This window comes from Bos mutus, chromosome 8, assembly GCF_027580195.1.
Source record: "Bos mutus isolate GX-2022 chromosome 8, NWIPB_WYAK_1.1, whole genome shotgun sequence".
In the NCBI taxonomy this organism is placed as follows: domain Eukaryota; kingdom Metazoa; phylum Chordata; class Mammalia; order Artiodactyla; family Bovidae; genus Bos; species Bos mutus.
In genome coordinates this window covers 71,365,650-72,504,781 of record NC_091624.1, presented here as the reverse complement: position 1 = coordinate 72,504,781, position 1,139,132 = coordinate 71,365,650, and the positions used below count along the sequence as shown (strand labels likewise).

Sequence of the window (1,139,132 nt, the reverse complement as noted above, 5' to 3'; positions counted from 1 at the left end):
AAGAATGGAACTGGAGGAATCAACCTACCTGACTTCAGGCTCTACTACAAAGCCACAGTCATCAAGACAGTATGGTACTGGCACAAAGACAGAAATATAGATCAATGGAACAAAATAGAAAGCCTAGAGATAAATCCATGCACATATGAACACCTTATCTTTGACAAAGGAGGCAAGAATATACAATGGATTAAAGACAATCTCTTTAACAAGTGGTGCTGGGAAATCTGGTCAACCACTTGTAAAAGAATGAAACTAGAACACTTTCTAACACCATACACAAAAGTACACTCAAAATGGATTAAAGATCTAAACGTAAGACCAGAAACTATAAAACTCCTAGAGGAGAACATAGGCAAAACACTCTCTGACATACATCACAGCAGGATCCTCTGTGACCCAACTCCCAGAATATTGGAAATAAAAGCAAAAATAAACAAATGGGACCTAATTAAACTTAAAAGCTTCTGCACATCAAAGGAAACTATTAGCAAGGTGAAAAGACAGCCTTCAGAATGGGAGAAAATAATAGCAAATGAAGCAACTGACAAACAACTCATCTCAAAAATATACAAGCAACTCCTACAGCTCAACTCCAGAAAAATAAATGACCCAATCAAAAAATGGGCCAAAGAACTAAATAGACATTTCTCCAAAGAAGACACACAGATGGCTAACAAACACATGAAAAGATGCTCAACATCACTCATTATCAGAGAAATGCAAATCAAAACCACTATGAGGTACCATTTCACACCAGTCAGAATGGCTGCGATCCAAAAGTCTACAAATAATAAATGCTGGAGAGGGTGTGGAGAAAAGGGAACCCTCTTACACTGTTGGTAGGAATGCAAACTAGTACAGCCACTATGAAGAACAGTGTGGAGATTCCTTAAAAAACTGGAAATAGAACTGCCTTATGATCCAGCAATCCCACTGCTGGGCATACACACTGAGGAAACCAGAAGGAAAGAGACACGTGTGTACCCCAATGTTCATCGCAGCACTGTTTATAATAGCCAGGACATGGAAGCAACCTAGATGTCCATCAGCAGACGAATGGATAAGAAAGCAGTGGTACATATACACAATGGAGTATTACTCAGCCATTAAAAAGAATACATTTGAATCAGTTCTAATGAGGTGGATGAAACTGGAGCCTATTATACAGAGTGAAGTAAGCCAGAAGGAAAAACAGAAATACAGTATACTAACGCATATATATGGAATTTAGAAAGATGCTAACAATAACCCTGTGTACAAGACAGCAAAAGAGACACTGATGTATAGAACAGTCTTATGGACTCTGTTGCAGAGGGAGAGGGTGGGAAGATTTGGGAGAATGGCTTTGAAACATGTATAATATCATGTATGAAACGAGTTGCCAGTCCAGGTTCGATGCACGATACTGGATGCTTGGGGCTAGTGCACTGGGATGACCCGGAGGGATGGTATGGGGAGGGAGGAGGGAGGAGGGTTCAGGATGGAGAACACATGTATACCTGTGGCAGATTCATTTTGATATTTGGCAAAACTAATACAAAATTTGTAAAGTTTAAAAAAAAAAGGAAACACCTGGAGTAACAGGAAAATTTGGCCTTGGAATACGGAATGAAGCAGGGAAAAGACTAATAGAGTTTTGCCAAGAAAATGAACTGGTCATAACAAACACCCTCTTCCAACAACACAAGAGAAGACTCTATACATGGACATCACCAGATGGTCAATACCGAAATCAGATTGATTATATTCTTTGCAGCCAAAGATGGAAAAGCTCTATACAGTCAGCAAAAACAAGGCCAGGAGCTGACTGTGGCTCAGACCATGAACTCCTTATTGCCAAATTCAGACTTAAATTGAAGAAAGTAGGGAAAACCACTAGACCATTCAGGTATGATCTAAATCAAACCCCTTATGATTATACAGTGGAAGTGAGAAATAGATTTAAGGGCCTAGATCTGATAGATGGAGTGCCTGATGAATTATGGAATGAGGTTCGTGACATTCTACAGGAGACAGGGATCAAGACCATCCCCATGGAAAAGAAATGCAAAAAAGCAAAATGGCTGTCTGAGGAGGCCTTACAAATAGCTGTGAAAAGAAGAGAAGCAAAAAGCAAAGGAGAAAAGGAAAGATATAAACATCTGAATGCAGAGTTCCAAAGAATAACAAGAAGAGATAAGAAAGCCTTCTTCAGCGACCAATGCAAAGAAATAGAGGAAAACAACAGAATAGGAAAGACTAGAGATCTCTTCAAGAAAATCAGAGATACAAAAGGAACATTTCATGCAAAGATGGGCTCGATAAAGGACAGAAATGGTATGGACCTAACAGAAGCAGAAGATATTAAGAAGAGATGGCAAGAATACACAGAAGAACTGTACAAAAAAGATCTTCACGACCCAGATAATCACGATGGTGTGATCACTGACCTAGAGCCACACATCCTGGAATGTGAAGTCAAGTGGGCCTTAGAAAGCATCACTATGAACAAAGCTAGTGGTGGTGATAGAATTCCAGTTGAGCTATTCCAAATCCTGAAAGATGATGCTGTGAAAGTGCTGCACTCAATATGCCAGCAAATTTGGAAAACTCAACAGTGGCCACAGGACTGGAAAAGGTCAGTTTTGATTCCAATCCCAAAGAAAGGCAATGCCAAAGAATGCTCAAACTACAGCACAATTGCACTCATCTCACACGCTAGTAAAGTAATGCTCAAAATTCTCAAGCCAGGCTTCAGCAATATGTGAACCATGAACTTCCTGATGTTCAAGCTGGTTTTAGAAAAGGCAGAGGATCCAGAGATCAAATTGCCAACATCCGTTGGATCATCACAAAAGCAAGAGAGTTCCAGAAAAACATCTATTTCTGCTTTATTGACTATGTCAAAGCCTTTGACTGTGTGGATCACAATAAACTGTGGAAAATTATGAAAGAGATGGAAATACCAGACCACCTGACCTGCCTCTTGAGAAATCTGTATGCAGGTCAGGAAGCAACAGTTAGAACTGGACATGGAACAACAGACTGGTTCCAAATAGGAAAAGGAGTACGTCAAGGCTGTATATTGTCACCCTGTTTATTTAACTTATATGCAGAGTACATCATGAGAAATGCTGAACTGGGAGAAACACAAGCTGGAATCAAGATTACCGGGAGAAATATCAATAACCTCAGATATGCAGATGACACCACCCTTATGGCAGAAAGTGAAGAGGAACTAAAAAGCCTCTTGATGAAAGTGAAAGTGGAGAGTGAAAAAGTTGGCTTAAAGCTCAACATTCAGAAAGCGAAGATCATGGCATCCGGTCCCATCACTTCATGGGAAATAGATGGGGAAACAGTGGAAACAGTGTCAGACTTTATTTTTCTGGGCTCCAAAATCACTGCAGATGGTGATTGCAGCCATGAAATTAAAAGACGCTTACTCCTTGGAAGGAAAGTTATGACCAACCTAGATAGTATATTCAAAAGCAGAGACATTACTTTGCCAACAAAGGTCCATCTAGTCAAGGCTACGGTTTTTCCAGTGGTCATGTATGGATGTGAGAGTTGGACTGTGAAGAAGGCTGAGTGCCGAAGAATTGATGCTTTTGAACTGTGGTGTTGGAGAAGACTCTCAAGAGTCCCTTGGACTGCAAGGAGATCCAACCAGTCCATTCTGAAGGAGATCAGCCCTGGGATTTCTTTGGAAGGAATGATGCTAAAGCTGAAACTCCAATACTTTGGCCACCTCATGCGAAGAGTTGATTCATTGGAAAAGACTCTGCTGCTGGGAGGGATTTTGGGCAGGAGGAGAAGGGGACGACAGAGGATGAGATGGCTGGACGGCATCACTGACTCGATGGACATGAGTCTGAGTGAACTCCGGGAGTTGGTGATGGACAGGGAGGCCTGGCGTGCTGCGATTCTTGGGTTCGCAAATAGTCAGACACGACTGAGCGACGGATCTGATCTGATCTGAAGGCCCACTAGACTTTACATTTCAGGATGTCCAGCTTTTGGTAAGTGATCACACCATCGCAGTTATCTGCGTCATGAAGATCATTTTTGTATAGTTCTTCTGTGTCTTCTTGCCACCATTTCCTCATATCTTCTGCTTCTGTTACGTCCTTACAATTCCTGTCCTTTATTGAGCCCATCTTTGCATGAAGTGTTCCCTTGGTATCTCTAATTTTCTTGAAGAGATCTCTGTTCTTTTCCATTCTATTGCTTTCCTCCTTTTCTTTGTGTTGATCACTAAGGAAGGCTTTCTTATCTCTTCTGCTATTCTTTGGAACTTTGCATTCAAATCAGCATATCTTTCCTTTTCTCCTTTGCCGTTAGCCTCTGTTCTTTTCTCAGCTATTTATAAGGCCTCCTCAGACAACCATTTTGCCTTTTTATATTTCTTTTCTTGGGGATGGTTTTGCTCATTGCCTCCTGTACAATGTCACAAACCTCCATCCATAGTTCTTCAGGCAATCTGTCAGATCTAATCCCTTGAATCTCTGTCATTTCCACTGTATAATCTTAAGGGATTTGATTTAGGTCATACCTGAATGGTCTAGTGATTTTCCCTACATTCTTTAAGTCTGAATTTGGCAATAGGGGACTTCCCTTGTGGCTCAGCTGGTAAAGAATCTGCCTGCAATGTGGAGACCTGGGTTTAGTCCTCGGTTTGAAAGATCCCTGGAGAAAGGAAAGGTTACCCTACCCATTCCAGTATTCTGGCCTGGAAAATTCCTTGAATGTATAGTCAATGGGCTCACAAAGAGCCAGACACAACTGAGCGACTTTCACTTTCACTTTTCACTTGGCAATAAGGAGTTCATGATCTGAGCCACAGTCAGCTCCCAGTCTTGTTTTTGCTGACTGTATACAGCTTCTCCATGTTTGGCTGCAAGAATATCAGTTCAGTTCAGTCGCTCAGTCGTGTCTGACTCTTTGCAACCCCATGAATCACAGCACATCAGAGCTCCCTGTCCTTCACCAACTCCCAGAGTTCACTCAACTCGTGTCCACCGAGTCGGTGATGCCATCCAGCCATCTCATCCTCTGTCATCCCCTTCTCCTCCTGCCCCAATCCCTCCCAGCATCAGAGTTTTTTCCACTGAGTCAATCCTGTGTTGGGAAGATCCTGGAGAAGGGAAAGGCTACCCACTCAGTATTCTGGCCTGAAGAATTCCATGGACTGTATAGTCCATGGGTCACAAAGAGTCAGACACAACTGAGCGACTTTCACTTCACTTCAAGCAGAAGTGGATGTTTTTCTGGGATTCTCTTGCTTTCTCCATGACTGAATGAATCTTGGCAATTTGATCTCTGATTCTCTGCCTTTTCTATGCTATGCTATGCTAGAGTTGCTTCAGTAGTGTCCCACTCTGTCGACCCCACAGATGGCAGCCCACCAGGCTCTGCTGCCCTGGGATTCTCCAGGCAAGAATACTGGAGTGGGCTGCCATTTCCTTCCAGTGCATGAAAAGAGAAAAGTGAAAGTGAAGTCACCAGTCATGTCCGACTCTTAGCGACCCCCCCATGGACTGCAGCCTACCAGGCTCCTCTGTCCGTGGAATTTTCCAGGCAAGAGTACTGGAGTAAAGCCTCTGCCTTCTCTAAATTCATCTTGAACATCTGGAAGTACACAGTTTACCTACTGTTGAAGCCTGGATTGAGAATTTTGAACATTACTAGCATGTGAGATGAGTCCAACTGTGTGGTAGTTTGAACATTCTTTGGTGCTGCCCTTCTCTGGTATTGAAATAAAAACTGACCTTTTGTAGGTCTGTGGCCACTGCTGAGTTTTCCAAATTTGCTGGCATCTTGAGTACAGCACTTTCACAGCATCATCTTTTAGTACTTGAAATAGCTCAACTGGAATTCCATCACCTCCACTAGCTTTGTTTGTAATGATGCTTCCTAAGGCCCACTGGTACTCAGCCGCTGCCCCTGACCTGGGTCGTGGGGTAACTCCGCTACGCACGCCGCATCGGGGCATGGGGGTCCTCCTGATTTCTTCTGACCTGACGGGGGTGGTTCTTCCTCGGCCGCCGCTCGTAGGCCGCCGAGGAGCTACCCCGCGTCCGGAGGTCAGGGTGGAGACGAGAGGGAGCTTACCCCGGCCCGAGGTCTGGGCGGTGGCCAGAGGAGCTACCATGCCAGAGGCTGAGCTGTGGCCGGGAGAACCAACCCCAGGTCCAAGGAGCTGTGGCTGGGCTGGGCCATCCCACGCTGCCCGTGGGGCAACCCAAGATGGGCAGGTCATGGTGGAGAGATCTGACAGAATGTGGTCCACTGGAGAAGGGAATGGCAAACCACTTCAGTATTCTTGCCTTGAGAACCCCATGAACAGTATGAAAAGGCAAATGATAGGATACTGAAAGAGAAACTCCCAGGTCAGTAGGTGCCCAATATGCTACTGGAGATCAGTGGAGAAATAACTCCAGAAAGAATGAAGGGATGGAGCCAAAGCAAAAACAATACCCAGCTGTGGATGTGACTGGTGATAGAAGCAAGGTCCGATGCTGTAAAGAGCAATATTGCATAGGAACCTGGAATGTCAGGTCCATGAATCAAGGCAAATTGAAGTGGTCAAACAAGAGATGGCAAGAGGAATGTCGACATTCTAGGAATCAGCTAACTGAAATGGACTGAATGGGTGAATTTAACTCAGATGACCATTATATCTACTACTGCAGGGCAGGAATCCTCAGAAGAAATGGAGTAGCCATCATGGTCAACAAAAGAGTCCAAATGCAGTACTTGGATGCAATCTCAAAAACGACAGAATGATCTCTGTTCGCTTCAAGGCAAACCATTCAATATCACAGTAATCCAAGTCTATGCCCCAACCAGTAACGCTTGAAGAACAGAGAAAGCCTTTAACAAAATTCAATATCCATTTATGATAAAAACTCTCCAGAAAGCAGGAATAGAAGGAACATACCTCAACATAATAAAAGCTATTTATGAGAAACCCACAGCAAACATTATCCTCAATGGTGAAAATTGAAAGCATTCCCTCTAAAGTCAGGAACAAGACAAGGGTGCCCATTTTCACCATTACTATTCAACGTAGTTTTGAAGTTTTGGCCACAGCAATCAGAGCAGAAAAAGAAATAAAAGGAATCCAAATTGGAAAAGAAGAAGTAAAACTCACTATTTGCAGATGACATGATCCTCTACATAGAAGACCCTAAAGACTCCACCAGAAAATTACTAGAACTAATCAATGATTATAGTAAAGTTGCAGGATATAAAATCAACACACAGAAATCCTTGCATTCCTATACACTAATAATGAGAAAATAGAAAGAGAAATTAAGGAAACAATTCCATTCACCATTGCAACGGAAAGAATAAAATACTTAGGAATATATCTACCTAAAGAAACTAAAGACCTATATATAGAAAACTATAAAACACTGGTGAAAGAAATCAAAGAGGACACTAATAGATGGAGAAATATACCATGTTCATGGATTGAAGAATCAATATAGTGAAAATGAGTATACTACCCAAAGCAATTTATAGATTCAATGCAATCCCTATCAAGCTACCAATGGTATTCTTCACAGAGCTAGAACAAATAATTTCACAATTTGTATGGAAAACAAAAACCTCGAATAGCCAAAGCTATCTTGAGAAAGAAGAATGGAACTGGAGGAATCAACCTACCTGACTTCAGGCTCTACTACAAAGCCACAGTCATCAAGACAGTATGGTACTGGCACAAAGACAGAAATATAGATCAATGGAACAAAATAGAAAGCCTAGAGATAAATCCACACACATATGAACACCTTATCTTTGACAAAGGAGGCAAGAATATACAATGGATTAAAGACAATCTTTTAACAAGTGGTGCTGGGAAATCTGGTCAACCACTTGTAAAAGAATGAAACTAGAACACTTTCTAACACCATACACAAAAAGTAAACTCAAAATGGATTAAAGATCTAAACGTAAGACCAGAAACTATAAAACTCCTAGAGGAGAACATAGGCAAAACACTCTCTGACATACATCACAGCAGGATCCTCTGTGACCCAACTCCCAGAATATTGGAAATAAAAGCAAAATAAACAAATGGGACCTAATTAAACTTAAAAGCTTCTGCACATCAAAGGAAACTATTAGCAAGGTGAAAAGACAGCCTTCAGAATGGGAGAAAATAATAGCAAATGAAGCAACTGACAAACAACTATCTCAAAATATACAAGTAACTCCTACAGCTCAACTCCAGAAAAATAAATGACCCAATCAAAAATGGGCCAAAGAACTAAATAGACATTTCTCCAAAGAAGACACACAGATGGCTAACAAACACATGAAAAGATGCTCAACATCACTCATTATCAGAGAAATGCAAATCAAAACCACTATGAGGTACCATTTCACACCAGTCAGAATGGCTGCATCCAAAAGTCTACAAATAATAAATGCTGGAGAGGGTGTGGAGAAAAGGGAACCCTCTTTACACTGTTGGTGGAATGCAAACTAGTACAGCCACTATGAAGAACAGTGTGAGAGATTCCTTAAAAACTGGAAATAGAACTGCCTTTATGATCCAGCAATCCCACTGCTGGGCAATGTTCACACACTGAGGAAACCAGAAGGAAAGAGACACGTGTACATATAAAATGTTCATTAAAAGAGCACTGTTTATAAACTGACTAGCCAGGTGACATGGAAGCAACCAGTAGATGTCCATCAGCAGAATGAATGGATAAGAAAGCAGTGGTACATATACAAATGAGTATTAGAAGCCATTAAAAAGAATACATTTGAATCAGTTCTAATGAGGTGGATGAAACTGGAGCCTGGGGCTATACAGAGGGATGAAGTAGAAGGAAAACACAATATTTTGATACTAACGAGAATTTAAAAAAAAGAAAAAGAAAGATGGTAATAAAATGAACTCAGCAAAAACACCCTTTCCAACAACACAAGAGAAGACTGACACCAGATGGTCAATACAAATCAGATTGATTATATTTTGCAGCCAAAGATGAAAAGCCTATACAGTCAGCAAAAAATAAGGCCAGGAGCTGGGATTGTGGCACCATGAACCTCCTATTGCCAAATTCAGACTTAAATTGAAAAAGAGGGAAAACCACTAGACCATTCAGGTATGATCTAAATCAAACCCCTTATGATTATACAGGAAGTGAGAAATAGATTTAAGGGCCTAGATCTGATAGATGGAGTGCCTGATGAATTATGGAATGAGGTTCGTGACATTCTACAGGAGACAGGGATCAAGACCATCCCCATGGAAAAGAAATGCAAAAAAGCAAAATGGCTGTCTGAGGAGGCCTTACAAATAGCTGTGAAAAGAAGAGAAGCAAAAAGCAAAGGAGAAAAGGAAAGATATAAACATCTGAATGCAGAGTTCCAAAGAATAACAAGAAGAGATAAGAAAGCCTTCTTCAGCGACCAATGCAAAGAAATAGAGGAAAACAACAGAATAGGAAAGACTAGAGATCTCTTCAAGAAAATCAGAGATACAAAAGGAACATTTCATGCAAAGATGGGCTCGATAAAGGACAGAAATGGTATGGACCTAACAGAAGCAGAAGATATTAAGAAGAGATGGCAAGAATACACAGAAGAACTGTACAAAAAAGATCTTCACGACCCAGATAATCACGATGGTGTGATCACTGACCTAGAGCCACACATCCTGGAATGTGAAGTCAAGTGGGCCTTAGAAAGCATCACTATGAACAAAGCTAGTGGTGGTGATAGAATTCCAGTTGAGCTATTCCAAATCCTGAAAGATGATGCTGTGAAAGTGCTGCACTCAATATGCCAGCAAATTTGGAAAACTCAACAGTGGCCACAGGACTGGAAAAGGTCAGTTTTGATTCCAATCCCAAAGAAAGGCAATGCCAAAGAATGCTCAAACTACAGCACAATTGCACTCATCTCACACGCTAGTAAAGTAATGCTCAAAATTCTCCAAGCCAGGCTTCAGCAATATGTGAACCGCGAACTTCCTGATGTTCAAGCTGGTTTTAGAAAAGGCAGAGGATCCAGAGATCAAATTGCCAACATCCGTTGGATCATCACAAAAGCAAGAGAGTTCCAGAAAAACATCTATTTCTGCTTTATTGACTATGTCAAAGCCTTTGACTGTGTGGATCACAATAAACTGTGGAAAATTATGAAAGAGATGGAAATACCAGACCACCTGACCTGCCTCTTGAGAAATCTGTATGCAGGTCAGGAAGCAACAGTTAGAACTGGACATGGAACAACAGACTGGTTCCAAATAGGAAAAGGAGTACGTCAAGGCTGTATATTGTCACCCTGCTTATTTAACTTATATGCAGAGTACATCATGAGAAATGCTGAACTGGGAGAAACACAAGCTGGAATCAAGATTACCGGGAGAAATATCAATAACCTCAGATATGCAGATGACACCACCCTTATGGCAGAAAGTGAAGAGGAACTAAAAAGCCTCTTGATGAAAGTGAAAGTGGAGAGTGAAAAAGTTGGCTTAAAGCTCAACATTCAGAAAGCGAAGATCATGGCATCCGGTCCCATCACTTCATGGGAAATAGATGGGGAAACAGTGGAAACAGTGTCAGACTTTATTTTTCTGGGCTCCAAAATCACTGCAGATGGTGATTGCAGCCATGAAATTAAAAGACGCTTACTCCTTGGAAGGAAAGTTATGACCAACCTAGATAGTATATTCAAAAGCAGAGACATTACTTTGCCAACAAAGGTCCATCTAGTCAAGGCTACGGTTTTTCCAGTGGTCATGTATGGATGTGAGAGTTGGACTGTGAAGAAGGCTGAGTGCCGGAAGAATTGATGCTTTTGAACTGTGGTGTTGGAGAAGACTCTCAAGAGTCCCTTGGACTGCAAGGAGATCCAACCAGTCCATTCTGAAGGAGATCAGCCCTGGGATTTCTTTGGAAGGAATGATGCTAAAGCTGAAACTCCAATACTTTGGCCACCTCATGCGAAGAGTTGATTCATTGGAAAAGACTCTGCTGCTGGGAGGGATTTTGGGCAGGAGGAGAAGGGGACGACAGAGGATGAGATGGCTGGACGGCATCACTGACTCGATGGACATGAGTCTGAGTGAACTCCGGGAGTTGGTGATGGACAGGAAGGCCTGGCGTGCTGCGATTCTTGGGTTCGCAAATAGTCAGACACGACTGAGCGACGGATCTGATCTGATCTGAAGGCCCACTAGACTTTACATTTCAGGATGTCCAGCTTTTGGTAAGTGATCACACCATCGCAGTTATCTGCGTCATGAAGATCATTTTGTATAGTTCTTCTGTGTCTTCTTGCCACCATTTCCTCATATCTTCTGCTTCTGTTACGTCCTTACAATTCCTGTCCTTTATTGAGCCCATCTTTGCATGAAGTGTTCCCTTGGTATCTCTAATTTTCTTGAAGAGATCTCTGTTCTTTTCCATTCTATTGCTTTCCTCCTTTTCTTTGTGTTGATCACTAAGGAAGGCTTTCTTATCTCTTCTGCTATTCTTTGGAACTTTGCATTCAAATCAGCATATCTTTCCTTTTCTCCTTTGCCGTTAGCCTCTGTTCTTTTCTCAGCTATTTATAAGGCCTCCTCAGACAACCATTTTGCCTTTTTATATTTCTTTTCTTGGGGATGGTTTTGCTCATTGCCTCCTGTACAATGTCACAAACCTCCATCCATAGTTCTTCAGGCAATCTGTCAGATCTAATCCCTTGAATCTCTTTGTCATTTCCACTGTATAATCTTAAGGGATTTGATTTAGGTCATACCTGAATGGTCTAGTGATTTTCCCTACATTCTTTAAGTCTGAATTTGGCAATAGGGGACTTCCCTTGTGGCTCAGCTGGTAAAGAATCTGCCTGCAATGTGGGAGACCTGGGTTTCGTCCCTCGGTTTGAAAGATCCCCTGGAGAAAGGAAAGGTTACCCTACCCATTCCAGTATTCTGGCCTGGAAAATTCCTTGGAATGTATAGTCAATGGGCTCACAAAGAGCCAGACACAACTGAGCGACTTTCACTTTCACTTTTCACTTGGCAATAAGGAGTTCATGATCTGAGCCACAGTCAGCTCCCAGTCTTGTTTTTGCTGACTGTATACAGCTTCTCCATGTTTGGCTGCAAGAATATCAGTTCAGTTCAGTCGCTCAGTCGTGTCTGACTCTTTGCAACCCCATGAATCACAGCACATCAGAGCTCCCTGTCCTTCACCAACTCCCAGAGTTCACTCAACTCGTGTCCACCGAGTCGGTGATGCCATCCAGCCATCTCATCCTCTGTCATCCCCTTCTCCTCCTGCCCCCAATCCCTCCCAGCATCAGAGTTTTTTCCACTGAGTCAACTCTTCGCATGAGGTGGCCAAAGTATTGCAGTTTCAGCTTCAGCATCGGTCCTTCCAAAGAACACCCAGGACTGATCTCCTTTAGAATGGACTGGTTAGATCTCCTTGCAGTCCAAGGAACTCTCAAGAGTCCTCTCCAACACCACAGTTCAAAAGCATCAATTCTTTGTGACTCAGCTTTCTTCACAGTCCAATTCTCACATCCATACATGACCACTGGGAAAACCATAGCCTTGACTAGATGAACCTTTGTTGGCAAAGTAGTATCTCTGCTTTTGAATATACTCTCTAGGTTGGTCATAACTTTCCTTCCAAGGAGTAAGTGTCTTTTAATTTCATGGCTGCAATCACCATCTGCAGTGATTTTGGAGCCCAGAAAAATAGTCTGACACTGTTTCCACTGTTTCCCCATCTATTTCCCATGAAGTGATGGGACCGGATGCCATGATCTTCGCTTTCTGAATGTTGAGCTTTAAGCCAACTTTTTCAATCTCCACTTTCACTTTCATCAAGAGGCTTTTTAGTTCCTCTTCACTTTCTGCCATAAGGGTGGTGTCATCTGCATATCTGAGGTTATTGATATTTCTCCCGGTAATCTTGATTCCAGCTTGTGTTTCTCCCAGTTCGGCATTTCTCATGATGTACTCTGCATATAAGTTAAATAAGCAGAGTGACAATATACAGCCTTGACGTACTTCTTTTCCTCTTTGGAACCAGTCTGTTGTGCAAGAATATAATCAATCTGATTTCAGTATTGACCATCTGGTGATGTCCATGTGTAGAGTCATCTCTTGTTGGAAGAAAGTGTTGCCATGACCAGTGCATTCTTTTGGCAAAACTCTGTTACCCTTTGCACTGCTTCATTTTGTACTTCAAGGCCAAATTTGCCTGTTATTCCAGGTATGTCTTGACTTCCTACTTTTGCATTCCAGTCCCCTATGATGAAAAGGATATTTTTTTTTTTGGTGCTAGTTCTAGAAGGTCTCATAGGTCTTCATGGAACCATTCAACTTCGGCTTATTAAGCATTACTGATTGGGGCATAGACTTGGATTACTGTGATATTGAATGGTTTGCCTTGGAAACGAACAAAGATCATTCTGTCATTTTTGAGATTGCACTTCAGACTCTTCTGTTGACTATGAGGGCTACTCCATTTCTTCTAAGGGATTTTTGCCCACAGTAGTAGATATAATGGTCATCTGCAGAGTCTATGAAGACCTACAAGACCTTCTAGAACTAACACCAAAAAAGACATCCTTTTCATCATAGGGGATTAGAATGTAAAAGTAGGAAGCTCAAGCTAAGAGATATCTGGAATAACAGGCAAGTTTACCCTTGGAGTACAAAATGAAGCAGGGCAAAGGTTAACAGAGTTTTGTCAAGAGAACACACTGGTCAGAGGAAACACCCTCTTCAAACAACACAAGAGACGGTTCTACATATGAACATCACCAGATGGTCAACACTGAAATCAGACTGATTATATTCTTTGCAGTCGAAGATGGAGAAGCTGTATACAATCAGCAAAAACAAGATCAAGAGCTGACTGTGGCTCAGATCATGAAATCCTTGTTGCAAAATTCAGACTTAAAATGAAGAAAGTAGGGAAAACCACTAGCACATTCATGTATGACCTAAATCAAATCCCTTATGATTATACAGTGGAGGTGACAAACAGAGTCAAGGGGTTAGAACTGGTAGACAGAGTGCCTGAAGAACTATGGACAGAGGTTCATAACATTGTATAGGAGGCAGTGACCAAACCATCCCAGAGAAAAAGAAATGCAAGACAGCAAAGTGGTTGTCTGACAGCAAAGGCTTTACAAATAGCCAGGAAAAGAAGAGAAATGAAAGGCAACAGAAAAAGGGAAAGATTTACCCAACCAAATGCAAAGTTCCAGAGCATAGCAAACAGAAAGCCTTTTAAATGAACAATGCAAAGAAACAGAGGAAAACAACAGAATGAGAAAGACTAGAGATCTCTTCAAGAAAATTGGAGATACCAAGGGAATATTTTATGCAATCATGGGCACAATAAAGCACAGAAACCATAAGGACCTAACTGAAGGAGAAGAGATTAAGAAGCGGTAGCAAGAATACACAGAAGAACTGTATGAAAAAGGTCTTAATGACCCAGATAACCATGATGGTGTGGCCACTCACCTAGAGCCAGACATCCTGGAGTGTGAAGTCAAGTGGGTCTTAGGAAGCATTACTGTGAACAAAGCTAGTGGAGGTGAGGAATTCCAGCTGAGCTATTACAAATCCTAAAAGATGATGCTATTAAAATACTACACGCAATATGCCAGGAAATTTGGAAAACTCAGCAGTGGCCACAGGACTGGAAAAGGTCAGTTTTTATTTCAATACCAGAGAAGGGCAATGCCAAAGAATGTTCAAACTACCACCCAATTTGCACTCATTTCACATGCTAGCAAAGTAATGCTCAAAATCCTTCAAACTAGGCTTCAGCAGTATGTGAACTTAGAACTTCCAGATATACAAGCTGGATTTAGAAAAGCAGAGGAACAAGTGTTCAAATTGCCAGCATTCATTCAGTCATGGAGAAAGCAAGGGAATTCCAGAAAAATATCTACTTTGCTTTATTGTCTATGCTAAATCCTTTGACTGTGTGGATCCCAACAAACTGTGGAAAATTCTTTAAGAAATGGGAATACCAGACCATCTTACCTGTTTCCAGAGAAATCTGTATGCAGGTCAAGAAACAGCAGTTAGAACCAGACATGAAACAATGAACTGTTTCAAAATTGAGAAAGGAATAAATCAAGACTGTTAATTGTCACTCTGCTTATTTAACTTCTGTGCATATTACATTACATTTCTGTGCAAAATGCCAGACTGGATGAATCACAAGCTGGAATCAAGACTGTCAGGAGAAACACCAACAACCTAATATATGCAGATGATACCACTCTAATAAAAGAAAACAAAGAGGAAATAAAAAGTTTCTTGATGAAGGTGAAAGAGGACAGTGAAAAAGCTGGCTTAAAACTCAACATTCAAAAAAGAAAATCATGGGATCCAGTCTCATCACTTCATGGCAAATAGAAGGGGAAAAAGTGGAAACAGTGACATGTGTTATCTTCTTGGGCTTCAAAATCACTGCAGACAGTGACTGCAGCAATGAAGTTAAAGATGCTTGCTACTTGGAAGAAAAGCTATGACAAACCTAGAAAACATTAAAAAGTAGAGACATCATTTAGCTAACAAAGATCCCTATTATAGTCAAAGCTATGGTTTTCCCAGTAGTCATGTATGGATGTGAGAGTTGGACCATAAAGAAAACTGAGCACTGAAGAACTGATGGTTTTGAATTATGGTGCTGGAAAAGATTCTTGTGATTACCTTGGACTGCAAGGATATCAAACCAATCAGTCCTAAAGAAAATCAACCCTGAATACTCATTGGAAGGACTGATGCTGAAGCTGAAGCTCCAACACTCTGGCCACCTGATGTGAAGAGCCAACTCACTGGAAAAGACCCTGATGCTGGGAAAGATTGAAGGCAGGAGAAGGAAGCAACAGAGGATGAGATGGTTGGGTAGCATCACCGACTCACTGGACATGAGTTTGAGCAAAGTCCACAAGAGGGACAGGGAAGTGAGAGACAAAGAAGCCTGGCTTACTGCAATCCATGGGGTCACAAAGAGTCAGAACCAACTTAGCTACTGAACAACAACAACAATGCAGAATTTAACATGATCAGCCGTGAAGTTCATTGAGCGAAGTGGTAATCCATATACATTAATGTCATTTGTTGAGACTTTTAGGAAGTTGGCAGTATTCAAAGTTCCAGGACCTCTGAATGCAGCCCTTGAATCCTGATGTGGAGGATCCCAAAGCAAAAACTAGAACCATCACACCAGTAGAGGATGTTTTGTATATTATCACATTTTATTCAACGACCTTAAAAAAACAACTAATATCCTTTGTATCAACCCCTGTCGGTGCCCTGTTCATATCTCTTCAGCTATTACTATTTTCTGTGCAAACCTGCTTAATTTTCCTCCAACAGCACCTTTATCTCTTTGTCTGAGGGTTTTTCTCACCTGTGTAACTTAACAGGGCAAAAGTACTGGGAATTAATTCTCCCTCAGTCACCTCCCACTCCCCACCCCACCCCCTCACCCTCCACCTCCCCCCAGTCCTCACCAAATGGCTGGTTTGAGTTAATACCCTAGTTCTGAGACATAAGTTCTACAGTGGTTCCCAGGGTTCCCCAGAGGTTTTAAGCGTCCATTGCCTAAGGGGTTACTTGCTTAAGTACCTTTTACTGGCTTCCTTGCAAGCTTCCCAGCTCCCTTCTGATATTTCCTGGGATTAACTTCCAAATAAACTACTTTCACTCAATTTTTTGCCTAAGGGTCTTCTTCTCAACAACTCCAATATAAGTTTTGATTTTTAATATTTGAGAACTGAGGATCAGAGAGAATAAATGCTTAAAGTGACACTTGCTTAAAGTGACACCTTTAATAAATGGCAGAACCAGAACAAAAACTTTGTCTGCCTGTCACTGTCTGTCTGCCTCTCTCATCTCATGTCTCTAGAACTCTGAACTCTAATAAGAAGTCTGGCTACCATGAAGCTGCCATGCCAGAGAGACCACACAGACAGAGCACCAGCTGTTCCAGCTGCCAGCATCAACCGCCAGACATAGGAGTGACAGAGCCTTCAGATGATTCCAGTCCCCAGCCAGCCTCTGACAAGTCTTTGGAGCCACTCTAGCTGACACCATATGGAGCACAGATGAGCCGTCCTCAGTGAGGCCTGCCCAAATTGTGTATTTCTGAGATAAATAAACGATTGTTACTATTTTAAGCTATGGCTCTGGGGGTAGTTTGTTACACAGTAATTAATAACCAAAACTACATGTCCCTGAATCCCCTTCTGTGCATAATTCTCAGTTGTGTGTATGTGTGCTAAGTTGCATCTGACTCTGCGACCCCATGGACTGTAGCCTACCAGGCTTCTCTGTCCACGGAATTCTCCGGGCAAGAATACTGGAGTGGGTTCCCAACCAAAGTGCAAGGAACATCTTACATGAGATTTAAAAGGCAAAAGTGAAGTCACAGCCACACTTTTTATGTTTCAAAGGTCACTACAAGGTGCCAGGCTCCCTTGCAGCTCACATACTTACTTTGTTGGCATGTAGCAGCAGCCAGGCTCACCGGTCCTCTAGTGTTGGGGTCCTTTAATGGACCGGAACCTGGTGGTCCATAGTTGATGATAAGAAAGTGAAAGAAAGAAAGAAAGAAAGAGGCTAATATTCCCTGGGTTATGCTGAAAACCAATAAAGCCCTTGGACAGAGCTTGTACCACTCATGTAGGCACAGGGCACCCTCTCAAGAAGTCTTGAGAGGTCTTGGAAGCCCAGGCAGGAAAATGAACTCGGAAGGCCTCCGTGCTCCAGGGAATCAGCCAGAAAGAGAGATAGGGAGAGAGAGAAAGAAGGACATGGGGACCCAAGTCTCTGGTGGAACAAGGGTGCTTTATTGAATTCTGTGTGGATATATATACCATATTACAAGGTAGCTTCTTCAGATAAAGATCAAAAGACCAGACTTTACAAATTACCAAGGAAACAAGGAGTACTAGAGGCCATAAAGCCAAAAGACAATCCATATCAAAAGAGGGTTGTAGATAATCCCTTTCACCATATGGAAAAGCTAATGAAGGAAATCTTAAGCAAGAATCCCATCTCTTTGATCTGAGTCCTGGGAGTGGCTTGCCACTCTGCTCTCTCCTATCAGGAACTGATAAGGAACAGAGGGCTCAAGAGAGAGAGGAAACAGCACACAGGAATCCTACTGTTAAACAGTCCCTGACATTCTAGCTCCTACCTAATCCTAGCAGCCCCAACTGTCATGGGCTCCATGATAAAGGACAGCATCTTCTGCTGGTCAATAAAGTTAGAGACTTGGAGTCAGTGAGCCATTGATGCAGCTTCCAGCTCATCCCTGTTGATTTTGAGCTCTATCACCAAGTACAAAGACAAGAGCCTCATATGGACTATGAAACTAGCCCCCACACTTGTTAAGGTCAGATTCCGACAATTAACCTCTTTTGATTTTCTGCTTAAAACGTGACTGGTACACAAGCCAATATTGAAAGCCTCTGCCTAGTCAGTGTAGTTCAGTTCAGTCGCTCAGTCGTGTCCAACTCTTTGCAACCCCATGGACTGCAGCATGCCAGGCCTCCCTATCCATCACCAGCTCCTGGACTTCACTCAAACTCATGTCCAATGAGTCAGTGATGCCATCCAACCATCTCATCCTCTGTCACCCCCTTCTCCTTCTGCCCTCAGCATCAGGGTCTTCTTAAATGAGTCAGCTCTTTGCATGACGTGGCCAAAGTACTGGAGTTGCAGCTTCAACATCAGTCCTTCCAGTGAACACCCAGGACTGATCTCCTTTCGGATGGACTGGTTGGATCTCCTTGCAGTCCAAGGGACTCTTGAGAGTCTTCTCCAACACCACAGTTCAAAAGCATCAATTCTTCAGCACTCAGCTTTCTTTATAGTCCAACTCTCACATCCATACATGACTACTGGAAAAACCATAGCCTTGACTAGACAGACCTTTGTTGACAAAGTAATGTCTTTGCTTTTTAAAATGCTGTCTAGGTTGGTCATAACTTTCCTTCCAAGGAGTAAGTGTCTTTTAATTTCATGGCTGCAATCACCATCTGCAGTGATTTTGGAGCCCAGAAAAATAAAGTCAGACACTGTTTCCACTATTTCCCCATCTATTTGCCATGAAGCGATGGGACGGGATGCCATGATCTTAGTTTTCTGAATGTTGAGCTTTAAGCCAACTTTTTCACTCTCCTCTTTCACTTTCATCAAGAAGCTCTTTAGTCCTTCTTCACTTTCTGCCATAAGGGTGGTGTCATCTGCATATCTGAGGTTATTGATATTTCTCCCGGCAATCTTGATTCCAGCTTGTGCTTCCTCCAGCCCAGTGTTTCTCATGATGTACTTTGCATATAAGTTAAATAAGCAGGGTGACAACATATAGCCTTGACATACTCCTTTTCCTATTTGGAACCAGTCTGTTGTTCCATATCCAGTTCTAACTGTTGCTTCCTGACCTGCATACAAATTTCTCAAGAGGCAGGTCAGGTGGTCTGGTATTCCCATCTCTTTCAGAATTTTCCACAGTTAGTTGTGATCCACACAGTCAAAGGCTTTGGCATAGTCAATAAAGCAGAAATAGATGTTTTTCTGGAACTCTCTTGCTTTTGTGATGATCCAGCAGATGTTGGCAATTTGATCTCTGGATCCTCTGCCTTTTCTAAAACCAACTTGAACATCTGGAAGTTCACGGTTTATGTATTGCTGAAGCCTGGCTTGGAGAATTTTGAGCATCACTTTACTAGCATGTGAGATGAGTGCAATTGTGTGGTAGTTTGAGCATTCTTTGGCATTGCCTTTCTTTAGGATTGGAATGAAAGCTGACCTTTTCCAGTCCTGTGGCCACTGTTGAGTTTTCCAAATTTGCTGACATATTGAGTGCAGCACTTTCATAGCATCATCTTTTAGGATGTGAAATAGCTCAACTGGAATTCCATCACCTCCACTAGCTTTGTTCATAGTGGTGCTTCCTAAGGCCCACTTGACTTCACATTCCAAGATGTCTGGCTCTAGGAGAGTGATTATTATCACCCATCATGATTATCTGGGTTGTGAAGATAGATACACAGATAGTTCTTCTGTGTATTCTTACCACCTCTTCTTAATATCTTCTGCTTCTGTTAGGTCTCTACTATTCCTGTCCTTTATTGAGCCCATCTTTGCATGAAATGTTCCCTTGGTATCTCTAATTTTCTTGAAGAGATCTCGTCTTCCCCATTCTATTGTTTTCCTCTATTTCTTTGCATTGATCGCTGAGGAAGGCTTTCTTATCTCTCCTTGCTATTCTTTGGACCTCTGCATTCACATGGGTATATCTTTCCTTTTCTCCTTTGCTTTTCACTTCTCTTCTTTTCACAGCTATTTGTAAGGCCTCCTCAGACAGCCATTTTGCTTTTTTGCATTTCTTTTTCTTGGGGATGGTCTTAATTCCTGTAAAGTCTAGTCAAGGCTATGGTTTTTCCAGTAGTCAATGTATGGATGTGAGAGTTGGACTATAAAGAAAGCTGAGCACCAAAGAAGTGATGCTTTTGAACTGTGGCATTGGAGAAGACTCTTGAGAGTCCCTTGGACTGCAAGGAGATCCAACCAGTCCATCCGAAAGGAGATCAGTCCTAGGTGTTCACCGGAAGGACTGATGTTGAAGCTGAAACTCCAGTACTTTGGCCACCTCATGCGAAGACCTGACTCAATTGAGAAGACCCTGATGCTAGGAAAGATTGAGGGCAGGAGGAGAGAGGGATGACAGAGGATGAGATGGCTGGATGGCATCACCGACTCATTGGACATGAGTTTGGGTAAACTCCAGGAGTTGGTGATGGACAGGGAAGCCTGGCATGCTGCGGTTCATGGAATTGCAAAGAGTTGGACACAACTGAGTGACTGAAGTGAACTGATATTAAGGCTCTGTATAAAGGCTTTATACACATGATCTCATTTGGTCACAACAACTACCTCAAAAGTTGGATTATACGTACATAGGGGTTTTATGATACAATTCTCTCTACTTTTATTTTCAGAATTGTCCATTTCAATTTTTAAAATCTGTTCATATATTCTTCTTTCACATTAATATATATCACAATGATAAATGATATATATCTTCTCTTATAATTACTTCCATGATTACTCCCATTTCAATAGTGATAACAGTGTACTTCGCTCAGCAATGGATTTAGAGGTCAGAGTAGAAACACATTCTTCTTCCCAGTTTATAGAGAAAATTACTCAACACCACACTTCCACCAACTCTGCTATCTTATCATCTCCTTTATTCAAACCATAATGGCTCAATGGGCTTTTTCTCAACTCAGCCTGGAACTAATGCTTACACTGCTCCAATTTTAGGATGCTTTTATTTCCAGTGCTCCTTCTCTTGTTGTTGTTCAGTCACTAAGTTGTGTCCAACTCTTTGCAACACCATGGACTGCAGCATTCCAGGCTTCCCTGCCCTTTACTATCTCCCAGAGTTTGCTCAAACTCATGTCCACTGAGTCAGTGATGCCATCCAACCATCTGATGCTTTGTCACCCTCTTCTCCTCCTGTCCTCAATATTTCCCAGCATCAGGTTTTTTTTCCACTGAGTTGGTTCTTCACATCAGGTGGCATCAGACCTTCCAAAGAATATTCAGGGTTGATTTACTTCAGGATTGACTGGTTTGATCTCCTTTCTGTCCAAGGAACTCTCAAGATTCTTCTCCATCACCACAGTTCAAAAGCATCCATTCTTTGGCACTCAGTCTTCCTTATGATCTGACTCTCACATCCGTACATGACTACTGGAAAAATAATAGCTTTGACTATGTGAGCCTTTGTCAGCAAATTGATGTCTCTGGTTTTAAAAATGCTGTCTGAGTTTGTCATAGTTTTTCTTCCAAGGAACAAGCATCTTTTAATTTCATGGCTGCAGTCCCCAACCACAGTGATTTTGGATCCCAAGAAAATAAAATCTGTCACCGTTTCCACTTTTTCCCCATCTATTTGTCATGAAGTGATGGCACTTAATGATGGGATGCCATGATCTTTGCTTTTTGAATGTTGAGTTGCAAGCCAGCTTTTTCACTCTCCTCTCTGCACTCCCACAATGACTAGTCACAAGTACATCTCCACATATATACCTTCTTATTACCTCTTTAAACCTGTTTATGTGGCAGCCTTCCTAACAACACTCTGTGATCCAATGGGCCTGAGGACTGGGTCCTATCATTTAGAGCAGAAGTCATCTCATTGTATGTCCAGTGCTTGGCATCTCAGTTCAGTTCAGTTGCTCAGTAGTGTCTGACTCTTTGCGACCCCATGAATTGCAGCACACCAGGCCTCCCTGTCCATCACCAACTCCCGGAGTTCACTCAAACTCACGTCCATCGAGTCGGTGATGCCATCCAGCCATCTCATCCTCTGTTGTCCCCTTCTCCTCCTGCCCCCAATCCCTCCCAGCACCAGAGTATTTTCCAATGAGTCAACTCTTTGCATGAGGTGGCCAAAGTATTGGAATTTGAGCTTCAGCATCAGTCCTTCCAATGAACACCCAGGACTGATCTTCTTTAGAATGGACTGGTTGGATTTCCTTGCAGTCCAAGGGACTCTTGAGAGTCTTCTCCAACACCACAGTTCAAAAACATCAATTCTTCAGTATCTAATAGGTGTTTAATCACTGTGACTACAGTTGATTAATCAATTCATTGAAACACACATGGCTAGCCTATATTAATAAATTATAACTGGCTAAAACATTGGTTCTCAAACTTTATCATGCATTAAAATTGCCTGGAGGGCTCATATTCCTGGGCCTCATTCCCAGAGTTTCTTCAGTACCTCTGGGTTATGGCCTGAGAATTTACATTTCTAACAGTTTCCCAAGTGATATTGATGCTTCTGGCCTAAGGATCACACTTTGAGAAGCTTAACAAAAAAAAAAAAAAAAAAAAAAGAGGGTAATTCCCTGGTGGTCCAGTGATTAGCACTCTGCACTTCCACTGCAGGGGGCATGGGTTCAATTCCCTGGTCAGGAACTAAGATCCCATAAGCAGCACAGTGTGGCAAAAAAAAAAAAAGGCATATGTTTACATACACATAATGGGAGTCTCACAGAAGAGGAGAGAGAGACAAGGATAGAAAGAATATGTGAGCCAAAACTTTGCAAATTTGATGAAATACATAAAGCTACACATCCAAGTAAAGTCACTAGTTTTGAAGTTGAAGTTTTAGAAGTAGAACCTCCGAATAAGCACCTAGTCCAGGTTGAGAGTCTCTGAAGCAAAGAACCCAATGAAGCCATGCCTGAACTTCTGACCCACAGCAACTGTGAGATAATTAGTGCATGTTCAAGCAACTAAGTTTGTGGTAATTTGTTACATAGCAATGGAAAATTACTACACTGGTTTTCAAATCCCACATCTGATTAAATGTCTTATGAAGGGTGTTAAAGGTGTTGATGGAGATGACAGACTTTCTGAGTTTCAAGAAATACAAGTCAAATGGTCTGTCCTTCTATGACAAAGGCCTCTCTCCTAAGGGAACATCTAAAAAGGTTGGAACTATTGAGCTATATAAGCCCAAATCCCATTTATATTTGGATGATAACTAGTTGTTGTTGTTGTTCAGTCGCTAAGTCGTGTCTGAAAGTTTAACCCCATGGACTGCAGCTCACCAAGCTCCTCTGTCCTTCACTATCTCCTGGAGTTTGCTCAAACTCGTGTCCAGTGAATTGGTAATACAATCTAATCATGTCATCCTCTGCCATCCCCTTCTCGTTTTGCCTTCAATCTTTCCCAGCATCAGAGTCTTTTCCAGTGAGTTGGCTCTTCATGTCAGGTGGCCACAGTACTGGAGATTCAGCTTCAGCATCAGTCCTTCCAACCTTCCAGTATTCAGGTTTATTTCTTTTAGCATTGACTGATTTGATCTCCTTGCTGTCCAAGGGACTCTCAAGAGTCTTCTCTAGCACTGTAGTTCAAAAGCATCCATTCTTCAGTGCTCAGCCTTCTTTATGGTCCAACTCTCATATCTATACATAACTACTAGAAAAACCATAGCTTTGACTCTACGGACCTTTGTCAGCAAAGTGATGCCTCTGCTTTTTAATATGCTGTCTAGGTTTATCATAGCTTTTCTTCCAAGGAGCAAGGGTCTTTTAATTTCATGGCTGCAGTCACTGTCCACAGTGATCTGGGATCCCAAGAATACAAAATCTGTCACTGTTTACACTTTTTCCCCATCTATTTGCCATGAGGTGTTGGGACTGGATGCCATGATCTTGCTTTTATGAATGTTGAGTTTTAAGACAGCTTTTTTACTCTCTTCTTTCACCCTCCTTAAGAGGCTCTTTAGTTCTTCTTTGCTTTCAGCCATTAGAGTGGTATCATCTGCATATCTGAGGTTGGTGATATTTCTCTTGGCAATCTTGATTCCAGCTTGTGATTCATCCAGCCTAGCATTTCACATGATGTACTCTGCATATAATTTAAATAAGCAGGGTGACAATATACAACCTTAACATATTCCTTTCTTAATTTTGAACCAGTTAGTTGTTCTGTATAAGGTTCTAACTGTTGCTTCTTGACCTGCATAAAGGTTTCTCAGGAGGCAGGTAAGGTTGTCTGGGATTTCCATTTCTTTAGAAATTTTCCTGTTTGTTGTGATCCACACAGTCAAAGGTTTTAGCATAGTTGATGAAACAGGAGTAGATGTTTTTCTAGAATTCCCTGGCTTTCTCTTTTATCCAACAGATGTTGCAATTTGATTTCTGGTTCCTCTGCTTTTTCTATATCCAGCTTGTACATATGGAAGTTCTTGGTTCACATAAAGTTGAAGCCTAGTCTAAGGATTTTGAGCATTATTAGATTAGATTTGGTAGACAGAGTGCCTGAGGAACTATGGACGGAGGTCCATAACATTGTACAGGAGGTGGTGACCAAAACCATCCCAAAGAAAAAGAAATGCAAGAAGGCAAAGTGGTTTTCTGAGGAGGCTTTATAAACAGCTGAGAAAAAAGAGAAGCAAAAGGCAAAGGAAAACGGGAAATATATACCCAATTGAATGCAGAGTTCCAGAGAATAGTAAGGAGAGATAAGAAAGCCTTATTAAGTGAACAGTGCAAAGAAATAGAGGGAAACAATAGAATGAAAAAGACTAGAGATATCTTCAAGAATACTGGAGATACCTAGGGAACACTCCATGCAAAGATGGGCACAATAAAGGACAGAACGACAAGGATCTGACAGAAGCAGAAGAGATTAAGAAGAGGTGGTAAAAATACACAGAAGAACTACACAAAAAAGGTTTTAATGACCCAGATAACTACAATGGTGTGGTCACTCACTTAGAACCAGACATCCTGGAGTGTGAAGACAAGTGGGCCTTAGGAAGAATTACTATGAACAAAGTTAGTGGAAGTGATGGAATTCCAGCTGATATATTTCAAATCCTAAAAGATGATGCTATTAAAATGATGCACTCAATATGTCAACAAATTTGGAAAACTCAGCAGTGGCCACAGGACTGGGAAAGGTCAGTTTCCTTTGCAATTCCAAAGAAAAGCAATGCTAAAGAAATGCTCAAACTACCATGCAATTGCATTCATTTCACATGCTAGCAAAGTAATGCTCAAAATCCTTCAAGTGAGGCTTCAACAGTATGTGAATGCAGAACTTCCAGATGTATAAGCTAGATTTAGAAAAGGCAGAGGAAATAGAGATCAAGTTGCCAACATCCACTGGATCATGGAAAAAGCAAGAGAGTTCCAGAAATCCTGGTTTTTAACTGCAAGATACTAGGAGCACTACCTCTCCCAACTAACACAACCAAAAACAATCTCCAGATATTGACAAATGTATTCTAGGAACAAAAACATTGAGAGTAACTGATATTAGAGGACTCATAAGGTTCAGGATCAAATCTAGGGTAATGGGGCACTGGGGAGCAGAAGGCATACTCTATAGGTAGGATGTGCATCTCTGTCATGAGGCATAGAATGTCTAGATGGCTCTTCTTTTTCATGTTGGCAGCCAGGGATGAGCATTGCCTACCTCCATTAATTCATCAGGAGGGGTTGCACAATGGTAATTTTCAAACTCAATTATTTCTTTTTCATTTATTAAGTCAAATATCTGCATGAAGAGAAACTTCTTCTACTCTAGTATCTGCTTACCTGAGGTGCAGTTCACAGAGGAAATGTAAGATCTGCATTTGTTCCTTTTCATTTATCTACCAATTTTCAAAATAATGAGTTCTGCAAAGGTGTCCTTTGGGGATTTGGGAGTATGTGAACCTTTATGAGCTCATTAATTTAAACATATTTGATATAACTCAAATCACTGCAGTTAATATTCTTAATAATAATCAAATTATCCCCTCTCTCTAAGAAGTGACTCTCTTTTCTTCTTTTAAATATTTATTTATTTTATTTAACTGCACTGGGTCTTAGTTGCAGCATGCAGGATCTTTAGCTGTGGCATGTGGGATCTACTTCCCTGACCAGGGATTGAACCTGGGCCCCCTGCATTGGGAGCATAGAGTCTTAGCCACTGGACCACCAGGCAAGTCCCAAGAAGTGAATCTTTACTTGGTTGCTGAACCTTTTTGCTTTATTCAAGTGTATCCTAATAACATCCTTGCTTTCTTGGATGAGATGGTGTTCCAGAATCAACCTGTATCTTTTCTGTCTCTCATCTAGAATCAATCATTTTCCTAAGAAGTTCTGACTTCTTTTAGTGGGGGCTGGAGGCCACTAAGTAGATCTGGGTAATCTACTGTATTGTCTTTGTTTCTAGTCTTTTTCAGGAGACAAAGCAGAAAAATACTTTATATTTTTAAAATAAAAATATACTGTGAATTTGTAGTGGTACTTCCATTCAGGGTTCAAGGTATTTAAGTTAATTCCATTATTCTTACATTTGTATCTCTGCTTCCATTGCCCCCCTCCAAAAAAAAGCCTTATTCCCAAGGACCCCAACATAATTACTCATTTGCTTTATCCCACAAAACACAAAGCTAGTGTCAGAACAATAATTATAACATCAACAATACAATTATAAAAAAGCACTTACAGCATTTGTTTTTGTCCCCAGAGTATACACCAGAAGGGATGTATAGGGAATTTCCGATGTTTTAAAAGTCTTAAAATAGTTCCACTCTCTGTAGTTATGCCATCTACTCATTATAGACTTAGGCTTATTTGTTTCATTTGCTTCCAATTTTAGGGACTTAAAAAATGTTTAACTTTGTCTCACAATTAGGTAAAATTTACAAAACACAAGTATATGTAGAAAAATGTAGCTATTGTTTCCATACTTTCTATCTTGTCCCTTCCCTCCCCCATATAAATGACAGATTTTTTAAAGTTTTTAGTTCATCCTTATTTTATAAAATATAGTTTTATTCTCTCTCCTTTCAGCTTTCTTAGATAAGCAGTATCATATTATATAGAATTTTCTTCATGTCAGTTTTCAACTGATAAATGTGTGTTAGAAATTACTCCACAGAAGAACACACAGTTCTTTCTCATTTCCCTTTACAGCTTCCTTTGTATGGATGGGCCATTTTATTCAACAATCCACAACAATTTCCAGTGTTTTGCTATGACAACACTGTAGCATTTTTACGGGGCCCACTGCGTAAAAGAATACAAACAACTTCAGTATTCTTGCCTTGAGAACGCCATGAACAGTATGACAAGGCAAAAATATATGACACTGAAAGATGAACTCCGCAGGTCAGTAGGTGCCCAATATGCTACTGGAGAAGAGTGGAGAAATAACTCCAGAAAGAATGAAGAGACAGAGTCAAGGCAAAAACAACACCCAGTTGTGGATGTGACTGGTGATGGAAGTAAAGTCCGATGCTGTCAAGAACAACTTTGCATAGGAACCTGGAATGTTAGGTCCCTGAATCAAGGTAAATTGGAAATGGTCAAACAGGAGACGGCAAGAGTGAACATTGACATTTTAGGATTCAGTGAACTAAAATGGATTGCAATGGGTGAATTTAATTCAGATGACCATTATATCTACTACTGTGGGCAAGAATCCCTTAGAAGAAATGGAGTAGCCCTCAGAGTCAACAAAAGAGTCTGAAATGCAGTACTTGGGTGCAATCTCAAAAATGACAGAATGATGTCTGTTCATTTCCAAGGCAAAGCATTCAATATCACAGTAATCAAAGTCTATGCCCCAACCACTAATGCCAAAGAAGCTGAAGTTGAATGGCTTTATAAGGACCTACAAGACCTTCTGAATTAACACCAAAAAAAGATGTCCTTTTCATCATAGAGGACTGGAATGCAAAGGTAGGAAGTCAAGAGATATCTGAAGTAACAGGCAAGTTTGGTCTTGGAGTACAAAATGAAGCAGGGCAAAGGCTAACAGAGTTAGAACTAGAGAACACACTAGCTATAGCAAACACCCTCTTCCAAAAACCCAAGAGATGACTCTACACATGGACATCTTCAGATGGTCAATATCGAAATCAGAATGATTATATTCTTTGCGGCCAAAGATGGAGAAGCTCTATACAGTCAGCAAAAACAAGATCAAGAGCTGACTGTGGCTCAGATCATGAACTCCTTATTGCAAAATTCAGACTTAAATTGAAGAAAATAGGGAAAACCACTAGACCATTCAGGTATGACCTAAATCAAATCCCTCACAATACAGAGGAAGTGAGACATAGATTCAAGGGATTAGATCTGATAGACAAAGTGTCTGAAGAACTATGGACAGAAGTTCATAACATTGTACAGGAGGCAGTGATCAAGACCATCCCCAAGAAAAAGAAATGCAAAAAGGCAAAATGGTTGTCTGAGGAGGACTTACAAATAGCTGAGAAAAGAGAAGCAAAAGGGAAACAAGAAAAGGAAAGCTATATCCACCTGGATGCAGAGTTCCAAAGAATATCAAGGAGAGATAAGAAAGGTTTTCTCAGTGATCAACGCAAAGAAACAGAGGAAAACAACAGAATGGAAAAGACCTGAGATCTCTTCAAGAAAATTAGAGATACCAAAGGGACATTTCATGCAAAGAAGGGCACAATAAAGGACAGAAAGAGTATGGACCTAACAGAAGCAGCAAATATTAAGAAATGGTGGCAAGAATACATAGAAGAAGTATACAAAAAAGATCTTAATGACCCAGATAATTATGATGGTGTGATCACTCACCTAGAGCCAGACATCGGAGTGTGAAGTCAAGTGGCTCTTAGGAAGCATCATTAAAAATAAAGTTAGTAGAGGTGATGGAATTCCAGCCGAGCTATTTCATATCCTAAAAGATGATGCTGTGAAAATGTTGTACTCAATATGCCAGCAAATTTGTAATACTCAGCCATGGTCACAGAACTGGGTAAGGTCAGTTTTCATTCCAATCACAAAGAAGGGCAATGGCAAAGAATGTTCAAACTACCACACAATTGCACTCATTTCATGCGCTAACTAAGTAATGCTCAAAATTCTCCAAGTGAGTCTTAAACAGTACATGAACTGAGAACTTCCAGATGTACATGCTGGATTTAGAAAAGGCAGAGGAACCAGAGATCAAATTGCCAACATCCTTTGCATCATAGAAAAAGCAAGAGAGTTCCAGAAAAACATCTACTTCTGATTTATTGACTATGTCAAAGCCTTTGACTGTGTAGATCACAGTAAACTGTGGAAAATTCTGAAAGAGATGGGAATACCAGACCACCTGACCTGCCCCCTGAGAAATCTGTATGCAGGTCAGAAGCAACAGTTAGAACTGGACATGAACAACAGACTGGTTCCAAACTGGGAAAGGAGTATGTCAAGGCTGTATAGTGTCACCCTGTTTATTTAAGTTATATGCAGAGTACTTCATGCGAAATGCCAGGCTGGATTAAGCACAAGCTGGAATCAAGACTGCCAGGAGAAATATCAATAACTTCAGATGTGCAGATGACACCACCCTTATGGCAGAAAGTGAAGAAGAACTAAGAAGTCTATTGATGAAAGTGAAAGAGGAGAGTGAAAAAATTGGCTTAAAACTCAACATTCAAAAAACGAAGATCATGGCATCCAGTCCCATCACTTCATGGCAAATAGATGGGAAAACAATGGAAATGGTGACAGACTTTATTTGGGAGGGCTCCAAAATCACTGCAGATAGTGACTGCAGCCATGAAATTAAAAGACGCCTGCTCCTTGGAAGAAAAGCTGTGACAAACTTGGGCAGCAATTAAAAATCAGAGACATTACTTTTCTGACAAAGGTCCATCTAGTCAGAGCCATGGTTTTTCCAGTAGTCATGTATGGATGTGAGAGTTGGACTATAAAGAAAGCTGAGCACCAAAGAATTGATGCTTTTGAACTGTGGTGTTGGAGAAGACTCTTGAGAGTCCCTTGAACTGCAAGGAGATCCAACCAGTCCATCCTAAAGGAAATCAGTCCCTAATATTCATTGGAAGGATTGATGCTGAAGCTGAAACTCAATCCTTTGGCCACCTGATGTGAAGAACTGACTCATTGGAAAAGACCCTGATGCTGAGAAAGATTGAAGGCAGGAGGAGAAGTAGACAACAGAGGACAAGATGGTTGGATTGCATCACCGACTCGATGCACATGAGTTTGAGCAAGCTCTGGGAGTTGGTGATGGTTAGGGGAGCCTGGCGTGCTCCAGTCCCTGGGGTCGCAGAAAGTTGGACACAACTGAGTGACTGACTGACTGAATTTGGTCTATTTCTCAATGTCATTATTTCCAGACCATTCTCTTTCCCTGTCCTTCATCTCTGGACCATTGTTCAGTCTAATAAGCTGGACGACTCTGAATTTGACATGCACTGGTCTCTACTCCCTTCCCTGCCCTCTCCTCCCCACCACCACCTTCCCAAGTTAAAACCATAAAAGACACCTTTGCTGGGACAATCCTCTAAGAAATCAAAACCACAAAGAGAATAGCTCATAGTCAGGCCTGGGACTATAATTTATTATTATTATTTTTACAAAAAGGACAAAATCCTGAATTTTGCTTTCAGGGAGAGGTACTGGAACAATGGACTTATTGTATAATTCTAGCCCAGTGATTTTGTGGACCAAGGCTGTCTAAAACCAGAAAAGGGAAACCAGAGAGGGGAAACCAGCTGCAGGGAATTCCAAGAAACATCAACATGTGTATACTTCTTGGAGGGAAATTTCTAGTGATTTCTGGGAACATTTAGTAACTTCTGTGCTTACATATGTTTGGTGTATAAAGGCAAGTGCTCATCCCAAAGATAGTCAGCAATAGACATAATGAGTCTTTATTTTTTAGTTAAAAAAAGTTTTCCTCTTTCCCTCTTATTTATAAAACATTATATATTCTCATAAGTAGAAATTAAATCATATATGACTGGTACTCATACAATAAAATCTTTCTATATTCAGTAGACAATGGCATACCTATTAATGGTGTTTTATGTAAAAAAAATCATGGCACAAAATTATTTGTCTCCTTAAACACAGATTCAGAATGTTAAAGTTTTAACTCTCTCCTTTCTGCTAGAATTGAAGAATTTATTGTAATTCCTTAACTTTAATAAACTCAATGACTACTTCATGGCTGACTAAATTGTCAAGGAAGTTTCCCAGTGAGGCTGTTTCAGTGGCCCATAAGAAACATTTATAATCGTCTCAAACTCAACATGTCTAAAAGCTGAACTCATCTTCTGCTCAAATCTGAGGTTTTTTCCAGTCATGTCATCCCTTTTCTTTTTAAGAGAGGAAGTAATGATAGTTTTCTGGTTCACCAGACTTACAACATCGATGCCTCTCTCTTTTGTTCTCCACATATTTACAAAGACAGAAATTCTCCTTTTACCTCATAAAGGGGAGAAAATTTTTTTCCTTTATTCTTTTCTTCTTTTTTAAATTGCATCTTTATGAGAAGATGGGTATGAGCCAATCCTATTGTAGCTATCACTTTACAACATACATAAATGAAACCATCTTGCTGTGCACCTTAAATATACAGTGACGTGAATCAATTACTTCTCAATAAAACTGGGGAAAAAAGATTTCTCCTTTAAACTGTCTCCAGAATTCCATCTTGAATTTCACAACACCAACCACTTTAGGCCTCATCAACTGGAAAGATGTTAGTAAGGAGGATTCAAATTCATGTCCATCCAGTTGCTTCTTCATTATTCCCCCTCACACGTCCTTATGTTTTATTAGTCCTTTTTCTGAAATGTGTCATAGGTCTTAATTGTTTACTAATTAAAATCTAAACTCTTAGACCTAATGTCATTCATTTAAAAACTATCTAGTCTGTGCCAGGCACTGTGCTAGGCAGAAAGGATACAAGAATGCAATGAAGTTAACAGGCGAGATCCCCCGCCCCATGGTGCCATGAGCTAGTGAAGGAGATGTACAATAAAGTGCAAGACAAAAATAAACATACAACTTGTGACAAGTGCTCTGAAGGAAATAAATAACCAGGGTGCCCAAGAATCACAGAGAGGGTCTACTGGTTGGTGGGTGATACGCAAACTTGGGGAGGGGGTTGCTGAAAGAGGAAGTGGGGAGACCAATAAAGTGGGTCCTCTCATTGTCTGGGCAGCAGATGACAGATGGTTTTGATTATTGTGGAGAGAGAAGGAAGTGGGCATATTAGAGATATATTTAAGAAGTAGAAATGGTAGGACTTGCTAATGGATTTGATATGAAGGGGAAGAGCCAAACCAAGTATCATGTCTAGCTCTCTGGTTTAAACAATCTGGTAGATAGTGGTACCAGTCGAGATGAGGAATGTGAGAGAAGAATGAGTTTGAGGACTGAAATCAGGAATTCCATGTTGCACCTAATCAACCATCTAAGAAGATGGAGGAACCAGCCCTGTAATCACAATAGTTAACACCCACCAGGGAACGGACTCCCATGACCCCATCCCTTAAACCCAGCTCTTATAGAGAGAACCCAATCCTCTGGGCAGCCAGTGGCTGATCCCTATCCCAGCTGGAGACCCAGCCCAGAGCAACTTTGACCTTGGTCCAGTTTTTATCAGGCCAAGTTTATCTTCTACGGTCTCCAGGGCAGGAAGAGTCTGGTCAGAGTTCTTCCCCAGGAGCACCTGCTCCTAACCCTCCCCTGACTTAAGGGAGGGGGATTCCTCCCAAAGACTCCTGCATCCAGCAGGGCCACCCTCTTCTTGCCCATCCTGCCACAGGCAGGATCCCTTCCAGGAGGAAGCACTGCCCTCCACAATCCCCTGTGGGTCAGGAGGAAGTTTATCTCCCTGTCTCTGGTCTAGACGATTTGCTCTCCCTGCCACCAGCAGAGAGAGACAGTGTCAGCCCCACACTGGTCCACGGCCACCCCGAGGCTGAGTTCTGGCCCCCTGCTCAGTTCACTCCTGTTGTCCAGGGCGTTCCTCACAGTGATAGGGCCTCTGGCTGGCTGGCCTCCCGCTCTCCTCCAGGCTGCCCTTCCCAGACCACATGAGCCAGATCTGCTTCCCTCGCTGTAACATGTGTTGCACTGTGTGGCCCCTGGAACCTACCCCCAGCTAGTTACTCTCACCTCAGCCACTGGAAAGATTACTGGTAGTGCTTCTGCTTTTACCCCTCAAGCTGCTCATATTCTGTAAAACACATTTGTTCTCTGAAGCCCAATGCTCAGTTTGGTCAGAGACACTGGGTGCTACCTGCAGCTGCAGCAGACTTGGACCTCCTGCTTCCAGGGGACAGCTCCCTTGGGCCCAGACATGGCCCTGCTCCTGGGTTGGGGGAGGGGACGCTGGACAAAGACAGGAACATCTGCCACTGAGCACTCTCCTGCTTGGTGCTCTCCAACCTCCCCGCCACTGTCCTCATGTACCCCTCATCATGAGGACAACCAGACCCATGTGGGGGACCTGGGAGGGTGCTCTTGCCTGCTGCTGTGACCAGGAGCCATCCAGGAAGTCCCAACTTCCTAGCCCCCCACCAAATGACGTTTAGTGACTTTTGAACTTGACAGTTCAAGGAGTAAAAAGAAAGCAAAAGGGAAACTGTATTGTCTCTCATTTCTTTTAAGCACTTCCATCTAGTTTATACTGAATCATTCAGAACTTGAAAGTTATTTTCTACTAGGTGGAAATTTGTATGATGCCTCTCAATTGCGCCTTCCCAGTAAGGCTGGGAGGCTGTGCAGAGAGCAGGGGTTTTGCTTCTCCTTTCTGTCTATCTTTGTGTCTACTGCTCCCCTCCGCGTGCTGGGAAGCCCCTCCCCCACCCCTTCCCCGCCCCGAGAGGGCCTCTGGCAGAAAGCTCTGTGCTGGGAGGAAAACAGCTCAGCTTCTCGTTCTGGCCCTGCTGATAGTCTTCCCAGTGCCCTATGCCAGCCCTATCAGTTATTTGCACACGGATGCCCCTGGGGGTCGAGAGGGCAGGCTGGAAGTGGGAGGAAGAGTGGTCTATGGGGCCCTGGCTCCTAGACTGTGAAGCTCGCTTCCAACACCTCAGGAGAATAAAGTATTCAGCCCAGGAGGAATACTCAGGCTTTCAGACTTTGTACTACTAGGGAAAGGATTTTAAAAGATTAGTCATGTAGTCATTTGACAGTCTGTAAAGGAAACGTGGATGACTAACAGAATTACAGGATGACTCCACCCTCTTGCAGAAATGGCTTATTCTTTTGAACTTTCTGGGTAATTTCACAACACTTAGTACGGGCTGGGAGCAGCTTTCCATCAACAGGATGGAAATAGGGGTAATTAGCATAACCTTCTTTTCTCTTTCATTACCTGCTCAGCTCTTTCTGCGACCAGACTTTTTCCACTTGTTTTTCTTGTCTAAGTTTTCATGTCTTCAGAAATCAATTTAATAATTCAAGTGGGACAATGGTAGACAAACTGGGTAGGAAAAAATAAATTCAATTACGCAGCAGTCTAGTCTTGAATTCCTGTAAAACAAAATTTCCCGTCTTCCTCCTCCCCATCGGGTTAAAACACAGATGTTGACACAGCGCCATCTGTTGGAATCTGGTATTACAGTCGCTGAATACACACTTTATATTTGTGTTGCCTTGACTAGTGCAGCTCACTTAACTCATTCATTAGGAACACATTCATTGTGTGCCTACTTTGTGTCAAGCACTATGCTAGATGTTAGAAGTACGAGAAAGCATGGCCGCAGTTTTGTTTTGTCTAGGACGGTCAGAATCTTGGTATAAGTCGGAATCATCTCAGGAAATTTCTAAAATGCACTCTCCTGGGCTCCATCCTGCAAAGATTTTGAGTTGATGGGACTGAGACAAGTCCCAGGAACTTGATTTTCAACAAAATTCCCAGGTGATTCTGAAGCAGGGGGGCCCACAAATCATATTTTGAGGAAAACTAATGACAGAGAAGTAGACAGTGGAATAATATTGAAATATAGACCGGTAAATGCCACATCCTATGGCAGAGTCTACTGAAGACACAGAGAAAAGATGTCTAATCAGAATAGGGAATAGATTAGAGAAGGCTTCCCCAAAGGTAAGACTCTAGATGAGGTGAAGAAGTGGAACAGAGGATCCAGGCAGAGGGTGCACTATATGAAAAGGCAAGGTCACGAAATTTCATGTGACCTGCAGGTAGTGTTCAGTTGAGTTCAGTTCAGTCACTCAGTCGTGTCCGACTCTTTGTGACCCCATGGACTGCAGCACGCCAGGCCTCCCTGTCCATCACCAACTCCCGGGGTCTACTCAAACTCATGCCCTTTGAGTCAGTGATGCCATCCAACCATCTCATCCACTGTTTTCCACTTCTCCTCCCGCCTTCAATCTTTCCCAGCATCAGGGTCTTTTCCAATGAGTCAGTTATTCGCATCAGGTGGCCAAAGTGTTGGAGTTTCAGCTTCAGCATCAGTCCTTCCAATGGATACTCTGAACTGATTTCCTTTAGGATGGACTGGTTGGATCTCCTTGCAGGCCAAGGGACTCTTGAGAGTCTTCTCCAACACCACAGTTCAAAAGCATCAATGTTTAGGTGCTCAGCTTTCTTTATAGTCCAACTCTCACATCCATACATGACTACTGGAAAAACCATAGCTTTGACTAGACAGACCTTTGTTGGCAAAGAAATGTCTCTGCTTTTTAATATGCTGTTTAGGTTGGTCATAACTTTTCTTCCAAGGAGCAAGCATTTTTTAATTTTGGAAGCTAGTTTGAAGTGTGACAGAGTGTCAGAAAACAAAATGTGTGGAATACTAGGCTAACTTTATCCTAAAAGCTCCAGGGAATGCGGAAACTTTTTAAATAGGAGATTGACTTGGCCAGATCTGTATTTTAGAAAAATCTCTCTGGCAGCAAACTAAGTGTGCAGGATGAAAAGCAGAGCATCCTTTGGTAAAGAAGTGGTGGGGCTCTGAGTGGAGGCAATGGGCAGAGGATGAAGAGGAGGGAGCAGACTGGGAGGAATTAAGAAGGTACAGACAGTAGACACTAATGGCTGACACCCATGGAGCAGGGAGCAAGTGTGAGGGGTCCAAGGATGACCTTAAGGGTTCTGGTTTGGGTTATCAGGAATCAGACAACCAGTTTTGGGTTGTCTTTCACAAGACAAGGCACACAAAGGGAGGGACAGAGTTGGGGAGGGGCAAAGAAGAGTAGGAGAGACACAAAAGGGAGAGAGGTAATGGGCAGTGTTCTTTTCTAATATAAATGTTCTTGCCTGGAGAATCCCAGGGACGGGGGAACCTGGTGGGCTGCCATCTCGGGTCGCACAGAGTCGGACACGACTGAAGCGACTTAGCAGCAGCAGCAGCAGCACCCTACTCTGACATTTACTATATGATCTTAATTCTTCCTTCATCCTACTGTGCCTTGGCTGTTCATCTGTAAAATATACACCATATTAGTATCTACCTCATAGGGTTGTTGTGAGGATTAAATGAGTTAATACATGCAAGATACTTAACAAAAGTGCCTAACACTTAATAAGACTTAGTGTTGTGTTAGTCGCTCAGTCGTGTCTGACCCTTTGTGATCCTTATAGACTATAGCCCGCCAGCCTCCTCTGTCCGCTCTGGCCAAGAATATTGGAGTGGGTAGCCATTCTCTTCTCCAGAGGATCTTCTCAACCCAGGGATTGAACCTGGGTCTCCAGCATTGCAGCAGATTCTTTACTGTCTGAGCCACCAGGGAAGCCCAGTAGATGATAAATATTATTTTATTATCTTTATATATTATTCGTAATAATGTTCATTGCCAGATTACTAACTGTGGTAACATTGGATCATTGCCCCCAATGTTTCATTCCCTCCATGTTTTAGAATTTTACATCCATGTCCTTTGCTAAAGGACTTTGCACTAGGATAAAGTACATCCCCATTTGGCATCCATGACTTGCTCTGGCCAGTGCAGGAGTAGTGGCACTGTGACACAAGGAGAGGCTTTAAATGTGCTCGTGAGGTTTGGCTTGTTCTTTTGAGCTTATGCTATTCATCAGCCATGACCTTGTTAGCCACTGGGCCTGGAGTGATGAAGACCAAGGAGCAGCCTCAGTCCCAAGGGACCAAGCCGAACCGTACACTTATGAGCAAGAAAATAAATGTTTGCTGTTGTGTGTCACTAAGATACAAGTGTTGTTGTTACAGAGCATTACTGTAACAATTGTGAACTAATACGCTGATATGGGAAAACATTCTCTGACCAAATTTTTACACTGTTTCAGTGATTCTTGTATCTCTACATTAGGTTCCTCAAAAGTAAAGGCTGCCTAGGCATCCTAGATCTCTGACAATATACCAGGCTTTCTCAGCCTTTGTCAGGAGTAATCTTTTCTTTTTTTTAGGTTGAAATTTATTTTTTGGCCACACAACGTATTTGATCTTAGTTCCCTGACCAGGAACTGAACCCGGGCACTTAGTAGTGAAAGCATAGAGTCTTAACCACAGGGAATTCCCAAAAGTAATCATTTTAGAGGCTTCCCAAGTTGTAGCTACCAAAGAGTTATGCTGAGTGTCTTCATGTCTATGAGAAGAGAGGCACTGAGTCAGAAAAGCATCAGGTGCCCAACCCACTTCAGTTTATACCCTTCCTTCCCTTTGACCAAGCTCAACTCATGGCTCTGACCACAGAATGACCCAACAAAGCTAAATTTAATTGTTTATTTGAAACCTGGGAGTGAGCACAACTTGACCTCCGACCCTCCTCTAACAGCAGTGCTGTTTCTAAAGTTAATTCTCTGCATAGAATGGCTACTGGAATGGGTCTTCTTTCTCTCTGTCAGGAGCTTTTGGGTCTTTGTTCATTTCTCAGCTGTACTTGACAATCCTGTTTTATTCTAGACAGGAGAGTGGGAAGGGCACTGTGTCAGAAGTTGGAAGACCAGCTCTGCCTCCTCATTGTCTGACACTGAATATTCAGTTAAACTGGCCACTCTCAGCTTTCTATCTGTAAAATGAGGATAATAGGAGCAGCCCCTAATCATTGCCTAGTTGTAAGAACCAAATGAGAAAGTGCTTCAAAACTGTAAAGTGAAATACAAGTGACAAGTCCTATTGCTGGGAGTTTCAATACTGGGGGGGTTGGAGCAGGAGGAATAATACACGAATGTTGCCTCCTTCTGTGCATCTCTGGAACTTCAACACATCACTGAGGTGGCAGTCTTCATCCAGAGTGGGGATTCCTAGCCTCAGGCATTACAGGTTTCCCTATCTCAGGTTCCCATCATCAGTTGCTTTACAACTTTCCTCCTGGTTTCCTTGGTACCACTCTCCCATTCCTCAATTTGGCTTCAGTCTGGGCATCAACTTTTCCGAACAGTTTAGAATTCTCTGGAGAAGGCAATGGCACCCCATTCCAGTACTCTTGCCTGGAAAATCCCATGGGCGGAGGAGCCTGGTAGGCTGCAGTCCATGGGGTCGCTAAGAGTTGGACATGACTGAGGGACTTCACTTTCACTTTCCTGCATTGGAGAAGGAAATGGCAACCCACTCCAGTGTTCTTGCCTGGAGAATCCCAGGGACGGGGGAGCCTGGTGGGCTGCCGTCTATGGGGTCGCACAGAGTCGGACACGACTGAAGTGACTTAGCAGTTAGAATTCTCTAACTGCCCTGTGATAATTTCATACTCAACCGCAGGGTTCTGTGTATCACTGGGGACCTTTCCTGGAAGAAACTTGTGAGATGTACAGCACAGCTTCAGTTCTAACAGTTAATCTTATATCTTTTTAGCTTGTCAATTAGTGCTTGCTGAGAAATAGTCTTCATCTGCTTATCCACCTATTCTGTGTTGTTCTCCAGACAAGCAAATCGCAAGCCCAAGGCAAAACTGCAAAGATGGGCAAGGTTTGAGGGTCCTTCCATTCACTTTTCTGTCTAGTGGTCTTCTTTAAAAGCACCAAGAGCCAGGAACCAGGTTGTTCTTGAAGACGTCCCACCATATCTGAACCCCAATTTCACTGTGCCCCAAGGCATCACAGTTCTGCTACTTAGACTGACTTGAATAACTTTGGAAAGGTATTTTTAAATAAATATGTTTTAGGTGATAGTATCTTAATGTGCTATCTTAACAGATGTTTGTCTTTTAATAGCAATCTTTAAAACCTTGAGTTAAAAAAAGAGGGAATGATGAAAAAGAGAATTTCCATTTCAAATCACAACCTTTGATTAATAAGATTATTTGAAAACAGAGCCTTCATTTACATAGTAATAAAGCGTGCCACATCCTTTAGAGTCTCACCACCCTCTGGGACGGGCGTGATTTCCATTTTACTGTTGAGAGAGCAAAGTGGCTCAGTGGTAAAGAATCTGCTTGCCAATTCTAGAGACCCAATTTGGGTTCAATCCCTGAGTTGGGAAAATCCCCTGGAGGAGGAAATGGAAACCCACTTCAGTATTCTTGCTGGGAAAATCCCATGGACAGAGGAGCCTGGTGGGCTACAGTCATAGGGTTGCAAATAGTTACACATGACTGAGCAACTGAGCACAGATGCACAGAGCAAGGCTCAGAATGGTGAACTACTTGACCAAGTTTCCAGAGCTAATTAATAAATGAGGCAGGGCTAGGACCCAGCTCTTCTAATTTGAAGACCCAGCTCTTCTAATTTGAAGACCCAGCTCTTCAGGCTTTGTCACTTTATTCTGTTGTAGAGAGTATTTGATGAGGCAGATACTGCAAATATTCACTGAAAAGACAGTTATTTTTATAAGAATTGCCTGCAGATTTAAATTCTCCTTCGCTTTCTTCCGGAGAAGGCAACGGCACCCCACTCCAGTACTCTTGTCTGGAAAATCCCATGGACGGAGGAGCCTGGTAGGCTGCAGTCCATGGGGTCTCGAAGAGTCAGACACGACTGAGCAACTTCACTTTCACTTTTCACTTGCATGCATTGGAGAAGGAAATGGCAACCCACTCCAGTGTTCTTGCCTGGAGAATCCCAGGGATGGGGGAGCCTGGTGAACACGACTGATGCGACTTAGCAGCAGCAGCAGTTGCTTTCTTCTTCTTTTTTCTCCCACAGTAATCATTACTAGCCTCTCTCCCTTCCACATAATGGAAGGGAAACTCTGTGAGAATAGGGGCTTTATTGTGCTCACTGCTATATTCCTAGAATATTAGTAAATGTTAATTGAATCAAAATAAATCAATCAACATGAATAATAAAAAGGTGATGTTATTAACTATACTTCAATAAAGCTAAAAAAAAGCTGAAGAAAATTCACTTTTTTTTTTGATAGGTGATGCTGTATTAAATGAGATTTGGTTCTTTTTAAGGTGATTTTGGGGGTAAAAATTATATGAGCCCATTAAGCATTTTTTCAAATGAAACAGAAAAGTAAAAAAAAAAAATCAACATGTTACACCCATTATGAGGACAGGCACACACAGAAAAGAGGACATGTGAGGACACAGTGAGAAAGTAGCCATCTGCAAGCCAGGGAGAGGGCTATCACCAGATACCAATCCTGATGACACCTTAATCTTGGACTTTCAGCCTTCAGAGCTGTAAGAAAGTAAATGTTTAAGCCACTCAGTCTATGGTATTTGTTACAATACCCAGGCAGGTTAATATCGGAAATATGTTTACATGTCTGTAAAAACCTAGGAGAGAGACTGCTTGTTTTTTTGGTAGGTGGGCATTTAACTTTACAAGAAACTGACAACCTTTTCCAAAGTGACTGTATCATTTTGTATTCACATCAGCAATGTATAAGAGTTGTAGTCATCCTATATCCTCTTCAATATTTGGTATGATCTGGTTTTAAATTTTAGCTGTTCTGGTAGTATACACTGGTATCTCATTATTTGTTGTTCAGTCACTCAGTTGTGTTCAACTCTTTGCTACCCCATGATCTGCAGCATACTAGGCTTCCCTGTCCTTAACTATTTCCTGGAGTTTGCTCAAACTCATGTCCCTTGAGTCCGTGATGCTGTTCAACCATCTTGTCCTCTGTTGTCCCCTTCTCCTTCTGCCTTCAATCTTTCCCAGCAACAGGGTCGTTTCCACTGAGTCAGCTCTTCACATCAGGTGGCCAAAGTACTGGAGCTTCAGCTTTAGCATCAATCCTTCCAATGAATATTCAGGGTTGATTTCCTTTAGGATTGAATGCTTTGATCTTGCTGCGAAAGGGACTCTCAAGAGTCTTCTTCAGAACCAGTTCAAAAGTATAAATCCTTCGGTGCTCAGCCTTTTTCATTGTTCAGCTCTCACATCTGTACATGACTTCTAGAAAAACCATACCCTTGACTGTATGGACCTTTCTCAGCAAATAATATCTCTGCTTTTTAATATGCTGTCTAGGTTTGTCATAGCTTTGTCATAGCTTTTATTCCAAGGAGCAAGCGTCTTTTAACTTCATGGCTGCAGTCACTATCCGCAGTGATTTTGGAGCCCAAGAAAAAAAAGTCTGTCACTGTTTCCATTGTTTCCCCATCTATTTGCCATGAAGTGATGGACCGGATGACATGATCCTCCGTTTTTGAATGTTGAGTATTAAGCCAGCTTTTTCACTCTCCTCTTTCACTTTCATCAAGAGGCTCTTTATTCCTCTTTGCTTTCTGTCATTACAGTGGTGTCATCTGCATATCTGAGGGTATTGATATTTCTCCCAGCAAACTTGATTCAGGCTTGTGCTTCATCCAGTCTGGCATTTTGCACAATGTACTCTGCATAAAAGTTAAATAAGCAGGGTGACAATATATAGCCTTGACATACTTCTTTCCCAGTGTGGAACCAGTTCCATGTCCAGTTCTAATTGTTCTTTCTTGACTTGCATACAGGTTTCACAAGAGGCAGGTAAGGTGGTCTGGTATCCCCATCTCTTTAAGAATTTTCCACAGTTTGTTGTGATCCACACAGTCAAAGGCTTTGACATAGTCAATGAAGCAGAAGTAGATGTTTTTCTGGAATCCTCTTGCTTTTTCTATGATTAATGGATGTTGGCAATTTGATCTCTGGTTCCTCTGCTTTTTCTAAATCCAGCGTGTACATCTGGAAGTTCTTGGTTCACATACTGTTGAAGCCTAACTTGAAAGATTTTGAGCATGACCTTGCTAGTATGTGAAATGAGTGCAATTGTATGGTAGTTTGAACATTCTTTGGCATTGCCCTTCTTTGTGATTGGAATGAAAACTGACCTTTTCAAGTTCAGTGGCCACTGCTGAGTTTTTCATATTTGCTGGCATATTGAGTACAGCACTTAAACACATTATCTTTTAGGATTTGAAATAGCTCAGCTGGAATTCCATCACTTCCACTAGCTTTGTTCATAGTGATGCTTCCTAAGACCCACTTGACTTCCCACTCCAGGATGTCTGGCTCTAGGTGAGTGATCACACCATCATTGTTATCCAGGTCATTAAGATCTGTTTTGTATAGTTCCTCTGTGTATTCTTGCCACCATTTCTTAATATCTTCTGCTTCTCTTAGGTGCATACCATTTCTACCCTTTACTGTGCTCATCTTTGCATGACATGTTCCCTTGGTATCTCTTATTTTGTTTCTCATTCTACTGTTTTCCTCTATTTCTTTGCATTGTCCACTTAAAAAGGCTTTCTTACCTCCCCTTACTATTCTCTGTAACTCTGCATTCAGATGGGTATAATCTTTCCTTTTCTCCTTTACCTTTCACTTCTCTTCTTTTCTCAGCTTTTGTAAGACCTCCCCAGACAATCATTTTGCCTTTTGGCATTTCTTTTTTTGGGGGATGGTTTTGATCACCACCTCCTGTACAATGTTTTGAACCTCCATTCATAGTTCTTCAGGCACTCTGTCTATCAGATCTAATCTCTTGAATCTATTTGTCACTTCCACTGTATAATCATAAGGGATTTGATTTAGGTCATACCTGAATGGTCTAGTGGTTTTCCCTATGTTCTTCAATTTAAGTCTGAATTTTGCAATAATGAGCTCTTGATCTGAGCCACAGTCAGCTTCTGGTCTTATTTTTGCTGACTGTATAGAGCTTCTCCCTCTTTGGCCACAAAGAATATACTCAATCTTATTTTGGTATTAACCATCTGATGATGTCCATGTGTACAGTCATCTCTTGGGCTGTTGGAAGAGGGTGTTTGCTATGCCCAGTGCATTCTCTTGGCAAAAATCTGTTAGCCTTTGCCCTGCTTCGTTTTGTATTCCAAAGCCAAACCTGCCTGTTACTCCAGGTATCTCTTGACTTCCTACTTTTGAATTCCAATCCCCTATGATGAAAAGGACATCTTTTTTTGGTGTTAGTTCTATAAGGTCTTATAGGTCTTCATAGAACCGTTCAACTTCACCTTCTTTGGCATTAGCGGTTGGGGCATAGATTTGGATTACTGTGATACTGAATGGTTTGCCTTGGAAACGAACTGAGATCATTCTGTCGTTTTTGAGATTATACCCAAATGCTGCATTTTGTACTCTCTCGTTGACTATGAGGGTTATTCCATTTATTCTAAGAGATTGTTGCCCACAGTAGTAGATATAATGCTCATCTAGATTAAATTCGCCCATTCCTGTCCACTTTAGTTTACTGATTCCTTAAATGTCAATATTCACTCTTGCCATCTCCTGTTTGACCACTTTCAATTTCTCATTGTAGTTATTTAATTAATTAATTTTAATCAGAGGATAACTTCTTCACAATATTGTGATGGTTTTTGCCATACATCAATATGAGTCAGCCATAGGCATACATGTGTCCCCTCCATCCTGAACCCCCTTCCCACCTCCCTCCCCACCTTATCCCTCCAGGCTGTCACAGAGCACCAGCTTTATGTGTCCTGTGTCATACAGCAAACTCTTGTTACCTATTTTACATATGGTAGTATATATGTTTCAATGCTATTCTCTCAAATCATCCCACCCATTCTTTTTCCCATTAAGTTCAAAAGCCTTCTCTTTACATGTCTCCTTTGCTCCCCTGCGTGTAGGATCATCAATATCATCTTTCTAGATTCCATATATATGTGTTAATGCATGATATTTGTTTTTCTCTTTCTGAATTACTTCACCCTGTGTAACAGGCTCTAGGTTCATCCACCTCATTACATCTGACTCAAATGTGTTCCTTTTTATAGCTCAGTAATATTCCATTGTGTATATGTACCACAACTTCCTTATCCATTCATCTGCCTATGGACATCTAGGTTGCTTCCATGTCCTACCTATTTTAAATAGTCCTGCAGTGAACACTGGGGTACATGTATCTTTTTCAATTCCGGTTTCCTCAGAATGTATGTCCAGTTGTGGGATTGCTGGGTCATATGATAGTTTTAATCCTAGTTTTTTATATTTATTTTACATTTTCCTGGTGAGCAGTGATATTAAGGATCTTTTCATGTGCCTGTTTTTTAATTATATATCTTCTTTGATGAAATATTTATCCAATGTTTTTTGCCTGTTTTGTTACCAGGTTGTGTGTTCTGTTATTATTGAATACAAACCTTTTATTAGATATATATTTTTCAAAGATTTTCTCCCAGTGTATGCTTTGTCTTTACATTCTCTAAACATTGGTTTTTCAAAGAGTATATGTTTTTAATTTTGGTAAATTTCAATTTATAATTTTTTTTTTATGATTCATGCTTTTTGTGGCCTAAGAAATCTTTCCCTGAACAAAAGTCACAAAGATTTTCTGTGAGGTTTCTTATAGAACTTTTATCATTTTAAACTTTCATGTGGAGGTCTGTGGATCCATTGTGAGTTAATTATAGCATATGGCAAGAGGTAAGAATTGAGGTTATGTTTTTCCACATGGATATCCTATTATTCCAGCAACATTGTTAAAAAGGCTATCTTTTTATCTTTTGTCAAAAATGAATTGACCTTATGTATGATTCTATTTCTGGACTCTATTCTGTTCCACTGATCCATATACCCGTTTTTACATCAATACCATACTGTCTTAAATACTGCAGTCTTGTAGAAAGTCTTGAAATCAAGTAAAGTTCTCCATTTTTGTTCTTTCTCAAAATTGTTTTGGCTAATCTAGGTTCCTTTTACTTCTAAAATTTTTTAAATCAATGTCAATTTTTATTAAAAAAATACTGCTGATATTTGTGATTGAGACTATGTTGTATTTATAGATGATTTGGGAGAGAACTGAGATTGTAAGAAAACTGACGGTTTTGCTGTATAAACATAGTATTTCTTTCCATTTATTTAGATCTTCTATTATTTCTCTCTGAAATGAGTAGCTTTCAATATTGAGTTCTTAAAAATATATCAAGTTCTGGTATTCAATTTGTTAGATACCCCCAAATATTTTTTACATTATTACAAATGGCATCTTTAAAACTTTGTTTTGCAATTGTCTGTTTCCAGTGCAAAGAGATACCCATGTTACTTTCTATCTGACTTTGAATCTAGAACTCATTAATTCTAGTTGCTTTTGAGTAGATTCTTTAGGACTTTCTACATACATGCTCACTTATGAATAAGACAGTTTTCTTTCCAATCTTCCTTCCTTTACTGCACAGTCTAGGCCCTCCAGCACACTGTTAAAGAAATATCATGAGAATTGATATCTTTGTCTTGTCCCCCACATTTGGGGCAATATATTCACCATTAACTATGATGTTAACTTAGGTATTTTACAGATGGTTTTTTCCATCTATTCTTAGTTTTCTGAGCTTTTAATCATAAATGGGTGTTGAATTTTATAAAATGATTTTTAACACCTATTAAGATAATCATAAGCTTTTTTCTTAGAGAAGGCAATGGCACCCCACTCCAGTACTCTTGCCTGGAAAATCCCATGGATGGAGGAGCCTGGAAGGCTGCAGTCCATGGGATCGCTGAGGGTCAGGCACGACTGAGCGACTTCACTTTCACTTTTCACTTTCATGCCTTGGAGAAGGAAATGGCAACCCACTCCAGTGTTCTTGCCTGGAGAATTCCAGGGACGGGGCATCCTGGTGGGCTGCCGTCTATGGGGTTGCACAGAGTCGGACACGACTGAAGTGACTTAGCAGCAAGCTTTTTTCTTACTAATCTGTTAATATGGTGAATTGTATTGATTGATTTTTAAAATGGCTTTATTGAGATATATTTCACACATCATATAATTCCCTCATTTAAAGTGTACAATTCAGCGGTTTTTAGGAGAGTCCCAAATGTGTGCAATCATCACTACAGTCCACTCTATAATATTTTCATATCTCAAAAAGAAACTCTGTACCTTTTAGTGATTACCACCCTATCCTCCTTGTTCTCCACATTCCCCAGCCCCAACCAACAATTAATCTACTGTTTGTTTCTATAGATTTCCCTATTCTGGACTTACATATGAATAGAATTACATAATATGTGACTTCTTTCACTTAGCATAATGTTTTCAAGTTTCATCTATGTTATAGCATGTATTGGTACTTTACTCCTTTTTGTGGTCAAATAAAGTTTCCTTATATGAATATATTAATTTCATTTATCCATTCATCTATCGACAGACATATGAGTTGTTTCCACCTTTTGGCTATTATGCACAATGCTGCTATGAACATTCATGTACAAGTTTTTGCGTGGACATATGTCTTCCACTTTCTTGAGTGTATACCTAAGAGTGAAATTGGAATTATATGATAACTCTACCTTTAGTTGTTTGAGAAACTGTCAGTCATAATTCCAAAGTGACTGTATCATTTTCCATTTCTACTAACAGTGAATGAAAACTCTAATTTTTCCATATTTTCACCCACACTTGTTATCTAACTTTAAAATTTTAATCTCCTCCTTTCTTTCCAATTTTTCTCTTTCCTTCTGTCCTTCTCTCATTTCCCTACTTCTCCTCCCTTGGACAAATTGGCAGAATATTATTAAAACTAACCAAGAAACCCATTCCTCTGGGCTTTTAACCCCTAAACGCCTCTTCACTTAAAATCATCATTGACCTCTACACCCACATTTCTACTGTATTTATCTTTGAATTTCAAATTCTAGTGGCCAAGTCTCCATTTGAATGCACTGCACTTTATCAATATTTCTAAGGACCTCAGGGTTTGAGAAGACCCTTAAAAGTTCCCTGGTCTAACTCATTTTGCTCAATGAAGAAAGGGGGTAGAGGGAAGATTTAATGAAAAGAAGGTTGGAAAGAAAAGATGGGGGAAGCAGAGCAAGGGGAAGAGAAGCAGCACCCAGCATATGCCTGGCATTTTACATACAGGATCCTATTTAAATTTCACAGCCACCCCATGCTATTGCCCTCCCCCTATTTCATAAATGAGGCGACTGAAGCAGAGATGTTAATTATTTTGCTCAAGGTCAGTTTGTGAGAGTCAAATTTAGCTAAGGTGCAATACCAAATCCTGTGACCCAGCAAACTCTTGAATTTCAGGGAGGAGGATTACCCTCATGGATATATGACTGTCTTACCCTGGGTCCTGGGACAGAAATGTCCTGGATGGACACAACTCATGAGGCATTATTAGGGGAATAACAGTGTCTCCTCTCTGGACAGAAGTCAGTGCTCTGATAGGAGAAGTTTTGTCTCAAATTACAAACAATGCCTTAGGCTAGAACAAAATTGGTGAGGAAGTATGTTCCACTGCCATGGTTACGGTATTTGTCACCTGGCAGGAATGCCAAAGCGAGATACGTGAGATGGTATGGAAAATTCCAAAGCAAAACTTCAGAACATGCGTTACCTCAGTAGCAAAGGAAACAACTCAGATTTATACAACTATTCAAAGAGCAGCAGCAATTTATAAAAATAGACAGAACCAGGTCATTACACAACCAAGTTCATTTGTTTCATTTTGCTTTTGACTTTTAAGACTTGCTTTTGGAAACATTAAAAAAAAATTAGACCTTGTTACATACTTAGCAAAGTCATTTGTATAAACCAAAGTGCAACGAGAGATTTGACATGCTTCCCTGTTCTTCTGTTCCTTCCTTTCCCTGGAGGTAATCAGTCTTCATTTGTTTAAATAAAACAAAAATTTTAATTTGTGGTTTTTTAAATTTTATTTTTATTTTATCCTATTTTTCTAAAACATAAAGATATATTCATATCCCTCCCACTCTCGCCCCCATCCTGTTAAATGGTTCTGCTTTGCCTCCTTGTCCATTTTTCACTAGCAATCATGCCATAGCTTTGTGGAATATTTCTCATGTTTTTACAGCTGTGTAGTATTCCAGTATGTGAGCAGATCCTTGTCTATTTGACCATTCTGATGGACACTGGGATTGTTTTCACTCTTTTGCTAATACAAATAGTGTTCAGTGAACAACTCTATGTATACATCTTTTTGTATTAAAGTCAGGGTATCTTAAAAAATATGTATTTATGAGACTCTAAATAGGCTCCGAGAACCCAGAGCTTTTCTTTTATTTATTTGGTTTGTCAGGCCTTAGCTGCAGGATGTAATCTTCATCGTGTCACTCGGGATCTTTTGACGCAGTGTATGGACTCTCCAGTTTTGGCATACAGGCCATGCCTGTTGTGGTGCTTAGGCTTAGCTGCTCCACGGCATGTGGGATCTTAGTTCCCTGACCAGAATCAAACCCAAGTCCCCTGCACTGCAAGGCAGATTCTTTATCACTGGGTTACCAGGTAAGTCCCCTGCCAGTGTATCTTTAGGTTAGATTCCTAGATGTGGAATTTTTGGATTGACAAGTGCACATACATGAAATTTTGCTAGAGACTGCCAAATTTCTCTTTCTATGGATTGTACCATTTTTTCATTCCCACTAGCAAAATATGAATGCCCGTTTCCTCACTACCTTGTCAACACATTACATTGCCAAACTTAGGTTTTTGCTGATCTGATAGTTGAGAAATAGTATCCCACTATAGTTTTAATTTGCATTTCCTTTATCATAGGTATGATTAAACATCTTTTCATATGGCTCATTTAAGGGCTGTTAAATAGAACTTTTATTTTCATTTCTTTGTGTTTGTGTGTGTGTGTGTACTGTGTGTTTATATCACTTGCCTATTTTCCACAGAATGGTTTTTCTTTTCTCTATTTGTTGAAATCCTTTCTATAGTAGGGATATTTACAATGGCATGCAGGAGCTGATGGGTGTTGCCCTATAAGTGCAGATGGCTTAATTTTCAGGAATTTAGTTAGTCAGGTGACATCATGTTGGTACAGCTGATGTCATCTTGGCAACTTAAAAATCTGCTATGGTGGAAGTATTTACGCCATGGGCAAATGCCACGAGTCAGGGCTCCTTCTAGCCCTCCCCTCCAGAACACACCACTGGACATTATTCCTTTGTCTATAAGTTGGAAATATTTTTCCTGGTTTGCAATTTTTCTTTTTTATCTTGCTTATGATGTATTTTGCTACACTGTTGTTGTTTTGTACATTCCAAATTTCAGTCTTTTTCTTTATTGCCTCCACATTTTGCCAGTTAGAGTAACATGGAAACATACATTACCATATGTAAAGATAGATAGCCAATGGGGATTTGCTGTATAAATCAGGGAACTCAAACCAGGGCTCAGTAACAACCTAGAGAGGTGGGATTGGGAGGGAGGTGGGAAGGCTGTTCAAGTGGGAGGGGACATATGGCTGATTCATGTTGACTCTGGTAGAAACCAACACAATACTATAAAGCAATTATCCTTCAATTAAAAATAAATGAAAAAAAAGTCCCCAACTTCTTGATTATACAGAAATTCACCCATACTTTCTACTAGTATTAATATAGTTTTATTTCTTTAAAAAATTGTAAATTTTTGATCTGTTTGGAATTCATCTTGATGAAGAAAGAGATAGGTTTGTGTTTTTCCCACTGGCTATCTCTTCACCTTCACACTATTTATGAAGAAGATCTTTTTCGTTTTTTTTAAAGATTTTTTTGGTATGTACCATAGTCTTTATTTGGAGAAGGCAATGGCACCCCACTCCAGTACTCTTGCCTGGAAAATCCCATGGACGGAGGAGCCTGGTAGGCTGCAGTCCATGGGGTTACTAAGAGTCGGACCTGACTGAGCAACTTCACTTTCACTTTTCACTTTCTGCATTGGAGAAGGAAATGGCAACCCACTCCAGTGTTATTGCCTGGAGAATCCCAGGGACGGGGGAGCCTGGTGGGCTGGCGTCTATGGGGTCACACAGAGTCAGACACGACTGAAGTGACTTAGCATAGCATAGTCTTTATTGAATTTGTTACAATGTTGTTTTCATGTTTTGGGGTTTTTTCTGGCCATGAAAAAACTGGGATCTTAGTTCCCTGCTGCTGCTGCTCCTAAGTTACTTCAGTCGTGTCCGACTCTGTGCGACCCCATAGACGGAAGCCCACTAGGCTCCTCTGTCCCTGGGATTCTTCAGGCAAGAATACCGGAGTGGGTTGCCATTTCCTCCTCCAGTGCATGAAAGTGAAAAGTGAAAGTGAAGTTGCTCAGTTGTGTCAGACTCCTAGCGACCTTATGGACTGCAGCCTACCAGGCTCCTCTGTCCATGGGATTTTTCCAGGCAAGAGTACTGTAGTTCCCTGTCAGTTCAGTTCAGTTCAATTCAGTCACTCAGTCGTGTCCGACTCTTTTCGACCCATCACTTTTGACCCATTTGATCCCTTGTAGTTCCCTGACCAGGGATCAAATCCGTACTCCCTGCATTGGAAGGCAAATTCTTAACCACTGGACCACCAGGGAAGTCCTGAAGATCTTTTTCTCCAAGATTTGAGATACCTCCTTTATTATATATTAAGCTTCCAGATGAATTTAGGTTTATTTTTGGATTTTTAATTGTTTTATTGATCTATGTATTCATGTTTCAATACCACCTTATTATACAGGTTTCATAATGTTTTAATAACTGGCAAGGTTCAACTCTCATTTTCTTCCTTTTCAGGGTTTTCTCATATATTCTTGCTTATTTATACTTTTGAATGAATGTTATAATAAAACTGTCTTAGTGCTGAGGCTCCCTCTTCTGTTGCTTTTGCAGTGTTAAAAAATATTTCCTTGTATTTTCTGACTTCTGTTTCCTCTGTTCTCTTCTACTTTTGTCTAGATTTTCTCTTCCTTCTTCCTCTAACATCCTTGTTAGTTTGAATTCTATTCTCAGAAGTTCCCTCTCAGAGAAAGCATTTTTTATATTTCATCCAGCATTTTTTCCCCAAAATTTATTATTTTATTCCATTAAGAAAATACTGAGGCAGTGAGAGGGTAACAGGCAGGAAGGCCAGGGGTCTCCAAATGGAGGAAATAGGCTGCAAGTGTTAGACACTTTTATCTCTCTTAAGTGGCAGGAGGAATCTCTGGTTCCTCTGCCCTTTCTAAATCCAGCTTGAATGTCTGGAAGTTCTTGGTTCATGTACTGTTGAAGCCTAGCTTGGAGAATTTTGAGCATTACTTTGCTAGCATCAACACTATGAAAAGGCAAAAAGATATGACACTGAAAGATGAACTCCCCAGGTTGGTAGATGCCCAGTGTGTTACTGGAGGAAAGCAGAGAAATAGCTCCCAAAGGTGTGAAGAGGCTAAGCCAAAGAAAAATCAACGCCCAGTTATGGATGTCTCTGGTGGTGGAAGTAAAGTCCGAAGCTGTAAGTAACAGTATTGTGTAGGAACCTGGAATGTTAGGTCCATGAATCAAGGTAAATTGGAAGTGGTCAAACAGGAGATGGCAAAGAGTGAACATCAACTTTCTAGGAATCAGTGACCTAAAACGGACCAGAATGGGTGAATTTAATTCAGATGACCATTATATTTACTACTGTGGGCAAGAATCCCTTTAAAGAAATGGAGTAGCTATCATAGTCAACAAAAGAGTCCAAAATGCAGTGGTGCTGCTGCTGCTAAGTCACTTCAGTCGTGTCCGACTCTGTGAGACCCCATAGATGGCAGCCCACCAGGCTCCCCTGTCCCTGGGATTCTACAGGCAGGAACACTGGAGTGGGTTGCCATTTCCTTCTCCAATCCAGCATTTTTTGAAATTACTAATTCAGTCGTTGATTAGCTATGGGATTTTGGGCAACACTATCCTTTGCTATTTTTACCGATGCATTGCAAATGAAAAATAATCTTTTTTTTTTTTTACAGTTAGAAATAATTTCAGTTGGTTCTTAGTTCTATCAACGGAGTCTGGCTCATTTAATCTCTCCCTCCTTTTTTAAAAAAATACTTTTTATTGTAGTTGCTTTACAATATTGTGTTATTTTCTACTGTACAGCAAAGTGAATCAGCTCTGTGTATAACTTTCACTTTTCACTGTCATGCATTGGAGAAGGAAATGGCAACCCACTCCAGTGTTCTTGCCTGGAAAATCCCAGGGACGGCGGAGCCTGGTGGGCTGCCGTCTATGGGGTTGCACAGAGTCGGACACAACTGAAGCGACTTAGCAGCAGCAGCAGCAGCAGCATACATATATATATCCCCTCTTTTTTGGATTTCCTTCCCATTTAGGTCACTACAGACCATTAAGTAGATCCCTGTGCTATACAGTAGGTTCTCATTAGTTATCTATTTTATACATAATATCAATAGTGTATACATGTCAATTCCAATCTCCCATTTCATCTCATTCCTCTCTTTCCCTCTTGGTATCCATACTGTTGTTCTCTGTATCTGTGTCTCTATTTCTGCTTTGTAAATAAGATTGTCTATACCAAATTTTTCAGATACCACATATATACCTTAATATATGCCTTAAAGGAGTATTTGTTTTTCTCTTTCTGATTTACTTCACTCTGTATGGCAGTCTCTAGGTCCACCCATGCTTCTACAAATGATTCAATTTTGTTCTTTTTTATGGCTGTCACTCCTTCTTGAAATACATTCCATCAACTTCCAAGATACCAAACACACCTGTTTTCTTCCTAATTAACTCGCCGTTCCCCTCGGGCTCCTTCAGTGTTTCCTCTTCATCCCCTAAATGCTGGAGAACCCTAAAACTCAGATTTCAAACCTCTTCTCCTCTCATCTAAACCCATCCCCTAAGTGACTTTGTATTGGCTCATGGATTTAAATGTATCAACAACTCCCCGGTTTTATACCTCCAGCCTGGACCTCTATTATGCACCCAAAATTTGTACATCTAACTGCTACCTTATCAATTTCTGTAGATGTCCCAAAGGCATCTCCAAATTCACTTACCCAAAACAGCATTAAGATTTTCCTCAAACCTGTTTCTCCTATAGTCTTTCCAATCTCAGTTAATGACAGTTCTATTTTTCTAGTACTCAGGGAGAAATTCTTCTTCCACTCTCTAATCCACCTATCCACAGGTTCAATCCTGTGGCTACAACTAGGAGCTCAGCTGGAATGGCTGAACCCACTCAGATTGCTGGGCTTATGTGGATAACCTTCACTCAAACTTCTTCAGATCTGGCCTTTTCAAGAATCCTAGAGAGCAAGCCCTGACATACAAGCACTTCTTAAATCTCTTTTTGACTTTCTTGGTGTCTTAATGTATTATTTGAGCTCAGTGTTTTTACTACTGGGGCAAGTTCAAGGGAGAAGAACCAACCCATACAAATGTGCGTGCCCATGGACAAATGACTGCGCTAAGCCCAGATGCCAGGAGATTTCTCAGTTTGACAGTTACTTATCATTCCTCATTCATAATCAACAAACTTTTGCAAAGCTGCAGTTAGTTGGTGTTTTGTGGGTCCTGGTGATGTGAACACAACATTCAGCTTTCCCTCCCCACTGATAGGATAGTTTCTCAGCTATTTTGTTTGTTTTCTTTCTAAGCCAAATAACCCCGGGATTTTCTTTGAGGTCTCTTTTGCATTCTAAACCCTCAAATGTTCCCAGCTTTGGAGATCAGAAGGAGTCTCTATGCACCTAGTTCTCCAGTGTTCTGTAACTTGTACTTGTCCAAACTTTTTAATTTGTTAGTTCTGTTCTTAAGTTTTCTGATCCTTTTACTTGCATTCTTTATATAATCCTTTCAATGGATTATTTTGATGTTTTTTTCTAACTACATAGCTGAATATTTAATTATTTTTATTCTTGCTTTCTTAGTAAGAAATATGAATGAGCTACTAAATTTCTTTCCACATACAGAGCTGTCTACATATTGAATTCCCCCACCCATTCTCCCAGCTCAGATTCACTGGGGAGCAAGCTTTCTCTTACCATCTCTCTCTGATATAATTTCTATCTTTTAAATTGAAAGCAGTTTGGGGCCACTCATTTGGCAACTTCTGTGAAGGATGGCACTGTTTATTTTCACAAAACCTTCTCTCTGCCTTAGCACAGTGACCTTCTACAAAAATTGTTAATAATAATCGATGACTCTAATGTAATACTGAACACTTACCCTGTGGCTGGCATTTTACTTTATACCCATAATTTGAACAACTCCAAACTAATCTTCCATGCCCATTTTACAGAGGAAATAGGTCTTTTTGTCTTGTGTTTCTATTCCTGGAACATGAAAAACATGCCATTTTAGGGCCTTTTCTCCTTGACTTTGTCCCTCTCCCTCCACCTTCCCATTCAGTACTCAAGAGCAAACAAATGCCATTTCTTTAAAGCTTAACTGACCACTAGATATAAAACAGCCTTCCTCCGCACATTCTATTTTATTTTGTTCAGGTTTGTGTTTTAGTTGCTCAGTCCTGTCCGACTCTGTGCGACCCTATGGACTGTAGCCCGCCAGGCTCCTATGTCCATGGGATTTCCCAGGCAAGAATACTGGAGTGGGTTGCCATTTCTTTCTCCAGGGGAATCTTCCCCACCTGGGGATAGAACCCAGGTCTCCCGCATTGCAGGAAGATTCTTTACCATCTGAGCCACCTGGGAAGCCCCCTATTTTGTTCATAGTACTTATCTTAAATTACCTTGCACATTCATCTGCCTCCACTAGACTTTCAACTGCAGGAGTGGGAATTTAACTGAGTATTTATAGAATCAGTAAGTGAGACAATATGCTTGGGCCGGCCGAAGGCAAACAATAGAATCTGAGGAGGAGTCAGTATTTTCAGGCTCTGCCGAGTAAAAGCAACAGTTACTTTTGAATCTGAAAGTGTGATTCTGGGAATTAAGAGACAGCCCTCCACAGACTTGTGACTTAGAACCCTGTGCTCAATTTCGACTGGGATTCCTCTTCTGTGAAATGAGCAGAGCCCTTTGGGTTCACTGCCACCCACTGTGACTCTACTCAGATAAACGTACCTCAAAAACCGCCTTTAGAAAGCTAATGAGGAGGAAGAGTCTCAGCAGCAGAGAAGGGAGTGGAAGGGACTGCGGGTTTAGGAGGAGGGAGGGGGAACCTCTGTTAACCCTGGGGACCGAGGGGCAAGAGTGAGGGGGCAGCAAGTGGGGGACGCGCAGAGAAGCGCGCCGGGGTCTTGAGGAAGCGAGAGCTAGCGCGGTCAATCCTCCGGGACTGAGCAAGATAGGTCCTGGAGTGCATGAGCGGTGAAGGGTGAAGGAGGGTTGGGGGGAAGGGTGATATCCTGTAGTCCAGAGGCGCAAGCGGCGGTCAGAGGTCAGTAGGGGGCGCGGCAGGAGTGGCCAAGTGTCAAGGAACCCGGCGAGGTCTCTCCTGCTGGGACTGGGCAGGACAGGGCGGGGCCCTGACAGGTGTGAGGTGCGGGCCTGAGGGAAGTGGCGGACATTCGGGGGTCACCGAGGAGGGCCCCCGGAGGCGGAGAAAAACAAAGGCTGTACCGAGGGGAGCGAGCGGATGGGGACGAGGCGCGGAGGGCCGCAGATCGCGCGGGGAAGTCGTCGCGCTCGCAGGGGTCGCCGAGGGTGCGCGGCTTGCGCGGAGGGGGCGGAGCGAGGTGGGGCCAGGAGCCGGGGTGCGCGGGTCGCGGGGGGCGGGCGCTGCAGCGGCGGGGCGCGGGCGCGGTTGCCCAGTGGCTGTCTCCTCACTTCCGGGAACGCCTGGGCGACTAGGCCGCCCCCTGCTCACCGCGCAGCCAGCCGGCCGGCACGGGCGGCGAAGTGAGTGAGCGCGCAGTTAAGAGCCGAATCAGGCCGAAGGAAGCTCCACTGTCCGCGCGGGCCCAGCCTCTTTCTGCAGCTATGGGGGCGTCTGCGCGGCTACTGCGCGCAGCGATCATGGGGGCGCCGGGCTCTGGCAAAGGCACCGTGTCCTCGCGCATCACCAAACATTTCGAGCTGAAGCACCTCTCCAGCGGGGACCTGCTCAGAGATAATATGCTTCGGGGCACAGGTTGGGAGCCTGGACATGAGGGGTGGCCGCGTGCTGTCACCGGGTGGGGCTTTGTGGGCGGAGGGGCCGGGGCGCGGGAAGTCGGTCCGGCGAATGCAGGTTCAGGGGTGCGGGCGCAACCTCTCTCAATTGCCGCCCAGTGAGGAGTCCTTCGGACTGCTGAGCGACTGCTCCCCGAAACCTCTGACGTCAATGCACAGCTTCAGGAGGGTTACTGAGAGAAGGCACTATAAAGTTAGGACACGTTCGAAGTTCAAAGATGAGAGGAAACCACATGGCTTTGAGAAGTTTGTCCAGCCCCAGTCGCAGCTGCTCCTAAGGGGCCACCGAGCTGTGTATGGCTTATTCCCCTCGTGCCTTGCGCTTGGAGAACTGTTAGCTCTTTCTCTTTTTACTTTTTGTTTGTTAAACGCTATGGAACTTTCTGCTTCTGACCTTTCCCCCATACTCTGATGACCGAGTATTGCTTATCCTCATTGCTGTCGCAAAATTGGCTTAACTCTTTAGACACGAAAGCTATTCTTGTGCCTTGTTATCTGAAAGATTGTTTTGTTTCTCCTTCCAAATAAATTCTTATAACTCAGCACAAAATCTAGTCAACAAACTGTACACTGTACAATGGGTGGACTTTATCTTATGTAAATTCTATCTTAAAGCTGTTTTCAAAAAGTCAACAGCAAGGTGAGTTTTTTTTTTTTTTTCTCTCAAAAGCGTTGACCTTTATTTTCCAAAACAAAGTCATTTTGACGCTCCTTTTAGAAAGTACAACTAATCCCTTTACACAAGTTAAAAAAGAATTGGAAACAATTTTGAATGGAAGTACATAATATTAAAAGGAAAGTCCTCTCATTCCCTACCTCAGTCTCATTCTTCAGAGGGGAGCCGTGTCATGTGTTTTAGGAATCTGTATTTATGTTCAAGCATGTATCTCTGTATCCTTTGTTTTATGCAATACATAATCCTACTAAAATGTGTTCTGCACCAGTGTGTTTTCACCTTATATCTGGGATATCTTTCCATCTGAAAACCCAGAAATCCATTTCATTATTTATTATTTGTGTAGGTGCCTATTTGCTGGATCTGCTATGGTTTGTTTAACTAATTCCCTACTGATGGGTCATGTAGGTTATTTTCAGATGAGTTTCCCTTTGTTTGAAAACACTTGACATTTAAATGAAAAGAAGAATCACCCCACTGTTTTTTGTTTCTTGGAGTTCTGTGGTTCATCACCTAATCTGGTGAATTACTAGCTTTATTTGTCTCTTCTAACATTGATCTTCAAAAAAAAAAAATCATAAAGTATTTTGTAGTTAATTAAGCTTCAGAAGATTAAACTGTTTGGCTCACTTGCTAAGTGTTCTTGATGCTGTGCATTGATGTCGTTAGGTAACCCGTTGGGGTAAGATTATCCAAACTGGAGAGGAGTAAGGGATCCGAAAGCGAATCTCTGAAAAATAACTCAGTAGTGAGGCGTAACTGCATGGTTAGAGACCACCTTCAGTGGAGTTAAAGATACGTTAACTTGTGAAAACAGAAAACTTAAAAAAATTAAACTTAAAGAAAATTAACTGAACTTTTAAAATTAAGAAACAAACCTCTTTGTTTATCTATAACATCCTTTGACAAGCCTCATCATCCTCTTTCTGACTCCACAACGTGAAAAGAGAGACTAGAGGGAGGCAGGAGAGGATCTCTGGGAAAGATGTTCAGTCTGCCTCAGACACCTGCTCTTTCTGGAGTCTCTACAGGCAGTTCTTTTAACAAAAAAAGCAGAAGATGGAGTTGAGGGAGGTGTCATGAGATTGTTATTACAGATGATCTGTATCTCAGGTCTAAGAATACATCCTCAATAAATATTTGTGAACAGATTGGATATTTCACACAGGGTCAGCAACAAAGGAGAGGTATAACCTTTTATATAAAAAATACTGTTTAATGTTTTTTTGATGCTAAGAAAAACATATTTATTATAAAGCAAGAAAAACATGAGAGTATAAAGAAAATTAAAGTCCTTTATAATTCTACCATCCAGACACAACTATAATTAACTCTTTTGTGCTTTTTCTTCTATTCTGTTTTTTCTCTTTTTTTCTCTATTGTATTTACATGTGTTTGAAAAATTATTATAGTCAAAATGATTGCTTGGATACCTTCTTTTACACTTATTGTGATTATGTTCACACATCACTAAGTAGTATTTAAAATGATATTTAATTTCATCAAGATTGCACAATTATTAATTGAAACGTTTTCCTATTATTATACCCTTATGTGGTTAACCATTCTTTGCTGTAATTAATATTGTTATGGTTATGCTGGTACATGAATATTTGGCAGCATCTCCACTTACTTCCTTCAAATAAATTCCATACTGTGGAATTTCTATAAATACTGTATCATCAAATACTGCTAAGGGAGGATGGTGCCAATTTACCTTCCAACCACCATTTCACAATGATTAATCCATGTCTGTATTTTATAGCTAAAGTTTAAAGTCATCCCAGCAGATGTGATAAAGACCCTGGAAATAAAAGGCAGCCTGCTGACAGAAGCAAACCTTGAGTAACTGTAGACACCACTGAACCCTGGAGTCAGAAAACTTCAGTGTCTGCCCCTTTGTCTTCAGTCTCGCCTTCTCGTTTAGAGATGAGGAAGCAGAGTTCATGAGAGGTTAAAGACCTTGCTCAATAATAAAAAGCAGTCACTGGTAAACAAGTGTGAACACCCAGGTCTCTTGTATGCCAGTTAAATTACTCTTTCCATTATGCAGTATTTCCCAAATTGAGATTCATGAGATAATTTTAGGTAGACAAAAAATTTTCTCTAAAATAAAAATAAAATTCAAGTTAATAAAATCAATAAAAGATTTTATTTCAACTTTTATTTGAAAAAATGATAACTAGCACACAACCCTTTAATTTCTTGAACAACATAGCTTATTAAATTAAAAGAATCTTCTAAAAAAATCTCTTTTCCCATTGTTTTTTTAAAGTTATTTTTAATTGGAGGATAATTGTTTTACAGTGTTGTGTTGGCTTCTTCTAAAAAACAATCTGAATCAGCCATAATGATACATATGTCCCCTCCCTCTTGAAACTCCCTCCCACCCCCCACTCCATCTCATCCCTCCAGACTGTCACACAGTACTATGTTGAGCACCCTGTGGTGGTGGTTTAGTTGCTAAGTTGTGTTCGACTCTTGTGACCTCATGGACTGTAGCCCACCAGGCTCCTCTCTGTCCATGGGATTCTCCAGGCAAGAATACTGGAGTGGGTTGCCATTTCCTTCTTGGGAAGTGGATCTTCCCGACCCAGGAATCAAACACGGGTCTCCTGCATTGCAGGCGGATTCTTTACCAGCTGAGCTACAAGAGCCTGTATAATATAGCAAATTTCCACTGGCTATCTGTTTTACATATGGTAATGTATATATTTCAACACTACTATCTCAATTTGTCCTACCATCTTCTTCCCACTGTGTCCAAATTCTCTATGGTTGTGTCTCTATTCCTGCCCTTCGAGTAGGTTCAAAAGTACTATTTTTCTAGATTCCATATATATGTGTGTGTTAATGTATGATATTTGTTTTTCTCTTTCTGACTTACATCATTCTGTGTAACAGGCTCTAGGTTCATTCACCTCACTAGAACTGACTCAAATGTATTCCTTTTTATGGCTAAGTAATATTCCATTGTTTATATGCCCCACATCTTCTTTATCCATTCATCTGTCAGTGGACATGTAGGTTGCTTTCATGTCCCAGCCATTGTAAATAGTGCTGTAGTGAACATTTGGGTACATATGTCTTTTTGAATTATGGTGTTCTTAGGGTATTAGCTCAGTCGTGTCCAACTCTTTGCAACTCTGTGGACTGTAGTCTACCAGGCTTCTCCCTCCATGGGATTCTCCAGGCAAGAATATTGGCGTGGGTTGCCATTTTCTTCTCCAGGGGATCTTCCCAACCCAGAGATCAAAGCCGAGTCTCCCGCATTGCAGGCAGATGCTTTAACCTCTGAGCCACCAGGGAAGCCCAGGGTATATTCTCAGTAGTGGGATTCCTGGGTCATATGGCAGTTTTATTCCTAAAAAAACAGTCATTTTAAAGAAATTACATGGTACATGATAGATCTGCTATGGCAGAAATTGTACTGTTGCCCTGTGATTGTCCAAAGTTTGAGAAACTGCACTGCAGCTTGGTGCTTCTCAAAAACATAATCCTGGACTAAATGAACCCCTTTTGAATCTCATTTGTTCTCATTTGTAAATTGGGAAAACTGAACTCAGTAGGTAATCCTCAAAGCATTTGTCAGCTCCCAAGTTTCTGTATATCTAACAAAACTTCTAGTTTGTACACCCAGACAGCAAAGATGTGCCTCATCAGAATGGTATTGATGGTAGAGCAAATTATTTTTGTAATGGCAAAATTTTTTATTTGTAATAGGCAATACATTTACTTGGTTTTGAACTCTAAAAAATATAAAAGGACATTTAGTGAAAAGATTCTTCCAGAGCTATTTCATGCACATGCAATCCATTGATTATCTCTTCCTTTTTTTTTCCTTTTTTACACAAATCACAATAAACTGTACATGCAGTTTTCTACCTTTAACAATATTGCTTTCCATGAGGATTGCTCCATTTCTTTTTTTCTAACAAAGTAAGGTAGGCCTTTTTAAAATTCCATGGCTGGAATCCAGGATAATCCAGGCAGCTCCTCTCTTCATCTATCCAGTCATTCGTCTATGGGTTTGTCAAGCTGGGTACTGACAACAACAGAGACAAATATATTTCACTGGAGGTGCTCAAGTCAGAACATGGGCAGGCAGGTGGCCATTAGTCTGCTTGGGCTGCCATATAGAATAGCACAGACCAGGTAGCTTAAACAATAGAAGTTTATTTTCTCATAGTTCTGGAAGCCAGAAGTTCAAGATCAAAGTGCCAGCAGGGTTGGTTTTCTGGTGTGGCCTCTCTTGCTGGCATACACATGGCCTCCTCACTGGATCCTCATGTGGGCTTTCCTCTGTTGTGTACATTCTTGATGTCTCTTCCTCTTCGTGTAAGGACACCAGTCATACTGGATTAAAGTCCCCCTTTATGACCTCATTTAGCCTTGATTACCTACTTAAAGGCTCCATTTCTAAATACAGCCACATTGAGGGGCAGGGCTTCAACATACAGATTTTAAGGGGCACACTTCTGTTCATACCAACATGTGAACAGGTAATTTCAACAGTGTGATAAGTGCTCCAACAGAGATAAGTCTGTGACATTAGGGAAGTCCAGAGCAGGAACTTTTGATTGCCTCAGAGGTTAAGGGACCTCTTAACCTTTTAAGATGTGTCTTGAAAGATGAGCAAGAGCTTATCAGGTAACAGAGAGGAGAAAGAGGCTTATGCAAAGGCTCGGGGGACATAAAGTATGTGCAACTCCTTGTTGGGGCCATGGTTTGAGGGTTGTGTGGGGATGGTGGGGAGGTCAGTAGAGGAGAGAGATGAGGCCAGACCTACTTGGGCCTTGAGTTGAGATTCTGTCCTGAAGCAGGGAGAAATATAGACCTGGAATGGGAGTTTCTTCTAAGTGCTTCACTGAAAAGGTTTCAGCCTGAGTGATGGTTGGAGGGAGAACAACTGTCAAGGGATGTTTCGATTTTCAGTATTATTCTTGTGAGGTATCCCATGCATGAAAGTATTATGATTTCTATGATGGTTAGAAGAATAAAATGAACACCAAAATGTGGAATATCCATGCAAAATTCTATTATTTAGCCATAAAAAGAAGTACTGATACTTGCATGGATATTACCCATGGATATTGCCCACCATCAGGCAGAGAACCAGTACCTTTAGGGTCACCACATGTGCCAACCCATCACATCTTCCCACCCTGCCAGAGGTAACCACTAGGTTGACTCAGAGTCTTTATTATTTGAGAAAGTCATTTTTTCTAAACCCTTGATTGGGTGTAAAGCCATCATTTGATGCATTCCCTCTTGTAGTTTTGTTTTGTTCCAACATGTTTTTAAAGTAAAGATGTATATACATCATAAAAAAGCTAAAAGCATTTTTTTTCAGAAACTAGATTAATTCTCTAGCTCCTCTTGGCATATGTAAAAGAGAACTGTATTTACAGTTGGTCAGGCCCTCTTTTGTACCTCATAAATGCTCAAACATAAGTTGTTTCTAGATCATTCAGATATGAGGTGTGATTGGCTTGAGGAGTGTTGTAAGAATGACCAGATGTTAAAAGGAGACATAGAATTAACAATTTTTTTTGTATAATACAAATATCATCTCTCAGATTAATGTTTCTGTGTTTTAGAATTTCTCATTATTATCCTTAAAAATCAAAAGCTGGTTTTAACCCTTCCTATTTTCATATAACCTTCCTTTTCTATTTTTGTATACAACTTTATAGAAAATTAGCTTGTTTTAAATGATTTACTTTTAAACTACCTTTTGGGTTTTGTAGGTGTGGAAGCTCACATATTTGTTAATTTTTGGAATAAAAAAAGAAATAGTCTTTTTAATGAGTCTATTTAGATACAGCATTAAATTATAGGCAATCAAGGGAATAAAAATTTACTGACTGTCCAAAGAATATGCTGGACAAGAGTCCTTGCATACTTTTAACAGGGGATGAAAACCTGAAATGTAATAAACAAACTGCTTATATCTTGATATAGAGAGTTGAATCATTTTTATTCTTTTAAATGAAAGCATTATAGACTTCAGATTTTAAAAACTATTTTAAGTGTTTCGTGTTATAGAAAGTTGTTAGTAATAGTGAAAAAGATTGTTAGACTATGCATGGAACTATCTGTTCACAAAACAAAGTGTCTGTAGGTTTTAATGTTAACAGTTTTGATGATAATTATCTAAGTAGTGCTGAGTTATATAGGTTATATGAGTGGCTTTTTTTCCCTCTTGTTTTGCTTACCAGGTATTTTTTGTCTTTACTTTCTTTTTTTAAAAAAATCTTTTTAAAGATATAATTCACATACCATAAAATTAACTCTTAAGTTATGAATCAGTATTTTTTTTATTGTTTTTTTTGTTGAAGGATAATTGCTTTACAGAATTTTGTTGTTTTCTGTCAAACCTCAACATGAATCAGCCATAGGTATACATATGTCCTCTCCCTTTTGAACCTCCCTCCCATCTTCCTCCCCATTCCACCTCTCTAGGTTGATACAGAGCCCCTGTTTGAGTTTCCTGAGCCATACAGCAAATTCCCATTAGCTATCTATTTTACATATGGTAATGTAAGTTTCCACGTTACTCTTTCCATACATCTCACCCTCTCCTCCCCTCTCCCGATGTCTATAAGTCTATTCTCTCTGTTTCTCCACTGCTGCCCTATAAATAAGTTCATCAGTACCATTCTTCAAGATTCCATATATATGTGTTAGAATACAATATTTATCTTTCTCTTCCTGACTCACCTCACTCTGTATAATAGGTTCTAGGTTCATCCACCTCATCAGAACTGACTCAATGCATTCCTTTTTATGGCTGAGTAATATTCCACTGTGTACATGTACCACAGCTTCTTTATCCAATCATCTGCCGATGGACATCTAAATTGCTTCCATGTTCTAGCTATTGTAAATAGTGCTGCAATGAACAATGGGATACATGTGTCTTTTTCAATTTTGGTTTCCTCAGGGTATATGCCTAGGAGTGGGATTACTGGGTCATACGGTGGTTTTATTCCTAGTTTTTTAAGGAATCTCCGTACTGTCTTCCATAGTGGCTGTATCAATTTACATTCCCACCAACAGTGCAAGAGCATTCCCTTTTCTCCACACCCTCTCCAGCATTTATTGTTTGTAGACTTTTTGATGACGGCCATTCTGACCAGTGTGAGGTAATATCTCATTGTAGTTTTGATTTGCATTTCTCTGATAATGAGCAATGTTGAGCATCTTTTCATGTGTTTGTTAGCCATCTGTATTCTATGGAGAAATGTCTGTTTAAGTCTTTTTTCCACTTTTTGATTGGGTTGTTTATTTTTCTGGCATTGAGTTGTATGAGCTGCTTGTATATTTTGGAAATTAATCCTTAGTTGTAGTAATTTGCTATTATTTTCTCCCATTCTGAGGGTTGTCTTTTCGCATTACTTACAGTTTCCTTTGCTGTGCAAAAGCTTTTAAGTTTAATCAGGTCCCACTTGTTTACTTTTGTTTTTATTTCTGTTTTTCTAGGAGGTGAGTCATACAGGATCTTGCTTGATTTATGTGATTGAATGTTCTGCCTGTGTTTTTCTCTAAGAGTTTTATAGTTTCTGGTCTTACATTTAGGTCTTTAATCCATTTTCAGTTTATCTTTGTGTATGGTGCTAGGAAGTGTTCTAATTTCATTCTTTTACCTGTGGCTGTCCAGTTTTTCCAGCACCATTTATCGAAGAGGCTGTCTTTGCCCCATTCTTGCCTCATTTGTCAAAAATAAAGTACGCATAGGTGCATGGGTTTATTTCTGGGCTTTCTATCTTGTTCCATTGGTCTATATTTCTGAATCAGTGTGTTTTTTTTTTTTAATTACATTCAGAATTGTGCAACCATCACCACAGTCAATTTTAAAACATTTTTTATCACCCCCTAAAAGCCACCTTGTTCCCATTAGCAGTCACTTTCCATTTTCCCCCAATATTGCCAGCCCTGGACAACCACTGATTTTTCTTCTCTCTCTCTAGACTTGCCTACTCTGAACATTTCATATAAATGGACTGATGAAAGATGTGCTCTTTTGTGTGTGGCTTCTTCCACTTCACATGTTTTAACATTTCATATACTGTGTAACATGTATCAGTACTTCGTTTTATGGCTAAATAATAGAATTTGTATGGATATTCCACATTTTATTTACCCACTTGTCACTTGATGAACATTTGGGTTGTTTCCAATTTTTGGCTATTGTGAATAATGTTGCTATGGACATTCATATATAAGTTTTTCTGTGAGCTAATGTTTTTATTTCTTTTGAGAAAATATACCTAAGAGTTGAATTGCTGCGTCATATGGTAACTCTGTTTAAACTCTTGAAAAACTGCCAGACTGTTTTCTAAATTGCCTACATCAGTGTTAGGGACTCAGCCCTGGAGAACTGTGGTTTTCCTCAGTACTCTTGGTGAGTTTGAGCTTTATGTCCCCCAGCGCGGTGGTCAAAAGCCTGACAACAGAGATGTTGCACACCAGCAATGTATGAGGGTTTCAATTTCTCAACATTCTTGGCAACACTTGTTAGATCTTTTTGATTACAGCCATCCTGGCGAATGTGAAGTGATGTCTCATTGTGGTGCACACATATTAAGTTTGTAGACCTTTCCAGTAGGGTGTTTTAGTGAGTCCAGGGTGCTCTCAGGCCCAGTTCCAGATGTTGTTTGTAAATCCAAGCAGTGCACCTGTCAAATGGCAGCCAATTTCCGTGTAGTTAATGTGCTTAGTTAGAAATCTGAAGTTTCATGAATTTGACAATTTAGGATCTTTTCTGAAGTCAGTATGTCAGTTCATACCAAGAATTATGAAAACAGTCATAAGCATTGACTCTTTAATCTCTGATTCCTGAGAATTTATCCATCAGAAATAACTCATAAACCCACCCCCCCCAAAAAAAAAGAAAAAGGAAAAGGAATGTTAAGATCTTTAAAAGCAGAAGTGGTAGGGAAAAATCAAGACTAATTTAAAATTTTAAATGTCCAACAGTATATACTGCCATGATAGAGTGTATTTTTATCAAATATAGATATATTTTCCAAAGATGACTGAATGACTGTATAAAATCACTGAAAAGTATCTACAAAATGATGTTTAAGTGAACAAACACAAAATTTTAAGTGCACAGATTATTACAGTGGCATTACAAATTCTATATGGGCGTAAATAATTTGCTAACAGATGATGAGAAAATTAAAATACCGTTGCACAAGAATAACATATAATTGTAGGTAATATTTTAAAGTGTTCATAAATGCTTTTCAGTGTATTTTATTTATAAAAATGTAACAATCACAGTGTTGATCTGGTCAAAAACTGAATTGTGACAACAGCATCTACTTTAGAGGATTAGAAAAATGTCTACAGTAACAAGATCTCAGGTACTTAAGCTGAGCCACTTAAAAATAATGACTATTTCAATTTCTTATTAAAAAGAAAATAATTTTAGTGTATATATTTTTCTGATAGAAAATTTAGAAAAATTACAAAAAAGTACAAATATGTTAAATCACATAATTCTATCACAGAGATGACTACTACTAACATATTGTTTTATATCTTTTCATTATTTTTACACTTATCTATTTTTATATGATGGAAATTTTGAAATAGGCATTGATTATTTCACAATCTCTTTTTATCACAAAAGTTGATGATGCACATTTTCAAATGAGTGTGTTATCTAGGGGGTTTCTTTAGGCAGCCAGTTTCCTAGAGGCTTAGAATGGGATAGAATAAAAGCACTTGCTGACTTGCCTTTTTTTCCTGCCTCTAATGTAGAAATTGGTGTTTTAGCCAAGACTTTCATTGACCAAGGGAAGCTCATCCCGGACGATGTCATGACTCGGTTGGTCCTTCATGAGCTGAAAAATCTCACCCAATATAACTGGCTGTTGGATGGTAGGTGGAGCGTTGAGAATATTTCAGCTGCCCTAAAGGATGCATGCAGACTGGAGAGTGAGCATTGCATATGCTACAGAAACAGATGGTGGGCGGGAGGACTGTGTGCCGCCACTCCTGACCCTGGGGATTCGGGGGCCAGTCTTCTTCTCTGTCCTGCTGCTTTTTTTAAATGCAAAGAGGGAAGTGCACTGCATTATTTCTAAGCTTCTTCAGATATGACTTTTGGTCCTGCTCCCCTTTTTGAGAATATTTAGGATGAGGGAGGATCCCAGGAGGAGGAAGGAAGGACAGAGGGTAACTTACAGTAAGATGTAAACTCTCCCCAGCCAGGGGTGCCGTGGGGTCCTTGAGGATAGGTTGATTTTTAGTTTTTAGAGGGAGGTCTTTATTACAAGGAATTTGCTCATGCAGTTATGAGGCGGACAAGTCTCAAGATATTCAATGTGGGTTAGGAAGCTGGGGACCCAGGAGAGCTGGTAGTGTGATGGTGTAGTTCGAGTCTGAAGGCTGGTGAAACCTAGGAAGACCCTATGTTTGAGTTTGAGTCCAAAGGCAGGAAAAAGCCATATCCCACTCCAAGGCAGTCAGGTAGGAGGAATTCCCCCTTATCTTCTGGACAGGGCCAGCCCTTTGTTCTGTCCAAGCCCTCAGTGGATTAGATGGGGCCCACCCACATTAGGGATAATAGTCTGCTTTACTCGGTCAACTGATTTAAATGTAAATCTCCCCCACTTATTTGAGCAACCTGTGGTCTGGACAAGGTAACATATAAAATATTAACAATCAGGGTTGCCCTACAAGTGTCATCAGCCTTCCTGGTGGTATTGCTTTTGTTCAAGTTGCTCAACATTAATTTTCTTCCTTCTCCCCTCTCCCCTCGGTCCTTCCTTTCTTTGTTCATTTTTAACTTAATTTGTAAAGGCTTTCCAAGGACACTTCCGCAGGCAGAAGCCCTGGATAGAGCCTATCAGATAGACACAGTGATTAACCTGAACGTGCCCTTTGAGGTCATCAAGCAACGCCTTACTGCTCGCTGGATCCATCCAGGCAGCGGCCGTGTCTACAACATCGAGTTCAACCCTCCCAAAACCATGGTGAGTAGTTGGGGTAGAACTGACTCTGCCTTCTGCGTAGCCAGCTTTCTCCAGATGACAGATGACTTCTGTCATCTGGAGACAGTTGCCCTCAGTTGCCCTCAAAGATTACGTTGATACTCCTGGATGACCAGAACTCCAGAGGGCATGCTCTCAGATTACTTTTGTACTCTGCTGGTTTAGTCCAGTCAACTTGGTGGTAAAGACATCCCCAGAGGCAACAGGGGTTTGTTGTTCCTTCAAAAGCATGTGTTGATTTTCTACTCTGCCAGGTGGTGTGTTAAGAATTGGGGCAGTAGGGATTAATGACACCTTGGGTTATTTAGGGTTTACAGTTCAGATTCTCAATCTGTAGCTGAATCCTTTTCGTATATGTGTAATATCACAGGCTTCCCTGGTGGTTCAGATGGTAAAGAATCTGCCTGCAATGCAGGAGACCTGGGTTTGACCCTTGCGTCAGGAAGATCCCCTAGAGAAGGGAATGGCTATCCACTCCAGCATTCTTGCCTGGAGAATTCCATGGACAGAGGAGCCTGGAAGTCTACAGTTGCAAAGAGCTGGACACAACTGAGCAACTAACACTTTCACTTTTTTTCATAATATAATATATATAATATACATGTAATATATAATACCAAATTATTTAGAGGCTGCTTAAAGACCCTTTTTCTGTAAAGAGAAGGTGATTGCCACCGTGGAAACATCCTGGGGTCTCATGGCTCTGTGTTGCAATGACCTGGATTTGAATTTGATTCCATTTATTTAAAAAGCACATTTTTGTGTTTGGTGCTTACATAGATGTCTGTTTACAAATCAGTTAATTACCTATAAAAATATCCTTCAAAACTATGATACTTGATGCCAGCCCTTCTAACTCCCATTTAGGGAATTGATGATCTGACTGGGGAGCCTCTTGTTCAGCGTGAGGATGATAGACCAGAGACAGTTGTCAAGAGACTGAAAGCTTATGAAGCCCAAACAGAGCCTGTCCTGGAGTACTACCGGTGAGTTGGTCGCTTTTCAGAATTTCTCTTATATGATGAATTACTAAATCATTTTCTGATCTTTCATGCTTTCCAGCCAAAATGCTAAAATACCAGATAATCCAACCTGAATTAGTTTAAATAATAAAAGGAAATTTATTTGTGAAACAAATTCAGAAGGTAGTTTGGGTAGTTTGGGCTTCAGCTGCCCCCAGGTTTGATCAGAATTTTGCTCATCTCCGGTTTGTATTGGCTCTGTCCTTATACTTCTTGCATAGTTGCTGACGGTTGCTAGGGGCAGGCACAGCATCCTATTTATGAAAGGGTGAGGGGCCACCTTTTCCCCAGTGAACAGAAGTGCTAGCCACTGCTGGGACTGGCTAGTCCCAGCCAGTCACTGGGATGGGAGAGATTATACTGATTGGTCCACACCCAGAGCAGGCAGTGGGTCAGTCTCACCCAAACTCTGCTGTCTGGTGGAGGGAGGGCTGGCATGAATGCCAGGAAGGCAAACCTAACGGTGCCACTCCCTGTGACAGTAGAGGACACTATAGCACAAAAGCTTCTTAAAGGGCAACTAATCCTCAGATCATTTATTTGGCAAATAGTGTTTAAAAGTTTTCATTTTTACATAGGTTTGTTGACTCCTCAATGAATTCATATCCCACCATGAATACAGGAACTCTAGTGAATTAATGTTTGGCTCGGGCCAAGAAACAATTCTGTTTCTTTATTCAGCCTTCCCCTCTCCTAACAGAGGGTTGATTACATTCACTTTCCTGTATTCACTCACTGAATAATGACTCAGCATTAAGACAGGACAGTGCTGTGGTAGAGCACTGACTCTGGAGCCAGAGTGCCTAAGCTCAAATCCCAGCTCACCATTTATTAACTTGGCCTTAACTTCTTGCTTAACCTCTGTTTTTTTCCAAGCAAAATGGGATTGAGACTGGAGGGTTGAAAGGTGGAGTTAACATGTGTAATTCTTAGAATTGTGTCTGACACACATTAAGCACTATACTTATTATAGTGCTATATTATATTAGCTATTATTAGCTATTACTATTATTATTAGCTATTAGATTATTAGCTATTACTATTGTTGTTGTAATTGTGTAACTACGCAGTGAATTCTGAAGTAGCAGTCTCCAAATTATTTTAAGAGTTATTTCTGGAGGATGAAATTACAAGGAATTTGGCAATTCACTTTCTTCACTGTTAGTATAATTTTGTGATTATATAATGAGCCTGGCTCCTGCAGATTACCAGCTGTGTGGCCCTGGGCAATGTGTTTGAACATCTGTGCCATGAATTCTTCATTTGTAAAATCAGAGCAATTATTATGTAGTACCTTCTTTATAGGGTTGTTAAGGGAATTAAATGAGAGAATCCATACAAAGACTTAAAAACAGTCCTGGCACTGTTGAATCACTCAGTATTGATGAATATTGTTTACCCTGTGGACACTGCTAGGCCAGTGATCCACACAGATAACTAGACCCAGTCTTTGCCAAGCCCCAAAGAAACTCAGCTTTCTTTGTGAGGCAAAGTGCTGGGTAAACAGTATTTATCATACAGTGTGATAGGTGCTTATATCAATCAGGAACCCAATTCACACAAGCTTTAGCAAAAGGGAAATTTATGTAACTGAAGAGTCCAAAGGTAGATGGTTTGGGTCCAGGTGTTCAGAGTCATCAGGCCTCTGTCACACTTAGCTTTGTTTTCCTGTGTTGGCATCAATCTCAGGTGGGCTCTACCTGTGTGAGCCCCTCAGCATTCCAGCTCACTTCCTTCCAGTTCATCTACCCCAGAAAAAGAGAGTCTCTTTGATCTCAAAAGTCACTAACTAGCTCTGATCATGTCCATCCTTGAAGCTGGGAGGTGGGGACTATCCCGTCTGAGTCTCATGGACTGAATTTAGTGAAAAGGTTGTTTCCCAAAAGGGGGTTGTTATTCATTCAAAAGTAACCAGAAGAAGGGAGAGCACGTTGTCGCTGAGCTGGTAACAACACTGTGAGGCTATTAACAGAAGTCATGACTGAATGCAGTGGAAGTACAGTGGCTGTAAGCATTAGTTCTGTAAAATGTGGGAGGGGAAGTTGGGGAAGGCTGTAGAGATGAAGTGTATGTCCTGGGTTCCTATCTCAGGAGATACCCTAGTCTTTCTGAGCTTCTGGCTTTTGCTACTTCTTGCCCTTAATTGAAACTTTAACTTCTAAGCTCCTGTATATAGATCTAGGACTGAACTTAACCAACAGTTTAAAATGGTATTTGCAGTAACCTTAGTGAGAATCAGCATTGTTATTTTAAAATGCTGACAGTTACATTGTTGCTTTTAAAACTCTTCTCAGCTGTGGGACATTTGATAGTATAACTAGGTCTCTGTTTACAAGCAACATAATGCTCTTTTTAGAGGACCAATAGCTTAAGCCGGTTCCATTTTATTACATAGAAATGAAGGTGACAAATGTTCGTCCAAGGTTCAGCCTTAGGACTGAATAGGTGTGTATAGTTGTTCCCTTGGAAGCAACCTGTTAACCCACTTGTGACATAGGTTTGATTTTAAGGTGGCTCTTCAAGAGGCTTACAACAGTTAAGAAGCTTGTTCTATTGAAAACTTTATAAGATGCTTGTGAACTTAGAAGCAGGAGGGCCTTAGCAGATGTTTCTTAACCCAGGAAACAGTGGGAATTATTTAAGTTCGTCTTTAACTGTGGCAAATCTTATGAGGAATGCATAAAGGAATGTTTTTGTTCCCAGTGAAACATCTTAAAAACTTGCAGAGGTATGACTGATCCTGTTTTTAGAAAGTGATAAACCAGAGTTCTTGCTCTTCTGCAGCCTTTAAAGCCAGTGTGTATATGAGTAGTTGGAGGAGGAGGATAAATAATAGGAATGCCACAATCTCTGGCAGGAATTTTTCCGTTTTGAAAAACAACCCCTGGATTTTGATCCTTCTCACCATCGAACCTCAAGAACTAGTGAGTACAGACTTTGATTGCTGGCCTGGTAAAAAGCCAGACAAATCTGCCTGGGAAGAATGGACAAACCCAGTAGGAAACATGATAAAAACAACATTCTAGAATTCCCCTTTCCTTTAAAATTCAGAAGGAGGGCACAGAGGAAAAAAAACCTAGGTGAAAGAAGGAAGGCTCATCAAGTATTAGGAAGCTGTCTTGCAAAGAGGTAAGCAGACAAAAGAAAGCCAGGGGTGTTCTAGTGTCTGACAAGACCCATTTTGAAGCCTACTACCATTTTGGTGATTCAGGTTATTACTTTACATCCCTAACACAGTTTCATCAGTAAAATAATGAAACTTGAGTTTTAAATAGCATTAAATTATTATATGTAAAGCACTTAGCATATCAGAAAATGATAGATGCATCTTAAGTGACCATTTCTGTTAGCCAGAGGGCACAACTGAAACCAAAATCTAGGTTTTCCAGCACCCAGCCAAGCGCCTTTCATTCTTGATCACACAGATCTGTACTTACTGAGACCATTAAATCCACACTATTATCTTTAAAAAAAAAAGAAAGAAATTATTTATTTATTTTTGGCTATGCCAAGTGGCATGTGGAATCTTAGTTCTCTATTCAGGGATTGAACCCAAATTGGGAAGTACTCAACCTATCCATTTTAAAAAAATTTTTATGATAAAAGCCATTTTGATAGGTGTGAGTTGATCTGACTTTGGTTTTGATTTGTATTTCCTTGATGACTAGTGATGGTGAACATCTTTTCATGTGTCTGTTTGCCATCTGTATGTCTTTGGAAAAAGATGTTAAGGTCCTCTGCCCATTTTTAAATCAGGTTGTTTATTCATTTTTTTTGATGTTGGGTTTTGTATATTTTGGATATTAACCTCTCATCAGATATATCATTTGCAAATATCTTCTCCCATTCAGTAGGCTGCCTTTTCATTTTGTTGATCTTCCTTGGCTATACAAAGTCTTTTAAGTTTGATGTAGTCCCATTTGTTCATTTTTGCTTTTGTTTCCCTTGCCTGAGGAGACAGATCATATAATATACACATACACACAATATATATATCATATATATATATACAATGTATATACATGTTATATATATATTAAGGCTGATTTCAAAGAGTGTACTGCCTGTGTTTTCTTCTACAAGTTTTATGACTTAAGATCTTACATTTAGGTCTTTGATCCTTCTTGACTTTCTTTATATTGTGTGAGAAAGTAATCTAGTTTTATTCTTTTGTGTGTAGCTGTCCAGTTTTTCAGACACCATTTATTGAAGAGGCTGCATTTTCTCCCTTGTATATTCTTGCCTTCTTTGTCACAGATTACCCTGACCATACTGCAGGTTATTTCTGGGCTGCCTATTCGGTTCCACTGATCTGTGTATCTGGTTTTGTGCTAGTGCCATTACTATTTTGGTTACTGTAGCTATGTAGTATAGTCTGAAGTCAGGGAGCATGATGTCTCCAGCTCTGTTGTTTCTCAAAATTGTTTTGGCCATCCGGGGTCTTTTGTGTATCCAGATGTTAGAATTTTTGTTCTAGTGCCATGAAAAATGCCACTGGGCACTTCCCTGGTGGTCCAGTGGTTAGGAATCCAGTTTGCAATGCAAGGGATGCTGGTTTGATCCCTGGTCCAGGAAGATCCCACATGACACGGGGCAGCTGAGCTCACCTGCCACAACTAATGAGCCTGTGAGCTGCAGCTACTGAGTCCATATGCCTTAGAGCCTGTGCTCTGCAACAGAACCACTGCAATGAGGAGCCCTCGCACCACGAGTAGCCCTCACTTGCTGCACCTAGAGAAAGCCAGCATAGCAAAGAAAACCCAACACAGCCAAAAATAAACATTAAAAAAGAAAATGCTGTTGGTATTTTGTTAGGAATTGCATTGAATCTGTAGATTGTCTTGCATAGTATGGTCATTTTAACAACACTAATTGTTCCAATCCATGAACAGGATATATCTTTCCATTTTTTAATGTCTTTTTCAGTTTCTTTCATCAGTGCCTTATAGTTTTCCAAGTATAGGTTCTTTACCTGCTTGATTAGATTTTTTTTTAATGCAGTTGTAAGTGGGATTGTTTTCTCTGATAGTGTGTTATTAGTGCATAAAAATGCAACAGATTTCTATAATTTTGTATCCTGCAGCTTTACTAAATTCATTTATTAGTTCTAATAGTTTTTTGGTGGCATCTTTAGGCTTTTCTATATACAGTATCATGTCATCTGCTGAAGTGACAGTTTTAGTTCTTCCTTTCCTATTTGGGTCCTTCCCCACCCCCTTCTGATTGCTATGGCTAGGAATTCCAAAACAAAAGTGCTGAGAGTGGAATCTTTTGTTTCTGATTTTAGAGGAAATGCCTTCAGCTTTTCACTATTATATTGGCTTTAGGTTTGTCATATATGACTTTTATTACACTGAGGTATGTTACCTCTATACCCACTTTGTTGAAAGTTTTGTAAAAAATGGATGTCAAATTTTGTCAAAAGCTATTCTCTATCTTTTGAGATGATCATATGATCTTTATTCAATTTGTTAATGTGGTGTATCACATTGATTTGAATGTATTGAACCATCCTTAAGACCCTGATGCTGGGAGGGATTGGGGGCAGGAGAAGGGGACGACAGAGGATGAGATGGCTGGATAGCATCACTGACTCGATGGACGTGAGTCTGAGTGAACTCCGGGAGTTGGTGATGGATAGGGAGGCCTGGCATGCTGTGATTCATGGCATTGCAAAGAGTCGGACACGACTGAGTGACTGAACTGACTCACTGACTGGGACAAATGCCACTTGATCGTGGTGTATGATCCTTAACTGTTGAATTTGGTTTGTTAGTATTTTGCTGAGGATTTTTGCATCTATGTTCATTCGTGATACTGGCCTGTGATCTTCTTTTTTTATTGTCAGACCTGTCTTGTTTTTTATCCTTAGGAAAAAAGGGGTGTTGGAAACATTCTCTGGAACAGAAACCAACAAGATCTGGCCACACGTATATGCTTTCCTACAAACAAAACTTCCACAAAGAAGCCAGGAAACATCAGTTACTCCATGAGGAAATGTGCATGTAACTAGGAAGATGAGCAGAAGCTCCTTGTCTTGTGCATTTACAGGTTCCTTGTCCTAAGACTCTGGCCTGTATAAATTGTTTGAAAATTATGTTAGTTTCATTTCTGCTGCTTTTAACCTGGAAATTAAGGATGTGCCAAAAGAGTCAATTATGAAGATTCATCTTCTTAAATGTTCAGTGTGTTTTATCTAGTTACCTTCTAACTAGATAAAATTAGAATTTAATTAGCACAATTATAAAACATTATAAATGTCTAACTAGACCTTTGAAAATTGTTGAGTGTAACTGAAAGGGCAATTGGTAGTCTAAGTTTTGTTCAGAAAAGAAGTGGTGGATAAAGTTTCCTTATTTTTCTGGAGAAGTAGAACAAGAAAAAACTTCCATATCACTTGTGGAAAGTATCTTATCAGAGGCTTGTGGATAGTGATGCAAAAAAAAGAGACCTCTAGCACTGTGATACACACAGACTATGGGCCACTGTCTATGGAATTCCTGGGGGTGGGAAGCAACTAAATTTATAGATTAGTTGCAGGATGCAGATTCACTGCTGCCTTTTATTGACCTCAAACAGATTGTCAGATATTTCTCCAGCAAAATGGCTTTATTCGGAATCAGCAGATAATTGCAATTTGGAGTCTCAACCATGGTGAGCCAGGTGCAAGTCCTCCCCACAGCATGGGAATGACAGTACTTTTATAGAGGAGAAAACGAAGTTGGGAGGGCTGTAGTAAACAAGTCCGTGGCTTTTCGTTGGCTGAGTCCTTGCCAGAAGTCTTGCCTTCTTCCTTTTGGGCTATGCTATCTTCACAAGGCATGAGAGCTCCCCCTCGTGGTCTCCTGACTATTGAGGTTTCTGGGTTTTTTTACACTTTATACTAGCAGCCTTTTGATAGCCATATATCCTGTATTTTGTTGTTTTAAAACACAACTTTCACTCTACTCCAGATTTTCAGTTTGCAATAAAAATGTATCGATTAGCACATAGCAAAATGTATTTTCCTATCACTTTTCTTTTGAAAATCCTGTGTACTGAGGGATATGACTTGTTAGAAATTGACATTGTAAATTCTTGTAAAAGCACCAAAGTTGAATTTCCAACAGAATATGTAATTAAACTCTCATGTTTTCAGAAGTTACTCAGGTTGAAAAATGTGTACTTTAGGACCTGCTTGCCAGTTTGTTTTTTGATCCCAATGTATGATGTGCCTTGATGAGTAGCAAATTGAAGGAAGGAAGGAAGACAGGGAAGGAGGGAAGAAGGAAAGGAGACTCATGGCATTAGGTTAAGTAAGAATACTTTGTCATTAGGAAATAGATCAGGTTTGCCTGGGGGAAACTCCCTTGACATGAATAACAATCATAATTAGTAAACAGGTGTAGAAATTAAAAGGATTTACACAACATATTAAAAAGAAATAAGGAACTCATTGATTTGGCTTAGAAGAGTTCTTTATTCCTAATCAAAGAAGTTCACACCTGCTCATGTTCACTGCTATCCTTCCTTAATGAGGAAGAACTCTGCCAGTGAATGTAATCTGTGCAGCCATTTTAAAATGAAAATGATTTGATTCCTTAGAGGGGCAACAGGATGCATGCTTATGTACAGTGGTAGGAAGAGTGGGGCAATATGAGAGGTGAAGGAGAAATCTGACAATATCTTCAATTCTCTTACTTGGTGCTAGATTAAATGAAACGAGTCATTGTATAAGCTGTTATTAACTGCCTTTGAAAATTTGGCCCATTTTATTCCAGGCACTGAAAATACAAATGCTAGCAAGTGATTCTTATGTATCTTGTGGGGGAAAAAAGCTGACTTTTCTTTGATTTTTAAAAGTTCAGTATTGATCTTTCAAAAATGTACTGAGGCTTTTAAAAAGGATTATGGTAAACATTCATATAACTGCCTTATTTCAATGTTAGTATGTACATTCTAAAAATGTTGGGTACTAATTATCCAGTTTATCAATGAATTAGCATTAAATGAAAATTCAGAACTGTGACTATTACTTGGTCTTTGGTAACACACAGGGCCCACTCTAACTCACCTTCCCTTTATTGCCCTCATGTCTCATTGGCTTCTGAGTTAGTCTCTGCTTTCTAATAATTGTCTTAGAACACTTTTACATATATAGGTTGGTTTCATTTTACCCTTTATTTCCTGCTGCAGTATTGCAGCCATACTGGCCTTCTTGACACTGTCAGATTTGGGAATCAAGAAGAGGGATAGAAGAACATGGCTATGAAAATCAAGACCTGTCCTTCCTGTGATCATTTCCTCTCCACTCCCAAAACTGAAGTTTTGCATGCAACCATGACCTTGGGACACACCTGTGCTATTACAAAAAGAACTTGTTTTCTGCTGTAATACCTATCATGATCTGTGTGCCACATGGAAATGTGTCCAGAGCTGACTGCCATGGCCAGAAGCTACTGTGCCTTAGTGAAAAGCTAGTAAGGCTTCAAACCATTACCCTGTTTTCTACAGCACCACAGTTATTTCGGTACACCTTTCATAAGCAGAGTGTGTTGTGGGAAATGCAAATTGGCAGTTAGTACCATCCAGAAATTGTATTTATTAATTCCATTTATTTCTTTTTCTATTTATTTCTATTTCTTATTGAAATAGTTTAGATTTCTAAACCCTGCCCGACAGCTACGTCCCTCCAGCTATTTTGAGCAAAATATTTTGGACATTCATAGTTTGTGACAAAACTTACCTAACAAATCACAGTAATTGAAGACCTCATTATATTAAACTGCTATAATATTCAACAGCAATAAATTTTAAAAGATGTTTATAAGTTGTCTTTTCATTGACAAAAGAAAAAAAAGACACTGGTCAACTGCAAAAGCACCCTTCCTATCTTTGCAATTCAAGATTCTGATTTTAGAAGTTAATAGTTTAAAGTTTTTAAACACAAAATAATCTGTGTTGGTAAAAGCCAATATACTTAAGAGTCCACATCCAGCTATAGCTTTTTCTTTTTCTTTCCTTTCAGCTCACTAATAACTACATTTAGCACTGAGTAAAAAGTTAAAATTGCTATGCATGTAAAATTGCATGGTAGAAGAATGTCACCAAAGTGTGAATCAGTTTGGTGATGTGTCATATTTTACGAAAGGACTCTATAAAAGTGTTTGAAGAGTAAGTAGCATGACAAATGTCATTCAACAAAGTGAAATATGTGGGAATTTTAAAAAAATCAATTTCATACTTAGAAAAGACAAAAACTTTAAGTCTTATTCTCTGAGGTTTATGACAATGGTTTCAACTTCATTATTAGATTTTAAGCAATTCATAATCAACTTTTATTCATCATTGTACCTCTTCCCGCCATCGGCTTACATAGTAAGCAAGCACATACTTATTAGATGAGTCAGCTTCTCAGAAGACCTGTGAAATAGCACATACATGTCCATTACAGATGGGAAATGAATGTGCAGACTTTTAAAATGCATAGGATATAGAAGCAAAACTGAAATGAAAAGCCTGACCCTCAATTGAGATAAGTACATTTCTGTCCTGTATCAGTTTAAGAACTGAAATACATGACCAACTTTGAGAACAGTAAACTGACATCTTTTTATTTGTCTCTGAAAATATCCCAAGATTAACTTCAAAATCACTTTGCCTAAACTCACAATCAATATTTTAATCTTGTAAAGCCACTACTAAACTATATTTATGTTCTTGGGCACCATTTTAGTTTACTTTTAAAAGGGTAATAGGAATGCCAGTCTGACAGAAGTCCCAATTTTCCTAGAGAGAAATTACAGGAGAATGTGAGCTCACTAGGCAAAATTTGAAAGAACCCATGGTATAACTGGATGAGAATATTACTCATCTCTCCTAGAGAAGAATCTTTGATTTAAACCAGTGTTATATCTACCACCATTGATAAAACTGAACTAACAAGGAATGTAGTGATAGCTATTTTAAAAACATCTTTCATTAGAAGACTAATTTATCAAATGAAGTAAGAATCTCTGATAGACACTCTGATATCAAAGATGCTTCATTTGTTTAGATTTTCCATGGTTTGTGTAATTTGTTTGGAGAAAATTGTGCAACCTGAAAAATAAATTATTCCTTTGCTTAGTATACCCTTATTACTTAAGAAACAGAAGACATTTCTCCTAATAGGAATTCATTCTTAGCAAAATAAAGAAAAATAAAAAGGATGTCAATTTATTGTTCTGAGTATTGAGTACTGCTAAACTGTAAGTTATAGTCTTTAGGTGCAAATTATGGCATCAGTCAGTAGTTACCAAAATAAATCCAATCACTTTCACACTGCAAACATACAACACTTTCCTAAGTAAAAGCATATACATAACCAAATTTTAAATAGTTCTTAAATAATTCATATTTTATAAAATAGAAACCAAAAATATCCTCCAGGAACAGTATACTCAGTTTGTTGATAATTTCTCTCCTTCCAATCTTCAGTTTTTAGTTATCTCTAAGGCAAAATGAAATTAAAAACAATTTAGAGCTTACAGGCAAATCCTGGGGAAAAGTGAGGTTGAGAAATAGAAAGTAATGGTTCAAGTTACTTTTCTATGAAGCTGGGAATTTTATTCCTATACTCATTCTCCATTTGATAGGACAGAAAAAACAAGAGCTTGCTCCAAAATAGGAAAAAAAAAAAAAAAAAAGCAGAAGCAGAAAACTTCTATAACTAGGTCACTGGTTAAAAAAAAAAAAAAAAAATACAGGCTGATGAATGCTACCACATAAATTAGTCGAACATTTTATTATAGAGTATATATTAAAAGCACAAAAACAAGTTTTATTCTGAAAACCAGGAAGATTGTGATGTTACATATGTATGATTCAATAACTCCAATCTGTTTCTATGAGTACTAACTGCCTTATCACCTCAGGTTAGTTTAAAACAAGGTGCAAATGAAGCCACCATCACAGATCTGATCACCATGGGGGTGGCTTCTCAAATTGAGACATGTAGTCCAAATCCCATTTAATCATCTTCTACATGTTTACTACTAGTCCCAATGGGACTGAGCCACCAAAGACTACATCTGATACAAATCAAAGCTCATGTTCCTATAAGTCAGAAGGTTAATCCTCAAATAATAAGGACAGCATAATTAACATTGTCATCTCATTCCTAGTAAAATGAACCATCAAATATCCTGGCATATTTAAAGTGAATTATATATGTAAGTATTAAAGCTCAGAAGCATTCTATGGTAACTGAGCTAAAGAGAGGAATGACAAATGTAGTAAAAGCCATCATTACCAGTAAGGATCACCAAATTCTTAGAAATAAGTAGTTCGTGTCAAAAGATTTCTCTTGCCTTTTAAAAAAGTCTTTGGGCCACATTAGAGTAAAACAATAACTGTAACTTAAAAAATCAGATTACTTTTCCTATTTATTCTTATAGGCCTTTAGTTCTTTTAAAACTTGCTCCCTGAGAGATCCCAGACTATGTCAAGAAATTAAGAGTGAACTTTAAGTTGGATCTTACTAAGAAAAAAAAAATGTTATGAGCTTTATCACTTTTTATATCACTATATAACCCTAATACTAAAATGTCAATAGGGTAAAATCAACTTCTAAGGGAAATACGTCTGAGAATACTTGGGGGTTAATTTAGTATCCATATAACATTGATACTGTAGTTAAGGATTTAACCGATGGTGCTGAAGAAACAAATGTAATATTATTTTAAGGGGAAAGACTGTTTTAATTTGTACTACCCAGCTTATTTAGTAAAGCAGATTACCAACTACTGATTTATTGCTTTTAATATGATGAAACACCAGATTTGACAGCTAAATTAGCAATAGGATACATTTTAATCTTTAATCATTTTTGTAGAGTAGGACATGTACATATCCATATAAAAAGACTGTAGCAGATGCCTCCTAGAATCAACCAGTTCTTGTAAACATTGCATTTGTGCAGATTTTCATACTTTGATTCCAAAATTGAGAACAGTAAGATTAAAGGCAAATTTAGTAGCCAAAAAACCCAAAAAAAGTCCAGTTTGACTTCTTGCAACATATGGTACCACTCCTCTCTTCAGGAAAAAATAAAACAAAAAAAAAAAACCTAGCAGCACATAAAAAAAATTTTACAAAACGTTTCAGTACTCTGTTTTCCCTCCCATCAAAAACCAAACAAAAATAAAGTGCAGCACCCATAAAAGTGTCAAGAAAATAGCCAAGTTCTTCCTTTCTTGTAACAAAATAGTACTTGGCTTCAGCAGTCTTAACCAAATTATACAGTGTCCATCATTTTCGGTTCATCATCTTCTTTATGTACCACTGAGTTTAAACTGCAGAGAGCTGTGTTGATAGAATATTGAAGATAATCTGGATTCTGAAAAGTATAGAGAGGAAAGAATGGATGATCATCAGTTAGGTGTCAGTACATGAAACTGCATATTCAGTTTCACATTCTCTCTCTCTGCAGTATAGCAGAATAGAAAAAAAGTTGAAGTCAGACTTTGGTTGAAACCCAAGACGATAAAGAAAAAATAATAGATTACTACCACTTAATCCAAAGAGATGTGGCAAAGACAGAATGATATATATAAAAAAGAAATGTAATAAACACTACCTCTTCCCTCCATTTAAGAAAACTATAATTTTAATCATAAGGCTATATCTATGTGATTATATGTATATAGCTATTGACAATTTAAAAAATAAATGGCTTTAAGCCAGCAAGGTATTATGATGATTACTATCTAATTATAATAGTAAATATTAAAATAAAAAAACACTAGAATAAGGTAAAAAACTATTTACTAAGTGAAAGTTATACCTTCAGAATCTATTTCGGTTTCTCAAAGGTTAAACTCAAGTGAGAAATCTTTTGAAAGAGACTTGTATTTAAAAAGTTGAAAACAAAAGAACAGTGTAATTTAGGTTTCATTTTTTTACACAGAAAAACTAAAAAATGTTCTAATTTTGAACATCTCTAAAACTAGGAACAGAAAACCTTATTCAATAAATTGAAAAATAAAACCACTATTAATAAAGCACCATGAATAGAGACATAAGCCCTTAAGATCCAGGACTTTAAGGAAATTCTTCCAATAATTCAATTTTGTCTACTCAGTTCTGAATATCTCCCAGCTATTTAGTTTTATCATGAATCACCTACTTTCATCTGTTTATTTAATATACATCAATGAGGAAAACAGTCCATACAGGGCATTAGATATCGGAACTCTCCATCCCAAAGGGAGGAAGTGTTCTCAATAATCTTTTTAATCTTTCTTCTTTTTTAAAGAATCTTTTTGATTCTTTTATTGTAGTAGTAAAAAAATGAACAAGAAGTTAGTTGGATTATTGTCAATAAGGTTTATGAAGGGATTGGCACAAATAACTGACTCAAGTCTGGTACATTAAAGTAACCTTGGACCTAAGTTCTAACCCTGACTCTCTCACTTAGTATAATGCCATCCTCAGAGAAAATAATTCATCAAAATTTAGTAACAGTAAAAGCTAGTATATAGGATAAGCCTAAGGTAACTCTTACTTACTTATCTGTTCAGGGGGCCTTGGTTCACTTCTCTCAAAATTAAGGATACTGGTATTTGGTCTATCTCATAAGATTGTTGTCAATTTAAAAAAAGAGATTAAAAGCTAAACTGTTATCCAAATTTAAGTTTTACAAAAATTATTAATAGATTGTTATCCCATTCTCCAAAGAGAGAGGCTGCTAAGACCTTTTCTGACCATCCAGGTCCAACAGAGCTTACAGTTACTCTCTATTAAGACTAGGTTCCAGTTTTTTTATGAGAGAATTTTGACTATTAGAAGTAGCTAAAGAGATTCTTTAAAATTCATCTACCCATCTCCTTAAGAACTGAAGGTGGCAGTGATGGTGGTTTCATGTCTGACTCTTGTGACCCCACGGGCCGTAGTCTGCCAGGCTCCTCTGTCCATGGGATTTCCTAGGCAAGAATACTGGAGCGGGTTGCCATTCCCTTCTCCAGGGGATCTTCCCAACCCAGGGATCAAACCTGCATCTTCTGAATTCCAGGTGGGTTCTTGACTGCTGAGCCACTAGTGAAGCCCTAAGAACTGAAGAGACTTAAAAAAACAAAAAGCACTCAATATACCTAACCTAATGTACACTTAAATCCCACTGCTGCTAAGTCACTTCAGTCGTGTCCGACTCTGTGCGACCCCATAGACGGCAGCCCACCAGGCTCCCCCGTCCATGGGATTCTCCAGGCAAGAACACTGGAGTGGGTTGCCATTTCCTTCTTCAGTACATGAAAGTGAAAGTGAAGTCGCTCAGTCATATCCGACTCTTGGCGACCCCATGGACTGGAGCCTACCAGGCTCCTCCGTCCATGGGATTTTCCAGGCAAGAGTACTGGAGTGGGGTGCCACTGCCTTCTCTGTAAATCCCACTGATTACCCCATATTCTCATCCAGTAACATTCTCCACACATTTATTGTCTCAGAGACCAGTTCTTCCCAAGAGCACACAACTAAGCATCTTGTCATATTTCTAGGATATGATTCAACAACAGTTTATGATGTAGGTGAATGAGCAGTGGAGTAGGACAGAAATCCAGGATTAGAATAATAGCTCCATCACTTACTGTATTGACTTCAAGCAAGCTACTTAACCTACAAGAGCTTCACTTTATTCATCCATAAAACGAAATCAGTTTTTTTGAGATTAAATGAGATACCACATACAAGTGTTTTGTAATCTATAAATTGATATATAATAAAAATAAGTTGTTATTTTAAGCTCTTCTTCCAAATCTCCTCTCAGTTGACAACTTGATCCCTCAGGTTGTTTTCCATCTTACCCTTCCCTCAAGCAGGTGACTGTGTTTCTGTGTCTCTAGCTGAAATCTTCTCTTTCCCCTCTTATGTTTAGAATCAGCAGCATCCTCAAAAGTCTTTTTTTCCTCTGCATTCATTATGTGACACCTTAGTTTTAGGAGATTTATATGTTGGACTTGACAGTGACTTAGTCATAAAATTTCTTAAAGACTGTGTTCCTGTTGGGCTATTTCTCACAGAACTGCAGAGAAAATCATCACTTTATTAAAACAGCATTAAGAGGTAATCTGGGGACAAACTGAGGGAGAATATCGCTTACATGTCTAAGGGGTAACATGACTAATTATTTAAAAATCCGATTTTCTTTCTTATTCTTGAGAATTATATTTTTGGCTGAGTTAAATATGATCAATTGCTTTCCTTAAATTGTCTCTTTGGCCTACAAATAACTGGACTAGTGAAATTATAGCTATAAAGTCAAGGCATTGAAAATCTCAATTCCTACAACTCTTTGAGAATTAAAAATAAATACAGGTCTCTCTTCATACTGTCTTCTGAGTGAGACTTCCCTTTCACTATGTAGGCAACAGGCTAGAATGCTAAAGCTGGTCTGAAAATGAGATATGACTGGTTCAATTTAAATGCTACTAAAACCAAAATGGGCAGTAACTTCCTAGTGATAACTTAAAATTGTAATTCTAAGTAGAATCAGGCAGACCCAGTGGTCCAACTTCCTCTTTTTAACATAAATTCTTTCATGCTAGTGAGATAATTTTATGTTAATCTAATCGCAGACTTCTAAGATGCTTAAACAGTTGGCCAATATTACCAGAAACAACAGTTCAGTGTAAGTTACATTAATTTGTACTAAAATTTGTCTGGTAGGCAACACCAACATTTAAAAAGATAATACTAATAAACTCATGCAATAAATCACCTCAGTTGCTACTTGGGTATATGCTTGGAGCTAATCCATCTTCAATTCTTAATAGTTCTACTCAAGATGGGATATTGGAGTCATCTTAAGAAGTTTATGACTTAGATGATCAATAGGTAACATGTGCCCTTAAGAATGCTTAGATAGTCCTCATCTCTTCTATATTTAAAGGAGTAGAATTTGGTGTCTCTCTAAAATACCTAAGTGATGGATAAAACTTAATGCCAAAACATGGCATGAGATGAAACTCGGAGTTCTCTTTTGAGGCAAGAATATTTAAAATGACCACACATACAAGAAGAAACAGAAGTCCAAAAGAACAAATATTATGTGAATACATTTATAAAATATTTACTTTTTCAACTTACCTGTGGTAAGGACTCTAATAAACCTATAGATCCAACACCAGAATGGGGAACATGATTCTGAACTGTCACAGGCTGAAAATTTGGTGATTGAGAATAAAGTCTGACTCTTGACTTGAAAGCTTCAAGTTCATTTTTGAATGCTTCAAAATAACCTTCCTCCTCTGCCTTGAAAAAACAAACAAACAGACTGATTTTCAAGATTTCCAGACCACACAGTAAACTCTAACAAAGCATATACCAAGCCTGAAGTGGAAGAAGTAAAGATGAGGTGAACAGTTTAAATGTAGAAACCACCAAGATCTGTCAAATTTCTGAAAACTGCCTGTTTTATATGAATATTATAGATTGGTCTGTTTCATTTCCCTCTGCTTCAGCAAAATAAAACAAACTAATAAGAAACAACCCTTCTTCACACATACACACAAATGTAATGAAAGAAAGTAGGCTTCCTCTGTATTTCTCTTGATTTATCTGTATTCTTGATAGGATCCAAAACAGTCCTCATTTAATCGCTCACAGTCTTCTCTTCTCGTCCCACTGCCAAGCAACAGCCAAGGGATATTCTTTAAACCTTCTAATTCTCTGTCAGTTAATGCAGAAACACTTACTACCTGTTGTTAGTAATTCTCTGACCCTAAAATCTCTCTTTGTTAAAAGCTGAAAACCAATTAAAGTCAACATTTAACTTTGGTATGAAAATATCTTACTGTTTTAGTTACGCAAGTACCTTCTTTTCAAGATTATGGGAAAAAAAAGTACAGTGAGTTATGTTGAGGGAGGGGAAATCTCTCCATAATGTATATAATATAAAGAAAATTCTTAATGCAAAATATCCTTTTGGCAGTAGCCTCCATTTATAAATATTTCCTTTGCAGATTAAAAAAATGACACAGAGCACATCCTACACAATAGACCATAGGTTTTAAGTTCAAGTGGTGGACAAGATTTTGTCAAAGTCTCATTCCTGAATTATCACGGTCCATTTGTCTGCAGTGTGATTTTTCTCTTTAATGTAGTTTAGGTTGTGTAACTCCATTAAAACCTACGGATTAGCTATTAGCATCAATATCTATACAAATAATACACACAATGTTCCGTGCTGCTATTCTGTATTTTTTAAAATGAATTTAGAAGTCATTTCTTTATAACACTTCACTTTATAGTCAATGGTACTTAGGGAGACACATGCAATGTTAGCCTTCATATCCAAAAGTAATCCTTCTGAAATGGTTATGTAACAAACCATTAAAGGAATCAAGTGACACAACTGCTGACCTTACTGCATGCCTAAACCCTAGGTATTTAGATCTAGAGAGACCTGATTGATTTTTGTTTTATTAAGCAACCTATGGGTCACTTGCTCAATTTCTCTATGCTAACTTCCTCATTTGTAAAAAAAAAAAAAAAAAAATTATCCTTATAAAATGTTATGAATGTTTAATGAGTTAATCCATGTGAAGTGCTTAGAATACCTTTCACAAAGCAAATAGTTCATGAAAGTTATTCCTTAATTAAAAAAAAAATATTAAGAACAAAATGTTAACATCTGTGGCTTCAGAGTTGTTCAGTTCTATTTTGTAGATGGTAACGATAACCCTGTATACGAGACAGCAAAAGAGACACTGATGTATAGAACAGGCTTATGGACTCTGTGGGAGAGGGAGAGGGTGGGAAGATTTGGGAGAATGGCATTGAAACATGTGAAACGTCATGTATGAAACGAGATGCCAGTCCAGGTTCGATGCACGATGCTGGATGCTTGGGGCTGGTGCACTGGGGCGACCCAGGGGATGGTGTGGGAGGGGAGGAGGAGGAGGAGGGTTCAGGATGGGGAACACATGTATACTAATTAAATAATTTTCTATTAAAGAAAAAATAAATAAATAAAACTCTGAAGTGTCAGATTTAAGAATAAAATATTCTCTATTATCAAAGTATTATAAATGTCAAAAAATACATATTTTATGACTATGTTCCATTATGCTATTAAACACTAGTTCAAACATATCCTTTAAGATGAAAAAGAAACTTTTTTTTTTACTGCCTGTGTGTCAAAATTGAAAACAGTCATCAGAAGCCTAAAATACCAACTCAATCATTTACTCATTAAAACTACTGTTTTGGGAAATTTTCCTATTTTAACAGTAGAAGTGGAAGGTACAACTTCTGCCACATTAAAAAATTTTTATAATTTAAAAATACAATGTTTTTCTCTATTTATAAAAGGAAATATGTTCCTTGTAGTATATGAAAAAGAAAATGGAAACCATTTGTAATTCTACCACTCAAGTCTAATCAAAATTAAACTTCTGGTACATTTTCTTCTAACTTCTAATTGTGTATGCTAAAATGTATCAAATATGCAAAAAATCACGTAAAATATGTATGTACAACTTACAGGGCAAAAATCCTACTACATACCCACAAAAATTAGGAAACAGATCAATACTAGTATTTTAGAGATCAGTTTCAATAATGAGCATTTCATCTCTCTGAGGTTACAACTGTGACTTGTCATCACTCCTTTGTCTCTTCAAGTTTACAGCTTATTTATATATCCCTCAACAACATATTTACTTAGTTCTGCTTGTTCAAATATAAAATACTTTAAAAATAATAGCAGATATTTCATTCTGAGACTTTTTTCAGTTTCTTGTTTTTTTATCCATGCCAATGCTGATTAGTATATTACTAAATGAATATACCACAATTTATTCATTCTACTGTTAACAGATACTTGGGTTGTTCCCAGACTTCTTGCTATTATGAACACTTCTATGAAGCACATACATAGGAGTTTTTCTAGGCCATCAATTCTCAAACTTTATGGTCTCAGGACTGCTTCACGCTCTTGAAAATTGTTGAGGAACCTAAAGAGCTCCTGTTTATGTGGGCTGTATCTATTAATAATTACGTTAGAAATTAAACTGAGGAATTTAAATATTAACTGAAATATACTAACAAACTCATTACATGTTAACATTTTAAACATATAACATATATATATATCTTTAAACTATATTTCCAAAACAAACAATTTAGTGAAAAGTCTGGGCTTAAAAGAAGATAGCTGTACTCATACATCTGCTTCTGTATCAATCCAAGCTGCACACTCATGCAAGAAAGAGAGTGAAAATGACAAATAACATCTTAGTATTATTATAAAAATAATTTTGACTCAGGGCCTCTGGAAAGGGTCTTGAAGACCCTTGACTATCCTTGGACATGTTGAGAAATTTTTTTTGAGGGTATGTATCTAGGAGAATTTCTGGCTGTTGGTACTTGCCTTGTTCAATTTTACAAGAAAATCTTCCAAAGTGGTTACACCAATTTAGACTCCTATAGCGGAGAAGGCAATGGCACCCCACTCCAGTACTCTTGCCTGGAAAATCCCATGGACGGAGGAGCCTGGTAGGCTGCAGTCCATGGGGTCACTAAGAGTCGGGCACAACTGAGCGACTTCACTTTCACTTTTCACTTTCATGCATTGGAGAAGGAAATGGCAACCCACTCCAGTGTTCTTGCCTGGAGAATCCCATGGACGGGGGAGCCTGGTGGGCTGCTGTCTATGGGGTTGCACAGAGTTGGACACAACTAAGGCGACTTAGCAGCAGCAGCAGCAGGCAGTTAATATGAATTACTATTGCTCTACTTCTTGTACAACTTTTAAATCATTACTAATTTATTGAGTATGAAATGTTGATCTTTCTAAACATATCTATTTTTCTTTAATATAGCTGACATCCTATATATATAAATGTGTTGTGTCTTTTCACTTTATAGCAAAGCATTTTCTCAGATTAAAAATACTTCATGTAATTTTCATATAATCTTGAAAGCTGCATAATATTCTTTGAACTATAGGTTTTTTATTTTCTCAAACCATTCCTCTAATTTTCCTGTATACATTCATGTAAACGGGTCTCAAGTTCACATAATGCTATATAGTACAGCCTCTTATAATCTAAATTAGCATAAAAACAGCAATATAACTTTTCTTTTCATTATAAAATCTACAGAATCTAGCCTGTGGCATCCTGGTTGGATGGCCTCCTTTGATGTGTACGGACAAAAAGACATTTCAGCTAAACCCTAACTTTCCCATTTAATAATACCAAACAGCAATTATCCTTCAATAAAAAAAATAAAATAATAATACCAAATAGCTACTTACTTTGGCTTTCTGGAAAAATAAGCGAAAACATCCTCTTGGATCCACATTACAGTTTTTGGCCATTTCCATAATAAACTGCATTACAACTGCTTGATGTGCTATTTGTTCCATTAGAGCCCCTTTCTGAAAATAAACATATTAAAATTATAAGGAATATACTTAATATTGTGATCACTATTTGGATTTTTAAAACATGAGTTTTTAATAGGTTAAAAAAGAAAAAGGTTTATAGTATATGGGAACAAGAGAGATGAGGGGACAGGAAGGTAGGGAAAGCACATTGGAAAAAAGTTTCCCTATGCTAACTGAAATAACTAAAAAAAAGATGCCAACAGTAAGCTCAAGCAGATCTTGAAAACAAAACAAAATTGGAATTCCATTTAATGACATTCCTGCTTACGTTTAAAGTAATGGGAAAAACAAAAACAAAAAGCAAATCAGCATTCCACTAAGGTTCTCAGAAATTCAAGTTTCACATGATACCTGTTCAGCTTCTAGATGAAAACACCATAAAATAAGATATTTAGCAGTTTCTTCACATACAAGGTATGGATGGTCAGACAAAAATCTCTGACTATCATCCCATCGACTTAACATACCTGTAAAACAAGAATTAAGCCATGAATGTCAAATACTTCCCTCCTGTAAGCAAAGAAATGGTATTTTAAAATGATTCTCTTTAAAGACAGCTCGTATTACCATAGAAATGTTATGGTAAAAGAGCAAATGAAGATAGATAATAAGGCAACACCAGCATATTGGAAATAGCTTTTAGAATTCACAGTAAATTTTATTTCAAATAATTTGTCAGGATAAAGTAGAGTGATTGGTTTAAAGCTATAAAAGCCCTGTATCTAGGGAAAGCCCAAAGTCCCAGGCAAATAGACATGTCTGGTCGGTCATTCTAGGCTCAAGTTAAGTACAGATAATTTCAGGAGATTCAGTATTATTTATTCATAGACTATAAATTTTTCTTTTGGAAAGATGGAAAAGAAAGCAAAACCTTTCTTTTCAAACCTTTACTTTTCAAAAGTAAACTACACTGAGCCAACAAAGACTTAGATTTAGAAAAATTACATTTTCTCTAATTTACTAAAATATGTCTGATATAGTAAAATACTGCATGCAAAACCAATCCAGTCAGTGTTATAAAAGTAAATATAGTTTAACCATTTTAGTTATGTTAACCATCTAATCATGATCACTGTTTAGACACAGAAAATAAACTCTTTTTAAAGTTGGTTAAGTATATTTGGAAATGCTGCCATTTTGCTTCAAAATACCAAACTAATCCAAATGCTACTAAAGGTGTACTGTCATCTTTACCTAAATTAGTAAGAAATTTGGTCAAAAAGTTGATACCACTCAAGTAATCACAGAACCAGCAAAGTGCTGAGCTTTATTTAGACTCATCCAACCAAGAATGTTATCCGAGAATCATCATAGAAATTTTACAAGGCTACCTCAATAGTTCAGCAATAAATCCTTTCTCTAGACACAAAATGAACTTCTGTATGTTAAAGTTCCACATCAGAACATAAGTAAAAACAAAACTGAGGACAAATGTCTTACTGAGAAATACACAGTAACACAAGGAAATCAATTAAAAATAAATGATTTTCCTCATTAAAAAAATTGGAAAATAGCATTTTAGCATTTTCTCATAGAGTTTTACAAGCTTTATAGATATTTCCCCAACACTTTGGATACAGTGACTAGGTCATTTTAAATTCTGAGAAACATGATGATTATTTAAGTGACTTTAAACTTCTTCTCAAACTAAAGTTAAAGAATTTAATAACTTCTAGGGGTCAGATGTAAAGAAAGTATAATCCTTATTTCTTATACCTGATGTCATAAAATAAATCCTACACAGCAATTTTGCCTTAGCTTTGTTACACTTCTGAAGAGGGAATATTTTCAACTCTATCAACTATTCAGAGAGATCACTGCTTCTCCTGTTTACTTCTCCATGGCAGCACTGTGACTTACTCAGGCACAAAATTCCTATCCATTTTGGTCTCTTTTAAAGGAAAGAGAATATATGAAAGGGTTAGTGACACTTGTAAGGGCTGTGAAAAAGGGTGTCACTAAATGTTAAAGATTTTAAACTACGTATTTAATAATGGAGACAAAATCAACTCTTGAGGATGACCATAGTTTTTCTATTTGTTTCTATAATAAATAATGCTGGAATGATAATATGTGCAAAAATAAACTTTACTTCTTCAGAAACTATTCTTGAATTAAACAGAATAACAAGCTTATTTCATTTTTTAAAATAGTATGAGAAAAATTAATGTATGAGTAAACTACAAAAAAGAAAAACAAAAACTATAGTAGTATCCATTATACTGACACAAGGATGAATGATATTCTAAATACTTTGGGAGAAAAACACCAATAGAAAAAAGTCTCAAAATGTCACTTAAAAAGCTTAACATACATTTACTAAATTGACACATTATACTCCCCAGTAGCATTTTCACTCCAGCAGTATTGTCACTGCTTATAATTCTTAGGACATATCACACTACTTCCCGACTCTGGCTTCGTACATGCTGTGGCTGCTGCCTTGCCTCCCTTTATCTACAGGAAAGCTCCTATATGGTCCTCAAAATCTAACTCAGATGTTCCCTCCTCTGAGAAGTCTTTACTTTCATCAATCCCAATCCTATCGTTTTTCTCCAATAGAGAAAACTATTTTTCAGTTCTTTGTATATGTATTTCTCTTACTTATTATAGACTGTATTCTTTTGTTATTTATCTGAATAACAGTTGAAGGATCTGCATGAATTGTACAGCATCATATCCAAAATCTGAAAAATGTAATCTTACAACCGTAAGATAATAAGATACCAAGAAAGCAAAGATAAAAAAAGACAAAAGCAGGGACTAGTTGGGACATGCAGAATCTAGGTAGTAAAAACAAAAAACAAAAACGACAACCAGGTCTTAGAGGGTAGCATTATATAAACAGGTTGAATTTTGCTTTTTTTCACAATTCAGTTTACTCTGTCACTCTATTTTTTTATGTATAGCTCTAAAACAAGCCATAGAACTGTGCCAGAAGTAGCTATACAACTGGAGTTTGTCTCTATTTTATAAATTCACTTTCTGTACATATATTTAGAATATCAAACATTACAAAAGAAGGAAACTCAAGTAGTAGACTTACCAAAATGTCTAATTTTCTGTTCATGTTTCTGCATAAATGATTTTGATTTATCTTCATCTTCTGTTTCTTTTCTTTTATCTTGATTAATAAAACTCTAAGAAAAAATTTTGAAGTTAAAATTGAATATATTTTAAAATCTAATATATTCTAATTGGATCTTCTTTCTCAGGTATTGAATGCCCAGCAATCCTTCTTATAGACATTATAAAAAGGTGATACAATAAAATGATATTGTTTCATTAAATTCATCTGTAGAACTATTTTAGAAATCACAGAGAAAAACAAATGAATTAACTTTTTTGTAAAACCAAATATGCCTATCAAAGGCAGGTATAGAAAGATCCTTTACATGCATAATTTATTTTTGCATTATTCATTTCCATTAAATATTTGCAACTCTAGTCTAATCTTTGGAGTTCTTGCTGGAAACAAACTCAGAAATTCAAAGATTAGAGATTATATTTACTACAAAATTTTTGATTAACACATAAACCTAAAATAGACCTTTGTTGTAAACTTTTCTTAGGAGAGGTAAACAGTTTGATTCTGAAATCACGTATAAATTTCTATTAAGGAAGTGCTTATTTTCAGTTAAAGTCATAAAACAGAACAAGATGAAGTTTTTATTTGGCCACAAAAACTGGCAAAAAGTTTCTCAGAACATTATGTGATCACATTTAAACCTTGAGATCATCACTGCCAAAAATGGAAATCAAAAACTAGCTCTCTGCCAGTTTATAGTCAGGAAACACATTAAGTTTATATATTTCAAAATAAAAGCATTTTTTTTCCTCTTTGTATATCCTGCCATCTAGACCAGCAACTGTCCAACAGAAATACAATCCAAGTCACAACTGTAAAGTTTTCTATCAGCCATATTAAAAAAAGAAACAGATGAAATAAGGTATCTATTTAACCCAACATATTATTATTTCCACATGTAAACAATATAAAAATTATTAATGAAATATTTTACTTTTTTGGTACTAAGTCATCGGAATCTGGTGTGTATTTTACACTTCCAGCACATCTCAGTTTGGACTAGCTACATTTCAAGTGTTCAACAACACATATGGCTAGCAGCTATCAAGTTGTCAGACAGCGCGGATCTAGACCTGTCCTCTCAAATCTCAAGCTCCCCAACAAAATGAATGCATGATTTTCAGCAAATGATTGGAACATAATGATAGTCCTAATTAATTCTGGTATAAATGTAGGCTACATGAGAATCTAACTTAAGAAAAAAAATAATTAAAAGCAGAAACAAAAATATTTTCTTTGTGACCACTGTGTTAAGAGACAATAACTGTATAAACAAAAGAACACTGTTTTGACCATTCCCTCTATCATAAAAAATCATTTTAAATAGTTTTGGAGTATAAATGCAAAACATAAAGTAACACTTAAGAAGGCAAAACCATAGAACAATATACACAGAGATAGTGAATCATTCTGTTAAAGAATGATTCTATTGAGGGGAAAGAAAAATATATAATTTGGTACAAGCACAGAAGGTCTAGAAAGATATGACTCATTGTTAACAGCAGTTATCTCTGAAAAATGGGAAATGAAGGAAGCCTTTCAACTCTTATTTTACAGGCCTATGTTGTTTTTTTTTTACAAGAAGCATGTTATACTCTTATAATTTACCTTCACTACAGAGTAAAGTACTGATAAGGCTAGTAGTACAGGACATTTACCTATGTGTATTACTTATTCCTGCAGCAGGACTAGAGCTAGTCCAGAGGAAAGAAATTAAAGAAGCCTGGGGAAGAAGGGGCTTTTAGAGTGGATGCCAGAGCAGAAACAAGTAGTGTTACACACTACGTCTAGAGAATAATGAAGGTTAAAGATAAAATGAATGTGGACTTAGACAAGAACGAGCAGTCTACACCTGAGGCTTGAGAGTTTAGTACAAACAGAAAGAAGTACTACTTTACACATTTAGATGAAAATGACTATTTCATTGCCCACTTCTTCTTCAGATACAAAAGTCAAAGAATAAGGTCTGTGTAATCAGTGAGAAACATTAAGACTGCTCTTAATAAACTACTGCTCCTGCTAAGTCACTTCAGTAGTGTCCGACTCTGTGCGACCCCATAGACGGCAGCCCACCAGGCTCCCCTGTCCCTGGGATTCTCCAGGCAAGAACACTGGAGTGGGTTACCATTTCCTTCTCCAATGCATGAAAGTGAAAAGTGAAAGTGAAGTCGCTCAGTCGTGTCCAACTCTTCGAGACCCCATGGACTGCAGCCTACCAGGCTCCTCCGTCCGTGGGATTTTCCAGGCAAGAGTACTGGAGTGGGGTGCCATTGCCTTCTCCTAATAAACTACTAACTTGGCATAAATATTTTACTACTCCTTTCAGCAGTAATGCCTGTAACACTAAGTCCAGATTACTATCTGAGGGTTACTAAATACGTACTGGTAAGTAACAGTGAGAAACTTTGTTTTACTTGATAAAACCAATAACTACATTAGAGTTGGGCTTCCCAGGTGGCTCAGTGGTAAAGAATCTGCCTGCCAAGAAAGAGACATGGGTTTTATCCTTTGGTCAGGAAGAACACGTGGAGAAGGAAATGGTAACCCACTCCAGTATTCTTGCCTGGAAAAACCCATGGACAGAGAAGCCTGGCGAGTTACAGTCCATAGGACCTCAAAAGAGCTGGACACGACTTAGCAACTACACAACAAAAAAACTGAAAGCAAGCTGATAAGCACAGCAACATCAGAAATCTCTGGTAACATATGAGCTTTACCACATGCCAGGCCCCGTGCTACCTGCTTCTATGATGTTACCTTGCTTAATCTTTATACCTGCTCTTTATATTTGAGGAAACTGAGGCTTAGGGAAGTGATCTGCCCAAGGTTACAATGCCAGGCTATGACAAAGTTGACATTTGAGACAGTCTGACTCTAGAACCCACATTTATATTCAGTGTGCTATGCTGCAGCCACATAATTGGGACTACCAATTACGTGGACTACCAACATTAGACACTACTTGGGATACATGTTTCTATAACAATCACTTTTCCTAAACTGTCAAAATTGAATACTGTTTACAGGATTCTGTTGCTTGTTATCATATATGCACAACTGGTTTGCAAAAACATTTCAGGCTTTCCTTATTTCAGTAGGCCCAATAAAAGATAATACCTTATTAAAAACATCCTTGCTAATGGCATCCATGTTCCACAGACACATTCTCTCTCTTTGTACTAGAGCCTCTTCTTTCTGCCGCCATTCTTCTTCCCGTTGCCTCAGTTCTGATATTGCTGTTTGTGCTTTGGCATGTTCCTGATCCAAGGACTCAGAGTTATGCAGTGCTAAGCTACCAAGTTTCTGCTGAGCTTCAGCAAGATTCCATTTACACGCCACAGAGCTCTTCACAAACTCTTTCTGCTTCTGGCAAGCCATTTCGATTCCATGGCTATACATCTGGATAAAAAACAGTATTTTTAAGAAATGAAGAAGGCAACAGAACAGGTATGCTTATGTAGAACAGTTCAATTTTCTATCAGTCAAGGATTTCTGTACAATGTTTTTGGCATATAGGTATCCAGCCTTCTGTGTCTGCAGTTACAATTTTATATTACAAGTCTTGTTTCATCACCTAGACTCTAAGCTTCTTCGTTAATCTGTGTCTCTCCCTGGACAACTAACAGCAACAAAAAGCCTGGCAACTAGCACAGTGTCCTGCATACAGCCTCAACAAACATTTGATTCATAGCCTTTATAATCCTGGAACAAAATAATGAGAACAAAAGTTTAAATATAGTTCATCATCTTATCATTCAACATACTGAAAACCAGACCTTTAGACTTTTGCTCTGCAAGTTCTTCACTGCAAAGAACTGCTTATTTAGAAGTAATCACTTCTTGGTTTTTATTTTCTTTCTGTATTACCCCAATCCTTGGTAATCTGAGAAGTTCTTATTGGAAATTTCTATTTATAACTGACTATATCAAATACATAACCTTTAACTTAATCCTAATAAAAATAGGCTATTTTTTTAATTAAAAAGAAAAAAAGTCACTAGGTCCACCCTGGTGATTCTGTTCTGCTCAGATGCAAAGTACTTAGTTTTAACAATTATTCAACCTCCACATGTAAAGCACCAAGACGGATATTTAATTCCTTCTAATCCTCGGCTCCATAGAACAAAAGCTAAAGGCACATTCTTCATGATTTCTTAGCCAAAATGTAGACCAATTTCAAGGTAGGTATTCAGAATAATACTCCAATCCATTCCCTTACCTGCATCACTATTCAAGCCCTTATAATTTCTCACTTTCATTAAATAAGTATAGCCTTTCTAATCTCAAGCCATTCTCTACTAGACTTGGCGTGATCTCTCCAATAAAAATGATAATTTTACTTATTCACAGAGTCTTGAGAACTTTTAAAGTGCAAACTTTGTAGCATGGCATGGTGCCTCATGATCTCACTTCCTATTATCTCTCTCAACTCAGCTGTAGTTACTCTTCTACTCCTTTGCTTATTCTTTCCTTCTCACCCCCACCACTTCAATGTGGCACTCCACCATCCCTAAACTCCCATCTTTATCCTAGATTCTAGCATCATTTCCCTTCCCTCTTATCCTGTCCCTCTCCACCAAAGTTATGCATACTTCTTTATGCATTTGAGTGCTTTCACACAATATTGTGCTTATTTACTCAACTATAAGCTTCTTGAGGGGTTAGAATTCAATAAATCTTAGATGAATAAATGACTCCTGACTTCTTGGAACAGACTAGTGGTGGTAAGGAATTCTAAGGCAAGTAGCATGCAAGGTTCCTCCTTCCTGGCTGAGTCTTCAGGCAAACGTAGACTTATTGGGCAAATGTGGACACTTGGTATTCAAATGTTTTAGTTACTCATTTACACATGGTCCTAGTCAACCAAGTATTTATTTTCACTTTTTGTTATTCTAAAATAGGATTAAGAATAATTGTCGATGCTTAAGAAGGAACTAGGAAGAGGAGACAAATGAACCTGTTAAATTTATTTTGTAAAAAAAGACAAATACTAACAAAGATGAGGACAAATGGAAATATCCTGCATGGTCAAATTATCCAAGAGCAAATTCTCAAATCATTTTTCAAGTCAAACATAGAAATCTTATTTCCAAATTCTAAAACTGATTAATGTTTAAATTCTTCTCCAAAGACTATGTTTGGGCATTTGAGTTAACTATCCCACATGTATTGAGATGATTGATTATATTTAATAAACACAGATTTGAAAAAGGAACTGTTAGCATTAAGGCCTACTAATATAACTTGACATAAAAAAATTTCCAAACAGGATCTCTAAGTTCCAAATTGCATTTAACTGGATCTCAGAACTATACATATGACATAAAGATGTCTAGGTTCCCTATATTAGGTAAAATTACACCAAGGCTGTTTTTATAGAGATTATAAAATGTTTATAAATGAAATTAAACATTTTATTCTAAATATTCCAAAAAGAAAAACTTAAGTCGTAATACTTAAAGCCAGCAAGACAAATAAGTAGGTTTGTTGTAAACACATGAACTAATTTAGGATTAGAAATCATTCTGTAAATTTTAGCACCAAAGTTAGTTTCAGCCAAATAAAGTTTTACATCATAGGATGGGCAGTGCAGTAGGTGGGAAAAAACACTGTACCAGGTTCCAGAAGTGGGTTCTAAACCAGGATGTGGCAGGATCTAATTCTGCCACTGACTAGCTACATGGTCTCAGATCAGATCAGATCAGTCGCTCAGTCGTGTCCGACTCTTTGAGACTCCATGAATCACAGCACGCCAGGCCTCTCTGTCCATCACCAACTCCTGGAGTTCACTGAGACTCATGTCCATCGAGTCAGTGATGCCATCCAGTCTCAAGGAAATCACTTTTAATGAAGGAGATAAGCCTAATCATTTCTAAAATTCTTGTCAGCTATATAAGGTGATAAATTAATACACAGCTATTTTTAGAATTTGGTTTCTTTTAGGTTACTCTTTAGATTCAACCACTATGCAATGAAATTGAGACCTTTCTATTCTCTCTTTAAGCCTTCAAAATTGACAATGGCAGCTGCTGTTCATTCTTTGTCTCTAGCTTTGTACCACATTCATTACATGCTTATATAACATATTTTGTATATAAAGATGACTACCAGCGATCCATTATTAGTGAGTGACTATCGACTTATCAACTGTCATTCTGTCCTCCTAAAAAATGTCTTGTACTTTCCCAGTGACTGGCTGGATGAAGAACAGTCTGTGGTTATGAAACAGCATTTTTCTCTTTGCAGCCAACTAACCCTGTGAGCTGGGCTTAAGAGCAACAACCCTACACTTACTGGAAAACAATTTAAATCACTCATTCTCATTAACAGCAAGATAAGTCTAGAGAAAAACTATTAACTCAGTTAAGCCTTCAGGGATCCCATTTTGTAAGAAGGCTAGAAGGCAGATACCTAAACTCCATTTTATTTCACTTGTTAGTGTTTAGTCAGTGATCCTGAAATATACTCCGAAAACAGATTACGAGAAACACCAGGACTAAGTGATATGAGCACTATATAAGCACTCCCTAAGGTGGGACCCAGAAAATCCTAAGTGGTAGTATATCATTTCTGGATAAGTTTCAGAGGAAAAAAGGCTTGGCTGAAAACCACAGGAAGCGGCAGGAATCTGAATAAAAAGTCTGAAGGAAAAGGCAAACGCGTGCCTATGTTTTTAACTGAAAAATGCTATGAAGCAAAACTAAAATCATAAACCTAAGGGGGAAATGGTCACGCGGAATGGCCGAGATTTACGCCAGCATGAAAAGCAAGGTTTACAGAATTTGCTAAGATGTCAAAAGTCAGTAAAATAAATTGGACCTAATGTCTTTAGTCAGGGGCTCAGAGAATTATTGAAATACAACCATTCACTGTTCCCATCAACTGTGCACAAATATTAGAACCTTCAAGAGAATAAAGTGCTCGGATAAGAGCAGGCACAAGAGGACAAAGGGTCAACATTATAGACTGAGGGGTCTTAAATCTGGGTGCCATCAGAAGAGGGGTGGGGGAGAGGAACTTCTTCAAGGGTGAGAAATTAGCCAAGGTGAAAAAGGTGTGTATGGAGGTGGAGGTTGGGAATATATGGCCAGCTCCTCTTCGAAGAGCTCAGTAGATGTTACAAAGCGATGGGATGACATCAGGCCCCCGACGCCCGGGGTCGGGGGTGGGTAAAAGGGGGAGGTGGGGGCTCAAAACAGGGTCGCAGAGACAGCGATCTCTGGGGGCCTGGTGACGACACCTCCCATTCCCCCAACCCCCCACCCCGCAGAATACGGGCTCCCTTCTCACCTGGGTGCCGCCTCTCGGCAGCTGCGGGCAGCGGGGAGAACCAGGGGACAAGTCCAAGTCACTCTCTTCCTCAGCCTCGCCCTCTGCCCGAGGGAGGCTCCAAGGTCCTGGCGGCGGCCACGGCTGCTCCATGTCCGGCTGCCCGCGGCTTTATAACCCCCACAGCCAACGGACCTGGCGCGAGTAGAACCCGCTGCACCGAGCCAGCAGCCCCAGCCGGCTGGGGCCGTTACCCAGAATCCCTCTGCTAGCCCCGACGCCGACGTACGTGCCGCGTTAGTCCCGGCCGCGCAGCTGGCGGACGGCGGAAAAAGACGGACTCCGCTTTGTACATCACTTCCGGATTGGAAGGCGGGGCCGCGGGAGGTGGGTCCCGGGGCTTAGAAGTAGGGGTTGGGTTTGGACTGCTCACTAGTTTAAAACTTCTTTTTATGAATCCTTTCCGCGGTACTGATTTACCCTCCCTGGCTCTGAGGGTCATGTCGTATTAAATACTGGTTATCTGGAGTTTCTTACGCAGTAAACAGTGGGTCCTAGAAGTCCATAGAGAGTATTGTTTAAAACCTGCAACTCATTCCCATACTCATTAAGGATATGTAAACCAGTGTCTGAAGCCGGGTTGGCCATAAGGGGCGGTTGAAGGGAAGAAAATTTTGAAAACCAGCCAATTTTCCTCTCATTTCGAGTTACAAGCAACGAGGATTCTGCGAAGCTTGGCAGGGAGGAGGAGTATGCCAAAGATAAAATACTGAGGGGCTTAAAAAATACCGCTAATAATGAGTACCACTAATAACGAATGTGTAGAGAGGGATTCGTTTTATTTCTAGATTCCGTTTAATCGTAAAGCTTTGTGCTCCCATTATCCCCTTTTTTGAGGCATGGGTCCCCTTAGACCCTGCATGCCTAAGGTCACAATTAAATTTTAAGGGCAAGAGGTGGGGTCACCTCAGCATATATTACTTGAAAAACTTTTGCGGGTTTAACAATCAAGCATTGTTGTCCTACTTAATAATAATTAGAGACCCCCAAAATAATTGAAGACCCAAATAAAAATAACCAGACGCCATGTTTTCAATCTTTTGAAGTTTGTTAACACTGGATGTAGACAAGATGTGAGGAAATGTTAGAATATCACGTGTGTAACCTTTCTGAGGGGTAATTTGACAGTATCAGAGGTTTAAATGCTTTGATTTGGCAGTTTAATTACCGGGAAACTATCCAACAATTATTTTTGTACCAGTAACCAGTGATATATCCACAAAGGTGTTTATTATAGCTTTTTTCTTTTTTTTGGTGGCAAGGAACAAAAGGAAGTATATATAAATGTGCTGGTATAGAAATAGCTCCAAAATGTGAGTACAAAAGGCAACTTTCTTAGATGTATATAGCTATACGTATCTGTCAAGACACAATAATTCAGTTTGTGTAAAAACAATTTGTGTGTACATGTGTGATAGAAAGTTCCTAGAGGATAAACAAGAGTTATTAATGATTGCTCCTGGTGGGTAGGGGTGGGGAGGAAAGTTTCTGAGAATCTTTACTTTTTAAAAAAAAGTTAAAAATTTTTGGCAGGGCCAAAATATTGCTTCAGCAATATGTGGGATCTTAGTTCTCAGACCAAGGATCTCACCTGGGGAAACTTGCCTTAGGAGTTTTATCCAGTGGACTGCCAAGGAAGTCACTGAGCATCTTTACTTTCTACTTTTAGCTTTCCTGTACTATGCTGCTCCAGTATTTTCCAATGAATATATGTTATACCTTAATAATTACGAATGAAAGTTGAGGAGCACTGTGACTAAACCTTTCGAGTTTAGGAGTGAACGCCTAGGAAAAAACATTATAGCACCTAAAGTACAAAGGGAGAGAAGAAAACAGCTTCACTCACTTGTGACTTTTTATTACTGGAAAAACTTTCAGTGACTTACCCTTATATATCATTGGCCAGAACTGGCTTAAATAAATTGTGATTCATTCCCTGGTGCTAGATGCATCACCACCCATGAAAAACTGGGGTTCCATTGGCAAATAAAAAGAGCTTATGGCTCTTAGGGAGGCATTCACATTGTCTTCCACAACACTAACCCTGTTTAGTGCTAGCCTAACTCTTGAGTGTCATTTCTTAACTTCCTCTATCCCCTGCCTAGCTGAAACTCCAATAGTTTGGCCACCTCATGCGAAGAGTTGACTCATTGGAAAAGACTCTGATGCTGGGAGGGATTGGGGGCAGGAGGAGAAGGGGACGACAGAGGATGGGATGGCTGGATGGCATCACTGACTTGATGGACATGAGTTTGGGTGAACTCTGGGAGTTGGTGATGGACAGGGAGGCCTGGCTTGCAATTCATGGGGTCGCAAAGAGTCCGACACGATTGAGCAACTGAACTGAACCCCTTGTCCAAGTTTCTCTTAGTATGCTCACTGGCCTTTCAGTTCCTCAAATGTATCAATTTCTTTCCTGACTCCTGGCCTTCCACATGTGGTGTTCCCTTTGCTGGAGTATCTTTGCTCTTTAAAAGTCTTGTTAGTGTGCTTTTCTTTTTAGATCTTAGATCAATTGTCATACCCTTAGGCTGACCTGTCCACTGAGTTGCAATTAGGTTCTTATTCCCTCTAACCTGTAACTTTTTATCTTACCCCTAACTTGGCATTTCCTCCCTAGTATTTATCACACTGTTATTATCTTACCTGTATTCACATATCTATTTTATTTCTTACCCGACTAGTAGCTCAGCTGGTAAAGAATCTGCCTGCAATGCAGGAGACCCTGGTTCGATTCCTGGGTTGGAAAGATCTGCTGGAGAAGGGATAGGCTACCTACTCCAGTATTCTTGGGCTTCCCTGGTGGCTCAGCTGGTAAAGAATCTGCCTGCAATATGGGAGACCTGGGTTCAATCTCTTGGTTGGGAAGATCCGCTGGAGATGGGAAAGGCTACCCACTCCAGTATTCTGGCCTGTAGAATTCCATGGACTGTATAGTCCATGGGGCCAAAAAGAGTTGAATATGACTAAATGACTTTCACTTTCACTTTGTACCTGACTAGAAAGTTAGGTCCTCAAGGGCATAGATTGTTTCTTGTTCACTCTTGTACCTCCATTGTCCAGAATGGTACCTAGCACATAATAGGTACTCAATAATGTGTGCGGGATGGATGAATAGGGAACAAATGAAACAAGTATGAAAAGAAAGGTGTAGGATTACACACAGGTAAAAGAGGGTAGAATGGGAAGAATTATGTTTTGATAGGAGAAGATAGGGTGGATATAAGTAGCCTCATCTTAGCCATGGCTGAATTTGGGGCCTAAATCTTGTGCTGAAGTACAGCGGATACTTTTTACAATTCTTGGAACTAAACCAGACTCTTTTCTGCTTTCTTATATTGGATAATATAATTCCTTGGAAATTGCTTTTGGTCATAATTAGCCTGTTACTTCCATGGACATAGAACTATCCAGATGAAACTCAAAGGAGCAAATTAATTTTTCCTGAATAGAAATTACTTTACAATGGAAAAATATAGATTATATATGTAGTCCAGAATGCCCAAGGGCAGTCCTTGTGGAAGGTTTTGTATGGTATCATTAAGTAAGTATTGAGCCTACAAATTCCAGTCAGTCAAAGCAGAAGCCGAGAGTAATATGACTTTGACTCATGAACTCTGATAAAAGTTTGTGAAGTAGAGCTCATGTAAGTCCAGATCCCAAATAACTTCAAGATTGTTAAAAGCTGTTCAACTGCAATTTAGTTCCTTCTCTAGAAGCATTCCTGATTCTTGGGAGAAATTCTTAAGAAGTATGTATGCTTAAAGATTGCTGGGAGAAATATCAATAACCTCAGATATGTAGATGACACCACCCTTATGGCAGATAGTGAAGAGGAACTAAAAAGCCTCTTGATGAAAGTGAAAGTGGAGAGTGAAAAAGTTGGCTTAAAGCTCAACATTCAGAAAACTAAGATCATCCGGTCCCATCACTTCATGAGAAATAAATGGGGAAACAGTGGAAACAGTGTCAGACTTTATTTTTTTGGGCTCCAAAATCACTGCAGATGGTGACTGCAGCCATGAAATTAAAAGACTCTTACTCCTTGGAAGGAAAGTTATGACCAACCTAGATAGCATATTGAAAAGCAGAGACATTACTTTGCCAACAAAGGTCCGTCTAGTCAAGGCTATGGTTTTTCCTGTGGTCATGTATGGATGTGAGAGTTGGACTGTGAAGAAGGCTGAGCGCTGAAGAATTGATACGTTTGAACTGTGGTGTTGGAGAAGACTCTTGAGAGTCCCTTGGACTGCAAGGAGATCCAACCAGTCCATTCTGAAGGAGATCAGCCCTGGGATTTCTTTGGAAGGAATGGTGCTAAAGCTGAAACTGCAGTACTTTGGCCACCTCATGTGAAGAGTTGACTCATTGGAAAAGACTCTGATGCTGGGAGGGATTGGGGGCAGGAGGAGAGGGGACGACAGAGGATGAGATGGCTGGATGGCATCACTGACTTGATGGACGTGGGTCTGGGTGAACTCTGGGAGATGGTGATGGACAGGGAGGCCTGGTGTTCTGCGATTCATGGGGTTGCAAAGAGTCGGACACGACTGAGCGACTGAACTGAAGTGAACTGAACTGATGCTTAAAGAACTGCTCAAATTGCCACCCTCTCTTTTGGCAATTCATGCAGAGACTATGGTTCTTTTTAATGCATTACTTCTGTTTTAAATCACTTATAAAGTACTACACACCACAATAATTTTCTTATGTTATCTGAAATTAAGGCAAACAGATCCACCATGTTTTCTCTTTGAGTTTATGTAAGACTTCTGTTGGGCTTCCCTGGTGGCTTATTGGTAAATAATCTGCCTGGCAGTGCAGGAGACACAGGTTTGATCCCTGAATTGGGAAGATCTCCCTGGAGAAGGAAATGGCAACCCACTCCCCAGTATTCTAGCCTGAGAAATGCCATGGACAGAGGAGCCTGGTGGGCTGCAGTCCATGGGGTTGCAAAAGAGTCAGACAGATTTAGTGACCAACAGCAAGACTTCTGTTGAAGGGAATTCATAGTGATGCCACCAAGAATCCTCTTTTGATGGGCTATATTAAGACAGTGAAAGTTACATGGGCTATATTAAGACAATGAAAGTTACATAAAGATATGATTACTTTTCCTATTTAAGTATGTGTTAAAGATTTTTAAATTGTTACTAAGAATATTTTTAAGTACACAAAAGTATAGAATTATAGTATATTCCTTATATCCTTCACTGGGTTAACAATTATCAATATTTTGCTACATTTCCTTTGTTCATTTTATTCATTTGTGGGAGTATTTGGAAACAAAGGAGAAGGCAATGGCACCCCACTCCAGTACTCTTGCCTGGAAAATCCCATGGACAGAGGAGCCTGGTAGGCTGCAGTCCATGGGGTCGCTAAGAGTCGGACACGACTGAAGCGACTTAGCAGCAGTAGCAGTTGGAAACAAAGCCTTAGACATGAGATCTTTTCTGCTACATACTTTAATATTCATGTCTAAAAAGTGTTGATATTTGGCTTCCATAAACAAAGGGACATTATCATACCTATCAAAATTAATTTTGATTAATTAATTTCTTGGTATTATAGCCATAGTTAAATTTCCCCCAAAGTGTTAAATATTCGATTTAAGTTGATTTGTCTAAACAGTGTTCCAACAGAGTCCACATATTGCATTTGGTTGTCAGAGCTTGTATCTTTTAATCTAGAGCATTTCTCCTCCCAACTTCTTCTTCTTTTTTTCTTTTTTTAATATTGTTGACTTGTTGCAGGTTAACTGGGTTAGTTGTCTTATGGGATGTTTCACATACTGGATACATGTTTTGCTTTCTTGTGATGTCATTAACATGATTCTCTATCCTCTGTGAAGTGAAGTTAGCTCTAGAGCAACACTGCTCAATAGAAGTTTCTGTGATTATAGGAATATTCTACTTGCACTATCCAATATAGTAGCCACTCGCCATTGTGGCTATTGAGCACTTTAGAGGGGACTAGTGTGAGTAAGGAAATGAATTTTAATTTTTATTTAGTTTTAGTTAATTTAAATAGCCATATGTGGCTACCTTACTATGTCCTGCAGCTCTGGAGTCTTAATTGTATTCAACTTCACCTTTCTTGTCAAAAGTGCTTCCTATGAATCACATAGGAAGAAGACATGTGATGTCACCTTTAGTGAGGTTAAGATTGATCATTGGGTTCATATGGTGACAGCCTGATCCCTCTTAATATGAAGTTCCCCCAAAGGATGTGATTTTAAGATTTTTATAATATATGTATGTATAAGCTTCATCTTTATGCAGTTTATGAGAACCAAGGAAAGAGCCCAACATAGCTCATTGAGCTCTTTTATATATTTATAGTAAAAGCCAGAAAGGTAAACTTTTCTCATGTATATATCAGACTGTAAGAAACTGTTAAAAATATTTCAGAGAAATTCCTTGAAGAAGGAGCAACATTAAAACAAAAATTATTTCCTGAATCTTGAAGCTGGGCCTGCACTTAAAAAAAAATCAGTAATCTGGCATTGTGTTATTGCTGAAATAATCCAGATTGTTTTAGGTTCTTGAGGTTCCTCCCCTCTCCCACCCCCTGCCTTGAAGGCATTTCTCACAAATCCTAATGAACAACTCACTTTGGAAACTCAATTTGCTGGTATTATTCACATTGGCTAATGAAGAATTCACTGGCATAAAAGATTCTGATGCTACTGCTGCTAAGTCGCTTCAGTTGTGTCGACTCTGTGCGACCCCAGAGATGGCAGCCCACCAGGCTTGCCATCCCTGGGATTCTCTAGACAAGAACACTGGAATGGGTTGCCATTGCTTTCTCCAATAAAAGATTCTAGAGTCTAACAAATGTTGTCTGAGTCCAGACATAAACTAATGGCCTAGGACAGGACACTGAAGGTCTTTCTCACTTTTTATTAAATACACTGCCCTTGTAGAGACAACTGGCTCTAATAAGTGGGCATGAATGTGATGGAGAGAAGAGCTCCACTTTCCTTATCTGCTGTTTATCAGATAACATGGGTGGCCCAGTGACAATTACAGGGTCATTTCCCAGAAAATGCAACTATGCATGTACATAAAAAGTTGCTTATCATTTCAGGGGCTTTAGAATCCCTGAGACAGCCAGGGATCACAGGGTAAGGTACCCTGGAAGCAAAAGCAGACACACTTGCGTGTGTATTCTCACAGCATGCAGTATACAAGATGGAGCCCCAGTGCTGAAGAAGCCAGCTCCTGGTCCTTCCTATTATCCCATATTTATCCTTTCTGTTGCTTTATATTTTCTACTTGTTTATTTATTTATTATGGCTATGCTGGGTCTTTGTTGCTGCGTGAACTTTTCTCTAGTTGTGGTAAGTAGGGGCTATTCTGTTTCAGGGTGTGGGCTTCTCACTGCAGTAGCTTCTCGTTGCAGAGCACAAGCTCTGGAGTACGCAGGCTTCAGTAGTTGCAGCTCCTGGGCTCTAGAGCACAGGCTCAGTAATTGTGGCACATGGGCGTATTAGTTGCTGCATGGCATGCGGGATCTTCCCTGACCTGGGGTTCAACCCCTGTCTCCTGCTTTGGCAGGCGGATTCTTTACCATTGATCCACCAGAGAGGGCCCTCTACTTGTTTTACTTTGTTTCCTTTTCAGACTAGATAATGCAAATATTTTGCAAAATTATTTGAAAAGTACCTTAGGCTATTCAATGAAAAGTGAATTTTCTATCTCTATATTCTAGGTTCTTTCCCAGAGACAACCACCATTAGTAGTTGCTAGATTTTCCTTTCAGAAATATTCTTAACACATATGTACACATCATATTCTCTATGTCTTCCAAATGGCAGCACACTTTACACATTTTTGTTCCATGCTTTTTTTTCCCCCCTCTTAGTCTTATATGTTAGAGTTTTTACTGCTGGGACTTGCAGGTTTGCTTTATTATTTTCACATACACACTGTTCCATCTTGACGCTTAACCATCAGTCAGTTCAGTCACACAGTCGTGTCTGACTCTTTGCGACCCCATGAACCACATCATGCCAGGCCTCCCTGTCCATCACCAACTCCCAGAGTTTACCCAAACTCATGTCCATTGAGTCGGTGATGCCATCCAACCATCTCATCCTCTGTTGTCCCCTTCTTCTCCTGCCCTCAATCTTTCCCAGCATTAGGGTCTTTTCTAATGAGTCAGCTCTTTGCATCAAGTGGCCAAAGTATTGGATTCAGCTTCAACATCAGTCCTTCCAATGAACACCCAGGACTGATCTCCTTTAGGATGGACTGGTTGGATCTCCTTGCAGTCCAAGTGACTCTCAAGAGTCTTCTCCAACACCACAGTTCGAAAGCATCAGTTTTTCTGCGCTCAGCCCTCTTTATAGTCCAACTCTCACATCCATACATGACCACTGGAAAAACCATAGGCCTTGACTAGACAGACCTTTGTTGACAAAGTAATGTCTCTGCTTTTTAATATGCTGTCTAAATTGGTCATAACTTTCCTTCCAAGGAGTAAGTGTCTTTTAATTTCAAGGCTTCAATCATCATCTGCAGTGATTTTGGAGCCTAGAAAAATAAAGTCAGCCACTGTTTCCACTGTTTCCCCATCTATTTCCCATGAAGTGATGGGACCAGATGCCATGATCTTCGTTTTCTGAATGTTGAGCTTTAAGCCAACTTTTTCACTCTCCTCTTTCACTCTCATCAAGAGCTCTTTAGTCCTTCTTCACTTTCTGCCATAAGGGTGGTGTCATCTGCATATCTGAGGTTATTGATATTTCTCCCAGCAGACTTGATTCCAGTTTGTGCTTCTTCCAGCCCAGTGTTTCTCATGATGTACTCTGCATATAAGTTAAACAAGCGGGGTGACAATATACAGCCTTGATGTACTCCTTTTCCTATTTGGAACCAGTCTATTGTTCCATGTCCATTTCTAACTGTTGCTTCCTGACCTGCATACAGGTTTTTCAAGAGACAGGTCAGGTGGTCTGGTATTCCCATCTCTTTCAGAATTTTCCACAGTTTACTGTGATCCACACAGTCAAAGGCTTTGGGATAGTCAATAAAGCAGAAATAATATGTTTTTCTGGAACTCTCTTGCTTTTTCCATGATCCAGCGGATGTTGGCAATTTGATATCTGGTTCCTCTGCCTTTTCTAAAACCAACTTGAACGTCTGGAAGTTCACGGTTCATGTATTGCTGAAGCCTGGCTTGGAGAATTTTGAGCATTACTTCACTAGCATGTGAGATGAGTGCAACTATGCAGTAGTTTGAGCATTCTTTGGCATTGCCTTTCTTTGGGATTGGAATGAAAACTGACCTTTTCCAGTCCTGTGGCCCCTGCTGAATTTTCCAAATTTGCTGGCATATTGAGTGCAGCACTTTCACAGCATCATCTTTTAAGATTTGAAATAGCTCAACTGGAATTCCATCACCTCCACTAGCTTTGTTTGTAGTGGTGCTTCCTAAGGCCCACTTGGCTTCCCATTCCAGGATGTCTGGCTCTAGGTGAGTGATCATACCACCGTGATTATCTGGGTCATGAAGATCTTTTGTACAGTTCTTCTATGTATCCTTGCCACCTCTTCTTAATATCTTCTGCTTCTGTTAGGTCCATACCATTTGTGTCCTTTATTGTGCCCATATTTGCATGAAATATTCCCTTGGTATCTCTAATTTTCTGATGAGATCTCTAGTCTTTCCCATTCTATTGTTTTCCTCTGTTTCTTTGCATTGATCGCTGAGGAAGGCTTTCTTATCTCTCCTTGCTATTCTTTGGAACTCTGCATTCAGATGTTTATATCTTTCCTTTTCTCCTTTGCTTTTCGCTTCTCGTGTTTTCACAGCTATTTGTAAGGCCTCCTCAGACAGCCATTTTGCTTTTCTGCATTTCTTTTTCTTGGGGATGGTCTTGATCCTTGTCTCCTGTACTGTCATGAACCTCTGTCCATAGTTCATCAGGCACTCTATCTATCAGATCTAGTCCCTTAAATCTATTTCTCACTTCCACTGTATAATCATAAGGGATTTGATTTAGGTCATACCTGAATGGTCTAGTGGTTTTCCCTACTTTCTTCAATTTAAGTCTGAATTTGGCAATAAGGAGTTCATGGTCTGAGCCACAGTCAGCTCCTGGTCTTGTTTTTGCTGACTGTATAGAGCTTCTCCATCTTTGGCTGCAAAGAATATAATCAATGTGATTTCGGTGTTGACCATCTGGTGATGTCCATGTATAGAGTCTTCTCTTCTGTTGTTGGAAGAGGGTGTTTGCTATGACCAGAGCGTTCTCTTTGCAAAACTCTATTAGCCTTTGCCCTGCTTCATTCCATACTCCAAGGCCCAATTTGCCTGTTACTCCAGGTGTTTCTTGACTTCCTACTTTTGCATTCCAATCCCCTATAATGACGGAGAAGGCAATGGTAACCCACTCCAGTACTCTTGCCTGGAAAATTCCATGGATGGAGAAGCCTGGTAGGCTGTAGTCCATGGGGTCACGAAGAGTCAGACACTTCGTGACTGACTGTGACTGACACACTGAGCGACTTCGCTTTCACTTTTCACTTTCATGCATTGGAGAAGAAAATTGACAACCCACTCCAGTGTTCTTGCCTGGAGAATCCCAGGGATGGCAGAGCCTGGTGGGCTTCCGACTGTGGGGTCGCACAGAGTCGGACATGACTGAAGTGACTTAACAGCAGCAGCAGCCCCTATAATGAAAGGGACATCTTTTTTGGGTGTTAGTTCTAAAAGGTCTTGTAGGTCTTCATAGAACTGTTCAACTTCAGCTTCTTCAGCGTTACTGGTCAGGACATAGACTTGGATTACTGTGATATTGAATGGTTTTCCTTGAAAATGAACAGAGATCATTCTGTCGTTTTTGAGATTGTATCCAAGTACTGCATTTTGGACTCTTTTGTTGACTATGATGGCTACTCCATTTCTTCTAAGGGATTCTTGCCCACAGTAGTAGATATAACGGTCATCTGAGTTAAATTCACCCATTCCAGTCCATCTTAGTTCTCTGATTCCTAGAATGTTGATGTTCACTCTTGCCATCTCCTGTTTGACCACTTCCAATTTGCCTTGATTCATGGACCTAACATTCCAGGTTCCTATGCAATATTGCTCTTTACAGCATCGGACCTTGCTTTTATCACCAGTCACATCCACAACTGGGTGCTGTTTTTGCTTTGGCTCTTTCTTTTCATTCTTTCTGGAGTTATTTCTCCACTGATCTCCAGTAGCATATTGGGCACCTACCGACCTGGGGAGTTCATCTTTCAGTGTTGTATCTTTTTGCCTTTTCATACTGTTCATGGGGTTGTCAAGGCAAGAATACTGAAGTGACTTGCCATTCCCTTCTCCAGTGGACCACATTCTGTCAGACCTCTCTACCATGACCCGTCGGTCTTGGGTGGCCCCACACAGCATGGCTTAGTTTCACTGAATTAGACAAGGCTGTGGTCCGTGTGATCAGATGGCTAGTTGGCTGTGATTGTGGTTTCAGTCTGTCTGCCCTCTGATGCCCTCTCTCAGCGCCTACTGTCTTACTTGGGTTTCTCTTACCTTGGACATGGGGTTTCTCTTCATGGCTGCTCCAGCAAGCCGCTGCTCCTGACCTTGGACTTGGGGTATTGCCGGAAGCCGGCATATTGCATATTGAGTGCATATTGCATATTGCATATTGAGTGCAGCACTTTCCACAGCATCATCTTTCAGGATCTGGAATAACTCAACTGGAATTCTATCACTGCCGGGAGCCAGCGTGAGGAACTCCGCCCATGACAAAGGTCATGAGGAAGGAGGCTCGGCATACGCAAAGGTGGGATCGAGCTTCAGGAGTCCCCCTGGAAATTCTCGAGCATCTAGCCCCAAAACCAGAGTCTGCCTACTTTCTGCTTTGTGCTTTCACCTACACCTCTGACTTTACGGGGGGCTGTCCCCCATTACCTCTCTCTGAAAAAAGAGTTAGCTTAAAGTTCCAGTTAATAATTCCTGGGTGTGACAGTGTTTCAACCTACAAACTCCTTTGGAAATCCTCTAGCCTGCCTGAATAGGTTTTTCTGGCCACATGTGATTGTTCAGAGCCTCCCAACTGTGAGAGGCAGGAGATGTTCTAAACTGTCTAAACACAGATTCTTTTGAGTAGTTAAAAGATTGATTAGAAATTGTGTTGGTGAAGGGATTTTCACTTGTTGGGCCAATGTTTGCTGCCAAGTTTCCATATCCCTTACCTGCTGTGTCCCTGGCAGTGTATTGATTAATATAATTGGTGTAAGTAGTAGCTTTAATGTTTGTAACCTGGGACCCTTGAGTTAATTCTTTTTCTTGTTATAGCGCACCACACTTTTGCTCTGTAGGAATGCAACTTTATCTAATGCTTTTGGAGGGTGGCTCCTGACCAATCACCTTTAGAGAAAAATAAGTTTTCTGAAGAAAGGGTCTTAAAATGTTAACAGGCCCCCGGGCCAGAAGATGATGCAAATCACCTAAGCTTTTGCATATGATAAGTTTGCAGGAAGAAAGCCTGGCTTGCTGCATGACTCTACCCCTTCCCCCATTATCCTCTATGCATAACTTAAGGTATAAAAACTACTTTGGAAAATAAACGTGGGCCTTGTTCACCGAAACTTGGTCTCACCATGTCGTTCTTTCTCTTACCTTCTGGCTGAATTATTCAGCCTCTTTTCTCCACTGAATTTCCTCACTGAGCTATCCTCATTCTATTACTCTTTATATCCTTAATTAACATTTAATTAAGCAATTGTTTCCTGATCCTCGCCTATGCCGTCTCTCCTTCGAATACCCTGGATCAGCCAGGGCTGGACCCCGGCAGGGTATCTCCTGATGGCCTCCGCTCCTGAATTTGGATGTGGGGTATCTCCTCTCGGCTGCCGCTCATGACCTTGCACATGGGGTATCTCCTCTCAGCTGCTCCTGTGCCGTGCTGCCACCACTGAGGCTTAACCACAGTTGATTTAATTGACCATACTTAATGAACCTCTATATGGTTTCCAGTATTTTTTAACTACAAATAGTGTTGCAGCATATGTTTTGTATACTTGTGAATGTATACCCATATATATGTATTCCTATTAATAGCAGTAGGATTCCTGAGTCAAGTAAAATATTTTGATAGATATTAACAAATTGCTTTCCAGAGAAGTTATATGTGATAGAATAATGGCCCCAAAGATATCCATGTCCTAATCCCTGAAACCTGGGAATATTGTTACCTTCCATGACAGATCAACTTGCAGATGGAATTAAGATTTCTAATATGCTGACCTCAAAATTTGGAAATTGACCTTGATTATATAGTGGGTCCTGTATTGTTGCAAAGGTCCTTAAAAGTGGAACCAGAAAGATGGTAGGATAAAAAGGACTTGGTTCAATGTTGCTCACTTTGAAGATGAAGGAAGGGAGCTATGAGTCAAGGAATGAAGGCAGCCGCCTTGAAAAGGCAAGGAATGAAGCCCTCACATTTTGCTTTTAAAGCTCTGTGTTGGATTTCTGACACATGAAATGAAAAAGTATACATTTTTCTTGTTGTAAGTCATGAGGTTGTGGTGGTTTCTTTTAGTAGTCATAGGAAATTAATACACTTTATGTATTTACAATCCTACAGCAGCAGCAGCAGTAACAATATATGAATGTATTTTCAGACATTCCTGCCATTAGTATTTACCTTTTTAAAAACCGGTTTCCTTCCCTCATATTAATTCTCCTTCCTACACTATTTGAAAAGAAATATTTACAATTTAGTGTCCTATAGTTAAATTATTTTAGATAAAAGGAAAATCTCAGCTATAATTCTCTCTCATACTTTTCTTCCTTGATCATTGAAATGAACTCTTTGGAAAATTCCCCTCTGGGGCATGCACCATTTTCTTGGCAGTGGCCATGATATGAGTAGGATGTATTACTGATGTGTCATTTCTGCAATGCTGTTTTCACTGCTGACCAGAATGCACTGCAGAAACACTCTGGGAATAAGAGTTGTTCAGTTCTGCCACCTACACAGGTGCCTACGCAGCTAGTAAAAGCCAGTCTCTGTAAGTGGTGACAATCCAATGGTTTTGCCTGGTCTCCAAGTGGAGGTGGCCATATGTGCCAGAGGCATTGTGTATGTAGCAACTTACGCATCTCTCTGGCAGCTGAGTGCCTCAAGTAACTGTGGTGGGGAAAATGAACAGAGTATAAATATTTCCTGTCAGTTCATTAAATACCCCTGTGGCAGATTAGCACAAGAAGCTGTGCTCAGTCCTTTCCCATTTTGCATATTTAGTTTGCACTGTAGTGGTGGGCTCTCCTGTTATACATGTACTTTCAACCCTATAGACTGGCTTGACCGTCTCTGTACTTAACATCTGATCAGGATCATTATTGAGCATCTACTATGTTAGGTATTTAGGATATAAACTCTTAGCCATGCAGAGCTGACAGTTCACAGAGACAAATAGTAATCAACAATCACAGGAACAAATGAAAATTGCTGTTGGTGCAGTTGCCAAAAAGGTGGTTTAGTTGATAAATTGTGTCCAACTCTTGAGATCCTCTGGACTGTAGCCTGCTAGGCTCCTCTGTCCATGGGATTCTCCAGGCAAGAATACTGGAGTGGGTTGCCATTTCCTTATATATACACACATACACACACAAAAAGGAAGAGCAAACTCTAAAACATTGTGAAGGACAGGGTAGCTTAGTGTGCTGCAGTCCATGGGATTGCAAAGAGTCGGAGACGACTTAGCGACTGAGAAACAAAAACATATATATATACACACATACATACACATACATATACACACATACATATATATGTAATATGTGTTACATGTAGTATGTGTAATATGTATTACACACATATATATATGTAATAGATTCCACCTTGTCTGGAAGAACATAAGAGAAGCTTGGGTGGGATGTATAAATCTGTGTACATTTGGTAATCCATACCTACATCGGATGATACCCTTGGTAAAGAATACAGAGTGAGGAAAAGAAAGAACCAGAAACACTGCTTAGCTTGGGAGAGAAGGATGAATAGAGACACAGGAAAAATGGCCACAGAGTTGGAGGGAAACCAGAAAAGGGCTGTGCAAGGAGGAGCCAAGCAAGGAGGTTTCAGTTTTATCAAGGAGAGTTCAGTTAAGCGAGAAGAGTCCAGTTAAGGGCTAGGAAGAGCATAGAATGGAACATTGTGTCTTGGGATCAATAGATTGTTGCAAGGGCAGTGACATGGTAGGGCACGCCTGGGTTCAAGGGTGCCTCCCTCCCTTCAACTGTGTGATGTTGGACAAATGGCTGTCTGGCCTCAGATTCTGCATCTGTAAATAAGGATAATACTTCCTTCAAAAAGTTATTGTGGGGGTGAATTTAATTACCATACACAACCCTAGCATTTTTCTCAAGAAAGAAAGATTGATTCCTCCCTTCTAATATGTCTAGCCGTGTATGTATTTAATATTCAGGTTTTGTTTGTCAGTCTCCTTGATATCTTAGCATTGGTGTTGATGATGTACTTGTGAGGGTCAAGGCAGGTCCTGTCCCCTGTATATAACTGCATTAGTAAGGGTGCTAGCAAGCTGTTGTGAGCTGACAAATCAGTGCTCTAGATATTGTAAGTACCCCCTGGTGTGCCTCTCCATATGCAGACAGACAGATCATTGAGGACTGGATACGGACACAATACATTTTTGTGAGTTTTTCCCTAGGGAAAGGCATTCTGGTTACCAAAATGAATACTGAATTCTTGTCTGAGGTTATCTTTATACACTCAAATTTCTACTATTTGTGTAAATCTCTAATGTAAGATATTAGTAATAAATGACTGATTCCAATACATTTTGTTGTTTGCTTTTTAGAGAGAGTATTGACCCTCCCAGATTTTTTTTTGACTGGCTAGAAGCAGCCACTCCCTCCTCTTTTCCTTCTTTTTTTTGTCTTAAATACAGTGAATAGGAAAAAAATGCTTTTTCCTCTTCTGGTTAAGAACTTTGCCTTGCCTTCTACCTCTGATGGTTTTTACAGTGTAACCCTGGCTTTGGCAACTATGGTAACTACTGATTGGGAGATAATGTAATTCAGTGCTTGCTTTAAGTTAACTAAACCACAGCGGAGAGACTGAAAAAATATTTCTATTGTGACTAAAACAGGATACCTAACTTTTAAACTTCTCTAAGAATTGTCCTTGCATTTTCAGTTAACATGGGTTTCATTTCTTATTGATAGTGGGTGGCCATGTTTTCTGAACCAAACATGAGGAGGTAACATTTCATAAGCAAGAGAGTACCTCTGGTGTGCTGTATGCTGTGCTTGGTTGTGTCAGACTCTCTGTGACCCCATGAACTGTAGCCCACCGAGCTCCTCTGTCTGTGGGATTCTCTAGGGAAGAATATTGGAGTGGGTTGCTACTTCCTTTGCCAGGGGATAGTTCTAACCTAGGGATCGAACCCACGTCTCTTGCCTCTCTTGCACTGCAGGTAGATTCTTCACCACTGAGCCACCAGGGAAGCCCAATCTATATTAATTGGAATTGTTACAGAATTTCCAGGGCTTGGGGGTCATGCTGCTGCTGCTGCTTCTAAGTTGCTTCAGTCGTGTCCGACTCTGTGCGACCCCATAGACGGCAGCCCACCAGGCTCCCTCGTCCCTGGGATTCTCCAGGCAAGAATACTGGAGTGGGTTGCCATTTCCTTCTCCAATGCATGAAAGTGAAAAGTGAAAGTGAAGTCGCTCAGTCGTGTAGCTACTAAAAACAGGCAGCGCTTTAAATCATAAGGGAACTATGATCACATTCAACTTTTAGAATGGACACTGTAAATATTTTAACCTAGTGATTGGGGCCCTAAAGAGTTGATGAAAGAGTGGCGGAAAGGAAACTACGACTCTTGGCATCTCTTGATCAGGCGACCGGGGCAGTACACAGGGAGGTGCCCTCCCGCCGGCGTGCAGTCTGGGAAGCTGATGTTGGGACACGGACTTCCAAGTAGAGCTCTGGAGGCTCGCGCGCCTGCGCGGGGACCTCTGGAGCATTCCAGGGCGGAAGGGTGCGCGTTTGAGTGTCCATGGCAACGCGACACTTCAGCCTTCTGGAAGCCTTGGCTACAGCTCCTGCTGTGTAAGATCCGTCCTGGTGGGAGGGACCTGGGCTGGGGGCGGGGGACTGATGGGGTTACAAGGGGGTGGGGGTCTTTGGAAACTGCTGGGAACATTTGCTCCAGGGATTGAGTTAAACTAAGAAAATCGCTCCAAGGCTCAGCACAAAAGGATCTTTTCATTCCTGCCCTTTCACCCACGTAGGGAACTATGCCTTTGGAGGTGGTGGTGGAACTTCAGATCCGGGCGGTAAGAGAGATCGACGAACGTCCCCTCTTTGCCCCAAATCATACTCTTTCCTCGGGGTTCCTTCTCCCGGTCTTTTCACCACTCCTCGCCACACACACACCATTAATTGAATCTCTGTCCCTAAGATTTTTTACATTGGTCTTTCTGGCTTTCTAACCTTTAATTCGGATCAGCCTCTTTCCACTGCCCTCCCTTCCCCACTCCAAGCTAACTTCTGTGTTAGCTTTATGTGAAATTTTTCTGTTCATTTAAAACAACCTTGCATTAAGTCCCAAGAAGGGTTTTATTTTCTGGGATACAGATTTCTGAGAAGATTAAAAAGCCCCTCCTTTAAATAACCAGGGAAGATTTTACTCTCACAAAGCCCCATCATGTCCTGATAATTTGCCACCTCTATAAACCAGTCAAAATTTTTCTAAGCTACTTCCCCTACAGATAGTTCTGGCTTGCTAATTCCAAAAAGGAAATAAATCAATAACTGTTTAATAATTATCCACTGAATCCTGCTTAAGTGAGGTGCTCTGGCAGAGTGACTTCATTTTTCCTCTTTGGGGCCAGTCATTCCTTATTGCGTTATTACCATTCCTTACTATCAAATAAGTCATTCTTTATTATCAAATTGCCAACATCCATTGGATCATAGAAAAAGCAAGCGAGTTCCAGAAAAACATCTACTGCTTTATTGATTACGCCAAAGCCTTTGACTGTGTAGATGACAACAAACAGTGGAAAATTCTTCAAGAGGTGGAAATACCGGACCACTTTACCTGCCTCCTGAGAAATCTATATGCAGGTCAAGAAGCAACAATTAGAACCGGACATGGAACAACAGACTGGTTCCAAATTGGGAAAGGAGTACGTCAAGACTGTATATTGTCACCCTGCTTATTTAACTTCTGTGCAGAGTACATCATGAGAAATGCCGGGCTGGATGAAACACAAGCTGGAATCAAGATTGCCGGGAGAAATATCAATAACCTCAGATATGCAGATAACACCACCCTTATGGCAGAAAGTGAAGAGGAACTAAAAAGTCTCTTGATGAAAGTGATAGAGGAAAGTGAAGAACTTGGCTTAAAACTCAACATTCAGAAAACTAAGATCATGGCATCCGGTCCCATCATTCCATGGCAAATAGATGGAGAAACAATGGAAACAGTGAGAGACTTTCTTTTCTTGGGCTCCAAAATCACTGCAGATGGTGTCTGCAGCTATGAAATTAAAAGACACTTGCTCCTTGGAAGAAAAGCTATGGTCAACCTAGACAGCATATTAAAAAGCAGAGACATTACTTTCCTGATAAAGGTCCATATACTCAAAGCTATGGTTTTTTTAGTAGTCATGTGTGGATGTGAGAGTTGGACTATAAAGAAAGCTGAGCACCGAAGAACTGATGCTTTTGAACTGTGTTGGAGAAGACTCCTTTTTTTTTTTTGAATTACAAAGCTACTTTTAATACTTTGGGGTGAGCCCCACAGGAATAAAAAACACTGCGAAGGGGTAACCCTCTCACCCCCAGGAGTGGCCCAGGGGGAGAGAGGCTACCTGAGGGGTAGGAAGCACAAAAGGGACCCGCTGCAGACTCAGGGCAAAGGGAATGCCATCGGTGCTGGGACCTGTGAGCACTACAGGAGAAAACGCGAGCGTGATGGGACTGGCTCCAGGCACACAGGCGAAGGGCAAGAGGGTTGGACACGAAGCCACAAAGCTACTTGGGTTCCTCCTTCTTCTCGTTTGCCTTTTTCTGCTTCTGCTGCATGATCTCCGAGTCCCTCTGCTTGCGGGCGGCAGCAGAAAGCCCATCATCTCCGCGCTTTCCCTTAACCGAGTCGCTCTGCTTTTTCATATTCTTCTGGCGGGCGAGCTCCCGCTGGTTACCGCGGGTCATGGCGACGGCAACGGCTCCGGCCTGCCTCCGTCGCGTCCCCTCGTTCAGTACGATGTTACAGGCCCCTGGAGAAGACTCTTGAGAGTCCCTTGGACTGCAAGGAGATCCAATCAGTCCGTCCTAAAGGAAATAAGTCCTGAATATTCATTAGAAGGACTGATGCTGAAGCTGAAACTCCAATACTTTGGCCACCTGATACGAAGAACTGACTCATCGGAAAAGACCTTGATGTTGGGAAAACTTGAAAGCAGGAGAAGGGTACGACAGAGGATGAGATGGTTAGATGGCATCACCAACTCGATGGACATGAGTTTGAGCAGGCTCCGGGAGTTCGTGATGGATAGGGAAGCCTGGCATGCTGCTGTCCATGGGGTTGAAAAGAGTCAGACACGACGCTTCCATTTTCCAATCCTGTAGTTGGTGACAGACTGTCATGTGGTTTTCCCTGAAAGCTATAAGGGACTATTCTACTGGATATGATTATAAGCCCAAGATCAACAGTTTACAACCATGGAAAATCTGGTTCAGTTCAGTTCAGTCGCTCAGTTGTGTCCGACTCTTTGCGACCCCATGAACCACAGCAGGCCAGGCCTCCCTGTCCATCACCAACTCCCGGAGTTTCACCCAAACCCATGTCCATTGAGCCGGTAATGCCGTCCAACCATCTCATCCTCTGTCGTCCCCTTCTCCTCCTGCCCTCGATCTTTCCCAGCATCAGGGTCTTTTCAAATGAGTCAGCTTTTCGCATCAGGTGGCCAAAGTATTGGAGTTTCAGCTTCAAAATCAGTCCTACCAATGAATACCCAGGACTGATCTCCATGTAAGTGACAAGTGCTGTGATTTCCTCTTATGTGCCGCTCTGAAACAAAGATGGAAATTTCCTGGATTTGACCCACTCTGCTGACAGCAAATAGGACTGACTATATCAAGTGTGCTATATCAGTTGTGAATTCTCACAATTGTTCAGTAAGATGAAGGAATTCATGAGAAGTTGAGTGGTAAATCAGTCTTGCTCCTCATCAAGGCAAAAAAATTAAGTTTTCATCTCACTTCATTCAACATTACTGGTTAATTTTATTTTGACTTTTAAAAGGAATTCATCAATGTACAGTTAATTAACAGTAGAATCAGGTTTTTTTTTTTTTTTTCCTCTGCAGTACTTAGTATACTCGCCACCTCCCCACCCCCCAAAAAAAATCAAATGAATTGATCTGTGCTTTAAAAACCAGCAAACTCAGGCCCTGGCAATCAAGATAGGGAATTACAAAAAAATAATCAGGAATAAGGTGAGCCTAACTTTGACCTCCCATTATTCAGACCTGTGGATCCTGCAAGAGGAAATATTTTTTTCCAAATATCTGGGCTGAAGATTGCTGCAGTTAAAGTATCTCTGTTAAGGCTAAAAATAGAAGAAACCACCTAGAGTGTCAGAGTTTGGCTGATTCAAGAAGTGAAGAGGTAGTCTGTGTTCAGGATGTTGTGAGAATGCACATAATTTCTATATTGAAGAGTAGCTATTCCTTTTTCAGTGTTCCTCAAACACTGGAAAATTCACACTTCCACCCAGTCAGAACCTACCTGTCACAGCCATTCTCCAGATTCCTATATGTATGTCTATATGATAGATCAAATGCCATCATCCTATTTTTAAATATGAAATAATTGGTTATTAAGATTATCTAAAGACATCAATTCCATAGGTAATTTAAAGATTCACATTTTCAGGCATAGCAGCATTTAAAGCATACACCCTCATCAGTCTTTCCCAGTCAAGGAATAATAAGCAGAGTCCACCCTGTGTTTGGTGGTCTTTGGTTTTGTGAACTGGGGAGGCACCATGGATAAACTACTTTAACTGTGAGAGTCAATATAAACAGAAAATCTTGGAGTTATACTTTATGCCTGGTATAGCAGTATGCTCTGCTTGATGAATTTCAAGTTAAATACTATTACCTAAAGTGTGCTTATATAGAGAAATGGAATTCCACATGAAAAGCTTTAATATACAAGGTCATCCTTGTGGTATATATTTGAAAGCTTATGCTCTTACATTGCAAAGAAGTTATTTCTCCATTTTTTTACCTCAATAAAGAAGCATTATTCTTTATTCAGTAGAGATGGTAGGCAGCAGGGCCCATCTCCTTCCATGTTGGTCCACTGATAAAGTATGTGGTGATCCTGCCTCCAAGACTCGGTTCCTCTGACCTCCTCAGTGACTTCGCTTTTCTGTCCTGTCCTGTCATGCTATTTGCTGTCAACAGAATTAAGCCTGAGGCAGTAAGCCCATCTTTACTTTCTATGAGCACTGTTGATATGCCCACTTTTAAGTATTTCTTCTTCAGGTAAGTTCTTGGCTTGTTCTCTGAATGCAGAAGGATAATATTAGGGTAGTGGGAAATACCTATTTAAAGATCTTCGAGGAGGTAGAGGAAAAGGAGAGAAATATATGTACTGTAATCTCTCATTTCCACTACTCAATCTGTGAAGATGGAAGACACAAAACTAAAAAAGCTTGCCAAGAAAATCAGGATTAAGAAGAAATCTCCCCAACTATAGTAACATATTGTCAGAGAGTAAATTAGAAAAACCTATGTCATAGGCTCTTAAAATCTACCTCTGCTTCCCATGTGGCGCAGTGGTAAAGAATCCGCCTATCCATGCAGGGGACGCAGGTTTCATCCCTGTGTCAGGAAGATACCCTGGAGTAGGAAAAGGCAACCCACTCCAGTATTCTTGCCTGAAGAATCTCATGGACCGAGGAGCCTGCTGAGCTACAGCCCATGGGGTCACAAAGAGTCAGACTCAGCTGAGTGATTAATGCTATGTCATAGACTCTTAAAATACTGTTTAAAATCTGCCTCAGGAAAAGGATAAGGATGTGGCTCATTTGCATGTATATATTTACAGAATGAAGTTGCTTTCCTTTTTTCAAAGTTCAATTTACAGGTGATATCTTGACTTGCAGGATTACAAAATTTTCTGATGTCAACTTTTAAGAAGCAGCAACATTATAATCACTCCAACTTGGTTTCTTTAAAGTTTTCCTGGAGCGATAAAGAGTTATTTAATAAGTATATAATAGAGGATTTTTTTTTTTGCTTTCTGTAATATGGCTGTGATCAGTAATGGTCACCACTGTGCTCTAGCCTAGCAACCCATTGCCATTGCCTTCTCCAATTAAGAAGATAGGTCACTTGAAATCCCAAAAGGAAACCTGAAATGTCCTTAGAGGGGCAAACATGATGACTGCTGGTTTATGTCAGTATCATCACGGGTGGAAACCTTCAGATGTCCTGGTGCCACAGTGAAAGAGATGGTGTCACGGTTGGTTCCACAGTACAAAGAGGACCGGAGCAGTGCGCGGTGAAAGCCAGCAATAGTCCACGATGCTGTACTGCATGTAGCCAAGAAAAAAGCCAAAAGCCACGTCGGTGACATTGTGCCGCCCCAGCATGACTCTGGAGAGACCCAAGATGAAGGCCCAGAGTACCACCAGCACCCTCAGCGGGATGGCCAGCACCAGGTGGTTCAGGATGAAGCGCGACACAAGGGCGGCCCTGGTGGTATGGCCTGAAGGGAAGGAGTACTTGTCCACCGAAATAGTGAAAAACATGTCCATCTGGTTGTGGGCTGGGCGGCGCCTGCGGACCAGCCCCTTGATGAGGGACACCAGTAGCAGGTCCAACAGCAGGGCGAAGAGCAGGTTCATCAGCACCTCGCGCCCGGCCCAGCTGTCGCTCCTGGACAGGCAGTAGAGGGTGCCGAGCAGCCAGGGGATGCCGTGTCCTGAGATCTCCAGCAATTTCATAAGGGGCCTCATGCTGCCCCAGGACGAGCTCTCCCCCGCGCACACCCCCAGCTTCTTGGACAGCCACAGGTCGATGGCCAGTAGGGAGCGCAGGGCGATGTCCAGGAAGGACGGGTTCAGATCTATGCGGTCCTCCTCGGGCAGCTGGGGCGGGAGCGCCTGAGAGGAGCCCGCCCCAGCCAAGGGGAACGAACCGCGGCGGTGCACTGGGCTCTCAGACGCGCGGAGACGGGCGCTGGTGGGGTCGGCGCCCGGCATGCGGCTGCTGAGCAGAGACTGGAACTCGAACCTGCTGCCGCCGCCATGGGCCGGACTGCCGCTGCTGCTGGGGTCGCAGGTGCCCAGCGGGCGTCCCTCGGCGTTCCTTCGTGGGCTCTGCATCGCGGCGAGCGGCCCGGACCACAGTACCTGGCCGGCCTAAGAAGATTCCCAGCCTTGCAGCCTCTTCCGCTTCCGCACTGCCATCCTGGAGGGGCGGGGAGAGGAGCCAGGGAGAGAACGATTGTGACACCTGGCGGAGATGTGGGAGGAAAGTGGATTTTCCAGTTTGCGCAAGGGGAGGGGAGGGGAGGGTGGTGTTATGAGAGAAGGTAAGAGTTGGTGGTGGTGGGGAGGTGGGGAGGATTTGACGTGGGAGGTTAGGGAAAATAGAGCCTTTACAGAACAAAACAAAACAAATCCATTTTCTCTATTTTTTTTTTTTTTAAAGATTTCTTGCCCAGGGGTGTTCCTTCCTGACAAGCATGATGTGTTCCTTGGAGTTTACCTCCTGAATCAGTACCTGGAGACAGACTGCTTTCCTTCTATGTTCCCTATTATGGTTCAGCGAAGCATGAGGTTTGAAAAAGGTGATCTTGACTTTCTCCTTGCTAAATAGAGAAATTCAAATTCTGTTGTTTGAAGATCATTTACTGGTTTTTATAAAGAACACAGCTTTTATAAAGTTATTTGTAAATTTTGTTTTAAAAAATTACATGAAGGCACCTCAGCACAGTGCAGAACCATAGTTGGAGGACTTGTTTTGAATCCCAGATCTGAGCCAAGTTCTGTCAAACTAGTGCTAAGTACCCTGGTGGTTGTTTTCTATTCTTGGAACTCCCATGGCATTTTCTAACTGGAGCAGAGAGCATTTTCTGAATGTTTTTGGAGATGTTAGAGGCAACTGAGACAAATTTCTTATAGAGATTATCAGTAAACTAGCAGACCTCAAAAACAAACTTTTTAGGCCCAGAAAAATACCCCAAACTAACCAAATTAGTTAAACCCTGTATCTGAAATCCTGTAACAAAACAAGAAGGTTCTTTACATTTTCTGAGTCTCCTTAGGTCATATCTGGTTTATTTAGCTACAGTGATAAAGACTAGATTCCATTCCAATGAATGTCAAATATATAAATAGCCAAATGTTACTAACCCTCTTCCCACTTTCATGAAATATTAATTTTGTTACCATCCAATCACTGACAATCTCTTAAGGTTTTTCTTTGGAATTTAGAGATTGAATCAGTTTTAACTTTGATAAGTCTATGATTTTGTCCCAAACAGTATCACTGAGGTGCTTCTTTGGGGAAGGGTATGAATGTGGGAAGGCTCCAGGATAGGGCCTATCACTTTAAAAGATCTGGTTGGTGGTGCCCAGAAAATGACATGTATGTTTCAAACTGAGAGTAGGAAAGGAGGGAGTTCCTTGACAGTCCAGTGGTTAGGTTTCTACTGCAGGAGGCCCAAGTTCAATCCCTAATCGGAACTAAGATCCTCCAAGTTGTGTGGCACAGCCAGAAAAACAACAACAACAACAGAGAAGATGACTATTGATGTTTTTGAAAGGTCTAGGGCTGTGTGTAATATTTTTATAAATCACAGTCTGTTAATTTAAATAGAGTCTTCCTAACTGGCTGGGTAAGAAAGGAATAAATGGATATTATCTTAGGATATACAGTCAGTATACAAAGCAATCTACTGCCATTTTGATATTGGTCATGGTAAAAAGTGGGTGGAGAAAATTCAGTGTATTTTTTCCTCCAAGAATTTCCTTATTAGTTTTATCAACTTTAAATGTGCTTATTTAGAAGACTTTAAAAATGTTTTTATAAGAAACTCGAGAATGTAAAATTGTAAAAGCTGTAAATCAATCTATAAATGACCTTGGAGGTCATCCAGTCCCACCTCCCTGACTTGCAAAAGAGGAGAATGAGTCTCAGAGTCACTGTAGATGCCATTACTGATGTCACAAAACTGTGTATTTGAGATTACTAGTAAAAAACATTATGGACCATTTTTCATTTTATAAAGTGCAATTACATAAGATGCTTAATTTTTTAAAAAACTTTTTATTTTATATTGGGATATATCCAATTAACAATACTGTGATCGTTTTAGGTGAACAGTGAAGGGACTCAGGCCATGTACATGTATCCATATTCCCCCAAACTGTCCTCCCATCCAGGCTGCCTCAACATTGAGAAAAGTTCCATGTGCTATACAGTAGGTTATCCTTGTTGGTTATCCGTAAATGCTTTATTTTAAATTTTGAAAAATTGCCCTCTTGTGTGAGCTCTTTGGGTTCATATTCAGATTTTCTACTAGTTTTCCAGCTTTCCAGCTTTCTTCTGTTCTGTTCTTTAGCTGCAAATACTTGGCAGTGAGTAATGAAAACATTGGACCTTCTGAGTAATTCAGAATTCAGTGTTCTAAAGCAGCCAGGTAAATAAGAAATTATTCATAAAGAATGTAAGAGCCATTGTGTTTAAGCAGCTCATGTTGATCATTTATTTCCCATAATCATCCTTGAATAATTCTTAGACATGAAGAGAAAGGATGAAATATTACTGAAACAGTTTTGGAAAAAATCACAGCTCACCCACATTTACTTGTTATATCCAAGTCAGTGAGACAAAAATGGATTACAGGGGACAGCTTCTACTTTTGTCATTAAAGCAGACCTGGTTTTGGGTCAAGAGTAGATTTTAATCATGCTTAAGGCTAAGCACCATTTAAATCAGAAATTTGATACCTGAAATCAAAGTCTACTGAAAACTTTTTTTAAAAACAAGATTCTAAAGTTCAGAAAGAGGGGCATGGTATGCTTTTATTTCAGTCCTAGGCCCTTTTATATGAAGGACAGAATGAACACATTTGGCTATGTCTAGACAGGTATCTGGTCCCCTCACTTCATGGGAAATAGATGGGGAAATAGTGGAAACAGTGTCAGATTTTATTTTTTGGGGGCTCAAAAATCACTGCAGATGGTGATTGCAGCCATGAAATTAAAAGATGCTTACTCCTTGGAAGGAAAGTTATGACCAACCTAGATAACATATTCAAAGCAGAGACATTACTTTGCCAACAAAGGTCCATCTAGTCAAGGCTATGGTTTTTCCAGTAGTCACGTATGGATGTGAGAGTTGGACTGTGAAGAAGGCTGAGCGCCGAAGAATTGATGCTTTTGAACGGTGGTGTTGGAGAAGACTCTTGAGAGTCCCTTGGACTGCAAGGAGATCCAACCAGTCCATTCTAAAGGAGATCAGTCCTGGGTGTTCTTTGGAAGGAATGATGCTAAAGCTGAAACTCCAATACTTTGGCCACCTGATGCAAAGAGCTAACTCATTGGAAAAGACTCTGATGCTGGGAGGGATTGGGGGCAGGAGGAAAAGGGGACGACAGAGGATGAGATGGCTGGATAGCATCACTGACTCAATGGCCTGAGTTTGAGTGTACTCCGGGAGTTGGTGATGGACAGGGAGGCCTGGCGTGCTGCAATTCATGGGGCTGCAAAGAGTCAGACACGACTGAGCGACTGAACTGAACTGAACTGAGACAGGTATCACGGTGTTTTTCTTGTGGTTCATGATATACCTAAAACTCATGAGGCTCTCTCTCTTTTGTTATTTTTGGATTCTGTGGGAGTCTAGCTATGAGTATTTAGCTTTTGTTTTGTGTTACACATAGAATTTTTATGTATGTTCCTTTTTAGCACAACCAGTTGTTTGGGAAGAGAAGTCATTCATTCAGTTAACATATAGTGAATATCTGTTGTATTCAGGATGTTTTTCTAGATACTCAAACAAGACTGTTTGAGGTTGATATCAGATGTGCTTTTAGGAACAGACTGTGGGGCCAGGTCAAGTGGATGACATTTTGAACATGTGGTAGTTTCAGCCAACTCAAATTTTCCTTGTTGTTTGTATTGTGTTAATTCTTATTCATTTCCTCTGTAGTCACTTGTTGAACTTTTAACCACATAGCTGTTATAGGCACTCCTTTTGAATCCTAAAGTGTCATATGGCTGGATTTGATATGTGTTAATAATTTTGAAGAAAATGATCTAAATTTTATATAAGTATATATTAATAAAACTTGGAAGATTTATTTCCCCCATTTTTTTCCCCTATAGGTATTTGAAAATGCAATAGATCCTGGAGCTGTAGCAGACATTTTAGAAAGTAGGTACTCCCCTCTACACCCCCTGCCCCAAAAGAGAGTGAGAGACTATTGTGTATATGTAATTCATAGATATAAAATTCTGTTGTATTCTAAGTTGTGATACTTCCATATTTAACCCATATTTATGTTCATGATAGTCTGTAAAATTTGAATCATGTTAATTGAATCGCAAACCATTTTCTAGATATAGATGGGATTTACTAGATGGTATGATTCTGTTTTTTATTTTATTGCAATTAAATGATTTTTATATCTTAACATAGTTATGTAACCATCACCATAATCAATTTTACATTTTCATCACCATAAAAAGAAGCTATATACCCATTCTTCCTCATCCCTTCCAGCCCTAGACAACTACTAACTAAACTACATGCCTCTATAGATTTGCTTATTCTGGATATATTTCATATAAATGGAATTATATAATATGTGGTCATTTGTAACTGGCTTCTTTAACTTAGCATAACATTTCTAAGATTCTTCCTGCTACAACATGTGTCAATATTTGACTTCTTTTTATATCTTCATGGATCAGGGATCAAACATGTGTCTCCTGCATTGGCAGGTGGATTCTTTACCACTGTGCCACCAGGGAAGCACTAACTCAAAGATCTTTGGTTTTTTCTAAGAGTTTTATCATTTTAGCTGTTACATTTAGGTCTATAGTACATATTGAGTTGATTGTTATAAATGGCAAGTTCTTTGGAAGGAATGATGCTAAGGGTGAAACTCCAGTACTTTGGCCACCTCATGCAAAGAGTTGACTCATTGGAAAAGACTCTGATGCTGGGAGGGATTGGAGGCAGGAGGAGAGGGGGACAACAGAGGATGAGATGGCTGGATGGCATCACTGACTCAATGGGACGTGGGTCTGGGTGAACTCCGGGAGTTGGTGATGGACAGGGAGGCCTGGTATGCTGCAATTCATGGGGTCCCAAAGAGTAGGACACGACTGAGTGACTGAACTGAACTGAAGGGTCCAACTTCAGTCTCTCCCATCTGGATAGCCAGTTGTCTTCACACCATTATTACCAAGAGTATTTTTTCCCCATTGAATAGTCTTAACACTCTTGTTGAAAATCAACTGACTATAAGTGTGAGGGTTTTTTTGGAGGGTCTCAATTCTATTTCATTGATTGATGTATCTGTCATTATGCTGGTGCCACACTATTTTGTTTATTATAGCTTTATGGTTAGTTTTAAAACCAGGAAGTTCTTTTTCAAGATTGTTTTTCCTATTTGGGTTCCCTTAGTTTGCCATATGAACTTTAGGATCAGCTTGTCAGTTTGCAAAGAAGCCAACTGGAAAGTTGATAGGCATTGATAGACTGCATTGAACCTGTAGATCATCTTGGAGAATATTGGCATCTTAACAATATTAAGTCTTCCAATCATGGCATGGCTTGTGGTGATAATTAATTGAATATAAGGAATTTAGAAACTGAGATAGATGAAGTGCAACACATTACCTTTGGGGTGATGGTTGAAAAGAATATAATCCTCCCTCCTGTTTGGAAAACAAAATTATGGGCTGTCTTGGCTTTTAATTTTCTTGGCATTTAAAATTTTGTTCTTACATATTCATGTTTTTCTTAAGTCTACAAAGGAAGAATTTTACTTTTATGGTATGTATTTTTTAGCTTTTTTTTTTTTTTTAGCTTTTTTGAGATGTAACTGATATACAACATTGTGTAAGTTTAAGGTGTACAACATGTGGATTTGATACTCAGGTATTTTGCAAAATGATTACTACAGTAGTGCTAGGTTATACCTCTATCACATCACATAATTACCTTTTTTTTTTGTGGTGAGAACATTTAAGATCTACTCTCAGTAACTTTCAGGTATATAATACAGTATTATTAAGTGTAATCACCATTATTGTCTATATTAAAATGTTTTCACTTCTAATATTTTGTGGGAATTATTTTTACTGATTTTTATTGTTATATCATTTGTATTTTAAATTACTTTTAATATTTGAATTTTATTCTTATCCTTATAGACCTTATCCTTATAAAACATATCCTTGTTGTTCAGTTGCCAAGTCGTGTCTGACTCTTTGCAACCCAATGGACCAGAGCAAGCCAGGCCTCCCTGTCCGTCACTGGAGTTTGTCCAAGTTCATGTTCATTGAATTGGTGATGCCATCCAACCATCTCAATCCTCTGTTGCCCTCTTCTCCTTCTGCCTTAAATCTTTCCAGCATCAGGGTCTTTTCCAATGAGTCAGCTGTTGGCATCAGGTGGCCAAAGTATTGGAGCTTCAGCATCAGTCCTTCCAAAGAGCATTTAGGGTTGATTTCCTTTAGGATTGACTGGTTTGATCTCCTTGCAGTCCAAGGGACTCTCAAGAGTCTTCTCCAGCACCACAATTTGAAAGCATCAATTCTTTGGCACTCTGCCTTCTTTATGGTCTGCCTCTCACATCTGTACATGACTGCTGGAAAGACCATAACTTTGACTGTATGGACCTTTGTTGGAAAAATGATGTCTTTGCTTTTTAATATACTATCTAGGTTTGTCATAGTTTTCCTTTCAAGAACCAAGCGTCTTCCAATTTCATGGCTATAGTCACCATCTGCAGTGATTTTGGGCCCAAGAAAAGGAAATCTCTTACTGCTTCCACCTTTTCCCGTTCTATTTGCCATGAAGCAATAGGACTGGATGCCATGGTGTTAGTTTTTTTAATACTGAATTTTAAGGCAGCCTTTTCATACTCCTCTTTCACCCTCATCAAGAGGCTCTTTAGTTCCTCTTCAGTTTCTGCCATTAGAAGTGGTATCATCTGCATATCTGAGGTTGTTGATATTTCTCTCGGCAGTCTTGATTCCAGCTTGTAACTCATCCAGCCTGGCATTTTGAGTGATGTGCTCTGCATATAAGTTAAATAAACAGGGTGACAATAATAAACAGCCTTTTCATACTCCTTTCTCAATTTTGAACCAGTCAGTTGTTTCGTATAAGGTTCTAACTGTTGCTTCTTGACCTGCATACAGGTTTCTGAGGAGACAGTAAGATGGTCTGGTATTCCCATCTCTTCAAGAGTTTTCCACAGTTTGTTATGGTTCACACAGTCACAGGCTTTAGCGTAGTCAATGAAACAGCAGTAGTTGTTTTTCTGGAATTCCCTTGCTTTCTCTATGATCCAGTGAATGTTGGCAATTTAAACTTTTGTTCCTCTGCCTTTTCTAAACCCAACTTGTACATCTGGAAGTTCTCATTCAAGTACTGCTGAACCTAGCTTGATGGATTTTGACTATAACCTTACTAGCATGGGAAGTGAGCACAATTGTCCAGTAGTTTAAATATTCTTTAGTACTCCCCTTCTTGGGAATTGGGGTGAAGGTTGACCTTTTCCAGTCCTGTGGCCACTCCTGGGTTTTCCAAACTTGCTAACATATTGAGTATAGACACTATTTCTAAATATATTTTGAACTCAGGAAAGATAAAAAATTGTTGTTTTATTTATATAGTCAAATAGCATACTCTTTTAAGCAAGGTAAGTTTTTATGGGTTAATGGATAACAGTATTTTGACTTTTAAAATGAAAAATATATTGTTATTTTGGTGATTTATGAATACATTTTTGAGAGAGAAAATATCACATTTTGTCGATACTTTTCAGGGGACAAAATCTATTTTTATAACTCAGTTATTCTTACCACATGTCCCAATATGTTGGGTCTAGAAATACCTGATTCATTGGTGGTATGCCACTTATTATTATTTTAGTAATATAAATAGGGTGTTATGGCAGTTTTACACTTAGTAATTAATGAAAAACTCTGACAATATTCTGAAGTATTAAAATCTAATTTTTTCTTTTTAGGCTTTCTAACCAGATTTGAGTTAATACAGCTAGTGTCTCCAGGTAATGTGCCAATAAATGAATTTCTAAATTAGTTTTGTTGTTGTTTTTGTCATTGAGTCGCTAAGTCATGTCCGACTTTTTGCGACCCTATGGATTGTAGCACACCAGGCTCCTCTCTCCTCCACTGTCTCCCAGAGTTTGCTCAAATTCATACCCATTGAATTGGTGATGCTATCTAACAATTTTAAAAGGATTTTGGCATGACACAATTGTGACTTGCATTTAAAAGTTGTGCTTTCTGTAACACATGCTCCCTCTCCCCAACTGGTCTATTGAATTTTTCCCACTTTCAGAAGAGTAACTTTATGGCTTTGATATATTAGTAATCATAACTTGAACTGGTTCTTTGACTTTCCACTTTTTCACAGTTTTATGTAATAATTATCAAGTAATTTTTTTAGTCCCAACTCAGCTTCTTTCAAATATTTGCTTTTGACAGTGTTGTAATTTGTGGAGTGAGTGAGTGAGTGTGTGTGTGTGTGTGTGTCTGAGTTTAGCCCAAAGCCATCTTCTCTGTTGATGCTAGAACAGGGTTGACAAACTACAGCCCCCAGGCCAAATCTAGCTGTGGTTTGTTTTTGTATGACCCATGAGCTGGGATTGGCTTCCACATTTTAAAGAACTGAGATTTACTCATATACTATAAAATTCACCATTTTCAAGTATATTCAGTTATTTTTAGTATGTTCACAAGATTGTGTAGCCATCACCACTTATCTAGTTTTAGAATTTTTATTCCCTCCAAAGAAACCTTGTACTCATTAGCACTCACTCTTCATTCTTTCTTCCTCCCAACCCCTGGCCACCACTAATCTAATTTCTGTCTCTAGTTGATTTTCTCATACTGGACTTTTCATGTAAATGGAATTAGGCAATTTGTGCCCTTTATGTCTGACTTCTTTCAGTTAGCAAAATGTTTTCAAAGTTCATCCTTGTAGCATATATCAGTACTTCATTCCTTTTTATGACTAATGATCTTTTATATGAATATGCCATATTTTGTTTATCTACTCATCAATTAATGGACATTAGAGTTGTTTCCAATGTTTGGATATTATGAGTAGCACTTCTGTGAACATTCCTGTACAAGTTGTGTAGGTATGTGTTTTTAGTTCTCTTATATTTGGTTATATACCTAGGTGTGGAATTGATAGATCATATGGTAATTCCATGTTTAGCTTTTTAAGGAACTGCCAGCCAAACTGTCTGTGGTTTTTACATTTTTAAATGGCTGGAAAAAGATTTTTTTAAAGAAAGAGTTTTATTGATCAATGGAAATTATATGAAATTCAAATTTCATCATCTGTGATGTTTTTATCCACACTCCTTCATAGAAGTGTTTATGGCTGCTTTTGTGTTAGTTACAGTGAGAGTTGACTAGTTGTGACTATATGGCTTTCAAAGCTTAAAATACTTTACTCTCTGGCCCTTTGCAGAAAAAGTTTGTGACCTCTGTGCAAGAATCATGGGACTTGAGGAGGAAAGCATTCTGTAATGCCTTTGTTTTGTGTTATGCAAGAGACCTGAGCTAATGAGAGCAAGTAGTAACTGCCACCTGGTGACACCAATTCTCAGAGTTTCTCAGTGTGGCTGATTATCTGGTGATTTTAAAGTCTGTGTGTGTATGTGAGAAAGAGAGAGGATACCTAAAACTCAGAAACATTTCACATACGCTTCTGGTCTTTGCTACCATACATTTTACCTTTTCCCTTACCAACTTCCCAGTTTTGACTTGTAAAAAGCACTCCCAAATTATGAAGGAACCTTTATTTATGTTTTGGTGATACTTGGTGGTCATGTTTCTTGATACTTTTCTGTGGTTAGAACATATGGATATGGATTTTTTAAGTAAATAAGGTCATATATACTGTCTTTTACTAGCTTCCCCAACTGTATGTCACTGTTATATTGTACTTTTTTAAAACTAACTTTTATGTATTTATTTATTTTGTTTTTGGCAGTGCTGGGTCTTTGAAGCTGTGTGGCCTTTCTCTAACTGTGGCGAGCAGTGGCTACTCTTCATTGCAGTGTGTGGGCTTCTCATTGCGCTTTCTCCTCTTGTTGCTGAGCACAGGATCTAGGGTGCACAGGCTTCAGTAGTTGCAACACATGGGCTTCGTAGTTGTGGTTCCCAGGCTCTAGAGCACAGGCTCAATAGCTGTGGTGCATAGGCTTAGTTGCTCCCATGGCATGTGGAATCTTCCCAGATCAGGGATCAAACCTGTGTCTCCTGCATTGGCAGGCAGATTCTTTACCATTGAATCTTACCAGGGAAGTCCTTATATTGTAATTTTTAAAAACAGGCCAAAAAGCATTATTTTTTATATCATAAAATAATTTCATGAATTTATTTGTGCTTTTATAGGTCTATAAGAAGTATGTAAATAATATTTTTTGTTTTACTTTTTCACTCTAAATTGTTACATATAGGTAACTTATTTGTCATTTTCAATAGCTATGTATTTTCCATAGCATTACTATGAACCTTAAAGTCATATTGTTGAACATTAGGATTTCTTTGTCTTTGTTTGTCTTTATATTTATAACAATTTTTTCTCTTGATATATTTGTAAAGAATAGAATTGCTAGATTGAACCATATCTTATAAAAACCTGGGAGTAAACTGATCCCCGGCAAGTTTCCATTATTTTTACTGCATTTAACATTATATAGTGTGCTTGCTCCCCATACCCTGGCTAATGCTGGATACTATCATTTGGATTTTTTTGTGTTTAAAAAGTATGTAATAATTTCTTTAAAATATATTTTACCATATTTTTGGTCTCTTCTTTTTAGATATGATTTGTGACAACCTTAACATTTTAAATTTATTTCTTAAAAGTTTCCACTTTCCTATATTATAGTTTGTTTTGTTTCCTTCTGTATAACGTGATAGTCAGTGTCCTTTGATTACCTCTGGAGCAATGTCTGGATATAAACATTGCATTTTGGTGTAAATTCCTGAAAGTTTTAAATCCGTTATACTTAAAAGTCAGACATGACTGAGCGACTTCACTTTCACTTTTCACTTTCACGCACTGGAGAAGGCAATGGCACACCACTCCAGTCCTCTTGCCTGGAAAATCCCATTGACGGAGGAGCCTGGTAGGCTGCAGTCCATGGGGTCGCTAAGAGTCAGACACGACTGAGCGACTTCATTTTCACTTTTCACTTTCATGCCTTGGAGAAGGAAATGGCAACCCACTCCAGTGTTCTTGCCTGGAGGATCCCAGGGACGGGGAGCCTGGTGGGCTGCCGTCTATGTGGTCCCACAGAGTTGGATACGACTGAAGTGACTTAGCAGCAGCAGCAGCAGCAGATACTTAATACATATGTTTGCATCATTTTAATATTTCATTGTGTGAAATTTTCTTTTTCTTAAGAAAGCATGGGAGAAGGAGGTGAGCCTGGCAGATACCTCAGCTAAAGCAGAGGTGGCTGTGGAGGCTTTTCTGAAGACTGTGGCGCTGCTCACTGTGGTGGTTTTGAAGCAGATCAAGGGCCCCAATGGAGTGGACCCAGAGTCTGACGTTCTTTCTTCTTCTTCTTGGTTTATTGGCCAAGGCAGGTCCTAAACAGACAAGAACCCTAAGATCTCAGTGGGTCTGGGGATGGACACTCTTATATATGTCTGTTGTTTCTTAGGTAGGCAGAACAGAGCGAAGAAAGTGACAGGCTAAAATCAGGGCATTGAGTTTTTAATTTGACCTAGTTTTGTGTTCAAACATATCATAAGTGGCAAGTTATATTGTAGTTTGCTAATGAAATAGAAGCAGGACCAGGTCTTATTTAATTTTTTGTGAGTTAAAAAAGTTACCCAATAGCTAAATATTCTTATGGTAAAAATTTTAACTAACTAAATTATATAAAATAGTAAAAGACCATATTCATCAACAATATTCATTGAAATAATTGCTATTAACAATTTGTTGTTTTTTTTATGCCTTTTATAATGCATTTAATATATATAATGTATTTAGTATATTCAACCAATCCTAAAATATATAGATATATAGACAAACACACACTCACATATGAGTACATAAATATTAAATATATCTAATATTTAGTATATGTATATATACACATATCTATGCATATATATATTATATATATATATAATATATATAGGTTGAATATGTATTTCCTGAAACTTCAGATATATTTTTGACTGCCATTTGTTTTTTACTTGACTAGAAATCCATCTGTGAGAATGTTGCAAGAATAGTTCAAAACTGTAATGACTGGAGAGTGTTAAAACTGAATGCATGGTTATGGGTTATAACTTAGAATTAATCAGATATAAAAGATACAAAGTGAAGGCTTTATTACACTTGTCTTCTTTTTCTTTATTATCCTTCAATTTCAGATTGTAATTTTAGTGAGATTAAACTTGAATCGTTCAATAGAATTAATTTTGTTCGGCTTCAAATAAATATAGGTTGATCCATTAATTTGTGCAACATCTGTTTATTGGACGTATACTCAGAAAATGCTCTACCCTGTGCCACTTCTTGGTATTATGCTGGTGGCACCAGGCATAGAGTGGTGATATGTGAGCCCTCTAGATCTGCTGGTTCTTGATACTAGGTAATTAAGTAAAAATGACTTGCTTTAAGTCTCAAGTGGACTGTGCTGTGGGGTCACATGGGCCACATTTAGGTTCTCAGGGATCAATTCTTCATTGGCTGAATTGTTACTTTTTAATTTTGTTGTCAGTATTACTGTGTCTGATACTTTTTCATAGTACTAAGACATATTCTGACCGTTAAGTTTCTGAGATAAGTACCTCAGATTTGCATAGGACTGTACTGCTAAAGAATGAAGAAATCTAGTAATTCGGCTTAGAAGCAATAAAAACTCCTGGGTCTTCAGTTTACAAAGATGGGAAAAAGCAAATAGACACGGGTGGGGCAGCATAATCCTATTTGACAGTGAGCTTGGTGCTTTCTTTTATTGACCTCTTAAATAAAAACTTCTACTTTGGGATAAGTCATGTATATTCAGTCCAGCTTTTAACATACTCTTTTAATGGGCACCCATTCCCTGAATCAGAGCTTGATTTTAAATGGCAACCCACTCCAGTGTTCTTGCCTGGAGAATCCCAGGGACGGGGGAGCCTGGTGGGCTGCCATCTATGGCGTTGCACAGAGTCGGACACGACTGAAGCGACTTAGCAGCAGCAGCAGCAGCAGCAGTGATGTTTACTAGGCATTAGCAAGGAAAGAACTCCTGCCTCAGATGATCTGTTTGTTTGGTTTTTAAGAATATATATATATATATATATATATATATATATATTGGTCTTTGTTGTGTTGCACGGGCTTCTCATTGCAGTGGTTTCTCTTGCTGCAGAGCATTGGCTCTAGGCACGTGGGTTTCAGGAGCTGCAGCACACAGGTGGGCTCAGTAGTTGTGGTGCACAGGCTTAGTTGCTCCACAGCATGTGGAATCTTCCTGGACCAGGGATTGAACCTATGTCTCCTGTTTTGGCAGGTGGATTCTCATCCACTGTGCCACCAGGGAAGTCCAGTGATCTGGTTTTGAATTCTTACTTTGCCATGTGGCATTAGGACAAGTGTCTTCAACTCTCAGAGCCTCAGTTACCTGTAAAGAGGTAATCAAATGAGACTCCATACTGGGAAACAAGCTGTCAGTTCTGATGTGCTCTATAAATGTTAGCTATTTCTAGAACCAGTATTATTATTAAAGTTATTATTTCTCTTGAAGTCTCATTTGTTTCATTTTCTGGGGAGATCTTTCTCACTGATGGCATTGATGACCTCCCTATCTGTGCCATCAGATTATTAAGAACACTGAGCTCTTTCAGACATTTCACTTGGCCTATTAGACTTGCTCAGCCTGTACATATGTTTATTTATTACTTTTAACCTTGGCTCTTGCTGTAACATCCCCTTGGTGTTCTGTCATTTTCACACTGGGTGGCAGTTTGGATCTTTAGAAGATGAGCAAACCAGAGAGACAGAATTGAAAAGCTTTACCGCCTTCTGTTTTTATAACCCTATTTCAGTCTCACTTATTTTTTTTCAGTTTCTTTTTATTTCTGTGATTCCAAAGATAGCAGAACTCACTTTCAATTCTTGGACCTCCCATTTTTATCTTAATTCCTGCTAAATGTAGGAATAATAAGCAGTAACTATCACTTTGAATACAGTGATAAGAACTAGCCAAAACATATGAAAGAAAAAAGGAAAAGCCCGTGATAGAGCATCACACCATGCATCCACATATTCTTGGTAGGAACATATGGCTGAAAACACACGATGTTCATGGAGGCCAGTAGTGCTGGGAACACTGCTGGGCTGCTGTCACAGAGCATTTGTGATCATGGGAGGTAAAGCCACTCTCTGTGCTCTGCTTCACATGTTTGTCATTTGTCCTCACAGTAGACCTAAGGGACAAGTGCTGTTATGAGTTCTGCATTTCCCTGAAGAGGAAAAGGAAGTTAAGAAATATACATGATTTACTCAAAGTCACATAGCTGGTAATTGCTGAAACAACGATTTGAACCAGCTCTGTCTGAACCTAGAAATAGTTTTTTACCACTGTGGTCTGAGCTTCATTAAAAAGTTGTGTTTTGTTGCTAATAATGGGTGAGGAAATTGTTACTTCACTTCCCGTTTTCAGGTGGCACTTTTGAGCCCTGATATGAGGAAGTCTATTTCTGGCCAACAAAGGTAGGAGGTCATACCCATCACAGAAAGTGTTTTAAAAGGCGCATTGACAAAACAAGGCCTGGATGAAACTAGTGAAGTAGAAGATTGATTTTAGAATTCCACCCACTTTCCCACCTCTCTCCCTATCTTCCTCTGAATCATCATTTTATTTTATTTATTTTGGCCAAGTTGCGTGGCGTATAGAATGCGGGATCTTAGTTCTATGACCAAGGATTGAACCCGTGCCCTCCTGCAGTGGAAATGCTGAGTCCTAACCACTGGACTGCCACAGAATTCCCTTTATCATCATTTTAAATTGTATGCTTATTTGAATAATTGTTTAATAATTACAGACTGTAAGTGTCAGGAGGACAGGTCTTGTATCCATCTTGTTCAGTATCATCCATCCAGTGTCTAGAACTCCTGGCACATAGTATGTTCTCAATGCATATTTCTTGAATGTATGAATGAAAAGAAATTATTAAAAAATGAATGTATGATAAGATTGGCAGAGATTTTAGAGAACATTTAGTCTGTGTCTCCCTCTTTTTTTTCTTTTTTTTACAGTTGTGGAAACTCAGTCTTACAGAGCGGAACTAGTACCTACTGAGTGGTTAATGTATTAATCATTACGTTCATTCATTCAAGAAGCAGTTATAAAATAGTACTCACTATGCCCAGGCACATTTCATAGGCTTGGGACAGGGTTGCTGCACTTTACCACTCCTTTCTTTCTTTTTGTAAATTTTATTTTTAATTGGAGGATAATTGCTTTACAGTGTTGTATTGTTTTCTGCTGTACAAGAACATGAATTAGCTAAGAGTATATATATATCCCCTCCCTCTTGAACCTCCCTCTCACCCTTCCCCCCATCCCACTCATCTAGGTTTCCACTCATTTCTGGACATTGTGATTCAGTTTTAATATGTCTGTCTTGAATGATATCTCAAGGGACCTATGAAAGATGCTGACAGTATGATTCCTTTTCAGGCAAGATTGTTTTGGCTGAGCCCTGTACTAGTAACTGACACCTAAGCTCACACCTTTCTAGGGACAATCTTGGCACGAATTTAATGATGAATGGAAGGGTTACTGCTTTCATGGAGCGTTCATGGTAGCAGATGATGAATGAATGCCTGAACAAAAATAGCAATTCGTGATAACTATTAGGTTGAAAATAATATAGGGGGATATGGTAGGGAGTGACAGGCTTCTGTAGGTTGGGTTGCTCCCTTTCTAATGAGGTGACATTTAAACCAAGATCTGTCATTCACTGATAAACCTAGACAGTGTGTTGAAAAGTAGAGACATTACTCTGCCAACAAAAGTCTGTATAGTCAAGACTATGGTCTTCCCAGTGGTCAAATATGATTATGAGAGCTGGACCTTAAAGAAGGCAGAGTGCTGAAGAATTGATGCCTTCAGACTGTGGTGCTGGAGAAGACTCCTCAGAGTCCCTTGGACAACAGGGAGATTAATCTTAAGTCAACCTTAAGTCAATCTTAACGGAAATCAACCCTGAATCCTCACTGAAAGGACTGATGCTGAAGTTGAAACTCCAGTATTTTGGGCATCTAATATGAACAGTTTCTTGTGATCCACACAGTCAAAACGTTTTGGCATAGTCAATAAAGCAGAAGTAGAAAGTTTTTTTGGAACTCTCTTGCTTTTTCGTTGATAAAATGGATGTTGGCAATTTGATCTCTAGTTCCTCTGCCTTTTATAAATCCAACTTGAACATCTCGAAGTCCACAGTTCACGTACTGTTGAAGCCTGGCTTGGAGAATTTTGAGCATTACTTTGCTAGCATGTGAGATGAGTGCAATTGTGCGGTAGTCTGAGCACTCTTTGGCATTACCTTTCTTTGGGATAGGAATGAAAATGGACCTTTTCCAGTCCTGTGGCCACTGCTGAGTTTTCCAAATTTGCTGGCATATTGAGTGCAGCACTTTCACAGCATCATCCTTTAGGATTTGAAATAGCTCAACTGGAATTCCATCACCTCCATTAGTTTTGTTCATAGTGATGCTACTGAAGGCCTACTTGACTTCCCATTCCAGGATGTCTGGCTCTAGGTGAGTGATCATGCCATCGTGATTATCTGGGTCATGAAGATCTTTTTTGTTAGTTCTTCTGTGTATCTTCTGTGTATTCTTGCCACCTCTTCTGCTTCTGCTAGGTCCATACCATTTCTGTCCTTTATTGAGCCCATTTTTGCATGAAATGTTCCCAGTATCTCTAATTTTCTTGAAGAGATCTCTAGTTTTTCCCATTCTATTGTTTTCCTCTATTTCTTTGCATTGATCACTGAGGAAGGCTATCTTATCTCTCCTTGCTATTCTTTGGAACTCTGCATTCAGATGGGTATATCTTTCCTTTTCTCCTTTGCCTTTAGCTTCTCTTCTTTTCATAGCTATTTGTAAGGTCTCCTCAAACAACCATTTTGCCTTTTTGCATTTCTTTCCCTTGGGGATGGTCTTGATCACTACCTCTTGTACAATGTCACGAACCTCCACCCATGGTTCTTCAGGCACTCTATCAGATCTAATCCCTTGAATCTAATTGTCACTTCCACTGTATAATCCTAAGGGATTTTATTTAGGTCATACCTGAATGGTCTAGTGGTTTTCCCTACTCAATTTAAGTCTGAGTTTGGCAATAAGGAGTTCATTATCTGAGCCAGTCATCTTCTGGTCTTGTTTTTGCTGACTGTGTCAAGCTTCTCCATCTTTGGCTGCAAAGAATATAATCAGTCTGATTTCAGTACTGACCATCTGGTGATGTCCATGTGTAGAGTTGTCTCTTGTGTTGTTGGAAGAGGGTGTTTTCTATGACCAGTGTGTTCTCTTGGCAAAACTCTATTAGCCTTTGTCCTGCTTCATTCTGTACTCCTAGGCCAAATTTGCCTGTTACTGCAGGTATTTCTTGACTTCCTACTTTTACATTCCCATCCCCTATAATGAAAAGGACATTTTTTTTGGATGTTAGTTCTAAAAGGTCTTGTAGGTCTTCATAGAACCATTTAATTTCAGTCTCTGGTCGGAGCATGGACTTGGATTATTGTGATATTGAATGGTTTGCCTTGAAAATGAACAGAGATCATTCTGTTGTTTTTGAGATTGCATCCAAGTACTGCATTTCGGGCTCTTTTGTTGACTATGAGGGGTACTCCAGTTCTTCTAAGGGATTCTTGCCCACAGTAGTAGATATAATGGTCATCTGAGTTAAATTCACCCGTTCCAGTCCATCTTAGTTCACTGATTCATAAAGTGTCAATGTTCACTCTTGCCATTTCCTGTTTGACCATTTGCAATTTGCCTTGAATCATGGACCTAACATTCCAGGTTCCTATTCAATATTGCTCTTTACAGCATCAGACTTTTACTTCCATCACCAGTCACTTCCACAACTGGGTAGTGTTTTTGCTTTGGCTCTTTCTTTTCATTCTTTCTGGAGTTATTTCTCCACTGATCTCCAGTAGCATATTGGGCACCTACCGACCTAGGGAGTTCATCTTTCAGTGTTGTATCTTTTTGCCTTTTCATACTGTTCATGGGGTTCTTAAGGCAAGAATACTGAAGTGGTTTGCCATTCCCTTCTCCAGTAGACCACATTTTGTCAGAACTCTCCACCATGACCCATCCATCTTGGGTGGCCTTACATGGCATGGCTCATAGTTTCATTGAGTTAGACAAGGCTGTGGTCCATGTGATCAGATTGGTTAGTTTCCTGTGATTGTGGTTTTCAGCCCTCTGATGGAGAAGGATAAGAGGCTTATAGGAGCTTCCTGATGGGAGAGACTGACTGAGGGGGAAACTGGGTCTTATTCTGATCACTGGGTCCATGCTCAGTAAATCTTTAATCCAATTTTCTGTTGAAAGGCAGGGCTATATTCCCTCCCTTTTTGACCTGAGACCAAACTATGGTGGAGGAAAAATAAAGGAAAACAATAGAATGGGAAAGACTAGAGATCTCTTCAAGAAAATTAGAGATACTGGGAACATTTCATGCAAAAATGGGCTCAATAAAGGACAGAAATGGTATGGACCTAGCAGAAGATATTAAGAAGAGGTGGCAAGGATACACAGAAGAACTATACAAAAAAGATCTTCATGACCCAGATAATCATGATGGCATGATCACTCACCTAGAGCCAGACATCCTGGAATGGGAAGTCAAGTAGGCCTTCAGTAGCATCACTATGAACAAAACTAATGGAGGTGATGGAATTCCAGTTGAGCTATTTCAAATCCTAAAGGATGATGCTGTGAAAGTGCTGCACTCAATATGCCAGCAAATTTGGAAAACTCAGCAGTGGCCACAGGACTGGAAAAGGTCTGTTTTCATTCCAATCCCAAAGAAAGGCAATGCCAAAGAGTGCTCAAACTACCGCACAATTGCACTCATCTCACATGCTAGCAAAGTAATGCTCAGAATTCTCCAAGCCAGGCTTCAACAGTACGTGAACTGTGGACTTCGAGATGTTCAAGTTGGATTTATAAAAGGCAGAGGAACTAGAGATCAAATTGCCAACATCCGTTGTATCATCGAAAGAGCAAGAGAGTTCCAGAAAGACTTCTGCTTTATTGACTATGCCAAAGCCTTTGACTGTGTGGATTACCACAAACTGTGGAAAATTCTTAAAGAAATGGAAATACAGACCACCTGACCTGCCTCTTGAGAAATCTGTATGTAGGTTAGGAAGCAACAGAACTGGATATGGAACAACAGACTTTTGAAATCGGGAGAGGAGTACGTCAAGGCTGTATGTTTTCACCCTGCTTATTTAACTTATATGCAGAGTACATCTTGAGAAATGCTGGGCTGGATGAAGCACAAGCTAGAATCAAGATCGCCAGGAGAAATATCACCAACCTCAGATGATATCACCCTTATGGCAGAAAGTGTAGAAGAACTAAAGAACTTTTTGATGAAAGTGAAAGAGGAGAGTGAAAAAGTTGGCTTAAAGCTCAGCATTCAGAAAACTAAGATCATAGTGTCTTGTCCCATCACTTCATGGGAAATAGATGGGGAAACAGTGGAAACAGTCTCAGACTTTATTTTTTGGGGCTCCAAAATCACTGCAAATGGTGCCTTCAGCCATGAAATTAAAAGAGGCTTGCTCCTTGTAAGAAAAGTTATGACCAACCTAAACAGCATATTAAAAAGCGAGACATTACTTTGCCAACCTAGGTCCATATAGTCAAAGGTGTAGTCAACAGATGTAGTCAACAGGACTTACTAATGCATATCTATAAGGAGTGAAAGAGTGGAACAAAGGATAGAGCCTGGAGTATTGGGTTGATTAACTAGATCTGGTTCCTCTAATAGGAAGGTAGAGGAGAGCTTATTTGTGGAAAAAATCAAGTTCTCTTTTGGACCTGTTTTGTTGGAGATGGGCTTCCCCGGGTGGCGCTAGTGGCGCTAGTGGTAAAGAACCTGCCAATGCAGAAGACAGACGCAAGTTCGTTCCCTGAATCAGGAATATCCCCTGGAAGAGACAACGGCAACCCACTCCAGTGTTCTTGCCTGGAGAATCCCATGGACAAAGAAGCCTGGTGGGCTATATAGTCTGTAGTATGTTAGAGATACTGTAAGACATTAACTTGAAAGATAAATAATATCTCAACAGGATGGGAAGGAAGAAAGAATGTTTTATAAGAAATAGCATAAGCTGAGGAAGTACATAGCAGAGGAGGGAAAGACATATCAGTTCATTGTGGCTGGAGCATGTTTTTGAAGGGAGGAGTAGAAAAATATGAAAAATGTAGAATACATTCTTTTTGCACTTTGATCCTTGTTAGAATCTAACATTCATATTAAATGGAATAAGTAGGAAGACATTAAGCCATCAGATTATTTGATGTAAGGTTGATTATTTTGTACATTCGAGATAACAAAAAGTACCCTCATTCAAGTTCATCTCACAAGTAAAGTAAGAGTCACTAAACAGTAAAGCTTCCTCACTGACTACAATTACTTTTTTGATGGTGTTCTTGGTCCAAACCACTGCATAGCACCTTCTTTGTAGGCAAGGGGGTCTAAGATGTTAGCTTTTCTGTCCTTTAGCTCAGTGATTCTTAATCATATTGCACCTGAAATGATCTTTTGGTGATGAGTATTTTGTATTATCCTTTTGACCATATTGAAGTAATATTCATAGGTAATATGTGCTATGCTAAGTCTCTTCAGTTGTGTTTGACTGCAGTCCCATAGACTGTAGCCCAACAGGGTCCTCTGTCCTTGGGATTTTCTAGGCAAGAATACTGGAGTATATTGCTTCCTCCAGGGGATCTTCCCCACCTAGAGATCAAATCTATATTTCTTATGTCTCCTGCATTGGCAGGCAGGTTCTTCACCACCTGGGAAGCCCCACAGATAATATAACCAACCAACTTTATATAGCTCACTGCAAATAATTTGTGTAATATTCAGCCATAATATAAAGGAGAAGTACAAAGAAAAGTGATTTAAAATAAAATGAGATGTATGCTAACATGTAAATGTTGAGAAAGGTATGGTATTTGGTATATAGTATTTATAGTATTCAATTTTGTAGTATTTGTAGTATTCACAGTGCCGAAAGGATCTTGGTAAAGATTTAGACAAAGCACAATACAGTTGTTCCTTAGTTTTCATGGTACCTGCATTCCTGAAAATTCAGTGTATTTTTAAATTGTGCAAAAAAAAAAAAAAAAAGCTTTGTGTTTATATGTAGCAGTTAGGTTCCAGGCTCAGATAATTGTAAAAAGGTTTCTTGCCTGAAAGAATGTCTGTACGATGTTAGAAAGTTATGCAGGAGTGTCTTGGGCATTGCAAGACACTCTGACCTCTGGTTCCTGCCCTTGAAATTTCCCCACAGATTTACAAAACATTCCTGGGGTTGGTATCAGTACTGCTGAGAGCGGCAGCTCTGGCTCTTCTCTAGGCCACTGGGACACTGACATTCCTGCACCACAGAATCTATTGAACCCTAGTCTACACTGTAACCTTTGGGTGAACAGAGCATTGTCTACCTTGTTCCTGTTCTATCCCTAGGACCTGGCCCATGATATGTCCTTAGAAAACATTTGTCAAAGTGAAGAATGGAAGGATGGATGGATGGAAAGAGATGTTCTTTTTTATTTTATTTTGGGGAGCAACCCTTCAGATCAATGATTGGGAAGGCTTTTGAAAATCATGCATGAGATAAAAAGTAGTAGAAGACATCGCCTCTTGAGTACCAGGTGCTGTGATCAAAATATCTGTTTTTATCTGAGTGTCATCTCTGCCATCAACGGTCCAACTTTTATTTAGTTTAAATGATGTAGATACATAATTTTCAGAATATATCTACTCATGCATTTTCTCCTTTATTTGTAGTGTGGCAAGAGTTGGCCTACTATGAAGAAAACACACGGGACTTTCTCTTCCCTGAGCCACGGCTGACACCTTCGCACCCTGGGATGTGTAGGGAGGTGCTCATGAAGACAGTTGAAGGCTTTCCAGTAAGTTACCAGTGCCTAGCTGGGCTTCTGTTGGGAAAGGGATTCTTGGAACCTGAATGTTTTATTGATAATAAATAAATAAGGTGATCCGCTCACCTGTTTGTGGGCGGATCACTTCATCTTGGTTGGTGCCCCTTTATTCTCTTTAGCAGCCCTGATGAGATGCCCACTCAAAGTGCTAAATAATGCTGATTCCCACTATTGGTCTGAGACGTGGGAGTCTTGTCTAACCAGGCTAAGTCACTGCCATATTCACATTATCACATAGTTATAAAAGGCTTACTTCTTCCACCTCCTTTTTTTTTTTAAGTTAAATATTTTTAAAGTATAGTTGCTTTATAATGTGTTAGTTTCTTGTGTACAACAAAGTGATTCAGTTATGTATATATGATATATATTATTATTCAGTTATATATATGTAATAATATACACTATTATAATATATATTCTTTTTCACCTTCTTTTCCATTATGGCTTATTACAGAATATTGAATATAGTTCCCTGTGCTATACTAGGACCTTGTTGTTTATTTTATGTACAGTAGTTTGTATCTGCTAATCCCAAACTGTTAATTTATCTCCCCCCTCACCTCTGTTTCTCTGTGGTAATCATAAGTTTGGTAACCATTTATCTGTTTTGTCATCTGCTCTTAATGCAGACTAACTGAAAGACATAGCATCATTTTATTTAATCATAGCTATTGTTTTAGTAACAATAACAGTAAAATAGAGTAGTGCTGCCTGTGTGTGTGCTCCGTTGCTCAGTTGTGTCCAGCTCTCTGTGATGCTGTGGACTGTAGGGCTCCTCTGTACATGAGATTATTCAGGCAGGAATACTAGAGTGAGTTGCCATTTCCTTCTCTGGGAGATCTTCTCAACTCAGGGATCAAACCTGCATCTCCTGCATTGGCAGGTGAACTTGCTTTGGTTTTTTTCATGTGATATCTTATTTTCTTCATAACAGTTCTTAAGTCAGCCAAGGCAGGTATTATGATCTCCACTTAATGGAGGGGAAACTGACAAGAGGTTCACAGGCTGATATTTTAAAAATTTATTTATTTTTAATTGAAGGATAATTGCTTTACAGTGTTGTGTTGGTTTCTGCCATACATCAACATGAATCAGCCATAGGTATACATTTGTCCCCTCCCTCTTGAACCTCTGTCCCACCTCCCACTCCATTCCGCCCTTCTAGACTGTCACGGAACACTAGGTTGAGCTCCTATGTCATACAGCAAATTCCCACTGGCTATCTATTTTCTATATGGTAAAGTATATGTTCCAATGCTACTTTCTCAGTTCGTCCCACCCTTTCTTTCCCCTGCTGTGTCCACAAATCTCTTCTCTATGTCTGTGTCTCTATTTCTGCCCTGCAAATAGGTTCATCAGTACCATTTTTCCAGATTCTGTATATATTCGTTGATATATGATATTTGTTTTTTTCTTTCTGATTTACTTCATTCTGTATAACAGGCTCTAGGTTCATCCACCGCAAGAACTGTCTCAAATTCATTTCTTTCTATGGCTGAGTAATATTCCATTGTATAAATGTACCACAGCTGCTTTATCCGTTCATCTGTTGATGGACATCTAGGGTGCTTCCATGTCCTGGCTACTGTAAACAATGCTGCAGTGAACATTGTGGTACATGTGACAGACTGATATTATTGAGGGATCTTAAAAGATATGGCAGTTACTAGTACAGCAGTTACTGTTTCGGGGGCATTATCTGAACCCAAGTTCAAAATATTAATTTTGTTATTATCTGGGATGATTTTTAACATTGCAGAAACTCTGAAAGTTTTCTCTACTTTTATGTCACTTGAATGACCTCTGTTTTAAGGGCTACATCTTTGTAAATTATAAAAAGCATAAACTTTTCTGTTACTGCTCCATGAGTTGCTATTATTTTAATTTAGTGAGGTGTTATTGTCTCCATTTGAGCGTTCTGTGCGGAATAGATGGCATGCAGAACCCCTGTTTCTATGATGTTTATGATGACAGGACTTCTAGTTCTGATACTTCAAACACCAAGCATTCATCAACAGTTCTCCCTGGGAACTAAGATCCTGCAAGCTGTGCTGCATGGTCAAAAGAAAAAAGTTCTCCTAATCGGAATTCCCGATGGCCATAACTTTAAGCCCTCCATAATCTTTGAAGATCTGGTGAATATCACTGATATCATTTTTTTTTTCTCAGAAATGTTTTTTGTGTATCACTTATATCCATGGTACTTGTGAGATGCTTGCCTTTATTATTGTGAATTACTGAGATTTTGCTCTTCAGAAGCAGAAAGGGGATTAAAAACTGGTGAGAATTAGGTGGGAGATACTCTTTACATTAACTTTGATTTGCCCAAGTTTTCTATTAAATAAATTCCATTTGCAAACATTGGGCTGGTATCCAGCTAAGTATCAAGACAAGAAGAAAGACACTTTCTCATATTTTCCCAGATGTTATCTCTGTTTAACTGTATAGGCATAATTAGGAAGAAGAATCTACAGGAAGTTTTATTTGTAGTTATTCATAAATGCAGGTCATCATAAGAGAAAGAGCTTTAACACTGTCAGGAAGATCTTCATGCATTAGAGGTAAAGTATCAGTTCTTTCAATGAAGTTAAAGTATATTTTAAATAATTTGTGAAGAGATAGAGAGCTCAATTTCTCTCAAGTATTCTATAAGGAAAAATAAACAAATTGCTGAAGTTTTACTAATGGCTGATATTCATTGCGTTCTCACTAGATGCCAGGCCCTGTGTTGAGTTCCTTACATGTATTGTTTTATTCAATCCTTTTTAACCCTGCAAGCTGGCTACTATTAGTTTCCTCATTTTAGGCATGGGGAAGCTGGTATGGCGAATTTATAAAGGGTACCCAGAGTCACAGAACTGGTGACCAGTGGATCTAGGATTCTCACACTGGTCTTTTGTGCTTTGAAGTTTGCACTCAATCACTGCATTATGCTAATTCTCTCATTTTTATTTCAGCCCAGGGTCCAATTTCTTTTCATTAATGTTATAGGACATGAGAATAAATGACACGCGAAGGTCAGACAAATTATTCAGTTCATTTATTTTCTGTTATTAGTTCATCAAGAATTAGATTTATTTTCTCCAGTACAATGTGACATTTTCTTCGTACTTTCATATTTTTTTTCATTTCACTTGTTACCCTAACAGCCTTTTTTCCTCCTTTTCCTGCTGAGGTCAAGAATATTGAGGGGAGATTATAATCTGTGTTTTTGGTTGTTGTTGTTAGGTAAAGACTGAATTTGTAAATTAGGCAGAAAGAATATTGTTTTTAATTATTAATTTTTAATTAATAATTTTAGTTTTTCCTTAGTGTTTAGGTACTCTGAGTACCCTTTATAAATTTTTCCTTCAGTTCAGTTCAGTCTCTCAGTCGTGTCCAACTCTTTGCAACCCCATGAATCGCAGCACGCCAGGCCTCCCTGTCCATCACCAACTCCCGGAGTTCACTCAGACTCACGTCCATCGAGTCAGTGATGCCATCCAGCCATCTCATCCTCTGTTGTCCCCTTCTTCTCCTGCCCCCAATCCCTCCCAGCATCAGAGTCTTTTCCAATGAGTCAACTCTTCACATGAGGTGGCCAAAGTATTGGAGTTTCAGCTTTAGCATCATTCCTTCCAAAGAAATCCCAGGGCTGATCTCCTTCAGAATGGACTGGTTGGATCTCCTTGCAGTCCAAAGGACTCTCAAGAGTCTTCTCCAACACCACAGTTCAAAAGCATCAATTCTTCAGCGCTCAGCTTTCTTCACAGTCCAACTCTCACATCCGTACATGACGACTGGAAAAACCATAGCCTTGACTAGATGGACCTTTGTTGGCAAAGTAATGTCTCTGCTTTTGAATATGCTATCTAGGTTGGTCATAACTTTCCTTCCAAGGAGTAAGCATCTTTTAATTTCATGGCTGCAGTCACCATCTGCAGTGATTTTGGAGCCCCCAAAAATAAAGTCTGACACTGTTTCCACTGTTTCCCCATCTATTTCCCATGAAGTGATGGGACCAGATGCCATGATCTTCGTTTTCTGAATGTTGAGCTTTAAGCCAACTTTTTCACTCTCCTCTTTCACTTTCATCAAGAGGCTTTTTAGTTCCTCTTCACTTTCTGCCACGAGAGTGGTGTCATCTGCATATCTGAGGTTATTGATATTTCTCCCAGCAGTCTTGATTCCAGCTTGTGCTTCTTCCAGCCCAGCGTTTCTCATGATGTACTATGCATATAAGTTAAACAAGCGGAGTGACAATATACAGCCTTGATGTACTCCTTTTCCTATTTGGAACCAGTCTGTTGTTCCATGTCCAGTTCTAACTGTTGCTTCCTGACCTGCATATAGGTTTCTCAAGAGGCAGGTCAGGTGGTCTGGTATTCCCATCTCTTTCAGAATTTTCCACAGTTTATTGTGATCCACACAGTCAAAGGCCTTGGCATAGTCAATAAAGCAGAAATAGATGTTTATTCTAAAAATTCCTACTGTTAAATCCAATTATTGACCTAACCATCGTTACCACCATCTCATTGCTAAGGGGATTGCATAGGATATAGCCTGTAAATTTCAGCTCTAAACTGTTATGCTAAAATGAGTACTTATATGAAAAAGAAAATACATTCCTCCTTATTGTCTGTAAGTCACTGCCGTGAGTTGAGGTTAAATAGGTGAACAAGATTGCATTACAGACTGTGGATTCCTTACTGGTAGGGCCCCTCCTCCTCTGTGGGCTAAGTGGAGCTTCATGTAGAGTGGCTAAGTATAGACTCAGGTTATCTGGGTTCAAGCCCGGTTTTGTCACTCAATGGCTGTGTGATTTTGGGTAAATTGCTTATCTCCATGTACCTTAGTTTCCTCCTCTGTAAAATGGGATTGATAATAGTTCTTCCTTTATAGGGTTATTATGAAGGTTGAATGAGGTAGTATATGTATGTGTGTGTGTGTTAGTCACTCAGTGGTCTCCGACTCTTTGCAATCCCATGGACTTGTAGCCCTCTAGGCTCCTCTGTCCATAGGATTCTCTAGGCAAGAATACTGGAGTAGGTTGCAAATTCCTTCTCTAGGGGATCTTCCCCACCCAGAGACTGAACCCGGTATCCTGCATCTTTGGCATCGCAGATGGATTCTTTACCACTGAGCAACCAGGGAAGCCCAAAGCAACTATACCCCAATACAAGTGTTTTTAAAATGGTATTGTTAACTATGTCACATTGTTGTACATTCCATTTCTAGAACATATTCATTTTGCCTAACTAAAATTTTATATCCTTTGACTTAGCTTTTCCCTTTTCCTCTCATCCTCCAGCTCTTGGCAACCAGCATTCTATTAGCTGGTTTTTTAGCTAATTAGCTATTCTTTGAGTTTGACTATTTCAGATTCTGCATATAAGTGAAATATGCAGTGTTTATCTTTTTGTGTCTGGCTTATTTCATTTAGTATAGTGTCCTCAAGTTTATTCTCTGTTGTCATGAATGGCAGGATTTCCTTCTCTTTAAAGGCTGAATAATGTTCCATTATATATATATATATATATATACATATATATATATTTGTTATGTATATATTTTAGACAATGTGTGTAGATTATGCTGGCTACACAAAAGAGCATTTAGGTTCTTGGATAATTTCATGTTAGGATAGGATAAGTAAAGACCTTCTTTCCAATAATTTTATTTGTTTCTTTTATTTTCAGGGCATTGCTCCTAAAATAGAGTTTTCTACAAGGACAGCCATCAGAGAACGTGTGTTTCTGCATAGAAACAGATTTTTTGTAAGTATAATAAAGAATCCAGAGATAGAAATGTCGGGGATTTCTCTACAAATTTAAAGAATTTCAACCTCAGCTTGGTTTACCAAGTTCAGATGCAACTGGACAGACAGAAACCTGAGACTTATTGCTAGGTTTGAATTTACATAGTCAAATTTCTTGTTCAGCCTGTCACATTAGAGTGATGATGTGTGGCATGTGTTCATCATGGCATAGTTGGTGGAACAGCGTGATCCAGAAGCTACAATCACAGGCTTGACGTGTAGTCTAGTTAGTTTTTGTTGTTGTTGTTTCATGACATCTACTCTTGAGTTTATCAACAGTAGTGTTTCCTTCTTTCTTGTGCTGAGGCTGAAGGTCAGAGTTGTATTTGGGGCCACCCCTTTAGTAACAGTGAGGGTTCTTTTTTTTTTGGTAACAGTGAGGGTCTTGGGGCATTCTTGAGCACTACCTTCATTTTGCTTTTTCAGCCATGATTTCCCCTTCACACTCTTTTCTTTCTATTTTTATTTTACCCCATTGCCCATAATTTTGCAAGCATCCAAAATCCTTTCTAAAATGATACAGAGAATTAATGAATATAGTTTGTAGATCTCACACGGGTCCTAGAATAAACCTTGAAAATGTGGGCTTTGGATTTAGGGGTACTGAAGAAGCAGGGTCATTAATCTGTGCAAATACATCAATCCCCTGGGCACTGTAATTCATCAATGGAAAACCAGTGATTAATTTTCAGGAAGGCAATAGCTGCTTTTTAGTCTCTCCTTATTTACTCACTGTTTTCTCCAGTCTGTTTAAATGTGCACAGTGACTTTTCAGTTTATTGCTCTTTTTCTTCCATTCCATTTTGTTAATCTTGTTTTAATCTCGTAATGTAGAGATCTTCCTGTGCGAACTTCCCGGTCCCTTCCTCCTTCTCTAGTCTTGCAGTCTTTCTCTAGCACCGTCTAGTGGTGAAGCCTAGCAGAACAGCTAGGAAAGCAGAAGGGGATTTGCAGTGGCTGGTTCAGTATCATAAAATTGAAAGGTGGGTTTGGAGCTGAGAGAAAAGTGCTTACTCACCAGTATAGTTGGCTTCTAATTTTTTAATTGCTCTAAAAATTTCCATAGCTATACATACAACCATACTTTTTCCTTAAAATAAATTGCTTGAGGTGAAATCGCTGAACCCAAGTATATGCCAAATTCTCTCTCTGTCTCCCTCCCTCGCTGTATTTGTGTATCTGTCAATCATCTGATGGGGCATGGAGGTGTCTGATACTTTCCAGCTTTCTCATAATACAAATAAAACTCACTGTTTTTTTTTTTTTTTTATTCTTCCAATTTTATTTTATTTTTAAACTTTACATAATTGTATTAGTTTTGCCAAATATCAAAATGAATCCGCCACAGGTATACATGTGTTCCCCATCCCGAACCCTCCTCCCTCCTCCCTCCCCATACCATCCCTCTGGGCCGTCCCAGTGCACCAGCCCCAAGCATCCAGCATCATGCATTGAACCTGGACTGGCAACTCGTTTCCTACATGATATTTTACATGTTTCATTGCCATTCTCCCAAATCTTCCCACCCTCTCCCTCTCCCACAGAGTCCATAAGACTGTTCTATACATCAGTGTCTCTTTTGCTGTCTCGCATACACCGGGTTATTGTTACCATCTTTCTAAATTCCATATATGTGCGTTAGTATACTGTATTTATGTTTTTCCTTCTGGCTTACTTCACTCTGTATAATAGGCTCCAGTTTCATCCACCTCATTAGAACTGATTCAAATGTATTCTTTTTAATGGCTGAGTAATACTCCATTGTGTATATGTACCACAGCTTTCTTATCCATTCATCTGCTGATGGACATCTAGGTTGCTTCCATGTCTTGGCTATTATAAACAGTGCTGCGATGAACATTGGGGTACACATGTCTCTTTCCCTTCTGGTTTCCTCAGTGTGTATGCCCAGCAGTGGGGTTGCTGGATCATAAGGCAGTTCTATTTCCAGTTTTTAAGGAATCTCCACACTGTTCTCCATAGTGGCTGTACTAGTTTGCATTCCCACCAACAGTGTAAGAGGGTTCCCTTTTCTCCACACCCTCTCCAGCATTTATTATTTGTAGACTTTTGGATCGCAGCCATTCTGACTGGTGTGAAATGGTACCTCATAGTGGTTTTGATTTGCATTTCTCTGATAATGAGTGATGTTGAGCATCTTTTCATGTGTTTGTTAGCCATCTGTATGTCTTTTTGGAGAAATGTCTATTTAGTTCTTTGGCCCATTTTTTGATTGGGTCGTTTATTTTTCTGGAGTTGAGCTGTAGGAGTTGCTTGTATATTTTTGAGATTAGTTGTTTGTCGGTTGCTTCATTTGCTATTATTTTCTCCCATTCTGAAGGCTGTCTTTTCACCTTGCTAATAGTTTCCTTTGATGTGCAGAAGCTTTTAAGGTTAATTAGGTCCCATTTGTTTATTTTTTGCTTTTATTTCCAATATTCTGGGAGGTGGGTCATAGAGGATCCTGCTGTGATGTATGTCGGAGAGTGTTTTGCCTATGTTCTCCTCTAGGAGTTTTATAGTTTCTGGTCTTACGCTTAGATCTTTAATCCATTTTGAGTTTATTTTTGTGTATGGTGTTAGAAAGTGGTCCAGTTTCATTCTTTTTACAAGTGGTTGACCAGATTTCCCAGCACCACTTGTTAAAGAGATTGTCTTTAATCCATTGTATATTCTTGCCTCCTTTGTCGAAGATAAGGTGTCCATATGTGCGTGGATTTATCTCTGGGCTTTCTATTTTATTCCATTGATCAATATTTCTGTCTTTGTGCCAGTACCATACTGTCTTGATAACTGTGGCTTTGTAGTAGAGCCTGAAGTCAGGTAGATTGATTCCTCCAGTTCCATTCTTCTTTCTCAAGATCGCTTTGGCTATTCGAGGTTTTTTGTATTTCCATACAAATTGTGAAATTATTTGTTCTAGCTCTGTGAAGAATACTGTTGGTAGCTTGATAGGGATTGCGTAAAACTCACTGTTTAAATTTCATTAATTTTGTAAAAAAAAATTTTATTACATTTTGGCTGCACTGAGTCTTGGTTGGTACATGTCGGATTCTCATTGTGGTGGCTTCTCTTGCTGTAGAGCATGGGCTCTGGGGCATCTGGGCTCAGTAGTTGCACATGGGCTTAGTTGTTTCAGTAGCATGTGGGATCTTCCTGGACCAGGGGTCAAACCCATGTCCCCTGCATTGGCAGCTGGATTCTCAACCACTGGGCAACCAGGGAAATCACAAATCTCACTGTTAGTAGCTTAAATCTACTAGTGATACTAAGCTGACCTGAAGAAAAATTTTTAAATGCCCTTCCCTGAGTTCACGTTTTATAAATCTGAGATGTTAAATCTTCTACCTTAGTTCAGTTAAATACAGTTATATTCTGGTTGAGCTTTCTTTAAAAATATTGTCTCTTCTTTGGGTTTCAGGAAGAAAGACGTAAGTCACAAAGGCCTTTATGTACACCAAATGGACCAAAATTCCCCTTGAGTTGTGTAAAGATGAAACCAAGGGAGAGTAATCTCGACAGAGTGCCCCCAGGCATGCAGTCCCGGCCACTCTCTCCGTATTGCACCAGGCGTTTCTTCCAGGACCAACCAGCTCAGCTGAACCTTGGATATACTTTCAAAATACCTGGAGAAAGCAAACCTCCGTTTGTAGTAAGACACGTGAGCCTAAAATTATTTTTCAGAGTCCTTTGGAATGGTAGGGTGTGAATGAGGGTGGAATAAAGGAAGGTTGGACCATGATAACAGATGTGTAAGTAAATAAATAGAGGAAATTCAAATTTAATAATAATTATGATTAAATTATGTTCATTTCCTAGAGTTATTGTCAGGAAACTCCTATAAAGATGTCTTGTACAGAGGACTTGCTGAGTAAATGTCTACTATCCCTATTTTTAATTTTAGAATTAAAAATAAATTTAATTATTAATAGTGTTATCTGCATAGGACAACCTGCCACTATCCAGGAAGATCAATGAACTGACAGTAGTAGAAGATTCATATCAAAGACTGGCACATTCTCTGTACAAATCTGAAACTAAAGCCTCGTCAGTTTTAAGAAAACTACTTGAGTTTTCATAGTAAGATCATTGTTCAGTGGCCAGCTTTTTAAAATATATATTTATTTATTTGGCTGCCTCCAGTCTTGGTTGTGGCATGCGAGCTCTTTGTTGAGTCATGAGGGATCTTTTCACTGTGGTGCATGGACTCTCTAGCTGCAGTGCACGGGCTTAGTTGCTCCATGGCATGTGGGATCTTAGTTCCCTGACCAGGAATCAAACCTGTGTCCCCTGCACTGCAGGGCGGATTCTTTACCACTGGACCATTAGAGAATTCACCAGGCCGCACTTTAAAAGTAGGAAACATATGGCTGCAGGAAGAAGCAATGATATGCCATAGTCAAAAGTCCTTAATTAAAGTTATATTAGATTTAGCCATCAGGAAGTAGTGGGCAAATTTAACCACACTTGTTTTCATAGTCTTTTTTTTGACTACTATAAAAGTAAAGGAAAATACAGAAAAGTTCAAGAAAAAAAATTACCCATAGGTTCACTAGAATAATAAAATCATTGTTTAATTTGATACATTTTCTTTTGACTTTTTTTGATATTCATAAGGCCTTATTTTTTCCCACAAAGTTGTACTTATACTGTATATACAGATTCATTTCTTTACAGTTACATATGTTTTTATCATGTTAAAAACACTTCTAGTATTAGTTCCTATTTTTCTTTTTTTGATTTATTTATTTTAATTGGAGGCTAATTACTTCACAATATTGTAGTGGTTTTTGCCATACATTGACATGAATCAGCTGTAGGTGTACATGTGTTCCCCATCCTGAACCCCCGTCCTGCCTCCCTCCCCATCCTACCCCTCAGGGTCATCCCAGTGCACCAGCCCTGAGCACCCTATATCATGCATAGAACCTAGACTGGCTATCTATTTCACATATGATAATATACATGTTTCAGTGCTATTCTCTCAAATCATCCCACCCTTGCCTTCTCCCACAGAGTCCAAAAGTCTTTTCTTTACATCTGTCTCGTTTGCTATCTTGCATATAGGGTCATCGTTACCATCTTTCTAAATTCCATATATATGTGTTAATATATTGTACTGATGTTTTTCTTTTTCTTTTTTTAAATTAATTAATTTATTTTACTTTACAATATTGTATTGGTTTTGCCATACATTGACTTGAATCCGCCATGAGTGTACATGTGTTCCCCATCCTGAACCCCGCTCTCTCCTCCCTCCCCATCCCATCCCTCTGGGTCATCTCAGTGCATCAGCCCCGAGCACCCTGTATCATGCATCAAACCTGGACTGGCGATTCATTTCACATATGATATTTTACATGTTTCAATGCCATTCTCCCATATCATCCCTCCCTTGCCCTCTCCCACAGAGTCCAAAACACTGTTCAGTACATCTGTGTTTCTTTTGCTGTCTCGCATATAGGGTTATTGTTACCTTCTTTCTAAATTCCATATATATATGTTAGTATACTGTATTGGTGTTTTTCTTTCTGGCTTACTTCACTCTGTATAATAGACTCCAGTTTCATCCACCTCATTAGGACTGATTCAAATGCATTCTTTTTAATAGCTGAGTAATATTGCATTGTGTATATGTACCACAGCTTTCTTATCCATTCGTCTGCCAGTGGACATCTAGGTTGCTTCCATGCCCTGGCTATTGTAAACAGTGCTGCAATGAACATTGAGGTACATGTGTCTCTTTCAATTCTGGTTTCCTCAGTGTGTATGCCCCAGCAGTGGGATTGCTGGGTCATATGGCAGTTCTATTTCCAGTTTTTTAAGGAATCTCCACACTTCTCCATAGTGGCTGTACTAGTTTGCATTCCCACCAACAGTGTAAGAGGATTTTCTTTTTTCCTTGCTCTCTGCAGCATTGTTTGCAGACTTTTTGATAGTAGCCATTCTGACCGGCGTGAGATGGTACCTCATAGTGGTTTTGATTTGCATTTCTCTGATAATGAGTGATGTTGAGCATCTTTTCATGTGTTTGTTAACCATCTGTATGTCTTCTCTGGAGAAATTTCTGTTTAATTCTTTGGAACATATTTTGATAGGGTCATTTATTTTTGTGGAATTGAGCTGCAGGAGCTGCTTGTATATATTTGAGATTAATTCTTTGTCAGTTGCTTCGTTTGCTATTATTTTCTCTTGTTCTGAAGGCTGTCTTTTCACCTTGCTTATAGTTTCCTTTGTTGTGCAAAAGCCTTTAAGTTTAATTAGGTCCCATATGTTTATTTTTGCTTTTATTTCCGTTGCTCTGGGAGATGGGTCATAGAGGATCCTGCTGTGATTTATGTCGGAGTGTTTTGCCTATGTTTTCCTCTAGGAGTTTTATAGTTTCTGATCTTACATTTAGATCTTTAATCCATTTTGAGTTTATTTTTGTGTATGGTGTTAGAAAGTGAACTAGTTTCATTCTTTTATGGGTGGTTGACCAGTTTTCCCAGCACCACTTGTTAAAGAGATTGTCTTTTCTCCATTGTATATTCTTGCCTCCTTTGTCAAAGATAAGGTATCCATAGGTGCATGGATTTATCTCTGGGCTTTCTATTTTGTTCCATTGATCTATTTTTCTGTCTTTGTGCCAGTACCATACTGTCTTGATGACTGTAGCTTTGTAGTATAGTCTACAGGCAGACAGTATAGTCTGAAGTCAGGCAGGTTGATTGCTCCAGTTCCATTCTTCTTTCTCAAGATTACTTTGTCTATATGAGGTTTTTTGCATTTCCATACAAATTGTGAAATTATTTGTTCTAGTTCTCTGAAAAACACTGTTGGTAGCTTGATAGGGATTGCATTGAATCTATAGGTTGCTTTGGATAGTATACTCATTTTCACTATATTGATTCTTCTGATCCACGAACATGGTATATTTCTCCATCTATTTGTGTCATCTTTGATTTCTTTCATCAGTGTTTTATAGTTTTCTATATATAGGTCTTTTATTTCTTTAGGTAGATCTATTCCTACATATTTTATTCTTTTCATTGCAATGGTGAATGGAATTGTTTCCTTAATTTCTCTTTCTGTTCTTTCATTGTTAGTGTATAGGAATGCAAGGGATTTCTGTGTGTTAATTTTATATCCTGCAACTTTTCAATGAATATAGTTCCTGTTTTTCATGAACTCTGTTCCACATTGTAGTTCATGACTTATTCTCCAGAATGTTAACGATTGATATTATTGTCAAGTTGATAATTTGATTCAGGATTACCTGTGTGATGTTTGTATATTAGACACAGAAATGAAGCATGGTAAATCCCAAAGTCAAGGTGCTTTTTAGATGACTGGTTATAGCATTGGTTTGCAGGTAGAACAGAGATGTTGTTTGGCTAGAAAATACAGGATAGCTGTTTTCTTCAGGTAACCTATAAAAGTGTCTGGCAAAATCTAGCACTGTAAACATAGTTTCATACAAATATAGTTAAATTGAGTATATTGGGTCTGATTTATTCCATTTGACATATATTTTAATAAAATACACAACTTTAGTGTACACCATTATGAACTAAATAACCTTAAAATGTTGGAAGTTTTCTTAGGGAATTAAAATTTACATGATACTTTTATTTAACAAATTCATATACAGTCTTTACTATGTGCCAAGCTCTTTCCTAAGGGCTTATAGATATTAACTCTTTTATTTAGCCAGATTTCCTGATGATATCTGATGTTTAAGTAGAAAAATTAAAATGTAGAGGACCTGATGTTGTCAAGATTGTAAATTCTAGTAAAATTATTTCTTGAAGTAGAATGAAGAATAATAGTATAACATGACTTCTTGACATTAAAAAAATAAAAAACAAGGTTTTTTACAAAGAAAATTAAGCAACTGTATGTCATAGACATTCTGGAAGAGTCTCTATTTCAAGTATTTTGACCTGTTAGCAGATCACGTTGTTGAATGTAGGAAAATGTGGTCACCTTAACTAAAATAATACAGTCTCCGCTATTCTTTTTTACAAGGATATTGACACTCAGACTGAAGGGGGATGTGGAAGGCTGAAAGATCACATTGTGAAAATTCCTTGTCTTCAGGGAGGACCCCACCTAGGCCAGTACTGCCTGAAGTACTCTGAAGTGTTTAGGAATGTGAAGATATCCTGTTTTAAAAGAAGATTAAACAAACTCTACTTGCTCTTTACTGGCCTTACCAGTGGTTAGAATATGATCTGTGTCATATTAGCCCATATCCCATATCTTTGTGTTCTAACCTCAGTGAAAGTAGGGACAAACAGGTTTCCCTGTTGGTTATAACATTTTATATACTTGGAGGCTGTGATTTAATCTGTTCCCAACCTTCTCTTTTCTCACCTGCATGACTGTGATTGAAGGGGAGAAAGGTATTACAGGGAATGAGGAGAGAGTAATACAAGCTACAGTGGGTTCAGGTCTCATTCCTTTCCTTTCAGGTGGACAGTGCAAAGCCCTTTGGTGAGAACAGTTCACAGCATCATTCCCAGAAGTCTAGAAGAAAACCTAACTTTTCAAACTTTCCATTTCCAGTGAGAAGAGGTATTCGATTTTCTTGTTCCTCCTGTGTAGTTTACCCATGGGAAAGAATGCATCCTACCTCTAAGTCTTCTTTCATTCTGAGGAATCACACGTTTGTCTGGAAACTCAGGGCCTAATTCTCGGGTGCCCTGTCACTGGGAGTTTCCAGAGAGGGGTTTCCCACGAGCAGAGTCATTAGCAGAGATGCCTTCTGTTTCAGAGTTTCCCTAGGAGGAACTGGGGAGACTTCCCCCAAGGAGTGTCACCATTGAGTGTGTTCTGGCTGTGGCTGTTGGAAAAGCAGAGAACATCTTGTCTTGGTGGGATCTCCTTGAAAAGGCACCACAGATAGCTAACAAATAAGACTCGCCATTTTTCAGGATAGGATACAGCAGAGAATTGATGGAGATCAGGAGAGGCAACACTTCTTTACAAGATTGCATGTCAGCAAGGAGGAGAGCCAGTTCTCTCTGAAACAGTGAGGTTAAGGCAGGGGATCTCAGACATTTAGATTCCAGGACCCTTTTGTGCTAAGTATTATTGAGAGCCACACTGAGCTTTTCTGTATGTGAATGATATCTATCAACAATTAGCATTAGACATTAAACTTGAGGAATTTAAAAACACAAGAATATACAGCACACATTAGCCATCAGAGTGGTGTCATCATGACATATCATATAGCTTTTGGAGAACTCTGTTATATAGTCATAAGAGAATGAGAATGAAAAAGACAGAGTATGTTTTACTATTAGGAGAATAGTTTTGACCTTGCAGAGTTCCTAAAAGGTCTTGGGGACCCATGGGGAGGCCCTGGATCATATATCAAGAATTGCTGGGTTAAGACATCCCCTTGGTGGTCTGTTCATTTCCAAGGCAAACCATTCAGTATCACAGTAATCCATGCCTATGCCCCAACCACTAATGCCAAAGAAGCTGGAGTTGAACGGTTCTATGAAGACCTACAAGACCTTCTAGACTAACACCAAAACAGATATCCTTTTCATCATAGGGGACTGGAATGCAAAAGCAGGAAGAGATACCTGTAACAGGCAAGTAGCAAGCAAGTTTGGTTTTGGAGTAGGAAATGAAGCAAGGCAAAGGCTAACAGTTACAACAAGAGAATGCACTGGTCATAGCAAACACTCTCTTCCAACAACACAAGAGACGACTCTACACATGGACATCACCAAATGGTCAATACAGAAATCAGATTGATTCTTTGCAGCTGAAGATGGAGAAGCTCTATACAGTCAGCAAAAACAAGACCAGGAGCTGACTAAGGCTCAGACCATGAACTCCTTATTGCCAAATTCAGACTTATATTGAAGAAAGTAGTGAAAACCACTAGACCACTCAGTATGACCTAAATCAAATCCCTTAGGATTATACAGTGGACGTGACAAATAGATTCAAAAGATTAGATCTGATAGAGTGCTGAAGCACTATGGATGGAGGTTTGTAACATTGTACAGGAAGCAGCGATCAAAACCATCCCCAAGAAGAATTACAAAAAGACAAAATGAGGAGGCCTTACAGATATCTATGAAAAGAAGAGAAGCTAAAGGCAAAGGAGAAAAGGAAAGATATACCCATCTGAATGCAGAGTTCCAAAGAATAGCAAGGAGAGATAAGAAAGCCTTCCTCAGTGATCAATGCAAAGAAATAGAGGAAAACAATAGAATGGGAAAGACTAAAGATCTCTTCAAGAAAATCAGAGATACCAAGGGAGCATTTCATACAAAGATGGACACAATAAAGAACAGAAATGGTATGGATTTAACAGAAGCAGAAGATATTAAGAAGAGATGGCAAATACACAGAAGAACTAAGCAAAAAGATCTTAATGACTCAGATAACCACAATGATGTGATCATTCACCTAGAGCCAGACATCCTAGAGTGCAAAGTCAAGTGGGCCTTCAGTAGCATCACTATGAACAAAGCCAGTGGAGGTGATGGAATTCCAGCTGAGCTATTTCAAATCCTAAAAGATGATGCTTTGAAAGTGCTGCACTCAATAGCTAGCAAATTTGGAAAACTCAGCAGTGGCCACAGGACGGGAAAATGTCGGTTTTCATTCCAATCCCAAGAAAGGCAGTGCCAAAGAATGTTTAAACTACCACACAATTGCACTCATCTCACACGCTAGCAAAGTAATGCTCAAAAATCTCCAAGCCAGGCTTCAACAGTACATGAATCGAGAACTTCCAGATATTCAAGCAGGATTTATAAAAGGCAGAGGAACCAGAGATTAAATTGCCAGCATCTGTTGGATCATAGAAAAAGCAAGAGAATTCCAGAAAAACATCTACCTCTGCTTCATTGACTACTGCAAAGCCTTTGTGTGGATTACAACAAACTGTGGAAAATTCTTCAAGAGATGAGAATACCAGACCACCTGACCTGCCTCCTGAGAAATCTGTTATGCCCGTCAAGAAGCAACTGTTAGAACCGTACATGAAACAATGGACTGGTTCCAAATTGGGAAGGGAGTACGTCAAAGCTGTAAATTGTCACCCTACTTGTTAATTTATATTCAGAGTACATCATGTGAAATACTGGGCTGGAAGAAGCACAAGCTGGAATCAAGATTGTTGGGAGAAATATCAATAATCTCAGATATGCAGATGACACCACCCTTATGGCAGAAAGTTAAGAGGAACTAAAGAGCCTCTTGATGAAAGTGAAAGAGGAGAGTGAAAAAGTTGGCTTAAAGCTCAACATTCAGAAAACTAAGATCAGGGCATCCAATCCCATCACTTGATGGCAAATAGATGGGGAAACAATGGAAACAGTGACATATTTTCTTTTCTGGGCTCCAAAATCACTGCAGATGGTAATTACAGCCATGAAGTTAAAAGACACTTGTTCCTTGGAAGAAAAGCTATGACAAACCTAGACAGCATATTAAAAAGTAGAGACATATTTTGCTGACAAAGATTGTCTAGTTAAAGCTATGGTTTTTCCAGTAGTCATGTATGGATGTGAGAGTTGGACCATAAGGAAAGCTGAGCACCAAAGAATTGATGCTTTTGAACTGTGGTGTTGGAGAAGACTCTTGAGAGTCCCTTGGACAGCAGGGAGATCAAACCAATCAATTCTAAAGGAAATCAGCCCTGGATATTCATTGGAAGGACTGATGCTGAAGCTCCAATCCTTTTGCCACCTGATGTGAAGAACTGACTCATTGGAAAAGACCCTGATGATGAGAAGGGTTGAAGGCAGGAGGAGAAGAGGACGACAGAGGGTAAGATGGTTGGATGGCATCACCGACTCATTGGACATGAGTTTGAGCAAGCTCCTGGTGTTGGTAATGGACAGGGAAGCCTAGCATGCTGTAGTTCTTGTGGTTGCAAAGTGTTGGACTAAGTGACTGAACTGAACTTTATGAGTGAAATACATGAACCTGTGTCAGTACTGAATGTCATGGCAGTGAATTTCAACCATTCCTGAATTAATTCTTAGGCTAGAAAGGGAAGGTCATGGCCCATTCTCCTGACCTGGACTTATACCATCCCTGACAACAAGTTTCCTATCTTAGCCTGAAAGGTTTCTACTTTTAAGGGGAAGTCTCTTAAAAGTCTCTTGTGATAACTCAAGCCAGTATTCTCTTGGATGACGGTGACTGTTCTATAGCAACAAGTCAAAGACAGGTGACAGAATTTGAGGCAGAAAATGCTTCATCTTCTCTGATATTTAGATTGAAAATCACCCATGTAGCCCATAAATACAGCACTGTCTTCCCCATTACCGTGAAATCAAGCAACAGAAAATGTCCTTTCCTGGGGAGGACAGCTGGGCTTAATGCTAGCTAAATAACAACAGGGTCATGTATCACATTGGTCTCGGCCTTTGTCTCTTCTTAATCCTGGCAGGTGGAGAACTAAGGTTCCAGAGAGGTTACAGAGTGTGTACAGGTCACACATCAAGTTTTTGGCACACCTACATTTAGAGAAGACGTTCAGACCTCTGGGCTCAGATCCTTGGAATCCCTGTAGCTTCCAAGCCAGACCTTTCCTTAGGTCACCTGTCAGCTCATTCATCCGGGCCTAAGGTAGAATAAAGCAGTGCTTCTCAAACTTCAATGTGCATTAGAATCACCTGGGTGTCTCGTTAAACTGCAGATTCTGATTCCATAGGGCTGAGGTGGGACCTGGAATCCTTATCTAACAAGCTTCCAGGTGATACCGATGCTGCTGGTCCATGGACAACACTTTGAGAAGCAAGGGAACAAGGGCAAGCCCCCTGGGATCAGTAGCAAGGGGGTTCCTAGGCAAAAGGGCAAGTTTGTGGCTATAGCTAAAAAGGGCCTTTTTAGCACTACTGATTCCCTGCTCAGCTGGGAGTGTGGTAGAAGAGAGCTTTTGGGACAAGATGGCCACACACATACATCCATGCTCAGAGAATATGACAATTCACATGTTTAAAAAAAATCCCTTTTTATATCTTCCTTCTTATTGCCAGTGGCATAGGGGAATCAGCAGTCCCTTGTCGCTGCCTCAGTCCCAGCCAGCTGAGGGAAGCCATGGTGGTCTTAGCATAGCCTTGCAAATACTCATTTCAAAAGTATTTTATTTTCAATCTGGAACAATCTCATTTAGTCTTGGTTTTGTCTGTGTATTTATTACTTCTAGTAATTCTTATCATTCTCTGGTATTAGATCTACTTAATGTAATCATAATGATTTTCACTTTCGCTGTGTTGTTTTTTTCAAGCTCTCATGTATTCGTTTTTGTCTGTCTCGGACAAGTATACTCAGAGTTTCTGTGTAAATAGGATTTTATGTAAACCTAATATAAAGGGAATGCCAAAGAGGCAGAGGCTTTGAATTTTATATTAAGCCACATGGTTTTCTTTTAGGCTGTGGACATCTGGGCAAATGTGTTTTCCAAGCTGCCCAAGGGCTACTGAACTTGTTGCTTCACATTAGACTCACTTTTACCCTTCCTATATCCATATGTGCTGCCATTAATATAACATTATTGTTTACCTCAAGAGGACAGAAAAAAACTCATAGAATTTCTGTGACTTCAGGGAGAATTAAAAGTGATGGTATGATTTACAAGGGATCATTTAAGTTCTCTAATAATTCATTCATTGTGTAATGTTTTTGTACTGCTGTGCAATAAATGTAATAGCAGTTTTAGGAGTAACTGGTAATAATGAGTCATTGAAACACCTGTTCCTCTTTCTTCTAGTGTCTTCTCTTGACAGCCTTGGAGCTAACGTGAAGGTAATTTTAGAAGTAGCATTTGTAAAATGATTTATTACCAGCTATATAATGTCAATTATTGTACTTTCTCCCATGAGCAGTTGAAAATACATTTCTAGCTCATGTTGCTTGTGAAATTGCTGTAGTTTAACTTGAGTTTCTTTGCTTTAGTTGGTTTTTTCCCCTCATATAAACTCCTTTCATTTGTAGGATGAGTCACTAGTGAAAGTGTATGTAGGTTCAATACCTACTTTATCAGTAGTAATTTTCATTACTTTTTCTCGAATTGAATATAGAGAGGTGGTCAATCACTTGTTCTTAAAGTCTGATTGGCTTGTTCAGGTGAAGGTGCAAGCTTCCCTGTTACAGCATGACAATGGACATACACAAAGAAAATGAAGTACTCTCAGTTTCCTTTGACATAGCCTTTAAATATTTTGTCTAAAATTTTTTCTTTCCCAACGCAATAATCCCTAGTCCTCACAAATCAAAATTCAGAGCAGGAGTTTATTTTGGCTCGTTAATATATACCAAACGAATTTGGTTATCTTTCCTTGCCCTTGACTCCTGAGCATTTTGTCTCTAGTCTTCTCTGCTCCCACTCCTCTTGTATTTGCAGGAGATCCTGGAGGCAGGTATTCTGTCTTCTTGCCCCCGGTTCTCTTCCTTGTCCCACCCAACCCCCAGCTCTAAATTAAGCAAACAAAAGCAAAAGCTATAACTAAAGATGAATGCACATTGTCACTCAGGTTATCAAAGAGCCAGATGAACGGATTGTTTTAAGGAATGAATCACCATCATCTTTAGATTCAAGTAAGTTTGGAAAGCCCTCGCCCAGTTACAGTAACCAAGGGGATGCTGATTTTCACCAGGAAACTTCATTTGACACCTCCCAGAACTCCAGATCTCCCAGCCCTCTTCTGGATCAGCCCCTTCTCCGAGAAAGGTCAGCAGCCAGCACCCATCTCTTTGCTAGAAGAGTGACCTGTGGTCTGACAGGAATAAAAGTCAGGTCATTTTATCAGTTTGCTTCCTTAGGGGCAGCTTGACATGAAAGATTATTATTCCTTGAAAAATAATCCCAGAAGTAAGAATTGAGATTTTTCTCTTACCTCTGGAAAGCATATCTCAGAATGTTTGTTGAAAATGGGATAGGCAGCTCAGTTGGCATAGATACTATTTATTTCTTCATTATTATCTGTCATTAAAAGTTGGCTTAAAGCTCAGCATTCAGAAAACTAAGATCAAGGCATCCAGTCCTATCACTTCATGGCAAATGGATGGGGAAGCAGTAGAAACAGTGGCTGACTTTATTTTTTGGGGCCCCCAAATCACTGTGGATGGTGATTGCAGCCATGAAATTAAAAGACGCTTACAGCTTGGAAGGAAAGTTATGACCAACATGCTGTTAAGTCACTTCAGTTGTGTTCGACTCTGTGCGACCCCATAGATGGCAGCCCACAAGGCTCCCCCGTCCCTGGGATTCTCCATGCAAGAACACTGGAGTGGGTTGCCATTTCCTTCTCCAATGCAGGAAAGTGAAAAGTGAGAGTGAAGTTGCTCAGTCGTGTCCAACTCTTAGCGACCCCTTGGACTGCAGCCTACCAGGCTCCTCCATCCATGGGATTTTCCAGGCAAGAGTACTGGAGTGGGTTGCCATTGCCTTCTCCAATGACCAACCTAGACAGCATATTAAAAAGCAGAGACATTACTTTGCCAACAAAGGTCTGTCTAGTCAAGGCTATGGTTTTTCCAGTGGTTGTGTATGGATGTGAGAGTTGGACTATAAGGAAAGCTGAGCACAGAAGAATTGACGCTTTTGAACTGTGGTGTTGGAGAAGACTCTTGAGAGTCCCTTGGACTGCAAGGAGATCCAACAAGTCCATCCTAAAGGAGATCAGTCCTGGGTGTTCATTGGAAGGAGTGATGTTGAAGCTGAAACTCCAATACTTTGGCCACCTGATGCAAAGAGCTGACTCATTTGAAAAGACCCTGATGTTGGGAAAGATTGAAGGCAGGAGGTGAAGGGGACGACATAGGATGAGATGGTTGGATGGCATCACTGACTCAATGGACATGAGTTTGGGTAAACTCTGGGAGTTGGTGATGGACAGGGAGGCCTGGCGTGCTGCGGTTCATGGGATTGCAAAGAGTCGAACACGACTGAGCGACTGAACTGAACTGAATATTAGAACCCCAGCTTTTGATTTCACTAGTATAAAAGAACTCACTATAGAAAGTTTGGAAATTATAGAAAAATGAAAAGAAGTGAAAAAAAATAACCTATCAGTCCTACCACCCAAAGACAAGCATGATTAATACGTAGGTATGCTGCCGCTAAGTCACTTCAGTCGTGTCCGACTCTGCAACCCCATAGACGGCAGCCCACCAGGCTCCCCTGTCCCTGGGATTCTCCAGGCAAGAATACTGGAGTGGGTTGCCATTTCCTTCTCCAATGCATGAAAGTAAAAAGTGAAAGTGAAGTTGCTCAGTCGTGTCTGACTCTTAGCTACCCCATGGACTGCAGCCTACCAGGCTCCTCCGTCCATGGGATTTTCCAGGCAAGAGTACTGGAGTGGGGTGCCATTGCTTTCTCCAATATGTGGGTATAGTTTCTTTCTATTTTTCTAGACATGGTTTATTGGCTTATTTATATCATCATCACACACACACCAAACCTTGATTGCATGTGTCTGGAGGGCAGACCAGAGATTGAGAACAGGAACCTTTATTTTCCAATCTGCATTCCCTACTAATGTGATTAACTATCTAGTTTTGCCCCAGACTGTCCTGATTTTAACCATGACAGTCACGCATTCTGGGAAACTTCTTGGTCCCAGGCAAACCAGGACAGTTGGTCATAGCTCCAAGGAAGTAGCAGCAAAGATAATATTTTCAAGATAGTTGGTTTGAATGAAGGGTAGGCCAGTCTGTTTTACTCTGCATTAAGTTTTGAGAATAATTTCCATCTAAATAATACAGTTGGAGACATTCCTGGTGGTCCAGGGCTTAAGACTTTGAGTTTCCACTGCTGGGGGCATGGGTTCAATCACAGTCCCTGGTTGGGAAATTTAAGATCCTGCATGTTGTGTGATGTGGCCAAAAAAAAAAAAAAAAGACACATGAAGAATCAGTTACTAATTCATGGTACTTAGTAGACATTTAATAAATATTTGCTGACACGGGAAAAATATAATGCCTCAGAAGGAAAACAGATAGTCGACCTGTTAGGCCTCAGATGGAAATGTTAACATTTAAGACATTTCTTCTCATCTCTGAGAACTTCCAACCTAGCAGAGAATTTTTTTTTTTTTTTAATGTACACAGAGAACTTTCTACAGGGCAGAATTTTGAGAAAAGTACAGACAAAATGCTATCAGAGTATAAAGGAGAAGGATGGTATTCTGGAATATTTCATGGAGGAGGTGGCATTTTCATGAGGGCTGGAGGGGAGGGGATTGGATTATGATAGTTAATGGAGGAGAGGAATGGAAGGTGAGAAGGCAAGGAGTGCTATCAGCTTCTAGAAGTTAGAGCAGCCTGAGGGATGAGTGGGTGCCAAGGCTGATAGTCAGAGGGGGGCTGTGGAAACCAAGCTAAGGAACTGGGGCTCCGTTGGAAGGCAGTGGGGCTTCCCAGGTAGTGCTAGTGGTGAAGAACCCACCTGCAAATGCAGGAGACGTAAGAGACACGAGTTCGATCCCTGGGTTGGGAAGTTGCCCTGGAGGAGGAAATGGCAAGTGGCAGCTTTTGCAAGTCAGTGACAGGAATTAGCACAGTTGAACTGTAGAATGATGACAATCACTTATCTCTTATCAATCACTTATCTCTGATGAGTCAGCAAATTCTGTGCGTCCAAAGTCACTCTAAACTGTTAAATTTGGATCTAATCAGACTGTGAATTTGTAAATAAGGCCTTGATCAGGGAAAACATAGCATAATCACACAAAGGTCATCTGGTTTGCCTAAGACCATCCTGGCTTTAACCCTGAAAGTCCTGCATTCTGGGAAACCTCTCGGTTCTGGGCCAACCAGGATAGTTTGTCACCTTAACCTCCAGGGAAGTGGCACTGAAAATAATATTTTTAAGACAGCTGTTCTGAGTAAAGGATATCCCTTTGTATTCTTGGTGAAGAATCCATTCCCCATTGACCTTAATGTGATCACAGAGGTAGCCCTAAACACTGGGTTTTTTTCCAGATTCGTTTGCTCTGTGTACAGCAAGCCCAACGTGGGGGTGCTGAGGTTTGTAGCAGAAAAGTATTTATTCACAAGGCAGTCAAGTAAGGAGATGGGAGAACAAGTCTCAGATCCACTTCCCTGAAGGCATGGGGCGGAGATATTTATAGGATAAAGAAGCAATGAGGTCTTAGGCATGAGGAAAGGTGGTTGGAGGTCAAGGAAATGCCATTGGAGGTTGAGAAAAGGTGAAGTAATCAGTGCTTTACCCAGGCATATCTAGGTTACATGCTTCTTCATAGGGTGTGTGTTCAAAAGTGGAGGTGCCTGGCATGATGTGAGGGTGGAGTTTTTGGCCCTCTGATGTAAAAGAATTATTCATCAGATGTCTGTGCGGACACAGTTTTAGGATCAGTGATCCCAACCAGTCTTAGCCAGCTTGAATCAAACAGGATCCAACTCCATGTTCTTGGAGAATAACTTAAGCCCACCATTACTATCAGTTCAGTTCAGTCGCTCAGTCGTGTCCGACTCTTTGCAACCCCATGAATCGCAGCATGCCAGGCCTCCCTGTCCATCACCAACTCCCAGAGTTCACTCAGACTCACGTCCATCGAGTCGGTGACGTCCTCCAGCCATCTCATCCTCTGTTGTCCCCTTCTCCTCCTGCCCCCAATCCCTCCCAACATCAGAGTCTTTTCCAATGAGTCAACTCTTCGCATGAGGTGGCCAAAGTACTGGAGTTTCAGCTTTAGCATCATTCCTTCCAAAGAAATCCCAGGGCTGATCTCCTTTAGAATGGACTGGTTGGATCTCCTTGCAGTGCAAGGGACTCTCAAGAGTCTTCTCCAACACCACAGTTCAAAAGCATCAATTCTTCAGCACTCAGCTTTCTTCACAGTCCAACTCTTGCATCCATACATGATCACTGGAAAAACCATAGCCTTGACTAGATTGACCTTTGTTGGCAGAGTAATGTCTCTGCTTTTGAATATGCTATCTAGGTTGGTCATAACTTTTTTTCCAAGGAGTAAGCGTCTTTTAATTTCATGGCGGCAGTCACCATCTGCAGTGATTACTATAGTGACCCATAATGTCAGAGGCTTTATCTGTAGGGATGTTAAGGAGTCTTGTGATATATTTCGTAGGCTATGTGAAGCTTGGAGGGTATGCAATTAAGGAAGGGAAAAAGAACAACAACAAAAAAAACTAAAGCAAGCTTAATCAATAAAGGCAGGTTGGAAACAGAGGGATTTTTAACAAGCAATTTCCTTATCTTCTGTTTTGTAAGACATGCTCAGGGATTCCTGGGAGTCAACCGTATGGGTCTTGGTTTCGCTCCCAGTGCTTAGCCTCTGCCTCCTTCACTATTCTTTTTGTGTGAGCCACTGGGGCCAGTCTCCTCCTGCTCAGACCATAGAAGCACACGAGAAGTACCTTTTGAGTTTCTGCTGACAATACTGAAATCAGCAAGGGCCAAGTTTGCAGGGATGAGTTGGAAGGTGAGTTTTGGAGTGAGAATCAGCCCAGGGTTTTAAGGGAGGAAATGGAAAACCCTTTTAACTAGCTGTGGGTGAAATGGTAGTCCTAAACGTGGGAGGAACACTCTTGAGCCTGTTTCCTAGCTCCAGTGACTGGATAGTGGCACATCCCTTCAACCCCTATCCTCATTCTTCCCACTGCACTAGGAGAAGGCTATAATCAAGGCATAGCACTACCCTTGCCTATTGACTCATCATTCTCAGAGATCTTCAAATTTAGTGCTGAATGCATATAGTAACAAGTATAGGGATCATTCTGGTACTGGTTACTCAAGACCAATGAAAAAGCATTTACAGTGTCCAGCTGGTGCTTATTTTTAAATGCTAGCTTCATTTATAGCTTCTAAATATTTCTATTCCTTCATCTTAAAAACTCTTAGAGGACTATAGGAATGATGTGCCTTGCCTTTAAGTATGGTCAGTGCTATAGGTGGTGCTTTCATTTGCTGTGAGTCACTTTCCTGGGTTGGTAATGGATTTGTGTACATCAGTCATTCTCTTAGTCTTGTCTTCCTGGAAACCAGAGGGTTTATGCTCATTACATGGAGCCAGGATGGGTGGCCTGGGTATGGATCCCAGACAGAGCGGAGGGGCAACTGCAGAGGGAATCATTAGTGTGGTGGTGTAACAACTGGATTGATTCCCACATGTCTCTGTCATTTCCAGTGTTCATTATATATTAATTAAAGAGAATGATTTTATCCAAATTGCAAAATTTTTGGCACTTAAACACAATATCTTTTCAGTGTGCTTTTCATAATCACATTGCAAATTCTGCCTCAGTTTAAGAATTGGCACTCATTCGCCTCCCAAAAATGAATGAATGAATTCATCATTCAAGTAATCTGTAGTAAATTCCCATATGGTGTTCATACGGGACCCACAGAGCCCTGAGATGAGCTATTAGCCTAGGAGTCTCACTCCCAATTTCATCCTAGGAGGAAAGACAGACATTAACCAAATAATGACAAAATATCTACTGGGGAAAGTGCTATGAATGAGGGATGAATTGGCTCTTAAGTGCATGAAACGGGGAAGCTGACCTCCTCTACAGGAAGGGACTTTTCCTGAGAAATCAATAACTGAACTGAGCTCTGATGGGTGGTATGGACTCACACAAGTGGGGTGGGGGTTGTGAGTTCCCTTACATTCTATCCAAGGGAAAAGTCCTGGAAAGTGCCTGTGAAAGGGAGAAAATGCTTCATGTTTGAGTAACCAGAAGACACTGTTAAGACCTGTGGTTAAATTTATGTCTGGAGGGCCTAAAGGAAATAACATAAAATAAGATCCTTATGGTGGAAACAGTAGGGATTAAATTTTGTATTAAAAATTTTTGGATTACATTTTAAAAATATAAAAGCAGGGTTTGTTCTTTGGAGAAATATCTAAAATAGTAAAGTACAGAGAAGAAAAGGAATACACCCCAGACACAGACCATTTTTAACATCTTGGCTGTTTTTATTCCTGGTGCTTTTCTTAGGTGTAGGTTTAATAAAGACATTGAAACTACACTGTGCACACTTTTGTATATTGCTGCTTTTTTCTCACTTCTAAGTTATAAGTATCCTTTTATCAGCTACATGATACTCCACCCTGTTTACTCTGTTGAGCAGGCCCCACCCCGGGTTCCAGTCCACATGGAAGAAGATCCATGAAAGGGTCTGCAGTCTTCTGACATCCCACAGAGCTCAGCAACACCTAAACAAGGTCAGGACTTCTGATGAAATGACATCTTTGCTGACAAAATAATATAGGAACTGGGTCTCACAGTCTAGCAGGGGAGATAGACATTAATCAGGTAACTGCAGAAACAAGTATAAAATTGTGATGCTCACCAAGGAGGTACATGGTATCCTGAGAGCGTATGAAAGGGAGTGCTTGACTTGTTTGGCACTCAGGGCAGGCTTTCCTGAGGAAGAGACAGTGGAGCTGCAGTCTGAGCGATGAGTAGCAGCTATTAATACTTCGGAGCACAGGGTGCATCAGGCAGAGGTCCTGAAGTGAGGGGGAGCATGGTCATGTGAGAGGACTTAGAGAAGACAGTGTTTGCCTGGAGCACATTCACTTCCACTCTGGGCAGGAATCCCAGTGCAGGGAAGAATCTGGGAACATGTGTGGTCTATGTGAGCCCACAACAAGGAAGAAAGTTTTCCTCAAAGTTAATCAGGTGTTTTTGACTATTGGACTTTTCTGGGGTTGAGGGGAGTGTTTCCGATCCATAGACAGATATACTCAGTACTCCTCTACAGCAGGTGTACAGCCATTAGCTGTGGCCTGTCACCAGTTTAAACCAATTCAGATGGAAGGTTGACAGTGCACCCCTTAGTTGGGTTTAATTATAACATGTAGTTGAATTGGTCATCTTGACTTATTTAAATGCTGACATATCCTAGATTTATAGGATCATACTTATAAATGAATATTTGTTACCCTAATTACCTGGGTGGTGAATTATTTTATTGCCTGTCTGCAGAGTCATTTGTTTTGCTTTGTTAATTCCAAATCTTTTCAAGTAGGGGAATCCCTTTAAAATGTAAAAGAGGAAGAAAGAAAGGGAGGAGGGAGGGAAAGTGGGAGGGAAGAGGGAAGAAAAAGAAAGGGAGAGAGGGAAAAAAATAGTATCTACATATATACATGTATCATGAACACAATATATATGGCATACACGGGATTCATAGATCTCCTAAATGCAAAACTACGCATGCAATATCATTGACCTATATTACATTATGAGTAATGCAGTTGCTGGATTTGTTTGTGTTATAGGAAGAATCCATCTCTGAAATAAAGAATATCCTCGACAGACCAGGCTACCCTCTGAAGAAATACCGTGCACATGAACAGAAATATTTTTAAGCTGCTGTCCTATGTAAGTAAGCAGCTTAAGTGCTTCTTCTTGATGTGCTAAAACAATTCCAGTTTCCTGCTTTCAGTACAAAGCACCTGGAAAATGTGGTGAACAGGAGTCCAGGAGGAGAGCAGAACTACGTTCTCCCCTCACAGTGTCGTGAGACAGCATGTGTGCGGGGCCGCCAGCAGTCTTATCTCCTCTTTATTCTCGCTCCCCACTCCTTACCTAATGGTCCCGCTTCCAGCTCCTCAGACACGAGCTCTTTCCTGCTATGGGCCCTTTGCACACGCTCTCGTCTAGACTACTTCTTCCTGACTTTGGCTCACTTCTATTTGCCTTTCAGGTCTCATGGCTTTCCATGGCACCCCCCCCCTCTGAGGCACACCTTTGTAGCCTCCTGCAGTTTTCTCTCATTGTTGTTCTATTTCTTTGGGCCGATTGCTTAAAAGTCTGCCCCTTCTACTTGAGTGACACCTTCCTTGGGCCAGGGACTCTTGTTTTCTGACCCACTACTTTATAGCCAGAGTTACAGTGGGGTCCCATTTAACTTGGGTGAACTCAACTGCACCTGCCAGGTGTGTGCCCTGAGCAGGAGCCCGCCTTCCTCTACCACTCTGTCACCACCCTTGCGTTAGATGACCTTCCGCTGTGGTTGGTGCTCAGTAAATATTTTCTGTGAGTGACTGTTGAAATTCAAGTGATGAGGCAATCCTCAAAGTCAGTTGTGTGGTAAGAAGTTGGTCATTTTTGTGGGCTGTCATCATTTTTCACATTTTTTCTTCTTTCCCTTCCTACCCAGGCCCAGCATAAGAATAGTTTTTCCTTATTAAGTGCTTCCTAAGTGCCAGGAACTGACCTAAATACTTCAGTTGTATTAAGTGAGTTGCTATTCCATGATCACAACAGCCCTTAAGAAGTAGGTACTATCACCAGTACCATTTTACAGGTAGGGAAACTGGGGCAAGGAGATGTTAAATGCCTTGCTCAGGGTAACATGGCTAGTGAATGACCTTAGCTGTGATCTGAACCCAAGGGATATGGCTTCAGTGACCATGCTTTTACCCATTAAATTCCATTGTCCTCCAGACCTGGAGCTTGTAATAGGAGAACCCTGGAGAAAAAGATAGTGGAACCCAAGCAGAGTTGGTGGACATTGCCTTTGAGCATCCCCCAGAGGGTCCTATGGTGTTGTATCATGTAGTCCTTCAGTCTAGCAAGATCAAGATAATTACAGATCTTTTTAAAAAATAAAGATGTGTGGGATGACATGCTAGGGTTTCACTGTCATCAGGCTCCTAAAATTCTGATTTATGGGCATTCATGCTTGAAGGCACATGTTGCCTTGCCTAGAGCTGGCCAGGACTCCCTGCCTTTGGCACAGAGGAATGTGAGGACAGCTTGGTAATTTCCCATTTTTGTAGGCTTTGCCTTAGAACGTTCTGCTTGGTAGATTAAAGATGGCTTCTGGTCCACTTAATCTCCCATTTCTAAAATAGTCATCTAGGCATTTATACAGAAGACAACCCACATAATTACCACTTAGGAAACATGGCCCATGTAATTACCAAATGTCAAATTGTGTTGAATTTCATCATGCTAACATCAAGTTACCTAAAGCCCTGAACTAGCTAGTATGTGGACCCTGATGTGAGGGGATAAAGAGAAGGTAAGAAAAGAATTAGTAAATTCTGTCTTAGGAAATAGGTTTCCTTCAGCCTTGTATTGTGATTTATTGGTTTGTTTTCCTTATGAAAACTCTCCCAAGAAGGAGACAGAGGGCTGGAGGGGAGACTGAGCAATGGTACCAACTCTGCCTGCCGAGTGTCCCATCCCTGTGAGTGGCTCCCATGATCCCAGCTGCCACCACTATGGCCGGCCTGAAGCAGGAGCCAGTCCACTTACAATGATCCCAACTCAAGGGAGGGCAAGGAACTCAGGCCCTGGAGTCCTCAGACACAGATAAGAATTGCAGCACAAAGAGCTCTCTAAAATTACAGAGCAAAAAGGAAATAAACCAAGAAAAGTGGGTGAGGAAGGGACAACAGTGAATTAAAATGCTGCTTTCTGATTCTGTCATAGTTCGTTAGGCCTCCAGCTCTAAATGGTATGGCTGGAATGGCTTCTTCTAACCTCACCCTCTCTGCTGGCAGGCAGGACCCACTTTACTTCCTCCCACAAGGGTCCTTTCACCTCTGTTACAATCAAAGCAACAAAACAAACCAGCCTACAGATGCCAGGCTCCAACCTTGGGGGCCCGCCCTCTCTGATTTGGTCACCAACTTCAAAGGGATTTTTCATTTGATGGCTTGTGGGGATTCACACAACAGAAAACAACACACTTCCCTTCATTCCAGGGGCTCCTGGTCCTGTCAGAGTCTAACAGACCACACAGGCAGTGGCCTTGCACACAAATCCCATGGCAGATTTCTGGGTTGGCAGTCCTTAGTGAGCAATAGAGTCATCTGGGGGCTTTGAAAAATGCTGATGCCCAGGCCCGACTCCAGACCACTTAGCTGGAATCTCTGTGGGTGGTGCCTGGCATCAGTTTTCTTTATAAGGTTCTTCAGGGGTAATACACATTTTAGGACTAAGAATCTCCACAGTAGGCTGCAAGAGCTTTGAGGATGGGGGGATTTGGAACACCCTCAGATTTTATACTGGCCCCCTCCACGCTCAAAAATAATTGTTCCATGGAATAGAATTAATTTGGGCATATTTAACAGTTCTGCTCATTAACATCTAGCAGTTTCTACACATCCACTATATGCCAAGGACTATACTTGGAGAAGGAAATGGCAGCCCACTCCAGTACTCTTGCTTGGAAAATCCCATGGATGGAGGAGCCTGGTAGGCTACAGTCCATGGGGTCACAAAGAGTCGGACACAACTAAGCAACTTCACTACACTACTAAGGACTATATTATTCAGAATAACACTAAGAAGTAGATACTCTGCTTGTCATCATCCTGATATTCTAGAAAGAGCCCAGGTAACTTGCCCAAGGTCACACAGGTATTTGTCTTGCTAACCTAATATCACCTCATTCTGGGAGTGTGGGAGAAGAGGCTGCACAGCAAGGTTGGGATTGAGTGAAGTCATTTTCTTCTCCTTGCTTGTGTTGGTTGATTGCCTTCTTCTTAGTGCCACATAGAGTGTGTCAAGTGTCTTCACATTTCACAGGGGAGACTGAATGAAAGCTGCAGGAGTATCATGAAGAGCTCACTGAATGAGCCAACTGAACAACCGTTTTTGTTCTGTGTATCAAACCACCAGTGTCTGACCCCTTTAAATCAAACCTGTACCCAGTCTCTTGTAACCAGGTAAGAGTCACTGATTAAAGTGTTTGGGGCTCATGTTTTCTTGTCAAGCTGGACTATTTGTGTTTCAGTTTGTATGTTTGTTTTGAGCTTGAAATAGAAAGTAGCAATAGTTGGGTGGCAGGTTCTTTTCCATTTGGAAAGCACTTCTTAAAATTCTGATGAAAATGTCAAGATGCCTTTTCAGATGTTCCTTATTTTTGGCAGTGGATATGTTCTTGAAATGTTCTTTTTTTCCCCCCTCCTTCCTCCTTTTTCCCTTCTCCCCTCTTGCCCTCAGCTCTCCCCCACCTCTGTTTCCCTTCTCTTGACTTCCCGTCCTGTCCTTTCCCCATTCCTTCCCTTTCCTCTTACATTTTCCATGAGCTCGAGGAAGCTGCTATTTAGAGGAATAATCTGATATATCCTCCAGAAAAAAAAGACTATCATTCTGATTTTCCATGTTTGGTAAATCCATTTTCTGTGTATGTGTGTGTGGTTGTTTGCTTTTTAGCATTAGGCTTCATTTATTTATTAACATAAGATCCTGAAAACCTTGGAAGAGGGAGCATTGTTTTTGGAGAATTCAAGTCTTGCTTTAAAGGTTTAGTTTCTAGGATACATTTATAAGATGAGGCTACTTTCTTTAGATTGTATTTTAAACTACTCCTTCTGTTACCTGGCTTCCCTGGTAGCTCAGATGGTAAAGGGTCTGCCTGCAATGCAGGAGACCCCGGTTCAATCCTTGGGTTGGGAAGGTCCCTGGAGAAGGAAATGGCAACCCACTCCAGTATTCTTGGAAAATTCCATGGACAGAGGAGCCTGGTAGGCTACAGTCCATGGAGTCACAAATAGTTGGACATGACTGAGTGACTTCACTTTCACTTTTCTGTCACCTACCCCTCCTTTTTTTCTAGCAATTCTTAATAAATTTATAAGAGGAAAATAACCTCCTTCAAATATTTCTTTGAAAGAGCTACACTAAATTACATTTCTGCTTTGGCAGAAATGACTGCAAAAACCTTTATGAAATGCTTACCCAACTTGAGGAGCAAGAAGAGGATGGAGATGAACTGAAGTAGAGGTTTATCTTTGTGGGTCTGCAGACCCAGAGAAGAGAGGGCCTGAAAGCAGAAAGCTTTGTATTCCCATCATACTGTAATCTGAGTGTTTTCCTCTCCCATGTCCCAAAACCCTTTCAACTTTTACAAGATTCAATGAAAATCAAGTTTTCTTCTCTCATTAGGACCACAGGAATTTGTTCATTATGAAAATTAGGAAAATGAAATTAAAAATTAAAGGAGAAAAAAGTCCAAAAGCAGAAATAAAACTAAATTCATTTATCCCCTTCTCAGAATTTCAGCCTAGTAAAAGTATGCATGCATGCATGCTCAGTCACTTAAGTCGTGTCTGACTCTTTGCCACCCTATGGACTATAGCCTGCCAGGCTCCTCTGTCCATGGGATTCTCTAGGTAAGAATACTGAAGTGGGTTGCTATGCCTTCCTCTATGGGATCTTTCTGACCCAGGGATTGAACCCACGCCTCCTGCATCTCCTGTATTGCAGATGTATTCTTTACCCACTGAGCCACTGGGAAGCAACAACAAACACTTCACCCTTGGAAAAGAGAGATATGCGTAAATTACACCTGCTTGTGTGTTCTCAGTGTGTCTGAAACTATAGTTGTCAATTTATTATTTTGAGGTCTAGTTAGTCATCAGTAATAAAAAAAATACTATATTACATTAAGACTATGGTACAGTTCTCAGAAAAGGGCCGCTTGGGAAGGCCATAAGCAGCTGAAGGAAATCAGTTCTAATGAGTCGGTATTCCGTAGCAGTTATTGTTTAGGTATACACTGTAACACTTGTTCAGTTTTTTTTTTTTTTAATGGTTTGAGCATAGCTCCTTAACTCAATTTAGGAGTAAGATCTTAAATGCCCATTCTTATTTAGAGTCTTTTTGTTACCTTTAACAAATCAATCTGCCTTTTGCTTACTTTCTGATCTGCTAACTCCATCATTTAAGTCATTCCTATTTTATCTTTTTGTTTCTCAAGGAGTTATTTCAGTTTTGAGGAGTCATGTTAGGGCCAGGATTGCAGCAGGATTTTGCTTTTGGAATATATAATAATATGAATAATCTTGTGATACATTAGGGTTCAGATTACTTTGGGAAGATTTGTGTCACTAAATGTAATAAAAATCTCCAGCTGTCTTGCTTCAGTTTATTATTCCTTTCTTGACTTTCACAGTTGCAGATCTGTCAGAGCCTGGGCCATATTTTGCAAGCTTGTTTCACAGGGTCTGGGTTTAAAGAGGTTCCTGGGAAAATCTCCTTGGCAGAGCCTGGGCCCTCCAAGCAGAAGCTGCTGTACAATGAGGCCATCTCCCCATAGTCGCCTGACTGACCCAAAGTTAGCTGAAGCCTATAGGCCCTGAACTATAAGTAAGATTTTTAAAATGGAGAGTGTACATGGTAGTCTAACATAAAAGAAGTCAGTCAATTTTAAATGTATAACTGGGGAGGACTGATGAATTATGTATGCAAGTTCACCTAACCCCTGAATGCCTGGCCATACTTACTAATATTCAACGCTGTTCTCAGTTAGTTCCCTTAAGGAAGCCCTCTGATCTCTCAGAGCAGCAGGAAGAAAGGACATGGCCACCAGTCCATGTTTGACCAGTGAACCTCTAATACCACCTGACGGTACTGCTGTCCTTTCCTGAATGGGGGGCCCATTCCAGCACTCCTGGGGGACATGCAGGTCTTGGAGAGAACTCCCTCCCCCTTCCCAAGGACTGGGAACTCTGCAGACAGTGAGCAGAGCTGCAGCCCTCAGGCTCCTCAGGTCTGCTCCCCTCGCTCTTCCACACAGGGTCTCGGGGTAGCAGTAGTTTGGTCATCAAAGGAGAGAGTCTGTGCTTTACTTCACCCTCAAAACCAGGAAATCTGGCAAAAGCAGGGTCAAGTCTAGGACAGGAGCTTTTCTCTGGTGCACATGGATGGCTGGATTGTTGGAGTTTCTTCAGCAGTCTGAAATCTCACCCTTGGGATTCTTTATCTTTAGAGTGATCCTGCAGCACCCCTGTAAGTCCATTTTTATATTGATAGATATACATTTATATATTTCTCTTTCTTTTGTCCTAATTTTATTTTAAAAGTACCCTGTAGCACATTGTGTAGTTTCAGCCCTCCTTGTCATTTGCCGTGAGGATCACCTACTGGGATTAATTCATTTGCTCTCTGTGGTGACCACAGCTTTGCCTCTCAAGATCCTTTGGGCAGAAGGAATACAACATATTCTCTGGTAGGGTTTGCTTTGTGTGTGTGGAAGGCTCCTCTCAATTCCAGGAGCTCTGAGGTGGCAGCCCTGAGGGCCACCGTGCCTGCCTAGAGGTGGTATGTACATGGAACCTGCCAGGCTGCTCCAGAGGAGAAGGCAGTGGCAACCCACTCCAGTATTATTCTTGCCTGGAAAATCCAATGGACGGAGGAGCCTGGTAGGCTGCAGTCCATGGGGTCATGAAGAGTCAGACACGACTGGGCGACTTCACTTTCACTTTTCACTTTCACTCATTGGAGAAGGAAATGGCAACCCACTCCAGTGTTCTTGCCTGGACAATCCCAGGGACGGGGAGCCTGGTGGGCTGCCGTCTATGGGGTCGCACAGAGTCGGAGACGACTGAAGTGACGTAGCAGCAGCAGCAGCACCAGGATTAGGGTTGTCAAATGAAGAGAAAGGCAGGAGACCCCTGGTAAGGCAGAGTTCCCTCTAAGGTAAGAGGGCTGAAACATATGATGGGTCTTGGGCCTTTAGTTTGTGATTGGTTGGAGATGCTTTTGAACCAGTCAAGGTATGTCGCTGCGTGTCTTGCTTAGCCTGAGTGAGGTGGAGTGATTTATTCTAAGTTCTTCCACAGAGGCCAGTGCAATGGCAACTTGAGGAGCTTGGGGGAGCTGTAGTCTTTTAAAGACCTTATCAGCTAACTTTGGGAGACCTGGAATCCCAGGAGAGAAATGGAGTAGATTTTTTCCTTCTTCCTGCTCCCTCTCTCTCTCTTTTATTCCTGTATTTAGTGCCTCAGTTTACCAGGTGCTATGTCAAGTGCCTCCCAAGGGCATTTAGTAGGTGTTAAGATTCAAGGTCCTGGAATGAGAGCACTTGGATATGAATCCCGGATTTGCCCATTTACTGGCTGAGTGACTTGGGCAAATAACCTAAACTTTTGTGTGCCTCAGTGTCCAACTGTGGGAAATGCAAGCAATATTAACATCTGTTTCATAATGTCATAAGTAGACGAGTAAACACATTTAAAACACTTCAAATCAGTACCTGGCACAAAATAAGCACACAGTAAGTGTTAGCTGTTGCTATTCTCATCTCATGTAATTACTGTGGATGGCATCCCCTCCTCCCCACCCACCAACCCCACTTTCTTTTTTTTATTGCTGAGGACACTGATTCTTAGAAAAGCAGAGTGTCAAAGCCAGTTTCCAAACCCTGGTCTGTCTTGTCTCCAAATCTCATGCTGTTTCTGCTACGTTCTGCCATCTCTTAATTGTTGCCTGTTTGTCTCCAAGGCTGGTGGATGCTGAATAATTCAGCCTAAAGGGTTTGTCAAATATGAGTCCTTCATTAGAGTGAGAGGGCAACTAAGGTCTCTCAACAGAAGTTGGAATGAGGTTAACCACTTCTTGTTTAGGCCAGCAAGAGATGCTTTCTGCTCTCATTTCCTGTCATTGGAATATTATGTTTGTAAATAGCACTTTTACCCCCCTCATCCCACCCCAAAATAAACAAATATCCCTGTTTCTTTTCCCCCAGGAACTGACACTTACTGAGATTGGTGTCTTGGACTGAAGTAAATATCGCACCTATTTTAGTGGGATGACTTCCAGGAACAGACTGTGTATAATAGGTGTCGTTGTTGGATTCATGGCGAGAACTCGTCATGAAAGCTCATTTGTCCTTGCAGGAGGGGAGTTCAACATGGCCAATGATGACATCCTTTGTTCATTGACTCATGGTCCCACCTAGCGCTGACAATTAACTGATTTTGCAGCCTTGCATGCAATCACTGTATTTAGTAATATTCTGTGCCGTGTAGGGTATGGGATGAGTTATGCTAAGGAGTGTAAGATGCAACCCTGCTCTCCTAGAGTCTCTGGACTTAACAGGGCAATGAGATGTTTCACATGTGACTATCAAAAGGTATTGCAAACTCAAACATCTTCATAACCAGGCAGGATTTGTGACTGTCAAGGCAGTGGGGTTTGAAATAATGATGAGTGGTAGGGTCTGGGGAGAAATGAAGAGTGTAACTCCATCCTCCCTGACCTCCCACAAAATATCCAAATTCTTCAGATTCAAATCTAAAACAACAAAAGGCTCTATGGTCATGTGAAGCTAGTCTGAAGCTGAATATTGCCCATGGCCACCAGTTTTGTCTCTTATTTAACAACATGAGATAATGACATTTATTTACAGTGAAGTTTGTAGAACTCAATTTCATTATGTAATAATAAGTCTCATGTTGATTAACTTAATAATATAAGGCAATATCTGATTATGTACTAAGAAGTTGCTATTTCTTTAGGTTCCATGTAAGAAATGATGAAGTCTTGGGACTGAGGGCCAAGAATTTATTTTTGACATTAAGGAATAGGAAGACCAGGTGAAGAAGAGGTTTGAGAGAAGCAAGGAAATTGGAATCTAATGAAGGATGTGTGTATGGAGCACATATCCTCCAGGGATGTCCTCTGAAGTGTCTTAAATATTAGGCCTGATATTTTAGGCTTTGTGCTGAAGACAATAAGAAGCCACTAGAGTCTGGGGATGAGAAAGCAGACCATTAACTTGATGAACTTTTTCAGGGTGGTTTGGGAGTGCACAGAAACTGGTGGCAGGGAGACTATAATAAAGCCATTGAAGAAATCTGGAAAATAGGAATATAAGCCTGGATGGAGTGGGAGGGTCATAGAGATGAAAGTGTTAGTCACTCAGTCATGTCCGACTCTTTTCAACCCCATGGACTGTAGCCTGCCAGGCTCCTCTGTCTATGGGATTCTCCAGACAGGAATACTGGAGTGGGTTGCCATTCCCTTCTCCAATAGAAATGAAAGAAATTCATTATACATTGAGGACAGAAAGAAATGACCAGGCACCTTATTTTAATGGTGCCTTAATAATGTGTGGGAAGGAGGGGGGAGTCTGGCTCCTTTAAGGAAGAAACAATTAAATGAGCTGGACCAGGGCTGAGTTGCAAAGTGAAAGAGAACTATTTAATCATCAGGAGTGAAGTATTGATTGAAAGAGTAATTAATCTACAGGTATGAGGACACAATGTCCTTCATTTTGTAGATTCACATTCTTCCTAATGTGAGGCAAGATGAACCCAGGACTAAGAGAATAAAATTGGTGGGCAGGTAAAACCTTCTGGGGAGGGACTTTTTTCATGGTGCCTTTTTGGCAGTAGGGACAGAATGGGGAAGACTTAGAATTCCTTGGGGGTGGGGTGCATATGCTCAGAGGCAATGGGGGACCTCTCTTGGATGTAGTTGGTTTTTCCCTCGGAATCTTATCCCTATTATGAATTTTTCATTGTTGTAAATAGAATTTAGAGGATCATCAAGATACACATTGTTCATTCAAGAATTAATGGGAAGAGAAAATGCAGAAATGTACCACATCCAATTATTCATGTCCAAATAGAGGCCAAGTCTTGCACCACCCACTTCACAAAGAGGCAGCATTATCACTCACAGACAGGCTCCCATGTGAAGCTCCCACCAAAGCAGAGGGATTAGAATAAGTGAATGAACCTGTTTAGATCTTGCTTGTGCCCTCGAACCTCCAGGGGTCAAAGAAGGAGGAAGTTGCTGTGATCCTAGGTTACAATGAAAATAATGGTGATTTTTAAGACACAATTCCTAATTTAGGAAACAGAGATTACAGAAGACATTTACAAAGTTGTTTTTGGGTAAGTTCAGTTTAAAGGATGCTGGAAAGGCCACAGGGGAAAATGTTCAATAAAAGCTGGAAATGTGGATCTGAAGTTTGGCTGTTGTAATAGTGCTGCAATGAAGAAGGAAATACAGACATCTCTTTGAGATAGTGATTTTGCTCCTTCAGATAAAAACCCAGGAGTGGAATTTCTGGATCATATGGTAGTTCTATTTTTTAAATTTCCTGAGGAATCTTCATACTTGCTGTACCAGTTTACATTCCTACCAACGGTATACAAGGGTTCCATTTTCATTGTTTTGATTTACATTTCTCTAATGATTAGTGATGTTGAGTGCCCTTTCACGTACCTGTTGGCCAATTGAGTGTCTTCTTTGGAAGAATGTTAATTCAGGTTCTCTGCCCATTTTTAGCTGGGTTATTTAGGGGTTTTCGTTTGTTTGCTATTGAGTTGTTTGAATTCCTTGTATATTTTGAATGTTAACCCCTTGCAGATAGAGGGTTTACAGATATCTTCTCCTATTCCATAGGTTGCTTTATATTTTGTTGATGGTTTCTTTCGTTGTGTGGAAGCTTTGTAGTTTGATGTAGCCCTGCTTGTTTATTCTTGTTGTGTTTGCTTTTGGTGTCAGATCCAAAAAAATCATTGTGACGATTGATCTCAAAGAGCTTTCCCCCCATGTTTTCTTCTAGGAGTTTTATGTTTCGGGTCTTATGTTCAAGTCTCTAATCCATTTTGAGTTGATTTTTGTTGCTATAAAGTAAAGGTCCAGTTTCTCTCTTTTGTATGTGGCCATCCCAGCACCATTTATCGAGGAGACAATCCTTTCCCATTATAAGTTCTTGGCTCCTTTGTTGAAAGTTATTTTTTTGTTTTTTTTTTTCACAGTTGCTTTGACTATTGGAGGTCTTTTGTTGTTCCATACAAATTTTAGACTTATTTTTATTTTAAGACTTATTTTAGACTTATTTTATTTTAATGGAAAAATACCATTAGAATTTTGATAGGAAGTGCATTGAATCTGAGAATAGCTTTGGATTGCAAGACATTTTACAGTATTAATGATTCCAGTTCATGAACATTGAATATCTTTTCCTTTGTCTCTTCTTTAATTTTATCAATGTTTATGGTTTTCACTGTATAGATCTTTTACCTCTTTGGTTAAATTTATTCCTAGGAATTTTTTTCTTTTTGTACTGTTGTAAATGGATTATTCTATTAATTTCTTTTTCAGTAGTTTGCTGTTAGGGTATAGAAACACAGCTGATTTTTGTATATTGATTTTGTATCCTGCAACTTCACTGAATTTGTTTATTAGTTCTAATAGTTTTTTGATGGACTCTTCAGAATTTCCTATATATAATATCATTTCATCTGTAAACAGAGATAATTCTTAGAGGGAAAGTTTTAGCTTTTCATTGTTGAGGATATCAGTTGTAGACTTGTCATATATGGCCTTTATTATGTTGAAGTATGTTCCTTCTATCCCAATTTGTTGAGAGTTTTTATCATGAAAGGAATTTTATCAAATGCTTTTATGCATGTATTAAAATCATATGATATTTATCCTTCATTTTGTTAATATGGTGTATCACGTTGATTGCCTATGTTGAACCATTCCTCACATCCTAGGGATAAATTCTTCTTGGTTATGGTATATGTTACTCCTAATGTGCTTTTGAATTTGGTTTGCTAATCTTTTATTGCCTCTGTTTTCAGTTTTTGCCTTTATTTTCATCAGGGATATTTACCCATAATTTTCTTTTAATGTTCTTGTCTGGCTTTGGTTTCAGGGTAATGCTGGCTTTGTAAAATGAGTCTGAAAGTCCTTCCCTCCTCTTCTATATTTTGGGAGAATTTGAGAAGGATTGGTATTAATTCTTCTTTAAATGGTTTGAGGAATTCACCAGTGAAGCTATTTGGACTTGGACTTTTCTCTGTTGGAAGGTTTTGGTTATCCCTGCTTTCTTTTGGTTTCCATTCGATGGAATTTTTAGGCATTTTGAAGCAACATTTCTCAGTGGTTAGCTACACAGTCTTTGGAAGCAGATTTGTGTCCCAACTATGAGATCTTGGGAAGGTTACTTAACCTCTCTAAGCCACAGTTTTCTCATTTGGAAAATGGAGGATAGAAATATTCCTGCCTTAGAGAAGTATTGAGAAGAATAAATGAGATGAAACATTTAAAAATATTTACTGCATGCCATACATGTAGTTAACACTTGATAAGTATTAACAATGGTTGTTATTTTTCTTAATAATCTTAGACCACTCCAGATTTGAGTTAGAATTAATATCTAGCACTCCTGGCCTTCTTCGACTTTTAATACCTGGTAAAGAACGTTGAATATTGGGGCCAAATTGCTATGCTGTCCAACAGTTGTTTGATTCTGGGCAAGTTACTCAACTTTTCTGTACAGTTTCCTCATCTGTAGAAAGAAGATAATTATAGTAGCTACTTCATGAGGCTGTTGAGATTAAATGAGTTAATATTTGTTCAGTGCCAAGAGCAGTGCTTGCCACACAGTAACTGTTAGGCAAGCATTTGTCAGATAAATAAAAATGAGGTTCCTCTGTGTTGTGAGTGGCTTTTTTGTTTCTGAAGTCATAGGATCCAATCCTTTGCTGCATTCATCCTGGCACAGAGAAAACTCCTAACTCAGTGCCTGCAGCAGTTAGATATTAGGTCAGCATCTTAAAAGAAACTGGAGCTTTATTTGCCTTAGAGTGTCCTCTCTGTGAAAGGTCACGGTACCTGAGAATAGGGTAGGTGTCTTCCTGGAGTGATACAGGAGTAAACTTCCCTGAGGCCAGAAATGCAGGCTCAGTGTCCTGTCAGCCGGAGTCCGTCTTACTGTTTGTACTTCATTGCAGGTGGCATGTTTTACGAACTTAACTGGCCTCTCCTGCCTTCAGTTCACGTGTGCTTATTGTGAAGTTGACACATTCTTGTCTGTCTTAACCTTTCTGACAAAATGAGGAAATTGAGGAATTAAAGCCAGTTTGGCCTGCTGGGAAGACAAAAGGAAGTTTTGGTAAGGATCAGCCAGTGTGCTCTGTTGCTAATCAACACTGCTTTCACTCATAATGATGAGTTCCATTAGCACTTCTCTGACACTTGGCAAGACCACCCACCCCCACCCCACTGGCTTCCTAGAGACCCAGATATTTCATTATCTTTGGATTCATTTGGGGTAGCCCTTCTCCCCGCAAAAGATCTCAGCTCAGACAGACCTTTCTGCTGGCCTCTGATTATTCTTGTCAAGCTAAAGTGATGACCTTGGAAACACAACACAGGGACTCTTTAAATGAAAGTTACATTGGAATTCTTGGAGGAAGGTCAAAGTCATCCTTGATGTGCATTCTTTCTATAATCTAAATCTACACCTATATCTAAAATCTAAAATGCTTTTAGCATTTTGTGAAGGCATGTCCATGAAATGAACCTATGTGATGATGGAGTTGTGCCTTTTCTCCCGGGGCTGCCCTCTCAGGACCATTCAATTCATTTCAATCAGTCTTGTCTTTACCTTGGAAAACAAACCTTTCTAGAGGGCCTGGACAAGATAAAGCAGACCCTGGTTGGTGCCAAAACTCCAAGCTTTTCATTGCTTCCCCAGGAAGGCAGACCTTTGTTTCTGAAATACCCAGATGATGCAGCCCTGCTTTGCATTCCCTCAGATGCCCTAAAATGAGGAAAGAGACTGTGATATCCTTGAATCCCTACTGATAGCTTTCCTGTTGGCGTGAGTCATGGAGGAATGGCAGCAGGAAAATTGAGGTGGTGGGTGGAGTGGGGTTGGGATTCACACACTCGTGCTCAGGACTTTGGTTAAATCCACATTTTAGTTTCAGGTTTTCTTTGCCCCCATCTGTTGATAAATGGCACTTTTGTGGGGCAAGCTCCTCTCCAGGTAGTATCCTAGTTCTGTTCTCCTGAGACAACAGCTTATTATCTTCAGGCTGGTGAGGCCTTCTAGGAATCAGTGGAACGCCTCTAGATGAGGCCATTGCTTTCCCTTCTCCTTTTCTCCAACCAGAATAACAGACGTGATATTGATTTCATCTTGGCTGTGGAAGTTCACTAATAACTGTTCTGAACTTTGTAATATCTTAAAATTGGCAGATGAAATGGAGATTTGTAGATGAAACCACAAGTATCTCTGTAATCCTGGAGAGAGAGCCTCTGAATCAGATGACACTGGTTTTTCCTAGTGAGAAACAAATGGGACATTGATTGTGTGCTTAGAGCTTATTACTTGCTTAGGAGCTTGGTGGCATTATTTAGCCTAGGCCATTGAGAAATGTCCCTAGTCATCTCCATCCATGGTTAATAATTTCATACATTTAGAGGCAGTCACTGAATTCAATACATTGTTCCCAAGGTTAATTTTACAAGAGCTGCTTCTGGTTGTTTATATTATACGGCTTTCACTTAAAAATCTAAGATTGCAGGTGAGGGAGGCACATTTACTAGCATTGTTGTCATTGTTTAGTCACTAAGTTGTGTTTGACCCCATGGACTGTATCCCACCAGGCTCCTCTGTCCATGGGATTATCCAGGCAAGAATGTTGGAGTGTGTTGCCATTTCCTTCTCCAGGGGATCTTCCTGACCCAGGGAGTGAACCTGCATCTCCAGCATTGGCAGGTGGATTCTCTACTGCTGAGCCACCAGGGAAGCCCTTTACTAGCATATGTGTATTAAAAAGCCCCCTGTGGGACCCAGAACAAAGTGAATGTCCAGCAGATGGGGACAGTCACATATTTACAAGCTGAGATGGCAAAAGAGAACTGCATGTCATACTCCGGTTTCAGGACACATGAAGGGGTGCTACATGAATGTACATTTCTGCCTCACACACGCATCCTGAGTATCTCAAACCTCTCAGTGTTTCAGGCCATAGAAAAAAGATTGTGAACACTTATTTTTACTTAGCCCCTATATGATACCTTACAGGAGAAGATATTCTAAGTCTTTTACTATTTAAAGGAAAATGTCGCATTTTCAAAATGGGGTTTGGGAGTTATTTACTAAGTCTCACTAGGTTGGATGTTCTGTTTGCTTTAATAACCCAGCTAACATCAGGTGGTGAGAATAACAATCTCACTAAGGAGTTGTATAGTTGGGTATTTTATCTCACGTTGCCAAAAGAGAAAACTTCTGAATTAGTTTGGCCAGGTAGTGCTAAGCACTTTTATGAGATTTTCCTCTCAGCAGGACCAAGGGAGCTGTCCATTCCTTTGTTTTCTGTCACAGACCAGTGAGTCCAACAGCAGAACGCTGCCACGACTCAGGTTCTAGGCAGGACTACGACGTACCTTTAAAGAGCTCTTTGAATACAGCCTTGTGTTCTTTGTAGCCACATTTCACAGGGCAGGATTGGTCCTTAACTATCATATTGAGCTAAGACTGTCTCCCATTATAGTAATTTCGAACCAAATTCTACGTTCCCTTTCACCTCAGTCATAAGCTTGGGCCGTCTGTCCCTAATGGCACTGTCACGTCAGCCTTATAACCCACTGATTAACATGAACGGCCAGCTTACTCTTCCTCCGTCTGTGCTTTTTCATTCTCGGGCACAAACACAGCTTTGGAAACAACAATCTGGGTTCAGTCTGAATCAACTGACCAGGTCTTTCCCTTCCCACACTCATCAGAGGGAATGAGATAAAAAGAACAGATAAAGGAAGAAAAGGCAGGGAAGAAAGAGTGACGGCAATGTTTATTGAGACAGAAATGGAACATTGTTCTCTTTTATGAGTTAACTGCACAGTGTGTTAAGAGGCTGGGTACAAACTCACTCCAAAATAAGGATGACCTGCAGTTCACGAACAGCTCTGTCAGCTCTAGTACCTCAAGTTGGAGCAGCCTGCCAAGGGGCTTGAACCATTCAGCCCAAGATAAGTTGCTGATTCAGCTGAATTTACATTTACTTCCTATAAATAACACCAACATTAGCAGTTTAAAATTCACATTTAATCACAGGTCCATTTTATGTTTACATGATCATTTGGTATCATTCTCTTAAAGATTTCAGGTGCAGGTGGTCAATACAGAACTTTTTTAAAAAAAAAAAAAACTATTCCATGATCTTTGGCACAGTTTCTGGTTTCTTAGCTAGGCTTAACTTGGCTATGCAGTACTGCAGAAACAGGACTATTTTGGATCTTGGTGTAACTATAAGTTTATGTTAAGCATTATTTACAAGATGAGAGCCAAGCACAGACTTTAATACAATGTCCTCACAAATGAACAGAAGAATGACAGGCATCGGATTTTAATGAGCAGGGGCTGAGACTACTAGACTACTAGTTAGAACCATCTTCCCTGGAAGAGGAGACAAGTTTCGTTCAATGCAAGAATTCCCTGAACCACTGATACCAATGTCTCATGTCACAGGATTTACTTTGCAAGAATCCAGGGTAGGGACAGTGCTTTTCTGGCCAGTATGGCTTACACGATCCATCAAACCTATATTAAAATACAACTTAGCTGGTAGCTTTGCCAATGTTATTTGGGTCTGATGGGTAGAAAAAGGCAAAGTACTGTCATTTTATGTGGGTATAATTGACCTTGGAGGAATTATAGTTGGATAATATAATTATTAAACACATCCAGCTGGATAAAAACCCACCCAGCCTTATATGAGTGACACATTTGTGTATCAGTTCAGTTCAGTCCAGTTCAGTCGCTCAGTCATGTCCGACTCTTTGCGACCCCATGAATATAGTCTTATGTAGAGCTGATACAGATTGCCTCCCAGCAGTAGTATCTTGGAAGCTCTAAATTAGTGGCTGTGCTACCAGAATGTGTCTCTGCTTTGGGGCTGATACACAGACATGAGACAAACAACTAGCATGATTTCTCATTCTAGTAGTGCTTATGAGAGAGGAGTTCTGATTAAGCCCCAAAACCGATCTGGATTGCAATCATAGTTATTATTCAAGTACAAGGAGAGCGCTTTATTTCACATTGAGAGTTCAATTCTGACCTTTGTCTGGCAAATTATATGAAAATAATAAATATATACATATATATATCTCTAGCTCTCTACTGAACAGTGGGTCAGTAGTTACCAGCATCCCCATACAGTACATCGAGAAAAAGAAATCTCTTCTCCCCAAATCTCACACCCATCTTAAAACTGTTATTGCAGAACTGTGCTGGTCTGTTTTCTTTCAAAGTAGTTCCTTTGAAATTGGCTGGAGATGGGTTCAAAATGGACAATTTGGCACATTAACTTTGTTGGGGGGGGGGGCGCTGTTGTTTAGCTTCATTATAATCTATACAAATGTGAGAGGTCAAAGGAAATCCATGGCAATAGAAAGCCCGAGTAAAAATGTGTAGTCGATGACAATATATATATATGTATATTTTTAAAAAACCCAAAACACTGGTCCGTGCATGAGAAAGCAATTTCTCTTTCACATCTATTACCTAATTAAAACAGTTATGTCTATTCTATGTACTTCCCAATTCTGTCTCTCATAGACTTTAAAAATTCCAGATAATACAGCTTTCCTTTTAATCAGTTTCCTCTCATCTTACTCACCTCCAAATCCCAGTACCTGGTGAGCAAAAGCTGTGAATCCAAATATAGAAAATAATCTGGAGGTCTGTATCAAATCAGATGTACAGTTGGCTGTTAGTGTTTTCCTTATTTAATGTCTGAATTTGCTAAGAGATGACTCTCCTGGAGAGGTCCTTCACCACCCCCAGTCTTCTGAAGCCAGAGGCCCTAGAACTGTGAGGTCTGGGTGAACGAGATGGTATCGGACTTGTCGACGGCAAAGCCTCCGTTGACGTAGGACTTCTTGGTGTCTGAGTCCTCATTGTCGAGTGCTGTGGATTCCAAGGTGAAGGGGTTCACGATGTTGACCTCCGATGAGACATCCATTTGCTCCAACTCCTTCTTGGAGAGCTTCTCCACAATGCCAGTCCCAAAGGCATCTCCAAGGACATTCACCATGGTCCTGAACCGGTCCCTGGGGAGGACAGAAGGTGAGTCAGACACGAAGCCCGGGTTTCACTTTCCTTCGAGTTGGAGACAGGAAAGGACCTGAGGAATTCAGTTATAAATTCAGCAAACCACAGAGGATGCTTCTCAGGGCTGGCTAACCAGAGGCCCCCCACTTCACAGGCCTGGATCAGGGGCTGTCTCTAAAGGCACAAAATGAGCGCACAGGCTGCCCCGGGTCCTCGTCAGTCACGACGCCCCCGAATCCAGCATCATCTCCTAAATTCCCTCCTTTCCTCCCAAAGAAATGTGAACACAATCTCCACAGATATTTGTGGGGAGGGTCAGGATTCATTAGTCTTTAACCCTAGCCTCTGTCTTGTGTGCATTTCTCAGCTTTCTCTTGGCTAAGGTGAGAGAACCTGGATATTTTGTGGGGTGGTGTGTGTGTGTGTGTGTGCCAAGCAGGAGTGTGTATGTGTGTGTCCCCAGTGTGCTCCTTTCTTTCCTACACAAGGTCACTCCATGAGGAAGCCAGCAAGGATGCTGCTGAGCACAGGGTCAGAAAACCCAGGCCAGCCTGTGAGCAGCTTTCCCCTTGGGGCACCTCAGCTAGTGTTAACTCCCAGAAGGCCTGGCGGAGAGGCCAGCAGCAGGACGACGAGGAGGTGGAGAGGTATCTGGGGTGCTGGAGCACCGTTGCTAGGAACTGTCTACATGAATGTTCCTGTGAAAGCTACACCGGCAGGACAGAAAAGGCCAGCAGTGCTCCCACATGTCCATTCTGGGTGCCCTCCTGCTATTTAGAACGTGGACTGAACTAGACCCTGCTGTGGACCAGCTAGTGTCTTTTTGTTCCGTAGATCAAGTTGCACCTTTGACTTCTCTGGGTGTCTTAGAAGTGAAGGTCACCAGTGTTCCAGGAAGAACCAGGGAGAGGAAAGAGTGCAAATCCACCATCACTACTAGACAAAAGGCACTTGTCTCAATAGTAGGGTATGTTGGCAAGAAAGGGGCTACTTCAGTTGGGCCTCAAAGAACCAGCAAGCTGTTGAGGGGGCCCCAAAGTAGCCTCCCAAGAGCAGAAGCTTCTGCCTTTGGGGACGTGACTGTACCTTCAAAGCCACATGGAATGTTTCTGTTTCTCTTTCTACAATTTTTAGCTGCTATTTGCAAACTACATGGCACTGTACTGCCCAGTAAGCTCGGCTGGGTCTGAGTGAAGGCTCCATATGGAGCAGACTCTTCCCCTGATGGCCAGGGGACAGAGCCAGACCAGCTACTGAAAGACCACTGTACAGAGTGGGTATCAAGGTTAAAGCCAGGAACCAGGCTCACTCTAACTTTAACCCTGGGGGTCACAAAAGATATGTTTTTACCCAGATCTTCTGCTGTGTTCCTTAGGGAGGTGTGTGTGTGAAACAGAGGGAACGAACTGTTGGGAATGAACCTAGGCTTGAATGGTTCAACTCATTCTAATCATAACAATTAAACTTGCTGTTAACTGAGCACATACTGCCAGCCAGACACTGTTCTGGACACACTTCTCACACACATAGCTATGTGTGTTCTGGACACACATAGCTCACTTAATCCTTACACCAACCCCATGAACTTGACAGAATCATCCCCATCTCACAGATAATGCAGCTGGCCCCCAGAGAGGTTAGGGAACTTTTTCAAGGTCAAACAGCCACTGAACCAGGATTCAGATCCCAATTAACCTTATCCCGAAGCCCTTGCTTGTGTCCTGATGGTGCTGATGATCTTGGGAAGGTGGGCTGACACTGAACTAGGTGGTTCTGAACCTATGGTGCTGACCCAGGGCTGGGATAGGCTAGGGTGGCCTATGAGGTTTGGAATGGCTGAGGCCTTGCCCAGTGTCTTCACATTATTTTATGTTGTTTATCTCATCCCACACCCAGATCCTAACCTTGAGCGTTATCAGGCATAATACACTAATGAACATCACTGCCTTTATAAAATCACTGCTTGAAGTTATGAGGAGTTAATTTTTAAGCACATTATCAGATGGCCTGGTCAGAGGGAAATTAAAGCAGCAACAGATGGCTCATTAGGCAATCTGAGGAGAGGATAATGACAGACTGCAGATTCTGCATGGCTGGGAAGCGTGCCTTCCCATCCGGCAGAGGCAGCACATTTATTCCAACTCACAGGAGCCAGTCAACAGCGATGATGAGGGTGACATCCTCCGCGGGCAGGCCCACAGCACTCAGCACAATCACCATGGTCACCAGGCCGGCCTGGGGCACACCGGCAGCTCCGATGCTGGCGGCGGTGGCAGTGACACTGTAGACAAAACACACCAGCACAAAAGGAGTTAGACACCCATTTCTCCCCTCCAGGCCCCTGGTCCACAGTGGTTAGTCCCGTAGTCAGTTACTGCTGTCTCCCAAATTGGCCAGTCAGAATCTCTTCTCTGCTGAGCACCAGCTCTGCCTCATTAGAGAGTTGTGGGAGACAGAGGGGAGTGTGAGCTTTTTCCAGGGGGAGGTGTACCTCATCATTCTAATTCGAGGAAGTGGAGAGGAACTGCATGAGCGGCACCCAATGAATGAGCTAGAGAGAGATTAAAGAGGAAGGCAAGAGTTTACCAAACGAAGGTGTTAATGGAGAGCTTTATCCACCCATCTATGCATCCGTCCATCCTAAACAAGGGCCAGGTACATCTCCACCTGTTTGCTTCCCCCCTTCGTCTGTCTACTCAGCCAAGCAATAATTTATTGAGGATCTGATACGTGGCAGGAATTTGTACTGCTTTGAAGGAGGGTAGAGGGATTGGGTTAGGGGTGCGTGGGAAAGGATATTCAGGGTGAAGGCAAAGGAATGAGGCACTAGCCAAGCAGGTTTCATGTACTTCCTTTACATCACAAGACTCTTGGCCTCTCTGGGAACTGCCCTTTAGAGCACTGAGTTGAGAAATAGCTATGACTTCTGTCCAAGGTACAACTGCTTATTCCTGACCACTCCTTTCTGCCAGTGGGTGCCCTTTGTGCAAAAGGAGGAGAGATCTGGAATCCAGAAGGGGATTTTAAATGCCTTGTATTTAAAAAGGTCCCTCTCAGGTGGATAAAATGTGGCACTAGGGATATTTCTCTTTGGAATAAGCCGTTTTTTATCAGCAACATCTTCCAGATGATTTAAATCTGGTCATTTCAAAGAAAACCAGAGTTTGCCCTGCCCTGAAAAATCCCTGTATTTGAATGAGCTTTGAAGGGACCCACTATATTTTCTAGACACACGCTCTCATCCTTGGGCCAAGGATGCCACTGGGTTGAAAGCCGAAGATGGGGACACTGTCAATTTAAACTAGAAGACTCCCTGATTCTATCCACAAATCCATATTCTGTGGGCTCGAAAAGCCTCAAGAGTTCTCACCAACCTGATTTACTGCTCATTCATCTCCCTGGTGATGTGTCACAGATGGTATCTGAGGGCCTGGTCAAACACAGACCAGAGTTCTTTGACAAGTGTGGTTTCCTTCAGTGGCTGTGACCACCAATTTGCAATTAGAGATTTCTGGAGCAGTCCAAATCCCTCTCAAAGTTTTGGGCTTTTGCATAATCCTTCAGATCTGTTTTGACTTAAATAGTCTTTGGAAACACTAAGTTCATGTCAGTGCTGGTTGAAAACATTTAAACTGAATGCACTGGTGGGTTTTCTTTGTCAGAAGTGATTTGTGCCCCTACCCATTGATCCTTCTTGGAAGCCTCAACACATGATGGTTAACCATATCCCTAGGGCTTGAGGTGGGGCTTGAAACTCAAAATCGTTTAGTCAAAGAAAACCTTGCCCGTTAGCCTTGACCTTGCTGATTAAACTTCAGCCATTTGGCTGGCTTAAGTCTGAAACTTGGAACTGTATATCCTCAGATGGGGGTAAAAGTATAAAAACCTACTTGTTCTTCTTGAATATATACTATTTTGACTTTCGAGGGTTTTCAAAGAAGACACAATAACCATTGGTAGAAAGTTCTTTCCTAAGCACTGAGATCTAGATTGATGTCAGGCCATCTAACTCAGCTCTCCATACAGGTCAGGGAATAGGTAGTGAACTAGAGTGAGCACAGGTTTTACAGGCAGACAGACCCAGCTCTGCTGTTTACTAACAGCATGTCCTTAGGCAGGTTAGTTCTCTGAATCTCAGTTTCTTGCCTGTAATATGGGGAGAGTATGTCTACTTTGCAGGGCTGCCGGTAAGATTAGATGAGATAAAACATGTAAGATATCAAGTATAGCACCTGGATATAGTAGGTGCTTAAAACTGAGGCCATTTTGCCCCTTCAGCAGCTGTTACAACTACTTCTGCTAGTATTACTACTATTACAAAATTAACTACTGTTACTACTACTGCTACTTTTTTCCTCTAAGCTCTTTCTAGGTTCCAAATACCCTAATTATCTTTTGTTGTAAGAAAATTTATCTCATTTCTAATCAGTTGTAACCTTTGGTAAGTGAGTATTACGACAAACCACAAAAGGCCATGTTTTGGGTGGATGGTGCCTGTGTTTCCTTGATGTCTAGTCCAAAAGAACCATAGAAAGAGATAAACTATGGGTCCAAAAATCTTATAGCTATAAACCACATAAGCCACAACTGTGACTTGTAAAATAAAAAGAAAAAAAAACAGCACTGGAGACTTCCCTGGTGGTCCAGTGGCTAAGAATCCGCCTGCCAATGCAGGGGACATGGGTTCCATCCCTGGTCGGGGAACTAAGATCCCACATACTGTAGGGCAGCTACTGAGCCCAAGTTCTAGAGCCCTTATGCCATGTGGAAAGATCCTGCATGCTGCAACTATGACCCGAGGCAGCCAAAAATAAATATTTAAAAACAAAAACAAAATGACTTCTTATTTCATTCTCCTCCAGGTAGAGCCAGAGAGGATTTTTAAAGTCAGTAATTACCCTGGGCCTTACAGTTGTTGTTATTTGCTCTGGGCCAGTAGTTATCAGCAAGTTTGATTTAAAAATACAGCAAAGCAGAGAGAGAGGGTTTTCATGTGATTTAGTCTCTAGGCCCAAAGTTTATTCCTCTAGTAGTGAGGTTAAAAAAAAGGGGGGGTTAGAAAGATCTAGGGAACTTACGAGCGAAGCAGAGGGAGGAAATTCACCCCCCAAATAGCAAATAACTGCAAAGAACTGGCACCTCACACAGTTGCTCCCTGGAAATGAGTTTAGTACAGACTCAGTGCCACAGGCCGAGGTGAGGGAGGTGGGAGAAGGCACTGGAGAAGTGAAAGAACAACTGCTAGAATTACAGTGGCTGTGGAACTTTCTCAGGCATGATTCAGGGTTTTACTTTTAACATACTCTCCACTATTCAAACTAGAGAACTTCACCAATGCTCCTGGGCTCCAGCCTCCTTAGCCACTAATACTCTACAGATCACGAGGCACTGGTGTAGTTTCCCACCTTATGTGCCAAATGGTCTAGTTTGGAGTTGTCTTTAGTTAATTTCAGTTATTCCAAACTGCAATAAATATGATTTAGGGTTGGGAAGATCTAAAAATTTACTGCACTAGAAGACTGTAAGAACTTATTTTATGCCTAGGATTTATGCCTATGTCAAATGCCTGAAAGGTTCAGATTCAACAGTGTTTAGGCCTGCTGCTGCTGCTAAGTCGCTTCAGTCGTGTCCGACCCTGGGCGACCCCATAGACGGCAGCCCACCAGGCTCCCCCGTCCCTGGGACTCTCCAGGCAAGAACACCGGAGTGGGTTGCCATTTCCTTCTCCAATGCATGAAAGTTAAAAGTGAAAGTGAAGTCGCTCAGTCGTGTCTGACTCTCCACGACCCCATGGACTGCAGCCCACCAGGCTCCCCCGTCCATGGGATTTTCCAGGTAAGAGTACTGGAGTGGGGTGCCATTGCCTTCTCTGTGTTTAGGCTTAGGGACCCAGTTAGTCTTAAACTTCCACTCTAAACTAAGGGTTTCCCTGGTGGCTCAAATGGTAAAGAATCTGCCTGCAATGCAGGGGACTGGGTCCAATCCCTGGGTCAGGAAGATCCCTTGGAGAAGGGAATGGCAACCCACTCCAGTATTCTTGCCTGAAGAATTCCCTGGACAGAGGAGTCTGGTGGGCTATATAGTAGTCCAAGGGTTGCAAAGAGTTGGACATGACTTTCAAACTCAACTAAAGTCTTAGGATTAACTCTAATCCCAATTCACCACTTCAAAGCAGCACTGTCCAATAGAATTTTCCACTATGATGGCATCTATTTCTACAGCGATAGAACATTCATGTCTACTCTGTCCAATTTGTGCGTGTGGCTAATGGCTACCATATTGAACAGTGCTGTTCCAGAGAAACATGTCTGGCAAAATCACTAGTGACATTTTCACCATCTACTTGAGCAGGCAATTTCAGGCTTCATTTGACTAGAATTCTCTGCAAGATTTGACTCCGTTGACCATTTCATCCTTGAAAATCTCTCTTCTCTGGGTTTCTATGACACCATGGTTTCATGACTCTTCCCACCTTTATATTCTCATTCTCCTCTTGGGGTCCCCCCTTTCTGCCTGCCTCTAATATTAGGATTTTCTAGGGCTCACGCCTTTAGTTTCTGTTTCTTCTCTACAAACTCTCCCATTCCCAACAATTGCTGAGCGCTCAGTATGTGGGTACCATTCTAAGTACTTTATATGCATCATCTGACTTAATAATCACTATTTGCATAAAACATAGGTACTATTATTATCCTCATTTTACAGGTGAGAAAACAGAAGCTTAGAGAATTCAAGGTCACAGCTAATTTTGGTGAAGCAGAGTCAAACACAGATAACTGACTCACAACCCACATGCTTGATGAGCATCATCAAACTGATGACTCTGACTTCTTTATCTGCAGTCGAGACCACATTTCTCACTGTATATTTCCACCTGGATGTCTTAAAGGATTTTCACATTTATTGTATCCAAAAGTATAAGCTCTTAATCTTCCCACCTGTACTTCATTCTGGAGAAGGCGATGTCACCCTACTCCAGTACTCTTGCCTGGAAAATCCCATAGACGGAGGAGCCTGGTAGGCTGCAGTCCATGGGGTCACGAAGAGTCTGACATGACTGAGCAAAAGGAAATGGCAACCCACTCCAGTGTTCTTGCCTGGAGAATCCCAGGGACGGGGGAGCCTGGTGGTCTGCCATCTATGGGGTCGCACAGAGTCGGACACGACTGAAGCGACTTAGCAGCAGCAGCAGCATACTTCATTCTCTTACACTAGTCCCTGTTCTGATAAGCACCATCCACCAATACTGGGGGTCATCTTAGCCTTCCTCTGTCCCTCACTCTGAATCCAGTAGATGCCTCTTGAATTAATTAGCTCTTCACCTGTGGGTCAGTAGCTTAATGTAGGCCTTTTCATACTTTACTTGCATTAGTCTCCTAACTGGTCTTCCAGCTTATAGTTTCTGCCCCCATTCACGTTCATCCACTAAATTACCAGTTATCTTTCTAAAATGCAAATCTTAAAAAAAATAAATAAATAAAATGCAAATCTTTCTATAGTATGAAAGACCGTCTAAGACCCTTCCATGAGCTCCTCACACAAGCCCTTCCATGATATGATCCCTGCTTTCCTATCTCCCTGTGTTCTCCACATTGTACTCTTTATGCCAGCCACACCAAATAATCTGTACTGTGTAACTAGGACACGGTTACATCAAGACCCCTGTTCAGCCTATTCCTTTTATCCAAAATTCTCTCCACTTCCTCTATCAAATACTCCTAAGATTCAGCTAAACTTTCCTCTCTTCCAGGAAGCTTTTCCTCACCTTCCCAGGTGGACCAACCCTTCCTTCTTTGGTGCGCCCTGTGTTCCACATTCAAACCTCTATTATAGCCTTTACCATATCACTCAGCACTTATTTGAAATGAAGTGAAGTGAAAGTCTGTCAGTCATGTCTGACTGTTTGTGACCCCATGAACTATACAGTCCATGGAATTCTCCAGGCCAGAATACTGGAGTGGGTAGCCGTTTTCTTCTCCAGGAGATCTTCCCAACCCAGGGATAGAACCCAGGTCTCCCACATTGCAGGCAGATTCTTTACCAGCTGAGCGACCAGGGAAGCCCACTTATTCAGATATCTGTATACCCAACTTATCTACCCCTTAAAAGCAGGAACTACCCCTTATTCAACCTTGATTCCTTGATGCCTACTCTGTGCCTAGCACCTTCTGGGTGCACTGGGCTGAGAACACAGAGACTCCCTGGCTCTCCAGACCTGATGCAGTGTTATGTACTGCAGTCCTGCTACTTGTAATACAGATGCACTTAATCTTGGGAAGAGATTTTGTAGACCACAAAAATAAGTCTACAGCTGGACCATCCATGATCTCCCTCCACAGATGAGTTTTACTTGAGAGCAATTCCAGTTACAGAGATGGAAATGACTTCATGCCCCACCTGATAGTGATGATCTGCCCAACGCTCAAGTCCAAATCATTCAACTGTGCAATAAACACGGCTGCCACTGCTTCATAGAGTGCAGTCCCATCCATGTTGATCGTAGCACCAACAGGTAATACAAATCTAGTGATCCTCTTGTCCACCCGGTTCTTCTCTTCAGCGCAGCGGAAAGTGACAGGCAGTGTTGCTGAACTGTGTGATAAAAAGAGAAAGGATATGATGACCTAGGAATGCTGGCCCTCAATCCCTGCCTGAAGTGATACCTCAGTTCCAGAAACTAAATCGAGAGCTCAAGCATGATGGCACTTTTGGTAGGACCAGGAATCAGAAGTCGCTGTGCTTGTCACTGTCCCCAGCTATGACACAACCCCCTCCTGGGTTGCAGGCCCTGCCAAGAAGGCAAGAAATATCCAGTAGGGTGAAGAAATGCGTGTAAGGTCAGAAACTAGGGAGATCATTTCTCAAAGGCAGCTACAAAACCCCCCAATCAGGTGAGGTGAGAGTTGATAAGGCTTGGCTCACAGACTTCTTCCAGACACCCCTCTTCTTTAAAAAATATTTTTTAAAAATATTTGTTTATTCATTTGGCTGTGTGGGGTCTTTTTGACAGGCAGGATCTTCAACCTTCATTGCAGCATGCTAGGTCTCTTAGTTGCAGCATGTGGGATCCAGTTCTCTGACCAGGAATTGAACCTGGGCCCCTGCGTTGGGAGCATGAAGTCTTAGACACTGGCCCACCAGGGAAGTGGTGGTCCACCAGACACCCTCTTCTGTTTACCTGGAGGAGATCATGAGAGCTGTCAGAAGAGCCTGGGCCATTCCCATGGCGAACTGGAAAGGGTTCTTTCGTACAATTATGAAATATATCAGTGGGAGAATTACAATGGAGTGGATTGCAAGCCTGTAAATGGGAGAGAGAAACAGGTTCACAGATGACATTATCTCTTCATTTTTTTTTTTTTTTCAAATAGCATTTTTACTCATGATATCATTCAACTTTCATTATGGTCCAATGAGAGAGAGGACAGGAATATATGTCTCCAGTGAAGAGACACATGGGGAAGAGGAGACTCAGCAAATCAAATATCTTGTCAAAGTTGGTGGCTAAGCCAGTAGCTGAGTCCACATCTCAGAGCTCAGAGAATAGTTATGTCATGCTGCCAAGCCCTGTACCTGCTTCTCCTGCTATGCATGCTAACATGCTTTCACTTCCTTCTGCTCTTGAATTCTTACTCCTCCTCTAAGACTCAGTGAAATCTCCCCCTCCTCCTGGAAGCCTTCCCTCACCTTCCCAGGTCCAGCTGACCTTCCCCTCCTTGGTGACTCTGTGGTCAATAGTATCATAGCCCTTATCACAGTACTCAACGTGGACCACGCCACTATCCAGCTGGACAGCACCACCATCTAAGAGGGGAGTCAGGGTTTGTAAGGGGGAAGTTATCCCTGCTCTCCTACAGTTATATTTCATGACTGACCCTCTTCTTTGTCATTCCCCCATTCCAAACGATTCCTTGTTTCACAAACCAAAGGGCTTAAAAAATGAAACTGACTCAGCAGATGCCATGTAAATGGCAACTTAGAGTTTACAGATCAATTATGTGAAGCTGAAATAATAAGAAATGGTCATTGAAAAAAATACGTTCTGGAGGTCAAGAAAGGGATCTTACAGACAACCTATGGCTTAGAACTATGAGAAACTGACTTTTAGTTTTCTATTAGGAACCTAGATAGGTTGATGGGGCAGAAACCAGCAGAACCCTCTCATTAAATAGCTCAGCATAATAAATCTTAGCCATACCATGGCCTGGGCACAGCCCCTGGCCTCCAGTAAGGTGGATGGTCCCACCTTCATTACTGCCGGGGCCCTGGGATTTGACTCTGGCCTTCTTCTCCATTGACCAGCACGACTCTGCTTTTAGTAAACACAGATTAAGAACCAAATCCTATGCAGTGGATATTCCCCAGTGCAGCTGAGTTCCAGCAAGTGAGCCTATTCCTCCAGTTGAGTGTTTGGGGGAATTGATCTGTGTGAGTCAAACTGATGGTGGTTAGTCATTCCCCTGGTCCATATTTCTTAGCATATGTGACATATCCTGCCCCTGGACCGACATCTGGGGGCACCATTCATAATCTATCCCACCGCATCTCCCCTCAAGGAACCAGTAAGTGTGCTACAGGAAGTATGCACACAGCTGTCTCCTGCTTTGCACAGTTCCTACCAACCTGAAGATTCTCCAGCACCCTCTCTTATGATGTAGGGTGTGACAGTACTTTCCCAACAGGGTTGGAACCAACCACCCATCCCACTCCTGCTTGCTCCAGTCCAACTTAATTTAGGCCCTGCCTAATTTCTTTCAGGCTCAGGGTACATGGGGACTGTTCTTACTTGTTTGGTTGGTTTACATCCTTGAAGAAGGGAAGGCCAGGAGAGGGCCAAGAGAGGCTACCAGTGGGTTTTTCTCTTAAGAAATTATTTTAACACAACTAATAAAGGCAGTGACAAAGCATGGTCCAGGCTGTTCTGCCAAGATCTGGAAATTAGCACAGTGTGATCCACCTCCAGTTCAGCTGTTAAAGGGCAGCCCTTCTCTCCCCTGCTCTCTTATCTCTGAACCTCATCTTTCCCTGCCCGAGGGAGAGAAGCCAGTTTCACCAACTAAACTCAGCCTCTCAACAGCAACTCATTGGCTCAAATGAGGTTTCAGTGTCTTCCCTTGAGTCTGACATACCCACTCAGGACGGTGGCCATGTAAAGGCCCAGTTTGCGGAATATTTCCCAGTCTTCAACTTCTATGATTTTCCCGGCAATCAGGAACAAAATACCAATCGGCATGTAGCTAGAAAGTAAGCACAAGAAAGGACATACTTCTGTCATCAAATATTTTCTCAGGGTGGAAACGCTAGGAAAGAAACAAGCCAGGGCATATACCTTGGCTTGGGGTGTGCCCTTAGCTGGGAAGGGCACACTAATGAGGCTAAGGTCTCAGTTTCAGCCCAGCTGGACTACACTGGCTACAGGTTTCAGCACCCCGTGCACCTTAAATTCTACCCACCTATGCCACCATAAGGGGCACTCTGGTCCCTACCCCTTGCTCCTGTGCACATACACCCTGCTGACTCATGTCTGCAGGTCTCTCTCTCGCTTGACTCTCCAATCATGGCCTCTAGACTCTTTCTAGACACAGTCATCTTGTTTCCCAGGTAGTGGTATCAGCAACAGAACTAGTTATGTAATAGCTCTGTTGTGATAGCTCTGTTTGTGGAGCTATCATTACATGCTTTGCATTGGGTTAGGTATTTCACACACGTCATTCACTTATTGTACTTCTCCCAACTCGAGGGGTAGACTTTATTTATCCTTTTTAACAGATGATGAAGCTGAGCTTCAGCAGCATTGACTGAAATAACTAAACCCTTTACTGTCACTGTCAAGGTCTATACTTTGGACCAACTTGCTGTGAGATAAGTGGGGCAGAGGTCTCCCAGGCAAGGTGGAGTTTTCAGCATCTCCAGGGACAGGGCAGATGCTCAGGTGGTGCAGCTGCTATGCTCACCTATGGCAGCTTTCATTTGGATGTATCAGGGCCTGTGTTTACCTACTGTATCCCTTCTGCATGGAGCCTGATAAGGAAAGCCACCTGTGTTCTGGAAAACTCCTTCAAATCACTCCTTTAAGAGTTCTTTCTTACATAAATGCTGCTTGGTTGCAACGTGATCAAGGACCTTGGTAGAAAAGTCAATGGCTGATCTCTAGACTTTCATTAGTGAACTGAGTCCTAAGTAATACATGGAATTATTTAATACTCTAGTGTCTTGCCCTCTCTAGGGTGAGGTGAGTTAGAAACATAAACCTTTTCCTTCTAGTTTTGAAGGGTCAGCCATCGGGGGAAGCAAGATGACGTTAACCAGTGTCTGCTCACCACATAATGATCTGAACGATTTTCATGGTTGCATCACTCAGAGCATTGAAGAAATCCACCAGAATCTGTCCCCTTTCTCCCATTTTTCCAATGACAATTCCAAAGACGAGGCAAAAGACGATCAAGCCCAGGACATTTATGCCATCTGAATACATGCCTACGACTTTGTATTCCTTTGTTTTGTTCTGCGGATCAAAACCAAGAAAATAATATTGATGCATGATTATAATCTTGTTAGAATGCATAGGCCCTGAAACAGGAAGATATGATAGCCAAACAAACTAGTGACCTAGCAACAACTTAGGATCAACGAGTTTAGGAGCAAAAAAAAAAACCCACCTATGCATGTATCAAATTTTACTGCCCCCACCTCTGGCACTGAGGTTTGTTTTCCCCTCTCTTTCAATGAATCCATACTTGAATATTTCTTTTGAAGATTTCTTATTCTGGGGTGTTTTAAATTTTTAATAACTTTAGGCACTTTTCAGAGTTATTTTAACTAGTAGTTACATTAGGAGTCTGCATAAAAAGATACGAATTGATAATGCAGGAAGCTCAAAATATTTACCAGTGCAAACATTTTTAGGACACTTTACTATCTATTTTATCCTTATAATTAACACAGGAACATTTTTTACCATCTTTAACCTTAGATAACCAATAGGATTTTATTTTAGATAAAAATTAACCAGATATCTACTACTATGAACCATTTCTTCATTTTATCCTGGGTAAGAATAGCATGGGGACTTCCCAGGTGGCTCAGTGGTAAAGAACCCACCTGCCAGTACAGGAGATGAGGGTACAATTCCTGGGTCGGAAAGATCCCCTGGAGGAGGAAATGGCAACCTACTCCAGTATTCTTGCCTGGAGAAATCTCATGGACAGAGGAGCCTCTGCAGGCTGCAGTCCACGGGGTCGCAAAGAGTCGGACACAACTGAGCACACACACACACACACACGATTAGCATGAGATATACCAAGAGATAGTTCAATCCTAGTTGTGCAGCATGAGCTTAACAGAGACTTCACAGGAAGATAACACATTCTGAGTGGTGGAAACCAGGTTTATAAGGAATTATGTGGATGAGCCACTGGGGTACCAATTATTTCTTACTTATGATCTGACATGATCAGACACGTATTTATGCTGTGGCCAGTGCAGTGTGTTAACTGCACTGGCTACAGCGTAAGGTCTTAAAATGCAGCTGGATAGACAAGACTTAACTGTGAGAAACAGGAGCCAATGATAGCAAGATGGTGTGTAACTAACTGTACAGCCAAGCTATGAGTTACAGGCATCATGTGGAGACTGGAGACATGAATGTGGGCTGTGAAGATAGTGAAGGACAGGCCCGAGGAGCAGGCAGCCGGGAGATAAGCAGAGATCTAGAAAGCAGACTCCAGAAAAATGGCAAGGAAAGGCAGACATCATCACACATCAGGTCTCTGAACTCTACTCATCGTTTACAGCCGCCACACTACTTCAGACCTCCCTATTCTATTAGGGAGTATTCTTTTCTTTCCAACTGTAATATTCATCACTCTTCACACGAGAGCATATGTCACATGTGTCTTTTCTCTGTCATAATCTCAGTGCCCATCAGAGCTTGGCCCATGGAGAGTGCTCAGAAAAATCTCTGTGGAACCGTATCAAGAAGCAAGAGTAGGAGTTCATTGAGGAGTTGGATCTAGATAGAATAGATTGGGCTCACGGAAAAGTAAGCTGGGAAACCAGGGAGGAGCCAGGTCATGGAGTGCTTTCTGTAGGAAAAAAGAGGGAGCTAACTGTGGCCTATTTAATGTGAACTCTTAAATCTACTGCATTTTTTTTTCCCTTAAATTATTCCTTCCTGAGTGAAGGCAGAGTACATTCAGGAGAAATCTACTACATGACTACAAATGTACTACTTCAGGCCAACCTGATCTAATCTCCAACTGGAGGAAGAAATGGCAACCCACTACAGTATTCTTGCCTGGAGAATCCCATGGACAGAGGAGCCTGGTGGGCTAGAGTCCATGGGGTCACAAGAGTTGGACACAACCTAGTGACTAAACCACCAGAATCTTAAACAATGAAATCCTAAAAGTTCTCAGAGCCAACTGATTTCATTGATAAGTTTATGGCAAATTCCTGGTGGCAAAACCTATCCTGAACTGAGATGAGGCTGTTGCTGCTGCTGCTGCTGCTAATTCGCTTCAGTCGTGTCTGACTCTGTGCGACCCCATGGACGGTAGCCTACCAGGCCCCCCACCCCTGGGATTCTCCAGGCAAGAATACTGGAGGGGGTTGCCATTTCCTCCTGTAATGCGTGAAGTGAAGTTGCTCAGTCGTGTCTGACTCGTAGTGATCCCATGGATTGCAGCCTACCAGGCTCCTCCATCGATGGGATTTTCCAGGCAAGAGTACTGGAGTGGGGTGCCACTGCCTTCTCTGGAGATGAGGCTACAGATAGCCTATTTTTCTTACTTTGTAGCCAATTTGTAAGTTAGTTGCAGAAATGTTGATGTGCTTGATTCGAGAATATTATTGCCAATTCCACTTAAAAGATGTTGTATAACATATAGTACACACACCACCTGGCCCTTCTAAAGTGAAGAACTCTGGACTCAGAATCACATTTGGGCAGAGTTTTAAATAAGGAACTGCAGGCCTGCATTCCACGTTTATGTGGTCTTGCAAATCTAACGATGTTCCCAGAGATGCCCAACTCAACTCTGGGTGGCAGAGACAGAAGTGACAGGACTCATTCTTTTCTCTGTGTGGTTCAGTTGCTCTTCAGTATTCTCAGAAGTTATACTCTATACAGTGGCCGCCAACACTGACTTAGGGAATACTGAGTCAAGGTTCCTAAGGGGAAACAGAGGATTAGGTTCCTAGAAATCAACAGTCACATCATTTTGGTCAAATGATCAATTTGAAACCTTGTTTTCTCTGTGTTTTAGTTCAAAGACACCTTATTTAATATATATTGTTTAATCATTAACGTTGAGCTCACTTGAACTCATGCCTGAACGAGACTTCTCTAACACGTGTATTTTCTCATATGGAACATCAGCCTTCTTGCGTTTGGGAACACTAACCAGCCAGCATTTCAAACAGTGAAATTACCAAGCTGATGCACAAAACTGAGAAAAATGTGGCAAAGACACACCGCACAAAGGACACATATTTACCACATAAGAGCTGAACCAGGGAGGGGATGTAAGTATACACACAGCTGATACACTTTGTTGTACAGTAGAAACCAACACAACGTTGTAAAGCGATTATACTCCAATTAAAAAAAGGGAAAAAACAAACTGCTGAACCAAGAGCGCAGAACACAGCCTGTTCAACCTCAGCTGGGACACGTGCACGGGCAAGTTACATTTTTCACCACTCCTAGTGTGTCTGTGAATGACCAGCACCATACTGATTTTGGGTTACAAATGCATTTTAGTACATAGGCAAATTCACAAATGTGGAATCTGAGGACAATGAGGATCTACTTATTTCCATCTCCTGCTCACTTATGACTTGGCCCCTGCCTACTGGGGAAGGGAGCAAACAAAAGGAAGTAAGTGGTACCTTGGAAATAGCAGTTGTCATGATGGCTGTGACAGTCGCTTCAGTGCTGTTTGTCCCTGGCTCCTCAGAAAGCTCCACTTCTTCACGTGTGGTTTTGTACTGCATGTTGGAGGGGGGAAAGGTCAAAGAAATAAACAAAAAAAGAATTTTTAAGCTCCTAAGGTTAAACCATAGGAATGTTACTTTGGCCAGATAAGTGTCACTGCAAGGTTCTACCTCTGAGGCCTCTATCGGCGTTGGTTTGGGATGGTACTACCCCTGAGGCTTTGGAAGCAAAGCTGGGATTGAGAAATCCAAGCCCCGGACCACCACAGCCACCATTCAATGGTGTCAAAATGTTCTTTCACTTCTGTAGTGAGGGACCAATTAATGGAGCAACAATGTAGAAGAAAGCATAGGTTTTATCTGTAGGTGCTTTAATAGATTCTACAGGAATCCTGTCAATCATTTTTGTTTCTATTTATTTATTCATTTATTATTTTTAACCTGGGGAAGAAACACCTCATCACTTTAAATGCAGTCACCATGACTTTAATAAACATCAAGAACTATATGGTTGTTCCAAAGTCAATAGTCCCTTTAGGGCTCTTACATGAGTGAGATTTCTGTTATTCCCTTCCTTCACCTGTTTGATTCTGCTGAGCTTCAGCAGAGATGTTTAAGAAAGAGCTAGTATATCATCACACTGGGCATAAATGTTACTCCTACAAGGCTCTGCCAACACCAAGAACCTTACAAGTGACCACTGTGGCTGAACCGCAAATGCACCCCCTAAACAGAGGTGGTTCTGTGCCTCTATTGACGGGGAGCAATTTAATTGCCATTTTTGTTGGTCCACATAGAGGTCTCTGTTTGTGTAATTTATGTAAACGAATTCAGTAGCTTGTGATAGACTCAGCTGTCTTAAAGTACATAGATAAACAAGAGAAGAAGGCTTAAGATTGTGAAACTTCCCTAAAGCAAAAAAAAAGTGGCTTTGTTACACTGCTCTGTAGAGTGCCAGCAGTGGGCACGGAGTGATGAAAGAAAAGACCAGATACCAGGAACACTAACCACCCACACGGGTCACATACTGATTTCCCAACATGCGGGGGGAGGTTACCTTTCCCAACTGCATTATATCTGCAGATAGTCTGAGCTTCTGCACAAATATAAAGTGGCTCTCTGAAACTAGGTACTAGAAGCCAGATTTGAAAACACTCATTTGACAGGTTCCTGACTTGCTCCAGTTGAAACCTTTTGGGGGAAAAATGAAGCCTAAGGGAAAAGGGAGCAGTGTAAGCTACAACATGCGTGCTGCTATGGCTGGAAAGACTGGGGTTGACAGGTCACCTGAAATTCCTCCATTCACAGGTATTAATACATTGCCCATTTTTGATGGGCTAATTCCATCTCTTAGGTCATAGAAGAAGAAAAAATCTTAATGAGTAAGGAGGAAGAGTAGAACAGCTTGAGGGCAAAAATCCTTATTCTTACCTGCTGAAAACAGGCTTGGACAAGGTTCTCAGGGAACATATTCCTGTTGGAGACATGAAAATTAATTTTGTCACATTAAGACAAAAGTGGTTTTTGTTTGTTTTTGTTGCACCTAATACATTGATGGAAATGAGTATGCTATAGAATTAGTACTCTAGTTTTGGTCTCATCTTTGCATAATGCTTCCTTGTATTAAGATTTATTTTTCCCTGCTTCTGCTAAGTCACTTCAGTCATGTCCAACTCTGTGCGACCCCAGAGACGGCAGCCCACCAGGCCCACCCCTGGGATTCTCCAGGCAAGAACACTGGAGTGGGTTGCCATTTCCTTCTCCAATGCGTGAAAGTGAAAAGTGAAATTGAAGTTGCTCAGTCATGTCCGACTTGTAGCAACCACATGGACTGCAGCCTACCAGGCTCCTCCGTCCATGGGATTTTCCAGGCAAGAGCACTGGATTCTTTTTCCCTACTGAGCTTCAATTAGGGGATAGAAAGCTCTCCTAACTAACCATCACACTTAACTGATTCTTGAGTAGCCAGCATGGTTGCTGTCCTCGGTGAAATAGGTACTAGCAGGTGGACAGGCTCCGTTAAGAGACTTCTTTAATATTTTGCACATTTCTGTTTTCAGCAATGAGAGTCGACTGCACTTGTTCCCAAATTCTTTATGCCAGTTGCAAATATCATTGTCATTATTGAATGAAATATTATGTAAATCATTGCAATATGAGTGTGAAAAGGAAGGAGCAGTTTCTATAAAAACTAAGCTGGAATGCCTGGAAATTCATTCAAGGCAAGTGAGTAAAATTTCTGTTGTTGCGTTAGGTAAGGGAAGACAACTGAAATAAAAAGAACAGCCGGAAGAACTCAGCTTTCAGCTTTCCTTGCAATTGCTAAGGGTTTTGTTGCTCTACTTCATGAAAACTGAGCCTGGAAATTGTAGATGATGCATTTATAAAGGCAGCCTAGGCAACAGAAATATGAAATTACAATCAACTGACACAAAGAAATGACCTTGGCCCAACATCAAAAAAATGGCAAATAAATGCATTTAAGTTTTAAGCATAAACAAAATACGTAGTGTATATTTATGACTCTCTACTTTAAATGCTGTTTTTAAAAATTAATTGACCAATCTGTAGCCCTGATTGTTTCAGATAAGAGGGTTTCTCCTGTACAGTTAAAAAATATATTTCTTCAAGTTGCTTCAGAACCAGCCACCCAATACAGCCCAGCATCTTAATGCAACAAGTATCTTTGGACATCTCTGTCCATCCTAAACCCTGACAGAGACCCTGTTCCTTCCATTCCTTTGTGGAACCATGACCTGGCAAGCAGGACTGGATATGTACCTTGCAGGGTCCAGGGCAAAATGAACACATACAATAATTTAAAAATTATAAAAACTTTCAAGATGGCATTAGCAGAGCATTAGACCAAGCATGGGGCCCTGTGCAACCACACAAGCTGTATGCCTGTGAAGCCACACTGCTGGCCAGACACCCACCTGATCAGGTCTAACATGGCATCCACTGTGCTAACTTCAGGGGTGTTCCCTGTCCTGTCAATCTCATTCACTTTCTGGGTGACACCAGGCTTGATGCTCACCACCAGCACGATACCTGTAACCAAAGATAGCACCCACAGAGCATTAAGAATCTCCCAGGGCACCTGATATCCTTGTGCATCCATCTTAGAGTACCAGGCAATACTGGGATGGGGACCCTGAGAAGTCGACCCAGAACACCGAGCCTCAGCAGGAACCTCAGCAGAATTACTGCCTTAATTACTTCCCATCTAAATGAAGCAGAAGGAACTCTTCCTGTGTGTTTTTAAAAAATGAGGGGCTGCATTCCAGAACTGCTTCTGGAAACACCTGCTGATGAGAATGCTCTTTTCTTCTTTAGCTTATGAGATCAGCCTCAGCAGGGGTTGGGGTGAGAAGGACTTATTTTCCAACTTAGGGTACTCAGCATCTTTCTGTAACTTTTACCCACAGATGCTGGTATTTTTCTGAGGGTCACAGAGAATAAGCCTTATCTTCCTGTCATACCACAGCCATCAAATATCTGAAAAGCTGTGTGTAACCCACTAAAGGATTTGGATTACGGAGTGTTGCTCTGTGTGACTCTTTGGGGGTGCAATGAGAATAGGAGTTCTAAGGAGAGAGAGTTGATCTTGCTATAAAGAAAAACTGTCTTAACAGAGGGCATCTGGGACTTCCCTGGAGGTCCAGTGATTAAGATTCCATGATTCCACTGCAGGGGATGCAGGTTCAATCCCTGGCCAAGGAACTGAGGTCCTGGAATCTGAAAGCACCATTTTGGAGCAAATGGGTTCCTCTTGAGGTGTCCAAGTAGAGGTGGGAGGTTTTAGGAAAGACCAGGTTGATGGACTGGAGGGGAGTGAAGGAAAGGCTCCATGCCCTTATCACTCTTCTCAAAGAGAAATGCCCCTCCAAGCGGGTAGGACTTAAGGATGTGAATGCATTAGTTTTGCTGACGGGAGGAGTCACTGGGCAATACAGGGGCCATGAATGGGTGTGGTCTACTCTCCCCTCTCAGAGCTGCAAAAAGATATCAGCCCAGCTTTGTTCTTTGTGTTGGTCTCCCTCAGGAGCCTAATGAAATATGGTTTTGGTTTAAGGCAGGGTTCAGGGCCTCCTAGGTTGCCTGGCCTAATACCATTAAAATCTTACCACATCCTCAGTTCATCAAAGCAGAGCTGTAAGGGTCAAGCTGGCTGCAACATTTGAGTACACTGCCCCCTCTCTTACCACTCAGGGCATCCTCTTAAAATGTCATACTAGGTCACAAAGGATGGACCATACTTTTTTCACAAAAGTGTCAAAGGTGTATGAGCAACCATAGTCCCTTATTAGAACAGTCTCCCTCTTTCAAGTGAAATTTGTACTTGGCAAGACTTCTGTTAGCTCTGGGTACTATGTGAAATTTGAAATGTACCGAAATGCTGTCTTTCTGGAAATACTTTATAATTATACTCAAACCCACTATTATAGACTAATTATCAAGTTTAAAGATTAGCTCTTTGCTTCACTTTCTTCGACCCAATGATCCGGTAAGGTGCAGAACTGTCCCTCTCTTTCTTTCTGTTTATTTACTAGAGACATTAATAAGCAGTACCATGGCTGAAACTCAGCCGATATTATATTTGTTTATATAAAAGTTTCTGTGCTGACTTCAAGCCTAACAGCTTCATAGCAGTTAGGCTTGTACATAACAATTGTACTTTCTGATCTTTAAAAAGTGTGCGTTTAAAAAAACCAACTACTTTTAAATGGAAAGTCACAATTATACAGAAAAAAAAAAAAGATTCAGAAATAAATCTTACCTAAAATTACAGCAATGAGAGTGGTACAGAAATAATATACGACAGCACGCAGACCAATTTTTCCAGATACGTTGGAATCCAGTGTAGCAACACCTGAAAGGGTGAGAAGTCAAATTATATTACTCGAAGAAAAATTTCCAGGACCGGTGGCAATTCAATCCTCAAGGTTTGGAAAGAGCTGAGTGGTATGTATTTATCTGCTAGGCCTATCTCACACATTTTGTTTGAATAAATGCATTGGGCGAAAGAACCATTTCCGTATTCCAAATGCAGAATTAAGAGACTGAAGGCTGCTGCTGCTGCTGCTGCTGCTGCTGCTAAGTCGCTTCAGTCGTGTCCAACTCTGTGCGACCCCAGATGGCAGCCCACCAGGCTCCCCTGTCCCTGGGACTCTCCAGGCAAGAACACTGGAGTGGGTTGCCATTTCCTCCTCCAATGCATCAAAGTGAAAAGTGAAAGTGAAGTTGCTCAGTCAGGTCCGACTCATAGCAACCTCATGGACTGCAGCCCACCAGGCTCCTCCATCCATGGGATTTTCCAGGCAAGAGTACTGGAGTGGGGTGAAGGCTAGTAGGGGGCAAGATCCCCTCTGGCTCAATCCCCACCACCTCAGCTCTTAGTGAGTGCTGTGTCTCTGGCTCGTGAGAGGGGTGGCCATGAGACAAGTAAAAGGAATCCCCCTTTGGCATCTGCGCTAAGAACTTCACCATTGTATCACTCGACATTCTTTTGGGATTCGGTATTAGGGAAAAGTTTACCTTAAAGAACTGAGAAGGTTCTTTCATCACATAATAAAAATCGAATAACTCATGATCATTTCCCTTTCTGCCTTTCCTGTCAGGAATCTCAGAGTCAACTAAAAAGATAACTTTTATGTGTGATTATCAAGCAATATATATGTTCATTACAATTATCTAAAGAAAGGAAAAAATATAAAGATGAAAACAAAAATCACTTCATGTCATCAGCTATTGTTAATATTCTGGTGAATATTATTCCCATAATACACTACAACTCAGAAACCAATGAACTAGCTCATATTTAGTTTCAGTCTCTTAAAAAAAGAGCAAACAATGATGCAAATATATAAGCTTGCTAAGTATATTATTTGATTATAAAATGTTCCTATTCTATTTTTGAGCTCTATACATTATTTTGATAAACAATTATAATGATTATTCATGATAATAATGGTAGTTTAAAAAAAAAAAAAGAAAACTACCAATCTAGGTATTTAAGTAACCTGTACAAGCACCTGCTCCATGACCTAATGGAAGATGTATTTTCAGATATATTGTCCTTTGCTCGACATCCAATTTAAGCATCCCCCAGTCCCTAAGGTGCCGACAAGTGACAGATCCGCAGGGTGGCTGCCGAACTGTCCTCGGGTGTGTGTCTCCTGCCCTCTCAGGATTTTCTTCCAGCAGTGAAACAAATTAAATCTATGTGAGGAATTGTTTCCAGCATATGTTAATGTGTCTTAATTTGTCTTAATGATTTGGCCACGGGCTGGTGCCTCTGCTTTTATTCCAGGTCCCAGATGGCAATAAAAGGCTTCATAATAATGAGATTCTTGGTGGAAATACTTTAAATACAGCCCCCAAAGTAGTCAGCTCCTGGCTGTTGCCAGTTCAGTAACTCTCTTGCAGTTACTTTCAAGAAGAACTTTGTTCACCATTTCTCAAATCTACTGAGGTCCTACAGATCTCCTGGATATATCAGAAATGCATTCAAATTAACAGTCATACTTCTCCACATCTCTAGAGCTACCCCTCTACCTTTCTAGCCACCACTGATTGAGGGCAAAGGTGGCACCGAAATCCAGACTCTCAACATCTCGAGGATGTTGAGGATGGGGTGGGGTGTGGCTGCCATAAAGGGAGGGAACATATGCAGGGAGACATTCCAATATTTGAAAACCTCTATAACAGGAACATTATTGAACTGAACATGAATATAAAATGTCTGGATGGATAGTCTAGCCACCCAGTTGCCAGTAATAACAATGATAATGATGATTATTATAATGAAAATGACAATACTGTGTATTGAGCAATTACTGAGGGTTGTATCATCTCCTTTGATGTTCACTATAACCCCACCAGGTCGGCATGATTACTCCCATTTTACAGAGAAAACTGTGGCTCAGAAAGGCTAAGTAACACACCGGGGTCTTACAGCTGCCGAGCAGTGGAGCTGGTTTGACCCCCAAAGGCCAGATCTTAACCACTATGTATGTCACACTGGGTCTATCCATGTGCTACTAAATTCTAGACCAGTGCTGCCCAGTAGACCTTCCTGTGGTATTAGAAATGTTCTCTGTGCTGTCCACTGCAGTAGTCACCAGCTACCGAGGGCTAGGAAGCAGTTGACATGTGGCTACTGTGACTACTGCTTTCAAATTTTGTTTAATCTCAACTTAAACAGCCACATGTGGCTAATGGCTACCATACTGGACATCGACACAATCTCCAAGCCTCACCAGAGTGTCCAGCATTTCATGTGTGCTCAACAATGTTGAATGAGCAGATTCAAGCTTAACTCCATTACAATAAACCAGGTAAACGATGAAGATAAACCAGATAAGCCATCATCTCCTGGTGTGCTTTTCCTTCCCCATGCTGACCATAGTGCTCTGAAGACTGAGGCTTATTCTTTTCTGGATCCTCAGTGCATTAAGGTGCTTTGTGAATTTTGTACTAAATGTTTCCATGTGACAGAAAAAGCTACACTTCTTATGTGTGTATGTGTGCTCAGTCATGTCTGACTCTGTGATCTCATGGACTGCAGGCTGCCAGGCTTCTCTGTCCATGGAATTTTCCAGGCAAGAATACTGGAGTGGGTTGTCATTTCTCTCTCCAGGTGATCTTCCCGACCCAGGGATCGAACCCGCATCTCTTGCACCTCCTGCACTGGCAGGCGGGTTCTTTACCACTGTGCCACCTGGAAGCCCACTGCACTTCTTATGGCTCCTTACAAAGTGAGCCCATCTCAAAGATCTCCTGTGTGAGAGATTTAGGAATTTGGCAGGTTAATCTCCCTAAAAACCACTCACACAGGGCAGTTTGGTATGGTTCCCAGAGTGGCAAACAAGAACGCTTTTCACTCATAACAGACCTCCATGTGAGAACACATTTAGCATTTTAGTGTTTCTCTTTTTTTTTTCTCATTATTATGTGCTCCAACCGACTTGCCCCTCCCAGAGTGTTTTAGATATTTTTTTGCTCATTGCCACCCCATGAAATTTTAATAGCACAAACTGTACATCTGTTCATATACTAAATGTGTGTGTGTGTGTATATATATATACAGCTCTTTACAGCTCTTTACATTGGAGAAGGAAATGGCAACCCACTGCTGTATTCTTGCCTGGAGAATCCCATGGACAGAGGAGCCTGGTGGGCTCCAGTACATGGGGTCGCAAAGAGTCGGACACGACTGAAGTGACTTAGCGCATAGCATATGCTCTTTACATGAGAAGAGTAAGCTTGCCGCCCACCCCCAAAAACTTGCTTCTGCTGCCTTAAGGCCACATTGCTCCAGTGGATGTTGTTCTCTGAATAGTAACTTAATCCAGACCTTGGACTCTGAAGACAGCTCCTCTCCATCAGTTCCTGTCACACCAGCCACATGTCAAGTGCTCACCTGTGACATGCAGCTGGTGGCTACTGCAATGGACAACGTACAGAGAGAACACTTCCACCATCACAGCTCCTGGCTAGTGCTGGACTAGAATTCTGTAGCACATGCATGGAGTTAGTATAACACGGTGGTTACGAATATGACCCCCTTGACAAAGGAGAAGGGGGAGCTATTTAATGGACACAGAGTTTCAGCTGGCAAGATGAAGAGAGTTCTGGAGATGCGTGGTGGTGGTGGTGATGGTTATGCAACAATGTGAATGTGCTTAATGGTAAATTTTATGTTATACATATCTGACCACAATTAAAAATAATTTTAGACATTAAAACACCTTTTAAAATGAGAGAAAAGAATAAGCCTTAGTCTTCAGAGCGCTATGGTCAGCATGGGGAAGGAAGAGCACACCAGGAGATGATGGCTTATCTGGTTTATCTTCATTGTTTACCTCGTTTATTGTAATGGAGTTAAGCTTGAGTCTGTTCATTCAACATTGTTGAGCACGCATGAAATGCTGGACACTCTGGTAAGGCCTAGCAATTGTGTCGATGTCCAGTATGGTAGCCATTAGCCACATGTGGCTATTTAAATTGAAATTAAACAAAATTTAAAAGCAATTCCTTAGTCACACCTAGCCACATGTCCCCCTCATTCACTATGGGGAGGTCAGATGGTGGGCCTACCTTAACCCCAACCAAGTGAAACATCATTGTGCTTTATCCTGGGGTTTCACTCTAAAGACCCTCCTGGATTCCTTGCTTTCTGGCCACATCTTATGCCTGATGAGGTCTAGAGGACCACCTTTCCTCACAGCCCACTCTTACAACTCAATTCTTCTGGGCACTGACACCTGCCCTTAAGGAATTTACAAATGAGAAAGGACTGTCCACTACTACACCACAAAGCTGGTGTGGCAGGATCTGCATAGAGATCAAAGGGCGTTTAAAGACGTGTGTAACAACTAAACAGTAATTTTATCTGTTGAGTGTAATAACAAAAAACAGGGCTAGTGCTTTGTCTGTTTTTTTTTTAAAATATCTTTTTCTAGTAATTCATTTATATTATAGTTTACAAAAATTATTAATCCATGTGGATTGGAAATTAAAAAAACCGGATCTTTCCCACCCACTTTAAAACCTGGATGCTCTGTGAAGCACTGGTGCAGAGAACAGGTACCATGGGCTTTCAGAGGAGCCAGAGGTGTCACCAGGCTGAGGTGACCAGGAGCAACTTGCTACAGTGAGCATCTGAACTGAGCAGAAAAAGATGAGCAGGATTCTGACAAAGATTCTTTCCTTGGCCACATTTTAGTCAGGCTTCCAAGTCTTCTCTTAGGCCCATCTGTGTACTTCTTTGCAAAATAATTTTAGCAAGAACCTCTTACCCTTGATATAAGATCAAGGTTCCTTATCCTCCACCGTCTCCCAGATGATTTCTGATTTACTGTGGCCTGTCTTCAACATGAATCTTGTTGGGTCGGTTTAGCCAGAATCCCTTGTCTATCCACCGACTCCCACCTAATTCTCGACTATAAATTCCCACTTGTTCATGCTCTATTCCGAGTTGAGCCCAATCTCTCCCCTTCACTGCAGAATCCCATTGCAGTGGTCCCTACAACTGTCTATATGGTCCTAGGCAAAGTCTGCCTTCCCAAACTGACAAGTATCATTGAATTTCTTTTCTTTAACAAGTCCAGTTACCACTGGGTCCAGGATTGTCCTTTAAATCCAGGGACAGTTTTGAGGCTGGGCTGTGGCCTAGAGACAGATACACTCCAAAGCAGTCCCAGGAACTCAGGGGCACCTGCTAGCTCTTTAAGGAACCACACTTGTTTTTTCACTTCTGGAGGAGGCTTGGATGAGCTGGGGTGCTGGCTCCTGACCAAAGCAGTAACAATCTATTAGAATTTTTTTTAATAAAAACACTGCAAAGGAAGAAGTTGCCGTGGGCTAAACAATAGCATGTTTTAAAAATAAACACCCGAGGGTAAAAGTCTCCTCTGAGAACTCTCTGATTAAGCTACCACCCACTAGAGAACAAAATTTCGTGACAATCTCTCTCCACCTTGCCATTAAGTTGTCAGAATTAACTGTTATTGGAAGGTTTTTTTTTTTGGTCTGGCATTTGATGATGTTTCACAATTGTGAATGGACACATCATCCAAGCAACTCATTGTTGCACTGAGGCATCCTCTTATCCAGATGAGTCCTGTCTCTGTCACCAGCAGAGGCCACTGGCATAGAGAGAGACAAGCACAGACTTTGGTGGGACACCCTAGGCTCAAATCCCAGCTTTCTCCTCCCAGACTGTTTCCCCATCTATAAAATGGAGATCTAAAATGTCTCTGCCTCCTAAAGGGTAACTATGAGGAGCAAAGAGAACCATGGCATCTTGCACAACAGCTGTTCTGAGGGTTAGAAACAATATCTAGAGCGCGCCTAGGACAGTAAGCAGAATTTAAAATTTTACTCAGTCAATAGCCTCCGTTACTGCTGAATGAAATGATCAATAATGAAGTGTGTCACTGAGCACACGGAAGGCACTTTGCAAGTGTTAACTCTTTTGCCCTGCATGCCTTCCATAATTACATGGCCACTAAGGAGATCTTTTTAAAACATCAGTCGGGCCATTTCACACAGGAAATCCTTACCCAGGCTAACAAGGCCCCGAGGGAAGGGCACTGTCTGCCCTGCAGCCAGGTCCACCAGCCCTCTTCTAGAGCCGACCGAGCTCCCTCCAACAACAAGGCCATTGCCTAGGCTCTTCCCTCTGCTGGACTGTCTCACTCTCCCCTTCTTTTGACTGCTTTTAAGTTTTTTCCTCAGAGGCCTTCCCTGAGTCTCCAGGCTGAATCAGGCTCTCCTCACTTGGCATCCTATTCACACGACGTTTCAGAGTTATTACTAATGCACTCCTTATTTAATGTCTGTCTTTCTCATTAGACTGTAAGCACCCGAGGGCAGGAGACCCAGATATCTGTCAAGCCACCAGTGTTCACCCAGTGCCTGCACATGGGGGGAACTCCATAAACATGTGTTGATTGAAAGAGTAACCAAATCATCTACATATGGCTACCGGGCTCCAGGCAACTCTTCCCAGGCTCTGGTCCTCAGGCAGCAGAAGGTTCCAGAATGGAGCTCGGGACTCTGTGTCAGTCCCAGGTGCTGCCCTTATGATCTGTGTGATCTTGGAAAACTGGCTTAATCTCCCTTCAACTTCCTGTTCCCTCATCTCTAAAGAGCTAAGTTCCTACGTATTTTCACTGGATTGCTACGAGGATTAAAAAAAAAAAAATAATAAGGTCATTACTTCCCCAGAAAAAACAAGGCTGAGGGCAGGCTATGCTCTCACTCTGTTGATCCAGGGCAGCCTGGATTAGCGCTCCTGGGATGTTAAAAGGGAAAATGAAAAGGCAGAGGACAGCCTGCAAAATATGTTTCTGTGCATGCTTCCCCTATGACATCAGTTTTTCTTAAGAGACATTAATTACAAAGAAGTCCCTTTCAATAGGTTCTGTCACCTCCCAGACTATTCTGTGAAGTTAATAAAATTAAACTGGTTCCCAGCAAAATGAACTAAAGGCTCTCACAGCCTTTGTCAGCAGGTCCACATTTGATGTTCAAAACCTCTGTCAAGGAGCAGCGGGCGAGTCTCCTGTTTCTTCAGCAACCCATGAGCTGTTTTAACATTTTTTTTTTTTTAAATATCATAAAGGACAGTGCTATTTGTATTTGGAACCAATTTTTCATAAGACCCAATGAGCTTTTATAGGAGGCTTCTTGTTCAATGAACATTAAACCTCAGAGGATCTGAGGCGCTCAGCTACTCTCTTCAAAGCCTGTGCTTTGACATTGGCATAGCGAACAGCTCAGGGAGACTTTTCTAGCTTTCTACCACAACCTAGTTATTATTGCGCTCTCTCTTTGCTTCTTCTTATCTCAAAAAATTGGTAGCTCGGGTCTCTGGGTTGAAGCTGCTTGTTTGCTGGGGAACTTAACATGTGAGGCAGAACAAGCCTTTTCCTATTGTTTTTGTTTCCAGAATGAACGCACTGTGCGAACTTACCTGGTTTGGCTTGATTCTAATATTGGCCCTGCAGGTTCTGATGCCAATGTAGGGACTGTCTAGAAACTTCTGATAGTATCAGACAAAAGAGTAAATTAAAATTTTTTCTCCTAGGCCTAACTAGTAAAATCTAGTTTTAGCAAGAACGCTGCTAAGTCAGTTTGATCAGAGCTCCCAACCCCCAATATCTGATCACTCTCTATATCTAATCAGGCTCCTCATTATCCATCACCCCTGGGTGCTGGAGGGCAGTCCTAGGTGCTGCCCTTATGATCTGTGTGATCTTGGTAAACTGGCTTAATCTCTCTCCAACTTTCTGTTTCCTCATTTCTAAAGATAGAAGTAAGCTCCTACTTATTTTCACTGGATTGCTATGAGGATTAAAAATAAGTTCATTACTTTCCCAGAGAAAACAGAAAATAGCACTTTCCATGCACCATGACATATTACAGATAATGATAATACTATGTCATGGTGCAGAGGTGGTATCTGATTACCCTGGGCTGTCTTTACCAAAAATCCTGTTAGGTCAATTTAGCCAGAATCCCCCTTACCTTTGACGTTTCTTCACAGTAATTTTCCATCCACTGATCCTGCTACCCAGGTCATTGGCCATCATTTCCCATTGGCTCATGTTGCATTCATTTGGACCTGAACCCACTCTCTTTCCACCACTGCAAAGTCCCACTGCAGTGGTCCCTCTACCTACTGTGACAATCTGGAATAAGTTCTGCCTTACCATCTTTGAGTGTTACTGAACTTTCTTTTAAACAATACTTCCCCACTGAAAGCTTGTTCAGGGCATTCCTTGGAGAGAATGGCACAGGTGGGAGTCACTGCTCTAACCTGTTTCCCCGTGCCTACAAGCTTATGTCCAGAATCCCCAGGAAGGCGCACAAACCCCATGAAGCCATGCCCTCACCTTCCATTCCCTTGCTTCCTCCCCAGGTTTGCAGCCTTCCAGTCAAAGTCTCACTGTCTTCCCAAGATTCTGTGCCTTCTCCTATTTTCTTCTGCCTAGAATTCCTGCCACTTCATCTGATTCCTCTCTCTTCTTCAAAACTCCACCCAATGTCCCTTCCTGCGTCCTCATTCCCAGAAAGACTTATCACAGAGCATTGCAAATGTAGTCTCCTTTTCTTGAAGAACTGGACATCTCTTTGTGTCTTGTGTGCCAGGCATACAGCCTGGGACATTGAAGATATGAATGAATGAATGAGTGTCTTCCAGATCCATGTATTCAACTTATGAGATTCCTTAGAATCCCTGCATGATTTCTCATTTTTTCTTAACAGGAGAAAAATATACACATTTATTTAATACAAGTCTTATGTGACATGGAAGCCATCATAAAGAATTAAGTTCCAAAGAAATGGCGAAAGTACTTGCTTTTATATTAGGTTGACAAAGAGAGGCAATTGTGGAAAAGTGACTAAACTATATGAGGCTCACTCTTTTCTTTTTTTTTAAAGAAACAAAACCATGTTAACTCAGTTGAACAGAGCTGTGAACCAGTCTAGTACTGGTTTAGGAAGAAGGAACGCTCATTCATGGTGAATTCTCTGGGCTTCACTATGTCAGAGGCTGAAGCAGGGAATATTTATCTCTGTCATTTTTCTCTCTGTTACTGTGGCAACAAGTGGCACATTCATTATGGGAATTCCATTCCTTATGTACACAATGTATCCCTTCCTTCTTTGGAGAAAAGGTACTGTAGAAAACCTGAGGTGGATGAAACTGGAGCCTATTATACAGAGTGAAGTAAGCCAGAAGGAAAAACACCAATACAGTATACTAACACATTTATATGGAATTTAGAAAGATGATAACAATAACCCTGTGTACGAGACAGCAAAAGAGACACTGATGTATAGAACAGTCTTATGGACTCTGTGGGAGAGGGAGAGGGTGGGAAGATTTGGGAGAATGGCATTGAAACATATAAAATATCATGTATGAAATGAGATGCCAGTCCAGGTTCGATGCACGATACTGGATGCTTGGGGCTAGTGCACTGGGACGACCCAGAGGGATGGTATGGGGAGGGAGGAGGGAGGAGGGTTCAGGATGCGAAACACATGTATACCTGTGATGGATTCATTTTGATATTTGGCAAAACTAATACAATTATGTAAAGTTTAAAAATAAAATAAAAAAAAAATAAGTCTTCTGGCTTCAATAACTGTGTTCTAATGCAACAAAAATTTCTGGTCTTAGGGAAATGTTTAATTCGTGTGTGCAAAGTTGTTTAGGTCATCTTATCTTCTTGGTTCCCAAACAAGGTTGGGAAAGAATGAAGGAGGTGTTTCTTGGAATGCAGGCAGAATGCAGTGGTTCTAGATGGTACAAATGAGGTAAGATGTTCATTCTCAACCTGTATGATTTTAAGCTCCAGCAGGAAGTTTTAAATTTATAATCATCTTGAATTGGCAGTTTTCGTAGAGACTGAACTATATTAAAAAACAAACAAACAAACAAAAACCAATGTTTCAAGAAAAGCAAGCATACTTTCCCCCCATAGCTGAAGTAGATAGTGGATGCTCTTAGCTACCTAATAACAAGCTGTACAGCCAAATGATATGTGCATCTTCACCTCTTATACCTTCTTGCCAACAAGGGACTCATGGACCAGCAGAAGACCTGAGGTCCATGACCAGGTGGCTGGAGGAAACATCAGTCCCTCACAGGATTAGCTTGTTTTCACACGGTTAACCAGTGTTTGCTGAATTAAACTGAACCTGTTTCAGGAAGGCACATGGAATGATTCTTTCTACTGGAGCTGTGGATGGCTTCCCAGGACACAGCCACTTATGAGTAAATGAATACGTATTTTAAAAAAATGCCCTCCCCACCCTAAATAGCACAAGGATGTCACCTGCGAAATCTGAATTTAAAAATAGGGGGGCCTCCAAATACCTTGAGATGTCACTTTCTCTGCTCCATCCTCCATTCTTCAGTGTCTCTTCTGGACATTTACACTCACCGCTTGGTATGAGTAGCATTTTCTCTGGATATTGGTTCGTCACTCATATTCCAGCTCAATTACTGTATCTTGAGAGTTAGAATCTAGTTTTATCTTTTATTTTGCCAGAGTTCGGCTGCCAGCTTGCCTCCTATTCTTTATTTTTTTTGTAAATAAATGTCTTATCGGCAGTGCACCCAGGCCCAATCATTGACATATTGTCTATTGCTGCCTTCCTGTGATACCCAGTTGGAGAGTTGGACAGGGACCATATGGCTCAAAAAGTCTTGAATATTCACTTATCTGGCCCTTTACAAAAAGCCTTCCAGATTCTTGCTTGTAGGGAAACCTATTCACACATATATTCTGATAAATACCATTTGTATTTAAGCCTTAATAAATGCTGTTTATCTCTAAGCCTTAGTTAAACCCCAAACGGAAAAACCTCTGCCCCTGAAGGTGAGATCAGATTGTTGTCGTTCCAGCTCCTGCATCAGGGGAGTAAGAGAGCTTCCTGTGGGGATGTTTGGGAAACTCTTGGAACAGGAGGCAAGAAGTCATTTCATTCCTATGCTGGGTATTAAAGAAAATGTGACCTAAATTTAAACTCACTGGCTGAATAAGACCTGGGCCAGGATTTCCAGAGCCACACTTCTCAGGCATGTTCACAAGCCATTTCCCCTGCCATTTCGCTGGCGGTGGGATACAAATACAGCTTACAGACCTTAATGCTTATGGGGTCTAAGTGCAGATATTCTGCGTGTGGCATGGGTGTATCCTTCAGGATATAAATTAAGGGTAGGATTCTGCTAGTGCCTAAACGATCTGCCTCTAAAGATGCCTTGAGATGATGTCCATTGTGCCTTCTCTGTGTGTTAAAGCAAATTCCAGACATTATGTCATTTCCATCCCTACATAATCCTATACACTTTAAAAAAAAGATCAGTTTCTTATATCCTTAAATGCCACTATCAACAATTTCTTTTTTTTTTTTAATTTATTTGTATTATGAATAACAAGCTCTCTGTTAAATTAAAAGCTTTCATTTATTTATTTATTTTTGGCCATACCACACAGCACGTGAGATTAGTTCCCAGACCAGGGATCGTACTGGAGCCCCCTCTATTGGCAGCACAGAGACTTAACCATTGGACTGCCGGGGAAGTCCCTCAGAAATTTCTTGATACCACCTAATAACCAGTCTTATATTCAAATTTCCTTGATTAACGTGATGGCTTATCACATGAAGAGAGATTCTCCCTGTTTAAAAAAAAAAGCTATAAAGTAGTTTTATGTCAGCAGAGGCTTTGATAGCAGAGGTTTTGTTACTTTGTTAATTTGGCAAGATTATGCGTAAGTACAGATTATTTGTCTCAGGTTTTACTGTCTCTCTGCCACTGATTTATGTATCCTTAGGGCACTCACTCAGCTCTCCCCTGCTTCCAACATGTATTCTCCTTTGTCCTGATAAATGTATGAAATAAGCTCTTGATCTGCTGGATTTATAAAGGCTTTTGAAACTTGAAAGCTGCTCTTCCTGTATATTTTCCACAGCCATCTTCTGCTTCACCCTCCTGGCTCTGTGGTGGGTTGGGAGGCTGAGGATCACTGCAGGCTTTGGGGAAAGGACCACACACCAGGTAAAGGTGGTGCTGGGCTCAGGGGCAGGGGGCAGAGCTGGGGAGCAGAAGGGCAGGGAGACTACCAGAGGCAATGCTGGAGGGGTACAGAGCAGAATCCATCCCACCTACTTCTTCTGGAAGAAATGAAGGGAAGAAGGAAGGAAAGAAAGAAAGGGAGGGCAAGGAAGGAAGGAAAAAAGAAGAAAGAAAATACAAAACAAAAAAACACAAAAATAATGTGTGTTTGCCTTGAAAACATAAAAGAAAACTCAGTGATCATTTTTTCTTACTAACTGAATCTAGTCATTGTTAGCCATTTGATTTTGGTCCTAACTTTTAAAAATATATATAAATTTTAATAAAATTTGTATTGTATACAATATCTAATTTATTTTATTCTCCTACTTTATATTAAACAGGAATATTTTCCACCTTCACTAAATATGTTTCCAAAACAAAGTTTTTAATAGGTGCATAGAATCCTAACTTATGGGTATAACATACATTCAGATTGCTTATACTTTATCACCATTATACAAACAAATATTACCATGAATACCCTTGTACCTAAATCTTTGAACCTATCTCTGATGATTTATGTTAAATTCATCAGAATAGAAATGTGAGGTGGAAAGATCAGAACATGTTCCAAACCTCCCCCCAGAAAATTTGTTCCAATTATACAGTAACTGAAAGAGTGATTGAGCCTGTTTTCCCATAACCTTGCCTTAGTACTGTTATTATTTTTTCCTTTTAATCTGAAAACTTTAAACACAAATTATCATCATTGTACCCATTCCTGCTTTGTTCATGTCCTTTGAATTTTTTACCATTTTATCACTTTATGTCAAAAGAATGGATAGTGTTTAACTGTGGGATTTGGTGAGGGAAAAGTGTAAAAATTTCCAGATCTGTGCTACACCTTCAAAAAGCAGCTGGGCTATGCACGTGGAATGCAAATTATTTTCCTAGATTATTTGCAAGGCTGAGCTAGCACTCAAAATGGACTGCAAAAATCTTACTTGTTATCAATGCCAAGTATATATTTTCAACATCTACTATTATCCAACTAGTATATTCACACAATATTGTTACCTTTTCTTATGAAATCTGGCTTACTGCGTGGGTTTTGGATTTGCTGCCTAATCTGGATCAACTTTCCATACCTTCCTCCATAGATGTAAGTATCAATCACAAAGTAGTTTATGAGCCTTTGTGCAACTGCATGCAAAATACAGTACATATGTACAACTTTGAACATTTTTCTTGGGAGAGAGTCCAAAGCTTTCATCATGTTCTCAAAAGACCCTAAGAAAAGATTACAACTCTTTGATATGGAGAAAATTCTGAGGGTTTCTAGAACAGCCATCTCCACAGGAGAAGGCAGGTAATGTGAGTGAGTAAAGTGGATGAGGTATCGGGCACTAGGGAGTGACAAGAACTGTGGCGTCTCACATGTATTTGCACCAACTAAACACAGTAGCTATTTCTCAGCTCTGGTGTGTGGGGAACTGGCCCTAGTGTTTCCTGATCTTATTTTTTTTTTTTTTCAGAAGAAGCCAGAAATATGGATGTTTACATGAAGTCTTCCAAATTTTAAATGCCTCCAATAATTTGAAGTTAAACAAATAATCATTATATGGTACAAAGGACTGGTCTGCTGATTTGGCCCTCTGGCTGCAGGCCCTAAAAGAAACCAGGCATTTCAAAACATAATTATATTCTCTTTAGGTCTATAATAAGCCAAGAACACCAAGCCCACTTAAGAACTAGGCTTCCAATGGACTCTGGTCTGATTGGAGTTTGGCACTTCAAAAGTTCAGTGGCTAAATCTACAGCTGAAGCAATGCAGTTGCTGAAAGCAGCAGACCCTGACACCCATCCATCCTTCCCCAGCCAATGTCCAGTACTCTACAGAGATCAGTCCTACATCTCTAAGTGGCAGTAGAGAAAAATGTTCTAGAAGAGGATATGTCAAGAACCCTAATTGCATGGTTATATAAAACTGTGATTTTCAAGTTGGCAACGCTAGCAATTGCTGCATTTCACCTACTGCCAGAATGAGAAAAAGCCAGGAAAGTATGGAAGCCACAGAGGAGCTAACCATACCCAGACAAATGACATTTTTATAAAGCCAATTAATCTCTACCTACATAAGGGAGTGTGCTCTATAAAGATACCCTGCAACATAACAATTCATAAGGGAAAAATCATTTCCAAATTCAAGTGTGTCACAAGTTCAGTTTTAAAAACACCCAGCTTTTGAAATATGGTACCAGCCCATCATTAAAACTTTCCCACAACATGTGACTACTGGTCCCTGGGCAGATTTCCAGGGCACATATATAGTAGGTTCTGAGGTCTGTGGAGGAGTGGGAGTGAGTGGGCAGAGGGAACAGAGGACCCTTCAGGCTGAAAGGGTTGAGGCATGATGGCTGCAGCTGAGAAACAAATGAGTAAACCACAGAAAACATGATCCAAACTGATAAACACATTTTGCCTGAGGATGCTGGCTGACAGGAAAGAAAGAAAAGTGAAAGTGAAGTCGCTCAGTCATGTCCGACTCTTTGCGACCCTGTGGACTGTAGCCCACCAGGCTCCTCTGTCCATGGGATTCTCCAGGCAAGAATACTGGAGTGGGGTGCCATTTCCTTCTCCAGGGGATCTTCCCGACCCAGGGATAGAACCCAGGTCTCCTGCATTGCAGGCAGACGCTTTACCCTGTGAGCCACCAGGGAAGCCCGCTGGCTGACATGGCAGTGACCAAATACCCCTTTTTCTTTTCCTTCCTCACGAGACATTCTATAGCTGGTCCAACGAAGATCTGAGCTGTGGTTGACAGTGCCACAGGCAAAGCAATGCCACTTTGTGAATAATGAAGTATTTCACTCAAGCAAATATGTACTTTCCAAGGGAGGTATACGTGTGTGTATGGTACATTAGATGCATTTTGATTTTTTCCTTAAGAACAACTCAGGTGATTAGATGGCTCCTAAATCACAGAGAACATCAGTTTTCTAAAGGTACCTGTAATCATGCTGGATACAATTAATGGTAAAATGACGAGTTTCAGCATTCTCATCAGAATTTCTCCAGGAAAGGAAAAGTAGAATTTCTCCAGGTTAGATAGCTTGCTGTATTCTCGAACCAAGACTCCTATAACAATCCCTAAGAAAAACAATGATTGAGAAGAAGAAAGGAACAACATTAGATTTTTTTTTTTGTATACATTTCTATGAAAAAAATCCCCCAAATACAATTTTTAGTGGCAAGAAAAATAATTTTGATGATCTTCCTTGAGTCGGCAAATATTAGACTTAAAAAACAAATTGCATTTTAAAAGGTAATGAGTAAATCTGTAAAAAGTAAAATTCATGTGAAAGCTTTTTTCATCTCCTTTCTTCCCCTGCAATTATATTATCATGACAAAACATCAAAGATTACCATGAGAAGGAAAAAGAAAAGTTCAGTCTTAGCCAGCCCAATATAACAATTGTTTTACACACCACTTTTATTGTCTATCTATAGATATTTTATATATTTTATACTTTACATATCAGTTTGTATTTTCTCATATTCTTTTAATAAAATTTTAGTAATACTCTTCTCTCTTTATTGAAGTAGAGTTGATTTACAATGTGTTAGTTTCACAGCAAAATGATTCAGTTATACATGTTTTTCAGATTACTTTCCCTTATAGGTTATTACAAAACATTGAGTATAATTTCCTGTGCTATATGGTGGGTTGGTTATCTATTTTAAATATAGTAGGGAAATGTTCAATATTAAGAAACAGTATGCATTGTCTGAAAGCTTGCCTTAATACGATGTCAGTATGAACTCTTTCACTTGTGAGATGATTCTGACAACTAAAAATCACAAATTTTAAGTATTTCTTCTTTATCTTCTTCCAAAGAACATCCAGTTGCCCTACTCCACCCTATTTCCATCAACTGCCACTCCCTACTACCTTCTATTAATCAAGAAAGAAAATGGGTTGGGATGACTCACACATCTTTTTTCTCTTCATCAACCTCTGATGGATGACATGCTAATTGGGAGTAAAATGACTAGAGGGCAGGAACCTTCAGGAAGGATATAACTAGATATGTTAATTTGCAAGTGCAAATAATTAGTATGTGAAAATTTAGAGTTATTTGCGTATAGTTAAGAACGCTAGAGCAAATGAAGAGATGTGAATTATAATCAGTAGTAGAGTTTTCATTTAAATTCTGGTATACTTCTCATGCCCACTGTGCTGTGCTGTGCTTAGTCGCTTAGTCGTGTCTGACTCTTTGCGACCCCATGGACTAGCCCGCCAGGCTCCTCTGTCCATGGGGATTCTCCAGGCAATAATACTAGAGTGGGTTGCCATGCCCTTCTCCAGGGGTCTTCCCAACCCAGAGATTGAACCCAGGTCTCCCACATTGCAGGCAGATTCTTTATCATCTGAGCCACCAGGGAAGTCCATAAGTAACCTTATATGAAACATTTACAAGTTACATTAGATAAGTAACCTTATCTTTAGCTTTTATTTTCCTACATATTCCACCTTTGCCTTGATCTCTATTTTGTACATACATTATTGAATGTATTTCTGATCAGCCATTTTAAATTATTTTTGGAGCAAACCTATACATGTAAACATTTTTGAAATTGCAGTTAAAGCAAACAAACAAAAAAGCCTCTGTATTTTTTATCCTTTTTGATACGGATTTCAAAACTTAAGTGTTAGAGACTCCAGAATGGTTAAGAACACCAAGGATTCAAAATGTTTTAAGCAAATATTAAAAGCATGTTGTGCTTACTACTTAATTAGCTATGTTCAGCTGTTCTATACGGAACGTAAATACATTGTTCTGTAAGGATGCTCTGTGATGTTCAGTGCTTTAAACAAACAAACAGAAAAACCAGATACTCTCTCTCTTAGTATTCAGGTTGCTTCAAGTAAAATTTTGGCTTGTATGTCAAAGAAAGCTCTGTATGTAAAAATAAAGGAGATGTGTCTGTGCTTAAAAACCAGCCACAAAAGCACTCTGTCAGGTAGCAAAAGAACCCATGTGCTCCCATCTTAGGGTTTATATTACCATCAGTTAACTGTGCCTCTAATCATCTCCACCCCAAATGAATGCAAGGCAGTTAGAAAGAAATATACTTCCTATTTTTCAGCCTTTAACCAGATATGGGTTTTTAATGGTAGAGATAAAAGAGTCTCCATAAGGAGTCGTTTAAAAGCAATCAAAGGTGACAAGCACAATGAATAAGTTACTGTATTTAGTAATGAAAGCTTTCTATCAAGCTTGTTCTTGAAGTTGAGTATCACAAATTATATTCCAATATTTGTTGACTGAAAGGAGAATACAAACACCAACCAAGACTTGGAAAAGCAGTTGGGAGATTCTCTCTGGGCCAGAGATGTCATCCCAGGACCCTCAAGAACAAAATATACTGGTGAATGACCTCAGCCAGGAGTTAACATTTGTGAATGGATGTGCTACACCTTGGTCTCAAACACATTTGGAAAAATGAGATGCAGGATAAGAGAAAAATCACTGGAAGATTTGCCAGGTTCCAAGATGAAGCCAGAATTTCACAGTGTACATCCTTCCCTACCCTTTTCCAGAGTCAGAATCTTGGAATGGATGAAGGAACATGGAGAGGTTTATCCATAGCCAAGGGCTGCTGGGATTAAGTGCCCACCCAGGGGTACACAGGTCAGATGGACATGGTAGGGCCACTCCCAGAACCAGAGAAGATGAAGCTCCAGAACCTTCCTGAATGGCATATCTATACAGAGGCCTTCAGCAGGTCCAGGAAGTAAGCCCAAAGGTACAATTGTTACCTAGATGGTTGCAGCCCTTTAATTACCAGGAACTCATTCTTGGGCTGCTTTTCCCCACACAGGCAGGAAGATCCCAAGCAGGTACTAAGATGATTGGGAAGTATATGGTGTTAGGAGAGCAGGATCCAGTTCTGGTTCCACCACCTACAAAGTACATAACTTGGGTCATAAGTTTAACTTCTCCTGTTGTCGACTGGTGGGATTGGAGGTAGGGCAAAAGGGCTGCCCTCAAAGGTGCCTTCAGAGGGCCAAGATGCTGTGATCATCTCTGAGTCTTAGTGTCCTCAATTTTAAAATAGGATCATAAAATCAGCTCATTGGCTCCTAGAGAGCTGGCCATGTTTTTTTACATGAAATGGAAATACATTGGTAAAACAAGGAAGGGAGAAGCTAGGGAGGAAAACAAGACCATAGCTAGAAATTTCTTCTTCCAGTTTAAAACCTTAAGCTTAAAAGAGATGATATGGACTTCTCTGGTGGTCTAGTGGTTAAGAATCTGCCTGCCAATGCAGGGGTGATAGGTTCCACTCCTTGTCCAAGAGGATCCCACGTGCTGTGCAGCAAGCCCATGTACTACAACTACTGAACCTATACACCCTAGAACCCGTGCTCTTCAACAAGAGAAGCCACCGCAGTGAGTAGCCCAGGCACCGTAACGAGAGAAAGCCCACGTGCAGCAACAAAGACCCAGCACAGACAAAAATGATGGTTTTTTTTTTTTTAAATAGAAAAGATACACAGGACGTCATTGCTTCACGCCCATGTTGTCTCAAACAATTGCCAGTCCAGTAGCCCTATTTTGGAGGTAATGGGATGCTTTGTCTTCCTGAAAAGTTTATTTAAAAAACATTGTTTATGAAATAATTCTGGAGATCAAAATAAAAGGTCATAAATAATTAATTGCACCAACCTATCCACTCCTTTCCCCTCACCATTTCCCAGGTCCTACCCAAACTTTGTTCTTATGCACGTTTTTTTTTTTTTTGGTACTGCAATCTAGCAGATAACTCAACATCCTGCCCTATTAAATACTGTCCAGCAGAAGCAAATAACTAATTTTAATTTTAAACAAACAAAACAAAAAGAAGCAAAATCTCACCACGACCCTTTCAACAAAGAATGGGAGCACTTTGCTAGAGCTGCCAGGCATCAGTGTACGGTGAGGACGGAGAGGCAGGGGGCAGCTGGGGGCTGAGGGCACGAGGCACAGGGCCCGTGCTGTTCTTCCGGCAACATACACTGCCTGGATAGCTAGCAGGGGCGGAGGGAGGGCCTTTCCTCCTCAGTCCAGGATCTGGCAGCTGAATCAGTGACTGTGAAGCCTGATTTGTCCACAACCAAAGGCACCTGTGGAAATCCACTCCCAGCCAAGAGTGAAGTGGAAGCCAGTGTGGTCTCTGAAATGTCAGCTGCAAGATACCACCCAGAGTGGACAGGGACTTCATGCTCTCCCTTCTCATTTCACAGGGGCACTACCCAATCTTTGTTCTTATGCACATGTGTTCTTTACAGTTATAAAAATTAATCTGGGGATAGTAACTGAATTGCATTTGATTCAGATGGATAAAAACAGCACTGTTCCTGTTTTAGGGTATTTGCAGAAAAGAAATTAAAATCTTCTGTGGTTTTTAATCAAAGCCCCAGAATAGTTCTCTGGTTAACAGATTGAATCTGTCTTGATTAAATAAGAACTATTGGCAAAGGAAAATACATTTTTAATTACCACTGAAATAGTTATCTAGCCATGCTGTCATGTTATGTACTATTTTAAGCACTAGATTAAGCCCCTCAGGAGGTAACTGAGTGTTGATAACCAGAAAATAAAAAGCATGGGATGAATAAAGCTATTAACAAATGGCTTGGCATACACTGAGCCTCCCTGGTGGCTCAGTGGTAAGGAACATGCCTGTCAAGGCAGGAGATGCAGGTTCTATCCCTGGTTTGGAAAGATCTCCTGGAGAAGAAAATGGCAACCCATTCCAGTATTCTTGCCTGGGAAATCCCATGGACAGAGGAGACTGGCAGGCTGTAGTCCATAGGGTCGCAAGAGTTGGACTTAGTGACTAAACAACAACAACACGCATACACTGAGTAGATAGGAGGACGTTTCTCTATCCTATCCTTCCACTGAAATACACCTTCCCCCTTTTCTCATCTTTTCCTTTGGAGCTGAGTAGCTTCAACAATATAAGGTCTTTACATGAACTCTGACACAAAACACAGATACCCCTGCGTCTATAAAACTTTTAAGCCTTAAAAAATCTCATCAACTCGAATATATGTAAAGTGAAATTGTTTCATTTTTCATATGCTCCTGAGTTGGCCAAGCAGTTCGTTTGGGGGTCCTGTATCTCAGGTTGCCAGCCATGGACTGAACTCAGGACACAGCAGTGAAAGCCCGGAATCCTAAACACTAGGCCACCAGCGCTGCACCCAGTGCGGCAGGTGGCGATTGAAGCAGTCGACACACAGTTTGGGAAAAAGAAACTAGAGACAGAATTAAAGTTTTAAAGACGGGATCAGAGGACTCAAGACCTCTTGGATCAAGAGCCCTGTTCCTCGGAGCCGCATCACTCTAACTTAGTGTCTTGGCAAGCAGAAAGTATTGTGCGACATTGAAGTCCACCTCCTGTGTCCCTAGTCATGTCTCCCATTTTACTGATTACTTTAAACTATCTTTGTCATTTTCTTGTACAAGGGCTGTCACCTAGCTGGAGGTCATAGACCTGCACATGCCTTGGGAAAACATCCTAGTGTGTGCTCAAGCAGCGTTCTGAGCTTGTGCTGACCCGGCAGCATTCCAAGGTGCACACTAGGTTTTTCCTTAGCTTAGCAGGGCATGACAACCCCAACGAATCAACCCAGTGTATTTTTACTTGGGTTATGCTGTATTGCTATCTTTTGCTTTTATTCTTTTCCCATGGTGATTTTCTCATGGCTTAGCCAGAGCAACAGGCGGCTGACTATTAACCCCTGCACACCAGGGAACTCCCCCACTGAGTTTTCAATTCCATTGTCTCTAAGTTTCATTTCTGAAAGTTACTGTATCCTTTTCACAGCATCATTTTTCTGTTTCCTATTTTCTCTTCCACCTTTCTTTTTTAATCATGTTAAACATATTTACTACACCCCACTCCAGTACTCTTGCCTGGCAAATCCCATGGACAGAAGAGCTTGGAAGGCTGCAGTCCATGGGGTCGCTGAGGGTCGGACACGACTGAGCGACTTCACTTTTCACTTTCATGCATTGGAGAAGAAAATGGCAACCCACTCCAGTGTTCTTGCCTGGAGAATCCCAGGGATGGGGGAGCCTGGTGGGCTGCCGTCTATGGGGTCGCACAGAGTCGGACACGACTGAAGCGACTTAGCAGCAGCAGCAGCAACATACTCTTTCAGACTGTTACATCATGTCCAGTTTTCGTGTTCTCTTGCTGGTGTCATTTCCTCGTGTGATTTGTAATTTTTGATTGTAGATTTGTCTTTTGGGAAGGGGGTTGGCTTTCCATGGTTGTGAAATTGTCCCTATGCATAATAGGACACCTGTTTCTCCTGGAAGTTTAGGAGTTTTAAGGTCATGAGGAAAGTCCTCCTATATTCTGTGCTGGTGTAATTTAAATCACCCAACCAGGTAAGTATATGTCTGAGTTTTAATTTTCTCATGGGTGCCTCTCTTCCTCTTTACTCTTAGACATGGGCAGAGGCAGCTTTCTTGAGGTTTCCCTGGGTCACAGGGTAAAATTTTTCTGGTCTTCTTTCCAAGCGAAGTGAAGTGAAAGTCGCTCAGTTGTGTCCAACTCTTTGCGACCACATGGACTATACACTCTGTGGAATTCTCCATGCCAGAACACTGGAGTGGGTAGCCTTTCCCTTCTCCAGGGGATCTTCCCAACCCAGGGATCATATCCAAGTCTCCCACATTGCAGGCAGATTCTTTACCAGCTGAGCCACAAGGGAAGCCCCTTCTTTCCAAGGGTAGGAGCAAATTTTGAGGTTTTGGGCTCTATGAAGAGGAATGATACTAGCTCCTCACCTGTATGGGCCAAGATCTTATCTCTTCTGTATGTGGCTATTAGAACCCCTATCCCCCATCACTAAGGGCCATAATTGGCTTTAGACCTTACTATCAGGTTTTGTTTACACTTCAGGCTTTGTGTTCCCTTTTATTTCTGGTACATGGGAATTTTTCTTTCTTTCTTTCGAGTTTGGGTTACACATTAATTTGGAGAAGGGTATTATATTTCTATGTGTTTGGGATGGTAGGATTCATCCACATTAGCTCAACTACCATATTACTAGATGCTATAGCACCACCAATTATTTATTCCTTACCCTTTCCAACATGTCTATTTTAAGATGGATAAAAGAGTGAGTGGAGATTAAAGTTGAAAGTCCCGCCACATACAGTAAAGTTCTTGCTATACTAAAGACCTGATATAGTGGTACTAAAACAATTATTGCTCTTCCAAGAACTCCTATGTAATCTTGTGGGATCAATTAATCAAAAATCGTTTACAGACCACCTATTCCTGCAACACACTGGCCAGTGGGGAAATAGAGAGAAGAGTAATGCACAATCAGGGTACCTTTACATGATGAAATGCACGTTAGTCTCTCAGTCATGTCCAACTCTTTGGGACCCCATGGGCTGTAGCCCACCAGGCTCCTTTGTTCATGGAATTCTCTAAGCAAGAATAGTGGAGTGGGTAGCCATTCCCTTCTCCAGGGGATCTTCTCAACCCAGGGATCGAACCCGGGACGCCGACATTGAAGACAGATTCTTTACTGTCTACGCCACTGGGGAAATTAGGCATATTAAATCACATGAGACATTTTGAGGGAAGAAACTAACCCAGAACCAACTGTTTAGGAGGCAGGCTTTGTACTCAGACTATCTCTGTTCAAATCCTGGAGTCACCATTTTATTAGCTGTGGAATTTCAGGCAAAATACCAATCATGCTGCCTGTGCCTCTGTTTCCCCACCTGTAACCGTAGGCATAGTAAAATATTAATCTCAGAGTCATTGGGAGATTTAAAAATGAGACTATACAAAAAGTGCTCAGAGTAAACAGTGCCTAGCTCATATAATAAGTATTTGAAAAATGTTAACTATTATTCTAGGTTATACACTCCTAGGTTTTCTCATGAAATCCTCAAAATGGTTGTGGCTCTCATAGGTGAGTCATGGTCACAGAGCTCAACGCGGTAAGGTCAGGAGTTGAGGGGAGAGAATCACATAACATATTTTTAGTGTGACTAAATTTACAAAGTTATTCCCTTAGTCTACAGTGCTTATTTTGGTAGTGAAATATTTCCTTTTATCTTATAAATGAAAAAAAAATCTTTAGGGTTAAAATAATGACACCTAAAGAACCCATGAAATGCGCTGAATGTAATGTCTGTTCATTTGGATAGCACTGGACATCACTGAAATAAAAGTCTCAGGATCTGGGTCGCACCAGCAGAAGAGGCATTTGAAATTCTTGATTCTTCCAAAATAATTTTTATTGTGATTTCAATCACCTAATTAAATTCTGCAAATATTTACTGTCCAAAGGATGTTAGGTCCAGTGGTGGCAGTAAAGATATACAAATGGACAGTATAAGACCCTTTCTGCGACCCGCACATTTAGCGCGGGCGGTTCAGCAATACGTGAACTGTGAACTTCCAGATGTTCAACCTGGTTTTAGAAAGGGCAGAGGAACCAGAGACCAAATTGCCAACATCCGCTGGATCATAGAAAAAGCAAGAGAGTTCCAGAAAAACATCTATTTCTGCTTTATTGACTATGCCAAAGCCTTTGACTGTGTGGATCACAAGAAACTGTGGAAAATTCTGAAAGAGATGGGAATACCAGACCACCTGACCTGCCTCTTGAGAAACCTATATGCAGGTCAGGAAGCAACAGTTAGAACTGGACATGGAACAACAGACTGGTTCCAAATAGGAAAAGGAGTACATCAAGGCTGTATTTTGTCACTTTGCTTATTTAACTTCTATGCAGAGTACATCATGAGAAACGCTGGGCTGGAAGAAGCACAAGCTGGAATCAAGATTGTCAGGAGATATATCAATAACCTCAGATATGCAGATGACACCACCCTTATGGCAGAAAGTGAAGAGGAACTAAAAAGCCTCTTGATGAAGGTGAAAGAGTAGAGTGAAAAAGTTGGCTTAAAGCTCAACATTCAGAAAACGAAGATCATGGCATCCGGTCCCATCACTTCATGGGAAATAGATGGGGAAACAGTGGAAACCGTGTCAGACTTTATTTTTTTGGGCTCCAAAATCACTGCAGATGGTGACTGCAGCCATGGAATTAAAAGACGCTTACTCCTTGGAAGGAAAGTTATCACCAACCTAGATAGCATATTGAAAAGCAGAGACATTACTATGCCAACAAAGGTCCGCCTAGTCAAGGCTATGGTTTTTCCAGTGGTCATGTATAGATGTGAGAGTTTGTGAAGAAAACTGAGAGCCGAAGAATTGATGCTTTTGAACTGTGGTGTTAGAGAAGACTCTTGAGAGTCCCTTGGACTGCAAGGAGATCCAACCAGTCCATTCTGAAGGAGATCAGCCCTGGGATTTCTTTGGAAGGAATGATGCTAAAGCTGAAACTCCAGTACTTTGGCCACCTCATGCGAAGAGTTGACTCATTGGAAAAGACTCTGATGTTGGGAGGGATTGGGGGCAGGAGAAGAAGGGGATGACAGAGGATAAGATGGCTGGATGGCATCAATGACTTGATGGATGTGAGTCTGAGTGAACTGTGGGAGTTGGTGATGGACAGGGAGGCCTGGTGTGCTGCGATTCATGGGGTCGCAGAGTCGGACATGACTGAACTGAACTGAACTGAAGACCCTTTCCCTCAAGAAGCTTGCAGTCTAAATAGAGCCAATCACAGATGCAACTCAGCAGAGGGGGAGTCCAGGTGGCCTAAGGACTAATGATGCCAGGTGGGAGCTGGAGCTGTGGGAACACACAGGAAGGCAGGGCAGAAGTAGGAGAAGAGTGAAGAAGGCTCAAGAGTAAACAGATAGAGAACTATTTCAGGATTTCTGTGGAAATGTTTACAAGTCTGAGAGCACTTCAGGGAAATGCTAAATGTTACTTATCTTTCTTCATCCAGCAAGGAAAGGAAGCCGCAGCCAGTACAGCTGGCATCAACATCCCACAGGCCAACCCATGGAGCCATGGAATGGAGGAGGAGGCTGTTCAGACACAGAGACTGAGTAACCCTGTGAGGTGGGCGGCCAACAGGGAGACTGGGAACTGAAGACCTGCTTTTCTTCAACTTCAGTGTGTGTACACTCACCCAGGGATTTTGTTAGAAGGCAGATTGCACGCCTTGAGTAACAAAAAGGTAAGTGAGCCTGGCAAGAGCCTCCACGGGACCTTCAGTAATGGGTAAAATCTGCAGGTAGTAACCTGCAGAATCCAACTTGACAGAGTGGAAGGACCCTGCTGCTGGCCTCAAGCCCAACACCGTGAGGACTGGCTCTGACAACACACACGCAAGTGGAGCTGCTCCCGTGTAAAGGCCCTGAACACACAAAACTGTTCCTGCCAACTCCCGGTCTACTTAGCCACCTTCTTCAACTCTGGAGGAAAAGCTTCCTGTGAAGCCAGCTCACACTGGCAAACTCATCATGACTACAAGAAATAAGCCCTAATGATGGCTGATGGGGGCTCATCTGCCCTTGAATTTTTGAGAGCAAAAGACAATCTGAGTCTAAAGCAGAAACAATATGTCCATTTTTAAGGATAAAAATGCCATTAAACCCTCAAGCTTCTGCCCCTACATGAATCCTCAGCTCCAGGGAACCTTCCATTATGGCAACCACGGCTTTCCTCAAGGCAGGAGGGGGATTAATCCACGACCCCAATAGCAAAACCCACAGAGAACAAAATGCTTACTTCCCATCCCAATCCTCATTTTTCAGGAAAGTTCTGGTGGTCTTCCAAATACTAACAGGTAAAAATGAGGTATGGCCTGGTAGAGACCACCAAACTTCACAATATGAAAACAAAACCCAAATGTTCTTGAAAACTTTTGCTTTATAATCAAGTCAAGAAAGGGTGATACATGGGACCTCCCTGGTGGTCCAGTGGTTAAGAATCTGCTTGCCAGGGGATTGAACCAGGGCACATGGGTTCGATCCCTGGTCCAGGAAGCTTCCACACGCTGCGGGCCAACTAAGCCCACGTGCCAGCACTACTGGGGCCTACACCCTGGAGCCCGCGAACCGCAGCTAGAGAAAGCCTGTGTGCAGCAACAAAGACCCAGCACAGCTACAAAAAGGAAAATAAAAATTTAAAAAGAGAAAGGCAGATATGCAAATTATGTATCTGGTAGGGATCTACCACCTGGGATATATAAAGAACTGTTACAACTCAAGAATAAACAGGCAACCTCAATTTTTAAAAATGGGCAAAAGATTTAAATAGATACTTCTCCAAAGAAAAATATACAGCTGAACAATAAGCACATGAAAAGATATTCAACAGTATTACTCATTAGGGAACTATAAATCAAAACCACAATGAAAAACATTTGTTAGAATGGTTATAAAAAGCAAGCAGAAAATAACGTATGTTGGTAAAGATGAGAAGAAACTAGAACTCTCTCACATTGTATGAATGTAAAATGGTACGGCCCCCGTGGAAAACTATTTGACAGTTCCTCAAAAAGTTAAACGTACTGTTACCGTACGACCCAGCAGTGTTACAGCTGACCTAGGCAATTCTTCTCCTAGGTAGAAGGGAATTGGAAACGTATCTTTGCAAAAGAACTTGTACATGAAACATTCTTAGCAACATTAATCATAATAGCCAAGAATTTAAAAAACAATAACTATCTATTAATACTGGATAAACAAAATGTAGTGTGTTCATACCCTGGAACATTATTCAGCTACAAAAAAGTGTGAAGTACTAACACATGCCATAGCATGGATGAACCTTGAAAACTTTAAGCTCAGTGAAAGAATCCAGACACAAAAGGCCACATACTATATGACTCCATTCACACAAAAGGTCCAGAATAAGCAAGAGACAGAAAGCAGATTAGTGGCTGCCAAAGGATGGGGTGAGTGATAGGGACTGACTGATAACAGGCCTGAGATTTCTGGGGGGTGTGACTGAAAGTGTTCTGAAATTAGACAGTGGTGATGGCTGTACGACACACTGAATATACTAAAAACCCCTAAATGGTACACCTTAAATGTAACTTTTATGTTATATGAATTTTACCTCAATTAGAAAAAGCATATATACTCTCAAAGTGAATTGATTTAAAAAACAAAAAAAAAGAGAAAGGCAGGTGATACTGTGATTCATTTCCATTTTGATTGGGTGACAATTGGATGACTTTTTCCTGGGGTGGGAGAGAAGACAAAAACACATGGAGACTCTTTTTTCCTTTTAGTTCTCATACTATCAGGACAAAGATTGCCAAAGATGTGGCATTTTGTTCAAGCTTTCACTTAGTATGATATGGATGAGATTATCAGATCTGAAGGCCTTACCATCTGGAAAGACCAATTAAAAAACCCATGTGATGCCAGACATGTTTATTAACAGCTCAGAAAGAAGATGATCAATTCAAAGAAAAGTTGTGATTACAGATTGTAGTTCATAGCCCACAAAGGAGATGTGTGAGAGCTTACTTTTTAATTACAGGGCATAAAAATCAATCAAAACAACCAAGAGAAAACCAGGATTAATCTGAGAACAATATGACCTGACAATCTCTGTAGGAAAAGAAAAATCAAAGTTAGCAGTCACATTCATTTGACTAGAGGCCCTGTTGCACAAGGTCAGTTTGCTAAACTCTAGGGAGGATACACTTGTGGTTCTGGTCCTCATGTGGTTTATAGTCTAGGAGAAGATACAAGTCCCTTTGAAACTCCCACGTGTCATGCAGGTCTGCAGTTGAGTCTGCTCCAACACGTACTAGTTGGAGGACCTTAGGGAATCTATTTAACCTCACTAATATGTAGTGTCTTCACCAAACAGACATAACAACAGTAGCTACATCATGTGGTTCCCAGTGTTAAGCGGAATAATAAATTCAGATGATTTAGCTCCACCCCCTGCAGGAAGGCTCAGTGTTAGCTGTGACTGAGTAACAACAGAGGTAATAGCAGCAACAAAACTAGAGAGAACAGAGCTTTTAAAATGGGTGTAAGCTCTCTCCAGTATAAGCAGGATATAATGAAAAGAGGAGTCACGAATCCAGATTTTAATTCCATTTCTACCACATACTTAGCTGTCACTTAATGTCTTTGATTTTGGCTGCTTCATTGAAGTGCTTGAAGTATATACGTCAACAAAGGTACATCAGAAATTTGTGAGAACCAAAGGAGAAAATATATGTAGGAAGCACTTTGATTTCAACCAAAGAAATGCATCCTATTTCACAGTGTAGTTACCTTATTATTCTTCATTGTTCGAATTTCCTTGAAGACCACTCAAATTATAGAGCTATTAATGGTGGAAAGTTAGGAGGCTTACAGACACTCCCAGTGGAGGGCTGAGCAGAAACTTATTTCAAGCAGGCAGAAGCTCAAGTTTTGTTTATTTCACTCAGCTCTCGACTGTCCTCCAACTAACAAATTATACAAATACCAGTCTGAGAAACACGGTGAGAAAGGTGAAGATCCTAAGGCAGACAGAACAGAAAGAATGCGACATACGTTTGGCACAACTGGGCCCAAACCCTGCTCATCATTTATGCCCTGGCTCTGGGACCGAGGGTAAACAACTGCCTCTTTGTGCCTTAGTTTTCTCATCAGACAAGGAACGATAGTTGACTCAGAAACATAGGGTAAGGGTTAAATGGGATAAAGTGTAAAGTGAGAGTTCTCTTCTTCTTCCTCCACCTCCCTTCAGGGACGGTGGACCTTCCCTGTTGCTTCTGCCTTTCTCTTTGGGGAGCAGAGGGATCAGTGTTAAAAGGTGACTGTGAAAGCAGAGGAATCGGATATTTCCCACTTTTTCCTGTTGCAAAGAATGAAGGTGATGACTCTTTCGTCTGAAAGAAGCCACACACTGCATTGACAGGTGGTTGGTGTTGTAATGGGCCTTGGGGCCTCTATCACCACAGATTCTAAATAACGGAAGACGTCTGCAGATGGAAAGCACAAAGACACTTACAAAACCTATTTAATAAAAGAATAACCTTTTCACCACTCTGGGAAACAACAGAAACTTTGCCACCTGCTATAAAAATTAAAAAGAGGAACTACTCTGTTCTTCAGAGTGTAAATATATTTTAATGATTTTTCACAGTTTAAATCAAAGATTGTAAATATCCAAGGACGAGAGTCAGGGAAGAAGTGCAAGAAGTAGGCCTGCGGGGCTCCTGACAGGTCCAGTCAAGCACTGTCACATAAAAGTGAGGTCCAGGGTGGCCTCATCTTCATTTTTCTTAGAGATATGGTTCATTGTGTGAAACCACTCAAGTTTTAAATGTTAACAAAAGCTTAAAGACAATCATGAAACTCTGTGAGGTTGCACCAAATACCTCTTCAAGCCAACTTCCTTTGAAGTTGTCATTTTTCATTCTGTTTTTTCCACTTAAGACAGTACAGGAACAGGATAAAATACAAGAGGGAAAGCCACTGTGATCAGAGGAAGGCAAACGCCACAGGGACCAGGAAATGATTATGAGGATCTCATACAGCCTCCGGTGATCTTGAGTGGATCTGGCAAGTGTTATCTGACTAGCTTCTCTCTGCACCACAGGCAGAGAGGGCAAAGTGAGGAGGTTGCCCCCTGCCATGGAGAACCTACATTCTAGTAGGCGGGACAGGACATGCACAGTGATGACAGCCTAGGAGAGTCTGATGGTCTACAGAATTTGTAGAAATTCAAAGCTTTCTTGAAATGCTCATCAGGCTGGAGTAAGAAAGGGAGAGGTTCAGATGCACCTTCCAAATGAGAATAGGAATTCAAAAGGCAGGTACTAGTGAGGAAGAAGCAGAGTGGGAGAAACACCCAAGGACAGAAGAATCAGGGGGAAAAGAAACTAATACTCGTCAAGTCCTCTGTCCTAATCACCTTTACAGTCATCTACTCTAACAAGCCTTCAAAATACAGACAATCTACAGTTGTCCTGCAGTTAAACTAAAGTTGTCCTTTAGTTTAACTAAAGGGGAGTGACTCCAGGAGCCCCTGCAGATACCAAAATCTAAGTCCCCTATATAAAATGGTGTAGCACAGTGAATTCATACAAGGAAGGTCAGAAAACCTGCCCACAGTCACACGGCCAGCCCCAAGACCACGTCTGTCTGACCCCAATGCACAGCTCCCTCCATGAAGATGTTATAAGAATGTGTTTGGCCAGTGGTCTGGCTGGTGCTCAACAGGTAGTTTATAGAGAGCTGAGATGAGAAACCTAAGTTGGGGTATACCACAAAAGGCCTAGAATACCAAGGAGGAGAATTTATACTTCTCTGACCCTTAGGTCCCTTCATATAAACCAGGTCACTGTGAGGGTTAAATGAGATAAACCATGTGTTACACTGTAAAGTAGTATACCAAGATTAGCTATTAGTAGAGACAATGAATCGCCACTGAACATGTTTGCATAAGCTGGGCCTGGATTGATGATAAAACTGGCTGAGGTATGCAGGGGCTGAGATGTGTAGGATGGATTAGAACAGGGAGATAAGTAGTTAGGAGGCTGTTCTTGGAAAGGAAAGTGAAGCCATGCCAGACTTGGGGGATGGAAAAGGAGCTCCACGATGAGTGGGAAAGAGAGCAGGCTGAAGAAGAATGAGAATCCCAGATCCATGACATGGGCCAGGGAAAGGTTTGGCTGGATGATGATGGTGGTTCCTCGCAGAGCTTGGGTGAGAGTATGAATGAATTTATTAATTAATCTGTTTCCCAGAGGAAGGAGGAGGTCAAGGGAAGCCATCCTGACTGCTACGTCCCCATCACAAGCCCTGCCTTACTTCACTTGCTTGCTCAAACTAAACCAACCAGACAGGAGTGCAATCTGGCAGGAACCAGTTGACCTGTTGTATTCAACTGTCCAGATGTTCAGGCTGTTCAGGGCTGGTGTATACTGGTGTCTTTTGGAGGAAGGGCTCAGCTCTGAAGTCAGATATATCTGATCCAGAACCTTGCTCTTTACTCCCTTTTTCCTTGTGGCAACTCAAAAGGGCAAGTGGGTGAGCCCTAGTACCAGTGTGGTTCTCTAAAAGGATCTGGAACTGAAGGCCACACAGTGACGTGGCTTGAATTCAGAAACATTTTTAGAGGGTTGAAGAGAAGTGACTCTCCTAACAACCTGGTTAAGTACTCTTTTAGTTCAGAGAAAACACCGGACTGGAAGGAGGGAGGAGGATCTAATTCCTTGCCCCATACTAAAAATGTACAGCACAGAAGCAATCAGAACGCTGGGTGCCCTGCACACACTGCCTGGCCTTGCAGCGGCGGAAGACAAGAGATTCTGACAGTGGCTGCCTGGTAGGATGGGGGAGATGATGTTCTATGTGGTCCAAGGGTACATTCTGGCTGGAAAGATACCTCTATTGCCAGGAGAGAATTATCAGACTGCAACCATTCACCTATTTGTCCTTTTGAGTTGCCACAAGGAAAAAGGGAGTGACTTGAGATTCTACAAAAGAGCAAGGTTCCAGATCAGATATATCTGACTTCAGAGCTGAGCCCTTCCTCCAAAAGACACCAGTATACACTCAGAGAGAGAATTATCAGACTGCAACATCCTAGGGATAAAACCAGATGGATGTTTGGAGGAGCTTAGGCTCAGTAAGCTCTCCATCTCCCTACCTCTGGATGTTCCCCTCCACACCGTTAGCAGTATTTCCCAAGAAGTCTGTATTCTGACCTCTTCGTGGGCTGCCCGCTCTCCCAGGTGATCCTATCTGCTCTTACAGATCCAATTTCCACCTCTGTGTCCTGGCTCACTCTGTCTCCCAAGTTCCAGGCCTTCAGGGAACCTCTACCTAGTGATATACCTCAACATGGGACCCAGCATGGTAAAAAGAAACCTATCTTTCCTTCTCCCAGAGGACTTCACTTTTCTTCCTAGTTACCTCGTGGTTTTAAAGTAGGTCCACTGGTTATTTGACACTCTTCCCATCAGGAGGTGGGGTCTTTGTTCCCTTCCCTTAAGCCTGGGTAGGCCTCTGTAATGGCCTTAATAAAGAAAATAGAGCAGAAGTGAGCTGGCATGGAGCCTGAGGCCAGGTTAGAAAAGGGATGGCTTCTGATGATACCTCTTCTTGGGATACTCCATTAAAGTCCTGAGATCCCATGTAAAAAGTCCAGCTACCCTGAAGCTGCCCTGTTGGAGAGAGATCCCATGTAAAAAGTCCAGCTACCCTGAAGCTGCCCTGTTGGAGAGACCACACGGGGCAGGGTGTCGGGGGGGAGGGTGGGAGAGAGAGTGAGCAAGGAGAGCGAGAGCAAGAGAAAGAAGACAGCTATTTGAGTCTTTCAGGCAGCAGACACATGAGTGATGGCCCTTTAGTTGATTCCAGCCCAGCCATCATCTCCCTGTTATCACAAAAGAGACCCTAGGTGAGACCTGCTTATTTGAGTCCAATTAATTCCCAGAACCATGCGGGGTAATAATATGATTGTTATTTTAATCCACTAAGTTTGGGAGTAACTGGTTACATAGAAATAGACACCCGGAAGAGTTCCCTATCTCCCTAAACTGTGTTGTCATCACAGACGTTTTTTGGAGGGCTGTGTAGGCTATGATCAGGTGCCGGTCTAAGCATAATTAACTCTGACTGATTTTCACAACTCTGTGACGTAACTCACCGAGAGGGTGCGAGACTGAGGCACAAGGAAGTGAAGTTGCTTGCCCAGGGTCCACGAGAAGTAAGTGACCCAGCTGAGATACCAAAGCAGCCTGGGTCCAACGTGGTGCACTTTGGGGACATTCTAGATGACTTAGCATCCCATCCCAGGCCCACACTGAACGGTCACAAAGTTCTGTTGATTCTGACTAAACAACTCTCAAATCTGTCTGTCTCCTTTCCATCTGCATTTACACGGACTTGGTTCAGGTCAGCCTCATTTCTCACCAAGACTAGTTCATCAACTTTCTAACACCTCTCTGCTTCTGGTCTTATCTCTTCCAAATTCACCTTCTAAACCAAAGCCAGAATGATCTAGGATGCAATCTGGCTGAGTCACTTTCCTGCTTAACGCCCTTTCATGGTTTTCCATCACAGGCTGGCACCCAAGCTCCTTGGTCCCACCCTGCCTCAAGCCCCACCCACTGTTGCAGTTCTACCCGTGCCCGGGTCTCCGAGTCTGTGCACACTGCTCCCTCAGTTTTCCTACTTGACTTGTTGACCATCACAGCCACTTCAAAACTCAGCTCAAAGCTGTCTGGAAAGCCCTCCCAAACTCCTTTTGTGACATGTGTGTTCACATAACCAAGAAGGAACTGGCTGGCCCTGTAGATGAGAAGTAAAAAAGATCTCTTATCTTCCACACCCCAAAGTACCAAAAACAAATAAATCAGATATCCTCCACGGAAAGTAGGGCAGCAACAGTCCAACGGAGGCTTTGCTTTTCATAGGAATGAAGACACCAGAAAGAAGGAATTCTGTGCACCGTTAAACATAGAACACCTCTTGAAACACTGGATCTGTCTGTGTTTCAGCCAGACAGCTGAACCAGCCAGACTCTTAAGGGTGTGTGTGTGTGCGCGTGTATTTATTATACAGCAAAGTTGACTTTTACTGTACAGTCCCAGGACTTTTAACATGTGTTAAAATTCTTACAACCACCATCAAAATTAGGATGTGGGTATAGAACAGTTCCTGCACTCCAAAGAACTCCCTCATGGTATACCTTTATAGTGATACATAAATACAGACACACGCACAACACACACACACCCTGGCAATCTCTAATTTGTTCTCCATAACTATGCTTTTTTTCTTTTTGAGAATGTCTTATATATAAAGTTATACTCTACACAGCCTTTTAATACTGGTTACTCTCACTGATTTTGCCTTTGCGATTCATCCATGTTTTGTGCCTATCAATAATACGCTCCTTTTTCTTGCTGAATGGATCACACTTTATAGGTGGACAGTATTTTTTCATTCATTGAAGGATATCTGGGTTGCTTCCTGTTTTGGGGTGATTATGAATAAGAGCTGCTATAAACATTGTGAACAAGTTTTCACCTGAACATAGTTTTTTCTCTTTCTAGGATATATATACCCAGGAGTGAGATTGCTGGGTCATATGGTAAGTATATATTTAACTTCTAGTGTTAGTTTCTCAGTCATGTCCAACTCTTTGTAACCCCATGGACTGTAGCCCGCCAAGCTCCTCTGTCCCTGGAATTCTCCAGGCAAGAATACTGGAGTAGGTTGCTATTTCCTTCTCCAGGGAACCCAGGGATCAAACCTGGGTCTCCTGCATTGGCAGGCAGATTCTTTACCATTTGAGCCACAGGAAACTGCCAAACTGTTTTTTTATATTAGCTATACCATTTTATTTTCCCATCAGCAATGTTTAAGAGGACAAGTTTCTCTGTGTCTTCATCAACATCAAGTATTGATGGCATCAGCATCGAGGCATGTAGTGGCCTCTCACTGTATTTAAATTTCCAATTTGACTTATACACATTATGAGATGATTACAATAAGCTTAGTGAACATCCGTCATTTCATATAGATACAAAATTTAATCAACAGAAAATTCTTTTCACTGTTTCATTGTGATTTTCATTTATATTTCCCTAGTGGAAACAGTGTCAGACTTTATTTTTCTGGGCTCTAAAATCACTGCAGATGGTGACTGCAGCCATGAAATTAAAAGACGCTTACTCCTTGGAAGAAAAGTTATCACCAACCTAGATAGCATATTCAAAAGCAGAGACATTACTTTGTCAAGAAAGGTCTGTCTAGTCAAGGCTATGGTTTTTCCTGTGGTCATGTATGGATGTGAGAGTTGGACTGTGAAGAAGGCTGAGCGCCGAAGAATTGATGCTTTTGAACTGTGGTGTTGGAGAAGACTCTTGAGAGTCCCTTGGACTGCAAGGAGATCCAACCAGTCCATTCTGAAGGAGATCAGCCCTGGGATTTCTTTGGAAGGAATGATGCTAAAGCTGAAACTCCAGTACTTTGGCCACCTCATGTGAAGAGTTGACTCATTGGAAAAGACTCTGATGCTGGGAGGGGTTGGGGGCAGGAGGAGAAGGGGACGACAGAGGATGAGATAGCTGGATGGCATCACCCACTCGATGGACGTGAGTCTGGGTGAACTCCGGGAGTTGGTGTTGGACAGGGAGGCCTGGCGTGCTGTGATTCATGGGGTCACAAAGAGTTGGACACGACTGAGCGACTGATCTGATGATCTGAATGGCCAATAATGCAGAACATCTTTTGTGTGTTACAGCCTCTTTGGTAAACTGTCTGTTTTTTAAAGTTGGATTATTTTCTCACTATTGAGTTTTGAAAGTTCTTCTTTTAGATCTCTGTTCCATGGTTGAGTTAATTTTGTATAACACTGTATAACATAGGAAGAAGTTCTTTTTTTTTGGCATATGAATGTCTAGTTGTTCTGATACCATTTGCTGAAGACTCTTTTGTCTTTGTCAAGAATCAATTGGACATATTTGTATGGGTCTACTTCTGGAATTTATATTCTATTTTATTGATCTTTGTGTCTATCCCTTCACCAAACTACAATGTCTTGATGCTTGTCTTAAAATAGGATAGTGTAATTCTTCCAACTTCCTTCTTTTTCAAATTGCTTTTGTTACTCCCTTGATTTTCCCTGTAAGTGTAGATGTCTGATATATCTAAAAAAAAGTACTTCTGAGATTTTTAACTCAAATTACATTAAAGCTATAAGCCAATTTGAGAAGAACTGACATAAGCATTATGATGTATCTTCCAATCTATGAACAGGTATGTCTGTTTATTTAAGTCTATAATTTCTTTCATCAGTGTCCTGTAATGTTCAACTGTAGATCCCATCCATACATTTCATTAGATATATAAGCTATTTCAAATAATATTAATATTTTAAAAGTACCATCTCCAATTGTACATTATTGGTATATAGAAATAACAAATTCGTGGGGGTATTAATTTTGTATCTTGCAACCTTGCTAAATCACTTACTAGTTTTAGGAGTTATTCTATAGATTCCTTGGGATTTCCTTTGTAGAAAATCATGCCATTGTGAATAGGGTAAGTTATATTTCTCTCCAATCTAGTTCTTTTTCTTACTGTATCATTGTACTGGATCAGGCTTCCAGTGAGATACTGAAGTGTTTAAGAGTGAACATCCTTCATTATTCCTGATATTTTTAAGGGGAAAGCATTCAGACTTTCATTGCTAAATATGACACTAGCAGTAGGTTAGATTTGGGGGTTTGAGGTTTGTTGTTGTTGTTTTTTTTTTTTTTTTACAATTCTTAAGAGTTTAAAGCAAAAATTCAATTGTGGTCCTTGTATAATTTTCTTTCTCCTCTCTCAGGCTTTAACGTAGTTTGTACTGTGTGTGTGTGCTCAGTTCTGTCCAACTCTTCGTGATCCCATGGACTGTAGCCTGACAGGCTTCTCTGTCCCTGGGATTTTCCAGGTAAGAATACTGGAGTGGGTTTCCATTTCTTCCTCCAGGGGATCTTCCCAACCCAGGGATTGAACCCGCGTCCCCTGCATGGCAGGCAGATTCTTTACCAATGAGCTACCTGGGAAGCCCTTAAAGCAGTTTATGACTTAATTATTTTCAAAGTATGTGGTTATTATCTAAACAACTTCAAATGTTTCTGTAATGCTATGAATTCAATAAAACTTAGCTATGAGTACACACTGAGGGCATTTATGAAATAGTTCAGGAGCATAATAGATAAAAGATAAAACATTTGTTGTAATTACCACTCAATGTCCATTGTCCCTGCTATTACAACATACCTGCCCACTCTCAGTCTGTTTTAGGTCCAGTTCAAGCTATAATAATTCAGAAGTTGGGGGAAGAGGGTGGGATAAAGGAGTGGCTTTGGCCTGGTCCATCAGATAATCATGTTCCCTTAGTCCCAAGGCTGATTATGGAATGGTCCTATAACCCAACTAAAGCCCCACAGTCTGGTCTCAACAGATAGAAACTTTTCTGCTGAGTGTGAAGCATGGAAATGGAAACCCTGAACTGTGCTTGTAGCTGTCTCATCACCAATGGGAGCATCTCACCCGAGAGTGAAAATAACAGAAGAGTGCAGAGACGGTACATAAAAAGAGAACAGGACAGAATGATACTTTTTGAACTTCTGAATCTAGCTATACCTGAAACCAGTTACCATCTCTGAGCTCTTAAATTTTTTGAGCCATAAATTCTATGCCTCACTCTCCACTTTTCTGGCTTAAGCCTGTTCAACCTGGATTTTCTGTCACTTCCAATTAGAAGAGTGGGGAGACAGAATGTGTCACTGATATTCTGGGTGTGACCTCTCTCAATCACATTTGCCCTCTTTGCATGAAAGAAAGGCTGGCTCACATGAGGGCAAGGTCTTCTAGCTGTGGAGGCCACGGGGATGGGCTGGTGGGATAGGAAGAGGCGGGAAAATGGTCATGCTGGTACATGGATGCAGGCTGGTACGCAGATGTAGGATGCTGGTACATGGAGGCAGGCTGGTACACAGATGTAGGACGCTGGTACACGGATGCAGGATGCTGGTACACAGTGACAGAGGATGCGGAAGTCCTTATACTACTTACTCCTCCAAATGCCCACAGCAGGGCCTCCAGGATCACCAGACATCATCAGACTAACTTCTCTCCCATCATTTATAGACCTTGATAACAGTGTCCCAAGAAAACCTCTTGGCATGGCATTCAATGCTGTGTGGCTTTGTGCTGGTTATTCTCCCTCTGTCCTTTAGATTGACCTCTTGTCCTTTTTTCACCCTGCTTTGTGTCCCAGGAGGCTGAGTACAACTATGAGTGCATGATAATTGCTATTTAGTGCATATGACCAGGAAGCCACTGCATTACGTGGTTTTTACTCATTAAACCTGATTACGAAAGGCAGGAAAAAATAGTTGAGACACCGTACCATTAGCAGAGTATGAAAACTGGGTCACAGGAATGTGGGTACAAATTCTGCCACATTGTCCCAGCACCACCGACCCCAGAGAGGCATCATAAATACGGCCTCTCCGGTAACTGACAATGGCTATGGTAATGTACACATGAGAAGTTAGGTGCCTGCTTCCTACACCTCAGGACTTCTCCCAGGCTTCTGGGAGCCCTGGAGTCCAAAGAGTCCCTTGAGTTCAAGTGAGGATAAGGTTGGTTGTAGGGCCAGTCCACAGAAGTCCAGTCTCTACAGCAAGCATTCAGCTGGCTTAGAGACCCAGCTTGCTCTCATCTAGGAACAACCAAAACAAACAACAACCAGACTGTCCCTCTCCCCACAAGGTGGGACTATCCCACATGTGTTTTGGTGTCATTTCCTGAGATATATACCTCTGACTTGACATGTGGGTTCTGGTCTACTTTATTCTTCCATTTTCTACCTGTGGTCAACTTTATTTTTCTTCTTCTTCACCCCTGCCCCCACCAACTGCCCTCTTCAAATGGTTCTTATCTGCTAAACTCATGGGTGATTCTACTACCAGCTTATTTTATACATTTCTGTGAAAGAGCGTGATCTACCTTGCGGTCGTACTCGACTCTTTCCCCTCCTTGGCACCTGGGCAAATACCTGGCCTCCAAGTCCCTGAAGGAGTGAGAAGCCTCCTCACCCTGACATACACAGTTTGGAGAGGCCCTGGGATCCTCTGCTTGAAGGACACACCTTTTTCCTCAGGTTTTATGTCAGATTTTCTGGGAACCCTACCTCTTCACAATAACCAGTTTTACAACTCCCAGAAACACCTCCTTGGTTCATTACACAATCTTAGAAAGCTTCTTTCCAAGTGTAAAAGAAATCTGACCATCTACCCCACAGCAGGGTTTAGGTGGGGGCAACTTGAGAGCAGGAAGAGATGGGCCTCTGCCTGAGAAAGAAGGGAGCCAGTCATCCTGGATTTTCTAGACCTGTCAGAATCCTGGAATTACCAGCTTGATGAATCCTGCACCCAGAATGCTAAATCTAAGCAACCGGTGCTCTCCACCTTTTTCAGCCCATTCCTCACCTCTGCTTCAGAAATCTGTGTTACCTGCCTATTTTCACCATGCGCCTACCTGCTAACGGTTTACCCTTCTCTCCCAACTCCTGTGAAGCCGCAACTCTGAACTCTCCTTCTCTACTCCCAGAAGGACTGCAGAAATAATTACTTTTATCTTCATATGAGTTGAAGTGTATTTGAAGAATTTTACATTTCTTAAATTAAAATGAAAGGAGTACCCAGTATTGAAAGTTTGGTCAGGAATCTCTGTTTCTAAATACTTCAGATACTTCTCTTAATCCTCACTGGTAGAAAAAAGGCAAACACAGACCAGCTTGTTTATTATTTTACATTACTCATATATAGAATATTAAACATGTTATATAGCCACAAAAAGGGGCCCAGATGCCCTTTCCCAGAAGATGAGAGTAGGGCCCAGAACACACATACAGATAACACTGTCTTCCAGTGTTTTCAAGGAATAATACTGTAACCAGGACCTACGTTTTACCACTTGCATGCCTCCCTTTTTTATTTCTGGGAAACAATAACAAACATTTATAAGATACTTTTATAAAGTACTTCACATGTATTAGCTCATTTGATAACAAAATATTAGATTTAAGGCCTAAAGATGGGTGTAAATGCATTTAAGATGATGTCAAGAGACAAAAGAAAAAAAAAAAAAAGAAAAGAAAACCATGGTTGAGTATGATCTTTCATAGTAATCCTAGAAGGCTTTGTTTACTTCTGGAATCTTGGAATGTTTTATGTTTGTGAAGATCTTGAGTCTTTCTCAGTATTGCCCTCATGAACACATGTTCCAGGGCATGAGGAGAGTCTGTAAAAGGGGAGAAAGACTATCTGAGCAAAAAGTCATAGCTGCAAACCTCACTTACTGCCATCTACCAACCCTCTTCCCTAGAACACAGAGCCCTGAGCAGGATTCACAAAGCGATGAGCAATGCTTCCGGAAACTTCAGGATCTTGATCTTGGACTCAATAAATCCAGTGTCCTATGGTTACTCACTTGCAGTTAAAAAAGCAGCCAAACCTTACCCAATTATTTCCACATAAAAACAACAATAAATGTAAACTTCTGTTTTTTCCCACAAAATAAACAAGCTAGTTAGAAGTTACTGGCAAACACTTCTATTCAGTGCAAGTGGCAAATGCAGCCACAGAGGAGAGCTGGACATTTTTGTCAAGGTCTGTGGGCTCTGCACTGGCAATGGGATCTCCACCTCTGTTACGTGGAACTCAGAAGCTCCCCCATGTGATGAAACCTCAGGAAATTCTCTGGGTGTAAGAAAGAAATCAATGAAGCAGCAGCAGAAATGGGGCAAATCGTTTTTGTCTCCTGATTGACAATTAACTTTTGCTAACAAAAAAGTAAAAACTCATCTTCAAAATCTTTAACAACCAAGTCTAGCATTTGTCCAAGCTGCTCAAGCTCAAGGTCTACTGGAACAGGAAGCACAGTCAGGCTAATTAATCTCTTATCACAGAAATAATTTCCAGACAGGGACAGGAATGGGCAGAATTTGGACAATGATGTGAAAGGGTGCATGAAAGGGGAAACCTAGATTAAAAGTTCATTCAAAGACACAGGAGGTGCTAAATACAACATTCAAAAAGGCTCTACCATCCAAGGGTGATTCAGCTCCATGCCATGGCCCAACTTTAGGAAGCTGGATGGATCTTCCAATCTAATTCTGTCCAATTTCAGGATTGTATGGAACTATTATTTGGTCTAGTTAGCCCAAAGAATTCTCTGGAGATGAGGCAGGCTCTGGTTTCTCGAGGTCAGAACTTCCTCAGGGTAGAAAGGTGCTGTCCATTCCAAGAGTTCCAGGGTCATGCTGAGTTCACACTAAAGTGGTCTCAGAACCATTGGTGACCACGTGTGCTCTTCTGAGGCCCCCAAACTAGGAGGAAAGTATATTTCAGATGACTACAGCTTGGATGAGTTCCCCAGAGTCTCCACTCAAAAACTCATACACAACTGACTGGGAAACTAGGGGATCAATGGTTCATCAAGGCTTGAGCTCTCTCAATTCCACCTCTTCAAAGGCTCAAGGCACATTGAGGCTTTCTTGCAGCATTTATCACACTTAGGCTCATGTCAATGATTTCTGTGCACGTACTGGCTCTGACAGACTAAAATGAAACAGACTTCAACTCTGCATCTCTTGCCAGTTAACATCAATACTTCTTCAATTTAAATTAATTGCTAAGTGAAGACATTTTCCCAGCAACGAACAACACTTTTCGTCTGACCTGCCAGTTCCCTTTGATTAACAGCAGTTGCCTAGAGAATAGTTTTGAGGATTCCAAGGCCATCACAAAGCTCCAGGGTAAAGAGTGTTGTAATCAGCTAGTGCTGCCTGCCATGGGACAGGACTGGAAGCAGTGGCTCAAATACAGTACAATTTGGGAATATAAATTAAGCAATATAAGAGCACAGAGAAGGGAAATCATCTCTGATGGGCAGTCAGAGAAGTCTATCTGATAAAAGTGAAAAATGAGATCCACCATCAAGGATGGGTATAATAACGGTGAAACACAATGAGCAGAAGCAGAAGGACAGGAGAGCACTATACATCCTGGGAAAGTAACTTTTAGACAAGCTCAACTAGAGTAACTTCAAATAGAAAATTTATGTGGAAGAGGAATAAGGGAAAGTTCTAAATACTGTAGGATGCCTCAGGTTCAAAGACATAATAAAGAAAAGCCAAGAGACAGACAAGAGATGGAGTAAGAAGGAGGCTACTAGGCTTTATTTAGCTATTATACAAGAGTGAAGTCTGTAAGAACGCTCTGAACTATAATTTGGGTGTATCCAGGTTTTCTAGGAAGCAGTCTTACTTAATGGTTAATAACCACAGTTTTGGAGTCAGTTATGGGTGCAAATCCCAGTTCTGAGTGTGACCTCAGTCATGTATCTTAAGCCTTGTACATTTCAGTCTCCTTATCTGTAAAATATAGGGTCAATTGGGAAATAATGTGCATAAAAGTCATAATAAACCCTCCATAAGTATTACCAATTAGACTTGGTTACCCACAAGAAAAATAAATTGTCAAAGGAGAAACTCCCTCATTGCTTCATAATTTGGGAAATCTCATATGAAACTTGTAAAGTGGTTAAGTGGCTCAGAAAATAAGTATATGAAATAGCCACAGAATCAGTTTATTTTCCAGTAATGCTTGGAGGCTTGGAGATTAGGCTTTCTGTGGTTAGGCATTTTTGATGATGGTCCATTTTTTTTATTGTTGACTTAATTCTTTACTGAATTATAAGTAACCAGATAATTATTAAGCAATACAACAGTGGTAGAATAATAATTTAATTTTACAATCTCATTCAAGATTCTCACCTAAGGGTTTCCTCCTTAGTCAAGTAAGTGCAGTTTTAACCCCCTGAGAAAAGCAAGTTCAAACTGTTATCTCAATGCAGCTGTAAAAATGAACACACAGTGCAGACCCTCACTGAGGTCACACCTGAACAGAAGTTCCACTCCCAAAAGCCACCACTTTGCTTCAATAGGTTGACCTAGCAGCGTCACACGATGCTGCTACCAGGACCTTTCCTGGACACAGGAAAATCTGCTGTAACAACTGTCCTGCCTGTGGACCCAGTTATGGACTCTGTGACCAAGAAGGGCCCTGGGAACAAAGACCTCAGCCTAAGCATGGAGGGACTGGTGGGAGGGTTTTGCTGCCTCAGTGCTGGTTCTAGGTCTTGTGGTGGAGAACGAGGCATAACTTCCTCTCTGTCCTGACGGAGTGGAGACCATGGCCCAGAGCTCACACAGCTGGGGCTGGGCCTGGGAGGGGAATCTCCCAGGACACACAGCACGAAGTGTCTACAAGCTGGGACGAGGTCTGCCCATCCCGGAAAACGCAGGAGTATTTGTTGGAAAGGAAATATTCTACCTCTGGTAATGGAACAGGCAGTCAGCAGATATTTTTCAAACACAGGGTAGTAACATTTCTGGCAATGAAATGAGTCACTGAAACACTTCCTTTCCATTAACAGAGGTGTTACTGTGGAGCTTACTAATTACAACAGAGCCCTCTTTGTCACCGTTTGGGTCTGTTTCCTCAGCAAGTATAATGAATTAGCTCCTTCCAAATCTATCTGCTGGGCTAAACTATAGCTCCAAAGTGAATTATTGGCTTAGTAGTAACTGTCTCCAATATTGTCTTCTATTAGATGTATGTGGAACATTCAAAATAGGAAAGGCTTGCTACTTTAACACACACTGCTGCAGAGGAGTCTAATTGGGCCAACTCAGTGTTGTCTAAGATGAGTTCATTTTCTTCAAGAGTGCTCCAGTCCCCACAGTATCTGTGACCCCAGATCTCCAGAGACATTAACACGGGGGAGACCTGCAGCTCAGGCGGACAGAGCTGCCTGGCATCAGGCCAACATGTCACTGACTCCCTACAGGCCAGCTACTTCCAGTCTCAGCTCTATTAAAGGTAATCACAGCTCCTCCCAAGTAATTAACGTGGAAAGTGTTCTCTCTTTATAAGCAAGTGCTCATCTGAGCGTGTATATGCTCTCCGATTGCTAATTCCTAATCCCATTTATTTGTACCTTGTCTGTGCAACCCAGGGTTTTCTTCCACTGGAGCAACTACATGAGTGCCACCAAATCCAGATTTGGCATGTGTTAGCTTTCTACATCGGAGAAGGCAATGGCACCCCACCCCAGTACTCTTGCCTGGAAAATCCCACGGACGGAGGAGCCTGGTGGGCTGCAGTCCATGGGGTTGCCAGGAATTGGACACGACTGAGCGAGTTCATTTTCACGTTTCACTTTAATGCATTGGAGAAGGAAATGGCAACCCACTCTGGTGTTCTTGCCTGGAGAATCCCAGGGACAGGGGAGCCTGGTGGGCTGCCGCCTATGGGGTCACACAGAGTCGGACACGACTGAAGCGACTTAGCAGCAGCAGCAGCAGCAGCTTTCTACATCTTGTGTGATCATTTTAAGCTTCCTTTATTTCTTATGCCCACTGCTCAAATTTTTGACAGATGGTAAGTTTGATCAACTAAAAATCATAATCTTTTCAGTGATTCTACAACTCTGGTTCTGATTCTACATCTCTGGATTCTGATTTGGTTCCAAAACTAAAACCAAACCAGGCATAGGTATTCAAAGCCCAAAACTGTTTCCCTAATTCTTCCATATGTGAAACTGGGATCTAGTCAGCTAAACGATTGCTTCCCCAATATATTTAAGTAAGCAAATACATGCAAGATACACATTCCTGTATAAAAACAATATAAGTTTTTAGACCTCATATTACTGTTGTAATGAATAATTTAAAGCTGACATAGAACATTACCTTCATAACTGTTCCACACACAATTTACATTATTATATCCCAAGTCACAGATGTAGAACAACTGATTCAACATCAAGGTCGTTTTATCCTCTAGTAATGACTTTGTGTGTATGTGGGTTAAATCGCTTTGGTTGTGTCCAGCTCTTTGTGACGCTATGGACCATAGCCTGCCAGGCTTCTCTGTTCCTGGGATTCTCCTGGCAGGAATACTGGAGTGGGCTGCTATTTCCTCATCCAGGGGATTTTCCCCACCCAGGGATCGAACCTGAACCTGTGTCTCCTGCAACTCCTGCATTGCAGGTGGATTCTTTACCGCTGAGCCATCAGGGAAGCCAGTAATGACTTTAACTCTTCCTAAGTTCCCTAAGAAGAGTTCCTCTCAGTCTGAGCAATGAACTTAGGAATGACTACACAAGCATAGAGCTAAAGGATCTTAAATCTAGAAGGAACTTCAGTGATCTGACCCAGGGTCAACAAGCGTGCAGCACACGTGCCACTGCTCCCTGATCTTAAGCCCTTGGCAGACATCGGTAATCAATTTCAGAACTTTTGTTTCCAATTCTTTCTCAACAAAATATCACTTCAGACAGTTGGCTACCTATAAATGGGAGCTGGCATTTCAACGAAATCTTTTTTCTCTTCCAGCTAATCCAAACCTCTCTTCCTTCTGATAAGAAGGGTAATAGGAATGCTTCTGCCCTCTAGGGGTCTATAACCTAGTTGTGAGGAAGAAACGTTTAACATACTTGATAAGTATGTATAATACTGTTAATCTGTCTTATGCAAATCAGAGGGTGAAGCAGGCAGAGAAGAATGTATGATGGAATTCAAGCTTAGGTTTGGGCTAATTTACTCATTCAATAAACAAAGATAACCTCTTACTATCTCCCTGGGTCATAAATGACTCAACAAATGTATTGAGCACACCAGGCATTGTGACAGGTGCTGTGGATATAGTGAGGGGCAGCCAGAACTCCCTCCCTCAAGGGCTCTTCAAGGGTCAGTGGGGAGGGCAAACATTAGTAAATACTCTAACTACTTGGACTTCCCTGTGGCTCAGACAGTAAAGCGTCTGCCTACAATGCGGGAGACCTGGGTTCGGTCCCTGGGTTGGGAAGATCCCCTGGTGAAGGCAATGGCAATCCCCTTCAGTACTCTTGCCTGGAAAATCCCATGGACAGAGGAGCCTGGTAGGCTACAGTCCATGGGGTCACCTGAGTGACTTCACTTTCACTTTTTTTCCAACTACAGGGCAACAAAGAGCAAGTTGATATTGGTTCTGTGCTGTGGGAAGGCATGATAGTTCTCCAAGCTGCTGCCCCCGCCAGGACTCCCTCTCCTGCTAGAGATCACCACCTCCTCGTTACAAGGACCAAACCTAGTCAAGGAGTGTCAGGTCAACCTGCCGAACACCTCACAGAGCCATCTTTTCCTTTCTACTCCCACTGCTGCTGCCCTGCTGAGGCCCCCATCTCCCTCTCTACCTGCACCTTGACAGTAATCCCCTGGGTGTTCTGCCCACCTGCAACATTACCCTCCTTGGATCCATTCGCCACATCCATCTGCCTCAAGGACCTTTTCTAAGCACAGTCCTGACCATGTCATTGCCCAGCTTCATCCCCAGGAGCACGTCTGAACTTATCAGTGTGGCATTCCAATCCCTCTACGATCCGGCCCCTGACCTCTGTGGCAGCTTTGCTTTTTTCCCTTATGTACCTCAGTCACACCCTTTACACCAGTCACACCAAGCCACTGAGTTCGAAGGTAAGAAGGGCAGACTTTGAAGGTGGAAAGAATAGCAGGGCAGCCTCATGGACCAAGGTGTAAGGGTGACGCTGAGCCTAGAGTGGAGACCAACCTGGTTAATGAGTCCGGCAAACCCCACAGGAACAGTGTTCCTCCAGGATATACACTGCAATTCCGACAGTCCCTAGAGACATGTTTCTGCCCCTTCTCAGTCTCAGGGGAGAAAGGGGCAACTGAAGCCCAAATCGAACACTACAGAGTCTTCATTCCCTATTTCAACATGGCACACAGCCAGACCACTGTGATCCTCAAGAGGTTCTGTGAGGACTAGGGAGATGGAGACAAAGAGGAGGACAGCATCCAAAGGAGGGGGAGGGAAAGTACAGTAAAGCTGGGAATTGCCAGTTGTTATCTGAGTGATCCTGAGCTCGTCCTGCGCTGTTTCATGTCTGTTTCCTCATCCATATAACGGCAAAGCAATAACGCCTACCTAACAGTTGCAATATTTTTCTCATTGATTTTTCTTAAGCATTTCCTAAGATTTTACTAACCATGACAGAAATGAGATTAGAAAAGTGGCTAATTGCACTAGCCTCCTAAGCTGGTCTCTCGGCTTCCACCCTTGTGTTTGCCATCTGTGGTCTAAGAGCAGCCAGGAGAGCAGATTAAGACAATCGGAACATGTCACTACTCTGCTCAAAACCTTTTAATGGTTTTCCAACTCCAGTAAAAATCAACGTCCTTATAAGAGCTCACACCATCCTATCGCCTCTCCCCTTCCCACTCCATTCCCATGCTCTTCCTCAAGCATGCTGGGATCGCCCCAGATATCTGTGCACGTGTTCCCTCACTTCTTCCCAGTCTCAACTCAACTGTCACCTTCTTAGCAGGGCCTGGTGGCTCAATGGTAAAGAATTCACTTGCCAATGCAGGAGATGCAGGTTCCATCCCTGGGTTGAGAGGGTCCCCTGGAGAAGGAAATGGTAACTCCAGTGTTCTTGCCTGGAAAATCCCAGGGAGAGAGGAGCCTGGCAGCTCATAGTCCATGGGAGTCGCAAAGGAGTTGGACACAACTTAGCAACTTAACAACAGCAGCAGCAGCAGCAGGGCCTTCCCATTCACCCTATTCCAACTATAACTGCCTGGAAGTTCCCCTCCCTGCTTTATGTTACTCTAGAACACTCTCACCATCCAATGTACTCTATACTGTAGTTTACCTCTTTATCCGGTTTACTGTCTACTTATCTCCACTTCAACATATGCTCCATGAGGACAGGGGTTTTATTTTGTTCACTGTTGTGTGCCCTGCCTCTAGAAAAGTCCCTGGCACACAGGAGATGCCTGATATAGATTTGTTGAATGAGCAAATGATTTAAGTGCCAGTTACAGTACTGGTATATTCTAAGGCTGAGCTGATTAGAGGCCCCGCAGCACAGGCTGAAGCACATGAGTTTCATGATAACAAAATACATTCTGAACACTGAGCTGAAGCCGTTCCCCCGCCCCCATCCCATACTCAGGGTCTTCAGAGACATGTAGAAACACAGCAGGAGAGCTTATGCCACAGCTCAAATTAGCACTGCCAGATATATACTACAAGAGCCCCAGCGGAGGAGACATGAGGCTGGCTTGGGCAAGGATATTACTGAGAACATGAAGAAACTGTTCTCAGTTTTAGACAATAGAATCTGAATCTATAAATGATTGCTTCCTTTAGTGTGCTGAAGAAAATTATTCAGGAAGAATAAGCTTGTCGGTTCTGTCCTGTAAATAACAATAGCTATATCCTTTCCTGAAAATGCATAAGCTGGAAATCAGATTTTTCAAACGACTGAAATAAAGCACAACCTGTCTGGACAGAATGATCAGGCTTTATGTTGTGAGCGGGGTGAGGGTTCCATGAGTGCCTTGCCAACATTATACATGCTATGATCATTACCGGTTGACTTGAATTACAATGCACAGAATTCTCACACACTGATTCTGCTTGAACAGAATTCCCACTGAAAGCACAAAAATTCTTCCCTCAGAATTTCTGCCTGTTAAATGAAATGAGAATCATGCTATATGGGGCACAAAACAAAATGATTAATCCTTTCCATAGCCTTTTAAAACAATGAATAGTGAGTGCTCTGGAGGCTGGTGTTCACCTGGACAGAACATGTCATCAAAATACTTGAATCACCCTGGACTCAGAATTCTAGGCTGGACACCAACCAGGACAGAGAAAGACCATGAGAGACCTTATTTCATAAGAAAATATTAATTTCCTCAGAATCAAGGTATTCAAATCACCTTAAAATGACATTTACTGAGTGTCTGTTATATGCTAGTCATACAACCAGGTATTTTCACATTATCTTAATCAACTCTAATAGCATAGGAGGGAATGATCTATATCCCTATTTTCCAGATGAGGAAATTGAGGATTCCAGAGAATGAGAGATTTTGTCTAAATCACAGAGCATGACTAGATCAGAATTCAAATCTAAGACTCTTGACTCCAGTCTCTGTTCTTGTACTACTACACTACAGAAGCAAGGGAAAGGCCTGCAAGAATCGTAATGAATACAGTGAAAATTGTTCCTAATCCGTGGTGGCTCAGACCGTAAAGAGTCTTTTTGCAATACAGAAGACCCAAGTTTGATTCGTTGGTTGGGAAGATCCTGGAGAAGGGAATGGCAGTCCATTCCAGGGACAGAGGAATCCATGGGGTCTCAGAGTCAGATACGACTGAGTGACAGACACACACACACATACAATCAGATTTTACTAAAGGCCTCTCATCTGAAAATCTAAGATGTTATCTCCAGGACCTTGTAGGGTTTTACAGATAGTGAAAGATAGTCACTTTAACAAAGAAAGTCACATAACTATTCAGCCTCTTTATTTCTTGAGTAACAATATAAGGAAATAGTTAGCTTTTAGTATCTCTTTGTCCACAAAAGAAACTAACATTTACACCTAATAAAGATGACCTTTAATTACATCTCCTCTCACATACTGTCTTGAAAAATCAGAGGCTTTCAGCTGGTTGCTAAAAAGTTTTGCCCTTCACTTCAAAAATCAAAATATTTTAAAGTGTCAGGGCTGATGAATTATATATAGCAGGGACAAAATACTTCAGTTTTAATCAGAAGATGATATTCTGTCAGGGTAATAAAAACTTTTTCCTTTTTTAAGGTCCACATGTTGAAAGGTTCGGAAAGGAGGCTACATGAGACTGTTTGCGATCTCTGCATCAATTAAGACTGTTACAAAACTAAACTTACTATCATGGTCAAAAGCGCTTATGGATGGACTTAGCATCTCTGTTATAAGTTGGTTGCAATTTCACTTCTGGGTTTAACCCAGAATGAGTTAGCACAGATGACAGAGACAGAGGTGTGACTTTTGTACTCAAGCCCAGTGCTCCAAAGAAAGAAAGAGAAGAATCCTGGGAAGAGCCTTGTGATGGGTGCACTGAGGGTGGTGTAGGCCCGACACTTCTCAGACCAAGAGTTGAAATGCTCAGGACAGCCTAATGTTACTCCTTGAGGAGCAAATGTGCTGAAAGACTTCAGCTGAGTACTTACAGATTTAATATTGTGTTTTCCTTTCTGGACCAAAGAATCTGAAATCACGCTCCCAGGGCTTACCCACATTAAAACTGGAAAAAATTGCCCATCTGGCACCAAAGGCCCCATCTGCAAAACAGACATTTTATCCCCAGTGACCCGGAAGATGTATATACGTGACAGGTTCTGAAGGCCAGGGAACAATTTTCAAAATCTTTGCCAAACCAGCCTTCAGTGAATCAGTAAACTCAACACCAGCATGCCACACGTGGTCAACAGGTGAGTATTTCTGGAAAACTCCACAGCTGAAAAGGCAGGATCATTTCACTTCCACAAGGAATCGGGAGGGAAATGCCAGCCTACCCAAAACCATCCCGAAGAAGGGATTTCACAATTAATTCTGGACTCCTGTCACTAGGAAAACAAGACCATCTCATCTATTTGCCTGCAAGAAAATCACATCACTCTTTTTGAGGAATCTGTTATTTAAAATGTGATGGGGCAGGATAGCCCTTTCCTTAGAGTCACGTGACTCTTCTTGGGGAAAACAGAGCTAAGTAGTCAAGACTTGCTCCTCTGCTTCTCTCTTTTCCTCCCACAGATAGCCTCTGCTAAAGTAATTCCAGGATGTTGTTTATCTACTAGAAACCTGACTTTGCGCAAGGATCTAGAGGAGCAAATCCGACCCTGAGAATCGCGTTAACTTCCACAGACGTTTTTGGGGGCGGAGCACCAAGATAGAAAGCAGGTGACACCAAATATTCTGAGATTGAGCAGCAGCAGCTGGAGAGAAATGTGCTTGGGGTTGGGAGAGGCGAAGGCTACCCCTCCTCCCAGCTCCAGTTTCCAAATGGAAGGTGAGGACTTCAAAGGAGCCTCACCTGCTGGGTGTCCCCACCTGGGCCAGGTCTTGGAGGAAAGGAGACAGTTGGCTCCAACACCAAAGAGGAGCATCCCAGGGCCCAAGCTGTAAAACAGACAACCTGGCAGAAATTCAGAGTCGAAACTGGAATAACTCATACCTCTGAGCAATGGCTCAGACATTCACCTGATCCAGTGATGTGTCAGGAATAAATCACTTAAATACACCTTGTTTAAAAACAAGCAAATATGACTTAAATATTACTTTCAATAGAAAAGAAATGTGGCGAGCAGGGGAGCTCAAGGATGCGACCTCGGTAGATTTGCAGAGTGGAAAGGGAGAAATCTGATAGGTCTCCCTTCCCCTAGACTTCCTGCGGACCATCACTGCACATCCCTGAATTCAAGCACAAATCTGGCAGGTTTTCCGTGCCTGGGTACGGGCAGCGGCTCGTCGCCGCGTGGGCAGGTACCTTTACAAGCACTGACTAGGAAGAGTGACCGACTGTAACATCCAGTCTCCCTCCCGCCGGGGACCGGACCATTTCTGAGGTTAAGATGCCTCTTTCAGTTCAACCGCAAACCATCATCCACATTCGCTCTGTCCGCTCAACGCATGGTTCAGGGAGGAAAAAAAGGAGGGGAGCAGATAGGATTTAAACAATTAAACCACATTTGCTTCCAAACGGTAAGAATCAAGACCTTGTTTCCCTTTCCCCCTTCCAAGCCCCTATGATCATTTTGGGTAAAGCAGGAACCCGAAGCTCACGGAGCACGCAAATGGGTGTCCCGGAGGAGCTTTGTTCTTAGTACGAAGAAATCAGCACCCTCGAGGGTAAGCCCCCGCGCGGTGTCGGAAGCCGAGGGGGCGCCGAGGAACCGAGCACCGGGTGCGCCAGCGCCATGCAGATCCTCACACGCGCCCGCCCCGCACGCGGCCTGGGTGCTGGGAGCGCGTGAGAGTGCGCGCGTCGCCCACCCGCCACGCATCTCACCTAGCACCACCGCGACCACGGTGGAAAGTAGCAGCCAATTATTCCTCAGGAAGCGCTTCCAGTCGCATCCCTTCCTCGCCGGCTTCCCCATAGCTGGCGCCCGGGCTCGGAACCACAATAGAGGCGGCCGCTATTGTGCGTGGGGCTCGCCCGTGCGCGCGGGGGCCGGGGAAACCCTGGGACGGCCGCTAGCTCCGCGGCGCAGTGGAAGATTGCGGGCGCGACGCGGAGAGGGTGTGCGCTAGCTGCTGCAGCCGCTGCTGTCACCACCGCCGCAGCCGCCACCTGAGCTCGTGCGCCGCGCCTGCCGCCCGTGCTGTGCGTGGCGGGCGCGCCCGGCTCCTCCTGCTGCCGCCGCGCTTGCGGCACCCGGGCCAACCAGCAAGGAAGGAGGGAGGAGCGGCCGGCCCAGGGAGGCGGGTGCGTGCGTGGTGCGCCCGGGGTACCGTGGAGCAAGCCTGGGAGGGCGTTCGCGCTGCAGCTGGAGCCGGGTCGGCCCTCAGGAGAGCAGTGTGCTCCGCCCCAGTTTCAGGCTGGAGCCTTTCGCTTTTTTTTTTTTTTTTAAATTGGTCAGGCTAGGTTTTCGGATTTACGGTTTCCTCTGCACCCTAATCCTTGCGGGGCGGAGGGGCGGAGTCAGTGGCCCCTTTGGCTTGAACTTCAGCCTGCACACCCCCACGCCTCCTCTTTCTCCACGCAGTGCAGCACCCGAGTGGGGAGAGTTGGGGGGAACTGAGTTCTGTTTTGGGTGCCCTTTGCTTCTCGGACTTGCCAACAGCCTAGAAAGCCTGAAGCCTCTAGGAGGAGTGAAAGAAAGAGTGCTAGGGGCAGAACGGGACTTTGTGAACTTTCACACGAGGTTTCTAACCCGCCGCCCCCAGAGGTATTATTAACTCTCCTGTTTGGGTCCAGGGAGGTGAACCTCCTACAGGACTGTCTGTGGGCCCAGGGCTTGGAATGGACCCTCTTAGAACTTCGCTTCCGCTCCTTGAGGCTGCCTCTGTGGCCGCCCGAGGCCCCAGAGCTGTGAGACTTGGCAAAGTAATAAAGACTGAGAACCCAACCGAGCCGAGCTGACTAAAAGGTGGGCGGGCCCATCCCTCAGGCCAAATGTTTTGGAAAGGCAAAAGCAGGAGAGTTGGAGAAACTAGGTAAGTGCCGCGGAGTGGATTTTCTAATTCTCTTCCGTTTTTACTCAGGTTTTTTTTTTTTTAATTTTCACCCTAGCTTATACAAAACGTTTTTCTTCCCTCAACCACACTACCACCTCGCAGCTCTAGTCTTGCCTTCTCGTCAGCTTTCCTTAGGTTACCGCAGCCCCGCACCTTTTTGCTGTTGTAGAGTCTCCTCCAATTGGGGAATCTCCCCAACTAAATTTTTCTGATAACTAACTCCTCACAATTAGAGCGTCATTCCTTTGGCGCTTTGACAGAAGTGTCCTGGAAGAGAAAGTAAGTTTTATGAACCATGTACACTTTAGTGTGAATGAGCTTATCAGCTCATTTTCAGAAAATACATTTTGAGAAAGGAAAGATAGAGGAATACCCAAGTCGTTGTGTGCCTGGGGAAGATCTGAAGAGATGTCAGAAGAAGGGAAACTATTAAGAAAGAGGGGACAGAGATTTCCATCCTGCAGTAAAAAGGCTGGAAATACTCAGATGTCCAGCATGAAAGGAATGGTAAATATTTTATGGAACTGCCATGCAGCTGTACATTATTCAGCCTCTATAAAGGAAGTTTATGACATTTCTAAGAGCATAGGATGGCACATGTCATAATAGGGAAAGCAAGAAGATTAAAACTGTTTATATAGTGTGATCACAACTGTGTAAAACAAACATAAAACAAAGCCATGTACTTAGAAAAAAGTCTAGAAGGAACACAAAATTTTAACAGTGCTCATCTTTGGGTGATAATATGATGTCTGAATCTTTTTGCTTTCTATCCTTCTGTATTTTCCAAAGTGTTTATCATAAGCACATCCATGCCCATTACACTTGTAGATAGGGCTGTATTTAAGGAATAAACAGGTCCTAAAGAGAGAAAATGGAGAAGGCAATGGCACCCCACTCCAGTACTCTTGCCTGGAAAATCCCATGGGCAGAGGAGCCTGGTGGGCTGCAATCTGTGGGGTTGCGAAGAGTCAGACATGACTGAGTGACTTCACTTTCACTTTTCACTTTCATGCATTGGAGAAGGAAATGGCAACCCACCCCAGTGTTCTTGCCTGGAGAATCCCAGGGACAGTGGAGCCTGGTGGGCTGCTGTCTATGGGGTCGCACAGAGTCGGACACAACTGAAGTGACTTAGCAAAGAGAGAAAAAAGTTGAAGAATCTAAGACAAACTTTGTACATTGCAGTTTTTGGAGGTGTAGTAAGACAGTTACACCTGAGTTTTGGGGGTAGGATATATTTGGGTTTAAATCCCAGCACCACCATTTACCAGTTGGGTGTTCTTGGGCAAGTTATTAATACTTAAATTTTTTGTCTCGCTTTCTGCGTGTGTAAATGGAGGCATTCACAGTATTTATTTCACGAGGGTATTGTAAGAATTGAATACAAGCATGTATGTAAAAGACTTAGAACAGTGCCTGGCACACAGCAAGTGCCATCATGAGTTTTACTTGGAGTCAACCTAGGCAGGCGTTTTCTTACTTCCTCCTTTGTTCCCTGCCTGTCCTGAAGATACGTTGAGCCATTTCACACACATAAGAACCTTTGTATATTGATTAATAGTAATTTCCTTTAAATTACTGTCAGGGACCCTAAATCTATTGTACTTTCACACCTAAAGCTCACATAGTACATACTCATTTTATGCTTCTTTGAACTATGCAGTCTAAAAATAGGGTAATAGAAAAAGGAGAATAGAGTCTAAACATATACATTCATTTTGCAATAATTAACATCTCCTGCATTAAAAGTCAAGAATCTCAGAAGTTCAAAGCATGTAGGCCAGATGAATTATAAACTGTGTTTATGCTTTACTAAAATGGCAGTTCCACTTTAGCTGGTAACAAAAGATAATTAAGACAATTAATAACAATAGTGCACTTAACATTTGCCAGACACCCTCCTAACCACTTTATACATACTGACTACTTTGGTCCTCATGACAGTTCAGTGAAGTAGGGACTATTATATCCCATGGGGCTGCTGGAAAAATCAAATGAGATCTTGTGTATTATCATTATTTTCATTTTAGAGCTGAGGAATTTGAGGTAAAAGAAGGATAAGTAACTTGCTTAAGTTCCCTTCACTAGTCAGAGAAGGATCAAGGGTTGAACTCAGTGGTCTTACTCAGCTAAGTGCACAAACTCTGCATTAAACCACCACCTCTACTATGAGAAACAAATATAGAATTGTTATGGGAAAATTAGTCTTGAGTTACGTGAATTTTACTGTCTGCAAGATCGTCAAGAATCCCTCCACCCACATCCAGGAAATGCTTTGGTGTCCTACAGTGCTCTGCTCAAGTGGAAGCTGCATGCGTTTTATGGGGCAGTGGTTGAACTCTTGAATCATCTCTCCATTGCTGCTACGAGCACTCAATAATTCTACCTGATTTCTCTGCCTAAGACAAGAAATGGAATAGGAAGCATCACTTTGGAGAGGGAGGAAGTTGGAGACCCCCCTGGTGCTCAAGTTCTGTTCTTTTTTACTTTCTTAGCCTGGGCTAGTCATGGGCACAAATAATTGCAAATTGGACAGGAGTGGAGAAGCATTTCTCTTGTAAACTACCTGAGGGGATCTTAACTACTCAGCTCCTGAAATAAAATCTCCACTCTTCTGGGATAAGATCTTAAAGCCAAGTGGAAAGAAGTGTTAGGATTTTACCCCTCCAGTATATCTTCCTTTTCACTTTCCCCTGGTCCCTCAAATTCTTTCATCCTGCTGAAATATACCTTTGGCCAGTTCTTACTAATTACATTTTGCCGGTGTGTCTGTTTGCCCCTTCCTTCCATCCTCCCTCCGTCCCCCTCCCCCTTTTTCGTCCTCTCTCTCTTTTTACCATTTAAGTAACTCTGACATTTCCCTTATTGTTATTGTTTCTCTCTCTCTCTTAAATTGTTAACTCACGGACTCTCTTGTTAGTTATTAAAGAAAGGAGACTTTGACATTGCCACACAAAGTTAAGTCAGTGGGTGACAGCCTGGCCTTATATATTACTTGGCATAGAAATGAAAAGGGGCATTCAGAGACAAAAAGTAAGTCATCAGCTTCTGAACATCTCTTAAAATAGTATGCTGGTTGCATTCTACCACCATAAAACATACACAGCTGGATGCTTTGTCCTCATGCTGTGATAATGGGGAGAAGGAGGTCATGAGTACTGGAGTCTCCTTTAGCATCTACAGCTGTGATTCATGACTGATAGTAAGAAGGATGCTGTCAGCATATTCCAATACCTTTTTTTTTTAGCAATCTCTTTTTTGTCTTCCAATTTTGATTTGGATTTCTCTTGGGATTAAAAATTAAGGGGTAAAAGAAACTATAATTCATTAAATCTCCACAGTAATACTCCAAGCTATATTTTATAAAGATTATTTGGCCTGAATAGACTTGTATTTTAGTTGGATACCCTTGAAGTCTCGAATCCAACAGAACTTTGCCCCATAACTTTATTACTCACTTGACAAACTGAAGAGCAATTCTATTTCATTTTAGAATATGAAAAAAAAAATTATCTGTTTCATAGAAGCTGTGTGTCTTTGAACAAGTCATTTAATCTCTCTGAACCTTGGTTTCCTCATCGGAAGATATCATTTACAGTAATAAATATAAATGGTTAATACATATGAAAATCTTCAGTCTCACTAATACTGAAAGAAATGAACATTTGAACCAATATTTACTAGCTGAACAAATATATTTTAACATAAAATTTTAAAATTCACAATTTTGAATTTATAATTTGAACATTTTAAATTATAAACTTAGAGAGGAAAATGGAAAATGGGAAGTGTCACACAGTGCCAGTGGACCTAGAAAATGCTATGATTTTCTAAGGATAATTAGGCAATGTGTAACCTTTCTATCAAAAGCATTTGTATTTTTTAACTCAACCATTCTACCTCTAGAAACTTATACCAACAAAATACTAAAGGGCTGTTCATCCCAACCCAGTTGGAAAAAAATTAACTGTCTAGTAAAGTGAATTGGCTAAAGTTTGAGAAAGGGTGTAAAAATACATTGGACAACCATGCAGAGACTGAAAAGCATATTTTAGCAGAATATTAAATTACATGAGAAAATGGTAAATACCTACATATAACTATGTTTTGAGATGGCAAAAGTCAATTATTGTCAATAGGTGGGTTTTTTTGTAATGAGAATGCAGTAATTTATTATTTTTTATCTAAAAATATAAAACTTAAAATATGTATAATTCCAAGTAAGTCTGTATGTGTGTGCATGTGTGTGTATAAGAGTAGTGATATGGATGTTATTAATGTGCTCTTTTTCTTTTGCATTTCTGAGCACATGTTCTTTGCCCTGCTAAGCCAAGGTGTTCATATGCTTGGGAGATTAGGATTTGTTACAAAGGAATTTAAAGAAAAAAATGTACTAATATTAGACTTCTGTGTGGTATGTGGGATTAGGTAGCAAGAAAGAGTGTTATTGTGAGAAAGAATGACCCGTATTCCTTCATCTCTTCACTAGAATATCAAAACTCCCAGCTCACAGAATTGCCCTGTAGTGTAGGAACGGAACCTTCTATCTATAGTGGCTGTCACTCCAGTGGAGCAGGCAGTTGAGACACAGGGGGATTAGAAAAAACACTTTCTTGTCAAGGGAATAATGGCAGGAAGGGAAGGGAAGAGAGATGTTGGTCCTGTTTTCTCTCTCCAGGCAGACTGCATCCAGTAAGGGGGTACATGTTAGCAAAAACGGGGTGCAGCTCTGTCCCCTACTCCCTATTAGAAGGCTGCTTCCCAAGCTGTCCCTTGCCAATCTGGGGTACAACTATATCAACGCCAGTGTGGCAGGACAGTGTGGTCAGGCAGCAAGAGACTCAGATTTCACTTCTCAGCCACTCTGTTCCTGGTAGCAGGGATGCTGGGCTGATGGGATGGTCATGGCAGGATGAGAAGACCCTCCTTAAAGTCTAGGAGAGCACCCGTGTGAACTGGCCTGATGTAGAGAGACTCACTTATTTGTCACTTTGCAGTAGCTGCTGTGAGACAGAGGCTGTAGGTAGAGATGTCCCTCAGCTCTAAGAAAGCCAAGGAAAAGACAGAACACATCTTCACAGCTGCAGACTTCAACCAAGAAGGTGCACGGGGTTAAGTTCCAACAGAGGGGACAGTGGTCTGGAAACCAGTGTCTGAATGAGTCCACACGTTACCCTGGGTTGTTAACTTTGCAAAGTCTCTTTTATTCTACAGTTGCCCCTCATCTCATTTGCTGAGCAGTCATTTGTCCTACAAAATTCTTTGCATTCTGGATTTGGCTTGTTCTTTCTTTTTTTCCTTTTTTAAAAAATATGGAACACTTCACGAATTTGTGTGTTATCCTTGCATAGTGGCCATGCTAATCTTCTCTGTATTGTTCCAATTTTAGTATATGTGTTTATTCATGGTGGCAATTATTTCGTTTCTCTACCCCCACTGTTTCCTTTAAGCTGGTAGTTAGATCTGGAGATTTGATATTTAGCAATGCTAAGGTTGAAAAGTGGATTCTGATATTGCCAGCCTGATTCATCTGTGATAAATTCACCAACAACCTTTCGAATATGATTTTGGCATCTGATGGTAATTCATTCTGTCATTCCTTCTGAACACATTTGCTGAGATTCTTCCATAGAAAGGATTTCTACCTCATCAACTGTTTGTTACCCTGAAATACCATGTATGGAAAAGGCAGGATTCATGCTTTATTTCTCCTCTTTATTGGTTTTCTAGGTAATAAATTGGTATACTAGCAACATCCAACGGTGATTGATGAGGTTCTGTTTCTTATTCTTTGTTAGTATTATTATGAACACGTGGATTTACATGTTGTGGATGGTTTTATGTGTTGCAGTCAGTTACAGTCATGATTCTTTCCCTTGTTCAAATTTTCCCATCTTTGGTCAGTGGGAGCCCCTTCATTTTGAATCCTGTGTCCTTTTGACAGAACTATTTATCTTCAAAAGTGTCCTTATTTTCTGGCTTAGCAAATGTCTCAAGACCATCATCCCATACATTTCTTGCCCTGGAACTCTCTCTAAGTTGCTCAGTCGTGTCCAACTCTTTGCAATTCCATGGACTGTAGCCAAGCTCCTTGGTCCATGGAATTTTCCAGGCAAGAATGTTGCCGTGGGTTGCCATTTCCTTCTCCAGGGGATCGTCCTGACCCAGGGATTGAAAGCGAGTCTCCTGAATTACAGGCAGATTCTTTACCATCTGAGCCACCAGGGAAGTCCCGGAACTAGGCACAGCCATTTCTCCAGACAGTCTGGGATCCTCTTAGTGGAGAGTAGTACTTAGAAACAATGATCTTGATGATGGGAGGGCTTGTTGCTACTAGGTTGTCGATGTTTCTAGCCCTTTTTAGTGGATAGCACTCAGAAATACATATTTCATAGTAAGAGACAAATAGATAATGAGTTCATACTGATGTTTCCTGTATAATTTTTTATTATTGCAAAATATTCATAATAAATTTTACCATATAAACCATTTTTAAATGTATAGCTTTGTGACATTAAGTACATCCACATTGTTCTGCAAACATCACCACCATCCTTTTTCAGAGCTTTCTCATCTTCCTAAACTGAAACTCTGAACCCATTAAACACTGACTCCCCACTCCTTTTTCCTCCAGCTTCTACCATTCTGCTTTCTGTATCTATGAAATTCTCTTCCTTTTGTGACTGGTTTATTTCACTTATCATAATGTCCTCAAGGGTTGTCCATGTTGTGGTATGTAATTCCTTACTTTTTAAGGGAGAATTATATATACCCTGTATTTATATACCACATATTATTTATCCATTCATTCATTCATTGATGAACACTTGGGTTGTTTCCATCTTCTGGCAATTGTGAATAATACTACTATGAAAATGGGTGTATAAATACCTGTTTGAGTCCCTGTTTTCAATTCTTCTGTGTTATGTACCCAGAAGTAGAATTGCTGGATCATATGGTAATTCTATATTTAATACTTTAAGAAACTGCCATACTGTTTTTACATTGACTGCACCATTTTACATTCTAACAAGCAAAGGACAAGGGTTCCAGTTTCTCCACATTCTCATCAATAATTGTTGTCTTAATAGTAGGTATCCTAATGGATGTGAATCAATTTAAATTTAAGATTACATAGTTTGGATTAAACTTCCTTGATTTTACTTTGAAAAGCATAGTTCCTAAAGACATGAATTGAAGTGTTTATTTCCTAATCATACTATATATAAAATAGTTTTTTTAAGTGTCAATATTACTTCTAATAATAAGACCACTGAATGCAGCTTAAGATTTCTTTGTGGTTCTTTTGACACCAAAATCTTCCCTGGTGGCTCAGATAGTAAAGAATCGCCTGCAGTGCAGGATACCCAGGTTTGATCCCTGGGTTGGGAAGATCCCTGGATTGGGATCCCTTGGAGAAGGGAATGGTTACCCACTCCAGTATTGTTGCCTGGAGGATTCCATGGACAGAGGAGCCTGGTGGGTTATAGTTCATGGGGTTGCAAAGAGTCAGACATGACTGAGTGACTAACACTTTCACTTTCACATTTTTCACATATACCTCAAGGGATGTATGGTCAAATTTTCGTGTTTGAAAGTCTCTCAACAAACATAACTAAACAGAAAACAGAGTCATAGACACAGAGAATAAACAGGTGGTTCTTTGGGGGTGGAGGGTTGAGAGAAGTAGATGAAAGAGATTAAGAGGTACAAACTAAGATACAAAATAAATGAGTCACAGGTATGAAATGTACAGTATGTGGAATATAGTTAATAATTATGTAATATCTTTGGTGACTGATGACAGCTATTCTTATCATGGGGATCATTTTGAAATGTATAGAAATATCAAATTACTATGTTGGGTACTAGGAATTAACATAGTGTCATGGGTCAGTCATATGACGAAAACAAACAAACAAACTCATGCAAAAAGAGATCAGATTTGTGATTACTGGGGGTAGAGGAAAAGGGATTGGATGAAGGTAGTCAAAAGGTACAAACTAAAAAAAAAAAAAAAAAAAGGTACAAACTTCCAGTTATAAAATAAGTAAGTACAACATGATCAGTATAATTAACACTGTTGTATGTTGTATATGAAAGTAGTTAAGAAAGTAAATCCTAAGAGTTCTCATCATAAGGAAAATTTTTTTCTATTTCTTTAATGTATCTGTATGGATGTTCACTGAAGTTATTATAGACATCATTTCATGATATGTGTAAATTAAATCAGGATGCTATACATCTGAAATTTATACCTCAATAAAGCTAGAATGAAAAAAATAATCTATGGGTAGAATTCCAAAGAAAATGGCCTCAGAGTCAAAAATAATAAAACAGCACAACATTGTGAACACACTAAATACCACTGAACTATATATTTTTAAATGGTTAATTGTATATTATATGAATTTTACCTAAATAAAAAAAATTGAATTAAAAAAAGTCACTTGAAATAATTATGCCATCAATTTGATATACAGTTAGAACCATAGGTTTCCATTTGTTTTCAATTAAAAAATTTTTTTGGCTGCAATGCATAGCATGCAGGATCTTAGCTCCCCAACCAGGGATGAAACCTGCAATCCTAACCACTAGACCACCAGGAAAGTCCATTTTCAAATTTTAGAAATTGGATTTTAAAAATTCAGTAATTTTTTAAAGTATGTAAAACTTTTACACAGTTCAGTCAAACTGTAAAACAGCACAGTCAGAGAATTCTCATGTTCATCTCCCCTCTCCTTTACTCTGCTGCCTCCCAACATATATAACCGTTAGCAGGTAGCTCCTACAGTTTACTTTATGCTATAGTTGCTTCTTTGTAGGAAATAGAAAGAAATGTTTATAGTCACATTCTCCTTCCCTTTATTACACAAAGGTGACATTTTACAAGGCCTGTTCTGGGCTTCTCTTGTTTTTCATTTATCCTGGTGCTTACCCAGTGTTACAAGAGATTTTCCTTGTTCCTTTTTCTGTTCAATACTCCTTTGTGTAGTTCTTATTATAAAGAAATCTTCCTCATTCCTTTGAACTGCTATGCTACTGTATGAATAAACCTATAGTTTATTTAACAAACTTCTACAACTACTATGGTGAACCATATGAAGGCTCCTCAAAAAACTAGAAACAGAGCTACCATATGATCCTGCAGTCCCACTCCTGGGCATATATCTGGAGAAAACCATAATTCAAAAAGATACATGCACCCCAGTGTTCACTGCAGCACTGTTTACAATAACCAAGACATGGAAGCAACCTAAATGTCCATTGACAGATGACTGGATAAAGATGTGATAATATACGTGGATTAAAGTGAAGTTGCTCAGTTGTGTCCGACTTTTTGTGACCCCATGGACTGTAGCCTGCCAGGCTCCTTCGTCCATGGAATTTTCCAGGCAAGGATACTGGAGTGGGTTGCCATTTCCTTCTCTAGGGGATCTTCCCAACCCAGGAATGGAACCTGGGTCTCCCAATATATGTGGATATATATTATCTAATTTAACAGATACGTATTGTTAGATTAAACTTGCTAATAATTTGTTAAGTTTTACATCTGTGTTATGAGGATAATGTTTTGTAATTCTATTTTAATGTCTTTGTTTTTGAAATCAGGGTAATACTGACCTTATATTATAAAATGATTTAGTTTTTCCTCCTTTTCTATGTTCTCAAAAAGTATATTGTTATTATTTTCCCTTAAAAGTTGGAATTCACCTGTGAAGTCATCTGGACCTAGAATTTCTTTGTATAAATTGTTAACTACAAATTCAGTTTCTTTAATGGATGTTGGGCTGTTGAAGTTTTATATTTCTTTTTGGGTCAGTTTTTGATATGTGTCTTTTAATGAATGTGTCCATTTCATCTGTGTTGTCACATTAATAGTTGTCTGTAGCATATCCTTAATGTCTTATAGGTCTGTTTGATGTCCTCTGTTGTACTCCTCACATTGGTAATTGGTGTTTTCATATTTTTCTTGATTAGTCTGGGTAGGAACTTACAAATTTTATCAGTACCACTCTGAGAGAACTAGCTTTTGGGTTCCCTGATTTTCTACACTCTTTTTCTGGTTGGTAGGCCACATTTTTGGGGTTCCCTCATCTCTGATCTTGGACTCTAAAGTTCTGGCTGCTAAGGCAATTTTCTAATGATGTCAGTAGACTTACTGCCTTTAAATAGATTTTATTTTGTATTTTTTCTGGCTTTTCAAGTTGTTCTCACCAGGAGTACATGTTAATACTTCATTATAGCCAGAAGCAGAATTGTGAGAGAAATAATTGCAGGTAGCTGGTATTATAGGAATGGAGAAGGCAATGGCACCCCACTCCAGTACTCTTGCCTGGAAAATCCCATGGACGGAGGAGCCTGGTGGGCTGCAGTCCATGGGGTTGTAAAGAGTCGGACACGACTGAGCGACTTCACTTTCACTTTTCACTTTCCTGCATTGGAGAAGGAAATGGCAACCCACTCCAGTATTCTTGCCTGGAGAATCCCAGGGACGAGGGAGCCTGGTGGGCTGCCGTCTATGGGGTCGCACAGTGTCAGACACAACTGACACGACTTAGCAGCAGTATTATAGGAAAAGTGCTGATTTGGAAGCAGGATTCTTGGGTTCAAGACTTCTCTATTGCTTACTGATACTGCTATTAATAACCTTGGGCAAATCAAATGGACGGTTTTAGTTTCCTTGTCTGTAACATGGGGATAACAATAATATCTTACATCACAGTGCTTCTGTAAGTATTAAGTAAAGTAATATGAAATAAAACTGTTTTATGAACTATGAAAAATTTCATGAATATAGCATGGCTCATATTTAATTTGTACAACTATGGATGCCTTGGAGGTGGAGACTGAGTCTTTTTGATCATGATTCTTCAACACTTGGCCCAGTTCCTGGAACATATTTTGGCTTTTAATGAATCTTTGTTGAGCTCAGCCGACGCTGTTTACATGAATAGTTACAATTCTCACATGACTCGGTAAATTCATACTGTATTCCCATAGTTATTGGCAACACCTGAATTAATCTGAATCTGGCTGAATTATTGTTTATTATTGTTATTTAGACTAAAAATATGTACAGTATCATGTATAAATTTCTTGCATTATTCTTACAGGATTATCCTTTTTCTGGCCACAAACAGAAATATGTGCTGAAAGATCAGTAAGTAGTGGGAAATCCCTAAGGGTTGTCTCATAGGAGGAAGAGGTGACAAGATGCCCAGTTTCTAGTAATGCTGTAGGTTGAGTGTGCAGATATAAAGGAGGTTCCTAAGTGATGTGTCACTAAAGCTTATAAGCTCTTACCTTGCTACCACATTCCTTTATAGTTTCTGCCTGTGGGGCTGTTGTTTGGAGGAATTTAACTATACCACGTACAGAAGACAGGTTTGTGTGTTATCTTAAAACCATTTCTAGGTTTTAAGAATGCAAACCTAGAATGCAAACATGCATTCATATCTCACCAGTTTTAAATCCAAATGTAAAGTTCATTCAGGCTAGATCACTGTTTCCCCAGCTCCAAGATTCTGCATGTGTGTGTGTGTGTGTGTTAGTTGCTTAGTCGTGTCTGACTCTCTGCAGCCCCATAGACTGCAGCCTACCAGGCCCCTCTGTCCATGGGATTCTCCAGACCAAAGCACTGAAGTGGGTTGCCATTTCCTTCTCCAAAAGAAACTATAGAAAGAAAGAAAGTGAAGTCCCTCAGTCGTGTCCAATTCTTTGCGACCCCATGGTCTGTAGCCTACCAGGCTCCTCCAACCATGGAATTTTCCAGGCAAGAGTACTGGAGTGGGTTGCCATTTCCTTCTCCATACCACCTCATAATTCTTATCCACATCTCTGTACCACTTACATTATTTACCTAAGATTTTCTTTGAACTAATTTTCTTTTTCCAAATGAATGCATTTTAAAAGAAAATTATCACTGTTGCATATTGAAAATCAATACCGCCCCAAAAAGAAAATCAATACCACTTTCCAAGATTATGGTATAAATTAAAAAATAATGAAAACAAAACAATTTTATTAAGTGCTACAAAGAGATCATTGCCTATTGAAGACTCTGAGTTCTGGGCTTGCTGTCTTTTAGGGATATACTAGCTTAAATTGTCTCTAAGATCTCTGATTTCAGCTTTCAACACCTATGGTGTTCCAAATTCTTCTCTTCCTACTATTTGTGGATTTCCTCCCTCAGTTCTCACTCATGCAAACTGTCTCTGCTTACCTCATGTACAAATGATTCCTTTTTACCAATGACTGCCTCCATTTTTAGTGTTGAGAGTCACTATGGAAGAAAAAAAACTCAGGAATTCTATGTAAGAAATATAAAAAGGGGGGAAATTGTGAAAAGCAGAAAGTGATTAGGAGGAGGTGACTCAGACAAAAGTCATCCTGCTTCCTTGACCTAGAATAGTTTCCTCTATTTTCCCAAACATTGTCTTTTCATGTCCCTGTACTTTCACTTTGAGGTTAGAATTAAAATAAGCATATTCTAAAAAGACAGATGCTTCTAGCAGGATGAAGAAACCATTGAAGGAAAAGAAATGAAATAATTTTGATGAGTGCTGTAATTGGAAAACCAGGGGAGTGTAAGAGGAGAGAGGGTTGGTTGAGAAGGCAAGAAGAAGTGAAGTCACTCAGTTGTGTCTGACTCTGCGACCCCACGGACTGTAGCCTGCCAGGCTCCTCTGTCCGTGGGATTTTCCAGGCAAGAATACTGGAGGGGGTTGCCGTTTCCTTCTCCAGGGGATCTTCCCAACCCAGGGATCAAACCCAGGTCTCCTGCATTGCAGGCAGATTCTTTACCATCTGAGACACCAGGGAATCCCAATAGGGAAGGCCTGGAGAGATAGCAGGTAAATAGAAGAAGGTGAGAAAATCTCAAAGAAAAATTTAGCATAGTTTAAAAATTTCGTTCCCCTCCTTCTTATCCTATCATCTTAATTTCTGTTCTAGAGACTCACACATTGTATTAGTATGGAAAATTATACAGTTCAGCTGCTTCTTAGGTGAAGTCAACTTCATAGGCTAGGATTCTCCCCACCATTAGTAAAACTGTTTCTAAGAGAAAATGTATTCCGCGTTTTGTGACAGTATTTCAGAACCCAAGAACTGTACAGTGTTCCACACACAGTGGGTAATTAAGGAATGTTATTTCTACTGTCTGCCTTTGTAAATCTCAAGTGGGACAGAAAATGTCAGGAAGATTGTTAATATGACATGGATTTTTCCAAGAGAACAGTTCAATTTTACTTACAGCATCTGTGTATTTTAGGTCCTCTGTTAGGTTTCTTATCACTGTAAGTATAATGGTTCTTCTGATGACTTCCAGGCAGGTTCTCAGTCAGACCTTTTCAGACTATCTGTGGTGAAGGATGAGGATGTGTGTGTGTGTGTGTGTGTGTGGGTGTGTGTGTATGATCTGTGGAAGATGAATCTTAGTAGGCAGCTTGTGCTACATATGACTCACCACACTAGTCTGACAATTTACCTCACTTAACAAGACAGCTTGACCAACCTTGAGCTTGGATGTTCTGATAATGTCAAATTGCTCTAAGAGCTTCTAAATACACTCTTAATTTCTGGGCTTATCTCATTGAAGACTGATGAAAGAAAGTTCACAGATTGCAGTTTGAGCGGTCTGGTCTGGTATATATTTTCTGAGGGTTTCTCTTATAAAATGACAAGAGACTTCTGCAGCTGTGGGGCTTCCCATATAGCTCAGTGGTAAAGAATCCGCCTGGTAATGCAGGAGACATGGGAGACTCAGGTGTGATCCCAGGTCAGGAAGATCCCCTGGAGTAGAAAATGGCAACCCAGTCCAGTATTCTTGCCTGGAAAATTCCATGGACAGAGGAGCCTGGCAGGCTAGTGGTCCATGGTGTCTCAAAGAGTCAGACATGACTGAGCACACATCACCACCACCTCTTCCACGCTGGGGAGTCCTTCTATTGACCTAAAATATATGTAGTATTAACAGTGTGGTCCATGGACAAAAATAAGAATTACTGGTTTGTAACATGAATTTTCCAACTCACTTGGCATGTTCTTGTTGCTATTCTCAGTTTTTAAAAACTCTTCCAAAAAATTAGAAGCTTAGAGAGTTTGGAGATCTTATTATACTTTTTTGCCAATTATTGTAGTATTTATATTTTACAACCATAATACATAAAATAATTTATAAATCATTTTCTGTCAGGTTAAGTTAATGCTGCAGTAACAAATTACCCCTGAAATCTCAGACCTTTATAACAACAAGCATTTATTTCTTTTTCATGCTGTATATCCATCAGGGGTCCTTTTCAACTCAGCTCCAATTTGTCTTCATTTTAGGACTCACAGTAAGAGAGCAGTCTAGTGCTGGTCTTGTGGTCAGGGAGAAGAGAAGATGGCAGCTATGTGATGGCTCTTAAAGCTTTACCCAAATGGTGCACATTACTGTCTCTCATATTTCAGTGGCCAAAGCAAGTCACACAACCAGGCCTGAAGCCAATGAATGGGTCAGGCATGTACAGCCTTCCAGAGGGAAGGGCCTGGAAGGAGGGGCAGCAAAGAATTCAAACTCGTAACACTTATGATCCACACTGTAAAAATCTGAATGAGAGTTGGGGAAAGATCAGAGAGGCGTTTCAAAATATGGGGACTCTACTCCGTAACTAAAGGAGATAAAATTACTTTTACTAATTTTACTAACAGTTTGAGAACAATTTGCTCTTTTTTCCTAGCTTTATTGAGATATAACTGACACATAATGTTGTGTGTTAAGTTACACAGTGTAATGATTTGATATATGTATATATTGTGAAATGATTACCACAAGTTTGTTTAGGTATCTATTGCAATACATAGTTATAATATTTTCTGTATGTGGTGGGAACTTTGAAGACTTACTCTCTGAGTAGCTTTCAAATATACAATAAAGTTTTGTTAGCTCTAGTTAACCATACTGTACATTACATCCCCTGAACTTACTCATCTTAAACCTGAAAGTTTGGGGAGTTCCCTGGTGGTCCAGTGGCTAAGACCTCACTCCCAATCCAGGGAGCCTGCGTTCGATCCCTCATCAGAGAACTAGATCCCACATGTAACAATTGTTTATATGAGTTCAGGTTTTTTTAAGATTCCGTATATAAGTGAGATCACACATTCTTTGTACTTCTCTGTCTGACTTATTTCACTTAGCGTAATGCCCTCAAGATTCATCCATGTTCTCACAAGTGGCAGGATTTTCTTTCTTGTGGCTGAATAATATTCCATTGTATATAGACATATATACACCACATTTTCTTTAGTCAGCCATTGGTGGACATTTAGGCTGTTTTCATATTTTGGCTATTGTAAATAATGCTGCAGTGAATCTGGGGTACACATATCCTTTCTAGAGAGTGATTTCATTTCTATTGGATACATTCCCAAAGTGGGATTGCTGGATCATATGGTAGTTATATTTTTAATTTCTTGAGGACCCTCCACACTGTTTTCCATAGTGGCCGCATCAGTTTGCATTCCTACCAACAATGTCTGAGGGTGCGTTTTTCTCTATATCCTCCTCAGCATTTGTTATCTCTTGTCTTTTTGATAATAGCTATCCTAACAGGTCTGTGGTGATATCTCCTTGTGGTTTTGACTGGTATTTCCCTGATGACTAGTGACGTTGAGTACCTTTTCATGTAGGTGCTGAAAGGTCATCTGAATATCTTCTTTGGAAAAATGTTTATTCAGAGTATTTGCCCATTTAAAATTGGATTATTTGTTTTTTTGTTATTGAATTCTATGAGTTCCTTATATATTTGGATATTAACCCCTTATCAGATATGTGGTTTGTGAATACTTTCTCCCATTCTATAAGTTGCTTTTTCATTAAATTAAAAAAAATTATTGTTTTATTTATCTGTTTTCGGCTGCACTGGGTCTTCTTTGCTGCGTGGGTTTTTCTATGGTTGGACCAAAGGGGGCTGCTCTTCAGTTGTGGTGGCTTCTCTTGTGGAGCATGGGCTCTAGGGCCTGTGGGGTTCGGTAGTCGCAGCACGTGGCTTCAGTAGTGGCAGCTCCCGTGCCCCAAAGCACAGGCTCAGTAGTTGTGTGCACGGGCTTAGTTGCCTCACAGCACTGGGGAATCTTCCCAGATCAGGGACTGAACCCTTGTTTCCTGAATTGACACGTGGACTCTTTACCACTGAGCCACTAGGGAAGCCCTGCTTTTTCATTTTGTTGATTGTTTCTCTTTTTCTGTGCAGGAGCTTTTTAGTTTGATGTGTGAAAGTGAAAGTGTTAGTCACTCAGCTGTGTCCAACTATTTGTGACCCCATGGACTATAGCCCGCCAGGGTTCTCTGTCCAAGGCATTCTCCAGGCAAGAATACTGGAGTGGGTAGCCATTTCCATCTCTAGGGGATCATCCTGATCCAAGAATCAAACCTGGGTCTCCTGCATTACAAGCAGATTCTTTACCATCTGAGCCAAACTAAGGAATCCCTTAGTTTGAGGTAGTTCCACTGGTTTGTTTTCATTACTTGTGCTTTGGTGTCATATTCATAAAAACACCATAAAATCATTGCCAAGACCAATGTTAAGGAGCTTTTTCCATTTTCTTCCAGGAGTTTTATGGTTTCAGGTCTTACAAGTCTTTTATCGATTTAAAGTTAATTTTTGTGAATGGTATGAGATAGGAGTTCACTTTCATTCTTCACATGTGACTGTTCAGTTTTCCCAACACTGTCTGTTGAAGAAACTGTCTTCTCCTCATTGTGTATTCTTGGGCCTCTGTCAGATAGTAGATGGTTGTACATGTGTGGGTTCAGTTTTGGGCCCTCAGTTCTGTTTTATGTGTCTGTTTTATGCCAATACTATAATGTTTTGAGTACTATATTTTTATAATATAGTTTGAAATCAGGATGTGTGATGCCTCTAGCTTCATTCTTTTTTCTCAGAATTGTTTTGACTATTTAGAGTGTTTTGTGATTTCATATACATTTTAAGATTTTTTTTTTCTATTTCTGTAAAAATTGCCATTGAAATCTGGACAGGGCCTGATTGACTCTATGGATGGCTTTGGGTAGTATGGATGTTTTAACAATTTAATTATTTATTTTACTCTGTCTTAAAGGCTCTTGTGTGATTATTTCTTTAAGTGTCATAAGTAGAAAATACATCCCCTATGTAAGAAATATAGATGACTTATTTTAAAAAGAAAAACATCATGGGAACTTATCTCTCTGGGGTATACATGGATGACATATTAATAAGCATGATTATAAAGGAAACACAAAATAGAATAAAGTCTAACTAGATACTAACTCAATTTATATCTGAGGTTTCAAAATGTCAATGTCTTTTATCTTGATTTTGTGTGGTTCATTTTAGAAGATGGAAATATCACAGAAAAAGAGTAACATATTCATGTTCTGAAACTTGTCACAGAATTTCTGATTTGGTAAAATAAGAGGATATCTGCACTTCCCGAGAAGAAGTCAGACAGGTCTTAGGAGTTATTAAAAATTATTAATTCTCTGAGGACAGGAACAAAATTCCTTTAAACCTTTCTTAAAATAGGGCTCATTTCATATCAAAGAATTAATATGTCCCCTTAAGTATGTAACAAACAGCCAGGGAGTAATTGGGCTCATGTGGGGCTAGTGCTCTTCAAGATCCTTGGTTTTTTTTTTTTTTTTTTTTTTTCTGTTTAAATTTATTTATTTATTTATTTATTTTAATTTTATTTTATTTTTAAACTTTACAATATTGTATTGGTTTTGCCAAACATCGAAATGAATCTGCCACAGGTATACACGTGTTCCCCATCCTGAACCCTCCTCCCTCCTCCCTCCCCATACCATCCCTCTGGGTCATCCCAGTGCACCAGCCTCAAGCATCCAGTATCGTGCATCGAACCTGGACTGGCGACTCGTTCCATATGTGATATTGTACGTATTTCAATGCCATTCTCCCAAATCATCCCACCCTCTCCCTCTCCCAGAGTCCGAAAGAGTGTTCTATACATCAGTGTCTCTTTTGCTGTCTCATATACAGGGTTATTGTTACCATCTTTCTAAATTGCATATATATGTGTTAGTATACTGTATTGGTGTTTTTCTTTCTGGCTTACTTCACTCTGTATAATAGGCTCCAGTTTCATCCACCTCATTAGAACTGATTCAAATGTATTCTTTTTAATGGCTGAGTAATACTCCATTGTGTATATGTACCACTGCTTTCTTATCCATTCATCTGCGGATGGACATCTAGGTTGCTTCCATGTTCTGGCTATTGTAAACAGTACTGTGATGAACATTGGGGTACACGTGTCTCTTTCCCTTCTGGTTTCCTCAGTGTGTATGCCCAGCAGTGGGATTGCTGGGTCATAAGGCAGTTCTATTTCCAGTTTTTTAAGGAATCTCCACACTGTTCTCCATAGTGGCTGTACTAGTTTGCATTCCCACCAACAGTGTAAGAGGGTTCCCTTTTCTCCACACCCTCTCCAGCATTTATTGCTTGTAGACTTTTGGATCGCAGCCATTCTGACTGGTGTGAAATGGTACCTCATAGTGGTTTTGATTTGCATTTCTCTGATAATGAGTGATGTTGAGCATCTTTTCATGTGTTTGTTAGCCATCTGTATGTCTTTATTTTTGAAAGACTTCATTTTGGAAATGCCTTGTCAGAAGTAGAAAGAAAGAACAAGGACAAATCCCTGGTGCATGTAGAGGATTCTTCTTTTTTTTTTTTTTTTAGCTTTCATTGTCTTTTGCTCTTATTGATTTATATTACTAATAAATGCAGTATTTTGCAGTTTAACAAGCAGTTTACTATTCAGTTGTATGATATGGGACAGGAATGTAAAATTTAACCTTTCTCCTTATAGTCCAACGTGGAACATATTATATACCTCTCTATCTGGCCCCCCTATCTAGCCATACATTTATGAATATATATTGTACATATATCTGTTCATATACACATGTACATGTATATACATGTGTTTATATATAAGAATAACACATACATAAATAATATATTGTACATAAATGAAATAAACTCCTTTATTTGCCTCTTTCCTTTCCCTCCTTGCCAATAATGTCTCTTTTTTCTTTTCCTTTTCTTTAGCCTTCTTTTCCTTTTTTACTGTTTTCCTTCCTTCTTCTTTCTTTCTTTCTTTATGCTATCCTTGGGATAGCTTTTTCAGCTTTTTGTTTTGACAGCTATTGGGAGTACCTTTTTCTAAGAGCTCCCCGTGTTTAAACTCGGGAAAAAGAGTTGTGCTTCTAGCCAGAACATCCAGCTATATTAGTTTACAAGATATATGCCTAGCTTCTTCACGGGGCACAGTGTGGCCAGGGATTGATGCCTGAAGATGTGCCACCGGGGTGTGCCCTTCTGTTTTGACATCATGATGGTAAACCATTATGCTTGTTGTGGTACACTATCATGTCTGTATAGAAGTTACAGGATGTGCAGAGTTCATTCATCACAGTCCGTTTTTTTATCTGATATTGACACCAGTTCTATAAAGAGGGAATGTCAATGCCATTTTATAATTAAAGGTTAAGTTTCAAACCCAACATTGGGGAGATCCTTAGTGACCTCTTCTTCCTCCTCCTGATTCCTTTCTCAATCTACACGTAAATCTTAGGTGTCCATGTTCCTACATGACAGCCTGAGAACCCCAACATTGATCAACCTACCACTAACCTATAATGTTATCCTTTCTCTTGGTCATAGTTTATTGGCCTAAAGGTGAATGCTGGATCTGAACCGTATTAATCGGGGTTCATCTTTGGGATTTTAAAAACTAGAACTGAAAATTCAGCACCTCTTCAGTGGCACAAGTTTTCAGAGGATTTGTCTCCATCATTTCACTGAAAATAGCTCTTATCAAAGTCACCTATGAGCCCCTGTGATCCTGTTGCTGCTGCAGCTGCTAAGTCATTTCAGTCGTGTCCGACTCTGTGTGACCCCATAGATGGCAGCCCACCAGGCTCCCCCAGTCCTTGGGATTCTCCAGGCAAGAACACTGGAATGGGTTGCTATTTCCTTCTCCAATGCATGAAGGTGAAAAGTGAAAGTGAAGTTGCTCAGTCGTGTCTGACTCTTTGTGACTCCACCTACTGCAGCCCACCAGGCTTCTCCGTCCATGGGATTTTCCAGGCAAGAGTACTGGAGTGGGGTGCCATTGCCTTCTCCATGTGGTCCTGCTAGGTGGTCAGTTCTCAAGCCTCATTTCTCTCCACCATTCAGCAGCTTTTAGCATGGTCGATCACTTCTTCCTCCTCTGTTTTCTCAGATGGCTTATGGGATACCATTCTCTCTTGCTTCTCCTCTTATCTTGCTAGCTATTCCTTCTGAGCCTTCTTTGCAGGCTTGTTCCAAGCTCTCAATCTCTAACAGTTGAGGAGGTCTGGGGCTTTGTCTTCAGGCTTCTTCTACTCTCTGTCTTAGGCTACCTTTGGTTCTCTCCACCTTTACCACCACATCCAGTACTTTAGCATATAATGTTGACTAACTGCCTTCAAAATATATTCAGCATATGATCATTTCTCACCAACTCTACCACATTATTTCTTATCTAGATTATTGAAATAGCCTCCTAAATAGGCCCCCTGCCTTTGCTTTCCTCCCCTCCAAGTTAATCTCCATGCAGCAGCCAGAGTGGTTCTACTCAAACAGAAGTCAGATCCTTTCACTTCTCAGCTCAGTATTTTCCAGTGATGTTCCATCTCAGAGCAAACACCCAGAGTAAACATAGTGATCTTGGATCTATTAATATATGACCTGGCTACTGTTACCTTTCCGATCTTGTCTCTTGGTACTCTTCTTTTTCCCAGTTCTACTCCAGTATACTGGCCCCTTGTTTGTCCTTGAACATGTCACGTGTATGTTCCCACTTAGGGGTCTTTGTATTCGCTGTTACACCAGATTTTCTTTTTACTTTCTCCCTAACTTCATGGTTTGTTCAAATATAACCAAACAGTAGAAGACTTTCCCTGACCACTTTTACAAAATAACACACCACCACTACTGCTGCAGCCACTCAGTAGTCCCTAACCTCTTATGCTTATTATTGTTCTCTACAACAGTTAATACTGCCTTATATATTATTTGTGCATATGTCTGTTCTGCGACTTTCTCCACTCCACAAGTACACGAGTCCCTGAGGGCAGATATTTTCCTTGTCACTACTATTTTGCTAGTGCCTAGAACAGTGCCTGCTCAGTCAGGCTCAAAGGCAACAGCTATTGAGTGAATATATAAATTTAATAGCCTAGATCGGAGAAAGGCAGGGAAAACCAGTCTGAAAAAAAAAAAAAAGAGAGAGAGAATGAAGCTAGCTTGCTGGGAGGAGCAGAGACCAGATGAAAGGTGAGTCCTGGCTGGGCCTGAGTCACTGATTGTTCCAGGTGCTCAGGTGCATTTCTGATCTCCTGCAGCTTGGTGGTTCAGCTCTCCCATGTAATTTATGGTCTTTAGTGTTTAAGTGGCCTTAAGTTTCTGTATCTACCAGAGTCCTAACAAGTCTGCCACAGTCATATGTACAGAAGGAGCTATAGGGCCAGAATCCAGATCTTGGATTTTTAGTCCAGCATGATACAGGCATTTCTGCAGTTCAAAGCCCTTACATGATTACAGGGCCAAAGATGTAAGTGCCAAAATCCACTTGAAACAAGGACACAGAGGGTGTCAAATGTGAATGACTTTCTGCTAAACTTGCTAAATATCTGCTTTTCTCCTACAGAAAGTGCAATCGATTTTATTATAAATGTACATTTTCAGGATCTGAAAAGGTACAAGCAAACACATCATCTTTGAGTGCTCCATAATTGATTGATACATGATGTTAAAGAATAAACATTAATTGCATGAATGACTGGATGAATCCTCCAATGTTAGGTTGGAAGGAATGTAAGAGGCAGTTTCATCCATTCAGAGAAATATGATCGACCCAGGATAACTTGCTCAGTGACAGAACTAGAACCGGAACCCTACTATCCCAAGTCTGACCCTCTACCAGCCTCTTTCTTACTACACAGGATGCCTCATTCTTCTCCTCTCCCTTGCCCTCCCACTCCCATTCTGTTAATAATCTCTCCATCAACAAATTGTGGCTAATGCTATTTAGTTGTCTGTAAAGACTGTGGTGACAGATTTTTAAATGAACTCAGGGTAACTGAAGACTGTAAGATGGAAGGGAATCTCACACAAGCTGTGAATGAAATATAAATCAATCAAAACTCAGCAATTTATGAGCTCACCCATGTGGAAGAACAATAACTTTAGAATATGTCACAAAGGCAGATTTAAGGAGTAGACTTTTTAATATTTCTATTTTAGACTGAGAAATCAGTTATTATCTCAGAGCTAAATTCTACTTTGCACTATCTACCCAGGACTCTGGGAAAAGGTATAAATTACCAAATGAAGTGTAAAAACACTAAATGTTGCTTAATTCTTGATAGTTTTGGTGAGATGAATGGTATAAAAATAAGGAAGAGCTATAGTATATTAAAAAGAATAAAAAATATTTATTGTCACACATGCACAGTTTTAGGTTATATGAAATCAGAGTTTCTTCAAATTTGGGAGATCCACTTTAGGATATCAGCATGGGAATATGTCACCTCCTACTGTATGTCCTTTAAAATATGTTATTTATTTATTTGACTATGTTGGGTCTTCGTTGCTGTGTGGGGGCTTCCTTTAGTTGCAGCAAGCAGGGGCTACTCTTCATTGTGCTCAGGGTTCTCATTGTGGTGGCTTTTCTTGTTGCAGAGCACAGGCTCCAGAGCATGGGCTCAGTGGTTGTGGCACATGAGTTTAGTTGTCCTGCAGCATGTGAAATCTTCCTGGATCAGGGATTGAACTGGTGTCTCCTGCGTTGGCAGGCAGATTCTTAATCACCGGACCACCAAGGAAGTCCCTATATGTTTTTTCTTGAGTAACCCTGCTTATATTGAAAGCATGGGAGAGAGAACCTAATATGCCCAGTCTGGGCCATATTACACCCACTGACCAGAGGAGAGTAGGCTATATACCCTGCCAAAGGGGAAGGGTAGTTCTCCAAGACAGAAATGGAGATGTATTTATCAAAATAAGAGGAGATGTATGCTAGAAAGGGAGAAATAACAGGTGTCCACTACTGTCCCCTAGATCTGTCCCTTTGCTCTTTCCCTCATGTTACCATGTTATCATAATGTGTTGAGAAAGCAGGATATGGGGCAAAGGGGCCTGGATTTTAAGACTTAGACTTGAGCTTCAGCTCTCTACAATCTTGGGCTAGTCATAATAACCTTTGTTTTTTCCATCTATAAAATTAGAGGTTTTTAACATGTTGAAAAGATTTCTTCCTATTTCAAATGATAAGACTACTGTGCAAACTTGGGTGCTGTCCATGGTTCTGCCAATTTAAAGTGAAATCTTTATAACTTTACTTCAAAGGCTTTGTTTTGATAAATAAGCCAAACTTGAGTTTATTCTGCTTAAACACCAGGAATCTGAAGGCAGACACACAAGTAGCCACTCCGATTGGGATAATAGGGAGCTGTGGAGGAAATCTTAGACTGGGCATTAAGAGGATCTGGTGCAGTACTTATCTGTGTTTGTCTGGTATTCATTCACCTTTCTTCAGTTAAAAACACCGCAGTTTTCCTTTGATCAGTCAGTCATCCCCTATCACGCCATACGATTCAGGTAGATTTGACCTCTCCCTTTCTTCCCCGCTGCATTGACCCACCATTGTTGCAGTGAGGGATCGCAAGATCTTGAACTGGGCTGAATTAGATGAGAGCTCCAAAAGAGCTTTAGTGGCCAGTATCAGTTAGGGAAAGCTTCACTACTTTGGAGGACAAATAGGACAGGAACAAAAGCGAAAACAAAATAAAAGAACAGGACTTGAGCATAGAATACATTGGTCTCAGGTGCTGAAGAGAGGACTATGCCAAGGGGTGCATTGCTTTATACATCCTCCCATCAAGAGGAGAGAGAAGGTCACCTGAGTCCTTGAGGAGGGTGTCCTCCATGAAGCCATCCATTGGAGAGAAGATATAAGCATCTGTTCAAGCAGATCAGCAGTACTTTGAATCAAAGACCAGTCAAGAAGCAGAGTGAAGTTCAGGAAGGGTGATCAGTGGTCGCATTGGAGTAAGAATGAAGAGTTTAATTTCTCAGCATTAGCTGAGATTTTGATTGCAACAGCAGGCATAAAACAAGTACTTTCCATACAGTGAGGTAAATGCAAGGATATGTCCGAGACATTGTAGAAATATAATGGGTGGACATATTATGTGGTATTGTGATGAGACTGTTTAGAGATTAGTCCTCATTAGAAAGATAAGATGCACAGTAATATGGGAGAAAGATTCATTGCAGGCATAAAGTACAGCACAAGCAAGGAGCAAGAGTAATTGAGGGACGGTCAGTGGGCATGTTCATGAGAATCAGTAGGTGTATTTGTGGAATTATGACCTGTTCAGTGCTAAGCTGGTGTCTAAGCACAGGCAAGGACAGATAGGAAGTGAGCTGAAGAAGGAAGCAAGGCCTTAGATACCATGAGAAAGAATTTGGACATTTCTGTGTAGATGAGATTGGTAAACCATGGGCTAATTCTGACCCTCAGATATTGTTTGACCTATACAACATTATTTTAAAAACTGAAATATCATTTAAAATTTAGTAGGAGGCTTCACATATCAAAAAATTTAGATTTCTGGTTTTCTAGAAAAGATTAGATCTGGCAATCCTGGACCTACCTGGTGATATGGTAAAAAATGATATGCAGAAACCAGTAATGGGGCAAATGTACTTCCAGTTCCCAACAACCCCCACAACCACTGATTCCTCAACTGGCAGCCAGCCAACCTCTGTCTTTTTATCTGTATGATCCTTGTAGTAATGAGAGTACCTGAGATATTCAAAGTCTGAGTTGCCCTCAACATGCTAGATGTATACTGTCTGATCCTCAGTTTCCTCATCTCTTAAATCCTAACTAGTTTATTTCCAGGGTCCCTTCCTGCTTCATCATTGTATGATTTTGTTAATATTATAATTAAAATAGTGATAAAAATGTTCTAGCATTTTGCAGTTTTCAAAGATAAGTACAACTCCTGTGAGATAAGTACTATATTCCTGATTGAATGGACTGAGATCCAGAGAGACTAAGAAATAAATCCTGTGCCCTTTCTCTCACACAACACTATACTGTACTGCTGTCCTTGGATTTCCTTCTTTCTAATATTCCCTATGGTTGATGCATAATGATTAAAATAGCAAAATGCAACCAATTAGCATATATGAGATCAAATGTATGAGGTGCAACTCCAGGCAACGGGACAGATTTCATATGACAAAGAAAAATTATATATTTAACCCTCATGTTTCTTGTAAGATGTTTTGGCATCTTGGGGAAGAAGGAACTAAAACTGAGCCCATTAAGAAGGTTTTCACTCAGTTCTTTTCAGACAATTTATTCAAGCATAACATCTTTGAAGCAATTTTGTAATCAAATCTGAAAACAAGTTTTCAATCCTCGGATGCAAAAAAGCCTGGGCTAGTGAGGCTGAGAGGGTGTGTCTACAGGGAATGCAAATGTCACTGGTGCCATATACACCAGAAGCTTTGGCTTTTCTCATGTGTTCATCTAAATAGAGAGGTAGGAGAGGCAAGGGAAAAAATACATAAAAGTAGAGGAAGCCAGACTTCTAATGATGGAATAGCTCGCTTTGTTCATGATAACTGACAAGGTAATCAGAATACCAGACTTATGAGGTCATGTCCAGCAACCAGATGTTTTGCTTCATACAGGTGAATTTGAAGTTGCTGGAAAAAAGAGACTGATACACAGCTGAATTACAGGAGGCTTAATGATTCACATATGAAAGAGAGGCCAGAGACAAAAGCTCATTTCTCCAGTTCATTCAAGAAAATGTGTGGGGCCTTCCCTGGTGGCTCAGTGGTAAAGAATCTGCCTGGCCAGTGCAGGAAATGTGGGTTTGATCCCTAATGCAGGAAGATCCCACATGTTGTGGAGCAACTAAGCCTATGCACCAGAACTACTGAGCTCGTGCTCTGGAGGCCACGTGCCGCAAATGCTGAAGCCCGCACACCCTAGAGCTGGTGCTGTGCAACAGAAGTTACTGCAATGGGAAGCCTGCACACCACCACTGGAGAGGAGCCCTTGCTTGCCACAACTGGAGAAAAGCCCACGCAGTAACAAAGACCCAGCACAGCCAAAAATAAATAAATACTTGTTTTTTAAAAAAGAAAGAAAATGTGTGAACTGGAAGATAATTAAGATAATGATGCTAACTCAGACAGAAAGGTGAGTGGAAACTTAGCATGTGGTTATGTGTCACTTCTGTTGGGGAAACAGGCATTGCTTAGGTGTCTTTATTTTTGTGTGTGTGAAGCAGAGTAGTTATTATGATCCTCTTGTGAATTAACATTTAAGTGGTATACATTATTTTGCAAAAGAGCTTTTTTTTTTTTTTTGCATGTTACATCTCAAACAGTCAGCTCCTGTCACTTTCTCCTGGTTCTCTCTACAGAAATTAAACACCAGATCAAGAGATTTCTCTTCCTTCCACCATGGTCTTAACCCTGAATTCTTTCCAGGGCTGATGCTCTGTGGTAAATCACCAGTACCTTACCTAGCTGTAGGGAGTCAAGTCACTTTGATTTTACTGTGGATAGAACCTCTCTACAGCCAAACAAGAGACAGGGATATACAAAGCAAAATTGAGCATGTCGACCTGAGATGGATCTACGTAATTTGAGTTTCTTTGAACCTACCTCTTTGAACCTAGGCCAGCTAAACTATTTCTTTTTGCAGGGAATAAAGGATCTTTCTGACTGAATTCCTAGGGCAACCCAGAGTTTAGGTCAAATCTGCTTTCTTTGCAGTCACTTAACATTTAAGCCTATTATTCCTTTTCCTGGAGAAGGCAATGGCACCCCACTCCAGTACTCTTGCCTGGAAAATCCCATGGATGGAGGAACCTGGTAGGCTGCAGTCCACGGGGTCGCTAGGAGTCAGACATGACTGAGTGACTTCACTTTCAATTTCACTTTCATGCATTGGAGAAGGAAATGGCAACCCACTCCAGTGTTCTTGCCTGTCTGAGAATCCCAGGGACGGGGGAGCCTGGTGGGCCGCCGTCTATTGGGTCACACAGAGTCGGACACGACTGAAGTGACTTAGCAGCAGCAGCAGCATTCCTTTTCCTGGACCTCACACTCACTTTTCTTGAACTGGCCTCTAGAAACATGTTTCACAAGTGTATTCTCTAACAGCGTCCTCTTGATTCTTTAATCCCATCTTGCCCCCCTTTTAAACCCTGGTATTTCCTCTTCCATCATTATTCCCTTCCATTTTAGTCTCCTTAATTGGGTTACACGTCATTCCTTTGATCTTTCTTTTTGACCTTAAGAATGCTGCATCTTCATTATTTATTTTTCTGATAGTCAACTTCTAACTCATCATGAATGAGAATTTCATTTTAAGAGACGAGACTTCTGGTCAAATTGGAAAAATAAATTATATTTGGACACATACCCTCTGCTCCAAAATGCAGACACAATGGATAAAATATGAAAAAAATAAAATCCACAAAAAAATATTAAGTTGACTTTCTGTGATTGCAGTTCTCATAGGTAAAAGCTGTTGAATTTTAGAAATTTCGTATCGTTCACCTTAAAATATAAGTGGACTACAAGCATAAGATTAAATGTCTCAGTATATCAGAAATGAACAAACTGTAAGTGGGGGGTGGGGCTGGAGTTACAGGACTGCTGGCCTTTGGGTCTGGAAGCAGGCAGTAACAGTTAGGAATACGGCTCTTTTGGGTAACAGAGCCTTGAAAATGTGTCAGGAGAGTTGGAGGACTGGACATAGGATTGTTACCTGAATCCAGGTACTGGAGTAGGACTCATGTCTCCTAAAAGAAATTTAAGGGAGAAAAAAACTGCTACCAGCTAATTCTTGGAGCCTGTACATCCCATCACATGCATGATTCGGAAGGAAGGAGACTTCAGGCTCCACAGTTTGACCAGCAACCAAACCAAGTGGCCTGCTGACTCAGTGACTTTATTGGTAGTAACCCAATTATCAGCCCAGGGTATTTCTGAACTGTCCTTAAGAGTTTGTATTCTGAATTGGGGTCTGGAGCACTAGGTAAGAGGCAGCTTCAGAACTCCTAGAATGGGAAATTCTAGCACTGAGTATGGGGTTGTGTTCAGTGCTTAAAATGTGCATTAGGATGAAGATCTTTCATTGTCAAGATTTAAAATTTTTAACAGAATGAGGAAAGCTGTCTTCTGAGAGCTAGAGGTAGAATTGAAATTAAACCTCAAGGCACTGACATCACTGGGTAGAAGATAATACAGGGTTTCCAAAGAATTTCTTCACATCCATGTATTCATCCACTCATGCCCCTTAGCAAATATTCACTGAATATGCACAGTGCTCTGTAATCAAATGCTTTTGTTATTTGCTGATTTCTTTACATGAGATGCTGTCCTCCAATTCTCTCTAAAGCTTCTATTTTACATCCCAGCTCAGATACTATCTTTTCAGAAAAGCTTTTTCCCAATCCTATAGACAATTTTAGATGCCTCTTTTCCTATGTACGCCCATAAGATAAATTGTAATGCTGTAGTGAAACACTCGTTTGCAGTGTGATTCTCATGGGCTGTCTCTACTACCTCTGGTATCAGTGCAGTATGTGGCACACAGCAGATACTCATAAATATTTGTGGTGTGTGAGTGAATAAATGACTGTTAACATGAAATGTCAGAATGAGGCACTGGTGTTGGGTGCTCCCAAATTTGAGGCTTCCTTTCAGTTGCTATTTAGGTAGAACTTACCTGAATGCCAGAACAGATTTCTCCAGCAGCAGGTGGAAGCAGGGATTCCTGCACAGACGGCAGCTGAAATCAGTGCTTTCAACACAGATGGGTTCTGAAAAACAAGCCCAACAGGTTTGTGTCAATTAGGGGTAAGTAGTTCTTTTTAGGGATCTGGAAATGAAGGCCCAGCTAAATAAGCTTCTGACTTCATGGTTCCACCTCCATGCAAATTACTTCTCAGCATCCAAATGAGTTGGCAAAAAAATTGAATCTATATTTTATCATGGCATACCCTTCCAGGAATTTTAGTAGTTGGCCATAAATCTCTGTACATGTTAACTGAGGAACTTTTCCTGGGAAAGCTTATTTTAGGTTAAGACAATGAGAATCAAAGCAACATTTATATAGCTCTATAGCTGAATAATTTTCTGGGTATGTTGATTGAGTAAAATAATTATTCCTTGCAAATACAGGTTATAAACACCTGAGAAACAAGCTTTTGTGGACCAACCTGGAACTCTTAACTCAATTGCTTGCACTGTGTTAGAAAACAGTCTGGGTTTCAAACAACAAATTTACAGATTTTTGGCACACAAAATTTGTGTTTACTTCTCAACAACTTAACAATGGCTCTCTGTTGCTGCTATATGTCTAAACTTTAAACCTGGTGTTCAAAGCCTTCTTACTTTTCCAGACTCATGTCCCTTGATTCCTCCAAATAACCCTGTGTTACAGCCAAACCAAACTGTGTGCTAACTAACTTAACAGTGCTTCCAACCGTTATGCATTTGCTCAAGCGTTCCCGACTCTTTCATGTTAAAAGCCTACAAAACGGACCCATGAATAATCAAGTCAAAATGATGTTGCACAAAATGCAGAGAAACCAAGAAGGGGGAGGGTTAATGTATTAAATGTGCTATTAAGAACTTAATTTTATTAAAAGTATTATTACTTAAAAAAATAAAATAAAAATAAAAGCCTACCCCACCTTTGAGAATCAACTCTAACCTTTTCTGATCTCTCTCAATTAAGTATGACCATTTCCTCTTGTAAATACCAAAGGTACTTTATTCCTATACTTAAAAAAAAAAATGACAGGGCCAATTATGGAGCAAATCCTACATACTGACCTTTACACTAAGCACTTTACAAACTGTTTAATATAATCCTCAGAACAGTTACATGGGGATGGGCATTAATTTCACATGTGCCTCTTCCATGGTGCTCACTCTGTCTATTGTCTCAATGCAGAGAGGGACAAGGTTCTAGAGCAGGGGTCAATGGATTACAGCCCCTGGAGAAGGCAATACTCTTGCCTGGAAAATCCCATGGGCAGAGGAGCCTGGTATGCTACAGTCCATGGGGTCACTAAGAGTCAGACATGACTGAGCGACTTCACTTTCACTTTCATCCATTGGAGAAGGAAATGGCACCCCACTCCAGTGTTCTTGCCTGGAGAATCCCAGGGGCGGGGGAGCCTGGTGGGCTGACGTCTATGGGGTCGCACAGAGTCAGACATGACTGAAGTGACTTAGCAGCAGCAGCCTGGTTTTGTAAATCAAGTTCTACTGGAACACAACCATACTTATTTATGTACATATTGCCTCTGGCTGCTTTTGTGCTGCAGTGACAGAGACCATATGGCCCACGAAGACTAAAATGTTTTCTATATGGCTCTTTACAGAAAAAGTTTGCCAACTACGGACTAAGAGATGGTAAAAGCACATGATGGAAGGATCCTAAGCCCCTGGTTAACATGTGGAACAGAACTCTTCATTCCCCTGCCTCACCAACCTGCATTGAACTGTGATGGAAGTAAGAAACATTTTTATTCCAATTGTGTGTCAAAACTTCTGGGTTATTTGACCTAGTAGTTAGCCTAGCCTCACTAACACAAAGTGATATAAGTAAAGCTATCTATCTCAGTTTCTTCTTTCCGTGATCCAGGAATATGTGAAGGCTGTGGTTGATTTCTCCTTTTGACTTCTGATGCCTTTTAAAAATTACAAATGAATATAAGAAAATTTCTAGGACCTCAAATTAGGAATATTCTTTACAAAATAACGTTCATGAAAGCCATGGCAACTGAGTTGCTAGTGATTTAATTGAGTAAATAAGCACCATAGGGGAATGTGGCCAGTGGTTCCAGTGAGGCTGCCTGCAGACCATGTGGAGAGGCAAGCTGGCTCTCCACACCCATCCTGAGTGTGTCTTTCAGAGGCAAACTACAAACTTGGAAAATGGCTGCACAGGAAGAAGCCTGATTGCAAAGACAATGCAGGGAATTTTTAAAACCTTCTTGCTACCATGAGCTCATCTAATTCTTATAATGTCCAGTAACAGGTGGGATGATATGTGTTTCCTCCATTCAGTTCAGTCATTCAGTCATGTCTGACTCTTTGCAACCCCATAGACTGTAGCACGCCAGGCTGCCCTGTCCATCACCAACTCCCAGAGCTTACTCAAACTCATGTCCACTGAGTCGGTAATGCCATCCAACCATCTCATCCTCTGTCGTCCCCTTCTCCTCCTGCCTTCAATCTTTCCCAGTATCAAGGTCTTTTCAAATGAGTCAGTTTTTCACATTAGGTGGCCAAAGTATTGGAATTTCTGCTTTGGCATCAGTCCTTCCAATGAATATTCAGGACTGATTTCCCCCATTATTGTACTCAAATGGTTCACAGGCCAGTTCAATTGGAATAAGATAAAGATATCTTATCATTTATTTTACATTGCTATATTAACAACATTATAAAATCCACTTAAATGGAAAATTTAAGTATATTCATAGTCTGTTAAGACCAATTTCTACTTAATAGGAGATGAGTGCTGTTTATTATAAATCAATCCTGTAAGAAAAAGTACAGTTTGTTCTCAAATAGATTGGAAATTAAATGTCACATTATATCTGTTTTGGGAAATCATAAAATACAGATTGACATTTGAAAAAAACACCATAGGAAAAAGGATCCAAACAATTTCTGCGGCTTGTACTTAGCTGGTGTTTGGGGTAGGGTGAGGTCAAACAGAAAACCTGTAAAGGTCTTCCACATGCCAGAGTGAGAGGAACTGAAACTAAAAAGCAAATATTTATTTGATCATAGTATCTCTTGGAAGAGCAGTTTGTGACATCTTATTATTCCTTCAATGAAAAATGCTAAGGAAAGGAACCCAAAATGAGATAAAGATGAACTTTCCCATGATCTCTGGCATATTAAAAGTGACTACAATTCCTACTGGGAGTTTGAATTAAGAGCCACTATCAGTTTATCGCTGGTCTGTATTTTCTTTGTAACAAGAGTAGCCTTGTCAGTAATCCACACATTCTCCAACAGTGGCCATTTGGGTTTCTTGCCCATTGCCTGCCTCAGGATCAAAGAATGAAGATGTTTATCCTCCTGTGGTTGTTGTTTCTTTGCTTTAACAGAACATAGTGATCTTGGAACAATAAAGCTAGTTACAGATTAACTGATCCTAACTTCGCAGTTCTGTGGAACCATCAAAGTTCAAGTTGGATAACTATTGCTAAGATTATTCATAAGGGCCCTCCCCAAATATTTTCCATATAAGATACAAGCATAGATGTATACTGAAAATAGTACATCTTTCCTGCTACTCTCCCATTCGTCTAGACTGGGGATTGCAAATTGGTATCCACAGCCCACATTCATCCTGCACACATGTTCTCTTTGCTCTGCATAAGGTTTTATAACCAGAATGATTGCACACAAAAGTCAAGGTTTGAACTTCTCTTAAAATTAGGACAGCTTAAAATACTGGGTCTGCATTTCAATATATCAACAGTAATTTAGAGCTAGAATTATATGCACCTTTCAGCCAGATGTGGTCCCCAACACTGCCTCTTGTCTTGGTCATGACCTGCCTCAGCCTTTACATTACCTGGCCAGTTCCTGTCACCACTGGACTTCCTGGCTCCCACTCCAGGGTTTCTTGCTGTCTCCCCTGCTTATCTCAGTTGTTTTAAATAGAAAGACGGCTGGATTTGGAGTCAGATAACCTTGCTAAGCATTTTAGATCTACCATTATGTGAACAAGTCACTTAATATCTCCAGTCTCCTTGCTTATAAAAATGCCTGAAGAAAAAGATGGAATGTTCTGAAGATTAGCTAAGGTAATGCATGAAAAAACAGTCTTAGTTTCAGGCACTCACCTTTTCCTGCAGAACCATTGTATCAGTCTTTACCTTGGTAACCCTGCATCCACACTCTTCATTCCTCCATTCCATGTTTTTGTTTTCCTTTTTTTGGCCACACTTATTCATGTGGGATCTTAGTTCCCTGGCTAGGGATTGAACCCATGTCTCCTCCAGTGGAAGCAAAGATTCTTAACCACTAGACCACCAGAGAAGTCCTAGGAGCTTAACCTTAAGAGCAGTGGGAAAGCCTTGGACAGTTTAAGCAGGGGGCAGGTGCAACATGATCAGATTGATTTATGATAAGGTAACTCTTTTTGTAGGGTAGAAATCAAATGGGAAGAATATCAGGTTGAATCTATGGAATTGCCACTTCCATACTTTTGGTCCTATAAGATGACAAGTTCATATTATTCCAGTTGATAAAGTGGGTGCACAGTAAACCAGTTAGGAGGCTAGCAACAGGTGATAGTGGTTTGGAATAGGATGGGTTATTGGAAATGAAGATAAATGGACAGATCTGATAGATATAGAAGGAAAAATCAGTAAGCCTTAGTGATGGTCACTGTAGGGTATCAAGGACAACTCATAGACCTATGTGCCTTAATGGGAAGTGGTGCCATTCATGAGTAGGCTGCGCTGGCAAAAGCAGGGAGGATTCCACTCTGAGTTCAAAGTGCCTTTGCAACAACCATGAGGAGCTGGACTTTGAAAGTGTCTCTACAGAAATATCTTGCCTTGGCTTTAGCTGGATTCCTAGGGGGATGAATGACCCTATGCTATGCTAAGTCACTTCAGTCGTGTCCGACTCTGTGTGACCCCAGAGATGGCAGCACACCAGGCTCCCCTGTCCCTGGGATTCTCCAGGCAAGAACACTGGAGTGGGTTGCCATTTCCTTCTCCAATGCATGAAAATGAAAAGAGAAAGTGAAGTCGCTCAGTCGTGTCCGACTCCTAGCAACCCCATGGACTGCATCCCACCAGGCTCCTCCATCCACAGGATTTTCCAGGCAAGAGTACTGGAGTGGGGTGCCATTGCCTTCTTTGAATGACCCTAGGCTATGTTAAATTACCAGCCAGAGCTTCCACATCATGAATGTTTTATAAATTAAGACCCTAAATCTGTGTGGTGTAGGCTCAGAGTTTTAATTTTCACAGGTAATTATTTTTGTCCCTCTCAAAACCCCAGGCAGATGATATACTTTTGCAGGGAGTTCAGCTCCATTCTTAGCCTCCTTTGGGCCTGAACTCATTTTTTTTTTTTTTTTGTAGGTGTTGGAAATCCAGCTCCCTTGCCCCCGGGGTCCATAACTCCATCTGAGATTCGTGGGGCCCCCTCCTGGTATCAGCTCATATTTGTTCCTCTAACTTGATTTCATGCCATTTTTGGCACCTGAAAATTCCTTTTTTTTTTTTTTTATCAAACTTGGTTATGTGGAAAATGTTTTTGTTACCTTACCTTAGTATTTCTATTTGGCAGGGGCCTATTTGGGTCAGTTCAGTAGGTGTAGTGGTCAGACGTGATCTAGGTAATTTTCTATACATATTATTAAAATTATTTTATACTGAAGCATGACATGCTATTCTACCATTTGCCATAAGTATACATCTCTTGTCACCAGAGAGGAAAATCCTGCAGACTGGTTGCTGTCTAGCACTGGGCTTCAAGTTCATAGAATATGAAAATGAATGCATGACCTGGGTCCTGAGCTCGAAATCCAGTGCTGAAAGGCAGCTAGTTTGCAGGAGACTGAGAAGGCTATATCTGATCCCTTACATAGTGTATGCCATCAGGAATTGCTGAATAAATGTCTGTATAATTGAATGAGAAGGGAAACAACTTTAATTGAGAAGATGGGAATTCTTGGCATAGCCTTCATGGTGGAATATAAATCCTGGAATTAGGACAGAGATATATAATCAGGATTTTTTTCAAGGCCAAGAATGGTTTCTAGTCTCAATATAGCGTGTATCTTATGGTTCCATGTACTCTCATCTATTCATAAAAATGCAGATAACAACAGTGCTATCTTGAATTCTTAGATTACATTTTTATGGATGATTCACTTAAATTCAAATATCATATACTAGGTATTTACTATGTGCAAAGGTTTGCTTATTTGTCTTTCTTTCTAGGTTCTATGAGGTATAAAGTGATGACTAAGACCCAGGCTCTTCCCTCAGCTACTTTATAGCTTAATGATAGGGGGTGGAGACAAAGGCATGCTATTAATAAAATAAAAATAACTACACCTTACCAAATGCTTTCAGTGTGCCAAGCATTGCAGTAAGGATTTTTCATGGATTAGCTCATTTAACACCATGAAACAGGCTGTTACTATCTTTATTTTGTCAGTGAGGGAACTGAAGCACAGATAGGTTAAGAAATGTATACAAGGTGACATAGCAAGAGAGAGACTGAGCCAGGATTGAAACCCAGTTATTCTGATTTCAAACGTCAAGAGTTCAAATATTCTGCTGTATGGCAGCCCAACTAATCTATGATAGATGTTCATACTTTAACAGATGTTGAAACTTAGGCTAAGAACACAAAGGAAGGGTTCAAGAAAAGCTTTATAAAGAAGTCTGTTTTTCCATGGTATTGAAGAATGAGTGGTATTTTGACAGATAGTGATGGACCAAGAGGTGTATAGGGTTAGGAAATTGTCTGAGCAAAGACAGAGGATAGAAGGCAGCACCTTGGCATGTGTGGGAAACAGCAAACAAACATTTCAGATGTCCAAGTATGAGCTGTCTGTGGGAGATACAGCAGGAAAGGAGAGTTAGATGGGCCCTAAATCTCAGATAAAGGACTTCAGAGCAGGAAGTAGGGAAGGGTGTGCAGCACTCCTCTCATTGTTGGTCATGAATATCAGTAAAGTCCATGAGCAGCCGAAGCTTCTAAAACTGACTTTGGTCTACTTTCATTCAAGAGCAGAAGTGGAGAAAAGAAAACATTGGATAACTCCAGAGGTTTTTAAATCTGCTCCGAGGTTCAAAGGCATGACATATACATATATCTATATATAAAATAGATAACTAATAAGGCTTGACTGTATACCATAGGGAGCTCTACTCAAATAAGCTGTAATGACTTATGTGGGAATAGAATCTAAAAAAGAGTGGATATATCTATATGTATAACTGATTCATTTTTGTTGTATAGCAGAAACTAACCCAACATTGTAAATCAACTATATTCCAATAAAAAATTTTTTTAAGATTTTTTAACCTGGGGGCTCTGGACTCATGAATAGGCTTCAGGGGGCCTGGCACCTCAGGAAATCAGGGACAAAGTTTTATGTTGCATGAATATATATACTGTATTTCTAGGGAGGTGGACCATATGATGCATCACTTCCTCTAAGCATTCATGGTCAAATGAATATTGCAAACCACTGGTCTAAGGAGAAAAAGTCAACAGTGATCTCAGTGGAGCCTTTCTTGGAGTTAGGAACTAGAACCAGTGTCCTATGGTGTATCCTGAAACTTTGAGATTCTGCATAAGTCAAAATTGAGAATTTGAATTCCCCACTGATGAGCAGAACTTTCCACAGAAATATCATTGCCATGCAGCAGTAGAAGCCTGCCTTGTGTCAGCCTCTGCATCAGAATTGAAGGTTACTTTGGCTAGCAGTCCTAACCAGGGAGGTATTAGGTAAGGCAAACTTCTCTGTAAAAGTATCAGTAGGAACTGGGTCATTTTTGAGCTTCTGTCCCTGAAGGTTTACAAGGGTAATAGGAAGCTGTAACTTCCAGGCAGATGACAGTTGTCTGCAAGGATTTCTACCATTAAACATTTAACCCAACCCACCAGAGTCACTCAATGGTAAGACAGGCTTGACAGTGAGGCAACTTGTGGGCCAGGCCTAAGAGAAAACCCTTAATTTCCTCCTATTTGTCAAGTTGTTGGTAACCTTGCCTAGCAAGCCCTGACATCAACTGATGCCAGCTGAGGTGACTGAGGGTGGGAAGTCAGAAATGCCAGTGATAAAAAAATATCCAGACAAATCCTTCGGTTTGCAGAAATAGTTGTGGTGGAGGCTGGTTTGGTCATTAATGGTGTGTTTTGCATGATGATACTCCTTGATAAAGAGAAACAAGAGTCCTGTGTGTATTAGTCATAATTAGGGCAGTCTGCGGGTGATAGAAAACTGAAGACAACAGTGACTTAAACATGATAGAAACTGATATGTCTCATGTAAACCAAATCTAGAGTTGGACAATCTGGGACTGGTTTGGCAGCTCCCACGATCAGCAGACAACTGGGTTCCCTCTAGCTTGTTCCTCAAACCTAGGAAGCTCCTGGCTCCTCAACTTCCAGCCTGGAGGAAGGAGAAAGAAGGGAAGAAAGAAGCCCCCTTCTTTTAAGGATACTTGATATTTGGCACGTGTGCTCAGTCCGACTCTTTGTGACCCATGGACTGTAGTCCACCAGGCTCCTCTGTCCATGGGATTTTCCAGGCAAGAATACTGGAGTGGGTTACCATTTCCTCTTCCAGGGGAACTTCCCCACCCAGGGATCTAATCCACATCTCCCGTGTATCCTGTATTGGCAGGTGATTCTTTACCACTTCTGTCTACATCCTGTTGTTCAGAACAAAAGGGCCAAATGAATGTTGAAGATGGTTGGAATGTAGTCTTCAATATGGGCATCCAACTGACCAGTGAAACATTGGATGGCCTAGTTCATATATACATACATGGACAATTAAATATCTCTGCACAGTGTCCTCAGAAAAGAGGGAATGTTTTGATGCTATTTTGATAACTCTAGAGACCTTAGTGAGCCTGGAGACTCCTCTATTTAGGTAATTTAGTTAGTTTTCCTCCTACCAGGAACGGCACCTTTAAATAGACCAACATCTTTTATTTTTGTCAGCAGAAGTGTGAGAAGCAAGATCTCTTCATTCACTCACTCGTTCACTCACTCACTCATTCATCTATGTATCAGTACTGTCATGGCAGAGATGATCAGCTCCTCACCACATTTATATTTCCTATCCAAAGTATAGAGCTATTCCTGGGAAGAAGTTTCCCAGCCTGGGGCTAGAGTTCTAAGCCTCTAGCCTGGAGGTGGGCCCATATGAGCCGCTTTTTCTAATAGAATGTGAACAGAGGAGACACATTCCTTCTGAGACACATTCCTTCTGGGAAAGAAGAAAAGAAAGAAAGTGAAGTCACTCAGTCGTGTCCAACTCTTTGCAACCCCATGGACTGTAGCCTATCACGCTCCTCCGTCCATGGGACTTTCCAGGTGAGAGTACTAGAGTGGGTTGCTATTTCCTTCTCCAGGGGATCTTCCCGACCCAGGGATCAAACCCAGGTCTCCTGCATTGTAGGCAGGTGCTTTACCACCTGAGCCACCAGGGAGGTCCTTCTGGGAGGAGGTGATTAAAAAACAAGCATGCTTTCTCCATCTCCTATTTTCCTATCTGCGTCTGGAAGCAAGGAACCCTGAGGTGTAGCAGATGGCAGAGCCACAGGCGGAAGGAGCCTGGGCTCCAGAATCGCCCCAGGAAAACTGTTCACCTTATATCCACATTGGACTGTTACTTGAACAAGAAATAAGCTTCTGTCATCTTAAGCTTCTGGTATGAGGGTGTTTAGTAAGTAACCTGCTCTGATACCATACTAGGTTGAGGGCTCAACTCTCACATCAGATAAAACTAGATCCAGATGTCACAGGCAGTACTTAGTAGCTGTGAGATTTCAATTAATCTCTAGTAATCTCTCATATTTATAAAAGTGTGGCTTAATAAAAGTATATACTACATATAATCAGAGGTATTGTGTCAAATAACTCAACTAATGGGTGATGTCAAAGGAAGGTATAGCCTGTTATACAAAGTAAAGTAAGTCAGAAAGAGAAAAATAAGTATCATATATTAATGCATATATATATATATTTAGCATGTAGAAAAATGGTATTGATTAACCTATTTGCAGGGAAGGAATGGAGACTCAGATACAGAGAATGGACTTGTAGGCCCTGTAGAGGAAGGAGAGAGTAGGGCAAATGGAGAAAGTAGCATTGACATATATACTCTGCTGCTGCTGCTAAGTCACTTCAGTTGTGTCTGACTCTGTGTGACCCCATAGTCGGCAGCCCACCAGGCTCCCCCGCCCCTGGGATATATACTCTACCGTGTGTAAAATAGATAGCTGATGAGAAGTTTCTGCATAATACAGGGAGCCCAGCCAGGCACTCTGTGGTGACCTAGGGACATGGGATCGGGGAAGGGAGGGAGGCTCAAGAAGGAGCCTCCTGCATATATGCACATATGTAAATATACATATATGTATAATTATGGCTTATTTGTGTTGTACGGCAAAAACCAACACAACATTGTAAAGCAATTTTCCTCCAATTAAAAAATAAATTAAAAAAAAGGAAGTGCTTCCCTGGTGGCTCAGTGGTGCAGAATCCACCTGCCAATGCAGGAGACATGAGTTTGATCCCTGGTCTGGGAAGATCCCATGTGCCTTGGGGCAACTGAGCCCATGCATCACAACTGTTGAGCCTGTGCTCTAGAGCTCCGGAACCACAGCTGCTGAGCCCACATGCCACAACTGCTGAAGCCTGTGAACCCTACAGCTTGTGCTCCACAACAAGAGAAGCCACGGCAATGGGGAGCCTGTGTACCACAACTAGAGACTACCCCCTCTCCCCTCAACTAGAGAAAAGCTCACAAACAATGAGAACCCAGCACAAAAATAAATAAATACAATTATTTTAAAAAATTTTAAAAAGGAAGATAAAGGCTGTGTCCATGGGGTCGCGAAGAGTCAGACACGACTGAGCGACTTCCCTTTCACTTTTCACTTTCATGCATTGGAGAAGGAAATGGCAACCCATTCCAGTGTTCTTGCCTGGAGAATCACATGGACAGAGAAGCCTGGTAGGCTGCAGTCCATGGGGTCGCTAGGAGTCAGACACAACTAAGCAACTTCACTTTCACTTTTGACTTTCATGCATTGGAGAAGGAAATGGCAACCCACTCCAGTGTTCTTGCCTGGAGAATCCCAGGGACGGGGGAGCCTGGTGGGCTGCCGTCTATGGGGTCGCACAGAGTCGGACACGACTGAAGCGACTTAGCAGCAGCAGCAGCAGCAGTATTTTCTTAGGACTGCGGTAGCAAATTACGACCAACTGGGTGAGTTAAAACAAGAAGACTTTATCCTCTAGCCATCCTGGGGGCCAGAATCCTGAAATTAAGGTGTCAACAGGGCCATGCCCACTCTCAGGACTTTAGGAGCTGATCCCTGCTTGCCTCTTCCAGCTCACGGTGGCTCCAGGCTGCCTTGGCTGTGGCAGCACAGCTCCAATCTTTACCTCTGTCTTCACATGGCTTTTGCCCCTGTCTCTATGTGTGTCCTTTCTGTCTCTTACAGGAATGTTCATTATTGGATTTACAGCTCACACTAAGCCAGGGTGATTTAATCTCAGGATCCTAAACTTAATTTACCTGCAAAAGTCCTTATTCCAAAGAAGGTCACATTTTGAAGTTCACATTTGGACCCATGCTTTGGAGGGTACCACTGAACTCATTGCAGGTGGGTATCCCAGTGGGAATGTCTCCTGATTGAGGTCTTTCTCAGTGGGCCCCTGATCTGCACTCCAACCTTCCCAAAGTGTTTCCATGTAACACTGGTTCCTTGAGATAGTAGGTAATGTGAAAAAGAGGGCTGCAGACAAATGAGTTTGGGAAACTCTGAGTTAAAGCTAGGCAGGAATTTTTACGGCAGGATTTCTGACTCTTTAATGTGTTGGTAGTCATTGTAAATCTTCATAAACATACGGAGTGCTCCTCAAATTCCTTTAATTTGGAAATCCTTTGAAAAAATGTAGTGGAGAACAATGGAGCTCTTCACAGGGTGAGGCTGCCTGGAATATACTGGGAAGTGACGCTCTTCTCTTTCTCTTCCTTTTCTCTTCGGAAGGGGAGAACTCCATTCGCAGGAGAGGCCCCATCAGAAATGGTACAAATCACCCCAGAGAGGCATGGAAAAGATCAAATATAATGCCAGATATATTCATCAGTGGATTTCCAGTTAAAAAAAGAGAACAATCCACCAGCTGCCTAAATATCCCATATGATTGTCACAGAGCTTATGCATCCCTTAGTGGACCATATTGGAAGTCTAAAGATACTTGCTAGGATCATGTTCCTGTTAGAAATCTATTGCCTAGTGATACATGTACCTATTTTAATTAGAGAGGCCGAGTTTTGGAACTGCAGAAGGTCTCAGAAATAATCTCTTCTAACCCAGTAATTTTACATATTAGGAAACAGAGGTCCAGAGAGATGACATAGTACAGAGTAAAACCTACTCAAGTTCACACAGAGAACCAGGTGCAGAGCTAGCTCTGGAAGTTACATCAACTGATTTCAAGTTCTAGGCTCTTTCTGCTACCCCAGGTTTCTTTTAAAATATTGCTTTAGAAGGAAAAACTTTTACACTGATGATTCACTGGAAATTTAAGGATTGGGGGATATTCTTCTAATTGAACTTTCTGCTAAAAGCCCTTTTACCTCAACTCTTGATTTTGGGAAATATTTCTAACATTTATTGTCTTTATTTAAGATGCAATTTATTTTTAAATTATGCATGATTTTTTGCATTTAATAAAAATTTAACTGAAGTATAGTTGATTTACTTTTTTGTATTTAATAAAAATTTTAGTCAAGGTATAGTTGGTTTACAATGTTGTGTTAGTTTCTGGTGTACAGCACAGTGATTCAGGTATACATATATATACATATTCTTTTCATCATGTTTTTTTACAGGTGCATTTTTTTTTTAATCTTCATTTTTTTTTTCCCACTCCTAAGCTGTTTTCTTTTTTACTCCTAATCTGTGTACTCCTAAGCTGCTGACAACCCTTCATTGCACAAGGCTGGATTTTAATCAGTGTTATTAATCAAGATACCAGCTCTGTTCTAGGGAGAGTGTATTGCTGGTACAAAGCTCATTTTCTGTGGGTACTTCTCGTAGTTAGAGGTGATTATAAGCCCAGGAAATAAACTTGTCTTGGAGTTGTCATGATAAATAAGCCCAATGGACATGATTTTCTGGCATTTAATTTTTTTTTTTTTATTAAATTGAACGCCTACTGGTTGTATGCATCTCTTTCCTGCAGTCCTTTACTGCTGTGGTTTAACAGTCATTCATTTTCCCTCCTAGTCTCCAAATGGAGTCACATGCCTCTAGTCCTACCCATTTTATTTTATTTTTTTGTTGGAGTATAATTATGCATGATTTTGCAGTGGGTTAAGTCTATCATCTGACCATTGGTCTCAGTCTCACATCTGACCACAGACTTAAGTGTAGAAACTTAATAGGACTGTATACGAAGGAGGTTCGCAACCTTTTATGAGATGTCAAATCTTCACTTATTTTCTTGTGACATTGTAAGTATGTGAGAGTAGAGGGGATGCTATGCAGTTGAAGGATTAGCAATATCTGGAATGGTAGTCTGACAGGAGCAATTGGTCCGCTTTTCAATAAAAATGATTACATGTGCCCTTGATGACATTTGTGCAATAATTCAGCTCACATTTATTATAGGGTATTGGGCTGAACATGCAATGACTTTATGATATTGCTGAAATTATTGTGTTATTTTAAAATAAGTCCTTTATATGAGCTTGTTTCATAGCCACTGGGTAGGATTTTTGTAGATTTTAATAATCTACAAATGATGTCATAGAGGCTGCTGACAGGAGCTTTGATGTCTTTTTTTTTTTTTTTTTTTAAATTAGGAAAGAGTGATTATTCTAAAGGTCAAAGCATAGAGGCAAATGAGTAGCTTTCCCTGGACCCAGCTGGGAAAAGATGTGAACCTAGGAGGCCTTGAAAAGTGGAACTGGGATGCATTTTAGAGGCAAATAGTCACTGTTCCCCAGTCCCTATAGTGGAGAGGTTTGTTTTCCACTCTTGCAGGCCTCTCCAAATCAGGGGTATGGGCTCTGTGATATCAGGTGAAACATAGTTCTCAGGAATGAGGTGGGACCTCTGAATACAGCAACTTGTGATTTGTTTCTTCCCCCAAAAGCAGAATGTGGCAGGGAAACAACTACCATTACTTCAAGGGAACTGAGAGCTTACTTGCTCCTGTCTCAGGTCCTTTGTCCTGTCTGTAAAATTCCTCCCCTAGATTTCCTCCTTGAGGTCTCAGCACAAATGCTACCTTCTGAGAGACCCGCCCTGTTTTCCTGGATGACCCAGAACACCTCTTTTGTTCTTTACCTCATCACCCTGGTTCATTTTCTTCAGGCCTCTGCTCTCTAACAGAAATCGTCTTGGTTCCGTATTTCCTTATGTGTGGTTGGCTCTGACTTATACTAGACTGGCAGGTACAGATGTTGTATCTCAAGGACCCACGTGGGACCTGGTGTAGGAGAGATGGAAGTAAAATCCAGGTAGGTCCTACTAGATTAGAAACTGGGGAGGCCATGCCTTCTACTGTAAGGCATCTCTCACACCTAAACTTTTTAACGAGCTCTTAGCACTATTTTCAATTACATATTGGTGTGTTTATTTCTTTAAGGCATATCTCTCTTACTAGGGCAAGGACTTATAACCATTTTGAGCCAAGATTCATTTTGCTACCTGGTGAAGCCTATGGACCCTACTCAGAATCCTGTTTTAAAATGCATAAAGTAAAATACATAGGATTACAAAGGAAACCAAATATTGAATTAAGATCATCAAAATATTAAAATATAAATTTGAGATATAGTTAAATATGGTTCTTCATTAACACATTGAATAACAAAACCTACCATAATTTTTAAGTAGTGATGAGAATAATCACTAATTTTTTTGAGATGTCTGAAAAAACTGTAAGGTGAGATAAAAATGCCTATGATTGCTATTGGTGATCTGGGCATAGATATTTTTAATACTGCTGTGTTTTGTTGCCTACGCACATGATTAAATCAAATGATAAATTGCAGTTAGAGATTAGTGAACATAAAGATGCAATTTCTATCATTCAAGCTCACCAACTCCCTGAAGTCTGTCCACAGATTCTAGGGGAATCTATGGAGCCCAGATTAAGAATTTCTGCACTAAAAAAATATCAATTAAATTTGGTTCACCATTTTAATCCTAGTCCATAAGGCACAGTAATAGGTACTCCTTACATATTTGTGGAAGGAAGAAAAGAAGAAGGAAGGAAAGAAAGATGCAAAAAAAGAAAGAAGGAGGGAAGAGCATTCTTCTTTGTGTCTTGACACTGTTCTAAGTGCTTGCTCGATGAATTAGTAAATGAAATCGCTGCTGCAGGCAGAACACTACCCTTACAAAGCTAGTCCTTAATAAATGAGGGGACCCCTTTCCTCACCTGTTCCAGTAACAGTCATATTCAATGGACCTGGGTAAGGTCCATTGTATATTACTGAAACCCACTGAGTGCCTCACCCATAGCTGACACAAAATTCACACTTGAGTGATAAAATGCTTCTTAGACTGAGATAACCATTACACTGTGAATTATCAGGTATGATGGATCAGTGCTTTGAGACTTCTGTTAGACCAATCACCTCCCCCTTTGGGCTGCCTTGGGGTCCCTTTCAGAAAAGTTCAGAGCTTTTGAGGCTACAGCCCTATTATTATGACAGCATCTCTGAGTTGGCACTAGCCCCATTACCACCACCTGCCCTTGGAAAGTCATCTTGGAAGGACCCTTCTTCCTGCTTCACGAGAAGAGAAGGCCCGTGAGGCCATCAGGCTTACTAGGAATCTGGCTCTATCAACGGACAGAGATTACATCAGCTGGAAAGATGAGCGGTTTGAATTACTGGTCTCACTGATAGGACTTAATGAAAACTCAGGGCTAGTGGAGATGAAATCTAATTCTTTATTCAGTGCTTCAAAACCAAATCCTAATATATCAGCATCACATACATGCCAACATACATCTCTTGGTAGCAGACACTTCTCAAAAATTTTGGAATGCTTTCTAAGACAGTTAAGGACAAATGAATATTCATGAAAGTGTTATAAAAATGAAGGATCTATTTCTTAATAGGGGAAAAAGAAATAGCTTGGGAAATAAACAGCAGTGAAAGGTGGCTATAAAAACTAGATGCTGTGCATCAGTTCAGTTCAGTCGCTCAGATGTTGTGCATGGATCCACTTTATTGAAACTGCACAGTGGAGTCTATCTTTCTATGTTATCACACAGATCAAGTAGTAAATGTTCTCCATGCTCCCCACCCATTGTACCCTAAGCTTCAGATCAGTTGACTTGCTCAACATGATACCAGGCAGTGACAAATTATACCCTCCTTGAATCACAATGCCCTATGAGTAATGGTTTGGGGCTAGAGATGCTTGTCCAGCATATAATCATCAAATTATCTTTCCTCTGAGTTTGTGAGGTATGTACTTTCTCAGATAAGATAGTCAAGATAATGGAATATGGATTAGGCAATGGGAGAAAACGAACTTCTTGAACTCCATAAAATTCCTGGTCTATCTGCAGCTGTGGCAGTGGACTTGTGGATCTGTGACTCCCAAATTGCTTCTTCCTCTCCATGTGGGATCAGTGGCCTTCTATTTGATGATATCTCAAATCTGTTATATTTTCCATACTGGAAAAACCATTGCTCATTAGAATCACGTAGGAGTGATTAAAAAAAAAAATAACCACAGGTTCCTGGGCCTTATTTCAGACATTTTAAAAATTCCCCATGTGACTGCACTGAGGGTTCAGAACCACTGCTCTAAAATTTCCACCAACTACTCTTGATGACTTCTGGTCATATAGATGGCTCTCACCCCACTTTCCTGTTCAAAAGACCTTAGCAGCTGTTCAGCTGAGCATCAAATAAAATCTTTTTCTCTGATGTAATCAGGAAAATTGAACTTTTGGGAGAGAAAGTGACCAAAAGACTCCCATATGTGAAGTCAGAAAGTAATACTCCTGGACTTCATCAATTGGGTCTCCATATCCCTTTCTAGCTTAGTCTGGAGTTGACTGTGCTCCATACTCTACCTTTCTGTCACACAGGGTAGCAGCCTGTCCCCTGAAGAAGTCCAGAATGTTTCTATCTCTTGTCCTGACTCATATTTCTCCTACATGCAATGCCTTCTTCTCATCTCCATCATTTGAAATCCTACTCATATTGTATCCATGAAAGCCATTCTTTCTTCAAGGCCTAAGTCAGCATCTTTTGCCAGTGTGATTTTATACCATTTTGTATTTGTATTTTAGCCTTTTCAAAATTCATATATAGTTCTTTCTAATAATTACTTCAGAAAGTTTTACAGATAGAGCAAATCCTATTAACATCCTCATTTTAACCTTCTCATTTGGGCAGTGTGACTTCCCTGGGGGCTCAGACGGTAAAGTGTCTGCCTACAGTGCGGGAAACCTGGGTTCGATCCCGGGTCAGGAAGATCCTCTGGAGAAGGCAGTGGCAACCCACTCCAGTATTCTTGCCTGGAAAATCCCATGGAGGAAGAAGCGTAGTAGGCTACAGTCCATGGGGTTGCAAAGAGTTGGACACGGCTGAGCGACTTCACTTTCACTATAGTCCACGTGTCTGTTTCTCCCACCTGAGTACAGTGACTTCAATAGTTTAAGTTTCTTTCTTACAATAAATATTTGTGGAACTTATTGCTTGAGTATTTAGCATAGCTTAAGGTTTAGGGTGCCTTATTTGAAGGACACCTGGCTATATCCAATCCAGTTTTTCAGGATGGTTCATAAGTCATTGTAAAGTCTTGGCAAGAAGATTGAGACATCCACCCAGCGGTTCTCAGCTAGGTGGTTGAATCCTAAGAGGCCTTTGGAAATATGTGGTTTTCACAAGGCCTGGAGGTGAAACCACTGGGTGATGTTTCAGGGGCTCCAAAGAGCTCCGGTACCACAGTGTTTTATGTCAGTGCAGAAAAGAATTTAGCTACAGGCAAAGTAATATATAAGTGATTTAATAGAACAGGGTGCTTGCAAGTCTTGTAAGAGGGCAGGCAAGAAATTCTGAGCCCTGAGAACTGGGCTACAGTTTTATAATCAAGGAACAGTGGGGAGCAGGGGAAGAACTTTTTTCTTTCTTGAGTAGACATAATACTTCCATCATCAGCTCTTCCTCCATATGCAGGGGAGTTTTCTTGTCTATACATGGTCAAATTAGGTCCATAAAACTAAAAATTATTGTTTTTAATGTGTGCAGAGAGCATATCCTAGGAATCATTAACTTACTGAGCTCACTGGGCGGGATGTGGTCTCATGCCATCATTGTCTTATTGTTTGGGGGCATGCTTCATGCTTCTTTTGAATGATTTTGTTGTGAAGCAAGCCTGCTTAGTTTTGTGGTTAAGCAAACGTACTTTCTTGAGTAATCATTAATTTACACAGGGGTCTCCCAGATTTTTTCTACTTATAATCCCCTGGTGGGATTAACTGTTTAATCACACCTACTTGTCCATTCACTCTGTCCCTATCATCCTCCATCCAGGTGTTTACCCTTTTATGCTTAAAAGGGGGTAAAAGGGGCAACAGCTGATCATTAGCTACTTCTGGCTGAGATGGGGCACAGACTTGCCTAGGGAATGAGTAAAACACCTGGCTGACTGTCCCTTCTCTGTTGGGAGAACTTTAAGTCAATGTCACTCTGGTCAGCAGCATCCTTTTACTCTCTTAGATGTTAAACATCGGAGCATGAGTCTACAAAAGGTGAAAATTAAAAGAAATATACCAAAAAGCATTAGCAAAATCATTAAAAGATATTATAGCCGTGATTTTGAAGATCTAAACCATTTTTCCCCAAACAGTTTTTAAATCTGGAAGAGGGTTACTTAAGGCTTTAATTTGTTTGTTTTTGGTTAGGCCCAGAATCTTAATGATTTAAATTTTAGGGTCTAATTGAATCTTTTACTCTCAGTTATAGATTTAATCTGTGCTGTTTTGTTTTCTTTTAATATTCTTTGGTGATGAGGGTGGCTTTCTTGTCCCTCAAGAAACAGAGTGATTCCTAATTTAATTAATACTTATTAATTAATTAACTTAATAAGTATCTTAAAGAAAGAGGACAATTAGGCACAAACAGAAAGCAGATAGAAACAAGCAGTCATTGATGTTGTAAATGATAGACACAGAGTAAAGGGACGATGTAGGTGATTAAATAGTTAATTACACAGCTGCTGCTGCTGCTATTGCTGCTAAGTCACTTCAGTTGTGTCCGACTCTGTGCGACCCCATAGACAGCAGCCCACCAGGCTCCCCCATCCCTGGGATTCTCCAGGCAAGAACACTGGAGTGGGTTGCCATTTCCTTCTCCAATGCATGAAAGGGAAAAGTGAAAATGAAGTCGCTCCGTTGTGTCCGACTCCTAGCGACCCCACTGGGAGAACCCCTGTTTGTTAATGATCACTCAAGAAAAAAGATTTGCTTAATCACAAAATCAAGCAGGCTTGCTTCACAATAAAACCATGCAACAGAAGCATGAGACATGCCCCCAAACAATAAAACAATGGTGGCATGAGACCCACATCCTGCCCAGTGCACTCAGTAAGTTAACAATCCTTCAGTTCAGTTCAGTCCCTCAGTTGTGTCCAACTCTTTGCGACCTCATGGACCTCAGGGAGCACGCAGTGCCTCCCTGTCCATCACCAACTCCCGGAGTTTACTCAAACTCATGTCCGTCGAGTCAGTGATGCCATCCAACCATCTCATCTTCTGTCGTCTCCTTCTCCTCCTGCCTTCAATCTTTCCCAGCATCAGGGTCTTTTCTAATGAGTCAGTTCTTCACATCAGGAGGCCAAAGGATTGGAGTTTCAGCTTCAGCATCAGTCTTTCCAATAAATATTCAGGACTGATTTCCTTTAGGATGGACTGGTTTGATCTCCTTGCAGTCCAAGGGACTCTCAAGAGTCTTCTCCAACACCACAGTTCAAAAGCATCAATTCTTTGGCGCATAGCTTTCTTTATGGTCCAACTCTCTCATCCATACATGACTACTAGAAAAACCACAGCTTTGACTATATGGACCTTTGTTGGCAAAGTCATGTCTCTGCTTTTTAATATGCTGTCTAGGTTGGTCATAGTTTTTCTTCCAAGGAGCAAGCAACTTTTAATTTCATGGCTGCAGTCACCATCTGCAGTGATTTTGGAGCCCAAGAAAATAAAGTCTGTCACTGTTTCCATTGTTTCCCCATCTATTTGCCATGAAGTGATGGACCTGGATGCCATAATCTTACTTTTCTGAATGTTGAGTTTTAAGTAAGCTTTTTCACTCTTCTCTTTCGCTTTCAGCACAAGAGGCTCTTTACTTCCTCTTTATTTTTTGCCATAAGGGTGGTGTCATCTACATATCTGAGGTAATTGATATTTCTCCTGGCAATCTTGATTCCAGCTTATGCTTCATCCAGCCTGGCATTTCGCATGATGTACTCTGCACATAACTTAAATAAGCAAGGTGACAATATACACCTTGATGTACTCCTTTCCCAATTTGGAACCAGTCTGTTGTTCCATGTCCAGTTCTAACTGTTGCTTCCTGACCTGCATACAGATTTCTCAGGAGGCAAGTAAGGTGGCCTGGTATTTCCATCTCTTGAAGAATTTTCCACAGTTGGTTGTGATCCGCACAGTCAAAGGCTTTGACATAGTCAATAAAGAAGATGTAGATGTTTTTCTTGTATTCTCTTGCTTTTTTGATGATCCAGCGGATGTTGGCAATTTGATCTCTGGTTCCTCTGCCTTTTCTAAATCCAGCTTGAACGTCTGGAAGTTCCCAGTTCACGTACTGTGGAAGCCTGGCTTGGAGAATTTTGAGCATTACTTTGCTAGCTTGAGAGATGAGTGCAATTGTGTGGTAGTTTGAACATTCTTTGGCATTGGAATGAAAACTGACCTTTTCCAGTCCTGTGGCCACTGCTGAGTTTTCCAAATTTGCTGGTATATTGAGTGGAACACTTTCACAGCTTCATCTTTTAGGATTTGAAATAGCTCAAATGGAATTCCATCACCACCACTAGCTTTGTTCATAGTGATGCTTCCGAAGGCCCACTCGACTTCGCACTCCAGGATGTCTGGCTCTTAAGTGAATGATCACACCATTGTGGTTATCTGGGTCATGAAGATCTTTTTTGTATAATTCTTCTGTGTATTCTTGCCACCTCTTCTTAATATCTTCTGCTTCTGTTAGGTCCATATTGTTTCTGTCCTTTATTGTGCCCATCTTTGCATGAAATGTTCCCTTGATATCTCTAATTTTCTTAACGAGATCTCTAGTCTTTCCCATTCTATTGTTTCCCTCTATTTCTTTTCATTGATCACTGAGGAAGGCTTTCTTATCTCTCCTTGCTGTTCTTTGGAACTCTGCATTCAGATGAGTATATTTTTCCTTTTCTCCTTTGTCTTTAGCTTCTCGTCTTTTCTCAGCTATTTTTAAGGCCTCCTCCAACAACCACTTTGCCTTTTTGCATTTCTTTTTCTTTGAGATGGGACTGCCTCCCGTATAATGTCATGAACCTCTGTCCATAGTCCTTCAGGCACTCTGTCTATCAGATCTAATCCCTTGAATCTATTTCTCACTTCCACTGTATAATCCTAAGGGATTTGATTTAGATCATACCTGTACAGTCTAGTGGTTTTCTCTTTCTTCAATTTCAGTCTGAATTTGGCAATAAGGAGTTCATGATCTGAGCCACAGTCAGCTCCCAGTCTTATGTTTGCTGACCTTATAGAGCCTCTCCATCTTTGGCTGCAAAGACTATAATCAATCTGATTTCAGTATTGACCATCTAGTGATATCCATGTGTAGAGTCATCTCTTGTGTTGTTGGAAGAGGGTGTTTGCTGCCAGATTATCTAATCTAAAATCGCCTAGCACTGCTATACTGTGCAGAGCTGTACTGATCTTAAAAAAAAAAAAAAAAGTGCTGACCTGGTGCTTGCCATTATGGGCACTCAAGCCTTTTGGTCTTGGATTCTGCCCTTTGGTGTTTCTCTCATATGGCATCTGTGGCTGGGGATCACCTTGCTTTTGCCAGTTTCACATTCCAATCAGTTCAGAGGAAATGTACAGAAACCTTAGTATTTTCCCTTAAAGGACAATGTGGTTCTCTGGCTTTCACTGTCTTGGCAAAGGCTTCCTTCTTTATAAACAAGAAACATCTGACTACAGATATATAAATGAAAATGATAACGAATTGGGCAGGGTGGAATTCCATAATCTGGAAAATTTAAGCCATATTTGGATAGGCAAAACATCATTTAGCAAAATCCAAGTTTTCATTTGGATTAAATCTTACTGGGCTCAGTCAGCTCTTTGGAAAACAAAATCATGTTCTTTTGGGGGCAGTGGTTATAAGTAATGGTTAAAATGGGTAGTAGAAAATATTCCCTGCCTGGTGTAAGACTCAAGGACATGGTGTCCCTTCCCTCATTTATAATCATGCTAGGTCTGAGTGGCAGCATTCATAATGCCATTAGAGTGCCTTCCTAGAGTCAAATCAGGGTTCTTCATAGAACTTTGTTAGCATATTGAAGAGTCTGACAATCTAACAATTGTCCACAAGAGGGACATATGGAAAAGTATGTTTCTTAAGAGGTGGACTCTGAAACTTGAATAGCCTTTGAGATAATACATCATAACTGAAAAAATTATCAGAGTTCAAAATGTGCCATATCAGAAGGCAAGCCCAGCTCTGATGGCAACTTCTTATTTTTTTAATTAGAAAAGAGATTAAGTGTGAGATCATGAGACTGGAAGAGATCAGGAAGAAGTCAATCAAACAGAGAGGACTGCACTTCTCACAGCCATGTAGCCACACTACATGTGTGATTCAAAGTGCTAGGCACTACGCTAGGGTATAGCCATGAGAGATTTCATGTAATCTTCTCAACAATCCTGATTTGAGATCAGAGTGCTAAATGTATACCCAACATCTCTGAGTTGGAAAGTGTCAAATCCAGAACTCAAGCCCAGGGCTGACTAAATATTAGCACACTTAGCATTATACTTTTCCTTCAATAATGTCAGTAAAGCATTATCTATTTAATGTGTTTTATTGAGTTAGGTTAGTACCAGCTGCTGAAACAAATAGACCCTAAATTTCAGTAGCTTAACAGAACAAAACTTTCTTACTCATGTTGAGTCTAATTGGCAGCAAGGGTCTGCCAAAAGAGGCTCATTCAGGGATCCAAGCTGACGTAGGCTCTGCCATCTTTGACACTAGCTCCCAAGGTTGCTATGGGTACTAACATCCAGAGGCAGGCCGGAGAAGAAGGATGAGGCGGGGACCACATGGCAAGTTTTCGTGGACTGGGTCAGCAAGTGACATCCATTTTTGCCCAATTTACTGGTCAAGTTCAGTTGGAAATGTAAACTAGTTTTGGGCCCAGGAAGAAAGGAAAAGGAGTTTGGTGAATAGCCAGCCAGCCAGCCAGAAAAACTTGTGTTTTTCTATAGCTATGAGAATGTAAATATTGTAAATAAACATTGTCACCTACTAAATACCAAATTCTGATAAGTTAAAAGTGAATAAAACCTGAATTCATGTCCTCGAGTCTAGTGGGGGAACAGAAATACAAACACAGAGAGTGATATGGATTATATCCATTCCATAGATATCCAGGCCATTTGGCTCTTAGGTTGCATTTATGTGTGAGGATCTTCCCTAGTTCAGAATTGCTGCTTTGCCTCTTTTTGAGGCCTTAGAATTGTTTACAGCAGGGCTTGAACTTAGGTGCCAGTCTAGTGTAGGTCTTTCCCCCTTAAACAAACTTTGAAGACTTCTGTGGTAGTCCAGTGGTTAAGAGTCTGCCTTGCAATTCATGGGATACTAGTTTGACCTCTGGCCTGGGAAGATCCCATATGCCACGGATCAACTAAACACGTGTGCAACAACTACTGACCCTGCGCTCTAGAGCCTGCAGCCCATGAACTGCAGCTACTCAAGCCTGCACATCCTAGAGCCTGTGCTCTAAAACAAGAGAAGCCTCTGCAATGAAAAGCTCGAGTATCCCCCACTGGCCACACCTGGAGAAAGCCCGCCTGTAGCAAGAAGACCCAGCACAGCCCAAAATAACTAACTAAACAAATAAAATTATTAAAAAACAAACAAACAAAAGAACTTTGATTATAAAGGGATCCATCTGTAGGCTCCCTAAGGCAACCCAAAGGCATGATGTTTACTGCCCACAAACCATTTTCACATTATCAAGCTGAATATGCATTCCACTTTGCTAGGCCTAAATAGGCATGCTTCTTAGAAGAGTACCACCTAAATTTGAGGCTAGCTACTGAGCTGTGTAGGTGATAGGATGAGCAAGATATTCTCAGAAAGTCACTGAGGACAAGTGTGCTATTGAAGACTTAGACAGTTTTGTCAGAGGACTTGACAACCTTCTCTCTTAATACCCATATTAAGATTTTGTACTGTCTCTTCATATAAGTGTTTTCTAAGTTTAAAGCTAATTTGGTATTAGGCTAATTTATCTATAATAGTTAGGACATAAATGAGCAAAGATGCTAAATGGTATTTTTAACACAAAAATTTTTTTTAAAATTATTTCATTAGCTTTCTAGGGCTTTGAGAATGGACATCAAAAGCTCACAGGAGAGGAGGACTGCAGAAAAAAAGAAATTCAGCACAAATCTGTGGCTGATGGTGTTTGAAGCCAATTGCCTGTAGGTTATTTCATTGGGAACATTATTCTGCTTCAGAAGAGGAGTTTAGTAAGTTACCTTAGAGCATATAGCACAATAAATTTAAAAAAATACAGATTTTCTAAATCTGAGGACGAGTAGAAAAAAAAATAGAATGGAAAGATGAGACCAAAGGGAAAACTGATGTATCACTAATCCTTAAATTAGTGGTTCTCAACTGAAGGTACCCAATACATTCTTAGGGAATGATAGATTTCTGTGAGCATTTAGTATTTTTGCATATTGATTTTTATGGTAATTTAGAAAATATATAAGAACGCTCTGCTGCTGCTGCTATGTCGCTTCAGTCGTGTCTGACTCTGTGCGACCCCATCCCTGGGATTCTCTAGGGAAGAACACTGGAGTAGGTTGCCATTTCCTTCTCCAATGCATGAAAGTGAAAAGTGAAAGTGAAGTCGCTCAGTCCTGTCCGACTCTTAGCGACCCCATGGACTACAGCCCACCAGGCTCCTCCGTCCAGGGGATTTTCCAGGCAAGAGTACTGGAGTGGTCTGTATGAGTACTTAGTACTGTCAACTGCAAATGGTACTTACCAAGAGCATTGCCAAGGACTGAACACAAAGGCATTTGCCATCTGCCTCTAGGGAGATTGAACCCCATGCTGCTATAGCTATTGACCTTCAGCAACCCCTGAGGGAGTTTAGGGTGGAGTGAGGCACTCTGTGCTCCAGGGAATCTGGTGGGACAGGTCTTTAGATAATTGAATGTTTTTAGGAACAGATTTTATGATCTTGCATCTCCTCATATCTAGAGAAGCACTAAATCCCTTCATGGTGACATCAGATCCTCATGACTAACAAAAAACCTTTTGTAAATTGAGTGATTCATGGTATTGAACTCCCCCTTCAGCTACTGCTGCTGCTACTGCTGCTGCTGTGTCACTTCAGTCGTGTCCGACTCTGTGTGACCCCATAGATGGCAGCCCAGCAGTTTCCCCCGTCCTGGGATTTTCCAGGCAAGAACACTGGAGTGGGTTGCCATTTCCTTCTCCAATGCATGAAAGTGAAAAGTTAAAGTGAAGTTGCTCAGTCATGTCTGACTCTTTGTGACTCCACCTACTGCAGCCCACCAGGTTCCCCCATCCCTGGGATCCTCCAGGCAAGAACACTGGAGTGGGTTGCCATTTCCTTCTCCAGTGTATGAAAGTGAAAAGTGGAAGTGAAGTTGATCAGGTGTGTCCAAATCCTAGCAACCCCATGGACTGCAGCCTACCAGGCTCCTCCATCCATGGGATTTGCCAGGCAAGAGTACTGGAGTGGGTTGCCATTGCCTTCTCCGCCCCCTTCAGCAAAACCTCATATATTGATTTTCCCCCACTGCCTCTTTGGAGCAGCTATCTGAGATGTAGCCTCCAGGGCTGAAGTCCTCATTTTGCCTCAAATAAAACTTAAGTCACAACTCTCAAATTGTATATCTTTTTTTAGTCGACAATACTGCCATGGTATTTTCATCCTTGGGATTGTGTTTGTCTTTACAGTCAATGAGAAAAACAAGAGATGGGGCCTAAAATCTAAAGGATATGTTTGCACCCAACAAAGCCTAAATGTCACTGCAACACACTATATGGATGAAAGTTTCACAGTGAGTTAAATGAAAAGAAAGAATGAAAGAATTGAGTTATCACACCATACACCAAACACCAAAAAAGATCTTCATGTCCCAGATAATCACGATGGTGTGATCACTGACCTAGAGCCACACATCCTGGAATGTGAAGTCAAGTGGGCCTTAGAAAGCATCACTACGAACAAAGCTAGTGGAGGTGATGGAACTCCAGTTGAGCTATTTCAAATCCTGAAAGATGATGCTGTGAAAGTGCTGCACTCAATATGCTAGCAAATTTGGAAAACTCAGCAGTGGCCACAGGACTGGAAAAGGCCAGTTTTCATTCCGATCCCAAAGAAAGGCAATGCCAAAGAATGCTCAAACTACCACACAATTGCACTCATCTCACACGCTAGTAAAGTAATGCTCAAAATTCTCCAAGCCAGGCTTTAGCAATATGTGAACCGTGAACTTCCTGATGTTCAAGCTGGTTTAAAAAAAGGCAGAGGAACCAGAGATCAAATTGCCAACATCCGCTGGATCATGGAAAAAGCAAGAGAGTTCCAGAAAAACATCTATTTCTGCTTTATTGACTATGCCAAAGCCTTTGACTGTGTGGATCATAATAAACTGTGGGAAATTCTGAAAGAGATGGAAATACCAGACCACCTGACCTGCCTCTTGAGAAATCTGTATGCAGGTCAGGAAGCAACAGTTAGAACTGGACATGGAACAACAGACTGGTTCCAAATAGGAAAAGGAGTACGTCAAGGCTGTATATTGTCACTCTGCTTATTTAACTTATATGCAGAGTACATCATGAGAAACACTGGACTGGAAGAAATTCAAGCTGGAATCAAGATTGCCAGGAGAAATATCAATAACCTCAGATATGCAGATGACAACACCCTTATGGCAGAAAGTGAAGAGGAACTAAAAAGCCTCTTGATGAAGGTGAAAGAGGAGAGTGAAAAAGTTGGCTTAAAGCTCAACATTCAGAAAACGAAGATCATGGCATCCGATCCCATCACTTCATGGGAAATAGATGGGGAAACAGTGGAAACAGTGTCAGACTTTATTTTTCTGGGCTCCAAAATAACTTCAGATGGTGACTGCAGACATGAAATTAAAAGACGCTTACTCCTTGGAAGGAAAGTTATGTCCAACCTAGATAGCATGTTCAAAAGCAGAGACATTACTTTGCCAACAAAGGTCCGGCTAGTCAAGGCTATGGTTTTTCCAGTGGTCATGTATGGATGTGAGAGTTGGACTGTGAAGAAGGCTGAGCGCTGAAGAATTGATGCTTTTGAACTGTAGTGTTGGAGAAGACTCTTGAGAGTCCTTTGGACTGCAAGAAGATCCAACCAGTCCATTGTGAAGGAGATCAGCCCTGGGATTTCTTTGGAAGGAATGATGCTAAAGCTGAAACTCCAGTACTTTGGGAAAGACTCTGATGCTGGGAGGGATTGGGGGCAGAAGAAGAAGGGGACGACAGAGGATGAGATGGCTGGATGGCATCACTGGCTCGATGGACATGAGTCTGAGTGAACTCCGGGAGTTGGTGATGGACAGGGAGGCCTGGCGTGCTGCGGTTCATGGGATTGCAAAGACTCGGACATGACTGAGCAACTGAACTGAACACCATAAAAACAGGCATAGGGTTCAAGAGAATCCTGTACGTAGTGATCAATTTTGTCATTACAACTTTGTCCATCATGCTTACTAATGCCATTAGAATGAACTGTATTAGTTTTGTCGTTTTGTTTGCATTAAATTTTGTCTATTTGGTTGGGTTCTTAAAATTGTCTGAGGGCTATAAATATAAGGAATTTATAACTTTATTTAGGTTCCTACGTAATTTGAGAAAAAAAACACAAGAGTTTGTGAGAATTTTGTTCCATATAATAACTAAAGTTCAGTATAGTCGCTCAGTCGTGTATGACTCTTTACGACCCCATAGACTGCAACACGCCAGGCTTCCCTGTCCATCACCAACTCCCAGAGCCTACTCAAACTCACGTCCATCGAGTCGGTGATGCTATCCAATTATCTCGTCCTCTGTCATCCCGTTCTCTTGACTTCAATCTTTCCCAGCATCAGGGTCTTTTCCAATGAGTCAGTTCTTCACATCAGGCAGCCAAAGGATTGGAGTTTCAGCTTCAGCATCAGTCCTTCCAATGTATATTCAGGACTGATTTCCTTTAGGATTGACTGGTTTGATCTCCTTGCAGGCCAAGGGACTCTCAAGAGTCTTCTCCAACACCACAGTTCAAAAGCATCAATTCTTCGGTGCTCAGCTTTCTTCCCAGTCCACCTCTCACATCCATACATGACTACTGGAAAAACCATAGCTTTGACTAGACAGACCTTTGTTGACAAAGTAATGTCTCTGCTTTTTAATATGCTGTCTAGGTTGGTCATAGTTTTTCTTCCAAGGAGCAAGCGTCTTTTAATTTCATGGCTACAGTCACCATCTGCAGTGATATTGGAGACCAAGAAAATAAAGTCTTTCACTATTTCCACTGTTTCTCCATCAATTTGCCATGAAGTGATGGGACCGGATGCCATGATCTTAGTTTTCTGAATGTTGAATTTTAAGCCAACTTTTTCATTCTCCTCTTTCACTTTCATCAAGAAGCTTTGCTGCTAAGTCGCCTCAGTCGTGTCCGACTCTGTGCGACCCCATAGACGGCAGCTCACCAGGCTCCCCCGTCCCTGGGATTCTCCAGGCAAGAACACTGGAGTGGGTTGCCATGTCCTTTTCCAATGCGTGAAAGTGAAAAGTGAAAGTGAAGTCGCTCAGTTGTGTCCAACTCTAGCGACCCCATGGACTGCAGCCTACCAGGCTCCTCCATCCATGGGATTTTCCAGGCAAAAGTACTGGAGTGGGGTGCCATTGTCTTCTCTTTGCTTTCTGCCATAAGGGTGGTGTCATCTGCATATCTGAAAGTGAAAAGTGAAAGTGAAGTTACTCAGTCGTGTCCAACTCTTTGCGATCCCATGGACTGTAGCCTACCAGGCTCCTGTTTCCTTGGGATTCTCCAGGCCATAATACTGGAGTGGGTTGCCAATTCCTTCTCCAGGGGATCTTCCCAACCCAGGGATCAAACCCGAGTCTCCCGCATTGAAGGCAGACGCTTTAACCTCTGAGCCACCAGGGATGCCCTCTGCATATCTGAGGCAGTCTTGATTCCAGCTTGTGCTTCATCCAGCCTGGCATTTTGCATGATGTACTCTGCATATAAGTTAAATAAGCAGGGTGACAATATACAGCCTTGACGTACTCCTTTCCCAATTTGGAACCATTCTGTTGTTCCATGTCCAGTTCTAACTGTTGCTTTTTGACCTGCATAGATATTTCTCAGGAGGCAGGTCAGATGGTCTGGTATTCCTATCTCTTGAAGAATTTTCCACAGTTTGTTGTGATCCACACAGTCAAAGGCTTTGGCATAGTCAATAAAGAAGAAGTAGGTGTTTTTCTGGAACTCTCTTGCTTTTTCCGTGATCCAACGGATGTTGGCAGTTTGAGCTCTGGTTCCTCTTCCTTTTATAAACCCAGCTTAAACATCTTGAAGTTCATGGTTCACGTATGGTTGAAGCCTTACTTGGAAAATTTTGAGCTTTACTTTACTAGCGTGTGAGATGAGTGCAGTTGTACAGTAGTTTGAGCATTCTTTGGCATTGCTTTTCTTTGGGATTGGAATGAAAACTGACTTTTTCCAGTCCTGTGGCAACTGCTGAGTTTTCCAAATTTGCTGGCGTATTGAGTGCAGCACTTTAGAAGCATCATCTTTTAGGATTTGAAATAGCTCAACTGGAATTCCATCACCTCCACTAGGTTTATTATTAGTGATGCTTTATAAGCATAATAACTAAAGCTGGGTCCCAAAGTTTGCAGTTACCTTCCTTGTGGTCAAAACTAAAAGAAAAATAAACTTGATTAGCTAAATATTTATCTTATCTGTAAGATATAAATACTGCATTTTCTCAGAAGGAGTTTTGCTGGCATTTAAACATGAGCAAAAATCCCTAGGGAGTACCTATAAAAGTGATATGCAGCAGAGGACAGTTAGTCCTTGACAACATCCCCTCTCAGGAAAACAGTGAGTTTAATGCCAATATTTCTATAGCATCTTTTGATGCAGGCGAAGGAGGATACACAAGAATTAGAATGACTGTCGTGGACCAAAGCGAACATACAACTAATTCAAACAAAATGATACCTGATTCATGTGAATCATGTGGAAAACCCTTATGAATGTTTTTCAACCATAGTTTCAATATATGCATAAATTTCTTATACAAATTTGAAATCCTAGTATCGTTTTCACAATTAACTTTTACATTTTGGCCTACAGCTGTAAATAAAAAAATTAAGATTGCCTTTTCTCCCTATCTCTCTACTAGGAGAAAAAGCAACTGGTTCTCTGTTATTCTAGCTTCCTCTTAGTACATGAAAAAATAAACATTTAATTTACTTATAACCTAATCCTTAAGATTTAAAATACATGGGATTTTCGATAAATTACCCCCTTTTCACATGTACTGTCAAAGAAGATACTGAGAATTATTCATAGGCATTTGGGGATGGAGGAGATTTTAGTAGTCATATCTGAAGTCAGAACTAGCCAATACATTGCTCTTATATAAGATTCCAGGTTTGCTTTTCCTATGGCCAATATTATTTTTCTTTGACAATCTTTATGTTTTATGACCAGTTCCTTTTTTCACATCTATAGTTTGTGGCTTATTATTTGTTCCTCTCTTGTTTTAGTTTGTTTAATAATTCAGTAACCAAGGGACTGTTTGCATTGAGAAGCATAATTTTGTTGAAATGACTAGAATTTTCAATGTTCCCGTAATGGTTTTTATTTATGACATCATGCTGTGACAGTAATTCTCAATGTGTATACTCTGAAATGATCCAGTTGCACAAGTAAGCATGTTCACCTTTAATAAATGACTGATGAGACCTCCTGTAACTATAACAAGGGCAAATCTGGCCATAAATATACAAGCAAATAAAGTGGCATTCACATGTTAATCAGGAGATAATTTGTAGGAATATTTTTTATACCATACTCAAATATATGGTACTAATATCTATATCTCTGCCTAAGGCAAAAATGGAGGACAATATGCTGATGTTCTTTTTCTGTTTTCAGTTCAGGTCAGTCGCTCAGTCATGTCTGACTCTTTGCAACCCCATGGACTGCAGAACACTAGGCCTCGCTGTCCGTCACCGACTCCCGGAATTTACCCAAACTCATGTCCATTTGTTGTAGCCACGCATTCCGGGAAACAAGCCCTCTCAGAAGGACAATGCAGATAGTGGAGTGCAGTTTATTATACCGGCGGCCCAAGGCAGAGTCTCCTCTTAGCCAAGGACTCCGACCAGTTTTTGTGAAAACCTTATATGCCCTAAGTATACTTGCTCAAACCCCCCTCCCTAAATTCCTTGAAACTAGTCTGGACAAGGTGAAAGAGAGATACGATCAAAGTTAACCCATGATTCATGTGTCACAAGACTAGATAAACAGTGGGTATTTATCAATAGGCCTGTGGTCATATCCCGATAAACATAATGGTATTTACCACTTTGTTATGTTACAGAGATAATTAGCATATTCTTTTAGGCAATGGAGAGTCCAAGTATAAGTCCTGAGGCTCTTTTATCCAAGGGTCTGGTTTTCCATTGGTATGCCACTACTATAGACACTGGGCACAAAATTCAGAGTCGCTTGGGAGTGTGACCATGCATGTAGCCTAATGTTCACAACCTGGCCTAAGATGGAGTCCAGCTCTGTCTGTTTCCTCCTTCACATTGAGTTGGTGATGCCATCCAACCATCTCATCCTCTTTCGTCCATTTTTCCCCCTGCCCTCAATCTTTCCCAGCATCAGGGTCTTTTCAAATGAGTCAGCTCTTCGCATCAGGTGGCCAAAGAATTGGAGTTTCATCTTCAGCATCAGTTCTTCCAATGAATATTCAGGACTGATTTCCTTTAGGATGGACTGGTTGGATCTCCTTGCAGTCCAAGGGACTCTCAACAATCTTCTCTAACACCACAGTTCAAAAGCATCAATTCTTGGGTGCTCAGCTTTCTTTATAGTCCAACTCTCACATCTATACATGACTACTGGAAAAACCATAGCTTTGACTAGACAGACCTTTGTTGGCAGAGTCATGTCTCTGCTTTTTAATATGCTATCTAGGTTGGTCATAGCTTTTCTTCCAAGGAGCAAGCATCGTTTAATTTCATGGCTACAGTCACCATCTGCAGTGATTTTGGAGACCAAGAAAATAAAATCTGTCACTGTTTCCACTGTTTCCTCATCTTTTTGCCATGAAGTGATGGGACCGGATGCCATGATCTTAGTTTTCTGAATGTTGAGTTTTAAGCCAGCTTTTCATTCTCCTCTTTCACTTTCATCAAGAGGCTCTTTAGTTCTTCTTTGCTTTCTGCCATAAGGGTGGTGTCATCTGCATATCTGAGGTTATTGATATTTCTCCCAGCAATCTTGATTCCAGCTTGTGCTTCATCCAGCCCAGCATTTCTTATAATGTACTTTGCATATAAGTTAAAAAAGCAGGGTGACAATATACAGCCTTGACATACTCCTTTGCCAATTTGGAACCAGTCTGTTGTTCCATGTCCAGTTCTAACTGTGGCTTCTTGACCTGCAAACAGATTTTTCAAGAAGCAGGTCAGGTGGTCTGACCACCTCTTGAAGAATTTTCCACAGTTTGTTGTGATCCACACAGTCAAAGGCTTTGGCATAGTCAATAAAGCAGAAATAGATGCTTTTCTGGAACTCTCTTGCTTTTTCCATGATCCAGCAGATGTTGGCAATTTGATCTCTGGTTCCTCTGCCTTTTCTAAAACCAGCTTGAACATCAGGAAGTTCACGGTTCACATATTGCTGAAGCCTGGCTTGGAGAATTTTGAGCATTACTTTACTAGCGTGTGAGATGAGTGCAATTGTGTGGTAGTTTGAGCATTCTTTGGCATTGCCTTTCTTTGGGATTGGAATCAAAACTGGCCTTTTCCAGTCCTGTGGCCACTGCTGAGTTTTCCAAATTTGCTAGCATATTGAGTGCAGCACTTTCACAGCATCATCTTTCAGGATTTGAAATAGCTCAACTGGAGTTCCATCACCTCCACTAGCTTTGTCCGTAGTGATGCTTTCTAAGGCCCATTTGACTTCACATTCCAGGATGTCTGTCTCAAGGTGAGTGATCACACCATCGTGATTATCTTGGTCGTGAAGATCTTTTTTGTACAGTTCTTCTGTGTAGTCTTGCCACCTGTTCTTAATATCTTCTGCTTCTGTTAGGTCCATACCATTTCTGTCCTTTATTGTGCCCATCTTTGCATGAAATGTTCCCTTGGTATCTCTAATTTTCTTGAAGAGATCTCTAGTCTTTCCCATTCTGTTGTTTTCCTCTGTTTCTTTTCATTGATCGCTGAGGAAGGCTTTCTTATCTCTCCTTGCTATTCTTTGGAACTCTGCATTCAGATGTTTATATCTTTCCTTTTCTCCTTTGCTTTTCACTTCTCTTCTTTTCACAGCTATTTGTAAGGCCTCCCCAGACAGCCATTTTGCTTTTTTGCATTTCTTTTCCATGGGGATGGTCTTGATCCCTGTCTCCTGTAGAATGTCACGAACCTCATTCCATAGTTCATCAGGCACTCTATGTATCAGATCTAGTCCCTTAAATCTATTTCTCACCTCCACTGTATAATCATAAGGGATTTGTTTTAGGTCATACCTGAATGGTCTAGTGGTTTTCCCTACTTTCTTCAATTTAAGTCTGAATTTGGCAATAAGGAGTTCATGATCTGAGCCACAGTCAGCTCCTGGTCTTGTTTTTGTTGACTGATACAGCTTCTCCATCTTTGGCTACAAATAATATAATCAATCTGATTTCAGTGTTGACCATCTGGTGATGTCCATGTGTAGAGTCTTCTCTTGTGTTGTTGGAAGAAGGTGTTTGCTATGACCAGTGCATTTTCTTGGCAAAACTCTTAGTCTTTGCCCTGCTTCATTCTGTATTCCAAGGCCAAATTTGCCTGTCAAATGCTCTTGACAAGTGCCAATTTGTAGTTGACAATGTACACACAGTGAATATCCAGTAACTAATTACACCTGGCATTGCGGTTATAAAAGAATGTCAGCATGATACAGATGAAAGGACGGACTGGAGCTTGATCCTGCTTGGTCTCCTGATCATCTACGAGAACTTAGACAGGTTACTTGATCTTCCTGAGCCTTTGTTTCCTCATCTGTAAATGGGGATTATTATAAAATTTTCAGATTCTGCACCCTCCCCCCTCCCCAAAGCATAAGATTTGTGATGGAGAGAACAGAATGTAATCAAAGATAATCTCATGTACTGGGTATAGGGTTGAGTTGGGAGATGGGTGGCTGAGGAGCCACTTTTAACTAAAGGAAATCTACTGGCTTATCCCTTACATGGAACCAACTCTTCAGTCTGGGTGCAGAAGGGAGGACAAAGGAGGCAGTTTACTCCAGGACCCCAGAGGAACTCCAGCTTAGGTGGTAAGGACATGAAGATGGTGGTGGGGGAGGGGAGGACCTTAGTATGCACAGGGATCGCTTGAGACTATTGTTTAAATGCAGATAATGATTCAGTAAAACAGGGTGGAGTCTGAGATTTTGAATTTCTAACAAATTCCCTGGTAATACTAATGCTGCTGATCCCAGGAGCACACTTGCAGTAGCAAGGATATAGAAAATAACCTGTTATGTGATCTCTAACTGGAGTAATAATATGGCAAAACTATTAGCCTCAGTAAGTAATATAAGAATTCCTTTGGAGAAGAATACTGTATGTGCTTATAAAAAAAAAATACTCTGATAAATTACTGAGTTTGGGGTGAGGGAAAGTGACTCACCAGGACATGTTGAAATAATTATTGATGATCCTAAACTGCCTTCTTAGAAAGTTGTGGGGGGTGGTCCCATGAACTTCAACCCTTTTTTATCTGTACACCAGGATGAGTGTGGCATCTGGGTTTGAGGGCAAAGAGTAATTACTCTGCATAGGAGGACAGGAGTGCTAGAGGGGATAGAGATTGAATGGGAGAACCAGAGAGAGACCCACATTAGAGAAGTGTCGGTATAGTTATAGAAGTTCTTTGCTTGACAGTATACTAATTTTTGTTCTTCCCTTCCGAAGAATCCTTTGGACTTCTCATCAATGCTAATGTGCATATGGTTTCTTTCTTTCTTTGCAGGGGGAGTACATTTGAAGGGGTGGATGAGCTCATAGCAGGGTCACACTAGCTTCAAAGAGCTCTGTTTGGTTCTGCAGCAGCTACTGGATGGTGGGGAGGCAGGGGAAAGGGTGGTACACATCCCATCTTCTATTGTTGAGTAATATGGCTCTGCTGCTCTCAAAATCAGTCATTAAAGCAAAGAGCAATAATGGGTTAGCAACAACACAGAGGCCCGCAATAACAATGGAGATGAAAATAGGATGCTTGGGAAAAGGTTAACAGTGTCTGCAGTGTTTACCTAGAAAGAGCAAAGCCATCATGCTGATCAAACTTTATTATCCATATTCAGTTCAGTTCAGTTGCTCAGTCGTGTCCGACTCTTACGAATTTATTATTATGAATATCCATATTCAGGCCTCCTTTATTTCATAACCTCACAAAATCATAACTCAAGGAAGCAGCACTAGTTTTAAAACATAGAATCTTAACCTGGGATGCAGGAAAGGCCTTAGAGAGGTGTTAGCTTTGAATTTCCTAAAATTATGTGCAAAAATTGTATGTATATACATATCTTTCTAGGGAGAGGCTACCTAGCTTCCAGCAAATTGCATATTGAATGGACATATAAAAATAGTTAAGAATCACTGACTTCAAAAGAAAGCCAGCTAGCAGTCTATGACACTCTTGCCTATGAACATAATGAAAAAAATGGGGGGAAAAGGAAACTAGGAATCTTGTCAATAAAAATTAAAAGAATCATGCCAATGTTACACTGTTATACTCTTTAACAATATAAGATCTAGTCAGAGGATGAGACTTTTGCATCTGCTTCAGTTCACTTCAGTTCAGTCGCTCAGTCGTGTCCAACTCTTTGCAACCCCATGAAGCTCAGCACACCAGGCCTCCCTGTCCATCACCAACTCCCGGAGCCCACTCAAACCCATGTCCATTGAGTTGTTGATGCCATCCAACCATCTCATCCTCTGTCATCCCTTCTCCTCTTGCCCTCAATCTTTCCTAGCATCAGGGTCTTTTCCAATGAGTCAGGTCTTCACATCAGGTGGCCAAAGTGTTGGAGTTTCAGCTTCAACATCAGTCCTTCCAATGAACACCCAGGACTGATCTCTTTTAGGATGGACTGGTTGGATCTCCTTGCAGTCCAAGGGACTCTCAACAGTCTTCTCCAACACCACAGTTCAAAAGCAACAATTCTGCGCTCAGCTTTCTTTATAGTCCAACTCTCACATCCACACATGACCACTGGAAAAACCATAGCCTTGACTAGACAGACCTTTGTTGGCAAAGTAATATCTCTGCTTTTTAATATGCTGTCTGGGTTGGTCATAACTTTCCTTCCAAGGAGTAAGCGTCTTTTAATTTCCTGGCTGCAATCACCATCTGCAGTGATTTTGGAGCCCAGAAAAATAAAGTCAGCCACTGTTTCCACTGTTTCCCCATCTATTTCCCATGAAGTGATGGGACCAGATGCCATGATCTTCGTTTTCTGAATGTTGAGCTTTAAGCCAACTTTTTCACTCTCCTCTTTCACTTTCATCAAGAGGCTTTTTAGTTCCTCTTCACTTTCTGCCACGAGAGTGGTGTCATCTGCATATCTGAAGTTATTGATATTTCTCCCAGCAATCTTGATTCCAGCTTGTGCTTCTTCCAGCCCAGCATTTCTCATGATGTACTCTGCACATAAGTTAAATAAGCAGGGTGACAATATACAGCCTTGTTGTACTTCTTTTCCTATTTGGAACCAGTCTGTTGTTCCATGTTCAGTTCCAGTTGCTTCCTGACCTGCATACAGATTTCTCAGGAGGCAGGTCAGGTGGTCTGGTATTCCCATCTCTTTCAGAATTTTCTACAGTTTATTGTGATCCACACAGTCAAAGACTTTGGTGTAGTCAATAAAGTAGAAATAGATGTTTTTCTGGAACTCTCTTGCTTTTTTGATGATCTAGCAGATGTTGGCAATTTGGTCTGTGGTTCCTCTGCCTGACTTCCCTTGATATTATTCAATAGAAAATAATGGCAAATTAATCTCTATCTGTACAGTAAATAAAAAACAATAACAAAAACATGATGTCAGATTGTCAAAGAACAAATTCAAGTTAGAGCAGCAGCTCTGTCCCCCAGGGAATATCTGGCAATGTCTGAGACACTTTTGATTGTCTAAACTAGGGGTGTGCTGCTGGCATCTAGTGAGTAGAGGCCTTGGGGACTACTCACATCCTACAGTGCATAGGACAGCCCCAACAACAAGGAATTATCTAGTCCTAAATGTCAATAGTGCAGATGTTGAGAAATCCTGAGTTAAAATAAATCAAAATTCCCTAGCTATGAGGAGTATGAATAACTGAAATAGATACCTTAGGAACTGTAAAATTTCCTTCCATAAGGTTTTAAATGATCAAAAACCTCACCCCTAACTCACAGAGCACCTTCATTTTCTGCAGAGGTGAAGGTACAATCTGTGGGGATGAAGCTCACACGAGCAAGACTTGATATTTTTAAATTTCATGTCCTCAAAGTTCCTGTGTTTGCAGAATGAATAAATATATTTATTTATTGCAGATGACCTGCTACTAATTTAACTGCCTCTAGAGTCAAATGCTTTTCTCAATAGGAAGGATAATCCTATTTCACCAACTTGAAATTGTAAGGAAATTTAGATAGGAAGACCATCACCTGATCCAGAACTTAGCCAGACTGGTGGCAAGAATCTGCTTGGAAGTTGTAGCAACCCCTGGTAAAGTATCCATATAAACTTCTCAAAGGACCAGTTTGGAGTGGAATCTGCCTGCAATGTAGGAGACCTGGCTTTGATCCCTGGGTCAGGAAGATTGCCTGGAGAAGGGAATGGCAACACACTCCAGTGTACTTGTCTGAGAAATCCCATGGACAGAGGAACCTGGTGGGCAGTCCATGGGGTCGCAAACAGTCGGCCACGACTGAGTGACCAACACTTTCTTTTACTTTCAGCCCCTTTCAGAAGGAGACGTGTCACCAGTGCCCAGGTGACCCATGGGCTGTGTGGGGATCCTTTCCCTCTGGATAGAGCATCAAAGCTGGGTGAGTAGCATACTTTCCTCAAGCTGCCTTTTGAGCTTGAGGCGTAAGAAGAAAAGCAGATTGAAATCTCTGTAACAGGCGTATGTTCACACCAAAATAGTGAGTGAGTTTGGGGAAATAGGGAATCATCTCAGCACCTCAACAAAATAATCAAGCTACATCTGCAAGTCACCTTATTTTGGAAGTCATATAAGTAATTATTAGTCAATGAACACATTTATAGTCTACTTGTAAAACACTGCCTTTTAAGGGAGAAGATGTGATTGGAGTTTAATAAACTGAGTTATTAGGATTTAAATTCATGGACACAATTTGTAAATTTATGAACATGGTCTGCATAAAACCTTCAACATTAACATTTAGTAGGTTGGAGACATGCAATAGATGCCTATCTTATTCTTAATGAATAATTGTAAAGCATTTTACACTGTTATAGACATTCTACAGAGTCATGATTCTGAATTTTTAAGTTGGCAATTAGTCATCTACTGGATATTCAGTGCAATAATAGTATTTAGTGTGTTTTCCCAAGCCAGTCTGATTAAACAGCTAATTATAGTGCTGGTTATTGTGGTGATGGCCCCCAAGCTTAAAGGTATTCATAATCGACATGGCTATATTTGGCAGTGTTTTGCTATTGCTGTAATACACAGAGAGCTATATGAGTTATAATCTTTGCTTATTAGTGGCGTAAGGAATGAATAGTGTGCTTGCATTAGTCTGTTCTCTGTAAAAACAAATGTAGAGTCAGATATACAAAATCAGGAAAATCAAATGAATGCAGTGGGCTACCTTTTCTGAAAAACTTTGGCATGAGATGCAGAGCTGACCTTTCTAATGGATATGGATCTTTTCTCACATATATTTCATCTGAATTAAAGTTAAGTCTTCTTCCTTCCACACATTCAGTGGTACATAGTACCATTAAACTAAAGCTTGAAGGATAGAGATTTCCTTTGCTTGTTGTTCAAGAGCAATGACCATAAAGAATTCTTCAGTATTTGAAGAACAAATCCAAAGCCTAACTCCATGTGCCTTGGGAGACTAAAGTCTCTGAGCAACCCCAGATCACTCCGTTAGTCCTTGACGTAGGGGCTCCGAAACAACAACAGCAACGATTGAACTGAGTTCTCCTAAAAGAAAGATATGAATGTTCCAAACCTCTCTCAAACCGTTCTGTGCTTCATGTAATCCCTAAGAAGAATCCTGAATTATTAGGGGGAGCAGACCAAGGCAATCACAATAAACTTAGAAATAAATTCAGTCAAAAATAAGTGCAGAGTATGGAAGGGATTTCTTTTTTAATGCAGAGTACTTATCCTGGAATTGGGTCTTAAATGGAACCACGTTCAGCAAGTCCAAGTTCTAATTCCTTTGGTTCACCCAAAAGGACCATTTTCTGTTCCAGTTTTGGTTACTCTGTGAGTCGGATGAAAAGTCCAAATTCAGGTGTACTGACACATGAAGGTCACAGGAAAGATAATGCTTTATTTGGCAGTAAAAAGAGAACCATATTGAAACAGAGCCCCTCTTATATTTTTAACAGCAACAGGAATGATAAAAAGACTGTTTCCCATTAATTAAGTGATCGGGTTGATCTCTAAAAACAAATTAACATCATGTGCCTCAAGATAATGATGTATCAAGAAGAACACAAGATTACTTCTTTGGTTTTCCTGACAAAAATGAATAACCTGAATCTAATCATGAGGGAACATCAGGTAAATTCAACCCATGAGACATTCTACAAAATAGCTTGTGCTTTTCATAAATATCAAGGCCAAATAACATAAATGAGAGCTAATATTAAAGAAGAATAAAGAAACATGAAAACTAATGCAAGGTGTGATACAGAATTAGATCCTAGACTGGGAAAAATCAAAGAGTTATGAAACTGTTTTCAGAAAATTGATGAAAAATTAATATGGAAGGTACTCCATATTCCATATCGTCAGGGAAATGTAAATTAAGACAACAATGAGATGGTGCGTGGATGCTAAGTTGCTTCAGTCGTGTGAGGACTGTAATCTGCCAGGCTTCTTTGTCAATGGAATTCTCCAGGCAAGAGTACTGGAGTGCCCTTCTCCAAGGAACGAGATATTACCACACACCTATTAGAATGACCAAAATCCAGAACACTGACAACATCAGTGCTGGGGAGTGTGTGGAACAACAGGAACTCTCCTACACTGTTGAGAATACAAGATGGTGTAGCCACTGTGTAAAGCAGATTGGTGGTTTCTTATAAAACTAAACATGCTCTTACCATACAATCCAGTGTTATGCTCCTTTATCTTTACCTAAAAAGGCTAAAAATGTATGTCTACACAAAAACCTGCAAAGTGATGTTTCAGTTCAGTTCAGTTCAGTTCAGTCTTCTCCAACACCAAAACCATCAATTCTTGGGTGCTCAGCCTTCTTCACAGTCCAACTCTCACATCCATACATGACCACAGGAAAAACCATAGCCTTGACTAGACGGACCTTTGTTGGCAAAGTAATGTCTCTGCTTTTAAATATGCTATCTAGGTTGGTTATAACTTTCCTTCCAAGGAGTAAGTGTCTTTTAATTTCATGTTTATAGCTGCTTTATTCATAATTGCCAAAACTTGGAAGCAACCAAGATGTCCTTCAGTAGCTGGAATGGAATATTTTTCAGCGCTAAAAATTAATGAGCTATCAAGTCATGAAAGAACATGGAGGAACTTTAAGTGCATATTACCAAGTGAGAGAAGATAATCTAGAAAGGCTATATACCATATGATTCCAACTATGTGACATTTTGGAAAAGGTAAAACCATGGAGAGAATAAAAAGATTAGTGGTTTCCAGGAGTGGAGGGAAGGAAAGATGAATAGGCAGAACACAGAGGATTTTTAAAGCAGTGAAAATATTCTGTGTGATATTATAATGATGGATATATGTCATTGTACATTTCCCAAACCCACAGAATGTACAGTATGAACCCTAAAGTAATATGGGCTTTGGGTTATTATGATGTGTCAATATAGATTTATTCTTAGTAAAAATGATGTACTGTTCTGGAAGTGATGTTGATAATGGGGAAGTTCATGCATGTGTAGGGGCAGGGGATATATAGGAAATCTTTGTACCTTCCTCTCAATTTTGTTGTAAACCTAAAACTACACTAAAGAAATAAAAGTCTTAAAAAGAATATACATTGTTGATAATAGTATTGTATCAGGTTAAATTTCCTGGTTTTGATAATCACAGTGTGGTTATAAGAGGACACTCTTGTACTTATGAAATACACACTGGATTATTTACTAAAGGGGCGCAGTGTCTCCAAATTTACTCTCAAAAGATTTAGGGAAGGAAAATTACAGATAGAGATATAAGTAGAAATAGAAAAAGATATAAGTAGAAATGTGTCTATACAGAGGGTCATGCATGTATAACAGGGAAAAATTGGAAAATGTAAGCAGAATTTGGTGAATTTATTTAAAAGGTATACAAGAATTCCTTGTACAATTACTACAAAATAAAAAGTTATCTTATAATAAGTGGCTGCCATTTATTGAACATTTACTTCATGGGAAACCATGCTCTGGATGCCATACAGAATTAGCACAGGTAATTCCCACAATGGATTTAGGAGATAGGACGGCCCCATTTTACAGAGGTGGAAACTGAGGCCCAGAGAAGTAAAGTGATTGTTAAGTAACAGAGGCCTGGTCTCATCCTGGGTTGTCCAATGCCAAACCTGGGGTTTTGGCGGCTATACTCTCCTCTCCATTAGAGGTATATTTTTATAATTATGCATGCTAGTTATCACCCAGACCTTTCTAAAGCAAGTTCCTCTGGGATCTCTAAGCTGGCTTTAATACACTCTTCCTCCTTCAGTGCAAAAGCCTATCTCCACACAGCCATGTGCACACATGAGCTCTGGAGTTACTTCTGGGGCCACAGAACAGCCAATCCCTAGGCATATCTCTGGCCTCCTCAGTCATTACCCCATCAGTAAAGCCCCTGACCAGTCATCTTTTGTTGTCCTTATTCTCTTCCTTCTTGGTGCTCGCCTGGGCCCCACACTTCTCTGCAATGCTCAGTGGAACCCCCTCTGATTTCCTTCTTTCTCATTTTTTTAAGTGAAAGTTGGCTCCAACCTGAGATGCTACTGCCTGCTAAACACCACCCCCACAACCGACACACAAAGATGTGCATTGTTCTGTTTATCCTCTGATCATGTTCTTCTTGTGATAGGAATGGCCTTTTCCAATTGTCCAAGTGTTGAATTGTGTCACTCTAAAAGATATGTTCAAGTCCCAACCCCCAGTACCTCAGAATGCCACCTTAGTTGGCAGCTGGGCTGTTGCATTAGTTAAGAGTAGATGGGGTCATACTGAGGTGGGAAGGGCCCTGAATCCAATCGGTCTGATGTCCTTAGAAGAAGATGATGTGAAGACACAAGAGGAGAGAATACCACAGATGATGGAGGCAGAGACTGGAGTGATGCATCTGTCAGCCAAGAAGTACCAAGGATTGCCAGTGGCAACCAGAAACTGCTGCTGCTGCTGCTAAGTTGCTTCAGTTGTGTCCGACTCTGTGTGACCCCATAGATGGCAGCGCACCAGGCTCCCCCGTCCCTGGGATTCTCCAGGCAATAACACTGGAGTGGGTTGCCATTTCCTTCTCCAATGCATGAAAGTGAAAAGTTAAAGTGAAATCGCTCAGTCGTGTCCGACTCTTAGTGACCCCATGGACTGCAGCCCACCAGGGTCCTCCATCCATGGGATTTTCCAGGCAAGAATACTGGAGTGGGGTGCCATTGCCTTCTCCGAACCAGAAACTAGGAGAGCAGTATAAAAGACATTCTCTTTTAGAGCCTCTAGAAGGAACCAACCCCACTGACACCTGACTTGTGGACTTCTAGCCTCTAGAACTGTATAAGAATAAATTTCTGTTGTTTTAAGCTACCTAGTCTGTGGTACTTTGTTATGGCAGCCCTAGAAGCCTGCTTCAAACTCCTCCTACATCAATCAGTAAAAATCTCTTCTCTTTTAAGGGTCCTGCCACTAGATTGTACCTCTTCTCTGCCTTCTGATCACTGAAAAATACCAGCCTCCCAGCCCCTTTTAACTGGTTCACTGACCCTTTGGCTCCTTTTGTCTCCTTCCTGTTACTTGCTGATATTCCATGTGTTCAAATGACCCTGTAGATGAACTATCCAATACCTGAGCCTCAGTTTTTTAGCCCCAACTCCAGTAAACCCCACTTTACTGGAGTTACCTCCATCTTTGGCTTGGAACCATTCCACATCAGAAATCCTTTGTAACCACTCTCAGACCAAATCCCAAATCCTTCCCAATATCATGCATTTCCTTTCTTAAAACTCTTGTTCTTCAGACTCCTAGCGTCTCCAGCTTCTTAAATCTCAGCCTCTTATTCCAATCATCCCCTCTCTAGCCTCACTTGTTTCCTTCCTTGACTTGGCCCACATGGTTGATGACCTAACCTACAATTCCATTCAGTCTCTTAATTCTTCTGCAGCCTGGCTGTTTTGCCACAGCCACCAGGCAAAACTCAATCTTGAAGTCTGCAATGTGACTTTCCTTCTGTATCCAGATTGTCAAGTGATAGGTGGTTGGAGAAAAATCACATCTTCAGGTGGGTTGGCTCTACTACAAAGTCAGGGTTAGCCCAGCAGCTCAATTCTTTTTCTTGTCCCCTGTCATCTTCTTTCCCTTTCCCCTCAGGAATGACTGCTGACTTATACTCTTCTCAGGTCCCTCCTTCTCAGCAGAAAAGCTGACTCCTTCATAAACTACAATAGTGAGTCCTTTGGTAATGAACTATTCAACATTCTAGGTCATTCAACCAGTGAACTATAAACATACCCACATCCATATGCACTTTCACCTCTCTCTGCCAGTCTAAAAGGATAGAGTGGTGGTGGTGGTTTAGTTGCTAAGTTGTGTCTGACTCTTGTGACCCCATGGACGGTAGCCCACCAGGCTCCTCTGTCCATGGAATTTTCCAGGCAAGAATAATGGCACAGGTTGCCATTTCATTGTCCAGGGGATCTTCCCAAACCAGGGATTGAACCCATGTCTCTTGGCATTGCAGGTGGTCTCCTACAATGCAGATTCATTACTGGCTCTACCACCAGGGAAGCCAAAAGGATAGAGTGCTTTCCTCCAAATTGAAGCTTCCTTCTGCTTGTTCTTTTGATCCCAGCCTTTCCATTTACTCTCAGATCCTGATTCTACTTTCTTATGATGTCAACCCACTGTTATAGTTTCTCTGATCTTACAATCAACCACTTATTTGATTTAGGCTCCACTCTAACTACTGTGCTCTCCTCCCCTTAACAGTTTTTTACTTCTCATTCACTCCTCAACTCACTAAAAGCTGGCTTCTAAATTCTACAATGATTTGCTTGTCAGTATCATTAAGACCTCCATACTTGTAATCAAGGGGTCATTTTAGCCTGTCTTCTGTGCTAAATTTAACATTGTTGGAACATTCTCTCCTTAAATTTTCTCCTTCCTTGTCTTCCATGACAATAGTTGTTTCTATTTTTTTCACCTATATTTCTGCCTTTTTCTCCTTTTCAGTTCTCCCTTCCCAATCTCTACATTTTGGTGTTACCTGGGTTTCCTTGATCTATTACTTTTCCCTTGGGTCATGGCTTTACCCCATATGTTATTTCCTTAGCACTTCCATGACTCCCCGTTGAAAATCAAGTCCCTCTCTTATACTACTTTGTAGTGGCTTCACTTTTTTGATGTCTGTTTCCACCACGAAACAGTTAACTCTATGAGGACAAGAACCAAGAATTATTTTGTGCATCTACTGTATACCCAGTGTTAAGCACAGTGCTTGGCCCATAAGGAATATGACTCCTAGATCCAGCCGGACAAGTACATTCCATGATTTCCAAGTTGATAGCTCCTGCCCTGACTTCTCTCTTGAGTCCCAGATTTATATAGTCAACTGCTTACAAGGCACTTCTGTTTATATATGTTATAGTCATTTTAGACGTTTCTAAAACTAAACTTATTTTCCTTCTTCTAATGTACTTGTTGTCTTCTATTATTTATCTTCAGCCACTCAGACATAGGAGTCATCTTATGTTCTCATTCATTCTCCTATCTAATCAATCACTTAATCTAATCTATTTTAGTCTAAATCTCTCTCAAAGTTATCCTTCCTTTCCATGTCAGTATCACTGCCCACATGGAGGGCCCACCATCTCTCAGAGAGACTATTCCTCTGTCACCTACCTGGACTCTCTGCCTTTGCATATATGCCTATCTGAGACTGAAGTCATCTAACTTAAATGCAAATCTGAACGTATCACTCTCCTTTAGAAAGCCTTTTCATGGCTTCTCATTGCCTTGTTGTTGTTCAGTTGCTCAGTCGTGTCCAACTCTTTGTGACCCCATGGACTGCAGCACACCAGGCTTCCCTGTCCTTCACCATCTCCCTGAACTTGCTCAGACTCATGTTTACTGAGTCAGTGATGCCGTCCAACCATCTCATCCTCTGTTATCCCCTTCTCCTTCTGCCTTCAATCTTTCCCAGAATCAGGGTCTTTTCTAATGAGTCAGCTCTTCGCACCAGGTGGCCAAAGTATTGGAACTGCGGGGGAGGGAAAGCCATCAAGTTCCATGAAACCATGTAAGGTCTTCTGTGATCAGTAGAACCAGTTTTTCCAGTTGCATCTCTCCTCATCTTGGACTTCCTACCCTGATAATACCAAATCTTCACAGGCTCATCCATTTATTCCCACATCTTTATTTCTGCAAGTCTAGTGACCAGTGATGCTCTTCTCGTCATAAAAGTGCATCACACCAAAACTCATCATCACCAACATTATCCTCCTCATTTATGTTTCTCCCTATCTCCACTAAGCGGACTGAGTACCTTGAGAGTTGAGCCATGTCTTGTTTATTTTCATTGCCCCATATTTTACTAATACCCGGCCTGACACATAATAGTTGCTCAATAAATCTCTGCCCGCCTGACTTGCATGTGCTCGGAACATGAATGTGCTGGGAGCTGGCAGTATGACAGGGTGGTTTTGAAACCATTTTACTGAGGTTCTGAATTATTAACCAAAGAAATTTCTTCCTTGTCCAAAGGAAACAAAGACTTACATAATATCTGATATTTCCTGATGCCAGTTCTTGTGCGTATTAGCCTGTTATGAATGGCCAACTTAGACAAGGAACAATAACTAATCCACTGGGTCAGTAATGTCATCATGAGATGCTTTATTACTTCCCTGATCACCCCATGCTATCCTCACAATTAAAACAAAAATCATATTCTACATTAACTTTCCTTTGTAATCTAAGAGGATAAATATGTGCCCATAGTCACCAGCTAAATAATGAGAAAGAAAGAAAAATGTATTTTTAAAATTTGATCCTATAGATAGTGTACACACACCATTATTTTATTTCTGTCAAATCCCCCAAAGTGGGATTGTTGGATTAAGGAAAACTCCTTCACTTAAAAAACAAACAAAAACAAATTAAGCTCCACTGTTTAGGGACTAAAACAGAAGCAGTGAGCCAGGAAGAACAGTTGATCTTGGAGAGGAAGCAATGAGCAGTGGCAGGAAGCGAGATGTTAATTCCCTGCCCAAGAATTGAACCTGGGTAGTCTAGATGAAAGCCAGGAATTCTAGCCACCAGACCAGCAAGGGATGGAGACTAGAAGCTATTTTTCCCTGGATCTTTGTCCCCATTAAAAAATGCATTTCTCCTGGAGGCAGAAACTGTAAATGCAGGTACAGAGTTTATTATTAGAGACAGCGGAGAACAAGTGATAGAGCTCACAGAGAAACTGTTTGTTTGGTTAGGATAGAAGCAAGGTAGAGATGCATACTGGGAGAAAAGCTTGTGAGCTTCCCTCCTACTGAGTAGGAGTAAAGAGGCAGTTAAATCATTTATATAGAGCAGATTTCTTCCAGGTCTTTGTTTACCTCTAGCCAAGTATCTGGTTTCTTTTCCCAGACCTAACCCACCCTAGGACCCTCCCCAACATGCATGTGCATCTTTTTCCCCCGAGATGGATTCAGCCCAGGGGGCCTATGGGATCACATAGGGGCATCACTTCTTATGGGGTGGTGCCCCCTCCTTTTGACCCCCAAGCAGCCTTTCTGTACATGTGAAATGTCTCCCTTGTCCCAAGGATGGGAAATATATGACCTTCTGATCTCAAGGTTCAGCCCCTCTCTGTTCCTGCCATGACTGTTATCTTAAGGTATCCGCAGGAGACAAAACCTGGCTATTTAGGCTATTTCAGTTGTTACTTACATTTCAAGAGCAAATAGGGTACTGGTTCTAAATATCTAACCTAGAACCCACCTGCCCTCTGTTTCAGGAAATGCAAACAGGAGGCTAGTTTTAAGTGTCTGGTCTGAAACCCATCTTTTTCTTGCCCTCAAAAATATAAACCTGGAGGCCAGTTGTAAATATCTAACCTGAGGCCCATCTGTTTCCTGCCTCTCAGTGACCTGAAGAAGTTATTTCACTCTAGCCAGAGACTTATCTGTATTCTTGTTTCCACTTGTCGCTATGAGCCCCAGGAGAATTGACTCAGAGAGTGGGGCTGCTTTGAGGTGATTCCCCTGATGATGACAACAGAAATAAATGATTAATTCATCTAGAAGGAAAAGCGTATAAACAGTGTGTCCTTCCTGCTTTAGCTTCAATCCTTTGAAAGGATGTTGCATCTGGGATGGGGTGATCTAGGTAGTAAAAGAAAACATTAAAGTCCAGGACCGGATAAAACAAACAAAACAAAACAGAAACTGTGTCCTCCCATTAGAATCTTAGGTTCTGGGCTGCACTGAGAGATAACTGGCTTCAATGCCCCTTTCCTAAGAGGGACCACAAACCCCAGCTAAGACATGGAGGAGGCAAGTTACCTAGAGGGCCTAAGGCGATTCACCTTTTGTAAGAATAATGATAGCCTCCAGGTATTGGAATGTGTGTTTCCTGAGGCTGAGTGCTTTACTGAATCTCTTGACAAGGCAATCCTCTTTCTGATTTTTCTGTCCTTAATGGAGAAGAAGAAAATGCAATAATTTTTCAAATTTCAAATAAACATTTACATAACTGCTGGAAAACGTGAATACCCCATCGTACTCTGCCCTACTCAACACACACACACCTCCTAGACTTTTATCAGGAACAAACCTAACAATAAGGAACAAACTCTTTGAGTACAGTCCCATTGTCTCAGGTGACCCAGGTAGAGTGATTTTTCAGTTAATGTGGAAAGTCTTTAATGAAGTGACTTTTGAAAAGCAAACTGAAGGAAGAAAGTTCTTCCTTCCAGAGATAACCTTGTCTAGTCTATATAATCAGTGTGTTCTCTTGTTGATGTAGCTTTAACCCTGCTTCTTTTGAATTAGTAACACTAGACCTCTGTCCAGGCCTGATTTTCATTAAAGGCTTTCCACATTAACTGGAAGGAAGAACTTTCTTCCTTCGGTTTGCTTTTAGGGAACATCAAAAGGCAATCTGGAGGCAGATCTGTGAGAGGTGAGGCACCCTCAGCGAATGTCCCTTCACAGGAGAATGCACCCTATAGAAGGATTTTACAGAAGGGTATCAGAGAAATCCTTCATTGGCTCTAGCTGAAATCAGAGGTTGCAGAATATTCCAGGCTCAACAGCTGGCTGGCACTCAACAGCTGGACTCTACATCCTGGCAGGAATTGTAGGGAGTGATAGAAAGGGGAAGAGGAGATACGGAAGAGTGGGGCCTAAATAGAAGAGGAGATGACTAGAAGATAAGGAAACAGAGGAAGGTTAGGAAGGTAAGAAGCCTTCGTGGGGATTCTAACAGTTCTCAAACATGGATGACTTACTCCTCTTCTGAGAATTAAATAGAATCTTAGCTTTTTTTTTTTAATGCCACAATTTCTGTATCTGCCCTTAACTCTCTACTTCTTTGGGTTGTACATGAATCTTCAGGAAAAGAATGCTTGAAATCTTTTCCCAGCAGAGTTCAGGGAAGGTAAGAAAGTAGGAGAGGTAGGCGTGCTACATCTGATGGCACCTGTTCTGTCCCAGGACAGATGGATTGCTGGGTAGGGAAGGGCCACAACCAGCCTGAGGGAGAGTAAGGTGATTTCCCTGTCTCATTTGACTGCTGCCCCACCCTCTCAAAAGGGTCACAGGCTCCTAGCAGTTTCAGACTTTTACTTAATATACACAAACTCTGTCAGGGATTTGAACCTTCACAAAATTTACTTATGCTGTTTACTGTATATAATATGAATTACTGCATCCTACACAAATTATGGGGCTTTCCTGGTGGCTCAGTTGTAAAGAATCTGCCTGCAATGCAGGAGACGTGGAGACATAGTTTCAATCCCTGGGTTGGGAAGGTTCCCTGGAGGAGGAAATGGCAACATGCTCCAGTATTCTTGTATTCTTGCCTGGAGAAACCGCATGGTCAGAGGATCCTGGTGGGCTGTAGTCCATGGGGTCGCAAAGAGTAGGACACCACTGAGCATGCACGCATGTGTATTATGAAGTGTTGCACTCAATACATGGTATGAATTATTGCATACTTTGGCCTCATCTGCTGCTTCTCTCCTGCAAAATTTTATTCTCCACAATTTGGAATGTCTTACAGTTCTTCAAACCCACCATGATCTTTCAGGCATCTATACTTGTATAGGGTCTCCTCCGCCTGCCGCTGCTGCTGCTGCTAAGTCGCTTCAGTCATGTCCAACTCCATGCGACCCCATAGATGGCAGCCCACCAGGCTCCGCCGTCCCTGGGATTCTCCAGGCAAGAACACTGGAGTGGGTTGCCATTTCCTTCTCCAATGCATGAAAGTGAAAAGTGAAAGTGAAGTCGCTTAGTCGTGTCCGACTCTTTGCGACCCCATGGACTGCAGCCCACCAGGCTCCTCTGTCCATGGGATTTTCCAGGCAAAAGTACTGGAGTGGGGTGCCATTGCCTTCTCCGCTCCTCTGCCTGAAATGTTTCTTTTCCCCTCTTCTGGAAAATGTATTTATCCAGGTTTGTGCTCATTGCAGCATGTAATATGTATTCAGGAAATGTTTATGAAATGAAGGAATGAATGACTCCTTCATCCCCATAGAGTTAACCACTCCCTTCTCTGTACTATCTCAGAACTTTCTGTACATGTCAGTAGTTTCACTTACGCCACATTGCATATTTATGTATTTTTCAACCACAAATTTGTTTTTGTCACCACCATATTGAATTTATTATTCCATTGACGCTATTACAGCTGAAGATGCTTGTGGTGACATGGTACAAAATTTCTTGCCTTCTAGTTTCAAGGAGAATGTGTAACCACTTGTTCCTTCCTCCCGTCTAGGAGAAAATCGACAACAGGCCACTTACTCAAATAAACCTCAATGTGTTTATTTAAAATTTCTTGGGGTGGGCGAATTTGAGTTTCCCTCTGAAGAAATGAGAAACAAAAAGTGTTGAGTGTCTGCAGGGGTTAATAGTCAGCCACCTGTTGCTCTGGCTAAGCCATGAGAAAATCACCATGGGAAAAGAATAAAAGCAAAATATAGCAATACAGCATAACCCACATAAAAGTACCTTGGGTTGATCAGTTGGGGTTTTCATCCCCTGCTAAGCTAAGGGGAAACATAGTGTGGACCTTGGAACGCCAGGTTAGCGCAAGTTCAGAACGCTGCTTATGCACACACTAAGATGTTTTCTCAAGGCATATGCAGGTTTATGCGGAGAAGGCAGTGGCAACCCACTCCAGTACTCTTGCCTGGAAAATCCCATGGACGGAGGAGCATGGTAGTCTGCAGTGCATGGGGTCGCTAAGAGTTGGATATGACTGAGCGACTTTACTTTCCATGCACTGATGGAAATGGCAACCCACTTCAGTGTTCTTGCGTGGAGAATCCCAGGGATGGGGGAGCCTGGTGGGCTGCCGTCTATGGGGTCACACAGAGTCGGACACGACTGAAGCAACTTAGCAACAGCAGCAGCAGCATGCAGGTTTATGACTTCCAGCTAGGTGATAGCCCTTGTACAAGAAAATAATAAAGATAGTTTAGAGTAATCAATAAAATGGGAGATGTGATCAGGGACACTAACACAACAGATACTTTCTGCTTGCCAAGACACTAAATAAAATTGATGCGGCTCCAAGAAACAGGGCTCTTGACCCAAGAGGTCTTGAGTCCCCTGATCCTATCTTTAAAACTTTAATTCTGTCTCTAGTTTCTTTTTCCCAAACTGTGCGGCGACCACTTTCGATCCCTACCTACTGTGCTGGCTGCAGCAGGTGTCACCTCCTTTCTTCCACCTCCACCGGCTAAATAAGTACTTTCTACAAAGGCATTTCTGTTGCTCTGAAATCTTGAACCAGATATGGAAAGAAATGGCATCAAATGTTCATGATGAGCGGGCTTCCCAGGTGGCTCAGTGGTAAAGAATCCTCCTCGCCAATGGAGGATTCCCGGGTCAGGAAGATTCCCTGGAGTAGGATGTTGGCAACCCATTCCAATATTCTTGCCTGGAGAATTCCATGGACAGAGGAGCCTGGTGGGCTACAGTCCATGTGGTGGCAAAGAGTCAGACACGACTAAGTTTCTAAGCACACTAGCTTGTGCATTTATGATGAGGATGGTACCAAGTGGGCCCCAGAAACCCTGCAGGCAGGGGATCTCAGGTCTGGACAGTCTTGTAAGGGGTCGTGAGGAGATCCCAGGGCTTGAGGCTGTGCCCCGGGATCATCTGTCCTGGAAGTTGTCTGGGGCTGGAATGCCTTCCTTCAGGCCTTTGTGCCTGTGCGTCTCCCCCACAACCTGCTGGGGCAGCTGGTGTGGTCAAAGGGGTCTGCGGGCAGGATCTGGAGATACCAGGAAGGGGAAGGCTTAGCTGCCTGTGTGGGTCCTGAGGTTGGCGGTGAAGCCAAAGGACTTGTCGATGTGACTTCTCATCAAACGGGGGTACCGGCCACCTGGGACTCCTCGAAGACGTGGCCCCGCTTCCTGTGCAGGACAGTTGGATGCCACTAGGCCCTGTAGCGGACACCACATCTCAACAGGTGAATGGGCTCCACGGCCCGGGGCAGGCAGTCAGCACGCAGCGTTGAGGCAGCACCGGGTATGGGAAGCCCTGTATGGATCTGTGCACAGCGTCAGACTGGGGAAGTGGAAGCAAACGCCCCGCGAGTGCTCCTCACAGCTCCACCTCTTGATAGCCGGCTGCCATGCTGTCCTGATGGATGTCACTGAGGTAGTGCTGGGTGACTTGTGCTCGAGAGCCCAAAGTACCAGGGGTCTCAGCACTGTCTCGCTCACACTTTTCGACAGATTGAGACCTGCTACTTGGGCTCCTGAAGGACAGACACCTCTTGTCAGTGTCCTTGGCTATGGAGTTGGGGAAGAGCTGCCTTTTTCGTACAGCCGGCTCTGCTTGTTGGGAGCTTTGGACGGGCACAGCCCGGAGGGACTCCTCGCTGACGGTCTCGCAGTGCTACACGACCGGCTAGGATGTCCTGGTGGAAATGCCAGTGTGGTTCTTCTCTCCGTCCTTCAGGCAGATCAATGGGTGCAGCTCATCACCTCATTGATGAAACGATCCCCTGATTCCTCAGTGATGAGTTGCACCATACGGACTGGCTTAGCCGCCCTCTTCAGCCCCTCCACTGGCTTGGGCAGGTCAGCTAGTTCTTGGCTTCTGTGGGAACTCTTAACAATGGGGTTCACGCTGAACTTTATCACCTGCATGTTATAAGCATGCTCAAAGATGCTGATGGTTCCTGTCTTCACCAGGAACTGGCCCATACCCATCAGGCCTACAGTGTTCCCCCAGGGCACGTCCCTGATGGACTTTACATAATGCTAGACAGATTCCTGATGGCCGGTGGCTTGATGGCTCTCTTAGTGTCTCAGCTGATGCCCGGCCTTGAAAAATACACAGCCTGGATCATAGTCAGCAGAAGTCTTCCCAGTGGGGAGAACACTCCGTGGTCTAAGGTAGGAAGAAAAGTTAAACTGTGGGCTTGAAAAAGACCTGAGTACAGCACGGGGATTGAATGGCACTTGCAAAGGGCTGTCACATCACAGGGCAGAGGGATAATGTCATTGTGGCTTTGCGGTTTAGATCTAGACTAATGATTGGTGACTAAAAGGAAATAATTTTCAGTTCAGAATTCAAATGAAATTTCTAATTCTTAGAGTAGTCTAAAGGTGAAATACCTAGAAAGATACTTTATTGTCTTTAAAGGTAAATAAATAAAGATTAAGTGTTCTTTGTGGGATGACTCACATATTTGATGAGGATTTAATTTAAGGACTTTTTGGCGTTTCCCAACATGACATCCTTTGGTTCACTTGTGTTGTTTTCGTAAAAACACTGGTCATTTACTCATTGTAGCACAGTGAGGGATTCCTCATTTATGTGTGTAATGGAAAGAGCATGGTTTGTGGACATAGACCTGGGTTTGAAACCCTCATTTGTCATTATTTTAGTATACTGTTTGAGAGAACTCAAGTAAATTTCCAACCCTCAATTTCTTTATTTTAAAAGTGGGGGTGCTACAATATTTACCTCCTAAGATTGTTGTGAATATGAAGCATGTGACAGAGTACCTCACAGTATGCTCTAGAAGCATTTGTTATTAATATTAATGGTATTGTGATTATTATTGTTAGACTTCTTAAAATTTTGATTGATTAATTCTAAGATTCTATCTTAAAAACTATTCATGGGCACACACAAAGATTTAGCCAGAAAAATGTTTATTATAGCCCTATAATATATATTTATGTAAGTAATTTATTATCATAATGGGATAACGCTAATACTTTTTAGTGACCCAATTTTTTTTTCTGAGAATGGTGATTATGAGGAGAGTTTATTTTTATTATCTTTCTCTTTTTTTCCTCCCTTAATCTTCTGTGTATATATGTTTTTATAGTAAAGAGATTAATCATAATAAAGCATTAAGGAAGAAGTCAGTTCCTCTTCCTTAATGATTGGTCTCTGAGTGGGGAGGCAGGGAAGATGCCAGTATCAGATGAGAATACAGGTGGATAATCTTAAAGTTTCTCTGTACCCTGAAGCATTTTATGCAGTCAATGAATAATACAGATTAAAAGTTTGTTGGGTTGTCTGGACTGGCTTGGACTTTTGGAAATCTCTGAAATTTTTATTTGCAGAGGGAAGCTGAGGAAAAGTAAGAACAGGAAATGTGAGGTTGCAGAAACAGTCCTGCTATCAAATTCACTATTAATTCACCAGGAACAATAAACCGTCCCTGTTGTGTGTCAGGAGATTTTTATTTATTTAGAAATTTGAAACACACTTTAAAATTTCTCATTCTGTGATCATTTTGCAATCATTTTTCTAAGAGGTTGAGGCATCTGCTCTTGGTTTCTGGCCCTCTGCAGGGCAACATTGTGAAACTGAAGCAGCTGAATGTTGCCAGGTGACTTGAAATTGTGTCAGTGACATTTATAACCTAACATTGTGCAACAGCATTTCAATTGAGGCTTTGGTTCCCAATTTGGATATCAAGGAATAGAAAGTCTTTTATTTAATATGCATTAGACACCAGAGTTGTGTCATGGAGCATGGTGGGGTGGGTAGGATGCACAAGTCTACAGCTATTAACCAACTGATGTTAGAAATTTCTCAAAAACAAAAGCAGTCATTACCTATACTTTGGATGTACAGGGAGATGGTAGGTGGCAATTTAGGTCCTAAGGTAAGGCAATGAGTGTCATCTTGCTGTCAAGGAAGAAAGATAGAGTGGCTGGTTTTTAAAATCTGTTTATTTATTTGTCCAAGAAAACAGGAAAGAACAAAATAGAGAGAGCAGAATGAATTTCAGTGCTATTGGCCGTGGGTAATAGTCCTTATTTAAGGACAAAAAGCTGAGATCGACAGCTTAGAAAATTAACTTTGACCTTCATGTAGAGTCTCCAGAAAGTTCTTTTCCACTGATGGTGGTGTTGTTGTTCAGTCGCTAAGTTGTGTCTGACTCCCTCTGACTCCATGGACTGCAGTGCACCAGGCTTCCCTGTCCTCCAGTATCTCCATGGAGTCGGTGATGCTATCTAACCATCTCATTCACTGCCACCCTCTTCTCCTTTTGCCTTCAATCTTTCCTAGCATCAGAGGCTTTTCCAGTGAGTCAGCTCTTTGCATTAGATGACCAGAGTATTGGAGCTTCAGCTTTAGTATCAGTCCTTCCAAGGAATATTCAGGGTTTGTTTCCTTTAGGATTGACTGGTTTGATCTCCTGGCTGTCCAAGGGATTCCCAAGAGTCTTCTCCAGCACCACAGTTTGAAGGCATCAGTTCTTTGGCACTCAGCCTTCTTTATGGTTCAACTCTCACATTCATACATGACTACTGGAAAAACCATGGCTTTGACTATATAGACCAGTGAGGGTGAGTCCTGGCTGCATGAAGAATATTGCCCCCAAAGCTTCCCCATCTTTTTTTTTTCCCTGACAACATCACTGTTTTTTAAAAATAGGCCCCCAAGACTGAAACACAAAGATCATCGAAGTCCAGCAACCAAGGTTCATTGCAAGTGTGGTCCCCACAATATAAGTGAGATCAAAACTTGTAAACACCACTGACACAATCTCTGAATAGAATGTTGGGGAGTAAGTACTTAGTGGGGAACAGATGGGACTAGCTTGATGCCCTGTAAGTGAAATGACTGATAGGCAGCCAAGAATGCAAACACTCCTCCAGGGGATCATTGTAAAATGTGAATAGAGTCTAACTGTTCACTGGGGAAATGGAAGTAGTTCAGTAGATATTTAGGGGAATAAGTCTTAAAGGAGAGGAATCTAGGGGTATTTAGGGAGTCTCTAGGACCACTTAGGCTCCAAAATCACTGTGGACAGTGACTGCAACCTTGAAATTAAAAGACACTTGCTCCTTGGAAGGAAAGTTATGACAAACTTAGTGTATTAAAGAGCAGAGCCGTCACTTTGCTGTCAAAAGTCGATATAGTCAAAGCTATGGTTTCTCCAGTAGTCATGTATGGATGTGAGATTTGAACCATAAAGAAGGCTGAGTGCCAAAGAATTGATGTTTTTGAATTGTGGTGCTGGAGAAGACTCTTGGGAGTCTGTTGGACTGCAAAGAGATCAAACTGTTGCCGAAAGAGGGACCCCTTCAGAGCTTAAAAGTGGGCTCATGTCTAACACTCGGAAATGAATTGTCTGAGGAGACACATGTGCAGACAAAGCAATATATTTTATTGGGAAGGGGCACCTGGGCAGAGAGCAGGAGGGTAAGGGAACCCAGGAGAACTGCTCTTCCACATGACTCGCAGTCTCAGGTTTTATGGTGATGGGATTAGTTTCTGGATTGTCTTTGGCCAATCCTCTGACTCAGAGTCCTTCCTGGTGGAGCACGAATTGCTCATGAGAAGAATTCTGGGAGTGGTTGGACACCTGGTGTCACCTTTTGACCTTTCCTGAACTCTTCCGGTTGGTGGTGGCTTATTAGTTCCATGTTCCTTACCAGGACCTCCTATCATAAAACAACTCATGCAAATGGTTACTGTGGTGCTTGGTCAGGGCAGGTGGCTTCAGTCAGTGTGTTTTCCCTGACAAAACCAGTCAATCCTAGAGTAAATCAACTTTGAATATTCACTGGAAGGACTGATACTAAAGCCAAAGCTCCAATGCTTTGGCTAAATGATGTGAAGAGTCAACTCGTTGAAAAAGACCCTGATCTGGGGAAGATTGAGAGTCAGAGAAGGGGGCAACAGAGGATGAGATGGTTGGATGGCATCATGAACTCAACGTTTGAGCAAACTCTGGAGATAGTGAAGGACAGGGAACCCTGGCATGCTGCAGTCCATGGAGCTGCATTGGACATGACTTAGTGACTGAACGACAGCAGCTAGGAGCACTCGGCTAAAACAGGATAAACAGGGGCCCACTTCTATAACTGGAGAGCCATTTACCATTCAGTACTTCCCTCTTCATCGAAACTTAAGACTCTGAACACAGTAATTTTGTGGTCAGTCAATATGAAGAAAGGACAGATTATCCAGGATATCTACTTTTTTGGAGAAAAATGCTCAAATGGAGAAAATCAAGGCCTGATGTTACCTGAGATGGGTTATAATAGACCTTTGAAGGCCCCTTTTAGATACATAAATCCAGAATTATTTTCAGCCATTTTAATGGGTTATTAATGCAACTAGAGAATTGGAATTCAGAAATGTTAAAATATAGCCAGGTCTGAGCTTGTATGGAAACTGCTTTTGGAAAACATGCAGTACTCAACCTGTTAGTAATTAAGGTTAATTTCTAAACAGCTTCTGCTAAAGTAAGCATTCTATATCACCTTAAAAATAACATAATAAATAGCTCATGATAAACCTAGATTGGTTTGTTCATCCAGGAATTAGGAATAATTTAAGTCAACAATGTGAGAATAGACCTAAAAAGAAAATTAAACTTGCAAATAACAACTTCAGATGTTATAAAACAAAAGGTGAGTAAAAACACAGTCTGTTTGGAGTTTAGTTTTTCTCACAAGCTCATTAAGCATATATTTCCTAAGCTTGCTCTTTGGAATGTTAATGCCAAGAAACTAACACAAGGAAATCTCAGGCCTCTGGCCAAGGAGAGGCTTGGTAGTGGTTTAGTCGCTAAGTTGTGTCCAACTCTCGCCACCCAAGGACTGTAGCCCGCCAGGCTCCCCTGTCCATGGGATTTTCCAGGCAAGAATATTGGAGTAGTTTGCTATTTCCTTCTCCAGGGTATTTTCCCGACCCAGGGACTGAACCTAGGTCTCCTGCACTGCAGGCAGATTCTTTACCGACTTTAAGGAGAGGCTTACTTCTGCTCTTTTTGGTTCTCACTTACTATTCACGTGAAGCCTAGCAGCTTCAGGATATGCCATCGTTTCTTTTCAGAGAACTCAGTTTATTTGCCCTGTTGAGATTTTGTTTCTGTTTTCTTGGCTAGGTTTCTACATTTCTCTCTTAGGAAAGAAAACTGATGGAAAGACGGATGCAAGTATGGAATCACTGAGTCTAGGGAAGGTCAGAGTTTGCTACTTGAGATTCTTTTCATTGGGCCAGAAATATTAATTGGGAACTAGTGACACCACCTGGTCTTCTTGGGAATCTTCACTTAGTTCACTGAAAAAAATGGGCAAATTTTTATTGCCTCTGCTTAAATTGTGTTGGGAGAAGGCAATGACAACCCACTCCAGTACTCTTGCCTGGAAAATCCCATGGACGGAGGAGCCTGGTAGGCTGCAGTCCATGGGGTCGCGAAGAGTCGGACACGACTGAGTGACTTCACTTTCACTTTTCACTTTCATGCATTGGAGAAGGAAATGGCAACCCACCCCAGTGTTCTTGCCTGGAGAATCCCAGGGACGGGGGAGCCTGGTGGGCTGCCGTCTATGGGGTCGCGCAGAGTCGGACATGACTAAAGTGACTTAGCAACAGCAAATTGTGTTGGGCTTCCCTGGTGGCTCAGATGGTAAAGAATCTTCAGAATGCTGAAGACCTTGGTTCTGTCCCTGGGTTGGGAAGATCCCCTGGGGAAGGGAATGGCTATCCACTCCAGGATTCTTGCCTGAAGAATTCCATGGACAGAGGAGCCTGGTGAGCTACAGTCCATGTGATCATGAAGAGTCAGAAATGACTGAGTGACTAATAAGCACACACACACACACACACACACACACACACACACAGTGTTAGGCACAGTAAAAGCTATGGAATATTTTATATGCCTTTTCTACCCCATCTTTCCCACTCCTTACTCCAGGTATTCTTATTTAGGAGGTTAGGAGTGAGAGTGGGATACTGGTATCTGGATATATTTTTCTGAGAATTCTGTTAATAGAATGATTCAGGGGAGGACTCTTGATAGTTTACCTGGAGAAATACTCTAGAAATGAGAGAACAAAAGAACTAAAAGAATTCAGAGTAAGTTCAAAGCTAGCTAGGGTAATCAGAAAGGTTTCAATAAGGAGGAGATTCTTGTAGATCTGTGTAAAAAATCAGAGGATAAAAAATAATAATAATATAGTAATATGATCCCGGAGATATTCCAGGGCAGGGGAAGGTATTTTATATCTCTTATATATGTTATTAAATAATAACCTAATTCTCCAACTTAATATCAGTTTCTATTCTGGATTCTTTATTTCAAAATATTTATTTATTTATTTGACTATGTTGAGTCTTAGTTGCGGCACATGGGATCTTCATTGCATCATGTGGGATCTTTCATTGAGGTACACAGACTCTCTAGTTCTGGCACATGGACTTGGCTGTCCTGAAGCACGTGGGATCTTAGTTTGCTGATCAAAGATCAAACCTGAGTCCCCTGCATTGCATGGTGGATTCTTAATCACTGGGCCACCAGGGAAGTCACTCTATTCTGGATTCTTATGGAACACATGCAATGTTCTCTAACCTCTGCTTTTAATATCTAATGTGATCATGTTTCCCCTGATTTTGTCAAGTGTATCAGTCAGAATATTGTCAAAAAACCAGAAACCACTTCTTTTGCAAATAGAAGTTCCAAACACAAGTTTCAAGCAGAGGGAATTTAATACAAATCTTGGTGTTATGGGTGTTGGAAGGGATGGAAGGAAAAAAGAAAAAGCAAGGGAACTTGAGAAGCAAAAAGGAGAGAGTGATACCAAGAGATTAGTATTTGTAGGAAGCAACTGTAAGCTCTAGGACTGGGGGAATAAAAGGGAAAAAGAGTTGTTATCAAGCTCAAGGTCAGACTTCTAGGGGTTCCACCTCCCCAGTGTTAGGGCTGTGGAGGATGGTTTTCCTGGCCAGAGCTAGGACCACAAAAGAAGAGCAGTTACTGCAGAAGTTTGGATCATTGATGGGACTCAACTACTTCCAGAAACACTGGCAGAAGCAAAACAGTATGAAAAAGAAATAGTGGTTCTTTCTTTCCAGAATTTAGTAGAAAGCAAGCTAATGAGTGAGTTTGGGAAATGTAGTTTGTAGATCAAGCCCCAGCAACACAGAATAGTTGGAGGAAAGTGGATTTGGAGCTGAGGGTCAACAGGTAGATAACTGTTTTTATTTTACATTTTACATCAAGTAAAATGAATCAATATGTACTTCCTTCAGGAAGACAAATGAACACATCCCAGTCAGAGGTTCATGCATGACTCCCAGCAGGTATTAGTACTAAAATATGCCTAAGTCTCGTGACAGCCATTTAGCAGCTCAATCCAAGAAAAATAGAGAATGAATGTTGTGAAGGTTTGTGAATACTGTGTGAATGTGCAACTCTTCCCTTGGCTTTTCTCATTTTAACCCATCCATCCACCTGTCCATCCATCCATTGAGTTGTAACAACAACTGCATGTCACTAAGTCATGTTTAACTCCCTTCGATCCCATGGAGTGCAGCACGCCAGGCTTCCCTGTTCTTCACTCTCTCCTGGAGTTTGCTCAAACTTATTACATTGAATTGGTGATGCCATTCAACCATCTCATCCTCTGTTGCCCCCTTCTTTTCCTGCCCTCAATCTTTCTCAGCGTGAGGGACTTTTCCTTGAGTCAGTTCTTCGCATCAGGTGGCCAAAGTGTTGGAGCTTCAGCTTCAGCATCAGTCCTTCCAGTGAATATTCAGGGTTGATTTCCTTTATGATTGAATGGAGTTAGTGCCTATCATATGCCAGACATTGTGGTACACTCTGAGGATACCAAGATAATGTCATACAGCCCTCCTTAACTAGCTTGCAAGCCAGGCAGGCAGTAGATGAATTTGATAGTCACATAAAATGCTTCAATAACCGTATTATTTATTCTTTATACTTTTCACAATAGTTTCTCATCTATTCTAAAATTCTTGTAAGATATTTTAAAAAGGTATTTTCACATTGAACATATTTTAATTTATTTCTTGCTAACATGCTTTCCATGAACATCATGTATCATTTTCTTATAAATATAAGGACACTTACATTTTTACTATTTTGTCACTCAACTGGCTCTTAGTCTCCTTTTTGATGAATAGACTTTTTCCTCCGACCAGTGACTTTCCTGAATCTCCTCCTTCTTTGTAGGCCTCAGCAGTGCTATCACACTAAAGATTGCTACTGTTTATTCTGTGGCCATGTTTTTCTTCCCATGTTTTTCTTCCAACTTTATACAGCATTTTAAACTCTAAGATTTGTCTTCCTTCTCACCCCCGCCTTATCTTTACCCACTGGCTCTTATAGATCAACTTTAAAGATGTTTTGAAAGATCAGACATTGCTATGACTCCTCCTTTCCTTGCCGTGTATTCTGGAAGGTCTTGTCTGTCCGTCCCAGAATTTATATTAAATCAAGTGCACTTTCTGCTTTTTACCATAAAAAACTCATTGTCTTTAAAAAATCTTAACTATATATTTGTAGTGACCAATGTTTCTCAGTGTTCAAAAGGGACCACCTGCCTCTGAATCACCCAAGGAGCTTATTTAATATCCAGATTCCTCTGCCAAGTCCAGTCCTACTGATATATAATCAGTGTTGTGTGGTCCAGAAATTTGCATATTTAAGTTCCCTAGATGATTTTAATCACATTAAAGTGTGAGATGCATTGATAAAGATCTTTGTCTTCAAGCTCTGAAGCTTTGAAATTCTCACTTCCTTTGGTGCTTTTGAAAATACTGTTGTCTTTAACAGAATACTATCTTATCGGACTTCCCAGATGGGCAATAATGATTTAAGTTTGCCCCGTTTATTCTGAAATCATTTCAGTTTGAATCAGTTATAATTTCTTCTTGTAGTAGCATACAGCCAAGATACCTTCTAGATTTGAAACCTTGCCCCCAAATACTCCTGTGGAGTAGAGCATGTATTGATGTCAGGCTACAGTTGGTGAAAATGAGGCTCAGAAAGAGTATGGGACTAGTGAAAGTCACATATAGATCATTGTAGACTTAGATTGAAGTCTAGACTGACTGAGATCCTTTCCCTGTGTTTTCTTCGAGTTTAGACCTCTTTTTCTTAGAGTGATGCATGCTTGCTGAGTTGCTCAGTTGTGTCCAATCTCTTTGTGACCTCACTGTAGCCTGCCAGGCTCCTCTATTCATGGGATTTTCTAGGCAAGAATACTGGAATGGATTGCCGTTTCCTCCTCTAGGGGATCTTTCCAATCCAGGGATCGAACCTGTGTCTTCTGCATCTCCTGCTTTGGCAGGTGGATTCTTTATCACTGAGCCATGTGGGAATGTCTATGCTAAAAGATGAACACACACATACACATTTCCATCCTTTGCAATATACTATGGCAGGTTTTGAATACTGATCATTTTTTGTACCTACCTTTTACAACAATAAAGTGAAATCTTTTCTCCAAGAGCAAAAAGATGCTTGAAAATGCCCCTGTGAATTAAGTTTATTCCCTGAGAGGGATGGTACATGCTGAATTGAAGCAAATAGTCATGCTAATTTCAAGGTCCATTGAAATAGCATAAAACAAATCAGCTGCCACCATCTAATAGAAATGAAGCAGCTTGAGGTTTAGCTCCCAGATCTTGAAATTTTATCAACTCAAAACAGCTTATAAGCATTTACATGTATTTACATGTTTACTCTCCCATCTCTAGATAATTTGCACTGAAAGAAGAGGCTGATGTTGTCAGTCTTCCAAAATGGCTACTAATAAAAAAAAAAATTCCAAAAAAAGCTAATAATTCCAAGAAAAGATTTGGCTTTGCAACATTCTTTTATGTTTAATATTTGAATTTGGGCTTAATGAATTTGAGGCTTCCCTGGTGACACAGACACTAAAGAATCTGCCTGCAATGTGGGCAACCAGGGTTCGATCACTAGATAGGGAAGATCCCCTGGAGAAGAGGATGGCTACCCACTCCATTATTCTTGCCTAGAGAATTCTATGAACAGAAGAGCCTGGCAGGCTACAGTCCATGGGGTTGCAAAGAGTGGGACACAACTGAGAGACTAATACTTTACTTAAAAAAAATGTATTTAGAAAAATTATAACATTTAAAATAACAATACCATAATAGTGAGAACCAGATAATAACATCTGCCTTTCTCATTTTGTCTGTTGATTTAATACTTCTCCTGTCTATGATCCATAATAGGAATGATGGGTGATCTCCCACTGCACCAATCAAAATCAAATCTCTGTCTCTGAATCTGTTTTTTTTTTTTTTTTCCTGTCTCTTTCTCACATGTATAATTACTGTATCTACTTCATAGGACTGATTAGGGTTGCTAGGTAAAATACAAGGTGCCAAGTTAAATTTTGATTTCAGGTAAACAATATAAACTTTTGGTATAAGAACATTCCAATGTCTCAGATAAACAATGAATAATTTTTAGTATGACTGTGCCCAAATATTTCAGATATTTTGGACATGCTAAAAATGTTTTATCTGAAATTAAAATTTGTCATTGTGTATTTTTATCTCCAAACTTTGCAGCTTGAGATGGAAATTAGGTGAGGTAGTATGTGTACAGTATCTGGCACATAGTAAATGTTCATTAAGATTGTTTTCATAATTGAGCTTCTACAGACCCTAACAAATAATAATAATTAGCATTTATTATTTTGTTATTTCTAAAACCTTTTAATATTTATGACTATTCTGATCCTCTTGATGACTCTGTGGTATCCCCATCTGCCAGATGAGGAAATTAAGCCTCAGAAGCATGTTTTACTGACTGTAGAGTAATCCACAATATGCCGTACAATCTTTTATTTATTATTTATTTATTATTATTTATTACATGTATTTTTGAATATTGGCCTCATTTCTAATCACAGCTACTACTATAAATATTATTGAAATGCCCATCTAAGAACATAATTTTTTATACCTACTTTATGAGCTCCTTAGGTCAGAGACCATGACTATTTTGTTTTCCATTGCCCAACCAAAGATACTGCTAATACATATTTCCTAAATGAATGCAATATCCAGGTTTTTTGCTAGATTCTTTTAATAATGAAAGTAACAACAATAATATTAACTATTATTAACTATCTATGATATACTAGGCATATTCTAGAAGACTTGCATTTATTAATGATAATCTTCACACTGCTTTGTGAAATAGTTAGCATTATTATCCCACTTTATGGATGAGGACTCTGAGGCATGAAGACATTAGGCAATTTCCTGCCCAGTGGTTTGACTAATAAGCAGTGGAGCTGGGAGACAATTTCAGGTGACCTGAGTCAGAGTCTACATTCCTACTGATTTCACTCTTCAGCTTCCAGCAATGGAATTAATGTCTCAGAGAACACGCATATTTGTAAACAGCTTGATGTATATTGCTTAATTGCTTTTCAGAAAGATTGCACCTATACATTGCACCTATAGCTACACCTAAACATCTTCTACCAGGAATTCATGAGTGTTTCAGCACAGCTTTTCTTTTTTAACTCTTTTTTTGTTTGTTTTTTAACTTTTACAATGTTGTATTGGTTTCTGCCATACAACAATGCAAACCAACCATAATTATACATATATCACCTCCCTCTTGAGCGTCCCTCCCTTCCCCCCATCCCACCCCTCTAGGTCATCACAGAGCACCAGACTGGGCTCCCTGTGTTATGCAGCAACTTCTCACCAGCTATCCATTTTACACATAATAGTGTGTATATATTGATGCTACTTTCTCCATTCATCCCACCCACTCTCTCCCACACTGTGTCCATAAGTCCAGTCTTTACATCCACATTTCCATTCCTTCCCTGCAAATAGGGTCATCAATGCCATTTTTCTAGATTCCATATATATATGTTAATAAATTATATTTGTTTTTCTCTTTCTGACTTACTTCACTCTGTATAACAGGCTATAGTTCATCCACCTCACTAGAATGGACTCCAATCTGTTCTTTTTTGTGGCTGAATAATATTCCATTGTATATATGTACCATACCTGCTTTATCCCTTCACCTGTCAGTGGACATGTAGGTTGCTTCCATGTCCTGGCTATTGTAAATAGTGCTTCAGTGAACACTGGGGTACATATGTCTTTTACAATTATGTTTTTTTTCAGGGTATATGCCTAGTGCCCAGTACTGGGGTTGCTGGGTCATAGATTTTCTAGCATTGATTCTTATGAAAACTTGTTTCACATCTGTTAGGTGAGAAATAGTACCTTAATAGTTCCTACATTGTATTTATTTGATTATATAAGTTTGAACTTTCTTTTTCATATAGTTTAAAAAATACATTTCTTCTTTCATAAGGTGTATATTTATATCCTTACCCTTTGGCATGTTAAGACCAAACAAACCAATCCTATGAGTCTTACTGTCATTTATTGCAAAGGACTTGTAAAAATCATGTTTGATTGTCTTTCAATTTTGTATTTGTACCTTTGAATTATGAAGTGTAATTATAAAGAGAGAGAAATTTGTCAGTCATTTCTTTTGTGATTTTTTCATTGCTCTTTTGCTTCGAAAGCATATAGGCCCAACATTTTAAACTGGACATTGTAATCCATTGTCTTTTCACAGTCTTTACCACAGAAAAACTTTCTTGAGCCTTTGCAATCTCTCCTTATATCCTCCTAACTTTTTAGGTACTTGACACCTAAAAAGATGGATTAATTTTTTTCTCTGAACCTTCCCCTACTGACCCTTTTTCTGCCTAACAACTTATTCTGAGAGAAACCTTTATCCTTCCTTCAGGGAATTCTTTGCTCCACTAGGATCATGTCTGAAAATATTTAAGGAGCAAGGCTAAGCTATATCTTTAAAAAATCCAGACTGCTAATCCAGCTGTTTTGAACAATAATAAACCTTTATATTCTGTCCGGTGTTTTAGCATGTTTCACCCCTTCCCATATGGTACGTGACCCCAGCATCCCTGTGAAGCCTGCAGTTCAGGTACTCTCTCCTTTTTCCCAGTGAAGAATCAGAGACTGAGAAGTTAAGTGGCCTGGGTCAGAGAAGCTCGTGTAGCTAGGACTGGAGGCTGGTTTTGAACTTCTACTCTTGTGATCTTTTCACTGCTCCAAAGTTTGGTATAAATTACTTACTATCACAAGTGAGCTAAATACTCAGGTGGTTATTTTTCCTTTCTCAGCTGTTTTAGAAGGTCCTGATACTTTTCCACTCATGCCAGAAAGTTATCAGTTGGGGACAGGATACTCTGTAACATTTGCTTTATGTGCACACATGTTTTAAACATCAACAAACACTGATGTATATATTCTATTACTGTAGAAGTAAATATTCCCTTAAAGAGGAGCTTGCAAGTCATACTTAGCTGGTATTTCTCATAACTTTACACACTAGAAAGCCATGTGTCTTCTGACTATCTTCTATGTCAGCCACAAGATGGTACCCTTGCACATGGGAAAATGCTCAAAATGTTGTATAAAGTGAAAAAAATGGATTTGAAAACAGTATATTCAGTTGTGTGCACATGTGTGTACATGTGTGTACATGTGTATATGTGTGTTTGAAATTGGATGCACAATAAATGGGTAACAGATTTTCTCTGAGAAGTGTAGCTAGTTTAAGTTTTGACCTTTGAGTATAAACGGCAGTTTCTATAATGAGCCTGCTTTGTGTATGTGATCCCTTATCCAGGAGATGGGAAGGCTCTGCTGCCCAGAGAGGTTTCACTCCTATGCTTGTCATGGAGGGATGTGATACCTGAATTGACAGCCTCATCAGAATCACAGTGTTGGGAGGGGCATAGTTTCCCAAGAAAGGGATGCCAGGGAGACGTATGCCATTTGTGAGCTTGGCCTGAGTAGACGTAGCTGTCTTGAGGGCCTTGGGCTGGGCCTGTGTGAAGTGTTCTTTTAGAGATTGGTCAATGATTGGTTGAAAGTCCTGTGTGTGTTAACCCCAATGTTGGTTCTTTTTTAAATGTGCTATGAGGTGGAAGGGCTTCCTAGGTGGCGCTAGTGGTAAAGAATCTGCCTACCAGTGCCAGAGATGTAAGAGTCCTTGATTTGATCCCTGGGTCAGGAAGATCCTCTGGAGGAGGGCATGGCAACTCACCCCAGTATTCTTGCTTTTCATGTTTTTCCCCGAGATAAAGAGAATTCCATTGACAGAGGAGCCTGGCGGGCTACAGTCCATAGGGTCGCAGAGTCGGACACAACGGACGGGTCTTAGCTCACGTGTATGCACGAGGTGAAAATTTCAGGACAGCTACTGTTGACTAACAGAACCTTCTGTCATTTTGTTTTGGAGGAGTGAAGAGAGTAGGAAGTAGCTCATAGACGGTTTTGCCTATGACAGCCATTGCTTCAGAGGAGACCAGTTGTTCTAACTCATTTTGTAACTGTTCTTGGAGCAGAAATACTTGGCAGTGATGGCATGTAATCAGAAAGCAATATCACTGAGGCAGTTTCAATAGGGAAATCTTTCTGTATACTTAAGTAGCAAAATTGTATAGCAGAGGTATGCATTTGGACAGGCATTTTTTATATTACCTGAAAGCATCATACTACCTGTTCTGTTCATTGTAAGATGTGAAATATGACTGCCAAAAATTTGCACACATTTGGTGTAAATTGTTCAATTGTCACAGTCTGAAAATTTCATGTTTTTCCCCTAGATAAGGAAAAAATAGGAAAAGGAGTACGTCAAGGCTGTATATTGTCACCCTGCTTATTTAACTTATATGCAGAGTACATCATGAGAAATACTAGGCTGGAAGAAGCACAAGTTGGAATCAAGATTGCCGGGAGAAATATCAATAACCTCAGATATGCAGATGACACCACCCTTATGGCAGAAAGTGAAGAGGAACTAATAAGCCTCTTGATGAAAGTGAAAGAGGAGAGTAAAAATGTTGGCTTAAAGCTCAACATTCAGAAAGCTAAGATCATGGCATCTGGTCTCATGACTTCATGGCAAATAGATGGGGAAACAGTGTCAGACTTTATTTTTTTGGGCTCCAAAATCACTGCAGATGGTGATGGCAGCCAGGAAATTAAAAGACACTTACTCCTTGGAAGGAAAGTTATGACCAACCTAGATAGCATATTGAAAAGCAGAGACATTACTTTGCCAACAAAGGTCCATCTAGTCAAGGCTATGGTTTTTCCAGTGGTCATGTATGGATGTGAGAGTTGGACTGTGAAGAAAGCTGAGTGCAAAAGAATTGATGCTTTTGAAGTGTGGTATTGAAGAAGACTCTTGAGAGTCCCTTGGACTGCAAGAAGATCCAACCAGTCCATTCTGAAGGAGATCAGTCCTGGGTGTTCATTGGAAAGACTGATGCTGAAGCTGAAACTCCAGTACTTTGGCCACCTCATGCAAAGAGTTGACTCATTGGAAAAGACCCTGATGCTGGGAGGGACTGGGGGCAGGAGGAGAAGGGGACGACAGAGGATGAGATGTCTGGATGGCATCACCGACTCGATGGACATGAGTTTGGGTAAACTCCGAGAGTTGGTAATGAACAGGAAGGCCTGGTGTGCTGCGATTCATTGGGTCGCAATGAGTCAGACACGACTGAGCGACTGAACTGAACTGAACTGAAGGAAAAATAATTAATTTCACACTGAGGGTTGAGGAGTCTTTTTTAGACCCCAGAAAGAGAATTTGGCCAAGGGTTTTGCATAACCTTTATGTAATTCAAATTGATTCTTGGTGTAAATTGAGTTGGATCTCAGAAACATATCAAGCTTCAACAGTTTGTCATCCTAGGGTGGTGGGTCCCAAAGGCTGGTGTGTGGAGGAGCTTTAAAAATCACCCACACCACTCCCAAATTCTGATTCAGTAGTTCTTCACTGAATCCTGAGAACTACCGAACTTCCCCAGGTAACTCTGACATGCAGTTGGAGTAGAAACCACTGATCCAGACCACAGCACATGGAAGCTGTTAACTGCTCATCTTCCACATTTAATTGCAGTGGGTGATCAGTGTGTCTGCATTCCTCAGGTCCCCTCATGGTGCCAGTAAAAGTCCAATTTTATGTAAGGAAGTGGCATTTCAAATCTCAGAAATCACAGAACCCAGTGTTTCCATGTGCTTGGAACCTAGGGAACACAGAAATCACTTTCCTGTGGGCAGTGTCTAGTTTTGAAATGTGACATTTGAGCATCCAACTTGTGTTTTTCTTTCTGGTACGGTTTTGCCTTCTGCAAACATTTATGCAGTGCTATTCGTACTAGTCACTGAATGAGGCATTGATGTGGATAGAAGTATCAGCCATCATTCCTGGCTCTGAGAATGCATTGTCCATCAGAGGCTGGGGGAGGATGGTGGAGTCCTACCATCACTGCATGGAGTGACATCTCCCACTGTGGCAGCAGGTGGGAAGAACATGAGTGAAATAAGGATAATAGTACAAGTCTCCTTCAAAGGTTCAGTTCAGTCACTCAGTCATGTCCGGCTATTTGCGACCCCATGGACTGCAGCATTCCAGGCCTCCTTGTCCATCACCAACTCCCAGGGTTTGCTCAAGCTCATGTCCATTGAGTCAGTGATGCCATCCAACCATCTCATCCTCTGGGTCTCATCCTCATCAGGGTCTTTTCCAATGAGTCAATTCTTCACATCAGGTGGTGAAAGTATTAGAGCTTCAGCTTCAGCGTCAGTCCTTGCAATGAATATTCAGGACTGATTTAGGATGGACTGGTTGGATCTCCTTGCAGTCCAAGGGACTCTCAAGAGTCTTCTCCAACACCACAGTTCAAAAGCAACAATTCTTCAGAGCTCAGCTTTCTTTCTAGTCCGACTCTCATATCCATACATGACTACTGGAAAAACCATAGCTTTGACTAGACGGACCTTTGTTGGCAAAGTAATGTCTCTGCTTTTCGATATGCTGTCTAGGTTGGTCATAGTTTTTCTTCCAAGGAGCAAGCGTCTTTTAATTTCATGGCTGCAGTCACCATCTGCAGTGATTTTGGAGCCCAAGAAAATAAAGTCTGTCACTGTTTTCATTGTTTCCCCATCTATTTGCCATGAAGTGATGGGACCAGATACCATGATCTTAGTTTTTTGAATGTTGAATTTTAAGCCAGCTTTCAAATGTTAGATAAGCCATTATTACTTTAGCATTTTTCCTAATTCTTCACTCTATTTTTAGGGTTTTTAGCATAACTACCTATTTTAGACGAGATTGGGTTCAGGGTGATATGGTCATAGATGGAAATTACTTGTTTTAGCAGGTCTGGGCTTTTTGGGCTCTAGAATCACTGCAGATGGTGACTGCAGCCATGAAATTAAAAGACGCTTACTCCTTGGAAGAAAAGTTATGACCAACCTAGATAGCATATTCAAAAGCAGAGACATTACTTTGCCAACGAAGGTCCGTCTAGTCAAGGCTATGGGTTTTCCAGTGGTCATGTATGGATGTGAGAGTTGGACTGTGAAGAAGGCTGAGCGCCGAAGAATTGATGCTTTTGAACTGTGGTGTTGGAGAAGACTCTTGAGAGTCCCTTGGACTGCAAGAAGATCCAACCAGTCCATTCTGAAGGAGATCAGCCCTGGGATATCTTTGGAAGGAATGATGCTAAAGCTGAAACTCCAGTCCTTTGGCCACCTCATGTGAAGAGTTGACTCATTGGAAAAGACTCTGATGCTGGGAGGGATTGGGGGCAGGAGGAGAAGGGGATGACAGAGGATGAGATGGCTGGATGGCATCACTGACTCGATGGACGTGAGTCTGAGTGAACTCCGGGAGTTGGTGATGGACAGGGAGGCCTGGCGTGCTGTGATTCATGGGGTCGCAAAGAGTTGGACACGACTGAGTGACTGAACTGACTAACTGACTGACTGGGCCCCTTCAAGCAAATGCCACTTACAATAGGATTTTCATCTTTCCATCATCAGAGAGTGTCCTAAATTAGTTATAACTAGGAGACGTCTTGAAGCAACTTCCTAAAGTCTAGTAGTAAGTGCAGATGCTATTTAAATTTTTTTATTGGAGGATAACTGTCCTTGGGTGGCCCAACCCATGAATGCCTGGCTACTCTCCTGACTACACTCTTTGGCCCTCTCTCTCGGGCAGCTTGCAACAGCAGGATGTGTCCAGTGGTTCTTGTAGTTGCTGATATGCCTGCTAGAAGCCACTGTGGATTTCTCACTTCTTTCCTAACTAGAGATGGTGGACCCATCCCCCAAAAGGTATTCACCCTCCCTTCTTCCATCAGCATTCACTGCCTGGAGTGATGAGATCTGTAGTCTTTATTTCTCTTGGGCTGGGACATCTCCATTTTCCCCTACAAGATCTGAATGGCATTAGTTCACTTCTGTCAAGGCCTTGTTCCTTGTATAAGAGACTGTGGCTTAGAGGGAAGATTCTGTTCTTAATTCACATTGTAAGGGACAGTTTAGTCTTTAATCAGACCAAACTACAACACATAGTAGGGCTTCTCTGGTAGCTCAGCTGATAAAGAATCCACCTGCAACGAAGGAGATCCTGGTTTGACTCCTAGGTCAGGAAGATCCACTGGGGAAAGGATAATATACTCACTCCAGTATTCTTGGGCCTCCCTGATGGCTCAGATGATAAAGAATCAACCTGCAGTATGGGAGACCTGAGTTCGATGCCTGGGTTGGGAGGACCCCTGGAGAAGGGAAAGGCTACGCACTCCAGTATTCTGACCTGGAAAATCCCATGGACAGAGGAGCCTGGCAGGCTATAGTCCATGGGGTTGCAAAGAGTCAGACATGAATGAGCGACTTTCACTTTCACAACACATGCTGCTGCTGCTAAGTCGCTTCAGTCGTGTCTGACTCTGTGCGACCCCATAGATGGCAGTCCATTAGGCTCCCCCGTCCCTTGGATTCTCCAGGCAAGAATACTGGAGTGGGTTGCCATTTCCTTCTCCAATGCATGAAAGTGAAAAGTGAAAGTGAAGTTGCTCAGTCGTGCCCAACTCTTAGCGACCCCATGGACTGCAGCCCACCAGGGTCCTCTGTCCATGGGATTTTCTAGGCAAGAGTACTGGAGTGGGGTGCCATTGCCTTCTCCGTCACAACACAAAGTAGGTAGTAATTAGCCTTCTTTCCATCTTTATAAATGTAATTTGGATTTTGCTGGTAGTTGGATAGAAAGTGGCTCCTTTTTTGCTTGTGGAGGGCCAGCTGTATAATTTTCAGGACCCAGTGCAAAATGAAGGAGCAGGGTTCCTTGTTTAAAAAACATGAAAAAAAGCGTCTTGAAAGGTACTAAAAAATGCTTTCACCTTTCTTCTGCAGACTCTCTCCTGATTTGTCTTGGTGTTTAGAATTTGCTATTTAATGTCATTCTAAGTAATCAAAAGTTAAAAATTTGAATTATTAGCATGAATTTTACCACTTATAATTACATTTTACAAAAGGCAGTCTAAATGCAAGTTACTTGTATGCAGAATCAATGTCGTTGCACAATTTGTATTTCATAGATCATACATGTGTATATATTTCATTCTTACCAGCACAGTAGAAATGCTACGCAAAACTAACTCAGCTTTTAAATTTCGCTTCTTGATATATGCACATTCTGTCAACATTCTGTACCTGATAAGTAATGAATAACTTAAAGGAAAAAGTAGGAAAGGGCTATCTTTCCCTTTCCTTCTGTGTCACCTTTTTCACCATAAGTAGTTGGCCAGTTCAGGAAAGTAATGTGAATAAGAAAGCATATGATAGGGTTCTTGGTCATTCATATTTCTGTCTTCCTTCATTGAAAGCAAATTCTGATTCAAATGGAAAAAGTGGCCTCCCTAAGGTGTCAGTTGACTCAATTGTAGATGTAATAGGCTCACTTTGTACTCACTTTTGAGTCTTTCTGAACTCCTGTATGTGTAGACTTAGCAGGATTCTATACTCATGGGGTATCACAAACACTATATGTGATCCTAGTGACAAGAAACAGAGGCAGACATGCATGTTGGATGTATCTCTTGTGCTCGTACTTTTGCTCCACTGTTCCATTGCATTTCACTTACATAACAAGTTCAAAAATAAAGTTATTAAAAATTTCAAATGGTATTGAACCATTGGTATTGGGTATTGAAACCATTGGTATTGAACTAAGTACAGGACTCTTCTGAGCAAAGATCCTGTGCAGATACACAGGTGTTATGCCCAAAGAGTTTGTGCTACATGAATTCTTTCTAAACTAATTCCTCTTGCCTCAGTACACTCCAGCCACCTTTCATGGCAATAGCAGAGCAGGTTGAATAGAGATTATGCAGCCATATCTTCAGAATATCAGGGATCCCAGAGGAGGGGATGAAATAGCACCCAGTACCACAAACTACCCATGGAGGCTGGACTGAAAGGGGATGGAACCAGACCCAGGTGCGGTGCAGTTATGGCTCGAAAAGGTGTGGACAGGCAAAGTCAAGGATCCAAGGAACCACAGTTCACTTCTGTCCATATTTATTGTGAAAGACACAGAAGGAATAAGAGGCGGCCTGTATCCTTGAAGCAAAGAGTCAGGTCTTCCAGGAGACTTGAGCCAGGCCATAGATTTGAATTTTACTTTGTAGGGAATGGGGAACCACTGAAAAACATTAAGAGAGTTATGGGCTGACTTCTGTGTTTTATAGAGATGACTTTGGCCACAGTGCAGTAGTGGCAGAGACAAGGCAGGGGGCAGGGGTCAGTTGGGAGGCTGTCGCAATTGTCCAATATCTTACAGATCACAACGAAAGGTCAGTAAGGAAGGCAACACTGGGGTGTCAAGTGTCCCAGTGGTAATCCAGGTAGGGAAAAGCACCAGAACTGCTCTCACTGGGCTGGGATTTGTGGGCAGGGCTCAGCCTTTGGGTGAATTAAGTGCTCAGAGCAACACAGGTCACATATAGAAGCTTACAGGAGAGAATTACTAAGGAAGAGGAATCTGGGGATTAGGACTGAGGTGGTATCCAGTAGGAAGAGTGAGGTGAAGCTGAGGGGACAGCTTATAAGAGAGACTGACTCAGCAGTTCCAGACAGTATACTAGGGCTATTTACATGCCTTCTGTCCCTCATCAGTCCTGGAGTTTGCCACATTCATGTCCATTGAGTCAGTGATGCTTTCCAACCATCTCATCCTGCTGCCCTCTTCTTTTGCGTTCAATATTTCCCAGCATGAGGATATGTAGTACCTGGGCTTCCCAGGCGGTGCAGTGGTGAAGAACCCGCCTACCACTGCAGAAGATGTGAGTTCAGTCCCTGGGTTGGGAAGAACCCATGGAGTAGGAAAGGGCAACCCACTCCAGTATTCTTGCCTGGAGTCTATGGACAGAGGAGTCTGGTGGGCTACAGTCCACGGGTTTGCAAAGAATCGGACAGGACTGAGCGACAGAGCTCATGCACTGAATAAGCAACTGGAAATACTGTTCTTCCTCTTGTGAGGAAGAGAGGAGATGCCAAGCCTGCCTGGGAACCAGGCCTGACCACACAGTTTATATATGGATTTTTTTTAAGGAACCAAATATATATATATATTTTTTTTCCTACTACAAAAATTAGAATATGAGACACTTGTTATTATTCAGTCACTAAGTCGTGTCTGACTCTTTGCAATACCATGGCTGCAGCATGCCAATCCTCTCTGTCCCTCACTATCTCCTGGAGTTTGCCAAGTTCATGTCCATTGAGTCAGTGATGCTATCCAACTGTCTCATCCCTTGCTGCCCTCTTCTCCTTTTGTAGTCTTTTCCAATGTCAGAGTCTTTTCCATTGAGTCAGCTCTTTGCATCAAGTGGTCAAAGTATTGGAACTTCAGTTTCAGCATCAGTCCTTCCAGTAAATATTCAGGGTTGATTTCCTTTAGGATTGACTGCTTTGATCTTGCTGTCTAAGGGACTCTTAGGAATCTTCTCCAGCACCACAGTTTGAAAGCATCAATTCTTCAGTGCTCAGCCTTCTTTGTGATCTAACTCTTACATCCGTACATGACCACTGGGAAAACCATGGCTTTGACTTTATGGATCTTTGTCAGCAAAGTGACGTCTTTGTTTTTTAATATGCTAAGTTTGTCATAGCTTTCCTTCCAAGAAGCAAACGTCTTCTAATTTCATGGCTGCAGTTGCCACCCGCAGTGATTTTGGAAACCAAGAAGAGAAAATCTGTCACTGCTTCCACTTTCCCCCCTTCTATTTGCAATGAAGTGATAGGACTAGATGCCATGATCTTAGTTTTTTGAATGTTGAGTTTTAAGCCAGCTTTTTCACTCTCTGCTTTCACCCTCATCAAGAGGCTCTTTAGTTCTTCGCTTTCTGCCACTAGAGTGGTATCATCTGCATATCTGAGGTTGTTCATATTTCTCCCAGAAATCTTGCTTTCAGCTTGTAACTCGTCCAGCTCAGCATTTTGAACGATGTACTCTGTGTGTAAATTAAATAAACAGGGTGACTATATAATAAAAATAAACAGGTGTCATACTCCTCTCCCAATTTTGAACCAGCTGTAGATTGGTTGTTCCATATAAGGTTCTAACTGTTGCTTCTTGAGTCAAGTACAGGTTCTCAGGAGACGGTAAAATGGTTTGTTATTCCCATCTCTTTAAGAATTTTCCACAGTTTGTTGTGATCCATACAGTCAAAGGCTTTCATGTAGTCAATGAGGCAGAAGTATATGTTTTTCTGGAATTCTCTTGTTTTTTCTGTGATTCAGTGAATGTTGGCGATTTGATCTCTGGTTCCTTTGCTTTTTCTAAACCTGCTTGTACATCTGGAAGTTCTCAATTCAAGTGCTGCTTAAGTCTAGCTTGAAGGATTTTGAGCATAACCTGATTAGCATGGGAAATGAGTGCAATTATCTGATAGTCTGAACATTCTTTAGCACTGCCCTTCTTTGGGATTGGAATAAAAACTGACCTTTTTCTAGTCCTGTGGCCACTGCTGAGTTTTCCAGATTTGCTGGCATATTGAGTGCAGTACTTTAACAGCATTATCTTTTAGAATTTGAAATAGCTCACTAGAATTCCATCACCTACCCTAGCTTTGTCTGTGGTAATGCTTCCTAAGGCCCACTTGATTTCACACTCCAGAATGTCTGGCTGTAGGTGAGTGACCACACCATTGTGGTTATCCAAGTCATTATGACTTTTTTACTATAGTTCTTCTGTGTATTCTTGCCACCTCTTCTTAATCTCTTCTGCCTCTGTTAGGTCCTTACCATTAGGTCCTTTATTGTGTGCATCCTTCATGAAATGTTCCTCTGATATATCCAGTTTTCTTGAGGAGATCTCTAATCTTTTTTTTTTTTCTAATCTTTTTTTATTCTATTGTTTTTTTCTATTTCTTTGCATTGTTCTTTGAAGAAGGCCTTTTTAAAAATCTCTCCTTGTGTTAGACAATACAGATGGGTAAAATGAAAAATCAAAGCAAATTATAATTCCAATCATCCTGGGTCACTATTAATATTGGGGGCATACATATTCCTGATTTTATTTTTACAGTTTCTCCCCTTCATCTTCAAAAAATATTGGTCTTTTAAACTGAATATAGGTTGGAGAAGTGAAATCTTTTACCTTTTGAAGTTTCACTGATATGTGGCTCCTATATAATTCATGTGTGTTGATCTCTAGGCCCTTTCTCTAGAAATAGCACCAGGTCTACTTTTTTCTTTTGAATTCCCCAGAGGATTCTAGTTCTTTTTCCAACATCTTCATGAAATAATGTCTTATTAACTAGAGGACTAGTTACCTCAGGAAGTGTACATTGAGTATGGTGGATCTCTTATTCCTTAGTTGAAAGAAAGAGAAAATATAATAATATATTCAATTGAAGTGAAAGTGAAAGTTGCTCTGTTGTATCTGACTCTTTGTGACCCCTATACCGTTCATGGAATTCTCTAAGCCAGAATATGGGAATGGGTAGCCTTTCCCTTCTCCAGGGGATCTTCCCGACCCAAGGATCAAACTTAGGTCTCCTGGCATTGCAGGAGGATTCTTTACCAGCTGAGCCACAAGGGAAGCCCAATATATTCAATTAATTAAATATAAAATCTAAAATATTTTATTTATAGTTATGTTATATAAATACTTGAATATATTTGTATATATAAAATATGTTCATGTTAAATATAGTATATTTAATAGCCTATTTAATATCTAGAAAACCTGACATTGTACAGCTCTCATTCTTTCAGTTCTTCCACATGAACCATAGTTTGAGATTCCATTTTCATCCAGAGGAAAAAAAAAAAACTGTTAGCAGATCAAAATCCCCAAAGATTTTGACAAACTGAAATAATGAACCAAAAGAACCAAATTTAGAGAGCTTTATCTAAGAGAGGTAAAGACCTATATTTGCAACCAAAAATCTAACAAGACTCATAGAAGAAACACACAACTCTGAGGTGGTGATGAGGCAGCAAACTGTGGCTCAAGGGGAAAGGTTGGAAGAATAGTCCTGTTCATGATGGAGAAGACTGAGAAAGTGATGGTGCTCACTTGTCTGGATACTGTCATACAGAAGAGAAAGCTCCTCACTAATATAGATACCCATGCAAATATTACCTTTGGGTAACCACAATGTGCTACTGATATGTATTTCACTTCCTGTCTCTTATTCTTTTTACTATATCTTCATTCATGTACTTGTGAAATTTCACGTTTCCTTTTTAGTTGCTTGCTTTTTAGCCATAAACATAGGACTTTATTAGATAAACTGTCTTCAGATCTAGTTCATGGTTCTAACTTGTCAAAATCCTTTGGAATTCTGATTTGTTCAATGAGCATCTAAACCAACCCTTCCACTTGTATGCACATTTGGTCAGCATACCGTTATTATGTTGTAATCCTCCATAATATAGACTGATGGGAAATAGATTCTTAAGATTATTAAGAAGTGTAACTACTTGCCCAAGGCCTTACAGCTAGGGTGTGTCAGAGCCCAGACTATACCTGGGTCTTCTGGTTCTCAGACCAGTGTTACTTCCATGGAACTAGACTCTCTCAAGATAATTTTGAACTGTCAGTAGAACTAAAAATATAGGCTGTAGACACCATGTAACAGAGATTTGCCCTTTGAGTAAGTGCTTTCACAAACATTTTGCAATAAATTATTTTAATAACTTTAGAGTTGGTATTGTCGCCCTCTTTTACAAATAATAGACTCAGAAAGGTTAAGTGTTTTTAATTATTCAAAGTCAGAAAGCAAACTACATATCAGTTTTTGCAAAGAACAGTTTGATTGGGAAGATGTGTTTCCTTTCTGGGATTCTTAAAACATCTTTGAGAATACCTCTTTAGAAGATCTAGGATAGTAGATGAACAAGTCATCAGGAATTATTAAAATGGGAGGACTTCAAGTTCTGATCAGTCAAGATACTAGAGAATCTTTTTACAGTGTACAAAAATTCCAAGATGAAGCAAATTTCCAAAGAGATGCATAACAAGAAAGCATGCAAGCACCATTTGGGATCTGATTAGAATTCTGAGACTAGTTCTTTACATTTAGAAATATAGAAGTTGGGGAACTTTTTCAGGAAATAAGAAAGCAGCATCCTTTTGGGCATTATTTGCTCTGTTTAATTAAGAGTTAATGTAAACAAGATTTTGATTTTTTCTGACCGATGGGTTTGAAGAGGTCTTTTAACACCAAGCAAAATCACTACCTTATTTCAGTCATAAATTAGCAAGATTTTAGAGACTTGCTCCACTTTGAATTAGAACAGTAGAATTTAAGAACTAAAAGTTTCCTTGAAAATCCATCCTCTTCTTTGCAAAAATGAGGAACCAAGTTTCAGAGACATGAAATAGCTTAGTCAGAGTCATCCTCCAGGCTTGGGCCAGTACTTGCCGTAAAATTGAGGTTTTGTGGACGCCCAACTCTGTCTGTTTCCTGCTGCATATGCTTTGTTGCCTTCTAGTTGGGGAAGCTCACCAGGGTACTATTATTTTCTTTGGAGATATTCAGAAATTGAATATCTCATTTAAAAATATCTCATTTAGAATATAAGAACAAAAACCACCTAAAATAATCACCTCCTTCATCCTTTGTTCATGGAATTCAGCCATGTCCTCCTAGTGGGAAAGAGGCAAGATTCAGGCATGTGCTCTGCCACAAGAGGGAGTTAGGGGTCTTCCGTGGTCAAGTAGTTTTCTGTTGGTTCATTGTCTAAAGACAACATGGTAGCCTTGGCAGTTGGCTCAACGGTTGGCAGTGTTCCAGGGACCGTTACGGCAGTTGTTAAGGCTGTTATGGCAGTTGGTGGTTGGTAAATTCAGCCCCTACCCTGTGCCCAACCATATGTCCAGACCTTCCTAGTCCTGAAGCCTCCAGTCAGCTCAGAACAAAGCCAGTCTGAAAAGTCTTCTCCCTGTCACCACTGCAATCACTTGAGCATTTATGCTCAAAACAGCTCCCTGACAGGAAAACGTTTGTGTTCCTCCGGAATGTGAAGGAAGGTTCATGGTTTTTAAAATTCATGAATTGCGTGGAATGGAACGTTCCTTCTCCAAGTACAGGAAAGAAACAGAGAGGCTGTGTCTTTATGACATCCAAGCTATGGGTCATCTCAGGCGGGAAGAATCTAGTTAAGCCAATTATTTGGCATGGTATAGACCTCTTTCCCTTCCATTCCAAGAAAAGGTTATAAATTTTTTTCACTTTTCAATTCATTGCATTGGATTTACTCGAGAATATTCAGACTTAGGCAGCCAGCTGGAGAAATTCAGTATTTCTTTTTTCTATTTAAAAGTATTTAAAGTCAGTGATTTGGGCTGGATATATGATCAAAGCAAAAAATTAAAAGATTCAAGTGGTCTGATTTTGTTTGTTTTTTTGTTCGGTTAAATACATCTGTGAGGATAGGTTCAAGCCTTGGGAAATTGTGGAGTTTATCTTTTACTATTCTTATCACCCTTTCTATCTTCTCTCCCGCCTTCTTGGGCCTGTTCCTTCCTGTCTTCTGGATGTCAAATCTCCTCATACCCAAGATCAGACTTCAGTTCCCCACCAAAGCATAGTGAAGGATCTCTCTTGCGCTGCGTGTTCTCTCACTTACACTTTTGAATGAAACCTTAGCACGTCTGAGTTTGAAACAAAGACATTTGATTAAATTGATTTACAATAAGATTTTAGTAAACTCTCATGTCTGAGTGTAGGAGCACGCAGCACACTCTCTAGCTTCTTGACCCTTGGGAGATTTTGATAGCCCAAATGAATACTTGGTGGTGGCATTTTAGGAGCACAATATTTTGGCAGCTGGTGGAATGGGGTGAGTTGGAACAGGGCTTCTCAGCATTGTGAGTGGGTACTAATCTATGTTTGTTACTGTTTTTGAAGTCTTAAATTTTGTCCCTCCACGTGAGCAAGTCAGGGTGATAAGACGCACCTCATTTTCATTATGTTTGAGTCTTTTTCATTTACTTAAGCCATCTCTATTTCAACTGCCTTCCCTTCCTCATACATAATACTTAACAGCATGTCTGTAGAAACTAGAATTACTGTTTGATGATAGTGTATGAAAAATACCTACAACAGACACAGAATTTTCTGAAGAGGGAAATTCCTCTTTTATAAAGAAATCATATTAAAAAACCTGAATTCTTTTTATCAGTTAAAAATATCCCATTTATTCCAAAATAGAAATCACTTTGTAGTTGTGTTTATTAGCTGCATCAGGTCTTAGTTGCAGTGTGTGGTATTTTTTGTTGTGGCCCCGGATTCTCTAGTTGTGGTTCACGGGCTCAGTAGTTGTGGCACACATTTAGTTGTTTGCTCTGCGGCATGTGGGAATCGTGGTTCCCCAACCAGGGATTGAACCCACGTCTTCTGCATTTCAGGGTGGATTCTTAACCACTTAAGATCTCCTACTAATGCAACTGTTCACTCTTAAAAATGGCCAAATATTGCATTCTGAGATGTACCCTTGCTGGAGATACAGCACATACTGTTTTTGAAGAGGGAATTTTCTAATGTTCACTAAAAATACTGTGGTCCTAGGTTCCATCTAGTTTTTCAAAATTAACTTCAGGGAGAGACTAAAAGCCTATAGAGATTTAGAGAAGGATTGGCTCTCCTTTTGGGTAATAGTTTTTCAGTAAACTCAAGGATATCTTAAGATCAAATGAGAATAATCAAGGGTTTCCACACAGACAATGAGAGCCTTGAGTATTCCATTCAGTTTTCAACTGAGATTTAACCTACAAGGGCAGATTTTTAACTTGACTATGCATTTTGTGTCAACTGTATGTGTTTCAACATTTAATATGCAAGTATCCTTGGGAATTTTATCCAGACTACTGTTGAATCAGAGTTACTGAAGGGCAATTTAAGCAAAAGATCAAGGACACCTCTTTTATAGTAATGGACTGGGAGTCCTGTTATGCCTCCTCATTCCTGGGAACACTGTTGGGACACTGGCATGGATAATTCCCACAAGAGGTTGTAACCCTTTTTATTAACCTTAACAGCCATCTAGCCCTTGTGAGATTACCTTAGCTGGTACAAAAGGTTAATCGATGACAGTTGTATGTTTATATGAATGTGTTTTCAGAACAGAAGATTTTAATTAATTTACTGTGGATAGAGCAAAAATACAAATGAAAAACCAGTATACTTAGAAATGTTGCTGAGTCTCTATTTGTTGAGGATGTGATAGAGGTGGAAAGAATCCAGTCTGGATAAAATAGTGCTGGAGAAGCTGACCATTAAGGGTCCTTTCAATATGAACAGCTCAGACACTAGGAAACATCTCTTGGACAGGACTGTTGCTACTGCAGTATATAGAATTTCAGCTCCAAAATTTGTGTTTGACTTCTAAATGTCTTAAATATTCTTGAAGAAGTTTAAACACATTATTTTAAAAAAAATTTTTATCATTTATGCCCTAAAATTCTCTGGTTACTGGGTGTTAATGCAATCAAGTGTTTTAGTATTATCTTCAGCTTATTGATTACTTCTGTTCTTGGTGGTTTTCTCTATCAAGGCTGTCTCTTGGGATTGGTGAAACTGATTTCCAATTTACAGAGAAATTAATGGACCAGTGTCCACCTTTCTTCTTTTTTTCTCCTCTCTCTCTTTTTTCCTTTTTATTCTTTTATTTATGCCATCATCTTCTCTTTTATTACCAGTATTTCTTCTTTACTACCCTCTTCACCACTCTTATTCCTTCCGTTAACTCTTCAAATTCTACTTCTTTCTGAGGTAATTTTCTCAAAATTGGGCATCTGTTATGTTTCCCCACCATTCTCCATCATGATTGCTGGATTTTCTGGCAAGCTCTGTAGGCTCTGCAGAGTTTATTCTTTTGTTTAGGGAAACGGTGGCCTAGAGTGGGATCCTCAGTTTTTCTGTGCTTTGATGCCCATCTACTTCTTTGCTTGAGTATTACCTAAGGGTCCAACAAATGCTTTTGATCACAAGAATGATGTTCAGACTTTCCCCCTATGAAGTAAGATCCCTTTCTCATCGGAGTAACTGAAGGTGGCAAACATCTGACCATGAGCAACTTTAAGGCCAGTTCATCATAAAGTGCCTTTTTAGTGTTGTTTGAAAAATAAGCTGTTGCTATAGGATTTTAATAAAACTGGCCACATGCCGAGATGGAAAGCATGTGGTCATCAACTACAAAGGGAGCTTCAGCTGAGAGGGCTCATTTTGGGATGAAAATTGTCTTCCTGTTTTCTTACTACATCAATGATACAGCAATTTCTTTTATAATTTCCAGTTGTGCACAAGCCAGTCAGCAGAAAAATGAGTTTCCTTTCCTCACTAGCTGAGAGAATATTCTTTTAAAAGGGGGAAAGAAAGATAAAAAAGAAGGAATGAAAGAAAGAAGGAAAAAAACCTATGGCAAAAAGTACATTAAAAAATCCTCCCCCTCCACTGGTTTCAGGGAAGAGAGATTAGTTTGATATACAGTTTGTTTTTCATCAGGCACGTGAGGTTACTGGGGGAAACTGATGAGCACTTTTTAGTGAGTCAATATTGCATAAGTAAATATAGCCTCATTCACTGACCGTTTATCTCTTGTTTATTTCTGCTTACAAGCTAGAAAAAATATCAGTTGATCATTGGAATTTCACTTAGATTTTCTCATTAAACTGTTCACACATTTTATTTCTTTTGGATAGGGAGAAGAGAGATTACATTCCAAACCTGCAAAAACAAAAGAAAAAGTTCAAAGATTGCAAGGTCTTCCTCTTCATCATCGGGGAAGAAGCTTCAAATTAGGCTGTAGATTTTCTACTGATGTGCAGCTAAATTCAGGGTTTTAAAATGTAATAAAATCATTGTGTTATAACAAGGTCAGGAAATATGGTTAGGAACTTTCAGTAACATTTGATGCCAAGCCTTCCCAGTTATATTTGCAAAGTTGGAGCAAGGTCAAATCAGGACTGCTTATAGAATAACTGAGGTAGGAATGTGAGGATCTGGAAGCTTGGGCTTTTACCCAGGATTTATCTTGGCCACATGGGTGAATTACCCAGGATGGAACAGTTAGTTCATATACCACAGCTTTGTAAATCGAAATCTCTGTGCATGTAGAATCTTGCAGACACTCGGGATAGAAGGGGAAGAGACCAACCATCAAGTAATTTTTTTTTTTTTTAACAAGAACTGTTGTCTTAGATTGTGTTCCCTAGGAAAGGGGACCTTACCTTTAAGGGAGTGAAGAAAACAGGATTGGGCAGAAATAGAAATTGAACTGCCCCAGAGTTGTAAGAAAGATTTCAGCCAGTCCTTGGACTCATCAGAGGAATCCCTTCTTTAGGCTAGAGGGCCAGACCTTGGTACTCCCCTATGTAATGACTTCACCAGTCATTACATAAAAACTGCCCACAGGGAGGGCTGTAACCTTGAGTGAGCACACTCCCTTCTGCAGACAGCAGTTCCCCAAGAGGGGCAGCTAGGAGCCCTTAGCGGGCAACCATTGCCAGCAACAACACTCTCAGGAATGCGGTTTCTTTTTTCTTTTCATTTATAAAGCAGAGCCAATACTATCAACTTGATGGGATTAATATAAAGAGTAAATGAGCTAACCCTTGTAAAAGACCAAAGCTGGCTTGGTAAATGCCAAGAGCTTAATGCATATTAGCAGTTATTATTTAAATAGCAGCAATTTAATATTGCTAATACTATTTGTAAAAGCATTATTAGCCATCAACCTCATCTGTCTGAGCTAGTGAGTATGTATTTTCTGGGTGCAAGATGCCAGTTGACTTTGGGAGAGTGACCATGTCTCTGAGATGAATCATGTTTTTCTTATAACAACCAAATGTAATCAGTCATGTGCTGTTCTGTTGTACACCTTCACTCTTGGAAGACATGTTCTGACACAGACAGAGCCCTTTTATGTAAAACAGCGTAAAAGCCATAGGTGAGTTGGATGCTTAGATGATGCCTCCAGTGTTTCTAAGCCTGCTGCCTCCTTGGGAGAAAATAGCACTATCTCCACGATGCAAGTGCCCTTGTTGAATAAGGATAGCAGAAGGAAATGATGACTTTTTTTGGGAGAGGAAGAATATCATTGCTGTTGTTCAGTCGCTCAGTCATATCTGACTCTTTGCAACCCCATGGATTGCAGCATGCCAGGCTTCCCTGTCCTTCACTATCTCCCGGAGTTTGCTCAAACTCATGTCCACTGAGTCTATGATTCCATCCAACCATCTCATCCTCTGTCGCCCCCTTATCTTCCTGCCCTTAATCTTGTAGTTTAAGTTTTTGCAAATTCTGGTATTCTATTAAAATTCTATCTGTCTATCTGACATTTGTCTCAGCATGAAAAAAAGTAAGAATATAAATACTGGTGCTCGCTTTTATGTAACATGAGGATTAATTATTTTTTCAAGGTAATTACTGATTGAAGTGGAGACCAGGGAAGCCTATATTTCTCAGTTCAATAATTATATTTTTAATTATAAATATTTTTATTTATTTATTTGAAATTGTTTTTTTCTCAGTTCAGTAATACCTGATGTTAACTTCAGCAGAAATCAATGTCTGCTTATTATAGTCCCAAGAGCCATTGCAGGCAGCTCTACCTTTTAAAATAAATTTTAGTTCTAAAATTAAATTAAAATCTGGGTCTTGGCATCTCATAAGTACTGTGTACTCCCAAGTTATTTCTATGAAATGTTAAATAAAACATTTATTGGATATGTTACCTTGTCACCAGGCAGGAGCTATTATTCCTCTGTAGACGGAAGGGAATCATTATAAGATAATGAAAGGTGAGAAGTAGTTACTCAAAGGAGTCAGCCAGAAAGATTGTATGGCTCAGTCTCATTATAGTAGAAATAACAATCAGAAATTTGTCCTGATCTTTGCCATGAAGGAATATAAGCAGCTGTTTCTGACTGCCTGAGGCTAGTGATTCCAATAGCAGTTCAGGTGAATCTACAAGGTTAAAACAGAAGAGGGAACAAAAAAGATCTGATGAGCCGCAAGCCAGTTCCAGCCACACCAGTAATGGAGTAAGAGGTTGTGAAGAAGTAGGTACATGAAGAGGTTCACCTGTATGTGTCCATGGGTGTGCACAGCTGTGGGCTTTCTTGGACATTTGGGGTTTGATATGTCCTGGAACGACTGTAACAACTGACTTGGTTGGAAGGGGCCACTTTCAATCCCCAGAGAGTGGTAACTTAAGATGATAACTCAGATGAGGCATTTGACATCTCTGGTGAGTACAGCCTCTGTCTTTATAAGCTGGCATAGTCTTACCAGATGAAAATGTCGAGAGTGGTACTAGTGACAAGTTTTAAGGATTTAGGGACCCAGCCATTTTCTAAACTACAGCCAGCCTGGGATTTGGGGATCTGGTTGTCTCCTGAACTGCAGCCAGCCTAGAAAGTTTTAGAGTGGAGGAGTGCAGGCAGCAGCAGCAGAGGGAACCCCCAGTGAATTCTCTAAGATGACTGGTTGTTAGTAGGATTTTTATGTTACAGGAACATTTTTTACACTCATCTAATCTGCTCTGAATAGAGACTTCACTGTATAGTGTTGTCTATGTGAATGCCAGACAGACCGTAACCCAAACACATATGTTAAAACACATGTGCACATATACATACTTGTGTGCCTGTCCCTCTGGGAGCATTTGTAGCAATTCTAACTGTATGAGGTATGTCAGGGCCACATGAATGTGGTGCACAGACTGCCAAATTTCTGATCTATGGGCTTCCCAGGTGGTGCTAATGGTAAAGAACCTGCCTGCCAATGCAGGAGACATGAGACCCCAGTGTGATCCCTGGGTCAGGAAGATCCCCTGGAGAAGGACATGGCAACCCACCCCGGTATTCTTGCCTGAGAATCCCCATGGACGGAGGAGCCTGGCAGCTACAGTCCATAGGGTCACAAAGACTGGGACCTGACTGAAGTGACTAAACATGCAAGGACAATGAAGGCAAAGGCTTTTGTCTCTTTTGGTCAGTGATATATCCCCAGTACCCAGGAGAGTGCCAGCATTGATGTAGTATTTCACCATCTGTAACAGCAGCACCAACAATACTACCAGAACAATTACATTAGCAAACTTAGAGAGTTTCCCTGGATGAGGAGCACTTCAACTTAGGAAGAAGAGTACTTAGCATGTTGCTTGGTCTGTGTTCCTGAATTATTTAATGAGTGGGTGAACTTTTGTATTAGTCTAGTTTTATTTTTTTAATTATGAAAGTAATATCTGGCCATGGTAAAACACACACACACATACATATGCACATTAAAAGAAGAGTATATAATGCAAAGTAGAATTCCTCATCACTCTGGCCACCAGTCTCACTTCCCAGCAACAACTAGCGTTTTAAGTTTGTATGTGTTAGGGAGAACATACTCTACATTGCCCTGTCCTTGCCCTTGCCTTTCTTGTGTTGAATGTCTTTCCTTATCAGATCATATAGATTTACCTCTTTTTTTTTTCAACACAGACATAAAATATCCATAGTATTGTATCATGTAGATGTAATTAACATAACATTTAATTGGCCTCCAGTAGTTGAAATCTGCTTCATTCTGAGTCATTTGACATTTCAAACAACCTAACAGTGAATATCTTTGTCATGCCACAGTGGCACCAGCAACAAAACCTCAGTGGGAATGGTGCCTTCTGACCTACCACTGTGCAGTGCAGTTGCCCTGATTCTTGCACTTTAGTTTTTGCACACATGTCCAAGTATTTCTGTAGGATAGATTTCTAGAAGGACAATTGCTGGCTCAAAGGCTGTGCTCAATGTGAATTTTCATAGCTAATCTCCAAAATGTTGAATGATGTTAATATGAATCAACTGATTAGTCATTTGTTGGAGTCTGTATTAGCCAGAGAAATAGAATATCTATATCCTACTGGTTCTCTCTTTATACACACACACACACACATGCATATATATACATACATACATATATATATATATACATGCACACACAAACATATATACATAGATCTGTATGATCTGATATATATATATACACATATATATGTTTGTGTGTGTGTATATACAAAGGGATTTAAAAAAATTCTTTATTGAATTTTTACACTATCATTTCTGTTTTACTTTCTGGTTTTTTGGTTGCAAGGCATGTGGGATCTTAGTTCCCTGACCAGGGATTGAACTCACACCCCCTGCATTGGAAGGTGAAGTCTTAACCATTGGTTCACCAGGGAAGTCCCTATAGAGAGATTTTTTATAAGGATTTGGCCCATATGATTATGGAGGGTGAAAAACCCCAAGATTTGCAGTTGGCAAAGTAGAGACCCATGAACTAATGCCTTAATAAGCTCCAGTCCAAGTCTGAATCTGAAGGCAGGAGATGGATGTCCCAACTAGAAGAGAGACAGGCAGAGAAAGCAGATTCCTTCCTTCCTTACCTTTTGTTCTGTTGAGGCCTTCAGCAGACTGCATGAGGCCCACCCACACTGAGGAGAGCACTCTGCTTTACCCAGTCTGCCAATTCAGATGTTAACCTCTTCCAGAAAAGCCCTCACAGACACACCCAAAATAATGTTTAATCAAACATCCGAGCACCTTGTGGCCCAGTCAAGTGACAGATAAAATTAACCATTGCAGTGTCATTCACCAAAGATTTAAAATATGAAACAAATGCTACTCACTTTTAAAAATGCAACTTGAGACTAATAAATGTAACTTTTATTTCTATCTTGTTTGCATGAGTAAACACACTAATGGATTGTATGTGTTAAATTTTGCTTTCAGATTCTTAGTCTTTGGACGCTGTTAATATTTAGAGCTAGTGAATAAATTCCACCTTTTAAAACACTTATTAATGTATTATGATAATGCCAACCCTAGCTCCTGGCATAATGCCCTCCCATGAAAGTCTAATTTAACCTTCCTTTTGCATATGTAATCTTGCAAACATCAGTGGGCATTTTACATCCAAAGGGCTTTGGGTTCAAACCTTTAGAAATTTCCTCACTGATGTTTCTCAGCTTTTAGTTCATCAGCAAAATTCCAAATTCACTCTTGATGATTTTTATAGCTATAATAGTCATTCAATTTCATTTATAAATGAAACAAGTGGCCTTTGATCACATACTCTTTGCAAAGCCTGATGCTCTCTGTTGAATGTTTTTGTTCCCTTTATATTTTTAAAAGCAGTAGCTGCACTAGAGACAGCTTGACCTTACCGTGAGAAATAGCATTTTATCATGAAACTTGGCAGAGCCTTCAATTTCCTCCCGTTTAATATCTGTCAGTCATTCCCTTTGTCCAGGAAACATTCTCTCTGCTCTCCATGTGAAAGTTGTTATCTCTGGTGGCAGATACAACTTCTCTGGGGCCAGATCATCCTCATCCTACAGCTCAATCATGTAGCATTGCCGGATCCCTGTGGAAAACCAATCATGTTCTTTAAAGTGTGGCTGGAAAGTTAATGATGCAAAAGACAGACTCTGGGTCCCCTACACATTCCATTAAGTTCCTTCCCACTTCCCATAAATTGTGTGCCAATCTTTTTGACCCTGCTGATGAACCCAGCTGGCATAAAATAGAGACTGAAATGAAAGGAAGAGGTCTTATTTTACTATATCAAAGTATTGAACTGGAAGGGACTTTTAGACTTTGTCTAATCACATACCTTCCTTTTAAAGACAAGTAAGCTTTGTCCCAAAATGGGAAACTGATTTGACCAAGACCACCCAGCTCATTGGTGTCAGGGCTGATTGGGGCTGGAAAGCATCTATTTTTATTAACTTATTTAATTGGTACATAATTTGCATACCATAAAATGCACAGAACTTGTCCAGTTGATGCGTTTTGACAAATGGATATATCTATGTAATCATAGCTAACACACCCACATCCAATCAAGATATAGAACATTTCATTACCCTGAGAAATTTTCCATATATTCTTTTCTAGTTGGAAAGTAGATTTTTCACTTCTGATCTAATGTTTTTGCCTGTAGTGACCTTTTCACCATTACATAGGTACATTCATCATTTGGTGGAAAGACCCCAGGGCTGGAAACAGGGATATGGGTTCTCCTTCCAGTTCTTGTTCAATTAACTGTATAATATTAGGCAAGTAGTTTCACCGAGTCAATTTCTCTAGCTATTATAGTATGGGGTATGCATAGGGAGCCAGATTGTGAAAGTGAGAAAGCTTGCCTTTGATTCTTCTACCCTTCTTCTCTGAAATCATTCTTATCACCCTTGGACTGTGAAATGTTGCTAGTTTTAACTCCAGCTTCATTCTGTGCATTGTTTTGATCTAGCTAAGTACCATTAAAAAGTGAGCTGAGTTGTCCATCTTATGTCAAGATATGTTCCTGGAAATGCTTGTGTTTAATAATCACGGTGACATCTACAGTTTATTGGAACCTACGCTGTATATCAGACATGTGTTTAGTGCTCTATATATGTTGCCTACATAGATGCCGCCTTACAGGAGCTGTGTAAGGTTGTTGGGTTTTACATAAGGCCAGTCTGAGGCTCGAGTAGGTTAAGTTACTGGCCCACAGTTGCATAGCTAGCAAGTAGCAGAGTTTGCACTGAGACCCAAATCTGCCCAACTCCACAGTCAGGACACTTTCCATTCCCTTTCCCTGCCTTAGGGAAATCTTGAAGATGACAGTGACTTCACCCAAAGGAATAACTCTTTGAAGGTAAAATTTGAGGTAGCGTATCTTTCTGGAGGGAGAAAGACATCTGACCAGGGAGCTCATGGACAACTTATGTATCACCCCAGTGCTGTCGCTGTGATGGTCCCAGGACCATAGTGAGAAAGACCTGAGAAAGCCCTGTGAACTGCACACTGCTTTGCATGAGTTCTACTATGTTTCACTGGGTTTGGGCAATTTTATGCTCTGGGGTTTGGACTCTGTAAGATGGAGCAAATGGATTTTGGAGGTAAGGTGTTATTACAGCCAATATTGCCTTTAAAAATTGAGATTCAGGCCAGAGTATATAACTCTGTTAATTACAGGAAAAGGGAAGGGAATCATCATGCACTCACCGAAGGAAGTAACTGGCTGAGGACCTTATGCCTGCTAAAGAGGTTCTCTGTCCTCTTTCCCACAACAGAAAGAGAGGTGTCCTGATTTAAGGGTGTGAACTGAATTTTAATCATGCATGCACACAAAAATGCTTAGGAAGTTTTGCCTGAGAGAATACTGAGAGTTTCAGTTGGGGTATCTAATTTCATTCATATACCTTTGCTTCTAGTTGTCTGGGTTGCAAATTTAGCATAGTATTCTTTTTAAAAAGCCCTCTTGGCTATTGCGTTTTTCTGAAGTAGTACAGAGGAGACTTTGAAAAATAAAAGCAACTCAACAGATACAGGGACCAAATGAAGTATAGCACACATAATTCAGAACATACTATCCCATTGCAAAGGATATGCAGGCCCCAGGAGAAACAACTGAGAACAATTCTGCCATGTGGTTTATGGGAGGAATCTAGGTCTGTCTTAAGAGCATTCCGGGCTCTATCCTACTACTGATTGAAACCTCCTTTTGGGTAACTTCTTGACCTTGGACTTGCTGAAAGATGCTCTTAGGCAATGAATCAGAGTGCAGTCCTTAGTTTTGTTGGTAATGCACAGATATACATGCCACCCTTTGGCTAGTACCCAGAGGCAGCTCTAGAAATGCCTTAGTCATTTTTGAGCTGAGCTGAGTCTGGAGACAAACTTTGGCCTTTGAACTTTGGAAATGCTGAGGCTCAGTAAACTTGATTAGTTTTTGTGTTAATGAACTTCCACAGCTCCTTCTTATCTTTTAAAGAAAGCTACCTGAGGTTAGAGCCCTGAGACTTCACAAGAGCAGATGATAAAGCATGCAGTTGCATTCACAACAGAACAGTGGAGGCTTTGAGGGGTTGTTTGACTGTAGAAGTTCATACCCAGCTTCGGGGTACAGAAATTTGATCATCTTTGCCTCAACAGTTTTAGCCTTTAATGGCACAAGGATATCAAGATAGGACAGATCTCAGAGTATGAAAGAAAAAGAGGATCAAGTTTGTTTGTTTACTGAGGGATACACGATGGAACCAAATCTTGAGAGGTAGCCACCAAACACCAGGCTGACATAACTTTCCAAAGAGATAACTTGCCTCCTGACCAAATAAATAAGCCAACAAGCCACTAAGGACTAGAGCTCTGAAGAAAGACCCCAGTGCTCCTGGGTCTAAAGAGTAGTCATTTACATCTGCTAAATGTGTAAGCAATAGGACTTGTTTTGTGCAAAGGGATATGTTTTTCTTTTACAGTTCACAAAATCTGTCAGTGCTTCACCAAAGAACATTCATGTTTGACTAATGTCTGAGAATATTCATTTATGACCAATTCATTCTTTTGACCACTCCATCAAAGTGTTTCCTGGAGTCTATAGCACAGAGGTACAAGGACAAGCGGAACTGCCCAATACCACACCTAGCCTTTCAGGCTTGTCTTGGTCCTGATTATCTCTATGCCCTTGAAAGCCTGTGGGTGGCCAAGTGGAAGAAATCTCTCTACAAAGAGATAGCCTAACCCAAGACAGGGTTAATTTAATGACCATCTATAAAGGCATGGCTATTTGGTTACCATTCTGTGCTCTCTGATACTGGAGATCAGCAAAGTCTCTTGCTTTTACCCAGAAGATGCCCTACTGTGCCTCAGCCATCTGTGTTATCATGCCCTCACTGGCCAAAAAGATACAAGCTGAACTGTGAGCTACTTTAAGATTGGAGATCAATGATTGAAGCCTTGAATAAAAAGTCTAACGTAATTTTAGTAGTTATGGGCCAACCTCAGGTTTTCCCCTGTTCCTGAGCCATATGCCTTCATGACCTTGAGGAAATCAGCCATCCAAAAGAGGGCATTACTGGGTGTTGCCTGAACCTTACTGATATTAGCAAGGCTCAAGACAATGGCTGCATTTTTGTTTAAAGGAGGAATACAGTGAACCCAAACAAGCTTCTTCTATAATATCAAAAATCCCCCTTCCCACACCAGTTGTGAATCTAACTTTACGAACAATGGTAGTTCAAGTTTATACTGAACATTTTGTGAAAAGGCGGGTATAAACCCTCTAGGGATTAAACTAAATCTCCTTAGATCGAAGACACAAGTAGAGGCACAAGTTTCATTTTTCTCTCCAGATTCAGAATCCAGAAATTTTTTTAAAAAACAAAAAAACTGTGCATTCGTTTTCTCTGAAAATGACTTCTTTGTGCTCTAGATTTCTAGCTCAGAGATAAAATTGGATTCTTTAAAGAGGCTCAGAAACTAATTTTAAAAACCTAAGGCTCATCAATAAAGGACAGAGAGTATTTTGGATACTATTTTATGATCCTAGTTCTAGAGACCATCGTATCATGTTCAAAATAAAATCTTTCATCGTTGCTTAATATCCATTATTGCTGCTGCTGCCAAGTCACTTTAGTCATGTCCGACTCTGTGCGACCCCATAGACGGCAGCCCACTAGGCTCCCCCGTCCCTGGGATTCTCCAGGCAAGAACACTGGAGTGGGTTGCCATTTCCTTCTCCAGTGTATGAAAGTGAAAAGTGGAAGTGAAGTCGCTCAGTCGTGTCCAACTCCTAGCGACCCCATGGACTGCAGCCTACCAGGCTCCTCCATCCATGGGATTTTCCAGGCAAGAGTACTGGAGTGGGTTGCCATTGCCTTCTCCATCCATTATTAGGCAATACAAATTAAAACTTTTTGTTCTTCTTGCCCATGAAAGCTGTACTAATTCTGGTAAGTTAAATGGAAAGTTTCTTTTCAGTATAAAATCTGAATAAAAAATTCTTAGAGAAAGGTATTTTTGTGTTTTAAAGTATATTTTTGAATATTTTGCAATAAGCTTAAGCACTCAACAGTATTATCTGAGATAAGATTTTTCCTCACCCCTCCCATCTTGATTTATATTTTACTTAATCGTTTTTAGTTTTGGAAATATAGAGCAGTATGAAAAATAATAAACTATTACCCAGTACTCACTAACATTTTATTATATTTGCTTTTAGTATTTTTTAATTAAAAAATAAGACATTTTAGGTCAAATCGAAGTCCTCTGTATTCACCATTTTCTGTCTTACCCCATTCCCAGGGTAACTTGCTAATATGAATTTAAGAGAATTCATAATTTAAGAATACACACATCTTGTATTCTTAAAATATTTCTAATATTTTTTATGTGCATACTTATCAGAGGACAGTATGTCCTGAGGAACATGTATGTTTTAAATGTATAAGAGGGACAGTTTATCCTACTTTTTTTTTTGGTATATATCATCTTACAAGTTGCTTTTCTCGTTCAATATTGATTTCACTATGAATGTCTTGATTAGTGGGCTTTCCAGGTGGTGATAGTGGTAAAGAACCCGCCTGCCAATGCAGGAGATATAAGAGACAAGTTCGATCCCTGGGTCAGGAAGATCCCCTGGAGGAGGGCACGGCAACCCATCCCAGTATTTTTGCCTGGAGAATCCCATGCACAGAGGAGCCTGGTGGGCTACAGTCATAGGGCCGAAAGAGTCGGACATGCCTGAAGTGACTTAGCACACACACATCTTGATTAGTGGATGAGCCTTATTTGTTTATATTATTTATGGCATATGACATATTTGGAATTACTTATACCATTTTAGTTTTTTTGTTCTTGCTTTTCCCATTTTGCTTGCTTTTCCCCTCTTCTATTAGATGGTTACATTTTTTTATTTTCCAATTTTTTTTACTAGTTTGAAAGTTACACATTCTATTCCTAGTCCTCTAGTTAGGTAGCTTTAAAATTTTGTTATACATAGCTCACATTATTTTTAAAAAAATACTAAAATTAATTTATACTCTTCTTCTAAACAAGGAATTTAGCAGTTTTTACTACAAACAATCCTCTTGGGTCTCCCATAGTAATTATTGTTTAGAGTTGTAGTTCTACCTTGTTTTTAAATACAAAAGAGTGTTTATTATTGTTAGCATATTTTTACATATAAAGTTGATTTGTTTTCTTTCCTCACCATTGCTCTTCAATTCCATCTTTCATTTGGGCTTCCTATTCTTTCTTGCTGAAGTCTCTCAGTAGTTCTTTTGGTGAGGATCAAGTAACTCTTTTGGACTTTGGGTATATAAAAACTGTTTTTATATTACTTTCATTCTTGAGTTATCATTTATCTGTGAATTTTATTGTGTCAGTTTTTCTTCTTAAAGATATAATTCATCCTCTCTTCTGGCATCTGTTGCTTCCTAAGAGAAGTTTGCAGTCTAATTGAATGATTTTTAATTTTGAGATAATCTGCCTTTTCTGTTTGATTTTCAAATTTTCTTTTAATATTCTATAGTTACATACAGAGTGTCAATATTTGGAATTGTTTTTATCCTGCTCATGGCTCAGTGTGGTTTTTATTTATTTTTAATCTTAAGTATTTTTCTGGTTCTAAAATCTCCTCTATTTTCTCTTTAAATATTGCTTCTTTCCTGTTTCTCTATTCCATTTGTCAACGTTAAAAAAATTCACAATGTAAGAGTTGCGAGTTAAGTTTTATTTGGGGCAAAATGCAGACTGCAGCCCTGGAGACAGCACCCCAGGTAGCTCTGAGAAACTTCTCTAAAAGTCATGGGGGAAAGGTCAGTAGATGTATGATTTTGGTAAAGAGTGAATACATGCAATCAAGCACCTATTTTTGCAGAAGCTTTCTGCCAGTCACGAGAAACAGTTGTCACCATGAAGGATTTTAGTGCTTTTCTAGATATGAGGAGATACAGGAATTGAGCTCACAAAATCAGCTTCTGAAAATATCTAACTATCTGAAGACCTGTCTTGCCAGTTTTTCACTGAGCACAGAGTACAGAGTACCTCATTTCTGCTCTCCACCCTGAACTCCTTTTAGGGAGTGTTGAAAATCAGCAGGTGCAGCAGCACATGATTTGATTCTTGAAGAGGTAGATGGCAAGTGCCAATTTGTAGCCAACACATTCTTTTAGAATTTCTACTAGAATTACACTTTTCCCCTTTTTTCCCTCCATGTCTCTTAGTGTCTTGTTCAAATCTTTATTTCTGTTCAAATCTTTATTTCTCCTAGTGTCTTGTTCAAATCTTTATCTCTGTTCTATATTTGCTGTTATTTTTTCAGCTCTCAGTTCACTAATTCTTTTCTCAGTTGTTTCTTTTTTTATTTAAATGAACATTTTTTTTTATTTCTACTAAGTTCTTTTCTAAATCCAGTAGTTCTTGTTTCATAATCTTATTTTTAGATTAGAGATTTGTATTTTTCCTTTTTGTAACAAGGATACTATTTTAAAAACATTTTCAGATATTTTATTTTCCTGTCCTGAAAATCTTATCATCCACATTGCAATGACTGACAGGAAAGGAGAAATGCCCACTATATTTTCTGTTGTTGTTCTTTTTTTTTTTTAATTATTTATTTAAAAAAGACATTAATCAGTTTTCATCACCAAGTTAGATTTTGTTTGAATCCACAACAGGGTAATAAGCTTGAAATCCAGACTCCTTTAAACGTAGAGAAGTTATTCTAACCAGCCTTGAGGTCTAAGCAAGAAGCCAGAATCAGTAGGGAAAGTGAAAGTCTAAAACCCACCACTTTAAGGCGTGTGCATGGGCAGGACCAGCTATGTGGATGTGCAGCCTGGCCAGTCGCATGGGGACCCATGCTTAGAAGGGCCCCGTACTTGGTTTAATGCTCTGCTGTTACTATCTAGAAATTCTTAATCATTTGTGAACAAGCAGCCCTTATTCATTTTGTACTGGGCTCTGACAATTATGTAGCTTGTTCTGGTACTAGGGGAGGTCCTGAAAGACAGGAAGAGGAGGTGAAAGGAAAAATTAACTTTTACTGGCCTCAGGGCATTGGGGGTAGAAGAAGCAGGAGAAAAGTGAGCCAGACACATAGATTCACTTCCTCCTTGGCCCAGGAAAGAGGATATTATATCACTGGGGATGAACACCAGAAAGGGTCTTTTTGTCCCATTTAACATTTTGAACCCTGGAAGGAGAATTCAACCACCTACCTCTAGAATGGAGATAATAAAGCATTCTGAAAGAGACTTTAAATTAATTTTTAAAAAGTTCCCAAGAGATATAAAGCAGTAGGATTGTAAATTTACACATGCTGTACTCAGGTGAACAGATAATATGTGGTTTAAAGAAATTTTCTATTAATTACCCAGATTTCTTTAATAGTTCCCATCCTTATAGAAGTGGAAAAAAACAAAAATCTCAATTTTAAGTCGACTCCAATAAGCCAGGTCGACTGCAGTAATTGAAAGAATCCTCCTAAGCTTGATTTTTGTTCTTGATTAAACTTGCCCAACTGCTCAGAAATTCACCTGTTCTCCCTTTGTTCTCCCAGGTGCTGACTCATGTCTAGATGATACAGCAAGGTCATGGACCTTGAAGAATGGAAACTTCTTCCTGAAGATGGTGAACTGGCAAGATAGGAACCTTGATTCCTGATGACACTGTGAAGATTCCATATCAGTTCTACCTCCTCTGAACTTCTTTTAGGTGAGAGAGAAATATATTTCTATTTTGTTTAAGTGATATTTATTTTAAATGTTCTCAGATGTTCAGACAAATTTAATTCTGATACAGATACTTAGGCTGATTCTAATTTTTTGCTGCTGTAAACTATGCTGCAGTTAGCATACTTGTCCAAACATCTTTGCTCATTTGTGTGACAATATTTTGGATCTATTCCTAGAAGTTGAATTATCAATTAAAATATTTATGGACAGTTTTTATTGTTTTGTGAAATATCTTGCCTAACTTGGGGAGGCATTCTTTATGGGGATGCTCTTGGGCAGTGAACAAATTGGGTAGAAATATGTAGGACACTGATATTGGGAAAAGGTTGACATACAGGGTAATGTAGATGAGAGCCAGATGTCCCCAGGTCAAGCTAAAATGCTTCTATTTCCTTTATTAAAATGACTGAATCAAAATCAAAATTATAAAAAAATAACCCAATAAAATATTTGTGTTTCAACATTCAGGTGTTCTATCAATCTTACTTAAGATATTCATTTGATGTAATTGTAAAGCAATAGACACGTGCACAGGCTAGTCTGCTGGGCCCATTTCCTTCTGTGATTTTTAGTAGACTCTGGATTGTTAGATTATTATTCTTAGGTTATTATTGGATTATGTGAAAATCAGTCTAAAAGCCTCTTGGAAAAGTACATTTCCGAGCTTCACATATTCTAATTCAAGTGACAGGGGTGGGACCCGGGAATATGATTTTTAACTGTCATACTACTTTGAGAAGCACTTATCTGGATACTGTAAAAATTTTTTTGGCAGCTATTGGTTGAAATCCCATCCATCAGTAAATCTTACTGATTCATTGTTAATTACTTTTTTGGTCAGCAAAGCTGACCGAAGATGGGCAAAGAGGTACAACTGGTCTTTTCCATCAGTTGATTGACATTTTATGACTCTGGATTTAAAGTAGTGGCCACATATATGAATAATGAATATGATATTTTAGGAATTATTTAATGTATTTTTCATTCCTTGTAAATCAAGACACCATATGGCTTCCCATCCTTTTAATCAATGAGTTTCAATGCTTCAGGGGCAGGGTAGTTACTGGCTAGAACACCAAAGTCATCGCTCAACTTTGACTGTCAAATGAAGCTTTTTAATGTATTGTGTCCCCAGGGAGAAAGTGCTGTTGAAAGCAAGGCTACATCAAGAGAGAAAAGGAATTTCTAAATTTCGAAGCTCCCTTTATATATCATTTATTTCTAGTGATATTGGATTCTTATTAGAGAATGAAGTCTGTAAAATCTGTACTTTCCTACTTTATTGATTTTTTTGTGTGTAGCCATGTTCATGGTCAGTTTTTATAATAGGTCTTTCCTTTAATGGATGTCAAGTTCTTTAGCAATTAAAACAAGTGACTTAAACAAAACAAAACAAGTGAGTTGATTGTAATAGTTCCTCTGAAAACCTATATTTGTTTTTTTGTCTCCTAGATCAATAAAGTGTATTAAAATCTCTTCTATAACTGTGTTTTATCTGTTTCTTTTTAACTTTTGTAGTCAAATTGTACTCTAATGTTTAAAAAACAAAAGTTAAAAACAAACTGAGCAAAATAATCCCTGCCTTATTCCTTCCTATTTCCAAATTTTCACTCCTCAGAAGCAAATAAGCAGTTGGAAGTACCAACTTTGCTTATCTTCTGGTTGTTACTACCACATTTCAAAATTGCATGTAACTTTGTGGCTTTTTGGTTTGTTTTTAATTTTTATTGCAGTATAGTTGATTCACAATGTTGTGTTCGTTTCACGTGTACAGCAGAGTGAATCAGTTATACGCATACATGTATCCACTCTTTTCTAAGATTACTTTTCATATAGGCCACTGGCAGAGAATTGAGCAGACTTCCCTGTGCTATGCTGTAGATTCTTATTAATTATCAATTTTATGCATAGTAGTGTGAATGTGTTGATCCTAATCTCCCAATTTATCATCCCCTGCTTTCCCCCTGGTAACCATAAGTTTGCTTTCTACATCTGTGACTCTATTTCTGTTTTGTAAGTAAGTTCATTTGTACCATTTTTTAAGGTTCAGTACATAAGCAATATCATGTATTTGTCTTTTTCTCTATGACTTACTTCACTCAGCTGACGATTTCTAGGTCTATTCATATTGCTGCAAATGGCATTATTTTGTTCTTTTTCATGGGTGAGTAATATTTCATTGAACATATGTACCACATCATCTTCATCCATTCCTCTGTTGATGGGTATTTAGGTTGCTTCTGTGTCCTGGATATTGCAATAGTGCTGAAGTGAACTGGGTTCACTTATCTTTTTGAACTGTGGATTTCTCTGGGTTTATGTCTAGGAATGGGATTGCTGGGTCATATGTAGCTCTGTTTTTCGTGTTTTGCAGGGGTCCCCAACCTATTCGGCATCAGGGACTGGTTTTGTGGAAGACAATTTTTCCAGACTGGGGTGGGTGGGATGGTTTTGGGATGATTCAGGTGCATTACATTTATTGTGCTTTTTATTTTTATTATTATTACATCAGCTTCACCTCAGATCCTCAGGCATTAGGTCCTGGAGGTTGAGGACTCCTGTTTTAGGGAATCTCCGTACTGCTCTCCAAGTGGTTGTACCAATTTATAGTAACCAGTGTTTTAACTAGTGCTTAAGGTGACTCTATTGCACACTAAGGTTTCAGAGCCAGGGACTAGACCTTGCTAATTAGCATGAATCAGTAAGGACTCTTGGATGAGATTAGTTGGCTGATACTTTGATTCAAGGGGTTTGACCTAGTTAGTTTCTATTGAGACAGTGGGAAAGGCTGGTAGGGGATAGCCCTGGTTGAGGGGTGTCTGGTAACAAGGCTGCCCAGAAAGGTCAGCAGCCAGGTATGTGATCAGCCCTGAACACATGGTTTCTTCCTCATTTGAAAAGCCATGTTCTACCAAAAGAGAGCCCAAGCCACCCAAGGGCCACCCAACAGCTGCTCCTGGATTTGGTGAGAACTAAACCCTGGACACCATGTTAAAATTTAGCTTTTGGAGCCCCACACCAGCAAATTCCAGTTCTCTGGGTATGTGATGGGCACCAGGAAATAACATTTTAAACAGGCATCCACAGTGATGTTGATATAAGTGGTGTGTAAACCAAGCTCTGAAAAACATTGGTTTTATGGGCTGCTATATTGAGGCTTTGTGAGACCAACTTATGAGACTTTCAGATTTTAACCCTGGTTCAGCTTCAGAAGGTCTAGGCTCCTCCATGGGTGTACAGATAGCAAACCCAGGTCACCATGTGCAAAGTCACTGGCTGAGCTCTTCATCCCAGTGCCTGGCTCCAAAGTGAGGATTTTGATGTCAGCAAGAAGCTTCTTTGTTTCAGGTCTCCCCAGCCCTGTCATTGCACTTCAGTCTGAAATGTCATTCTGGTGTCCCCGCCCTTGCTTAGGAAACTTGGCTCTATGCAAAATCCAATTTGCTTCACATGAGCCTAACTGCTTGTGATTGAAGTCAGAAGCAACACTTCGAAGAGGCTCCTTCTGAACAGAAATACAAAGCGCTGCACATATTTGGCCTGCAGGCGGCGCCAGTCTTTTGGAAAAGGAGGCTGTTTATGTAACAGATTGGCAGTTTCAGCGGCTGTGTAAATGTCATTCTTTAAAAATAAAGACGAAACTCTCAGTTAACTCAAACAGGAACAAATTAAAAAGTAGAGTGAAACATCTATTTCATGAACACAATTCATTTGCTGTCTCTGGTACTTCAAAATGATACCTTTTCTCCAAATGATAACTGGCACCTTCCCACTGGCTTTAGCTAGGCAGTGACAAAACAACAGATCAATTCACTCACTTCAGTGAAGGAGAAAAATTCAGTCAGTTAGGATGGGCTTCATGTAACTCACACACCTGGAGACTGAATCCTTTATATGCAACCAAACTTACAGGCAGAGCCACTGAAACGAAACAGGTGTTAAGCTTGACCCCAAAAACGTAATAAAGAGGTTTGGTATTGAGTCTTAGTTGTTTTTAAACCAAGGTATGATTATTTTTCTTTCTGAACTCACCAAGAGGGTCCTTGAAATATCAGTCTTCAGTTGTTTTAAGGGTATGTCTATAACACATAAAGTCATCTCATTTTGAGGGCTTTGTGTCCCGTGTACAAAATCTCAACCTTAGCTTCAAAATGGAATTACTTGGGAAGCTTTTAAAAATTCCAAGGTTCAGGCACATATCCCAAACCCATTATGTAAGGATCTGGAGTTGGGACCCAGGCAACCGTACTTTTTTAAGTTCCTGAGATGACATAATGTGAAGCCACCCCTTTCTGTTTGCAGCTCTTTTCTCTGGAGTTCAGACCCTAGTCCTCTGGGCTGCCTGCAGGGACCAATCTCTAATTCTCATACTGCTTCTCCCAATTTCTCTTTTCCTTGGGTCTGGTCCGAACCTCACGCAGACCAATCCCTGGTGGTTCACCATCTCCAGTGTCTTATGCACATCATCCAGACATGTCTGAAGTCCAATGGTGGCTACCCCTTGACTACAGGCTTGAGAACTCACCACATAGTAATTGACAGGTAGATAGGAAAGATAGCTCATAGGTTGTCTAGTATGATGATTCCCGATTCCAGTCGAATTCTTCTCCTGAATAAGAATAGCTCAGGGAGCTTGTTAAAATATGTATTTCTGTGCTTAAACTCAGAAAGCCCCATTCAGTTTGTCAGGAGAAAGACCTGGAAAGCTGTATTTTAACAAGCTAAGCTTCTGGGAGAAACTGATCTAAGTCCAACACTTCCAATGCGTAGAGGTAACAGAATCTCAGAGGATGTAACTTATTCACGGCCACTTGGCTAGTTAGGAGAAGGTTAGAATCAGGTGTCCTGACTACTATGAAAAGAAGTCATGCTAGGAGAAATACAAGTTTTGCTTTTTAAAAATATTTTAAAAATCAATGAATTTTCTTTCCAACCGTACCGGTTAGATATTCCAGAAAGAGCAAAGCCTTCCAAAGTCAGATCTGTGTTCTAGCTCCTGCTTAGCAACACATTAGCTGTGTGGTTTGAGGTAAGTATTTTCATCTCTCTGAGTCCTAATTTCTTTATCTTTCAAGTGGGGTGTTACTTGTCTCATAGGGTTTTGCAACATAATGTTGCAGTGGAGAGGACTTATTTTGAATGCGTATGAGAAACTGTTTAGAAACTCCTAAAATGAGGCCAGGGAGAGGATTTTACAATGAGTTAGAGCCAGAGAAATATTGTTTCTGCTGCTTTTGTGATCCGATTTTAACAGCATGCGTAGCCTACAGATAATGAATAGATGTGGAAATGGAGGCCCAGCAAGGTGAAGTGACTTGCTCAAGATCACATAATCCATTGCTTTCAGACACAGGTCTTCTGACTTATAAATAAATCACTGCTCTTTCTTCTACATCTCCTTGTCACCAAGGGAATTTCTTCCAGTTAGTAAGTTTTTACATTAGATGATCATAGTACTGTGTTACCTACCTGAATTTCTTGGAAGTAGATACAGACACCAAAGATAGGATGAGGGAAGGATTGCTCAGCCCACTAACCTTATCCTCCTAAGTCTGGTTCAGTGGTGGAAGGGAACTTAGGGCACTTTAGCAAAGGACAAGGGATCCAGGGAAGGACCCCTTGGATCCTTCTAGGATAGATAGGTCTAAACAGATCCTCATGCGGGTTCAGACCTTACCCTAAGCAATGTTGAAAATGCTCACCATTTAGCCGTGGGCTATATGGGGCCCTACAGGAGAGATGCTAGATGGAAACTAGGTCAGTGCCTTTCTCAGGGCTAGTGAGGTGGGGATAGACCTTGGAATTATCACACTCTGCCTGTTTTCCACACCTGAAAGCTTTGTCAACACAGGAAGAACATGGAATTGAGATGACACTACAATTTGGGCAAAAATCCTTTGCTGAGTAGTATTGCTAAATATTTGGTAAATCTGGCAACCTTATGAGTTGATTGAGAATTTGCTGGAACTGAATTGTTTCATTTATCTATATATAGCTAATTGATCAAATTCACAGGTTAATTGGCTTAGAGCTTCATTTCACTTTGTGGTATAGACTTTGATCATCACTGAAGGTATTTCTTATGTTTGTAATTTGTTTTAATTTTGGCACTGGGGCATTCAGTAAAAATAGGTGGAAAGGGGTGTTTCTTTTGAGAGCCCTTCTCATTTTAGTTGTAGGTTGATGGGAATGGACATGACTGCCCAGGTCACATGTCAAATGTGCCCATAGCCACACTTTGAAACTTTGAAAGTCAGAAGTAGAAAAGGGCCATGAATACTGCCCCACCCCACCTCTTATGCAGATAAACTTCTATAGTGTCTGTTTGCACAAGAATGAATGCTGCTGCTGCTACTGCTGCTAAGTCACTTCAGTTGTGTCTGACTCTGTGTGACCCCACAGACGGCAGCCCACCAGGCTCCACCGTCCCTGGGATTCTCCAGGCAAGAACACTGGAGTGGGTTGCCATTTCCTTCTCCAGTGCATAAAAGTGAAAAGTGAAAATGAATTTGCTCAGTCGTGTCCGACTCCTAGCGACCCCATGGACTGCAGCCTACCAGGCTCCTCCGTCCAAGGGATTTTCCAGGCAAGAGTACTGGAGTGGGGTGCCATTACGTCTCTTAAAGGCAGTAGTGTGGCTGAGGGAGTGAGAAAGTGAAAGGAGAGGGCAGGCAAAGCAGCCTGGGGATGGCGCACAGCATGGGCCCCACTTCTTACTGGGCCAGGTGAGGCTGTGTGGTATTCACCTAGGTAACCTGTTGCCAGGAGGATGACAATAACTTCCCCATGACAACACTGGAGCAAGGTCCCTGGCATTGCAGACAGGGCCAAAAAAGTCTGCCCTTCATTAGGCCTGCTGCTTAATGAGCATGCATTTGTGCTGCAATCATTTTCATTTCCGGAAGGGTGGAGAGGGCAGAGGGCACTCACCAGCTTTCCATCCTCTCCAACCATCAGCTCCTTGACAACGCCACTTTTTATGCCCATCTGCATACCCTGAAACTTGTTTTTACAGTTGCTTGTTTTGAGCTGGTTCTATGCTTTCTTTTTAAAATTTGTATATGGACTGAATACTATATCCAGAAAGCTCCTTTAGAAACAGAAGATTTACAACCTGCTTGGGAGTTTCCCTAATACAGATGACCTATCATTGTCCCCTGACTCAATTTCTTCACCCGTAAAAGAACCAATTCCCATTTCCCCAATTTGACTGAGCTATATCACACTGCTGAGTCACACTTGCTGTAATGGTCTTGAAATTCAAATTCAAACCCCCTGAATTATGACACTAGCATATTGCCTGCCTCATAAAGAAGTCATTGTTCTTTCTAAGTGCTTAAGCCCCTAACAGCAAACCTTGTCCTTCTCTTTCCTTAGAAGGTCAGCAGAACAGATATGGTGGCAGTATTCCAGGTAGAATTTGAGGAATCCAAGAAATTCTCAAAGAAAAATGATTTTCTCTTTGGTGTTGCCTGAAATCCCACCTTTTTGTAAAGCATTACTTGAACTTTAAAAGAATATAATTTTTCTTGGAAGGATATCATCAATCAGGTGTAACACTCAGCAGTGATGGGGAATCAAAACACATGAAACAAGAAACTTCCTATCTCACTGCATTGCAGTTATGTCTAGAGCACCTCTTCCTCAAAGTTCTGAGGGAAGTTAATAGCATGACTTGAAAACAGCCAGGTTCATTTTGGAAACATTGTGTTAAATCAACTCAAACAGGTCTCTTTTCTACAGGTCTTTGTCAGGGACTATAATGTTTAAATGCACAGTATGAATCTCCTTACTGTGCAATATTTCTCAAGCTTATTTGACTAGGAAACCATGTTTTTTCTTACAGAGCAGAGGGCTGTTGTTAAATAGATTGAATTTGAGAAGATAGATCAGAGCGGTGTCAAAATGTCTTTGATAAAGATATTGTTCTGTCACTCTTTACTGCTTAGAAAATGCTAGAAATCTCTCCCAGTCTCTTAAGATATTATTTGCTCATTCTTTAGGAAATTAAAGCCAATTTTTAAGAAAAAGCTTAGTTTTTAAACTTGTAAAATGAGAATAACAATTATCTTTCTCATAAAGTTGTTATGAGAATTGAAGGGGATATCCCAGATAAGGCATCTGTCACAGAGTAGACAATGTTATAAAGGTTGACAAAGAGTTGAAAAAACTAACATAGACTGGAGAGTCCCCTGGTGTTTTAACAGTAGAGATTGTAAACAAAGAGCAATGCATTGCCCATCCCAGGAAAATTGATACCACCATGTATAAGGTTCAGAATGCTGCTGCTGCTGCTAAGTCGCTTCAGTTGTATCTGACTCTGTGTGACCCCATAGACGGCAGCCCACCAGGCTCCCCGTCCCTGGGATTCTCCAGGCAAGAACACTGGAGTGGGTTGCCATTTCCTTCTCCAATGCATGAAGGTGAAAAGTGAAAGTGAAGTTGCTCAGTTGTATCTGATTCTTAGTGACCCCATGGACTGCAGGCTACCAGACTCCTCTGTCCATGGGATTTTCCAGGCAAGAGTACTGGAGTGGGCTGTCATTGCCCTCTCTGAAGGTTCAGAATACATAGCGTCCAATACCTAGTAGACATTCAGTGCCTTTACTGAATGGATGGATGGGTAGATGAATGTCTAAATCTGCATCTATACTGAATGCAATCTGCATCAATAGGGACCACATGAGGATGACTCTTGCATTAGTTACAGTGACTCAAAAGATTATAGAAGTTTCTTTCTACTTTATGTAATAGCCCAGAGGTGGATGGGCTGTCTAGGGTGGGTAGACTGCTTTCTACCTCAGGAAATAATCCAGAGACCCAGGTGGGCTGGTCTGCCCTGCTATCTTCAGTATGGTGCTTTTATCTCTGGGCACAAAGCTGCTATAGTTATCCCTGTTCTCAGCGACTAGGGCAGAGGAAGAAGGAAGACAAGAGTAAATGGTTTGTTAAAAATTAGATTATGAACTAGAACATACTCATGTGACTGTACTCAGCTATGAGGAAGGGAGGGATGTAAGTCTTCAGCTAGACAGCCATGTACTCAGCTAAAACTGGGGTGTGGGTGGTTTTATTATCACTAAGAAGAATAATAGTGGATACTGAGGCTCACTTAGCAGTCTCTAACTGAGCTCCAAAATCACTGCAGATGGTGACTGCAGCCATGAAATTAAAAGACACTTGCTCCTTGGAGAAAAGCTGTGACCAACCTAAACAGCATATTACAAAGCAGAGAGATTACTTTGCCAACAAAGGTCTGTCTAGTCAAAGCTATTGTTTTTCCAGTAGTCATGTATGGATGTGAGAGTTGGACTTAGAAAGAAAGCTGAGTGCCGAAGAATTGATGCTTTTGAACTGTGGTGTTGGAGAAGACTCTTGAGAGTCTCTTGGACTGCAAGGATATTCAACCAGTCAATCCTAAGGGAAATCAGTCCTGAATATTCATTGGAAGGAGTGATGCTGAAGCTGAATCTCCAATACTTTGGTCACTTGATGTGAAGAACTGACTTGTTTGAAAAGACCCTGATGCTGGGAGGGATTGGGAGCAGGAGGAAAAGGGGACAACAGAGGATGAGATGGTTGGATGACTCGATGGACTTCAGTTTGATTAAACTCTGGGAGTTGGTGATGGACAGGGAAGCCTGGCGTGCTGTGGTACATGGGGTCACAAAGAGTAGGCTACAACTGAGCAACTGAACTGAGCTGAATAGCTCCCTGTATGCATGTAATTATTTAGTCTCTTCTTCATTAGACTGTAAGCTCCATGAAGGCTGCAGTCCATAGGGTTGCAGAGTCGGACATGACTGAGTGACTGAACTAAACTAAATAGCAGCCTCTGTCTCAAAAACCTGCTCCAACTTGATGCCTAGGTCTAGGAAAGAAAGGTATAGTCAGTAAACATTGATCATTAAGGTCAAAGTGTTGATCCTATGGTATTTTCTCCCATTTCAGGGTTTTATGTAAAGAATATCTCACATGCTAGTAAAGTAATGCTCAAAATTCTCCAAGCCAGGCTTCAGCAATACATGAACTGTGAACTTCCTGATGTTCAAGCTAGTTTTAGAAGAGGAAGAGGAACCAGAGATCAAATTGCCAACATCTGCTGGATCATGGAAAAAGCAAGAGAGTTCCAGAAAAGCATCTATTTCTGCTTTATTGACTATGCCAAAGCCTTTGACTGTGTGGATCACAGTAAACTGTGGAAAATTCTGAAAGAGATGGGAATACCAGACCACCTGACCTGCCTCTTGAGAAATTTGTATGCAGGTCAAGAAGCAACAGTTAGAACTGGACATGGAACAACGGACTGGTTCCAAATAGGAAAAGGAGTTCATCAAGGCTGTATATTGTCACCCTGCTTATTTAACTTATATGCAGAGTACATCATGAGAAACGCTGGACTGGAAGAAACACAAGCTGGAATCAAGATTGCCGGGAGAAATATCAATAACCTCAGATATGCAGATGATACCACCCTTATGGCAGAAAGTGAAGAGGAACTCAAAAGCCTCTTGATGAAAGTGAAAGTGGAGAGTGAAAAAGTTGGCTTAAAGCTCAACATTCAGAAAATGAAGATCATGGCATCTGGTCCCATTACTTCATGGGAAATAGATGGGGAAACAGTGGAAACAGTGTCAGACTTTATTTTTCTGGGCTCCAAAATCACTGCAGATGGTGACTGCAGCCATGAAATTAAAAGACGTTACTCCTTGGAAGAAAAGTTATGACCAACCTAGATAGCATATTCAAAAGCAGAGACATTACTTGCCAACAAAGGTTTGTCTAGTCAAGGCTATGGTTTTTCCTGTGGTCATGTATGGATGTGAGAGTTGGACTGTGAAGAAGGCTGAGTACCGAAGAATTGATGCTTTTGAACTGTGGTGTTGGAGAAGACTCTTGAGAGTCCCTTGGACTGCAAGGAGATCCAACCAGTCCATTCTGAAGGAGATCAGCCCTGGGATTTCTTTGGAAGGAATGATGCTAAAGCTGAAACTCCAGTACTTTGGCCACCTCATGCGAAGTGTTGACTCATTGGAAAAGACTGTGATGCTGGGAGGGATTGGGGGCAGGAGGAAAAGGGGACGACAGAGGATGAGATGGCTGGATGGCTTCACTGACTCGATGGACGTGAGTCTGGGTGAACTCTGGGAGTTGGTGATGGACAGGGAGGCCTGGCGTGCTGAGATTCATGGGGTCGCAAAGAGTTGGACACGACTGAGCGACTGAACTGAACTGAACTGAATTGAACCAGCAACCTGTGTTTTCATGGGCCCTCCAGGTGATTCTGATACGCATCAAAGTTTGAGAACCACTGATGTCCACCTTGCTGTCTTGGGAAATAGCTCTTAATTTTCAAGAGCCTTTTCTTCTCTTGGAAGAGTCTAGACTGTATGAATCAAGATTATTTGGCTGTCAAACTATTGTTTCTTCTGTGAACCTGCATTGAATACCCCCAAATGAAGTTTTGACCAGATCTATTAGCATTTCTGCTGTAATACTCCTCATTTTCATCAAGGATGTGTAAAAATCTTTGACTGACTTGGGCAATGGTGTTATTCTAGGAAATAATACCATTGGAAAAGGAAACCACAGAGATTAATTAAGTTCAGTATAATATCTCACTGTATTCATTTATTCATCTGTATTTCCATCTAGACTATAAGCTCTTTGAGGACAGGGATTCTTCCTGTGTTACCAGCACCTAGCTGTGGGGCTGGTCCTTGTTGGAGAGATGAAAAAAACTAATACTAAAGATTGAGTTTCTCATCACTGAAGGTTTTTAAACACAGAGTAGATGCTGCTGGCAGGGATACTGTATCAGATAGATGGTCATACTAGATGGATTTTAAAGTTCTCTGCCACCCTGGAATACTATAATTCTTTGTTGTAGGACCCTGCAGAGCTAGAGATCAGTCCTTGGTACAATGTCTACATATTTTTATTTATGAAATATGCTTTATAACCTCTTGATTTCTCAATGAGGTGGGAGGGGTTACAGTGACTGTTACCTAGTTATAAGACAAATTGTGATGTGTTAGAAATACCCATTGGGAAGTATTTTACCATTAAGAGGTATTTTAATTTTTCTTTTGATATCACATTTGTAAATTTCGAGGATTATTCTGACTTTATTATTGAAACACTGTTTATCAGAAATGAGCTAAGAGCCTCAGTGGGAAAAAAAGGAACTTCACACACAAGTGTAAAGGTACCCTGGCCAGTTCTATGCAGGCCTGGGGTCATAGGCTCAGAATGTTATTGCTGGAAGGGACCTCAGAGGATTTTTGGTTTATATTCAAGTAAGCTGAGGCCCACAGAGGTGGAAAACTTCTTGACCCCACACAGCTGTCCAAGTAGACAGTATATTAGAGGAATGAAAAATGTTCAGGCCATTTAAATGTTAAAACTATAGCCTGCCAATAAGGCAGGATTTGAGAGTCTTATTCCTCACCATACGCCTTTTGTGACAAATGCTGTTAGTATCTTACTTCACAAACTGTAGAGCTTAAGAGAAGCAGGCAGGGACTGCAACCTGTCAGCTTGCTCTTGATGGCTTGAGAGCAGTGTCAGACTCCTGTTCTAACAGAGTAATAATACTAAAGATTATTAGGTACTTATCATGCCAGGCACTGACCTAAGTTAAGTGCTCCATATGTTTCCTGCTTTCCATACATTGCCCTGTATGATAAAAACAATTATTATCATCCTCATCTTACAGATGAGAACACTGAGGCACAGAAAGCTTGAGAATCTCATCCAAGCTAGAGATAGGCATAGCAGAATTCCAATGCAGGCCTTTCCAACCAGACATCAGGATGACTTTCCTATAAACTACTTCTTAACCTACATGATCATTCAGGAAGACTTTGTCTTTATCAACCCAGGATTTGGTTCTTTTAGGTTTCCCTGCTTCACAGAGGTTGATCTGCCAGTGGGTCATGCTTTGGGGTGGGGCTACAGTTTGCCTGTCCACAGAATGGCCAGTGAGGGTCCCTAGATTCCACTCAGTGTTGCCTGATTTACTGTGACATTCTGAGGTGTGAACACCTCTACCTGCTGCCACTTAGTGGGTGGAATGGGTCCCTGTCTGCTTTAGACAACTGGAACCCCAGGAGGAGCTGTGTCCAGATCATTCTTTAAGGGATACAGAGTCATATGCGCTGCTTTGATGTCACCAGAGGAGGCATGGAGAGGTCTTTGTCTCTTGCTCCAGCCTCCTTAAGCTGCAAAGGGTGAGTCAGTCTTGGACCTCTGATCAGACTCTATGGAACATGACTTACTGCTACAGAAGCCCTGAAGAAGCAGCATGCAAGGCTCTTCCCATCAGCAGACCATGTGACCGGAAGGCCATATGTGCTGGGCTATACTAGTATTGTGGAGAAGGCAATGGCACCCCACTCCAGTACTCTTGCCTGGAAAGTCCCATGGATGGAGGAGCCTGGTGGGCTGCAGTCCATGGGGTTGCACAGAGTCGGACACGACTGAGCGACTTCACTTTCACTTTTGACTTTCATGCATTGGAGAAGGAAATGGCAACCCACCCCAGTGTTCTTGCCTGGAGAATCCCAGGGACGGCGGAGCCTGGTGGGCTGCCGTCTCTGGGGTCGCACAGAGTTGGACACGACTGAAGTGACTTAGCATAGCATAGCATACTAGTATTGCACTGCTAACAGTGATGAGTGGGGAGAGAGTGAATGACCCTGAAACACATCCTAACGTGAGTCAGGTGCACACGGATCCTTTCTTCTTACTTTCTTTTTGCCCAAAGTTTTTCTGAAGGCTCAGGTTTATGATGTGATTTTGGTGGAATCTGACTTGAAGAGCTAAACATGAAACATTTGATTGCATTGGGCTTTGGCATTTGGTCACTGATTACAACCTCAAATATACCAGGGGAAAATGGTAGATAGGAAGAAGTTAGGCCCAGGTTAGGGAAACTAATTGTCTCCCTAGGGATCATATGTCATATGGGGCTGTTGGTTGTACACGACATCAAGGGCATCATTGCCATTGACTAAAAAGTGGATGGTGCCTCCTCAAGTTGTGCAGTGTGGTGACTGTGATCGAGCCTTTGTTCAGTAAGTTTGAAAGCCCTATCCATCCAACTTCACAAAGCAGAAATTCAGATTTATTTGTGACCTCTCCTTGTCTTTCACCCTTCATGTTGCCTGATTCTGCATCTAGTTCCAATGTTTTTTTTTTCTCCATGAACACGTAATTCTTAGACACCAGCTATGTGACCTATGTGGTTTAATCACTAAGTCGTGTCCCACTCTTGTGACCCCATGGACTGTAGCCCACCAGGCTCCTCTGTCCATGGGATTTCCCAGGCAAGAATACTGGAGTGGGTTGCTCTTTTCTTCTCCAGGGGATCTTCCTGACCCAGGGATTGAACCCAGGTCTCCTGCATTGCAGGCAGATTCTTTACCAACTGAGCCACCAGGGAAGCCCTATAATTCAGCTCAATTCTGACACTATGTGGAAATAGAGTTAAGAGCCCACAGGTTGTCCTCCCACACACATTTCAGATGCCAGTCACAAGTCCAGGTTGTTGCCGTAGTATCTGAATGACTAACTATAGATTAGAGGTTCCAGTGACCTATTCTTTGGGTTCAATTATGAATAATTTGCTAAAAAAGCTCACAGAACTCAGAGAAAGTTGCTTTCTAGATTCTTGTTTTAGTATAAAGGCGTGTAACTTGGGAACAGCCATAGGGAAGAGATGCATAGGGCAAGGTTTGGAGGAAGGGCAAGGTGTTTCCACGCACTCACATGTTCAGTAACCCACAAGCTCTCTGAACTCTGTCCTTTTGGGTGTTTGTGAAAGCTTCATTATGCAGGCATGATGGCTTCTATCATGGGCCATTGGCAACTGACTCAACTTTCAGCTCTTCTTTCCTCCTCAGAGGCCTGGAGTGAGGCTGAAAGTTCTAATCCTCTAATCGTATTGTTGGTTTTCTGGGCACCTAGTCCCCATTCTTAGGTGCAGTCCAAAAGTCACTTCATTAACATAACAAAAACCCCATTATTACTTTTTTTTGGAAAATAATAACTATTCTTTTATTATATTTTATTTACTTTTATGACTTAAGAAATTCCAAGGAGTTTAGGAGTTATGTGCCAGGAGAGGGGTCAAAGACCAAGTATATATATTTTTAAAAGATAAACTGAGCATATTAAATATTTTAAGAGTTTATGTGAACAAAGCTTGATTTGGGCAGTACCAAACCAAAAGTGTTTAGGAATACTCTACCAGCAGGAGCTTGGGGAGAGGTTTCTTTTTAAAAATAATTATATTTATTTATTTTTAATTGATTGATGATTGTTCTACAAAATTGATTTGGTTTTTGTTATACATCAAGATGAATTAACCATAGGTGTACATATGCCCCTCTCTCTTGACTCTCCCTCCCACTTCTCACCTTTCCCACCCCTCTAGGTTATTATACAGCTCCAGTTTGAATTCCCTGAGTCATACAGCAAATTTCCATTGGCTATCTATTTTACAGATGTTAGTATATATGTCATGCTACTCTCTCCATTCATCTCATCCTCCTGGGGAGAGATTTTTATAGTCAACATAGCATTAGTACCAAATCCGTCCAGTGGCCTCCCTGTGAAATTAGTTTAACCATTTCCCCCTTTTTTTGTCATCTTCTCACACATGAGAGATTCATCACAAAATTGATATTAACTCTACTGTCAGTCGCTATCAGAGTTAAGTTGTTCTTGTCTCATTGTGAAACTAAGGTTATTATGTCAGATCCATGGAGAATGGTTTTTGTTATTCATCTCATTGCCCATCTTGTTTCTGTTTTTCCAAGTGCAGTGAGACCATCTGACAGTAGTACTATTGCTGCCTTGCTCAGATGTGTCCAAATCCCTGTGACCCCATGGACTGTAGCACTCCAGGCTCCCCTGTCCTCCCCTAGCTTCCAGAGTTTGCTCAAATTCATGTCCATTGAGTCAGTCATATTATCCAACCATCTCATCCTCTGCTGCCCCTTCTCCTCCTGCCTTCAGTCTTTCCCAGCATCAGGGTCTTTTCCGATGAGTTGGCTCTTGGCATCAGGTGGCCAAAGTATTGGAGTTTCAACTTCAGCATCAGTCCTTCCAATGAATATTCAAGACTGATTTCCTTTAGGATTGACTGGTTTGATCTCCTTGCAGTCCAAAGGACTCTCAAGAGCCTTCTCCAGTACCACAGTTCGAAAGCATCAGTTCTTGGTGTTCAGCCTTCTTTATGGTCCAACTCTCACATCCATACAAGACTACTGGAAACCCATAGCTTTGACTATATGGACCTTTGTCGGCAGAGTGATATCTTTGCTTTTTAATATGCTGTCTAGGTGTGTCATAGCTTTTCTTCCAAAGAGCAAGCGTCTTTTAATTTTATGGCTGCAATCACCATCCACAGTGATTTTGGAGCCCAAGAAAATAAAGTCTGTCACTGATTCCATTGCTTCCCATCTATTTGCCATGAAGTGATGGGACTGGAAGTCATAATCTTAGTTTTTTGAATGTTGAGTTACTTTCATCAAGAGGTTCTTTAGTTCCTTTTCACTTTCTGCCCTAGGGGTGGTGTCATCTTCATATCTGAGGTTGTTGATATTTCTCCTGGCAATCTTGATTCCAGCATGTGCTTTATCCAGCTCAGCATTTCACATGATATACTTTGCATAGAAGTTAAATAGGCAGGGTAACAATATACAGCCTTGAGAGAACATAGTATACCAGGGAGACTACAATAACTATTGGGAGAGTGCCAATAGCCAGATATTTGAGAAAACTAGAAGAATTCAGGATCCAGTTCGATTTATAGATATCTAACAACACCTCAAAAACAATAAGGAGAGCTAGAATATGATATCCACAAGATTGTGTTTTAATTTTTTGCTGAAATACAGCTTTTCCCTCTGTAATCACCTTCATTTCTTTTTTTAAATGTATTACCTATCACCTTTTGTGTTTTGTTTAAATTTAATTTAAATTTATTTATTTTTAATTTTTGGAGGATAATTGTGTTACAATATTGTGTTGGTTTCAGCCATAGGTGTAAAAATGTCTCCTCCTCTTAAACCTCCCTCCCACCCCACCCCACCCCTCTAGGTTGTCACAGAGCACCTGATCTGAACTCCCTGCATCATACAGAAAATTTCCACATGCTATCTAATTTTACCTATGGTAATATATACGTTTCAGTGCTACTGTCTCAATCTGTCCTGCTGTCTCCTTCCCCCACTGTTTCCATCAGTCTGTTCTCTGTCTGCATCTTCAATGCTGCCCTGCAAATAGGTTCATCAGTACCATCTTTCTAGATTCCAAGCTTGCTCAATAGTTAGGTTGTATCAGACTCTTTGCAACCCCATGTATTGTAGCCCAGCAGGCTCCTCTGTCCATGGGATTTCCCAGGCAAGAATACTGGAGTGGGTTGCCGTTTCCTTCTCCAGGGACCATCTTCATTTCTATCAAAGATAATCATAATAGTAAGACTAATTTGTTTGCAGAATAATCTTAGTCTCATTAAACTTGACCTGATTATTTACATAAGAGAAGTAGGAATGGTCACTGACCATATACACTCTGCTGGAACTTTTCACAAGGGATCTTAGATTGGACTTTTAAAACCATCTCCAGGCTAAGAAGACAAGCCAAGGATTTACCATCAATCATTGCCTATAAGCAACAGTTAGAACTGGATATGGAACAACAGACTGGTTCCAAATCGGGAAAGGAGTACGTCAAGGCTGTATATCGTCACCCTGCTTATTTAACTTATATGCTGAGTACATCATGAGAAATGCTGGGCTGGATGAAGCACAAGCTGAAATCAAGATTGCTGGGAGAAATATCAGTAACCTCAGATATACAGATGACACCTACTTATGGCAGAAAGTGAAGAAGAACTAAAGAGCCTCTTGATGAAAGTGAAGGAGGAGAATGAAAAAGTTGGCTTAAAACTCAACATTCAGAAAACTAAGATCATAGCATCTGGCCCCATCACTTCATGGCAAATAGATGGGGAAATAATGGAAACAGTGACAGACTTTATTTTTGGGGCTCCAAAATCACTGCAGATGGTGACTGCAACCATGAAATTAAAAGACGCTTGCTCCTTGGAAGAAAATATTTGACCAACCTAGACAGCATATTAAAAAGCAGAAACATTACTTTGCCAACTAAAGTCCATTCTACTCAAAGCTATGGTTTTTCCAGTAGTCATGTATGGATGTGAGAGTTGGACTATAAAGAAACCTGAGCACCGAAGAGTTAATGCTTTTAAACTGTGGTGTTGGAGAAGATTCTTGAGAGTCCTTTGGACTGCAAGGAGATCCAACCAGTCAACCTAAAGGAAATCAGTCCTGAATATTCATTGGAAGGACTGATGCTGAAGCTGAAATTCCAATCCTTTGACTACCTGATACGAAGAACTGACTCATTTGAAAAGACCCTGATGCTGGGAAAGATTGAAGGTAGGAGGAGAAGGGGATGACAGAAGATGAGATGGTTGAATGGCATCACTGGCTCGATGGACATGAGTTTGAGTAAGCTCTGGGAATTGGTGATGGACAGGGAAGCCTGGTGTGCTGCAGTCCATGGGGTAGCAAAGAGTCGGACATGACTGAATGACTGAACTGAACTGAACTGATTGCCTATATTACCTATAGATTTGAGTGAATTCTCCCTTCTGGAAATATGCAAAATATCTTGAGGTTCCTGGGCATGCCATGAAAGTGACCTTCCTTACTCATCTGGTAAAGCTGCTGGTAATCTGTAAGCAAAGTACCAGGGCAGTTTTCCCAAGAGGCTTTTATTGACTCCATAAAGTCAACTTTAGTTCTTTAAAACTGTATGGCCATATCTGATTTAGCCACATTCTCAAATATTACATTCTAGTGTAAGCCTTTGTAATATAACCAGTGTTTCCAATTGTGTCCTGTTACAAGGAGAACAGGTTCTTATTGAACTTATGCATATAACTGTATTGCCATGAAAATAAGAATAGAGTTTCTGAATTATAGAGGGATCAGACAGGGAGAAAAAGATAAATATTTCATCTTTTTGACAAAAATGTGTTTTTACCAATTTGCTGAATAGCATAAAAGAGAAAAAGTTTTCCTAAAATTTTGGAAAACAAAACAAAGAACCACAATGTTTCAAACAAAGATCTTAAAAAGTATAATCATCCTCATCAGTTCATTCAGTCCCATGTAATTAATTCTTGTTGGCCTTGATCTTTTGTTACCAGTTTTATGAAGCTATGAGTTTCTCCATTAGAATTCTGCAAAGTCTTACTCAGTTCAGTGGTATGATTTGAAAGTTAACAGAAACCTCTATCTGTCAGAGTCCCTTCCATGATTCTCCTTAAAGATGAAGTACTTTTGCAGGAGCATTTCTGCAAAAGCTTCAGAGTAAAACAATGTAAATGATAAAAGACTTAAAAATGGCCATGGTTAAATATCTCATGAGAGTTCATTATAATGCTATTGACAAGAAAACTTGGTTATTTCTTTGACATACAACATTTTAAGATAATCGCTAGGACTACAAGTGATAACATCATCCTGGGACTTCTCAGGTGGTGCTAGTGGGATCCACCTGTCAGTGCAAGAGATGAGAGTCATGGGGTTCAACCCCTGGTTGGAAAGATCCCCTGGCAGAGGGCATGGTGATCCATTCCAGTATTCTTGCCTGGAGAATCCCATGGACAGAGGAGCCTGGCAGGCTACAGTCCATAGGGTCACATACTAGGCCATACCAAATTTCTAGGGCAATTTTATTGATATCATATATTCATACAAATCTAATGTAATTATTATTTCTTATTTGACAATGCTTCCCATGTATTATAATATGTAAAATAAGCCTAACTAGTTCAATATCTCTTTTTAAAAGGAGAGAGAACAAGTCTTTGGAGATTTTCCAGGGGAAATTACTCCCAGGTCAAAAAGACTTCATTTAGAATTTGAAGTTTGCAAAAATATCAAAAGGTTTTGGCTAAATAGGACCACAGATCGTTATGAAACAATATATTTAATTATCTATTTCTCCAAAGTGACAAATATTTAAAAGGCAAATACAGAAGTTTACATAGTTGTGAACAAACTTAGCTATTTTAATATTGAGACGACTCAGTTTTAAGTATTTAAAGACCTGATAAAGACAATATAAATCACAGGAAATTCTTTTAATAAAACACAAAATCTTTGCTCTAGGTAGATTACTTAAAAGGTAAAGAAAAATCAGAATCTCTTATTATCAAGAGCAGAAAACTTTGTCATTTTAGCAGATAAAAGGAGAATTAAGTTTTAGTTTTACATAAGCATATTACTATAATAAAGTTTATTTTAAATATCCTTATAATAACAATTAAATTTTTAAAGAATTTATTTATTTTTTTAATTGAAAGATAATTGCTTTACAGAATTTTTGATTTCTGTATCAACCTAAGGGGTGGGATGGGGAGGGAGATGGGAGGGAGATTCAAGAGGGACGGACATATGTATACCTATGGCTGATTCACATTGAGGTTTGACAGGTAACAATTCAATTTTAGCTAGCTTCACTACCCAAGGTAAACTTTTATCTCTTTTTCTCTCTTCCCAACTTTCTATATCCATTTGGTTTAGTTCTTTGTCCTTTGTTCTCTTTTTTCCCATTCTGAAGTAACCAGCTTTACTTTAGAACAAAATTACTTTCATTTCTCTTAACAAAAGTGCATCTCCATACCTCATAACCTTTTCTTAGCCAAAAACATACATCTTACTTTCCTTGCATAGAGTTGTTTTCCTTATTATTTTAGTGGTTTTAATTACACATTAATTAGAATTCTTAATCCTTAGGAATATAATTTACAGTGAAAAATAAGAAGGAAGCAATTATGAACTTTTACCCCAGCAACAAACAGATTCTTTATATGGCAAATTTATATACATTTCATAATTTATAGAAGCATATGCTCCCTCATAGCATCATTTTCCACTGAACACAAGCATGTTTTCTAATAGATCCAATTATCTTGAATTCCTCTGTAGTAACCCCAAAGCAGGTAGACCTATGCTCAGTAGTTAATATTTCAGTACTTTACCTTATTTTGGAGTGATCTGCATATTCAATGAATATCCATCATTTAACCCTCCATTTCAGTATAACTTTAAGATTTCAAGTTACCAAAAAGATTTTGGAAACTATTTTACAGTAAGTATACCATAAAGCATAATTATTCTTTAAAAGTTCATTTATAAACTTTTATCTTACCTTAATCTATTAAATTTGCTTGTTCTTAACAATTATGCTTAGATTACTCATGAAAATTTTATACAATATTAAACAGCTCACCATTATCTTAAGATATATTTCTTATTGATAAATTCTATAACAGAACCTGTTTTTTTTAATTTTAGTAACCTAAAGTAAGAGTATTATATTTAATGCTGATAACACTAAAGATATGCCTATTTTAATTAAACTAACAAACCTAAGGGCTTCCCTTGGTGGCTCAGATGGGTAAAAATCTGCTTGCAATGCAGGAAACCTGGGTTTGAACCTAAACGACCTTTTACTTACTGAAGATTATCCTAGATCATGTGAAGTTGAAAAATGTTTGAGTTAGTGTTTATATTTCTGAGAGTATACTTAATTTCTCAATTTATATGTGCATGTTTGTCTTTGTTTTTTGTATGCTGCACTACAGCCTACAGCTTGTGGGATCTTAGTTCCTCTATCAGGGATTGACCAGGGCCCTCAGCAATGAAAGCTCCTAGTCCTAACCACTGGAGCACCAGGGAATTCCCCATGCTTATCATTAAGCCAGTTAAATAGAGCTCTCTATAAACTGATTTTGCAATACTATCCAGAGGTAGAAAAATATTATACATCTGTTTTATATAAGAAAGGTAAAAGTCTCTCAGTCGTTTCTGACTCTTTGCAACCCCATGGATAGTCCATGGAATAGTTGACTCCAAATTGTGTTTCCAGATGATATAAGTGTACTTTCTCAGTTGGCTTAAACTTTTACTAATATTGTGGAGAAGATTTTTAAGATTTTTCATTTGTTTAGTTTCCAAATAGCCTTTCCCCCACTTTTATTTTTCTCTTCTGACTTAGATTTACCTCCCTGAAGTTTGCTTTTCAAAGAGATGGTCCTCAATCCCAAGAGAAGACTGGGTAGAACATTTATATTTCAAAGACATAGGGAAATAATTCAGCTTCCTTAAAGAAGGACTTTTGCTCCAAATCTAGAATTGTACAATACCTACAAGCCTTTTGAGATGAATAGAGGAAACGGGTTTGGTAAAATGGATAGGTGGGCTTTGAATTGTCTCTAGAGCAGCAGTTTGGTTCTTATAAAGACTTGATTTTTAAGACAAGTACAGTTATTTTTAATTCCTTAAAGAATTGGGTTGCTGCTTGAATAATATCAAGGCTGACCCATCCAACTGCCTTATCTCTCTTCTTTATGTCAAGGAGAAGTTCTTTTTAACTAATATGGAAGCCAAAGATCCCTATATTCTTGATTTAGAGCTGTTTGCCTTTGAATGTTTTTCTTCCCTTCTGTGTACATAATTTTTTTTAGCTTAGGGGAAAAGTCCTTAAAAACAAAAGAACAAAAGCAAAACAAAACAAAACCAAAAAACTCTTCCTATCAGGCTCTGAATATTAGCTTCCAGTTTATCCAACTTTTGACCTTAGAATTACTTTAAAGAATCCTTTCAAATGTCTTGTAGGTTTTTCTGGCAGTACCGAGTAACACCATGGGCTTAAGACGCATCCCTAAAGAGGTACAAAAGATACTATTTTCCTAAACCCAGAGCCACTCCCCAAGATTGCTAAAGGAAAGAAAGACAGATGATTTCCCTGAGAGCTGGCAGCAGTGAGTAAGACCTTAGCCACAAATAGGGTGAGACCCACATTTCTGCCCGCAGCCTGATGGTTGCCAAGACAAGTTCTCGTGACACAAAATGAGGCAAACAAGAAGGGAGTAGCTGTCCCTGGGAGAGAAAGGATTGGCAACCAATGGCTACCTGAAAGCAGATTTACAAGTCACAATTCAAAGACCTTATTCTCAAAAAATTTTTTTCTGCCTGCCAATCTGATTGGAATGGAGAGGACAAAGTGAAATTTTACCTTCTTCTCTTGACCAGACAGCATAGATAGAGATCTAGAAGGGCTGAGTTTGGTATGAATTCTCACCCTTTGCTAGCTTCTGCCAGTTTTTCCAGAATCCCATTTACAGGCTCTGAAGCAAATGAGGGTGTTCCAGTGGGTCTCATCATGGCCATCAGAAACCATAGAGGAGGAAAAGAAATTTCCCTCTACCTTCAGTTGGCTGAGACCCCATTTTCTCTATGCACCTCTAAAATAGATGTTTATCTAGGTTGGAAGTTCTCCTCTGTGGCCACTGTAATTCAAAATTATCTTTGGTAAAGTTAACCTGCTTGTTCAGCCTTAACACAAAATTTTATTCACCTGAGGCTTTATACTGGTCTGCATCCAGTTGAAGTAGATTGGTTTCTAAGTTGAACCCAGTCTGACTCTGGCCAGTTTTTGGCCCAGTCTGGAAAAAGAAATGTTAAAATAAAGTCTGAAAGTTCAAAATGCAAAAACCGCAGAGGTAGGAGAGAAATACCCAGCACCTCCAAAGGTGCAGCAAATTCAGGGGGCTCAGCAAGTAGCTTTCCCTGGTTGTTCATTTCTCCTGGGGACTGTGGGGACTTTCCTTCAGTCCCCTCTTCTGATGTCAAAACTGTCAAAAGATAAATGGAAACATTAACATTTTTATGCATTTATTTGAGCAAAAATAGATTGAATCAGGCAGCACCAAACCAGAAGTGGTAAAGAGCACCAACATGGTGGAAGCTTAAAGAGAGGATTTTTAAGAGAAAAAGCAGAAGAAAAGTAAGGAAGTTACTGATTGGTGATAGCTTAAAGCCTAGTAGTTGTTCATGATTGACTGTCCTTAGTGGTTTTAATTTTGTAACCTTGGAACATTTATCAGCTTAGATTTTGATTTGCTTATGTAGCTATGTCACCATAGCCTTAGAGTCACATCAGTCTAATGGCCTTCTTGTTTAATTAATTTAACAATTTCTTATTATAAATCACAATATCATAATGTCTGATTCATCTCAAGATATATCTACCTAAATCTCACTTGAATATCCCTGGTCTCCTCATCTTTTGCAGCACTTCCCTATCCTCTCACTTCCATTGTCCCTTGCATGCATTACTGAAGTAGCCTCCTAACTGGTCTCCCCACATCTCTTTTGACCCTTTCCAAAAAAAAAAATTGCAAATCTGGTAATGACAGCTCAACCTCCTTTTCTCCCCTACTGCCATCCTCAACACAACTCCGGTGATTCTTCTTTGCTCTTAGGACAAAGACCACAGGTGTGAACATGGCCCCAGGCCCTGCCCTCTGCCACCTTCCCAGAATCATCTTGCTTCTTTGCTCTCTCAGCTTCACTGCTCTGCTCAGGTCCTAGAAACCTGCTGTTCTCTCTGCCTAGGACCTTCTAGGTCCTTTTCACTTCCTTCTCACTTCCCTTCTCACTTCCACCCCCTGCATCATTAAAGGGAAAGTCGCTCAGTAGTGTCCGACTCTTTGCGACTCCCTGGACTATACAATCCATGGAATTCTCCAGGCCAGAATACTGGAGTGGGTAGCCTTTCCCTTCTCCAGGGGATCTTCCCAACCCGGGAATTGAACTGGGGTCTTCTGCATTGCAGGCAGATTCTTTGCCAACTGAGCTATGAGGGAATCTCATTTATTTCTCACTCTTGGTTCATACCTCACTTCCTCATCAGATCTTGACATGGATCAGATTGTAACCTCTGTATGTGATCATTTGTTTTATGTCTTTCTCTCCCATTTGACACTAAGCTATATATCTTTTTTAGTACCATACCCCCAGTGTCAGCACAAAGTATTCAATATATATTTGTTGTTGTTGAAGGAATCATTTTTCCCTTTGGAAGGAGGAGGGAAAACTGTTTCACTGTGAGAGGACAGGCACGCCCACAGCCATGGATCCCTCACACCAGTACCAGCCCCTCTGTCCTCCCAAACCAAGCACCGTATCTCCCTCTTCTGCAGGTGCTCTCAGCCTGAGTACATTTCCAAATCATTTTTGTTCTTTGTCCCCACTGTAGTTACAGACTTCATTATAAAAAAAAAAATTGTTGTAAAATACATATAAAATTTATATGCCATTTTTAAGTATACCATTTTTACCATTTTTAAGTGTTAAGTTCAGTACACTTATATACTTGTATTAAGTACGTTCAGGACTTTCCAGGTGGCTCAGTGGTAAAGAATCTGCCTGCCAATGCAGGAGACACAGGTTTCATCTCTGGGTGGGGAAGATCTCCTGGAGAAGGAAATGGCAACCTATTCCAGTATTCTTGCTTGGGAAATCCCGTGGACAGAGAAGCCTGGTGGTCTACAATCCATGGGGTGACAAAAGAGTCAGACGTGACTTAGTGACTAAACACACACACACACAACGCATAGTTGATTTATAGTGTTTCAGATGTCCAGCAAAATGATTCAGTTATACATAAATATATTCATTGTTTTTCAGATTCTTCTCCTTTATAGCTTATTACAATATATTGAATATAGTTCCCTGTGCTATATAGTAGGTCCTTGTTGTTAATCTATTTTGTATATACTAATTTGTATCTGTTAATCCCAAATTCCAAATTTATCCCTCCCCCTTTCCCCTTTGGTAACCATAAGTTTGTTCTGTTTTATAAATAAGTTCATTTGTATGTTTTTTTTTAATATTCTACATATAAATGATATCATATGATATTTATCTTTGTCTGACTTCTTTCGCTTAGTATGATAATCTCTAGGTCCATCCATGTTGCTTGCAAATGAGATTGTTTCATTGTTTTTTATGACTGAGTAATACCAGTCCATTCTAAAGGAGATCAGTCCTGGGTGTTCTTTGGAAGGAATGATGCTAAGGCTGAAACTCCAGTGCTTTGGCCACCTCATGCGAAGAGTTGACTCATTGGAAAAGACTCTGGTGCTGGGAGGGATTGGGGGCAGGAGGAGAAGGGGACAACAGAGGATGAGATGGCTGGATGGCATCACCAAATCGATGGACGTGAGTTTGAGTGAACTCTGGGAGTTGGTGATGGACAGGGAGGCATGGCGTGCTGCAATTCATGGGGTTGCAAAGAGTTGGACACAACTGAGCGACTGAACTGAATATTCCATTATATATATGTATATATGTGTATGTATATATATGAGTGTATATATATATGTATATATATATACATCTTTAAAAATTTTTTTAACTTTATTTTTGACTGCACTACATGGCACGTGGGATCTTAGTTCCCCCACCAGGAATCGAACTCACACCCTCTTCAGTGGAAGTACAGAGTCTTAACCCCTGGACCACCAGGGAGTTCTCCATACCACATCTTCTTTTTTTTTTTTTAATTGTTTTATTTTATTTATTCGACACACAGCATGTGGGATCTTAGTTCCCCAACCAGGGATCAAACCCATGCTCCCTCCATTGGGAGCTCAGAGTCTTAACCACTGGGCCACCAGGGAAGTCCCAAACCACATCTTATTTATCTATTAATCTGAACAGACTCAATTTTTTAAATGACATACTTTAATTGTAAGATCAAAGGATGATATCTCCCTCATATTGACATAATGGCGTATTTACTTCTTCCCCCAAAAGTATCTGCTAAGTCTTTCACTAAGCCGGCTCCAAGTTAGACATTCCCCTCTCTGAGAAATTAACATGTACAGCAAAAGTCTGTGCCCCAAATGACAGTTATACTTGGATGAGGAAACAGGTTCTATGAAGTTCTGAATGCTGTGTTATGTATTCAAACTTTATCAGAACTCAGAAGGGAGAGATCAAAGTGTCCCTGAAGGCTAGAGAGATATATTAGTTTCCTACTGCTGCTGGAACATACTACCAAAACTTAGTGACTTAACACAGATATAATCTCTTTTAGTTCTGGAGGCCAGAGGTCTAAAATCAGTTTTACAGGGCTAAAGTCAAGGTGTCAGTAGGGCTGAACTGAAAGTGTTAGTTGCTTAGTCATGTCTGACTCTTTGTGACCCCATGGACTGTAGCCCATGAGGTTCCTCTGTCCAGGGGATTCTCCAGGCAAGAATAGTGAAGTGGGTTGCCATTTCCTCCTCCAGGGGATCTTCCTGACCCAGGGATTGAACCTGGGTCTCCCAAATTGCAGGCAGATTCTTTACGGTCTGAACTACCAGGGAAGTGTCAGTAGGGCTGGTTCCTTCTATAAGCTCTGAGGGGGATTTGTTTCCTTGCCTTTTTCAGTTTCTAGTGACCTTCTGTATTCCTTGGCTTGTGGCCCTTTTTACCATCTTCAAAGTACATCATTCCAGTGTCTGCTCCTATCATTGTATTACCTGCGCTTCTCTGAATCTGACTCCTCCTGCCTTCCTCTTAAAAGAACTGTTTTGATTACATCAGGCATACATGGATAATCTCCCCACCTTAATATCCTTAACTTAATCATATATGCAAATTCCCTTTTGCCATTAAGGTAACACATTCACAGGTTCCAGGTATTAGGATGTAGGGATAATATGTGTGGACGGGTATTATTCAGCCTCCTACAGAAGGCTGAATATGCTTTCTGAAGAAGCATGTGGGCTGGCCTTAACAATTGGCAGGGCCTGTAGAAGTGGGTGGAGACAGCATCTAGTGAGGAGGTAGATGCGTGCTATGTAGTCTGCTCCTAACTGGGCAGGATCTTCTTTTTTCTGTGTGTGATTCAATAGACATGTGCCCAAGGCCCACTGTGAGGCTAGACCCTCTTCACTGTACCTGCTGGAGGATTCTGTATTTTGCAAGTACCCACTATGTGTTACTGACCAGGGATCAATGCCCTGGACGTATAGCAGCAATGGAGACCATTGGCATTGAGTACTCATGGATCTTTTAAAAATTCACTCCTTGTCAACATTTTTTGGGCACCTCCAAGTACCAGATATTATGTTAAGCTTTTGGACACAGATAACTGACATGTAGTTCGCTCATCCAGGGTATCTTTTTATTTTTTCTTTCTCAAGTTTCATATCATGAACAGGACTCCGTTTATAACTGACAAAAAAACCCAAAACATAGTATCTGTATGAAAATATAAAGGAGTTGCTTTCAATGCCTTAGGTGAAAGTGAATCTAAAGTACACTTTTTCTTGTTTTAGTGCAGATGAGAGTTAGAGAAGGTAAGAAAGACATCCTTTGTTTTGGAGGTGATTGCAGAAACATAGGTGTTTTCCAGGAAAGGGACAGATATCAGAGAATGGAGAGTAACCAGAATGCTAAGTGAGGACAGACTTTGGGACGTGGGCTTAGTAAAAATTCCTAGTAGGCTCTGAAAGTTCAGTGCAAATGCTGATTTAAAGATGAACTGGTCTGTGGCCATACCACCCTGAATGAGCCTGATCTCCTCTAAAGATGAACTGTGTGTTCTTCCCTGAACCTTTGTCTCTTTCATGCTTGCCCACTGTTATGCCCCAGCACATTTCTGAGAGTTCTCATCACCACATTAGGGGGTCCTCTACTCCTTAAAGTGGTTTCAAGGGGAACTTGTCACTCGTCAGGGATACACAAACAGCCTCAGAATAGGTCCTATGCTAGCCTCAAAAGTAAAACATAAAGGAGAAAAAATGTGATTGGGTTTGCAGTTTGGAAAACCCAGTTTATGCATTTAAAGGTCAAGAGTGTGCTACAGAATATGGGCTTTGCAGTCACACCGTTTGTGTTCACATCCCAGCTTAAGGCTTTTACCCACTGGGTGGCATTTCTCAGTGATTCCTTGGACTTGTCTGTAAAATGGTGACAAAAATAGTACCTAGGGTATCAGGGTGTTGTTAAGGATTAAAGTATTTTACATATTACTCAGCATTTAGTAAGTTCTCAGTAAATGTTAATTGCCATTCAGTGGGTAAAGATGTTATTTAAACTTATATGGGTACATCTTTTTAGTCTTTAAATCAAGGTAAGAGAAAATGATGACTAAAGTTGCTCCTTTTTCTCAGAAACTTGAGAGAAATCACCCAAAGCCAAAACAAATCAAGTGACTTACAGAAAATGGTGCAAAACAAGTCAAATGATTTATAGAAATTGGTGCTTACTGAGTCATTGGAAGGTCCCTCCTTCCTTGCATTTTCCTTAGCAATTTACTTGAATCCTGGAATATGTGTTCAGATTGATCTCAGTCTCTTTATGAAGAGATATTTCAGAATCCAGATCTGCTGCCAAACTATGTCAAAGCAGAGGAAAAAGTTTGAAACAATCAAGGAAGAATATTAATCATAATGTTAGCTTCCATAACACAACTAACATTTGTATGTCAGACTTTATTTTTCTGGGCTCCAAAATCACTACAGATGGTGACTGCAGCCATGAAATTAAAAGACGCTTCCTCCTTGGAAGGAAAGTTATGACCAACCTAGATAGCATATTCAAAAGCAGAGACATTACTTTGTCAACAAAGGTTCGTCTAGTCAAGGCTATGGTTTTTCCAGTGGTCATGTATGGATGTGAGAGTTGGACTGTGAAGAAGGCTGAGAGCCAAAGAATTGATGCTTTTGAACTGTGGTGTTGGAGAAGACTCTTGAGAGTCCCTTGGACTGCAAGGAGATCCAACCAGTCCATTCTGAAGGAGATCAGCCCTGGGATTTCTTTGGAAGGAATGATGCTAAAGCTGAAACTCCAGTCCTTTGGCCACCTCATGTGAAGAGTTGGCTCATGGAAAAGACTCTGATGCTGTGAGGGATTGGGGGCAGGAGGAGAAGGGGACGACAGAGGATAAGATGGCTGGATGGCATCACTGACTCGATAGACGTGAGTCTGAGTGAACTCTGGGAGTTGGTGATGGACAGGGAGGCCTGGCGTGCTGCGATTCATGGGGTCGCAAAGAGTTGGACACGACTGAGCGACTGATCTGATCTGATCTGATGGTTGCCAAAGAGCTTTTTCACCTGTTTTAGTTCATATGGTTCTCAAAACAATCCTATGAAGTACCTATGATGGGTGTTATTATTAATTTGGTTTTACTGATGAAAATACTAACATTGAAAGAAATTAGATAATGTGTCTAAGATGACACAGAAAATAAGTGGCAAGGTAAATGACTCCATATTTGTGCCTTTAGAAAAAGTCATTATTCTATGCTCTCAGCATCGCTGTGAAGCAATTTATATAATAATAAACACACCTTGTTCTACATAACCAGAGAGTGTTGTTTTTCGCAGTGGCCACTTTTTTTGTTTTTTATAGTGGTCACTTTTGTACAGGCATTTTTAGGATACTTTTCCAATTATGATATGCATACATACACATGCACATTTCATTATTTTTTTGATTCCTTCCCATTGTTGATCCAAAATGCCGAGTAATTCATTAACCTTAGTTTCAAATGACTTTTTGCTATCTTAAAAACTCAAATCTGCCCTTTTCAGATGTGACTTGAGACCATTAAAGATATTCAGATAAGATGCACAGGCCCTCATGATACATCCAAAAGATTTTAAACCAGAGTAGCCTTGATGTATTGTGATAATGTGTCACTTCCTCAGGGGACTATTTTGAAGGGCATCATCCCTCATTTGAGTTTGAAAGTTCTGGTATGTTTGTTCAAACACAAGTGTCATATTACTTTATAGTTGTGGTTTTAGGAAGTCAGTAAAATAAATCTCTTTCTTCCCTGCCCAAATTAACTACCAATTGAGAAATGAGACCTGGAAAGCAGATAGATAGAGATCAAAGTGTGAACTATTACTGAGAAACTGATGAGAGAACTGATTTCTTAGCTGTGGCCAAAAGGTTAGCAAACTAACCCAGGTTGCCAGCAACCTAACCCAAAATTAGAGGTGTTTTCTCACCAAACACCCCCACCCCCGTGGTGAAGCCTGTCTCACTAAGGTCTCATGCCAAAGAGGGGCAGAGCAGTGTGTCTGAATTCTACAGCCAAACTGATGACAGCTGTTGAAGGGTTGAGAGGGCAGAGGAGGGCTGGGTGCAGGAGCAGGAGAGAGTTGTGAACACAAGCCCGTGTTTGTTCCAGTACACCGGAAGAATTTTGGATCATACACAAACAAGCACTGGATAAGGTAGTGAGTGATAACAGCTTGGAGACTGGAGAGATTGTTCCATCTGGGAAATCAGGGAAGTATTTTGGAGGATATGGCATTTGAAGTAGGCACTGTGTAGGATTTAAACACTCACAAATGAAGAAAGGACTCTCTGGGAAGAGGGAACAGTATAACCATAAATAAGGTGATGAGAAATGATCAGGAATTGAAAATAGTACATATGGAAGTCACATTGGGTTGGGATGGGGTAAGCACCATTTTCTTTTCTTTCTGAAAAATGTTTGTTTGGGTACATTGACACTTCGTTGCAGCACCTCGGATCTTCTGTTGTGGCACATGGGCTCTCTAGTTGTGGCTCAGGCTCTGGAGCGCAAAGGCTCAGTAGTTGGCACACATGCTTAGTTGCTCCGAGGGATGTGGGATCTTAGTTCCCTGACCAGGGAGTGGACCCATGCTCCCTGCATTGCAAGGTGGATTCTTAACTACTGGACCACCAAGGAAGTCCAAGCACTATTTTCAAAGGAGAAAGAACAAGAGTGTGCAAATAATTGTGAGGGGTCAGAGAAATCCACAATCAGACCTAATGTCAACAATTTTAAGCCTAGGTAGCTGTTAAAGAATGAAGATGACATTGATGATATATGAAAGTCAGCCAGTGAGGCTGGTTTTTATAGTTATTATTGAACATGTTTATTTGGATGTACTATTTATTAGAGGTAAATACTTATTTTCATGATTTATCCATTCACTGAAGTAACAGCTTTTATTGAGTCTTTAGGATGTGCCAAGAGGTAGGGATCTAATAGCAATCGAACACAGCATGGAGCCTGATCTTGAGGAAGCTCATTGCCAAGTGGATGGGGGAACAGGTCACAATAGATCACATGGTGTGAAATCGCTCCTGTGGTAATGACGACAGTGGGGATGTTCACGGCGCTTTGAAGGTCTATAATAGATAAGGGGGTCTTACCTGGTTATGAAGATAAGGAAACATTTAATGAAGTGACACCTGAGCTGAGATCTGAGAGATAAGTAAGACTTAACTGGACCAAGAAGAAAATTTGCACTGCAGGCATGGGACATTCACATAACGGGGTATTTATTGCTTTTTGTTGTATAATCGATAAGTTGTGTCAGTTTCTTTTGTGACTTCATGGACAGCATCCCGCCAGGCTCCTCTGTCTATGGGATTTCCCAGCAAGAATTACTGGAGTGGGTTGCCATTTCCTTCTCCAGGGAGTCTTTCTGACCCAGGAATTGAACCCACGTATCCTGCATGCAGGTGGATTCTTTACCACTGAGCCATCAGGGAAGCTCCTACTAGAACATTGCACAGCAATAGTATCCCAGGTGGTGCTAGCAGCTCAGAGCAGAGAGGGTGCCCCTCAGGCCTCTGGACAGGAGGGAGGAAGGGGCAGATGGAAGGCCAAGGCTCCTGCACTGTGCAGAGGCGGGGAGGTGGTGGGAGCACAGATGGGAGCAGAAAGTATACAGTACCTTGGGCTGGCCGCTCTCCCTTGGCTCTCAGTTTTCTTCCTTTGCCACGCCCAAACTCTGTGGCCGCTGTCCCGCTCGCCCACCCCTGTATGACTATTTCATCTGTTAGATGTGGCTGTTTTGTGAAGCATCGTGCGCTGCCCCTGCCCTTCTCCAGTCCTGCATGTGTGCGCCCCCACTGAGGTGTATGCCCCTTGCCCCTCCCCACATTAATAATTTATATACTAAATTATTAGTTAATATATCAGTTAAATAATATCTACAAATTATTTATATAAATAATATATTTTATATATTATTTAATATTAATAACATTAATATTTTCCATGCATATTAATATTTGTTAATTAATCCCAAATGAAACTAACCAAACAAAAACATCCTCATGACTCCCCAGGGGGAAAAAAAAAAAAGAATCCTCCTGCCAGTGCAAGAGACACAAGAGATGTAGGTTCAATCCCTGGGTCAGGAAGATCCCCTGGAGGAGGAAATGCCAACCCACTCCAGTATTACTCCCTGGAAAATCCAATGGACAGAAGAGCCTGGTGGGCTATAGTCCATGGGGTAGCAAAAAGTCTGAAATGACTGAGCACACCATCCTAATCCTCCTGCATTGCAGGCTGGTTCTTTACCACCGAGCGACCAGGGAATCCCCTAATGGAATATTACCCAGCAATAAAAATAAGTAACTCTATGCTACTCACTGGAGAAGGCAATGGCACCCCACTCCAGTACTCTTGCCTGGAAAATCCCATGGATGGAGTAGCCTGGTAGGCTGCAGTCCATGGGGTCGCTAAGAGTAGGACATGACTGAGCGACTTCACTTTCACTTTTCATTTTCATGCATTGGAGAAGGAAATGGCAACCCACTCCAGTGTTCTTGCCTGGAGAATCCCAGGGACAGGGGAGCCTGGTGGGCTGCCGTCTATGGGGTCGCACAGAATCGGACACAACTGAAGTGACTTAGCAGCAGCAGCAGCATGCTACTCACAACTCCTTGGGACTCATGACTGTAGATGAATATTGGTAACATAATGTTGGGTGGGAAAAAAAGCTATACTTCATGATACCTTTTAATAAAGTTTAAAAACAAAAAAATTAACACATTGCTTGAGTATACAAATATGTGTGTTTTTTTAAAGGCAATGAAAAATAAGCAGAAAATTTACAGAGTGAAAATTCAGAGGAGTCATGGGGGAAGGGATGGGAGGTTCATAAAGGGACCTGCAAAGTGTAAATTTTTGTAAAACATGGTGTTCTAGATACTGGGCTGGATGGGAAGTTCCAAAGAATTCATTAGATTATTTAAATAAAGAGGGCCATATACCAGCCAATTTTAATGGTTTGAAAACTAAGGATTGTGAGTAATCCAGTTTTGGGCACCTGAGATTTTTTTTAAAATGGATTATGCTAAGTATTGGAGACTTAAAGAATATTGGGATAGCTGGAATGGAAAAGCAGAGGGGGAAAGATAGGAAATGAGGCTACAGAGATGGCTGAGCTCTGGACCATCTTGTAGGCTTTTTATTCAGTTTTCCCATTAGACCAAGAGCTGTGGGACCCATTGAAGAGTTTTAACCAGGAGACAGGCTTCAAAATTTGCATCTTGGAAAAATTCACTTTGCCTTCAGTGTAGTGACCAGACTGAAGAGAGACCAGAATGAATGTGGATGAATCACTTAGAATTGTCTAGACATAGGATAGTGGGAGCTTAGGATGAGGTAGCTGCTGCAGTGGTCAGATGGTGATACTGGTGTTGGTGATGCTAATGGTGGTAGTGGTTGTGGCAGTCTTAGGGGTGATGGTGGTTTCAGTGTTGAAAATAGAGCTAAATGGACAGGTCTGAGAATATTTAGGAAGTAAATCTATAGAATTTAGGGGTAGAAGTGATATATGTTTTGATGGAAAGGAAGACAAGACAACAGGGATAATCCCTCAACTTTTGGCTTGTCAATTAAGTGGGCATGGTGCAGGAAGGAGAAATTGGTGATTCAGTTTGGGGCATGCTGGGTTTAAGATGGTTTTTTCAAGTTCTACTTCTTTTGCAACTCTTTTCCACAGATAGTGATTCGCTTTCCTCTTTGTTCCCTAAATGAGAGCTCACAAACTCAAATTCTTTTGGGGGCCAGGTGAGTAACTGGAGTGAATGAACTGGAGAAAGTGAAGCAGGCTGTGTCAGAGAGAGATTCAGAATGGTGACGACTTCAGTGACCTGTAGAAAATATGACCCATCAAAGAGCGGGTGGTGGTGGCTGCAATTCAGCCTGTGTTGTTGATTCAATTTTTCAAGAGGAGCAAAAAAAATCATGATTTTAATGTTTATTGTTGTTATTTAGTTGCTAAGACATGTCTGACTCTTTTTCAACCTCATGGACTGTTTTCCCACCAGTCTCCTCTTTCTATGGGATTGCCCAGGCAAGAATACTGGAGTGGGTTGCCATTTTCTTTCCAGGGGATCTTCGCAACACCAGGGATGAACCTGTGTTTCCTACATTAGCAGGTGGATTCTTTACCACTGAGCCACCTAGGAAGTCTCTAATGTTTATTAGTTAGTGACTAATTTAACACACCAAAAAACCTACTATAAGGGCTAATCCTGTGGGTGCACCAAACAGAATTAGTCTGTGATTCATAGGTAACTAGAGAGAATTTTGGTTCTAAATCACTTATTAATATTAATTTATTCATTATATTATTGATCAAGTACATTTCAATAAGGCTATGGTTTTTCCTGTGGTCATGAACTGTGGTGTTGGAGAAGACTCTTGAGAGTCCCTTGGACTGCAAGGAGATCCAACCAGTCCATTCTGAAGGAGATCAGCCCTGGGATTTCTTTGGAAGGAATGATGCTAAAGCTGAAACTCCAGTACTTTGGCCACCTCATTCGAAGTGTTGACTCATTGGAAAAGACTGTGATGCTGGGAGGGATTGGGGGCAGGAGGAGAAGGGGACGACAGAGGATGAGATGGCTGGATGGCTTCACTGACTCGATGGACGTGAGTCTGGGTGAACTCTGGGAGTTGGTGATGTACAGGGAGGCCTGGCGTGCTGCGATTCATGGGGTCGCAAAGAGTCGGACACGACTGAGTGACTGATCTGATCTGATCTAATTTGATTGGGATAGAAATTTTCTGATAACATAGCACTATTAAGAGCTACTTGCATTTGAATTTTACCAAAATGTACTATACATGCTCTTTTTCTATTCTTTTTCAAATTCTTTTCCCATTTAGGTTATTATAGAATATTGAACACAGTTCCCTGTGCTATACATTAGGTCCTTGTTGGTTATCTATTGTATTTTTAAACAAATTATTTTTCGCTGCACTGTGTCTTCATTGCCTTGAGCAGGCTTTTTCTAGTTGTGGTGAGCAGGGGCTACTCTCTAATTGTGGTATGCAGGCTTCTCATTGTGATAGCTTCTCTTGTTACATAAGAAGCATGGGCTCTGGGGCGCACAGGCTAAAGTAGTTGTGGTTCTTGGGCTCTAGAGTAGGGGCTGAGTCGTTGTGGAGCACGGGCTTAGTTGCCCCAAGGCATGTGGAACTTCCCAGGGTATGGACTGAACCTGTGTTGCTTGCATTGGCAGGCAGATACTTAACCACTGGACTATCAGGGAAGTCCTGGTTATCTCCTTTACTTTGTCTATTTTTTAAACCTTTTTATTTTGTATTATGATATAGCTGAATGACAGTGTTGTGATAATTTCAGATGAAGAGTAAAAGGATTCAGCCATACATATACACGTATCCATTTTCTCCAAATCCATCCATTCTCTTCTTTCTTTGATCAATGCAGAGAAATAGAGGAAAACAATAGAATGGTAAAGACCAGAGCTCTTTTCAAGAAAATTAGAGATACCAAGCGAACATTTCATGCAAAGATGGGCACAGTAAAGGACAGAAATGGTATGGGCGTAATAGAAGCAGAGGGTATTAAGAAGAGGTAGCAAGAATACACAGAAGAACTATACAAAAAAGATCTTCAAGACCTAGATAACTATGATGGTGTGATCACTCATCTAGAGCCAGACATCCTAGACTGCAAAGTCAAGTGGGCCTTAGAAAGCATCACTACAAACAAAGCTAGTGGAAGTGATGGAATTCCAGCTGAGCTATTTCAAATCCTAAAAGACGCTGCTGCTAAAGTGCTGCATTCAATATACCAGCAAATTTGGAAAACTCAGCAGTGGCCACAGGACTGGAAAAAGTTAGTCCTCATTCCAATCCCAAAGAAAGGCAATGTCAAAGAATGTTAAACTACGTCACAATTGCACTCATCTCTGGTGCTGCTGCTAAGTCACTTCAGTCGTGTCTGACTCCATGTGACCCCATAGGCAGCCCACCAGGCTCCCCCATCCCTGGGAATCTCCAGGCAAGAACACTGGAGTGGGTTGCCATTTCCTCTGCAATGCATGAAAGCGAAAAGTGAAAGTGAAGTCACTCAGTCATGTCCAACTCTTAGCGACCCCATGGACTGCAGCCTACCAGGCTCCTCTGCCCATTGGATTTTCCAGGCAAGAGTACTGGAGTGGGGTGCCATTGCCTTCTCCGTGCACTCATCTCACATGCTAGCAAAGTAATCTCAAAATTTGCCAACTGAGGCTTCAACAGTATATGAACCAAGAACTTTAAGATGTTCAAGCTGGATTTAGAAAAGGCAGAGGAACCAGAGATCAAATTTCCAACATCCGTTGGATCATTGAAAAAGCAAGAGAATACCAGAAAAACATCTACCTCTGCTTTATTGACTATGTCAAAGCCTTTGACTGTGTGGATCACAACAAACTGTGGAAAATTCTTAAAGAGATGGGAATACTGGGTCACCTTACCTGCCTCCTGAGAAATCTGTATGCAGCTTAAAAAGCAACAGTTAGAACTGGACATGGAACAACGGACTGGTTCCAAATTGGGAAAGGAGAACGTCAAGACTGTATATTGTCACCCTTCTTATTTAACTTATATGCAGAGTACATCATGAGAAATGCTGGGCTGGATGAAGCACAAGCTGGAATCAAGATTGCAGGAAGAAATATCAGTAATCTCAGATATGCAGATGACACCAAACTTATGGCAGAAAGCGAAGAGAATTAATGAGCCTCTTGAAAGTAAAAGAGGAGAGTGAAAAAGTTGACTTAAAACTCAACATTCAGAAAACTAAGATCGCGGCATCTGGTCCCATCACTTCATGGCAAGTGGATGGGGAAACAGTGGAAACAGTGACAGACTTTATTTTTTGGGGGGCTCCAATATCACTGCAGATGGTGACTGCAGCCATGAAATTAAAAGACACTTGCTCCTTAGAAGAAAAGTTATGACCAACCTAGACAGCATATTAAAAAGCAAAGACATTACTTTGCCAACAAAGGTCCATCTAGTTAAAGCTATGGTTTTTCTGGTAGTTATGTATGGATGTGAGAGTTGGACCGTAAAGAAAGCTGAGCACTGAAGAATTGATGCTTTTGAAGTGTGGTGTTGGAGAAGACTCTTGAGAGTCCTTTGGACTGCAAGGAGATCAAACCAGTCAATTCTAAAGGAAATCAGTCCTGAATATTCATTGGAAGGACTGATACTGAAGCTGTAATTCCAATACTTTGGCTACCTGATGTGAAGAACTGACTCATTTGAAAAGACCCTGATGCTGGGAAAGATTGAAGGCAGGAGGAGAAGGAGATGACAGAGGATGAGATGGTTTGATGACATCAGCAACTTGATGGACATGAGTTTGAGCAAGCTCTGGGAGCTGGTGATGGACAGGGAATCCTGGCATGCTGCAGTCCATAGAGTCGTAAAGAGTTGAAAATGGCTGAGCAACTGAATTGAACTGGACTGCACTGAATTCTCTTCCAAAGTCCTCTCCCATCCAGCTGCCACATAACCTTGAGCACAGTTCCATGTATTATACTATAGGTCCTTGTTGGTTATTCATTCCAAATATAACAGTGTGTACATGTCCATCTCAAAGTCCCTGACTATACCTTCTCCCCATCCTTCCCCCCAGCAATGGTTATCTACTTTAAATATAGCAGTGTATACATTTCAATCCCAAACTCTCTATCTATCCTTTTCCCCTCCCCTCCCCTTCCCCACTGTAAACATAAGTTTATTCTCTATATACTCAGTTTTAAAGCTTTATTTTTTAATATTTAAAATATTCATTTTGTAAAATATTAAATCCTCAGAAGGGTTGCAAGAATAAAATGATTCCTTCACCCAGATTCACCGTTTGTAAGCATTTCTTCACATTTGAGTTCTCTTTCCCCAACCTCCTCAGCCACTGCCCCCTCCCCACACCCCCACATCTAAGCCATTCTAGAGTTAGTTGCAGACATTATCCCTGGTGGCTCAGAGGGTAAAGCCTCTGCCCGCAATGCGGGAGACCCAGGTTTGATCCCTGGGTCGGGAAGATCCCCTGGAGAAGGACATGGCAATCCCACTCCAGTATTCCTGCCTGGAGAATCCCATGGATGGAGGGGCCTGGTGGGCTATATGTATAGTCCATGGGGTCACAGACAGTTGGACATCACTGAGTGACTTCACTTTTTCATGACCTCTAATACTTTGGCGTATATTCCCTGTACAGTGACATTCTCTTACATACTACAATGTAATGGTTGAAACTCAGGATTGATACAATACTATTATCTAATATACAGTTAATATTAAATTTTATAATCTTTTTCTGATCCAGAAACCAGGGTGAATCATCCATGGTATTTGGTTTTCATGTATACTTATTATCCCTTAATCTGGAACAGTTCCTCATGTCTTTTATGACAGTGACTCTTTTGAAAAGTACAAGCAAGCTGTTTTTTAGAATGCCCCTAAATTTGAGTTTGCTTGATTGTTTCCTCATGATTAGATTCAGGTTATGCATTTTTGTCAGGAATACTATGTAAGCATTGTTGTGTCCTCAGCACATCACATCAGGAGGTACATGATGTCACTTTGATCATTTAGGGTGGGTTGTACCTGCCAGATTTCCCCACTTGCAGGAACTTGCTGTCTTTGTAATCAGCAAGTAATCTCTGGGGAATGGAAACAGTTTGAGACACTACAAATATCTTATTCACCAACACCTTAACACCCCATAGATTTAGCGTCCACTGAACATTCGCATCTGAATCTATTCCTACTATGCTGCTGCTGCTGCTAAGTCGCTTCAGTCGTGTCCGACTCTGTGCGACCCCATAGAAGGAAGCCCACCAGGCTCCCCCGTCCCTGGGGTTCTCCAGGCAAGAACACTGGAGTGGGTTGCCATTTCCTTCTCCAATGCATGAAAGTGAAAAGTGAAAGTGAAGTCACTCAGTCGAGTCCGACTCGTAGCGACCCCATGGACTTCGCCATCCATGGGATTTTCCAGGCAAAAGAACTAGAGTGGGGTGCCATTGCCTTCTACGATTCCTACTATGGAGGTTGCAAATTTGTGATTTTTAAAAAATCTTCTGCATGGATTAGCATTCCACTGTAAAGAGGAGATTTGTCCTCCCATTTATTTGTTTCCTCTTTTTGTATCTGCATGGGCCCTTGTTTTGTACCCAGTGTTTTCTAACCTGTTGCTGTTTTTATGCTAAAATTGCCCACAGTTTTATGCTAAATTGCCAGCACCTTCAGGCTGGTCCCTATGTTCTTTGACATTTCCGCATCAGGTTTTGAGGATTTATTTTCTGCCACAAGATGCTATGGCTTGCTTTGTATTTACTTTCCCAGCCCTGGTCCTGGAATCTGCCATTTACCTAAAGGGCGCTGCTTGCATTTAGTGGGGAATATGTTTAGAAATACAGATCAGAGACTAGGTGTGCCAATCACCACTGAATGTCATTGATCCTAGGTGCTTTCAGTGGGCAGAGCTAGGAGGCATGTGTTTTCTGGAAAATTAATGGGTTCATTCTGATACTTCTAATTCCAATCAACAGTAGAGGGCTCTTACTTGTTTCCACCTCAGTCCATAGGTGTATTTTTCTTCCCCCACAGTGAGTACCTGGGTCCTAATAACATCAATGTATTTGCTTTTTTAAAGAATGTATTTTAAAGCAAGGGAGTTTTCCTCTTATCCTGCCTCCTTTCCCAGCTACTGGGATAATTTATTTTGACATTCCTCAGTTCCTATAATTTTTCCTAGTTAACTTTCCCCACATTTTAAGCATGTTCAGATTTCTGTAAGTGTATCTTTGCAAAGATTTCACCATGTAGAAATACTGTGTTAACCTTATTTATCATTAATCATGTGGAGAGCAATTCTCTTGTTTTGAGTGAGGCTGAAATGAGGGTTGTTGACAATAACTTCCATCTGCTTGGCAGTTTACACTTTGCAAAGTACTTCTTTACATGTACTACTTCATTTACTTTTAATGGTTTGAATTCTTTAAGTCCCAGACAAAATGAAGAATACAGAAACTGAGAGCTTCATGAGTGTTTCACAAGGTAGGACTCAAATAATACCTGCTGATTTTTAAGAAGATTCATTTAGAATCTGGCAAATGAAAACTGGCATTATGTAAAATCATACATAATCCTCACTAATAGATGATCTAAAAATTTTTTTAAACATCCAAACTTTATTTTTAATATTTTTGGCCATGCTATGCAATTTATGGGATCTTAGTTCCCTGACCAGGGATTGAACCTGGCCCCTAAGCAGTGAGAGCCTGAGTCCTAACCAGTGGAATGCCAGGGAATTCCCTAGATGATCTAAAAATTTTTATACTCACCTCAGCACTTTTTGCCATTGCCATTTTGTAGGAATTTGTGTCTTTCTTAGATTGATATTTTAAAAATATGCCTGCTTTCTAAACATACACCAAACTAAAAATGCCTCTAAAGCATTCTCAAATGTGGTTCTCAAATGTGGCTGTACCACTGAGCCACCAGGGAAGTCTGGGTCACAGCTACACAGAAGGTAGCTTGATCTGGATCTGTATTCTGATTTAAATATTGACACTTGTCAGACACAACTGAGTGACTGAGCATGTACTTAAAGTATGGGCTTCCCTGGTGACTCGGCGGTAAAGAATCCGCTTGCCAATGCTGGAGATGCAGGTTTGATCCCTGGGTCAGGAAGATTTCCTGGAGAAGGAAATGGCAACCCACTCCAGTATTCTTGCCTGGGAAATACCGTGGACAGAGGAGCCTGACGGGCTACAGTCCATGGGGTCGCAAAGAATCAGACATGACTTAGCAACTAAACAAGAACAGCAACTTAAAGTATGCAAGAATGTGTTTTGAACTTGACCTAACAGTTGAAAAGTACTGAGCATATTATTTTATCTTTTTCATTAGCCAGCCATATTCTCTTCATTCTAAAATTTACCTGATTTTCATGTTTCAGTGTTTCTAAAATCATGTCATGACCTAAAATTAAATGTGTGTGTACATGAGTGTACACACATTCATTATAACAGCCATATCTAGAACAGGGTTCTTAAAACTGAGTGTGCATCAGAAATATTTGATTACTTCTTATAAATATGAAATCTTAGGCCGGTTTTGGGCTTTTTGAAAAGGCTAAGGTTAACCAGCACCCTGGATGATTCTGATTCATCAGGTCCTTGGACTTTGCTTTGAGCAGTGGTTTACAAAGAGTAGACTTAGCTCCTCCCCCCGCCCCAAACTATGTCCATATCACCTACGAACTTGTTAGATATGTACAATCTCAGACCCTACGCTGGGCCTACTGAATCAGAAACTCTGAAAGTGGGGACTAGCAGTCTGTATTTTTATAGGCCTCTAGGAATTCTGTGACTTCCCTGGTGGCTCAGATGGTAAAGAATTCACCTGTAATGCAGGAGACCTGGGTTCGATCCCAAGGTTGGGAAGATTCGCTGGAAGAGGGCATGGCACCTACTCCAGTAATTTTGCCTGGAGAATCCTCATGGACAGAAGAGCCTGGTGGGCTACAGTCCATAGTGTCACAAAGAGTTGGACTGAGCAATTAAGCACTGCAAAGAAATTATGGTGTAAGATAAAATTTCAGAACCACTATTTTGAGGAACACTGCCAGTGTTTCCCATACTTCTTTGATGATAAGAATCACCTTGCATGCTTTAAAAATCCCAAATCTGGGCTCCATCCTGGATCTACTGAATTAAAATTCCAAGGCAGGTGGGAAAGTTCCAAGGGAACAGGTTGGAATCTGTAGATCAACAAACTTCTCAGGTGATTCTTATCTTCAGACAAATTTGGGAAATACTGAGGTGGAAAAGCCACGGATTTGCCAATCCACAGCCTTATATTCCCTATTTAGGTTTATCTTGGGTTTTGTGTATATCATTGTATTTAAATTTTATAACACCTTTAGGAACTAGATACTATTATCAAACCCATTTTATAGATGACAAAACTGAGGTTTGAAGAACTTTAAAAACACACTGGGTCATTTAAATAGTAAACCAGAGAGTTGGAACTCAAACTAGGAACTTTCTGACTCCACAGCCTTTGTTCTTAAACTGTTGTAACTGCAAATCACTGATGTTGTTGTTACAATGCAGTATAGCCTTGTGGACAGAAACTTGCCCAGAGACATTCCTTGGGTCAATACTTCAGTGTTGCCACCTGTAATCCCAACCCATTCTTGACCTCCCGTTGTTCACTCCTTCCTTTACTGTTATATTCACTGTACTCTTATTGATGAAACGTATCCATCCTCTTATCTTCTTTTGTTGTTCAGTTGCTCAGTCGTGTCTGACTCTTTGCAACCCCATGGACTGCAGCACGCCAGGCTTCCCTGTCCTTCACCATCTCCCACAGTTTGCTCATACTCATGTCCATTGAGTTGGTGGTGCCATCAACCATCTCATCCTCTGCCACCCCCTTCTCTTCCCTCCCTCAATCTTTCCAAGCATCAGCATCTTGTCTTTTATGCCTCTTCATTACTCACCTGTTGCTTCTTCTCACAAAAAGATTGTCTTTTGTGAGTCAAAAGACATGCCTCAAGACGCTATTTCCGTCTCGTTTCTTCTGTGAAGAATCCCTGACCACACTGAGCATCAGTGACCTCTCCCTTCTAGGACTTACAGTGACATTCTTGGCCTGCACTGTCTATTTAGTCCCCATCATGGAGTGTCCTGCTTACACATCTAAATCTTTCATCGAGATCTGAAGGTGCTGCTCTGACCCTGGCCAAGTAGTAGGAGTGCTAAAATATCTGTTGACCTTCAGTAATGTCAGTGTGGTTTAAGACTCACAAAAAATGAAGATGGATTTTTATTTTATTTTTTTGTGGTAATTTATTTATTTATTTATTTATTTAAATTTTATTTTATTTTTAAATTTACATAATTGTATTAGTTTTGCCAAATATCAAAATGAATCCGCCACAGGTATACATGTGTTTCCCATCCCAACCCTCCTCCCTCCTCCTTCCCCATACCATCCCTCTGGGTCGTCCCAGTGCACCAGCCCCAAGCATCCAGCATCGTGCATTGAACCTGGACTGGCAACTCGTTTCTTACATGATATTTTACATGTAGTGAAGTAAACCAGAAGGAAAAACATAAATACAGTATACTAACGCATATATATGGAATTTAGAAAGATGGTAACAATAACCTGGTGTACGAGACAGCAAAAGAGACACTGATGTATAGAACAGTCTTATGGACTCTGTGGGAGAGGGAGAGGGTGGGAAGATCTGGGAGAATGACATTGAAACATGTAAAAAGATGGATTTTTAAAAGCAATTAAGACAAGTTGTTGGACCTTCTGGGAGAATCTGTGAAGGGGGTTACACTGACTCAGTGGGTTGTTTGCAAGGGTAGTTAGATGAATTTAAAGATTATTCCTTCAAATTTAGTTTGCAGGAATCCTACCCACTCTTCTAGACTTAGAAAAAAAGGGTGGGGGGCGAGAATCTTGTTTTGGTGAGGATGGAATGACGGTTTGGGAGAGGAGGGTGGAGATGTGATGTATGCTTTGTAAAGGGGAATGGCTTTAATTAAAAAAAAATTCCATTGTCATCTCATTCCAGACTAGAATGTATTTTCTTTTAAAAATACTATGGCTAATGCCTATTCTGGTTGCCTTCCAGATGTTAAGGTAGCATCATGTTTTGGAACAACAGCATCCTATGAGGTAACTAACACGAGACTTACTAGTTCTGGAAGAACATGTCTAGGTGTCTCTGAGCTAGGGTCAGGGCCAATGCCGGGGAAAGGGCTCCACCTACTGACCATCTATAGTCACATTGTTTCCTGACAGAAACCTTTAGTTGGGTTTGACTCTGAGCTCTTGCCTCAAAGAGGGTGGCCCCAGAGGCCCAGGGGAGGTTCTCTGCCAACACTCATTGTGTTTCATGCGGAAATTCATGAGGATGTAGCCACACAAAGTGAGGTATTCCAAGAGTATGTTTTCTATGAGAATCTCTTTCAGGAAATGAGTTTTCCTTTGAGGAAAAATATCAGCAGCCTCAGTGTGGAAAATGATAGAACTACTATTTGGTTGAATATTGTTATGTAAAGTTATGGTTCCATCACATGGATTTCAGAGACATCTGTGTTATTAAGGGATGGACAAAACAGAGGGTGATCTTTAGGACTTAACTCTGTTTTAGAAGAGTTTGAATCCATTAGTGGTTTAAATAATTAGTGGTCCATTTCATTTAAAAGTAAAATTATATTTTCTAACATAAAGAAAATTTTATTCTATTTTTTAGGGTATGTTGATGGAAGTGACGAGACACCAACAGAAAGGGTGCCAGTATCTCGACCATTCAGTGTCAAGTTCCTTGTTCAGTTGATAGTTATAATTGTTTATCTTCTCAAGACCCTACTGGGTCACTGAAAAGTGTGTTAGAGGTTGACTAGATGGATAGGTGGGGTTTGTTTCTTCCACCATGAAGATGCATCCAGGACCCTTGATTACAGGCTTGAGAAAGGCTACTTCCTAAATCAACTGTGATCCAAAATTAGACTCTTTTGCTGTTTGGGTGGGAGTGGCATCTTAAAGAAAAGATGTTTTCATTGAATCAGTACACAGGGGAATGTGAGAGAGTGGGAGGACTAAGAGAGAGGAGAAGGAAATGTTCCTGTGGCAACTGGAAAAGGACTTCACAAGCTACATCTTGGCAAGTTGACATCAGGGGCATCCCACTATCACCCTCAGCAACACTTAATCCCTGGGGAGTTCCAGCCCTTTGGATCCTGATAAGCAAAATCACACTTACCCTTCCATTGAGATGCACTATCAGGAGGGTTTCACCTAAACTAGAATGAGAGGAAAGGAGTGCTGCTTAGCCTAAAGTAGGAGTACTGACAGGCAACACTCACTAGTACCAGGCACTGTGCTAAATGCTTTCCACAGGTCACTTCATGGATGCTCCCTACAGTTCAATGAAGCAGGCTAGCATAGGCTCAGGGTTGGGGATTAAGGAACTTGCCTAATGTCCCAGAGCTAATGAGTGAGAAGGCTAAGATCTGAACCCAGCTCTGCGGGGCTCTAGAATCAGTGCTCTTCCCCATGTGACATTCTGAACCTCCAATCAGAAACTGCTAGTGGAATTATCTTAGAGTTAGGGAATCTATGAAAGACACCATGGCCCCTCTCTTTTTAGGTATAGGGAGCTTTTCTGTGCTAGAGTGGACAGAGAGGCCCCTGTTTTCTTTTGACTGACGACCATGTAGCTTCCTCAAGCTTGTGTGTGTGTATGTGTGTGTATACATGTGTACGCATCTTTTTTTGTCTGGAGCAGGTTTGTTGAGCCAAGAATAGTGAAACTGAAGAAATGGAGAGAAGTCAGCTGCACAGTGCCAGGTGATGGAGCCTGAAGTAAAGAGCAGTGGACTGGGGTCAGGGATTCTAACTCTGGTTCTGCCATATACAACAACAGCAACAATAATAGTAGCAGCTAACATTTGAGTACTTACAATGTGTCAAGTACTGTTCCAAACCCTTTGTACGTCTTAATTCACTTAATCCTCATGATCGTCCTATGGATAAGTACTGTTCTTATTTTACTGATGAGAAAATTGAGTCATACAGAGGTTGTTACTTGCCCCAGGTCATACCAGCTAATAAATGGTAGGAAGTCGGCTTAAAGTCAGGCAGTCTTGGCTTACTACACTAACTATTATGTAATACTGTTTCTCAGCTAACTGATTGTGTCAGTTAACTTTTCTAGGTTTTAGTTTTTCCCATTTATAAATTCACTTTTTTTTTTTAAAGTAAATGTTGAGTTCCAAACTTATCAGGTAGAGATGGAAAAGGCCATGCACACAGAGTACAAAATGCAAAGAAGAAGGCGTCCACATGCAACTGGCAGCACCAGGAAAAGCTGGGGTTGGCACTGGAACTTATCTTATGGCTGAACCTCTTACACTGGTCTTAAAATGGCATCCCAGGCAGAGATACAGTTCAAGGTGACTTTGGGAACTTTTTGATTGAAGACAGGATATTGGGCACAGGGACACTGCCAGAAGGAAAGAGGTTAAGGAGTCACATTCAGGACCATTCTATCTTAAGTCAAATTCATGTGGGGAGAGGCTGGTGGCAGGGAGACCAATGAGGAGGCCAGAGAACTGAGGACCCCAAATTGGATGGAGAAGGTAGGGATTTCACAGTGGGGCCAGATGCCAGAAATATCAGGAAAGAGGGTGGTGAGGGTGGGACAGGGTGGAGCAGGTAGTGAGCCAAATGGTCAAGTGAGAGGGTGACAATGGCTTGCAGAGAGGGACGGTTCAATTGCTCGCTTCTTCAAGCTAAGATTCCTGTGGACTCTGTACTCAGATATGCTTGGCCAGAGCTATGGGATTTATATGACTGAAGCTCAGAGCAATGATCTTTGGAGGAATGTGATAATGACAGGTATGGGCCAGGCATTCCCTCCCACTCACAGTATCTTTTGTCAACAGAAGAATATTGCTCTGTGACAGGTTCATGGCTTTCATTTTGGAGGGATTTTCCTTCCCCAAGGAGGCAGATGGCTTACTGCTAGCAGGGCAGACTCTGAAGTCAGAAGACTAGACTAAGTAGAGGAGCTACTGACTAGTTAGTTGTGTATCTTGGGCAAGAACTTTCATCTTTCTGTGCCTCAGTGTGTACATGTGTAAAATGGGAATAATATCACCCACTTTATAGAGCTGTTGTGAGGATTAAACAAGTTAATATATGTAAAGTGACTGGCCTGAGTTAGCCCATAGGAAATATTAATTATTGCTGTTGAGTAAATGAAGGAGCAGAGAGATGAAATGATTGTTTGAGGACTCACAGCTCAGCATTCTAACCCAGGCCCACCTAGCTCCAAGCCTTCCTTAATTTTCACTGTGCCACATTAGGCTGAGAGCAGAGTCTGAACAGAGATGAGAAACAAGTGAACAGGACTGTGGAAATAGTACATCAGATGGCAGAAGGATGAAGAGGAATACAAGAGGTAGCAAGGAAAAATTATGAGGAAGACCAGAATAAAGAACCAAACCTTTCCTGTTTTTCTGATCATTAAATTGAAACAGCCTCACTGTAAAAATTAAAGCATCATAGAACTAAATGACGTAGTCTAACTTCCTCCCCTGCTTCTCTGTCAAATTTTTAAAAAACAAACAAACAGGACTTTATGGTATCATAGAAAGCAGGGGAGACTCAAAAGAGCAGAGGTGGCTGACAAGGCTGGATGCAGGACAGCCAGAGCCACAAGGTTTGGTGTTAGGGAGGGCAGAGAGGGGACATCATGGTAGAGGTTCAAGTGGCAGATGAGGCAGATCTGGTAGTTAGATTTGGAGTGAATCTGGGGTGGGATGGAGCGGGCAGTGGGCATAGACAGCTCCAAGATAAGGAGGCTGGAGTGGAGAGTTGTGGGAATAGGAAACGTTTTGTGCTATAAATCTCTTTGGGAGCCTCATGAAGCTTAGGGACCTCTTCCCCCCAAAAGTTTTAATACCTAAAATAAAAGGCCTAAGATGACAAAAGGTTGCCACTTCTACCCACCAACCTCTTGGAATTCAGAACTCCTATAAAGACACTTTCAGTTTTAAGATTTGGCACTTTAGTGAAGTTTCTATCCTTAGAAAGAAATGACTTGCTGCCCTCAGAATCCTCTAAACCCTCTCTGTATAGAAACCCAGAGATACCTCCAGAGTGCACGATGAGTCTACGTCTCTGGCCCCAGACTAATTTTAGATGAGGACCTATCTTCAAGTAATTTGGATACCCTAAATGCAGAGCAGTTGTATAAAACATCAGCATCACCACCCCATTTACTTACTTTAGAAGGAGCTGCCAGAGTAGAAAGTGTTTTGGAAACCGTGTTTTGATCAAATCTTCATAATGTTCTGTCCCCAAAATTTCACTGGAAACCAGAGGCGGGTAATCCTGGGTTATTGACTCATCACAAGAGGTTCTTGGTATGCTCCACATGCTTGGAAGACAGCTAATGTGCTTTTCTATGGTGTTGGATCCATTCCCTCAGCCCCATATGGGCATATTTGGGGTTTAAGTTTGCAAATAAAACTCAGAAAATCACCAGTGACCAAGTGGAGGGCAAGGGGAGGGTTGACAGCAGGTATGACCAGGGTGAACTCGGGGCATATACACTAGGAAAATGAGTTTCTGAGACTTTTTGTGTCATCATTCAATCAGAAACCGGCTGAGCCTGCCTATGAAGTCATTATTCATACAGTAGAGGAGGGGTCTACATAAATAATCCCACTTACTGTGCAATTATATTTTCGTATTTTTGCCTAGCCACAGGAGTATGTCTATAGGAAAAGGGTTATTCTACTTCTTGCTTGTAGCTTGAAGTTAAAATCATCACCCCAACTACATCCATTGTTGGAAGGACTATTTTGGGTTGGCCCTGTGTAATGTGAAATGAAGAAAAAAAGTGTGCAGCTGAATCTTGATATGGAAATCCAGACTTAAAAACATTCTCTGATGGTTTGGCATCCGTTGGATAAATTGGTCATAGTTTTCAACAACTCAGATCAAAGCCAAATGCTGTTTGCATTCAGACAGTGATTCAGGGACCATGTCTTATTTGGTTTCTTTGAAAATAGAGCACAGACATTTTTTCATACCTTTGAGAGAAATCTTTTGGCCGCCAAATTTGTGCCTTGTAAATATTATTGTACCCTAATACACAATTTTACATCTTGTCTCAGATGTCTTTTTCAGTTATTCCACCATCCCCAAGTGAGTGGCTTGCTGCAGGGAGAGTCTCCTGATGTTAAAGAGAAAAAATAGGCCAACTGGTAAAGATAAAAAAAAAAAAAATGAGAGTAAATAAAACACATATGGAATGTCTGCTTTCAGAGTTAAAATGTATATGAGTGTGTATGCAAATCAGCCATCCAAATAGAAATCTAGACTGAGCCAACCTTAGGCACAGCCATGAAGGAGAAAAGGCCTTTTATTCCCTTTACCTAGAGAGTCCCTCCTCGATCACCTCTACCTCTCTTCTTTCTCAGGCTATTTTTGATCCTTCTCAGTAAGAGAATCAATATTCACTTTGGAACTCTTCCGTCTGCCGTGCATACACTTCCTTTCACTTCTCAGTTCAGTTCAGTCACTCAGTCGTGTCCGACTCTTTGAGACCCCGTGAACTGCATGCAGCACACCAGGCCTCCCTGTCCATCACCAACTCCCGGAGTCCACCCAAACCCATGTCCATCGAGTCGATGATGCCATTCAACCATCTCATCCTCCGTCATCCCCTTCTCCTCCTGCCCTCAATTTTTCCCAGCATCAGGGTCTTTTCAAATGAGTCAGCTCTTTGCATCAGGTGGCCAAAGGATTGCAGTTTCAGCTTCAACATCAGTCCTTCCAATGAACACCCAGGACTGATCTCCTTTAGGATGGACTGGTTGGATCTCCTTGCAGTCCAAGGGACTCTCAAGAGTCTTTTCAACACCACAGTTCAAAAGCAACAATTCTTCTGCTCTCAGCTTTCTTTATAGTCCAACTGTCACATCCATACATGACCACTGGAAAAACCATAGCCTTGACTAGACAGACCTTTGTTGGCAAAGTAATGTCTCTGCTTTTGAATATGCTATCTAGGTTGGTCCTAACTTTCTTTCCAAGGAGTAAGGGTCTTTTAATTTCATGGCTGCAGTCACCATCTGCAGTGATTTTGGAGCCCAGAAAAAGAAAGTCTGCCACTGTTTCCCTGTCTGTCATGAAGTGATGGGAGTGGATGCCATGATCTTCGTTTTCTGAATGTTGAGCTTTAAGCCAACTTTTTCACTCTTCTCTTTCACTTTCATCAAGAGGCTCTTTAGTTCTTCACTTTCTGCCATGAGGGTGGTGTCATCTGCATATCTGAGGTTATTGATATTTCTCCTGGCAATCTTGATTCCAGCTTGTGCTTCATCCAGCCCAGCGTTTCTTATGATGTACTCTGCATATAAGTTAAATAAGCAGGATGACAATATACAGCCTTGATGTACTCCTTTTCCTATTTGGAACCAGTCTGTTGTTCCATGTCCAGTTCTAACTGTTGCTTCCTGACCTGCATGCAGGTTTCTCAAGAGGCAGGTGAGGTGGTCTGGTATTCCCATCTCTTTCAGAATTTTCCACAGTTTATTGTGATCCACACAGTCAAAGGCTTTGGCATAGTCAATAAAGCAGAAATAGATGTTTTTCTGGAACTCTCATGCTTTTTCCATGATCCATCAGATGTTGGCAATTTGATGAACTATGGATGGAGCTTTCACTTCTACTATCCTTCAAATGCATGTATCCTGTGCCCCTTTTCTGTGGGCTTTGCTTGTCAGGGAGGAGTTCCAGGGGTAAGTGAGAATTATTTAAATGACAATTCTTAAAAAAAAAATCAGCTCATAGCCAGTTTTTATTTTTATTTTAATAAACAGATTTTATTTTTTGAATTGTTTTCTGATTTTGTTTTGTTCATTTAATGGACTTTATTGAGTGTGTATTATACAGAGTACAATGGCTGTGGTGTAGTGGGAATTATAGAAGGAAATGGCATCCCACTCAAGTACTCTTGCCTGGAAAATCCCATGGATGGAGGAGCCTGATAGGCTACAGTCCATGGGGTCTCAAAGAATCGGACACGACTGAGCAAATTCTCTAGTTGTTTATTGGGGGTAAGAGTCATATACACAAAATGTTAAACAGCATGACAACATAGAGTAACAACTTGCAAATGATTTTATCATCTGATTTTATCTTATGAATGCTTATATTGTACATTCAGTGTGGCAGACACTTTTCTAAGTGCTTCTCAATAATAACTAATTTAGTCTTTAAAACAAATATTTAACTCATGTAGTCTTTCAAAACAATGTTCCATTATTATTGCTATAGTCATTCCTATTCTGAAGATGGAGAGCTAGGCAGGGAGTGGTCAAGTGACTTCCATAGGGTTACTCAGCTATTAAGTTTGGAACCAGGACTAAATTCCAGCTGTTTGGCTCCAGGTTCTGGGTCCTTAAATCATCTTGATGCAGCATCTCCAGCTTTAGGTAATGAATGCCAAGTGCGAGAGAGACATGGGCTCTGAGTTGGACAGCAGGACCCATTCTAGGTGAGCTGAAGCAGTCAGAGTGCTTTATGACAATGGCTCTTACCCTGGCTGCCCATTACAGTGATCTGGGAAGTTTTTTAAAAAATCCCCATGCTTTGACCAGGTATTAAATCAGAATCTCTAGAGGTAAGGCCTGGCCAGTTATATGAAGTATTCTAAAGGGGCAGACAGCATGGAAACCACTGCAGGGAAAAGGCACTAAAACTGGATCCTGGAAAGTGGGTTGGAGCTCATGAAGTTCACAGGAGAGAGGGTGGTCAGATGGGAAATGGAGAGGCAGAGAGAACGGTCTTTTCTTTTTTCCCTTTTCCTCTTCTCTTCCACCACCATGCTTCTGGATCTTCTTCCAGCCACCCTTCCTTTTTTTCCTCCTGTTTTCTGACTTCGCTGTCCCCTTCTTTCCTTTGCTTTTCTCCTGCCTCCTTTCAACCCTCTCTCCCTTTCCTTCTTACATCCTCCTGCTGCCCAGTCTCTTCCTTTCAGTTCATGACCTTTTGGTCTCTCACTTAACATTTTTCATCCTCCCAGCAAAAAGAGAGCAGAGGTTGGGGCTTTTGGGTCAATGCAAGACCCATTCATTGTGCTCCTGAAGGGAATTAAAGGAAAGCCTGGGAGTACAGATCTGACTTCCAAGTGGTATAATTAGGATTAAATACTGGTAAGAACTGTGCTGTATTCTTTGGGACCAAGATCACATGGTATGCCTGGCTCTGTGGTGAGGGGAGAGAGGAGAGCTTGAAAGGTGTCTTACCCTCAATATTTAGCTAAAATAATGCATGTTCATATCTTACAGTTTTCTAAGATGGAAGTCTGACCTGAGTCTCACTGGCAGGGTTGTATTTCTTTCTAGATGTTCTAGGAAAGACTCTGTTTCATTGCCTTTTCCAGCCTCTAGAGGCTGTCCACATTCCCTGGTTCATGGTTCCTTCCTCCATCTTCAGAGCCAGCAACACAGAACCTCTCTTGCCATGCTTTCATTACATTACAGTACTTTCTCCATCTCTTTTCTTCTGCCTTTTCTACTTGTAAGAACTCTTATAATCACATCAGACCCATCTGGAAAATCCAGGATAATATCCCTATATTTAAGGTTATTTTATTAGCAACCTTAGTTCCATTTCCACCTAATTCCCTTTGCCATGTAACCTAACATATTCACAAGTTCCAGGGATTAGGATATAGACATTTTAGTAGGGACATTAATCTTTCTATAACAGAAAGCCTCACAGAATAGGAGGAGCAATGGACAGTAAAGTTCATTTCATGTAGATAACAGCAGATACAAAGGCATAGGGGCTTTGGAGAGTGTTCAAGGTAGGTTTTGAAGAACTATAGTTTAGTATCACTTTGTAATATCATGAAACAGGCCATTACATTGTCACTTATACAGTATATATTGTTCTTAAAGTTTACATATTATTATGTTTACCACATATTTCAGCAAAAAAATCTTACAGTAAATAGTACTCTTTGAGGGCAATACAGTATTACAGCTAACAGCATGTGCCATGGAGGGTAGGTTCTAGTCCTATCTCTACCACTTATTAGACTGATACCTATAAAGATTCAGTAAGATCAAGAATCTCAAGTACCTTGCTCTGCCCCTCAGTTCAGTTCAGTTGCTCAGTCATGTCTGATTCTTTGTGACCCTATGGATTGCAGCATGCCAGGCTTCCCTGTCTATCACCAACTCCTGGAACTTGCTCAAAGACTCATGTCCATTGAGTCAGTGATGCTATCCAACCATCTCATCCTCTGTTGTCCCCTTCTCCTCCTGCCTTCAGTCTTTCCCAGCATCAGGGTCTTTTCCAATGAGTCAATTCTTCCCATCTGGTGGCCAAAGTACTGGAGCTTCATTCAGCTTCAGCTTCAGTCCTTCCAATGAATATTCAGGACTGATTTCCTTTAGGATTGACTGATTTGATCTCCTGGCAGTCCAAGGGACTCTCAAGAGTCTTCTGAGCACCACAGTACAAAGCATCAGTTCTTTGGTGTTCAGCTTTGTTTATGGTCCAACTCTCACAACCATATATGACTACCAGAAAAACCAAAGCTTTGATTATACAGGCCTTTATAGGTAAAGTAATGTCTCTGCTTTATAATATGCTGTCTAGGTTTGTCATAGCTTTTCTTCCAAGGAGCAAGCCTCTTTTAATTTCATGGATGCAGTCATCATCTGCAGTGATTCTGGAGCCCAAGAAAATAAAGTCTGCACTTTTTCCATTGTTTCCCCATCTACTTGCCATGAAGTGATGGGATCAGATGCCATGATCTTTAGTTTTCTGAAGCTAGTTTTATGCCAACTTTTTCACTCTCCTCTTTCACTTTCATCAAGAGGCTCTTTAGTTCCTCTTTGCTTTCTGTCATAAGGGTGGTGTCATCTCCGTATCTGAGATTATAGATATTTCTTCCTGCAATCTTGATTCCAGCTTGTGCTTCATCCAGGTCTTGTAGGTCTCCATAGAACCATTCAACTTCAGCTTCTTTGGCATTAGTGGTTAGGGCATAGACTTGGATTACTGTGATATTGAATGGTTTGCCTTGGAAGCGAACCAGGATCATTCTGTTGTTTGAGATTGCACCCAAGTAATGCATTTTGGACCCTTTTGTTGACTATGAGGGATACTCCATTAAGGGATTCTTGCCCACAGTAGTAGATATAATGGTCATCTCAATTAAATTTGCCCATTTAATCTGGTCCATTTAAACTGGTCCAGTTTCCTGATTCCTAAAATGTTGATGTTCATTCATGCCATCTCCTGTTTGACCACTTCCAATTTGCCTTGATTCATGGATCTAACATTCTAGGTTCCTATGCAACATTGTTCTTTACAGCATTGGACTTTACTTTCATCACCAGTCACATCCACAACTGGGCATTGTTTTTGCTTTGGCTCAGCCTCTTCATTCTTTCTGGAGCTATTTCTCCATTCTCCTCCAGTAGCATATTGGGCTCTGCCCCTGGCACATAATAAATGTGAGCTGCTATTATTTCCATTGGCTTCCCAGCTGGCACTAGTGGTAAAGAACCCGCCTGCCAATGCAGGAGACACAAGAGACGCAGGTTCCATCCTTGAGCTGGGAAGATCCCCTGGAGGAGGGCAAGGTGACTCACTCCAGTATTCTTGCCTGGAGAATCCCATGGACAGAGGAGTCTGAGAGGCTACGGTCCAAAGGGTTGCAAAGAGTTGGACACAACTGAAGTGATTTAGCACACATGCATGTGCTATTGCCATAATTAAACTATGTCTTATGCTAATGGCTTATAACTTGCCACTCTTACTTTCTCTCTCTCTCTTTTTTAACCTCACTGTGAGGCTTGTGGGATCTTAGTTCCACAACCAGGGATTGAACCTGGGCCCTCAGCAGTGAAAGTTCAGAGTCCTAACCACCGGACTGCCAGAAAATTCCCTCACTTTCTCCCTAATGTCCATTTTTTGATGGGAAAAAGAAAGCAGTGATAGGAAGAACATTTCTGACCTATGTAGCCTGTTGAAATAACATTGTTATTATCAAGTTCAAACTAACTACTGAGCCCTTAATTCAATCTAGAACTTAAGGACTCTCTGCTCCTGCTGCTTTTGCCAACAAATCCAAATGGTATCTATAGCTGAGTTTTAAATGACATTTGGTTATGAATGTAGAAGACAGAAAAGCAAGGGGGTTCCAGGCTAAAAGGTGTGTTCCAGGCTAAACAGAAACTTCCTAAGGTAGGATTAATATTAATAACAACAGTGACAGAAATGAGTGGGACTCAGAGATGCCTGGATACAAATGTTTTTATTTCTAAATGTAATTCCAGGAAAATCTTGGCTATGTTTTATTTGGGAATGAGATAAAGTCAAGTTTCTATAGGAATTTGGGAATACATATCTTTCCTATTAGGTGCTGAGTTGTGAGACTACATTTGTTAATCAGTAACTGAGAACATGTAAAAATGGCCTGGTTTTTCCTATCAGTTGTCTGACAACGAAATTGATATGCTTACTCTATCTGGTCCCTAGAAGTTGACCAGTTGTTCTGAAAGGGGGCCTTGTGCAATTATTAGGGAAGTGGGATGTTTCTTGCTTAATATTATACTGAAAAAATAGCATAGGATCTTGAAAACAGCATAAGTTATAACTTTTAAAAAAATTATATCACAAAACTATTTAATTATTAGGTGAAAGTGAAAGTCACTCAGTCATATCCAACTCTTTGCAACTCCATGGACTATACAGTCCATGAAATTCTCCAGGCCAGAATACTGGAGTGGGTAGCCTTTCCCTTCTCCAGGGGATCTTCCAAACCCAGGGATTGAACCCAGGTCTCCCACACTGCAGGTGGATTCTTTACCAGCTGAGCCAAAAGGGAAGCTGAAGAATACTGGAGTGGGTAGCCTATCCCTTCTCCAGTGAATCTTCCGGACCCAGGAATGGAACTGGGGTCTCATGCATTGCAGGTGGATTCTTTACCAACTGAGCTATCAGGGAAGCAATTACTAAATAGTAAGTGCCTTTAAGTTTGTCTTGCTTATCTTTGTATTCTCCATGGTGCCTTATAGAAGACTGTAGATATTTCTATGAATTGGTGTCAGCTATTTGTTTAACAAATAAAAGGGATCTACTGGCTCCTACAAATGAAATAGTCCAGTGGTCAGATGGAGATCAGGTCTGGCCCCTGTTTTCTGCAGCCTTTTCCACTCTGCCATTCACAGAGTATCAGCTCTTTCTGTAGGCTGAGAGGAAGACAGCTTCACCTCTGTCTCTTCTCAACACATAGAAGAGGAAAAGTCACCTTTCCAAGTGGCTCCCTAGAAGCTACCATACCAAAGAAACTTCCTCCCATGAGAACATCTCAAGAACCTAAACTGAGTCACATGCTCATCAATGAACCTATCCTTTTGTCAGATGAATGTCATGTCATGCATTGATTGGCTTGTGTATGAATTTATGAGCAATTCACTTTAACCAGGGGAGGGAGATTTCTCTCAGAGTCATCCAGCCCTTTCCTGGAGCTGGGACTGGGGTTCATTTCCCCTGAAGGTCTGAAACTCTGTCCCTTACCAATAGAGGAAGCCCCTGGTTGCACATGTGTGCTGGTCAGTGTTGCAGTTCCCATTTGGTCTTTGCAATAACTCATGTAGTTGAACTGAGGTCCCCAGTTGCTCAGGAACTAGCTCAAGTTCTCCCAGTAAGTAGTGAAGTTAGAATTTCTAGGTTTTCTGATTCCAAAGTCCATCCTCCTTCTAACACACCACCCTTCCCCAGTGAATGAACAAATAAATGTATGTTGGAAGCAGGACTCTCAGCTCTGAAAGGGTAACAGAGTAATGGTTAATGGGAGAGAATCTTTCTCTTTGAAGTCTGGCCATCCCTCTAGGAGCTGGGTGACACTAGGAAGACGTCATGCCTCTCTGCTTGTTTCCTCACTTATAAAATGGCAGTTGTGCTAGATCTTATCTCTTTGGGATGTTGTGAGAATTAAGTGAGCTAATCCTGATAATGACCTTGAAATAGTGTTTCCAGCCTGAAGTAGGTCAACATCCTTGCCTAAGTTAGGTCTACTTTGGGGAGAAATTGGTTATTTGTCCAGTGGATAGTAAAATTACACTTCTTCCTTCTCTACAGGATTAAAAGGGGATAGAAGTATTTATACATGTGAAAACCTTCTGAATGCTTCAGCATCATACGGGTTTAGAATTTTTAGAAAATTTCCAAACGTGTTCAAGCTATTCTGCAAGGGTATTTGGAACTTGAAGTGGATAAAGGAGAAGTCTGAAAATCTACAGAATCACTTTCTTTTCAGAGCTTAATTCTACCCAAAGCTCATTCATTGTTCTACGTTATCCTGATGGTATCCTAATGCTGTCCTCCCCTTTTCATTTCCTCGCATCTTCCTCTCTGCACCCTCATTACATCTTTCCCTCTTTTTTTACTCCCCATAATTTAGTCAAATAATTTTTTGAAGAAGATTTCAGTGTGTGATGCAAATGACATGATTTGGAATCACGTTAAGGAGGTAGTGGGGTGTCAGATAGGGAAGGATCATCTTGTCATTGGAGGGCGAGACTCACCCTGCTGATTCTAAGCATTGCACAGAGACTGAATTATTTTCCCCAAGAAACAGGAAATAATATTTTAATCTTCAATTCTCAGTGAAGAGCCTGGGGGCACAGAAAGAGAATGACAGGTGTTTGGACGCTTTTGGAGTATTGAAATGATTGTGCATATACACAAAGGCAATGGTTAGTGCTCTTCACCATCTCTGAAAGTAGGGGAGCCATTCTTTTACCTCCTCATTAATTCATACTTTCAATTAGCATTAATTACTAATGCCCAGCACTATTGTTAGACCATGAAGGGCTTATAAAGTAATGTAAATTCTGTCTATTTATAAGGTACTTACAGAAGGCAGTTATGGATAAGATAGCATCATGATGAGGTAATTAATTTTATAATATTATATATAAGTGGCCAGTTTGAATATTAAGTGAAACTGGAAACTGCCACAGGAAACTGGCTGCCTGTGAAATATTGTGTATATCTATGAATTTATTTTTATTTCGGTAAACTGTAGATATACCTTAGTAATATGTCAAGAAATATCCTGTAAGCCTTTGTAGAGTATTAGATGCATCTCAATTGGGCTTGTACAAAAATAGAAGAAAAATTTCACCAGTAAAAAAAGATGGAGAGACATTGTATAGAGTAAAATATTGCGCATTTTGGTCAGTTGTGTGTGGAATGATACATTTTAGACTCTGACTTATAGTTTTGGCCTTAGAAAGGAGAAAAGGCATGATGCTATGAACTTAATGAATATAAATAATAATTTTTAAAAATTATATCACTGATGTATAAGCAGGAGAGTCTGGGCTAACTATACTTGTGGCAAAATTAATAGAAAGATCAACTTAAAAGCTTTATTAGGATATCAAGCACTGATAACATTCCATTATTTGTACTACTCACTTAGAAAGTGGAAATTTTTCATCTTACACATTTAGTTCCCCTCTTTAAGTTGGCAAACACTGACTTTTTCCACTGTATTTCTATATAACTGGACTCCTACCAGCTCGTGTGTGTGTGTGTGTGTGTGTGTGTGTGTGTTTTAATAGTTATGCATACTATCACTGGTGTTGTTAGCTTAACTTATCTGCATTTTGGAGTTAAAACTCTCTATAGACACTTTACAGGAGTAGGAATCTGATCATAGTTCTTTGCAAGTTTATAAATGCTTTGCTGTCAGATCACTCAGACTGACGCAAATAGTAGCTCTCCTGAAGCTCTGCAGTCAGGATGTTCCCTCCGGAGTCTACTCTGTTCCACTACCACATCACTGAGACTGTAAATGCTCCTATTTTGTACTCTAGCTTTGTGTGAGCAGATACACTGGACTCTGCTTTTTTATGTCCTTTCTGATGCTGATTCCTTCTCTTGAAATGTTCTTGTTTATCAATTCTCTACCCATTCTTTGAAGTCCAGCTGAAACAGCCAAGCTACTTATTCAGTGTTCTGTAGTAGGAAATTATTCCTTCCTCCTCCACACTCAGTTGTGCTTGTGTGACACTGATTACAAGATGTCTTTTACTTATACACCTGCAGTGTATTTTATACACATTCAAATAGCATGCATAGTTATTGTGTAAGGTAGCAGTGTTGAAAGGTCTTGGGGCTTTTAGACTGGCAACCCAGATCTGTGTCCTACTTTCATTAACTGCTTCCCTGGTGGCTCAGATGGTGAAGAATCCGCCTGCAGTGCCGGAGACCTGGGTTTGATCCCTGGGTTGGAAAGATCCCATGGAGGAGGGCATGGAAACCCACTGAGTATTCTTGCCTGGAGAATCCCCATGGCCAGAGGAGCCTGGCGGGCTACAGTCCATGTGGTCTCAAAGAGTCGGACACAACTGAGCGACTAAGCACAGCAGCATGATGCATTAAACATGCAGCAAATTCAGAATAGCTTAACTGCCATGAAATAAAAAGCTCAACAACAACAACAAGCTTCCAGCTTTCTTACTCCTAAATAGGAGACTGCCAGTGGCCATCTCATATGATTACTTCGATGAGATAATATCTGTAAAGAGCCTCTGTTTGTTTGCTATTTTTCAGGCCCTGGGCAAAATGCTTTATGTAACATCCTCCATGTACAATGTCTACATGTGTAATTCCTTTGCCCCAGTCCTGGGACAGAGTAGGTGCTCATTAAGTATTTCTCAAATGAAAGAGAACTGGACTTGAGCTGGCAGCAGGTCCCCGTCTGCCGAGTCAGCTGCGCCGAGTCAGCTGGGGAGATGCAGGCAACTGAGGACTCCAGAGAGGACAGATACAGCTGGGATGTTGTTCACACTTATCTGGCTGAAAGGCTACCATGGTATGATTTCTAAACACAATGGAGAGCTCATAGAGAAAGAAGAGTGTCATTTTTGAATTGCAACTATTTCCTTTTCCACCATCTCATTATTCTTCCCTCCCCAGTTCCTGCTGATCAGTTCAGTCCAGAAGAGGCACTTATCTCATTCTGAGTCACTCCATGGTTGTATTTGGAACACTGTATTTTTACTATATCCCAGGGAATATATCCCTTAGAAGAAATGGAGTAGCTCTCATAGTCAAAAAAGAGTCAGAAATGCAGTACTTGGGTGCAGTCTCAAAAACAACAGAATGATCTCTGTTCGATTCCAAGGCAAACCATTCAACATCCCAGTAATCCAAGTCTATGCACCAACCAGTAATACTGAAGAAGCTGAAGTTCAACAGTTCTATGAAGACACTCGAAACCTTCTATACCTAACACCCAAAATAGATGTCCTTTTCATCATTGGGAACTGGAATGCAAAAGTAGGAGGTCAAGAGATACCTAGAGTAACAGGCAAATTTGGCCTTGGAGTACTAAATGAAGCAGGGCAAATGCTAACAGTTTTCAAAAGAGAGTGCACTGGTCATGGCAAACACCCTCTTCCAACAACAAAAGAGATGACTCTACACATGGACATCACCAGATGGTCAATACCAAAATCAGATTTATTATATTCTTTGCAGCCAAAGATGGAGAAGCTCTATACAGTCAGCAAAAACAAGACCAGGAGCTGACTAAGGCTCAGATCATAAAATCCTTATTGGCAAATTCAGACTTAAATTGAAAAAAGTAGGGAAAACCACTAGACCATTCGGGTATGACCTAAATCAAATTCCTTATGATTAGACAGTGGAAGTGACAAATAGATTCAAAAGATTAGATCTGATAGAGTGCCTGAAGAACTATGGATAGAGGTTCATGACATTGTACAAGAGGCAGTGATCAAGACCATCCCCAAGAAAAAAGAAATGCAAAAAGGCAAAATGGTTGTCTGAGGAGGCCTTAAAAATAGCTGAGAAAAGAAGGGAGACTAAAGGCAAAGAGAAAAGAAAAGATATACTCATGTGAAAACAGAGGTCCAAAGAACAGCAAGGAGAGATAAGAAAGCCTTCTTAAGTGAACAATGCAACGAAATAGAGGAAAACAATAAAATGGGAAAGACTAGAGATCTCTTCAGGAAAATTAGATACCAAGGGAACATTTTATGCAAAGATGGGCACAATAAAGGACAGAAATGGTATGGACCTAATAGAAGCAGAAGATATTAAGAAGAGGTGGCAACAATACACAGAAGAACTGTACAAAAAAGATCTTCATGACCCAGAAAACCATGATGGTGTGATCTCGCACCTAGAGACAGAGATCCTGGAATGCGAAGTCAAGTGGGGCTTAGAAAGCATCACTATGAACAAAGTTAGTGGAAGTGATGAAATTCCAGCTGAGCTATTTCAAATCCTAAAAGATGATGCTTTTGAAAGTGCTACACTCAATATGCCAGCAAATTTGGAAAACTCAGCAGTGACCAAGGACTGGAAAAGGTCAGTTTTCATTCCAATCCCAAAGAAAGGCAATGCTAAGTAATGTCCAAACTACCACACGTTTGCACTCATCTCACAAGCTAGCAAAGTAATGCTCAAAATTCTCCAAGCCAGGCTTCAACAGTATGTGGAGTCATGAACTTCCAGATGTTCAAGCTGGATTTAGAAAAGGCCGAGGGACCAGAGATCAAATCGCCAACATCCATTGAATCATTGAAAAAGCAAGAGAGTTCCAGAAAAACATCTACCTCTGCTTTATCCACTATGTCAAAGCCTTTGACTGTGTGGATCACAACAAACTGTGGAAAATTCTTCAAGAGATGGGAATACCAGACTACCTTACCTGCCTCTTGAGAAATCTGTATGCAGGTCAAAAAGCAACAGTTAGAACCAGGCATGGAACAACAGACTGGTTCCAAATTGGGAAAGGAGTTCATCAGTGCTGTATATTGTCACTTTGCTCATTTAACTTATATAAAGAGTACATCATATGAAATGCCAGGCTGGAAGAAGCCCAAGCTGGAAGCAAGATTGCAGGAAGAAATATCAGTAACCTCAGATGTGCAGATGACACCACCCTTATGGTAGAAAGCAAAGAGGAACTAAAGAGCCTCTTGAAAGTAAAAGAGGAGAGTGAAAAAGCTGGTTAAAAACTCAACATTCAAAAAACTAAGATCATGGCATCTGGTCCCATCACTTCATGGCAAATAGATGGCAAAACAAAGGAAACAGTGAGAGACTTTATTTTCTTGGGCTCCAAAATCACTGCAGATGGTGACTGTAGCCATGAAATTAAAAGAGGCTTGCTCCTTGTAAGGAAAGCTATGACCAACCTAGCATATTATAAAGCAGAGACATTACTTTGCTAACAAAGGTCTGTCTAATCAAAGCTATGGTTTTTCCAGTAGTCATATAGGGATGTGAGAGTTGGATTCTAAAGAAAGCTGAGGGCCAAAGAATTGATGCTTTTGAACTGTGGTGTTGGAGAATACTCTCGAGAGTCTCTTGGACTGCAAGGAGATCAAACCAGTCGATCCTAAAGGAAATCAGTTCTGAATCTTCATTGCAAGGACTGATGCTGAAGCTGAAACTCCAATCCTTTGGCCACCTGATGGGAAGAACTGACTCACTGGAAAATACCCTGATGCTGGGAAAGATTTAAGGCAGGAGGAGAAGGGGATGACAGAGCATGAAATGGTTGGATGGCATCACCGACTCAATGGACATGAGTTTGAGCAAGCTCCGGGAGTTGGTAATGGACAGGGAAGCCTGGCATGCTGCAGTCCACGGGGTCTCAAAGAGTCAGACAGGACCGAGGGACTGAACTGATCTGAACTGATGGAATGTAAGGACATTGTAGATCTCCCTTACTGGCAATAAAAAAGAAAATCAACCAAAGCATTGTACCTATTTAGTGGTAAATGTCTTAGGAATTGTAGAAGCTTTTGAAAATCCCACCTAAATAAAAAATGACATTTGTACCCTCAGGTTCTTATAAGTGAAGAGAATTTCGGGAATCTCCAGGTTGATGACTCATAACTTTCCCAGTGTTTTATTCTCATGAGCCATCGATTAAAATAGGGTGTAGCATTATATTTTTCTCTCCCAGCAAAGCTATTCCCATCAATTTGGAAGTTTTGGAAGCTTCTTCAAGCCCCTAGGATATAATTACATGCATAAAACCATTGTATTTTAAATGATATTTGAGGTACGTTGGAAAAGTTTTTTTTTTTTTTTTTGCAGCCTCCACTGAGGCTTGTCTTGTTCCTGGGGAGCAGTAAGTACAGTACACAAATCTGGATGAAGAGTATTTCCCATGATGCATTGAAAGGTCAGTGTTCCCATCTTGCTCTGCTCCTGAAGGCTGGAGTTAATGAGGAAGAGTTTGTATGTGAATGTCAGGCATGTTGCAATAACTAGCCACAATGGAATAGTCATGGCAACTTCCATCACTTGGTTTCTTTGTTTTTGTGATGTTGCTGCATGCTTCATTTTATGAGTATTTTCTTTTCTTGTGTGTGGTTGAACCCATCTATTGCCATCTTGGGCTTGGATACTTGTATTTAAAAGGAGAGGAAGAACAGGGGGAGAAACTGGAAAACTGACAAAATGATATATCCTAAGAACTTATTGCTTTATTTTACTGCCTCCACTTCTGCTGACAGATATTCTGGTGATTAATATTCTGATGAGTCTGTGACTTTGTCAAAGGGGGGAGAAAAAAAAAAGCCTTCCCTGAAGAGAATCTTGAAAAGCAGATCGTAGTGAGACATAGGAAATATTGTGAAAACTGGACTTTTTGGTGACTTCATATCTTGGATACAGACCAACTCTAGTAATATTATTTCTGAAGTAAGATAAATGAAAATTATCAACAATCTTTGGTAAATCATTTGCATACTTGAGGGCTTTTATCTTGATCATAGCATCTACCACCTGAATGGTAATTTATATTTCAGTGAGAGCCCTGGAATAGAATATAAGGAGTGGTGGCAATCTAAGTGTCTTTAGATACCCTCATTCATTTTATTCACGAGGGTGAATAATATTCTCACTGTAGACGGGTCTAACTGGAGAATATCCTGTGCTTTACATACATTGACTCCCAAGATGGAAATCTGTGCATCTGTGGCAGTACATGTAGGGGACCATTAATAGTTGGCTTTCTGGGGACAGCCTCTTGAGGATTCTGACCAAATCACGCAGAAGTGCTGGGGTCACTTCATAGGTAGGGTATGAAGCTGAGGATGTTGAATTCTTAAGAATGGTCCACTCTGTAGATGCAACATACACAGGGAATGTGCCTCTATTCCTAGCAGTCTGTATTTACAATTTTACATCCTTGTAACACTTTCATCACCTTCCTCTCTTGTCTGCCTATTCTTTACTTTAAAAAGTTGCCAAAGGCATCTTCATCCATCCATTTTCAAAGTTATATGCATCCAATCGTATATTAGAAAGGCTCTTTAGCCATTTTTTCACTTTTTAGTTTTTCTCTCCATTTTACTATTGAATTTTTTTTTTAACTTGTTTATGCTTTGACATCAACTCTTGTCGAAATGCTGACACTTTTACACGTTAAAAAAAGAACGAGCCAGTTCAACAAATAAGGCCCAATAAGAAGGTGAAGTGTCTCCCGGCTGTTAGCCAGTTCTGGAGTTCTTTGACTCCCAGGGGCACGGAAAGGACTGTGTGCTTGGTCGTGTCGAGAGGGAGACACAGACTCGGCCTTCGAATTGGCCAGCCTGGTGACCAGCGAGCCCGCCCCTCCTTCCCCCTCCCGCGCTCACACTCAGGAAGCAGCTGGCTACAGGCCGGCCTTCGCGGCCGCACACACATCCACTCTCCTCCCAGGCCGCCTCCTCCCTCCCTCCCCCTCTCCCTCTCTCTTCCCCCTTCCCCTCTCCTGCAGCCGCGTCCACACTGCGCCGCCAGGGCAGCCCAGAGCGCTGCGCGCACGGGCACCAGAGCTGGGGCCGCCACCACTGCCCCTCCCCGCAGCCAGGTTCGCTGCCCGCGGCCGTCTAGGCTCGCACCAGCGTTCCCCCGACGGAACCCGCCGAAAGCAATTAGCCAGCATCCCGAACCGGCCCCCAGACGCACCCCAGGCCCAAGGCAAGGATGAGCAAGACGCGTGAGGCACAAAGCCGAAACTCAACTTTTTAAAGATATTATTTGCTTTGTGTGCGTGTGTGTGCGCGCGGGGGGGTAGAGGGAGGGGGAAGCGGCAGAATGAGCTGATGCCGAGGGTACAGCCACCCCACTTCTGCCTGCCTCCTCCTCCCCCTAACGCTACTGCCCTAGCACACGCGCGCGCACACACTGCACTTGGGCCGGGTTTCGGCGCTCTGTCCCCCGGCTTGGATGGGAGTTTTCATTTCCGAAGGAGGCAGAGCCAGGCGAGCGCGCTGAAAGGCTGGAGCCCCAAGTTTCTCCTCGCCAGCTTTGGCTGCCCGCTGTCACTCGCTCAGGCTGGCCGGGGGAAGGGACCCGCACGCCAGGCTTTGTTGTGGAAATCCCGGGTTACCTGGTAAGTGGATGCCATAGGAACTTTGCTAGTAGGCGAGTCGAGAGAAGCCGGGCGCTTGAGAGTGGGGGAGTTACAACGCTCAGAGATACAAACTAGGGATTAGAAATATTTACACTCTGAGCTGCTGGCGTGGTTTAAGAATGCGGGCACCCCAACACCCATATTCTCTAAATGATCTGTTTACTGAGATAGCGATTCTCAATTAGGAATCAAGCTGTGTTCTTGTCAGTTGCCTAAAAGCATTGAAAGTAGAAGAGGGAAAGGAAATCAACAAGGTTTTAAAGTTTTTCTATTTAGGAAGACTTTTTGTTTTGGGCTTTTCTTCTAAACTAGAGGGTCCAGAAGGCTACAAACTCAGGGCAAGTTACGGTACGCAAGGGCATGGTCGCGCACGCCACCCATGAGTCCCTCCTGAAGGGAAACTTGGGAGAAGTGGGAATTGATGGGTTGACATGAGGTCTCTCTCCCTCTTTCCAGTTCCACGTGCTTGTGGAGCTCTAACGAAGGCTGTTTTCCATGCTGTGTCTCACCCAATTCGCTGTCCCTCCCTATTGCCCAGAGGTCCTCCGGTAAGGGGATACATTAACTCCTCGTGGGGACGGGTCCAGCGACTCGCAGCTGCCAGGTCTTGTAACTAGAACTATAACCCACACCGCAAACTGCGCAGATTCAGACTCTCACACTCCCCACCAGGTTCGTCACCTCGCGTTTACATTTTTATAGGGCTCGACAAAATGTCAGCACTGTTTGGAAAATGTCTCAGTCTCAGGGACTTTGTCCTGCGCAAGACTCCAGTCCCTATAAATGACCCTGTGTGTATTTTGAAGTCGCCCGAGGCCGCTTTCTGGAAAGCGTGAGTGAGCAGCCGGCTTTCTCCTAAACACACACCTTGCCTGGAGCGACACTTCCAACTTACTCACTGGAGCCGACAAGTCACTTCGGTGATGAGGAAGTCACCCAAGTGTCTGGAAAACTTGGCCCTGACGGATTTGTCATCCTATGGATGATTCAATTAGGTACCTGTAGGGAGAAACTTTCTGAAAGGTCGTCTCTGGTTTCCCGGGTCGCACGCTCGACTTCTTGGGGGTGTCTAAGAGGCAAGAAGTGAAAGAACAAGGATTATTAGGACGCTAGCTCGGTGCGGGCTCTGGGCCACGCAGGGCGTGCGGCGCGGGGACGTGCACTCCCGGGAGCGGCGAGCAGGGCTGCGGCTCCCTCCGAATTTCGGCTTGGGCTGGGCAGCGCGCTGGTTTCTGCCTCTTCGGCTTTGCAGTCGCCGACCATCGGCGGCGCGCATTCGGCCCCGACTTACTCGGGACTGCGTTGCACAACAGGAAGCCTGAACGAGTTTGTTTTGTTTTGCTGCGCTCGCTTGCGGACAAGGCCGAGGGTTAGGGGCAGAGGCGGCCAAGGAGTAACGGGGTCGCAGCAGCGCATCCCAAGCAGGGCTCAGTCGCCTCAGCCCCAGACCCGCCCCTCGCTCCTTGCCAGAGAGCCCAGGGGCGCGGGCCTTGAATCCCCGCGGGCCAAGATGGGGCGGGGCGGGGGGGGTGCGGCGTGGGTCATGAACTGATAAAGGCTGCCGTCTCCTGCCCTGCCTCATGCTCTTCTTCACCCCTCACCACCCGCTTGGTATTCCTCACCCCCTTACTACGCTTTCCCGGGGGCATCATCTGGGCCGTCGTCCCAGCAGTATCTAAACCCAGGGCAGAAGTGGAGGGTACTTCCGGAAATTCGAGACTTGCGGACCCCTCTTACGTAGAAGAGGGATTTGCACTCTCTCCCCACCTATTTCCAGGACTTAGCATCTCTCCTGAGTTTGGGCCTGGGGCTCTGGAGTTTGAGGAGAGGAATGTTCTGCAGCTCCCCCCAGTGGACCAGTTCCCTTTAGGTTGTGGAAAGAGGGAATTCAAGTAAAGACCATAAGGCTAGATGGGGATCTTGGTGATCACCTACAGATGAGGAAACTGAGGCCCAGAGACTTTCAGGAGTTTTGCCCCAGGCTTCAGAGCCAGTTGTCACAGTCTCAGCACTCAAGTTTCCCAGTTCAGAGAGCATTTCTTGGCCTGAAGGTGAACTCAAGACAAATGCAGTCTCATTCTGCCCGTTCTGAAAGCTTTGATGAGTCATGATTTCTGCCTTGGGAGTTAGCCAGACGTCTGTTTCCCTCTGTGTAGCATATCCCCACTGGACCTCCTTTTTTAAATAAATGGGGAAACTTTTTTTTTTTTGGTAAAAGATTGATTTGTGTTGGTTTAAATTTTCTCATTCCTTCTTTTCTTCCTCTTCCAAGTTTTCTTAAGGTGAAGTGTGAAACAGGTGCAACCTGCAAAAGTTTGTAGAAAAAAGATCTGCCACAATGAGTGTTTGAAGCCATTTAGAAACAGGAGTGTGTCATATTAGATGTTATATTTGCAGTTGGGAGCTGTTGAAGTTTAAGGATCACCTTTGAACGCATTACAATTTTCATATGTTTTCACTAGTCGTCTGTGTAGCCAGACTAGCACTAACATTACCTTGAAAAGGAAGAATGGGGGATTTCTTTTCCAGTCACTTTCAAATTCCTTTCCTTATTGGTAGTTGAAGTCCTTTCCTTTGTTGCTCAGAGGACTCAGTAATCTTTCAGTGTGAATAGCTAAATCTAATTGCTGCTCTAACTCCCTCTCCCCTTGGTTCACATTAAGCCAGTTTTAGAGAGCATCTTGTGGCTGGTCCCTGATCTCATCCAAGTTCCTTAATAGTAGTGGGTATGTTGGATATTGAGTACTTGGGGTCAGATGATGTTCTTGGGAGGAAGTGATCATGATTCTGAATAGAAAAAACAACTTTTTTGGGGAGAGGGATGGACTCCAGGGTCCACCTAACAGGTGACATTCCTATTAGGCCAAAATAGGCAGTGTGGGGAGGTTAAATAGCAGCAAATTATGTTTTGTACTAGCCTTGCCTTCATTTACGGAGAAGGCAATGGCACTCCACTCCAGTACTCTTGCCTGGAAAATGCCATGGACAGAGGAGCCTGGTAGGCTGCAGTCCATGGGGTCGCTAGGAGTCAGACATGACTAAGCGACTTCACTTTCACTTTTCACTTTCATGCATTGGAGAAGGAAATGGCAACCCACTCCAGTGTTCTTGCCTGGAGAATCCCAGGGATGGGGGAGCCTGGTGGGCTGCTGTCTCTGGGGTCGCACAGAGTCGGACACAACTGATTTATATGGCAGAAAGTGGTCTTTCCGTCATTTCAGAAGATAGCTTAGTGTTCTCCGTCTTTTTTTTCTCAGTATTCTTTTCTGCTAGTAAATTAATTTGATGACATTCTTTCTGGTGTTGTCTCTCTCATATTGTAGTTATTGATCTCGAGTTGGAATGTTAATTTGTAGTTCTTCCAGAATATATGAGGATTCTTGAGGGAGAGAATTCAGTAAGTGGCATCCTATGCACATTCTCTTCCTTGAAGAAATCATTTTCTGTGTTTCTATAATTATTTTCTGTAGAGATTATTATGAAGAATGCTGAAATGCAAGACTTGACATTTAACTTTCCTCAAAGTTTAGTTGGGTCATAGGCTCAGGACTGAAAATAAAAACACAAACAAATGGCATATAGAAAATCTGTGCAATAAAACTGTGCTGCCTTATGCTTTCCAGGAGGGTTAAATTTACAGTAAAGTCTTTAAAATGACATTAATACATAGTTTGATTCAACTGAACACAACTGAACAAATAGAACATTACCAATACCCTAGAAACTTGACTCTTACTTTCTTCTCATTACTGTCTTCCCCCATCTCTTGCAGCCACTGTGTTCTCCTCAAGAGTAATGACTGCCTTAGCTTCTAACAGATGTAATAATTTTGCCCATTTTTTATGCCTTATGTAAGTGGGGTAATTCAACATGCGCTCCTGAGTTTGACTTCTTTTGCTGATATAATAGCCTTTTAGTAGGTCAAATAATTTGGACTCCCCTTTAAAGTTTAGGGAAACAATTTGGCTTGCAGAAATTAGTTGTTCAGGCATTACTTAATATGATAGAGTTAAGGAAAAACACTAATGAAACAGAAGCCCTGTTCTCTATCCTAATGACCGTCTGATTAGGGAGACTAAACAGATATGAGTGAAACCATAAAGTGAAGCCAGCTTAGGGTGAGCCAGGAGAATGCTGAGGAGCAACTTCCACCATGACAACCCAAAATGCATTTGGCAGTCTCTCTGTTAGGACCAACAACCCCCATGACAAAAAAATGCCTGGTCTCAGTACTGAAGTGACTGTATTTATTTTGTGGCTTTCAGCTAGGATTTTTCATTGTTCACGGGTATGCCAAGATAAAGACAAGAATAATATGCCTGTTCAGAAGAGTGGGATAGACTTTTTATGCTGCTTTGTTCTAATAGAGAAAGGAATAGACTAGGAGGAATAGACCAGGAAGCACACAACTGTAATTAAACTGGTTCCACAAGACACAGAGCTTAGGGTTTATGGTCACACCTTACTTAGACTATATTTATTCAGGCAATACATTATAAATATAGGATATGAATATATAAGTATATAATTATATATTGATTTATGTGATAATTTTCAGTATAAATAGCCAGTACAATATGATAAATACAAGTATAATAAATATATGTGCATAAATGTATATGAAAAGTCAATATATATCACATATGTAGTGTGAAAAATATAAATACATAGGTATATCAGGTAATTTATGTACCTATAAGGACTGGAGAGAGCTTGATAAATTATACAGAGTACCAAAACTTAATGAAATTAGAATTTAGACAGGAAGGTGAAACACAGGCAAATAACTATAAGGCAATGTGGAAAGTTATGAATGTTAAAGGAGATGTGTATAGAGTGAAATAGTCAACATTTATCACATCCTTCTAGGTACCAGGCACTGGGCTAAACAAGTAACGTGCATCATCTCATTTAATGTTCTGTAATGCTATGAACTAGGTGCAATAGTACAATCCTCACCATTTTACAGATCAGTGATAGAGGTAGATTAAGAGAGGATCAGAGAAAGCCCAAGGTGGGGTGGGCCTGGAAGGTGACTAGAATCTGGATTTGGGGAAGGAGAGGGCAGAAGAAGGGAGGAAGGGAAGGACCACTCAGGTGGATTCAAAGACAGTGTATAGAATGAACAGAAACAAGGATCCAACCATGTTCTACTTTGGGAACAAAATCAGGAGACTGAGTTGTAAAACTGAGATAATGAAGGCTCTAAGTAGTTGAGCACAGACTTGAAGTAAAGAAAGCTGGTGTGGGGCTAATCGTGTCTGACATGATTTCTTTAGGCCAAGAATGGGAACAACTGCACATTCCTTTGGGTGCACCAAGTCTTGCTGAACTCCAGATGAGCAGATAGGATTACAGTGCAAGATCAGCCCCTGTTCCAGGCTCCTTGATAAAAAGATCAGACTTTCTCAGAGTCGGTTATTTCTGAAGCTCTAAGCCAGATCTATGAAGTTTTGTTTCTAGGCCTGCTGGATACTGTACACAGAAAATTAATCAGATGCTAGGGTTATGTATGATTTCTTGTTATTCCTGTGTGTGAAGAAATGGATTAATGTTTTCCCAACCTTTGCAGTATGACCAATAGATTCCACTTCTGTCTGTAACTGACTGAGTCATTCATGTAGGGCTTCTTTTTTTTTTTTTAAATAAATATGTTGTCATATTGGTTAAGGGCCTAGTCATTGTTGCGGACGTTCATACTTCTGCAGTGATGTCAGTGAACATAATTTAACTTGTATTAAACTTCTGTCTACCAACAGCTAAAAATAGTTACACTGGTTACTTTTCAGCAATAACTAACTACACTGAAGGAAAGAAATCACTCAATTATACATGTGATAGGGATAATTTAATATACTTGAATATTTTGTTTAATGAGTGCTAAGTTAAGTTTATTTCTAGAATCTTCCATAGATAGATGTTTATTACCCCTTTGAAAGAATTGTGAGTTTTAGCTTTGCAAATAGCTATTCACATGGCTGAATAATTATTTATGTACACTAGGTGACCAAGAATGCACTTTAATTTGCCATATTTTACAACCTATGTATCTCCTTGTGTGAAAATGGATTTTTTTTTTTAATAAAAATCTCCAGCCAGTTACTTTTCTTTTATATTTCTGAAGAAGCCTTTGTGTCTCAAACCATGGCCATGTGGTGTTCACTTTTTGCAATTCAGGTAATTAATTCAGTGGTGACATCATTGGGAATGTGTTCATTTTTCCATTTCAAATTCCTCCTCATAGGATCTTATGTTAACTCATAAGAACACGTTTCAAAAAAACTCAGTTCTTGAGGACAGGTAATTTAAACTCCCCCCACCCACTTTCACATTGTAAAATTGAAGTTTTATTTTAGGGAAGGTTACCTATCCCTTGCAACAAGGAAGATATAAAATTGTCAATCATCGTGATCTCTGATTCTGTCAGTCAGTCGGTTAACTGGTATTTGTAGAGCACAACTGATCAATTGATACTAAATAAAAGGCAAAGTGAAAGATAACAGCGGTAGGAGTGTGCATGTTCGTCGCTCAGTCATGTCTGACTCTTTGTGACCCCATGGACTGTAGCCTCCTAGGCTCCTCTGTTTATGGAATTCTCCAGGTAAGAATACTAGAGTGGGTAGCCGTTCCCTTCTCCAGGGGCTCTTCCTGACCCAGGGGTTGAAGTGGGGTCTCTTGTATTGCAGGCAAATTCTTTACCATCTGAGTTTCCAGAGAAGCCCCGGTAGGAGTATAGCTTTGTGCTATTTAATTCTTATTTTCCATAAAGATAAAAATGTCAAACATTTAGATTTTCTCTTCATTACAGCTATATTATGGGGTCTGTTTTATTTTGGCTGTTTAATTCTGTCTGTTTCTACAGATTTTCTTGGTAGGTACCTGGGCTGGCAGATAGTCTCAATGCTTTTATAACAGTAGCTTTTATGTGTTTTTTGTCTGTAACCCACCAGAAAATATATTTTTTTTTATCTTACCCAGAGCACTGTGCATGTAGATATGCAGACATATACACCTGCAAATCTCTGAAATGAAACGATTCTTAACCATTAATATATTTGATGCACATTGATAACTTCTGTTTTATTCTGCTGCTGTTTTACTCTAGTCAGTTCTATTTCATTAAAAAATGTTTCTCCATTAAATAATTGATTTCAGGGCTCACCAGTGGATTTTGACCAATTTGAAAAACAGTACTTTAGAAACAATACTTTGTTAAACATAGATCTGAACTTACAGCCCATATTCAACTTGGACCAATGCTTTGGCCAGGGCATGGTGCCTTTCTGAACTTACCTATGTTTGTCTTAAAAATCCTTTTCATTTCAAGTTTGTTCTCATTTTGTGTGTGTGTGTGTGTGTGTTTTTTTTTTTTTTTTAGCTACAAAATTATTAATATTTATTTTTTTTTTTTTTTTTTTTTTTTGCAAATGACTGATGGAATCCCTAACTATCCCCCTCTCTTTTGCTTCTTTTGGTAGGGTCATGCTTTTCTAGAATTTGCTGTACTCATTGGTGAATTCGTGACTGAGGCAAAGTCAATGAAACACTTGTAGGTAACTACTACTAAAAGTAGTGACATTTAATAAGTTAGGGGGATATGAGAGTTGCATAGATGCACTGAAGTGTAAAAAGTAGATTCTAAGAAAGGTTATTGAACTTCTAATATTGTCCTCCAGCAATATTTTCCTGAAGGTCTGAACTTCTAGAAATTTATAATCACTAGCATTGTTTCGACGGAGAAGGCAATGGCACCCCACTCCAGTACTCCTGCCTGGAAAATCCCATGGACGGAGGAGCCTGGTAGGCTGCAGTCCGTGGGGTCGCTAAGAGTCAGACACAACTGAGCGACTTCACTTTCACTTTTCACTTTCATGCATTGGAGAAGGAAATGGCAACCCACTCCAGTGTTCTTGCCTGGAGAATCCCAGGGATGGGGGAGCCTGGTGGGCTGCCATCTCTGGGGTCTCACAGAGTCGGACACGACTGAAGCGACTTAGCAGCAGCAGCAGCAGCATTGTTTCGAAGGTTTTCAATGCTGCTTATGATTTTTAAGTTAGGATTAACTAACTACAGAATAAATTCCTGCATTAGATTTGGTCATTTTTTTCCCCCATGCTTTCCCCTTCCCTCTCCCTCCTCCTTTCTGTTCCTCTTCTCCCTCTCCCTTCCTTTTTTTCCTCAGTGTCCTGTCCATATTTACTATCCACATTTTTAGTATCATAGCCACTCATATGATTAAAAAGGCACTGCCAGATATTTTACTCCATAAACTTAGGGGAAGATTATTTTTATTTTTGAGAAAATTTTATATAAAAAGTTAAAATGTTTATCTCTAATTCAGTAGCAAAGAGTTGGAATCACAGATAAAACAATGTCAAGAATTCTATTAAATGGGATCCATAAGTTCATTATATTGTCTTTTTTGAGTGGTCTTTGGTAGAATGGTTTGAATTTCTGAAGGGAACACTGATTTGTCTTCGTACTTTTAATTGAAGTATGGTATAACTCAAAGCTAAACCTCTTTAATTTTATTTTAATGGTGATTATATTGTTTGAGTAATAGCTAAACATCTTAGTATTCAAAATAAATATGTTAATATTCTTACATTACCTATATTAGACCTTGGGAGTGCCCAAGTGGCCATGTGGTCTATATGTACTAACTACCAGGTGTAACCTCCTTGACTTTTCACTCCACATCCTAATGACGTGGAATCATTCCAGCTCTGTTTCTGTGTAACTTCTGTTGTAAATTCTGTGAGTCTGTCAGTCTCACTGTATAAAGTTATGAAACCACAGAAATGATCAGCTATACTTTGTGCTGGTTACTTAATATACTTTCAATTTAGAGAAATGATATTGTACACATCCAGTGCATTTCCTCTATAATATCCTCCAGCTTCACAGGCACATGTTTGCACTTTTCTGTTGTTAAAATTGCAGACAAGAGTAATTTTGATTTATTGGTGACATCTAATATAGCTGTGTTTATATTGTTGCCAATAAAATGACTTACACGATTGGTTTTTGTTTATACAATCTTTTCTGAGGAGTCAGTCACCTGTGTTAGGACAAGGTACATTCTGCTTATTAAAATGAACTCCTGGGATCTAAGAACATTCAGCTCTATCTGTCCTTGATTGAATTGCAAAATGTGCTTTACACTGCAGCCGTGCATGAGAATAACTTATATTACCTATCAGTAGGCTTTTCATTTCTATATTCTTCTGGCTACAAAGCTGTAACTAGAGAAACCCATGGGAATAGCACAGACCTATTAGTGATCAAGGCAGCAATGTTGAAAAGGCAACGTTAATGAAATTATACAATCATTAACCCGAAGGGGAAAAATAAAAGGAATCAATAAAAACTCTATTTTAGATGGTTTATATGTATATATAAGAAGTCAGCTCAGGGGCGATTTGTTTGCTGACCAGTGTTTTGTGTCTCATTATCAGGTTTTCTGTGCAGGGTAAGAAATGCTTGTGGCATAAAAGAAATGGAAAATGTAACAAAGGCTAAATGTAGCCTAAGGAAATGAAATGATGTATGAAAATTAATAATTAACTGGCTCATCAGATGAATTATGACTCTAGATGAGTCTATTAATAATATTAAGTAAGAAAGGGCTTTTGGATGTAAATAGACATTATGGAACTAATATTTTTGGAATTCTCTTGAAGATATGAGTTAACATTGCTTTTTAAAATCTTTTAACCTACAAGGCACAGTGCCTCGAGCGTTGGGTAGAAGGTAGAAGTATGATCTTGTATTTTGATTAAAGTCATAGCTTTTCTAGAAATCTATTGAAATTATCATTAAATGATTTTGTGCCTTGGTTTCCTGAGGAGTTAAGTAATTTCCTCTCTGACCTGACTTACAACAGTGTGTTTTAAGAGTTTTAATGTGGTCGAAAGGAAAGATTTATTAACTTATATTGACTCATAGCAGAATGAGTAAACATTTTCATTGTTTTAACCAATGGAGTATTAAAAATTTACATGTGTTAATATGTCATATCCAAAGTACACCAAATTTATCCTTCTGGATATTCCTTGCTTTTTCTTTCTACTTTTTTTTTTTTTCTGATGATGCCTGGATTAGTCATTGAATGGAGGACAGAAGAGAAAGTAATACTGGAGAACGTAAGTTTTTAAAGAGAAAAATGCTCTTCCAGTGGAATCCTACCAGTCAGGTTTTGATAGTGATTAGTTGTGATTTTACTTTCTGGCCAAGTATAGGACATTTTAACTTGGATGTTCATTTTTCAGGGTGAATGTTTTCTTTCAGCACATTGCTGATGTGGAAGCCTCCTATCAGTTCTTGTTTTGATGGAGTTGGTAGAGATTGCTGTTCTTTGTTGCTTTCATATCCACCCAATCCCTTTGATTTAAGTGCCGCAGACACAAAATCTACATATTTGGGCTTCCCTGGTAACTCAGGGTATAGAATCTGCCTGCCAATGCAGTGGACATGGGTTTGATCCCTGGTCCGGGTAGATCCCACATGCCTCAGGGTAACTAAGCCTGTGGGCAACAACTACTGGGCCCGTGGTCTAGAGCCTGAGAACTGCAACTGCTGAAGCCCATGCGACCTGGAGCCCCTGCTCTGCAAACAGAGAAGCCACCACAATGAGAAGCCCCCACTCACCACAACTAGAGAAAGCTCGAGCAATAACCAACACCCAGCACCGCCAGAAACAGATATGTTTTAGAAAACTACACATTTATCCTTCATCATAGTTAATGAGTACTTTCTATAATCTTCCTTTTCTTAATTATTGGAAAGAACAAAATTTCAAGTGATTATCACCAAATTCTTCATCTTTTGTGGAGGAAAAACTGTCCAGAGAAGTTATAAATGGTTTGCCACAAGTAAAACTCAGGTCTCCTAAATTCTCGTTGGGAATGCTGTTTACTCTGACTCAGTGAGGATGGGTTTTTCTTACAAGTTAGTTGTTTATTCCTTTTTTGTTACCAAGTAGGCTCAAAATTACACATGATCATATGACCTAGCCAAAAAGCACATAGAATACTATATAATGTGAATAAACAAATTGATTTTTAAATTCTGGTATCTAATGTTTGAAAAATCTGCTTGTATAATTAATGTGAGAACTGGATTATTTGGCATATTTTTCATACAGTTTATTTTATTTTTGTCTTGAGGCTGGTTTTTCTCAGCTCACACAACATTGACCTATTGGTTTTTCTTTATGGTATTAATCACTTTACTTTCTGGCTGTTGCTTTTTTAGTAATAAAATTTAAGTACATTTTTTGTTGTTGTTTTTACTTTCACCCTAAAGCTATTTAAAACAGGAGTGTGATTTATAAAAAATAAAAATAAGATAAATATTCAAGCAAGTTTGAATTCTTATAACTAAGTTCTTCGTGCTTTAATTATTTTTCCTCTTACAAACTCACCTTCTTAATGGTCTAGTACTTACATGTTTTTATCCACATTTTTGATGAGAATTCCTGCTTGTATATGATCTTACTGCCAGAACTAACTCCTTTATTTTTAAAAACCTGGAAATGGGCACAGTCTGCAAATCTGCAGACACTTGTCACCTGGACCATGGTCTTAGTGACTCATATTTCCAGTCATGTTGTATAATTCTTTATTTTCAACAAATTGCCAATACAATATATTTATTTTGCCTTTTTTTTGATTGGTGCTGAATAAGTGCTTTCTTGTGTAGGGTTCAAAGTGCTTCAGAAAACACTATTTTATCAATGAGTGGAGAATAGATGGCCAATATCATCTGGCAAAGCACAGAGACATTAAATGACTCTTGCCCACAATCAACCAATGAATCAGCAGACCAGCTGGTAATACACTTGAGTTCTTCTAAATGGGTGCAGCAGAAAAGGCATTGGGATTTTTCCAGCATTTAAAAAAAAAAAAAATCTTACAACCAGTCTGATACAGGGTTATTTCTTATTGTTTCATAAATAAGCTTAAATGATGCAGGTTTGAATAATCTGCATTGCATTTATTTGTCCCTTCTTGGCTACTGTAGTGGAGGGAAAGATAGGAATGAGACCTAGGATTGTTTCTGAGGACTAGATGGCATTTAAGTATTAAATGTGGTAGACTGATAGAATTATTAGTAGAATGGAGACTTGATAAAGTTAAAGAAAGCATTCTAGACTTATATTGTTGGTGATCTTAGAAGTTCCTCAATACATGGACATATACAGTCAACTTTGCAGAAGGCACAGTGAATGCTTGGCTTGAAAATTAAATACTACAGATTTCCTCCACTATCTGAAAGTAAAGTGGTCATAGGTCAGCTGAAATGGCATAAAGTTAAGGAGCAATTACTTAGGATACATGTTGCTAAGGGATGTACAAAATAAACTGAGATAAAGTACAGATGCTCACAGACACAGTTTGATGCTATGGAGGCTTGAAGTTGAGATGCTGAGTATTGTTCCTAGGGAAAGGAGCTTGATGCTACCAATCTCACTGCTTGGGATGAGGACTGCCTCTGTAATAGCCCCCTGCAGAACAAATGCTGAATGATGTTTTTGTTTTTCACTTTTTTTTTCTTTTTTTTTTTTTTTTAGGTTTCTTTTCTTTTTTTTTTTTAAATTTTATTTTATTTTTAAACTTTACAATATTGTATTAGTTTTGCCAAATATCGAAATGAATCCACCACAGGTATACCCGCGTTCCCCATCCTGAACCCTCCACCCTCCTCCCTCCCCTCCCCTCCCTCTGGGTCGTCCCAGTGCACCAGCCCCAAGCATCCAGTACCGTGCATCGAACCTGGACTGGCGACTCGTTTCATACATGATATTATACATGTTTCAATGTTATTTTCCCAAATCTCCCCACCCTCTCCCTCTCCCACAGAGTCCATAAGACTGATCTATACATCAGTGTCTCTTTTGCTGTCTCGTACACAGGGTTATTGTTACCATCTTTCTAAATTCCATATATATGCGTTAGTATACTGTATTCGTGTTTTTCTTTCTGGCTTACTTCACTCTGTATAATAGGTTCCAGTTTCATCCATCTCATTAGAACTGATTCAAATGTATTCTTTTTAATGGCTGAGTAATACTCCATTGTGTATATGTACCACAGCTTTCTTATCCATTCATCTGCTGATGGACATCTAGGTTGCTTCCATGTCCTGGCTATTATAAACAGTGCTGTGATGAACATTGGGGTACACGTGTCTCTTTCCCTTCTGGTTTCCTCAGTGTGTATGCCCAGCAGTGGGATTGCTGGATCATAAGGCAGTTCTGTTTCCAGTTTTTTAAGGAATCTCCACACTGTTCTCCATAGTGGCTGTACTAGTTTGCATTCCCACCAACGTGCAAGAGAGTTCCCTTCTCTCCACACCCTCTCCAGCATTTATTGCTTGTAGACTTATGGACTGCAGCCATTCTGACTGGCGTGAAATGGTACCTCATAGTGGTTTTGATTTGCATTTCTCTGATAATGAGTGATGTTGAGCATCTTTTCATGTGTTTGTTAGCCATCTGTATGTCTTCTTTGGAGAAATGTCTATTTAGTTCTTTGGCCCATTTTTTGATTGGGTCATTTATTTTTCTGGAGTTGAGCTGTAGGAGTTGCTTGTATATTTTTGAGATGAGTTGTTTGTCAGTTGCTTCATTTGCTATTATTTTCTCCCATTCTGAAGGCTGCCTTTTCACCTTGCTAATAGTTTCCTTTGTTGTGCAGAAGCTTTTAAGTTTAATTAGGTCCCATTTGTTTATTTTTGCTTTTATTTCCAATATTCTGGGAGGTGGGTCATAGAGGATCCTGCTGTGATGTATGTCAGAGAGTGTTTTGCCTATGTTCTCCTCTAGGAGTTTTATAGTTTCTGGTCTTACGTTGAGATCTTTAATCCATTTTGAGTTTATTTTTGTGTAAGGTGTTAGAAAGTGGTCTAGTTTCATTCTTTTACAAGTGGTTGACCAGTTTTCCCAGCACCACTTGTTAAAGAGGTTGTCTTTAATCCATTGTATATTCTTGCCTCCTTTGTCAAAGATAAGGTGTCCATATGTGCGTGGATTTATCTCTGGGCTTTCTATTTTGTTCCATTGATCAATATTTCTGTCTTTGTGCCAGTACCATACTGTCTTGATAACTGTGGCTTTGTAATAGAGCCTGAAGTCAGGCAGGTTGATTCCTCCAGTTCCATTCGTCTTTCTCAAGATAGCTTTGGCTATTCGAGGTTTTTTGTACACTTTTTTTTCTTAAGAGTGAAAATCCCTCCTCAAATTTCTTTTGGTTAGTGAAAACAGTTACTAAGATAAATCTTCTGAAAGTGATGTGGCATAAAGTGAACTTTTGAAAAGCAAGGGATACCTGTATTTCTGATTTTCTAAAATGATAAAGAAAAAAGAAAACCCCCTCACAAAAAGTTTACCATGGTTGATATCCTGTGCTCAGTGATTTATGGAACATTCTTTTGGGAGTTGAGTTGGAAATATTCATCTAAGACATTGGATCATAGAAAAAAGGAGGACTCGTCCAGTTGAGGATATCTGGCCGTTACTACTTTGCACCCAGTCTGTATTGTCCAACGTTGGCTTCTTTCCATGACTGTCATGTTTACTTAAAAGAATTCAAATTGTGACTGAGTCTGTCATTTATTGGGAGTAGTGGCACTTAGTCCTTAGTCATGGCATGACATACATTTTGGGGAACTATAGATCAAGAGAGGAAAAAGCCTTTCTGAATGATTTGTAACCAGGGAGTACTGACACACAGATGGATGATGCTGTCCTGTGGCCACGTCACTGCTTTTGGTTCTCCCTCTGCCACTTGAGAAAGAGGGTGGTAGGATGGCAGATGGCAGCTTTGTGGAACTCCTATCAGTTTACCGTGCGTGGTACATGGCGAACATACTCACCTTGAGAAGGGTTGTTTTGTCCTTATGTTCTCTGTAGAGCATTTCACACAGCCTTATCCTTTTCTAGGATCTTACTGAAAGGTGAGAGTATTGTGATGTTGATTATATTTTCATCCCCATCAACTCAGGATCAATATAGAACTAAGACTCTAATGCTGCTGTAAATATTTAGATATATGAAGCCTTTATGAAATCCCCATGCCTATTTCAAAAAATCTTTTGTTAATCTAGGAACCATGAGAAAATTGCTTTGTTAATGTCCTCACAATCGCATTTAGAGTTTGTATCATCTTTCTGTTTGTTTACTGGAACCTTTGGGCAGCAGTCTTACAGCTCATGAAGGTGATGCATTTGGGTTTCCCAGGATGCACCATAGCAGTGGAGCAAAGTAAGTTCCATTTTGCGAGCTGGCACCAGTAGATTGGTTATAGTTGCCAAGAGCACTGTATTGAGAACGGTTCAGTGGCAAACAAAACAAAACAATGCAGTGATCCATAATCCATGTCTACCATGAATGCAGGAGGGGAGAGTGCCCGCCAGTGAACCATGTATTCGATAACCATGTTCTACATGAAAGACTGTTTTGCTGAGTGCTTCCTGATATGAATGCTACACAGGTTGAAAACTCATTGTAACTTATTTTCCTTTTTACTTTTAAAAATGCCTGCATTTATTTTTTTAAACAGGCTAATAAACCACACCATGGATAACTTATTGGACTTTGCCTGAAAGGAATCATTAGTGTCATTGGATATTTGACCAACCTGGCTACAGGTTTTTTCAGAATGAATGGAAGGTCATGCAGCATGAATCTCCAGCGGACATCAGGAACCCCACAGGGGCCTGGGATGGTCAGTGGCCAACACATCCCTCCCATTCAAGCCCATTCGGGGACTCCTGGCCCCTCATCCTGTGGCAGCACAACAAGCTCTGCCATTGGAAGCCTTGCTAACAGCCTCCATCTCAAGATGCCCTCAGGAGGAGGGATGGCTCCTCAGAGCAACGTGAATGAGAGCCCCATCCATCTGCCTGCCTTGAGCCCCCGGAGGCAAGTGCTCACCAGTGGGAAGCCACGTTTCCAGGTCACCCAGGCTGGAGGCGTGTCAGGGCCACACACATTAAAGCCAAAGCAGCAGCAGTTTGGAAGCCCCTTTCCTCCAAATTCTGGGAAAGGTAGGATTGTCTTTCTGGGATCTTTTAAAAGTGGACACTGTTGTTTTTCTTTTCCTTGTCTCTTCTCTGCAAGCAAATCCTATGGAAAAATACATGATTCAGTGTCAGGGTCAAAGTCTCATAATGATATGTAGCTTCCTAGGAAAGGATGTGGATGTGTACATTTGTGTGAGGACGAGGGCACCACAGTGGTAAGTGTATTGTTTCATGGACTGTGAAACAGTTGAAGATGAGATGGAAAGATTGAAAACAGGGAGGTAGCATAAGTGTCATAGAGGAAAACAAGAGCATGTTTAGCAAGACCCTGCCCTCTGGATGCACAGAGCTCCATCTTGTCTTACCAGGAGCTAGATTCTGCAGGCCATGGAGGAGATGGGTGACTGCAGCTGTCATTATGTTAGTTGGATGCTAGAAGAAAGGTGATGTTTGGAAGGAAAAGGATTTAAAGTGGAGAAATTTTAATACCCAATAAAATGAGGAACAGGTACATAAAATGATAAAATATTCTAAGAGCAAAACCTATAATCTTTATAACATAGCTAGTGACAATAGAGAAAGCAGCTAGAAGAGTATATTGAACAGATGTATGTCTGTACTTGTGGAGAACTCGAAAAACTTGCCAATTTGAGAGAGATGAGTGCAGAGAGAATGCTTCCAATTCAGTAGATTTTGAATTACCATAGCTTTTATTTTTTTATTTTTTTTTAATTTTATTTTATTTTTAAACTTTACAATATTGTATTAGTTTTGCCAAATATCGAAATGAATCCGCCACAGGTATACCCACATTCCCCATCCTGAACCCTCCTCCCTCCTCCCTCCCCTACCCTCCCTCTGGGTCGTCCCAGTGCACCAGCCCCAAGCATCCAGTACCATGCATTGAACCTGGACTGGCGACTCGTTTCATACATGATATTATACATGTTTCAATGCTATTCTCCCAATTCTCCCCACCCTCTTCCTCTCCCACAGAGTCCATAAGACTGATCTATACATCGGTGTCTCTTTTGCTGTCTCGTACACAGGGTTATTGTTACCATCTTTATAAATTCCATATATATGCGTTAGTATACTGTATTGGTGTTTTTCTTTCTGGCTTACTTCACTCTGTATAATAGGTTCCAGTTTCATCCACCTCATTAGAACTGATTCAAATGTATTCTTTTTAATGGCTGAGTAATACTCCAATAGCTTTTATTTTTTAACCATAGATTTTGAATTAAGAGTAATTGTCAGAGAATAACAAATTATTTGAATGACTTGCTCTGTCTAGAAACTGATGTTGAGTTAACGAGGTTATATTGCTAATGATATGTGTATCGGGGCTAGAAAAAGGAGCATGTATATTATGCAAAGCATAGCTTTGTTATATAGCAGAGCATGATTATATTTTCCTCTAGATATTTTTACCATGTATTTTTAAATGCCTATACTCAGTGTTTATGCATGTGCATTCTCAGTCATGTCTTCCTCTTCCCAACCCTATGGACTGTAGCCTGCCAGGCTCCTCTGTCCATGGGATTTTCCAAGTAAGAATACTGGAGTGGATTTCCATTTCCCCCTCCAAGTGTTTATACCACCAAATAAAATTACTAGCAGCCTTGTAAGTGGCTATTCACCTAGTTAGCTCATAACTTAGCCAATTATGATGAATAATGGTTTATATCAGGCAGGTAACCCCAAAGTTGTTTGTTTTAGTGTCTGTGTATTTCTGAGTATGGAAAAGTTGATATAAATGGATAGATTAAAAAAACCTGAACATATGTGGAACTTTTTTTCTTTTCTTTTTTACTTATTTATTTTGGTCTAGGTTTGTTTTGAGTTGTTTTATTTCTCAGAGCTAACCGATATCTAGTGTAAGTACAGGAAAACTTTCCCTGGGGGCTGCATCAAGACTAGCTCTGCCATTGTTGGGTTGCTATGTTCATGGCATGGCAAGCTGAGCTTCTTAATGTCAAGCTCGTGTGTTTGTATTTACAGGGGCTGAGGCCCAGTACAGTCTTTCAGCTCGTGCTTGACTAGTGAACTGTAGCTTGCTTTTATATATATTTGTGTTTGAAATCCTGACTTGCAGGAAATAGTGGTGATAATATTAAAAACTTGTGCTTATTATATAATAACTTAGCATGTGTTAGGCATTGTGTTAAGTGCGTTCCAATACATAGTCTCAGTTATTCCTCACAACACTCCTGAGATGTATGCTATTGTTGAATAACTGACAAAGGAATTAAAGTCTAGAAAAAAATAAGTAACTTAAGCCTTGTCAGGCAATAAGGAGTTTGAGAATATTACTTTGATAGTGACTAGATGCGTTTATAATTATAGTCATAGTTGATAAAAAAAAATGTTTCAGGTACTTAAGGAATAACAAACTCTCAGGGCCAGTTCATCGTGGAACTCATGTAGAAATTAGCACTGCTTCCTGATTCTCCTCTTTTTGATTTTCTGGCTCCTTGCTTAACTTCCAAGCTTGCGGTGTCTTTTCTAGATCTGCATGATTGGGGCATGCAGGGACATGGGTAAGGAGTTGAGGACAACTGAATTTTTATTCTCCCTCACCTTACAGGTTGGATACCACTAGTGGTCTGGATGTTACCAGGAGTGGCTTCTTGTGTCCCTTTCAAATCTTGGTTGATAGTTTCTAAACTAAGCCAATAACTGAGAATGGTGATCTGGAACTGTTTGAACATCATCCAGTCATTTGTTCTACAAATATTTATTAAGCATATGTTATGGGTGAGCTACTGTTTGGGGGATTTGTTGCTGTTCAGTTGCTAAGTTGTGTCCAGCTCTTTGAGAGCCCACGGACTGCAGCATGCCAGGCTCCTCTGTCCTCCTCTCTCCCCAGGGTTTGCTCAAATTCATGTCCATTGAGTCGGTGGTGCTATGTAACCATCTCATCCTCTGCCGCCCTATTCTTCTTTTGCCTTCAATCTTTTCCAGCATCAGGGTCTTTTCTAATCAGTTGGCTTTTTGCACCTGGTGGTCAAAGTATTGTAGCTTCAGCTTCAGCATAAGTCCTTCCAATGAATATTTAGGGTTGATTTCCTTTAGAGATGACTGTGGCTTAGATCATGAACTCATTATTGCAAAATCCAGACTTAAAGTGAAGAAAGTAGGGAAAACCGCTATGGATGGAGGTTCATAACATTGTACAGGAGGCAGTGACCAAAACCATCCCAGAGAAAAAGAAATACAAGAAAGCAAAGTGGTTGTCTGAGGAGGCTTTAAAAATAAATTAGAAAGAAGACAAGTGAAAGGCAAGGGAGAAAGGGGAAGATACACAACTGAAAGCAGAATTCCAGAGAATAGCAAGGAGAAATAAAGAAGAGCTTCTTAAATGAATTTTAGGGATGTGATAGGCAATAAAACATAGTTCTGGCCCTTAGGGAGTTGAGAATTGAAAAATAAATGAACATTTAAAATAAAGCGTGGTTGAGGGAGATAGGGCAACATTTGAAGGGGTTCCCAGACTGAGCTTGAAAGGTGAATCTGGGAGAAGAGTAGGGTATCTGGACAGATGCCTAAAGAATGAGGGGCTAACTTTACAATCACAGGAGAGTATGTCCTCTGTGTGTGTTTGTGTGTGTGTGTGTGTGTGTGTGCGCGCACATCCACATGCCTGTGAAGGGACAGGGACTATCTGGAATTTGCTCTGGGTAGAGAGAAAAGCATGCTCAAAACCTGGAGGGGAGAGACCATAGTCCATTTCGTGGACTTCTGTCTGGTTTCACATTGAGGGGAGGTGTGGAGACCTGGGTAAGAGATGAGGCTGGAAAAGAATAAGCAGCAACCAGGTGAAGGGTCATGAGTGACATACTAAGGAGTTTGGATCTATCTCGAGGGTACTGGCAATCTGTGGAAGGATTTAACCTCGGGGTTGATGTGATAAGCTTGAGACTGACATCTCCCCCTGACTTTGCCACTGCTTTCCCGTGCACTGTTGACAATGTCATGATCCAGAAGGATAAGTGCCAAAGAACTTGTGACTCTGTGGGTGTATTAGAGTTTTTCAGAGACACAGAACCAATAGGAGGTATATCTATTTATCTTTCTATATATTGCCAATAGAATAAGTTACTTAGGGATTGTCATACAGACAAACATCTGAATTGAAGACTCAAAAATTTCCAGTTGGAGCCTCAGGAGAAATATAAATTTGATTTTAATGTTTATGTTACTTAAGGATTGAGTTCTGTTCCTATGAAAACTCAAATAGCCATGGATTTAACATTGTAGAGTGTGGTTCCCGAATGGTGTGCCAGGTGCTCTGGGGTACCACAGGAGACTCAGAGAGAGCTATGAGACATTTTAAATTTTGAAGGAGACATGGGATATGTGACATCCCTGCAGGCAAACCACTAGTTTGAGGCGGTTCAGTTTCAGCATTAGATTACGGTATGTTCTTTTTGGTGATATCGTAAATTGAGAAACTACATAATTGGTAGTTGTGACTAAGAAAAGCAAGTAGTTTGTACATCTATGTTCAGAGCAACATTTTTCACAATAGCCAAAGGTAGAAGTAACTCAGGTGTCCATCAGTGTAAATGAATGGGTAAACAAAATGCGTCATATCTATCAGTTCAGTTTAGTCGCTCAGTCATGTCCGACTCTTTGGGACCCTATGGACTGCAGCAGATATAGTCGTATTTATACAATGGAATATTATTCAGTCTTCAAATGGAAGGAAATATGACATATGCTATAATATGGATAAACCTTTAAGACATTATGCTAATGAAATATGCCCGACAGAGAAGGACAAATATTGTATGATTCTTCTCATATGAGGTTCCTACAATAATTAAATTCATAGAGACAGAAAGTAGAATGGTGGTTACTGTGGACCAGGGAAGGAGAGAATGAGGAGTTATTAACTAATGGGTACAGGGTTTCAGTTTGGGAAGTTGATCATGGTTTCAGTTTGGGAAGTTCTGGAGATAGGTCTTGGTGATGGTTGTACAACAGTGTGAATATAGTTAAAGCCACTAAACTGTACACTTAAAAATGGTTAAAATGGGAAATTTTATGTTACATATATTTTACCACAATAACAAAAGCAAGTGCTCAATGAAAATCAGTGTGAAATAGGAGGTGAAGGTGGTGATGTTCAATCTGATTCCAAGATTTGAGGACGCGACTTCACTTTTACTTTCACTTTTCACTTTCATGCATTGGAGAAGGAAATGGCAACCCACTCCAGTGTTCTTGCCTGGAGAATCCCAGGGATGGGGGAGCCTGGTGGGCTGCCATCTATGGGGTCGCATAGAGTCAGACACGACTGAAGCGACTTAGCAGCAGCAGCAGCAGCAGCAGCAGAAGGCATGATTGAAATGCACATCCCATTAATAATTGTGGTTATTTAAAAATGAAATAAAAATGATTTTAAAAATTTGTTATTTTTTCAAACAGATAATAAGTTATTAGTACATAAATACTATTAAGTTATTGACACCTAACTACTTAATAAACAGAACTATTAGATGTTCCTTTTGGCCTAGGGGCACCATGAAAAATTTGCTGAGACACTAAGAATTCCATGAACTGAGAGCATCTGGGAACCTGTGTCATAGGAGTTCATTTTTCCCACAGAAAGAGCAGTTAAGGGTGGGTGACTGCTGTTAATGGTTACAAGCTCGAGGAAGACAGGCCCATGATCATAACTGTCTTTGTTAGAAAAGACAAAAGGTTCTACTCCCTTGCAATCTACCTCTTTTCATTGGCTTTTCCAGAAACTGCATTCAACTACTTCCATTCGTAGGTAACTAATCTCTTAAATAAAACGTATTATTCATTCCTAAATATCTTTCTTTAAAAGTTGGATTTTTTTTTTTCATTTTGTATTACCTTCTATTGTATTTTACTTTTTGGCATTTTCCATCTTTATCTCTAAAGTAAGCTGAAATACTTGGAAGTAAGTTGCAGACCTTGTGACCCTTTACTCCTAAATTCCTAAGCAGGTATCTTTCATGCTATATACCTAAAATACATTCATCATAACCAAGAAATTTAGCTTTGATACAACAGTATTACTTATAAACAGTTATATCTTAAAATATAGTTCATATTCAAATTCATTATGTATTTTATTTTACTTAATCATGATTTATAATATAAGGTATTACTCCCTCCCCCTTATAATCCAGTGTTATTTGTAGCCATTAAAAAAAAAATCTAGGATCTAATAAAAGATCATCCACTGCGTTTGGGTTAAATTTGGTTGTCATATTTCTTTGGTGTCCTTTAATTTGGAATGACCTAATCTCCCTGACTTTTTGTGTGGTTTTCATGACAAAAATGTGTTAATATTTTTAAAAGTTCAGGGCAGCTGTCTTGTCTCACAACCTGATCAGTCTGGTCATTTTGTCATAACTGGGTTCAGGTTAAACATTTTTGGCAAGAATGCTACATCGGTGATTTGTGCACCACCTATTGTGTTATGCCAGAAGGCACTAAATGGTCATTTGTCCTAGTATCTGTAATGCTGCTTTTGGTTGTCTGTCTAAGGTGGTGTCACTAGATCGCTACATTGTAAAGGACACTTTTCAAAATTAACAAATAATCATATGTGAATATCTTTAATAACCTTTCATAGGATTTATTGATGATCTTTGTCTCAATCAGTTATTATGTTGCTGATTGCATAAAGGTTACTTTCTAATTTTATCATTCCTTCTATGTTTATTAGCTGGTCTTCTTCTGGAAAGGAGAACTTCTCTCCCTTCTCTTTTAGTGTCATTGCAGATTCATTTATTCTTTTAAAAAATTCACTGTGCTATAACTCATTTCCATCACTATTTTTTCTGATGGTCAAACTGTCTCAGATTTGACCGATGGAAGCCCCTTCGGGTCAGTTCTTATGTCCTTTTGACATGTTCCCATTAAGTTCTTCCTTACTTTGAGACACAAAATATTCTAGCCTCACTTGTACTTCCCTGCCCCAGACCTGGAATCAACCATTTGGGAAACTGGATGAAAGGGTATTCTTACTGGCTCTGGGATATCATTGCTTCTAGGTCCTTTCTATGGACAGAGTGAGGAAATAACACCAGAACAAGGTAATGAGTTCCAGTTAAAATATAACATCACAGAGTTCTTCCTCACACTTCCTCACTGCAAAGCTGTCAGTAAGAACGCTGGTTCATGGGTATATTTTTAGGAACATGGGTATATTTCTATTTTATCTGTACTACAACTAAGAAAAATTTACCTTTAGCTTTGTATTTCTAAGATATGAAATTTGTTTTTAAAATGATTGCTTACTGTAATTAAACATGTACATTTTAATGTGTTGAAATAAGAATTTTTATACTGATCTTTGTCACTGAATGTGGAGGACATTCTGCAGCTGGCAGCTTTCTGACCCTCCTATAATTGGTGAGGAGAGAATCCCAGTAACGGTGTGCCAATAGTGGTGCTTCTCGCTGCTTTCTTCTCACAGTTACAGACTGTAATTAGACTGGAGAAATGCATTTTTCAAAGCATCTGGGAAATTGGTTTTATGATCCTCACTATAAGTGTGTTTGACACAGCTATTTAAATACTTAACGACAGTTTGCAGTAGCCCTAGGACTATATAATTGGAAAGATTTTCATTGTAAAGGTTTTTTATTTTACTTCAGGGCCTCTGACATTTCTTGTTGGGCTCTGCTGTCCTTGGAGACAAAGGGAGTTAGTTATTCATTAGTGCTTGTGGGTTATTCATTATTGTTGGTCAGAAAAAGCAAAATAATATCAACAAAGGACACCAAACTAATTGGAACTTAAAACTTCTTTTGTGTCACTTAAGGTTGGTGACTCTTATAAAGACCTCGTCTAAGAAAATACGTTGTGTGAGCCTGGGAGGTCTAAAAACTAGTGTATTTTAAATACTACATCAAGTTTTATTTTTATTGTCCATGGTTTACTAATTCAATTGGTTATGATCTGGAGCTTAGGTTAGGGCTTAATTTCTTAGTAGATCAACAAGCTTCATATTTTTCTCTCACTGCTGTATCAGAAATTTTAAAGTCTGCCACTGATTTAAAAAGCTACTTCCCTATATCATTGCTTCACTTATGTTGATCCCTGGTAAAATAACAGACAATAAAAAAATCTGCTAACATCAATGGGTGAAGCGTGTTAAAATGTAGTCATGTTAGAATTGGGGCAAGAATAGCAACTGGGGATCCCGCATTTTTGAAGAGTTATAGTTGATATATTAGCTTAAGAAAGTTGGGGCAAAATATGTGGTTACATTTTTCCCCCTCATGTCTGCTTTTTAATCAGTTATATTTCCTTGCACTTCCAGTGTGGCTTCCTGCAGAATTAGAGCAATTAAAGTTAATATTCCATAAAAGATTCCAAAAATAACCAAACCAGTCAGAGACCAAAGGCTTTATTTCAGTTGAAGTAACCAGAATTTTCATTTTGTCTTGCCAAAAAGGCAGGTGAAACACAGTGTTTAGTTTTGTTTACTCTTTGGGCTGCACAGGGTTCACTTTGTGTGATTTATTGATGCTGGATATAAGTCAAATTGATGATGGATTTCCAAGTATTACTGAATGGCAGACACGATTTATTCCAGTTATAAAAGTGGTTTGTCAGTCTCATAACATTCTACCTTTAAAAGAATATTCCATTTAACACCCCTGCCCTCTACATATACCTCAAATGCTATGGGACATGAAGTTGAAATGTTACATGTGTTAGTTACCCACAGCATTTTCTAAAGCTGTTAAATAGCAACCACTTTTTTTTTCTTTTTTAATTTATCTGACTACACTGGGTTTTAGTGGCAGTGTGCAGGATTTTTGTTGCTACATGAGAGATCTTTCATTGTGGCATGTGAGATCTAGTTCCCTGACCAGGGATCAAACCTGAGCCCCTTGCATTGGGAGCATGGAGTCTTAACCACTGGACTACCAAGGAAGTCCCTAAACTGCAACAACTTTGGATTTGTACAGTACTTTGTAGTTCATAACCTTTGATAGTGACCATTTTGTATGATTTGATCAAAGGCATCATCCCATAGGGTAAGGTAAGTATAACTGGTCCCATTTTAGGGATGAAGAGACTGAGGCTCATTTTTCTAGAGATCTCATTTTTCATGTGCTGCATGGATTGACATTGAATAGGACTCCGCAGTCTGAGAGCTCCTGTTACAAGAGTGCTGAGAAATCTTGCCTATTTTATCCATTAGAATCTAAGATTACTGCTATTCCTGAAATAGTAGGTATACCTTTATAAACTCAAAACTGTTCAGTGGTCATTTCTATCCATGAGCTGAGGCTCTGGGCCCCTGCTCCTGTTTTAGAAAATTGTACTTGACAATTTTCAACAACCGGTCCTTCTGAGCAGTGGGGGCATTGTCTACCCAAGAGACATTAGGCAGCCTTTACATGATGGGTACCTGAGTGACATCAGTATATGTACAAGCATGAAGTCTTTAAACCCAGGCCAGAGGATATCATAAATACATTAATAGATTTGCTCCTTCTGACGTGTCATGTTTTAAGGATACAATGGATGGTGACTTATATTTAATACCTATTTTCATGGCTGCATTATTTGGATAATGAAAGAAATAGAATTTCTGTAATTGGACCTGATATAATAAACAAGTTAAAAAATGAGACTTGTGGAAGAGGATCTTGTTAGTCAAGGATACTATGAGGCCAACAGCATTAGCATCTTCTGGGAGGTGGTTAGAAATGCCCAGTGTCGAGACTCCCCCAGATCTACTGAGTTGGATCTTGCGTTTTAATAAGATCCCCAGATCATCAATAAGATTCCCATATCCCCTTGGCTAAAAGGTGACTGCACAAAGCCCTGTCTCAAAAGGGGTGCCCCATGCTTGGGGTATAATGCTCTGTGGTGACTGACTTGACATTCTTGCTAATTTTATCTTTGAAATTATATTTTGTGAGTGAAATCTGGTGGGACACTGAAACTTGTGAGGGAAGCAGGCTTGAAGTCTTAGTTCAAACATCTGTAGTTCCACAGCTTGCCAGGATGGCCACTGGCTCCCTTGCCCCACTCAGCATCCACTACTGCCCTGTGCCCTCGGCAGGGACCTTGAACATTGGTATGGTGATGTCAAGGTCAGATACGAATGCCCCATGTGCTCAATCATGAGTGATGCTTTGGGCACCTTTGAAGGCCTGTTTCTCTGTCGGTATCCCTGTATGAAATCAGCACAGTGTTAAATGGCAAATAAAAAATATCATGGTAAGTCAAAAGATGGGAGAAGAAAGGAAAATGCTATTTTCCTGCTCTTTGGACAAGGAATCCAGCATTTTCGTTTTGGTCCTTGTAAGTTACGCTCATTGAAATTTGACAAGCTTTAGTATAAGAGATGGAGAAGGAAATAGCAACCCTCTCCAATATTCTTGCCTGGAAATTCCATGGACAGAGGAGCCTGGAGGACTGCAATTGGTTGCAAAAGATTCAGGCAGGACTTATCGATTGAGCGTGAGTATAAATATAAGAGAAAGAGCATGGGCACGATCAGAAGACCCACATCTGTCTCTCGTTCATGTTTTGCTGGTGTGTGATGTTGGGCAAGTCACTAGACCTCCTTGCCTCAGTTTCCTCATCTGTAAAATGAGGGTGATGTCTTATGCCCCTTTCCAAATGGGCTGGGTCTAGGTTAAGGGCAGACCTGGCAACATGTCTTTGAGTAGGAATGTGTCCAGAACACCTCTCATCTTTGGCTTTGGTTTCATGCAGATGATAAGCAAACCTGGGCATCATGGCCCAAGAGTGGGATGGAGGTGAAGGGCAGGGTTCAGAATGGGAGAAGAAGGTCAAAAACCTCATTATCAAGTCCTTGGGAGTGGATGGAAAGCACAAGTCAAGAATTGAGGAAGGCAGGAACTGAGGATTATGGGTAGGGAGAAGTGAGCATCAGACAACTTGTGAGCTGCACGTATGGGTTTCCCAAGTGGTTACCCACTTGTGTGGAAATCTCAGGCACACATGAAATTGTGGAAGAGAAAAGATGTTTGCTCCTGAGACTTAAATTTGATGTTAAATATGAGAATATATTTCACACTGTCAACTTCCAGAGACATGTAAAGGAGTGTTCTTCCCTTATTATAAGGGCAGTAAGGATCTCCACGGGGCTTCCCTGGTAGCCCAGCTGGTAAAGAATCTGCCTGCAATGCAGGAGACTCCAGTTCGATTCCTGGGTCAGGAAGATCCCCTGGAGAAGGGATAGACTACCTACTCCAGTATTATTGGGCTTCCCTGGTGGCTCAGGCAGTGAAGAATCCGCCTGCAGTGCGGGAGACCTGCGTTTGATCCCTGAGTTGGGAAGATCCCCTGGAGGTGGGCATGGCAGCCCACTCCAGTATTCTTGCCTGGAGAATCCCCATGGACAGTGGAGCCTGGTGGGCTACAGTCTATGGGGTCACAAAGAGTTGGACCTGACTAAGCACAGCACAGCACACGAATCTCCATAATCCACAGCACTTGTTGCTGAATGGGATGGCCTCACCCCGATACCAATTCATTCATGGATTTGTCCTTTTTTAAGTCTAGGCAGTTTGAAAAGCTACTTGTTGTGTGGCTGAGAACCCTAAATTCTGTTTTCACAGTTTGCCTCAAAGCTAGAGAGAAAAAAATTAAAACACAATAACCAAACCTTGAGATGGTGATTGCAGCCATGAAATTAAAAGATGCTTACTCCTTGTAAGGAAAGTTATAACCAACCTAGATAGCATATTCAAAAGCAGAGATATTACTTTGCCCACAAAGGTCCATCTAGTCAAGGCTATGGTTTTTCCAGTGGTCATGTATGGATGTGAGAGTTGGACTGTGAAGAAATCTGAGTGCCAAAGAATTGATGCTTTTGAACTGTGGTGCTGGAGAAGACCCTTGAGAGTCCCTTGGATTGCAAGGAGATCCAACCAGTCCATCCTAAAGAAGACCAGTCCTGGGTGTTCATTGGAAGGACTGATGCTGAGGCTGAAACTCCAATACTTTGTCCACCTCATATGAAGAGTTGACTCATTGGTAAAGACACTGATGCTGGGAAGGATTGGGGGCAGGAGGAGAAGGGGACAACAGAGGATGAGATGGCTGGATGGCATCACCGACTCAATGGACATGAGTTTGGGTGAACTCTGACAGTTGGTGATGGACAGGGAGGCCTGGTGTGCTGCAATTCATGGAGTCACAAAGAGTCGGACACGACTGAGGGACTGAACTGAACTGAACTGAGATGAGATAATAGCTTTTAAACTTGTCTTCCATCTAAAGATTTTACTCTAGATAGAGTGATCATATAATTTATTATCCAAACCAGAACACTTTCAAAAGTGAAACGGAGCCCTATTGATAATTATGCCTGACTATCCTGGATAAACTGGAATGAAGGCAGTGTCACTATACATTTAGGGGGAAGTCTTATTGTGTTTAGACTCAGCATCTTACTCAACTGCTTTAAGGTAAAGTAGTTCAACCTACTTGACAGGATTAGCCCCATTTTAAGTTATTTTTTCAAAGTTCTTTCTTGGGGCTATTGAGTGATTATTAGTATATTATTATGTAGAATATATTAGTTTCTAGTTGTTACAGGACTGAAAATAAGTGAGCTATCAATTATTTAGCATTTTGTATAACTATGCTTAGCTTTACGTATTTGACTTTAATCCTTCCCAGCTCTATGGAGTATCCCCATTGAAAACATGAGAAAAGAGAGGCTTAGAACGATTAAGAAAGTTGACCAAGAATGTATGGGTATTGTAGCCCCTGCCTCACTGACTTCACAGCCCTAAGTACTTGTATAGGATGTTCTGCTTTTTTTGGTACAGAGTTTGCCCTAACAGACTAGATCCTTGGCAATTGAGTACAGTTTCCTGAAAGACATATCTATCATAATTTCTACTATGAGTAGTGTAATATCTGGTATATATTTATTTTGAAAAGAACAGTGAGATGAAACAGAAAACCACTATCAAGTAAATTTTGCAAGTGCTTATGTTAATTTGTGTTAAAAGTGCCCCTCCTTACTTGATTAAGATAGTAGTTTTGGTGGCAATCAGGTAGGCAAGGTGATATAAAAAAGAAAGATACAATAATGGCTAATTTTCCTGAACCCTTACTCTGGGGTAGCTGCTGCGCTGAGCAGAGCTGCTGGGCCAATACAACTGGAGAACAATCCAGAAGCCCTAACATGATGGCCCTGGAGTTCAGTTTCTTTTTAATCCTTGTAACAACGCTATGTGTCATTAAGATTTAAGAAAACTAAGGTTTGAAGAGGTAATCTAGCAGCCATCACATGGCTAGTATGTGGCCAATGTGGGAATTGAATTAGGTACTGTTTGAACCCCGTGCCTTGGGTCTTAACCATCCTACTATGTTCTATTGGGATGAGTCAGGTTATAGGGGCCAAGCTGGAGACCAGGGATTTCTGGCAAGTGCAGTTATTCACCAAGTATCTTACTGAAGACTCTTATTGGTTTCAGGTAGCTGAAATCCACTGTGCTAGCTCATGTAAAAAGGGATTTATTGTAAAGAACCAAGGGTGTTTCATGGCACCCCAGAAGAAGATGAAATGGCAACCCACTCCAGTGTTCTTGTGTGGAGAATCCCATGGACAGACAGGCCTGGTGGGTACAGTCCATGGGGTTGCAGGGAGTCGGATACGACTGAGCAACTGTCACTTACCTTCACTTCAGAAGAAGATGAACTATCAGATCTTCTGAAGGCTATAAGAACAAGCTACTTCTCCACTCCTTCTCCCTGGGCAATGTGATCTTTTATCTCTGTGACTTCTTTTTGAATATTACTTCATTCTTCTCCTGAAGATTGCTGTCCTGTATTATTTTTTTGGTGTCTGTATTAGTCAGGGTTCTCCAGAAAAATAGAACCAAAAGTAGAACTACAGTCTTCCTTGGTAGCTCAGCTGGTAAAAAGAATATGCTTACAATGCAGGACAACATGGTTCAATACCTGGGTCAGGAAGATCTCCTGGAGAAGGGATAGGATACCCACCCAGTATTCATGGGCTTTCCTGGTGCCTCAGATGGTAAAGAATCCACCTGCAGTATGGGGGACCTGGGTTTGATCCCTAGGTTGGGATGGTCTCCTGGAGGAGGGGATGGCAACCCACTCCAGTATTCTTGCGTGGAGAATCCCCATGGATGAAGGAGCCTGGCAGGCTACAGTCCATGGGGTCACAAACAGTTGGACACGACTGAGCAACTAAGCACACACACACACACACACACACACAATTTATTATAAGGAATTTTGCTATTAGGTAGGCAGAGATGTACCAAAATCTTCAGTTGGCAAGCTGAGTACCCAGAAGGGCTGACGGTTTAGTTCTAGTCCAAGTACGAAGGCCTGAGAACCAGGAAAGCCTGTGGTATAAGTGCTAGTTCAGAAACAGGCAGCCTGGAGATTCAATTAGAGTAAATGTTTCAGTTTGAGTCCAAAGATGGGAAGATACCAAGGTCCCAGCTAAAGCGGTCAGGCAAGAAAAGTTCTTCCTTGATTGCAGGAAGATTCATTTTTTGTTCTATGTATACCTTCAACTGATTGGAATAGGCCCACCTACACTGGGGAGGGCAGTCTCCTTAACTCAGTCTGCTATTTCAAATTTTCATCTCATCTAGAAATACTTCACAGACATACCCAGAATAATGTTTGACCAAATATCTGTTCACCCCATGGCCCAATTAGGCTGACCCATAAAATTAACCATCCTGATGTGTATGGTCTCAACATGACTTTCTTCCCTAGCCCTAAGCATGTACTCAGAACTTCTGTGCTGTGAGTCTGCTGGGCAGTGTTTCTCTATCCCGTTTTTAGGTTCCTTGGAAAGAAGGAGAGTCTGGTTGGTCCAGCTTGTGTCAGGTCTGGTTGGGTTAGGGAGAGACTCATGGAATGAACATGGGTCCCATCTACTCAGAAAAGGAACATGTAGATTGAGTGATACCTAAGACTTAGTCTCCTAAATAAAGGTGGTTTGGGGATAAGCTTCAAATAACAGTGATGTTTCCAAAGGTATCATGTAAATGGTGTCCTTTAGCTGGCATGATTCCAAAGTAAGGGAGAAGATTTTGGAAGTATGGCCACGGGCAAAAGTTAATTCTAAGGAAAGTTATTTTTAAAAATTATCTTTCTACTTAAAAGATAAACTACTAAACTGTGATTATCATTGTGATACTTTGTATTACTTTTCAGTAGAGGCCACTAAAGTTTATAAGGTAACTCATTTTTTTAATGTTACCTAGATTTTCAATCCTGGATGTGGGAATTAAGAAAGAGCATGTAATAGCTGATCTGTTAAGCATTTATATTTATGTTCCATTGAGAGTTTATTGAAGGTGAAGATTGCCAGGGTTCAGATGCTCAGACCTGTGATTTCTATTTGAAATCACCTTGAACAGTGCAGCAATTTGAAGTGGTTTGGCTGTCAGTTTAGAAAATTTTCAGCATAGCTATTTCTTGTTGCCTTGGGTTATATATTAAGAGAGTATTTATTCATGATTTGAATACTCTTGGCGTATATGCAAATTTTATGCCAGTTTTATTAGGAATCTGTCAGGCACAAAACATATGAGATTAATCAATGAATTAAATATTTTAAAAGTTGGAGTACATGGATAGGGTGTTGAAAGTGTATTTTCTTACATATTTGGCCCAGGTAATTTCCCCACATACATAGAAGCAATTTCTGTACAATTATCTATACATTATTGTGACAGGCAGAATCTAAGATGGGCCTTGATCATTCTCATCTCCTGGAATTCATGTCCTTGGGTAATAGCCACATAGGCTGCAGTCCATGGGGTCGAAGAAGTTGGACACGACTGAGGAACTTCACTTTCAGTTTTCACTTTCATGCATTGGAGAAGGAAATGGCAACCCACTCCAGTGTTCTTGCCTAGAGAATCCCAGGGACGGAGGAGCCTGGTGGGCTGCCATGTATGGGGTTGCACAGAGTTGGATATGACTGAAATGACTTAGCAGCAGCAGCAGCAGCAGCAGCAGCAGCCACAGAGTACTGACTGGATGTAGGGACTTGCTTCTAACCATGATAAAGGTGATAAAATGTCACATCTATCATTAAGTTACAAAAGGTTTCACTGTTATCCTTCTTGCAGACTCTCTTAATTGTTTTCTTGGTTTGTATCTTTGATGAAGAATGCTGCGATTTTGGATAGGCCCATGTTGCAAGTAACAGAGAAGGGGCTCTGGCCAAAAAACAGTGAAGAACTGAGTCCTCAGTCTGTCAACTGTCTGGAAACTGAATTCTACCAACAGCTATATAAGATTTGAAGTAGATCCTTCCACAGCTGAACATTCAGATGAGACTCTTATCTCTCACTGACACTTTGATTGCAAGCTTGTGAGAGACCCTGAAACAAAGGACCCACTCCAACCATATTCAGATTCCTGAAGCACAGAAACTGAGATAATATATGTATGTTATTTAAGCTTTTAAGTTGCTAGTAATTTGTTATGTGTGTGTGTGCTCAGTCTCTCAGTGGTGTCTGACTCTGTGACCCCATGGGCTGTAGCCCACCAGGCTCCTCTTTCCATGGAATTTTCTAGGCAAGAATACTGAAACAAGTTGCTATTTCCTGCTCCAGTGGCTCTTCCTGACCCAGGGATTGAACCAGTGTCTCTCTTTTTTTTTTACTTTACAATATTGTATTGGTTTTGCCATACATCAACATGCATCCGCCATGGGTGTACATGTGTTCCCCATCCTCAACCCCCCTCCTACCTCCCTCCCCATACTATCCCTCTGGGTCATCCCAGTGCACCAGCCCCAAGCTTCCTATATCCTGCATCAAACCTGGACTGACGATTCATTCCTTATATGATATTATACATGTTTTAATGCCATTCTCCCAAATCATCCCCCCCCTACAGAGTCCAAAAGACTGTTCTAAGAAATTAAGGAAACAATTCCATTCACCATGGCAATGAAAATAATAAAATACTTAGGAATATATCTACCTAAAGAAACTAAAGACCTATATATAGAAAACTATAAAACACTGATGAAAGAAATCAAAGAGGACACAAATAGATGGAGAAATATACCTTGTTCATGGATTGGAAGAATCAATATAGTGAAAAGGAGTATACTACCCAAAGTAATCTATAGATTCAATGCAATCCCTATCAAGCTACCAATGGTATTTTTCACAGAGCTAGAACAAATAATTTCACAATTTGAATGGAAATACAAAAAACTTCGAATAGCCAAAGCAATCTTGAGAAAGAAGAATGGAACTGGAGGAATCAACCTGCCTGACTTCAGGCTCTACTACAAAGCCACAGTCATCAAGACAGTATGGTACTGGCACAAAGACAGAAATATAGATTAATGAAACAAAATAGAAAGCCCAGAGATAAACCCACACTTATGGACACCTTATCTTTGACAAAGGAGGCAAGAATATACAATGGAGAAAAGACAATCTCTTTAACAAGTGGTGCTGGGAAAACTGGTCAACCACTTGTAAAAGAATGAAACTAGAACACTTTCTAACACCAAAGAATGAAACTAGAACACTTTCTAACACCATACACAAAAATAAACTCAAAATGGATTAAAGATATAAACACAAGACCAGAAACTATAAAACTCTTAGAGGAGAACATAGGCAGAACCAGTGTCTCTTAAATCTCCTACATTGGCAGGTGGATTCTTTACCACTGTTCCACCTGGAAAGCTGTAGATAACTAATCATATTATTATCTGGACTTTTCTCTCTTTCAAGAAGCACTAGAAATTATGTAACATCTAGAAGCAGTTGGGTAGGAATTAACCTTTGGGTTTTTTTTTTTAATTATTTAATTTATTTTTTATTGAAGTATAGTTGAATTACTGTGTTGTATTAATTACTGCTCTACAGCAAAGTGACTCAATATTTGTACATTGTTTTTCATATATTTTCTATTATGGTTATCACAGGATACTGAATATAGTTCACTGTGCTATGCAGTAGGACATTTTTGTTTATCCATTCTGTATATACCGGTTTGCATCTGCTAATCCCGAATTCCCAATCCACCTCTCTCCCACCTTCCTCCCACTTGGCAACCACAAGTCTATTATATATGTCCCTGATTCTGTTTCTGTTTCATAGATAGGTTCATATGTGTCATAGTTTAGATTCCACATGTAATACATATGGTATTTGTCTTTCTCTTTCTCACTTACTTCACTTGGTATGATAATCTCTAGTTGCATGCATGTTGTTGCAAATGGCATTATTTCATTCCTTTTTATGGCTGAGTTGTGGAATTAACATCTGCTGAAGGCTCATGGTATCGAAGAGATGGTAACAGGCTCTAAGATTCAGCAGAGCCAAACTGTAAGGCCTTTTTCTATAACCCCCATTTTACAAATGTGGAAATAGACATTCAGAGAAATGAAATTATTTGTTCAAGTTTACATGAATTATAAGAGACAGAATCAGGGTTTGAATGTAGATGTCTCTTACTCCAGTTTCTCTTTTCCTTCCATGCATCTGGCCAACTCCTTCAAGCTATGGCAAACACTGGTGTGACATTTTTACCTAAAAAAAAAAGGATTAAACAAAGACGTTTCATCTTTAAGCATTCACCAAGGAACCACGTACTCTCAGTGGCTTGTTGAAAGGACCAGTCCCCACATCCTGGTCTTTCTTCTCAGTGTCATGTTCCCACCAGATATTCTTTTGCTTCTCTCGTCCTACCCTCCATCTCCATCTGAACCTGCATTTCATAGCCCTACTTTTTATTAACTTCTTTATTATTCTCAAACAAAATTCATTAACAGTATTGTCTACCTATGCATATAATTTTAAAAATTTGATACAATTTTATAACTAAAGTACAAGGAAAATGAAAACAATTTATAATAAAATAAATTGCATTTAAATATGAAACTATTCAAGCACACCTACACTAAAAGACATCATGAAGTAGATAAGCTTGGACCTAAAAGTGAAATTAGTTAGAATTCTGATGATTTAGAATTGTATTTGTTGTACTGATGACTCAGATACCTAGTTGTTTGCTTTCAGTGATAGGATGTCATGAAATGGTGGACAATACTTCATAGAATTTCTATCAAAATGATAATTCACTTGATTTTCACTATTATTTTAGATAAGTATAAATAAGAATTATGAAAATAAAATTGACTTAGGTTCTAAACTCAGATGATTATTAACAGGTTTTTACCTACATGAACCTTTGTTGAGACACTTGAAAATCATCTTGGATAATTTTTTATTGTGTGGCATCCCTTCAGCACTGAATGCCAATAATGGTAACAACCCAGAATGTCCCCACAACTTCCAGATGGCTGCTACCAGGCAGTGTCCCCCAAACCCACTGACATAAATCTAAGTTTGCTTTTAGCAAAAGAGATGATCAACTGATTAAAAGTATCATAATTGTCAGAGCTGTGTATTTTTTAATTGGGTCAATTCCTTAAGACAAAGAAAGACATCATTTATGGTAGAACTTGTTTGTGGGTGGGTAGAGAAGTGCAGTGTGAAGAAGGAAGAGGATCTCCTTTTTGCAGCCCCTAAACTACTTGGCATATGTGTACTCTTTATATTTTTGATTCTAGTCTTTCCTCTTAAATCCCTTTTCTGTAAGCTCCATATACACTTTACATGACAAAATAGATGTCTTTCTAAATAAAATTCTTTTTACATTTTCTGATTGTATTTTTAAGAGCTTCTTTATGTTTCTAGTGCTGTCAAAAAAAATCAACTGATGTTTTCTGTTTCCAACATGATATTGTACTAGCTACTAGGGAGTCAAAGGTGAACAAGATACAGCCTTAAATCTCAGTATATTTGTGATTGCAATTCAATCACAGCATTTACAGCTGTGTAGCACAGCATTTACAGGGCAAGGTACAATGCTAGGCATTCTATGATACATGCACACATATATGTACATACATTTATGTTTATGCTTTTAGGGAGCTGACACATACATATAATCATGAAGAGAATCCATATAAACACAATCAAATGTGAAGAAAAGAGAAACTTTAAAAAGTGAGAGGATCTTCTCAACCCAAGGGTCGAACCCAGGTCTCCCACACTGCAGGCAGCTGAGCTATCAGGGAAGCCCCTAAAAAGCAAGAGATTTTATAAATGATATTTTATTAATAAGGATAAATGAATTTTATAGGATTTGTGTACTTGTCTGTAACTCATAACATGTAAGTATATAAAGCCTTTCAAATGATATATATTATGTGAACTATATATATGTATATAATATAACTGTATATACTGTAAATAGCCCCAGCAGGAATGAAGAAATGGAGCCAAAGCAGAAACAGCACCCAGTTGTGAATGTGTCTGGTGGTAAAAGTAAAGTCCATGCTGTAAAGAACAATACTGCATAGGAACCTGGAATGTTAGGTCCATGAATCAAGGTAAATTGGAAGTAGTCAAACAGGAGATGGCACAAATGAACATTGGCATTTTAGGAATCAGTGAACTAAAATGGACGGGAATGGGTGATTTTAATTCAGATGATCATTATACTACTGTAGGTAAGAATTCCTTAGAAGAAATGGAGTACCCCTCATAGTCAACAAAAGAGTCCAAAACTTAGTACTTGGGTGCAATCTTAAGAATGACAGAATAATCTTGGTTAATTTCCAAGGCAAACAATTCAGTATCACAGTAATCCAAGTCTATGCCCTAACCGCTAATGCTGAAGAAGCTGAAGTTGAACAGTTCTAGGAAGACCTACAAGACCTTCTAGATCTAACACCAAAAAAAAAAAAAAAAAAAAATGTCCTTTTCATCATAGGGGACTGGAATGTGAAAGTAGGAAGCCAAAAGATACCTGGAGTAACAGGCAACTTTGTCATTGGAGTACAAAATGAAGCAAGGGAAAGGCTAACAGTTTTCACAAGAGAACACACTGGTCATAGCAAACACCCTCTTCCAACAACACAAGAGATGACTGTACATGTGGACATCATCAGATGGTCAATAATGAAATCAGGTTGATTATATTCTTTGCAGCCAAAGATGGAAAGCTCTATACAGTCAGCAAAAACAAGACTGGGAGCTGACTGTGGCTCAGATCATGAACTCCTTATTGCCAAATTCAGACTTAAATTGAAGAAAGTAGGGAAAGCTACTAGACCATTCAGGTATGACCTAAATCAAATCCCTTACGATTATACAGTGGAAGTAAGAAATAGATTCAAGGGATTAGATCTGATAGACAGAGTGTCTGAAGAACTATGGACAGAGGTTTGTAACACTGTATAGGAGGTGGTGATCAAAACCATCCCCAAGAAGAAGAAATGGCAAAACGGTTGCCTGAGGTGGCCTTACAAATAGCTGAGAAAAGAAGGGAAGCTAAAGGCATAGGAGAAAAGGAAAGATATACCCATCTGAAGGCAGAGTTCCAAAGAATAGCAAGGAGAGATAAGAAAGCCTTCCTAAGAGAACAATGGAAAGAAATAGAGGAAAACAATAGAATGGGAAAGACTAGAGATCTCTTCAAGAAAATTAGAGATACCAAGGGAACATTTCATGCAAAGATGGGCACAATAAAGGACAGAAATGGTATGGACCTAATAGAAGCAGAGATATTAAGAAGAAGTGGCAACAATACACAGAAGAACTATATAAAAAAGGTCTTCATGACCCAGATAACCATGATGGTGTGATCACTCACCTAGAGCGAGACATCCTGGAATGTGAAGTCAAGTGGGTGTTAGAAGCATCACTATGAACAAAGCTAGTGGAGGTGATGAATTCCAGCTGAGCTATTTCAAATCCTAAAAGATGATGCTTTGAAAGTGATACACTCAATATGCCAGCAGATTTGGAAAACTCAGCAGTGGCCACAGGACTGGAAAAGGTCAGGTTTCATTCCGGTTCCAAAGAAGCGCAATGCCAAGTAATGTTCAAACTACCATACAATTGCATTCATCTCACATGCTAGCAAAGTAATGCTCAAAATTCTCCAAGCCAGGCTTCAACAGTATGTGAACCATGAACTTCATAATATCAAGCTGGATTTAAAAAAGGCCGAGGAACCAGAGATCAAATTGCCCACATCTGTTGGATCATAGAAAAAGCAAGATAGTTCCAGAAAAACATCTTCTGCTTCATTGACTACACTGAAGCCTTTGACCTTGTGGATCACAGCAAGCTGTGGAAAATTCTTAAAAGAGTTGGGAATACGGACCACCTTACCTGCCTCCTGAAAAACCTGTATGTGAGTCAAGAAGCTACAGTTAGTACTGGACATGGAACAATGGTCTCGTTCCAAATTGGGAAAGGAGTATATCAAGGCTATATATTGTCACCCTTCTTATTTAACTTATATGCAGAGTACATCATGTGAAATGCCAGGCTGGATGAAGCACAAGCTGGAATCAAGATTGCAGGAAGAAATATCAATAATCTCAGATATGCAGATGACACCACCCTTAGGGCAGAAAGCAAAGAGGAACTAAAGAGCCTCTTGATGAAGGGGAAAGAGGAGAGTGAAAAAGTTGGCTTAAAGCTCAACATTCAAAATGAAGATCATGGCATCTGGTCTCATCACTTCATGGCCAAATACATGGGGAAACAATGGAAACAGTGATAGACTTTATTTTTTGGGGCTCCAAAATCACTGCAGTTTGTGATTGTGGCCATGAAATTAAAAGAGGCTTGCTCCTAGGAAGAAAAGTGATGAGAAACCTAGATAGCATATTAAAAAGCAGAGCCATTACTTTGCCTACAAAAGCCCATATAGTCAAAGCTATGGTTTTTCCAGTAATCATGTATGGATGTGAGAGTTGGACCATAAAGAAGGTTGTGCACTGAAAAATTGATTGCTTTTGACCTGTGGTGTTGGAGAAGACTCTTGAGAGTCTCTTGGGCTGCAAGGAGATCAAACCAGTGAATCCTAAAGGAAATCCACCCTGAGTATTCATTGGAGGGACTGATACTGAAACTGAAGTTCCAATAGTTTAGCTACTTGATGTGAAGAGCTGACTCATTGGAAAAGACCTAGATGCTGGGAAAGACTGAAGGCAAGATAAGGGGACAACAGTGGATGAGATGGGTGAGTGGCATCACCGACTCAATGGACATGAGTTTGAGCAAGGTCTGGGAGATGTTCAAGGACAGGGAAGCCTGGTACACGGTTGAGTGACTGAACTGTATAATATACAGTTATATACAGCTATATATTTTTTAATATATTACAATACTTATATAAAGTCTTTTATTAAATTAATAGGGTAAAGTTCCCATGGACAGCTTTTTCCTCCATTGTTTTATACATTAGAAATATATCTTCATACATAGATACTTTAGGTCACATGGAATATATTTAGTTTACATTGACAAGAGAAGAAGATAATCTATCTCAAGTGGATAAGTTGAAATAAGACATTAACAGGAGCTTCCTTTGAGGGACACAAGGGTATTTTATTAATAACATGTTTCAGGAAAGAATTGGTGTTGCATTCTCTGTTGTTTTAATGATAAGGGGTGATTTTGTGTAGTGTAAGGAAGCTGGGATAAATGGCCATCCAGTGATGTATCAGCCATGGTCCAGTTGGGAAAAGAACAACTACATCCATTATTTTAACAGAAAATCTAATATCAGAAATTAATGGATTAAGCATATATTGAAGGACTGAAAGGGGAAACGAACAGAACTCTGAGGTAACACATAGGAAACAGGTACCACCTTAGGGCTAGATGACTGAAAGGAAGGAATTCTAAGTTACCCGAGCCTAGAAGCTGAGAGGAGGAGCCTGCAGGCCTAGAACCCATATCTCTGTTAAGGTGCAGTGAAATAAATGCATCATTATCATAATGGATGATATCCATCCCATATATAATCAAGAACCACAAGGCTGATAAGAAAGATATGTGTGTGTGTGTGTGTAAAATGTATGCCTCCAGTTGTGGATATGCTAGATAGCATGGGCAATGAGAACCAGTGGCATCTTGATAGGGTACACATATGGGCTATTCCTAATTTATATTGCAGTAGAAGGAAGTGATGTCACTTTACTGCATCTCTGAACTTGTAGTACCTGTTCTTAGGTCTTGTGCTATTCCAGAATTGAGCTGGAGGATCCCAGAGAATTTTCGTAGAGCTGTCAAACGTTAAGAGGGGTCCATCTGAGGCACTCCATCCTGTACAGTTAGGAGTTAATGGAAACTTGAGGCAAGAAGTTTGTTTTGGTTCTTTCTGTATAAGTCAGGCAGCTGATTTTCCTGATGAAAGATGAAGAGCCAGGATGAATGCATTTTACTGAAATATCTGGCTTTTTCAGGTTGTGAACCTGTCACCTCTAGTTCTTATTTAAATTTATAATCTTTAGAGGGAAAGTGTTCATAATGTGACTAATACGGGTGATGAAGTAGTATGATAAATGTCTTCTTTGATGCCTCATCAAATAACATGGCGTGTGGTCTCTGTATGTGCGTGTTTCTGCATTGGCCTGTGGTCAGTTGTCTTCAGCGAATTGTATTTGGTTAAATGAGTTCTTGTGATTTAATACAGAAATGAAATTTCAAGCAGTACAAGTGACAGCGTTTTTTTTTTTTTCCTGTGATAGGAGGTAGAATCGAAGCGTTAGAGGTCATTCTAGTCAATTCCTCCATTTGCAGGTAATGACATGTAGAGGCAGTACATGGCATGGCTTATTGGTTAAAGGTGTAGACCAGAAGTATGATCGACCTGAGATTTAATCTAAACTCTCCCTAGGATCACCTTTAGGATCTTGAGCAAGTGACTAAGATACAACATTTATATGTAGCTCATAGAAACTTAAAAAAATTAAGAAAATATTTTCAGAGTTTCATATAATTTTTGGTACGTAAATTGAAAATGTTAGTTGCTTAGTCATGTTCAACTCTTTGCGACCCCATGGACTGTAGCCTGTCAGGCTCTTCTCTCCGTGGAATTCTCCAGACAGGAGTACTAGAGTGGGTTGCCGTTCCCTTCTCCAAGGAACCTTGCCAACCCAGGGATCGAAGCTGGGTCTCCTGCATTATAGGCAGATTCTTTACCATTTCAGCCACTGAGGAAGCCCTCATTGGGACATAAGACATGCTAATATGTTAAGTAGTATAGTGTGAAATTAGCACAGTAAACAACAGACTTTAGACCAGATAACCAGATCTTTTGAGCTCAAGGTCTTTGCCTTGTCATCTTTCACCAGATGTAAACTTTGTGAGGACAGAAGATTGTTACTTCACTAAGAATTTGAGAGCCCACTGCATGCCCGTGTGAATAAGACAAAATCTCACCTAATGTTCTAGTGGTAGTAGCAATCAAGTAAATACCTAAGATATATTTTCAGAGTGTTAAGTGCAATAGAGAGAAACAAAGCAGATTAATGGGGTTCGGAGGGATGGGGATAACATTTTAGAAGAGTGTCCAGAGAGGGCTTCTCTGATTTAAGTGAAGAGTAAGGTATCTGAAGATCTAAGAAAGAGTGTTCCTGGAAGGGATAAAAGCAAGTGCATAGAACTTGATGTGACTCCAATGTAGCTAGATCATTTATGTCCTTAGAGACTATAAAGTAGGGAGTTCAGAGATTTTAAGTGTGATGGAGACTCCCTTGAAGGACTTTAAGTAGATAACTGATATGATCTAACTTATAAAAAGGAGATTCTAGTCATAATGTTGACAATAGAGTGGGTGGGAGGGCAAGAGTACAAACAGGAAAACCGGTTAGGTTATTGCACTGCCCCAGTGAGATAGAGGGATCAGACTTGAGATGAGTTTCGATGATAGGACTTGCTGAAGTCAAAAATGATCATCTTATCATTTTTTGATATGATGATATAAAAAAATTGAGTTTGAGGGTAGGAAGGAAATCAGGACTTTATTCTGAACCCATTGTATGTGTGATACCTGTTTACTCCTTCAAAATGAGGATGTCAAGTACATAGTTGGATACACAAGTCTGGAGCTCTGGAGTGAAGTGGGAGCTAGAGATAGAAATGTGAGAGTTAACAGCATAGAGATGACATTTGATATCACACCCAGAGAGAGAGTGAGGATGGAGAAACAGCCAAGGACTGAGTCCTGGGAAAACAACGTTGGAGGATGAGAAGAGGAAGAAGCTGATAAGTACAGCCAGTTAAGTAAGAGGGATACAAAGATAGAAAATGTCCTGGAAGCCAAATGAATAAAATGTCTGAAGAAAAAAGGAGTGATCAACTTGGTCAAAAGTTCCTAAAAGGCTGGGAAAGATGAAGCCTGAAAGTTCCCTATTGAATCGGGGAAGATGGAGGTCACTGTTGGCCTTAACAAGAGGACAAAGTCCATGTTGTTGTGCCTGGCTTTTTCACTGCTCTGTGTCCTGTGAAATACGGGGTGTCTGGAATATGATAGAAACTTAAATGCATCTGTAGAATGCTGGATGAATGAATGAATTGGCAAGCCAGACTTTCCTCTAGTTTTTAGTTGCAGTGCCGTCTTTGCTCATTTTAGACTTTAGTTTTCTGTCTTATCAGGGACACAATCATATGATTATAGTAAAACATGTACATGGTTTTCTCTCAGCTAACAGTGTAATATTGACTGAACATTTATCTCATGTATTAATTAATTGAAAGTATACAAACCACCATAGTTCAAAACACTGTCCTATCAATACATTATACATTAGAATGAAGTAAAGAAGTGATTGATCCATTAACACCATACCTACTGTCCTCCCTGTTCCTGAGTCTGCAGGGTCTCTCTGAGTCACCCTGGGGTTTATCAGTTACCCAAAAGCTGCTGTATCTTGAATGTAGACCACTTTTAGTAGAACAGATCAGATGTTACTTCAGGCCATTTCAGTCTGGGACATACAGACGTTTTGCCCTTACTTTGAGATGTAAACCAGTGAGGACACTCTAAATTGGTTGCAGTAGGAAAATCCCAGCCTTGCAGTTTCTCAAACAGTTTTCTGAAGTACCCTGGGGTGACACTGTGAATTCACAGAGGGGCTGTGGGATTAAATTTTTTTTTTTTTAAAGAAGACAAAAATAGTTAATATCTGTCAGTTACTCTGTGAACCACTGGCTCAAGGTAGTTCATAGTTTCAATATTAGATCACTACATTCTTTTTTAATGAGATCATATCTTTGCAAAGCTGGGCTCTTGGGGTTTAGTGTCCTTAAAAAACAGTATTGTATACAAAGTAATGTGGAGCAGAAAATGAGGTGGGGAAGTTCAAGCTCATTTCAAAATTTGAGAAGCTGCTAAGTGCCAGTAGTATACACATCTTATTAAAAATTGTGGTTATTTAAGAATGAAATAAAAATATTACTTTCGTATCAGTTTGGTTCTAGTTTATGAATGACTACCAAGTTGTTAGAACATAAATAGTCATTAAGTTGTTTGGATCTACCTATTTAACAATGGAACTATTATTATTTCTCTTGGCCCAGGGGTGCCATTAAAAAATTACTAAGACACCAGGGACTAAGAGAGTTTGAGAACCTCTGGTTCAGCCTTTTAGGCTTCTAGCAGGAAGAAAAGGAGAGAGGGAACCATTCAGCTGCTATCTCCAGCCTGGTCTAATTGCTGCCTGGCATCTCAACTAAGTCCATGCCACTTCGCATTCTGTGAGTCATTTCTGTGAATGATTGGGTGAATTTGCAAAATTAACAGATATTGGTGAACATTTTTTATATTATAGCTGTGTCAGCAGTCCTACTTATGAGTGGCCAATGTTACCTCTCACCCAGGAAAGAGTTACAGCATTTTCTGTCCCCTTTCCCCCTTTCTCCCCCTTGAGCACTGTGTTTATGGTTAAAGAGACTTTTTGAACTAACCTGGTCTCTCTTGTAACCATTCGTTTCTATTTTATTTGTCCCTCCATGGCAGTATGTTTTGAGCACCAGACAACTACCTTACACGTGAGCTATCAGAGCATAGCTCTGGATCTCTTGAGAACACTTTCTGGAGATATTAGAGGATATACTTAGTTATGATGTATAATGTTTGGCCCTTAAAACCTTAAGAAATTCATATCTGTTCATTGGAGGAGTATGGTGCTTTTTGTGTGTGTGAGAGATTCAAGAGAAGAAAGTGAAAAAGATCCATTTTACAGGTTCATGAGCAGTACCATGTGATTTATGACTTTCTGAAATGGGAATTGTGCTTAGTGAAATTGTAGGTTTATGGTCATTGACAAAGATGAAAGGCAGAGAAAAGAGGGAATTACATGACGTGGCTTTGTCCATTTTGCTCAAGGCTATAATAAGGGCTCAGGATGCCAGAGGTATATCCTTTTATCTTCATTTTTGTGCTGTTTTTGCTGAGTGGGATGACTCTCTTGGATTGTCTCCCTGGTCACTTGTCACTTTATTCTTGATACTGACCTTCTTACTCTTAGCCTTCAGAATTATTCTGAGTAGTGGGAAGGGTGTTTGATTTTTACCCACCATAAAGAGATTCTTTCCTACATGTCTGTTTCTTCTGATCTCCATCTCCCCATTCATACTTTCACCATCCTCTCTATTCTCTTTCCATCTCAATCTACCCTTCTTCCTCTCTCGCCCATGCTCCTCTCTCATTCTTCCCTCTCCTCCATCTCCATATCTCCTCTTCATGGCTTCCATCACAGCAGAGTCTTCAAGCCCCATATCTCACTCTGACGTATCACCAAAGGAAAGAGTTGCTCATGTTGAATTGTGGGCTCTTACCCCAGACCTGAATTGACCATCAGAGCTTTTTGATATTAATATTTTCTGTGGATGGGACACAGGTGATCTCTATAAATGGATTTTACCCTGGGATGAGTTAACCGGATTTCAGTTCCCTCATCAGTTTACTTGAAGTCCATAAAATTTGGAAATATCAGCCTGTGTTTGCTGCTTGGGTTTAAATGTCTTTAATACTAGAACCACATTATCTCTAGAGCAGCACTGCTGTGTAGAAACATTATGGTGACCACAAACATGAGCCACAGAAGTAATTTAAAAATGTTTTAGTAAGCACATGAAAAAGTAAAAAAAATCAAATAGTGAAGTTAATTTTAATAATGTATTTTATTTAACCAAATATATTGAAAACATTATCATCCCAATGTGTAATCAGAATAAAAAGAAATTGATAAGATAGTTTACATTCTTTTATTCTTACTAGGTCTTTGAAATCCGGTATATATTTTATACTTGAAGGACACCTCAGTTTAGATGAGCTCCATTTCATTGCTCAGGAACCACATGTACTAGTGAACCAAGAACCACATGGACATTGACGCTCCACATAGTAGGACGTGGAGAAAAAAGATAGACTTTAGGCAGTTAAGAACTGAAAGTATTGCTTGAGTTTCATGCTTCCAGAATTCTGTGGGAATGGAGCAAGTGCTCGACTAATAGGGTGAGCTTGGAAAGTACCTTCAAGTTTAATGTCAGCTTTTAATTACCTTAATAAAATAGCTGGTTGGCTGGGGGTGGGTCTGGGGACTTGACCTGAAAGGATAGAAGGCTGGGTGGCGGGGAGGGGGGTGGTGGTCACTGCCTGTCTTTCTGTACGATCACTCAATTCCCCTTCTTCTCTATTTCCACACCCCTGCCCTGCCATGCTTGAATTTTCCCAGTTCTTGCAAGTCTTGGACTTAAGATTAGTCCTTCTGGTGAAAATACTCAGGAGCTAAGACCTCAAGTAGATCCTTTAAGTCCTGATACACATTCTCTTCCTTTATATACCTTCTTTCACGTGGCGAAGGAGGAGATTTCCCTTTTTCTTTGAAGTTACAAAATGATATCTTATCCCAGAAAGGCTCAAAAGTCAGCAAATTTAAGTAATGTATTTTCATAGTTTGCATGTTACAGTGACAAGAAGGTGCCCCTTTTGAATAGAGACAAGTTAGAACAGGCCCTGCTCCTTTCACTTTGGTTAAGCATTATCTTGTGTTCTTTGGGTTACTCTTGCATAACACTATCACAGCATAAACTGAAAGCAGCCCCCCCCCTTTAACTTTGGTCTGAGTCTGCCCTGAAGATGAAGGGATAGGGGTGTGGGGGTGGGGAGCTGGAGTTGTCAATAACTAGGTAAATGGGAATACCAAACTTCCATTTATTTTCTTCCAAATGAAATGAGTTTGATTAGATGAGAAACCTCCAGTGTTTCTCCTGAAGGTCTATTTTCCATTCCCTATGTGTGAAGAGGAAGGTAGAAGGTGCTGCCTGAACTAGTAGAAATGGGGAACTTCTAGTTCTATAACCATTTATCTGGCTTTTCTTAGAATGGAGCAACTGGAGACCCTTGGATCTCATGTAACCTTTGTTAGTCTCAGTTTCCAGGTTTCTGAGTTTTGTAGAATCCTTAAAGTGTTGCTCATCTATGCTTTTGCAACAGAGAGGTAGGATCTGAGTGATGGGGTCTCCATTAGTGATAGACAAAGAAATATCTAGAACGCTTGGTCAGGGAGTGTGTTACGCAGGCAAACTGGGGACAGGTTAGGAGATGAAAAATCCATAAGGGGCCATTGGTGTTTACCAGAGTAAATTTATTTGCTGAATGATATCTGGGGCTTTGTGATAATAAGCCAAAGAACTGTGTTTAGAAATAGAATTGGAAAAACCCAGAGATTGAATGATTTCCACGTGTTAGGAGTGTGGAGGGTTGCTTGGATAAAAGAGGAAAGGAAGGAAAGAATCCAAGTAATGTCCTATTAGGTTAGTTCAGTGTTTTGTTTCCAAGGGACTTCAGAATTTTAAATATATTACTACTGTAGCAATAAAAAAAGAAGTTAACATGTGAAAACATAAAATCACCCTCAATTCTGCCATAGAAAACCAACTAGTTTAGTTTTCTGTTGATTCTGAGAGTTTCAAGGGCTAATTTATAAGTGAACATGGTTCCCCATAAAAAAAGCTGTGTGCTGAAGAATTGATGCTTTTGAACTGTGGTGTTGGAGAAGACTCTTGAGAATCCTTTGGACAGCAAGGAGATCAAACCAGTCAATCCTAGAGAAAATCAGTCCTGAATATTCATTGGAAGGACTGGTGCTGAAGCTGAAGCTCCAATACTTTGGCCACCTGATGCGAAGAACTGACTCATTGGAAAAGACCCTGATGCTGGGACAGATTGAAGGCAGGAGAAGAAGGGGATGACAGAGGATGAGATGGTTGGATGGCATCACTGACTGGATTAACATGAGTTTGAGGAAGCTCTGGGAGCTGGTGATGGACAGGGAAGCTTGGCGAGCTGCAGTCCATGGGGTCACAAATAGTCGGACACAACTGAGCAATTGAACTGAACTGATGGTTCCCCTTGATGATGATATCCTCAGAAGCAAAAGGCTCCTTCTTTACTCATTGTGAGTCTACCTTTTTTTTTTTCTTTTTAAATAAACTATTTGGATCAATTTTAGATTTACAGAAATATTGCAAAGATAATGCAGAGATAAAGCCCAAAGACAAGCCCCTGATACTTCCCTGAGGGCTGTCTGACTAAGCTTACTTGAGGACTGACAATGAATTTTAAGGTATTTCCCAACCACATTTTACTGACCTATATTACCTAAATTCGGAGAAGGCAATGGCACCCCACTCCAGTACTCTTGCCTGGAAAATACCATGCAAGGAGGAGCCTGGTAGGCTGCAGTCCATGGGGTCCCTAAGAGTCGGACATGACTGAGCGACTTCACTTTCACTTTTCACTTTCGTGCATTGGAGAAGGAAATGGCAACCCACTCCAGTGTTCTTGCCTGGAGAATCCCAGGGATGGGGGAGCCTGGTGGGCTGCCGTCTATGGGGTCGCACAGAGTCAGACACGACTGAAGTGACTTAGCAGCATACCTAAATTGCTTTATATTACATTTGTCAAAACTAAGAAACCAACCTTGGTATATAGTTATTAACTAATCCCAAGGCTATATATTCAGATTTCATGAGTCTATTGTGGATCTTTAGCTATTAGTTATTTTTTAAAGTTTAATATTGTTTGTGATATTACTTTATTTAAATAATACCTTTTTTTTCTCTGAAAACTACATACTTTAGGGGAAATTTATTTAAAAATTTTTCAAATGTATAATTCTTAAAAAATTATATTCCATTGTGTGATTAATCATTTATTGACAAACAACCCTTGGTGGTTTAGTCACTAAGTTGTTACTCTTACGACCCCATGGACTGTAGCCCGCCAGGCTCCTCTGTCCATGGGATTCTCCAGGCAAGAATACTGGAGTGGGTTGCCATTTCCTTCTCCAGAGGATCTTCCCAACCCAGGGATTGAACCCAGGTCTCCTGCATTGCAGGCAGATTCTTTACCGACTTAGCTACAAGGGGAACCAGTGATTGATATGGGCTTAAACAACCCCTAGGCTGATTTTAATTTTAGCTACTATAATTTTTTTTTTCACCACTTCTCTGACAGGGTTCTCAGTGAAAGTTTCTACAAGTGTAATTATTGGATCAGTGGACCTGCCTTGGTGTATGTTGCCAAGTTACTATCCAGAAACATGGTACCAATTTATATTCCCAAAGTATCCTTTGAGATACCTTCCTTCACCTTTACCAGCATTGAACATCATAATTTTTAATTCTTCTCAATACGATAGGTGAAAAGTTGTATATCTTTATTATTTTACTCTGCATTTCTGTGTCCCTAAAGTTGTCCTATATTTTCTTAGCTTATATAAATGAACATTTATGATTAATTTTAAATCATCACTGGTTAAATTTATACTCACTTAATGGTATGATGTAAAGGTTTAAAAGGTCTTTTCTTACACAGTTAATGTACCCCCAAACTACAGATGAATATTGCTTATCCTGTTCTCAGTGAATTATGTTCTTTTAAAATAAAATAGGGGTGTTTCTATCTGGAATCACTCCTCTGTTCCAGTGATTTCTCTGTATCTTTGGCCAGTACCAATATTATTTTACCATTAGGACCCTTTTTATTCAGGGCTTGGGCAGATTCCTTATCTTTTTATTACAATGTGTTCTAGCTCTTCCAACCCTTCCCGATTAACTTTGGAACATTTTGCCAGTTTTCAAAAAGGAATATATACTGTCCAATTTCATTGGAATTGCTTTATAATTGCTAGTTTTCTGAGTCAGTAATATGGCATGGTTCTCTATTCAGTCTTTTAAAAAATTCTATGTTTCTCAAAGTGATTTGTAATTTTCCTCAAATAGATCCAACGCCTTTCTTGTTAATGTTGTTATGTTTTGTTATTGTTGATGTTGTTTTTATGGTGAATGGAATCTTCATTTCCATGTATCTTCTATTTATTTTTTGCTGGTAGAGGTAATTACACAGGACTCGATTGGACCTTATTTATTTTTTACGCCTTGTGCCTAGTGCATTATCTGACATGCTGTAAGTGTCAGTTTTCAGTTCTTAATTTTGGGTTTTCTCACTGTACTATCATATTCTATAAGTAATGATATCTCTGTTTTAATATTTATATGTTTTATTTCATATCTTACTGAGTTGTTTATATCTTCCCAAGTAACGCTAAAGTACAATGGTGGTAGTATTATTTTCCATAATTTTAATAGGGATGCTTCTGGTACAGAAATTCTTAATATCCTTAGAGATCTATGGATAGGCTTTAGTGAGAGTCTGTTAACCCCTAGAATTTATGTGCAGATTTGATTCAATGAGAGAGATTGTGTGTGTGAGTCTTTATATTTATATAGCTATCTTTATATAATTATATATATTATATTGTATTAATTTTATAATTTTAAATCATATAAAATATATCTCTTTATTTCTTTACTTCTTTTTACCATGAGATTATTATCCTTTGTTAGAGTTCATCTTTTGTTTTTTTTAAAACAACTGTCTGCTGAGCTTTAAGGATATGTCCCTGTAAAATAGCTGGTTTTGGCTGATGCTACTGTTAGCAGAGGGGAAAATAGCTATTGAGGAAATCCAGGCAATTGTGAGATTTAAACTTTGTAGGAGGCTGGAGATACAAATGGTACAGGGAGAGATTATCTTAATAGCATTTTGGTACACACTGAGCTCATGAAGACCAAGAGAAAGATGACTGACAAGGTGTTTTTAAAATCCACAGTGTTTGAAGCATTCAGATGTTTGAGTGACAAAACATGGAATAGAGACTATAACCATCTCACAAATGTTTTATCTTTTGCTTAAACCAAACTAAGTGTCAGCTAGTTTATTTAGGATAAAGCTTTTTAGTTCCCTTGGTGTCAGAGTTTGGTTAAAGACTGTGAAAGAGCCTCAGGAAAATGATAGAGATTATTTCATTGGACAATAGTCATTAAAACAAATTAAATATAGTTTACAGTTTTTTTTTCAGGAGTTGAAACAAAACTTGAAAAGCCCATTTAAGAGCTCTAAATAACTTCTACAATGGGAAAAAATGCAGTTATGTTTTAGGAAATGACAGGAGGAAAAGGATGAGGCCAGTTCTTTCCTTTAACCTTAGCAAATTTCATATCAGGTAGATGCCTTTAGTCAGCAGCAGTTATTGGGGATTCTGAAATCCAGTTTCAGTTTGGAAAATACTACAGTGATGGCTATAGTTTACTCAGGGATTACTTACTACTCAGATTTTAGTGAGAGTCATTAGAAATCCTAAAACAATCAAAAGAGGCACTTAGAGAAAATATATGTAAATAGTAGTCATACAGAATCCCTTATGGAGTTGCAGAAACATTTTACCTTAAATAAGATCTTGAGAAGCCTACTTCCCATCTGCATACTTAGGCACACAATGTGGTCTATTTCGTCCTATGGACAGGTACTGACTTCATCATATACATTGTTTTGTGTGTGCAAAAGCCGTCCAAATGCTGATCAGCAAAAGCATTGTTAAGCATTAAAAATTAAAGAAGTATTTTAAGAAAAGTTATTGCTTCTTAGACTCATAAATTATATGTGCCCTCCTTGAAATAGGGTGTTTCCTTTTCTAGCAGATAGGGGAGGTGGAAACACAGCCAAGAATTACTTTTCCCTGATTATTCTTTATGTAGTTTGCTAAGTCAAACTGGAAAAGGAAAAATAAATTCCAGAATAATGAACAGAAGATACGAGAGTGAACAAAACCCAGGAGCTTTAACTACTTTGATAGTCAGTTGGAATTCTGCATTTAGACCTACCCTGCTCAGCACAGGGCACTTTGACATACTCTGTGCTCACTTAGAGCTGAAAAGAGAGGTTTCTATCCTGGAGGCATTTAACAAGGGAAAACTTAACTGTAATGTAAGGCAGAGATAGGGTAATAATAAAAATATGTAGTTTTGTGGGAACCTAGAGGACCTGGAGGAATGGAAAAGGTGGAGAGTTTTCAAGCTTTTCAACTTAGAGGTGAATTTAAGAAGTTCATTCCAGGCCAGAGTAAGAGGGGGGCAAAGACTGGGGATATGGAAATGTTAAGGAAGAATCTGTAGTCTCTTGTGACTTATGGTGAGAGAAACAAGCCTGTGGAGCTACATACTATGAAGTCCTTCAATACAGAGTCCTTCACTGTGTTGGCAGAGGTAAGTTCCTGAAGGATGTTGAGGAAAGGAATGACATGAATTGAATGTTGTTTTAAGAAGACAGCTTTGGTGGAAAATAACCATATAATCGGGGGAAAGAATAGCCATGTGTTTGTGTTGTTTATTTATTTCCATCCTTCTTCCTCTGTGTATTTATCTCTTTATTCATTCATTCAGGAAAAAAGGCTGAGCATATACCGCTACATCCTTGCACTTTTCAAAGTGCCTTTATAATACTGTCTTGTTTCCTGTAAATACCCTATGAACTAAATAGGGATGATGTTATGGTTCTTATTTTATATTTAGATTAGAAAACCTGAAAGAGCTAGGAAGTAGTAAATTTGTATCAGAATTTAGATTTTCTGATTACTTAAACAAATATGACTTCTTCCTTTTGTACAAGACTTAATTCTGTGTGGAATGCTGAGGACTGTGGGCCACAATAATCTTTTCTCTGAGAGAGGGACAATTTTTGTGAGGTCTAAGGTCACATACCTACCAAGCAGTAGAATCCCTTTTAGCCAGCATGATCTGGATTAGTTATTGTTCAGATGATTTTAAAAGAATTGTTCATGTGGGAAACCAGAAAGCTGCTCTACCTTAATACCTTAAACATGTTATAGCAACTTTTAAAGCATCTAAATGTTTATTTATTTACCAGTCTTTTGATTTGGGACCAAGATCTTTTTTATCATCGTGGGTCTTCTTCTTGGAGTCTACTTCGATCATCTGTCTTGTATAAGTCTTCTATAATCCCAAAGTATTGATTTCTTTAACATGGAGTGAGAACTTAAAACATTTGTGATGCAATCTTGAGTACAGAATCATTTTAGATTTTAATACCTTCCCCAAGATCTTTTACAAATATCTACCCCACACCTAATTTAGCAATAGGTTTTTTAGAAAAAGTGGTTGAGAATTTTTTACTCTTTCCAATGTGGTTTTTATATAAAACCAATCTGCCTTCTTTTTCTACTCACTTTATATAATATTTAATTAAAGTATGTAAATATAACAGCATACAACTGTCATAAACATGCCTATCATAAATGGGTTTGGGAACAAACACAGTGACTCTTGGCAAATATCCTACTCAGTTGGCGAAAGTGAAGTACACTGGCATATTTGAAAGTAACTTCCTAGTTAAGAAAATTCACTGTATCGTAGGCAATAGTCAGTATATTTCATAGAGGGAATGGGCAGTATAAGCTGTTTCAGTTGGTTGTGAAATTCAGGTGCCATTGTAACCTACAGCAACATATACCACTAAAGAAATTCAGAGTGTGGGTGGGTTGAAGTGGTCTAGAAAGATTCATGGATGGCTTGGAACATTAGTTGGGGCTGGAAAGACAGGTAGGGATTTAGGAAGGGAAGTTCTGGTTGTGTGGGTATGTGGGTTTGTGTGTGCTCAAGCGAGAGGTAGGGAATAAATAGGGAGGGGTCTGGTGTTCTCAGCAAAGGAAGGAAGTCCATTTCCTTGAAATACAAAAATGTGGACAGTCAGACCAACTTCATCTATTCAAATCCTCTTATAAATTCTACCTCATGAAGGAAATCTTCTCATAATAGGTAGGTTTGAGGAGGATTTTGATTATTTCCTAATGTAAACAAAATCATTGTGATTCCCATACAAATTAAAAAATTTTGTTCTAGTTCTGTGAAAATGCCACTGGTAATTTGTTAGGGATTGCATTGTATCTGTAGATTTCATTGGGTGGTATGTAGAGTCAGATGCGATGGAGCAGCAGCATAGTCATTTTAACCATATTAATCTTCCAGTTTGCAAACGTGGTATATATACTTTTCCATCTGTTTTTCTTGCCTTCAATTTCTTTCATCAGCATCTTATAGTTTTTGGAGTACAGATCTTTTGCCTCCTTAGGTAGGTTTATTCCTAGGTATTTTATTCTTTTTGATGCAGTGGTATATGGGGTTGTTTCCTTGATTTCTATTTCTGATACCTTGTTGTTAGTGTACAAAAATGCAACAGATTTCTATATATTAGTTCTGTTTCCTGCAACTTTGCTGAATTTATTGATGAGCTCTCATAATTTTCTGGTAATATTTTTAGGATTTTCTGTGTGTAGTATTATGTCACCTGCAAACAGTGACAGTTTTACTTCTTTCTTTCCAGCTGGGATTCTTTTTATTTGTTTTTCTTCCTCAATTGCTACCACTAGGAATTCCCTTGTGGCTCAGATGGTAAAGAATTCACCTGTAATGTGGGAGACCTGGGTTTGATCCCTAAGGAGAGCATGGCAACCCACTCCAGTATTCTTGCCTGGAAAATCCCCATGGGCAGAGGAGCCTGGAGGGCTACAGTCCGTGGGGTCACAAAGAGTCAGACACGACTGAGTGACTAAGCACAGCACAGCACACAGGACTTCCAAAACTATATTGAATAAAAGTGGTGTGAGTGGATATCCTTGTCTTGTTCCTGATCTTAGAGGAAATGCTTTCAGCCTTTCACCATTGAGTATGATGCTAGTTGTGAGTTTGTGAAAAAATGGACTTCATTATGTTGAGGTATGTTCCCTCTGTGCCCACTTTCTGGAGAGGTTTTTTTAAAATCATAAATGGATGTTGAATCTTAAAGAAAGCTTTTTCTGCATGATTATCTTATGGTTTTTATTGCATGAAATGTGTTAATGTGGTGTATCACATTGATTTGCAGATATTGAAAAATGCTTGTGTCTTTGGGATAAATAACCAGTTGCAAATGGTGTATTGATCCTTTAAATGTATTGCTGAATTTGGTTTGCTGGTATTTTGTTGAGGATTTTTGCTTCTATGTTCATCAGTAATATTGGCCTGTAATTTCCTTTTTTTTTGTTATGGTTTTGGTATCAGGGTGATGTTGGCCTCATAGAATGAAGTTGGAAGTGTTCCTTCCTCTGCAATGTTTTGAAATAGTTTCAGAAGGATAGGTGTTAATTATTTTCTAAATGTTTGGTAGAATTCACCTGTGAAACCATCTGGTCCTGGACTTTTGTTTGTTGATAGTTTTAAAATTATTGATTCAATTTCATTACTGGTAATTGGTCTATACATATTTTCTATTTCTTCCTGGTTCAGTACTGGGAGATTGTACTTTTCTAAAAGTAAACATGCCATTTGTAGCAAAATGGATGGACCTAGAGATTATCATAGTAAGGGAAGTGAGACAGAGGAAGACAAATATCATATATCTCTTGTATGTGGAGTCTAAAAAAGTTATACAAAAGATATTATTTACAAAACAGAAATAAACTCTTAGACATAGAAAATAAATTTATGGTTACCAAAGGGGAATGGGAGGAGGAATAAATTAGGAGTTTGTGATTAACAGATACACATTATTATATATGAAATAGATAAACAACCAGGATCTACTATATAATACAGGGAATTATATTAAATATCTCATAATAATCTATAATGGAAAAGAATCTGAAGAAAGTATATATATGAACAACTCAATCACTTTGCTGTATACCTAAAACTAATACAATATTGTAAATCAACTATTCTTCAGTTAAAAATCATTGTGGTAGCTATTTTGTCTCCCACCTCCAAAATGGACTACATCTAACCCATCTCAGAAGATTAAGGGCTACCCTATTTCAAGAAAGCTGTCAGAGAAGCATTTATGATTTCTCTTAGTAATCCATTCTGATGTTCTGGCCCTCTGTAATAATCCTTTACATGTTTAAAAGTCATTATTAAATCTTTCTTCCAATTCCTGGAAAGAAAGTGAAAGTCACTCAGTCATGTCCAATTCTTTGTGACCCCATGGACTATGTAGTCCATGGAATTCTCCAGGCCAGAATACTGGAGTGGGTAGCCTTTCTCTTCTCCAGGGGATCTTCCCAACCCAGAAATCGAACCCAGGCGTCCCACATTGTAAGCAGATTCTTTACCAGCTGATCCACCAGGGAAGCCTACTTCCAATGCCTAAGCTAGATTATTCCAAAGTGATAGAACCACCATTTCATATATTCTTTATTCTAAATTTACTCAGTAGAAAGAGAGAGACATTACAAAGCATAAATTTCCCATTCACAATTTTAAATCAGCCATGAAGGATGTTGGTACTGTAGGTATATATCTGTGTTAGTACTCTGTGTGTATGAGTCCATCTGTTTTGCATATGTATGCATGTATGAACATAAATATGTGTCTAAAACAGTGTATAAATATTAAATATATATATACACAAATGCACATACATACATACACACACATCATAGCTATTAGAAATCAAAAGATAAAGGTGCCAAAGGCAGTCTTACTGGTGTTACTTAAAAATCAGAATGTTGAGGTTCTGGGGTCACCTGACAGGGTAAGCTGATCGTTTGGTGCCCTTTTACCTTGATCATTTCTGGCTGTTCCTTTCTGGCCACTTCCTCCTCCTTTCTGTGCTCTATACTCTGTCACAGGTTAAATAAGAATTGACCCTTGTATCAGTTTGCTAAACTCCTTCTGATTATTAAGTGGATTTGCTACTAAAAATGGATTAAGATATCAGTCTCCGTAGGGTTATTTGTTTCTTAAGGGAGGATTTTTGGACAGAAGTCCTTGAATACCTAGGTCCTGAAGACCCAAGGCCTAGAATCTCTAATGTGGGATCAAGTAGTTGAAGGGTTAATCTCACTAGTTTGCCAGGGATACATTGAAATTTCATCCACTTATGTTCAAAGCTGGGCTTTTCTGTATGCATAGCTTATCTAGAGCAGTGCTATCCAATAGAAATACAATGTAAGGATCACATGTGAGCCATGTATGTAATTTAAATTTTTGTGTAGCCAAACAAAAATGTAAAAAGAAACAAGTGAAATTTACTTGTATTAATTTATCTTTTTGTGACTTAATCAGTCTCTTCTTTTTTAAAAAATTATTCTCCATCATGGTTTATTACAGAATATTGGATACAATTCCTTGTGCCATACAATAGGACCTTGTTGTTTATCCATTATATGTTGTTTATCCACATAATAGTTTGCTTCTGCTAATCCCAAACTCCCAATCCACCCCTCCCCACCGCCTTCCCCCTTGGCAACCACAAGTCTGTTCTCTGTGTCTCTGAGTCCGTTTCTCTTTTGTAGATAAGTCTATTTGTGTCATATTTTAGAGTCCACATACAAGTGATATCATATGGTATTTGTCTTTCTTTTTCTGATTTACTTCACTTAGTATAATAATTTTGAGGCATATCCATATAGCTGCAGACAGCATTATTTCCTTATGGCTGAGTAGTCAATGGCACCCCACTCCAGTAGTCTTGCCTGGAAAATCCCATGGATGGAGGGGCCTGGTAGGCTACAGTCCATGGGGTCGCTAGGAGTTGGACACGACTGAGTGACTTCACTTTCACTTTTCACTTTCATGCATTGGAGAAGGAAATGGCAACCCACTCCAGTGTTCTTGCCTGGAGAATCCCAGGGACGGAGAGCCTGGTGGGCTGCCGTCTACGGGGTCGCACAGAGTCGGATACAACTGAAGCGACTTAGCAGCAGCAGCAGCAGTATTCCATTTTGTGTGTGTGTGTGTGTGTATACAAATGTATATCATATCTTCTTTGTATCTTGTTTGTATTTGTTGATGGACATTTAGATTGTTGACATGTTTTGACTATTGTAAATAGTGCTGCTTTGAACATTGAGGTGCATGTATCTTTTCTAATTATAGAGCTTCCCGGGTAGTGCTAGTGGTAAAGAACCTGTCTGCCAATGCAGGAGACGTAAGAGACCTGGATTCAATCCCTGGGTTGAGAAGATCCCCTGGAGAAGGGCATGACAACCCACTCAGTATTCTTGTCTGGAGAATTCCGTAGACAGAGGATCCTGGCAGGCTACAGTCCATTGGGTCACAAAGAGTTAGGCACGACTGAAGTGACTTAGCACATAGACATCTTTTCTAATTACAATTTTCTCTGGATATATGCTTAAGTGGGATTGCTGGATTATATGGTAACTATTTTTAGTTTTTTGAGAAAACTCCATAGTGGCTATACCAATTTACATTCCCACCAACAGTGTAAAAGGGTTCCCTTTTCTCCACGCCTTCTTTAGCATTTGTTATTTGTAGACTTTTTAATGATGGTCATTCTGACTGATGTGAGGTGGTACCTCATTTTAGTTTTGATTTGCATTTTTCTAATAATTAGCAATGCTGAGCACCTTTTTGTGTGCCTGTTGGCCATCTGTATCTCTTCTTTGGAAAAATGTCTATTTAGGTTTTTGAAATTAATTTTAGTAATATATTTCATTTAACCCAATATAGCTAAAATACTGTAATACTTAACATATATAATCAATGAAAAATTTCACCAATTACGTATTTTACTGTTTTTATGTTAAGGCTCCTGAATTTGGTTTGTGCTTTGTGTAATACATCTCTATTTGGATTAGCCACATTTTAAGCACTCAGTAGCCACATCAAGCTGGTGGCTACTCATTTGCATAGTGTAGGTCTGGAGACCTGAGAGTGCCTCATAGTGAGGACAGGGAGCCTCACATTTCCAAGTGTTAGATCTCATTTGGTACAGGGAGCCTGTTGTCAGACAGCCTCCATCAACCAGGGCATTTCCATGGTGTGCATGGTCATGCCCAATAAGTAGCTGGACTCAGGGATTTCTGTTGAGCTTGGGACTTTAGAATACCACGGTGTGTCTGATTTTACCTCAGGAGGAACAGATTGATTCCTATAGAACTCTGAATAAAGGGAATTGTTCCTCAGAAAGTTGTTGAGCAACAAGTATAGGATTTCCTGGAGAATAGCCAAGCCTGAGTAGGTTTTCTATAGATTGGCTGGCACACTTTATTTTTCCCCCACTTCCTGGAGATGCAGGAGAATTAAAGATGTAAACCAGCCAAGTATTACAATGAGGGACTGTAAAAGACACAATGTACCTGAAACTGACCAGTTTGGAAGTTATTTCCAGAGGTCTCGGTTGGATCAGGAAGGGTCCATAGCAGCAAACTGTCTTTTCTCTGATACTCAGACTCCTGAGGCACCCCTGTGAGTTGCTTTACGTTGCTGAGGGCCTCAACACTGCAAGATAAATATGGTATAATTTTACTCCAAGACTTAGAGAACAGCAGTGTTATTTTTGTATTAAAACAAATATGGCTGTTTTATGAGCACAATGCAAAATTCCCTTGCATTTTAAAACATAAAACACAAGTCCTGTAAAAACAGTTGAGAGTGAATTACTTTGGGACACACCATCTTTTTCCTCGGGCTTGGAGCTCCTTTTCCTTTGCTTGTTGGGAATACTTGTAGAAGTGCTGCCTCTCCTATGTACCCCACCACACGTCTTCCAGTCTTGACTTTACTGCACCTTCAGGTTCCAGAGCATACACAAAAAGGCAAGGAAACTCTGGTAGGGCCATAATTATAAAGAGGAATTGTCCAGTGATAGGAGCAGTTATTGTGAAATCAATATTCTGAAAGAAAAGGACAACAGATGCCTTTAAAGGTTAATTTCAATGGAAATTAGTGTAAAAATTATTTACCCCACACATACACATGTATGTGTTTCGTCCCCAGAGTAGCCATAGTTCTCTTTCCTCAATCTATATCATTTCTTTTCACTTGAATATTCCTTTTAGTGAACTTCAGTGAACAGGGATATGATTTTTAGATAGTTGTCTTATTCCTTTTAGCATTCCAATTCATATTTTATTTAACTAGTTAATTAATTTTATTGAAATATAGTTGACACATATGAGTTTCAGATATGTAACATGATGATTCAGTATTTGTATGTATCCAACTTATATTTTAAATCTTTTCTGACATTTTTGCTTTACTCAAATTATGAGACTAACACATTCTAACTATATGAATAGATAAAGTTATCTGTTAGTTTTATGATCTGGTGCTATTTTATAATCTTGTTTATGATTATTACTGTTTTAAAAAAAGTTTTCTGAAGGGAAACCTTAAGAACAGAGGGTCAAAGTTAGGCTTTAGGTGATGAAATAATCATGAGAAAGATAAGATATATGTCCATCATTGACATATTATGATTTTATCAATTGCAATTGCACTTGTAAAAAGATCAAGTTAAATGGTTGCAGAAATAATTCTGCATGAAAAAACTAAAGTCAAAACAGTAACTTAGTTTATAATGTAATTCAGATGAGTGGGATAGGATCTATCACCCTTGATTCTGATAAAGGTCTAATGATTCAGGTGAGGAAATAGACACCATTTGCTAATACTCCTGAAACCTGGTGATTGTAGTGGATAATGCTCATTGTCCGTGGTCTTTTTTTCTACTGCACTTAGTTATAACCTCACAAGACTTTTTAAGCAGCTGTTGCTACAATCAAAAGTTTAATTTTTATATTTATTTAACATTCAAGATGTAGTCTAATCAGAGAAGGGAAATAGGTGATGGAAAACCATAAAAAAATTTAGATCACTTTTTTAGTGAAAAAAATAAAAAAACAAACAAAAAACCAGGACCTAATGATGATCAGATCCCCTACAGTTCCCAAAGTCCAAGCCTTCTGTTCTATTTGTCGCATTTAAGAAAAGATAGAGAACACTAGTGTAGTAATTCTCAACCTTGTTTTCTCATTAATGACAAAAGTTCTAGAGTTGGCACCCAGGTCTCTAGAAATGGTACAGGGTCTGCAACCTACAAGTTAGGTCTGCTCATGGGTATACAAAAGTATGAGAACTTCATCATCCCTAGTCACAGAGGAAAAGAAGCTGTCGACTGCTGTGGCTTGAGAGAACAACTCTTTAATAATTTGTTTTAAACTCATTTCCTCATGATGAAGAATTTACAGCAGCAGCAGCCACACTTCAGTAGCTACAGTGGTTTTAGCACATCTCTCTACTAGCCATTTCAGAAGTCTGAACTCCAGGGAAAGCCTGACTCACAGAAGAATGCTTCGGGACATGAGTGCTTCAGGGTTTAATTAAAGAAAGCTAACGCTGAAAGAAAGATGTCAAATAGGCACAAAATACAGTGATGGAAGGTATCTGACTCATGGGGAATGACACACAGGGAGAACACTTGTTCAGAAAATTGTTCATTTTCCTGTTATCAGTAACACTTGTACTGGTAACACTTGTATTATGCTGTCCACAAATGGTTAAGTTTCCTTTGGTTGCTACATAGAGGCCTTCTGAGTTCAAGTAGCCACAGTGGTTTTAGCAGTGCAGGGTGGGGGGATATTTGGCACTTGATTTTTTTTTTTAATTGTAAACTGATAGGTTTAGGTGTATTTCAGGAAGGAAGTTAGAATGTTGGAGGATGATTAATATCTTATACGGCTAAGTGCTCTCATTCTCGAACAAAGGAGAGTATATTCATATTTTATTCTTCCTCATAGTGAAGTAAAAATTCTTTCTCCTGTGTCAATTCTATTCTGGGCAGAGGTTAGAGATGGAAAGGGGTAAATACCCGGTGTCTACTAAGAGATCACCTCCCTCCCTTTTGGTCTTCCTTTTAGCTACATTGTTTTATACTGTCTGAAGCTCTGTTTGGGAATCAACTTTGCCTGAAACAGACTGGGAACTCCTTTCTTAAGGAGTCTACCTGGGTTTATCCATAGAATTCTCCAGGCAAGAATACTGGAGTGGGTTGATATTCCCTTCTCCAGGGGATCTTCCTGACTCAGAGATTGAACCCGGGTCTCTTGCATTGTGGACAGACTCATTACCATCTGAGTTACCAAGGGAGCCTGATAAAGATCGTACTTTGAGATTTTTCAGTCACGCCTCAAGGCTCACTATTGATCTTTCTTGCTTTCACCAGGAACTACTATTTTTGCTTTTTTGCATATTTTAAAATATTTGTGTCACAGTATAGACTTAATTCTATAATTCTATAGTCTAATTTTTTTCTCAGTTAATGTAAAGTTGCTGTGAATGGTTAGTCCATGTTGTCATAATTTTTATGAAAGTGAAAGTGTTAGTCACTCAGTTGTGTCCCAGTCTCTGCAACCCAATGGACTCCTCTGTCCAGGGAATTCTCCAAGCAAGAATACTGGAGTGGGTTGCCATTCCCTTCTCCAGGGGATCTTTCCAATCCAGGGATCGAACTCAGGTCTCCTGCATTGCAGACAGCATTCTTTATCGCCTAAGCCATAAGAAGCTTAGGCAAAAGTTGTGAGAGCTTAGGAAGCTTTTGTAAGTTTATGGCTACATAATATTCTGCTTACAGACTCTGCATAACCATGTCTTATGGTTACTTCAAAGGGTGTTTTTGTTATAACAAGTAACCCACTATTAACATATTTGCACAATACACATTTCCCCCTTATTTTTTGGACTATTTCCTTAAAATTATTTTCAAGTAGAATGGGTGAAGGGAAGAGCATCTTGATAACTATACTTATTGTCAAATTCCTTTCTAAAACATATCTCTGATTTTCACGTGGTGAAGTTAAGATTGGATGTGGCCACTGGTGCCTAATGAGATTATACTGTGTGAAAGATTCCCTAGATTCAATGCAACTGAAAATGATTCTCACCGGAGGTGATGTTGAGTCATCTCCCAAGGGAATCCTGGTCTCAAAAAATACTTTTAATCAATTGCTATGGACAAAAGAAAGGAAAGCATCTGCCAATCAGAAGTTTTACATAGCCTTTAGTGGAGGGAATTTTTATTTTTATTATTTTTTTTTAGGTTACATTGTCTCATGTAAGTGTTTTGTGGCCTAAAACCTGGGAGTAAATACAACTTTAATAAATTGAATTTTGTCTTTTATAAGATAGCACCTGAAAAGGCCTCATACAGAGTGGAACTCAGTAATATTTGTGAATAAATGAAATGCTGTGGGAAACTTGTCATTGAAAGTAACCCTGAAGTGAATATTTTTTTTGTTTTTTGATCAACATAACAGAAATTAGACTATTATGCTTGAAACTTAAGATATTTTTCCAACTAGGTTTTCTTAAAATGAGGTGGGCTTCTCCAGTTCATTGCTACAGCCAGTATTTCCAAATACTGTAACAAAAGACTGTTTAAACATAAAAACAAATATTCAGTCTGTCACATCCCAACCCATGTGGAAAGGGGAAATACTTTTTTACAGTGGGAATTCTTAATGTCATAAATTGTTTGGTTGGAACAACAATGATTTAAAAATTCACAATATTAATAAGTGAAGGAGACATACTGATATAAACTACAGACATATTTAGTGCATGAGATCGTTCGGACTCCTCACCTTCAAAACAAAAACTTTTCCTTCTTCTCTGTTTTTTTCTTTTTCCTTTCTTTCTCTTCTTTCTTTTCTTTTTCTGACAACCACGTCAAGTTTTCCTGGCTGTGGCCAGGGAGCAGCGCTCCAACTATTAAGCTGTGTGAGAACAGTGAACTTGGTCAGCAAGGATCATTTGTCTCCAGTTGTCAACAAAGGCTTGTTTTACTAGGAACAATGACTACGCAGGTTTGTGCAGAGTGTTGTGTGCAAAAGCGTTAATCAGTAAGCAGCTTGAGCCATACTCAAAATCTCTTTTACATAGATATTTTCCTTTTTGGGGGTGATTGTTGTCTCTGTCAATTGGCACTATCTGAAAAAGAAGTTCATCAGTATGCTGAGATGCTCTCTACAGAGAAAGCTTGACTCAGTCCTCTGTTTCTTTCTTTTGATTCTCTTTGATCAGTTTTCACCAGTGCATCGCCCTGTTACTATTGATGTTTAAGTACAACGAAGTGATTAAATGATAATGATCTTGGTTTCTATCCAAGATGACAGATTTCTGTAGCTTTGGAAATTCTTCAGTGCCCTGACGGAGTGCATTTTTTATACACTCACACACCCAGTCATGCCTTCACAAGCACACATACATACACACTTCACACTCACAGAGGACCTTGATTCCAAGAAGTACAGAAAGGAGGACTGTTGGCTATTAGAAAGGGTGCTAGTCTAAAGCCAGTAGGAGTAAGTGGGGGTGAATGAATTCTTCTGCTCTGTTTGGCACTTACCAAAAGGACTGAATCACTACAAGAAACATTCTGAGCTTAATTCCAGCATGACTGAATCACTGAGATCAAGTTGTTAGAAATTTGAAGCTGCTAGAAGCTTCGTTTTGAATCTGAAGGAGTCATACATATGTGAGCCTTCTCTCTATGTGCTTATTTCAGGAAACTCTTCCCAGCATTTCCCACTCAGTGACCAACCCCTCTCCTCCCCATCACATTTCTGTTAAGTTCAGTGGGGTACAGCTTTCTTTGCCTGACTGAGGCAAGTGATACTGGTGCCAGGGAGTATATGGAGTGGCATGTTTTAAACTTTCAACTTCCTTCCAACTTCAGAGAGTGTTCGTGACAGGACAAAGAGTATAGTGTCTAAGAGCTAGGACTGTGGGCTCTAATGCAGATAGACCTGTGTTCTAATCTTGACAATGTCTAGTCTTGTCAATGTCTCCTAACTGCTGTGTGACCTTCAGCAAGTCATTGAACCTCTCAGTATTATGAATCAACATACAAATAATGTATTAACATAACAACAGTTTAACACTAATTGAGTTTTCACTATACACTGGACACTATGCTTAAGGACGTTACATATGCTCTCTCATTCAATGCTATGACAATGCATCCAGGTACATCCTGTTAAGTGTGTGAAGAAATCCAGACCCAGAAAGGTTAAAAATGAGCAATCAGCTGCATCTTTTGAACCATATTCTTTCCATTACACCACTCTGCCTCTCCCTAGATGCCCTGCTGTGATTTTTTATATACTAGGTTTCCTGTTTCTGAAAGATTGAATAGATGAGATAGGGAGAAATGGTTGACCAAGGATCTTCCCACATTCTAAACAGTGTTTACTTTTAACCTCTAATGGTTGGGAAACAGGGAATGGGGGATAGACCTATAAGAAGTGATACTCTAACTAATTGCTGGTCAAAGTGTTTTCCAGCAAGCAGCTTAGGGGTAGTGAGAAATGGAAAGGAATATAAAAGGCTGAGGCATCCCATAGTCACATGGTCCCGGGAGAGCCCATGAAGTAGTAACATCATTGACAATGCAAGAAGACTCATATGAGGGTCTAGTGAGTCACTTTAGTCAAAGGTCTTTCAGCCCTAAGGCTGAATGTATGAGGATATGTGTAACTAAACTACAGTCATTATACCAACTCTTGGAATGTGAGTCTTTGGAAATGCTCGTTGGAGCATCCTGTAAGCCCTGTAGACTTCATTGTCCTTGAACAGAGCTTCTTTTAGCTAAGGTGAGGGAATTGAAGCAAGTTCTGGAAGTTCTGCTTCATAAGAGAAGCAGTAGTTAACCAAGAGCATCAGAAAATCACCTCATCTGCCAGTCCTAAGAACTGAAGATAATCTGGGAATACTCTCTCTTTGAAAAAGGGGGCTCCAATATATTTGTATCATTGATACCAAAATTATGTGATTGGTCTTTGGAACTCATCCTCTTATAATATAAGTATTACTATCATCTGGTAGTCTTGGAAGCAGAGACTTATTGATGACATTCTAAAGTAGAAAAGAAACAGGCCCAAACACAAAACATTTTGCCTTTGTATACTAATTCCACTGGAGTTATTAGGATTAACATTCTACTCTTTGGTATAGTCAGTGTTTGCCGGGTAATTTTAACCTATCACCTACTTGTATCATAGTGCCAAATATTTACACTTGATTTATTAAATGGAAATTTTAGGAGAAAAAAGAAAGAATAGGAATAATATAGGTAGTATTCTTATATGGGATGCTTTTTTTCTAGATCTTGTAACTTTATCATCTTTATTATGAGCACTTTCAGAAACCCCTACTGTTGGTGATGATAATGATGATGATAGCTATTGTTTTATAATAGTTTACCTGATGTTAGTCCTTGTATAGTGTTTGGAAGATTTTTTATATATTAACCCCAAAACAAACCAGTAAGTTTGAGAGTATTATCATCTATATTTTAGTTAAAACATTGAGATTCAGAAAAGGTATCTAATTGCTCAAAGTCACACAGATAGTAGCAGAGTGAGACAGGAACCTAAAAAAGTATAGTGCTCAAGTTAGACTCCTTTGTTTCCTTTTTTAAACAAATTTTTTGACTTGTAAACAGTGAGTTAAAAAAACTAATACAAATCTTACTTTAAAAAAAGCTACAGGTTTAAAGCAATTATTTCTTTTGATTCTGGTAACTCAAAAAAAGTATAGTTTGGGCAAATTATTGTAGATGAGAGGGAAGGGCTTTACCAAGAACATGATGCCAACCATAGACCTTTATCAGCTTCATAGATGCCACTGTTTTAAATCCCATTCCTTACATTCGGTTTGTTTGTGGTATATACTTTAATAATATTTCTCATGAAGGTCTATGAATTGAAATACAATTTAACAGTACTGCCTATAAGTAGTAAAGCCTTGATCTTTGAATGTCTGAAAACATCTTTATTTTGTCTGACTGATTGAATGATAGTTTAGTTGGACACAAAATTCTAGATTAACAGGAAATTTCCTTGGAACCTTTAAGATGTTCGTATGTGGTCTTCAATTTTGTTTTTCTAAAGTTTGCTACTCATCTAACTATAGTTGCTTTAAGAGTTTTGCTTTCTTCTGATTTTTTTCTGTTTTTATCTCAGGTATTAGGTGTAGACCTATCTTTACTTATACTATTTATGCTTTCAATCTGACGATTGATTTCTTTCTCCAACTGTAGGAGACCTTTATAATTCTCTCCATTGTTTCCCCCGGAATTGTGATTAGACATGTAATGGAGTCCTTCAGTCGTCTTCTGAATCTTTTTTTTTTTTTTCTTCTGAATCTTTTAACTGAACTTTAATATTTAAAGAAAAAAAAACACATTTTTCCCCCTGTGCTTCCTTTTGGATGGAAAAATAATACCCCTGTAGTAATTATCTTCTAATTCACCATTTCTTTGGGCATGTAAAATATTGTTTTTATCTCATTTATTGAATTTCTCTGGTTCAGTTAGTATACTTTGCAAAATTTTAAAAATGTTTCTTTTTTATGTCTCTGTGTGTGTGTGTGCTAAGTCACCTCAGTTGTGTCTGACTCTTTGTGACCCCCATGGACTGTAGCCTGCCAGGCTCATCTTCCAGGAACAAATACTAGAGTGGGTTGCCATGCCTTCCTCCAGGGGATCTTCCCTACCCAGGGATCGGACCTGCTTCTCATGTCTCTTGCATTAGCAGGCAGGTTCTTTACCTGGGAAGCCTTTTTTATGTCTGTTTTTATTTTTCTTTTTTGTTTTCATGAATCTGTTCTTATTTTTAAAGAATATTGCTTTTTTATTTATTAACTACCCTAAACCTATGTACTATAAACTCCTTGTCTGTCTGTTCTGTGAAATTAATTTCTTTGGGGCTAAATTCATAATTTGATGGTTGATTTGACTTTCTTAGAATTAGATCCAGTTATATGTTTGGAATTTTAGTTTGTGCATTCATTTTGAATGAGGTATTTTTGCTTTCTTCTATTGTTTTCTCTCATTCGTCCTTCTTGATCAGTGCTTTTGTGGTTTCACATTTACCTTTACCTGGTGCCTCAGGCCCAGTCCATAACAGAATACTATAACAGTGTGTATTTTATCCTTGCTCTGTGATGATTTGGGGAATATCACAGCTTCATGGAATAAGCAGACAGCCTGACCCAATTCCCTTAAGACTTTCTTCTTTCCCTAGCCCATAGCTGCTGGTAAGGCTTAGGAGTCTTAAGCAGTAGATCCTCTGTTTCTTCATCCAGGTTCCTTTCACAAATCTGTGGTACTCAGACATTTGCGGAGGAGGGAGGGAGCCTCACTTCAGTCTCTGGCTTCAAGCAGTAAGCCAGGCTCATCTCTATCTAGCACATGACCATTTAGACATTCATATCCCTCAGAAATCCAATTCTCTTTTATTGCTGCCTGCTTCTGATTTGGGAGTCCTGCATTTCTTTAATCTCAACTGTACTTTATTTCTGTTTCTTTTCTAGTTGATGGAGATTTATCTTGCCTTTGAGACTGATGATATCTTATTGATTTTCTCTTTTTTAAATTGAATCTTAAAATGTGAAATGTGTGTTTGGCTCAGAGAAACTGTTTTGGAGCTTGGGTTTACAGGGCCGACTTGACCTGAATTGTACTATTTTCACTTTGCCAGTCTGCCTGCTTTAAAAAGTTATTTCCCCAGAAATGCCAGGGTACCACTGTATTGCTGTCTGCCTGTCCTATTGCCCTCTATTGTAGAACTGCTTCAGAAATTAAGGGACTTACTTTCTTCCTAGTGTTACCCTTGATTGGGTAATATTAAGAATCTATTTCAAGACTTCATGTTTAGTGTAAATGTCAGTATTTTCTCAAGTTAAAGATGATAATATTAAGGACTAAGTAAGTTTACAGAAATTATTCTCCAAAACCAATTTCAGGAGATGTGACATTTGATATGATGTGTACTCAGGTATTAACTTCCACTTGCCTTTCATGTGTGTTGTTATGAAATAGCTGAAAAAGCTTCATGAGTTGTTAGGGTTTTCTTTCTTTTTATAAAAAATAAATAATATGGTAGTAAAGACTTGATATCAAAGCTTTTAAGAAGGCAAATGTTAATAAAACTACAAATATTTTATTTTTTTCACATCTTATTAAATTCAAAGAGCCAAAAAATATCCATGGTTCAAGGCACTTTTAAACGTACCTGAGCACTTCAAATTTAAAGGTGACATTGCGCTATCGGCAACGTCACCAGTCCTCCTTTAAAGTCTGCTGAAGGCCTACCGTAACTTTCCCTTCATTCCGGTAGCTCGTGCTTTTCTGCTTAGATCCTGAGCTCTGGGAACTGATCATGGTAACCAACCTAAATTAGATCGCTTGAAATCCTTTCTGTGTGTACAGTAATTTAATGTCAGCTATTGTTTTCAAAATTATTATGTATTTAAAATGATTCTTTAAACTATTTCAAAAAGATAATTGTAAAATTTTCACACAAAGCATATTCAGTAAAAGCAAGTCTGATTCTATCAGAGATGAATAGAATCTCTCTCTCCCCCTCCTCAGACATAGCAAGTGTGGCTGCTCTGCTTTCTTCCTGAGACCTTCTATGCACGTATGTGCATATTCCATTTTTTAAAATAAAAGCGTATCATACACCCCATTCTGAGCCTTGTTTTTTTACACCTAACTACTTATTTTAGAGCTCATCCTCTATTAGAATATATAAGCCTGCCTCATGATTTTTTACATTAAAAGTGATAATTATTGCTAGAATCTTCTGTATTCCATAAACATTATCTGAGAGCTGTTAATATCCATCAAAGATTTATTTTATTTTAGAGTAGAATGGACTCTATCTGGCTCTCCTGGCCAGTAGATTTTGAACTTTGTATGCGAGTAGATAATAGATCAGAGTTTCACTATATGAAAGTCAGCTCCTAAATTAGCCTTTCAGTTCTGTATTTTCAACAATAGGTGGCACCAGCAATTTCTGTATTTTGGCTGTATGTAGATGGGAAGCATCATCATTTTGATCTTTTTTCATTTTATATCGTTGTGTTCACAGATTATTAAGAGCAAAGATGTATTTACCTGAAAGCCTAGAGGCTTGCAAAAGCATGCATACATACATGGGGGATTAAGAAGCACTTTGTAGAAAGGTGCCTGGAATACTATGCTGCTTTCCTTCCCTTGCTCTGAATTTGTAGCAGTCATCTAGTGAGGTCAGACATTTGGTTAACACGTTTAATTATGAATAAAATTTTATTTATATAAAATAGATCTTTGCAGGTGAATCTTTTGAGATTGATTTTGGTGGAAATTTGTTCCTTGGCCACACATGAGAGTTTATCATTGCAGTGAGGAGTCATGCATTCTCATGCTTAATCTGTGATATCTGTGTTGACAGTTCTCATCTCTGTCTCACCTCATCCTGGTATCCCATGCTCCCTGTCAGCTATAACTAGAATGTCCCTCTTAGCCTTTAAAAAACTAAATTCATCATTATTCCCTTTTCTTTCTATTGGCACCTTAGACTTCTCTCCACCGATTTCTAATTCATCCTTCTGTATTTCAAAAAATTGCCTTTATTTCTGTTTTGTGGTAGTCTAAGGCTTTGGTCACATTATAACTGTAATTCTCCTGCCCCTTCCCATTTTTTTCTTTTCAAATATAGGAATAATAATCCTCTTGAGGATGGAAATCAATTGAGGGTTCCTCAACAAGATGTTCTAAGTTAAACATTCACTGATTCCAATGGACTACGTGATTCAGTACAGGTGTGAACACGTACATTCTAATGTCATCATCTCTTTCCCCACATCCCTTTGGTTCTTGGGCAACCTCTGGAAATGAGGAAATGAAGGGAGGTTCTACAACCCTCCACAGTATTGGCTTTCATTTGAAAAAGGTAGAAAAGCAGAAGCATTGCTTCTCTTTTCTTTTCCTTTCTGAAGGGAGTTCAGAACTCCTTGGCCTTCACCTGAAATCATGCTTAGCTTTCATTCCGTGATTATATTTGTGGGTTTCTGTCCTCATAGAACCTTTTGATCTTATAGAAGTCCTGTTAGGTCTGCTGTTGAGACCTAACAGTATAAGTCGAGACCTTATACTTTTTCAGATCTTTCTTAGATCTTCCTTTATGTTCTGTAAATCAGTGCTTTACTCTTAGGCTTTTATTAAAAAAGTAATTTTATTTACTTATTTATTTTTGGCAGTGCTCGGTCTTCATTGTTGTGTAGCCTTTTCCCTAGTTGCAGCCAGCAGGGGCTACTCTATAGTTACGATGCATGGACTTCTCATTTTGATGACCTCTTGTTGCAGAGCACAGGCCCTAGAGCACATGGGCTTCACAGCACGTGGGCTCAGTGGTTGCAGCTCCTGGGCTCTAGAGCACAGGCTCAGTAGTTGTGGCATACCGGCTTAGTTGCTCTGTGGCATGTGGGATCATCCCGGATCAGGGATTGAACCCATGTCTCCTGCTTTGGCAGGCGGATTCTTTACCAATGAGCTACCAGGGAAGCTCCGGGCTTTTTTAGGTTTTATTCAGGTACTTTTCAAAATATTTCAATGGCTTATTCAATTCACTGTTTCAGTAAATGATAAGTTATGCAGAAGTACCAGAGCACACATTCAGAATTAAGACTATTTGTGCTGAAAGCTGGTTTCTCAGACTCATATTTTGCCATTGTGTTGGGACAAGAGTTTGTACCAAAGAGGCCAATATAATCCTGGAGTCACTGCCTTTTCTGCAGTTTTTGCTTTAAGACCATCAATAGCTCTTCCCAACTGTCCATTCAAGACAGACCATCATTATGTGGAGCTAACCTTTTGTGTGTGTGTGTGTGTGTGTGTGTAACATAACATGACCCGGAGACATCTTTGGGAGTCTGGCAGCTCAGACCTGTCTTTCTTGTCCCGTGAAAGATTACCTACCTTAGAGAAGAAAACCCAAGAGAGAGAGAAAGAGAAAAGTAGGGATGCTTTGTGAGGTTCCAACTGAAACCTGTCTCATTCTGCATACTCCCCATCAGCAAAGTGAAGGGACAGAACACAGTATCGTCTTCCTGCAGACCTCTCCCTTGGTTCTTACTTATGTGCTAGGACTTCTGTTTCTTTTTTCCCCCAAGGTTGCTCTCAATGTTTACTCTCACTGGATTTTGTATGTATGTATGTATATATATATATGTATAAATATAATATGATTATATAGAATATATATATATGATCAACTGTGCCCCTCTCAGAGATGAATAATTCAGATTCTTTTAAAAATACCTGGTGGAGTGATAGTCTAGAAACTTACTTCAAACTAATTAATTAATAATACTAGCCGCCGATTAAGGTCATGCATACTCTTGCCTGGAAAATCCCATGGACGGGGGAGCCTGGTGGGCTGCCATCTATGGGGTTGCACAGAGTCGGACACGACTGAAGCGCCTTAGCAACAGCATAAGCTAGACATTTTACATCCATTATCTTTTTAGTCATCATCGACAACTTTATGAGGTGAATACTATTACTCCTTTCTCATTTTGTGGTAGAGGAAGTCAAGGTTCAGAAAAGTTAACTAACTTGCCTCAGGTCGCACAGATAAGGGGTAACCAGAAGGAGACTTGGCTCTTCATTTCATGCCTTGTTATCTCCATACTTTGAAGCAGTGGTATAAAGTTCTACTTCAGTAAGAAGCAGGAAGCCATATAGTTCTCTTACCTTGCTTAGCTTTTTCTTAGCATTCACTCTCCCTTAGGCTTTCACTCTCCTTAGGTAGCGATACAGAGTTTGAGCCTAGGCATAGCACTGTTTTGGAGGAGGAAATGGCAGCCCACTCCAGTATTCTCACCTGGAGAGTCCCATGGACAGAGGAGCCTGGTGGGCTGCAGTCTGTAGGTTCGCAGAGAGTCGGATACGACTGAGCTACTGAACAACAACAATAGCACTGTTTAAACTTCTGTACAGAAGAGCCCATATTTCCCTGTTTGAGTTTTGTAATTTGTTTTTATTGGTAATTTTTTTCATTTTTCGACATATATTTATTCTAATGACTGTGCACTAAATACTGAGCATACATTGTTCAAAAGAAATATATGGTTGTATCTTCATAGAGTTTTATGGATAAGCTGGGGAGAATACAGGCTATATGTATATATAAAAAGATATATATAAAAAAGAGATAAACTTACTCCTGTTCATCCTTATTTTTCAAGATATTGAAAAACAGAATTAACTTGAGCATCCAGTGCACAGTCTGCTGAAAAAGACACATATGAATACATTGTCTCGTGGGCAGGAATTTGTAATTCAAACCAGTAATGTTTGAAGTTGATTAAAGGAAAATAGTCAAATTCCTGAATAATGATTTAAATGTGCTGGAACATTACCCATTACCCACACATTATATAAATATATTTTAAAATTCTGGCCAGTTGTTGAAATAATAATTTTTCAAGTAGGTGGTGCTAATAGGTATTCATGCAATCATAGAATGTTGAGTTAGAAAGTGTTGTTTGACCTTCCTGTTCTTCATTTTCCCTGAAGAAATTAAAACTCAGATAAATTGCATGTGCAGTGTTCCCGTACTTCCCAAATTCATGAGTTGTAGAATGAATAGACTCTGGTTTATTCAGGGTCTCAGGAGTTCAAGTTGTCAACATTTCATCCTCTCACACATTAGCAATGTCAATGACTGGAAATTAATATGATTTGAACTTTATGATTCTTTCTCTTAGATGTGGTTGAAGTAGTGTGAGCTCATTATCAAGAAGCAGTTAGTTAGATCTTCTCTTCAGCCTGCCTTGTCTAAATTTCATCTTCTACTACCAAATGGCTTTTACTAGTTCTAGTGACTCAAGAGGCAATTTTACTCTGTATGACTAGTTTAGCAGACCACATTAAAGCATTTATGTTCCTTGTTAGGCTGCAGGAATGAGTTTTCTTAATGCCATCACTGAATTCCAATGGAGGAAATAAATTACTCATGCATTTTCTAATGGTTAAAACATTTTCCAGAGTCTTGGCTGTCTAGTTCTCATCATGCTGAGGTTCCATTACCAAAGAGTAATTGACATGATTTTGACTAGCAGGCTGATACTACTTAGAAAACCAACTAAATAAAACATCTGAGTCATGGGATCCTAGGACAAAATTTCAAAGAGTAAACTATATGAGACAACATTTTATAGTTATGGGGAAAAATACTAGACTTGGGAAAAAAGCCTGTGGTTTTGCCTTATTAACTTATTAACTTTGTCAGTGTGGACAAGCTACTTAACCCCTCCAAGCCTGTTTTCTCATCTGTAAGCCTGAAGATAGTCATATTAATAACCACTGCAACTGTTTCATGATTGTTTCATATGATTGTTGAGAAAATCAAATGAGTTAACAAATGTGAAGGCTCTCTAGAGAAATACTATGAAGATCTTTGTAAACATAAGGGCTTAAAAGTTTTGTAGTAATGATAATAATACTCAAAGTGATGACTGTGATCTAAATCTTGGCATAGAATCATAAATGAGAGAACATTACATGGGTGTTTGGATGCTCTTATGTGTTGGTGTAGTGACAGTGTTTGAAAAATGCCAGTGACTAAAGGAGTGATTCTGCTGTGTAGCGTTGATGTCAGTGAATGAAAATAGCTTGAAATATCTCCTTTGTGTCAAAAAAGATTAAAAGTAGCTTTCAAAGATATAAACAATAGAAAAAGATGAAAAAAAGGTTAAGCGAGGAAATGAAGTTAAGGGAAAGTGGGATGAAACAAAGAGTTAAGTTAGGCTCCCCAACACATCTCATAGGGTCCTGCACCATTTGTGAGAGGTGAGTCAAAGATCGTGTTCTCAGTTGTCCTGCAGACAGTGCAAGAAGGGAAACATAATCAACAGTGTGACTCATACTGCCCTTAAGATTCAATAGTGAAGCAGGGCTATTCCTAATGAGACACAGGACAAAAGATTTTCCCAGGGAGTCATAAAAGAGGACAGTGTGTGGTGAGCAACATCCCACAAGATGTCTTGATGATAAGTATTCGTGTATTTGTTGACGTTGTTATCGGTATAACTGCCAGATGAAAAATTGACAAATTCACTGTTTGTTAGCAAGTTTTTAGTTGCTTGTATTTAATCAAGATTGAAGTATGTTAGGACTAGAAAGAATCTCTGAGATCACCTTGGTTCCCTCCTCAAGTCTTGTGGATTAGGGAACTGTGGCCTGCAGGGGTTGAGTGAAGGCTCAGGGTTAGGTTGGTGGGTTTATATCAGAGCACAAAGGTCTTCAGTGAAGACAGTTTCCTCTGAGCCCATTCTGTTTGACTGTGGGAGCGTTACCTGTCTTGGTATAAATACCTACCATTTGGCACTTTGAACATGTTTCTAATTTTGAGTTTAGCAGTTTACTGTGGTGGGTTTTTTTCTGGCTGTTCGTTGTATGGAAGCCATTGAATTTGATAGCATCTTTGTATATTGTCTGTTTTGTTTTCACAGAAGTTACTGTTAAGCCTACAAAATTGGATCTGAAATTTACAGAGAACAGGTCTCAAAATGCATAATTTTTAAAATTTGTAATTATACTGCCTGGAATGCCCCTCCTTATACACTTAACACTATTGTCAAAGACATAACTAGAAAATGTAGAAAAGCATCAGTGTCTTATGAAAATTTAAAAATAACCCAAACCATAATTTTTAAACATAGATGCAGTTTTAAAATATTGGCTAAAAGCCTGAGGGATTTTAGATTGGCTTCTATAGTGAACTTATTTGCTCACATTCATGGAAGGTGGCTTCTAATACAAACAGCAGTTGTTTAAGAGGTTCCTGTAGCATTTTACAGGCAGAGTAAAATAAACTTCTTTTATCAAGGAATCATGAAATCAGCTGTGAGAATAAACAAGGAGGCTTAGGTTCTAGAGAAAATGAGAGTGGGTCTCCAAAAGAATCAGTCCGTGGGTTTGAGGGATTTTAGAGAAATTTGACTTTTTCTGGTCAATTTGTGAGGCAATTTGTGTTTTTGAGAGGCACACATATGAACTTTTAACATAGGGTAGTGAATCATAGAATGTAAACACTGGAAGCATCGGTTATGAGAAGACATCATATCTAACTCACCCAAGAGTTTAAATGGCTTGACCAAGAGACACACAGGACTGGGACTTGAAAATTCTCTCTCCAGCTCTAAGATGTATGGGGATTGCTGGAGTGGAGGGGAAGAAGAGACAGTGCAGATGTTACATCCTTTCTCCATCTGTCTTTTCTTTCCTAATTTGAGAAATTAACAATTTGGGCCAGATTATCTCAAAGTAATTTCATAAATCTAAAAAGAATCCCTCTTGTGGAGCATAGGTGTGGGAGATGTAAGTACTTTAAGAGTAATCTTTCTCTTTCCTCAAAAAACTCAAGCCTACCTAAAAATATTTTTTTTTCTCTCGTTGTGTAAGGAATAGCAGTTAAAGGAGTTAACCTGAAAGCTACTGAGATGAACAGAATGGAGTCATAATCTATTATTTCCCTTCTGCTTGGTATATAACCCTGTGAATGAACATGTTGGCTCAAGAAATGGAATGCCACATCTTTTTCATCTTACTGATAGCAAAATGAGTTTGATGTCTTTTATCTCAAACATTTGCACTTGTTAAGCCAATGTGTTAAGATGCAAAACATATACTACTTTTTTTTTTTTTTAACTTAAATTGCTTAGCGTGTCAAGTATAACATTCCTATGACCTTGGTACTGCTTAGACTTGGTTCAGGTGACGCCTTTATTCTTTCTGTTAAAGTACCACTGTTCTTTGACCCTTACATCCCCAAACTTGCATACGGAATTAGTGATCTGTGCAAGCACTTGACACTAGGTAGTCACATCATGACCTGAAATATTTGGTGAGCTCTGATGCTGTGGGGTTAAGTAAAGTCTTGGCTGGATCTGTTTATGATGGTCGTTGGTGATGACTGTTAAGTGATTCATGAATGAAAAGGTTTAACACAAGGGTGGGCCCATTCTAAGCATCTCATTTCTGTGTGTCCATTTTGTAGGAGGTAAGGTGAGTCAGTGTAAGGATTTTGGGAAGGATTGAGTCATGAAGAATCTGATGCAGAGAGGTTGTCTTTTAGATAAGTGTACAGTGGGAAAAGCAGGGTTGATAGAATAATATTTTGCTTGGGAGTTGCAACAGAAGAAGAGAAAGAGAAAGGTATACGTTGCTACTGTGTCTAGAGAAGTTGTGGTCCATAATGGTTTATGTTTATACAAAACTTAGAGCTTGCAAAGCATTGTCACACACATGGTCTCACTACTCTGGGTGGAGAAAAGGGAAGGAGGGAGAGGATTCTGGAGGTAGTACCAGTGGCATGAAAGGTCAAATACAAAGACACCTCGAGGGTCCTCTGGGCCTGTGGCAAAGCTCCAACTCCATCATCCCTGGAGCCTATGTAGCTTCTCCCTCCTCTTTCTAGTTCTGTCCAAGGCAGCTGATTTGGACATCTTCCAGACCTGTATGTAGGATGGAGACTCCTGACTAGTTTCGTGGCATAAACTATTCTTAGGCTTGCCAAAAAGGTGGATCACCTTTGCCCCACCCCACCCTCGCCCAACTGTTTTTCATAGAAGATGGAGCTGTGGTAGCCCAAGAGGCAGGAGCTGTAGGTTCTGTCTAGTTTTGTTGGACTAGAGACAAGCCATGACCTAGGTCAGGTTATCAATTTCCTCCCCTTTACATTGGGAAATTTGCCTGGGTGGCTTCTGGGCTCCCTTTTAAGAGCTCTTAGAGATTATTCCTAGTGCTGGAATTTCTTCTTGCTTAAAGACAGATGATACTGCCTTTTCAGATCATCTGATTCCTATCATCTCATTTGCCTTGGCCTCTTCTTTCTTTCACTGTCACTACACACAGTGCTTTTCTCAATTGTTTCTGGCTCTTGGTATTTCCATATGTTGTCTTTGCCCCTTTCACTCATGGTGTAATCTCATGTTAGCCAAAGTTAAGGGTTAGACTTTCCATTCTGTGTGTTGGTAGTTCTTTCTTTAGGCATTCTTTGATATCACAAGAGGGAAAAATTAGGTCAGGTGCCTAAATTAAATCTAGATAATTTTCAAAATCTCCTGTAAGAAAATGTGACGAAAAATTTTTTCCAGCTAGTTTCATGGCCCCTGTATTTTTAAAAATATGTTTAAAAAATTTATTTATTTTTAATTGAAGGATAATTGCTTTACAATATTGCATTGGTTTCTGCCATACATCAATAGGTATTAGCCATAAGTATACATATGGCCCCTCCCTCTTGAAACTCCCTCACACCTCCCACCCCTTCCCACCCCTCCAGGTTGTTACAGAGCCCCGGTTTGAGTTCCATTGGCTCTATTTCCATTGGCTCTATTTCACATATGGTAGTGTATGCAGTTCCGTGCTACTCTCTCCGTTCGTCCCACCGTCTCCTTCTTCCCCACCTCCCGTGTCCATCAGCCTGTTCTCTGTGTCTGCGTCTCCATCGCTGCCCTGCAAATAGGTTCATCAGTACCATCCTTCTCGTTCCATATATATGTGTTAATAGAAGATATTTGTTTTTCTCTTTCTGACTTACTTCACTCTGTATAATAGGCTCTAGGTTCATCTACCTCATTAGAACTGGCTCTAATACATTCCTTTTTATGCCTGAGTAATATTCCATCATATGTATGTACCACAACTTCTTTCTCCACTCATCTGTCGATGGATGTCCGGGTTGCTTCCATGTCCCAGCTGTTGTAAATAGTGCAACAGTGAACACTGGGGTACATGAGTCTTTTTCAGTTTTGATTTTCTCAGGGTATATACATAGTAGTGGGATTTCTGGATTGTATATTAGTCTTATTCCTAGTTTTTAAAGGAACCTCCATACTGCCTTCCATAGTGGCTGTATCAATTTATATTCCCACTAACAGTGCAAGGGGATTCCCTTTTCTCCACATCCATGCCAGCGCTTGTCGTTTGTGGATTTTTTGACCATGGCCATTCTGACTGTTGTGAGGTGATATCTCATTGCAGTTTTTATTTGCATTTCTCTAATAATGAGCAATGTTGAGCATCTTTTCATGTGTTTATTAGTCATCTGTATGTCTTCTTTGGCAAAATGTCTGTTTAGATTTTTTATGGCCCTTGTATTATATGTGTATTTTATACATGCCTGAGGGTTACAAATACAAAATAATTTGTTTTATTTTTTACCTGTGTATTTTTGGTTAACAAAACATTTTTAAACAATTTCAAACCTAAAAAATAGTTGTAAGGCTAATACAACTTTTTGGATTCCCACATGCTCCTTACCCAGATTCCCCAAATTTTAGCATTTTACCTCCTTCTTGTCTTATTATTCTCTTCCTCTGCTCTTCAAAAAGGTCAAGTTTTGACATATATCTGTACATCTCTATGTATGTATTGTGTCTGAATCATTTAAGAGTAAGTTGTAGACATGATCCAATACCTTGAAATATTTCAGTGTATATTTCCTAGAAGAGAAAAGAAAAAAAAATCTTTCTCTTATCTTTCTTTTTCCTTTTTGCTCTGGGATGCAACCTCGAATGTCACACATTGTTTCATCATGTTTCTTGGTTTCCTTTAATCAGGAATAATTCCTTAGTCTTTTGTATTTTTTAGTCCTTTTTCTTTTTTTTTAAACGCTTTGATGCGTTGATGTTTTTGAAGAGCACTTGCTTCTCATGTTGTCTATATTGCTCATGGCTGTGTGCTTTGGGTCTAAAGACCTCCGAAGGGACGCTGTGTTCTTCTCGAGGAATCAAACTGGGGCATCAATATGTCCAGTGCTGGTAATGTTAATTTCTGTATCTTGGTCAAGATAGTGTGTGCCAGATTTCTCCTCTCTAAAGTTAATTAATATTTTGTATTCAGGAATTTATAAGTGGAACAAGCTTTTGGTATGGAAATACTTTGAGATTATTTTAAATATCTTATTCCTCATCAAACTTTTACTCTCTGCTTTTAGTTACACTGATTATTTTCTACTCTTACCATTCCTTCTAAATTTATTAATTTAATTCCACAGTAACAATTATTTATTTATATAGTATGTGATGGATTTTAATTTTCTCAACACATTATAAACCATTGCTATCAATATTTATTTTGATGTCCAGTATGTCCCAGATTTGTCCAGTGGGATCCCTTTCAAACTGTCTCAAGTCCTTTTGAAATGTCTCTATCATTCTTTGAGCAGATTTTACTTTCTGCTATAATTAGATGTTCTTGGTTTACTTAGCTCTTTCTTGCTTCAGCCCTGCAATCAGTCACTCCTCTAAAGAGCCCTGATTCCTTTTTGTGGAGAGTGGTATTTAGAAACCCAAGGTCTGCGTGGTAGATGTGTTTATTGCTACTGAGATATTATAGCTCCTAGGCCCTCTCAGCAGGAAGAACTAGGAAATATATATACGTATATATTATATACTGTGTACACAAGAACATCTATCAGTTCAGTTCAGTTCAGTTGCTCAGTTGTGTCCGACTCTTTGCGACCCCATGAATCGCAGCATGCCAGGCCTCCCTGTCCATCACCAACTCCCAGAGTTCACCCAAACTCATGTCCATCGAGTCAGTGATGTCATCCAGCCATCTCATCCTCTGTCGTCCCCTTCTCCTCCTGCCCACAGTCCCTCCCAGCATCACAGTCTTTTCCAATGGGTCAACTCTTCGCATGAGGTGGCCAAAGTACTGGAGTTTCAACTTTAGCATCATTCCAAACATCTATATGTCTTTCTATGTCTAACTATGCTGCTGCTGCTGCTGCTAAGTCACTTCAGTCGTGTTCGACTCTGTGCAGCCCATCAGGCTCCACCGTCCCTGGGATTCTCCAGGCAGGAACACTGGAGTGCGTTGCCGTTTCCTTCTCCAATGCATGAAAGTGAAAAGTGAAAGTGAAGTCGCTCAGTGGTGTCTGACTCCCAGCGACCCCATGGACTGCAGCCCACCAGGCTCCTCCGTCCGTGGGATTTTCCAGGCAAGAGTACTGGAGTGGGGTGCCAGTGCCTTCTCCATATCTAACTATAGGTACTAAAAAAAAAAACTTGAGTTCATACCAATGCCTCTAATTCCCAATTTAATACCACAAGGCTTATCCTAGTCGTATCTTTTTCCACACATGTGCCTCCTTCTCAAACAGTGAGAACCCTACTCCTATATTCTTGGTATATTTACTTATTTTCTCAACTTTCTGGCCATATGGGCTATCTCCTGAGTCCTCTTGAACCTACAGAGTCCTCTCCAACAGATGGCTAATAAACACATCATCTGGGACAAACCACTTTCCCTGTTTAGTCCATTATGGGTCTGCTGCCCATGCTAACTGTACCAGCCATGGCCTCTCCCTTCCCTTAGCTCAGCTGCATTATTTGTGACTTTTGAAAAAATACTAATATTTTTCATTGAAAGATGCTTAGAATAGTACTCATGTTAGCTAAAGTCACATTTGTAACTGGTATTTTTTCATCTTTCTCCCTGTTCTCTATGCATGTGAGAGAAGTGACTGATTTATAAATATTTGAGTAATATTTTGAGGGTTTGGGGTTTGAGCACATTTATTAAAGAGTCGGTTCAGTGGGTGAGCAGTACTTTTCAACAATTTTTATATCTTGAGGCACATAGAAAATGGTGTATTTGTTCAGCACACCAAGTTAAATGGCCTGGGGACTGTGAGTATTCAGATTCCCTTATCTTGTTACACTTGTCTCCTAGTAAGGGCATACTGTTTTAGATGCTCAGGTTTAGAGCGTGGCATTCCTGAACTGCTCAGATAGTTCCAGGACGTAAATCTAGCGTCTGTAGCCTGTGTGCCTGATGTTGGTCAGTTCTCTGTTGGATTTGTGTCAGCGGTCAAAGGGGACTGTGTAAGAGGGCATAAATATCTCAAGACAGCCTCCTGGCCTGGTAGGTGCAGAGGCTCAAAGCACTTGTTATATTAGTGGATGGACTCACTAATCACTTCCATTAGTGGGGGTTGCTGTGTAAAGTGTAACATAGAAGATAAAATTAAACTTTAAAGACTATCTATTCCAAATTCATCTATTTATTCCTGTAGCAATTACTTACTAAGTTCTACTTCCGTGCCAGATACTGCTCGAGTTAGGAAGTATACCATGCTGACCAATTTTGGCTCTCATAGGCCTTATATTTTAGAGGAAGAAACAGGTAATAAAGAAACAATTAAGGATTATTTTAAATGGCTATGAGTGCTATGAAAAAAATGAATCCAGGGGAGTGTTTTAGGCTGATGGTAGGGTGTAGCCTGCTTTGGTATATTGTGATTTGTAATTTTAAATGATCAGTTTGACTGATATGTACGGAATACATTTTAGGAAGCAAAGAGTGAGTATGGGAGACTAGGAGAAAAATGATGATTATTTAGACTTGACTGTCCAATTTGGTAGCCACTTCACTTTCACTTTCCACTTTCATGCATTGGAGAGGGAAACAGCAACCCACTCCAGTGCCTGGAGAATCCCAGGGACAGGGGAGCCTGGTGGGCTGCTGTCTGTGAGGTCACACAGAGTCGGACACGACTGAAGCAACCTAGCAGCAGCAGCAGCAGCAGCAGCAGCAGCCATATGTAATAGTTTTTCTGACACATTCTATATAGTATGGATGAGCCTGGAGACATTATGTTAACTGAGACATAAAGAGTCACAAAAAGATAAATACTGTATGATTCCATTTATATGAGTTATGTAGAGTAGTCAAATTCATAGAGTAGAATTGTGGTTGCTGGGCCTGGCAGAGGAGAGTAGTGTTTTAATAGGTGTAGTTTCAGTTTTGCAAGATGAAGAATTCTGGAGAATGCTTGCACAACAATGTCAACGTACTTGCCTCTTCTGAAATGTACTCTTAAAATGATTAAAATGGTAGATTTTATGTGTATGTTTTGCTACAATTTTTAAAATATCAATTAAAAAGAACTAGGGAGTGTATTTTACTACAATTTTTTAAAGAACAGTTAAAAACAAGTTGAGGGCTTCCCCAGTGGCTCAGTAGTAAAGATTCTGCATTCTACAATGCAGGAGATGCAAGAGACATGGGTTCTGTCCCTGGGTTGGAAGATCGCCTGGAGGAGGGCATGGCAACCCACTCCAGTATTCTTGCCGAGAGAATTCCATGGACAGAGGAGCCTGGCAGGCTATATAGTTCATGGGATTGCAAAGAGTCAGACACAACTGAAGTGACTAAGCACAGCTCACACAAAAAACTAGCTAAAATTTTCTACATGAGAACTTGGGAGATAAGCAGAAATTTGTGGAGTAGGAGAAAGATGAGAAGAGAAAAAAGGTAGAAAAGAGTAGTGGAGATACTTCTCTGAAGATAGCATGAAGTTGGGGTCAAAAGAAGGGGAGAGAACCAATCCAACATATCTCAAGAAATAGGATATGGAAAGACAGTTTAAAAACATTAATGTATCCTCTCCTCTACCCCAAATTTATTAACCTAAAATCATTATTTTTTCAGTTACATTAGCCACATTTTAAGTGCTCTGTAGAAACATGTGGCTGTCCAATATGCTGTCTGCCATATTGGACAGTGCGCATATGCACATTTCCATCATTGTGGAAAGTTTTATCATATAGCGCTGGAGCTCTGGTTTAGACCACAGTGGTTGTAATGGAGGTGGAAAGTAGACTGAGAATGAATTTGGGAAATATCATCAACAGGGCTTGCTGATTGATAGGATATTATGGTAAAAGGGAAGCAACACATAAGGGATGATGTGTGGTCTTTCTGCTTAATCAACTGGGGTAGATGATAAGATTGAGTTAGGGATAGGATCAAGTGTACAAATCAGGAGAGTTCTACTTTAAGGCATATTATTCCATCTCTTCTAGAGTAGAATCTAAATAAATCTTAATGGAAATAGAAGGAGAAGGAAAAGTCCATTTTGATGAGTTTTTCAATCTCATAACAGATGCTAAATAAGTCCCATATGTTTGTAAGTCCTCATCTTGCTTTAATTTTAGAGAGGCCATTATTGTCTGTTGGTTGTTTTATTAAATACTATTTCATGCTGCTGCAAAATTTAATTCCACAGAAATCCCTGTGTTTATTTTAATTTTGTTTGAATTGTGATTTGGGATGCCAAATGAAAGTGACCAGAAAATGGGGAGTTTGCTCTTGATTCTTTGTTGTAGAGTTACTTATTAAGACCACAGATAGAGTACCCTGGCTCAGGCTATATGACAAGTAAATTAAATTATAGTAGCTTTACCTTTTTGAGTGTAACACTTTAAGATATATAAGGAAGTCATGTCTTCTAAAGAAAAAAAATATAGGGGTTGAGAATAACTGCAAGTGGCCTCCCTTAGAACCAAGAAATGTCAACTAATGTCAAGAAATGACATTTCTTAGTCTCTTTAGAGAAGGAGCTACTTTCATATACAAGGACAGTCCAGACTGAGCACTGTTATGTGGGTGCATACACTTACAGTTTTTCCGTCTTAGAAATTTTTGCCCGTGTTGCCCCCTTTTTGGAAGGAGTCACTTGCCCGTCCATGTTTAGGGTAAGAGGCCCTATATTGATAGTTGTCATGGGGGAGAAGGCTAAATAATTTTCTTACTGCCACAATGATTTTATGTCTAATGGCTTACAAACAGGTATCAAGGTCTGAGCCAAGTGAATGAGTCACGTCTATGCTCTGTGTGTTTCCCTGCACGGTTTTTCTGAAGCATGAAAGTTCTCTTTGGCTTCTTGGGGTAACCACTTTTGTGCTCATGAACCAGTCACTCTGGTGCCCTGCTTCGCATTTCCAGACCCTCTTTATTGTTCCTTGGGAGTGGGAGAGATCACAGAACAGGCTGACAAAAGCAAACTGGGGTAAACTTGGGAAACATTACCCTCTCCTTTGTTTGCTTCACCAGCACATTTTCCAGTGCCTCGGCTCTTGGCAACAGCAGTCCCTTTAGTGTGGCTCTGTTCCCCTTTGAATGTTCACCCTTTAATGTATTGAGATCTCCATTCTCTTCTGCTGTTGTGCAAATCAGATTGATTCCAATTTGCTATTCAAGAGAGGAGGAGTTTTGATTTTTAATACAATGCATGTGACATTCTTTGTCTGCTTCATCTTTTTGTTGTGACAACCCCCTCCCCCATATCCTGCTCATCAGATAGAGAATGAATATTTACAGATCCATAGCTATAGTAAGAATAAACTTACCAGGAACATATGAGGAGTTTTGAAACCTAAGTCCTAGACTGCCTTGGACTGGATGTGTACTAGAAACCACAGAAATAACTGGGATAGGACTAAGAACAAAGAACAACCAGGTATGTATCACAGTGAATTTATATGTGGCAGTTGAACTTGGCTCTCTCTAGCCTTCCTTCAGAACCCTGATGGGGTTCTCTAAGTCTAATGTTTTTGCCAGTTCAACTCACATTTTGTCCTTGCATGGAATTAATTTAGAACTAGGGGAGAAAAACTGCCCTGGCATCTGTCTATTTAAATAGAAGGAAAAGTCAAAGACTTTTACAAAAAACAATCTTCTCTGAGCATATGTAAGGAATTTATGTGGCATGATTTTCTCAAACATTAGGAAGGCTGCAATGGGACCATCATCATACCAAACAACATAGAGTCCAGCATCAAAATGAGAGTTATATTTGATTTTAGAATTGCATTAGAATCTTGTTTTTGATTTTAAATTCTCCTGTGTATATCCTTATATTGCAGAACTGTTTTCAGAAAGGGGGATTTTGAAAACAACTGAGTTCATCTTTCTTTTAAAGGCAGGCAAATGCCAACTAAATATCGTTGTACTATTGAAGAAAACAAACATTGAGAGCTGGAACATGACTTTGTAGTAACACAATATCATGAGGAAACTTTGAAGTAATACAATTACGCAGACATGTTTTCAGAGTCTAGAGCTTTCAGTAGGTGTTGAAAATGGATGCTGATGATGGGAACATTCAGTGCATCAAAATTGAATCATAGAAAGATGATTCCATGGGATCGACTCAGGCAATGGTATTATGGTGAAGCTTCAGGGTTTCGGATGTTTGGAAGAAGAAAGTAGAACATTGGAAAATCCAGGAATCTTTTCTTAATTGAGTGGTAATAAAACCAAACATACTTTTTTTTCATCATAAATGATAAATGATATGTCCACCTCCACAAAAGCTTGTCATATACTTAACAAAAGGAGTGTACTCCCTTCCTACCTGAAAGTGAGTGTATATATAATATATGCACGCCCATTTATTTGTATGTGCACGTATATACAGCATGCACACACATGCATGTCTTCCCTGCCCCTTCACTGGCAAGCATATGACCAATGACTGTGCATGCAAAAGTTTAGATCAGTTCTAATTGGAGAATTTCAGAGGTGAGGTGGGAGGGTTTGCATATAGGTATATTTGCTTGTATATTAATCCTCCCTTCCAACAAGGAGTCTGGAGGTTATCTCCGTGAAGTTTTGCCTCTATTTGCATGAGGTCATGTTTTTAATCTCTTTTCTCTACATTTTAATATTGGTTTACCTGTGCACCAGGTAAGCCAACATTGTGACTGTCCTAGGAGAGCAAAAGTCATCATTTTTTTTCCTAATGACCATTTATACAGGGCTTTTAAAACTACAGAGTGCTGTCCTGCCCTGTTTCACAACCTGGAGAAGAGGGAAGTTTTATTTTGGAAATTTTCTTTTTTAAAAATATTTATTTTTGGTTGTGCTGGGTCCTCGTTGCAGCCTGAGGGCTTTCTCTAGTTGCAGTGAGCGGGAGCTACTCTTTAGCTGTGGTGTGTGGGCTTCTCATTACCGTGGCTTCTCTTGCTGCGGAGCATAGCTCTAGGGTGTGAGGGCTTCAGTAGTTGTGGTGCTTGGCCTTAGTTGCCGTGAGGAACGTGGGATCTTCCCGGACCAGGGATCGAACCCATGTCCCCTGCATTGGCAGACAGATTCTTAACCACTGGACCACCAGGGAAGACTGGGAAAATACTTTTAAAGTCCAGATGATCTTGTTGGGGAGTTTCCTCTTGGGTGAGTGATTAACAAGTCACATGCTGTTGACCAGCCTTATCATTTTTTTCCAGCATATGAAGTACACTTTATATTCTAACATGTTTCCCAGCTACATGATTTGTAATCCCATGGTTTAGATGCTGAAGTAGCTGAGGAAAGTTTCATTTTATGCAAGATACTGAATTATGAAATAATGTTGGTTTTAGGAAAGGATACGACTTAAGACTAAATATTTAAAAAAAACTAAAATCATGGCATCTGGCCCCAAATACTGCATGGCAAATAGAAGGGGAAAAGGTAGAAATAGTGACAGATGTACATCCTCTTCTTGAGCTCCAAAATCATGGCGGATGGTGACTGCAGCCATGAAATTAGAAGATGGTTGTTTCTTGGCAGGAAGTGATGACAAACTTAGATGATGTGTTGAAAAGCAGAGACATTCCTCTGTCAACAAAGGTCTGTACAGTCAAGGCTATGGTCTTCCCAGTGGTCACGTACAGTTGTGAGAGCTGGACTGTAAAGAAGGCCGGACGCCAAAGAATTGATGCCTTCAAACTGTGGTGCTAGACACAAGAGATCAAACCAGTCAATTTTAAGCAGGATCAACCCTGAATATTCACTGGAAGGACTGATGCTGAAGCTGAAGCTCCAGTATTTTGGTCATCTGATGTGAACTCATTGGAAATGGCAAAGATTGAGGGCAGAAGGAGAAGAGAGCATCAGAGGATGAGATGGCTGGATGGCATCACCGAAACAATGAACATGAACTTGGGCAAACTCCAGGAGATGGTGAGGGACAGGGAGGCCTGGTGTGCTGCAGTCCATGGGGTCACAAAGAATTGGACATGGCGGGGCAACTGAACAACAACAGCATTCTTGGAGATTTTATGACCAGGGATAAAGAACATTCAGAAGTTAAATGAAAACCAAAAGAAAGAAGATGGTGTGACATGCTCTGCTCAAGTTGTCTCCCTTTCTCTCTCTTTTAATGTGGGTTTCTGTCCCTCATGCTTAGGGAGATGCTCAATAAAATTACAAAGCAGAAGATACATGCTGCAGGTGGAGATTTTGATTGGCTGCTGGTTCTGACACATGTTGTGACACTGAGTAATTCGGAAGATGTTTCCCCCAAAGTTTGCAGAAATTCTCTGCCTGCTGAGGCTAACCGTTTGACACGTTAATAGCTCTGTAACAGAATATGGGTCAATTTTGCCACTGCCTTCATCCACACAAATGCTTACTTGAAAGCTTTTATGACAAGATGATCAGAGAGCAGAATTTATTTCTGAGCAATTATCTTACTTTCTGTTAAAGTTTGTTCCATTAACTTTCATCATGAGTTTTGTTTGATATGTGCTAGAATGCTGGGGTGGCAGAGGCTCTGGCAAATACTATTAGTGAAATAAGTATCTTTAAAACCAGCATATGCTGTCTCCATTATTCTCTATCTCTTTATTTTGCTTTATTTTTTTTCATAGCATCTCTCTCTGAAATTGTTTAATTTTGTTTTGCTTAATGTTTATTTTCTGTCTTCCCATTAAAGTGCAAGGGCCATAAAAGCAGTGTACTTGATCTATGACCCTGGTATCTAGAACAGTACTGGGAACGTTGTAGGTGCTTGATAAGTGTTTGTTGAATGAATGAATGAATGAAATTATGGAACTCTAAGCCTGTCTGTATTACTTATTCATTATATAACTATTTGTATATTTATCAAGTTCCTATTATGTACCCCATGCTTTTTTAAAAAAAAAATATTTATTTATTTATTTGGGTGCATTGGGATCTTTGCTGCAGGATCTTCGTTGCTTATTTGGGATGTTAACGTTGAGGCACACAGACTCACTAGTTGTGGCTCTCGAGCTCAGTAGTTGTGGTACGTGAGCTCCAGAACACGTGGGCTTCAGTAGTTGTGGCACTTGGGCCCTCTAGTTGTGTCAGGCGGGCTCTAGAGTGCTTGGGCTCAGTAGGTACAGTGTGCAGGCTTAGTTGCTCTGTGGCATGAGGGATTTTATTTCTCTGACCAGGGATCGAACCTGTGTCTCCTGCATTGGAAGGTGGATTCTTAACCACTGGACCACCAGGAAAATCCCTACCCCGTGCTTTTTTATGCTCGGAGTTTCAGCAGTGAAAAGATACAGTGCCTGTGTTTACGGATTATAATGTGTAGTGCTGTGCTGTCCAATAGGATAACCACATGTGGCCTGTAAATCTAAATGTAAATTAATATCATTAAATAAAATTAAAGGTTCTGTTCCTTTGTCACACTAGCCACATTTCAAATGCTTACATGTAATTAATGGCTACTATCCTGGACAGCACAGATATAAAATATCGCTATTATCATGGAAAGTTCTACTGGATAACACACATTTAGTGATAAAACAGATCTTTGGGCATTTGCACTTGCAGAAGAATATAATGCTGTGGCTTCCCTAGTGGCTCAGATGGTAAAGAATCTGCCTGCAATGCAGGAGACCTGGGTTTGATCCCTGGGTTGGGAAAATCTCCTGGAGGAGACCATGGCAGCCCACTCCAGTATTCTTGCCTGGAGAATCCTCATGGCAGAGGAACCTGTTAGGCTACAGTCCTTGGGGTCATAAAGAGTCGGACACAACTGAGCGACTAAGCATAGCACAGCACAGAGAAATTGGCACATGTTTCAAAGGAGCATATAGGAGCTTCTAGCCTAGAATGTGGCTGTCAGGGGTTGTCAGAGATGGCTTCTTGGAGGAAGGGCTTCTAAACTGAGAAATCAAGAATGCATAGGAATTACAGAGGCTAAGGAGAGTGTTTGAGTCGAAGGAAACAGTTGGAGGAGAAGGGCCTAGGATAAGAGTCTTAGTGTGGTTAGCTGCAGGAGGACCTTGTACTTTATTCCAAAGCCTACCCATGAATGGACAGAATGCATGGCCATTCATAAGCCACCTCCCATGCAGGCAGATACTTTTGTCATGGCAGCTTCTGCCTCTTCTCAGGCCCAGCCCACCATCAATCTATAACAGACTCTTAATGGAACTTCCGACTTCTAGTTTTGATTCCTCCCCATTTTATCTCCAACGAACTCCAAATTTGATCACGTTATTCACTTGCTGAAAACATTTTGTTGCCTTCCTCTCCCACTTAGGATAGAGCCCCAAATCCTTGATGTACCTGTGAGGCTCTTTATGATCTGACCCCTGTTTACTTCCCTCAGATTTCTTTTCGTACTCTTCACCTCTCACGCTATGATTGAGCAGCATCACTTCTCCAAATGTTTCATTTCCCTTGCCTCTAGGCCTTTGCATCTACTGTTTGTTCTCTCTGCATGGAAAACTATTCCTATTCCCTGGTTCCTCTTTGTTTCCATTCTTGCTTTTCAGACCTCACTTCAGAGTTTCTTCAGGATCCCCCTGATATGGAAATTAAGATGAGGTGCCTGTATGCTCTGTCACACCTGTGTTCCCCTCTTGTGGAACATATCACACTGTTTTATTTTGCCCACTTTTGTGTCTGTAACTCTCAGCCCTGGGGCTGCAAGTAATCACATCTTCTTTGTTTCCTTTTTTGCCCTAAGTACCCAGGACAGTGCCTCAGTAAATGTTTGCTTATGGAATAAATGAACAGATTTGATGATCCATCTTCCTTTCTAAGGTGTGATGAGTAGCAAGTATGATTCTGAAATGAAGGCGCCCATTAGAAGACACTCTTAAAATTCAAGTACTGGGGTAGAAAAGAGATGGAAGCATGCTCACGAATAAAGCAAATCAATGACCCTTGTTATTTGTTTTTATGCTTAATTTTTTAAATTGAGGTGTAATTTCATGTACAACTCAACACCATGCTTGGGAAGATGGAATCCAGTGACTTAATAGAATTGTGCAACTGTGACCATAAACCGGCTTTTAGAACATATTTGGCATTTCAAAAAAATTACTCCTGTGATTTTACAGTTACTCCTTATTCTTACTCCCAGTCTCAGGCAACCATTGATTTACTTTTCATCTCTGTGGATTTGTCTCTTCTGGGCATTTCATGCAAATGAAATCATATAATATGTGGTCTTTTGTGTCTGACTTCTTCTTCTTAGCAAAATGTTTTTAATATTCATCCTTGTAGTGAATATCAGTATTTAATTCTTTCTATATTTAATGATATTCCCTTGTATGGATGTACCATATTTTATTTATCCATTTATCTGTTGGTGGATTTTTGGGTTGTTTTCACTTTTTGACTATTATGAATAATGTTGCTAAGGACATTCACATATGGATCTTTCTGTGGATGTATGCTTTCATTTCTCATGGGGCGATATCTAGGGGTGAGATTGTTGGGTAAATTTATTTTTAAGTGTAAATTCACAGAACATTAACTTTACCATATTAACCATTAAGTATACAGTTCAGGAGTGTTAGATACATTCACACTGTTATGCAACCAATACCCAGAACGCTTTTCATTTGCAAAACTAAACCCTATACTCATTGATTAACAACTCCCCATTCTCCCTCCCACTTAACAACCAACAACCATCATTCTACTTTCTGTCTCAATGAATTTGACTACTCTAGGTACCCATGTAAGTGAAAACATACAGTATCTGTGTGTGTTGTGTGTGTGACTGACTTATTAATTACACTTGCATAATGTTCTCAGGGTTCATCCAGGTTGTACTATGTGTTAGAACTTCCTTTATTTTTAAGGCTGAGTGATATTCCATTGTATATATCTACCTCATTTTGTTTATCCATTCATCCGTGGATGGATACTTGGGTTGTTTCCACCTTTTGACTATTGTGGATAGTGCTGCTATGAACATGTGTGTACAGATGTCTCTTTGAGATCCTGACTTTAACTATTTTGTATAAATACCCAGAAATGGAGTTACTGGATCATATAGTATTTCTGTATTTAATTTTTTGAGGCATTTCAATACTATTTTCCATAGTGTGGTACCAGGGTTTTCATTTTTCCACATCCTCCCCAACAATTGTTATTTTCTATTAAAAAATCTTTTTTAAAAAATAGAATCATTTTAATGGGTGTGATGTTTAACTTTTTAACAAATTTCCAAAGTGTTTTCCAAAGTTACCACACCATTTTACATTCCTACCAGCAATGTATCTTGTGTGACCTTTGTTCTTAAGGGCTAAGTTTAACCAAGGCTGCATGCTCTTTATCCCACCACCCTGTGTTATGAGCTGACGGTTAAATGACACAGTGTCTCTTTCCTTGCAGAATAAGGGATTGGCAGGATTGTGGCAAAGCTTGATAGGTCTCTTTCTGCACCTATGTGAATGAAACCTCCTCAGGGAATCTGTCTTAGAAGTCTGCTGGAAAGCTCACTGCCTAAAGTCATCCCGGTGAGAATTCATTTTGTGGTTTTGTTAGAGTAGAGCCCAGTGGACCGTGAATTTACACAATCACATGGAATCCAGAAAAAATGTACATAAAGAACAGGGTGCAGATTCGAACATTCGAACAATCTGGAATAGCGGTGTAAACAAGTTTTTATTGAGCTCATACCATGTGGCCACAACTGAGCTAGATGCTGGTGGGTGTGGGTTTCATAGACACCTAGGAAATTTAGTCTTGTTGGGGAGACCAATTTAATCCAAAGGAAGCTACAGCTGAAACCTCTATGAACCTTTACTTAAGTGGGTAAATGTATGGTACAGATTATAAGTATGGTAGCAGCTCTGAGTAGAGGACTATCTTTGAAAGCTGGAGGTGTTGGGCTTGGCTTCCTGGATAAGGGAAGGTAAGAGTATTTGGGGTTTACTTGGGAGAGAGAAATGGGGACATTCCAGGTAGAGACCAGCAGGTAGAGAAAAGGCCCATAACTGAGATGACCCATGGCTTATTGGTGAGACCATGAAGAGACTGCTTGACCAGAGCTGTGGGAATTAGGGCAGATGAAGCTACACCCTGAACCTGGTGTAGGCCTCTAGGAGCCCCTTCTTCCCTGGATTAGCAGGATAAGTGTATTTCGTTCTATATTTTGAGGCTTTACCATTTACTAGGGAGCCCTGCTTATTTTTGAACTGAAGGCTAAGGTTTTCTGGATTGTAGATTCCCAAGGTAAGAAAAAAAAATTCCCCAGGGCAGCTTACTAAAGTTTGCTCTTAAAAAAATATCCTGCTTAGAGGTCATAAATAGCGTGTTAGATATGAATTTAAGTAGGCCAAATTTGAAATTCTATTCTAATTCAAAGCATGTTGCAAAGCCTTGTTTTCAGATTGGCAATTCAAATGCTTTCCCAGATAATACAGAGGGATGTTAAGATAAACTAAGGCCATGACAAAATAGGAAAGGCAACTGGATGCCATACTTCACTGATAACAACTGGCATGATAATCTGATGGTTACTTTCTGGTTGGATTGTTCAAAGATGGAATGATTAACCACACCACAGATCCTTTATTCATTTCAAAGCTATCATAATAGGTGTTTTCTTGAGAAGGTCTTTGGGATTTCTGTTACTGGAATTAGGCTCATTTATTAAAGCTTGAGTTAATAACTAAAGTATGTATTGTTCTGAAGAAGGCTTCTTTCATTCAGTAAATACTTATGGTGTGCTTGCCATGTGCCAGGCATTGTACTAGCACTGGAGATACCAAGCTGAACAAAACATCATCCTTACATCTGTGAACTGTGTACCCTAAATTCACACCAAGCCATAGACTGATGTCAACAGAAAAAATTAGGGATGAGGTGATGGGATGTCTCATCTCCTTATGCCTGCATAGTTTTCTCATTTGCAGCTTTGGTCTAGAGCAGTGGTTCTCAACTGTGTGTGGTTTTGGGAATGCTTGCATGAATTTTGAAGCTTCTCTGATGGCTCAAAGATAAAGAATATGCCTACAGTGCAGGAGCTGCAGGAGATGTGAGTTCAGTCCCTTGGTTGGGAAGATGCCCTGGAGGAGGAGGATCTCCTCCAGTATTCTTGCCTGGAGAATCCCATGGACAGAGGTGCCTGGCGGGCTATGGTCCATGGGGTCGCAAAGAGTTGGACATGACTGAAGTGATGTAGCATGTATGCAGGGTATTTTAATTGGCATAACTGGGGAGGGTGTTACTGGATTCTGGTGAATAGGGGTCAGGGATGCTGCTTAACATCTGCAATGCACAGGACAATTCCCCACACAAAGAATCATCCAGCCCCAAAAGTCAATAGTACCAAGGTTAAGAAATCCTAGTAGAGGGGATCATAAAATGATAGGAATTCTACAAGGGCTCTAATGATGAGTTTCTTTGACAAATACGATTAAGGTTATAGAGAAAAGTGAAATGGAATGAATGTGACATATAAGAATCCAGGAACATGGTTTGTGCATTGAGAATAACATAGACTTGTCACAAATTTTCAAAAAACTTGGGAAAAAGAAGCCCATCTTGAGAGAGTTGCTCCCAGCATGGCCCTCTTGTCATTTGGACTAGAGTATTCTTTGTGTGGAAGACTGGTCCCTGGATTGTAGAATGTTTAGCATCCCTGACCTGCACTCGTGAGTGCCACCACGTCCAGGCATTATGACAAATTCAGAGACCTTGTGTTCTCCAAATGTCCCTAGGAGAGGTAGCACAGACTGATGTTGAGAAACTTCAAGAAGCACTGAGCTAGGGTCCAGATGTGTAGGTTCTAGGTGAAAGTGATGACTCCCAGTGAAAGTCATTTTACCTCTTTGAGCGGAGTGTCTTCATCTATAAAATGAGGAGATTGGGCTAGATCAGGGGACTCCAAAGTGGAGGATAGGTATCCATTTTTGTGCAGGAAGAAAATCTATAATTTTATCTATTTTTCATGTGTTCTTTTAAAATGGTACTTTTATGTATATGTTTTGTGATGTACCTGGCATGGACGTTAGCATGGGTATATAATTTACATAAAAACAAATGTACATTTATGATGGGCATGCTCAGTAGTGTTCTACCGAGGGAGTGTAGCATCAGAGAAATTGGGGACCCTTTTACTATTCCAATAGCCTAAGTTTCGGGAAGGAATGTCACGACAGCTGGAGACTTTCTAGCCATGGGTTCACCTCTACTGAGGGGCATACAAGGTGATGGATATCAGTTTTACCAAGAAGCGACCACCCACAGAGCTTCATCTCCTGGCATGCGGAGATTGGCTTAGACTATAGGCAAAAAATTACATGTTCCCTGGTCATATAGAGCCAGAATTCGTGAAAACTGGCAAGCCACTGGGGTTTTCAAATTATTCTCTACACGGGTGTGGAAAATACTATTCCCTGACAGAAAATTTGATTCACACTTTACAAAGAGCATGGGGACATGGTTAAATTGCATAATCTCCACTCACAAAAGGGCCCTGAGTAGAAACAGCCTTTTCTAACCCAGCCCACTTCAGCTGGAGCAGAATAGCACACTTGTTTTCAAACACTCATGCTACACCATGTTGAGCAACTTAGTAGATTTTATATTCTTAAGACCACTCTTTGGAAGCAGCTCAGAGGCACAGTTCTCACTCAGTCCCTTTTCCATTGACGTCAGGCTGAACTGCAGAGAGATCAGAAGTTGTCCAAGGCCGTTGCAGTCTCAAGATCTAAAATAGAAATCTTTTCCGTCCCCCATTTCCAAGCATGTTAATTATCAGCTCTCCTTTTGTCATTTAACTTGGGGGAACGTGTATTTGGTAGTCATGTAAAGAAGCCATATTTTAGAAATCAGCTAGTTTCTTAGATTAAGGAACTGCTTTGGCAAGTAAAAGTTTCTCCCCAGAGAGTGAAGTAAAATGAAAACTACAGGCCTGTTTAGGCCTGCACTTGACAGAAAAGGAGGTTAATGTGACGTTAGTAGAATAGAAGTAACTTTGCTATTGGTGTAGAGAATGGTTATTAAATCACACACACTAATTGTGCTGTTTTAAGCACCCTCGCATTGCCCCCAACTTTGCTCAAAGGAGGTATAATATTTCTGTGACGGTTAAGGTAGAAGGACTTTAGCCAGATAAAGCGAAGTTAGAATTGTAGAATCTCTGACCTAAGAGTGATCTTAACAAACCATTCCATTTGCTTCCCTGTCTCCTACCCTGCTCAGAGACAGTGTAATACAGTGGTTAAGGGCATGGACCCTGGGCAAGTCTGCCAGCTCTGAATGCCCCCTCTTCCACTCATGAGCTGTGTGGCTTTGGGCAACTTATTTATGCCCTCTGTATTGCTGCTTCCTCATTGTACAGGCACAATTAGAAAAAGAATGCTTATGTCATAGCATTGCTGTGAAGGTGAAATGAAACATTATCTATAAAGATCTTTCTATGTGTAAGGTACATAGCAGTATGTTAGCTATTATTATCAGCTATTATTAACTTTAAAGAGGAATAACCATTAATCCCAGATTTGTAACCTGTCTCTAAATTACTTTGTAAACATCATTTTGAGGAAAAGGCATAATGGGAAAAATGCATACTCTAATTCTGCAAATGTCTCTTTTGCATTTTGAGTTTAGGTAAGGCTGGAGAGGCAACTTCCCCTGCCCACAGTGGGAGAACTTAGGAGGCAGCTACAGGAGAGGCTGCTTTGTGTGAGGAGAGGATTTGGGGTTAGATCAGAAAATGGAACTGGTTTACAGAAAGAGAATTTTGATTATTTTTCACAAATCATTAGAAATTGGAAGTGTGACCTGGAGGTAGGGAATGAATGTGATGATTTTCTAGGTGCCCTCTAGTCTAAGATTCTGTAGTTTTCAAAGGGCAGGTTGTCTTCATCAGCTTATAGCCCCTCCTGTCCCCCACACACAAAAAATACATTTGGTTTCTGCAGACATGAATGTCCAAATAAGAATGTTAAAATTGTTGTTTTTCAGTATCAAGGATTTGGTCCCTCCCAGCTTCCTCCCAGTGCAATATGCCAAGTATCTACATTAAAATGTGAGAGGTATGTTAATCTCTCAATTGTACCCAGATTTGACAGGTCAAATTTCAATAGACTGTTAAACAGCTCAGCTTCGGCGTAAATTGACCCAGAGTTCATATCTATCAAAGATGTTCATTCAGGCAGTTACCACAATTCTGCATTTTTCACAGATATATCATTTCATTTATGGATGGTTCAAACTCCTCATTAGACCTGAGAATTTGAGGTGTGAGACCCATGGTTCTTCCAGCCCAGTGACTTACTGTGGGAGAGATTATAAAGCATTTTGTTATTTCAATGAACTCAAAGGTTAGGTAATATGGAGGTTTCTTTAAATGTCTAAAGTGTCTATTTGGGAGTTTCCTAAGCAGTTCATAAAGCTATGCCTGTATTTTTGACTGGTAGGCATTCTGAATTTTACATTACATAGTTTTCTGTTGGAAATAGTAATTTTCATATGTAAGAAATAAACTTCTTTGAAGATTAGGGCATAACTAGTGATAGTCTTTGTGTATTGAAATTTGGTGAGATTTTTTTTTTAATTTGTTTGTTTAATAATGTTCTATTTGTAAGTATCCAAATATTCAAATGCACTCCTCTAAAATGGACATCTTATTTCTACTTTCATATGCATAATTTTTTCTCTTTAAAGATCCTGCTTAAAAATACCTGAGATTTTAAGTCAATCTTTTTGTAAATTTTTGAAAGACTCTCATTATGGCCTCCCTGAAATTTCTTCTTTCCAGAATAAAAACTGATTTTTTAAATATAATGTCTCCAGTGAAAGTATAGGAAATAAAACTAATCTGCAAATCTCCTTGAACACTTTAAGATCTTTTTTCCAGACAGTTCTGTTACAGATTTCTTAGTTTTATTGACCAAAAAGCAGGTAGACTTTGCCTTCATAATTTTATAGTGGAAGCGTCTTGTACCAGTTATTCACTTTCTCTTCTAGACCTTCATCTCTCCTTTGTTCTAAATCCTTACTATCAGTTTTCAAATTAGATTCAGGTATCTTGCATGTTAAAACAAACAAGCAAGCAAGCACACAATGAGCATTAAAACAAACCAAGACAAAACAAAACCAGCCAAACACTAAAAATCTTTTTGACCACAACTGATCTTTCTTTGAGTGCTACCTAAATTTTGTTCCTTTCATTCAAATTTCTTTAAGGAGAAATCAACCACATTTAATGTATCTACCAATCAGTTGAAACTGCTTTGCTTCAGGTCACTGCTGTTGCTAAGTCACTTCAGTTGTGTCCAACTCTGTGCGACCCCATAGACGGCAGCCCACCAGGCTCCCCTGTCCCTGGGATTCTCCAGGCAAGAACACTGGAGTGGGTTGCCATTTGCTTCTCCAATGCATGAAAGTGAAAAGTGAAAGTGAAGTCGCTCAGTCATGTCCAACTCTTAGTGAACCCATGGACTGCAGCCTTCCAGGCTCCTCCGTCCATGGGATTTTCAGGTCACTAGTGACCCCTTTATATCAGCCAGGATTCTTTGTCTTGTCTTGTTGAACCAACTCCAACTGGCTTAAACATAATGGAGAATTCTTGGTGCACATAAGTTAAAATCCTGAAGTGAGTACTGGCCTTAGGCGAGGCATAATCCAGTGCCTGAAATGATTCACCAAGAACCTGGATTGTCTCCATGTCTTTGCTTTGCCTTCCATGTTTTGGTTTCCTTCTTTGGCTCTTTAGTGCCATACCTCACCTCTAGCCTTTCCCCTCTTACAGTGATATATTTGCAAGCAATTCCAGATATACATTCTCACATTAAATGTTACAAGAAAAAGACATCCAAAATGTCTTTTTTTCCCCTCAGAAGCCCCAGCAAATATCTCCTTGCATCCCGTTGTCTCTGCTTGAATTCCTGCCCATCTTTGAACCAATCAGTCACTCTGGCCAGGGGTTTTGATATGGGGATTGACTGAAGCCAGTCATGGCTCATTTTTGGAGCTATGCATGGGATCAGTAAGCCCAGATCACATGACTAGGAGTGGGGAAAGGGTGGTTCCCAAGGCAAAATTTGGATGCTATTAACAAAAAGAGAGAAGATGGTTTGGAGAAGTGTAATAACATTCCTTCTTGGAACTTGACTCCCTTGGTATCAGCTCTCTTCTATCATGATATCTCTACTTTCTTGGTTCTCTTCACATCTTAGACTTTCTTACTTTAATTCCCTTTGATCACTCCTCTTACTCTGCTTATCAATAAACATTGGTTTCTTCAGGATTCAGTCCTTTCTTCTTGCTCCTTTTGCTTTCTTTGTTTACTTTTGTATTATGTATCTTCTCAACTTCTGCTCCCGTATTAATGCAGGGAGTCTCCTACTCTCAGATATAATGCATTACTGAAAATGTGTCAGATGGTTATATGTACAAAAATGAAATATGTTGTAGAGGGCATTGGGATGTGTGTTGACAAAAATGGTTATAAAACTAATCATTCTTCTCCTTTTAGACATTATCATCAATTAGAAGATATTCCCAAAAATATATACCTATATTCTTTAATATAGTGCTTTTTCTTCATAATAGGTCATGCTTTCATCAACTTTGATCCAGTGATCAATAATTTTTGGCTTTTTTAGCACTAGTGTCATACTTTTCTTTTTCATACTACCTCTTTTATTTGGGTTAATAAAAACACTAAACCCCCAATACAATAAACCCCAGTAGCCAAAAAATTATACAAACATTGTTGAGTGGAGACATTGTTACCCAAACTGAATATCTGGCTGGTAAGTATTGTCACCATATGATTACTCAAAATACTCTTCATGTGAGGAAACAAAATCCATATTTGGTATATGAAAAGTGATTTGTGGATTTTAGTGTATGGTATTCAGAGGTGAAATGGATGAGAGTTTATTGCAGCTTACATTTCTAACTCATGTATATCCGATTGCCTCCAAGACATCTCCATAGAAATGTCTTCAAGGGCACCCCATCCTTTCAGCATCCCTCATGCATTCTCTAACTCAGGTGGGGACACCACCACCTCCCCTAGTGGTTCAAAACAGAAACCTGAGGTTGTTCCTGACATGACCTTTAATTTCATTCACATGCTTTGCTTATTTGTACCACTTACCCTAATTCAACCCCATGTCATTTTCAACTGGTCTTCCTTTCTTTATCTATGTTCTATACCAAGGGTCAGCAGACTTCTCTGTAAAGGGCCAGAGAGTAACATATAGGCTTTATAGGTTATATGGTCTTTTCCAACTGCTTTAAGTCAGCTTTGTAATAGAAGTCATTGATACTATGTAAATAGATGATTGTGGCTGTGTTCCAATAAAACTTTATTTATAGACAGGGAAATCTGAATTTATATAATTTTCATGTGTTACAAGGTACTTTTCTTTGGCTTTTTTAAAACCTTAAAAATATAAATATTCTTCTTAGTACACAGATCATACAAATATCTTGCAGGCTGCAGTTTGCTGACCCAAGTTGTACAGGGTTACTGGAATGAGCTAACCAAAGTATAAATCTGAACATTTTGTTTGCAGGCTTAAGTCCATCATCAAAGTTCTGCCAACATGAGACAACAGAATAAGGTCTGCTGCTGCTGCTAAGTCACTTCAGTCGTGTCTGACTCTGTGCGACCCCATAGACGGCAGCCCACCAGGCTCCCCCGTCCAATACTCTGTTAGTTCCTTCATGACCAGAGATCCAGCCTTATATCTTGCCTATTCTAGTTGTCAACTGCACAATTCACAATGTTGACTTCCTTGCAGTTCCTTGCCCACACTGAACTTTCTTTTTGTCCCTGAGGTCTTGACAACTCTTATTAGAATGTCTTCCCCTTTTCCTTTCCCTCCTTCCTCCCTTCCTTTCCTTCCTCTCTTCCTTTTTTCTTCATACTGTATCAGAATTGTTGCTTTGTTTGCTCCACTAACAGGTTTCCCGCTGGCAGGACCATGTATTATTCAATTCTGTGTCCCCGTTATCTCACTCCTAGCCCAGTGTCCTGCTAAAGTAGGTACTCAATAAATATTTGCTGAATGCATGCATGCATGAAAGGATGGACAAATGAATAAGTGAAATGGAATAGTTAAATGAGCCAATTTTGTTATTTTGCTAACAACCCTAACCAATGTGTTGACGAGTTCATAAGTACAGACAGTTCTTAACATAGGAATAGATTGGGTTCCAAAAGTTTGTTTGTAAACTGGTCATTCAGTACTTGGAATATGTTTTCCCATATATATGATGTTGTAAATTTTGCCGAATTGTTAATCCTACTCTATAAAGGATTATTGGATGCATCATGTCACTGAATTGTAGAGTTGAAATTTTAAAAAATTAGAAAATAATAACTGAGATGTCATATTTTAAATTCTATTAACATATTATAAGCCCATATTTCATCTCAAGAAATGTTAGAAGATGTTTCCTGACATTTTGTAATATTATAAATAAAACTGAATGTTGGTAAAGGTTTAGTGTAGAAAAAAAAGTAGAGGGAGAGATTCTGAAAAATTCTATTGGAAACAATGTTTTCAAGAACAGGATTTTACTCTTTTCATTATCACTTCAACATTTACAGTTCTCTTTGCTGTGGTAGACAGCATATTAAAAAGCAGAGACATTACTTTGCCAACAAAGGTACATCTAGTCAAAGCTATGGTATTTCCAGTAGTCATGTATGGATGTGAGAGTTGGACTATAAAGAAAGCTGAGCACTGAAGAATTGATGCTTTTGAACTGTGGTGTTAGAGAAGACTCTTGAGAGTCCCTTGGATTGCAAGGAGATCCAACCAGTCCATCCTAAAGGAGATCCATCCTGGGTGTTCATTGGAAGGACTGATATTGAAGCTGAAACTCCAATACTTTTGCCACCTGATGCGAAGAGCTGACTCATTTGAAAAGACCCTGATGCTGGGAAAGATTGAGGGTGGGAGAAGGGGATGACAGAGGATGAGATGGTTGGATGGCATCACTGACTCGATGGACATGAGTTTGGGTAAACTCCAGGAGTTGGTGATGGACAGGGAGGCCTGGAGTGCTGCGGTTCATGGGATCGCCAAGAGTCGGACACGACTGAGCAACTGAACTGAACTGAACTTGCTATGGTAAATGTTTATCATTAGAACTTCTTTTGCCTCATGGGAAAAAATTTTGTTCTTTTTTTTTTTAACTGTGCTGGGTCTTTGTTGCTGTGTGCAGGGTTTCCCTAGTTGAGATGAGTGAGGGGCTTCTTAGTTGCAGTGCCCAGACTTCTCATGCACCGCTTCTCTTGTTGCTGAGTATGGGCTCAAGGGCATATAGGCTTTGGTAGTCGTGGTACTCAGACCCAGTAGTTGTGGTGCACAGGTTTAGTTGCCCTGTAGAATCTTCCCTGACCAGGGATTGAATCCATGTCCCTTGCATTGGAAGGTGGATTTTTAACCACTGGACCATCAGGGAAGTCCATCATCTTTTGACTCAAATGTAAATGGATACATAGACGCATTTTAGAGGCAAAAAATTCCCAAACTGTTTACTTCTAACCTCCTTCAGCAAAATTTAATTTTATTTTATCCTAGCCTTTTTTCCTGCTTTAGAATTATTGTCTCACACTTCCTCTGCCCTCCACCCCCATTTCTTATCATTTTGTCTCCAGTTCATCAGTGTTTTTCTTATGGTATTTGATTTCCTTGTATCTTGACTAAGAGGTCAGGTAGGGACATGTGAGATCAATGATAAGATCATTAAACTCAACTCACTTTCATTTATTAATGAGTTGTTTATTAAATCTTTCCTGTATTAGATACATATTTATCAAAATGCCTTCTAAATCTAAGGCAGAAGGCCAGCTCTGCAACTGTTAGGGAAAGATATTTGAAAGGACAAAGTGAAGTTAGTGGGAATGAAATGAAGTTTAAAGAGCAATAGCAAGGATTGGTATTCAGAAACCATAATGACATAAGTCTTTATAACAGAATATATTCATTGTTAAAAAATCCTAACATTATAGAAATTCTTAATTTTCTCTTAAACTCCTCCATCACAGATGAAGTATATATACCCAGATTTTATTTCATGTGTATATGACCATATATTAGTAATAGTGATTTTTACAAATTGGGACCATACCTTTTTCATCAAATCTAAAATTCTTCATTAAATATGTATGATTATTTTGCATATCACTAAAAAAAGAAAGCTTTGCCAATTATATATGTTGATTGCTCTTCCATATCCATTTTTCACCCTTCCCCACACTGCTCTCTGTTTTGGAAGACTGACTGATTTGTTTGGATCATATCAATGGCTTTTCTTGCCCTCTGGCTTCCAGTTGGATCTGGCCAACTAGGAACCCCTATAGGAATTAAGAGGGAAGGAGAAGAGTGAGGAAGAAGGATTTATTCCTATCACTGTTTCAGGAGACCTTGTGCTGAGTGTGCTCCTTGGTAGAAGGGCACTTTCTTCTGAAGGTGGAACATTCTTAAGTATGTGAATGACTCCCTATCCCCACAAAAAAGTCTATGTTGGTGTGTTAACACACAGACTTGCCTGTGAATACTCACAGAAGCATTATTCATAATAGCTGAAAAACAGAAGCAACCCAAATACTTGAGACTAGATAAACAAAATGTGATATATCTATATAATGGGATATTATTCAGCAGTAAAAATGAGTGAATTCTGAAACATGCTATGACATAGATAAATCTCATAAGCATCATTCTAAGTTAAGAAGTCAGACACAAAAGACCATATGTTGTGAATTCCAGTTGTATTAAATGCTCAAAAAGTCAAGTCAGTGGAGACAGAAAGTTGATTAAGGGTTGACTAGGGTTGGGGGTCAAAGTAGGAGTTAATTGTATATAGACACCATGGATATTATTGGGATGATGGCAGTGTTCTAGAATATGTTAATCATTACACAACTTGTAAATTTACTAAAATTCATTGATTTGTACACTTAAAATTAGAAGTTGTTTTGGAAAAAGTACACCTTGGATATCTTTTTATGTCAATAAACAGATTAAACATATGTAACCCATATGTTTAATAATTTTGCATATAATTCTATTTTTCTGCTATGCAGTATTGATATACAACTTCCTCCCACATTCCCTGCCACACCTCCAAATAATCCATTTTCTTAAAAGCACTGTAAGTACTATAGACTCCATCAAAGATTTTACAGGGGAGTTAATATCCACATCCATCCATCCATCCATCCATCCATGTATGAATATGAGAGTTGGACTACAAAGAAAGCTGAGAGCTGAAGAATTGATACTTTTGAACTGTGGTGTTGGAGAAGACTCTTGAGAGTCCCTTGGACAGCAAGGAGATCAAACCAGTCCATCCTAAAGGAAATCAGTCTTGAATATTCATTGGAAGGATTGATGCTGAGGCTGAAGCTCTAATACTTTGGCCACCTGATGCAAAGAACTGACTCATTGGAAAAGACCCTGATGCTGGGAAAGATTGAAGGCAGGAGGAGAAGGGGACGACAGAGGATGAGATGGTTGGATGGCATCACCGACTCAATGGACGTGAGTTTGAGCAACTCCAGGAGTTGGAGATATACAGGGAAGCATGGACTGTGCTGCAGTCCGTGGGGTCACAAAGAGTTGGACATGACTGAGTGACTGAACTGAACTTATATCCACAACAGACAGGTCTGCTGTCCCAGGTCTCTCCAGGTTTCTCCTCCAACCAGGGACTTCCCCAGCCCTGGAAATTTTTCCCTCCATGCAGTGCCAACCTAGGTTTTTCTTTTCCCCTCTTCTTTCCTCCCTTCCCTCTCCTCCTTTGTCCTCCCCTCTTCTATCTAGCAAGCAAATTATTGATCGTACTTATTGGAGAACAGTTCTATGTGCATTTCTCAGTCTTAGATGCTAGTGGTGCCTCACTTTCAAATGCCCACCAAGGAGGATATCCACCCAACAGAAAAAAAAGTCTCTCTCTTTGGAGTGGATGTCTTCTAATACAGCTGCTGAGAAAAAGAAGATTATCTTTGCATTATTGCATTTGTTATTCCCTTCAGTTGCTGTGTGGTATTTCATTTTATGAATGAAATAAATTTTTGTCAGTTTTCTCCTGAAACAGTATCCTTGTGCTATCTCATATTTTCAGATAAGAATGTGAGGACTCCCTATTGTTGAATTTAGATTAGATTTAGATTAGACAGTGTTTATCCACAAATTTGCTTTTAATCCATGCCCTCTCACACTGCCAAAGATAATCTAGAGTTGGCTGTAATAACTCATACTTTGATTTGGAATATGTAATTAATTATATGTAAATATTGCATCCTGTTAATAGGTGTTTTCAGTATAAATGACCTGAGTTAAAATTTTTTTTCTAGGTCTTTTTTAAAAAAAAATAATCAGAAAATAAATTTTCGGTGTTCCCCATTGATTTCCTATGCCAATAAAAAGTATTGACTTTTGTAATATAAATTTAATTTGCAATTTAACAGAATTTAACTAAGTAATTTAATTAAAGTACCTACTATGCTAGACAGAAGCAGTATGTTAGAATTATCTATAGTTCTCTGCCCTCAAGGATCTGAAAGGCTAATGGAAAGTAAGACATATAAATAACTAACCTGTAAAAGATCCAAAGTAATTGCCAGGATCCTGTTAAGGCAGGAAGAGAAGGCATTCCTTCATCAGTTCAGTTCAGTGGCTCAGTTGTGTCCGACTCTTTGCGACCCCATGGACTGCGGCACACCAGGCTTCCTTGTCCATTACCAACTCCCGGAGCTTGCTCAAACTCATGTCCCTCGAGTCAGTGATGCCATCCAACCATCTCATCCTCTGTCGTCCCCTTCTCCTCCTTGCCTTCAATCTTTCCCAGCTTTTCCAATGAGTCAGTTCTTCGCATCAGGTGGCCAAAGTATTAGAGCTTCAGCCTCAGCATCAGTCCTTCCAATCAATATTCAGGACTGATTTCCTATAGGATTGATTGGTTTGATCACCTTGCTGTCCATGGGACACTTAAGAGTCTTCTCCAACACCATAGTTCAAAAGCATTAATTCTTCAGTGCTCAGCTTTCTTTATAGTCCAACTCTCACATCCATACATGACTACTGGAAAAACCATAGCTTTGACTATATGCACCTTTGTTGGTAAAGTAATGTCTCTGCTTTTTAATATGCTGTCTAAGTTTGTCTTGGAGAAGGCAATGGCACCCCACTCCAGTACTCTTGTTTGGAAAATTCCATGGACAGAGGAGCCTGGTAGGCTGCAATCCATGGGGTCGCTAAGAGTTGGACACGACTGAGCGACTTCACTTTCACTTTTCACTTTCATGCATTGGAGAAGGAAATGGCAACCCACTCCAGTGTTCTTGCCTGGAGAATCCCAGGGACGGGGGAGCCTGGTGGGCTGCTGTCTATGGGGTCACACAGAGTCGGACATGACTGAAGTGACTTAGCATAGCATAGCATAGCAAGTTTGTCTTAGCTTTTCTTCCAAGGAGCATGGCTTCAGTCACCATCTACAGTGATTTTGGAGCCCAAGAAGATAAAGTCTGTCACTATTTTCATTGTTTCCCCATTTATTTGCCATGAGGTGATGGGATGGGATGCCATGATCTTTGTTTTTTGAATGTTGAGTTTTAAGACAGCTTTTTCACTCTCTCTTTGACTTTCATGAAGAGGCTCTTTAGTTCCTCTTAGCTTTGACATGTAAAGCTAGTCTAACTGAAAGTGATTTAGGAAGTGTTACTATTTAATTTTTTTAAAATATAAATTAACTTAATAGGAAATAATTGGATCTGACAGAGACCTTTGAAATACATCTAATTAGTGCTCTTATTGTACAAATGAAGGAACTGCCTTCTCACCTGGCAGAGGGGCTTTATAAGGTCACACACCTTGGAATAAAGGAGTCAGGACAAATGAAGATTCATATACTTTTCTCTGGTACAGTGTGCTGGACCATATGGTGAAGCTACAGTAAGTTAATGAAAATGAGGCTAATTAAGTTAATAAAATACACATGAAATCTTTTCTGAGGAAATTTATTAAGTCACCAGTGAATGGCATGGTAACCTTGATGTAGAAATGTGGATTCTTTGCAAAACTCCTGATAGATATGAGTGGTGTTATTTTCACAGAACCCTGGGCTCTGCTGGTTGAACTGATCCCCAAAACTCTTTGAATTTTTCCTTAAAGTTCTATGTTGAATTTAAATTTTTGTGCCAGACATCTAATAATACCACCTGGTTTCAATTTTGTATCTCAGAAATAAATGGAAGTTGTATACTAGTCTTTCATTTGGCAGTTCCTTAATAATCCAAAGATAGTCAGATGTTCCTCCAAGCCTCTCCAAGGCAAATTGTACCATGGGAAATGCTTTCCAGACAGCACACTAGCCTGACTATTATCTTTGTCAGTCACACATAACTGTTCTTCACTGGGATTGAGAAAGGACTTTAGAGTGAGAGAGACCAAATGCCATTAACTAGCTCTTGTGAAGGAAATGGCAACCCACTCCAGTGTTCTTGCCTGGAGAATCCCAGGGATGGGGGAGCCTGGTGGGCTTCCATCTATGGGGTCGCACAGAGTCGGACATGACTGAAGCGACTTAGCAGCAGCAGCAGCAGCAGCAGCAGCTCTTGTGTGGCCCTTTGATGAGTTACTTTCATCTCTACTACTAATTTCCCCTATTTGTAAACTAGGAGTTGTTGGAAGAATCATATGAGATGATAGATATAAAGCATTTTAGATTGATGCTTTTATATATTGTTCTTCTATCCCTGTCATGTCCCACTCTTTGTGTTCCCATGAACTGTAGTACACCAGGCTTCCCTGTCCTTCACTATCTTCCAGAGTTTGTTAAATTTGTGTTCATTGAGTCGGTGATGCCATCCAACCATTTCATCCTGTGTTGTCCCCTTCTCCTCCTGCCCTCAGTCTTTCCCAGCATCAAGATCTTCTCCATGAGTTGGCTCTTTGTGTCAGTTGGCCAAAGTATTGGAGCTTCAGCTTCAGCATCAGTCCCTCCAATGAATATTCAGGACTGATTTCCTTTAGGATTGACTGGCTTGGTCTCCTTTCTGTCCAAGGGACTCTCAGGAGTTTTCTCCAGCACCAGGATTTGAAAGCATCATTTCTTTGGCACCTAGCCTTCTTTATGGTCCAACTCTCATATCTATACGTGACTACTGGAAAAACCATAGCTTTGACTATATGAGCCTTTGTCAACAAAGTGATACTATGCTGTCTAGGTTTGTCATGGCTTTTCTTCCAAGGAGCAAGCATCTTTTAATGTCATGCCTGCAGTCACCATCCACAGTGATTTTGGAGCCCAAGAAAGTAAAATCTGTCACTGTTGCCACTTTTCCCCCTTCTATTTGCCATAAAGTGATGGGACTGGATGCTGTGATCTTTGTTTTTTGAATGCTGAGGTTTAAGCCAACTTTCTCACTGCCCTCTCTCAGTTCATCAAGAGGCTCTTTAGTTCCTCTTCACGTTCTGTCAGTAGAGTGGTATCATAAAATATGTGTTCAAAAGATGGTGGCAACTTATTGAACACCCCAGTTGATCCTATTCATCAAGACTATTGCTTTTTGAAGACACTAGTGGTGACTAGTCTTCAAGGTAGCATCCAGTGATCCATCTTTCTGGTGGTTATACCCTTTCCATATTGAATCAGTGCTGGCCTACGTGACAAATAAAATATTGCAGAAGATATGTGACTTTCGAAGCTAGGGCATAAAAAAGTACCAAGAAGCTCCTGTCTTGGTCTTTTGAATCACTCACTCTGAGGGAAGCCATCAGGTGGTAAGGGCACTGAAGCAGCCCTGTGGAGAAGCTCATGTGGAGAACTGTCACCTCTTGCTAACAGCCAGTGCCAGCTTGCCAGCCATGGAGTGAGTCACCGTAGAGACAGGTACAGCTCAGGTAAGTCTTTCAATAATTGCAGCCCCAGTGACATATGACTGCAGTCTCATGAGAGACCTCAAAGCAGAACTGCCTAGCTGAGATGCTCCCAAATTTTTGACCCACACAAACTGTGAAAAATGATAAATGTTTATTGTTGCTTTAAGTTACTAAGTTTCAGAGTAATTTGTTATGTGGGAATAAGATTATTGATTCAACACATTGTCTTGTTTTTTATTTCTTTTCTGGGGAAACCGTGACTCATGGAAAACTTGGCCACATAAAAGAGGAAGATGAAGAGTGAGCTCTTCTAGATTTCCAACAGTCTCTGAGATGTTGGTTCTACTCCTAAGTCTTTATGCCTTCTCATTACTTCCCCCAGTTTTAATCCACTTTTCAGTTCATATCTCTGTTTTGTCCTATCATTGATAATCAAATATTCCTAAATGTAGAGGAAGTTCAAGTTTTTTATACCTGGTGCCCCGTAACTTATTACTGCAAAAGGTCAAAATTGGGGTGGGTGCGGGGGAAGTAAAATGTCTGTACAGCCAGGCAGGTGACTTAAATGGCTGTAGGAGGTATGGACTTTATAAAGTGGTAAAAATGTGGCTGAAGTGAAGAGTACATGTCCCATCTAAAGGGACTCACATTTCAAAAAAATCTTCAATACTCCATGCTCAGTTAAACTCTCTGTCTACAGAATTCAGCTGCTGCTGCTGCTAAGTCGCTTCAGTCATGTCGGATTCTGTGCAACCCCATAGACGGCAGCCCACCAGGCTCCCCCATCCCTAGGGTTTTCCAGGCAAGAACACTGGAGTAGGTTGCCATTTCCTTCTCCAATGCATGAAAGTGAAAAGTGAAAGTGAAGTTGCTCAGTCATGTCCAACTCTTTGCAACCCCATGGACTGCAGTCTACCAGGCTCCTCCATCCATGGGATTTTCCAGGCAAGAGTACTGGAGTGGGGTGCCATTGCCTTCTCCAACAGAATTCAGCTAGTTAGTACCAATTTGATAAATCTGACCAAAATGAACAACCATATTAATAAGCCTAAAGGGACAAAAGCTCAGTATATATATATACTTAAAGAATGAATACATTTGTATCTTTGAAGAGCTATACTTTATTACTTACCATAGGAGAAGGCAATGGCACCCCACTCCAGTACTTTTGCCTGGAAAATCCCATGGATGGAGGAGCCTGGTGGGCTGCAGTCCATGGGGTTGTGACTGAGTGACTTCACTTTCACTTTTCACTTTCATGCATTGGAGAAGGAAATGGCAACCCACTCCAGTGTTCTTGCCTAGAGAATCCCAGGGACGGCGGAGCCTGGTGGGCTGCCATCTATGGGGTCGTACAGAGTCGGACACGACTGAAGCGACTTAGCAACAGCATTGCAATATAACAAACCACTCTAAAACTTTGTTGCTTAAAACAGTACGTGTTTTTTATGTCTTACAAGTCAGTGAATTAGTGGAGTGGTTCTCCTAGTCTGGACTAGCTCACAGGAGTTTGATGACCTAGGATTCTTCACTCACTTATATGGGCCCTTAGCTGAAAAATTGGGACAGACTATTTCTCCACGTGGCCTCTTGATCTCAAGGGTGGTAGCTCAGACTTCTTTGCACAATGATCACAGGGTTCCCAGCAGCAATAAGTTCCAGTGCTCAAGTGCTTTTCAAGCCTCTGCTTGTGTCATATTTGTGAATGCACCATTGGGCAGAGCAAGTCACATAGCCAGGCACAGATACAAGGAGTACATAGACTTCACCTGTTGGTAGGGGGAATGGCAAAGTTACCTGCATGTGCCTGGGAAACCGTATGGTACCTTTTGTTTCCATAGGTGAAGAAGGCTATACTTGGTGGGAAAACTTCCAGATATAAGAATGAGAGTTGGATGGTGGATAGGCAAAAAAAGACAAATATCCACTACAGTTCTTTGGGCACTGACAATAGCAGCCTAGATATCATGAGCATAGTTATGCTGGAGTACCTAGCTGTCATCCACCAGAACTCAGAGAGATAGGGAAGTGCAGGCAAACTAACGTGGTCCTCAGGATGGTGCCTGCAAGCCTCATGGATCATGGAGGATAAGGGAAAAAAGGGTGTCTGCATGGAGTAAGTACTGTCTGTGGTCAGTCGTAGTGTCCAGAAAATAGGTGGGGCCTGATCATACACACAGATTCTTAAGAGAGCAATTCTGAATGATTTCTGTGGAGAGGAGCTATGCCTAAAGCCCTTCACATTTCTTTCAGGTGAAAGCATCCCCAGAGAGGGTAACTGCCAGGCATCTGCTCACCTTTCAGGACTGACACCCACCTGTGCCTGGAGACTTCACTCAGCTCATCTTACCTACATGGGGTAGACACCTGCTTCAACATCCAAGGGAACTTGAAATCCCCTTTACCCCCTACCTCCAAAATACAGTGTGTCACTCTGGATAGCCAGTAAGATGGTAGCAGACACACAGTAGAAGAGATACTGCCCCAGTACCTGTACTTGGGTAAATCTGAACAAAACTAGTTTGAGAGTTTGTTCACTAGCTATTTGCCTCCTGCTACCCCTAAGTTTTGTGTATGAGACAGGAGGAATTTATGGTCCTTTTTTTTTTTTTTTTTTTTTTAATAACAGTCCAGTAACTTGCCTTAGGGAAGGGAGAGTAGGAAAAAGTTATGTAAGGAAGGGAGGCATGTTCTCTGATGAAACTGAAAAGAAAAGACCTCTAATTAAAATTGGAAAGAGAAAATTTTCAGAAAAAGATTTCTAATGATAGTCCTGACATTTGATGAGCACCAGCTATGTAAAATACTGGGCAGTAAGTCACAAAGAGTATTTTCTTTTGATCCCAAAATGACCCTAAAAATTTATATGAAGGTTTCCTCATTGTTGATGAGGAAACTGAGGCCAAGAGCAGCTGAACATCCTGAGTGTGCCCACTGAGCTAGGAAGAGGCTGAACCTTGTAATCTTTCCTTGTGTCTTACTACTTCCTGTGATTATATGGGGGATCAGGGTAGAGATATCTGGGTAGGGTGTGGTTATCACTGAAGGACTGAAATAGTTTTGGAAATCATGCTGATAAGAGTGTGATGTGTGCTTGCCTGCTCAGTCACACAGTTGTGTCCAACTCTTTGTGACCCCATTAACTAACTGTAGCCTGCCAGGCTTCCCTATCTGGGATTTCCCAGGCAAGAATACTGGAGTGGGTTGCGGTTTCCTTCTCCAAGGGATCTTCCCCACCCAGATATTGACCTTGCGTCTCCTGCACTGCAGATGGATTCTTTACCACTGAGACACCAGGGAAGCCACTGTTGATAGGAAACTCTGCTCCAGAACTCTTTGCCCTCAATTGTCCCCAGACTTCACCCTCTCCTAGGCATCCCCCATCCTGTTCACTGCCCCAGGATCTCTATCTCTGCCCCTCACTGACCCTCTCCAGCTCAGCCTTGATATAGGTAATCATTGGTAACTTGGAGCTGGAGAAATCTCTAAATCGGGCATCTGTCAAGTGGCAAAAAGAATGTAGTTGGAGGTCCAAATAGATGACACAGGCTCATGGAGAAATTCAAGTTTGAATTTCAAATCTACTTTCTTATAGAAATCCTATTACACAGGTAGTTAATTTCTTTTGCTAGAAATTAATTTTAAACAGAGGTTTTTAAAAACAGCTTATATTTCTTCTCTTTCTGTGAGAGGCTGCATCCTGGGTTAAAAACTAGAGAGACTGAATAAGTAGGATTTCCAAATAATTTGTCATCCAAACTGAGCACTTTTGAGAGTGGAAGGAGGCACTAATAATAATACCCCGGGACTATCCCGGATGAACAGGGCCGTACAGCTAAGGGAGTTTTAGGGTAGAACACCTTTGAAAGTTTGGGACTGCTTGCACATATTTTATAATTTGATGACAAGTTGTTTTACATAGTACCTTCATAATTTTAAAGAAAATATATGCATGTCTCCGGGGCTGACTTCTAAACAGTGAAAGGAAGAGTAACTTTCTGGCTTGCTCATTATTAATACTCCAGTGCTTTCAAATTGCCATTAAATTTCTCTTGTCTGGTTCACACATTTAGATTCTGTCCTTCATACTGAACATTTGCAAACTGTCCAAATATAAACATCTTTAATGAAGCAGTAAGATACTGAGGTGAAACAATGTCCAAGGTGTGAATTATTGCACCATCCATAACTCAGATTTAAGTGTGACTTTTTGTGATTGCAGAATGGCTGTTTGCCAAGTTGTATAACAAGAAAGCATGGTAATTACAGCCCTAAATAATTCATATTATCTTTAAACATCTATTTTTAAGTTGGTAGAAACTGTAAAATAAAAACTCAGATAGTAAAACCTCATCCTCAATCTTGTTTGTTTAAATAACTGGTGTTTGTTTATGTTATATACCCTCAAAGATGTTTGTTCCTTTTCTTAGTGACTTTTGATATTATTAATGGATAACTGATAAGGGTTAGATAATGGTAAAGTGTCTTTGGTGAATGATTTCCTATAAATCAAGATATATCGAGAATAATTCTATACACTAGAAAATGGTATATCAGGCCATGTGAATTTCTTTAGGAAATTTAGATTATTATTTTCCTAATTTTATCATAGTTAAACTGTGATTTGTTTAACATGAACTATATGCACTTACAAATTTTGAATACCTAAGAAATATGTAGGACAGGCCTTAGGCAAAACTATGTAACAAGTAAAATTCAACAACACTCAATAACTTTTCTTTGTTTTAAGCAGTCTTGACACTGGATGTTCCTAGCTTCAGATTTTCTGTATCTCCACTCTGATCCCCATTTGTTCCTTATCCTGTCTCTTTGCCTTAAGATTCTGGTCTCTACTCAACCTAAAGACTTTTTATTAGTGTTAATGACTCCTGTTATCTCCTATGGCACCATTTTTTTTTTTTTTTTCCTTTTGTAGGATATCTCTTAGAAAAGTGACTTAGAAGAGTGAATAGATAGTCTGGCACTGTGGCAAAGTCAGTCATGAGGACTAGAATTTTATGGGTAGGGGTATCTTTCTCAGCACCCCTGAGTGTCCAGTCCGCCTACCCTTCTTTATGCAAGTGACCACAGTCATTCTAGTTCACTTGGAAATAAGAATGTATCTTTAAGAATAAGAAAATCCCATGAAAAGATGTACTGAAATGTGAAGCTTTGAGAAAGGATGCAGTAATTGCCAGCTTTGCACCATAAATCACTATATTTCCCTGAAGGTAGAGATAATCAATGTTCTTTGACTCTCAGTTTCAGCTGGAAGAATCGAGGAAGAAATATTTCACATTGATTTGTCTCATCCAGGACTCAAGCTGTGATGGGAATTAGTGAATTCTGAAGAATGGCTGATACATCTGCTGGAAACATTCAGCATTTGGAATACTCCTGTTTTCCTGTTATATAGTTTATTCAGTATTGCTTTTTTTCTCTGCACCAACTGCATTTTCAGGGAGAAAGAAGAAAATAACCTCTCAGATTCACCAGGAATACTTACCACATGAAGGTTTCTTACTAGGCCTCTGGGATGCTGGCTTCCTGAACTCACCAAATCTTAGTGTGTTTTTTAAAGCTTTCTTTTGTACCCTGGGAATGATTGGTTTCATAGAAGCTCAAAGAGATCTTAGAAATCAATCTTCTCAATAGTATTTTGTTTTATTCCTCAGAGCCCTAGGGTTCTACTGGGTGTCTCAGAAGCTATGAGGGGCCCCTGTGTAAGAAGTAAGGTCCCTTGCTTCAACCCCAGAATCTTCATTTTTTTTTTTGTTCTATTACAATAGGCTCTGTGTAAAATTCTCTTGGCCATGTTAATCAGAATTTGAAAGCTTTTGATCTGTGTGAACTGATTAGTCTTAAGTGTTCCACCTGCTGCTGCTGCTGCTGCTAAGTTGCTTCAGTCGTGTCCGACTCTGTACGACCCCATAGATGGCAGCCCACCAGGCTCCCCTGTCCCTGGGATTCTCAAGGCAAGAACACTGGAGTGGGTTGCCATTTCTTTCTCCAATGCATGAAAGTGAAAAGTGAAAGTGAAGTGGCTCAGTCGTGTCTGACTCTTAGTGACCCCATGGACTGCAGCCCACCAGGCTCCTCCGTCCATGGGATTTTCCAGGCAAGAGTGCTGGAGTGGGGTGCCATTGCCTTCTCCACCTAGATAATGGCAATGTCTAGGTCTAGAATATGTCTCCTGGTCTATGGACCTCTTGTTTTGTTGTATTGCTATACCTTATGAAAAGGAAGCCAAGGCCATAAACTGCCAACTAGTAGATGGAGGCCTGAAAAGGCCACTCATAAAGAGCATTGTTTAGAAAATGCTCAACCTCACTGAATTTGGGAATATAGATTAAAGCAATGTTTCTCTTTTTTTTCCCTTGTCAATCAAATTGTCAAAGATGATAATAGTGGATAACCAGAATATGTTGAAATTGCAGTTCTCAGTTCATGGTTTGGGGGTATAAATTCGGGGGGAGGCATATTTACATAGAGAGCTTGAAAAATATTTAAGATGCATTCACATTTTCACCTGGTAAGCACTGTTGCAGCCCAGCAGATGTTCATAAACCACATCCCTTTTGACTGATCCATGTGTACATTCTGACTGGGGAATAACCAGGCTATATGGGGATTAAAGGTACTGACTCTTGTCCCCCATATAGCCCAACAACTCACTTTTAGAAATTGATGCTAACAAGATAATTTGAACTATAGTAGAAGAAATGTGGGTAGAAATGTTTTTTGAAACATTTTCCACTGTTTTTTAATTGTGAAATGCACAACAGTAAAGAAACAGTTAAGCTAACTGTTAATGTCTGTATGGTGAAATATTAAAACTAAGTTTACAAGTTGTTTCTTGAGAAGTGTTAAAATAATTTTAGAATACATACAGTTAAGTGAATAGAACTTCATATAAATATAGACTGTAATGATTTCAAAATATGAATAGATACAGAGAAAAGATTAGGGAGAAATAGCCTACAATGCTATGATTATCTCTGGGCAGTGAGATTATGAATGATTATTCATTTATTTTTTGGCTTTTGAAATATTTTTCCAGTTTTCCACAATGTGCATGTGTTGCTTTTGTAAGAAGAGAAGAAATTAGTTTTTTTCTCTTCCTGCAAATTCCACTGAAAGTGCCACAAAAATCTTGGTTTGGGTTATTTTCTGATAGAGACCAGGAGTGAGGAAAAGGCTAGAGCCTGCCTTCCACTGTGTTGTTTTGGTTTTGTGAACAGAAGAGATTTTCACGTGTCATTTGTCATTTGGCACACTCATAGTTCTCTGCTGGCAACAATTACTCCCTGAGTCTTTTTAGCATCAAGGGATTCTGGGTTTATGTTTGGGAAAATATAATGGCAGTGTGGGGGTTCAATTAGGATTTAGCAACTTAAACACAACTTCTTCTAGCTCACGAAAATGAGCAGCCCTGGATGTCAGTTCTGGCTATATCACTTCCTATCTATGTGACGTTGACTGAATTTGGAAACTCTCTGAACCTCAGGTTTTTCATTTGTCAGATGAGAATGATACCTTTTTTATGGTGTTATTAAAACAAGAAAAGACAGGTAATATGCCTAGCATAGTACGTAGCACTGAAGTGGAAGAAACCTTCAGTCTGTGTTTAGTCCACTGCTTTATTTATTCCAGGCCTCTGTCCTTTATTATGGGAGTTATGGGAAGGGAAAAGTACTTGTGCTTTGAAAGCTTATTCCTTATCCAATACTTTGAGCACTTGGATAGATATAATCCTGAGAATCAGGATAGTCCTAGATGGGTATATCATTCTGACAACTCCAAGAGAAGAACAAATGGCAGTTTCTGTTCTTCAGGACCCGTGGACTGACATGACTAAGAACTTTGTTAGCATGTGTGTCTTAGAGGATATATAAAAATCGCCGTCCTTTGTCTTCAGTAGCTGGAGGTCCAGCTTTTTGTTCTATATTTGTGACTAGGAGAAGGCACCTAGCACAGAATGAGTTCCAAAACTGTGGAGGAGACATTTCTTTTCAGTTTCCTTAGTCTGCCTCCATCCACCTAGAACCCATTACCCTAAATTTCTCTATCTGCCTCTTAACTCTTTCAGAAAACTGCTGTCCAATCCTTCATTCTGGGAAAAACTATCAGTATTAACAGCTTTTGTTCCTACTTTTCTTAGGTGCATTTGCTTTTAATGAGAAGGCATGGAGCTAAAAGCACGGGGCTCTAATGGAAGAAATCTAAGGCTCGGTTAGCAAGAGAATTCTGGATATGAACAGACCATCCAGACAGGCCTTAAAGTGATTCCTGAGGAAACCTCCTGTTTGGATTATTTGATCTACGCACATATATGGAATTTAGAAAGATGGTAACAATAACCCGGTGTACGAGACAGCAAAAGAGACACTGATGTATAGAACAGTCTTATGGACTCTGTGGGAGAGGGAGAGGGTGGGAAGATTTGGGAGAATGGCAATGAAACATGTAAAATATCATGTAGGAAACGAGTTGCCAGTCCAGGTTCGATGCATGATGCTGGATGCTTGGGGCTGGTGCACTGGGACGGCCCAGAGGGATGGTATGGGGAGGGAGGAGGGAGGAGGGTTCAGGATGGGGAACACATGTATACCTGTGGCGGATTCATTTTGATATTTGGCAAAACTAATACAATTATGTAAAGTTTAAAAATAAAATAAAATTGGAAGAATAAAAAAAAAAAAAAAAGAATAGGAAAAAAAAAAGAAAGTAGAGCTGAGTACAGAAGACCAAGTGCTTAGGGAGGGTCACCACCGTTGGTGCATTGTTCATCTGTCCCTTTCCTCTGTGTCCTCGGCCTGTTTCTGAGCCATCTCACTACTGTGAATGCCATCAGCCATATTTGCTGTGAAGATGGTCAGATCTGGATTCTTACAGGTATGAGGACTCATGCTGGAAGAGCCTAAAATTAACCAAGTCAGATGCCAATATATGTCAAATGCAAATGAATCATTAAGTAATCAAAAATTCAATTTATGTTTACTGCCACATGGAACATAGCCTGGGAACCTAGATGCAAGATCGGCATACATCTCTTAAAGCAACTGCAGCATGGGATTTAAAAGCCAGTAATTCCAAAGGAACAATTAATTAAAAAGGGAGGTTAATTCACAGTTTATAGACTTAGCATCTGCTTGTTTAGCATATGCAATAAAAAGCAAACTAGTGGTAGATTTATAAAAATGTCAGTTAAATAATTTATGATATATACATACTAATTGTTTTTGCTTAATCCGGTTCTTTTTTCCCTCTCATAACCCTCACTGAGATACTGTTCTAGAACAGGTTGTAGTTCTTATACTCTGATTTAAATACTCTAAGTTGAAAGCATTTATATGTTTTTTGGTGTGCTCTTTGTCTTTGGAATTTTGGAACTTGTTTTTTTTTTTTTTTCCTTTAAATCAGTGAATTGAAAATTACCTATTTGTGTATATATTTTCCCTGACATGTCCAAGTAATCTTTTTGAGCTGAAATTCACAGGTTATCTAAATATATGTAATACAGGAGTCCTATTTAATTTGCTGATAATAAGAACTTAAATGCATCTTATTGTAATATGAAGAAAGTCATGTGTTATTGCTTTATCCTGGCTTATTTGTATCTACATTTATTCTGTAAAAATTATTTTAATTGCTCTTTCTTCTATAGAGAGGTCCCTACTGCAAAAGGGACCTCTTTTCATGGTTTCATCTACTTATGTAGAATTTCCTACAGAGGCCAAAATGTACTGAAACATGGGGTTACAACTGAGATAGAGATGTGGAAATCTGAGGGTTTTTTTAAATTTTTTATTTTTTTCTGTATGGATATGCTTGAATATGTGTGTGTGTATTTTAACTGTGTACTCAGACTGGAATTCATATCTTATTTTGCTAAAGGCTCAAGGACATAAATTGTTTCAAATAAGAATCTTCCAGTTTTTTTCAGTGAAAATTCTGGATATAGAGTTTTTCAGTAACAATTTTTACTTCAGAAAAATCTCACCCCTCAGGGATCACTTTGTGTGTTAAAAATATATTGCTCCTAAATATAGTAATATATTTGCCTAAAATTAGAATATTACGAACATCTGAAAGACGGCTTTTTAAAAACTTAACTTATGCCCTACATCTTTTCAGAGAATTTGAAGCTGTTTACAAAAAGAAAAGAAGATGCATATGACATGATAAATAGGAGCAGTTAGGGGCAAAGTTAGATGGGAAAGCAGGTGATAAAATAGAAGTTTTGCCATCTGAAGTTTGAGCATAGTTACTGAGTTTGGGCTTCAATGGTGGCTCAGACAGTAAACAATCCACTGTAATATGGGAGACCTGGGTTTGATCCCTGGATTGGGAAGATCCCCTGGAAGAAGGCATGACAACCCACTCCAGTGTTCTTGCCTGGAGAATTGCTATGGACAGAGGAGCCTGGCAGGCTACAGTCCATGGAGTCTCAGAGTCAGACACGACTGAGTGACTAAGCACTGCATAAAACACAGCCCAGCACTGAGATTAAAGGTATTAAGGACTTAATATTGTATGAGCCTTTACTGGAATTTTGCAACTTAAAACAAAACTTGGTTTTCCCAGTTGTACTTCTTTTTTGGTTTATTTTTTCAGTGATATTGGTATGCTCCTCCACCTCCCATCCTTTGCCAGACTAGAAGGAAAAAATAAGCAGTGAGTTCTTACTGACATGTAGAAAAATTTAGATGGGATATTACTGAAGGATACTTCAGGCAGAATGTGTTTTGTTAAGTCCACATAATGTTAAAAAATACAGAGATAACAGTTAGAAATGAGAGGGTTTCCCATAAAATTCAGATTTCTGACTTCTTTTAGAAAGTTTAAAGAGCAACCAAGCATTCTGCCTACTTTTCTACATGATAACAAGCAGACCTTGCCCTCTTCGCATGGAGGATCTGTCTAATCTCAGAGGGCATTTTTGAGCATTTCCTCTGATGAAGACAGCCCTGCTTGCTAAGAGCTTGCAATCATTCTAACAGAGAGAGGGGATAAGTATTGCCTAGCCTGAGCTTTTTTCCTAGTGATTTTCTTGTGATTTTTGTCTTATTACCCTTACCTGTGGAGAGCACATTCAAAGCTCTTTGTACCATCTCAGATGATATACCTTCATTCAATATTCATTCATTCTTTTCAAACACTTTTATATCAGGTTTGCCACCAAAATTCAAATCTAGGTAACACTATCTATAGTTGATATTTTGTTGTTGTTCAGTCACTCAATTGTGTCCGACTCTTTGTGATCCCATGGACTGAAGCACACTAGGCTTCCCAGTCCTTCACTATCTCCTGGAGCTTACTCAAACTCATATCTATTGAGTCAGCAATGCATTCCAACTATCTTATCCTCTGTCATCTTCCCTTCTCCGCCTGCCTTCTATCTTTCCCAGCATCAGGGTCTTTTCCAGTGAGTTGACTCTTCGCATCAGGTGACCTGATACAAAGTATTCAGTTTCAGCATCAGTCCCTCCAATAAATATTCAGGGTTGATTTCCTTTAGGATTGACTGGTTTGATCTCCTTGCTGTCCAGGGGACTCTCAAAAGTCTTCTCCAACACCACAGTTCAAAAGCATCAATTCTTCGGTGCTCAGCCTTCTTTACTGTCCAACTTTCACACGCTACATGATTACTGGAAAAACCATAGCTTTGACTACATAGACCTTTGTCGGTAAAGTAATGTCTCTGCTTTTTAATATGCTGTCTAGGTTTCTCATCACTTTTCTTCCAAGGAGCAAGTGTATTTTAATTTCATGGCTGCAGTCACAATCTGCAGTGATTTTGGAGCCCCCCAAAATAAAGTCTCTCACTGTTTCTATTGTTTCCTCATCTATTTGCCATAAAGTGATGGGACTAGATGCTATGATCTTAGTTTTTTGAATGTTGAGTTTTAAGCCAACTTTTTCACTCTCCTCTTTCACCTTTGGCAAGAGGCTTTTTAGTTCCTCTTTGCTTTCTGCCATAAGGGTAATATCGTCTGCATATCTGAGATTATTGTTATTTCTTCCAGCAATCTTGATTCCAACTTGTGCTTCATCCAGCCCAGCATTTTGCATGATGTACTCTGCATATAAGTTAAATAAGCCAGGTGACAATATACAGCCTTGATGTACTCCTTTCCCAATTTGGAACCAGAATGTTGTTCCATGTCCAGTTCTAACTGTTGCTCCTTAACCTGCATACAGATTTCTCAGGAGGTGGGTCAGGTATTCCCATCTCTTGAAGAATTTTCCACAGTTTGTTGTGATTCACACAGTCAAAGGCTTTAGTGTAGTCAATGAAGCAGAAGTAGATGTTTTTCTGGAATTCTCTTGTTTTTTTCTATGAGCCAACGGATGTTGGCAATTTGATCTCTGGTTCCTCTGCCTTTTCTAAATGCAGCTTGTACATCTGGAAGTTCTCGGTTCACGTACTGTTGAAGCCTAGCTTGGAGGATTCTGAGAAATTTTAGAAAGTGCTAAATAGCCCTATGAAAGAGCACTTTGAAAATACTGTCACGTTGAGATTTGGGATAGCCTTAGATGTTTACAATCAAGTCTATATTTTCACTGGGATAAACTGATTGTGGTATATCAGTTATTCAGTTTGGGCACTGAATGACCTTGGTGGGCCAGATAATCCTACAGCCTTGTTAGTGCCCGATTTAGTTTTAGGAATGAGATAGCTAGGAATCTGTATATATTAAGGGTTGGAGCTGAGCCATTACTCCAGAAAAGAAAGCTTATTGATAGTAAGAAAGACAGATGCAAATACAAGATTTTCCAAGTAAGTAAGAAAATATATATTTATGCAGATTGCTTCCAAGCCTGAATGTGATTCATTTTGGGTTCACAAATTTTTTTTCCCTCAGATCCTAACATTTGGAGTTAGAGCTAATCTTCAGTTTTTACATACCCTTACATACAAGGTACCTGATATAAAAGAAACATCTTATGAAAAAGAAATATTTAGCTAATTTCTTCATTTTGGGGACAAAAATATCTCTTTGATCATTATTTCCTTAAATACAAACAAAACAGAGATTTCTCAGTCTTTGATTGTTGATTTCTCTTAAAATTTTTTTTTCCTTAGAAGCCAGCCCTCTCCAGTCATTTAATCTTTCAGTCAATTGACATTTGGGCATTTGTTTTCTGTGTGGTACTGTAGTTCCGAATTAGACTCATTGAAAACCCACAACATCTAAACAGTGTTGACCCAGTTTTAAACTTAATCTGTATTAAAAGAAAGAGTTCAAACTATCTTAGATTCCTTCCATGTGACTGCTTTTGTCATGAATTTTTGTGTTATATGATACCTTATCAATGCATCAAAGGCCACGTTGGATGATGTAAGCAGTTTTTGTCTCAGGTAGTTAAAGTCTTAAACAAAGAAACAGCAAGAGTCTCTCCTTACTCTAAAGTTTGAAGTCTGCATCTGATTTTCAAATTAAGCAGATGAGGTTTATTCCATCTGTTTCTTTCGTTTTTTAACACTAAAAATGGAAGCCTGAAGACAGCTTATAATTTCTTTTAAGGTAAGGAACAGAATGCAATAGGTTAAATTTTAATCTAATCTCTTTCTAAGCAGCTTCTGTAGAGTCTTTCTTACTAGGCTTGGGTACAACACATTTCATTTTTGAAGGCTTAATTTAAGCTATTCTTGAAACTCTTTTACTGAATAAAAAGAACTCTTTTATCTCTACCCTGTTTTGGTGAATACTGTACTTGTATGTATATTGTCATGTTCATCCCTGCAGAATTGAATTGTAATAAATACCCCTTCCATGATGGAAAGTCATAACATTTCAGGAGTGAAGGTCTGGTATGCTAAATATGACTTACAGATGATATTAATAAAAGGGCATTCACCATGTACAGGGGTGGTGATAAATCTTATCCTTAGATAAAAGCTTGCTCACTCTCATATGACTTCATTTGTGTGATCTATATGTACTATGAACACAGTTTTAGGAATACGATTTCTTAAAAGTTATTAATTGATCAATTAATTTTTCTATCTATTGTATTCCCTGCCTGACTCTGTGTGTGATCCTCAGTTATGAGATTCATGATTTTTACTTAGTATTTATAGTGGAAGTCTTTGGAATGTTCCTGCTTCCATGAATTTAGGTAGTTACTAGTAAAACACACACCCTGAGCATACAGATGTTGGACAGAACGTGGGTATTTTTCTGAAAACTTTGCAGAGTGTGGAAAAGAGTTCCACTGTATGTTTTAGTCCCAAAGGAGACTTTCCTACGTGGGGGTTGCCTACGTGTGTTTGCCTGCATCTAGTGCTTGATCTTGGGGATGTTGTTTTGGGTATGTGCTTGGAGAACAAGATGTGCATGCCTCTAGGTGATTATCTCAAAGACTTTAACACACTGTACATGGCATACGGCGTTAGATGTTTTTTATCAGGCTGGGAGGTTCTCTAACCCCAGGCCTCATGCCTTGGTGGCATCCTCACATGTGTTGCAAAACTGATCTGTTGACGAGCCGTTTCCCTCATCCTAGCCAGACAAACTTACTTGGTCTTCCCGGCAGTCCTGCTGCCCCGGTCTGTTCAAAAGAGTGGCCCTCATACCGTTTCATTGCTGATTTATACCTTTACTACTTGTTAAGATTCCATTTGAAACTCATCATTCTGTCTCTCCCTGTATATGAAGATACTGTTAGATTAGCATTCTGTGAATATTCACCAATTGCTGATTATACACCTATGGTTTATTTTGTATTTTATTTTGATATAATTTCAGACTTAGAAAAGTTGCAAAAATAAATAAATAAATAAATAAATAAAAAGAAAAGTTGCAAGAACAGTGCAAATAATTTCCTTATACTCTTTACTCAGATTTCTCAAATGTTTTTACTACATTTGTTCCACTATTCCATTTTTTTTTTTTTCTGAACCATTTAGAGTAAGTTGCAGACATGGTGTCCCTTTGCTCCTAAATTCTTTAATGTGTGCTTCCTAAAAACAAGAAAATTCTTTTACATAACTGCATTACAATTATCAAAATCAGGAAATTAATATTGACCCATACTGTTATTTAGTATATAGACCTCAGTGATTTTGCCAATTCTCCCAGTGTCCTTATAGCAAAAGAAAATCCTGGATCACACATAAATGACAGCTGTGAGATTAGCACCCAGATCTTTCAACTCATTCTCCCATGTTCTTTTTGTCTCTCTACACCAAAACAACATTTCTGAGACCACCATGGAGTTATCTGAAAGCCTTGGTAAACTTTTTAGGGCTTTCAAAGCTGTTTATTAACTTTCAGAATCTGGGGCTACTAATGATGTTAATTTTTTTTAAGTCAGTGAATGCAAAGTAGAAATCTTGATGTCATTCTTTATGCATTTCTTGTGTATGCCAAGCTGTAGAGGTCTCATTTATGAGACTGAAACAAAGAGAGCTACTGGTAGACAATGTTTGACAGCAGCAGAACCTTGGCCAACAATTAACTGGGGTTGGAGATGCCAAGAATCAGAACAATTAGCTCCTTCCTCCTTCCTCATTGAAAATGGTGGTGATGATCTTTGATCCCATAGGGAAAAAATGTCAGAATACTGTAAGCTTGTTTAAATAACTCATCATTTATAAATTAAATAACATATATCTTCCTACAATGCTACCATGATTTTCATCTTCTAAATTCTAAATAAATACAAATAAATAAATCTAGTAAATCTGGATCATATAATCCAGTTAGAGAATTTGTGTTAAACAGAATGATGTTTCAGTGATTAGGCTGGCTCAGCTGGTAAAGAATCTGCCTGCAATGCAGGAGACCTGGGTTTGATCCCTGGGTTGGGTAGATCCCCTGGAGAAGGGAAAGGCTACCCGCTTCAGTATTCTGGCCTAGAAAATTCCATGGACTGTGTAGTCCATGGGGTTGCAAAGAGTTGGACATGACTGAGTGACTTTTACTTCACTAAGACCTAACTAGGGACCAAGGCTTATATCTTATTTCCATAGAATTTCTTGCTTAATATATCATAGGGTGTCCCAACACAGTAAAGAAGAATATGCACTAGAAGAAAGTTTGACACTGGTCAAAGGCTTGGAGGACAGTTATGATGCTTATAAAATCAGAAAATGATACATAAATATTTCCTAAAGTACAAATGTTGGTTTATTTCTCAAAATGTTTCTATTACTTAATACTCTGAGTATCAGGATCCTTTGTTCAGTACATAATGTAACAGGATAATTGGGTAGACATGAGCTAAAGATCCTTTAAACAACTCGCTTTTATTGCAATTCACTTTTATTCCTCTATTCAGACATGATGACAGTTATTTAGTGACTTTGTTGTGGGAACATTTCTTTGCATATAATGTATAGAACTGTTCAAATGTAGTCTGTTTTGAATCATTATCCATTTCTTTGGGTTTTCTTGGATGAATAAAGTAGAGTCCAGTTAACAGCTTCAAATAAAAAATATCTGAAAGGAATGACTTATATATATATATAATTAGAAAAAAAACAAACCTTCAGTTTTGCATATGCTTTAGCAAGTCATTTATAACAGTGATCTGGTCTGACGCTTTGGCAAGGAAGAGAGGAGAGAGAGAGAGAGACAAAGTAGAAAGACAATTAGTCTGACTTGCTTGCTGAGTTTTAATTTGAATCCTTTGCTAACAAGCAGGGAGGGAAAGATTGCCTTTAACCAGACCAGTTATGTTATCTCTACGCATTAGGAACAGACTGTACACTGGAGCCCAGGACCAGCATACTCTTCCCATGGCTCTGTGCTTCCTTGCTCTTGGCCCTTGGGAGTGTGTTCTCATCAGTATCCTTAGGGATACTAACAGTGCTTGGCCATTGGAGAGGAGTAACCATACCAAAAATTGCATCTGGAAAAAACACTTTGAAAACAGCCTAGGACTAAAGAAGAGGATGGAAAAGCCATATACATGATAAAAATCAGCCACTGCATCTGTTAGAAAATAAGTGCTTTTCTTGGGATTAGAGAAAAGTTTATGAAAGGTGGTTCATGTGGGGGAAGGAACCAAATATACTGTGGGCTCAGATAATCCCAACTTTAACTTCAGATTCTAATGCTGCTACTTTTACTAGCAAACATAACCATCTTGAATACATAATATCTCTGATCTTCACTTTGTGTACCAGGAATATCTTATTCATTCAGCAAGCAGATATTGGGCACCTACTGTGTGCAAGTACTTTGTCAAGCACTGAAGTTCGTGGGTGAATAACATACTGTTACTCTCCTCGGGGACCTCAGAACCTATGAGACTCACAGAGTCATGAGATATATGAGAATGTACAAGAAATTACTTAGCAAATTGTCTAGCATGTAGCTAGGGCTTAATGTATTTTATTTTCCTTTCCTGTTTGTCCTCTCAGCTTCCCATGAAAATGGAGAAATCCAATGATTTCCCAAGAATTTAGCAATTATAGCAATTATTCTTATTACCTCCCACATAAAACCTCTTATTAGGAAATGCTATAATTTGGAATTTGATGCATACCAGTTAAATGCATACCTCCATGGAATGCAGACTTCTGTGGTACTGAACTGAGTAAGCAAACATGAGCTCCTGTGCCAGCTTTGCATCACTAACATTTGCTCTTGGGTAATTCACTTCACGTTGGGAGTTATTTGATTGAATGGTACAATGAGGATTGTGAATTAGTTAGGCGTGGTCTTTGTCCTTTAGGATCCAGAGTTAATGGGTTTACTTCTAATTTTCTACCTAAATCAACATTACCTGCATTTTTGTCTTTCTTATATCCACCTTCTGGCTCTCCTCCAAAAGCTTTGTTGGAGTTGCTGATGAACAGGAACGATGCTTGGTTTCAGCCTTGATTCAGTTGATCCTATCCTTTCTTTCCTCTTATCTCTGGTTTTGGGGCAGATGGACGAGGAAAAAGAAGGGAAGATATGGCTGTCTCTACTTCTTAAACTTCAGGTAACTTTTGGGTTTTCTGCTTCCTTTGATACCTAATGTCTTCACCAGTGTTATTGCTTTCGCTTGTAGCCACTGAATCCCTTAGGCTAACTTATAGAATACCCCAAATCATAAATGGTTCAAACTGGGAGAGGAATTCATTGGCTATTTTTGTATGAAACTGAAGTTCGGGAAGGAGAAGGAACTTTTTCTAAAATATGCCATTGGTTGTGCCATAGCAATCAGTCAGATCTTGACCTCACATCTCTAGTGCAGCTCTCTTTCACTTGCCATTGTTGTAAGAATGGTTATTTTTATGGTTTATTCTCCACATCACCTCTTAGGCAACCGAACATCATAATCCTCTTTTTTTTTTTGGTAAAGATTTTCTCAAGCCCTATCTTCCTTATACTTTGTTCTCTGTTTGCCTTATGGGGTTCTGCCGTCTGTCTTCTGGGCCAAAGCTTTCTTTTCTACTCTTCGGTGTATGCAGAGTAGTTCTAGAAAAGGATCTGAGGTGCTCCTAGTCACCCATAACCTTCTGTATCTATTCCTATAAACATATTAATCATGGGTAATCAACTTTTTGAATGCTTAATATGAGCAAGACACTATATCAAGTACTTTGCATTAGAACTATATGATATGTTACTGTTTTCCCCATTTTCCAGAGGGAGAAATGGAAATATGTAGAGATTCCATATTTTATTTGGGGTTCCAAGTCCTGTAAGCAGTTGTTCCTGGATTTGAAGCCAAGTGGTTTCACTCCAGAGTCTATGTCTTTAAATATTGTGGCTTCCCACCCTGGTCCCTCCTGCTCACACCATCCCTGACCCCAGAGACACTTTCTCTTCTCATTGCAGATTCCTTTTTGCCTGTAGCCCTAAACATTGGAGATTCTCAGAATTCTACCCTTTTCCCGATTTTCCGTTCCCTATATACGTGATTCGGAGAAGGCAATGGCACCCCACTCCAGTACTCTTGCCTGGAAAATCCCATGGATGGAGGAGCCTGGTGGGCTGCAGTCCATGGGGTCACTAAGAGTCAGACACGACTGAGCGACTTCACTTTCACTTTTCACTTTCATGCATTGGAGAAGGAAATGGCAACCCACTCCAGTGTTCTTGCCTGGAGAATCCCAGGGACGGGGGAGCCTGGTGGGCTGCCATCTATGGGGTCGCACAGAGTCGGACACGACTGAAGCGACTTAGCAGCAGCAGCATATACGTGATTCTTGAACAATCTTACCTGCATTGAAGACTCTATACTTATTGATATCCCCAGAACTTTATTCTCGCTCTGTTTCCAGGCTCTCCCTTCCAGTTGCCTTTGTAGTTCTATCTGGATTTCTACACAGACACCTCATTCTCAGCTTGTTCAAAACTGTGCGGCATCTCAGGTGACTGGAGTGACTGCCTGTCAGGCATCAGTCTGGAGGGGGGAGATTTTGAAAGTCTCCCAGGCTCTGCAGCAGTGAAAGTGTAGTTTCATGTTATAATGTGTAGGTCTGGATATTAGAAAATATTTTTTGTGTTTACCTATAAACAAATAAATTAGAAAACTTTTTTTCTCTGTGGAAAAGAATGCAGTTTTAAAAACGTATGATGATTTTTTTTTTTTTTTCTTTGGACATTCAAGTAGACGTTTATATGAAAAGGAATTCTGCGGGGATGATGTTGGAAATGGCTTCCTCCCCATGTTGGAGGACCCCTTCAGCCTTTCTTATCCTGTGTCCATGGAGCATCAAAGGCAGAATTGCTCTAGAGCCTCTCACAGTGTGGATAAGACAGAGCCCAGGAAGATTTCCACAAGTTTCAGTAGCCCAGTGTATCAAAGCATAGCATGATACCATACCATGATATCTTGAAAGGGAAGCCAAAAGCAAAATTAAGAATTAATCTCTCATCACTTCCCTTCCCTACTTCTAGTCTCCAGCTGCTCTGCTATCTTTGGTTTAAATGGCACCATTTATTGCCAAGATTAAGCATCTCTTTGTTTCTTTCAAGTCTGATTTTTGCCTTGCTTGGGAATGTTCATCTAGGTTTTACTCCCTTCTTCCCTGATCCATGAATTTTTGTCCTTAAATAGCCCTCTCACCTAGTACAGTATTTTTTGCCTCCCGATATTGTTTATTCTATGCTTCTAGGATGTTCTTTGCCATCTAATTTTAGATCCTACATAATGCCCTCTAAGCAGCCTCTTCTTTGGATAAAAACCATGGTTAAGATATTAATTTCCATAAAACAGTTTTGGTGAAGATGAAGGCAGCTGTGGAGATGGAGGGGGGCCCAGGAACTAATGAAGTCTGATCCTTTCAAAGTTGACTTAATCCTCCCTCTTATCCCAGCCATCTTTGTGCTACTCTTTGGAGGGTGGATGGACCTCTTTAACAAGAAGGAATGAGATTTTGCATTGTTCAACTTTGTTACAACAACAAAAGCCCTGGAAAATTCCAATTAATTAGCAAGCTGTGGGCTAATGAAAGAATAAAACTCAAGAGAAATGCTATAAGCATGTGCCTGTGAGGACAATGCTGGTTTCAGATATTTGGGGCTTTTTGTATAATTTTCCCAGGGTTTGCCATCCTGAGACCCAAAGAGATAAGATGAGAGACAAAGAGCAAGCATTTGTCAGAGTCAAGTTGTAGTAACACTGTTGGCTTTTCAGGACACCAAATGACCCACCATCGTCTGAAGAAGAAAGTTAAATGTGCACTCACACAGTCAGGGAAATTAAAACCAGAATACAGACCCTTTGCCCATTTCATGTTTAGAGAAAAACATGGCAACTGGCCTGGCATAAAGTAAATTACAAAATAAGGTTGAAGTTAATTATTGTGAAGGATCAGATCACTGTATTGTATCCTTGAATGAGGGAGGGCTTGCAACCTGTGTAGCCTCTGAGGTTCTATTCCCAGTTTGGTCACTAGTTTTTCCCAGTGAACAAGTCATTCAACTACCATTTCTGTTCTTCAGTGTGTTCGTCTATAAAATGGAATTGTTGTTAGATGATAGCGGAGGTGTTTTCCGGTTGTAATATTTTGAAGATTAAGAAAATGATGTGTTCTAGGAACAGAGTAAATGAAATGATCATTTTTAAAGTATGTGTGTGTGTGTGTGTGCGTGCTCACATTCAGACATAAGGAATGAGGTATCAACTTTGGATTCAGGTAAATTTATGTGACTCTCCTATATGACTTGGGGATGATTGCTTAATCTCTATGAACTTCAGTTTCTTTTCTTCTGTTGGAGGTGATGATAGAGTGATGCCCAGGCATTGCTGGTATTTCTCCTATTTGTCCTCACGTATTACTAGATCTGATTTCGGTGTTGACCATCTGGTGATGTCCATGTGTAGAGTCTTCTCTTGTGTTGTTGGAAGAGGGTGTTTGCTATGACCAGTGTGTTCTCTTGGCAAAACTCCATTAGCCTTTGCCCTGCTTCATTCCGTACTCCAAGGCCAAATTTGCCTGTTACCCCAGGTGTTTCTTGACTTCCTACTTTTGCATTTCAGTCCCCTATAATGAAAAGGACATCTTTTTTGGGTGTTAGTTCTAAAAGGTCTTGGAGGTCTTCATGGAACCGTTCAACTTCAGCTTCTTCAGCATTACTGGTTGGGGCATAGGCTTGGATTACTGTGATATTGAATGGTTTGCCTTGGAAACGAACAGAGATCATTCTGTCTTTTTTGAGATTGCATTTCGGATTCTTTTGTTGACCATGGTGGCTACTCCATTTCTTCTAAGGGATTCCTGCCCACAGTACTAGATATAATGGTCATCTGAGTTAAATTCACCCATTCCAGCCCATTTAAATTCACTGATTCCTAAAATGTTGACATTCACTCTTGCCATCTCCTGTTTGACCACTTCCAATTTGCCTTGATTCATGGACCTGACATTCCAGGTTCCTATGCAATATTGCTCTTTACAGCATTGGACCTTGCTTCTATCACCAGTCACATCCACAGCTGGGTATTGTTTTTGCTTTGGCTCCATCCCTTCATTCTTTCTGGAGTTATTTCTCCATTGATCTCCAGTAGCATATTGGGCACCTACCAACCTGGGGAGTTCCTCTTTCAGTATCCTATCGTTTTGCCTTTCATACTGTTCATGGGGTTCTCAAGCAAGAATACTGAAGTGGTTTGCCATTACCTTCCCTTGTGGTGCCCAGTGGACCACATTTTGTCAGACCTCTCCACCATGACCCACCCATCTTGGATGGCCCCACACGGCCTGGCTTAGTTTCATTGAGTTAGACAAGGCTGTGGTCCGTGTGATCAGATTGACTGGTTTTCTGTGATCATGGTTTTAGTGTGTCTGCCCTCTGATAGTCTGAGAGTTGAGTGGAAGTTGCTCCACTTAGGCACCTGGTTCCAGAGAAGTTCATTTGGTCAAAAGAGTCATTTTTCCTGAGTTGGTGGCTAGGTAGGTGTTTTTGCATGATGAATCTGTTGGTGATTGACCTCATGCATGAGAATAATTTAGACCTAGAATCACCAGGCTGTTGGCAGCTTTCCTGTTAGGCTCTTTTGTGTGTGAATTTTTTCACTTTCCTTTCCCTCTTCTTCCATGGGTAGTTATTTCATCTGCAAATATTCTTCAGATAGCAGCGTGTTCTCAGGCTCCTTGAAAGGATGTCACTTGGCAGTCATACTGAGTTGTATAGTGCCCCCTCAAATTCATGCCTACCCGGAATCTCAGAATGCGCTGACTTCATTTGGAAATAGGGTTTTGTAGTTGTAATCAAGTTAAAAGATGATTTCATGCTGGAGCAGGGTGGGGCCTAATCCAATAACTGAATCTTAATTTAAAAAAGGGAGATTTGGACATGGATACCGAGATGAGATGGAGAAGGCAATGGCACCCCACTCCAGTACTCTTGCCTGGAGAATCCCATGGATGGAGGAGCCTGGAAAGGTGAGGTCCATGGGATCTCTGAGGGTCGGACACGACTGAGCGGCTTCACTTTCACTTTCATACGTTGGAGAAGGAAATGGCAACCCATTCCAGTGTTCTTGCCTGGAGAATCCCAGGGATAGGGGAGCCTGGTGGGCTACCGTCTATGGGGTCACACAGAGTCGGACACGACTGAAGTGACTTAGCACATAGCACGGAGATGAGAATGCCACATGAAAACAGAAGGCATGCAGGAAGAACACCATGTGATGACCAAAGTAGAGAGTGGAGTGGTGTCCCTCCAAAGCAAGGAACTGTCCAGGCTTGATTATTGACAACTGCCAGAAGCTAAGAAGAAGAAAGGTCTTCCACTAGAGCCTTCAGAGACAGCATGACCCCACAACAACTGGATTTAGGACTTAGTTTCCAGAGCTTTGAGAGAATAAATTTCTGTTATTTAAAGCCACTCAGTTTGTGGTACATTTGTTATGGCAGCCCTCAAAAACTATTGCAGCAAGTAAGGTACCTGTTACTACTAATAATCAAGGCTGGATGAGAGGAAGAGAGACAAATAGATGCTGACTAAGAGGGGCGAGACGGAGAAGGCAATGGCACCCCACTCCAGTACTGCTGCCTGGAAAATCCCATGGACAGAGGAGCCTGGTAGGCTGCAGTCCATGGGGTCACTGAGGGTTGGACACCACTGAGTGACTTCACTTTCACTTTTCACTTTCATGCATTGGAGAAGGAAATGGCAACCCACTCCAGTGTTCTTGTCTGGAGAATCCCAGGGACGGGGGAGCCTGGTGGGCTGCCGTCTATGGGGTCACACAGAGTCGGACACGACTGAAGTGACTTAGCAGCTGCAACAGGAGGGGAGAGAAAATGCAATGCATCCACAAAGGGGTGATTTGGATGCTGTTTGTTGTCATCATGGCTCCTTTGTCCAGGGTAAATAAAAGCTCTTTTTACTCTTATTGTCCGGGCTCAGAACAGGTGTTGTGGAAATGATGAATCACTTGACAAAAATTGGATTTTTAATAGGCTAACATTTTTTAAAATTTGACTTTTGTAAAATCAGTGTACTATAAACTGCAATGATTACCAATGAAATTCTGAATGTTGGTCACTCAATGAATATGAAGAGAAGTGCTATTACATGGTTTGTCAGTTGATTTGAATATTGTTTTGAAGTCACCTACATGCTTCCAGAGGTTCAAAAGGGTTAGCATTTCTGAAACACTAACTTGGCTATAGAATAGATTGGAAAGTACAGAATTCCTTAGGATCAAATTATCAGTTATAACTTGGGAATATTAAAGTTGTAATGAGAAAAATAAATCTTATTTACCTAAAAGGCAAGGACTTTTCAGAGAACAGCATGATAATAAGACAAAACTCAAATAGGCTGGGGCTCTGTGGACTCAGTTTGTTTCTGAAAAGCTCGGAGTGAAGACAGCTCGCGAATTCTGTCATCAGGCAGCAAGGCTGGTATCACATGCCACTTTACTTTGTTTTTAACGTTGCTTCGAGTTATGCCAGACCTGCTTCTGTGTGAAAGATGTACTTTCTGACAAAATACGGCATTTTCCTGGCATCAGGCCCCTTTGGAATTTTTACCGGTGTGCATAAGTTCTGTAAGTTTGCATTTCCCACACATATCCAATGTGGTAACACTTGGCTTTCTGCATTTGTGGTGGTCTCAAAGCTTGTCAGTGTCAACTGATTATTTCCTTATCACTACTGGGGCTTATTCTGAAGAAGTGAAACCAGGTGTTCATTCACCCGTTATTCAAAAATGATCTCCCATCTACCATGCCTGATATGAGAAAGAAACCAAGGGGGCAAAATAAACCTATTTTGAAAGGACTAAAAATGTTTCATAGAGAAGAAATGAAAGCATTTCTAGTAAGCTGTCTCCTTTTCCTCTTTTTCTTCCTCCATCCTGATAATAGAGTCCACTGGAAAGGTTCATTTATATTATTTCATGTTCAGAGTGATGATAATGATGATGATAACAGTGATGACATTAATATTAATGTTAATTTTTGGTTGTTCATTATTGGCTGAATTTAAGTACTGCTGCTGCTACGTCACTTCAGTCGTGTCCGACTCTGTGCGACCCCATAGACGGCAGCCCACTAGGCTCCTCTGTCCCTGGGATTCTCCAGGCAAGAGTACTGGAGTGGGTTGCCATTTCCTTCTCCAATGCATCAAAGTGAAAAGTAAAAGTGAAGTTGCTCAGTCGTTTCTGAATCTTCACAACCCCATGGACTGCAGGCTACCAGGCTCCTCCGTCCATGGGATTTTCCAGGCAAGAGTACTGGAGTGGGTTGCCATTGCCTTCTCTGAATTTAAGTACTAAATATCAATAAATAAACAAATCTCAGGGCATGAGTCTGAGCTTTTCAAGCTACTTACTGAAACCTTATTGGTTTGCCTTTTAACTCCTGGTTCTCCTCTCCTGAACATATGTCATTCTTGGTCACAAGAACCATCAGCGATTTCCAAGCACAAATTCATTGTTACTGATGGAAAAGCGACTAAAAGAATCTTCTCCAGCATTAAGAGTCCATGATATGTTATCTTTGCATAGATGATCATGATCATCCATGTTGAAAGTTGGGGCTGTGAGAAGGCAAATTATACAAAGCAAGAGAAAAAATTCCTCAGTATTTCACATATGACCTTGAGAAATGGTTCATTTACTTTATTAATTCAACACAGACTTTGTTGATCATATGTCATCTATGAGACTAAGGACTAGAGCTACCAACTCATGTGAGACACAGGCCTTCTTTTCTAGGAGCTATAGTCTTAAGTCAAAAGATTAAGTCATCTCCATCTTTGTCTGGTACCATGCTCCCCTTTGGCTGAGTACATTTCAGTCAGCCTGATTTTCTTTTCCTTTCTCCAACATGCTAAGCTGGATCAGCCTTTAGGTCTTTGCACTTGGCAGCTTCCTCTGCTTAGGACTCTGCCCATGTTGTTGCATGGCTAGTTTCACCATTTGTGTCTCAGCTTATGAGCCATCTCTTTCACGGGCCTTCCTGCTACTCAGTCCAAAGTAACACCCTCCCACCACTGCTCATGCTTCTTAAGCCCATCTATTTGTTTTCTGTTTTCATGGCACTTACCCTTGTTTGAAATTATCTTGTTCATTTATCTGTTTGTTTCATTGTGTATCTCCTCACCATGAGAATGCACACTTTATGAAAAAGCAGATCTTAATTGTCTCATTTACCATTTTGTTGAATGAGTGGATGAATGAATGAATGAATAACTATAATAGATTATAATATGATCCATAATGGAAGCATTAACAAAGAGCTATAGAAATTCATTGGAAGGACTGATGCTGAAGCTGAAACTCCAATACTTTGCCGCCTGATGCAAAGAACCAACTCATTGGAAAAGACCCTGATGGTGGAAAAGATTGAAGGTGGGAGGAGAAGGGGACAACAGAGGATGAGATGGTTGGGTGGCATCACTGACATGATGGACATGAGTTTAAGTAGGCTCTGGGAGTTGGTGATGGACAGGGAAGCCTGGCGTGCTGCAGGCCATGGGGTCACAAAGAGTCGGACATGACTGAGGTGACTGAACTGAACTGATAGAAAAGTAAGGAAAAGAATGATAACTTTCATGTCTGAGGAGGTTGAGAATGTCTTCACAGAGAAGATGTGTGAACTGGACCATCTGCTTAGGTAGATGAAGCTCCTCTTTCCTCATCCAGACCCTCCTCAATTGACCCACCTGCTCCTGGCATTCAGTGAACAGCCCAGATCATTCACTGGTGCTGCTGCTGCTGCTGCTAAGTCACTTCAGTCGTGTCCGACTCTGTGCGACCCCACAGATGGCAGCCCACCAGGCTCCCCTGTCCCTGGGATTCTCCAGGCAAGAACACTGGAATGGGTTGCCATTTCCTTCTCCAATGCATGAAAGTGAAAAAATAAAGTGAAGTCGCTCAGTCGTGTCCGACTCCTAGTGACCACATGGACTGCAGCCTGCCAGGCTCCTCCGTCCATAGGATTTTCCAGGCAAGAGTACTGGAGTGGGGTGCCATTGCCTTCTCCACATTCACTGATAGAGTTGACTTAATACCTAACAGGATAAGCCCAGTAATCATGACCCTTGGCCTCTCTGGATGTGTGTATCAGGGAAGTGAAGAACACATGTTTCCTGAAAACTTCTCTTTCATGCTATGAGAAGCTGCTGAAAGCTTGTCTTTCCAATAAAGAAAGCTTGGAATTGATGTAATGGATAAAATGAGCTTATGAAACCTAAGTAGGCACTCTTGATGATATAAAAATAGAAACTTAAAAGAAGCATCATTTTTGGAAAGTTAAAAAAGATTTTTTTCTCCTACTGTAAGAAAATATGTGTGGATGGAGCATGTATTTTAAACCATAGAATAAAATTTGCATGTTTCTTCAGGGTTCTGCAGCCATGGCAATTCAGAGTTTTTTGTCATTCCTGATAGACATGCTTGCAATATATACATCCATTAACAAGATTATCACTTGAAGACACAATCGTATTTTTACTGAAAAGGTTTTTTGAGGATACAATTTATTGATATTTAATGAAGCATGAAGCTTCTAAATGAACCATGAAAGCAATAGCTAAACTAATTAACTGCACATAAAGGCTCCCAGAATACATATGTGATGTGGGCTGTGTGCTTATCAATCGTGCCTGGTTACACTGACATCCTGGATAACATGCTCCTCATATGTGCTTTGTGGAGCAACAGTAAATCCTTCTGTAATGCATGCAATAAAAGAGGAAATAACCATTTAGATTTCCTGCAAATGTGGATGGGATATTTAAGTCAAGCATTGCAGGGTTTATAGGTTATAATTTAGAAGAGTTAAGACTAGTAATAACAACATATTATTTCCACACACTTGATTTAAGCCTCTGTGCTGTTTCATTGAATGATAAATTGTTCCTTCGTTCTAAAAATATGCGTCTTCCTCCCTCCCCTTTCCCTTCCAAAGAAAGACCAAGGATGCTAAACTAAATAACATGAGATGAACATTTCATTGTACAACAGGAAATCTTTTGGACTTTTTCAACTGTATGTGAAGACATGCTCTGTTGAGAGCTCCAATTTTAAAAAGAAAGCAAAACCACTCTGACTTTGGTGGTTGTTGCAAGTTGCAGCAATTTGGGAGGCAAACTATTGACCCTAACAGAGCATTCACATTGACCTTTATCAGTGGCCATCTTCCTTTTTATCCAGTGGCTACCTACTCAGCCATGGACACCTATTCTCTGCCTTATTATCACAGAGTTTAGCTCTCAATGAGTAGCTTATAATTTCCTCATACACCTTTCTGAAAATGATATTCTTATACTAATAAAGGAGTTTGACAAATCATTAAAACCCATGGTCATAATGCATATGAATGATAGAGAGGCAGGGACTCTAATGGACATTAGAGCAATACTTCTTGAACTTGAATGTGCACTAGCATTTCAGAAAGGGCCTGTGAAAATGCCAGTGGGTTGGCCCTACTGATTCAGTTGTTATAGGGTGGGTCCTAGAATCCGCATTTCTAACAAGTCCCCAGGTGATGTTGATGCTATTGGTTCAGGCACTGCACTTTGAGAACCACTGCAGTACTACATGCAGATTAAGGTAGGGAAGGACATTTCAGGAACACGCTTCAGGGAAGTCACAGTTAGGGAAGAATATAATTTGTCTCAGATACCCTCTAGACTCCTATCTGATATCCTTTTCTTTCTTAAAAAATATTCATTCTTTCTCTAAGACATCCTGGATCCTCCTCACTAGATACGAGTTTGAAATTTATTCATACTTCGGTGTAAGTGACTCTTGGCAGCTTAAAGGGTTGTCCTTAACAAGGATATGTACATTTTAATGGGGGTGAAATGAAAAAAATAAAGCTCTGAAGAAGATATTTCAGATATCCACTGTGCAAAGAAAACAAATGGGCTGAATATTGAAAGGGTAAAATGAAAAGTTTATAGAGCAGTCACGTTGAACAACTACATGAGAATCTGTGTCATGGCCAGGTCATAAGCTTGGGAAAATGACTTGATTGCAGACCAAATGGGCCATTTAATGGGTCACTGGTTCCAGGTGTAATTGTCCCTGATATCACTGGCTGCACAGTCGTGTTTATTCTCCTACTTTTTACTGGCTTTTTAGTCTTTCAGCAATAACTTAGTAACGTGTGACCTTTTCATCCATCAATAGTAGTATTTTTTCTTTAAATTGCTTTTTTTCCCCCCGAGTATAAAAATACATGTTTACCATAGAAAAAATTTTAAATACTAAAAAATGATAAAGAACAATGTAAAATCATCTACTTGTATCAGTATTCCCCAGATACAGAGATATCCTTTGTTAATATTTAGGAAATAAATATGTATGAATATCTTGTGATAGATAATAGTGGTAATAAATATTTAAACAAATTTTGTTTTCTTGTATTCTCTTTGTCTGCCTTATGCTATGAACTTTCCCCATGTATTCTTTGAAAGTACAGTGGATATTTTTTATGTGTGTGAGAAGTATACTATATTTAAGTTTGGTTTCTTTTTTGTTAAAGCTATATTATCACAAATATCTTTTTAAATGATGGCAGATTATTGGGTCTAGTGACCATTTTAAATACCCTTGACTGTATTACCAAGTTGGTTCCCAGACAGGTTAGATCATGTTTTATACTTTCTACTCAATCTGCTAGCAGAACATTGAGAGTGTCTATTTTATGTCTTATCTGATGGATTCTTTTTTGGTGAATTGTTTATGTCTTTTGACATTTTCTTCCATAGGAATGTTTGTCTTTGTTATTGATTTGTAAGGCCTCTTTGCATATTAAGTCCATACTGCTTTGTTATATAAAATGCTGGTAATTGCCTAGTCTTTTGTTTGCTTTTCAATTTTGTTTATGGTACTTTCTGAGCTAAAATAATTTTGTAGTTATATCTATTTATCTCTGCCTTCTGCATCCTAAAATTAAAAAAAGTCTTAGATATAGTTTATTTCAGTTATTTTATATTTTATTTTTAATAAATATTTATTAATAATACTTAACTCTTAATTTCCCTGGAATTTATTTCAGTATATTATGGCTGATCATATTTTCAAATGGTGACTGAAGCCATCTTTCCCATTCCATGTGCTTTTCTTTAGTGTGACTTTACCACTTCCTTTATTACCATTTCCTTTACCAGTTCACTTTATTTTTTTTCACCCCTTTGAATTTGGGTGAGTCCTGAGACTTCTTTGGCCAATAATATATGGCGTAAGTAATGCTGTGCCTGTGGTAGGCATGGCTCTTAAATGTGCTAAAAGTCAGCCTCTGTGCTGTGAGGAGCCCAAGCCATATGCAGAGGCCATGTTCAGATGTTCCCATTGACAACTAGGATATGAGGGAACCGCTTTAGAAGCCTATGCAGCTCTAGTTGACATCTGACTGCAGTGCATGAGAGACCCCAAGTGACAGGTGCCTCCTGACCTAGTCAACTCCCAGAACCACAAGAGATAATAATAAATTGTTGCTTTAAAGACCTTAGGTTTGGGAGGTACTTTGTTATATAGCAATAGATAATTGGAACATATATAATGTGAATATGGAGTTAGCTTGAATTTTTTTCCCCAAACAATAAACAGTTGTTCCACAACTATTTAATGAAGGATCTCCTTTTTCCTACTTGTTTTTAATGGCGTCATATGCTAGTTGCTATATATCTGAGTTAACTGAGGTCATGGTCTTTTTCTTCTGTCTGATTCTTTGTTCAGTTTAACTACTCTTCCTTCTATATTTCAGTTTTTTACTTTCAGAGCTGCATAATGCATTTATCTTCTTTTTAAAAGACTTCTTGACAGTTCAGTTCAGTTCAGTTGCTCAGTCGTGTCCGACTCTTTGCGACCCCATGAACTGCAGCACGCCAGGCCTCCCTGTCCATCACCAACTCCCAGAGTCCACCCAAACCCAATCTGACTGTTAGTATAGTTTATTATTTCATATGGACTTTAGAGTCCTTTGTCAGGTAGTGAATAGAGAAGGTCCTCTTAGGACTTTGCATTAAGTCAACAGTTCCCGACTCGAGCGTTGTTGTCCCTTGGGGATATTTGGCAATGTCTGGGTAGCATTTAGCTTTGATTATCAACAACTTGGGGGAGTGCTGCTGGCATCAAATGGGTAGATGTTAGAGATGCTGGTCTACATCCTACAATGCACATGGTTTCCCTCCCTCCCTTAAAAAAAGTCCAAAGAATTATTTGGCACAATAATAAGGCACACACTGTCATTAAGCAGAGGCTGGGAAACCCTGCACTAAGTCTATGAAATAGTTTAGAAGAATCAACATACTTACTGTGTTTAGTTTTCTCACCTAAGAATGGGTATATAGATTTTTTTCATGTCTTCAGAACAAGAAGTCATTCTTTTCCTATTACATGCTAATCTTGGGTATTTTTAAATTAAACTTCTTTCATTATGTTTTGAAATTCATAATTGATAGTATACAAGAAATCTATTGCTTTTGCCATATTTATATTATGTGTTGTCACCTTCATGTACTGTTCTTTGCCTATATGATGATTTTTAGGGGATTTTATGGTATATAGAATTCCTAAATTTAATTTGGTAAAAAGGAGAGAGTGTAAAGTCAATGTTCACCAGAAAATGTTTGAGCTGGACGGGATTTGTGAGATTACGTAATCTCTTGCCTTTCATTTAAGTGATGATAAATGTGAGGCCTGGAGAAGTTAACTTACCTGCCTTGTGTCACATAGTAGAAGCCCAGAGTAGAAAGAGGCACACTCACAGAAAAGCCGTTGGATGAAGGTGTTGAAATTTCCTATAATTTACATAAAATATGAAAGTTGACACTGTGTTTTAAGTCTTTCGGGGTGTTAGATACAGTGGGGAATGACCTTAGAAATGTTCTCTTCCAGTTCCTTTCCCTTCTACATTCTCAGGAATATCCCGGCAACCCTTCCTTGTATTCTTTCAGGGACAAGAACTCTGCCTTACCAAGTGTTCCCAAGTCACTTCTGCTTTTTAGAAAGCTCTTCCTTTGATTAAACTGTTTTCTGCCTTCTTGAGGGTCACACAACTGTAAGTTGAATGATGTTGGAGGAAGCAGAGCTTTTACTGGCTACAGAAGTAGCAACTAACAAAGGTGTGAAGGGCAATGGGGAAAAATTGTCTTAGTATTTGGTTGAGTAAGTGAGATATGGGGTTTGGAGGGTTTAAAGTTCTGGTTTCCAGTTGTACAAGCCCATGTCAGCTGGGCATCCCATAAATATTTGTTGAATAGAACTTAATTTTTATATGACGATTTCTTTTTCTACTTCTTTTTTTTTTTAGGAAAGGCCTATAGATTAGAGTTTGGCCCAAGGAGGACTAAGGATCTGAACCCAAATTGCCTCTGGTTCTGTTATTTTCCAAAGGGTCTCCTTTGGTCACGGCCTCAGCCAGGGTTCCCCCTTGCTGTGGAAGGTATGAACAAGTTAAACTAGGAACAAACAGTTCTTACGCTTCATTACCCGGCAAGGTCCCTGTGCCGTGGGGACTCCCTCCATACTCTCACTGACATAATGAAGAACTCTTTCATTAGCTTAGACTCCTGAAGGCATAATTTTTCTTCAGAACAAAGACAGTAAGGCCACAATGCAAAGGAATTCCCTCAGTGCTTAACTGCTAATTGGATAGTCTTCTGCAATTATTTTTATATCTGGAAATAATCTCATAGCCTCACTCATTGCTTGTACACTTTCTTTGAGATGGGAATATTTTAAAAAATTATGCTGTCAAGTTTGATATGCTAAAATTAGATTTTTTTTCCTTTTCCTTAACAAGGTGCTTGCTGTCCCAAGCAACCTGAACATTGGTTCCATGGCAAATTTATATTTGGCAGGTAAATAAGCAGACACTGGTTCCACTAAAACCTGTGGTTCAGCAGTGGTTCTACTGACACCCAAGGTTTAAAGTGATTTGAGCAAACTCAAACTGAACCTCTTTTTAAACTATTGAAGGTAAACATCTCATTACTCTTTTATCCTGAAAATTCATACATTTTATCTAATCTGGGAGAGTGGCGGCTGTCTTATCCTCTATCTAGGCTTGTAGATAAAAGGGAGGGGAATCTGGCTGGGACACTTCTGCATTAAATTTGTGGACTCAAATGGAATTGAGTTGGGGGCACTGTTGTGAAATAGAGGGTCTCTGTGTCCTTTTTCATTCTTTATTCTCTCCTTTATACTTACTCCTTTTCTCCTCTGGCTTTTCATCTCTTCATGAACACTCCTGTCCCAAACTCAGCACTTATGGTGGAAGAGGAATCTTCCATCTGCCATTTTCATTCCGTTTTGAAAACAAAAGACATTATTGACTGCCTCAGAGGTATTTGCACGATTAAGCAAGTCCAGTGAATGTAGTAGGATGAAGTAGAAAGTGGGATTGGTTGGGTACTAATCACTTGGATTTTCATCCTGACTGCAATTAAATAGCTGTGTGACCTGGGACAAGTCACTTTACCTCTCTGAACTTGAGTTTTACCACCTGTAAAATAAGGAGATTGGAAACATGATCTCTATTAGTTCTTCTTGACATATAAATCTATGAATTCAAAGCACAGTGGGAGCATGCCTGCATCATTTTCTCATGAGGGAAACTCTTGAAATGATTTCATTATCTATTCTGGTTTGAAGATAGTCTTTTAGATTATGAGAGATGAAAGGTTTTCAGTGTGATCTGTGGGTAGGAAGGGAAATGAATACTTATTGAGTATTTGGTTTGTGCCAGGCCAGGAGCAAGATAGTTCATTATATGTTCTCACTAAGCCACACCTGGCGGGAAATTTAATCTAAGTGATTTGGTCAAGTTCACACAGCTACAAAGCCACAAACCAAACTTAGCCTCCCAGTGTTATGACTTGGCTTCAGAAGGCATAGACCCTTCTCATCTCCATACTGCTGTCCCTGCCCACCCATACATGCGCATTCTTTTTACCTTATTTTTATTTCACAGTGAAAGCAGAGAGCAGCCACACGTCTGGGGACAGTTGGTGGCTGGTTAGACTCTGCTTTTAGGTCAGTGCAGTTTTGAAAGATGGAATTTTAAGGCAGAATTTTAGAAAAGATTCCCTGTAAAGACTTCATTTATATTGTTTTTAAGGTTGAGATTTCTAATAGAAAGGAGCCCTGTTGAACTTCATAAGAGGTTGTCCCCTCAAGGCATGTCTCATATTTACTTTTTGTTGAACTTGACACACTGTGTCCCTGTATTTGTGCTCCTTCGTGTGAGTGTGTGTGTAGGTGTGTACACACGTGCATGCAAGTATCTATCATATTCTTACATCTCGAATATTTGTCCTGATGAACTGTGCACACAAGACTATAAATCAATAGAAAAATCAGTACTTTCTGTAGTAAGATTTGTGGAGTTGCTTACTTTTGTGTTGTGTTCCTAAATATTGTCATTGTCATCATCATCATTGTTGTCTTTTCAATGTCCCAACAGCTTTTGGATCTTACCTTATTTTAGCAGACGTCATTTTGTGTTGTAATTCTGTTAATCTGTTTTACCTTCTCTTTCTATGCAATTTAACCCCTGACTGAGTGATTGATTTTATGTACCAAAAATTCCTGAAAGTGAGTGGGGTTATATAATGGACATTTAGCTACTGCTGTAAAGGTTAGAATAGTGTCATCTTATACTTGGCATGTGTGACACCATTTATGGCACCTACAGGGGACAAATTAAAGTATGGTTCCTTACTGTTGCTTATATATGGAAACCAAGATGTGGGAAGCTGTGAGTGAGTGAGTGTTCCAGCTTTGGGAGAGAAGAATCAGTTTCCATTTGTTCTATCTTCTCCCCATTTATTAATAATACTATCTGTCTCATCATGTGGAGGGTGATGGTCAAGGATATATGAGCTCATGGACATCTTTGTATATTTTTGGAGCAGGGCTACCTGACTTTGAATCCTCACTCATCAAATTACTGTTTTTGGAGCCTCGGGTTGTCTCCTCTGTGAAATGGGATGGTAATAATTAGGGTTGTTGTGTGAGTTGACTGGTTAATTCAAGCACAGAGCCAGGCATCCTGGTACCAAGTGAATCTTCCACTAATGTTAGCTTTCATTTTGTTTTTAATGTACAGATGTATTATTTTTATTATTGTAGTAGTAGTAGAAACAGTACTAAAAGTATAAGTTCTTGGTGAGGAAGTATGATCACCAAGTCAATATCTAGGTAACCTATGTATCTTCTTTGTGATATTTATGAATAGCTAAGTATGGATGTGAGAGTTGGACTGTTAAGAAAGCTGAGTGCCGAAGAATTGATGCTTTTGAACTGTGGTGTTGGAGAAGACTCTTCCGAGTCCCTTGGACTGCAAGGAGATCCAACCAGTCCATCCTAAAGGAGACCAGTCCTGGGTGTTCATTGGAAGGACTGATGCTGAGGCTGAAACTCCAGTACTTTGGCCACCTCATGCGAAGAGTTGACTCATTGGAAAAGACCCTGATGCTGGGAGGGATTGGGAGCAGAAGGAGAAGGGGACGACAGAGGATGAGATGGCTGGATGGCATCACTGACTCGATGCACATGAGTTTGGGTGACCTCTGGGAGTTGGTGATAGGGAGGTCTGGCATGCTGAGATTCATGGGGTCGCAAAGAGTTGGACACGACTGAGCAACTGAAGTGAACTGAATAAGAGGGAGAGAAGAGAGAGGTTTGTTATACTTTTGTTTTCATGGAGGGCTTCACAGAAAAGGGGACAAGTCCACAAGTTTGGAAAGGGCTGTGTCCTTGGAGAGAAACTGTGTCTGTAATAAGATGTAGAGTCAGCCTGTGAGGTGCGAAAGAGGGGGACAGGTTAAGAAGGCAGGGGCAACAGAAAAGAGGTCTTCTCCACCCTCACTAGGGGCCTCCCAGCGATCTCCCTGTTTTAAATAATAAAATATTTTTCTCCTTTTAGCCTTTCTCCCCATCTACCTGTGGAAAGTGGCTCAGTATTTACAATAAAAGGTAAAATACATTACCTGTGCATTTACATTTAGTTAGTGTCTGCCCTGAGCAAGATGTGATCTGGGGGTGAGGGGTTGGGGCTGAAGGTAGATAAGGTAAGTTTTCTATCCTAATGTTCCTGCCAGTTTCCCTGTAAAAGAGGGAAAGATAAGATAAAGGTACAGGTAATATATAAAGTAGAACGGATCAGTAACATAAAAGATGCAAAAATAACATTACCTGGGTTTTTAGAGGAGGGATAAAGCACCTGAAACTTGGAATAGGAAGCAGGACTCTGGAATGTTTGTTTCAAGGAGGGAATAGCATGTTAGCTGATCTTTAATGATGGGAGTTGGGGATTGTAGGGTTATTAGAGGTGGTGGGTAGGGATTCCTGACTCCTGGAATGGCGTATGTATGAAGGGGTCTCCTGTGAGCACAGCAAGGAAACTAACAGAGCTAGATCTCATCTAGGATCTGCGATAATTAGTAAGAGTTTTCCTGAACCTATTTTCACTATAATAAAAGGGGGAAGGGGTTGAGAGCTAAAGCATTCTCAGTATTCAAAGTTAAATGTTAACTCCTTTGTGTAGTTAACAACTAACTTATTTTTTCCTCCGCAAAAGAAAGAGAGGGAGAAAACACAATGCATTAACCACATTTTTTTTTTAATTGCCGTTACTTATGTGGTTGCTTATTTTCAGGGTACTACATATGTAGCGATTATAAAGATGTGTGCAAACTTGAACAACAGCAGACACACCTTCGTGAGTTCCCTGTGTGGCTTCTGCAGGGTTCTCAGAGAGCTATTTTCAAATACATTCCTAGTTTAGCCATTAGAAAATTATGAGTTTTATTTGTATAAACTCAGCAGCTAAAACAGCACTTCCAGAAAGGTGGGTGAGCTCATCGCCGTCTGAAGCAGGCAAGTTAATGACCTGCCCAGTATTGTTCATGCTGGCCAGTGCTGGCTGACTTCACCAGCAGTTCCGCTTGAAGAGAGACATTGTTTCTTAGGCTGCATATGTTAGATGCTTTCCTCTCTGCACACCACCCCTTGCTGAATGTCCTAGCAGTGCCTGAATGTACAAGCCCTCTACTCTACTTTATGAAACGAAAGAGCAGGTAGCCCTGGAAGTGTAAGCAAAGTACTCTGAGCACAGCTGTCTGAGGCGCCCAGCCAAGAAAAAGATATAAGCACCTTTTATCTCCACACTTTTACACAAACTGCCTATGGAAGCTCCCCAGTGGAAGAGCTTTTTACTTTTAAACACTTTTAAATGTCAGTGACCAAACATCCTGAGAACATGAATAACCTAAGCAGATACTTTTGTTGGTGATTCTGATCACTTTTCAAAAAGAATAATGGTAAAGCATGGAATGGAGATATGTGGAGGAAGAGCATTAGGGATTATAGAATTTGTATTTTCTGTGAGAAATGAAAATATACCATAATGTTGAACTTTTAGGGACTTAGGATATTACCTTCATAACATTGTGGTGAAGGAATGAATGGCTGGAAGAGATGAATTTCAATGGACTTTAACATTGTAAATGTTGAGTGTGTGCTAGGACACAGTGGCTAGAAAAGTAAGAAGCAGGTGGTGGGTGAAATGCCTTTGATTATACCAATAAGAGTGAATGTATTTGACTCTGAAGGTGTTATTCTGCAGACGGTCAAAATGGAGAAAGAAGAGCAACGTAGTTTTAACTGAATGCTCTTCAGAATGAGTGCCAAATAGAATCCTGGTACATTGGTCCTATCCTCTTTTAAATGAGTAATTTTTGCTTATCCCCTCCTTCCACTATGCTTATCTGCAGGACTGTTTAATTTTTATTACTAAACTAATCCCTATATTAAAGACATAAGACATTCTGTCGTAGGTAGGAGAATAGGTGCCTGATGTGAACTTTATTCAGGGTTCTGTCCTTACTGGAGAAAAACCCAATTCACTGTTGAGTAGATTGAAACTGCAGATGCTAATTTAGAAATCCGTTTGCCAGATTCGGGTGACTCTGATAAGACTTTTGTTCTTTTCAATCTTACGTGTTCATGCGCACATTCTTGGGAAGATTGCTGCTGGGTAGTGTTGCATGTCAGAGATGAGAGAAGTTTAGTTATTAACCCCATGTAGAGGGTAAAGGCGGGCAATAGGCAGACTGTGGAATGAGGAAAGGGCCAGGCTGAAACATTTCCAAATGGTATTTTTGTTGTTTATCCTTGTTAATTATTAATATTAATTATTGATGAAAGGCAGTTTTGAGTTACATGCCACACATTGTTCAGGAATAAATTATCACATTTCTTATCTGAAACTATAGTAGATATTAAACTGTTTGAAATAATCAATATTTATTAATTTAGCAAGATTTTCCCCCTTTAACATTAAGGACAAAAATTCATTAATTTCTGGCTCATAAAGAGTTTTCATGTACGTGTACTCTTCCCTCAGCTTTGGGTGGCTTTTAACACTCAATGAGTGTGTTAAGAACTTTATTTGGGGCTTCCTAGATGGTGCCAGTGGTAAAGAATCTGCCTGCCAATGCAAGAGATGTGGGTTTGATTCCTGGGTTGGGAAGATGTCCTAGAGCTGGAAATGGCAATCCACTCCAGTATTCTTCCCTGGAAAATCCCATGAAGAGAGAAGCCTGGCTGGCTGCAGTCCATGGGGTCACAAAGAGTTGGACACGCCTGAGCACATACACGCAAGAACTTTATTTAACCAAATTAGGTCAATAATTTAAAAATATCTTTAGAACAAAGTACATGTTTTATAAAAGACACATAGACAATGCATAAAGCTTTGTAGGTTAAAATTGCCAATTTAGTTGTGAGTATTGTGCTTTGTCTCAAATATCTGAGCCTTTTCAGATATCCACTCTATGATCATCTGAGCTTCTTGGACGTGGGATTTTTAGGCATCTCCATATTTTGTAGTTTATCATATAGGTTTAAACGAAGTCTATTCTGTTCAGAATCCAGTGGGCAGATACATAAAGGATTGAAGATAGCTCCTGGAGTCAAAACTGGCTGATGATCTGTGTGTGTGTGTGTGTGCATGCGTGCATGTGTGCGTGTGTGTGTGAGGGGTTGGGGATAGAAGAAGAGGTGTGGAGAGAAAGAGAGGTTGAGATGGAAGGTCTGTCTGACAGAAAAGGAACTGATGTGACTTGGAGATGTTGCTCTCACAGTCAGGCTATAAAATTCAATGTTTAATTCTTAGGCATTACAGTCTTTTTGAATGTTATTAAGATTCATTTTAGCCTCAGTCTTAAAGACTGTGTATTGGGCTTCCTGTGGCCTTTACTCATTCTGCTCATTTAACTCTGTAATATCACAGCAGTCACAGCATTAGCAACCCAAAGAGTTATTTGATTGAGAAAATAGCACACACAGTTGATCCATCTCTGGAGTTTGCCTGGAGGTGACCTGTACTGGTGTACTTTCCCAATATGGAGAGATGGTAATAGTGGCTTGAAAACCTTACCTAAGGTGGAGTAAGTAGTCTGATCCTGGATCAGTTCATTCTCTCTGTCATCTGAAAGACTTTCCCACTGACCTCACCTATAGCTTGGTGTTGATCTCTGTAAGAAATTGATTCACCACTTTTTACAAGCCCCAATCTAAGACCAGAGATTCTCTGGGGGACCTGGGAAGGTCAGCCTTATCTTTATGAAGGTTATGGCTATTTCAACCTTGCTTTTGGTGGAGTCACTTCATTTTGGGAAGAAAAATTCTGCAGTTGTGAAAAATGAGAGACGTTTGCCTTTTTCAAGGGTGCTTGACAGCTATTGGTTTCTCCAGAGAGGATTACTGCTGGAGACAGTTATGAAGAGAACAAGTAACTCTTTTAAATGAACAACATGTTCTTGCTTAAATATTTCCCAGAACAATTCTAAAGAAATATAATACAGGTAAGTTTTGTTATGTTCTCATTGTGAATTATGTTTACAGGAAACAAAAATAGGATTCGAATCCTAGAGGAGGAAAATCAAGCTTTTCTGTACCAGTGGCTTATGTTTTATGTGTCATGAATTGTAACCATTTATAAAATTATCTGGTTTCTTGCCCCTACTCATGGTTGATTTTTTCCCTCTTTTTCCACCTAGAGAGCTTTGAATTATTTTTATTCATAAGTGAAAAATGTGTTACAGCTTTATTTCCTTTTATTAATAGTTCCTTCTTGCCCTTAACCACATCTCTGACTTTTTGGCATGTAAAGTCCAATGAGCTCATGCTTAATCATGTATAAACAGCCATCTAATTATATGGTTTTGAATTTTCATTTGACCGGCTAAACAAAAATGACACAGAAAAGAGAAACCTGACAACCTTCCTGTCTTTGGGTACCTGGCCTTTCTCTCCCTCACTTTCTCTTCATGCATTTAGTAAAATGCACGTTAAAACTTATCAAAAAATCAGTTTGTACTTGCCAAGTTTCTGAGGTAAATTTGTTCTTTTCAAGGCTACGTGTCAAAAAACAAGTCAGTTAAGCTGAATTATTGTCTTTACAAATTTCTTTCGGACTCCAGTCTTTCCTCCTCTAGAGGGAGGTGTTACTAGAATTCCTTGTGCTACTGGTGTCAGATGACAGAGAAGCCAGTATTCACAGGACAAGATTTCTCAATCCTCATCTCCTTACCTTCACTGAAGTACAATAACAAGGATCCCTGTTGCCATATCTTCCCACCCTCCCCAAGATTACTCTGATTGACACATTTTTGAAAGAAGATGATGGGAAAATCTCTCCAAACAAAGGTGCTTACTGTGTTTAAAGAGGAAGGAAGATGTTCTCTATTCCCGCCTCCCCCCTTTTTTTCTCATTGGCTTGGTTCTAGAATTTGAACATGGAGCAAAGTGTCTTCTGAAATTTGTGATGGTTTCACCATAAATAGCTTGCTATGCTTGAAAGCAGAAGACCAAAGACAAGATCCATTCCTTTATTTTTTTTTTCTGGATATTTAACAAGATAAGTCCCTAAAAGAGTAGGGTTTGTTATCTAGTATTTCATAAGTATGAGAGAGAAGAAAGGGATACCTGTGAAATTTGGTGAAAGTGATTTATTTTCTCACTAATTCTTCAACTTTAAGCTATAACTTGGTTTCTCAAAGTACTGTGACTCTGAAGCATGTATATCTTTAAGTGCTAAAATTTATCTAATAATTTCATTAACCTGCTAAGTAGGTTCGTGTGTGTGTGCTCAGTCGCTTTAGTCGTGTCCACCTCTTTGTGACCTTATGGACTGTATTCTGCCAGGCTTCCATGGAATTCTCCAGACAAGAATACTAGAGTGGTTTGCTATGCCCTCCTCCAGGGGATCTTCCCAACCCAGGGATCAAACCCATGTCTCTTGCATTGCAGGTGGATTCTTTACCCACTGAGCCACCTGGGAAGCCCACTAAGAAGATTTATTTAGAAGCAAATTATATTGACTCTATTTTGAGAATTTAGAGTTAGAATGACCTAAGATGATTGCCTAAATATTTTTCTTTATTGAAGATATTTTAGCAGTATCTTTATAATTTTTCTGCTCATTGTAAGTAGCTAATATTACCCAGTGATTCTTAGTTATTTATTGTAATATTTTATTTCAAAGTGTAGATTTATATTGAAGTTCATGTTCCTCTAATTGTGCAAGAAGATCATAGTGAGACAGCTGTCTTTCTTTGTTATTATTATTATTATTATTTTTTGGTTATGGCTGTTTAGAATAAAGAGAAGAACAAATTCTGGCGGTTTATACTTTGGTTCATGTGAAGCAATCAAAAGAGGAGGTACTTTGACCACCAAATCAAGACCTTTACTTAATTGACATTTGGAGAATTGGAGAGAGATTTTATTTCTTTCCTTCCTATTTATATTTAAAGCCATAAGATTTTTTATGTTCCTTATGATTTGTTATTATCATCTAAGAATTTGTAAATTATTTAGGAAATAAGTTTAAATTCAATTAGCATTCAACTTTTTATTCATATTTATTTTCAGCTTTCATATTCAAACTCAGATAATTAATAATACTACAATAAAGTATTACTTTAGGGAGAATATAAGCACTACTTATTTTTTAATTGAATGAAAAATTCTTTAAAGTCTATAGTGCTTTGCGATTTTCAAATTTGTTGCATGATTTCATATAATACCATAATTACCTTTTTCCCCTCTATAACTCCTCCCGGCTTCCTGATTCCCGTTGGTAACCACTAGTTTTTCCTCTGTGAGTCTGCTTCTTTTTTGTTTTGTTCACTGCTGCTGCTGCTAAGTCACTTCAGTTGTGTCCGGCTCTGTGCGATCCCATAGACAGCAGCCCACCAGGCTCCCCCATCCCTGGGATTCTCCAGGCAAGAACACTGGAGTTGGCTGCCGTTTCCTTCTCCAATGCAGGAAAGTGAAAAGTGAAAGTGAAGTCACTCAGTCCTGTCCGACTCTTATCGACCCCATGGACTGCAGCCCACCAGGCTTCTCTGTCCATGGGATTTTCCAGGCAAGAGGACTGGAGTGGGGTGCCATTGCCTTCTCCAGTTTTGTTCACTAGTTTGTTGTATTTTTAGATTTCACATATATGTGATATTATACAGTATTTGTCTTTCTCTTTTTGACTTACTTCATTTAGCATAATGCAGTCCAAGGTGATCCATGTTGCTGCAAATGGTAAAAAAAAATTTTATGACTGAGTAGTATTCCCTTGTCTGTGTATGTGTGTGTATTTGCCATATCTTCTTTATCCATTCATCTGATGATAAACACTTAGGTTGCTTCCGTACTTTGGTAGCTGTAAACAGGGCTGTTATGAATGTTGGGGTGCATGTATCTTTTCGAGTTAGTGTTTTGTTGTCGTTGTGTTGCTGTTTGGATATATACCCAGGAGTGGAATTTCTGGGTCATGGTAGTTCTATTTATGATAGTTCTATTTCTAACTTTTTGCGGAACCTCCAGGCTGTTTTCCACAGTGACTGCTCTGATTTACAGTCCCATCAACAGTGAAAGAAGGTTCCCTTTTCTCCACATCCTTGTCAACTTTTTTTTTTTTAACTTTTTATTTTGTACTGGAGCATAGCCACTTAACAATGTTGTGATTTTTTCAGGTGAGCCGCAAAGGGACTCATCCATGCATATACCTGTATGCATTCTCTCCAAACTTTCCTCCTATCCAGGCTGCCACATTGAGCAGGGTTCCATGTTCCTCACCAATATTTGAATTTGTGTTCTTTTTGATGATAGTCATTCTGATAGGTGTGAGGTGATGTCTCATTGTGGTTTTAATTTGCATTTCCCTGATGACTTGAGAAGTTGAGCATCTTTTCATGTTGACCATCTGCATTTCCTCTTTGGAAAAATGTTTATTAAATTCTTCTGCCCATTTTTTTATCTGGTTGTTTGTTTTTTTGATGTTGGTTTGTATGAGCTGTTTATATATTGAATAGTAATCCCTTATTAGTCATGTCATTTGCAAATATTTTTCTCCTATTCCATAGGTTGTCTTTTCATTTTGTCAGTGGTTTCCTTTGCTGTGCAAAAGCTTCTAAGTTTAATTTGGTCCCATTTGTTTATTTTTGCTTTTTTTGTTTTTGCTTTAGGAGATGGATCTCCAAAAAATTACAAGCAGCACTTTAAAAAAAATTGAATTTGTTTATTTTTAATTGAAGGATAATTGCTTTGCAGTATTGCATTGGTTTCTACCAAACATCAACATGGATCAGCCATAAGTTTACCCATGGCCCCTCCCACTTGAACATCCCTCCTACCTCCCTCCCCACCCCACCCTTCTAGGTTGTTACCGATCCCCAGTTTGAGTTCCCTGAGTCATACAGCAAATTCCCATTGGCTATCTATTTTACATATGGTAATATTTGTTTCCATGTTACTCTCCATACCTCCCACCCTCTCCTTCTCCCCTGCCCCACACCAGCCATGTCCATAAGTCTGTTTTCAGTGTCTGTCTCCATTGCTCCCCTGCAAAAAGCTTCATCAGTACCATCTTTCCGTATTCCATATATATGCATTAGTATATGATAAATGTTCTTCTTTTTCTGACTTACTTCACTCTGTATAGTAGACTCTAGGTTCATCTACCTTATTAGGACTGACTAAAATGTGTTCTTTTATGGCTGAGTAATATTCCATTGTACATTTGTACCACAGCTTATTCATCCATTCATCTGTCCATGGGCATCTAGGTTGCTTCCATGTCCTAGCTATTGTAAACAGAACTGCTGCAATGAACTTTGGGTTACATGTGTCTTTTTCAGTTTGGTTTATTCAGAGCATATGGCTAGTAGTGGGATTACAGTGTCATATGATGGTTTAATTCCTAGTTTTTTTAGGAATCTCCATACTAGAGATTCTCCATACTCCATACTAGAGATTCTCCATACTCCATACTCCATACTAGAGAATTCCATATGGAGTTCTCCATAGTGGCTCTATCAATTTGCATTCCCACCAACAGTGCAAGAGGGTTCCCTTTTTCTTCACATCCTCTCCAGCATTTATTGTTCGTAGATTTTTTGATGATTCTGACCATTCTGACCTGTGTGAGGTGATATCTTATTATAGTTTTGATTTGCATTTCTCTAACAATGAGTGATGTTAAGCATCTTTTCATGTGTTTATTAGCCATCTGTATGTTTTCTTTGATCTGTTTAGGTCTTTGCCCATTTTTTGATTGGGTTGTGTGTTTTTCTGGTATTGACTTGTATGAGCTCAAACATCACTTTTAATCTAGATTTTTTTTCATACTGGTGTCAATCTGTGTTATGATTGCTTTTTTGTATTGATGAGAAAGAATTTGGATTGAATATAATGTTCTTTTCATTTGACCTAACTTCATTATTATTGTTCAGTTATTGCTGATATAGTGTCTGAATTTAACACCTGTAAGGTATAGAGATAAAACAGTCACAGTTACATTAATATTAACTCATATTCCAGTTATATTTACAAAGATGCTTGGATTACTCTAGTTCTAAGTTCAAAAATGCCATTAAATAAAGGACACACTGGGAACTTACACTATGTAGGCCTTAGATTATCTGTGTTGAGACTTGTGATGTTAGAATTTTTAAAAATATTTTGGTAGTTAATGTTACATAATTTTACACAATGACAGGTTTCAAGTTGCTTGAGCCAAAGGGTAGATATTTCAGCCTTCCAATCTCTCTAATTTTAATCGAATCCGTAGTGGATGTGACTTACTCTACCAACTCTCACATAATTGAAAGAGTTCTTTAAATTGTTTCCTTTAAAAGAAAACAAATCAGACTCCAAAACCCTGAAATTTAATATCAGTCATTGTTGGTTGGAGTACCCAGTGTCTTGCCAGAGAGACAAGATCACAGGGTCTTTATACAGAGCAGACTACAGCAAAAGCTTTTCTGATTTTTGGTCCAGGTTACTACTGAGGTAGGTGCCTACTTAGCCAAGCCCACATGGTCTCTGGAAGTCTGCTGCTTGCCAAGCGATGTGCTTGGCACAGAAACCTTTGCCAGAGCTGGGAGCCCCTAGACCTAGAGCCTAGGCTTGGTACATTTGCCATTGCAACCATTCTCTCCACCCCCATTGCCTTTGCTGAGAGCTGCCTCACTACTCAAGGTACTGTAAAACTGATGTTCTTCCCAACTTTGGGCAGTCTCTCCTCTGGCTTTCTCTTCAGAGGTACTCAGAGCACCTGGCTAATCTCAGTGGATTTAGGTTTCCCCACAGTTTATTGACTATGCCAAAGCCTTTGACTGTGTGGATCACAATAAACTGTGGAGAATTCTGAAAGAGATGGGAATACCAGACCACCTGATCTGCCTCTTGAGAAACCTATATGCAGGTCAGGAAGCAACAGTTAGAACTGGACATGGAACAACAGACTGGTTCCAAATAGGAAAAGGAGTATGTCAAGGCTGTATATTATCACCCTGCTTATTTAACTTATATGCAGAGTACATCATGAGAAATGCTGGGCTGGAAGAAGCACAAGCTGGAATCAAGATTGCTGGGAGAAATATCAATAACCTCAGATATGCAGATGACACCACCCTTATGGCAGAAAGTGAAGAGAAACTTAAAAGCCTCTTGATGAAAGTGAAAGAGGAGAGTGAAATAGTTGGCTTAAAGCTCAACATTCAGAAAACGAAGATCATGGCATCTGGTCCCATAACTTCATGGGAAATAGATGGGGAAACAGTGTCAGATTTTATTTTGGGGGGCTCCAAAATCACTGCAGATGGTGACTGCAGCCATGAAATTAAAAGATGCTTACTCCTTGGAAGGAAAGTTATGACCAACCTAGATAGCATATTGAAAAGCAGAGACATTACTTTGCCAACAAAGGTCCGTCTAGTCAAGGCTATGGTTTTTCCAGTGGTCATGTATGGATGTGAAAGTTGGACTGTGAAGAAAGCTGAGCACTGAAGAATTGATGCTTTTGAACTGTGGTGTTGCAGAAGACTCTTGAGAGTCCCTTGGACTGCAAGGAGATCCAACCAGTCCATTGTGAAGGAGATCAGCCCTGGGTGTTCTTTGGAAGGAATGATGCTAAAGCTGAAACTCCAGTGCTTTGGCCACCTCATGCGAAGAGTTGACTCATTGGAAAAGACTCTGATGCTGGGAGGGATTGGGGGCAGGAGGAGAAGGGGACGACAGAGGATGAGATGGCTGGATGGCATCACTGACTCGATGGATGTGAGTTTGAGTGAACTCTGGGAGTTGGTGATGGACAGGGAGGCCTGGCATGCTGTGATTCACGGGGTCGCAAAGAGTCGGACATGACTGAACTGAACTGAACAGGACTAGAAGAAATAATGAAACCAAGCAGTGTCTACTTTTGACCCTTTTATAATTTTTCTTGAGACAAAGGAGCACAAAATACAAGTAGCAGCTCAACAAATTTTCTTACATGTACCTAGGCTGTTGAATGGACATTGGAGCACAAGTTGAGAATCTACAGCCTAGAAGCAAAAGATATCTTGTTCATAAGACAGTTGAACAATGATGTGTGACTTCTGGATGCAGGAAGCCAAGTATTTTCCAGTTCTTGGAAATATGGGTGACAATTTTTAGTATAAGAGAATGTGATCTCCATAACTGCCTCCCATTTGATTCTGGGCATCCCATTTGAACTTGTAAGCCTATGTAGAATGTGTGACAAAAAATTATAATACAGTATATGTTTCTTTGGACAGTTCTGAGGAGTTACTATGATGTTAGCCCAGTAGCTTTTAATGATGACTATAAGTTATGACTTTTAGATACTAAGAAGATATCCTGGTTATGAAGAACTGAATGAGATTTCCCCTTAGAACCAGCTCTTAGATCCTAAAGAACAAGTTCTGGTGATTTACATTGACTGTCTTAGACTACTCTCCCTTCATGTCAAGATGTGTATGTGTGTATGTATAGGGAATAAGGAGAGATGCAGCAAACCAATATTTCCAGCTCCTCAGGGACTAAGGATATATCAACAATTGTATTCACCAGGGATCTCTTTCTTTCTTCTACATCACAGCTCACTTTTAAGAGGGAACTTCTCACTTTGTGACCTTGAACTATATTTTTGTTAAAAGTGGTATTATTTATTCATTCATCCATTTGTTGAGCACCTACTATCTGACAGGGGATCCCAGTCATTGTTCCATACAGTGAGAGGTTTTGATAGTGGGCAGCTTTGCCAGTTCTCTTCCAAGCACATTTTTCTCACTTCACTTTGGTAAACCTCCTCTTCGCACTTCCCTCTCCCCTCAGGCCATTAAAAGGCTCAGGTCAAGTTTCACCTCCTCCACCAATCTTCCTCCAGTTAACAGCTCTTTTTCTTGTCTAATCTATTTCTTTGCTTGGCACATGGCAGCTCAGTTTAAGATTGGATGTTTCCTTCTGTCAGAATGGTGGTGGTGGTTTAGTCGCTAAGTCGTGTCCGACTCTTGCGACCTTGTGGACTGTAGCCCGCCAGGCTCCTCTGTCCATGGGATTTTCCAGGCAAGAATACTGGAGTGGATTGCCGTTTCCTTCTCCAGGGGATCTTCCCAACCCAGGAATCGAACCCAGGTCTCCTGCATCTGCAGTCAGATTCTTTACCAAATGAGCTATGAGGGAAGCCCCATAGCTATCATCAAGAAGACCACATATAAGGCTTCCCTGGTGGCTCAGATGGTTTAAAAAAAAAAAAAAAAAAGAACACATATAACAAATGTTGTGAGGATATGGAGAAAAGAGCACACTCCTACATTGTTGTGGGGGAATGTAAACTGGTGCAGCCATGGTGGAAAAAAAACAGCATGGAGGTTCCTTCAGTTCAGTGCAGTTTAGTTCAGCCACTCAGTCATGTCCAACTCTTTGCAACCCCATGAATTGCACACCAGGCCTCCCTGTCCATCACCAACTCCCGGAGTCCGCCCAAACTCATGTGCATCGAGTCAGTGATGCCATCCAGCCAGCTCATCCTCTGTCATCCCCTTCTCCTCCTGCCCTCAATCCCTCCCAGCATCAGGGTCTTTTCCAATGAGTCAACTCTTCGTATGAGGTGGCCAAAGTACTGGAGTTTCAGCTTTAGCATCAGTCCTTCCAATGAACACCCAGGACTGGTCTCCTTTAGGATGGACTGGTTGGATCTCCTTGCAGTCCAAGGGACTCTCAAGAGTCTTCTCCAACACCACAGTTCAAAAGCATCAATTCTTCGGCGCTCAACTTTCTTCACAGTCCAACTCTCACATCCAAACATGACTACTGGAAAAACAAAAAACTAAAAATAGAACTACTATGTACGTGCTAAGTCGCTTCAGTCATGTCTGACTGCTTGCGACCCTATAAACTATAGCCTTCTAGGCTCCTTTGTCCTTGGGATTCTCCAGGCAAGAATACTGGAGTGGACACAGACATAAAGAACAGACTTTTGGATTCAGTGGGAGAAGGAGATGGTGGAATGATTTGAGAGAATAGCATTGAAACATATACATTACCATATGTAAAATCAAGTTTGATGCATGAAGCAGGGCACCCAAAGCTGGTGCTCTGGGACAACCTAGAGGGATAGGGTGGGGAGGGAGGTGGGAGCGGGGCTCAGGATGGAGGGTACACATGTATACCTGTGGCTGATTCATGGTGATATATGACAGAAACCATCACAATTTTGTAATTATCCTCCAATTAAAATAAATAAATTTTTAAAATTTTATTTAAAATTTTAAATCAATTAGATTTAAATTGATTTAAAAATTAAATCAATTTAAAATTTTAAATCGACTTAAAATTTTAAGTCGATTGCCATGCCCTCCTCCAGGTGACCTTCCCCACTCAGGATATGACCCAGAAATTCCATTCTTGGGTATATATCCAAAAAACACTAATTTGAAAAGATACCTTCACCCCAATGTTCATAGCAGCAGTATTTACAACTGTCAAGGTATGGAAGCAACCTAAGTGTCTATCATCAGGTGAATGGATAAAGAAGATATGAGATACACACACACACACACACACACAATGGAATACTACTCTCAGCAATCAAAAAGGATAATATTTTGCATTTGCAGCAATATGTGAATGGACTTGGAGGGCATTATGATAACTGAAATAAGTCAGAAAGAGAAAGGCAAATATTGTATGATATCACTTATATGTGGAATCTAGAAACAAAACAAACTAGTGAATAAAACAAAAAAGAAGCAGACTCATAGATAAAGAAAACAAACCAGTGATTACCAGTGGGAAGAGAGAAGAGGGGAGGGGCAATATAGGGGTAGGGGGAAAAGGTTATTATGGGATTAGATGAAATCCCATGTGTGAAACTTGTTGAAAATTGTAAAGCACTGTAGATTTTAAAGGATCTTTCATTCAATTAAAAAAAAATCAGGTGTTTCTTAATCATTTCATGTGTTGATTAAAACTCTTTGCTACTGGTCAGAGGCTCTTTGGGGGAAAACCTAATGGCCTGGGCCTCTGTTACTATAGCACAGCACAAAGCCCACAGGTAGTGCTTAATAAATGTGATCTGTTCATGGTTTTGGGGAAACTGAAGCAGTTTTCCCATTAAAGTATGCTTCCTTCCTCTTTTTTTCCTCATCTTTTCTTATATTCATGGAAGTCCTCTTTTTACAGAGCAAGTATAATTTCACCTTGAATTCATATATCTTTATAGATTAATCACATGTGTAAGCCTTGATGTGAGTCTACTAGATTTTATAGTAAGCAACAATTGTTTAGCTTATCTATGTGTTTGGACTCCCTAGAGTATATACTATACCACAGAGCAGGAGCACAAATAAATGAATACCTAGTCCACGAGCGACAAATTTATGCCAGTACTGGTATTTCAGCTTTTCAGAGTAATGGTTTGCTTATTTAACAAATGTATCTGCTCTTGTCCCATGGGATTGTTAGAAAATTGGTCCAGGGAAAAGCAGTAAAATGTGCTTACATTTCCTCTTTGGTTTTCTAGGCTAATTGTTGGTGAACTTTATTTAACACTCTTGCTTCACTAAGAGTCTCTATGGAGCAAAGCAGGTTTCAGTTAACTTGGCAAATCATTACAAGAGAGAACAGAAAGGTCAGCATAAGCACTCTGTACTAATTAGTTGATAATTGATGTACAATAGCTGACTGATGGGACTTTAGAATATAAAGTTTGGGAATGCTGTTTAATGTATCTTTACATCTTTATGAGGTGGTTTGGAGCTGTGTGTTCTTAATAACGTCTTATCAGGAGTGCCCAGTGGTGGGGAGAAAGAAGACTGAGACTTCTTGTCCAGGAATCCAGGGCACTGAGTGGCACAGAAAGCAATATGATATTTTTTAATCTCTCAGAGTATAAATACAATTCCATTTAATGCAGGGATAAAATGAAATGAGTAATGCTGGTGATTCCATACTTGGTGGCCAACATTCCTGAATACTGACTAAGGTTAGAAGAGTGTTAGTGTGAAAGTTATATTCTTTGTGGGATAAACTTGATAGATTTAAGCTGAACTCCAGGGGGCAAAGTGGTGGGACATTGCCACAATTCATGGGAATCTTAATTAATCTGGATTAGGACTTAATCTATTTATTATCTGGTAATGAGTAATTAATTTCAAACTGGAGTTACAAAAATGACCTTTATATGACCTCCTCCTTTTAATTTTTAAAATTTATTTTTCCTCCTCTTTATTTATTTTATTTTTTAATTTAAATTTATTTATTTTAATTGGAGGCTAATTACTTTACACTATTGTATTGGTTTTGCCATACATCAACATGAATCCGCCACAGGCATACACATGTTCCCCATCCTGAATCCCCCTCCCACCTCCCTCCCCATACCATCCTTCCGGGTCATCCCTGTGCACCAGCCCCAAGCATCCTGTATCGAACCTGGACTGGCAATTCGTTTCTTATATGATATTATACATGTTTCCATGACATTCCCCCAAATCATCCCACCCTCTCCCTCTCCCACAGAGTCCAAAAGACTGTTCTATACATCTGTGTCTCTTTTACTGTCTTGCATACAGGGTTGTTGTTACCATCTTTCTAAATTCCATATATATGCGTTAGTATACTGTATTGATGTTTTTCTTTCTGGCTTACTTCACTCTGTGTAATAGGCTCCAGTTTCATCCACCTCATTAGAACTGATTCAAATGTATTCTTTTTAATGGCTGAGTAATACTCCATTGTGTATATGTACCACAGCTTTCTTATCCATTCATCTGCTGATGGACATCTAGGTTGCTTCCATGTCCTGGCTATTATAAACAGTGCTGCGATGAACATTGGGGTACACGTGTCTCTTTCCCTTCTGGTTTCCTCGGTGTGTATGCCCAGCAGTGGGATTGCTGGGTCATAAGGCAGTTCTATTTCCAGTTTTTTAAGGAATCTCCACACTGTTCTCCATAGTGGCTGTACTAGTTTGCATTCCCACCAACAGTGTAAGAGGGTTCCCTTTTCTCCACACCTTCTCCAGCATTTATTGCTTGTAGACTTTTGGATCGCAGCCATTCTGACTGGCGTGCAGTGGTAACCTCATTGTGGTTTTGATTTGCACTTCTCTGATAATGAGCGATGTTGAGCATCTTTTCATGTGTTTGTTAGCCATCTGTATGTCTTCTTTGGAGAAATGTCTATTTAGTTCTTTGGCCCATTTTTTGATTGGGTCGTTTATTTTTCTGGAATTGAGCTGCAGGAGTTGCTTGTATATTTTTGAGATTAGTTGTTTGTCAGTTGCTTCATTTGCTATTATTTTCTCCCATTCTGAAAGCTGTCTTTTCACCTTGCTTATAGTTTCCTTTGTTGTGCAGAAGCTTTTAATTTTAATTAGGTCCCATTTGTTTATTTTTGCTTTTATTTCCAATATTCTGGGAGGTGGGTCATAAAGGATCCTGCTGTGATTTATGTCGGAGAGTGTTTTGCCTATGTTCTCCTCTAGGAGTTTTGTAGTTTCTGGTCTTACATTTAGATCTTTAATCCATTTTGAGTTTATTTTTGTGTATGTGACTTCCCTGGTGGCTCAGATGGTTAAGCGTCTGTCTACAATGCGGGAGACCTGAGTTCGATCCCTGGGTTGGGAAGATCCCCTGGAGAAGGAAATGGCAATCCACTCCAGTACTATTGCCTGGAAAATCCCATGGACAGAAGAGCCTGTTAGGCTACAGTCCATGGGGTTGCAAAGAGTCGGACACGACTGAGCAACTTCATTTTCATGGTGTTAGAAAGTGTTCTGCTGCTGCTGCTAAGTCGCTTCAGGCGTGTCCGACTCTGTGCAACCCCATAGATGGCAGCCCACTAGGCTCCCCCGTCCCTGGGATTCTCCAGGCAAGAACACTGGAGTGGGTTGCCATAGTGTTCTAGTTTCATTCTTTTACAAGTGGTTGACCAGTTTTCCCAGCATCACTTGTTAAAGAGATTGTCTTTTCTCTGTTGTATATTCTTGCCTCCTTTGTCAAAGATAAGGTGTCCATAGGTGCGTGGATTTATCTCTGGGCTTTCTATTTTGTTTCATTGATCTATATTTCTGTCTTTGTGCCAGTACCATGCTGTCTTGATGACTGTGACTTTATAGTAGAGCCTGAAGTTAGGCAGGTTGATTCCTCCAGTTTATTTATTTTTTAATTGATGGATAATTGTTTTACCATGTTATGTTGTTTTCTGCCATACAACAATGGGAATCAGCCATAATTATGTGTATTGCCTCCCTCCTGGCTCCCATCCCACCCCTCTAGGTCATCACAGAGCACCAGGCTGGGCTCCCTGTGTTATACAGCAGCTTCCCACTAACTGGCTGCTTTACAGATGATAGTTTAAACTTTATCTCCTAAATCTTTTATCAACCAATTATAGTATATAATATATTATATAATATGATATATTATATATAATATATAAATACAATATATAATTATATTATATATTATATATATATAATATATAATCTCTTAACTTGCTTCCCTAACCATTGCTTTCTTATGCTGTCATTTATCACCATGTGGGCTTCTCCTCATTGTTTGTCCAGCTTGTCTTTAATGTACTCTTCCATCCTTTATCCTCATCTCCACCAGATTAATCGTGGCTGAGCTTGGCTTCTACTGAGATGCACCACTATCTGTAGCACAGGGCTCCAGGTGCATGTCAGCAGGCCAAATACAGCACAGCATCTGGCTTAGCTGGTTTGAAGTGAAGCCTATGAATTTGCATTTTTGAAAAACTTCCCTGGTGACACTAATGTGCAGCCAGGTTTGGTGCCATTCAGTTCAGTTCAGTTCAGTTCAGTCTCTCAGTCATGTACGACTCTTTGCAACCCCACGAATCTCAGCACACCAGTCCTCCCTGTCCATTACCAACTCCCGGAGTTCACTCAGACTCATGTCCATTGAGTCAGTGATGCCATCCAGCCATCTCATCCTCTGTTGTCCCCTTCTCCGCCTACCCCCAATCCCTCCCAGCATCAGAGTCTTTTCCAATGAGTCAACCCTTTGCATGAGGTGGCCAAAGTACTGGAGTTTCAGCTTTAGCATCATTACTTCCAAAGAAAGCCCAGGGCTGATCTCCTTCAGAATGGACTGGTTGGATCTCCTTGCAGTCCAAGGGACTCTCAAGAGTCTTCTGCAACACCACAGTTCAAAAGCATCAATTCTTCGGCACTCAGCTTTTTTCATAGTCGAACTCTCACAACCATACATGACCACTGGAAAAACTATAGCCTTGACTAGACGGACCTTTGTTGGCAAAGTGATATCTCTGCTTTTGAATATGCTATCTAGGTTGGTCAAAACTTTCCTTCCAAGGATTAAGCATCTTTTAATTTCATGGCTGCAGTCACCATCTGCAGTGATTTTGGAGCCCCCCAAAATAAAGCCTGACACTGTTTTCACTGTTTCCCCATCTATTTCCCATGAAGTAATGCCATTGGTGAATACATAATGTCCAGTTGTTAATTCAGGCCCACCAACCTGACTCCACAAGTCCTCTATTTTCTCCCTTTTTTCTGGTGAGATCCCCTTCTTGCAGGCAACTCTGATTTCTCATTTCTTTAATACATGCCATGCCTCCTCCCTGCTGTTTCCATGTGTGCACCTTACTATCTCCTCATTCATGTGCTCATTTGTCTTTCAGTTTTAGCTTATTGTTTTCTAAAGAGTGTGCTTTTAGTATGCTACTCTTGGGTGAGTCATAGGGGAAAAAAAGCACCCTAAACAAATATATTTTGTATATTATTTGCTCCTCTCAGAGATTTATTATATGCATTTACATTTTATAATGGCTCTGAGAAGACCTGTAATAAAGGGATATGGTTAATTAGAGTTTCCCAAAGTTATTTGACTGTGGATTTGTCCATGACCTCACATAATTTGTTATCGTTGAAAACCTTTGGACTTCCTAAAAGACGTGCTTTTTTGGTTAAGATTGTTCTTCAGTGAATTATCCGGTACGTAGAGATTTCCCCCTTTTCTGAACTCCTGTCTCTGTACTTCAGTTTCATGCTTTATTCTTGTAGTCAAGTATCATTATCTGGTTGTTCCTAGGTGAGTACGTCTTATCTCTACGGAGTTATTAGCACCATGGAGGCAGGATGTTCTACTCAGTAGTCCTTTCGTCTCATAAGTTTTGTGCAGTTTTGACTGTAACATACACTAAATTTAAATGTGTTGTTCCTGAATAAGGAAGCTAGCAATTTCATTCTGATTCTCTTCTTTTGGTGTTCTTAGCCATTTACCCTTGCTTTACTAATATTTCAGAGTAACACATTACTACCACTTCATGAACACATGTGAGTATGTACATGTGTTCATGAAAGTTGTCACTGCTATATCTCTGCAGTAAAACATTACAAATTTGATAAAACACTGTATAATAAGCCTAGTATGTTTAGTATGCAAGAATTTATCTCTAGTTCCAGGGAGGAGTATGAATGAAAGCTGGGGAGAGTCTAAGAGTAAGATAAGATGGGAGTGAGGAAAGGCCTGAAGTGTGCAGTCCATCGGAGGGGGATATGTCAAGTGGAAGGTCTTGGGTTGGGAAGTATCAGCATGCAGTCCTTAGTCATTCAAGAAAAGAGGTGCTAGAAATAACAGAAAGGTACCATAAATGAGTTCTTTAATAAAATATAACTAACATTTATAATGCATAAGTCCCAGACCCTATATATATATTACCTATATTAGATCATTTAATCCTCAAAACAACTCCTTGGGGTAAGTAATAGTAGTATTAACTCCATTTAGAGCTCAGAACACTGAGGCACAGAAAGCTTGCGTAAGTTGCCCAAGGTCACACGGCCATTCAGTGGTGGAGCTAGCGTACAGATCCATGCTTTTAATTATTGTGCTGTTTGCTGTTACCTCTCTCCTCTTTTCTTTCTCCGATTTTCTACTTTTCCAACAACCTACAGCTCCCTAGTGTCTACTGATTTACCATTCCTTTCTTGAAGATCCACTTCTGCAAAATATTTCTTTGAAATTCATGATCCTGGATTGGAAAACAATTTCTCTAAAGGTTATTATTGGATAATTAGTAATATTTGAATATAAATGGTGCGTTAAATACTAGTACTATATCATTGCTAAATGTCTTAGTTTGATGATTGTGTTATGGTTACATATTTTGGGGTGAAGGGCATAATAAAACAATAATAGGCTTATATATAGCGAGAGATGGACGATGGTTAGATAGATCAACAGATGGAATTTATCAACTGATAAATTAGATAGAAGATTCATGCACTGTTCTTAGAGCTATTCTGTAGATTTGAAATGTTTTATAATGAAAGACTGGGAAGAAAACCCTGATCCTTAAAGATGGTAAAGTTATGATAATATATACTAACCCTTTCAATCCTCATAGAGCCCTATGTATTAGGGCTATTACTATTACTACTATTACTTTCCTCGGGACCTTACAGGATACTGAAGCACAGAGACTTTTAAGTACCTTGCTCAGTGTCACACAGCCAGTGGATGGGTGAGACAGACTGAAATCTTGGTATGCTTTATTTCTGTTTACAAAACACTCTGCATATGTGTTGGGTTGAACCATATAGAAATTGCTCTTATTTGATCATGTTTGACCTGTAAAGAAAGACATTTCATATGACCCAACCTGGGAGCAGGGCTGTCTTTTATAGAATGGCTGTTTTGGTGTTCCTCTTCATTGGCCACTCTTGGAATCTTGATGGGACTCTTGATGGGACTCTTGTCTGTCTTGCTCACCATTGTCTCCAGGGACTGCCCAGCTCATGGTTGGCATTTGATTAGTCAGTTGAATGAACAATAAAAACCACAAAAAGAACTGATTACTTTTCCTTACTACCTCTCATATATATGTGTCATTTATGTTCCCCCAATATCTGTGTCATTTTTAGAGGAACCAGTGAATAAACATAGATCGTTCTGAGAGATGCAGCCTCAGCAGGGGTAATTGCAACATAGTCAGCTATTTGACTTCAAGAGAACTCTTTTAACTAATGAAGATGTTAATTAAAAACACGGCCTTGCTAAGATGACCTCTCAGTTCAGGAAATGCAAATCATCTGTACTTCCCACCAACATGCAGTGATTTTGGCTAGGATGTATGTGGTACTTAGAATGCCATCCACTCTAATCCTTATTTGAGCAGTAAACGCATTTTTAAAAAACGTTGTACAGTCTCTAAAAATAAGCAGTATTTAAAAATGAAAACCAGCACACAAGTAGTTGGCACATCTGGTAGTCAGAAAAGTTCTATGGTTTGTTTTCAGGGAATGACAAGCCAAGGAACATTCAGACTTGGCCAGTTGAAAACTTTTCTTCTATCTGTGATGACACCTGGTTTTAAAAAAAATTGGCTCCAGGCTCAAAGCAGAAAGAACATTGGAAATGGGTAAAGAATTAGATAGTATCATTTACTTGTATCTTGTTTTATGCAGGGAATTACAAAGAACTGTTTTCTTCTTACTTCAAGAAAGAATGCAGGGAAAAAAGTGATGACAGGCATGAACAATAATAACAACAGCTGCAACAAAAATCACAACCAACATCAATTCAGTACCTACTATGTGCTAGGCAATGTGTGGAGTCCTTGGTGTGTATAATTAATACTAGATGCACAACAACCTTATGAAGTAGTGTTCCATTTCCATTTTACAAATGAGAAGACATAGACATAGAGATAAACACACATATTTAAGTAATTTGTCCGAGTCACACAACCATCCTGGGTTTTGGGTTTCCAAGCAGGCTGTCTCCAGAGCCCAAACTACAATACACTAGACAATTGTGAGCAACTTGGAGGTATTCATTCTGTCCAGAATTATGAAAAAAATTGAAGTTAGATGCTTGCATTGAGCACAGTGGTTCTTGGTCAAAGTGTTACTTGTCTCCACGTGTGAGAGTGATGATGCCATTTTCCAGAACATTCTTAAAGCTGCTCCACAAATATAATATGTTTCTAAGAAATTTAGCTTCATGGACACTGAATGTAATACCTGTCAGAAGTTGTCACTCCTCTATGGTTAGATACAGCTCAAGTTGACTAGTGAATTCAGGAGTAGGAGGTGTTATTGTGAAAATGATGGAGACACTGGGGAGGGGAGGACTAATGTTTCTTTATTACAGTCAGAGAAAAAGTACTATGAATGTGAGAATCCAGGGTATAGGGTTACCAGGGCAGCCTTGACCACTGTCAAATTCTAGCCTAGGAAGATGGATTTATAATTACTACTTCCACAGTTTCATTTTCCATCCATACCTCTCATTAGGCACACTGTGGAGAAATATCAAAGGACTGACTTAGTTGGAGTCTGTTTTTGAAAAATGGCACGGTTTTAAACAAGAAGACCAGGAAGACTTTAGTGGAAATAATGTCTCAGTATTTAATATCATATATTAAAATCTTTTATTTTCATTCTTTCTTAGCTTCATTGACAGACTTTATTGTGTACTGTACAGGCCTTAGGCTAGGTGCTAAAGAAGCAGTGATATCTCAAGCAAGAGCTTTGTCTCTAAAAAGCAATCAAGTATAAATGGATGACAGTCATGTAAACATTTCAGTTCCCTGAAGGTGCTGAGGCAAATTTGTTCTAAAAGACTGTGGGGGAACGAAAAGAAGAATTGATTAGAGTTGCCCAGCTGGTAGTGTGTGAAGGGAGTCATAGGGAAGATGATCCTTGAAGAGAGAGGCTGATCACTAGGTAGACAAATTAGGGTAAGGCTGTACCTAGCAGAGAGAAAAGTGTGAGCAAGAGAAGCGTAAAAATAATTTTTTCAGCAATCTTATTGGTATTTATTCTAAGGTGTGCATTATTTTCACATCAGAGTATCTGTGAAATAGAAACACCATGTACCAGTTTGATGTTTTTACTGATATATGAAATAATGGTATGACTTATATGGCATCTAAGATTTGATGAAATGATGTATTAATATGCTTTGGCACCAAATAGCATTTCTTGGGTATGCTGTCCCAGCTGCTAATATGTCTTTGTTTTAGAGGTAGATATTAATACCTTTTTATTGTGAAGGAAACAGGCATGAAATGAGTGAGTTCCTTAAATATATGACACTGAATTGGACAGAATACCTGACATCTAATATTGCTTTTAGTAGCAGTGGCTTGTAGGGATGGAACCTGGGGATGGAATTCAAGTGTCTTATATACTGGACATTGCCTTTTTCCAAGGTAAAAAGGGAGTTTGAAAATCAAATTGCATGTAGCTTGTTGGAATTTAAAAAGATATTAAGCTTATGATCATTGCACAAAAATGTACCCACTCTCTTGGTATCAAGATGAAACCCTGATGGTACAGTGTTATATGAACTATGAAAATAGAGAGACTATCTATGACTGATGTTTCAAGACACAAGAAGATGCGTCAGATATAAGCAGCAGGGAGAGGGGTAGGTTCTGGTTTGTGTATCTGGAAAAAATTAGGAGATATTTCTGTAGGATCTTGAAAAGTATCCAAGGAAGGAACAAAGCATCCAGCACCTAAACTTAAACACACAGGGGCCTTGAAAATGCACTCTCATAGAATTTGTTTCTGCTCTGTCAGTAAATCCCTGTGTGACCTTGGGCAAGTCAGTTACCACTTGGATTTTAGCTTCCCAGAGGCCTGGACTGGAGAAGGCTTCCTGCTTGCTAAAGATGCTGAGACTCTCCTAGCACTTTGGAGATGTGAGTTCATTGATGAGAGTGTTAGTGATTATGCTAAGGTCTTGTTTATCCTTAGTTTTGTGGGCTCTTGGAAGAGAATGTTACAAAAGATGGAAAAGTCTTTTTTTTTTGCTATTAATTTTTAAAAAGACAAAATAAAATATTATATTCTCTAAAGCTAAGTAAGGAAGGTTACTGTGATGCTTTTCTACTACTTTGATCCCAAATATATCAATGGGAAAGATGAGGAATTTGGTGAGAAAACTTTAGAGCCTAACTTGCCAGAAAACCTAGGATCATATTTCTTTTCATTTACCAGAAATGGGAACTGAGACTTGACCAAGTAGTTTGCAAAAAATGTTTGAAAAAGTATATCCATGTAAAAAGAATGTCTAGAATGATTCAATGACTATTATTATTTTTTTTAAATGAGTCATGGCAGTGTTTACCTTTCTCCTCTTTGCTTTTCACTTTTCCGTAACGGCACAGATTCTTGAGGGTTTCTTTCTTTTTTTTTTTTTTTCCCTTCTGGTTATGTACCAAATTTTTACTACATTCAAAGATTGTTGCTAATGAAATGAAAAATCTATGTCAAATTTGGTTAACATACTACTTTTAAAATAATGTTTTAAGGCTGTCTCATCCTGATTTTTTAAAAAATTGGGTATATGTCCAATGGCAATATATCAGGGTGAAGAGGAAAAATAAAGATTGGAGAGACACAGCCAGACTATATCCTTTTAAAGAGGCTTTTTGGAAGGCCAGACTTGAATGAAGTGAACCAGTTAAACAAGTTTTTGTCAGTAGTGTCAACTTTCCTTGCTGGGCAATTTAAGATGTTAACTATTTTGGAAAATACATGGTTTGATATAAGTAATCCCACCTACTTACCACCTTAACCCTTTAGGTAAAGAGATGATAAAATATGATTCTTAATATAACTGGACACTTGAATGTAGAAGGAGCAAAATGTAAGCATATTTTGTATGAGTGGTGATTATAGAAGGGTTTCTATTGTAGCATTATGGATTTTTCATTGGAATTACAGAAAGCTTTTTGGTATCACTAATACTGAAAAAAAAAAAAAAAAAGATGATCTAAGGACTGTCTTTAAAGATGAGTCCTGATGTAAGTTTGCACATATGTGTATTTACTGATTTCTGATGTAAGGGACATGGAAGCTAACCTGATTCATTTGTTTTTAGGGGCTCTTGGCTTTGGGCCTCAGTGCAAGTCCATTGGAAAAGGCAGCTGCAACAATCTAGTGGTCACCAGCAGTCCCATGATGGTTCAGCGACTGGGACCCATTTCACCTCCAGCAAGCCAGGTCTCTACAGCATGCAACCAGATCAGTCCTAGCTTACAGAGGGCAATGAATGCAGCCAACCTGAATATACCTCCTTCAGATACCAGGTCTCAAATTACTTTTTTTTCCCCCTTCTTATGTTATAATCACACCCATGAGTGTTTTCCCTTTTCTTCCTGAACACGTGCCCACACAACACACATACAGACACACTCATTCTCTCTCTCACTCACTCAAGCAGCTCTTTTACTTTGAGCTTTGTAGGGGAAGGTGTATAAAAACTGTGTGTGCCATAATACCATCTTAACTGGGAAGAATGATTTAGTACTTTCTGTCATAACGTGTGAGTGAAATTAATGCCAACCTTGAGATTTTGGGGCCTCAGTGACTAAATGTGTGCATGTTAAGTCGCTTCAGTCATGTCCTACTCTTTGTGACCCTATGGACTGTAGCCCGCCAGGCTCCTCTGCCCATGGATTCTCCAGGCAAGAATACTGGAGTGGGTTGCCACGCCCTCCTCCAGGGGATCTTCCCCACCCAGGGACTGAACCTGCATTCTCTTACGTTTCCTACATTAGCAGGTGGGTTCCTTACCACCAGCACTACCTGAGAAGCCCCAGTGACTAAATAAATACCAGTATATTAATATTTTGATTCCTGGTAAAGGTCACATCATGGCCTGGAAAGATAAGATGTTCCATGTACATCTGTCTTAGCTGCTCGTTTTTCAGTGTTCATGTTGCAGTGTCCTAAGGTTGCTTTACAGTCTGTTTTGTCTGTCCATCCACCCATTCACTTGTCTAACCAAGTATTTTAAATATCTATGTTCTGCATAATACAATAGTCGAAGTTTAGGGAGATAGTTGAAAAGTTAAAGATAGAAATTGTGACTTTTCAGACTTTATGATGTATCTGGGAAGACGTACTCTCATGTGTGAGTTACATAACATTTCAACACAATGCCTGATTAGGTGCTGAAATAAGTAGGTTCAATAAATGCCATATATCTATCTCATGGGAGATAATTAAATAGGGAAATTATCTCAGACAGATTTTTATAGCTCTCAAGGTTGATATTACAGGCTACATAAAACCAAAATACTCTGCAATGTGTAAGGTCTATTTCTATGTTTGAAATGAATTATTTCATCTTTTACAAGTAGTCTTCTTGGAGAAATACAATCCAAAGTTTTTGCCTGCGTCCTGGATCTGCTGTAACTGTGATTTTGCAAAGGAATTGGACCTCTGTTCCGTGGACCTCTGTACCCTTCTTTGGGGACTGGAATCTGCTGAGATGCCTTGCAGTTCTGGGTTCTATTTCTTCCTCTTCTTCCTCCCCTTCCATCTTCTTTTCTTCTTCTTTCTCCCTCTTGTGTCTCTGCACTGTCCTAGCTGCTATTCAAGACTCTGAAATCACAGTTCCTGGATGATTTTTTATGCCAATTTTTTTAATGAGATGGGAATGTGTTTTTTCACCTGAGATTTTTGTGTGTGTGATGGAAAGCTGCTTCTGTCATTTTCCTGTTGATGATTATGCCTTGAGGGACTCTTCAGACTTGCTGAGTATTGCATGTAAAATTAACTGTACTCATGGGGTAGGTGTCATTGGGAAGTCTTCAGCTTCCTGTCTGTGGCAAGTCCAGTCCATGCCTTGAAGGCAGAAAGTCATAATTAATGGAGAAACTAAAGGTAGGCAGGGCACAGGCTGCTCCAACCATGCATGTATCTAGTGCAGTCCCTTTCATGGGTCGAGCAGGGAAGGGTCATTATCTCAGTGTTCTCTAGCATCTTTGATTCCTTAGCATAAATTTTTATACTTAAAAGACAACATCTTAGAGATGCATTAACATATGTTTTAACTATGTATTCTGTGAGTCCTTCTGTGGAAATAATTTTTTTGCAGGATGAACAAAGAAACAGGAGTTGGGAAAGAGCTTGGTAAAATATCAAATTCACTTTTAGCAGTTTGGAAAGGTTGCATTTGTTTGTGATACTTAAACTGGTTTGTGTATTCCATAAGAGGAGAGAGAGGATAGGAGGCAACAGTTAAACCTGAAGGCACTTTGCTATCTAGAGATAAAGATAGGATGGAGAGAGCATCAGCTTTGTGTTTTATCTATTGGGAGCATGCCCAAGGGTGGGGGGGTGCGGCGAGGAGGAGGAGTTGGGATGGTCAGGCTGGGTGGAAGTTTAAACTGTTCAATCTGAGTGATGATTGTCCTATAAAAAACTGTCAAGTTTATTACTGTTTTTCCTGATTATCTATGTAATTCTTACTAATTGTAGAAGATGTGGAAAACTGTGGACAAGCACCAGACAGTATATGATAGTCATCCTGAATCGCATCACTCACAGGCAACCATGGGTGAAATTTTGACATATATCCTTCTTCTTGTTGTTTAGTCACTAAGTCGTGTCCAACTCTTTTTCGACCCCCTGGACTGTAGCCCACCAGGCTCCTCTGTCCATGGGATTTTCCAGACAAGAATACTGGAGCGGGTTGCCATTTCTTTCTCCAGGGGATCTTCCTGACCCAGAGATGGAACCTGCAGCTCCTGCATTGCAGGCGGATTCTGTTGAGCCACCAGTAGGCAAACATATACATCATAGTGACCTACACAGTATTATATTTATTTTTTTCAGTTAATATAACCAATTTCCTTTGTCATAATCTTTTGTGATTAAAAAAAATCTTTATCATCATATAATGATTTCTTCCTGCCCAAGATTCCATTTTATTAAAAAGTATATAAATAAAGCTCTAATTTTTATCAGTCTTTTTTAACTGGGCATTTGTTTCCGTTTATTTCAGTATTATAAGTAATACTTTATTGGATCAATTTTGTAACTCTTTCGTTGCATATCTCTTTTTCATGACATATATATGTATATATATGTATACATATAGATATATAGTCATTTTCTTGTGCCCCTTTTTGAGGAATTCCTTGTTGTAAGTATTTCTTTTGAACCCTTTGGCTTGGTCATCACACCTCTTATGGCCCCAGTAGAGTTACTGAGCTCTTGCTTCACCAGCCATCCTAACCTATTTCACTGATGATTTCTTAAGTTTTTCATATTGCTTGCATTTTGTTTGAGTTATATTTCTTTCACATATAGCTTCAAATTAACTGGTCCCAGGAAATAACATGCTTAGGATTAGATGAACATCCAGAAATGGAGATTTCTCTCAGTATGGTGATAGAACCACAGCTCTTTGTCACTTTCTTCCCCATAGGCCTGGTGTGGGTAGCAGCAGGGATTATAGAAAAGAAGTTTTTGGAATCCTTCTCAATCATTCAACATATTGTTTCAGAAAGAAAACAGAAAATGTGGGTTCCATTTATAGCTTGTGTGACTTTAAGTCTCTTATACCAGATCTTTTAATCAAGATGAGCATTACGGACCATGTGTTGGGTATGATATGGGGAAAACAACAGAGGATATATCTGATCCAACTAAGTGACTGTTTATCAAATCTGCTGCTTTGTTTGTACTTATTTAAGGATTCTTGGCCCCCCTCCCCTTTTTTTTTTTTTTTTGCATCATTGGGAGGAATTTCACAGAATCTTGGTTTTATTCTTTGTAAAACAGAGGTTATTTTAAAATTCCAATTTGCTTACTTCACAGGCTGTATTAAGTGGAATAATATATAGGGAAAATACTTTGTAAGTTAAAAATGGTTATCATTATATTAATTTACTCACCTTAATCAACACTTTTTTGGGGGGGGCAAACTTCATCTAACACTCTGGTGGGTACTGGCAGAGATAAAAATAATACCTTTTATTGGAGGTCTTTGAATTTTATTGAGGAAGACAACACTCACAGATGCCTGAAGTTAGCTATGTTAAAGGTTCAATATAGACAGAATATAATTTTTCTGGAAAGAGAGCTTTTACTGAGAGCTACTATGTTTGGGGCAGGTTTCATGGATTAGAATTTTGAAATATTAAAAGATCTGGGTAATTGCTCAGAAGAGAGGTGGGTTGCTAGGCAAAGGCCATTTGTTGGAAGTTTTGTTCTTATTAAGTGTTCAAGAAGAGAGCTCTCCATTCATATTATTGCCTTAGTGAATAGGACATAGAATTGCTTTCTGAAAAAATTTTGATAACTGTCTTAGAACACTGAGATATCTAAGGACTTAAGGAATGTGCCTGCATGGAATTATGCTCAAATTTAAATCAAGTCATATTTAGGTGTATTTTAAGAAAAATAAGGAACAGCTCTTAACAATGGAACAAATGAACATGTCTTACTATAGGCAGCCCTCAAACCAAATAGTATAATTTCAAATGCAAAACATATACAGGTGTGTAAAATACTTCCTACCTGCTATTCACCGCTTGACTGGTTTGATCTCCTTTCTTGATCTCTCAAACCAGTCAATCCTAAAGGAAATCAACCCTGAATATTCATTGGAAGGACTGATGCTGAAGCTGAAGCTCCAGTACTTTGGCCACCTGATGCAAAAATCTGATTCACTGGAAAAGACCCTGATGCTAGGAAAGATTGAAGGCAATAGGAAAAGGGGGTGACAGAGGATGAGATGGTTAGATAGCATCACCCACTCAATGGACATGAATTTGAGCCAACTCCGGGAGATAGTAAGGGACAGGGAAGCCCTGCACGCTGCAGCCCGTGGGGTTACAAAGAGTCGGACACCGAGTGACTGAACAAATTCACTGCTTACAAATCTGAAATGCTCTGGTATGACAGTGACCAGGCAAATGTACCATTTAAGAATGTTATATAAACCACCTCAACCTCAGGGTGTAAAGCAAAGTCAGTTGTCTTTGCCTTATATATGACATGACTACTGATTTGACTTGGGTCTGAAAGCAATTCCTGAATCTCCCTGGGGAAAGGACTAAAAGGCCCTTGACATCCTATCACCAGGAGTTATCTGCAGGGAGAGCTACATGCTGTGGGTATGCTGAGAAAATAATTGAAAGCATTCATGGGGAATTAAAAAGCAGATGGTTCAGAAACTACTTTGGGACTTGCAAAGGACTTCAGCCCAAATATAAGGATCTGGACAGAGAAAAGAAAATCTGTGTTAGGGGCAACTGGACTTAAATTCTTGCTGTGTTTTTCAATGGTAAACATTACTTCACTGGATGAAAACACCAGATTGACAATGGTGTAATCTCTCACCTAATACTGTGCATTTCAGAGTCGAGATGTTTTCTTGCTAATCTCATGCTTGTAGGAAACAGTGTTCCTGGCTTCCATTTTGTGAAAAGAAGTAAGAGGAACAGATGGGATGAGAATACTTCTATTTTCCCTCAGTTCTTTTGCAACAGGTTGCTTTATAACAGCTGGAAGTAGTAAGTGGGCTCATCCTGGGAAAGACAGACATTCTATACAATATTTAAATTTTTTTGTCAGAAAAAAGACTGTAAAAAGCCAATAAAAGCACATATTAAAAAGCTGGCTTTTTAATATACACTATTCTGAGTTGGAAATGGCAACCCACTCCAGTATTCTTGCCTGGAGAATCCCATGGACGGAGAAGCCTGGTAGGCTGCAGTCCATGGGGTCGCACAGAGTCGGACACGACTGAAGCGACTTAGCAGTAGCAGCATTCTGAGTTGGGAGTATGGTGAATTGTGTCTAGCCTCTTTGGGACAATGTTTCCATCCAAAAGGCATAGCTTTTCTCTTCAGTGAGTTTTAAAGTGATGATATCATGATTAAAGCAAAATGAATTTTAAAGTGGCTAGACTACAACACAAAGCATTTTGATATTCAGGTAAATGTTGTGACATGTGAGGCATGTTTTGTAAAGGGTAAGAAGGACAGGAGGAGAATTGTTGCTACAGTAATTAAAGCAGATGCTTTGTTCTCAGTGCAAATCTGCTCTGATTTGAGGACAGCAGCTCATGGAAGATCCAAAACTGCAGGTGTAATTAAAACCTTGCATGACCCACATGCAGAATTCCAAATATGACTTGACTTCAGGTTGTCACTCCTTTATATATTACAGCTGTATTTTATATATAATTTTTATTTCTGAGTTAATTTGATGTTGTGACTGACTGCTGACTACTTATAGTGTGAATTGCTGTCTTTTATAGAAATATGTATAATTCCTTGATATCAGTAGAACAAATTTGTGAAAGTATTATTAAATCCTCTGGATGACCCTTTGACTTTGATTTACTTTTTTTTCCCCCCAAATTAAGCATTGGTTTATATTTTACCTTACCAAACAGATTTCATTCAAAGGCTGGGACTCTGTTTAGACTTGTATTCCTAACAATGCCTATTTGTAGTGTGTTGCACATAGTAGGTACTTAATAAATACTTGTTTATTTGGTTTTCAATAATTATTCCTAGGTCTCTAATTTTTCTCTGTCGTAAAAAAGATATATAAAAATATAGCAAGGACTATTTATTATCATTGAAGTGTTAGATTATTTATAACAATAGATCTTTGTTTTATTATTCCAATAAGCATTAGCCTTTGTTTTTCATCTTGGTAAAATGTTATGTACCTGGAACTAAAAGTCTTGGGCTTTATCTTAGCCAAAGAATGTGTGTTTAGCTGAGAATGCAATTAGGGGAAGTACTTAACAGATTGTCAGTGCAATATTCTTTTAGTATTAAGCAATCCATATCCTGCTAAAATGTTTGTCTTTTTTTTCCCCCCTCTTCCGGCTGCTGTTCCAGGTCCCTTATTTCACGAGAGTCTTTGGCCTCCTCAAATTTGAGTCTGACAGAAAGTCAGTCGACCTTGAACGTGAAACAAGAGTGGTCGCACGGCTATAGGGCTCTCCCTTCGCTCTCCTCGAACCACAACTCTCAGAATGGCACTGATCTAGGGGACCTAATTAGCCTTCCTCCTGGGACATCCATGTCCAGCAACAGTGTCTCTAACTCATTGCCACCCTACCTTTTCGGTATGGAAAATAGCCACTCTCCTTACCCCAGTCCCCGACACTCTTCAGCCAGGTCCCACTCGGCCCGCTCCAAGAAGAGAGCACTGTCCTTGTCCCCGTTGTCCGATGGCATCGGGATAGACTTCAATACCATCATCCGCACCTCGCCCACATCCTTGGTCGCCTACATCAACGGTTCGAGGGCTTCCCCCGCCAACATGTCTCCACAGCCTGAGGTCTACGGGCATTTCCTGGGAGTGCGAGGCAGCTGTATTCCCCAGCCGTGCTCAATGCCAAGCAGCCAAAAGGGTGTGCGGGTGGCCAGCGGCGGCCTAGCTCTCCCGGCCTACGATGAGGACGGTGCACTGGAGTATGAGCGCATGCAGCAGCTGGAGCACGGCGGCCTCCAACCCGGCCTGGTCAACAACATGGTGGTGCAGCACGGCCTGCCGGACCCTGCCGGCCACGCGGCCGGCCTGCTGAAGACGGAGCGCCTGGATGACTTCCCTGGCGGCGTCCTGGACCTGCCCCCCGCACCCTCTCTGCCTCCTCTGCCACCGCCGCCCCAGCCCCAAGGCCCCCCGCCACCCTATCATGCCCACCCGCATCTGCATCACCCAGAGCTGGTCCACCAGGCCCAGCCGCTGGCCCTGCCTCAGGCCGCCCTGGAGGAGGATGGGGAGATGGATGACGTTGGGGGCAAGCACTGCTGTCGCTGGATTGACTGCAGTGCCTTGTATGACCAGCAGGAGGAACTTGTGCGGCACATCGAGAAGGTTCATATAGACCAGCGCAAAGGGGAAGACTTCACTTGTTTCTGGGCCGGTTGTCCTCGAAGGTACAAGCCATTTAATGCCCGCTATAAACTGTTGATCCACATGAGAGTTCACTCGGGGGAAAAGCCCAACAAGTGTTCGGTGAGTCTGCTAAAGCCCCCTGGAGCCATTGGAGGTGTATGTGGTTTTCCAAACTCTACCACAAGTTGGGGAGTGTTTTCTTTTATGGAGGTTGGGTGCTGGAGGTCTAGGTATCCATGAGATTTGACTCCTCTTCAGCCTGAGGAAGGGGAAAGTTTGTTTAATTATTAATGGCTGGGGTATCTCTCCACTTTAGATTCTCTTCTGCAAATGTATATGATCAGGGGAGGTTCATCTGCCACTGTCCAAAATCTTAGAAAATTGATTCCCATCAGGCACCAACTTAAAGTTGCTGAAATGTGCAGGGCAGAGAAACACACACCACACCACCAGCAAGCTTTAGCTCTTTTCCAAAGTAAATATTCAGTGACTTCCCCTTCCCTGCAATAACTGGGTGAGTATTAGGGTTAGAGTGATGGTTCTGATATTTGGAAAGGAACTCACACTTAGCAACTTGGCTAGTAAAAATGTTGCTGCATACACCCACGGGCCTGCACACTGCACACTCCAAGGTTGTGAGACTAGTTAATGATTTATAGCCAGCATTAAAACACTCAGGGATACCACAGGAGCAGAATCTGACTCGATCTCCCTGAACTTTAAGGAGAGGAAATCGGGTGAAAATGTATAAAGAGAAAGAACCCAGAGGGGACTGTGCCTTTGGTGTTGAAAGAAGTTGGCATGGTGTCTTTCTCCCCATCTCCCCCTTTCACAGCATCAATCCTGGAACTATCTCTCTTTGCAAAATTTGCTATTTTTGAATAATATAACTTTTAAATGGTTACACAGTCATTTCACACCTAACAGAAACCCTCTGGGTTTACAAGCCGGACATCACACTTGGGATCACAGGGTGGCTTTGCACAATCTCAGACAGTTCGCTTAACTCTTGGAAAAAGAAGAGCATGTGTTTTATGTTAGTCCAGATGGACAAGAATATTTCTTTTAGAGTTAACAATCTGAGAATTGTAGGTATTTCCTGGATATTGAATATGTTGTAGGTCACTTAATGTGTGAAATATATATATATATGATTTTGAAAAGGAACTTATTTAGATGGTGGCCCCACAGCCAGAGTCCCTTCTTTTTGTAGTATGTCTTGATAATAAAGAATCCGGCCCATGTTTGTCATGTTAATGTTTGATTATAGATTGGCCAAGTTGTCAGATTCGTGTAAAAACAAACCAAACAGGTGGTAGTTGTAAGGCAAGTATTAGAAGCAATTTTTTCACCATCCAGTAGGTACTTTTGAAAAGGTTTTAAGAATTTCTGGAGGAATGAAATTGCATTTCTTGTCGTTACATTATGCCCCATGTTATGATTTTTCTTAAGGAAAACTTGAAGCTGATATATTGTAAGAATGCCAGGTTATATGACTGAAAAGAATAATTGCATTCCAGCCAACAAAACCTTACTCTGTTCTGCATTAAAAATGCCAGAAAGAGACAAGCAATTGAAGGCAATTCCATTTACTCTGTTTGGAACACACTGGCCTGTTGCAGGCAAGAGAGACATTCAGTCTCTGAAGGAAAACAGTCCAACCTTTTAGTTCTGACTAATCCTGGCTGAAAATAGTTTGCTGGATTTGGCTTTACTGAAATAAACATAAAGGCTTGAATTATCCCCCCAAAATTATTTTTTGCATTGCAAAATTAATTTTTGTGCAATAGGATTTCCCTATTTTCCCACTGTTCCCAGATTTTGAAAAAACGTATAACTTTGTAAAGTTGACTTTTGCTAAAGTGCATGATGACTATTAAAAATAGAAATGCTTCAATGAAAGAATAAGCTGAGAGGTGAATGTTTGTAGCATCTGCCTAGTTTTTCATGATATTATTCAAGATGGGTATGGGAAATGATTACTCTCTCTCCCCTGGTCTGCCCACCCCCACTGCTAGATGAAATCTTTGCAAAATTTAGATTGCTAGATTTAATAGCATATCAGATCAAGGCCCACAAAGCATTAACTTACATGTTATAGTGCAAATGTATTAGTACAGGGTTTCTTAGGGGCTGACTAATGTTGTAGCTCTCATCTTGGGACTATATATTTTTAGCAGGGAGACATCCATTTTCCCATAAAACATACATATCATGAGCATTCTGTCTTCTGAAAACTGTTATGTTGCTACATGTCATCTGCTTGATTTGTAAGGTTGTAGTTAACTGGTAGCAAATAATTTTGCTCTGAAAGTTTAGTAATCCTCTCAAGTTGTAGCCCATGGAGAGAAGACATATTGTGTGTAATGTGGATGCACATCTGAAAAAGATGCATGTTTCTGCCTTTTGCAAAACCAGTCTTTGCACTCTCAGAATCCAAACAGAAAGAACTATTAAAACTCATCTGTTTCATCTCTCACGTTTTAGAAACTGATAGTAGTTGATTCAAAGCTCAAGATCTTTGCCAAGTGAAATGACCACGTTCTTCTTTTGGAGACATGAAGTGATCTTTGGGTTTTTATGGCTGTGTCACATGCTGCAAAGACTAGGAGTAATTTAAATTAAAAGGCCTAGTCCACTTTTGTTTTACTTATGTTTAACTGCTATTAATTTTCTGTGGACCACAGTTAGAGTTAGTCATCATTTTCACTCACTTAGCTTATTGACCCAGGAAAGATGTGATGACCCAGTTGTGTTTGGTGACCATGACTACAGGCAGCCCAATGAGCTTCTGGAAGTCATGGTAAAAGAAGGGTGTGTGAAAGGGCTATTCAGTGACAGCCTGCTTACAGTAAGAGGCTACCACTGGTGTCCTCCCTTGATGCCAAATTCCATTTCATGCATGGGAGAACACATTCTCAGAGTCTCTGACTGTAACTCCTCAGCCTTACCCAGAACTCTGGGATTTAGATCACTCAGGACTTTAGGTGGCAGAACTGGGGGAGGATTGCTAATTTATTACTTGGTTAACTTACTGGAAGAAGAGAATGGTTTCTTTTCTCTTTCCCACCCAAACAACTCCACCCTTCTGTAGATCTCATTCTTACTGCTTCTCTGGAAAGTCAACCAGCTGCTCTCTTTTCAATCTTAGCCTTGATTACAAAGATATTCCCAGCCAATGGCAAAGTGCTGGAGGGGTAAAGGCCTTAGCAGGCAGACAGACCTCAGTTAAATCAGAAACTGGAATGTATCAGTACTATATTAAAAAATACCTGAGTCCATTCACTTTTGTCTACTAATACAGCAACTTGTAGGCGTGATATTATTCTATTTAGACCTTCCTGAGCTTAGACCACCCTTAACATTGATGAATCTCAGAAGTATCAAAACTTTTGAGCATTTCCAGGTATAACTTTGCTGAATTTAATTTTTTTTTTCTGAGATGATAAGGTTTCAAATTATCAACTCAGAGCAAGTAATGAAGCTTTATAATTAGTTTCTTTCCCAAATCCCTGTTTCATGTTCATTAAAGGACAACATAAAGTATAACCCAAAACTATAGATGTACACTGTGTGCTGTGATTAGTCACTCAGTCATGTCTGACTGTTTGCAACCCCTTGGATGGTAGCCTGCCAGGCTTCTCTGTCCATGGGGATTCTCAAGGACAACATAAAGTATAACCCAATACTATAGATGTACACTGTGTGCTGTGATTAGTCACTCAGTCGTGTCTGACTCTTTGCAAACCCTTGGATGGTAGCCCGCCAGGCTTCTCTGTCCATGGGGATTCTCCAGGCAAGAATACTGGTGTAGGTTACCATGCCCTCCTCCAGGGGATCTTCCCAACCCAGTAATGGAACCCAGGTCTCCTGCATTGCAAGTGGCTTCTTTACCATCTGAGCCTCCAAGGAAGGCCAGGAATCCTGGGGTGGGTAGCTTGTCCTTTCTCCAGGGGATCTTCCCAATTCAGGAATCCTACTGGGGTTTCCTACATTGCAGGAGGATTCTTTACCAGCTGAGCTACTAGGGAAGCCCATAGATGTACACTAACCATCCCTAATGATAGCTACATTAAGTGTTCCAACAGAGTGCTCACTGAGAATGTTTTTAACATAGTAGGTCTTTTTGCCATTAAATCGAAGAGTGTGCAACACCTAGAAAGCATTCCCAGGAAGATGTGCTCTGAATGAGGCCGGGTACACTCTGTCTGCTAGTACTTATCATGAGAAAGCCTATCTGATCAGAGCAAAGTTAGCAGAGGGGCAGGGTTCCACTGCCAGGATCAGAAACACTGATCCTGGCCTTTGTACACAATAGAAAGCAGTTGTGCTGGGAGGTTAGGGAGTGTTAATAAGGGAATTAGGGGGAATGTGGGTCACCACTTAAATTTTGCTTATTTTTCCTGGATGAATTTTATCCAATAGCAAAAAGGAATTTTGCAAAACTTTTACCCACCCACAGATTTTCACGAAAATGTCACTGACCAAAGACAGCTTTGAATCTTGTATGAATTGACTCATTTCTCCACAGGCATTTTGCCTGGCAAAATTCACAGTATTTGCTTTGGCTTGACTATTGGGTCATTTGCTTTTTAAGTAACATTGGATTATGGAATACAAGAAAATAAATACAGAGCTGGGGCCATGTCCCCATTCCTCTTTTATGGCCTGATTTACGGGTTCATGAGCCAGCTTTAGCCATGTAAGACATTTCTTGAGGAAAAGTAAATTCATTGTAAAATGTGGAAGAAGGCTTCTTCCCCCCACATCCTTTATTATTTTGATAAGATTTAGCATTGATGTGGTGACCACAAATTAACTGAACAGAAGGAACCTCAGAAAAATATCATCTAAGCATAACTATTAGTTATCACTCCATAATCTTCATATTGGCAATAGTTAATAAATTCTCATAGTGTCACATGCTGGAGAATATGGAGAAACTAGTGAGAGTAAATTAGTCTAACTATTTTGGGGAAAAAATTGTGACTATCTAGCAAACATGAAGTTGAGAATGTATAACAAAACTCTAAGTGTCTTCCCTGGAGCAACTTTTGGTGTCAGGAAGACATACAAAGAGGTTTTTATTATACCTTTGTTTTTTAAAAAATTATAAATGACTTATCTGTCCATAGATAAGATACATCAGTAAACTGTGGCTTATTCCTAATGAAATAATATGAAGAAATTGAAAATTAATGTACTGTATATAAACCGATGTATCTATATATTGATAAATAACATGGATAAATAGATAACAATATTAAATGAAACAATTATATGCAAGAGGGTATATACAGTGTAATACAATTTATGTATATTTAAACATATGCTAAGCAGTGTTATGTAGTTGTTGTAGATACATAGATACATAATTACTTAATACGTAATACAAAATACAATAAAATCATGTAGGCAGGATAACTTTAGGATAGTAGATACTTCTAGAGACAAAAGAAATAGGAATATATGGGATGTAGGGATTTTGCTTAATCTTTTATCCAAAGAATAACAGAAATGAAACAAAGATGGAAAAGTATTACAATTATTTTAGCTTGGTGGTGGTAATACAGGTGTCATAGGTATCTTATAATATTCTCTATGTGTTGCTGCTCATTTGAAATATTTTACAACTATAAATATAAATTTTTATCTAAAAAGAAAAGAAAATCAATGAGTATAACAGTCTAACTCTGTTCCATACATAACAGTTTTTAAGATGAGAAAAAAACCTAGGAAATTTAAGTGATTATTCTAAGACTAATAAGTTGTTTGGCTATTGTCTACTTATTCCAAGGAGGTGGTTTTCCATCTTGACTGACATTGGAATTGGCTGAAAAGATTTATGAAATACCCATAACTTGACCATACTCCCAGAGTCTGTGATGTAATTGGCTGGGGATGTAGCTTTCCAGGTGATTCTAAAGTACAGAAGGGTGAGAATCAGTGCTCTAAAAGCTTCCACATTCTGACATTGAACTCAAGAGAGATGAAAGCCTACCCTGTCATCTCAGGTAAGGTGTAGGGAGGCACTGTTTCATAGAAAGTACATTTTCGTTATCATTAATGCCCTGACAATGATTAGGGTACTCTCGTGTTCCCTTGGAATAAAATTCAAAATGAGATAAAATTACAGAGTAGCTCTGGTAGTGGCAGAAGGCTTTCAACCGAGTGTCTGTTTCATATTCAGAGTATTCTCTCTCTACAATTAATAGTTAGTTAAAGATTGGGATGAGACTGTGCTGAGTAATGAATGTCATTGCCACCTCTTTGCCTCTTGAGTTAAAAGTGGTACTGACAGATTTGTCACATTATTCCCATTTCTAAAGGTAATATAGTGTTTTTCCTTCCAACTACCATGCATGCAGCCTTTCTGCTTTTAATATAAAATTATCTTCAAAACATTTTTGCTACTATGGATGTTTCTGAAGAGTTGGTAAATTACCAAAATATTGAATTTTTCCTTTTAGCAAATCTGCCTGATATGATTAAATAAATAAAATTAACATTAATATCCTCTTTGTCTCTTGAGGCCGAAATATCACCAGTGAAACATCTGGTAAAGATCAGAGAGAGGATAGTTTCCAAATCGTATCCCACAAGGCACCAGTCTGTCAAATATTTAATGCAAACTCAATGATTTAAAAAGATACAACTAAATCACAAAATTATTTCCCAGCAAGTTTACATAAGGAGATACCACCATATTTATCTGTGTATGTACATATCCAACAGAGTGTAGACATGTATATGTCACCATAAATTACAAACCCATTAGTATGGGAAAAAACAAAACCACAGAAATTCTCATCAGATGGGGCATTGACCACAGTTTATAAGGCTTCTGTCAAATTGCATTTTATGTCCCCAAATACAATTTAGAAAGCTTCCATTTGGTAGTGGTTTGATTTTATTTTCCTTTGGAAGGTATTTAATCCACTTTACCTGGGGAACTGGCCTTTCATGAACTTTGTCCTGAAAATAAATTCATAGCAGATTTGGGCAAACATTTCGTAGCGAGTCATGGTTTATGTTTCTTTGCCCTGCACGTCTAGTATTAATGAAAATCAATAGATAATGAGAGAAACTTTAAGAGGCTAAATATTTGAGGCTTTATCCTCATTAAGCAAAATCATTAACTACATGGGGGTTAATGTTCCTTTTAGTTCATATTTGTTTTGTGGTTTTCCTCTAATTTCATGCTCTGAAATAATGTTTTTAAAATTAGAAAAAATTATGGTAATCTTTTCTTAAGTGATCTAATTAAGGGGATATATTTCAGATCTTTTGAGGTTTATTCATATGTAGATTTTAAAACGTGTTTTTCTTAGTTTCAGTGTGAAAAATTAGTTTGGCAATTTTTTAGACATGTCTTTTGTGACCTTTGGAATATTTCTTGACTACTTTTGCTTTGAGAGGTTGTGTTGATATCTTTGAGTCCAAATACAATTCAAGAATGTAGAGTGAAAGACCACAGTTATGTTTCCATGAAAGAAGTGTCCTGATTTTCTTTGGTGTTTCAAAAGTGTTTTGTTCAAACTTTGGGTAGAATGATGTGGAAAAGAGATTTTTTTTTTCTGGGCAGATTTATTAGTTTCTGTTGTAATTACTGAATCAGGGCTTCTGTGCTATCAATAAGACAATGAATGTTGTAATCTTGGGCAGTGGATATGTGGCTGGCAAACACAAAACCTGGGTGAGCAGGCTCAATTTTCCATTTACTCCAACTATGGGCAGCCTCAACCAGAGAGGAGATAGGTTGGTTTGGTTCGGTGTCATCACTTGTATCAGAGGTTGGTTTAGATAGAAATTTGATGAGAAAATGGAATGAAACCGGTGTGTTCTTATTTTGCAGCACACTATTTTTATTTTCTGGGGCATGGATCCTAGATGTGTGTACAGAGAACAACTAATACTTTTGAATTTTTAAGAATTAAAAATGATTAATTTGAAAAGTTATTGAGAAACTGGAAAATGAGATGACCTAGTTCTGGGCAGACAGGGCAATGGGCATGAGTAATTGAACTTAGTGTGAGCATATAGTTTATTATTCAAACTGGGACATTTTTGAGTGTGAAAGGGATTCTCTTGCCCTGAAATATTGGTGTAAACCAGACTTGTCTTGGGAAAACCAGGATGTATAGTTGTCCTACCAAATAGTATATGCACTGATGTGTCGTCCACCCAATCAGTGCATGCTCGTTCATTCACTGGATCACTCAGAACAAGCCATGTACCATGCCCTGTTCTGGAAGCTGGGAGTGGGTAGGACATTCTTTGAAGGAGAGGTGACAGCTATGAAAATAGTTATTTACACAGTGAAACAAGGGCTCTGATATAGGTCTATGCAAGTTGTTTTAACGGGAAAACAGGGAAAGAAGCTTCCAACTATGTAGAGTCTTAAAGAAGGTGACTGCATCTTGAAAGAAGACAGTGATTTTTGCAGAGAAAAGGAAGGAAGCCATTCGAGTGGGGCACCACAATATGTGATAACTCGGGGTCAAAGAGTCCAGGAGAGAAACAATTCATAGGTAGTTCCATGGTCCAAGACTAGGTAGGAATGTGAAGGGAGGCTTGAAACTTACTTTGAATTAATAACAAAGAACTTTTACTATCAAACACAGGTAATATTTTGAAAACTAGAAGAAATTACACACCTAGTTAATATGAATGCAAAGTTAGTTAAAACAAAAATCTTTAAAAGCAGCATCCCTAAGGTATGAAGCACTCTGCTTTAGTGCATGTGAAATGAAACTTTGACTTCCCCCAAACCATCTCATTTTCTCTAAAGTTTATAGTTTCATTCTTCATTGAAACATATCTCTTGTTAGTTTTAATATGAAACACGAGTTTTTCTTTTGCCAAGTGATCAGCCAGAGAAACTGATACATGGAGACAAACATAAAGGTTTATTCTGTGGTGGACTTTAAAGGAAAAAAAAACCTGAGGAAGACTGGGGACCACAGGCTATTTGACAAGTTATGTAGAATGACAGATATGGACAGGGACTGTATACATTATCTTGGGTATGAGTAGCCTTCCATTTGTTAAATAATTTCCTTTTATAATCTGTAAAGAGAGTAAAGTACTGTTAAGCACTTCGGTTGGACTGGTACTCATCATGTTGAGCTTGTCAGCCCTTTCCCAACTTCCCTCCACCTTCTGACTACTAAGATTTGCTTCGGAATTTTTTTCTGCTCAGACTGCATGAATACAGAGCAGAGGTAAATGTTTGAGATGGTTAGAGGAATGCACATTAAGTCAGTTCTCATCAAAATAGCACCCATTCCTGGCGATTCGGTCTGGAATACCTTAGGTCTTCATGCCTCTCTGAACTGGGGAAGGCAGAGTGAAAGGAGAGCTTGGCCTTTTGTCACTTGAGTGTCCTCTACACGAGAAGCACTCACCTCTTGTGGGGCTTGAGCCTCCCAAGGTCAGGCCATTTGCCTGTGTGACCAGAGAGCCAGCCTGGAGCCAGCATCAGTAGACTTAGATGTTCAGAGTATTGCAGATAGAGCATCTCACTGATCTTGTTATTAAAATTACCAAGCTTGTGCAGAACTTGTGCAGAACAGGCTTGTGCAGAACAATTTCTTTTCTCTATCTCTCTTTTTAAAACAAGCTTTAAAAAAATGCTTTAATTTTTAAGCTGGGGCATGGATGTTGGTCCTGGTAACTTCATCCTTTGATGAGAAATATTGCTACAACTAAACTGTTTTCTGCCACTTATGCCTTCCATCCCCAGTCACAGTTTCTAGTATGAAACCACCAAATGGTGCTTTGTTAGCCAAGAGAATGCATTTGGGGGTGGAAGAACAGTTGTAATGAAGGGAAAATGGGGACCCCCACCTTAAACAAAATTCTGAAATGGAAATTTGTCTTCCAGTACATCTGTGGTGGCTCTTACTGTCTCTTTCCCTCCGAATTTCCATGCTGCCTTAGGGCCCCATGCTTTTGCTCCTTATTTTTTCCTTCCATCTAGTCAAGTCTTGCTTTTGGGAAAGAACTTCATCAAAAATAAAAAGGGTGGGGAGATTTGGGAGAATGGCATTGAAACATGTGTAATATCATGTATGAGATGAGTCGCCAGTCCAGGTTCGATGCATGATGCTGGATGCTTGGGGCTGGTGCACTGGGATGGCCCAGAGGGAGGGTATGGGGAGGGAGGAGGGTTCAGGATGGGGAGCACAGGTATACCTGTGGCGGATTCATTTCGATGTTGGGCAAAACTAATACAATATTGTAAAGTTTAAAAATAAAATAAAATTAAAAAAATAAAAATAAAATATAAAATCCACTTAAAAAAAATAAAATTCATATGTATAAATGGTGAATGAGAAAAGATTCAGTGCACTGGCTTCCCAAGGGGTAGCTACTATTTTCACTGGGAAGAAAGTGTTAAACCTCTCCCTTAGAAACTCCTTCAGAGAAATGAAAAGGGAAAGAAAATTTGTGTTACAATTCTGAGTTACTGGATTACTTTAATCTTCACTGTAGCCCTCAGAGTGAAGTAATTTGTGAGTCTGAGGCTCATATATTCTCTTCTTTTTAACTATGTATTCAAAGATAGTTATTCAAGTCCTACCCATAGCACCTGGCTCAATGATTAGAATAATGTATAGTAGTTCTCAAATGTATATACATACATATCTATCTACTTTCCAAACAATCAACTTATCTATTTATTTATATCTGAGTATATATGTAGATATATATGTATATACATATATGTGTGTGTATGTGTGTATATTTTTGGAGTCAGGTGATGGATACATGAAGGTTATTATTATTCTATTGTTTCTGCTTGTGAGAAGATTTGAAAATTTCTCTAATAAGTTAAAAATAAGCAAATAAAGTCTTTAAGTTAACTTCTAGGAAAGAAAAGGACAGTTTGTTCCTTCAAGCACCTCAGAAAATGTTGCCAGCCATTTTTTTCCTTAGGTATCCTATGTTCTGATCTGAAAGCAAATTAATTTTTTCCATTTCTCTTAAAGGCCTCTGAAATAATTTTGTTTAAAAATGAGATGAGTGATTCTCTTTAGCAGGAGTATGATATTTGAAAAGCAAATGATAGCAAGGAAATGTTACTGGAATATATTAAGATAATCTAACTTCTGCAATAGACAGCCCCAAAGCTCAGTGGCTTGGTAGAATAAAGGTTTATTTCTGGTGCATGTTATATATAATACAGCTTGCTCCTCGTGATTGTATAGTGACTCAGCATCCTTCTATCTAATAGTTCTGAAATCTGAGTCTACAGTGAAAGAACATGCTGAGAATTGTGCAGAAGTTTTGGAAGCCAGATCGACAAAGGACATGTTTCACTTCTTCGTGTATCCCATTGCCCAAACTCAATCACATGACCCCAGCTAACTGCAAGGGAGGTTGGGAAGTGTGGTCCTTATGTGTGCACAGGAGGACATTAAACACAGAACACTGTATCTGCAGCAGGGAACTAGACATCCCTCTCCGGCCTCACCCCTAACTTATCCATGCTCTCTGTATCCCTTTGAAAAAAAGCAACATTCAAGTCTTGATCTTTGAGTTTTTCTTAACAGCCAACCTATCTCAACAAAGCAGTTTTGTAAAAGATCATTTCTTTTTTCTTATCAGTGCTGGCTTCTATAACTTGCTTTTCAACTTACTAAATCTTTCCCAGCCCAACCATTTTTTTGTTATTTACTCTCCAAGGATTCCATTGCCATACAGTCACCACTGCTGGGAAAACTTTTGTTATCTCAAGTGAATTACTCAGTTTTTCCCACCTTGTCCAAATTACATGTTCTTGGTGCATAATTCCCCACTGCTCATCATCTTACTAAGTCATGAGGATGTGTGATGTCTTTATGTCCCACAGGCACTCACCCTTGAGGGAGATCTGCTCATTATCAAGGGCAAGGTCATAAATGAATCACAGAGAGATACACCATTTTGAACAGAAATGTGGTGTGAAGGGCTATTTTACTAAGACCCTGAAATGCAATATTCCCCATCTGTTCATAAAATAACTTATTTGATACACACAGTGTGGTCATAAATGCTCTTCTCTTCTCTGAATGCTTGCTTTTGGTCATGAACTGGCACACACAAAAGGAAAAAATGACAATGTGCCTCTATGGATACTTTTGGTTCATTTCCATAAATATAGTCAAACAAAATGAAATTGCCTGGCTCTTTATAATAGGTCCTTTAGTGTGTTTAAGCTCCCAAAATTACCCCCAAGGATGACAAATTGTAAACATCATGCAATACCACAGCCCTGGTTCAAGGCCTGTCTCAGTGTTCTGCCGACATTCACTCTTCCTAGAGACGTTTAAAGTGTTTTAGGAAAACAAAGCTAGGCAAACAAGCTTATCAAGAACAACAATAAAAAAAAAATCATTGATTCTAATTAGGCAGCGTCACATATACAGAAACAAAGCTGCTTTTGTGTAGTGAAGTGTCTACCTGTTCTCTGAAACACATGGAGTGCTTTCCAGTGGCTTTAGATAGTCAAGCTGACAAAGTTTCAGGGCCCTGACCTTTTGGCCCATCTCAAGAAATGCAGCTGCATTTGTTGAAACTTGCGGAAGGTGTTGGTGGGAGCTGTGCTGGGATACAAATATGAGACAGGTGCTATTTTTTTCTGAAAGTTCCAAATTACATGATAAATTGAGGTGGGAAGTATTTAGGTTCTTGAGGCAAGGATTGAGTTTGCAGCAATTATCTCTAGTTGTTCCTGTAGCAAGTATTTCCCTCAACAACTCAGTGCATTGACCCACTGCTGGTGAGGACTCCAGCAGCTCAGGCTGTCTGGGTCTTCCTGATCTTTATCAATCGTGTGTCCTGGGAAAATCATCTTTAGATATTAATCCTGGTTTTGTGCTATGCTCATGGAATGGGGTCTTTATGATGGAACTAAGCAAGAAGGAGCCATATCTTCTGAGCAGATAATGGGGAAATCACTCTAACTTCTTTCTCCATTGAGGTAGTAAATCAGAATCAACAGCTGTGTTACTACTGTCACTTCTCTTGAATTCAGAACTTCAGAAAAATGAATTTCACTAGACCACAGGGTCAGGAACATAGATCTTGGTAGATCAATGGGCAATTTTCAAAATTAAGAGTACATATTGACCATTTGCAGTGTCAATGATTTATTTTCAAGGAGGAGTTTCATAAAAACATTTTTAGTTGTCTGATTGTACATTTCCTTGGAGGACTGTCTTGCTAATTACCATCAGGGAGTAATAATGGTTCCGGCTGCCCTCCAGCCAAAAAGCCCATTGTGTTCTGAAGGAATCGTGCTGCCAAATGTCTTGACAGGTTCCTGCTGCACTTGTCAAACAGGTGTGCCTGGGAGTGAAATTTTGAAGTTGGATTCTCACTTAGCCAAGATTAGACTAGGTTTAATTGAAAATGTCTGGAAGGGGGGAAATTTAGAATTCTTAAATACAGAATGCATACATTTCTAAAAAACATTGTACTGACCATTTCTAAATTATTTGGTTTCATCTTTTATTTTTACTAACATAGACATTGTATACAATTCAAACAATCATAATATAAAAGAAAATTATTTTAATATGGAAAATGTCATAAAGTTGTTTGTGTAATTTTTTCACTTAAAAACCTTTGCATATTTGATTTATGTTTATATTTTAATACTGAGTTATTCATCTAATTGTAGGAGTGCATGCTCTCTGTGTGGTCTCCAAAAGTGACCCTCAGGTACAAGACAAAAAGGCTTCTGATGATTGTTTCTATTTCACTCACTCAACTGTTGAGCAACTGAGCAACTATTTCATAACAAACAATCTTCTAGGACCTAGAGATATAGCAGTGAACAGGTCAGACTCCAAACTCCCTGTCCTCTTGGAGGTCTAGAGGGAAAGATAGTAAATAATGCAGATACCTGGGGGAAGAAGGTTTCACACTGAGAGAACAGCAAGTGTAAAGGCTTTGAGGCAGTAGTGTTGACCTGGTGTTTTCTAGAAACATCAAGGAGTCCAGGATGGCTGGAATGGAATGAACAAGGATGAAAGAGAAAAGGAATTCAGGGGGAAAATGGGATTTAGATTGTTTAGGGCCTGTGGGCCATGAAAGGATAGTTTTTTTTTCCCTTGAATATTTATTTATTTATTTTTATAAATTTATTCATTTTAATTGGAGGAAGGATAGTTTTGAGGAGAGGGATGATATGATTTATTTTTTGTTTTGATGTAGTTGTTGAATGCTGTATGGAGTGTGTATTGAGGAAGAACAAGGAATAGAAGCAGGAAGACCAAACCTCCATAACTGGGATCATTGCAGTAGCTTTCTGTCTGGTCTTCCAGCTCATGTCCAGTGGTAGAAGTTAGGACAATAAATTGAATTTATCAACAGATTGGATATAAGGTGTAGGAGACAGAAGTGTCAGCAGTGACTCCAAGATTTGGAGTCTGGGAGGATGGGAGTTACCTTAACTGATGGTCGGAGGTTTGGGAGAAAACAGAGTTTGGTTTTAGACTTGTTAAGTTTGAGGAGCCTGTGGTATGAGTCCCAGGGTGAGTCTAAGATCAGGGAAGTCAAGGCAGATATACCTGTGTATAGATAGTATTCAAGGTTATGAGATTGACTGGCTTGAGTAAAAGTCGAAATAAGTCATGAAAAAATTGGTGTCTGCACTCCTGAATCCCATATGGATTGAGTGAAAGGAGAAGTGAGTAGTATGAATCAAGTCCTCTTTACCAAACACCTTGTATCTCCTTTGCCCTGCTGTGTTGTGTTGCCCTGACTATTTCCTGTGTATCTAGGAGAATTTCAAGGTGCTGCTGAAGACAAAAAGATAGGGTTTAAGAGGTTGTTTTAAGTTGGCTACCATTGATGTATCTGTATTTATGTCTCCAGCTCATAAAATAGGCAGACAGAAAACAAGGAGGACATGCTTCAAGAGAAGAGAGGTTTCTACCATCAGAGTCTTATGCTCTTGAAATTGGGGGCTTGTTAATAATAGGATCCATATATCTTTCTTTATACAGGACTTAACAATGTGTGAGCTTCAAGAAATAGTCTTAAGTCAGTTCTGTCATTGGGATGACAAGGAATCCAGGATGACCAAGGATGACTTCTTGGTCAATGTTTGTTGAGGGGATTCAAAAAACAGTTGGTAATTTTTTTTCTCCTTTTCCAATAGTGAGATTCTGTCTTTTAATAAATTAATCTCTCAGTGAATTTGATGGTAGCTTGTGCTCCAGAGTTCATGTTCTCAATAATCTGGCTGATTTCTGCATAGACAGCCAGCTCCACCAGCATCTCCATAATGTTCACAGGGAGCAATATGAAATGGCTCTGGGTTTGGGGCTCTCAGGCATTGTACTTGGGTTCATGTTCTGAATGTGTAGATCGTGTGAAAAGGCTCAGGGATTCTGTTCTTGGCCATTAAAGCACTGTGAGTCTATGGAAATAATTTTAAGGTCATACAACTACATTTCTTCTTACTCTAGAAACAGCTTAATGAAAAACCTTTTGTGTACCATGTATTGAGTTTGTTTACTGTGGATTATGAAAGCTAGGGAACAAAACCTTACATTTTAGCTTTTGGAAAATTTTATGATGTTCATGTCTATGGCAATAAAACTTTGTTGGCTCCAACAGGATGCCTCTTTTGTTTGCCTGAAGTGTTATGTCACGTCTATATCCACAGAAAGGATAGGAATTTTTTAATATTTATTTTTCCCTGCTGTTTCCTTCCATCTGCCCCCATTTTCTAGCATCTACTCATTCACTTTCATTTTTCTTTCTGCACAGAAAGTGAGAGCAAAGAGAAAATGGAGGTTGTAACAGTGCTTAAAATCTGTGTTTGTATTCCCATCTAGTGACCATGAAACCATATTCATTGCTTAAAATAGTGATATTTAATAAAATTAAGTCTATATTTTATAGAATTTATGTCTCTTCTAGGGACTTTCTTATACGAGGTTAGGGCAGGGCTTCATCATCATACGCTGTGGACTCTGTGGACCAGATGACTCTTTGTTGAAGAGCAGCTATCTTGAACATTGTAGGATGTTTAGCTGTATCCCTGGCCTTACACATCAAATGCCAGTAGCACCCCTTTTAGCCCTGGTTGTGACAGAAACATCTCTAGGCATTGCATATGTCTCCTGAGGGGCAACGTTGCTGCAGATTGAGATCCACTGAGCTAGGGAAGCCTGAATTTACCTGCCTTATTCATGTGAAGATAGGGCAGTTATTTTGAGGCTATAGCCACTGCTTGAAACACAAATACTTGGCTTAAAGAATCTTCACTTGGCATTTCCAAGTGAGAGCTAGCAGAACCTCTTCTTCTCTGGCTTCACCAAAGACCTCAGCCATGGCCTCTGCAACTTCTGATGACTAGATGAAGAAATGCTTTCAGGATTGTAGTAGGAAGGGATGTAAATTGTTTCAAGTACCTAGTTAACCTGGAATTGCCTTTCCTTATAGAAATATTGATAGAAATGGAAGGTTGGTTCCCTGTTCTAGAAGAATGGCTGTATCTAGAATGTATCCTCCTCTGATGGGGAAGTATTTAGAGCAGAACTAGTATGATATTTTAAGTCAGAATTCTAGTCTTAGGTGAGAATAATCCCTTTCAATGTTAAACTTCTCAATTTTAGTATCCATAGTGAAACCATAGTACTGAAAATATACAGAAATTTAGAGGTCCAAATTTGCAACTTCACTTTGTTCTTGTGATGTTCTTGTAATCCTCTTGATTCTAGAAGTGAAGCCCATTTCACTCTTCCATTTAGAATAAACTGTTGAAAGGGTGACACTAGATAATAATGTGCTAAGTCGCTTCAGTCATGTCCAACTCTTTGTGACCCAGTGGACTGTAGCCTACCAGGCTCCTGTGTCCATGGGATTCTCCAGGCAAGAATACTGGAGTGGGTTGCCATTTCCTACTCCAGGGGCTCTTCCCAACCCAGGGATCGAACCTGTGTCCTTATGTCTCCTGCATTGGCAGGCAGGTTCTTTACCACTAGTGCCACCATAGAGACGACACTAGATGTAAATGACTCATTAACAGGAAAGGGCTCTTTCCATGACTACTTCACTTCAATAAGAAAAGCCAAAGAACCTTGAGAACTACAACTATGTCAAACCAGCAGTGCTTATAAGATTAAGCTTTTCAAATCAGCTAATTGGAAGCAATTTTAAAACAAACAACTTTCTAGCTCATCGGGAAAATCATAGGTATAATTATCAGTAGTTACATGTATTATCCTAGAAGAATAATTTTCAAAATATAACACACTGATTGTTTATCTAACCTGTTCTACCCATGAGACTTTTTAAGTCAAGACTGGATTTGGAGATATCTTATAGAATGACTAGTGGCAGTAATAATAGGCACTGACAAATGAAAATGGCCATGTATGGTTTATATGGAATAACAAAAATCCCACCATGCTCATGACAGAAGAAAGTTAAGTAGAACAGCTATATTTGGACAATACTTTGGAGCCCCAAGGAAAAATGGTTTCATGGTTTGAGACAGACTATTGGGAAGCTGAACTCAACCCAGGATAATAACCTCTCCCATTTGTTAAGTCAGGTTTACAGAGCAGTGTCCTGTGCATAATCTCGTTGGATTCTCACAATAATCCTTACAAGTAGGAAAGGTAGTTGCAATTTTCATTTCCATTTTAGAATAAGGGAGCAGAGCAGCCCCTGTGAGTTTACTGAAGTTTTACCACTGGTAAGTACTAGATTGTAAACCAGGACACAGACTCCTTGACCAGAACTTTTTCCAATCCACCACAGCCTTCCACAAAGCTACTGTGAGTTATGTTTATTCTATTTCATATTCTGCTCTTTTGTGGGGATCCCAATCCTAGTTCCTGCTCCTACCCCCACTAGGATAGCTACAGTGCCTAACTTAGGGCATCATTTATTTTGCATACTCCCTGGTGTATTGCAAGTAGAGGATCCTGGCGTAATACTACGTCTGTAGACCATATGAAATTCCATCCATCAGGGAAGTTTTTACCTGTGTTAATTACAACTGTACAGTAGTACAGTGGGTGAGTGGAATGGCTCTCCAGGCCTGGACACTTTAAAAGAATCATTCTTTCCCCTCCTTTTCCCCTTCAATATTATTCCACTTAAAATACCATACAATTCTATGATACTAGTTGTGGAAATAGCCACTCAGGTTCTACAGAATTAAAAAGAGACACTACTTTTTCTGTTCATTTGGTTATAGAAAGACCCTGCTACCTGACGTACAATCATTTCATCTTTTACAAGATGATGTATTTTTGTTCTTTTGAATTTGGTTATTCTGGGAAAGATAGATTTTTATCATTACAAAAGTATTATTGTTATCTATCTCTGAACCATCTCCCAAAAAAAGAAATGCAAAAAGGCAAAATGGTTCTCTCAGGAGGCCTTACAAATAGCTGAGAAAAGAAGAGAAGTGAAAGGCAAAGGAGAAAAGGAAAGATATACCCATTTGAATGCAGAGTTCCAAAGAAGAGCAAGGAGAGATAAAAAGCCTTCCTCAGTGATCAGTGCAAAGAAATAGAGGAAAACAATAGAATGGGAAAGACTAGAGATCTCAAGAAAATTAGAAATACCAAGGGAACATTTCATGCAAAGATGGGCTCGATAAAGGACAGAAATGGGATGGACCTAACAGAAGCATAAGATTAAGAAGAGGTGGCAAGAATACACAGAAGAACTGTACAAAAAAGATCTTCATGACCCAGATAACCATGATGGTGTGATCACTCATCTAGAGCCAGACATCCTGGAATGTGAAGTCAAGTAGGCCTTAGGAAGCATCACTATGAACAAAGCTAGTGGAGGTGATGAAATTCCAGTTGAGCTATTTCAAATCCTAAAAGATGATGCTGTGGAAGTGCTGCACTCAATATGCCAGCAAATTTGGAAAACTCAGCAGTGGCCACAGGACTGGAAAAGGTCAGTTTTCATTCCAATCCCAAAGAAAGGCAATGCCAAAGAAGGCTCAAACTACTGCACAATTGCACTCATCTCACACACTAGTAAAGTAATGCTCAAAATTCTCCAAGCCAGGCTTCAACAGTATGTGAACCGTGAACTTCCAGATGTTCGAGCTGGATTTAGAAAAGGCAGAGGAACCAGAGATCAAATTTCCAACATCCATTGGATCATAGAAAAAGCTAGAGAGTTCCAGAAAAACATCTATTTCTGCTTTATTGACTATGCCAAAGTCTTTGACTGTGTGGATCAAAACAAACTGTGGAAAATTCTGAAAGAGATGGGAATAACAGACCACCTGACCTGCCTCCTGAGAAATCTGTATGCAGGTCAGGAAGCAACAGCTAGAACTGGACATGGAACAATAGACTGATTCCAAATTGGGAAGGGAGTCTGTCAAGGCTGTATATTGTCACCCTGCTTATTTAACTTTTATGCAGAGTACATCATGAGAAATGCTGGGCTGGATGAACCACAAGCTGGAATCAAGATTGCCAGGAACAGTATTAATAACCTCAGATACGCAGATGATATGACCCTTATGGCAAAAAGTGAAGAACTAAAGAGCCTCTTGATGAAAGTGAAAGAGGAGAGTTTAAAAGCTGGCTTAAAACTCAACATTCAGAAAGCTAAGATCATGGCTTTGGGTCTCATCACTTCATGCCAAATATTTGGGCCAACAATGGAAACAGTGACAGGCTTTATTTTGGGGGCTCCAAAATCACTGCAGATGGTGACTGCAACCATGAAATTAAAAGACGCTTGCTCCTTGGAAGAAAAGCTATGACCAACCTAAACAGCATATTAAAAAGCAGAGACATTACTTTGCCAACAAAGGTCCATCTGGTCAAAGCTATGGTTTTCCCAGTATTCATGTATGGATGTGAGAGTTGGACCATAAAGAAAGCTGAGCGCTGAAGAATTGATGGTTTTGAACTATGGTGTTGGAGAAGACTCTTAAGAGTCCCTTGGATAGCAAGGAGATCCAACCAGTCAATCCTAAAGGAAAATCAGTCCTGAGTGTTCATTTGAAGGACTGATGCTGAAGCTGAAACTCCAATACTTTGGCCACCTGATGTGAAGAACTGACTCATTGGAAAAGAACCTGATGGTGGGAAAGATTGAAGACAGGGGAAGAAGGGGATGAGAGGAGGGTGAGATGGTTGGATGGCCTGCCCAACTCGATGGACATGGGTTTGAGCATGCTCCAGGAGTTGGTGATGGACAGGTAAGTCTGGCATGCTGCAGTCCATGGAGTCGGAAAGAGTCAGGCACGACTGAACAACTAAACTGAGCTGATCTCTGAATCATATATTTTCAAGGAGTTCTAGAAATGAACTTTTAAAAATCATATTTTTCCTAATTACTCAGGTGTCTTTTATACTATTTTGTTGTACACCACCCCAATTAAAAATATACTAATATGCTCTCGTGTTTCCCCAACGTTATTTGTCCTGTTTTCATAAGTGATCAGGTTTGTGGGAATAAAAAAATGCATGTAAGAAATTTAGTGACTAGGGTAGTGTGTAGCTTAACCAATCAGCCCTGGTGGGCACTAACTAAGGCTGATTAAGATGGGAGGAAAAAGATCTGCCAGTGTAAGCTTCATTTTCCGCACCTGGTCTGGTTTCTGTTGTAAGAATTTGATTTCTATTACAAATATAAAAACAGACAACTAAGTAAGAATAAGAATACCACAACTTTTCATTTTTATACCATTTTATACCTTTTCAAAACATCCTCTTGTATAGTATGTGTCATTTTATTGTTGCATAATCTAGTATGGAAGGCAGAATGGGCAGTCTTATTATTTCCATTTTCAGTTCATTTCAGTTCAGTCACTCAATCATGTCTGACTTTTTGCGACCCCATGGACTGCAGCATGCCAGGCTTCCCTGTCCATCACCAACTCCTGGAGCTTACTCAAACTCATGTCCATTGAGTTGGCAGACTAGGAACCTGAGGCTCAGAGAAATTATGTGAGAGATTTGTCCAAGTTAGTAAGTTATACGACAGAATCTTCTTTATTTTTGTTGTTCAGTCACTAAGTAATGTCCAGAACAGACTTCCTTATCCTTCACTATATCCCAGAGTTGACTCAAATTTATGTCCATTGAGTTGGTGATGCTGTCTAACCATCTCATCCTCTGTCTTTGCTGCTCAGTCTTCTTTATGGTTCAACCTCACATCCATACATGACTGCTGGAAAAATCACAGCTTTGACTATATGGACCTTTGTCAGCAAAGTGATGTCTTTGCTTTCTAATATACTATCTAGCTTTGTCATAACCTTCTTTCCAAAGAGCAAGCGTCTTTTAATTTCATGGCTGTGATCACCATCGGTAGCAATTTTGAATCCCAAGAAAATAAAATCTGTCACTGCTTCCACCTTTTCCCCTTCTATTTCCATGAAGTGTTGGGACCTGATGCCTTGATCTTAGTTTTTTTTATGTAGAGTTTCAAGCCAGTTTTATCACACCCTACCGTGGACATAGGTATCCTTACTTTGAACTCTGCGTGCAGGTTTGTTTAATGTCTTTCAGAAGTGTGTGAGAGGTAGCTTGGAGAGACCAGTGAATAAGCTTCTAGGAGAAATTAAACCACGAGTCTATCTATATTTGAATCAAGATCCCTGGAATTTTTATGTCTCAGCTTTGATCATGGTTTTTTTCCCTATGAAGAGAAAGCAAAAAGTTGAAGAAGAATAACACTATAGCAAGGTATTAGAAGAATTTTTCAACAACTTTGAAATTAAATTAAGTTTAGAGCCATCCTGATAGTTGTAAGGTACTATTGTACAGTATATATTTGGAAGAAGGAAATGTTATGAGGCCTTAGTTCACATCCAATTAATCTCTCAGAATAATTTGTTTACTGGATTGTCTTGCTAAACCCACAAGTTACTTTCTGCAGGGTGAGAGTTCATCAGTGAAGCAATTTATTATGTTTCTATTACACTGCATATCAATCCTGCTCATGGAAAATGTTAATGGTGTCCCTTATATATCATTCATCTTCCACTCCCCATTCATTATTCCCATCCCCCATCAGTAGTTCTTGTATCACAGAGGGACATCTCGTTAGGAATATACCAAGGTCAGTGAATGACATAGCTCTGTTTGTTGCTGCAGAATTTTTAAAAGGCAGTCATTACTCAGAATTGTAGGAAGGAATTAGCATTTAAGTAAGAAAGTATTACAAAGTCTTGGAAGTGGATCTTTTCATAGCTTCAGTGAGAAAATTCTGAGAAATAGAAATTTGTTTTTATTTTCATATCTCCTAACTGTACCAGCTCTTCCTTCTTTAATCATACAATGCCCTGCTGTGTAGAAGAATCTGTGGGCCTCTCACTGTGATACTGAGGCCCTGACTTTAAAAAGTTATGAACTATTTCTGGCATACATAAAGCTGCAAGAATGCTATAATGAACACTCAGATAGACTGATGAAATAGAATAGGTCCCAGAAATGACCCACAAATAAATGGAAGCTTAATATTTTGGATTTCTGTGTTGTTGTTTTGTTACTTTAACTGAATAATGGATCTTCCTTCTACTTTTGGGCATGATGCAGACCCAGAACCATTGGGTTCTTGAGACATCATCTCCCAGTAAACTCCCCACGTTGATCATATGTGCTAAGTCACTTCAGTCGTGTCTGACTCTTTGTGATCCCATGGACTATAGCCCACCAGGCTCCTCTGTCCATGGAATCCTCCAGGCAAGAATACTGGAGTGAGCTGCCATTTCCTACTCCAGGGGATATAGTCAGGGTATAATAAAGATATGTTACTGACAGTGAACAAAGTGCTTCACATTCTACAACAACGGCACGGCACACACCCTTGATTATATTTTTAGAACGTATTTTATCTTGACAAAATATTCTGGTCACTGTGCGATATTGTAAGACTGACATCTTGCATTGAAATACTCACTATGATGTCATCAGTTAAAAGCCCCAGAACAGGGAGGAAACTAGTGGAATCGGAAGTGGTTGTAGGAGATGCCGCCTCCCTCTATCTGCCTTCACAGAGGTGCACGGATGGATCTCTAGGAGGAAGTGACGTGAGCGTCAGGCGAGCCACTCTTCTGCCTGAAGATGAGCCTTGAAGCCAGGATTTCATGTAGGATCATGTTTCTCTCTGTTCCTTCTTACAAGGTAGCCATCCTGTTTGTGCTGTAGGTGTTCACTCAGCAGAGACTCAAACTTTTTTATTCTCAAACCCAGAAGAAACTTTTCCTTTTGTCTCAATTTACAGTAGAAACAATCTTGGTTCTTTGTGGCTCTGAATGGCAGGAAATCCTAAGAAAGGATGCTCTTACCCTAATATATTGGAGGCTAGCTGCTCAACAAACTGGTAGGTGCTTCTTGGGAGAAAGATTTCTACAAACAGAATCCTCCCCATGGAGTGAAGAGTGACTTTTTTTTCTAGTTTATTCCACCTTTTGTTTCCTTTATTCCATTATTGTTTATAAGGTGTCTTTCCCTTATGCCACCTCTGCCTCTTCTCTTCCCCTCTCTATAGCCTTGTTTTGAAAAAATAGATTACGTCCCACAAAACTCCTAAATTCAGGAAAGGAATAGTCTCCACTGCACATAACCTCAGATTAAAGGTACTCCACTATAAATTTTTGTTTAATCCCTTAGCCACTAGATTTAAGTAACTCAAGTAACAACTATACTCCCTCATCCTCCAACATCACTTTTTAAAAATTATAAATGGTCACCAAATTAAAGAATGGGCCATTGAGAGCTTAGAGTTCTAGAGTTATTCATAGGATGAATGCCTTACTTTTGTTTTGAGTATGAGTTAACAATACAGATGGCCTTTCAGTTGAAACTTTTCCTGGATGAAGTGTAAGAGTGATTCAGTTTATGTCTTTATAACATGACTGCTGGGGAAAAAAGAGGCAAACACTCATATTTGCATTATTCTAAATAGAGTCAATTAACAACAAAGCATCTGGTTATTTTAGTATTATGTAAAAACAGATTTTAAGTTACTTTCAGTGACTCAGAAGTTGTTTTTTTTTTTTAATTATCTATTTACTTTGGTGCACAAACTTATCTTTGTCCTTTTTTATAATTTCCCCTTAAAATATTTTCTCTTGGACTTCTCTGGTGGACCAGTGGTTAAGAGAATCTGCCTGCTAGAGCAGGGAATACAGGTCCAATCTCTGGTCTGGGAAGATTCCACATGCTGTGGTGCGTCTAAGTCCACGTGCCACAGCCACTGAAGCCTGTGCACCCTCGAGCCCGTGCTCTGCAATGAGAAGCCCGTGCGCCACAACTAGAGTAGCCCCTGCTCACTGAAACCAGAGAATACCTGTGCTTCCTGATGTGTTCATCTGACCTGATGTGTCTTTTTTGATTTTCTGTCTGGATAATCTCCTCACTGATGTAAGTGGGGTGGTGAAGTCCCCTACTATTATTGTAATACTGTCAGTTTCTCCCCTTAGGTTGTTAATATATCCTTTATGCATTTGGTGCTCTTATGTTGGGTACATATTTATTTACAAATGTTATTTCTTCTTGTTGGATTGACCCCTTTGCTATTATGTAATGCCCTTCTTCGTCTTTTGTTACAGTCTGTTTTGAAGTCTGTTTTGCCTTATATGAGTATAACTACAACAACTTTCTTTTCATTTCCATTTACATGGACTATGTTTCTCCTTCCCTTTACTTTTAGTATGTAAATGTCTTTATTTCTGAAATAAGCCCCTTATAAGCAGTGTATAGCATAACTTTTTTAAATCCATTGACCCTCTCTGTCTTTTGAGAATTTAATTCATTTTCTTCCTTCTCTGGTGGCTCAGGTGGTAAAGAATCTACCTGCAGTGTGGGAGATCCAAGTTTGATCCCAGGATCAGGAAGATCCCCTGGAGAAGGGAATGGAAACTCACTCCAGTATTCTTCCTTGAGAATCCCTTGGACAGAGGAGTCTGGCAGGTTATAGTCCATGGGGTTACAAAGAGTCACACATGACTGAGCAACTAACACTCACTCATTGCCATTTGTTCATTGTTTTCAGCTGTTTTTGTAGTTCTTCACTGTTTCTTTCTTCTCTTGCTCTCTTCCCTTGTGGTTTGATGACTTTCTTTAGTGTCATGCTTCAGTTCAGTTCAGTTGCTCAGTCGTGTGCGACTCTTTGCGACCCCAGGAATTGCAGCACACCAGGCCTCCCTGTCCATCACCAACTCCCGGAGTTCACTCAGACTCACGTCCATCGAGTCAGTGATGCCATCCAGCCATCTTATCCTCTGTCGTCCCCTTGTCCTCCTACCCCCAATCCCTCCCAGCATCAGAGTCTTTTCCAATGAGTCAACTCTTCGCATGAGGTGGCCAAAGTACTGGAGTTTCAGCTTTAGCATCATTCCTTCCAAAGAGCACCCAGGGCTGATCTCCTTCAGAATGGACTGGTTGGATCTCCTTGGAGTCCAAGGGACTCTCAAGAGTCTTCTCCAACACCACAGTTCAAAAGCATCAATTCTTCGGCGCTCAGCTTTCTTCACAGTCCAACTCTCACATCCATACGTGACCACAGGAAAAACCATAGCCTTGACTAGATGGACCTTCGTTGGCAAAGTAATGTCTCTGCTTTTGAATATGCTATCTAGGTTGGTCATAACTTTCCTTCCAAGGAGTAAGCGTCTTTTAATTTCACGGCAGTCAGATGCAGTCACCATCTGCAGTGATTTTGGAGCCCCCCAAAATAAAGTCTAACACTGTTTCCACTGTTTCCCCATCTATTTCCCATGAAGTGATGGGAGCGGATGCCATGAGCTTCGTTTTCTGAATGTTGAGCTTTAAGCCAACTTTTTCACTCTCCACTTTCACTTTCATCAAGAGGCTTTTTAGTTCCTCTTCACTTTCTGCCATAAGTGTTGTGCTTAGACTCTCTCAATTTTGGGGGCCATCTAGTCTAGGTTTTCGCTTTGTGGTTGCTGTAAGGTTCTCATGTAGCATCTTATGTATTTAACAGTTTAAGTTGAAAGCAACCTAAATTTGAACTTACTCCAAAACCTTACATTTTTATTTTACCCTCCACCACGTTTTATGTTTTCAATATTGTATTTTACATCTTTTAAAGTTTATGTATCCCTTAGTTAATATTATAATTTTAATTAATTTTATTGTTTTGTCTTTTAATCTTCATACTAGCTTTAAAAGTGATTAATTTGCTACCTTTACCTTATAATTACCTTTGCCAGTAAGATTTTTACTTTCACATGCTTTCTTGTTATTAATTAGTGCCATTTCTCTTTAGCTTAAAGAAGCAATTTTAACATTTCTTGTAAGGACATTTTACTAGTTATGAACTTCTTTAGCTTTTGGTTGTTTGGAAAACTCGGATCTCTCTTTCCATTCTGAATGATATCCTTGCCAGAGTATTATTGGTTGGAAGTTTTTTCCTTTGCACAGTTTGAATATATTATGCCACTCCCTTGTGGCTTGCAAAATTTCTGCTAAAAAATTTGTTGATAGTTTATGTATATAATAAGTTGTTTTTCTCTTGCTGCTTTCAGGATTTTTCTGTAACTTTTGCAATTTTAATTATAATGTGTCTTTGTGTGAATCTCTTTGAGTTCATCTTATTTGGAGATTTCTGGCTTCCTGCACCTGACTGTGTCCTACCCCAGGTTAGGGAAATTTTCAGCCATTATTTATTCAAGTAAGTTATCTGCCCATTTCTCTGTCTCTCTTCTCCTTCTGGAACCTCTATGGTGCAATTGTTACTGTGCTTAATATTGTTTCAAGTGTCCCTTAAGCTATTTTCTCTTTTTTATTCTTTTCTTTTTACTGCTCTTTTTGGTTGAGTTCCATTGCCCTGTCTTCCAATTACTGATCCATTCTTCTGTTTCATCTAGTCTGCTGTTGAATCCTCTAGTATATTTTTCATGTTAGTTATCATGTTCTTCATATCTGTAACTTCTATTTGATACTTTCTTATATTTTCTTTATCTTTGTTGAAGTTCTCACTATGTTCATTTATTCTTCTCCCTAAGTTCAGTGAGCATATTTATGATCATTATTTTAATTTATCAGGTGATTATTTATCTCTGTTTCATTAAGATCTTTCTCTAGGTTTTACTTTTTTCTTTTGTTTGGAACATACTACTCTGTTTTGTTTTTTTTTTAAATTTTGCTTGACTCTGTTTGTTTCTCTGTATTAGGCAAGACGGCTTCCTCTCTCAATTTTGAAGGAGTGGCCTTGTGTAAGTGGTGAACTTTATCATTCAACCTGCCCTAGTTCTTGATTGTCCCTTGTATCTTTATGATTGTCTAAGCAACCTGATTTATTATTTATATGTTCCTGTTATTGACAGTATGCCAAGACCTGTCAGTGTTCCAAGGGGAGGGATCTCATTTAGCACCAGTTTCAGGCTGATTAGAAGCCAGACCCTCAAGCAGCAGCTTTTAAAATATATAAATATGTATAGACCCGTGGGGTGAAATCATAAACTCTGCTGATTTCCATATCAGGAGATCTGGCGATGGTGTCCCCTGGGTGACAGTTGCAAAAATAGAACTCCAGATGAGTATTTACACTCTTTACTGGAAGGTATCAGTGAGCTGGAGTGAGGCCATGGAGTGCTCAAGGACAGTATCTCCCTGCTTATGTTACCTGGCGTGCCTCTGTAGCCTCTAGATGTATGTATGGCAAGTCTGAAGTCTATCTCTTACGTGGAAGCTCTGAGACAAATAAATAGGCCTTTTTGGCATGAAGACTGGGGATGTGTTTTACTTTGCTTTCTGTGTGGTACCCTGAGAGTGGTAGCCTGCCAAGAACTGTCCTTCTGATTATTACAATCACATAGAGCCCAGACACACAAGCCTCCTCAACCACCAGGGCAGATGATCTAGAAGTGTCCCCTGTGTTGACTTGCATGCCCACTGGCTTTAACAAGGTAACTGGAAAGCGAAGAGGGCAGGGCATGGTCTCTGAGTTCAGCAGTGCAGCAGGAGAGTACTTTGTCTGTCTGTGCCCTTGGCTTTAGCAAAGGAGCTACAGAGTGTCATGACTGCCCATGCTTGTCTGCTGCAGTCTGGGAGCAAGAGAGTGCTGCAACTGCCTGTACATGCTGGCTTTAGTGAGACAGCAGGATAGTGTTGCACCTTCTTGCCCCCAAAGGCCTTAGCAAGACAGCAGGAGGGTGTCATGTCCACACACACCCCTTGTGCTAGCAGGGTAGAGTGAGAGTGCAGAAATGGTGTTTGCCAGTGCCTTCACCTCTGGAGAGAGTCCCAGCTACCCCCTGCCCCTCCAGCAGATCCTGAATTAGCAAATGGATCTGCTTCACATACAGCCCAGGCACTTTGCAAATTGCTTCTTTGGCACTGGGTCCTGGGGCAAACGAGACTGCCTGTGAGCCCTTTAAAGGGAAAAACTCAGTTCCCTATAGCCCCTAGGTTCTGTTGAACATAACCCATGTTGGTTTTCTAAGCCAGATGTTTTGGGATAAGTCCCAAGGGTTACTCCTCTGAGATGCTCCAGGTTTATGAGATCCCTTCCTGTTGTGAGTCACCATGCCAGGGATTAGATCCTGTATGTCCCACTTTCCTCAAACCCAGACCATTTTCTCCTTATAGTAAAGCTTGCCCCTTTATCCAATAAACCTTACCCTTGAACTCTATAACCCATAGCAGCTACCTAAACAGATCTCCCAATTTAGACACCAAAGGAATACAAGTGAAATATGATCTCAGTTTGCTTGGACATCAGATTTGTTTTAACATAATTTGTTAATCAAGACAAAGTTATAATATGAATAATTTTATGTCTGTGGTTATCATGAAACCTGTTCATTAATGTCTGTCCTGAAATTTAGAAATACTCAGAATTTGGATATCTTTTTGATATAGCATGAGGTGGCACCCAAGTACGTAAGGTTTATGTTCAGGAAATGGCTTATTCAAAGGGTGTGTACGTTTAAAACTGGATAAATATTGGCAGATTTCATTTCCATCGGCAGTTGTACTGATTCGCACCCATTAGCCATGTATTTGAGTGCCAGTTTCTCCCACACCTAACCAGTATAGTATGTCAGCAAACTTTAATATTTGCTAATTGGTAGATGAAAAATGTTCATTTTTTTTAAGAATTTAGTGATCCATTCTGTCTTTATTGTTCCTCAGTCACTCTGTTCTCCCTGCCACATTCCTTTCTTGTCTCTTTTTGTCCATCATCTGGTGGTTTCATTTGAGATTTTAGATTGCTTAAAGTCTTTTATTGGGAAGCATGCATAGAAAAGATGATCTAGAAGAATCCAAAGCTAAGACATTTGTGGGAAGCTGAATCCAAAGATCATGAAAAAAGCAACAAATTATCCCCAAGAGTTAGTCGTTGGCAAAATATTGATTCAATACACAGTTGACCTAAGATTCCTAGGTTTTTGGAGTGAGATTTTATGAGATGAGGCCTCAAGAATATTGAAGAATTGATAGAGCCTTCTGGTTAGCTTGTCCTGTTGTTACCAATAAATATGCCTTTGGCCTCAAATGGCCTAAAATTCAAATGGGTGTGAATAGCAAGCCCAGTATACCCACTACAATCTAGGGAAGCTGTAAATGGATAAGTGAACCTCACTTCTGGGTTTGGATGGAAGCTGAGGATGCCTTGCATTCCTGTAAGCTTCCTCAAGGCCAATATCCAGTCTTCTGGTTATATATAATCCCTCATGGCACCAGAGAAGGCCAAGCCCAACATGAGCGTTTGCTCCTTGTCAGTTTAAAACATGCTATAAACTAAGTGACTGTGGATTCAAGGCTAAAGCTCTGAGTTCCTTTTGTGTCTTTAAGTCACCCTCATGTTCTGACTTTGGCTGGAAAGCCCTTGCCAGGCCTGCATAGGGAACACTGAGTTGACCTTTTCTGCCCTTGTCCTCCATTTGTGTGCACTTTGCAAGGACTGTCCACTCTTATTGAAAACAGTAGAGTCAAGATGACTGACTCTTCAGTATTTGTCTAGCAGGAAAATTCATTCATTGTTTGAACTTTTTTTTCAGGCAGCATAGCATAGTGATTAATAGTATGGGCTCTGAAACCAGATGGCTTAGGTTTAAATCATGACCCTCGGGAGTCTGCCACTCAACATGTTATTTATACTGTGTCTTGGTTTCCTCATCTGTAAATGAGGATAATTAAATATACATACATACATATGTACATATGTGTGTGTGTAGCTTAACAAAGTACCTGCTGCTGCTGCTGCTAAGTCGCTTCAGTCGTGTCCAACTCTGTGCGACCCCATAGATGGCAGCCCACTAGGCTTCCCCGTCCCTGGGATTCTCCAGGCAAGAACACTGGAGTGGGTTGCCATTTCCTTCTCCAATGCGTGAAAGTGAAAAGTGAAAGTGAAATCGCTCAGTCGTGTCCCACTCTTCGAGACCCCATGGACTGCAGCCTACCAGGCTCCTCCGTCCATGGGATTTTCCAGGCAAGAGTACTGGAGTGGGTTGTCATTGCCTTCTCCAACAAAGTACCTACCTTATAGTAAATGGTTTTGTATGCTTATTATTATTACTATTTTTACTTCACACACTGTAAGGATAAGTAAAAAAGATGCTTACTACCTACAACTCTTGCAAACATTTTATATATATAACTTCATTCACAATGGGCTTCCCTGGTGGCTTAGACAGTAAAAAATCGCCTGCAATGCAGGAGACGTGGGTTTGATCCCTGGGTTAGGAAGATCCCCTGGAGAAAGGAATGGCAGTGCACTCCAGTATTCTTGCCTGGAGAATTCCATGGATAGAGGAGCCTGGTGGGCTACAGTCCATGGAGTCGTAAAGTTGGGTATGACTGAGCAACTAACATACTTCACTCACAGTAACTTCATGGATGTTATCATCCTCTTTTTATATAAGGAAGCTGAGGCACAGAGAGGTTAAATGAATCGTTCAAGGAACTTATCTAAGTCAGAAAATGGTCCAGCTGGGATTTGAAATTCGATTCTAGAGCCTGCAGTTGTAACCACTGTGCTTGCATATGAAGCTTTTCTCCATAGAGCACACGATCTAGTGACTCTAGCATGCTAGCAGTAGTAATAGCAGCGGTACCAGCAATAGCAGTAAAAGTACTGATACCAGCCTAGCGGTGTAGAGTGCATCACCCTCTACTTCACATACGTTATGAGGGAACTACTATTAGAATCTCTGTGGATGAGGAAATAGCGCAACAGCTGCCATGGTGGCTACATAGAGCTGAACCATAATTTGAACCTAAACCCACCTGACTTTGGTGTCTTGGGCCTTAATACCACCCTGAATGTCTCCAGCTTGGTTTCCATGTCCTGGATCAGGTGGCCTGAGTATGTCAGGCATACATCAGTGTGGGTTCAGTGGTCTTGGAAGCTTTCTTTTTTCCTTCTACCTTTAGCTCTGGCTTCCCTGATCCTTTCTGGGATTCTCTTATGACACATCATAGTAGATATTGTCAAGTCTTTCGTTTGCTTGTTTTGTTTTTGTTGAGTGTCAGCTTAAGATCCTCAATATGAATGAATTTAAGGGATTTTCTTAAACTTGAATCAAATATTTATTAAGCTAACACCACAATTTTGGATCTGTTGGGGGTTATAGGTAAGAAGCTAATACTAAGAAGTCTAGAGTTCTCTGAAGATGATGAGGACACTGGGCCTCTGAAGAAGTGAAAAGGCAGTGCAGATCATCTTATCAAGGCTCTTTCTAATACTATTTCTGGGACAAGTAAATTGATCTAGATGGGATGAAAATGGGAAATACACACTTTGAAGTCCCCAGGAGCCCAGACAGGATGCTCTCACTGACACAGGGCAGAAGGGACCCAGCAAGGAGCAGAGTTCTTGGACATAACATCCCTTATGCCAAGAACATGGTACTTAGGGGGAAATTCCACTTCTCCTGAATGAAAAGAAGTATTCCTCTATGTGATCCCTTGGAAATGTGGATTTTCCTCTCGTCACTACTTAATTAGTGAAGACACCTGAACATTTAGTTTTTTATGTTTTTAGTATTTTTATATTTTGGCAATACTATTCCTCAGTAATTCCCCAATAATTTTGAAATAGTAATATATTTTCATTTCCCCTTTCTTCATATATTTGAATTTTAAAGCCATGTATGGAAATATACAATTTTATATTATCCTTAATATTATATATTTATATATAAATATATATTCATACAAGCATACATATATACTTACATTTGTTTTATCTTAAAACCTTTGTGAAGGAGAAAAAAATTTATTCATTATGTCTGCTATTTAAGATTATACTTTTCAGGAATTTTTGTTTTTCATTTTTGAGGTAAATTCATTAAACTGAGCTATTTTATAGGTGATATTTGTCTCCTTTATATAATGGAGTAATGTATCCCCATAGAACCTGAGCTTAAATTGACACATTGCAGTTGTGACAAGCATTAATATTTGGATTATTAAGAAGCATAAAAAACTAGCTCAGATATGAATATTTGTGATTAGTCCAAAGAAATAAAGATAAAGCCAACCTTGAAATTTTGTTTGAAGAAAGTTGTGAGGGAGAGCCTTCCTACAACTTTGTTTTAACATAGACATGTGGATATAGATGTTTCTGTCAAAATCAAGTCATTGGTAACTCCATTTGAGGACCTGTCTATTTCATTTTGTTTTTGAGGAGGGAATACAGGTCTCTTCTGGGGTGAGGCCCTTTGGACTGGCAGGCTGCCATGTAGGATTTGGCTGTGAAGTACTCAGGCTTTTTGAAAAGGAGAGTTAGTATATCTCTTTTGGCCATGATTTTAAAACATAGGACTTCATAAATATTGTGAAATGTCATCACGTTTTTTGCATCATAGTAAAAAGTTCTGCAGGTTACAAGGAACAGAACACTAAATTGTAAGGTCCTTGAGGGAAGGACAATCTTATTTATGTCTTTCCTCCCTAATATCAGAAACACACCTCATATATGTTTGGTGCTCAATAAATATTTCTTGAATTGCTGCTGCTGCTGCTGCTAAGTCGCTTCAGTCGTGTCCGACTCTGTGCGACCCCTTAGACGGCAGCCCACCAGGCTCCCCCGTCCCTGGGATTCTCCAGGCAAGAACACTGGAGTGGGTTGCCATTTCCTTCTCCAATGCATGAAGGTGAAAAGTGAAAGTGAAGTTGCTCAGTCGTGCGGACTCTTTGCGACCCCATGGACCGCAGCCTACCACGCTCCTCCGCCCATGGGATTTTCCAGGCAAGAGTACTGGCATGGGGTGCCATTGCCTTCTCGAATTGAATATAGTTTAAATTAGTGAATAGCCAGTTTTAAGAAGATAATTGTTCCATGAATTTTTACTTATAATGTCTTTTCAAATTTGGCTTAAGGGATAGATATCTTACTGAATCACTTTGGGACATATTGGGATGGGGAGACTAAGGGAGGATTGCCCTTTTCTTCTGTTGACCTTCATTCATTCTCATTTCAGTAGATACTAATTGAGAACATTTATTTTTCTCACCCTTCTCTCTCTTTAATTAACTAATTAATTTTCCAAATATTCATTAGACATATGTTTTGTATCAAGGATTGGATTAGGCTATGGGACCACAAAGGTGTAATACTTTCTTCCGAAAGGAAGCATGTCAATAAATTAATTGTCACAAGTTGCCTTGATAAGAAGGATTTATCTACATGGTAATAACTGTTCTTCCGTCATTTTTTCCCCCCTTTCCTATCTTTATTCTTCCTCCCTCTGAGAAGTAGAATTCTTACAAGGTTTGTGAGAGTAGAGGAGAAGTCCAAATCTAACATGCTGTGATCAGACATTGTCTAGCCAATCAGCTGTGGCTAGAGAGTTATGCTAAATGCATTGAGAGTTTCACTGTGGCAAATGCATTGAGAGTTTATTAGTGAATGAAATGTGAAGTTTATCTGCAAGTGATCTAAAAGTCATTGGTCAATTACCTGGCTGTAAGTAAGTGTAATACAAAATGGGGATAATGGTATATGCTATAAACAGGGATAGATAAATCTCTGGATGTATTTAAGGGCCAGAGAGAACACTTCTGTGTGTATGGTGAAGGTGGAGGGAGGAAGAAAGGGTTGGAGGAAGAAGAGTGAAGACTTCATGGAAAAAATGGTCAGGTGTGTGCTGTGTAATAGAACGGGGTACGTGTGGACTGTCACCTCACAAAGGAATGTGACTGTATTTCCATATTAGGAATATGGGTACTCAGTGAATATTTATCTCACATATGTGAGTCTTATGTTGTTGCACTTTTTTTCTTACGTCTTCTATTGTTTTCTAACTTTTAATGTGGCTGTTAATATAACTGTATTTTCAGCTCTATGAGGATAGAGTCCACATTGTGTGCTTTATGTTATTCATAGCAGGGGACTTTCAAACTGTTTCCTAGGCACTAAAGGATTTAGTTGGAAGTATTTTCACCAATTAGGTTTTATATCTATTTGGAAATTGCTGATTTTTTTTCTGTTTTGTCTGTAAGGATATTATTTCAGAATCCATTTGCCTTTTCCTCTTTTATCTCAAAACTTTTTATCATCTTCACTTAATGGTGGTTCTATACAGTATTGGCCATGCATATTTTCAAGACTCTCACTTGAAAGTAAAATATATGTTTTATCCCCAACCTAAATAATGGGTAACAAAACAGGAAATTGATAACGTTTTTGTAGCTATTCTACCTCTGCTCTCAATATGAGCATAGTAAACTCATATTTATTGCTGTTACCTAGTAGCAGTGTTTTAGATTTTTCTCTTCCTTGCTTCCACTTAACATGAATTATTCGCTGCAAACTAGTACAGTTATTGCTCTTTCAAAATTGAAACTTAGTCATATTTTCTTGGTCAGACCAATCCTATTAAACAATTGCAAGTTGACTGCCAAGTGTATGCAGTGTATACTAGAAACTCGTAGATGCTGTGGAGGTGAGAAGTAGAGAGTCCCTGTCTTCTAGGAGTTCATTACCCAGCATGGAGGACACATCTATAAATCATAACATTATTAGTTAGACTGTGCCAGATGCTACAAATAAAGAGCAGCGTGGATCTGTGGGAATTGAAGGGAAAGAAAGAATAATCTACATAGAGAGTATGTAAGTTCATAGGTTTATTTGATTAATGAAGTTGTTCCATGATGCCTAAAATCCTGTCTATGCATAGTGTCAGGCATATGTTATAGTGCCTTCTTGGACCATGTTGAATAGTAGTACATGTGAATATTAAAAAAAAAATCTAAAACTCTATGAAAGAATATACAGTAGAAAGTAAGCCTGTCTATTAACACATTCTGTCATCTTTCCTCTCTAGAGATACCTGCTTTTCACAGTTTCCTGTGTCTGATTAATTGTAAAAGATTTATTTCTGGAAGATCCTTTTAAAATGTCATTCAATTCAATCCTACATAATAAACATTCTACAAATGTGCCAGGTGCTGTATTAGGCACTGGCAATACAAGGCTGGGATTCTGATTCCTGAGAGTTCACAGTATGATACACATAAATATATAACTTGAAATATAACATATTCAGTGATTTGGAAAAGGTATGGGTAAGTGTTCCGATAACTCAGAGGAAGAAATGGATGACAAGTTGGGGCTGGTACAGTTGTATAGAGGTCATGATCCTTCAGCTGGGACTTGGGGATGGGGTTTTACAAGAATGAGGTAGAAAGAACCATATGTTCAGAGAAATAGAAGACAGAATACATGTTGAGTATATCAGTAAGGCTGGAGTGTAGGACACATGTAGCAGTAAACCTCTGGAGGTTGAGGCCAAATTGTTGAGGACATTACGTTTCTCATCTCGTGAAGTTTAGATGTCATCCTGTATAAGAATCAAGGGGAATGGCTGAAGGCTTGTGAGAAAGGTAGGAATATAAGACGTATCTGTCTTTTGGAAGAGTGCTTTTGGTGGTCCTCTGAAGGAGGAAATGGGCAGAGGAGACAGCATAAGTTTGGGGATAGGGTTAGGATTATAACTTTGGCTACTACCTGCACAGGATGACAGGAAGGTGGCAGTGGAAATGAAGATAAGAAAGATCTGAGAGATACAACAGAAGGAGAAACATTACAGGCTCTGATGATAACAGGAACACATTGGGCATGCTCCTATCTCAGGATTTGTACCTCTGCTAAGTGATGCTCATGGATGAATTAGACATGGTTTTGTCTAATGGTCTAGTGAGAAACAACATTTTCAGAATTCAGAGCAAGCAATGAGAAAAAAGGGAATCCCTAGAAACCGTCATTTAAATGGCAGGTGAATAAAGTCATCAGTGATAGAAGCAAAGTGATTGCTTCCAACGCAGAATGAGACACAGTCCAGAATTGCACAGTGATGAAAGTTTGAACAAGGAGAAAGTGTTCTGTAGTGTCTGACCACTGTTAACACTACTATGAGAACTCAGGTAGAGTGAAGACTCTGAGAACACTTTGGCAATTAGAAAGTCAGTGTTGGCTTCTGAGGGAGAATATGACTTACTGGGCAAGGAAAGAAAGGTCATAGTGACGGGCCTTGAGGGGAAAGGAAATGAACTATGAACGACTGGCTGTGAGATGGACGTCGTGAGAAACAGCACGACTGGGCATTCCCTCTCTCCTCATACCATCTACTCAGTGACTTTTGCAGGGTGGTTGGTAATGTGAAACCAAATATGAGAGCTGGAGGAAAGAGAGTTGATTGCCTGTGGTGTGAAGGATGGTAGTTGTAAAGGATGACGATCAAGGCAGGGAGAGAGTGAGGGTTCTGCAGAGCCGCCTTGGGCAGTCCACTTCTGGCAGTGAGCAGTGTCTGTCCACTGCGTTCACTGGCAAGCTGTTGTGTTGTTTCTGTTGAGTATCTGATTTTATGTATAAACTCAAACGAGATCATTTTATCTGCATCTTTTTTTTCCCCCAAGAAAAGTTTTGCATCCTTTCTCTTGTAAAACTTGATAGTTGTTTTTCATCACAGATGGGTCTAACCTTTTCTGACCTGCATCAGTGTGAATGCAGGAGGGTTCTTGGAAAGAAGCAGCACAGTGCCAGATATTACAGAAGGCCCCTGTGTGCAACTTGAGATATACAGATTAATGGCCACAGTCCTGACATGGTGTTCTGGAAACAGCGTCGATCTACGCAAGAGGGAAGCTGAAGAGTTTGTTAGGTCACCGGAGCCTGGAACTTGAAGCGCAGCTTAGTGTACGGCATGCTTCTGTTGTTTATAACTTTCTGTAATGTGTGATAACAAAGAGCAGTGTGTGGTAACAAAGAACACTCTGTTACCACGAGTTATTTTAACCACCAGCCTTCGGCTGCTCAGCCTTTTTTCCCCTCTTCCTCACAGCTCTGTTTCTGGCTTCATGTCTCTGTCACCCACTTCCACCTCCTCCCCAGCTGCTCCTCCTGTCTCCTTGTGTGAAGTCCTTTCTCATGGCTGTTTCTCCTCCACCACAGGGAACCTGCTGGAGGCTTTTGGCTTCATAGCATTAGCAGTTCGCCATTATTTTCCCTCCCCTTGCACGAACATTTCTCTCAGAGGTTCTTCAAATTTAGAGAATCCCAAGATGAAGGATATTCTGAGGGCCCTGTCAGTTTAAGTGAAGTCTGGGAAAAGTGTGCATGTGTGTGTGTGTGTGTGTGTGTGAGAGATGAGTGGTTTTGAGGGCTTCATAGTTGTTTTCTCTCTTCCCAGAGGACTCCATGTCTTTTTAATGCTACTAAGCTAGAAACATAGAATAAGCTTCATTAAATGGACCTGGAGAAGTCGGTGTGCTTTGGTTTGTAAAACCTGGCCTCAGACTCTGAATGGTATCCAAGCACTGATGATCTCCATGTGACCCTGTAGAGAGAGATGGGCAATCAGATATGACCATGGTGTAAATGATGATGAGCTCAGAATGGTCCAGCAGAGGCATTTTTTCCTCTGGAGATATTTTCTACGTGTATTGCCTCTGTTTTTCTGGCATGAAATAGCAAGTGAAATCAGAAATTATTGATGTTAACACAGGGTACCTGAAGCTTTACTAAGGTAAGCTGTACTATGGTAAGCTTTACTAAGGATCTTGCATGAATATAAAGGTAGAGAGTGATTTTTTTTCTATAGCTCTCCTTGTACTTTTTGTGGTAGATTTTTTGTTTGTTTAGTTTATAGAACACACCTGAAATGATTTTCTTGAACCCCTTTATTCTTAAATCTTGCTGTGCATGCTTTCATACCTGAAAATAATATAAAATCAGTTCAAAGATTTTAATTTAAAAATCCCTGCGTATTGACTATTTGACCTTTGAAAAATGAATTAACACCTCCATTTCCCAGTTTCTTTACCTGTGGAATGGAGGAATTGAACAGCATAAACTCTTCTAAAGTCGTGTCCACTTCAAACATTCATTAATAACAGGACAAATTTGGGGCTGGATATACTGATTTTCACCTAGTATTTCAATTCTGTGTGTCTGGTAGCAGCTACCTAGAGGGCTGTGGTGAGGATTATAGACTGCCAGGCTCAGCTGAAAAGAGTGGGGTATTGATTAGTGATGTCTCTCCTTGAATGCAGTATGTAGGAGTGGTAGTATGTATTTTGAGTTTTTGCCGTTTGTCCTCTAACCCTACCAAGAGGGACCACAGGGCAATTATGTTTTCATTTTATACACATACACACACACACACAAATACACATCTCACTTGAACTGAATTACTGATGAATCTACAAGCATGGATCTATTCCTTTTTATGATGATTTAGCTTCAATTAAATCAAATTTCTTCTCCTGATTCACATCTTAAAACCAAGAGGAATAGAGAAAAGGGTGTGTAAGTGACTTATTTTAAACAAATCACCACTTCAAACCCAGATGTTCAAAAAACTTGTTCACTTGTAGAGGAAAGGTACTAAATTATAGCTAGTTATCTATCTAATATAGTATATCATTGAGTCCTAAAATGTGACTTTTTAAAATGGCTATGGGCTAGGAACAAAATGGCATAGAGGAATATGTGTGGGAAATTTAATATAAACTAAATCCTAAATCTACTTCAATAGTGTATACTAAGATTTTTATAATTGCTGTATGGTATTTGACAAAACTGTGTTTTCAAAATAATCAAGTGAAATGTGGAAGAGCTACAAAGCAGTATTTTTAGAATGCTGGATGAAGATGGGCGATGTTAATCAGATTTCAAGGTGCATCTTGACCTGCTGCCTCTTGGGACAGTGATCAAAGTTCCATGAATCCTTCTGATGCGGAGTTATTCATTAGAGTTCTCAGCACATAATTATGGACTGTCAGAAGATTTTGGTTTTGTGTAATAAGTGAGTAGCATGCCTGCAGCTTGCTGAGGTGTTAGCTTAATAACCTCATAAGGTAGGTTGTTTTTCTTCTCCCTCAAGACCTGAGCAAACTGGCTTATATCTTGCCCACCTCATCTCAGATGAAGATAAAACATGAAGACTTAGATTTCCTTAAAAGTTTATTTATAAGAGGAAAAAACACAGCTTCTTATTTTATCCCCTTTCTCTTTGTTCCATCTTCTTTTGAATTGGAAGCATAACAATTTTTGTTTTTATATGGAATCTTGATTAGGATGTATACATTTTTTTTCCTATCACACATAGTTATATACAGTAAGATATTAGTAAATCAGTGCTGGTAAACAACACCACATTTAAATTGCTGCCTGCGTGATGCTCTTACTCGGAGATGCAATTATTTCCCTTGGTTTTGACAAGATGTCAACTGTGATATTCACAGAGCACAAACAACTCCTAAGACACTGTAGTGCATTAGAAATCTTTCCAGAAGAAAACTCAAGTATGTGTCTGGGGTTCCCATTCTGACTCTGTCTTCTGTCTTTGGATGTTTGTTTACATTTAGATATTAACTGCTTGTGCACATGAAGTGGCGTTTAAGAAGAATGAGTCATTTTATCTGGTGATCATAATTAATAGGGGTTTCTAGGAATATTTTTGCCTTCATTTTCAAGTTTGAGACTATAAAGAAATTGAGGGTAATTCATCATTAGTCATTTTATTGGTAATGGTGGTGGAGGCACTTGTTTATAATAGCTTCAAGAGGGAAATTGAGGCAGTTAATTTACTGTAGAATTCTTTTTTGCAAACCTACTGTGTACAGCTCACTGTTGAGAACATCGAGATGCATCAGATGCAGAGCCTATCAGTGAGGAGTTTATAGTCTAGTTGAGGAAGTAGATCAGTCAGGATAGGCTGGTTGCTATATCAGATCCCTAAATATCAGTGGCTTATACAATGAGCTTATTTTATTTATTTCCAGTCAAAGTGTATTTTGAATTTGGGGGCTTTCCTTGTTTCAGCCAGAGACCCCTGCTCTACCTACCTTTGACTTCATTGTCTGGGAGGACTACAGTATTCTCTCCATTTAGCTGTATAAGGAGCAAAGGAAAGGTGGATTACACATGGGATATCTGATGTCCATGGGCACATCCCTTGTTCATGCCCTGTTGGGTAGAACTGAGACACAAGGTCAAATATTGGTGCAAGAGAAACTGAGAAATGTAGCCCAATTTACTTAACAGCTGACAGCCTCTGCTGTCACAAATAATAATGTGCAACAGAGAAAGAGTTGGATGTGGTAAGGACAGAGTAAGCCTGGAAAGTCTAGGAGAGAGAACCTGGATGCTTAAGAATATTTTGAGAAGAAATGAAGTGAGTCGTTTTTGTACCATTTGTGTCTGGCAGTCACATTCCCACATAGCATAGTAATCCTCAGTGCCATGCTAGAATTTGGGTGCCTGGCCTGCATTGAAAATATGAAGCTTATTGTGTAACCCAAGAATAGCTAAGGGATCCATGGTAGCCAATCAGGTCTGGAGCAGACTCTACTCTCGTGACTAACAGCCAGCCAGGCAAGTCTGGAAAAATGCCTTGTGGAGCAGAAACCTTGCCAATGGAAATCCAGTTGCTGTATGGAGCTGCATGTGTAAACAGACTGTGAATGACAAGCAGAGCCACCTCAAAGGCTGTTTCTTCATAAGTGAGAGGAGTATGAAAGTTGATGTAGCAAAGGGCGATCCAGCAGGAGGACTGGTTTCAGGTGTTGCTGCTGACCAGCCTTGTGCCATTTGCCCCTTGCTTTTTCTCAGTCTCAATATTTGCAGTATATCCTTAATGTCCCTAGATTCCCCCCATTGGCAACTATGGAATTCCAGGTCTCAGCCAACTATGAGACATGTCTTATTCAGGGCCAGAATTAGAGTCAGAAATCTCAGGGGGTGCCATAAGCTCATCATATTAAGATTAATAGCGTTTTACTGTAAGATTTGATGTAATCAGTATTAATACAGAAAAATCCATGGTGGACAAAATATCAAAATTTTAAACAGAACAGGATCATTATTACTAATTTTTCTTTCTGCCTCAGCTGCTGTATGACTCAGCATAGCACTGTATACTATCTTGTCTTTATTTAAAATCTTGATATTTTATTCATGGTGGATTTTTTGTATTGATACTGAATACTGAAAATATTACATCAAAACATTATTTATCTTGATTATTGAGTTTTTGGAGCCCCTTTAAATTGTGTATCTGAGGCAGATGCCTCCCAGCTAACTTTAGTCTGAGTCCTGGCTTACTTACTTCTGCATCCCAGTGTCTATCACAATGCCTGAGGTATAGTAGATACTCAAGAAATGCTTACAAATGCAAGAATGCTGGAAAAGATAATGGATAAACTACCAAATGAAGTGTCTTGAAATTGGAATAAAGGATTGTTTTGGAATCATAGTACACAGTCTCTAGGTGAATTTTAAGGCCAGGTTTCATAGAAACCCAATACGCTCCGAGTCCTTATGTCTTACAAGCAGCCAGATTCCTGTAAGGACATTTTTACAACAGCATTTTCCAGTGCATCCTTAGTTGTAATCTTCTTAAATGATGGTGCATATTTTTCATCTTTTAGGATAAGTGTATTCAGGCATGTGTGTGTGCTCAGTCATAGTATCTTCTATTTTATCAACAAATATCTGTGGAATACCTCCTTTTTCTTTTTTTATTCTCTTTATTAGATTTTTTGGAAGAAAATGTTTATGTATGAGCAACTATGATTCATTGAATTTTTCTTGCATATTGATTGCTTTTAATGATCACAGCAATCTTTCGAGGCAGTGTCTTTTGTTTGCTTTTATTTTTTAAAATTCTCTTTCAAAGGTGGAAATAAAGGCTGTTCCCAGTTTTGAGTGGTAAAGCTAGTATTTCAGCCTACATTTCTCAGGCTCTATAGCCCACGCTGTTCTTAGCACATGCTTGGGGACAAAGGCATTTCCTTGGTTGTGACTTGAACTATATCCCAAAGGCAGAGTGAGGACTTTGAAACAGCCCTAACCTCTGCTGATTGGAGGTACTTTTCCTGGAGAGGCAGATAAGAAAATCCCATCAATGGAACAAGTTGCTCCAGGCTTGCAGAAGTTTCAGGATCTGATGTGCTGTGTGCTTAGTTGCTCAGTTGTATCCGACTCTGCGACCCCATGGACTGTAGCCTGCCAGGCTTCTCTGTCCATGGGGATTCTCCAGGCAAGAATACTGGAGTGGGTTGCCATGCCCTCCTCTAGGGGATCTTCCCAACCCAGGGATCGAACCCAGGTCTCCTGCATTGCAGGCAGATTCTTTACTATCTGAGTCACCAGGGAACATCAGGATTGGATATTCTCCCTTTTTAAGCTTTCTTCACTTTGGTTTGCAGATACTGCAGTTCAGGAAAGCAGCATACCTTTCAGAGCAAGAACAGAGCAGGCATACTGGAAGTCTTTTTCCTAGTCAGGATTTGACCAGGATTTTAAGCAAGTCAAACTCTCTGAGCTTCAATCTTTTCTTCCATGAAGATAGAATAGTTCTAATACCTGCCACATACAACCTTTGTTGACAATTGATCAAAATATATGAAGAAAAAAGTATTCGCAGGTTACAAATGTTACCTATACAAAATCTAAATGTTTGGAATTTGTTCCAAAAGCATTATGACCCTATTTGGAAGATCAAAGAAGGTAAAGACATAAATTTAAAGCAAACCTCAGTGGAACATGAGTGACGGAAAACCACCTTTAATATGAAATATCTTGTTTGCATTAAACTGTTTTACATTTGAAGAGTTTGAGTATCACAAAGACTTGGTTCAATTTTAACAATTTCCTAAAAAAGCAAGACTACATTTTCAGCAAATAGCCTGAATTTTTTTTTTTTTTTGAGAAAAGAAAGCCTAATAGTTTTTCAGGGGGTGGGCATGGCGGATGGAGAGCATTTGAAAGGACAGATTTTTCTTATTCAGGACTTTCAGTGCCCTCTCTGGGCTCTAAAGTAGCTAAATACATTTTTAGTAGCTTCACTGAAAGAAAGTACAGCCTGGAGCCAAGAGTTTTCATGCCAAACTTTAAGCTAGAGCAGATTTTTTAAGTCACATTAGAAAGCTCCAAAAAAAGAGGAATTATAATGAAAAATGCTGACCTGTCCTTAACTTAACAGCTGGAATGGCAGTGCTACAATAATAATGATTTCTCTACTGTATTACTGTCTGGTTTCAGCCGGACTAAAAAGGATTCCTTGGTTTCCTTTGTGGTCAAAAGATGGGGCTATAAATGGGATGCCTATCAGTCATCAGGAATCTATCAGTCACCCTGGGGCCGGAGACTTCTGTTCTGCTGGAGTTGTTATTGGGCTCCGTAGATCTCCAGAGAGTCCTGGGACCATGCAAGATGAATTACACAGTCACAGAATCATAAGATTTAGAAGGGAGCTCAAGTTGTCTGGGTCAGTGGTTGCTGGACTGTGTTCTACTAAACCCAAGAGTTGCACAGAAGGTTGGGGCAGAGCAAGTGGCGCAAGACTCTATAGAAGCTTTGGTGGAGCGGGACCATGCAAGTAGGGCCAGAATGCTCCGTACCCCTATTTTAGCCAAAGAAGCTCCCTCTTATATGCTTTATCGTATTGAGTTTGGCATAAAATTGTATTTGCAAAAAGGGTTGCCTTGATAAAAATCATTTTAAGACTATTGATCCGGTGTAACTTTCCCTTAGGCTAGGAATTTCCTTTACAGTATCCTAGAATAGAAGTAATTCCTTCTCAATTTACCTAGCTCTAGTGATGGGGAACAGTATCAGTCAGTCAGGGCCCACTGAGAAGACCAGAACCACATTTGTCATTTCAACAGAGAGAATTCAACATAAAGAATTGTGGTGCTTAATAATTCATAACAGTTTTAAACAATTCCAAAGTACATATGGGAAAAATGAAAGGTTAAGAAAAGTGGAGGGAGTAACTGTGTAAAGTAGCTATCATCCTTTGAAACAGGAACAAAGAGAAGAGGTCAGAATTGTTAAAATCTGAGGGCTTAGGGAAGGATCCTCTGGGAGCTGGCAACCAGAACTCTGAGGAGGAAACTCTGAGATGAGTCTGGTTCTGGCCTTGCTGGAAAAACTACAAATTGGAACTAATTACTGAGGTCAAGGGCTTCCCTGGTGGCTCAGATGGTAAAGAATCTGCCTGCCATGCAGGAGATCCAGGTTCGATCCCTGGGTTGGGAAGATCCCCTGGGGATCCTCTGGGAACCTACTCTAGTATTCTTGCCTGGAGAATTCCATGGACAGAGGAGCCTGGCAGGCTACAGTCCACGAGGTTGCAAAGAGTAGAACATGACTGAGTGACTAATACACATTGAGGTCAAGATAGAGGAAGGCCTTCTCCAAGGGGAATACTGACAAGAACAGAAAAACATGGAAGGAGCTAGCCCTTTTTCCCTCTCCAGTTTTCCTCTGCTGCTGCTGCTGCTAAGTCGCTTCAGTCGTGTCTGACTCTGTGCACTCCCTATTGGTAGAGGCTAACCGGGCAAAGGAGAAATGAATTGCAACTTGCCAGCTTTAGCATCACAAAGCACAGCACAAACGGGCGGTTTTGTAGCTGAGATGAAGTACTTTAATGAGCAACATAGTAAATTACCCTTTCTCAAGGAACCTAGTGTATTGCTGAATCAACTTTAAGTGAGAAACAAAGAAGCAGACAAGAAAACAAAAACCCTTTCCCTTTTGGAGGAATTTATCTTTCCTTCTAAGTTTTCTTTTCTCCAGGCCAAATAGACCCTTCCAGCCTGCCTCAAAGACACATGTGGACATTTCGGTTGTCATCCTCTGGATGCCTTCCAGTTTGTCAGCCTCTCAAATATGGTTCTCAATTTGCTGGTACTGAAAGCCTTAACAATGTGCATACTTTTTTCCTTAGTGGTTCCACTACTAGGAATTTATCCTTACGAAGCCTTCCATAGTCTGAATAAAAATTTAGCTATAATTGCAAAGTTGCTGATCATTTCTTTTTTTTAACTTTGAATGATCATAATGTTCAAGAATGGGGGATTGGTAGTACTTTGCAGGACTCAGCAGGTATTACAAATGACGAAGAAGAAAATTTAACAACATGAAAACAGTCGCATTATATTTTTAGGCAAAAAAGTCACATATGATGGCTTATATAGCAACATTATATCTTTTTAATACATGCATGTACATTAAAAAAAGATTGGGAATATATATGCTAAATGTCCAACATATGATTTGTGATTATTTTGAGGTGGAGATACATTGGATAGTTTTAATTTTCTTCTTTCCAGTTATTTGCATTTTAAACTTATTTTATAATTAAAATATAGTTCCCTTTGTAATAAGCCAAAAAGTAATTTGGTGGACAAATTGAAGCTTAAGACAATATAGATATGTTTTGACTAATGCATAGTATAATGGAATTACAATTCTCCTTCATCTGAAAAATATAGTCAATTAAGGCAACCTAAGATTGTACTCTTTTTCGTTCTTTCTGCAATTATGTCACTTTGTTGCTCCATTGAAAGGTTATAATCATTTAAAATTTAATATTTTTTAATATGGGAATCATGGTTCTCATGGGATAGCAGGTGGAACCTATTAATCAAGCTTTCCCCACCCTCCATAGATCTAAAATATATTTTTAATAAGTTTTATTGGGTTTTAGTTTATATTCAGTAGAATGTACTCATTTTTAAGTATAAAGTTCTATGAAATTTGACTACTGCATATACCTATGAAACCACCACTCCAGTCAATACAGAGAATATTTCCATCACTCTGCCAAGTATCCTTGTGTCAGTTTGAAGCCAAAAGCTCTGCCAACTCTGGACTGAGGTGACCACTTCTTTGCTTTCTGTTACTTTAAATTAGTTTTGCAGTTTTAATAATTTTACAGAAATGGAATCATCCACCATGCATAATTTGCTCCTAGCTTCTTTTATGCAGTATAACATGCTTGAGATTCACTTGTTATTGTATACCGAAGTAGTCCCTTCCTTTTTATTGCGTAGTAGTATTCCATTTATATGAATATATCACAGTTTGTCTATTCACACACTTGAAGCACGTTTCAGTTCAGGCAATTGTGAATAAAACTTCTAAAATCCTAAAATCTTTTAAAAACCCATGTCTAAGACTATATGTTAGCTCCTATTTAATATGTTTGATTTGATTCGTTTCTATTGTGTCAGCTTGTGTTAGCCTTTTAAAAGCTAGTTCTGTCATCTAATGTATTTGTCATTCTTCTCATCGTGTGCCAGCTACTTATTTGATGAATATGGCTTTTATAGTTTCATTGTGAAACTGAATCAGTAGAAAGATTGCTGGAGTAGTCAGGAAACTATAAACAACCTCCTATGTATCTTTGAGAAAGTCTCTTTAAACAAAAACTTGTGTCTGTATCTGGAAAAGTGAAAGTGAAAGTCGCTCAGTTGTGTCCGACTCTTTGCAGCCCCACACAGTCCATGGAATTCTCCAGGCCAGAATACTGGAGCAGGCAGCCTTTCCCTTCTCCAGGGGATCTTCACAACCCAGGGATTGAACCCAGGTCTCCTGCATTGCAGGCAGATTCTTTACCAGCTAAGCCACAAGGGAAGCCTGTTTGTATCTGGAGAATCAAGTAAATTATAGTACATGATCCTCTTAGATGGCTTTAGCGCTAGAATTCTGGGTTTGGTGCCAATACTTGATGACCAAATAGAGGCAAAATCACATTTACTGAGATCACATTTGCTTTGTAGGTGACACAGATGGCTAAGACCAGGTAACTGAAGTGTAACTCAAACCTATGTTGATGATTTTAACTAATGCTATCCAAGAAAAAGTCTTGGTACAAGGATAGAGCCCTAAACATGGCTGTTCAAGGTGATAGCATTTCCAAATCATTGGAATATGGAAAATAAATCTCTTATGATGTAATAAGGATCAAGTTATAAAATAGAGGAAAACAATAGAATGGGAAAGACTAGAGATCTCTTCAAGAAAGTTAGAGATACCAAGGGAACATTTCATGCAAAGATGGGCTCAATAAAGGACAGAAATGGTATAGACCTAACAAGCAGAAGATATTAAGAAGAGGTGGCAAGAATACACAGAAGAACTGTACAAAAAAGATCTTCTCAAACCAGATAATCACAATGGTGTGATCACTCACCTAGAGTCAGGCACCCTGGTATGTGAAGTCAAGTGAGCCTTAGGAAGCATCACTATGAACAAAGCTAGTGGAGGTGATGGAATTCCAGTTGAGCTATTTCAAATCCTAAAAGATGATGCTGTGAAAGCACTGCACTCAGTATGCCAGCAAATTTGGAAAACTCAGCAGTGGCCATAGGACTGGAAAAGATCAGTTTTCATTCCAATCTCAAAGAAAGGCAATGTCAAAGAATGCTCAAACTACCACACAATTGCAGTCATCTCACACGCTAGTAAAGTAATGCTCAAAATTCTCCAAGCCAGGCTTCAGCAATACGTGAACCGTGAACTTCCAGATGTTTGAGCTGGATTTAGAAAAGGCAGAGGAACCAGAGATCAAATTGCCAACATCCTCTGGATCATCAAAAAAGCAAGAGAGCTCCAGAAAAACATCTACTTCTGCTTTGTTGACTATGCCAAAGCCTTTGACTGTGTGGATCACAATAAACTGGAAAATTCTGAAAGAGATGGGAATACCAGACCACCTGACCTGCCTCTTGATAAATCTGTATGCACATCAGGAAGCAACAGTTAGAATTGGACATGGAACAACAAATGGGTTCCAAATAGGAAAAGGAGTATGTCAAGGTTGTATATTGTCAACCTGCTTGTTTAACTTATATGCAGAGTACATCAAGAGAAACACTGGGCTGGATGAAGCACAAGCTGAAATCAAGATTGCCGGGAGAAATATAAATAACCTGAGATATGATGACACCACCCTTATGACATAAAGCGAAGAAGAAATAAAGAGCTTCTTGATGAAAGTGAAAGAGAAGAGTGAAAAAGTTGGCTTAAAGTTCAACATTCAGAAAACTTAGATCATGGCATCTGGTCCCTTCACCTCATGGGAAATAGATGGGGAAACAGTGGAAACAGTGGCTGACTTTATTTTTTGGGGCTCCAAAATCACCACAGATGGTGACTGCAGTCATGAAATTAAAAGATGCTTACTTCTTGGAAGGAAAGTTATGACCAACCTAGACAGCATATTGAAAAGCAGAGACATTACTTTGCCAATAAGGTCCATCTAGTCAAGGCTATGTTTTCTCCAGCAGTCGTGTATGGATGTGGAAGTTGGACTATAAAGAAAGCTGAGCACCTAAGAATTGATGCTTTTGAACTGTGGTGTTGGAGAAGACTCTTGAGAGTCCCTTGGACTGCAAGGAGATCAAACCAGTCCATCCTAAAGGAGATCAGTCCTGAGTGTTCATTGGAAGGACTGATGTTGAAGCTGAAACTCCAATCCTTTGGCCACCTGATGTGAAGAACTGACTCATTTGAAAAGACTCTGATGCTGGGAGAGATTGGGGGCAGGAGGAGAAGGGGGCGACAGAGATGAGATGGTTGGATGGCATCACCTAGTCAATGGACATGAGTTTGGGTAAACTCCGGGAATTGTTGATGGACAGGGAGTCCTGGCGTGCTGCAGTCCATGGGGTCGCAAAGAATAAGACATGACTGAGTGACTGAACTGAACTGAACTGATGTTGTAATAAGGATCAAGTTATAAAATATAGACCATAAGAGAATATAATCCAATTGGGTAGAACCTCTATATCTGACAAATGAGGAAAGGAGTTTAGAGATTGACAGCTGATGGAAAATGGAGACCAAGGACCAAAATGTGGGTGAATCTCCCAAGGTTATGAAGTTAAGCAACACTGCTGCTGCTGCTGCTGTCGTGTCAGTCATGTCAGCAACACTAATCATCTAGAAAGAATTATCAGGAGGAGTAGTTGAGTGTATTTAAAGGTATATAAGAAGACTCCTGAGAGTCCCTTGGACTGCAAGGAGATCCAACCAGTCCATTCTGAAGGAGATCAGCCCTGGGACTTCTTTGGAAGGAATGATGCTAAAGCTGAAACTCCAGTACTTTGGCCACCTCATGCGAAGAGTTGACTCATTGGAAAAGACTCTGATGCTGGGAGGGATTGGGAACAGGAGGAGAAGGGGAAAACAGAGGATGAGATGGCTGGATGGCATCACTGACTTGATGGACGTGAGTCTGAGTGAACTCCGGGAGTTGGTGATGGACAGGGAGGCCTGGCGTGCTGGGACTCATGGGGTTGCAAAGAGTGGGACACGACTGAGCGACTGAACTAAACTGAACTGAAGGCACAAAATTAGAAAATAAGTTTTTAGAAAAGGGAACTAAATTCCTTCAATTTCTGTGACAAATCCTTGGTGATGAGGATGCTCAGTCATGGTTTAGGTGGAGCTGTTTTAACCTGAAACCAAAGCATTTGGAGGGACCCATACTGATATGGCCCTGCTCCTCTGGAGACATCTGGTTCATGACATTGATCACCCCCAGCCTGGGGCTAGACCCTAATCCCTTGGATTGGGGAGGAAGGAGGAACCAGCCAACTGGAAGGGAGATGAAGGGACAGAAATGGCAAATGCCAGATAGAGGGGCCAAATGACTGTAGCATGTTCCTTATGCAAATGTGAGTGAATAAAACTGGAAACTTGCCCTTTGGCCCTCAGTTTGAATAAAGGGATTCTACAAGTTTCTTCTTCAGTGACTATTCTATGTTCTGCATTTTAAGCAGGGGTTTGGACACACACATCTCAGTTGCTGGGCATGTCATATATGTCACATGCTGTTTTATGTCCCTTGCATGTTTTGGTTTACTTAAACTTCCTATTAATTTGGTACACTTTCACTTCCCATGAATTTTGTAAAGTAGATGCTCACTACTATTCCCATATCATAACTTAAGAAACTGAGGCAGAGAGAAGTTAATTCCTTTGAGTAAGGATTTGAATCTTGGCAGTCTGGCTCCAGGATTTATTCTCTCAACCACCGTATTACATTGCTCTGTACCTGATTCGCCCTGATCAGGGTTGGGGAAGAGTGCTGTATTTCCCAGCTCAAGCAATCCTGAGTTTCTGCTTTGTGACTGTGAGTTGTGAGTATTTTCAGCAAGCTTTGCTCATGTTGTCACACTCTGAGAACGCTGTCAGCTTTTTCATCTGGGAGTAGAGTTGCAGACTCCTCTTATGAATGAGTTCCAAAATGTGGTAGTCCATGATTTTTCAGAGTGACCTGAAATTGCATGACCAGGGTATGCAATTCAGAATTGCAGGCCCCATCTAAGATCTTCTGAATCTGAAACTTTCAAGGTGAGACCTGACAATTAGGTGTAACCAATTCCTGGGTGATTTGGGTATACATGGAGGTTTGAGAGCAGTCCCAGATGAATGTGTCTCTGTCTCTACGGCACTGTAGAAATCAGGTGGTGGGTATTAGGGGAGCAGGTGTGCAACACAAATGTAGTGGCTGCCAGATTATAAAGCTGGTTTCCAATTTGAGGCTGGTAGTCATTTTAAAAAAAGAGAGACTTATTTAAGGGGCCAAAATTTAAAAAACAAAGCAGTAAACCCAGATGGAAAAGGATCATGAGTATATGGCATCCTGCTTTATGGCTAAAGCATATGATTTTGTTTAAGAGTTATTTTAACTACTAATTTGGCCTTTCAGTTCTGTTTGGGGCTCTATGTGAACTTTAAACGGATGAGCATGGCTTTGTTAGGCTGCTCATGCGTATCACAAAGTTCTCTTTTTTAATTCACTCTACTTTTATAGAAGAAAGAAACTAAACAATCACAACAGCAGCACAATAATATAACAACAGAAAAGCACAGTCCTATCTAGAAAGCCAGTTCTCTGTTATGTGCAGAAATCTCTATAATAAGCAGGATGTCATAAAAAAAAGTTCATGCTTGGCTAGACTTTTTAGTAAATTATAAAGAGGAAGAAATGTCATGTTTTATTTATAGTGAATGCATTCCATACATAGGAACTTAATTTTGATAGCTCAGTAATGCCTGTTTAAAATGTCCCTGGAAGTTTATAGAAAAGTCTTCCCCTCCCCTTCTGAAAATTAACTCATTATTGTCCAAATATTATGGGTGGGTTGAAGATACCCTGACTCCATTGTCATGAAATAGTGGACTCACCATGAAACTACCCACTGACCATGTTGGGAACATTGTCTGCTGTTTCTTGTGCACTTGTCAACTAAGAGCTTTATAGCCTGGCCATTTTCACATTAGTCCAAACTTCGCAATGGTCGTGAATAGCACCGAAGACCCAACTTTGAAGAATTTGAGTTGTGTGAGAGCCCATGTTCAGAAATGGTCAAGCCTAAATATTATTATCAAGACGAACTTTAGAAGAGACGACTATTAGCTTGAAGGCAGTCTATGGAGGAAAGAACTGCTGAGAGGAGTCTCAGAACTGGAAATAAAGGATGAGGCGAGGACTATTTCCATGATTAGAGAAAGTACCCCTACACAACTTTGCGTGGCCTTCTCTAGCATCTAAGACAATAGGATGACCTAGCACATGGGTATATGTACAGAACTCCACCCTTTTTGTTGTACAGAGCTATGGGGTTCATCCTCTGTCCAAAGAGATGCTATCAAAGCAAGTAAATGCAGCCTGTTGCTTTTCCTCTTCAGTGGTGTTTCTTCATGTTCTGTTATCTTTTGTAATGGAAGTTTTTGTGGCTTTTGTGAAATTCTCAGGGTGACTTTTTAAAAGAAAGTACTTTAAAATGTTAAAGGCACCACATGTATACCTGTGATAGATTCATTTTGATATTTGGCAAAACTAATACAATTATGTAAAGTTTAAAAATAAAATAAAATTTAAAAAAATAAAATAAAATAAATAAAAGAAAGTACTTTAAAATGTTAAAGGCACTTAGTAACTCTTCTCCTAAAGAATAAAAATGCCAAATTAGGAATTGAGGACTCCAGAGAGTAAGACAAAGGGAAACTGAATTTTATCCTTTTCCTTCTGGTTGGCTCTAACCGTCCTGGGAGCAGATACATAGTAATAAGATCTCCTAAAAGGTAGCAATATTGGCAGCTGTCACTTAGGCTTTTTCTTAGTTCTTTGTTCCTTAACACTTTGCAGATATCCATGTACTCTTTTTAAAAGCTGAAATCTGATATCCAGGATAGAAAAGGAAATGTTGGTAGAGACTTCAAGGTCATGGGTGATTTAAAAATAGCTCGTTTTGAACCCGAATTCTAATCCAACCCCAGAATACTCTATTGGCAAAGCTAGTTATCAAATTTATTTTAGGGATACTACTTTCTGATACTACTTTCAATTTCTAGAGAATCATTACTGGATTATTTAAGGAGTTCCTCTGTACTTTGATGGAGAAGGCAATGGCACCCCACTCCAGTTCTCTTGCCTGGAAAGTCCCATGGACGGAGGAGCCTGGTAGGCTGCAGTCCATGGGGTCGCTGAGGGTCGGACACGACTGAGCGACTTCACTTTGACTTTTCACTTTCATGCATTGGAGAAGGAAATGCCAACCCACTCCAGTGTTCTTGCATGGAGAATCCCAGGGACGGTGGAGCCTGGTGGGCTGCTGTCAATGAGGTCGCACAGAGGGACACGACTGAAGCGACTTAGCAGTAGCAGCAGCTGTACTTTGAAAAAAGAAAGAAAAACAGTAAGGTTTAGATTAAGGACATCTACTTGTGATTGTATTTTCCTTATTCATATTGGCCAAGTGGGTACATAACAGATACCTACTGCGAATATTTCCTATCACGTTTTATCTTTGAAATGTACTTATAGGCATTTGAAGCCCACGCCTCCCAATAATGCATTGTCTCTTTATTTAAATTCAAGGAATGCTTTGTGACCATTGCTAATTCCTGAGTGGAAGCTTTTGGTGTATTAGCATGCTTTGAAATTGAAAAGCCTCATAGAACTCTTTGCATAATATTGGTCAAAGCGTCATAAACCAATTTTAAAGGAAGAAAAAAAGATCTCAGTGGTGAAAGGAAAAATTGATGACAAAGAAAGCTGCTACCTGTTAGTGTACACGTGCGTATCCCTGAGGGCTAAAGTACAGATGTATAAAGCAGAGGGGTTAACCTTGCCATTATGTTGTGAAGCTCTTTTCTTTCTTAGCAAGGCTTCTTTAGTTGACCCATAAAAGTGTCCTCATAAATAATTGGAGGATCACTGATGCCAGATTAATTAATTAGTTAATTAATTCCTTAGTTACTTAAATATTGTTGCTTTGGGGTATAGGACTTTGAATATATGGGGCAGAGAAATAATTTTGCCCACTGTCTTTCATCTGGGTGTGTGAGAGAGAATTACATAGAGCTTACACATAAACACACATACACAAACACAGAGCTACCACCATCTACTACCTTCTTTTTTGTCTTTTTGATACCAGAGAGTTTAGAAAGATAGCAGTCATGTCTGGGGACATAGTCTTAGGTATCTGAGAGATCTTACTTATCAAATTTTCCCAGGAAATAGTGCTCATTTGTCAGCTTTTTCATTATTCTTACTCTGTGCAAATCTAAATTTATCCTAAGTCATTATCCATTACTATGCCCAAGAGAGAAGAATTCAGTACAGAATGGATCTGTATGGAACCTTTATATAAGGAATGTGTGCTCATTCACTCATTCGTGTCCAGTTCTTTGCAATCTCCTGAACAGCAGCCCAATAGACTCCTCTGTCCATGGAATTTTCCAGGCAAGAATATTGAAGTGGATTGCCATTTTCTAATCCAGGGGATCTTCCCGACCCAGGGATCAAAACCGCATCTGTTGTGTCTACTGCATTGGCAGGTGGATTCTTTACCCTTATTCACCTGGGAAGCCCAAAGAGATTTGCTAATTGAAGAATCTGAAGCACTTTTCTATAAAGCCATCTCAACTATGAAATCTCAATTTCAGCAGAAATAGTGAGGGCAGAATTAAGATCAAATATGTAAATTATACATATATACACACACACACACACACACACAATATGTATTATATATATATGCATATAATTAGTTCCAAATTGGGAAAGGAGAACATCAAGGCTGTATAGTGTCATCCTGCTTATTTAACTTATATGCAGAGTGAAAGTGAAAGTTAGAAAGTTAAGTTGCTCAGTTGTGTCCGACTCTTATATGCAGAGTACATCATGTGAAATGCCAGGCTGGATGAAGCACAAGCTGGAATCAAGATTGCTGGGAGCAATATCAATAACCTCAGATATGCAGATGACACCACCTTTATAGCAGAAAGCAAAGAGGAACTAAAGAGCCTCTTGATGAAGGTGAAAGAGGAGAGTGAAAAAGTTGCGTAAAACTCAACATTCAAAAAACAAAGATCATGGCATACAGTCCCATCACTTCTCGGTAAATCGATGGGGAAACAGTGAGAGACTTTATTTTCTTGGGCTCCAAAATCACTGCAGATGGTGACTACAGTCATGAAATTAAAAGACACTTGCTCCTTGGAAGAAAAGCTATGACCAACCGAGACAACATATTAAAAAGCAAAGACATTGCTTTTCCGACAAAGATCTGTCTAGTCAAAGCTAGTTTTCCAGTAGTCATGTATGGATATGAGAGTTGGATTAAAAAAAAGCTGAGCACCAAAGAACTGATGCTTTTGAACTGTGGTGTTGGAGAAGATTCTTGAGAGTCCTTTGGACTGCAAGGAGATCAAACCTGTCCATCCTAAAGGAAATCAGTCCTGACTATTCATTGGAAGGACTGATGCTGAAGCTGAAGCTCCAATACTTTGGCCACCTGATGCAAAGAACTGACTCATTGAAAAAGACCCTGATGCTGGGAAATATTGAAGTCAGGAGGAGGAGATGACAGAGGATAAGATGGTTGGATGGTATCACCAACTCGATGGACATGAGTTTGAGCAAGCCCTGGGAGTTGGTGATGGACAGGGAAGCCTGGTGTGCTGCAGTCCATGAGATCGCAAAGAGGCGGACATGAGTGAGCGACTGAACTGAACTGATATATATGTATATACATGTGTAACATTTTGAGTCAGATGGAAGAATCACTTATGTCTTAGTTACCGTTACATGCAAATATAAGCTAGACCAAGTAGAATGTGGATGAAATGACTACCTATGCACCTTGGTACTGTGTTCTGTGGGTCTCTACCTGGATTTGACAGTGATGACATGGATGGCTGGAGCATGCCCAAAACTTCTTTCATCACCCACAGGTTCCTCTCCCAAATGGAAATTTTCAGTTACACTTCCAGGTACTCTGGAGAGGGCAAAGTATCTTTGGGGTTGGTTTTCTTTAAAAATCCACTGTGGTATTTTAGAATGATTCCCAAATCTTTCATAAAAGAGCTTTGGCAAAATACCAAAACAGCTGTAAAAGCTCTTGACTAAATTTAATGGCTTAATTTCCCTGTAAGTACGCACCGTAGACCCAAAAGTACCCCTACTCACACACTTCCAAGGCACTTTCTGTCTCAATCTGGAGGTAGGCATGCAGTTGGCAAAAAATCTTTTGATGTTCTGGGGGAAAAGAATAGCCTAGTATTTGACAGATAGTCTAAAAAGAAATTTTAGGTTTTTCAGATCTTAAGTATCTGTAAAAGCTACTATGGGCTGTTACAGAATCAGGGACTGGGTCTTCAGTAGGTTTGCGGGTCCTGCTGCTGCTGCTAAGTTGCTTCAGTCGTGTCCGACCCTGTGCGACACCATAGATGGCAGCCCACCAGGCTCCCCCGTCCCTGGGATTCTCCAGGCAAGAACACTTGAGTGGGTTGCCATTTCCTTCTCCAATGCATGGAAGTGAAAAGTGAAAGTGAAGTCGCTCAGTCGTGTCCAACCCTCAGTGACCCCATGGACTGCAGCCTTCCAGGCTCCTCCGTCCATGGGAGTTTCCAGGCAAGAGTACTGGAGTGGGGTGCCATTGCCTTCTCCGGTTTGCAAGTCCGTTTACATTTAAATCTATTAACTATTTTTATTTGTAAATATCCTATCTTTAATGGTGCTTTCTCCTGGGGATAGCAACTGGAAGATGTATGAGCCTAGGTTTTGGAATGGCTGAGGGGCTAATCCAAGTTTGGCTACTAGCTGGGCAGCGTCTCCAATAGTTTTAGGCCCAGAGGCTGAAGGAGACCCAAAGGAGCAACCTGCAAGTTTTGAAATCTGGAAGACAAGGTAGCCAATTAATAAAGTTTTAGAGCTGGCTTTTATCTTAGATATCTACTCTGTTCAGTAAGTTCCTACATATTCAACAGGGCATTTTTATTGAACCTTGTCTGAGGCCCTAAAGGCTTCATAAAACTATGAGTTTTATAGTATTCGGCTAATCCCATACATTTATTGGAACTAACATTACTGGCTGAATGTGTACAAGTTACTTACTTTTCTCGGCCTTATTCTCCATGAGTGAGACAAGGCATTGGATTATAGATGATTTCTCAAAAATCTCTTATTTTTCTGATATTCTTTAATCAGTGATCAGACCTGGACTTTTTTATTGGTCATAGCTCCACTGAGAACTCAGACATGGTAAACACACAAATACATACACAGAGCAAAAAATGCCCAAAACCAACAGTAAATAAAGAAGGAAAAGACTTCCTTTACAGCACTCTCTTTCACTGTTTCCATCTTATGACTAGTCTTTCTCCTTCTGCTGGGCTTATGGAGGCAGTTGTAGGTCTATGTAGATTGACATACTTTGCAGTTAACAGTAGGAGGAATGTCATCTCTGAAATTTTAGCTTTGAGTTCCAGGATCTTCTCTAATATCTGTTATTTTGTTCCTGATTATATGGATTATACTTGGTCATTGTAAACAAATTGGCAAGTACAGAAAAATATAAAGGAAGAAAAATAGTAAATTTATTTCTCAACCACTTAACATGGTTTTGGGTGTAATGTTGGCCTTTTTCCTTTGCATGTATATAATGTTTCTTTGTCCTTTTCACCTTTTGTGATTTGGAAATCATTGCTTTTAAGTTAAAATTAGTTTTATAATTAGTGTATAACTTTATCTCTAGTTGTCAAATCATAAATGAAATACTCTGTTGATTTTCCACTTGTGTAACATAAGAAATATAACATCTTTTGACAAATTCCCTGAACTTTAGAATTAAATTATTATGATTTTTAAATTATTTTATTACATTTTCCTATTAATATTTAAATTTAAAAAATTTTAAGAATTTTCCTTGTCTTATGATCTTATAAATTACATTTAATTTTACTTAGAAAATTTAGTTTCTGAACTCATGCTTACTACCAGTCTTTTCATAATAGTACTTCTCCATTTTTCAGCTCTTAATTTTGAGTCCTTTCTCTACCAGTTGGGTGTTTTTTGAGAACTGTTTTTAGGAAGGATATTTAATGCAATGTTTTATAACTTTGTCCATGTTGAGAATTTTTTCTGTTGTCTTTACTTAAGAATGATAACTCCTGGATATTGAAAAATTGTATTGTAATTTTTTTCTTTCAAAGCTCAGTGGTTGTTGCTTCACTTTATTTCTAATTATTAATGTTGTGGAGGAGAAGTCTGGAATCAGCCTGTTCTTTGCTATTAACCTTTTTTTTTTTTTTTCTTGCTTTGATGTTTAATTTTTTTCTTGAAATGAGACATTGTTAATTATTTTCTCTCCTAGAATCCAGTTGCTATTCCCTATCTTGATTATGGTTTTAAACTTGGCAAATCTGTTTATACTGTCTTAGAAGTTTCCTCTTCACGAGAGTTTGCTCTTGTTTTGTGTATAAAGTACCAACTTGAATCTAGTTCAAAAGACAGATTTGAAATTCTCATAAATATTCTGTTGATTCTTTAAGCAAAACAATGTCCCAGGAATGCTTTTACTTTGACACTTCGTGGCTGTTTGCTTCTTTTGGCAACATCTTTTTCTAGTGCTTTTTAAACAGCATCTTTTCCGGTGTTCTTCACTCTTACTCTCTCCTTTGTTCACTCGTTAAAAAATTACTTGTTGACATAAAATATTGAGACAATGCAACAGGCAGGGTTCAGTCAGGAGGCAAACCTTGCCAATGTATTGAAGAGGTACAATTTAATGTAAAGTATTATTAACCTATCAAAGGTGTTAAGTGGCAAAAAGGATAAGAGGATTCTGAGGAACACGTGAATGGCAAATGCAGGGAATAGTTGATTCCTCTATGGCTGAGGGGGACAAAGCAAGGAAGAAACTAAGAATTTAGAAGCAAGATCCTCTCTTGTCCAAACAAGGTTGAAAATTAGACCTCATTGGAAAGGGTATGTTTGCAGCTCAGTGTAGTAGACAATTCACTGAGTCTTAGCTGACCAGAGCCGTTCCACATGAAGCCATTGCTGAAATACCAGCTGGTCACAGCTGTTGAACAGGAAGTCACCCACCATGGTGTCACTGGGCTTGGGGAGGTCCACAGGAATGTGTGCACTAAGGTACCGGAAAAACTCACTAGAAAGTAAATACTACTGGGCCTCAAACACACTGCTGCAGGAATGCAACAGAAGCAAGAAGAAAAGCACACCAGAACTAGGAAGAGAAACCCTCTCTGCTACTGTGCCTTGCAGGGGCCCTCCAGCTTCTTTTGTTGACAAAGCCTAATATTTTACCAGCTGGCAAAGAAGAAATGTTTACAGGGTTCAGCTTTAGTTTTACAAAGCAGAGCGAAGAAGAGTGAACTGGAGTTGACAGTCAATAAGTTGCTAACTGGCACAGATGGTCTCTCTGAGGTACAGATAAAGGAAAGAAGGGATAGTCTTACTATTGCTTTATTTCAGAAATCTAGCAGCCTGGAGTAGCCGGGAGAGAGCTAAAGCCATAGCATTGGTGACAAGGAACATCAGCTTTGTGCCAGTGAGTTTCTTTTTCATTCTTGCTTGACCACCAAGAGGAGGCCTGGACAGTGTTCTTGTTCTGCAGATGGTACAGAGATCAGCATCAAGGGCAAACTGGGAAAGCAGAGAATTTCCCACCCAGGAGGCTTCCCTGCCTGGATGCTTCTGCAAACCCTGCTGGGGTTCAGGTAAGTTCCCAGTTGCCCCACAATAATGAGTGTTAATGAGTTTCTGCTGGAGCCTCTCCCACTTCTGTGCCAGAGAGTTACATATATGGTCATGCCTTCTCTACAGACAAATACCATCTGCTCTTTTATTAAATAGAAATACCTTGAAATTTCTGTTGTGTGAATGTAACCCTCTTTAAATTCCTTAAAGAATGTAAGTTTTCCCTGTTGTTTTGTATTTTGGGGGTCATTTTAATGACATTATGAAAGGAGGCAGAGTTATATGTATACTTATATACCTGGAAGTACCATATTTTTAATATGCTACAAATCTGTTTTCCTATACTTGTTTTAACCATATATTAAAAAGTTCAGTCTTCTTAGTTTGTATTTCTTATGCCCTTTCTAACCGAATTTAGAACTATGTAGCATCATCTCAGGGCTAAAAATATACTGCATGCTTTAGCGGTTTAATTTTTCTATACATATAGTGTAGCCAAACTCTAGCATCTTAAACAGACCTCTTCATCTGGAATGTTCTATGCTTGTCAGCTTAATTAATTAACATCATGGTAATTTGTGGGTTTAGAAACATTTGAGTTTTGCTACTTCATTCTTTTCTGGCCTGTAGGAAATTTATAAGGTTAATACAGAGAGTTCTATTTTAGTAAGCCTGTTTACTATTGGTAGAACATGACATTTGTGTTACTTAATACGTTAAGGCCGAGAGTTGGGAATTGGTATAAAACAAACAAATTTGCTATTGAAGTTTGAAAATGACAGAAAATTTCTCATTTGGGCTATTGTGCAGTATTGGTAAAATTAAAAGTGAAGAGCTTTATTTAGATGTGGAAAAAACTCCAAATATTACAGTTCTTAAAAAAATAAGACATTCCACTTGCTCTTGACTCATTCTTTGTTCAGTATCCCCCCAATGCTTCTTTCTCTACCTGGGTTGTGTTGCTAATCCCTCTTTGGAAGGATGGCTTTGAGTCAGGGAAAACCAGAGAAGGGACCCAGAAGAGCTTTTGTCTCTAGGAAGGGTCTAGTTTGCAAACTGCACAGCCTGAGGGAGTTCTGGGAAAAAAACAGAAATTCAGACTTACAGAAGTAAAACCAGCCAGTTCTATATTCTTGATGGGTCATAGGCTTAAAATTATTATTTTTAAATTATTTCAGTTAAAAGTATTCAATTAATAAAAATAAATTATTTTGTAATTTCCAGAATCAATCTTTTTTCCTGTTCTAAAGAATTAAGAACAGTGCCAGTTTTCATCTTCAGGCCTGTCTGCTGTACTCTCAGACAGATTCATAGTGGAGCACTAGTCACATCTGTCAGTACAAATACTAACAGCACCCTGGGGGATTAGGACCCTTCAGCACCAGGACACTGGGACCCAGTTAACATGACTACATGCTCTCTTGATTTTTTTCATCTAATTAGTCTTCAATTTCAGTTTGAAGCCCATTTCCCTATATGAGAAAATGGAAATGAAATGGGAATTAAATAGTTTCCTCTCTGACATTGGTTAATTTTACACATTTTCCCTAAGCAGAGTCTGGAATTGAGTGTGGTAGGAAGGGGATGAGCTAAATGGGGATGTAGACCTTGCATAAACAATGTTATAAATTCAATATTTATATTTTATGAAGTAAAAATTAGAAATGCAGAAAACAAGATGGTCAAGGAAAACCTTGAACTAATGTATACGTTTTGTGTAAGTAGTATCTTTGTGCTTTGGTGTATAAAGCCTTTATATTTTTGTTAGTTGCATCCTTCAATAACTTCTATTATTTGTGGATTTTTATCTTATTTAAGAAGGCTTTTTATCCTAATATTTAAAAAATTCTCTGGTGTTTACTTATAATTCTGAAGACTTTTCTACTCACTTTTGTCTCTTCATTCCTTGTAGAATTCACTTTTAAACCAATACAATATTGTAAAGTAAAAAAAATAATAATAAAATAAATTAAAAAATAAATAAAAATAAAAATATCAAAAAAAACAGAACACACACACACACACAAAAAGAATTCAGTTTTATGTATGGTACTAGGTACAAATTTAGAGGGTTTTTTCCTTCAGTAAATGTATGCTTTCCCAGAATCATTAAGGTCTGTCCTTTTCTACTGAGATAATATGCTGATTTTAGCATAAACGATCCTAATTTCTGCCATGTTCTGTTACTTGCTTCTCTCGTCTGTTTTAGTCTTGTGTGTATTTGTGCTTAGTTGCTTCAGTCGTGTGTGACTCCTTTTGACACCACTGACCACAGCCCGCCAGGCTCCTCTGTCCATAGAATTCTCCTGGCAAGACTACTGGAGTGGGTTGCATGCCCTCCTCCAGGGCACCTTCCCGACCCAGGGATCTAACCCGCGTCTCCTGCGATGCAGGCAGGTTCTTTACTGCTAAGCCGCTGGTGAAGTCCGTTTCAGCGATCTAGTTGTCAGTTATTGTAGAGTCATTTCAGATTTAGAGTTTACAAAAAAATGTCTTAGAGCTTTTATTTTTTTTTTTTTATTTTATTTTATTTTTAAACTTTACATAATTGTATTAGTTTTGCCAAATATCAAAATGAATCCATCACAGGTATACATGTGCTCCCCATCCTGAACCCTCCTCCCTCCTCCCTCCCCATACCATCCCTCTGGGTCGTCCCAGTGCACTAGCCCCAAGCATCCAGTATCATGCATTGAACCTGGACTGGCATCTCGTTTCATACATGATATTTTACATGTTTCAATGCCATTCTCATGTTCTGACATCCAAATAAGACATTTCCTCTCATTATTAGTCATTGTCGAAATTTTGTTGACCTTGAAGATTTTCCTTTTAATTTTAATGGACCTCAGAATCAGGAATTTGGTAAGTTCCATAAAAAATTTTGAGATTTTGATTGAAATTGCATTCAATTCACAGGTAAAAATTGAATCTTTCTGTTCAGATTTTGATATTTTCTCTATTTCTTCATGTCTTCCTTTATGCCCTGTAGTAAAGGCTTATGGTTTTCTTCACATACGTATTTCACTTCTATCAGTCAGTTTACTATTGAATATTGGACACACCCACACCCACACACACACATACATGTTCTTGATACTTTGACCTTTCAATTGGTTGCTTATGTGCAGAAGAGTTATTTTTTCTATTGTGACCTTGTGTCTGAACAACCTATTAAACTCTTTTAAATATTTGCCTTTTATTTCTTTTCATTTGATTTTCCTAGATCTTCTAGATATTCTTTTCTAATATTTATATCTCATTTGTTTTCTTAATTACCTTATTTAGGACCTTTGATACATAGTTGAGTTCTTAGTGGTGAAATGATAGCAAACTTGCTTGTATTTCTTCTCATTTTAGTGAATGTGCTTTTAATACATTTTTATCATTTTGGGATTGAATCTTGTCAAGAGCTTTATTAACCTCTACTGAGACAGTAATCTGGTTGGATTTCTGATTCTGTTAGTGTACTGAATTACATGAATAGATTTCCAGATATTTAATCATTGTTCATACTTAGTATATACCATTTGTCGTGGTAGAGTTTGGTTTTCAATCATATTATTTTTTTCTGAAGCAACATGCCAAATACATCACCCCACCTTCCAGGATAATTTGTTACATACCTCTAGAAGTCTCTTTCACACTGTCCGAGTTATCCACTGTATTATATGTTTTATAAGAGTTGGAATTTTACTTTGTGGGAGATAAAAAAGAAATAGAAGTAAGAAGAAATGCTAAGTTTCATATATGTGCTCCTGGGGGTATTGCAACGTGTATAAATCATATCCCTAGATGGGCCTAAGATTGTGTTGGCTCAGAAATACTTTTTTCTTTTGTGTTTTGCAGAAATGGAACTTAATTTACTAATCATCAGTATATTAATCTGATGAGGGTGAAGATTCAAGTGATTTAATTGAGTTTATTCCAAAGTTCTTAGTCAATGTGACAGCAGTAAGAATTTGTGTCGCTTATACACTGTACTTAATGTGTAGCGTCCTTAACATACACTATCTAAATTAATCTTCACAGCAGTGGTGGGGGCAGGAAGATTTATTATCACCCCATTTAACAGGTATGAAACTGAGGTTTGGAGAAGATTAGCGACTCAACTGAGGTCACATAGAGAATAAGTGATTTGACTAAGACTAGATCTCCAAGTCTTCTTAATCCTAAGTCCAAATTCACTCCATCTCTGTCTTAGACTTTTTGTTTGATGAAAACTCTGTGTGGTAGAAACTGGCACAGAAGCAAAGAAAGTGTAAAATCCATTCTTTCCCTTCCATCTCTTTCCCACTCTCTCCAGTAATTTCAATATGAGGCAATTAGCAAAGGATCCACAAGGAACATTTCAACATATCATAAACATTTTAATTTTGAACTACCTTTTCCTTCTCTCCTAAATTAAGGAAGTCACTAAACCACAGGGGCGATGTATCACTATGATATGACTCTGCATTTGTTGAGCTCCTTTGGGTCAAAGAACATACAGTGCTGTATAGACATTAACTTTCACAACCTGTGGATACTTAGTGTGAGTAGGCAAGGAAGTAATTCAATCTCCATATTGTGGGTAATGAAGTCATGTCAGGAAAAGGTGCCAGGATGGTCCCAAACCTCAGGGCAAATGCAGTGAGAACTGGGAGGACCAAGACACCTGTAGCCCTCTCTCCCTCCCGTGTCCCTTTTTTACCACCTGAAGCTCAGCCCTCCCAAAGAGAAGAAGCTGTCTCAGGACACCCTAATCACTGATGAAGCAAAGGAGCAGAGTAAAACATGTAGATAGTCCTTATTACATACACCTGGCATTCTAGCATAGTTCTTCATGGAATATGCAAATAGAAGAAAGACTATCTTGTTGTTTTTTCCTGTAGAAACATTTCATTATATCATGATGCTGGCTTTCATGATGCTTTTGATAATTCAGATATTTTACTGGATTCTCATGCAAACATTAGACTGAAAAGAATTGTTGGCATCTCATTTCTACACTAAACTATATCGGAGAAGGCAATGGCACCCCACTCCAGTACTCTTGCTTGGAAAATCCCATGGATGGAGGAGCCTGTTAGGCTGCAATCCATGGGGTCTCTAAGAGTCAGACAAGACTGAGCGACTTCACTTTCACTTTTCACTTTCATGCATTGGAGAAGGAAATGGCAGCCCACTCCAGTGTTCTTGCCTGGAGAATCCCAGGGACGGGGGAGCCTGGTGGGCTGCCGTCTATGGGGTCGCACAGAGTCGGAAACGACCTAAGTGACTTAGCATAGCATGATAATATATACTCTGCATAGTTCAGTCTTTACAAGAGTGCAATTAAACCATTCTGTGCTTAGTTACATGAGGTTACAAGTCTACATGAGGTTCCTCCCCCCAACCCCATGTAGTACTGTAACGTTAACAATTGAGCAGCAACCATCACAAAGCAGGTAAATGGAGAGTGATGTGCAAGTCTATCTAAAGACCAGAAGATTGGGGTAGAACTGTATGTATGTGGAGCATAAAAGAGATAGACCGGAAAGTAAGAACTGGAGGGTGGGCTCTGAATCTAGAAAATCTATAGGTGAGGTGGAAGGTGAGGTGGAGGGTCATAGGGTATCAGAATGGTACCAGTGAGCAGAGTTAGACTTGCTTCTGGGGTAGAGCCTGGTTGACTTAGAAGAAAAGGGAAAGTGAAAAGTGAAGTCGCTCAGTCATGTCCGACTCTTTGCGACCCCATGGACTGTAGCCTACCAGGCTCCTCTGTCCATGGGATTTTCCAGGCAATAGTACTGGAGTGGATTGCCATTTCCTTCTCCAGGGGATCTTCCCAACCCAGGGATTGAACCCAGGTCTCCCACATTGTAGACAGACACTTTATCGTCTGAGCCACCAGGGAAGTCCTGATAAGAAGAAAAGGGAACACCACTCCAAATGCCACTCATTGGTGAGCTGGCAGAGAGCACTCCAGGTGAAAGGGACCAAGGATTATATTCAATTGAGAAGAACCATTACCCAAGGTAATAAGAAACAGATCAACTGAGAGGAGAATCAGGAACCACACTGGTGTTTAAAAAGACAATACTTGTTAAATTGAAAAGCTGAAGAGAAAAAATAATGGGAGACTGACTAAAGGCAGTTAGTCCTGGAGAACTGAAAACAGAACCAAGCGAGGGGTGAAAATTCCGTGAAGTGAGAAGTTCAGGATTTCCAAACTAGGAGTTTGATTGAAATATCTTCCAGTAAAGTGTCTGGCATATGCTACAGGGACTGGCAGATGGGCTCAAAGAAGCTGGCTGGACTGGCCAGGAGCCTTAGGTTCCAGGAGGAAGGCTGCATGTAGAATTCAACTCAACTCCTTAAAAGTAGGAGTTGAGTTCTAGTTCAGGTTTTGAAAATTGCAGGAGACTTTCACCTCTACTCTACCAATGAGAATAAGCAACAGAATTCCAAGTGTTTTTAAACCAGTGGCAGAGCCAAGGACACAAAGAAATATACATAAATTCTTTCTCTTCCTGGGAGACAAAAAAACCCAGGACTCCTTTCATACCTGGAAGAGTGGTAGGAAGGGGCTGAATATGTTATAGGCAGAGGAAGGAGAAACTACCCAATTTTAACTAACTTTGAGTAGATGCATGTTGTCTGACATGACTATTTAGAAAGCCAAGGATCCCTATCCAGAGAGCAAGCCTGCATGACCCTCTAACTTATCCATGGACTTTTACCAAGTGCATAGGGGTGGCAGGCAAAGGATAGAGAAGCTAATAGTGCCCTCCTAAGGCACATGTGGACTTTCCCAAGAGCAGGACAGTAGCTTGGTGAAGTCTGACTGGGGGCAGGAGAGGAGAGCTGAGAGAAGTCCTGCCACAGCCCTCTGGAGTGCTATGTAGTCACCATCCAAAGGTTTAGTTCAGTGATTCAATCATGTCTGATTCTTTGTGACCCCATGGTCTGCAGCATGCCAGGCTTCCCTGTCCATCAACTCCCAGAGCTTGCTCAAACTCATCTGCATTGAGTCGGTGATGCCATCCAACCATCTCATCCTCTGTCGTCCCCTTCTCCACCTGCCTTCAATCTTTCCCAGCATCAGGGTCTTCTCCAGTGAGTCAGTTCTTCACATCAGGTGACCAAAGTATTGGAGTTTCAGCTTCAGCATCAGTCCTTCCAATGAATATTCAGGACTGATCTCCTTTAGGATGGACTGGTTTGATCTCCTTGCAGTCCAAGAGACTCTCAAGAGTCTTCTCCAACACCACAGGGCAAAAGCATCAATTCTTTGGGGATCAGCTTTCTTTATGGTCCAATTCTCACATCTGTACGTGACTACTGGAAAAACCATATCTTTGACTAGACGAACCTTGGTTGGCAAAGTAATGTCTCTGCTTTTTAATATACTGTCTAGGTTGATCATAGCTTTTCTTCCAAGGAGTATACATCTTTTAATTTCATGGCTGCTGTCAGCATCTACAGTTATTTTGGAGCCCAAAACAATAAAGTCTGTTACTGTTTCCATTGTTTCCCCATCTATTTGCCACGAAGTGATGGGACCGGATGCCATGATCTTAGTTTTCTGAATGTTGAGCTTTAAGCCAACTTTTTCACTCTTTTTTTTTTTACTTTCATCAAGAGGCTCTTTATTTCTTCTTCACTTTCTGCCATAAGGGTGGTGTCATCTGCATATCTGAGGTTATTGATATTTCTTTTGGCAATCTTGATTCCAGCTTGTGCTTCATCCACCCCAGCATTTCTCATGATGTACTCTGCACATAAGTTAAATAAGCAGGATGACAATATACAGCCTTGACGTACTCCTTTTCGTATTTGGGACCCATCTGTTGTTCCATGTCCAGTTCTAACTGTTGCTTCCTGACCTGCATAGAGGTTTCTCAAGAGCCAGGTAACTTACACCTTGGAAGGAAAGTTATGACCAACCTAGACAGCATATTAAAAAGCAGAGACATTACTTTGTCAACAAAGGTCCGTCTAGTCAAGGCTATGGTTTTTCCAGTGGTTGTGTATGAATGTGAGAGTTGGACTATAAAGAAAGCTGAGTGAAGAATCGGTACTTTTGAACTGTGGTGTTGGAGAAGACTCTAGAGAATCCCTTGGACGGCAAGGAGATCCAACCAGCCCATCCTAAAGGAAGTCAGTCCTGGGTGTTCATTGGAAGGACTGATGTTGAAGCTGAAACTCCAATACTTTGGCCACCTGATGCAAAGAGCTGACTCATTTGAAAAGACCCTGATGCTGGGAAGGATTGAGTGCAGAGGAAAAGGGGATGATAGAGGATGAGATGGTAGGATGGCATCACGAACTCAGTGGACACGGGTTTGGGTGGACTCCAGGAGTTGGTGATGGACAGGGAGGCCTGGCGTGCTGCAGTTCATGGGGTCACAAAGAGTCAGATACAACTGAGCGACTGAACTGAACTGAACTGAAAACAGTCAAAGCCTTTGGCATACTTCATAAAGCAGAAATCTATGTTTTTCTGGAACTCTCTTGCTTTTTTGATGATCCAACAGATGTTGGCAATTTGATCTCTGGTTCCTCTGCCTTTTCTAAAACCAGCTTGAACATTTGGAATTTCACGTATTGCTGAAGCCTGACTTGGAGAATTTTGAGCATTACTTTGCTGGCATGTGAGATTGGGATTGGAATGAAAACTGACCTTTTATAGTCCTGTGGCCACAGCTGAATTTTCCAAATTTGCTGGCATACTGAGTGCAGTGCTTTCACAGCATCATCTTTTAGGATTTGAAATAGCTCAACTGGAATTCCATCACCTCCACTAACTTTGTTTGTAGTGATGCTTCCTAAGGCCCACTTGACTTCACATTCTAGGATGTCTGGCTCTAGGTGAGTGATCACACCATCATGATTATCTGGGTTGTGAAGATATTTTTTGTACAGTTCTTCTGTGTATTCTTGCCACCTCTTCTTAATATCTTCTGCTTCTGTTAGGTCCATACCATTTCTGTCCTTTATTGAGACCATTTTGGCATGAAATGTTCCCTTCATATCTCTATTTTTCTTGAAGAGATCTCTAGTCTTTCCCATTCTATTGTTTTCTTCTATTTCTTTGTACTGATCACTGAGGAAGGCTTTCTTATCTCTCCTTGCTATTCTTTGGAACTCTGAATTCAAATGGGTGTATTTTTCCTTTTCTCCTTTTTTCTTCTCTTCTTTTCACAGCTATTTGTAAGGCCTCCTCAGAAAGCCATTTTGCTTTTTTGCATTTCTTTTACTTGTGGATGGTCTTGATCCCCGTCTCCTGTACAATGTCATGAACCTCCGTCCATAGTTCTTCAGGCACTCTGTTTATCAGATCTAGTCCCTTAAATCTATTTCTCACTTCCATTGTATAATCATAAGGGATTTGATTTAGGTCATACCTGAATGGTCTAGTGATTTTCCCTACTTTCTGCAATTTAAGTCTGAATTTGGCAATAAGGAGTTCATGATCTGAGCCACAGTCAGCTGCTAGTCTTGGTTTTGCTGACTGTATAGAGCTTCTCCATCTTTGGCTGCAAAGAATATAATCAATCTTATTTCGATGTTGACCATCTGGTGATGTCCACGTGTAGAGTCTTCTCTTGTGTTGTTGGAAGAGGGTGTTTGCTATCACCAGTGCGAACTGGTAAAACTCCATTAGCCTTTGCCCTGCTTCATTCTGTACTCCAATGCCAAATTTACCTGTTACTCCAGGTGTTTCTTGATTTCTTACTTTTGCATTCCAGTCCCCTGTAATGAAAAGGACATCTTTTTTGGGTTTTAGTTCTAGAAGGTCTTGGAGGTCTTCATGGAACCGTTCAACTTCAGCTTCTTCAGTGTTACTAGTCAGTGCATAGACTTGGATTACTGTGGTATTGAATGGTTTGCCTTGGAAATGAACAGAGATCATTCTGTCATTTTTGAGATTGCATCCAAGTACTGCGTTGCAGACTCTCTTGTTGACTATGATGGCTTCTCCATTTATTCTAAGGGATTCTTGCCCACAGTAGTAGATATAATGGTCATCTGAGTTAAATTCACCCATCCCAGTCCATTTTAGTTCGCTGATTTCTAAAATGTCGACATTCACTCTTGCCATCTCCTGTTTGACCACTTCCAGTTTGTTTGATTCGTGGACCTAATGTTCCAGGTTCCTATGCAATATTGCTCTTTACAGCATCAGACCTTGCTTCTATCATGAGTCACATCCACAACTGGGTATTGTTTTTGCTTTGGCTCTGTTTCTTCATTCTTTCTGGAGTTATTTCTCCATTGATCTCCAGTATCGTTTTGGGCACCTACCGACCTGAGGAGTTCATCTTTCAGTATCCTATCTTTTTGCCTTTTCTTACTGTTCATGGGGTTCTCAAGGCAAGAATACTGAAGTGGGTTTGCCATTCCCTTCTCCAGTGGACCACGTTTTGTCAGAACTCTCCACCATGACCCATCTGTCTTGGGTGGCCCCACACGGCATGGCTTAGTTTCATTGAGTTAAACAAGGCTGTGGTCCGTGTGATTAGATTGGCTAGTTTTCTGTGATTGTGGTTTAAGTCTGTCTGCCCTCTGGTGCCCTCGCTCGGTGCCTACCATCTTATTAGGGTTTCTCTTACCTTGGACATGGGGTACTTCTTCACGGCCACTCCAGCAAAGTGCAGCCGCTGCTCCTTACCTTGGATGTGGGGTATCTTTTCACGGCCACCACTACTGTCCTTGGACGTAGGGTGTTTCCTCTCGGTGGCTCGCCACTCCAGCACCGTGCAGCCAAAAGATCCACAGGTCGACTATAGATTAAATGACACGGTGCCCCTTTTCCCCAACAGTATCTTACCAAGAAAGATGAGGCCTTTTCTTTGGATAAATATTATTTAGTCTCTGTTTTTCTTCTATTAAAAAATGTCTGCAAAAAATAAGGTATAAGACCAATGAAGAAACAAGTGAATGTGACTCTTGAACCCAAAAGATGAAAGAAGCAATAGACATAGATATGGTCCAGTTTTTTAGTTATTAGGCAGGATTTTAAATGACTTTGCTAAGTATTTTCAAGGACCTACTGGGAAAAAATGGTAACATGCAAGAACAGATGTGGAATTTCAGTGGAGAGATAGCAATTTCTTTTTTAAAGTTGGGGCATGAGAGTCTAGAAAGTGAAAGAAATCAGTAGGCAGAGAAATAGAGATGTGATTTCTGACCCCAGGGCAGTGACTGCTTATCCTGTGCCATGCTTTTGTGCTCCTTGTTGCACATGTGTGTTCACAGTTGCTAATTATGGAAAAACAAAAATAAATAAAAACCAAAACCAAAGCAAGCCAAAGAAAGCACACAGAGGCTGCAGAAATTTGTGGCCTAGGAAGCGAGGCTTGTAACTAAATCCTGGATTCACTTCTTTTCCCCAAAGAATAGGTATGTTTGAAATTCTGTACGATCCACACAGTGAGTGATATTCTTTGTCATTTTCCTTAGCTTTATTTGGAGAAATCACTCAGATACATCAGAAGAAAATGTCTGAGTTCCAAACTCCAGAATAGTGATAAATGTCTATAGATAATTTTAGAACATTCTATTTTCTTTACAGTTATTTATTTATTTATTTTTTAACCTGTAAAGGAGATCAAAGTTCATAGCAAGGAGACTGGGCTTTTTGCATAAACCCATCGTCAAGGCCTCTTTTCTGAGGTTTTTCTCAGTGAAGACCACTTTTTCTTACAGCATAAAAAGTGCTGTCATGTTTTTGCTGAGAATGGTCAAAGGCTTGTTTTGGTATCATGGACAAAGTTGGGTAAACTTTTTTTTTTTTTCAGGCTGCATTTTTCTGTTCCCTAGGAAGTCAGTTGACCTTTCTCTCTTTCTTTTTCTTTTTTTAAAATTTTCTTTCATTGAAAAGGAGTGGACTGGCTCACACAAAATGTGGCTTTATGTTGTGCTTTTTAGTTGAGAACAAATAATGGGTCTGAAACAGACCCCAAATGCCTGCCTTTTCCAGGAAATGAAAAGTTTTTCTCTCGATTTGTGATTATCCATTTTGAAATTGTTTGTCACCTACCTCTGTACTTTCCTGTTCAGGTCTTTAGAATAAAAGTTCAAATCTTTGTTACATATTTTTCTTGGGGATGGACCCAACCAGAGAAAATTCAGTTTGAAATTAGTCAGGATCAGCTTCATAATTTTCAGGGCCCAGTGGAAATGAAAATATGGAGCCCTTTGTTCAAAAATTGTTAAGAATATTAGAATGGTGACAGCAGAGTATTAAACCAAGTGTGGAGCCTTTCTATTTGTGAGGCCCTGTCCAACTGCATAGCTTCACAGCCCATAAAGCCAGCTTCGGAATTTGGATTATCTCAGCTTCTGGTTCTTTAGGACGTTGTTGATCATTCATGAAGCTGCTCATCCAGATCTTCTAGAGGCATAGTTGTGAAGATGTGCACTGCATGGTTCTAGGAAGCACCATCACATTCTTTGTCATCATCAGTTCAGTTCAGTCACTCAGTTGTGTCTGACTTTGTGCGACCCCATGAATTGCAGCATGCCAGGCCTCCCTATCCATCACCAACACCCAGAGTTCACTCAAACTCACATCCATCAAGTCGGTGATGCCATCCAGCCATCTCATCCTCCATCATCCCCTTTTCCTCCTGCCCCCAATCCCTCCCAGCATCAGAGTCTTTTCCAATGAGTCAACTCTTCGCATGAGGTGGCCAAAATACTGGAGTTTCAGCTTTAGCATCAGTCCTTCCAAAGAACACCCAGGACTGATCTCCTTTAGAATGGACTGGTTGGATCTCCTTGCAGTCAAAGGGACTCTCAAGAGTCTTCTCCAACACCACAGTTCAAAAGCATCAATTCTTCAGCGCTCAGCTTTCTTTACAGTCCAACTCTCACATCCATATATGACCACTGGAAAAACCACAGCCTTGACTAGACAGACCTTTGTTGGCAAAGTAGTATCTCGGCTTTTCAATATACTATCTAGGTTGGTCATAACTTTCCTTCCAAGGAGTAAGCATCTTTTAATTTCATGGCTGCATCACCATCTGCAGTGATTTTGGAGCCCCAAAAAATAAAGTCTGACACTATTTCCACTGTTTCCCCATCTATTTCCCATGAAGTGATGGGACCAGATACCATCATCTTAGTTTTCTGAATGTTGAGCTTTAAGCCAACTTTTTCACTCACTCTCCTCTTTCATTTTCATCAAGAGGCTTTCTAACCCTTTTGTCATCATAGATAGAGATAATTATTGTGGCATTTTTCCTGGCATATGGCAAAAAAAAAAAAAAAAAAAATGGCTTAAGGAAGAAGAGTGGTTTTTCAATACACAAAGATGTTATTTGGACAAGCAGTAGCTGCCTTTGCCAACTCCCTTTTTCCTCCCCATCAACATTTTCTCTTTCCCTGCCTAGTTGACCTCCTGATTTATGTGTGTCTATTTCTCTTTTCCTCTTTCTCCTCTCTTCTCTTCTCTAGTTTCTTCACTGTCTTTTTTTCTATGTTTTGTGTTTTTCCTTTCTCTAGCCTTTACTTTGCTCCCAAAGCCTGGGTCTATAGAAGTCTCCTGAGAAACTGGCATTCAATCTTTGGTTGGATTTCATTCAGTTTGTCCCATCTTTAAGGTAGTATTCCATTTTAAATCCTCAGTTCTAAATCCTCATTTTCAATCACATATTCTCTATCTCTTATTTATAAATTCTAATCTTTCATGTGTCTCAAGATTATAAGCTCTGAGAGGGAGCTACTCTCTCAGTCATCTTGGGGCCCCCATTTTCTTTGCATGTGGAAAGTGCTTAAATATAAGAGCTTTTTGGTGATGCTGGGAGACATTGAAAAACAGGATCGGAAACAGGGATATACAGAGACACCCTTGATTTCATCTTACTTGGAATTTAGAGTAACCTGAGGATAGTCAAACTCTATATCTGCAGTCACATGTCTCAGAATAGCCCAAGAAAGAGAAAACAGAGGCTTTTGCCAACTCTATTGATGTCAAGGATGACAACTCCACATGCCAAAAAGCAGGAAGCCCCAGTTGCCCTGTTCATTCTTGGTTCAGGATAAAAAAGTAATCGAAAGGAGAAAGATGAAGCATATCTGGCATCATTTTTTCTTTTTTGCCCCTTACCCACAAGACTAGGAAGAGAGGAAAATAAAATTTAAAAAATCAAGGTAGCATCATAATGATTTTTTAGAAACCTTAGATATCAATGCTAGGGCAAACTTTGTTAAATCCCAGAAAGGTTAATTAGTAGCTCTTGTGGGGAAAGCTTTGAGAGCCCTTTAATTGGACCAATATCTTCATTTTTAAAAATAGAATCTTCTGAACATTGAAAGCCCATAGTGGTCAGTTGTGCCAAGGAGCAGGATATTGAAAACTGCTGTTTTCTCAGGTGATTTGGTCAAGAACCACCCCTACCATCACTAAGACTTCCTCTTGCCCTGCCTAGAAATACCAAAATTTTAAAAGATTTACTCTGATTTCAAAATTTTGTAGTTTGGCTATCCATGATATGCCACCATTATTATTATTTTAGTTGAGGAACCGCACAGATCTCTAAAGGAAATAAGTAAATAAGCCAAGGCTTAGGAATCTGATAATCATGTTTTCAAACCCTGAATTCCCATGAGACAGCTTTGTCACCAATGTCCCCTGATTCCACCTAAGCCCCTGAACAGGACTGCATTGGCCTCCTCCTCCCATAGAAGGCCATTTCTATACCTGCAGAACCCACAGGCCCTGACTGTTGAATTCACTCCGCAGCACATCCTCATGTGACTCTAAGTGAGTGAAAGTCGCTCAGTCGTGTCCAACTGTTTGCGGCCTCATGGACTATACAGTCCATGGAATTCTCCAGGCCAGAATAGTGGAGTGGGTAGCCTTTCCCTTCTCCAGGGGATCTTCCCAACCCAGGGATCAAACCCAGGTCTCCTGCTTTGTGGGTGGATTCTTTACCAGCTGAGCCACAAGGGCAGCCCATGTGACTCTAACCAAGGTGTTTATTATCAGTCTTTAAATTCAGGTAGTTCGGCAGAGCCTAGGAAAACACGTGTATTTGTTCTGTGCCTCTGAAAGCTTGGAACATGGAGGCACTGTGGAGCTGAGGGAACATTTATTGAGTAGACTGCAGGCATTGTTCTATTCTGAAATCAAGCAGTGACCATGAAAGGCGAGGTCTCTGCCCTCATGGAACTGATGTTCTACTGGTGAGTGTAGATGGGCAGTCTGCCCTGCCACCAGGGAGCTCTGTGTCTTTGAATAAGCGGTTTACTGCATGAAGCCATGGTGTCTTCATCTCCTAAGAAAGAGTGAGACCTTTGAAAGGCTTTGTGCTCAACTCAAACATTTCTCTCTGTTCTTCTTTCTCTCTTATTCAAACAGCAAGAATCTGATCCTTGTGAAAAAGACCCAAGCTGGATAAAAGCAGATGTGTACACGTTGAAGGATCCTACAAAGTAACTTGACTTTTTTGCTTTGATGTTAAAGTGAGTTCTTTGAGGCTTCCGTTTGATAAACAGGATAGAACAAAACAAAGTGAAAGCCTGAAGCAAACTTACATTAAGGGCCAAGCACTTTTGTCTTAACCTAAGGAACAAAACCAACCAGTTGCAGTTGTGACGGGTCTATGAAATACAGGCTGAGCCTTAATGCACAATTGAAACTAAGCAGTCTATGGTTGGTCAATGGTGTCACTAACTGGCCTTTGTGGCCACATTTCTTTTCTTTCTTTGGCCTTTAGAGCCGGTTGCCATGCAGAATTGTTTTATTTTTGAGAAGTAATAAAATTAATATGTACTGAGTCTGGATCTTCCTCTGTCTTATAATAATTCCTTTTAGCCTTGAGTACTATTTATTCACTAAAGAAATGCCTGCTTGTGCCTGGTACTGTTTTAGGCACTGGAGATATAGTGAAAAACAAGGCAAAACAGTGCCACTCTCATGCAGCTTACATTCTAGAAGAGAAAGACAGGCAATAAACAAGCAAATGAATGAATAAACAATTCCAGACAATCTGAAAGTGCTGTGAGAAGAGTGCAATAGTAGCCTGTAAGTACCTGGGTATGGGGAGGAAGAGGTGCTTTAGTTTGAGTGACCAAAAGGTTCTGTCTACGGAGGTGTCAAATGAACTGAATCTGGGCGATACAAAGAAGCCAGCATAATTGCTTATTCCTGCACTGACTGTTCATGTTATTTAATAATAGTTATAAAATTAAACATAAATGTAAAACGATATAGCCCATGAGAAACACAGTTTGATGGTCCCTAAATAAGTTAAATGTAAAATTACCATAAGTAAGTGAGTGAAGTCGCTCAGTCATGTCCGACTCTTTGCGACCCCATCGACTGTAGCCCACCAGGCTCCTCTGTCCATGGGATTCTCCAGGCAAGAATACTGGAGTGGGTTGCCATTTCCTTCTCCAGAGGATCTTCCCAACCCAGGGATCAAACCCAGGTCTCCCACATTGAGGCAGAGGCTTTAACCTCTGAGCCACCAGGGAAATTACCATATGATCCAGCAATTCCACTTTTAGGTACACACCTAAAAGAACTGAAAACAGTTGTTCAAACAAGAACTTAATACATGAATAGTCATAGCAGCACTTCTTACAGTAGCCAAAAGGTATAAGAAAACCAAATGTCCTTATCAGTGGTGGATGGATAAACAAAATGTGCTGTATCCATACAGTGGAATATTATTCAGCCATAAAAAGGAATGAAGTACTGATAGATGCTAGAACATGGATAGACCTTGAAAACATTATTCTCAGTGAAAGAAGCCAGACAAAAAGGCCACGTATTATATGATTCAACTTACAGGACATGTCAAGGCTAGGTAAATCCACAGAGATAGATAGCAGGTTAGTGGTTGATTAGGTTACTAAAAGTAGGGGATGGGAAGTGACTACTAATGGCTACAAGGTTTCCTTTCAGCATAATGAAAGGTATTGGAACTAGACAGTAGTAATGGTTCCAGTGGTCATGTATGGATGTGAGAGTTGGACTGTGAAGAAAGCTGAGCGCTGAAGAATTGATATTTTTGAACTGTGGTGCTGGAGAAGACTCTTGAGAGTCCCTTGGACTTCAAGGAGGTCCAACCAGTCCATCCTAAAGGAGATCAGTCCTGGGTGTTCATTGGAAGGACTGATGTAAAGCTGAAACTCCAATACTTTGGCTACCTCATGTGAAGAGTTGACTCATTGGAAAAGACCCTAATGCTCGGAAGGATTGGGGGCAGGAGGAGAAGGGGACGATGGAGGAAGAGATGGCTGGATGGCATCACTGACTCAATGGACATGAGTTTGAGTGGACTCCGGAAGTTGGTGATGGACAGGGAGGCCTGGTGTGTTGCGATTCATGGGGTCGCAAAGAGTAAGACACGACTGAGCGACTGAACTGAACTGAATGGTTGCATAATACTGTGAATGCACTTAATACCAATGAATTGCATACTTTAAAGTGGTTAAAATGGTATGTGTATTTTGCTACAATTTAAAAAAGTTAAACTCAAGTGTGATGTTTTACTCCAGTCCATACTGAGGGACATTTATATATACAGTTAGAAAAAAATCCTGAAAAGTAATTGTAGATTGTCTGGCTTAGCCCTTTGTTTCAGGGAGGAGGTTTAACTTGGTATTTATTTAGCCCCATGGTCTCTGGATTGATCCCTTGATCATTATGTAGTATCGTTTTTTTGTCTCTTGTAACAGTCCTTAATTTAAAGTTTATTTTGTCTGATGTGAGTATTGCTTTTAGAGATTTATCAAGATAGATTTGAACACAAATATGATTGTACGAATATGCAGATATGCACATCTCTCCAATGAGTCTGATTTTAATGTCTCAAACCATGTATAAATGAATAGGATGTGCTCTATATGGGCCTTCCCTGATGCACTCTAATGTCTATTTTTTTAACTTTTTATTTTGTATTGGAGTATAGCCAATTAGTAATGTGATCATTTCAGGTGGATAGCAAAGGGACCCAGCCATACATATACATGTACCCATGCTCCCTCAAACTCCCATCCCATCCTGGCTGCCATGTAACATGGAGCAGAGTTCCTTGTGCTATACAATAGGTCCATGTTGGTTATCCATTTTAAATATGTGTACTTGTCTGTCCCAAACTCCCTAACTATCCCTTCCTCCCATCCTTCCCCCTGGCAACCATAAGTTTGTTCTCCAAGTCTGTGAGACTATTTCTGTTATGTAAATAATTTCATTTGTATCATGTCTTTTCAGATTCTGCATGTAAGGGATATCATATGATATTTCTCCTTCTCTATCTGACTTACTTCATTCAGTGTGACAATTTCTGTGTGAACTCAGTCGTTTCAGTCATATCCAGCTCTTTGTGACCCCATGGACTGTAGCCTGTGAGGTTTCTCTGTCCACGCGATTCTCCAGGCAAGAATATTGGAGTGGGTTGCCATTTCCTTCTCCAGGGGGTCTTCTCAACCCAGAGATTGAACCCGTGTCTCCTGCATTTCCTGCATTGCAGGTGGATTCTTTCTTCACTCACTGATCTACCTGGGAAGCCCTGAAGACAAGCTCTAGTTCTATCCATGTTGCTGCAAATGGCATTATTTCATTTTTTGATGGCTGAGTAATATTCCATTGTACATATGTACATCTTCTTTATGTTTAACTTTTTATTTGTGAAGAACATTCTCACTTGCAAGCTTGTTGACTAATCCTGAAGTCTTAGTGAAAAGAGAAGGCTCTTAAGGAGTGGGTGTCAGGAGGTGATATTCATTATTAAGAGCACCAGACTTGTAATTAAAACAAGGGGAGAAGGTTTGTACATGTCTCCCAAGACCAAGTTGAAGACATGGCCATAGATAGAGGTAGCCCAGGGGAAGGGCAAGAACACTGGCCTGGCATTCCAGAGGCAGGATACTAGCCCTGGCCTCACTTTCCCTAACTTGCCTTGTGCCTCTAGAATGTCATTTCAATACATATATATATGTATTATCTACAAAGATTCCTATCTTTCACAAGCCTAGCACCTAAAGTGAACATAAATGGGAAAAAATAAGCACCTTTGATCAAACTTTAGAATATTAGTCACAGCAATAGACTGATGTTTCTTCATTGAGTTTGGTATCTCATCCATCTGACATTTCTTAGGATGATAAATATGAAAATTATGTACCCCTCCAAGTTATTGATGACATCTAAAGAGTTTTCAAACCTCTGGTAAGAATGAATGTTGTGTTCTTTTTTTTTAAATCTCTCAAGTGAAGTGAAAGTATTACTTGCTCAGTTATGTCTTGACTCTTTGCAACCCCATTGACTGTAGTCCACCGGGCTCCTCTGTCAATGGGATTCTCCAGGTAAGAATACTAGAGGGGGTAGCCATTCCCTTCTCCAGGGGATCTTCCCAACCCAGGGATTAAACCTGGGTCTCCTATGTTGCAGGTAGATTCTTTATTATCTGAGCCATCAGGGAAGTCCCAAATTGTATTCTGTCACAAGTAGTATATCTCAAGTAGTATTCATTTAATCAAGTCGTTATGACCTTGTTCTTTCTTTGAATGTAATAAATAAAATGCTAGCTCTTGGCTTTCTGCCTACCAGTTCCACTGATCTATATAGTTATTGGGAAAGTGAAATTCGATCAGTTGTGTCCTACTCTTTGTGACCCCATGGACTCTACAGTCCATGAAATTCTAGAGGCCAGAATACTGGAGTTGGGTAGCCCTTTCCTTCTCCAGGGGATCTTCCCAACCCAGGGATCAAACCCAGGTCTCTCACATTGCAGGCAGATAGTTACTGGGAGGTAGAGGTATATTTTGGAGAAGGCAATGGCACCCCACTCCAGTACTCTTGCCTGGAAAATCCCATGGGCAGAAGAGCCTGGTAGGTTGCAGTCCATCGGGTCACTCAAGTCGGACACAACTGAGGGACTTCACTTTCACTTTTCACTTTCATGCATTGGAGAAGGAACTGGCAACCCACTCCAGTGTTCTTGCCTGGAGAATCCCAGGGACAGCGGAGCATGGTAGGCTGCCGTCTATGGGGTCACACAGAGTCGGACACGACTGAAGTGACTTAGCAGCAGCAGCGGCAGCAGAGGTATATTTAGATATATTTTTGAAGAAGTTTTGATACTTTTAGGCACAGGTATAAAGCAGTCCATGAGCTTATCTAAGAAAATGTTAGGATTGTCACAATTTCCAACAATCCAGAATTCAGAACGTTCTGTCTGCTTGTCAGTGGCAGCCTCTCAACCCCACCTCTGCCCCTACACCTTTTCTTTTCTTCATTTACTCTTCCTACCACACTCAGCATTGAGAATAAGCAATGCTATGTCTTGCTTAGGCAGTATTTGAATTCCCTCATCAACACATGAGAGAAGAGAGGCGCATTCTGTTCTGTTTATTTGAGGCCCATTGTCTGCTTTCATTTTGACCCAGTTTCTTTTGGGGACTGGGAGTACAGGGAAAATTTAGGCCTCACAGGAGATTATCAATGGATGCTTTCAGGCAGTTCTTTGAGACGTGTGCCTGAGTAGTAATTACTTGCCTAAGATCCTGCATTCACCAGAAGTTTATTGTTCTCAAACAGGAGGAAAAACAAATCTTTGTAGTTTATTGTGAAACTTTCTACTTTTTCCAACTACAAGGACCCTGAAGGCAGGTTTAGGGTTTCACTTGCAGGTGTAAAGGCTTACTCTCTTTATCCCCTTTTACATGAAGGAAGGCCTAGCTCTGATGGGGGTGGTTAAAGCCTAGCCGGTCTAATAAAAGTGATGCCAGTGACTTTCAATGGAAACTTGGTATTTGAATATTGAAAAAAGTCACAACTAAAAGGTTTGAATCGCCCTAAAAATGTATGAAAACAATAAAGACTCCTAATCCAGCATTAGTGGGCATGGCAACCCACTCCACTATTCTTGCCTGGAGAATCCCATGGACAGAGGAGCCTGGGGGCTATATAGTCCACGGGGCCACAAAGAGTCGGACATGACTGAGCAGCTAAGCACAGCACAATCCAGCACAGTGTCTTCTTTATAGTGATATATACTCTGTGATTTTAAGACATTCTCGGAGGATTCTTATGCAGAGAGCTTAATCCTATGTCCATATATGTGTTGGAAGGAGGGAGTTGTATATAAAGATGAGAAAGAGAATCATAATATATGCTCACAGGACACTCCTGCTAGCACCCCTGTGCTGGTGGGCTTTGGTGATAGTCACCATCTTTAATAACCGGCCTGGCATGGTCACTGATCCATGCCAGAAATGTTTATGTGCTTAGTCGCTCAGTCGTGTCCGACTCTTGCGACCCCATAGACTGTAGCCTGCAGGCTCCTCTGTCCATGCCCATGCCAGGAGTGGACATCAGCTATATTGCTGATGCAGAGTCCTGGACAGCCCATTTTGTGCCAAGTTTTCATCCTTTATCTATCATGTTGTGGGGGAGGGGTCCTCTAGGAGGAATCCAAGTGGCCATCCTAGTGGCAGGGGGATCTTCGGTATCAGGGCAGTGGGTATTTACCAACCAGTATGAATACATTTGAATATTTCAACAACCAGTACGCAAGCTGCAGGTCTCTGCATCCTAGGCCTGTAAAGCGGTTCCTATCAAGACCTGGCCTACTTGGTGTCTAGAAGAGCTGGTTGTTGTTGTTAGGTGTTTGTTTCTTGGCTAGTATGCTTAATGTGATAATTTGCTCCTACGTCCTTGGTGTTCATCTGAATTGCTACCTAATTAAAACCCAGTCATTTGTCCTCAGCATCTCTATACCTATGATATTCGGTACAATAGAGGTCTGCTGACTACATCAGGAACACAAAACTATTTTGAGTCCTTGCTTGCTCTGAACTCATCTTACTGCTTGTTGGTGACTATTTCAAAGTGAAAGGATGCAGTAAAGTCACTGACTCTCCAGAGAAGCTTTTTTTTTTTAGGAGAACTACATTGCGTATCTCCAGGAAAGGGTTGAAATATTGGAAGTCACAAAGTCATTGGTAGGGTGTTTGTGTCGGGGTCCTAATGGGTGTACAGGCTAGGCCTGGTTGCATAGTGGGTGGCGGGAAGGGGAAAGTATTGGAGAGGGATGAATTTATTAAGGAAGTTTGCAGTTGGGACATCTGATTGCCACAAAGAGATCTTCAGTGTTGGGAGAGATGCTGCCATCTTTTAATCCTGATCCTAAATGATGCTTTCATGTACTCCATGAAGAGATGCTTCTTTCTTGATTAGGTCATTGCCTTCTGAGCGGTTTAAGGCAATTTAAAAATAAGCACACAGTTGAATACTATAATGTAGTTAAGCAAGCTGTTTCTCACTGTGCAAGTTAACTTTTTTTCTATTTATGAGAATGGTTTTTATTATATTATGCACATGCTGAGCCATGGTGTGACTATACGATAGCCCTGTATAATATCAGCATTTAAGGTAGACTGTTTAAATAGATCCACAGGGGAATAAGTTTTCAGCAGGATCCCTTGTAGTGCATGAACCATCTCACAGCTTGATTTGTACCTTTACATCTTCTGCTCAATATGTTTTCTTTTCTTGATCCTCATGAACATCATTCAGAGTTAAAAAATACCATTTGCTTTCCATGGTTTAACTTAACTATTGTATTATGTTTAACTCTAACACGCCTTCTATGATAGAATCTGCTAGAGAGTCAGAGTAGGGTTTGATGCTCAAATGTTACCACTCACCCCTCTTCTTCAGGGTTTGGCTAAATTCAGCATGAACAACAGAACTTCACTAAATAGGACAAAGTATCTGTTTTATTTAGGGTTTTCTGCTCATGGGTTAGATTGTAGAACACTGTGGTGCCCCTTACCATACTGCCTGAATTTTGAGTGTTACCCAGACTTCTCATCTGGAAACTGCTGGAAAAATTGGAACTAGCAAACAAAGACTTTCCTGGGTCTACTGAATAGCAGCTGGTTGCGGAGCATATAGCTAACTCCCTGGTTAACTGGATCCAGTGGATGTCAGAGTTTCTTTAGTGTTAATCACAATCTCCTTCCTTAGGGAATGGCTAGATGGACCAGAAGCCTTAAACAGAAAATCTATCTCCTAAGGAGGACCTTAGAAATCCCTTCTTGGATATATGGATTTGGGAAAGTAGGGTTTTGTCCACACCCCTTCTATCCCAACAGAGTTCATCTCATAATAGTTCATTGACCTTGTCTAAACTACTTGAAGTTACTTTTCTAATATGTAACAGAAAGAGTATACAGAAAGGTCCAGGATGTGGCTCTAGAGTTATATTGCCAGCTTAAGTCTTTCATCAGGTCTTCTTGGCTTGGCTAGTGGACTCCTCTTCTGTGCTCCATTGATGTAGCACACTAAGCCCACTGTCTCTTCACTCTGACAGCATTATGTTAAAATTCTTTCTCCCCTTATAGTGTGAGCTCCTTGAGGCCAAAGATCATTGGCGATTTTATATCCTGAGCTCCTAGAATAGTGTCCACATTATAGTAGGTAATCAATAAATATTTGTGAAACTAAAATCAAAAGCACATGAAGCCATCTGGGAGAGGTCTTTTAATGGTAGGTCTAAGGGTGTGGATTTAAGCCCATTTGTAATTGGTAGCAGTAGTGTATTTTGTGAAATGACATGATTGAAAAGGAATATAAGACTTAAAAAGTAATATTTTTTTTAAAGAAGCATAGACTCAAGATTAAAAAGACCTTACTGGATTACCTCATCCAGCCACCCATTTAAGGTTGACCCTCCTGTATAACTTAGTGGTTTTGGGGCCTTCCAGCATCTGCCATGGAAGCCTATTCCATTTTCAAATGAGCTAAAATATATTCTATAGCTTTATCACTAAGTTCTCCCTTGGAGATACCTAGACAACGTATTGCCTCTCTTATATATGCACACACCCAGTTCATCATTCCTCATATGATAGGATTTAGGGCTCGTTTATTATCCTAGTAACTATCCTCTAACTATTTTCCAGTGAATGTACATTACTTTAAAAATGTATCACTGTAACTGAAAGATATATTTCAGCTATGGTCCAGAGTAGAAAGGGTTTCTTGCCTCTGTAATCCCAGAAGCCATGTGCACATTAAACACAATTTATCTTACTAGCTTTATTGATGATCTTGTCCCATCACTGAATCTTGTTTAATTTTCCATTTTTGAAAATGTATTCTTTTTTCAGAAATGTAGTCTTTACTGTTACTTAATCTGGGTATCCCTCAGCCTCTATTTATGTAATTGCTTATAGACCCAAGTAGAAAATGTTACATCCTATCCACCTCTCAACACCTGTCAAACCTCTCTAGTTTTGATGTATCTGATACCTTTCTCAGCTTTGTAACATCTAAGGATTGTGTGTGTGTGTGTGAGAGAGAGAGAGTTGCTCATTTGTGTCCAACTCGTAGCAACCCCATGGACTGTAGCCCACAAGACTCTGTCCATGGAATTCTCCAGGTAAGAATAATGGAATGGGTAGCCATTTCCTTCTCCAGGGATCAAACCAAGGCCTCCTGTATTGCAGGCAAATGCTTTACCATCTGAGCTACTAGGGAAGCCCCAGGACTTTATGGATATCCCTTTATTATTATTACTGTCTTTATTCAACTTCATATGAAAATGTTCAGCTAGATGGGGCAAGGATAGAGTTCTATGGCAAGCGGCTGGAAACCTCTCTTGTGATGGGTGTCAACTTTGGGAATGGTTTGTGTTTATGACAAGTTTTACATCCTCCCCTCCCCCTATAATGTATAATATCATAAGAGACTTTGTAAAATGCATTTGTTGAAGTCCAAATTTTGGTGTAATCAAAGGGAAAAATGCTTAGGCAGATATGGCCGATTCTGGGTAAAATTTTGCTGCCTTCTGGTGATTGCAGCTTCTCTTTCTGGCTTCTCATGAACAATTACTTTTAATAAACCATTTCAGATTTTTCCCAAACTCTCTCCCAAGGTGACCTCTATATTGCCAGTCCCCCAGTTGTTGGCACATCTTGTATTTTTCATAGTTATTCAAAGATTCTGACACGGCTGGAGCTTTAGAGATCTCTTTTGTGAGGATTCATAATATCTAGGCTGTGATTCTGATGCTGTGTTTAATTTCATCTTAAGTCTGTTGTCTGATTTTTTCCAGGCCTTGACTGTTGAGACCAGAATTTCTTTTGTTGAATTATTACACTGTATATACAAAAGGAAAAAAACATCATTTTTATAGCAGAAAATGTCCAGAACACTTCTTTATGCCACTTTCTACTTATGTTAAATGCACGAGGCCCAGTGTGTGTATAGATTTCTTTCATAAGTGGGCTTCTTCAAGTAATAGAGCTGCAGGTGGCAATAATGGCAAAAATGGATCTTTGGAATTAGGAAGTTGAAACAAAAATGGCCAGAACCTAGAACTGGAAAATCAGCATCAACTCTAGGGACTCTGCTATCTGGAGTCTGCTATGGCAGCAGTAGTTCACTGAGTCTCCACCCAGCTCTATGCCGAGGACAGGCTCAACTCCCTTCTGCCCACTTCCTTCCTGCCTCCCTCCCTTCCTGCCTGCCTCCCTCTCTCCTCTCCCTCCCTCCTTTCTTCGTTTCCTAGAGCTAAACTCAGGCTTAGTTTATCTATTTCCTCAGCTCCTTTCTTTGCTTTATCTTTTAATTCTGTGCTACAGTTTATTAACTCTTTGGAATTTACATTTACCCATGGTTTTTTTTTTGTTTGTTTTTTCTTTGTCATGTTTTTGACTTAGTCAAAATTTTGCCTCACTCTTGGCATTTTGGGGGCTGTTTCTTACCCATTCTCTTGTCTAGGTGGACTTTTATTTTCAGGAGGACTTTTAAGGTGTTGTCTGGAATAATTTAGGAACAGATCTCACCATAGACTTCAAGAAATTATATAATCTATATTTGTCCTAGTAGAACTGAATACTCCTCAGGTGTTTTCTTTTCAATCAGATATGAGAAAACTTGCTAATTCTCTAACTCTGTAACAGTTATCATGAGCAATAACTTGTCACTCATGCCCACAGTCTCTTTCTGAGGATAACTGCTTTTTACTCCACTTGATCCGGGCTTAAACGTGGCTGACTGGGTGACAGGTGCACGAGTGATCCAAAGACAGCAATCAGTGGGCTGGCCAGCAAAACGCTCTTCCCACTCAAGGGTGAAATGGGCCAATCAGATTTCTCTGGAAGGAAATTTCTTTCCTAACTAAAAATGGGAATAGGAGCAGGCAAAAAGGAGCTCAGAAGATGGAAACCCACAGAGAGACCACTGAGACACAAGAGAAAGACTAGGTGCTGTTCCTAAGGGAGAGGGGCGAAGATTGTTTAATGTCTCCCCCAGTCTTTGAGCAGATCCATATACTCACTTGCTTAAATAAATACTTTGTTTTATAGAACTTGGCACTAGGGAGGATGTGTGTAGTTTGGAGCCATGCACTGTTTCAAAGACTTCATCCTTCATTCGCTGGAGGAGCTTCATTCTGCTCTGCATTGTCCTCTTGAGTAGATCAAAATGTTTTCTCATGTCCTTTCTGTCAGGCATGCCTAGGAGGTCTCCCAGCTTCTCTGGGTACCAGATCCTAACATTAGTTAAAGTGGTAAAGAATGATTTTACTCAATAACTATTGTAATAGAGGAAAAGAGACTCCAATATAGAACTGGCACAATTTTAGATACAAAGACACATGGGAATTCATATCCAAGGAGCAGGATGAGCAGGTCAGTGGATGGAAATTACTAAAAGGAGACCTCAAGGGTAGGGGACTTCTTGCTTAAATGACTTAGCAGGATTCTTGCTACAACTGGACTAGACAAGCCAAAGACAGGACCCGAGGATGAAGCCTAGTTGAAGGAGGACTCGAAGGAACCTGTGTAACATTTGGTTAAGGAGAGAGTCTTTGCCAGCTCTCAACCTACCAAATTTTTATTGGATTTCTGGAACCACAGATGAATTGAGATTTCTGGAACCACAGATGAATTGAAGCAGCATCTTGTTCTTGTCTTGGATGTTGTTCTCTTCTCCCTTTTGTGTTTCTTGATTATATTCTTCTTAAGAGGTGTGTCAGTTCCCAATAGCTCAGACACAGTGGGCAAACAGGTCTTTGCATTTGTTTCTTTGGGCTTTATTTACAAGCCCATGGCTGCCAGGACTTGTGGGGCGAGAAGGTTTTCCTGGGAGTAGTCTGAGTAATACACAAAATACTGTATTCAAACAGTGTCTTCCCAGCCCTCTAACAGCTGAGGCATTGTTTGAGATTGAACTTGTCTCTACCCTTGGGATCTTACGTGAGAGCCCTTCCTGCACACGCACTCTAGTGGAGCTGTCAGCCTTCCAGTCACTTCAGACCAGTCACACCCAAATGCCACCTGGGAGTCCAAGCAAGGCTCAGCCAGAACTGCTCCCCTCTCACCTCCCAGCTTCCTTAGTACTTAGAAAAGAAGAACATACATCAAATACCCATTGAACCTCACTCTGACCCCTGCCTCAAAACTAAGAGAACTGCATTTATTCTTAACACTCTACAGTCTATATTAATACTTTAAAAAAATTAATTTTGACAGAACCTCCTCAGGCCTCTTTCCAAAAGAAGTGAGTTTTTCTGAAAATGATTGGGAAGAAAGGCACGAGTGAATGTTTAAAAGAATTAAAACACAGGCATTAAACTGGGACCTTGAGTGGGGTTGTGGGAAGTGGAGGGGGCTAAAGAGAACCATAGCTGAGAGCATTGTGGCTCTGAAATGAGGGCAGAAAAGCCATTTGGGGTTTTCAATAGAAGAATGGCTATTTCTTTGGATATTTCCAAGATTGCCACTCTTGGGGTTTGCCCTGCTTTTTCACTGCACCTTTTTTCTTTTCAAGAAAGTGGTAATGGTTTGGCATCCCGCACATAGCTGCATTCTCCTTATAAATATGTGTACTTTGAAGTCTTCACTCAAATTCAATATAATTTACTTTGGAAAATTGTTTTTTAGGAACATGGTATTAATTCAAGAAAGCTTTTACTGCTTTTATTGTTGCTAAAATCATATATTGTTTTTCACAGAATACCGCCATTTGTTTGCATTTCCCCACAGTTTTTGTTTTTGGGAGTTGTGTTCTGTTCTAGTGGCAGCTGAAGTGATTTTGAGTGTTTGCAGCATGATGTTAATTAACCAAATGTTTCAACCTGGAACTTTAAACACCTGGGCTGACATAAATTGCTCCGAATCAGTGTGGAAATCTTTGGAACTGTGGATATTGAAGATTTGGGGTGAAACACAGTAAATGGTAAAAGATTTTATGCTCTACTGGTTTTTTTTTTTTTTGCTATATTCTTTTTTTTTTTAAACTTTACAATATTGTATTAGTTTTGCCAAATATCGAAATGGATCCGCCACAGGTATACATGTGTTCCCCATCCTGAACCCTCCTCCCTCCTCCCTTCCCATACCATCCCTTTGGGTCGTCCCAGTGCACCAGCCCCAAGCATCCAGTATCGTGCATCGAACCTGGACTGGCAACTCGTTTCATACATGACATTATACATGTTTCAATGCCATTCTCCCAAATCTTCCCACCCTCTCCCTCTGCAACAGAGTCCATAAGACTGTTCTATACATCAGTGTCTCTTTTGCTGTCTCGTACACAGGGTTATTGTTACCATCTTTCTAAATTCCATATATATGCATTAGTATACTGTATTGATGTTTTTCTTTCTGGCTTACTTCACTCTGTATAATAGGCTCCAGTTTCATCCACCTCATTAGAACTGATTCAAATGTATTCTTTTTAATGGCTGAGTAATACTCCATTGTGTATATGTACCACAGCTTTCTTATCCATTCATCTGCTGATGGACATCTAGGTTGCTTCCATGTCCTGGCTATTATAAACAGTGCTGCGATGAACATTGGGGTACATGTGTCTCTTTCCCTTCTGGTTTCCTCTGTGTGTATGCCCAGCAGTGGGATTGCTGGATCATAAGGCAGTTCTATTTCCAGTTTTTTAAGGAATCTCCACACTGTTCTCCATAGTGGCTGTACTAGTTTGCATTCCCACCAACAGTGTAAGAGGGTTCCCTTTTCTCCACACCCTCTCCAGCATTTATTGCTTGTAGACTTTTGTTTTTTTTTTTAAGCCAGAATAAGAACAGATGAATAAGTGTAGGGCGCTGTAGCAGAGTCTGTTCTCAGCAGCAGGCATGTCTTATGTACTCAAGGGTTAACCATCAGCAGCTCCCAGCATCTGTCTGAATGCAGAGAGCATAGGTCGAGTTTATGTTTGGCTGAATATGACCCTGTTCCCATTTCACTTCTCTATTCTGCCTACTCTTCAGCTTGATAAGTTAAAAAACATGGACAGTTGCAAATGAAAAGTCAAGGCTAGTCATGGGAATTGCTAGAGCAAAGGATTTGGTACCTAAATCCTTCCACTTATCCTTTCTTGCCTCTGGGGATTCTGGCCAACAGAATGTATGCAATAAGAACCAAATCTGAATGGAAAATGAAGCGCTGTTTTTATTAGTAACTGAGCAGGCACCTGATAACTTCACACAGACATTTACACAAGAAAGGGACTCTGGTAGGGCTGAAATGAGCCAAAACGGCTGTGCCTGTGAAGCAAGCCCACCCTTTCTTCCACCCAGTCTAAGGTACAGGAGTTAAAATAGAGAATAGTTGATTTGTCTGTAGCACAGTTTCTCAGAAGTAGCGCTAACGACATCTGAAGCAGATCGTTGTTTGCTGTGAGGGCTTGCCTTCTCTCTCCACTAGATTTCAGTAGTGAACTTTCTCCACTCTTATTTTGAGAACGAATGTCTCTAGACATTGCCAGACATTCCTTGGGTGGACAAAATTGCCCCTTGTTGACAACTACTGGCCTATGGGAAGTAGACCCCAACTGATCATGGTTTCCCAGTGATACATACGTTATAAAGCACAAGTTTAACCATGTACCCAAGAGGAAAGGGTCTAGAATAAGATGTGTTTATTAATAAATTGAGTACATAATATGATTGAGCTGCTTTCCACCACTGTTTTCCAAATGTTACATATTAGAATCACCTGGGGATCTTGTCAAACTCCTGATGCCCTGGCCACACCTTTGTGTCAGTGAAGTCAGAATCTCTGGGGTGGAACCAGACCATCAGGGTTTTTTTTAAAGCTTCCCAGGGACTTCAGCGTGCAGCCAAATTTGAGAACCAGTCCTTTACAGTACAGGCACTAGTGAGATATGGCCAAATTGCTTGATTTGCCAATATCCTGCCTAACGAACATCTTCTTGCCGTTATTCATTCCACATTACTGGTGAGTAGTTCTCAAACTTTAGCTTGCATAAGAATCACTTGGAGGGCTAGATGTTGAAAAAGAAACCTTTCTGATTCATTAGGTCTGGGGTGGAGCCCGATGTTTCGCATTTCTGAAAAATTCCCAAGTGGTCTTGATGCTGCTGTCAGGAACCACCTTTGAGAACCATTTCTGATGACTGTCATTACAACCCTTTTACCCTCGGGTTAAAGGTACCCACAGTGGCCCACCTGTCCCAAGTCAGTAGTACCACCCAATGACAGACGGGGAACTACCTACCAAACTTCACTAGACTTTATCTCTTTTCATCTTCTCATGTTTTTTCCCTTTTTCCATCTTTCGTAAGTCACAGCCCACATAGTTCCATTGAAAGTACTCTATTATTGTAATCAACCTTAATAGTCCTCAGAAATACTCAGAATTTCTATTCAGAAATTTCACATGCCTTCCACACCCTTGGGGCTTTCCTGATAGCTCAGTTGGTAAAGAATCCGCCTGTAATGCAGAAGACCCTGATTCAATTCCTGGGTCAGGAAGATCCGCTGGAGAAGGGATAGGCTACCCACTCTAGTATTCTTGGGCTTCCCTTGTGGTTCAGCTGGTAAACAATCCATCTGCAATTTGAGAGACCTGGGTTCGATCCCTGGGTTTGGAAGATCCCCTGGTGAAGGAAAAGGCTACCCACTCCAGTATCTGGCCTAGAGAGTTCCATGAATTGTATAGTCAATGGGGGTCACAGAGAATCAGACACAACTGAGCGACTTTCACTTTCACTTTTCATATCCTTATTCACTGAATCTGTTTTTCATTTGCTAGCATTTTAAGAGTTTAGGAAAAGACTTCTTGTCTTCAGATTGTCCTTATCTGGTGATAGACCATCAGTGGGGATTTCTTCCATTTTTATTGTAGCATGTTGTGATACTTTGTTTTTGAAATAGACTTTGGGGATTAATTTAGAAATCTAACCATGATTTTATTCTATTTTTAAAAAACTTTATATTTCATATTAGGGTATAGCCAATTAATAATGTCGTGATAGTTTCAGGTGAACAATGAAGGAATTCAGCCATATGTATACATGTATCCATTCTCCCCCAAATTCTCATCCCATCCAGGCTGCCACATAACATTGAGCAAAGTTGCATATGCTATATATTAGGTCTTTGTTGGTTATCCATTTTGTTAATAGTGGTGTGTACATGTCCATCCCAAATTCCCTAACATCTCTTGGCCCTCAGCAACCATGAGTCTGTTTTCTAAGTCTGTGAGTCTCTTTCTGTTATGTAATTAGGCTGATTTGTATCATTTCTTTTTAGATTCCACATACAAGGGATGTCATAATGACATTTCTCCTCTGACTGACTTCACTCAGCATGACAATCTCTAGGTCCATCCATGTTGCTGCAAATGTCATTATTTCATTCTTTTTTATGGCTGAGTAATATTCCACTGAATATAGGTACCACATCTTCTTTATCCATTCCTCTGTTGTTTCCATGTCTTGGCTATTGTAAATACTGCTTCAATGAACACTGGGGTACATGTTTTTCAGATCATGTTTTTCTCTGGGTATATGCCCAGGAGTGAGATTGCAGGATCATATGGTAACTCTATTTTTAGTTTTCCATAGAGGCTGCTCTCCATAGTGGCTGCAACAATTTACATGCCCACCAACAGTGTAGGAGGGTTCCCTTCTCTCCATATCCTCTCTAGCATTTTTTGTTTGTGAATTTTTCGATTATAGCAATTCTGACAGGTATGAGGTGATATATCATTATAGTTTTGATTTGCATTTCTCTAATAATTAGTGATGTCAAACAACTATTTCATGTGCCTGTTGGCCATCTGTATGTCTTCTTTAGGTTTTCTGCCCATTTTTCTATTATAACCATGATTTTAAAACAATGAATTCATTTTGACAAAATGTCTTTGGAATTAGAAGACTATATATTCAATATGTTATTGTTGTTCAATTGCTAAGTAATGTCTGACTCTTTGCAACCCATGGACTGCAGCATGCCAGGCTTCCTTGTCCTTTACTATCTCCAGGAATTTGCTCAGACTCATGTCCATTGAGTCGGTAATGCCATCCAACCACCTCATCCTCTGTCACCCACTTCCCCTCCTGCCTTCAATTTTTCCCAGCATCAGAATCTTTTCCAATGGGTTGGCTCTTTGCATCAAGTGGCCAAAGTATATATATTCAATATAGCAGGTATTTTTTTAACCTGTTAGATACAGTTTAGTTCAGTTCAGTCACTCAGTCATGTCCGACTCTTTTAGACCCCATGAATTGCAGCATGCCAGGCCTCCCTGTCCATCACCAACTCCCAGAGTTCACCCAAACTCATGTCCATCGAGTCGGTGATGCCATCCAGCCATCTCATCCTCTGTCGTCCCCTTCTCCTCCTGCCCCCAATCCCTCCCAGCATCAGAGTCTGGGATGAGCATCAGAGTCTCATTTTCCAATGAGTCAGCTCTTCGCATGAGGTGGCCAAAGTATTGGAGTTTCAGCTTTAGCATCAGTCCTTCCAAAGAACACCCAGGACTGATCTCCTTTAGAATGGACTGGTTGGATCTCCTTGCAGTCCAAGGGACTCTCAAGAGTCTTCTCCAACACCACAAGGCTCCATAATTTAAACATGTTATTTAAAACACGATTGTCTTGCTTTAGAAGTATCAAACTCTGGAGAAAAAGCTGTGACTAACATGTCCCTATTTATGTCTCCCATTAAAATGACTACCCATTCAGAAATAAAGAAGGTGTTGATGAGTAGATATTCGGTTAGTTAAGTACCAGGGCTATCCAGGGGGTTTCCTGCAGATGACCAGAGGATGTCATTTTATTAAAAAGGAGGCCTCAGTTACCAGCTGCCTAGAATCCTTTAAAGCAGGGCTGCCTGCCATGATCTTGCCTCTTGACCCACAGATCTTCCCAAGCAGTTCGAGATGGATTGGCTCTGTATTTGGTATTTGCCCTTTGGCTTTGCAGAGTCAGTTTCTCATAGGCATTTCTACAACTCTAGCAAATACTATTTGGATGGATTTTGGAAGAAAACAAGTATGTCTTAGGAAATATAGTGAGAATTAGCATTGGACTGGGAAGCCAGAACTAGGCTGTCTCTAGTCCAGGCTCTGGCACTAACTAGTGGTGTGACCTTGGACAAATCACTTCACTTGTCCTGACTTCAAGCAGGAAGTCTGTAGGCTCTTCTCCAGTGCTGCTATCCTGTGATTATTATGTGAATTTATACATTCTGTAGGCTAGAAACATGGGAGCATAACTGCTTCAGTGAAGCAGGGCTTCTTTCCACAGTCAGGGTAATACATTGTGCGGAAGAGGGAGAGACATGAACAGAGTGTTTGGCAGCTTCTCTGTGTTTCCCTTCAGTACTGAAATAATCCTACGTTGAACAGCTAGGAAAAAGGAATATTTTTTTCAATCAAGGCCTTGAATTTTAGTACTCACAACCAATTTTAATATGTGCAGAAATACTCTACTGAATGAATGTGCTGTACCCTCTTGAAAGGATAACTAAATGGCCTATTAAATTCCATGTTAAGCAGGTAGAGTGTGGAAGCACCCTAGGTATGAAAAGGGTCCTTTAGAATGTTAACTCCCCAGAAGTTAAGAAGGAATGAGAGTAAGGTCTGGTGCCCAAGCTTGTTACATTGGTTTTCTTCATTCTCTGAGTTTGTAAGAAAGGGATGGTTCCTAATATTGTAGCAGGCTCCTCAGCTTTACTCAGTGGCTCATGGTGAAAGAAGACGAGGTTATCAGGCAGTCCATCAACTGTGTGAATTCGACTGCCTTGGAGATCAGTGGAGGAGAAAAGCAGGTGATCATAGTTGTAAGGAAGTCCAGTGTATCCTTTTCCTGATTTTTCCCACAAATAACAATAGTTGTATGCATAGCATTTAATATATAAAAAGGCTTAATCCATGCCTTAAGAAATTAGGATTAAGGAAGCTGTACAAATGTAAACTTTGAAGGAAAAGAAGGAACAAAAGAGTAGTGGAAAATTGCGTATGACAAGCCAAAGGGCTAGTCATCTTTATAACATGCTAGCACAATGACTTACAGAATGGATTCTCATACATACTCATAGGACCAAAACGCTAAAGGGACATGCCCAGGAAATTCCTTTTCCTTTTAGTCAGTATAAAGCAGCCTATTGAGACCTGGGAAATCATATTAGATTTCACCTTTAATCTCCCAGACATCAGTCTCTTTACAAGTGGTCATTCTCTGAAAAGTATAAGTCAGGAGTGCTTTGGCATTGAGTTCCAAATGACCTTTATCATCTTGATGATAATTTTTCCAACTTAGTTAACAGTTTATTCAGTTGTAAAACTATAGTGACTCATGTAATTAGAGGTTTCCCTCTGTGTCAACAGAGGATTTTTGGAGCTTGGTAATGAGTTGAACAACTTTTCTGCTGCACTTCAAAAGAGTAGTCAATCATGGGATAATATTTTTAGAATGTCAAAATTGGAATATGGCCGGACACTAATCATCCTCAAATAAAACCCTTGATTAATTATAGAATGAATTATCCAAGAGTGACAAAATTTACTTGGCCTCATTGAAGTTTTATCGGGTTACCTCCTCCATGCCAGGTAAACAGGAAGAGGGAAAAGATGTTCTTCTCCTGCTTTAATGTTCAACTTAAAATAAACATATAAACAAAAACAAAACTACAAAACTCACAAAGATGGGTGAAAGACCTTGTAAAAGTTTCATCCAATAAAATGATTTTTTTGTACTTCCTGCATTTCATGTCTTTCCTGAACGTGGGCAAGCTGAAAGGTGTGTATAAAACATTTCTCAACACCAAAGTGAAATTTCTCTACAGCTGTCATAATAATAGTTCATTTAAAAAAATGTTATTAAAAAAACTGCTTGAACATTTCACAAGCATAAATGAATCAGAGCAAGTTATAGAGAGGGACTACAAATTAATTAAGTGACAACAAGGACAGGATGAAAATCTGAAATTTGAAATTCAGGAGAATTCCAGCTATAAACCCCTTGTTGAGGTTATCACCTGATTTTCTGCCCCTGAGAAGTTTATCATTTATCTCCAAGTGCTTGGGTCATAGGTTAAGTTGTGTCTGGGTGTGTGAAAGGTCTGATGGGATCCCTTGTTACTGTGTGTGGTGTGTGGCAGGGTTGGGGGTGGGCAAGAGGGAGCCCGGGGTGCACCGCAGCACACAGCGTAGTACCTGGCTTACGGGATATTCACAGTCAGTGTATTTATGAAGCATGTATTTATGATATGCCAGATACTTCTTTAGATAAAAAATTAACTCGCTTACTCCTCATGGTCTATCAGATTGTCACTCTTATCCCATTTACAAAGAAGAAAACTGAGCCTTGGAGAGATCAGTAACATGTCCATGGGCATAAAACTAGGAAGTGACAGAACTGGAATTTAAATCCTAGGCCTTGTGGTTTTTGGAGTCTATAATCTATGCTCCTGTGCTGTTACTTTTCTCAATAAAAATTTGTTGAAATGAAAATAACATTCTTGTTAATCAAGAGTTTATGAAGCAAATTCACATCATTTCATTTGATCCTCAAAGTACCCTGTAAGGAAGGCATAGCTATTCCCATTTTAGATAGAGAAAACTGAGGCTTGGACAGGTGGATGATTTTTCCATACTCACCTGGCTAGTAAGTTATGGGGACAAAGTGTTGGAACCTGGATGCCCCCTGGCTTCAGCCCTGGTTTTCCCTCTGCCTTAGCCGAATGGATTAGTAACTCCTATGAACCAGGGGCCACGGCAGTCTCAGTCTGCCCCATTTATTTCTCGCCTCCTCCACTGGTTTTCATTTCTCCTTGAGGTCAGTAGTTACATTCAAATGAAATGAGAAACGAGTGGGGAGGGATTTTTGCATCAAAAAATTGGATCAAAAAAGCTGGTTCCTCTAAATAACCAGCTTTCCTGCAATTTCTCCTGGTATATCACCAATCTCTAGTATAGTTTTCTCCAACTCTTGAGCCATGCACAACAAGCAGTCACTTATGGTTGGGACTGGATTTGGGAAGTCAAAGGTCAGTAAAAAAGTCTTAGATAATTCTCCATTTGTTGGATACTTGTTTACTATCTGGACTTCAGTGCTTAAGGCTGTAGCTTCAGAGTACTACAGACCCCACACACCCCTGTTTTTCACTGTAGCGCCCTTTGAGTCTCAGAGAGCACATTGCTTTCTTGCTTTAGTCCGGTATCCTTCCATTTTGACTATGGACAGAAACTGTAACGAACTTAGGCTGAGTTCTTCACTTTTTCCCCCAATAGGATCTTACTTTCAATTCGTCAGTCATTACTAAAAAATCTAGTCTTTATTTATACAACTATTTATTTATATGCCATCTTGTTCCATAGAAAATGAGGTAAATTAAAGGAAACATAAAATAGTAAAATACAGGTAGAAAGTAGAGAATAAAGTTAGAGAAGATAGAAATTAGAATAGGGCAAGAGCTGATGATAGAGATTTGACTTCTAGCTTTTTAGCCAGGGGGGAAAAAAACAAATAAGAACAAAAACAAAATCTGCAATGCAATGAATTTCAGAATTCTTACTGACGAATGTAAAGGTTTAAAAATCTTTAAAAGAAAATTCTCACTTGAGGTTCATATCAGATGGTAATTCCCTGTGAAAAGCATTGTAGGTACTGTGTTTATAAAGATGACCTTGAATCTTTCAATGTAGCACATGAGTCAGGCAAGCTGAAACCTATGACATAAAATAAAAGCAGCTCAAAGGCAAGACCATGTGGGAATGCTTAGGAATGGAAGACCTGTCTTGATAGGAGATTCCTGACTGAGCTTTGAAGGAAGGACTTGATTTTGATTGAAAAGAATGAAAAGATGGGCATCCCAGCCCTGGGGAATGAAATGATCCTTGATTGAGGTTATGGTCTTGTGTTTGGGGGAGGCAGTCATTTGGGTCGAGTATAAGAAGAGTGGTGTGGAAGGTAAAACAGCAAGGGAGGTTAGTATGAGACTGTGCCTTTTAAGAAGTTGGATGATTTCCATGGAAGGGCTGTGTCCTGATTTTGCTTGGGGACATTGATTGTGACTTCAGGTTCCTCACTGTCACAGAAGTGAGGGGTTGAATGGAGGGAAATCAGTTAGAGCACTGTTGCAGTAACAAGAGAAGTGGCCAGGCCCCAACTAGGCCAGTGGCAATGGAAATGAAAAGTAGAAAGTGGAGAATCTGTGGGAGCTAAAATTTAAAAGATTTGACCAAATGTGGAGGCTAACTAGGAGACAGATAGGAAGTGCAACAGGAGAAAGCTAGGAGGTAGCTTTGGGTTATACTGAAGTAATCCAACATGCAGAGATCTGACTGAATCTTCTGGAGTCTTTGGTTTCTTTACAGTATGACACACTGGTCCAGAACTTTGAGTTTGGTTGGCTAAACCTGGTTTTGAATCATGGCTCACTAACTATGTGATTTTCCATAAACAATCAAGCCTTCATCTTGCCATTTGTAAAATGGGGATAACATATGCCATAAATAGGGTGGTGAAAACTGAGGGAGAATGTGCACATTTGGAAAATAGCATACTGCGCAGCCGTCATAAGCAATCTTCCTGAGATTATTTCTACTCCTAGTACTTTCAGACTGGTCTTGCTTCTTCTCTTTGTATTTCTGCTCTGTTGTCTCATCTTCAGTTCTACTGGAAACATATATTTCTCAAAACATAATCAGAGCCCCAGTGTCCCGGCTCACCTAGCAATAATAGTACACAGAGCAGCATGGTGAAGTGTCAAGTATGGTCTCACTGCTACTAGATGAGAATCCTCCACATTTGTGTTTTGGTCCCATTCACCACTCGGTGAAGAGGAGAGACACTCTAGGATACCAAGGGACATTCAGGTTCTGAAGGCAAGATCCTGCACTCCGGGATGTGAGGGTTTGCACTGCTAAAATCTTCAACCGAGAAGTGCTCTGGGTGAAGTTAAAGTGGCCCTAAAGGCAGACAATAGAAAAACGGAGTGCCAGGATTTCAGTGTCACTTGGCTCACCAAACTGCTTCTTGAAGACTTGTAAATATGACAGTCTGCAAAAGCAGCAGCAAAAGTGACAAGTGGTAGAAATCGTGATGTGGCCTTCTACGAATCCCCAGGGCAGCTAACACTAGGAAAGAGTCTCTAAACGGTCAGCGAATTGTTTTAACATTCCTAATTATCAGATGTGGACTGAGCTTCTTATTTGAAATTCTCTAATTAACATATTCCTGCTCTGAACATGCTCACAGATCTCTGAAAATTCAAGAAACATTGGAAAAATGTACCAGGAGCTCTAGCTTTAATTGAAAATATAATAATTAGATTGTGGGATCCTACTTTACATTGGAGAGCCAGATTTTCTTTGGTGTCTAACTTATATTCTGATGATATTATGCCCTGAGAATTAATAAAGTTTCTGGAAATCTGTTACAATTTTTAAAAACTCCATGACTCAGTCTCGACCCAGAAGTATAGATAGGACCCATATCATTCCACTTTTCTTGGATCCTTTGCCTGAGTTGTTGGAGAATTAAGTCCTTGTGTTGTCATGCACATGAATGGAATGTTATTTCATCTGGAATAGCTGAGCTTAACTTTTGAAGTTGGTTAAGTGGTATCTTAAAGCACTGACAATTGCCAGGCAAAACGTCACTCTTTGATTTGGACAAAAGAGGCCCTATCCTAGTCCCATACTTGAACTTCAATGTGCATAGGGACTCGCTTAGAGATTTTGATTGAGTGGATCCAAGCAGGGCCTAGAATTCTGTATTTTTAATAGGTTCCCAGATGGTATCCACTCTTATGTTGATGGAGCACACTTTTGAGGAGCATAGCTCTGAAGAACCCCAGAGCTATGGCCCTTCTTTATCTTCTCCCTTCCCTGTAAGATAAGGAATCTACAGATCCAAGGAGATGTGCCTGCTCACAGCCTGTGCCCCCTCCTTCTAGACCTTGCTGTGGATATTTAGAGTCCAGAATTCTCTGCCCAAATGGCCTTACACCTTACTCTAGGGTCTTCTCTGACCTCCTCCTCAGGTTCTTTCACCTGAAGTGGGTGAACCCCAGGTCTGAGGGTGGCTGAGGGCCAGTATTGTGGATGTGTGTTCGATACCCCTTGTGGTGTAAGATAGAACTGAGGTGGGGAAAAGGGGGAAAGTCAGGGTATGGGAGGCTCTCCTGGCACAGCTCTGTTCTAGTGCAGGACTCTGAGAAGTTGAAGAATTCTACATTCAACCTGGATCCAGCCTCAGGTTCTTTGAGGAACTTAAAAGGAGAATGCCAGGAGGAGCTAGGGGTCTTGTGAACAGGAGTTGCCTATCTTGAATCGGATAGAGGGAGCAGACACTTCACAGCATATGATCTATGGGCCTCCATTTGTACTCTTGCCCCTATTCTACAAATGTTAGGGTCGGTCTAACCGGGCAATGCCTTATGACCCTAAAGAAGTGAGATCTTCATCCCGTCATCATTTGGTATTTTGGATACATTTATTTTTCTTGATACACATTAGAAATATGTATATTAGTTATGCTGCTATACAGTGTACAGCTCTATACTTTTGTTTTATGTGCTGTTCTGCCATCCTTGAATATATTTAGTAGCAGACACATTCTTTTAAAAGTAAGATTTTTTAAAAAACTTATAAAAGGTAATGCAAAATTTTTATTATTTACTATAAATGTTTTTATTCTGTGAGGAAAATAAAATGATATGCATTTGCATTTTATAATTTTGGTAGATTTCAGTAAAAGTTGGTTCTTGGTTGATTAGACTACTGAGGACCAAAGTTCCCAGCTGTAGTTAAAGAGTACAGGACCAGTGCTAAGTGAAAGGAGTGCAGGGTCTTCTACTGAAACTGGCCTCTCTTGTTCTGTTTTAAGTTTTCATCTGCAACATTTGAAACCTCCTTCTGAGTGCAGGGAGCATCTGTGTTTCAGAACCCTCAGGCCCAGCACAGTAGGCACTCTTAGCAGGACTCACGGCCCGTAGGATCTGCCACTTAGGATGGTGATCTCCCCAGGTATCCCATGTTGCTCAGTGCTTCCCTGCTGCCTCTGTCTGATCTTCTGAACACCCCACCCTTCCCGCCAAGATTGAGAGGGTCTGGTGAGTTCTTTGGATTTTGCTGAACTTAACCTTCTGTCTTTCTAGACTCAGTAACTGCCAGGACTTTTAGGCTAGTTAGAATATAGGCTCCTGTATATTGGCATGAAAAATGAAGGTTTAAAAAGAATGATTTCAAACCTCGATTGTGTCACTGAAGAGAAAGAGACTGGAACCATTGGAGCAATTTCTAATTGATTTCTCAATTGAACTGCTTGCTTTCTTAGCATCTTTATATCTCTATGGGTATTTCTTCAGCACCTATGAGCAGTTTATTTTTCCTTCTTTGTCCCATTTTTTCCTCTTCCCTTTCTTTAATCTCCTTTTTTGACATTTAAAACTATTGAAGTGAAATTCACATAACATCTAATTAACCATTCAGTGTGCAGTACATTAACATATTCTGGACATTTAATATGAATGGGATCAAGTGATCTTTGGTGTCTGGCCTCTTTCACTTAACATGATTTTGTGGTTAACCCACACTTAGCATGTATCAGTACTTCAGTTCTTTTCATGGCTGAATAAGGGGAGAAGACAGGAAGGAAATTGATATTTTGGAGTCATACATTACATTACATAATACATTATCTCATTTGATCTTCAGAGGAACCCTATTATCTCCATCTTACAGATGGAGAAACTGAGGCCTTGAAAATTTAAGAAACTTGCTGCTGCTAAGTTGCTTCAGTCGTGTCCGACTCTGTGCGACCCCATAGACAGCAGCCCACCAGGCTCCCCCATCCCTGGGATTCTCCAGGCAAGAACACTGGAGTGGGTTGCCATTTCCTTCTCCAATGCATGAAAGTGAAAAGTGAAAGTGAAGTCGATCAGTTGTGTCTGACTCTTCTCGACCCCTCCGTTAAGAAACTTAGGGAGGCTTATATTGCTATGTATAATGGAGTCAAGAATTGGCCCTAGAGGTGTCCGGTTGCAAAGTTCTCTATAGCAGTACATGGTGTCTTTGTAATCTAGTAAGTATTCAATTACTATTTACTTAATGGATGAATGAGTTAATTAGGAGAAAGAAAATGCATGTTGCTCCTCTAGTGGATCTGGTTTGTGCTTCTTTGGTCTGACACAAGTTTGCAGATGGATCCTGGGAAATGAAATTGACAGGACCCCCACCCACTGGGTTCCCCTTTCTCTCAGCTCTGAACCAGACATCCAGCTGGACAGAGCTAAGGAATCTTAAGAGATACTGACAGATTGACGGCCTGTTAGCTGGAGTATACCTCTCCTGTGAGGGTTCCACCAGAACTCTTATTTAGAGGTGGGTGTCTGAATGCCTCCTCCTCCTGGAAACTGGCAAGAGTAATGGACTGGTTGGGAGGCTGGATTGAACAGGATCCTAGTGAGCTGTCAAATGTGATTGCTGAAATCGTTTCAATATGAGCTTATCAGACTGTTTAGGAACAGAGAACAGCACAGTACATGTTATTTATGGCATTCACACTCTTACAGCTAGAAACAAAATATAGAATGTCCCAGACTCGGATTTAAATTAGAATATTCCAGCGTGCACAAATTAACTGAACAATAGATTTGAAGGACAAGAAAGAGCCTCAAATTTAGAGGAGGGGGGGGGAAAGAAAGCAAGAGCCAGAGTGAGAAAGATTGAAGAAATATGTCTAATTTTATAGAGCGACTTGAAAATGTTTTAGTCCTCAAGTGCTGCCTGTCCTTTACCAACTGTGGGAATGGGAAAGGCATTCTAGTGTATCCCGTTGTGAGTTATTTTAGCAAAACTCCTGCTGTGAACAACTGCTGAATTGCATTGTTTTCTTTGTGGCTTTCAAACCTGTTTGGATAAATCTTTCAGAATTTTCTGCAGTTGTTTGAGTGACTTTGAGAGGACTAATGTTTGTTCAGTTAAATACATGTGGCCTGTTAGCCAGGTTACTAAAACTGTATCCTGGTGGACTGTTAATGACTGAAAGTTTGTGCCCTAAAGATTGGTGGGCTTGTAATTATTGTTGAGAGAAAGATGGGATGGTTTGAGATTTGAAGGGGGCTCACTACTGAAGGCCCCCCACCTACCCTGCAGGCATCTGTCTGGTGTGACCCACCAATGTATGTCCTCAAAACCTGGGAACCCATTTGGGGTCAGGTAGTCCCGGCTTTGAACCCAGCCCCAGCTTTTATCAGCTGTGTGAATTTTATCCTTCTCTGAATCTATCTTCTCATATGTGAGTGTTCTTCAGTCCGTTGTGTCTGACTCTTTGTGATCCCATGGACTGCAGCACATCAGGTGTCCCTGTCTTTCACTGTCTCCCAGAGTTTGCTCAAACTCATGTCCATTGAGTCGATGATGCCTTCCAACTATCTAATACTTGGTCACCCACTTCTTCTCCTGTTCTTGATCTTTTCCAGCATCAGGTGTTTTCCAATGAGTTGGCTCTTCCCATCAGGCGGCCAAAGTATTGGAACTTAAGCTTCAGCATCAGTTCTACCAATGAATATTCAGGGTTGATTTCCTTTAGGATCCACTGGTTTGATCTCCTTGCAGTCCAAAGGATTCTCAGAAGTCTTCTCCAGCTCCACAGTTCGAAAGAATCAATTCTTTGGCCCTCAGCCTTCTTTATGGTCCAACTCTCACATCCATACATGACTGCTGGAAAAACCATAGCTTTGACCATATGGGCTGTTGTTGACAAAGTGATGTCTCTGCTTTTTAATTAGCTGTCTAGGATTGTCATGATACTAATTATAAATGGAAATATAGCATTTTTGATAAGCTTTCTCTTTGAGAAGTTTTATTTGAGTTCTCTATATAATCTCAGCCTGAACACCTACAGACAGGCTGGATACTACATGGATTTAATTGATCAAAGAGTATGACCTCTTTCTGGCTCTTGCCTGGATCACTTAGGGAAGAATTAACCTTCACTGAGTAAGATATGCTATAAAACTGTACTTCTTAAACGATGTGTAGAAGAGGGTCAGTTTTTTCTCTTTGCATTTTAAGCTACTATAAATGAAACATGGTCCTCCTGTTCATGGCTGGATTCACCAGACCTGTTTGACAACACTGGATCTGGTCTATACCCTGTTCAGGGAAAATTGAGTCTACATATCACAACAATATCAAGTTTCTATTTGGAGTTTATATAGCAAAGTTTCTGTAAGTATAGAAACTCCCAGTTTCTGTACTTATTGAGTGTCAATAACAAATAGATTGTGACCAGCACTGGTAATCCTAATGTTTCTGTATCAGTGAGAGAGCAGTGAGGTGGGAGCACATCCAGAGCTGACAGAACTTTCTAGTCTCTGACCTCTTGTGGGCTAAACTCTATTTCATATTCTTTCCCCTTATCCCTTGCCTTGTAGAAAACCTAAAATTCAAGCTCAGGATTGCCATGGCTTTCAAAGCTGATACTACCTGTATGGCCCACATGATGCAACGTGTTTCTCAACAGAAGGCGGGTTTTGGAGGAGTGCTGAGACTTACTTGCCAGTGTACTTCACCCAGAGTCCTCAGTTTTTAATCACTCCTTACAGGCATATCTCATTTATTGTGCTTTACTTGATTATTCTTTGTATTGATACTACAGTTTTCACAAGTTAAAAGCTTGTGGCAACCCTCAATTGTTAGATGATAGTTAGCATTTTTTTTTTTTAGCAAAATGTACTTTTTAAACTAAGGCATGTCTTTGTGTTCTTAGACATAATGATTTTGTACAGTTAATGGCTCGTTTCACATGCTAGCAAAGTTATGCTCAAAATCCTTCCAGCTAGGCTTCGGCAGTACAAGAACTGAGAACTTGTGGATGAACAAGCTGAGTATAGAAAAGGCAGATGCTTCAGAGGTCAAGTTGCCAACTTTCATTGGCTCATGGAGAAAGCAAGAGAGTTCCAGAAAAACATTTACTTCTGTTTCATTGACTATGCTATAAAGCCTTTGACTGTGTGGATTACAACAAATTGTGGAAAATTCTTAAAAGAGATACAAATACCAGACTACCTTACCTGTCCCCTGAGAGACCAGTATGCAAGACAAGAAGCAACAGTTAGAACCAGACATGGAACAACAGACTAGTTCAAAATTGGGAAAAAGAGTATGTCAAGGATGTATACTGTCACCCCACTTATTTAACTTCTATGCAGAGTACATCATGAGAAATGCTGGGCTGGATGAAGCTCAAGCTGGAATAGATTTCCAGGAGAAATATCAACAACCTCAGATAGAAGATGATACCACTCTAACGGCAGAAAGTGAAGAGGAGTTAGAATCTCTTGATAAAGGTGAAAGAGGAGAGAGAAAAGACTGGCTTGAAATTCCACATTAAAAAAGCTAAGATCATGGTATCCAGTCCCATCACTTTCTGTCAAATAGAAGGGGAAAAAGTAGAAGCAGTGACAGATTCTATTTTCTTGGGTTCCAAAATCACTGCAGACGGTGACTACCGCCTTAAAATTGAAAGACGCTTGCTCCTGGAAGGAAAGCCATGACAAACCTAGACAGCTTATTAAAAAGCAAAGACAGCACTTTGCTGACAAAGCCCTGTGTAGTCAAAGCTATATTTTGCCCAATAGCCGTATACGGATGCGAAAGTTGGACCATAAAGAAGGTTGAGTGCTGAAGAAATGATGCTTTCAAACTGCGGTGCTGGAGAAGACTTTTGAGAGTCCCTTGGACTGCAGGAAGATCACACTAGTCAATCCTAAAGGAAATCAACCCTGGGTGTTCATTGGAGGAACTGATAATGAAGCTGAAGTTCCAATACTTTGGCCACCTGATGTGAAGAGTTGACTCATCAGAAAAGACCCTGATGCTGGGAAAGATTGAAGGCAAAGGGAGAAGAGAGGCAGAGGATGAGATGGTTAGGTAGCATCACTGACTTGATGGGCATGAATTTGAGAAAATTCCTGGTGATAGTGAAGGACAGAGGAGCCTGGCGTGCTGCAGAGTTGGGTATGAGTTAGCAACTGACAGTAACAACAGTTAATAGATTATAGTATAGTGCAAATGTAAGTTTTATATGCATGGGAAACCAAAACATTCTTGTGATTTGCTTTATTGCGATATTTCCTTTATTGCAGTTGGTCTGGAATTGACCCCACAATATTTCTAAGGTATACTTGTCTATGTTTAGGAACAAACGCAAACATTTCCTTGGTGACACTTTTTTAAGGCTTATGGACAAGCTAGCAGGCTTACTGTAGATTTTGCTTCCAGAATGTCTTTGAAAAGCAATGGAAAAAAATAGCATAATGGAGTTACATTTAGACACAATTCTCTGAAGAGTTGCAATGCCTAGTGTTGTTTTCTGAGCTGCACAGAATTTAAGCTAAAAATTCAAATTTATTCTTGGCTACCAGGAGTTTCGGAGAAGGCAATGGCACCCCACTCCAGTACTCTTGCCTGGAAAATCCATGGACAGAGGAGCCTGGTAGGCTGCAGTCCATGGGATTGCTGACAGTTGGACACGACTGAGCGACTTCACTTTCACTTTTCACTTTCATGCATTGGAGAAGGAAATGGCAACCCACTCCAGTGTTCTTGCCTGGAGAATCCCAGGGACTGCAGAGCCTGGTGGGCTGCTGTCTATGGGGTCACACAGAGTCGGACACGACTGAAGCGACTTAGCACCAGGAGTTTAGAATCTAAACAGTGTGGAAAGCTCAAACTATATGTTATGTCAGATAAGGACTGGGCAGTTTCATAAAATTTTGAGTATGTTTTAAAAAAATTTTGACAACTGGAATTCAGTATATACATGGTTTTCTTTAGAAACCAGATTAATTTGTTTCAAATTTATTGAGCTACAATCTATGTACAATAAATTATATCCTGTTAGAGAGAGAATGCACATTGTTTCACACCTGTATAAGCCCATGAAATCATTGCTCCAAACAGAAGACATAGATCATTTTCATCACCTTTGGAAGTTTCTTCATTTTGCTTTGCAATCTGATCTTCTCTCAGCCTGCAATTCTCGGCAACCATTGCTCTGGGTTTTGTCTTATAGATTAATTTACATTTTCTGGAATTTTAGACGAAGGGTGTCTTACAGTGTGTACTCTTCTGTGTCTGGCTTCTTTCACCCCTGTACCTGTCTTGAGATTCAACCATGTTGTGTCTCAGTAGTTCATTCCTTTACAATGCTGAGTAGTATTTCACTTTATGGTTATAACATATTTTGTTTATCTATTTTCCTACTGAATTGGTACCAGTTATTGGCTATTGTGAATAAAATAGCTATGAATATTTATGTACAAGTCTTACCGTGGACATATATTTGCATTTCTCTTGGGCAAGTACCTAGGAGTAAAATGTCTGGGTCATATGGTAGGTATACATTTAACTTTTTAAGAAATCAGGATAGAGCATTTTTTTTTGCTAAGTTCATCCACCAAGCAATGCATAGACATTAAACATAGAAAGTTTAATTTTTATACATGAATGGATAGAACTGAGTTGTGGGAAAGTAAGGATTTTCTGTAAAAATGCATGCCAAAATATACTCTTAAAAAAGGACTTTCATTGTATTGGTTTTAATACAATTGGTTTTAATTTAAATATCAAAATGAATCTGCCACAGGTATACATGTGATATTGTAAAGTTTAAAATATATATATATATATAAATAATGTTACATATTTTAAGCTAGTAAAAAAATATATGCCATCCTCAAAAAAAAAAAAGAAAGAAAAGCATGGTGGGCTTTTCAAAAAAAAAAAAAGGACTTTCAGAACAGGGAAAACTGAGCTATCAATAGAGTGAATTCTAATCACGTAGTTATCAAACCAAGCGTAGAACCTGGAGCTTGAACCTCCATCTCCTAGTTGTGGAACACTCACCAGTTGCTCAGCCTCTCTATCTGCTTCTTTGTGAAATGGGGATGACAGGTGTGGAATGAGAGTTTAGAAAGTTGCCATAAGAATTAAATGAGGAATTCTAGTGGTCTTCTTAGCATAATGTCTAGGCATAGCAAGTCTTTGGATATTAAGTTGTTGACATCTAAGTTGTATGTAAGATGGTATCTGAATGAAACCATCTGAGAAGTGTATCAGTTGCATTGGGGACAAAAACAAATTCAACTGCAATTCAACATGTTTCACTGGTGATTGTATGTATCTCGTTTCTGCTCTTTGACTTAGCAAAGCACAAAAATTACTACTTTAGGAGTTTCAAATTATAGAGACATGTTGCTCCAGATAAACTGGAAAGACTTAAGAGGTGCTTTGTGAATTATTCAAGTGATGCCCAGCTGGTCACATGTTGAGTTCAGGAAAAAGTACAGTTGTTTGCTGAACACTTAGTCACTTAGTCATGTCCTACTCTTTTGCAACTCTGTGGACTGCAGCATTCCAGACTTCCCTGTCCTTCACCATCTCCCGGAGCTTGCTCAAACCCATGTCCATAGAGTTGGTGATGCCATCCAACCATCTCATCCTCTGTCATCCCCTTCTCCTCCTGTATTCAATCTTTTTTTCCAAGCATCAGGATCTTTTCAAATGAATCAGCTCTTCATATCAGGTGGTCAAATATTGGAGCTTTAGCTTCACCATCAGTTCTTCCAGTGAATATTCAGGATTGATTTCCTTTAGGATAGACTAGTTTGATCTTCTTATAGTCAAGGGACTCTCAAGAGTCTTCTCAACACCACAGTTCAGAAGCATCAATTCTTCAATACTCAGCCTTCTTTATGGTTCAACTCTCACATCCATACATGACTACTAGAAAAACCATAGCTTTGGCTATATGAACCTTTGTTGGCAAAGTAATGTCTCTGCTTTATATGTGCTGTCTAAGTTTGTCACAGCTTTTTTTTCCCAAGGAGCTAGCATATTTTAATTTCATGGCTGCAGTCACCATCGATAAGATTTTGGATCCCCCAAAATAAAGTCTGTCACTGTTTCCACTGTTTCCCCCCCATCTATTTGCCATGAAGAGATGGGATCGGATGCCATGATCTTAGTTTTTTTGAATGTTGAATTTTAAGCGAGCATTTTTCTCTCTCCTCTTTCACCTTCATCAAGGGTTCTTTAGTTCCTCTTTGCTTTCTGCCATAAGGGTGGTATCATCTGTATATCTGAGGTTGTTGATATTTCTCCTGGCAATCTTGATTCCATCTTGTGCTTCATCCAGCCTGGAATTTCACATGATGTACTATGCATATGAGTTAAATAAGCAGGGTAACAATATACAGCCTTGATGTACTCCTTTCCCAATTTTGAACCAGTCCGTTCTTCCATGTCCAGTTCTAACTGTTGCTTCCTGACCTGCATACAGGTTTGATGGGAGGCAGGTAAGGTTGTCTGGTATTCCCATCTCTAAGAATTTTCCACAGTTTTTGTGATCTACACAGTCTAAGACTTTAGCATAGTCAATGAAGCAGAAGTAGATGTTTTTCTGGAATTCTCTTGCTTTTTCTGTGATCCAGTAGATGTTGGCAATTTGATGTCTGGTTTCTCTGCCTTTTCTAAATCCAGCTTGAACATCTGGAAATTCCTGATTCACGTACTGTTGAAGCCTAGCTTGGAAAATTTTGAGCATTACTTTGCTAGTGTGTGAGATGAGTGCAATTGTGAATTCTTTGGCATTGCCTTTCTTTGGGATTGGAAGGAAAACTGACCTTTTCCAGTCCTGTGGCCACTACTGAGTTTTCCAAATTTGCATATTGAGTGCAGCACTTCAACAACATCATCTTTCAGGATTTGAAATAGCTCGGCTGGAATTCCATCACCTCCACTAGCTTTGTTCGTAGTGTTGCTTCCTAAGGCCCACTTGACTTTGCACTCTAGGAAGTCTGGCTCTAGGTGAGTGATCACACCATAGTGGCTATGTGGATCACTAAGATCTTTTTGGATAGTTCTTCTGTGTATTTTTCCCACCTCTTCTTAATATCTTCTGTTTTTGTTAGATCCTTACCGTTTTTGGCCTTTATTGAGCCCATCTTTGCCTGAAATGTTCCCTTGGTATCTCTGATTTTTTTGAAGTGATTTCTAGTCTTTCCCATTCTATTGTTTTCCTCTATTTCTTTGCATTGCTCGCTTAGGCAGGCAGATTGGCAAGTGCTTCTTCAGCTTGCTTCTGACAGAAAACTGTAACCTGCCTAGAGCTCAGGGAAAACCTCTAGGCCCTCAGGTGTATTTTTGTTAGAAATATGAAAAGAACCTCTTTAGGTTAAATGCAATGTTACATTATATCAATTAAAAATGAGATTCTAACTGTATTAAATTGTGAAACAGGAGAGTTGACTGGGACACAACAGAAGTTGTGTTTTAAAGCAGAAATGAATAATGGAAAGTTATCCAAGGCTGAAGTTATCTCCTGTGAGGCAGATCAGAATCCACCATAGATGTTGTCTTCTGTGACATTTGCTGTGTAGAGGATAAAATCGTGTCTCTGTCTGCTGGTGACATTAACTCATTAAACTAAGCATCAGTCAGATAAGTTTGGTCATGAGGGGTTTTGCAAAGATCAGAGATAAATTTCTTATTCAGTTGCATCAAAACCACAAGAAAAATAATAGAAATTATTTTAAAGTGAATATGAATTAGTAATTCAGGTTTAATCTTTGATAGTCTACATTATCCAGTTTGAACCATCCTCCAAACTTGATTTTTTTTCTTAACATAGTATACTATAGGATATATACTCTAGTATAGAAATTATGGTATAGTACCTACCACACATGATAGGTAGCAGCCTCAGAGACCTTCAAGTCCTTTCAGGGACTTGTCCAAGAATTGCAAATGCTCAGTTCCTGTTACTCTTGAAAAAGCTTTGCATCAGATCTGTGTCTTTTTTAATCTCTCAGACCCACTACTTTCTCTAGTGCACAGAAATCTCTGAGCTGCTCTATTTTTGGCTCTGCGAGCAGGTGGAAGTTGATTTGTGTTGAGTGTTACTGCGGCTGTGATCAGGAGATGTGTGACCAGTATCATTTGCTTGTATCAGGGTGATAGCAATAAAGAATTTGAAACGAGTCCGCCATGTGTGCTTCTGCTAATTGTTTACTTTTTTTTGATGCAGCTCGGCACTAATTCTCACAGTATCAGACATTTATAATCTGATGCTGTGTAAATGAGTGGGGAGATATCTAAAAACTGTCTCATAGCTGGAAGCTCAGGCTTATTGGAAAAGCTATTAAATCTCATGATTAAAACCAAGGTGAAAAGCCTGGTGGCAGAATCCATGTTACTAAATAAGTGTTTTTGTGTGTGACTCTTCCTAAAGATCTTAGTCTGCACATGGATCTGATTGGTTGGAAGGCTGAGAAATATAGCCCCAAAGACTTAAAAAAAAAAAAATCAGGTTTCTCTAATACTCAGAAAAGGATTGGTGAAATTTACCTTAACTTGACCAGATGTTTGGGCGTGATATATATGTAAATAGACAATGCTTGGTTTGAGAGGGGTCTTGACAACTCAAGTCCTTGCCAGGAAGATCTGTAGTATACTCACAAACAAAGCTTCTTTTGTGCCAGTTCTAAAAACAAACAAATGGACCTTCTCATCTGCTGCCCACCCTTCTCACCCCACGCTGGCCACAAGGGCCCCTGTTTCTCTTGCACACAAGACTCGCTCCTGACTCAGTGTCCTTGCACTGGCTGTTCTCTCTCTCAGGAACTGCCCTCTGTCCTCATCTACTAACTCTCACCCCTTTCAAGGCTTTGCTTAAATGCCACCTTCCTCATGAGATCTATTAATACCTTAGCATCTGATCTAAAATGGAAGCCCACACTTTCCCTGCTCTAAGTTTTCTTTTTTACTATAGCATTTACCAACTTTCAGCATGCTGTAGAATTTACTTACTCTGTTTCCAGCTTATTGTTGGCCTTTTCTTCCTATCCCTCTCCCTGAAGGCAGAGTTCTTTGCTGTATTGTTCATTGTTCATGGGTGAGTCCAAATACCACATAATAGACACTCAGTAAATATTTGCTGAATGAATGAATTTATGGTATGAGTTTACCATACTGGAAAAAAAAAAATATCTTGGGTGGTAAGGTTGCCAGGTCCTGAGGCTGTCTGATGTAGTCCCAGAGATGTGCAGATAGGGTCTGTTCCTACTATTGAATTTTTTGCCAGATGCATGATATCAGGCAAATGGCTTAACTTTCTGGGCAACCATTACTTCCTAATCATCCCTGAAAATGCTTGTGAGGGACAAAGAAGTCACAAATATGAAAGCACTGTTTAAACATCCTGTATAAACTTTGATTGTGTATTATTGAGTCTTAATGTTCCAAAGAGCCAAGATTTTTTCTATTTTCACCAAATTCTTAACCATCATCCTTCGTGTTGCTTTGAATGGAATGAAACTAGCATTTATTGACTGCCTGTTAGGTGACACTGTGCTGGGTGCCTTCCTCAAGTCACCTCATTGCTCCTCTCTACCACTGCATGAAGTGACTGCTGTTCCCTCATCTGTCGTACGGATTAAGGGCCCAGAAGGGTGTAAGTAGGATGGCTGGAATTTGAACTTCAGCCTTTGTCATTCACAGATTCTTCATGCTCTTTCCTCTAAGCAAGAATATATGGTTTTTCTTTTCTAGTCAGGGAAAATTGTTCTCATTAGCTTGTTGTGGTGGGGTGGTTTCAGTCGCTAAGTCATGTCTGACTCTTTGCGAGCCTGCCAGGCTCCTCTGTCCATTGGATTTCCCAGGCAAGAATACTAGTGTGGGTTGCTATTTTCTTCTCCAGAGGATCTTCCTGACCTAGGGATCGAACCTGTGTCTCCTGCCTTGGCCAGCAGATTCTTTACCACTGAGCCACCAGGGAAGCCCCTTGTTAGCTTAGAGTCATTTATATTCTGTCCCCTGTCATAGTGATTCCTGAAGGGCATGTACCAGTGTCACTGGGAACATGTGTTTTCTGAAGTGTGTACACCTGCCTCCCTGGGGATTGGGCCGTTGACAACAGCTATTGACTAGGAGACTGTGGGTGTAGGTTAAAGATAGTTTGAGAGCTATTGCACTTTTGGTTTGAAAGTTACTCACTAAGTCATCCTTTTCACTTCTCCCTTCTTTGAGCCCACTAACTCCAGTCAATTATATCTAAGAATCTGTGAAGTCCCTTATATTTTAGTCTAATGTTTTGCAGGCTTAATTTAATTCAAAGATAATAAACTATGACTTAGGAAGAACATCCCAAGTGTTCATTTATGAAAAAGCAACCAGGAAAGAGAAGCGATTCATCTTATTTCCTTCCTTAGTGACTTCTTTTTCAACTGTGGGTTCTGGGCATAGGTCAGTGCATCATCCCCAGGGCTTCCTGAGCCAGCTCTTGTGTAACTGGGGAGGGAAGATGAGGAAGCACAGCCAAGAACTTACCTCTAAACCTCAACGTAATTGTCCTGTCTCATACTCAACATTCCTCCTATCAAGAGAGGACAAAGGCCAGTAACAAGTAGCCAAGTTTATTTCAGTTTGATCCCTTCCTCCTTCCCTCTCTTCCTTCCTTCCTGTCAAGATATCGTTACAATTTTTGATTATTTTATAGGAAGAGTTTTGTTTCTTTATCAGTCCAAGCATTCAAAAATCATGCTTTTATGAAGATACCCACAGCCTTGATATGTAGCCATATTTTTGTTTTAGAAGTAGGTTTTCTGGGAGTGGGGCTGGGCTCAGGGGACAAGGCTTGCCCCATTGTTGTTAAAAAATAATGTTGCTTTCAGCCAGTTTGGTCAATACATCATGGTCTTACTGCTAATGTTCCAACGGCATATTGAACTGACTGACCTTTGCAATCCCAATTTCTGCTGAATTTTTTTCATCAGTTGTAGCACCCATCCTTAAATATTGTTGCTGCCATATAGTTTGAGAAGTATATGTATATTCCTTTTGTAATTTTCAGACTTCTCCCCTGGCTCATTTCGTCACCAGGCTATTCATTCTCAGAGTTCTGTCTTTGCTTGTTATACTTCCCCTATTGGGAATCCCTACAAACTTCAAATCTTTGCTTCTGAACCCTAGCCACCTTTCACAGCCTCCTTCAGATCATCTTTACTCTGGAAAGACTTCTGGGACTGTCTGAAGGCAGAGATTTATGCCTTCTCCAGACCGTTGTCCTCACTCTTTCTGTCCCTCATGTGATATTTGTATACTCCTGGTGTTACTAGTTTGTGTGTGTATATGTGTGCATGTGTGCATGTCTCCACAGATAGATTGCTGACTTCTTGAAAGTAGAGATAGCATATCTTATTTTTTTTTTATGGCATCCAGCACCCAAATTCCATCATCTGTTGGGTGCAGAAGTATACCTCACCTGATACTCCCTGCTGCAGAGTGAAGATTAGTCAAGGAGTAAACAAGTTCTTGAACTGGATATAGTTACTAACCTAGAACTAAACCAGCATCTCTTTTTATTTTTCCAAGCAAATGACTGCCACTATTCAGTGACAAGCATAAGGCTAGCCTGTAATAAGAACTGGTTTTGGCAAACGTTGAAGTGATGGTGTGTTGGGAAGAAGACTGGAACAAGTTAGTGGTTTCTGAAAGATAAAAGATTTTCAGAGGGTAATAAAGGCCAAGCTGTCTTTTGCAGAAACACTCAGGACCAGACGACAGGCACATGATGGCCAATTGAATGGTTGTTCCTTGACATTGAAAGCATTGAGCAATGTGATTGTTCAGCCTTCAGATCGGTGTCAGAAAATCTCTTGGGCTGCATTGCCCAAGAGTGAGATCTCAGCAGCTCCTTGTGCAGTTTAAGTGTTTGTGTTCACTTTAGTTATCATCTGATCATATGCCAGCTTGTAATGGGATTGCAGTGGCTTTACACAACAATGGAGTCCTCAAAAGGCTGAGAAAACATGACAGATATGGTGAGTGGCAGGAACCTTAGATGTCTCATTTAATGCTGGGTGATTGAGTGCATCCATGTGGAGGAGTTTTTTCAAGTTAACATCAGAGCAGAGCAATTTCAGAAAAACATCAGAGCCTTCCCCTAATGAGATGGTAGGGATGGGCAAAGGCACTATTTGCAAATAAGTTCAGAAATCTCAAGGCAGAGGAGTTGCATTGTTTTTTCCGCATTAGGGACTCTCACTGTCACTTCACATGAAGTCTTCTAAAATGCCTCTTTGGAGTTTCTGGCCTGATGTATTTTGGTGAGCTCATTCAGTCCCTTTGTTCTGTTTAGGAATATATGATTCTTCATATTTATTTAGTGTAAAGTGGAAATAAGAGAATAAAGGAATCACAGAACTTAAGTTCCCACTGTAGAAAGAAAATGAGAGAGTTTGACCAGGAGCTCTTTTTCAATAACATTGGTAATTTCAGTAGTTTCTGATACATCCTGATTTCATGGTTGACTCCATGTAAATAGCTTCAGATATGTGAAGCTTTTTAATTGGATGACAGTGCTGCATGGCCATTGACTTTCTAGGTGAGTAGTGATTGGGGTCAGCCAGTCATTCACTGCATTCAGTTACTTTGAATGCAGTGAACTTCTAGTAGAAAATATGGCCCATTTTTGAATTAGCTTTTGGTGCCTTAACCACCGAAGACATGTCACGTGTGGGAAGATTGTAACTGAACCATGCATTTAATAGCCTACCAGAACATAACTGAATTTGATAAGCATGTGTAATTGATACAGAATTTGTCAGCTGTATAGTATTTACCAAATTCTTATTTATCAGGGCCAGATTGAATATGCCAGTTATTACAGAGAAGAGTCTTTGTTTTTGCTGTTGAACTTCTTTGTAGACAGGAAAAATGTAACAATATATTAGATGATAGAGATTGAAGAGGGGCTGTTCTTGACTTCACAAAAAGTGAAAAAATTTAGATAGAATATTAAAATACTTATAGGGTAGGTATGTATAGTTTAGTGCACACTGCAAATGAGAATTCCCTTTGTCTTTTTTAGGCTGTAAGTATTTTGTGGTTAACATAGGTTGATAGGACAATGACATTATCTTGCTTTTGTATGAGTTTCCAGGAAAGGAAGTATGGTGGAAAGAAGATTGATGAAAAGGCCAGAATTTTTATCTGGAATATTCTCCTCCAACTCTACCTCCTTATTCCCTCAAAAACCCCTTATATCATGCGACTCCCCACGTCACCCTTCCATGACACGGTAAACTAGCTTTAATTTATTCTTTGTATTTCCTGTCAGATACCACTTTTAGGAAGCCTTTGCCTAATTTCCAATGTAGCTCAGACTCCCGCATCATGTTGTCTCATCATCAGATACTGTTTTTCTCTCTGTAGAGGAACTTTCATCCCGCTTGTAACTTAACAGTTGATTGTGTAAATAGTTGTTTATTATCTATCAAATATACTAGGGTGGAAGTTCCATGAAGGAGAGGTCTATCAATGTGTTCTGTAATGTACAATGACCTCTTCTAAGTATAAAAGCAGTCCATGAATATTTACTGAAGGAGTGAATGAACAGTGAGTGAATGATTGGATTGTCCCAGCTCTGCCAGGATTCAGCCTTGTCATACTGGGTCAGTGACCGTAGTGTCTCTCGGTCTCAGTGTGTACATCTGTCCTTCAAAGGCGCTGGACTGCATGATTTTATTAGTTTCCTGTGGCTGCAATAATGAAGGAACATAAACTGGGTGGCTTAAAATGACAGAAATTATTCTCTCACAGTTCTGGAGGCTGAAAGTCTGAAATCAAGGCATTAGCAGAACCATGCCCCCCTTGATGGCCCTAGAGAAAAGTTCTTCCTTGCCTCTTTCTAACTTCAAGGGATTGCTGGCAGTCTTTGGTGTCCCTTGGCTTGCAGCTACATCACTCTGATGTCTGCCCTTGTTTTCACATGGCCTTCTTCCCTCTGTGTGTCTGTGTCTCTCACCTTTTTATTAGGATACGGATCATCTTGGAGTTAAAGCCTACCCTACTCCAGTGTTACCTCATCTTAATTATTTACATATGCAAAGACCCCATTTCCAAATAAGGTCACATTCTGAGGCCCTGGGTGGACATGAACTTTGTGGAGACACTGTGTAACCCAGTATATCTTCTAAAGCCCCTGCTCAGTTTTTTGATTCTGTGACTTAGCCTTCTGTGAGTCCATTCTCTCATATTCACAGCTTTACTCTCCTCATGCTAGTCTTAGAAATGTTTTAGGCTGATTTGAGACAAAATCCAGGAGCTGGTATTGCCACCAGCAGGGCAATAAGAGCTTACTGGCTGATAGGAAATATTCAGTCCAAATAAAGTCAATATTTCTTGATTCTTAGGCCACATGTTGCTTCTCTCTTTAAATTTGTCTACCTTTCATTGCCCTTGGCTCTCTCAGAATTATGTTATACCCATATGGTACTTTTGCATGAAAGAGTAAAAGGTGTCCCCTATGTTTGGGATTTCAGCTCCCATCACCCTTTCGCCAGGCATATTTGTACTGAATACAACTGGCCAACCATGTGCTGAGGCCTTGGCCTCTCCAAATGTTTGACAAATGCCTACCTGGACTTTTGTTCCTCTGCCTTGCCTTACCCCTTCACACTCGAGTCATCCAGGTTTGCATCTCTCTGTCTGTCCTGCTTGTCATTATTTTAATCCTCAGAGTCTCTTTTATCCTAACACAAAACATTTACCACCAAGAGCTCAAGCACTGACTAAAAACTGAAGGTAAAGGTGGCCTAATACTTCATTCCCACAAAATAAGCTATTAAAGTAGATCTCAAGCCTTCCTGTGTTCTCTATTTAATAGAGAAGCCAAATGAACATTTATTGAGGACTTGCTATATGCCAAGCTCTATATACCTGTTATAAATGTCCAAATGTGTATACAGAGTATGCATCTTATTCCTATTAACATATTTAAATGAAGAAATCATAAAAATAAACAATCTCTAAGGACAAAAAATTTATTATAGCGTGAGAAATTCTACTTTGGATCTTTACAGAATTGTTACTACTTCTTTTGATATTGGGAATAAATATCACAGCAACCATCAAAACAGAAAATATACAAAGAAGAAATGCAATCTGCTAGGGAAGTGATTTTTAAACTCACAGGCTATCTTAAAGTTTGTACTGGCTCATCCTCTGAGAAGTGTGTGCTCTGGTGTTTGGAGAATTGGGACATGGAACATTATGGGCTACCAGAGGATGTAACTCAGTTCACAGGCATCACCATACTGTGATCCCAGTTGCCACAGAGAGCTAAAGATTCCCAAAGGATAGTCACAATTTTGCTCTATTCCTGTCCAAGAAATGGGACAGATGAAGATCCAACATGTGAAAAGGATTAGAAGAAAGCAAAGTTTAAGAGAAATGGTGGATGGGGTTCACCAGGTGCCCCCATCTCCTGACAGATCATAAAGGTACATAGTAGGTTCCACAGAAATATAAGGAAGAATGTGTCTCACATGGTATTTAAAGAAACAGAAATCTTGATGTCCTCAAGAAATTGTATAAATATCTTCTAAATAATAGCATCAAGAAGGGTTTTAAATGTTCAGTTCTTTTGGAGCATTATTTGAGGAGAATTGGGAATGATCATGAACCTTTTCTTCTTTTTGTTCATGACACAGGTGAAAGAATAAATAAAATAATTATCAAAGGATCTATTTTACCTAGATTTCTAGCCCCACCCCCTGCTTTTGACTGCTTTAATCTACACTCTCTGACAGTTATTAGTAACTCACTGCTTCGTTTATTTATGGGTATTTATCAATGCTGCTACATGCCAGGCATTGCAGTGACTGCTGCAGAGGATCAGAGTAGCAGAAAACACTGCTCATGCTTAAGGGGTTTACTGCCTCAGGTATGAACAGGTAAGGGGGAAGTGGTTTGGCCCCTATACTTATGAAATTGCTATGAGATAACATAAATAAACATTAGAAGGGGTTCTGTTATATTTTCAAGCTTTTTGAATTCTCCTCATGATGTTTGTTTTATAGGCAGCCTTTCTGCAAGGGAAAGAAAAAAATGTGCAGTGCCTCTAGTACTTCTCTGTCTCCTGTCACCTCTCTGACTTTTGTTGCCAAAAATAATCATTTTTAATGCTAATTCTCAACCATAAAAATATGGCTTTTGAAATCAGTGCTAGAAAGAGAGACCAATATATTGGTGGGTACATCAAAACAATTTTTAAAAAACATTAAAAGCAGATCTGCCCAGTTTCCTAATAGCTAGAGTTTTGTGAAAGTCATAGCAAATTAAAAGCTGAAGTATGGGGACAAAGTACCTGTCCCACCTAAACCAAACTCACCAGATGAAAGCAATCTACCCAAAATCCATTGGAAAAATAATGATTGTACAGCGACTCCCTCCTAAATGGTGAGGGCAGCTGGACCAGAGATGCAGAAAGGGAGCCGTTCAGTGTGTTTTCACCAGATAGATAGAATGCCAGGTCTTTGGCCCCCTCCCCTGCTTGGGCAGCTTTATGTTCTAGACCCTTTGTGAATGATTACTTCTCAGACCTGTGTTCTGGGAGAGCACTTTGTGCTGCACAGCCCAGTATCTGCTCACTGAGGCCTTGCTCATATCACCAAAGTCACTTCAGTTCAGTTCAATTCAGTCACTCGGTCATGTCCGACTCTTTGCGACCCCATGAATTGCAGCATGCCAGGCTGCCCTTTCCATCACCAACTCCAAAAGTTCACCCAAATTCTTGTCCATCGAGTTGGTGATGCCATCCAACCATCTTATCCTCTGTCATTTCCTTCTCCTCCTGCCCTCAATCCTTCCCAGCATCAGGGTCTTTTCCAATGAGTCAGCTCTTTGCATCAGGTGGCCAAAGTATTGGAGTTTCAGCTTCAACATCAGTCCTTCCAGTGAACACCCAAAGACACAGGCCACCAAATGCCATGTGCCTCTCACTAAGATATGTCACCTTATTTTCTGCATCTTCTGGACCTTGCTTCTGTTTTCAACTGCCATTTGACTATGAAAATCTTGAGAATTGAGACTCTACTTCTTTCTGAGTGCTTTCTCTCTCCAGGGCCAGGCATAGTGGCACCTTACAAATCACATTCTCTAGAACAATCAAACAACAGTTGGTGTGCATTTTAGGATTCTTCTCTGACTACAGGTATTTGCAAGTAGAGTGTTTCAGAGCCTTAGAATTCTGCAGGTGTGGGAAAGAAGTATGAGCAAGTGGTAAGTCAACTGGGTACCACATTCCCTCAACACATATCTGTCTTGAGAAGCTCCACTTTTGCCTGTTTTTTTTTACTTTGGGATTTCTCTGCAAATAAAGATTCTAGTATAGATACATCGATAAATGTATAATATATCCATACTTCCATACCAAGTCATTACTCCCAAGAACACTTTCCTGATAGTAGGTTTTTAGTATCTTGATCAAGTTAATGGGTCCATAAGTTAGAGTTTGGCCTGCAAAACATAACCCTCTCACCCTAGATATTTTAAGAAGGAAAGGATTTAATATAGGAAATTATGTCTTATAGAACCATTGAACAGGTGAGTGGAGAAAGGCTTGGGGAACTGCATCTGGCTTCCCAAAGATCAAGAGGATGCAGAAATCAAAAGAAAGAGTCACAGATGACCTCAGTCATTTACAGTAGCAAAGCAGGGACTTTGCAGGTGAAGGTCTGGAATCTGAGGCAAATTTCAAGTCTATTCTTGCACATGGCTCTGTTTGCCATTCCTAGGGGGGAACATGGCTCCTCCTTCTCTTCTGTCTCCAAAATTGCACAAAGTGCCTCTCACTGGTAGGCTGTAAAGCTGGAACCCTGCTGGTTGGGATCCTAGAAGAACAGACTATTTCCTGGGCTCCTCTGGGGGAGAAGTGCTTACTATGGGCCAGACACCATTCTGAGTGTTTTCCATATATGAACTAAGTTAATATTGGAGCCATCTTATAAGGTGGATTCTATTATTATTTTTCCCATTTTATAGCTGAGGACACTGAAGCACAAAGATCAAATCACATAGCCAAAGTTACCCATTTTGTCAGTGGCAGAAATGGGCTAAGAGCCCAGGCAGTCTGGGTCTTGAGTCTGTCCTCTTGACCTTGATCCTAGTGGTTCTCAATTTGGAGCTGTTCTAGGGGACAGGGGACATGTCTAGAAATCTTTTTGATTGCCACAACTGGGGAGAGGGTGTTTAGGTAGAAGAAACCAGGGATGCTACTGAACATCCTACAATGAATAGGGTGGCTTCCTACAGTGAAGGGTTAGCTGTCCCAAAATGTCAGCAGTGTGAGGTTGAGAACCCCTTTTCTACAACATGTTGAGAGGGAGCAGAAGGGCTTTTCCTCTTCTTTGACATCTACCACTTGAGAGGCTCTTTGGCATCTAATGCCCTGGGTTGGGGTGGCCAGACTCTCCCCCTTCCCCAGCTCTGCAAGGGACTACTTCTCTCTTGGCACGTGGACCTGGCTGAGATCAGAGGATAGGAGATCCTGAGATCCTCCTGTTCTAGAAACTGTCAGATTGCCTAGTGTTTGGTCCACATCTTTGGTGGTGCCTAGAGCTTTATTTCTCATATAGAACACTTTGCCTCTTCCTTTTCCTCCTTGCTCCTCTTGTTCCAGGATTGTCATTCTGCTGCCAAATATAACACAGACCCATGGGGAGCCTTAGCATAAACTTAGGCTCCAGTCATGGTCCCAGCCACCCGGCCTGCATGAGTGTGCCACTGCCCTGCCCCACAAATGGCCAGCACAAAACCGGTCCGACTTCTGCTCTCTGCCCAGAAGTCTGCGGAGGGCTGCAGGACCCAGGGCTTGGGCCATGGGTGGCACTTGCTGGCCCTCAAGGACACTGCCCATCTTCTTGAGCAGCAGCTGGCACCTGTCATACATGTCCTGGTGGCATGTATCTGTTGAAAGTGAGGAGTGATCCATGCCAGCTGGCTTGTCAGCTGTCACAGTAAACAATGCGCATGAGCCACCTTGTGTCTGCAGCACAGCTGAGGGGCTGTCTTTGCACACGGGCTGTGTGAGGGAGGTGGGCAGCCTCCTCATGCTCCATATGAGCAATTTCCATTCTGTTGTTTTCTCTCACACATGGTGTTCTGGAACAGCTCTGGAAGGAGAGAGAGGGAGAGAGACTGACTCAGTGTTTTAACTTAGATTTTATGAGCTTCATCTATAGCTGTGTCCATTTTCTTGTGAGTAATAGGAACACCTCTTCTGTGTGGCAGAATACAAACCCATGAAGAACTCTGATGCTGTGGTACTGGGCTGTGAGTTATGACTCAACTGGGTCAAGTTCATGACCATGGTTTTATATCACCTCATTTCTCCTCCTCATAATTTCCTTCCCTATAAAATGTAGATATTGGAACATTATCACTTTTTTAAAAGTTTCTTCCAGCTTTAGAGTTCAAACCTGTGGAGGCAGTCCTCTGTGAGTTGCTCTAGATGGAGACATGAATGTGGAGTTCTCTTGGAGTCACCCCTGGCCACATCAGTCCTTACACCTGTGTGGAAAGACATTAGGTTAAGGATAAAAGAAGATAGTGTAAGCCACATAGAATTTTGCAGGCCCTGGTTCTTTCATCCAGGGAGGTATTATGGGGGCTAGGTTTTGAAATACACTGGGAGCATCTAGACAGCATCTCTCTGCCTCTTCACCTGGGAATGGAATGAGAGCAGGGAAAGGCACTGGCCACTGCAGGTGGGATCGGTGCTCATGCTGAAAGCCGATGGCAACTTCTGAGCCCACATGAAAGGCTGGACTTGTCCTGGCCAAGCTGTTCAGAGCCAGTGGACAAATGTAATTGTAGGACCCAAGGTGAGCCAAGCACCGTGCCCTGGGTTGGGCTTCTGGCAATGATCCTGAGGAATCTCAGAGCATACCCTTCTGAGCCATGTAAAAACGAGGCCAAGCCTTCTCTCAGCCACTCCCAGGCCCGTTATAGTCAACAGACGTTCCAAAGACTGGGAGGGTTTTTAGATAGAATTTGGAAACTGTGCTCTTTTCGGGCAAGTGGGAGATTAGGTATAGAGGGAGCTGGCACACGCAGCCCTGGTATACACAAGAGACACACACTGATGACAGACTGGCCTTTGGTCCCAGAGCCTAAGCTGCCTTACAGAGGCAAGGGACATTGCTGCTAGGTCTCTTCAGTCATGTCTGACTCTGTGCAACCCCATAGATGGCAGCCCACCAGGCTCCCCCGTCCCTGGGATTCTCCAGGCAAGAACACTGGAGTGGGTTGCCATTTCCTTCTCCAATGCATGAAAGTGAAAAGGGAAAGTGAAGTTGCTCAGTTGCGTCCGACTCTTAGCGACCCCATGGACTGCAGCCCACCAGGCTCCTCCATCCATGGGATTTTCCAGGCAAGAGCACTGGACATTGGGTACATTGGGTACATGAAAACATTTGAAGCTAGGCAATACTTGCCTGAAAAATCCCATGGACAGAGGAACCTGGTGGGCTATACAGTCCAAAGGGTCACTAATAGTCAAACACAACTGAGCTACTGAGCACACAATAGCCTTAGGAATGTTTCTGATTGCCACCCAAGTCTTTATCTCTCCAAATCAAGAGTACACGTAGGTACTTCTTGATTTATAGCTTATGGATATAGTTTTTAAATTTATGTATGTGTGTGATCTTTCTTTTATATATTTATTATATTTATTATGTGTGTACATGTGCCCATGTATGCATGTAAGAATTTTTGAATATCAGTTTTTCAGTTTCTGAAATTCTGTCACTAGATTCTCATTTCCTTTAGTTTCTTTAGAATTTTTCCTTAAATTGTTAATAAATCCCTACTGAAATTCCAACTATCCCTGGGACTATTAGCATCATATTTCTTTTGTAAATTGGCATTTAGTAGGGTTTGCAATACAGGTGAGGAGTGCAGACGGCAGTGGAATGAGGAAGGAGCTCATGAGGCAGGAAGAGGGAGAGGGTCATAGAGAGTGTTGGACTTTATGGCTCAGATTAGCTTAAGTGGTGGAAAGTAGGGTCACACCGTCTAAAGCTTTGAGCTTGACTCTTTTGCTGTCCAGTCATACAGAAGACAGCCAGGGATTTTTGTTACTGCTCACCTTAAATGTTGGATATCCCCTCTCTTTTAGGGGCCCCGGAGGCAGGACAATACCTACCAGGCTCAAGCAGGGCTGAACCAAGCATTGTGAGATCCTGCTGAATATATGGATTTGCAGCTGGTTTCTTGTGCTTTTCTCCCAATAGTCTGTTCCTCTAGGAAGATGAGTCAGATTCTTGGTCTCAAGGCTTCTACCCCATAAACGAGAACCTCCAAGTGACTCCCAGAACTGCTGTGGATTACCAGTGTAGTATCATTTCATTTTGGCTCACGAAGAAGTACATTAATAAGATTGAGCCTTGGTTGCTAGCATTTGCCTCTTTCCTGGGCAGCTTGGATCCAGGACTTTTTGAAACATCTGTCACCACCCAGGGCTTGTCTGAGTCAAAGAGCACCATTAGGAGTTTCTGATAGACCTTCTGTCTATTCCTACATTTTCCCTTTAGCCTCTATATACGAAATATATTGTCCTATCCCAAAATGTTGGGCCTTAGAAGAATAAGTACAGTTTTAGAACCAGTCAACCTGGTTTTTAAATCTAAGTTCTATCACTTTCCTGCTAAATAACCTTGGGCTAGTCTTTTAAGCTCTCTAAGCCTCAGTGTTTTCAGTTACAGTGTGGAGATGATGACTCGTAATTCACAGGATTGTTCTGACTACTTAAGGCATTTAAAGTACCAGGGACTTGTTAGTCAGGAAACTGCCTGGTTTCTCTTCCTTTCCCCGAGTCTCACTCACAGTCCCATCCTAGGTCTTCAAATGTTCCTTGTCTCTAAATGCTGAAGGCATGACTTGAATTCAGTGATGACACATTTTTTATAACCAGGCCTGCAGCTAAGTTACATTCTCATCTGCTGGTTTTCCCCCTCACTCTATTTTCAAAATTTCCATATGGATGGTTAAATGTGATTTAGAAATACTCCAGTGTTTTTTAATCATATGAGTAACTTTAGTTAAAACCAGTGCTCAGAATAATCTGTTAAGGGAGCTTTCATGCTATTTACCTGTCAGGCAAGGAGTGTGAAAGAGAATTTACGGCAAAGAGCCTAATACTGTAGATACAGGCAGGAGAACGTGTATTCTCCCCAATTATTTTGGCAGCTCTTGTGGAAAGTCTGTTGAAAGCAGAGACAACAGGAAAGTAGCTCATGTGTTTTCTTCCTGTGAGAGCTGCAACTTGAAGAAGTGAATCAACAGGTAGGAAGGACCGTAAAGATTTAATCTTTGTATTGTCTCATGTTTCCCCTCATCCTGAAGCACTTCAGGCCATAGTGAAAGAAAAGAAAAGAGAGTGAAGTCGCTCAGTTTTGTCCAACTCTCTGCGACCCCGTGGGCTGTAGCCTACAAGGCTCCTCCGTCTATGGGATTCTCCAGGCAAGAGTACTGGAATGGGTTGCCCTTTCCTTCTCCAGGGGATCTTCCCAACCCAGGGATCGAACCCGGCTCTCCCACATTGCAGGCAGATGCTTTACCCTCTGAGCCACCAGTCCTCTACTAATTCAGCATATGGCTAGGAGACAACTGAGAGGGGAAAATCCCACAGAGCTCTGGATAGAATTATTTGCCTGACATGTATTTTTTTTTCTCTTCTGGACAAGCTGCTGATACAGATATATTTCAATATCTTCAGTGCTAGTATCATTTTCTTTGAATTCAACCATCCTATTCTTGGCAGATGTTTAGGTTATTTTTGGATTCTTTTGCTATCATAGTATTTGAGTAAAAATCATAATAAAGCAGCTAACATTTGTACAGTACCTTATACTCGTTAGCCTAAGCCCATATATTTGATTTAATCATTTCAACAAAATAGATACTATTTTTATCCCACCTTCATAGATGAACAAACTGAGATATAGAGATCCAAGAGGCCTAAGGTCACAATTAGAAAATAGTAGGAGCAGAAAGAAGCAGGATTTGAATTCATGAGGTTTAGCTCCTGAGGCCATATGCTTATTCATTACATTACTCTGTCTCCTATTAGCCTTTTGTGTGTGTATGTGTGTATTTATGGATGTATGTTATATACATCCATGCTTAAATGACAGGAAATACTTTTATTGTAGAGCAGCAAGTTAAATTCTTTGCAGTCGGATTGTTATGTAAAGGGTATGTGCATTTGAAATTTGGATAAGAATTGCCAAAATGCCTGCTCCACTCCCACCCCCCAAAATAGAATACACCAATTTACTCTCTTACAACAGTTATTTCAAGACATATTTTCCACTGCTAGGTGCCACAGAAAATACTGAATAGAGAATGACACCAAAAAAAATATGAAGGTAGGAACTGAAGTTTGAATGTTTCTGATGACAGTTCAGAATAGACTAGAGAGTTCACCACTGAGGGCATTGTAATCCAAGGGGTTAGGTCACTGCTTGTAAACTGAGGAGCTGCAAATTTTAATCCTACTTTGATTTTGCTTTGGGAAGGTTCAGTTCAGTTCAGTCGCTCAGTCATGTCAGACTCTTTGCAACCCCATGGACTGAAGCACACTAGGCTTCCCTGTCCATCACCAACTCCCAGAGTTTACTCAAACTCATGTCCATTGAGTTGGTGATGCCATCCAACCATCTCATCCTCTGTCATCCCCTTCTCCTGCCTTCAATCTTTCCCAGCATCAGGGTCTTTTCTAGTGAGTCAGGTAAAGTATTGGAGTTTCAGCTTCATCATCAGTCCTTCCAATGAACACTCTGGACTGATCTCCTTTAGGATGGACTGTTTGGATCTCCTTTCTGTCCAAGGGACTCTCAAAGAGTCTTCCCCAACACCACAGTTGAAAAGCATCAATTCTTCAGTGCTCTCACATCCATACATGACTATTGAAAAAACTGTAGCTTTGACCAGTGGACCTTTGTTGGCAAAGTAATATCTCTACTTTTAACTATGCTGTCTAGGTTGGTCATAACTCTTCTTCCAAGGAGCAAGTGTCTTTTAATTTCATGGCTGCAGTCACCATCTGCAGTGATTTTGGAGCCCCCCAAAAATAAAGTCTCTCACTGTTTCCCCATCTATTTGCCATGAAGTGATAGGACCAGATGTCATGATCTTAGTTTTCTGAATGTTGAGCTTTAAGTAAGCTTTTTCACTCTCCTCTTTTACTTTCATCAAGAGGCTCTTTAGTCCTTCTTTGCTTTCTGCCATAAGGGTGGTATCATCTGCGTATCTGAGGTTATTGATTTATCTCCCGGCAATCTTGATTACCTTGGGAAAGTTACTTTACTTCGTTTCTTCAATCACATTTTAAATTTATGTCATCACAGATATTAATAAATGATACATATTAGAGCCAGGAGTAAAATGTAAGTGTGTGTAAAATCCACATTCTAAGTCTTGTAGAATGGAATTACTAACTGGTATCTCATGGGGTTGTTGCAAGGATTAAGTTAATGTGTAAGAACAACATAGTATTTTTTCAGCAGATGTTTTGGTCTCCATCCCTTTTGGTGTTCTGTGAAACCAAGTAACTAATTCCATGTTCCCCTTTCCAGTATTCCCACAAACAAGCAGACCCCGCGCAATGAATAGCAGCCCCTGGAGGTTCCAAAGACATGCTCAGTGATATTGAACTTGCCCAAACTGTTCTTGACCTGACCAACCTGCTGCTGCTGCTGCTGCTGCTAAGTCGCTTCAGTCGTGTCCGACTCTGTGCGACCCCATAGACGGCAGCCCACCAGGCTCCCCTGTCCCTGGGATTCTCCAGGCAAGAACACTGGAGTGGGTTGCCATTTCCTTCTCCAATGCATGAAAGTGAAAAGTGAAAGTGAAGTCGCTCAGTTGTGTCCGACTCCTAGCAACCCCATGGACTCCAGCCTACCAGGCTCCTCCGTCCATGGGATTTTCCAGGCAAGAGTACTGGAGTGGGGTGCCATTGCCTTCTCCAGACCAACCTTCTAAGGTCTTCCAAATATTCCAGGTAGCATTCACACAACCATGTCTGTCTGGATTCTCTTTCAGTCCTTCATCATTTGAATGACTTTGTTACTAGCTGTTAACTCCTTCTCCAATCATGTTTCCAAAGACATTTTTTGGTATTTGTGAAGGGATTTGTGTAATTTGGGTCTTAAAGTCCTCCCATTGCTTCGTAATTTCCATCTAGTCTTTTTTTTTAACTTGAAACAGCCCTGTTCTGTTGACCTATCAAATATCAAGGAGTCTTTTTTCTTATTTACCCCCCTTGCTCTGTTCTCCAATCAATAAAACAGAGGGTTTTTAATCTATTCCCTCATTCCTCTTAAAGAATTTATAATTCTGATTTTGCAACTCATATATTTGGGCTTCCCTGGTAGCTCAGTTGGTAAAGAATCTGCCTGCCAAACATACGAGATGCAAGAGACTCTGATTTGATCCCTGGGTTGGAAAGATCCCCTGGAGAAGAAAATGACGACCCTCTCCAATATTCTTACCTGGGAAATCCCATGGACGAGGAGCATGGCAGGCTACAGTCCATGGGCTCACAGGACTCAGACAAGACTTAGTGACTAAACCACCACCAACATATATTTACTTGTTAATGTCTATTACTTATCCAGAATCTAAGCTTCACAAGGGTAAGACTTGTAATATCTCTTTGTCTCTATTTCTAGCTTTGGGCCTGCCATTGAGTAGGTTGTCCACATAGGTTGTTGACTTCAGCCTCTGAATGTTTTTGTACCCTGGGACTCCACAGTATTAGCCATTAAAAATGGAATGTTCTAATGAAAAAGCCTGTTTTAGATCTCTGCCTTTGCCATAAAGATTTACCAAAGAATTTTAACAAACCTCAAATTTTATAAGGCCATTAATGATATGAGCACCAATGTGAAAATTTTATGAAATTGGTATAGTTTCATTCCCAGAATAAGCTTCTATCTTCTTCAGCATTGATTTCCTCTAGACAGCTCACTATAATTTTTATTAGTGCTCTGGGAGTTTTATGTATTGTCTCCAGCACACTGGAGTACTTTATTTAGAAATGGCATATATTTTTGGCATAGTAATATTTTGAGTTAATTTGGTTTTGAGTTTGCAGAATGGTAATGTTAGGAACTAACATTAAGTACATTGATGTTAGAAAGAGTGATTGGGGGCTTGGAAGTCTCAACTTGACTGTCATCCCAAGTTCTTCAATGTGTATTTATAGCATGTATTCTGCAAGGTTGAGCCAATGAAGGTGGATGCATCTATTCTTGAGCATTTCTTTTTTCAATTTGTAGTTTCATAGTAATGACTAAAGTTTGCTTTTGAATTCCTTTCTTCCTTCCCTTCCTCCCTCTTCTTTCTCTGTTCCCTATCTCCATTTTTTTTTCCTTCCTCCCTTTCTCCCTTTCCTTTTCCTCCCCCCCTCCCTCTTCTTTTTCCTTCTTTTTCCCCTATACATACCAATGTATAAAACTGTGTGCTAAGGAGGATTCTGTATGCTTTCCAAACTCTCAATGATCTGGCTGCTTATGGTACAATGGGGGCTACCAGGGAAAGGTAATGTATTAGGCATGCTTTCAAGCTGTGTATAATACCAACCATACTACAGTGGCTTAAAGAAAAGGGAGCTATTGTTCTCATAAAACCAGAATTTTCCAGAGGTAGGCAACTATTAGCTCCATGACTCAGCAATATCAGAGCCCATGTCTTTGTGGTTCTCTTTGCTTTTTGCTCATGGTAGCAAGACAGCCATCATTGCTCTAAACATCACATGTATATTCCAGGTAGGAAGAAAGGAAAATGATCACACTGGTCACACTTTCCCTTTTCATCAAGAAAGCAAAAGTTTTCCTTAAATTTCCTCTTTCTCCAAGCAGACATCAATATATGCTTCATTTCTCAGAACTGAGTTATCTTGCGTTCTTCTTTGCAAGAAAGACTGAGAAAGAGTATTTGACTTTCTAGCCACTGCAGTATAAGTCAGCAAGGGGGAGTTGGAAGTGGTTTCAGGGTAATTAATCAACAATGTCTGCTAGAGGCAACAAACAAGTATCAGGTTAATACAAATCATACTAGATCACAAAGGGAAAAGCAGTAAAACATGATGACAGTTTCAGAAATGAGACAATTGAGTATTACATGGGGCCCAGAATAATGTTAGGGGAAGGGAATGGGTCTTAGTGGGCTTACTGGGTAAAAGTCAGAAGGGCTGGTTCCTCCTAGAGAATCTGAAGAGAGAATCTGTTTCCATATCTTTTTCATTGCTCATGACATCTTATCTTGCTTTTGTCACATCTACTACTATTAACTCAGCTGCTCCTGCCTTTCTCTTATAAGGACTCTGTGATTACATTATGATAATCTCTTGGATTAAGACCGTTAGTTTAATCAATCTGCCAGATCCCTTTACCACATGATATAACTTATCATGGCTTCTCTGGTGGCTCAGATGGAAAGGAATCTGCCTGCAATGCAGGAGACCCAAGTTCAATCCTTGGATCAGGAAGATCCCCTGGAGAAAGAAATGGCAGTCCACTGGAGTTCTTACCTGGAGAATTCCATGGACAGAGGACCCTGGTGGGCTACAGTCCATGGAGTCACGAAGAGTTGGACAAACTAAGCGAGTAACACTTTCATTTTCATAACATATCACAGGTTCTGAAGATTGGATATGGACTTTGCCAGGTCTGCGAGGAACCATTATTCTGCCTTCCACAGTGAAACTAGTGAGAACTACTCAGGAGGGCCGATGTCTTTTGAGACTAATACATCTGTCTACCAAAGAACAGAAACCAAGGAAGGGAGAAGGAAGCATTCAGATGGCATAGCCATATCATACAGATTATCTTTGCTTACTTCTTTGTATTTGGTTTTTTGAAAGCTAGGATCTGTGAAATGCATCATTTTCAATATTCCTTGGCATGTAATATTCATAAGTGACAGATCTGAAGACTGACTGCTTACTTAGATGCCTAAAGCTATACTTAGAAATTTTAAAACAGTGAAAGAATGCTTGATTTGGACTCTTTCTTGGGAATTTTTTTCCTTTTAAAGAAAGTAAACAGCAAGTTAACATGTGTACAAACAGAACTTCCCTTGGGAGAGCCCAAAAGGAATACTTTCATTAATATTTTCCAGTTCCACACACAACTTGTGTTGTTGCCTGGTATTGTATTGTATAGAGAATCCAAGTTTTAATTGGTTGGTTCTGGAAATTCCAATCAGAATAGTTAATAATTAATAATCTCCTTTAGGATACACTTCTGATATTTTTCTCCTTTTAGATAAACTTTAAATATCATGGCCTTTAAATATCAGCCTTTAAAAGTCATGGATTTGTAAACCCATTGAAAGCATGACTCATTGCCAGAAGATTGTTTGTTTATTTAAATAGGAAAAGTTCTGTCCCTTAGTTTGTGTATTCACTGAGTGATTCATTCATTGATTCATCAGAGATAATTGAATAATCTGCAATATGCCAGGCACTGCAATCAACATAAAGAATATTGACATGAGTGTAACTAAATTTCAAATTCTTTGCAGTGGGAAATAAGGCCTGTTGCTGATAAATTTAGTGTCTAGTGTAGCCACAACATAAAATTAACACACAGGAAATGTTGGTTGAACTGAATTGAAAATATAGTCCCTGCATAAGAGATCTCACAGGCAAGCAATGAGGAACATATAAACAGATAAATTGAACTATACCTGTATGAAAGCACAGAAGAAAATATCCATCAAAATTTTTAGGGAAGACTCTACTAAGTATCTGGCATTTACCTAGTTTGAAAACAGAAATTGGCTAGAGTGAGACAGCAGGGGTGAATGTCAGGAAAGGGAACTGCAGGTGCGTAGCTGAGGTGTGTGCTTTGTGGATCTGATAATTCAGGTGTCACTAGAATACAGGTGAGTCATGGGGGTGGTGAGGGGGAAGATGGTAGGAGGTGGAGCTGCAAAATTAGTTGGAGGACTGATGAGGAAGAGCCTATAGTCTTTCTTGCTAGGAAGTTGGATGTTATCCTGTAGCCAACAGGAAACCACTAGAAGCTTTTAGGTAAAGAACTAAGGAAATTATCTTTTCTTCCTTTCTATTAAACTTTTTGAAATTGTGAAATGAATCTTATCTACCAGAGAGTGAATATAAATATGTGTATATTTTAAATGAAAACAGTAACAAATAAAATAACATTGATGATTCTAATAAGAGATGGATAATTTTCCTCTTAGAATCTTTCTGTATTCCCTTTACCAATCACATCCTGTCTCTCCCCATCAGGGGAAATTACCATTTTAATATTGTATTAATAATTTTCTTGCTTTTACTTAAAGTTTTACCACAAATATAAATATCCCTAAAAATATGTTGTTTGGTTTTGCTTGCTTTTATATAATGTGTATAATAGAATCATATTGAGTGAATTTCTTCTAGGATTTTCTTTCCACATTGCTTTTGATATACATGTTGATTTGTAGACCTATGGATCATTGATTTGCACAGATATCTAATAGTTATTAAATGATTATACAAAATTTAATTATCCATTTTACCATCATGGATATTTAAGTCATTAAATTTTTTATTATTATAAATAATAGTATTTAAATTATTCTTATACTGGAGGCATGTATAAGAGATTTTCTCTGGGAGAGAAATCATGGGAACATCATATATGTACATGTTCAGTTATGACCTTTTCCCCAATGAATCTATCAATTTATACTCCCACCAGTATGATTTCTTTCCTCAGATCCTTACTTGGTAATGTCAGACTTTTTAATCTTTGCCCGTTTGTTGTATATAAATATTCTCTCACTAGAATTTGAATTTGCATTTTCCTATATACTAGTGAGATTGAACCTCTTTTCATATGTTCATTAGTTGTATTTCTTCTGTGAAATACAAATTTTTCTGCCTATGTTAAATAAGGTTGTTTCTTTTCAACTTAATGATGTGTAGGAGTCTTCCATTTATTCTTTCATTTATTGCCCTGGAGAAGGAAATGGCAATCCACTCCAGTATTCTTGCCTGGAGAATCCCATGGACAGAGGAGCTTTGTGGGCTACAGTCAACGGGTTGCAAAGAGTAGGACACGACTGAGCGACTTCACTTTCACTTTCCATTTATTCTAGGTAACATCCTTTGGTGATTATCATCTTCCAGTTTGTGACTTGGCTCTTTATTCCCTTTAAGATCTTTTGATTAGCATTCTTGATTTTAAGTCCAATATTATTTTTTTCATTATGGTTTGTGTTTTATGTTTCATCTAAGATACATCAAGGCTGTATATTGTCACCCTGCTTATTTAACTTCTATGTAGAGTACATCATGAGAAACGCTGGGCTGGAAGACGCACAAGCTGGAATCAAGATTCCCGGGAGAAATATCAATAACCTCAGATAAGCAGATGACACCACCCTTATGGCACAAAGTAAAGAGGAACTAAAAAGCCTCCTGAAGAAAGTGAAAGAGGAGAGTGAAAAAGTTGGCTTAAAGCTCAACATTCAGAAAACAAAGATCATGGCATCTGATCCCATCACTTCATGGGAAATAGATGGGGAAACAGTGGAAACAGTGTCAGACTTTATGTTTTGGGCTCCAAAATTGCTGCAGTTGGTGATTGCTGCCATGAAATTAAAAGACGCTTACTCCTTGGGAAGGAAAGTTATGACCAACCTAGATAGCATATTCAAAAGCTGAGACATTACTTTGCCAACAAAAGTCCATCTAGTCAAGGCTATGGTTTTTCCAGTGGTCATGTGTGGATGTGAGAGCTGGACTGTGAAGAAAACTGAGCACTGAAGTATTGATGCTTTTGAACTGTGGTGTTGGAGAAGACTCTTGAGAGTCCCTTGGACTGCAAGGAGATCCAACCAGTCCATCCTAAAGATCATTCCTGGGTGTTCATTGGAAGGACTGATGCTGAGGCTGAAACTCCAATACTTTGGCCACCTCATGCAAAGAGTTGACTCATTGGAAAAGAATCTGATGCTGGGAGGGATTGGGGACAGGAGGAGAAGGGGATGACAGAGGATGAGATGGCTGGATGGCATCACCAACTCCATGCACATGAGTTTGGGTGAACTCTGGGAGTTGGTGATGGACAGGGAGGCCTGGTGTGCTGCGATTCATGGGGTCGCAAAGAGTCGGACATGACTGAGCAACTGAACTGAACTGACTGAAGATACCTTTCTTACCTTATGATCTTCAAAGTATTATCCTATTACTTTTTGACTAAATATGTTAACTTAATGTCTTTCACTTTTAAGTTCTTGATTTATTTGAGAGCTTTTTAAATGGTGGAGTCTACTTTCATTATTTTCCTCTTTATGATCATTTGTTCTGGCAACCTTTTCAACTAATCCATACTTTTCTTATAGATCTGCAATGCCAGCTCTGTCATGTATCAGGTTTCCAAATATGTATAGGTCTCTATTTATGAGATCTCTATTCTTTCAGTTGGTATATTTTTCTATCTCCATGTTTAAACATTGAATTACCTAATGACTGAGTGGTGTTTTGATAGAGCAAGTACTCAAACCTGCTTCTTCTTTAAGCCTGTCTTGTCCTCTCCTTCTTGACTGCTTGCTCTTCTGTATACATTTTAGAGTAAGCTCATCAAGGTTCTTGAAAACTCCTGTTGAGATTTTTTAAAAAGTCATACTGAATCTGTAGTTAAGTTATAAGGTCACTGGTATATTTATAATAGTGGGTCTTTCATCCATGAATATGTCTTGTCTCTCTATTTATTTATATCTTCTTTAAGGTCTTCCAGTTAAGTTTTATACTTCATTTACCTAAAAATCTCATACAATTCTTATTTTTTCTTCTATCATATATTGTATATTTTTGTTGTTGATTTTGCAAATGATAACTTTAAAAATTTACATTTTAATTATTGATTGCTGGTGTTTAGAAATGCAACCTTTCTTTTAAAAATGCACTTTGTTAGGGAGTCTAGGAAAAAACCCTCTTATTCATTGCTAATGAGAATGCAAAATGATTACAACCTCCATGATGGGAAATTTCATGATATTTGTTGTTCAGTCATTCAGCTGTGTCTGACTCTGCGACCCCATGGACTACAGCATGCCAGCCTTCCCTGTCCTTCACTATCTCCCAGAGTTTGCTCAAACTCATGTCTATTGAGTCAAAGATGCCATCCAACCATCTCTTTATTCTCATTGGGTTTTTTCAATGAGTTGGCTCTTCCTATCAGGTGGCCAAAGTATTGGTGCTTCAGCTTCAACATCAGTCCTTCCAATGAATATTCACAAGTGATTTCCTTTAGGATTGACTAATTTGATCTCCTTACTGTCCAAAGGAATTTCAAGAGTCTTCTCCAGCACCACAGTTTGAAAGTATCAGTTCTTCAGCAGTCAGTGTTCTTTATGGTCCAACTCTCACATCCCTGCATGACTACTGGATAAACCATAACTTTGACTATACAGACCTTTGTCAGCAAGGTGATGTCTACTTTTTAGTATGCTGTCTAGGTTTATCATAGTCTTTCTTCCCAGGAGCAAGTGTCTTTTAATTTCATGGTTGCGGTTGCCATCTGCAGTGATTTTGGAGCCCAAGAAAATAAAGTCTGTCACTGTTTCCATTTTTTACTCCCTTTTATTTGCCATAAAGTGATGGGACTGGACACCATGATCTTCATTTTTTGAATGTTGAGTTTTAAGCCACATTTTTCATTCTCTTCTTTCACCTTTATCAAGAGGCTCTTAAGTTCCTCATCACTTTCTGCCATTAGGGTAGTGTCATCTTCATATCTGAGGCTATTTGTATTTCTCCCGGCAATCACACTCTTGATTCCTTCTTGTGCTTCATTCAGCCTGGCATTTCACATGATGTACTCTGCATATGAGTTAAATAAGCAGGGTGACAATATACAGTCTTGATGTACTCCTTTCCCAATTTTGAACCAGTCAGTTGTTCCATGTGAGGTTCTAACTGTTGCTTCTTGATCTGCATACAGGTTTCTCAAGAGGGAGGTAAGATTGTCTCATATTCCCATCTCTTTAAGAATTGTCCACAGTTTGATATGGTCGACACAGTCAAAGACTTTTGAGTAGCCAATGAAACAAAAATAGAGGGTTTTTTGGAATTCTCTTGCATTCTCTATGATCCAGGGAATGTTGGATATTTGATGTCTGGTTCCTCTGCCTTTTCTAAACCCAGCTCATACATCTGGAAATTCTCAATTCAAGTACTGCTGAAGTCTAGCTTGAAGGTTTTTGAGCATAACCTTACTAGCATGGGAAGTGAACACAATTGTCTGGTAGTTTGAACATTTCTTAGCACTACCTTTCTTTGGAGTTGGGATGGAAAACTGACCTCCAGTTTTTATTCCAACTATACTCCAATATAAAATAAATTATTTTCTAAGTTGTTCTTTAAAAAATTTTCACCAGTGTTTTTAGATGTGCTGCCTCAGAAATGATTTCTTTGAACATCTCATTTGCCATATTGCTAGGGCCAGAAGTAAATAGGGAGTCAGTTTTGATTTTTAGAAAGATATGTAGGTGGTAGGGTTGAGCACAGGCTGACAGCAGGGAGAGGTGATACACAGGGAGAAAGTTTCTGGTTCTGATTTATTCACACAATAATGCACAAATTCTGTGTAAATACTTAGATCTCATTATACAAGCAAAGCATGTTAAACAACTCAAAATGAAGATATTTAATACTCAGTTGTGGATATAGTTATTTACCACTTGTGGTATTTTAAACTAGGTTTGTGAGTCAGAGTGTATTTTCACAGCCTAACCTTAAGGAAGACATATACTTGCCAACTTTTGAGTGAGAAAAATGAATCCCAAATCGAGGAACAGGTGTCAAATTTGCAGCTCTCTCCTGCCAATATTGCTTATTTGCCAAACATTTTCCACATAAAGAGGATACCTGAGCACATGTCAGGCCATGGACTATGTTGTGAGATAGTGCAACTGAAACACCTTTTTATTTCTCAGTGGGAGGGTGAAAAGAGAGGACACCCCAATGATAAGACTCTTGCTCTGTCAGTTTCATAAATCCAGCAGTGCATCTCTGCACAATATTTCTCGAAGTGTGGCCCAGAGCATGGAACTTGTCAGAAATGCAAATTCTCAGGTCCCCCCGAGACCTTCTTGATCAGAGACTCTGAAAGTGGGGCCCAGAAATTTGTGTTTTAACAAGCCTTCCAGATGACTCTGATGCATACTAGAGTTTGAAAACTACTGTTCCTAGGAAGGCTGGGGTTGAAACAGAAAGGAAGTGATTCAGAAAGCTATCCATTTACATTGGATTTTTCCAATTTCAAAATGCTTTCAAAATGTGACTAAACAAATTATTTATAACAGACAAAAAATTTGCAAGTAAACTCATTATCTTGCAATATAGTACTAGTAGAATAAATTAGGTGTAAACACTTGATAAAATTATGCAGTTATTAAAGTTATTTAAGAATATTTAATAATGAGGAAAATCCTGATTATAGAATGCTTAAATACATGTTTGCTTGTGCACACAGACATACTTGCTTATAATGGCATAGGTAGATATTCATCAGGACCCCAGGGAATTCCTTACTTGGAAATACATGAAAATGATGTTGGTATTCATAGATAATGAGAATACGTGATATTTTTACATATACCCATATTTTTACATATACTGTATGCTTGCAATTCAGGCTTCAGAAGACTAAAGATTATGCTTGCCTCACTGCCCTTCTGTGAAACAGTTAGGGGAAGAACCAGTATAGAGAGCTTGATCTGACAGATGGTATGTATGAGGCCATGGCAGAGTGAGGTGCATTGTCAGTGGATTTTACTGTGGAGATATTTTCAGGTCCATTCATGACATTGTTGACTGCCCATAAATCCTGAAAGTTGATAACTGGAGTAAGAACACAGGAAATACAAAAACTTTCTTCCCCATGATCCTGTTGCTCAGAAAATCCCCAACATCTGGCTCACGTGTGAAGCCAAGAAAGATACGATTTACACTGGCAGCCAGCCTTATTTTGAGCTTTAGCTAGTTGGCTTCATGTCACACAGGGAAATCTTTGCTAAGGATTTTATTCCCAAAGAAAATCTTCATACACGTCAAACTAAATGAGGACAATTTTGTCTACCACCTCCTAGGGGATAAAAGTGACCTTATCAGAATTGGTCAGAGGAAAGATTATTGGATATCACACTGTTTGGGTTTTTGTTTTACACTGACCAAATTAAATCTGAAATGATGTTCAGAGATTAGGAATACCTTTACAAACACAGCAAATTCGTTGTTGTCCTCTTTTTTAACTTTTATTATGGAAATTCACAAAAATTGTTAAAAGTACAAAGAATAGTTATAATGAAAATGCCTATCACCTTGCTTTAAAATCATATTTACTCCCCAATAATGCCATCACTGACTCGATGGATGTGAGTCTGAGTGAACTCCGGGAGTTGGTGATGGACAGGGAGGCCTGGCGTGCTGTGATTCATGGGATCGCAAAGAATCAGACACGACTGAGCAACTGAACTGAACTGAACTGAATGGAAAAATATATATTGAGCTTCTGAGTTATTAGTCTTATCAACTCTATCCCACAAATGAGCATTTTTTCTTTTACTTTGAGAGGGGTTTGGATTGGAATCTTTATACATTCATCATTTACCTGTGGGGAAAGGGTGCAATGCAGTTTCTTTGAACACTTCTCAGCAGAAACTTTAACAGAGAAAAAGATTTCTTTGTTGCCCACTTTCTCAAAGAAGCAAGTAACATTAAGAAACAGTTTTGAACTTTAACATTTTCAGTAGCTGAAAACAAAAATCACATTTTCTCCCTAAAATAACTGCTGGAAAACATGTTTTGCCTTGTTTTTAATGCTAAGCATTAGTGTAGGCAGCATATAAGATTAACGCGAATGCTCTGTATTTGTCTTCAGAATGTCCACATTCTAACATCATTTGTTGTGGTTGTGACATGAACAGACAAAGCTGCCCGAAAGCAACATTTTCAAGGGGGTGTTCTATTTTCTCGTAGACTTTATACTGTAAAATCAGACTTCAGTTCCTCTCGAAGTAATTGGCCTTTAAGTTACAATAAAGCTTCAATTAAAAATTCAACCCACATGAAGTCATGACAGACTATATAATAATAAAATATTGCTAACTCCCAAGGTAAGCTACAGTTAAAATGCAAAAATGTAATTAAATTAGCACAAAAATGAAAGTATTAATAATTCCATCTATTACTCTGTGAAGTATGGCAAATGAGGATATCGTGAATAGAGTGAACAGACTCCAGGACTTGTGTAATTTTGTGTTTCCAGCATATTAAAGCTTCAGGCAAAGCCAAATTTCAATTATATCCAGAGTTTTCAAACTATATGGTTCATTAGTTTTACTTCTGCTAACCCTTGCATATAATAATCTTCCTCCAGATTTGAGCCCAGTGCCATACATTGAAACTCTTTGGCATTTTCATTAAGGACGCTTTCATTGGGGAGGTAAAAGTAACAATCAAAATGGACACTTGATGTAATGAAAGCTGCTGATGTACCAGTTTGTATACTAGTCTTCAAGGCATCTCAATAAAATACTTTGCATTTTTAAAAACTGACACAATTTGCTATTGCAAGATGTGTGATATGCTATTTCTTTGCACTAGCCTCTTTATCCAAATTGTTGGAGGAACTGGGTGCTTCTGCTGTTATGGTAGGAGCTACTTCTGTTTAAGAACAAGTTAGAATAAAGATAATAGGAGACTCTTGTCAGGTTCCATAGCCCTCATTTTCTACATCAGAAACATCATTCTGATTCTCTACTAAACAAACCTGTTTCATTTTGACATTTCATACTTCAAAGAACTCCATTGTTCTTTGGACCTATTTTTTTAACTTTGGGGGTTCAGTGTTAAGGATGAACCTTTTTTATTTGGAAGGGATGAGGGTAAGCTTACTCTGTCATTTAACTTGTATAAAATTTAATGTATTTTTAAATATTAAAATAAATATGGAGCCCAACATTTTAAATCAACTATACTTCAATAACAAATTAAAATAAACATGGATAAGGATGGATATGTGAAAACTAATTTTGACTTTCAGGCTGGACAGCTTCAGGGTATATCCTTCAGTCTTCTGAAGGCACAGGCTTAGGCAATTGTTAGGAGTGCCAGGAAATTCCTACTGGACCTACAGAGCCAGAATATTGTGAACTCCTGATGCTGCTGCTGCTAAGTCGCTTCAGTCGTGTCCGACTGTGCAACCCCAGAGACGGAAGCCCACTAGGCTCCCCCGTCCCTGGGATTCTCCAGGCAAGAACACTGGAGTGGGTTGCCATTTCCTTCTCCAATGCATGAAAGTGAAAAGTGAAAGTGAAGTTGCTCAGTCGTGTCCGACTCTTAGCGACTCCATGGACTGCAGCCAACCAGGCTCCTCCGTCCATGGGATTTTCCAGGCAAGAGTACTGGAGTGGGGTGCCATTGCCTTCTCCATTGTGAACTCCTAGTTAGCAGGAATTTCTATTTTAGTCTTACTGTGTTGGGTGTGTATTTGTTTTTCATTCAGCAGTCAACCCTACTGAGTACCTACCAGGAGTCAGAGGCTCTGCCCGGTGCTGATCAATCTTTGGCAAATAAAACAGATGTGTCATTACCCTCTGGAATCTAAGATTTAACTGCTATCAGTAATTGGCAATTGACTGATAGGATGTTTACTAGCATCTATCTTCCTCCTGACTGATTCTAATATTGTGTGAATGTAACGTTCCCTCCCTCTTTCTCTTACAAAGCAGTGGCTTTTCAGTGATGATTAACTGACTGATGGAAAACTATGCGTGAAGGCAGTTTGCCCAAGGCCCTTTCCATGCTGTACACCTGGCCTTGGTTGCCACATGCCTAGTTTGAAAATTAACTACATGGTAGAAATATTTCCTGCTTTCATCATTCAAATTGTGACAATATTCAGGCTTTTTAAATTGAAATGTTTTTGAGGTAATTATAGATACATATGCACTTGTAAGAAATAATACAGAAATGTCTGTGTGTGTGTGTGTGTGTGTATGTTTATATATAATTGTACTGCTTGTTCTTGTATTCACCACCACTGTCAAGATACTGAGCATTTACAACATCCCAAGTTTCTCTCCTGTTTCCTCTTTGTAGTTATATACTCTTGCCTCCCATCCCTCTATCCTTAACCTTTTTGGCATTAATCTGTCTTCTTTTTTTTTTTTTTCCATTTCTTTATTTCTTGCTTTGTTTCATTCTTTCTTTGAATATGCTGGGTGTTTGCTGCTGTGTGTGGACTTTCTCTCATTCTCTACTTGAGGTGTGCGGGCTTCTCATTTGTGGGGCTTCTTCTGTTGCAGACCACGGGCTTTAGAGCGTGCAGACGTCAGTAGCTGTGCATAGGCTTAGTTGCCCTGAGGCATGTGGAATCTTCACAGACTAGGGACTGCACTCTTATCACCTGCATTGACAAGGAGGATTCTTAACCACTTGGATCACCAGGGAAGTCTAATGTGTATTACTAGAAATTTTTTCAGTTAAAAATGTTACATAAATGCAATTATGCAGCATATCACCTCTTTGGGTTGGCTTTTTTAACTCAGTGTAATTCACTGAAAATTCATTTAATTTTTTGTGTGCGTGAAAGGGCCTCCTAGGTGGCTCAGGAGTAAAGAATCCGCTTGCCAATGCAGGAGACACAGGTTTGATCCCTGGGTCAGGAAGATCCCCTGGAGGAGGAAATGGCAACCCACTTCAGTATTCTTGCCTGGAGAAACCCATGAACAGAGGACTATATAGCCTGGCGGGTTATAGTCCATAGTGAAAGTGGAGTGAAGTTGCTCAGTTGTGTCCGACTCTTTGCGACCCCATGGACTGTAGCCTACCAGGCTCCTCAATCCATGGAAGTTTCCAGGCAATGGATTGCCATTTCCTTCTCCAGGGGATCTTCCTAACCCAGGGATCAAACCATGGTCTCCCGCATTGCAGGCAGACGCTTTACCGTCTGAGCCACCAGGAAAGCCCTAAAGAATACTGGAGTGGATTGCTGCTCCCTTCTCCAGAGGCTCTTCCCGACCCAGGGATTGAACCTGGGTTTCCCACATTGCAGGCAGATTCTTTACCATCTGAGCCACCAGGGACACCCATAGGCACCATAGTCCATAGGGTCTCAAAGAATTGGGCATGACTGAGCATGTACACATGCATGTGCATCGATAACTTATTCTTTTTTATTTCTGAATAATACTGTATAATAGTCTACACTTTCTATAACCATTTACCTGGTGAAGGACAATTAGACTGATTCCAGTTGGGGGCTTTACAAAACTGCCATGAACATGTGTATACAGGTTTATGTATGGATATAAGTTTTCATTTCTCTGGATAAACAACTGTACAATTTCTGGATCATATAATAACTCTATGTTTGGTTTCATATGAAACTACTAAAGTGTTTTTTACCATCGCTATAACATTTTACATGTTATATATATATTCTACCAGTAATATATGAGTGATCCAATTTCCCCATAGTTGTGTCAGCACTTGTTGTTACCACTGTTTTAATTTTAACATTTCTGATAGGCAAGTAGTGATATCTAGTAGTTTTGATTTGCATTTTCCTGGTCCTAATGGTGTTGAAATCTTTTCACGTGCTTTTTTGCCATCTTCTGTGAAATATCTGTACATCTCATCCCATTTTCTAATTGGATTATTTATTATGTTAATTTTGAGTTTTAAAAATATTTATATAAGCTTTTATTAACTTTTCATTGAATATACATTTGCAGATATTTTCTTTCAACATAGCTTGTCTTTCCATTCTTTTTCCATGGATTTTTTTCTAAAAGTTATGTAGTTTTTTGTTTTACACTTAGGCTTACGATCCATTTTGAGTTAATTTTGTAAAAGGTATGAGGTTTAGGTCAAAATTCATTTTTTCATGTGGATACCCATTTGTCTATGGTGTTCCAGCACCATTTGTTGAAAAGGCTACCCTTCCTCCATTGAATTGCTTTTTTACCTTTGTCAAATATCAGTTGAACACATTTTGTATGGTCCAGTTTATGGGTTTTCCATTGTATACCATTGATCAATGTATCTATCTTTTCATCAATATCACATCATCTTGATTATTGCAGCTATGGAGTAAGGCCTAATATAGAGTGATTCTTCTCCTTTTATTTTTCTTTGTTAAGACTGTTTTAACTTTTCTAGGGCCTGTGCCTTTCCTGTAAAATTTGAGTGAGATATGGAAATTTCACTTCCGTTTAAGTCTTGTTACTTTCCCCACTTTCAAATATCATTGCCTTAGGATCAGAATTATAATTTTTGTTTTAATCATCAAGTGTGAATTGTAAAACCCATCAATAAATTGTAATCTACTGTATATGGCAATATTGCTCCTTTTCCACTGTATCTTCTTCCTTCTTAATGCCCTAGAATTCCTTCTTTTATTTTTTTTTTATGATGATGACTTTTTATTTATTTTTTAAATTTTATTTTATTTTAAAACTTTACATAATTGTATTAGTTTTGCCAAATATCAAAATGAATCCACCACAGGTATACATGTGTTCCCCATCCTGAACCCTCCTCCCTCCTCCCTCCCCATACCATCCCTCTGGGTCATCCGAGTGCACCGGCCCCAAGCATCCAGTATCGTGCATCGAACCTGGACTGGCAACTCGTTTCTTACATGATATTTTACATGTTTCAATGTCATTCTCCCAAATCTTCCTTCTTTTATTATTTCCTTTCTGTTTGAAGAAATGTCTTCAATCGGTCATTAAAGGGTAAAGTCTGCTAGCATCAAATTTTTCATTATTCTTTATCTGAAAATGGTTTTTATTTTCCCTTTATTGCTAAAGGATAGTTTCTCTGGATATAGAATTCTTAGTCAACAGTTCTTTCATTTCACACTAGAAACCACTTTGTTCTGTTCTCCATGGTTACAGATGAAAAATCCACTGTCAGTTAAACTGATATTCATGTGTAAGTAGTGTATCCTTTCTCTCTGGCTGCTTTCAACATGTTTTTCTTTATCTCTAGTTTCCAAATTTTTAATTATGATGTATTTCAGTGTGGGATGTTTGTCGGTCCGTTCTCTTTACTGTCACTCTGCTTCTTGGATCTGTGGGTTTGTGTATTTTTCTACATTTGGGAAGTTTTCAGCCATTATTTCATCATATCCTTTCAGCCACATTCTCCTTCTGAAACTTTGATGCTACAAATGCTGGATCTTTCGTTACTGTTCCACACATTTCTGTGACTCTGTTGGTTATTTTTTTCAGTATGTTTTCTCTTTTTGTTGAGATTGGGTAACTTCTCTTATTCTGTCTTCAAGTTCACTGATTCTGTCCTCTATCGTCTCTATTATTGAGTCTACCCAGTTTTTAAATTCCAGTTACTTTGTTTTTTATATAGCATTTTCTATAATTTCCACTTAATTCTTTTTTATAGCTTCTATTTATTTCCTGATATTTTCTAATTTTTCACTTGTGATAAAATTTATAGTTGATTAAAGCATATTAATGACAACTGCTTTAAAATCCTTTTTAGATGATTCCAGTATCTGATCCATCTGATTTATTTTGGTATTGGCAACAGTTGCTTATCTTTTTTTACTCAAGTTGTGATTTTCTTGTTTCTGGATTGATAGGTGATTTTTTTATTAAATCAGGGACATTTTGTCTATGGTGTTTGGGAACTCTGGATTCTATTTCAGTCTTTTATTTTAGCAGTCACCCTCTTTAGGTTTAGCATGTGGTGTTTGCCTACTTTAATAGGCAAAGTTTAATATTTTGAGCCTTTCTGGAGCTATTTTGTTTGGCTCAGATTACCTGGTGCCACAGAGGCTCCCACTGGTCCCTGTCAGTTCTGTCTAAGGGGCAGAAAAACTTTCATCACCAGATGTCTCTCACTGGGGGAAGTGTGTGGTAGGTTTCCCCTATGAGTGTTTCCAAGTAGAAGAGGAGAGTATCAGCCTCGTGGGGACAAAGAGGATTTCCAGATTGGATCACTTGCTGTATCTGGGTCCCTCTTACTGGTTCCACTTGCCTACTTGAGTATCCAATTTAAAAGCATATAAATAGTTTCTTTCTTAAAGATTTTCCCTTTTTTGTCTCTTTATTATAAGTGCTGATATCACAGTTCTTAATGCATTTCTGGGCCTCATTTCACCTTTCCTTATTGGGACAAAAGTTCCATTGAAATTAGTTGTGTGTTGGGTTAAGTAAGTAGCATTAGGCCTACAGGACTTTACCCAGGTTGATGTGTAATAATCTGCTAACTCAGCCTACTCTGCCTTTGGTTGTGTGTGTGCTATTGAATCTGGTCCTGTTTGCTCACCGGCAACTCTCCCCCAGGCCATAGTGCAGCCTGAGTGAGGTGCATTAGTTGTCCCTTCCTGGTCTATGCAAGAGGCATTACCTTGTTGACGAGTTATCACATTTTATTGAACACTGAGCCTGATCTCAAGATTTACTTTATATTTCATTGGGAGACCCATCTTGTGCCTCAAAATATGGCTAGCTGTGAGAAATAGCTTATGTTAATTGGGAACTCAATGGTACATACAGTATTGGAGGTGAAAGGTCACATTGTGAATTAAAGGTGAGATCACTCACCTAGAGCCATATATCCTGAAATGCAAAGTCAGGTGGGCCTTAGGAAATATCACTACGAACAAAGCTAGGGGAGGTGATGGAATTCCATTTGAGCTATTTCAAATCCTAAAAGATGATACTTTGAAAGTGCTGCACTCAGTATGTCAGCAAATTTGGAAAACTCAGCAGTGGCCACAGGACTGGAAAAGATCAGTTTTCATTCCAGTCCCAAAGAAAGGCAATGCCAAAGAATGTTCAAACTACTGCATGATTGCACTCATTTCACATGCTAACAAAGTAATGCTCAAAATTCTCCAAGTCAGGCTTCAACAGTACATGAACCGTGAACTTCCAGAGGTTCAAGCTGTATTTAGAAAAGGCAAAGGAACCAAAGATCAAATTGCCAACATCCATTGGATCATAGAAAAAGCAAGAGAGTTCCAGAAAAGCATCTGCTTCTGCTGCTAAGTCACTTCAGTCATGTCTGACCTTATGCGCCCCCATGGACAGCAGCGCACCAGGCTCCTCTGTCCACAGGATCCTCCAGGCAAGAATACTGGAGTGGGTTGCCATTTCCTTCTCCCTAGAAAAGCATCTAGTTTTGCTTTATTAATATACACTTCCCTGGTGGCTCAAACAGTAAAGCATCTGCCTACAATGCAGGAGACCTGGGTTCAATCCCTAGGTCAGGAAGATCTCCTGGAGAAGGAAATGGCAACCCACTCCAGTATTCTTGCCTGGAAAATCCCATGGACAGAGGAACCTGGTAGGCTACAGTCCATGGGGTCACAAAGAGTCGGACACAACAGAACAACTTCAATTTGACTTTCTTTTGCTTCATTGACTATGCTGAAGCCTTTGACTGTGTGGATCACAACGAACTGTGGAAAACTCTTCAAGAGATGGGAATACCAGACCACCTGACCTGCCACCTGAGAAGTCTGTATACAAGTTAAGAAGCAACAGTTAGAACTGGACATGGAACAACAGACTGGTTCCGAATTGGGAAAGGAGTACATCAAGGCTGCATATTCTTACCCTGCTTATTTAACTTATATGCAGAGCACATCATGCATGAGAAATGCCAGGCTGAATGAAGCACAAACTGGAATCAAGATTGCTGGGAGAAATATCAATAACCTCAGATATGCAGATGACACCACCCTTATAGCAGAAAGCGAAGAAGAAATAAAGAACCTCAAGATGAAAGTGAAAGAGGAGAGTGAAAAAGTTGGCTTAAAACTCAACATTCAGAAAACTAAGATATGGCATCTAGTCCAATCAGTTCAGTTTGGTTTAGTTCAGTCACTCAGTCGTATCCGACTCTTTGCGATCCCATGGACTGTAGCACACCAGGCCTCCCTGTCCATCACCAACTCCCGGAGTATACCCAAACTCATGTCCATTGAGTTCGTGATGTCATCCAACCATCTCATCTTCTGTCGTCCCCTTCTTCTCCCACCTTCAATCTTTCCCAGCATCAGCGTCTTTTCAAATGAGTCAGCTCTTCACATCAGGTGGCCAAAATATTGGACTTTCAGCTTCAACATCAGTCCTTCCAATGAACACTCAAGACTGATTTTCTTTAGGATTGACTGGTTTTATCTCCTTGTATTCCAAGGGAATCTCATGAGTCTTCTCCAACACCACAGATCAAATAAATCAGTTCTTTGGCACTCAGCTTTCTTTATGGTCCAACTCTCACAACCATACCTGACTACTTGGAAACCATAGCTTTGACTATAGAGACCTTTGTTGGCAAAGTAATGTCTCTGCTTTTTAATATGCTATCTAGGTTGGTCGTAGCTTTCTTCCAAGAAGCAAGCATCTTTTAATTTCATGGCTACAGTCACCATCTGCAGTGATTTTGGAGCCCAAGAAAAGGAAGTCTGTCACTGTTTCCATTGTTTCCCCATCTATTGGCCATGAAGTGATGGGACCAGATACCATGATCTTTGTTTTTTTGAATGTTGAGTTTTAGCCAGCTTTTTCACTCTTCTATTTCACTTTCGTCAAGATGCTCTTTAAAAAAAAAAAAAAAAGATGCTCTTTAGTTCCTCTTTGTTTTCTGCCTGAGTGGTGTAATCTGCATTATTGATATGTGTTATTGATATTTCTCCCAGCAATCTTGATTCCAGCTTGTGCTTCATCCAACCAGGCATTTCACATGATGTATTCTGCGTATAAGTTAAATAAGCATGGACAATATACAACCTGATGTACTCCTTTCCCAATTTGGAACCAGTCCGTTGTTCTGTGTCCAGGTTCTAACATCCGTTAGACCTGAAAATAGGTTTCACGGGAGGAAAGTAAAGTGGTCTGGTATTCCCATCTCTTTAAGAATTTCCCCACAGTTTGGTGTGATCCACACAAACTCCACACAAACTTTGTTGGGATTTCTTACAGGAAAGCAAATCTTTCTTTCTTTGCTAAAATGTTTATTAGTTGAAAAATCTCTTGCTATTACTAGTTGACATAATTTATTAAAAAGAATAGTGAACCTGCTGGTAGCTGATGTGTATCCATAAAATCTGTGGTAGAAGATGATATTCTAGAGAAGAACACACATTTGCCTTCTGGCCTCAAACATCCATGTACCAGAAATTAGTCCCTTGCAATTAATGATCCCTAAAATTGTGAAATTCTTTTTCTGACACAAGAATTATATTTAATTTTGATTAAAATGTTGAGAAAGAATTTTCTGAGTGGATTAAGCTGTATGTATAGGGAGTGTACCAAGTACAAGAAAATGTTTTTTATTGCCTAAGAGAGCCTTAATCATGGCTCTTCACCTTAATTTTGACTCTGATTTTTTCTAGTTTAGGAAAGTTTGGCTCTTGTTTCATTCCTGATGATATTTAAGAGCCAGTGACCCTATAGTGACCCAGGCCTTGATTGTCATACCTTCTTTCTGGCTGGCTACCTGAAGGCTTCTATAGATGACAGGAAAAATAAGGGAAGTTAGGATGAAAGCCAATTTCTTTTCTGTTTCTAAGAGAAGTCTTGATAAAGGAAAGAGTTTGAAACTATCCATTGGTTAAATATGTCAGTGGATATAGATTATTTTTGACAGGTTTAGCCTTTCTGTCTAACCAAAACATGAAAGAATCTTATATATTTATTAGTTTGTGCCTATTTAGACATTAAATTTATAAAGCATCTTTTCCTGCATTCATAAAGGACCCCGCTTTATCAGCAAGAAAAAAAAAAACACAAGAAACTTCTCCTTTGTTTTCTGTCATGGGCCACTTGTTAAAGAGGAATGCAGTCAGACATATAAACATTGTAATATGTAGCAGAACATTTGATCTTTACAAGTCAGAATGACTAGAGCAGTAACAAGCTGTGTGGAGCCTGGCAGAGTAACCGTGACTTTACTAGGGTAGGGGACCTGGGGGAGAGATGAAGTCTCCATGCCAAGAGCACCCTGGATAGGAGCCATATTTAATATGAAGGAGGGAGAAAAGAGACAAAAAGAGGCAGTGTAGTCAGCTGATTCCTGTCTTAATTTATGCAGCTGTGTAGGGGAAAAAAGTGAAGTAAAGGTACCCCATGCTGACAGAGGAAGGGCATATCATGGGAAAGAGTATATTTTGGAATGTCATGTTCTTTTCTGTTCTCTGCTTTAGCAAGTAAATACAATAGCACTACATGGAAACAGCAAAGGAATTAAAATGTGCCACTCTGAAAGCCTTAATAAAATCAGACAGACCAATCCAGGATTTTTTTTTTTTTTTAAGTACAAGCAATTACTTTGTATGTAGAATAAGATTAAAGTTGTTCCATGATTTCCTCCCCTCCCTCTGTGACAAAAATGCAGAGCTCAGAGCCTACTGGAAACCTCTAGAAACTTTTGACATATCTCTCAGAGTTTTGAATGTCCTTCTGTGAAAAAATTTGCCAGCAAGTGCCTGGGCCTCCACCTGAGAAGGCTATGTCTTCTGGCCCTGCCTGGTTAGGGGATATGATAGAAGACATCTCATGACAAGGATTAGCCTATGTGATGCCTCCCACAGGCCCAGAAAACCAGACAGCCACGTCACAGTCCCTAGCCAGGGTTCCTGGGGTGGACCTAGGTTTGTTGTAAACTATGGATAGCCAGGTTCTCTTACAGAGTATCTTGTTAGAAAACCTCCAAGAAATATGAATATGCTAGCCAAAGGCCTGAATATATTAGCTTCTATCCATCTGCCCATCTACCCAATCCTCCATCCAATGAATTTTTAATTCCTTATTCATTCAGAGTGTTGGGAAGATCTTTGTACTAATTGTATTAAAGTCAATCAGAAGCCACAGACAGCTTGAGATTTTACTCTTAGGTCACCTCTGTTGCAGTGCTCTGTTAGTGACCAAAGAAAGAGTTCTAGCTCTCCCCCACCAAAAGTACTACACCCATTAACTGTCAGTGAGACACATTTTCAAAAGAGCATGTAAGGTTAGTCTCTACATACTTTTTTGATTTCCAGAATGATAAATATCCTGATAAACTGACGAAGTGATAAGTATATGACTCCAAACCATCCCTAAAATGGAAAAACAGCTCTTCACACATCCAGGGAAGCAGAATTGTACCCAGGCAAACAGGACAGAAATCTCCTTGGCTTCACTGCTTTGTCTTGGCCACTTGTAGATGAGCCTGGGCAAAACAGCAGGTCTTTGGAGTTTGACTTTTAATTGTTTGTCCCTCCTCTTCTTTGCATTTTATCTCTGCATTTTGATCCATTGCCTGCTGCCCTTTCTGGTCTCTAGTTATCCAGTGCCATTTGTTTTATTTGCCTCTTTCCAAAACGACTCTGACACCAGCCCATTTGCCTTCTCCACTGACAAGCATTTATTCTGCATAGTTTCCATGTGTTGCCTCCTACTACTTGCATTTTAATCTTTTTCTTTCAAGTGGAAATGAAAGTCAAGGCCCCAGGGACACTAGGAGGTGTTTCTTCCCAGAAATGATTCCGCAGTGGGCCAACTCTCGCTGTTGAGGATCCTAAGGTTTCCTATGACTTCCTACTCTGTAAGGTCAACTTGTGTCCCCTGTTCCTCCACTGCAACGAGGCCACTTCTCAGCCTCCCCTCACCCCGTGCACACTATAAGTACCTGCTCAGCCCTGCCTTTGCCCAGGCTGGTGAACTTTCTCTTTTATTCCCTGCCCTAACAAATTGTTCAAGGCCTCCTTAGCCCTAACTGCTCCATGATCCTTCTGTTGTTGTTTAGTTGCTCAATTGTGTCCAACTCTTTGAAACCCCATGAACTGCAGCACACCAGGCTTCTCTGTCCCTCACCATCTTCTGGAGTTTGCTCAAACTCATGTCCATTGAGTTGGTGATGCCATCCAACCATCTCATCCTCTGTCGTGCCCCTCTCCTCCTGCCTTCAATCTTTCCCAGCATCAGAGTCTTTTCCAATGAGTCGGCTCTTCACTCATAGTATTGGCCAAAGTATTGGAGCTTCAGCTTTTCAGCATCACTCCTTCCAGTGAATATTCAGGGTTGATTTCCTTTAGGATTGACTGGTTTGATCCTTATGATCTGCTGTCTACTCCCAATTCATGCCTCCAAAGAGCCTCTGTATTGATGAAGAAAAGGAACCAATGTGTAAATTTGACCCCATGTCCCTAATCTCTCTGGAGGCCCTGGAAAGAAATGAAGTAATAGTAATGAGAGATAAATTCTTGGACCTGCCTGGAAATTCAAGAGATCTAAGGTTAGAATTGAATTGTACCTCACTCATCAGAATTAATTTTGATCACTTTGAAGTGTGAAGATTCCTCATGTAAAATAACCTTACACAAGGCAACTTTTAATAAGATACACCTGGACCAATAATTTTTACATCTCATATCTTCATATTCTTGAGATATTCCTTCTTTATGCATTATTTAAGTACTTTTTATATGTGGCCATATTTACTGAGTATACTATTTTGAGATTAACCTTTTTCTACTAAATTGTAAATTCTGTGAGAGTAATGACCCTGACTTTTTATTGTACATTGTCCCTGACAGTACTCACTGCTCTTGTGAATGCAGAAATGTTTAGAGTATGCTGTCTCTTACTGTCACTAACTCTGCTGATTTTATGTTCAATATGCCATCAAGATGAGTTTCAAGTCGCGTTTTTCAATTTTGGAACCAGCAATAGATGCCTGGAGCTCATCAGGATGGAAGTGGCAACCCATTCCAGTATTCCTGCCTGGAGAACCCCATGGAGAGAGGAGCCTGGCAGGCTACTATCCATGGAGTCGCAAAGACTCAGACATGACTGAGCAACTAACACTTTCACTTTAAGGAACAGGACAGAGAGGAGATAGGACAGAGGAAGTGGAAGGAGTTTGGGGTAAGAAAAGCAAGGGTATTTTGCAGGACTTTTCATCCCATAGATAGATAGTGAATGTCTCCTATGTGTCAGGACCTCTGCTAGTAACTAGGAGTAGAACAACTATAATCAACATACACAAGATCTCTGCTTTCATGGAGCTTGCAGCCCTCTGAGAGAGACTAATATAATACAGATTTATTTACTTAAAATGAGTTAAGAGTCACAAAAGAAAAGTAAAACGGTGCTTTGAGAGTATTTTAAGAGTGGGGGGATTCTACTGAAGAGCTGCACTGAGAGATTCATCAAGATTCGACCAGCCTTAAACTAATCTGAAGTGCTTTTTTCTCAGCATCAGTGAGAAACACCATATTCATGTCAGGAAGAATTTTCCAGCCCCAGGAACCAATGGCATATTTATAGCCTCTTTGACGTCAACTTGTCAAGCAGCATCTTTAACACAGCCTGCTCCTCAGAAACATCTCACACTCATTGCAGGCTGTGGCGGCACTGAAGCCAAACACTCTGTGGTCTCTGTTTCAGTACAGCAGGGGATGCTGGGAGTCAGTCCACCCAGAGCATGCTGTTAGCACAAGTGTCTCGAGTGAGCCGAAAGACAACAGCAGCTCTGATTCCCTGGATTTTGGAGGTACTTCTCTGGCCAACTGGCCTCATATGTAAACCTCTAACCTTGGAACTGGTTGTTGGTAACTGATTGAGAGGCTTAATTCTATGGTCTCCTTGTATTTTTTAAATAGTGATGATGACATACAATTTTTTTTAGACTCTTAATACACTTCCAAGAGTAAATTGTTAGAATTTTTGTCAAATAATAGCATATCAGGTCTAATCAGCAGGAGTGTGATGGTGCTTGTTATTGAGATGCTGCATGTTACAGAAATGTGTGCAAAAAAAAAAAAAAAAAAAAGAGAGAGATAGGATATATTATGCTGCAGAAGAATGATGTTATTCACAAATGAAAGCTCAAACAGAATATTAAAATGAAGGCTATGAAGAAGTGATAAAGAGAAGGTGAGCCTTGGTTATATAGCTAACTGGACTTAGGAATTCAGCCAAACAAGTTTCCAACTTGTTTGGAACAAGCCTTACTTGAATTAGCTCCCAGTAACAATCAAGGTGATTTGATTTAGTGTACAATTGCACATAGGAAAGCTCAGGATAAATTATATCATGTTCATTATGAAAAATCATAATAGCCCATAGCACATCTGTAAGCTCAATGTCAGTCTTCTCTGTGCAGAGAGGGAACTGTGTTCATGTGGCAGTGTTTTAGTCACCTCAGATTTTTTGTTCTGAGGAATAGGGCCTTTTTTTTTTGGCTTTCCTTGATGAGTTTCTGAAACCTCTATCAAGCATGCTGCTGCTAAGTCGCTTGAGTCGTGTCTGACTCTGTGCGACCCCATAGACGGCAGCACACCAGGCTCCCCCGTCCCTGGGATTCTCCAGGCAAGAACACTGGAGTGGGTTGCCATTTCCTTCTCCAATGCATGAAAGTAAAAAGTGAAAGTGAAGTCGCTCAGTCGTGTCTGACTCTAGCGACCCCATGGACTGCAGCCTACCAGGCTCCTCCGTCCATGGGAGTTTCCAGGCAAGAGTACTGGAGTCGGGTGCCATTGCCTTCCTTCTAAATGGACTAGCACTCCAAGTCATAACCCATGTGAGATTTGGAGTTGGGGGGAGTGGCTGGTTCAATGTGTCAGGAAAGGCTTTGTTGAAGAAGTGACATTTGTGCTTCATCTTTGAGGACATGCAAGTTATGCTCAGAGCACAGAGGTGGACAAGAAGAATTTTCTCTGCAAGAGGGAGCAGTATGTGGTAAAGCACAGAGATGCAATATCTCTGTTAGGGGCACCTAAAAGAGAAGATCATGGCAGCAAGGGGGTGGGTGAGGGGGATGTGCCAGCTTCATGTGCTTGCCTCAAGACTTTCTCCTGAAAGAAATGAAGATAAACGGAGCCTTTTAAAGTAGTCAAATGATGGAATCACATTTATTTTTCAGGGAATTGTGATGGCAAGCAAGAAACCAAAGACAGTAAGAGATACCATGCAGCCAGTGTAGGAGATGCTGAAAAACCAAAGTGTTATGTGGCAGTGGGGAATGCAGGTGGGAACAAGGTGAAGAGGAACTTAGGAAAAGCTGGGTCAGAACCTTTATCTGGGAAGATACGCTGGGTTCACTGTAGGAGGTCAGATACTTAGAATGGTTGCAGGAGCTGTAGTCAGCTATGACTTGCAGCCCCTTTTAGTCCTTGGGACTTGGAATCTGAATTTTCCCCTTCAGCTGAAGACTGACAATTTATTTGAGGTTTTTTGTGCAGTTGGCACTATGCTAAGAATCCCACTGGTGCTATGTAAATATGTCTTTATTGCAGAGCTACTATGTAAATATTAATGTTATCTCCATTGTATAGATGAAGAAATTGAGGCCCCCAAAGCTACATAGTTTTCCCAGGGCTTCAACCCTGGGTTCAGACCCTAGAGTCCATTGTCTCAGTTCAGTTCAGTTCAGTTGCTCAGCAGTGTCCGACTCTCTGCAACCCCAAGGACTGCAGCACACCAGGCTTCCCTGTCCATCACTAACTCCCAGAGCTTGCTCAAACTCATGTCCATTGAGTCAGTGATGCCATCCAACCATCTCATCCTCTGTTGTCCCCTTCTCCTCCCGCCTTCAGTCTTTCTTGAAAGCAAGAGTCCATTTTCTACCCCGCCCCCACCGTACTCCCTGCCTAATAGATTTCTTGGTTTCCCAAACTTCCAAATAGAACCTCCTGTCTCCTGATTGCATCTCTCCATTCTCCTCTATGTTTTTTTTTTACCTTATTAATGACAACACTCTTTTCTTTTACTGATTTTTCTAGTTTTACTGAAACTCTGCCTTTTCTGTCTCCCTCTTGTCCATACCAGTTGGTCATCACCCCCAAACAGTTTCTCCTTCTATATGGGAGAAAAACCAGCCTTGCCTCTCAAACCATCTATTCCTTATAAGTGCTTTGCAGTCTGTGAATTCCTGTCACTCTTACCTTCTCCATTGGATTGTAAACTCCTTACAGGTAGGGACTACGTTGTATGCATTTTTTCATGCCTTTTTGTCTTCTAACATTCACTGTATCTTAGCAGTAGTAGAAGTGTATAATCCATTTACTAATTGATTTAGTCAAGAGAGCCTGTAACTATATAATGAAGCTTTAATTGTGCTTAACTATTTTTTTATTTTTGTGTTAACCTAAATTGCGAGTATAGTTGGCAGTGTGTGCGCTGCAGAATAGCCACCTCTAACTAGAGAACAGTGGATTAGACCGAGGAGGACTGGTTTACAAAAGGGCAGATTTCTGTAGGAAAAACATTTGGACTTCGTCTGTGACTCAAGTGGTAGGCAGTTTCAAGATCCAGTATGGTGTATGAAGTGCTACAGAGTTCCAAAGCCAAGCAGCTCTCTCCTCCGTGTCTTTACTCAATGTCAGTTACACTTGCCAACTTAAGGGGACATAAGTTGTATTATCAGACTGTCCCCAGAAGAGGATCTGTTCTCTTTTTTCTCTCATATTCTTCATTCACCTTACATTTTAAAATTACATGTGTCATAGTCTGGGTTTTTAATTAAGAAGGGAAGTGAATTTCATATTGTTACTTTAAAATTTGCAGATGTTATTTTCATAATGAAATAACCCCATTTTATTTACAAGTGAAATTTTAGTCTTCTCAACTTTTCTCTCCTGTATCTAATGATTGTTTTAAATCTGTCATCACATGATCCCCATTTCTGCCTTGCCTGTCATGTTTGAAAATGTCTATGTTAGTATCCACTGGCATGGTTCAGTGTTCTGCTCAACCATTAGAATCGTGGTCAAAATATGGGTCTATGCTATATTTCATTCTGTAAAACTTCATTAATTTGGATTCTGTTGCCTTAGATTTGTGGTAATTTAGGCCTGGAAAATGTAACTGACATTGAGTAAAATGTCTGGCCTTTTATGTATAAAATTGTCCTTTTTCCACTAATTTTCAAAATGTTAGAGCTGAAGGAACCATGAGAGCTTGTCATAGATACCTTACTTGACAGATGAGGAAACCAAGTCACAGAGGGTGAAAGAACATTTGAAAGTAACAAAGCCTTGATCTTCTATCTTCAGATTCTCAAGAGAACATGTAAAAAAAAAAACCTTAAAAAAAATTCCAAAGTAGTTCTCTCTTTGAACCCTATACTGAAGCAAGCAAGGCTTTCTTATCCACTGTCTTCTGACCCCACCTCATCTCATATTACTCTAACAGTGAAATTATCTCTATATCCTTATATGCCAACAGGACTTCAGTCAGTCTAGAAATAACATTGGAGCCATCATTATACTAGAAATGCATCTCCTCACACTGCTTTTCTTCAAAGACAACCCCAAAGTGGCCACTTCTGGCAGAATGAAAAAGAAAAGAAAGCTATGTGGTCCCCTTCCTTCACAGCTGATGGCACGTCCTGGAGCCAGAGCTGGCTACCTTCTTCTGCCAGCAAGCCCTTAGCTGAGCCACCAACCCCTTAAAATTGGCTCCCAAGTTGACCTTGGATTTTGCAAGTTTTTGAATTTCCTGGGCAAGCTCAAGGAATTGGCTGTGAACAACTGCCACCCTGGAGGCTCTTTCCATTGAAAACCTTGTCTCAAAAATTTGGAAAAGCACTAGTTAAGGTCAAAAGGGACCTTACATCTTTTACCAGAAGCTCTAAAACAGTGATGTTGCCTCCTTTGGAGATACAGATGGCTTTGGGACTAATGAAATCTATGGATACTCCTCGCACCCTATCCCCAAATACAGAGATCCAAATGAACACACACATAAAATCACACAGCTTTGCATGCTATTTCAAGAGATCTATGGATTCTCTGAATTCCGTCCATGGAGTATAAAAATCAGTTTCCCTAACCTAGAGAGTTCAAATTTCTGATAAGTCTTATGTAAATTCATTTAGCACTGTATGGTTAATGATACCTTTGACATCTATTATAGCATTTGATCTGAAATATACTCATGTGGTAGGTTTATTTGTCCCATTTAATAGACGTAAAATAATAGCAATGATAACACTATTATTGTTGTTTATTGCTAACATTTATTATTTGCTGTGTGCCAGCTACTCCTCTAAGCTATTTACATGCACTGACTCCCCTTTCTAATGTCCTTTGGAGGTAGGAACTACTCTTAACCGTATTGGAAAGGTCTTCAAACTAAAGCAGGATAGTAGGGTGCTCACAGGATAAATAGAGCTTCAGGACCATGGATGGGACTGAGTGGAATCTAAAACATCTTCCAGGGACTTCCCTGGTGGTCCAGTGGTTAAGGCTCTGCACTTCCACTGCATGGGGCACAGGTTCAATCCCTGGTCAGGGAACTAAGATCCCATGTGCCATGTGGCATGGCCAAAAAAAAAAAAAAAAAAAAGGATAAATCTTTCAGAGTTTGTGAATCAGTCTTAATTTTGGTCAGTACACTTTCTCTATGACAGACAATCTCCAACAAATTCTTTAACAACTGAATCGCTTACTCAAGTGCATTGCCTGGGGGGAGACTACCCAATATTGTCCCAAATGTTAATAGATAACATGCCCAACCCCTGGCTGAACTGGTCCCTGTGGTTTCTCTAGAGAGTGGCTAGCTCCTGGATTTCTCCTTGGACTCATACTACTTCATGATGAAGAACTAATTCTCCTAAAATAAGTTGGGGTGAATTACAAAGGGAAAACGAATATTGGGCAGCTAAAAATGATAAATAGAGTAATGATCTGTTATTATCCCTTCCAACCATGGGATTTTGTTACATGATGATTCTGTGCCATCCCTTGGTTGAGTGATGGAATGAGTTAATGTGATTGAGTCCATGCCAAATGTCCAGTGCCAGCAGCTGGAACTGGGGCTGAGTCCACACCCTGGGTCCAGAGAGCCCACCACATGAAAGGATACAGGAAGCCAAGCCTGTTTTCCTTAAAAAATAAAAAAGGTAGTTGAGCTAACCACCATATTAATATAAACTATTTTCATGGGAAAAGAATTTTATGTGCGGGGCAATGGGCCATAGTAAAAACTTTATTTTATTTTTAATTAAATGCTGGTTTTTCAGATGCCCTTGGGCCATACTAATATGTGAAGAGTAAATTCGGAACTTGTTGGGCTTTTACAAGGATTTATTGTGTAAAAGCAGCTCTTTGCTCCACTGTAGTTTTTCTGAGTACCCAGTCACTTTAGCCATAAGCAACACATGTGGGGCTGAGCTTTTTTTTTTTTTTTTTTTAAACTTTACAAATTGTATTAGTTTTGCCAAATATCAAAATGAATCCACCACAGGTATACATGTGTTCCCCATCCTGAACCCTCCTCCCTCCTCCCTCCCCATACCATCCCTCTGGGTCGTCCCAGTGCACTAGCCCCAAGCATCCAGTATTGTGCATCGAACCTGGACTGGCAACTCGTTTCATACATGATATTATACATGTTTCAATGCCATTCTCCCAAAGCTTCCCACCCTCTCTCTCTCCCACAGAGTCCATAAGACTGTTCTATACATCAGCGTCTCTTTTGCTGTCTCGTACACAGGGTTATTCCGCACACTTCACAACATCTATTCATGTATTTGCATCCAGATTTGATATTTTTACAGGGAAGGTCATGAATATAGACTGCTCCCCACACATGCACACTCCCGCACACTTTCACCCCCACTTTTGGCACTTCACACCCTGAATAGGCCCCTCAATAAGCAGTCAAATTGCTGCAGTTAGGGCATCGTTGATCCTGTGCAGCTAGAAGTCGCATGATGGGGTGGGAAGAACACAGGCTCTGAGGCCAGGCATATCTGACACCCAATCAAAAACTCTGTTCATTTTTAAGAAATTCTCTTTTTCCTCTATGTTTCATTTTGGATATTCTCTATTGCTGTGTCTTCAGCCTCGCTAGTCTTTGCTTCTTCAATGTCAAGTCTGCTGTTAATCCCTTACAGTGTAATTTTCTTATGAGACATTGCAATTTTCATCTCTAGAAGTTTACCTTTTTACATATCTTCCATGTCTCTTCTTAACTTTTTTAATATAAAGAATATAGTTGTAATGACTATTTTAATGGTTTTGCCTGATGACTCTAACATCTGTGCCATCTATCAATACATCAAAGCCAGATTGATTTTTTTCCACATTATGAGTCACGTTTTCCTAATTCTTTGCATTCCTTATAGTTTTTGATCAGATGCCAGACAATGTGAATTTATCTCGTTGGGTGCTTGATATTTTTTCATTCCTGTAAATATTCCTGAGCTCTGCTCCGGGGAATAGTTAAATCGCTTGCAAATAGTTTGATCCTTTCCAGTCTTGTTTTGTTAGGTAGCCCTGCAGCAGTGCTCAGTCTCGGACTAACTCTTCCTCACTGCTGAGGATGACTGTCCCGAGTCCACCACCCAGCATCCTGTGAACTCTAAGCTTTCCGTCTGAGTGGCAGGCATACTAGGGTCCCTCTAAGAGTTCCCAGCACTGCTTCCTCTAATCCTTCAGTGTTACCCTCGCACTCAGTGTGTTCACATGTGTGCGTTTACTTATCAGTTCTCGGCTGAACACTTGAGGGGACCCTGTACAAATCTCTTTCTGGACCGTCCTCTTCTCTGTACATTTCTCTCTTCTGTCCTATAAACTCTAGCTGCCTCGTATCTACTTGCTCTGTTTCCTCAACTTAGAGAGTCTACTGCCTTCTGCCTGGGACCTTCTTCCCGGTGCTGCAACCCAGAAATTTTCTTGAAGCAGTCAGCTGGGGCAGTAGGAGGCCTCACTTCATTTCTTCTTTATCTTAGGAATCCCTACTTTTCCTTGCCTGGTGTCCAGTGTCTGGAAAAGTGTCTGTTGTTGTATATGTTTTGTCTGGGGTACGTGTGTGTGTGTGTGTGTCTGTATTTCAGGTCAGAGAGTAAACCTGTCCCTTTTAGTCCATCTTGACTGTAAATTAATGAAAAGTGTGGCATATATGAAGAGGGTACCACTCAAGGATTTTATAGTCTCCTTGCATATTAGTTACTGATTTCACTCAAAAATAAAATTCCCATAGTAAATTATTTTCACATGGATTGGTACACCTTCCTTCCTTCCCTTTATTTTTCCATCTTTACTTCCTCCCTTCCTTCCTCCCTTTTTTAAATGTAGTAGTGGCTAGCATGTTTAGGGTTCCTCAGTTATTCACTTTTCACAAACACTAATTCAGCATCTACTGGATACCATATGTACTGCAAGACACCCGTGATATAAAGAGTGATATGATGGTTCTAGCCTCAGACTAACCATAATGTGGTCATTGGTTGAAAATTTGCCCCTAAAACACTCATGAGCCAATTTTTTTGCATATAGCCTGTGAGTTGCCATTTTGAATGAGAAAAACAAAGGCTTTTAAAAAGAAAGGAAGATGACATTTGACTAGCAAGTCTTATGAACAACGTTTGGACAATGTTGGCCAAAATAAGTTTGTTCAAGTTTTTCCATAACAGATTATGGAAAAACCAAAATGAACTTTTTGGCAACCCAACAGAAGGTACTCAGTAAATATGTATTATTTGAATGAATAAAAGTTATCTGTGAATGTAATAATCATATTGATGATTTTAAGACCATATGTAGCTCAGTATGGCTTGAAGGGATTTGAAGATAATTTTCCATCTCACTTGCAAAGCAGTTTAATTGAAATTATGTATTGCACCATTGATTTACTTCTGTCCGTGTGGTTGACACTGGGGCCATGGCAGTGAGTAGACTTGGTTCTTGTCCTCCGAGCTTATGGTCTGGAATTGTATGAAGCACTGGCTGTGTCACAGTACCTAGGTGTATATTTATCCCAGACTTACTGAGTCAGGGGAGGCGTCCAGGCTAAGCTGCAGTCTAAACAAATGATACCTTTGGTGAAGAGGAAACTTTTGAATGAATTCAGTTATTCCAAGACATAAACTACAGCTTTAGAAGCTAGAGTCACACTTTTATATCCACTGTCTACTTCTGTCCTCACTAATAGGTTTCAAATAAAATCAGGTGAGCCATCAAGGTGAAATCACTTTGCAATCATGTACAGTACAACATCTTGCCAATACCTGGTTGAAATGAAAAGACCTAAAGTTCTGTCCTGTTTAATACAAAATTCATTAAAAAGTATCCCAGCAGAGGACTGAACCCAGAGGGCTAAGGTCTTAACAAATGCTTGTTTAATTGAATTGAGGACATAAACTCTGAGAGGTGGCAAGGAGAGAAATTGGGGAATCTTCTGCCTCCCTCCTCTCAGTTCTGGGCTGCTGCCCGAGTTCATCTTTCTTCAGTTCATCCAGCTCTGCAACAAAGGAGTGCTTCAGTTCAGCAGAGCAGCATCGAGCTTGCACGCATGCTGAGCAGGAGGGCTGTTGAGAGAGACTGTGTAGTAAATAGAGAGTGCTCATTGAAATGCCAAGTGTCACTACTTTGGCATTTAATTATCTGAGTTGCTGGCAGCTGGAAGTAGGAAGCAAGCAGGAAAAAAGAAGAAAGGCAGTGAGGAGCAGAAGGCAAAACTGGACAGTGATCTGATGTAGATAGTTGGCCAGGAGCAATACTTTCTAAGCACATCCTTAAACAACACTCACTGTGTGTCAACTGTTAGAATTATCTACATTTTGAGAAGAAATCTCAGTTAAGATCCCTTACGATTTTTAGGAAATCACCACTTGGAACTTACAGAGGCACAATCAATGAACTCTTAAAGTGAAGATCATTTTAGGTTATGTTCAGTGTGGGCTGTCAAAGGTGTCTAAACACAGCAAGGTCATGTGGGAAAGGCATTCAAACAAAGCAATGCCAGTGCTGTGGGAGTCCTGTCAAATTTGAACTAAAATGACTTGGCAGCCTGCTGGTCTTACTCATCTCCGGTGGAAAAGAGAGATGTGGGCTCTGGAGGTAGCAGAGAAGGATTTTAATCCCAGCCTTGCCACTTACAGCATGAATTTGGGTTTGTGTGTATGTTGTCAGTTCCCTCAACACTTAAATCCAAAAACACTTAAAGCTTCCGTCAGAAGCTTTCATTGTTTCAGTGCTAGCCTAAAAGTTACTTTCTGTAATACCTAGCACAGGGCTGATTATACTGGGGGATATATTTAGAAAAACCAATTCTTTTTAAAGCAGCAGATACTTTTTGTTAAGCAAAATATTATGCAGGGCATTTGTGTCTGAAACCAACAGAAGGAGCTGGCTGCTCAAACCAGGGAGAATGACCTCTCCCAGCTCTGGACACCTTTGTTCACATGTCGCCTTTCAGGGGGCCTCCGCAGACCCCATTCTGCCTAACTGCCAAGCCTTCCCCAGTCCACCCCTAACCTCTGGCATTCCTTTCCCCTTACGTAAGTCCTATTTTTCTCCATAGCAGTTACCAAATCTGCCATAGAGCATATTGATCTGTTGAGCTATTGGCTTGCTGTTCCCCCGCTGGAATATGTGTGTTGTGTTCTCTGCTATATCTCTAGCAAAGAGGTATCCCTGGTACCTGGAACAAGGTAAGCACTCAACAATTACATTCTTCAGTGAATGGTGCAAAAGTCGTGGTCAATATTGACACATATGGTTCCTGCTCTGATAGTCTAGTGTTGGGGAAAAACAGGTCATCAGGCAACCATTGACTGTGTGGTTAAATATTATGCTGGGTGAAGTGTGAAGTATTGTGGGGACACAAAGAAAGGCCTCTGACCCAGACATGGGAGGTCTAGGAAGGCTTCCTGGAGGAGGAAACCTGACCACATAAGAAACTGAGACTCATAGATAATAAGTCACTGTCCCAAGGTCAGATAAGCTGAAAAGTGGCAGAGCTGATTCGGAGTAGTGAGATAGCACTGGTAAAAAAAAGTGTCGGTATCCATTCTGAACATGTCAGATTTAGAAGCTGCAGAAAGTCAGGTTCAGGACTTTAGTCACGCCAGTGGGAGTCAATACAGCCATGCGTACATCATTGAAGATTGATCAGAGCAAGATTCCTTATAGGGATTGGGGCCAGGGAAAGTTCATATTATTCTGCAGAGTGATAAACAGCATTGTTGGGGAGGCAGAGATGAAATTGTGGATTTGTATGACTCTGAAAAAAATGATAGTAGGAAGTCTGGGGCTTTGTCAGAATCTGATTCAGGAGAAGTTGCTTCTAAAACAAATATTCCATGTCTAGGCATTAAAACAATGGCTAGCATGTATTCAAAACAAAATAAAGATACTTTGACCTAGGAGTTCCAGTTCTCAGGATTTATCCTAAGATAATTTATTCTAACATCATAATCCAGTTGTATATGTATACACATAGTACATGTTCATGTATGGAGAGAACATGTTTATGTACTCTGTATCATTATTCATACTATATATGTATATACACAGTTGCAAAATAATTGGGGACTATCTAAGTGCCCAAGAGGGCACTGATTAAATAATATGGGTAATTCATAACAGAATATTACATGGTTGTTAAAATGATAATTTTGAGATATATTTATATGGAAAAATAATTGTTATTAAGCAAAAAAACTTACAGTATATATATAGCATGACTTCCTTTTTTAAGGGAAGTGTGTGTGTGTGTGTGTGTGTGTGTGTATGTATAAAATATTTATTTCCATGGGGTAAAGTACAGAAGGATATACATCACTGTATTAATAGTGTTTATGTATATATTAACAGTGTTTGTTTATGCAATCAGTACATTTTTATTCTTATAATAAGAATTAGTATAAAGAAATACAATGATAATTATATATGCCTCATCTGGCACCCCACTCCAGTACTCTTGCCTGGAAAATCCCATGGTTGGAGGAGCCTGGTAGGCTGCAGTCTATGAGGTTGCTAAGCTGAGCGACTTCACTTTGATTTTCACTTTCATGCATTGGAGAAGGAAATGGCAACCCACTCCAGTGTTCTTGCCAGGAGAATCCCAGGGACAGGGGAGCATGGTGGGCTGCAGTCTATGGGGTCGCACAGAGTCGGACATGACTGAAGTGACTTAGCAGCATCTGCCTGCCAGTGCAGGAGACAATAGATGTGGGTTTGATCCCTGGGTCAGGAAGATCCCCTGGAGGAGAGCATGGCTACCCATTCCAGTATTCTTGCCTATAAAATTCATGGACAGAGGAGCCTGGCAGGCTACAGTCCATAGGGTCACACAGAGTCGGACACGACTGAAGCGACTTAGCACACACACTCGCAAGAACCCCTTTAAGAAATGGCTGGACCTTTGGCAACAGTTTTTCTCTCTGAGGTCATCACCCCCACCTTCTCTTGGGATGAGAAGTATTCCCAGCTGTGTGTGAACTTCTCTGGAGGGCTTCTGCCCCCCCTCCCAGGTCCTCCCCTCCTGGGAGCTTTTCACAAGGAAGGTCCAGTTTTTAGTACTCAACCAAGACAGCTATTTGTCTTTAAGGTTCAGACCAGCGGAGGGTGTACCCAGCGGTGTCAACTGGCATTTTGTGGTCATGAAATATTGCTATTTTATACTCACAAATAAAAGTTAGCAGCATTTCATTGCTGCATGGTGTGAAATTAGACCTCCTAACCAGCTGGATGCAACAGCCTGGCGTAGAAATGGTGATGACTACTAGTGTTCGTGGTTCAATTCAATTAGGAATATTTTTTTGTCTTCTCTTTGGTGAAAGGGGTAGTCAAGATGAATGCCTCGCAAACTTCTGAAATATGTACTTGTATAAAAGAACTATTAAAGTAGAGTAACATCTCTATGATCTTTGAACTAAGCCGTCATTCTGCCATTATTGATGTAGCTGCTTTAAGCCGTCTAATTAAAATCGGAGTGACAGATTTGTTATTGAAAATCTGAAACCCAGCTCACATCCCGTACAGCACATCTGAGTAGGGTATATATCTGCTGTTTTGATGGGCTCTCAAAATTGCTAAGCTGTGCCGGGTGCCAAAAGGAATTCAATAAATCTTTTCTTTTCTTACTGAGCAGCTCTCATTAGTCTTTTTAATAATAGCACTAGTGGGTATCAACTTCAGTTCTCTAAAATAAATTAAGTGTGTCCATTAGGCTTGTAATTATAGCATCAGACATGAGTTTATTCTGCTACAAAGAGATGGCCTAGCTGATAGAGCCAAGAGCTGGTCTCTTGGCCCTTTACACTTCCAACATTGCTTTGTGCGTAAAATGTGGATCTAATATCTGAGCTGAGGAGGGGTGGCCTATGAAGATCTTTTGTCATCTGAACTGACAATATTTCTACCCCTTGGAGTCCTGAGCATACGGTATCAAGTGGTGTGTATTCTGCAGATACTAAGTGAAAGCTGATCACCCATGAGCAGCCTGCAGTTCAGAGTCTGCTAAACAAACTGCATAAACCTCAGAGTAGAACATGACAGAAGGCTGCGTTATCTGAAAATTTAGCTAACTTTTTTTTAAAGCCATCTGTCATGATTATTCAGATTTGGGGGCTAAATGGAACAGAAGACATTGCTGGGCGATTAAACAAGTTCTCTGAAAATATTTTCATACCCTTCCCTCTTGTCAGAAGATTTTTTTTTCACCAAAGATGTCGTTTGAATGTTTGGGGTTTTTTTGTTGTTTTTTTTTTTTTCAAGTTTCTGTCTTCCATGCCATGGGAAAACCTTGTTATTCTGTTAATACTAAAGAACGGAGGGATGCAAGTAGATGAGTTTGTAGTGTATAAGGTTTATTCTGGACTTCTGGATCTCACAGCCTTATAATGTCATTCTCAGTTCTGATAGAGATGTCTGGATATTCTAAATTAATCTATAAGAGATTTCTGCAGAAGCTGGCAGAGGGTAACATTTAAGCAGAGCCTTTTCCATCCCCATGCCCAGAAAAGTGCAAAGAATTATGAGCATAAAAAAATGAGCAAGGGGGCAGGAGACTGCATTTCATAGCAAGAATCTACCAACACTCTCTTGTCATTCATTATTTTTCTACCTCTGCCTCCAACTTGGAAGAAAAGTTTCTGTTATTTCTTAATTCATGAACAGTGACACACATTTTGGAAGCTCTGTCCTGTTGGGCAAGTGTGGAAATTTGAAAAGATATTTATATCTTTTAAATATGTATAGAAGGTAACCTCCCTCTTTTCCCATCTTCTGACTTCATTATTAAAAGAAAGAAATTCACGTGTTGATGTGAAGGCAACTGAGTGTCATTTCCCTTTAAATAGTATAAAACATATGGGGGCAGGATTGCATTTGTCACAGATTGTCAAAATATTTTTTTTTTTAAAGAAACCAAAATCTAGGGATGGTTCCAAATGTGCCTGATTTCCCTGAGCAGTGAGCAGCTCGACCTTTACGTTAGCAGATATATTTATAAATACACATATGGCCTGCCAGGACCTGATTGGCTACTGATCTGATGAGCCAGCAACAGAATTATGGTGTATCACCTACATGGAGTTTAGTTTTAGTGGGTTTTTTTGTTTTCCTAAGTTACTGATTTACCTTAGAGGTTTTCACTTGCAGTCACCTAATTTATCTGTATTTATTGACAGGTACAATTTGTTAATACAGGCTGTGGAAGCAGAGAGCGTTTGAATGTTTTGAAGTGTTTTGTGGGATCTTACACGATGATAGTGTTTTTTCCTCATGAATCCATGACATTTGTCAAGAAAGACAGGAGCAAGGGGCATAAAAGAGAGCCAATGTGTTGATTTGGAAGAGTGCAGGGAAAACCTTAAATAATACTGTTTCTAGTCTGTTTCAGGCAGTTGGAGAGTTTAAAAAAAATAAACACCTAAAATGCGCTTTGAGCTTCTCTGAAAGAGATGGCCTATGAATACAAAAACAAAATAGAATGCCCCACGCAGAGGTAAGCTAGGTTCCAGAAAGTACCAGAGGTCACCAGCATTCCAGGGTGTCAAGAGCCCCTAAGGTTACCTTGACATTGCAGTAAGGGCCCTTACTGAATACGGTTCTGAAAGTATTATTTTTCAGACAACTCAGGTCAGTATTTTTCAATCTTTTGAAACGGAATGTCCTCTTTAGTTAGCAGACACAGTCTCAACTCTCCCCTGCCCTCTGTGCCCCTCAGGGGATGGGGGTTGGTATGTGTTTTGCACTTCCCTCCTCTGACTTCCCACTCCCTCTTCTGATGAGAATCTACTTGGCTTCGTGGTTAGAACTGACTTATCTCCACCAGCCAAGATTTTATAGAGCTGGACTCGCCAGGATCCATGTTACAAAAATAAAAGAAAGTTTTCTGTATTCAAAATATAGGATTATAGTACTTAGTATCCTTTTAAACTACACCACAACCCCTGGAGATTCTGATCTTTTCCCACCTCAGCTTGGGAATCACTGATTGAGGAGACTTTTCCCAGCTACCACTTCTTCCTCATCCTCCATATGCATTAGCATGCTTTCTGCTGCTGCTGCTAAGTGGCTTCCGTCGTGTCCGACTCTGTGCAAACCCATAGACAGCAGCCCACCAGGCTCCCCCGTCCCTGGGATTCTGCAGGCAAGAACACTGGAGTGGGTTGCCATTTCCTTCTCCAATGCATCAAAGTGAAAAGTGAAAGTGAAGTCGCTCAGTCGTGTCCGACTCTTAGCGACCCCATGGACTGCAGCCTACCAGGCTCCTCCGCCCATGGGATTCTCCAGGCAAGAGTACTGGAGTGGGGTGCCATTGCCTTCTCTGAGCACGCTTTCTAAGCCAATGCTTTTTCTTTTTTGCATTAACATTTCTGGCTGCTTTTTATTCCTGAATATTCACCTTTCTTTAGCTGATGACATTAAAGGACATTTTCCCTACACTAAAACAATGAAATTGCCTGTGTGAACTACATACTTTTGCAACTAAGTTCATTTCTTTTTCAGCTTCACAGGCACAGTGAAATGTGTAAATAGGGACCTTAATTTTCCCTCAGCTGCAATCTATAGTCTTTAACACTTCTGAGGTGGAAAAAACATACGAATGCTGTTCTTTTAAACTTGTAATAGTTTCATTGTAAATTCCCCATGTACTCTGTCCTCTGTAGTGGTGAGTGATTGCTTTTTCTGAAGACACAAATGGGACTGACTGACTTTTGGAGAATAGCAGAGGCCACATGTGTCTTTAGGGAAGTTCTCTGCCCTCACTAGGTACCTTAACAGCATTAAAATCACTAAGAAACAAAAATTTCAAATGGACCAGAGGTCCTTTATGGAAGTAACTGCTTCCTTATATGTGTGGATAAGGCAATCCCGAAGCTCTGCTGAATAGAAACATAACTCCACTATCTTCTCTGCATCAGAGAGGGGTTCTGGATCCAGAAATTAATTAGTAAAGAGGGAAAAGGGTAAAATCATGGTTCCTTCATATTCATCAATTTTTTTGAGTACAGTAGAATCCATTCATTAATTTATTCAAACCCATTTCTTGACCTACCACTGTATGTAATTCATAAAATTTCATGTTGGGAAAGAAAAAAAAAAGGCGTAAATCCATAACTCTTTACTCTGTTTTCATGTATGGTAGAGAAGGTCTTGAAGAGCTTTACACATCTCACTTACAAAATAAAGTAGAAATGAGTGAGAATTTATACCATATGTCCACCTATTTTTTGCAGTTACAGGAATCACAAATGATCTGAGCTCATAAAGTGCTAATTTTTCTTAGAATTTCTCTTTTTGTTAAGATATCTCACCTAGGTCTGTGAGGCTTCAGATAGATTACAATGAAAAACTTGGTTAGCTTTCAAATAAACATGTTAAAAGTTTACAAAAATAAAATATTGAAAACATTTATATTTTCCTCTTCTTAATTACATTGTTTAAAGTGATGTGTATTTTTCAAGCTCTCATTTTATTTTTAACTCTTATTTGGAGGTTACCTTCTTGTTTTGATCATCTTAATTTTCTATTATCAGAGATATTTATTCCCAGATCTAATGTACTTCTTATTAAAAAATTTCACAGCAGTTTTGTGTGAAAATTATTCCCATAGTGAAGCATCATAGTAAAAGGAATAGGCTAGGTTTAGCATGGATAATAAAAACAGGTAAGTTTTTTTTTGTAAAAAAGAATTTGGCCTTGTCCAATGAGAGGTCTCCTTTGCCTTCAGCTTCTGGGAGATAAGAAGCTTCAGCTTCTGGAGAAGGAAATGGCAACCCACTCCAGTACTCTTGCCTGGAGAATCCCATGGAGAGGAGCCTGGTAGGCTACAGTCCATGGGGTCCCAAAGAGTTGGACACGACTGAACGACTTCACTTTCACTTTTCTTGGAGATAAACGGCAACCCACTCCAGTAATCTTGCCTGGAAAATCCCATCGACGGAGGAACCTGGTAAGCTACAGTCCATGGGGTCACAAAGAGTTGGACATGACTGAGCGACTTCACTTTCTTTCTTTCTTTCTGGGAGATAACCTATGTCATACTTGATAGGAGTGTCTTTTTCAGAGTGGGAGCTGCCCACAATAGATTTTAGGGTGAGCTTACCACACCAGGAAGACCAACCATGAAGTTAGGATGAAGGCTTTGTGTTTTTTGATATCAGTCAGCCTGGAGGATGAGATTAACCATGAGAACATTGAATTAATTAGCATGCCTATGTACCAGAGACCTAATAAAAACCCTGGAAACTAAAACTCTGGGGACTTTTCTGGATTGTCCATATCCGTGCAAGGAGTGTAATGCATTATCAGGACAAGTTTTTACATTTGGAGCATTCTCAGACTCTATATGTCTTCTCTTGGATGATTTTCATCTGTATCCTTTCTCTGAATGATTCATTATTGTTGTTTAGTCTCTAGGGTGTGTCTGACTCTTGCAACCCCATGGACTGTAGGACCATAGCCCACCAAACTCCTCTATCCATGGGATTTCCCAGGCAAGAATACTGGAGTAAGTCGCAGTTTCCTTCTCCAGAGAATCTTTTCGACCCAGGGATCCATAACCATGAGTATAATAGCTTTCAGACAGTTGTATGCATCTGTCTAGCAAGTTATCAAACCTGAGGTAGCTAGAGGAACCTCTCAAATTTGCAGGTGGTACCAGAAGTAGAGGAAGTCTTGTAGAGGACTGTGCCCTCAAACTTTAAAGTTTGGTTAACCCCTGCAGTTTAGTATCAGAAGCAGAATTCCCTTGAATGACCTTGATTCACTGAAGCATTTAGTTTGGGAAGTGAAGCAGCTCAGTCGTGTCTGACTCTTTGCGACCCCGTGGACTGTAGCCTACCAGGCTCTTCCCTCCATGGGATTCTCAAGTCAAGAGTACTGGAGTGGGTTAATACAAAGATCAAAATCTATTTTTCTATGAGTGAAGTCTCTCTTAAATAATTTTTGAAATAAGTTGAGGAATATATATATGTATATATATATATATATATATATATATATTTACTAATACTAGTAAAGTAACAGTATAAGCTATACCCACATGTAGGAAGTATTTTATAATGGTAATATAACCTCAAATCCTAAGGGCTCCTTCCCTACCACATTTCACGTTTTTGAACAAGGAAGAGTACTTAAAGATAACTCATCTAAGAAGTGACCCTCTGATAATCCATCAGAAATCAGACAAAATAAACCAGTCAAAAAACCAGAAATAGAGACTTAAAAGATATAACAACAAAATACAAGGTTCAGGCCTTATTTACATATGAATTCAAACAACTCCTACTAAAAATATAATTTTGACACAATTGATAAAATTTAATTTTAAAAATTTAGACTGTTTTAGAAAATCCTAGGACAATTTTGCCAAATCTGATAGTCATGTTATGGTTACAAATATTTGTGGTTATGTTACAAATATTCTTTTTAAATGTACATTGAAGGATTTAAATGGCATGATATATGAGATTTACTTTAAAATATATAAGAAATGAAAGGGAAGAATTAGGTAAATGTTGAAAATCTTAATAATGGTTGAATGGTAATGAAGGAAATTGGAGGTTCACCACCCTATTCTTTCTACTGTTGCATATGTTTTCAGTGTTTTATAATAAATCGTTTTCAAGTATTTTTTAAGTTATTTATTTTGGTTTCCTTGGGTTTCTGGTGCTGTGTGTGGGCTTTCTCTAGTTGTAGTGAGTGGAGGCTACTCTCTGTTGCAGTGTGCAGGCTTCTCATTGAGGTGGCTTCTTTTGTTGTGGAGCACAGGCTCTAGGTCCATGGGCTTCAGCAGTTGCAACTCACAGGTTCTAAGCACAGGCTCAGTAGCTGTGGCACATGGGCTTTAGTTGCTCCATGGCATTTGGAATCTTCCTGGACTAGGGATTGAACCTGTGTCCCCTGCATTGACAGGCAAGATTCTTATCTACTGCACCAGCGGAGAAGTCCCTTTTTGTTTTTTAATGAAAGAAAGGTGGAAGTTTTCTGACTCTAAATCCTGAAGAAGCTCATGCTAACTTGTGGAGCCCCCTGGCTAGGACATCATTATCTGAAACTCTGGGCCCTTGCAGCCTGAAGAATCTAACATGCCCTACAAAATTGAATAACTATGCTTCCCAACCCCTGTCCCATTCATAGGATCCAGAGGTAACCGCTAATTAGAGTGTAGAATGAGGCAAGTTTAAAGTTAAACTAGAAAGAGAAAAGAATTGGGTCAGTTTGTGACATGTGCAAATTTTATCCTGAAACAGAGAAGAACAATCTTAAGCCCTTAAAGTCATACTGGGGGTGAAGAGAAAGGAATTATATCCAGTTTTATCCTTCCCAAATCAGGCACTTCTGTTTAAAACAGAATTTTGGGGGTAAATATTGTACAAGGTCAGTGTTCCATAGAACAGCATACCTCTCTGTGGCATACTAATCTAAGTAGGAAAACTAGTACAGATATGAAATGCTAACCCACTACAGAGTGTTCTTAAAAGTTAAGTGTCCTAACACACCTTCTGAACAAAGCCTCTATTTATATCACAGATGGCAGGAACATGCCTGCTTCTCAAGTAGCTTCTTGTTGGCAAACTGGTGCCACTCAAAGCAGCAGCATCCTCAGTACTGCCTCAGGGCCATTGCTGACCTGAAGGAGAAGGGTGAGATGTGAGGCAGCTGGTCTCTTTCCAACTCTGGAAATAGCTTAGCATTCTAAAGTGTAGTAGGATTTAATTGTTGGAGCCAGATCATCAGTTAAATATACAGCAGTCCTTTTCAAGGAACTGTTATTATAGGCTTAAGTGTAAATACACTAAATAGAGCAGGTACAGTGTGCCCATCAGATAATCATATGCCTATCAGCTAATAGGTGTTCTACAGATTATTTTATTGTGTTTAGACTCGGCTTTGCATCCTGGCAGTCATGATGCCAGCAGAACCCAAGCTTGTCAGTTGTGTCTGCATCTTAATTTTGCAGTAGATCTCTTTTCATTTCCCTTTCTCTCTTCTCACAAACCTGTTATTTATTTTCTCCAAATAGTGCATTCAGGATTTTCTCATTTCTGAAGAATGCCATTTTTAGGTGCAAATGGTGACTGCATGGGCTTCCCAGGTGGTCAGTAGTAAAGAATCCGCTGCCAGTTTGCAAGACACAGGAGATTCGGGTTCAACCCCTGAGTCTGAAAGGTCCCCTGGAGGAGGAAATGGCAACCCACTCCAGTATTTTTGCCTGGAGAATTCCATGGACAGAGGAACCTGGCAGGCTACAGGCCATGGGGTTGCAAAAAGTCGAACATGACTGAGCACACACACATGCACGGTGATTACATAGAAACCGAGTAATGACTCCTTTTGTTATGCTGGGTCAATTTTGTTATGATATAGTCTTACTTTGTTGTAGTGACACCGTTAAAATACAAAATAGAATTCAGCTTCAAGCCCCTTCTGATGTAGGTGATATCAGACAGAAAGGGTTTGTCTTTGTGTGAACAGGAAGGGTCTGAAATGAGCCCTACAAATGTTCTCACTTTACGAAGAGTAATGTGTCTACCTTGCTATGGCTGTATTCATCACTGAAGGTGAAAACCAAAAGGCTTGTTCTTCCCTTCCTGCCTCTTTCCCACCTCCTTCCTTCCCTCCTTTCTTTCTTTCCATCTTTTTTTTTTTAATCCCAGGAGACCAAAGTGATTATAGCAGGACAAATATAGCCCAATTTGAACCTCTGAATCTGCTTTGAATTTAGGGAATACTCATCTTCTCATCCTTTTCTCTTTAATTGCCAGCTTCACATTAGAGTTGTTACTTAACAAATATTCTCAGAAGTTTAAAAGAGGTTGAACTGTATTGACCAGAGAGTTCCGTCTGTATTTCAGTGATCAGAGCAATCTCAGCTTCTACTGCTACAAATAAACTTGTATCACCATATTCTAGCAGAGGGCTTCTCAACCTCAGTGCTACTGACATTTTGGGCCAGACAGTTCTTGGTTGGGGGACTGTTCTATGCATTGAAGAAGGTTTAGCAACATCTCATCCTCTACCCATTAGACTAGTAATATCTCCCTCTGCCCTCACCCCTCCTTTCCCCCACCTCCTCACACACACTCAGTTGTGACAGCTCAAAAGTACCTCCAGATATTGACAAATGTTCCCTAGGAAGCAGAATCTCCCATGGTTGAGAATCGCTGCCCTAGAATATAGCACTGCTGGTCTCTTTCAAATACTTTGAGAAGATGGCTATGGCAAACTTTCAGGTTGATAAAATGATAATTTCTCCTTCTCCAAATAGTGCATTTGTTTTTTCAAGTTGACAAGGGAAGAAAAAAAAAATTGCATTTTGAACATCATGTCCCGTAAATTACCAGAATTCTCAGTTAAAGGAAAATCAAAACTGTTTATCTTCTCTTAATATAAGAACTGTAAATGTTTGTGTTTTTTCACCGTTAAAGCATCTCTTTATGACCATTTTAGTCACGAGTCTTTACCAGCATTAATGAAACAGCAAGGTCTTGTTTACTCTCCACTTTAGGAAACCTCGGAGCTTAAGTAGAAGGATCTGTGCCAGATATTGGGTGATTATATATGTGTACTAGCTTTGAAAACCACCCTTAATAATTGTTTTCAAATTACCTTATGTGCCAGCTTTTTGCACTTAAGCAGAGACGAAAGCTAAAACTAAATTACTGGCTTCCTCGCTGAGCGTGAGGGTGTATGAATGCAATGCAAGTTATTCATTAGAATACAAAATGACTGTACAGTTCTAAATGAAATATTTTATCATAGGTAGCATTTATCCACCAAGTTGCAAGGCATATCCTGAAACAGGAAATAGCAGAATCAACTTAAAGCCCCTCATCCAGCTTTCTTCCCTAAAAGTATACTCTGAAAATGCTTCTTTTTGAATTTTACTCAATTTCTGGACAGAGGTGCTGGATTGCTTAACTTCCCAGCCATTGGGAATGGTTGCTCTGAAAGCAAACATTTGAACTTCTAACAGGGCAAGCATGGAATTTAGAAACTAAGGATCCAAGTTACTTTGGTTAATTCATACACAGCAAACTGAGTCCTTCACGGTTGTTCTGGTTGGTTGTGAAAGAGAAATCTCCAGGAGAATAAAAAAACTCTCCTGGGCTTTCATAAGCTTTAATACTGCTGAAAATGATGTTTGCTATAAGCAACAACTATGGAATGGTCCATAGCCTCTTAAGATCTCTGCTTTCGTGGGACAGATCCTGATCACCTTGTATCAATTCTGATCAAGTCAGCAAATAGCTGTGTATCTGGTTTGTGCAAAAAGCAAAAGGTCTACTTTGAGTGGAAACACTGGGCATCAATAATTCCTTTCCTACGTCCTGCTCTTCTTTGGAGATATTTCTTGTCGTGTACAGAGAATCTGCAGGATCTGCTCACTTTTGAGCATCTGCATTTCTGACCTGAATGTGGATTCTAGGCGACCTTTTATTCCAAGAAAGAAAGATAGATTAAAAAAGAGATTGATATTCCAGCCTTCTGAGTCTTCACTTTGTGCTGACATATTAATCGTCTGTTTTACCTCCTTTGAACAGTGAGGCTCTGTTCAGTTTGTCGGGTCACATGCATTTCATTACACCACACCTTTGTGACAAAGGCAGCTTAGGGGTAAAAATGAACCCAGAGATGAGTCAAGCGTTTGGCTTGAGCTCTGTGGCTCAAACATGGACAAGTCATTGGTCCTGACAGTCTGTCCTCTGACACATGGAAAAGACCTGTGGCAAGTCGTGTTGATGGAGGCTCACACATTTTCCAAGGAATGTTTTGTCTCTAGACTGTGGAGTCATATTTAAATTTGCTCACTCACTCATATTTAAATTTTACCCAGACAGCCCAGTCTAAACCCCAATGGATGGGATAACTGCCTAAATATACCAAATGTATTTAGTAATTCAGACTTTCTTCCCTGGAATTAAAGATTGAATTTCTTTTAAGAATAATGATGAAATGTTCTATTTTTTGATCTGCGTGGCAGTTACATGAGTGTGTTCAATTTGAAATAATTAATTGAGCTGTATGCATATCATTTGTGTGGTTTCCTAGATATAGTACTTAGAAGATTTATTTTAAAAAGAGTAATGCTGAAACTGGCAAGAATAATGAAAGTTTATAAAAGGGGAGAAGCTTACGCATGGAAAAAATAGAATCACAGCACCTTAGTGAACTTCAAGCTATCATTTATATAGTTTAATCAAACATCTTTGCAAATATACCTCTATTAAGCATTTTTATAGGAGGCTTATCACACAAATATGTATTTTTCATATGTGCGTACAGTCACGATTTCATTTTGTAATGCTGAAACTGCTGTCTCCTTTTAAAAAGTATTTCTTTATTGCTTTACTGATAAGATTTCTGTATTATTTAATTAGACTACAATGGGTATTGAGTTCAGTAGCATTGGACTGTAGATCATTTCATCAACACCCTAATGAGTCTAAGCCATTTACCATATCTCCACTACTGATTCAGTTGGAATAATTTTGAGAGTCAATAAAGGTGAGGTTTCACCCTGAATATCATGCCACTTCTGCTGCATGATAAAATCATATTGCCGAGGTCTTCATCCCCTTAAACTAGCACTGTGAATTTGAAATCCAATTTTGAAACCTCAAGTTATAACCCAGAGGTCTCCATGATCCATATAATATTTTAGCCCACACATTTGATATAACTATATGAATTTAGATTTATAGTAAGGAGGGAGAAGGGAGAAGAAAGCTAATCTGAGTTAATGGAAAGTGTAATTATAGTTTTTAAAGATATTATTTATGGGATTATAATTTCTTTTCAAACAGCAAAGTGAAATTTGCACACAACAATGTATGAAGTATTTTCCTCACTTCCTGCTCCTAGTCACCCTCCCCCTTAAAATAATATGTTAACAATTTGATGTCTGTCTGTATATTCTTGATGACTATAGAAATATACAAACATTTGCATACATACGATTTTTTTGTTTTTCATTACAGAATGAGATCATACTATATACATTTTTCAGCACATTGTATATCATAAACTTTTCTCCAAGTCAGTCTGTGTAGCCCTTCATCCTTCTTAATAGCCACATCACAGCCTATAGTATATTGATTGTAACTGAGGATTCAGGCTATGTTCTGTTTCTCTGCCTGTATAACACATGAAGCAATAAATATACTGGCACATTTATTCTTATATATTAATATTGGATAGAGAACTTTTAAAGAGAAGTGAATTTAAAAAACTGTTGCATATAGTAACTGAAAATGAGTTAGCCAGGTACAGGCAGAGAGAGGTTCTTACTGGGTGTTTTTACTAAATGCCTGAGAAGAATCACATGTACTGTGTCAATCATGTACACCATCAAGGAGTCCTCAAAAATGTCAATTTTGGGCAGAAATAGATTGCCCAGGGCTGGGATGGGAACAAAGATTAACTGTAAATGGGCTGAGCTGATTGATACTCTCATCATTGGGATGATTGAGAATGCTCTACAATTGGATTATGATGAGAGATGCATAACTCAGTAAATTTACTAAACTCATTAAATTGTACTTTAAAATTGAGTGAAGTTTTTGGTATGTAAATTATACCTCAGTAAAGTTGTTTAAAGAGGTAAATTGTTAAAGCAGTTCATGGGACATGTTTTTTTATATCATCAACTAGCATTATCTGAGAAAAAACTTTCCTTCAGTAAAGTCAATTTCGCCCACCAACACCTGTTTGATTTATTACAGTCTCAGAATTCTTGGACTTTGCTCAATAAATATTTTCTGAGTTTAACTGAATAAATTCTTTATTGCTCCTGCTGACTGCAGTAGTCATTTTTCAGGGTGGCATTTTAAAAAGTGATGGTCTTATTATTTAGACATGGATGAGTTTTATTAGTCCTGTTCAGGCATTTACTCAACAGTCACATATGAGTACAAGTGCATGCCAGGCACTGTTCTCGTCATTTGGAATGCATCTGTGCCTAAGAAAGTTGAAGGTCCCGGCCCTCTTGGAGCCTGTGTGCTGCACTGTGCTGTGTTCAATCGTTGAGTAGTGTCTGACTGTGTGCGACTCCATGAACTGTAGCCTGTCAGGTTCCTCCGTCCATGGGTATTCTACAGGCAAGAATACTGGAGTGGGTTGCCATGCCCTCCTGCACGTGGAACCTATACTCTAGTTTGAAGTCTGAGAAAGGAGATCATAAGTTCATATTTTAAAGCAGGGCTTCACAAATGAATTACAGGGTTTCTATTAAAATGCAGATTTTGGTTCAATAGGGATGCTGCCTGGACTTTCGGATTTCTACCAAGCTGTCAGGTGATGGTAATGCTGCACACTTTGAGGAGCAAGGTTTTAACCTACAATTTCATGTGTATACATAACAGTCATCCTTTTTTTTATGAGGTTGTACTGTATTTCTTGCCCTGTGTTTTCCTCAATTCCTTCTGTTTCCTGAGATCCAAATCAGCGGCACAGGTGAGAAGGGGAGGTTTGGTGATTTTGATAATCAGCTGGTACGTTTTCAGCATTCTTTGCTGGCTGAGAGATGTGCTGACCGCTCCAAAGCATAGGAACATAGCAGGTCTTGGAAGTAGCTAGCGTCTTTTGGCTACCCTCTACACGGCACTGGCCTTCCTCTCCACATTTGGTCTGGAGGTTAGGGAGCTTGAATTTTTCTGCCCATTTTTTATAATTCTTCTCTAGATTCTTGATGATTAAAACATAGGCAGCTACTGAAAGTTACAAACCAGTGAATTCTGGTGGTTGAATTAGGAACGACATGGTGAAAGGAAACAATATTTTTGAGTGACTGCTCTGTACATTTAAGTATTCTGTGATGCTTAAACCTTAGGAAGTCCTTACTCTTATTTTCCTTTTCAAACATGAGAACTGTGGTCCTCAGAGTATTTTTCTGATTTTTCTTCTTTTTTTCCCCCCTTTGGTTTGTTCAGGATCATACAATGGGTAGTTAGCAGAACTAAGATTAGAATAGAATCTGTATCTGACTTGGAAGAAGCAGCAATATCCTTAACCTCATACCCCGCTGGAAAGTTCTTCATTAAAGAAAATTTTTTGCCTCTTAAGATCTCCCTCAATTTTAAAACTTTTGAAGTAGAAGTACCATAACCATAATTTCCTTAAAAACTATCACTTCACTCTCATTCCTCACTACTGCTCAGAAACTATGAAAATACGAGGCCTTGATACTATTATAAATCATTGTACGTGATAACCTTTTGTGAAGACGAAATATGAAAAGATTCTGTTTCTGTCTCTTATTCTTTTCAAATATTCCAGCAGGACAGGAAAGATATGTTTTAGACACAGGCAACTTTAGAAATATAGAAACATCATCTGTTGGAGAATAATTGATCCTTGTTATATGCCTGGTAATATTTTTTGCTACTTTTCTTCAGAACATCAGATTTAATTAAACATAGTCACTAATTAAAGCACAGAATATGTGATTGAATTCCTGGGAAATTAGAAAAAGAGAATCCCAGATAATAAGTAGAATTCCCTTCATATGTCCCTCCCTCCACCCCCACTTTTTGGTAGTTGCTTGATCTTTTGTCAAGGGCAATGCAAAGAGAATGTAATTAATGCAAGTATGTTTGGTATACCCAGTAATAGATTTTTTTCATTGAAACATAACCTTTCTATGATGCTTCTGTTATTACTGGCTGTCAGGTAAAAATTAAATGAGTTTGCTCTGAGCTTCAGATTTATCTTTCTGTCTACAAAAGGCTATGTGAGACTTTGAGGAAATACATAGCTTTTATTGATGATTCGGTAAATTAGTACCATCAATCTGCGGTAAACATAATACAGCCTCTCCTTTAAGCTAATGGTGGCGGGCGGTGGCGGGGGGGTGGGCAGCAGTAATACTTTGTGGCCCAGCACTCTGTCTGTGCCTTCTGTTTGGAAAAATACCTCCAGCTACCAGGGACTTCTACCAGTTAGTGTGCTAATGCTGTTATTTACATATGTGGCAGCCAGCAGTTCACGCATCCTTACAGATTGGAAAAAACACCCAATTTACCAGTTTTGGTTCATTGCAGCTTTATGGCAACCAGATTCAAAAATGAAACTGAAAACTGACCTAAGGGATACAGAAGGCCCTTCCATGCATTATCTCCAAGGGCTTGTCCTTTTGTACTTTTCTCACAGCAAACATCGTCCTTGATTGTCTTCCCAAGGGATAGTCCCCAACAATCCAAGCCCCTCGACAATATTATCAGTCTGGGGTGACAAAGATACCACTCTTGTCTTTACCTGCATTTCTCAAACTGAACCACAAAGCAGAGATTGGCTCCTAAATGGCCCTTCTGCTTTGTGTCTGGGATAAGGATCAAACAGGGAGCCCCATTTATGCATCAATCAGTGTTCCTCATATGTGATGTCTGTATCAAAGGATAGTCCCAATGAGCTCAGTGCTGACTTGAACTCAAGCTGAGTCACCAAGGACTTGGAGATGGGATCCCACTTGGCCAAGTACCAAAAAAATCTCTGGTTTCCTGTGACAACTCAGACTTTACAGGGGTGCAGAGCCTGACTTCACATCTTATGAGACCAAGCAGCACATCTCCAGCAGGGCCAGAAATACTGCGGGAGCAGTCCTTGCCTTACTTTTCCAGCACTCTCACTGCCAGTTTTGTTCAGAGCTCCAGAAGTGCAGGGGATGTGTGAACATGTCAAATTAATGAAAAACAAAGTTAAACATTTCAGAACCTGCAAAAGGGTTCAGTTCCAGAAATGAGCAAAGGTTTAGGAAGAGCTTTATTTTTTTAAGCGAGGTTTATTCATCCTCCATAGACATAAAAATAAGTCTTTCAAAGAACATGAATATTTGAGGCATTTGGCAACATACAGACTCTGGCAGCCTCTCCTTATTTATACCATGTAATTATACTTGCCTTTATATGTGTGTCCTTTTCATTACTGAGCCTAACATGGTCTTTTGTGAAATTCCAGTTATTGATTAGCACTGGCAACTCAAATGTGGCTTTTTATACATCAATAAATCTCTTTTTTCCTCCTTCGTAAAGCACAGCAGATCTTGTTGGACATTTGGGGAGAAAACGACTTAAAATTCACATCCAGATCTTGGCTGCCAATTCAGGACTTTGTTACTATGAGATTTGCCAAGTTTTTAGCTTATTCCTCTTTGAAAGTGCAGAGTTTGGGGGTGGAGGATCCCTGTCGCTAGAGTAAAAATGGAGTGACATCATTAGAACTCGGCTAAATCTGCGGCTCCCGGGAAATTCTGGCCTCCACATCTCCCCCAACCCCCTTTTTGTTTCTTCCCTCTTCCCTGCTCTTCAACCCATCCTACACTCCCTTCTCATACTAAAAGCCAACAAAAAACAGCTCAAAGGCGTGACATCAGAGACCAGCTATGAGCCTATCAGATTTGTTTAAATAAACATAAATAAACAACCAAAGACTTGGCCTTTTTTCAAGATATTTAATATCCTTTTGCCAGTTGTATACTTAGTGTTAGTTTTCATTAAGAAACTGGAACTCCTTTTAAAAGGTGAAAATTATTATTTCTGGGGAAGAAACTAAGGAAACATGAGCAGGAGCATCAATCAGGTATTTCCAGCTTCCCATTAGTAATTTACCCAAATTATCATTGTGTCCAATCCACAGGGCAACCAAGAAAATATAGTAGCAGCCAATTGTTTTAAACTCAGTTATCTTTAGAACTGTATCTCTTTAGAAGAACTAAAGTTCTTTGATAGTGTTATTTGTGTTTTACAGATTTATATCAAGATACGTTGAAATCATAATTTATTGAAGAGGGTTACTTTAGCCCATGTATTAAATGCTTCCTTTGTGCTTGAAAGAGTTAATGCAATTTTTTATGCTGCCTGCTTTGCAGTCACTACAGATCCCCTCATTCTTTTGAAATTAATAGACTTGTTCTTACCTTTGTCTGATTGTGCAGAGATTTGCATGTAGACCTGCTAAACTTGCCAACTATAGCAAATGGTTAGTAACTATTCTCAATATGGGTGAGCCCACAAAGTACAGTTTCAGAACTGAATGCTATTTCCTCACAGCAAGTTTCCTTCTTCCTATTGAATGTTGGCAACCTTGATTTTGGAATATTTTTGCATTTACAATCAAGAAACTCTCAAAGAATTTTATTCTGACTGGCTTATTAGGAACCCATGATTTATGGCATGTTTAATTCCACCTGACTCCATTGGGTGGTTGCATGGAGAGAACGTGGAATGTGTTTGGATTTTGTCAAAGCCCAAGAACTGCATATTTTTTGTCACAGATCAGATTCAAGCCTGTATTCAAAGCATTTATTTTCATTTTACTTGTTTATTTATACACACACACACACACACACACACACACGTAACATGAAAGTGATTAGTATGTGGGTTCGGAGACTAGTGTCACTCATAGGATACTGTTTCCATATCTTCTAGGGTCAGAAGGCCAGTACAAGCCATACAGCAGGAGCACAGTGGGTTCTGATGAACCATTTACTTTCTTGTAATGCAAGAGCCTATTTAGGGTGATCCTTGTGCTGCTGTCAGAGCAATGAGGGTCAGCAGTTGTGGTGACAAATTAGTTTTGACAAGCTTAATGACCCCAAAGAAGAAAAGTCTGTGGCTCTGATAGCAACTGGGGAATAATTGGTGAGCTCAGCCAAATGGGGAATGTGTTAAAATTCCCCAATTCTCTGTGGCAGGCCAATTACACCATTCAGCAAAGGGGTGGAAGGTTGCCATCCACTTCTTTAGCCTTACAAAAGCATCAGCAGGCTGTATTTCAATCAATTGAATTTGGTTTGGCAGGACATCAGGACATTGAAAGAAACAACTGGATCTTTCAAACTTTGTTCGTACGAAAAACTTGGGCAAAGAGCAAAACGAGAATTTTTGTAAGGCACCAGTGGATAATGCTAATCTCATTATTGGCAGACTCTGTTGTCCACTACAGGCTAGCTGTCTCTCATCTGCCTTGGGGTGGGGAGGCCCTTAAACATAGATTTCTTAGAGTGTACAATAAGTAAATGATCATCAACGATCAGTCCACCCAAACACAATCTTTTCATTAACACATCCAACAAAAATTTTATTGTGAACCTAGTATGTGTCAGGGCTCTTCTAGGATCAGGAAATGAGATTTTGTCCATCTCATTCCAAGAAGAGACACCTACCTGCATGGAACCTATTTTCTAATGGATAGATGCAGTTATAAGCAAATAAATAAATCAGAGGATTGCCACCGTGGTGGCAAGTGCTAGGAGGAAATACATAGTGAGTGTGGCAGATATATTAGTTAGCTAGGGGTGCCCTAACAAGGTGCCACAAACTGGGTTGGCTTAAGTAACAGAAATTTGTTGTCTCACAGTTCTGAAGACTCTAGGCCTAAAATTGAGGCACGGCAGGGTTGATTCATTCTGAGGGCCATGAGGGAAAGATCTCTTCCAGGTCTCTCACCTTGACTTGTAAGATTGTTGTGTTTTCCCTATATTTTTGTATCACTTTCCTCTGTGCAAGTCTCTCTGTTCAAATTTCCCCTTTCTATGGGGACACATCAGTCATATTGAATTAGGGCCACCCCTTTCCATGACCTCATATTAATTTCCTCCCTCTATAAAGACCCTGTCCCCAAGTAAGGTCACATTCTGAAGTATTCAGGATCAGAACTCCAACATACGAATTTTGAAGGGAACATGATTCAACCCATAACAGCAGTTAAGCCAGCTAGAAGAAGGTGGTCAAGAGAGCACATCCTGAGGGAGTGTTAATGGAGTTGAGACCTGAGAGGAAGAAACCAGTCTTGGAAACAGGTGAAGGCAGTGTTGGGGCAGAAGAAACAGCATATAAAAGACCCAGAGATGGTATGTGTCTTAGAGAGAGTCGCTGGCGTGCTTGTAAAGGTGAGGGAGGGCTTTAGGTCAGAGGTGTGGCAGGGACCCAATCACATGGGCCATGTTGGCCAAGTATAAAGAGGAATTTGAATCTGACTGAGAGCATAGTAGGAGGCCAGTAGAGCATTTTAGTCAGTGGAGTTAGGTGTTGTGCTTTTCCTTTTAAAGCCTAGACTACAGCGTGCCTACTGAGAATAAAGCAGCGTGTCCAGTGCAGAGTGGGCTCAAGGCTTTTCTAGTCTTCCATAGCCTACCTTGAACTCTCACCTTATATCTAATCACCAGGACTCGCTGCTGCTTTCTGTCAGCCTGTTGCCATATTACGTTGCCTGTTTTCCCACCTCTAGGCCTTTGTCAGTGATATTTCTTCTACCTGGTTTTCCCTAAGTGCTGTCAGCACATTGAACTCCTATTCATACTTTGACACCCATCTCAAAAGTCACTGCCTGTATGGCATCAGCTCAGATTCACAGAATTCATCTCTGTCTTTGCTCATTTTATTACGTCAGATTGTATTGCATGTATCTGTTGTTTACATGCCCACTTAACCAGTTACTGGGTGAGCTCTGTGAGGGCAGGTACCCCAGGCCCATTCATCGTCATGTGCTGAGAGCCTACCTCAGCACCCAGGCCAGCATCAGAGTCCAACACCCATTTATTAAATGAATGACTAGATGATGTATAAGTCAGGGCCCTGTGCTTAAAAAGAGAAACCATTAAGAACTCTTTGACTAGTGGAGTAAAGCGGAAAGAATGAGGGGATTCATAGGCACACCAGTATCAGTCTGAGTTCAACCCCAGTTGAGTTACTTCTGGGCATTGGTGCTTAACTTCATAGAGCCTCCTTTCCCTTACCAATAAAATAAGCCTAATGATTCATGATCTTTTTTGAAAAAGAATATAATTAATTTAGGAAACTTCTGTGACTGTACCTGGCCCATGGCCTGACACAAACGAGATGCTTAGTAAAATGATGCTTGCCTCTCCTCATCTTTGGAAAGCCTTATTGTTATTACACATGAGGAAAAGCACACAAAGATTCACTGGAACTCTGAATCGGGCAGTTGTTCACTTATGGGCTTGGTAGTTGTACATATGGCGGATGTTTACCTCTAAAATGTGTTTTCAGGGAACTGAGACAGTGGAAGGCAGTGTTGCAACATTCTGGTGGAAAATCAGAGATTTGGGGGAATGGAAGAGTCACAGCTCTTCATTACCGATCAGCTTTTTGTAAAGAGCTCTAAGGATGTACCACTGCTCTCACAGAATACCAGCACTGAAGATCTGGTTCATTAACCGTGAATCCCTTTGTGTTAGGGCTTGATATATTTCCAGAAGGCTGCTTGATTTGCAACTTGGGCATTTCAGGCAGACCATTTTGCAAAGTCTTGCAGCATCTACGGTGTGAGTGTTTGTGTGGACCTAAGCAGATGATGCAAATGCTTAATTTTTGAGACAAAAGGAAAAACATTAAGAAGCTCTTTCCTTTGTGCACCAGAGCCACGCTGGGAATGAGAATTAAAGAAACCTCACCATGAAGTCTGTCAGCACTAAGATTTCTCTGTTTTGTTTTCCAGAGTCATAGTATATGTATGTGCTTAATAGCAAGGTTTTAAATATGGCTTCTATTTAAAATCACTATTCTCTTGTGCTGCTTCTGGGGTGAGGTTTTAATTTTCTGTGTCAGTACTACCCTGGTGGTATACCCTTAGGGCGGCTCGATAAGTGTCTTGGTTGACATGTCTGCTGTGTGCAAATTCCATCTGGAGGTTCATCTCGAACTCCCCATAGCTTGGGCCTTTGTTCCTCGTACACTCACAGTCTAGTGCCTTCTCCTCACTGCCACCTCAATAGCAACGTTCACAATCTTCTTTTCAACGTGCTAATTATAAAGGTGAAAGCAAAGACATTAATTGGCTAGGCAGCTAAACTGGAGAAGTGTTATTCAGTCCAAATGCATCGATTACCGCATAAACAAGAACAGGTTTGATGTGTAGGCAGTGTAAAAGACTCTCAAGCAAGGACTGCAAACCCGCTGCTTGATGATGATTTTACTCTGCTTTTCCATTTGAGACCCCTAGGCCACACCTTCAAAGGAAGAACAGATATACAGATATGGAGCCACTCTGAGATTTTCTTCCCATTCCATGGCACTGCAGGAGGCAGGTGGCTTGGAGGCCTGGTAAAGATTTTTCAGGCTTTAACTCCAACTGCTTATACCATGTTGTGAGTTCCAGGGCAAGTTCTCAAGGATGGAATTCTTAGACGCTATGCCAGGGAAGATGCGGGGGCTTAATCAGTTTGTGACTGCAGGTGTAGATTATTCTTCTTTGATGTGCCTGTGAGTTAAGGCAGAAATCTCTCCTTTTGGGGGAGCTCTCATCGTTTCAGCGAAGCTGCAGAAGAGAAAGCCAGATAAAGGCTAAACATCGAAAGTTGTTAAAGCATAGTCAGCCCTCTCATGTACAAGGCTGTTTCTGTAATAGAGTTACTATGTGGGGATATTCAAAGTTGGCTCAAGGAAGAAACCACCTTGGTAATGAAAGGAGAAAAAAACTGATTTATGGGATCAAAAGAAAAAACCTCCATTGTAATGTCTTTTAGTGTACCCTAAAGTTAAAGGTGAAATCCAGTGTGCCAGGTTACTTAAGAATTGACTAAGAATCAGACTTCATGTCTTTAAGCTCTTCGACTTTCTGGGAAAAGCCTTATTTGACAGGCCAGAAATATTCTGCTTGAGGTTTGGGTCTTCACAGAATTAAACAAAGGGCATCAAAGCCTGTTCCATGGTGATCTGAAGGCTTCTGTCCAGGATGTTTCTGTTCATTTGGATACCAACCATAGTCTCAAACCCAGGGCATTTTGTTGTAACATTTTAATAGCCTGGATTTTTGGCAGACTTTTGTTTAGTTTATTTTTCTCTAAGCTTAAGACATAAGGAATTGAAATTTGAGAGCACTGCCGTGTCTTAGAACTTATAATTTAAAAAGCTTTTGAAAGTGATTTTCTTTCTTTCAACTGCTGTATTGAAGAATAGAATTTAACTTTCGTAAATGACCATTGGGTACATTACCACTGGGTAATGTAACCACAACAGTTTTTGTTTTGTTTTCATGGACAGTGTAAACAGGTGGCTTGACTAGACTTGAAGAAGTCTTTTTTCTTCTTTTTTTGCCAGATTCAGAAGATGTAGGTTGTAGCAGAAAATATTTATGAAGGGAACAGGCTATGATATGGTTGTAGCCAATGTCTGGTGCGTTTATACTATTAATACCTCATTCTGCTTCTTCCTCTTTCCCATAGCCGCCATTAAAGGGAAACCTTTTTTTATTGATTATATTGACACATTTTGCTTTTTATGCTGTATCTCTTAGGCAACCAAATGCAATGTGAGGATTTTTGAAGAACTCAGTGTATTATTCAATCACCAGGTAAACAGTCTATCCTTAAATACAGTTTGTCAGTTATTTTTCCCTATGGTTTTTGAGTCCCTAAATGCTGAGAGAGAAAATTAACCTGACATTTGGGTACTTTTTATGCTTAGCTGTTTACAACTTTATTTGGTAATGATCTGTTCTGAAACCCTGTAAGCATCTTGGATATTTCCTGTTCTTTAATACAATGCCAACTATAACCACTGCTCATAATCCCTTTTTCATTGGTATGATGCATTTCAAATTTTCAAAATAGTGTATATGTGTGTGTGTGTGTGCGCGTGCATGTGTGTGTGTGTGTGCGCGCACGCATGCATGCGTGTATGTGTGTGTATATACATATATAAAATACATATATAAAATCTCTTTCAGCTTCGTAACAGCCTCTGGAAGCAGGCTGTTCTCTGTCACAGAAATTCCTTCTTGGGTACCATGGCATCTCTGTCCTAATGCCTTACATGGAACTCAAGTGCAGAGGGTTTTTGTTGAAAACCCTTGGTTCAACTTCCTAGTCTCCCTCCCTCTCTTCCTTTCTTTCACCCAGAATGACCATCCACTTTCAGTTTAAATCCTGAAAGACACAGGCAGAGCACCACATGTCTTCGTGGGTGTAGTAACTGGAGATGAAAGAGCTGAATTTCACACACTCTCTTCCCTCACTGCTATTCTGAGAGGCCATGTTTTTCAGACATCTCTCTGATTTACAGCTCCGTTTCCTGGGTCATCTTCATTTGAGATAACTGCTAGCTTGAGCCATTCATGCTCTCTCGTTCCAGTCTGTCCTCTTGTCCCCTCCACATGGTGAATTGTCTTGCTTTTGCAGAACTTCTGCTCACCAGGTGGGTCCTTTTGAGCTTTCACATGTCTCTTTTATTTATTTATTTTTACCCACAGTCTTATTCCATATACACCATTGTCTGCATTGTTATGAATTTTGGATTTAATTCCAGATAGTCAAAAGCATATTTTCAGCTGAACAAACCAAATGAAGTAAAAAGCCTCAGCCCCCTTCCCCTTTTACTTTATTCTCATTACCCATCCCAGCAGGGAGGATGAGTAAAGAATGCATCCTCTAGATCCTGAAAGAATTTCTAATATTCATTCTTTCTCTATAAGATACAGAGCTTAATCCTTTCTTTAGACATTTTCTTTTTTTCTAAATAAACAGGGCCTAATTGGAAAAATCTGAGAGAGCTAAGCAGAAAAGAATAGAAAACATTTACTGAACTTGGAAGTGCATATTGAATACTGCAGGAAATTTGCATATGGATTACTTGGTGAAAAAATAGAAACATTCTCGGCCCATTAGTTACTGTGATGGACTCCCACTGACTAAAATCCAAGTACTTTTGCCTTGTTTTCTGCAACTGTTCTCTTCTGTAATCATTTCTCTTTAACCACAGGGCAGCTATTCCATTACTGCACTTTGCATAGGGAGAGGACGAAATAAGGAATATAGCTGTGCCTTGCATATGAGCAGGCAATCTCTGATTTAATCTTCACACATTGTACCATTATTTCTACACTTTGGCGGGAGTGTTGCCTCTTAATCAGAGGAGGGGCTTCTAAGTTGCATTTTCATCTCTATAGTTGTAAGTGACTATCCTTGGTTTCAATCCTTAGATTCCTCCTTGGTGCCTCAGTTTCTCCAAATGAGAGATGGAGGGTAATATTTAGCAGCACGAATGGAAACAGGAGGAAAAGAATCAATGAATATTTATAAAAGTAAATTGAGTCTCTGGGATATAAGATCCCACAGAAATTCAAAGCATAATTAAAGTAGGGAGAACAGATTAGTGTTAAATGTATGTGTGAAACACATTTTACATTTCCTTCCAACAAAGACTGAATTTAATTTATTCAGTAAAGAGGAGAAAAAAAGGAAAAAATGGTATTGTGAATTGGGATTCTAAATTTGGATTTCGATATGTTGATTGGTGTACTACAGACATAAAGCCACATGTTGACTTTTTCAGCAAATGCAAGCTATGTGTATGTGTGTGTGTGGTAGGGAGAGGAGGGATATACATAATAAGCAAATTTAATTATCATTGGCGGTACTCCTCTAAGAGAGCCACATCAAGTACTAGCAAAAGAGTTGTTATCAAAGAGATAGTTAAAACTCTTTACCTTTAATCCATAGAAAAATCATTAAATATAGATCAGCTCTTTGTACTATGGTATGAAGCAAGACCATTTGAACAGACAGACTTTCAGATATTACGTACAGAAAACATCTACATTACTGTGTCATTGTTTGAGGAAACAACCCAAACTCTTGTCACTTTAAAAAAAGAGTCATTGAATATTAATAGCTGTGGAAGTTGATGTAGAAGATCAAAATATTAATTTCTATCAGCCTGTTCCAGACTCTTCCATAATGGCTTGGAAACTGCTGGAAAAAGTTTTGTGCAACATTGATTATAGAAATGGAAAGAAATCATAGTAGATAAAGAGGATCCTCTGTGTTTTATGAATACTGGAGTGCTGCAGTATGCACTCATTTGTTAAAAGAACTAATAAAATACAAATATTCTCAAGAGATTTTGTCATAAAAATGTGTCATATAGAAAATCCAAGCTCACTTTCTTTCCTGGCCAGATTCTCTTGACAACGTAAACCTCTTGTTGGGATAATAAAGACTTGGCTAAATTTTCTTGCAAGATAGAGTTCACCAGAGAATACGTAATACAGACACCAGGTCACAAAGGAAATCAAGAAATGGTGACCCTTCATCCTCCCAAGCGGAGAAGGCAATGGCACCCCACTCCAGTATTCTTGCCTGGAGAATCCCATGGACAGAGGAGCCTGGTGAGCTGCAGTCCATGCGGTCGCTGAGGGTCGGACACGACTGAGCGACTTCACTTTCACTTTTCACTTTGATGCATTGGAGAAGGAAATGGCAACCCACTCCAGTGTTCTTGCCTGGAGAATCCCAGGGACGGGGGAGCCTGGTGGGCTGCCGTCTATGGGGTAGCACAGAGTCGGACATGACTGAAGTGACTTAGCAGCAGCAGCAGCAGCAGCATCCTCCTCCCAAGAAGACATCTGTGAATATCTAAACCAAGAACCACCTGGATAATAATCACAATGTGATTTTTCAAAATGCAAAATAAATAAGATTCAAGTGAGGGAAAAACCTGTGTTTGAGTTGCCAATTTGACCCATAGGAACTTACTACACAAAATGTGGCCTGAGGACCATCAGCATCTCTTGGGAGTCTTTTTTTTTGTTTTTTTGTTTAGAAGTGTAGACTCTCAGATCCCATTCCAGACCTGCTGAATTGGTCAGCCTTATAGTGAACTCTTCAGGAGATTTGTGAGCGCATTAAAGTCTGAGAAGTGCTGTCCTATGATACCACTTGGTAGGTAATTGCTTTGGGTATTATACACTGTCTCCATACAGTAATTAATTAGGTAACTGATCTTTGGTCATTGAATAAATGATGATCTTTGACATTTGACATTTGGATGATCTGACCTAATATTACCCATAAGTCCCAGATTGTTCCATTTTCATTCATTGAACACCTGGCAAATTCCAGGCACTATACTAGAGGCTCTGGAAACAGGTGTATGGACAAGATAGAGCTCAGGAAATAACTGTGTAGATGATTACTGAAATTTTTATTTAATGGCAGATGAGTAAATAATTATGAAGGAGAAATACAGTGTGCAAAGAAAATACAAATTGGGTGAACCTGGTCATGTCCAGAAGATCAGAGAGTGCTATGGGATCTCCCCAAATGGTGCCACCCTTTGGAGGCTTCTGGTTCAAGTGGGCCTCTAGTGGATGAATCCCAGATAGGCAGAAGAGCAAAAGGGTAGGTTACCATTCCCCAATAGTTAGGTGGCTAAGAAAGTAGGAAGCTGCTGCTTTTGAGCTAACTTTTTTCCTCTTGAATAAACATTTTTATTGGCCATATGATTTTATTTTTTGAGGTGCCAAAAGCTTGCATGGTTTGCTCAAATTAGAAAAATAATAAACACCACAAGTCCAGAGAGCATGAAAACAAGAATGCTCTACTGGGGCAGAAGTTCCAGCTCTGCCGTGTTGATTGTTGTTCACATTCCTCTGGTCTGGGTAGACCTGTGGCTCAGCAGCTTCCTCCTTTCCCTCTCACTTTCGTGGAGCTTGTCTTAAAGAGATCAGCAGTACCCCATCTCTCTTTACTGTGGCTTCAGCTGTCTTCATATCATCCAAAAAGGCCAGAGTTGTTTTTGTCGTGCTTCTCTCTCCTCTCTTTCCTTCATCTTTTCTTGTTGAGGTTGCTTTTCCATCTCAGTCATTTCAAGTTTGAATTTGATTTGCATATCTAAGCTGTTAATTATACCAATTACTTGCAGTGTTTCTGCATTCCAAAAAAGAAGTCTGAAACTGACCCCTTTCATTAAAGTCAGTGTCAGTTTGCCCTGAAATTTGGAGCTATGGAGACAAGTCCTTTTTTTCCCTTAAAATATATTTTTAAAAGGCCAGCTGCCAACAACTGTATTTTTCAGGTCCCAAATGCTCATGTTCCTGGTGGTGTTTTTCTGTAGTCCAGCATACATTCTTTAACTAAATACTACTCTTGAAAGATCAAAAGGAGTACTCCCTGCTTTCATTTTGTTCTTGGCTGTAGCTCATGGATGTCTGTTTTTTCCCCTTAATTTACAAAAAGCTTTCTTTCCTTCAGAAGAAAAAGAAAGTGGCTCTGTGGATCATAAAGCAATCATTAGCATTTACTAATACAGTCTGTTCTAAGTTGCTTTACCACCACGTCTTTTCAGTATTATTTACTGAGCAGCTGAAATAATTGGGCTTTGAATTTTTAGATTACTATAAAGTAAGACCTATTGTCACTTATTGCCGAATATAATTGCACCATATGTATTTAGTGAAGCTATTTATTCATCTCCCTGGTGGATAGCTTTGTCAAAATGAGTTGAGATATTTCTGTGTGTGCAGTTGGAATCTAGAAAACATTTGCATTTCATGTAGCACTTAGAAATTATAGAGAATTTCACAAATATTTTTTTTTTCTCCAGACCTGAGGATCTGTTCTTTGAGTTCTACTCATCTTTTATTATTCTCCATTGTTAGAACAAGCCCTGTTCCTATGAGTATATAGCTATTCTGAGTGGATTTTAAGCTCTAACCACACAGTATTAGAAAGGAAGGAAGAGAGGGAGGAAAAGAAAGTATTTTAATATAAACAGGTTGTATTTTAATATATAATAACTCATTTGTCCATTATTCTACATTTCTGCATTAGAAGTTTTCTGTGCACACTAGTCTATCATGAAAAGGACCACTCTGGTCCCTGTGCTAAAGGAGCTCATGGTCCATGAGGATGTTTTAAGGGCATATATGTGGGAGATAAGCCTAAGCTTGGGGACCAGAGACTGCTTTCCTGAAAAAAGGTATATTTAAACCAATCTTGAAAAGATACTTAACTAGGAAAGGAGGAAGAAAAATTTTTCCACGCCAAGGATATAGCATATGCAAATACAATCTCCAAGGAACTGAAAGACCAGTGTGGCTGAAACTGAGGGAACGAAGGGGAGGAGGGTGAGGTGAGGATGAGGCTGGAGGGTAGGCAGGAGCCAGCTGAAGCAAGACTTTGTAAGCCATGGCTAAGCTTTGGTCTTTGTCCAAAAACAATGAGAAACCTTTGAAGAATTTGACACAGGGGAGTGACGTTATCAGATTTCTAGTTTCAACCAATTACTCTGGCAGCACCAGGGAGACTAGATGGTGGATGGGGGCAAGAGTAAAGGGGGAGACCCACTGATTACTGAAGATCAAGTGGGAGAAGATGGCTACTCAGACAAGGGGAGGTCCAACATTGATAGAGAGAAGTAAACGTGTTTGAGAGACACTTCTGAGGACCTAGATATTAGAGATAGGTGTGTGAGAAAGGGATGTCAAGGATTATTTCCAGATACTGGGCTGTACTGTTAGGTAAATAGAGTACAGAGTGAAGTTCTGTTTGGGGGGAAAGGTCATTTTTAAGTGTTGGAATATTTACATCTAGGTATCTGTGGACCAGCTACAGAAACATTGAATAGGCAGTAGAGCCTGGAACTCAGAGGAGAGGTCTAGGCCAAGTTTAACAGTTGATAACCCTGTATTTCTGATGTGATACAGTTTGGGTCCTTATATCCAATAAAGGAAAATAGCAAAGTAAACTGTTTTTCTGAAGGAATTTTGCTTGAAATTAGAAACACTACAATGAATATTTAGGCAAATATTCAATTACTAACCATTTTTCAAAAAAATTATTGAGCACCTAATACATACTAGGCACCTATTAGATTATGGAAACTTCTAGAACATCTTTCTTTTCTTCATAAGTTAAGTTACTTAGAAGAAAGGCTTAACCACATAGGCATTTAAGAGGGACCAAGTTTGTCACCATTGGTAAATTGGTAGTAAATTCAGGAGCCCTTTCATTTGATTAAATGAATAAAGGTTCATGCTATAAAGTATTTTATTGTTTGGCTGAATTTGCAGTCTTGAAGTCTTCCAGAATGCTCACATTGACTATTTCACATTAACTCTGACTTTGCATTTGTTTCTCAGCAGCATAAGCATCTGAGTGATTTACAGATGCATACCACTTTTTTTTTTAACTTGAGAATTACAGTTATTAAAAAAAAAAGATTATGCCAAGAACATAAGGCTCACAGTACTTTTTCATTTTTATCAATGACTTCCCTCTACATTCAGACTTTGGTGAGAATGGTTGGTACAGTTTTGGATAGTCGATGGTATTCTATGAATTTAAGTTACTAATATTTTTCATTTTATAAAGAAACAAAAGAAAAAGTGTGCTTGGATTCCTTCCAGAACATATTTTTTCCTTTCTCTCCTTAACCTATTGAAAAATAGCATTCCTTGGGGTTGCATAGAGGAAATGGTTAAATAATTGAGCCAGAAGGCCATGATTCTGGTTATCCATCTACTACTTACTAGCTCTGTGTCTGTGGCAAAGCACCGAACTTCTCTAGGTCTTGATGTTCTTCACTTGGAAAATGGGGATAATACTACTTGATAATTTGAATACATGAAAGATGATGGTAATGACAGTTAACTTTTATTGGGAATTTACTCCACCCTAAATATTTTCACATCAGGATTGTTGGCTTGGTAAGATGACTAAGGAGATAAAATAAAGCAAGAGACCTATCTTAGAAACAACATGTTTTACTGATTTTTTATTTATTTGAAAAATAAACAATTGTAAATTAAATTCAGTGAAAAGGCCAACTACTTTATATAATAGACCAATACCCTTATCAAATTAAAACATCTGAGGTGATCCACTTACACCACAAACTTTGCACTTTTGGGTAAGATTTTATGTGGACCTGTTGTTGTTGTGATAAATGGAGTCACGTTCAGAGGGGAAAGGAGGGTTGAAATTATCTTAAGTAGAATAGTCAAGGGGATTGAGATTACAATTCTTGGCTAAGGTATTTGCTTTAGAATTATAGGGATCAAACAGTGCATCCATACAATGATTGAATACTCTGTGGGTTTTAATACCTAAACGGTCAGGCTTGATTAATGAATTTGTCAATACTTTCTTGCCCATGAGTGAACCATGGGCATATATATAGGAAGAGTGATTCCTTCAACAAACAAAGAGAAAGGCTCAGAGATGGGATAGGTAGTTTAAAATCAGAGCAAAGAAGAAGAGCAAGTACTGATGGAAAGATTGGGAGATTTTCTGAGCACCTGCCACCTGGCAGTCAGGCATGTGATGGGAGAGCCATGCTGAAAAGCTTAGCTGTGAAAGAAAGAATACTGGAGGTGATGCGTTTTGGAAGCAAGTGAGTGGTCTTGCTGAATCTTGTGGGTTGTCACAAAGGATTGTCAGTTCTGTGACTGTGAAGCTGCCCCAAGCATCACTCTGAGCTCACACCTTCGTAATGGCTGCCAGGGCTAATGCAAGGTTTGAGTTCCATTATTTTCATATCTGCTTCTTTTTTAAGCAGCCAGATGCATATGACTTTTAGCAAGTACAGAATTTATATTTAAGCAATGCATAATGAAAATCGATGACTTTTTGTTGAGAAAAGCATGGTGTCAGGAAAATATCCCTGCCACACTCTTTCCTCCTGTCACTGTGGTGGAAATTTTACATTTGAAAGTGAAAAGGCTTAAGATATAATTTTTTAATCCCATCTTTCCTGCCCACTTGCATCTCTTCCAAAGTTTGTCAGGGCCAGATTTGGAATAGTAAGAGCCATTAAAAATTTGGCATCTTGCACTCTGTTTTTTGGAGTAAATTCAGTATGGGCCAATTTATGGTAAATTATTCTCTTCGTGTGTGAATTTCCTCTTCTCTCTTGGCAAATCCATGCTTGTCTCTACCCCCCTGCGCATAGATCTTAAATATACACATCTATTACAGAATCTGTGTGGGATATGTGTGCAAGTGTTAGTGTGTGCCCATGGCTATACCCGCAAATGCATATGCACATATTTGCACCTATGTGCCTATATGATAGCAAATTGACTTAAACAGTTTGTCTTGGAAGTTTGTGTTGCTGTATGTATGTTAGCATACATTCTGTTGCAACCCGCAAACAGTTTCTCAGTCAAGAGATGACAGAATTTAGCAATCGTTTTGGGAAACACCATAGTAAATAAATATATTGCTTAGCTCTGTTAAACCAAGCATGCCAATTCTTAATAAAACTGAAGGCAAGCAGTGGCATTTCTCCTCTTTGCAGTCAAAGAGAGTTACAGGGGAGCCAATCCACTGCCAACAGGAAAGGCAGAGCCAAGGCCTTGCTACAGCCCCCTATACTCTGAATACTCAGAAAGCTCTGGAGTTTGGCGTGGTTATATCCTGGGGTTATGTGGGGTCGTAATGGCTGCGTCCTGTTCAGAGAGGTTGGCTATCAGATGGTGAGCAGATAGCAAAGGAAACTGTTTGACCTGCTCTTTGGGGATATTTGACTCAGGCAATTCAGGGCAAGGTCCCAAAGATCTTTTTTCTTTGCATGAGACACTCTGTTGAGAGATTCTTTCCTGGCATATTTGAGTATGTTAGCTTAACTTAGGGCAATTTAAAACAGTTTCTTTTCATTTATGTATGAAGAAGGCATACATTTATGTTCCTTGAATTATTCCTAATAACATGTTCCCAGTGGGTCTGTATATGTGTAGCTTAAGTTTGGAAAAGGGTGTGGTAGGAAAACAGCCCACTCCCTTCACCAGTATTGCTACAGATCTCTCAGAACATCAATAAATAAGTTAAGACATCACAACCACAACAAAATACAACCATATATTGTTATTAGTATTGTTTCCCCACATGATTAGATATTAAAATAATTATATGTTTTGCAGTAATTCTATAGAACATTAAAATCCAAAAAAATCCTTAAATTCATTTTATAGCTTTTGCAGTGTTGACCATTTGATGTCATCATGAATGGTGACTGGCTCTACCTAATTAAAAGGCCTTAATGAGCTTTCTACAGAAGAAAGTCTAGAAATATATATATATATATATATATATATATATATATTTTTTATTTTTCTTTTACAAAGAATTCATTCTCTCCATTTCCTTTAGCACTTATTTAGCAAATAATCTGTGATCACTTGAGTATATGCCAAGTGTATGCCAATAAAAAGATTAATAAGACTCAGGACCTTGTCTTCATAAAGCTCACAGCCTAGTAGGGGAGACAAACAACCCAATTAGTGCACCCCCATGCATTAGCCGGGCAGTGGATAAGTCTTGATGTGTGTGTGGTGGGGGGTGGGGGGAGGGGGAGGTAGTGATCCATTGCGCCTTGGTGACACCAGGCATAAAGGAAGGTATCACAGAGGAGGTGACACCAAGCTAAAGGGTCAGTAGGATGTCACTAGGCACGGGAAGTAGCACAAACAGAGGCAAAGTGGAACAATGATGCTTAATTAGGGAGCTGCAGCTGGACTGGCCTGGAGTCCGGTGGAAAGGTGGGAGGACAGACCGGAGGAGACAGGCCTGACCATGTCTGTGCTAAGCCCTCCTTTGACCCATAGCCTCTTTTTCTCTCCTCTCTTTTTTTGTTTTTCTGCTTCTCGTTTCCTTATTTCTCTTTTACTTCATCTATCCCTGTCTGAAATTTGAGAGACTCTTTAGAGAAACTAGAGTTTTAGAGAACATTTCTGACACTTTTTAAAAATCCAAAAAAATAATCCCTAAAATCCAAAAGATGATTTCTCCAACATTTGTTTCCTCACCTTTAGTCTATAGAAAATAGTTTGGGGGTGTTGGAGCAGGCTGGGTCAGATTCAAAATTTGTTCTGAGTGTATGTCTATCTCTTGGAATGTAATATGAATGCAGGAAAGGCAGGATGGAGCCTGGTGATGCTTTTGTATCATCTGCACAGCCTATAAAGTGCTGAGTGAACAAGAAACTCAATATTCCCGGGTCTATTGGTATATAGACTGATGCTCAAAATTTTTTGCAAAACTGTTTTCTTTAATATAGAGCATCAAAATATATGAAAGTTGCTTTTATATGTAGACTTTATATATACTTCATAGAAGTCTTATGCTTTTGCAGATTCATGTGTATGGAATTAAGTATGCCTAGATGGTGGTCAGAAACAGAGATACATGGAAAATGAAATAATTTGATTTCTTTTAGGTATATTTACATAGGGCCAGTTACATGGCCTTAAATATATTTGCTCTTCTGGCATATAAGCAAAGTGCATTTATTGAGGTCTGACTGTGAACCTCTGAAGGACACATGCTCTAGTGGATATGTATTTGCAGATTGCATGAAATCAACGCTAATAAACAGGAATGAAATTCAGGCAACTTACTTATTCTTATGTTTAAACAACCCCCAAATAGCCAGTTTTTTATTATTTACCCACTCATGGAATAATTATTTGCTTAAAATTATAGTTTTCTGGCATTGTATTGACACAGCATGAATAATATATGATATTCCTTACATTTGTTGAATAACTGGAGGCAGCAATATGGTATATTTAAATATCAGTGTTGCACTATGGAGTCTTCTTTTGCCAGTGGTGAATGTAATGCCCATGATAAGGTTCCATTTGTCCCTAACTCCTTTCAATTTTTATAAACCAGACACGTGATAATTTCCATAAAAATTTAATATGGTTCAAATGTTGGCACAGAAGTAACATATTTCTCTCTACATTGTCATGTGGCTTCTCAAAAACATTTTTTCCATTTTCAATTTTTATGTTACACCCTCATTTATTTTGCCACCTCATTTAGAGTGCCCTTTTAAAAGTCAGCTGCTGCCCATGACCCAAAATGTTAAAAAAAAAAAAAAGAATTTTCTTAAACCAATAAGAAGCACATTCATACTGCCCATTTTGGTAACCTTTGTTTTATACAGATTTCTTAATCAAAACCAAAAAGCACAACAAGCCAGGAAGTTGTATTTATGAGCTAGTTAATAGATTCATTTTGTACACTAGAATAACAAGGAAAAACATAGTAACTGGGATCTCTTTTTTACAGTTTAGGAAAACATTACAGAAAGGGTTTTATATTAATTCTACAAAATTTTAGTAGTTCCAGAAAATCTCAATAAATGAGTACAGTAGGCCACTTCAGAATTCCAGATAAGTGACATGCACTGAAGTAGTTGACTCATTGAGGCCGAAGTGTCAGAGTGTCTTCCCCATTCTGGCTGCCTCTCCCAAAAGACCAGGAAACTTTGAAGCAAGGCTGTCCTAGGAAATGCAAGTGCAATCTGTTTAGATATTTGGAATCTTTGTAAAATGACTTTGGGGTACACTGATTTCCCTGAGGTTAAGAGGAATCTCAAATTAACCAGGGTAACCCTACCTCAATTTTAAATAATTTCCCAATGAGGCCACTGTTCCTCTTGGTAGACCCTTCAAAATATTATAAAATCAGATGTTACTTTTAACAACCAAAAGGAAACATACAAACTCCTTTTCTGTGAGCATATTGCTTCCATTGTAGACAATAAGGTGATTAGATTAAAAACATGAGCAAAATCACTCATATTTTCAAGTGAGAACCTGCAGAGACATCTCCTTCCTCTTTACAGAATTAGTAGTCTGAATGAAGCTTGGAGAGGGAAGAACTCCATATTACTCAATATAGTAAATTCATGAACTACATACTTTTTTAAAGCCTTAAAACATGTGAATTATTTTCTTCTCCCTTTATGTAACACTTTATACAAACTGATGTGGTAAATATTAAGATTTGCTGGAGCATCCAGTTCTAATAAGATGCACTGGGAGCAGAAACCACAGGATGGCATGAGGCAAGCCATATGCCCAGTGCGAATAACACTGAAGGAGAAACAATGTCAGATCACTCCAGTGTGCTTCTGCAGTCTTTCTGTTTTGATTTCATATGCTCCCGCCCCTCCCCCACCCTGACTTTTCTTCTGCTTTTCTGCCCCTAGACAACACTTTCTGTTCTCTTGTCAACCTAAGTTTAACAAATAGATTTCACTCTTGCACACTTCTGTGGACGAAGCGACAATAGTTTGGTTCATCAAAAGCAAGTTTTTATTCTTACTCTAGTTCTTTGTCTCTTTTTTCTTTGAATCCCATTAAACCGTACATTTTCAACCTGAAAGTAGTTTAATAACCCCTAGAACCTTACTTTTCAAATTGGCATCTTTGAACATTCAATATTTAAAAATATGATGTAGGAGGTGGTTAGAAATGCAGACTCTCAGGCCCTACTCTGTATCTACTGAATCAAATCTGTATTTTAATATTGACAACATGCCCAGTGACTCATGAGCACGTAAAGATGGCCAGCACTGTCCTGGAAGAAAGCTGGTGAATCTCAGTTAAACACTAGAGTCAGATTTCTCACCTCTTCTCATGAGTATGAGGTGGCTCTGGGCCCTCAGCTGTGCCTTTGTCCCCCTCTTTCAGAGTCACAGAAGAAGCCATCTTTTACTTATACCTTTTGCAGATATGTCCATGATTCAAGTAGACTTGAACTCTTGGGCTTATTGTGGAAGTCACCTTGACTATATCCACAGCATGATAAATATTTGCTGACCTTTCCACCAGTGGCTTTCATCTCTGTTGTCTATGGGCTGTACATGGAAGATGTAAATAGCATATAATTCATCAGTAAGTCCCCAACTCTGCACAGCATATCACAGCTCAGCCATCACTAATAGGAATAATTGGTCTTGACTGATGAAATTGTAAGAGCTTATACCTACAAGGGTCGTAAACACTGAGCCTTAATTGAAATCAAATGTATATTTTTAAAAAGCATGTCCAGCATAATAGACTCCTTTCTGTTTTGGTTTTGTTGACACTAGTGATGGTAGAGAAACCTGATCAGGAAAGGTTTGCTATTATTACTGCTTTGAATATGAACTTGTGCTTCTCAACACTATAAATTGCTGATTAGGGGAAGGAGTAATATTCTACTTGATTACTGGTTACACATATGGAATAAATCCTATTTTAATGGTGTCTAATGAGTCTTTCATTTTCAAAACCTTACACAAAAGCCTCTAATAGAAAGGGAAAGTAATATTTCAAAGGTCATCTTAATGCCACTTAATGTCAACAATCTGTAATCAAGCCAATCTATATAGATGGTGATTACAGTCCAGTTGTGATCCTTTAAATATGAAATAATCTCCTAAATTAACAAAGTGGTGCAAGCTAAGTTTCTCTGGATTTGAGGCAACTTATACTTCTTAATTAAGGCTTGTTCCTTGAAAACAGCCTCAGAGTTAAAGAGATTTTTCTCAGCGTAAGGCTTCACGCAGTGCCGTATTTTCAAACCCGTGAGATTTAAAGTTCTGCCACTTCATGCATTGTTCTTGTATGTGTCTGTAGTCACTGAAATGTGCAATTGGAAAATAATGGCTCCCCTTCACTGCTTTTTCTCAACAGCAGAATGTAATAGGCACTAGAAACATGGGATGTTTTGTTGGTCAAGAGGTCACTGAGGGAATTTTTAGGCATGCCTATTTCAGAACTAGAATCTGCTTGGCAACAGATTAAATAGTTAAGAGCTTAAAGAATCTCTAGTATGAGACTGGCATTCTGGAATATTGTCTCATTTGCAGTGCATATGGAGATAACCCTGCTTTATCCTGGGATGGAGTTGTTTCTTTTTAGTCCAGTGCTGCTACAAGCCCATATGACTCTTACCCCAATTAGAAATGAGTGAATTCTGTAAGACATTTTGCTTCTGTCAGGAGATTGTCTTGAGATCAGCAATAGTGATTACAATGTGAATTTCATTCCAAACTCACAGACACACCGTAGCATCAGAATCTCCTAGAGGGCTCCTTAACACTCAGATGGCTGGGCCTGTACCCCTCAGGTTTCTATTCTGTAAGTCTGGAGTTGGGCTAGAGAATTTGTGTTTCTGACAGGTTCCCAAGGGTGTGACAATGCTTCTGATCTCAAATGTATCTTTGAGAATCATTGCTCATGCCTCATCAGTATATGACCTGCCCAGCCACATGTAATGATCTTGATTCCAGATTCCCTTGAATAAAATGTGAGTCTTAATCCTTTTGTTTCTCTCACTGTCTATCACATAGTGCCATGCTCCTAGGGCTTACTTGGTGTTTGTCGGGGAGGAAAATAAGAATGCTATTTAGATAAATTTACCCATGTGTCCCAGACCCTTTTCCCACCACCACTCCCTCAAACATTACCATTCTGCATTTGTCTTTCTCTTTGTTCTTTTCCTCCTTCCGCTACTCCCTTGGATTCTGAGAGTTTGTTTGTTGTTTTTCTCTAATCTGTATGTGGCCTGCGTTTGAAGCACAGGCAATCTCAGGCCTGATGATCCATCTATGTGTCACTGGGCCTTAGATTCCTGGCTCCACAGCCAGTCCAGGAAGGAGATATCCAGTGACTAAGATATTGGTCAGTTTTTGTGAAGGAGTTGGTCCATGGCAATGACACAAGCAATCAGGTGACAATTTGGACCTTAGATCTCAGGATAGACTTTGCACTTCAGGAATCTTGATGAGAAAGTATGTAGCCAAATTCAAGGAAACTCTCCTGGGATTCCTGCTTTCCTTTACATTTAGATGTTTCTTTACAAGGTGAGACTCATTAAAGATTTTGAAAACCTGAAAAAATGTAAGTAGAAAACAGGCAACTGTTTACTCAGATACCCAAAACATCCAGTGTAGGTGTATTTTGTAACAATCTTGTATAGTTCTACCAAAATATTATATTTTTAATGTATTTGCATTTAATTGAACTTACAATCTTAGGGTAGAATTGCCTGAGGGAGAGGAAATACTTGTTTGAATTACAGGTTTATTTCCATCATGAATGATAATGAATCCACAAAATTGTTTGCTTTCAAGCTTCATCCAGATACTCTTAGAGAAATGAACGGGTCCTATTTTTTCTTCTTGTAGAATTGTTAGTGTAGCAAGTTCAATCAGATGTTATTCTTTGCATACTCTTGTGATGGGTTGGGTGTTAGGTTCCTCATGGAGCCATTTATCAGTTCTTCAGCACTTCATTTGATTGGTTTGGGTGGGTTTCATGGTTTCTTCCGGAGAAGGCAATGGCAACCCACTCCAGTACTCTTGCCTGGAAAATCCCATGGACGGAGGGGCCTGGTAGGCTGCAGTCCATGGGGTCGCTAGCAGTCGGACACAACTGAGCGACTTCACTTTCACTTTTCACTTTCATGCATTGGAGAACGAAATGGCAACCCACTCCAGTGTTCTTGCCTGGAGAATCCCAGGGACGGGAAGCCTGGTGGGTTGCCGTCTATGGGGTCGCACAGAGTCGGACACGACTGAAGCGACTTAGCAGCAGCAGCAGCAGCATGGTTTCTTCTCAGTGAATTTCTTCAATAAGAGCGAGTGGGTAATGGTTTTATGAGCCCCCAGTACATGGGGTTGCCTTGCTCTAGCCTTTAGTCATTCAACTCAGTAGGATCAAATCCCTTCAGTCCTTAATCTTTTCTTCTGAAAGTTGTATAATGCCCGTACACATACTACAAAGACTTTTGTCTTCTGGGCTTCACTGTTACAGAGGAAATATTTGAGATCAGCTGGATTTGCATGCTTTTACTGATAATCTTTTTGATGTTATTTTCAATCTGGGTGCTCATATTTTCCTCCACCTTTGCTATTTTAAAAAAATGGTCATGATTTTATGAGATATAGTTCATTTTTCACTGATTTGCTTGGAATGCAGCAAGCTCTTTGGTTTGATCATTGCTTCTGTTAACAATAATACTAACAATTTTCTGACTTTGAACATTTACGTGGACATTTAACTAAAGAGACCTTGGGAATGCTAGTCTACATTTAGTTTACATCTGATGAAGTAGGCAGTTGGAATTAGTTCTGGGGCATCTTTGGGATCCCGTCTAATCACTCTGTGGTAGATCCAGGGGTCTTATTTTTCTGGTGCTCACAGAAATCTCATTAAGCTATTCTAAAATGATTCTCCACTCCAATCTTGGTGCTGAGACAATGCAGGCTTTTCTCTGATCAAGATCTCGGGTGACTAGATTACTAGATCTAGTGACTTCTATCACTAGAAGATAGTGGATGTTGGGGCCTACTCAGATCTGGGTATGCACCTCTATAAAATGATGCCCACCCTGCAAAACAGCCTTGCTAGGAACTGGGCTACAGGCTTGATGTGTCCAAAACCATAAGCTCATTTTAGACCCAAGTGTGGTCTGTCAGGTGATTCCAAGACAAACTGAGTTACAGCAGAAGTGTACACTGAATTGTCATTCAGAGTGAACCTTAAAAACAGAGGTTTGGTTGGCAGGGGCCTCTTAGCCATGAATTGGGGGTTACTTTTGAGCCCCCTGATTCTCAAACATGAGAACCACTTGAAAACCTGCAGAAATAAACACTTAACTCCTCTCTCCCTCTAGCGATATAACATGATACGCCTTTCATTCTTTTGAAAAGTAGTTGGCTTTGTCAGCAATCATCTTCTGTTCAGGCTAAATTTACTTTTATGTGAAATAGAAATCAGGAAAACACTAGAATTATTTTAAGCAAAATATCAAAATTGAAATAAACCAACATATGTCTGTGAAACATGTATAACTCTCAATCAAAAATAAGTGCAACTTTCATAAATTTCTTAAAATATTCTAGCATGCAAAATCTAGACAACTTATTTAAATAGATGGTGTTGTGACATGTTTAGTTATTCTTCCTCCTTTGTTCATCCTCTACATAAAGGTAAAAATGGAAATAACCAAAACCTGACCCAACTCTGGGTCACCCCTTCATGAGCAATGTACTAATCTGTTGTATTGATAAAAAGTAAGAGAACTGAGGAATTTTATAACATTTCTTGCAGTAAGTTTAAGTTATACCTGCTAATTTTTAATGTAAACTGTTTTCAATTTAACATTCTTTACTTCTGTTCCCCTTACCACCCCTACATTCCTCTCTAAGATGTAATGCTTCTTAATTGCATTAAACATATTATGTTTTGTTCTTGTAGTTTTTAAATTACAGTTTTCCCTTGCACTGGGAACTCTAATGGCATCAAAATTGCTGAAGGGACATATATATTCCAGGGCTGAGCACCAAAGAGAGAATTAAAGGATAAACACCCATCTCACATTTACGCTTCGTATGTAGGCATTCTCTAACATGTTTTCTGTTAGACTGTCACTTCAAGGATTGAAATCACTTTGACTCTCTTATAGTAGCTGATATTTTGCACACAGAAGACAGTAAGTAAATGTTACCATCAATAAATGTTACTGACAAACCAATGAAACATTTCTTAAGATCTTCAACTTTTCATTTACAATTCTTCAAGAACCAGATAACAAAGTTTCTTTAAAAATAGAGATAAATAAAACTATAACTTTAGTTGGAATATGATTTTGTACTAGATGGATTGTCTTCTTGTTCCTTTTTAAAAGCATGTTAAAAACTTTATCTCATTAGGCTTGGCGTCACCCTATATATTAAAAAGGTCACTCTTGGAAGTTGAAAACCACTTAAGATAGAATTAAGAAAGCTTATTATCATAATGATTCAGCAGACACATGTCCTTTTCATCTCTAACTCTTGGGTCTTCAATTTACTTCTTTTTCTCAAACATCACTCTGATTCTTTTGTTGTTATTAGTTTATTAGTTGTAAAAAGTTTCTTCCTTCCTGATTCCTTCAATTTAGACCAATTTGGAAATGAAAGTGTGTTAATTTTTAAACAAATCTTTAAGACATGCTTTACTGTATTTTTATTAACCAAGCCAGATGGCTCACAGCAAATTTTCTCTGACATAAGTAATCACAAAAATCAGTTTGGGACACAAATCTGGTATGGAAAGTGGCAAGTATATTCAGTAGAAAAATGCAGTTCACACAAACATATGGATATTTTTACAAGTAATACTGTTACTATTTGGATTTCTTTCTTTCTTTTTTTTTTTTTGTTATAGGCTAAGAACAAACTAAGGACATTTATTTTTCCTGTCCCCCACAACCCCAAACATTCAAGGTCCTTCTCAGCAACCAAAAATTATTTTCTTTTTGCAGTTTGAAGGTTGCAAGAAGGCCTTTTCGAGGCTCGAAAATCTCAAGATTCATTTGCGGAGCCACACAGGCGAGAAGCCGTATTTGTGCCAGCATCCGGGCTGTCAGAAGGCCTTCAGTAACTCCAGTGACCGCGCCAAGCACCAGAGGACACATCTGGACACTGTAAGAATGGCAGGAGCCTTCCAACTTCCAGCCTCGAGTCCCGGTGTGAGGAAGTGCCCGTGTGATAGTGGGGTGGTGGAGGTGTTTGCTTTATGACCTGCAGGTTATAGGGACAAGGCCAAGGGCAGCGGTGAAACCTGCTAGAGAGCCAGAAGGGGCCCTGTTTGGTTCTCTCTTTTCCTTTTTCTATAGTAACAGGTTATCCTAAATATTACAGCTGCTGGGACAAAAGAGTTCGTATATAAAGCAGAGGCACTTTAAGGGCTGTTATATATAGCAGATTTTAGTACAGAGAATGACTGCTAGAGGTTGGACCTTAAAATAAATATTCAGATATCAAGATATACTAAGATAGATAAGATACTCTATTGCTAGAAACAGGAAGCACTTTTTTTTTTTTCCTATTTTAGTTCTTTTTTTCTTGACATAAGAACGTTGAGACTGGCCTGCTTTTTGAAAGTGAATCTGGCCTTTTGCTTTAGAAACCACCTGGTATTTTCACCTTCAAGTGATCTAAAAAGAATCAGCAAATCTTTCCCAAGGGTCCTGTTTCATCACTCTTCCTCTGTGTTAACAGCCACATATCTACTGGCATACAACCTATGAGAACAATTTATTTTCATTATTATGCTTTAATTCTCTTAGTGCTGAAACATTGTGTTCACTTGCTAATGCCCTTTCCATGACTCTGTCTTTTGTTTTCTCAATTATGTTGATCGTCCTCCTTTGCATTTCTCAGGTTTTGATGCCATTTTTTTTTACATGAGGCTAGGTGGACTGTATGTAATTTTAGTTCACTTAACAAAGCCATCAGGGTAAATGTATTATACACATCACAGATCTCTTATCCCACATTCTTGCAAGTAATGTATTCATGACAGTACTTTTTCAGTGTTAACATTCTGATGTCTATTATTAAACTACTTCAGAATTTGAATTTTGAAAAGATACTGTTATTTCTACACACCTTCTCATACATATTTAAGATTCTTCTGATGTTATAGCTGACATATTTATTAAATTTTATATTAGTCGCTATTAGTCATATTGATAGCAGTCATTTTATCTATATGTCATATAACCTTTCTAAACAGAATTATATCCTAATATACATAATGTGATGGTTTGCCTAGTAAACATCTGAAATATAATTAGAGTAAAGTGGCTATAAGATGGACCCTTTCTGTTCTAGCTGAATTGAATTCAATGAATTTAGGACCAACAGAATGGAATATTAAATGAATAAATTTGGTGAATAGCAGTATTTTTTAAAAGTAGAAATAGGAAAGAGAATGAATTATGTTTAAATACCCTATTTTGTATGTCTAAAATGGTCTTGGTAGAATCTTATAAATTTTACAATTTGTCATTAAACTTTATCATGGAAGAATGAACATTCATGAGACAAGATTGTCTTGAGAAATTGCTTCTACTCTAGCTAGTTATCTGGAGTTTGAAAGAACTATTGTGAGGCTAAGTGTTATGGTTCTACAATACCCTTCTTTGCTTGAAGCTAATTTTAGCTAATCAAACCAAGAGCATTTTCTAAAGTCATTTTGAATTTAAAAAATCCCTTTGGAAAACTTTTGAGAAAAACTACCTAAGATAATAATTTCATGATTCAGTTCAATGCAGTAGCTTTTAAAACTTAACTGTTTTTTTTTTTTAAGTATTTCTCCATTAAATCTTTTAAAACCATAATTTTTTTCTTTGAAATCCAAACTACCTTCTTGTTGCTTGAAGAATTTATTATTAAAATTTAGGTCCACATTCCCTTTTATTAAGTACTCCTTATGCTAATAACTCCTTATGTTAATACTATCAGAATTTTAGATAAAGTATCTTTCTTCAATTAAATGGATTCTTTACTTCTAGGAAAATGATTTGCCCATAAAGATGACGGAGTCCATAATTCTAACCCTGGAAAGTGTTATTAAATCATTTCTCTATTAGCATCTTAATGTCTAAACAGGGGGAATAATTTTATAGTATAAATGGAAAATAATGAAGAATATAGTTTGATGAAGTGTAACATGCCATTTAAAGCTTAGATAATCTGAGTTAAAATGACCAGTATACTTGTACCACTTAGACCAATCCCTGGCATTGCTGTTTTGGCATACTGATCCCAGGTGGCTGATAACAGGGGAGAGAGTAAAAGCTAGCTGGGAGGAATGATCAGTATTCAAGCCTTTTTCAAGAGTATCTCAAAATCAAATCCAAAATGACATTAACTATTTCTTATCTCTCCAACCCAAGTAATGGTGACTATTGTAATAATAACGGCATCAATTTATATAATGCATTAATATTCCCCCCGGTTTTTATATACAGCATCTCTAATGCAAAACATGAACTTATGTGGTCATAACATGACTGCCAGTAAAGATGTTGGCTTATTTCCCCTCCAGGCAGGAAAGGGAAGACTAGGGGGAAAAAACTGTGTGAACCCAGGAAAGATTCCCAGGTTAAAGAAAACCTTTGTTTACCCAATGGAAACGTCTTGGCAGATGACTTCAGCCCATAATTGGCTCATCATTTGGCAGAAACTGTGACTTATTGAGAGGCTGGTTCATCCATTGTTCATTGTTAGATCCCTGATAGTGATACAATGTCTAGCACATTATGGAAGCGAAAGAGCTGCTGAGTGATTCATTCATTCAATCAGCCAGCTAGTCAATAAACAAACACATCAGATACTCAATCTTAGAATTCAAATTAGGATTGTCAAACTAAATTATATATTCATGACTTTGTCTTGTTCTTGGAATAAAAATTAGCAACAATAGCAATAAGAAAGTGAAACACATATATGGTTTTTAGAAAGCAGATAATATAATTCACACAAATGTTGGCCTACAAAATGACAAGCAAGTGCATGAAAACAGGAACAAAATATAAATAGTAAGGAAAACAACCTGAGTTTTGGGGGAAGTGGGGTTGGTCGATAGAATAGCATGTTTCTAAAGTGAGAACTCTATTGTAGAGACAGTTTCAGTTCTCTTCCTCACATTTCACCTCATGTAGGCACAAATTTAATATCTCACCAGATGAGATACTAAGTAGATGAGTGACAGTTAATACATCTTATTAATGCAGTTAATCTTCTAGGTTTTTTTTTTTTTTTCACTTCTTAAGAAAGTTTTTATTTATTCTACAGTGTAAAAGTCACATTCCCGAACGTTTGGTTTGAATTTAGTTGTTACAGTAAGAATAGTTGCTAAAATTTGAATCAATGTGCAATGCTCTCATTCAGTCATTCCTAATTATCATGTACCAATCACCAGGGTCATAAAAATAAAAAAGATTCTAGACTCTGTCTTGGGCTCCGCACCTTACATCTCTTAGGCTCATGGGAGAATTGGAGTAGCCAGAACTTGTTTGCTTTCTCATCGTGCTCAGCCAAGAACTTATTCACCTAATCTAGGCTTAACAGCAGGACTCCTCTGCAACTAATAATATTAATGTTTCTTTAGCTGATTTTTCATGTGTCTGTTGTTTGAAACCTGCTGTCTTCTACTTACTTTCCACTAATTTTCCCTTTTAATTCTCTCCCTCTCTCTTTCTGAATCAGGTTTCTTCTGAAACATTACCAGTCTTTTCTGGACTTTTCTACAGCTTCTTTATACCTGAACTCTTAAAGAATATGTGTTTCCTAATTTCTGACAGTACCAGAGATTGTTTTCAGGGGAACATAATTGTAAGTATGACTGGAGATACTAATAATTTTCATATTGAAAAATGCCACAGGAGGTTTCGTGGCAAGAGGGCTTTCTGTAGCAGTCTCTTAAAAATCTTCAAAGATAAGCCATCTCTTTGTTTCTTGAAAGTTTATTCTCTTTGCCTTGATGCAAACTTACTGGGCTTTCTAATTAAAATGCATGAGTATCACATAGCAATTCACATCAATCAGTTGGCAACAGTTCATGCTCTGAAGTCAATAGTCTTTGAGTAAATCTTCCTCAGTTACCTTTATGATTTAACCACAGCTCTTTCTTTCTTTCTTATTTAGAAACCTTATGCTTGTCAAATTCCGGGATGCACCAAACGCTACACAGACCCAAGTTCCTTAAGAAAGCATGTGAAGGCACATTCTTCCAAAGATCAGCAAGCAAGGAAAAAGGTAATTTTAAATGAAAATTTACCCATCCAGGAAAAGCACATTTAAATTCCTCTTGCAGTACTGGGAGCTTCTGTGGGACATTGGTAATCCTAATGCTTCTCAAAGTGTAACATATTTTTGACTCTGAGTAGAGAAGTCTTTCATGAAGTAGTAGCAAGGCTGTGATTTTCATAGCTGATGTAATCAGCTATGAATTTCTGGGGAGGATTTATATAATAGAAGTTGATGAAATTGGTGAAAGTCACCAAAACTGGAAAGTAACAAAATCAAGTTCAAATAGTAAAGAAAATTGAATTGGGAAAGCAACACAACAAATACTCTTTCTGGTGATAAGTGCTTAATAAATATCAATACAAAACATAAAATATCAATTGGCTAAAATTATTAGCTCTGATGAAGATGGTAGGATGAGTATGTATAGAGCATTGTTCCCTTTAAGCTTAGAAAAAACACGTTTCTTAATAGGTACTATATATGAATGTCTGAGAAAGAAATTGAACCTAACATCACTTTTGACATCATTGAGGGCTTAGTGCACCTCTCAGAGTTCTTAAAAGCTGTAGTATCTCTCAGATTTGGAAGAAATGTTAAAGATCAGCCTGCCAACCCACCTGACTTATCCTCCTGACTTCATAAGATCTCGAGCAAGTGGTTGACAATACTGTTCTTTAACATCTTGAGGAACGAAGAGCTTACTACCTTTCAGGCATTTTCTAATACCAGAGCTTTGTAAATTTTGGGACTAAAAAGTATGTTCTGATTATGGCAGAAAATATGTTGACCTGACCTTGGTTTTTCACTTGTGTTTAGATGGGTACCTAATTCATTTAAGAGTCCTTCATAACAAATTTAAGGGAAGTTTAAGACTAAACTTATTTCAAGTGACTGAACACTGTTGTTCAGTTGCTAAGTCGTGTCCTACTCTTTGCGATCCCATTAAGCACACCGGGCTTCCCTGTCCTTCACTGTCTCCTGGGAGTTTGCTCAGACTCATGTCCATTGAGTCAGTGATGCCTATGATCTCCTATGGTTTTATTAAACTCTATGGCATGGTTTTCAGGTCACCATGGCTTCAAGCTAACCAGAATCTTTCCTTCTTTTATGATTTATAGGGATTTAGTTCTTTTATTTTGGGATATGCTCTGTAATCTTTTTGTTACTTAAGCTTTTTCTTCCTTGGAAGGTGGTGGCACAATGCCAGTTGAGGGCTCATATACGGAAATAATTTGACCTCTCCACTGTGAGTTAGAAAAATGTCCAGTTAGAAAAATTTGATAAAAGTTCTTTTTTAAAAATAGATATTCTTAATAGCATACAAGCCCACTCTTATAAGTCAGTTATTAAAATTATTTAGTTTTCCCCTATAAATATAGTTGAAAGTGAAAGTGAAAGTGTTAGTCACTCAGTCATGTCTGACTCTTTGTGACCCCATGGACTGTAGCCCGCCAGGCTCTCTGTCCATGGAATTCTCCAGGCAAGGTATTGGAGTACATAGCAATTCCCTTCTCCAGGGCATCTTCCAGACCCAGGGATCTAACCATTGTCTTCTGCATTGCAGGCAGATTCTTTACTGTCTGAACCACTAGAAAAGCCCACATAAGTATAGTTAAATCTCTTTAATTGGAATCCCAGTCAACTGATAATAGATGATCATTATGAACATATCATAATAGATGATCATTCAACATGGATTGGAATATGTTCCTGTATTTTAAAACAGCAAAGGAACTAAGTGAATTAATAATAAGAATAAAGTTGTAAGAAGGATGTTTAATATTCTTAAAATAACACACCATTGTTATAATGACATACTGTTAATTGTTTAGGAGGACCGCTGTCTAATGGTTTTTGTCATTATCCATGTGTATCTTGTAAACTTGAAATAATAAGTGTGTTTCTTAAACAAAAAACCCTCTTGCATGAGGTTTTACTGTATTAGCAAATTTGTTATAAGATTCAAGAGCACCTTCATAGAGAATAACAATTGTTGTGGACATGACAGAATGTAAGTCTCACATGTAGACAAATAAGCAGTAATATGATAGTCAACCCAAGAGAGTAACCCAGGTTGACAGTAGGTATGAAAACATAATGTGATATTTTTAGGAGTTATTAATAGCTTATATTGCTCAAACACAGATTATTTCAGCTTCTTTATAAGGGAAAAGTAGTTTTGATTCTGTGAAAGATGTTTGAAGCACTAATTTAAAGAAGATAATAGATCTTAAGACTATAAATTAGTAAACAGTTTTTAAGAACCTTTAATAGACAATTTGGATAAAAGGATATACTTTCAAGGGGCAGAATTACAATCTAATGTCAAATATTACAATATTCTCTTAATTTTGTCTTATGTGAAATGAGGTATTATCACTCCAGTGATTCAGCTTTTGTTGTTCACTCTTTCCTGCAAGTGACTAAACTGGATTTGGCCGACATTATTTGCTTAATCCTTAGTGACGAGTTTACTGTGTTTACTTTCCAAATTTTAACCTGGCCTTTTAATCTGAAGATTTTAAAAATCCTGTGTGGATCTTTGATGGACTAATTCATGGAAATTAAAATGATGAAAGTGGCTCTATCCAATAAAAAGAGGCAATGTCACTCCCAGGAAAAGCAGTGCTAATAAACCTGAAATCAGTCAATCACATTTTCAAACCCTGCGCTGGTGTATTGGTGTGTAGTATTTACATGGTAGAATGTTACTAGACCTCAGAGAGATTCTAATTACTAACTCACATCAGGGCTTGGTATTTGGAATATTTCCTGGCAGCAATGATTTAAAAAAGTAAGAAACAATAACCCTTTTAAAGCAGAATTAAGATTATTTACGACTTTAATTAAAAATTGAAAATTGGCATTATTTCAAAAAGCCTTTACAAAAATGTGAATTCATCAAAAATAACCATAAAAATTCCAGGGTGATAAAGGCACAGTGGAGTAATGGTCCCAGCCCTAGGGAATTGTTTTGTTGAAAAGAATAAAACTCTTTTCTGTCACACCCTGTTAGTCATGGACTCCTTTAATATACCCTGCCTGCCTGCCTGCCTCTAATCCTCTTTTCAACCTCCCCCTGGACACTAAATGACATTATTTTGGTCTTAACATGGCTGGCTTTATGAAGCCTTTCTCTGAAATCATGGCCAGTGACAAGCCACCCTCACCCGTAAGACAAATGTTTATTAGGAGGGGTAGAGATCTGGTAAGTGATGCCCTGGTCATGGGCATGGGGCCCTTTCCCACACCTGTTGGATCCTACTGAAAACCAAGAACCTGAAAACTCAGCAAAATATTCAAGCTGTGAAAACAAAGGAAAAAGAAAAAAAAAAAAAAAACCTCTTCTGCAAAAGAATTGAGATGATGTGGCTCATTGCATGCAGAGTAACTTTTCTCTTTGTCTGATGTGTGCACACCCACACATCCCATCAGCTAATGTACAGACTTCTTCCGTAGAATGTGCTTTGCAGATCTTGAGTCCATTAAATAGAGGGCTACACAGATAAATGAGTAGCAAAATACTCAAGTCACCAGCTATGGTCTCCAGTGAGAATAGAATTCAGTCTACAGAGCAGAAGGCAGAATCTGTCCTTCAATTTTGTCTGATCATGAGTGGGGAAATAAGAAAAAACTAAGGCCATAAGCCACTTGAAATTTTCCTCAAGGCTGTGAGCTTTGTTAGAAATTTTCAGTTTCACCTTGCAAGTGCCATAAGCAAGGAGGTTTCCTTCAACTCTGGCCTGCTATCCAAATGGACTTTTAAAAAGTGAATGGAAAGAATACTGGGCCAAAAGTTAGAGATGACGTGAATCCTTTGTCCATTTCACACTTCCACAAAGATTCCAGACTTTGGGTGTGATTTATTAAATGTTTGTTAAAACATTCACCTTTGACTCACTGTAGTTAACTTTCGCTTTTGTGACCTCAACACGGGCTGCTTTGAAGCAAGCAAGTGTAGCATTTGAAGTGTAGTGAACGCAACATGTATATGTATTTTCTACTTAGAGAACAGCCCTATGTAGCTTTCTGGCTGAAATAGAATTGCTTATTTAATGCTGTAGAACTGGTGATACTCTGGAATCTGCTCAGAGCCACTAGCACCCCATATATACTCAAAAGTATGAACAATTTCATTAAATACAACATAGGCTCATCTTGTTTTGTGCAGTGGTTGAAATCTTCAAAAAGCTATGTGGAAAAAATACATTTTCCCCTAAATGAAAGCATGTGTAAAAGAGTTAGTGGGACTTACTTTTTCTATCAGTTATTTTGTGTCATCATCTACATGGCGTATGGAATATACAGATGAAGGACACAGTCAGAGGTCCTCCCAGATTTTGATAGTCTTTTTCCCTTCATCCTTCCCCCTCCTTCCTTCCATTTTTTTCCTGCTCAGGAATAAATTAAGAATCTCTCTAACTCTCAATGGAATGTCAGTCACAGACACATATTATAGACATAACATTTCAAGATGAACTGGTAGCTTCTCTTCTTCCACTCACATTTAGGAAATCATATTGGAATTTGAGTAAAACTGATGTTATTACAGCAATGACATTAAAATGGCACTAGTGTCTTGCCTGGAGAATCCCATGGGCGGAGGAGCCTGGTAGGCTGCAGTCCATGGGGTCGCTAAGAGTCGGACACCACTGAGCAACTTCACTTTCACTTTTCACTTTCATGCATTGGAGAACGAAATGGCAACCCACTCCAGTGTTCTTGCCTGGAGAATCCCAGGGACAGAGGAGCCTGGAGGGCTGCCGTCTATGGGGTCGCACAGAGTCGGACACGACTGAAGTGACTTAGCAGCAGCAGTAGCAGCAGCAGCAGCAGTGTGTGTGTATGTGTGTGTGTGTGTGTGTTTGAGTCACTTATTAACTTTTCTACTTAACAGTTGTTGCTGACAGATTACTTACATTACACCTCACAATGATGGTGAGACATATTACCTGCCTGAATGTCCTGATGTCTCAGTTGAGGGTAACAGATTTCAAGAAAGGCACTAGGTATGCTTTTGTAAAATAAACAATTTTGGTTCAAAATAGTGATGCTAACTAATAATTAAATGTAAATTAAAAAAAAGTCAAGTTAACCCCCAGTTGATAATACTGATTTCGAGTTGAAACCAGTTGCCTGGAGGCTTCTTTTTAAAGCAGATCCAATATGAAACCAGCTGTGCTTTTCAGAACATTTTAATGCTACATGGTGATTGGAGCCAATGAAAAGGAATTGAGAATTCACATTTGGTGATGGAAAGTGAAAGGGTAGAGATGGTTGTCCGTGAGAGTAAATAGATAATTAGAAAAATGTTCTGTTCCTTTCTGGAGAGATCAGAGAAACTGTCTTCGGCTTTGTGAATACAGAAAAATAGATACTCGCATCTCTTAGCCTGGTCCAATGTCTTTTTTTAGCCCTTAAAGCAGTGTTTCCCAAAGTGTTTTCTCTAGAACACAATCTACAGAATCTTATCAGGTAATTCTTTTAGGAAGTTTTTTTGTTATCATATAAACTTGGGAAATGCTGAGTTGAATAATATTCAATGGTTTCCCTCTTGTAAGAGTTCTCAGAGCTTTAGATACACCAGTATTCCAGAGGGAAAATAACATTAATTTGATTGATTTAATTCAGTATGACTTGGTCAACAAAACAATCTTCTTTTTCCTCTAGAACATCTTATCCAATTACTCTTCTGTAAATTATTTGAGAAATATGTTCTCAAGTAATTTATTCCATTCAACAAATATTTATTAAGCACCTACTGTGTGTGAGGCATTGGATTAGACCCATGAATGCAAGTGTGCATAAAACAGACATATTCTTTGTCCTCATAGAGCCAAACTATCTTGATGAAATCCAGCAATAATAAAAAAGATGAACAAAAAATAGCATAAATGTAGGCAAAGAAGCAGTGAGGAAGTTGACATGGAGGTAAAAGAGTGGGAGCTGTTGAGGTGAGATGCTCAGAAACACATTCAAATGACCACTTTAGAAATGAGAACACTGTATTGCCTGCAAAAAAATTTAAAGCTCTGCTTAAGTTGAAATATTGTACCCTTCTGTGTGAGCTTCTTTTAAGAGATTCTACTGCTGAGAGCATAGCAGTAGATGTCAGAATCATCTTACTTTGTTGTAGTTAAACTTTTTGGCAGCCTTTCCTCAGTCGGCATTAGAGGAACTGGATCCTAGACAGTGAAAAGCATTACTTGTATCTCCCACCTGAAGAAATGACTCAGATAGGCAGCATTTCGGTCCATAGGGTTGCAAAGAGTTGGACATGACTGAAGCAACTGGGCATGCACGCACATGCACGAGCAGTCAGCATAAGTAGCAAGTGAGACCCTGCATCAGCTCTGGGATTTAAAAACAAGTGAGAACTAAACTTGCCCTCTTGAAGATTACATTCCAGTGAGAGATACATGGAGACATGTGCTCTGTGCAATAGGAGAAATGCTGTGATTAAAGTCACACAGAGCATGTTTCTGGAACAGTGTATCTGGGAGTTCCTTTGTGACTGATAGACAATCTTAAGGAGTGAAGTTTTAGTCTCTCTTATTTGAAAGAAATGGAGAGATCTATAGAGTTCTACATTGTTCTTGATTTTATCACAATTCTTTGTCATGTGTGGCACGGTAGTTTTAGTTCTATTCCCCTTGAAAATTCTTAATTAGAACAAAAAAATTAGGAGTGTGTGGCAGAGCTCTGGCCAACTGTGTAAAGAATGAAGGCCTTATGACAGGTGCTTTAGTGAGCAGTTCAGGCTGTACAGTGCCTAGCACAGCCACCTTATAGAGATGGTTCCTAGATAATTGCTTTTTTTGATTGATTGACAGAAACCTTCCAAGCTTCTCCTTTTCTTTCTCTTATTAGATTCTGATCAAAATGATTTTGTAAGCAAAGCATTTATTTCAGACTTTCTGCTGCCTAAACATAATGTCTTACAATATCATGACACAGCTCATCAGGCCCTCCTTGGTTTTGTCTTTGTCGCCACTTCTGAAGAACTGGCCCCTCATGCAATTACAGCTTCCTCTGCTAGTTCTCTCTTCTCTTTCCTTTTCAGATTCAGTTGAATTTTGTCTTTGCTAACCATGAGTAATATTCTTCTATTTGTTTGTATCTTGAGCTCTAAAGATTTATTTTCAGGTGACTTTACACAGGGGCTTGGATAAGCCTAATGTGAAAACTTTTCATGTGGATACTGGGAAGGTGGCTGGGTCTCAAGAGTAGTTTCTGGATTGGATGTCAGAAGGTATGGGCTTCTTTTATGCAGTACAATGAATTGCTCCTTGACTTTGCTTAAATTACAGTCCCCCAGTTTTTCCATTTCCCCATCTTCATAGCTATCTTGAACAGCAAACATAGGGCTTCAAAGGTGAAAGGGTAACCATCTTGGTAGAAAGTGTTGTTACACATACCTGCAATCCAGGGTGGTCTATTGTGAACAACAACAGAACAATAATGTCCTTGGAAATCTTTTTCTTTGTAAGAACTGAATACTCTTGTAGATGAAGACCTCTTTCAGTGAGGACTAATAGCTAGTTTCTGTAGGTCATATGGATGCTTGGATGGTGGTGCAAAAATGATCCAGAAGAAGGAAAGGAAGTTGAGACCAAAACCAGAAGGAATTAAAATCAAACTTGAATCTGCAATACTTGGTTCTATTCAGAGATTAACTTGGGGTCCATGGACCATAGGGGAATATGTAGATGAGTGGGTTCTAGAAAGTCCATGAAATCTCAGAAATTATGTAAAATGTATTTTTATAAGGAGAAACCCCATAGATTTCACTGACTCTCCAAAATTAGGACTTCTTGATGATAAAAGAGAGAGGACCCCACCATACACACACACGAAAGAACACAAGCAAACACTCTGGGAGGTGTGTTATAAGTCTATTACCTTAGTTGCAGTTATGATATCATGGGTGTTTGCATATATCCAACTCATCAAGTTGTACATATTACGTATGTGCAGTTCCTTGTATATCAATTATACCTCAATAAAGCTGTTATTAAAAAAAAAAAGACTCTCTGAGCCAAAACAAATGTAAGATACCTAGAGACTGTTTCCCCTGGCTTTAATGATAATAAACCCCCACAACTTTGCCCACCTAAGAAGAATCTATGCTTCTTATGTTCTGGAGGATTGACTCCTACTTACCCAACATTTACTGTGTGTCTGATATTTTGATAAGTGCTTGTGAATACAAAAATGGTAAGATAGGCTCCTTTCCCCTTAGGCAATCAGAGATGTTAAAGCTGGATTTTGACAGCTGGTGGGCTGATTGTATAGCTGGTGAATTCAAGTATGGGGAGTAGGGTGCAATAAATTAATGGAGAAGTCTAAAGCAATTGCACCAGGTAGGATGGTATGCAGTTTTATAAGATTATAGAGACCTGGACAAGGATACTGGCAGTTGAGAGAAAAATGAGTGGACAGGAAGTGGTGATGGATTGGATGCCAGAGAGGAAGGGTAGAGTCAAGATGGTACCAGAGCTTCTACTTCTAGGACCGGAAGAGCAGGCCACAGGTGCAATGTCTTCTTTGCCAGGGAAACCTCAGTTCTGCTTTTAAGGCCTTTTCACCTGCTTGGAATAAAAATTGATTAGAAATCTTAATCACATCTAAAAAAATACCTAGATTAGTGTTTTATTGAATAACTGGGGAGGGAAAGGCTAGCCAAGATCAGATCAGATCAGTCGCTCAGTCATGTCCGACTCTTTGCGACCCCATGAATCGCAGCACGCCAGGCCTCCCTGTCCATCACCAACTCCCGGAGTTCACTCAGACTCACGTCCATCGAGTCAGTGATGCCATCCAGCCATCTCATCCTCTGGCATCCCCTTCTCCTCCTGCCCCCAATTCCTCCCAGCATCAGAGTCTTTTCCAATGAGTCAACTCTTCACATGAGGTGGCCAAAGTACTGGAGTTTCAGCTTTAGCATCATTCCTTCCAGAGAAATCCCAGGGCTGATCTCCTTCAGAATGGACTGGTTGGATCTCCTTGCAGTCCAAGGGACTCTCAAGAGTCTTCTCCAACACCACAGTTCAAAAGCATCAATTCTTCGGCACTCAGCCTTCTTCACAGTCCAACTCTCACATCCATACATGACCACAGGAAAAACCATAGCCTTGACTAGACAAACCTTTGTTGGCAAAGTAATGTTTCTGCTTTTGAATATGCTATCTAGGTTGGTCATAACTTTCCTTCCAAGGAGTAAGCGTCTTTTAATTTCATGGCTGCAGTCACCATCTGCAGTGATTTTGGAGCCCAGAAAAATAAAGTCTGACACTGTTTCCACTGTTTTCCCATCTATTTCCCATGAAGTGATGGCACCGGATGCCATGATCTTAGTTTTCTGAATGTTGAGCTTTAAGCCAACTTTTTCACCCTCCACTTTGACCTTCATCAAGAGGCTTTTGAGTTCCTCTTCACTTTCTGCCATAAGGGTGGTGTCATCTGTATATCTGAGGTTATTGATATTTCTCCCGGCAATCTTGATTCCAGCTTGTGTTTCTTCCAGTCCAGCATTTCTCATGATGTACTCTGCATATAAGTTAAATAAGCAGGGTGACAATATACAGCCTTGACATACTCCTTTTCCTATTTGGAACCAGTCTGTTGTTCCATGTCCAGTTCTAACTGTTGCTTCCTGACCTGCATACAAATTTCTCAAGAGGCAGGTCAGGTGGTCTGGTATTCCCATCTCTTTCAGATTTTTCCAGTTTCTTGTGATCCACACAGTCAAAGGCTTTGGCATAGTCAATAAAGCAGAAATAGATGTTTTTCTGGAACTCTCTTGCTTTTTCCATGATCCAGCGGATGTTGGCAATTTGATCTCTGGTTCCTCTGCCTTTTCGAAAACCAGCTTGAACATCAGGAAGTTCACGGTTCACATATTGCTGAAGCCTGGCTTGGAGAATTTTGAGCATTACTTTACTAGCATGTGAGATGAGTGCAACTGTGCGGTAGTGTGAGCATTCTTTGGCATTGCCTTTCTTTGGGATTGGAATGAAAACTGACCTTTTCCAGTCCTGTGGCCACTGCTGAGTTTTCCAAGTTTGCTGGCATATTGAGTGCAGCACTTTCACAGCATCATCTTTCAGGATTTGTAATAGCTCAACTGGAATTCCATCACCTCCACTAGCTTTGTTCGTAGTGATGCTTTCTAAGGTCCACTTGACTTCACATTCCAGGATGTCTGGCTCTAGGTCAGTGATCACACCATCGTGCTTATCTGGGTCGTGAAGATCTTTTTTGTACAGTTCTTCTGTGTATTCTTGCCATCTCTTCTTAATATCTTCTGCTTCTGTTAGGTCCATACCATTTCTGTCCTTTATCGAGCTCATATTTGCATGAAATGTTCCTTTGGTATCTCTGATTTTCTTGAAGAGATCCCTAGTCTTTCTCATTCTGTTGTTTTCCTCTATTTCTTTGCATTGATCGCTGAAGAAGGTTTTCTTATCTCTTCTTGCTCTTCTTTGGAACGCTGCCTTCAGATGTTTATATCTTTCCTTTTCTCCTTTGCTTTTCGCTTCTCTTCTTTTCACAGCTATTTTTAAGGCCTCCCCAGACAGCCATTTTGCTTTTTTGCATTTCTTTTCTATGGGAATGATCTTGATCCCTGTCTCCTGTACAATGCCAAACAGACATGTAAAACTGACCATCACACCCACAAAATAAAATACATTATATTAAAATTTAACTGAGGCTACTTTATTTGAAGGTGATACTAGTGACAAAAATGGGGTTGGTGAAACTCAAAATATAATTTATTTTAGTCCAAATTAATTATTATTCACTAGGAAAACATAAGGAAATTAATTATCAGATATACTAATCTTACTCCCTTTTACTGTACCAGTGATGATTCAAAGCAAATTAGTTCATGCCAATTAATATATAGATACCATGCTAAAAGAGTAGAGGAGGATTATACTTTAAGCAAATAACCAGATGCTTTTTTAAACACGCATTCTGTGTTATGGCTTCCCTAGGAGACCAGGGTTCAATCCCTGGGTTGGGAAGATCCCCTAGAGAAGGAAGTGGCAACCCACTCCAGTATTCTTGCCTGGGAAATCCCATGGACAGAGGAGCCTGGCAGGCTACAGTCCATGGGTTTTAAGAGTCAGACATGACTTAGCAGCTTAAACAGCAACAATTCTGTGTTATATATCAGAGAACTTACAGAATCATACAAGTTTATCATATGTTAACTTTTAATTCAGTCATTTTTGTCATAAGTTTATATCATATAATGTTTGTTAATATAGTGTGTTTTTATCATATTAAATGAAATAATGACAGTAAAATGCTTACCATGGTGTCTGGTATGTTATACACGGCCAATAAGGGTTAACTATTACTACTATAATTACATGATGTTGTCTATTAAGTGTTGCTAAGAGAGAAGACAAGTGATTGTTGAAATTTTAGTAAGTTGTTTTTCTCTGCTCGAGACTTCTCCATTAATTTATTTTACCCTCAAAGGGATTTTAGCTGTTTAAAAACAATTAAAGGAAACTGAGATCATAACATAATTGTGAATTGTTTATATATCTATTTTGTTTTTTTCTTCATACTAGAAACACATTTGTGGTCTTATTTGTGTGTTTTAAAATCTTTACTAGACAAACTTACTGGAGAGAATCCATGTGTTTTGGTTGAAAATCCCCACCACTTGTCAGTTTTCCTGTGGATAGTGTTATGTGAATGGGAAATGGGTAAATATAGATTTCGTACAGAAGAGTTTTACTGTTATATCCACTTTAGACCTTGCTTTTATTGTTTTGAATTTGCCTCTGTTAAACTATTCTCATTGGTTCTCATTGAAATCTGGATAGGAACAGCCATCCCGTGGGTATGTGGTTGCTACTAGTGAGGAAACACATGCCCAGCGCTTGCTGAGGTCCTGTATGAGACGGAGCTCCATCTTTGGAGGAGACAGCTGTGGCCACAGGGGTGGGAGTTAGAAATGCTATTACAATAGAGAAAAATACCTTGTCATTATCCTTTCCTGCTGGGGAAACTGGCTTTTATTAGTGGTGTGTGGGTGTGTGTCCGAAATGCAGTACTTGGATGCAGTCTCAAAAACGACAGAATGATCTCTGTTCGTTTCCAAGGCAAACCATTCAGTATCACAGTAATCCAAGTCTATGCCCCAGCCAGTAACGCTGAAGAAGCTGAAGTTGAATGGTTCTATGAAGACCTATAAGACCTTTTAGAACTAACACCCAAAAAAGATGTCCTTTTCATTATAGGGGACTGGAACGCAAAAGTAGGAAGTCAAGAAACACCTGGAGTAACAGGCAAATTTGGCCTTGGAATACGGAATGAGAAAGATGGTAACAATAACCCGGTGTACGAGACAGCAAAAGAGACACTGATGTATAGAACAGTCTTATGGACTCTGTGGGAGAGGGAGAGGGTGGGAAGATTTGGGAGAATGACATTGAAACATGTAAAATATCATGTAAGAAACGAGTTGCCAGTCCAGGTTCGATACACGATACTGGATGCCTGGGGCTAGTGCACTGGGACGACCCAGAGGGATGGTATGGGGAGGAAGGAGGGAGGAGGGTTCAGGATGGGGAACACATGTATACCTGTGGCGGATTCATTTTGATATTTGGCAAAACTAATACAATTATGTAAAGTTTAAAAAAAAAAAAAGACTAATAGAGTTTTGCCAAGAAAATGCACTGGTCATAACAAACACCCTCTTTCAACAATACAAGAGAAGACTCTACACATGGACATCACCAGATGGTCAATACCGAAATCAGATTGATTATATTCTTTGCAGCCAAAGATGGAGAAGCTCTATACAGTCACCAAAAACAAGACCAAGAGTTGACTGTGGCTCAGACCATGAACTCCTTATTGCCAAATTCAGACTGAAATTGAAGAAAGTAGGGAAAACCACTAGACCATTCAGGTATGACCTAAATCAAATCCCTTATGATTATACAGTGGAAGTGAAAAATAGATTTAAGGGCCTATATCTGGTAGATAGAGTGCCTGATGAGCCATGGAATGAGGTTCGTGACATTGTACAGGAGACAGGGATCAAGACCATTCCCATGGAAAAGAAATGCAAAAAAGCAAACTGGCAGTCTGGGGAAGCCTTACAAATAGCTGTGAAAAGAAGAGAAATGAAAAGCAAAGGAGAAAAGGAAAGATACAAACATCTGAATGCAGAGTTTCAAAGAATAGCAAGAAGAGATAAGAAAACCTTCTTCAACGATCAATGCAAAGAAATAGAGGAAAACAACAGAATGGAAAAGACTAGAGATCTCTTCAAGAAAATCAGAGATACCAAAGGAACATTTCATGCAAAGATAGGCTCGATAAAGGACAGAAATGGTATGGACCTAACAGAAGCAAAAGATATTAAGAAGAGATGGCAAGAATACACAGAAGAACTATACAAAAAAGATCTTCATGACCCAGATAAGCACGATGGTGTGATCACTGACCTAGAGCCAAACATCCTGGAATGTGAAGTCAAGTGGGCCTTAGAAAGCATCACTACAAACAAAGCTAGTGGAGGTGATGGAATTCCAGTTGAGCTATTTCAAATCCTGAAAGATGATGCTGTGAAAGTGCTGCACTCAATATACCAGCAAATTTGGAAAACTCAGCAGTGGCCACAGGACTGGAAAAGGTCAGTTTTCATTCCAATCCCAAAGAAAGGCAATGCCAAAGAATGCTCACACTACCGCACAATTGCACTCATCTCACACGCTAGTAAAGTAATGCTCAAAATTCTCCAAGCCAGGCTTCAGCAATATGTGAACCGTGAACTTCCTGATGTTCAAGCTGGTTTTCGAAAAGGCAGAGGAACCAGAGATCAAATTGCCAACATCCGCTGGATCATGGAAAAAGCAAGAGAGTTCCAGAAAAACATCTATTTCTGCTTTATTGACTATGCCAAAGCCTTTGACTGTGTGGATCACAAGAAACTGTGGAAAAATCTGAAAGAGATGGGAATACCAGACCACCTGACCTGCCTCTTGAGAAATCTGTATGCAGGTCAGGAAGCAACAGTTAGAACTGGACATGGAACAACAGACTGGTTCCAAATAGGAAAAGGAGTTCGTCAAGGCTGTATATTGTCACCCTTTTTTTTTTTTTAACTTGTATGCAGAGTACATCATGAGAAATGCTGGACTGGAAGAAACACAAGCTGGAATCAAGATTGCCGGGAGAAATATCAATAACCTCAGATATACAGATGACACCACCCTTATGGCAGAAAGTGAAGAGGAACTCAAAAGCCTCTTGATGAAGGTCAAAGTGGAGGGTGAAAAAGTTGGCTTAAAGCTCAACATTCAGAAAACTAAGATCATGGCATCCGGTGCCATCACTTCATGGGAAATAGATGGGAAAACAGTGGAAACAGTGTCAGACTTTATTTTTCTGGGCTCCAAAATCACTGCAGATGGTGACTGCAGCCATGAAATTAAAAGACGCTTACTCCTTGGAAGGAAAGTTATGACCAACCTAGATAGCATATTCAAAAGCAGAGACATTACTTTGCCAACAAAGGTTTGTCTAGTCAAGGCTATGGTTTTTCCTGTGGTCATGTATGGATGTGAGAGTTGGACTGTGAAGAAGGCTGAGTGCCGAAGAATTGATGCTTTTGAACTGTGGTGTTGGAGAAGACTCTTGAGAGTCCCTTGGACTGCAAGGAGATCCAACCAGTCCATTCTAAAGGAGATCAGCCCTGGAATTTCTTTGGAAGGAATGATGCTAAAGCTGAAACTCCAGTACTTTGGCCACCTCATGTGAAGAGTTGACTCATTGGAAAAGACTCTGATGCTGGGAGGGATTGAGGGGCAGGAGGAGAAGGGGACGACAGAGGATGAGATGGCTGGATGGCATCACTGACTCGATGGACGTGAGTCTGAGTGAACTCCGGGAGTTGGTGATGGACAGGGAGGCCTGGTGTGCTGCGATTCATGGGGTCGCAAAGAGTCGGACACGACTGAGGGACTGATCTGATCTGATCTGGGTGTGTGCTAAGTCACTTTGGTCATGTCTGACTCTGGGACCATAAGGACTATAGACTGCAAGTTTCCTCTGTCCATGGGATTCTCCAAGCAACAATTCTGGAGTGGATTGCCATGCCCTCCTCCAGGGGATCTTCCCCACCCAGGGATCGAACCCACATCTCTTACATCTCCTGCATTGGCAGGCAGGTTCTTTACCACTAGCACCACCTGGGAAGCCCCTTTATTAGTGGTGCACAGAGGCAAAAGTCAGACAATAGCAAGAATTTTCTAAGAGAAGAGGTTTTTCCTGCTCAGCTGGTTTATTTGAATTCATACTTGAAAAGTTAAGGGAACTTGATGAATAGATCTTTGAGCCTTCTGCAGGGCACCACTTGAGTTGCTCATCAAGCAGAATCCAATCTCTGTGATTCAGTTGTTTTAATAGTGATGTGATAACAGTGATAATCTTATTTGGCCTACATTTAATACTTTAACATTTCAGAGCTATATTGTATACATTATCTTATTTTCTTCTGGCTTTTAGTGTCAGGATGACTTCAAGATGGCTTTTTTAAAAAACCTCTACTCTCTTTAGTTTGTTTCTGAGAAATGAGAAAGTTTAGAAGTGGAAAGGGAGCTCAGTATGATGCCAAAGGTGTTATGCTGTTTTCCTGCAAGACCTACACAATGTACTCCAGAATTAGCTAATACTGCCTGATGCAAAGCCTTCCATTAAGTCTTGACATACTGTTTGCAACCTTGGCGTTCCACAGAACATTTTGGAAAAAGATGATTCTGCTACTCGGCAATCCAGACCCCTCTTTATAGACTCTAGCAGAGTGTCAGGTGACTTCTTAAATGCTCACTGTTTCTGTTGTTTGTTGAGTCCTAACTCTTCAGTAACTGTTAGGGCTATTCTTTTCACTGGAACAGAAAGATATTTTCTCTCTTTCTGGGAATGGGTGCTTGCTGTGCTGCCACTGCACAGGGTCAGCTGTGGGCACAGCTGTAGTCCATTGGAATTGTGAGTCCTTGGATGGAACCTCATCCTCCCTGGAGTCCAGTATGGGGAATCACATTCAAAAAGTCCCAAAAGATATTCATAAAGTCCCTTCATGACATCTTAAGCTTTCTGATTTTTAAGACAATCCTTTTTTTGTTGTTGTTATTTAGTAAGTCTAGTCCAAACATTCTTTATATAATTAAGTAAAAAATCTGCCTTCGTGGAACACCCACACAGAAGCTCTAGTTCTGTCTTCCGAGAATGCATCTTTGTTTCCATTAATGACCTTACTGATGTATGTAGAAATTCTGCATTAAAATTCCTGTTATCCTTCAACTTTTACTTATTACCCATCTGGATTTTTAGTGTATGGGTTGCATGACTTTCTATTCTCTTCGTTTCATTAATGCCACAAAAAACAGTTTCAGGGAGAGTCACAGGAGATGGCAGTGTCATTTCCTGGTTATTGAGGCAGCATTGAACTGAAAAGGTTGACAGGGAGCAGATGTTTAAAGATAAACCGTGGTCAGATTTCTGATGTAGAAAGATAATTATGGTGGTAATAGGGGGCATGAATTTGGGACCTAGGATGAAAGGAGATAAGACAATTAGGTTGGATTATTGTTGTTAATCAATATTGTTTAGACACAGTGACTCAGGGTCATCATCAGTTCCAGGCTTCTCAATCTTCTCCAAAATGCTGTCATTATCTCAGGTTCCAAAAGGCTATCATGAGAGGCTTTATTAAATAAGTTGTTGAATTGTAGGCTCATTATATGTGTGGATTTCACCTAATGGTATCTAAAAAGGAAATAGGAATTCTCTAGTTGTTCTCAATAACCCCATCCTAGATCCCATTGACTTTCTTTCTTTTGAAAGAAAACTAACCTATATTATTTCTAGAATCTTTCCAAGCATAAAGTTTAAGCATTCTGGTTATCAGTTGCATTTCTCGACTTTATCTTTTTTTTTTTTTGCCTCACTGAAATTTGAGGTATAGATTTCTGTTTCTACATTTTTCTGGGTCTTGTCTGTTTGTACTTTCTCAGAACATACTTTTATAATCAGGCTTACAAGTATTCTTGGTAGCAGAGTTAGTGTGACATTAGAATTCTGAATCCTCTGACTAGCTAGTGGCCTCTCTTGCAGTCTTCTCTCCTATACTAGACCTTGCTCTCCTCTCTCACTCTACTTCTGGCAATCATTTTTCTCATAATTTTCATGTGGTTCTCCCAGATATAGGAAATATAGAACCCAGGTAGTAGCAGAGTTGTGATATAGTTGATCACAGTGGCTTAACACTGCTATATATCTTTCTGTATATTATTTTTCTATCTCATATAAACATGGGGCCCCTTTTACTCCATAGTAAAAATCACATGAGGAGCTTTTATCACTCAACATGAGGCAAGAACATCATTGGTCTCTGAAAAAGGAGGCTCAAAAGGGAAAACATAAGTAAAGAGGTAACAGAACGTGTCAGGCAAGAAGCTGTGATTCACAGCAGTACTTTGGACTAGGCTAGCACACAAGCGCCAGCTGTAGGTAATATTTACTCAATATGGATTTTGAATAGAATTGGTAGTTTAAGGGACATCATCAATGTTTTCTCGTTTGCACATAAGCAGATGCAGAAGTCAGGTTTCATTTCTTTGTACTCAAATTAGCAATCAAGAATGATCCATTCCCCTGCTCTTTTAAAAAAATCTTGTATCTTCATATGGAAAAATGTCAAAGAGTTCCCCAATTTTCAAGTCATACTCAGACACATTAGGGTACCCTCAACCTTGGCATAAATGAACAGAGGAACCTAATGTTCATAGTGATTTCCCCACCTCCCATCTCTATCCCAGTTATGAGCCCCCTCCCTCCCCAGAATATTAAGCTTGAAATTAATCAGAGATTTCAACAGAGCAAAACACTCACGAACTCAGCACCGCTTATATCTCAACCATCAGTGATGGCAAAAAGAAGTGAATTGGCATTTAAAACATCCAGTAATAATACAATGGATGCAGTAACCCATTTTTATTCTTTTCCCTTGTAAAATAAAAGCTTAAAGGAAGTGGGAAGAAGAACAATAAGAACCATTTGATACTCATGTAGCATAGTTTACTGGCCATTTTCACACCCTTTTACCTCTTTAATCTTCACAGTTAAACAAGGTCAGTGTTACAATTATTATTGTAATCCCGTTTTAGAGATGAAAGACATAAGCCTCAGAGAAGCTAAATATCTTTACAAAGCACTCTCAGTAAGTAGAACTGTACTCCAGCTAAGTTGTTCAGACTCCACATCTGGTGCTCCTTTGACTCTGCCGTTCTTACTGTGGGCCGTCTTGAGTTTCCAACATGGGAAATTTTGTAACTTGTCAATAAGTTCTTAGCATGAGGATCATTCTGAGAAGCTCTGTAGTAGCCTTCTCTTAGAAGACGATAGCTGGGCCCCTAATTGAAGCCCTGGGGCCCCCATGCTTTGGAGTGCCTTCCTTAAAATTTCCAAACCCTTTTTTGGTGACTGGGCCAGCAGTACCATCCAGGTGGGGAACCCTGAGCCCAGACTAGCACCCATAGCGGTGCCAGCCCTCACTTCTCTCCTTCAAGGCATTCTCTCACCCTCTACCATATATATGGGGTCAACTAGGCACCCTAATGAGCTTTTGGACAGATGCCTTTAGGCTTTTCCTGAGGCCTCGTAGGCTGGACCAGATTCCAAGAGGGCAGATCATTCATGCTGGCTAATGTGACATTTCTTTTGCTGAATTACCTGAGATTGGCTCTCAGTGTGATGCTACATACTGATTTGGGGTGATTCGAATGGATTATATTGACAGGAACCCTGCAAAAATATTTTCCCCAGTATTCTATACATCCTGGGGATGGTCTAATAAGTGGCAGGAACTATAAAGCATCTGAGATTTTACCCTGGGTACAGGGTAATAAATTAGCCTGCTACAGTTTCATAGAGGCTGGCAGAAGACACACGCCTCCTGGTTAGAGACAAAGGTGAGGTTATTACTCACAGCAGTAGCAGTAGCCAGAACGTCATCTTTTTCTTATGCAAGTTTCTTAAGTCTGAGTTCCCACAAGGTGACATGAAGAAAACTCAGTGGATTGTGTTACACAAGGGAAGTTCTGAGCTTAGAGAACCCAAATCTTTTCTGCCATACAAAAGTAGAGTGTTCCTGTGAAACCTTTCATAAACAGAAATGGTATAAAGCAGAGAAGCAATTACACATCTTGCTGACAGATGCACAAAATGAATGGAGATAAAGAATAGATGTTCACGGATGGAGATCAATGCTATGGAGGCTTGATGGTGAGATTCTGAGTGTAGTGTAGTTCCCGGGGAAGGAGGTTGGTGGTGCCTCTCTCACTGCTTCAAATGTGCACTGCCTCCATAAAACCTCACCACAAAACAAACACTGAACTCTATTTTTGCTTTTCACTTTTGTGAAAGTGAAAAAATTTTTTTTTTTCCCCCACAAAAGTGAAAATCCTCCTTAAATTCCTTTTGGTTAGTGAAAAACAGGTACTATGTAGCTCTTTTATAAAAGCTAAGTGGCGTAAAGTGAACTTTTTCGAAAAGTGAGGGATCTTTGTAACGCATGCAAGTATGCCTGCTGTTTGCTAAGAAGGAAGATACTATCCCACTCAGTTTTCCAAACCTGTTTGGTATAGAAACATCCTTAAAAAAGATAGTCTAAAAAGGCAATCAGTGCCTATGTTGCCACAACGTGGAGAAACTTGAGAAGCCTGCAGAGAATTGCCGCTCAACAGTAGGTTCCTATTGCTCCCTCTTGATTCAAATGTGCAAGAACAGCCAAATAGTAACCCCAGCCTATCCTGGGATGACCCTAAATCTTCAGGATTGTCCCAGAAGAAATGATTTCCAAAAGAAAAGACTGAAGCCAGGAAAGAAGGAACATGATTATATACCTTGTAGATCTGTATATAATTTGCCATTTCATGTTGTTTCAGATACTATGGTGCTGCCCATGGGTAGCACCAATTATCTCATGTTTTGATGTGAGAGTTGCTCACCTATACCTGGAATTATCTATATCACTAGTCTTTTACAATGCTTAGAATCTCAACTATTACAGTCATTCTTTCCAGGTACTGTCTCCAGAAGATCCCTGTATAATTTTGTTCTATTCTATGGCAAAGGCAATTCTATAGTCCCTTCACTACCACTAATATATCAGTATGGCTTCAATTACAAGTTTTCAAGTAGCTTGTCTATCTTCCATGAGTATTATGAGAGGAAGGTGGTTTGAATGGGATTATAGAATCAGAAGAAGTGGGGAATGATGGATATACTTGGGTCTGGGGGAGGTACTTTGAGTAGGCTCTCAGGGGGATAAAGGAATAGTTTGAAACCAGTGGAGGCAGAGAAAAACTGCGCATTGGGGAGCATTGGGAAAAAATGGCTGGGTGATGTTTTAGGAGGCAACTCCATAATTTATGGGAGAAGGCAATGGCAACCCACTCTAGTACTTTTCCTGGAAAATCCCATGGGCAGAGGAGCCTGGTAGGCTACAGTCCATGGGGTTGCAAAGAGTCGGACACAACTGAGCAACTTCACTTCCACTTTTCACTTTCATGCCTTGGAGAAGGAAATGGCAACTCACTCCAGTGTTCTTGCCTGGAGAATCCCAGGAACAGGGGAGCCTGGTGGGCTGCCATCTCTGGGGTTGCACAGAGTCGGATATGACTGAAGCGACTTAGCAGCAGCAGCCACAATTTATCCTGGAGCCTATCCTGCTATTGGACTTTAAGAATAGATCTTAAAATGTATTTTTTGCTATTCCATCTCCTTAGTTTTCCTTGGCTTTTAAAAAGAATGTAGGCAGTACATTCTGAAATGAATGTCAGGGGAGCGTTTTTAAAGGAGCAACGCAAATGCAGTTGTGTTTGCTCACTTGTCTGTCAACGTCACCCTTCTGTTTCGACACCCAGCTCGGCATCAGCTGTGTGCACTCTACGTGCAGACATCTTCAGCCCTGCCAGCACTTGCTCTTTGTGGCTATCACCTCTTTGGCCATCCTGCTGTGCAGATGCTGCCGTCAATGACTTGGATGCAAAGCAGTGATATTTACATTGATATGGTTAAGTTAACTTTGTGGTGGTGAAAGCCTCAGTTTTTCATTTCCTGGCTGGCATTTGCAATGTGGAATTGCAACACTGCATTTACGTGCATTTTTGCTTTAAAATGTTCTGTGGTGTTGCAACATTTGAGAAATTCCCACAGACCCTTAATCTTCCTACAAACACTGGTTTGTAAGATGAGGGCCAAGTTACTATCTCAAAGTAATATCCTGTGCCCTGCTGCATAATTCTGGTTTTCGTTTGTGTATCTTTAGACTGTCCCTGTGCTGTCTCTTAGTTCATTTCACTCTGGAGGATGCCAATAAAAGAATGAAGAAAAAAGATTTTTTTAAATATTCTAGTTTCTTTTTTTAAGAGCAATTGAAGTTAAAGCTACTTTCCCTATTGTTTTCCATGAAATTGCATTTAAAATATTTTATTAATGCAAAGACATGCATTCAAGACTAAGGACCAGTGAAGAGTAGCCATGGCAACCAGGAAGCCATTCAGGAGGTAAAAAAAAAATGCAGTAAAGAGTAAGTGTTTTAATCCTTAACTTTAATCCCTTTACTTCCTGTTCTCAAAATGAAATATAAATCAGGCACCATGGAGTGCCGCAATTTTTCTCTGAAAAGGATGTTGGCAAAAGAGGATTAGTAATGGACAGACGTATTTAAAGAATTTAATCACACAATTTGTTGTAAAACTTTTGAGACCACAAGTGACCAGTTCCTTTGAGTGGTGTCAGTGAGAATCTACAAAACATACTTTGAAACTGATTAGAGAGTTGGCACAGGGGGACACCCCTGTTTGCTATTATTGTTACATCATTTCAGCCTGTGGTAATGACATGAGAAACCAAGGAATTTGCTTGGTTTCCCCAGTGGGGTGGTAGAAGACTGGTGCAGGGAGTGTCTTATTGGTAGAATAGAGATATTCTTTTGATCTTCAAAATACTAGGGAAAAATTAAGTCGCCTGTATTTCGCATACTACCTTTCCTTGAAGTTTGATTACTATGGGAGCTTCACAAAGATGTGTGCTTTCCATTGTCAACAGACTCTTGGGTTTCTGCTAAAAAGCACAGACTTTGCTTTCTGTGGACAATAAAACAGAATTCTCAGAAGGATAAATTATTATTTCTTAGTGTCTATTTTTTGTTTGTAAGATTTGCTTTTACATGGAGCCCTGCTGATTTCTTAATTTCTATTTAAAAATAAAATATCTATATTTTCCCCCTTAAAGTCAGACCTAAAATATGCCCCCTACACTGGCTTTAAATGTTGATTGACTCTGCAGCACATCTGTTTTCCCTTGTTCTACTTTGAAGGATTATGGGGATAAAAGGGCATATGTCTTTTGATGGCACTTTTCCTTTCCTCAGTATATGTGCTGTGTGTGTGTGTGTGTGTGTGTGTGTGTGTATACACATGTATATATATGTATATACATATTTCTAGAGGGCTAAAAGTTACCAGCGCACAGGGCTTTTTACAGAGATCTAAAGTAGCTACAACTTGTACTAGCTCCTTGCATTGTCAGAATGTGAAGTTACTTCCAATAATATCTTCCCAAGGGGGTGCTAATAATAATGACAGACAAGCAACATGAGGACTAGAGCATTTGAGAGTGGAGTTAGACACAGCAGACCACTGAGCTTGGAGTTCCTTGTAGACCTTGAGAATGAAAGCATACATTCTAAGTCTTGTAGATGGCAGAACATCTGGGGAAGAAAAGTAGCATCATGTTCTCCAGCTAAGGGGACAACGTGCAATACTGACAACACCTGTTTCTGCTTCCTCAGTTTGACCTAGTCTCATCTCTCCCCATACTGTTAGAACCAGCAAGGTTAGCGTAGTCTTGGACAGAGTTTCTGAGATGTAATGTCACACCCACTGTGCCGGCAGCCATCATTATCCTTCCTTGCTGTCTTTGGATGTTTTACATTCTAGTCTGGATTTCTAGGGTGTGGTAAGTTTTTTGGAGAGAGAGTTGGAGTTCACTGCAGGGGGTGGATAAGAAGAAAGACCAAGTAATGTCAGTGTCCAAAGGAGGAGAAGGCAATGGGACCCCACTCCAGCACTCTTGCCTGGAAAATCCCATGAATGGAGGAACCTGTGGGCTGCAGTCCATGGGGTCGCTAAGAGTCAGACACGACTGAGCGACTTCACTTTCACTTTCCACTTTCATGCATTGGAGAAGGAAATGGCAACCCACTCCAGTGTTCTTGCCTAGAGAATCCCAGGGACAGGAGAGCCTGGTGGGCTGCCGTCTATGGGGTTGCACAGAGTCGGACACAACTGAAGTGACTTAGAAGCAGCAGCAGCAGCAAACATGAAAATAACTTTGGCAGAAGCTGCAAAGACCATAGGAGGTATCTAGAGGAGTCCAGTCTCAGGCTTTACTCTAAAGAACTTCTCTGAACCAGGCCTCCTTTTCCGTGACCAAAGAGAAGAGCTTCATTTCACTGAAGTGTTAGAAGTTCATGAGATTCATGCATCATTCTAAGATATACAGTCCTCAGGTGAGAGTGGGAGAATTACCTTCAGTAAAATTCTTCTATGCCTTGACAAAAATAATACCATGGGCATGCTCTTACTTTGGTTGGCATTACCTCAGGGGTGAAGAGATCCTGGAACCGCTAAAAGCTGAATGTGGAGCGGTGACCAAGGGAGACCAGGGCTACAACTGGTCACTTACTCAACCAGGGTCCAGAAGATGGAGGGTCTTGTCTGCATGTTGTCAAAAAGGAGGCTAGAGCATGTCATTTCAGGTCCAATCAGCTTGAAATTTCCATCTTCTGCTTCTCAACTTTATGCTGGACCTTGAATCTTTAACAGAGGGTAGAAAGTTGGATTTGTTCCCAGCCCTTCCAGGTGAATCAGAAATGGGAAATACAAAAGTAATGAATGAACATTTCCTATTAGAAAGATTGCTCATTTACACTTTCCAATAAGCAATATATAAATGTGAATAAATGTGAAATCTGGTGTGAACAGGGACTGAGTAGTATAAGAAATTAAACTTTGCAAGTATCTTAAAAAAAAAAAAAAACTTCTGTTAAGATTTCACTTGTTTAGTTCCTGTTTTATTCTTAGTTGATAATTTTGGTATGCTACCTCACTCTTTTTTTCCCCCCTTTGCATTGCAATTAAGACATGATTTTATCTGTCTTTTGGGGCTGCCCTAAAGAATTAATAAATCCTTAGCAGCTATTGATTTGTTTGTCATTCATTCCTTTATTTGCTCACACATTTCTCCAAACACTTACAGAGTACCTTTCATGTGAAAAGAAACACTGTTTTAGCTTACATGATTAGACAGACATGGTTTCTATTTACAAGGAGACTTTGTATCCTCTGTGACACAAACACACATATATAATGTATAAATAAGTATTACAGAATGTAGAAAACCACAGTACTATCAGAATGATACAGAGCAATTGCTGTTGCAACGTCTAAAAAGGAAGAAATTATTATGGAATGAAAATATGCGAGACGACTTCGAAGAAGCAGTGACATTGAATTGGACCTTGAAGAATATGCAAGATATAGTGTAGATATGCAGAGTCTGAAGAAAAGGGGCCTCCAGATGAGGGAAGCGTGTGGCCAGAAGGATAGCATGAGACATGAATGCGAATGGGCACCAGGTAGAGAGGAGGATGTGTTGGCTCTGTGTGACACAGGCAAGGGCCGCGAAAGCACACTGCTGGGGGAGAGCCCCCTATTAAACCTGTGAGTTTGGGCCATGAACAGTGCTTGGTGGAGAGTCTCTAGAGGGATCTGAGGCAGGGGTGCTGTTGTCAGCAGTGTCCTTGGGGGAAATTAAACTGACTGCTGAGTAGAGGATGGATGGGAGAAGAGAAAGCAAGTGCTCTCCTTTGAAATGACAGCCTTCAACTTTCAGAAGCAGGTATTTAAAAATTGTCCAAACACTGATCTACGTGAAAATCAGCCTTAAATCTTTTTCAGACAATCTGTTTCAATTAAATGAAAGGAAGGAAAAATAACTTCTGCAGTTAGTCTCTCCCCACACTAAACTGTAGCATATGAAGGGCTGTAGTCAGAAATCAATTCAAAGGAAGACAATAAGAAGCTGGGAAGATGGACGGGGGACGTAATTACTAGATAGCTGGCTGCTTTAATTAAACCTTGAGAATACTTGAATAGAAAGAAAATGCCACACTTGACTGCATGGGATGGAATGTGTGTGGTCACATTAGGGCAATGAGCTGGTGTCAGGAGGAATTTATGAAGCCGTGATAGAAGCAAACCTTTCGTCCTCCTTTGAGTCTTTACAGCCTTATAACCCGGCCTCAAAGGGTAAAGGAGGATGTCTTTCCTGGTTGCATGAAATTCCATGTTAATATTTCTGTATTTGTCTAAAAAAGAATCTACCCTTCAATTTAAGGTTTTTAGATGTTTCTCCAAATGCATTTGAATCTACCTTGACTATGTTCAGTTGTGTATCATTTTTCCAATGAGAAAAAAAAGCAGGATTCTTGGTGTCAATTTTAGAATAATATTGACTTAGGAGGAAAGTGATGTTTTCACAAATGTAAACAATGCAGAAAATCCAACCTGCATGCCTTTCTGATTTCAACATACTTTTGACTTTAATTCTCCAAAAAAGTTGGCTTAAAGCTCAACATTCAGAAAACGAAGATCATGGCATCCTGTCCCATCACTTCATGGGAAATAGATGGGGAAACAGTGGAAACAGTGTCAGACTTTATTTTTCTGGGCTCCAAAATCACTACAGATGGTGACTGCAGCCATGAAATTAAAAGACGCTTACTCCTTGGAAGGAAAGTTATGACCAACCTAGATAGCATATTCAAAAGCAGAGACATTACTTTGCCAACAAAGGTTCGCCTAGTCAAGGCTATGGTTTTTCCTGTGGTCATGTATGGATGTGAGAGTTGGACTGTGAAGAAGGCTGAGTGCCGAAGAATTGATGCTATTGAACTGTGGTGTTGAAGAAGACTCTTGAGAGTCCCTTGGACTGCAAGGAGATCCAACCAGGGCATTCTGAAGGAGATCAGCCCTGGGATTTCTTTGGAAGGAATGATGCTAAAGCTGAAACTCCAGTACTTTGGCCACCTCATGCGAAGAGTTGACTCATTGGAAAAGACTCTGATGCTGGGAGGGATTGGGGGCAAGAGGAGAAGGGGACGACAGAGGATGAGATGGCTGGATGGCATCACTGACTCGATGGACGTTGAGTCTGAGTTAACTCCGGGAGTTGGTGGTGGACAGGGAGGCCTGGCGTGCTGTGATCCATAGGGTCGCAAAGAGTCGGACACTACTGAGCGACTGATCTGATCTGATTTAGGATAGCTAGATAGTTGTACACATTTTGGTAAATAGGACATCTATATAAGTATTAAAATCCTCCAGAGTATTCTGAAAATGTTTTGTTGTTGGTTTTGATTTCTAATATAATTGGATTTGAAAAAGTCCAACTAGAAAATTGAGTAAAAGCTAACTACAGTCTTCTACGATAGAATAATTTGAATAATATTCATTCTGCAAAAACTGTGCTAATATCTTCATTAAGACACTGTTTGGCCCCAGACTGAGTTGATGTGGCTAAGCAATAACAAGTATCAGTCCTAACAATTATAATAGTTTTTCTTCTTGAGCAAAAAATAATAATAATAACATTGTACTATGCTAGTTACTTCCTGTTGATCACCTTTTGTAATCCTATAATAACCCCATATTGTTGGTGTTATCACCACCATTCTACAGAGGATAGTTTGGAAGCCTTTCAAGGTTAAATATCTTGTCAAAGGCGATGTGTTAGTGGGTAGCAGAGATGAAGTTTGAACTTTTATCTACGTGACCCCAAAGTCTCCATTGTTTTTCCTTTGTCATATTGCTGTGTTATTGTATGATAATAATAAAGAGAAAAGTATCTAAAGTTGGATGGGAGAAAAAAGAAAATAAAGGTACACGTAATAGAGTGCTATAAATGTTTCCACACTGGATATTAATGGGAAAAAAATAAGAATAGAAATAGTAGTTAGCGTGTGTTAAACGTTGACTTATACCATTATTGGTGAAATAGCTTATTATCTCATGTTACCTGTTATCCCCAACAACAACCTTATAAATTACCCACATTGTACAGAGAAAACTGAGCTAAAGATATTTGTTTAACTACTTAATAGTTGTCTAACACTTCATAAGTAAGGGTACAGAAGCTCAAATCCAGGTAATTTTGGGTCCAGAGCCCATACTCTTATTTTTCACGACCCATATCATAAACTATTATTTAAGTGACTGTTAATGGCTTAGAGAGCTGTTAATGTCTGTTAATGTCAATACAGTATGGGCTATTTTCCAGAGATAACTCACTCTTGGATGGAAATTTAGAATCATCATTTAACATCATCTTTGATGTCAGAGAATATTTTCATTAAGTTTGTAAATGGCCCTGAAATGGGGATTGTGGTAACCAGCTGAGTGATAGAATCAAATGAAATGCAGCCAAGAGCTTCTGTGCCACCAAATGGCAATGGATCTTTAAAAAGCTAGCTTCTGAACATAAACAGCCGTCAGAAATAAAGAGCATCACATATGAAAAAAGATCTAAGAGTTTTACCCAATGGCAAGTTTTATTTGAGCTGCACTATAAGCTCTGCAAGGGCAGGGAACTAGGTTATTTTGGGCATGACTTTATCTTCTAGGCCTAGTATAGTTTGGGGAGCACAGTAAGGAATTCAGTAAATGGAATGAGTGAATGAGTGAATAGTATAACATGGATTTTAAGAAACGATTCTTTAGGTTGAATTGATAGAAGTGGAACATTTTGAACAAGGGATGTGTTTGTTCTATTATACTCTCTCCTGGTCAAACAGCTAGTTCACTGTATTAGTACTGGGATAGCATTTGCACACTTAGCTACCAGTGAATTCAGTGTTAAGAGAAACTGGTGTGGTGAACGTAAGAACATGCTACACGAGGAAGCAGGGACTGACATTTTAGATGACTTCTGCATACCAAGCAGAGTTTCAAGAACTTTCTAAATATTATCTAATTTGTTTCTTAAAGCAACCAAGATGGCTCAGTGATATCATCTTCATTTTACAGAAGGGAAACTACTCTCCGACAAGTGAATGTATCTGCCTTGGATCACTTGGTAGCTGAACCACAATTTGTCAGACTAAGAGACCAAAGCTCCTCATACTTAACATTACTCTTATCTATATTAAAAACTAAAGATATTCAACCTGGAGGGAAAAAAAACAACTGCTAAGGAAGGACTGACAAAGAAACTAAATTACAGCCATTTTTAGGGCTGAAATTCTGTGATACTGCAGCATTTCAAGGCTTCTCATATATTAAAAGAAATATAAAGTAGACCATGAACAGAGTTATTCTATGTGGTCTGAGGGAAGAGGGGAAAAATAAATTCCAGTGAGTGGAAATTATGGGAGGCAGATTGCAGATCAACTTGAGGTAGACCTTCCTAATGACCAGACCTATTTAACAGTGGAGCGCAGTGAGTTGTAAGAAAGTGAGTTCCCTGTCTTTGAAGGGATTTAAGCAAAGGCTGAACTGCCACCATGATATGCAGTAAGTTGGCAGTTTGCTATCCTACATTTAAATTTAAATTAATTAAAATTAGGTTAAAATAAAATAAAGTTTGCTTCCTCAGTTGCACTAGCTACATTTCAAGTGTTTTTTAATCACTTGTGACTAATGCCTACAAACTAGTACTCTACAGAACTTTTCTATCATCCAAGAAAGTTCCTTTGGACAGCATTATTATAGCCCTGGTGCATAATATTTGTTCTTCTTACTCTGAAATTGTTTCATCAATCACCATTTTTTACTAGATAGCCAGTAATTATGTTGTATCTATATAGGAATTTATTTTTCATGTCTCTTATTGAGGCATATACCCTGGTATGTATATCTATTGAGATATTTTGGCATGTTCATGAAGACAAAATGTTTGGCCTCTTGAGTCAGTGTTCACCAAATAGGTACTTCCTATTATAGAAATGCAAGGTGTCCAGCTGGACTGTACCTCTTGTTCACTAAGAAGTTTCTTCTAATACTCTTTTTCTAAGTCTGCACTCTCATTTCTTTTCTTCTTTGCAAATTGGTCATTCCCAGAGGAAATGAGTTTGATAACAGATTGTTGGAGATTAATTACCTATGATATGCCAAAGCCACTTCATAAATGTCAGGGCTGAGGAAGCCCTTAGAGAGAGAATTTTTCGATTCAACTGGAAATTAATTGTAATTAATATAATAGGTTAATTCATTGTGATTATTTTTAAGCCTTTTGGTAATGAGTTAATTCCCCAGGATCCACATTGTTCAAAGTGTTATAGAGAATGCTTGATGAGAATGTTCTGGTACTAAACCTTAACCCTCTGAAAAAGAATCCTATTTGATTTTTCTTCTGGCTGAGTTTCTTCAGAAACATATTTTGGTGGCATTTGATTTCTGGAGAACAAAGGAGTCCCTGCAAGATGATGCATAAACATGCACAGCCCAGATAGAGGATGCTCATTGGAGAAAGGGAAAACAAAAGGCCTTTGATTGTACCTCTTTCTCTTTGGAAGTATGTCTTGCTTCAGAATAACAGAATGCCTTTGCTCTTGGAATAAAATGTAATGGAACCAAAAATTGGAGAATCTGGGCCTTTTTCCCTTTCCTAATTATTTCCACTTGACTCACTTAATCTTGGACGATTATTCAATCATATCTGAAATGAGAAAATGATGGGAGTAGAATTTCCGTCTCTTGTTTCAAGAGCTTATAAACATTAACAGAATAGTCTTGAATAAAAAAACAAATACAAATCACAATTGACGGTACCTTGTTTTTAGCTATTAGGAAAAATCCCTGCATTGTTAGGGAAGCAGCTCAAGTTACCAAATGCGGGAACCTTGTCAAGACTTGATGCGTGATTTCATTATTAACGTTGAAAAACTATCATTTAGAACAAATATTTCATAATGGGAGATTGTATGCAAGCTAAGGAGCCAGTTTGTTTACTTGTACCTGGATAGGCCAAGAAATTAAGCCCTAAAATGGGTCATTAATGATCAGGATTATTAACACTCAAAGATTCACAGGTTGGTTTCTGAGACTCAGAGATGTCTCTTTTCTTCCTAGTATGTCCGTGAACCTTACTGCAGGTTTACAAAGAGAAAGTGTGAAAGAGTGAAAGTATTAGTCACTCAGTCGTCACCTACTCTTTGAGACTGTAGCTCACCAGGCTCCTCTCTCCATGGGGTTGAACCTGGGTCTCCTGCACTGCAGGCAGATTCTTTACCATCTGAGCTACCAGGGAAGCCCCCTATGAAGAGAAGGACACATGCAATCCTAATAGGTTGCTGAGGGCTAGATCAGGACTGAGTATGAAATAAAACTCCTGATAGTTGGTACTATCTGAAATGAAAGCTAACTGCCAAGGTAAGGAAGTTGCCTGTTACCATAGGGAATCAAACAGAGTCTGAGAGCCATCTACTGGGGTTGCTATAGGGCAGTAGTACGTAAGACAGAGATTTGGCCCTAGTGATGTCTGAGGTTCTTTTGAATGCTAATTATTCTTGTAAATTAGGGTTTTGTTTTTAATTTAGACTCCACAATTATGCTTTTAGTAACAACCATAATGCCCCAGGGGCTTCCCAGGTGGCACAGTGGTAAAGAATCCACCTGCCGATGCAGGAGATGCTAGAGACATGGGTTCAATCCCTGGGTCGGGAAGATCCCCTGAAGAAGGAAATGGCAACCCACTCCAGTATTCTTACCTGGAAATTTTCATGGACAGAAGAGCCTGGTGGGCTACAGTCCATGGAGTTGCAAAGAGTTGGACATGACTGAGCACACAGGAGAGATAATAACCCAGAACACCCTACTTTCATTAAACATATAGTTACTATACTATACCTGTGTGTGAGCAGAGCAGGAGCTGAAGAAAAGGAAACAGTATGTGTGTGTGAGCATCTATGAGTGCTGCTGATTGGCTCTCTGAATTCCTGAGACAAATAAAAAGGATTTGTGGGTATTTACTAAGTTGGGTGCTCCCAGAAGCAGACTGTGAGCCAAAGATCCAGGTGCCTGTGATTTGTTAAAGAACTGCTCCCAGGAGAATACAGGAGAGGCATGAAGGAAGGGGCTAAAGCTATAAACATGTACGACCCTACTGGGAGCTCTGGAGTATAACTGACACTTCAGAGTTTGTCCCGCTTTGGCGCTAAGAAGCACTGCTTGATCATGCATTTGTGTATTGGTTGGGGGGTGGGCGGTGTCTGTTAGCTGTAAAGTGTGCAGAAGCTGGGGGTGGGCACAGTAAAGTTAGGAGACAGGGCAGTTCAGAGCTAATCCAAGGGATCAGAAGGGATCTGGGCAGAGCAGCAGCAGCCTTTCCCATATAGTAACTATGATCTGTACCTTTGGGGCTTCCCCGGTGGTGCTAGTGGTAAAGACCCACCTGCCAGTGCAGGAGAAAAAAGAGACATGGGTTCAATCCCTGGGTCGGGATGATCCCCTGGAGGAGGACATGGCAACCCATTCCAGTATTCTTGCCTGGAAAATCTCATAGACGGAGGAACCTGGCAGGCTACAGTTCATAGGGTCACACAGAGTCAGATACAACTGAAGTGACTTAACATGCACACATTTGCTGTATCTTTTAAAATTCTCCTTCAGGAGAGGTAATTAAGACATGACCAAGTGTGTTTTTTAAACACATCCACACACCACTAGAGATTGTAGCATCCTTTAGATAAAATATTGTGTCTCATTCTTACAAATCCAGTTGGCACTGAATGATTTACCCAGATGCTGGTCCCACCCTGCCAGGTGCCATGGGGTTTTGAAAGTTAGAAAGGCAGTCAGCTAACCAGGTCCTTGTGGACTTCATAATAGCACAGACTAAACTCATAACAAGAAACAAAGCCTTAAACATATATCCGGTTGCAGGTTGTTGAGACCAGACTCTGCAGCTCTCCATATACCATGGGAGGCCCTGTGTGGGCTGACCTGGTCAGAGGGGGATTCATTCAGGAGGGAGCCATAAATTGGGTCTTAGAGAAATTCTACTGGGAGGAGGGAAAGCCATTCCAGGCAAAAGGAATGAACAGCATAATAAATGGGATGTTTCCAAGACAGCGAAACAGTGCTCTTGAGAGGAGCAAAGGGTTTTGTTGAGGCCTTGTAGAAATACCTATCTTTGGTATGTGGTGGAATCACATCACAGAAACTCTTCTTGCCTTCTTGTCTTTGCCTTTCGGGACTGGTGTCCCAAATGAAAGGAGGGGATATTTGTTTCTTGTATGTAAAGAACAGTAAAGGCTCCGTAAAGGGCATGTCCTTGCTGTCCTGTAAGGGCAAGTATTAAACTGGGGTGCACATTTTTAACCCTTTTTATCCCCGCAACAGTATAAAAATCCAAATTGTTCTCATGATATGAACTTCATGTAACCATTTATTATTAGGAGATCTGAAGGGAAACATAATGAGAAATGGTTACATGAGGCTCATGTTGTTGTTTTTCAGTTGCTAAGTCACGTCTGAGTCTTTGTGACCCTATAGACAGCAGCACGCCAGGCTTCCCTGTCCTTCACTATCTCCCGGAGCTTGCTCAAACTCATATCCATCAAGTTGGTGATATCATCCAACCAACTCATCCTCTGTCGCCCACTTCTCCTCCTGTCCTCAATCTTTCCCAGCATCAGGGTTTGTTTTTTTTTTTTTCCAACGAGTTTGCTCTTTCCATCATGTGGCCGAAGTATTGGAGCTTCAGCTTCAGCATCAGTCAGTCTTTCCAATGAATATTCAGTGTTGATTTCCTTTAGGATTGACTGGTTTGATCTCATTGCAGTCCAAGGGACTCTCAAGAGTCTTCTCTAGCACCACAATTCAAAAGCATCAATTCTTCAGGTCCAACTCTCACATACATACATGTCTACTGGAAAACCATAGCTTTAAGTATATGGACCTTGGTTGGCAAAGTGATGTCTCTGCTTTTTAATATGCTGTCCAGGTCTGTCATGGTTTTTCTTCCAAGGAGCAAGCATCTTTTAATTTCATGGCTGCAGTCACCATTCACAGTGATTTTGGAGCCCAAGAAAATAAAATGAGGTTCATGTCATAAAGTCAGCTTGGTTTTTATAATCCCTTATTTCTGCAATTCATTTTCTCTTCTCATGACCAGAAAAGTCTCATCTCTTCTAATCGGCATTTTCTTAGAGCATCTTCTTATCAGGATTCCTGGTGGTTCCAAAAGTGTGGTTCCCAGACAACAACATCATCATGACCTGGGAACTTCACAGAAATGAACTGCAAACCCACTGAGTCATCAGTTCTGCAGTGGAGCGTAAAGGTGATTCTGATGCATGTCCAGGTTTGAGATTCACAGTTAGAGGCCATCCCCCATTGAAAAAGTTTCATGTCCAGGTTTGAGATTCACAGTTAGAGACCATCCCCCATTGAAAAAGTTTCCTCTATCTTTTTTATATTCTTGAGAGCTAATAAGATACTGCTTTATATAAATAATTGGATTTCTCACTCCAAATATAAAACCATAATATAGATATATGGAAAGATAGCCTCTGTGTGTCATATAGATATATGGAAAGATAGCTCTGTGTGCCTCCTACCTTACTCATTTGATAATTCCTGGGTGGAGAATGTTTAAGAACCTTAAATGATCTGGAAGTCCTTTTCTTTGTCTAATAATCTGGGAGAGAGAGAAGGATACTAAACTTAAATACCATTACTGCATTTCTAAGCATATGGCCCTGCTTTGGAAATTTTGCATAAGGTCTTCAAGGACCTTAAGCAAAAAAAAAAAGAAAAAGTCCTTGAGGCTTGTTCAATTTAAGAAGCGCTTTGTAGAACCATGTCTAATCCCAGAGAAAACCAAATTAACTCTCACCACAAAGTTGTATGGAATCACACTCTTGGAAAACATGAATACTTGTTGTAGCTAGTGAAGAATTGCCTGCCTTTAACTCCAGAAGTAACCGTGGCCGTGAAATTCCTTGGAAAGACCTCATCAATACTCATGTCTGTAAAACCCTAGAGTAGTTGGTAATAGAAAGCAGAGAGATGTTCATGTCTACTCTTAGTAGAACATGTGGGCCCCAGATCACATTTTAACAATGAAAGATAAATTAGAAGTGATCACCAGAACTCATTCTAAGGCTTGATTTTTTTCCAGTTTTTCTTACGTGGCATGTGTTAGGTTAGTACCAAAATATCAAACATACCTTCCAAAGGCCCTGAGAGAGTTAGGCATTAACTCAGATAATCTTGGGCAGACATTCCAATGTGGCAAAGCTAAGGAGATTATAATTGTCTTGTTCACTACATGTGTTAAACGCTGCTTCCCTAAACTTAGGGTCGCTGTGCCATTTTCATATTCTTGGACTAAGAGCTGGACATGTGTTTGTCTCTTCATAAAGCTTTTTCAGTTCCAAGAAATACTGTTCTCTAAATAGTAACTTACTGATGTTTTGTATCTGTGTGTATGTTTTTCTTTCTGATCAGAGTCATTGTGCTGGCAACAACCAGCTCTCCACATGGGAAAGCCCGTTTGTAGTATTTGTCAGTTTCATAGTGTAAATACTATCAATATGACGTCATTGCAAGTTTGGGAAAAGTAGACACAATCGGCATTCTTAGATTGGTGCAAGCCAGCTCCAGCATATCACTGGAATGTTTGGAAAACTGAGGAAAGAATAAAAAGAAAACAGAGGAAATAAATTCATGATACTGCCTTGAGGACAAAAACGATTTTTAATATTGAATTATATTTCCTTACAGTATTTTAGCTGTGTTTTAACATAATTGTTATCACTTTGTATACATAAGTTTGATTTGCCTTTGTATTCATGAATATCATCCTAATGGTTGCATAATATTCCATCAAATTGATGTAGCGTCATTTATCAGCTGTAATTAGGGCTTCCCTGGTGGCTTTGAAGGTAAAGAATTAGGGCTTCCCTGGTGGCTTAGAAGATTCGATCCCTGAGTTGGGAAGATCCCCTGGAGAAGGGAATGGCTACCCACCCCAGTATTCTTGCCCAAAGAATTCCATGGACAGAGGAGCTTGTCAGGCTACAGTCCATGGACTCGCAAAGAGTTGGACATGACTGAGTGACTGACACTTTCACTTTCTTAGACATTTAAGTAATTTTTCCTAATTTTTAATATTGCTATAAATAGTGCTGTGTCTCGGAGAAGGCAATGGCACCCCACTCCAGTACTCTTGCCTGGAAAATCCCAGGGACGGAGGAGCCTGGGAAGCTGCAGTCCATGGGGTCGCTGAGGGTCGGACATGACTGAGCAACTTCACTTTCACTCACTTTCACTTTTCACTTTAATGCATTGGAGAAGGAAATGGCAACCCACTCCAGTGTTCTTGCCTGGAGAATCCCAGGGACGGGGGAGCCTGGTGGGCTGCCGTCTATGGGGTCACACAGAGTCGGACACGACTGAAGCGACTTAGCAGCAGCAGCAGCAGCAGCAGTGCTGTGTCTCACTAGAATGGTGAATATAAAGAATATAAATCTTTGTTCACTTTTCTGGCTATTTCCTTAAGAAATTCTAAGAACAAATAATTTCAATTATGAGTCTTAAGAAAGTAATCATCCAAATCACGTGGAAAGTTTGTAACAATGTACACTCCAACCAACAGTGTTTTAGGATGCTTCTCTCACTCTACCTTCACTACAACTACCTCTTTTGTAAAGTTTTGATAATTTGATAAATTTTTTAAAAGTTATAGCATTGCATTTATTTCTTTGCAATTGTGCTGAATATTTTTTAGGTTTATTTTCATTTTTGTTTCTCTTTTTTTTAAATTTTTGTTCATGTGAAGTGCTGCACAGTGAATTGGTCCCTTCCCAGGAGATCCTGCTGTCTACTTCCTCCCTCACTCATTTGATAATTTCTAGACTGGGCGTGTTTTGAAGCTTTAAATGATGTGGGAGGCCCTTTTCTAATCTACTCATCTGAGAGGAAGAAAGAGAGGGACACTAAGCCTGTTCCCTCTTTCCCCCACTTATACCTCGGCTTTTTCCTGTTTCTCTACTCCGGGCCCAAGACTCCCTCCACTCCTGCCTTACTGTTCGTCACATAATCCAGACACACCACAGGGCAAGCAAGTTCTTCCTCCATACGTCTGCAGGGCTCACTCCCTCACTTCTCTCAAGGCTTTTTGCCAGTGCCATCTCCAATAGACTTTCTCTGACCCCACTATCTCAGGTTACCATCACTTGTCTCTAACTCATTGTATTTCTTCTATCACTCTTCTCTATAGCATTTGTCACTATCTGCTGTGTTATATATTTCATTTGTTCATCATCTGCTTCCCCTCTAGAGTGTAAGTTCCATAAGACAGTATCTCTAGAGCCTAGAGAGTGTCTGCTGCTGCTGCTGCTAAGTCGCTTCAGTCGTGTCCGACTCTGTGCAACCCCATAGACGGCAGCCCTCCAGGCTCCCCCGTCCCTGGGATTCTCCAGGCAAGAACACTGGAGTGGGTTGCCATTTCCTTCTCCAGTGCATGAAAGTGAAAAGTCAAAGTGAAGTCGCTCAGTTGTGTCTGACTCTTAGCGACCCCATAGACTGCAGCCTCCCAGGCTCCTCCGTCCATTGGATTTTCCAGGCAGGAGTACTGGAGTGGGGTGCCATTGCCTTCTCCGAGAGAGTGTCTAATGCTCATTAAATAATTGTTGAATGAGTAAGTATACTCAAGTCCTATATCTAAAGGGTTAGTTTTATCTTGATGAAGGCAAAATCAACTTATATATTCCCTTTAAACAGAGAATATATATGTTTAAAGAGGACAGAAGATGATAACTATTTGTAATATCTGTGACAAATATATGTCTAGATTTTTAAAGATATTATGTTTTTAGACAAACAGAGGTTGGTATTTTTATATAACTAAATCTTCCATTGTGATTTTTTTCCATTCAGATTACACTTACAAAATTCTTTTTCATAAATAAATCACATAACTTTGTATCTATACTTTATTCTGATATTTTATGACTCTTTAATATATAAAGAATTTATTGTGTTATTGTGATAAAATGAAGTCTAATTTTTTTATGTACCTTACTGTTGGGATAGTTTATTGCTTGTAATGACGTTGGTTTTTCTTGTTATCATGTTCCAAAAAATCTATAGGTGTCAAATCTCAGTGGGCATTCTTAATTATCTCTAAGATATTTTCATCTTATTTTATCTCTGTATTTTAAAAACACTTTACAATATGGACTAAATATACTTGAGTTTGTTTTTGATATCACTACAAGTTCTGATTAGATACAGAGCAAATCAAAGAAAACATAATAGGAAGTTGGTTCCCAGAAGTGGAAATATCAAGGCCTGAAGTACAATCTGCCTCTAGCCACATTTTTCCTGAAACACCTGCCAGGTGTTATTAGAATTGGAAAGCTGACCCTTGTATTGACTCTCTAAGTCCAGTGCCTAACCTGTAGTTGTTACTTGATAAATATTTGTGCATGAACCTTAGGGCATGATATCCTTTCCAGAAAAAAGTATTCTGAGGAATAGCCTTCCTTTTCCATCTGTCTTCTGTTTTCTCCTTCTCTTAGCTGCGGTCCAGTGCAGAGCTCCATTCCGACCTGCTCACAGACTGCCTCACGGTGCAGCCCCTGCAGCCCTCCACCTCCCCAAGAGACGCTGTCGATAGGGCGGTGGGATGCTCCCCAGAGCCCGGGCCTGACCTCTATCCAGGTAATATCAGCAAATTCAGCAAAGGCAGACCCAACCACATCAACTGTCCTTGTCTAGGCCCTTGACTCTGGTTAAAGGGAATGCATATATGAAAATGCTTCTAAGATCGTCTGTATTTATCAGTAAACTGCAATTTATCCCCCTCCTGTCCTTCCCATCTGATTTGTCAGCAGACTGTTTCTTCTCATAAAGAAACAAAGTAAAATAATATATTAGCTCTTCTAGTCCTGGCTTTCTGCCAAAAGTTCAATGTACCCAACCCTCCCAGGTATCTTAAATTTATTAACTTTATTGAGACTCAAAGGAAGTCTTTCCCCCTTAAGCAGGTAACAGGCTGCCTGTGGATTTCTTAATGGAGCAGTCATTGTTGTCTTTGCATTGCAAAAGGAAGCCAGTCCCATATCTCTCAGAAAAAAAAAATCACATCAGTAAATCAATTTGTAAGAATGTCCATTAGTGTTTGTCAACCATTGGGGGCGGAGGGATAGGATGGCACTCCCAGAATAGCTTCCTTCTGCCTAGGTTTGAATAATAGATGACTCTATATTTAGAAAAATGTTATGTATGCAGTGAAAAATGAGAAAGGATTATTATTCAATAAGGATATTTTTTTCATTTACTTTGTTAGCCTGGGCTTTTGTGCATTTTCCACTCTGTATAATAGTGATGTGCTGGTACAAACGTGGTTGGTTATAGTCTTCATATATGGAAAGCTCTTACTGTGCTTCATATGCTATGAATATGAAAGCAAAAATCCCACAACTCCACACTCCAGACAATGGGAATTTTCTGTTTTCTGTGAATTATAAATTCTACTCCCACCCCATCTGGTTCCAGCGCCAGGTTTTGGCAGCAGATTGCTTTTTCTTTTTAAACATACTAATAAGCCATAAAGAATGAAGGATTTACTGATGCATAACAGTGGAACAGGAGAAAGCCATGCTTGTATAACTTTTTAAATTTGACAGTTCTCAACTGATCCAAAGGCACAGGAAAGAGTATTAAGCAAATGTTTTAAGAGGGCCAGTCATCAAGACATCCCATATATGCAACGTTGTCCCAATGTTGGTGGCCCTTTATCAGTTGCTTTGGGTACTTACTCTTGGAGAAAACAAAGCCTTAGCTTTTGAGACCATAAGAGATTAGATGAAAGGTTATTTGAAAGGCTGACCAAGTCTGACAAAGGTTTTGAGTGCAGGTACACACATGAAATATGCCAGTGTACAATGTTATCAACACTCAAATATTTTGTATTAGATATATACATGAAAAAGCATGACTAGCTTTTGTTTGCACATATGTCTGTTTGATTTGCCAAACATTTGATATATGAACATTTATTCTTACACATTAAATTACAATCAGTTTGAAATAGCCTTTAGGCTATATCCCTACTTATTCAGTCCATAAATCCATAATCTTATTAAATACCTGGAACCCAACAATTAAAGAGACAAAATTAAACAGAAATCAATTGAAAAATGGCCCAACATCCAATATAAATAGTTTATGGTGAGGGGCTAGCCTTGTTGAGTTTAAACCTCCTGGAAATGGGTTTGGGAAGCCATGCTATCTTTGTCTATGAAAAACATTAGTACCTTTGTGGCATGCAGTATATGACTCACTTTCAAAACTCAGGAGTCACATTTGTCTTGTGTGGTTTTGGATGTCTGGTAGTATTGTTAAAGCTTTTTAAAATGGCTCTGTCATTCCAAACAGAATTCCTCTTTTTGTTTGTGATGCTTTTCTGCATTTGATCTTCAAAAAGAGCTCTTAGTTTTGAGCCTCTAACTGTGGCAGGCGAGCTGCCAGAGTGGACAAGGAGCCTAGGTTACCACAGCGTCAACAGAGCATCTTCACAATGACTCAGATTTTCTATGACTCTGGGAATATTGGGAACAGGCAGAGGGCCATCTTGCTTAACTTTGTTCCTAGAATTTTACTTCTCCAGTTAGCTTATAGCTATGAAAGTTTATCTGCCCTGCTTCTTTCTTTATTCCTGCTTCCCTCAGATTCTATTTTACTTTCTTTGTTCTTGACTTAAAAAAAAAAAAAAAACTGATTATATTCTGTGTTTTGCTGAGAAGGCAACAAACCCAGAGCAGAACAAGGCAAGTGGAAAAACTAAATCACAAAAATCTGAAGCCTTCCTTTTATAGTTCTAGAAATTTACTTGCCAGGAGTGTATGTTCACACCAGTTTCAAACCTATGCTAAAGATCTATGGAAAGAAGACAAATAGCAAAAAAATACCAAAGGAAAAGGAAACTGTTCATCAATTAGTTCAATGTAAAATCTGAAATGTTAAGATATTTTGATGAAGATTAAGACTTGGTTAAATGGCAAAGGGATTTGGAGTTATTCCCTTAACATTCTATTACACAAAATCAAGAAAACATTTTTTAAAGATTATCAAGAACGTATACCTATAAGTGCTAATAAATTGATTTATCATAAAATATTTTGATGGAAACCTGTTGAGTGTATATGGGCAAGGGATCAAAATAGTTTAGCATGAACATCATGATTTTTTAGAAGCCACAATGTCTGGGGACTTGTGGTTTGAAGAAATCATGGTTTTGAAACGGAAATTTTTAGTGGCTAGTAGAGAATGATTTATAAGATTCCAAGACAGGAGTAGTTTGCAGAGCATTAAGGTGAACAGGGAAGATGGCAGTTATGATACATACAAGTCTTGCAAGTTTCCTAACATATTGGCTTCCCTTATTGAAACAAACTTTTCAGTTGATAAGACTAAGTTTGATTGGAAAGGATTGCACAGTAAGACTTTTATTTCTTTGGAAGACAATATTGCCCCAGGTTAAAGCAGCCAAAAAATCACTTGAGGCCACACTGAGAAAGATTTTAAATTGAATTGTTTACTTGTCTTCTATTCTGAAAATCCCAGGGCTCCCCAGGCCTGCTCCTGGGTTAACGTGAGATTAATTTTGTGATCTAACAGGGAGACCAGGGCAGTGATGAGTAATTCTCAAGGATGGCTCCTTATATTTCTGTGCTTTTGTTCAGAAGTTCTGTAACCCAGATAGATAAAGCCCCAGGCCAGCCTGTAAATTTAGGTGGTTTATGTGGTAATCTGAGGGAGAAGTATTTTATAGCCAGTAGATCAAGGTGTGAATGCCACATTCAAGGCTAAATGCCTGTGTAGATCTTCTCATCAGCTCCCTCAGTGAACTAATAAAGTGGATAAGCCTACAATTAGTGAGTCCTCAATATCATGGACAGCCTGGACCACTGCCTCGTCTTCGCGAGAGTCCATTTACGAATAAAACATGCTCTGTGGAAGAAGATCTGTCCTATGAGTGATCGTAAAAATTACAGCTCCCTCCAAACTAAAATTGTACTATAGACTCAATAAAACATGGTCTTTGCAAATGCCATTAACCTGAAAACATCATAGAGGCCAGTGTGCTTGTGATATTTGACTCCCACAGTCCACCCATTAGGTGAAGAGCTAATACAACTGAACCAGGAAATCTACAAGAATGAGGGGATTTTATTGATACTACTTCTATTGGATTATTAAATATTTATGTTTTAGAGCCTATAAGTCCTATTGAATTATCCCAATTTTGAATGTAACTTTATAGATTTTTCAGGAGAAAAAGCAAATGTTCAGATATCATAGGGGACTATAGGAGGAAAATACAAGAGTTTCTTAGTGCAGAAATTTTTGAAGTCATAGCAGTTGATCCTCCATATTTGCAGATGCAGAATTTGAGGATACTGAAGGACTTCAGCATCCAGGGATTTTGGTATTTGTGGGGGTCCTGGAACCAATCCCCAAAGATGCTGAGGATACAGTCCCTTCCCTTCTTGGAGTACTGAAAAAATGAAGGCTTCTCTCTTGCAATACCATCACTTTTTGTAATAACTAGTACCATATTAAATCCATAGAGTATTTAGCATACTTCATGAAATAGTTAAGGTTTCATTTTAATGTAATGTTATGGCATATGTCTTAATGCATTTTCTACATTCTTGAGTTGAGGATATTTGCTATCTTGGGACAGCTTGCAGAGTTGTAGGGGCTAGAAATAGTTTTATATAAATGTGCCTCATATCGTCTAGTCTCAAAAAGTGGTTGTTAGGTCAAGGACTTTATTAGAAGTGTTCCCAATAGGTTAAACTTTATAGGAGAATTGTGAAGATCAAATAACATGATCTATATACAAGTCCTTAAGAAGCATATTGCTTTATAAAAAATGCAATAGTTATTACTTGCATTATCTCAAAAGCACTCCTTTGCTTAGAAGTGACAAGAGTTGAAGAAAGGACAGAACTATTGGGAATTGGTGTTGGAGCAACACTAATGGCCCAGTACCAAGAAGGAGGTAGATGCTGGGGTTAGAAAGGATTTAAAGGGAAACATTCAGCAGTAAAGTCACTGGCAAGTCTCTGTGATGTTACTCTGAACTGCTGTCAAAATCTTGCATTGTTTTTGTAACACCTCTTGGGTCTGTGGTTCGTCCACAGATTGCATTGACTCCACTGAGGGTAGGCTCAAGCCTCATCCTTCTGTGTTGTAGGCCCTGATAGCTTCAATTTCCAGCTTTGGTCCCCTGCTCCTGAGCTTGTCCTTTAGTACATGTCACATCACCTGAAAGACCTATGAAAATAGACTGCTGGGTTCCACCCCCAGAATTTCTGATTTAGTAGGTCTAAGTGAGTCACAAGAACTAGATTTTTTCTTTTTCCTAGCAAGTTCTCAGGCGACACTAGGTGCTACTTGTCCAGGGACCATACTTTGAAAGCCATTGTTCTGTATCATAAAGTGTGGGAATTTGACTTCTAGCAAAGCATGATCTGAATTTTGACTGGTGGGAGTTACAATAAGAATTGCCCCTAATTAACTGGATGAGAGGAATCTTTTCACAATGTATACATGTAGCTAATTACCATGATGTACACTTTAAATAGCTTACAATTTTACATATCAATTATACCTCAGTGAAGCTGAAATTTAAAAAATGTACTAAAAAATTTTTAAAAGTACTAAAAAAATGAAGCGAATTTATCGTGTGAAAACTGTGATAGAAACCTGTCCACAAAAGGTGATTTTATGATATCGCTGACATGCTGTGTATTTATAATGATAAGTGGGATAATGCTACTCTGGTACTTACAGTTAAATAATTACAAAGATAATAAAACTGAGTCAAATAGTGGGGGGAAATTACCCTGTAGTATCTATTTCTGTTGCTTATTACAGAGACCCTATACGTAGATATTGTGTGTCCTCCCACACCAGAACTATAATTGTACTGCTCATATTTTGGTTAAGAATGAGATCTTATAACCACCCAACTGAAGAAAATTAAATTCTGATTCCCAGCCAGCACAGGGCACATTTGTATGTATGCAGCTAAAATTAATGACTGTATGTTTGCAGGCCACCTAATTTGGTGCTTTAGTTTTCCATATCTGCTTATTCCCTTGTCTTCATGTTGCTTTTCCATGCAAGATTAAGCTGAATTATTTGGTTTTATAATATGCACAGGTTTTTGCTGTAAAAATATTTTTGTGAGTGGACAAAAACAATTCCATACCCTTTAGGGAGGTGGAGAAGGTAGTGAAGCTGGATGATTGTATCAACAGTTGTGTTCTCACTGGGTAAAGCCTAGGATTGTCTTTATACTATTATTTCTCCTATCTCTCATGTTATTTTATTTTGTTGGCATTCACATGGGGTGTGGGAAGGAAAGGTTGGCCCTACTTTGTAGTATACCCCAACCAAGTCTTAGGAGGTAGATGGATGGCAAGATGGAGAATTCAGGATAGAATTTTGGAATGAGGAGCTAGTAGCTTCTGTGATTAGGATGCTTTGGGCCAAACTTCAGGGTCCGCAGTTTTGCCTTTCTGCTCCAACTGAATTTACCTTCCAAGGAAAGAGAGACGAGGAAGAGGTAGTTATATCTCTTTCACGTGAAGAATAAAGAAAAAAGAAAGTGGACATTTTCAAGGTGTTTGTAGTCACGGTGAAATTTCTTTCTTTTTTTTTTTTAACATTTGTTAGAGCACTGAAAATAAATGTTAAGAAGAGCATAAAACCCCGAAGTGAAGGCCATCACTGCATTAGCTCAATATTACTTGTCATGTTTTGCTATTAACGGTAATAAGGGAGTATATTGCAGGCATTGTATAAAAAGGCTATGTGGAATTGACCCATTCTGAGCCACCAACAGCACTGACTCCAAAGACTGGCTTATATGAAGTGTCTTCCTCCATATTGTCAGAGGATTATCTGCCCGTTCAGGTGCCCTGGCCACATCTTGAACCATTAATGCTTCTCTAACAGTGACCGTTGATTCATTGGAAGTTACAGCTGCCTTCTTGGGGCCTTAATTTTCCTACCTGAGTTTCAAGGCTGCTCTAGATTCACTTTCATGACATTGTTTCTAGTTGCTGTCTGAGTTTTGCTTCTTGGACTCCAATCATGTTCTTTCCTAGTGAACTTAGCTGCTCGTATCTGGCTTCTACTCTGACTCTCATCATCTCTAATTTCAGAGTTGAATTCCTACCTCACTTCAGTTCAGTTCAGTTGCTCAGTCGTGTCTGACTCTTTGCGACCCCATGAATCGCTGCACGCCAGGCCTCCCTGTCCATCACCAACTCCCGGAGTTCACCCAGACTCACGTCCATCGAGTCAGTGATGCCATCCAGCCATCTCATCCTCTGTCATCCCCTTCTCCTCCTGCCCCCAATCCCTCCCAGCATCAGAGTCTTTTCCAATGAGTCAACTCTTCGCATGAGGTGGCCAAAGTACTGGAGTTTCAGCTTTAGCATCATTCCTTCCAAAGAACACCCAGGGCTGATCTCCTTCAGAATGGACTGGTTGGATCTCCTTGCAGTCCAAGGGACTCTCAAGAGTCTTCTCCAACACCACAGTTCAAAAGCATCAATTCTTCAGTGCTCAGCCTTCTTCACAGTCCAACTCTCACATCCATACATGACCACAGGAAAAACCATAGCCTTGACTAGACGGACCTTTGTTGGCAAAGTAATGTCTCTGCTTTTCAATATGCTATCTAGGTTGGTCATAACTTTTCTTCCAAAGAGTAAGCGTCTTTTAATTTCATGGCTGCGATCACCATCTGCAGTGATTTTGGAGCCCCCCAAAATAAAGTCTGCCACTGTTTCCACTGTTTCCCCATCTATTTCCCATGAAGTGGTGGGACCGGATGCCATGATCTTAGTTTTCTGAATGTTGAGCTTTAAGCCAACTTTTTCACTCTCCTCTTTCACTTTCATCAAGAGGCTTTTGAGTTCCTCTTCACTTTCTGCCATAAGGGTGGTGTCATCTGCATATCTGAGGTTATTGATATTTCTCCCGGCAATCTTGATTCCAGCTTGTTAAAAAGTCATGGATTTATAATCTTTATTGGAACCTTTCCCTGGGGATTTAATAAACAGCCCATTTCCATCTTATAGGAGAGACTACAAAAAGTAAAGTACCCAGTTGACCCTTGAACAATACAGGTTTGAAGTGTGTGGCTCCATTCCCACATGGGTATGTTTGAATAGTAAATACTTCCACACTACACAGCCTGTGGTTGGTTGAATCCTCGAATGTGGATAAACTGCAGAGGCGACTGTAAGTTATACAATACCTGCAATGCTCAGGGGTCACTTATATTCACTATTGAAAAGGGAATAAACTCTCATTATTGCACATAAAGGTTGTTCCTCGTACACATTCACAGGGATGCTTATCAAGTTTTCTGAGAAATGGACTCACTTCAGGAAAATGCATTGCATCCAGCTGCGCCAGAAGATTTTGCAGCTGGTCAAACAATGATCTAGGTTCCATATTTCTGAAGTACTAAGGCAATTGGGAGTTCTATCTATACAAAAGGAAGAATGGACAGTATTTAGTGTCTCTTTTCTTAAGTTACATTATTGGTCACATTTGTACAAGCCCCCTGATCACTGTGTAGCCAATCTATGCTCAAATAGGACATTTACAAGTGGAAATGTTACTTCTTCCTCTAACTCAAAATAATTTCCCTTTTACTGAGATCAGTTACTGATCTGACGTACATTAAATGGCATACAGAATGCTTAAAACATGCCTAATACACAGTCAATGTTCAGCATCTGTAGTTATTATTGTTACTTTTATCCAAATACTAGAAAAATACATCTCTGTAAAGCAGATAGAAAACAGGTGCCAAAAATTACCCACCACTCACATTATTTAAGAAATGGGGAAAATATGGAAGCCTGAACAAATTGGAAATTTAATAAGCATCATTCAGTAGAATAAAAGAAAAACAAAATATAATCCTTTATATTTTATATTTCAATAGTTTGCCCAGTAGTTCATATAGTGTTTTTAGTTAGGAAAATCTACTGTAGTTCCGTAGAGAAAAAACAAACTGGAATCAGAAACCCACAGATTCACTTAGGTGGCAATGCCCCCAGAATCACAAAGTCAAAATTGTGTTTTGATGAGTACCAGTATTTGTGTATTCAAAAATAGCATGTTTTTTTATTTGTTTGTTTTGTTGTTTATAGACAGTATGCTATTGACAGAAAGAATGTGGGGCTCCTGAGCCCCCATTCTACTTCTCTGCTCACTGAGTGTTTGCTTTGTAAATGCTACATTTCCTCTTTGTAAAATGGTGATAAGGTTACTGATTTCATAGGACTGTTGTGAGAATTAAGTGAGTTCACATATAAGAATTCAGTACACTGCCTGCAGCTGGTAGACAGATACTCAATTGGTGCTTTCTTCTTTTCCTTTCCCTTGCTTAAAAGCTTAGGGAATTACTCACAAACCAAGCCTACGTCTGTGACAGGGACTAGGAGCTCTTCTATCCATTCCTCTTAGTAGTGGGTGCTACTACTTGGAGTTTAGAAATTGTTGTCCTAAGATAAAGTATTTCTTCCAAGGAGAATTCAAGTCAAGTTGAGGACTCATAAAATTCCGTATTCTAAGACCCCGCTTCAGATGTATACATTAGACATTTTTTTCAGTTGCCATGAAGTTTAGAAGTACACTTAGGCTGGTCATACAGAGTGTTGATAAATGTGCCTGGTTGATAAATGAACTTAATCAGCGTTGAATCTGTGAGGGTGAAGTAGGTGGAGGAAACAAGAAATAGGATTGATGGCTTTGACCAGCCAATTGTATACAATCATCGTGTTGGCCTTGCTGAGGTATAACCTTGGTCCCTTTTGGTATCATTTTGTAAATAGACTCTCCAAAATGTGTCATTTTTCTCAAAATACACTGCAGGGTGTCTAGAAAACTATTTTTGACTATTAGCTTATCTCAAATTTCATTTCCATACTTCAAAAACAGTCCCCTAGACTTTTCATGAGGGTTCTTGGTAGTTAAAATGCGACGACTAATGTATTATTACACTGGGCCAACTCTGGCCTGCCTGCCTTCTGTTTTTGCATGGTCTAAGAGCTCAGGAGGGTTTTAAGATTTTACATGTAAAATATAGAAAAGACTTTTAGCCTTTAGGTGAGAACAGTTGCTCAAAGAATTGAGGACATTGCCTCTTGCCCGCAAAGCCTAAAATGTTTACTCTATGATCCTTTATGGAAAAGATTTGCCAACTCCTGCTTTATATTTACTTCTGGGACATTCATCAGTCACTTAGAGAGATCAAGGAAGCCTGTGACTTCCATGTATTTCATCATATTTTGTTTTAAACGCCTTCCAGTACATGTAGCTTTTATTGAGCCCTTCAATATTTTATATTTAGCAAATATTTTAGTAGTTTTCTAGATAATAAGTTTGAAGAGATTTTTATACAGCCCAGTGCTTAAAACAGGTCACAGCAGAGCTGTTTCAGTTGAAGGGATCCAGACTACTTGTACTGCCCTTTGCCTAGCACCCCGAGTCCTCCCTTGGGCATTCTGTGGAATCCCAGATACAGTGGTTTTCAAATGAAGTTATTACCAGTTAAGTCTTCACGTTGCAAGCAAATACCTGCAGATTCAGCTTGGGCTGTGTTGGGAAGGTGGCCCAATATGTTGGTAAGCCCTCTCTAATGTGGCTCCCCCTTAGGAAGAAACTGCCAGAAGATGGGCAAGATTTGGTTCTTGTTCTCATGAGTCCAGGAATGACAGAGCCATGTGATGGAGAAGTCACAGTTTAATTCTACCCAAGTCTGTTTTTCCTAAAAAGATAAAAGCCTCAGCCCCTTGAATACTCGGGATTAAGTTTCCTAAAATCCAGATCTCTTGTTGATATATAAGTTAATGTCCAGAAGAAAGGCAAAAAGTGTAAATACTAAACTTTAGAAACCCATACAGTCACCTTCCAAAAGGAAAGATACTTTCTTCCTCAAAAATACACCTTCTAGCAGCAACAGAGATGCTTGAAATTAATATAATTGAAGATTGAACCCTCCATTCCACAAGTAGATAAAAGCCTTTAAATTCCTTGAGAGAGATTGTATGTGGGCATAAATTTAGGATAACATATAAATGACTTATCAGAGCCTTTTCTTGCAAGTAAAGTAGAGAAATCTGAAGGAAAAATGGGAACAGTGTCCACTTCATGGACAGAGTGTGAAAAAAGAGAGAAGGGGATTTTCTGGAGTCATAACAAAATCAATTCCTCATCTATGCAGATTTTCCCAGGCTTAGAGACAGTTACAGGCTTTGGTTCCCCCACTACAGCACAGTTCCCCCAAAGGGCTATTGTAAAAAGGAGAGGTTTCCTGGGAGAGTTCAGAGTTGGTGAATCAGCTCTTGAGTTGGCTAGAATATTGCATTAAAAATTAGATTGGCTATCTGTGCTAAAAATCTGTTTCCAGAAAGCATTCTCTGTGAAATGTTTTTAGAGGAAACTCGAGTGAGTGGAGTTGTCTTGGCAGTATCTGAAAGGGAGAAACATCCTTTATGGTCAGCATGTACAGGTAGGAGATAGCTAAGGAATGAATAATGAAGAGTTGGAGAACCCAGTATTTTTTTTTTTTTTAACTAAAACTTCAGCTTTTGTGACAAGTCAGACTTTATTTCCAAAAAGAAAAAGAGATGAGGAACATTCCTGTAAGAATGTCCAGGAATGGTCATCCATTCCTGCTCCATCTTTCTTCTTTCTGCTTGCTGACTATGTTCAGAATGGGATAACAATACACAGAGGCAGTACTGGATTTTTCATGGATTAGTCTGAGTTGTTTGCTTGTTCAAGTTATTTTACTGACTTTCTGTGTAACTAACTCTCTGCAAGTGAATAAGTATGTAGGTTGGGAGGTGAAGGAAAGAAGGCTAAGGTATGAGATTTGAGGTTTTAGCTATGTCATAAATTGTCTCGAAAGACCGAAGAGGGCTGCATGAAATGTTGGTCCCAGAGCGTTTGAGAGAGCTGCCAGATGCTGCTGTTCGACTTGTAACTAACAGTCTTTGTTCTGAAATGCAGTTGTTTCAGATGCTTTCCCTAACATGAAGTTAATTACACCTGGTATTTCAGAAGGCTTGATGGTAACCTTTGGCATTTACATGGATGACATCAGCTGTTATCTTCTAGTTGTATCCTGTGTATTCCAGAAAGGCATGTAAGCATGTATCCTCTTCCAAACAAATAACGTCTTTCCTGGCTATAAATCCAGCTGCATGATGTGGAAATGTAATTGGGCAGCCTTCATAGATGTTTGGAGCTCATATGGGAATATCTATTTGTAAGAGAACCTGAATATTCATGTAACTGTCCAGACATCAATAAATTCTCATTTTACCTTATTTATTTCTGTTCCCCAGTGAACAGCAGTGCTCTTCAGCTCAAAGTTAATAGGCATGTTCTTCAGAGATGTACCCTCTCTTACCTTAATAGAACAGCTCCCTAACACATTTGTTTATCGGTTGCCAGGTAGCTTTCCCGTCAGGTGACATGAGTGTGCTTTCTTTGTCTTAGCGCACCAGTGACAGTTACCACTGTTTGCCATCAATTAGCTTGGGGTAGCATGTCAAGGATGTACGGGTGGTGTCATTTTAGTCTGACAGCCACCCGATCTGGTTGAAAAGGGATTGTTTCATTATCCGCTTATCAGGGCTGCTGGATGATGATACTCTACACTGCAAAGCGGGAGGGGAAAAAAGACAGGCAGAAAGAATAGATTTTTAGAGATTGGCAATATTAAAATTATTTATGCCTCAAGGAGAAGGGAAAGATTAGAGAGCTGACTGGGCAAACCCTTAAGAAGCTTCTTTTTCCTAATACAGATGGAATATGGAATGATGCCCTTCCTGATGGAGAGAGAGAAGAAGCGGGGTGGAGGGGGGGCGGTGGTGGGTGGTGCTGTGCCCAGACATTAGGAGGAAAGAAAAAGAAGAACTAGCCCCTTCTACTCATAGGCAAGCAGGCAGGGATTAGCTGCCGCCCCTCTCCCATTTTCTAGTTAACCTCAGTCAGCAAATGCAGCCTTCCAAGTGACCCTGCCAGGGCCTGTGCCTTGCTAGAAAACTGTGGCCTGTGGATTTAGGTCATGAAAGCATTTTCCACTGAACAACAGTGCAACTAATTTTTTTCATGGAGAAATGCAAAGAACTACAGAAGATATTGGGCCCCAGATTTTCATTATTGAGGACCAAAACTCCAGTCACCCACCCCCGCCTGTTTTCCTCATTTTATTCAGAATGACTGAGGGTAAGTTTTTTGTTTTTTTTTGTTTGTTTTTTTAATTCTGAAAATTAACCATGGCTGGATCTTAATGCTCTTGGAAAACAAACACAAAGAAGTGCTGAAAATGTAAAAATACTTCAAGATAAACTAAGCTTCAAGGGGGACAATTGTGTTGACATTTTAGTAACAGCCCATTTTCACTCCTTAAGGAAGTGCAGTCATGCATGAAAATAACTTGTTATCTTTTAAACTGAAACACATTATGGGTTGTAACTCAAAGGTGTGTGTTACTCATGAAAAATAAAGTGCAGCGTTTTAACCCTATGAGGATTCTTTCACAGGCCCTGAACCTTTGTAGTAACTTGCATTAGAAAAATGGATTTGGCAAAACTAATACAATTGTGTAAAGTTTAAAAATAAAATAAAATTTAAAAAATTAAAGAAAAATGGAACAAAAATACTTATTATTAGAGAGTATGATGTATATACTCTCCTGCACTTTAAAATGACTCTGGTTCACAGTTTGTATTTGTATGCATCTTTAGGTAAGAGGCCATTCTTCATTGGAGATTTACCATTTTAGAGCAACATATACCTTTGTCTTGGAGAAGGCAATGGCACCCCACTCCAGTACTCTTGCCTGGAAAATCCCACGGACGGAGGAGCCTGGGAGGCTGCAGTCCATGGGGTCGCTAAGAGTTGGACACGACTAAACGACTTCACTTTGACTTTTCACTTTCATGCACTGGAGAAGGAAATGGCAACCCACTCCAGTGTTCTTGCCTGGAGAATCCCAGGGACGGGGGAGCCTGGTGGGCTGCCGTCTATGGGGTTGCACAGAGTCAGACACGACTGAAGCGACTTAGCAGCAGCAGCAGCATGCCTTTGTCTTCCCCATCCTATTAATTATAAGATTAATTACAACAATATAAATAGCCAAGGAATAGAATCAATGACTTGTTGAGCACTTAACCATGGTCTACACACTGTGCTAAGTGTTTTCTATATATTATATAATTCTCCTCATCATCCTGCGAGGTATTATCCTTACTCAAGATGAAGAAACAGAGCTTAGGTTAAGTGACTTGCCCAAGACACCTTGCTGCTGCTGCTGCTAAGTCGCATCAGTCATGTCTGACTCTGTTCGACCCTGTAGACAGGAGCCCACCAGGCTTCCCCATCCCTGGGATTCTCCAGGCAAGAACACTGGAGTGGGTTGCCATTTCCTTCTCCAATGCATGAAAGTGAAAAGTGAAAGTGAAGTCGCTCAATTGTATCCGACTCTAGCGACCCCATGGACTGCAGCCTACCAGGCTCCTCCGTCCATGGGATTTTCTAGGCAAAAGTACTGGAGTGGGGTGCCATTGCCTTCTCTGAGACACCTTGCTAGTAATTGGTAAAACTCAGATTGAAACCCAGGCCCGCCTGACCCACAGTGCATACTCTTTATTCCTTTCATAACCACCCTGACACTCTCTCTCCCAAGTGCCCAAATTCTGGTGAGCCTGAAGGAGCTAAAATTTTCACTGCAGTTCAGCTGTTTCCCAAATTCTTCCCAGGTTCAAATTTCTCCTGCAGGGAACCTTGGAGAGGAAAGAGAGAGACAAGACTGAGCTTACCATTTGAATGGGGCCTCTAATTCTTTTTAATATCTCTGTGAAAGCAGCTTATCCCCTGTACCCAGACCCTGGAAATAATGCCCTGGAGATGAGAGGTAAGTCCATAGCTCTTCCCATGTACCAGTCATCAAGCATTAAATGTCATTGCTCAGTGTCCCAGCATTCCTTTGACACTGATTATAAGAGAATTCACAGTTTGTGGATAGGTTCCCCCTTTCCTCTGAAAGTAGGCCCTCTATGAAGTGCAGCACCATGGCTTTTCAAGTAATCACAAATGACTCCAAAAGCAGATTTACTATAACTTCCCAGTGGCAACAGATCTGACCAGGAAATCTCTTCTTCATGTATCATTGACGGAGACAGTGGCCTTACAGCCCACAACAGAAAACATCACGCTTGCTTGTGGTAACAGGTACATACATCTGATAGTTCATGAACAACCCCTCCCTGCCTTATTTCTTTCCCCATCAGTGGATTGACATGCTCCTGACAAGCATCTGAAATCTTTATTTCAGAAAAAAAGCACATCTCCTACCAGCTGTTTGTTTTCCAGACCAAATAATTCAGTTAATTTCTTGCCTGAGTTAATTTTCAGAGCTAGAAATTTTCTCTCAGCTACGTTGAGGTCTCTTTAAGTGCTTTTAGGGTAGGTAGAAACAAAAATGGGAATATACTTTTTGACCCATAATCAGCATTTTGGTGGTTAAAACTGTGCATGTGCATTGTGTGTGGTGGGGAAAGAGTGCCTAGGGATTTCACACAGCCTTTACAAATGGAGTGTGCAGGAATTCTGATACAGTATCAACACTCTTATGCCTTTCTTTAGGGATTTTTTTTTTGCATTCATCCTGCATTTGAGAGGCAATATAGTATGATGGTTACAGGCATGTGTTCTGAAATCAGGTTTCCTAGGTTTGAATTCCAGGTCCACTACTTATGAGCCACATGACCTGTGCCAGGTAATCTAATCAGGAGAAACTGGAGAAAAGTTTGCAAGTACTGAATAGATGTTAACTATTGAAACCGGGGTGTGAGGCAGACAAGAAGATGAAATACAGCAGAGCTATGGTCCCACACCAACTGCTCAAAGTGCAGTCTGCTTACCAGCAGCCTCAGCATTGCCTGGGACTTTGGGAACTTAATAGAAATTCAGAATCTCAGCACTCATTGCCTCCAAGACCTAGTGAATCCAAATCAATATTTTTCCCTGGTCATTGGTTTGCAAATTAAAGCTTGAAAAGCAGGATTCTAGTTGCTCATACGGTTTTGAACAGGAATATGCCCTCCAATTGACTATTTTTAACACCTAAGCCTGACAAGGGAGATCTTCTTCCCTGCCTTCTAAAATGATGAAAACCTAGCCACCAAACAATGCCTATGGAAGTTTCCCTGGCTCTGCCGATGGTCCCGAGACAAGTGGATTTCATTTCATTTCATTTCAATGCCTCCCTCCAGTCACACAGTGAATACATGACAACTGAAGAATTCCCAGGGGTGTCCTGTCCATGCCCATTAGACATAAAGATTAATTGTTTTCATTTGGGTATAGAGAGAGAGCTGCCCATTAACCCAAACTAAACTGAGCCTGTTAAAGACTCAAGCCTAGAATGCCATGGTCCTAGTAGCTGGTGAGATGACATCTGGGGACCACATAGATCAACACATGCTGCTTTGTCAAAATTAAAAAGCCCAACTGAGTCACCTCCACCTACCTCTATAAGGAAACGGGATGAGGGACTTTGGTGAGCTAAGCCCCAGAGAGAAAGAAAGCCTAAAGCAGCAGGGAGGCCAGCTGCTTGTCCTTTGCTGGAGGAAGGGCTCACAGATTCATCTCAAGACCAAGCTTTTATTTCCTTGGGGAGTCCACCATCTCTTAATCACAAAAGCAATAAGAATTTCCAATATGTTGCTCTGCCATGCCTAATCAGTTGTTCCAGCTGCCAGTCATCAGCACGGTCTAGGGGCTCACCTAAAAGCCCTCTTCCAGCCCTGAAATCAACACTGACCCCTGAGGTGATGCCCCTGTAGGTAGCCTGTGTGTGCTGGTTTATTTGATCACAACAGTTTTGTTAATATTGCCCTGGATGCTGGAGGGTTCAGTTCTCTTCCTTAGGCTTTGATTGATAGGCCTCATTGTATGCCCCATTAGTAGAGTTTGGAAAATCATTCTGAGTGTCTATGGAAGGAAATTTTTCCTTTTGCAAATGACCTTACCCTTGCACTCTAACATAGAGATTATCTTCCCTAGGTTAAAAAAAAAATCACTTGGCAAAGCTCAAGCATTTGTCTGTATTTGTTGTAGTGGGCTGGTCTATGTGAAGTTCTCAGGTATTTGAGACATTAAGAGATCAGCACTTGCCTGGTCCATAGTGAAGTGAAAGTTGCTCAGTCATGTCCGACTCTCTGCAACCCCATGGACTGTCCATGGAATTCTCCAGGCCAGAATACTGGAGTGGGTAGCCTTTCCCTTCTCCAGGGGATCTTCCCAACCCACGACCCAGGTCTCCCGCATTGCAGGCAGATTATTTACCAGCAGAGCCACAAGAGAAGCTCAAGAGCACTGGAGTGGGTAGCCATTCCCTTCTTCAGGGAATCTTCCCGACCCAGGAATCGAACCGGGGTCTCCTGTATTGCAGGCAGATTCTTTACCAACTGAGTTATCAGGGAAGTCCATAGTAGGGGCTAGAAAGTTGTGTTTGAATGAATAAAGTAAAATTCTTACACCACAGTGAGATAGAATCCTGGGTGAATGACTTTGATAGCTGGAAATTCCTAGAAGTCTCTGTAGGATGCATTTCCTATGCTATAGTGGAAGTATCTGAGAAATGTGGATCTTTGAAAGAGTTCAAGAGCAATCCTACTGAAGCCATCACTACCTGATCCCAAAGTTGTGTCCATTTTATATTAAGGTATGTGAGTTGGGATTTAGATGAACATTGCAAAGCCATGCTCTATAGTTCAGTTCAGTCGCTCAGTTACATCCTACTCTTTTCTACCCCATAGACTGCAGCTTGCCAGGCTTCCCTGTCCATCACCAACTCCCAGAGCTTGCTCAAATTCATGTCCATCGAGTCAGTGATGCCATCCAACCATCTCATCCTGTCGTCCCCTTCTCCTCCTGCATGCCATCTTTCCCAGCATCAGGGTCTTTTCAAATGAGTCAGTTCATTGCATCAGGTGGCCAAATCATTGGAGTTCCAGCTTCAGCATCAGTCCTTCCAATGAATATTCAGGACTGATTTCCTTTAGGACTGAGGTTTGATCTCCTTGCAGTCCAACACCACAGTTCAAAAACATCAATTCTTTGGCACCCAGCCTTCTTTATGGTCCACCTCTCACATCCATACACGACTACTGGAAAAACCCTAGCTTTGACTAGATGGACCATTGTTGGCAAAGTAATGTCTTTGCTTTTTAATATGCTGCCTAAGTTTGTCATAGCTTTTCTTCCAAGGAGCAAGCATCTTTTAATTTCATGGCTGCAGTCACCATCTGCAGTGATTTTGGAGCCCAAGAAAAGGACATCTGTCACTGTTTCCATTGTTTCCCCATCTGTTTGCCATGAAATGATGGGACTGGATGCTATGATCTTAGTTTTCTGAATGTTGAGTTTTAAGCCAGCTTTTTCACTCTCCTCTTTGACTTTCATCAATAAGCACACTAGTTCCTCTTCGCTTTCTGCCATAAGGGTGGTGTCATCTGCATATCTGAGGTTATTGATATTTCTCCTGGAAATCTTGATTCCAGTTGTGCTTCATCCAGCCTGGCATTTTGCATGATGTACTCTGCATATAAGTTAGATAAGCAAGATGACAATATACAGCCTTGACGTAATCTTTTCCCAATTTGGAACCAGTCTGTTGTTCCATGTCTGGTTCTAACTATTTCTTCTTGACCTGCAGAAAGGTTTCTCAAGAGGCAGGTAAGGTGTTCTGGTATTCCCATCTCCTTATGAATTTTCCACAGTTTGTAGTGATCCACACAGTCTAAGGCTTTAGCGTAGCCAATGAAGCAGAAGTAAATGTTTTTCTGGAATTCTCTTGCTTTTTCTATGATCCAACAGATGTTGGCAATTTGATCTCTGGTTCCTCTGCCTTTTCTAAATCCAGCTTGAACATCTGGAAGTTTTAGGTTCATGTACTATTGAAGCCTGGCTTGGAGAATTTTGAACATTACTTTGCTAGCGTGTGAGATGAGTGCAATTGTGCAGTAGTAGTTCAGACACTCTTTGGCATTGTCTTTCTTTGAGATTGGAATGAGAACTGATCTTTTCCAGTCCTGTGGCCACTGCTGAGTTTTCCAAATTTGCTGGCATATTGAATGCAGCACTTTCACAGTGTTGTCTTTTAGGACTTGAAATAGCTCAAATGGAATTCCATCACCTCCACTAGCTTTGTTTGTAGTGATGCTTCCTAAGGCCCACTTGACTTTGCACTCCAGGATGTCTGACTCTAGGTGAGTGATCATACTATCATGGTTATTTGGGCCGTTAAGATCTTTTTTGTATTGCTTGAGTTCTTTTGTATATTCTTGCCACCTCTTCTTAGTATCTTCTGCTTCTGTTAGGTCCATACTGTTTCTGTCCTTTATTGTGCCTGTCTTTGCATGAAATATTCCCTTGGTAGCTCTAATTTTCTTAAATCTCTAGTCTTTCACATTCTATTGTTTTCCTCTATTTCTTTTCATTGTTCACTTAGGAAGGCTACTTTATCTCTCCTTGCTATTCTTTAGAACTCTGCATTCAAATGGGTTTATCTTTCCTTTTCTCCTTTGCCTTTCACTTTTCTTCTTTCCTTGGGTATTTGTAAGGCCACCTCAGAGAACCATTTTGCCTTTTTGCATTTCTTCTCGAGGGTGGTTTTGATCACTGCCTCCTATATAATGTTACAAACCTGCATCCATAGTTCTTTAGGAACTCCATCAGATCTAATCCCTTGAATCCATTTGTCACTTCCACTGTATAATCCTAAGGGATTTGATTTAGGTCATACCTGAATGGTCTACTGGTTTTCCCTACTTTCTGAATTTTGCAATAAGGAGTTCATGATCTGAACCATGAACTGCTATGATGGAGTAGCCATCATAGTCAACAAGAGTCCAAAATGCAGTACTTGGATGCAATCTCAAAAATGACAGAATGGTCTCTGTTCATTTCCAAGGCAAACCATTCAATATCACAGTAATCCAAGTCTATGCCCTGACCAGTAACATTGAGGAGCTGAAGTTGAATGGTTCTATGAAGACCTACAAGACCTTCTAGAACTAACACCCAAAAAAGATGTCCTTTTCATTATAAGGGACTGGAATGCAAAAGTAGGAAGTCAAGAAACACCTGGAGTAACAGGCAAATTGGGCCTTGGAGTACAGAATGAAGCAGGGCAAAGGCTAATAGAGTGCATACTCTTGGCAGAACTGAGAGTATGCCAAGAGTATGCACTGGTCATAGCAAACACCCTCTTCCAACAACACAAGAGAAGACTCTACACATGGACATCACCAGATGGTCAACACCGAAATCAGACTGATTATATTCTTTGCAGCCAAAGATGGAGAAGCTCTATACAGTCAGCAAAAACAAGACTGGGAGCTAACTGTGGCTTAGATCATGAACTCCATATTGCCAAATTCAGACTTAAATTGAAGAAAGTGAGGAAAACCACTAAACCATTCAGGTATGACCTAGATCAAACCCATTATGACTATAGAGTAGAAGTGAGAAATAGATTTAAGGGACTAGATCAGATAGAGTGCCTGATGAACTATGGATGGAGGTTCGTGACATTGTACAAGAGACAGGAATCAAGACCATCCCCAAGAAAAAGAAATGCAAAAAAGCAAAATGGCTGTCTGAGGAGACCTTACAAATAGCTGTGAAAAGAATGGAAGCAAAAAGCAAAAGAAAAAAGGAAAGATATACCCATTTGAATGCAGAGTTCCAAAGAATAGCAAGGAGAGATAAGAAAGCCTTCCTTAGTGATCAATGCAAAGAAATAGAGGAAAATAATAGAATGGGAAAGACTAGAGATCTCTTCAAGAAAAGTAGAGATACCAAGGGAACATTTCATGCAAAGACAAGCTCAATAAAGGACAGAAATGGTATGGACCTAAGAGAAGCAGAAAATATTAAGAAGAGGTGGCAAGAATACAGAGAAGAACTATACAAAAAAGATCTTCACAACCCAGATAATCATGATGGTGTGAATCACTCACACTCACCTAGAGCCAGACATCCTGGAATGTGAAGTCAAGTGGGCCTTTGGAAGCATCACTATGAACAAAGCTAGTGGAATTGATGGAATTCCAGTTGAGCTATTTCAAATCCTGAAAGATGAAGCTGTAAAAGTGCTGCATTCAGTATGCCAGCAAATTTGGAAAACTCAGCAGTGGCCACAGGACTGGAAAAGGTCAGTTTTCACTCCAATCCCAAAGAAAGGCAATGCCAAAGAATGCTCAAACTACCATACAATTGTACTCATCTCACACGCTAGTAAAGTAATGCTCAAAATTCTCCAAACCAGGCTTCAGCAGTACGTGAACCGTGAACTTCCAGATGTTCAAGCTGGTTTTAGAAAAGGCAGAGGAATCAGAGATCAAATTGCCAACATCCGTTGGATCATCGAAAAAGCAAGAGAGTTCTAGAAAAACACCTATTTCTGCTTTATTGACTATGCCAAAGTCTTTGACTGTGTGGATCACAATAAACTGGGGAAAATTCTGAAAGAGATGGGAATACCAGACCACCTGACCTGCCTCTTGAAGAACCTATATGCAGCTCAGGAAGCAAGAGTTAGAATTGGACATGGAACAACAGACTGGTTCCAAATAGGAAAAGGAGTACGTCAAGGCTGTATATGGTCACCCTGCTTATTTAACTTATATGCAGAGTACATCATGAGAAACACTGGGCTGGAGGAAGCACAAGCTGGAATCAAGATTGCCGGGAGAAATATCAATAACCTCAGATATGCAGATGATACCACCCCTCTGGCAGAAAGTGAAGAAAAACTAAAGAGCCTCTTGATGAAAGTGAAAGAAGAGAGTGAAAAAGTTGGCTTAAAACTCAACATTCAGAAAACTAACATCATGGCATCCGGTCCCATCATTTCACGGCAAATAGATGGGGAAACAGTGGAAAACAGTGGCTGACTTTATCTTTTGGGGCTCCAAAATCATTGCAGCTAGTGACTGCAGCCAAGAAATTAAAAGACATTTACTCCTTGGAAGGAAAGTTATGAGCAACCTAGACAGCATATTAAAAAGCAGAGAGAGACATTACCTTGTCAACAAAGGTCTGTCTAGTCAAGGCTCTGGTTTTTCCAGTGGTCATGTATGGATGTGAGAGTTGGACTATAAAGAAAGCTGAGTGCCACAGAATTGATGCTTTTGAACTGTGGTGTTGGAGAAGACTCTTGAGAGTCCCCTGGACTGCAAGGAGATCCAACCATTCCATCCTAAAGGAGATCAGCCCTTGGTGTTCATTGGAAGGAATGATGTTGAAGCTGCAACTCTAGTACTTTGGCCACCTGATGCAAAGAGCTGACTCATTTGAAAAGACCCTGATGCTGGGAAAGATTGAGGGCAGGAGGAGAAGGGGACAACGTGGTTGTGGATGAGATGGTTAGGTGGCATCACCGACTCAATGGACATGGGTTTGGGTGGACTCCAGGAGTTGGTGATGGACAGGGAGGCCTGGCATGCTGCAGTTCATGTGGTCGCAGAGAGTTGGACACGACTGAGTGACTGAACTGAACTGAACTGAACTGATCTGAGCCACAATTCTATAGTTAATTCCTCCAAGTCTCTGGTCATTATTTTTGTCTCAGGCAGTATCCCCAAACGTTGCCTTGGACTCTGCTTGCAAAGCACTCTGTGTCAACACTGAATTATAAGCTTCTACAAAATTATCTAAGCAGAATAGAATTTGTTTTATACTTCTCATTCTATCTGTTAGAATATAAAGGCAAATCACAGGTTTCCTTTTGCTGACAGGTAATTTCTTATACCCTACCTAAGAAACTGCTCCATACACTTTCTTTACCAGCTGAGCCACCAGGGAAACCCATACACTTTCTTTAATATGCTTCAAATTGAACCCTAAAGCCTCCCTTCCTTATTCTTATGGGGTCCCCAGTCAAAGGGTCTCTGCCTGTTTCAGTGCCAGTCACTGGCTATAGCAGTGAATGGAAGAGCTGTAGATGTATGTTTTAACTGTTGATCAGTCAACACGTGACCTCAGCACAGCTGGAGGGCAAGTTTCTGAGCCTTCAAACCTAAACCATACACCTCTTATGTTCCATCTCACATCCCCTTCACTACCTGTCCCTACCTATGGCCATTGCTATGGCAACCAAGCATAACTTGGCAGCACCTCCCCTCAAATGCACTAGTTTTCTGTCCTCAGGCTTCCCTGATGCCCAGATGTTGGGCATCTGTGAGAACTTTTAACCACTGTGGTACATGTACCTACTTGGAAGTGTGAGAGAAGTAATACCCTTTACCAATGGGGGACAGGAGTTGGTGGATGAATGTTCCTTTCTGTCCTTGTCCTGTTCATGGAACCCAGGATGGTCTCCAATGGCATTTAGATTGTGTTCATTTTCATTTACTAAATAAACATGAATGATGCATTGGAGACAGTAGGCACCAAGAGTATCTGGTTCCCTAGTCTATCCCAAAACCTGGCTCAGTGTTTGTCACATGGTAGGTACCCCATAAATACTTGTGGAATAATTGGCTGCTGAGAGATAAATGAGAAGAACACAAGTAACTGTATGCACACAGCAAAAATACTGAAATAAGTACAGAAAGGTAGAGGATATGACAGGCAAAAAGCACAGTAGCATACATTGCTATGACATATTTGAGGTGTGGTCAGTTGTCTGATTTGGCCAGAGATTAGGGCACATTTGGAGGCCACAAATGAGATAGTATGTTATAGACTTGGACACTATTTGATGCTGTATCCTAGTAAGTCTCAGTATTTTGGTATAATGATTTATAGAGATCTGTACCCCTTATTCAACTGCAACCTCCTCAAGGATAGGAACCCACATATAGTAGAGTGGCTAGCATGTAGTAGATACCAAATAAATATTGAATTAAAAAAAGTAATGGTTGGAGAATGGGTGGATGGATGCATGATTGATGGATGATTGGGCCTGGTTATTAAGTGGGCTGAAGGAGAGGACCTTAATCAGGCCTGACTTTCAGTGTGTGGCAGGCTACACACAATACCAAATTTCACAGCCTATTTCATTGCAGCTAATGCAAAAACAAAGCTAATATCACTAATGTAGACCTTTGGGGAGTAGCACATTTTCTATCGAAACACAGAGCAGAGCATGGAGTGTGCATACCAGATTTCTCTGTTACTCATGGGTTATAAACAGCAAGGCAGCACTTGCCTGTGATAAACACACACACACACACAAAAACACCTCCAGGGGATAATAAGTGATGGATGCATTCAGCAGGTACAACAAAATAAATAAGAGAATTCACGTTTCCACATTAAGGCACAAAAAAAATTAGCTGTGTTTTCGCAGTGTCTCTGTGACCTCTTATTATTCCATTAGTTTTTGGAATAGTATATAAAACACCAAGCTTCATGCTGACAAACCCCGTATTGAAACTATTGCCACAGTCAATCCAAACAGCCTTCTCCCGTGGGTAAAATTATTATTTGGAATACAAGCAGAATGTGGTTGCCTGAGCGAGCTGAGCATAAATGAGGTAGTGATTCATAAGGTGACTAGCGAGTTTGCAAATGTGCGGCTCTTCTGGAGGCTGACGTGCAGAAGCTCTGCATTGCCCTTTAGAGCCGGTAAACATTTTCTAGTCTCACCACCTCTTCAAGACCTGGAAGACAGTGGAGGATGCAGGCGTCTGAGGACAGAAGTCAGCCTGACACAATGCTGACTTACCAAAAATAAAACCTTCAAATCAGATCACACTCCTGTCAGTAGCTTTTTGAGCGGGAAGATGATAATTCTGCTTCTTCACATGTTCCTTTAAGTACTTGAACTTTTATTCCATTGGATTACGCTTTGTGGGGCTGGGTCATCTGGGGTATTAATTCTATCCTGGAGAGGTAGGAGAAAAGTGTACTGGTCTAAAAATACAGCTCCTGAACTTCTAAACCTTCAAATCTCTTTGATTATGTGGCCTCTTTTTCTGAATCCTGAACCTGATTTTTCAAATTTTTTGAAATCCATTTATTCTTTGATATCAGTAGAGTAAGTTCAAAAAGAGCAGAGATGGGTATAAAGCTCTGCAGAGCTTTGTATAGAGAAGGCAGTTAAAGAGTCAGCATAATGATGCTGCTATTATTGCAGCATAATGAGATATCTGCTGAGTAGGTCCGAACATGGAGAGAGCCCCTCTGATAGTGATAGACTCTGAAAGTGACAGGCCCCAGTTTCTTCTGTGATACCGTACCAATTAGCTGATCTAAATAGGTACATATTTAAGTTTGAGGTCATTTACAGTTCTCAAAGGGTAGACTGCCCTCGAGAATGAGGCTGTAACTGACTCTCTGTGTCATAACAGACAACAGCGGGAGAAGATCCCAGAGGCCCCTTTTCCATACTTTGTGGTTTTGGGAGAGGACTCATTTTTGATAAAGACTGGGTACATTTATTCATCACACCATTGGGAAATGCCCAGGGTCGGAGAGACTCTCAAGTTAAAAGAATGTAGGGTCCTGCAGTGGTACTAGGATCAGGGGAAGCTCTGTTCTCAATTACATTGATTTAGCAGTGACAGGGATGCTGGGAGTGACCCACAGCGCCTCACTGCGGCGCCAAGAAAAGGGGGGAAGCCTATGTTGTGTCCTTCCGGGTCAGCAGACCGAATACTGTGTTACCTGATTCTCATCCCCTGTGACTGAAAAGTGCAAATACAGAGACCTTCGCCCAGGTACAACCATTACAAGATGGACTAATTACACAGTGTCCAGACAGGGCCCTTGCCGGGCAGGGCAGCTCTTACGAGAAACCATGAACGTCAGCCTGGAGCGAGCGGACATGAACTGCTCAAGCAGCAGTAAAGGCGCCTTAGCCAGGAACCTGTTCCACCATGAAAACAGAAGCTGTGTATATCCAGTAAGGGGAGAACTGTTCCCTTAAAACCACCGAGAGGAAAACAAACAAGCCCCTAAAATATGCTTGCTGTCAGCCTTCAGTATTTAAAAAGCATGCACTTCATTTGGGGTGCAACCTGATGCTTGTTCTCCCTTGATTTCAGCTTCCATTTTCTCCAGCAATCACTCAAGCCGAAGTGGAACAGCTGCTGGGGCCGTGCCACCCCCACATCCTGTCAGTCACCCTTCTCCGGGACATACTGTACAGGGGAGCCCCCACAACCCCTCCTCCCAGTTACCTCCACTCGCAGCTGTGGACGCCGGAGCTGAGAGGTAAGGCCATCTGTCTCTCTCTTCTAATAGGTGGCGCCGCTAAACCTCTCTCCACCGAGAAGAGCTTTGACAGTTGCATTTTATTAATAATCCATTGGTGGGTTGAATTACACAAAGGTGACATTTTAAAAGTACATACACAGAGCACGTGAATCAAATACCTCATTATCTGTTTAATTTTCCATGGGGGAAAAAAATGAAGATACTGGTAATAATCAACTGAAGTGTCTGATACTGACCAAACAGATCAGAATTTTCTCATCTTTCCTTAGTTTGTTTCAGGGACTCAGTTTTAAGGTAATGTCCCTATAGGTTGAAATGCTTTCCAGATGTAAGATGGTGCCTTCAGAACCATAGTTCAGTAGTGTTATTTTAACAGCACAGCATAAAAGGGCACAGGATTTTAAATGCACTGCCAGAAAGGGGCTGCTCACTGAATACTTTGTGTTGATACCACCCTCGTAAAGAGTTTCTGAAAGAAAATTTTTAAATCTTGACATTTGGACTGCCTTGTGGTATGACAGTATGCCACTCCTTCCATTCTCTCCACTTCTCATCTGGCTTGAATTGACCTATGGAGGGGTTACTCCTAAATATCCACAGGGGAGAAAGTTCTTGTGGGCACCTCTATGCAATCCTGGAGTAGTAGACATTAGGTGGACAAAATAATGGGTTGAATAGGCAATAAGGATAAAGTTTTGAATATTTGATGTCACCAGCAATCTGTGGTTTTGTTGGCGTTGGCCTGGTCTAGGAGTTTTTTAATGTGTTAAGTCCACTGAGCCACATTTTAAAAATGTATGCCTACTGTTTATTAATACATCTGTTCATTTAAGAAGCATCCTTTGAGTCCTTGGTAGAGAAGGAATTCAAGTGACAAGATAGTAAAGTAATTAAGATGAATCAGAGGGGAGAGGCAGGGAAAATAAGAAGGAGGTTATTGTAGAAGTCTTTGTGAACAATATGAAGACCTGAACTAAAGTAAAGCAATAAGATGGAGAGTTTATTCGAGGGCTATTAGGATACAGAATCACTAATTATTAATGTATGTGTGGGGTAAAGAAGAAGGACCAGAATTCATTCTGGAGTTTTATCCCAAGACATCAAGGTGGATGATGGTGCTATTAACAGAAGAAAAGAGGATGTTGAGTAGAGGGAAGGGTGGGAAAGAAGGAATGATAATTAATGGACTTTGGGGTTTTGAGTTTCAGGTGGCTGTGAAACATCCATGTGGATGTATCTGATAGGCAATTAAAACATGGATCAGATATGTTAGACTTATCTTAACACTTCTGTGTTCATGGCTAAGTGTAAACAAATGATTAGCCTTCGCCCACAAAACCTGTCAGCAAACCAGTACAAATGATAATCATCTATTAAATTCACAGACTTGCCAGTTATCGGACATATTTCTGTAAATTCAGTTGAGCTTATTCATTTTAGGATTTTATTTACCTTCCAGTTGGGTTTTAAGTGATATTATTCATTGGCTTTTCATCATCCCGTTTCATTCTGCCTGGCCGAGAATCATCCCCTACCAGGTAGTGAAGCTAAGAAACCATCCATAGGGGCCTCTTCCTCTTTGCCTCATCTTCTTATTGGTGCTTGTAAAGACTTTTTACAAGAATAGAAGAAGGACGTAATCTGTGTGTTTTCTTTTTTGTACGTAGCCTTTAAAAGAATAAATGTAGAAAAAGATTGTAGCCATTAATGGAGTTAAAAACAACAGCCACCTAAACACCAGATTAAGTTCCAGCTCCCACAGCTGCTGATTGTTTGAATGTGTTCCTTAGATGCTCCTGCTACTTAGCTTGTTTCAGTCTTGTCTTTTACATTTCATTTTTATTTTATAATTTTTTTAATTTCATCTTTTTTATGTTGGTAACATATTTAAAAACTGTAAGAATGGCACAGTGAACACCCATATATACTCTGCACCCATGTTCGCCAGTTGTTAACATTTTCCCACCTTCTCTCTCTTTCTCTTTCTGACTTGAGAGAGCCTTTGTTTGTTTGCTTGCCTGTTGTTTCAGAACCAATCTGAGAGATTGTTGGGAATATCAATGAACATTAACCCTAATTACCTTAGGAAAGATCTCCTCAGAAGTACATTTCTCCTACATAATCACAATGTAATTATCACACTCAGGAAATTTAACATTGATAAAGTGTTATTATCTACTATGCAATCAATATTCAAATTTCCTCATATGTGTGAATAAAGTTCTTTATAGATAGAGTTGTTTTTTTTTATGATCCAGGATCTAATAAAGATCATATTTTTCATTTCTTTTCTGTCTTCTTTACTCTAATGAATTCTCCTAGCTTTTAAAAAAATTATCATCTTCTTCATCATTATTATTATTGTTTTTTTTTCATGACATCAACAGTTTTTGAAGAACCCAGGATATTTATTTTGCAGAATGTTCCACAATTTGAACTAATTTGATTTTTTCCTCCTAAACAGATTTGTTCATATTTGGCAAGAGTAACGCATAGGTGATGGGGTGTTCCTTAGCTCTGTTGAGCCTTAGTGTGCAACTCACAGGGAATTAGGATTAGATGAACCAAAGCAGGTAAAGCACCTAGACTCTTACATGGCATGAGGATAGGCAACCTTGACATAGCTGAAAGGTTCAGGTTTGGAAGCCAGAGGATGTTGTCAAATGATTGCAGTGACTGATAATATGAATAGCCATGGAAGAGTAAATGGAGAGGCAGAGGAGGGTGGTGTACTTTGTATGGCTGGGTGAGTAAAGTGGATATTTTCACTTTTGTGGCTCTGCCTTGCTGCTCTGCTTTCCCCACAGAATGTGTGCCCCATTCCTCTGCCAGCCCAACTAGAAGGAGCAAGGGCATGGAAGGTTATCTCTTCCAATCAGGTTTGAAGATGAGGATGACTTGAAACAGCCCTGAATTATTCACTGTGTTTGCATTAGTATTCAGCATAAAAACACTAAGAGGAAATGTGCTTACCTTCCGCTTTGGGTTTATATATCTTTGCCTCTGTTTGCCTGGGAAATCCCCCAGTAAAAACTTCAGCAGTTTTCCTAACGGAAATAAGTTTATCACACTTTGCGAATTTTAGTGGGAAACTGGCATTTTCCCCCTGCTTTGCGGGCATTGATTCATCATTTATTTAACTTTAACTTGTTAATAAAATGGGCTGAGTCACTGTCATAAGTCAGGAAATGTCCACTGCATCTATCCAGTTAGCATGAGGTCCTTTGATCCTTCCCACCATAAAATAAAGGAAATGCAAGTTTTCTCAATTTGACAAGGTTCCGTTTTTATTTTGAAATATTATCTGAATGATACATCGTTTCAGTGAGTTAAGCCAAATCACACCACATCACCTAATGTTGACTTAAAATTATTATGGGAAGTGGTGTTTTACCATGTCATGTTGGTTGAGCCAGTGGTGCTTTATGGCAGTGGCTTCCCATAAGAGGAGCCCAGTGTCTTGGGAAATGTTAATTTACTGAGTTTCAAAGTATGTCTGTTAGACTAGAGAAAATAAACATTGATGGAAACCTTTTTTTTTTTTTTTTTTGAGATGGAGAAATCTCCCAGTCCCAAGAATAAGTCAGCTAGACTTGTGTCACTGACCTTGTCTAAGAGCATGTTGGCTGCCTCTCTTCATTCCAAAGAAGGCCACAAACATGGTGTGCTTTGTAGTACAAGTGCCAGACTTAGGGGACTTGTGGATTTACCAGAGTGGAGTAACATGTAAAGGGCTTCCTATGAGCCCCGCCTCTGAGCCAGAGAAGACTAAAAGCAAGGAAAGGACGTGCTCTTCCCTGAAGAGAATACATTCTAGTACAGGAATCAACATCAAAGAATGTTAGGGACAGTTGTTTTTGAGAACATAACCTAAATACCTTAACCAAATAATAAATGTCAGTTTCTTGAGTCTATATGAAGTATTGGGAAGACTTACTATTTTCTATTCATATCAGCTGTAATATTGCTAGAGTTCTAGGTACTTTGATGTATGTGCAGTCTTTCTGTGCCTTTGAGTAACCAGGGCTGGTCTTCATAGACAGCATTTTCTAATTCACCATTGGGAACCTTTTGTGTCTTTCCTGGATGTCATTGGGTTAAAAATAGCAATTGTTTTCTGTGTAATATCTTTGCAGTTATGTAAAGTTCTTTAACTCTTGTCAAATCAACCTGCTCATTGACTTAGTTTGGTTATTTCTTCATCTTAATTCAGGATCTTTCTCTGTCTAAAGAGACAGAAGGATATTCCCTCAATATCTTATCATCCTTGACTAAATGTTATCAGCCTTGAGCTTGGCTTAATACTCAACTTGCCTCTTGCAGCTCCCCAGTTAAATCACTGGGTCCTTATTATCCATCTTGTTTGTTTTCCATTTCCCAGATGTCTATTTGTTAACTAGATTATTAGTTCTCTGAGGGCAGGAACCTAAAGTTTCCTTGTAACCTCCAGGTTTCTTATGCTTCTCTTCACAGTGGTAGATCCTAAGGAGGATTTAACAAGCAAAAAGGACCAGTGAGGGGAAGGCCTCAGAAACAGGATTCATTACCAACTCCTGTTTCTAGCCTGGAGGAGTTTCTAGAAAGGATTACTCCCCTTGATTCATTGGTCTGAAGGGTGGTGACCTCAGTTCTCAAAGGTCCTACATCTTGTCTAACCTGCATACTTCTATACAGTACATAGTTGTTCTAATACAAATGTTCATGCATACACATGTTGCTGGGAGTCTCTTGCCATTGCTAAGGTTCCATTTGCTTTCCTGTGGCCTTTAATACTAGATGCTCAATACTAACTATTCTCACATATTTACATCTGTAGCATCTAAACAGCTCAAACTAGGCCTGCTTTGCTGTATTGCCCTTCCCAGAACTTCCTGAGTAAGCAGGAACATGGATATCTTCACCTACTCACCTTTTCCATAGACATATACACATTCTCTCTTTACACTTAATCTTTTCTCTCTCATTTTAATCTTCTATTATGTGTACTGCTGCTGCTGCTAAGTCACTTCAGTTGTGTCTGACTCTGTGTGACCCCATAGACGGAAGCCCACCAGGCTCCCCCGTCCCTGGGATTCTCCAGGCAAGAACACTGGAGTGGGTTGCCATTTCCTTCTCCAATGCATAAAAGTGAAAAGTGAAAGTGAAGTCGCTCAGTTGTGTCCAACTCTTAGCGACCCCATGGACTACAGCCCACCAGGCTTCTCTGTCCATGGGATTTCCAGGCAAGAGTACTGGAATGGGGTGCATGCAATAATGACTAAATCATAAGCATCATATAAAATATTAAAGTTTATCAAAATCAATCCTAGCATTGAGGTTTGTTCATTTATTGAGTCAGTCAGCTGATGTTTGGGCACCAATGCAATATGCTAGACACTGAGGATATGTGATGAAGGAGACTGATGGGAGTCCTGCAGTCTTTAAGCACTCAGTCCTGTGAGAGCTAACCAGGTCAATTGGTGATCAGAATTTAGGATATTAGGAAAGGTTGCTACAGGAGATGGTAGAGGCACCTAACCAAAATTGGGGAGGCAGAAATAGAAGAAGAAATGTCTCCTTGAAATCTGAAGGTCTATAGGACCATATGTGTATATATATGATGTATGATATTGCCTGACATATATATGTATATATTTTATAAACTAAGAGGAGCGAGAGCAGGCAAGAGTGGAGCTTTATAAATAAATGTTGGAAGAGCCTCATGAACTGCTATAAGGAGTTTGGGCTTTATCTAGAGAACAGGCTTTGTGTATTTGGCTAAGACAGGTACCCTGGTGACTCTGGTATACATTTCAAAGGCCTCCATATCCTATTATCCATTGAGGAAGAGTTCAAAACATATTCTAGGCCCAGCAAAAGAAGAAATTTTTAAGAGTGATTGAATGATTTGATAGGATGCTCACCTAATGCCAGGTCATGAGCATCATTCTTTGGGTTTCAGCCCTTTCTATTCAGAAGACAGTTATCCACATTTAGCTTTCCATTAAGGGGTCAATTTCTTTCTAGAAAAGAGACTAACACAGATATTCAAGATTAAGAGAGGTGAGGTCCAAAGTTCACCCCTCCACACGTCTACTTGAGAATTGAATGTAATGGAAGTTGTTCTGATGTTGATGCTGTAGACACAAAGAGGAAGAAAATTCCAATATCCTGGACTTGATAATGGAGATTACAGCATTGGATCTTAGACTGGAAAGGCTTGAGGTCCTTTTTTCTGTTTTGTTTTCCTTAAATCTGTGGGAAACTTCTGGTACTTCTTGATGGAATATTCCAGGGCGGAACAGCCCACTGGTCTTAAAACTTCTTAAATATTGATCATGACCACAGTCATGCTTCATCCTCTGTGGAAAATATCAGTTGGGTTATAGGCCTTTGGAATGAGCTTTCTTCTCACAGTGATATTCACTTTACTATTAATAATAGCTTCTTATAAATATGCCACCCAGAGTCATTCCCAGTAAGTCACCCATACGAGGAAATTGGTGTTACTTTCCTCTTACCTACCCAGTGATTCTGAATGGATCCTTTGGAAGAAAAGTAGAACAACAAAGGCATTGCTGAGCTAGCTTCCCTAGTCCTCTCTAATCTATCTCTAATTTAAACATCTGTGTTGTCTGCCAAACTTTTATGAGCCTAATTTAGCTCTACTTTCAGATACATTTTAAGCCTAATCAACTCTACTCCTCCAAACCTACTTCACCGCTATCCCCTTCTATCTCAAGTACAACAGTCCCCTAACTGTTTTTCCAACATCCAGTCTTACCTACCCACAACCTTCCACCTTCACCCAACACACACATGGTCTTGGCTCCACACCACAACAAGAGCTGCCCTTAAAGGGTAGATTGAATCACTGAGGGTTTCCTGCTGGTGTCTGTGTTCCCACCATTCTTGGAATAAAGTCCAAGCTCCTTTTTCCAGTGTGAAGGGCAGCAGTAATCCTGAAGAGATGACTGATGCTTTCCCATCTCCACATTCTTCTCCGTGTGACTTCATGGCAAAGCAGGAGATGCTGATGTGAGCTTTTGTGTGTTACTCCACCAAACACATAGCTTGATTTGCGGTTCAAATATTCATTCACATCAAACTGTTTTCCATGGATTTTAAATTTTGAAATGCACTATTTCCCTGTTTTCAAATTAATTATAAACACACACCACAAACTATCTATTAGAAAGTCTATAAAGGGAATTATAATTTTTAAGTGCCAGTGGAGTTTTTTCACCTCTGAATGCCAAATCAGCCATCTTTGTTTTGTTCCCGCATTCCAAACAGATCCACTTCACGTGAAGCCCGAGATGGTGTTTTTTTAGTCCCCTTGGATTTTCAGTCAGGAAAGTGAGTCATGACAGTAACAAAGAAGGCTTGAGGTAAAATAGAATTCTTTTTCTTGAAATCTCTACTTGAGTGCATTAGCATGAAGCAACATGGAGTTTGCTAAGCTATTAGAGTATTCAGATGTATGCAGTGTGTTCTTTTCATATGCTTTCTCTGAAAGAGCGAGTTATATAGAACCAAAATTCCTAAAGTGGAATCCCACAAGCCATTCTAGCCCAAGTCAAGATATCCACATTACAAAGTACGTCTTCTCTGATATAGAAAAGGCTGGAAAGGAAAGCCTCTGCTTAGTGTTTTAACAGTGTGATCTGGAAATAAATGTCATCTTTTCCCCTCTCAGGTGGAAACAGTTGGAGAAATTGGCTGCTGAGAAACTGTGTATGTTTTTGTAGGTGAAGGACTCTTTGTTCATTAGTGGTGAGGGGTCTTATTGAGGAGAAGAAAAACCAAGAGACAAAGTTCTTTGGGTTAGTCTTTTTTGGTTAGTCTTTGGGTTAGCTTCCTTTTCTGAGAAATAGTCTTTAGTTGCTTTTCTGTTTAGTTGCAAGGAGAAAAACTTTTCTCTGTTTTAATCGTCTTTCTCAGAGTAAATGGCTGAAATTGTTCTCTTGAATAAGATATTCTCCCCTCAGAAACAGAAACTGGTTTCTGAACAAATATTCAGCTGGCCATTCACACCAGTTCGACAAAGATATCTACCTGGACACAAGAATTGACACTAAGTTGGGAACCATGTCTATGGAACCAGTAGTCTCAACAGAGTATTTCTTCAACAGCAACAGCCAACATTTATTATCATTGCATAGTACTGGATGAGGTGCTGGAAATGCAAAATGATAGCATTTTGGGGATTTAATGTTCTTTCCATCTATAAGAACCAACCTGTCTCTGCACATGCTAAGTTGCTTCAGTAGTGTCTAAATTTTGCGACCCTATGGACCATAGCCTGCCAGTCTCCTCTGTCCATGGGATTCTTTAGGCAAGAATATTGGAGTGGATTGCCATGACCTCCTCCAAGGAATCTTCCTGACCCAGGGATTGAACTTGCGTCTCTTACATCTCCATTGGCAGGTGGGTTCTTTACCACTAGTGCTGCTTGGAAAGCCCTAACCTTTCTCTAGAGATCAAATTGCCAACATCTGCTGGATCATTGAAAAAGCTAGAGAGTTCCAGAAAAACATCTATTTCTGCTTTATTGACTATGCCAAAGCCTTTGACTGTGTGGATCACAAGAAACTGTGGAAAATTCTGAAAGAGATGGGAATACCAGACCACCTGACCTGCCTCTTGAGAAACCTGTATGCAGGTCAGGAAGCAACAGTTAGAACTGGGCATGGAACAACAGACTGGTTCCAAATAGGAAAAGGAGTTCGTCAAGGCTGTATATTGTCACCCTGCTTATTTAACTTCTATGCAGAGTACATCATGAGAAACGCTGGGCTGGAAGAAGCACAAGCTGGAATCAAGATTGCCGGGAGAAATATCAATAACCTCAGATATGCAGATGACACCACCCTTATGGCAGAAAGTGAAGAGGAAGTAAAAAGCCTCTTGATGAAAGTGAAAGAGGAGAGTGAAAAAATTGGCTTAAAGCTCAACATTCAGAAAACGAAGATCATGGCATCCGGTCCCATCACTTCATGGCAAATGGATGGGGAAACAGTGGAAACAATGGCTGACTTTATTTTTTTGGGCTCCAAAATCACTGCAGATGGTGACTGCAGCCATGAAATTAAAAGATGCTTACTCCTTGGAAGGAAAGTTATGACCAACCTAGACAGCATATTAAAAAGCAGAGACATTACTTTGCCAACAAAGGTCCATCTAGTCAAGGCTATGGTTTTTCCAGTGGTCATGTATGGATGTTAGAGTTGGACTATAAAGAAGACTGAGTGCTGAAGAATTGATGCTTTTGAACTGTGGTGTTGGAGAAGACTCTTGAGAGTCCCTTGGACTGCAAGGAGATCCAACCATTCCATCCTAAAGGAGATCAGTCCTGGGTGTTCATTGGAAGGACTGATGCTGAAGCTGAAACTCCAATACTTTGGCCACTCATGCGAAGAGCTGACTCATTTGAAAAGACCCTGATGCTGGGAAAGATTGAGGGCAGGAGGAGAAGGGGATGACAGAGGATGAGATGGTTGGATGGCATCACCAACTTGATGGACATGAGTTTGGGTCGACTCCACGAGTTGGTGATGGACAGGGAAGCCTGGCATGCTGCGGTTCATGGGGTCGCAGAAAGTTGGACACAACTGAGTGACTGAACTGAACTGAACTGAACCTTTCTCTAACTGTGAATTTTTGTATATATTATGTTTCTTTTAATTCATTGCTATAGCCTATTATTGAGTCTCACTTCAAGAGAAGGTATTAAAAATTCATTTGTGGTTGCTATAGTAGTAACCTGACATCTTCAGATGAAGGAAAAAAAGCGCATATAAACAGCACATGTTATTACTGACCACAAACAACCACCCAGCTAGTTTCTTTTCAAATTTATGGATTATATTGACTTCGGAGATCTCATTTAGCAGTGGCTTTCAAAGGCACCCAGCTGTACTTGGCAAGAGTACTACATTGGATGTCAGTTCTGAAAGTCCTGATGTCGTCAAGAGACTTGTGTTTGTAGTTTGAGACCATGAGGAAGGCCCGGAAGAAGCCATTTTTTAACCTACCTATACCTTGCTGTCTCCTGTTTGGACAAAAATAACACTTTTCCTCTCATTTCTCATCTGGCATTCTCACTACTCTCTCTTCTGAATGTTTTTCTCTCATCCAGTGCATTCTGTTGCAAGGCAGACTGAACTGTGTGCCTGACACTCTGCTGAACAAGAGAAAGCCTTCCCTTAGCCACAGGACCATGAGTTAATCCCCTTGTTTTGACCTCCTCAGAGCTGCCCAAGGGATGACATCATTACAGAACTTTTTTCCACAGCAGTATTTTTGACATGAAATGTCTAAGACCACTCTGGATAAATGTTCTTCTGGTTGGCACCTTTTTGTATAGAGGATTTGGCAGAATCAGACTTTTCTTTCCTTTTTCCCCTTCACATCAGATTCTGAAATAAGACAAACAACCGAGTCACAGCCAATTCTGCAGTCAAGATATTCCAAAAAGCCTGGCTCTTGGTTAAATGAATCCTGCATAATTCATTTCTGTAACATAGCCTGGATGTCCATTCCCCCTCGCTTTGCATTTCCACAGGGGAGTAGTAGTGTAATGCCATAGACCCTGTTGCACTGTGCAAAGAAAAAATACTCTTCTCTGCCTTGGGCATTGGATACTTTGTTTTCTTGACTTATAACTTACTCCATAAACCCAAGTGGAGAAGCATTCCTCCAGAACACTCCATCCTTTATATTTCCCACAAATAGTCGTTATAATATATATGTGGCCTCTTTAAAAAGCTTTGATGATCATTTCACCTATAGCCAACTTCACAGCCCTCATGCTTTGTGGAGACTCAGGCAGTTATTTTTTAGCCTTAAACTCATCCAACTTGATAAATTATTTGCAGTTAATATTGACCCAGACTCTTGTAAGGAGAAAAACACTAAGCCCTTCCAGGGGATGGATTCAGCTCTTTGAGTAGTTTGGAACCGAGTCCTCAGATGAACATACAGCTCTTGGCCTGCTTTGGTCCTGCCCAGATGGACAATGTTGCAATTACCCACACTTCCCCAAGGCTGTTTCTTCATTTCTGAAAACTAGTCTTGATTGTCTCAGAAGCAGAATTCAATTTGCAGTTCCCCCAGTAACGTGCTGTGATTCATTCGAGGACAAATCTGGACTGAACTGAGTCCAAGTGTCTCTTTTGTGAGACACAAGGGAAGTATAAGTAGATACTATAGTCACCCAGATGAGTCAGCCAGGAATTCATGAAGTGATTCATAAATTGTTATAAAGACCACTAAAGTCTACTAAAATGGAGCGCTGTCTGGCTATACAAAGTGGGGTATTATCATTGGGGGGGAGCGGTTTAGATGTTAAATCAGATGTGAAATCCTTAAAACTGTGCTTTTCTTTTTAGGTTTTGAAAAGGATTCCTTTTTTCCCCTTCTGCAGTCAGCCAAATGCTAAAGCCATTTTTCATTGATTAGTTTTCACAGATGAATTTTAAAACCACTACAGATGATACCCCACAATTCTTTGGGGGAATAAAGAATACCTCCCCAAATCTACCATAGACCAGTTTCTATTCATTATTTCTACTCCCTGGCAGCAAATCAATAATATTTTTCATGTGAATACAATGAAACTAGCTGTTCCGATGCATTCTTCCTTCTTTGGGAGGTCTATAACCCTCATGGAAGAAAGAAGGTGGGGAGGGGGTGAACTATCCAAGCACATATTAATCTAGTTGATCATGTAAACACCTCTTTTCAAAGTGTTAACCCCCAAAGCAGTGCTAAAACACACAGCCCCACGTTGCTTGCCAGCACTGATTGCATATACAATACAAATGAGGAAAAGTGAGGCATGCTTATGACATGTGCTTGGTTTGCAACACAGCCTATTAATAAAATTTGTTTGAAGAAACACAATTGTTAATTGACACATAGAAATATTTTGGATTTATACATAAGGGAGGGTGTAACTGAAAGGAGCTATCCAGTTGGAAAGATTAAAGGTATAAGCCTGGCTTGGGCACAAAGATCCCCATTTTAGAACCGAGCAAACTGGGAAACACATAGTCAGATTTCTTAAAGGCAGTAGCTTACTGATGCCCGCCCCCCGCCCATCCTCATCACCTGGCGGTGAGGAACAAAACCTCAGAGGCCCACAGGAGTCCTCTTCCATGCTCCCTTGTCTCTCTGCTTTGCTTTGCATCTCTGTTAAAAAACATCTTACCTTATTGGGATAAAGTGGTATCTGGAGAACTAACTGCGTGACTTTGGCAAACCATTTCATGTCTCTGGGCCAGATATGATGGTGCACCAATGTCCTTCACCTCAAATATTCTATAGGTGTATGGATTTGTGGGCTCAGAATAACTTGTTGGAAAAGCTGGAAAACCACAACTAAGTGCTCATAGAACTAGAAAATTAACCAGATGAGTAAATGCCTCACTTTCTTTGAGCCTCTTTCCATATTGAAATAGTCAAGGGAGAAAAGAGTCCTAAGTTTTGTTTTTTTTTTTTTGGAGCTTAATAGATATTCTAACACAATGCTATTGTGTTAGACAACGCTTAAGCATTGGGTATATTTTAAATCAGATAGCTTAAATGTACCCTCTGTTCAGAGAAGTCATTCCATAAACATGTATTGATCATCAAAAATGTATCAAACATTCATTGTTTAAAGGACTTTGATACCTAATGTAAAATTGTTCGTAGTTACCCTCCCATCCCTCACCTTCCTTTTTTGTTTTTCTCTGTACTACTCCTTTCTTCTAGCTCAATACACAGTTTGTGGATTTAAACGCGTTCATTGCCTGTCTCCTCTCACCACAGTAGAGCTTCTATAAACTCAGTGTCGTTTGTTACTGTATCTCTAGTGCACCTTCCCTGATAGCTCAGTTGGTACGGAATCCACCTGCAATGCAGGAGACCCCAGTTCAATTCCTGGGTTGGGAAGATCCGCTGGAGAAGGGATAGGCTACCCACTCCAGTATTCTTGCACTTCCCTTGTGGCTCAGCTGGTGAAGAATCCACCTGCACTGTGGGAGACCTGGGTTTGATCTCTGGGTTGGGAAGATCCCTGGAGAAGAGAAAGGCTACCCACTCTAGTATTCTGGCCTAGGGAATTCTATGGACTATATAGTTCATGGGGTTGCAAAGAGTCGGACCCAACTGTATGAATTTCACTCACTCAGTGCACCCGAAGAACTTAGTTGGTGCTCAATAAATACCTCATGAATGAATGAATAAATATGTTATCTCAGATTTTATGACCCCCCAGCAAGAGTTGAGAGTATTTTGCACTTGAAATTGAGGCTGAGAGAAGTCAGGGAATTTATTCAAGACTAGCTAGCTATTATAGTAAGGGGTAGAGCCACACTCCAAGCTCAGAGGATCTGACTTCTCGTGCATCTGTCTTCTATGACATCCATCTGCTTTTCCTGCCATTTGCAATTTCTCTGCACATGAATTTCACCAGTTCTACATGTTTCAGTTGGGGCCTATTGTTCTATGAAACAATCTAAGATTAAGTACTGCATGTACAGGAGAGCTCTTTACTTCTGGCTCACCTTACTGCAAAGTGGGGAAGCTCAGTGTGAACAGAGAGGGGGAGCAGGCTGCAGAAGGGAAGGAGCATAACCAAGTACATATCCCCAAATAATCAGACAATTTCCAAGGTGTATAGATAAATATTTGCAGAAACCTTTCTAAGGTTTTTTTTTTTTTCCCCCAAACCATTGAAACATGGCTCATGCTAAGGTTATATAAACTCCTCCACTAAATGAGTGGAAATAGTTGACTCAATTCTCTGGATTGCTATTGTGTGATCTGCTTCTGATAAGCAGTGATTTTTTTTTAATTCTAGTCTGTTGTATGCATTTTTATGTAACAATTTTCTATTGTTTAAAAGAAGTATAAAAGTCAAAGAAGAGATTGGTAAGCTATGTCAAATGAAATCTGTGAAATGTCAACTGCAGATCAGCAACTGGGGGACAGAGCTGGACCTAGAAAGACATCAGACATTCTGTCTTCTGGCTCTGGGAAACTGCTGTCACTCAGAATGAATGAGAGTGATGATATCTTGTCTTGACATGATGGGGGAATGAAATGTTCCATGGGAGGAAAATTATAAACCTCTGCAATTTATACTCAGCATTAAAATTCTATATTTTATCATCAAAAAAATTAATTCACCTCCTTTGGAGTTAAAAAGAAATCTTTCTCCTTTGGGAAGAATATTCAGATCATATTCATTTGACATGTGTGTGCATGTGTTAAAAAGACTAGGTTGGAAAATAGGTGAAGACACTAAGAAAATGGGATTTCGAGGCCCGCTCCACCCTACCTTCAGTAACAATAACAACATTGTATATTTTGCTTAGTGAGTTTCTGTTTAAGTATGCATGTTTTTTATTTGTTTGCTTGCTTTTGAAGTAAATGGCTTCAAACTACTCAAGTTTCTTGAGGTTTTTTGTTTTTGTTTTTTTTTTTTTGCCTTTTAAATAACATTCCTGGCATCTCTCTTGCTGTAAGTTAGTGATTGCTTTTGGTTGCGCCCAGGGCCTTGCTTTGCACCATAGAGCTTTCTCTTCTGCTTCTTTCCTGCCCTCTCATATCTGATTTTTATTTGCCATTTTTATTTCTGTGAGCTAGTTAACAAGTAAGCAAGTTTATAAAAACTAAGTTTAAGTTAATAGATTGTAAGATTTTTCAATAAAATACTATGTAGTGTTTTTTAGGCAATAACAAAATTGATTCTGTGTACTAGAAAGTCTGTCATATTTATGCAATCATTTCTTACAGTGGACTTTTTAGTGCTAAATTCTTTTTTATTTCTGTGTTCCTAACAGTTGTCTGGATTATCACGATCACATCTCGTTGCTTTTCATTTCTCCTCTATATATGTAAAATTTAGAATTTCTATACCAATTCTTTTCTTTTAAAAGCAAAGACTACTTTAGGTGTGCATTTATTTCATTTAGAATGGTATATATTTAAATTTTTATTAATGCTTTATACAGAGTATCATACTAGATTTTGAAATTATATTAATTCTATGCCATATAATCTTATTTATTTTAATAACATGGAGTATAACCCAGCCTGAAGTAGCAAAAAGCAAAGTGTTAAGGTCAGCTGAGGGCTCAGTATTATTTTATTCCCCCCAGGTTTCTGAGATAGACTATGCTAAAATCTTGTTGTGTATGTACTTTCACATTTTTTTTTCTTTGTTCAACATTACTTTTATAGTAAGTAATATGTGGTAGCCAAGAGAGCATGGCTGAGTGTGAAACTTGTATGACTGAGTAGATAAGAATGATTTTTTATTAGCATGTAAGTATATACTTTCTGGATAGATGTATAGATATATAATTTATATATAGATATATAATCTAAATATATATACAGTAACATTCTAGATGACTCCTAATATGCTCAAATGAACTCTGTTCTTTTAGTTTGTTGTCTATGCTACTTTTTTATAACTAGTAATCATAATTCATGCTAGTCATATCATCGCAAATTACAAAAATATAGTTTTATATTGCTGACAGTCTTTGTCTCCTTCCCCTTACACATTGTCTACTCTTTATTAATCAAACTTTTATTTATGAGTTAAATTTATTGTGCTGTGGAGGAGGGAGTTGTGAAATCAAATTATTCTCCTCCATTAAGCTACACTTCTAAATATTGTAACCTGCCCCATCTACAAATCTCTGCCTTGTCAGTCCTTAACAGGCAGAAGTACCAGGAGAGGAGACTGAAAAGCCACCAAGAGCATGTTGCATCTTTTATTCCCAAACAAAGAAATACAATTAAGAAGCCAAAGAATCTTGCTTCTTTCCCCCCGCCCAAAACAAATTTGAGATGCCAAAGATGGCTACTTAGCAATGATGTAGGTTTCCTTCTAATTCAAATCCACCCCTTTCTCTCCCTCCCTAGCGATCTTCTGCTCACAGGATTCTGGTGTTAGTTGGTGGTGTGAACTCCTTCTAGCCCCAAAGTCTGTGGTCTCACAATTCCTCTTTTCTCTCCACAGCTTGAGGGCAGCCTGTGAGAAACACTAAGGACATGTTCCCCAAGAAAATAGCCTCTATACGGGGAATCTTGGCATGCAAGTTTTTAATAGAAGTTATGGGGACAGTGTCAGGGTTAGCTTGCTCTTTTTTTTTTTTCAGAACAATGGGCCACTCAGCACTCTTTTCAGACTAATTTGAGTCAAGATGATGTGCTTGGAGAATATATATTTATCTGTAACAGAACACTGAGTTTGGATAAGGAAATGGTAATCCACTCTAGTATTCTTGCCTGGAGAATCCTATGGACGGAGAAGCCTGGTAGGCTACAGTCCACGGAGTCACAAAGAGTCGGACACGACTAAGCAACTTCAACTTCACCTTCACACTGAGCTACTATTCTCTTCCAGCAGAGGGAAGATGCATGTTCTTGATTAAGTAGGCATCTGAACCCAGCAAGTTTCTTTAGGCAGCCTCTGACTTCTCTTCTCCATAACTATTCCAATTCCTCCCTTCTTGGTTCCTATGTCATCTTCCTGCATTGTCTCATCAGACCTCAAGAAGGGGAATGCAGAGAGAAATGGGATTTCATCCCATGGTTTCTTACTGCAGCAATACAAATGTAGAAGCTCTACCTTGTTAACTACTGTGGTTCGAAACGTCCTCCCTTTGATTCATCAACGGCCCTACACAAAAAGCCCAGGAAAATTAAGTGACCTGTTTCTATGAAATAAGTGGTGGATACATATGGCAACATCTACACGTTGTCATAAAACAAAGCCTGCCTTTCTACACAGAAACAGCCTGTTGAAGTTTTTCAACCTCCTGAGTTTTTGGAGGACAACCAAATACTTCACTGCTAACACAGTTTCCCTGCTCATTATCATGATGCTTCCTTTCACTGCACTGACAGAGTCCCTGCTCCTTTCTCCATCACACTTGTGCCAGCCACCTACTGAACTGGCAAATCATGTGTTGGTTCTTTTTTTGCAGGGGGAGGGGGTGTTGGAAAAGGAAAGTTAACTTTATTTTGAATGCCAGCAACTATGAGAGAGAACAGACACTTGTCCAAAGGCTGACTCCCCTCTCTCCCTGACAATTTTAATAGTCTGTGGTCATTGCTCAACTTTAACATTGTTTGCACAAGTACACTTCAAGGAAACTTCAATGTTAGAAAGTATAAGGTGTCATTTTAAACCTAGTGAGTCAGATCCTGCCATTTCCCTTACAATTAGAAGATCAATGGATAGTTATCATTTTATATCTCAGGTTAGTTGATAATATCACTTTATTTAAACACCTGTACGTTCTGCCTCAGAAACTACTAGTAATCTTACTGAGATGGGCATGTCTGACTGCAAAAATGTCCCAAATCATGTTCCTGTTGGCAATGTTCTTTGCCAAACACAGAACCTACACAGATATCTGAGTTCTGGATTTCAAACCACACTTGACCTTTGAGGTGTAAGTTAATTTATACTTGACAGAAGAAAATATATTATCTAAAGAGAATAGGACTGAAGAGGCTTTAATAAAGTCATAAACAAAATGTTTATGAGCTAAGTGTAAATGAATCAGAAGTATATGAATCAAATTTCCCCTAAAATGCAAACAGGTCTAAAAATTAGTGGAAAGGGGGTCTGACAAAAGATGTGCTTTGAATTTCACCAAGCCCAGAGTATTTGAAATGCATTTTAAGAAGCTTGACAAACTCAGACTGTGACTGGATTTTCCCTTTGTTGATCTCTTTTATTCCCTCAATATCTCAATTGAGAATTCAGTGGTTGAAAAATGGGAGAGAAAAGTCTTAAGATTTTTTTAAAAAGGCTTTTTGTCACGCTCTTATACAGTCAGAATAGGGAATTAGAATTTGGCTTTGAAGACTTTGTCTTTGCTCCTGCTATTTTGCATCTCTCATGTTTCCTTTTATAATTGTTTTCTCAGGTTTGCACCTTCTGCTCCATCTCCTCACCACATTAGCCCCCGGAGAGTTCCAGCTCCTTCTTCAATAATGCAGAGAACACAGCCTCCCCATACCCAGCAGCCCTCAGGATCACACCTGAAGTCTTATCAGCCAGAAACAAGCTCTTTTCAACCAAATGGAATCCATGTCCATGGTAAGCAAGTAACTGTCAGTCTCTTGAGTTTTGAAAAGTGATTCTGTGCTGTTGCTTTTAATTGTCTTAGTTACCTGTTGTAGATTTCAGCTGTCCTGTTATATACCACCAGGCTTTGGCTTTCATGACTTTCCTCTAAAATTTCACACTTTATCAGCATGAAATCTTGTAGCATCTTCCTGGCTTTGGCCCTAAGATGGTATGACTTAGGATACCCACAAGTGGTCAACCCAAGGTAATGATCCATTCATTGACCCAGGGCTTTTACCACCTTGTGGACAGGTCCTAACAACAGCATCTTGTTTCTTAGACAATAAACGGTGTAAAAGGCAACAGCAAGGGTTCTTTTGCCTGTGCCTGCCTCACCTCTCACAGGTCTTTGCCCCAGTTCCCATATGCCCAGATCCTCTCCATCCTTCAGGACCCAGATGAAATGGCACTTCTCTCTGAAGCCTTTCCTGATCTCCTTGCTGCACATGATCTCTCTTGGCTCTAAACTGGCTGCATATCAGCTGTACTTCCGATACGACATACACTTTCTCTCACTTGTAGTTTACTTCTCTGTGAGTAAAACTTGTCTTCATTGGTAATGTGAAACTTCTTTCTAAAGTCAGAATGTTCTGACCCATTGTTCTTCCTTTTTGAGAATTTAGCACAGTTCTTCACATGTTGTAAAGATACGTAAGTGCTGGATGGAGTCATGGAAGAAGAGGGAAGGAGGCAAGAGTAGTCGTGATTGTTTTCAAAATGTGTTTAACCTAGAACATGCGTGGAGAACTAAGTTTAGCTTAATTTCTTTTCTTTACTTGAGCCAATTTTGCTGACTCAGGCAGATATCTTAGTGAACATCCATAGCAAGTTGAGTTGTTGAATCATATAGACTCAAAATATACATAGCCTTTTCCCTGGTGGCTCAGACGGTAAAGCATCTGCCTGCAATGCAGGAGACCTAGGTTCGATTCCTGGGTCGGGAAGATCCCCTGGAGAAGGAAATGGCAATCCACTCCAGCACTCTTGCCTGGAAAATCTCATGGACAGAGGAACCTGATAGGCTACAGTCCATGGGGTCGCAAGGAGTCGGACATGACTGAGCGACTTCACTTTACTTCCTAGGGACAGATACACATTCTGTTTAAGCAGAAGCGATACTGTATATTTACACTGAGAGTTTCAGCACCTGAGAAACAAGATTCAGTTCTCCTCTATCTGTCTCATGCTGATTCCTGAGTTTGCTTTCTATGAGTTACTACTTGTAATTAATGGGTGATATCCCCCCAAAATCTAAATCAGTATTCAAGCTGTGTATGGAAAAGTGTGAATAACCTCCCAGGAGGGCAGAACAAAGCAGCATTATGGAGCTCAGGGTGGATAAGAAATCCATTGCCTCTCCCCTCTACCTGATAGCAGTAATCACATGAACCCCCTATCCTCAACAAAACTTGGGCCTGTGGTATTATTTTTTACCTTCTTCTGTCAGTACATTTCTTCTCAAGCTTTAGTTATGTGTTTACGCAACCAAGAAATATTCCTTGAGTGCCTACTATGTGTAAAGAAATGAATGTGTGAAAAAGACCAACAGAACACTCTCTTTCCGAGGGGGGTTCCCAACTCTGACAAGGAGCTCTTCTAATGTGGGGGAGACCCAGGTCCTCTGAAGCCACCCTCATCTGTGGGCGGAAGGCAAACAACAGAAGTTCTGGCTTTGTAGAATACAGAATAGATCATTGATTCTAAGACACGCAGTTTTTACCTTCATATTTTAACACTGCTAAAATCTGAATATATCTCAGTCAGTGGCATCGTGTAATTGGCAGTGATTTTTCTTTCTGGTGTTGTATAGAATAATGGAGCATTTCACAGTCAGTGGTGTCATAGTTCCAATGAAATGTAATATCACACACTTTGATTACAACTGTGAAGCATATTTTAAAATTTCAAAAATTAACCTGCTTGTAGAAAAAAAAAATGGAAGGAAATTCTCCAAAACATTAACAGTTTTTTTTTTTTTTAAATCGTGGTGGTAGGATAATAGGTAGTTTCCTGTCTTTTTTTTTTTTTTTTTTTCTGCTTTCTAAAGAAATTCTAAAAAAGATTTTGGAATTAGACTAATTGGAATGCAAATACCAATCTACTCAGCTGTGTGACTCTGGACAAATTATTGAGCTTGAGTTCTCTTTCATTAAATGAGGGCAGTCTTAAGCTATCTTCTCTCATCTGCTGTTATAAGGATTCAACAAGGAAAGCACTTGGTGCAGTGTAGGAGCTTAATTAATTAATGTTCTTCCTTCTACTCCCTTTTCTTTATCAGACTATTTGAGAATAGCAATAATATTTGTAGCCTTAGGGTAAGCATAATACTTGATCCAGAGTAGACATTTAGTAAGTATTTACTGAAAAAGGGATTGACACTCTCTCATTCACCAAACAAATAATGAAACAAGATACAAATAATGGATTTACCCTCTCATTTTGTCCTGCCTCTTAGCAAAAGACTCTTCTGCCATATTTCTCATTTTTAGTTGAATAATGAATTTTCACAAGTTTAGTTGAAATTGTGGGTTTTTTTTTTCTTTTCACGTTGTTAAAAATTCCCATGACTAATAGAAACTGCTAATAGTGTTACAAATCTTCCCTAGATGGTCCCCAACAAAGGTCCTTCTGCCCAGTGTTGTTCGAGTTGATAGAACAAGACTGAGTTCATTTCAGAAGCAAAGGAAAGCTTCATTCTTGGATAAAAGAATGGAGAGGCCCCAACTCCTGCTCTATAGCATGGGCTCTCCCAGAAAGGCCATAAACTGGGCTTCTTTATAGGATTCTTTCCTACAGAAGGGTGGGACGAGTTCTTGCAGGTCTGGTGCAGCATTTTTGCAAATGGCGTGCCGTCCTCATCTTGAATTGCAGTGTCGTGCTCAATGCTTCTGCACAGTGCACGCCAAGCTGAAGTGTCTGGCACAGCAGTTCTGCACGGGGAGCTCTAATCCAACATGTTAAGTGCAAGGCAAGTGAAACTAAACACAAAAGAAGAGATTATACCTCATCTTCTTACCTAGGTTGTGTCCTATTTTTCCTGGGAACCCCAGTGGACTTTGCCAATGACAATAGCAGCTCTAAAATAAATACATAAACAAGCCTTTCTGGAAGAGATCAAGATATAGTTATGCAAACTGGGAGATCCTGACTCTTGCAGGAAGGTGGTCAAGTGGCTGCAGTGAAGAACTAGCAAAGGAAGTAGTCATGGATTAGCTTCTGGACCTCTGCTAGGATTCAAGAGCAGGGACCCACATGTGTACCTACTTCCTCTGCCAAGCTTTTTTTTTTCTTCTGAAAATATTTTTCTAACACTTTCTTGGCATGACCATTTCTTATCAACTACTCCTTAGGATAAGGGCCAAATTGATCTAATATTTTTCAAGTGGGTGATTCAGTGGTAGGGGTGAGGGGAGCAGAGATCCTCTAAATGAGTTGCTGTTACTGGCTATGCCTTTCAGCTTTGGTTGCACTAGTTTGCTTGATGGTATTATATAGGATCTTGGTAAGAAGGAACTTCATCCCTGATGAAACTAGATTTTTAAAGCCCCGAGCAGTGTCAGGGTTGCTAACATGATAGCTGCAGTGAATATTTGTTCTTTCTTTCAAGAAGTTCATGGCTTTAATGAACATTGTCACCCCCATCCTCTCTGTGCTCCCTGTGGTAGGTAGAGGTCAGAGAAAAATGTCATCACTGTATTTTTAGATATGGGAACTGAGACATGGAAGAGTATTAAATGTCTAGGCATTGCTGCCTTGGCAAAGTACCTGGGCATCATTAATGAGAAATCCACATTTCCAAGCCACTTTCTTAGTCTAAGTCAAAAGCACATCAAAATAAATATGATTTGTGTATATATCCATGAAATATACACTTGTATGTAAATATTGTTGCATTACATAGAGCCACTAAAGGTTATTATTCAGAGGGGCTTTGGTCTAATAGATGAAGAAAATGTGGTCCATTGAGTTTTATTCATGCCATACTAATTGACAAGAGCTTAGATGTTGTGTGCTCTATGTATATATTTATTAAGAGGTATTTTGTAAAAGGCATACTGTGAAAAGGTTAATAGCACTGCATTTTCAAGTTCCCTTAACTAGTGGATGACCCAGGACCAGAACTCAGTTTTGTTGATTCTGCATCTACTTCATCCATTCGTATTGTTTTCATTAGTAAGATGGATAAGGTGTCATTCCTTTTAATATTTGAATGCTGATAGCATTTACAGGTCTCTGTTTGGATGGCATCTCCAAGGTAACTTCCTAATACATTTTAGTCTTTATTTAAGATGTAAACATAAGGACAACTCTTTCCAATCATGTAAGCTTGTTCCTCGGTCTTTTCTTTCTCTTTAGGACTATTCTCTTGCCCGGGCAAGCTTCAGCATTTTGCCTGGATTAGTTGCCTGAGACTTGATATTTGTACATTGTGTTATGGTACTAATGGATAATTTCTTTTTAAATGTCCTATTCACTCCAGGCTGTTAGAATGCCATGGGAATTCCTAGAACAGTATTTTAACAACCTTCCTCCTTCTGGCCCCATCAAGGAGAGGCCAAGTTCAATTCAACAAGTGTTTATTGATCATCCACTTTTGCCAGGCAAACATGAATGTTGTTTAATCAGTGCAATGTGATACATGCAATATCAGAAGGTATCAGAGGCTCCCAGTTTATTCAGAGGAAAACATCAGAGAAAGGATTCTGGTGGTGACCTTGAATAGGGCTTTGAAGGTGAATAGATCTTTGGGTAAGCCAAGTGGGAAGCAATATTCCAGGCAAGGGGAAGCAGGATACACAGGCAGGAGCACAAATGGCAGCATGGTGAACTCCTAGAGAGGCGAGGCTGAGGCAGTGTGTGTGTGACTGGAACATACAGCTCAGCTGTGGAATGTAGGGAGAGGACCTGAGGAGCCAGCAAGGCCAGCTTATAAAGGGATATGGGGCCACACTAAGTGTTACGCTGCCGAGTAAAGAAGCCAGTGTGTTATTTAGGAGACTCAACTAGGGCATTGTGTAGAGAATGGAATGGGTGGGGTAGGAACATGGCAAGCTAACCCTAGGGATTAGATTGGACTGCCCGTGGAGAACACCAGAACAACACTGACTTACGTAAGCAGTCTAGTTCACCCTCTGGATGAACTGCTAAATAGGGAAATGATGTCAGAATAATGTGGAACTCTGTGTGTTCACATACAATCTTTCCTAGGCAAGAGTAGCTGAGATGCAAGGAAGAAATGAAGAAGCCCTCAGCCTATCTGATGCACAGGCAGGATCCCTTTCTTTTCTCTTTTAATAAAATTTGAAAGGTGCACCATCCCAAAGCTGTCTCCCCAGAAAGGTACACACCAGGCCTGCCCAGCCTTCAGCTGATGACAGATCACAATTCTCCCAAAGTACTGGTTCTGTCACCTGCTATCTCAGTTCCTGCAAGCCGTCACTTCAAGTCAACATTTTTGTGCATTTTTAATAACCACCATAGAGCCTCTAGCCACATTGAACTGGCTGCCCAGATCTTCTCTTATCATTTTCTTATTCCTGCAATTAGTAGGTTTCACAGATTTCGAGTGGTCTGTCCAATCCTAGTTTTCCCAGAGAGCCTGTTATTTGTAATACATGTTTGTACAAAGACCTTCTCATGACTTGTTTATCATGTTAGCAGCCTGCCTAGTGTACTCTTTCTCATGTGACAAGACATCTGAAAGTAACAGTACAGAGGAGAAGCAACCCAACGGAGCCAACCGTGTGCCAGCCTCCTCCAGCTTTCTGTTTTGCTGTCTTTAACAGTGACTGCCATCCTCCACTGTGACCTCCATATTGGTCACAACATGGATGCTGTTGTTCTCCATTAGCTTCTTGTCTCAGTGTCAGGCAAAAATAAGGGGAAAGAGTGAAGGACAGGTGCGCCCCAAACTTAACCCCGTGGCCATCGTCACATGCAAGGGAGTCTGGAAAGACAGATATTTTACTGCATTGCCACGCTTGACAAAATTGAGGTTCTGTTGATAATGTTTATTGGATAGACTGCAAGATGTGCCAAAAATTCTCTGGAACCATCTTCTTTTTTTAGTTGACAAATAACTGCTTAACAATGCTGTGTTGACTTTTTCCGTACAATAATGCGAGTCAGTCACAGTTTACATATGTGTGTGCTAAGTCATTTCAGTTGTGTCTGATTCTTCTGCAACCCCATGGACTGTAGCCTGCCAGGCTCCTTTGTCCATGGGATTCTCCAGACAAGAATACTGGAGTGGGTTGCCAGACCCTCCTCCAGGGGATCTTCCCAAGCCAGGGACTGAACCCTTGTCTCCTGCAACTATATATACAGCTCAGGCTTCCCCAGTAGCTCAGCTGGTAGAGAATCCACCTGCAATGCAGGAGACCCCAATTTGTTTCCTGGCTTGGGAAGATCCCCTGGAAAAGGGATAGGCCACCCACTATGGTATTCTTGGGCTTCTTTGGTGGCTCAAATGGTAAAGAATTTGCCTGCAATGTGGGAGACCTGGGTTCAATCCCTGGCTTGGGAAGATCCCCTGGAAAAGAGATAAGCCACCCACTATAGTAATCTTGGGCTTCTTTGGTGGCTCAAATGGTAAAGAATTTTCCTGCAGTGCGGGAGACCTGGGTTTGATCCCTGGGTTGGGAAGATCCCCTGGAGGAGGGCATGGCAACCCATTCTAGTATTCTTGCTTGGAGAATCCTTACGGACAGAGAAGGCTGGCGGGCTGCAGTCCAGGAGGTCCCAAAGAGCCAGACATGACTAAATGACTAAACACAGCACAGTACAGCATGTACATCTCCCCTCCCCAGTAAGCCTCCCTCCCTGCTCTGGAACAAATCTAATCTGTAAAATGGAACAATCTCACAGATTAATTCACATTGATTGCATCTTGGAAATCAGTGGTAGAGACTAGAGGCCGCTTCTGAGGGCTCTGCCTTGTTTTCCACCCCTCTTCCTTATTCCCTTAGGTTTCTATACTTTCCACTACTTGCTGTCATTTCACCCCTTTGGAGTTGCCAGTTTCGAACACAAAGATTTCCATCTTCCATGATCCAGTCATTAGATTTCATTAGGGAATAACCATGAAGCTATCTCCCCAGCCTGAGCTGTTTGATATCAGGGTGGCAGCAGGGAGAAGTAGGAGCTGCCTCTGGTGGCCCCATAGCTGTCTTCCCATGATGTAAAGTGTGCCCTGCCTGCAGACCCCAAAGAAGCAAGCCAGTCAGCTGCCAGACACTAGTGGCGTTTCTGCACCTCACAGTGGAAAACAAAACATTTCCAGACACCAGCAGGCCTCCAAGAACAAAATGTGTTGTCAATGGCTTATCCTAGCAAACAGCCCAACCATCTTTCAAACTGAGGAAACCTCAGAGCATTGATACTTGAATGAAATGGAGTGGCAGGTACAAGCTGAACTTCTTCCTCTGTGCTGGCTGTTTACTTAACAATGATTGTGCAATGGTACTTTCCGGAAGAGTCCTATGGGTTACGGCTATGACTGATCTCATTTCTGGAGGTTTATAGTGTTAAATGTTTAAAGCTTATTTTTTTAAGGCAAATTGTAGAGACAATAAACATACTTCCCTCCCACAGGAAATTTAGTCACATCTGCATATATGAGATTGTGAAATAACAAAGCAGTAAGTCTAGAAATTGTATTGCTTAGAACTCAAGCATCTGTCACAATTTCCCCTTGAAATCTCAGGAAGACAAATAAGACTGATAAATCAACGTGTAAAAGTCTTCATTGAGAAAGCTGTGACATATTCACAAGGAGAATGAGCCAGTGAGTGTACTACATGTTATTCTGATCAACAGCAGTCATAATCAGGAATAATTTTTGGCATCAGCCATGATGTTATTAATGCTTATATAGTACTAGGGATTGATGATTAAATCCAGGGAAATTCTTAATTGCTCTTATATGCTTAATTACTACAAAATTATCCCAAGAGCAATTTTACATAGCTACTACTTGATAAATTCTGACAGTGTGCTAATTCTATAAAACAAAAGTTAAAATTAAGTGTTTATGAGTACACTCAGAATTTCAGCATATTGGGTTTTATGACAGGTGTGTAAAACGGTTGTCTTAATCAGAGGAGCCATTTGATTGATTATGGAAAACTAAACTATGAATGATCTACATATTTAATTAAGCATGTGCACATACAAGCACACTCACTCATAGATTAAACTCCTATATAAATAAGGATAATAGAGGACTGAATCAAGTAATCATCACTGAATTCTAAGTTTCCTGAAGACAGGAATTGTATCTCCTCACATTGCTTGGCACGTGGTAATACTTAATAAGTTTATTGAATAAATACGAATTAGTAAAAAGGGGAGGAGTAAGAGAGAAATTTTGCCCAGGATTTCTTAAACTGGTTGTTGGAGCAAGCCATTGGCAAAATTGTGACTTGGAATCAAATTTTCAAGGCCCTTCTTTTCTCTGGGCACTTCCTCTTACTTTCCTGTCTGTCTCTTTAGATATCCAGTGCTTACCAACTGCCTGAGACTTCTCCCTAGAGAAAATAGAATGATCTAATGATTCACTTATGCATTAAGGGAAGTTTAATGCAGTGCTCTTTCTCATGAGTATTTTGCACATTTGGTACTGAGTGTCAAGCAGTGAAATTCTGAGCAGTGGCAGCCCTGTGGAAGAGAGATTTTGAAGCATCCGCAGGGCCCTTACGGGCAAGTCCCTTGTTTTAAAAAGCACTTTTCAGTTTTCAAAGCATTCCTATCCTCTAGCTTACATACCCCAAATTTGGTCATATTATCTCAGAAGAGGAGATTTACAGAAGGGGAAATTGTGACTTGCCCAAGGTAATATAGGAAGAGAAACAGTGAGCTTTAGAACAAAGCTGTAAGAGTCTGTAGAAAAAGTCTCTGGAGTCAGGCAGATCTGAATTGGAATCTTATGAGCAAGTCATATAATGTCCTGAATCTAATTTTCCTATTTTATTTTTATTGAGATAGATTTGGTATACAATATTGTGTTTTTCTCCTGCAGAGAAGCTCTGTATAGTCAGCAAAAACAAGACCAAGAGCTGACTGTATCTCAGATCATGAACTCCTTATTGCCAAATTCAGACTTAAATTGAAGAAAGTAGGGAAAACCACTAGGCCATTCAGGTATGACCTAAATCAAATCCCTTATGATTATACAGTGGAAGTGAGAAATAGATTCAAGGGACTAGATCTGATAGACAGAGTGCCTGAATAAATATGGACAGAGGTTTGTAACGTTGTACAGGAGGCAGTGATCAAAACCATCCCCAAGAAAAAGAAATGCAAAAAGGCAAAATGGTTGTCTGAGGAGGCCAAACAAATAGCTGAGAAAAGAAGAGAAACGAAAGGCAAAGAGGAAAAGGAAAGACATATCCATATGAATGCAAAGTTCCAAACAATAGCAAGGAGAGATAAGAAAGCTATCCTAAGTGAACAATGCAAAGAAATAGAGGAAAACAATAGAATGGGAAAGACTAGAGATCTCTTCAGAAAATTAGAGATAGCAAGGAAACATTTCATGCAAAGATGGGCACAATAAAGGACAGAAACAGTATGGACCTAACAGAAGCAGAAAAGAAAAAGAGGTGGCAAGAATAACAGAAGAACTATACAAAAAATATCTTTATAACCCGGACAACCTAGATGGTGTAGTCACTCATCTAAAGCCAGACTTGCTGAAGCATGAAGTCAAGTGGGCCTTAGAAAGCATCACTACAAACAAAGCTAGTGGAGGTGATGGAATTCCAGTTGAGCTATTTCAAATCCTGAAAGATGATGCTGTGAAAGTGCTGCACTCAATATGCCAGCAAATTTGGAAAACTCAGCAGTGGCTACAGGACTGGAAAAGATCAGTTTTCATTCCAATCCCAACAAAGGCAATGCCAAAGAATGTTCAAACTGCCACACAATTGCACTCATCTCACACACTAGCAAAGTAATTATCAAAATTCTCCAAGCCAGGCTTCAGCAGTACGTGAACAGAGAACTTCCAGATGTTCAAGCTGGATTTAGAAAAGGCAGAAGAACCAGAAATCAAATTGCCAACATCCATTGGATCATCGAAAAGGCAAGAGAATTCCAGAAAAACATCTACTTTTGCTTTATTGACTACGCCAAAGGTTTGGACTCTGGATCACACAAACTGTGGAAAATTCTTAAAGAGATGAGAATACCAGACCACCTTACCTGCCTCCTGAGAAACCTGTCGGCAGGTCAAGAAGCAATGGTTAGAACCGGACATGGAAGAATGGACTGGTTTGACATTGGGAAAGGAGTATGTCATTGGGAAAGGAGTATGACATTGGGAAAGGCTGTATATTGTCACCCTGCTTATTTAACTTACATGCAGAATATATCATGCAAAATGATGGACTGGATACAGCACAAGTGGGAATAAGGATTGCAAGAGAAATATAAGTAACCTCAGATACAAATGGCATCACTCTTATGGCAGAAAGTGAAGAGGAACTAAAGAGCCTCTTGAAGAAGGTGAAAGAGGAGAGTGAAAAAGCTGGCTTAAAACTCACCATTCAGAAAACTAACCTCATGGCATCTGGTCCTATTACTTCACGGCTATAGATGGGGAGACAATGGAAACAGTGACGGACTTTATTTTCTTGGGTTCCAAAATCACTGCAGATGGTGACTGCAGCCATGAAATTAAAAGATTCTTGCTTCTTGGAAGAAAAGCTATGACCAACCTAGACAGTATATTAAAAAGTTAAGACATTACTGACAAAGTAAAAGTAAAGTAAAAGGTCCATCTAACCAAAGCTATGATTTTTCCAGTAGTCATATATGATGTGAGAGTTGGACCATGAAGAAGACTGAGCGTCGAAGAATTAATGCTTTTGAACTGTGGTGTTGGAGAAGATACTTGAGAGTCCTTTGGACTGCAAGGTGATTGCACCAATCAATCCTAAAGGAAATCAATCCTGAATATACCCTGGAAGGACTGGTGCTGAAGCTGAAGCTCCAATACTTTGGCCACCTGATGCAAAGAACTAACTCATTTTAAAGACCCTGATGCTGGGAATGATTGGAGGCAGGAGGTAAAGGGGATGACAGAGGATGAGATGATTGGATGGCATCACCAACTGAATGGACATGAGTGTAAGCAAAGTATGGAAGTTGGTTAAGGACAGGGAAACCTGGTGAGCTGCAGTCCATGGGGTTGCAAAGAGTCGGACACAACTGAGCATCTGAAAAACAACAATATTATGTCAGTTTCAGGTGTGATGAAATCTGACATTTACATACATTATGAAATGATCATCACAAATCTAGTAACCATCTGTCCCCCTACAGTATTATTGACCTTATTCCTTATGCTCTGCTACTGCTACGTCGCTTCAGTCGTGTCCAACTCTGTGCGACCCCATAGATGGCAGCCCACCAGGCTCCTCCATCCATGGGATTTTCCAAGCAAGAGTACTAGAGTGGGCTGCCATTGCCTTCTCCTCTCCTTATGCTCTAGCTTTTTGTATAACTGGAAATTTGTACCTCTGAGTCTCTTTTACCTGTTTCACCTACCACCCTCCCCTCTACAGACTATCCATTTGTTCTCTCTCTCTGAGTCTGTGTTCATTTTGTTTTGATTCTTTTTTTTTTAAATTCTGAATATAATATGAGGATAGTGGTATTTCTCTTTTAGAGTTGGTATAAGATTGACAGAAAATGCCTGGTCTGTAGTGTATGTTCAGTTAATTAAAGCTTTTAGTACTGTTGCCATTTTTCTACCGTGCACCAGATTCTGGGTATGCTGGTTACTTCCACTTATATTGTTTAATCCTCACAATAACATTAATACAAATATAAATATAATCTAGCCTCCCAGGTGAGACTTTGCCCCCAGTCACATACCTAGTGAGTATCAGAGCTGGTATTATAAACACAATCTGACTCCAGAGCCCACACTTATTCTCCTTCATGATAATGCTTGTAGATACAGTACTGTGGGAGTTTTTAGTTACTTGGGAATCATTTTTGGGGTGAAATTTAAACGTGAACCATTAAAGATGAGGTTACTTAGAGAACTAAAGTTAGTGCTAGCAATACAGGTACAATGATTCGTGAGACAACGTGATTTCCCGCCAACCACTTGTGTTGTGTCTTTGCATGCTGATTGCTGAGAATGTCTGCCTTTTCCTTCCCGCTGTGCCAGGTGGTATGGCGCATGCTTACATTGCCCTTTCCCATTAGTCCTCATAACATTCCTATAAGGAAGGCGTTGTTTATTCCCATTTTACAGCTGAGGAATCTGAATCACTAAAATGTTAAGTAACTTGCCCATGATTTCTTAATCTTGAAATAATGGAGTTGGAAACTACACCCAGGACCATCTGGCAGCAGAGTCTGTGCTTTTACCCCTGGATTAAGAGCTATCACAGTCCCTAAAGGCAAGGGAGTGCCGGCTCTCTGACTGCCCCAGTGGTGTTACCCCACAGGTGTGTATATGTGTGTGTGTGTGTCTCCGTGTGTGCGCATGTGCACATATGTGTGCATTCTCTCATATGCCATGTTTGCTCAAGTACACGTGTGCTGGGGGAAACTGCTTGGAAGCCTGATTACTAAATCAACAAACCAGGTTTACTGGACTCGTAGCACATTCCTTAAATACAGTTTTTAAATTAGAAAAAAATTGCCTTTTCGTTTTTTAAAGGTGCTTAGGGTCCTTAAGTTTATGAAGAGCTTAATTTGCTTCCCAGGCTATGTTCATCTTAACCACTGCTTAAAGGTAATGACTGTTACGATTGGTGAGTACTCTTTTTAGACCTTTAAGAATACTTCTGAAAATGAAATATATGCATGTATATGTACATGACATCTGCCCTGTTATAAAATGGCCTCATAATAAGCATTTTATTTTATGACTTTTTTTTAACTTAACAAAATATATGCTTTTGCTTTCTGGGTCAATGTATGTAGATCAACTCCTTTTTAATTATACAGTACTTAACAAAAACTTATCATCATTTTTTCATCATCCCACTGTTGCAAGACGTTTATTTTTTTCACTTGTCGCTTTTATTAATAGTGCTATGCTAAATCTCCTGGTGTATACCGTGTGTTTACACAAGCACTCTCACACACATGCATATCTTTCTGCATACTTTCTTTAGGGAGTATTTCTAAAAGAAAAATTGCTGGATTAATTGTTATATACATTTTAAAGCTGGATAGGTACTGCCATATATTCCTTCACCAAGTCTATACCAATTTAAACTCAACAGCAGTGCATTAGAGCATTCATTTCCCCACCCTAGATATTGCCAGTCAGTTTAATCCTTGCCAATTTGTACAGCAAAGTTGTTTTGATTTTTCCTTTGGTTAGTAATATGATTGAGCGTGTTTTAATATTTTTATTGAGCTCTAAAGGTGATTTACTTATAATAGGAATTAAGTAACAGGCGCTACTACTTAAGTAGTTATATTATTTATTAAGTAGTTCACGTGCTCTTTCACTTGCCAGTCAGCTTGTGTCATTGGCAGTAGGACAGTTTGTTTTCTCAACTGGAACTCAAAAATTTAATGAAGAGAAGGAAAATATCCAGAAAATTTGTTTCATTGGCTATTGTGACTTCTCTGCCAGTTAACTTAAAAACTATAGAAAAGTGTTTAATGAACATTATTACAGATTTAGTGCTTTTTTTCATTCTTTGGGAGAAGCAGTGCCATTTTTTGAAGCAAATGTTTTGTCTTGTATCTGAAACTCATAAACTTTAGCCTCTGATGAATTGAACTCTTAAAATCACATTAAATGTTTTTTTATAACTCTATTTTAGGGGCTGCTCAGTTGAAGTCTTCAGGTCTGAACATATTCATGGCAATCCATGTCCTGTAATTCCTGTGTTTTAATTGGAATTGTCTTTATAAATATGATAAGCAACTCATGGTTTAGAAGGAAGAATGCGAATAACTTTGGTTGGAGTTTCCTTAAAGGGAAAAACTCCACACACATCAGAAACATCTGTGTTACTGGTAACACAGCCGCTGTGTTAATAAAACAGAGCAACAATACACTAGAATTGGTTTGATCTATGCCCATTCAGATTATCTGGGCTCAGACCATATTAAATGATCCTAGTTCCCTTAGAATTTCTAGATGATTTACTTACAATTGTGAGTTCTTTTTCACTGCAGAATTTTTTTGCTTTCTAACCAGATTGTTCTGACTAAACTCTCTATTTAGTTCTATTGCAAAGTCTTTGAGAACTAGACCTTAAAGATGCAAGTTTACCAAAGTAAGTAAATTCAGCCCTTTTTCTAGGTCATTTAAGTGTAATGACCAGCTACTCCTCTCTTATTAATACATTCCTCCACAAACCCAATCTCATATCACACATCCTAAAGCAAAGCTTCAGATTCTTTAATTCTGTCCTCAGTATGGCATAATGATTCCAAGGAGTGAAATTATCCAAATATTTACCCCCAAGGTTGTTTGTGTCTGTGGTTCTGGGCTGATGTAGTGCTTTTATCAATACCATTGAGGTCAGTGATAGTACCTACATTTATATTACAACGTATGTTTTATAAATTACTCTTAGGTACAAAATCATTTTCAGTGCCTGGAAACACAAAGGAACGGCTCAATAAAATGCTTTTTGGATAAACACCTGAATCCTCATTATAACTTTATGAAGAGAGTAAAAGATATGTTTCTGTTCCTATTTAGAAATGAAATTCAGATTAGTTGACTGAGTTCCTTGACCTTGGGATGGTTTTCTAAAAGAGTGCAACATGTTCTGTGGATGAGTTGAGCCAATTGATTGTCCTGCCTACTCTTGTTTCTCTTCAGATTTGGTGGCCTCCTGATGTACAGCAGAAAATGGAGGCTTAGAGCAGCAAAATTCTCCAGGTCACCTTGATAGAGCCAGTTGTATTTCTATCATTTTTTTTTTCTCCCTCAATTAAAAGAAAAATTTCAGTGTTAGAAAGGGAAGTGAAGTGAAATGAAGTCGCTCAGTCATGTCCAACTCTTTGCAACCCCATGGATGGCAGCCTACCAGGCTCCTTAGTCCATGGAATTTTCCAGGCAAGAGTACTGGAGTGGGTTGCCATTTCCTTCTCTGTTAGAAAGGAAAGTCTCTCTATTTTTTTCTGAAACTCCTGATAGGCTATTGTGTACAGGCTCACAGATCAAAATCTTTGAGCTCAGCCATGGTTCCTCTTACCATAACTATCTTCAGCAAAGGCTCTTCTTGTAGGATCGTTCACTCATACACTTATTCTCAAACATTAAGCTTCTGTTATGTGCCAGGTCCTGTTTGGTGTGTTAAAGCTACATCAATAGAGAAAGTGGACAAAAATCCCTGCCTGCCCAGAGCTCATACCTAAGGGATGATTCTTAGCAAGCAAAGCCTTTGAACTCAACCATGAGAGAGTATTCCTCATGACCCATATGTAGGCAAGAAATCATGTCATCTATTTAATCCCTCTAGCACTTGGCACAACTGAGATGCCTGTTATATACTTAAAAATTAAGAGTTTGGTATTCAGTGGGATGAGAGTAAGCAGGAAAGGAAAGACCCTGCAGACTAGACATACTCATCGGAGTGTGACCCCCCAGGTGCCAGTGAGAAGAAGATTATCCAGCTGGAGGGGTGGAGCAGAGGATGGCAGATCATAAATTTGGTTATTCACATTAGTAGTCAGTGTCCACAAGGACAAGATGAAAAGGCAAATTTCCTGGTGGCCAGATGGAAGGAAGTGACAGGAAGTTGGGGATACAGTGACAAACATCAAGTTTTACAAATGTAAAGCCTTCTCTGCTTTGTCAAACCCACCTATATAGATTTCTTTTACTTCAAGTCCAGACTTCATCTCAACGTAATATTCTAGACAGTAGCTTTGGGGGCAGCTTAACGGTGTGTAACAGGGACTTAGCTGTGAGGCAGAAGTTCAGTAGGAGAAACAAGCAAGCTATCGATGCAAGTGTGAGATGGTGCCCACCTGTAGAGATTAGGATGCTGGAAAACTGTATAGTCATAAACTTGGATTGGGGGAAAAAGAAATCACCTAGTTAGTGGAACGGATATAATGTGGGAGCTTGGTTACAGCTAGACATCAGAAGTCTAGGCCACAAGATCAGTGTGGGGCCATCAGCAAGACCACGACTTCTGAGTCACTCAAATGAGGTCCCATGATTTCACCTTGCCCAAGAACTTACATGTGAGAGAATGGCAGCAGGGTGGGGACAGAGGTCATCTTGATCCATCTGTAGTTCAGAGTCACTTTGGGACAGCCATTATCACTTCATCCCCAAGACCCCCTGGAATCCAGCAGAAGGGGCTGGGGGTCAGCCTAGGGGGAAAAGATACCCACTGGAAGAGCTATCCTTCTGCATTCCAAATGAAATCAGAGCTGTTCTGTTTTGTTTTGTTTTGTTTTCTATTGGTATTTCATTTGGAAAACTTTCCAAAGATTGAAAATCATCTAAAGATGTTCTTAGGGCTTAGCTTACTATAGAGCCCAGATGGAGCTGATGCTGTGGCTTCCAGTTTAAGAATCACAGGCCTAGACCCTAAGTGCAGGACTCAGTGCCCCCTCACCATGGTTCCCAATCAGAGATAATCCAAAGGAAGCAATTGGCCAGTGCCTGAGGAAATACTTTCCATCTTCTTTCTCCCTCTACCTTCTGGGGAAAGTCCTGTAAATGCAGAACAACCTAAAAGCTGTAGAGAGCCAGGATGGCTCTCAGGGGAGGCTGCAGCATTTCATGTTAATGTCCCTTTTAATCTCCATCTGGAATCCTCTTCTCTGCCAGACCTTTCTTCCAGCAAAGCTTGCTTGGAAGGACAAGGGAAGATAGAGTTAAATGTTCATCCTTTGCCATACTTTCCTTGTTCTGTTTTAGACTCAACTACTCCCGAGTCAAAGGGTTGTTTGTGAACTTTATGCAACATAGCTTGACTCAATTGAGGGCAAATTTACCTTTGTACTCAGAGAATGGAGGATGATAAGTAACACCAAGCTTATAATGAGACAAAACGAGCTGGAATTTTCAGTGTGTTTTACTGTTTGCAAAATATTCCTACACTTATTATTTCATTTGATCCTTGTGGTCGCCTAGGAGGGATATTGGAGAAGGCAATGGCAACCCATTCCAGTACTCTTGCCTGGAAAATCCCATGGACAGAGGAGCCTGGTAGGCTGCTGTCTATGGGATCGCATAGAGTCAGACACGACTGAGCGACTTCACTTTCACTTTTCACTTTTCATGCATTGGAGAAGGAAATGGCAACCCACTCCAGTGCTCTTGCCTGGAGAATCCCAGGGAGGGCGGAGCCTGGTGGGCTGCCGTCTATGGGGTCGCACAGAGTCGGACACGACTGAAGCGCCTTAGCAGCAGCAGCAGAAGGAGGGAGATATACACTGGCAACAGAGTGACCCTCTCTCATAGAGAAATTCCCAACTCATTCTTCTCAAACTTGACCAGTGGCCAAAGTGTTTACTTCACACACTCACCGGAACAGGATGTCCTGGTCCCCCATTCTTCATTCTGAGCTTCATATGTATCCTGAATTTTTGAGTCATTAGACAGGTGATGGAGTACAACTGGGCACTGAATCTCTTTCCATTTATTCCCTGTGCTTCTTCCCCTCTCTACTGTGAGGACTCTGCTGCCGCAATAGTATTATTTTCTCCCTTCAATCAGTGGGGACTCAAAGACTCAGAGAGGCTATGTTTTCCTCAAGGCCACATAGCCAATAAATGGCAAAGCTGGCTTTCATATTCATCTTAAGATGAATCTGGTTTAGAGAGTTTCTGTTTTTTTGCCATATGTGCATTGTCACCATCAGGACTCACTGAACCATTTTACTGTAACTGTATATATAAACACATGGCAATTACTGAGACACATGGCAATTAGTTTATTTTGGCAGCTTATCATTTTGAGAATTTGGAAGCCATAGGCCACCACACATTAGGGTTTTGGTTGGTTTGAAGATATTTAAATGAAAATAGGTTACATCTTTTAACCAAGAAGTTTTTACTTGATAAAACAATAAGGTTTTATCCATGCCTTTCTTCTCACTCTGCTTTCTCCCATTTCCTTTTTGTTCCTTTCAGCAACATGTTCTGCCTGCTCTCATCCACTTATTTGAACCTTTGCAGAATCAGTAGCAGACCATCTTCCTCTTCCCCTACCCCAAGTATACAACTCAGAGGGCAAGAGTGTGGTTGGCTCACAGTAATACATTCTGTTAGCAGCTTGCTGCAAACCAGGTGAGGTGCTGTGAGGCTCAGGAGCAGAGGAGAGCACTGGAGTGTGCAGAAGCATCTCCCTGTGGCCTGCGGGCTAGTGGATGAAAATGGCCCCACTTCTTGGAACCAGGTGGATTTGTCTAACTTGATGCCCTCTTGCTGCCACCCATCTGACAGGGGGCTAGGGGACCAGGCGATTGCTCCACTGGTCAGCTTTCCAACCACTGTAACCTGGTTCCTTTAATAGGAATGTGCCCAAATGGAATGTTAAGGTTATTATTTCCATTATTTTCCTTCTCCTAAGTACAGTAGTTGCTTAAATGTCAGTCTTAAATAGCTCAAGTTCTTTTGCAAGCTGGTTTAGTTCTCAGCCTGAAGAAAAATCTGTCTTCCTAACACAGTCTGTGAGCTGTTCCTGTAGCTTCCCCATTTATAGACTCTGTATTAAAATGAAGAGTCAGTTTCTCCATCACTCCCAGGGGGAAGCTTCAGAGAGTTCTGACTACATGAAGACCTGGCTGAGGCTGTTGGCCAAGAGCAGGGACCAAGGTGAAAAATGGCAACTGGATTACGGAGGCTTCATTTTTAAAAGCAGCATCATTTTATACCTAAGCGTGGCGGGCTATGTGAGAAAAATTGTTTAAGAATTACATGTGCATTATACAGAATCTATAAATACTTCTAAGCTTATTTCATGGTGAGATAATTGCTACTATTTATTGAGGGCCTACTACATGCTGGGGAATGCACTGGATGCTTTTATAAATGCTCTCATGTATAATGTTTTCTGCAACCCTATAAAATAGATATTATTTTAAATGAAAATAAGGCTCAAGAAGGAAAATAATTTATGCAAAGACACATAGTTGGTTAATGGGTTATCCAGGCTTTGAACCCACATCCAAGTTGTTCATGTAATGGATAGAAATAAAATAGTGACTAAATCAGGAAACTAGCCAAAAGAAATTTCTGAAATGTCTGTTTCTACTCTTCAGGGTTTTTTGAATTTTTCAATGTTTAGATAATTTCATCAATTTTGTTAATGAATTCAATTCTTTCTCTGTAATGAAAATGTTTGTACTCTATGAAATGTTGATCCAAGTAACTCTGCCTGTGATCTAGTAGTGAGGGACCTCAACAAAAATGGCCAGATTTTGTTTAAACTGATTTGTCTGTAAGCTTAAACCGTGTTACCTATATGAACTATGTTACCAAACGGATTAGAGTTTGAGTTCTGGTTCTGAAACTTGGTAGCTATGAGGATTTGGATAAGTTATTTGAACTTTTATGTTTCCTTGTCTATAAACTGGGGACAGTACTACATAATTCAAAAGTTATTATAAGTAAAAAAAGATTGAAGTGTTGCCATTTGCAGCAACATGGATGAATCTAGAGAATATTATACTTAGTGAAGTAAATCAGGCAGAGAAATATGTATTATATGATATCTCTTAATTGTAGAATCTAAAAAATAATACAAATTAATCTGTATAAAAAATAAAAACAGACTCGCAGACATAGAAAACATATTTATGGTCACTAAAGGGAATGGTGGGGGGAGATGGATAAATTAGGAGTATGGGATTAACAGATATAAACAGATAAACATAAGATAGATGAACAACAAAGATTTACTGTATAGCTCAAGGAACTATACTCAATATCTTATAATAATTGAAAATGGAAAATAACCTGTATGTGTGTGTGTGTGTGTATGTGTGTGTGTATATATATATATATATATATATGTGTGTGTGTGTGTGTGTATATATATATATTTGAGTCACTTTTCTGCACACTTGATATTGAAAGAATATTATAATCAACTATATTTCATTTTTTTACAAAGTTGTAAGAATGAAGATTTTCAATGTAAAACACCTAAAACAATACCTATCTCAGAACAAATAAATATTAGTTCCTTTCCTTCCTTTTGAAAGAATTCTCTGGGGTGAGGGGAGCGGGTTGGTGTAACACTAACCAAAATGTCTATGAAAATGCCAAAAGCAAAGAGACTACAGATGAGAAAGCTCTGAACTTAGTAGAAAAGTATATGATGACTTTTAGCTCTACTCCCCATTTGTTTTAAGACAAAGACTGCTGCTGCTGCTAAGTTGCTTCAGTTGTGTCTGACTCTGTGCGACCCCATAGACGGCAGCCTACCAGGATCCCCTGTCCCTGGGATTCTCCAGGCAAGAACACTGGAGTGGGTTGCCATTTCGTTCTCCAATGCATGAAGGTGAAAAGTGAAAGTGAAGTTGCTTAGTTGTGTCCGACTCTTAGTGACCCCATGGACTGTGGCCCACCAGGCTCCTCCATCCATGGGATTTTCCAGGCAAGAGTGCTGGAGTGGGGTGCCATGGTGCCATTGCCTTCTCTACTAGATCCATGAATAATTCCAAATAACTGGATGTTCATAAATATTAAAATGATTGTATGAATTTTCTACTTTTCTCTTATTTGCATGGTATTATATAAACAAAAGTATTGGTTATAAAGACAAGTGATTCAAATTCCATCTCTTTGTCTATAAAATGAGAACATTTGTTTGAATTACCTACTTACAAGACAGGTATATCAGAGGCTGCCTAAGAAGGAATTTTTTAAAGTTTTGTAAATCATACCGTGTGAGTAGTAAGTGTGTAATTCCCTGGGCCTTTCTCTGAGTAAAGTAGGAGAGCATGAAATCATGCTGAGAAGCTGTGATACCAGAGATCATATTCTTATGGCCTTTAAGAGCTTTACCAGAGACTTATCTAATTTTCCTCTTTTCTTCTCATTGATTTATATCATGGGTTACAGAAGGTATTCAAAGTAGGGTGTGCAAGGGTCACCAGAGAAGAGGAGGGAATGCACAAAGAGCTATAATAATGTTAGAGAAAAAGAAATTAGCGTAGCCAAAGGGAGTGGGTCATGCATCTTCTGTGTCCCTGACCCTGGGACTTTAAGAATATGTAGAAGAACTGTACAAAAAAGATCTTAATGACCCAGATAACCAGATGGTGTGGTCACTCATCTAGAGCCAGACATCCTGGAGCATGACGTCAAGTGGACCTTAAGAAGATTCACTACGAACAAAGCTAGTGAAAGTGATGAAATTCCAGCTGAGCTATTTCAAATCCTAAAAGATGGTGCTGTTAAAGTGCTGCACTCAATATGCCAGAAAATTTGGAAAACTCAGCAGTGGCCACATGACTGGAAAAGGTCAGCTTTCATTACAATCCCAAAGAAGGGCAATGCCAAAGAATATTCAAATTATTGTACAGTTGCACTTATTTTGCATGCTAGCAAGATTATGCTCAAAATCCTTCAAGCTAGGCTTCAGCAGTATGTGAACCAAGAACTTCCGAACGTACAAGCTGGATTTAGAAAAGGCAGAACTAGAGATCAAATTGCCAATAGCTGCTGGATCATAGAAAAAGCAAGGGAATTATTTTAAAAAACATATATTTCTGCTTCATTAACTATGCTAAGCCTTTGACTGCGTGGATCATGATAAACTGTGGAAAATTCAAGACATGGGAATACCAAACCACCTGACCTGCCTCTGGAGAAACTTATATGCAGGACAGGAAGCAACAGTTAGAACTGGATATGGAACGATGGACTGGTTCAAAATAGAGAAAGGAATACCTCAAGGCTGTATATTGTCACCCTGCTTATTTAGCTTCTGTGCAGAGTACATCATACAAAATAATGGGCTGGATAACTCACAAGCTGGCACAAGATTGCCAGGAGAAATATCAGTAACCTCACATATGCGGATGATACTACTTTAACGGCAGAAAGTGAAGAGGAACTAAAGAGCCTCTTGATGAAGGTGAAAAAGGAGAGTGAAAAATCTGCCTTAACACTCAACATTCAAAAAGCAAAGATTATGGCATCTGGTCTCATCACTTCATGGCAAATAGATGAGGAAAAAGTGGAAACAGTGTCAGATTTCATTTTCTCGGGTTCCAAAATCACTGTGGATGGTGACTGCAGCCATGAAATTAAAAGACACTTGCTCTTTGGAAGTAAAGCTCTGACAAAGCTAGACAGTGTATTGAAAAGCAGAGATCTCACTTTGCCAACAAAGGTCCATTTAGTCAAACCTATGGTTTTTCCAGTAATCATGTATGGATGTGAGAGTTGGACCATCAAGAAGACTGAGAGCTGAAGAATTGATGCCTTTGAACTGTGGTGCTGGAAAAGATGCTTGAGAGCCCCTTGGACTGCAAGGAGGTCAAACCAGTCCATCCAAAAGGAGATCAGTCCTGGGTGTTCATTGGAAGGATTGATGCTGAAGCTGAAACTCCAGTACTTCAGCCACCTGATGCGAAGAACTAACTCATTGGAAAAGACTCTGATGCTGGGAATGATTGAAGGCAGGAGGGGAAGGGGGCGACAGAGAATGAGATGGTTGGATACCATCACTGACTCAATGGAAATGAGTTTGAGCAAGCTCCAGGAGTTGGTGATGGACAGGGAAGCCTGGCGTGCTACAGTCCATGGGGTCACGAAGAGTCAGACATTACTGAGCGACTGAACTGAATAACAAGTTATGTTGAGCTTCTTTCCATGTGTTTATTAGCCTCTGTATGTTTTCTTTGGAGAAATGTCTGTTTAGGTCTTCTCCCCATTTTTGATTGGGTTGTTTGTCTTTCTGGTATTGAGCTACATAATCTGCTTGTATATTATGGAGTTTAACCCTTTGTCATTTGTTTCATCCCAATTATTTTCTTCTATTCTAAGGGTTGCCTTCTCATCTTGCCAAACTTCTTTCTTATTTGAGCTTTTTCCCTCTTCCTATCTTGAATGCAGTCTAGAGAAAAGAGTTGCATCTTTGTATATTCCTTAAGGAAAATCCTTTTTATTGTTCATATATAATCTTAAATTATATTACTTGATTTCTCATTTATATGTTTATCTTTCTTTCTCACTAAAACATAAACTCCAAAAAGGCATGAGGTATGTTTTATTCACCACTGTGTCTCCAGACTTGAGTAAGTGCTTAGAATGTAGTTGTCAAGTAAACAAAAGCATAGACGTTGAAATGTTTGTGTTAAAAGAATAGGGAAGAAAAGTGAAAAGTAATATTTGTAGAGTGCTCTATGCCAGACACATGCTCAGCTCTTTACATGGATCATCCCTTAATCCTCTTTAACCTTTGCAGTTGCCTTATGAAGTAGATACTGTGAGTGCCCCATTTTACAAATATACAGTAGCAAAAATACAGACTCTTAGTCAGTGTTTCTTCTGAAAGGTCAAGTGAACAGATGACTCTTGAGATTTGGGCAACATCTGAAAATAACAATGTTTGGCTTGGATGCTTGAAATGATGCTCTCTGATCACACAGGAGTTGAAGGGCTTTCCCATCTGAAGATATTGAGGGGTGTCAGGAAGCAACTGCTCTGAGCATTCTTTCCAAGTAGCTTCGCAAAGGGTTCTTCCCAGCCTGATCAGGCCACACTCTGGTTGAGAAATTAGTTCTGAGACCCCTTTCCTGATGCCTGTGATGGACTCCACACGTGGGCTGTCTGCAAGTTGGCATCAAGGTCGGGCAGAACCTACAGCAGAGAAGATTCAGTCTTCTGAATGTTGTCCATCTTTTCCTGGCACCTGGCGTTTGGTGGTGGTTCTCAGCCTCACCATAAAGGAGAAGAAGAGTTTGTTTTACAAAACTATTTGCTATATAAACAAACCCACTGGAGGCACAGCTGCGGACATAGCACCTTGACAAAGTTTGGGCTGGTGGTATTCATCTCCATCCGTGAGTGTAAGATAGAGCCTCGGTACTGAAAGCCTCGGTACTTTATTCCATCCTCAACTGGTAGTGAAATTGGAGACCCACCTATGCTGTTGCCTCCCACACACACAGTGAGCTAGGCCCGTAGTCTGCAGAAAGTGGGTGAGATGTTTCCTTTTCCTTCTCTTACTTCCAGAAAGGAAAGTGATTTTTGCAGGAGAGCTGAAATGCCCTAGAAGTTTAACTTAGAACAATGCTCATCAGCCCTCAGGAGGGTTGGGAGCTGGGTGACCATTATTTATTCATTGAAGTATTTATATTCTGGTTCCTTCCACAATGACTAAAGTGTAAATTTGTAAGGAAAAGATAAATGTAATAAAGCTCTAATATACTTTCTATCCTGAAGACCAGGAGTCTAAGAATCATTATCTGGCTTTTATTTAAGCTCTTGGTGGGTCATGGGTTTTTTTCTCTAAGAATTTAATCAGAAACATTCCTAAAACAAAGTCTGTTAAACCTGAGAGTGCAGATTGCCCTGGAGTTGTGCTGTCCAGTACAGTAGCTACAAGGCATGTTATGCAGCTACTGTATTGGACAGTGAGATATATAGGTCATTTCCATCAACACACAATGTTCTCTTAGTGTTACCCTAGGGAATACCCTTTCATTGTCATATTTAGTCATGTGATTCCTTTTTTTCACTGACTTCCTCCACTTCCCTTCCATGCTGGGAAGAGAATCCACACCCAGCTTCACGGACTGCTTTATCATCATTAGGCAGCAAGGGTGACCATGATCTCCCAATCTAATCTGTCATCATAGAGCTGTCATGACCCCACGTGACAAAGAGGAGGGGTTTTTAAGGATGAATTTTAATACTATGTGAGCTCATAGATAATATTAAGGGAGAAAACAGGATGCAAAACAATATATATAACATTCCAGTTTTGTATGTATGTATCTGATTATGTCAGAATCTTGGAAATAAAGATAATTTTTATTTTCTTTACATATACGCCTCTACGTTTTCTAGTTGATACAGTTAATTCAGAATATTTTTATAATTAGAAAACAAGCTTGTTTCTAGAAGGGGAAAAAAAAAAAAAAAAGACTTCCCAGAATTAACAAGAGGAGGAATGACCTTGATCCTCAGGAGCTACAACTTCAGTAAAGTCAGTTTATCTGCAAATTCCCCCCTCCCCCTCCATCCTTGGGTTAAAATAACTTCTAAAATGGAGGAGGGGTGATTTCCTAACTAAACGTGAGGACTAACATTTGCGGCCAATGTAAACATACGTGTGCCTTCTTATGCTATTCTAAGTGTATGTGTTCTTGTTGGAGCTGCATTATCCATCCTCAAGGACACAGTATTACCTTTTATTTCTTTGGTCTCTCTAAAAGCACCTTGACCAGTACTTAATAACATCATTCGCTGACTGACTGGTTGACCTTGCCATCATTCATGTTTTATTCCCACGAAATGTACTAACATCTTGCCTCATTTTGCTTTGGGTCCTCGAGGTAGTATTCCTTCCAAACTTACTACATGAAATTCAGCAGCTGAAATACAGGAGCCATTCACCAGAAAATGAGTTAGGCTTTCTCTGAGTTTGTGCGTGTGGCAAGATCCTAATGGAATTTTTAAAAATTTTGTTAGTTTTATGGAAATAGCAGTGGGAAGAGGCTATGTTAAAGCTCTTTGATTTGAGTGACCGCACTCAACCACACCAGTGTGTTTGGCAACTTTAGTAACTGGCTTCTTGAAGGGAGGGGTTTCATAAAGAGGATTTTCTTTCTGTGAGTTGGCTGTGAGAGTGATAAAACATGCTTGTGGGGCCATTCTGGTTTTGACTGTTTCTCTTGTCAGCCAAGACACCCACAGACAGGAATTGTAGTTCACTCTGCCCTCTCACTCAGATCCAGACTGACTGGGGAAACAGGGAGGTGGAGCCCAGAATGTTGGATTTGAAAAAGTGAAAGTGAAAGTGTTAGTTATTCAGTCATGTCCAACTCTCTGCGACTCCAGTCCTGGAAGCCCAATGTTGGGTTTACTATTAATATTTAACTTTACTGGGCGTATTTCACTGTATCACAAATTTTCGTACTCTAGCACATTGCAACATAGATTGAAGTCATGCTCTCTTTGAAGCAGGGAGAAGACAGGGAAGAAAGAATGAATTGGTTTTCACAAAAGGGCAGTGAAAGTCTCTATCACTGTCCCTGACATACCTGAATGATTGATGTCCCTATTTGGGGAGTTGTGGGAGTTTAGTGAAAAATGTCTTCTCTTCCTAGAAGGTTAATATTACACTGAGGAATGCTATCAAGGTGTTTATGGGTTACAGATTTGAACAGAGCTAGCATAGGGATATAAGTAGCAAATATTGCCTATTTTGTTCAGTGAGGAGACATTACATTCTAATAAACCGACTGTGATGGTTCATGGTAATGTTTTCCTCATAATGGGGAAGCCGTGATTATATGTGCCTGGCCATGGGGTACCCACAGTGAGGATCAGTTCAAAGAACCTCCCAAACTATGAAACAGTACATCCCAGGTCTTTCAGCCCACTCAAGCTTGTTGCTCTTTTGAGCTTGCGCTGGGGTGAGTGAAGAAATCAGAATGTGTTATCGATTAGTGCAGGATCTAGGAACCAACACGGGAAAGAGGTATGTAGCACAGGTCCCAAGCGCCAAAAATGTTCCAGAGGATTCCACCTGAGAACTGGAAGTGAGAGACTTGCCCACTGTCTTATCTGTTCTTACATTTGGTTATTGTTGAAGGATTACTTGTTGCCTTTTGAAAATTTTTCTCTTAATAAAAATGTTGAGAGCTACACTATTGTGACATAATTTTACTTTTTTCTTATTTAGCAAATGTATATAAATTGTTAAATATATTAATTGTGTAATTAGTTCTCAGATTATATTGTATAACAGGCAAATATTAATTTAATCTTCATTATAATAACTCAATGAGATATAAGTACTAGTTTTAATCCCATTTTACAGTTTAGAAAGCTGAAACACTGAGAGGCTCAGTAATTTACCAAGACTACACAGTTGTTAAGGAGTCAACTAGGATTTGAACCCAGGAAATCTGACTAGCTTCAGAGTACTTATTCATCACCACTATTAAAATTCAGAAAAATATAAAGCCAAAGAAAGTCCCCCAAAGACAACTAGACAAATGTTGCCTTGCAACCTGCCTGTATGAATTGATTGTTGTTGTTCAGTCCCTCAGCCATATCCAACTCTTTGTGACCCCATGGACTACAGCAGGCCAGCCTCCCCTGTCCTTCACTGTCTCCCAGAGTTTGCTCAAACTCATGTCCATTGAGTTGACGATGCCATCCAAACATCTCTGTCGCCCCCTTCTCCTCCTGCCACCAATCTTGCCCAGCATCAGGGTCTTTTCCAATGAGTCTGCCCTTCACATCAGGTGGCCAGAGTATTGGAGCTTCAGTTTCATTATCAGTCCTTCCAATGAATATTCAGGGTTGATTTCCTGTAGGATTGACTGGTTTGATTTCCTTGCAGTCCAAGGGACTCTCAAGAGTCTTCTCCAACACCACAGTTCAAAAGCATCAATTCTTCAGCACTCAGCTTTCTTCATAGTCCAACTCTCACATCCATACATGACTACTGGAAAAAACCATAGCTTTGATTATATGGACCTTTGTTGGCCGAGTAATGTCTCTGCTTTTTAATATGCTGTCCAGCTTTGTCATAACTTTTCTTCCAAGGAGCAAGCATCTTTTAATTTCACCATTTGCAGTGAATTTGGAGCCCAAGAAAAATAAAATCTGTCACTGTTTCTACTTTTCCTCCACCTATTTGCCATGAAGTGATGGGACCAGATCTTAGTTTTCTGAATGTGTTTTAAGCCAGCTTTTTCATTCTCCCCTTTCACTTTCATCCAGGAGCTCTTTAGTTCCTCTTTGCTTTCTGCCATTAGGGTAGTATTATCACCTGCATGTCTGAGGTTATTGATATTTCTCCTGGTAATCTAGATTCCAACTTGTGCTTCATCCATCCTGGCATTTTGCATCCTGGCATTACTCTGCATATAAGTTAGATAAGCAGGGAGACAATATACAACCTTGAGGTAGTACTTTCCTAATTTTGAACCAGTCCATTGTTCCTTGTCTGATTCTAACTGTTGCTTCTTGATCTACATACAGGTTTCTCAGGAGACAGGTAAGGTGGTCTAATATTCCCATTTCTTTAAGAATTTTCCACACTTTTTTTGTGATCCACACAGTCAAATTCTTTAACATAGTAAATGAAGGAGAAGTAGATTTTTTGGGGAATTCCCTGCTTCTTCTATGATCCATCGGATGTTGGCAATTTGATCTCTGGTTCCTCTGCCTTTTCTAAATCCACTTGTATATCTGAAATTTCTCATGAACAGTACGAAAAAAAAAAAAAACTCCTTGTAAATATTGTTTCCATGGCTATTTAATGTTCCCGTTAGGTAAATATACCAGTGTTTTCTCCACCACTCTCTCATGATTGGCTAGTTTGACTCCTCCATTTTCTGTTATGACAACGAGCACTGTGATAACTGTGTCTGTGCAAAACTTCTGTTTTTCAAAATATGCTTTTAGGATACATCCTTGAAAGTGAAATTCCCCTGTCCAAGAGGACACTTTCAGGTTCCAGAGCCAAGTTGTCAAGTGATTTTCCGAAGCCTGTACTCCTTTGCAGGGTCTGCACACTACACACAGGTGCCTTGGTCACCAGTCTCAGTCCGGCACCAAGAATGAGTCTCAGAAATCTTGGCTAATGTGATAGGTAGAATATGGTATTATATCACTGTCTTGATTTTTATTTCTTTACTGACTAAAGAATTGTCAGTTTGACCATGTGTCTGTGTTAGTCGCTCAGCCATGTCTGACTCTTTGTGACTCCATGGACTGTAACCTACCAGGCTCTTCTGTCCATAGAGTTCTCCAGGCAAGAATACTGGAGTGGGTAACCATTCCCTTCTCCAGGGGATCTTCCCAAGCCAGGGATCGAACCTGGGTCTCCTGCATTGCAGGCAGAGTCTGTACCATCTGATCAGATTAGTTGATAAATTATGTGAGTATTTGACTGGTCTGTTTAGGTCCTTTGCCCATCTGTCTGCTGAGTCCATGCAGAGGCCTTAGGGCATCAAAAAGAGAAAAGCCAGTAGTTTTTCTTTCTTTTTTCTCCTGCCTTGACATGGAATTTTCTTGTTTTTTCCTAGTCTTTACTGCTAACATGGATCTTCTCTGGTGGCTGAGCGGTAAAAACCGACCTGCCAGTGCAGGAGACACAGGAGACGTGGGTTTGATCCCTGGGTTAGGAAGATCCCCTGGAGGAGGGCATGCCAACCCACTCCAGTATTCTTGCCAGGAAAATTCCCATGGACAGAGGATCCTAGTGGGCTACAGTCCATGGGGTTACAAAGAGTCAGATAGGACTGAAGCAACTGAGCACGTGTGTGCGCACACATACACATACACACACACACACACACACACACTGCTAACATGAATTTAATCTTCCTCCCAAACCTTACAGGGAATTTTCTCTTGGTTCTATAAAAAGTATACTACTTATTAGTTATAAAGAATATTATTTTGTTTTCTACAGTGGATATGGCCTGTTCATAAATCTATCCCTACTTCTGTCTTGAATTTCAGGATTTTATGGGCAACTACAGACATTCTGCCCCCCGAATTACCCTGACTCTCAAAGAACCATGCCACCTAGCAGTTCCTGCAGTGTGATGCCTTCCTTCGAGGACTGTGTGGTCCCCACATCCATGGGCCAATCTGGCTTTGATGTTTTCCACAGAGCCTTCTCAACTCACTCGGGCATTACAGGTATGTTGGTATCTGTGACTTAGACACTCGGACAGACCAGCAGGTGAGATCAGGTGGGTTTCTCATAACCAGCCTGGACTAGACTTGACCTGTCACACAACTGCATCAAATCCTATTTAGTCCAGCTGAGAAATGCCTTTCCTATTCATCCTCCCCTCCAGCCTCCTCCAGCCCCACTTCCACTACTCTCACTCAGGTGCCATCATGTTTCTCCCAGACTTAAGCAACAGCCTACCAACAAGTTTCCTTGAGTCAACTCCTTAACTTTCCCATTCTGCTCTCTGTGCTACCTGTAACCATTGCCTTCCAAAAATAAAAGAAAAAATAAGGTGCTTTCCTTTTCAGATACATTGAGTAGTTTCTAGTTGCCCTAGAGAATAAAGTTGACTGTCTGCAGCAAGGCGTTCGTAGTCCCCAGGAGCTGAGCCTGATCAAACTCCCTGGACCTACCCTCCTACCTCATGTATCTTCCTTATCTGTCTCCCTACCTGCTCTGCACCTGAGCTTTGCCAACACACTTGGCCCCACGTACCCCACTCTCTGTCTTTGCTCCCTGTTTCCTCCTCCTAGAATGTTCTTTCTTTACCTCCCCATCTATGATAATCCCATGCATTCTTAAATGACTCAACTTTTATATCATCTCCTTTTTGAGGCCATCCTCACTCTTACCTACAAAATTTTACTTTCATTGCTACTCAGCCCATCTTTTATGCAAGTCCTGTTTTAGCCATCTGCCCGCACATTCAGCCACCTGTCCACCTATGGAGCCTGAGGATGGGACCCGCTGAAGGCCTTGCCCAGCACTGTTGCCTCCGCAGTCCACATTTGCTCCCTGCATGCCTGGCAAGTATAATGAAGCATCCATTGATTTGTGCACCCTTTCTTTTCCAGTGTATGATTTGCCTTCGGGTTCCTCAAGCCTCTTTGGGGAGACTCTTCGCAGTGGACCTGAAGATGCCACATTCTTACAGATCAGTGCTGTGGACCGCTGTCCTAGCCAGCTCTCCTCTGTCTATACTGAAGGCTAAAATCCACCCCCAGCCTCCACTGCTGCTGGCGTCCAGAATCTTTTTGTTCCTTGTCACTTTTTGTTCTTATAGTTTCACAGACCCTAAGAAAAAGAATGTCAAGCAAATCAACTCAATATGCCACATCACAGATGTGTCTTTGGAGAGCAGGGCTGGATGGTCAGAGCTGGGCTTTGTAGGTGTGTTTGCAGCTGCTCCTTTTTCCCTCTGGATTTGCCAGTGACCAGCAGGACTGTCTTTTCAAAGGGAATTCGGAGTCTCACTGCTAGATATCTGTTACTTCCCAACTGTCAACCTTCAAGGGACACCAGTGAGACGATGTGCATATGAAAATGTAATTTGGAGATCACCCTTGCTGAAAACTCCAAATAAGGATGGACAACCCAGATTGCCAGCACAGTGAATCGCCTCACCCAAGAGCCAGGTGCAACAAGGGAAATCCACATCCAAGCCCAGCATGGGCTCGGCTCTTGGAGGAGCCTCGGTTTCCCAGCACCAGCCTGGCACCCAGGGAGCTGGCTGCTTCTCTCCTCCTGGGTACTCCCATGATAACCAATTGCTTTTCAGTGTTTTTCCAAAAGCAAAATGAGAAGGTTCTGTCAAGCACAGCCCCCTGAAAAGCTTGACAACTTGTTTTGTATTCCTGCAACCTACCCTAGTCCTTTGATTTTAAAGGCTTGTTATTTACATGTACTTTTAAAGGAAAAAAATATTTAGAGGTCTGTTCTTTGGATGGAAATAATTATTTTAATCACCCCAGCTACATACGTCTGGCCTCTGCTGTGGCTTGGCTTGGCCCCGCCTAGTAGCTCCTGTGTGCACCAGGAATGTTCTGCAAAGGCTGCCTGAGGGACATGGCGTTGGCCACCCCCTTCCCAGTGCTACCACAGAGACCCTCGTGTGTTGACTGTTCAGTGACTCCACCTTGAGGACTTTATTCAAAGGAAAATTTCTCTTGACTGGTTCACCCATGGCCTCCGCTCTGGTGCTCTGCCCAGAGCCTGCTAGAAGCTGTGAGAGCAGGGACATGTGGAGGTGTGCTCCTGGGTTCTCTCAGAAAACCAAACTGGAAGAGCCCCATGTCCAGCTCCTTTGCACAGCCTCTGCTGCCTCTGTTAGGGTCTCCCCTCACCAGTCTCTCTGTTGCTCCCTTGCCCTTCTCCTCCCTCTTCATTGCTCTCATCTTTTTATTTTGACTGTAGTTCAGACATACCCACCACCTGCCATTGCCTGCCCACCAGCTCTGAGCAGGGTCTGGCCTAGGGCAGGTAGAGGAGATAGTTCTGGAAAGGTGGCCAAAAAGAAGCAACTGCTTTGTCTGAAACTCTGTTTTGAGAGCCTAGAATTTTCACGGAGCTCTTGGCCATTTGATCTGAAACCTGAGTAGGAAGTCATTTTCTGTGACACCTTTTTGTTGCTGTTGTTTTGTCGCTAAGTCGTGCCCGACTCCTTGTGGCCCCATGGACTATAGCCCTGAAGGCTCCTCTGTCTTCTGTGACACCTTTACCAAGCAATTAAAAAGGTCCCAAGTCCAATGACATAGGCTATAAAAATTGCCAAATCCCCCAAAACCTGGTAAATTCTGACACCCCAGTACTATCACATCTCATGATTTCTTTTCTCTCTCTTCAAAAATGTTCTCTGAAGAAAAATGAAACAATGCTATTTGTCAAACTGGGATAATTACAATCTCCAACAACACAATTAAACAGCTTGATGTCAGACTTAGGATCTGGTGACAGTTTGTATCCTGACAGACGTGTCCTTCCAGTCTGCTGCACAGTCGGTAGTGTTCTGCCTGATTCAGGACTTCATTCTTACATGCAGTATAATCAGGCTAATAAAGAACCAAGTGCAGGGTCCATTTCTACAGTGCTCTCAGGCAATCTCATTTCTCTGGCTAGTGGGCTCTGATCTGAGAAGAGCCATCATGCAGACATCTGTGTCTGAGAAAGAGACAAGTTATTCACTTTACAAAAATCTGCTCTGCTTTACAAAGGACGCACGTCAGACTTTTCTTTCCAAGTGAGCTTTCAAACACACACAGAGTCCCACCCTTCTGGCAGACTTAGTGGATTGTGTCACCTGGCCTAAACAGGGACCATGTTCTTTGCCTCACACTGCAGAGAAGGGGAAGCTCTGGTATCATAGACAATCTATTCATTCTAAATCCCAGAGCCTCTACAGGGAACTCAAAACACATCTCATCCATGTGATGAGGAAAAAGATGGAAAGGTAAGGTTACTGCAGCTGGTGTGGGCAGCCTACTTGTGGCTTCCGGCTGCAATCTGCCGTGGAAACAGGGAAGGAGGACAAAGCCAGAAGAACCCAGATACTCTGGCTGGAGGAGATGCTCCTGAGCATCTGTAGTCTCCCTGCTGGCCTCACTGAGGCCCAAGGGAGCCCGGGGGTGCCAGGCGGCAGCCGCACCTGCAGGGCCTTCCTTCCCTGGCAGGAATTAGCAGAAGCAGGCCCAGCACCACCTGCAAGGCCAAGCGCCCCTCCTCCTCCCTCCCCCATCTCGTGTTTCCCCTTGGCTACAGGTTTGAGCTCAGGACCCCAGGACATGCCACTTCCAGTTTCCTTCTGGGTGACACGTGCTGGCCTTAGATTCCAGGATCTCACCTGACCTTAAAATTCGTTCCTTGCTTGCTTTCACATTACATAGATTTATATATGTTTTCATCATTATGTTTGTAACAGTAAAAGTGGAAACTTCAAAAGATCATTCCCTTCCATTTTCTGGTCTTTTTACTCTTGATATATAACCATTGTCATAAACATCTGAACAGAGATTGTCATTCCCCTTTAAAAAAAAAAAAGAAGCTGATGTTCGTGAAAATACACACAGCCCAAAGCCAATTATCCTATTACATTAAAAAAAAAAAAAAAAATCAGCATGCCTAGAGATATTTTACTTGCTGCATTGTCTTAATTCCCTAAAGGGACTGCATCAAAATGTAAGTTGTAATTTAGCCTCTGATATTAGTGTTAAATATTAAATATTCTATTCCTGTAAGATGTCTCGCATGACCCGTGTCACCCCCCAATTATTTAGGTGATTCTAAAATGGACAAAAGGTCATCAGTCAATCACAGCAAAGTTTCCACTGATGAGCCAGAGCTTTGGTGTTACTCTTGTTTTTAAATTAGCAGCTGTCAAGCATATTAGCATGCTAGAACAGAGGTAAGTGTCCAACCCCATCTTCAAGAATCTTGCTTCCCAGTTGCCATGAATTTTGGGAATAGTGATTATAAATGTCCAATTTAATTATTTGGTATTTTATTTGACTGTTTTGACCACTTCATTTTAAAGCAGCATTTTTAACAGCACTTTTTGTTGGTGGTGTGGAATTTCTGCGGTTACAGTTTTTTTTCTTTGCAATGAGTAAAGCAAAAAAAAAAAAAAACACTCATTGGAGAGATGGCAAGTGTAAAAAGGAGGAGATTTATTTTGTACAGACAGCAGAGCATCCTGTGTAATGTTGCTGACATAAAGCACTTTGGGGGAAAAAGTGGAAATCTGTTTTCCATAAATCACACAGACTCTTGTACATAGTTATATACACTCACGTAGAGAAATGAACTGCATATATCATACTGGATATGGGGCTGATTTTACTCTAGGGGCACATCTGGTGCTTATTGTCATAAATCTTTTAAAGAATTAGGTACACTTTTTTCTATTAATATGTATAGTTTTGTGATTTGTCACAGTTATGTTTCATATAATCATAAGTTATTTTGTCTCGTTTCATGAAGTCCTTTTTTTATGTCAAAAGTAAAATGAAGGGATTGTGCACTTGGTACATAATAAAACTGGAAACAGAGGATGCGCCCACCTGCCTGAAATCCTCCTTCGGCATGTTGTTTTAAAACACAATGGCAGCAACCATTTTTTGTTTGTTTGTTTGTTTTATTTTGTTTAGTTTTTACCATCCGCTTCCCTCGTATTGGGTCGGTAATTATAATTAAAAGCAGATGGGGATGGGGGAGGGAGTGTCCAAGGCCAGCTTTAAAATGCCGCATCGCTTTGGGCCAGAGCTGCAGCCTGGATTTAATTATAGATATGAGGACGAAATGGCAGTAAAAATGAATGTGTCTCTGAATCCTTTACATGTTGGGAGTGTCCATAAATAAAACATGAAGTTTTATTTCATCAGATTTAATTAAAGCTTTTATACATGTTTTATTGGTTATTCTATTAATCTGCTTCAAAAACTGGGTAAATGTGTGCTGGTGTTTCGGGTTTATTTGCGTCTTTTCAATGTAGTGCTACATCATGACTGAGAAATGCCTCTAGTGCGTGGTCCTCCAGGTGATGGCCATTGGAGTGGGCCCTTTCTTCCCAGTTTCCTAAAACCCTGCCAAGAAAGACACAAGTATCAGCTTCCTAATCTGTGAGTCCTCTGATTTCCTGAAGGAGAAAGGGGAAGTTGTCATTTCCCCTGATTCCTTGTCCTGTCTGATCTGCAGCCTTGGGGGGCGCTGCCTGTCCCTGTGGCTGTGATGAGCTCTCTCCCTGCCTCCCATCCACAGGGGACGGGAAAGGGGGGAAGAGCGGTCAGGAAGCTCGCACATCTGACTGACCGGTGAGCCAAGCACAGGACTCTCAAAGACATCACATTATCTCAAGGATCATTCTTAGAAAATGGATAGTTTTCTCACAGAAATTTTAAGACTTGAAAATTCTGTTAATGGGAGATACAAAGCCAAAGGGATGATGGCTCCCAGGCACCTCGCCTGGCTCTTCAAGGTGCTGGGGGAACAGGCAGCAAACTCATGTGGTTCAGGGTTTGGAGGTGGAAATATGACAAGACACAGAGAGTGTCTGCTCCCTGAAGGGAGGCAGCTGGCGAGAAGGTGATTCGGTCCAATCTTTTAGGAGGACAGTGTGGCATTAACTGGTAGAGTTAAAGATACACATACCCTGCACTCCAGCTATTCCATTCCTCTCTTGGGAGTCAACAGTGGTTCAGATACAAGATGTTGAATGCCATCCTCAATAGCCAAAAGCCGGAAATGACACAACTGTCCACCAACAGTGGAAAGAAGAGAACTGTGCTCAAGTAATGAAGAGACGTGTGATGCGCACGGAGGCAGTGACAGAGTGTGGCCACCTGAGTCATCCAGAGCTGAGTCTCAGGGACTATACTGAAAGAAAAAACAAGACAGAGAAGGAAATACACAGTGTTATTCCATCTATACACAGTTCAAAAACAAGCAGAATTCAAATGTAGCGTTTAGAGGGCAGAAGTGTAAACAACAGAGAGGAAGATGCTATCACAAAGATCCAGATACCTCCTGACAGGAGGTCAGGAAGAAAGAGCGCCCAGAGGACTCAACACTGGGGTGCTGAGCACCCATGCTTAGTTTCCTGACTCACCTATTAAACAGATGTTTGCTCTGTACATACACATTTTTTAGTTTTTAGTTCAAATACCAGTGAAGGTCAACTCTTACATCCTCTGCTCCAGGGGTCTGAAAACTTTGTCTGTAAAGGGCCAGGTAGAATGTATTTTTTGGCTTTGAGGGCCACACGGTCTCAGTCTCAACTACTCAGCTTTGTTGTTGCAGCTCAAAAGCAGCCACAGACAATCTCCAAATGAATGCATATGGCTGTGTTACAATAAAACTTTATTTATGGACACAAATTTGAATTTCCTGTGGTTTTCAGATGTCATGAGATATTTTTTGTCTTTTGATTTTTCTCAACTATTTAAAAATGTTAAAAAAAAATTCTTATTCTAGAAGCCATACAAAATGAAGCAAAAAAGGCAGTAGGCAAGATTTGTGCATGGGCCACAGCATGCCATCCCTAGTCAACTGAGGGAACATTCTCCTGCCCTTCTCGTAAATATCCACCCAAAGAAAACTGCAGTAAGGAGCCCCTCTGCTTATTCTTTGGCTACGCCAAGTCCTGTTCCTGGAGGAAATTCATGAGCTCTATTGATTAAGCTTTTCTTTGTTTAGATTCTGGTTTCTGCTCCCCGGGATACAGATGAATGCTTAAGAGCCTGGAGTGCCATTCGACTTTATCTCTGGATTTGAAGTTTTTAATAAAAAAGAACTGGGCAGAGAGAAATCTGTGAGAATTGGAAAACGAGCACCCATTCTTTCCAAGCTAACCAAATATTTGCTGGATCTTGGCAGCCATAGCCAACCTTTTCCTCTGAAATGCTAAGAGGTTACAAGTAACAGGAGACTTCATTTTTCTCAGGCCATAGCTCTCATGAGAAGCTGGAGTTGCCTCTCAAAACCTGCAGGGTTCTCAGGCAGAGGAGAGTCAAGGTTTTATGCTCAAAGTCTCCTCCAAGAAGTGGTTGGAGCGGAGTCAGGGAGCCCTGATGGTGCTGATCACTGGTGCCCTCTCCTCATAGCAGGAGAAAGTGCTCAGCACCCCAGCGCCTTCTCTAGCCCCTGGTTTCTCATTATGCCTGGCTCCCTAATTCTCAAACTTAAGTGTTTCTCAGCCCTGACAGTGCTGCCTGTCAGCTACTCATGCTCTTGAGAGAGAGAGAGCGTGAATTCACTTGGTCATGAGTGTATGCTTTCTTTGTTTCTCCAGCTTGTGATGAAATGGATAATCGTTTCAAAAGCAAGGTTGTTCATGACTACTGGGGCATTTGTTAAATACTAGCGTGGACTGAATCCTCCCCGGAGGGTCTCCCTGGTGGTTTTGTGTGCTTGGCTTCATATGTTGTGTATGGTCTGGATATTAAAGCTGCAAGGAACACAGCGTCTTGGATAAAATAATCTGAACTTTATAAAAAGAAGTTTAACCAAAGGAAAGCTTAGAGAACATTCAGTCCAACCTCATCTTATACAGTGAAGGAAACAGGTTGTTTCATTCATTTGTTCATTCACTTAACATTTATGTAAAAAACACAGAGGTAGAAGTGAATCTTATCCTCACATAGCTGACCACAGAGGATTCCAAGAATCATCTGCCTGAGAACATTGCCAGGTGCTTATTCAAAATTCATACTCTAAAGCTGCTGAACACAAATCTCAGCGTTACTGAGCTGGAATTCTTAGGGTTCAGACTGTTGCAAATACATTCTTAACTAAGCTCTCCAGGTGGTTGTTTATGGAAACTAACTTTGACCCTTTCCTCTCCCCTCCCCACCTCCACCCCCACCCCCGGCCACCTGCCTCGATTTAGTAGAGGAAGCTGACCATTTCACAGGGCAACACAGTGTAATAAGAGCCAGCAAAGAGGGCCTTCCAATCCTTGCCTGGGGAGACAGGAGAGCAGGGTCTGAGTTTCCTGAGGGAAGGGATGGCTCCCTGAGCTAGTCCTGAAGGTCAAGTCAATCTTGAAGAAGCAAAGAAGCAGCAGAAGGGTATTGCTTTTGCTTAGTTGCTAAGTCGAGTCTGAATCTTGTGACCCCATGGACCACCAGGTTCCTCTGTCCATGGGCTTCTCCAGGCAAGAATACTGGAGTGGGTTGCCATTTCCTTCTCCAGTGGATCTTCCCAACCGAGGCATAAAACTTGTGTCTTCTGCAAGGCAGGCAGATTCTTCACCACTGAGCCACAAGGTAAGCCCAGCAAAATGATGTACCAGGCAAAAACATCTTGTGTGCAGAGCTGCCAGGAAAAGGAAAGTGACTTGCCAAGTGTCACCCAATAAGCTAGTTGGAGAGTTGTAGGTTGTCCCTTCTCTGGGCTCCAAGTGATTCTTCTCTGGTCCAGAGCCCCAGCCCTTCTTTGTCCACCCCATGGAGCTCAGGGCATTGTTTCCCAAACCAGCAGTATGTTACCAGTTACTCTGCAAAACAGAGTTCCACTTTCAAGTTAGTTTGGGGAGTGATGGGTCAAAGTTACAAAGACTCTTTTCTTTTTTCTTATTGCAGGACCTCTCAGAGACTTTACAATGCTAAAGTGCAATGTGACTCTCCAAGAAAGAGTTAGAGGATGAAGTCTATTGACTGTGAAATGCTTTTTTCCAAAAAGTACCAGCTTAGCAATGTAGAAAACAGTTTGGTGGGTCCTCAAAAAGTTAACTATACAATTACCATATGATCCAGCCATTTCACTCTTATATACATACTCAAAAAGAACTGATAACTGGGACCAAAAACAGGTATGTGTATACCAATGCTCCTAGAAGCATTGACAACAGCCAAATTGACAAAAAGCCAAATGCTCCAAAAGCATTCACAATAGCCAAAATGTAGTCCACCAGCTGATGAATGTATAAACCAAGTGTGGTCTGTCCACACTGAATGTATACCCAGGCTTCTGTAGCCACAGATTTGGAGCCAGCCAACTGTATTCTGTCATTTTACATAATGGACTTGAGCATCCACAGATTTTGGTATCCATGGAACCAATGCCCCATGGATACTGAGATACAATTATATTTGATGTAACTAAACTTGTACACTCAAAAATGGTTAAAATGGTAGACTTTATGTTAGGTATGTTTTACCATAATAAAAAGTGTAATATAAACAGAGCACCTAATAGGGTGCCTGCCATGCAGAAGATAATTTTTAAAGTAAGCACCCTGATAGGTAAGTGTTCCTTAGGACACAGTTTGGGAATGGGAACTCCAGACACAGGTAAAGCCCATGGTGGGGTGATGGTGTTGGCCCTGGGTAGGTGGAAGTGGAGGCTACAAATGGCACCAGCTGGCAGAGAAAGCAGAAGAGGAGAGGGCCAGGTGGTTTGGAGCAACTGCAGAAGACAGTTCTGAGCACCAGAGCACTGTGCCCATGTAAATTCTCGGGTAATTGAGGAAGGGAGAGAAAGGCAGATGGAGGGAAGGGGATAGGTGTTAGTGTAGCAGAAGGAAGAGACAGTGGGCTGCAGAGGAAGACAGGAGGCACCAGCATAGTCCCCACCAATCCCAGTGTGTGCAGATGCAGAGATCTGGGCTTTGTTCATTCATCAGACCAACATTTACTGCGCTCCACTCCCATTGCCGTGTGCCTCTTACTATTCTAGGTGCTGCAATAATCAGAAAAGAAAACAGTATTTTGCCTGTCCTCATGGCATTGCATTCCAGTGGACTGGCATTTCAAATTGTTTGCTCTGCTTATCTGTGACGTATGAGGCTCTGGAAGGTCAGTGATGGTTAGGTTCTCCAAGAAGAACATGCTGAGACACAGTTGGGAATGGAAACAGTTTTGAGGAAGTTTTGAAGAGTGAAAGCAAAGGGGCAAAAGCTGGATTGGGCAGGAGGCACCATCAGACCATGATGCTAACTGGACAGAGGTTCTTTCAGTGCCCTGGAACAGAGGTTGCTCTGAACCATGTCAAGAGCACCATGCTGGGTGGAAATAGCTAAGCCATCGTACCACCCCCATGCTGAAGTCCATCCTGAGAAGGGTGTGTCTTGGCTATCACTCTCTTGGTCACTCAATGGCTGAGGTCCTTCCAAAGAGCCAGAAAGCTGAGGAGACACTGAAAAAATTAATAGTGTCCTCTAACCACACACGTTGTGCCTGGGGAGGGTGGGGGGGCGGTGTCTGAACAGCACAGCTCTGTTCCTGCCGCATAGGGCATTAGGGAAAAGCAGAGGACCTCCATCATTGTGTTCCCCAGTTGGTAGTAAAGAGTGTATTGGGGGTATACACTTCTACACACTATCTAAAATGGATTTATGACTCAGCTCTTCCTCTGCTAGCTCTAACACACACACACACACACACACACACACACACACACAGGGTCACTGGGATTTCAGCATCTCGAGTATTTCCTCTCAAGGCTCAGTACCCTCCTTGCTGGGAACAGTGGTGAGGAATTTTGAGGGACGTAGGGTGGTGGATGACCTGTTGCTTTTGCTCTAATCCAGAGTCATCGAGGACTGTCACAGGCTTTGGTGTCAGGCAGACCTTGTTCTCTGTCACTTACACCCTTTGCAGCAGCAGCAGAAGTAATCACTAGCCTACACTGCCCTGAGCCTATTTCTTCTTCCAGCAGGAATAATTATGCTCCTCTCCCAGGCCAAGAGATCATGCATATTATCTGGCATAATCTCAGGTACATGTACAGGACTTACTAAAGAGTGACCTTTGTATTTTAAACATTACTGATCCTGCACCCAGAGTAGAATAATTTGTGAGGAGAGCACAGAAAGGACCATCATTCTCAGACCAGTGCATGGAAGCAGGAAGGAAATGAGCTAGCCTGAGAGCAAGCAAGTCATAAAACTACCCAGATGACACTGCCCACAAAGATCTGTCTTTGCCATGAGCTCAGAGCAACATGTAGTACACACGGATGCCTCTTGGACATCTACCTGGGACCACCAAGATAGGTGGTACTGCCTTTAGAAGCAAAGAAGAGGATCTTCTGTCCTGGGCCCTGTGCTTCCAAGGCTCCCTTCTGACTATCCTCCAGCCATGCCCTGCCTCACAAAGTGAGGAGCTCTTTGACCAAAGGTACGTCTCCAGCCCAAACCCACTTTCCTTCCACTTCTAGACCCAGTCCAGGTATCTATCTGTGACCTCAGAATTCCCTTTGCAAACAGTCCCACACTGCTTCCAGGGACAGCCCAGTCTTCTTTCTCAAGTACATCCTCCCAGGAGTGGGTCAGGGCTTCAGTGTGTACATCCCTGAGCCTGCAGGGTCCCCAGGGAGTGTCTTAGTGGGATTGTGGATGGAGCTATATGTGAGGGCTGGGCTGTCTATATCTCAGCATAAAGTCTCCTGGTGGTTGAAGATGGAACCAGCATTTTGGAGAGAAGAGGGATGGGTCACTGGCCTGAGGCCAGGGACTGGCTCCCTTAGTGCCACCATTTTTCTGGCGAAGAAATCCACAGTTTCTGATCATTCTAAATCAAACCTGACCTTCCAGGTTATCATGAAAGTACATTAGTTAACAATTATTTTAGATTTCTTTGGAATTAATTTAAAAATATTTTGATCTCTGAGTTTGTGGGCTTCAGTTTGCAATCCAGCCCTGGGGACCTATAAATATTCCAGGTAGGCCTGAGGGGAGTCTTAGAGCCTGGAGTCTGTAGGCTCCTAAAGTACAAGGAGAAAGGCATGCAGTAGATACCCGTGTGTGTGTTAGTTGCTCAGTCGTGTCCGACTCTGTGCAACCCCATAGACTGTAGCCCACCAGGCCCCTCTGTCCATGGGATTCTCCAGGCAAGAACACTGGAGTTGGTTTCCATTTCCTTCTCCAAAAGGAACTATAGAAAGAAAGAAAGTGAAGTCGCTCAGTCGTGTCTGACTCTTTGCGACTCCAAGGAGTATAGCCTACCAGGCTCCTCCATCCGTGGAGTTTTCCAGGCAAGAGTATGAGAGTGGGTTGCCATTTCCTTCTCCAATAGATACTGGAAAGCCTGTTAAAACTCTTTAAGGAATGTCAGAGCATCAGAACTCAGCAAATACCTTGACAGTTGCCAGACAGCAAATGGTGCATGATGCGAACATTTGTTGCACTCTGATGTTTTTGAAAACAAAATACTGTATAGTTATTTCTAATCCAAGAGTGACTTGGCTGTGCTCTTCAGTCCGCAGGGAACATGTGTACCGTGTCTCCACGTATGGGCCATAGAACATGTGTACAGCTGAGACCTTTGTGTTGTCCATGTAGTGCATATGTAGTACGACCCATTAAACTGAAGAGTTGCTTTATGGGACACCCCTCACCCCTGCCTCCACATCTGCAAGGCACATTAAGCTAGCAGTCTCTTTGGGGGTATGGGGGGGCGCATCTGTGTAGCCCAACCACACAGCTGGGTCTTCCATCATCAACTCTAGACCACCCTCTGTCTTCTCCCTGGCTTAGACTCAGTGCTCACTTCTGCTGAGTCTTTCAAAAGGCCAGATTCATGTCCTCAGGAAGGGTTTATGTCTGAGGCATAGGGCTCATGATGTAACAGGCCCATTTATGCTCCAGGCCCCCATGGATGCCCGAGGAATCCAGAGCTTGGTCACCGGACACGATCCAGTCCAGGTGCCTTGCTCATGCACAGGAATCCAGATGCAGCATCAGCAGCTTGTCCAAGGCCAGTAAGTGAGACAACAAACCAAGAAGCCTGGGCTCTTCTGTTTAGACTGTGGTCACTTTTCCTCTGCTCCCAGGCTTTCTAGAATCTTTGCCCTTATCAAAACCTGACCGGGCTGTGCTGAGCTATTACTAGTCAGGCTTGCTCACCACCCATAGAAGAGGAAAGCTGCTCTGGGAATCTCAGGCCATTGTTCCAGTCTCCTCTTTGCAGTGGACCTCAGGCTTCCTGGCTGGGCTCTAATGACCTGAGCTCGGTGCTGCTCCAGCCACGCCAACTGCAGTGTGATGGAGGCAGCATGGTGAGAGGGAAAAAGTGCTGGTCTGGAGTCCAGAGACCAGGATCCCACTGGGTGATGACGGCCAAGTCGCTTTTGACCAGCTCTTGAGCTCCAGAATGAGATGGCCCCAGGATCCACTCCTTCTTCAGCCCTGAAGCAAATTGTTTGACTTCTCTAAACCTCAGATTCTTCATCTATTCAATGAGGATAATACCTGAGCAACAGGGTTCCTAGGGACTCATGTATCCATCAAGTGCTTGGGCCCTTAATAAGCCTTGGTTTCCCTGCCCCAGCTGTAAAATTCAAGGAGTTGAAGTAGATGATCTGTACAGCTCTGGCATGCTGTCACTTGGCTTCCTATTTCAGTATTTTTCCCAAGATCCAAGATCCATTTCCCTCTGGGATCCTTTCCCTCCTCAGCCCTACTGTGTTCATTGGAAAGTTTGCTACGAAATTGTGTCATCCCTCACCTTCCCAGAACACCTGGCGGGTAGCTCTGTTAGTGGTCCACCCAGAAGATGGATCCAGGAAGTGACCTACTGTAACAAGATTGCCTTCTGTGCCACCTGGTTCCAGGGGAACTCTGGTTAATAGAACATGCCATCCTGAGGCATGGGAACCACAGGACTCATGCAGGCAGGGGAGGCTCCTCTCAGAGGCTGCAGCCCACAGAACAATACCAAGACCTCCCCTGCCGGCTGTCCTCCCCCTGGGCTACAATCTCAGGACTGGTGCAGACAGCGGAGGACTGGGGGTGAGAGCCAAGCTTTCAGAGGGTAAAAGCTCAGCTCTGCACGGCCACATGGAAAGCAGCAGCTCTCTCATTTATAATTAACAAAAGCTACCCTGAGCTGCTTAAGTGGTGAAGGAAAAGTTATTGAAAAGACAGAGGGTACAAGATAAAGAGACACCAGTGATGGAACTGAAATGCTAACCCAGCATACTCGCTCTCTTATCTTTCATCGCTACTCAGTTTGGCCTGGCTGTTCTATTCTTCTGTCTCTGCAGACCTGCCTCCTCTGCTTCTCCAATCCACACAACGGGCAAATGTTGCACACCCTACATTCCAAGGTTTATGCTTTACCAGCATAAAGAAAGAATACATCAGCCAGCCTCTCTCCACCCGCAGATAAATATAGATGTACGTATAGACATAGACATAGATATGGGTAGAAATCCTATCAATCTGGATTTCGGATTCACAAAGAAGGCCTTCTGAGGTGCCCAGCTGTTTAAATGTTTATTTATTTGGCTGTGCTGGGTCTTGGCTGTGGCATACAGTAACATGGGGCTTTTTCAGTTGTGGCATGTGTGATCTAGTTCCCTGACCAGAGATTGAACCTGGGCCCCTGCATTAGAGCGCAGAGTCTTAGCCACTGGACCACCAGGGAAGTCCCTGAGCTGTCCATCTTGCCTCAGGTAGCCACCCCGGGCCTGATCATTTACTCCTTGTGCTTGGTAGTTTAGTTAACTCCCCACTCCCCACAATGAGTGAGGGGACAAAAAGGGGGATCTCTGTGATGCTGGCATAGGCTCTAAAATATATGCATGGCAGCCTTGCATATATTTTGCTGAGCCACTCAAAGTCATGACTAAAGTCAGAGGAGCTCCATCGTTCCAAGATTACCACAAATCAGAAATAAGTGAATAGTGACCCTTCGACAGCAGGATGTTTCTCAAAACCTGCCTCAGTTGACTACTGCCTGGCAGACCTGCTTCTTTCAACAGTTCCTCAGTATTTAGTTCTCCCTTTCAGAAATAATTAACACTTAAGAGGAAAGGTCCGTCTAGTCAAGGCTATGGTTTTTCCAGTGGTCATGTATGGATGTGAGAGTTGGACTGTGAAGAAGGCTGAGCGCCGAAGAATTGATGCTTTTGAACTGTGGTGTTGGAGAAGACTCTTGAGAGTCCCTTGGACTGCAAGGAGATCCAACCAGTCCATTCTGAAGGAGATCAGCCCTGGGTGTTCTTTGGAAGGAATGATGCTAAAGCTGAAACTCCAGTACTTTGGCCACCTCATGCGAAGAGTTGACTCATGGGAAAAGACTCTGATGCTGGGAGGGATTGGGGGCAGGAGGAGAAGGGGACAACAGAGGATGAGATGGCTGGATGGCATCACCGACTCGATGGACGTGAGTCTGAGTGAACTCCAGGAGTTGGTGATGGTCAGGGAGGCCTGGCGTGCTGCGATTCATGGGGTCGCAAAGAGTCAGACACAACTGAGCAACTGAACTGAACTGAACTGAAGAGGAAAGAGCGGGGAGAGAGATCTTGAGAAAGAGCAGAAATTAAATTTGTTGCCGGTTTACTGGGCTGTTCACAGTCTGTATACATCACCTCTTCTACCTAAATACAGCTGAGAACTGAGGCATCTTCGGCTAAAGGAAGAAGCGCAGGCTGCTGGTGTGCCTGTCCTGCTCACCCTTGGTCCTCCTCAGTGGGGTTAGGTGTGGTTTAGCAATTCTCTTCTACTGATGAGGTAGCATTTAAAAGAAAGGAACAACAACAGAAACAAACAAAGAGTGAGGGCTAACTAGGCTTCCCTTCTAGCTTCCCTTCTCACTACAATTTGTGTGCAGTAATTTCAGTTTTCTTTATTCCTCCAAGACAAAAAAGGTACCCCCTTGACAAGTGTCCCTCCTTGCTCACTGGCTTTATAAATGCTACTTAGAAGTTGATAACAACAAAAAAAAAGAAGTTGATAACAGTTGTGTGTGTGTGTTGGGAGAGAGTCAAGGGGAGACGTTTTAATGGGAATACACTTTTTATTGATTTACTTCTCAAAATGTGTGTGGTGCACTGATGTGATGAGGAAGGAAATGCAAGTAAATACAGTCTGGAGCACCTCTCTTCCCTAAGACGTTTTACACACACAAGTGCACATACTGGAGGGATCGCATCAGGCATCTACTGTGGACTTGAGACCTGAGGCCCAGAGCTGAGAACCCCATCGGGATGTTGTGAAGTTTGAATGAGGTCACATAACAATTGTCAAACTTCAGTGTGCATCTGAATGAGGTGAGGATCTTGATAAAACACACATTCTGATTCAGTAGACTTGAGGAAGGGCCTGACAAGCTGCATTTCTCAGAAGCTCGCACATAATGTTGGTGCTGCTGACCAGCTACAGAGACAGACACCTACATCAGAAGTGGATGTCACCACACAGGCTGACCTGCACAGACGCGACAGCCCAGCCACATCCATGCAGGCTAGTCCTTTGCACACCCTGGCCAAGGTTATCACTTGCTAATTAGTAAGGGAAAAAGTGAAGACTTAAAGGCAACTGCTTTGCATTTCTTGCCTCCTGCCTCTTATTTTTTTTTTTCACACATTTACCTAGGTGTTCAAAATTTTCTGAAATTTTAAACTCTTTCAGCAATAAGTTACAAATGTCTACATTTTTGCTTGAATACAACACACTCTGTTTGGCAATTTGTTACAGATATGAAAGTGCACGTGTACAAAGAGATAGACATTTTTCCCTTTAAAAGAAAGAAAAGTTCTACTTAAAAGGAAGTTAGCTAGTATCTGACACATTTGGGGGATTATTTCTTCACATTTTCCAGCATCCATGACACTTAATATCCTCAGCACTCTATGTCCATTTCGTGCGATTTGGTTGATCCATCTCTGTGTTGTTTTCTTCCTGTTTTGCACAAAGAGCTGCCCTGTACCCACCAGGAAGCATGAGACCTAAGCAAAGAGATAAGAAAAATACAGTGGACCCATTCGAATGTTGTTCATCCCCTCTCTAAAGTTTCCCCAAACAGTCGTCCTCCCCAACACTAGCTACCATTTCTGAAGAATAAATCCTTCTGTGCTGCCACAGGTCTTGGGGCGTGCCCTCTAGGAAGACCCATCAAAGCTTATTATACTTATTTACTGATGTCTCCTCCACTCCGCTGTTTTGGAAGCTCCCCAGAGAGAGAACTTATGACTTATGCATCATTATGTTCTCTGAGTATAGCAGAGAGTTTGACACAGAAAAGGTCCGTAATAAACTTTGTTGAATTGAATTGAATTGAAGGTGAATGAAAAAATTACTTCCATGCTCTTTGGAGAAAGTGAAAATTGTGGCTTCTGGAGTAAGAATGGGACAGGGACAGAGCTAGAGTGCAGAGCTGTGAGAGATCACCCTGTGAAGGACTACAGCTGGTTCAGTCTGGCTGGTGTGCACAATGTGAGTGGGAATCAGGAGAGAAAGGTAAGAAGGAAACAGGTCCTCAGAGGCTAAGGACCCCCATACATAGTTTAGAATATATCCTGTGAGATCTGGAGAAGCATGAAACTGCGTTAAGCCTGTGACATGATCCTTTTGGCTTGTAAACAGAACACTGTCAGCAAAATAAAGGATAGATTGGGACAGATTGAGACTAGTGGCAAGGATTTGATGATCCAGACCCTGGTCCTTAGAGGTTGGAAGAATAATGTTCAGTGGACTCAGAGCGTGGAATGTGTGTGCAAATGTGCTTGCATCTCTGGTGCCATCTAAGGGCTTCCCAAAGATGTTCAATAGTTTTCCCGGAATTTTGAGAACCCCTTGGGTTACATTTGAAAAACAATAACAAAAAAAAAAGGTCTCTCCTCCAAAGATATAAGAAGTGTATTTTGCATTAAAAGCCCTATAAATTTAAGATTCTGGGGGTGGCCATTTTGGCAAAATGAATTTCCTAGCAGCCTTCTTAATTTCACTTCCTGCCTTTCATGAAATACATGTATAGAGAAAGCATGAGACTCCCCACCAGGTTCTGCATTCATGTGCATCTGCCGTCCAATTTACAGTTTGTGAAGGAGGTGTTAATTAGTTGGCAGAAGCACCTGAACAGGGAGTACTGGGTTGGCTGAGGGGGTAGGAAGGTCTCTGGCATTTCCTTATTCACAGAGGCAGGGAAAAAAAAGAAAGGAAACTCACATTGCTGTCCAAAATGGCATCCTCCAAGCCAAAGCAAGTGGTGGAATTATAGCAGGTACTTCTTTCTCTAAAAAGTGTCCATTTCTGGACTTGTGTGAGTAATAGCAAATTAATACCAAATGTTAATCAGAATTTAAGTTTGACCTTCATATACGACTCTCTGGATTTTAAAAATCTTTCAGGGAAACATGGGTGAATTTGTAACTAGTAAGATACAATTAACACTGAAGACGGGATAGGATGAATTCCCACAGGGGAAAAAGCAGAGACCCTGTCTTTCAAGAGTTGAGGAGATGGAGGGTAGAGAAGGAAAGTCACAAATCCAAGTGGAGCAGAAAGGACTTTTCATTCAGGGTCAGTAAAAAATAGTCAGCTAGGTTGAAGAAGGTGGTTCAAGACAACAATTTACTGGGAGGAGAATAAGACTAAATAATGATCAACTCAAGATTTCTTCAATTTGTATGTCAACAACCTCATCAAATCTCTTAAAACAAAAAAGCAGTTGATGAAACAAAATGAAGACAGAGACAGGATGTCATCTGATAAAACATTTTTGCTGTAGAGATGGCACAGCTGAGATGCAGAGATGGATAGGTAGCTTTCCCAAGGATATTGATAATGAATCATAACTTGAACCTTGAGTTTCTGACTTTCTGCCCACTTCGTTTTCCAATACACTCCACTATTTTTTTAAACATCTCCAGAACACACTTGGGGGAGTACTCCTAGTCTGATCTGGTACAGCAACCTTCAACAGCACTAAGATATTTCTACAGTATTATTGCAAAATAGCAGCAGGGCCAAAGGAAAAAGACCCTGGACCCAGAAGGTGTGAAACACCTAGTTATTTTGCCTTTAATGACTATCAAAAATAAATAATTTTTTTTTAAAGTTGGTTAAATATAAACTTGAGTGAGTTAATGAATATTGCATGTACCAATGTGCCTGAAGACATTGTGTAAGAAATTCAGAGGAGCTCACATTTACACATATAAAGAATACATGGAGACCGTTTTCTGCTTTGAAATTTGCCACTGAAACTTTATAAAGTACAGCTTGCTCTAAAGCAAAGCAAAAAGGAGAAAGCGGCATAAATTGAGCTTTCAGCACACTCAGCGAGAACTCTTTAGGCTAAGAGGGTACAGGGTACCTGCACAAAGAGAGGAGAGACTGTTTACATCTGATTGTAGGATGGCTGCACCTGGCTCCCAGAGAAGCTGAGGCGTCCAGAGGAAGACAGAGTCAAGGAAATTCAGTGCAGAAGACAAATGAGGGCAGGGCCTCTCCGGAAGATCAGAGGGCTCCAAGCCCTGTTGCTTCCTTCAGCAAATCCTAATTAGCCTAAGAAAAGACAAAACACAGTGTGTTTTCCGGACACACACACGGAGAGAGAGGAATTCTTGAGGTATGTAATTAGGAGCAATTAGCAAGGGCTAGAGGGGAGCGGATAGAATGTGGAACAGGCTTGATTGGGTAATAATTTCCCTGGAGAACTGTGGGAGGTGGCCCATTGGGGCTTTTCTTAACTGACTTGTCACAGACTTTGTGCTCTAAAGCTCAAAGATGGAGATTGGAAAATTAAAGGGGATTTTCCTACTCAAATGTACCAATTATTTTCTCTGTGAATTTTTAGGCCAGTGTGATACATAGTATATTTTCAATAATGTACACTAATGAGGAAATAAAGTAAAATGAAATGGTGAAGGAAATTCATGCATATCCTTTCTGTCCTCAGCCTGGATGTAAGTTTTGAGGATGTTTTTTCAGAGGGGGAGCAGGCTATTTTCAGTTACAATTCAGTTGTCTTGTAGTAGCCCCTCACGGAGAAGGCAATGGCACCCACTCCAGTACTCTTGCCTGGAAAATCCCATGGATGGAGGAGCCTGGTGGGCTGCAGTCCATGGGGTCACCAAGAGTCGGGCACGACTGAGTGACTTCACTTTCACTTTTCACTTTCATGCATTGGAGAAGGAAATGGCAACCCACTCCAGTGTTCTTGCCTGAAGAATTCCAGGGATGGGGGAGCCTGGTTGGCTGCTGTCTATGGGGTCACACAGAGTCGGACACGACTGAAGCGACTTAGTAGCAGCAGCAGCCCCTCAAAGCCTCTAAAACCCAGCAAAGGGATACAGGGTAAAATTTCCACTGCTTAAATATTCATTGAATGTAATAAAAGATAACAGGCTTTCTCCAGCCTGTGTGGACACGGTACATGTTAGAGCAAATAGGTATGTGTGTGCTCAGTTGTATTTGATTCTTTGCGACCTCAGGGACTGCAGCCCACCAGGTTCCCCTGTCCATGGGATTTCCCAGGCAAGAATACTGGAGTGGGTTGCCATTTCCTCCTCCAGGGAATCTTCTGACCTGACTCATGTATTGAACTCTAGCCTCTTGAATATTAGAAGGAGGTCTGGTTCAAATCTAAGATCCACTGCTTCTGAGTTAGGTGACCTTATGAAAGCTACTTGATCTTTCTGAGTTGTGGTTTGCTCATCTGCAAAATGGACCTGACTCGTACAGTGTTGTTATAGGGATTGATAAGATCATGGCCCCTACTGCCTCTAGTGAAGAACCCCAAGGCAGCAAGCCAATAAATCCATTTACACAAATGTGTGTTTTGGAATCAGTTTATCTTGGAGAGCTCACCAGGAAACTTCATTGCTCAAAATTAGACATTCTAAACCTAGGAGATTTATTAGGATTTTTTATAGCCAAGGTAGATGTTTGGCAGTGCCTGCTTTTAAAGGTTTTCAAGTTAAATTTATATCATGAGGCTCTAAGGTGTCAAATTTTGAGACCATTCATCCATTTTTTTTTGAGTTTTCCTAGTTTACTTTTTTCCATGCTTTATTTCTTATTAGGGTGAAATTTACACAACAAAATTTACCATTTTAACCATTTTTGAGTATGCAGTCCTGTGGCACTCCCTACATTCACAAAATTGTGCAACCAACAACCACCATCCATCTCCAGAACCTTTTCACTTTCCCAGACTGATACTCTACACCCATTAAACTACTCTCCGTGCTCCTCTTCCTTATCCCCTGGCAATCATCATTCTACTTTGTGTCTATGAATTTAACTACTCAAAGCATCTCATAGAAGAGGAATTGTATAAATACTTGTCCTTTAGTGACTGGCTTATTTCACTTAATATAAAGTCTTCAGTGTTCATCCATGCTGTGCTGTATGTCAAATTGCCTTCATTCTTAAAGGCTGACTATTATTCCAGTGTATGTGTATCCCACATTTTGTTTATCCATTCATCTATGGATGGATTCCTGTGGCTTCTATCTTTTGGCTATAGTGAGTAGTGCTGATGTGAACACGTATATAAGAAGATTTGACCTTCTTCCTAGGAACTGCCTTGATCTACCTCTGATAAAAGCTGGGTTGGTTTTGGTTGTCCCTTCAAGTACATCACCTCCTCAGATTTTTAACATCTCACAAAATATGTTAGCCCTAACCCCAGTTCAGTCAGCTGTTAAAACATAATGAGTTTATTATTAACCCCCAAACACTGAAGAGCTGCATTCCAGGTACTTGTCAGAAAGTATAATCTGAAATCTAATGTGGCTCAGTATCCTTCCAAAGATCAGTTGAAAAACATACCTTATTAAATGAGAATTGCCTGAAGCTTTACTCTTTCAAATCTGTCCCTAAGTTAAATCAGACCCATCCCAATAACTGGGATATATTGCTTTATTGTTTACAGAGGTGATCTGACTGAATTATGCGTCGGTGAAAGGGTGAGATTAGATTCAGGTTTTCTGCTCTGCGGTTTTATGAACCTCTATTGTATTTGGTGCGGAGATATCGTGCAGGGTGACGTTCTCTTTCTCATTCTGTGTTGTAGGAGGATCCATGGGAGAAATTGTTCTTTGGTGTCAGGTCAGGCATGGCTTCCTGGAGCTACTAGTTTATGTTTTGTTTTTCTTTTCCTATGGACACAGAATTGTATACAAATTTTGTTCCTGTCTTCACTTTGGCTCCTAGGAAGCTTAGATTCTAACGTGCTCTCACCTAAACAAAAGGCATGGAAATGTGTAACATGAACTTTGTGTATTATGTCACTTCTTGCTGGATTCTATTCTTAAATGATTTTCTCTTTGCCTTGATTTTCTTCCTTATTGCCATTGTGTGTTTGTGTAAATCAATAGGGAGAAAAAGAAACAGAGAGAGAGAGAGAGGAAAGAACAGTGAAGGAGAGGATATATTTTAAAATAAGAATGTATCATTCAAAATTTTTGGCTGCAAACAACAGAAAGCAATTCTAAGAGGCTTAAAAGGGAATTCACAGAAAGACTAATAGCTGAGCTCACAAAATCATTGGGAAGATGGAGAGTGGGGCTCAAAAAGTAGGCTGCATTCCAGAACTCTTGGGTGCTGGGCGCTGCCAGGTGCTCTGCACTGGGAGAGGTAGGTAAGACAGGAAGTAAGAGAAGATCCGCTTTATAGCCCCAACCCCTGTGCGGCATCAGCCTCAAACATGTGCATCTGACAAGTCCATCTCTTCCTGGCTGCCCCTCTAATACATGGTACTACTTCTCTTTCTGACCCTAGCACAGCACTCACTTGTTTATGGCTTCCAGCTCTGTTAAATGAAAGCCCTGAAGTGACTAGAACCCTGCTCCTCAGACTGCAGTCCACAGGCAATCTGTTTTGTCTAAGCATATCCACCGCCCACCCCCGACACGCACGCATTGATGTCAAGTGGCTCATAAAACAGTCTTCGACTCTGCAAAAGGCTGTCTTTTAGAAGAATTCAGGTAAATATAAATTCCTTCATCCTATTATACATCAACATCTTCACTTATTCTGCAGTGGAAGTTCCACTCTGCCCTAGGTCAGTTTGAAAGAAACTCACTTGAAGCTGAAACATCTAAAAAGTTTCAGATGTACCCAGGGTCCGGTGTTAGCCTATCTAAAGCTTTTGACCTTCCTTTTGGTCCACAGTCTCAAAGAAAGCGTGTCATCACAGTGAGACATTCTGTAAAGAACCAGAACCAGAGCTGTGTCAGTCCTGTTCACAGGAGGGAGTTTCCTGACCAGACAACTGGAAGACACATCCCCTTTTGTACACAAGGACCCAGTTTTCTCCTCGTATGGTGGGGATGATGGCATTAAGTCAGCACAGTTCTGCTGCGTTCCCAAGTAACCTTCAAGTTAAAACTCGGTCTCCCATGTAACTTTTCTTAGGAGGGAGTGCTACGTGAAAGCCTGTAACATTGACACCTTTGCCTTGCTGCAGGTAAACACTTTGGCAGACAGGCAATACACCCTTTTGTGAGTTTGTGAATCTAGTCCACATGGGATAATCCCCTAGGTCCCCTTAACTGTGACCTCGCTGAGGTGATCACTTTTCTAGATCCGTAAAGCTGAGCTTTGAACCATGATGCCCAAGGCCCATTCATCCACTTACTTCACCCTTGTGAGGTCCTGTAGGAACGGCCAACAGGATTCTTCAATAATATCAGTGCTTACACTTACTATGCTGCAAACACTACTAACTACATGCTCTTTAGTAAAAAAGAAAGTTAACTAATTTAATCCTCCCAATGTCCCTATGAAGTAGGTACTATAATTCTCATTTTACAGGTGAAAAGCTGAGGCACAAAGAAGTTAGAAACTTGCCCTAGTGGTAGAGTCGGAATTCTATCCCAGGCAGTCCGGCTCCTGTGTGGTATGTTAGGCTATACTGTCCCCAGGGAGTGGACATTTACATCTTTACAACTGTTATATTTTGGACAGACTATACATCTGCAGCACATCTGGAGGTTGTTCATCTGAAGTCATGAGATAGAAGCTATATCTAGTGGCTTAGAATTACTTTGATATTGGAAAGCCAAGCAAAACAAAATAGAGAAGGGAAAAACCCCAAATGTTATATATGCCAAGTTGTTCTGTAAACTGCCCACAAAGTCATGTCTTTAGCATGAGATCTGGCCAAGGAGACTTGGCCAGAAATTCACAAATGGATGATGAAGGATCATTCCGGGGAAGCCTTCTTCCTTCTTTGCGTCACACAATTGTTCTAGATTTCTGCCTCTGTAAGCGCAGGGCTTCACCAGTGATTTGTGACACCTGTGTTGACAGACATCGCATGTGTGGTGGCGAGTGGGGAGAGTGAGCTGCTAAAGATAACAATGTGGTGGACCCTTCAGCCAGGCTGTCCTTCCCTGTCGAGTGGGTGTCTGATCCGGCCACCCAAGAAGGTTGTTCCCTTGGTCTCTGTACCTCCACTGCTCGACCAGTCCCTGCCTTAGCTCTACCCTCCTCTCCTAACTGGCCTTCCCTCCTCATCATGCAGCCGAATCAACACACCTAGGTACTTGCCTCCAGTCCCAGCTAGTTATCGTTCTAATTAGATCACCTGGTAGATATCATAGGGGCGGTGAGGGGTGTGCCGCCCTGCTAGTTTCCCTGGTAACCAACAAGAAGACCAGAAGTCAGTTCCCCCAGGAACTGGTAACCTCCCCCTCCCGCATCACGAAGGCTGCCGCCATATGCTGCTGCCCCTGCCACCTGCCTTCTGCACTGCAGGTGGAGGGATGTCGCTCCAGGACCTTGCTTCAGATACATAAACACCCTCGTCCATTAGACCCTCAGGCCACGGACCAGTACTGGTCCAGGACCGGTTAGGACCTGGGGCACTGCACAGGAGGTGAGTGGCAAAACCAAAACTGTATCCCACCTGTGCCCCCTTGTCTGTGGAAAAATTGTCTTCCGTGAAACCAGTACCCAGTGCCAAAAAAGGCTGGGGACCTCTGCATTAGACCACTGATGTCTCTGTCAGGACTCAGGGCTTTTATTTCCTTTTGGGGGCTGGGCCAGCCCGGGGCTGGCAGGTCTGTGAGGAGCACCCAGCCGCAGGCGTCAGGCATTCTGACCTGTGAGGAGCAACGCTGCCTGCTTTGACTTTCTCCAGACACACCAACAGGACTCACAGCACAAACTGGAGTTGGTTCATTTTTTAACGTTATTGTCACAGTAGTGCTTTTGTAGTTTTATTAATTTATGGCTGTGCAGGGTCCTCTTTGCTGTGCGGGCTTTTCTCTAATCCTGGAGAGGGGGTGGGGCTACTCTCTAGTTTCCCAGCGCGAGATTCTTGCTGCAGTGGCTTTTGTCTTTGCGGAGCATGGGTTCAGTACGTGGGCTTCAGTAGTTGTAGCTCCCAGACTCTAGAGCACAGGCTCAGTAGTTGTGGTGCACAGGCGTAGTTGCTCTGTGGCATGTGGGATCTTCCTGGATCAGGAATCGAACCCATGTCTCCTGTATTGGCAGGCAGATTCTTCACCACTGGGCCAACAGGAAAGCCCAAGCTGGTACATAGTAGCCATTCTTTCTTTGTTCTTTTATAGCAAAAGCCTAAGCATTTCAGGATTAGAACATGAGGGTTCCCACCACCATAAGCTCCCACAACTAAAGCCCAGGTCATATACATACACCCATCAGGGGGAAGCCTGGGTTGGGATGTTCCCATTAGTACTGAAGCCATTTTCCTCAGGAGGACTTGCCCAAAGCCAACCATTCGATCAGAGATTCTCCTCTGGAGCCACCCAGGGTCAACTCTTTGTCTACATTGCCTAAGAAACCAAGTCCAATCTACACTCTTCTCCCCCAAGCTTTACTGCCTCTCTCTCAGGGCTTGGTACATTTATTTGTACCATCTGTGGTATTGGAATATAAGATTCCTATAGCTAGAAACAATTTTCATCAATAATAAATTGTGATAGAAATATTTCCAATTAAAAAGAAAAAAATATTCCACAGGATAACTTGCAACTTCCTGCCTGAGCAGCTGTGCTTGAGAATAAAGCCTAGTCCCAACCTGAGCCCAGTTCCTCTTACCCAGTCTGCAAGGAGGGTCCAGCCTCTTTGACACATGGCATTGATCTTAATCACTCTTCCTGATCCTCTCCAGATCTGTGACCAAGCACTGACTCTTCTGCTGCATGGAACCCTCTCAATATTCCATGATCTCGGCTGCAGGTGACCCCTCTGGCCCCAGTGGCTGAGGACCCAGCTTCTCATGGAATGCCAAGCTACCTGCATTTTCCCTCTCTCACAGACTGTACTCTTTGAGTAATATCTCAGCACCTAGAGGCGAAAGAGCCTTTAAGTAACATGGACAGTCTCCCCATCTCCACCCTCCCATCCTCTAAACAGCTGAGACCCTTGCCTTTATGGTTTAGCAAATAATCTGTTGGCTCGATTAAAAATTCATTTGTCACATGTTCTGTTGCTTAAAAGTGAAGGTTCTTATTCACATACTCTGAGACAACCACTGTTAATTGTTTGGTACACACACAAAATATAGTTTAATATCTTAGAACTGTATTGGAGTTATACTATGCATATTGTTTTAAAACTTCTTTTTCCACTTAATAATACATCCTGAAGATCTCTTCTTATCACCACATAAAAACTACCTCATTTTTTAAAATGTTACATGGAGTTCCATTGTATAAATGTAGAACAGTTTATTAACAAATACCTAATCATAGACATCTGGTTTGTTTTCTAGTAATTTGCCCCAACAGAGCCCAGTGCGTGTCTTGGACACTAGTCTTTGCTTGCTTGTGTATTACTGTGGAACTTAGATTTTGGAACATGGAAAGGCACCTTTGAGCTCTTTCAATAAAATGAAGATGACTGCAAAAGGCTGTGAGAATCAGATGGGATCATTAACACTGAGGTGGACATGTGTAATTCACTCTAGCTCGCTTGTATCTAAAGCTCTATCTATGTCAGAAACTCTCCACTTAGTAAGTCTTGGTTGAGGATAAAGACTTTCTTCCATTAGAAATACCCAAAATGCCACATACTTATCTTCCCAGACTCCTTAGCAGCCACCAGTCAGATGATTCACAGTACACTCTGTCTTGGGAGTCAGTGACACAACAGCCAAGGCTGGGTAGCACACTTACTCTCTCTCTCTTTCATGGCCATGGCAATAACAATGAAACAAGATAAAATTTTCAGCAGAGAAACAGCAATGGTGCAAACTGTAGGTGTTGTGTGTGGAGAGGGACAGCAGCGGGGGCTTCTTCATTAGAATAATGCTCATGATTTTGGACATTGTTTCTGGCAGCTTAACCTCAAGCCTCATTCTTCAGCTATCCTGACAACTCTGAATTACTCAAAATCCAATGAATAAAGTCATTTTCTGGTTAAATTAGCCAGGAACATTTTCTATTGCTTGTAATTAGGAACATTGTCTGCCACATATGCATAACTGTAAAACACCATATGAACACAAGGGACACCGCAGATGCTTTTGTTCCTCTCCAGCAGCCAGTCTTCCCTCTCCCTTGCTCACAGGTGGACCTTTGACCCAGTTTCAGCAGAGATGTTACAAAGGATGGGCTTCTTGAGACTTCTGAGAAGGAGTTCTCCTTCCTTTCTAATAAGAGAAAAGTATATAAAGAGAAACTTCTGCCACTCCCCCCAGCCTTTCTGCCCCAGCTTTCTCCTTGGGATACTCTCATGTAAGAATGAGTAGCTTGGAGATCTGGCAACCCTTTTCTGACCACGCGGAGAGATGCTGCCTGCATAGGGGATTAATAGAGTTCAAGAATGTAAAGAGCCTTGGTCCTTAATGACACAACTGAATTTCCAAAACAAGCTTAGTTTGCCTACTTCCAGACTCTCTGTTAATGAAAAGTAATCATGATTTAAGATGCTGAAAATAAGAGTCTATTACTTGCAGCCAAACATACCCTGAATAGGTACAAAATATTTGATTATCATTATAGCAGCTGTGAGAGGCTAGGTTGATGGGTTTGAGTTTTCAGGATCTCAACTATCTGATTCTATTTCCAGTTAAAATATTACCCCAAATTGATAAGGTGTAATACTGACCACCAGTATTATCCCTGATGACATCTGATAGTTTAAGTCCAAAGCAAACATTTGGATAGTTCAGTTTAAGTATCTGGCTTTAAAAAATACCAATGCCTGGGTCCCAGCCCCAAAGATTCTGGTGTAATGGGTCTGGAGAGAATCTTGGACAGTGGAATTTTTAAAACAGCTTTATTGACATCTATTTTAGATAGCATAAAATTTATCCATTATATTTATAAATTCAGTTATTTAAAATTCATGTTTATAGACTTGTGCAGCCACTGTCATTATGTAGTTTTACAATGTTTCCACCATCCCCCAAATTTCCTACTACCAGTTTGCAGTCAATTCTTGCTTCTTGTCTGGCCTTAGATGGCCACTAATCTACTTTCTGTCTCTATCCATTTATCTTTTGTGGACATCCTTGTAAACAGAATCAGACTATGTGTAGTCCTGTTCATCTGGCTTCCTTCACTTTTCATAATATTGTTGAGGTTCATCTGTGTTGTAGCGTGGTCTTTTTCATTGATGAACAGTACTCCCCCCCCCCTTAAATATGCCACATTTCATTTATTCAGCAGTTGATGGGCGTTTACATTGTTTCCAGCTTGTGGTTATTATGAATAATGTTACTGTGAACATTTACGGGCATACCTTTGTGTAGAAATATGTTCATATTTCTCTTAGGCATTTTATATTTCTCTTAGGTATTTTATATTTATCTTAGGTATTATATTTCTCTTAGATATTGTATTTCTCTTAGGTATATTTCTAGGAGCAGAGTTGCTGAGTCATATGGTAAGTTCATGTTTAACTTTTTAAGAAACTGCCAAACTATATTCCAATGTGTACCATTTTACAGTCCTACCAGCAATGATTAGGGGTTTCATTTTGCTAACACATAGTACTGTCAGTATTTTAAATTGTTAATTTGTATTTCTGTAATGACTAATGGTATTGAATATCTTTTCAAGTACTTATTAGCCATTTGTATATTTTCTTTAGTGAGACGTCTATTCAAATTTTTTGCCCATTTTTCCCATCAAATTGTCTTCTTATTAGGAGCTTGTGAGAGTTCTTTATATATTCTATAAACAAGACTTTTATCAGACATGTGATTTGCAAACATTTTCTCCCAGTCTTTGACTTGTCTTTCCATTTTCTCATTGGTGCTTTTTGAAATGCAAATGAAATGCAAATTCCTCATGATGTACAAGATATCAGTTTTTCATTTTATAGATTGTGCGCTTGTGTCATATTTGAAAACTCTTTGCCCAACCTAAAGTTATGAAGGCTTTCTCCTGTGTTAACTCTGGAAGTCTTATAGTTTTAGCTCTTGCATTTAGATCTATGATCATTTTGAGTTGGTTTTTATTTATGTTGTGAGGTTTTGCATATTTTGATGTTAACTGTTTGAGTTCCATTTGTTTAACAGACTATCCATTCTTCATTGAATTGTCTTGGCGTATTTGTTGAATGGGCGCTGGGATTTTGAAAGTGCCCCTGGTGCAGACAAAGTTGAGCTCCAGCTGCCTGAAGGTGCTAGCATCTCACATCTCTGCCTTTACACAGCAGACAAAGATCTTGATGTGTTCTAGAATCTAGAATACTCTCCTAGCCTGGTAAGAGGTTTCGTGACTTTTCCTTTGAATTTTTGCAAATGCTGTCACCATCTACCTGGAACAGATTATGCAAAAGTTATCTTAAATAACCACAACCTACACTTATAAAACCATTGTATTATATCCTACATGAGTCATAACTAGGTTTGCTTTTCTCATTAGACTGTGAGCTGTTCAAAGGCAAGGTCTGAGTTTTAATAATGAAAATGACATTAACAGCTACCATTTTGAGCACCTACTGTGTTCCAGTGCTGTGCTCAGTATTTTATAAATATTCTCTTATATAATCATCATTTTTCAAGATTCTTGAGGTGTGTTTTACAGAGGTTAAATAACTTACCCTAGTCCATGCAGCAAAGCCAGGATCCATACCTTGAAGAATCTGCCTATAAAACCACACAAAGAATAGTCAAGCAAATGTTACTAGGTAGCCCAGTCCTTTGCAGGAAGTGGCTCCAAGCTCTCCAACCTGTTGCAGACTAATAGCATTATTGTAACATATGTATACTCCAGTACTCTTGCCTGGAAAATCCCATGGATGGAGGAGCCTGGTAGGCTGCAGTCCATGGGGTCGCGAAGAGTTGGACACGACTGAGCGACTTCACTTTCACTTTTCACTTTCATGCGTTGGGGAAGGAAATGGCAACCCACTCCAGTGTTCTTGCCTGGAGAATCCCAGGGACGGGGGAGCCTGGTGGGCTGCCGTCTATGGGGTCGCACAGAGTCGGACACGACTGAAGCGACTTAGCAGCAGTGGCAGCAGCCACATATGTATACATAGTCAAAAGGGGTGAGAAGGAAAGGCTGGCAGAGACCTTGGGCTTTGGTGGCTTAGGACTTTCCATGTTGTGGCACTGACAGTCTTTGTTTTTCTTTTTTATTCTGATGACGATTTGGAACTTTTACCCCATTGCAAGAGAGATGGTTCGTTTCACATTGTCCATGGCTGGTTTACTGTGCTCTTGACAGTTTCCCTCCAACTCTTGACAATTGTGAGCTTCGATCTTTTCTCTGGAGTGAGGGAATATTACACTGAGACTTTTGTGGGGAGGGCTGGTGTTGCCTCTCACCAGCCCGCCACAAACACAGGATGCTTGGTTTGTATTCCTCTATCACTTCTCTCAGAGCCTCTTCACAGGGAAAGATGATGCTTGTGTACTTCCTGACACTCCTGCTCAGAGCACATGCACACAGGTGAGGGCCCACCTGCTGCCTTCCATGGCTTTCTGGTTAGGGATTGTATTTGAGGAACCAGGGATGCCTGTACACAGGAGTGTAGAAGAGGGCATCCACCTACGATCCTAGCCCACAAACCTCCAGCGCATCTGGCCCAGCAGCCCCACCAAGCTAGCCCAGTCCCGTGCTGTCATTGCATAGGACTTCAGAGCCTCTACTCAGGAAGTCCGCAGGGTCTCCGTTCAGCCTTGGCAGGAAGATGCTAAAGCCTTAGTGGCTGACTCAGCCCAGCAACTTCCAGGCTGTCATCTCCTCAGAGCTCTGCTCCTCGTCAGCTCTGCTGTCTGCCCTGCCAGCTCACATGAGGAAGACGCACATTTGGCCTAGCATTTTGTTTCCTGATGGAAACTACAGGACCTGCCTTCACCTGGAGTCACAGCTTTGCTAAGGAAATAGCCTTTCTAGAACTCAGCCCTCAGTTTAATTAAAAAGCAACCCAAGGTCCATGAGTTTTGGATGTAACCTGGGTAAGCACTCAGTGCTCTGTGGCGGCCAGCTGTGTTTTTCAGGAACAGATTTGTTCCAACTTGTTTGTGAATGTACAAGTCACAATGAGCACTTGCTGCTTAGAATTCTTCAAGGCTAATGAGCTGGTGATGCCTGGGGCACACTATATCTGTGCTTGGATCTGGCCCTCTAGACTGTGCCTCCTGAAAACCAGGGAAGGGCTCAGACTGCCTCTTGACTTGGCTATTTAGGTTTCATGTGGAGGAACGGAAGAATCTCAACTGGCATCGCCAAGAAGTCTGAGTCTCACCCTAAGGCTGTCTCTCTCTAGCTGGCTTATAATACATTGGTCAAATCACTTAATTTCTATAAGATTTAGTTTCTGTGTGAAATTTTAACTAGCTCTGTATTTTCCAACTGTTGTCCTATGTACTGCAAACCATAATATTCTCCAGTACAATTGGGCATAGTGGTCAATTAAGATGAGGAGATTTCTTTGGGAACCCATCTTGTCCTCCTGGAAATTTCCAGTGCTTCCTTCAAAGCCCTCCTGTAAGCTTGGATTCATCACAAAGCTCACCCTAATCACACTCCCAATGGAATTCATCCCTTTTTTCTCTCCTGCTGCACACCTTTTCAGGCTTCCCTTGTAGCTCAGTTGGTAAAGAATCTGCCTGCAGTGCAGGAAACCCGGGTTCGATTCCTGGGTCTGGAAGGTCCCCTGGAGAAGGAAATGGCAACCCATTCCAGTATTCTTGCCTGGAGAATCCCATGGACAGAGGAGCCTGGCAGGCTACAGTCCATGGGGTGACAAGAGTCAGACATGACTTAGCAACTAAACCACCCCCACTACACTACTTTTTAAATTTTTCTACCATAGTCTGCATTACATAGTGCTCAATTTATATTCACACATGTCTATTCATCAACTTGGCATTCCAAGGTAGCTTAGTGGTAGAGAATCTGCCTGCCAGTGTAGGAGATGCAGGTTTGATCCCTGTGTCTGGAAGGTCCCCTGGAGAAGGAAGTGGCAACCCATTCCAGTATTCTTGCCTGGGAAAGCCCATGAACAGAGGAGCCTGGCGGGCTACAGTCCATGGGGTCATGTAAGAGTCAGATATGACCTAGCAACTAAACAACAGCAACGCACCAACTACCTGAACTCTGAAGGTGAGGATCTCACTGCACTCGTCTTTGTGATACTCCAGACCTACACAGGTAAGACGCAAGTAGGTGCAGCAGAAGCGTTGATATGAATAACTAAGAGCTGTTATTGGTGATCTTGGGATGTGTTTACCCTTAGCTGTGTGCCTGTAACCATTTGTGTTGGTTATCCACACACCTTTCGTCCTTCTCTTCCTTGGGAACCAGCTTCTCCCCAGCTCCAATTCTGTAATCCTGGTTGGGTTGTTGATCATAGTACCCAGTCCTCGCCCACAGGAATAGACATGATGTGTCTATTGGCCCCAGGCTGGCCAACTCTTTCACTTTGGCAGGTGTGTGACTTATGCTCGGCCCACTGTGATTCTTCTCTGAGATTTATTTCATTGCTGTTTGTGGGTCCTTTATCCAATTTTTTAATGTTAATACTTTTGAGCCACCTCGACATGGGGCCACAAATCTATGGGCAGTTAGCCAAATTCGTGTGACAGCACAGGAGCACCAAAATTCAAGAAAAGGGCTGTGATGTTTATACACCTGCAATATTAAGTGCACAGATAAACGTGACTTTAACTTTTGTGTTAATAATGCTGGAAGGAACTTTTCCATCCCATTCTACTTGGTCCCTTTGTGCTGTCTGATGTCTTTGACCATTGCCACCTCCTTGTAACTCCATCTGGCTCTGGTTTCCATGACATAGCTCTCTGCTGGGTCCTCTCTTACTCTTCAGGTCACCTGTCTCTCATCTCCTTTGTGAACTCCTTTTTTTCTGGGCTGTGTCAAGTGGAGAGATTATGTCTTGCATTTGGGTCATAGAAGCTGGAGGACATGAATTAGAATCTGTTGGTGGCTGTCTTCCATTATCTGTGGAAATCTGTTTCCAGCAGGAGAGAATAAAGCCAGGCATATCTGCACCAAGACAGAGAGAGATGATGGGGAAGAGTATATGAGTGAGTGGGTTTGACAGTAGTGAATCCCTTAAGTCCAGCAAGTCCTCTCCCTCTGATTCTGTTCATCTCTAGTGTCTTTCTAACACATCCCCTTAATACGTAAGTGAATTTAGTCCCTATTACTTAAAACCCAACTTTACTAAAACATAACCCCAGCTCATACTTTAGATTATATCACTCTAAGAACATGATTATTGTACTGGCTTATCTTAATGAGATAAAGACAATGTCTAGATCCCCTGGAGAAGGGAATGGCTGCCCACTCCAGTATCCTGGCCTGGAGAATCTCATGCACAGAGGAGCCTGGTGGGCTCCAGTCCAGGGGGTCGCAAAGAGTCGGATGTGACTGAGTGACTGACACTTTCACTTCACTGGGTGCCAAACAGGAAAGCCAAACAGAAATGTTTTTTTTCCTAACCACAACTCAGGAAATTTGCACATTTTGCAATAATTCTCTTTTCCTGGATAGACTTTTAAAAATCAGTCTATTCCCTGCCTCCAGCATAGCCCTCTGAGAAACCTGCAGTCCTTCAGAAGGATTCCTATATTTAGATGCTGACTCAGCCAAAAAAAAATCCCCACCCCCCTGCAACTAATTTAATTCTGTAGGCCCCATTGGTGACTGACAGTGTTCCCAATTGGGAGCACAGTAACTGAAGGCAGCAAGTTGCCTGCTGTTATTTTTTGCTTTTTCTCTAGTTTAATTGCTTTTGTACATGTGCCTATTACATGAAGAACTAAATGAAAACTCTACAGGACTGAAAATAGCCCTCAAAATAACATTATGTCCCCTTAGAATCACCTATTAGACTCTGTAGCTAGGCAGGTGTTTTTCAGCGGAGGAAAAGATTTTTTTTTAAGTTATTGTGAATCTGGGGCAAATGATGGCTACAAGGCTACAATTTCACCTAGTCTATGCCACCCGCTCTGGCAAATTCTGGCATTAAAATGACAGGTTTCCAACACTAAGCCCACCAGTAAACACTTTGTATCTGATGATGGCAAAAGAGATAAAAGTTATGTGAAAGTTTCCAAAGTAAAAGTTGCTATTTTCTTAGCTGGATGGGGTTGGGTATGTATAACAGGAAGCTTTGATAATAAACACAGTCCTGTGCTATTTTTACATTGTCCCAACTTCCCTCAATGTTCCAGCAGTAACAGCCATTGTGGATAATATACTGTGGATTGGCCCACTTCTTGAACTTCTCTGTGCTGGAACCCAGGAAGGGGATGACCCCTACAGTTGTCTCATGAACAGCTATAGCACAGTTCAGTTCAGTTCAGTCACTCAGTCGTGTCCATTCTTTGTGATCCCATGAACCCAAGTATACCAGGCCTCCCTGTCCATCACCAACTCCCAGAGTTGACCCAAACTCATGCGCATCGAGTCGGTGATGCCGTCCAGCCATCTCATCCTCTGTCGTCCCCTTCTCCTCCTGCCCCCAATCCCTCCCAGCATCAGGGTCTTTTCCAACGAGTCAGGTCTTCGCATGAGGTGGCCAAAATATTGGAGTTTCAGCCTCGGCATCAGTCCTTCCAATGAACACCCAGGACTGGTCTCCTTTAGGATGGACTGGTGGGTCTCCTTTAGGATGGACTGATGGGTCTCCTTTAGGATGGACTGATGGATCTCCTTGCAATCCAAGGGACTCGCAAGAGTCTTCTCTGGCTTCCTAAAAAGTTGGCCAGTGGGAAGAACTGCTTCCTATTCATCTTGTCACCAGAATCTGAGAGACCATCTGAGAATGGAGCAGAAAGAGAAGAGGCAGAGAACAGAGTTAGAGAAAAACTCACTTGGGCTTCTGGATCAAGACATGCCTGAAGTCAGTGCATTTTTAAGTATTCCATTTATTATATAAGCCAAAAATACCCTTTCTCTTTCTTATCATTTGCAACTTGAAGAATTCAAACCAATACTGACCATTTCACTGTTTGAGTTTTTCCTCTATGAAAAAGGATCCTCCAGGGAACTGTGAGATGAGTGAACACCCACCTTCACCTCCATACAGCACTCAGTTCCCATCTTGTCCTCCTGCTACTGTTTGGCCTCATACCTGTGCTCACTTTGTTAACACCTCCTGGGTTCAATTATGAAACAACTGTTTGTCTTTCCTACAAGGAGCAAGCCAAGTACAAAGCACGACAGAAGTTCTCAAAGTGCATGATACCAGAGGCGGCAGTAAGTGCAGCCCCTGGTAACTTGTCAGAAATGCACTTTTTCAAGCCCCACCCCAGATCTCTTGAAGCAGAACTTCCAGCAATGAGGCCCAGGGTTGTATTTTAACCAGCCCTGTAGAGGACGTGAATGCAAGCTGAAGCTTGAGAACTCTTGGCATAGAGGGTGTCCATACTCATTATAGATTGTAGTGTGCGCATGTGTGTGTGCTCAGTAGCTCAGTCGTGTTCGACTCTTTTGCAACCCCATGTACTATATAGCCTGCCAGGCTCCTCTGTCCATGGGATTCTCCAGGCAAGAATACTGGAGTGGGTTTCCATCTCCTCCTCCAGAGGATCTTCCCAACCCAGTGATCAAAACCCACATCTCCTACATTGGTAGGCGGATTCTTTATCACTGAGCTACCTGGGAGGCATGTAGACTCTGGAGCACACATGATTAGCGTTTATAATGAGAATATTTGAAAAAGCCATAGTAAAGCCAGGATGACGTTGTATCAGAAATGTTTCATGACACAGAGGCTGCAAATTTCAAGTAGTACAATAAGCAAATGTGACAAGTGGGCAGACTGAAACAGGGCTGGGACTTAATGGATCCATTCACTTTTCTACACACCAATACAAGCAAGCTGGGATCCAGAGGGAGGAGGTGGAGACTTGGATGTTCCTTTTGTGGGAGAAATCACTTGTAAAGTAAGCTGTTTCATAATAACTTTTCTCAGGCGCTCATATTTTGATACTGTCTTGGGTGGCTTCTGACTAGTAATATGGAATGTTTGGGGGAGGTCATCATTTGATGCCTGTGTAAAACAAATTTCATTTCTGTCATAACAGCAGCTTATCCAGCAGCACCTTCTAGGGCTGCCTGTGACCTGGAAGAAGCCAGGAGGCACCTCCGTTTCTCTTTTGATCACTCAAAGTGCTTGCTGGCTTTACTCACTTAAGGCATCACCGCAACTGGAAGTCTTGGTTCATTTCTGAACAAAGCCTTACAGAGAGCACAAGTGTTATATCAAAACACTGCTTCCATCCCCACACCCCCCAGCACACTTTTGAGCCTGAACACTTAGAGTGAACATACAGTTGAGGAAAGAGTAACCCCCTCGGCTAGGTGAGGACTAGCCTCATTTCTCTGAGTTTGCGACCTGCCTGCCTCCTCCCAATCCAGCCTACTTTCTAGAGAAGGCCACTGTGGTAAGTGACATTCCTCTCTATCCTTGGGGACAATCCTTGGTATTAACCAGTGAAAGCAGTATTAATCTGGAGCCTAGAGAAATAGATAACTTGGTCCCAGCTCCAGAACCAATGGAAGGTGGTACAGCAGGATGGGTCCTGGGCAGCAACTCCAGGAGCAGCTCGGAATTGCCTCCTCTGAGGCTCTGTCCTGAAAATTCAGCCTTGCCTCTCAGGTTCAGAAAACCTATGGGAAGCAAAGGGTTTGTATGTGACACTCCTAAAGCAGTGCTTGTCAGCGATGCCTCTTTCTGGATGGTATCTGTGAATGACTCATATTTCATCCGTCAGGTGCGCTCTGGCCCATCCATCTCTCAGTCTCTCCCTCTGTTGCCAGATAATTAGTTGGTATTCAATAATGCTGCCTTTGTTAAATGCCTGCTGAATGAGGTAAGGTTCTAGGATGAAAGCCAATGCCTCTACACACACACATGCACACACACAGCATGTCTTCTCAGCCATGAGGGTCATTATTTCTTTATTTTTTAAAAAACTACAGCAACAAGATTGTGTAAGAAAAGGTTGCTTTCCTCTTTGCAGCATCTGCCGTGCTGCCCCATGTCAGCACAACCAGTGTCGTCCCTGCTGCCTGCCCATGCTCCCACCAGGGTTCCCCTGGGCTTTCCTTCTCCTCACGTGTGACAGCAAGAGCCAGGATTTGCCACTGGGCAGTGCTAGCTCTGCCACTGATTAGATAATTGATATGAGACAAGAATGTAGATCCAGTCAAGGAGGGTAGATTCCCCCATGTAATGGGAGATGAGATTACAGAATTCACTAGGGTTCTCAGCACCACCTTCAGGAGCAAAAATCTGAAGGTGAGACTTAGAGGAGGGACCTGAGGGAAGAGTGTTTTGGGTACAGGGCTCAGCTGGAGCGAAGGTCCTGAGACAGGAGTGTGCCAGGTGAGTCTGAGGAATAAGAAGGAAGCTGGAGTGGTCAGAGGAGAGTGAGCAATGTGGGGAGAAGTGAGAGAGGTGATCGAGAGGTGATGGCAGGGTGGCATTATCAGGACATTGCTTTACTTTAGTGACAGGGGAGCCACTGCAGGATTTTAAGCAGAGAAAAGGTTAGGTGATCTGACCTGGGTTCTAGGTGAATGACCCAGGATGCTGTACAGAGAGCCGTCTGTAGGGGGCAGAATTAGGGAGCGAGGTGGTAGGCTGGGCCAGGTTGGCAGCGGTGAAGGGGGAAAGGTGGTTGAATACTGTATTTTTGAAGGTAGAAGACTGACGTGATATCTTGATAGATTGGCTATAGGGTGTGAGAGAGAGGGGGGATATCTTCAAAGCTTTTGGCCTGAGCAGCTAGGAGAATGTGACTGCCATCTGCAGAGCTGCAGCTGTTTTGTAACAGTTAAATTGGATGCACATCCCATGGAGGGTGGCATGTAGCAGTCACCCACAAAGTGTCCCTTCCTCTCCAACAGCCTCTAGGTCACTCTACTGCTTCCTCCTCACATTGCCTCCCAGTGGGCTAATGGCAGCATCTTTAAGCTTCAGTCTCCTCATCTGTAACTTGGGATCAGCAGAGCCGGGAATGTACGGAGGATTATGTAAGAGGAAGCATTTTGCAAGGGCTCAACGCAGAGTAAGCACTCAGCAAATGTTGGCTTTTACTAAACAGAAAGAAAAACCTAGCCAGCTGTTGGGCACTTGAGCAGAAGTGATTCTGTCTGGCCTTCCCACCTCCCAGACCTGCAGTTTCACTGGGGCCCTGATGAAGCTTCTCAAACACTGGCCTGATCACAGCACCCAGCCTGTCACATGCAGTGGCTCACTGTTGCACCCATGAGCAAGGCCAGGCTTTTAAGTAGTGTCTGTAGGCCTGTTGCACTCCACTCTCACCTCCTCAACAGCTGTTCTCCAACAACTTATGCTCAGTTCACCAGCCTACTTGTTCAGCTTCCCAACCTCTGTGCACATATTCAGGCCACAGAACGTGGTGGCTCCTGCTGTGCCCTGGCAGTCTCCATCCCTTCTCCTCTCACCCTCTCTACGATGTCCTGCGCTAACTGTAGGGCACAGACCAAACGCCTCCACACTGGAAAGCTTACTTCAACTCCTCCAGAGTCATTTTTCCTACTCTGTGCTACCATGGTAGAGTGTATACATGTGTTTTCTTGTACTATTCCCCCATCACAAAGTGTGGATGGTAATAAACTAATAAGACACAGATCTATCAGATTAGAGACACCAGCTACAAGCAGCTTGTGCGGAACAGCTGGGTATCAGCTTCCCATACAGTGTCCTGCACTGGTTTGCCTGTCTCCTCTCTTGATTCTAAGAGAGGAGACTAGAGACTACTGCTTATCCATATCTGTTCCCCAAAGGGCTGGCTGACGTCTCCTAGCCACTCTATGATTGTTTTCTAAACAGTCGCAAGAAAAAGGAACACAAAGGCTCTGACTTCCTTTGAAATCACCGCAGCACGAATTTCTCACTCCTGGTGCCGCTGGACCAAAGATGCCCTCCTCCCCCCTTGCCTGCTGGCTGCAGGAAGGCCACGTCCCTGGCCATTCCCTTCCTCTTGCCCAATGCTCTATTTCAATCAAACACACTCAGATTAGAGGTGAAGGTGTCTCCCCAAAGTAAGTTTTCACAAGTGGTGAAGCCAAAATCTACATCATCCTCCTCTGCCATCTGTTCCAGACCGTGCACTTGGCCTTGAGTGCCCAGCAGGGCACACATGTGGGGGAGATGGGAGTGGTTTGAATTTACTGCTTCCAGCTCAGCTTGGCAGCTTCCACTGCCTATTTTTCCTCACTTGTACACTCACCTTTTCTAGGCCGATCTTAAAAGTGGGCTTTGGAAATTTATTCCCTCCCCATCAGGAAAAACAAGCTCCAAATAGGCCAAAGTAAATTGGCTGGATATTTGAATAAATGATTATTTTTCCTAAGTGGTCTCTCACACATAGCCAACATGCATGATTTTAGCCCAAAAATAAATAGAGGGAAAGTGAGAAAAACTAGATTAAAGAGGGTTTCACAGTCTACGTAGACTTCCCCAAATTCCAGGCTAGAAGAGGCGTAGGAGATCAGATACCTCAAGGTTTCTCAGACTGTGTTCTGAGCAGCTGCAGGAGTTTCACGCAGCCCCATCAGGAAGACAGAAGGTGGAGCAGAGCAGGTGGGGCTCCAGGCATGCCCCTGCCCCCCAGCACCTCTCCAGCTGGCTTCGCTAAGGTCCTGTGTGTTCTGTACAACAGTTTGTTCAAATTGAGAATCTTGAAGTTAAAGATGCTTACAAATGACTGTTCCAAGCCTAGTCCACACATTTCACAAACAAGGAAACCTAAAATGAGAGAAGTCAAATACTCTGCCAGGATTCTCACAGCGAATCAGTGATGGAGTCAGAGATCAGTTTCAAGTCTTCTAATTCACTTGCCCCTCAGTACCCAGCTGCCTCATGATATTCCATACTTGGCACCTGCCCAGTATCTTTTATCCTATTTTTCTTCACTCCAGGGATTCTGCTTCCCCTGCCACAAATGGCTTAGGAATAGGGTATTCCCAGAACCTTTGGTACCCAGGGACAGAATAACTGGCCAAGAGTGGGTACAAAATCCAAGCAGGACCAGTCAGAATCCTTTCTTAAGAAATGGTAGTGACGCAGTAGTGACACACAGAGAAAGAATAACGTCTGTCTGAGATTGAGAGCACTAAAATGCCATGTAACTCGGAGCTGTTGGAAGCCCTCTTGCAATCATGGGAAAGAGTCTGATGAGGCTAAAATGAAGATAGAGCAAGTCAGAGTGATGGAGAGAGACGCAGCAGACGCCTGAAGGCATTGTTTGAACCATTGGACCCAGTCAAAACTAAAGCTTGTGCAACCTCTGGACTTTTCAGCCATATGAGCTAATTTTTTTTTTTTTTTTTTTGGCTGAAATTACTTTGATTTGGTTTCTATTTCTTATTGCAGCAAAGTATCCTGACACATGTCATAAAGTAACTTTTATTTATAGAACGTTTTATAGAATACCGAGCTCTTTTCATTACTCCAGATCAGAGGTAAACAGATCCATATAACCCCTTCATCCCAGAAAGTCCCTCTAGCCACAAGGACACATGAAACCCAGGATGTTGCAACATCCCAGGGAGACTTATTTGCTCAATAGATAATCTTTGAGAGCCCCTAAGTCCTATTCCAGCTTCCCTCAGTCTTGATGTGAATCCACAGTCTAGCTGACAGAAAAGTAGGCGGGGAAGTATACCGGCTTTGAAGGTAAATGACTTGAGGCCTGTGTTTGACGTCTTGCCTTCACAATGAAGGAAGGAGCACACACACACATGTGTCAGTCAAGACCTAATCAGGAAAACTGGAACTGCTGCAAGAGTTGCTGACAGAGTGCATGACTCGGGGGGTTGCTTATGCAGGAGGATATGAGTGGCCAGAAGAAATGGCCTTCTTTCCACAGGGTTGAAGTGGAGATGGTATTTCAGCAGGCCAGAGAAGTACAGGGTCCCATCGCATGATTTGGAGGCCTCTTCAAGCTCTGCTAGTTTTGTTTGGGAAAATTATGTTCTTTCTATCATTTTCACACTGAGTAGATGCTTGCTACCGAGTTCCACGAGCCATGCCTCGGAAACAAACAGTGGGTGTGAGGAGCAAGCCATATGTCCAGAAAGAGCTGGCTGAGGATTCTGTTCCTCTCCTGTTGTACTCATTGTCCTGGTTGTTTCCATTCAGCTGGTTGAAGGGACAAACATTTGTCTGTAGGCCTACCCATTCCAGGGAGCATCATGGTTCTGAGCCTGATAATGTGTCATTCCATGGCAACCAATCCCATTCACAAATTCCTGACACTCTTTGCTTATATTCTCTGCCCTCTTTTATTTCCCTTCAGAAGGTATTAAGCCAAGAAAGGCAGAAAGTCATTGAGAAAGTTATTCATTTATTGGTCTTTTATTTGGTCCAGCCCCAGTTTGTTACAGTTTGCTCCACAATGGGCTTCCCTGATAGCTCACTTGATAAAGAATCCATCTGTAATGCAGGAGATACTGGTTCGATTCCTGGGTCAGGAAGATCTGTATCCACTCCAGTATTCTTGGGTTTCCCTTGTGGCTCAGCTGGTAAAGAAGCCACCTGCAATGCAAGAGATCCCTGAGTTTGATCCCTGGGTTGGGAAGATCCCCTGGAGAAGGGAAAAGCTACCCACTCCAGTATTCTGGCCTGGAGAATTCTATGGACTGTATAGTCCATGGAGTCGCAAAGAGTCGGACACGACTGAGCCATTTTCACTTTCTTTTCTTTCACTTTGCTGCACGATAGCATCAGCCTGGCAAGGAAATACTGCCTAATTTTTGTTGATACTAGGAGGGTCTGCAGTACATCAAGTGGAAAAGAATTTAATGAGAAATGAGTCTTAGGGAGGGGTTGAGACATCTTCTTGTGCTTTACGTATTAGAAAGTGTTGCATGACTTCTCACTGCTTGATCATGGTGCCATTCATTCACCAAACATTTGTTGACTAATCTGTTAGTGTCTTCTTAGTTTTTCCTCAGAAAACAAAACTGATGAGGGCAGAACCATAAGTCTTCTGTAAGTGTGAGAGATGCACTTTACTCTTCCCTCTTTTCAATAGATCACTAAAGTCTAAGCAGTTTTTTAGTGGCCAAATTTTAGGTATAGGAGAAGACATTTTACTAATTCAAACCTATAGGAAGTTGATGTTACAGAATGGAAAGAGTGCAGATTCTGAAGACATAACTGAATTTGATTCCTGGCTTTACCATGTGTCATCTTCTTGGATATTGGTGAATCACATCCTTTCTGAACTAAATTTTCTCATGAAAAACTAAAAGGGCTTTGCAATACTCACCAAGTAAGAGAGAAATTAAAGATAAAGGAATCTTGAATTTATCAACACTCTGTTGGGACACAAGTTCTCACATAATTGTGAGAATTGTGATTTATGTAGGACCATTAGACATATTTCTTTGCCAAACTAAAGTGAGCTCACATGACTCATCTCTTCCCCAGCCTCACTGCTTTCTCCCTCCCGCCCCTAATTAGGTTAACAAGGTACTCACATAATATCCTCTCTGATGAGGCATCCAGCTCTGGACATTTTGTGACCTCTTTCCACTCTTCCCCCGCCTGGAATAACTATGCCATTTTGCTGGTCAGGCTTTGTGTAAAAGCACACTGTTGGCTCTCAGCAAACACTTGGTTGAAGGAATGAACAAGTCTTCTAGGTGATCTGATAAATGAAATTATAGGACTACATGTAAACGTCACCATTCTTAAGTACCTTGTGAATATTTTAGGATGGAACTTCCCAAGTAATTGTAGATAACCAACAGCAGGGTCGCTAGTGTGAGAACTGGATGTTCTCACTTTGGTTTGCAGGATCAGTGTACAGGGTAAATCTTTGGAGGAGCAGCTCCTTGGAGTGTTCTTTGGATGATACCCTGGAATCACAAACTGACACTTGCTATAAGGCATTGCTTTTGCATTTATTATGTGAAGTATAGAATAGGGTGGTTGGATGATATTTGGATAATTACTAGGACTGGCTTTTAGAAACACCACATAAAGTCCATTTCTAATGCCTGATTATCTCACCTCTAATATATAACTACAGTAGGACAAACACTTTTGCAAATTATTTGAAAAGCAATGGTTACTGATGTGCTCAGGATGAAATAATGGCTGGATGCCAAGCTGAAGCCGAGACTGTAGTCTGTGTCCTGTAACACTGCTGCTCATGTGACCAAATCTCTGAATTTGGCCTCATCGTCACCATGCTCCAACCAAGAGAGCTATCTAACCACAGAACCACAGAATTCTGATTATTCTGGTACCTATCCCAGACATTCCTTCTAGAAGAAAATAAACTTGATTATTTGATATGTCTGATGGTGTTGAATTTAGGAAACACTCCCTTTTTGCGTAAAATTTATAACTGATATGTTATTTTCATATGTATTTTACTCCCTACAAATGTAAATTAGGTGAGTTGCTGGTGATTCTTTGCTTGCACTCCCTCCGTGTGATGTCTGCCCTTTTCCACCCTGCTGTATGCTAGAGGAGGACAGGGCTGGCTCTCCAGACCATGTCACCCAGACATCCTCACCAGTGACTCCTGGTCAAGTAGAGGAGCCAAGGGGAAGCACTAGCAAGAGTTTGGAGGGCAGACTGAGAAAGGAGTCAGGGTATTTCTCCCCGTGCTGTTCTGTGGCGCTGTGGTTCGTCCTCGCAGTAACTGCATCTCTAAGTATACACCTCCTCTCAGGAAGCCTCTCTTTATAGCTCTACTTCATATCAGGCTCCAGGAACACTGTTTCTTCACTTGTCCCTTTAGGAACTACGTGGTAATGACTTCTCACTGTTGCTAGTTTCTAAATGCCCCAATACCCACCTGTTGGTTTCTTTAATCCTTCCATACCTGTACAAAGACTCCAGGAATTAATTTTCTTCAAAACCCAAGTGGAGTGTACTCTCTGTTTGCAGCTGGCATCCTGAGTTCTATGGGTAATTGTGACATTAAAGTATCATCCCCAGAATGGCTTACAGAAGAACACACAACTTATAATGTAGAGGAGCCAGGAATTGGCCTCAGGACTGGAAACTCTGCACCCTCATCAGGTCACTTCACGGAAAGTAGAAAATTCCTTGGAATAACAATGCCTTGTTGTGTCCTTATCAATTCTTAGACATCTGAAAGTGCCCTAACCTCATAGCATTGTACCAGAACTATCTACATTTATAAAAATTCATCTATTCATTCAACATTAGCACATATGTATCTAGTACCTACTTTGGGGGAGAATTTGGAAATTTAAGACAAGTAAGACATGATTCTTTTCTTTGAGGAAATTTTCCACTCTAGGAGATGAAGATAGGCCTAAATAAATGAATCCTGGAACTGTCTTGAGGAATGAGTAGTTGTGTTCACCAAATAGACAAGAATCAGAAACAGAATTCCATGCAAAAAGAGCAATTTAACAATGGTTGAAAGAGGAAAGAAATACTCAAACTGGAACTTCAAATTGTCTCTGCTACTGCTAAGTCGCTTCAGTTATGTCCGACTCTGTGTGACCCCATAGATGGCAGCCCACCAGGCTCCCCCGTCCTTGGGATTCTCCAGGCAAGAACACTGGAGTGGGTTGCCATTTCCTTCTCCAATGCATGAAAGTGAAAAGTGAAAGTGAAGTCATTCAGTCGTGTCCGACTCTGTGCGACCCCACGGACTGCAGCCCACCAGGCTCCTCCGTCCATGGGATTTTCCAGGCAAGAATACTGGAGTGGGGTGCCATCAAATTGTCTATTATAGTCAAATTGTCTATTGTCTATTGTCTGTGGCCTAAAGTGCTAAAGGAAGGAGACAGAAAGGAGCAACTCAAGAGATTCAGTTAACAAGAGTTAAGAAGGAACCAGAGCATAGAGGGCCTTGTGTTCCATGCTGAGGAGTCTAGACTTCACATTTAGGGTAGTGCCCCCATCGAGGGCTTTTAAGTTGGGGATTTGGCATGAATAGATTAGTAGCATTTTCTAGTTGTCTGATGTTATCATGAAAGATAGGTTAGAGGAGTCTGAACTAGAGACGTGGAGATCAACAAGATATTATAAGAATATTGTGTTTATCTAGACTCAAAAAGGCTGGAGGAAACTGGCCACTGAATGGGTGGAAAAAAAGAGAACAAATCCAAGAGACGGCAAATGTCCTAGTCAGGATCTAGTCAAGACACGGAACCACAAGATAATTTGAATGGGAAAGGTTTAATATAAAGAATTATTATCTATAAAAAGTGATTGAGGTAATTAGGAATTGGTTAGTAACAAGTAAGGAAAACTCTAAAAATATAGGAAAAAAGGATATAAGGAATAGTGACATACCCCAGGGCTGAGGTAGAATGCCCAAGGATGAGGAAAACTGCAGATCTAATTAACAAAATTGTAGGTTAAAAAAAGTAACAGACAAACCACAAGCTAGCCTGATCAAGAAAAGAAAGAGTAATCACAAATACACAAATTAAAATGATGAGGGGGTTATAATCACTGAAGCAGGAGAAATTAAAAACACGTAAGAAACTACTTTTGAGATCACTATGCAAGTCCATTTGAAAACCTAGATAAAATGGATAATTTCTTAGGTAAATTCAAATGACCAAATTTGATGCCATCAGAGTTAAAAAGTTTAAGCATACCAATTTCTACAAAGAAATAGTGTTAATAAGAAACTAACCCACACTAAAAAATGTTACCATACCCAACTGGATTCATAAGTGATTTCTACCAAATGTTCAAAGACCAGATTTTCCCAATGTTTTAAAAATTATTCTAGAGTATTAAGGAAAAAAGCAATTCCTAATTTCTTTTATGAAGCAAGTATAAAATTATGCATAAACTAAAGATTATACAAAGAAAGAAAACTGTAAATGAATATCACTCATAAATATGAATGAGTGCAAAAATTCTGAACAAAAATTCCTAATCCAGCTGGGATTGAAGTAAATTTATTAAATGGAGTCTTTATAGAGGTATATAAATTTTAATAGCAACAATAATATTAGCAAACATATTCCAATACCACATTAAATATAATAATACAATATGACCAGGTAGGATATACTCAAGGAATGTACTATTTCTTCAGATGCTGAGAAAATTTTTGACTAAATTCATTACCTATTCATTAAAAAAAAAAAAAAAAACACTCAAGGAAATAGGAATTGAGGGATATCTTCTCAAAATGATAAAAAAATGTTTATCTTTGTCCTAAAGCTAATATTCTATTTAATGGGAAAACACTATAGGTATTTTCATTAAGATCAGGAACAAGGCAAGAATTAAACATTGTATGGAATGTGTTAGCCAATGCAGTTAGACAAGAGAGACTAGAGGTATACGAATGGAAAAGGACAGGTAAAACTACCCCTGTTTGAAGATGATATGACAGTACTCTGAAAAATCCAGAGAATCAATGATAAAACCAGAGTAGTAATTCAGTGAAGTATCAGGATATAAAATTAACAAACAAAATAAATAGCCTTCACATACGAAAAAAAACCAGAGGACCTAATGGCAATGAACATCCCATTTACAACAGCAGCCAAGAAGATTAAATGCTTTGGCAAAGCAGAAATACAGACATAGGGAACAAATGTATAGATACAAAGGGGGAAGGAATGTAGGGGTGGCGAGTAGGAAATATTGGGACACTGGGTTTTTTTTTTACCTGCTTGTTATTTGTTGACTTTATTTTTTATATACATATGTACTTTTTAATTTTTAATTGGAGAATAATTGCTTTACAATGTTGTGTTTTTTCTGCATATAACAGTGTGAATCAGCCCTAAGTATACATATGTCCCCTCCCTCTTAACCTGCTTCCAACCCCCAGTCCCTCTAGATTGTCACAGAGTACCAGGTTAAGCTTCCTGTTAAACAGTGACTTTCCACTAGCCATCTCGTTTACATACGGTAATGTATGTTTCAATGCTATTGTCTCAATTGGTCTCACTCTCTCCTTCCCTCGCTGTGCCCACAAGTCTGTTCTCTATGTCGGCATCTCTATTTGCATCTACCCTGCAAATAGGTTCATGAGTACCATTTTTTTCTAGATTCCATATATATGGATTAATATACGGTATTTGTTTTCCTCTTTCTGACTTACTTCACTCTGTATAACAGGTTCTAGGTTCATCCACCTCATTAGAACTGACTCAAATTTGTTCCTTTTATGGCTAATATTCCATTGTATATATGTATCACAACTTCTTTATCCATCCATTAATGGACATTGAGGCTGCTTCTATGTCCTGGGTTTTGTAAATGCAATGAACATTTGGGTACATGTGTCTTTTCAAATTATGGTTTTCTCAGGGTATATGCCCAGTAGTGGAATTGCTGGGTCATAAGGTAGTTCTAAGACTTCCCCAGTGGCTCAGATGGTAAAGAATCTGCCTGCAATGCAGGAGACCCAGGTTTAATCCCTGGGTTGAGAAGATCCCCTGGAGATGGGATCCCCTGGAGATGGCTACCCACTCCAGTATTCTTGCCTGGAGAATTCTGTGGACAGAGGAGCCCGGCAGGCTACAGTCCACGGGGTCACAAAGAGCTGGACTCAATGGAGTGACTAACACTTTTCACTTTTCATGATAGTTATATTCCTAGTTTTTAAGTAATCTCCATACTGTTCTCCACAGTGGTTGTATCAATTTACATTCCCACCAACAGTGCAAGGGGGTTCCCTTTTGGCAATCTGGGATTGACATATATACACTACTATGTATAAAATAGGTAACTAAAGAGAACCTGCTGTATAGCACAGGGAACTCTACTTGGTGCTTTGTAGTAACTTAGATGGGAAGGAAATCCAAAAAAGAGGGATATGTGTATATGTCTGACCGATTCACTTTGTTGTACAGTAGAAACTGACACAACAGTGTAAAGTACCTATGCACCAATAAAAAATAAAATAAAAATTTTAAAAGATTAAATACTTAACCAGAAATGAGCAAAACCTGTCTGTATGAGGACAATTTTGAAACACTCCTGAAAGACCAAAAGCAGAGCTGAACAATTAGAAATCCATTTCCTGTTCTTGCATAGGATGAAACTTTAAGAAGTTTGTCAGTTCCCCTGAAATTAATTTATAAAATCTATGCAACTCCAATAAAAGTGCCAAGATGGTATTTTATAGACAAGTCAGTACTAAGGTTCACATGGAAAACAAACATGCAATGATCACCAGGAAATAGTGACGAATACCTAGAAGAGAGAATTAGCACTCAGTTCAGTTCAGTCCAGTCGCTCAGTCGTGTCCGACTCTTTGCGACCCCATGAATCGCAGCACACCAGGCCTCCCTGTCCATCACCAACTCCCGGAGTTCACCGAGACTCACGTCCATCGAGTCAGTGATGCCATCCAGCCATCTCATCCTCTGTCGTCCCCTTCTCCTCCTGCCCCCAATTCCTCCCAGCATCAGAGTCTTTTCCAATGAGTCAACTCTTCGCATGAGGTGGCCAAAGTAAGCACTACTAGACATTAAAACATATGTAAATTTCCCACAATCAAAATAGGATGCTATGACACATGAGGAGACAAATACAAGAATGGAATAGAATATAAAGTTCAGAATTTGACCCCAATAGTATTTTTGAACATTTTCTGTAAGCCTAAAGATGGTTCAAAATACAAAACCAAAACCATACAAACATGATTAGTTACCAGGGAAATACAAATCAAAACCACAATGAGATATCACTTCACACCCATGAGGATGGCTACAATAAAAAACACAGAGAATACCAGGTGTGTGTTAGGATGTGAAGCAATTGGAACTCTCATAAATTACTAGTGGGAATAGAAATAGTGTAACTACTGTGGAAAACAGTCTGGCAGGTCCTCAAAAAGCTCAACATAGAGTTGCTATATGACCCAGAAAGTTTACTCCTCAGCATATATTTAAGAGAATTGAAAACACATATTCACACAGAAACTTGAATATGAATATTCATAGCAGCAAAATGCATAATAGCTAAGACATGGACACAACCCAAATATCAACTGAGTAAATGAAAATGTAGATAAAATATCCACAAAACGAAATGTTATTCAGTCAGAAAAAGGATGGGGGAATGAAATACTGACACATGCTATAGCATGGATTAAACTTGAAAACACTACATTAAATGAAAGAAACCAGACACAGCAAAGGCAAATCTATAGAGACAGACAAAAGACTAGTGGTTGTCAAGCAATGGAGGAATGAGAGGTAACTAAAATTGTAGCATTTACAGGGATTCTTCTTGGGGTGATGGAAATGGTATGGAGTTCAGTTCAGTTCAATTCAGTCACTCAGTCATGTCCCACTCTTTGTGACCCCATTGACTGCAGCACTCCAGGCTTCCCTGTCCACCACCAACTCCCAGAGACTACTCAAACTCATGTCCGTTGCGTCGGTGATGCCATCCAACCTTCTCATCCTCTGTCATTCCCTTCTTTTCCCACCTTCAATCTTTCCCAGCATCAGGCTCTTTTCCAATGAGATGGTTCTTCCCATCAGGTGGCCAAAGTATTGGAGTTTCAGCGTCAACATCAGTCCTTCCAATGAATATTCAGGACTGATTTCCTTTAGGGTTGACGGGTTGGATCTCCTTGCAGCCCAAAGGACTCTCAAGAGTCTTCTCCAGCACCACAGTTCAAAAACATCAATTCTTCGGCACTCAGCATTCCTTATAGTCCAACCCTCACATTCATACATGACTACTGGAAACACCATAGCTTTGACTAGATGGACCTTTGTTGGTAAAGTAATGTCTCTGCTTTTTAATATGCTGTCTAGGTTGGGCATAGCTTCTACAGTCACCATCTGCAGTGATTTTGTTTATATAGTGTTAATGTCTCAATCCTAATGGAGATCAATCCTGAATAGTCATTAGAAGGACTGATGCTGAAACTGAAGCTCCGATACTTTGGCCTTCTGATGAAAAGAGCTGACTCATTGGAAAAGACCGTGATGCTGGGAAAAATTGAGGGCAAGAGGAGAAAGGGACAACAGAGGATAAGATGGTTGGATGGCATCACTGACTCAATGGACGTGAGTTTGAGCATACTCAGGGAGATAGCGTTGGACAGAGAAGCCTGGTATGCTGCAGTTTATGGAGTAGCAGAGTTGGGCATGACTTAGTGACTAAACAACAATGTCTCATGAAAGTGAAAGTGAAGTCGCTCAGTCATGTCTGACTCTTTGCGACCCCATGGCCTATATTCTACCAGGCTTCTCTGTCCATGGGATTTCCAGGCAAGAGTACTGGAGTAGGTTACTATTTCCTTCTCCAGGGGATCTTCCTGACCCAGGGATCAAACCCAGGTCTCCTGCATTACAGGCATACACTTTACCCTCTGAGCCACCAGGGAAGCCAGTATATTTTCAGAATATACTGAAAATCCAAATAATTGTATACCTTTAAAATGGTGGATTTTATGTTACATCAATTTTATCTCGGTCTTCAAAAATGGAAAAAAAAAAAAAAAAAAAAACCTCCATACAAACCAGAAACATTGTGCGAGCTAGCACAGGAAAAATACTTAAAAGAACAAGCTCCATTCACACAGAGCAGGCAATGAAGCTGATCTGGAGACAAAAAGTGATAACGAATTGATCAGTGACACAGCCCACCCCTTTGGCTTCTCACTCTTCAAACATCTGCACCCCCAAGCACTTTGAAAACAGAAAGTTACATATAAATATGAATGATTTCACAAGGTCTGCTTACATTCTTTTACCTTTTTTCCTGCCTTTTCTCTCTGAAAACAACTCCATTTGAATTCCAAACATTTTTGGATCCCAAGGGTGATTTTACATCACTGCCACCACAATAGAGAAGGGGAATGAAGTTTATATGTGCCTCTCCTATCTTTAGTGAAGCTGGAGTCATACAGAAGAATGAAACCACATGGGACAAGTTGTACCTCTCCTGGACTCTAAGTAGAAAGGCAAAGTAGGAATAAGAGAGTACCTTATTTATCTCCCTTTTTCTCCCTTATTTCTTACCTCTACAGACTAAGCTTTCTTTGGCAAGACCAGACTGTGGAGGAGTGACAGGGAATGCAGAGTGGTGGCTTTAGATGGAAGTTTCTAGAATGGAATGTAACATATATTTTTTCCTACACATTGACTGGCTTGAAGATAACTACTTCAGAAACACAAGTCCTTGAAATCTTCCTCTGCGTGCTTGAGGTTGCTATTTCCCAGAAGAAGCCCTTTTGTATACAGGTCTGAGTGAACTGGCTTTGGAAGTGAGTAATACCTGATTGTCCAAGAACTCATTGAAGTCCACAGGCTAGCTCCATGTGGAGCTCCTCAAAAGGTATTTGAAACTTCCCTGGCAGTCTAGTGGTTAAGACTCCACACTTTCAGTTCTGGGGGCGCAGGTTTGATCCCTGGTTGGGGAACTAAGATCCCAGACGCCTCATGGCATGGCAAACAAACAAAAAGAAAAAGTATTCATCTTTACGTGCTCAGTCACATCAGACTCTTTGCAACTCCGTGGACTGTAGTCCACCAGGCTCCTCTCTCCATGGAATTTTCCAGGCGAGAATACTGGAGTGGGTTGCCATTTCCACCTTCAGGGGGTCTTCCTGACTCAAGGATCAAACCCATGTCTCTTGCATCTCCTGCATTGACAGGTGGATTCTTTACCACTGAGCACCTGGAAAGATGTATCTAGTAGCACATGTTCTCCGAGGAGAGTGTCCCTTTTTTCTTGTGGTGAGGTAGCAAAACAGATGGCTCAACATGCCTTGTTCTCACCCAAACTGTCAGTGAACCAGCCGCCCTTTCTCGCTTCCACAAACAAACATCCCAGTCCTTGCAAAATGTGAATCAGCAGAGGATCTTCATTCAGCATTCACTTCAGTGGTGAAAAATGAAAGCGTTTCACCAATTCTCATAGTTAACAATTACCTAAAAGAGAAATTTAAGAGATTTCATTTCTAATGAACCCTTTCATGACTCAAGGGATATAGTCTACTTGAATATCCTGAAGTAAAGCTTTCAACTATAGTTTTGTGTGGGCAAGAATCGGATGAGTGGAAGAGTGTGAAATTGTAAGCATTCAACTAGTACCTCCAATTAACTGGAATTTTCCTCTTTCTATTTTTGGAAGTGGGGGAGGAAAGTGATGCTTAAAGAACTCATATCAAGGATCTTAAAATAATTTCCAGGACTTTCCTTAGAATCAATCTGCCTTCCAAATCTCTAATTCTGTAGAAATAGAACTGATGGTCAAAAAATAACCATGAGTAACTATAAAATCCCCAATTATCAAAAGAGTCAACTATGGTCATTTTATGACTGTACTGAATAAGACAGGAAAGAGGAGTGATGCATTTATAAACACTCTCCAGTGAGGTTTTAAAACAATTTAGATGAGAAAAACTGGTCATCATTTAATTAATTGCACAATTTACTTGATTTGGGTCCTAAACTTTCTGGGTAATTGAGACATTATGTGGGTTCATACATAAAGTTGTGTATATACATGCCCTCTTTAAAAATTCTTAGAAATGTTTATTTGACTGTAAATCTTTATCTTAAAAATTTGGCATGCATGCAACTGAGGTTTGTTTTTTTTAATGACAATATTCATGCAAAGACAGTGTTCTGTTTCTATCTGGATGTTTTATTTTTAGTCCTTGCTTTGTTTAGGAGAATCTTACCTGGGAATCCCTCAATAAGGCACTATTTGACTTCCACTGGCCACTTCCATTGATTAGGAGGTCCATCTGGGATTTAATGGGTAAGTGTAGGGGCATAGGGGAAATGAAAGATGCAACAGCCAATTCCCACCACCAATCCACGGGTCCAGGCTGGTCTCGCCAGGTTAGCAATTAATCATTCTCTTTCACCTACTCTTTGTTTACATTTGATGGAACCCCACTGAATAGAAAATAGCTAAGGTAGTGAGGAGAAGCAAATTTGACAGATCCCTTAAATTAGAAGCTAATGATTAAGTTCATTTTGTATTTTTTGTACCATAATGACATTATTTATCAGGAATTCTTTTGGTGGGAATGTGGCTGCCTTTTACACTTCCAGCAACGTTTCTCATTCTATTATCACTAAATAATCTTGAGTTCTTGTAAATCCCTTAGCAAAGGCTTCTTATAAAAGAACTTAAAAAGGAATAAATCCTCTGAGATATTACAGGATTCTTGCTGTGTGCCTCCCACAGACTTCATGAGAATCGCTCAGCTTAAACCCTGTACATTGCTTTGAAGATCCAATCCAGAGTGCCTGTAATTCAGGCAGGAAAAAAAAAAAAAACCCATAAATATTCGTAACAGAGCTCAGGGCTGCATTGGTTCATGATATTTTTGGTATGGTGAAGGAGGGGAGAGTAAAACTCTGATGTTTTTCTGCAGTGCCCATTTTTGGGGAATTCTGTCTAAAAGAGGTGCAAGGAATTAGAATTTCACTTTGGAGAGCATGGATAGGGTGACATTAGAGGACAGGTGGAGGTGGAAATGAGAAATCAAATAATTCTTGGGTGCCTACATTTTATTATTAAGAAGTCATTTGTATATATTAGTTAAAACAAGTGTCTGAAATCTCACCTCCCTCTGCCCCACCACGACAGTGTGTATGAACACCTGCCACACTTGCCCTGTTCTTAGGCAGCTGCCAGTGATTTCAGCTTCCCAAGGTATATGGCCCTGCAGCTGCCAGATGAGTTGCATTCATGATTGCAGAGTTGCTATTTTTAATCAGACTTGCAGGAAATTGTGGGCATCTCTGTTTTATTTACTTGGTTTTAAGATGTTTCCTGCATGAGTTTCTTTTCTCAGTAGAGAAAATAAATTGTGGAAGATGGTATCTGTGAACTTCAAAAACTTTCTGTTGAGTGGAGGACTCCTCGTTTTTGTTGTCTGTATCCAGGCCTTGAATAACCAAGGTCCTGAGTCTTTTGCCCACTATTTTCTACATATTAAACATTTCCCTTCATTTCAGATGTCCCACAAATAGCCTAGTAGGTAGAATTTGACAGCAAGTAAGTTGTATAGCAGCAAAGAGCTTTCTGATACAACTCCAGTGTGGTCAGGAAAGAGCAAGATCGCTTCCTCTTCATTCCACCATGCTGAGTAATTCAGATAATACCAGGTCACCAAAGGAAGGGGCAAGGCCAAGATTTTTAATTATTGTATTTCATCAAATGTATGAGGCTTCTAAGAAGGAAAAGAAGCCTGGCAGTTAACCCTGACAAACCATCAATTGTGTGACTAGTGTCGGAGATGTTCAGTGTGATGGAAAAGTGTGAATCTCTGAATTGATGAAAAGTAGTCATTTGTATACAATTTTTTCTGAGCACTTTGTGCACCCACCCCTTCAGAAAGTAATGACCCAGGACATGGCCCTGATTTCAGAGAACTTGTGGTTCCTTTGGTAGAGATAAGATTATGACAACCTAAATATCATGGATGGGGCTTTCCTGGTGGCTCAGTGGTAAAGAATCTGTCTGCCAATCCAGGAGATGCTAGTTTGATCCCTGAGTCAGGAAGACCTCCTGGAGAAGGAAATGGCAATCCACTTGAGTATTCTGATCTGGGAAATCCCATGAAGAGAGGAGACTAGTGGGCTTCAGTCCATGGGGTTGCACCAGTTGTACATAACTAAACCACAACAACAACAAATGTCACAGACAGGGTTCAATGTTGTGAAGCAGGGAGCTGGGAGAAAATCTTGTGGGAGTGATTGAGAGGAATAAGAAAAGTTGAGTCTTAAGGATAGTTCTGTGGGTGAAGGACAGCATTCTAGAGAAAGACAAAGATTTGATATCTGTGGAAATGGTAGGCAGTAAATAGATGGGGAAACAGTGGAAACAGTGTCAGACTTTATTTTTTTGGGCTCCAAAATCACTGCAGATTGTGACTGCAGCCATGAAATTAAAAGATGCTTGCTCCTTGGAAGAAAAGTTATGACCAACCTAGACAGCATATTCAAAAGAAGAGACATTACTTTGCCAACTAAGGTCCGTCTAGTCAAGGCTATGGTTTTTCCAGTGGTCATGTATGGATGTGAGAGTTGGACTGTGAAGAAGGCTGAGCACTGAAGAATTGATGCTTTTGAACTGTGGTGTTGGAGAAGACTCTTGAGAGGCCCTTGGACTGCAAGGAGATCCAACCAGTCCATTCTGAAGGAGATCAGCCCTGGGATTTCTTTGGAAGGAATGATGCTAAAGCTGAAACTCCAGTACTTTGGCCACCTCATGCGAAGAGTTGACTCATTGGAAAAGACTCTGATGCTGGGAGGGATCGGGGGCAGGAGGAGAAGGGGACGACAGAGGATGAGATGGCTGGATGGCATCACCGACTCGATAGACGTGAGTTTGAGTGAACTCTGGGAGTTGGTGATAGACAGGGAGGCCTGGCATGCTGCGATTCATGGGGTCGCAAAGAGTCGGACACGACTGAGTAATTGAACTGAACCTAATTTTCATGCCCTAGCAGCTAAACCTAAAGAGTAGAGAATAAAAATTTTTCCCTCTCCTAAAGAAAAAATAATACCATAAATGAATTCCACTTCAAAGGATATATAGTCTACATTTAAACAATAACAACAAAAAAATGAAAAACGAAAGCAACAGTAAAATTGTGGAGCCCCTTGAAGTCAGGGACTATGTCAATTTTTTGTAACCTCCATACCTGCTTATATCCTTTCTGTCAGTGAATCAAGAAGCATCTCCAGGATAGAACTTATTCACTGGGAGAATGATACATTCTCCTGGCCATTAACTGGCACCCACGACTCAGAGGGCTTGGGGTGCTCACTATGGAAGGCTGAATGATCATCCCACAAGATGTCCAGGTCCTAATCCCTGGAACCTGTGAAGGTTACATTGTGTGACCAAAGGGGCTTGGTTCTTGCTGTTGTTCAGTCGCTAAATCATGTCCAACTCTTTGCAACCCTATGAACTGCAGCACGCCAAGCTTCAGGCTTTCCTGTCCTTCACTATCTCCCTGAGTTTGCTCAGACTCATGTCCATTGAGTCAGTGATGCTGTCTAACCATCTCATCCTCTGCTGCCTTATCTTCCTTCTGCCCTCATTCTTTCATGGCATCAAGGTCTCTTCCAATGAGTTAGCTCTTCACTTCAGGTGGGTAAAGCACTGGAGCTTCAGCTTCAGCATCAGTCCTTCCAATGGGTATTCAGGGTTGATTTCCTTTAGGATTGACTGGTTTCACCTCCTTGCAGTCCAAGATGTAGATGTGACTAAATTAATGATAAAATAAGGAGATTATTCTGGATTATCTGGAGCAGGCCCTAAATATAATCACAAGTGTCTTTATAACAGGGAGGCAGAGGGAGATTTAACTACAGAAGAAGCAGCCAATACGATGGTGGAAGCAAGATGCTCTAATGTTGGCTTTGAAGATTGAGGAAGAGGCCAGATACTAATAAATGCAAAAAATGTAGCTCTAAAGAAAGAAAAGAAGCAAAAACATGCATTTTCCTCTAGAGCCTCAGGGGGCCTTGTGGCTCTTAGTTTCAGCCCAGGGAAAAGGATTTCAGACTTCTGATGTCCAGAACCATAGAGAATAAATGCTTGTCGCTTTAAGCCACCAAGTTGGTGGTAATTTGTTACAGCAGCCGTAGGAGACCCCTACACTCACCACCCTTGTCTCTGTGATGCTTCCCCTAGACACGATACTCACAGAGACATTTGGTCAGGGCAGTTGCAGTGCAAGATAACAAATCTAGCAGAATCTTAGGATGTTTCTAATTTTGCTTAGGTTTAGGACAGACTTTTTTTTTATACTTCACTTCATCAAAATGTTAAGTCACTGACTATAAATCATGGTTCTCATTCTCTTTCAGTTTGTCCTTCTTGAATAGACAGGAGGCAATATGGACCAATAGATAAGAACTCTCTGAGCACCTATTATGTGCCTGTATTTGAGGCAAAAAGCTTTAGGCCATTTTGGACTAACCTTGATCATACTAGTAAGGGAACTGGAATGTGTAAGAACTCATATGAAAAGTGTAAAGGAAGCTTTGAAAATCAAAATAGCTTACATATAAGAGAGGTTTTTATTGCCTAACACAGTGTTGGGCCCATGTACAGGATCAATGGTATTTAAGTGACAGTCCTTGTTAGTAAGCTTACAATCCAAAGGAAAATATTTATATAGGAAAAACAAACAGATTTCCTTGATTAATAAAATGTGTTATAAAACCCTGATAATTAAATCATTGTGATCTATTATAGAAGTAGACATGCAGGTACATGGCATATAAAACTCTAAGAATAGAATAAGAATTTATAAAGTAAGGAGCATTTCTAACAATGAAGAAAAACAGATTATTAAGTAAATAATGATGATAGAATTGGCCAACATTTTGAGGGAAAGGCTTCATTCTCTACCACATGTCATTCAGTTGTGTTCAACTTTTTGCAAACCAACGAACTGTAGCCTGCCAGGCTCCTCTGTCTATGAGATTTCTCAGGCAAGAATACTGGAGTGGGTTACCATATCCCCCTCTAGGGGATCTCCCCAACCCAGGGATCAAACCCACACCTCTTACGTCTCCTCCACTGGCAGGGGTTTCTTTACCACTAGTGCCACCTGGCAAGCCCTCTCTACCACAGTCTGATACCAGAAGAAAGTTAGATTATAAATGGAAAAACACATAATATAACAAATAGAATGAAGTATAGATTAATATTAATTTTGTTTTAAAATGTGAAGACATTTTAAAAACATTGCACAAAGAGAAATGGCATGAATTTTAAATTTTATAATTTGATGACAAAAAAATTAAAATTTTTATGTCCAAAAAAAAAAGAATATGCAAATTCCAAAGTTAAGGAATCTGAGAAATATTTAGGGAGTATGAAAATATTTGGCTGCAAGAGGTATATTGCAATGTATGCAATGTGTATGTATTAAAATCTAGAAGAAAAACACTAATATATTAACAGAAATATTTTGTTAGTAGGGTTACAATGTAGTCTGTCTAGCTATCTTATCTCTCTATGGAGATACATATATAGATGTTAAATAGATGATTGTTGTTGTTGTTTAGTCACTTAAGTCATGTCTGACTCTTTGCAACCACACGGACCGTAGCTGGCCAGGCTTCTCCATCCATAGAATTTCCTAGGCAAGAAAACTGGGAAATGGGTTGCTATTTCTTTCTCCAGGGTGTCTTCCCTACCCAGGGCTCAAACCTGTCTCCTGCACTGGCAGGCAGATTCTTTACCACTGAGCTACCAGGGAAGCCCAGATAGATATAAAATTTACTTGTTTATTTGGTAATTTAACTTCTGGTAAACTGCCACCCCACTGTCTCATTTACTTTCCAGAGTAAGAAACACATCTATTAACATGGATTTAATTATAGGATTTAGTATCAAAATGGAGAGGGACAAATTCTGAAGGAAAGCAGAAACACTATAAAATTCTCTACTCATTCCTCTATTTATGGCTAGGGATTTCACTGTGATAGGAAACAATTCTATTCACCATTCATAAAATACTTATGAATATATCTACCTAAAGAAACTAAAGACTTATATATAGAAAACTATAAAACACTGGTGAAAGAAATCAAAGAGGACACTAATAGATGGAGATATGTACCATGTTCATGGATTGGAAGAATCAATATCATGAAAATGAGTATACTACCCAAAGCAATTTATAGATTTAATGCAATCCCTATCAAGCTACCAATGGTATTCTTCACAGAGCTAGAACAAATAATTTCACAATTTGTATGGAAATACAAAAAACCTCGAATAGCCAAAGCAATCTTGAGAAAGAAGAATGGAACTGGAGGAATCAACCTGCCTGACTTCAGGCTCTACTACAAAGCCACAGTCATCAAGACAGTATGGTACTGGCACAAAGACAGAAATATAGATCAACGGAACAATTAGAAAGCCCAGAGATAAATCCATGCACCTATGGACACCTTATCTTTGACAAAGGAGGCAAGAATATACAATGAATTAAAGACAATCTCTTTAACAAGTGGTGCTGGGAAAACTGGTCAACCACTTGTAAAAGAATGAAACTAGAACACTTTCTAACACCATACACAAAAATAAACTCAAATGGATTAAAGATCTAAACGTAAAACCAGAAACTATTTAACTCCTAGAGAAGAACATAGGCAAACACTCTCCAACATACATCACAGCAGGATCCTCTATGACCCAACTCCCAGAATATTGGAAATAAAAGCAAAAATAAACAAATGGGACCTAATTAAACTTAAAAGCTTCTACACAACAAAGGAAACTATAAGCAAGGTGAAAAGACATCCTTCAGAATGGGAGAAAATAATAGCAAATAGAGCAACTAACAAACAACTAATCTCAAAAAATATCCAAGCAATTCCTACAGCTCAATTCCAGAAAAATAAATGACCCAATCAAAAAATGGGCCAATGAACTAAATAGACATTTCTCCAAAGAAGACATACAGATGGCTAACAAACACATGAAAAGATGCTCAAGATCACTCAATATCAGGGAAATGCAAATCAAAACCACAGTGAGGTACCATTTCACGCCAGTCAGAATGGCTGTGATCCAAAAGTCTACAAGAATAAATGCTGGAGAGGGTGTGGAGAAAAGGGAACCCTCTTACACTGTTGGTGGGAATGCAAACTAGTACAGCCACTATGGAGAACAGTGTGGAGATTCCTTAAAAAACTGGAAATAGAACTGCCTTATGACCCAGCAATCCCACTGCTGGGCATACACACCAAGGAAACCAGAAGGGAAAGAGACACATGTACCCCAGTGTTCATCGCAGCACTGTTTATAATAGCCAGGACATGGAAGCAACCTAGATGTCCATCAGCAGATGAATGGGTAAGAAAGCTGTGGTACATATACACAATGGAGTATTACTCAGCCATTAAAAAGAATACATTTGAATCAGTTCTAATGAGGTGGATGAAACTGTAGCCTATTATACAGAGTGAAGTAAGTCAGAAAGAAAAACACCAATACAGTATACTAATGCATATATATGGAATTTAGAAAGATGGTAACAATAACCCTGTATACGAGACAGCAAAAGAGACACTGATGTATAGAACAGTCTTTTAGACTCTGTGGGAGAGGGAGAGGGTGGGAAGATTTGGGAGAATGGCATTGAAACATGTATAATATCATATATGAAACGAGTCACCAGTCCAGGTTCGATGCACGATACTGGATGCTTGGGGCTGGTGCACTGGGACGACCCAGAGGGATGGTATGGGGAGGGAGGAGGGAGGAGGGTTCAGGATGGGGAATATGTGTATACCTGTGGCGGATTCGTGTTGATATATGAAAAAAGCAATACAATATTGTAAAGTTAAAAAATAAAAAAAAATAAAGATAGAATACTTTGAATGACCATACATCTGCATATAGATTATCCATTACTTTACAAAATAAATCTCAAACTTTAGTATATTTATTTTGACTAAGCTCTACTTGGAGTGATTTAAAGTATTTTTATTTATTTTTTGTTGAAGGATAATTGCTTTACAGAATTTGCTGTTTTCTGTCAAACCTCAACATGAATCAGCCATAGGTATACTATATCCCCTCCCTTTTGAACGTTGAACTTTATTTAAAGGATTTTTAATGTTGGATTTTAAGTTTGGGAACAAACCCTGTATAAATGCAGCTATAATGAGGGAAGCAAGGCCATATTGTTTTTCTTCCTTTTTTCCCCTTGTTTACATTAGAAGATTCTAATCCATTTTAAGGTAGGGGAGCAGACAGTATTCCCCATAGGATGATTTGCAGATATTTCTCAGAGGGGTAAAGATTAAGCTCTAAAGGACAGAAGAATTGGCTTTTCTGTTGCCAGTGATTCTGTTTTAAGATTTAGTGATAGTGAAATAATGTTTTGTTGCTCTGACTGTGAGGTGAAAATTGGGTGATGGTGGACTGCTGTAAGAAAGAGAAAATAAGAAAGTCATGAGAGATAACCATAATCTAGGAGTTCATCCTGGGGGAGGTATCCAAAAAAATTAAAATTAAAAGGAGGTTGTTGGCCTTGGAGAAGGGCCACTTAGAAGGACTATATTCAAAGGGCTTGTGTTTGCTAGCCAACTGCTCAGGACCAAAAAGTGACGGTATCCTATCACCTGAATGTGGGCCCAGGACAGTAAATTCACCAGCAGGTCCAGGTGGGAAGTTGGTCCCCACTGGGCTTCACCAGTTGCCTGATGATCAGAGGTTGTGCCCATCTGTGTCTTGAGACTAGACTTGGTCCTTGTCGTGCTACTTGGTATGAATATCCCCCTCCATTCAACATCAAAGCTATTTCCAGCCCAGAAATTGTGTCTGGGGTTGGGGTGGGAGAGAATTGGGTCCCTATATTGATGGTGATGAGAGCACTGAATGGCATAGTTGGAAACATCTGGGCTGGAATACGACTAGAAACACCTCTGAGGTAAGTGTTTCCTAACTTGCCTAAAAATTAAATTTGAAATACCTTAAGCAATGGAATAAGAGCAACATGTCTATAGCTAAAAAATCTCCAACCAAAGTATGCTTCCAAAAACAATATAAGCCAGATTACAAGGCAAACAGTATATTGGGGGAGATATTTGGAACAACTGATCTCCCTTCCCCCTAGGTGGCGATCGTGCCTGCTGTGGTCCAGACTGACCACACGTGGGAGGTCATTTTATTTAGGTTAACTGCTGGAGTGATTGAGAATTAACCTGTATTTTCTGAACATGTGAATCCAGGGGCTTCGGAAATTGGGTGTTGCTGGCAGAACTTTGCCCTTTACAGTGGAAAACGGACAAGGATACAGTCTGGTATATTTTGGGGCCCTAAATGAGAACTCACTACCTGAAACAAGGCAAATGAGAAATTGATGAGGGGAAATACTATAGTTTGATTGACTTGTTATTAATGTAAGTAATCTAGATTGGAGACTTCACTTTTGGAACTCTAGATTTTATAATGGGATGAATTAATGTGTTCACATTTGAGACTCCAAATTTTACTTAGGCATATTTTGAAATTTCTGGTGAGACATATTGGATAGGGTAAATGAACATAATTTGAAACAGAAAAGAGTAAATACCATGGAAGAGATGTATATCACAATATTACATGGTTATCTGGGTAGTAGGGTTATAAGCAATTTTTCATTCTCATATGTGCTTTTAAATGCTACCTAACCCACCATGCTGAAATGCATGTCTATTTTTCTCATGATAAAACTAGTCATCATTGAAAGGTTGTTACCTTATTCTGTGCTGAAACTGTACCTATTTGTTCAGTGAGGGATGTTATTTATCGGAAAATTTTTGTATCTCTGCTGTGATACAATCTGGAAAACATAAGCTTCATAAACTCCCAGTCTTTTACATTCTCCCTCAGTGCATTCCTTCTAAATAGGGTAATGACCTTGCTTTGGTGTTAATTCTTTCACTCAGCCAGATTGGCAGATTTACCCAAGACAGGTGAATAAACTGAGTGAAGAGAAAATGAAAGAAAAGTGAAACAATCAAAAAATACTTAAAAAAAAACACAAGGAAATCTTGGTCTCATTTGATAGGTATTGAATCGATGTTATCGTTTTTCCTTTAATAGAAAGGTGTGGGAGGAGAAGCTTCCAGCCTCCTGCCACCTAGATGACCACAGATTGTGCCTGCACCAAAGTTGTGACTCTAGGGATTCAATTTCTTTCTGTTTTGTTTCCAGGAAGTGCATTTGTACCAGATAACTCTAGCATAACAAAGGTTACCCTAAAAGCTGGTCAATAATTTATATGAAAGAATTTGTGGAATTTTGTTGTTCCCTGATTTTCTTGTTGAAAGGGAGAACAAAACAAGCAAAAGCCCTAAAAGCTTTTTTTGAAATGAATGTTAGAGCAGGTTCCAACTTACAAAGCAACCTCGACCATAATCGTGTGCGTTGGAGGGCTACATGCTTCTGTGGTTTGGTTTGTGGCAGAGTTGCCAAAACTCACCGGCCTGTGGCTTCGTTGTTCTCTGCTCGAGAAGAACAGAAAGAATGAAAGGGTTTTTTTTGTTTTTGTTTTTTAATTTCCTTGCTGGTTTTCACAGTTCTTTTCCAGTCAGTGTGTTTGACCAGTTTGGCCACAACCCAGCCTTGTTTCTAGAAATGGGGTTAGTCTTCTGAAGGGTTTACCATAAAATATAATGCGGTACATTTTTGGCTTAGCCTCCTTGGTTTGCTCTTGTGAATCAAGTCTTATGTGTTTTATGCAGAACTTTCAGATTTTCAGAGTAATTTTAGGTCTTCTCTCTAAGTAAGATGAGATAATGAGGACATGAACTATTATCCCCCATTTAACAGGTGAGAAAAAAAACTCTGAGAGTTTCTAGAACTTACATAGGATATTTATTAGTTTGGGTACCTTCTGGCATTCAAATCCCTCTTCCTGTTAATTCCCTAGTATGCATTCTGGAGGGCCCCACATGGTACCCCAGAGGCTTCCTATCTCTCCCTGGGCAGTTTCAGGCGTGTGGCATGGACTAAATAGGATGCTCTCTCTGGGACTTTTCATCTTGAATGTGACCCCAAGAAAAGGGGACAGAGATAGCTAATGTCCCCAATTCCTTTCTTCCCATTCTCACTCTTTCTTTGGGCTTTTTTTTTTTTCATTTATCCTTTAAAAAATCATTATTTATAGTGAAATCTAATTAACATGCAGAGAAGTATTATGTTTAATTTTAATTATTTTAAAATGCTCACATGTATAACGACCGTCTGAGTCAAGAAGTAGTCCGTTGCCAACACCCAGAAGTTCCTGTTAAATACCTCTTCCTGACAGCAATTGTCACCTTCCCCAAGGTAACCATTAGCCTGACTTCTGTAGATAATTACTCTCTTGCTGATTTTTAATTTTATTACCCAAAGATGAATCAACAGGCAATGTAGTTTAGTTTTGCTAGTTTTTGAATTTTATGTGAGTAAAATCAGACACATTCATTTGTAACTGTCTTCTTTCACTCAATTTTATCTGTGTGTTTGGGTGAAACTAGTTAATTTATTTTCATTGCTATGCAGCTTTCCATTGTACAAATATAACATAATATATTCATCCATTCTACAGCTGAAGACAACCTGGGACACTTGGGCTGTTATAAACAACAATAGTATAAATAGTTTTGTACATTTCATCCTGGTGCACGTGGACACAGATTTATATAGCATGTCTGTGGCTGAGAGTAGTATAGATGGATCATAAGTTTTATTTATCTTCAACCTTAATTCATTATGCCAAACAGCTTTCCAAAATGGTTGTTCCAATTTATACCATCGCCAGTAGCAAATGCATGTTCCCGTCACTGTACATCCTCAACAACACCTACAAGACTCATCAGATTGTTAAAAATGGGATTATCAAATGATTTGCACAGTTGTAATTGTATGTTTTGCACTGAATAAGAGTAAGCTAGAACATTTCCCTCAAAGTCTTGTGAGTGGTGAGGTGGTATAGTGGTTGCAGAGCTGACGTGAGATTTAGTGTGTTTGAGTTCAAGGGTCAGCTCTATAATTTAGCTGTACGACCTTGGGAAAGTTACTTAATCTGTCTGGGCTTTATTTTTCAAATTGCATAATAGTAATAGTAGTGGTAATGCTTAACCTCATCACCTTATTGTGATGATTAAATGGCTTAATAACCACACAGCATTTAGACCAGTATGTGGTACATAATGAGCACTGTCTAAGTGTTTGTTATTGTTATTATTCTGGTAAAAACAAAAGCATGTCTGGGATTCCAAGTTGTTAAAGATTAGAATACTTTTGTGTTGGAAGAAAATACGGATTATTTATTTATTTATTCCTTGATTTATTGATTCAACAAACATTTGAAGGACTCTGGGATCTGAAAGGATGAGAGACATAGATCCTCCCTTTAAGAGACTCACAATTTAAGGGCAAATGCAGGGACACAAATAAGCAACACCAAGCACAACATAGTAAGTGCCATGATGCTTGATTCACACCAAGGAGGAAACTATTAATTAAGCCTGAGAATGGGGAGTTGGAGCAAAGAAGGTTTCACTTTGATAGTAGCGGTTGAGTTGGGCTTCACAGTTAGAATAGTTCAACAAACAGAAATGTGGAGAAAGGACATTCCTAATAGAGGAAAGTCTGGGGAGAAAAATGACAGAAGCATGAGAGTTAAATGCCTGTTTGGAGGACTTACATTGGCAGGAGATACTTAAAATATTTTGAAAGAAAATTTAAAAGTGATAGAAAATTAGATGAAGGTCAGATTGTAGCTTGCACCAAGCTCTTCCATCCATGGGATTTTCTAGGCAAGAGTACTGGAGTAGGTTGCCATTTCCTTCTCCAGGGAATCTTCCCGACCCAGGGATCGAACCCAGGTCTTGTACATTGTAGACAGACGCTTTACCGTCTGAACCACCAGGGAAGCCCATAAGGATTTTAGGTAATGCTAAGAAGTTTAGACTTTATTCTTTGCCTGATTGGGATTCACGATAAGTTTTAACCAGAGGAATGTCTAGAACTTTATGACAGACTGATAATAAGCTGTGATACATGGATCACCTTGGAGGGTGATGGGGGAAAAGTACATGTACAACTATATTTATGTCCTTACTAGAGGAGTAGGATGAAACGTGCTTTCTCTGTGGTAGCTCCGCTTTCTGACAAGGCTCTCCCATGGTGGTCATAAGACCACTATATTACTTGTAGATCTCCCAGCCTCTCTTCTTCAAATCCATGAAAACAGAAAGAGTTTCTCTCTCCCCAACAACTACTGGTTGACTGGAAAAGCAAATAGATAGCAGGTGGTAAAACTGAAGAGCTGCCCATTTACAATGGAGAGATCATTTAGAAGATGGTTGAACAGATCAGACAAGAAGTTGCTTGAAAAATTAAATGAAAAGAAGGGCTGAGGAGGAAATGTGATCATATCAATAGGATGGGATATGTGGGAACAGTGAGAGGAGAAGGCTACTATGCTTCCAAAGGTAGGGGCCTGAGCATTTGGAGGAGGGTGGTATCATTTACTGAGATAAGAAACACAGGTGGAGGAACAGGTTTGGGGGCCAGATAAGTTTTGTTTTGGACCTGCTGAGCTTGGTTCCTGGCAATCTATCTCTGTGGAAAGGTTGACCAGGCAGATGGAAGAGCGGGTCTGTAGGAGGCACGATACCCTGCACACAGCTTCCCCATAAATGTTTATTAAATATGAAATAAACAAAGATGAAACCAGTTTCCATGTTAGCATTCCCACAGTGATATTTACTGGTTGGGTCCTTGCCAAAGTGAGGCTTGACTATATCCAACTTAAAAATAATTGCTTACCACTTCTGTGCCCTCCCATATGTTTCTCCTTCCAGTTACTAGTACATTTTTTTTTAATAATTAAGATTCTGGGGGAAAAAAAAGCACCTTCCAAATACACTGTAGTCATTGCCCTAATATTATTAATTACTGGAGCAGTAGGACTTAGAGAAAGCATTTTTAACTATATGCAATAACACAGAGATTGGCAAGGGCCCTGAACTTGGCCTTGAAGTGAACACATTTTTTCTTCCTCATTGTTCTATGGATACTACAATCTTTGATTTCATGCTGTCTTAGCTCAGGCTGCTATAACAAAGTACCATAGACCAGATGGCCTATAAACAAGCATCTATTTCTCACAGTTCTGGAGCCTGGAAATACAAGATCTGGGTGCCAGCCTGGTTGGGTTCTGATGAGAGCCTTCTTCTGAGTTGCAAAATGCTATCTTCTCATTGTATCCTTAAACAGCAGAGAGGAGAGAGAGAGAGAGAGAGAGAGAGAGAGCTGTCCAGCTGTCCAGCTTCTTCTCCCAGCAGCACTAATTCCATTCAGGAGGGCTCCACCCTCATGACTTAACTAATTCCCCAAAGTCCCACCTCCTTTTACCATCACATTGGGATTAGGGTTTCAACCTAAGAATTTTGGGGAGACATTCAGTCCATAACATTCCCTTCCTAAAACCTACTTCAAAAATTTTGTCTTGTCAGAATATGTTAGATATAGGCCCCCATCTTTGTTCCAGAAATATGCTTAATATAGATATAATTGTCCAAATATAAGAAAGTAACCATATTCCTTTCTCCTGTCCTCAAGTTCCACTCTCAGTGTTTGTGTGTGTGTTTGTGTGTGTTTCGCTCAGTCATGTCCAACTCTTTGTGACACCATGCACTGTAGCCCACCAGGCTCCTCTGTTCATGGGATTCTCCAGGAAAGAATACTGGAGTGGTTGGTCATTCCCTTCTCTGGAGGATCTTCCCAACCTAGGGATCGAACCTGCATATCCTGCATTGCAAACAGATTCTTTATCATTTGAGCCACCAAAGAAGCCATCTCTACTCTCAGGGTAGGGTTTAAATCCATCTCAAAAAAAAAAAAAAAAAAAACATTTCAAATTGGAAGTAGTAGAAGCAGACGAATTCCATTTCAAACTCTTCCCACAGATTCACGCGCATTTGCCCCCATCACACCCACACCTGTAAGTCCTGGTTGTTTATCTCTTTCACTGAAGTGGTGCCTGCTAAGGCTTGCTTAGCTTACTTATCTTGGACTCCCTCACCCCAGCTTAGTGCTCAGCACATAGTAATGTCTCAAACAAAGCACATGTAGAATACACTGGATCAAACACTTGTTTATCTGGTCAGGTCTGCTATGAAATCATCACCATGAATGCGTATCTTGCTCCTGTTTAATCTTTTGTAGGGGGTCAGTGGCTTTGTTGAGACCAATTAGAAGCTGGGATGATTTATGGGATGGGAGAGAACAATGTCATATTTTTCCATAGTTGTAGAACCAAAGTCTGACTATGGTTTGCTTTTGCTTAATTGGAGACTGTTTAAACACTTCTCTGCTAGGATTTCCTTTTAAGTCTTTCAAGAAAGAGCTTCTCTTCACCCCTAACCCTACTCATCCCAACCAGGTGCCCAGAACACCACAACAAGGGAATCTCTGACTCACTCTCGCAAAAGTGAAGCTGTATAATAGCATATGTTCTCTGACTAATTTCTTCTTCTCAACACATGTTGACTCATTAGAAATGGTGAGAAGAAATTTAGCAAAAGTCACTGACTTTTATTGCTTCCTTGGCAAATTTTTTTTTTCTTTATGACAAATTAATTGCATATTCAGTACTATGTAATTCAACACCCATTTCAAGAGTACCTACTAGGAAAAAGGCACTGGAAACTGCTTCCCTTGGAAGTCATAAAAATGAAGAAACTAAATAAGGGAAAAATCTTCTTAGCATGTTTTTATGGCTGCAAATAAAGCAACTTGGTGAGGTTGAGGGGGAATCTTTGAAGAGAAATAGGGGACAGACCTCAGTTTGGAGGAAAGCTTGAAAAGGAACCCTGAGCTGGGGAGCCTCTTTGAACTCATGTCTGTAATAATGTTGTTTACTCCTCAGTGGTCTCTTTCAGATGGCAGCAGAAGGGAGGCATTCTTTCTTGTTTCAAAGGCAAAACTTCTGGTTCTTTGAGCTTTTGTCTTATATTTTGATAAGTGCTGTTTTGTTGTGTTTTGCTTCTAAGGTAGGACACATGTGAGGCTAAAAAAAATGTTCCTGAGGATCCACTCACGCCTGTGAGGTCCCGCTCAAATTTTGCTTCTTCAATGAATCCTCCTCAGTGTCCCCCACTGGGCTCTCTCTCACTTCCAGGTGTTACATACTATTTCTGTCTCTGATGTCTCAGTTCAGTTCAGTCACTCAGTTGTGTCTGACTCTGTGACCCCATGAATTGCAGCACGCCAGGCCTCCCTGTCCATCACCAACTCCTGGAGTTCAATCAAACTCATGTCCATGGAGTCAGTGATACCATCCAGCCATCTCATCCTCTGTTGTCCCCTTCTCCTCCTGCCCCCAATCCCTCCCAGCATCAGGGTCTTTTCCAGTGAGTCAACTCTCCACAAGAGGTGGCCAAAGTATTGGAGTTTCAGCTTTAGCATCAGTCCTTCCAATAGGATGGACCGCTTGGATCTCCTTGCAGTCCACGGGACTCTTAAGAGTCTTCTCCAATACCACAGTTCAAAAGCATCAATTCTTCGGCACTTAGCTTTCTTCACAGTCCAACTCTCACATCCATACATGACCACTGGAAAAACCATACCCTTGACTAGATGGACCTTTGTTGGCAAAGTAATATCTCTGCTTTTCAATATGCTATCTAGGTTGGTCATAATTTTCCTTCCAAGGAGTAAGCATCTTTTAATTTCATGGCTGCAGTCACCATCTGCAGTGATTTTGGAGCCCCAAAAAATAAAGTCTGACACTATTTCCACTGTTTCCCCATCTATTTCCCATGAAGTGATGGGACCAGATGACATGATCCTCGTTTTCTGAATGTTGAGCTTTAAGCCAACTTTTTCACTCTCCTCTTTCACTTTCATCAAGAGGCTTTTTAGTTCTTCACTTTCTGCCATAAGGGTGGTGTCATCTGCATATCTGAAGTTATAGATATTTCTCCCGGCAATCTTGATTCCAGCTTGTGCTTCTTCCAGCCCAGCGTTTCTCATGATGTACTCTGCATAGAAGTTAAATAAGCAGAGTGACAAAATACAGCCTTGACATAGTCCTTTTCCTATTTGGAACCTGTCTGTTGTTCCATGTCCAGTTCTAACTGTTGTTTCCTGACCTGCATATAGGTTTCTTAAGAGGCAGGTCAGGTGGTCTGGTATTCCCATCTCTTTCAGAATTTTCCACAGTCTGATGTCTACTTCCCTGTAATAGAGCATCCCAAGGTAGATAATTTAAAGCAAAAATGATTTCATTGCTTGGTACTCTGTGGGTGAAGAATTTAAGCAAGGCTCAGCAGTCATGGGTCATCTCAGCTCTGTGTGTTATTAGCAGTACCTAATGGGGGCTCCAGGATTCCAGAAGCTTTCTTTCCATGTGTGATGCCTCAACGGGAGCAGCTGGGATACATGGAAGACAATGAAGCCTCACATTCCAGATGGATAGTTAGACTCTTCAGGGTATCTCAGGGGTCCAGCAGGATGAACATGGAATCTTTCAGGACTCTTAAAGCTTAGGTACAGACTTGGCGTAGTAGCACGGCTGTTGCAATCTATTGTTGCTGTTGTTGTTCAGTCACCCAGTTGTGTCTGACTCTTTATGACCCCATGGATTGCTGCATGCCACGCCTCCCTGTCCCTCTCCATCTCCAGGAGTTTGCCCAAGTTTATGTTTATGCATCAGTGATGCCTTCCAGCCATCTCATCCTCTGACACCCTTTTCTCCTTCTGCCCTCAGGGGCTTTTCCAATAAGTCATATGTTCACATCAGATGACCAAAATACTGGAGCTTCAGCTTCAGCATCAGTCCTTCCAGTGAAAATACAGGGTTAGGATCTCCCTTATGATTGACTGGTTTGATCTCCTTGCTTTCCAAGAGACTTTCAGGAATCTTCTCCAGCACCCGTTCAAAGGCACCAATTTTTTGGCATTCTGCCTTCTTTATGGTCCAGTTCTCACAACCATACATGACCACTGGGAAGATCATAGCCTTGACTATACAGACCTTTGTGGGCAGAGTAATGTCTCTGCTTTTCAACACATTGTCTAGGTTTGTTATCGCTTTCCTGCCAAGAAGCAATCATCTTCTGATTTCGTGCCTGCAGTCACCGTCTGCAGTGATTTTGAAGCCCAAGAAGAGGAAATCTGTCACTTCTTCTTGCTTTCCTCTTCTACTTGCCATGCAGTAATGGGGCCAGATGCCATGATCTTAGATTTTTTTTTAATATTTAGTCTTAAACCAGCTCTTTCACTCTCCTCCTTTACCCTAATCAAAAGGCTCCTTAGTTTTTCTTCACTTTCTGCCATTAGAATGGTATCATTGGGTATAGAGTTGCATTCTATAGGCCAAAACAAATCACAAGAACAGTATAGATTCAAGGAGAGGGAAGATGGGTTCACCTCTCAATGGAAGGAGCATCACGCCCAGGTAGAGAGGAAGCTGATGGTGGTCATCTTTACAGACAGTCCTTTGTAGTTGTGTTGACCCCTTGGCCCCAGTAGTCTCTTATTTATTTGTCTAGCTAGCCGATAATTCTGTGAGCTTCTCAAAGGGCAAAGCCAAGCTCATATCCACTGCTGTTCCTTCTCACAGCTGGGACTTAAGGACTATTTGGGTAGATGAATCCATTTGGACATGCTTGGGACAGAGAGAAGAGACATACCTTGGAAAGACTGTCACCTCTGGAATCAGATAATGTGATGTGTTCCCAAATGTTGTATGTGTCTATGAAGCTCTAGATATATGCCTTTCATTTTAATTTCTATTTCCTCAAATATAAATTAAGGAAATAGAGTATGAATTCACAGTTCACAGAGTGATTGAGTGAACAGATTATTGTCTATTGAGTTGTCCAGCACATGGGCTAAGGGTAGGACATGAGTCTCATTCTTGACTTTTGGCTTATGTCTTCTTTTCTCTCCTCAAATGTTCAGATGCATTTGGACATGCTTAAATTCTGGAAAAAGTTTTCTCAGCTAGTGGTTAGAAGTAGAACAATACGTTAAACACAGCCCAGGATATAACCACATTAGAATGCCGTAATTGGCACTTAGCAGAGTTGCTGACAAAAGACACTCCTTCATTCTCATGAACTCCCAGGCATCCACACACATATAGACATCAAATTAAGGGTGCAGTTATGCCAGCAGTCATTGTTCCTTAGGATTACCTCTCACCCCCAGAGTTGAGTTTTCTTTCAGAAAACTCTCTATGATCTGTCCATGGAAAACCTTAGCAAACCGTAAGTAACACACACACACCAAAGGACAAAAGAAGCCAGTAGGGAGATGTTTACTGTAGCAGCCTTGACATCATAAAGAGCAGAGACCCATCTCTCCCTGGCTAATTTGAATCTAGTCAGTCTCTTGTGCAAAACCAAGGACAAACAGCAATCATTTACATTTCTTTCATGTAGTCCTCAACCTTCTCAGTTCCAGCTCTTACTTTATAAAGCACATATTCTCTGCTGCCCTTTACTATTTTGAAATTAAATTCATAGATAAAATAGCTTATCTACAAGCATAATTTCAAAAACTTCAATAAAATGTCCTCACTGTAGTATAAAAGGCAATGATGCAAAAGTAATGTATAATCAATTAATATGTGTCTCAATATGTAAATACTGAGGAACACCTCACCTAAGAGAATCAAGGAGTAGTCAAATGCTTGCACATACATAAAATTCACAGATTCGAAATTAAAATAATATTCAACTAATGTCTTCCTGTTTAAACTTTTTTCACATTTGAAAAATAAATGTTTTGTAAGTACATATATGTGTATGTCTATAAATGCATATAGGCTCCCATGGTGGCTTAGTGGTAAGGGACCCACCTGCCAATGCAGGAGATTTGGGTTTGATCCCTGGGTTAGGAAGCTCCCCTGGAGTACAAAATGGCAACCCACTCCATTATTCTTGCCTGGGAAATCCCATGGACAGAAGGAGCCTAGCGGGCTGTACAATCCATGGGGTCGCAAAAGAGTAAGACACGACTTAGTGACTAAACAACAACATAAATGTGTATGTGTGTGTATACATGTATATATGTGTGTGTGTTTATATATATGTATGTATGTGTGAATTGCCATAAACACTACAGTTACAAATGAAAACTAAAACACATGTGTTATATTTGTGACTCAATGCTGCTTTTGCTAGATAGGTTCTAAACAAAACTGAATTCTGTATTTCTTCAATTTAAATGGCAATTTTCATCTGGAAAATTTGGTGCATATTCCAACCATGCAAAACTCCTTGGTGTTTATGTATTAATTTAAGTAAGGATCTACACTCGGATTATTATAAACAACTTTTTCACTTACACAAATGTCTGACTTCTCAAATTGAAGTCTGTGACATTAGAAAATTGATTAAAGGCAGGACAGTTTTTCCTTGTACAAGACTGTTTGCACATTGCAGGATATGTGGCATCTCTGATCCCCACCAGTCAAATGCTCCCCATATCACAGGCACCCAAGATCATTGTGGTGAAACAAAGCCCCTGCAACTGTTGAATTCCACCAATTTTGTACAGTAAATTTCTAAAATGGCTGTTTCCAGTGATATCTCATTGGATCATCACAGAGAGAGATACTATTATTTTCATTTTTCTCTAGTAAGAAAATAGTCTCATGGAGGTTAACTAACTCACATGTATCGTAATTGTGGTGTTAACCCATATCTTCTCATATTTGGTTTAGGATTTCCTTCATGCTCAGATTTTATAAAAAAACAAAAACAAACAAAGGCTTGTGTTTCTCATGTGGTAGTCCTTTCAGACTTACTAGGGATTCCTGAGTCAACCTTGGCAGAAGTTAGGATTTGCTGACTCACAGAAGAGATGGGACTTCCTTATCCAGCTATGACTTCTGGCTTTTTCTCATTTGTATTTCATCTAGTGCTTTCATTTTTGCTTACTTGATAAACAGGGTTGTGGCAACTCTGAATTTATAGGGCTAGTTTATGGGAGTAAAAAGACTTGATGACTGCAAGATACCTTGAGCCCATTCAAGTAAAACTCAGAAAAGAAAAATGCCCTCAGCTGTCAACTACTCCATCTCCTTCTCCTCCTCCTCTCACAGAGCGAAGGAGATAGACCCCTTCATGAGTTTTCCTTGAAGACACAGCATTTCAAGGTATACTCTGATGCAATCATACTTTTCTGGTTGTTTTTGCCCTACTTTATTGACATATAACTTGTACTAACCTAAGGTGTCAATTTTTTGAAAGTAAAGTATTAATGAATGAGAGGGTGGCAAGAATATGGAGATATTGGCTCCACCTGCTTTTTGGTGTGTATTTGGGTTTTTTGCTGCAAGAATTTTAGTAGTGAGGGATAGAAAAAAATAAGGTGGATTCTTCCTCTTCATTTAAATAGTAACAACTATAGGCATCAACAATGCCAGTCTCTTCTAATATTTTTCTCAAAGTCTCACAACATCCTGAGAAGTAGGTTGATATTATCTCTCTTCTATCTATGAGAAAACACTCTCAGAGATTTTAAATCATTTGCCCAAGGTCACACAGTTAATAAGTAGCTGAGCTGAGATTTCAACTTCAGGGTTTTTTTTACACTGTGGCAAGCTGCCTCTCCTTTGATCTTTCTTTAGTCCAGGCAGTTCTAACTGTTGTAGAACTGAGAGATAGCCAATGCCAATCTTCTAATTTTACCGCTGAAATCTGAGGCCTGAGGTGTGAATTAAATTACTCCAAATCATCATATATGTGGATGGTAGAGATGGGATGAGAAGCCAGAAAAAGCCAGTCCAGGGCTCTTTCCAACATGCCACTTTGAGGTTCCTTCTCAAACTGCTGGGACACTTGTTACATAATGTTTCAATTTATTTAGGAATGTGACTAATCCACATTTTTTGGTGTTTGATCAGATGTAGAATATAAATAAGGAAAGCACTTAATTGAAAAACTCAAGAAATGGGAGAGTTGGGGAGGGCTGTAGTACAGAGCAACAATGAAATGCAGGCTGTGTGAATTTTTTCAGGCGTTATGGATATGAACTATTTTACTACATCTGCTGAGATCAATTCCATATTACAGCTAAACAAGCGCAGGGCTGTGTGGCATTCATGTCTGATTGAATTGAGGATTTGGTAATTACTAACCTTCCCAACTGATAGTTTCATGTGTGAATCAAGCAAAAATTAAATGTTTGTTGTATTGCAACCTGTCTCCAAACAACTGTCTGTTTTGTTCAACAAAGCAGTGATCAAAGCAATCTGCTCATCATTTCAGATTTTCTCTCTTCTGAAAAGTCATTATTTAAAATTCATTTTTTTGCTATAGGAAAGATAACAAAGATAGCAATGAGTAGAATTTCCTTTCTGAAGAAACACCTGTCATTTGAAGAAGCACAAATACTGTAGAGGAAAAATACATACTTTAATCATAATTTTTTGTCCTTTTAATTATAGTTATCTCAGAGCTTGATATAAAAATATAGAATATTTAGCTAAAATAGATAAAACAGATCTCAAAATGATGCCACATTCTAAATGTCAGACTTTAATCACCAAAATATAAAAGTGATCTGTCAGTTGCTGCTTTAGACCTGAAATTCTAAAAGGCTAACAAATTAGTCAGATTATTGAAGCAAATGTACAGATTACGAGTTGAAGTTCTTCTGTAGTAAGAATTAGCGGCAGTGTGAATCAACCACGTTTGTGACCGTAGTTGACACTATACGGTATCTATTCCCATAGATCACCTCCTTGCTTCATTTTTATTCAGGTATGCTTCCTCCTTGGTATGGCCATATGGCAGGGGGTGGGGTCTTGATTGGTTTCAGCCAATTACATTGGTGCCATTCAAGTTGCCAGTAATTGGCTAAAGGTGTTGCTAGGTGACAGAATTCTGGCCTTTGAAACATGAGGGCAAACCTCTTGTGGAGACTTCTCAAAGGGTGTATCCACTCTTTCTTTCTTCAAAAATGAAGTAATGGCTCATTTTCTGCCTCTAGGTATTGAGGCCATGAAGGGGAGTCAGCTTGAGGAAAATGAAAGAGAAACAGAGAAATAGAACCTGGCCCTGATCCTGTTGTACCCAGAGATGCTCTGTCTTTGTACCTCCTGCTTAGTGAAGAACGTCATTTCTTTATTGTCTAAAACAGTTCTCAAAGTTCTCAAACTTTAACCTTAGTCAGAATACCTCCTGAGCCTTAACAGCATGGATTTCTCAGCCCACCCCCAGACTTTCTGACAGTATACCCAGGGTAGAAGTGGAGAATTTGCATTTCTAACAAGTTCCCAGGAGATGCTGATGTTATTGGTCCAGGGATAACACTTTGATAATCACCGGTCTGAAAGTCAATTGCCATGGGTTTCAATTTCTTGCAGCTGAATGCCTCTTAATTTATGTGTGTGCATGCATGCATGCTCAGTCGCTCAGTTGTGTCTGACTCTTTGCGACCCTATGGACTGTAGCCTGCCAGACTCCTCTGTCCATGGGACTCTCTAGGCAAAAATACTGGAGTGGGTTGCCATTTCCTCCTCCAGGGATCTTCGGCACCCAGAGATTGAACCCATACCTCTTGTTTCTCCTGCACTGGCAGGCAGATTCTTTACCACTGAGCCACCTGAGGACCCTGTTTATGTGCATAGGCACTGAGAAATAAAGATAATAAGGCCTCCAGCCTTGAAGGAAGTTTCAAGCCTGATTTGTTTTAAATTAACTAGAAAAAAACATTCTATCCTTCTTGTTCTTTCCATTTACAATGACAGTCCTTAAAAACAAGCTGATCAAAAACTTGAAGCATAACATATTTCTGGAGTAAAGAGCATAGGCCTTGGAGGCAGACCTTCAATGAGAGCACTACTATGCTGTTTACACTTGTAAATTATTGAGATTCTATAAATTTTCTGATTTATAAATGGAAATTAAGACTTTATTTTATAGGCTTATTGGGAGGATTATATGAAATAGCATGCAAAATACTTTCTAGAATAGCACCTGATATATGGTAGATTAATTCTCTCCCTTCATGTACGCACATAATTTCTAGTTCTTTTCCTAACTTCATAACTGAAGTACAACATACAGAGCAAAAAATAGGAAGTCCTCACTATCCAAAACTTTGTTATCTAAAAAACTGCGTTTATAAGATTGTCAATGGAAACAAGAGTCTTCATGATGCAAAAACACTTGCCAATGACTTATCATGTTAATACACATTCAAAAATCCTCCTTGCTAAAGAGTAGTGTCTATTTCTACCAATCCAGCCTAATATTTGTAGATGAGTCTCTACTAGATTGTAAATTGTGAACATCTGGTAATAAAAACCAGTTGCAAATAGAGTTTGCATATCTTGCAAGTGGTACAACATTTCATGACACTAATTAAAGTACTGCTGAAAAATTCATTCTATCACTCTCAAAGTTCCTGACATATGAGAGTCCAGCAGAAGTAGACCAGTGAAAAATCTTTAGTAAAACATCTGGAATTTTGATACTAGGATAGATTCTCTAAGCATGATTTGAATATCAAAGGCCTAAGAGAGGTTCTTGGTAAAACTGATGCATATTTTCACACAGAAATTCTTTCTGCAATCAAACAGCGAAAGACAAATGGAAAAAAAGAAATATTAGATAATTATTTCTCATCAGATTGACATCAGATTAAATAATCACCATTTCATTCTTGGAAAAAACTGAAAAATAATTGACAAAACCTGAATCTTATTAAATATAAGATAAAATAATTTTCAGAATTTTACTACCATTTTTGGAGGTAAAATTGCACCTGAAAGTTTTCCTTCACTCAGTCAGTCAGTTCAGTCACTCAGTCGTGTCCAACTCTTTGTGACCCCATAGACTGCAGCACGCCAGGCTTCTCTGTCCTTCACCAACTCCAGGAGCTTAATCAAACTCAGGTCCATCGAGTTGGTGATGCCATTCAACCATCTCATCCTCCGTCGTCCCCTTCTCCTCCCGCCTTCAATCTTTCCCAGCATAGGGTCTTTTCCAATGAGTCAGTTCTTCGCATCAGGTGGCCAAAGTATTGGAGTTTCAGCTTCAGCATCAGTCCTTCCAATGAATATTCAGGACTGATTTCCTTTAGGATGGACTAGTTGTATCTCTGTGCAGTCCAAGGGACTCTCAAGAGTCTTCTCCAACACCACAGTTCAAAAGCATCAATTCTTCAGCACTCAGCCTTCTTCATAGTCCAACTCTTACATTCATACATGACTACTGGAAAAACCATAGCTTTGACTAGATGGACCTTTGTTGGTAAAGTAATGTCTCTGCTTTTTAATATGCTGCCTAGTTTGGTCATAACTTTCCTTCCAAGGATTAAGTGTCTTTTTTAATTTCATGGCTGCAGTCATCATCTGCAGTGATTTTGGAGGCCAAGAAAATAAAGTCTGTCACTGTTTCCATTATTTCCCCATCTATTTGCCATGAAGTGATGGGACCAGATGCCATGATCTTAGTTTTCTGAATGTTGAGTTTTAAGCCAACTTTTTCACTCTCTTCTTTCACTTTCAAGAGGCTCTTTAATTCTTCTTCACTTTCTGCCACAAGGGTGGTGTCATCTGCGTATCTGAGGTTATTGATATTTCTCCTGGCAATCTTGATTCCAGCTTGTGCTTCATCCAGCCTGGCATTTTGTGTTATGTACTGTGCATATAAGTTAAATAAGCAGGGTAACAATATACAGCCTTGATGTAGTCCTTTCCTGGAGCTTACTCAAACTCAGGTCCATTGAGTTGGTGATGCCATTCAACCATCTCATCCTCCGTCGTCCCCTTCTCCTCCCACCTTCAATCTTTCCCAGCATAGGGTCTTTTCTAATGAGTCAGTTCAGTCATTTGGAACCAGTCGGTTTCCTTCACTACTTACTGTAAGAATGTAGCATCTGCTTTAAGTGGATTTACTTTAAAATGTTGAGGAAACAGAAATCCAGACAGTAATATTATGTTGTTTTTTATAATACCTAAAATTTTTTTAACAAGAAATTGTCAGCCACTTCCTGACATTCTTTTCTTTTCTCATAGTAACAGAAGCCTTAGTGTTAGCTGGCCTGGTGCTGTCCAGATAAATAATTTTGTCTGGTTCCTTCTTTGAGTCTGTATCTGGCTGATGAGATGTGGTGAAAATATTTTATGAGAGTTCAAGTAAAGTTGCTCAAAAGAAAGGAGGTGTGCCTCTCTCTACTTCCCTCTTCATGCTGTCTGGGATGTGGGCAGAGCCTCCAGCAGCTATCTTGGACCATGAGGTGAAAACCACACACTCAGATAATGGGATAGAAAGCTAGACCTCTGAATCCTTGTCACAACCATGGAGTGCCTATATCAGTTCAAAATGCCCACACTTGAGTTTCTTTACATGATAGGCAAATAATTATCCAAATAAATCTACTGTTATTTGCAGTTTGCTGGAATATATAGTATAATTGTATCAATACGGGCTTCCCTGATAGCCCATTTAGTAAAGAATCCACCTGCAATGCAGGATACCCTGGTTCGATTCCTGAGTCAGGAAGTTCTGCTGGAGAAGGGATAGGCTGCCCACTCCAATATTCTTGGGCTTCCCTTGTGGCTCAGCTGGTAAATAATCTGCCTGCAATGCAGGAGACCTGGGTTGGGAAGATCCCCTGGAGAAGGGAAAGGCTACCCAATCCAGTATTCTGGCCTGGAGAATTCCATGGACCGTATAGTCCATGGAGTCACAAAGAGATTAAATCTACTGTTACTTGCAGTTTGCTGGAATATATAGCATAACTGTATCAATATATCCTCTAGATTGGCTGAAAATCTATTATTATTCTTCAAGTGTATTTTTGCTCAGTGCTCTGGATGAAAGGGATATGGGAAGCGGATCAGCACTGTGTGTGGGCAGGAAGGATAAAAGGCTCAAGTGTGATGAGCAGAATTACAGAAAGAAAAGCAGCCAGCTTTAGTTGTTTCACATCTGGTTTACTCTGCCTGTAAAAGCACTCGGGCTTCTCAGGTGGTGCAGTGGTAAATAATCCACCTGTCAGTGCAGGGGCTGCAAGAGACACAGCTTCAATCCCTGGGTTGGGGAGATTCCCTAGAGTGGAAATTGGCAATCCACTCCAGTATTCTTGCCTGAAAAATTTCATGGACAGAGGAGCCTGTCAGGCTGCAGTCCTTGGGGTCACAAAGAGGAGACATGACTGAGCAACTGAGTATGTGAGCATAAAGATGCCCTCAGATTGCTCTTGTAGATTGCTGCTGCTGCTGCTAAGTCGCTTCAGTCATGTCCGACTCTGTGCAACCCCATAGATGGCAGCCCACCATACTCCCCCATCCCTGGGATTCTCCAGGCAAGAACACTGGAGTGGGTTGCCATTTCCTTCTCCAATGCATGAAAGTGAAAAGTGAAAGTGAAGTCGCTCAGTTGTGTCCGACTCTTCGCGACCCCATGGACTGCAGCCCACCAGGCTCCTCCATCCATGGGATTTTCCAGGCAAGAGTACTGGAGTGGGGTGCCATCGCCTTCTCCGATTGTAGATTATACACATCTAATTCTATATCATGTCTACAGTGTTTGAGCAAGAAGGGCCTTTGCAATCACCTAATGCTACATTTGTCCCTTTCAAGAGCCCTCTCCGCAATAGCCCTCTAAGATGGCCATCTAGCCTCTAGCAAAAGACTTCGGTAAGAAACTACTAAAGGAATAAGACAACCCCTTCAGTTGATGGGAGGAGTTCAGTTGTGTTGATTTTCAACCTGGCTATTAACAAGTTCTATCTACAAGGTTATGGTTCTACAGAGCTGAACTTTCTCTTAATATTTTGATTATTATAGAAAGCTAACATGCCGCCTTAACATCTTCTCAATTTTAGGCTAAACACCCACAGTTCTTTCAATTATTCTTCTTTTGAGGCTGTTCCCAGCCCCCTTGTCCTCCTGATTACTCATTGATACATTCTAAGTTGTCAGCAGTCTTCTTCACAAAAACGTATTTCATCATGCTGTGCCTTACAGGAAAGAGAGGGTCATCATCGGCTATAATTATACTTTTTATAGTTGATGGTTACTATGAGTGCCCTCCAAAGTCTTCTCCTCACAAAACAGAAGCTAACTGTCTTTATCATCTTTCTTCAAAGTCCCTTAAACACATTTAATCTCTATCAAATAAGAGGCATGGAAACAGCCTCCAAAACAAAAAGAAGCCAGCAAGTAAATAATAAGTTGGGTTGTGAGAAGGCAGAGTTTTGAAATATATTCCAGTGTTTAAATCATCCAAAGTGAAATGATAAGACATGAGTTTTTTAAATCATATTCCCCATAGTGTGAGTATAACCTGTTGGACTTAGTAAAATACATGTTGACTAACAATTTTCTGGGTGTGGGGAGACTTGGGCAAAAACTGATGCAACTGAGGATAAGAAAATCAATCATCAGCAGAGGAAATAATGGAGGAAAGAAATAGTGGACTAAACCAATATTTTCTTATCTTCTTGATAACACACACACACACACACATAAAGCCTTTGCAACTTACAGTATTCCCAATTGTCTAAAAATAAGAAGCTCCGGGCAGCTACAGGCTCTCTTATCTTTTTCATAGGTGTCTGCCTCCTCCTGGTCCTGGGATTAAATCTTCTCTTGATCACTATCTTACCTTTCAGCCATTCATTCCCCATTGACAGTAAAAATGTCACTTTGAAATACTGTCCCTGATATTTAGTTTGAGGATGTTTGAAAACGTAGTACTTTTGCAGGAGTGGGTTATATAATTTCACATAAAACAGCGTGGGGTTAGCGGACAAGTGCTGCTTCTTCAGGGTTTTCTAGCTTATCTTTTAAGAAAGAGTTTGTGTGAAGAGAAAATAAAAAGCAACTCATCTTGCCTTTGGCTCCTCCATTCCTCCAGCCTCACTGCTTTTTTAAAAAAAATCGCAAATCCTTGTTCTGTCAAGAGGTTAATAGGTCATAAGTAGTGGTTTAGTCACTTAAAAGCCAGGTACTATGCTGTTGAACATTCTTCAAGAAATGATTGCTCCAGACTAGTGTGAAGTGGCAATTTCCAAACATTTCTGGATTTTCAGTTAGAATGCTAGTAAAGTAATGCTCAGAATTCTCCAAGCCAGGCTTCAGCAGTACATGAACCGTGAACTTCCAAATGTTCAAGCTGGTTTTAGAATAAGCAGAGGAACCAGAGATCATATTGCCAACATCCGCTGGGTCATCGAAAAAGCAAGAGAGTTCGAGAAAAACATCTATTTCTGCTTTATTCACTACGCCAAAGCCTTTGACTGTGTGGATCACAATAAACTGTGGACAATTCTGAAAGAGATGCGAATACCAGACCACCTGACCTGCCTCTTGAGAAATCTGTATGCAGGTCAGGAAGCAACGGTTAGAACTGGACATGGAGCAACAGACTGGTTCCAAATAGGAAAAGGACTACGTCAAGGCTGTATTTTGTCACCCTGCTTATTTAACTTATATGCAGAGTACATCATGAGAAACGCTGGGCTGGAAGAAGCACAAGCTGGAATCAAGATTGCGGGGAGAAATATCAATAACCTCAGATATGCAGATGACACCACCCTTGTGGCAGAAAGTGAAGAGGAACTAAAAAGCCTCTTTTTTTTAAATTTTATTTTATTTTTAAACTTTACAATATTGTATTTGTTTTGCCAAATATCAAAATGAATCCGCCACAGGTATACATGTGTTCCCCATCCTGAACCCTCCTCCCTCCTCCCTCCCCATACTATCCCTCTGGGTCGTACCAGTGCACCAGCCCAAGCACACAGTAAAAGCCTCTTGATGAAAGTGAAAGAGGAGAGTAAAAAAGTTGGCTTAAAGCTCAACATTCAGAAAACGAAGATCATAGCATCTGCTCCCATCACTTCATGGGAAATAGATGGGGAAACAGTGGAAACAGTGTCAGACTTTATTTTTGGGGGCTCCAAAATCACTGCAGATGGTGACTGCAGCCATGAAATTAAAAGATGCTTACTCCTTGGAAGGAAAGTTATGACCAACCTAGATAGCATATTGAAAAGCAGAGATACTACTTTGCCAACAAAGGTCCGTCTAGTCAAGGGTATGGTTTTTCCAGTGGTCATGTATGGATGTGAGAGTTGGACTGTGAAGAAAGCTGAGCACAGAAGAATGATGCTTTTGAACTGTGGTGTTGCAGAGGACTCTTGAGAGTGCCTTGGATTACAAGGAGATCCAAGCAGTCCATCCTAAAGGAGATCAGTCCCGGGTGTTCATTGAAAGGAATGATGCTAAAGCTGAAACTCCAGTACTTTGGCCACCTCATGCAAAGAGTTGACTCATTGGAAAAAACCCTGATGCTGGGAGGAATTGGGGGCAGGAGGAGAAGGGGACAACAGAGGATGAGATGGCTGGGTGGCATCACTGACTCGATGGACATGAGTCTGAGTGAACTCCGGGAGTTGGTGATGGACAGGGAGGCCTGGTGTGCTGAGAATCATGGGGTCATAAAGAGTTGGACATGACTGAGTGACTGAACTGAACTGAAGTGAACTGAACTGAACTGAAGCCTAACCAGGATTCTTGTATCAACTCTCACAGTCTCTCTTCATAACAAGTCTTAGCAAGCCATCTTATTCTGTTGACACAACTGTGGTCCTCGTGTGTCTCATAGTGTTCTTATTTAATCACTGACAAGCGCAAAGGAAGGTAACGAGCAGTTTGGGGTTGGGATGCCTGTGTGCCGCCTTGTGGCCCAGCTGCTCAGATTTATCAATTGTGCTCTGGGTCAGAATTGACTTCCTCTTTATTTCCATGGTCTTGACTGCCTTTTCAACAGTGTTACCTTATATATTTTGTATTATAAGTCTTCCCCTCATTTTATTTGGAAAGAGTGCCATGGAATAGAGTGAATAGGTCCATTTTGGTCACTAAATGACTCAAAGCAGTACTTCCCTTCTCTGAGGCTCAGTTTGCAAACGTGTAAAGAGGATTGAATTGGAATTTGTAGCCTCATCCAGCTCTTACATTCTACCACTAGATGATTTTTGCATTTTAAAGGAGAGCATGAAAGTAATATAGATCAAATGCCTTGAATAGCAAGGCATTTCCTTTTTTTTCCTGTTTTTATGACTATCTGGGGGCAGGAGGAAGGGTATACGGAGCCACTGTCAATTTTTAAATAGGAGCTATGCAACCCTGGAAGAATTCTGCAAACTGAATCTACTTCTCATTATGGCTGAATTATGGTTTATTTTTGAACTTTCAAAGGATGCAGTTTGGTTTATTCAGAGGGTACAAGTAAGAAAGAATTCATCTGGCTCCAAAGCTTCATGCTAAAGACATTTAAGGATATCACAGAAAAATTGAGATAAATACCTTGAGCTGCTCAAAAAGAGGTCTTCAGTCCAGTCCATTAGGGTTTCCAAGATCCGTGGGACCCTTGTCCTTCATGCCAGGGCCAAATCTTCATCAAAAACTTCCCCTATTTACTTGTTCAATGGGGCTGAAAAAGTCTCACAGAGTAATGTTAACTTGTCCTTCTGTTGGCCACCTCTGGCCCTTGAGCAACCCAGATACAGATGAAAGGGAGTCACAATGCACTTGCTTTCCAAGCATGCAATTCAGTTCATGGATCCAGAAAACAGTAGTTTTCTAAGCCTTGCATTTTCCAACTTTAAAAAACGGAATCAAAGGTTATTAAGACAAAATAATTAATTAGATATCATGTTTCATCTTCCTCCTTTTTAATAGATGCTTTTAGTAGAAAAGGCATTTTCATTATGAGTCTAACTTTCTTGTTGCAGTGCGTTGGTAGAGGTCTATAAAGAGAAACAGCTCTGTGCTAAGTAGTAGGGGTGGGCCTGGCGTGGTGGGGGGAAGGAATTGCAAGCCACATTTCCTGATGCACAAGTGGAAAGAAGTCAGTAGTTCTTAAGTGTACAGTGTACATTTAAGAGTCAACAAGTAGACAAAGAAAATCCAGACCTTTGATGACCCCTGGTGAATAAAGTAAGCACTGCATTGAAATGCAGTTAGAGCCGCAGACTTGCCTTGCAGGCCAGTCCCCTGGATTGCTCCTCTCTCTCAAGTAAGGCAAAGGATTTTTTCCCCATAAGTGTCTGTTTTGTTTGCATTACGGACATGCATTACTGACTTGAAGTATCCGTATCTCTCTAAACAAATCTGATTTTGTTGGTCTCTGTTGGTAGATTAAGAAATATGTGTGCATACACTATCTGTGCTGTGATCCTGTTAGACACAAACAGTGTTATTTGGGAATTTAAGCAAGGTCTTAACTTTCTTTCAGATTAGGTATATACTTAGTATTGTTTTATGGAAGAGTTATGAAGAACAAATAAGCCTTCTTATATAACCCAAATTTAAAATCAGAATTTATCTTGTCTATAAACTCTGAGTAGCAGCTAAAATACTCTCCTATGCAGCAAAAGTCTGCCTTTTCATAAAGTGCTTTTTGTGACCAGCATGTGGTACATGTGAGCCAGAAGGTAGGCTTTGTTTTGTCAGCTTGCAGGAAAGGAGAGAGACTTGCTACTGTCAAAGATGGGGGTGGGGTGGGCAGGCGGGGAATGTAGGTGTTCTGGGCATGTACCCAGGCATCTGACGATAAATGTGGTAATGCCAAGTGACATTTGTAGTCGCCCAGAAGGGAACCTACCTGATAGTTACAATAGGGTTGAATTCTAAACAGTTTATAGTATTAACACCCGTTAGCCGATTAGTTGTGTGTGTACCAGAATCACTGGCTTTTAAGTCTTTGTTTTCTGAACTGGAGATATTTTTTACATCTCTATGATGTACATGGGGTATTGAATTGTTGAATTTATTCCCTCTCCCCTCACCCTTTATTATCACCACAATACTAAAAATTATGCCTTTATTTCTAAAAACATTCACTAAAAGTTTTTAATGAGAAACATTATATATTCCAAAGCCTTGCTTCAGCTTTGTGGGAAGCCATCTTGATCTCTTCACTGGAATGACAGGGCCTCATGGAGACACGTACAGCCACACAGGCAAAGCATCGGATCTTCCGCGCAACCGTACAAAGTAGCCCTCACCTGCTGGATCAGGATAGCATTCTGAGAATTTAACCGACTTGTCAAACTTGTCAAACAAAAATCTCAAAGTGGGAAGAATCTTGAATGTTGTCTAATTCACTTCCTCCACCACCTACTCCATTCTCAAATGAGCAAACTGAAAGCCAGAATTGGGTGATGATTCCAACACTGCAAAGCCAAGCATGGAGTCTATTCCCTCCTGGTCCAGCCCTCTATCCTTCGCCTCCCTTTGCCCTCCTCGGGTTGTGTTGAATGTACCATATCTTTGTAGAGGGAACCACACAACCCTTTGGAATTTCAGATGAGCTGTTGACTAAAAAGTGAGATGGGGGACTCACTGAAACACTAATAATTTGAGAAACAACTCAATTTGAAGACACATTTATTTTTGTCAGTTTTAAAGTTTCTTTTTCAAATTAGAGACAATGTCTTTCGATCTTAATCCTCAAAACCATCCATGTCTGTTATTTTATTATATGTTTTAAAAAAGAGTTACATTATATACAGAACACTATAATTTGAAAGGTTTATCATAATATCCTCATTTATGTGGTTGGACATGTATGTTTCACCATATGGCTGAAGGACAAACAAATTGCTAATGATTTATATACTATACATCTCAGCTGTTAAAAGTAATTTCTGATAATTTTCATCCAAATATGAGGCATTCTGAAATCTTGATGTTTGCTCATCCCTTGTGAAGTGCCTATTTTGATCTAACAAATATAGCATTAAAAAGGTTCTCCCTGCATGATGCCAGTAGGTCAGTGAGGCAGAAAAGTAGCTTTGCATGGTGTGTTGGAAGACATGTCCCAAATTCTTGCAAGCTCAAGGTCACGGATTATAAGCTACCAAATACAGATGAGACTATCCACTCCAGACTCAAGGAATCCTTCCTTTCAAAAGAAGATCAGCAGGACCTCTTATGATAAGAGGTTCTTAGTAACTTGTTCTGGGACTTAATAATCCTGAAGGCTCAGCTATCTCACAAAATCCCTTGTAGATATCAAGGCTTATTACCTAGCTGTCAAGGTCTTCCCAGGTGGCAAAGTGGTAGAGAATCTGCCTGCAATGCAGGAGACTTGGATTCGATCCCTGAGTGGGGAAGATCCCCTGGAGGAGGAAAAGGCAATCCACTCCAGTGTCCTTGCCTGGGAAATCCCATGGACAGAGGAGCCTGGTGGGGTCACAAAGAGTTGGATGCAACTGAGCACACACAGAAGCTAAATACATTTCTTACTGGAGGCAGCAGAGCTTAATGAGAAAAGCAGTAGAAATCGGAATACTTGATTTTGCATCCAAACATTCTTCTCTCTAGCTGTGTAACCCTGGGCAGCTCATTCAGCCCAATGAGCCCAACATGGGGGGTAGGGGGGTTGGTTTTGTTCTAATATGTGGCTGCAGTCTAAAGTTCTTCTTGGCCTATTTATGGGTTAGTGGTTAGGGGAGCCACAGCTCAGGAGAGTGAGCTGGATCTCATTGTGTAGCCTACTATCATGCTGAAGCAAGAGCATTTGCACAGGAGTGATGAAGCATCCCCTGGACAGGGCAGGACCAGGTTTCAGTGGCCACGCTGGCTGAAGCCTGGCACCTATAGACGACAGGACTTCCAAGTCTCTCCTTTGTCTAGATAAGTCTTCCAGGTGCTAGGGAATGTTCTGTCTGGGTATGGTGGCATGGTGTGTGTTTATCAAATAATTGATCCTCGAATTTCTTAAAAGGGCAGGTTTGGAGGAAAAACAATTGATTTGGAAAAATAATGCTAACCTAAGCAGTTGAGCTTGAGGCTTAGATTCCTTGCATGTTATACTGTTAAGGAAAACTAATAATTTTACTAATAATTCAACCAATGTAAAAAAAACACCAAACTCTTCCCACATTAAGACAAGCAAACAACCCCAAACAACAAAACATTACACATTGAAAGGTGACATGAGTTACTGCTCTCAATACTGCAGTCTTCCTTAGAGGATTGCCTCAGAATCTCCTGGGTTAGGAGGAGACTACTTTTTCCTGTTCCAAGCATGTCTTGGAACAGACATGCTTATCCAGTGTTACCTTAAATTTCCTACAGTGATGTTCACTTGGCATGGTTTCTAAGGCCTTGCACAATATGGTTGACATCTACCTATCTGCAGTATCTCCATCCACTTGAGTTCAGATAATTAAGAATTGTTAACCTTTACTTGAACACATCATGTTATTTCATGCCTGTCCTCCTTGACATACTATTTGTTTTCCCTGGATTGTGTTTGTCCTGTAGTGAACTCCTACTCATTCTTAAAGACCTGGCTCAAATGCCCTTTGTCACGTGCCTTTGCCCTGGGAAGGCATGATTAATCACCATTTTTTCCTGCATATGCTACACTGCTGTCTAATTTTTCATAAACAAGTTTTTATATCCTCTCAGACTATAAACTCCAACAGGCAATCACTGTGTTATTTGTTGTTCACTGCAGTTCCTGTAACATAATAAGTTTTTAAGTAATGTTTTTGAATGAATGAACACAAGCATGCATGAATTCTAAGGGGTGGTAGATTGAGCTGCAAAAATGAAGAGATGACTTTTCTCCTCAAAAGGATTATAATCACAGGGAGGAAGTAGATGTGTTAAGTTTGGTGGAAGAGATACTGTTTAAACTGGAGTTTAAAAGGTGGTGGTAAAGATTGGAAAGGCTGAGCAGTCGCATTGGTAAAAGCAGAGCCATGAACACATGATGTGTGAGGGAGATGACCAGCAATCCAAGGTGGTTGGAACACAGTGAATATGGAAAGGAATGGTGGGAGGTTTATCTGGAGATCCATGTTGGGAGCCCTGGGAAAGCCTTGGATTTTACTGGGGAAGAAATGGGGAGCTGTTGAAGGTTTTGGATCAGGGGAGTGAAATGATACATTAATACATTAATGTATATGTATTACATTAATACATACATATGTAAATATGTATGTATAGTTGCATATACATGCATTAATGTATATGTATATGATATATACATATACATATATTAATGTATATGTAACTACATCACTTAATTAATATACATTAATATATGTACATATATATATACACACACACATTAATATATGCCTTGTAGGATTAAATGAGATATTTGGAGAGTGTTGAAACAGTAATTTATAAATTGTACATAGTCAATGAATGTCAACCATAAATATTTTCTGAAGGGAGAAATAAGGTAAGAAATTGAAGTCAAGGAAAAAACAAAGTATAGCAATTGTCTAGATAAGAGATAATAAAGTTCTAAATTTAGAAAGAAACTGTGGGCATGAAAAGGGATTATAGCCAAATGACATTTTAAAAGCAGATTGGAAACAACTTCATCACCAGTTGGTGCGCCAAGAGGAATCAGAAGTTTCTAGCCTTACTGTCTAGGAGAAGAGTGATATTATGCAAATTATGAGACCAGAGGATAGGGGCTTCTGGGAGGCAGGTGATGGGTACATGTTGGATATGTTGAGTTTGATGGACCCCTGGGACTCAAAGATGTCTGCAAACCTATCATATATATGGCTCTGAGGTCTAATAAAGAAGTGTGGACAAGAGATGTGAATTTGTGGATCATCAGCATGTTGGTTGACAACATGCAAATGATTTAAATGACCCTCCTCACTGCCAACATAGAGAAAGAAAAGTAATAAGGACAGAAATTGTGTGACAGTAAATTTCTATTGGGGGTGGACTTTATGCCTAATACTTGAGAATTTTGTATTAGGAGGAGTATCTTTCTTCCTTACAAATCATGCTATTTTGAGTGCCAAGGGCTACTGAGTATGGGAAAAGCAGAACACAGAACAAGACAACATAAATATGCACAAGCTGAGACAACATAATCAATTATAGCCATCTTATCACAAAAAATATAGGTGTTTTAAAGGGGAGAAATAAGTATGCTAAGGTCCCACCCTAATAGTGCTCCTTCATGGACTACTAACCTGATCACTGACATACTTTAAAATTGGGAATCACTTCATCATTAGAAGCAAGTTTGATCATGACATTGAAAGGAAAACTCTGTGTAGCTGGATTTTAAAAACTGAAATATGACCAAGTGCTTTGGAATGATCACATTCCTTAGCTTGTGGCACACCATCATTGTTAATGTATGTTTCTCTTTTATTTCATTTTTCTGTTCTTCATTCCATATCCTCCATTTCTAATCCTTTTATTATCACAAAAGGTACCTACGCTCATATAGATCGAACATAGTGTTGAGTGAAAAAAGTTAACGTTGGATGAGATGTATGGAATAGTATCATGTATGTTCATTTCAAATATATTCATAGAAAAATTATATGTATTATCGGTGGATAAGTTTATATGCATGTATGCTGGGGGACCAATAGTACAAAAACTTTTTTTTTTACTGGGGAAGCTTCTGGAAATTTTACTTCCCAGAGTAAGATCTTAAGTAAATCTTAAGATATAGAGCACTGGTTAACAAAATTCAGCATGAATCAGAAGTTCCTGAGGGCTGTGCAAACACAGGTCAGTAGGCATCACACCAGAGTTTCTGATTAAGTCTATGATAGGGCCTAAAAATTAGCATTTCTAACCAGTTCACAGGTGGTGGTAATGCTGTTGATCTGGACCTAGATATACTTTGTAACCATAGTTACAGAGAAAGGGGAAAGCCTGGGGGACAGTGGTATAACCAAACTCTCTTGGAAGACAATAAACTACTGAAATAATTTACTCTTTTTTAACTTAAATATAGTTGAATTACAATATTATACTATGTTCGGGTGTACAACATAGTGATTCAAAATTTTTATAACTTATACTCTGTTTATAGTTGTATAAAATATTGACTATATTCCCTGTGATGTACAATATTCCTTGCATTTTGTTTATTTTATGCATAGTGGCTTTTAATCTCTTAATCTCTTGCCCCGATCTTGCCCCACTCTCCAGTGGTAACTGCTAGTTAGTTCTCTATATTTTTACGTCTATTTCTGTTTTTATTGTACTCACTAGTTTGTTTTAGTTTTTAGATTCCACAGATAAGTGATACAATGCAATATTTTTCTTTCTATGTCAGACTTATTTCACCCTCCAAGTCTATCCACATTGTTGCAAAGGGCAAATTCTTTTTCCTGGCTGAGTAATCCACTGTATGTATATACTACATCTGTCCATTCATCTCTTGATGGACACTTATGTTGCTGAATACTGTTTTCTACTAAAAGGAGTCAACTTTACAAAGGAAAAGGTGATTTCTGGTCTGTGGCAGTGATTGTATAAGGTGAGCCTGAAAGCGGAGAAGTTTCTAAGGGTTAATGTAGTATCAAAAGAGGCCAGGTTTTTTAATATCAAAAAGAATGTAGGGAATGTCTTTAATTTTTAGAAATGAATTCTGAAATACTTATAGGTTAAGTGTTATAATGTCTATAATTTTTTTTAGTAGCTCAGCAAAAAGTTATCTAGACAGAGAAAACAAAATGGCCTGTTGTTAAAAACTGTGACTGTAGATAGTAAGTATGTATATTCACTTTTCTAATTTCCTGTGTATTTGAGATTTTTCATAACGCAAAAAATATTGAACTTAAAATATTTTCAATTTACATTATATATGTAACATGTATTTTTATAGAATCTCTATGAAATAGTTTGTAATAATTTTATTTATTTGGCTGTGTTGGGTCTTCATTGCTGCTTGGACTTTTCTCTAGCTGCAGTGAATGGAAGCTACTCCTCCGTGTGGTATGTGGTTTCTCATTATGGTGGCTTTTCTTGTTGTGGAGCACAGACTCTAGCTTGAAGGGGCTTCAGTCATTGTATTCAGTCATTGGCATGGGGGCTCTACAGCTGTAGTTCCTGGGGTCTAGAGCATAGGCTCAATAGTCGAGGTGCACAGGCTTAGTTGCTTCACAGCATGGCCACTAGGGAAGTGCCTCTAACACATATTTTTAATTTGTGTGTGTGTGTGTGTGCATGTACAGAGTATCTTTCACAATTTGCAGATGTTTAAAAATTGTTAGTTCCCTGCTTTAGACTCAAAAAAGAAGAAGAAGAAGAAGAAGAAAAAGACCCTATCCTTGGCTCAACTTTAATTCTTTTTTTAGAATGGAACAAAGTTTAAACACACACACACATAAATAAATAAACAAGCAAACAAACTTCTCACCCCACCCTCCCTTCTACCTCATTTCACTAATTGATTTACTTGGCTTTTCTTTGTTGTATCAACAGAGAGAGCCTTCAGCTTTTAATTCATACTGGATAGTGCCAAAGACATTTTGCTCTTATTCAAATCATAAGGTCAAAGAAAGAGAGAAAGCGGGAGAGAGAGCATGCAATGAGAAGACAGATGGAGTAGGGAAGAGAGATGAGACAGATGGGCCTCTCAGAACAAGCTATGTAGCCATGATAATAAAACTGGAAAAACAATTCAAGGAGAATGGTTAAAATGCTAAGAGCTTAACTGCCTGGTTTGCTAAAAATTGCACCACAGGTGACCTATACTCACCCTAACCTGTTTAAAATCAGAATTCTTTCCTCCTAATGCAAGTTCACCTTGACCTATTTACATATAAGCTGGCCAAGGTCATTCAAGAATTCATGTCTAGATCAAGGAATATGTAATCGTAATTCATTCAACAGGTATTTATCAAGCGTCTACTATATGCCAGGCTCTTTTCTAGCAGCTTGGGATATATCAGAGAACAAAACACATCAAAATCCCTGCCCTTATGAACAGACAATAAACAAAAAAAAAACGATAAAATAAATGGGCATAGGTTGCAATTTAAAATAGAATGGTCAAGATGGACCTCATAAGGCTGTGCCATTTGAGCAAAGACTTGCAGAAGGAGAAGGAGTTCACTGTGCTAACGATCGTGGGAAGAACTTCACAGGCAAAGGGAATGGCAGGTGCAAAGGCCCTATGGCAGCAACATACCTGGCAAGTCCCAGGAATGGAGCAGAGGCCAGGGGGGTTAAGAAAAATGAGCCTGAGGAACTTGACAGGGCAAGAGGTCAGAGGTAACAATGGTCAGGGCACAAAGGGCTTTGCATACACTGAAGAACCTGGATTGCACTCAAAGTGAAATGAGAGCTGAGGAAAGGCTTCAAGTAGAAGATTGACACAATCTGGCTTATGTTTTTAAAGGATGGCTCTGGAAGCTGTGTTGCAAATAGACTGAAGAAGGGCAAAGGCGGACCCAGGGAGACTAGTTAAGGAGCTGCTGCAGCATTCAGGTGAATGGGAATGTTGCTCAGATCAAGGTAAAAGCAGTGAGGTGGAACAGCAAGGGTAATTGGGTCATGTGCTCACAGTGTGGAGAAGCAAAAGGAAAAAAACGTAGTTTCTCACCTCTCCATACCAAATAACAAGATGTTTGCTTTTTTGTTTAGAGATAAGCTTTATCCAACATTTAAAATCTAGGAGTGAGTTATCCAGTATATCTTTCTGTAGAGCTCCTGGAACAAGATAATGGGAAGTATCTTCAGGCTGATGGGGGCAGGGGTGGAGGGAGTACATTTAACAAGGACCCAGGAGTCCAAAAGAAACTCCAGGGTGCCACTATACTGGATATCAATCCAAATTTTAAGATCTTTTAGGCAGACTGCCCTTGCTGAGTGGGGTGCCAGAAAAATTGTTGCTTTTGTGTTTATACGAACCAGGCTCACTCTCCGGAGGTATTTTCTGGGGCTCCTTAGTGATAGTTACTTTTAGGATGCTAAACATCCTTCCAATTATTAAAGGCTAATATATGAAGTGAAATTGTAATCCTGAAGTTGTTTTTAAGGGATAGCATGAGAGATGTGACACAATTCAAGAGCAGGGTTCAGAGAATCAAAAGAACAGAGTGACCTGTGTCTGAGCTGTGTGGCCATCCTCCCTTGAATGACTTTTGCCATGTCCTGGACCTGTAAGGCAAGCAGTTAGAATCAGGGTTGGGTGTGTGCACACTCAGTCGTGTCCGACTCTTTGGAACCCTGTGGACAGTAGCCTGCCAGGCTCCTCTGTCCATGGGATTTCCCAGGCAAGAATACTGGAATAGGTTCCCATTCCCTCCTCCAGGGGATATTCCCAACCCAGGGGTCAAACCCGCATCTTCAGTGTCTTCTGCATTAGCAGGCAGATTCTTTACCTCTGCGCCACCTAAGTTTTGTGTTTGATCATTTATTAAAGGATAATTGACCAATGATAAACTGCATATAAAGTTTCCATATGAAAAGTTTTGACATAAGTGTACATCAGAATCAAGACAGTGAACATAGCCATCATCCACCAACGATTCCTACTGCTCGTTTGTAATCCCTTCTTTTCTGTTATTCCTTGATCTCATTTATGTCAACATAGATTAAATTGTATTTTTTAGATGTCCAGAGATCTTTTTTCTGTGCAGCTCTCTCCTCTCTGGTACTCTATTCTGAAAACTCTAGCCACCAAGTTCCCCCTGGATTTCAGCCATATCACCTCAACTGAAAGAGCTCCTAGGCTCCATTTGGGTTCTCAGTCCCTGTGCTATGGGCTAAACTTTCTTTCAAGGCAATAAGTAAGTTAGAGCAAGCATAGATCTTACCTCATATGCTTCTCCTCTCAAGAATCAGTTTTTCATTGTCTAATTCTGCTGTCTTGAAAGCTCTTATATATTTTGTCTTTTTGTTTGGATATTTCAGGTGGGAAATAACTCCATGTTATTCCATTTTGTACAGAAGTCACTGGTAATGTTTGGAAGTCTAAGAATTCTGTACTGCTGCCTGAAAAGAGATTCAAGAGTTATAGATTCTGTGCTATTTATTGGGAACGGAACCGAAATTTTGTTTAGGAAGTAAAGCTTTTCTTGTACATGTTTGCCCTTGACCTGGAAGTTGGTTGCAGTAATATACCAGTGGCCAGGGTCACCTTACAGTTTTTTTATTTGACATTGCAAGTAGGAATTAAAGCACTTAAACTCAGCTGATATGTCACCTCTTTAAAATGCCAACTCCCTTAGGAATTAATGTCTAATAACTCTGCTCCTAACAACTTAATCGGTACCAATCATTGGAAGTATACTGCTGCCAGCCAGGTACTTTGCTGAACGTTTTATTATAACCATTAATTCATTTAGTCCTCACATTGATCCAGTGAGGTAGCTTTGAGCTTAAGCAAACAGGCAGAAGTTGAAAAACTTGCCCTGGGTCCTCCAGCTTTTAATAGGATTAGAATCTAGATTTAAATGACACCAACCTCTTGCTCTTCAAAGTGCGATCCACAGACCAGCAGAATAAGCAGAATCTCTGGCTCTGTTGTTTGTTGTCCGGTTGCTCAGTTGACCTCATGAACTGTAGCATGCCAGACTTCCCTGTCCTTCACCAATTCCTGGAGCTTGCTCAAATTCATGTCTGTTGAGTCAGTGATGCCATCCAACCATCTCATCCTCTGTTGCCCCCTTCTTCATCTGTCCTCAATCTTTCCCAGCTTCTTCAGACCTACTACATCTAAACCTGCCTGATATCAAGGTTCCCCAAGTGATTTGTGTGGACAGGGTTGAATCTTCTCTGATCCACGCTTAGCCTGCTGTCTAGTCAAGAGGTGGAGAGAAGAACTTAAAGGAAGTTGAAGCTTAACGCAGACAGGATGATCTGAGGGCTTGCACCACTGTCGAAGCTCAGGGAAGGGTGAGTGTCAAGCTGATGCAGGAGAAGGGGGAACGAGAGGCTGGTCATGTCCCTGGTCTCCAGCGAGTCCCTGGGATGGCTGCCACGTGAGGATCCTTGGCTTCATGCAGCAAATAATTCAAGACCAAGATGAACTAGAGTGAAAGTGGTTTTATTCTGAGAGATGCACACTCCATAGACAGAAAGTAGTCCATCTCAGAAGGCAAGATTGGCCCTGGAAGTATAGGGCTGTTACTTTTTATGGGCTGGGTGATTTCATACACTGATGAGTAGAAGGAATGTTCTAACTATTAAGGGGAAGGGGCTGGGAATTTTTAGGAATTGACCACTGCTTACTTTTCGGCCTTTTATGGTCGTCCTCAGAACTGTCATGGCACAAGGGGGAGCGATTTTTAGTATTATAACCAGTATTATAATGAAGGTATAATCAGCTAACAACCAGGCCACCATTGACACCATCTAGGTTTTAGCTGGTTTTGTTGTATCCTGTTTTTCTCAGGCTGTGTCCCCCTCCTCATTCTTTTCCCTTCCTGCCTGTTTCACTGGTGTAGGCACCAGGCAGTCAGAGATGGAATAGCATCTAACATACCCAGTATTTAGTGTGTGTCAGGACCTGTTCTGAAGGGCTTTACAAGTTTAGTCACTTAATTTTCACAACTTCAGTAGATGCGTTCTCATTTTGTAGATGAGGAAACAAGTTCAAAGAATCCAAGTAACTCGCCCAACCAATTTATTAATGGCAGGGTTGTAACATGACCTCAGGCAGTGTGACTACAGAATCTCAGCTCTGGATCACTCCATCACACTGAGAGAGCCTCATGAACCTGGGCAGAATGGAGAAGGAAGACACTACAGACAAGGTCCTGCTGCTCTGTCGGGTTGCTAAACTGTGCCTAGTCATGGAAACCCACAACATGCTGGCATTTTTATAATAGCTAGAAATGTCTATTTCTTTTGCATGCCTGAAACTCCACATATTATATTTGCAGGGAAGCATAGCTAAATAGTACTGAAGCTTTCTTGTCTGTCAAAAGAAATGATGAAGGAATAGAGCGTAATCGTTATGGTACATAATCTGCTGATTCTGTGGCGAGCACAGAGAAAACAACACACTTGGCGGCTAACTCTGTGCAGTATGGAGCAAAGACAGAAAAATATGAGAGCTGTTGGCCTTGGTTAAAAGGACAAAGGGTTGCTGACTGGCATTTCCTTTGGGGCTTTATAGAAACTTTAAAGTGAAAAGGACATTGCCACTTGCTGACACCGGTGAGGCTTTTTGCTTTATGTGGAGTGGTTTAATTGTGTTCATGCTTATTTGTTAGGTTTACTGAGATATATTTAGATATAATCTATATTCCTGAAAGAAAAAAAAATGCAAAAACACAAATCAGCTTGGCTTCAGGGGCACAATTCAAGGCCTATGTCTTTTATTGTGCATTGCCTCAGTTAATTAGCTTTCTAGTTATGATTTATTCCAAACTGTTATTTTTAAATCCTTGCCCAGAGAGTGTGTTGAGGTGACTATTACTTTAGAAGGAATAGGGATTTTGTTCTGTGCCTCTAGCTCTAAGAGCTACACTGTTCACAAAACCCTTGTTTCTGTGCTTCTCTTTTCCACACCTGCCCTTATTCTGGTGGAGATTTCAGGTTACCCACAGGACTTGCCCAGCAACCAGAAAATGTGACCGTCCAGTTCCATTCTCAGAAATCACCCATCTCCCTTTGTTTTCCACCTCCTTTTATTCAGCTCTATTGCTACCTGGCCTTTGACTTGGTTTTTGCTCCCTCCTTTTTTTTGTTTTTTGTTAAGATGAACTTACTCCTTTGAAACTTGCAGCTTATTACACTTTTGTCCAAGGACCCTTGGAGTCCCATGACACTTTAGCCCTGACTCAGCCTTCTGGCTCCTCCTGGTCTTGCCATGAATTGGATACTTTGCGCATCCAACTTTAGTCCCTTGTAAGCCAAACGTTGAAATTAACCTGCTGGACAAGTGCCTTGGCTGGGTGTATTTGGAACTCATAGAGAGGGGACAGACATACTTACCCCCTGACCCTGTCAAGTCTGGGCAGAATTGCAGTCAGAACAGGTATGACTTCAGATACTATCATCCTCCTTTGGGTTATTCTCTTGGCTCTCTCTTCTTCTCCCTCATATCTAGACGTTTGGATGCTGGTGTGCACCTTTCTTCCCTTGAGAACACTTCTAAGTCCCATTCTCACAGTAACTTACCATTTTACTGGATGACAGGTATCTGGTCTATTATATCCAAGCATGGATTTCTTTGAAACAGATAATTATGCTTTCCCTGTTCAAAATCACTTGTGCGTCTTATAGGCCATCTGAATGAGGCTTTCTAACTCACATACTGAAGGTGCCGTAGTGCCTTCCTGGAACACAGTGGGATGTAAGTAAAACAATACAAAACAAAACAATAACAGCAGTAAGACTTCAATGTTAGTATGGCATCGTGGCACATGCTGTGACGGTCTGCTGGTTGTCCTACAGATCCTTTCTTCCTGGGAACAAAGCCGCTAAGCTGGAGACCACGTTCCTCAGTGCCCTTTGCAGTTCCAAGTGGTCATATGACTCAGTTTGGAACAACTGAACATTTGCAGATGTGATGTTTTCAAATACTGTCACATGCAAATTAAGATGAGCTTCTGACTCTGGACTTTGTCTCTGTCACATCTTGTGGCTAGAATTTGGATAAGACAGCAGTCTAATTTGACTATCCCATTGGAGACACCACCCAGGGAAATAGTGCCCCCCAAGTTCTAAGTCTCCATCTTCCCTTGGAGAAGAAATCAATTTATGGATGGAATCCTTTCCATCTTTTAAAACTGTGGTTTGCAGAGTATTAATGTTCATCAGGATCACCTAGAAGGTTTTTAAAACACAGATAACAGATCAGTGGACAACATTCCCTGAGTTTCCCATTCGAGAGATCTGGGGAGGTGTCCAACATTTGCATTTCCAAGCTCCCAAGTGATGATGATGCTGCTGGTCTGGGGACCACTCTGAGATGCCCTGAGTATTTGTCAGCCTTTCCTCTAACAATATCTTAAAAAACACTAACCCAGAATTAGTTTGATGGGTATGCTATCAGGGCACTGTTGAGGCCCCACCCCAAAACTTACAGCTTACCTCTGAGTTCTCCTGTAGCTCTAGTATGCAGTTGCTGTTATAAACACACAGCTTCCTACCCAGTCCTTGCGCCTCTCTGTTTCTCTGCCCAACGGCTGACTCCAGCACCAGGGCATCCTGCTCAGTCTGCCTGTAGATCTGCCCAGAAGTGCTGGACATCTGTGGCTCTCAGTGGAACTCTTCAACCAACAAGGAATGCTATTGGTGGATGAATACCCAAGCTTCCCCAGCCCTGAGCCAGACAGTTCTGCAGCAGGTTCTTTGTGATACTTCAAAAGATCACAGAGAATCAGCCCTTAAAAGCACAGGGTCAGGAGCCACACTGCCTGATTCAAACCTCAGATCTGCCACCCACTAGCTGAGAAGTGGAAGTGAAAGTCGCTCAGTCCTGTCTGACTCTTTGTGACCCCATGGACTATAGTCCATGGAATTCTCCAGGCCAGAATACTGGACTGGGTAGCTGTTCCCTTCTCTAAGGGATCTTCCCAACCCAGGAATCAAACCCAGGTCTCCCATATTGCAGGCAGATTCTTTACCAACTGAGCCACCAGGGAAGCTCAAGGAAAGTACAACCTTGAGGTGTGAGGGTGGGCTGACCCCAAAGGAGAGGTTGGGCAAATTAGTGTGTCTTTATGCCCTTGTTTCCTTCCTTAGTAAACCAAGGTAATAATAGTTCCTACCATATAGGGTTTGGGATGATTAAATGAGTTAACATATAAGAAGTTCTTAGAACTGTGTATACACATAGTAAACTCAACAAATGTTAGCTTTCTATCACATTTCTGAGGCTAGGACTCCAGAGTAATGGGAAAGAAGGCTTCTAACCCTTTCCAGCCCTGATGTAACTCCTCTCCATGTCAGGAGCAGAACAGCCATCTCTCTGCCACTCTTGTTACAGCAGACAGCTGGCAAAGAGCTACGTGTTCTCTAATTGTTTAGTGCTTTCTGCAAAGTGAAATGACTCTCTCTTCTCCTTCTGTTAGCCTGTTTTCCATGTTGATTTTGGTAAATTACCAGTTGAATTTTTTCTTTTAGAGGGAGTCATACAATAAAGGACAGGCTTTATCATTCTCAAAATCATTAGCAATGGAAGCTTTTAATATAGTGTCTGCTGGTCACAGTCCACTGCATGTGATAAAGAAGAGTAAAATGACTACTTTCTTTTAAAAATATTTTAATACAGATACTGCATTGTCTCTGGAAAAAATTGGGGGAAAAAGATGTAAATATTGGCCGTAACAATTGCACTTCCGCCTAAGAATTTGAATATTGCCTCGTGTGGCTGTCTCAGTATACATGTGTGTGAAAGAGGATACATAGATAAGAATGAGATTGCATAATACATGTTGCTTTATGACATTTTTCATTGAATATAGCATAAACAGCATTCTTTGTCTTGAAATATTTTTCTGTAACATTTGATTTTCTCTCATTTTATTCTCAGAAGATGACTTATCTTGAAATCATAAGGGTACCTTGCTTTCTAACTAATGTCTCTGAAAAGAGACACATTAGAGATAAAGAAAAAAAAATGTATAGATAAGTATTCATACAAAGCTGAAAGGGATTAGCTAAAAATAGCCAATGGGGACATTTTTTCCTATTATTTTTTGAGTGGGACTGGGCTCACCTTCCTTTAAAACTGCTAAAAAATAGCTTTCAAAGGTTGTTTTTCTTTGTTTTTGTTTTTGTTTTTTTAATTCCTTCTCTTGATCCCTGTTCTCCTGTGGGAAGACTTACCAATATGGGCTAAGATAGGTATTTTATCAGCATTAGCAAGGAGCATTATTGGTTGATTAGATAGAATATGAACTGAATTGTAAGCTATGAAATAATTTTAATTTCAGCTGTGGGGAACAGTGTGAGGCAAAAAGTGGAGAATGAGCCAATAGTTTGTTCTCTAATTTAAAGGCTATGAATGTGAGCTAATTACACAGAGTACATTCCTTTGTGGAGCTCGAGAGAAGAGGGATTATTTTTGCCTCTTGCAGGTACATGATGTAGCGGGCACAAGAAATTTACAGACTCTTGCTTCCCTCTCAGATGGTGGGACACACTGTCCCATCTTCCACCCAAGAGAGGGAAGCTGCCTGAGCTCTGCTTTCATGTACTGCAGAAAATCAAAAGGCAGCATACCACCAGCCCCAAGCAGCACAACCCAAAATTGATTTCTAACATTTATAATTAGATTCTAAGTTAAAAAAAAAAATAAGTACCTAGTGTACTAACATATTATACAAAGGTTTTAGAGGAAAAGAATTAGGGATAAAAATAGATTAAAAGATTTTAAGTCTATCTTTGAGTAATGGCTACCACTAAACTAATTCAAAAATGATTTAACCAGAAGTAGTTCTTTGAAGAACTTGGAACGAATGAGAGACCCCATTCATGTAAAATCCTTTTAATATCATTCCAGTTGGCAAGTAAGCAAGAATGCATACCAGGAGAGGTCGAGGTGATTTGGGGAGGACGATGGCCCCCTCCTAGTCCAAGGAAACAGCCTGGTTGTGGATTTTAAAGGGAAATGATTGCACACAGAGGGACCTGGGACCATGTAGTGGGGAAAGGGTAATATTGAGATCTTTGAAGCAGAGAATTTAACTTGCATGTGGGAACTATTAGAGATGTCGCTAGTATCTTTTAAAAATATGGCACAATCCAAGTGGTAGGAAATTTCTTCAGATGGGAAACCGTGTTTCAGCATATTCAATGCCTTGATTGTGCAGCATTTAAAAGTTGAATGTAAGGGGAGAGACTGAAGGAACTTGACATGTTTGTTGATAAGTGGAAAATGGGTCTGTGGGCAGTGGAGAAAGGAAAGAACCTTAGTTAGATATGAAACAAGATATAACACATGCTAAGGATCCAAAAAAAGTAGAGCAGAGTCAACTAGCCTCCTTAATTTGTTCATGGTAGGGCAATGCCGAAGCTCAGATATTGCTGCTGCTGCTGCTAAGTCGCTTCAGTTGTGTCCGACTCTGTGTGACCCCATAGACGGCAGCCCACCAGGCTCCCCCGTCCCTGGGATTCTCCAGGCAAGAACACTGGAGTAGGTTGCCATTTCCTTCTCCAAAGCATGAAAGTGAAGAGTGAAAGTAAAGTCGCTCAGTCGTGTCCGACTCTTAGTGACCCCATGGACTGCAGCCTACCAGGCTCCTTCATCCATGGGATTTTCCAGGCAAGAGTACTGGAGTGGGGTGCCATTGCCTTCTCCGGATATCTATCCAGGGAGTAAAGAAAATCAGGTTGTGAATTGAGTCAGTTCACAGATCTTTTTCCAAATCAGTGTGTGAAGTGTTAGTTGCTCAGTCATGTCTGACTCTTTGCGACCTCATGGACTGTAGCCCACCAGGCTCCTCCATCCATGGGATTCTCCAGGCAAGAATACTGGAGTGGGTAGCCATTTCCTTCTCCAACAACTGTTGGATAAAAAGAAGGCAACTTGGGAAGGGATGTTATTAAAAGCAAGTATCTTTGCATTTTACAAGTGTTTGAATTTTTCACTTCTGAAGTTTTGCCTCAGAGCTAAGTTTGCCAAACTGTGTCGTGTACTAATATCTCAAAGCAAAGTTAGCCCTAACAAGACAAACAAAACTTTGCTTAGGCATAATAACATGAGCAGTCTTGAAAACAGACATATAAATAGAACCTGAAGAATTAACTTGAGGTGTTTTTCTTTTTTCTTTTCTGTTATTTGATTTGCATATAAACAATAATGTACCATCAATCCAATTGTGTCTTCTGCCCATAAAGGCAGTTTTCTTTTTCTATTTCTGTTTACTTTTTTCTGGAGCAAGTGAACTATCATTGGTTCCCATTAAGATGTGAATGGAGGCTATAGTCTGTACATGATCTTCTGATTGACTCACAACTGTATTGGAGGATTTTGAAGCTGGTGATCAACAGGACCAGGCTTTTGGAAGTAGGAGCTACACTAGGGAACTGGACACAGCCACCTTTGAAAAATTATAATCTACTTCACTCTTATGTGGAGGAATATGACCAAAAAGTCATCTCACCATGTTATCTTCACTAAGATAACAGCTAATTTTCATGGAAGGACTTTTAGGTTGATGGCATTGGCTATTTACTTTGATCAACTACTAAAAAGCTCAAGTTGGATTCACTTAACAGTTTGACAACTCATTAGATATGTAACAAATTCAAAATGTAGACAATTGATAAAATCATCAAAAAAGGAATTTTAAAAATTGAATTGACACCTGGTTTGGCTGAATTATCCATAATGGGTCATATGGGGTAATATCTCATAGCCTCAGAGAAGAGCCTGTGATGACTTCAGAGTGTGTCCAACTTGGCTGAGCTGAGGCTGGGATTTCCCTCTGCTTCATCAAGGGCATCTTCCAGGTAGGAAGAAATGTATAGAGGGGAAGACTGGGATTTGAACATAAGAAGAAAATGACTGAGTGGATATGGAAGAAGTGAAATGAAAGTCTCTTAGTAGCATCTGACTCTTTGTGACCCCGTGACTGTACAGTCCATAGAATTCTCCAGGTGAGAATACTGGAGTGGGTGGCCGTTCCCTTCTCCAGGAGATCTTCCCAACCCAGGGATCAAACCCAGGTCTCCTGCATTGCAGGCAGATTCTTTCCCACATTGCAGGCAGATTCCATCCTGCATTATAGGAAGATTCCTTACTGTCTGAGTCACCAGGGAAGCCTGAGTGGATATGGAAAAGAATATCCAAAACAGTGAGAAATACATGGGTCTGGGAACCACATCAAGAAATGAAGCAGTTAGTATTTACAATAGCCAAGACATGGAAACAACCTAAAGATCCATGACCAGATAAATGGATAAGATTTGTGATATATATATGCAATGGAATATTACTCAGCTATAAAAAAGAATGAAATAATGCCTTTTGCAGCTAAGTGGGTGGACCTAGAGAATATCATACTAAATAAAGTAAGTCAGAAAAAGACAAATACCATATGATATCACTCAGATGTAGAATCCAAAATATGACACAAATAAGCTTATATATGAAACAGAAATAGACTCACAGACATATATTTATATATCTTCATATATATGTATATGGGCTTCCCTGATAGCTCAGTTGGTAAAGAATCTGCCTGCAAAGCAGGAGACCCTGGTTCAATTCCTGGGTCAGAAAGATCCACTGGAGACAGGATAGGCTACCCACTCCAGTATTCTTGGGCTTCCCTGGTGGCTTAGCTGGTAAAGAATCTGCCTGCAATGTGGGAGACCTGGGTTCGATCCCTGGGTTGGGAAGATCCCCTGGAGAAGGGAAAGCCTACTCACTCCAGTATTCTAGCCTGGAGAATTCCATGGATTATAGGGGTTGTAAAGAGTCAGACACGACTAAGCAACTTGCACTTTCACTTTTCACATATATGTATATAATTATGTTGAACACCTTAAACTAACACAATGTTACATGTAAATTCAGTTCAGTTCAGTGGCTCAGTCGTGTCGAACTCTTTGTGATACCTTGGACTGCAGCAAGCCAAGCTTCCCTGTCCTTCACCAACTCCCAGAGCTTGCTCAAACTCATGTCCATTGAGTTGGTGATGCTATCCAACCATCTCATCCTCTGTTGTCCCCTTCTGCTCCTGTCTTCAATCTTTCCCAACATCAGGGTCTTTTCCAGTTCTTCACATCAGGTGGCCAAAGTATTGGAGCTTCAGCCTCAGCATCAGTCCTTCCAGTGAATATTCAGGACTGATTTCCTTTAGGATTGATTAATTTGACCTCCTTGCAGTCCAAAGGACTCTCAAGAGTCTTCTCCAACACCACAGTTCAAAAGCATCAATTCTTTGGTGCTCAGCTTTCTTTATTGTCCAAGTTTCACATCCATACATGACTACAGAAAAAACCGTAACTTTGACTAGATGGACCTTTGTTGGTAAAGTAATGCCTCTGCTTTTTAGTATGCTCTCTAGGTTTGTCATAGCTTTTCTTCCAAGGAACAAGCATCTTTTAATTTCATGGCTGCAGTTACCATCTGTAGTTATTTTGGACCCTGAGAAAATAAAGCCTGTCACTGTTTCCATTGTTTCCCCTTCTACTTACTGTGAAGTGATGAAACCAGCTGCCTTGATCTTAGTTTTTTAATGCTGAATTTTAAGCCAGCTTTTTCATTCTCCTCTTCACTTTCACTGAGAGGCTCTTTAGTTCCTCTTTGCCTTCTGCCAGAAGGGTGATGTCACTTGCATAACTATTTCTCCCTGCAATCTTGATTCCAGCTTGTGCTTCATCCAGTGCAGGATTTCTCATGATACACTGCGTGTAAGTTAAATAAACAAGGTGACAATATACAGCCTTGACATACTCCTTTCCCAGGAGTACATCTTGAAGACTCAAAATCAAAGAGGTGAAGTAAATTTACTGAGTTCACCTTTTTGTTCAAATCATCCTCATCAATTTGCTCATATATTTCCCAGAAGAAGGCTTACATAATGTTGTCCAGTTTTACTGATATATAATTTACACATATACAGTAAAGCTTTCGGGATAATATGGTAGCTCAGAACATAAAGAACCCGCCTGCAATGCAGGAGACCTGTGTTCGATCCCTGGGTTGGAAAGATCCCCTGGAGGAGGCCATGGCAACCCACTTCACTATACTTGCCTGGAGAATCCCCATGGACAGAGGAGTTTGGCAGGCTACAGTCCATGGTGTCGCAAAGAGTCAGACACGACTGAGTGAGTAAGCACCCAGCATAGACTTCTCTTGAAAAATGTTTGTGAAGACTAAATTAAATAACTTAATGTCTATAAAGAACCTACAGTGATGCCTATAACAGCAAATGCTTAACAAATGCAGCATGTATTATTCTCATTATTAATAATACTGTGGTTATCAGGTTCAAGTTTGGTTTCCAGATAAAGGAGTTTATTTTACTCTGGCTTGCCCTGAGGTCAGCTGCTTCACAATGCTTATTAATGAGCATAATGACAGAGGAACAGAGAAAAAGAATAGGCCAAACACGGTAAGTAGGTGGTTCACGTGGCTCATACTCGCTTTCCTACACCCATGGCAGACATAATCAATTGTGTACTCTTTCCTACCGAGCTTGAATGAAGCCTCACTATCTTTCTCAACACACCTTTTTTAGGCAGCTCCCAGCCCAGTGATTCGAAGTGAACACCTGTGATGAAACCCACTTGGGAAAATAAAGTTAGTTCAAATATAATAGCACTTGGGGGAAAATGAGCTGAAATATATTACTTAAAAAAAAAAAATTTGAGGAAATAATGAGCTGATTAATGCAATGGGCAGTTTGGTCGGACAGTAGATACAAAGGCTATCAAAATGTCCTCAAGGTATTATTCTGTCATAGTTAAGGAAAATGTTGAGGGTAATTTAGGGGAAAAGACAATTTAGCAAACCATACGTTGAACAGTGTTTTCAGTAACACCCACTGAATAATCCAGAGACATCGTGTCCTACCTCTGTGTCCACCTTGCTCTTCTAAGTGGAAACACAAATGCGTGAGGATATCTGAAGCATGACAAACATTGGAGTGAGTGCCGATGTCAAGCCCTGTAAAGAATTTCCTGATCACATAACAGATGGCTCCCTACAAGAATCATTTTAATATTAAACAGACAATTCGGGCCTATAAAAAATTCTGCCATAAATCTGTAATTGAAAATATTAAAACAACAACAACAACAGCACCCTTTCACAAAGACTGTAAATTTTTACAAGGAACTTCTTAGGCATTTCAGAGCTTATGTCAAAAGTCAGGATATCTTTTACATTGTTTTTTTCAGAAGGAATTTAAGATCAAATGGAAGGCCTGCTGACTGTCAAAACCTGAAAAGGAGCAAAGTGGGTGGGGAGGTGGGTGGGTGTGTTTTACTTTAAGTGATCCTCTCCTTTGCTTGTTCTCACCGAACACCTTTCTGGCTCCACACTGATGCAGAGGCCCCCCTGCTTCTCCTTGTGCATCAGAACCTTGTAGATCCCCAGGTCTTCTTGCCCAGGGTGGAGCCCAAGCTCAGTCACTTTTTGATGCCACCCTTTCTAGAACTCTGGACCTCTCTGACCCTCAGGTTCTCCTACCAACCCTGTTACTGCAGTGAGTGCCCTGAGGGTGAAGCTTTGTGAAGGTGCAGCAGCTTCCTAAGGTCCTCAAGGTGTTGCTGCTGAGACTTTAGTTCAGTGGTTAGACATGATTTAATCCAGCCCTCTTCATTGTTGTTGTTGGTAACTCATTTCTTGAAAGTGAAAGTGAAGTTGCTCAGTTGTGTCTGACTCTTTGCAACTCATTTCTTAGTACTGGCCAATACACCTCCCACCAATTCTTAGCCTGGAGTGAACTCTCGCCCCACTCTTTGTCCATCTGCTTTCTTCATGGAGAAGAGGGAGAAAAGGCCTGCCCAATGTCCCACTCCTGGAGAGTGACCATCATATGGCACCTAGTCCAACAGCCCATTCAAGCCTTGATGATGCTTCTTGTTTGGGGCTCCAGGTAGCTACAGTCACCTTTATAGATTCTACTCTCATTTAGATCAGAACCCCTGTAGGTTAGGAGATAATTTTAGGAGGCCTATGGAAAACATTTTGATAAAGTTTAAATATTTATATATCTATTTTAATATAATTTTAGAGAAAAAACAGAGCTCATCAGAACCAGAATTTCATGGATTCTTTATTGTGGAGGAGAAGGCTGAGAACAATCCAAGTGAGGCCATTTAAAGCTGATTTTGAGGACCCAAGATATGTTGATGGGAGGAGACAGGAAAGGATGACACTGGATGCCAACCTGGGACTGACTGTTCGGAATCAGAGGATGCTTGATGGTCCAAATGAAGGGAGAGTAAGGCAATTGTCTGGACTCTGCATGTGTATGTAATCAGCAAATAAAAGATTTTCTCTCAATCTGGCTGTTTTTCTCAGGCCATAGTATCTGTCTTCTTCCCTATCCAGACATTATAAGACATAACTTTGCTGAATTCCAGGCTGTTGAGCCAGGCACTATAATCCCTTAGCCCTTTGCCTGCACCACAGGGTCCATAAACTCACTTAAGACTTTATGAGTCTACCGGCTTTGTCTTCCCTACATTATTCCAGTCTTTTCAGAGCCATGGCAACTGAAAGAATGTGTCGGTGTTTTGTTGATGTTGGCTTTCTTTTGTTTATTTTGATTTATTTATTTTACATCTAATGAAAGCAGGAAACATCAATGCAATTTGGGGGTAGTCAGCCCCAGGTGTCTTTGCTCCCCAAATAGGAAGTCTTTTGTCCTCATCCCTTAGACTCTTAGGAGACACTCCAGTCAACATGCCCTTCTTGACCCAGACAGCCTCTGGACTATAATAGTTTTGAACCATAAATTGGTCCCTTTTGTAGAAAGTGAATAGTTACGTAGTTAAAGAGGGGAGGTGAGTTAGGTTTAAATGTAACTTAATAAGACCTCCAAAATTTTTCTTACATAGTTCTTACTATATGGCAAGACCTCCTCCTCCTCTAAGCACTTCCTAAATATCAACTTAAGTACTTTAAACTCCTTAATACCTCCATGGCTAGTTATATTTTTCTATCCGTATTTTGTCAGTTGGAAAACTGAGGCACAGAGAAAATAATTAATGTACCCACAAACCTGCAACTAGTTAATAAGAAGTTTAAAATGCTATTAGACTAAAATCTGTTATTTTCTTGTAGAAACCCCTCATGTGCAGATCTTCCTGAACTCTAAAACACGACGAGATATATTCGGAAATATAAATCAGGATATTTACCCCATGGAGTTCCTTAATTTTGCTACAGTTACCTGTACTCCTCCTGAAAATGAGTATAAATTAACTGGTTAGTAGGCATATAAATCAACTGATCTAGATTAAGCTTGAGTGGAAGTGAAAGTGGAAGTGTTAGTCGCTCAGTCATGTCCAACTCTTTGTAACCCACATTCACTGTAGCCCGCCAGGCTCCTCTGTCCATGGGATTCTCCAGGCAAGAGTACTGGAGTGGGTTGCCATTCCCTTCTCCAAGGGATCTTCCCAAGCCAGAGACTGAACCCTGGTCTCCCTCACTGCAGGGAGATTCTCTACCGTCTGAGTCACCAGGGGCGGCCATTAAGTTTAGTACAACCCAGTTTTTCACATGGTTCCCTGAAGTAAAAGTTAGTCTCTCTAGAACAACAACAACAAAATGCCTATGTCCTCAAAAACCTGCTCTTCTCCTGCTCCTTCCTCTGAAATGGCATCCATGTGTTGAGGGGTAAGGAAGCCAGTGTGTCTTTGTCGGGTGTGATGTTGGTAGGGAAGAGACATGCTGCTCCTCAGGTGTGCACTGGTTAGAATCTGCTGGGTCTCTGGGATGGTGTTCTTTTCTCACCTGTGTATTCCTTGCCCTGCCGTCTTCAAATGCTATGACTGATTTGACTCAGGGTCCATTCTTTTGACTCAAGTGATGCTCCCGTAGTGTTCCATGCCTCCTCCTCCTCATTCCATTCCTGCAGTTCTAGTTCCCACTGAGCCCCTAGCTATGTCATCTGTCTCATCCTCTGACTTGGCAGTTCACCCCCAACATCTCACCAAGTCGTGGCAGACTCCATGGAGTGCCCACTGGCTTCAACTCAATCTCTGTGCCATGTGAGAATTAAGAGCAGCTTGGAAGTGCTAAACCACCAGCACTCCTCCAAACTCTGTTTGCTGGGTTTCTGGGGCCATCCCATGACTTTACCTCAGGATTTGTCATCAGTGATTCAATGTACTTCCTTCTACCTTGCAGCTTGAACCCAGAGAGGAAGAAAGCAAGACATTGATGGTGGTCACAGCACTCCTGTTTCCTGTCTCCTTTCCTTCCCTCCCTTCCTATTTTCCAGGGACCAGATGCGTGGCTTTTTCTGTTAATTTCACATCATGTCTTTTCCCTTTTCTGACTGCAGATAAGACCTAAGGACAGGTCTGTCTTTGATATGCTACATGCAATAGGCAGGAATTTAGACAAATCCTGTCTCAAGAAAATCACCTAGCTCACAGGGCATTCTCTTGTTGCACAATCCAATTTTAATGTCAAGAGCTGGATATTCCCTCCTCTTTCTTCTTGCATACCTTCTGCTGTAATTTCTAATCTCTTCTCAGGCAAAGATGAATACCTGGTTCAGATTAGGTAAAGGTACTCAGAAAGGCAAAAGAGAAAACCAGATTATTATGTAAAATGATTTCTCATGTGAAAAATGCATTCTTCATGACTCTGCTTTAGGAGTAGACAAAAACTGCAGTATCTTGTTGGAGTGTCTGTCTTCTTCCCTGACAAAAGGAGGTGTGTGTTGGTTCCATACATAAACCTCTACTTTCTTTCTCTTGCTGGTCTTGTATAAACTTCTGGAAAGATTAGAATATAGCACACTCTATATGCCATTGGCTTCTCAGGTGCCACTGGTGGTAAAGAACCCACCTGCCAGTGCCAGAGACACAAGAGATGTGGGTTTGATCCCTGAGTCAGGAAGATCCTCTGGAGAAAGAAATGGCAACACACTCCAATATTTTTGCCTGGGAAATCCCACGGACAGAGGAGCCTGGTGGGCTACAGTCCATAGGATGCATAGAGTTGGACATGACTGAAGCAACTCTGCACACAGAAAACATAAAAAGTGGTATCAATTGTATCACTTAGGAATTGTGTTTGACTGTAAGCGAAACCCAGATCCAGAAATAATGGTCTGAAACAAATTCGAGGTTTTCTTTTTCCTGCTTGAGGAATATATACCCTTAGCCTGCCTGGCAGTTAGACAGAGCCATAAGAATAATTCTGGCCAATAGGCTGTATGGGGCAACGAAGAGTTTCATTTCTGGGCATAGACAACAATCAGGTCACCTGAAGAACCTGTGTATTCCAGATGATACAGCCACAAATTGGTGGAGCCACTGCACCTGGGTCCCTGAATGGATCAGACCTGCCTCCGCCACTGGCAATGGACATGAAATGAGAAATTAACTTTTATGTTAAAAACTCTGATATTTGGGAATTAAATTGTTATTGCAGCATAATCAAGCCCAATCTGATTGATACAATGGGAAGAGCAGAAGACAAAAAGCACGTGTCACCTTCCTCCTGTCCACTTTTAAGGAGATTTTTCATCTCAATTCAACATCATTTACTTACATCTTACTAGCCAGAACTGTGTTACAGGACCATACCTATCTATAAAAGTGAAAGTGTTAGTCGCTCAGTCGTGTCTGACTCTGTGCAACCCCATGGACTAAAGCCTTCCAGGCTCCTCAGTCCATGGAATTCTACAAACAAGAATACTGGAGTGGGTTGCTTTTATTCCCTTCTCCAGCCTATCTACAAGGAAAGCAATTAAATATCATTTCTAAATTTGATATATGCTTCATCTAATAAAAGTGATATTTTCTCAGTAGAAAAATAGAAGATTATCTACTGGGTAGATAACTAGCATTGTTTGCCATCCCTCTGGTTACACATCATTCAGATACACTCATTTCCAGTGGCATGGAAATAAGCCTTATACCAGCTCACAAAACCAGTTGTTAAAATTTCAAAAATTTTGTGAATTCATGGTTAGACAGTTATTTTTAAGAATGAAATTATATAAACTTGTAATTTTTATGATTATATAGATTATACTAAAAAACAAAGGTAATATTCAAAATTCATCACTTTCTAATTGTTTTACTACTTTTTTCTCTTTGGTCTTGAAGTTTGAAGCTATCATATCTTAATGGTGGGAATATTTTAAAGTGGTATGATTTAAAATGGTCACATCTGTTCCCAACTCTGCCCTCAGTGACATCAAGTTAGTATCTTAAAATCAGCCACAGGAGTGCTTATGCCATGGAAATCAGCAAATACTATGAATCAGGGCTTGACTTACAGTTTTTTTGTTGTCTAGACTTAAGGATGATGAAAAAAAATGTTACTAGTGAAACTTAAACTTAGAAGTATGTTGTGACAATAGCTCTTGCATTGTGAATAACACAAAAAAGTGAGGAAATATTCTTCTAGTCTTTGGAGTTTCCAATATTTGAAAGTTGCTCACAATACTGATGAATGACTGGAATTCGTCACATCTTCATTGTTTCACTTTCATTTTACTTGTCAACGTGAACAAATTGTCAACCAACATTCATGCCAGAACTATATTTATATGTCAACTGCTTTGTTTGCCAAAGAAAATTCTGGGAGAACCAATTGGCTCTAAGGAATTTATAATAAAAAATATGACCTTATAACTTATAAATTACATACTTTATATCAATAAAGTTTTAATAAAATTTATAAATAAACATATATAGGTATATAAATACGTGCAACCCTACTTCAGCCAGTGGTTAATCATTTATCAAAAATACCAGTTTCTTCCCAGAAAAAGAACATCCTGAGAGAAAGAACCTCAGTCTATTGCATTTCTTGCATCCAGTTCAAAATGCAGGCTCTTTGGGTGATATGCAGACTTTCCATCAGATACAGATGGAAAGTTGTTGGTGTGTTTGGTTTGTTATAGATCTGTTGTTGTTTAGTCACTGTTGTGTCCGACTCTTTGAGACTCCATGGACCACAGCCCACCAGGCTCCTCTGTTCTTGGGATTGCCCAGGGAAGAATACTGGAGTGAGTTGCCATTTCCTTCTCCAGGGGATCTTCCCAACCCAGGGATCAAAGCTGCCTCTCCTGCATTAGCAGGCGGATTCTTTACCACTGAACCACCAGGGAGGACCTTGTTGTAGGTCTGCTGCTGCTGCTGCTGCCAAGTTGCTTCAGTCGTGTCCGACTCTGTTCGACCCCATAGACGGCAGCCCACCAGGCTCCCCTGTCCCTGGGATTCTCCAGGCAAGAACACTGGAGTGGGGTGCCATTTCCTTCTCAAATGCATGAAAGTGAAAAGTGAAAGGGAAGTCGCTCAGTGGTGTCTGACTCTTAGTGACCCCATGGACTGTAACCCACCAGGCTCCTCCATCCATGAGATTTTCCAGGCAAGAGTACTGCAGTGGGGTGCCATTGCCTTCTCTGATTGTAGGTCTACTGGTCTATAAATCAAATGACATAGTATACCCTTAATATACAATAGTGGAGAAGGAATAGGATAACTACCATAAGGTCCCATTCAAAAAGGAGAGGATGGGAAATATAGAACCATCAGTTATCCATAGCAACTAAGCAATTCTACTTGCCCTGAGTAGCATGGATCCTCTGTCTTAGCATGGGATGAGTTTCTTGTGTGGCTGATCTAGCTGAACCTGGTTATTCTCTCTGGAAGGAACTTCTAGGATCCCTGTTCCTCTCATCCTCTAGTTCTTCCCTCTGATGTGACTTGATAAAGATGCCCTTTCTACTATTACAAAGCCCCCGAAGCCAACTTCCTATCGTTGTAGTCTAAAAGACCAGGGACTACGTTAGCGATTTATTAGCCAGAAGCTATTTCAGGCCAGTCTTGAAGGCAGGGAAGTACTTTGGAAATATAGTTTCCTGTAAACTCAGTCTAGTTTTGCTCTGTTTGCTTCTGGTAAAGTCCAAGTTCAGGAAATAATAGCCAAGGGTCTTATTCAGACGTAGATTTTAAGCCTGAGGACCTCCTGCTATAATTACAGGTCCTTCTGCTCTGCCCATCTGCCTTGTCGTAGGTCCTGTAGCTGCCTTCTTGATAACATTAGGGATTCACAGGTGGCACAGTGGTAAGGAGTCCACCTGCCCATGCAGGAGCCACAGGAGATACTTGTTTGATCCCTGGGTTGGGAAGATCCCCTGAAGGAGGAAATGACAACCCACTCTAATATTCTTGCCTGGGAGATCCCATGGACAGAAAAGCCTGTCAGACTACAGTCCATGGGGTTGTAGAGTCAGACACGACGAGAATGCATGCACTGATAAATCAGCATCAACAGCTTGGAAGGAAGGCTACATCCTCAAGTCCATCAGCACCGGCACCATCTGGTGCTTCTCTTCAGTGAAGCACCAGAATTTAGACTCCTGCGTGTCCATCACTATTTATTCTTGCTTCAGTTTTGAAGAACAGAAGCCATTGGCTTTAAGACTCCCTTCACCATGACGTGTAGACCACAGGCAGGGAAAAAGATGAGGCAGGTCTCAGCTCCCAAACACGGGAAAATAGTGTTTCCTTCCCTTTCTGTTTGCAGTCTGAGTAGCTCTAGTATGATGTCATCTCTTCAGTAAGATTTTTCAGAAAGTGCTAGAGGTAGCACAGGCCAATATATAAAATATTTGCTACCAATTCTCCTAATTGCACAGCCTTAGTTAGCCCAGGCCTACATTCCAACTTAAGTAGGCAAGATTTCATCAAATTTTCTGCCATCTCATAACAAAGAACACCATCTTTCCAGCTTAAAGTATCTAAGTTCATATTGCCCAAAGTTCCATTTTCTCCCACTAATTCAATTTTACATTTTAGGTTTGCTTAAAGCACCTCATTTTTAGATACCAAATTCTGTTATCAGTTGAAAATTACATTCAACTCTGTCAGAAAATTGAAAAACAGGCAGTATAAACATATTAATTAATTTGCTTTCCCTGTGAAATGAGATGCCTTGGACTAGAAAAGGTCAGTTTTCATTCCAATCCCAAACAAAGGCAGTACCAAAGAATGCACAAGCTACCACACAGTTGCACTCATCTCGCACGCTAACAAAGTAATGCTCACAATTCTCCAAACCAGACTTCAACAGTACATGAACCATGAACTTCCAGATGTTAAAGCTGGATTTAGAAAAGGCAGATGAACCAGAGATCAAATTGCCAACAACTATTGGATCATCGAAAAACTAAGAGAGCTCCAGAAAAATATCTACTTTGGTTTTATTGACCATGCCAAAGCCTTTGACTGTGTGGATCACAATAAACTGTGGAAAATTCTTAAAGAAATAGGAATATCAGACCACCTGACCTGCCTCTTGAGAAATCTGTATAGAGGCCAGGAAGCAACAGTTAGAACTGGACATGGAACAACAGGCTGGTTCCAAATAGGGAAAGGAGTACGTCAAGGCTGTATATTGTTACCCTGCTTATTTAACTTATATGCAGAGTACGTCATGAGAAACGCTGGGCTGGATGAAGCATAAGCTGGAATCAAGATTGCTGGGAGAAATATCAATAACCTCAGATATGCAGATGACACCACTCTTATGGCAGAAAGTGAAGAGGAACTAAAGAGCCTCTTGATGAAAGTGAAAGAGGAGAGTGAAAAAGTTGGCTTAAAATTCACCATTCAGAAAACTAAGATCATGGCATCTGGTCCCACCACTTCATGGCAAGTAGATGGGGAAACAATGGAAACAGTGACAGGCTTTATTTTGGCGGGCTCCAAAATCATTATAGATGGTGACTGCAGCCATGAAATTAAAAGACGCTTGCTCCTTGGAAGAAAAGTTATGAGCGACCTAGACAGCATATTAAAAAGCAGAGACATTACTTTGCCAACAAAGGTCCATCTAGTCAAAGCTATCGTTTTCCAGTAGTCATGTATGGATGTGAGAGTTGGACTATAAAGAAAGCTGAGTGCCAAAGAATTGATGCTTTTGAACTGTGGTTGGAGAAGACTCTTGAGAGTCACTTGGAAAGCAAGGATATCCAATCAGTCCATCCTAAAGGAAATCAGTCCTGAATATTTATTGGAAGGACTGATGCTGATGCTGAAGCTGCAATACTTTGGCCACCTGATACAAAGAACTGACTCATTTGAATAGACCCTGATGTTGGGAAAGATTGAGGGTAGGAGGAGAAGGGGATGACAGAGGATGAGATGGTTGGAGGGCATCACAGACGCAATGGACATGAGTTTGAGTAAACTCCGGGAGTTGGTGATGGAACGGGAGGCCTTGCATGCTGCAGTCCATGGGGTCACAAAGAGTCGGATATGACTGAGCTACTGAACTGAACTTAACTAAGATGCAGTTAATACAGGGCTGGTGTGACAGCTGCCCCGCTGTGGCAGGTGGCTGCTTCAGCATTTTACCCTTCATTCAGAAGGGGAGAGGCAGAGGACAAAGAGTCCATGCAGGATTGATCTAGTTACTTTTTAAAAAGCTTTACTAAAAGCCCCTTGTCCCAAATAATAGTAACAGTGATAATAATAATAACAATAGTAATTTCTGATAAAATGAATCAAGTATCACTAGAAATGGAAATCTGACAAAGCCACACTCAGATATATTAAGTTCAAATTTTTCTACAACTATAATTATCTTTTTACTGTAACTGGAATAATTTACAGAGAAACTCTTTGGTTCAGTTGTCAAGGGAAATACATTAATGTCAAACTTTGGACATGGGTAACCACAGTAGAACTTTTGTGAGGAAGATTATAAGAAACCAAAATGATCTATTGATGATTGGATATGAGACTTGCCTCAACTTTAGAGTCCTGTTGAAATCTCTGCATTTTATAAATTCAAAAGAACTTCCCAGCTGGGATGCAGTAATTTCATTTTCTCTAAAATACCAGCGTAATCACATAAAAGGGAAAAAGGCCCCAGGAGAAGTTCTCTTGCTATTAGAGTAACATATATAAAACCCTTCTCAAAAAGGGATGTTAATCATGTAATTGGAAAGGGCCCTATGAAGTCATTTGTGCCATCTTGGACAGATAAATGAGCATCTTAACCTTAAAATATATCCAAGGAAGAAGATTTAAACTCTTCTTTTGTTGGCTTAATAACTATTGGCACCACCTTGCAGCAGTATTAAAAATCACTGATGATTCTAGTTCTTTCAAAAGGTATTTATTGAGCATCTACTGTGCTTAAAACACTGTGGAAGAAAAAAATATGGTCTTCGGGAGCAAAGAGATTATAATCTAAGAATTGACCATGGTGTGAAATGGCTTAAAAAGGATTCCTGAAGAAGGGAGACTCCATTGGGCTTTGACAGTCATAATTTGGAGAGCAAATTCCAGAAGAGAGATTTCTCATAAATCCAATTTTTGTCAAATTCTCCCCATTCATTCCTAATACTTCTTTCCGCCCTGTCTCCACTCTATCCTCTTTGTTGCTTTGCTTCAAGGTTCCATTATTTTCTGCCTAAGCTATTACAGTAGACTTTTGATTTTGCCCGTATTTCTCTAGTCTTACCTACCAAAATCTTCAGCAGTCCATTCTCAGCACTGTGAGAGAATGATCTTTACATGTAGATCTGATGGCTTTAACGAGATTAGGGTGAGGTGAGTGAAGCACTTGTGTGCAAAATTTAAGGGGCTGCCAGAAAACTCAGTAATCAAAATAATAATGTTTTAATAACATTTTAAAGTAAAAATTAATGCAAGAAATCCATGATGAACAAAATGTCAAAATTTTAAATAAAAACAGAATCTGGCAGTGCCACGCTAAGCCATTTTAGAGTCTGAGACAAAAGTAAAAATGTGTACCCCTAGAAATGAATTTTTATGTATTTTTAAATGAATGTTTTTTTAGAACATTAAGATAGGTTAAAAATGGAAAAGTTGAAGAGTAGGCATATTAAAAGTTATTTTAATTTAAATAGTTTATTTATACCAATAATATAATTTATTATACTTTTATTATCTTGCTTTCATGAATACTAATTTGTCAATTCAGTATTTTCAAAATCCATCCAATCTTACCCAGATGCCTTTGCTCATATTATTTCTTATGGCTGCAATGCCCTTGTCCAAGTGCATACCAGGTAAACATTTTCTGAAAATTGTTAAACATTTTCTGCAAATAAGCTTTTGCTGAACCAGCCTCCCCTACCCCATCCTCAAGCAGATTTGACCACTCTGCTTTTATGCTTTTCACTGTAGCCTATCCTTATTCTATCCAAGCACCTGTAGCATTCCAGGTACATGTATTTTATAATTTATCTTCCACTAGAATTGGAGTAACCTGAGGGCAAGGCTTGCTCTTACTCGTTGTTGAACTCTCAATGACTATTACAATGTCTGAAACTCTGTGAGTGCTGATGATATTTCTTGAATGACAGAAATAACAGACAAGGGTGAAAATGTGATATTAGCATATTCAGAGAAATCCAAGTAGAAAATCTTTATTGGAAAATTAAAGGATAACGCCAAACATTTATGTTTAAACAACAAGAATACATAGAACATTAATACAAAAGATCGAAGTCATCCAGGTTAATTAATTACTTAATTGTTAAGCTGAATTATACTTGTTTGGTTGACCAGCATTTTAGCAAGCCTAATCTGTCGACTTTTGTTGAAGGAGGTTGAAGAAGGGGAAATTTTCAGGCAGGGAGACAAAATAAAAGTCTTTTGTCATATTGTGTTGGCCAAAAAGTTCATTCAGGTTTCTCCATACCATCTTCTGAAAATACTCAAATGAACTTTTTGGCCAACCCAGTAGTTTGTGTCTGATGTGACAGAGACCTAAAAAAGGTGGCAGAAGAAGTAAAAGGAAACAGTCTGGATGGAGAAATTATAAAGAAATATTTCATTGCCTTTGATAACTAGGAAGTGAACACCATATGAAGAATTTACATCCCAGTGCAGTTTTTCTGAAATTTGACATAGCTAAAGTTCAAACATCCTTCAGGCCCAAAGTTTCTGTCTACATCCGTTTTATCTAGAAAGCACTAGGGTGCCACGCCCAGAGCCCATGAGTTTGACCAGGGCCTGTAAATATGTTTGAGATACTAACCCCCCAAATCATTGACTTCACAATAAGAAAAGAAAATTTCAATATTAAAATTAGCAAATGTTTAGTTCAGTTCAGTTCAGTAGCTCAGTCGTGTCTGACTCTTTGCGACCCCATGAATCGCAGCTTGCCAGGCCTCCCTGTCCATCACCAACTCCCAGAGTTCACTCAGACTCACATCCGTCAAGTCAGTGATGCCATCCACCATCTCATCCTTTGTCATCCCCCTCTCCTCCTGCCCTCAATCTTTCCCAGCATCAGGGTCTTTTCCAATGAATCAGCTCTTTGCATGAGGTGGCCAAAGTATTGGAGTTTCAGCTTCAACATCAGTTCGTCCAATGAACACCCAGGACTGATCTCCTTTAGGATAGACTGGTTGGATGTCCTTGCAGTCCAAGGGACTCTCAAGAACCTTCTCCAACACCACAGTTCAAAAGCATCAATTCTTTGGCGCTCAGCTTTCTTTATAGTCCAACTCTCACATCCATACATGACCACTGGAAAAGCCATAGCCTTGACTAGATGGACCTTTGTTGACGAAGTAATGTCTCTGCTTTTTAATATGCTGTTTAGGTTGGTCATACTTTCCTTCCAAGGAGTAAGCATCTTTTTTTAAAATTATTTTTTAAATTTAAATTTATTTATTTTAATTGGAGGCTAATTACTTTACAATATTGTACTGGTTTTGCCATACATCAACATGCGTCCACCACAGGTGTACACGTGTTCCCCATCCTGAACCCCTCTACCTCCTCCCTCCCCGTACCATCCCTCTGCGTCATCCCACTGCACCAGCCCCGAGCATCCTGTATCCTGAATCTAACCTGGACTGGTGATTCATTTCTTATGATATTATACATGTTTCAATGTCATTCTCCCAAATCATCCCACCCTCTCCCTCTCCCACAGAGTCCAAAAGACTGTTCTATACATCTGTGTCTCTTTTGCTCTCTCACATACAGGGTTATCATTACCATCTTTCTAAATTCCATATATATGTGTTAGTATACTGTATTGGTGTTTTTCTTTCTGGCTTACTTCACTCTGTGTAATAGGTTCCAGTTTCATCCACCTCATTAGAACTGATTCAAATGTATTCTTTTTAATGGCTGAGTAATACTCCATTGTGTATATGTACCACCGCTTTCTTATCCATTCATCTGCTGATGGACATCTAGGTTGCTTCCATGTCCTGGCTATTATAAACAGTACTGCTATGAACATTGGGGTACACGTGTCTCTTTCAGTTCTGGCTTCCTCGGTATGTATGCCCAGCAGTGGGATTGCTGGATCATAAGGCAGTTCTATTTCCAGTTTTTTAAGGAATCTCTACACTGTTCTCCATAGTGGCTGTACTGGTTTGCACTCCCACCAACAGTGTAAGAGGGTTCCCTTTTCTCCACACCCTCGCCAGCATTTATTGCTTGTAGACTTTTGGATCACAGCCATTCTGACTGGCGTGAAATGGTACCTCATAGTGGTTTTGATTTGCATTTCTCTGATAATGAGTGATGTTGAGCATTTTTTCATGTGTTTGTTAGCCATCTGTATGTCTTCTTTGGAGAAATGTCTATTTAGTTCTTTGGCCCATTTTTTGATTGGGTCGTTTATTTTTCTGGAATTGAGCTGTAGGAGTTGCTTGTATATTTTTGAGATTACTTGTTTGTCAGTTGCTTCATTTGCTATTATTTTCTCCATTCTGAAAGGTGTCTTTTCACCTTGCTTATAGTTTCCTTTGTTGTGCAGAAGCTTTTAAGTTTAATTAGGTCCCATTTGTTTATTTTTGTTTTATTTCCAGTATTCCAGGATATGGGTCATAGAGGATCCTCCTGTGGTTTATGTTGGAGAGTGTTTTGCCTATGTTCTCCTCTAGGAGTTTTATAGTTTCTGGTCTTATGTTTAGATCTTTAATCCATTTGAGTTTATTTTTGTGTATGGTGTTAGAAAGTGTTCTAGTTTCATTCTTTTACAAGTGGTTGACCAGATTTCCCAGCACCACTTGTTAAAGAGATTGTCTTTTCTCCATTATATATTCTTGCCTCCTTTGTCAAAGATAAGGTATCCATAGGTGTGTGGATTTATCTCTGGGTTTTCTATTTTGTTCCATTGATCTATATTTCTGTCTTTGTGCCAGTACCATACTGTCTTGATGACTGCGGCTTTGTAGTAGAGCCTGAAGTCAGGCAGGTTGATTCCTCCAGTTCCATTCTTCTTTCTCAAGATTGCTTTGGCTATTTGAGGTTTTTTGTATTTCCATATAAATTGTGAAATTTTTTGTTCTAACTCTGTGAAAAATAATGTTGGTAGCTTGATAGGAATTGCATTGAATCTATAGATTGCTTTGGGTAGTATACTCATTTTCACTATATTAATTCTTCAGATCCATGAACATGGTATATTTCTCCATCTATTAGTGTCCTCTTTGATTTCTTTCACCAGTGTTTTATAGTTTTCTATATATAGGTCTTTAGTTTCTTTAGGTAGATATATTCCTAAGTATTTTATTCTTTTTGTTGCAATGGTGAATGGAATTGTTTCCTTAATTTCTCTTTCTATTTTCTCATTATTAGTGTGTAGGGATGCAAGGGATTTCTGTGTGTTGATTTTATATCCTGCAACTTTACTATATTCATAGATTAGCTCTAGTAATTTCCTGGTGGAGTCTTTAGGGTTTTCTATGTAGAGGATCACGTCATCTGCAAACAGTGAGAGTTTTCTTCTTCTTTTCCAATTTGGATTCCTTTTATTTCTTTTTCTGCTCTGATTGCTGTGGCCAACACTTCCAAAACTATGTTGAATAGTAGTGGTAAAAGTGGGCACCCTTGACTTGTTCCTGACTTTAGGAGAAATGCTTTCGATTTTTCACCATTGAGGATAATGTTTGCTGTGGGTTTGTCATATATAGCTTTTATTATGTTGAGGTATGTTCCTTCTATTCCTGCTTTCTGGAGAGTTTTTATCATAAATGGATATTGAATTTTGTCAAAGGCTTTCTCTGCATCTATTGAGATAATCACATGACTTTTATTTTTCAATTTGTTAATGTGGTGTATTACACTGATTGATTTATGGATATTGAAGAATCCTTGCATCCCTGGGATAAAGCCCACTTGGTCATGGTGTATGATCTTTTTAATGTGCTGTTGGATTCTGATTGCTAGAATTTTGTTAAGGATTTTTGCATCTATGTTCATCAGTGATATTGGCCTGGTCATTTTGGTTTTTTTGTGGCATCTTCGTCAGGTTTTGGTATTAGGGTGATGGTGGCCTCATAGAATGAGTTTGGAATTTTACCTTCCTCTGCAATTTTCTAGAAGAGTTTGAGTAGGATAGGCATCAGCTCTTCTCTAAATTTTTGGTAGAATTCAGCTGTGAAGCCGTCTGGACCTGGACTTTTGTTTGCTGGAAGATTTCTGATTACAGTTTCAATTTCCGTGCTTGTAATGGACCTGTTAAGATTTTCTATTTCTTGCTGGTTCAGTCTTGGAAAGGTGTACTTTTCTAAGAATTTGTCCATTTCTTCCAAGTTGTCCATTTTATTGTCATATATTTGCTGATAGTAGTCTTTTATGATCCTTTGTATTTCTGTGTTGTCTGTTGTGATCTCTCCATTTTCACTTTTAATTTTATTGATTTGATTTTTCTCCCTTTGTTTCTTGATGAGTCTGGCTAATTGTTTGTCAATTTTATTTATCCTTTCAAAGAACCAGCTTTTAATTTCATGGCTGCAATCACCATCTTCAGTGATTTTGGAGCCCAGAAAAATAAAGTCAGCCACCATTTCCACTGTTTTCCCATCTACCTGCTATGAAGTGATGGGACCAGATGCCATGATCTTAGTTTTATGAATGTTGAGCTTTAAGGCAACTTTTTCACTCTCCTCTTTCACTTTCAAGAGGCTCTTTAGTTCCTCTTCACTTTTTGCCATAAGGGTGGTGTCATCTGCATATCTGTTGTTATTGATATTTTTCCCGGCAATCTTGATTCCAGCTTGTACTTCCTCCAGCCCAGCGTTTCTCATGATGTACTCTGCATATAAGTTAAATAAGCAGGGTGACAATATACAGCCTTGATGTACTCCTTTTCCTACTTGGAACTTGTCTGTCCATGTCCAGTTCTAACTGTTGCTTCCTGACCTGCATACAGGTTTCTCAAGAGGCAGGTCAGGTGGTCTGTTAAACCTCTACAAAAAATTTTTGAAGCATACAAAAACATTTTATTGGCTCCCCAATATGCAATGGAGTTATCAGCACTGAAATTCACAAGTGTTAAATTAAATGTTGCTAAATTGTGGCAATAAGTCAACTAGTTAAGGACAACTACACTCAGCTCTTTATATATACATATATATATATATAAAACATTTAATGTGGAATGTAAGTGTATTTCAACATCTGTAATAAAAGGAAGGTAGCCTCCAATAGTAAGAGTTCATCAGATCAGATCAGTCGCTCAGTCGTGTCTGACTCTTTGCGACCCCATGAATCGCAGCACGCCAGGCCTCCCTGTACATCACCAACTCCCTGAGTTCACTCAGACTCACGTCCATCGAGTCAGTGATGCCATCCAGCCATCTCATCCTCTGTCATCCCCTTCTCCTCTTGCCCCCAATCCCTCCCAGCATCAGAGTCTTTTCCAATGAGTCAACTCTTCGCATGAGGTGGCCAAAGTACTGGAGTTTCAGCTTTAGCATCATTCCTTCCAAAGAAATCCCAGGTCTGATCTCCTTCAGAATGGACTGGTTGGATCTCCTTGCAGTCCAAGGGACTCTCAAGAGTCTTCTCCAACACCACAGTTCAAAAGCATCAATTCTTTGGTGCTGAGCCTTCTTCACAGTCCAACTCTCACATCCGTACATGACCACAGGAAAGACCATAGCCTTGACTAGACGAAACTTTGTTGGCAAAGTAATGTCTCTGCTTTTGAATATGCTATCTAGGTTGGTCATAACTTTCCTTCCAAGGAGTAAGCATCTTTTAATTTCATGGCTGCAGTCACCATCTGCAGTGATTTTGGAGCCCAGAAAAATAAAGTCTGACACTGTTTCCACTGTTTCCCCATCTATTTCCCATGAAGTGATGGGACCGGATGCCATGATCTTCATTTTCTGAATGTTGAGCTTTAAGCCAACTTTTTCACTCTCCACTTTCACTTTCATCAAGAGGCTTTTTAGTTCCTCTTCACTTTCTGCCATAAGGGTGGTGTCATCTGCATATCTGAGGTTATTGACATTTCTCCCGGCAATCTTGATTCCAGCTTGTGTTTCTTCCAGTCCAGCGTTTCTCATGATGTACTCTGCAGATAAGTTAAATAAACAGGGTGACAATATACAGCCTTGACGAACTCCTTTTCCTATTTGGAACCAGTCTGTTGTTCCATGTCCAGTTCTAACTGTTGCTTCCTGATCTGCATACAAATTTCTCAAGAGGCAGATCAGGTGGTCTAGTATTCCCATCTCTTTCAGAATTTTCCACAGTTTATTGTGATCCACACTGTCAAAGGCTTTGGCATAGTCAATAAAGCAGAAATAGATGTTTTTCTGGAACTCTCTTGCTTTTTCCATGATCCAGTGGATGTTGGCAATTTGATCTCTGGTTCCTCTGCCTTTTCTAAAACCAGCTTGAACATCTGGAAGTTCACAGTTCACATATTGCTGAAGCCTGGCTTGGAGAATTTTGGGCATTACTTTACTAGCGTGTGAGATGAGTGCAATTGTGCGGTAGTTTGAGCATTCTTTGGCATTGCCTTTCTTTGGGATTGCAATGAAAACTGACCTTTTCCAGTCCTGTGGCCACTGCTGAGTTTTCCAAATTTGCTGGCATATTGAGTGCAGCACTTTCACAGCATCATCTTTCAGGATTTGAAATAGCTCAACTGGAATTCCATCACCTCCACTAGCTTTGTTCATAGTGATGCTTTCTAAGGCCCACTTGACTTCACATTCCAGGATGTCTGGCTCTAAATGAGTGATCACACCATCGTGATTATCTGGGTCGTGAAGCTCTTTTTTGTACAGTTCTTCTGTGTATTCTTGCCATCTCTTCTTAATATCTTCTGCTTCTGTTAGGTCCATACCATTTCTGTCCTTTATCGAGCCCATCTTTGCATGAAATGTTCCCTTGGTATCTCTGATTTTCTTGAAGAGATCCCTAGTCTTTCCCATTCTGTTGTTTTCCTCTATTTCTTTGCACTGATCACTGAAGAAGGCTTTTTATCTCTTCTTGCTATTCTTTGGAACGCTGCCTTCAGATGTTTATATCTTTCCTTTTCTCCTTTGCTTTTTGCTTCTCTTCTTTTCACAGCTATTTGTAAGGCCTCCCCAGACAGCCATTTTGCTTTTTTGCATTTCTTGTCCATGGGGATGGTCTTTATCTCTGTCTCCTGACAATGTCATGAACCTCATTCCATAGTTCATCAGGCACTCTATCTATCAGATCTAGGGTGTATTTCAACATCTGTAATAAAAGGAAGGTAGCCTCCAATAGTAAGAGTTCATAGAGCCTCTGAATAACACAACCACATCTGCGTGCTCTGTTGTGGCTCACATCTTGCTAACCATTATCTCTGCAACTCACAGATGAATTCTGAATGATGGGTCAGTATCCTTAGGAAATGACTATAATTGTAGTAGTTCATAAACATCTGAGCCTGAAACCCTAAATTAGAGCTTGACATGAGATGCTATATTCCTTAATCTTTTTTCAGGTAATATAGTGTTCATTAAAAAGGAAAGTTAAAGTTGTTTCAGTTAAAAGAAATGCTATTGATGTTATACAGTCACATAGTAAATGTTTCTCAGTAGTTGGTATTATCAGATAACGAGCTGACTTTATCTATAAGTGCTTGAAAAATCTACGCTTTAGTTTTACCTTGCTAAGAGTGAGGATGCAATGGATAACAAGTACTCATAGGTTGAACTTTGTCATTGAAAAACAGACTGGTCTATAAGATCAATAACTAAGAACATTAGACTGTTCTTTAAACTGTCTTGTAGTGTAGCGTCCATGAATTGCTACACTTGTGCCATTTTAAAAACCTGTTCTTAGGGACTCCATCTTTTATAATTTATTTATATGAGTATTGTTTTTAATTTTTGGTTGCATTATGTCTTCATTGCTGTGTGTGAGCTTTCTCTAGTTGCAGAGAGTGGGGGCTACTCTCTAGTCGTGGTGCGAAGGCTTCTCGTTGCAGTGCCTTCTCTTGTTGTGGAGCATGGGTTCTAGGTGCACAGGCTTCCGGAGTTGCAGCTCACAGTCTCAGGAGTTGTGGCTCACAGACCCTAGAACGTGCAGCTTCAGTAGTTGTGGGGCGCAGGCTCAGTTGCTCCAAGGCATGTAGAATCCTGCTGGACCAGGGATCAAACCCATGTTCCCTGCATTAGCCAGCAGGCTCCTATCCACTGTACTGCCAGGGAAGTCCCAGGACTCTATTCAATCCCTTGTAATGATCAAATTGACAGAGCACTGATCTAGTGGTTTCTCACTATGGCAGTGGCATGTGTAGGTGGTACATTAGCAGCACGATTAGTGACATCTCATGGGTGAAGGCCTGGTTCCTGCCTACAGTACCTTAGCAAGTATGATTGTTACACTGGAGAGTGCCTAAAGTGACCTGCATTATAGTTCTATTGCCTTGGGCCAATGTCTGCAGTGACTCAAGGCACATCTGGAAATGATTTCTCAGATCCATTTTCCAGATGAGCAAATTATCTTTCAGCCACTGTACCGGGTTGCCTACGGAAATGTAAGTTTAATTCATAAGAGAAGGAGAATGGTCTTTATTATTATCCCTGCCTTTGAGCAGATTCAAGGGAGTTCACCTTTGGAAGGAATATAATTTTGAATCTAAGTCACTTACTTCTGGTTTTCTCTGCTGAATCAATTGAACTGAGTTATTCCTAGTCATTAAATCACTGGTAATAGTCATTAGCTTGGTTATTTTGTGCTGCTCCACAAAAAGCTTACAGTTCCCTAAAAGTCCTACCAATGGTTATTTGACAGAAACTACGCATATCTACAACCCCTTGATTTCTGCTTGACATTTGCTTTTTTCTCTCTCTTACATCTCAAACAATCAGAGCACAGTGATTTTCCAAGGGTCACACAGTTCTTGGGTGCCAGAGTTTTCACTAGATGTTACATTTTGTGTTTCTGGTCAAAGGATTTTATTCCACCTGGGTCTCAATGTACTCTTGGCTATTCCTTCTATTTCTTAATTTAAATTCTGAAAAGGCCGAATCGAACTGTTAATGTTCACATTCAACAAAAACATCTGTTATAGGCAGTTGCCGACTGACTAGTAATATTCATCTTCTCTGCCAGATCTAAATTGGACCTGGGAGAATTTTCACATTTGCTGGTAAACTATTAAAGGCTCCATACTGGAGCATTTTTCCTGAAAGGAGAAATAGCTCACATATCTCTTCTTAATGCCTAAGAAGAAAATTGCCCCCACAGGGTAAACTGTGACTTCTTGTGGGAGGAAAGAGAATTTCAGAAAAAGCGAAATTTCTTTTGCTTTGGCTAAGAAGCTAACTCCTTTTTTCACAGCCCAATTTAGCAACTATGTACACCTGTATCCACATAAACCTCCTTTCCTCTTTTCAATGGGTGAATGGAATCAACATCCAAGCCAGCCACTACACTTGTGCACTTATGCACGGAACCTTACTCTTGTGCTCTGTCTCCACTGCTGTTCCTTTCGCCTTACCTCATCAAATTTTCCCTCTCTCCTAGATGCTTCCTATTAGCATACAAAGATGCTATGTGCTGTGCTAAGTCACTTCAGTCGTGTCCAACTCTTCACAATCCTATGGACCATAGCCCTCCAGGCTCCTTGGTCCATGGGATTCTCCAGGCAAAAATGCTGGAGTGGGTTGCCATGCCCTCCTCCAGGAGATCTTCCAACCCAGGAATCGAATCCATGTCTCTTACATATCCTGCATCAGCAGGCGGGTTCTTTACTACTAGTGCCACTTGGGAAGCCCCCAAAGATACAGTAATAGCTCCATAAAAAATAAATTCTTTCCTTGGTTTCATATCCCCTCAGTTCAGTTCAGTCGCTCAGTCGTGTCCTACTCTTTGCGACCCCATGAAATGCAGCACGCCAGACCTCCCTATCCATCACCAACTCCCTGAGTTCACTCAGACTCACGTCCATTGAGTCCGTGATGCCATCCAGGCATCTCATCCTCTGTTGTCCCCTTCTCCTCCTGCCCCCAATCCCTCCCAGCATCAGAGTCTTTTCCAATGAGTCAACTCTTCTCCAATGAGTCAACTCTTCGCATGAGGTGGCCAAAGTACTGGAGTTTCAGCTTTAGCATCATTACTTCCAAAGAAATCCCAGGGTTAATCTCCTTCAGAATGGACTGGTTGGATCTCCTTGCAGTCCAAGGGACTCTCAAGAGTCTTCTCCAACACAACAGTTCAAAAGCATCAATTCTTTGGCGCTCAGCCTTCTTCACAGTCCAACTCTCACATCCATACATGACCACTGGAAAAACCATAGCCTTGACTAGATGGACCTTTGTTGGCAAAGTAATGTCTCTGCTTTTCCATATGCTATCTAGGTTGGTCATAACTTTTCTTCCAAGGAGTAAGAGTCTTTTAATTTCATGGCTGCAGTCACCATCTGCAGTGATTTTGGAGCCCAAAAAACTAAAGTCTGACACTGTTTCCACTGTTTCCCCATCTATTTCCCATGAAGTGATGGGACCAGATGCCATGATCTTTGTTTTCTGAATGTTGAGCTTTAAGCCAACTTTTTCACTCTCCACTTTCACTTTCATCAAGAGGCTTTAGAGTTCCTCTTCACTTTCTTCCATAGGGTGGTGTCATCTGCATATCTGAGGTTATTGACATTTCTCCTGGCAATCTTGATTCCACTTGTGCTTCTTCCAGCCCAGTGTTTATCATGATTTACTCTGCATAGAAGTTAAATAAACAGGGTGACAATATACAGCCTTGACGTCTTCCTATTTGGAACCAGCCTGTTGTTCCATGTCCAGTTCTAACTGTTGCTTCCTGACCTGCATATAGGTTTCTTAAGAGACGGGTCAGGTGGTCTGGTATTCCCATCTCTTGAAGAACTTTCCACAGTTTATTGTGATCCACACTGTCAAAGGCTTTGGCATAGTCAATAAAGCAGAAATAGATGTTTTTCTGGAACTCTCTTGCTTTTTCCATGATCCAGTGGATGTTGGCAATTTGATCTCTGGTTCCTCTGCCTTTTCTAAAACCAGCTTGAACATCTGGAAGTTCATGGTTCATGTATTGCTGAAGCCTGGCTTGGAGAATTTTGAGCATTACTTTACTAGCGTGTGAGATGAGTGCAATTGTGCGGTAGTTTGAGCATTCTTTGGCATTGCCTTTCTTTGAGATTGGAATGAAAACGGACCTTTTCCAGCCCTGTGGCCACTGCTGAGTTTTCCAAATTTGCTGGCATATTGAGTGCAGCACTTTCATAGCATCATCTTTCAGGATTTGAAATAGCTCAACTGGAATTCCATCACCTCCACTAGCTTTGTTTGTAGTGATGCTTTCTAAGGCCCACTTGACTTCACATTCCAGGATGTCTGGCTCTAGGTGAGTGATCACACCATCACGATTATCTTGGTCATGAAGATCTTTTTTGTACAGTTCTTCTGTGTATTCTTGCCACCTCTTCTTAATATCCTCTGCTTCTGTTAGGTCCATACCACTTCTGTGCGTTATCGAGCCCATCTTTGCATGAAATGTTCCCTTGGTATCTCTAATTTTCTTGAAGAGATCTCTAGTCTTTCCCATTCTGTTGTTTTCCTCTATTTCTTTGAATTGGTCACTGAGGAAGGCTTTCTTATCTCTCCTTGCTATTCTTTGGAACTCTGCCTTCAGATGTTTATATCTTTCCTTTTCTCCTTTGCTTTTCACTTCTCTTCTTTTCACAGCTATTTGTAAGGCCTCCTCAGACAGCCATTTTGCTTTTTTGCATTTCTTTTCCATGGGGATGGTCTTGATCCCTGTCTCCTGTACAATGTCATGAACCTCCGTCCATAGTTCATCAGGCACTCTATCTATCAGATCTGGTCCCTTAAATCTATTTCTCACTTCCACTGTATAATCATAAGGGATTTGATTTAGGTCATGCCTGAATGGTCTAGTGGTTTTCCTACTTTCTTCAATTTAAGTCTGAATTTGGCAATAAGGAGTTCATGATCTGAGCCATAGTCAGCTCCTGGTCTTGTTTTTGCTGACTGTATAGAGCTTCTCCATCTTTGGCTGCAAAGAATATAATCAATCTGATTTCAGTGTTGACCATCTGGTGATGTCCATGTGTAGCGTCTTCTCTTGTGTTGTTGGAAGAGGGTGTTTGCTATGACCAGTGCATTTTCTTGGCAAAACTCTATTAGTCTTTGCCCTGCTTCATTCTGTATTCCAAGGCCAAATTTGCCTGTTACTCCAGGTGTTTCTTGACTTCCTATTTTTGCATTCCAGTCCCCTATAATGAAAAGGACATCTTTTTTGGGTGTTTGTTCTAAAAGGTCTTGTAGGTCTTCATAGAACCGTTCAACTTCAGCTTCTTCAGTGTTACTGGTTGGGGCATAGAGTTGGATAACTGTGATATTGAATGGTTTGCCTTGGAAATGAACAGAGATCATTCTGTCATTTTTGAGATTGCATCCAAGTACTGCATTTCAGACTCTTTTGTTGACCATGATGGCTACTCCATTTCTTCTAAGGGATTCCTACCTGCAGTAGTAGATATAATGGTCGTCTGAGTTAAATTCACCTATTCCAATCCATTTGAGTTCGCTGATTCCTAGAATGTCAACGTTCACTCTTGCCATCTCCTGTTTGACCACTTCCAATTTGCCTTGATTCATGGACCTGACATTCCAGGTTCCTATGCAATATTGCTCTTTACAGCATCAGACCTTGCTTCTATCACCAGTCATATCCACAACTGGGTATTGTTTTTGCTTTGGCTCCATCCCTTCATTCTTTCTGGAGTTATTTCTCCACTGATCTCCAGTAGCAAATTGGGCACCTACTGACCTGGGGAGTTCCTCTTTCAGTATCCTATCATTTTGCCTTTTCATACTGTTTATGGGGTTCTCAAGGCAAGAATACTAAAGTGGTGTGCCACTCCCTTCTCCAGTGGACTACATTGTATCAGACCTCTCCACCATGCCTGACCATCTTGGGTGGCCCCACAGGGCATGACTTAGTTTCATTGAGTTAGACAAGGCTGTGGTCCTAGTGTGATTAGATTGACTAGTTTTCTGTGAGTATGGTTTCAGTGTGTGTGCCCTCTGATGCCCTCTTGCAACACTTACCGTCTTACTTGGGTTTCTCTTACCTTGGGACGTCCGGTATCTCTTCACAGCTGCTCCAGCAAAGCGCAGCTGGTGCTCCTTACCTTGGACGGGGGATCTCCTCACCACCATCCCTCCCGACCTTGAACGTGGAATAGCTCCTCTTGGCTCTCTAGTGCCCAAGCAGCCACCGCTCCTGGACATGGGGTTGCTCCTCCGGGCCGCTGCCCCTGACCTAAGGCGTGGGGTTGCTCCTCCCGGCTGCCGCCGCTGACCTCGGCGTGGGATAGCTCCACTCGGCCGCGCTCTGTGCGCTGACGCAGCCGCCCGCGCTTTATCCCCTCTGCTGCTGCTGCTAAGTCACTTCAGTCGTGTCCGACTCTCTGTGACCCCATAGACGGCCGCCCACCAGGCTCCCCCGTCCCTGGGATTCTCCAGGCAAGAACACTGGAGTGGGTTGCCATTTCCTTCTCCATCTATCCCCTCTAGCCATGTCCTATTTTTCTACTAGCTTCTTTACAACAATTTTTTTCAAAAGGGTTGCTTCTGCTTCCTGTTTTCATTCCTTCACCTTTTATCTCTCCTCAGCCCGTAGCAGCCAGGGTGCCATCACTACAACTCCAATGAAACCAGTCTTATGGAGGTTACTGATGTGTAGAAGGACCCTGTATATGTTCTTGTTTGCCCAGGACAGTCCCAGATTATACCTATTGTCTTGGCAGAATTATTAACAACTTCAATTTCACTTTTTAAAAAACCATGGCTTGAACTATAAATTACACTGACTATAAATCATCCTACCAGTGCTGGTCACTTCTCTGCACTATTTGCCTCAACGTCCCAGCAGTGCTTCTCCTTGACTCTAAGTGTTGGCATATGCCAGTCTTTCAAATCACCTCTGTTTTCTCTTCTCTTTTCTCATACACTCTCCATAAGTCATCTCATCCAGTCCCATAGCCTTGAATATTATCTATTATTCTGGCTCACAAATTTATACCTTTATCCCTGGCATCATCCCTGAATTCTAGACTCACCTTTACTGCTTATTTTTGTAGTTCCAAAAAAAACTTTTAATTCTCTTCCATTCTTTACCTATCTTTCCCTTAGGGCTCCCACTGTGAGGAAATCACATCAGCATTATCTCAGCTGTTGGAATAAAACAGTATGCTTCATCCTGTTACTCTCTTTTCTTCAGAAACCATATTCATTCTTCAAGTTTTATTGGCTGTTTCAGAGCCTGTCATCAACCTGACTACTCTCCATGTCTGCTGGCGTCCCTGGGGTCCAAGTTACCCTGTGTCATCACCAGGACCACCAGCAGTCTTCCTGCTTCTCTTCTGACTCCTCCACAGAACAGTCGAGTTACACTTCCCAACAGCATATCAGCTTATGTTCCTCTTCAGATCAAATCCTCCAGAGGCTAATGAAAATTAAACCTACACTGTTCATTACCTTCTTGAACAGAAGAAGGTAATGTCTGGTTTCCAAGGTAATGCTTGGTTTCCTCCATTTCTCTGAGATCATTTTTCAGCATTCTCTCCCTTACTTTCTCTACTCTGTCCACCACAATGGTCTTTCTGCCATAGCTCAGACGTGCCAAGCTTCTTCCTACCTCAGAAATTTTGACCTTGCAGTTCCCTCCACCTGGGAGACTCTGTGCCTCCTAATGGCTTTCCTCTTCCTTCAGGTCTGACCTCCCCTAACAAAGGTAGCACGACCATCACTCTCTATCCCCTTAGATGGATTCACTTTTCTTTCTAGCACTATCACTACTTAAAATTGTACTGCCTCTGTGTATGTTTATTTTCTATCCCCTCCATCATCAGTTTAGAAAATAGAATGTGGGTCTTGTCTGTCCTGCTTACTTCTAAATCCATAGTGTCTAGTTTAGTATCACCCTATAGTGAAAAGTGAAAAAAGTATTAGTTGCTCAGTCAGACTCTTTGCAACTCCATGGACTATAGCCCACCAGGCTCCTCTGTCCATGGAATTTTCCAGGTAAGAATACTGGAGTGGGTTGCCATTTTCTTCTCCAGGGGATCTTCCTAACCCAGGGACTGAACCTGGGTCTCCTGCACTGCAGGCAGATTCTTTACCACAGAGCCACCAAGGTTATATTGGTTCTGTTATCTGCATATTTTTAAATGTCTAGTTGAAGGGTACTCCCAAAGCCTGTAAACTCCCAAAAGGCAATAGTCGAAGGAGTTAATCAATCTAATTTAGCTTCAAACACTTGCACATCAGAGGGCCTGACCTTCTTGTGCCCCTTGAAGGCATGCAGACATGTCCATTTTGAACTATGAAGACAACAGTGGACTTGCCAGGGGTCAACAGTCCTGGACTCTTTTCCTTGCTAGTTTTTTACTCAATCTTCACGTATTTTTAAATTTGGTTTTCCAACCCTCCTTTGGCTGAAGTTAGGGGCGAGATAGTAGAAAATACATCCATAACTCCCCCAACTCACAAGAAAAATGAAAACATATTGAAATGGTCAGAAGAATCATGATAGTCAAAAGGGTAGAGTAAATTGTTTTTTTATGTAAAATATGAAACAAATTGTATCTTTTACCAGTAGAAGTATCTACCATAAATACATCTGAGCAATTAGTATCTGCTTCTCTTCTTTGATTTTTGTCATGTGAATCTGTCTCCCTCAGGCCTAAATGCTCTGTTCTCCTCAGTTGACCTTAATCCTCCAGTGTGCCTTGGTCTCACTGTGGTGGTTTACAGCAGCACGCTCTCATCTGAAAGTCCAAGGCCCAGCAGTGGCCCTTCAGCTGGTGTTTCAATTGGGACAAATAAAGCCCTTTGTTGATTGTGTGGAGTAATTTGGGCACATGCAGAGTTTTAAAGTGCTTTATAACATGGTAAATATTACAAGCCAGGGGCCATCTAAATTGCAGCATAATTAAGGTTTGTAATGACAAAATGTTTTCATGTAAAGACATCAGTTCAGCTGAGGAAGTCATAGATATCAGGCTCACTGTGACCTGAATCAAATATCCTTCAAGATGGCCACCTTTTGCCCTGATTCTACAGTGCCTGAGGGAATGTCTATTGGTTTGGTTTCCTAGCTATTCTGAAACAAGAAAGGAAGGGTCTCCATGGGTTCTCCCCCAAAGTAAGTTAATAACTCTTAATTCAGTAATTTTGTTTTATTTCCTATGAAAAGAACCAGTAATATAGTTTAAAAAAACTTTGTATTGTATAGTAATATTTATGACAGCATTATTTACAGTGATGAAAACTTTGGAATAACAAATATTATATATTTAAAAGTGGTCTGGCAAGATACTTGATGATAAATTCTCATATATTCCATCATGTAAAAAACATATTTTAGTGTCTACAAAATGATATAGGAAAATGCTAACACATGGGAAAAGACTGGATATAAAACTCTGCTTAGTATGATCCATTGTGTGTGTGTGTGTGTGTGTGTGTGTGTGTGTGTATATGTATGTGTATGATGTAAAATACTATAAAGAAAGATACCAAAATGTTAATGGTTGCATCAAATGATAATTAGAAGGATAGGTTTTATTCTATTTTATATTCTTTTTCTTCTTTTATTTTTTTTTGTAATTTCTAAATTTTGAGTATGTAATACTTTTTAAATCAGAAAACTATACATAAATTTACATCCATTTATGTGGTATTTCAGTCAAACATGACTTTTTCGGAAATATATTGCATTCTTTCTACATATGTTTCCCCTGTCAGAAGGGTAAGTTTATTTTGTAGAGGTCATTAAGCACTAAGTTAGTTACATAGATCATTGAGGACAGAGTTCTAAGAATATGCAATTTTAAAATGTGGCTTAAATAAAGATATAAACGCCATGGTGCAGGAAACTGTAAGAATTTTCATCATTAAGAACAATCACAGCAATGAAATGATACAATTAAAATTCTTCCTCAAATTCCAAATGCCCAGGTGCCTGTTACTCATCAGATGCTTGAGGAGTTAATTTTCCAAAAAAGTGAGTAAGTAACACAAATTGTGACATATCTATTCTCCTACCCCCCTGTCTCTGAAAATATCCAGAATTTGCTTTAAAAGCTGTGCAAAAATGGCAAACCCCCATACAGAAAAAAGATCAGGGGAGGGAATGAAAGATGAAGCAGCAGAAGAGATAATAGACAAGATAATTACAGAGCTTTAAAAGCCTTGGATTTATTTTTAAGTTGTAAGAGCTCTATTTAGAAAAGCCCATAGCTAACTTTATGTGAATCTTGAATGAATTGTTCTGAAACATGTGAATAGTAACGAAATGAAGGAGAGGAAAGTTTGCATTGTGTCCTGTGCAACGTCAATTCTGGCTGACCTATAGCTAAGGTGGCCCAGTGGTGATCTGTTCTTCACACACAGAGTTAATGCCACTGACCTCCCCATCAGTAGATCAAAGATTAGGGTTTTGTAACTGTTTCTCTTTCTCTCTCTGATTTTCCACCATGGCCCACACAGTGAAACTGCTGTCTTTTCAGAAGAATTAGGAAGCTTCTTTCTGTCTCCTTCTCAATGTTCCCCAAGAGAGGACAACGTAGAGAAGAGGCAAATGCTTTTATTTTTGAGCTCACCTTTTCTGGGATAAGTCTTGCTCTTCTCTTTGGAATCTCCCATTGGCCACATGTAGCATTCTATCCATTGCTGTGCTCTAGTTTAAAGGATAGAAGGCTGATAGGATAGCATTAGACCTAGCATCCATTAGGCCTCCAACTGGGAGTCCTACAGTTTCCATTTACACTACCTAGATTGGATGGGCAACCCATGGTGTAGATGCAAGATGCTCCAAATATTAAACTGCAGTCTTTTGTTCCCTATGTCTGATTCTACTGTCTAACTTTTTAGGTGGTTCCAAATTCAGAGAGGGAATAGGGTTTGACCTTGCTTCAAAGAACCCTAAAAAGCTGCATTTACTTGAGTGGTCTTAAACTGATACTGACCTGTCCATATGATTTCAAGGTGAATCATTCATATAAGCAATGATATAAAGTTGAATAGTGCCATTATTGTCAATCATGTGAAAGGTTGAGATTTAGACTAGAATATGCATTTTAATTGGCACATTCTAATTGACAAAATTAACAGGTATGACTAGAGTTGCCATATGATCGCGCAGTTCCATATACCCAGATCCTGGGTATATATCTGGAGAAAACTCTGGTTCAAAGAGATACATGCACACCAGTGTTCATAGTAACACTATTTACAATAGCCAATATATGGAAGCAAACTAAGTTGTCCACTGACAGATGAATGGAAAAAGAAGATGTGGTAAAAACACACAATGAAATATTGCTCAGCCATAAAAAAGAATGAAATAATGCCATTTATAGGAACATGGATATTGACCTACATGTAGACCTTGAGATTATTGTACTAAGTGAAGCAAGCCAGAAAAAGAAAGACAAATACCACATGATGTCACTTCCGTGTGGCGTCTAAAACATGACAGACACGCACTTATTTACAAAACAGAAACAGACTCCCAAACATAGAAAACAAACTTATGCTCATGAAAGAGGGAAGGAGGGTGGGAAGGGATAAAGTAGGCATTTGGAATTAGCAGGTACAAAATACTACATATAAAATAGGTAAACCACAAGGTCTTACTGTATAGCACAGGGAACTCTATTCAATATCCTGTAATAAACCATAATGGAAAAGAAAAAAAAACTACCAAGTATGATTTAAGTGGAGTTCTAAAAAACAAAATTTCAGCATTCTTGAGAAGAATAGATAAATTATTGATGACTTTAGGATTAGAGGAAACACTGTAACTTCTTGGACAAGGGAATGAATTGGGGATTTACTTTGGAACATCATTCGCAAGGAATTTTAATCTGGTTCAAATCAGGATCCAAATCTATGCATGGAAATATTATGTTCCAAGTGTAATACATCTTTTTGCAGCAGAAGACTAATTTAGAGCTGCAGTTCTTGACTCTGTGACGATGTATTAATATTTCCTTAAGGTAACATAACCTACCTTTAAAATTAAACAGTATGTTTTTAGTCCTGGTCCTCCAAGAAGCAGATGCCAAGACAGGATTAAACAGGCAGAGGTTTTCTTAGGGTAACTGCCTTTGTGAGAGAAAATGGGGAGCGAGCTAGAAAAAGTTTTCAGACCTGATTGAAATCTGATGCTAAGTGGAAGAGAGAAAAAGAAAAGATTGAATAGAAGCATCGCAGGACTCAAGACAGTCAAGGAGTCCTGAAGTTGTCAGAGGGTCCCTGGTTCTCCCAGGAATAGCCTGCCTTAGCATCCCTGCCCACTCAGCCGTTGGCTGAGAGCAGTGTGGCAAGTGTAGCCCCAATCATAAATGTGCTGCTGGGCTTCACAGTGTCCCAGCTGGGGCCTTAGTCAATTTTCTCTCCCTGGTTGGAGGTCTGCAAGGCCTATCACCACTGCCACCAGACCCAGGATTTGGCAACCTAGAGGGACAAAACCAGATTGTTTTCAGAGCTGTATTCCCACTGAAATTTGCTGAGATGATCCCACCAGCAGAACATTGTTTTCACTTACCTAGGGGAAAACTGATTTAAAAATATATTGTTTCTGAAAAGTCATGGACATAACTGAGAAGCATTCACAGAGGAAAACAATTTTCTAAAGAACGAGACAAGCTCAAGGGGTAGTCAGATTTTGGCAAGAGTCATTTCTGTCTCCCAAAGTAAGGCAGTGTGTGTAGCATCCCATATTGTTCTCCCATCAGGGCATGTGTTTACTCTGAATACTAGGTCCTGATTACCTGCTAAATATCAGAATTCCCAATGTGTGGTGTGCGTGTGTGTGCATGCCTGTATGCACGTGTGCGTGAGATGTGTAGTGTTGAGGAGCTGTGGGGAGAGAAGCAGAGAGAGATCTGAGCTCCCTAGAGCTCAAACACATGTCAGTAATCAGTCAATAACTAGCTGGCACATGTGGAGCTAAATTTAAACATATGTTTTTGGTTTAAAAAACCTTGTTCTGGCTGCCAAAGGAAGAGAGGATCTTAAATTTTTCTTTTAACCATCCTGAATTTATAATCAGATGGTCTTATGAAGCAAAACACAATAAAATGCATTTATCGGAAACACATTTATGCTTGTACCAGAAGAACAGGGTCATAATAATTTATCTAAAAGTTTTATGGTGGATTATGCTAGGCATTTATTTTCCAAAGCTTTTGCATGTTTCACATAGGCCTGTGTAATGTAATTTTTACAATGGGTTTCTTAGATGAATCACGTTTGCTATTCCCAAGATCTTTTCGCATGAGTACAGCAGGATGGAGTGAGGTTTAGTTTTCATAAGGTGAGAATCTGAAAGGGCTGCTAGGGTGCAATCTCATCAAGTCTCTTGAATTTACCATGCAATGGGATGGGGCATAAATTTTTTCCAAAACATATGCTAGCTATGTAGTCCTCTCCAGAGTGACTTCTTGGGTCAGCTGGATCATTCCAGAGTAGGATATTTGACTTTCAGAACTCTTCACCCTGATTAACAAGTTTTCTTTGAGCTGTGCTCAGGCATTGTGCTCAACACATAGACCTTGATTTCAGTTGATAGAAGTTTTTTTAAAAAGTGGCTATGTGAAACTCACTGTTTCATATTGCAGAAATATTGATAAGGCGATTGCACATTACATTAAAATATCCCTTCCTTTGGGGGAGTTTCTTACTGGTCTCAATTCTTGGAAAGACTGTTTCTCTGTTGCACCTGATAAATGTTTCTTTCACAAGAACTTAGAGTTTTGATTCTGATCATGTTTTCCCCTTTGCTTTGACCACCAAGAATATCAGAGGCAAATTCACAACTGGCTTTTAACCATCATACGTACAACTTCATAATGCGCCTGACAGTGTCCTAAATTTACTCTGTTACCTTTCTTTTTTTTTATTGGGGTATAATTGACAGGAGGACAAGGAAGCCTGGCATGCTGCAGTCCATGGGGTTGCAAAGAGTTGGACATGACTTAGCAACTGAAGAACAACAAATGATAGGCAAAGCATTATATGAGTTTCAGGTGTACAACATGATTTGAAATTGCCATCAGTTTGTATTATTTGATTGTACAGTATTGATTTTTTTTTTTTTTTTTTTGCACTTCACAACAATTGGGTTTTGGAAAAAGATGTGGTATAAGTAAAAAAAAGAAAAAGTAAACTTTCTGGAATTTTACAGTAAACCTAAAACCAAATCCAATTCATTCCAGATCCCCAAGAATCTTTCTGCTCATTTTCTCACAACCTCTAGGGCTGCAAACGGTATGGTAGCTCATTCTCTAGAAGAAGGCAGTTAATCACAGCGCATGGCATCTGGCGGAGAACACAGCTCTGGTTTACTGCAATGAGAATGCTAGCTGGTCCTGACAATGGATGTACTGATGCATTCCATGAGTGCATGCCAGTGGGTGTGTGTAACAGAAGCAGAGAAGGTTTGATATTTACTGGGGGATAAACAAATAACATGGCAACATTGTCACCTGTTTGGTCCTCCTACCTCTCCTTCCATCATTTATTGGTCTTCCAGAGCTGAATCACACTGACAAGGTCAATTCTCTCTAAAAAGCACATCTCTGGCTCTTACATTACCACTCAGTCGGGTGCCTGAACTCTTGCTTTTGTGTGGCACACACTTTTCCTCTCCTTCTTTGCCCTTCCCAACTTGGCTTTTCTTCCTCAGTTTTCTTCTGTTCTTCACAGCCTTCCCACTGAGCAAAGTAGCATCTGAGGCTCTTGTTACACAGCCTTTTTTTTTTTTTTTTTTTTTGAGAGGCCATTACAAATTTACAGAGATAAAAATAACAATATGAATGATGTATTGTGCAAATCTCTTTAAAAGCCTACAAAAACAGCAGAAAGAAATCAATTAGAATTACCATGGCAACTACCAACAATTTTATATGCAAGAATGAAATAACATAAGAAAAGTAACAAAATAGAAAAAAGCATAAACTGATCGAAATACCATGAAATGTTTGTGAAGTAAACACTATACAGTGACTCCTCATGAAAATAGATTTCATTAAGGTAAATGAAATATAGTTTAACTCTTCATTACAAAGGAGCCAGGTATACACAGTGAAATAAACTATTATTGATGAACTCTTAATGATGTAATTTTTCAGTTAACAGTATTTTTGGAAAACAAGTTTAGACAGATTGGGAAAGTAAATTAAAATGTATAAAATGCAATTTTAAATAATAGCATTTCTAGGGGAAGATTTCTTTACATCTAAGAATATTTAAAACCCATATAGTAAGTTAGATAGAGGTAGATTAAAGTGGAACTTGATATGTAACAGAAGTAACTGATAGAAGTCAGAAAAGAACACATAACTCTAGGACGTGTGTGACCTGAGCTTCTATCCTTGCCCCCTGGAGCCAGGTTAGCAACTCCCATTCCTAGATCAGTGGCCTGGAACCTGTCTGGACATAAAAATCACCTGGGTCATTCAGATCTATATATCCCTACATCACTATTTCTGGAATCCACCCCAAACCTATTAGAACATGTGAGGGTGTGACCTGAGCATTAGTATTTCTTTAGGACTTCCTACCACACGATTATACATGTAAGCCAGCATTGAGACCAAGGTTGAGTTCATTCTCAGCTTGCTTGTCCTCCTTACACACCTACCATATTTACAGGACATTTAGTATCTCCCTGTTGGAGTTCCAACGGGAGGCAAAATAATGCCCCCTCCCAAAAGATGTCTGCCTCCCAATTCCTGGAAACTGTGAATATGTTAGGTCACGTGGCAAAGGGAAACTAAAGTGCAAATGGACTTAAGGTTGCTAATCTGCTGACCTTAAAATAAGGAAATTATCCAAGTGATCCCAATAAAATTACAAAGGTCCTTACAAGTTAAAGAGGGAGCCAGAAGACCTGCAGAGAAGCACTCAGTCTGACGTGCTTGAGCCAGGGGTTTACCAGCCAAGAAATGTCAGAAAGATCAACCTCTAGATCACCAGGCCCCTTCTGAGGACTGCCTCTAGACCCACAGTCCTCAACCTTTTTGGCACCAGGGACTGGTTTCCTGGTTTCCTGTCCATTATTTTCCTATGGACAGGGAGGGAGTGGGAGATGCTTTCAGGATGATTAAGTGTGTTACATTTATTGTGTACTTTATTTCTATTATTATTATAGCGTCTCCACCTCAGATCATCAGGCATTAGATCCCAGAAGTTGGGAACCCCTGCTGTAGATGCTAGAAAATGTGAGGAAATGGATTCTCCCCTGGAGCATGCAGAAGAAATGCAGTTCTGACACCTTGATGCTACCCCAAGGAGCCACCCTTCAGATGTCAAACCTACAGAACTGTAAGATAATCGATCTTTGTTGTTTTAAGCCACCAAAGTTTGCACTAACTGGTTATAGCAGCAATAGAAAACCAGTATATCCTGTCTCCATAAATGATTCCCCCCTCCAAATTCTGAACTTTATGTAGTCCAGAACAGTCAGTACAATTTCCACACCTAAGATGTTTCTTGCTCTCCCATTATGTTGCTATGGTGAATTTGCTGTTTGCGGTCCCACAGAAGATTCTGGTTCACTTGGAAATGCCCATTCACTGTTAGATTCCCATTCAGGCTTCTGTGGTCCTTTAAGGGATACATCTCCTTCCATTTTTTGCTTCAGCCAAAAGTTGCCTACACTTTTATTTCTTCAATTGCTTCATCAATGCTTAGCTTTGCTGTCCTCATTTCCTTTCAGGAATCTACACTCTCAGGGTTTAGATAACTTACCCTTTTCTAACCTGAAAATATAAACTGCCTGATTAAACTTCCTTTGGGGGGACAAAAGAGTACTCAGCTTCTATTTCTCCATCACAGCTGGGTACAGAGGTTCTCATTTTCCCCTTGAAACAGGGTGATCAGCCCTGCCCCAACCTCTTGAAGTAAATCTGGCTTCCAGGTGATTTCAGGATATGCTCACCTTCCCTTTCTAGATGTGAGCTCCAGAGTTGGTTTTCTGGATGCTCCTGTTTCATAGAAGAGCGAAAAGCACAAATTAATTCATCTCCAGCAGGGCATCCTATTATACGATGTCTCCCACCGTCACCTGAGAATGATGTAAAACTCAAAATGTGACACAGCTAAGGCTCAACTTTTTTTTTTTTTTTTTTTTTTTCAGAAGGTGGGGCTGGTGGTTCATAGGATGTTTTGGATACTAAAACAATGTTTATATATAATTTGTTAATGAATTAGAAAGCTGGCACAGGAGTATTAAAATTTAAGAGAGACATCACTGTCGATGACATTATTCAGAAAATCACACTGGTGTTCTCACTTTGACATAATGGCATCACGTGTATGATGGTACCCTAACCTTTTGTTTAATCACTGAACTAGAATCCACCTCTATCACTGTGACCATCCAAATCCTGAGGGAAAAACTTGATGTTGTTAATGATGATATGAAATGTTAGATCTCGAATTCCACTGCTCCTGCCAATTCATTTCTCTCTGAAGACAAAGCATCAGTTATAATTGCAGTTCTGCCCTAACACAGGGATGACTGCATTTTCAAGGTTAATGATACTGTTTTATGGTTGTTCTTACCTTGGAATGAAACTTAATTGGTATGGAATCCTTGAAAGACCACGTGTAAGAATACCTGGGTGGATGTGTCAATATACTGTGTGTGGAGCAACAAGTAATGGGGCAGCGGGAAAGAAAAATGGGGAAGAAGGAGTGAGGGAAGTCATAAAGGAGATTACCTGAGTGTGAACTAGGGAGAGCATGAAATTGTTGTTTATTATTTCCTTTCAAGTTTCAGAGTTAGAAATGTTGTTATGGGTAGAAATAGTCCCAGATTATACTATATAAATTATATCTCAGTAAAGCTGTTAATTTAAAGAAGGTACGGGGTACCTGCTTCTGCTTTAGATCCAGTGTCTCCTGTAGGTTAAGAGGTGCCCTGGAATCTCAGTCCAATTTCAGAATAAAAAGGCAGCTTAATGGGAGTAGAGGAGTGGGTACAATCTCTTCTTTATTCTTGTCACTTCAGGCAAGTGACATGCACCACTGGTTAATTTAATCCACTCTCTCTCCTAGAACAGGCAAAGCTTATTTAACTTCATACAAAGTGTTTACCAATTCAAAAATCAGCTTTAAATGTGATTATTTTAAAGTCCCTAATGGCCTCTGCTGAGAACTAAAGGTTACAAAAGAAAGCATTTTATTTTAATTTTCTCTTCAGTATTGAGGAGGTTACTATGAAAGCAAATGTTGTAATGCAAAGATAAAGTAGAATCCTGAGTCTGGAAGGCAATAGAAAACATGGAATCCTTGTGGGGAAAAATTACGTAAGTAGGTTATAAGCTCCAGAGTACTCTAAATGAATAAATGGTGCGCTGGGAGAATGAATGCATGAAGACAAGTTGGAAAGTTCAACATATGTTCTGTGTAATACTTGGTAAAGAAGAGAGTCTAACAACAACAAAAACAATTTGAAAAGAAGTGATACAAACATGCTTTACTAGAGTTAGTAGATTAAAAACAGAAGGTCTAATTTTTGTGTGTGTGGTTTTAGCTTTACATTGACATAAAGGAAATACTCTGCAGTGATTCTGGTGTTAGCCAGACCTGGGTTTTGGGTCGGTTCTACTATGAACCTAGCTTTTTGATTTTTCTGACCTTGGGCAAGTTTCTTCACTTCTCTAAATCCTGGTTTCCTTATGAGTAAAAAGAGATGCATTAAAAAAAAATCCCTTGAGTGTTATTGAGAAGAAATAATGTGTAGCCAGTTGCTCATTAAATGTTAGTCCCCTCCCTTCTCTTCAATAATCCTGTTGTGCCTAATAACAACTGAAAATTAGTCTTTGGGGGAAATAATAAAGAAAAAGAGAATAAGAAAGGAAGTTGAATGGACAGGAAATATAAAAGATGGTGAGAGGTCCCTTATTGCATTTACTTGTGTGGCAGGTAACTCAACCAAGGCCATCATAAGCTGATTTTTCTTAATATTCTTCCATCTTAGCTAATATTTATATTTGAAGACACACATCAAAAAAAGGGAGGGGGGATAGAACCAAATTAAATGCATTTAAAACTAACAGGAGGAGGCTTTTCACTCAGAAAAGCAAAATAAAACCCTGAAGCAGTGGTTTTAGAAATGGGAAACATAAAATCAATATAATGGTCTCAAACAGCATTTAAAAAGATTAGAATAGAAAGGAACATTTCCAATTGTGTGAAATACAGTAAGTTTTACTCCATGATACTCATTTCAAACAGATAGACATGTACATACAATGCATATGTGTGTATCAGGTCACAGCGTAAAATGTTTTTCTTGCTGTAGGTTGAGGTTAAAAAAAAAGTATAAAAACTACTACACTAAAGAAAAGGAAATAGCTATGTTCCTTTTCAATAAATTAGATTCTCTTTTGGCCTTGTTCATTCAAAGACAGTGCCATTGCTTCTGGAAAGGCAGACTTATTCTCAATCAGGCAGACTTATTCTCAATCACCATGTCCTTGAGTCACATCCAGACTATTCACATATTATTTCAGATAGTGATGTACTTTATCAATACTCCCATACATTTCATCGGGAGAGATGTAAGAAACATTGTCAAGCTGAAGTAAAGGGGAAAATGTGAAGGAAAATGGATATTTTCTTCTAACTCCAGATAGTTCCTCTGAAAGGGAGTACCAAAAATATTATTATTAAGATATGGGGAATACAAAATAGGCTCATCCTGCTTTTTTCTAAAAAAATGTTTTCCTAAGTCATATAAAAGCCATAGAGTGATGAAAATACTTATGTGTATGCCTAAGATGGAAGATATCACAAAGGAATTGGCACCATGAAAGATTAGTGTTGGTAGAAAAAAACAAAAATCTGGCAACATGGGAGCTTACACGTAATGGACTCCTACCCTGGGACCAGCACTCCATCAGATGCGTCAATGGTATTATTTCATTTAATTCTTAGATAAAGGCCCAGGGTACATGCTGTCATTTTACAGCTAAGAAAAGTGAGGCTGTAACTGGTTAAGTCACTAGAGCAATATAGTCACAATTCTACTCCAGATCCTCCTGCTTAACTCCAAGTTTGAGCTACATCTGCCCCTTCTTTTTCTTGGGACATCCTGTGCTTCCACTCTCTGCTTCTTGCTTTTCCTTCACTCCTGTCAGTGCTTCATGCTTTCTCCTCATCAAAACCTATTTTCTGGAGTAAGTTATTTACACCAAAATGCTGGTGATCATGCTGGTTTTCCTCCCTTTGTAACACAGATTAAACCTTAAGCTAAAGAATTTCCTGCAAGGTGAAATTTCAAAAATCATGGAAATGTCAGAGAAATTTTAGAGATGGGAGAAGAGGATAGGGAGAAGAAGTGGTTTAGGATGTTCCTGTATCTTTCCAATAAAATACTCTTTAATGTTGCCCATTTTAATAGATGGGCTTCCCTCGTAGCTCAGTCAGTAAAGAATCTGCCTGCAATGCAGGAGACCTGGGTTTGATCCCTGGATTGAGAAGATCCCCTGGAGAAGAAATGGCAACCCACACCAGTATTCTTGTCTGGGAAATCTCATGGACAGAGGAGCCTGGCAAGCAACAGGCCTTAGGGTTGCAAAAGTTGAACATGACTTACTGACTAAAACACAACCAATATAAATAAATAGTTCTTTCAAGAGGATGGAAAGGTGCCCAACCTACAATCCGCCTCAAGATCAACCTGACTCCTCCATGTGCTTTGCATTCCAGATCCATTTAAATGTCATTTGCTTTGCTTACATGCTGATGCTTTTTGTATTTAAAACAAACTACAGTTAAGAAGGCCACTAAAAAGTTTCTTATTTTAAACTGTCACCTCGACAGAAACCTCATTTTTTCCTGCTTTTGACTCCACACCCACAATTAACCCACGTAAAACAAACGACTGACATAAAATTCAGAATCAACAGAAAGAAGTAACCACTGTCTTTTCTTCTAGCAGTGCAGGCTTTCCTTGTTGTACAGCTGGTGTCTAGTGCTCATATTCTCTCACGGGCTTCCCTGGTGGCTCAGATGGTAAAGAATCCACCTGCAGTGCAGGAGACCTGGGTTCGATTCCTGGGTTGGGAAGATCCCTGAAGAAGGGCATGGCAACCCACTCTGGTATTCTTGCCTGGAGAATCCCATGGACAGAGGAGCCTGGTGGGCTACAGTCCATGGGGTTGCAAAGAGTTGGACATGACCGAGCAACTAAACACACACACACTCATATTCTCAGGCCCAGATACAGTTAAGGAGCACTGTTCTATCCACAAATAAAAATGCTGGGGCCCTTCTCTATCTCACCAGGTGCTGTGGGTACTCTTTGGCCTAGGAGTCCTCTTTGGTCTTGATGTTCAATTGTTCAGTTGCTCAGCCGTGTCTGACTCTTTGTGACCCCACAGACTGCAGCACACCAGGCTACCCTATCCTTCACTGTCTCCCAGAGTTTGCTCAAACTCATGCCCATAGAGTCGGTGAGTCTTTGGTCTAGTGGTCCTGATTTGGCACAGCAGGGAAGCATGCTCATAGACCAGTCAAGTGGTAGTGACATAAAGACTTACCATGTGGAATGTCTTATTGCTCCTACAGTGCTGGCAAGGGTTCCCGTGCAAGCTGAACACATTCGCCCTCAAAGGCTGCGTCACTCTTGGCACAGGCTCTGGGTACAGGGACAAAACCTTTGCGCTAATGCAAAATCATGAAGATGTTCCTCTGGATTATAACCTGTAAGTGCCATTGTCTTGCCTTTCATATTTAGGTCTGTAATGCCTCTAGTATTGATTTCATTATGTTGATCTGTAGGGCTATAATTTCATTCTTTTTTTCTGTTTGGAGATCTAATTGTCCCAGCTTCATTTTTCAGAAAGACTATCATTCTTCCTTACAATGTTTCCTTTGTCATAATTGGAGTGTCCAAATATGTGTGTCTGTTTCTTTGTCTCTTCATCTGCTCTAGGTCTATATGTCTATTCTTACACTGATACCACGCTCATTTAGTATGAGAGTAAGTCTTCCTGTCTTGCTCTTCATCTTCAGGAAAATCTTGGCTATTTTTAGCCTTTTGTATTTCAAACTAAAATTAGAATCAGCTTATCCAATTCCTTTTACAATCTCTTGGGGTTTTGATTGAGATTACATTGAATCTATATAACAACATTGGTAGAATTATACTTTTTACAGGATTCAGTTTCAAGTCTATATTGATAGGGTATCTATTAGGTCTTCCTAAATGGCTCTTCTTTGGAAGGAATGATGCTAAAGCTGAAACTCCAGTACTTTGGCCACCTCATGTGAAGAGTTGACTCATTGGAAAAGACTCTGATGCTGGGAGGGATTGGGAGCAGGAGGAGAAGGGGATGACAGAGGATGAGATGGCTGGATGGCATCACCGACTCGATGGACGTGAGTTTAAGTGAACTCTGGGAGTTGGTGACGGACAGGGAGGCCTGCTGCTGCTGCTGCTGCTAAGTCGCTTCAGTCATGTCCAACTCTGTGCGACCCCATAGACGGCAGCCCACCAGGCTCCCCGATCCCTGGGATTCTCCAGGCAAGAACACTGGAGTGGGTTGCCATTTCCTTCTCCAATGCATGAAAGTGAAAAGCGAAAGTGAAGTCGCTCAGTCGAGTCCGACTCTTAGTGACCCCATGGACTGCAGCCAACCAGGCTCCTCCGTCCATGGGATTTTCCAGGCAAGAGTACTGGAGTGGGTTACAGGGAGGCCTGGCCTGCTGCAATTCATGGGGTCGCAAAGAGTTGGACACGACTGAACGACTGAACTGAACTGAACTGAAATGGCTCTTAATAAGTTTTTACAGATCTATCTGGAAAGTCATTAGACATTTTATTTGGATGTACTCCTGTATACATAGTATTTTGATGTAATTTCAAATTGAACCTTTAAGATATTTCATTCTCTGTTATCAATGACATAAAGAAAATATTGATTTTTGTGTATCGAACTTTAGCCTACAAAGTTACACATTCAATTATGAATTTGAATACTTTATGTTACATTCTTTTTTGTTTCTCCATATGCAATCACATATTCTGTAAATAATGTTTTTCTCCTACTTTTCCAACCCTTTATTTCATTTTCTTGCCTTTCTATTCCAGTAGATAATGTTAAAAGGCATGTTAAAAAGACAGAATAGAATTAAATATAATTTTGTTCTGATGTTAGAGGGAAAGCTTACAACATTTTATTTTAGAGGAAAGACTTTCAACTTTTTACTTTGAGAATTTTGTAATAAGGATTTCTTTTGTTTCCCTGAAGATATCTTTTATCGGGATAGGAAAGTTCCCTTTTTCCTTCTTTTATATGTTTCAGTTATGGGTGGACATTGAATTTGATGGCATTGTATCTCTTATTCCTGGGAAAATATAACTTGATCATATGTTTGCTTGTATTTTATTTAGGATTTTTGCATCTATATTCGTGAGTAAGAATGGCTGATAATATTCTCTTTTCTTATTGCACTTGTCAGATTTTGGTATCAAGGGTTATACTAGTCTTGTAAAGTGATTTCAGGGTTTCATTCTATTTTTTTATTCTTTGGAAGAGATTTTTTAAGCATGTAATTATTTCTTCCTTAAATGTTTGGTAGAAGTCACTGTTGAAACTATGTGGGTGGACCTAAAGTTTGTTTTTTTTAATAATTTTACATATATATTTTCAGTTGCACTGGATCTTTGCCATGTGGGGCTTTTCTCTGGTTGCAGTGAGCGGGGGCTACCTGCTAACTGGAGTGCAGGTGAGCTTCTCACTGCTTCTTGTTGCAGAGCTCAGGCTCTCAGCATGTGGACCTCAGCAGTTGTGATGCCTGGCTCAGTGGTTGCGACTCCCAGGCCCTGGAACGCAGGCTCAGTAGTTGTGGTACTCAGGCTTAGTTGCCCCATGGCATGTGGTTCTTCCCGAACCAGGAATCAAATCCTTGTCTTCTGCATTGGCAGGCTGGTTCTTTACCACTGAGAGAGCCTAGAGTTTTATTTCTGGGAAAGTTTCTCATTCCTCTGTCAGTTTTATTTGACTATTCAGTCTCTAGGTCTTGAACGGTTAAGTGGTTCATAGCATCCTTTTTTCATTTTTATAGTGTGTATAGAGTCTGTCGTGGTAAACCTTTTTCTTTCCTGATATTGCTACATGTGCTTTCGCTCTTATTTGCTAAATTAGTCCTACCAGGACTTTGTCTATGTTATCATCTTGTTCAAAGAACCAACTTTTGACTTTGTTGAAGCTCTCTATCATATGTTTGTCTTCTTTTTTTGTTAACCTCTGGTCCAATCATTATTTCCCTCCTTTTAATTTCTCTGAGTTTAGTTCATTTTAATAATTTCTTTGCAGGACATAATGCTTAGATCACTTACTTTTAGCCATTTTTATTTTCTAACATTCATTTAAGTCTATAAATTTCTTTCCAAGTACTATATTAGCTGCTTTACATAAGTTTTGATCTATTGAATTTTCACCAGAGTTTAGTCTCTGTGATTTCTTCTTTTAATCTCCATTGTGATTTCTTCTTTTATCCGTTAATTATGAAAAAATGTATTTCTAAGTGTCCATACTTAGGGGAATTTTCTACTTATTAATATCTACCATATTTCATTGTGTTGGAAAATACATTCTACTGAGAATTTTATGGCTGTGCAAACTTGAATAGAATGTGTATTTTGCAGCTTTGTCATTTAGGTCACTTTGTTAATCATGTTGTTTAAGTCTTACATATTCCTTTTTGTTTTATTTTTTCAGCTACTGAGAGAGATGCACTAAAAATTTCTCACTATGATTGTGCATTTGTCTATTTTTCATTTTAGTTATGTCAATGCTTTCTTCATATTTTTAGTCCATGTTATTAGGCACATTCAGATTTTAAATTATTTCCTCATGGACAATAGGACATTTTATCCTTTTGCTGTAGAATCCATGCTAATGCTTTTCACTTTAAAGTCTACTCTGTTATAGGATACTAAAGCTGATTTCCTTGAGTTAGTATTTACTTGACTTCTCTTTCTTTTTTTTTTCATTTATTCTCAAACTTCTTATATCCTTATATTTTACATATGTCTCTTTAAAGTATATAGTTGAGTTTTATTTTTAAATCCATTCTGCACATCTCTCATTCGAACTGAATATTTAGTCATTTTATATGCAGTGTAATTACTGATATTTAAGTTAAATCTGTAGTTGTGCTACTTATTCTAAGTATTCTATTTGGATTACCTTTAACATTCCAGTTTTTGTCTCTACTAGCTTCCAAGTTGTAATCTTTTCCAGTTTTTTTTAAGGGATTTAATTGCAAATAGCTTTTTTAACCATATTGAACTTCAATGTAATTGAAAATATTCTGTTGCTTTCTGACTTCCTTTGTTACTGTAGAGAAGTCAATTTTCAGTCTAACTGTTCTTCTTTTGAAAGTAATTTTTTTCTCTTGTTCTTTAAGATTTTCTCCTCATCTATGGTTGTCTATAGTTTCACGAGAATGTCTAGGTGTGGATTTATTTTGATTATTCTGTTTAGGGTTCAGTGAGTGTTTGAAATTGTTTCTTTTTGTCTTTCTTCTTTTGTAATTATTTATTTTTGGCTGCACTGGGTCTTCATTGCTCGTAGGCTTTTCTCTAGTTGTGGCAAGCGGGGGCTTCTCTTTGATGTGGCGCAGTGCTTCTCATTGCTGTGGCTTCTCTTACTATGGAGAAAGGCCGTAGGTGCATGGGCTTCAACAGTTGTGGCACTTGGGCTCTGGGCTCAGTAGTTGTGGCTCCCGGACTCTAGAGCAAATGCTCAGTAGTTGTGGCACATGGGCTTAATTGCTCCACTGTACGTGGGGTCTTCTCGGATCAGGGATTGCACCCATGTCTCCTGCATTGGCAGGCAGATTCTTTACCACTGAGCCACCAGGGAAGCCCTTCTTTTTTGCTTTTCAAAAATTCAGAGCTATTACTTCTTCAAATTTAACCTCGGTCCCATTCCTTTCATTCCACCCTTGTTTGATTAGAATGTCTCATGATTATCCCATATACCTCTTACCTTTTCTTTTATGACTTCCTTCCTTTTGGCTCTTTGTGCTGCATTCTGGATATTTTCATTTTCCTATCTTCCAATTTATATATTTTTAATATGACAAAACTTAATTTGCCCTTAAACCCATCTTAATTTTGAATATTACATCTTTCAAAGTTTGGGGTTTTAATGGGCTATGTTAAATTTTAAGGTCTCCAGTGCACTTCTGATATTTTTAAGCTTATACTTTATATCATAATTGTAACAAACATGATTATTTTATGAACCATGTCTGATAGTTCTAAGAACTCAAGTTGTGCATCTTCTTTCTGTTGTCTCTCTTTCTTCTGTTACTCATCCGTTGCATCCTGTTGTCTTATAAACTTAGTTATTTTCCATTACATATTAGATGGTATATTTTGCAAATTATTTGGGGAAAATCTTGAGGCCTGATGTGGTGAGGTCTTCCTCCGAGAAGATATTCATTTGCTTCTGCAAATAACAGTAGGTGTTATTATTCCAGGAATATCTTAACATACTATAAGAGTTTGAGTTTACTTGACCATTAAGTGATGCAAAGCTGACTGCAAACCCATGAAAAGGCTGGTCTACTTAGGGTTAGTCTTCATATGGTGAGTCTGGTCCTTCAGATTTTCAACTCAAAGGAAGCTTGATTTATCAAATCTCTATTCCTGGCAGGCTTCAGTCTTCAACTTCTGTGTGTTTATCCCTGGGACCAACACTAAAAGGGTGGCCCAGCTTTGCAGCTACTTCCCCAGACTTGACAAGAGCCCTTAGGGAAAAACATTTTTAGGTTTAGGTTTATCCCTCTAGCTTCCTGTTGTCTTCTACGTCTTGACCCCAGATTTCCTTACTATCTTGCAATTCTATGATGCTTCAAAAAGATGCTTTTTGTAGTTCATCCAACTTCTTTAGTTGTCCTCAGTAAGAAAAAAATAAAAGAAACCTCATTAGATGTTTGATGAAATCAACAAGGTATTATGTAGAGATGTATACTATTTTGATGGATTAAAGTCTATACCTGTTTATCTCTAAATAATATCTTTAATCATCAAAGTAGCTAGGAAGTGAGTTGGATTCTTCTAATGGTTTCTTTAGAGGACTGGTGTTGATGATGAGAAAGGGTAGGGAAGATGACTGCTATCTTCATAATTCACTCCTCTGTGCTAGTTGAGCTTTTAATCGTGTGTACACACAGCAGAGGGCTTCCAGGTGGGTCAGTGGTAAAGAATCCTCCTGCCAATGTGGGAGACACAAGAGACACAGGTTTGGTCCCTGGTTTGGGAAGATCCCTTGAAGGAGGAAATGGCAACCCATTCCAATATTCTTGCCTGAAAAATTACATGGACAGAGGAGCCTGGCAGGCTAAAGTCCATGGGTCTCAAAGAGTTCTACATGACAGCACACACGCACACACACACACACACACACGGCAGAAGCCCCTCAATGTCCACAGTATCTATTCTTCCTCTTCTTTTTAGTAATTGAGGGACTACGTCATGCAGCCTCTTGGAAAGGTGGGTCTCGCTAGGTAGTGGCTTAGTTTTGGTCAATGCATGTATTACGGATGTGTGAAACTTCATTAAGTTTACTTCCTTAAATATGAAACCACTTATCCTAAACTTTTTGTTTTTCATTCTTCTGGAATTTAGACATCAAGGTGAAATTGCTTCAGCAATGCAGATGGGGGAAACACCTTACGAGGCAGTAGAACAACAAGGCAGAAAGAACCCAGGGTCGTGGAAAACCTGTGGGTCCATGTTTGTCTGTTACATCGCAGAAAATACATTTCTATTTTTAGCTCACTGTACTTGGGATTTTTTTGTCACAGCAGTTTAGCTATACAATGACTAAAATGATATGTAATATTTGGGTTAAATTTTTAAGATATTTTATGAAAATAATAATGGCTCCAAGAAATGTGAGTTTGCTCTCTGAGGGATGGTGATTTTTAGGGAATAGAGCGTATATGACAGAATTATTCATGGAAATCTGGTATTGTATAAACTTAGATGCATTAACCATAAAACTAAGAAATAGCCTGTGAAGGCACAGAGAAGAGAATGAACAAGTTAAAGGTTACCAAGCTGGGTTGAGTAGCAGCAAATGTGCAACTTTGATGTGAAACTTATGGTTAATGACAAAACTTCTCTCAGTTAATTGACATCGATCATATGAGTGATGAGAGTCTGGATATCTGTGATTTTCTTAACTTGTAAGTAGTTTACACAGATCATAATCTTTAGACTGATCATTGATAGAGTACAGTCTAATAATAACAACAGACGATGCTACTGAGCAGTTACTATGTGCCAAATACTGTGCCGTGTACTTCATGTGTGTTATCCCACTTAAGAACCTCCTAGGGCATTGCCCTCATCTGTGTGGTTGAAACTGTTTCATCTTGGTGTCTGAATTCTAGAAAAAGAGAAACGGAAAAGTCCTGAGTAAGTCCTCCCAACATTAGGATGTAGGTACCATTATTGTCCCCATTTACAAAGCCTCAAAAAGGTCAGTGATTTGCCCAAGGTCACACATCCAGTATGTGACACAACTGGCATTCAAACTTAAGATGGTTGATCCCCAAATTCCTAGACTCAGCAGCTATGCAAGATGGTAGCAAGCCAACAGTTTGAGGTAAGTCTTAAAAAGCTAGAAATACTCTAAGTGGAAGAATACACTGTGAGGAAGGGTATTAAAGAGAACAGAAAGGGCAGAGTGCTTGATCCTGGGAGCAGAAGCCCAGGGGCTGGTGGTTGCAAATATCCCTGAGACAGAGCATTAGCGTTCCACCCATACATGCTCTGAACACATTGTAGCAGAGATCCACTGAACATAATTGAGGATGGAGGACCAGTGTTCAGGATTTTACAATTAGGACAGCCAGAATTTCCCCTGGAAATGGTGGTGCTTAAAGTCAAAAAGCCCAGCTGAGAGTAGCAGCAGCAGTAGCTACAGTGGCAGGAAGTGAGTGATGTGATAGTTAAGACCTGAGGGAAAATGAGGAATCATGTAAAAGCGAGAGAAAGAAATGGGCTGACGGAAGGTTCTTTAGAAAACAGTGAGATGAGAGAATTTGAGGAGGACAGAAGCAGGCTGGCAGCATTCTGCTCTTCTCAGAGAAACAGAAATAATGATAGCAATGAGAACAGCAGCTGGCAGAGGGACTGGAGAGGCAACCCAGGGAGAGGGAAGAAGGCTTGGCAGGAACTTGGCATTTTCCCTACCTGGGGAAAGCTTTGTGTGACATTCTTTTTTTTTTTTTTCCTTGTGGTGCTTAAGGAAATCATGAGCCTCTCTGGAGACCCTTCTACTTGAGCATCTGTCTCTTGGACTGTCACTTTACTTAGGATGCAGTATGTGGAAAAAAGGCAGAAGTGAGGTACTCATAGGATGAGGCTTCAATATAAATATGATTTGGGCAGATATTTAATTTTTTACTTTATGCAATTACCCTATCTAGAGTTGTGATTTACATTAAGCTATTTGGAAAGGGTCTGAAAGAATGGGGTCCATGGCCAGACTCCAGCCCTGAGTTGTTCTGTAATTGGAAGCAGCTTCCTTAATTTCTGAGACAAAGGAGTTGGGCTAGAAGATGATTTCTAAGACTGTTTGGTTCTCTGATTTTGTTTTATGCCCCACTGAGGGAGTTTCTGCAAAAGACCGCTTGGAACACTTAGCTTAAATGATGGATCAGATTTTCCCCCACCACCTCTCTGTAGAGACACATGGACACAAATACCTACCCATATGCTGTGATATGTGCCAATGGTTTATTTGCTAACAATTTTAGTGTTTTCCAACCTTTCATATATCATAGCAGACACAGAAACTGATACTTGTACAGACACGACAAAAGCTGAGGGGCATATTATCTCAGTGTACCTGTAACCCATTCCTGCCCTAACACTGAAAACTTACCTCAGCCATTAGACAGGTTTGTACTTTTGATTGTGGGTTAAAAAAGAAGTTGTAAACAAAAGGTAATACCCAGACCTCACCCCAGACGAAGAAAATCCAAATAGCTGGAGGTGAGACCCAGACATCAGACCTTTAACCAAGTTCTCAGAAGATTCTAATTGTGATAGTTTGAGAACCATTGCATGAGCACCATAAATGCAGGGACTCTTACAAAGGCTTCCCTGGTGGCTCAGATGGTAAAGAATCTGCCTGCAGTGCAGGAGACCCGTGTTCGATCCCTGGGTCAGGAAGATCCCCTGGAGAAGGAAATGGCAATCCACTCCAGTATTCTTGCCTGGAGGATTCCTTGGACAGAGGAGCCTGGCAGCCTAAGGTCCATGGTGTTGCAAAGAGTCAGACACCACTGAGCAACTATCACTCCCTGACTCATGTCTTTTAAACCTAAGAGTACTGCTTAATATATAACAAGCACTCGATGAAGATGTGCTGAGTTGGTTAAGTATTGATTAAGTAATATCTGCTCTAGATAGCATAGCCAGAGACAGTCCTAGACCAGGTTAAAAAGATGGTTTAATTTGATTGGTTCCTTCCTCCATAGTCATAGGGCTGTCTCCATAGTCATTCCATAGTCATTCCTAAGTTTTGCCTTTGCTTTCTCTCCTTCCTTTATCCTAGATTTACATCATCTCCCAGCTCTCAAATAGCTGTTGCTAAGTACATCACAAGATGTTAACCACTAAGAAATATCTTCACTTTCCAGATCCCATTAAAATTCCCCAAAGATACAGAGGCACTAACTTACACCAGGAACATCAGGGCTCTGGCATCTGAAAGAGCTGGTTTTGTATTATCTCCATGTCACTCATTTATAAATTGTGTATAAGCCCCTACCCTTAAATTTTCTCATCTATCAGATTAAAATAATACCTCCTTCTGAACACTGTAGCAATGCTTAGAAGTTACTAAGAGTCTGCACATAGATATTTTATTTATATATAAATAAATCATCTGGTGATATCATACAAGAGTACGTGGCTATGTCTGATTGTGTATACACACACACACACACACACACACACACACACTTATTATTATTATGCTTGCAAGAGTAGAAACCTATTTGGATTACATTTAAACCCAGTCAGACAACATTGCTGAAGAAGACTTTAGGTTGAACTCAAGGCATTTCTAAACTCTGTCACCAGTACCCAAATTTCTCATGCTCCTTCCCTCATGGTCTCAGTATCCCATATTTCTTTTTCTATTTTCCTTCCAAACAATGGTCCAGTGTTTGGAAATCTACTGCCATATAGGACTAGGAGACACAAAGATAGGTCATTGAGTCAGGGGTTTTTTCCTCCACTTCTGTATAAGGTTTGGTCTTGACCTCAGTCAGTGAGGGGGTGAAGCACCTGTGGAAAAGTGCCCTGTCCTCTGACCTTCCATTGTTCCTGAGCATCCTTGAGTTCAATAATCAGAAGTTCCAGGCTAATATGAACACATCCTAGGGTAGCAATTGCTAGATTATGGATATAACACTTCATTGACTTTTTGCAGGACAAATGTTTTCAAGGGCACCTACCTCCACCACTGCCTTTCTCAACCATTTTCTAAGGTAAAAAAATTTGAGAGGTCATTAGTTTAAAGTTGGTGGTCACTACTGTACACAGTGTGCTGGCATCTCTCCCCTCAGACTCTTCCTCTGCCATCAGTACTGACCAGAAGTTATAATTTTTGGTATTTGTCATAAACTAATCTTCATAAAATGTTTTAAAGAAAAATACATTTATAGACATCTATGTATACATATTCTCTTATACTAAAAAGATATCATTTTGAGCCCTTTGTAGGAATATTACTTTAAGAGAGTAGGAGCTAGTTAGTATTTATTCAGAGTTCCACATTCTGGTATATTTTTATTGTATAGAAAAAAAATCTCAGAACTCATTTCTCAGTGTTCCATTCTTTGGCATATGTGGAGGTGATGATTTAGAGGAGTTATGCAATTCAAGACTGGACAGGGCAGTTTTCACAGGACAGTGCTGGCTTGCCTACGTGATAAATCCAGTAGCTCTACTCATAGCGCCATGCCAAAGTTACAGTTTTCAGAAACTTCTGCAAAAGGATCTAAACAGTTTTTGCCTTGCCACCAAAATGTGTGTTCATTTTTCTACACCTCCACACCTGGCAGTGTTTCAGCCCAACATTTGCTACAGTATTTTGAGTTCATCTTGTTTATTTTCTGCTTTATTTTTTCTCCTGATGTACATTTCATGTGCAAAGCCTACCATTTCCCATATATACTGCTACTGTTCAGCCCGGCTCCTAAACCACACTCTATTCTTAAATAAGATACACTTCAAAGTAACATGGACTTCAGACTTTAGAATTTTTATTTCTACTCAGCTTTTGTCCCTCATATCCAGAGTGGCATTTGTTATATAGAACAAAAATTGCAAAGGTATACCAGAAGTGGCTTCCCATGTGGCTCAAATGGTAAAGAAGTGGCCTGCAATGCGGGATACCTGAGTTCAATCCCTGGGTTAGGAAGATCCCCTGGAAAAGGGCATGGCAACCCACCCCAGTATTCTTTTCTGGAGATTTCCATGGACAGAGGAGCCTGGAGAGCTACAGTCCATGGGATCGCAGAGAGTCAGACACGACTGAGTGACTAACACATACACACATACTTAAAGCTTATATGTGACATGAAATGTTATTTCTTGGAAAATCATACTTCAGAATATTGATGAGATGTCAGTAATATGTGATGACAGGGAATGAAGGCTTTTTGGCATGTTGTTAAAGGGATGCAATATAGGGGGATGTAAGAGGTCCAGAAAGAGAGGATCTAGATCTTTCTCTCAAAGTTGATGCTCCTAGATCAGGAGCATCAGCACCACCTGGAAACTTGTTAAAATGCAGTCTTGGGGAATTCCCTGGTAGTCCAGTGGTTTGGACTCCACACTTCCACCTCAGAGGGGCCTAGGCCTGATCCCTGGTTGGGGACTAAGATCTGACAAGCTGTGCAGCATGGCTGGAAAAAAAAATATACAGTCTTGGCCCCTTCCCCAAACTCCTTGAATCAGAGATTCTAGGATCAAGCAGTCTGTTACAAGTCTCTCCCCGTGTCGCATGAATCCTCTGTGCTGCTGCTGTACAATGAAGTGTGAGCATCGGTTGTTTACATTCAAATCTCATTTCAGCTACAACCTTGGTTTACGGCCTTGGAAAGTAACCTTACTGAGCACTGCTTCCCCACTTCATTTCCTCTATCTTCATTTTCTGTGCTCTATCTAGAGACAGAAAGGCAGGACTTTTGATGTCCAACTGGGCAACGGTATGCCAGCCTCCACTTCTTACAAATGCCCCATGTTCACTACTGGTGCTCTTGGCTCTCCCTTGATTTGAGGTTCTTGGTTTTGATTCTCTGAACTGGCCTTCCCGGTAAACTTGTGAAGAGAGAGGCTGCCCCTCACAAAAGTCCTCAGGACTCAGAATGTAAAACACTTCAGCGTCTTTTGTGCTCAGCAATGGGCCTTCACTATATTCCAGAACTACCAGAAAGACATCCGCTTGCCATTCTGTTATGTTTGTTAATGTGTATAATTATACACTATATTTCCTCTGCTTTACAGAATTATTGTGAGGGCCAAATGAGAAAATGATCATGAAAGTCCTTTTAAAACTGTAGAGCCCTACACAAATGCTGGTTTTTATTGTTACCTAATACTCTTGAGAATTTTTTCTGTTTCTCTTTCTCCATCCTTTGTAATTCTAGTCTCCATAGAGAAAATGAGGTCTCTTCACTTCCCCATAAGTATTTAATTGTCTGCCTCATCACGCTGCTGTCTCTGGGGTCGCACAGAGTCAGACATGACTGAAGCGACTTAGCAGCAGCCGCAGCAGCATCACTCTCACTTCTCTTGTATGGAGTTATGGTAGTCAGGCCTCTTTTGGTTACAAATAACAAAAACCAATCTCAAAATGATGTAATCCAGAAATGGGATTCAGAGGGAGATGGTGAGTGTAGCTCCCAGAAATAGAGGAAGGGCAGTGGGGACCCGAGCCTCATGGATCCTGCTGGAGCTTTCGTTCTCCTGTTGCAGCTCTCGTCTCCCTCAGTCTTGGCTTTGCTTTGGGGACTGGATTGCATTTTCCAGGTTAGCTGGATTGTGACCACATGGCAGAGAACACAGCCGCAAGCAGCCACAGCCCAGCCACTCCTGAGAGAGCAGGTAACATCTTCCTCCTACTCTCCATGTGTTAATCCCAGGGAAGACCTCTGATTGGGCCAGAAGTATGGGGCCTGGCCTGGGTCATGTGACCACCCATGAAGAAGGGGCAGATGACAGCTCTTGGACTGCAGAGTGTATTTTCAGAGTAAGGGTCATGGAAGAAATAGTTAGGAAGACAAAAACCAACTGACTCAGACTGCCTCAGGAACCATCTGGCTCTCTGATATAGTGCCTGAGAGGACACTTGAGTATGGGTACCACTGCCACTTTCCGTGGCTCATATGCGTACAGAAAAGAATTTACAATACTCACATGTAAGAACATACAAGATGGCTTTCTAAGCACAAAACCCAAGCTATAAATACAGCATTCATTTTGTTTTGGTTGAATCCAGCAAGTAATTAGCTTATCCTTGGTTAATGAACAAAAATCTAGATAAGAAATGAAACCCACAACCCTGAGATTGTAAGGAGCAAGCAGATGTGCCTGCCTTCAAGGATCTCATCATCGAGGGAGCTAAGCAACCCAGCATATTTGTAGCACATGCCACGTTTTCTCATGGCAGTGTTCACTGAGGAAAGGACAAGTGAACAGCTTGTGGTTCTACATGGGTATTACATAGCTGCAAATCTCTCTGAAATGCAGGCAACAAATAGTCACATCATGTCTGTGTTCTTGCAAATGCAATGTTTTTTCTTTCACTAGGATTTGTTCTTTATTCCTTAGATCGAAAATGCCTACCATTTTCCCCAAACTATCTGTAATATGAGACTACAGCCTCTTAAACCAATACACCCATGGACCAATAGTGTAGTGTAAATTTATGGCTGAGAGATGCAGAGTTTGAAAAGTCAAGCACTCCCTAAGAGCCAGGGTGACAACAACTTATGAATTTATATGTTGTGATGGATTAAAGTAATTATTTAGACCAGCTCAGAGAAACCCAACATAATCCCCACCCTTAAAACAAGCTATGGATTGCAATTTCATCTTGAAAGCCCTGGTTAGATGGGTACATCTTATCAATAATTTTGAAAACTATATTTCCACTGAGAAATTATAAAAGAAATAACTGCCATTCAATTTCTTGATGTTTTGCATTCTTTCAGAGTCGGCAAACATAAAAAAGTCAGCAGGTGGAGCTCCTATTCCCTTGGCAGGCCTGATAGAAGTCTTTCTCTTGTAAGAACTTTCAATTACAGACTGTCTCTCCGGCAGCCAGTTCTAGGCTCCCTACAGACAGCATCAGAATAATACATGAAAATGTGAGACTGTGAAACATTCCAGAGTGTGTCATAGGTCAGGAAAGAGAAGAGAGAAAGAAGAGCCAGAAATCTTTTATTTTATTATTTTTTTGGCTATTTCCCCCAAATTATATTTCTTTTAAATTAGTAAAGAATGTGCCATCCTTCATGGGTGGACCTGGCAGGATATACTAATTCACTGGTTTTCTGGGACACTGCAGTTCTCTTCTCCTGTTTGCATTCTGTCACCCTTTCACAGCGTGGCATTTCCCTACCACTGGATTCAGCGTGTGATCAGACAAGAGAAATTGTATTCCAGCAGGAGAATGAAAAAATAGGGAAGCATAAATTGCCTTGGACTCCCCTTCTAAATCTTTTGTTGTTGTTATTCTGTTGGCAAGTAAATTCACAAAATTTGCTTGTGAATTTTTTTTGCTGCCAGCCACAAAGTCTGATAACTTCTCTAAATTTTTCATAAGGGTGTGTGATTGCCATTTTTCAGCAGGCAATTACAATAAAAATTCCCTTTTAACTCACTACATTTGATATGCACATAATTCCTTTAGTGTGAAACCTACTTAGTGTCTTGTTCAATTTGCTGTTTTTAAAGGAGGAGGGAGAAACTGGGTGATCAGATCCGTCTCGTGTAAGGACCTGGCACGTGGTATCATGTGACAGCAGATGGCATGTGAAAGCCTTTGTGGGAAATATGGCCCCTGATAAATAGGCTGTGAACGTGCAAGGTTGTGTGTGTTTCCACAGAGTGTCATCCAGTCACCCTGGCATCTGCAGGAGAGGAAACAGCATCCCGTTCACTTTCAGAATGAAAGCTAACGCAATGACCTCAGAAAAGTCACGGAGCTGCAGGTACACGCGGCCGTTGTCCATGTGGTCAAATGCAGAGACCAGAGCTGATAGCATCCACTCCACAGGGGCACTGGCTCAGGCCGGCTGCGGATTTTGAAATTTATCAGACTGTGCGGTGGGAAACCACAAACAACTAAAATCTCAGGGACTCCAAGTAAAGAAGCAGAGAGAACACAAGGTTCCCAGTTTGATATTAAACTTTCCTTTTTTTTTTTTTTTTTTTTGTCTGTCCCACCTGTATTGGATAGAGAAAGGTACTATGGCCATCCAATGGTGTCCCCTCTTCTGAGATCTATCAACCTTTGCACACTCTGAGAATTTCATGACTCTTCTCTTGATTTGCACCGAGGAGGAGCTAAATTTTGCTCTGTGATACACATCCAAGACAGCATGCTAATGAGAATTATTATTAAGCGATGTAGAGTTGGCACCAGTCTCTTGCAATCTGCTCCGCAGCAGAAGCAGGAAGGGCAGAGACAGAGAGTCAGAAAAGCAGCTTTACTGAATACTCTTCTGGACCCAATTAGTTTTGGTCACTTTCAACACCAGGCAAAGCCAAGCAGAATTGTAAGCTTTCACAGGCAAGCCATTCTGCTTCCCCACTGTAATGTATCTAGCCTGTCAAAAAGTCTTCTAGATTTTACTGTTGCTTTAAAAACATTCTTCGCTTTAAGAACTGCAAAATCAAGAGTTTCTGTAAATTCAATAACCAGGATATCAGAAAGACTGATTTGCTCTGCATTGCGGGATTTCTTTCATTTTGGTACGCTATTCAAACTGACTCATCTAACTCTCAGAATAGGAATTATGTTTCAGGACTTTTTCTGGCATAATTTTCAGAGTAAGCTGTGACATCTTGGTCAGATGGAGAATTTGGACCACCAATCAATGTGAAACAGAGGGGCCCAAAATTAGAGCTATTATGAGTGCTTTTCAAGCAGTTAGACCAGAGCCCCTTTGTGAAGATGAAGTGTGATGCAAGCAACTTGGAGATAAGCCACACAACCAAAATAAAAGGTCATTTTCACGTTTATATTTATTTACTATTAAAGACACTTTATCAGACAGGCTTTTACTGAAATGTAATAATGTGAGGTGATCTTTTTAAAAATTAATTAATTTTTAATTGGAGCATAATTGTTTTACAATGCTGTGTTGCTTTCTGCCATACATCAACATGAATCAGCCGTAGGTGTACACATTCCCCTCCCTCCCACCGCCCACCCCGTCCCATCCCTCTATGTTGTCACAGAGCACCGGGCTGAGCTCCCTGAGCTATACAGCAACTTCCCATTAGCTATTTTACACGTGGTAATGTATATGTTTCAGTGCTACTCTCTCAATTCATTCCACCTCTCCTTCCCCTGCTATGTCCGTAAGTCTGTCCTCTATGTCTGAGTCTCTACGCTGGCCCTGCAAATAGTTTCATCAATACCATTTTTCTAGATTCCATATATATATGTGTGTGTGTGTGTGTGTTAATATATAATATTTGTTTTTCTGACTTACTTTGTCTACCTGCAATGCGGGAGACCCGGGTTCGATTCCTGGGTTGGGAAGATCCCTGGAGAAGGAAATGGCAATCCACTCCAGCACTCTTCCCTGGAAAATCCCATGGATGGAGGAGCCTGATAGGCTACAGTCCATGGGGTTGCAAAGAGTCAGACACGACTGAGCGACTTCACTTCACTTACTCTGTATAACAGGTTCTAGGTTCATTCACCTCACTAAAACTGACTCAAATGCTTTCCTTTTATGGCTGAGTAATATTCCATTGTATATATGTAACCACAACTTCTTTATCCATTCATCTGTCGATGGACATCTAGGTTGCTGCCACGTCCTAGCTATTATAAACAGTACTACAGTGAACACTTGGGTACATTAGGGCCTTTTTCAGTTATGGTTTTCTCAGGGTATATGCCCAGTAGTAGAACTGCTGGGTCATATAGTAGTTTTGGGCTTCCCAGGTGGCACTAGTGGTAATAACCTATCTGCCAATGCAGGAGATGCAAGAGATATAGGTTCAATCCCTGGATTAAGAAGATCCGCTGGAGGAGGGCATGTCAATCCACTCCAGTATCCATGCCTGGGGAATCCCATGCATGGGGGAGTCTAGGGGGCTACTCCATAGAGTCACAAAGAGGAGCCTGGTGGTCTATGGTCTGTGTGTGCATACTCAGTTGCTTTACTCGTGGCTGACTCTGTACAACTCTATGAACTGTGGCCCACTAGGCTCCTCTTTCCATGGGATTCTCCAGGCAAGAATACTGGAGTGAGTTGCCTTGACGTCCTCCAGGGTATCTTCCCAACCCAGGGATCAGACCTGCATCTCTTACATCCTCTGCACTGGCAGGCAGGTTCCTTACCACTAGAGCCAAGGTCCATAGGGTCACAAATAATCAGACATTACTGAAACAACTTAGCACACACACATGGTAGTTTTACCCCTAGTTTTTTAAGAAATCTCCATATTGTTCATGTGAGGTGGTCCTAAGAGTGGGAGACAGCAGGCTCATACCTCTGTCTCCCCTAAGTATTAGAACCTTAGGCCCACATAGTTCGTGGCCATTTGGATGTACCTTAAGCTCTCAAATACGCTAAGTTCCAAATTGTATTCATCATCTCTACAACTACCGCTTAGATGGTTTCTTTTTTCTTTTTTTGTATTTTATATTGTACATAGTTAAGAAACAGTGTTGTATTAGTTTGTGGTATACAGCAAAGTGACTCATTTATATATATATACATGAATCTATCCTTTTTCAAATTCTTTTCCCCTTTAGGTTATCATAGAATATTGAGCAGCATTCCATGTGCTATACGGTAAATCCTTGTTGGTTATCCATTTTAAATAGATATGTCAATCCTAAACTCCCAATCTATCCCTCCCCTCAACTATTTCCCCCTCGCAACCATAGTTCTTTCCCTAAGTCTGTAAATCTGTTCTGTTTTGTACATAATGATACATGTTTTCATTTCATGTTTTTTAGATTCTGCATATAAGCGCTAACGTGATATTTGTCTTTCTCTGTTTGACTTAGTTTGATGATCTTCAGGTCCATCCATGTTGTTGCAAATGGCATTATTTTATTCTTTATAATGGCCGAGTGATATTCCATCGTGTGCGTGTATACACACACATATACCTCATCTTCTTTATCCATTCATCTGTCAATGAATATTAAGGTTGCCTGCATGTCTTGGCTGTTGTTAACAGCTCTGTAATGAACACTGGGATTCATGTATCATTTCAAACCATGTTTTTCTCTGGTTATACGCCCAGGACTGGGATTGCTGGATCATATGGTAGCTCCATTTTTAGTTTCTTAAGGAACCTGCATAGTGTTCTCCACAGCAGCTAAACCTATTTACATTCCAATCAATAGTGTAGGAGGGTTCCCTTTTCTCTACACCCTTTCCAGCGTTTATTGTTTATTGACATTTTTGATTCTGACCAGTATGAGGTGATATCTCACTGTGGTTTTGATTTGCATTTCTCCAATAATTAGCAACGTTGATTAGCATCTTTTCATATGCCTCTTGGCCGTCTTTTGAAGTCAGCCGTGGCATCTCAGTTTCCCTCTACTTCCAGTAATTGCAAAATGCTTCTCCATGCCTCCTCCTTTCCATCCTGCTGCAATTGCCTTTCCTTAGGGTTTTTCCTCATTTCTACTCTAGACCATAGTAATAACCTCTTGTTTCACACAACTAACCATCCTCCACACTGTCGTCAAAGCGATCTTTCAAGACTACAATCCTGATCCTGTGACCGCCTTTCTTGACGTTGGGTAGAGGCACCCCATTACCCCATCTCTTAGTGTGACATTAAGCTTCTCTGTGACCTGGCACCAACCTGTCTAGACTCAAAATGCTGTGCCATCATCTAGTGTGTCCTTCATGCTTGAGCCATACTGAAGGTCTATGGTTCTACAAAGAGGCCATGCTCACCAAATCAGGTTTTTCTGTGTCTGTCTGTGTATAGTTCCTTCTTCTGTCCTGGCTACTTATTCCTCCTTTTGTCAGTCTGCCACCCTTACCTTTCAAAAATGTAATCAACCTTCATTTCCTCTATAAGCCTGTTTAAGTCCTTAGAGTGCCCCCCTTCACCTAGACTCCAGCTCTTCCTTTATTTGCTTCTTTCTCTATATTTTTTTTCAGATTTTTCATTGTAGGTTATTATAAGATCTTGAATATAGTTCTGTATGCTATACAGTAGGTACTTGTTTATTTATTTTATGTATAGTAGTATGTATTTGTTGGATATGGAGATATATTGTTTTCATGTTGTTATACATAATATATTAGATAAATCATTATACACACTATATACATCTTTTGTACATTGATGATTTATTAAAACATTTTTCTTCTATACCTTGCTCCCCCTCTCTCTTCTACTTAATGTATGTAAGAATTGGATCCACATAAGAATACTTGAACCTATCTTGTTTCTTATTTATGACCTCCTCAGAGGCTTCCTCTAAATCCCCCAAGATAGGGGTAGGGGGCTCTTCTGTGTAACCAGTGCTGCTCACCATGATATATTGTAATCGCCTATTGTATAGGTTTTGAGTATCTTCAGCTTGGAAAAAATGGAAACCCAAAGTCAGCTACAGCTCAAAAAGAGAAGCTTTTTCACTTTTTTTCACTTTAAAGTCTGGAGGATGGCAGGCGGGGCTTACATGGTGCCTCTTGTCCATAATGTCCTCAGGAATGTGATGGTTTAGCTCTTTCACATGAAACACTTTTGCCCAAGGGCACCTATGTGCAAGATGATCATTTCTGGATGCGTAAAAATTTACTTAACAAATACCCTATTAATGGACATTTAATAACCCACCTTTTAAGAAGCCAGTTTTTCTATGCAATCCCTGGTAATCCTCTTTCAATGTCTAGGCAGATTTCACATTAAATATCAAGATAATCAATACTGAAGACATTATACACATGAAATATTTCATTTAAAACAACAATCCTCTGGTCTGGTTTTTATTATTTCCATTTTACTACATGAAGAAACAGGATTAGAGATATTAACTGATAAACTCATTCAACTCTTAGGCTTAGAATTTGATCTTAATTTTGGTTAAACACTCTCAGTAGTCTTCATTAAATACCTCATTTCTACTTAAAAATTATTGTGAAAGAAAGCTTTATGTTACTAATAGAAATGCATAGCAGCTTGTCATAAATGCAAATGTCATAAAAATAAACATGAAGCTATTCAAATTTAAAATTGTCAAAGGTACAACTTAAAATTACCTCCTGTATATAAGATATGAATGTTCAAATTACCATACAATTGCACTCATTTCACTTGCCAGCAAGATTATGCTCAAAATCCTTCAAGCTAGGCTTCAGCAATACATGTACTAAGAACTTCCAGATAAAAGGCTGGATTTAGAAAAGGCAGAGGAACCAGAGACCAAATTGCCAGCACATGCTGGATCATAGAAAGAGCAAGGGAATTCCCAAAAAATATCTACTTCTGCTTCATTGACAACAATAAAGCCTTTGACTGTGTAGATCACAATAAACTGTGGAAAATTCTTCATGAAATGGGAATACAAGACCACCTGACCTGCCTCCTGAGAAACATGTATGCAGGACAAGAAGCAATAGTGAGAACTAGACATGGAACAATGGACTGGTTCCAAATTGGAAAAGGAGTACATCAAGGCTGTATATTGTCACCTTGCTTAATTAACTTCTATGCCGAGTACATCATCCAAAATGCTGGGCTGGATGAATCACAAGCTGGAATCAAGATTTCCAGGAGAAATGTCAGCAACCTCAGATATGCAGATGATACCACTTTAATGGCTGAAAGTGAAGAGGGACTAAAGAGCCTTTTGATGAAGGTGAAAGAGGAGAGTGAAAAAGCAGGCTTAAAACTCAACTTCATAAAACAAAGATCATGGCATCTGGTCTTACCAGTTGATGGCAAATAGATGGGGAAAATGTGGAAACAGTGTCAGATTTCACTTTCTTGGGCTCCAAAATCACTGCAGACAGTGACTGCCACCATGAAAGTAAAGGATGCTTGCTTCTTGGAAGAAAAGCTATGACAAACCTAGATGTGTATTAAAAAGCAGAGACATCACCTTGCTGACAAAAGTCCACATAGTCAAAGCTATGGTTTTTTCAGTAGTCATGTATGGATGTGAGAGTTGCACTACAAAGAAGACTGAGCACCAAAGAACTGATGCTTTTGAACTGTGGTATTGGAGAAGACTCTTGAGAGTCCCTGGGACTGCAAGGAGATCAAACCAGTCAATCCTAAAAGAAATCAACCCTGAATATTCATTGGAAGGGCTGGTGCTAAAGCTGAAGCTCCAGTACTCTGGCCACCTGATGTGAAGAGCTGACTCATTGGAAAAGACCCTGATGCTGGGAACGATTGAGGTCAAGAGAAGGGGCCAACAGACTTTGAGATGTTTGGATGGCATCACTGACTGAATGGACATGAGTTTGAACAAACTCGGGGAGCTAGTGAAGGACAGGGAAGTCTGGCATGCTGCAGTTCATGGGGTCTCAAAAAGTCAGATACAACTTAGTGACTGAGCAACAACAATATAAGGTATGTGTAGCACACTTTAGGAAACATTGAACCATAAGACAAAATCAACATTCAAACTCTGTAATTATTTCTTAGTATATTCTATTGGAAGTGAAATATTGCACAAGTACTACATTATGATAAATATTCATTAGCTGTCCTAGTAACACACTGAGTAAAGAAATTTGTTTCCCCAATCTAGTGGTCAAATGAATGAATGAATTGGCAAATAGCATCCATTTCCCTCTCACTTTTGGTTTGCCAGCCCAGAAGTTCGCCAGGTGGCTCATTGAGGCTTCTCGTGCTTCTTTACTTGTGCCGTGGTGATCTTCAGAGTGTTATTTGGGAAAGAATCAGGAAACAAGCAAAAATATGAAGTAGTAGCTAACAGGGAAAGTGTTAATCACTCAGTCTTGTCTGACTCTTTGTGACCCCATGGACTGTAGCCTACCAGGCTCTTCTGTCTGTGGAATTCTCCAGGCAAGAATACTGGAGTGGGTTACCATTTCCTTCTCCAGGGGATCTTCCTGACCCAGGGATTGAACCTGGCTCTCCCACATTGTGGGCAGACTCTGTACCGACTGAGCCACCAGGGAAGACCTAGCTAACGAGAGGAAACTCCAAAAACAAGAGCCTGGAGTTAGCAGTAATTTAGGAAAGGTGTAGCAAAAGAGACACTGATGTACAGTCTTTTGGACTCTGTGGGAGAGGGAGAGGGTGGGATGATTTGGGAGAATGGCATTGAAACATGTATAATATCATATATGAAACGTGTCGCCAGTCCAGGTTCGATGCAGAATACGGGATGCTTGGGGCTGGTGCACTGGGACGACCCAGAGGGAGGGTATGGGGAGGGAGGAGGGAGGAGGGTTCAGGATGGGGAACACATGTACACCTGTGGCAGATTCATTTTGATATATGGCAAAACCAATACAATATTGTAAAGTTAAAAGATAAAATTAAATTAAATTAAAAAAAAAAGGTATAGGAAGAAAGATGATATTCTGGACTTCATAACTTTTAAAGATCGTGTCCTGTGCTGGGCTTCCTGGGAGTAAGCTACAGATAAACTTATTCCAATCCACTATGTTTTGTGGTTGTGTTTCTCATGGTAATTACCCCGGCACATGCTGAAAATTCTCATTTTGGAGCCCAGAGCAGATTTTCTGAATTTGTGTCCAGTAGTCATTCTTCTGGAAAGCTCCCTTAAAAGAAGCTATCTGTGCACATGATTTGTCTAACATTTTCAGATACAATTCACTTTAAAGATATGTGATATTAGAAACTATATCTGGTTTCTAAAACATACAACATAGTGTGATTATTTTTTTAATTTATTGCAGTTGAATTATATTCTTTTTTCCTCTGCTTCTGAGTTACTAACCAAAATGAATAGGCATTAGAGAAATTAGGCAGCTTTATACATTTAACTATTCACTATTATGAACCAAGTGAATAGCATCCATTAATTACCATTAATGTTATGTATTAGGCACTGAGAACTCTTTTCAGAAAGGTTATGAGTGGCTTGAAAATATGGCACGCTGATGGTTTCCCATAACTTCCATTCTCCTAACTTTTCTTAGAAACAAAACCCTGTATTTTTAGCTAAGAAGGTAGTACTACATTTTCCAGCGTCTTTTGCACCTTATGTAGCTGTGTGTCTAAATTCAGTTTAGCAGGATGTAAGTGGAAGTGTTGTGTTCAGTTTTTAGAAGTTTCTTAAAGAAAGGGGGCATTCCCTTTTTCCTTTTGCATATTCCTGCTGTTCTGCAGATAAGCTAGATAGATGCCTACTGACATCTTGAATCTCATGGTACCCTTGGGATGGAGGTTGTAGCTTGCAGAGTAACAAAATGGAAGGAACCAGGGAGGCTCTCATTTTCTCTCCAATTTATAAGTCTTACTTTCAGACTTACAAATTAAAGAGGAAAGAACTTGCTATTGTCACTATTTGGGGGAGCTTTCTGTCACTTGCAGTTGAATAAAATCTTAACTAATAGAAATAATATTTCTTGAACATCTTGGAGGCAAGATGCTAGAAGCATGAACTTTGTTAGGTAAGCCTTGATTGTTTTTAGTGAAATTCTCCTGGTGGCTCAATTGGTAAAGAATCTGCCTGCAATGCAGGAGACTTGGGTTTGATCCCTGCATTGGGAAGATCCCCTGGAGAAGGAAATGGCAACCCACTCCAGTATTCTTGCCTGGGAAATCCCATGGACAGAGGAGCCTGGTGGGCTACAGTCCATGAAGTCACAAGAGTTGGACACAACTTCACAACTAAACCACCAGAGCTAAATGTGTAGGCCCCTATATGCTGATGAGGGGAAATTAATCACAAGTGTTAAGGATGGTGGACTGGAAGAAAGGATATTTGTGTTACAGAGGTACTAAATATTGCTACAACAGCAAACATAATACAACATATAAATAAAATAACACCTTGTATACCTTAAACTTATACAATATTATTTGCCAAATATATTCAATTTAAAAGCAGTGGTGGACCTTTCTTTTTGTCTCTTTCTAAGGTTAAGTTTTGTTTACTTGCAGAAACCATTAAGAAATTCAGTCTATTGCTGCTCAAGTCAAGGGGATCTCCCTATGGTTCAATTAACAAGAGACAGCTTAATTTGTAATGCCTAAGAGTAGGGGTTGGGGTAGATCTCAAGAAAGAGAGCCATGGGGTTGGCTACATAATTTGTAGAGTTCAGTGTAAAACAAAAATGTGGGACCCTTTGTTCAAAAATCAGGAAAAATGTTATTAATGCTGCTGCTGCTAAGTCACTTCAGTCATGTCCAACTCTGTGCGACCCCATAGATGGCAGCCCACCAGGCTCCCCCGTTCCTGGGATTCTCCAGGCAAGAACACTGGAGTGGGTTGCCATTTCCTTCTCCAATGCATGAAAGTGAAAAGTGAAAGTGGAGCTGCTCAGTCCTGCCGACTCTTAGCAACCGCATGGACTGCAGCCAACCAGGCTTCTCCATCCATGGGATTTTCCAAGCAAGAGTACTGGAGTGGGGTGCCATTGCCTTCTCCATTATTAATGCTATTACAACTTAAAACTTTATTTCTTCTGAAAGTCTCTTCCATATTGTCATAGTGGATTTTGTTGTTGTTGTTGTTATTTAATGTTTTCTAACTAAAGATCAATTTAAAATTGTAATAATTAGCATGGCTTTTACTATTCTTTATATTGTACAATACCAGCTTTAAATGCAAATGTAGGATCACTGAACCTGTATGCAGAATCATTGAAACCACATAATTCATATTTCATAGCTCATTGTTGCATATGTATTTTATTCTTACTACATTGTGCAAAACTACCAGTTTTTGGATGCTTGGGGCTGGTGCACTGAGACAACCCAGAGGGATGGTATGGGGAGGGAGGAGGGAGGAGGGTTCAGGATGGGGAACACATGTATAATTTTTTTAAATTAAAAAAATTAAAAAAAAAAAAAAAAAAAAAAACTACCAGTTTTTGATTTTCACTTCTGTGTACCTTCTTCCAACACTTTCTACTTTAGTTATTGATGAGTAAAAAGGACTGATTGACATCATTTTTAGCATAAGTGGTCAGCTAGTGCAGTAAAGGCTATGGTAATTGTCTTCTTTATGTATTTGAAGCAAATTCTAGCTCAGACAGAAAGCCTGACCTTTTGTGGTTGTCAGAGCCATTGCTTACTCACACATAAATATAACAAGCTTTCCTTGAGCTTGTTTTCAATATCAGTGAATTCCCACTCCTTGTGGTCTGGAGGGATTGTTTCATGGGGCATCTTGAACACTAGATGCAAGTGGGGAGGCAAAAAATAAAGAAATGGCAACATGCTTGCATATTGCGACATTGCGCATGTCTCCTCTGCTCTTGCTCCACTGTCACTTATCAAACATTAGGTCAAAGAAAAACAATAAGACTGCATAGGTTGTGCATCCATGAAGCTAGCCTTGTGGGGCAGTGAAGACTAGAGGTCTTCTAAGTCATAGGAATTCCCTCTGACTTAATCATTGTTTGACATAGCCTCATGATGAAAATGCTCCCCTTGTACACACTCTCCTTCCCTGTCTTATAAACAGCCCCCACGTTTCGTTCTTTCTTCAAACCTCCATGTAGCACCCTCTTCAAGTTCTTTTGTGAACCCACCTCTCCTCCTGGGGAATTCTGAGAGAAATGTATTCCACATTTTGCCAAAGTTTGGGGGATCTATCTGCTCATTTAAGCTAAAGTGTGGGAGTGTTGGGAGGCAGAAAACACTCATCCTATAAATGAGGAGGATTACAGATGCTCCAATTTCAGATCAGTTTCCCCAATATAGAGACCTGCAAATACTTTTGTTACCAGGTCACTTAGAAAGGTTAGCACATCAACAAGACAAGCATTCCATTATTGTCCAAGACTGTATAGCTAGTATTCATAACAAGAAAATACACTTTTATTTAGTGGCTTTGGACTCACCTGCTTCTGAATAATGTATGTGTGTGTGTTAATCGCTCACTGTGTCTGACTCTTTGTGACCCTATGGACTGTACCTCGCCAGGCTTCTCTGTCCGTGCCATTCTCCAGGCAAGAATACTGGAGTGGGTTGCCATTCCCTTCTCCAGGAGATCTTCCCAGCCCAAGAATTGAACCTTGGTCTCCTGCACAGCAGGCACAGTCTTTACCACATGAGACACCAGGGGAGCCTTCTGAATAATAGATCCTTCCATTATTTTGTTTAAAACTGTTAGGCATTTCTTGGACTTTCCTGGAAGTCCAGTAGTAATACTCCATGCTTCCAGTGCAGAGGGGTGTGGATTTATCTCTGGCTGGGTATAAATGCTGCTCAGCATGGCCAAAATTTTTAGAAAAGCATTAAGCACTTTTTGACCCTCGCTTGCTTTACTAGAAAAAACCATATTGGCTGAACTGGTGCTCTGCAGTGAAAAGGCAGAGCAAGTGTTTGGTCCTTCCTTTTCATACTTCAGGCCTTTTTCCACCTCTGGCCACTTGATTGTGGATGGTAAGCACATTTCCCTTCTGGGCAAACAAATTAGTCAACTCTTTATATTGGGCAACTAATAAGTCAACTAATTCATGCTGCCATTATCTGATAATAGCTTAATGAATTCTACTTCAAGAATTTGCATCTTAATAGGAGACTTTTTTTAAGTAAAAGAAGAAGGAGGAGGACCTGAAGGAGGAAGGGGAGGAAAATTGGTTTTAATACCCAGAATTTTGTATGTATCCGAGAGTATAAAAGTAACAGATTACTCAGCTGGTTCTTAAGTTTGTGTTATTTAGGAAATAGTTAACCTTTTGAAAATGGAAGGAAAATTAAACTGAGGGTGGAACAATCCCAGGGTAAGACTTTGCTGAACTCCTTTGACAAACCCTTTGCTAATTCACAATTGTGTTCGCTTGAAACAAAAAAGCTTCTCAACTATTTTGGTTCAGTTGAATAAGAGAAAGAAGCTTGGCTTCAATAAATACCCTAGAACCATACTAATAAATGATGTAGTGGCAGTGAGGTTGAGAAGGCAGAAAATTATAGAACAAACTAGAGACCACTTCCTTCAGGTTATTTTAAACGATAAAGATAAAATCCTTAAGTAGAATTGAAGAGAGTTAGATTGAGAGGTTAGAAAACTTTGAGATGGTTTCAATCTAACCCTTAAATAATGTCCTTTAATGAATCTTTGCTATCTACAGGGGAAAGTATCTCTCACTGCCTTCTGGTTCCTGTACACCTTTCCAGCCTTCCCTTTTCCCACTCCCTGCTTTGCATTTTTTTCTCCAATAACATGAATTGTTTATAATGTTCCCTATATAAGGCTGTGTGTTCACTTTATGCCTTTCATCACACATCTTCTTTTTCTGAAAATTTTCACCTTCTCTCCAACCTGCCTTTGTCTAGCTGATGCCTATTTATCCTTCAATATTCAGCCCAAGTATCATCATCTCAAAAAAAAATTCCCTTCATCTATCTTCAGACTTAAGGTGACCTAAGGATTCTTCTAGGTAAAGTTCCTAAATACCCATTCACATTTCCATCATCATACTTAACCCCTTCTAAAAATTCCTTTTTGCTAGATGTCAGACTGTGTTACTTTACTATGAACTGCTTGAAAGCCAGGATCAAGCCTGTTTTTCTTTTAATTCTCAGCGCCATGATAGACAGTCAATAAATGTTCATTGATTTAATGAATGAATGAGTCATGGAGTTTAATGACCTGAGAGGAAAATGGCTTTTCTCACAGCTACCTTGACACTTGTATCCAGGTCTCCTGACTTTAGATCATGAAATTCTTCTCCACAAACATCTAGAAGTTCCCAGTAACAGGAAAATGGTTGGTTGTTAATTTATTGTTTTAAAAAAAAAATATATATATATATAAGTAAAAAGAAGAAGCACTGGGACGGAAATCATTAAAGCATATAGGTATGTTTTCACTTTAAGAAAAATAAGAAGTAGCTTGCTGAATTTAGATGTCACTCCACCTCTTCAAGGATAAAATGCTGAATTTATCATACTTGGTGCTCAGATTTATACTTGGTAAATTTATTTCTAAGATTAAAGATATAAACAAGCTCATTAAAGAGTGTCAAAAGCTTGTCAAACATCAAATAGCTGTTACATAACAACATTTTGAAGTCTAGGTTATTATATACAGATTGCATCTACATTTTTAAAAATCTCATGTTCTGAAAATTAAGGGAAAATTACCACTTAGGTTTTTCCAAACTCCAAACATTTTGAAAATGTTCAAAGCCATTTGGGAATTCTAAAACCTGGCTAGAAATAGGATACATAATAATATTGTTATTCCCACTCAAAATTATTATTGTCACTTCAGCAAAGGGGAAAACCAGATGGGAAAAGGTTTGGATTCTGTTCCTTCATAAATTGTTTAAAAGCCAAGTTTTGTATGAAAAGCTAATTATCTTAAAATAAAATAATTCCCTGCTTCATCCAACCTCCAAATATTTTGTTACTCCTTGTTGATACTCACTCAACATTGATTCTCCTCCTACCAAGAATACCCCAGTTTTCATTCATTCATCCACAGCTCCCTTACCTGAAGCTATGTAATTCAGGAATAATTCCACTTCCTTGTTAATGATTCTCCCAGAAATGAGGGCTAGGACACAATGCTGGCCAGTGAGGTCAAGGGGAATTTGTTGGGAGTTTCCGGAAAATGTTTTCTTATCTTTTAAGTGAGAGACATAGGAAAAGGTTATGTACAGGTAAAGCTGGCACTGCCATTTCACGAAGGAAATAAACAGAGGAGGACAGAATCAAAAGAACCACCCCTGGGACAGAGGGCTAGCACTGTCAGATCAGGGTAACCTTGAAGTCTGCCTTACTTCTGGACTTCCAGCTATGCAAGTCAGTACATTTCATTACCTTTTTTCCTTTAATTTTATTTTATTTTTTAACTTTACAATATTGTACTGGTTTTGCCATATATCAGTATGAATCCACCCCAGGTGTACACATGTTCCCCATCCCGAACCCTCCTCCCTTTTCATTACCTTTTAAATCACTTGAATTTTTGTAACTTGCAAGAGAAAGAACGATAATTAATATACAACAAAATTACAAATTTCATTTACATTTCTAAAATATCTAATGTAAAACTCTAAGAAAATGTTTTACTTTGAAGTAATTCAGCTTCCCTGTATTTTTCTGTTCTTGGGCTAATTATTCGGCATTTGGAGGAGCATCAATTTTTAAAACTTAAAATTCTCCATCATTTTACCTCTCACACAGAAGACCCTCTATTTCTGCATTTTGATGGATACTCTTAAGAATTCTGAGGTTTTTCCTTTGTACTTTGTGAATATCATTATTCCACTAGTTAATTGTGAGTATATTAACTCCACACAGAGCAAATTGTGTGAACCTGATGAGTTCCTCAGAGCATTCAACCATCCAAGAGACTCATTACCTTTTGTATATTCTCATATAATGTCAGTACGCATGAAGACACCTAAACTTTACCCTGAACTCTTGAGGTTATTGTATTCAAGTAGGTGCTTCCTTGGTTCCATTTTCCCTAAAGAGTCAAAGGATTCAATATTGGTGAGTTAATGAAAGAATTCACAGTATAATAAAAATGGAAATACAGTGGTATAATTATTATCAGTGGTATAATTATTATTATAGACAGATGGTAAAATTTCATTCTTTTTTATGACTTAAGTAGTATTCTATTGTATGAATACATACACACACACATACGTACATATACATGCCGCTTTGGTATATATACACACACATACCGCCTTTCCTTCATTCATCTGTTGGTGGACACTTAGGTTGCTTCCATATTTTGCTATTGTAAATTTCTCAATATTGGGGTGCACGTATCTTTTCAAATCAGTGTTTTCATTTTCTTCAGATATATACATGGAGCATAATTCATGAATCATATGGTAGTTCTATTTTTAAGTTTCTGAGGACCCTCCATACTGTTTTCCATAGTAGCTGTACCAACTCCTATTTCCACCAATAGTGTTGGAGGATTCCCTTTTCTCCATGTCCTTGTAACCACTTGTCATTTGTTGGGTTTTTTGGATAATAGCCATTCTGGCGGCTGTGAGGCAACAGCTCATTGTGGTTTAGATTTGCATTTCCCTGATCATTACTGATGTTGAGCATCTTATCATGTACCTGTTGGCCATCTGTATGTCTTCTTTGGGAAAATGTTTATTTAGGTCTTCTGCCCATTTTTAATAGTTTTTTCTATATTGAGTTATATGAGTTCTTTATATACTTAGGATATTAACCCCTTGTCAGACATATCGTTTGCAAATATCTTCTCCCATTCAGTAGGTTGCCGTTTCATCTTGTCAGTGGTTTCGTTTGCTGGACAAAAGTGTTTAGGTTTGATTAGGTCCCAGTTGTTTATTTTTGTTTTCCTTGCCTGAGGAGACACATCCAATAAGATATTTCTAGGAACTATGTAAAAGTGTGTACTGCCTATGTTTTCTGCTAGTTTTTAAGGTTTCAGATCTTACATTCAAGTTTTCAATCCGTTTTGAGTTTATTTTCGTGTAAGTTGTGAGGAAATGATTGACATTTGTTCTTTTAAATGTTGCTGTCCAGTTTTCTCAACATCAGTTATTGAAGAGGCTGGCTATTCCTCACTGCCTCCTGTGTCAGGGGTTAGTTGACCGCATGCTCATGGATTTATTTCTGGCTCTCTGTTCTGTTCCATTGGTCTGTGTGTCTGTTTTTGTTTCACTACCATTCTGTTTTGATTTCTGTAGTATAGTCTGAGGTCAGCGAGTGTCAGAGAGCCTGTGATTCCTCCCTCCCCTTCTGTGTTGCCCACTGGGGCTATGGGTCCTGAGTAGATCTCTGCTCCTTCCCTCCTATAAGATTCCATTTGGTTCTTTCTTTACAGTATTGGTTGTAGAAGAGCCATCCCGCTAGTCTTCAGGTCATTCTCAGGGAGAGTTGCTCTAAATAATAGTTGAAGTTTTGATGTGTTCATCAGGGGAGGTGAGCTCAGCATCTTCCTACTTCATCATTTGATCCTGCCCCAACTCTTCTTTTGATTAAAAGATACTTTCACTAGGAAGCACGTAAAAATGTACTACTTTTGATTAAAGTTATTTTGAAGCATTGTAAGGATTCTAAATGATTCAGCCTTCATGCTGAGGCTTAATATACTACAGCAATAATTATAATAACAACTCAAATTTATCTATTATATGCTGTAAACCAAGTACTATACTCAACTCGTCTGCTATTTTATCTCATTTAGTCCTTATAACATCCCTGTGAGATTATAGTATTTCCTTCTCTTTACGCTTCAGTTTTCTCATCTATAGTGAGATTAAGTAATTATCCTCAAGATCTCCAAAGCCCATGTTTTTAATCTCTATTTTAAATAGTCAGTTTCTGTTTTAAATAGTTTATTCTAAATAGTTAACCTGTATTCTAAATAGCCTTGGACTGTTCTAAACAGTCAGCAATGTGATTGAGTTTCCAAAAAGGTAATATAGTTTTCAATATCCTTAATCAGTCAGTTCAGTTCAGTCACTCAGTCATGTCCGACTCTTTGCGACCCCATGAATCTCAGCATGCCAGGCCTCCCTGTCCATCACCAACTCCCGGAGTTCACCCAGACTCACGTCCATTGAGTCAGTGATGCCATCCAGCCATCTCATCCTCTGTCGTCCCCTTCTCCTCCTGCCCCCAATCCCTCCCAGCATCAGAGTCTTTTCCAATGAGTCAACTCTTCGCATGAGGTGGCCAAAGTACTGGAGTTTCAGCTTTAGCATCATTCCTTCCAAAGAAATCCCAGGGCTGATCTCCTTCAGAATGGACTGGTTGGATCTCCTTGGAGTCCAAGGGACTCTCAAGAGTCTTCTCCGACACCACAGTTCAAAAGCATCAATTCTTTGGTGCTCAGCTTTCTTCACAGTCCAACTCTCACATCCATACATGACCACTGGAAAAACCATAGCCTTGATTAGACGGACCTTTGTTGGCAAAGTAATGCCTCTGCTTTTCAATAGCTATCTAGGTTGGTCAAATCAGAAGTCCTACCTTGTACAAGTAAGATGATATCTGAGGCATATTGCCAAATAATGGGTATCATATTTCTGAAAGGATACAAGCTAAAGAGTTCAGTCAGGGGAGGATAGGTATGATGGGAGGATAAGTATGATAAGTACAAATCATCTCACATAGACCAAACAAGCCATTTAACTAGGTTGATGATCCATTTTTTAAATGATGTTTTATTATTATAGAGAGAATACACAATTGGTTCATTGTAGAAGAATAGAGAATACAAAGAAAAGAATCTCACATCCCACCATCCAGTAACTGACACTATTAACATCTTAGTAAGGGCTTCCCAGGTGGCACAGTAGTAAAGAATCTGCCTGCCAATGCAGGAGACCCCAGGAGACCCAGGTTTGATCCCTGGGTCAGGGAGGTCCCCTGGAATAGCAAATGCCAACCCACTCTAGTATTCTTGCCTGAAAATTCCATGGACAGAGGAGCCTGGTGAGCTACAGTTGATGGAGTTGCAAAGAGACGGACAGGACTGAGCACACATGCACATGTATATCTTTAAAATACACATGTATCTCTTAAGTCTTTTAAAATATAGAATAGTCCCTTTTTTATGACTGAAGACTGAAGCTCAATTGGCCTCCAGAATATCCCACTTTTGGGTTTTGTCTGGTTATATTCTTTTTCACTGTATCCCCTGTGCAAGTGGTTTTAAAGGCGTGATGGATTCAAGCAGAACACTATGGATAGAATATCATAAGTGATTTGTATACTTCATGCTTATTGTGTCACATCAGAAGACCTGAAACTTCTAGTTCATCTACCATTAATTTGCTATAATTGGCCTGCACTGGAATGAGGGCAGTCTGAACTCTCTATTGTATACTTTTATTTAACTTCTTTTGACTAGAACATACTCTGTGTGATATTAGTTTGGCACCAAATTAATGTCCGGGCTCCTATCAACTATTTATCTAAGGATTTTAACCTTGATACACCTTGTCTGAATTGATAAATTAGCTAAAGTTTATAAAATGAAGTTTTACTAATTCTATAATCCCTTCTACATTTGTTAACTGGCATTTAAAGTAGAGTGTTCCCTTATCAACTGGTAGGGGCTTCAATTACCAGTTGATGAAATTGCCTGGATGATGTTTATGAACTGTTAAATTCCAAGGAACATATAATGTTATTGGAAATATCTATAATGCCTGGGGGAAAAAAGAGTATATAGCTGTCTTTATATTTAAATCTGACCCTCTGTAAAAAGAAATATATCTATTATTCATTGTTTCAGAGGGAAATTTTGAAAAGGAAAATATTAACATAGAGAATAATTTTTTGTAGGTTTTCCTCACAAAGTAAGGAAATACGTGTCTCTGAAAATACTCAGAGTCTGAACCTATCATGGCAACCCACTCCACTGTTCTTGCCTGGAGATTCCCAGGGATGGGGGAGCCTGGTGGGCTTCCGTCTATGGGGTCGCACAGAGTTGGACACGACTGAAGCGACTTAGCAGCAACAGCAGCAGCAAGGAAATACGTGTCTCTGAAAATACTCAGAGTCTGAACCTATCATAGTTGTTAGTCCTCAAGTGTATCTTCCTCAAGTGAAATATTAGAATCATAAGATTCTCATAAAATAGAAAATCAATAGAAATAGTGCCTAATTTTGTATCAGCATCCTAGAACCATACTAGTAAACCAACAGAACTTTAGTAAAACTCAGTAATACAACCAGATCTCAGAGTTACAAACTGAGTGGGTGTCCTCATCTTTGCATTCTTCATCCTGGCAGTGGTAGATAACTGCTGCAGGGGCAAAATAGATGAGTTGGGGAAGTAGACGTGGGTCTGGCTCTCTGTGAGGGAAGTGAAGATTTCAGGCCCACTCGCTGAATTGTGGACCTTAGCTTCTTCCCTCCACCTAGGAACAGTTTACATCTACCAGTTAAGAGACTGAATCCTGGAACAACACATAACAAAATGTTAGACAAGTTATAATAAAGACCGTATATTGTTGCCTTATCCCTTTCTGTTCTTCCTCCCTTCCCATTTCCTTCTTGCCTAATCCTTTACCTATCCCAGTTCCTTTCAGTTCAGTTCAGTTCAGTCGTTCAGTCATGTCTGACTCTTTGCGACCCCATGAATCGCAGCACACCAGACCTCCCTGTCCATCACCAACTCCCGGAGTTCACTCAAACTCATGTCCATCGAGTTGGTGATGCCATCCAGCCATCTCATCCTCTGTCGTCCCCTTCTCCTCCTGCCCCCAATCCCTCCCAGCATCAGAGTCTTTTCCAATGAGTCAACTCTTCCCATGAGGTAGCCAAAGTACTAGAGTTTCAGCTTTAGCATCATTCCTTCCAATGAACACCCAGGACTGATCTCCTTTAGAATGGACTGGTTGGATCTCCTTGCAGTCCAAGGGACTCTCAAGAGTCTCCTCCAACACCACAGTTCAAAAGCATCAATTCTTCGGCGCTCAGCTTTCTTCACAGTCCAACTCTCACATCCATACATGACCACTGGAAAAACCATAGCCTTGACTAGATGGACCTTTATCGGCAAAGTAATATCTCTACTTTTTAATAGGCTGTCTAGGTTGGTCAAAACTTTCCTTCCAAAGAGTAAGCATCTTTTAATTTCATGGCTGCAATCACCATCTGCAGTCATTTTGGAGCCCAGGAAAATAAAGTCTGACATTGTTTCCACTGTTTCCCCATCTATTTCCCATGAAGTGATGGGATCATATGCCATGATCTTTGTTTTCTGAATGTTGACCTTTAAGCCAACTTTTTCACTCTCCTCTTTCTCTTTCATCAAGAGACTTTTTAGTTCCTATTCACTTTCTGCCATAAGGGTGGTGTCATCTGCATATCTGAGGTTATTTATATTTCTCTGGGCAATCTTGATTCCAGCATGTGCTTCTTCCAGCCCAGCATTTCTCATGATGTACTCTGTATATAAGTTAAATAAGCAGGGTGACAATATACAGCCTTGACATACTCCTTTTCCTATTTGGAACCAGTCTGTTGTTCCCTGTCCAGTTCTAACTGTTGCTTCCTGACCTGCATATAGGTTTCTCAAGAGGCAGGTCAAGTGGTCTGGTATTCTCATCTCTTTCAGAATTTTCCACAGTTTATTGTGACCCACACCTCAAAGGCTTTGGCATAGTCAATAAAGCAGAAATAGATGTTTTTCTGGAACTCTCTTGCTTTTTCCATGATCCAGTGGATGTTGGCAATTTGATCTCTGGTTCCTCTGCCTTTTCTAAAACCAGCTTGAACATCTGAAAGTTCACAGTTCGCGTATTGCTGAAGCCTGGCTTGGAGAATTTTGAGCATTACTTTACTAGCATGTGAATGAGTGCAATTGTGCGGTAGTTTGAGCATTCTTTGGCATTGCCTTTCTTTGGGATTGGAATGAAAATGGACCTTTTCCAGTCTTGTGGCCACTGCTGAGTTTTCCAAATTTGCTGGCATATTGAGTGTAGCACTTTCACAGCATCATCTTTCAGGATTTGAAATAGCTCAACTGGAATTCCATCACCTCCACTAGCTTTGTTTGTAGTGATGCTTTCTAAGGCCCACTTGACTTCACATTCCAGGATGTCTGGCTCTAGGTGAGTGATCACACCATCATGATTATCTGGGTCGTGAAGATCTTTTTTGTACGGTTCTTCTGTTTATTCTTGCCACCTCTTCTTAATATCTTCTACTTCTACTAGGGCCATACCTTTTCTGTCCTTTATCGAGCCCATCTTTGCATGAAATGTTCCCTTGGTATCTCTAATTTTCTTGACGAGATCTCTAGTCTTTCCATTCTGTTGTTTTCGTCTATTTCTTTGCGTTGATGGCTGAGGAAGGCTTTCCTCTCTTTTTGCTCTTCTTTGCAACTCTGCATTCAAATGGGTGTGCCTTTCCTTTTCTCCTTTGCTTTTCACTTCTCTTCTTTTCACAGCTATTTGTAAGGCCCCCCAGACAGCCATTTTGCTTTTTTTTTTTGCATTTCTTTTCCATGGGGATGGTCTTGATCCCTGTCTCTTATACAACATCATGAACCTCCGTCCATAGTTCATCAGGCACTCTATCTATCAGATCTAGTCCCTTAATCTATTTCTCACTTCCACTGTATAATAATAAGGGATTTGATTTAGGTCATACCTGAATGGTCTAGTGGTTTTACCTACTTTCTTCAATTTAAGTCTGAATTTGGCAATAAGGAGTTCATGATATGAGCCACAGTCAGCTCCCGGTCTTGTAATTCCTTTCAGTTCTGTTCAGTTCAGTCACTCAGTCGTGTCCGACTCTTTGCGACCCCATGAATCGCAGCATGCCAGGCCTCCCTGTCCATCACCAACTCCTGGAGTTTACTCAGACTCATGTCCATCGAGTCAGTGATGCCATCCAGCCATCTCATCCTCTGTCGTCCCCTTCTCCTCCTGCCCCCAATCCCTCCCAGCATCAGAGTCTTTTCCAATGAGTCAACTCTTTGCATGAGGTGGCCAAAGTACTAGAGTTTCAGCTTTAGCATCATTCCTTCCAAAGAAATCCCAGGACTGATCTCCTTTAGAATGGACTGGTTGGATCTCCTTGCAGTCCAAGGGACTCTCAAGAGTCTCCTCCAACACCACAGTTCAAAAGCATCAATTCTTCGGCACTCAGCTTTCTTCACAGTCCAACTCTCACATCCATACATGACCACTGGAAAAACCATAGCCTTGACTAGATGGACCTTTATCGGCAAAGTAATATCTCTACTTTTTAATAGGCTGTCTAGGTTGGTCAAAATTTTCCTTCCAAAGAGTAAGCATCTTTTAATTTCATGGCTGCAATCACCATCTGCAGTCATTTTGGAGCCCAGGAAAATAAAGTCTGACATTGTTTCCACTGTTTCCCCATCTATTTCCCATGAAGTGATGGGATCATATGCCATGATCTTTGTTTTCTGAATGTTGACCTTTAAGCCAACTTTTTCACTCTCCTCTTTCACCTTCATCAAGAGGCTTTTTAGTTCCTTCTTAGTTTTTAGGCTGCAGAAAATAATCAGCCCTAAATTGAAACTAAAACAGTCTCAGACGTGGTGGGAAGATAAGCCACATGTTATGTGTAGTGTGTGTGTGCTCAGTTGTATTCGACTCTTTGTGACCCCAGAGACTCCAGCCTGCCAGGTTCCTCTGTCCATGGAATTTTCCAGGCAGGAATACCCAAGTAGGTTGCCATTCCCTTCTCCAGGGGATCTTCCTGACCCAGGGATGCAACCCATGTCTCCTGCATTGCTGGTGTATTCTTTACCACTGTGCCACCTGGGAAGCCCCATTATATGCAGTATATTATAGCAAATAGAATGTCTGTCCTAAGGATCATGCAATCATATGATGCACCCACAGCCACTAACTTTATTGGTAAAAATACAAACAGCTCTGGATCATAATATGTGTTCTAAGTTCAGATATTGATAATAGTGGTGATAATGCCAAAGGGACCTCGTCCAGGGTGACTTTCACTTTGTAAAATGCCAAACCAGCAGAATTACATGAAATCAAGTGCAAATTGTTTGCAATGAAGAATGCAAATGGGTAGCCATACCTTTCTAGGTTGTTGTTCAGTCACTTAGTCGGGTCCCACTCTTTGTGACCCCATGGACTGCAGTGTGCCAGGCTTCCCTGTTTTTCACTTTCCCCTGGAGTTTGCTCAAATTCACGTCCTTTGAGTCAGTGATGCCATCCAACCATCTCATCCTCTTTTGCCCCCTTCTCCCTCTGCCCTCAATCTTTTCCTATCATCAAGGTCTTTTCCAATGAGTTGACTCTTCACATCAGATGTCCAAAGTATTAGAGCATCAGCTTCAGCATCAGTGGTTCCAGTTGATATTCAGGGTTGATTTTCTTTAGGATTGACTGGTTTGATTCTTTCTAGTACTTCCTGATATTTTTCATGAAGGTGTACCTGAAGTTTGGTGATTAGTATGGCCCAAAATCAAATACATAAACTCTGTCAGGCTGGTGGACACAGGGCTATTGGATGCAGTCTTTTGCACTACTCAGGCTGAGTAGAAAGCATGCTCTTTTCCTTTTTTAAAGAAAACTCTATGTTTATATTGGAGTATAGGCAATTAACAATATTGTGATAGTTTTAGATGGACAGCAAAGGGACTCAGCCATACAGATACATGTATCCATTTTCCCCCAGCCTCCCCTTCCATCCAGGATGCCACATAATGTTGAGCAGAGTTCCCCGTGCTACACAGTAGCTTATTGTTGGTTGTCTATTTTAAATACAGCAATGTGTGGACATGTCAGTCCCAAACTGCCAACTATCCCCTCCTCCCGGCAACCATAAGTTGGCTTCCTAAGTCTGAAAAGCACAGCATTTTCACACAAGAAATCTGCTGCTTCAGAACATGCTGTGGCTCTTACTGTATCATTGATCCCACTTGACTGTTGAGTACAAGAGGTCTGGCATGGCCTACCCGTTTGCCAAGGAGAGAAAAGAGAACTCTATTTATAAGAAGACATAGCTCAGTGGACCAAGGAAAAGACTAGCCATCTTTTGTAATTTCGTCTGTCTTTTCTCCATATGCTAAAGAGAGAAAAGAGAGCTAGACAGGACTTACCTCTCTGGTTCCTTTCATCTTTTTTCACTGTGTGGTTAGTGAACCAGTGACATTCTCATTTCCTTAGACCTTCATTAGGGTAGCTGCTGGTTGTCATTTGATTCCCTTTCTCCTATCTTTATTGTTAAAGATATGTCATGAATGATTTGGGGATGACTAGCAAGAAATAATTTAAGCATTCTAGAATCATGGCAATAATGCTGAAATCCATGTGTGTTTTGATTCTCTCTCATTGTCTAGCATTTCTATTTCCAATAATAGTGTACCCTTTTAGCATAGGCTTTCTTCCTTAGTCTGTGTTACTCCAAAATGAGTCTGTTTATTTGTGCACTATATTGATACCCAAACTTTTTTTAATCAAAACCATAATACTTTCTACCTGAAAGTTTAAACAGACTTCATGGATAAAGGGCACAGTCCTCTACAAGAGTACCCTTACATTAGACACCAGCCACAAGTCTGGGAGTCCTCAAACCAACCTCACTTATGGCCAGCAGGCAACAAGCTCAGAGGTTCCCGCTATCCCCTTAGTTTACTCACAGAACTCAGGAAAGCACTGTGTTTATGATCACAATTATATTAAAGCAAAGGAATAAAGCCACCCAAAGAGACAGATGCATAGGGCAAGATCTGGAAAGGTTCCAGATATGAAGCTTCCATCATCCTCAGGGACACATCACCCTCCATTTGTAATAATACACATAGTACTGCCAACCAGGAAAGCTCATCTGAGCCTGTGGTGACCAAAGATTTTGTTGGGGTTTGATCACTTACTGCCCATGGGACTGACCTTTAGGTTCCAGCCACCTATGGAGGTTCTGAATAATACCTTCAGTCTTCAGTTCCTCCAGAAGTTTGAACTGACAATGGCCAGTTTTAAAACCCCTATCACAAATCACATTGCTAGACTGTTCAGTGGCAAAATCCTCAGGCAAACAAAGACACTTTTTTTAAAAATTTTATTTTATTTTTAAACTTTACATAATTGTATTAGTTTTGCCAAATATCAAAATGAATCCACCACAAGTATACATGTGTTGACACTTTTATCAAGTAAGATCTTCCAGGGGCCTAGAGATGTCCCAGGAGCTGAGGGCAAAGGCCAGAACTCTCTTTGAGTAAAGTTGATTTTTACTACACACACACTCCAATCCTGTTGTAGAATTGTGGGTTTACAATTTTTGGTCAACATTTAACTAACCAATTATGTTCCTTAATCCTGACAGTATTTTGTTCACTAGTCAGAGCTGTATTAGTGATTCTAAAGTTTAAGTAGCACGTGAATTGAAGTATAACTTCCATTTCTGCATGACAAAAATATGCATTTATATGAATAAGAAATAAAGGAGAATTCTAGGCTGATTATGTTAGCAGTGAAGTGAACTGAAAGTCACTCAGTTGTGCCCAACTCTTTGTAACCCCATGGACTATACGGTCCATGGAATTCTCCAGGCCAGAATACTGGAGTGGGTAGCCGTTCCCTTCTCCAGGGGATCTTCCCAACCCAGGGGTCAAACCCAGGTCTCCTGCATTGCAGGCAGATTCTTTACCAGCTGAGCCACCAGGGAAGCCCAAGAATACTGGAGTGGATAGCCTTTTCTTCTCCAGTAGGTCGTCCCAACCCAGGAATCACACTGGGGTCTCCTGCACTGCAGGTGGATTCTTTACCA

General features: G+C 40.2%; 7 protein-coding genes and 2 pseudogenes across 17 annotated transcripts; 3 read left to right on the top strand and 6 right to left on the bottom strand.

The window, feature by feature from the left end:
- Positions 1-55,748: 55,748 nt before the first annotated feature.
- AK3 (adenylate kinase 3) lies at positions 55,749-77,189 on the top strand. Of its 2 annotated transcripts, none has more exons than XM_014476869.2 (5): positions 55,749-55,842; positions 66,925-67,044; positions 67,969-68,141; positions 69,027-69,145; positions 75,054-77,189. In XM_014476869.2, the coding sequence occupies exons 2-5, from the start codon at positions 66,984-66,986 to the stop codon at positions 75,172-75,174; spliced, it is 474 nt and encodes a 157-aa protein (XP_014332355.1). In that variant the 5' UTR covers positions 55,749-55,842; positions 66,925-66,983; the 3' UTR covers positions 75,175-77,189. The 2 variants fall into 2 exon arrangements, with proteins under 2 accessions (XP_014332355.1, XP_005891427.1); XM_005891365.3 differs by lacking the exon at positions 55,749-55,842 and adding an exon at positions 56,093-56,433.
- Positions 77,190-81,314: 4,125 nt separating this feature from the next.
- CDC37L1 (cell division cycle 37 like 1, HSP90 cochaperone) lies at positions 81,315-100,247 on the bottom strand. The gene is made up of 7 exons (XM_005891367.3): positions 99,967-100,247; positions 95,794-96,075; positions 92,635-92,728; positions 89,940-90,055; positions 89,457-89,579; positions 85,283-85,447; positions 81,315-81,539 (listed from the first exon to the last, which is right to left on the bottom strand). The coding sequence occupies exons 1-7, from the start codon at positions 100,096-100,098 to the stop codon at positions 81,438-81,440; spliced, it is 1,014 nt and encodes a 337-aa protein (XP_005891429.1). The 5' UTR covers positions 100,099-100,247; the 3' UTR covers positions 81,315-81,437.
- Positions 100,248-117,025: 16,778 nt separating this feature from the next.
- On the top strand, positions 117,026-191,019 carry SPATA6L (spermatogenesis associated 6 like). 6 transcript variants are annotated; one of them, XM_070375840.1, is made up of 14 exons: positions 117,026-117,097; positions 117,280-117,324; positions 123,730-123,866; positions 127,412-127,461; positions 131,297-131,338; positions 145,379-145,503; positions 151,212-151,289; positions 154,752-154,991; positions 159,787-159,889; positions 165,069-165,103; positions 165,832-166,028; positions 172,416-172,509; positions 173,569-173,671; positions 176,834-179,769. In XM_070375840.1, exons 2-13 carry the CDS (start codon positions 117,286-117,288, stop codon positions 173,656-173,658), a joined length of 1,230 nt encoding a protein of 409 aa, XP_070231941.1. In that variant the 5' UTR covers positions 117,026-117,097; positions 117,280-117,285; the 3' UTR covers positions 173,659-173,671; positions 176,834-179,769. The 6 variants fall into 6 exon arrangements, 5 of the variants coding, with proteins under 5 accessions (XP_070231941.1, XP_070231942.1, XP_070231944.1 ...); XR_011465168.1 differs by lacking the exon at positions 117,026-117,097 and adding an exon at positions 181,779-191,019 and having other exon boundaries at positions 117,173-117,324; positions 176,834-176,973; XM_070375841.1 differs by lacking the exon at positions 117,026-117,097 and having other exon boundaries at positions 117,173-117,324; positions 154,752-154,982.
- LOC102280470 (small EDRK-rich factor 2-like) lies at positions 118,874-119,273 on the bottom strand. The gene has a single exon (XM_070375839.1). It carries the CDS (start codon positions 119,210-119,212, stop codon positions 119,033-119,035), a length of 180 nt encoding a protein of 59 aa, XP_070231940.1. The 5' UTR covers positions 119,213-119,273; the 3' UTR covers positions 118,874-119,032.
- PLPP6 (phospholipid phosphatase 6) lies at positions 120,267-123,558 on the bottom strand. Its single transcript, XM_005891368.2, has one exon. It carries the CDS (start codon positions 123,399-123,401, stop codon positions 122,532-122,534), a length of 870 nt encoding a protein of 289 aa, XP_005891430.1. The 5' UTR covers positions 123,402-123,558; the 3' UTR covers positions 120,267-122,531.
- Positions 191,020-191,168: 149 nt separating the features above from the next.
- On the bottom strand, positions 191,169-264,905 carry SLC1A1 (solute carrier family 1 member 1). Its single transcript, XM_005891371.2, has 12 exons — positions 264,395-264,905; positions 227,938-228,078; positions 212,623-212,715; positions 210,779-210,893; positions 209,274-209,316; positions 207,798-207,896; positions 204,227-204,411; positions 203,036-203,143; positions 201,085-201,207; positions 200,304-200,498; positions 194,053-194,187; positions 191,169-191,905 (listed from the first exon to the last, which is right to left on the bottom strand). Exons 1-12 carry the CDS (start codon positions 264,483-264,485, stop codon positions 191,659-191,661), a joined length of 1,575 nt encoding a protein of 524 aa, XP_005891433.1. The 5' UTR covers positions 264,486-264,905; the 3' UTR covers positions 191,169-191,658.
- A 5,970-nt stretch (positions 264,906-270,875) lies between these two features.
- LOC138989074 (U6 spliceosomal RNA) lies at positions 270,876-270,975 on the bottom strand (annotated as a pseudogene).
- Positions 270,976-347,286: 76,311 nt separating this feature from the next.
- LOC138988847 (elongation factor 2-like) lies at positions 347,287-398,886 on the bottom strand (annotated as a pseudogene).
- Positions 398,887-457,251: 58,365 nt separating this feature from the next.
- GLIS3 (GLIS family zinc finger 3) lies at positions 457,252-956,306 on the top strand. 5 transcript variants are annotated; one of them, XM_070375835.1, is made up of 12 exons: positions 457,749-457,888; positions 473,473-473,959; positions 626,060-626,267; positions 632,835-633,960; positions 837,278-837,439; positions 841,014-841,139; positions 841,452-841,562; positions 879,250-879,391; positions 904,855-905,023; positions 922,951-923,123; positions 952,779-952,961; positions 953,853-956,306. In XM_070375835.1, the coding sequence occupies exons 2-12, from the start codon at positions 473,572-473,574 to the stop codon at positions 953,987-953,989; spliced, it is 2,925 nt and encodes a 974-aa protein (XP_070231936.1). In that variant the 5' UTR covers positions 457,749-457,888; positions 473,473-473,571; the 3' UTR covers positions 953,990-956,306. The 5 variants fall into 5 exon arrangements, with proteins under 5 accessions (XP_070231938.1, XP_070231936.1, XP_005896819.1 ...); XM_005896757.2 differs by lacking the exon at positions 841,014-841,139; XM_070375838.1 differs by lacking the exon at positions 473,473-473,959 and having other exon boundaries at positions 457,753-457,888.
- The last annotated feature ends 182,826 nt before the right edge of the window (positions 956,307-1,139,132 follow it).

Coding starts and splice junctions, on each gene's coding strand:
- AK3 (XM_005891365.3), top strand. CDS start 56,283: ATGGGGGCGTCTGCGCGGCTACTGCGCGCAGCGATCATGGGGGCGCCG. Junction 67,045..67,968: donor ATATAACTGGCTGTTGGATG/GTAGGTGGAGCG, acceptor TAATTTGTAAAG/GCTTTCCAAGGACACTTCCG. Junction 69,146..75,053: donor CCTGTCCTGGAGTACTACCG/GTGAGTTGGTCG, acceptor TTTTATCCTTAG/GAAAAAAGGGGTGTTGGAAA.
- CDC37L1 (XM_005891367.3), bottom strand. CDS start 100,098: ATGGAGCAGCCGTGGCCGCCGCCAGGACCTTGGAGCCTCCCTCGGGCA. Junction 92,729..95,793: donor GCAAGGATGTTTTTAATAAG/GTATTATCTTTT, acceptor ATTTTTTCTTAG/AGTTTTATTAATCAAGATAA. Junction 90,056..92,634: donor ACAGAAAATTAGACATTTTG/GTAAGTCTACTA, acceptor CTTGTTTTACAG/GTATGTTAAGTCGATGGGAT.
- SPATA6L (XM_070375840.1), top strand. CDS start 117,286: ATGCCTTTGGAGGTGGTGGTGGAACTTCAGATCCGGGCG. Junction 131,339..145,378: donor AATACAGCTAGTGTCTCCAG/GTAATGTGCCAA, acceptor CTTTATTTGTAG/TGTGGCAAGAGTTGGCCTAC. Junction 145,504..151,211: donor AGACAGTTGAAGGCTTTCCA/GTAAGTTACCAG, acceptor TTTTATTTTCAG/GGCATTGCTCCTAAAATAGA.
- LOC102280470 (XM_070375839.1), bottom strand. CDS start 119,212: ATGACCCGCGGTAACCAGCGGGAGCTCGCCCGCCAGAAGAATATGAAA.
- PLPP6 (XM_005891368.2), bottom strand. CDS start 123,401: ATGCAGAGCCCACGAAGGAACGCCGAGGGACGCCCGCTGGGCACCTGC.
- SLC1A1 (XM_005891371.2), bottom strand. CDS start 264,485: ATGGGGAAGCCGGCGAGGAAGGGATGCGACTGGAAGCGCTTCCTGAGG. Junction 212,716..227,937: donor TGTATCCAGCATGATTACAG/GTACCTTTAGAA, acceptor TCACCCTTTCAG/GTGTTGCTACACTGGATTCC. Junction 200,499..201,084: donor GCTCTCATGATCTCCTCCAG/GTAAACAGAAGA, acceptor TTTATCACACAG/TTCAGCAACACTGCCTGTCA.
- GLIS3 (XM_070375835.1), top strand. CDS start 473,572: ATGAATGGAAGGTCATGCAGCATGAATCTCCAGCGGACATCAGGAACC. Junction 473,960..626,059: donor TCCTCCAAATTCTGGGAAAG/GTAGGATTGTCT, acceptor ATTTGTTTTTAG/GGGCTCTTGGCTTTGGGCCT. Junction 905,024..922,950: donor GTGGACGCCGGAGCTGAGAG/GTAAGGCCATCT, acceptor TTGTTTTCTCAG/GTTTGCACCTTCTGCTCCAT.